This window comes from Meles meles, chromosome 6 (assembly GCF_922984935.1).
Source record: "Meles meles chromosome 6, mMelMel3.1 paternal haplotype, whole genome shotgun sequence".
Taxonomy (NCBI): Eukaryota; Metazoa; Chordata; class Mammalia; order Carnivora; family Mustelidae; genus Meles; species Meles meles.
In genome coordinates this window covers 27,970,559-29,034,319 of record NC_060071.1, presented here as the reverse complement: position 1 = coordinate 29,034,319, position 1,063,761 = coordinate 27,970,559, and the positions used below count along the sequence as shown (strand labels likewise).

At 39.5% G+C, this 1,063,761-nt stretch overlaps 4 protein-coding genes and 1 pseudogene across 10 annotated transcripts; 4 read left to right on the top strand and 1 right to left on the bottom strand.

The window, feature by feature from the left end:
- Window positions 1–4,072: 4,072 nt before the first annotated feature.
- Window positions 4,073–82,222, bottom strand: NIPA1 (NIPA magnesium transporter 1). Its single transcript, XM_046009781.1, has 5 exons — window positions 81,928–82,222; window positions 47,601–47,648; window positions 46,503–46,593; window positions 12,547–12,707; window positions 4,073–10,347 (listed from the first exon to the last, which is right to left on the bottom strand). The coding sequence occupies exons 1-5, from the start codon at window positions 82,220–82,222 to the stop codon at window positions 9,836–9,838; spliced, it is 1,107 nt and encodes a 368-aa protein (XP_045865737.1). The 3' UTR covers window positions 4,073–9,835.
- LOC123945233 lies at window positions 63,768–63,868 on the top strand (annotated as a pseudogene).
- A 40,232-nt stretch (window positions 82,223–122,454) lies between the features above and the next one.
- HERC2 (HECT and RLD domain containing E3 ubiquitin protein ligase 2) lies at window positions 122,455–378,738 on the top strand. Of its 7 annotated transcripts, none has more exons than XM_046007414.1 (93): window positions 122,455–122,562; window positions 123,193–123,295; window positions 135,414–135,528; window positions 163,928–164,065; window positions 176,380–176,599; window positions 179,922–180,022; window positions 180,533–180,689; window positions 182,660–182,770; window positions 183,706–183,877; window positions 185,613–185,786; window positions 187,555–187,743; window positions 188,553–188,704; window positions 191,110–191,267; window positions 191,357–191,470; window positions 201,956–202,207; window positions 208,335–208,528; window positions 211,193–211,393; window positions 215,526–215,754; window positions 215,863–215,987; window positions 221,824–222,002; window positions 227,384–227,568; window positions 228,824–228,979; window positions 229,675–229,860; window positions 235,903–236,073; window positions 236,474–236,577; window positions 237,606–237,783; window positions 239,949–240,163; window positions 240,661–240,793; window positions 240,891–241,018; window positions 241,111–241,306; window positions 243,759–243,892; window positions 244,380–244,553; window positions 244,632–244,768; window positions 244,891–245,042; window positions 245,785–245,976; window positions 248,017–248,204; window positions 249,600–249,792; window positions 251,325–251,507; window positions 253,434–253,615; window positions 254,174–254,321; window positions 254,400–254,596; window positions 254,830–255,060; window positions 256,161–256,299; window positions 257,818–257,961; window positions 260,678–260,820; window positions 265,645–265,912; window positions 266,049–266,185; window positions 266,650–266,748; window positions 268,588–268,756; window positions 268,859–268,984; window positions 272,882–272,990; window positions 273,124–273,263; window positions 282,177–282,367; window positions 283,081–283,186; window positions 283,272–283,363; window positions 286,895–287,070; window positions 290,566–290,677; window positions 298,664–298,745; window positions 298,845–298,988; window positions 300,480–300,570; window positions 300,884–301,061; window positions 301,247–301,328; window positions 301,412–301,583; window positions 302,970–303,114; window positions 303,994–304,219; window positions 307,023–307,194; window positions 308,424–308,613; window positions 309,172–309,312; window positions 313,543–313,734; window positions 316,942–317,095; window positions 332,609–332,716; window positions 333,527–333,658; window positions 334,354–334,512; window positions 334,598–334,716; window positions 335,425–335,550; window positions 336,011–336,166; window positions 336,533–336,648; window positions 336,745–336,943; window positions 349,079–349,293; window positions 357,617–357,794; window positions 358,835–358,996; window positions 360,985–361,076; window positions 361,282–361,421; window positions 365,263–365,450; window positions 365,666–365,863; window positions 369,663–369,746; window positions 373,320–373,461; window positions 373,631–373,825; window positions 374,477–374,589; window positions 375,181–375,371; window positions 376,268–376,373; window positions 376,762–376,974; window positions 378,097–378,738. In XM_046007414.1, exons 2-93 carry the CDS (start codon window positions 123,224–123,226, stop codon window positions 378,367–378,369), a joined length of 14,541 nt encoding a protein of 4,846 aa, XP_045863370.1. In that variant the 5' UTR covers window positions 122,455–122,562; window positions 123,193–123,223; the 3' UTR covers window positions 378,370–378,738. The 7 variants fall into 7 exon arrangements, with proteins under 7 accessions (XP_045863370.1, XP_045863371.1, XP_045863375.1 ...); XM_046007415.1 differs by having other exon boundaries at window positions 122,529–122,606; XM_046007419.1 differs by lacking the exon at window positions 122,455–122,562 and adding an exon at window positions 122,619–122,795 and having other exon boundaries at window positions 237,633–237,783.
- Window positions 378,739–431,258: 52,520 nt separating this feature from the next.
- On the top strand, window positions 431,259–961,290 carry OCA2 (OCA2 melanosomal transmembrane protein). The gene is made up of 23 exons (XM_046009122.1): window positions 431,259–431,506; window positions 488,800–488,898; window positions 494,915–495,103; window positions 501,688–501,745; window positions 503,538–503,610; window positions 514,861–515,021; window positions 516,785–516,867; window positions 518,118–518,271; window positions 576,230–576,301; window positions 577,697–577,762; window positions 587,865–587,921; window positions 589,201–589,325; window positions 592,283–592,421; window positions 599,675–599,807; window positions 633,766–633,913; window positions 636,051–636,108; window positions 638,713–638,821; window positions 717,752–717,879; window positions 758,169–758,228; window positions 758,837–758,941; window positions 796,641–796,734; window positions 804,539–804,632; window positions 961,046–961,290. Exons 1-23 carry the CDS (start codon window positions 431,259–431,261, stop codon window positions 961,128–961,130), a joined length of 2,538 nt encoding a protein of 845 aa, XP_045865078.1. The 3' UTR covers window positions 961,131–961,290.
- On the top strand, window positions 505,077–505,555 carry LOC123944221 (UPF0729 protein C18orf32 homolog). The gene has a single exon (XM_046009124.1). It carries the CDS (start codon window positions 505,109–505,111, stop codon window positions 505,319–505,321), a length of 213 nt encoding a protein of 70 aa, XP_045865080.1. The 5' UTR covers window positions 505,077–505,108; the 3' UTR covers window positions 505,322–505,555.
- Window positions 961,291–1,063,761: the final 102,471 nt, after the last annotated feature.

The window sequence follows — 1,063,761 nt, the reverse complement described above, 5'->3', positions numbered from 1 at the left end:
TATAGTAAATTGATGAAAAATGGCTACATTTCTCTACCCATCCATGTGTCCACACATCTTGCAGAGTTACTTTGCAGTTCCACCCCATCCTGATTCTGCCTTGGCCTTGGGATTGGTTTTGGCCAAGAAAATATGGTGGTTCCCAGCCTAAATTATGCTAAGAAACCTGGACTAGTTTGCTGGAGGAGACTACATAGAACAGACTACTTGCAAAGCTACCCAGATGAAGCATACTGTCTAGACACCAGAGATTGATCCAACAACAGACTGATTTGATTGGTTGAGATCCACAAATGTGCACTGTTGATCGACATATGAAAAAGACTAAATGATTGTTCTAAGCCACCAGTTTTGATAGAGATGGTATGTAGCAATAACTAACAAGTGCCATCAGATTCATGTAGGAAGCAGATGATTGCAATGAAAGTAGTCGTTAGTTTTTATGAACAAGAATGCTTAGAAACTGTGCATCTGGGTGGCTCAGTTGGTTAAGCATCTGCCATTGGCTTGGGTCATGATGGGGTTCTGGGATGGAGACCTATGCCAGGCTCTCTGCTTGGCAGGCAGCCTGCTTCTCCCTCTCTCTCTCTCAAATAGATAGACTCTTTTTTTTTTTTTTTAAGATTTATTTATTTATTTATTCAACAGACAGAGATCACAAGTAGGCAGAGAGGCAGGCAGAGAGAGAGGAAGGGAAGCAGGCTCCCTGCGGAGCAGAGAGCCTGATGTGGGGCTCGAGCCCAGGACCCCAGGATCATGACCTGAGCTGAAGGCAGAGGCTTTAACCCACTGAGCCACTCAGGCACCCTTCAAATAGATAGACTCTTAAAAAAAAGAAAATGCTTACAAATTATGTTAACCTAAGGAATTTGCTTACGGGTCTTTCTACCAGTATTCTAATCATCCCGGGAAAAGCCCTGTCTCATCTAATCAGCTTTCTTTCTTTGTTGTAGCTCACAGTCTCCTCTCACATTTATTTGGACCTCCCACTTGACACTTAAGAGTCACATTACACAGTACATTGTTTTTATAAGTGTATATAATATACCTGCTAACATTATGCACGCTCCTTCAATGTCCAGACCACTTCTCCAGCACACGACGTTACACAACTTAGTGTTCAAGCATTGACCATAAATATTTTTACATTTTTAAAAATCCATTTCCTTTACATATACTGCTGTTGGGATTATAAAACAGTGCCCTTGGAAAACAGTTCGGCAGTTCCTTAAAAAGTTAAACATATATCAACCATATGACCCAGCTTTTCTATTCCTAGATATTTACCCAAGAAAAATGAAAGCATATATCCATTAAAAGACTTGTAAATGAACATTCAATAGCAGCTTTATTTGTAATGTCAAAAAAAAATGGAAACAACTCAAATGTCCAATAACAAAGCAAATGTGGTATATCCGTATAATAGAATACCACTAAACAATAAAAGGAATGAACTGTCGATACATGCTATAACATGGCTAATTCTCAAAATAATTTTGGTAAGTGAAAGAAGCCAGACCAAAAGTATATAATAAACAATTATATGCTTCTATAAAATTCTAGGAAATGGAAGGTAATATGTAGCAACAGAAAGTAGATGGTTGACTGGGAGTAAAGGAGACAGTAAGAGCAGAAGGATTACAATGGGGCAAAAAGAAACTTTGAGGTGATGGATATGTTGAGTTTTTACTCTGGTGATGCTTTCATCCTATAATATCATACAACATGTATTAAACCCTACCAAATGTATATTTTACATATGTGCAGTTTAGAGTATGTTGATCACACCTCAATAAAGCTGTGAAAATCTTTGTTATAGAAGTATAAGCAAGACTTCTTTAATAAACAGTGTTTTTAAAAACCATGTAAATCAAATAGTTTCTCATATATAAATTGTTCTTTAGTTGCTCTTCTATGTTTTGGTTTTGTTACCACAGAGGCCAGCCAGGAGCATAACAGCAAAATAGATTATTATTTTTTCTTTAGCTCAACTCCCTATCACTAAATTTGCCTTTTGTCCTTCCAAAGTAGATAGTGGCATTTTACATATGTATGTATGTATGTATGTATTTAAAGTTTTTATTCAAATTCCAGTTAGTTAACGTACAGTGTAATATTAGTTTCAGGTGTACAATATAGTGATTAAATATTTCCACACATCATCTATGTGCTCATCACAATAAGGGCCCTCCTTAACCCCCATCACCTATTTAACCCATCTCCTCCCCCATCACCCACTTCCCCTCTGGTATCCCTTGTATTTTAAAAGGCTAGTATTATATAAATGTTTTCCAATTAATATTATTACATTTACTCAAGATCATAGATGACTTAGAAATGTAGTAGGGCATTTTCCAAAACATTTGTTGGGAGGAGAGAGGAAATTTCTATGAAAAAGACAGTAAAAACTTGAAGTAAATTTAGGTCGAGTACTAGGATGTTCATTAAAAGCCAGGAATTGGCTTTTAATAATTGCCTCATTTAATAAAATGGTGAGTGGATATGGTAGGCAGAATTATGCCCCACCTCCTAAAGATGTCCACAGTCCTAACCTTCAGAACATGTGACTGTTACCTTACAGGCAAAAGGAATTTTGCAGGCGTCATTAAATTAAGGGTCTCAAGATGGGGAGATAATCCTTGATGTTTAAATAATCAGAAGGGTCTTTGTAAGAAGAAGGCAGAAGTCTCAGAGTCAGAGAATGAGATGTGAATGGAAGAAGGGTCAGAGAGGTGCAACACTGCTGGCTTCAAAGATGGAGAAAGGAGAATGGAGAAAGGAGAAAGGAGAATGTGCAAGGCCTCTACTGAAAAAGGCAGAGAACAGATTCTTACTAAGAGCTTCCAGGAGGAATATAATCTTGCCCACACCTTGATTTTAGCCCAGTTAAATTTGTGTTGGATTTCTGACCTTTGGAACTGTGAGATAGTAAATTTGTGTTGTTTTAAGCCAAAAAGTTGGTGGTAATTTGTTGGAACAGCAATAGAAAACCAATACAGTGAATAAGCATACCAAATTAGAGTAAGGAGGACACTAAGATCCCCCAAACATCATCATTAAAAATAAAAGGATTCCATTTTATAGACAGGTAACTATGGTTTGAATTCTTCTCCATCTTCTGTTCCTTCATCTCAGTTACTTCATATGGATTTGTTGTGTTACTTAATTGGCATCCCTCCTATCCTGTTTGCCATGGTGCAATTCCAATCCCAACTTTCAAATTTTCTCAGCTGAAATTACTCCTTCCCTTCTCAACTGCTAATACAGATAAAAAATATCTTTTTACTTATTTATTGACTGTGCCTCAGCTCTCCAACATAAAAAAACCTTTATGAAACTACTACATGAGGTTGGAAATGCAGTGTACCAGGGTGATTACCATTACAACAAAGTTGCCAAAAAATGTCATGCCTCAGGGTCATCAGACAGGGACATGATTTAGCAACAGAGGAACTAGAACATAAGCTCTTTGGAGGGCAGGGAGCATGCCTGATTTTATATAACCCTCAGAACTAGGTGCAGAGCTACTAGCTACTACTAGAAGATAGAACTAACAATTCTGTGCTCGTACCCAACCAGGGCAGGTCTTTGTAGAATTTGGCACTTATTCCTTTCACAACCCCAAAACCTGTGTGGAAAGGAGTATCCATAGAAACATTTGATGGTTTTTAAAATGTTTTTTTCCCAATTTCTATATAGCTATACTTTGATCAAAATATAAGTAATTAGAGGTGCCTGTCTGGCTCAGCTGATGGTGCATGCAACTCTTGTTCGTGGGATTTAAGTTGGAGCCCTACATTGGGTGTAGAGATTAAGTAAAAATAAAATCCGTTTTATGGAGTGCCTGGGTGGCTCAGTTGGTTAAGCAACTGCCTTCAGCTCAGTCATAATCCTGAAGTCCTCTGATCAAGTCCCACATCAGCTTCCTGCTCAGCAGGGAGTCTGCTTATCCCTCTAACACTCCCCTGTCTCATGCTGTCTCTCTCATTCTCTCTCTTTCAAATAAATAAATAAAATATTTTTAAAATAAATACATAAATAAAATCTGTTTTTAAAAGTGTGAGTAATTAAATCCTTTTGGACAGAGCCTCAAAATACATATTTTGTTCAAATAAAACTTTTTTTTCCTTTTCTTTGGGGGGGGGGGTCAAAAGGAGAAGAAGTGAGAGAATTAAGCAGGCTCCACACCCAGAGTGGAGACTCGATCTCATGACCCCAAGATCATGACCTGCCCCGAAATGACACTGAGCCACCCAGGCATCCAGTATTCTTCCACTTAACAGGACACTAATAAAGATTAATAACAAGATTTCCGATGACTCTTATAGTTTTAAAATATGTTATGATTCTCTAATTTTCCATGTGCTTAAAATATGATCAAATGTCATGTTCTATACTCCCAAACATGTAAAATGCATTAACATGTTAAAATATAGCTGCTTTTCTTTAATACCATCATTTCATTGTATCAGAAGGTAATCACTAGATGATAAATTCCTTCACATATCATGGATTTGCTCCCTAAGATATGCACAGGTAGACATTTTCTATATCATGATGGGGACCTGGGCTATTTGTTTCTATAAAGAAAATGGGAAGTATTTAATTGAGGAATTCATTAGGATGATATGGAACCTGAGACTCCATGAACGTTTCAAGTAGTGGGTAAAAAAAAAGTAACAAGTGTTCAGCTAGAAATAAGTTATTTTATTTTAAAACACATACAGATTAATAAATATTATTGGAAAACTTAATAAATAGCCTTTCATATTTACATAAGGCAATTACAACATGCTGTGACTATTTCTATAAAGCAAAATATAAGCAAGTCTTAGCCATTGACAAATGTGTGTATGTATGCTAATTGGAAGCTCCCCTGATACATTTACAGGAAAAAAACTTATGCAATCAATCAACATGTTACATTTTTTTTTTAAATCTAGTCATCACCTCCTTCACGGTTATATTCCATTTTACAAGAAAGAAATGTTTATCATTTAAAAAGGCAAAAACACTCAGGAATGCAACTGAAAAACAGTACCCTTAAATTATTCCAAAGTGCAAAAACACTGACATGGGAGTGGGGGTCAAATTATCATATTTTGACAAATAAAGGAAAGAGTCTGAACTTTTCAACTTGACCTTTTGGCACTAGTGGTTTGGGAGCTCCTGACATTTACCTGGTATCAGGTAGTTCATGGTCAGGGTTGAGTTGCTTGGAAGCAGGAAGTTCAGCATCATTCATTATAAATCTAACACAACAGAATCGATCTGGTTCATAGGTCACTGAATCTTCTGCAGAACATAAACCTATGCAGAATGTCAGAAAATCTCATCACACCAACAGAATGTGATCTTTCAGTGCAGCTTTTTAAAGTCCCTGTTTAATTTCCATATTTTATAATAGAATATAAAAAACCCTTCCTTTTAAAACAAAAAAAGGAAAATTAAAGCTTTATGGAATCGTGCAAACTTTACACCCAGCACTTCCTTTGCTTACTCAGTGCTTGAAGCTGCATGTCAGTAACACAGTCCTGAGCAAACAGGATGCCCAGTGCAAGCTGAGCTTCCACTGCATCACTCCAGAGCAATCCTGCACAGAACACTCTTGTCTGAGCTATCAACACACGCTGAAAGTGTGAGCGCTCTAAAACAGGTGATTTGGAGAACCATCTCACCCCTTTAGAGGTAGAGAAACTGAGGCACAGAAAGGTTAAGTGACTCACCTAGAGTTGCACAATTCAAGGAAAAATAGAGAAAAGAACAAATAAATCCTTCTCCCTGGCTCATGCTCTGGGCCCTACACTATGCTTTTTATCACATTGGGTACATTTGAAATAGATTTATTTACATGATCATTGTTCTACTGAGTATCAATTTTTACTAGACAACATTTTTTGATGTAACATAAAGTTACATTTTCTTAAAATATAATTCTCTTGTTGCATTTAATAGCATGTGAGAAATGTGTATGAAAATAAACAGGTAGTGATACTGGGCCAAATTCTCATTCTCGTTCCTCTAATTCTTAATCTTTTCAAGTATATGATGGAGGTATAAGAATCTGGCCAGATGTGAAAAATCACTTCAAAGCTAAAGGACAGACCCTTAAAATTCATCACCAGTACAACTATGAGGTGGAAATGAGGAATACAGAAAATTGAGGTATTTTGTATGATAAACTGTTTTATGGTGTGTGACTGGTGTGTAACTAGATCTTTTCTCTTTCCAACTCAAGTTAACAGACCTCTAGCTACGAATATGAGTAAAACATATGAAAACTAACATGGACATGTCCTTGGGAAGAAGGTCGATGCTAAGTTGTTAATGTTACATTTTTGGTCCCTGAGAAGGCGGAACACCAAGATTCCATCTAATCCTGCTTGATGGGTGAACTACTTCCTTGGTGTCTCAAACACAGTGAGAAGGACAACTCCTTCAGACCACTGGAACCAATCAGACAGTTGTGAACAGATCTAAACTAAAGCATTTTTCTCTCTCTGGTTTCCTACTCTGTACAAGAGGCCTAAATCAGGATCAAGTAGGCATCAGAAAAGAGCAATGGGCATGGCTCTGTAAACAATCGGAGCACTTTCTCCCCTCTTCTAGATTAGTTGAGCAGCTTGGAAAAGAGAGGTATCATCTTCCAACAAGAACTACGCAGCTCATCAACATCTTGGTCTCCATGGACCAAAGTGTTTGTCCATACCTGGGAGATCCTGCATCTCAGTGCTTTATAAATGTCTAGGAACTAGCTTCTAGAAATGAGCACAGTATTTACAAAGAGAGGAGCCGTCAAGGAAGGAGGAGGGGGAGGGGTAACTGCACATGTTAACAGTGTTCTCTTCCATCAGACATGAAACCCAAAGAAAAAGAACAAAACCCAACCTACTACAGCTGGAATGAACTTTTGGAAATAAAACTGAGTATAACTAATTGGCTTGAAAAGTAGGAATTGAAAGAATATTTCTTATTGCTGAACCAAAAGCAGGAAAGTATATTTCGCTAACATTCTAGTATGAAAATATCATAGTGACATTCTTGCTGTATGTGTGGCAAGGAGGAGAATGCCCTTCCTCTTATGAACCTTCTCTACAGACATGGAATGGTCCTCCCAAACAGCAAAATGCCCAGGGTGGTCTCAGTGCTAACCCCTAATGAGCAAATCAAGAAAGCAATCTTTTTAAATGTAAAGATTCAGATAAGAAAACAAAGCATTGACTGAATACTAGAGGAGAGAAATGGCTTATTTAAGTATCTATCCAGAATAAATTTGCAAATTGTGATCAGAAACATAAGATTTTAGAAGAGGCTTGAAAACAAATAGACAGTAGGTATTTTTTTCTTACTTTATCAGAGATTAAAACCCAAGGAATAGTATAATAATGGAAATGTTTCATATGTATTTACTTTTGGAGAGACCAATGAGACCCGTTCCCATTCTAGGCCCTCCCCTAAAACTCTCACTTTGAAGCTTTTTTCTTTGCAATTCCAAATGAATTAAGAAAATGTGAATTTGTAAAAAAAATAATAATAATTTCAAGTCAAGTTATATGCTCTATGTCAAACTTGAATACACTGCTGGTCATGTCAATTACTTGAGGCTAGAGTCACACACTTGAAATACAATCATAAGAACTTTGTTTACTGGAAGGAAAATAATCTGCTAAAACTAGGAGAGTCTAACTGTTCCAGAATAAGTCACCCTGAAGAAGAGACCCGCTATTACTACTTTTAGATTTTGTTAAACTCTAAAAAATCACAGGGGTAATCATCCAGAAAATATCGCCTCTGAATACCCATGGTATTACTGTGAATTAAAACATAATGAGAAACACTAATAAATGAATTTAAACTATCTTCACCTGTAAATATAACAAAATTAATAAGGTAATTTCCATAAGATACATGAACTTTCTCAGTATACTTGTGTTATCACATGTATTCTTTTAATATCTCAAACTCCATATCTAGGAAACTATTTTTATGCCTAAAAGTATACTGATACAACTACATGACGTTTTCCAAAGTTCAGTTCAATAAATTAAGGCTTGCATTCCTAAAAATACCACATAATAAAAAAACTTCCAAGAGCTGATAAAAAGAGTGAGGGACTTTTGAATATTTATTAACTATCAGTGAATATAAGATGTAAAAAATTTTAAAACAATTTTGTTGCTGCTCTTAGTTCATTAAGCCCTGACAACCCACAATCATCAGATGTACTTTTAATTCTTAAAGGTGTTCTTCACTTTATGTTAAACTATCCTCATTTCATTTAACTTTTTCGTTCAACACTCTGGGGAACAATTTCTTTTGTCTTTAGAAATGTTCTTTATGCCTGAAAAAAATTTTTTTTTTCCCTTTGTGAGTAACTTCAATTGGGTATTATTAAATTTGATATTCTAGTTCTCCAACTCTACCTTACCCAATCCCATTCCCTATTTAGATAAAACACTGCACATGAAGTACATTATATCTTAATGAAATAATGTGCATCACTTTGTGCTTTGCTCCCATTTAATATACATACAAGGTGACTATAAACAGACGAATGATCTGTTTGACCCGAATACTGGCATAGTTAGTGGCTATTTTGCATTTCAGAAGCTTAATGAGAGGTTGGGTGATGAACTGTAGGGTGCTCTGCCATCTCAAACAATAGGGAGATGGATATGTTAATTGTTTTCATTTTTGCTAGAAATTCTTTTGAAAACTTACTATATGTGTTCCAATTTGCAGAAATTAGACTGAGCTTCACTGTGTCCTTTAATCTGTTCCTGTATTACAGGGAACTTGATATATATGCTATTAAATAGTAACTCTCTCATCTAACAGCGTTATTATCAAGTTAAATAATTTATTTCTTCTGAATGGCCACTGAAAGAGAACATGGATATATTTGATACCGGGTCCCAGGTGCATAGACTGAATGCAAATAAAATCTTATGCTATTTAAGTCAATTGTCTTTAATTGGATAGTAACTACATGCTAAAAGGATCAATTTGCTCTTATGTGTCTTTCACCTTGACTTTCTTCCAACAAATGAATATACTGTTATTTCTAAATGCTTTACATATTTATATTTTGAATAGTGAAATATTAAAGTATAATCAAAGAGTTATTCTAATCTAAGAGAACATACACATAGTAATCATCAAATTAAGTGAAGAGTTCAAGTGATAAAGGCACTGAAATTGATTTGAGCTATTGAAAGTCATCCTGTGAATGGAACTCTGTATCATGTTCATGTAGTCTCTCTATTTTCAATTAAAAAGTCTTGGAGTAGGGGGTGGGAGAGTCAGCTCATTAGAGGATTAAAAAAAATTAAATGTATATACTTCTCATTTGGATGAGGTACCTGAATGTTATACATGCTTAATGCAAAATAACACAACTACGGACACATTTACTGTATAGTCATACTTCAAGACAACAATTTCTCCCATTTCCAAAGTAATCTTCTAAATAAGAATATCTGCTCCCTGCAAAGACTAATCAGAAAGAGCCCATCTTTATTTTCTATTAAATAATGTTAAAATATTTTAAAAGGAAAGGGTATTCATGAAAGCTTCCAGGTTAATGGCAATGAACATGAGATTCCTCTCATCAGAGAGAGATGATGCCCAGGCAACCATTTAGCAACTTCAGACGGCAAAGGGCTGGGCCCCCACCCTGGTGCTGAGTGATGCTCCCCACTGTCCATCAGACCACCCATTAATATGCAAGTAACTTTAATACCATTGATTAGTGTCTCTTCCACTTCACATCAAATGAGAGCCAGAAACCACATTCATTTCCTATTCCTTGAGCCACCCAAACCTCTGTTGCATCCTAGTCTGTTTTCATATTAGATTTGTTCATCTCCCCAAGGTTGAAATTGAACTCTTTGAACACCTGTATAAGGACAATCCCAACAGAGACAGTGGTGAACCCACAGGCCATACCCAAGAAGTCCACCAGGCCCACGTTGCTCCATTCCCGAAAGAGGATGGCCGAGGCTAGCAGGACAAGGGTGGTGAACACGACGTAGTAGATGGCCCCAAACACAGAGGAGTCGAAGCACTCAAGCGCCTTGTTGATGTACCTGAACTGGACGATGATGCTGCAACCGAGCACAGCCAGAAGCACCAGGCACAGGCAGAGGGCCCGCTGACTGGATGGGTTGTTGTGGAAGATGTCTTGGGCTGCCAGCCCGATGCCCTTGGTGGAAGGCACGGTGAAACTCCCTAGCAAGGAGCAGATACTGATGTAGACCATGATGTTGGTGGGCCCATGGGCTGGTGCAATCCAAAAGATGAGCAGCAGCAGCATAAGCAGCACGATGCACAGATAGCCCACAAACACTGGAAAACAGATGATTTTACTTTAGAGTCAATTCAACAAAACCTAGGCAGACGGTGCTCCCGTGTGTGCGGCCATAGTGGGAAGTTTCTTAAAGAACATGTGAAAAAACTGTACGAGTATTTGTGGCTGTTGTAGTGATCAAAGCCTACATACAGTAGACAAAGGCCATGGAGCCTAGGATGTGGAGATAGTTTTGCACAATCAAAAATCATCCCATTCTCCTCACAACTTCTGATTGCCTCCTTGGACTTATAAGTGAAAGATAGGCTTAAAATTACCACAGCCTAGGGGCACCTGCATGGCTCAGCGGGTTAAGCCTCTGCCTTCTCTCTCTCTCTCCCTCTGCCTGCTGCTCTACTTAGATATGCTCTCTGTCAATAAATAAAATCTTTAAAAAAAAAATTCATTCTGGTTTTCCACCCTTAGGAAAAAATTTTTAAAAACTAGAAACCTCGGGCGCCTGGGTAGCTCAGTAGGTTGAGCGTCTGCCTTCGGCTCAAGTCATGACCTCCGGGTCCTGGGATCCAGGCCCACATCGGGCTCTCTGCTCAGCGGGGAGCCTGTTTCCCCCACCCCCTCTGCCTGCCTCTCTGCCTACTTGTGATCTCTCTGTGTCAAATAAATAAATAAAATCTTTAAAATATATATATTTAAAAAAATTTTAAAAACTAGAAACCTCTTTAACTTAATACATTAAGTGGATAGGATAATATCAATTTATATTCCAGGTTAAAACAAAGTTATTCATGTTAAAAACAAAAATCTTTTTACTGGCATTGTATCTTCACATCAAATTGTTATGGTAGTATTCAAATTATACTTTTTTTTTTTAAGTTAGGACCTGAATATACTGGTAACATCCAGATTTATCAAAAAGTAAGGGGCCTTTGGGCACCTGGGTGGCCCAGTCTGTTAAGCATCTGATTCTGTTTCAGCTCAGGTCATGATCTCAGGGTTGTGAGATCAAGCCTGGAGACAGGCTCCAGGCTCAGAGGGGAATCTGCTTGAGATTCTCTCTTTCCTTCTCCCTCTGCAGCCCCCACTCAAAGAAAACAAAACAAAACAAGATACATTGTTCTGAAAATTACATAAAGTAAATTCAGCAGGACATTCATATCCAGTTTTCTGATTATTTTTCATGTATTTGTACTCTCATTTCTCACAGTTTTGGAAATTTTTTGGCTTTTATAGGATGAAGTAAATAAAATAATACTAAATATTTAGGGATTACAAAAAAATAGCCTTGGCTAATTTCATTATGAATCCCTTTTATATTTTACAGAAATTTCTGCTGCAAACTCAGTCATGGCCAGTTGAGAGATGTAAAAGAATGGTCAGATTTTTTGTGGCCCAGAGATGTCTGGATTTGGGATATTCATGTGGATGCAGTTTTGTGCTGGTACCTGTCTAAAATTGTTGGTAAACAACATTAAGATGGTCTACTGGGAATAATTTAGAAGAATCTATACTTTAGGCTGGTATAATTATGTAGACTTTGCTTTTTTTTATAAAGCATTTGTCAAGAAATATATAGTACATCAAAAATACACAGAAAAAACACAGAGAGATTTCTATGGGAGATCCAAAGATAAACTGGCTCTCAGCTCTAAGCTTCACATCAGAGGGAAGTGCAGAGGCTTGGACACAAAGTGGACCTGAAAGGAACATGACCCAAAGCAGACGCCAGAAGGAATAACACCAAGAAACAGTGACAGCAGGAATCCAAGAAAAGAGGTAGGGTAGGAAAACTGGGAGGTGGGGAGAAGTGAGAGGCTGGAGGGGGAGATATGCGGGGAATGTGAGTCGTGGGAGGTAGGGGAATGGGAAGGCCATTGTAAGCAGGAGTTGGGTGGGAGTGGAAGGGAGGCTGGAATGGATGAGACTGTTGTGGAGAGGGCCAGATGATGCAGTGACCCGCACCAGGTCTCCAAGGTCCAGAAGAAAGCAGAAGAGGTTCTGAACATCATGGAGCGCATATGCAAGGTCTGGAACACAGGGACCACCAGGCCTATTTCCACACCTGGGGCAGCAGGAGTGAGGGATGCTATAGCCTGCAGGGTACAGTGAGGGCCACTCATAGGCAAAGTCAAACAGAGGGTCTAGGAGAACAGACCATAGGTAAGTCAATTCCAGCCTATGCCTGGAAGGATCACACTGACAAGCAGGCTCTCTTGGCAGTGTTGCTACAAAGGAGTTACCTGGATTAGTCAGCTTCTCTTCCAGTTCAGCCTGAGTAGTGACACTCTCGGATTTTGGGGAGTGGATAATCAGCACAACAGAACCTGCACAGCTTAGCAGACACCCCAACTTGCCCAAGATGTTGAGCTTTTCCTTCAGAAGATAAGAAGCTAAAATGGACCTTTGTTTAAAAAAAGAGAAAAATCATTAAAATTTAAACCATATATTTGACCTGTATCTACTAATTATATGTATTTTGGAAAAGCCTTATTTTCTTGATAGCCATATTTGTTTTTAATTCAGTTTTTAAGAGTAGAAAACATCAGAAATTTATTGAAATTTTACTTAAACATGAAGGATTTTCATACCAATTCCATGCAGTAAGTATATAGTTAATGAATCTTAACCCATACTGCTATATATTATTTAAATAATATGAAAAAAAATACCAGAAAAGTAAATTTATCATTCATTAAAATGAAGTTTTATTGTTAAATAAAAATATTTCTTTATTTTTATTTTTTTTATTAACATATAATGTATAATGTATTATTTGTTTCAGGGGTACAAGTCTGTGATTCATCAGTCTTACACAATTCATAGCATTCACTATACCACATAACCTCCTCAATGTCCATCACTCAGCCACTCCATTCCTTGCACTCCCGTCCCTCCAGCAACCCTCAGTTTGTTTCCTGAGATTAATAGTGTCTTAGGGATTGTCTCCCTCTCTGGTTTAGTCTTGTTTCATTTTTCCTTCCCTTCCCCTATGATCCACTGTCTTGTTTCTCAAATCCCTCAGATCAGTGAGAATCATATGATAACGGTATTTCTCTGATTGACTTACTTCACATAGCAAAATACCCTCTAGTTCCATCAATGCCATTGCAAATATCAAGATTTCAGGGTTCTGATAGCTGCATAGTATTCCATTATATATATATATACCACACCTTCCTTATCCATTCACCTGCTGATGGACATCAAGGCTCTTTCCATAGGTTGGCTATTGTGGACATTGCTGCTATAAACATTGGGGTGCACGTGCCTCTTCAGGTCACTACATTTGTATCTTTAGGGTAGTGCGACTGCTGGGTCTTAGGGTAGCAACTTTTTGAGGGCCCTCCATACTGTTTCCCAGAGTGGCTGCACCAGCTTGCATTCCCACCAACAGTGTAGAAGAGTTCCCCTTTCTCCGCATCCTTGCCAACACCTGTCATTTCCTGACTTGTTAATTTCAGCCATTCTGACTGGTGTGAGGTGGTATCTCACTATAGTCTTGATTTCTTTTTCCCAGATGCCGAGGGATACTGAGCACTTTTTCATGTGTCTGTTGGCCATCTGGATGTCTTCTTTGCCGAAATGTTTGTTCATGTCTTCTGCCCATTTCTTGATGGAATTATTTGTTCTTTGTGTATTGAGTTTGATAAGTTCTTTATAGATTTTGGATATTAGCCCTTTATCTGATATGTCATTTTTAAATAACTTCTCCCATCCTATCAGTTGTCTATTGGTTTTGTTGACTGTTTCCTTTGCTGTGCAAAAGCTTTTGATCTTGATGAAATCCCAATAGTTCATTTTTGCCCTTGCTTCCCTTGCCTTTGCCGTTGTTCCTAGGAAGATGTTGCTGCGGCTGAGGTCGAAGAGGTTGCTGCCTGTGTTCTCCTCAAGGATTTTGATGGATTCCTTTCTCACATTGAGGTCCTTCATCCATTTTGAGTCTATTTTCGTGTGTGGTGTAAGGAAGTGGTCCAATTTCATTTTTTTGCATGTGGCTGTCCAATTTTCCCAGCACCATTTATTGAAGAGGCTGTCTTTTTTCCATTGGACATTCTTTCCTGCTTTGTCGAAGATTAGTTGACCATATAGCTAAGGATCCATTTCTGGGCTCTCTATTCTGTTCCATTGATCTATGTGTTTGTGTTCATGCCAGTACCAAACTGTCTTGATGATGACAGCTTTGTAATACAGCTTGAAGTCTGGAATTGTGATTCCGCCAGCTTTGGTTTTCTTTTCAACATTCCTCTGGCTAGGTGGGGGCTTTCTGGTTCTATATAAACTTAGGATTATTTGTTAAATTTCTTTGAAAAAAGTTGATGGTATTTTGATAGGGATTGCCTTAAATGTGTAGACTGCTCTAGGTAATATATACATTTTCACAATACTTGTTCTTTCAACCCATGAGCTTGGAACGTTTTTACATTTCTTTGTGTCTTCCTCAAATTCTTTCATGAGTATTCTATAGTTTTTTGAGTATAGATTCTTTACCTCTTTGGTTAGATTTATTCCTAGGTATCTTATAGTTTTGGGTGCAATTGTAAATGGGATCAAGTCCTTAATTTCTCCTTCTTCTGTCTTGTTGCTGTATAGAAATGCAACTGATTTCTGTGTATTGATTTTGTATACTGACACTTCACTGAATTCCTGTATGAGTTCTAGCAGTTTGGGGATAGGGTCTTCTGGGTTTTCCACATAAAGGATATTTCATCTGCAAAGAGTGAGAGTTTGACTTTTCTTTGCCGATTCAGATGCCTTTTATTTCTCTTTGTTGCCTGGTTGCTGAGGCTAGCTTCTAGTACTAGACTTCTAGTACTGTTGAACAGTAGTGGTGATAGTGGACATTCCTGCTGTTTTTGACCTTAGGGGAAAAACTCTCAGTTTTTCCCCCATTGAGCATGATATTTGCTGTGAGTTTTTCATAGATGGCTTTTATGATATTGAGGTATGTACCCTCTATCACTACACTGTGAAGAGTTTTAATCAAGAAAGGATGCTATACTTTGTCAAATGCTTTTTTGCATCTATTGAGACTATCATAAATTCTTGTTCTTTCTTTTATTAATGTATTGTATGACACAGATTGTTTTGCAGATGTTGAACCAACTTTGCAGATGTTGAACCAAGCCTGCAACCCAGAAATAAATCCCACAACCGTTTAATGTACTGTTGTATCCTATTGGCTAGTATTTTGGTGAGAATTTTTGCATCCATACTCATCAGGGATATTAGTATGTAATTCTCCTTTTTGATGCGGTCTTTGTCTGGTTTTGGGATCAAGGTACTCCTGGCCTCATAAAATGAGCTTAGGAGCTTTCCTTCCATTTCTTTTTTTTATTTTAGAAGAACTTCAGGAAAATAGGTATTAATTCTTTAAATGTTTGGTAGAATTTCACAGGGAAACCATCTAACCCTGAGCATTTTGTTGGGATATTTTTGATTACTGCTTCAATTTCCTTGCTGGCTATGGGTCTGTTCAGGTTTTCTATTTCTTCCTGGTTCACTTTTGGTAGTTTATACATCTCTAGGAATGTATCCATTTCTACTTGTCTAATTTGCTGGTGTATACTTGTCTATAACATGTTCTTGTAATTGTTTTTATTTCCTTACTGTTGGTTGTGATCTCTTCTCTTTCATTCATGAGTTTATTACTTTGGGTCCTTTCTCTTCTCTTTTTGATAAATCTGGCTATGGGTTTATCAATCTTATTAATTCTTTCAAAGAACAAGCTCCTAGTTTTGTTGATCTGTTCTACCGTTCTTTTGGTTTCTGTTGAATTTATTTCTGCTCCAATCTTTAATATTTCTCTTCTCCTGCTGAGCTTAGGCTTTATTTGCTGTTCTTTCTCCAACTCCTTTCAGTGTAGGGTTAGGTTGTGTATCTGAGACCTTTCTTGTTTCTTGAGAAAGCCTTTTATTGCTATATACTTCCCTCGTAGGATTGCTATCCCTGCATCCCAAAGATTTTGAACAGTTGTGTTTTCATTTTCATTTGTTTCCATGAATTATTTCAAATCTGCTTTAATTTCCTTGTTGACCCATTCATTCTTTAGTAGGATGCTCTTTAGCCTCCGTGTATTTGAGTAACTTCCAATTTTCCTCTTGTGACTGAGTTCTAGTTTCAAAGCATTGTGGTCTGAAAATATGCAGGGAATGATCCCAGTCTTTTGGTACCAGTTGAGACTTGATTTGTGACCCAGGATGTGATCTATTCTGGAGAATGTTCCATGTGCACTAGAGAAGAATGTGTATTCTGCTGCTTTGGAATGGAATGTTCTGACTATATCTGTGATGACCATCTGGTCCACTGTGTTATTTAAAGCCTTTATTTCTTTGTTGATGTTTTGCTTAGATGATCTGTCCATTTCAGTGTGTGGGGAGTGTTAAAGTCCCCTACTATTATCATATTATTGTCAATGTTTTTCTTTGCTTTTGTTACTAATTGGCTTATATAATTAGCTGTTCTAATGTTAGGAGCATAGATATTTAAAATTGTTAGACCTTCTTGTTGGACATTCCCTTTAAGTATGATATAGTGTCCTTCCTCATCTCTTATTATAGTTATTGGCTTAAAATCTAATTTGTGTGATATAAGGATTGTCACCTCAGCTTTCTTTTGATGTCCAGTAGCATGGTAATTTGTTTTCCACCCCCTCACTTTTTTTTTTTTTTTTAAAGATTTTATTTATTTACTTGACAGAGAGAGATCACGAGTAGACAGAGAGGCAGACAGAGAGAGAGGAGGGGAAGCAGGCTCCCTGCCGAGCAGTGAGCCCGATGCGGGGCTCGATCCCAGGACCCTGAGATCATGACCTGAGCCGAAGGCAGCGGCTTAACCCACTGAGCCACCCAGGCGCCCCCCACCCCCTCACTTTAAATCTGGAAGTGTCTTTGGGTCTAAAATGAGTCTCCTGCAGACAGCATATAGATGGGTCTTGTTTTTTTTTTTTTTAATCGAATCTGAGACCCTGTGTCTTTTGACTGGTTTTAGCCCACTTACATTCAGGGTCAACTATTGAAAGATATGGATTTAGTGCCATTGTATTGTTTGTAAGGTGACTGTTACTGTATATTGTCTCTGTTCCTTCCTGGTCTTTGTTACTGTTAGGCTCTCTCTTTGCTTAGAGGACCCCTTTCAATATTTCCTGTAGGGCTGGTTTGGTGTTTGCAAATTCTTTTAGTTTTTGTTTATCCTGCTTTTTATTTATTAAATTTATTTATTAAAGCTTTTTATTTCTCCTATTTTCAGCAACAGGCTAGCTGGATATAGTATTCGTGGCTGCATATTTTTCTCATTTAGTGGTCTGATTATATCATGACAGTCCCTTCCAGCCTGCCAGATCTCTGTGGATAGGTCTGCTGCCAATCTAATATTTCTAACATTGTAGGTTATAGACCTCTTGTCCCAAGCTACTTTCCAGATTTTCTCTTTGTCTCTGAAGATTGTAAATTTTACGATTATATGACAGGGTGATGACCTATTTTTATTGATTTGAGGGGGGTTCTCTGTGCCTCCTGGATTTTGATGCCTATTTACTTCCCCAAATTAGGGATGTTCTCCACTATAACTTGGTCCAATATACCTTCTGCCCCTCTCTCTCTTTCTTCTTCTGGGATCCCAATTATTCTAATATTGCTTCATCTTAGGGTATCACTTATCTCTCGAATTCTACCCTCATGATCCAGTAGTTATCTTCTTCTCAGCTTTTTTATTCTCCATCATTTGGTCTTTCTGTATCACTAATTCTACCTCATTTATCCAAGCAGTGAGAGCCTCCATTTTTTATTGCACCTCATAAATAGCTTTTTTTATTTCAACTTGGTTAGACTTAAGTTCTTTTATTTCTCCAGAAAGGGATTTTATTTCTCCAGAAAGGGATTCTCTATTTTCTATGCTTTTTTCAAGCCCAACTAGCATCTTTATAATCATTGCTCTGAACTCTTGTTCTGACATCTTACTAATGTCCGTATTGATTAGGTCCACCGCAGTCAGTACTACCTCTTATTCTTTTTTTTTAAGGTGAGTTGTTCCACCTTGTCATTTTATCCAGAGAAGAACAGATGAATGAAAGAACAAAATGCTAAAAGGGTAACAACAACCCCAAAAAATTATACACTAACCAAATCAGAAGAGGGATGAAACTAAGGGGAGAAGCGGGAAAAAAAAGAAATATAAATATACATATATTTATATTTATATATATTATATTACAATGTTATCTATTATATTATATATACGATATATGTGAATATATGTCATGTATTCATTTATATGAATATATGATTACGCTGATGAACAAGACAGAGCCACACACTTAATTTTAGGTGTATTTTGGTCTGTTAGAAGAAATTGCCTCCCAAATTTTTAAAGAAAGAAAAACTTACATATATACAAAAATAAGGGTAAACACGAAGGGATGGAATATGACTATAAAGATGAAAATTTTAAAAATATTTTAAAAAAGTAATTGATAAGAAGTTGGTTGAGGGATGCCTGGGTGGCTCAGTTGGTTAAGCAGCTGCCTTTGGCTCAGGTCATGATCCCAGCGTCCTGGGATCGAGTCCCACATCGGGCTCCTTGCTCTGCAGGTAGCCTGCTTCTCCCTCTGCCACTCTGTCTGCCTGTGCTCTCTCTCTCTCTCTGACAAATAAATAAATAAAATCTTAAAAAAAAAAAAAAGAAGTCGGTTGAAAAAAGAAAAAAAAGGAATGTGATCAGGCTGGAGACTAGAACAAAGCCGTATGCTAGATTTAAGGTATACTTTGGTCTTAACAGACCAAAGTTCTTCTTAACAGACGAAACTGTATCCCAAAATTTTAAAGAAAGAAAAACCTGTATGTATAGAAAAAATAAGGTTGAATACAATGAAGGGATAGAATATGACTATAAAAATGAAAATTAAAAAATATTTTGAAAAAGGTATTGATAAGATAGTTAAAATAGGTTAAAATAGGAAGGAGGAAAAATTAAACAAAATAGAGAAAGAATATTTTAAAAATTTAACTTTGAAAGACTAAAGAATCATGGGGGAGAAACCATGAATTCTATGTGCTATATTCTGCAGCATTGATGTTTTGCAGTTCTCATTGATCAGTAAACTTGGTCTTGGCTGGATGTTCTTGCTCATCTTCTGAGGGAGGGGCCTGTTGCAGTGATTCTCAAATGTCTTTGCCTGAGGCAGAATTGCATCACCCTTGCCAGGGGCCAGGCTAAGTTATCTGCTCAGTTTTGCTCTTGGTAGCATTTGTTCCCTGAAGCTTTCTGTACAGCTTGGAGGACAAGAATGAAAATGGCAGCTTCCCAATCTCCAGCCCTAGAGGAGTCAAGAGCTCGAGGCCCCCTCTTCAGTAAGCCCTGAGAGAAAAGCAGTCAATCAGGCCTATCTCCCTGGTCTCCAGCTGTGTTCCTGCATTCCATGTTCACCCAGCCTGTGACCAAGAGCTTCTGAGATTCTAGCAGTGCGCTCCCAGACCACTCCTTCTAGTGGAGGAAGGGGGAGTCTCCCTGGATCTGTCACTTGTGGAGTCACTGTTCAAAAAGCAGTGGCGCAACTGTGCCGGGGTTCACGGTTTATAGCAACTTTGAGCTGAGAGCCCTTGGCTCTATCTTTGCAGCCAGTTTTCCCGCTCCAATACCTGGGAACTGTGCTGCATTTGGGGACCCCTGGCCTTTCTGTGACCCCCAAGGGACCTGATATCACAGTGTCTCAGCAAGGATATCACCCTCTGCTGAGCCTCTGGGGCAATGTCCCTGAGTGGAGCAGACTTATAAAAGTTCTGATTTTGTGCTGCACTGCTCTATCACTTGCTGGAAGCCAGCTAAGGGAGGCTCCCTCCGCGCAGTGGTCTATCTTCCTGTATATTGCCTCGGATTCCCTTCTCCATGTGTCCTATCGGACAGAAAGTGGTCACTTTTCTCTTCATAGAATTGTTGCTATTCTTTTCTTCAATCTCCTGTTGAGTTTGTTGGTGTTCAGAATGGTTTGGTAATGATCTAGCTGAGTTTCTGGGACCAGAAGCAATTAAGGTCTTCTACTCCTCTACCATCTTGCTTCAATTTGCCCTTCCTTATTTTTAAAAGCAAACAACTGGGGTGCCTGGGTGGCAGAGCCGGTTGAGCATCCACCTGTTGGTTTCGACTCAGGTCATGATCTCAGGCTCCCCATTCAGTGCAGTTTTGTTGAGATTCTCTCTCCCTCTGTTCCTCTCCCACTCTCTCTATAATAAATAAATAAAGTATTTTTTAAAATAAAAAATGAAAGCAAACAAACTATGTCAAGTGGGCAAGTAGATTTAAAAACTTAAAATAATTACAAGTCATTCCTGATGAAAACACTTAAGTTAAAATAAGTTGATAAAATGCACACACAAAAAGGGAAAAAACCAAAATGCTAATAGTAATTGCATTATGTGTGAGTCATTGATAATTTTTCTCTTCTATAATACTTTTTTTAAAGAGAGAGGTGGGGGAGCAGAAAGGGAGGGAAGGAAGGGGAAAAGGAAGGAGGAGGAAGGGACAGAGAGAGAGAGAATCTTAAGACAGCTCCACACCCAGTGCAGAGCCACATCAGGACTTGATCTCATAATGCTGAGCCAAAATCAAGCATTGGACATTTAACTGACTGAGTTACCTGGGTGCCCCAATATCCAAAACTTTAAAAATGTGGTCACATTACTTTTATAATACACACACAAAAAAGTATTCCTTTTAAAACTTCTATAATCTTAAGATTCATAATATGGGGGCACCTGCATGGCTCAGTGGGTTAAGTCGCTGCCTTCAGCTCAGGTCATGATCTCAGGGTCCTGGGATCGAGCCCCACATCGGTCTCTCTGCTCAGCAGGGAGCCTGCTTCCCTGTCTCTCTCTGCCTGCCTCTCTGCCTACTTGTGATCTCTGTCAAATAAATAAATTAAATCGTTTTTAAAAAATAAATAAAATAAATTCTCTTGAAAAAAGATTCATAATATGTTTCTTAATTCCCCATGTAACATCAGTATGAAGTATGAATTGGAAATTCTAGGCTTTTAGTAATCATGGGACTAGTAACTGTCACTTTGTTATTATCCTTGCCAAAGGCACTCGGGGAACACAAATATCCACCAAGAGGGCACAGTAGATATATGGGATTATTTCTTTCTAATCCTCATTTTACAGATACAGAGACAGCCTCAAAAAGGATAAGCACTGAACCCAAAGCCACAAGGCTAAGAAGAGATGAAATCATGGTAATGATACAACGTAACGCCAAAGTTCCTTTTACTTATAACATTTTGTGTCTATCTCTAGATAGCCTGGTCCTCAAGGAAACCCTGCCAATGTACTTGGAAAAATAAACATCCCTAAAAGAGCCAACAAAATATATCATAATACACCACTGGGTGTTCATTTGAGGGATTACACATAACTGCACATAGGTGGAAACCAGAGGAGTGGGAGGCTCTCAGAGAAAGAGGAGAGCCTGGGTTGATGGGAAGGCTATGCCAAAGTGGTAATTGGCTGCCATGAGTGAAAGAAGAGAGGCAAGAATGTTGAAAAAGAAAATCAAAGGTGGAAGCTTCATAAATCCAGACTTTAAACTGTATTACAAAGCTATAGTCATAAAAACAGTACGGTACTGGCACAAAAACAGACCTATAGATCAGTGGAACAGAACAGAAAACCCAGAAATGGGCCTTCAACTCTATGGTTAACTTATCTTTGACAAAGCAGGAAAGAATATCCAGTGGAAAAAAGACAGTCTCTTTAACCAACGGTGTTGGGTAAATTAGACAGCCACGTACAGAAGAATGAAACTGGACCACTCTCTTACACCATACACAAAAATAAACTCAAAATGGATGGCTAAATGTGAGACAAGCATCCTTCAAAATACTAGAGAACATAAGCAGCAACTTCTTTGATCTCGGCTGTAGCAATGTCTTGCTAGATACATCTTCAAAGGCAAGGGAAACAAAAGCAAAAATGAACAACTGGGAATCCATCAAGATAAAAAGCTTTTGCATAGCAAAGTAAACAGTTGACAAAACTAAAAGGCAACCTACAAAATGGGAGAAGATATTTTCATTGTCTTATCAGATAAAGGACTAGTATTCAAAATCTATAACTTATTAACCTCAACACTCCCCCCCCAAAAAACCAACAAACAACAGCAATAACAAAAACAACAAAAATAAATAAATAAATAAATAAAAACAAAACAAAAGCAGAAAATCCAGTGAAGAAATGGGCAAAAGACGGTCGCCAAACTGTGGAAAGAACCAAGATGCCCTTCAACGGATGAATGGATAAGGAAGATGTGGTCCATATACACGATGGAGTATTACGCCTCCATCAGAAAGGATGAATACCCAATTTTTGTAGCAACATGGATGGGACTGGAAGAGATTATGCTGAGTGAAATAAGTCAAGCAGAGAGAGTCAAGTATCATATGTTTCACTTATTTGTGGAGCATAACAAATGACATGGAGGACATTGGGAGATAGAGAGGAGAAGGAAGTTGAGGGAAATTGGAAGGGGACGTGAACCATGAGAGACTATGGACTCTGAAAAGAACCTGAGGGTTTTGAAGGGGCGGGGAGTGGGAGGTTGGGGGAACCAGGTGGTGGGTAATAGGGATGGCACGTATTGCATGGAGCACTGGATGTTGTGCAAAAACAATAAATATTGTTACATTGAAAAAATGAATAAATTAAAAAAAAAAGAAATGGGCAGAAGACATGAAGAAAACACATTTCTTCAAAATGTGTTTTGGAGACCAAATGGTCAACAAATACAGGAAATTTGACCAAACAGTCAATAAATACAGGAAAAAAAATGCTCAACATCACTCAGCATCAGGGAAATAAAATTCAAAACCAGAATGAGATACATCACACTACTCAGCATGGCTAAAATTAACAACTGAGGAAACAACAGATGCTGGTGAGGATGTGGAGAAAAGGGAACCCTATCACTCTGTTGTTGGGAATGCAAACTCATGCAGCCACTCTGGAAAACAGTATGGAGGTTCTTCAAAAAGTTAAAAATAGAGCCACCCTATGACCCAGCAATTGCACTACTAGATATTTATCCAAAGGATACAAACATAGTGATTCGAAGGGGCACACACACTCCAATGTTTATAGCAGCAATGTCCACAATTGCCAAAACATGGGAAGAGACCAGATGTCCATCAATAAACAAATGGATAAAGAAGATGTGGTGTATATATATACACTGAAATTGTATTAGGCATCAAAAAGACTGAAATCTTGCCATTTGCAATAACGTGGGTGGAACTAGAAGGTATGTTATTTGAAATAAGTCAGAGAAAGACAAATATCAGATGATTTCACTCATATGTGGAATTTAAGGAACAAAACAGATGAACATAGGGGCAGGGAAGGAAAAATAAAATAAGACAAAATTAGAAAGGGGCCGTAAGAGACTCTTAACTATAGGAAACAAACTGAGGGTTGCTGGAGGGAAGGCAGGTGGAGGAATGGGGTAAATGGGTGATGGGCATTAAGGAGGGCACTTGTCATAATGAGCATTGGGTGTTATATGCAAGTGATGAATCACTGAACTCTACCTCTGAAACTAATAATACATCATGTTATTTAATTGATTTTAAATTTTAAAAAAAGACAAGAAAAACAGTGTTCATAAGGAGAAAGGGGAACTCTCATGCTCTTTTGGTGGATTGTAAATTAGTGCAGCCACTATAGAAAGCAGTATGGAGGTTCCTCAAAAATGAGAAATAGAACTATCTTTTGATTCAATAATTCCACTGCTGGGTATTCACCCAAATAAAAGGAAAACACTAATTCAAAAGATATGTGTACTTCAATATTTTCTGCAGAATTTTTTTTAAGTTTTATTTTTTCAAAATTCATTGTTTATGCACCACACCCAGTGCGCCATACAATACATGCCCTCCATAATACCCAACACCAGGCTCTCCTAACCCCAATTACTGAATTGCTGTATGAGTTCTAGTAGTTTAGGGGTAGAGTATTTTGGGTTTTCCATGTAAAGTATCATGTCATTGCAGAATTATTATTATTTTCTTAGATTTTTATTTATTTATTTGATAGAAATCACAAGCAGGCAGAGAGGCAAGCAGAGAGAGAGAGAGGAGGAAGCAGGCTCCCACTGAGCACAGAGCCCAACGTGAGGCTCGCTCCCAGGACCCCGAGATCATGATCTGAGCCAAAGGCAGAGGCTTTAACCCACTGAGCTACCCAGGCACCACTGCAGAATTATTTTTAAGAGTCAAGATATGGAAGGAACCTAAGTCCTTATGGATAGATGAATGGATAAAGAAGGAATGGTATGTGTGTGTACACATACACACACACAATAGAATACTACCCAGCCATAAGAAGAACAAAATCTTGCCATTTGTGACAACATGGATGGACTTAGAGAATACTATGCCAAGTGAAAAAGTCAGACAAAGAAAGACAAATACTGTATGATGTTATTTACATGTGGAATCTAAATCACAAAATGAACAAACAACAAAGCACACAAAACCCTGAGGGCTCATAAACACTGAGAACAATCTGGTGGTTGCCAGAGGGGAACGGGTGTGGAGAGATAGGTGAAATAGGTGAAGAGGATTAAGATTAAAATTCCAGTTATAAAATAAACCACAGGGTTGAAAAGTAGAGCACAGGAAATAAACGGTCTGTAAGACTGTAATAACTGGTGACAGAGGGTAACTATATTTATTGTGATGAGCACTGTAATTTATAGAAATGTTGAATCATTTATGTTGTGTACCTGAAACTAATATAACATAGCAGGTCAATTTTAATTTTAAAAAATTCTTGGGATGCCTGGGTGGCTCAGTCAGTTAAGCATCTGCCTTTGGCTTGGGTCAGGATCCCAGAGTCCTGGAATCAAGTCCCGCATCAAGCTTCTTGCTCAGTGGGAAGCCCGCTTCTCCCTCTGCCTGCCACTCACCCTGCTTGTGTTCTCTCTCTCTCTCTGACAAACAAACAAATAATCTTAAAAAAAATTCTTGTAGATCTCAGTGTACAGATCATCTCCTTGATGAAATTGATTCCTTAGGATTTTATGGATGTTACTGTGAACAGAATTATTTTATTTGTTTTTCAGGTATTTTGTTGTTAATGTAGAGAAACACAACTGATTTCTCTATCCTGAAACTTTACTGAATTTTTTAAACCTTTTCTTACAGTGTTTGGGTGTAGCCTTTAGGACTTTCTGTATATAAGATCATGTCGTGTTCAAACAAAGAAAATTTTAATTCTCATTTTCTGATTCAGGTGCTTTTTCTTTCTTTTTTCTTGCCTAAGTCCACTGACTAGGACTTCTAGTACTATGTTTAATAGGAGTGGTGAGAGTGGGCACACTTGTCTTAGATCTTAGAGGAAAGTTTTCAAATACTCACTGCTGATTATGTTAGCTGTGAGCTTGTCATATATGGCCCTTACTATGTTGAGGTATGTTACCTCTATACCGAGTTTGTTAAAAGCTTCTTACCATGAAATAATGTTGATTTTTATCCAGATTTTTTGCATCTACTGAGATGAAATTTAATTTTGATCTTTCACTGTATTAGTGTGGTATATGACATGTATTAGTATTCATATGTTGAACCATGCTTGCAACCCACAGATAAATCCCAACCTGATGATGATGTATGATCCTTTAAATATACTACTAAATTTGACTTGCTAATATTTTGTTGAGAATTTTTGTTGATGAATTGGGAATAAATGCGTCAGGGATATTGGTAGTTAGTTTTCTTTTCTCGTAGTGTCTTTATCTGGCCTCGGTATCAGGGTAATGCCAGCTCATAAAATGAGCTTGGGAGTGTTCTCTCCTCTTCAGTTTTTTTGGAGAATTTGAAAAGGACTGGCATTAATTCTTCTTCAAACATTTGGCAGAATTCACTCACGAAGCCATCTGGTCCTGAGCTTTTCTTTTTTTTTTTTTTTTTTTTAAGATTTTATTTATTTATATGGCAGAGAGAGATCACAAGTAGGTAGAGAAGCAGGCAGAGAGAGAGGAGGAAGCAGGCTCCCTGCGGAGCAGAGAGCCTGATGCGGGGCTTGATCCCAGAATCCTGGGATCATGACCTGAGCCGAAGGCAGAGGCTTTCACCCACTGAGCCACCCGGGCGCCCCGGTCTTTTCTTTGTTAGTTTTTTATTACTGACTCCATCTCCTTACTTATTATTGGTCTATTCTGATTTTGTTTCTTTGGTAGGTTGTATATTTTTAGGAAGTTATCCATTTCTTCCAGGCTGTTCAATTTGTTGCCATATAATTGTTCATAGTAGTGCTTTATGATCCTTTGTACTTCTGTGGTATCACTTGTAAGGTCTCTTTCATTCCTAATTTTGAGTCTTCTTTCCTTTTTCTTAATCTAACTAAAGCTATGTCCATGTTATCTTTTTTAAAAGCTGCTCCTAATTTCATTAATCTTCTCTATTGTTTTTCTGGTCTCTATTTCTGATCTTTTTTATTTCCTACCTTTTGACTATGCTGGGTTTACCTTGTTCTTTTTCTTCATTCCTTGAGGTGTAAAGTTAGGTTTAGATAATTTTTTTCTTAAAACACGCATTTATCACTATAAACTTCCCTTTAGAATTGCTTTTGCAGCATCCCATAGGTTGTAATATGTTGAATTTCCATTTTCATTTGTTTCAAGATCATTTTACTTCCCTTTAGAATTCTTCTTTGACCCTTGGTTGTTTAGGTGTTACCTCATCTTCACATATTTGTGAATTTTCCTGCTCCTTTCCTGTTACTGATTTCTAATTCAATACCATTATAGTCAGATACTTGGCATGATCTCAACCTTCTTAAATTTTCTAAGACTTCTTCAGTGACCTATAACTTCATCTATCCTGGGGAATGTTCCATGTGCACTTGAGAAGAATGTGTACTCTCCTGTTGTTGGATAGAATGTTCTGTGTATGCCTCTTAGGTCCATTTGTTCTAAAGTGTGTTTCAAGTGTCATGTTTCCCTTTTGATTTTTTACCGGAATGATCTATCCATTACTGAAAGTTTGACATCAAAGTCCCCTACTATTACTGTATTGCTGTATTGTCTCCCATTGTATCTGTTAGTATCTGCGTAATATATTTAGGTGCTCTGATGCTGGGTGCATATATGACTGTTATATCTTCTCAATGAATTGATCATTACGTCTTTGTCATTTATTACCAAATTTCATCTAAAGTCTATTTTGTCCTTTGTCCATTATTGCCATATTTCACTTAAAGTCTACTTTGTCCAAGTACAGCTATCCTTGCTCCCTTTTGGTTTCTACTTGCTTGTAATAGCTTTTTCCACCTCTTTGCTTTGAGCCTATGTGTGTCCTTAAAGATGAATTGAGTTTATTGTAGGCAGTATATTACTCTTTTTTTACCCACCCAGCTAATCTTTGTCTTTTGATTGGAAAATTCACACCACATGCATTTAGAGTAATTATTGATAGGTGAGGACTTACTAATGTCATCTAATTCATTGTTTTCTGGCTGTTTGTGGTTCTCTTGTTCCTAACTTAAACATTTTCTATCTTCTTTCATGAACTGAACTGATGGTTTGCTATAGTGATATACTTTGATTCCCTTGTCTTTATCTTGTGTGAATCCACTGGAGGCTTCACTTCTTGTTTACTATGAGGCATACAGACAACAGTTTATACTTTTAACAGCCTATTTTATAATGATTGCAATTTGACTTTAATCCCATACAAAAACTCTACTCTTTTACTACCCATGTTTTGTTTTTGCTGGCACGATTTACAACTTTTTATACTGTGTATCAACTAAAAAATCATTGTAGTTATGGTTATTTTTAATATTTTTGTCCTTTAACCAGTATACTGGAGTTAGTATTAACACACCACCATATTACAGTAGTAGAATATTCTGAATCTGAGTATCTGCTTACCTTTACCCATGTGTTATATATCTTCATGTTACTAACTAGCACCATTTCATTTCAGGCTGAAGAACTTTCAGCATTTCTTATAAGGCAGGTCTAGTGATGATGAACTCCTTTACCTGTTGTTCATCAGGTAAAATCTTTATCTCTTTTTTAAAAATTTTAATTCCAGTATAGTTAACATACAGTGTTATATTAGCTGTATTGTCTGTATAACATAACCTGAGTGGAAGGCAGATGCTTCAGGTGTACCATATACTTGTTCAACAATTCCATGCATCGCTCAGTGCTCATCACAAGTACACTCCTTAATATACACCACCAATTTAAGTCATTCCCCCACCCACATTCCCTCTGGTAGCCATCAGTTTGTTCTCTATGGAAAAACTGGTCAGGGGCACCTGGATGGCTCAGTCATTAAGCATCTGCCTTTGGCTCAGGTCATGATCCCAGGATCCTGGGATCAACAGCTGTGTCAGGATCCCTGCTCAGCGGGAAGCCTGCTTCTCTCTCTTCCATCCCCCTACCTGTGTTCCCTCCCTTGCTCTCTCTGTCAAATAAATACATAAAATCTTTTTTTTAATGATCAGCTCGATGCCAAAAAAAAAAAAAGAAAAGAAAAAGAAACTGGACAACTTTCTTACACCATACACAAAAATAAACTCAAAATGGATTAAAGACCTAACGTGTAACCTGAAACCATTTAAACCTGAAACCATTTATGAAACCATAAACATCCTAAAAGAGAGCATAGGCAGTAACATTTCTGACATTGGCCATAGCAACATTTTTTCAGATATGGCTCCTAAGACAACGGTAACAAAAGCAAAAATAAACTACTGGTATCCAAATACAAATTTCTGCACAGTCTTTATCTCTTTAATTTTGACGGAAACTTTGCTGGGTAAAGTATTCTTGCTATACAGTTTCTTTCTTTCGACACTTTGAATATACCATCCCATTACCTCCTGGCTTACAAGGTCTTTTGTAAGAAATCTGATGATAATATGGGAGTTCCTCGTATGAGAGAATCTTATTTCTCTTGCTGTTTTTTTTCCCTTTTCTTCAAGATTTTTATTTATTTGAGAGAGAAGTGAGAGAGAGAGAGAGAGAGTGCACAAGAGTGGGGAGGGAAAGGGAGAAGCAGACTCCTCTGCTGAGCAGAGAGCCCAACATGGGGCTTGATCCCAGGACCCTGGGATCATAACCTGAGTGGAAGGCAGATGCTTAACCAACTGAGCCATCAAGGCACCCCCCACTTGCTGTCCTTAAAATACCCTTTTCATCTTTGATATTAGACAGTATTATTATGTCTTGGTGAAGATCATTTTGGATTGAAATTTTGGGGTGACTTATGAACTTCAAAAACCTGGATATCCAAAATCTCTCCCAGGTTTAGGAAGTTCTCAACCACTATTTATTTATTTACTTATTTATGTGTGTGTGTTTATTTTTAAATTCTTTTTTCTTAAGATTTATTTATTTGACAGACAGAGATCACAAGTAGGCAGAGAGGCAGGCAGAGAGAGAGAAGGGGAAGCAGGTTCGCTGCTGAGCAGAAAGCCTGATGTGGGGCTCAATAACAGGACCCTGGGATCAGGACCTGAGCAGAAGGCAGAAGCTTTAACCCACTGAGCCACCCACGTGACACATCAACCACTATTTTTTTTTTTAAGATTTTATTTATTTATTTGACAGACAGAGACCACAAGGAGGCAGAGAGGCAGGCAGAGAGAGAGAGGAGGAAGCAGGCTCCCTGCTGAGCAGAGAGCCCGATGCGGGAGTCGATCCCAGGACCCTGGGATCATGACCTGAGCTGAAGGCAGAGGCTTTAACCCACTGAGCCACCCAGGCGCCCCCAACCACTATTTATTTAAATAAGCTTTCTAAGTCCTTTATCTCTCTCTCTTTTTACAACTATGGTACTGTTTCCATATAGGTGCCTCATAAGTCCTATAGCCTTTCTTCATTCTTTTTGCTTTTTGCTCCTCTGAGTAGATGATTTCAACTGATCTGTCTTCTAGCTAACTAATTCTTCTATTGGTCAAGGGAGCTGTTGAGGTTCTTTATTGAATTCTTCAGTACATCAATTTTATTCTTCAGCTCCAAAATTGGTTTGGATCTTTTTTAGGTTGCCTCTTTTTTGAACTTCTCATTTTGTTCTTGGGTTACTTTCCAAATGTCTTTAAATTGTTTACATGTATTCTCATAGCATCTTTAAGGGAACTATTTTTTGAGTTCTTGGTCAGGCAATTCCTGGATCTGTACTTCTTTGGGGCCAGTAACCAGAAGTTTCTGTATTTGTTTGGAGGAGTCCCTGTAGCCTTATGTAGATGTCTGTGCATTTGAAAATGTTGTCACCTCTTCCAGACTTTAGGCAATGGTATCAGCTTTACTGAAGCTTTACTGAAGACTTTTACTTGTGGATGAGAGCACACAGGGCAGGCAGTGGTGATGGCCAGAGCTGGTGTGCACATGGCTGGCTGCAGGGGCCAGCTGCATGTGCTTGTGTAGTCACAGGATCCAGTTGCAGACACATATATAGTGCTCAGGCCTAACACAGGCAGTAAAGGCCAGGGCCAACTACAAGCTCATTGGCAGCTACAAGGGCCCTGGCTATTGGTGTGCCTACAGTGTACAGCAGTCATAGGGGTCAGGCTGGAGATGTGCAGGTGCAAAGGTGGAGGATCTAGCTTCAGGTGAACATAATGGTGCAGGGCAGTGACAGATGGTAAGGACTAATCGGGCCAACAGGCTCCTGCAAAGACTCCAATTGTCAGCATATTCTGTCGTGGCTGCACAGTAGTACCCCTGCATACATGCAGACTGAACTGGAAGTTGGTGACAGATTCCAGACTTACAGTATGGAAGGGCACAAATGGACAGGCTAGCCCCATCTCACACATGGCACCCTATAGTATGGAAGGGCACAGCTGGAAAGGCTAACCCTGAACACACACTTGGTCAGTTGGAGGAGTCTAGGCTGATGTCTTGTACTCATATAGCTACAGAGTTCTGGGATGGATGCTCATGTGGTTCCTGGGAGCTGGCAACGGTGGGGTGGGAATTGGAATGAGGAGGGATTCTGATGGCTAGTATCACTGAATGTGAATGCCTCTGGGGTATAAGCTGATGAAAGCTCCAGGTGTCCGTGGCAACTGTGCTTGCCATTGGCTTCTTCAGCAGCAAAAATCTGCTGGGTTTGTCTGCAGAGCAGGTGAGTGAGCCACAATCATTCTCATTGCAGGGCTGCTATTGGTATCCCTCTTCTGCCTTGTTCCTCCTAGCCACCTCTGTCTGTCTCAGCTTTTGCAATGAAACCAAAGCAGAACCTTGTGGCAATGTCCTGAAAGGCTGGGAAAGCTGGTTGCTCACTCTGCTCCTCCTTTCCTGGTAAGGGAAACTCTTTCTGGTTGTGAAGTTCCCTCCTGGTGCTCTGCAGTGTCAGCTTGGGGGAAGGAAAGATGCAGGCAAAATGAAGTTGTCTTCTTTCTATTCTTTTGTGGTTATTTTCACGTTTTTTTGTTCTACAGTATTGCTGAAGTTTCTTAAACAGACTCCAGAGCTCTCCCAGAAACGTTTCTCTTCATGGATAACTGTCTAATCATTAATCTTTCTGAGGGGACAGAGAGTGGATTCCCACACATAACCATTTTGGTGACATTGTGTTTTTTCCTGACTTTTCACTTTCTTGATTGGATTTTTTAAAGCAGAAAAGTTTTAAATTTATATAATGCCGGGGCGCCTGGGTGGCTCAGTGGGTTAAGCCTCTGCCTTCGGCTTGGGTCGTGATCTCAGGGTCCTGGGATCGAGCCCCACATCGGGCTCTCTGCTCAGCAGGGAGCCCGCTTCCTCCTCTCTCTCTCTCTCTGCCTGCCTCTCTGCCTACTTCTGATCTCTGTCAAATAAATAAATAATCTTTAAAAAATTATATAATGCCAAATTTATCTATTTTTTGTTGTTGCTTGTGCTTTAGGTGTCAAATCTAGGAAAATATTGCCTAATCCAATGTCACAAAAATTTATACCTTTCCTTCAAGAGTTTTATAGTTTAAGCTTTTAAATTTAGGTACTTGATCCCTTTTGAGTTAATTTTTATATATAGTGTGAGATAGGAGTATAACTTCATTCATTTGAATTGGATACCCAGTTATATCAGCACCACTTATTGAAAAGACTATTCTTTCCTTACTGAATTGTCATTAACCACGTGTAAAAATCTGTTGACTATAACTGTTAGCATTTATTTCTGGAATCTCAATTTTATTTATATATATATATCTAAAAATATAAATATATCTAAATATATATATAAATTTATATATATGTGTGTGTATCTATCTCCCTAATTCAGTACCACACTGTTCTGATTACTGTAGTTTTATAAAATGTTTTGAAATTAAGAAATGTGAGTCCTCCAACTGTGTATTTACTTATCATGACTGGGCTATTCTCAGTCTCTTGCATTTCTATATGAATTTTAAGATCAGCTTGTCAATTTCAAATAAGCCCCCTAAGATTCTGAGATTGCACTGAATCTGTAGATGAGGCAGTTTCACCATCTTAATAATATTAATTCTTGTTAATATGTGAATATGGGATATGTGAATATGGACCATTTATTTAGGATTAATTTATTTAAAAATGTTTTTATGGTTTTAGAGTACAAGTTTTGTGCTTCTTTTTATAAATGTGTTCTTAAGTATTTTATTTGTTTTGGTACTATTCTATAACTGAATTGCTTTCTTAATTTCATTTTTGGCTTGCTCACTGCTATTGTATACAGATACAATTGCATCCTTGCTGAACTTATCAGTTCCAATAGTTTCTTAGCAGTTCCATAGAATTTCCCATATACAAGATCATGTCAGCTCTGCTAACAGAGATAGTTTGACTCCTTCCTTTCCGATCAAGATGTCTTTTAATTCATTCTCACTCATTCAATTTGCTTGCCCAACTATATTGGCTTGAACCTTTGATACAAAAGTACAAAGCGGAATACAAGTGGCAAAAGTAGATGTCTTGTTCCTGATCCCCTGGGGGATATCATCCACTCCTTAACCATTAAGTATGATGTTAGCTGGGGTGTTTTCATAGAGATATTCAGCCAGCTTAGGAAGTTACCCTTTCTTTCTAGCATTTTTTAAAGTAGTCTCCATGCCCAGTTGGAACCCAATGCAGGGATTAAACTCACAACCCTGAGCTGAGATAAAAGACCTGAGCTGAGGTGAAGAATTGGATGCTTACCCAACTAAGCCACCCAGGGGTCCCTCTATTTCTGGCATATTGTTTGTTTTCATCATAAAGCGGTGTTAAATTTTATAAAATGACTTTTCTCTGTCTGTTGAGATATGTTTAACCTTTATTCTATCAATGAGGTATATTAACTAATTTACTCTGATGCTAAATCTACCTTGCATTCTTGAGATAAATCCCGCTTGGTCATGGTGTATAATCCTTTTTATATATTGCTGAATTCAATTGGCTAGTATTTTGTTGAGGATTCCTCCATCTATATTAATAAGAGAACTGGTTTGTGGTTTTCCTTTCTGATGATTTCTTTGGTTTCATTACAAGATAGTATTACCTCATGGAGTTGGGAAGAGTTCCCATCTCTCTTATTTTTTGGAAAAGTTTTTGAAGAATTTTATTAATTTTTATTTTATTTAATTTTACTAATTCTTCTTTAAACGTCTGAAAGAATTCATCAGTGAAACCCCCTCTACCTGAACCTCTCTTTGTTGGAAGTTGTTTTGTTTTGTTTCTTACCAATTCAGTCTCTTTACTTTCTCTAAGTCTATTCAGATTTTCTATTCTTAAAACATTTTCATTAGTTTGAGTCTTTCTAGGAATATGGCCATTTCATCTAAGTTATCTGATTTGTTGGTATACTGCTGGTTCATCGTATTCGCTTATAATTCCAGTTTTGTAGAAATATCCCCTTTTTGTTCTTGATTTTAGTAATTTGTCTTCTCTGTCAGTCTAACTGAAGTGTTATCAATTTTGTTAATCTTTTCTAAGGACAATCTTTGGGTTTTTCTGCTTTTCAGTGTTTATTTTTAATCTCTATTTCATTTATTTACTCTGATCTTTATTATTTCCTTCCTTCTACCTCCTTTGGGTTTAGTTGGCCCTATAAAGGTTGTTGATTTGAGATTTTTCATTTTAATGCAGGCATTTACAGATATAAATTTCCCTCTGGGTATGTCTTTACCTGAGTTACGTGAGCTTCGGTATATGTCTCCTGTGGGAAGCCGCGATAAGGCTCCAGACGAGAACCAAACCAGGCCCTGACTTTTGTCTCCTCTATTGTCTAACTGGCTGATTAAAGACAGAAGATAATGGAGTTGAGTTGCACTGAGAAAGGGTCTGTGCTATGTGTTGTGCGCTCGCCCACGTGACTGCCCACATGCAGTTAGTTTTGAATACAATTCCGACGGGGTTGTAAATCCTTAACGGGTCCTTGCTGTCCCAGCACAAACTTGTAGATTACTCTCGAGATTGTTGTCACTTCTTTTTTTTTTAAAGATTTTATTTACTTATTTGACAGAGAGAGAGATCACAAGTAGGCAGAGAGGCAGGCAGAGAGAGAGGAAGAAGCAGGCTCCCCACAGAGCAGAGAGCCCGATGCGGGGCTCGATCCCAGGACCCTGAGATCATGACCCAAGCCGAAGGCAGCGGCTCAATCCACTGAGCCACCCAGGCGCCCCATCACTTCTTGAATCAATATTAAAACAATGTCTTAGCTCCAGCCTTTTGGAGTTGTGAAGTCTGTGTGTGATCATTTACAAGATTGATTAGGGGAACTGATTATGGGAATTTGTGGTTGTTTAACTAGACACGGGTGTATTGCTTCTCTTATTGTAAAACTACTACATATATGGCCATAATGCCCCTAATAAACTTGCCCCTAATAAACTGTTGGACAACCTCCTCAGTGTTCCTCCTGCCCCCATCTCTTTGTCTCTTTAGCTTCTTTTCACCATCCTCTTACCCTCACGTTTCCAGGTCTATTTGTCGTGCCGGCCGCGACAAGTGGCGCCTGAACAGGGACCATGAGCACATTTCAGGGGAGCGCGCATACAGGTAAGTAGTTACTGACAGTCAGGTAAGAGGAGCCCGGGTTGACGGGCCACAGCAGGAGTAAAATAATATGGGGCATTCTCAGTCTTTGGAACAGGATCTTTTTGTCACAGTGTTGCAGGCCCTTTTGAAGCAGAAAGGGTCCATACAAGGTCTTTAAGAAGGCCTTGCAGCAAATTTTTTGTACAGTCTCAGAATTGTGCCCATGGTTCCCCAAAGTAGGAACCATGAGTTTGGATGCAGATATTCCCCTTCCCTCTCCTGAGTTAATCGCTAGTTTAGTTGGATCGCGGCCATGTGGGATCGTTTGTCTTTGTGTGTTTTTGTCAATTGTCGTAAGTGTATTTGTCTTGTTGTGGACTGAGGACATGATGGAACAGATGCAGACAACTCCCCTGTCCCTGATGATTGACCACTTCTCAGACATTAGGGAAAGAGCTCATAACCTGAGCACGGACATATGAAAGGGAAAGTTTTGGACTTTCTGCATGTCTGAATGGCCATCCTTTAATGTTGGATGGCCCCGGGAGGACTGCTAGGTCTGCGGTTGTCTTTGTCCTGTCTTTTTGTTGTCTGTTGCGTTGTTATTGTGTTTGGAGAAATGAGGCAAGCAGGGAGTAAGGGGACTCTTTCATCTCTCTGTTCCTCCTAATAGATGTGGGACTTCTCCCTCACTCATTTCGTGTGTTAAAGGCTGAAACTGGAGCTAACTGAGGTTGGTTTAACTCGGGTCAGAGACCTTAGGGAATATTCCCAAGCAGCTGCAGAAACTCTCTTTGTTTCGGCGAAGTTCCCTGCTTTCTCTGGCCTGACTTGGACTGCTTAACCCTAAGTTGGGTTTGGTGGTTTAATTAAGATAGACATGTCTTTGAAGTTACAGCAGTAAATGTGAAGCTTTTATTCTATCAAAGTTTAATGAAGGTCAAATAAGCTCATGTTATTTGTTAAAATTTGTTAGCAAAGAGATGACTAAACTGATGGTTAATTGTCTGTCTCAAAGTTTAATGGATAATTGTTAAAATAGCTTTCAAAGTCTTTGCTAACCTGAAACTTTAAACCAAATGGGATAAAATGCTAGAGCCCTGGTTACTGGAACTAGGTTTGTGCTTTTGAAATGTGTTGGTAAACATCTTTTGTGCTTAACTGAATTCTGTTGCAACAGCCCTGAGGCAGTGTCGGAGCTAGACCCATTCATAAAGAATGAAAGGGGAGACTGATCACCTCCCATTAGCCAGGGATACCCAGAGGGAGGGTGTCCAACCTGTTTGAATCTGAAGAGTGCCAGACTGTGTGAATGTGTCTGTATGGCTCCACCGCTTAGGCTACAGAGTCTGAGTGGGCTGCACCCTGAGTCTCGCGGGGCGTCATATGGCATAACGGTCATCTACTCCACGGAGAAGCCTGGTCCGGGGTTTATACGGACAGACCTTAGCTAAGACGCTCCTAAGTTCCCCTGAGAGACGTTCACGATAGGAGGGAAACCTAATAAACCCACTATCTTAAGACTGCATGCTTAAAAATAAAAAGACACTGGTATAAAAAAGCTGGTTTTCTCTCTGTTTAAAAGGGCAAAGTTTTCTTAGGTTAATTGATCTGTTTAAAAAAAAAATGTTATGGTTTTCTCTTTGCCTGCCCAGAAAACCCAGTTTTTATGTTTTGTTTTATCAGGTGTTTAACATCCCTAATTATAGTTAGGCATGTATTTTAAAACTTTCTAAGGTTTTAGCAATTGTTGACAAGATTTAAATTGTAAATGAGATCTTAACCCAGGCTTTTCCTTGGTATGAGAAGTTACTCACTAAGTACTGCTAAACCAATAATAAACCTTGGGTTGCATTTGGGTAAGTGCTGTAAATACTCTATGGGTTCTATACATTTCCTAAAGTTATAATGTTTTGATAAGGTCATCACTTGGTAATTTAGCCATATCTATTCTGAGTTTTTGTCATTTGTAATTGTTTTAATTATTTTGTAAGATTAAGATTATACAGGAGAAATTAAAATTATGGCTACCTTGAGGAAGGAGTGCTCTCCTTGCAACCTCGAGTCCCCATTGCTCAATTAATTATTATGCCATGAATGGAAACTAGTAATCCAGCCGTAAAAGGCAAGAGAGGAACTGGAGGTTTTGGCTCGACTGATGTATGTTGGGCCCAATTAATTTCTGCAGATAAACCTTACTTGACTCTGATAATTCAGGGCCGAGTCTTTTGGGGGTTAGTCGACACAGGAGCGGATGTTTCAGTGATTGCTTCCCAACACTGGCCTAAAAACTGGCCTCTTGTGGATTCGGATACTTCCATTAGGGGTGTGGGACAAGCTTGCGCTCCTAAGTGCAAATTTTCTAAATTGGTCTACTGCTGAGGGCCATCAGGGAGTGTTCCAGACCTTTGTATTACAAATGACCTTAATCTATGGGGCGGTGATGTTTTAACAGACATGGGCGTTTCTTTAACAACAGCCCCTATTCCCAGGGATAAACAGCCCTTGGTCGCAATGGCCCTTACGAAAAAGATGGGATACACACAAGGCAAAGGTTTAAGACAGACTTTGCAGTGAAAGCCAGATCCACTCCAGATACAATCGCAGCATTCTAAGGCTGGTTTGGGTTTTCCTCAGGGCCACTGAAATCCCCTCATGCGCTGCCCATCGAATGGAAATCTAATGACCCTGTATGGGTGGATCAGTGGCCCTTGCCTGCAGAAAAGCTGGCAGCAGCAGCGACTTTAACGGAAGAACAGCTGCTTTTGGGTCATTTAAAGGAATCCGTTAGCCCTTGGAATATTCCTATATTTGTAATTTAAAAGAAATTAGTAAAGTGGAGACTTTTACAAGATCTGAGGGCAGTAAATGCTACTATGAAGCCTATGGGGGCCCTTCAACCTTCAACCATCGGCCATTCCTCTTCAATACAAGCTGATTATATTAGATCTAAATGATTGTTGTTGTTGTTTTTTTTTTAACCATTCCGCTAGCCCCCCAAGATTGTGAACAATTTGCCTTTACCCTCCCCAGCACTAATCATAAGGAACCTGCTAAACGTTATCAGTGGCAGGTCCTGTCTCAGGGCATGGCTAATAGTCCTACTCTATGCCAGGAATTTGTTTCTCGTGCAATTTCTCCATTTCGGACACAATTTGAGCCAATGGTTTACTGTATACACTATATGGATGATATTCTTTTAGCGGCTGAAACGGAGGAAATTTTACAACGAGACTTTGCCTTTTTAGTTGCTCAATTGCAGCAATATAATTTAGTAGTTGCCCCTGAAAAGGGGCAGAAAATGGAGGCTTTTGAATATTTGGGATATGTCATTGAGAATAAAAGAGTTCGTCCTCAAAAAATTTCTTTGCAAACACAGTCTTTACATACCTTAAATGATTTTCAGAAATTATTAGGAGATATTCACTGGATTAGACCCTTTTTACATCTAACGGCTGATGACATGAAGCTCTTATTTGATATCCTAAAAGGGGATAGTTCCCCATCCTCTCCTCAAACTTTGAATGAGAGCGCTAAAGCAGCATTACAACTAGTTAATGATAAACTATCACAAGCACAGCTCTATCCCTAAGATCCTGCCACGCCAATGTATCTAATCCTATTAATGCCATCCAGGTTACCTTTAGCAGTTATATGGCAAGTTCATGGGCCTTTGGAGTGGATTCACTTAGCTTTACACCAGCTACATGTCATCACTGGGCAGGTAGAGTTATTAACACAACTGATTACCCGGGGTCGTCAGAGGATTATTCATATTACAGGTAAGGAACCTGAATTCTTGGTCCTACCAATGCTGACTACTGAGCGTGTGCAAACGTTATTTAGCTTTAATCTTAACTGGCAAATAGCTCTTTCTAATTATCCAGGGCAACTTAAGTATCACTTGCCAGCGGATAAATTATTACAATTTCTTTCCACTACCCCTACTATGGTGAATATTCCTGTTCAGACACTTCCCCTCGCTTCTGCTACTATCATCCTCAGCCAACTTACGCTGTAAATCCTCGAGGCCTAATGCCTAATCATTTATGGCAAATGGATGTAACTATCTTTCCCCCGTTTGGGAAACTGAAATACCTCCATGTTTCTTTTTTTTTTTTTTTAAAGATTTTATTTATTTGACAGACAGAGATCACAAATAGGCAGAGAGACAAGCAGAGAGAGGGGGGGAGGCAGGCTCCCTGCAGAGCAGAGAGCCCGATGTGGGGCTCTATCCCAGGACCCTGAGATCATGACCTGAGCTGAAGGCAGAGGCTTAAACCACTAAGCCATCCAGGCACCCAACCTCCATGTTTCTATTGATACCTTTTTCTGGATTTATACATGCTACAGCACACTCTGGAGAATCTTTCACTGATGTTCAAAATCATTTACTTTCAGCATTTGCCATCCTAGGCACGCCAAAGGCAGTCAAAACAGATAATGGGTCTGTGTATACATCCCAAGCTTTTCAAACTTTCTGTGCCATTTTTCAGATAGCACACTCCACAGGCATTCCATATAATTCCCAAGGCAAGCTATTGTGGAGCATGCAAACAGCACCCTTAAATCCTATCTTAAAAAATTAAAAGAGGGGAGATACTACAGGGAAAAGTGAAATACTCCCCACATATGCATTTAAATTTAACTTTATATGTTTTAAATTTTTTGAATGTTGATGATACAGGCCGGACAGCTGCCGAGCGATTTTGGCATCCTGACTTTTCTCCACTTCCACACGCCCGGTGGATGGATCCCCTGACCGGAGTATGGAAAGGCCCAGATCCAGTACTCCGTAAAGGGCGAGGTTTTGTTTGTATTTTTCCACAGGATGAGGATACCAGGTGCTGGCTCCCAGAAAGGTGGTGCCCACTCCTCCCCCCTACGACAACACATCGAGATGCTGGCCTTGAATCCCAGAAATCAGCGGAGGCGAAGGCGACATCTGCCTCCTTTCAGGTCCTATATGGAGTGAATGTATACAAGAGGTGCCACGGCTTATAACACCCCCCAGAATCCCTAGGTTCACTATCACTGACTGGTCAAAGAAGCCTAAGTATTCATTCCGAAGACGCAGCCTTCGTCCAGGAGGACCTCATACACCTTGTTTATAGTTTCACAATGTGACTATTCCAGGAGGACTTTTCACCACAAAAAGCATGGTCCATTCTGAACTATGGAAGCTAGTGACAGCTTTGGGCCCGATTTCTGTTAGGATAGGGGATCATAATCTTGAGCAAGCTGCTCAGGTGGATATTTCCATTAAGGCTTGTGTCCCTCGTCCTTTTCTCCTAATTGTGGGCCCTGGTACTGTTTATCCACAGGTTTACGAGGGATCCAAGGGACGTTTTCCTACCTATCAAATTGAATGTGATGGATGTAGTACTAACTAATTGTCTACCTCTTACTTCTCCAATTTTTGGGGACTCCCCTGTTATGATTTTTCTGGTCATGCAACCTCCTTATGTGCCGTTGCCAGTGGAGGTTGAGGATCCCTGGTCTGCTAATTACGGTACCAATTAGCTATAGAGTTATAAAAACAAATCAACAGGGTTAAACGCTTCTTAGGGTTGTTGATAGCTGGAATAACTGTATTAGTCTCTTTGATTGCTACTGCTACCGTCTCTGCTGTAGCTCTCTCGCAATCTGTACAAACTGCTAGACATGTTAATTCTCTAGCTAAAAACATTTCACTTGCATTGGCCACCCAAGAGCACATAGACGAAAAAATTTTAAGTCGATTAGAAGGCCTGGAGGAAGCTGTCGAATATTTGGGGGGACAGTTATCTGCCTAAGGACGCAATTGTCTTTGACTTGCCATGGAGGATTTCAGCATATATAGGTTACTCCCCTTAAAGCCTCCAATTATTCTTGGGATGCAGTTAAACATCACTTCCAGGGGGTATGGTTTCACAATAATGTAAGCCTGGATCTTGCTGAATTGCAAAAGGAAATAACTAATATAGGACATGCACAACTAGAACTAGAAAATCCTGCTGATGTAGTGGCAAAAATTTTAGGAGGTCTTCAGGGATTTAATCCAGGCAATATAATGAAATATTCCTTTTGGATCTTTGTAATAATCTTTGTTATACTTGCTGCTCTGCTTGTTGGCTGGGCTGTTTCCTCGTTTCATGCGGGACAGCAACGACTAAATACTCAAGCACAAATTCATATGCTTGACTTATTTAAAAAGGAAGGGGGAGATGTGGGAGGCCATGATAAGGCTCAAGACGAGAACCAAACCAGGCCCTGACTTTTGTCTCCTCTATTGTCTAACTGGCTGATTAAAGACAGAAGATAATGGAGTTGAGTTGCACTGAGAAAGGGTCTGTGCTATGTGTTGTGCGCTCGCCCACGTGACTGCCCACATGCAGTTAGTTTTGAATACAATTCCGACGGGGTTGTAAATCCTTAACGGGTCCTTGCTGTCCCAGCACAAACTTGTAGATTACTCTCGAGATTGTTGTCACTTCTTGAATCAATATTGAAACAATGTCTTAGCTCCAGCCTTTTGGAGTTGTGAAGTCTGTGTGTGATCATTTACAAGATTGATTAGGGGAACTGATTATGGGAATTTGTGGTTGTTTAACTAGACACCGGTGTATTGCTTCTCTTATTGTAAAACTACTATATATATGGCCATAATGCCCCTAATAAACTTGGCACTGTTGGACATCCTCTTCAGTGTTCTTCCTGCCCCCATCTCTTTGTGTCTTTAGCTTCTTTTCACCATCCTCTTACCCTCATGTTTCCAGGTCGATTTGTCGCGCCGGCCACGACAGTCTCCCATTTTTATTCATCTCAAAGTGTTTTCTAACTTCCCTTGTGAGGTTCTTTCTGACCGACTGGTCATTTAGTAATAAGCTATTTAATTTCCACTATTTGTAAATTTCACAAATTTCACTGGTTTTGCTTTCTGATTTCATTTATGGCCTAGTATATGGTCTATCCAGGAAAATGTTCCATATACACTTGGGAAGAATGTGAATTCCACTGTTTGTTGGGTGGAGTGTTCTACAGATGTCTATTTTGTCTGGTTGGCTTATAGTGTCATTCAAGTCTTCTATATCCTTCTTGATATTTTGCCTAGTTTTTCTATCCATTATTGAAAGTAGGGTATTGAAAGTTGTAACTATTATTCTTGAATTGTCTGTTACTCTTTATTCTTTCAGGTATGTTTCATATTATTCTGACCAATTTAAGAAACTCCTTATGTCATATTAATTACTGTCATATTTGATTTAAATTTTTTCCCCATTTTACTTTTTTACTGTAGTAAGTTAAACTTTTCACTGTTATTACTTCAAGCTATAGAAATTTCTTATCCTTTTAAGATCTAAAAGACTTCCGTTTTTTCAAGTTGTAAAAATATTTTATATGTAGGCCATAAACCATGGAAACATAGCTAAGTTTTTTTTTTTCCTCCTCCTTTACAGATTAAACCTCTGTAATATATACTCTGGGTTATGTTAGAGATGTAGTCTTAATCAGTGAAAATCAGAGACAGAAAATGTCTACAACTGTATGCAACAGATAATTGGGCACATTAATTTATTGGGCTTACCACAGCTTTACACAGAACACTGAACTCTGCATTACTGAGCAAGAAAACATCCTTCAATACACCACTTCAGTCATGCACTGGAATAGTATCAACAAACCATTCAAGGTTGTATTTGCCTCTATTTCCACATTTGATGGCCATTCTGTATATAATACTTAATTCACTTAGGTCATATTTTGACAGTGCTATGATTTAAATTGATGTTCCTATAAATTGCTTACCAGTTCTCCCAATAGTATTTATTTAAAGAAAAAAAATCTCTCTTTTAGACTGCAGACAGGACAATTAAATGCAGCTCCAATACTAGACTGGATCTTTTACTAGAAGGAAAAATGATAGTACAAAGGAAAAAAAAAAAAAACAATGGTATAAAAGTCTTCAGCTTCAGACCTCTGTCTTCAGCTCTGGTCATGATCCCTGGGTCCTGGGATCGAGCCCCATATCGGGCATATTATAAAAATAAAGGTATAAAAGGATAATGGCATAAAATAAGGGTATAATGGATCAATTAACAAAACTGGAATACAGAAGGCAGATTAGATACATGTACTATAATCTTAAAGTTATTGAAATTTATTATTGTACTGTGGTTATTAAAAGAATATTTGTAGTGTTAGGAAACACAAATCAACCTATTTAAGGATGAAGAGTCATGACAGAAGTAGTCTAAAAGAATAAAAACAAAGGAACAACAACAACAACAACAACCAAAGCAAATACCACATTTATGGTTCTCAGCTGAGGGTGATTTGTCCCCTCCCAGGACATTTGCCATGTCTGGACACATTTTAGGGGAGGTTACTCCTGGCATCTGGTTGGTGGAGTCTAGGGATGCAAAACACCCTACAATGCACAAATCAGCCCTCACAACAAAGAATGATCTGGCCTCTAATGTCAACAGTGTTGAGGCAGAGAAACCTTGATACAGAGAAAGCAAATAATGGAGTAAGTGAGATAAAATATCAACAGAAGGTATGCATAGGTGAAGGGTATACAGGTGTTGTTATGATTATTCTTTTTATTTTTCAGTTTTCATTTAAACTTCAGTTAGTTAATATATAGTACATTAGTTTCAGAGGTACAATATAGTGTTTCAACACTTACATTATAAGGTCAGTGCTCATCACAATATGTACACTCCTTAATCCCCACCACCCATTTAACCATCCCATTTTGATTATTCTTAATCTTGTAACTTTTCTGTAATTTGGAAATTACTTCCAAATAAAGTGTTTTTAAACTTCTTTTAAAAAGTACTGTGCTGTGATGTTTACTTTGTCATACAATGAATCATTACAGAGAAAAGTGGACCTATTTTGGGGCTTCCTAGTCTATTTCTAGTCTATTCTATTTCTCTATTTCTCTTCTCTATTTCTAGTCTGTCTCCTGAAGACTTGCAGCAGTGAACATTTCTGGTGAGGTGACTTAATTTTCAAAGCCATGAGAATAGTTCTTGCCTACTCTAGGCAAAATATTTTAATATATGCATATTAAATGTGCAATGTGCAAAGACCCTAGGGTCAGATTATTTATTTGCTTGACGTTTTCTCAGGAGAACAAATCAAAGAGTGAGGCTGGGCTGTGAGAACCTAGAGCAGTGATCCCTGAAGTGAGTAATACTCACGCAATCCAAGCTCTTCAGGACCATCCAAACACAAAGTGACATCAAGCTACATATTATATTAGTCTTTTGTTTGGATAAGAAAAACATTCTAAACACACATTTCCAAAGGTTAACCTATATAAAACATATTTATGCTTTTTAGGCTATAGAATCTTAAAGCCTAATTGACTCGAAAGTATAATTTAAATATATCCATCATATACACACTTCTCTGAAAGGATCTGGGAATCTGTCTAGAATCCAGCAGAGTATCGCTATATAAATGAGTTGGAAACTAGGATTTTACTTCTCTTCTATTATATCTGTTTCTTAGTAATTTCTTCAAAGTTAAAACAGAATATAAATAGGTTCATGGGAGGATATGTGTTGAGCTATTCAATAAATGTCTCATAAAATCATTTTAACAAGTAAGCCAAATGTAATACAAGGACTCTACTTGCAATGCATAGTGGCTGGCAGCCTTCAAGTCCCCAGTTCTACTTTACTCTCTTTGCCCCACATCTGGGTGACCTTATAAGAAAGCACGCTCAGACTCTGGTGTCCTCCAGCCCTTGGCAATGGCAGAAATTTCAAACCATCCAAGTCCCTCCTGAGTGTACGAACCTTCACCCCACTCCCTTTTAAACTACAATAAAAACCCAAAGCTCCACCTCACTCCTTTCCCTCTGGACCACACAGAAGCCCTTCCCCTGGGCATGGGGATCCATCTATTGTTAACTGTTAGGAGTTATAAATTCTATTTTGTATCCATTGGTGTCCAGGTGTCATTTGTCCCACTTCCATAATTTCCCAGGATGGAGTGAGTGGGAGAATTGTTCAGTGTCTGGTAGGGGATGTCAGGCACACAAATAAAACACCAAGAGACTAGTTTTGCTTAATGAGTTCTCAGACTCACTTGCCAAGGTACCAGGAAGACTCTAGTCTCTTGGACGTCTTCCAGGGCAAAGACTAGGAGAATGACAGAATCACATCCGCTGATGTCCACTCATAAGTTAGGGTCTGAAATTTCTAAAAGAATGGTTAATTCAAAAAACTAAATTTGAGGGGCACCTGGGTGGCTCAGTGGCTTAAAGCCTCTGTCTTCAGCTCCGGTCATGATCCCAGGGTCCTGGGATCGAGCCCTGTATCCGGCTCTCAGCTCGACAGGGAGCCTGCTTCCTCCTCTCTCTCTCTCTGCCTGCCTCTCTGCCTACTTGTGATCTCTGTCAAATAAATAAATAAAATCTTGAAGAAAAAAAAAAACAACAACTAAATTTGAAGTTAAAATTAAACCATATAGAGTAGAATACTGAAAACCTACCTTCAGTTGTAATTTTGCTTTTATTATTTGAACAGAAACATTTAAACGGAAAGTTCGTTTAAAACCCAAACTACACATAAAAAACCAAAACACATTTTTCTATACAAAGCTGTCCAATTTTCCCAGCACCATTTATTGAAGAGACCGTCTTTTTTCCACTGGGTATTTTTTCCTGCTTTGTCAAAGATTATTTGACCATAGAGTTGAGGGTCCATATCCAGACTCTCTACTCTTTTTTTTTTTAAAGATTTTATTTATTTATTTGACAGACAGAGCTCACAAGTAGGCAGAGAGGCAGGCAGAGAGAGAGGAGGAAGCAGGCTCCCCGCAGAGCAGAGAGCCTGATGTGGGGCTCCATCCCAGGAACCTGGGATCATGACCTGAGCCGAAGGCAGAGACTTAACCCACTGAGCCACCCAGGCGCCCCCAGACTCTCTACTCTATTCCACTGGTTTATGTGTCTGTTTTTGTGCCAGTACCATGCTGTCTGGGTGATCACAGAGAAGCATGAGAGACTGTGGACTCTGAGAAACGAACTGAGGGTTTTGAAGGGGAGGAGAAAGGAGCTGGGTGAGCCTGGTGATGGGTATTAAGGAGAAGATGTATTGCATGGAGCACTGGGTGTGGTGCATGAACAATGAATCTTGGAACAATGAAAAAATATAATTAATTTTAAAAATAATTTAAAAATTTAAAAAATAAAAACGAAAACACAGGATCCCAGTTCTTACCCAAACGGCACTCCAAGAGCACCCAGTGGAGTCACCAGGACCGTGGGGACTGCAGTGTAAGCCAAGAAGTTTCCAATCTGGCCAACAGCCACTGTCAAGAGAATCACAAGGATACCACTTGCAATTACAGCTCTCTTTTAGCAATGATCGCAGAGTTTAGTTTGTCAAGGCTCTGTTCTGAAAGGGCTACTTCTTTTCATTACTTGTGAGGAAGCAAATGTGGGGCATCATTTGCATAATTAAGGGTCCTGAAGGCAGAGAGAGCAGGCCCCATGGATCACAGACCCAATCAGTCAGAAGTAGTTTCAGCCCTCTGTGGAAATTCCCAAACTAAATGGCCATGATTGACAGTGGATGCAACAAAGTATATTTCCACTCCCTCCTTAACACATCCTTGTTTTAACACTAATCATGTAGAATTTCCTGTCCTTTCAATGGTCTGGGATCTACTACAGTACAGACTACTGGCCACAGTGACATGCTGCAGGAACACCAACTGGAAAAACTACTGCCTGCACAGGACTGAACCCAGAGCTATACCGAGACAGAGCTTAAAGATGAGCTCCTCAATGAAAGGAGACATCTGCTAGACAACAGCTTGCCTAAAAGATAATGTGTTACAAATAAACCTCATCATATTTCTGAATTTTCTAATATAATTTTTCTTTATATATTTAGGGTTCAATATGAACTTCAATTTTGTTATTTATTTTTATATGATACTACATAACCTCTGCACATGACCTCTTTTATACAATAGCATATGATCCTGTACTTAAGGCTAAGTGAAGAAACTCTCCTTTGTAAAACGAATTATGTTTAACAAAACATAATTTCACCAAATATCAATAGTATGATTACAGATGACTAGGAGGGAGCTGTTTCAATTTCTTTGGGCCCAGGGCAGTCTGACCTGGACTAAATTCAGAGCTAACTGCAGGCAGTAGGAACCTATATTTCCTCCCTCCAATTCCTCCCAGCCTAGTCCTCAGCCCAAAGAATGGAGCTGCACTCATTCCACCTCCTCCAGTCCTGCCAGAAGAATGACTGATCTTAGAAAGAAAGCAAACCAAGCTCTTCACCACACTGGGTACTTACTTGCAATTGTGCCTGCCCACCATACAATGTCTGTTAAATAGGAGGTACCTATGAGAGAGTGAGATAAAAATGTGAGAAAAGTACAAAGCAAGAGGTTTACAAACTATATACTTAAAGAGGAGTTTTTACATGAAAATAAAATTGAGAAGAATAATGAATGTCATACTGCTTATTCACCCTTTAAAGAATCATTTAGTCTATAGATAGCAGCATGAGAAACCACTACAAGTGGCAAATACAGATATTTTTTGCAATAAGAACAAGCTAACCCAAACAACAAGTGAAACCTTCATTAAAAAAATATTTTTTGGCTCATATTGCCACCCAGAGATACAAATATTATTTGGCATTAAGTTTTATATGAAGTCCAGTTCTTTCATACATTACAGCAACCCATTTCTATGATAATTATGAGCATAGGATTCAATGACTTAGTGTCTGAACAAGTTACTCAAATTTCATAAAGTAGAACTTTTATGATATGTCTCTTTTTTCAACCATATGGGCAGCAGACTTTTTACTCACTCAGTGATTTGGCATTACATAGATATGACATTACACAGTCAACCATATTCTCTTAGGTTACCCTCATGTACCCCCATGTATAGTCAGACAGAAACATGGGCAGGTGCCCGGGCCTCCCCATCAGATGGGTCCCTCTTCCTGCCTGTATGACAGGAACCTACAGCAAGATAGTCTCCCAACCTTTGAGACACACAGCTATACTACTTCAGATAGGTCAAAATGCTCATCTGACAGGTTTCTTCACTTCAGATTAAAATAGCTAATTCTAGATTTTAGCCATTCTAACAGGTGTGAGGTGATGTCTTATTGTGGTTTTGATTTGTATTTCCTTGATGATGAGTGATGCTGAGACTCTTTCCATGTGTCTGTTGGCCACCAGTATGTCTTCTTTTGAAAAATGTCTACTTAGGTCCTCAACCCATTTTTCAACCATATTGTTTGGGGTTTTTTGGTATTGAGTTTTTTAAGTTTTTGATATACTTTGGATATTAACCCTTATGAGATATATCATTTGCAAATATGTTCTCCCATTCAGTAGTTGATGATATTATAACGGTAATGTAATTGGGACAGATGGTAGCTATACTTATGATGTACATAGCATAATGTATAAACTTATCAAATCACTAAGCTATACACCTGAAACTAATGTAACATTCTGTGTCAACTACACTCAAATAAAAAAAGTAACTCTGTAGTTACTTTTGTAGAGAAATTATTTTAAAAAAATAAAATAAATCTAATCAGACATTTTAATTCATAGTAATTTCGTATAATGAACACAGGAATTCAGCCTGCTTCATGGAGGAACAGAGCTACAGATATTACAATAAGTACTTGAAAAAAATAAAATTGGGCCAATACGTAATGACAGAGTAGGAAGAATGGTGAGTTAGAATATCACCATTTGGCAACATCACAATAAAAGCCAATTTAGGCAAGAATCATCAATGGAAATGAAAGCAAGTGGATAAAAGTTTGTTGAGGAAGAATGTAGGATTGCCACATAGTCTCCATTAATTACCTCTACCAGTTTCTCATTAATTATGAAGAGAAAAACTTATCTTTACAGTACTCTGTAGAACCTGATAGACATCACCTTAACCAAGCAGTCAAAGTAGACATCATCAGCAATGGGACAAACCAACATCACATGCCTCCTGAAAGGATGCATTGAGAAGGATACAACATCACATCTTTGGTATTCCTGCCAAAATGCATCACTTGAATCTAATCATAAAACTATTATTAAATTTGCTGGCTTCCCCTCTTCAAAAAAGGCAAGGTCCTAAAGACAAAGAAAGGCTAAAAGACTCTTGCAGACAAAAGAAAACAAAGAAGACATGGTGACTCAACACAAAGATGCTAAAAAAAGGTACTATAAAGGACAGTATTGGGGCAATTGGCAAAATATGAATAGGGACTGTTGTAAATAAAAGACTTCCCAAACTCCTTCTCTTTCTGCATGAGAACGTGACTCTAGGTTCACTTTCTGGCTAGGAACCTGATAGCTACGTGGCCAGAAGACAGCACCTAGAAGTGACTTTTGATGGACAAATGACTGGGAGTGTGGTGAACATCTGGAAGAGATCCTATTACTTGGACTCCCCAGAGAGCAATGTCTCTGGGAACAGGCATATCTTGTCAGGCTTGGGAGTTCTGCCTCTGTGACTTTAACAGGGTTCATAAGGCAGGGCTGTTGTAGCAATGCCTCCTGCAGCTCTGCCTCCAAGCCTGAGACATAGTCTGCCTCTGCTGCCAACCTCCAGCAGGAAAGGGCATGACACTGGCTATGGCTCCTCTCCTGTGTCCCTCAGAGTGTGTCTGAGGTAAATGTGGACCACGTTGTCCTATAAGTAGGAAAGTAGAGCTGAGCCTAAGAAAGCCACCTCCCAGTAAGTACTGTAGAACAGTTATCAGCTATTAGTACAGAATCCATGTTGAATTTCCTGAATGTGCTAATTACACTGTGTCTATTTAAGAGAATGTCCCAGTATCCCAAAAATGCATGCTGAATTTTTAAAATTTTGTTTTATTTTTATTTTAAGTAGGCTCTACATCCAATGTGAGGCTTGAATTCATGACCCTGAGATCAAGAGTCACATGCTCTATCAACTGAGCTAGCCAGGTGCCCCTGCATGCTGAATTTTAAGGATGCAAGTTCATTAAATTTCTTGCAGGGCTGACTCGGTGGCTAAGTGAACATAATAATAAGAGGGAAAAAAAAGCTGAAGGATGCAAGTTCATAAAGTTTACTTCCAGAATGCTGGTGTGAACAGCCCCATGGACGAGTTGCCCAGTGAAACAACAACTGGAGAATAAAATATTAAAAATATTTTTCAAGGCTCTGAAATTGTTCTAAGAGTATATAGCAAATGAAGAAACATGTACTCAAGAAAAATCTATTATATCTCAGTGAGAACACTGTAAGTCCTTAGCACATTAGCTACAACCCACTCCTTCTCTCCCCCACTGCAATTCAGTTTCATAGAAGCTGTACTCCAGAATGGTGACAAAGAAAATAGGGTCCCCTCTCCTCTTAGTTCTCCATCACCAGGAAGAACAGTCCTTCAGCATTTCTCATCCCCTTCCCCATACTGAAGAGGCTAAATATCTGGTTAGTGCATCCAAGAATTTGGGGGCTTCTTTCCCCAACTCAATCCCTACCCGGAGGCTTTACCCCTGCTAGGACAGGCCCTGATCATCCTGTTCCAAGCTTGAAAGTAGAGTACAGATCTCATACCTGGAGAGGCAAGCAAGATCAGATGTTATCAACCACTCCCAATAACTAATCTCAATGAATATACCAGCCTGGAGTCAACTGGACAAGACTGTAAGGCAATTTATACACCAGAACATTGTCAAAGTAACAGACTAATCATCCAGAAATTAGTAGAGCCTAACAGTTGGATAATACCCAATGAGACAGATAAGAGAAAAACGGGGGAGAGAAATAGTCAAAGATAGCCCAGCTAGTCATCCCAAATAAAGATGTACATAGCCAAGACTGTAACCTTTGAGGTGTGCCATTACAGGCTTCACACTGCAGGGGAAAGGACTACCAAAATACTCCACCCAGGCCACTAAACAAACAAACAAGCAAACAACAATCCACAGAGAGAGGAAAGGGAATCAGATTCCAGAGTTGATACCGCATATTACCTAAAATGCCCAGGTAGCAACAAAATTCATCAGACAACAACAAAACAAACAACCCAATTCAAAAATAGCCAAAAGATGTGAATAGACACTTCTCCAAAAAAGATACACAAATGGCTAATAAGCACATGAATAGATGCTCAACATTACTAATCATTAGGGAAACACAAAAATCAAATTTACACTCATTACAGGGACTACTGAAAATCAAACAAGTGTTGGTGAGAATATGGAGAAACTGGAAACCTTGTGCACTGATGGTAAGAATGGAAAATGGTGTAGCCACAGTGGTAAACAGAACAGCAGTTCCTCAAAGAGTTACATATAGGATCACCATAAGGTCCAGCAATTCCACTTCTGGGTATATATCCAAAAGAACTGAAAGCAGATACTTGAGGATATATTTATTTGTAAACCATGTTCATACCAGCTTTAATCACAACAGACAAAAGGTGGAAACAACCCAAGTGTCCTTCAACAGGTGAATGGACAAACAAATGGATAGACAAAATAAAAGGGACATGGTTCTTTTTGTTATACATGAAAGAGCAGTAAGCAGCAGCATAAGAAGGGCTGTTATTCAGCCTTAAAAAGGAATGAAACTCTGATATATACCTGAACATAGATGAACCTGGGAGACAATAATGCTAAGTGAAATAAACCAGTCAAAAAATGGCAAATATTTTATGAGTGTACTTACGTATTGTACTTAGAGTAATCACATTCATAGAGATAGAATGACAAACAGTGGTTACCAGGGGTTGGGAGTGGGAATGGGAGTTACTGTTAAATGAGTACAGTGTTTCATAAAGGGATTATGAAAAAGTTCGAGAAATAGATACTGATGATCTTTTGTACAACATAAATATATTTAACACTACTGAATTATACAGTCAAAAGTGGTTAAAATAGTAAATGTTATGGCATGCATAAAATATATATATTTTGCCCCAACAAAAAAATAGCTGGAGGAACAGAGGCCTGAAAATGTTAAGCCCCATGACTCCCCTATCATCTTAAGGTAGGAACTGATTTAAGAGCTTCCAACATTCTGAGTCATAAATCAGAATGCCCATGGTAGGAGTGCCTGGAGCCTTCATAATATCTGCAGTTCACCTTACACTGATACTATTGACATCTAGTGGTCCTTGAACCCTGTATCATTGGGTCTCCTATAACCTAGATGCTATTTAACTTCAGGAGGAGCAGTTGCTGGCCAAACAAATCACTGCAGGCTGTGCTTCTTGATGTGAAAACTGTGTCTTTCAAAATTTCTTTTTGGTGTTCAAATATACCAAGAAGATGGGTGAAAGGACCATTCTGCAGAGATTCTGTGTCTTTGTGTTATTCACAATCTGTCTTCATCTTTTTCCTTATAGGTCTCTTCAGGGGTTAAGTAGTATCAGGAAGAAACAAGGCAAGTTTTTCTGCTTATTCTGCATGTTGGGAATGAGGAACACTTTATACTTATGTGAAAGCTATTGTTTACTGATGTCATGATTATAGATAAAATACTCTTGTTCCTTTTGTTACACATGAAACAGAAGCGAAGAATACAAGATAAACTATAATTAACTGCTTGAATGATGTTGGCTTCCATTGTATTAGGTGTAAAAGTTGAGAGAAAAAAAGTGCTGGGAGAGGACATGTAATAATAAAAATAAGAACCAAAAAAAGTCCCTGAAAGACCCCCAAAACCAAGACATGCGAAAAAGCCAGAAAAATGTGACCTATATCACATATACTAAACAAATAGAAAAAGTGCAGGCAACAAAAACTGCCTATAAGAAGGCCTAGACATTAGACTTAACAAAAACTTCAAACCATCCATTAAAAATATATTCAAACTGGAATTAAAATAAAAACGTTATATGATCAAATAACTAACGAAAGTATGCTTAAAGAAGTAAAGGAACAACCTATCAAATAGAGACTATTAATAAAGAAATAGAAGCGATTTTTTTAAAAAACCCAAACTGAAATTCTGGAGTTGAAAAGTATAACTAGAATGAAAAAAGAAATCAATACCACATTTCAATATTTCTGGCAGAAGAAAGGGTCAGTATATTTGAAGATAGATTGATAAAGATCATACGTTCTAAAGAAAAAGGAAAAAAGAATAAAGAAAAATGAACAGAACCTTAGAGAAATGTGACACCATCACACAAATCAGCAGACTCATAATGTTACTACTAGACAGAAAGAAAAGAGTAATAGAAAAAAATTTTCAAGAAAAAAAAAAGGGCTGAAATTTACCAAATGTGATGAAAATCCAAAAAGCTAAACAAGCTCTAAAGAGCTCCACACACGTCATATGTTAATAAAAGCGCTCAAAGATGAAGAGAGAATTTTAAAAGAATAGAAAAATGACTGATAATATGCAAGACAATCTAAGTAAGATTAACAACAGATATCTCAGCAAATTTTAACTAAAACTTAAATTTAAAATGTTTAATTACAAAACACAAATTTGTTCTCCTTTCTCAGCTTATCTGATTTGAAAAACTATGGGGTAAATATGCATATAAATGTGTTGTTGGATCTATAACATAAAATTGTAATATACTTAACAATAACAACACAAAGGATGTAGGAGTGAGCAGTTTTATGGCTCACATAAAGTAAGTGAACATGATAAGAGTTAAGAACATGGTAACTGATACCCTGAATGCCATAAAAATAAAGAAAACAAGGAATGGTAAATAAGCAGGTTAACATACAGAACTCTATAAATCTGTATTTGCTTTTCTTCGTAAGCTCTTTAATAATTTTTTATTTAAATTTAAATTAACATAAGTGTATTATTACATTCAGAGATAGAATTTAGTAATTCATCAGTTGCATATAACACCCAGTGCTCATTACACCAACTGCCCTCCTTAATGCCCATCACCCAGTTACTCCATCCCTCCACCTACCTCTCCACCAGCAATCCTCAGTTCATTTCCTACAGTTGGGACTTTCCTATGGTTTGTCTCTATCTCTGATTTTGTCTTATTTTATTTTTCATTCCTTCCCATGTTCATTTGTTGTGTTCCTTAAATTTCACATGATGAAATCATCATATTTGTCTTTCTCTGACTTAGTCTGCTTAGCATACTATCCTCTAGTTCCATCCACCTCACTGCAAATGGCAGGATTTCATTCTTTTTGATGATGGATTAACATTCCATTGTGTGTGCGCACGCGCGCGCGCGTGTGTGTGTGTGTGTGTGCGTGTGACATCTGAGCTCTTTCCACAGTTTGCCTATTGTGGATATTACTGCTATAAACACTGGGGTGCATATGCCCCACTGAATCACTGTAACTTCTGAATAAATACCTAGTAGTGCAATTGTTGAGTCCTAGGGTACCTCTATTTTTAACTTTTTGAGGAACCTCCATACTGTTTTCCGGAGTGGCTGTATCCGTTTGCATTCCCACCAACAGTGTAAGAGGGTTCCCCTTTCTTCATATCCTCACCAGCATCTGTTGTTTCCCGAGTTAATTTTACCCAGGACTGGCATGACATGGTATCTCACTGGAATTTTCATCTGTATTTCCCTGATGCTGAGTGATGTTGAGCATTTTTCATGTGTCTGTTGACCATTTGTTATGTCTTCTGTATGGAGAAATGTGTTTTCATGTCATGTTTGTATGTCTTTGTATGGAGAAATGTGTTTTCATGTTGTCTGCCCATTTCTGGAAGGATTTTCTGGGTCTTTTGGGTGTTGAGGTTAATAAGTTATAGATTTTGAATACTAGTCCTTTATCTGATAAGACACTTGCAAATATCTTCTCCCATTTTGTAGGCTGCCTTTTAGTTTTGTCGACTGTTTCCTTTGCTGTGCAAAAGATTTTTGTCTTGAGGGAGTCCCAATAGTTCATTTTTGCTTTTGTTTCCCTTGCCTTTGAAGATGTATGTAGCAAGATGTTGCAGTGGCTAAGGTCAAAGAGGTTACTGTTTGTGTTTTAAAGTATTTTAAAGGATGCTTGTCTCACGTTTACGTCTTTCATCTATTTTGAATTTATTTTTGTGTATGGTGTTAAGAGAGTGGTCCAGTTTCATCTGCTGTGATTGTCCAATTTTCCCAACACCATTGTTAAAGAGACTTTTTTTTTTTTTTCCATTGGATATTCTTTCCGGCTTTCTTGAAGATTAGTTAACCATAAGAGTTGAAGGCCCATTTCTGGGTTTTCTACTCTGTTCCACTGATCTATAGGTCTGTTTTTGTGCCAGAACCATTATGTTTTTACAACTACAGCTTTGTAATACAGCTTAAAGTCTGGAAATGCCTCCAGATTTGGTGGTCTTTTTCAACATTCTTAGCTTCCGGGTTTGTTTGTTGTTGTTGTTGTTGTTGTTGTTTTTAAATCCTGATTCCACACAAATTTAAGGATTATTTGTTCCAGTTCTGTGAAAAACGCTGATGGTGTTTTGATAAGGATTACACTGAATGTATAGATTGCTTTTGGATAGCATAAACATTTTAATAATATTGGTTCTTCTAATCCATGAGCATGGAATGATTTCCATTTCTTTGTATCTTCCTCAATTTCTTTCATATGCATTCTATAGTTTTCAGAGTACAGATCTTTTACCTCTTTGGCTAGGTTTATTCCTAGGTATCTTCCAGTTTTTGGTACAATTGGACTAATTCCTAGATTTCTCTTTCTTCTGTCTCATTGTTAGTGTATTGAAATGGAACTAATTTCTGTGCATTGATTTTATACCCTGTGACTTTGTTAAATTCCTATATCAGTTCTAGCAATTTTGGGGTAGAGTCTTTTGGGTTTTCTACAAAGAGTATCATGTCATCTGTGAAGAGTAAAAGTTTGACTTCTTTGCCAATTCAGGTGCCTTTTAATTTCTTTTCTTCTCTGATTGCTGAGGTAGAACATCCAGTACTATGTTGAACAGTGGTGAGAGTGGACATTCTTGTCATGTTCCTGAATTTAGGGGAAAAGTTCTCAATTTTTCCCCATCGAGGATGATACTCTCTGTGAGTCTTTTGCCATGGCTTTTATGATATTGAGGTATGTTCCCACTATCTCTATATGGGGGATGATTTTTATCAATAAAGAATGCTGTATTTTGTCATATACTTTTTCTGCATCTACTGAGAGGATCATACAGTCCTTACCCTTTCTTTTATTAATGTGGAGTATCACATTAAATGATTTCTGGGTTTGAACTACCACGCAGCCCAAGAATAAATCCTATGGATCATGGTAAATAATCCTTTTAATGTACTACTGGATCCTATTAGCTAGTATCTTGGTGAAAATTTTTGGATCCATGTTCACCAGGGATATTGGTCTGTAATTCTCTTTTTTAGTGGGATCTTTGCCTAGTTTGGGGATCAAGGTAAAGCTGGCCTCATAGAATAAGTTTGAAGTTTTCCTTCCATTTCTATTTTTTGGAACAGTTTCAGAAAATAGGTATTACCTCCTCATTAAATATTTGGTAGGATAATCCTAGGAAGCCATCTGGCACTGGACTCCTGTTTGTTAGATTTTTGATTACTGCTTCAATTTCTTTGCTGGTTATGGGCCTGTTCAGGTTTTCTATTTCTTTCGGTTTCCGTTTTGGTAGTTCATATGTTTCTAGGAATGCATCCATTTCTTCCAGATTGCCTAATGTTGGCATATAATTGCTCATAATACTCTTAATTGTTTGTATTTCTTTGGTGTTGGTTGTGATCTCTCCTCTTTCATTTATGATTTTATTTATTTGGGCCCTTTCTGTTTTCTTTTTGATAAGTCTGGCTAGTAGTTTATCAATCTTACTAAATCATTCAAAGAACTAGCTCCTAGTTTTGTTGATCTGTTCTCCTGGAGACTTTAATTTCTGTATCACTGATTTCTGCTCTTATCTTTATTATTTCCCTTCTCCTGTTGGATTTAGGCTTTATTTGCCATATAAGGTCAGGTTATATATTTGAGACTTTTCTTGCTTCTTGAGGAAAGCCTATATTGCTATATACTTCCCTCTTAGGACTGCTTTTGGTGCATCCCAAAGATTTTGAACTGTCATGTTTTCATTTTCATTTGTTTCCATGTACTTTTTTAATTCTTTAATTTCCTGGCTGACCCATTCATTCCTCAGTAGAATGTTCTTTAAACACCAAATATTTGGGGTCCTCCCAAATATCTTCTTATGGTTGGCTTCAAGTTTCATAGCATTGTGGTCTTAAAATATGCATGGTATGATCTCAATGTTTTTGTACTGGTTGAGATCTGATTTGTGACCAGTATGTGATCAATTCTAGAGAACGTTCCATATGCATTCGAGAAGCCTGTGTATTCTGCTTTAGGATGAAATGCTCTGAATATATCCGTGGAGTCCATCTGGTCCAGCATGTCATTCAAAGCCTTCATTTCTCTGTTGATCTGCTTAGATGATCTGTTCATTGCTGAGTGGGGTGTTAAAGTCTCCTACTATTATTGTATTTCTTCAGTGAGTTTCTTTAAGTGTGTTATTAATTGGTTTGTGTATTTGACTTCTTCCAAGTTAGGGGCATAAATATTTAAATTGTTAGATCTTCTTATTGGATAAGCCCCTTTCTTAAATATAGTGTCCTTCTTCATGTCTTATTATTGTCTCTGGCTTAAAATCTAGTTTGTCTTATATAAGGATTGCTACTCCAGTTTTCTTTTGATGTCCATTAGCATGATAAATGGTTCTCCACCCCCTCACTTTCAATCTAGAGGTATCTCTGGGTCTAAAAATAGTCTCTTGTAGATAGCATATCAATTGATCTTGTTTTTTTTAATACATTCTGATACACGGTGTCTTTTGATTAATATATTTAGTCCATTTACATTCAGAGTAATTACTGAAAGATTAATTTAGTGCTATTGTATTACCTGTGAAGTCACTGTTTCTGTAGATTATTTCTCTTCCTTTCTAGTCCATGTTACTTTTGGGTTCTCTCTTTGCTCAAAGGATACCCTTTAATATTTCTTGCAGGGCTGGTTTATTGTTCATAATTTCCTTTAGTTTCTGTCTGCCCTGGAAACTCTCTCTCTCTCTATTCTGAAGACAGCTTTGCTGGATGATGTACTTTTGGCTGCATATTTTTCCCATTTACACTTTGAATATATTATGCCTGTCCTTTGTGGCCTGCCAAGTCTCCATGGATAGGTCTGCTGCCAGACTTATGTGTCTAACATTTAGGTTAAGGACCTGCTGTCTTAAGCTGCTTTCAGGATTTTCTCTTTGTCTTTGAAATTTGCAAGCTTTACTATTATACATCGAGGTGTTGATCTATTATTATTGATTTTGAGGGGGGTTCTCTGTGCTTCCTGGACTTGAATGCCTGTTTCCTTCCCCAGATCAGGGAAGTTCTCAGCTATAATTTGTTCAAAAAAACTTTCCACCCCTTTTTTCCACTCTTCATCTTCTAAGACTCCTATAATATGGATATTATCTTGCTTTACGGAATCACTTAGTTCCCTAAGTCTACCTTCGTGATCTAATAGTTTTATTTCCCTCTTCTTTTCAACTTCATTGTTTTCCATCATTTTATGTTCCATATCACTGACTGGCTCCACTGATCCATTCATCCTCATTTTTATGTCCTCCACTTGGGGGCATTGCCTCTATGAAACAGCATTTTTAATTTCGGCCTGGCCAGATTTTAGTTCTTTTACATCTACAGTAAGGGATTTTCTAGGTCCTCTATGTGTTTTTCAAGCCCAGCTAGTATCTTTATAATCATGGTTTTAAATTCTAGTTCAGAGGGGTGCCAGGTGGCTCAGTCAGTTAAGTGTCTGCTTTCAGCTCAGGTCATAATCCCAGAGTCCTGGGATCAAGTCCCGCACTGGGCTCCCCCTACTTCTCCCTTTCTCACTCCCCCTGCTTGTGCTCTCTCTTTCTCTCTCTGTCAGACAAATAAAATCTTTAAAAATAAATAAATTCTAGGGGCACCTGGGTGGCTCAGTGGGTTAAGCTGCTGCCTTCGGCTCAGGTCATGATCTCAGAGTCCTGGGATCGAGTCCCGCATCGGGCTCTCTGCTCAGCAGCGAGCCTGCTTCCCTCTCTCTCTGCCTGCCTCTCTGTCTGCTTGTGATCTCTCTCTGTCAATTAAATAAATAAAAAATCTTTAAAAAAAAAATAAATAAAATAAATAAATAAATTCTTGGGGTGCCTGGGTGGCTCAGTGGGTTAAAGCCTCTGCCTTCAGCTCAGGTCATGATCCCAGGGTCCTGGGATCAAGCCCCATATCAGGCTCTCTGCTCAGCAGGGATCCTGCTTCCTCCTCTCTCTCTGCCTGCCCCTCCATCTACCTTGATCTCTATCAAATAAATAAAATCTTTTTTAAAAATTTTAAAAAATAAAAATAACTAAATTCTAGTTCAGACATCTTACTTACATCCATATTGATTAAGTCCCTGCTAGTGTGTACTACCTCCTGTTTTGGGGGGTAAGCTTCCCCACCTCCTCAATTTTTCCAGAAAAGAAAAGAAGAGAGAAAAAGAAAACAATAACAACAATAACCAAAAAAACCTAGCTCCTAGATGTGTTTTGGTCTGCTTGTTAAAAGAAACTAGATCCTAAAATAAGAAAAACATATACATTACGATGAAACAAAAAATTTAAAAATATGTAAAGTATATATAAAAATTAAAATTAAAAAGAGTAAAAGAAGAATTGAGAAAGTAAGAAAATAAAAGAATAAAGAATAAAAACACAAAGAATGCTATATACTGTTTCCCTCAAGAGCTGAAGGTTTGCAGCACTCTATGATCAGTAAAATCGGCAAGAACAAGTTGTTTGAGCTGGTTTTCTGGGGGATGGGTCTGCTGCACTTGAAAAAGACCTGCCTGAGTAAAAATGTTTTTCCAGGGTATAAGGAGGCAGGGCTTGTTGTAAGCAGCTTCAGACTCTACTAGGTGGCACTGTTTTGCTCCCTGAAGGCTTTCAACACTGAAAGGATGGATGAACACAGTTGTGCCCTCTCTCTAGGGCCAGAGATGAAAATTCACACACACACACACACACGCCCTCCCCACCACTCTTCAGTGGGCTCTCAGAGAAAAACAATCAATCACTCTGTCTCCGCTGTTACCATCAGAACTCTGTGCTTATCCAGCCTGTGATCCAGCGTTTTTATCTCAGACATGTCATTGAGTTTCAAAACTCCAAATTTTAGGGATTCCCACAGCACGGACCTCACCTTTCCTCCCGGGGGAGGGAGGAGGTCCCCTCTACACTTCTGCCCTTTGCTGGACCACTCCCAGAAAATGGTCCTATGACTGCATAGCAGTTTGCAGTTTATGTCAACACAGAGCATAAAGTCAGCGCATAGACACACTGTTCTCAGCCAGTTTCTAAGCTCCTATGCCTGGGAACTCTGTCAAATTCAGGCACCACCTGTTCTTTTTGAAACCCCCAGGATCCTAAGGTCACAACATCATACCTGGGATTCCACCCCACTTACCACCTAAACACCTTTAAGCCAGGCACGTACCCCAGTATAGCACACTTCTAAAAGTTCCAACTTTGCACTCTGCTGTTTACAATACTTTGTAGAGCCTCCTTAAACAGGCTTCCTCCCCACTGACATATCCTAAGCTATCACACATACACACTGGATTCAAGTCTCCGCACCTCTTACCTTCCAAACAGTGGTTGCTTTTCTACTTGTAGACTTGTAGACTTATTTCTGCAGACTTGCAGCATATGTTTTCTCAGATCTCTAACTGATTTCTTGGTTGTTCAGAAATATCTGGTAACTATCTGTTTGTATTTGAGGGATGAGACAAACTTAAAGTCCCCTACTCCTCTGCCATCTTAACTCCTCTGTTGTGTTTCTATACACTAATAATGAAAGAGCAGAAAGAGGAATTAAGGAAATAATCCCTTTTACAGCTGCATCATAAAGAATAAAATATCTAAGAATAAATTTAACCAAGGAAGTGAAAGAAAACTATAAGACACTGCTGAAAACTATGACACTGCTGAAAGATATTAAAGATGACACATACAAATAGAAGATATACCCTGCTCATGGACTGGAATAATTTATAGTTAAAATGTGCATAATCGGGTGCCTGGGTGGCTCAGTGGGTTAAAGCCTCTGCCTTCGGCTCAGGTCATGATCCCAAGATCCTGGGATGGAGCCCCACATCAGGCTCTCTGCTCAGCGGGGAGCCTGCTTCCTCTTGTCTCTCTGCCTGCCTCTCTGCCTACTTGTGATCTCTGTCTGTCAAATAAATAAATAAAATCTTTTTAAAAAATGTGCATACTCAAAACAATCTATAGATTCAATATAATTTCTACCAAAAATATTAATGGCATTTTTCACAGAAATATTACAAAGAATCTTAAAATTTTTATGGAACCACAAAAGACCCCCAAACAGCCAAAGTGTTCTTGAGAAAGAGCAAAACTGGAGGTATCATGTTCCCTGATTTCAAACTATACTACAAAGCTATATAGCAATCAAAATAGTACAGTACTGGTGTGCAGGCGCGCGTGCACACACACACACACACACACACAGATCAAAAGAATACAGAGCAAGTTATAAACCCATGCTTGCATAGTCAATCTATAACATAGAAGACAAGAGCATACAATGGAGTAAAATAATGGAGAAAATAACTGATATTCAGAAAAATGGTCAGCTATATGTAAAAGAATGTAACTAGACCACTTTCTTATACCATATACAGAAGTTAACTCAAAATGGGTTAAAGGCCTAAATGTAAGACCTGAAATCATAAAATTCCTAAAAGAAAACATATGCAGTAATTTTGTGGACATAAAGCTCCACAACATTTTTCTGGATACATCTCCTCAGGCAAGGGAAACAAAAGAAAAAAATAAACTATTGGGACTATATCAAACTAAAAATCTTCTGTACAGCAAACTATCAACAAAACAAAGAGGCACCATGATAACTGGGATATTTACAAGTGAAATACCTGATAAGGGATTAACATCCAAATATATATATATAAAGAACTCACACAACTCAACACCAAAAAACTCCAAACCATCTGATTAAAAAATGCACAGAGGACCTGAAATAGGTATTTCTCCAAAGACATACAGATGGCCAACAGATACACGAAAAGATGCTCAACACCACTAGTCATCAAGGAAATGCAAATCTAAACCACAGTGAGATATCATCTCACATTTGTCAGAATAGCTACTAATAAAAAGACCAGAAATGACAAGTGTCAGTAAAGATACAGATATAGGAAACCCTCATGCACTGCTGGTGGGAATGTAAATTGGTGTAGCCACTAGGAAAAACTCTATGAAGCTTCCTCAAAAAATTAAAAATTGAACTACCATGTGATTTAATCACTCCACTGCTAGGTATTTACCTAAAGAAAACAAAAATACGAATTTCAAAAGCTATATACACCCATGTATACTGCAGCATTATTTACCATAGCCAAATTATGGAAGCAACTGAAGTGCCCATTGACAGATGAATGGATGAAAATGTGGGGTGTGGGGGGATGTAGATAGATACAGACATAGATACATAGATATATACACACAGTGTAATACTACTCAGCCATAAGAATGAAATCTTGCCATTTGTGACAACATGGATAGACTAGAATCCATGGATAGACTAGAATGAAGTCAGACAAAAAAGACAAATATAGTGTCATCTCACTTACATGTGGAATCTAGAAAATAAAACAAATGAACAAAGAAAACAAAACAGAAGCAGACTCATAAAAAGAACTACTGCCAGAGAACAGAAGTGTGGGGGGATGGGTAAAACAGGTGAAGAGGATTAAGAAGTCTAAACTTCCAGCTATAAAATAAGTCATGGGAATATAAAGAACAGCACAGGAAACATAGTCAGTTATACTTTAATAACTGTTTGGTGACAGAAGTAACTAGACTTGTCATGATCATTTTGTAATATATGTCAATATCAAATCACTACATTGTACACCTGAAACGAATACAATGTTGAATGTCATCTTCAATAAAATACTTCAATAACAAAAATATATATACTGAAAAATGACTAAAGGAATTAATAAAACATTAGGAAATTTCATTTTATGCAAATAAAATAATAAATGAGTATACAAACAGAAAGTACGAGACAAATACAACAGAGAAAATGGCATACATAAATCCAACTATAATAATTAAAATACTAAAATCAGTTGGTTTATAGTGTCATCCAAGTCTTCTATTCCTTGTTGATCTTCTGCCTAGTTTTCTATAAAATTTTTTTAAATAAATTTTTTAAATAGGGTACTGATTTTTCCAACTATTATGATTTAATTTTCTATTTCTTTATTATGTTTTGTTTAATGTATTTTTGAGACTGTTGTTAGGCACATATTGATTTATAATCGTTACATCATCCTGATAGATGGATGAATTTCATTGTTATAAAATGCCCTTTGTTTCTGATAACAATTTTTGTCTTAAAAATCTATTTGTTTCACATTAGTATAATTACCCCAGTACTCTTTTGTGTATAAGTAAATATTCTTATTCATTAATTTTTCACTTCTTGGCCTTTTGACTAAGATCAAGTGTGTCATCTGTTCTTATCAGTTTAATATCTTATTCATTAATTCAAATAATTATAAATGTATTACCATTCTATAACATTTTGAAGTTCATTTTTATGGCAGATGTACACAATCATGTACTCAACAACTTTTTAAAGTTCTGTATATGATATAAAAAGATTTTAGGGTCTTAAATTCCAAGAATCACAAATAATCTTTCCTAGTGGGGTACACAGAATGTTTGGGGAAAGGAACACCAACTGCTTTTATTGTAATGGTTATAGTTTGGTCATCAGTGCTTATGGAGCCAGGGATTGCTGCCACAGCAGTAGCTGGAGTTTGAGTGACCCTCCTGAAGTGAAAACTGGTCCAAGGATGCCAGTGGCCAATGCAATGGGAACCATGGGCTCTCCTATTTCATTGTTACATTTCCCAGCACCACTGACCACCATATAGCACATACACTTGGAGGTTTGAAAAAAAATGTGTTACTAAAATGGGGAGACACCTGGGATACCAGGTACTAAGGGATGGGGAAATGACAAGCTTCTGATCACCCTTTTGTCAAACAGTCCAAATCTTTCAGTCCTTCCATTCACACACTCCAGGAAGAGCTTGTATTTGCTGAAATCTAAAAGCTGTTTAGATCACCTCACATTTTAAGTCATTAGGCAAAATTTTTCTGCTTCTATGAATACTTCCAAGTCATATTTTCTATCTGGTTACCTGTCCCACCAACCCTTACTACAGACCAATGTGAAGCTCCTCCAGGTTGTCCCCAAAGGCCTCAAACCAGTAGCCTCCCTTGTGCTCTGCCTTGAAGGAGGTCCATAGCTCTGTTTACCTATCAACCTGTGCACAGCCTCCTCACTGAGCTGGCTGCCTCAGGTTTTTCCTACTTCTACAGCCGTGAGTTCCTGGGTGCTTGCATTCCATAATACCCTTCAGCCCACCATAGATATTTTTCTCTTACGTTCTAAACTCAGTTGGTCTCTACAGCTTCATCTTCAAACATCACTGTACCTAAAGATCCTAAAGTCACTCACCTGATAACCTCAGAAGGCACTCATTCAAGCCTATACCCACACTCCTCTTTCCAGCTAATGCCCAAGACACTTCAAGTCCTCTGGACTCCGCAAGAACAGAGAGCCACGGAATTATAGAACACTGAGGATTTTGTTTGTCTGTTTGACTACACTTATGTGTCCTCTACCCTCCACTCCTAGGTATGGGCTGCAGAGGTACCAATACCTAAGTTGTACGGGTTTTTGTCTCACATTGGAAAACTTGGGTGCTAACTGGGGATTGAATGGCAGTTTATAACAGTTGAAGGATAAAACAAAGAAATGTTGTGCAAATACAAAAGAGACTTGTCAGGATGATAACATCAATTGGCAGGGACACTGTCCAACCATGGACTTGTGGCTTCTAAAACCTTCCATTTAGTTGTGTAAGTGCATCAGAAATATCCTTAAGACATGATTTTCTAGCATAAAAATACAGATAGCCATCTAGTTTATTTACCTTCTGGATTATAATACAGAAAAATTGCTTCAATTCATGTGGTCTTACAGCAACAAATAGAAGTTGCTACAAACAGCGAAACTAGAGTCCATCACTATGTCCTTTACTAATGAAGTTACACCTTGACTTCAAAAAATGTGTAAAAAGAGTTCTGTAAAAAGTACTAAGAATAAAGAAACTTTATTTCCAAACACCAACATACCTAGATGAGGGTATTCATTAAAATCAATTTGAGCACTAGTATTCACTGACTTATACAGGGATTTAGTACTCAAAGTCCTTTTGTACTTCAATTATTAAATATGTAGAACTTATTTTCCTAAAGAAATAGTTTCACAGTCTTGAAAAAGAGAAACAAAGTTGTAGGACTTACACTATTTGACTTTAAGATTTACTATAAAACTATAGAATCAAGACTGTGGCACTTGCATAAGGATAGACATATACAAAGAAACAGAACAAACTTCTGAAACAGACCCACACATGTAGTCAAATCATAGTGTGAAGCAGCAGTATAACTTAATGGGGAAGTCTCTTTAACAAATGGTGCTGCATCAACTGGATATTGGTAAGGAAAATACTGAACCTTGAATCATGCCTCACCTATACACAAAAGTTAACTCAAGATAGTTTACAGACCTAAAGGTAAAAGCCATAAAATATTAAAGGAAAGTACAGAAGGATGCCACCATGACCCGAGAAGAAACAGTGACTTCTTAGGCAGAAATCAAATCAAAAAGACCAAAGACATAGAAGATATTTTTTAAAAAATTACAAAGGTTGGAAGATGGTGGCAGAGTAGGACCATAGGTTCTCTTCATCCCTCAAATACAACTAGATAACTATCCCATCATCCTAAATACCCCCAAAATCCACCTGAAGCCTGGCAGAACAAACTCCACAACTAAACGTAGAGAAGATGCCACATCACTGAAGGTAGGAAGTGCAGAGACACATTTTGGGAGAGAAACCATGGCAACTGTGGTGGAGAGGTAGCCACAGTCATGGAGAAGGGTGAAAGACAGGCTAACATATAGGGAAGCCCTCAGGGAAAGCAAATCCACATAGCAATCAGCCTGGAAAGCAAGAGGGGCCAAATTTCTTGAATTGAGGCAACCAGCCAGGCTTAAAACCTGGAGTTTTAAAGGTCATCAGACTTGGCGGGGCTAGAGACCAGAGGGCATTCTGCTGGTCTTAGAGAAGGCAGGCAACAATCCAGGGACATACAATGTGGAAACAAGCAATCTGAAGAGCGACTAGGGCACAAAGTGAGAAGGTTATTCACTCCTCTCAGAGCTCATCCTCGAAACACAATGTCCACAGAGAGAGACCCCTCCAAAAACAAAGGAACAGGCTGGTGCCATTTCCCTCCCCTGCCTCTCATAAGCACAGGGTCACCTGCAGGTACCAGCACAGCACTGAAACTACCTAACTTGCTTACACCAAGTCTCACCCCCACATACACACTCTGGTGGAACGACCCCTCTCAGTCACCCCTGCCTTAGTCCCAGCACATCAGGCCCCCACCCTCAGAAGACGAGCACAAACCCCTGTTCACACTGTGCCTCCTCGACCTTGGAGGTTTTGTGGAGCCTTGGTTTAGGTGGTAGTGGTGACAGGTCTCCTTTCACAGACAGACCAGAGCAAACTTCCCACAACAGACAAAGACAACCTCTGCAAATGACTGGCTTAAACAATAAAGCAGCTAGGACAAAATAGCAGAACATATGCAGCATACACTGGAGATACTCTTGGAAGTGCCAGGCCCTGGGCAACAGAGGACAACACACTGCAGGGCACTACATGGCCTAGTCTTCATAAGATCATTACTCTCTAGAGCAAGAGATGCACAGAGACTCTGACAAAATGAGAAGACAGAGAAATTTATGCCAAATATAAGAACAGGGCAAGTCATGACCAGAGATCTAGATAAAACAGATATAAGTAGCCTGATAAGAGAATTTAAAATAACCATCATAAGGATATTCACTGGACTTGAGCAAAGAGTGGAAGACATGAGTGAGACCCTTAACACAGAAATAAGGCATAACATAGCTATCTATGAAATATGCATAAAAACAACAAGCCCGATCTATAAGGGAGAGCAACTCATTTCAGATGTAGACACCTGCAGATGGAAAGTGAGGGAATGGAAAAACATCTATCATGCAAATAGATGTCAAAAGAAAGTGTGCAGAGCATACTTATATTGGACGAAATAGACTAAAACAAAGGCTGTAACAAGAGACAAAGAAAGACACTATATAACACTAAAGAAGGTAATCCAACAAGAATATACAACAATTGTAAATATTTATGCACCTCACATGAGAGCAGCCAAATATATAAAACAGTTAATAACAAACATAATGGAACTAATTGATATTAATACAACAATAGTAGGGGACGTTAACATCCCACTTACATCAATAGACAGATCATCTAAAGAGAATATCAAGGAAAAAATGGTTTGAATGACATACTGGAAGGTTTGGATTTAACAGATATATTCAGAATACTGCATCCTAGAACAGCAGAATACACATTATTTTCAAGTGCACATGGAATATTCTCCATAATAAATCGCATATTAGCCAACAAAACAAACTGCAACAAATTCAAGAAGACCAAAGTCCTACTATGCATCTTTTCTGACCACAATGCTATGAAGCCAGAAGTCAACCACAAGAAAAAATTTGTTAACTAAGATACACAGAGGTTAAGTAACATGCTACTAAACAATGAAAGGGTCAGCAAGGAAATCAAAGAAGAATGAAAATGAAAACTAAAACACAAGAGTTCAAAACCTTTGAGATGCAGCAAGCAGTTCTAACAGGGGAAGTTTATAGCAATACAGGCCTATCTTAAGGAGCAAGAAAAATATCAAAAACAAAAACAAAAAAAAATACAACCTACCCTTTCTAGCACCTAAGGGAGCTAGAAAAAGAATGACAAACAAAACCCAAAACCAGAAGGAAGGAAATAATAAAGATCAGAGCAGAAATAAATGATATAGAAAATAAAACTAAAAAAAAAAAAAAGAACAAAAGAAAACTAAAAAACAAACAAACAAAAATAGAACTGATCAATGAAACCAAATCAATGAAAACAACAGAAACAGATGACTGAGCTGGTTCTTTGATAAAAAAAATTAATACAATTGATAAACTTCTAGCTAGACTTATAAAAAAAAACAAAGACTAAAAAAACAACATTACAAATGAGAGAGGAGAAATAACAACCAACATATAGAAATACAATCATAAGAAAATATTATGAAGGGGTACCTGGGTGGCTCAGTGGGTTAAGCCTCTGCCTTCAGCAGAGGTCAAGATCTCAAGGGTCCTGGGTCTGAGCTCTCTGCAAGCAGGGAGCCTGCTTCCCCCCCTCACCACCACCACATGACTCTCTGCCTACTTGTGATCTCTGTCCGTCAAATAAATAAGTAAAATCTTAAAAAAAAAAAAAAAGAAAAGAAAATACTATGAAAAACTATATGTGAACAGATTAGACTACCTAGAAGAAAACAATATATTCCTAGGAACATATAAACTGCCAAAACTGCAACAAGAAGAAACAGAAAATTTGAAACTGATAATCAAGAAAGAAAGTGAACCACTAATCAACAATCTCTCAACAGACAAAAGCACAGGGCCAGATGTCTTCACAGACGAATTCTACCAAGAATTTAAAGAGGAGTTAATACCAATTCTTCTCGAATTGTTCCAAAAAAGGAAAAGGAAAGAAAACTTTCAAATTCATTATATGAAGACAGCATTACCTTCAGACCAAAACAGGATAAAAATAACACTGAAAAAGAGAAGTACAGGGGTGCCTGGGTGGCTCAGTGGGTTAAAGCCTCTGCCTTTGGCTCAGGTCATGATCTCAGGGTTCTGGGATTGAGCCCCGCATCAGGGCTCTCTGCTCAGCGGGGAGCCTGCTTCCCTCTCTCTCTCTGCCTGCCTCTCTGCCTAATTGTGATCTCTTTCTCTGTCAAATGAACAAATAAAATCTTTTTTAAAAAAAATTACAAAAAAAAAGATAAGTACAGACTAATATTCCTGATGAGCATGGATGCAAAAATCCTCAACAAAACACTAGTAAACCCAATCCAACAATACATTTAAAAAATTACTCAACACAATCAGTGAGATTTATTCCTGTGTTGTAAGGGTGGTTCAATATTCTCAAATCAAAGTGATACACCACATTAATAAAAGAAAGGATATGATCCTTTCAATAGATGCAGAAAAAGCATTTGACAAAGTACAACATCCATCCATAATAAATACCCACAACAAAGCAGAGATACAGGGAATATACCTCAATATAATAAAGGCCATCTATGAAAAATCCACAGCTAATATCATCCTTATTGGGGAAAACTGTTTTTCCTCTACTTGCAGGAACAAGACAGGAATGTCCACTCTCACCATGTTATTTAACATAGTACTAGAAGTCCTAGCCACAGCAATCAAAAAGAAATAAAAGGCATCCAAACTGGCAAAGAAGAAAAACTTTCACTATTTGTGGATGACATGATGCTCTATATAGAAAACCTGAAAGACGCCATCCCAAAATTGCTAGAACTGTATACATGAATTCAGCAAAGTCACGGGACACAAAATCAATATATAGAAGTCTGTTGCACTTCTATACGCCAAAAATGAAGCAGCAGAAAGAGAAATTGAGGAATCACTCACATTTACAACTGCACCAAAAATGATAAGATACCTAGGAATAAAACTAATGTAAGAGGTGAAAAACCTGTACTCTGAAAACTGTAAAATACTGATGAAAGAAACTGAAGATGACACAAAGAAATGGAAAAATATTCCACATTCATGGAGTAGAAGAACAAATATTGTTAAAATGTTTATAATACTCAAAGCAATCTACACATTTCATACAGTCCCAAATACCAACAGCATATTTCACAGAGCTAGAACAAACAATCCTAAAATTTGTATGGAACCACAAAAGACCCCAAATAGCCAAAGCAATCCTGAAAGATGCAAAGCTGGAGGCATCACAATTCCGGACTTCAAGTTATATTACAAAACTGTAATACAATCAAAACAATATGGTCCTGGCACAAAAAGACACATAGACCAACAGAATAGAAAACCCAGAAATGAACTCACAATTATATGGTCAACCAATATTCAACAAAGCAGGAAAGAATATCCAATGAGAAAAGACTGTTTCTTCAGCAAACAGTGTTGGGAATACTGGATGGCAACATGCAAGAGAATGAAAATGGACCACTTTTTTTTACACCATACACTAAAATAAATTCAAGGTGGATTAAAGACTTAAATGTGAAATGTAAAATCATAAAAATGCTAGAAGAGAACATAAGAAGTATACTCTCCGACATCAGCCATAGCAACCTCTTTCTAGACATGTGTTCTGAGGCAAGGGAAACAAAAGCAAAAATAAACTACTGAGATTTCATCAAAATAAAAAGCTTGTGCACAGCAAAGGAAACAATCCACAAAACTAAAAGGCAACCTATGGAATGGGAAGAGGTATTTGTAAATGACATATCTGATAAAAGGTTAGCATCCAAAATATATAAAGAAGGGGTGCCTGGGTGGCTCAGGAGGTTAAGCCTCTGCCTTCAGCTCAGGTCATGATCTCAGGGTCCTGGGATCGAGCCCCGCATCGGGCTCTCTGTTCAGCAGGGAGTCTGCTTCCCCTTCTCTCTCTGCCTGCCTCTCTGCCTACTTGTGATCTCTCTCTATGTCAAATAAATAAATAAAAATCTTTTCAAAATATATTTTAAAAAATGGGCAGAAGACATGAACAGACATTTCTCCAAAGACCTACAAATTGCCAACAGACACATGAAAAGATGTTCATCATCACTTACCATCAGAGAAATGCAAATCAAAACTACAATAAGATGTCACCTCACACCTGTCAGAATGGTGAAAATCAACAACACAAGAAACTACAGTTTTTGGTGAAGATATGGAGAAAAAGGAACACTTGTGTACTGTTGATGGCAATGCAAATTGGTGCAGTCACTCTAGGAAACAGTATGGAGGTTCCTCAAAAAGTTAAACAAATAGAACTTCCCTATGATCCAGCAATTGCACTACCAGGTATTTACCCAAAGAACACAAAAACACTAGTTCAAAGAGTACATGCATCCTTATGTGTACAGCAGCATTATTTACAATAGCCAAGACATGCAAACAGCCCAAATATCCATCAGTAGATGAATGTATAAAGAGGATGTGGTAGGGGCGCCTGGGTAGCTCAGTGGGTTAAGCCATTGCCTTCAGCTCAGGTCATGATCCCCCTCTCCCTCTCTCTCTGCCTACTTGTGATCTCTGTCTGTCAAATAAATAAATAAAATCTTTAAAAAAAAAAAAAGAGGATGTGGTATATATATACGTAATGGATTATTATTTAGCCATTAAAAGGAATTAAATCTTGCCATTTGCAAGGACATGGATAGAGCTAGAAATTATAAGTGAAATAAGTCAGTCAGAAAAAGACAAATACCATATGATTTCATTCATATGTGGAACCTAAGAAACAAAACAAACAAGCAAAGTGGGGGGCGGGACTGATGGTTACTAGAGGGGAATAGGGTAGGCATAGGTTAAATAGGGGTGGGGATTAAGTACTCACTACTTGTGATGAGTACCAGGTGATTTCTGGAATTGCTGAATCACTATATTGTATATCCAAAAGTAATATAACACTGTATGTTAACTAACTGGAATTTTAAAAAAAAAATTTTAAAAAGTTACACTTTATCAACACTTGAATTTTCTGTTCTTCCAAATGCACCATTAAGAAAATGAAAGGCAAGCCACAGAGAAAAATTTTCAATTCCTAAATCTGACAAAGGACTTGTATCCAGAATATATATATATATATATGTGTATATATATATACACACAATAAATAATAAAAAGATACAATCCAATAAAACATAGGCAAAACTTTTTTTTTTTTTAAGATTTTTTTTTTAATTTATTTGTCAGAGAGAGTGAGCACAGGCAGAGTGGCAGGCAGAGGCAGAGGGAGAAGCAGGCTCCCTGCCGAGCAAGGAGCCGGATGTGGGACTCGATCCCAGGACGCTGGGATCATGACCTGAAGGCAGCCGCTTAACCAACTGAGACACCCAGGCATCCCCATAAGCAAAACTCTTTAAAAGATATCTCACTAAAGAGCATATACAAATGGCCAATAAATTCATTAAAAGATACTCAATATTGGGGCACCTGGATGGTGCAGTTGGTTAAGCAACCCACTCGTTTTTGGTTCAAGTCGTGACTCAGGGCTGTGGGATCAAGCCCCATGTCAGGGTCCATGCTCAGCGTGGAATCTGCTTGAGATTCTCTCTCCCTCTGCCCCTCTAGCTTGTGTGCACACACACTTGTTCTCTCTCTCTCTCAAATAAATCTTAAAAAAAAAAAGATACTCAATATCATATGGTATCAGGGAAATGCAAATGAAAGTCACAAGATTCCACTATACACTCACCAGAAAGGCTCAAATTAAACAAGTGATGACACAAAATGTTGAAGAGAATGTGGAACACTTGAAACCCTCATACACTGCTAATGAGAACATAAAATGGTGCAATTATACTGGGGAAACGCTAGTAGTTTCTTAAAATTTAATTATATACCTACTCCATGATCCAACACTATTACTCCAAGGCACTTACTGGAAAGAAATGAAAACATTATGTTTTTAAAAGGATTATGTAAGAATTGTCTTTGCAGCTTGATTCAAATAGTAAATATTTAGAAACAATCAAAATGTTCATCACAGGAAAATGAATAAACAAATTATGGTATATTCAAACAATGGTACTATGGAAATGGAAATGTACTATTGGGGGCGCCTAGGTGGCTCAGTGGGTTGAGCCTCTGCCTTTGGCTCGGGTCGTGATCTCGGGGTCCTGGGATCAAGTCCCACATTGGGCTCTCTGCTCCACGGAGAACCTGCTTCCTCCTCTCTCTCACTCCCTGCCTCTCTTGCCTACTTGTAACCTCTGTCTGTCAAATAAAGAAAGAAAGAAAGAAAAGAAAAAGAAAAAGGACATGAGGGAACTTTCTAGGGTTATGGCAATAATCATTACTGGGGTATTGGTTACACAAGTATATTTATTTGTCAACACTCATCAAACTGTACCCTTATGATTTGTGGAGTTTACTCTATGTAATTATACTCCAATATTTTTAAAAATAAATAGTTTATAAACAATACTTAAACTTCTAGGTTGCCCCACATAATGTTGACTATAATGCATTAATTTCTGTGATAAAGTTTCTCTGTTTCTTCAGAAAATGACATTCTGTGTTTCCAAAGGAGAATTAATGTGGTATATATCAACACATTCTCCTTTCTCATCCTACTCCCTCCAGGAAGCTCAGTGCAATAGTTGTAATCTATTTCCTTGCTCTGCCCATCTACTAGGTATTTACTAGAACCATCAGGTATGCAGTCCTTAGTGAATACCAGACTTAAAAGGATTCCCAAAGCAAGGTTTCTACCCTTACAGAGCATGTACTTTCTCCTTGCCATAACTGCAGAGCTTTCTCTCCCAGTTTTTTCCTCACACAGATGGAGGCTGCCCTCGACACACCTTGAGGGCAGAGAAGCCAAGGCAGTTGATTCCTGCATTCATGAAGGTAGATGTCAGATATTTATACCTGTACTAGTGTGCTCTACTGATGTGAACAGAACAATCTAGGATAATGAGCTCTCAGTCATGACTACTAGAATGGAACTATAACAGAGATAAGCCAAAATTGTGGAAAATGAAATTTGGGCATACATGTTTATATTTCTACTACATTTAAACATGAGCATTGCTCTCAAGCACTGCTGGTGGGAATGGAATAGATATTATATATTTTTTCCTGGAAATTAATTTAGCTTATAAGAATATCACTTTCAAAATTCTATTGCAAGGGAGCTACCCAACGGAACTAACCCACAAAGATTTAGATGTAAGGATATTCAATATAATATATTACACAAACAAAGAAACTAGAAACACCCATGTCCTACAAAAGGAGAATGGTAACATTTATGCAGCCACTGAATATTTTTTCAAAGAATATTTAACAACATGGGATGAATTCATGACAGATGGAGCATAACCACAGGATATAAACTGACACACAGAGCACAGACTTGTGTATGTTCTGTCTCATTTTTAAAAGTACATGTGATGGTGTCTGTTGGTGGGTATTAAGGAGGGCATGTATTGCATGGAGCACTGGGTGTGGTGCATAAACAATGTATCTTGAAACACTGAGAAAAATTAAATTTAAAAAAAGACTACAAAAAAAAGTACATTTGATGGGCATTAAGGAGGGCACATGATATGATGAGCACTGGGTGTTATACATAACTGATGAAGACTACATTTGAAACTAATTATGTACTAAATGTTGTCTAATTGAATTTAAATTTTTAAAAAGGTACATGAAGAGATGTACTACCTAAGAGCAATATATGGGCCAAAACTGGATCTTGATTCTAAAGATAAAGTGAGGAAAAACTTGAGATAATCACAGAATATTAAACACTGACCATGACAGTATTAAAGAAAGATTGTTAATTTTTAGGTGCAATAAATATATTATGGTTTTATTTAAGAAAGAGATACTTACTGAAATATCTAAATGAAATAGTATTCCGCCTGAAATTTGGGTAAAAAGTTCTACTGGGGTGGAGGTGAGGGGATGGCCCTTGAAGTGTAGATCAAATAAGACTGGCCAAACTGATGATTGTTGAAGCTAAATGTTAGGTACCCTTGGGGTCTATTACACTATTTTTTCTATGTATGTGTTTGATATTTTCCAAAATAAAAAGTGGGATTTTTTAAGATTTTAAGGGTACATATATTTTTGGAATATCTGATGTGTGGTGTTTATTACTTTATACCCTAGATCAGTGTTAGATATATTTTGTATGTTGAATTTTTTCATTAAAATTCTATTTTGAAAGATAATTATTGAAAGTGACTAAGAAGGGCACCTTGGTTGGCTCAGGTAGTTGAGTGTCTGCTCAGGGAATGATCCCAGGGTTCTGGGATAGAGCCCCACATTGGGATTCTTGCTCCGAGGGGAGCCTGCTTCTCTCTCTCCCTGCTGCTCCTCCTGCTTGTGCTCTCTCTCTCTCTCTACCAAATGAATGAATAAAATCTTTAAAGAAAAAAGAAAGAAAGTGACAAGGAAGAAGTACATCCTAAATATAACAGCAGTTATCTCAAGTTGAAGAGGTGATACTTTTTATACTCCTATTCATAGTTTTATGTACTTCCCAGACTTTAAACAATAACCAAAAACTCTACAGTCAGGAATAAGATGCTTTTTTAAAAGAACATGACTATGCCCAGGTTCTGGGAATTCATGATACACTCTGCTGAATAATTACATCACCCTAAAGAGCAATGATTGGGCATGAACAAGCAAGGCAAACCCTCAGCCTGCCTGCCGTCTCCTGGGTCAAGGACACTGCCTCTCAGGCTGTTACAGGCAATGTCTAAATGGGATCAATTCACAGTCACAAGTTTCTGGCACAGAAATATTAGGTAGTGTGGGCCTAGGGCATGTGGGATTGTGCATATTACTTTTTGAAAAGTGGTATTTAAGTTTGTATTCAAATTACAATTATACAATGTTGTATTAGTCTCAGGTGTACAATAGAACACCTCCATATATCAACTGGTGCTCATCACAAGTGAACTGCTTAATCTCCATCAGCTATTTAATGTGAAGAGTGGTCTTTTCTAGTGCCTCAGGGTCAAAAAAAATTTTTTTAAGGTCTGTTTACTCACTAAGGACTTAATTAAAAGGTTGAAAATATAAGTAACATTATATTTTATACTATATTTATAGATATTTTTGAGGAAAAAATATACTCTGTCCAACACGAGTCCAATAAGACCAAGGGTATTTTGCTTATATCATATGAAAATAAAAATAAATTATTTTTCTAAGATTTTATTTATTTAAAGAGCGAGAGAGAGAGAAAGGGATTGAGAACACGAGCAAAGGGAGGGGCAGAGGGAGATAAAGAATCCCAAACAGACTCTGTGCTGAGCGTCCACTCCAGACTTGATCCCACAACCATGAGAGCATGACCCGAGCCAAAATCAAGAGTTGGACACTTAACCAATTGAATTACCCAGGTGCCCTGAGAATAAATTATTTGCCCTCGTGTCTTTGGGTATTATCCACACTTATAATAACTCAATATCGTATTACCAAATAAACTGTGAAGACCCTTAAGAGAAAAGCCTTATCCTCTGCAGGTGAAATTTGTCTATCTTCCTCCCTACCTTCCCTACAGCGACCGCGGTAAAAATAGATGATCTTCATAATCAGCATGAGCTGGGTTCAAATCCTGACACCAGCAGTCCCCACATCAGGTGTAAGCCTCAACTTCATCTTCTGTATCACACCTCATGCCCTCACAACATTCCCCTCCCACACTGAACCTGGCTGGGCCCTGAGTAAGCTAATAAAATGTGGCAAGACTTCTCAGATCAGGCCACAAATATCTACACAGCTTCCACCATGGTCCTGGAAGTTTGGTCTAGGGGAAACTACCCACTGTGTAAGGAGTCTGACATCTCTGAGATCACCATAGCGTAAGGAAACCCAAGGTGGCAACATGTGAAGAGAATACATGGAGAGATGGAGGACAGGAGAAAAGGAGGAAGAGACAGAAAGAGAGAGGGGGGGGACAGAAAGAGAGAGGGGGGCTCAGCAAGCTGATGGATACATGAGTCTGGGACACCATGGGTCTTCTATAAGTCTTCTTTATCTTCTCTTCTTATGGAAACAATATCAGTTAAACCAGGGACAGGCTGCAGAGCTGCTCTCCTGCTACCTCTCACCATATTCCTTATCGATGATCTCTCCTCCAGATTAGACAGAGATCAGATAGGTGTAGATGTTCAGATCTAGCGGTAACTCTGGCCTCCTTTACTTAGTAGGGGCCACAGATAAATGAGGTTAGCTTTAAGTAAACTGAAGAACATGCTGCAATTTTGCCAGGAAATATAAGGTTCAGTTTTACCCTCTTCACTCCACAGTTACTCATGGCCAGTCAGATAGCATTACTGAGTGTCCACCACATGCATCCCAAGTGGACAGGAGCTATGCCCTGCCTTGACAAGCCAAGATCCAGGGGAACACAGACAAGTAAACAGGCCATCAACCCACGGGTTTCAGGGGCAGAAGGGTGTTGAGGACTAGTGCTAAGAAAGCACAGGGAAGAGACAACTGACCTCATTTGTCAAGGTCTTGAGGGTTCACAGAAGCAGTGGAAACTAACTACAGACCAAAGAGCTACCTGAAGACAACATGTGCTTGTCTTGTCTTTGGGTGTAGATGCACATGTGCCTAAGTGTGTATCTGGAGATGGCTGAAGGGGCAAGGAGAAAGCACACATATATACCATAGCCAGGCTTGGGGTAACAGGTGGAACACCTGAATTACCAGTTTCCACTCTCACAAGACAACTCACTCAACTTCTGAGTGTCTTAACAGTGTTACTATACCTCTAGGCTGTACTTCTCAGCAAAGAGACTATGAAATCTGAAAAGGATTTTTCATTATGGTAAAATATATGTAACATAAAATTTACCATTTTAAACATTTTTAAGTATGTGATTCTATGACATTAAGTACAATCACATTGTTGTGCAACCATTACCACCACTGATCTCCAGAACTTTTTCATCTTCCCAAACAGGAACAATGTACCCATGAAACACTAATTCTCCATTCCCTGCTTCCTGCAGTCCCTGCAACCTCCATCCTACTTTCTGTGTCTGTGAATTTGACTACGTACCTCATATGAGTAAAATCATAAAGTGTTTGCCCTTTTCTCACTGGCTTATTTCAGACAGTGTATTGTCCTCAAGGTTGATCTATGTTGTAGCATGTGTCAGAATTACCATCCTTTTTAAGGTTAAATAACATTCTCTTGAATGTATATACCACAATTTGTTTATCCATTCATCTGTCAATATCTGGATATTTGGGTTGTTTTTACCTTTTGTCTATGCTACATCCTTTTGTTCTGCAATAAACATGGGTGTACAAATATTTCTTCAAGACCCTGTTTCCACTTCTTTTGGGTCTATACACAGAAGTGGATTGCTGGATCATATAGTAATTCTACATTTAATTTTTTGAGGACTCGCCATACTGTTTTTCATAGCAATTGCATCATTTTACATTCCCATGAACAGTGCATAAGAGTTCCAATTTCTCCACACCCTCACTAGTATTTGTGATTTTATGCTTTGTTTTTTGTTTTGTTTTTACAATAACCATTCTAATGGGTATGAGATGGCATCTCTGGGTTTTGATGAAAGGGACTTTATTTCTTTTTAAAGATTTTATTTATTTATTTGACACAGAGAGAAATCACAAGTAGGCAAAGAGGCAGGCAGAGAGAGAGGGAAGCAGACTCCCTGCTGAGCAGAGAGCCTAATGCAGGCCTCGATCCCAGGACCCTGAGATCATAACCTGAGCGAAGGCACAGGCTTAACCCATTGAGCCACCCAGGTGCCCAATGAAAGGGATTTTAAAAAGATCAGCTGGTTCATCCCGGTCTAGGGCATTCTACATACAGTAACTTACTATGCAATTCTCCAAAGCCTGCAGCAAATTCAAACACATGACTTTCCTGAGATTGCTTCCACAAAGCCTGTTCGAGGGCAGGATACCACCCTCATGCCATCAGACTCCTTGGGCATCCTCACCTATGTGCACAGAAATTCTAAAAGTTGTAACTAGCTTTCCACAAATGCTTTCACACCTAATGATTACCTTGTTTCTCTCACTTAAGTCCTGCTTTAAATGGGTTCTAACACTGTAAACAATCTGTGTCCTCTTCCCTCTTCCCATGCAGAGTCCTTCAATGGACAGGAGTCAGGCAGTCCCCCATGAGCTTGTGTTGTGGAGAGTGCCTCTGGACTACCTGTGTACTCCATTCACTGGGAAGGGCCTTTCAAAAGTATGTGAAAGCCTGTAACAGAGGAAGCCTTGCCCTAAAACCCCCAGTAGAAGGGCTGAGACTAGAACTTACCTGTCCTGAAGTTAAAACTCCAAAGAAATGCTCTCTTGTGGCAATTCGTTTAAAGTTGAAACTTTCAGGGGGCACCTGGGTGGCTCAGTCTGCCTTTGGCTCAGGTCATGATTCCAGGGCCTGGGATGGAGCCCCACATCTGGCTCTCTGCTCAGTGTGGAGTCTGCTTCTCCCTTTCTCTCTCTCCCTGCTTCTCCTTCTCCCTCTGCCTGCCACTCCCCCTGCTGTGTGCTCTCTCTCTTTGTCAAATATAGAAATAAAATGTTTAAAGAAAATAAAGGGGAAATTTTCAGTGAGACAGGTTTTTATGGTATAGGAAACTGACCAGTCTCCTTTAATGCAGGAACTTGACCTCCTAGTCCTTAGCTACCTCTTCATAACTCCTATCTCCTCCATTTCAGACATTTCATAATGGTCAACTCTGCTGCTTGTTAGCAGAGGTGGGAAAAGATTTTAGGAAGAGTAGATTCTAAAACTGCATATCCTCAGTACCTACAGTACCTGGTACATAATAAGAGCTTCATGAATATTTATTGAACAAATCAACACTAAATTTATCAAAACAAATGTGTATGTCTGCCTTCCATCACTATGAGCAACCCACCTAACTTGAATCTGTGGCAGTGGGGGGTAAGTGGGAAAGTATGAAATTAGCAAATATCACATTTTCACTTTTATTCATTTAAAGGCATAATATGTAGTTATAAATAACAGTATAAATCATGGCTGTTTTTTTTTTCTGGTTGATTTGTTTTTTATTTTCTTATTCACTAATTCCCTCAAACACATAAGTTGAGCTAAAATAACACTTAAGTTTTACTCAAAAATTGTGTTTTTTTTTAATTAACTAAAGTCTGTATTAAGGTTTCCTTAGATTTTCCCTAATATGGTCATGTGTCCTCAGACTCCTCTTGTGACAGTCTCTCAGACTTTACAACCTCAGCAAAGGACTGGTCAGACATTTTGCAGGCTTATTCCTCAATTCATGTTTGTCTGATGTTTTTCTCATGGTGAGACTGGGGTTGTAGGTTTTTGGAAGGACCACCATAGAGGCGGAATTCTCCTCTCACACATCTTACCAGTAGGCACATGTGTTGCTTAGTTTTGAGTCACTGCAAACACTTAACACACCCCTGAAGCCAATCAAATTGATACGCGCTCGCTGTAAACATACCACTGCCAGATGTGTCTTCACATCTGCATCCTAAGAAAGTCATACTTGCTTTTATTTATATTTTATGTAAACTTCAGTGTTTTCACTTCAAAGTTTAATTCTTTAAACGAATATCCGTGATTTTACATTGTCCTTTGAGATTACAGGCCCCTTTATCTCTTTCCTGAAGGGACTCCCGGCTCACCATTCAGGACACTCAGAACGTTTCACCTATGATCTGGAATCAGAACTATCAAACCCATGACCTGGTAGTCTCGTTTCCCCCCAGAGAACTCTTAACACCATTCTTGTGAAAATACAGCTAACAACCACAAGATTCTCTGTCCTTCTGGGAGCATTTCTTTTCAGTTTCAAAGCATGCTACATTTTGCATTCAGTAAACTGTCTCAGGCCTCTCTTAAAACAGAGGGACACTGGCAAAGAACTGTGCTACATCTCTCTCACTTTCTACATTACTAAGGAGTGGGGTTTGGTGGTGTATCCACCAGAGGAATACTAACTTGGTCCATTTTTTTGCTTTTTAAAAAAAATCTGCCCTGAGCTTTCTTCACAGTAAAGATCACTTGGAATCAGATGGCTCAAGTCTAAACCAGAGTGGCTCCATCAAGGACTCCAGGAACAGAAGCTAAAGCAAAGCACAGATCTCTTCCTTGACCCTGAGAGTGAGCGCCTCCTTGGCCCACCCGTCCCGCCCTGGCCTGCCTAGTGCATAGTTCTTATTTCGGCACTGGCGAGGCCACTGCAGGAGGGGTGGGGCGCAAATGAGCGGGTCTTGCTCTCCAAGTGCACCCGAGGCCAGGGCCACGCCAAGGCGAAAGGGTCGTCGCTCCTTCTGGGCAAGCCCTGCGCTTCGACCATTTCGGGAATACGATAAACCGGAAGGTTTCCCTAGCAGCGGGTGGATGCGGGTGACAGGGACACCTGGCTCCAACCGGAGGGCAGGTTGGTGGGCTGCGCGGCTGCAGGAGTGGGAGGGTCTGGGAAGGAAGAAAGAAGTCAGCTAGAGAAACCCTATCAGACTGAACAAGGCCTCTCCAGCCGCTAGGAAGGGAGAAAAAGCGTGGGGGACACACAACTACCAGGGCCCGGGCGGCTTCTGGAACTGCGGGAGGGCAAAACACGGCAGCTACTGTAACGCTTCTGGGGCGCAGGGCCGCGACCGTGCCTGCGTGCAAGTGGGCGAGTTGTCTCCCGCCCGCGCAGCGCGCCCCTCCGAGATGCTCCGCCTTCTCCCTGGGCCCTGCCCCAAACGGCGACCCAAACCGCCCCCCAACTTGCGGCCGCTCATCTTTCCACCACCTGGCCGCCCTTCCCTCCACCCCCAACCCCGACTCAGAGCACAGCCCGCGCGGCCCGCCCTACCTCGCCGCTTGGCGCGCACGATGCCCTTTTTCTGAAGCACGAACGTGGACCCATTCACCAGGCTCGACACAACGGCCACGCCCAGGCCAAGCGACACGGCGGCGGGGCTCGGGCTGCGCGCCCCCTCCCCGGCCGCCGCCGCTGCCGCCGCTGCAGTCCCCATTCCGCCCGCGCCCGCCCTCCGTGCCTGCGCCTGCGCGCCGCGTGCGCCGGGTCCGGAGGTGGGGGTGGGGGTGTGGACCCGGGGATCCGCGGGAACCGGACAAAGTGGAGGTTGGTGTTGGGATCTGAGCATCTGCCTGGCCGCAACGGAGTGGGGGGTGGAGAGATTTCCGAGTTCCGCCGAGGCGGAAAAGAGGAGGAGGGGAACTTGGGCTCCGCAACAAGGTTGCGGTGAGGGGACCCGGGGCTCGGCTAGTGGGGGCGGAGCCCGGGTTCCGCGTACCCGGAGATGGAGGATGGATCCGGGGCTCAGGGAGGATAGTGAGAGTGGAGAGGAGGGAAGTTGACCGTGAGGAAGGAATTGAGAGAGGGGAGTGATAAAAGGGGCGGTGTTGAGGAAAGGGAAAGGCGGTAGGAGGATGGGTGCAGGTAGCGTTCCTAGATTTGGCAAATGAAAGCACAGGAAGCCCACTAAGTTTTATCTCAGATAAATAATTTTTTAGTATGTGTCCCATGCAATACTTTGGACCACCCCGGACCGGCAGGACGCAGCCTTTGCTGGGATCCCGATTCCCACAAAGCCTCTCGGCGGAGGCCAATGAGGAAATCTCTAGTAGGGCCTGAGATACTTGGACGACTCAGCTGTAGACGCTCAAATGGGACGGCTGACCAGGGTGAAATCAAGCTGCCTCCACAATGGAGCAGTGAGCTTGTAACCGTACTAATTTCCCAATTTATTTTTAGTAAAACATATCAAAATTCGGGAATGAGGAAATAGTTATTTAAAAATTCCACAGCCCCACAACCCTAGCGTAATTATTATTTAGGTGTTTTCCCTTAGGTACATAATTTTACATATTTCCAATTACAATATATAAAATATCCATTTTATTTAATGTTATAGTCAGTTTCCATGTTGCTACATAATTATTTTAATGACAGTATAATTTCCCATAAATTTAATTACCATAATTTGTCCAACTGTTTAGCAATTGTTGGTTGTTTTGGCTACCAGTTTTTTCTCTACTATAAATGATGCTGTAATGAACATCTTCCTAAATTTTTAAAATACTAGGTTGAAGTGTGTAAATCTATACAGCATTATTAGTTTGTGGAGCAATATGAAATCATACACTATTCTGTATGAAAATTTTTATGCTGAATGAGTGTAATGGTTTATTCTTTTTTGTTGTAACAGTTGACTCTTAACAACCCAAGGTTTGAACTGCTTGGGTCCACTTATACTCATGTTTTTAACAATATAGTATTATAGGGGTGCCTGGGTGGCTCAGTGGGTTAAAGCCTCTGCCTTGGGCTCCTGTCATGATCCCAGAGTCCTGGGATCAAGCCCCAAATCCGGCAGTCTGCTAGCAAGGAGCCTGCTTTCCCCTCTCTCTCTTTCTGCCTGCCTCTCTGCCTATTTGTGATCTCTCTCTGTCAAATAAATAAATGAAATCTTAAAAAAAATATATAGGACTATAAATGTATTTTTCCTTCCTTATGATTTTCTTGATGTTTTCTGTAACTTTATTGTAAGACTACAGTATATAATACATATAACATAAAATATGTGTTAATCTGCTGTTTATGTTATTGATAAGGCTTCTAGTCAACAGTAGGCTAGTAGTAGTAGTTAAGTTTTTAGGGTATCAAAAGGAATACACAGATTTTCCTGTGTAGGGAAGGGGTCTGGCCCTTAACCCCCACTTTGTTCAAAAGTCAGTTATGTATAACATAAAACTTGCCATTTTAACCATTTTTAAATGTACAGTGCACTGGCATTAATTATGTTGATGATGGGCAACTCTCACCACTATTTCTAAAACTTGTCCATTATCTGAAACAGAAGCTCTAGAGCCATTAAGCAGTCATCCCCATTTCCCCTTCTCCCTATTCCTTGATAATTTATAATCTACTTTCAGTCTCTATGAATTAGCCCATTTTAGATATTTTGTTTAAATGGCATTATACAAATATTTGTCCTTCTGTGGCTGGCTTATTTCACTTAGCTTGATTTTCCCTTGGTTCTAAGATTCATCCATATTGTAGCATCTGTCAGAACTCGATTCCTTTTTATAGCTGAGTATTATTCCATTGTACATATATACATTTTATCTGTTATTTGTTGGTGGACATTTGGTTTGTTCCCACCCTTTGGCTTTTGTGAATGATGCTGCGAAGGCCATGAGCGTGAAAGTATCTCTTTGAGTACCTAACTTAAAATATTTTGGGTATAGAGTACTTAAGAGTAGAACTGCTGAGTCATATGGTAATTCTATGTTTATGTTTTTGAGGAACTGCCAAACTTTATCATAGTCTCTGCACCATTTTCCTACCAGCAGGATATAAGGGTTCCAGTTTCTCCACATTCTCACCAATATTTGTTGTTTTCTAGCTGTCTTTTTTTAATAGTTATCCTAGTAGGTGTGAAGTGGTTCTTATTATTTTTAAATATATCTGTGAGCATAAGTGATGTTTCCTGAAGTAAATACTAACTTCTACCATAAATCTTAGCAGAAGCAAGCAAATGAAAGCAGCAGCAAGAGCATTGCCAACATAATCACAATTATTGACTTTTCTAATAATGCCAGTATTATTTAATACAAATGTATATATATGTAAATTTTAAATAATGCCATTAGAGCTTTTGGCAAAAATAGTCATGCTCATTAAAACAAACAAACAAAAAACCTCAGTGAATTCAATAAATGCCAGAGAATATAAAACCTCACCCCAAATTCCATCACCCTAAAATAACTATTACTACCACTAAGAACTCCACTCCAAACATTTTTCCAGATGAGTATATGAGAAAAAGGATAGACATTTATCAAATGGGAAGGCGCATATGGTATTTTAATTTGAAAGCAAAAACTATATATTATCTGGATTTAACATTTAAAAAGCTGGTATAAAATGGTATAAAATTTAAAAAGCTGGTATACAAATGGAGTGACCACCGAAGCTGAGATAAGTACTATTCTACTACAAGAGATTCTGGCTCCTAAAAGATGCCTCTAAAATTAAGGTGAGTGAAAAACACTATGAGATGGGAGTTACTATGTTTCTCTTAACTCTTAACTTTTAGACAGTATGACTTAACTCCTTGCAATGACAAATGAGGAAATCTGCTCACTTACCAGCTCCTTGTGTTGTTGTTTTTTTTAATTTTGTCAAGGTGTATAACATTTAGAGACTACCCTGTATTCATAATTCTGTATTTTTATAATCTTACATATATATTTAACTGGGTTCATATTCACATCATCCTTTAACCAATTTTCTCTCTTTTAATTCCCTAGAAAATTTTCAATGAGCATATATTAAAAATAAACAACCATGGGTGCTGTAATCTTTGAGTTCTTTTGTTATGGAATGTTTGCCTGAACAACAAAATGGAAAACATAATATTTTCAAACTGTACTTTCTTTCCCTAAAACATTGTAGGCATTGTCTCATCTTCTGGCATTAAATGTTATGTTAAGAGTCTGAAGTCATGGGGCACCTGAGTGGCTCAGTAGGTTAAGCCTCTGCCTTCAGCTCAGGTCATGATCTCAGGGTCCTGGGATCGCGCCCCACATTGGGCTCTCTGCTCAGTGGGGACCCTGCTTCCCGCCCCCCCTCTGCCTGCCTCTCTGCCTACTTGTGATCTCTCTCTGTCAAATAAATAAATAAAAATTTAAAAAGAGTCTGAAGTCACATTGAATACAAATGGGGTTAATGTTAATGTTAGAAATGATTATAAATTGTGTTGGGTGTGCTAATGAAATTGTAGTTGTATTAATATCTTTATTACAGACAACTGAAGTATTTACATATGAAATGATTACATTGGGGATTTGCTTTTTAAAATTTCATAAGGAGATAAAATGAGTGTGTAAGCATATGTGCAAATGGATTTATCAAGCAAATGACACCTGTTACCACCTCCCCGCAAGAAGATTCCTACTGCAGGGAGGATAGCAAAATAGGGTATGGATACTTGCCACCAAGAGCAGTAGTCACAAGATGTCTACTATAGTTTATAAATAGTTTATAATAGCTTACAAATGTTTATAAATGCCAGGGTCACCAAGAGAGACGTAATTCACATAGGCACTGGATAGAACAACACTTAACTCTCACACATAGAAACAAAGCAAGATCAGCTTCAACAATGGGTTTTAGTCCATCATGGTCATCAGGTCCCAGTCTGTGGCCAATGCAGGGCAATAGCCTGCATTCACCCCTCTTTGGCTACAAGCTAAGGACCCCACATCTTAAGCAGATCAGAGGACTGCATAGAATCTGAGGCAGTGAAAGATATTGTCATACAAGGTGATAAGCCCAGCACAGGCTGCCAAGGCTCTATATGTCTGGAAAAAGAATTCTAGGCCCTACACCCATTCTCATGCAGCCAAACAGGGGCCAGAAGACTGCACACATGTAATTGCCTTTCCCTTTCAGATTGAAAGAGTAAAAACACCAGAAAGTTGCTAATTAAGTTGGGCGACAAGTACAAAGTATATGAGGATTGCATGCTATTTTCTCTTTATGTGTTTGAAAGCATTCTTTTTTTCTTTTTAAGTAAGGCTCCATGGCCAGCATGGAAGTTAATGTGGGGCCAGAACTCACATCCCTGAGATCAAAACCTGACTGAGCCACCCAGACACCCCTGCAAACATTCTTTTTTTTTTTTTTCATTTTATTTTATTTTATTTTCAGTGTTCCAGCATTCATTGTTAATGCACCACAACCAGTGCTCCATGCAATCAATACATGCCCTCCATAATACCCACCATCAGGCTCACCCAATCCCCCACCCCCTCCCTTCCAAAACCCTCAGTTTGTTTCTCAGAGTCCACAGTCTGTCAAGGTTTGTCTCCCCCTCCAATTTCCCCCAACTCACTTCTCCTCTCCATCTTCCAATGTACTCCGGGTTATTCCTTATGCTCCACAGGTAAGTGAAACCATATGATACTTGACACTTTCTGCTTGACTTATTTCACTCAGCATAATCTCTTCCAGTCCCATCCATGTTGATACAAAAGTTGAGGAATACACAATAGCCATTGCTGCTATGAATATTGGGGTACAGATGGCCCTTCTTTTCACTGCATCAGTATCTTTAGGGTAAATACCCAGTAGTGCAATTGCAGAGTCATAGGGAAGCTCTATTTTTCTTAAGGAATCTCCACACTGTTTTCCAAAGTGGCTGCCCCAACTTGCATTCCCACCAACAGTGTAAGAGGATTCCCCTTTCACCACATCCTCTCCAGCACATGTTGTTTGCTGTCTTGTTAATTTTGGTCATTCTAACTGGTGTAAGGTGATATCTCAATGTGGTTTTGATTTGACTCTCCCTGATGGCTAATGTGATGAACATTTTTTCATGTGTCTGTTAGCCATTTGTATGTCTTCATTGGAGAAGTGTGTGTTCATGTCTTCTGCCCATTTTTTTTTTAAGATTTTTTATTTATTTATTTGACAGAGAGAGATACAAGTAGGCAGAGAGGCAGGCAGAGAGAGTGAGAGGGAAGCAGGCTCCCCGCCGAGCAGAGAGCCCGACGCGGGACTCGATCCCAGGACCCCGAGATCATGACCCGAGCCGAAGGCAGCGGCTTAAACCACTGAGCCACCCAGTCGCCTCCTTCTGCCCATTTTTTGACATGTTAATCTGTTCTGTGGGTGTTGAGTTTGAGGAGTTTTTTATAGATCTTGGATATCAGCCGTTTGTCTATAGTGTCAGTTGTGAATATCTTCTCCCATTCAATGGGTTGCCTCTTTGTTTTGTTGACTATTTCCTTTGATGTCCCTGCAAACATTCTTAATAGAAGTATTTGTGGGTTTGTATATTTTTTTAACTTTGAAGTCAGCCTGATTGTCAAAAAAAAATTTTTTTTATTTCTATGAGAAGGGTTTAAATACAAATAAGGAATCAGGAAAGATGGAATAATCTGCTTTTTTTCCCTTCATTATAAAATATTTCAAATGTATATCAAAGTGCAGAGGATAACATTTTTAAAAAGCCATGTACTCATCCCTTCAAATCTATCTAATCTTATTATTTTAATGTATTTTCTTCAAAATTTTAAAGGCAATATGCAATAGCAAAGGCTCTCTTTTATTCCATCTCTCTTTTTTCTGCCTGGCATCTGCAGAATTAGTTATTATCCTTGAAGCTCAATAACTCATTTAGGATATATCACAATATTGACCAATCTGTACCATTTCTCCTAGTACAGAGTATATCCTTTCTTTTGTAGATTGTTTTTCTTTCTTTCAGCAATTTTCTTTTTTTTTTTAAGATTTTTTCTATTTATTTGAGGGAGAGAGTGAGCACGAGTGGGGAAGGGAGAGAGGGGGAGGGAGAAGCAGGCTCCCTGCTCAGCAGGGAGCCCATGGTGGGGCATGATCCCAGGACCCCAAGATCATGACCTGAGCTGAAGGCAGATGCTTATGTTAACTGGCTGAGCTATCCAGGGGCCTCCAGCAATTTTCTACCACTGTATTTTTAAATATCTCCAAGATACCCCTCCCCTTCTTATGTCCTATAAGGTGAGTTTCCTATTTTAAGAACACGGATTATCTCTATATTGGATAGTCTTCTATTACATTTGCTTTCTTCTTAACAATCTTGATATTTGGGGTGCCTGGGTGGCTCAGTGGGTTAAAGCCTCTGCTTTCAGCTCAGGTCATGATCCCAGGGTCCTGGGATCGAGCCCCGCATCAGACTCTCTGCTCAGCAGGATGCCTGCTTCCCTTCCCCTCTCTGTGCCTGCCTCTTCCTACTTGTGATCTCTGTCTGTCAAATAAAATAAATAAAATCTATAAAAAAAATCTTGATATTTATCCTCTATGTCTATAATCACTAATAGAATAACGGTGATATTCTATTTGATTCATTAGCTCTGAAATTTAATTTTTCATTAAATCTGTGGTTGTGTACAGCTTGGTCTACCCATATCTCTATATCTATATCTATATCTATCACCCTCCCACCCAAATCAAAATAGAGCAGATTTCTAAGACCCCCAAAAGTTTCTGCCTGAAAACTTCCAAACTCATTCTATGAGGTCAGCATTACCTTTATCCCAAACCAAAGACCCCACCATTGTAATTGGAAAATTATAGACCAATATCTCTGATGAACATAGATGCCAAGATTCTAGCCAATAGTGTAAACAGAAGTTAAAAGGATTATTCACCAACACAAAGTGGGATTTATTCCTGGGCTGCAAGGGTGGTTAGACATCTGCAAATCAGTCCATGTGATACATCACATTAACAAAAGAAAGGTGAAGAACTATATGATCCTCTCAATTGATGCAGAAAAAGCATTTAACAAAAACACAGCATTCTTTCTTGATTGAAACTCCACAGTGTAAGGATTGAAGAACATACTTCAATATCATAAAAGCCATATTACAAAGAGCCCACAATGAATATCATACTCAATGGGGAAAAACTAAGAGCCTTCCTAAGGTCAGGAACATGACAGGGATGTTCACTCTCACCACTCCTATTCAACACAGTTGGAATGTTGTAAGACTGGAAGTCTTACCTCAGCAATCAGACAACAAAAAGAAATAAAAGGCATGCTGCAACTGTCCCTCAGAACAATGTATTACTTAAAATATAACCCATGGGAAATTTTACTAGTTACCAAGCACATGTAGATAGAGCCTTAAGAAAAACACATATTGGAAAAAAAGAAAAAAGAAAAACACATACTGGCAACAGGCCTTTGGGGAAGAGAAAAATATACGACATACAGCCTTGAAGCTGAGCAGCAGGGGATGCCCGGCTCACTCAGGGCAGAACGTGGCCTGCTTCATTTTTCCGTTATCTCCCCTTTCTCCCCCCAAAAGTGCCTGTGGCTAGTTAGATAAATCCTTTGAATGTGCTTGTTCAACTATAAACTTTATACTGCTTGTACAGACATATTTTGCCCTCCTTCTTGTTTATCTACAAGGCATATGACTAATGTTTGGCCTTCTTTGGCTCTTCTGTGGGTTACTGTTTCTATCTAATAAAAGCAGGACTGAGAAGTTGTTCAGGGCAACAGCCTTCTCTACTGTTGTCCCCTGCTCCCTTTCTCTTGCAGCTGACTTGTTTGTGCCTCATTCTTCTCCCGTTCGCCAACAGGAAGCGGCAAGTGGCCCTGAACAGGGACCAGAAATGAAACAGAAGAAGCCCCAACCTGAGTTTTTGCATGGCCGTGCCTTTTTCCCGCTGGTGAGTTGTGGGTACTTATTGCAGGGTATGGGTAATCTAGAGAGCATGAATGATTATCGCCCTTATGTTTGCTTACTGAGACAGCTCTTAAATGCAGGAGGAGCAAAAGTCAGCGAGGGCCAACTTATGGAGCTTTTAAAAGTAATTAAAGAACATTGCTCCTGGTTCCCTATATTAGGGACTTTAGATTTACAAACATGGGAAAAAGTAGGTCATGAGTTAAAACTTCTGCATACTAAAGGAAAACCAATTCCAATTACTATATGGCCTACTTGGACTCTAATTCGCTCCATTTTGGAGCCTTTACAAACCCCTAATTCGGAGAGCGATAATGAATGTTCAGGAGCAACTGAAAAACAGGAACCTGAACATGCCATCCAGGAGGAGAAAAAAATTACTAAGGCCATCATAAAGGAATATATAAAGGAGGAATCTCCTCCTCCTCCAATAACAAAAGGTGCAAATGGTACTGCCGCCATTGGCTCCATCATTCTATAAGAAAACATTTAATGAAAAAGATGAAAAATACATGCTATCAGCCATTCAAAAAGGCCTCCTTGAAGCACAGCGAGCGGGAGACCTAGATGCCTTACATTTTAATTTCCCGGTTATTATTAAAAAACATGTCGCTCCAGGACATGATCCTAACAACCCTAATGGTATACCTATGAGACCAAGCATGAGCCATTTCCTTTCAAATTATTGAAGGAACTAAAACAAACAGTACAAAACTATGGAGTTAATTCTCCATTTACAATAGGAATCATTCAAGGCATCGCAGAAGGCAATCGACTTATTCCGATTGATTGGTCATTGTTAGTTCTATCTTCAAGTGAGTTCATACAATTTAAAACATGGTGGCAAGATCATGCAGAAACAGCAGCTGCCCATAAGAGAGCTAGTAATGTTCCTATTTCCATGGAACAGCTCATGGGTATTGGGTCGTGGGCCGGGGTGCTAGACCAGGTACTAATGAATGATCAAGCTATTAAGCAGCTCCAGCGTTGCTGTGTGAGAGCCTGGGAGAGAATAGAATCCCAAGGATAAAAGTGCTCTTTTCAAAATGTGGTACAAGGTCCAAAAGAACCCTATACTGATTGTATTGTGAGATTATAAGAGACTATCAAGAGACCAATAAATAATATTAAGGCTGCTGATACCATTCTTCAGCTGTTGGCTTATGAGAATGCTAATGCTGATTGTAAGAAATTGAAGGGCAAGGGAACATTGACAGATTATATTAAGCTATGCCAAGGAGTAGGAACAGAGACCTATAAAGCTGATTTGTTAGCTCAAGCAATGGCTGCTCTGACCACAGGAAAATTTAAAGGACAATGTTTCAACCGTGGGCAAGCAGGGCATACTAAAACTCAATGTAAGAAAAAGGAAAATTCCCTCTGCAAAATGTAAAAAATAAAACACCTGGTCTCTGCCCCAAATGTAAAAAGGGAAACCATTGGGCAAGTCAATGTCATTCCAAATTTAACAAGGATCGCCCCTTAAGGAAACTTATTTCGGGGCAAGCCCTCAGCCCCAAAAAACAAGGGGGCCAATCTCCCTTAACACCCAGCTTTCAAACAAATGTACCATTTTAAATTTATTACATGCCACACCGGGTAGTGCTGGATTAGATTTCCCCATTCCCAGAGATTATCTTTTAATGCCTGCCAAGATTCCCGCTAAAATTCCAACTAGTATTTATGGCCGTTTACCAAAGGGGACCGCTGGGTTACTTTTGGGGAGACCTAGCCTTACTTCAAAGGGACTACTAGTTCACACCGGCATTATTGATTCAGATTATAGTGGTGAAATTTCAATGATGTTAACTACTCTGGCTTCATACCATTTTCAAAAAGGAGATTGCATTGCCCAGTTACTACTTTTACCCTATCTCCAGGGTCAATCTAAAAGCAAACAAAAAAACTCCAATGGGTTTAGAGTACTGGAAAAACTGGAGCATATTTAACTGAGAAAATTTATCAAGATAGACAAATTTGTCATTTTAAAATACAAGGAAAGGAATTTTCAGGTCTAATTAATACTGGAACTGATGTCTCTATCATAAGCTTATTACATTGGCCTAAAAAATGGCCATATAATTCCTCTTCTGTTACTATTATGGAATTAGGACAGACTGGCAATGTGTGTCAGAGCTCTTATATTCTTTTCTGTGAAGGACCTGAGGGTCAAAAGGGTTATCTACAGCCATATATTGTAGACTTACCCATTAACCTTTGGGGGTGAGATTTTACTAAGTCAATGGGAAGCCTCTCTGGTTATACCTTCCCCTAAGGAGGATTCCCAGATTTTTCAGTGAGGGCCACTGCTCCTAAACCCATTAAGTTAAACTGAAAAGATGACAAACCTATTTGGGTGGAGTAGTGGCCCTTAACACAAGAGAAATTACTTACTTTGCAAGCCCTAGAGGAACAGGTAAAAAAAGGATATATTGAAGAATCTCAGAGTCCTTGGAATTCACCAGTCTTTCTTATTAAGAAAAAATCAGGAAAATGGAGACTTTTAACAGACATGCATGTGGTTAATTATGCTATCCAACCATGGGGTCTCTCCAACCTGGATTGCCTTCGCCTAATCTAGTCTCACACGAGTGGCCAATAATTATCATAGATTTACAGGATTGCTTTTATACTATACCACTTGCTAAGGAAAACTGTCCCCATTTTGCTTTCACTATTCCCAGTGTAAATTTAAGAGAACCAGCCAAACTATATCAATGGAAAGTTCTTTGACAAGGAATGTTAAATAGCCCCACTATCTGTCAGGAGTATGTGGCAAAAGTTATACAGCTGGTTAGAAATCAATTTCCATTATATATATGATATATTATGTGCAGCCTCTGATAACATGCAATTGCAGGATGCATTTAGAATGCTTCAATACAATTTGAAAAATACAAACTAATTATAGCTCCAGAAAAAATACAAGCCATCACACCTTTTTCATATTTGGGGTTCATTATGGACAGGACCTCAGTTAAACCACAAAAAGTTCAAATCTGTACAGATAAAATTACAACCTTGAATGATTTGCAAAAATTATTGGGAAACATTAATTGGATAAGACCTAAAATTGGAATTCCCACTTATGCTTTACAGCATCTACTTGCCTCTTTAAAGGGAGATCCTAATTTAAACAGCCCTTGGACCCTATCAAAAGAGACCTTAAAAGAATTACAATTTGTTGAAAGCCAGATTCATTCAATGCAAATGGAGAGAGTCCAACCTGAGATACCATTAGATCTTCTCATTTTTCATACCCCACATACACCCACTGGATTAATTATTCAGAAAAAACTAATTATAGAATGGATTTTTCTCCCAATTAATACTGTTAAAACACTCACTACCTATATAGACCATATTGACATTATTACTCAATTAGGAAGAAAAAGAACTCGCCAAATACAGGGGTATGACCCGCAGATTATTATTCTGCCTTTAAATAAGACACAAATTGAAACAGCATTCCAAAATAATTTAAATTGACAAATTGCCCTTAATGACTTTACTAGAAACACACTTCTCATTATCCCTCTTCACCTGTTGTTTCCTTTTTAAAACATACTGCTTTTGTCCTTCCTAAAATTACTTCTAATAATTCAATAACAGATGCCCCTACTTACTTTTCAGATGGCTCCGTCAAAGGTAAAGTCTGTTATTACGGTCCTATCTCGAAGGTCATATCTACTACTGGTCTCTCAACACAAAAATCAGAATTAATGGCGGTTATTACATTGTTTCAAGATGTTTCTTCTACATTTAATCTGTTATCTGATTCTTTATATACAGTGTATGTTTTGCAGCACATTGAAACTACTACTATTTCTACATCTGATGTACTATGAAGACACTCATCACGGTAACCATAAGTCTTCCTGGATGTTATATACAAATAAGTAACTTTAGTTATTGGGCTATTATACCCAATCCTCCCCTGCTCCGTCAAGTAGAGTGGGGAGATGATATAATATGAATTTATTTAAGTGCCTCAAAATGGGTACCTGGAATTTTGGATCCTAGATTGCCGCTATTGCCCTCAGAGGAGGGCACAAATATTAATCTTACCTTAGGATATCAAAATAGACCAATATGTGTCGGCAATCATTCCAGTTGTCTTATCCCTGATGATCAAAGATGGTTGGTGGACTTTCCTACTGATAATTATCTGACTAAAGTTCAGTTACATTTTCTCTTCACTAAAGGATTCCTAGCCAATGAATATCAGGGTCCTAGCTACAGTACAGCAGCAACTCCTATTTCCGAATGCAAACTAATACAAATGTGGTCTGATAAGGGAATTCGCCCTTTATGGGAGGATTGTCGAGCTACTCACCCCAGTATTGTTATTAATGATTCCTATGGAATTGTATGGGACTGGTCCCCTAAGGGGATGACAGTCACCAATTACACTGGGTAAATTACAATTTAAAATGGCAAGTTTTTGATGATCTCATTTTACCACAAACCTTAACCTCAGGAGATATACCTCTACCTGTCTTGGGCAAGGACTTTCGATGCCATCCCCTTTTGTTAATTATCATAAAAGACAAAAGAATTTATGGAAGGTCACCACTGCTTTAAATCACGTAAGAGTTTGGACAGCTCTTACATTTATCAGTCTAATAACTATGCATTCTCCTTTTTCCTAATGGATGAAGAATGGGTGAAAGCTTGTGTTAGAGATTCCTATGTTTTTGTTATTGAAAAAATGACTTTTGATCATAACAATAGAAAAATAAACTGTCTCAAATGTAAAATGTTCACCTGTGTGGATGAGAATGTTTATACAGACAATTCTATCATTCTCATAGTTAGAAGAAAAATAGGCGTTTGGTTACCAGTGAACACCACCATGTTTGGGAAAGCTCTCCAGATATGCATGGACTTTTAATAGTTTTGAAAGACTGGGTCCATAGAACAAAAAGATTTCTTGGGTTACTTATAACAACTATTTTAGAAATTATAGCCATTACTGCGACATCTACCACTACAGGAATAGCCTTGCATCAAACTGTACAAACCACACAATTTGTATAAAAGTAGCACGAGAATGCTAACAAAACTTGGAATCAACAAATGATCATAGATCAAACATTAGATGAGAGCATCTCTGATTTTGATGCAGCCATTATATATATAGGAGATGATCTTCAAAATATAAAACTTAGACTTCATATTTTATGTGACTGGAATGTTTCTTCCTTCTGTGTTTTCCCCGTGCCTATAATGAATCAGAAATATCTTGGAGCAAAATTCACCAACATATTACTAATCATTATGGTGATAGTCTAACTTTAGATATTAGGCAACTTCAAGATACTATTCAAAGCATTACTCACTCATCACTACAATCAGTTCCAGGAGTGAGTTTTACTCAAAGAATTAACGATATTCTGTCTAATTTAAACCCTTTTACTTGGATCAAACAAACTGGGCTCGGCATTATAGGTGAAATGATTATTCTTTTTATTACTATAATCTTTTTATGCTTAGTCCTCAGATGCACGTGAAAATCCCTCCAACGACTGAAGAATCAAGAAGCTGCAAAATCGACTTTTCTACTTCTTCACAAACAAAAAGGGGGAAATGCAACTGTCCCCCAGAACAATGTATTACTTAAAATATAACCCATGGAAAATTTTACTAGTTACCAAGCACATTTAGATAGAGCCTTAAGAAAAACACATACTGGCAACAGGCCTTTGGGGGAGAGAACAATATATGATATACGGCCTTGAAGCTGAGCAGCGGGGGATGCCCGGCTCACTCAAGGCAGAATGTGGCCTGCTTCATTTTTCCGTTATCTCCCCTTTCTCCCCCAAAAAGGGCCTGTGGCTAGTTAGATAAGTCCTTTGAATGTGCTTGTTCAACTATAAACTTTATATTGCTTGTACAGACATATTTTGCCCTCCTTCTTGTTTATCTACAAGGCATATGACTAATGTTTGGCCTTCTTCGGCTCTTCTGTGGGTTCTATCTAATAAAAGCGGGACTGAGGAGTTGTTCAGGGCAACAGTCTTCTCTACTGTTGTTCCCTGCTCCCTTTCTCTTGCAGCTGACTTGTTTGTGCCTCATTCTTCTCCTGTTCGCCGACAGGAAGCGACAGCATCCAAGTCAGCAAAAAAGTCAAACTCTCACTCTTCACAGATGACATGATATTCTATGTGGAAAACCCAAAAGACTCCACTCCAAAATTGCTAGATCTCATACAGTGATTCAGCAAAGTGGCAGGATATAAAACCAATGCACAGAAGTCAGTTGCTTTTCTATACACTAACAATGAGACAGAAGAAAGAAAAATTAAGGAATCAATCCCATTTACAAGTGTACCAAAAACCATAAGATATCTAGGAATAAACCTAACCAAAGAGGTAAAGAATCTGTACTCTGAAAACTGTAGAACGCTTATGAAAAAAATTGAGGAAGACACAAAGAATTGGAAAAACATTCCATGCTCATGGATTAGAAGAACAACTGTGGTTAAAATCTCTATGCTAACCGGAGCAATCTATACATTCAATCCAATCCCTATCAAAATACCATCAACATTTTTCACAGAGCTGGAACAAACAATCCTAAAATTTATATGGAACCAGAAAAGCCCCCACATAACCAGAGGAATGTTGAAAAAGAAAACCAAAGCTGGTGGCATCGCAATTCCAGACTTCAAGCTATATTATAAAACTGTAATCATCAAGACAGTATGATACTGGTGCAAAAATAAACGCATAGAATAGAGAGCCCAGAAATGGACCCTCCACTCTATGGTCAACTAATCTTCAGCAAAGCAGGAAAAAAGATAGTCTCTTCAACAAATGTTGGGAAAATTGGACAACCATGGCAGAAGAATGAAACTGAACCATTGTTTTACACTATACACTAAAAGAAACTCAAAATGGATGAAAGACCTAAATGTGAGACAGGAATCCAACAAAATCCTAGAGGAGAACAAAGGCAACCACCTCTGTGATCTCGGCCACAGTAACTTCTTGCTAGGCATGTCTCCAATGACAAGGGAAACAAAGGCAAAAGTAAACTATTGGGACTTCATCAAGATAATAAGCTTCTGCACTGCAAAGGAAACACTGACAAAACCAAAAGACATCAACAGAATGGGAAAAAAATATTTGCAACTGTCTTATCGATAAAGGACTAGTATCCAAGATCTATAAAGAATTTATGAAACTCAACACCCCCAAAAAACAAAGAATCTAGTCAAGAAGTCATGAACAGACATTTCTACAAAGAAGACCAACAAATGGCCAATAGACACATGAAAAAGTATTTCACATCCCTTGGAATCAGGGAAATGTCAATCAAAACCATAATGAGATACCACCTCACACCAGTCAGAATCGCTAAAATTAAAAGGCAGGAAACAACAAATGTTGGAGAGGATGTGGAGAAAAGGGAACTCTCAGACATTGTTGGTGAGAATGCAAACTGGTGCAGCCACTCTGGAAAACAATATGGAGATTCCTCAAAAAGTTGAAAATAGAGCTGCTTTAGTCCCCAGGAATACTAGGTATTTACCCCAAAGATACAAATGTAATGATTGAAGGGACACATGCACCCCAATGTTTATAGCAGCAATGTCCACAGTAGCCAAGTATGGAAAGAGCCCAGATGTCCATCCATAGATGAATGGATAAAGAAGATGTGGTATATATATATACCATATATATATATATATATATATATATATATATATGCAATAGAATATTACTCTGTCTTCAAAAAATGAAATCTTACTGTTGGCAACCATACGAATGGAACATACTAGAGGGTAGGAGAGTAAGTGAAATAGGCCAGAGAAAGACAATTATCATTTGATTTCACTCCTATGTGGAATTCAAGAAAGAAAATAGAGAGTCATAGGGGAAGTGAGGGAATAATAAAGTAAGACGAAATCAGAGGAGACAAATTATAGGAGACTTTTAACAATAGGAAACAGAATGAGGGTTCCTGGAGGGGAGGTGTGGGGGATGGGGTAACTGGGTGATGGGCATTAAGAAGGGCACATGATGTGTGATCACTGGGTGTTGTATGTGACTGCTGATTCACTAAACTCTACCTCTGAAGCAAATAATACACTGTATGTTAATTAATGGAATTTGAATAAAGTACAATTTTTAAAAAAGAAAATAAAAGAAGTTCCCTCCTGATCTACATCCTTCCTCAATAAAATTACTATTCTGACTTCTATCATTATTATTTAGTTTTGCCTTCTTGAACTTCACAAGTGAAATACAGCACATTCTCTCTTATAGCTGGTTTATTTCACTCAACCTAGTATGTGAAATCCATCCATGTTGTTGAATGTTCCACTACTTTATTCTTTATTCTCTTTTGTGTGGGGTCGTATTCCATTAGATGAATATAACACAATTTATCTGGGCACCTAGATAGCTCAGTCAGCTAAGCGTCTGCCTTCGGCTCAGGTCATGATCCCAGGGTCTCGGGATTGAGTCCTGCATGGAGGCCCCAAAGACCTGCATCAGGCTCTCTGCTCTCTGCTTCTCCCTCTCCCTCTGCCTGCCACTCCCCCTGCTTGTGCTCTATTTCTCTTTCAAATAACTCTCTCTCAATAGTGAATACAATCTTTAAACACACACACACACACACACAGTTTATTCTTTCTCTTGTTGATGGACATTTAGGTTGTATCCATTTGGGGATTATTATGAATGAAAACAGCTATGCACATTCTTATACAAGTCTCTCTGTGAACATAAGCAGTCATGTGTACATACCTAAGAGTGGAATTTCAGAAGGTAAGCGTATGTTCAGTCTTAATAGAAAACACCAGTTTTCCAATGTGATTATACCACTCTATACTCCCACCACCATTGTTTGACAGTTCTGATACCACCATAGCTTTCTGATATTCACATTTAATCTTTTTAACTCCCAGCAGAGATAAAATAATGGGAAGATCCAGAATAGTATGCATGTTCCTGAAGAAACCTCAGTAAAACATTGATTTTTTTCATCTAATTCTGGTACCGAAAACCATGATGTGGCCAGAATGGGGAAAGAAGCCTAACAAAACCCTCCCAATGAAGCACATGTTGCTTTGATAAGCTATGTATCCCATACTCTCAAGTCCCAAGTGGATGAGAAGGAATTGAGAAGCTTCCTTCTGGCATGCTGTCTCCTCTGGTCTTTTTCACCCTTGGGCTTCTGAGACAGGAAGAGGGAAAGAGAGAGAGAATGATGAGACAGAGAGAGGAAGAGGAAGAGAGAGAGAGAGAGAAAGCTCTGACACCTACTGGCCAGAGAGTAGTGTCTCCTGCCTCACCTGCTGCGAGACGCCAGTCCTCTGGCTCCTGTTTCAGAAATTCTGAAATCCATAGTTCCTTCATATGTTCATTTATTAAGCATGGTTTAAAGCAAAGTCTCCCAGCTCTGTTGGAGGGGTCCCCATGAGGGGAGCCAGGACAATCAAGGGGTCCTTTCTTGAAGGTGGCAGCCCTCTGGTCAGAGTGAGCCTCCAGGTCTTGTGATTAATGTTCCCCAGAAAAAGCCTTCTGGGCAAGTGGTGGGCCTTGAGAAGGCAGTGTTTGTCTCCATCCTAAAGAACACTCATACAAGTTCAAGAGGTGGGCTTGGGGTTGTGGCATTCTGGGCTGAGTCAACTAGGTATGAGCAGAGCAGAATGGAGCAGAGGAAAGTCCAGCAGCTCTGACCTTGAAAGAAACAAAGCCATCCCAGGTGCAGGTCTATATGAGCCTTGGGCACCTGCTCTATGATTTCTAACAATATCTAGAAATACTGACCCACATACCAACTAGTGAATAACAGATTTCTAGAGCTAAAAAAGGCCTTGAGAAGATCTGTTCTAAATCAACACATGCATTATGCATGATATACAAACTGGAGTTTCCATAAGGGGCTAGCAATAGCCTATTCAGGAGTCTTGGCAAATGGATTGGATTTTAAGTGCAATGGGAGTCACGGGGTGTGGGCTTTAAGATTTTAGGAAACAAAGATGAATATATTTTAGGGTGATATGGGTAAATTGAAAATAAGATTTTGAGTTAGATCCATTAACAATTTTTTTTTTTAAATCTCTCACCTCTAAAATTCTCTCAGCATTTCTGCAGAGGGAACTATCTAGGTGAGGAGAAGAAAGAATTCTTCATGAGGAATGACCATACATAGCTATCAGTTATTTTTTTTATTATAAAATATAACACATTTGGAAAAGTACATAAAACAAATGTACAGTGAAACAAAGTATTATAAAGTCAATTCCCAGGTAACCATCAACCGGGCCATGATCTACATGGTTGACTGCCGCCCAGAAGAACCTGACTGCTCCTGTCTCAGAGCCACCTCCTCCCATACTAGAGGGAACTACTCTCTTGCTTTTCTTTAGAGCTTTACATCCTAAGGGCAGTTCAAGGGTTGGAAAACTATGGCCTCCCAAATCTGGAACCTAGTCTGTTTTTAAATTAAGTTTTGATAGAATATAATCACACCCATTCCTTTATGTACTATACTGTTTATAACTACTTTCAGGATACAAGAGCAGAGTTGAGTAGTTGCTGCAGAGACCCAGATGGCCGGCTAAGTCAAAAATATTTCCTACCTGATTCTTCAGAAAAAAATTGGGGTTCCCAGGTGAGGTTTTGTAGTTTGTAGTTTGTAGCGAGAGCTCTACCAATTTTCTCCAGCTGCAGGGAATATTGGCAACTGGGAATTTACTGCTGCCTACTTCTCTGGCAGTTAGGTGGGGGAAAACCTGGTGACAGAGTCTCTTGGCACAACCATCAGTCAACTGATGCTATTATAGATGTAATTGTCTTTTAATTTCACTTTTAAATTGTTTATAGCTAATGTAGAGAAATGCAATTGATTATTAAATATTGGTCTTATATCCTGTAACCTTGCTGAAATTGTTTCTTCTTACCTCTAATAAATTTTTAGTAGACTCCTTAAGGTTTTCTATATAAAGCTCATGTCATCTGCAAAAAATTCGTACATCTTCCTTTCCCACCAGGTTGCCTTTCATTCTTTTTCATGCCTAATTACACTACCTAGAACCTCAAGTTGAATTTGTTGAATAGATGTAGCAAGTGCAGACATCCTTATCTTATTCTTTTTTTTTTTTTTTAGATTTTATTTATTTATTTGACAGAGACAGAGATCACAAGTAGGCAGTGAGGCAGGCAGAGAGAGGGGGGGAAGCAGGCTCCCCGCCTGAGCAGAGAGCCCGATGTGGGACTCGATCCCAGGACCCTGAGATCATGACCTGAGCTGAAGGCAGAGGCTTAACCCACTGAGCCACCCAGGTGCCCCTCTTATTCTTGATTTTAGGGAGAAAGACTTCAGTCTTGCAGTGTTAACTATGATGTTAGCAAATTTTTTGTAGATGCCCTTTGTCAGACTGAGGAAGTTCCCTTATACTTCTTCTTTTTTTTTTTTTAAGATTTTATTTATTTATTTGACAGAGAGAGAGATCACAAGTAGGAAGAGGGGGAAGCAGGCTCCCTGTTGAGCAGACAGCCCGATGAGGGGCTTTATCCCAGGACCCTGAAACCATGACCTAAGCTGAAGGCAGAGGCTTAAACCTCTGAGCCACCCAGGCACCCCTCTCTTATATTTCTAACTTGTTGAGAGATTTTTTTTTTAATCATGAATGGATGCTAGCTTTTGTCAAATTCTTTTTCTGAGTCTATTGAGATGATTATGTGTTTCCTTTTTTTCCCTATTAATATGATGTTTTACAAACGTTATCATATGTTGAAACAACCAAATCCCACTTGCTCAAAATATATAGTCATATATATATATATAAAGAGAGAGAGAGAGAGCACTGGATTTTGTTTGCTGGTATTTTGTTGAGAATTTTTGCATCTACATTTATAAGAGATATTGGCTTATTGTTTGTGATATCTTTGTCTGGTTTTGGAATTGGGATAATATTGAACTCATAGAATGAGCTAGGAAATGTTACCTCTTCTATTTTTTGGAAGAATTTGTGAAAAGCTCATGTTAATTTCTCAAATGTTTGGTAGAATTCAACAATGAAGCCATCTAGTTCTGAGTTTATCTCTGTGGAAAGTTTTTGAATGTTAATCAATATCTTTACTTTTCATAGGTCCATTCAGATTTTCCATTTCTTCTCAAGTCAATTTTTGTCTTTCTAGGAATTTCTTCATTCCATCTAGGTTATCTAATTTGTTGATAATTTTCATAGTATTCCTTTATAATCTCTTTTATTTCTGTGAAGTTGGCAAATAATATCCCCAGATATTTTCCTGATTTTAGTAAGTTGAGTTATCTCTCTTTTTTACTGGTCTGACAAAAGACTTGTCAATTTTGTTTGATTCTTTTGAAGAATTTTCTTTTCTGTAACTTATTTCCACTCTAATTTTTATTATTCATTCCTTCTGCTTGCTTTGGGTTTTGTTTGGTCTACTTCAGTTTGCTCTTCTAGTTTTTAAGTTGGAAGCTTAGATTATTTATTTGAGGTCTTTCTTCCTTTTTAAAAGTAGGCATTCACAGCTATAAATTTCCCTTTCTTCCTATTACTTTTCCTGGATGCCATAAGTTTTGGTATTTTGTGTTTTCATTTTCATTCATCTCAAAAGTATTTTGTAATTTTCCATCTGTTTTCTTCTTTGACTCATTTATTAAAAGTATGTTTTAAACAAGTGTTGGAGAGGTGTGGAGAAAGGGGAACCTTCTTACACTGTTAGTGGGGATGCAAGTTGGGGCAGCCACTTTGGAAAACAGTGTGGAGATTCCTTAAGAAAAATAGAACTTCCCTATGACCCTGCAATTGCACTACTGGGTATTTACCCCAAAGAAACTGATGCAGTGAAAAGAAAGGCCATCTGTATCCCAGTGTTCATAGCAGCAATGGCCACAGTCGCCAAACTGTGGAAAGAGCCAAGATGCCCTTTAACGGACGAATCGATAAAGAAGATACGGTCCATATATACAATGGAGTATTATGCCTCTATCAGAAAGGAGGAATACCCAACTTTTGTATCAACATGGATGGGACTGGAAGAGATTATGCTGAGTGAAATAAGTCAAGCAGAGAGAGTCAAGTATCATATGGTTTCACTTACCTGTGGAGCACAAGGAATAACCCAGAGGACATTGGAAGATGGAGAGAAGAAGTGAGCTGGGAGAAATTGGAGGGGGAGACCAACCATGAGAGACTGTGCACTCTGAGAAACAAACTGAGGGGTTTGGAGGGGAGGGGGTTGGGGGATGGGTAAAACTGGTGGTGGGTATTAAGGAGGGTACATATTGCATGGAGCACTCCGTGTGGTGCATAAACAATGAATCTTGGAACACTGAAAAAATTAAATTAAATTAAAAAAATAAAAATGTTTTAAGTTTCTACATACTTTTGACTTACCAAGTTTCTTTCTATTAATTTATAATTTTGGTAGAGTTAAAATTACTTTGTTTAATTTCAGTCATTTTTATTTTATTGCTGCTTGTTTCATGACCTAACATATGGTCTCTCCAGGAGAATGTGCTATGTACACCAAAGAGGAATATCTGTTATGCTATTGTTGTGGGATGGAATGTTCAAAGGATGTCTGTTAAGTCTATTTGGTTATAGCGTTGTTTAAGTCTTCTATTTCCTTGTTGATTTTCTGCCCAGTTCTTCTCTCCATTATTGAAAGTGGTGTACTGACATCTCCAACAATTAATTTGAGTTATCTATTTCTTTCTTCAATTCTGTTCATTTTTGTTTTATTTTTATGGATCTCTTATTGAATAATGTTTCTAACTACTATATCTTTTTATCAGAGTTGACATTTTATTAGTATATAAGGTCCTTCTTTGTCTCTTGGAAATTTTTTGACTTCAAGTTAATTTTGTCTGATATTAGTATGGTCACTTCAGCTTTTTTTGGTTACTATTTGCATGGTGTATCTTTTTGCATCCTTTTACTTTCAACCCATTCTTATCTTTGAATCTAAAGTGTGTCTCTTATAGATAATGTATTGCTGGATCATGCAGGCTAGGTTTTGTTTTGTTTTCTTTTCTTTTCTTTTTAAATCCATTCAGCTAGTGTTTGCCTTTAGGTTGAAGAGTTTAGTCTGTTTATATTTAGTGTAATCACTGAGAAGGTAAGAAGTATGTCTTTTTTTTTTAAGATTTTATTTATTTATTTGACAGAGAGATCACAAGTAGATAGAGAGGCAGGCAGAGAGAGAGAGGGAAGCCGGCTCCCTGCTGAGCAGAAAGCCCGATGCGGGACTCGATCCCAGGACCCTGAGATCATGACCTGAGCCGAAGGCAGCAGCTTAAACCACTGAGCCACCCAGGCGCCCAAGAAGTATGTCTTTAATTTTGCTGTTTTTTGAGATGTCTTATGTCCTTTTGTTATTCTATTCCTCAGTTATTGCCATTTTATGTTAAATAAATATTTTCTAGAGTGTCACTATAATTTTCTTGTTGTTTCTTTATCATATAATTTTTTGTTATTTTTTTAGTTGATACCTTGGCAGTCACAGTTAGGTTTTGCTATTTCAATCCCTTAGGTTTCAGTAAGGGCAATTATCCCCATGACAAAAAGACCTTGTTTCCTCTGTTTGTTGAATGACTAGTTGTAGGTTCTGATTATGAGCAAGTATTCCTAGGATACCAAATCTTATCTCCTTTCCTTGTTATTTCTCTTATCTCTGGGATCTGACTATTGGCAACTCTTCACTGGACAACAAGGTCTTATCTACTTTTTTGTTAGAACTAATGCTTCCAGGTTCTAAGGAAAAGTAATTTCTGTTACCATGCTATGGGTTTGTACCTTTGGTTCTTGGATCCAAGTTGTGTAGGTTTTGTGGTTTTTTTTTCTTCCAAATTTTTATTTGAAACCTAGTTGGTTAATAAATAGTGTAATATTTGTTCCAGGAGTAGAATTTAGTGATTCATCACTTACGTGTAACACTCAGTGTTCATCATAACAAGTGCCCTCCTTGATAACCAGCACCCATTTAGCCCTTCCCCATCCACGTCCCCCCATCAATCCTCTGTTCTCTATCTTTAAGAGTCTTTTATGATTTGCTTCCCTTTCTCTTTCTCTCGCATGTGCACTTTTTCTTTCTCTTCCCATGCATTCAACTGTTTTGTTCCTAAATTCCACACATGAATGAAATCATATGGTATTTGTCTTTCTCTGACTGACTTATTTCCCTTAGCATACTATACTCTAGTTCCATCCATTTGTTGTAAATTGCAAGAGTTCATTCTTTTTGATGGCTGACTAATATTCCATTGTATGTGTGGAATATATCTTCCCCATCTTCTTTATCCATTCATCAGTTGATGGACACCTGGGCTCTTTTCATAGTTTGACTATTGTTGATAATGCTGCTATAAACATCATGGTACATGTACCCCTTTGCAAGTTCTGTAGGTTTTGAATATGAGCACAAGTGTGTCTTAGTCTGGATGCTGTAACAAAAACATCCTCTGTTTGTATAAACTGGATGGTTTATAGACAACAGAAAGTTATTCCTCATATTTCTAGAGGCTAGAAGTTGAAGACCATGGTACTGACAGATTCAGTGTCTGGTGAGGGTCCACTTCCTCATATCTGGCTGTCTTGTCACTGTGCCCTCACATGGTGGAAGAGGCAAGGGAGTACTCCATGAGGGCTCCAACCTCAACCTAAGCATCTCCCAAATGCTCCATCTACTAATAATATCACATTGAGTAATGGGAATACTTGCTCATACTCAGAACCTTTAACTTAGGATTTGGCACACAGAGAAAACAAGGCATTTATGTTTTGGGAGTAATTGCTCTTGCTAAAAACCTGAGATTGAATTAATTTCAACATGTGAATTTTGGGGAGATATCAATATTTTAGTCTACAGCAAACATGGAGGGTTCTTTCACTCTTATATTCTTCTTGCAAATCTCTGTGTCTAAGATTTGATCCTGGACAAGTATTCCATAGGTAAGAAAGATTTATCTCCTCTTTGTGTTAGATCCAGAATGTGTAGGTTTTGAAGATGGGCAACTGTACTCAGGACATCAAGATACTAAATCTTCTGTTTGGTTGTAAAACTAATATATATGTTGTGAGAATGGGTAACAATTTTAGTTGCTCTGGACTTTCCCTCACTGCTTCATCACTCAAAGGTCCCTTGGACATGAATAAGTGGATCCACTCCTGGGAGTGACAGATCTTGCCCTTTTTAATTTTTTCCATCCCAGATTTCAGAACTAGGTTCCAAGAATGGGCAAAAATTCCCACTAAGATTGACTCGTTCCTTCTTTGTTGGTTTATACATTTCTAGTTTCTGAATACGTATAACTCTTTCAAGAGTTCCAAAGCCATCTCTCCACAGTTTGCTAGGTCTTAAGTTGGTGGGATTCAATTATGGATACTAACACCTCAGGGTACTAAGACCTCATTTCTTCTAACTATTGGACACAAGAGAGGATAACTAGTTTCAGGGCACCAAGGCCTTTTCCCTTCTATTTGTTACATAACAGTTCTTTCTGTTCCAAGTATGACAAACTCCTTGTCTTCTCTGCTTGTTTGATCCCAGGTCTTGGTTTTGAATATAGGATACAACTTCCAGGTCAGCAAGCCGACTGCCTGTTAGATTAAACATTTCTAGTTTTCCAATATGTGTACCTACTTTCAGGGCTTTAAAGCTTGTTTCCACTGCTTGTTAGGTCCCAGATGTGTAGTCTAAGTGCCGGACAATTAGTTTTTTTTTTCTAATTGTAAGTGCCTAACATTAAGCTTTCAATTGCTAAGGCATCCATTTTGAAGATATACATTTTTTTTCCATTTTATTTATTTTTTCAGTGTAACAGTATTCATTGTTTTTGCACAACACCCAGTGCTCCATGCAAAACGTGCCCTCCCTATTACCCACCAGCTGTTCCCCCAACACCCCACCCCTGACCCTTCAAAACCCTCAGGTTGTTTTTCAGAGTCCATAGTCTCTTATGGTTCGCCTCCCCTTCCAAATTTTTTTTTTAATAAACATATATTGTATTTTTATCCCCAGGGGTACAGGTCTGTGAATCGCCAGGTTTACACACTTCACAGCACTCACGATAGCACATACCCTCCCCAATGTCCATAGCCCCCTCCCCCTCTCCCAATCCCACCTCCCCCCAGCAACCCCCAGTTTGTTTTGTGAGATTAAGAGTCATTTATGGTTTGTCTCCCTCCCAATCCCATCTTGTTTCATTTATTCTTCTCCTATCCCCCTAACCCCCCATGTTGCTTCTCCATGTCCTCATATCAGGGAGATCATATGATAGTTGTCTTTCTCCGATTGACTTATTTCACTAAGCATGATACCCTCTAGTTCCATCCACGTCGTCGCAAATGGCAAGATTTCATTTCTTTTGATGGCTGCATAGTATTCCATTGTGTATATATACCACTTCTTCTTTATCCATTCATCTGTTGATGGACATCTAGGTTCTTTCCATAGTTTGGCTATTGTAGACATTGCTGCTATAAACATTCGGGTACACGTGCCCCTTCGGATCACTATGTTTGTATCTTTAGGGTAAATACCCAGTAGTGCAATTGCTGGGTCATAGGGTAGTTCTATTTTCAACTTTTTGAGGAACCTCCATGCTGTTTTGCAGAGTGGTTGCACCAGCTTGCATTCCCACCAACAGTGGAGGAGGGTTCCCCTTTCTCCTCATCCTCGCCAGCATCTGTCATTTCCTGACTTGTTAATTTTAGCCATTCTGACTGGTGTGAGGTGATATCTCATTGTGGTTTTGATTTGTATTTCCCTGATGCCGAGTGACGTGGAGCACTTTTTCGTGTGTCTGTTGGCCATCTGGATGTCTTCTTTGCAGAAATGTCTGTTCATGTCCTCTGCCCATTTCTTGATTGGATTGTTTGTTCTTTGGGTGTTGAGTTTGCTAAGTTCCTTATACATTTTGGATACTAGCCCTTTGTCTGATATGTCGTTTGCAAATATCTTCTCCCATTCTGTCAGTTGTCTTTTGGTTTTGTGAACTGTTTCCTTTGCTGTGCAAAAGCTTTGGATCTTGATGAAATCCCAAGAGTTCATTTTTGCCCTTGCTTCCCTTGCCTTTGCCGTTGTTCCTAGGAAGATGTTGCTACGGCTGAGGTCGAAGAGGTTGCTGCCTGCATTCTCCTCAAGGATTTTGATGGATTCCTTTCTCACATTGAGGTCCTTCATCCATTTTGAGTCTATTTTCATGTTTGGTGTAAGGAAGTGGTCCAATTTCATTTTTCTGCATGTGGCTGTCCAATTTTCCCAGCACCATTTATTGAAAGGCTGTCTTTTTTTCCATTGGACATTCTTTCCTGCTTTGTCGAAGATTAGTTGACCATAGAGTTGAGGGTCGATTTATGGGCTCTCTATTCTGTTCCACTGATCTATGTGTCTGTTTTTGTGCCAGTACCATGCTGTCTTGATGATGACAGCTTTGTAATAGAGCTTGAAGTCCGGAATTGTGATGCCACCAACTTTGGCTTTCTTTTTCAATATTCCTTTGGCTATTCGAGGTCTTTTCTGGTTCCATATAAATTTTAGGATTATTTGTTCCATTTCTTTGGAAAAAAATGGATGGTATTTTGATAGGGATTGCATTAAATGTGTAGATTGCTTTAGGTAGCATGGACATTTTCACAATATTTATTCTTCCAATCCAGGAGCATGGAACATTTTTCCATTTTTTTGTGTCTTCCTCAATTTCTTTCATGAGTACTTTATAATTTTCTGTGTATAGATTCTTAGCCTCTTTGGTTAGGTTTATTCCTAGGTATCTTATAATTTTGGGTACAATTGTAAATGGGATTGACTCCTTAATTTCTCTTTCTTCTGTCTTGTTGTTGGTGTACAGAAATGCAACTGATTTCTGTGCATTGATTTTATATCCTGACACTTTACTGAATTCCTGTACAAGTTCTAGCAGTTTTGGAGTGGAGTCTTTTGGGTTTTCCACATATAGTATCATATCATCTGCGAAGAGTGATAGTTTGACTTCTTCTTTACCAATTTGGATGCCTTTAATTTCTTTTTGTTGTCTGATTGCTGAGGCTAGGACTTCTAGTACTATGTTGAATAGCAGTGGTGATAATGGACATCCCTACCGTGTTCCTGACCTTAGCAGAAAAGCTTTCAGTTTTTCTCCATTGAGAATGATATTTGCGGTGGGTTTTTCATAGATGGCTTTGGTAATATTGAGGTATGTGCCCTCTATCCCTACACTTTGAAGAGTTTTGATCAGGAAGGGATGCTGTACTTTGTCAAATGCTTTTTCAGCATCTATTGAGAGTATCATATGGTTCTTGTTCTTTCTTTTCTTTTTTTTTTAAAGATTTTATTTATTTATTTGACAGACAGAGATCACAGAGAAGCAGGCAGAGAGAGAGGAGGAAGCAGGCTCCCTGCTGAGCAGAGAGCCCGATGCGGGGCTCGATCCCAGGACCCTGAGATCATGACCTGGGCCGAAGGCAGTGGCTTTAACCCACTGAGCCACCCAGGTGCCCCCTTGTTCTTTCTTTTATTAATGTGTTGTATCACATTGATTGATTTGCGGATGTTGAACCAAGCTTGCAGGCCTGGAATAAATCCCACTTGATCATGGTGAATAATCCTTTTAATGTACTGTTGAATCCTATTGGCTAGTATTTTGGTGAGAATTTTTGAGTCTGTGTTCATCAAGGATATTGGTCTGTAGTTCTCTTTTTTGGTGGGATCCTTGTCTGGTTTTGGGATCAAGGTGATGCTGGCCTCATAAAATGAGTTTGGAAGTTTTCCTTCCATTTCTATTTTTTGGAACAGTTTCAGGAGAATAGGAATTAGTTCTTCTTTAAATGTTTGGTAGAATTCTCCTGGGAAGCCGTCTGGCCCTGGGCTTTTGTTTGTTTGGAGATTTTTGATGACTGTTTCAATCTCCTTACTGGTTATGGGCCTGTTTAGGTTTTCTATTTCTTCCTGGTTCAGTTGTGGTAGTTTATATGTCTCTAGGAATGCATCCATTTCTTCCAGATTGTCAAATTTGTTGGCGTAGAGTTGCTCATAGTGAAGATATACATTTTAAATAAACATATTGCCAGCTATGTGACACAGTACCAGCTACACAACTAGATAAAGAGCCAGGCTGTCTTACCCATGAAGTTCCCCTTTTAGAAAGCTCATAGTGACCTCGATAACTGACTGATTGAGTGACCCTGCTTTTCTTTTCCCACACTTTAATTCCTGCTCTTACGCGTTAAATAGTGAACTTGTGAAATCCCAGACACCCCACCCTCAATTCCAATAAAGTCAATACCCCAGATCTGCTTTCTCTCTATCTCTACCTTGACCTCACTGTAAAGGTCTGGGCATGCAGTTTACCTTCTAGGACCTATGAATAATAAAACTTGTTCTTATAAAGTTTCCCGATTGCTGTTGCTGAAGTGTGTTTAAGAATCATAATAAAAACCACAAGGGTTTGTCCAGCCACAACATTGGCTGCAGTTGGAGAAATGTCTCTGGGGGCTGCCACAGGTAATACAGGTCCAGATGAGTGACCCAAGCATTCCTAGCTGAGAGTATCACTATTCTATAGCTGAGACCAACACAAAACAAAATGTCTAGGTTTCAAGTATGAGAACATACTTCCTAGGCACTCAGACCTTGTACTACATATTTGTTGGATCCAAAGTCTCTAGGTTCATAATATTGACAGGTACTCACAGGGCAGTTACTGTGTTTGTACCAAATATAGACAGCTACTTACAGGGCTGACCTTCTCTCTCGTTGGTACCAAAGTCTAGGTTTACACAGAAGGTACAAACCCCAGTATGCAAAGACCTGAATTCTGTCTGTTGGATCTTAGGGCTGTGGGTTAAAAATATTTGCCATAATTTAAGACTAAGGCCTTTTTGTGTTTTTGTGTAGCAGGACTTTAGGTTCCTAATATGGGCTACTACTCCCAGCTTAACAAGGCCTACTCTATTCTGCTTGTTGGATCTCTGGTGTGTAGGAACCAATCTGAGCAACAAGGCCTGTGTCCTTTGTGTTGCATCCCAGGTGTCTATTCAAGTTTGGGAAAATACTCCTAGGGCACCAAGACCTGGTCAAATCTCTTTGCTAAAAATGAGCTTCTAGAGCTTCTGAGTATGAGCCACTAATCTCTAAACATCGTAACTTTTAAAAAAGTCAATTTATTGTATGTAAAGTCTTCTGAGTTTGAGTAAAAGAAACCATGTCCAAGGCATGAAACTAGGTATTCTTTTCCTTATTAGACTCTAGGTCTCTAGGTTCTGGATACAGGCAGTGACTTTGAGGACATCATGCCTTTTCTCCTCAGTTTATGGGATTCCTGGTAACTATGTCCTGAACATGGGTAACTAATACTCAGGGAATCAAGACCTCACCTCCTTTGCTTGATAGATTCTGGATATTTATGTTCTGAGTATGGGCACATATTCTCAGGGTGCCAAGAGTACATCTCCTCTGCTAGTTGGAATCCTGGTCTCTAAATTCAGATTATGAGAAACTATTTACACAATACCAGTAAGTTGCCTCCTTTGCTATTTTTTCCAGGTCTCTAAATCTTGAGTACATATATCTTCCAAGGCACAGAAGCTTGTCTCCTTGCTTTATGGTCCCAGTTTTCTAGGAAGCAGCAGAAGAACTATTCCCAAGGCACAAAATTCTTGTGTTTCCCCACTTGTTCCCCACCAGGTATCTATGTTTTGGGTTGGGGTAAGTTCTTTCCTGGCAATGAAGTCTCACATATTTTGCTTCTTGGACTCCAGGTTTCTAGATTGCAAAAATTGTTACATGCTCTTAGAGCACTAGATCTATTTTCCTCTGCTTGTCAGATATCATATCTTTAAGTTTTGATTACGAGCAAATAATCTCTAGACACAGAGTCATAGTTTCCTCTGCTTGTTGGAGTCTAAATATCTAGGATCCCAGAAGGAACAACAATACCAAGGGCACCCATGACTTTGTTTTTTCTCCTTAACAGACTTTGAAATTCTATGATCTGAGCATAAACAACTGTTCCCCCAGGGCACAAAGCCTCTGACTCCTCTGCTTGAAGGAATTCAGGACTTTAGGTTCAGATAATTATTTTGCTTAAAGATTTTATTTATTTATTTGAGAAAGAGAGCATGTGTGTGAGAAAGAGAGAGTAAGAGAGAGTAAGCATGACTGAGGTGGGGGAGGGTAGAGGGAGAAGCAGACTCCCCACTGAGCAGGGAGCCTGATACAGGGCTTGATTCCAGGACCCTGAGATCATGACCTGAGCCAGAGGCAGATGCTTAACTGACTGAGCCACCCAGGTGCCCTCCAGGTTCAGATTATGAGGAACTGTTCCCTGGGAACCAAAAGCTATATCCTATCTGTGTTCTCTAATTTTTTTCTTCCTAAGTATGAGAACCTATTCTCAGGGCATCAAAGCCTTGTCTCTTTTTCTTGATGGATCTCATTTCTATGATTCAGAAAACTCTTTTGAGGGCTTCAAGGCATCTTCGTTGTTTCTCACACTCTGGATCTCTGAGCTGAGTATGGACAACCGCTCTCAGGGTACCAAGACCTGTGTCCTCTCCTTCTTGGATTCCAGGTCCATATGTTTTCAATAGTGGCAACTCCTCCCCACGCAAGAAATTCTGACATATTCTGTTTTGTGGGTCCCAGGTCTCTAGAGTCTGAGAGTTGGCAAGTACTCCTAGGACACAAAGTTTTCTTCTTCGCTTGTTGGATCTCATGTTCTGATTATGGGAAAATATCCCAGCACTAAGGCATTGGCTCCTCTGCATTTTCGATTCCTAGTATATATTCTGGGGGTTGACTACTAATTGTAGGACTCTGAATCTTTGTCTCCACTGCTAGTTTGATTTTATGAGCTGAGGTTCCAAGTATGGGTACCTATTTTCAGGGTACTGAGGCCTTGTCTCTGGTTATTGGATCAAAGCTTTTCTGCCCAGGGCCGAGCCTTAAGACATTGTCTCCTCTGCTTGATGGAAATCAGTCCCCAGTTTCTGGTCTAATACCCAGAAGCACAAAGGCCATCTGCTGGTTAGATCTCAGGTCTTTGTTCCAACTATGGATAACTATTATCAGGGCATTATAGCTGTCTCAACTGCTTGTTTGAATCAGGTTATTCAGGTTCAGATTATAAGGATTCTATATAACTATGTTCCATATAGGGTTACCTACCCTTAGGTTGTCGAGGTCCTATCTCTTCTGCTTGTTGCATCCCTGGCCTCTGATTTCTGGGAATGAGCCTCTACTCCATGGGCAACAAAGCCATGTTTCTCTCCTTGGTAGATTTCAGACATCTAGGTTCTGAGTATGGCTAACTTCACCAGGGTACACAGCCTTGTCTCCTCTGCTTGCTGGTCCTAGACTTAGGGTCCCAGGATAAGCAACTTTTCTCTGTGCTCCAAATCTTCTCAGATTTAGGTTCCCAGGTATCTACATTTCAAATATGGCCAACTACCTTTATGTCACAAACACTTTCTCCCTCTGTCATTGCTTTAGCCCTCATTTCTATTTGCATTTGATCCTAGAAATATTCTTGAGATTTTCGAACTTGGCTATATTGAACATGCAGTATCATTTCCATTATGTCTAGGTGTTTTTCGTGGTAGGGTTTTCTTTTCCTCAGAAAATCGATTCCATCATATTTCCAGTAGTCAAATTTTGTTAGATAACTAAAATAAACATTTACCCTCCAATTTTTTCTTTTGAAGTTTTAATTATTTTTAAGAATATAATTTTATCTTTGTATGTTTGGAGAATTAGAAAAGACAGACAAGCATAACTAAGAGAATAATAACATCATTTCCCACTGCCCAAAATTTATCACTATTAATCCCTTAGAATATACATTTCCAGAGCTTTTTCTATGTATGAACACACACATACATATACTTCTTGCTAAAATATTTCCATTCTATACATTCTGTTTTGCAACTTGTTTTTTCCCCATCAGTGATATCCACCTATTCGATGTCAGTATATATTCACATAATTTAAAATCCAAATTTTATTCAGATTTCTCCCATTTTCCTCCAAACAGCCTTGACATACAAATACTCAAAAGTATCTAAGCCAGGGTTCTGCATTTATATTTGGTCTCTTAAATTGCTTAACTAGCTCTTAATTCTCTCTCTTTTTTTTAAAAGATTTTATTTATTTATTTGACAGAGAGAGATCATAAGTAGGCAAAGAGGCAGGTAGAGAGAGTGAGAAGGAAGCAGGCTCCCCGCAGAGCAGAGAGCCGGACGTGGGACTCGATCCAGGACCCTGATCCAGGACCCTGATCCAGGACCCTGAGATCATGACCTGAGCCGAAGGCAGCGGCTTAAACCACTGAGCCACCCAGGCGCCCCTTAATTCTCTTTTTATCTGAGAACTTTTATTCACATCATTGACTTGTAGATGAGACTAGGTCATATTCTTTTCTTTTGTTGACTTTAGCATATACCTTTGCTTCCTGTGTTTCTAATTACTCAAAATTTTTAAGAGCCTAAAGATTTGGGTTAATGAAAACACTTTTTTAAAAAACTAGTGTGTATCATGGTGATATTGTGCATTAAATATTGTGTCAGAAGACTCAAAATATATTGTTGACTCTTTTTTTAAAATTTTTTAAAATTTTATTTATTTGACAGAGAGAGAGATCACAAGTAGGCAGAGAGGTAGGCAGAGAGAGAGGAGGAAGCAGGCTCCCTGGGGCTTGATCCCAGGACCCTAAGATCATGACCTGAGCCAAAGGCAGCAGCTTAATCCACTGAGCCACCCAGGCGCCCCTATAGTTGACTCTTCATATGTGATGTTAAGAGTGGCCACTGAATTAGGATGATGTCATTCAGGACCATTAAGTCTTTCCCCTTATGACAAGGAAACCATTTGGGTGGTGTTGCTGTAGGAATGCCTGAGTCAATGTTATTAGAATTTACCAAAGAGTGAATGATTTCTTAAGTATGTCACTATGTCTATATTTATTATCTGACTTATTCTGGAAAGCATGTCATCAGAATAGGTAGGGATATGTTACAGTAACAAACAAATCATTACATTCAAGGACGAAAAATAAAGTTTAGTTCTTGGTCAGACTTTATGTCAAACATGGGTTGGTGGTGAGATACTCACAAACACTGAGGGACTCAGGTTGATGGAAGCTCAAATTCAACACCTGCTCCCATGATTCTAGAAGGTTTGACATTAGCAACTTACTGTTCCAGCCTGGAAATGACACACATCACTTCTAGACACAACCACTGATACTACTTCACTTCAAGGGGAAATGCAATCTTCCCATGTGCCTGGAAAAGAAGTAGAACTATTGTTGGTACTACTACTGGCTATTGAACAAGTTACTTTTTGCCTGCCACTTACTATATTTTGTCTCCAACTGGCTGAACATTCCAATAGGTAAGTAATGATATCCCTTCTCCATAAACAAAGAAAATGAAGTTAAAAGATTTCCACAAGGTCGCATAGAAAATAACAAACTCAGAATTCAAGTCCAGGTCTTTGTGACTCTACAGCTTATAGGAGGAATCTTTTGCAGGGGATAGTGGGATGAAAATATCTTTTCTCTTATCTTTCTCTTAGGGTCAGTCTTGGAGTTTGGGGTCTCCTTAGGGTCTGGATAACCCTAAGTATAACTGAAATTAGGATGAGGCCAAGGAAAATAATGGTGATAATGTTGATGATGATGATGACGACAATGATGATAACATATATTAAGATGTTGCTAGGCATCAATTGCTTCAATCTCTGAAGTAGCTCTATGAGATAAATTAATTTATTGTCCTCATTTTAGAATTGGGCTAAATAACTTGCAAAAATTCACATAGCTAGTAAGTATAGAAACAAGATTTGACATAGGCAGTCTGACTGCAAGGATTTTCCTCTTAATCACTACAAACGTGATCAATCAGGTCTGGCTTTGCCTTAGACTTTATTAAGAGAGAGAAAGAAATTTTAACAGATACGTTATAAGTGCTTACCCAGCTCACACATTTTATTTAGAACTGGAGAGCTATATACCTTATGTCTTCAATTTTGAGGTACACATTTTCTGTATATTATTATCTCTGAAATCATGGGCTGTCAGACAAGTGGCAGTTGTGACTTAGTTATGACATTTTCTTTGACACCTTTTAGTAAAATGAAAATAATGGAGGGGCGCCTGGGTGGCTCAGTGGGTTAAAGCCTCTGCCTTCGGCTCAGGTCATGATCCCAGAGTCCTGGGATCGAGCCCCACATCGGGCTCTCTGCTCTGCAGGGAGACTGCTTCCTCTTCTCTCTCTCTGCCTGCCTCTCTGCCTACTTGTGATCTCTGTCTGTCAAATAAATAAATAAAATATTTTTTTAAAAAAAGTACCTTTAAAAAAAAAAGAAAATAATGGCATCAGTGCATCTGGATTTAATGAAAGATGTCAAACTTATTATTTGTCAAAATAATAACTTGGGAGTTATTAGCATATTGAAAGTCATGAGATTAGATGACATTACCTGGGGAGTGTTGATAAAGAAGAGAGCTGAGGAATAAGCTTGGGTCATTCCAACAGAGCAAGGTCAGGAAATAAACAACTTGATGAGGGATTTCCATCACATAGGAGGAAACTGGAAAATGTGAAGAAAATATTTCATTTATGAAGTTGTGAGCAACTGTGAACATACTACTGGGAGCATACATATGGTGAGGACTGATAGCTGACATGAAATTTGGCCAACTGATGGTCATTAGTAACCTCTGTAAGAGAATTCCAGTGAAGTGATAGGAACAAAGCCTGACTGTTGTGCTTTAAGTAAGAGTGAGGTGAAGTAAAGGTGGAAAGTGAGACCATTTGAAAAGGAATTTTTCTGTTAAAAAAATCAGAGACATAGGATGGCTTCTGGAAGGATACATGGAGTTCAAAGGAAGGTCTTTAAAACTAGTATCTTAGGCATATTTGTAAGTTGATAGAACTGACACAGCAGAGAAGGAGATGCTTGTGGAAGGGTGGAGGGAGGCAAGGCAGATCTAATACCTGATTGGCATCATTGATAGGTGAAGGGGTGGACCCAGAGCACTAGTAGGGAGATTGTCTATCCATAAGATACAGGAAGCTTTGTTCACAGTAACAGAATGGAAGGGGGAAACTGCAGACAGTTATTGTGGCAATTTTCATGGTGAGAACTGTTTCATCAGCTAAGGTGTTCCTGGCTGTGATAATATCTGCTTGCTTTTTTTTTCTTTTTTCTTTTTTTTTTTAAAGATTCTATTTATTTATTTGACAGAGAGAGAGATCACAAGTAGGCAGAGAGGCAGGCAGAGAGAGAGGAGGAAGCAGGCTCCCTGCGGAGCAGAGAACCCGATGCGGGGCTCGATCCCAGGACCCTGAGATCATAACCTGAGCCGAAGGCAGCGGCTCAATCCACTGAGCCACCCAGGTGCCCCTTTTTTTTCTTTTTTAAAGATTTTATTTATTTATTTGACAGAGAGAGATCACAAGTAGGCAGAGAGGCAGGCAGAGAGAGAGGAAGGGAAGCAGGGTCCCTGCTGAGCAGAGAACCCGATGCGGGGCTCGACCCCAGGACCCTGAGATCATGACCCGAGCCGAAGGCAGAGGCCTTAACCCACTGAGCCACCCAGGCGCCCCTAATATCTGCTTGTTATCTACTTCTAACCTCAGTAAGTCTTGGGGTGGATGGACACAAGATTGGGCCACTGGTGCATGTATGATTTCCAGAGACTTCTTCCATCCTTCCACTTTGTTGCCACCCCAGAGGGCTGACTTTTCTTTCTTAGGCCCGTTGTATCCTTGGTACCAGATGGCTTTGTGGCACAAGGGGAAGGGAAGAGTCCGTGGAGTAGATATGCAGATGTGTGTCTCAGGAGTTTAGCCACATACTAAGTGAGTGGAGTGGATGCTGTTTGCCAGGGTGGAGAGAAAGAGGAATAAGTGATTAGAGATTATGGGCATATGCTGGGCTGTAAAATCTAACTTGGCAAAAAAGGAAAGTGAGGTTGTGGGCCAGACTTCTAGAGGGGCTGAAGTTTGTTTGCATAGTTACTGAAAGAATTGAACTAGAAAGGTAAGATGCAGTGACTTAAGAGTCAGAGGCTCACAATTGTGATCTTCAAGGTGATTTCATGAATGGAACAGATCAGGGTGGTGAGTGGTTCAGGTGGAGCAGGAAGCAGGAGGTTTAAAAGTAAGGCCACGAGGAACAGAGAGGCAGGGACACTGAGCGAGTGACTCCTATGTTAGGAAAGGCCCTGAGAATGGGCCAGTGGTAGCAGTGGTATAAAGGTCATGAGTGGAGTGCTTAAATCCTCAGTGAACATGGAAACTGATGGATAGTAGCATGGATTATTGCAATCAGGATCTGAGAGTGATATAATCTGATATCAAGTGTTTCAAAGAAGTTGTTTTGTTTTAAGTGAAGCAGGTGGAATATTAGTCTAAATGTGGCAGGGATCCACTTCATGCCCAAGATGTATGCATGTGGAAGAATAAAAAGCCACTGCTTTCCACAGAAGACTATACGTTTTAGAACAGTAACATGATAAGAATATGCCTGTAAATAGTCAACGAAACTAAAAAGCAACTTACCAAATGGGAGAAGATATTTGCAAATGATATATCAGATAAAGAGCTAGTATCCAAGATCTATTAAAGATCTTATCAAACTCAACACCCAAAAAACAAAGAATCCAGTCAAGAAATGGGCAGAAGACATGAACAGACATTTCTCCAAAGAAGACGTGCAAATGGCCAACAGACACATGAAAAAATGTTTCCCTTCCCTTGGCATCAGGGAAATACAAATCAAAACCATAATGAGATAACACCTCAGACAAGTCAGAATAGCTAAAATTAACAAGACAGAAAACAACAAATGTTGGTGAGGATGGGGAGAAAAGGGAACCCTCTTACACAGTTGGTGGGAATGCAAGCTGGTACAGCCACTCTGGAAAACAGTTTTGAGATTCTTCAGAAAGTTAAAAATAGAGCTACCTTAGGACTCAGCAACTGCACTACTAGGTATTTACACCAAAGATACAAATGTAGTGAACTTGCACCCCAATGTTCATAGCAGCAATGTCCACAATAGCCAAACTATGGAAAGAGTCCAAATGTCCATCAACAGATGAATCGATAGAGAAGATGTGGTATATACAACAGAATATTACTCATCCATAAGGAAGGATGAATACTTACCATTTACATTGACACAGATGGAATGGGAGGGTATTATGTGGAGTGAAATAAGTCAAACTGAGAAAGACAATTGCCATATGGTTTCGCTCATATGTGTAATATAAGAAACAGCACAGAGGATCGTAAGGGAAGGGAAGGAAAACTAAATGGGAAGGGATGGGGTAATTGGGTGATGGGCATTAAGGAGGGAACATGATGTGATGAGCACTGGGTGTTATACACAACTGATAAATTATTGAACACTACATCTGAAACTAATCATGTACTATATGATGGCTAATTGAATTTATTTATTTATTTTTGGGGGGCTAATTGAATTTAAATAAAAAATTAAAAAAAAAGAATATGCCTGTAAATTCCACAGGGTTCAGGGGTGGGAGTTGAGGAATAGATGAAAAATAGGGACCTAAAGATAGAGATAAGTGTAGGGATAAGAAATAAGATTAGGAATATACAAAACTTTAAATATACTCATCCTTTTTGGGTTGTTGTTGCCAGTGCTTTTGGTGCCATATGTAAGAAATCATTGTAAATCCAATGTCATAAAACTTGCTCTCCATGTATTCTTCTAAGTGTTTTATACTTGTAGGTCTTACATTTAAGTTTGATCCATTTTTAGTTAATTTTTATGTATGGTGAAAGGTAAGCATCCACCTTCATTCTTTTGCATGTGAAAATCCAGCTTTCCAAGTACCATTTATTGAAAAGACTACTCTTTCACAATTGTATGGTCTTGGCACCCTTTAAAGAAATCAATTGACTACTACCGTGAGTGTTGTGCATTGTGTAAGACTGAGGATTCACAGACTCGTACCCCTGAAAAAAATAATACATTATATGTTAATTAAAGCAACGATGACAACAAAAACAAAACAAACAAAAGAACCAAAAAAATCAATTAATCAGATATATGAGTGTTGGTTTTTGGGTTTTGGGTTTTATTCCGTTGATCTACATATCTATCCTCATGGAAGTACCACACTAATTTGTTTACCATAGTTTTGTAGTAAGTTTTATTATCAGAAAATGTGAGTCCTCCAACTTTGTTCTTTTTCAAGACTGTTTTGGCTTAGATGTAGGTTTTCATAGATGTTCATTAGCAGGTTGAGGAGTTCCCTTCTCTTACTAGGTTGCACAGAGTTTTTACGAGATGTTGATTTTTTTCTTTAAAACGAGATGTTGATTTTTGCCAAAAGCATTTTCTTCATCTATTGAGATGATTTCATGGTGAATTACACTTAGATTTGAATGTTAAACCAATCTTGAATTCTTGGGATAAACTCCAGTTATGATGTGTTATCCTTTCTAATGTTGCTGGAATCCATTTGCAAAAACTTGGCTAAGAAATTTTATATATAATGTTCATGAAAGATATTGGTTCTAAGTTTTCTTGCAATGTCTTTCTCTGGTTTTGTTATCAGGGTAATGCTGTGGTTATATAATGGAAGTTTTTACTCCTCTTCAATTTTCTGGAGAGTTTATATAGAATTGATGCCCTTTCTTTATTAAATATCTGGTAGAACAATCTGGGCCTGGAGATTTCTTTTTTTGGAAAGTTTTAAATTGTGAATTCAAATTTTAAAGTGGGTATAGTACTGTTCAGGTTATCTTTTTCATTTTGGCAGTGTATGACTTCTGTGGAATTAGTCCATTTCATATTAATAATCAAATTTGTATGCGTAGAATTTTCCTAGTATTCTCTTACTCTCCTTTTGAGGATTTTAAGTAATCTCTACACCCAGCACAGGAATGATATTTACAACCCTGAAGTCAAAAATCACACCTCTTCTGACCTAGTCAGCCAGGTGCCCCTCACTTACCCTCTTTTTTTTTTTTTAAGATTTATTTATTTGATATAGAGAGAGATCACAAATAGGCAGAGCGGCAGGCAGAGAGAGAGGAGGAAGCAGGCTCCCTACCGAGCAGAGAGCCCGATGTGGGGCTCCATCCCAGGACCCTGGGATCATGACCTGAGCCGAAGGCAGAGGCTTAACCCACTGAGCCAACCAGGCACCCCACCCTCATTTTTAATTCTGTGGGGGTCTTTAGTGATACCTTTTCTGGTATTGCTGATATTGGTAACCTGTATGTTTTCTTTCTCTCTCTCTCTCTCTTAGGCAGCCTTATCAGATATCTTTTGTCTTTTTTTTTTTTTAAAGGATTTATTTATTTTTAGAGAGAGAGAGCTGGGGGAAGCACAGAGAAAGGGGGAGAGGGGGATAATCCCAAGCTGACTCTCTGCTGAGTGGTGAGCCTGATGTGGGGGGTTCTATCTCTGGACCCTGAGATCTTGACCTGAGCCAAAATCAATAGTGGGATGTGTAACCACTGAGCCACGCAGGCGTCCTCTACCTTTTATCTTTCCAAAGTACCAGCGTTTAGTTTTAACGATTAATTCCATTATGGTCAGAGTACATAAGTATGACTCCAATTGTTTGAAATTTCTTAAGATTTGTATTATGGTGGTATTATGGTGTATAATTGAAGTTATGTGTTAGGGCAAAAACTCTGATTTCCTTCTCCAAGTCCCCCGCTACCAGCCATTCCAGGAATTCAGCCTGGGATTTTAGCTGCTTTCAGTGGGACAGACAGGAGGAGGCTCTAGCCGACTAGAGCCAGCCTCGAGTCTCTTCTGCCCAGTACTTGCGTCCATAGCACACACCCTCGCCCTCCAGGTTGAAGCTCCTCAGTCACCTCACATTCTACCGCGCCCCCAGCTTTTTCGCGAGCACTGTACGGAACCCGGGACAGGAGTGCCTGCGTACGGCGGAAATCCCGCCCCCCGGCGCCTGCGGTTGGTCATGACCGCAAGGGTTGAACCCCAAGAAGGAAGACGAGCGGGATTGAAGGAAACAGAGTAGGGAGGAAGGGCGAGAGGGCTCCTCTTTCCCATTGGCTGGTCCAACGCAACAACCTCGCTGTGATTGGCTGATCTGCGGGGGCGGTAGTCCCGAGTTGGTCCGCCCCTCGGGTCGCGAGAGATACCGGGATCACCAGCGCCGGCGAAGCCAGTGGCGGCTTGGAGGCTCTGTTCGCACGCCGTCAAAAGGAGGCGGCGGGGCCTTTGCGCTTCAGGTCCTCGTCCCTGGGGGCGGCGAGGGCGGCCAGCCGCTAGGGCGGTGCGGGTCGGAACCCAGGGTACGGTCGAGCTGGGGCGCCGCGGGCGTTGGCGCGACCGCCGGACCTGGGCCTGCGCGGACCGCCCGCGGCGCGCGGCTCGGGCTGTCTTTCCATTTCAAAGTGATTATTGTTTTGGATTTTTCCTCCGACGTGTCTTTTGATTAATTTGTTTCACGCACCACTTACTGGTATGGGATAAAGCGGCAGATGCATGCTGCTGTCATTTGTCGTTGAAATGTGGGCTTCCTGTCTCGTCTGTGTCTTTACCTTTTGGATTTAAGGGAAGGGGATGACGTTGTGATTTGGTCTCCGGTGACCGTCTATTCTCAAGGTCTCGCCGACGTAGTACAGAAACCAGGCGAATCCCGTGTGTGGCTCTTACCTGTATTGGAAGTAGGCTTTTTCTTCCATCCTCCTCCTTGTCTCTCTCCATCTTTCTCTTCCTTTCTCCTCCTCTCTCTCCCCTCCCCCATCTGTTCTCCTCTCCCATCTTTCTGTTCTTTTTGCCGCATTAAACCTTGTGGGAGGGTCTTTGTACAATTTTGAAAAGCTTTAGGTCTTCCAACGTTTATGTTTTACTTGCAGGATTGACAACTGGGAGGGAACTGGAGGAAAGATGCCCTCTGATTCTTTCTGTTTGGCTGCCCAGACTCGACTTGACTCCAAATGGTTGAAAACAGATATACAGGTGGGGTTTTGACATGCTTTTTTTTCTTGGTGTGTTCCTGCCTCCATATTTAAATTTCTGGTTAAGGTTTTATAAAGGATAAGTAAGAGGATGCAGATCGTATCTTGCATATTAGAGAAGCAAGTTTATTTCCTATAATTTAAAATGCACCTTTATTGTATCAGTTTTTATAGATTGTGTGTGGCTACATTTTAATTGCAGTTATGTGTAAGTGCAAGAAACTTGAGATCTAGTTATGCAAACATTTTTCCTATTATTTTTAACAGGTCTGTAGTATTCTTAACCATACCTTGTTAACTGTTTAGTGATAGTTTTGAGATGTTCAATTAATGAGGGGAGAAACATGTAGTAATGTATTATGTCCTGCAGAAACTCATTTCATGGGACCCTGTCTTTTGTCTTTCTGGGGAGACAAGAGTGCAGTTGAGCTCTTTATTTTTGTGACTGGTCTTATAAAGAGGAGTGCTCAGGTTTTCACATAAAGAATGTGTGAAAACAAAATGTTGGCCTTAGACTGTCTAATGTTTTAATAATGTAATTGTAAGCTTGTCCAGAAATTATCAAGTAAATAATAGCAGTAATGTTTCTATAGACTTTTTTTTTTTCCCCCAACTTAGTTTTCTTTGCAGATGGTTTGGAAAAACTACTTTTGTAACTCCATATTAACAGCAAAAAAGTGTCTGAAATATTTCGTACTATATATGGCTTTTCTTTCTCTTTCCTAAGGTTAACCATTTTAAGTATTTCTCAAGTAATCTACATTTTTCAATACAATCCTACATAGTGCATCACAGTTTATCAAGACTCATATATTCTATAAGCACTTGATCGTAGATACTTGTAGTGAAGTATTGTTACCTTTATTTATTTATTTATTTATTTTAAAGTGTTGCATCCTAGTAGGTGTGAGAGCCAAGTGCTTAGAACTATGTTGTGGATTTTGGGATAGTTATTAATAATGGGGTAATGTTAGATTACAGCACAAAGAATTGGGGCAAGAATTGGCATAGTAGTGACTGTTTGGTTTTTGTTTGCACGTTGCTTTTTATTTAGCAGTTACTATTTGTTTTCCTTTGTCATTTATTTTTTTTTTAAAGCGTGGTTGGCGGGGAGGTGAGATGAATAATTTCTTATTTTTGAAATCTTGAGATTCAGGCAAACTGACTTCAAGACTTCATTTTTTATTAGTATTTGTGTATTTTGTAGAACTTGTTGAGGTAAAGAACTTTACCAATGAAGTTTTTCTTTCTAATCATAATTGAATAACTCCTTAATATGAGTTTTAGCATCTTGATCTAAAACCAGTTTAATACTGAGTTGAGTGCCTATGATGAGTTAGGCAGATATACATAAAAAGAAACACCACTTATGCCTTAGAGTGCTTACTATTTTACTTTTGATTTATTTAGTGTAATATACAGTGCTTAACTCTTCTTAGACATTTCAACTAGTCAAAAGTCATCCAAGCTCATCTTAGGAGTACATGAAGAAAACCTAGTTTTTTAAAATTTTTTAAAGTATTTATTTATTTATTTAACAGAGATCACAAGTAGGCAGAGAGGCAAGCAGAGAGAGAAGGGGAAGTAGGCTCCCTGCTGAGCAGAGAGCCCGATGTGGGACTGGATCCCAGGACCCAGAGATCATGACCTGAGCCGAAGGCAGCGGCTTAACCCACTGAGCCACCCAGGTGCCCCAAGACTTAGATTTTGGAGTGTGCCCCAGTGGGAAAATGTGTTGTAGGTATTGAAGCTATTTAATGTGAAAAAAGTGATCACTGACCTTGTTTTTATATAGTTTTTCCAGCATTGCTTATTAAATGTGAGGAACAAATGTTGTTTTACCCTAACAAATGACTTTAGACTTAGTTTCACTATTTGGAATCCTTCTTGCAGGCACACATTGCAGATACAAGCCTAACAGCTTTTACTTTTACCCTATTGGGGATATCTCTCCCAACTGGAGTGGGATGTGTCCCATTCCTTAGGTAGGGCTTTTGTATTGGGAACAAAAGTTATATAAACATGTTTCTTAGCCACAGGATTTAACAACTATTAACAAACTATTTTCTATGGCTATTTTTGTTTGAAATGTGTATGAAGGTTTTAGTGACTTTAGAAAGGAAATATTTTTGGAGGCTGTGACAACTTTTAATATGTGTATATTATAAAGAATACAGACACTAATCCTAGGCTCTCTTGTTGATAGATGTTTAGACCTACAATGTATCAGGTCTACGATGTTGCAACAAGCTGCCTTAAATGGAGTGGCAATTGTATGGCAGTCATATAAGTGGTTTTTACATATATAATGCTTTTTACTTTTTCAGCACTCTTTACTGATGTGTGGAGTACCTTGAATTGTCATTTCCTTTGCAACTCTCTTGAAGAGGCAATAAAATAGAGCTAAGAGATGTTAGCTACATAATCACTACCATTACCATTCTTATATTTAAAGTAAAAGTCCTGTCTGATGTGATTGCTTACTTCTCATTGGATCGAAAAGTCAATTAAGCAAAGAACCTATAAAAAATGGTATATGATACCTTAAAAGCTTTTTATTCTTAAATCATATGTGCACATTTTTTTGCTAGTTTTGATGTAAGGCTAAGGTTGTGTCTTTGAGCATGGATCCAAGAATGGTGTTTTCTTTTTCTTGCATAATCTGTACTCAGATGAATCTCCTGCAATTTCTATTTTTGGATTCTTTGAAGTAGAGCATGATATTAGATACGTATGATGCAATTTTTTTAACTTTTTATTTTGAAATAATTTATAGATTCAAATATGATGCAATTTTTTTAACTTTTTATTTTGAAATAATTTATAGATTCAAATGAAGTTGCAAAGAGAGGTCACTGTATACTCTTCACCCTGATTCTCCCAGTGGTTACATCTTATGTAACTATTAGTACAATATCAAAATCAGGAAATTGACATTGGTAGAGTGTATGCAGAGTTCTGTGCCAATTGTGTAATCACACCACAAAGATTTTCTTCCTCTTGCCCCTCTATAGGTCACACCATCCTTCCCCCACCATCTCTGACCCCTGGCAATCACTAATCTGTTTTCCATCTCTTTAATTTTGCCATTTTGAGAATGTCATATAGTATGTGACCTTTTAAGACTGGTTTTGTTCGCAGTGTAATGCCCTTGCAGTTCGTCAGAGTTGTTGAGTATATTAATAATTAAATTCGAATCATTTATTTGTCTCCTCTTCTAATCAATTTAGAATGAGTAAAGATAAAAGTTAAATTTTAAAATTAAAATTGTTAAATGTATGTATTGTTACTTTATGCTTAGCATATGAGTAGATTAAAGAACATAAACGTGATCATCTTGGTAAATTCTATTCTCAGGTTTTCCAATTGACAGATGAGATGTAGAAATTAAAGAATTTTATAAATACAGGTAACTTAATATTCATAATGACGTCTTCTGATTACTTTCTTGTCTGTAGGATAGGTAGCATAGCTCACTTTTTTATTCATGATTTTGGTTATTTGTGTTTTCTCTATATTTTGGATTAATCTTGTCAGGGATTTATACATTTTGTTAGTCTTTTTAAAAAAATTTACTTTTGTGGGGCACCTGGGTGGCTCAGTGGGTTAAGCCTCTGCCTTCTGCTCAGGTCATGATCTCACGGTCCTGGGAATGAGCCCCACACTGGACTCTGCTCAGCAGGGAGTCTGCTTCCCTCTCTCTCTCTGCCTGCCTCTCTGCCTATTATGATCTGTCTGTCACATAAATAAATAAAATCTTTTAAAAAATTTAAAAAAAAATTAACTTTTGGTTCTTAGAAAAGACTAATAATATTTATAAGGGAAAGATAATGAGGTTACCATCAGATCTAATCACAGGACTTTTTTGGAGAAGAAAATTCGGTAACATATTTATGACTCCCAAGAAAAGAAAATGTGAGGCAAGGATGTTATGTTCTAGCAAAACTGACTTTTCAGATAAAAAGAACACAACTTTATCAATGAATAAATACTGTTCCCATGAGCTCTTCCTAGAGAAGGATCCTAGAGAAGGATCTTTAGATGACCGAATGACTGTAGATTAACATGAAGTCTGATGGTGGTCATTACACCTGCAGTTATGTTTGGAACCTAGAATAAATGAATTTTAAAAGGGAGATAACATGTAATAGCTGTCTGCTTAGACATGGTACATTATAATATAACTGTTTTGCAGTACCTAAGCTATTAATCCTGTGCATTGAAGTTTTCACTTCAGTTGTATTTTTCATCTCTAGGTGTTCCATATGGGTCCTTTTCATATCTTCCATTTCACTTGTTACCTGGTTCATAGTTTCCTATTTGTGAGCATCTGGATGTATCTATAATGAGCTTTTAATATTCTTGTCTGCTAATTCCATCATCTCTATCACATCTGGATTTATTTCTCTTGATTGCTTCTGTCATTTGATTGATTGCTTTGGTCATGGGGTGTGTTTGCATGCTAGGTAATTTTTTATTGAATGTTGGACATTGTATTTATTATGTTGTTCTGTGCTGAATTTTGCTTTATTTCTTTAAAGAGCATTAGTTTTGTCTGGGATTCATGTAAGTTATTTGGGATCAATTTAATTTTTTCGAAGCTTGATCCTTAGGTTTGTTCAGGCTGATCTAGCACAACCTCTAGTCATGCACTAATTTATCTGCCTTCATAGGACTCTTCCAAGTGGTGTGATAGGGGTCTTTTTCATTCTGGTTGATGGAAACAAGACTGGGAATCATGGGGATTCTGCCTTCTACTTTCTAGTGCTTCTTTTCCCAGCCTTGGTAGTTTTCTCAGCCCATGCTCAAATCAGTATTCAGCCCAAGACTGAAGGGGTCCCCTCTGCCCATGTCTGGAGTTCACTCTTTCTCTGCAGATCCCCCTTTACCTGTTTCCTTGTCATTTTAACCTACTTATAGCTGATCTGTCTCCTCTGCTCTTGGCTCTATTTGGGTTCCCCTTTCCCGTGCTGGATCCTTGAAGCTGCTTCTAGGCAGTAAGCTTGGCCAGTTGTAGGGCTTCATTCATTGCCCTTCTAAGGGATCATAGCTCTGGGCTGCAGTATATTTTGTTTGATTTTCTAGTTCATTATAGTGGAGAGATAATTCGTAAAGAAGTTAATCCCTCAGAGGCAGAAGAAGCACAGGACTTCCTGGTCTGCTTTTCATCTCATTCAGTGTTCTTAATTATAGTTAATGTATTTTTTGGTTCTCGAATTTCCGTGGTTCCGTTTAAATGAATTTTAATAATATATAGTTACTTATAGTTACTGTAAGGTATAGTTTAGTGAGATGCATCTATTTTAAATGTTTAGTTTCAAGTGTTTTGTATTTTTTTTTTTTTACTTAACCATGTTCTAGTTTCCTTGACTATGTCTCTCCTTCCCTCTGGGTTGACACCTAGCATGCCCATCGGTGACCCTTCCACTTCAATCTTGAATGTAATGTTACACAACAGGGTGTGGGTTACTGCATCCCAGCTGCCTACCATGGAGCCAATGACATAGGCTACAAGGTGCTGGGGAGTAGGAGTTAGCTCCCCATGGACTGAACATTCACCTCTTGGCAAGCACTGATAAGGGCTCTGGTATTTTAATTCCTTTTTTTTTCTTCCCCCCTTGGACTATTCCATAATTTCTTCTTATAAAACTTGTAGAAGAGTCCCACTTGCTTAGTGAATGTACCTAGTAGACAACCTTCTGTATCTTCTGTTCACTGTGGAGTAGGGGCCAGTGCAGTAAAACAGGAGTCAGCAAACTTTCTGTAAAGAGCTAGATAGCAAATATTTCTGTGAGTCCTCTGTTCTTTGTAACAGTTACTTAACTCTGCTATTGGCATGCCACAGACAATACATAAACAACTGTGTCTGAGTTCTAGTAAAGCTTTGTAAATACTGAACTTTGAATGTCATCATTTTCATGTGTCACAAAATATTTTCCTTGATTATTTTTCAACCATTGAAAAATTCAACAACCATTCTTAGCTTAGGGGCCATATGAAATCAGATGGTGGGCTAGATTTGGCCTGTAGTCTAGGCCTTAGTTTGCTTACCCATGTGGTAACATATTGTGTCTTGTGCTTTGTGTGTTCTCTTGTCCCCCCCTTCCCTGCCTCCCACTGCTCTGGGCTGGTGTCTGCCAAGTGAATCCATTGCTCAGGCTCTCCTTTTGAGGACAAGTCCGTTTCTGTATTTCTGTTTTCTTGCATCTACTCTTGATCTGTTTCTGTTGTCTACTATATATTTTTTTCATTTTTCTGTCACATCATCTTGCTTTATGAATTATTATTTTTGTTTGGGTTTCAGATACTATATATGACAAATTATTGTGATCATTTGAGGCCCTGGGTGACACTTTCCTCCTCTGGAGGAGATCTACCAATCAAACATCACTAACAGTCCCAGGTCACTGAAGTGCACTTGGGGGCTGAGATAATTAAAAATTGGGCTCCTTCCCTGGGAAGGCCATCTGCTTCTACCTCACCCCTACCTATTTCTGGTATGTGGGCCTTTGAAGTTTTATTCAAAGCATGGTGTGTTTAACAGGCCTTTCCCCCATGAAGACCCTGTCTGAAGCCTGTCCCTCAGCAGCTCTGCTCAGTTCTTGGTCTTAGCTATGCTCACAGAATTGGCAGGTGCCTCTCAGGAAAGCAGCCTTAGGTTCTTTGCACTGTCTCCTCTCTTGGGTCTCAGGCTTTCTATTCCTAACTGCCCTATGTCTTAAAACAGTGGTAGTTTATGTTTCTGTCTGACCTCCCCAGTTGCTTAAGAAACCTGTTCTTAAAATTTTTTTGGAGTTGATATGTTGTCCTGTGTTTAACAGGTATTTGTTATTTTTCTGGTAGGCTGGGAAAAAAAGCCAGATATCTTTACTTTAGTATCTGTAAGTATTTGAACAGATTACATATCAGGCATGTTTTAAAGATAAGTAAAATATGTGGAACATAAGGAATAACATGGAGGACATTAGGAGAAGAAAAGGAAAAGTGAATTGGGGGAAATTAGAGGGGGAGATGAGCCATGAGAGACTGTGGACTCTGAGAAGCAAACTGAGGGTTTTAGAGGGGAGGATGGTGGGGGGGATGTGTGAGCCTGGTGGTGGGTATTAAGGAGGGCACGTATTGCATGGAGCGCTGGGTGTGGAACATAAACAATGAATCTTGGAACACTGAAAAAATAAAGTAAAATAAACATTTTCTAACCTATAAGTTAATCAACATGTCATTTAAGCATTTGGTATATTCTTTTTTGGATTCTGTTATATAATTATACAGTTCTGAAGTAATCATTTTGTCTATTTTTTAGAAATATTTTATTTTTGGGCGCCTGGGTGGCTCAGTGGGTGAAAGCCTCTGCCTTCGGCTCGTGTCATGGTCCTAGGGTCCCGGGATCAAGCCCCACATCGGGCTCTCCGCTCACTGGGGAGCCTGCTTCCTCCTCTCTCTCTGCCAGCTTCTCTGCCTACTTGTGATCTCTCTCTGTCAAATAAATAAATTAAAAAAAAAATTTTATTTTTAAGTAATTTCTACACCCAACATGGGGCTTGAACTTACAACCCCAAGACCAAGAATTGCTCACTCTACTGACTGAGTCAGGCAGGTACCCTCTGAAGTAGTCATTTTAATAGACTAACCCTTGCCCAATCCTATTTAGTGTTTAAGTGTCAGTAGCACCAGTAGTAGTAGTGGGGGATTCATCGGCTCTTCCAGGCCTCTTTCGTGCATATGTGGGTGCACGTTGTGGTGTTGGTGAGAGAAGAACAAGCTTGGGCATTAGGACTTTTTCCAAATCCTACTTCTCATAGCCTCAGTGTTGTGTGATCCTGGTCAAATAATTGAGCCTCTGAGTTTGAGTTTACTATCCCTTAGAACTGGGCCTGTTAATACTCCTCTTATTGTCTGCTTTTCAGGGTGAAAATGACTTTACCTGCTATGTCATTTTAGAGGTATAAAGTAAGACTGTGAGAAGAAATTGGAAAAGGAACCTGAGACCAAGTAAACTAATTAGAAGCATCTGGATTCTGTCCAAAAACAGTTAAAATTTAAAACCTGTGTCATTACCCATTGGGTATTTTTTAATGTAAGTTAGCTATTAAAGAAGACAAGTTGGGGTGCCTGGGTCTTTAAGCATCTGCCTTCGGCTCAGGTCTTGATCCCAGGGTCCTGGGATCGAGCCCCACAACAGGCTTCCTGCTCTGCTGGAAGCCTGCTTCTCCTTCTCCCTCTCCCACTTCCCCACTTCTCCCTCTCCCACTCCCCTCTTGCTATCTCTCTCTCTCTGTCAAACAAATAAAATCTTAAAAAAAAAGAGGACAAGTTAATTGTTGTACAGACACTCTTAAATTCACAGATTGCTAATTTTTATTTCCTGTACAGGCTGTTCTTACAGTGCTGTGATTATTTTTGATTTCCTGGCTTTCTCTTTGGGATTCTGTACTTTCCTTCCATTGCTCTGAATCCTTTCCCCTAAGCTTCATCTTTGCCTTCCACACCCTAGCTCTTTCCTGCCCTCCTCCAGGGAACTTTGCTTTGTTGCCTTAGTAATGTTCCTCTTTACTCAAATCCTTAAGATGCCCAGACCGTTGTGTTTTAAATGGTGTTTATTCAAGTCCATGTCTCATTTACATCTTTGTGTCCTCAGTTCCTAGGAGGCTTCTACAGTATGTGTCCCTCCAGATACCCAGGCTCCACCTTCCACACAGCTTCTGCCCTACTTTTCTTCCTCTTGACATGATAGTAACAATTCTTGTTTCCACATAAACTGGGCTTCTTCCTTGGCTTATTCTTTAATTCATGTTTGTTTTTCTTTTCTTATAGCTCTAAACACCAATGTTATTCATCCTGAACTGTATCTAAAAACACTGATACAGTCACCTCATGGGTAATGCAGTCAGGGTTGAGGATGTTGGTTACTCTCTTTCTTTGGACATTGGCATTTCCTCCAGGTCATGGTCTATATCCCATTTGCTGATGACTCCAGATTTAAACCTCTAATTCCTAATTAGTGTCTTTAATTCCTAATTAGTGTCCTAATTCCTGACACTCTGTTAAGAACTGGATTTGTATTTGCAGTGTGTGTGTGTGTGTGTGTGTGTGTGTAACACACTTATGTATGTACATATGTGGCTATGCGTATGAGTGTATGCAGGTGTGCGTGGGGAGAGGTTCTCCATTGCTTATGTTCATAGTGCAAATCTGAATCATTAACACTGAGCTGGTTCTTTTTCATCTGATTGTGTTCCCTGTCTCCTTTCTTTTCACATCGGATCTGTCTCATTTGATCTGAAATGTCTTAGGTACTTTCCTTATCTTGGCTTACGCTGTCACCCTTTTTTGGGGAGACTTTTGGCAGAGGCCTCCTAAATTCTTTTCTGTTTCTAGTTTCTTCCTCTGCCTCCATCCATGCTTTAAGTTATGCTCATTTATTCCCTGGACCATCTAAAGATGGCATGTAACTGCCAGGGTACAGCACACATGGGGCTGTTTAGTCTGGTTCCTATTTGCCTCCCATCCTTATGTGGTTGTGTGGGAGCTGGACTGAAATGAACCCTAGCAGTATTAGCCCTCCTCTTACTTGAATGAGCAAATGAGCCAAACTTTTCCATCCCCCCACTAAAACATAAGGGGTGATGAATGTTTGTGCCTCACTCTTTACTTTTTCCCTGCCAGTTGATACTTTTATCAAGAGTCCTATGTTTTAGTTCTAAGTATGTTTATGGCAATTGTCTTGTTAGTGAGGTGAACAAATAAAATAGGTGTGCTGAAAGAAAGCTGTTGCTTTTATAAAAACTAAGTTGGATGCTGAATTGGTTTTCTGTTGCTATGTTAAAAGTTACTGGCTATAAATTTAGCAGCTTAAAACAACTCATGTTTATTCTCTTTCCCAGTTTCTGTGGGTCAGGAGTCTGGCCAAGGCTTAGCAGGGTCCTCTGCTTTGGGTCTAACAGGCTGCATGTACTCAGGGTGTCAGCCATGCTGTGCTCTGGGGTCTCATTGGTGCTCCTTGGCAGAATTTAGTCTCTTGCAGTTTGGGAACGGAAGTCATGGGCTCCTAGATGCTGCCCCTCTGCTTAGGTAGCCCATGGCAGCTCACCTCTTTGTGACTGTAGAGAATGTCTCTTCTGTATGGCCCCATATTTTAAGGGCTTTCACCTGATTAAGTAAGACCCCAGGATAATCTTCCTTTTGATAAGTAGAAATCAACAGTTGTGGGACGTTAATTATATATGAGAAATTCCTTTACCTTTGCCGTAGATGGAAACAAAACCTGGTCCCAGGTGTGATGTCCCATCTTATTCTTCATGAGTCTTACCAACACTCAGAGGGCATTACACAGAGTATGTGTGAACCAGGGGATGAGGATCTTAAGGGCTGTCTTAGAGTTTTGCTTACTACACATGCTTTGGATAAAAGTGAGTTGCTAAAAAAGTTACTTGGACAGGTTAGGTAAAAGAACTATAAAGGATTGGGGAAAATGTCTTAAAAGTCTAGAGGAATTCTATATTGAGATTACTGACATACTGCCTTTTAATTCTTGCTACATTTAAAGAACTGGAGGGGTATCTGGGTGGCTCAGTAGGTTAAGTATCTGCCTCTGGCTTAGGTCATGATTTTGGGGTCCTGGAATTGAGTCCAGCGTTGGGCTTCCTACTCAGCAGGGAGTCTGCTTCTCCCTCTCCCCTGCTGGTGCTTGCATGCTCTCTTTTTCTCTCTCAAACAAATAAAATCTTAAAAAAAAAAAGTAGAGAAATGGAGACTCGAAGTAGTGGATGCTTTATAAGGGTGGTGCATGCTGGAATGATGACAAGGAGTGAGTTAGTGGACTTACAAATAAAGGAAAGGTGCTGGCTTTTCGTTAAAAGATGGCCTAACAGATGTGCCTATTTTAGTGAAAAGTGTTTTGTGTTTCTGATAAGAGGGCTTCTGTTGTACCTGCACTTTTCAGAATGGATGCCTCATCTGGGTGTCTACTGTGCCCTTGCCCTCGTTGGCTGCTTGCTCTGGGGAGCCTTTTCTGACTCCTAATACTGACAAGTCTGTTTTATGTTTTTTCCTTTGAATATCACTGTGGACTCATGTTTTTATTTACTTTTGCAGTCCACTGCAGTTATGTATTTTGATGCTCAAAATTGTTTTAATTTTGGCCAGGAGAGTCCCCATAAGGCCTTACACAGCCTTTTTTGGGGTGGGGGTGAAAACACAAAATATTCTTGGCTCATCTTGTTTGCCCTGACCATGACATCAGCCTTTTTTCTCCAAGAGCCCAGGTTTTGTTTACTGGAAAGTGAGACTTAAAAACTGATGTCTAGGTTCTGGGTGTACTCATTGCTCTGTGTCTGTGTCTGTCATTCATTCTGGGTCCTTCTCAAGCACATATGTTCAAATGTAAATTTGTAATGATATTTCCAGTCCAGTTTATTCTTAAAAATGTCCTTGATTTTGTATCTCTTTTACACTTAAAACCTTTGTTTCTAATAACACTAACATAACTGTTATCAACATGTTTTATTTTGTTAACATTGCTGTATCACACAATATGTATGAGATAGTTCTAAAATTTTAATATCAATACTATGATTATCAGTAAGACCAGTGAATAATGTTGAAGAAATTTTTCCCTTAGAGTATATTTGACTGAAGAGGTATAATCGAAAAGATCCTTGAAATACTTTTCTCTGTGATAAACATAGGTTAATTTGCTTGTTGCCAGTTGTAGATTTTTCCTTTTTATGATTTAATTTGAATTTTTGAAGATGAAAATTATTTATATGTTTTAGAAGTAAAAATATATAACGTTTACTCAAAATCTTGCTTTCATTAATCTCTGGTGCCCATGTTCCTCTGTCACAGGTATCTCTCTATAGGTAATCATTATTTGTTTCTGGTTTATCTTTCTAGGGCACATGTGCATGTCTTCTTTCTTGTATCTATGCAAAGCTAGCATTGTTTATATACTATTATGCACTGTGCCTTTTTCACTTAATTATATTTTTTGGGATGATTTTTATTAAACGTTGATGATTGAATAAATGAGAGGAAATGAGTTGTTTTTTTAATATATCATTCTTTAAGAATTGCACTCTATGATTGTTCTGTAAGTTTATGTTATTTATCATTACCAGCTTGCATTCACAAGAGATGGGCTCTGTGGCTTGTGGAATGAAATGGTTAAAGATGGAGAAATTGTATATACGGGAACAGAATTAAACCAGAATGGAGAGCTTCCTCCTAGAAAAGGTAAGGACCTTTTACTAGTAGTTTTCATTTTGTAAAGACCTTTATAAGTTATATTTTATAGCAATTTTGGAATGTGCAATAGGAATAGGAGTGTCTAAGCATAATTCTGAAATTTTGTTTTCACTTTGGAGATTGTTGTCTACATTGTAGTTAACATTATGAGCTACTTGAATTTCATTGCTCTTTTTGAATGAGGGTCTTCCTGTTGCAAAACTACCTTGGTGTGGTATCCTTCCCATTTAACATTTTTTCTTTTAAGTTTTATAATATATCTTGTCTTGACTAATTATAAATAGTGAATAGTGATTATTTTAAGATTCAGTGGAAATAGTTATTCCTGAAATTTTTCCTGTATTACTCTCCTGTGGCAACATAGAAAACACTTTTTGGAAGCCTTTGGCCTGTGGACTGCAATTTGCCCCTTATTTTATTTAATCTTGTATTTTTCACAGGGAAATACCAGTAAATACTCTTGTGTAGGCCTGTTGTTATGAAAAGTCAGCAAGACTTTCAATGACAATTCATTTGCTCTTGATTTTGGTTATGAGACAAAAACTGTTGAGCTTTTAAAAAGAAATGGATGCTTGTACCCACCCTGGACCTGTCTTACAAAAAACGGGCTGGATTATAGTCTTAGACTTTTTCAAGTGACTGTTTCTTATTAATACCTCATTTAGGGTTTTTATATTTATTATTTTGAGGGAAGGTACAGGAGGGAATATAGTATATAAAAAAAGGAAAGCTAAAGAGGCTACGAAAAGATACACTAAGCTTATTTTTTATTTTTGTCTAGGTCTGGCCTTGTATGAAGAATTAAGCATGAGCTTTTTTATTTATTATAAACCTTTTCAGTCTATGCAGATAGTAGAAGTGATATTACTCAATACTTTGCTTTGCTGTTACATGTTTTCTTAAAAATATTTTCTCATTAGTTCTTTTAATCCTCAACTCTACCAAGAAGCAAAAGCCACAGTTTGCACAAATAACGGGAACAGAGCTGGAAATTGAAGCCAGGCCTCTTGAGAAAATGTCACTGCTGTTTCTGTTATACTATAAATGTAATTTATTGACATTGGGATCAACATTTTATAGTTCCATGGAGCTTATGACTTCATATTGTATATAAATATGGTAATTGTTTGGAGGTTTTTGTATGTGTGTGGCATCTAGTCAGTACTCTTTATGTGTTTTAATTTTAAGAGCTCAAAGATAAGTTTTTCATTTTTTTTCTTTTGGAACAGGAATGTTTCCATTATATTCTGTGCTGATTGGCAGCTTTCCTGCTGGTTTTATAGCTTTCTTTGGAGGTTGTAAAAAAGCATTAAATGTGGACTTTCTCCCTCAATAAGTCATGATTACGGGCAAAAAAAGGCATCCATATACCAGGATGTGTAACGGAGGACAAAGACCCTCTGATGTCACCTATATGCAGGGTGGGAGCGTCTTAGGTGTGGAGTCTTGGTTGAAGTTTGAGCAACAGTTACAGAGACCTGGTTTGTGCTTGATGGATAGTGGTGTTTGGGGTCATAGAAGAGAAGTGGGCACTGGCCTCCAAGTGGAGGACTGTGGAAAGCAGAACAGGCGGTGGGTGCGTAGGGGTGACAGAAAAGAGAGCAGGGAGCAAGAAACGGCAGAAGTGGGTTGTGTCATACTGGAGTAAAATCTATTCTTTCATGTTCCCTGTTGCATCTAAATCCTGGGAAGTATGTCTGTTCATGCAGTGGACACATTCCCCAAGTTGCATATTTATACTCTGAAGTTTGAAAGCCACTGCAGGGATGGCCACGAGTATTAGGAAAATTAATCAAGACACTCCCCTGCAGTGGGAACTCAAAGAATTAAATCTTGAATCCCTAGCCCAAGGGTTCTCAGCTTTGTTGTTCATTAGAATCACCTGGAGGGCTTGGTTAGCTACCGATGGCTGGTGCCACCTCCAGAGTCTCTGATTCCTTAGAGTTGTGATGGGGCCTGGGAATTTGCATTTCTAGCACATTTCCAAGTCCCCCTGATGAGGCCTGCTTTTCAAAGGCTGTGTCATGCTGTTTGTACAGGCACAGTCTATTGCATTAGGAGTTAGAGACAGACAGGAAAGGAAAAAAGTTTCATGAGTGGCTTCGGAAATAAGACTATTAAAAAAACCCAACGATATTCTGAAGCAAATTAGATTTCCCTAATAATTTTATTCTGTCCTCCATAATTAATTCTTTTTTATTTATTTATTTTATTCTTATTTTTAAATTTTTATTTATTTTTTTATTCTTATTTTTTAAATTTTTTTTTTTCAGTGTTCTAAGATTCATTGTTTATGCACCACCTGCCCCCCCCTCCCTTTTTTAAGAATTTTGTTTTATTTATTTGACATAGAGAGACAAAGCGGGAGAGGGAACACAAGCATGGGGAGTGGAAGAGGGAGAAGCAGGCTTCCCGCCGAGCAGGGAGCCTCAATGGCAGGGCTCGATCCCAGAACCCTGGGATCACGACCTGAGCTGAAGGCAGACACTTAACGAATGAACCACCCAGGCGCCTCTCCATAATTAATTCCTGTTGCTTTGGATCTTGAGCCCTTGATGGAAGGCTTAACCCACCTCTGGGAGTCTGCCTGGTGTCTACTGTAAGGGGTGATGTCAGCTTCTGCGGGAGTCTGTTCCCTACAGAATTGGTAGTTCCACTGAGGCTCTGTGTTTGTTCTTGTTTGTTGAAGACCCATTTTTGGCTTTTAACTTTGGAAGGAAACAGGTAATACATAAAGCTCTGGTTAATTAATTATACGTAGCACCAGTATCAGAATGGATAGGATTAAAATTCTAGGCAGGGTGGGCTTCATGGCTGTGTGTGAGGATTTGGTTATTGTCCACCCTGGGGGTTAGAACATAGCAAGGGCAGTGAGGCATGGTTGCATCTCTAGGGCCTCTCACTGTACTGGGAACTGTAGAGTGTTTGTTTACATAACATTATACTTGTATGAAATTAATCTAGGCACCTTAAATTTTTTTTTTTTTGATTTGCTAGCTCTTCCCATATTATGGGCTTGGAACATAGGGAAACTTTAATGATAGTGGTGAGCTAATAGAGAAATAAGGAACATCCCAGCTCTACCTAATTTTATGTTCAGCCTTACTCCTGCTTGTGAGCATTTCATCATGAATTCTGTGTTGTGGGAACCCATGTTTGTTATTCTGGTGATCTGAAAAGTGCCAAAGGCCATTTGGATATAAAAACACCTTGATGATTTTTTAGTTCAGAATTTCGAGTCTGATCCTGGGAAGATGGTATCAAACAGCTTCCAGGATAGGCTGACCTGGGCTTGAGAGAAAATGGCTGTACTGTGACTTTTCCATGCTGGCATGGGAGAGAGGAAGAGAGGAAGCCCAGTCTCTTAGTCAGTAAAAGGCTCACAGTTTTGTTTATTGATCAGCTTTGTGAATTCTGACACATTTTTGCTGGTTTTGTAAACCAAGGCAGATAACTTTCACTTTCTCTGGAATCTTATACATTTTACTGTATCTGCTCACTTGGCCCTTACCATCTTCTTTCATATTCTGGTATAACTAGACATTTTTCTTTAAGACAAAATGCTATCTTTTTTCCTTGATAGAAACATTCATCATTTGCATATATATTTATATTTCTCTGCCACATTCTTTCTGGTTTAATCTCAATCATCCATATTACTTTTATCCAAATTAAGTAACTTCTAATTTAGATAATGTTTTTTTCTGGTATCAGATACATGTTTATCTACACCAGTCCTATAATTCTCCTACACCAACTGGGTGTCAAGCAATTCAGTTCAATTTTAGAGTTAGTGCAGGCCCTATGAATTGAAGTCTCAGTCCTACAAGACTGCATTCATTTTCGGTGCCAGTCACAAATGGGATTCCCAGACTTCTCACACTTTTACCTGGCTGACTACAAATTCAGGGCTTCTGTGTCTCTTCAAAGGATCCATAATTCTCGAGAACCACTCAGAGAATGGAGGAAAACACTTTACTTAATGTTTGTTGGGTTATTATAAAGGATACAACTCAGAAACAGGCAAATGGAAAATATGCATAGAGCAAGGAATAGGGGAAGCTAATAGTTTATGATCTACTTAAATGTAGAATCTAGAAAAGGTAAACTCAATTGTATACTATCGGTGGGAATGTAAACTGGGGAAGGGGCTTAGAGCTTCTGTGCCCTCTCTTGGTCCCTCTACTCCCTCAGCACATCCGAGTGTCCCCAACCTGGAAACTCCCCAAACTTATAGTTTAAGAGTTTCTATAATTTAATCCCCAGCCTCCCTCCCCTCTTGGAGGTCAGGAGGTGAGGCTGACAGCTCTTACTCTCTAATCACTTCTCCTTTCAGTGACCAGCCCACACTGAGGCTGTCTAATGGCTCTACCCCAAGTCAGCTCACTAGTATAAACTAGTATAAACTCTGATGTGGTGGAAAGGGGTATGTTAAGAATAACCAAAAGCATGCCTATCCTCAGTAAATTCCAAGGTATTTAGGAGCTCTGAGACCAAATATATATTTTTATTATACCACGGATTAAAAAAAGCAGGGAGTAGGTGTTAGAGCATTTTAGCAGAGCTCTGAAGTCCACATTATAAGACCCCCCCCTCATCTTGCATGTTTAATGAGCAAAAAGAACATGCTTATTATGAGTTGCAAAGTGGGGGGTGCTTCGGGTGACGCAGTCAAGTAACTGACTCTTGATTTCAGCCTAGGTCATGAACTCAGGGTCCTGGGATTGAACCCTGCATGAGGCTCAGCACTAGGCCAGGAGTCTGCTTGAGGATTCTGTCTCCCTCTGCCCCTGTTTCTGGGCATGTACTCTCTCTGTCTCTCTAACTCTTTCACATATCTCAATAAATGAAAAAAAAAAAAGAGTTGCAAAGTTTTTGCATCCTGCTATTGTAGTAACAATCTGAGAGAAAAATATTTGTGTTTGTATTTATTAACCTGGTGGCTGATGAGCTAGAATTCTCTCTTAGCATTAGTTCAGGGGTTCACAGGTTACCTATTGATTTAATCAATTTAATATTAGGACAAATGTCTTCGAGGTAATGAAAGACTTGAATATTGTTTTTAAGCTAATACATTACAGAACAGCATAATTTTTGCTGTTATAAAAAAGTTTCTCAGGAGGTGCCTGGGTGGCTTAGGTGTTAAACATCTGCCTTTGGCTCAGGTCATGATCCTGGGGTCCTGGGATCGAACCCTGCATTGGGATCCCTGTTCAGTGGGAAGCCTGCTTCTCCCTCTCCCACTCCCCTTGCTTGTATTCCTTCTCTTGCTGTTTCGCTCTCTGTCAAATAAATAAGTAAAATCTTTAAAAAAAAAAGTTTGTCAGAATTTTATATTAATTCAATTAGAGTGAGCCTATAATCTTACATTTTCACCGTCTTACACATTTGGAAGTCATGTCAGGTTACCTGATGAGTAAAACTCATGTAGGAGGTTTAGAAAAGTCTCTTGAGTAAACAAACCCCAGGTTTAGAAAACTTACATGCTCTGTTGTATGCCATTGTGGTAGCACATCAGGGAATAGAATTAGAGCTAGTCAGTCTAATTTCTGCAGGGAAATCAGGATTATGTGAATCCTCGGAACTAATGTGAATTCTGGGAAATCTGGATTATGTGAATCTGAATTCTATGTATAAAGGTGCTTCTGATTTAGCAGTTTCTTTTTTTTTTTTTTACAGATTTTTATTTATTTATTTATTTATTTGACAGAGAGATCACAAGTAGGCAGAGAGGCAGGCAGAGAGAGAGGAGGAAGCAGGCTCCCTGTGGAGCAGAGAGCCAGATGTGTGGCTCGATCCCAGAACCCCGAGATCATGACCTGAGCCGAAGACCGTGGCTTAATCCACTGAGCCACCCAGGCGCCCCGATTTAGCAGTTTCTAAGAGATTTTTTTCCTTAAGAGATTTTTTCTTTTCTTTAGCTATATTGAAATATAATGATATATTAAAATTTTGTAAGTTTAAGCTGTACAGTGTGATGATTTGAATGCCCATATACATTGTGGAATGATTACCCTAGTAAGGTTGCTTAACACCTCGATCACATAATTATTATTTTTTTTGTGTGTGGTGAGGACATTTAAGCATTATTCTCTTGGCAAATTTCAAGTAAACAAAACTCTGTTGTTAACCATTGTCACTATAAGGTACATTACATCCCTGTCCCTACAATTCCTATTGTAATTGCAAGTTTATATCCTTTGACTAATATCTCCCCTTTCCCCCACTCCTGCAGCCCCTGGCTACCACCAGTCTATTCCTTGTGAGTTTACCTTTTCTAGATTCTACATATAAATGGATCATACAGTGCTTGTCTTCCTCTGACTTATTTCACTTAGCATCTGTTCTAATCATCCATTGTTGTAAATGGCAGGATTTCCTTTTTTATGGCTGAGATAATATTCCATTCCACACCACATCTATCTTTATCCATTCATCTGTTGACACAGTGTTAGGTTCTTTCCATTTCTTGGCTATTAGGAATAATGCTGCAATGAAATAAGGGGGTACAGATACCTGTTTGAATTCATCCATTTCCTTCAGATATACACCCAGGAGTGGTATTGCCAGATCATATGGTAGTTCTGTTTTAAGTTTTTTTGAGGAACTTCCATGCTGTATTCCACAGTGACTGTACCAGTTTACATTCCCACCAATAGTGCACAATGTTTTCATTTCTGAAAGATTTTTTTTTTCTCCTCCTTAAAAGGCTGGCTGCTGTTTAGGTATTAGAAGCTTCTTTGTTTTCTGGGCATTCTTGATTTCCATTTTATTAGATTGTGTAAACCTTTATTATTCCTTTTAAAAGAATCAGAATAGGAGTACCAGTAGATTTAATAGACTTCATGGTTAATAATTCTTTGCAGAGGTGAGAAGATATATACATACATAGTGAAGGGTACTTGCAGTGGTATTTGATATCAAGGGTCTGTTTGACTGTATAGGGTTTCCCATTGAATGAGTCTGAAATATTTTTGTCCAATGTTTCACCATAGTCTCATCCATCCAAAACAAATCTGGCCAGCATATGGTATATGACCTTGCAGTTGCTATGAGGTGGGGAGGTACACAGACCTTGGGGCATGTGGTGGGGTGGTGCTGCCCTTACTAGTCCAGGGCTCTGGGTGAGATATGTGCTCTGTGCACTATCCGGGTGGTAAGAAGTACATTTCAACAAGTTTAAGAAGCCTCAGCAGTAAGATGAGCTGTTATTTATCACCAGGAGAGAATTCACTGCCTATGAATCTGACTCATCCTATTTGGCATGCTGACTTTTGGGAAAGGTGCATCTCGGGATTGGTGAAAGACAGACACCTACTTCATGGGGTTGAAATTGATTATTGAATTGATTTATGGTGTGCACAGAACAGTACCTGGCTCCCAGTCTGTGCTGCTTAATAGTTTGTGATTCTCATAGTGGTGTATAAGTACAGGCAGAAGTGTCAGTGTCCTGTCTGTTCATGAGTTCTCTTGTCTATGTGAATCCCCTGTGCTGAGTACCTAGGGTGAATGATGTCCATGTTCCCATGTTAAATAAGTCAGCTGGTGAAGGGACATGTCTGCCTGAGAGACTGAAACTCCTGTTTTTGATTAGAGGAGGTGCAGCAAGAATGAATTCAAATCTTTTATATTACATACTTATTTCTAAGTTTAGTGTTAGACCTTTTAAACATTTTTATCTTATTAAAAGTATTTACACTGATGCCCAGATTATAGCCAGAATTTTTAGTAGAGTTCCTTCCTTCCCAATCTTGTTCTTCAGACACTTTTTTCTGCTTCTTAGTAGTATTATTACTAGTTTTAGAATATTTCCAGAGATGATATATGGACATATAAGTACATATGTGAAACATGCACTTCATTTTTTTTTTAAGATTTTATTTATTTATTTGACAGACAGAGATCACAAGTAGGCAGAGAGGCAGGCAGAGAGAGAGGGGGAAACAGGCTCCCCGCCGAGCAGAGAGCCTGATGTGGGGCTCGATCCCAGGACTCTGGGATCATGACCTGAGCCGAAGGCAGAGGCTTTAACCCACTGAGCCACCCAGGTGCCCCAACATGCCCTTCATTTTAAGTAAAAATTAAAAGTATTCCAGGATGAGGTATATCAGAATTTAGGAGAAATGTACAAAAATGTATCATAGAGTCTAACTCTCATTCTCTGCCCTTGACTTTAGTTTATCTTTCTTTGAAATCAGTAGATTTACTCCTCCTGAGCCCATCTGCATTGAGTCAAGGAGAGACGAGTGTGTGGGTTGAGAAGCACAACCCATGTTGCAGTGGTGCTGCGGACTGTGGGTGGACTGCCTAGGACCATGGATCATCCTGAGCTGTGCTGTGGAATTGTAGCTTCTTCTTTGCTCCCTGTGTTAGCCATTCAGATCCTTCTCCACACCACGGTCTTTGGAACTTCTTTAAAAAGTACTCTCCTGGAGAGGGAGTTGAGGGAAACTGGAAGGGGAGATGAACCATGAGAGACTATGGACTCTGTAAAACAACCAGAGGGTTTTGAAGGGGCCGGGGGGGGGGGGGGGTGGGAGGTTGAGGAACCAGGTGGTGGGTAATAGGGAGGGCACGTACTGCATGGAGCACTGGGTGTGATGCCAAAACAATGAACACTGTTATGCTGTAAATAACAAACAAACAAAAAAAGTACTCTCCCTCTGTAGATGTGGTGAATTGTGCAGCATGTGGGTCATTCATTCATTTGGTCATTGAGTCACAGTCTCATTCAGCTTGTCGGGGTCCTCTTCTGTCAGTGAGGGTGGTTGTAGGTACTAGGATCTGGTGGTAAATGAGCCAGGTATGCCCCCTGCTTTCCGGGAGCTTACACTGAAAGTGCGACAACCAATAAAAAAGTGTCAGCAGGAAGAAAAGAGATATGAAAAAAACAGAATATGGAGATTCCAGAAGCTCCCAGGGAAGGTCTCTGAGATCACATGCCAAGGCCCTGTGCCTTGTTCACATCCCCTCACCCTGCTGTGCTTTGACGTTGATGTCCCTCAGCCTGCCCGTAACAACTGTATAATGGCCATGACCTGTGAGGATAGGCTCTGTTTTTTCACGGTGGTACCCCCCAGCACTGAGCAGAGTACCATCCAAGAAGAATCCAATAAGTAATTTGTGTTGTGAGTTAGTGTGTGCTCTCAGCTTCAGGCCGACTAGGGGCATACAAATTACCCGAGGAGGATGGGACATTGAGGGTAAGTGCCCTTTTATGTCATTCAGGTGGATACTTTAAGCTTTTCTTACTCTGTTATCCATTCTACTGAGTATTCTTCCGTAATTTTATTTCTCTGTCTTTTAAAATCCCATTATTGATTTGATGGATCACTTTTTCTCTTTCACTTGACAATTAAAATTTCCTGTCAATTGAACACATGCATCTTTGTATATAATCTGCTGCTAAAACCTTTAAATTGTAAGGGTGCCATGTTACATGTATTATGTTACTAATCATGAGATAGACATAGTAGATACTACATTGTATCTTTATAATGCAGTAGAATCTCAAGGGAAATTTGAATGGCCACTTCTATGTTTGTATTCTGTTAGAAAGTTTTCATAGCTAAAATCTCTTAAAATTGTACTTCCTTATAAATAGAAAAAAATTTCAATGTCATAGAAAAACATACAATATCTCTCTTTTCAACTAGTATTTACAGTCAAATGCTCTACCACTGAGCTATACCCCCTATTTTTAACTAGTATTTGATTAATTGGGACTCAGTGTGATAATTATGTATCAAGTTTGCTGGGCCATCGTGCCCAGATATTTGATCAGATATTATTCTGGATATTTCCAGGTGAAGGTGTGTTTTAGGTGAGATTCATATATAAATCCATGGACTTTGAGTAAAGCAGATTATTCTTCATAATGTTGGTGTGCTTTATCCAGTCAGTTGAAGAGCCTGAATAGCAAAAAGACTGACCACCTCCAACAAGAAGGAATTCTGCCTCCAGATTGCTTTTGGATTCAGACTGTAACATAACTGTTTCCTGGGTCTTGAGCCCAACACGGACTTGTACTTCTATAATTGTATGAGCCAATTCCTTAAAATAAATGCCTTTTCCTTTCCATCTCTCCCTTTATCTCTCTCTACACATTCTGTTGGTTCTCTTTCTGTGGAGAACACTGACTAATATGCTTAGTTACCCAAAGTTTTCTCCTACAGTCTATTTTTGAGAAGCAAATGATAGTGAACAAGCTTTCTTAACCGTAGTGATTAAGGTAAAAACAAAAACATAAGTGAACCTTCTCCAACACTGAAATGCTGGTCTTCGTGATTGTGGCCCAGGGCTGTCGCAGCTATGCCTTTCCTGCCAGCCCTGGGGGAGCCTCATAGCCTCTCCTGCCTCTAGGCTGCTGCTGCCCTTCGGCCCCAAGCCTTGGCCAAGCCTTTGCACCTTGAAACTCCTTCTGTGGGTCCTAGACACAGAGATTTGAATGGAAATCACTTTGGATGGTTTGTAAAAACCTCCTCATGTAATTGGACAGGAATGTAGTCCTGAGGTCATCTAGTCCTAGTTCCATTTTCAGGGACCAGTTGGCAGAGCTGTCTCCCATCAGTGGCCCCTCAGGGTTTATTGTCCTGGGTTCATAGGAAGGTCAGCTTCCCCACTTTCCCCTTCTCCTGAGCTTTCCATGATCTGTGATTTGTTTGGGCAGTTTGTGTTGGATATTTATTCTCTCTCTATAAACTTTGAACCCTGCATCCATAAAAAAGAGAGCAGATACTGAAATGTTGTCTCTGAACTGGTCATCCTAATCTTCTTCTAATTATTTTTCATTATTATTCTCTGTTGTTTTTTTAACCTCCAGTGATGTTATCCTGCCTTTGCTGTTGTGGATGTTCTCATTTATGCTCCTGAGAGTAAAATGTTACGTGTGCTTAGTGTTGCTTCTTGTCTGCTTCCTGGTGACTGTCAAACAAAGCTTTTCATCCTGGACAAAAGGTTACATGACCAGTATATCAACTTTAAAATGAGAATTTTGGGGGCGCCTGAATGGCTCAGTTGGTTAGGTGTCTGCTCTTGGCTCGGGTTGTGATCCCAGGGTCCTGGGATTAAGTCCCATATTGGGCTCCTTGCTCAATGGGGAGCCTGCCTCTTCCTTTGTTGCTCTCCATGATTGTGCTCTCTCTCTTTCTCTCTCTGTCAAATAAATGAGTGAAATCTTAAAAAAATAAAATGAGAATTTTGTATCCTTATTTGTAACATTTGTAGAATGGTGTAGATCAGGGGTTGGCAAAGTTTCTGTAAAGGGTCAGGTAGCAAATATTTTAAGCCTTGTGGGCCATAATGATGTGGTAACTATGGGACCCTGCAGTTGTTGTGCCAAAGCAGCCATATATAAAACTAATAAGCAAATGGATGTGGCAGCATGCCAATAAAACTTTATTAACAGACACTAAAATGTGAAGTTCATATAATGTTCATAGTACAAACTATTATACTTCTTTTGATTATTTTTTAGTCATTTAAAATCATAAAATCTTCGCTTTTGGGTCAAACACAAACTAGCCTTGAATTAGAGTTGGCCCCTGGCTCTGTCAGTGGACAGGACCGCCCACCCCCCAGAAAATAGATCCTTACAGTTAGAGCCAACACTGTGTTCTATCCCAGCTCTGTTTCCCTGGCTAGGAACAGTTTTTACATCTGTGAACCAGAGACAGGAAAGCCTATCTCCTTGAAAGGTCATTTGTAAAGATTAAAAAGTATAATGTTGTTTTGCTAGGTACTTTTATGTAGTCGTATGTAGTTCACAACAACTTATTTTCATTTTCCATTAGCTGCCCCACCCCTCGTGTGCTACTTTCTGGGATATGATTTTTGAGAATTAAATATATCCTGTTTTTTATTTAATTCTTTATTTATTAGAGAAAGGGTGTGCTCACAGGTAGGGGGGTGGGGCAGAAGCAGAGGGAGAAACAGACTCCCCACTGAGCAGGGAATCTGATGCAGGATGTGATCCCAGGACCCTGGGATTGTGACCTGAGCTAAAGTCAGGCAATTAACCGACTGAGGCACACAAATGCCCATATATTTCATGTAAGATTCTACTTTGTTGTCACACTTTCCATGTTATTAGTTTAAAATAAGGGACTAAATAAATCAGACTTATTTAGATTTGTGTTTAGTTTCTATGGTCAAGATAGCTGATTATTGGGGTGCTTGGGTGGCTCAGTGGGTTAAACCTCTGCCTTCGGCTCAGGTCATGATCTCAGGGTTCTGGGATCAAGCCCCGTATCCGGCTCTCTGCTCAGTGGGGAGCCTGCTCCCCGCCCCGCCCCCTGCCTGCCTCTCTGCCTACTTGTGATCTCTGTCTGTCAAATAAATAAATAAAATCTTTAAAAAATAAAAAGGTAGCTGATTATCTATTGCAGGTAGAGACTAGTTCTCCCCTCATCCTTAATACATTTCCTCATGTCTTATTGGCCCAAGGCTATGTCCTGCTCCAGCTTTCAGGGCCAGCTCTTGCCTGAAAATACTTCTTCCAGACTCTCTTCCAGCTGTCCTCCCCACTCCTTGATACTTGACTCAGGACCCTTGCCAAATCCAGATTTGTACTGATTTTGTGCTATATCTTTTCTAGAGGTTCTTTTGGGCTATAGAAGGATTTTACTTTTGTATCAAAGTGTTTACCATGGTGCTTTGATGTGCTGGGTGGTAAATACATGTTTGAACTTAATTGAAATTTTATTGTAATTTTAGGGAAAAGTATTTGAACAGTTTCTATTTTTAAAATTAATATGGTATAGTTTATTCCTTTTAGGTGTTTAGTTCAGTGAATTTTAACAGATATATAGATTCACATAACCAACACTGTGATCATGATTCAGAACAGTTTCATCATCCTTAGAAAACTCTTTCCTGTTGCTCCTTGAGTCACACAGTCCCCCAACACCTGATTTCTGGCAACCACTCATCTGTTGTCCATCACTGTGGTTTTGTCGTTTTGAGAACTGTCATATAAATGGAATGATATATATATATGACATTTTTTTATTTTTAATTTTTTCAAGTTTTATTTTTTGAAATGTAAATTTAATTAACATATAGTTTATTTTTCATATCAGAAGTAGAGTTTAGTGATTGATCAGTCTTATATCATACCCAATGCTCAGTACATCCTGGGCCCTCCTTATTGTCCCTCACCCAGTTACTCCATCCCTCTCCCTTCTCCCCTTTCCTCAGTTTGTTTCCCTTAATGAAGAATCTCTTATGGTCCCCCCCCCATTCTGTCTTGTTTTATTTTTCCCTCCCTTCCCCTATGATGCTGTTTTGTTTCTTAAATATCACATATGAGTGAAATCATATGATAATTGTCTTTCTCTGATTGGCTTATTTGCTTAGCATAATACCCTCTAGTTCTGTTCATTTCATTGCAAATGGCAAGATTTATTTATTTTTTGATAGCTGAGTAATATTCCATTTCATTCATACACACACACACACACACGCTGGTTCTTTTTTATCTATTCATCTATTGGTGGACATCTTGGCTCTTCCCATAGTTTGGCTGTTGTGGACATTGCTGCTGTGAACAGGTTCCCCTTTGGATCATTGCATTTGTATCTTCGGGTAAACACCTAGTAGTGTAATTGCTGGGTCCTAGGGTAGCTCTGTTTTTAACTTTTTGAGGAACCTCCATACTGTTTTTCAGAGTGGCTGTACCAGCTTACATGTCTACAAACTGTGTAAGAGTTCTCTGGATCCTCAGTAACAGCTGTCGTTTCCTGACTTAATTTTAGCCATTCTGATTGGCGTGAGGTGGTATTTTGTAGTTCTCATTTGGATTTCCCTGATGTTCAGAATTTTTTCATGTGTCTGTTGGCCATTTGTATGTCTTCTTTGGAGAAATATCTGTTCATGTCTTCTGCCCATTTCTTGATTGGATTATTTTTTTGGGGGGCGTTGAGTTTGGTAAGTTCATTATAGATCTTGGATACTAGCCCTTTATCAATAAGACATTTGCAAATATCTTCTCCCATTCTGTTGATGTCCTTTGGTTTTGTCAACTGTTTTCCTTTGCAGTGCAGAAGCTTTTTATCTTGATGAAGTCCCAATAGTTTACTTTTGCCCTTGCTTCCCCCTTTGGAGACCTGTCTAGCAAGAAGTTGCTGTGGCTGAGGTCACAGAGGTGGTTGCCTGTGTTCTCCTCTAGGATTTTGATGGATTCCTGTCTCACATTTTTAGTCTTTCATCCATTTTGAGTCTGTTTTTGTATATGGTGGAAGGAAATGGTCCAGTTTCATTCTTCTGCATGTGGCTGTCCAATTTTGCTCACCATTTGTTGGTGAGACTGTCTTTTTTCCATTGGGTATTATTTCTTGCTTTATTGAAGATTAGTTGACCATAGAGTTGAGGGTCCATTTCTGGGTTCTCTATTCTGTCCCACTTATATGTGTGTCTTTTTTGTGCCAATACCGTACTGTCTTGATGATGACAGCTTTGTAATAGAGCTTGAAGTCTGGAATTGTGATGCCACAAGTTTTGGTTTTCTTTTTCTTTTCTTTTTTTTTTAAGTTTTAGTTTTCTTTTTCAACTTTCTTTTGGCTATTCAGGGTCTTTTCTGGTAACATACAGATTTTAGGATTGTTTGTTCCAGCTCTGTGAAAAGTGTTGATGGTGTTTTGATAGGAATTGCATTGAATGTGTAGATTGCTCTAGGTAGCATAGATATTTTAACCATATTTGTTCTTCCAATCCATGAGCATGGAATGTTTTTCCATTTCTTCGTGTCTTCCGCAATTTCTTTCATAGGTATTTTATAATTTTCAGAGTACAGATCTTTTACCTCTTTGGTTAGGTTTATTCCTAGGTATCTAGTGGTTTTTGGTGTAATTGTGAATGGGATTGATTCCTTAATTTCTCTTTCTTCAGTTAACATTGTTAGTCTATAGAAATGCAACTGATTTCTGTGCATTGATTTTTTATCCTGCTGCTTTGCTAGATTCCTGTATGGGATCCAGCAATTTTGGGATGGAGTCTTTAGTGTTTTTTACATAGAGTGTCATGTAACCTATGAAGAGTGAGAGTTTGTCTTCTTCTGATTGGATATCTTTTATTATTATTATTATGATTATTATTATGTTTTATTGTGTGGTTGAGGTGGCTAGGACTTCCAGGACTATGTCGAACAACAGTGGTGAGAATGGATATCCCTGTCATGTTCCTGATCTTAGGGGAAAAAGCTCTTAGTTTTTATCCCCCTCCCACTTTCAATCTGGAGGTGTCTTTGGGTCCAAGTGAATCTCTTATAGACCACATATTGATGGGTCTTGCTTTTTTATTCAGTCTGATAACCTTTGTCTTTTGAATGAGCATTTAACACATTTACACTCAGCGTAACCGTTGAAGGATATAAATTTAGTGCCATTGCATTACATATAAAATTACTTTCTGTATATTGTCTCTGTTCCTTTCTGGTCCATGTTACTGTTGAGCCCTCTCTTCGAATAACAGAGCTCCTTTAATATTTCTTGCAGGGCTGGTTTGGTGTTCACAAATTCCTTTAGTTTCTCTTTGTCCTGGAAGCTCTTAATCTCTCCTTCTATTCTGAATGACAGCCTGGCTGGATAAAGTATTTTGGCTGTGTATTTTTCCCATTTACACATTGAATAATTATATCATGGCAGTCCTTTCTGGCCCTTCTGTGGATAGGTATATTACCAGTCTTATGTTTCTACCCTTGTAGGTTAAGAGCCTCTTGTCCCAAGCTGCTTTCATGATTTTCTCTTTATCTCTGAAATTTGCAAGCTTTTATATATTCCTATTATATGTCCAGTTGTTGACCTATTTGTATTGATTTTGAGGGTGGTTCTCTGTGCCTCCTGGACTTGAATGCCTATTTCCTTCCCCAGATTAGGGAAGTTCTCAGCTATATTTTGCTCAAATATACCTTCTATTCATCCATCTCTCTCTCTCTTTCCTCTTCTTCTGGGACCCAAATTATTCTAATACGGTTTTGCTCTATGGTTCACTTATCTTTTGAATTATCCCATTGTGATCCATTGGTTGTTTATCTCTCCTTTTCTCATCTTTTTTATTCTCCATCTTTTGTCTTCTACTGTATCACTTATTCTCTCTTCTGCCTTGTTTATCTTAGCACCTAAAGCCTCCATTTTTTTTTAAAGATTTTTTTATTTATTTGATAGAGATTACAAGTAGGCAGAGAGGCAGGCAGGGAGAGAGCAGGGAGAGAGGAGGAAGCACGTTCCCCGCCGAGCAAAGAGCCCGATGCAGGGCTCGATCCCAGAACCCTGGAATCGTGACCTGAGCTGAAGGCAGAGGCTTTAACCCACTGAACCACCCAGGTGCCCCAAGAGCCTCCATTTATTATTGCATTTCATTAACAGCCTTTTTTTCCCCAACTTGATTAGATTTTGTTCTTTTATTTTTCCAGGAAGGATTCTCTAATCTTATGGCTTTTTTCAAGACCAGCTAGTATCTTTGTAATTGTTACTCTGAACCCTGGTTTTGTCATCTTACTTCTATCCATTCTGATTAGGTCCCTGGGAGTCAATATGGCCTTTTGTTTTCTTTTTTTGAGGTGATTTTTTTTTTCTTGCCATTCTGTCCAGAGAAGAATAGAGGAATGAGAGATCAAAACACTGTAATAGAAATGACTCCAGAGAATTATACACTAAACAAATCACGAGAGACCAAAAACCAGTAACAACAACAAAAAAGGCAATATAATCAGACAGCTGAACAAAATAGAACAATATACTAGATCTTATGTGTATTTTGGTCTGCTGTTGGAAAACCTGATCCCAAAATTGTAAAGAAAGAAAAACTTATATGTATATATATATATACATGTATATATATATATACATATAAGTTTTTTTTGTATATCATATAAGTATATGATATACAAAAGAATGTGTGTATGTGTGTATATATGTATACACACATATATTTGTGTATGTATTTAAATGTATATGTATATATTATTATATATGTGTGTATTATGTGTATAAAATGCATATATCATGTGAATATATGTATATATTTAAATATAAACTTATATAAGCATACAAGTTTATATAAATTTATATAAACTTATATAAATTTATATAATTTATATATTTAAACTTACATAAATTTATATAAATATATATTTATAGGTAAATATATAAAAATATATATTTATATACATAAATTTAAATACAGTGAAAGGATAGAATGTAACTGTAAAATGAAAATTAAAAAAGACATAAAAGAAAGAATATAGTCAGGTGAACAGAACAGAACAATTATGTTTTGGTCTGTCAGAAGAAGCTACATCCCAAATTGTAAAGGAAAACACACACATATATACAGAAATAAAATTAAATGCAATGAAAAGATAGAATGTAACTATAAAAATGAAAATTAGTAAAGTTAAGAGAGTTGATAAGAAATCCATTGAAAAGGTAAAAGAAAAAAATTAAAATTGAAAGAACAAAGAATCATGAGGAAAAAAAAACTATAAATTCTATATACTGTTTTCCCTTAGCACTGGAGTTTTGCAATTTGCAGTTCTGTGTGTAATCAGTAAACTTGGTCTTAGCCAGATTTTCTTGCCGATATTCTGGGGGAAGGATGTGCTGCTTTGATTCTCAGTTGTCTTTGCTGGGGCATAATTGCTCCCCTCTTGCCAGGGGGCTAGGCTCTGTATAAGCACCTCCAGATTGCTCTGTGTAACTTTTGTTCCCTGAAGACTTTTCCCACCACTTTAAAGGATGAAAATAAAAATGGCAGCACCCCATCTCCAGGAGCTGAAAGATCTCGGCCCCCACTCTTCAATGCACCCTAAGGAAAAGTAGTCAATCACTTTTGTCTCCGTGATTTTCCCTCCACACTCTGGGTTCACCCAGTTTGTGACAGTGTTTTTTTTTTTTTTATCACAGGTATGGGCCTCTGGTTTGAGTCTCCAAACTTAGCAGACTCCTTTGGCACGCACCTCACCACTTCTGTCCGAGGAAGGAGGAGGGTCTCCCTTTGGTTCTGCCACTTGCTGGGCTCCTGCTCAGAGAGCAGTTGCCCAGCCGTGCTGCAGTTCAGGGTTTATGCCCACTCCTGGGCTCCCTGACTGCAGCTGGCTTCCCTACTCTGATGCTTCGGAACTCTGCCACACACAGGTCCCCCATTCTTTCTATGACCCACGGGATCCGGAGGCCACATTCTCCCACCTAGAGTTCTGTCACCTTTGCCACCTGAGCACTTTTCGGGCAGGGACGTCTCTCACCCAATACGACTTTTGTTAAGTTCTGGTTTTGCACTCCACTCCTCTGTCACTTTCTGGTGGTGGGCTTGCAGAGGGTCCTCCCCATATGGTTTAATCTCATGATTTATTGAATCAGATTGACTTCTCTGCACCTCCTACCTTGTAAAATGTGATCACTTTTCTATTTGTAGAATTAAAGCAATTCTTTTCTTAGACATCCAGTTCAGTTCACAGGTGTTTAGAATGATAGCTATCTAGCTGAATTCCAGGAATCAGGTGAACCTAGGGTCCCCTACTCCTCTGTCAGCTTCCTCCAAATCCTCATTATATAACATTTTAAAGTTGGCTTCCTTTACTCACTAGTTGTATCTTTACAATTCATCCATATTGTTGTATCAACAGTTCTTTTTATTACTGAGTAATATTCCATAATTTGAATATATGACAGTGTATTTATCCATTTATCTACTAAAGGACATTTTGTTTGTTACCAGTTCTTTGGTAATTATAATAATGGTGCTATTAACATTTCTATATACATTTTTCATGGATATGGTCTCCATTTCTCTAGGATAAATACCTAGTAGTGTGATTGTTGGTCTATATGGTAAGGGCAGTTTTCATTTTATACAAAACTGCCAAATTGTTTTTCATTTTGCCTTCCCTCGAGCACGTGTGTTAGTGCCTGTTGCTCTGTATCCTTGTCAGCGCTTGGTATTATCGGCACTTTTAATTTTAGCTGTTCTTATAATTATGTAGTATGAGCTCATCGTGTAGTATGAGCTTATTACCTTAATGGCAAATCACATTGAATACCCTTTCATGTGGTTATTTTTCATTCTTATATCCTGTTTGGTGAAGTTTCTGTTTACATCTTTTTATTAATTGGTGAATTAGGTTGTTTGTTTTCTTTTTGTTCAGTTTTGAATATATTTTATGGTTTGTATTTTTGTTCTAGGTTCTTTCTCAGATACATCATTTATTTTCTCTCAAGTCTAGTACCTAAATTTTCATTCTCTTAATATGTATTTTGTAGTTTTTTCTTTTATGGATTGTGCTTTTGGTCTCATGTATAAGAATTTTTTTGATTAGTGTTTGGTAACAAAGATTTTCTCCTATGTTCTCTTTGAGTTAACTTTTGAGTTAACTTTTGAGTGAACTTTTTCATTTTGAGTTAACTTTTGTATAAAGTATAAGGCTTGGGTTGAAGCTATTTTTTATTTTTCATATGGATATCCAGTTTTTCTAATACTGTCCTTTTCCCATTGAGTTGCTTTTGTATTTTGTCAAAATTAATTGACTCGTTTTGTCTGTGATTATTCCTGGACTTTCCAGTTATTGATATGTGTCTTTATTAATGGCACAATGATTACTCTGGCTTTATAGTATTAAAATTGGTTTTGTTACTGTGGCTTTATAGTATTAAATTGCTTCTTCCAACTTTATTGTTACTTTTTGTAGTTGTTTTATTTATTCTAGTTTTTGCTTTTATATGTACATTTTAGAAGAGCTTATCTAGGGTGCCTGGGTGGCTCACTTGGTTAAGCATCTGCCTTCAGCTCAGGTTATGATCCCAGAGTCCCAGGATTGAGCCCTACATCAGACTCCTTGCCCAGCGGGGAGTCTGCTTCTACCGCTGTCCTTTACCCTGCTTGTGCTCCCCCCTTTCTCTCAAATAAATAAGATCTTAAAAAAAAATCAGCTTATCTAATATCAGCAAAAAATTTCTTGCTTGATTTTTGCTTGGTATTGTGCTAGATTTACATCATTGCTGTATTTTGTTTTTTAATTCATGAACATAGTATATCTTCATTTGTTTAGGTAGTGTTTTATTTCTTTCATCAGGATTTTGTACTTTACAACATACATTTCCTAAGTGGGCTATATTTTTGATAGTGTGTACCCAAGTATTTACTTCTTTTGGAGCTATTATAAATGTTAAATTTTTTTTTGTTTCCATGGTGATATTATATGGTGTAATTTCTGCATTATATCTGTTATGTAGAAAACAGTATGTAGCTGATACTATTTATTACATTTTTTTGTGTTGATTTTGTCTCCTATGATCTTGCTAAACTCGAAAGGCAGTGTTTTGTTTGTTTGTTTGTTTGTAGGTTTCTTGGGATTTTCTTGAAGACAGTCATGTAGTTTGTGAAGAGGAATAGTTTTTATCTTCTTTTATCTTACGCCTTTAACTAGGACTTCCAGTACAGTATCAAATAGGGATAAAGAGAATGGACATCCTTACCTTATTCCTTATCTTAAGGGAAAAGTATTCTGTTTTTTATTATAAAGTGTGATGAACTATAGAGTTCTGTAGATGTTCTTTATCAGGTTGAGGAAGTTCTTGTCTCGTCCTAATTTGTTGAGAACTTTTGTCCTGAATGGATGATGTATATTGTCAAAAGCTTTTTTTTAAAAAAATTTAATTAATTAATTAATTTTTTCAGCGTAACAGTATTCATTGTTTCTGCACAACACCCAGTGCTCCATGCAATACGTGCCCTCCCTATTACCCACCACTGGTTCCCCCAATCTCCCACCCCAGCCCCTTCAAAACCCTCAGGTTGTTTTTCAGAGTCCATAGTCTCTTATGGTTCGCCTCCGCTTCAAATTTCCCTGAACTTCCTTCTCCTCTCCATCTCCCAATGTCCTCCATGTCATTTCTTATGCTCCACAAATAAGTGAAACCATATGATACTTGACTCTCTCTGCTTGACTTACTTCACTCAGCATAATCTCTTCCAGTCCCATCCATGTTGCTACAAAAGTTGGGTATTCATCCTTTCTTTTCTTTTTTTTTTTTAATTTATAAACATAAAATGTATTTTTATCCCCAGGGGTACAGGTCCATGAATCACCAGGTTTACACACTTCACAGCACTCACGATAGCACATACCCTCCTCAATGTCCATAACCCCCTCCCCCTCTCCCAACCCCACCTCCCTCCAGCAACCCCCAGTTTGTTTTGTGAGATTAAGAGTCATTTATGGTTTGTCTCCCTCCCAATCCCATCTTGTTTCATTTATTCTTCTCCTATCCCCCTAACCCCCCATGTTGCATCTCCACGTCCTCATATCAGGGAGATCATATGATAGTTGTCTTTCTCCGATTGACTTATTTCACTAAGCTTGATACCCTCTAGTTCCATCCACGTCGTCGCAAATGGCAAGATTTCATTTCTTTTGATGGCTGCATAGTATTCCATTGTGTATATATACCACATCTTCTTTATCCATTCATCTGTTGATGGACATCTAGGTTCTTTCCATAGTTTGGCTATTGTAGACATTGCTGCTATAAACATTCGGGTACACGTGCCCCTTCGGATCACTGCGTCTGTATCTTTAGGGTAAATACCCAGTAGTGCAATTGCTGGGTCATAGGGTAGTTCTATTTTCAACATTTTGAGGAACTTCCATGCTGTTTTCCAGAGTGGTTGCACCAGCTTGCATTCCCACCAACAGTGTAGGAGGGTTCCCCTTTCTCCTCATCCTCGCCAGCATCTGTCATTTCCTGACTTGTTAATTTTAGCCATTCTGACTGGTGTGAGGTTGTATCTCACGGTGGTTTTGATTTGTATTTCCCTGATGCCGAGTGATGTGGAGCAGTTTTTCATGTGTCTATTGGCCATCTGGATGTCTTCTTTGCAGAAATGTCTGTTCATGTCCTCTGCCCATTTCTTGATTGGATTGTTTGTTCTTTGGGTGTTGAGTTTGCTAAGTTCCTTATAGATTTTGGATACTAGCCCTTTATCTGATATGTCATTTTCAAATATCTTCTCCCATTCTGTCAGTTGTCTTTTGGTTTTGTTAACTGTTTCCTTTGCTGTGCAAAAGCTTTTGATCTTGATGAAATCCCAAGAGTTCATTTTTGCCCTTGCTTCCCTTGCCTTTGCCGATGTTCCTAGGAAGATGTTGCTGTGGCTGAAGTCGAAGAGGTTGCTGCCTGCGTTCTCCTCAAGGATTTTGATGGATTCCTTTCTCACATTGAGGTCCTTCATCCATTTTGAGTCTATTTTCGTGTGTGGTGTAAGGAAGTGGTCCAATTTCATTTTTTTGCACGTGGCTGTCCAATTTTCCCAGCACCATTTATTGAAGAGGCTGTCTTTTTTTCCATTGGACATTCTTTCCTGCTTTGTCGAAGATTAGTTGACCATAGAGTTGAGGGTCGATTTCTGGGCTCTCTGTTCTGTTCCATTGATCTATGTGTCTGTTTTTGTGCCAGTACCATGCTGTCTCGATGATGACAGCTTTGTAATAGAGCTTGAAGTCCGGAATTGTGATGCCACCCACTTTGGCTTTCTTTTTCAATATTCCTTTGGCTATTCGAGGTCTTTTCTGGTTCCATATAAATTTGAGGATTATTTGTTCCATTTCGTTGAAAAAAATGGATGGTATTTTGATAGGGATTGCATTAAATGTGTAGATTGCTTTAGGTAGCATAGACATTTTCACAATATTTATTCTTCCAATCCAGGAGCATGGAACATTTTTCCATTTCTTTGTGTCTTCCTCAATTTCTTTCATGAGTACTTTATAGTTTTCTGCATATAGATTCTTAGCCTCTTTGGTTAGGTTTATCCCTAGGTATCTTACAGTTTTGGGTGCAATTGTAATGTCAAAAGCTTTTTATACATCAGTAGTATCAAGTGATTGAGTTATAAACATTGAACCAGCATTGTATTCCTGGGATATACTCCTCTTGGTTATAGTAGTATTATTTTTTATATGTATTGCTGGATTCAGTTTACTAATATTCTGTTGAGAATTTTGCATGTGTGTTCATGAAGGATATTTATTTATAGCTCTGTTTTCTGTATGATTGACCTCGAACAACATGGGTTTGAACTGTGCATGTTCACTTCTATGCACATAGTTTACAGTACTATAAATGTATTTTCTCTTCCTTACGGTTTTCCTGACATTTTCTTTTCAGTAGCTTACTTTATTGTAATGGTACAGTATAGAATACATATATAAAACATGTGTTTTAATTGGCTATTTATGTCATCAGTAAGGCTTCTGGTCAACAGTAGCCTATATTTGTAGTTAAGTTTTTGGGGAATCCAAAGTTATGTGCAGATTTTCAATAGGCGGGGAATTGGCACCCCAACACCCTTGTTGTTCAGAGGTCAACTGTACTCTTGTCTACTTTTGGTGTTAGAGTAATACTGGTTTTGTAAAACGAGTTGGGAAATGTTCCTCCTCCCATTTTCTGGGAGAGATTGTGTAGACTTGGTATAAATTTCTTATGTAAATATTTAGTTGAATCCTCCACTGAAACCTTCTAGGTCTTGAGGTTTCTATTTCAAAAGGTTTTAAATTCGGAAGTAAATTTCTTGAATAGTTATCATACTATTTAGCGTATGAAGTTCTTCTTGGGTGAGTTTCTGTGGTTTGTTTTTGAGGAACTGGTCTATATCTACTAAATTGTTAAATTTATGTGTTTATTATTGATGTAGTATTCTTTTATCCTTTTAGTATCTGCACAGGCTGTGGAGATAGCCTTTGTTCGTTCTCGATGTTTTAATTACTGTCTTCCTCTTCCCCCCCACCAGTAGTCTTATGCAAGGTTTATTAATTTTATTGATCTTTTCAACAAATCAGCTTAGTTTCATTGATTTATTTTCTATTTCTAGTTTTATTGATTTCTGCTCATTATTCCCTTCTTGCTGTTTGCTTTGGTTTATTTTGCTTTTCTCTTTCTAGTTTCTTTTTTTTTTTTTTTAAAGATTTTTATTTATTTATTTGACAGAGAGATCACAAGTAGTCAGAGAGGCAGGCAGAGAGAGAGGAGGAAGCAGGCTCTCCACGGAGCAGAGAGCCCGATGTGGGACTCGATCCCAGGACTCTGAGATCATGACCTGAGTCAAAGGCAGAGGCCTAACCCACTGAGCCACCCAGGCGCCCCTCTTTCTAGTTTCTTAAGGTAGAAGTTTAGATTGTTGACTTCAGACCTTTTTTTCTTTGCTAACGTAAACTTTTAATAGTACAAATTCTCCGTGTAAGCAGTATTTTAAGTGCACCCTACATATTTTGATGTATTTTCGTTCAATTAAAAATATTTATTTAATATTTAATTACATTTCTGTTGAGACCTGTGCATTACTTTGAAATGTGTTGTTTGACTTCCAGGTCTTTTGACATTGTCTAGTCATCTTTCTGTTATTGATTTCTGGTTTAATGGCATATGGAGAGGACATATGCTTAATGTGGTTGATTTCAACTCATTTAAATTTGTTAAGATTTGTTTTATGACCTAAGATGGGCGTTGTCTTGGTGAATAGTTAATATGTACTTCACCATTCTAGAGGATACAGATCTGAAATCAAGGTGTCATTTTTTTTAGAATGATGTTGGGGTGCTTGGGTGGCTCAGTTGTTATATCTACCTTTGGCTTGGGTCATGATCCCAGAGTCCTGGGATTGAGCCCCACATTGGGCTCCCTGCTCAGCAGGGAGCTTGCTTCTCCCTCTCCTACTCCCTCTGCTTGTGTTCTCTCTCTTGCTGTCTCTTCCTCTGTCAAATAAATAAATAAAAATCTTAAAAAAATAAAAAAGGAATGATATTCTACTGTCGTTGGGTGGCTCAATGTATAAAATGTTGATTGCATCCTTTTGATTGATAATCATGATGTTCAGTTCCTTATTTTTGCTGGTTTTCTTTCTACTTGTTCTATTACTGAGAGGGTAGTGTTGATACCTCTAATATAATTGTGGATTTGGCCATCTTTCTATTCAGTTCTCAGTTTGTGTTTTGAGGTGTTACTGTTGACTTCGTACACATGTTTTTCTTGGTGAATTTACCCCTTTATTATTATGTGTTAGTCCTGTTTATCTCTGGTAATTTTCTTTGCTGTGGAATTTGTTTTGTCGCATTAATATAGCTATTTCAACTTTCTTTCATTAGTGTTTCTTGGTATATATTTTTCCCACCCACTTACATTTAATTGCTTTGTATCATTATGTATTAGTGAGTTTTTTATTTTTATTTTTTAAAATTTATTATTTATTTGACAGAGGGAGAGAGAGAGCAGAAGTAGGCAGAGCGAGAACACGAACAGGCAGAGTGGCAGGCAGAGGGAGAGGAGAAGCAGGCTCCCCACCGAGCAGGGAGCCTGATATGGGCCTCCATTCTGGGACCCCGGGATCATGACCTGAGCCCAAGGCAGACGCTTAATTGACTGAGCCACTCAGGCGCCCCTATTAATGAGTATTTTAAAGATAGCCTATGATTGGGTCTTTTTTTTTTTTTTTTTTTTTTTTTTAAATCAAGCTTGTGGGATGCTGCTTCCATGACCCAAAGTATAGTGGGGAGCTGGGTGCATGGAGGTTTACAGGCTCAGGGTCTTTGGGAGCCTCTATTTCCAGGAAAGCTGAGTATATGGCTAGCATTTTCCACTAATGATGAATAGCACCTGTCTGGGAAGGGCAGTTTTTTTCCTGCATCTGAATCTTGTAGTCAACATGTTGTCATCACAGGTGGTCCAGAGACTCCAGGGTGTATGAGAGGAAGTTCCTAAAGCCTCTTCAGTGAAGATGTCTCTGAGGGTGCTAAGAAGGAGTATTTGTTTTAGTTTCCTAGGGCTGCTGTAACAGAGTGCTACAGGCTGGGAAATCTTAAACAACAGAAACATTGTCTCACAGTTCTCGAGACTACAGGTCTGAAATCAAATTGCATCCTTTTGTAGGTTATGAGAAAAGGCTGTGTTCCAAGCCTTTGTCCTTCTAGATGGCTGCCTTTTCCCCATGTCTTCACATTGTCTTTCCTCTGTGTATGTCTATCTGTGTTCAAATTTACTCTTTTTGTAAGGACACCTGTCATATTGGATTAGGGCCTACCCTTATGACTTCTTAATTTGATCATCTGAAAATCCCCTATTTGCAAATAAGGTCACACTCATAGGTACAGGAAGTTAGGACTTGAACATATTACAAAAAAATCTGTATTTAATGCCCAGTTGGATATTTCTGTAAATAGTAGAGGTACTGTTAGTCATAGCTATGACAGGAAGTTGAAAGAATGGGACACATGATGTGTACCAGTGGCAGAGGTCCTTTCTTCAGCTTCAGGAACTCCGGGTTAAGTTAATCAGCTTCATAGTTCCTGGCACACCATTTCAACTCCATCTTTTAAAATGTTTTCCTTTCTTTTTGGGTGCCTGGGTGGCTCGGTTGGGCAACTGCCTTCAGCTCAGGTCATGATTCTGGAGTCCTGGTATCGAGTCCCACATCAGGCTCTCTGCTCGGCGGGGAGTCTGCTTCTCCCTCTGACCTTCCCCCTCTCATGCTCTGTCTCTCTCTCATTCTCTGTCTCTCAAATACATAAATAAAACCTTTAAAAAAATGTTTTCCTTTCTAATGTGTTTGTGTATCATTATGAAACATTCTAGTGTTAAATGCATTCATTTTTAGGTTGCGTTAATGGAATGTATGATTCCTTAGCCTGAGTTTGTTCCTTTTGCTATTCAGTACTGTATTTTTTTTTTTTTTAATTTGACAGAGAGAGAGAGAACACAAGTAGGCAGAGAGGCAGGCAGAGAGAGAGTGGGAAGCAAGCTCCCTGCTGAGCAGAGAGCCCAACACGGGGCTCGATCCCAGGACCCTAAGATCATGACCCGAGCTGTAGGCAGAGGCTTAACCAACTGAGCCACCCAGGCGCCCCTAGTACTGTATTTTAAAATCATATTCATAGTACTTTGGATTGCTGTGGGTTTATATCCTCTGCATCCTCCTAATAGTGGGCCTGTATGGGAGTTTTGTGAGCATAGCCCCTGGAAGGGATTAGAGGACCTTGTATGAAACTCAGTTGATTGCTCTCCAGGCTAGTTGTATGGGGTCCACCCCTTTGGCCAGCTGTGCCTGAAGGTTTATGTCCCTGGCTCCAATTATTTGACATTATTTAATTATCAAACAGATCATTGAAAGCTTACTTCCTGGCATGTGTTTTTCTAGGCACTTAGGTTTTATCAGTGAATAAAACCAGATGAAATGGGAAAAAATTCCCGTTTTGGAGCCAATAATTGTCTATTGGTGAATGTAAAGTAGTATTTCATTGTTTTATTTTTTTAAAGATTTTATTTATTTATTTGACAGAGAGAGATCACAAGTAGACAGAGAGGCAGGCAGAGAGAGAGAGAGGGAAGCAGGCTCGCCGCGGAGCAGAGAGCCCGATGTGGGACTCGATCCCAGGACCCTGAGATCATGACCTGAGCCGAAGGCAGCGGCTTAACCCACTGAGCCACCCAGGCGCCCCAGTATTTCATTGTTTTAATTTAAATTTTTCTAACAGAATTTGAGTATCTCTTCATAGTATTAGTTATTTGGGATTCCTTCTGTTTGATATCTGGTATTTCTCTTATAAATTGCAGGAGTTCCTTAATATTTGTTACTTGTTGGTTTCAGTTATTTTTAGATACTTCTTACTGTTTGTAATATGATATAATCCCTTTCACAGATTTAGATGTATATTTCTTTCATTTAGAAAATAATTCATTTAGTAAGGGCATTCTAGGATAGGACACATTTATACTTCAAGGTTAGGTTCTGTCTTTATTTGCTGTGCGTAAGGAGTTTCATGACATTTGTTCTTGACTGAAACTTTAAATTGTCAGTTGCCCAAAGTCCTGGTTTTCAGCTTTTTCGTGTGTCTGAATGCTCTGAGTTATACTTTGTCAATGGTAGTGATTCTGTGTAGCAGTGGTTCTCAGTTGGTGGAGTATGGCAATATATAGAGTTAAAAATGGTTTTTAAATCATGCTACCATTTCACATCCTCCTTTCTTTTGGACACAGCAATTGGGGATCACTGGATAAAAGCAGTTCATATGAAATTCAATTAGGTAATATCAAAGACTAAGTTTGTTAGTTGTGAAATGTAGTAGGAAATTAATGGAATACTTTAGGAGACCTGCTTCAAAGAAGAATTTGAATGATACATTGATTTCTTTATTAAAGGGCCACTAAACTATTCATTACTTCATAAATCACAATATACCTTTGTGGTGATGACTCATTATTTTCTTTAAATCATCAAATGTTCAACTAATGATGTATATTGTAACTTAACCTTTCCATTTCTGGGAGGGACATTTGCAAAGAGACTGATGAGTGGATGTTACATTTTGAAAAGGAATTTAATAGATATTTAAAAATTTTTGATTTTCCAGATGATGGTGTTGATACTCAGAGTGGAACAAAGAAAGAGGATCTGAATGACAAAGAGAAAAAAGATGAAGAAGAAACTCCTGCACCTGCATGTAGGGCCAAATTAATCCTAGAGAGCTGGGTATGGGGCAAGCAACCAGGTAATACAAACTGAGATTCTGATACTTTGAAAAGCTTGATCTGGCACTTCTTTTCTAGATAACCATAAATGGATTTTTTGTTGTTGTTATGGAATTCTTAAACATTTAACTGAAAATCTTTTGATATTATGGTAAACTCTACATGACCTACAATTTACGTTTCAAACATTTTTATGTATACAGTTCAAGGACATTTAACATGTTCACATTGTTTTGTAATCACCACCACCATCCATTTCCAAAAACTTTTCATCTTTCCAAAATGAAACTCAGTACTTATTAAATGGTAACTCCTCTTTCTTCTCTACTCTTAGTCCCTAGAGACTATAATTTTACTTTGTTTTTAGAATTCTCACTAGTCTAGTTACTTGGTGTAAGTGCAGTGATATAGTATTTGTCCTTTTATGTCTAGCTTATTTCATTATTTAGCCTAATGTCATCAAGTCTTGTCCATGTTGTAGTATGTGTTAGAATTTCCTTCCTTTTAAAAACTGAATATTTTCCATTATATGTATATATTGCATTTTGTTTATCCATTCATCCATGGATGGGCATTTATATTGCTTCCATCTTTTAGCTATTTTTTTTTTAAGATTTTATTTATTTATTTGACAGATAGAGTTCAGAAGTAGGCAGAGAGGCAGGCAAAGACAGAGGAAGGAAAGCAGGCTTCCCCCTGAGCAGAGAGCCTGACATGGGGCTCAATCCCAGGACTCTGGGATCATGGCCTGAGCTGAAGGCAGAGGCTTTAACCCACTGAGCCACCCAGGCGCCCCCACCCTTTAGCTATTTTGAATAATGCTGCTATTTTGAATAATGAGTGTAAGTATACACAAGTTCTGCTTTCAGTTATTTGTGTATATACCCAGGTATAGAATTGCTGGATCATGTGGTAGTTCTCTGTTTAAGTTTTTAGGGACCTGGTGAATTTATCCACAGTGACTACACCAGATTACATCCCTACTGGCAATTTATGAATGATTCTGTTTCTCTGTGTCCTTATCATCATTTGGTGTTATCACTTTTTAAGAAAATTTTAGCCATTCTGTTAGGTGTGTGGTGATACCTCATTGTGGTTTTAATTTGGGGTATATCCTGTGGCTGTTTACTTCTGTATCTCTTTAGTGGAATACTTGTTCATGTCCTTTGCCCATTTTCTAGTTAGATTTTTCTTTATCTTGTGTTTTGGAGTTCTGCATATATTCCAGATACTAATCCTTTGTCTTGTATATGGTTTGCGAATAATTTCTCTCAATTCATAGCCTGTCTTTCCTCCTCTCAGCAGTGTCTTAAGTGCAGCAGAAGTTGTAAAATTTTGATAAACTTCAGTGTGGACTTTGCTTCTTCCTCCTCCTCCTTTTTCTTCTTCTTCCCGTTCCTCTGCTTCTTCCTCCTCCTCCTCTTTGCCTAGCCCTAGAGCCTGAAGATTTTGCCCTATGCTTTTTCCTAGAAGTTTGTAGTTTTATGTTTTTCATATATGTTCCTGTTCATTTGAGTTAAATTTTGTGTGCAATGTAAGGTTTAAGTCAAGGTTTTTTTTGTTTTTGTTTTTGTTTTTAATGCTTACAATAACTAATTACTCCAGCACCACTTTTTTTTTTTTTTTTTTTTTTTTTGCAATCAGGCTAACTTTCTACTATTGAATTGCTTCTACACCTTTGTCAAGAATAAGTTGGGTATACTTGTGTGTTCTATTTCTCATTTCTCGTTTCTGTTCTAGTAATCCACGTGTGTATCTCTCTGCCCACACCACAGTCTTTATTACTATAGCTAAGAGTAAGTCTTGAAATTAGATAGATTGGTTCTTCCCATTTTCTTCTTTTTTCATACTGTTCTAGCAATTCTAGTTCCTTTGCCTTTCCGTATAAATTGTTAAACTAAAAAATATTTAAATAACTTTTTGGTAATTTAATACCTATGTGTTCATTTTTAGTATATAGAAATACAGTTTATTTCTTTATGTTTGTCTTGTGTCCTGCAACCTTGCTGAATTGACTAGGAAATTTTTTTTTAAATTTTCTACATAGACAGTTTATTTCTCCCTTTTCAATCCATTTGCCTTCTGTTACATTTTTTTGCCTTACTGTTCTGGCTAGAACTTCTTTACTATGTTCTTTAAGAGTGGGGAGAATAACCTTACATTCCTATCTTAGGGGGAAAATAGTCTTTTCGTTGTTAAGTATAACATTAACGTAAGTTTTTGTAGATGCTTTTTATAAAGGTGAGGAAGTTTGTATCTATTCTGGTTTCCTGAGAGGTTTTATCAAGAGTAAGTGTTGAACTTTGTCAAATGCTTTTTGTACATCACTTGATGTACACTTGATGATTTTTTTTTTCCATTTAGTTTATTAATATGAAGGGTCTGGTTTTTGACTGTTAAACCAGCTTTGCAGTCCTGGAAAAAACACCTCTTGGTCATGATGTATAATTCTTTTTATATATTGCTTCATTCTACTTATGAATATTTTGATAAGGATTTTGTGCCTATATTCATGAGAACAATATTCTGTAATTTTTTTTGTTGTACTGTCTCTGGTTTTGATATCATGCTAATACTAGTCTCTTAAAATGAGTTGTGAAGTAGCTCTTTTTCTGTTTTCCAGAAGCAGTTGTTTAGAATCTATATTAATTCTGTTTTAATGTTTGGTAACATTCTCCAGTGAAGCAGTATGGGCCTTGTGATTTACCTTTTGGGATTCTTAAAATTATGAATTCAGTTTTCTCAGTAGTTGTACAGCAATTTAAATGATCTGTTTCATATCTGCTGAATTGAGGTAGTTTGTATTTTTTAAGGAATCAGTCCATTTTGTCAAAGTTGTGTAATTTAGATGTGTAGAGTTTTTCCTAGTAGCCTCTAATTATGTAGATCCTGTTTCTTTCTTGATATTGGTAATTTATGTTTATTCCTTTTTTGTGTTTTGTCAGTCCTGCATAGAGGTATGACAGTTCTATTGATCTTTTGCAGGAACCAGTTCTTTGTCTCATTGATTTTTCTCTGTTTTTCCATTTTCATTCTCATAGTTTCTGCTCTTAATTATTTCCATCTTTCTGCTTACTTTTTGGTTTATTTTCCTAGTTTTTTTCCTAGGTTGCTGAGATGGGAGCTTATATTTATTGATTTGAAAGTTTCCCACTTTTCAAGTGACCCATTTAGTACTATGCATTTATCTCATGATTGCTTTAGCTTCCCCCGCCACACACATTCTAATGTATTCTATTTGCATTTTAATTCAGGTCGGTATTTTTTTGATCTCCCTCCTTTTTTGACCCATGGGTTATTTAAGAGTGTATTGTTTAGTTCCCAAGAGTTTGGTGATTTTCCCAGTATTTTCTGTTACTGAGTTCTAGTTTCTTTCCATTGTTTCGGAGAACATACTCTGTATGATTTCATTTCTTTTAAATTTGTTGAGGTTTGTTTTGTGCCCAGGATATGATCTGTTTTGATATTTGTGTATTTGTGTATACACAGTCTGAATGATTGTGTATTCTGCTGTTGACTGGAGTGTTCTAAATGTTGATTAGATCCTGTTGGTTATGGTGTTGTGTTTTTTTATAACCTTGCTAATTTTCTATCTCCTTATTCTCTTGTTCTGTCAGCTGTTGAGAGAAATGTTGAGGTCTCCAACTCTAAGACTATATAGTTGTTGGTTTTTTTTGTCACATCTTCTGCTGTTTGTTGCATGTACATTTAGAGTTGTTAGGTCTTATTGGTGGATTGACCATTTTCCTATTTTTTTAATATTGCTTTATATTCCTGGTAATTATCTTTGCTCTGACATCTGATTTATTTGATATTAATATACCCATTCTTGATTTCCTTTGATTTTTGCTTGTATGCTTTTTGTTAATCGTATGCATTTACTTTTTTCTTTTTTTTTTTTTTTAAGTAGGCTCCACACCCAGCATGGAGCCCAGCACAAGGCTTGAAACTCATGACCCTGAAGTCAAGACCTGAGCTGAGATCAAGAGTCCGTACTTAACCAACTGAGTCACCCAGGCACCCCTTTATGCATTTACTTTTATTTTGCCTATTTGAAGTTACTTTCTTGTAGGTAGCATATAGTTGGGTCATATGTTTTTAGTCCACTCTACCAATGTCTGTCCTTTAATTGGTATATTTAGACTGTTTGCATTGAATTTCATGTAATTTTTGATAAATTAGAGTTTAAGACTGCCATTTTGTTTTCTGTTTGCTCTGTTTTTTCATTTTTGTGTTGTTTATACTACCTCCCTCTGGTTTACTTGACGATTTTTAGAATTCCATTTTGATTTATCTGTAGTGTTTTTAAGCTTATTTTTTGCTGTAACTTTTTTAGTGATTTGTCTAATACATTATATATACATAATTAAGCATATTTTCCTGGTTGTGTCATTTAACCAGTTTGGTTGACACACGCAAATCTTACTTCCCTCTATCCTTTTCTGTTCAAGAGATTGCCCTAAATATTTTTGTTGCATATGTTTATAACAACATTTAGCATTTTTTGCTAAAGCTTCAGATACAATTTAGAAAAGTCAAGGGATGAAGAAAAGCCTATTGTATTTACCCCTGTGTTACTTACAGTGTTCTTCCTTCCTGAGCTCCAAGGTTTTCCTTTTATTGTTGCCATTCTGTTTCGAGAACTTCCTTTAGCCATTCTTTTAGTGTGGTTCTGATGATGATGTATTTTCTTAGTTTTCCTTTACTTGAGAATATTTGATTTTCCTTTCATTCCTGAAGGACATTTTTGCTAGATTTAAGATTCTAGGTTGATGATTCTTTTTTCATCACCTCAAAAATATTTTGTTGCTTTCAGCAGTCCTCCAGGGTTTCTGATGAAAAATTTCCCGTTACATGAATTGTTATTCTACCATAAAATGTTTTTCTCTGGCTGCTTTAAGATATTTTCTTTGTTTTTAGTTTAATAATGATGTGTCTTTATTTGGATTCTCTGATTTCATCCTGTTCGGATTTGCTCACCTTCTTGGATTTGTAGATTTACATCTTGTTGAATTTGGGAAGTTTTCAACCCCACCCGTTTTTTAACAACCCATAGTTCAAAGGGGAGAATGTTAGATATTTTGTTACATTCCCACAGATGCCTGTGACTGCTCATTTTTCCTTTTTTTAAAATGAGTTATAATAGATATAGATATTGATATGTAGTATATTAGTTTATTTAGTTCCTCTTCTTTTTAAAAAAATTAAAAAAAATATTTTATTTATTTATTTGAGAGAGAGCATGAGGGGGGTATGGTCAGAGGGAGAAGCCGATTCCTCACTGAGCAGGGAGCCTGACCTGGGACTTGATCCTGGGATTCCAGGATCATGACCTGAGCCAAAGGCAGTGGCTTAACCAATTGAACCATCCAGGTGCCCTCCCCTTCTTATTTTTAATTGGATTTTTTTTTTAATTTTTGCTATTGAGTTGTAGAATTTTTTTTTAAATGTATTTTGGATGTTAACCTTTTATCCCTTATCAGATACATTTGTAAATATTTTCTCCCATTTGGTAGGTTGCCTTCTCGTTTTATTGATGGTTTCCTTTGCTCTGCAGGAGCTTTTTAGTTTGTTGAGTCCCACTTGTTTACTTTTGCTTTTGGTATCAGATTGAAAAAAATCATTGCTAAGATTTGTGTCAGGAAGCTTACCATCAGTGTTGAATTCTAGGATTTTTAGGGTTTCAGGTCTTAAGTTCAAGTTTTTAATCCATTTGAGTCAATTTTTGTGTGTGATATAAGATAGTGGTCCAGTTCCAGTTTTTCCAGTAAGATTTACTGAAGAGACTATCCTTTCCCCTTTATATTCTTGGCTCCTTTGTTGTAAATTAACTGACCATACACGTGTGGGTTTATTTCTGGACTTTCTGTTGATCAGTGTGTTTTTATGCCAGTGCCATAATCACCATATGGTGATTACCATAGTATTATAGTTTGAAATTAGGGAGTATGATACCTCTTGCTTTGTTCTTTTTTCTCAAGATAGCTTTGGTTGTTTGGTCTTTTATGGTTCCATATAAATATTAGGATCATTGAATTTCTGTGAAAAATGCCACTGAAATTTTGATAGGGATTTTGAATTTGTAGATTGCTTTGAATAGTGTGGACATTTTGACAATATTAATTCTTCCAGTCCATGAGCATGGATTATCTTTCCATGTCACCATCTTTAATTTTTTTCATCATTGTCTTATACTTTTTACAGGTGTTTGACCTTCATTGTTAAATTTATTCCTAGGTATTTTATTCTTCTTGTTGTAGTTATAAATGGGATTGTTTTCTGTGACAATTCATTACTAGTTTATAGAAGTGACTCGGATTTTTGTGTATTGATAATTGTATTCTGCTTTTCTAAAATTAATTTTTTAAAGATTCAAAACCAATTAATTAGCATAAAATGTATTATTAGTTTCAGAGGTAGAATTTAGTGATACATCAGTTGCATTTAATTTAACACCCAGTGCTCATTACATCAAGTGCCTTCCTTAATGTGTATCCTGCTACTTTACTGAATTTGTTTATTAACTCTAACAGTTTTTCTTTCTTTTTTTTTTTGGTGGTCTTTAGGATCTTCTATGTAACATGTCATTTGCAAATAGTGATAGTTTATTTTTTTGTTTCCAGTTTGGATACCTTTGTTTTTTTTCTTGTCTAAATGTTCTGGTTAGGATTCTAATACTATGTTGAATAAAAGTGGTGAGAGTGAGCATCCTTGTCTCGTTCCTAATTTTTGAAGGAAAGCTTCCAACTTTTCAGTGTTAAGTCAGTGTTAGCTGTGAGCTTGTCATATATGGCCTTTATTATCTTGGAAGTGCATTCTTTCTATACCTGCTTTGTTGAGAGCTTTTATCTTAAATGGATGTTGAATTTTGTCAGATGCTTTTTCTGCATCTATTGAAATTATATGATTTTTATTTTATTTTATGATTTTATTTTTATTTTTAATTTTATTTTATATTATGATTTTATTTTTATTTTTTCTTTTCTTTTATATTATGATTTTATTTTTCATTTTGTTAATGTATATTACATTGATTGATTTGTGGGTATTGAACTATCCTTGTGTCCCTGGGAATAAATCCCAGTTGATGATGGTGTAGCATCCTTTTATTGTATTGACAAAATCAGTTTGCTAATTTCTGAGGATTTTGGTGTATACATTAGTTAGGGAAATTGGCCTGTAACTATCTTTTTTTTTCTTCTGGTGTCCTTATCTTGCTTTGAGATCAGTAATTCTGGTCTCATAAAATGAATTAGGAAGTGTTCTCTCCTCCTTAGTTTTTTGAAAGAGTCTGAGAAGGGTTGGTATTAATTCTCCTTTGAATGTTTAGTGGAATTCACCAGTGAAGCCATCTGTTTCTGAATTTTTTTTTTTTTTTTTTTTTACGATTTTATTTATTTATTTGACAGAGAGAGCACAAAGGGGGAGTGACAGGCAGAAGGAGAGGGACTGAGCAAGGAGTCTGATGTGGGCCTCGATCCTAGGACCCTGGGATCATGACCTGAGCTGAAGAGAGATGCTTAACCGACTGAATCACCCAGGCGGGGAGATTTTTATTACTGATTAAAATCTCCTTTTCATATTTTCTGTTTCTTTCTTATTCAGTTTTGGAAAGTTGTATGTTTCTAGGAATTTGTCCATTTCTTCTGGGTTGTATAGTTTGTTGGTATATAATCGTTCATGGTAGTTTCTTACAATTTTTTGTATTTCTGTAGTATAAGTTGTAACAGCTCTTCTTTCATTTCTGATTCTATTTGAGTCCTCTCTTTTTTTCTTGGTGACTTTAGCAAAATTTGTCAATTTTGTTTTCCTTTTCAAAGAACTGGCTCTTGATTTCATTGGTATTTTCTATTGTCTTTTTATTATCTATTTCATTATTCTTGTTTTTTTGACTTCTACTAACTTTATCCTTCATTTGTTCTTTTTGTAGTTCCTTGAGGTATAAAGTTAGATTATTTGATATGTATCTTGTTTCTTGATGTAGGCATTTATCACTGTGACCTTCCCTTTTAGAACTGCTTTTGCTGTATCCTGTAAGTTTTGGTATGCTGTATTTTTCTTTTCATTTGTCTCAAGGTATTTTCTGATTCCTCTTGATTTCTTTGTTGACCCATTGGTTGCCAAGTACCATGTTGTTTAATCTCCACATATTTGTGAATTTTCCAGTTTTCTTATAATTGATTTCTAGTTTGGTTGGAACAGTTTCTTGATGTGATTTTGGTATCCTTAAATTTATTAAGACTTTTCTTATGCTTTAATATATGATCTGTCTTAGAGAATTTTCATGTTGTCATGACAAGAAAGTATATTCTTTTTTTTTTTTTTTTTTTTGCTGTATATATCTGTTAAGTCCATCTGGTCTGATACATAGTTTAAGGTGATATTTCCTTATTGATTTTATGGCTGGATCATCTATTCATTGATGAAAGTAGAATATTAAAGTCCCCTGATATAACTGTACTGATTTTTTTTTTCTCCCTTATGTTTATTGAGGTGTGCTTTATATATTTATTTGCTCCTATATTGGGTGCCTAAATATTTATAAATGTTATATCTTCTGTTGGGTGGACTATTTTTATATTATTTTTTATCATTATGTAATGCTTTTCTTTTTCTTTGGCTTTTTATACGGTCTTTATTTTAAGTCTGTGTTGTCTGATGCAAGTGTAAGTATGCCCACTTAGCTTTGGTTGTCCTTTGCATGGAATATCTTTTTTCATCCCTTCACTTTCAGTCTGTTTGTGTCCTTATGTCTGTAGGTGAATCTCTTGTAGACAGCTTATTCAGCCATTCCATGTCTTTTAATTGGAGAATTCTCTGTATTTACATGTACATTGATTATTGATAGTTATGTGCTTATTTCCATTTTGTTAATTGCTTTCTGGCTGATTTGTAGTTCCTTTGTTCCTTTTTTCTCCTCTTGCTTTCCTCCTTGGTGGTTTGATGGCGTCCTTTATTGTTATGCTTAGATTTCTGTATCATTATATTTTATGTATCTGCTATAGGTATTTGTTTTATGGTTAGCATGAGGTTATATATTTATAACTGTCTATTTTAAGTTGAGAACAGCATAAGTTTGAAAGCATTCTAAAGCTCTGAATTTTTACCCTCACCCTCATGCTTTATGTTTTGATGTCATAATTTACATCTTTTTATCCTGTGTATCTTTTTTTTTTTTTAAGATTTTTTTTATTTATTTGACAGAGGTCACAAGTAGGCAGAGAGGCAGGCAGGGAGAGGGGCGGGGGAAGCAGGCTCCCTGCTGAGCAGAGAGCCTAATGCGGGGCTGGATCCCAGGACCCTGAGATCATGACCTGAGCCGAAGGCAGAGGCTTAACCCACTTGAGCCACCCAGGTGCCTGTATCCTATGTATCTTCTAGTTATTGTAGTTGTAGTTATTTTTACTAATCTTGTCTTTTAACCTTTATGCGAGGTTTTGTAAGTGAGTAATCACTTACCTTTACTGTGTATTTATCTTTCCAGTGAGATTTGTACTTTCATATGTTTTCTTGTTACTAATTAGTTCCCTTTCTTTTCCAGAAAAAGGGTTCTCATCCAGGCCTCTTGATGGACAACTAAAAAACTGGCAGTTGGTGTTTATCTTGGTCCCTCAAGGGTCGGGGGTTAGGAGCTTTATAGAAAAGGGCAGTCCTGATTGTAAACCTACTGCATTTGTACAAAACAGTGTAGTTCATCTACCCCTGCCTGCTTTAAGTCCTGGTGCTCACTTCTCTTAGTAATAAATGCTGTTTGTGGAGTCGTTTTTTTTTTTTTTTTGTTTGTTTGTTTGTTTTTTGTTTTCCAAAATAGGACACTTTCATCTGCATCAAAACCCTGTGCAGGCATGTTTTCTTTCTCCTCAATGACTGTCTGAATGGCATCGGGGAACTTGTCTAGTTCCTCTTGATTGGCAGAAGCTGCTTCTCCTGTTGACATTTTTTTAAGTCAAATCTCTTTCTGAAATTACCAAACCAACTTACTGGCATCAAATTTTCCAACTTTTGAGTTTCACCTTCCTTTTGCTTTAGGTTGTCATCATATAATGACTTTGCTTTTTCTCAAATCACATTAGCGTCTCTACAGGTATTCCTTTCTTTTTTTTTTTTTTTAAGATTTTATTTATTTATTTGACAGAGAGAGATCACAAGTAGATAGAGAGGCAGGCACAGAGAGAGAGAGGGAAGCAGGCTCCCTGCTGAGCAGAGAGCCCGATGCAGGACTCGATCCCAGGACCCCGAGATCATGACCTGAGCTGAAGGCAGCGGCTTAACCCACTGAGCCACCCAGGCGCCCCAGGTATTCCTTTCTTATAGCATTCTGCACCCACATAAAAGTTGCATTTTTGGGGTACCTGGGTGGCTCAGTGGGTTAGGCCTCTGCCTTAGGCTCAGGTCATGATTTCAGGGTCCTGGGATCCCCACATTGGGCTCTCTGCTCAGCAGGGAGTCTGCTTCCTCCTCTCTCTCTGCCTGCCTCTCTGCCTACTTGTGATCTCTGTCTCTGTGTCAAATAAAGAAATAAAATCTTAAAAAAAAAGCTGCATTTTTAGTACTGCATGAAAAGGTATTTTGTAGAAAGTACAATGTTTTCATGTCTGCTGGTGTGACTGCTATGTCAGCTTCATGAATTTCCTCTTCTTTTTTTTTAATATTTCATTTATTTATTTGACAAAGAGAGACATAGTGAGAGAGGGAACACAAGTAGGGGGAGTGGGAGAAGTAGAAGAAGAAGTGGTCTTCCTGCTGAGCAGGGAGGCTGATGTGGGTCTTGATCTGGGCCACCCAAGTGCCCCTTAACATTGGTTCTTAAACCAGATTCATTTATCTTGATATGGCAGGCCATATCTGCACAGCTGCAGACCTCCATCTATAGTACTTATCAAACAATTCAACCTTTCCTTATAATGTTGCGACTTTTCTCTGCTTCTTGGGTGCATGTCTGGCATCATTAGTGGCACTATGTATGGGTACCATGGTGTTATTCAAGGTTTACAGTATTGCACTAAACAATGAAAGATACATGAGAACTACTAGAGATCATTTTTTACTGCAGTAAATACACAGTTTACTGGAGACAGCTGCTCATGTGGAGATGGTTAGCATTTAGTGTTGTTTTAAACGGATACTTAGAACGCTTGACTCACTGCAATAGCAACAGGAGTGGTTATGAAATTATTAGAGTAGTACATTACATTAAGTACATACTGTGGTTAATTTTATGCTGTTATGATTTAATACTGCATCTTTAGATTTGTTTACATTTCTCTTAACTTTGTAGGGGTTTTCTAAGTATTTTTGTGTGTAAGTTGATAACTTTTAACTTTATAATAGATTTGTGTGTATTTTATGGTAGTAAATGATAGAATAGTAGTTACACATATATTTGCATTTATGGCATACCTTTTAAGTTTTTTTTTGATATTTCTAGGCTTTGTGATTTGTTTGTGAGTTTTTAAAAATTGTTGCAAATCTCCAAAAAATTTTCCAATATATTTATTGAAAAAAATGTGTGTATAAGTGGATCTGTGTAGCTTAAGACTGTGTTGTTTAGGGGCGCCTGGGTGGCTCAGTGGGTTAAGCCACTGCCTTCGGCTCAGGTCATGATCTCAGAGTCCTGGGATCGAGTCCCGCATTGGGCTCTCTGCTCAGCAGGGAGCCTGCTTCCCTCTTTCTCTCTCTGCCTGCCTCTCTGTCTACTTGTGATCTCTCTCTGTCAAATGAATAAAATCTTAAAAAAAAAAAAAAGAGGCAGGCAACTGTTATAAGACTGTGTTGTTTAAGCGTCAGTTGTAATTATTTTATCTTCCTCCAAAATATTCCTGTAAATGTATTACCTTTCATGAATCATATATGCCGGAAAATTTTATTGAAACATTTTTGTTTTGAGTTTGGTTATATAACATGAATATAATAGAGTTTTTTTTGTGTGAGTAGGAAATGTGCTGCTGAGAAGTATTGACTTTATAATTTTGTATTAAAAGTTTTATTACAGTGTTTCAGAGAGGCAGCATACCATGGTGACTAAGAGTGGTCTGTCTCATGTGCCATAATCCTCTGTGTCACCTTGAGCAAATTCTCTGTGCCTCAGTTTCCTGCTCCTTAAAATTCATGTACAATATTACCTCTTGATGGTGACTATGAGAATTACTTAATTCTCATAGGTAAGTTGTAAGGTGCTTAAGGTGTAAGGTGTGTAAGGTGCTTAAAACCGTTTATTGGCACCTATTAAGTACTCAGGTGTTATATATTATTGCTATTATCCATTTTATCAATGTTGTAACAAACTATAGGCAAGATATTGAGAGGTTGGGTATTTTCTTTTCTTGTTTTCTAGATGTGAATGAATTGAAGGAATGTCTTTCTGTGTTGGTTAAAGAGCAGCAAGCTCTGGCCATCCAGTCAGCCACTACTACTCTTTCAGCCCTGAGACTCAAGCAGAGGCTGGTCATCTTGGAACGATATTTCATTGCCTTGAATAGAACTGTTTTCCAGGAGAATGTTAAGGTTAAGTGGAAAAGTAGCAGCATTTCTTTGCCTCCTATGGACAAAAAAAGGTAATAATATAATGAAGGAATCTTGATACCAGCTAAATACAAAATGCAGGCTGTTTTGTTTAAGAAAGTTTAAGTACAACTTGCACTATAGTTCCGTTTTTCATCTTACGATATTTTGTTCTTGTTTTCCCTTTTTGTATGTTTCATATAATCTGGAGAATGGCTTTGCTAATTTGCTCAGATTAACAGACTCTGCTTCCTAATTTGTGCCCCTATTTTAAAACCCTTTCCTGTCAGTAACTGTGGAAGCCAGTAAGAGTGCAGATAAGCATGTCTAGATTTTTGCAAATGGGGTCTGAATATGATATTCTTTTTTTTTTTTTATTTTACTACTGGATAGGGAATAGTCAAATCATGATATTTACATAGTTTAGATGCCTATTTTTTTCTTCCTAATGTGATATTCTTTTATTACAAGAGATTCTTTCAGGCAGATCTTTTTTAATATATTGTTATACAGCAGTACATTTTCTGAGACATTAACTGAATGCTTAAGGCTTGTATGAAGTTTTATTTTTCCAAAATGTAGCTGTCTACCACAGTTTTGTTCTCAGAAGGCTTGACTAAAAGATTTCTAGATATAACTCATATTTTACATAGCCAGAAGTGTTGGTTTTATTTGAACGTTATACTGACTTTTATTCCCTATAGAATGCATAGAATGCACAGGGGCAGAAAGAAGCAAAGAAGTGCTAAATTTAACATGTTTCTTTCTTTTTTTTTTTTTTAATCTAGTTGAAATCACTTACGTGTGCTATATTTGATAGGAGTTTTAAGGTAAATTAAACCAAGTGACAGAGGATTCCTACCTATGTGGTGTTAGTGAACAGCACAGTCTTTTCTTTCCTTCTTGACTGAAAAGGGAGTGATCCTTTGTGGTGATCATTGATCAGAGAGGAGTTCTGCATAAGGGGGTGGTAGATTCTGAGACTGAGCACTCCTGTGTGTATGTTGAATGAGACTGAATTCTCTAAGATGCAGAAGTGGGTAAGACCCCAACTGATTTTTCTGTGTTTTTTCCTTTGTGGTTACATAAGTATTGATGGATTAATTGTAATCTGCCTTTCACTAGATCAGGCAAATTCCTAAAATTTAAAAAAAATATGTATTTTGAGATAATTGTGGGTTCACATGGAGTTGTAAGAAATAGTGCAGATTCTTTATACCCTTCATCTAATTTCCCCCAGTGGTAGCCACTTGCAAAACTGGTATACTATCACAATGACAATATTGACTTTGATACAGATTACCTCTCTCACTCAGATTTCCTTAGTTGTACATGTTCTTACCTCTGTTTGTGTGTACATGCATATATGCATGTGTTTCCATATGATTTTATCAGAGGTGTGGATTTCTGTTACCACTGCCGCATTTAGAGTACAGGACCAGGATTCTTTTTATATCACACTTACCTCCTTTTCCCCTCCCCTCTGCCTTATCCTCTGGCAGCCCCTGATCGATTCTTTATGTCTAGTATGTAACATTGGCTTTTTTCAATCAGTATTATCTCCTTCAGATTTTTTCAAGTAGTTGCATGTATCATCATCGCATAGTAGAATTCTCTGTCATGGATGATCCTCATTTTGTTTGCTCATTCCTTAATTGAAGGACATCTCAGTTATTAACAGTTTTTGAGCATTATGAATAAAGCTGCTGAGAGTATTTGTGGACAGGTTTTTTTGTGAACCTGTTTCATTTCTCTGGAATAAATGCCCTGGAGTTCAATTCTTATGTCTTACGTTTAGGTTTGTAGGACATTGCTATACTCTTTCCAAAATAGCTGTACAGTTTTACAGTCTCATCAGTATGTATCAGTGGTCTAGTTATTTTACATCCTCGTCAGCATTTGGTGGTGTTGCTTCTTTGTTTTAGCTATTCTGTTAGATGTGTAGTGATATCTTCTGAATTTTTGTAGATTTCTTTTCCTCATTTCTCAACTTAATTGGATAGTGATGGGTTTTTATCAAGGAGCAGTGGGTTGGATAGTTGACTGCTGTGGATGGGCGTGGTACCAGGCTATTTGAATGTTTGTTTGTTTGTTTTCCTTGAGTATCTGTAAAAAAGAGAGTGACTTACTGAAGTTATAGCAGTTCTTACACTGTACAGATTTAGGACTGTTGGGCTCTTTCTCTAGGGCCAAGGTTATGACTGCCTGAGGGGGAACCCGAGTTTCATGTTTCTTCTGAAGCAGTTTTCTCCTGGTGAGGGCTCTTCCTACCTCATCTGAATAGACTCAGCATGTGTTCTTTCTGTTTCAAAGACCACTGTATTTCTCATGCAGAAATAAAGTTTAAATTTCCTATGCCTATCTCTCAGACACTCAGTCCCCTTATTAGAGGCAGTCACTCATTAAGGTTTTTTGTGTCTCCTCATGAGCCTCCCTCCTAAAGCTCAGGATTTATAGATATGTGCATACTAGCTGCCTTTCTGGGGTCCCCACATTCTTTACGCTAATTTTACTTGCTGTTGTATCTTGGGACAATGATTCCATATCATTACCATTTTAAATAGCACTTCCCCCGATAGTGAAAGCGAGTTTTAGTAAGTTTGAAGAATACAGTATGTAGTAGAAATACTCAACAGTGTAAAGTTGAAAATAAAATTACTTGCTAGGCATGATTGAGTTTATATTGTATACTTTTTATATTCTAGTTTTTCTTAGAATGATTTTTATGGTATGCCATTTGTATAGCTTCTTTAAACAAGCGAATCTTGTTAACTTTACAATATAAGTAATAAAAAACTTAAAAAACATGAGAATGATAAGCACTAAATTCAGAAGAGGATAAGCTCAGCAGGCATGGGGGTGAAAGAGAATAGGATGTATACATGGGTCTCTAATCTGGTCATCATATAGACCTAAGAGAGTCCAAAGGAAATACAGATTGCATAGCTCTGGGTGCAGTCTTAGGCATTTGTTGTATTGTTCTCTGTGTGTTCCTCAACCCCCTCACTGCCTTTTCTTTACTGCATGACCTTTAACCTCCCATTTATGTATTTATCAGTTTATTTTCTGTTTTTCATGTGTCTCTCCCTAACTCATAATATCAGTTCCCAGAGATCATTTTGTGAACATTTCTGCAGATCATTTAAGATTCTTTCTAAATATCTTTTTCTTAAAGAGAAAACTTCCTTTACAAAGGATATTTGATAAAAGTTTTTATATATGAAACTAAAAGTCACACATTGTCATTCTGCTGTCTAAAGAAATCTATTCATCACATTTTTTGTACACATCCTTCCATGTTACTTATTTTATTTTAGTATTTGCACATTCCTCTGACTGACCAGTTATCACATCTTCCATGTGTGTTGTCCACAGTTCCCGGCCCACAGGCAAAGGAGTGGAAGGTCTTGCAAGAGTTGGATCCCGAGCAGCTCTCTCCTTTGCCTTTGCCTTCTTACGCAGGGCCTGGCGGTCAGGTATGTGGGCCCAGAATGTTCAGTTTCCCCCCATCGGGAGACTTGGATTGTCTTCTCAGTTCTGCCACCACATGCCCTTGGGCTGATCCTGTATGCTCTCTGTGCCTCCTTTTTCTTGTTTGTAGAATGAGAGGCTTCAGTCTGTCTGATTTTCTAGGACTGTTCTCTTAAAAAAAAAAGAAAGAAAGAAAGAAAAAGTGTGTATGTGCATACATCCCAGGTAAACCACTGCAGTGTACATCAATGCTGATTTATTTTCTGGAACAAGAAGTTAGGATTGCACATGGCAGAGTCATAAAATAAAGAACTGACTTTGGGGCACTTGTATTAAGTTCTAATCTCTTGAGTTCTTGGAGTATCTCATTGAGAGGAAAATGAGGGATTGAAAATGGAATAATGGCTTCTCTCACATGATGGGGTAGGAGGCCCTTCTGAAAAAGTGGGGAGGGCTTTACTTGTCAGTGCTTCCTGAGGAGTGGGTGGCCTCCTCTGATGCATGTGTGTGCCCAGGGGAGGATGCGGATCTCTGCAGCGAGCTGTTGCAGGAGTCCCTGGATGCCTTGAGAGCCCTGCCTGAGGCTTCACTCTTTGATGAGAGCACTGTGTCTTCTGTGTGGCTGGAAGTGGTAGAGAGAGCAACCAGGTTCCTCAGATCTGTCGTGACAGGGTGAGTTTTTTGTTTTTATATCTTACTACATGAATGGTTCTAACATGCTTCAAAGTCTGGTCTCACCTTCTTCTCTTTAGAGCAGAAGGTTTGTGGTATGTGTTTCCAGGCCATCCTCAGTTCTGTGATTCTAGATCTTGGTTTTTAGGTTTTCAAAGATTTGATTTTGATATTTTGATTAGACCCAGGAGGCTATCTTTTTTTTTTTTTTCATTTTATTTATTTTTTCAGTGTAACAGTATTCATTCTTTTTGCACAACACCCAGTGCTCCATGCAAAACGTGCCCTCCCCATTACCCACCACCTGTTCCCCCAACCTCCCACCCCTGACCCTTCAAAACCCTCAGGTTGCCCCAACCTCCCACCCCTGACCCTTCAAAACCCTCAGGTTGTTTTTCAGAGTACATAGTCTCTTATGGTTCGCCTCCAGGAGGCTATCTTATTGAATCAGGTGGAAAATGAAAGATGCTTTTGTAATGTATTTTTTTCAGATATTTTATGATTTGGAAATTAGTCATTCATAAAGTGAACACCTATTATGGGCCTCTCAGTGAGAATGTGGATGTTACCATTCTGAGTGAGGGGTATTGTCTTGATGGACAATGTGGGATTAAACAACTACTCAAGATCAAAATGTTTAAACCTGCATCTATTCATGTTAGTGTCAAAAATTTTTTGAACGTGAATCATTTTTTGGTAAGGAAAGCCATGAACTCCTCTGGTCTTGGGTACTATGTATTTTTGTTAAGAGTTTTTAAATATAAAGTCGGGCGGAGGGTATGTATTGCATAGAGCACTGGCTGTGATGCATAAACAATGAATCTTGGAACACTGAAAAAATAAAAGAAAAAAAATAAAGAAAATGTATGTACTCAAGACATAATTCAGCAGTAAGGACATAAGTAAAGGAAAAGTGAGTGTTTTCTCATTCCTTTGCCAGAGGTCACTGCTGTGTCCTGTCTAGTATGCAGGGACACCTGTGGTCTCTATGCCAACAGGCTGTGAGTTCAGCACCCTAGCGTGCTGATGAGGGCATTTCAATAAGGTTTAAGGCTGGGGGCCCTGAAAATAGGCTTGGAATTACAGTTGATCCTTGAACAATATGGGGGCTAGGGGTACCAGTCTCCACACAGGTAAAAATCCACATATAACATTTGACTCCCCCAAACTAAACTAATAGCATACTGTGGATTGGAAGTCTGACTGGTAACCTGAACAGTGGATTAGCACATATTTTATATCTATTATTTACTGTATTCTTATTATACTACCTTTTCCTTAAAAGTTTTGGTATTTCAAAAAAAAAAAGTTTTGGTATTTCTAGGCTACATGGTTCATCTGTGAGTTTTTTCAAATTATTGCAAATCTCCAAAAATTTTTTCAACATGCGTATTGAAAAAAATCTGTGTATAAATGAACCAGTGCACTTCAAACTGGTTCAAGGGTCAACCGTAATTTCAAAATTCAGCTGTAATGGTGATGTTGGAAGGTCCTCCCTTCCTATCTTGGGTTAAGAGGACTTGTTATTTTTTATTGGGGGAAAGTTAAAATATTCCTTTGATCAGAGATAAAAATAAGCATAGACATTTTGCCTATATTTGGCAGGTAGTTTTAGAAGTTAATGTTTCTCCATTTCCATAGAGGAATGTAGATATTCTAATAGCCATACATGTCATTGAAAGTGGAGACATATCTAAACATTTTTCTACTCATGACTTGAATAATGATAAAAATAATTTAATGCTATGGAAACTGGAATATGTTTTCTAATGTAGTCATCTTATAATATCTGAATTAATTCTTTTAATAAGAAAATATCTTTTTTTAATAAGAAAATATTTTACAAATTAATTATATGCTTTAAAATCTCTTATTAAATTCGAGTAGTAAGTCTCAGAAACTTGATTTTAAATATTAAAAATGTACATGCTATCTTTAAGCTCTTATGTTACTTTGTTTTTTCATTTCAGGGACGTTCATGGAACGCCTGGTACCAAAGGGCCAGGAAGCATCCCCCTGCAGGACCAGCACCTGGCCCTGGCCATCCTGTTAGAGCTGGCTGTGCAGAGAGGCACTCTTAGGTGAGGGGTGCCTCAGGCTGAGAGCATTTCAGGGAAATGTCTCTATCTGAACATCTGTTTCATTTTATGGGATTTCACTAAATCATTTGTAATTGTATAAAACATGTGGTTGTCTTCTATAATCAAAAAACCATATCCCAGAACTTCCTCTTCTTTCAGACGTGGGTATGCTTAGGCTTATTTCCTTTTTTATGTTTTTAACTTTTTTTTTTTTTAAAGATTTTTTTTTTTTAATTTATTTATTTGACAGAGAGAGATCACAAGTAGGCAGAGAGGCAGGCGGAGAGAGTGAGAGGGAAGCAGGCTCCCTGCCGAGCAGAGAGCCCGATGCGGGACTCGATCCCAGGACCCTGAGATCATGACCTGAGCTGAAGGCAGCGGCTTAAATCACTGAGCCACCCAGGTGCCCCTGTTTTTAACTTTTTAGTTGTGTTTAACTATGTATGTGTTTAACTTTTTAGTAGTGTAGAAACTGTTTTTTTTTTTCTTTTAATTTTTCTCACAAATGATTTTTATTCCATTAATTAAGGTCCTAGAAGTTCCCTTTAGAAAGTGCTGTTTGAGGGGTGCATGGGTGGCTTAGTTGGCTTAGCATCTGACTTAATTTTGGCTCAGTGTTGTAAGTTCAGGCCCTGGGTTGGGCTCCATGCTGGGTGTGGAGCTTCCTTTAACATAGAAAAAAGTCTTGTTTGAGTTTCTTAACTGGTTTTATATTTCTTATCCTTTGAGTGTGGATATCTTGTGCTAAAATCTTGACATTGATTCAGTGATTTTACTGCCAAGGATTGTTTTCATGGGATTATTGTAGTGGTATCCTTTCAAGTATAAAGTATTTCTTCTATTTTAGTTAGTTAACCTGCCTTTTATTTTTGACAGACCATGGCAATAAAAGCTAATTTGTTTTTGTTAGAGAATAAAGATATTTTCTCTTTCAGCCAAATGTTATCTGCCATCCTGTTGTTGCTTCAACTGTGGGACAGTGGGACCCAGGAAACTGACAATGAGCGGTCTGCCCAGGGCACCAGTGCCCCTCTTCTCCCTTTGCTTCAAAGATTCCAGAGCATCATCTGCAGTAAAGATGCCCCTCATGTAGAGGGTGACACTCACGTGAGTATCATAACAAGATTTTATATTTAAATAGCTCTCTTGACTCAGTTACTCTAAAAGAGTTAGACTTTTATAAATAAGACCAAAATGCGTGTCTGTGGCAGTAGTTGTTTCTAGGACAGGTGTGGTATGTTGTAGGGTGAATTTCAGTTGATGTGGCCCCTGTGTGTGTGTTCTAGATTGTGTATACTTAGTAGGAAGAATGTACTTCTTGGCATTTATCAACTTGTACTTTTAGAGAGATTCCTCTGCTCCTTTTTGACCTTGCAGTTTTCTTTCTGCTGAACTAGCCATCGAGCCCTTTGTGTTTGTGGGTTTAGTGCTTGTGTGTTTCTAGCAGCCTAGAAACTTGCTTTGGCTATGCTTTATCTGTGATGGGGAGTGAGTTTAAGATGCTCTGGAAGATGTAAAGAAGGCATGCCTACCTCCATGAAGGAGTTAGTTAGTAGGGTAAACATTCTGACAATATTTCAGGAACAAAGTGTGAATCAAGCACATCCTTATGGTCACTTGCACTGATAATGTAGGGAGGCGGCACTTGGACTTGAGGCTCAGCTGTGTGGGATGGAGTGTGTCTGGGTCAGAGGATGTGCTTTATTGTGAGGTCATGTAGTTGCCTAGTGGTTAATGTTTATTTGTTTTGACCCTGCTTAGTGAAGTCAGGTACATCTTCTTCCATGTTCCTCCATATGCTATATATGGAGAAGACCTCAGATCAGTGAGTGCCAGCTGCACTTCAGCACAGAGCAAAGTCTGACATGCACACTTTTTTTCTTTTTAAGATTTATTTCTTTATTAATGAGAGAAAATGTGCATGCCCAGGGGGAGGGCAGAGAGAGAGAAGGAGAGAGTCTCAAGCAGACTCCCCACTGAGTGCAGAGCTCAGTTGAGGGGCTTGATCTCACAACCCTGAGATCATGACCTGAGCTGAAATCAAGATTTGGACACTTAACTGAGCTACTCAGTAGGTGCCCCTGACACAAACACTTTTAAATATGTATTAGAAAAAGAGCATTGAAAATAGTGACTTACTTTGTTGGCCCTTCCTATATGCGTAGCACTGTGTGGAGCATGTCACTTAAGTCATCACTGTGTTTAGTCCTGGAACAGTGAGACTGGTGGCAGAGGAGGGCCTGCCTAGTTCCTGGGTCTGAATTCCTGCGGTTGTTTCTATCTAGAGGTACAAGTTTGATCTTGTAGGTCTTTCCTGGAAAGGCAGCCATTCCATTAAAGTTAATTTTTCTATCACTTGGTAGTCTTTAATGGGAGTAAGTTTATTCTGCCTTTAGAAGAATGAAATTTGTTACTTAATGTGCAGGTAACATTAGGTTTTCTCCAGGGTAGGTGGCATTTAGGTTTAAACAAGTGGTTTTGGTTTTCAGTTTGCAAAGCCAGTTTGAGGTGCACTGCTGTGTTCCTAAGAAGCTTGCTCTGTATTCTGAGGGCTGTTGTAGGGGTGAGCCTGCAGGGTGACTGGGCCATGTCATTGACCTGTGTGGAGTATGCATGTATAAATGTGGAGGCACTGCTCTGTGTAGTTTTGTAGCAAGAGTGTAAACATGTGGATATGTAGAGTCACCGCATCAGTAACACTTTTCATTTAATGGCCAAAAAGAGTAGATTTACAGATAATGCATAACTGTGACTACCAAAATATAAAGAGTGGTTAAGGGCTAATTGTGTTGCTTTAATTTTTCCACAATTCTCACGAAGTCTGCTTACTTTTCTTCTGTAGCTTCTTTCTGGTCCTTTGAGCCCCAACGAGAGTTTCCTGAGATATCTTACTCTTCCACAAGACAATGAGCTTGCCATTGACTTAAGACAAACTGCAGTTGTTGTCATGGCCCATTTAGACCGCCTGGCTACTCCCTGTATGCCACCTCTGTGTAGCTCACCAACATCTCATAAGGTATGTGAGAAAGTAGTGTTTGTTCTTTGTATGTTCTACAGTTAGTAGCACTCCTAGATTCTCACCCTGTGCCAATATGGAGACTTTCTCTGGTATTGGGGGTGGAGCTGGTTACAGCTTTTAAACATGTATACAGTTTAAAGTGTTGTCAGTGGTCAGAGTGAGTGATGAGCAAGCTGAGGTGCACAGGGGTTTAGGACCCAATCTGCTGTCCCAGGTTCCACTGTCAGGAGATGTGTCCCCAGAGAGCTCTCCTTTATCCAAACAACCACATGATTTCCTGCCTTTCTCAGGGAGGTTCCAGTGCCTTTTTGTATACTAGTAGCTTAGACCATGGACTATCTTGATGCTACTCAGAGCAGTGGTAACACTAATCTACGTGTGTGAAGAGACTGCCAGTGTAGGCCCCCAGAGGACTTCACATACATAGTTACATCTGATCATCACAATATTGTCCCATTATATTGGTGAGAAGACTGCCATTTGTAGTGGCAGTGAATTTTGCCAGGATCACAAAGAATATCCTGGATTTGAATCCAGGTCTTTCTAACTTTTTATTTTTTAACATGATTTATATATGATTTCAGTGACTCTTTTTTTCCCCAAATAAGTATATTCACATGATTCAAAAGTCAAAATTAAGTGCAAGGATACTGTTAGATTCTTCTTCCTGTCCCCTCATCTGCCTGGTTTTGCACCTGCTGCTTTTCACTTGTCTTTTACATATCCTTTCAATATCTCTGGTATTAGCAATAGTGGTAGCCTGTCGTAGCTTGTTTTTTTTCACCACACAGTATATACTGAGGAGCTTTCTCTATTAATAAATAGAACTTCCTTGTTTATTTTAAAGCAACTCGGTATTCTGTGTATGGATCTATCATGATTTTTTTGGTGGACACTGTGTTGCCAGAAGTTTGCTACTCAAATACTGCTGCAATGATTAGCCTTGTACATTTGTTCTGTTTGCGCATATGCATGCACCAGTGGTGATGTACTAGCTGATTATCACAAAACTGCTCACATACAACTTAACCCTTCTCACCCACACCCAACATTAGGATACTTGTCTCTCAGCCTCATGCTTAGGCTTTCAGGTTTCTTCCTGTTATGACAAAAATGGTAACCTGATACAGTCCAAGCATTTAAAAGTATGTTTAAGTTCTACTTACATTACTTTTTAATGGTTTCTGTTAAAATGAAATGCTGTGGAAGAATAGCCTGTTCAGTTACTTACTTCATCATCTTACCTATTAACTGAGGTAATATGGAATGTTATAACTTATTTTGATGTTTTATATCAGCTTTCTTTACATGCTTTGTTTTTATTCTATGATATCTCAGTTGTTACTCTTAGCATAAATTTTTCTTTCTTTTAAAGTAAGAAAGAAATACTCTTTTTTGTTTTGTTTTGTTCTTAATTTCTCAAAACAGTTTATGTAGATAACTGTAAGTTTTCATTGCTTTTGCTTTTTTAAAGTGTAATATAACTTTTTTTTTTATTAACATATAATGTATTATTTGTTTCAGGGGTATAGGTCTGTGAATCATCAGTCTTACACGATTCACAGCATTCACTATAGCACATACCCTCCCCAATGTTTATCACTCACCCACCCCATTCTTCCCACTCTCCTCCCCTCCAGCAACCCTCAATTTGTTTCCTGAGATTAAGAGTCTCATGGTTTAGCTCCCTCTCTGGTTTCGTCTTGAAGAAAGAAATATTTTTGCCACTATAAAGAAAATGTTTCCTTATCTTGTTATCTTACAGGGATCATTGCAAGAAGTCATAGGATGGGGGTTAATAGGATGGAAATACTATGCCAATGTGATTGGTCCAATTCAGTGTGAAGGACTTGCCAACCTGGGGGTCACACAGATTGCCTGTGCAGAGAAGCGCTTCCTGATCTTGTCGAGGAATGGCCGCGTGTACACTCAGGCCTACAACAGTGACACGCTGGTGGGTGTTCTGGGGCCTAGATCACTTCCCTTTGTGGGCACTTTTCTCTTACAGGTGCTACAGAATTCTAATTTTTTTTTTTTTTAAAGATGTTATTTATTTATTTGACAGACAGAGATCACAAGTAGGCAGAGAAGCAGGCAGAGAGAGAGAGGGAAGCAGGCTATCTGCCGAGCAGAGAGCCCGATGCGGGGCTGGATCCCAGGACGCTGGGATCTTGACCTGAGCCGAAGGCAGAGGCTTTAACCCACTGAGCCACCCAGGCGCCCCCAGAATTCTAATCTTTAAGTCATTTTGATTACTGAAGATTTAGAAACATCTTTTCATTGTATTTTACTAGTTGTACTTAATAATCTTAAGTAATTAAGATCATTTGGGGAAGAATTTCTTAGTTGTTAAAGATCAGGAGCTCCTTACAATAACATGCATTGTCCATCATGATTCCCATTTGTAAACTAATTTTCCATGTGTAAACTCAGTGTACTTTGGGGTCCAGATAATAACAAATGAGGTAATTGGGCCTTGTGGGGATAAAGCATGTTCCTGTTAAAGGAAGGTGCTTTTTACCTTGAGTTGTGAATTTCACTTGTGTGGAGGTAGCCTAATAATGTCACAGTGCACTTGGAGGCTGCCTACTCTTCTGCTAGTAGTGGGCAGGGCATCTGGATGATTGGATGGCAGCCTCCAGAAGCTCATGTGTTTTAGTTCGAGGAGAGTTTGTTAAAATGAGATTCATAATTTAGAAGAGTCATGCTGTTTTCATTGTCCTTGGACTGCTTTGTAATTTCCTTCCCATTTTTCTCTTTTAGGCCCCACAGCTGGTCCAGGGTCTTGCATCCAGAAACATTGTAAAGATTGCTGCCCATTCTGATGGTCACCACTACTTGGCTCTGGCAGCGACGGGAGAAGTGTACTCTTGGGGTTGTGGGGATGGTGGACGACTGGGCCATGGGGATACTGTGTACGTATGGTTGATTCTTTTAATTGACATGCTTTCCCTTTGAATTGCTGTATTCAAAATGGGATGGAAAAGAAAAGTGTGGCTCGTCGTTTTCCAGCTGCTCTAACATGTAGGGCTAGGGTGGAAAGGCTGTCAAGATATGTCAGCCCCTGGGTTATGCTATGGGAGTTCTGCCCAGAGCACAGAGGATGACATCAGTTGGCCTTCCTGTTCTTCTCTCCCAGATTCATGGCTTCCAACTTTTGCTATTCCCATTTAACTGCACATACCAACACCCCACACTGTGGAGTTTCCTAAGGCAAATCCCATATTACTTGTTTCTTCATTCACAAACACTTCAACATATCTCTGTCAGATAAGGTCCTCCTTTCCTTAAGCCATTCCATTTTCGTAGGTACAAAACTCACTAATTTCTTAGTGTCCTATTGTGTGGAAGTTTTTGATTATTGTGAGACCAGGAATAAAACAAAATGGTTGTTCTAAGTGCAGGGTTGTAAAAATGGAGAGTTCCCACAGCTGCCACAGAGTGGTGGGAACCATTTAATATGTTGCCGGGTTGAGTGGGGAGCCTGGTAGAGAAAAACTTTGGCCTTAGATTAAAATTGAAGATGCATCCCACTTCAAGGAGGGAAAAAGGCATGAACAGCAGAATTGAGAGGAGTCTGAGCCCCTTATCACTATGGTGGGATGGAAGTGGACATCCCTGGGTAGACTCTCAGACTGTGAAAAAAGCTGAGCAATGTGTATTGTGTATTAGCATTCAGGAGAAATATTCCAAACTTGATAGTGCTGTAAGGGATTCAGACAAATGTGGTAAAATGATTGTGAGAAACAAAGGAATGGAAATTGTAGAATTTAGAATTATTGTTATTCTCAGACTCTTTTTTATTTTTATTTTTTTAAAAAGATTTTTAAAATTTATTTGACAGAGAGAGATCACAAGTAGGCAGAGAGGCAGTAAGAGAGAGAAGGGGAAGCAGGCTCCCTGATGAGCAGAGAACCAGATGTGGGGCTCAATCCCAGGACCCTGAGATCACGACCTGAGCCGAAGGCAGAGGCTTAATGCCCTGAGCCACCCAGGCACCCCTATTCTCAGGCTCCTAAAGGGGGTTAGATGTGTGGGACACATAGGACTTGAAAGGATGGAGATACAAGCTGGAGACATTAGTTTTTTGCTTCTTTTATGTTATTTGTAATTTGTACTAAACTACAAAATAACTAGTAATAACATAATACTCAGTTGAGATTAAGTGCTAGATGCTAGATTAAATTATTTGTCCATTGTTTGGGAAATTGAGGGAAGGAAAAGAGATAAGTGAAGATGGTAGGAGTTGGAAGGAAACTTTGGGGGATTGAAACTTGAGCTGAACAGGAGGGAGAAGTATCAGATTAGGGTTGTTCTGCTCTCCCTGTGCCTATGTGTGCCCATGTATTTATTAATATATTATTTATATTTATAAATGTGTACACTTATTTATTTTGCAGAATAATGGGTCACAAAGTTAGTAAACCATGTCTTTGGAGAGGGTAGAGTTGCGTGTTGCCAATCACAGTACACATATTCTGGATTATAAATATATGGCATTTTGCTAGTTCTGAAAGTGAAGAGCCAACTACTAAGACTTCAATCTAATTAATCCTTACTGCCTCCTACTTTTCATTTGTAAAATATAGATTGGAATGTCCATTCATCTGTTGATGGACATCTAGGTTCTTTCCATAGTCTGGCTATTGTAGACATTGCTGCTATAAACATTCGGAATGTGATTAGTAAGCCTTGCTCCTTCATTCCTTCCTCATTTTTTTAACAAATGTGTAAATTTTAACCATCCGTATGAGGTTTATAATCCATTTGTTTTGAGTACAATTTGATGAGTTTCAGCAAATGCATACAGTTGGGGAACCACCACAACTAAGAAAACATTTCTGATGCCCCTGCTACCTTCTTTGGACCCCTTTGCGATCAACCCCTACTCTCTACTTCCAGTTCCTGATCTGCCTTCTGTCACTATGTGGTATTTTGTTCCTGGCTCTGTTACTTACCAGAGTTCCTGAGTTTCAGCCAAGTTGTTAGGTATGTTAGTACTTGCTTTGTTCCTGTTGCTGAGTGGTCTATGGATGGGTCACTCTTTTGGACCACTATGAACAAAGCTGCTCCAGACTTGATTGTATGAGTCTTTAACAAAACTGTTTTGATATTCCTGCTGGATGCCATGCTTGGCATTAGGTGCCCAGTAAACCGTCAATCATGGAAGTGTTGGGTGTTTGAATTCTGTGTTTCTTAATTATTTCATAAGGTGCCTGGAAGGACAAACTGTCTTGGAACCCTGATAGTTATTTTCTTTGCTAACACCAATAAGGCATGTGTAGAAGGACATTCACATTTCTTTCCTTTCTCTCCGCAGGCCTTTGGAAGAGCCCAAGGTGATATCTGCTTTCTCTGGAAAACAGGCTGGGAAGCATGTGGTGCACATCGCCTGTGGAAGCACATATAGTGCGGCCATCACTGCCGAGGGGGAGCTGTATACCTGGGGCCGAGGGAACTACGGCCGACTAGGCCATGGTACATTTGCCTTGAGCCAATTCAAGCTTGCAGTGGGAGGTTGCCTCTCTTGAGGATTTTGCAGTAACAATTGTCCTATCTCTTTGAAGGCTCCAGTGAAGATGAAGCCATCCCAATGCTGGTAGCTGGGCTTAAAGGATTGAAGGTCATTGATGTGGCATGCGGGAGCGGGGATGCTCAAACCCTGGCAGTGACGGAGAATGGTATGCAGTGCATATGCTGCCTGGGCTGGTCTTTAGGATGAGGAGTGCCGCTTTCCTTAAGGGAGTGAGCGATGGAGTAGAGTTCACTTCATGGCTGCCCTTTTGTCCATCTTTAAGTGATGTGCACCTCTGGGTCTATGGCAGAAGTTAAGAAGTTACAGGACTTTTTTTTTTTTTTTTTAAAGATTTAATTTATTTGACAGAGAAAGACATAGTGAGAGAGGGAACACAAGCATGGGGAGTGGGAGAGGGAGAAGCATGCTTCCCACAGAGTGGGGAACCCCATGTGGGGCTCGATCTCAGGATGCCGGGGTCATGATCTGAACTGAAGGCAGATGCTTAATAACTGAGCCACCCAGGCACTCCAAGAAGTTACAGGACTTTTAACATCTGTTGCCCACACCCAGAGAGCTAGTTAATGGCTATATCCTTCCCATTTTGCATTTTATTTTTTAATAAAAAAATGAGAGTTACAGTGGTATAATTGACATTCTGAATTATTTCTGGTTATTATTATTATATTTCCTAATGTTCAGCTAGCTACCTTTGATTTGCTGTGGTAAGTCCTGCTTAGTCTGTGTGGATTCTAGTATGGTGTCACATTGTTGGCTTATTTTTAATTTCACTTTTGTATTTGTGTTTATTACTGAGATTATACTCATTTTGCTTTTCCTTTGAGGGTACATTTACTAGTTTTGTTGGTTAGAATCTTCCTGAATTTTAAAATTTATTCGTTAGTATTGTGGGGGTTAGAATCAGAATCAGCTGGGGAACTTCTCTCTCTGCCCTGCTGCAGAAGTTGAATGGCAGATTGGGAATTGACTTACTTCTGGGGATTACTTTTTTTTTTTTTAAAGATTTTATTTATTTATTTGACAGAGAGAGATTGCAAGTAGGCAGAGAGAGAGAGAGAGAGAGAGGAGGAAGCAGGCTCCCTGCTGAGCAGAGAGCCCGATGCGGGGCTTGATCCCAGGACCCTGGGATCATGACCTGAGCCGAAGGCAGAGGCCTTAACCCACTGAGCCACCCAGGCGCTCCACTTTTTTTTTTTTTTTTAATATTTATTTATTTACTCATTTCAGAGATTGAACTTAGTGATTCATCAGTTGCATATAACACCCAGAGCTCATTACATCCAGTACCCTCCTTAATGCCCATCACCAATTACTCCATTCCCCCACCCACCTCCCCTCCAGCAAACTTGAGTTTGTTTCCTATAGCTAAGAGTCTTTTATGGTTTGTCTCCATCTCTGATTTCCTCCTTATTTTTTCTTCCCTTTGCTATGTTCATCTGTTTTGTTTCTTAAATTCCATGTATGAGTGAAATAATCTGGTATTTGTTCATCTCTGACCGACTTATTTTGCTTAGCATAATATCCTCAAGTTCCATCGACACCTTTGCAAATGGCAAGATTTCATTCTTTTTGATGGTGGAGTAATAATTCCATTGCATATATATATCACATCTTCTTTATCCATTCATCTCTTGATAGACATATGGGTTCTTTTCATAGTTTGGCTATTGTGGACGTTGCTCCTATAAACATTGGGGTGCATGTGCCCCTTTCGGTGACTATGTTTGTATCCTCTGAATAAACACCTAGTAGTGTGATTGCTGGATTGTAGGGTAGCTGTATTTTTAACTTTTTGAGAAACCTCCAGTATGTTTTCCAGAGTGGCTGCACAGTTTGCATTCCCACCAATAGTGTAAAAATGTTCCCCTTTCTCCGTATTCTCACCAACATCTGTTGTTTCCTGAGTTGTTAATTTTAGCCATTCTGACTGGTATGAGGTGGTTCTTATTATGGTTTTGATCTGTATTTCCCTGATGCCAAGTGATGTTAAGTGTTTTTTACATGAGTCTATTGGCCATTTGTACGTCTTCTTTGGAGAAATGTCTGTTCGCTTCTACCCATTTCTTTCTTTTTTTTAAAATATTTTATTTATTTGACAGAGAGAAATCACAACTAGGCAGAGAGGCAGGCAGAGAGAGAGGAGGAAGCAGGCTCCCTGCGGAGCAGATAGCCCGATGCGGGGCTCGATCCCAGGACCCTGGGATCATGACCTGAGCGGAAGGCAGAGGCTTTAACCCACTGAGCCACCCAGGCGCCCCTCTACCCATTTCTTGATTGGATTATTTGTTCTTTGGGTATTGGTTTGATAAGTTACAGATTTTGGATAACAGCCCTTTATCTAATATGTCATTTGCAAATATCTTCTCGCTTTTCATAGGTTGCCTTTTAGTTTTGTCAACTGTTTACTTTGCTGTGCAAAAGCTTTTTATCCTGATGAAGTCTCAATAGTTAATTCTTGCTTTTGTTTTCCTTGCCTTTGGACACGTGTCTAGCAAGAATTTGCTGAGGCTGAGGTCAAAAATGTTGCTGCCTATGTTCTCCTCTACGATTTTGATGGATGCTTGTCTCACATTTAGGTCTTTCATTCATTTTGAGTTTATTTTTGTGTGTGGTTTAAGACAGTGGTCCAGTTTCATTCTTCTGCCTGTGGCTAATTTTCCCAACACGAGTTGTTGAAGAGACTGCCTTTTTCCATTGTTATCCTTTCCTGCTTTGTCAGAGATTAGTTGACCATAGAGGTAAGGGTCCAGTTCTTGGTTTTCTGTTCTGTTCAGCTGATCTATGTGTCTGTTTTTGTGCCATACTGTTTTTATGATTATAGCTTTGTAATACAGCTTGAAGTCTGGATTTGTGATGCCACCAGCTTTGGTTTTCTTTTTCAACATTCCTTTGGCTATTTAGGGTCTTTTCAGGTTCCATACAAGGTTTAGGATTATTTGTTCCAGGTCTGTGAAAAATGCTGATGATAGTATTTTGATAGGGATGGCATTAAATGTGTACATTGCTTTTAGATAGCATGGGCATTTTCATAATATTTTGTTCTTCCAATCCATGAGCATGGGATGTTTTTCCATTTCTTTGTGTCTTCCTCAGTTTCTTTCATGAGTATTCTGTAGTTTTCAGAGCACAGATCCTTTACCTCTGGTTAGGCTTATTCCTAGGGATCTTATGTTTTTTGGTGCAATTGTGGGATTGGTTCCTTGATTTCTTCTTCTTCTCCTTCATTGTTAGTGTATAGAAAAGCAGCTGACTTCTGTGCATTGGTTTTATTTCCTGCTACTTTCTGCTGAATTCCTGTGTAAGTTCTAGCAATTTTTGGGTGGAGTTTTTTGTGTTTTCCACATAGAATATCATGTCATCTGTAAAGAGTAAGAATTTGACTTCTTTGCTGATTTGGATGCCTTTTATTTCTTTCTGTTGTCTGATTGTTGTGGCTAGGACTTCCAGTACTGTGTTGAACAGAAGTGGTGAGAGTGAACATCCCTGTAATGTTCTTGACATTAGGGGAAAAACTGAGAGTTTTTCCCCATTGAGAATGATATTCTCTGTGCCCTTTTCATAGATGGCTTTTATGATACTGAGGTTTGTTCCCTTTATTCCTACACTGCAGAGAGTTTTTATCAAGAAAGGATGATATATTTTTGTCAAATACTTTTTCTGCATCAGTTGAGAGGATCGTGTGGTTCTTGTCCTTTTTTTATCGATGTGGTATATCAAATTGATTTATTTGTAGATGTTGAACCTCCCTTGCAGCCCAGGAATAAATCCCACTTGGTTGTGGTGAATATTCTTTTGATGTATTGTTGAATCCTATTAGCTAGTATCTTGGTGAGAATTTTTGCATCCCTATTCATCAGGGATCTTGGTCCATAATTCTCCTTTTTGGTGGGGTCTTTGGTTTTGGGATCAAGGTAATACTGGCCTCATAGAATGAGTTTAGAAGTTTTCCTTCCATTTCTGTTTTTTAATCAGCTTCAGAAGAATAGGTATTAATCTTTCTTAAATGATTGGTAAAATCCCGCTGTGAGGCCACCTGGACTTGGATTCTTCTTTGTTGGGAGATTTTTGATTGCTGCTTGGGTTTCTTTCCTGGGTACAGGAGTGTTCAGGTTTTCTATTTCTTCTGTTTCAGATTTGGTAGTTTTCATATTTAGGAGTGCATCCATTTCTTCCAGATTGCCAAATTTGTCGGCATATATTTGCTCATGATATGCTCTTATAATTGTATGTTTTCGGTGTTGGTTGTGATCTCTCCTCTTTCATTTATGATTTTATTTATTTGGGTCCTTTCTCTTTTCTTATTGATAAGGCTAGCTAGGGGTTTATCGATCTTACTAATTCTTTCAAAAAACCAGCACTTAGTTTTGTTGATCTCTTCTACTGTTCTTGACTTATATTTCATTGATTTCTGCTGTGGTCTTATTATTTTTTTCCTCCTGCTGGATTTAAGCTTCATTTGCTATTCTTTTTCCAGCTCCTTTAGGGTAAAGTTAGATTGTGTATATAAGACTTTTCTTTCTTGAGAAAGACCTGTTTTGCTATATCCTTTCCTCTTAGGACTGCCTTTGCTGCATCCCAGAATATGTGAACTACTGTGTTTTCATTTTCATTTGCTTCAGTGTATTTTTTAATTGTTCTTTAGTTTCCTGGTCGTCCCATTCATTCTTTAGTAGGTTGCTCTTTAACCTCCGTGTATCTGTGTTCCTTCTAAATCTTACCTTGTGATTGAGTTCAAGTTTTAAAGCATGTGGTTTGAAAATATGCATGGTATAATCTCAGTCTTTTGGTTCTAGTTGAGACCTGATTTGTGATGCAGTATGTGATCTATTCTGGAGAATGTTCCATGTGCTCTTGAGAGGAATGTGTATTCAGTTGCTTTAGGATGAAATCCTCTGAATATTTCTATTAAGTCCATCTGGTCCAGTGTGTCATTCAAAGCCCTTGTTTCCTTGTTGATCTACTTAGATGATCTTTCCTCTCTGTGAGTGGGGAGTTAAAGTCCCTTACTTTTATTGTATTATTATTATCATCAAAGCGTTTCTTTAATTTTGTTATTAATTGGTTTATATATTTGCCTGCTCCCAATGTAGGGACATAAATATTTACAACTGTCAGATCTTCTTGTTGGATAGACCCTTTTATTATGAATCATTGTCCTTCCTCATCTCTTATTATAGTCTTTGGTTTAAAATCTAGTTTGTGTGATATAAGGATTGCTACTCCAGCTTTCTTTTGATGTCCATTAGCATGATAAATGATTCTCCAACATCTCACTTTCAATTTGGATGTGTCTTTGGGTCTAAAATGAGTCTCTTATAGACAGCATATTGATGGGTCTTTTTTTTTTTTTTTTTGTCCATTCTGATACCTTGTGTTTATTGATTGGAGCAGTTAGTCTTTTTTTATATTCAGAGTAATTATTGAATGATATGAATTTAGTGCCTTTGTATTACCTATAAAGACGCTGTTTCTGTATATTGTTTCTGTTCCTTTCTGGCCTTTGTTACTTTTGGGTTCTCTCTTTGCTCAAGAATCCCCTTTAAATATCTCTTGTGGAGCTGGTTTAGTGTTCACAAATTCCTTTAGTTTCTCTTTGTCCTGGTAACTCTTTATCTCTTTTTCTATTGTGAATGAGAGCCTTGCTGGATAAAGTATTCTTGGCTGCATATTTTTCCCATTTAGCATATATGTTGAATATATCACGTCGGTCCTTTCTGGCCTGCCAGGTCTCCCATGGATAGGTCTGCTCTCAGCTTTTTGTGTCTGCCTTTGTCGGTTGCTTTCAGGTTTTTCTCTTCGTCTCTGAAATTTGCAAGCGTCACGGTTAATATGTCAACGTATTGACCTGTTTTTATTGATCTTGAAGGGGTTTTCTGGGCCTTCTGGACTTGAGTGCCCGTTTCCTTCCCCAAATTAGGGAAGTACTTAGATCTAATTTGTTCAAATGAATTTTTCTGCCCATCTCCCCTCCCCCTATCTTCTGGGACGCCCCCATTATCTGGATATTATTTTGCTTTATGGTATTTGAGTTCTTGAAGTCTGCCTTCATGATCCTGTAGTTCCCCCCACCCCACCTCAGGTTCCTTATTTTACATGATTTTTCTTATGTATCACTGACTCACTCTTTTGCCTACTTTATCTTTGCTGTTGGAGCCTCCAATTGTGACTGCATCTCAGTAATAGCATTTTAAATTTTGGCCTCAGTAGATTTTACTTTTTTATTTATATAGTAAGGGATTCGCTATTGTCTTCTATGATTTTTTCAAGCCCATACCAGTATCTTTATAATCATTGTTTTAAATTCTAGTTCAGACATCTTATTTATATCTGTTATTGATTAAATCCCTGGCAGTGAGTATTACCCCCTGTTCTTTCTTTTGGTGTGAGTTTCTCCATCTTGTTACTATGTTTAGGAAAGAATAGAAGAAAATGAGAGAATAGACAAAAACAACAAAGGAAAAAACAAAACAAACTAGAAGAAACAAAAACAAAGCAAAATAAGAAAAAATCAAACGAGAAGTAAAACAGAACAAAACAATAAACTAGATCTTGGGTGTGTTTTTTTGGTCTGTTTGTTAAACTATATCCAATTAAAAAAAAAAGAAACTATATCCTACAATGGAATATCATGCAACCATCAAAAGAAATGAAATCTTGCCATTTGCAATAACGTGGGTGGAACTAGAGGGTATTATACTGAGTGAAATAAGTCAATCAGAGAAAGACAGTTATCATATGATCTCTTTGATAACGAGGAATTTGAGAGGCAGGATGGGGGGTTTGGAGGGTAGGAAAGGAAAAAAATGAAACAAGATGGGATCAGGAGGGAGACAAACCATAAGAGACTCTTAATCTCAGAAAACAAACTGAGGGTTACTGGGGGTAGGGAGGTAGGGAGAGGGTGGTTGGGTTATGGACATTGGGGAGGGTATGTGATATGGTGAGTGCTGTGAAGTGTCTAAGCCTGATGATTCACAGACCTGTACCCCTGGGGCAAATAATACATTGTATGTTAATTTAAAAAAAAAAAAAAAAGGAAACTATATCCCAAAATAGTGAAGAAAGATAATTGTATATATATATAGAAAAATAAAATACAATGAAAGTAAATCAAAAAGTTTATATATATATATATACACACATTATGTACATAATTTTTTATATTATGTACATAATGTGTGTATATATATATATAAATTATTCATCTGTTAAAGGGCAGTAGATAAAGAAGATGTGGTTCATATATAAAATGGAATATTACTCAGCCATCAGAAAGGATGAATACCCACCATTTGATTGACATGGATGGAACTGGAGGAGATTTTGCTAAGTGAAATAAGTAGAGAAAGACAATTATCACATAGTTTTACTCATATGTGGAACATAAGGAATATCACAGAGGACATTAGGGGAAGAAAAACTCAAGGAGAGGGAGACGGACCATGAGAGACTATGGATTCTGGGAAACAATCTGGGGGTTTCAGAGGGGAGGGAATGAAGGGATGGGGTAACCATGTGATGGGTATTAAGGAGGGCACAGCACTGGGTGTTATACACAAATAATGATCATGGAACACTGCATCAAAAATTAATAATGTAAATAAAATGGAAAAAAAATTAATAATGTACTCTATGGTGACTAACAATAAAAAAAATAAAAATTGAGAAAGAATAAAAGAATTGAAAAAATAAAATAACAATGAAAATAAAGCTGGAAGACTAAAGAATTGAAAAAACCCCACCAATGCTATATACTCTTTTCCCTAAGAGTCAAAGTTTTGCAGTTCTCTATCATCTGTAGACTTGGTGCTATTCAGTTGTTTCTGCTGGTCATTTGGTGGAAGGGCCTTTTGCACCGATTCTCAGGTGCCCTTGTCCTGGTGAAATTGCACCTTCCTTGTCAGGGTGCTGGGCTCTGTTAAAGTAGCTCTGATTGCACTTTATTTAAGTGGCTCTGATTGCTCTGTGTGACCCTGTTTGCTCCTTGAACGCTTTCAGCACTGATGGCTGGATGAAAATCATGGTGCTCGAATCTTTATCCCTAGAGCTGAAAGTTTGTGCCTCTCATCTTCAATGAACCCTCACAGAAAAGCTGTCAATAACTCTGTCTCCCTGGTTTCTGTCCAAACTCTGTGTTTGGAGTGTTTTTATCTCAGGTATGTGCTGGAGTTTCTGGTCTCCACAAACTTTTATGGACTCCTGAGACTTGGTCCCATGGTGTTCCTCCTGGGAGTTTGTGGGATGTCTTGCTGAGCTGCTTCTGCCTTTTGCTGAGACCTGTCCAGAGAGTGGTTGTGCGACTGTGCAGCAGTTCATAGTCTACTGTTTACAGTTTATAGCAACACACAACAGAAAACTGGCATTTAGACTTGCTGTTTTCATTCTGCTTCCCCACTCTGCTGCATTGGAACTCTGCCACACTCAACTACTCCCATTCTTCTTGTGGCCCCGGGGATCCTGGGACTATGCTCTCCCACCTGGGATTCCAATCTGCTTTGCCATCTGAGTGCCTTTAATCCAGGGATGTGTCCCCCACTGTAGCAGACTCCTAAAATTTCCAATTTTGCATCCTGCTGCTTTTAATAGTTTGCAGTAGCCTTCTTAAGCAGGCTCCTTCCTCTCTGCAGTTTTCTCAGATATATCACCCTGGATGCCAAGTCTCCGCACCTCCTACCTTCCAAAAAGTGGTTGCTTTTCTATTTGTAGAATTGTAGCATTTTTCTCAGATCTCCTCTTTTCACAAGTGTTCAGAATGATTTGATAACTATCTAGCTGAATTCCAGGGACCAGACAAACTTAGGGTCCCCTAATCCTCCACCATCTTAGCTCCCCTCCCTGGGGATTTCTTTAGTGAGAGGAGAAAGGATATTTTGAGCATTTTCATACCCACATAGGCCCCCTCGTCTAAAAGGATAGACATAGAGGCATCTTCTGCTATTGTAAGTCTTTGAGAAAAGATGGTCTCATCAGTTATCTTGCAGTTCTCGTCTTCTGACATGAAGCTTTCAATTTGAGATCTTACTGTTTTTAAGTCTCCACTGTTGAGTGATTGATAGATTTTTATAAACCTCTTAACCAGAAAGTCTTTCCTTAAAGCCTTATTATTGTTTGTTCTTGAATTCTTTGTGTGAAACTGCTATGTAAGTAAAGCTGTGTGAAGTTTTGACTAAGTCGCTCTGATTGGTAACTATGCATGCAGTTTACCTGACATTGGTGTTTGGTCATATAGGGAAAGGTTCCTGCTACATTACTGTATTTTGAGACTATTGATATAGTGGAAGCATCCTGACCTGTGAGATCTGGTTCTGGGGTGACAGGGTCATTGAAAACATTGGAGGGAGTGGGAATTGCCAGCTGGGCTATGTGAACAACAGGCTTTATTTATTTATTTATTTATTTTAACAACAGGCATTTTGCAAGACCTATAAGTATATACACATTCTCTGATGTTTGTGTGTGGGTTTGTTGCATTGAGCATTGGTATGTTTATGTCAGTGACCACCCACTGGTGTATCATCAATTTTAGATCAGGGATTGGCTTTTTTGCAAATAGACTTGTATTGGAATGCCACCTTGCTTACGAATTGTGGCTGCTTTCCTGTGACTGTGGAATGCTTGGATACTTGTGACAGAGATCACATTGTCCACAAAGCCTAAAAAAATATTTACCATCTGAACTTTAACAAAAAAATTTGTTATTCTTTAGTTCAGATTATTTAAAATAGAATTTCTTTTTTCTTTCTTTACAATTTTTAGAAGTTTTTTTTTAATAATTCACATTTATTGCATTTTTGCAGAGTTTTTAGCTTAGTTACCAGAGTTGAAAGAATGCAACCACATTTTTGTAATTTGTTTTGTCCCTTTGTGTAATATTTAACTAGATTATGCTAACAAATGTTATTGGAAATAAATGCTGTCATGCATTTAATTTGTGGTGAGCATGACAGGACAGTGTGTGGGCAGACCTGAGAGGCAGTGGTCAGGGAGCTGCAACTTTTTGTGGTGGGCCAAGTTAAGGTATTTTATGGAGGCAGTGGAGTTTTTGTTCTGTTTTCACTACTAGCTTGAACTGAACCCAGTCGTTGAGCCCAAACTCGTAAGGGTCAGACTTTATTATTCTTTTAGCTAAAACAAAAAGAAAACCCAGCTATCCTTTTCTTAATTGCTTTTGTATCAACCTGAAGTATCAACTAGATTTCATTTGGTCAGAAGTCACCTGTGTAGTGTTAACTAAATATATTAGTGGTTTAGGTTTGTTATGGGTTATATTAAGTATTTTCAGCCATTTAAAAGTTGCATTAAGATATACAGTTATGGGGGTTGGGGGATAGGAGAAGAGTAAATGAAACAAGATGGGATTGGGAGGGAGACAAACCATAAGTGACTCTTAATCTCACAAAACAAACTGAGGGTTGCTGGGGGGAGGGAGGATTGGGACAGGGGAAGTGGGGTTATGGACATTGGGGAGGGTATGTGCTATGGTGAGTGCTGTGAAGTGTGTAAACCTGGCGATTCACAGACCTGTACTCCTGGGGATAAAAATACATTATATGTTTATAAAAAATAAGAAAAAAAATTAAAAAAATGATATACAGTTACTTTTACTGAAACATATTTGTGTTTCTTTTAGGTCAAGTGTGGTCTTGGGGAGATGGTGACTATGGGAAATTGGGCAGAGGTGGTAGTGATGGCTGCAAAACACCAAAGCTTATTGAAAAGCTTCAGGATTTGGATGTCGTGAAGGTTCGATGTGGAAGTCAATTTTCTATAGCTCTGACGAAAGATGGCCAAGTTTATTCATGGGGAAAAGGTGACAACCAGAGACTTGGGCATGGAACAGAAGAACATGTTCGTTATCCCAAACTCTTGGAAGGCTTGCAAGGTGAGTGCAAAATATAAACTTTTTGAAGCTTTTTCTTTAGTAATCTTTTAAAGTTTGCAGGTTTTTCTTTTTTTTTTTAACCTAATATTTCATGAATGACTTGTCATTAGAAGGTTTTTACCAACATTTTCGTATGTATGGATAATAATGGAAAGTAGTTTATCTCTATTAAAAAATGGTGTAGGGCACCTCAGTGGCTCAGTCCGTTAAGTGTCTGCCTTTGGCTCTGGTCGTGATCCCAGAGTACTGGGATTAAGTCCCACATCGGGCTCCCTGCTCTGCGGGAAGCCTGCTTTTCCCTCTGCCTCTGCCTCTCTCTCTCTCTGTCTCTCCTGAACAAATAAAATATTTTTAAAAAAATGGTGTAGAATTATTCTCACCAGATTTCATTTGAAACTCATTCAATTTTACTTTTTGTGGCAGGCATCTTTTTATCATTAAGTAAGCTGGCCTTAGTGTTAACTTCTATCGGTGAGGTTACCAGTAGTTATACTGGAGGCATGAGTAAAATGATAGATAACATATGGTGCTGTGGGAGCATAGTAGGAGATAAGATTGGTGTGCTTGGAGTGGTCTCATTTGAACTTGTGGTAAGCAAATCCTGCTTGTTTGGTTTCAAGGGCATCCAGATTGCATTCTAGATAGAATAGGAGCCAAGGCATGTAGGTGTACTTTGAAGATGCCTTTTTAAGTATGGGAGAGGTTGGTGATAGGTGTATCAGGTAGCCTGTAGTGCTAAAGGAGGTGGGCAGACTGTTTTTTAAAGGAGTAGATGGTAAGTATTTTAGGTTTGAGTATCATACATTGTATGTCTCAACTACACTTAGACAATATATAAATTTAAACACATGGGCCTGGCTCTGTTGTAGTACAGCTTCATTCACAAAAACAGCCCTTGGCCTGTATTTGCATGAGGGATGGAGTTTGTTGAATCCTGAACTAGATTTTACTTTATGTTTTTGCTTTTTTGTCAAGGGAGTTTGGAATTGAGACTTTTATATGGGACTTGCTTGTTTCTTTCACCATCATCATTATTTTAAAACATATTAATACCTTGGGGTGCCTGCGTGGCTCAGTTAGTTAAGTGTCTGACTCTTGGTTTTGGCTCAGGTCATGATCTCAGGGTCATGAGATTGGAGCCCCCATTGGGCTCTGTGCTTGACAAGGAGTCTGCTTGAGATTCCCTCTCTTCCCCTCTCCACCTCTCCCTGCTTGCACATGCATGTGCTTTCTCCCTTTCTCTAAAAAAAAAAAACTCAAAAATCTTTAAAACATATTAATACCAAGATGATATTATAGTATTTCTTATTTTCTAAGTTTCTGAGATAAGTTGTAGGGTAATACAGTTGGTTGTATGTTATGGAGCTGTGTTTGAATTTTGTTAGCCTTGTTGTTTATATATTTTTTTCACTTAGTAAAGAAAATCTGCTTCCTCAGCTACACTTATTAGATACAGAGATGAAATATGTTAATATGAAAGCATTTAAATGATTGATGGTACTGTTATTTTTGCCATCACTTATGTCAGCGTATGATAAGCTCAAGATAGAGTTGTTCTCCTTACTCTGGTAGAGTTTTGTAGCTGAATTACTTTTTTTTTTTTAAATATTTTATTTATTTGACAGAGAGAAATCACAACTAGGCAGAGAGGCAGGCAGAGAAAGAGGAGGAAGCAGGCTCCCTGCAGAGCAGAGAACCCGATGCGGGGCTCGATCCCAGGACCCTGAGATCATGACCTGAGCGGAAGGCAGAGGCTTTAACCCACTGAGCCACCCAGGCGCCCCTGTAGCTGAATTACTTTTAATGATGACATTTTTGAAAACATCCCTTGTGTTGGTTATGTTAGATTTACTTTTAAGCAAAAATACAATACTTTAATACTATTTAAATAGGTAAAAATGTACTTGTATCATTTCATTGCGGAGAAAAAGATTTTGTTTTAGAAAACTTTGTTAATGAAGATAGCTCACGACCTGGGCTATAAAGCACATGTTAACATATTTAAAAGAAGAGAGATCAAACAATGTCTGGTTTCAGACTATAAGGGAATTAAACTAAAAATTGTAACAGAAAGATAGTTGGAAAATCCCCAAATATGTGTAGATTAAACAACAAACTTCCAAATAACACATGGTCAAACCAAAATCTTAAGAGAAATTTTAAAATATTTTGAACAAAAATGAAAATGAGAACAACTTACCAAAATTTGTGGGATGCAGTGAAAGCAGTGCTTAGAAGGAAATTTATAGCATTGAATGCATATGTTAGAAAAGAAGAAAAATCTAAAGTAAGTAATCTTTGTGTACAGGAAAGAAAACCATAAATAAAATGTAAAGCCTGGATGGCTCAGTTGGTTAAGCATCTGACTCTTGATGTTGGCTCAGGTCATGATCTCAGGGTTGTGAGATTGAGCCCCACATTGGGCTCTGCACTGGGCATGGAGCCTGCTTAAGATTCTCTCTATTCCTCTCTCTCTGCATCCCTCCTCTCTCAAAACAACAACAACAATGAAAAAAACCACTAAAATGTAAAAGCAACCTATAGAATATAGAATGGGAGAAAATATTTTTAAATCATATATCTGATAAGGGGTTAATATCCAAAATATATAAAGGACTCTTTAAATTCAGTGGCAAAACAAACAAAAACCTACCCTATGGGGGTAATTTGATTAAAAATTAGGAGAGGATCTGAGTAGACATTTTTCCAAAGATGAGTTATAGATGGCCAGCAGGTACATGAAAAAGGTGCTCAACATCATTAATCATCAGAGAAATGCACATCAAAACCACAGGTGAGAGAATACTTCAAACCTGTTTGAATGGCTATTATCAAAAAGACAAGAAAGTGTTGGTGAGGATGTGGAGAAAACAAAACTGTTGTGCAATGTTGCTGGGAATGTGAATTGGTACAACAACTATAGAAAACAGTAAGGAGGCTTCACAAAAAATTACAAAGAGAAATACCAGATGATTCTGTAATTCCACCCCTGGGTGTTTATCTGAAGGAAGTAAATATGCGAACTCAGAAAGGTATTGGCATCATCATGTTTGTTGCAGCATTATTCACAGTAACCAAGATATGGAAACAACCTAAGTGTCCCATTGATAGGTGAGTAGATAAAGAAAATGTAGTATATACATATGATGGAATATTATTCAGCCATAAAAAAGAAGGTAATGCTACCATTTGTGTTAACATGGATGGACCTTGAGGGCATTATGCTAAATAAATAGGTCAGATAGAGACAGATAAACACTGTATAATTCTACTTGTATGTGAAATCTAAAAAAAAAAAAACCCAAACTCACTCCCAAACCCCCACCAAACTCATAGATGCTGGGAATAGATTGGTGGTTACCAGAGGTGGGGATTGCAGCGGGTGGGTAAAGTGGGTGAAGGTGGTCAGGAAGTACAAATCTCTATTTGTGAAATAAATCCTGCAGATATAATATACAGCATGGTGACTGTAGCTATTAACACCTTATTGTATATTTGAAAATTGCCAAGAGAACAGATCTTAAAAGCTCTCATCACCAGAAAAAAAATTTGTGATCATGTATGGTTATGGATGTTAAAAAAATATCAATAGTCTTAAGTTTCCGCCTTAGGTAACTAGATATCGGAGAGCAAATTGAATCCAAAATAAGAAGAAGTAAAGAAATAATGAGAATTAGAGAAGAAACCAATGAAATTGAAAGCAGAAAATCAATAGAGAAGATCAAGGAAACAAAAGCTGGTTCTTTGAAAAGATTAATAAAGTCCGTATACTTTAGGCTAAGAAAAAAGGAAAACAGGACACAAATTACTAATATCAGAAATGAAAGAGAAGACATTACTACAGATCCTGTTAACATTGTAAAGGTGATAAAGGAATACTACAAACAACTCTATGCCCGCAAATTTGGTAACTTCAATGAAATGAACCATTTTTAAAAGACACAATTTGCCAAAATTCATACAAGAAGAAATAGACAAATTGAATAGGCTTCCATCTTTTAAAGAAATTAAGTCAATAATTAATAACTTTCCAGAACAGAAAGCATGAGGCCCAGATGGGTTTATTGGTGAATTCTACCAAATATTTAAGCAAGAAATTATACCAGTTCTCTATAATATCTTTCAGAGGATGGAAGCCAAGGTAATACTTCTTAATTCATTCTGCAAGGCCAGCATTACCCTAATACCAAAGCCAGACAAAAATATTACTAGAAAATACAATTACAGACCAACATCTCTCATGAGTATAGATGCAAAAATCCTCAACAAAATATTAGCAAATTAAATTCAACAATGTACAGAAGGAATTAAACATCACCACCAAATTGAATTTATTCTACATATGCAATGCTGGCTAGTTCAACATTCAAAAACCAGTTAATGTGATCCATGGAATTGAGAGAGTAAGAAGAAAAATCACATGATCATATTAATAGCTGCAGAAAAGCATTTGGTAAAATCCAGTAACTGTTCATGATAAAAACTTTCAGCAAACTAGAAATGGAGAGAACTTCATAAACTTGATAAAGAATATCTATAAACATCCTCCAGCTAATGTCATACTTAGTGTTGAGAAACTTGAAGCTTTCCCACTAAGATAAAGTACAAGGGGAAGAAGTCTCATCTCACTGTTTCTTTTCAAAATCATACTGGAAGTTCTAGCTAATGCAACAAAACAGCAAAAGGATATTAAAGGTATACAGATTGAGGAGGAAGAAACAAAACTATCTTTGTTCACAGATGACATGAATGTTTGTGTAGAAAATCTGAAAGGATCAACAAAAAAACTGGAAGTAATAAATGATTATAGCAGACTTACAGGATACAAAGTTAATGTACCAAAGTCTCTTGGTATATACCTTAGTTCCTATATACCAGCAACTAAGAAGTGGAATTTGAAATAAAAACAAAATACCATTTACATTAGTATTAAAAAAGTGAGATACATAGGTTTAATTCTAAGTATAAGACCTGTATGAGGAAAATTACAAAACTGATGAATGAGATCGAAGGAGAACTAATAAATTAAAAGATATTCTGTGTTCATGAGTAGGAAGACTGAACACTAATTTCTTTCTATCTTGATCTATACATTTAATGCAAGACAAACTTATTCTAAATTTTATGTGGAAAGACAAAAGACCTAGAATAGCTAACACAGTGTTAAAGGAGAAGGATAGGTTGAGGACTGACACTACCCAACTTCAAGACTTAATATAAAGCTGTAGTAATCAAGAAGGCATGGCATTGGGGCACCTGGGTAGCTCAGTGGTCATGCCTTCAGCTCAGATCATGGTCCTGGGATCCTGGGATCGAGCCCCGAATAGGCCTCTCTGCTCAGTGGGGAGCCTGCTTCCCCCTCTTTCTCTGCCTGCCTCTCTGCCTACTCGTGATGTCTATCTGTCAAATAAATAATTAAAATCTTTATAAAAAAAAAGCATGGCATTGACTAAAGCATAGACAAATAGATCATTGGAATAAAATAGCTGAGAAATAGACCCACATAAGTATAGTTAATTGATCTTTGAGAAGGGAACCAAAGCAATACAATGAAGCAAAGGTAGCTTTTTCAACAAATGGTTTTGGAACAAGTCACATTCACATGCCAAAAACAAAAAAACCAAAAATCCAAAAAAACAAAAAAGAAACAGTGAATAATTGATCATGGATGAGGCTATGCATGTGTTGGGGTGGAAGGTATATGGGAAATCTCTGTGCCCTTTCTAGTTTTGCTGTGAACCTAAAAATATTCTAAAAATAGAAAGTCTCAGCGAGGCGAAAAGAATACACTTTCCGTGATTTGGGACAAGAGAATATGATTTGATGATTAATTAAAATACAGTTGTCTCTTTCTGAATAAACATCTGAATAAGGAGAAGAAAGTATGAAAAGTATGAAAAGATCCTTTTCATACCTTAGTATTATTTAATATTCAGGCTGTAGGTCTTAATAAATTGTAGTTAGTAGAATGTAATGGGTTTTAATAACATACATGAAGCAGATGAATTATGCAAAATATTAAAACAATGAATTATCCTTTAGAAGTTGACATTAAATACCTCCTTACCTGAATGACCTGCAGCAGAAGTCAGGTGTGAAGCTGTATTGTATCACTCTTTCCTCCTAGGGAAGAAGGTAATTGATGTGGCTGCAGGCTCCACCCACTGCCTGGCTCTGACTGAGGACAGCGAGGTCCATAGCTGGGGGAGCAACGACCAGTGCCAGCACTTTGACACCTTGCGTGTGACCAAGCCAGAACCTGCCGCACTGCCAGGACTGGATACCAAACACATAGTTGGAATTGCCTGTGGACCTGCTCAGGTACTGAGTAGATAGTATGGTTAGATATTTTGGGGAATTTTGTCTTTCTGTCCTTCATTGCTAGTATGTAGAAATAGCATTAACTTGTGTGTGTTATCCTTATATCCTGTAGTTGCAGTCAGTATGATGTTGAAGAGTGGTGAGAGGGAATGCATTTAGTCTTTCACCATTTGCTAGGATGTTAGCTGTAGGATTTTTTTTTAGTGGATGCTTTATCAGATTAAGGAAGTTTCCTTTAACTCCTGCTTCTTTTTTTTTTAACTTTATTTTTTCGGGGACGCCTGGGTGGCTCAGTGGGTTAAAGCCTCTGCCTTTGGCTCAGGTCATGATCCCAGGGTCCTGGGATCAAGCCCCACATCGGGCTCTCTGCTCAGGAGGGAGCCTGCTTCCCCCTCTCTCTCTGCCTGCTGCTCTGCCTACTTGTGATCTCTGTCAAATAAATAAATAAAATCGTTAAAACAAAACAAAAAAACTTTATTTTTTCAGCGTTCCAAGATTCATTGTTTATGCATCACACCCAGTGCTCCATGCAATTCGTGCCCTCCTTAATACCCACCACCAGGTTCACCCAACCCCCCACTTACCTCCTTCTTTGAAAGTTTTTTCTAATACTGAATAGATGCTTAATTTTGTCAATGCTTTTTTCTTCTCAAAGGATATGATCATGTAGTTTTCCTTCTTTAGTCTGTTTATATGGTAGAATATGTTAATTGCTTTTCAAGTATTGATCAGACCTGAGCTAATCCCACTTGGTTATTTCTTATATATTGCTTTATTTGATTTACTAATTACGTTGTTGAGGATTTTTCTGCTGATGATCATCAGAGGTAATTGGTTTGTGGATTTTTTTTTTGTGGTTTATACTGTATGTCTGTCTTTTATCTGGGTAAAATTGGCCTTATAAAAATATTGACAGGTGTTCCTTTCTCTTGTTTTCTAGAAGGGATTGTGTAGAATTAGTGTTATTTCTTCTTTAAATGTTTTTTTATGAATCCATCTGAGCCAAGAGATTTCTTTCTCAGAGATTTTTAAGTAAGAATTGTTTCCTTAAGAGATACAGAGCTAATGTTTAGAATTTTTTTTTTTTTTTCTTGAGTGGGTTTTTTTTGGTTTCTGGCACTCAAGGAGTTGTTCTATTTCATCTAAGTTGTCTGATTTTTGTGTATGAAGTTTTCCTTAGTATTCATTTACTAATCTTTTGAAGTCTTTGGGGTCTGCAGTAACATTGTATTGGTATTTTTCTTTGCCAAGTTTACCTAGAGGTTTATCCATTTTATTGATCTTTTTAAAGAACTAGATTTTAGTTTCATTAATTTTCCCTTTGTTTTTTGCTTTCTATTTCATTGGTTAATTCTCCTGTCTTTGTTATTTTTTTCCCCCTTCAGCTTGCTTTGGGTTCATTTTATTCTTTCTTTGTTTCTTCAGCTTAGGTTAATTTTAGACCCTTCTTCTTTTGTAATATTTAAGCAGTTGCTGCTAATAAATTTCCTTCTAAGCAGTGCTTTAATTGCACCCACACATTTTGATGTATTTTCATTTTTGCTCAGTTCAAAATTCTTTAATTTCTCTTGAGAATTGCTCTATGACCTATGGATTATTGTGTCATTTAATTTCAAAGTATTTTGAGATTGTTCTGTTACCATTCTGTTACTGATTTCTAGTTTAATTTTCTGGTGGTTAGAGAATAGACTATATGATTTCGGTTCTTCTAGATTTGTTCAGATTTGTTTTATGTCTCAGGATATGTTCCCTTATTAAGTCAATGTTCAGTTTGTGTGTTTGAAAAGAATTGTGTATTTTATTGTTGATGTGTTTTGCTGTTGTTGGGTGAAATGTTCTATAATGTCAATTAAATTCCGTTCATTGATGGTATTATTCTATTCTACATCCTTGCTGATTTTCTGTCTCTTTCTAGGAGGCTAGAATTTGTATTTCCAAGTATAATTATGTAGTTCTCCATGTCTTTTTTCAGTTCTGTCAGTTTTTTTTTTAATATCAGTGCTTTTGGTCATTAAAAAATTATGGTTGCACTGAGCAGTGGCGTTAAGTATATTCATGAGATTGTATAAGTGTCACTGCTATCCATCTCCAGAATTTTTCATCATCCTAAATAGAAACTCTGTACCCATTAAACAATTACTCTTCATTTCTCCTCCCCCTGGTCCCTATTAGCCTCAAAATTATTTTCTGTTTCTGTGAATTTGCCTATTCAAGATACCTCTTATAGGGGCGCCTGGGTGGCTCAGTGGGTTAAAGCCTCTGCCTGGTCTCTGGGATCGAGCCCTGCATTGGGCTCTCTGCTCAGCAGGGAGCCTGCTTCCTCCTCTCCTGATAAATAAATAAGATAAATAAAATATTAAAAAAAAAAAGATATCTCTTATAAATGGAATCATATAATATTTGACCTTTGGTGTCTAACTTGTTTCATTTCATATTTTCAAGGCTGATCCATGTTGTAGCATGTTTCAGGATTTTATTCTTTGTAAAGGATTAATAATATTCCATTGTATGTATAGCCTACATTTTGTTCACTTATTCCTCCTTCAGTGGACACATGAGTTGTACCTTTTGACTGTTGTGAATAATGATAGTGAATCTCTCCTGTGAAACAGTCTAAGAGCTGAATGCGTAGATTCATTTTAGTTTCTTATGATTTTTCCATAGAGTTTTGCTTGGTCATCTTGTTCTGAGTGGTCCATTGGCCTCCGTGTCCCATTTGTGGTAGACATCTGCTCAATGACTTTTGAGCAGCTGGACCTCCTATTGCGTCAAGTGAGTGAAGGGATGGATGGCACTGCTGACTGGCCTCCACCGCAAGAGAAAGAGTGCATGGCTGTGGCAACACTGAATCTTCTACGACTTCAGGTATTAATGATTTCCTTTCCTCTGCCTCCCTTTGTAAGTGTCTTAGGTATTTGTAATAATGTTTCTGTATATTGAAGGGAATGGGTTTTAGCCTGTTAAGTGAACTGCTAATGAAAATTTTAAATTATTTGTATTTAGATTACTTAGATTAGGTTATTTAGATTATGATGGAGTATAATTTATATGAGGTTTAAAAAATCAGTCTAGTTTTCTTAAATTTATTCTGGGAGTCAGTCTTTGCATGCAGGTAAGTGTCTATGTATGGATTGTATTATTTCTGCAGTAATCAGCTTGTTTGCATTCATGGTAGAGTCAGTCTTGAATTTATTGTTCTTCTGTGTGGAGGAACAACTAGGTGAGGCAGTAGATAATTGAGAGACCAGCTGAATGTGCTAGCCAATCTTTGAAGTGTGAAAGTTCAACACAGTCAGCTTGGGCTCCCTCCAGTAGGACCTCCACTTTGTTACAGGGAAGGTTGAGGTTAAAAGTCAAAATAAGAAAAGCAACAAAAATATTTTCCTTCCTTCCTTCCTTCCTTCTGTAAAACTGTAGCTGAGGGCACCTGGGTGGCTCAGTGGGTTAAGCCTCTGCCTTCAGCTGAGGTCATGATCTCAGGTTCCTGGGATCGAGTCCCGCATCGGGCTCTCTGCGTGGCAGGGAGCCTGCTTCCTCCTCTCTCTCTCTCTCTCTCTCTGACTACTTGTGATCTCTCTCTGTCAAATAAATAAATAAAATCTTAAAAAAACAAAACAAAACTGTAGCTGAAATCTTTGGTCATCCCATTTTCCTTGGTAATAAAATCCTATGACTTAATGTCAAGAGACTGGTTTTTTTAAACAAAGTAATTTTCCCCTTTCTAATACAAGGATTTCTATGTAACCTATCATGTTACATGGGGGGGGGGGCTCTGCTCTCTCCCCATTTTTGCCTTGTTTCTAAAAAGCACATAGATGAATATTATGTTTAGTTACATTAATCAAATTAACAGAAGTTTGGAGAGTACTTCTCTTTCCCAAACGTCTTCTGTAGGAGCTCATTTATTAGGCCCATTGTAGTCCCCTTCATGAATCTGCCCAGTTGTTTGTTGCTTCCTATGGTTTGTAGCATTCTTGCTGTCTGGTCAGTACTATGGAGAAAGATCTTGTACATGTCTCAGGCTCAATTTTTTTTGGCCCATATTTGCCTTGTGCCTTATGTTTTTCTGTTGCTTTGTTCCATCTTTCTAGGTCCTTATGCTTTAGTTGTGTCATTTTAAAATTTAAATATTCACTTAACAAAGCTTGAGTCTTAAAAAGCATCCAGTTTGAGAATCTTTATTCATTACATTAATTTAATTTTTAAAGAGTTATTGTGATTGCTAGTGTATTTGAATTTAGGTTTTCTGATTAGTTTTGTGTAAGGTTATTCTTCATTTTCTTATTTCTTGATAAAGTTTCCAAAACAGTTTTTTCTTTTCAAATACCTTTCATTGTTCCTAAGCTTTTCAGTTTGATTTCTGGACATTAATCAAGTTACAAAAGAATAAAATATTTCTTAATTCCACAAAGTGTTAAGTTAACCAACCAGTACTTCTCCTCCTGAAAAACATAGGGGTTATAGGACGCATTAAACCTATGTTCCCCTTTCCACCTTCTGTATTTAAATTGTCAGGTAGTTTATTGTTACACTGGATCTAAAACACACTGATTTGTGATGTGTATGTGTCCCTAAAAGAAAAATGCTCCAGTTGCGATATGCAAGATACATTTCTTCTGATTTACGACATGAAAAGAAATTGTCCTCCAATTAGTTATCATCATAATCATCATTTTTTTAAGAGACCATACTTACATAGTCTTTTTATTTATTTATTTATGTTAACCAATTTGTTTTGTCATTGTGGCTTATATCCTCTTCCACTTGGGTACCTCCTGCAGTAAGTTTCTTTATCAAGGTCTGTGGGTTATAAAGTCTGAAAATTCTGCTTGAATGCTCTTAAGATAATTTAATAGGGCTTAGCTTTTTAGGTTACCTATTATTTTATCAACAGTTTGAAGGTGTTATATCTTCTGATTTTTATAGTTACTGGTGAGAATTGTTACACTGGCGTAGTTGTTTCTTTGTAACTAATTTGCCTTTCTTTTTGGTAGCCTTTTAGATGTTTTTTTGTTTTATAATTTTAACATACTCTGTCTAGGTGAGGATTTATTTTTGTATGTATAACTTGAGGTTATGATTCTCATTTAATCTGAGATTACATATTTTTGTTAAGTTTTGAAAAACATTCACTATTTATCATTGAAATTGCTCTCTTTTTATCTACTTTTCCCTTGGAGATCTCCTTCTTTATGTGTTTTGAACTTTTCTCATCTTCCCAATTACTGTCTTTTATAATATTCACTTTCTATCTTTCCATTCTGCCTTCTGTTTTTCTCTAGTGCTCTTTCTTTTAGTTCCCAAATCCTTTAGCTGATTGTTCCATATTTTTGAGTTGTCCATTATTTAATAAGTACTTGTATGATCACAGCATTACACATATTAATTCATTAAATCCATGTGCCACCATCTGAGAGGTAGGACCCTTGATGTGTATTGCTAGGTGAGGATGTACAGAGTTCAGGAATGTGGCCCAGGTCAGGTATCCATTGCATGGAGATTCAGGGCTAGAACCTGGGCCCGGGCTTTTCACGGTTCTGCTTGAGATTTTTATTTTTGTAGCTGTTTTTCTCGTTTTTAGAATTTATATTTGGGTTTTTTCAAGGCATTCATTTGTTCTTTACATTCTTATCTTCTGGGTTTTGTGCCTTCCTTGATCCCTAAGAACACTTACTTTTTTTTTTTTTTTTTAAGATTTTATTTATTTATTTATTTGAGAGGGTGGGGAGGGACAGAGAGACTCCCAAGCAGACTCCATGCTGAACGCAGAGCCTGGCATGAAGCTCAGTCGCACAACTCCAGGATTACAACCTGAGCCAAAACCAAAAGCTGGTTGCTTAAATGACTGTGCCACCCAGGTACCCCAGAACATTTACTCTTTTTTTGCATTCATTTCAATGTTTGTATTGCTGCCTACTCTAGGGACATGAGTTCTGCCTCGTATAAGAGCTTTGTCTTTGACTTTCCCTTGTGACCTAGTGTGGCTTGTCCTTTCTGACTGTAACAGCACTTTCAGGGGAGGTCTTGCTAGAGGTATCTCTTTGCCTTTGGCTATGGTGATGTCCCTAGAGGACAGTTTTGTATTTGTGTCTCTAAAGCGTCATGTAGACTCTAGATGTTTTGGTGTTCAGTTCTTGACTTGTGATATCTATATCTAGTTGGTTGCGATGAATTTGATTTTATATCTGCTCACAGGGCAGGCCAGTTCTCTGATTTTTTTTTTTTTAAAGATTATTTATTTATTTGACAGAGAGAGATCACAAGTAAGCAGAGAGGCAGGCAGAGAGAGTGAGAAGGAAGCAGGCTCCCTGCTGAGCAGAGAGCCCGGTGCGGGACTCGATCCCAGGACCCTGAGATCATGACCTGAGCTGAAGGCAGCGGCTTAAACCACTGAGCCACCCAGGCGCCCCCGGTCTCTGATTTCTTGTGGGGTCTCTTTGTACCCAGAGCCTTCGTGGGTAGTGTTGCCTTCACGTCCTGACTGGTGATAGACCAGTGATCTTCAATGGTTCAGTGGGCTGCCGTGAGCAGTTCGGATTTCATGCCTGAAGGTCTTGATCTGCTCTCAGAGCCCAGAACCTGTTAGCTCCTGCTATGTGTGTCTGAGTTCTGGTTTGGCCCTTGAGGAGTTTCCTTGTGTACTTTCAGCTTCGCTGTATAATCTTTTAAAAGTTTTTTGGTTGTATTATATTCACTCTTTCTCTGATACAGATGGTTGGGGGTGGGGTAGAGATTGCTGTATAACCTCTCTGTTGATCTTGACGTCTTCCATATATGTATTTAAATTGGGCTTAAACAATTCCTCTTAAAAATACCTTACCATCATTTCTCAGCTAGTATGGGTAAAATTTTTTAGTCTGGTTAAAAAAATTCATATATCAGAACTTTTCCTTTATTATTTAAATAAAATGCAATTTGAGATATTATTTAATCTTTAATGAGTTTTGAAATCCACTTGTTTTTAGGGCTTCTAAATTAATTGTTTTTCTCCTTTCAGTTGCATGCTGCCATTAGTCACCAGGTTGACCCAGAATTCCTTGGTTTAGGTCTGGGCAGCGTCCTCCTCAACAGCCTGAAACAGACTGTGGTGGCCCTGGCCAGCAGTGCAGGCGTGCTGAGCACTGTGCAGGCAGCTGCCCAGGCTGTGCTGCAAAGCGGGTGGTCCGTGCTTCTGCCCACTGCTGAGGAGAGGGCCCGGGCACTCTCTGCTCTTCTGCCCTGTGCAGGTGGGCTTGGGTGAGGAGCAGGGATGGGGATGGGTTCTGGGTGCATAAGAGGGTGCGAAGAGGCGTTGGTGCTTACCTCACATTGGCAAAAGTGCTTTCCCTTTCTAGTTTCAGGCAATGACGTTAACATAAGTCCAGGTCGTCGATTCATGATTGATCTCCTGGTGGGCAGCTTGATGGCTGATGGAGGCTTAGAGTCAGCCTTAAATGCAGCCATTACTGCAGAAATCCAGGTATGTTTCTACGAATATGTATGTGAACTGACAGAGGCAATTTTTACCTGGCAGTTAGCTGAGATTGAAACACTGTACTCATGTGAAGTAATAGCCTATTGCCAGAATAAAAAACTGAAAATAAAACTTTTAGTAACATCAAATATTTTCTATAATTAAAGCTTTTTCAATCTTACTAGTTAAAAATTTATTGAGATATTAAATATGATAAAATATATCCACTTTTATCTATTTAAAAGAATGTGACAGATACCCTAATCATATTATGAATCATTTCCATCACCTTAGAAAGTGCCATTGTGCCTCTTTGCACTCAAAGTTAGGGCTCCCCTGCCTCCCTCAGATTAAATTAGTTTTGCCAGTTCTCAATGTTATATATATGGAATCTTATAGTATATACTGTTTTGTGTCTGCTTTATTTTGCCTTGATAATTTTCAAACTCCTCTACATTGTTTTTACTGTTGAGTTTTTCATTATATGATTATGGCACTATTTGTTTATCTGTTCTCCTGTTAACAGACATTTGATTTTTTTTTTTCATTGTCTAAAGCTGCTTTGATTATGCTGTGTACAGTTCTTAGTGAACATGTGTTTTTTCTCTTGGGTAAATACTTTGAATTGTAATTTGCTAGGTCTTACGGTGAATGTGTTTTTATAGTTTCCCAGAGTGGCCATGCCATTTAATTTGAACCAGCCTATGAGAGAGTTCTAGCTCTTTCTTGACCTCATCAACATGAGTCATGTCTTTCTTCATAAATTTAGCTATTCTGGGTGGGGAAGTGTGGTTTTTAATTTGCATTTCCATGTACTTAATAGTCATTCATAGCTTGTTTTGTTGCTTTCATAGTTGCAATAGTTTTTTATTTAAAAACTCACACTGGGTGGGGTGCCTGGGTGGCTCAGTGGGTTAAAGCCTCAGGTTATGATCCCAGGGTCCTGGGATCGAGCCCCACATCGGGCTCTCTGCTCAGCAGGGAGCCTGCTTCCCTTCCTCTCTCTCTGCCTGTCTCTCTGCCTACTTGTGATCTGTCTGTCAAATAAATAAATAAAATCTTAATTAAAAAAATAAAAACTCACACTGATGAAATTAGATGAAGTAAGTATATTAAAAGCAAAATAAGTCAGAAAAAGAAAATTATCATGATCTTACTCATATGTGGAATTTAAGAAACAAAACAGGATCACAGGGGAAGGAGGAAAAAATAAAACAAGATGAAATCAGAGAGAGAGACAAACCATAAGAGACTCTTAATCATAGGAAATAAACCTAGAGTTGCTTCAGGGGAGGGGAATGGTGGTGAAGGGATGGGGTAACCAGGATGGACATCAAGAAAGGCACAGGATGTAATGAACACAGGGTATTATATAAGACTGATGAATCACTGACCTCTACCTCTGAAACTGATAATACATTATATGTTAATTAATTGAATTTAAATTAAAAAATCCTGTCTTTGAAAACATACCTAAATACTTTGATTAAATTGAGTAAAATAGAAGAAATGTATCTAATGTTAGGAACAATGACAGTTCTTTGTGTAATTAATTTTTCAGGTACTGTGCCATGTACTTTACTTTCATTTTCTCTTTTAACTTTGTCAACCTTGTTGAGTGGAAAAGTAGTTTAAAATTCCATTTTACAGATGTGAACATAAGTACCCTGGAAGTGTAGTGATTTGTTAAGGTCTCAAGATGAGTCAGTGACAGGTTTGCTGACTCCAACCCTTTTCCTTTTCTTCTTCTTCTCCATAAGGTTCCATGTGAAAGTTTTCCTGATGGGAGCAGTGATAGTGAACAGGCAGAGGCAGTCCACATGTGGGTCAGAATTAGGTTTTAGGGTAAAGAGCAGACTCTTTTTTTTTTTTTTAAGTTTTTATTTTAATTCCAGTTAGTTAACTTACAGTGTCATATTAGTTCCAGGTGTACAATGTCAAGCAACCTTGATATGACCCAAGCAGTATTTTTAGAACCTAGTAATTAGTTAATTATTTTTATTGCTTATTATTTATTTATTTTATTAGTTTCAGAGGTAGAGTTCAGTGTTCATCAGTTGCATATAATACCCACTGCTTTTTACATTAAGTGCCCTCCTTAATGCCCATCACCCAATTACCCCTTCCACCTGTCTCCCCTCAACAGATGTTTCTCTAAAAAGACATACAGATGGTCGCCAGATACAGGAAAAACTCAGCATCACTCAGCATCAGTAAAACAGAAATCAAAATCACAGTGAGACACCACCTCACACCAGTCAGGATGGCTAAAATTAACAACTTAGGAAACAACAGTTACTGGTGAAGATGTGAAGGAAGGAGAGCCCTCTTAACATTGTTGGTAGGAATGCAAACTGGTACAGCCACTCTGGAAAACAGTATGGTGGTTCCTCAAAAAGTTAAAAATAGAGGTACTCTACAACCCCAAAATTAGCTGTTTATCCAAAGGACACAAACATAGTGACTTGAAGGGGCACATGCACCCATGTTTACAGCAGCAGTGTCAACAATAGCCAAACTATAGAAAGAGCCCAGATGTTCATCAACAGATGAATAGATAAAGAAGATGTGGTGTGTGTATATATATACATATATATACACACACATGTATATATACACACAACAGAATATTACTCAGCCATCAAAAGAATGTAATCTTGCCACTTGGAACGATGTGGGTGGAACTAGAGGGTATTATGCTAAGCAAAATAAGTCAGTCAGAGAGGGACAAATACTATATGATTTCACTCACATGTGGAATTTAAGAAACAAATGAACATAGGGGAAGGGAAGGAAAAATAAGATGAAAATTGAGAGGGAGACAAACCATAACTGACATTGAACTCTAGGACCTATTAATTTAGTTAGCAAATGTTTATTCTTCACTTCCTGTTGGAGAGAGGGAAGGACTTTTGTGGGGAGTGTTGGAGGAAAAGTGTTACTGGGGGCAGAGAGGCTACAAAGATATATAGATTGTTATCTATATAATAATTAAGATGCCTAAAATAAGATAACTAATGGCCATTTAATTTAAAATTGTTATGAAGCTACAAAAAGGCATAAAAATCTCATCATTTAGGAATTGTTAATATACCCATATCCATTTTTAACAGTTTTGGTGTAAAGTCTTCCAGTTTTTTTTTTTTTTAAGGTTTTATTTATTTACTTGACAGACAGAGATTACAAGCAGGCAGAGAGGCAGGCAGAGAGAGAGGAGGAAGCAGGCTCCCTGCTGAGCAGAGAGCCAGATGTGGGGCTCGATCCCAAGACCCTGGGATCATGACCTGAGCTGAAGGCAGAGGCTTTAACGCACTGAGCCACCCAGGTGCCCCTAGTCTTCCAGATTTTTTAAGATGCAGATGTTTACTAATGATACTGATTATGGTGCTATCAATGATATATCAGTTTGCATCTTTTTTACTCATGAAGTTGCCATGTCTTCTATGTTGAATATTTTATTGTGTCCATTTGTTCTGTTGTTTTGGGGAAGTCTGTATTATGGAAAGGAATTCCTTCTTATTCCTGTTTTTTTTTTTTTTTTAACAACCTATTATTGACAATTTAAGTTCTAGATATTTTTACTACTATAAATTATTATATTCTTATAGATTATAAGTCATTGAATATAAGAATGATAAATAGGAACAGGTTCTGGAAACGAAATTATGCTGGGTCAAAAGCATGCACTTTTTTTTTTTGTTTTTTTAAGATTTATTTATTTATTTGACAGCACAAACAGGATGAGGTGCAGAGGGAGAGAGAGAAGCAGGTTCCCCGCTGAGGAGGGAACCCAAAGGCTTAATCCCAGGACCCTGGGATCATGACTTGAGCTGAAGGCAGACACTTAACCAATTGAGCCACCCAGGCACCCCAAGCATGCATTTTTTTTACCTTTCTGATTCATGTTACCTTCTTATCTTTAAGGGTGGGTGGCCCAGTTCCGGTCCCACCAGTGAGATCAGGTCTTCATCCCCACACTCCTCAGAACTGGAACAGACGATTGGGGTTAAGACTGTTCTGGCTTTTGTCATTAGAAAACAAAGCCTGAATAACATGGAGGACATGGGGAGATGTAGAGGAAAAGTGAGTTGGGGGAAATAGTAGGGGGAGATGAACCACGAGAGACTGTGGACTCCGAGAAACAAATTGAGGGTTTTGGAGGGGAGGGTGGTGGAAGGTTGGGTGAGCCTGGTGGTGGGTATTATGGAAGGCACCTATTGCATGGAGCACTGGGTGTGGTGCATAAACAATGAATTCTGGAACACTGAAAATAAAATAAAATAAAAAATAAATAAATAAGAAAACAAAGCCCAGAAAGAAAGAAATTTTTGGCTTTTTCACAGTATATTTGGTCACTAGAGCAATGCTTGTTACAGTTTTCAGGAATATTGGTCGCATTTGACTGGCAAAGATACTGCTTAATTTTCTTTTTCACTTTTTTCTGTATTCACAGAGTTGAGCAGCCATCATCACCACTATCTAATTTCAGAATATTTTCATTACTCCAGGAAGGAACTCTGTGCCTCTTAACAGTCACCCCCTATTCCCTACTCCTTCTAGCCATTGACAACTACTAATGTATTTTCTGTCTCTGAAAGATCTTTTGGCTCTGGACTTTGTGTATAAACCGATTTATACAATATGTGACCTTTTATATCTGGTTTCTTTTTCCTTAGCCTAGTTTTTTCAAAGTTTATTCATGTTGTACTTCATTTTCTGAAATTGCTAAATAATATTCCATTGTATATTTTTTGTTTATCCTTTCATTTTGTTTATCCATTCATCAACTGATGGACATTCAGTTGTCTCTACTTTTTTTTTTTTTTTAAAGATTTAATTTATTTATTTGACAGAGATCATAAGTAGGCAGAGAGGCAGGCAGAAAAAGAGAGAGGAGGAAGCAGGCTCCCTGCTGAGCAGAGAGCCTGCTGTGGGGCTCGATCCCAGGACCTTGGGATCATGACCTGAGCTGAAGGCAGAGGCTTTAACCCATTGAGCCACCCAGGCACCCCCAGTTGTCTCTACTTTTAAGTTATTATGAAAATACTATTATGAATATTTGTATATAGATTTTTGTGTGGACATATTTTTTTTCTTATAACTGTATGCCTAGGAATGGAGTTGTTGAGTTTTATGGTAACTCTTTGTTTAATGTTTTGAAGAATGGCCGTATTTTTTCTTAAGTGGCTGTGCCATTTTACATTCCCAGTAGGAATATTAGAGAGTTCTAGTTTTCCACATCCTTGTTAATGCTTGCTATTGTCCAACTTTTCTATTATAGCCATCCTAATGGTGTAAATTTCTCTGATGACTAATGATGTGTAGCATCTTTTCATGTGCTTAGTAGCCATTTATATATCTTCTTTGAAGATATGTCTCTTCAAATCCTTTGCTTATTTTAAATTGGTTTATTTATCTTTTAATTGTTGAGTTGTAAGAATTTTTTGTATTCTGAACACATGTCTCATTTGGAATTTATCCTCTCATTCTTGGGTTCTTGGTTCATGTTTGCAAAACAGATAGACTGTACATTTATGGGGCTGATTGTATTGGGTATTTTGAGATCAGGAATAAAGATTTCAAGGACTTCCCAAAAGGAAGCTAGAGACCATCAGCAATGGCACTCTGGACATTGGATTTTTTGGACAAGTAGTGTGTTAGAAACTGAGCACCTGAGTAATGGGATTTCAGAGAAGTGGGCATGGACCAGTGTCATCAGGTGGTTTGTGAGTTAGTGCACAGAGGCTGGGACATCTAGACTGTGGGATCAGGGCTCGGTCCAGGGTGCCTTCACACTTGCTACTAAGGTAACTGGTAACCAATTCTGTTTTATGAATTACAGGATATAGAAGCCAAAAAAGAAGCACAGAAGGAAAAAGAAATTGATGAACAAGAAGCCAGTGCCTCAACATTTCACAGAAGTAGGACTCCATTGGATAAAGATCTTATTAATACAGGGATCTATGAATCTTCTGGAAAACAGTGTTTGCCTTTGGTTCAACTCATTCAACAGCTTCTTAGGTAAATTGTATTAGATATATTTTAACAGGAGGATTATTGGTTTTCACAGTAAGATAGTGAGATCTAGCACTAGGGTCTCAAAAGTGTGTTTGGGTATTGAGGAAATACTCTGAAAGTTCCCTAGATAGGTTTTGGGGTAAAGATCAGACTCCTTTTTCTTTTCTTTTTTTTTTTAGTTTTAATTTTAACTCCAGTTACTCAACTTACAATGTTATATATTGGTTTCAGGTGTACAATATACTAATTACAATATAGTAATTCAACTGTTTTGTAAACTACTGTGTGCTCATCACAAGTACACTCCTTAATTTCCGTCACTTGTTTAACCAGTCCTCCCTGCCCACCCCCTCCCCCTTTTCCTCTAGTAACCATCAGTTTGTTATCTAATTAAAGGTCTGTTTCTTTGTTTGTCTGTCCCCCCCCCCCCGCCTTCTGCTCATTTGTCTTCTTTAATTCCATACATGAGTGAGATCATATGGTATTAGTCTTTTTCTATCTGACTTATTTTCCTTTGCATTGTACTCTCTAGCTCCATGCATGTCATTGCAAAAGGCAAGATTTCTTTTTTTTATGGCTGAACCAATATTGCTTTGTGTGTGTATATATATATCTTCTTTATCTATTCATCATTGATGGACACTTGAGCTGCTTCCATAATTTGGCTATTGTAAATAATGCTGCTATAAACATAGGGGGGGCCTATATCCCTTTAATTAATGTTTTTATATTCTTTGGGCAAATATCCAGTAGTATGATTGCTGGATTATAAGGTAATTCTATTTTTAACTTTTTGAGAAACCTCTGCACTGTTTCCAGAGCAAACTTTTAACAGATGAGAGGAGAGGTTGGAGTGTGTGAGATAGAACTAGAGATTCTAAAGATTTTCACACAAGAGAAAATTGGAGTGTATGAGATAGAAAAAGATTCTTATTCTCATTAGTCAACAGTAGTTGCAAATGAAAATCATTGTGGTAGAGTTATTTCTTTTAAAACTTGTATCATTGCCTCATTGTGTATATCACAGATTTATGTGTATTACTTCCCAAGACAACTTTTTTTTTTTTAAATATTTATTTATTTGACAGAGAGAGAGAGAGAGATCACAAGTAGTCAGAGAGGCAGGCAGAGAGAGAGGAGGAAGCAGGCTCCCCACTGAGCAGAGAGCCCCATGCGGGGCTCGATCCCAGGACCCTGAGATCACGACCTGAGCCGAAGGCAGAGGCTTTAACCCACTGAGCCACCCAGGCACCCCCCTAAGACAACTTTTAATTTAGAAGCTGAAATAAATAAAAGAATGGTGAACATTATTTCTGAAGGCTCTATCAGGAGTAGATAAGAATTAATTAGAGTCAGAATATAAATATAGAAACCTTAGGCTGAAGTGATCATACACTTTTTGGTGAAACTTGTCAACCAGGGTTTCAATGTCATTCAAATCAGAAAGATAAAAAATATATCAAGGTGATTTCTGAAAGGCATTTGTCCCTCTATTTAACAAAGCTGTCTGTGTAAACTTGGCTCCTGGTTTGTTTCATTTTCTCCACAGAGAGAAAGTAAAGCTCTGGAGTGTTGGCTTAAGCAGCTAAGTCCAAGAGAGCAGGGAGCTCTGCATGCATGTCTAGAAGAGTGGCGGGTGGTATGCTGCTGGTGTGGGGGCAGCCTGCTTTTCATATGGAAGCACCAGAATTTACTGGACACACTGAACTTTTAAGAGGAAGTTATAGAGCTACTTCTTTACATAGGTTTTAGTAAAGTCTAATTAAAAAAAGCTTTTTCTTATTTTTTTAATTATCGTTTACTGATAATATCTCATACATTCTGATCTTGAGTACAACAAATTATAAATGAATTAACTCAGTGTAGTTGGTGGTAGTGGAAAGAGCTTGGAATTTGTTCTTAGAAAATTTCAATTGCAACTGCTTGTATAAAATTGGCAAGTGAAACTTCGGTGTGGAGGAGTACTATCAGGAGTAGTGTTTACAGTTAATTAAGGATCAGATGAAGAATGGTTGTTGAGTGCTGTGTAATTAAAAGGTAAAGTTCTATGCAGAAGTTTTAAAGCATAAAGCATGTATTTTGAGAACTTCTTTGAGTTCTTGAATGCTTCACTCTTGGCTGAGGAGGCTGTGAAGACCAGGGACCGGTCCTCTGGTGTCTCTCGCAGAGAGTGAGTGTGGGGTTCCCTGACTTCAGCCTATGGTAGGTTGCTCAGACTGTTTGTTCATCAGTGTGGAGAGACCTGTCTGTTTTACCCACCTGTGCCTGTTGCTGTACACTCTCGTGGTTACTTGCCACATTTGGCTGATAAGCACTTGAAATGTGTCCAATATAGGTGAGACATTGAATTTTTATTTGTTCTTAATTAAAATTCAGTTATTTTAATTGAATTCTTAATTATCATTTATTTATTAAAACTCAAATTTAAAAACTTAGACCTGATTCAGCTGTGTTAAACTTTTTTAAGTATGTTTGGGTTAGCTGGGCCATATGAATTTAATTTTTCAAGTGTGCATTTATGAGTCTGAGTTCAGATCAGGTATTTTCTTCTTTTTTTCTTAAAAATTTTATTTATGTATGTGACAGATAGAGATCACAAGTAGACAGAGAGGCAGGCAGAGAGAGAGAGAGGTGGAAGCAGGCTCCCTGCTGAGCAGAGAGCCTGATACAGGGCTCGATCCCAGGACCCTGGGATCATGACCCGAGCCAAAGGCAGAGGCTTAAACTCACTGAGCCATCCAGTCGCCCCCAGATCAGATATTTTCAATGAAAATTTAGTTATATGAGTTGAGATGTGCTGAATATGTAAAGTACACAATGACTTTTGAAGACTTTAACTGAGAAACCCAATAAAAAATATTTCAGTACTTTTTCTTGGGGTTTAGATTTTATGTTGAAGTAATATTTTCAGTATATTTGGATAAATACATTATTAATACTGGTTTTTGGTTTCTTTTTATCTTTATTAAAGATTTATTAATCTTTATTAATTTATCTTTATTGTGACTGGCAGAACTTTTTTATTTATTAATTTATTATTTTTTATTTATTATTATTATTCTTTTTTAATTAGTTCCCATGCCCAATGTGGAGCCCAACACGGGGCTTGAACTCATGACCCTGATATCCATACCTAAGCTGAGATCAAGATTGGATGCTTAACTGACCAAGCCATCAGGTGCCCCTGGCAGAACTTTTTAAATAACATATGTGGGGGCCCCTGGGTGGTTCACTGGGTTAAGCCTCTGCCTTTGGCTCAGGTCATGATCTCAGGGTCCTGGGATCGAGCCCCGCATTGGGCTCTCTGCTCAGTGGGGAGCCTGCTCTTCCTCCTCTCTCTCTCTACCTGCCTCTCTGCCTACTTTTGATCTCTGTCTGCAAATAAATAAATAAAATCTTTAAAAATAAATAAATAAATAACATATGTGGCTCCCTGGCATTATGTTACTGTTGGACAGTACTTTCTAGACCACTATTATAGTTTGTCTTCGGAACCTTTGGCATGCAGGGAGGAATTGGCTCCCCAGCAGTTTTGTAATAAAGATGTACCTGCTTAAAAAACACAAAACAAAAACTGAGCATGGAAGTAAACAACATCTTAGAAAAGTTTTTGGAAAATAGAGAAAGAAAGATGCACCAATGCCTTTCTTACTACAGAGTGCCAATAGTCCAGGCTCTTTTCTTTCATAAGTGTGGATAATGTGCCTCTCCCACTGTAGAGGGAGACTTTGACATTTAATTTTCTTAGCTTAAGTGTGATTGAAGGTAGCTCAGTGTATTGACTTAGCTGATGCAGTGTTGAAAAATAGTCTAAAAGTGGAAGAGATTATAGTCATTTTGTGTACCTTATTCCTTGGAAAGCAGGTTGAAGAAATTGCAGCTTGCCAAGAATAAGCCATGAAACAGATTTCAGAGTAACTCTTCAGTCTTAATCTGGCAAGGAGCCACAGAAAAGCATTTACATTTGAAAATCAAGAGCTATGAAAATTTTTTTAACTTGCGAACTCTGTCAGAATTACACATTATAACTATGGTTCTGAATTTTATTAAGGAAATAAGTTAAAATTTTTATTATATTTTATATGTCTTTTGCTCCTTCTTGTATAGGATAAAACCAGGGTTCTAGACCTGTTTTTTCTACTGTGGGATCTGACTTGAGCCACAAACCATCAGTTAAATAGGGCAAAAAAGGAAGAAATGTGAGCTCCAAAAGGTACATTTAGAACAGTAGTAAAATGTTCTGGTTCCATCAGCAGCTTGCAAAGGAATAAGAGCAGAGAATCAAGTCAAGACAAGAGAATGAAGGGGAATGGACACGGCAGGTGATAGAATGCCAGAGATCCCAGATTCACCTGCTCAGTGGCAGTGCTTGGTGTCAGCTAGCTAGTCCTCACTTACTTGGCTGGGATGGGGTTGATATGATGGAGCTACTTTGACACCAGCCCAGAAGGAGGCTCTACTTTGGTTCTTTTCCTCCACTAACTGACTTCCTTCTGTTCTTCTTAGTACCAGGGATCAGGCCTGGTTCAACTGTTGCTGGGACTGTCTCTAGGTGCCAGAGTGTTACCTGGTGTTCCATGTCCCCTCTAGTCTACCTTCATTCACAGTCATACCAAACTTAACCTTCCTCAAACACAAGTAAGAGGTATTCCCCTTTGGAAGTGTTAGCGGCTGAACATTGTGGAATCTAGTCTCAGCAGCCTGGCACTCTATCACCTGCAGTGTCCATTCCCCTTCCTTCTCTTGTTTCACATTTCTTCCTTTTTTACCCTATTAACTCATGGTTTGTGGTTCAAGTCAGATCCCACAGTTGGAAGTGGAGCCTTTGCTCCCTTCCTTGCTGCAGTATTCTGCAAGCATCTGTTATCCTGACCTGGCCTGTTTGTACCCACCCTAGTCCTTCTTCCTCTACTTTCAGAGAGCTGGATACTCCCTGCTTTGCCCACCTCGATACTTGCCTGAATAGGTCTCAAGGCAGATTTGTGAGGCAGATGCAGAAATGATGAATGAATCTTGTCTTTAAAATAGTTTCATATCTATATGTGAAATGCAGCTTTGGACAAAAATGATACAGTTTTTTTTCCCTCAAATGTTTATACAAGAGTTTTCTATCATTTTGAACCATTCCACACATTGTGGAGCACATTGTAAAGCAAAGGGTGTCATTATTTCTTTTGTAAATTCTGTGCTTCTCTGCTCAGTTTTAACTGAGGTTGTATTTATTGCAGACACATGTGACACGTATTTGGGGAAGGAAGCCAGCTGTAGGTCACCTGGGTGTATGATCTATATTTCTGATTTTAGTTTATGTTGTGATTTCTTAATACTTTTTTTAAAAACAGATGTAAATTATTTAATTTTGCAATCCTCTTTCCCCGCCATAGAAACATTGCTTCTCAGACAGTAGCCAGATTGAAAGATGTTGCCCGTCGGATTTCATCATGTCTGGACTTTGAGCAACATAGTCGTGAAAGAACTGCTTCATTGGATTTGTTGCTGCGCTTTCAGCGCCTACTTATCAGTAAACTTTATCCAGGAGAAAACACTGGTCAGACCTCAGATATTTCTAGTAAGTTGATTAAAATTAAAAGTTGATTAAAATTTTGATTAAGTTGATTAAAATTAAAATATCTTGTGTGTGTTTGGCTTTCTAATTTAGGCTTTTTGACATGCTTATTTTACATTCCCAGATATGTAGTTCTTATACTGTTAAATCTTACACCAATTTAGGGGGACTTCATTTTGCATCCATTTTTTTTTTTATGAGTATTATTAGACTTCCCAGTATTTTTTTTCATTGTCTTAATATTTAAGTTCTTGGGGCATCAAAAATAGTATTCATTATGTTCATGTTAGTTTTATAGAAGATTTATCAGACTTACTGTAAGTATCTGTTATGGAGTGTTAGATACTGACATAATGTGAGAACCAAGTAGCAACAGTATTGGTATGTCACACTGGAAGGCCAGATAGGTGTGATGCATGGAATGAATCATCATTGGAGGAAGACTGGGTCTCAGTTATAGCTGGCTTATTAGCTGCTGGACATGGGCCCAAGTTTCCTGGGTGCTGTATGTTGCTCATCTGTGGAATTGCAATTACATCTGAGGGTGCCTATGACGATTAAAATAGGATGATATATAAGTGCTCAGCTCTGTGCATGACATAGAGGAGAGTACTTTCCATAAGCTTCAAACGTAGTAGGTGGCTCTCCATAAGTTGACTTTCTCTGTCAAGGGTGTAGAGGTCTGCTGCTTTTGTTTGAAATAATTTAACGACTAAGCCACCCAGGCACCCTTGTTTGAAATATTTTAGTTCCTGAAAGAGTTAGGTATAGAAAATTTCAGGTTGAAATAAATAAACTTAGAGTCTGAAAGAGGTGGCCATCTCAAAGACATAAAGTCACAGGGACTGAAAAGCCAGTAAGAGCCACGTAGGAAGAAAAGTTAAAGATTTTGTGAGATTGAAAAATGCCTAACTTTGTTCATTGGGAGTAATTTGCAAGTGTTAAGACTTGAAATTTGATAACGTTTGTATGTATTGGATATAAAATTTTAAAAATCTTTAGATTATGACTTTAGTATTTATACACCCAAGTTTCTAGGTATTATGTAGTACAGTGTATAAAAATTGACAACCAAATTCACTGTTTCTCAAACTATGTGATATAAAAAGAGCCAGGGATTAAGGTTTAATAGCTTCTGTTTGAGATAATTATTATAAGTAAAAGGTGTATAGATGAGGGTGGAATATTGAATCAATGCAGTTTATTTACAAAGTAAATTTTAATGGTAAAAATGAAAAATTTTTAATCTTTCTTTGAGGTCCTGAGCTTATGGGTGTCGGTTCGTTACTGAAGAAATACACAGCCCTTTTGTGCACACACATTGGTGATATACTGCCTGTAGCAGCCAGCATTGCTTCCACCAGCTGGCGGCACTTTGCAGAGGTGGCCTGCATTGTGGAAGGGGACTTTACTGGTACCTTTTTTATATCCACCCTTTAGACATGTATTTATTTTCAGAGATTGATGAGACTTAAAGTTTATCCTTTCCTGATAAACCTGCATGTCTTTTTGCCCCATACATTTTCTAGTCCTGTTGGCCTTTCTTCTTTTGTTTTTTCACTTGCTGACGATTCTGTTGTTAAGCAACCTGGTGCAGGAATTGTGTCAATATAAATGTAATCGGTGATTTAGAGTCATACTGCCATTATTAACATTACAATAATGAGACCATTAGTAATTGTCTAATTTTATTTCAGCAGCATAGAAGTTAGTTGCTCCTTTCAGGACCTTATTAAATTCCTTTGTTGCTTAATATGTTTTCAAGTTAATTTTGTGACAGTAGAGCATTATTATTGAGTGCTTTTTTTCTGATAGTAAACTTAGTTTTCTGGAAACACTTAATTTTCTGAATAAGAGACTCTAGTTAATACTTCTGTTGACACTGTTTTTAAAAAGCATTCTTGTAACTCAGAGGGTTTTGTTTGATACCTTTATCTGTTCTTTCAAGATGAAAGATAAAATAATCCTGTAGAAATATGCTAGAAGTCAAGCATTCCTTATTTTGTGATTTATCAGAATTTAAACACAGAGTGAGCTTATGAAGTGGTTTAATAGGATATATGCTTATATTTAAATCTTAATGCTTTTTCCCTTTCTTTTAAAATGTAGGTATTCTCCTTCCAGAACTAGTAGTTTCTATAGTGCTTCTGCTCAGTAAAAATGCTGGTCTCATGCAGGAGGCTGGAGCTGTCCCTCTGCTGGGTGGCCTGTTAGAACATCTGGATCGGTTCAACCACCTGGCACCGGGAAAGGAAAGGGATGACCATGAAGAATTAGCCTGGCCTGGCATCATGGGTATGGCATCTTAACTTATAGAACTTCTATTCAGGGGACACAGGGTGGCTCAGTAGTTAAGTGTCTGTCTTCAGCTCAGGTCATGATCCCAGGGTCCTGGGATCAAGTCTCACATCCGGTTCCTTGCTCAGTGGGGAGCCTGTTTCTCCCTCTGCCTGCTGTTCCCCTGGCTTGTGCTCTCTTCTCTCTCTCTCTCTTCCTCTCTCTCTGACAAAAAAATAAATAAAATCTTAAAAAAAAAAAAGAACTTCTATTCAGAAAAGTTTTATCTTAATCTAACCTCTTCTTGCCTTTTTATTTAAAAGAATTCTTCACAAAGAGAGACCAATTATTTGCCATTTTCATTGATGGCAGTGTAAGTAGAAAATGAAGATAATCCAAATCAGAAGAGATTTAAGTTATATTTAAGAAATACTTTTCTCTTGGGGATGTGGGTGGCTCAGTGGGTTAAGCTTCTGCCTTCGGCTCAGGTCATGGTCTCAGTGTCCTGGGATCGAGCCCCGCATTGGACTCTCTGCTCAGCAGGGAGCCCGCTCTCCTCACCCGTCTCTGCCTGCCTCTCTGCCTACTTGTGATCTCTCTCTCTGTCAAATAAATAAATAAAATCTTAAAAAAAATTTTTTTTCTCTTAATAATGGTTGTTACTTTCAGAAATGAACTATTTTAGAAAGTTCTGGAAAGCCCTTTCTTGGGTAGTGTCTCCAGAAGTTACTGTTGAAATGATTAGATGTGGTCCGGCTTTGGAGGCAGACTTCAATATGGGATGACTTTCTAAACTCATTTCTTTCTGACATTACTGAGTTATGGAATTCCCATAGTCAGCTGAGCACTTCCCTATAGGTATGGTCTATAATGCTTACCAAATTGGAATAGAACTTGTCTTCTCAAGGTATCTAGCTTTGACATTTTTGAATCTAAGTCTACATTACCATACTGTATATGGTTCTCACTTCCTGGACTCATAAAATTCAGTTGAAATTGGGGTCCAACTTTGATTTTATAGGAAAGCTCAAGCAAGCTTCTCCCATTGTAAACTGTCATCTTGTACCATTGGAGCTTCAGATAAAAAGTAACAAGTGTGGTGAAGAAAATAACATTAGGATATTGAGCATAGTTTTTAATTTTTTATATCACCAATATTTTAAGCACCATTCTACTTTTGTGAATTTAAATGTTACTTTTGTCTACCTTCTGTATGGTTGAGGGCATTTAATCCAATTAGCAGTTCAAACTCACTCATTTAAAAACCTTTTAGTAAATTGTGAAATGTAACACACACTCAAAAGTGCAGAAAAATAGCTCTTGTGATTGATCACAGAGAAAATCATTTAACATCCATCCAGATGAAGAAATAAAATGTTGGCAGGACCATTTCCTGAAAGATTCCCCTCTCTGGTCTTGTGTAGTTGCTGCTCCTCTGCTTCTCTTGATCATTTTGTTGTACAGGGATGCACCCCTTAACAATTTAGTTGTTTAAGCATTCTTATGTCTGTTTCTTGGTGGTTTGTAGGGTATGCTTTAGTACGGAATGCCATAGATTTCCATAGTGATTGTGCTGATTTTCATCTCCATTAAGTATGAGAGTTCTCACTGTTCCACCTCTGCGCCAAGAAGTCAGATGTCATTTTTTTCGATAGGCGTTTTGTCCATAGGGTCATCATACCAGCACTTTTGGGTGAAAGGACTGTCCTTGGTCACTCTTTGGGAGTACCACTTTTGTCAGTTGAGTGTCTTTGCCTGTGTTTGTGTCTGATCTTGCAGCTTCCCCCTGTGACTTCAGCACTTGCTAGCACCCTCTAGTGCATTGTTGAATGGAAATTATGATAGTGGGCTGTCTTGTCTGGTTAGGAGCAGAAGAAAAGCTTTCCAAATTTCACACATGAAGTACGAAGTTTGTTAAGGGCTTTCTTTGTAGAAACCTTTAAATATATTTTTATTTTATTTTATTTTATTTGTTTATTTGACAGAGATCACAAGTAGGCAGAAAGGCAGGCAGAGAGAGAGGGGGAAACAGGCTCTCCGCTGAGCAGAGAGCCCGATGCGGGGCTCAATCCCAGGACCCTGAGACCATGACCTGAGCCGAAGGCAGAGGCCCTAACCCACTGGGGTTAGGGAGCCACCCAGGTGCCCCGAAACCTTTAAATATTAAGGATGTTCTCTTTTATTCTGTTTTGCTAGAGGTTTTAATTGTGAATGGATATTAGATTTCATCAAATGCTTTTTGCATCTCAGTGATCTGTAATTTTTCCTTTTTTTTTCTATTAACTTGTGAATTATTGATTTTTCAAAAGTTAAATCACCCTTCCATTTCTGGAATAAAACTACTTAGGTTACATTGTATTGTTCATATTAATATACATTGCTGGCCCTGGTTTATTTGTTTTTGTTTTTGTTTTTCAAAAGTTTGCATCTGTGTTTGTGAATTGTAATTTTCTTTTCTTTTAATGCTGTGTATGTAGGTTGCTGATAATCACCCCTCCACTAACAAACAAGCTGTAATTTAGGAACATGGCAGTTTCCCATGTAATCTCTTTTAATTTCTGTTATGATCTGTCAGTTGAGAATGGTAGCTAATTGGGAAAAGCTGATGCATTCAGTACTACACAAATATAACTGACATTCAAATTTTGATAAGGCAGGTTATGTCAGTCTCTAGAGTTAGTTAACGTTCTTTGCTTTTCTTTTTTTGAGAAGGGTATGTATAAGATTGGTGAAATTTGCCAGGTAGTCATCTTGATCTGTAGTGTTCTTTGTGAAAAATTTCTCTTGATTTGGGGGCATTGAGGTAGAATGGAAACCCAACTTTTTTTCTTTTAAACTATGGTAGAATATATATAACATAAAGCTTATCATTTTAACCATTTTTAAGTTTTCAGTTCTATGGCATTAGGTACATTCACATTATTGTGCAACCACCATCCAGCTTCAAAACGTTTTCATCTCCCCTTAACTGAAACTCTGTACCCTTTAGACACTAACTCCCCATTCTCCACTCCCCCTCAGCCCTTGACAACCACCATTCAACTTTCTGTTTCTATGAATTTGATTACTCTAGGTAAGTCATATAAGTGCAATCATATGGTATTTGTTCTTTGGTAACGTGTTTATTTTACTTAGCATGTCTTCAAGGCTCATCTGTGTTGTAGCATATGTCAGAATTTCCTTCCTTCTTAAGGGTGAATAATATTTCATAATATTTCAAATGAAATGGTTTAACCAGTCAATTGTTGATGGACACTTGGGTTGTTTCCGCCTTTTGACTGGTGTGACTAATGCTTTAATGAACATGGGTGTGCAAATGTCTGTCTGAATCCCTGCTTTCACTTCTTTTGGGTATGCAGCCAAAAGTGGAATTGCTGAGTCATATGGTAATTCTATGTTTAACTTCTTGAGGAACCCCACCATGTTTTCCATAGTCACTGTCCCGTTTTACATTCCCATAAGCAAGGTGCAAGAAAGGGTTCTAATTTTTCACATCCTTGACAATACTTTTTTTTTGAGATTATTTATTTATTGGACAGAGAGAAAGAGACACACAGAGAGAGGGAGCACAAGCAGGGGGAGTGGGAGAGGGAGAGGCAGTCTTCCCACCTAGTAGGGAGCCTGATGTGGGCCTTGACCCCAGCATCCTGGGATCATGACCTGAGCGACCTGAGCCAAAGGCAGATGCTTAAAGATGGAGCCCAGGTGCCCCTTTTTTTGGTTTTGTTGATAATAGCCGTCCTAATGTGATGAAATTGTATTACATTGTAGTTTTGATGTGATTTTCCTTAATGGTTAGTGATATTCTACATTTGTTCTTGTGCTTATTGGCTATTTGCATATCTTTGGAGAAATGTCTGTTCAAGTGTTTTTGCTATTTTTGAATCAGGTTTTATTGTTATTTATTGTTATTGAGTTGTAGGAGTTTGTCATAGTTTGTTATATATTTTGGATATATATGATTTGCACCTATTTTCTTCTATGCGTGGATTGACTTCATCTTGTTGATAGTGTCCTGTGATGTTTATTTTGATGAAGTCCAACTCACCTATTTTTTCTTTTGTTGCCTTTGCTTTTGGTGTCCTGTCTAAGACATCATTGCCAAATCCTATGTAATGAAAATTTTCTCCTGTTTTTTTTTTCTAAGAATTCGATATTTTGTAGTTTTAGCTCTTCATTTAGCTCTTTGATCTAATTTGAGTTAATTTTTGTGTATAGTGTAAGGTAAGTGTCCAACTTTACTTGTTTAAACTTGGATATTCAGTTATCCTAGTGCCATTTATGGAAAAGATTGTCCTTTCTCCATTGAATGGTTTTGGCACTCTTGTATGAAATCATTTGACCATACATACATGTGAGGATTTATGTCTGAGCTCTGTATTCTATTCCATTGATCTAAATGTCTGTCTTTATGCTGATGCCACACTGGTCTTTATTATTTCTTCTTTCTTAAGGTTTAATCTGATATTTTTCTGACTTTTAGAGAAATATGTAGTAGCACAGTGATGTTTTTTATAGTGTTTATTATGAGAACACAGATAAAAGTAGGCAGAATAGGATAATGAACCTGGATTTAGAAATATTCCCATTATTAGCCTCTCCTACACTTATCTTATTGATTGATTGAATGAATGGTTGAATCATTTTAAAGCATATCTCTTTAAAACATTTTGACAGATATTACCTGTTAATGAACAGAACGTTTTTTAGTATGGAAACCATAATGTCATTTTCTGTCCAAAATTAATAATGATTCCTTAATGTAACATGTACTCCATGTTCAATTTTCTTGGATTACATAAAAATGCCTTTTTATTTATTTATTTATTTATTTATTTTTGAATCAGAATCTAAACATGTTATGTATATTACATTTAGTTGATATGCTTCCACTCTCTTTTTCCATTAACAGTATATCTCTAGGCCTTTCTCGTCTTCTCTTTGGTCATACTATTTATTTGTTAAACAGGGCATTTGTTCTGGAGAATTGTACATTTTCTGAATTTGGTTGAATGCCCTCTCTTTTTTCTAGTCTAATGTCTATCAGTTACACTCTTTCTGAACAGCTGGTTATATGTATAGGGTTGATGAGATTTGGATGCAGATTTGGATTCAATTTTGATTAGAGTATGTCTGAGGTCATCATGCTGTGTGCTTCTTGTTTCATTGCTTCCAAGGCCTGTGATTCAGGGTGACCCCACCTTCAGTTCAGATGGACCAGGGAGTTCATATACAGTCTGTCCTCTATAATATCCCTTAGTAACCTTAGCCTCAGCTGTTTGGTTAGCATGAGGTACAATTTGCACAGCTAGGACATGATCCTAACTTGATTCTCCTCCTGAGTCCCCTCCGTTTATTATTTTTCAAATATCGAGTTAGTGTCTTAGTACTCTAAAAGTGACTGAGGAGATTTCCTACTTCCCTCCTGCCTCTCTCTCTCCCTTCCTTTATTTTTCCCCTTCCCTTCTCTACTCTCTCCTTTCTTTCATCCCATTATGAATTCATAAAATTTTACTGATTTGATATTTACTAATTCATTTGCTTTTTAGATTTTCCTTTTTCTGATTACATGTATTTAAAAGTATAAATGCCCTCAAACATATATTTAGCTGTATGTGTTGATCTATAGTATTTTCATTATCATCCATTGTATTTTTTTTCCATAATGATTTTTTTCTGGGAATTTTATTTCATAATTTCATGATTTTCAAATGGACAATTTTTATTTTATTTTTGTTACCTATTTGTAATTTAACTGCATTGTAGTCAGTGCATATGCTCTGTAGCTTTATTTCTTTAAAATTTTTAAGATTTGCTTTATTGCTTGGTATATGGTCAGATTTGTTATTCATACCACTCAGGTGATGTTGTTTTGTTATAAATCATTCCATATCTTTAGTGAATTTTTGTTTGTGGTATTAATTATAGCAAGAGGTATATTAATCTCCCATTATGTTTATGGATTTGGCTAGTTCCCTTTGTAGTTCTTTTGCATGATTTGCTCTAGTGGTTTTATCTGTTGATCTATTGATTTATTGATTTTGGTTTCTCTGTATACAGAGTCATTTTTTACAGGTCAGAACTGTAGAAATAATGAGGAGGTGACACAGATACGTAAAGCTGATTTGGAGAACCACAATAAAGATGGAGGCTTCTGGACAGTGATTGATGGGAAAGTGTATGATATAAAGGACTTCCAGACACAGTCATTAACAGGAAACAGTATTCTTGGTAAGGGCTCACTTTCTACTTCATGGTTAAAAGTTGTAGCATGTGCCATTTTGAGCAGAGCATTTGGCTTTTAAGTGAGTAGTTGAGTATTGTTCCAGCCCCCACACCTTTTAATGTGCTGGTAACTTTGGTGTCTATCCTCTCAGTGAATTCAAGCACATTTGAAGAATTTCTCATCATTATGCATTTTTTTGGTGTGTGTTTGTTTCAACACTTGTTGGAACTTGTTTCAAGTCTGAGTTGGCCCAAGCAGCTCTGGGAGAGGGTGAAAGATATTATACTTTGGTAACCCTCACATTGGAGTTAACCAGCCTGATCTATTTCCTACTTGACATTTCTACTATAGGTGTCTAGGTAAATTGCACTGAAGTAATGATGCTTTTTTCCTTTTTTGTTTTAGCTCAGTTTGCAGGGGAAGATCCAGTGGTAGCTTTGGAAGCTGCTTTGCAGTTTGAAGACACTCGGGAATCGATGCACGCCTTCTGCGTGGGCCAGTATCTGGAGGTGAGGCTGGGTGCAGTAGGCATCATGGTGGACATAAGGGCAGACCCTCCCTGTATCTTTGTGATAGGTGGTTTTTGTCCTGAAGTACTGATAGCTGAGCCTTTTGGTGGGGGTAGATATCATTAAGTGACACAAGGTTTAGAGGTTCTTTTTTAATTTTACATTTATTTATGTTAAGATTTATGAAGGACTGGTCTTAAAAAATTATTTAAAAAAATTGTTAAATTATGAGAAATGTGGACAATTTTCCACTCACAAAAAAGAGGTTATTAACCTTTGGTCTTCACAATTTCATTATAAGCTTATGTAGAAATTTGAAATGGCTTACCATCTTGAGATATATTTTTTGGGAAGAACTATCTAGTAGCATAATTCTTTAGAACAGAAATATGTCCCATATATGCATGACCTTTGGAATTTATATATTGGGATTGGTTTTCCAGGTATGGATCCAGAAGTAATAAAATTTATTAAGTGCCACATGGGTAGTAGTACTTAAAGCACTCATGAAGGGAAAGGTTGACTTTGCTTGTGAATTATCATCTGGTATGACTAGCAAAGTTCATTTTCATTTGAACTCTTTCTGACTGGGTTTCCTTTTTGTTAGCATCAATATATTTCTTCCACTTATGTAGTCACAGTTCACTACTCACAGCAATCCTTGTCATATTTTTGTCTTTTGGGGGGTTATTTATGCATGTAACAATTCAGTATATTTTCTGAAGTATTGTTATATAGTCACTCTGGAAACTGCTGCTTGATTTTGTAAGGAATTCTCTAACTAACTTGTTTATTCTGAGGTTTGGTTTTACCACCTTTAGACCTGGTGTGTTTACTGTCTGCTTTGTAAGGTGTGCGTGGTTTGTATCTTCTGTTATTTTGGCAGCAGCATGTGCTCACTGTAATAGGATGTAGAAAGAGGGTGTCTAGAGCACTTGCTTCCCTTCCTGATGGAACTTTGTCTTATTTAGGGATATAAGCTGATGCTCTTTTTGGTTTTATGTTTTTAATTAACCCTATTTTCTCAGACTGATGATGAAATTTATCTTTCCAAGCCTGACCAAGAAGTTGTTACCATACCAGATCTGGGAAGTCTCTCTTCACCTCTGATAGACACAGAGAGGAATCTGGGCCTGCTTCTCGGATTACATGCTTCCTATTTAGCTATGAGCACACCGCTGTCTCCAGTTGAGATCGAATGTGCCAGTAAGAAAAATTTTGCTTTCTGCTAACAGATTAGCAAGTTATTTTAGCTGAGACATAAGTGCCATTTAGAATAGGAGATGAAGAAGCAACATAGTTGTTGGTGAGTAAAAATAAGGATAGTGAAACTAAGAGACTTAACCAATTAAATAGAAATATATGTTGATGGCTTTCATTTGCTCTCATTACCCATGGCAGCAGAGGAAATTAACAGATGCATAGGAAGATCAATCCTGTGCCTGCTCTTTTTTGCCTTCTGTGACAGATGGGCTCAACTTGGCTGTCATCTCCATGTAACATGGATTGGCTCTTTCTATTGGGAATAGCATTCTGTTTGAGGATTGTGTTTTTACTAGACTCAAATCAAATATATATTAGGATTGCAACCTTTTTAATCACCGAAAGTTATAAAATTTCTCCATGTAAATGGATTAAAGTTGTCTTTGTGTATTTGTAGATTTCTCTGTCTACCAACCATCCACCAAGCATCTATTGAGTAAATACTTATGAGTTACTTTGCTAGGTGCTCAGTGTATTAGGCATGGAATTAAACACATCTATGCCTTTAGGTGCTTTTTGTTGATGATGAGCCAGACAGAATAATAATTCAGTACGCAGGGTGACAGAAGATAAAATAGAGACATTTGTAAGTGGTTCTGATGGGGAGGAAAGCCCGGTCAGAGGTGGAGGAATCATGAAATTGGGAGTCCCACCAAACTGGATGTGTGAACCTTCTGGGCATAAACACATGTGTGTGAGGGGCATTGTTGAAAAAAAATCAGGGCTTCCAGTTGCTTGTATATGTGCACTGTCAGGAGAGAAGGCTGGTGGGCAGGGTGGACTTGGTACCTGGTCAGCCCAGCCATCTGGAGCAAGCCCTTGGTGTTCATGCTGGGCATTTTGCTGCCTACAGAGCTTCTAAGGGCGGAGAGGGTGAGGGTTAGACTCATCCTCTCCCTCAAAGATTTGTACTGGGGGAAAGATAGGCTTCTTCTAAATCAGCAAGGAGAGTGGGAAATGAGAAGAGGCAGAGTAGAGGAGAGCAGAAGGTGCTGTGGGCCCTAGTGGAGGGGGCCTAATCCATTCTAGGACATCAGAAGGTACCTTTACAGCAGTATCTTTGAGTGGGTGGGGGGGGGGGTTAGAGTTCTAAATGTGGAGAACCAGGGAAGGTCATGATCAGATTTGTGTTTTAGAATTAATGTGGCACTTTGGAGAATGCTCCTGAATGCTCTAACATCCACATTTCCAGTAAAGGACTGTTGAGTATATTCAGATTTGATTGCTTGGGTTTTAGAGGATTATTTCGATAACACAAGTCACTGAAAAAACTTTGTAGCAATGTACAAAGTGACTTTTCATTTTTTTGGTGAGCCTTTACTCTAGTTATTATAGCAGTTAGAATGAGCATTCACATTTGCACTGAGGAATAGCATGTTCTTGAAGGTCTGGCCATGCCACACACAGGGTTCCTTTATAGTCCACTGGATCTCCAGCGTCCCAAGGATCTGTGTCTTACTAAGATCCTGTGTTATATGTTTAGTAGTTGCTCATTTTTATTACTGGTTTAATGTTCTAGGGAAATGTGGCCTGCCTTGACCATGTTTTTCTTTGTAGAGTCCTTCTCCTGTGCTGTTTTTCTACCTGGATGTTCAGTGTTTTTGTCTTTATCTAGATTTCAGCTCAGTTGTCACTTCCACAGCAAATCCTCTACTGAATCTTTGAATAGTGGAGGTCTTGATGCTATACCTACTGTAGTACTTTTGTAGCAGTTATCCCAGTTCAAGTTGAATGATTACTTCTGTAAATGTTGTCCAAATGGTACTCTCCCTGTTAGAATGCAAAGCCCCAGTCTTCACACAGTATCTGTGGAATCTGTCAGCTCCATGCTTGACCAGGTATCTAAGTAAATGTTGTATTGAAACTATTACGCTGAGTTCTGACACCATGCTTAAGATATAGTGAAGAACAAGAAGTGTTACCTGTTTTCGTGTAGATCTAGGAATTATAAGCCAGTTTCTGAAAATGTTATATGTGAGTCTTTAATATGAATGATACAAAATTTCTCCTTGTACATCAGCTATTCATTTCTTTATCTTTTATTTCAATATTTATTTCTAAATAGTGCAATCAAGTTTCTTTTTAATGTTTTCATATGCACTTTCTAGAATGGCTTCAGTCATCCATCTTTTCTGGAGGCCTGCAGACCAGCCAGATCCACTATAGCTACAATGAAGAGAAAGATGAGGACCATTGTAGCTCTCCTGGGGGCACTCCTGCCAGTAAGTCCCGACTTTGCTCCCACAGACGGGCGCTGGGCGACCATTCCCAGGCATTCCTGCAAGCTATTGCTGATAATAACATCCAGGATCACAACGTAAAGGTGAGTGAGGCCTTCCCGCACTTAGTGTCCTTTGGTTTACCTTAAGACATTGATGTGTGAGGGGCGCCTGGGGGGCTCAGTGGGGTAAAGCCTCTGCCTTTTGCTCAGGTCATGATCCCAGGGTCCTGGGATCGAGCTCCGCATCGGGCTCTCTGCTTGGCAGGGAGCCTGCTTCCTCCTCTCTCTCTGCCTGCCTCTCTGCCTACTTGTGATCTCTATCTGTCAAATAAATAAAATAAAAATCTTAAAAAAAAAAAAAAAGACATTGATGTGTGAATGCCTTCATGTTCTTTGATTGGCTAGCACAGACTTAATTTATTTACATATTATTTGTGGGGCTGGTTTTGAGGTAGGGAGGTTGGTTCAGTGTAGTATGCCAGTGATGTTTTAGAAGGATTGCTGAATGCAAGTGCATCAGAAATTGTGGCATGTAGTTTGGAATTCATGATGGCATGTTAGTGTGGATCTCAAGTTACCTCCAGCTGTTTCTGTTACAGGACTTTCTGTGTCAGATAGAGAGGTATTGTAGGCAGTGCCACTTGACTACACCAATCACATTTCCTCCTGAGCATCCTGTGGAAGAGGTTGGCCGCTTGCTGTTATGTTGCCTTTTAAAGCATGAAGATTTAGGTATGAAGCTTGATATTTTAGCTATATTGTGCATTTTTTGACTAACGTGCAATATGCATTCATTCTTACCCTGCCCTTTTAAAAAATGTTTTTACAGGTCATGTGGCATTATCTTTAGTTCATGCAGGAACACTTGGTATTGAGCAAGTAAAGCACAGAACATTGCCTAAATCAGTAGTGGATGTTTGTAGAGTTGTCTACCAGGCAAAATGCTCACTCATTAAGGTAAGTATATTTTTATTCTCTTTCTTTTGTGCTTTGCAGACTGTTGGTAAAATATTTATTGTTAAATTATCTTTTCATATTTAACATTGTAGACACATCAAGAACAGGGTCGTTCTTACAAGGAAGTCTGTGCTCCAGTCATCGAACGTTTGAGATTCCTCTTTAATGAACTAAGACCTGCAGTTTGTAATGATCTCTCTATAATGTCCAAGTTTAAACTGTTAAGTTCTTTGCCCCGTTGGAGGAGGATAGCTCAGAAGATAATTCGAGAACGAAGGAAAAAGAGAGGTAAGAATGTAAAAGGTAGGAAAGTGCTGTCAAGGTGTGTGGTTTGCCCCCATATAACTGAGTTTGTGATTTGAGTGATACTCTTCACTGCTGGTCAGTACATGTGGATTTCCACAACTCCATAATATTTGTTATGTGTATTTATGATTAAATATATAGATCCTGCTTGTTTTTCCAAGACATCAGATAATGGTGCAACTTTGGGATTGAGGGCGTTATGATTTGGTACCTAGTAAGTTGTTATTGAAGAAGGTAAATACTGTAAGCTTTATTAAATTGATGGGGAAAAGGAAGTTTTTTTTTTAATCACTTGTCCTGGTAAATGAGATTTATGGAAACATTTAATTTTGTAGTTAATCTTGCCATTCTTGTAAAGAAATGCTTTTCCTTTGGAAATATTGAGTATTCTGATACATGGGGAGTTGTCTAAAAAATAGCTAGAAGAGTTACTAATATTTTCAGGAAGCAGCTCAACAGTTGCTGGGATCTGGAAAAGACTTTGTATTAAATAATCAGAATCTGAGTATAAGTACATAAAATATTTTGGAACTTGGTTAATTGTGATTATAAACATATCTACAGAAATTTCTGATTGTATTCTTACGAATTATACTGATTTATTCATAGATCAGCTTATTAAACAATATTAGTTACTGAATTTTTTTTAATTATGAATTTTAGATGGATGTTATGAACAATGATGTCAGGAAAGATTAAGTTGTGTTAGAAGCTATCCTGCATTGATTTTTTTTTTTTTTTTTCTGAATTGATTGTTCTTGAGCAAACACTTAAGCCACAATAATTTGCCTAAATCCTAGAGATGCTCTTGGTCAGCAAATCATGGTAAGAATGCTTCTGAGATCCTCGTGGCAGAGGCACAGGCTGGGAGATGGCCATCTCAGCTTGAGGGAGAATGATGTTCTCACCACCCAGCCATCATCTCCATGGATTCTGAGCTCACATTGTCACCTCTTAAAGTTTTTTGTTTGGGGTTTAAATATTTAGTTGTATGAAGTTTGAAGCTTTTTTTTTTTTTGTAAGAAAATTAAATAACTTATAAATGATCAGTATTACTGATGCTGTGTTAAGGTCACCAAGAGCACCCTTAAATTTAATGATTCACTGGTATGGCTCCGTAGGACTCAGAAGAGCTGTTAAACTCAGAGTTAACGGTTTATTGTTATGAAAGGATACAAGTTAGAATTAGTAAAGGGAAAGGTGCATTGAGGGACATCCAAAGGAAACTGGGCCTAAGCGTCCAGTGGAGCTGCACAGAGCCATGCTTAGTTCTCTCAGCAGTGAGAGACAACATGTGTGAAGGGCCGTCAGCCAGGGATGCTCACCTGCATGGGTGCTCTCAGTTACTAAAGACTTCGGCCTCCACAGTGGAAACAGGTGAGAACCCTAAGTCCCATCGTTAGCATAACCTGTCTGGTCACACTAGAAAATAGGGCCCCAGATCTCAGGCATACAGAAACACTCCTCTCAGGCAGAACATGCCAAGGACTCAGAGCTCAGTTCACAGGAGCTGGCAGAGTGCTAAAGGAACAGTCTTTCTTGGGAATTTGCAGGGTTTGGGCAACCCAGACCTGCTATGTTAGTGTTTTACTGTCCAGGTGTATTATTAATTATGTTGCTTATTATATTACACGCTGAGAAGAAATAGACTAAAAATCTTGAAAGGGAGCAAAAATACAGAAGCAACAGTACATATCACATTACAAATTCAATAGAAATTTCCCTAATTAAATAAAATGGGGAAAAAAAAAGAAATTTCCCTAATTAAAGAGACTAACATAACATAGTAAAAAAAAAGGCATCCACTTAATTCACTTACACAATGGTGAGAGATTCATTGCACTGGTCCAGAGTGAGCAAGCTGTGGTCCGGGGACAAAAGTAGCCTGCTGCTTGCTGTCTACTGTCTACAGCCAGCTGCTATCCACTGTCTACTGCTAAGACCAGTTTTGCATTTTAAAATGTTTTTTTAAAAAAATCAAGAGAATAGTATGTTTGACACATGGAAATTATATGAAGTTTAAATTCTAGCATCCATAAATAAAGTTAGCTGCTTTTCATTCTGCAATAACAGAATTGAGTATTTTCATTAGAGTGAATGGCCAGCAAAGACTAAAATATTCACCATCTGGCCCTTAAGAAAATGTTTGCTGACTCCTGAGCTTCCCTTTCTATAGGGTCTGCCCCATCATAGCACTCTCAGTGCCTTTCTGTTCATGATGTGAAGTGGCAGAGTATTATTATTGAAAGTCATGTGAAAATAATCATGATGGTTTTTTACTTTTTGTTGTTTGAGTGTTTCACTTGACAGTGATATTTACATATTTGTTTGGGTAAAATATTCAAGTCCTTTGGCTTCATGCATATTTAATATATCTTAATTTAAAATTGTTTAAGTAAATGATTTTTATAATAAATGATGTTTTTAATCATAGTTCCAAAGAAGCCAGAATCTACTGATGATGAAGAAAAAATTGGAAATGAAGAGAGTGATTTAGAAGAAGCTTGCATTTTGCCTCACAGTCCTATAAATGTGGACAAAAGACCCATTACAATTAAATCACCTAAGGTGCAGTATTTTCTGTGATATTGAGACTGCCTGAGTAGAAACAAAGAAACACTTTGTCCTTGATTATCTGTTGGACAGAGAGTGTAGTGGGTTACTGAAAGTATGGGTGACATTCCAAGTCACACTTATGGTGTCCTGGTCAGATTGATAGCTGGAAAAGTGTTCACTTTTGTGTTTAGTGGTACATTGTATCATTATTCATTTATCATTCACTTGCTGAATGTATACTTTGCTCCAGAAACTGTCCTGGTGTCTTAGGGTATTAATATGTTTGATAATTTAACTTTGGATGCCATGTTTGTCTGTTCCAAGGTACATAATTATAGAGATTATAAATTCATTTATAAGCTTATTTATGGCATAGTTATTTTTGCCATAAATTACTTATTAAACATAAAGTATTTTACCAATTTTAACCTATTTGCATTTATTTATATTTTATTTGAATAATTGTAAGCTAATGATGAAAATGGTTTTCCTTTGTCAGGATAAATGGCAGCCGTTGTTGAGTACAGTTACAGGTGTTCACAAATACAAATGGTTGAAGCAGAATGTACAGGGTCTTTATCCACAGTCTGCACTCCTCAGTACAATTGCAGAATTTGCCCTTAAGGAAGAGCCAGTGGATGTGGAAAAAATGAGAAAGTGCCTATTAAAACAGGTAAAATTTGCTAAGAACATTCTTTTCTGCATAGGATAATATACACAACACTTAACTGTATGCATTCATGTTTTACAGTTGGAGAGAGCAGAGGTTCGTCTGGAGGGGATAGATACAATTTTAAAACTGGCAACCAAAAATTTCTTACTTCCATCTGTACAGTATGCTATGTTCTGTGGATGGCAAAGACTTATTCCTGAGGGGATTGATATAGGGTAAAACTTCATAACATTTGTTTCTTAATTAAGGGAAACTGTGGCAACAAAGCATTATTCTACTGAAGTTAAAATTAAATCTGGCAGTGTTCTAAGTAATATTCTTTATCTTTGTTTGAAAGGGAACCCCTTACAGATTGTTTAAAGGATGTTGATTTGATCCCACCTTTTAATCGGATGCTACTGGAAGTAACTTTTGGCAAGCTGTATGCTTGGGCTGTTCAGAATATTCGAAATGTTTTGATGGATGCAAATGCCAAATTTAAAGAGCTTGGTGAGTTGAAAAAGAAATCTGATGCTGAAAAGGCTGTTTTAAGGTTGCTGTTGAATAATGTCAGTGATCACATTAGCATTATTTTATAGTTTGACTTTTAATTATATGTTGTAGAAACTTGCAGATGCTGCTTTTTGCTCTTTGAGAAGACTTTAACAACTTTGTACATTAGAAGAATAATCTTAAAATTTTTTTTTTTTCAAATTCAATTTAGCTATATAGTGTATTTGTTACAGGGGTACATTAGAATAATTAAGCTGCTTTAAGCTTTCTCAGATTTTAAACAAAACTTCCAAATTCAGCAAAAGACACAATTTTGTAGTTTTATAATATTAAGCTTTTACATTCTAACATTTTCATGTGTATCATTGATACCATATGCCCTAAAGTGTATATCCTGTATTAATACTTAATTTCTTGGATAGTGTAAGTACCTGCAGAAAAATGCTAGGATTGGTCTTGTGGAAGAGAAGTGAAATATGACTCCTATATTTGAAATGAAATGAATAAGCCACCAGAGACATTTAGAGGAGCAGGTGATAAGTTTTACAGACAATTGAAAATGGCTATATGTGGATTGATGGTGGTAGGATTATTACAAAGTAATGCACAGCTGCCTGATGTCCATACACTTTGGAAACCCACTGAAAAACAGAAATTTTTAAAAATTGCTACTGCTTTTAGCATTATGTGTGCTTTTATTTTCACACAAGAAATTTATGTAGGTGCCACTGCTTTTTAGGCATCCAGCCTGTCCCCCTACAAACCATTACCAATGAGAATCCATCAGGACCAAGCCTGGGGACGACCCCACAAGCTCGCTTTCTCTTAGTTATGCTCAGTATGCTCACCCTGCAGCATGGTGCGAACAACCTGAACCTCCTGCTGAACTCTGGCACACTCGCCCTCACACAGACAGCACTTCGGCTTATTGGTACGTTGGCATTGCCTTAAGTTGTTTATGAAAATGTCAGGATTTTTCCTTCATGTCTTTCTCTCTCTTTATAAACCTTTTTTTAAAATTGTAAAATAAAAATAACATAAAATTTACCCCTTTAACAATGTTATCATTCAGTAGCATTAAGCACATCCATAATGTTGTACAAACATTACTACTGTCTAGTTCCGTAACTTTTTTGTCACCCAAAATGGAAAGCCATACCTCTTTAGTGGTGATTCCTGCTTTCCCACTCCCCCAGCTTTTGACAACAACAAATCTGCTTTTTATCTCTATGGATTTTCCCATTTTGGGTATTTCATATAAATGAAATACAATTTTTAGCTTTTTGTATATTGATTTTCCTTGATCAGGGTTGTTTTTCTTTCATAGAAGAAGTTATAAGCACATAATATTTTATATTAATTTTGTGTATGTATCCAGATACAAGAGCCACAAAATACAAAACCACTTGGAAAAAAGGTCTCCTTTTGTCTTATTATGAATGTATTCAAGCCCTTTACAGTAAATTTGGCATTTGCAGGGTTATAGCTGTCAGGGGAGAACCTACCTGGAATGCAACCCCTGCCCTTCTTAGGGCCTCACTGAGGCACCCACTGGGTGGGTTGAAGAAGCTTTGCCCCAGTAAAACTGGGCAAAAGCTTTACTTTATCTAAAGCTTTGTTCCAGCCCTGGGAATTGAATAACCTTTTTTCCTCTGTTTTGGAGAAGAGAGGATCATGAACTTTGTACATTTTTGACCCACCAAGCCCACCTTTGGGAATGTTTGGGCACGTTTTCCTCCCCCTTGGAAGAACAAAGACTGAAGGAATTGCTTGTGCCGTGTTCCTCCCCCCCACACCCCCGCAACCAGCATTAGCCAGCAAGGCCAAAAGCAGCCAGGGGAATCCAGCATGCTGACTCCTAGGGTTAAATTTTACTATTTTAAAATTTGTTCCTGTATTTTTCTTCTTGTAGCTGATAGCTCAACTTCTGTTTTATACTATAGATGATTTCACAGCAATTAGGGACCAAATATTCATCATGCTCTACCCCTTTATTCTTCCTTTTATCAAACAATCCTTTTGCAGTATTTCAGCAAGTTAGGGTTGTTCTGGAGTATCCCATTGCTGCCATCCCTGTGCCAGGGTCCCTAACACCACTCCCAGATTCAATGATTTGTGAGGAGACCTCACCGGACTTAGTGTATAGTCATACTGAGGGCTAAGATTTACTACAGTAAAAGACTAGAAGGCAAAATCAGTGAAGGGAAGGGCACATGGGAAAAGTCTGGGAGAAACTGACACAAGTCCTTTCCTGGTAGAATCACACAGGATGAACGTCATTCCCTTAGCAAAGAGTTGCGAATACATGTACGAAATGTCTGCCTAGAAAGTTCAGAGAGTTTGTACTGGGGCCTGGCACATAATGCAAGTTCTAGATTCCCAGAAGGAAGCAGGTTTCAGCAGAGACCAAGTTGTGCCAACAGTTCAGGCACAGTGAAGTCTCTTACAAGTTAGGGAAGGGTGGGAGCCCTCCTGAACTCCAGGTTCCCAGATACCTGCTGAGGGCTGCCTTGCAAGCAGTCTTTCCTAAGGATAGCAGTATCAGGCCTGCTGGTCTTAGCTCTTTTATGCATGGTACCATAATTAAAGTTGGTTAGTTTCTCATTGTTAGACATTTAGATGGTTATCTTTTGTTTTTCTATTCTAATAAAAATATGTGATGAGAGTTTTTCTAACTTAATTATTTTGCTTTTTTTGAGGAGGGGCATAATTCCTAGTAGAGTAAGTGTCTCTGTTACTCGTTTTTTATCTTTTATATGTTCTGATACATATTTATATACTTGGTTCTTTTACCATTTTAAATTCTCATCAATAAATCTTTCATGGTATTTATTGTATTGATAAAATAATACAGTATACACTATAAATTCTTAAAAATTATCTTCAGTACTTACTCAGTTTTGAAAAAGTATTAAGATTAGGAAGCTGTAACTACTTACTATCTCAGTTGCTGTGTTTGATGTTCTGATAGGTCCTAGTTGTGATAATGTTGAAGAGGATATGAATGTTTCTGCCCGAGGAGCTTCTGCTACAGTTTTGGAAGAGACAAGGAAGGAAACAGCTCCTGTGCAGCTTCCAGTTTCAGGACCAGAACTGGCTGCCATGATGAAGATTGGAACCAGGGTCATGAGAGGTGTTGATTGGAAATGGGGTGATCAGGTACTCAGATTTGATTTTAAACACATTAGGGACACCTTAGTCACTGCCCTTACTTGCATGCTATTAGTGCATAGAAATTGGAATGAATAACTACCTTAACTTAGTGCCAGTGCAATTGACAATGTTGGTGATGTAGTTAGTTCGTGGGCAGGTAAATGGAGTCAAAACAAGTAGAGAGTAACAGTGGCTATAGGGGCACCTAAAGTAGGGTCAGGTCTTCAAAGGGTAATGGCTATTTTCAGAAAACTCCTTGGCATGGGCTCAATTTGAGGGGCAGCCCACAGTAGGAGCATGAGTAAGCAGGAGAGAGCAAACCGCATCTTAATAACTGAAAAGTTACTTATTGCTGAAAGCTGTGAGGCAGAAAAACCCAGGTGCTGCCTCTGGGAGCTGATACGGCCATGTGTCCATTAAGTGCCCCAACCTTGCAGTTTTAGGTGTACCAGTTAGGCAGTGGCCATTTCTATTTCTCCTTGTAGCATATCACTTCCAAGCTTCTGTCAGGTCTCATGGGGTAGAGATTGTGGGGACTGGTATCTGTGTCATTATCATAGTTACTAATGAAGGACAGTGCTCACCTTCCTCCAGTGTAGTGTTTTTGTCATCTCTAGGTTTTCTCAACCTCATTTTTTAAGCATGGGCCTCATCCGAATTATCTCAGAAGTGTCCTGGAACAGGTAGCGGCATCTTTTTTTTTTTTTTTTTTAAAGATTTTATTTATTTATTTGACAGAGAGAGATCACAAGCAGGCAGAGAGGCAGATAGAGAGAGAGGAGGAAGCAGGCTCCCTGCCAAGCAGAGAGCCCGATTCGGGGCTCAATCCCAGGATCCTGGGATCATGACCTGAGCTGAAGGCAGAGACTTTAACCCACTGAGCCACCCAGGCGCCCCCAGGTAGCAGCATCTTAAAAACAGCTTTCACTCATAGTGTCCTGGCATAATATAACAGCATCCTAAAAACAGCTTTCACTCATGGAAATGAGAGACAGGGTTTCCATTTTAGGTTCCAGAGGGAAGACTGAATAAGAGGAATTGAGAAGATGCAGGTGTTTGTTTCAGGTTTCTGGTCTTTTGAAGCCCTGTGGAGGGGATTGAAGAAACCAAGGAACAGGGTACCAGGACTAGACTGGAAAGCCTCATCTCTCCATTGGCTTAGGGAGCATGCTAATTTAGAAGTTGCTTTTCCCACTTAACTTTTTGGTAAAAGAGCATGAGCAAGTTACTTCCTGATGTTTGATTTAAGGTAATGTGCGAGCTGTGCATGGGGCAGGTGGGTTTGGAGCAATCTGTGGGCACAAAGTCTGTGCACAGTAACATGACAGTCCTTACAGGCTCTGTCTGTGTGACAGAATAGGCATATGCTCTCTTAACTCATCTTTGTTTTGGCTTCCTCAGGATGGACCTCCTCCTGGTCTTGGCCGTGTGATTGGTGAACTGGGAGAGGACGGATGGATCAGAGTCCAGTGGGACACAGGCAGCACCAACTCCTACAGGATGGGGAAGGAGGGGAAGTATGATCTCAAATTGGCAGAGCTGCCGACCTCCACACAGACCTCAGCAGAGGACTCGGACACAGAGGATGACTCTGGTCAGTGCCTTGGGGCTGTTTAGTCTGGGGCAACCTGGCAAGTTGTGTGCTAATGGCAGCTGACCATCCTTTTCATTTGGGAATGAGAACAGTGTCAGGACTAACCTGTGGACCATGGTCTGTAGTTTTGGACTTGACTCTGAAAGTTCAGTTTAAATAAGCCCCAGGTGATTCTGATGCAGGGGTTACAAGCATGGATCTAGTAACTGGCAGCCTGACTGAATTGACTCTCTTGCTCCCTTTGGGGACAGTGCAGCCCCAGATGATTCTGAAGCAGGGGTTAAAAGCATGGATCTAGTAACTGGCAGCCTGACTGAATTGACTCTCTTGCTCCCTTTGGGGACAGTGCAGTAGGGTTTGGCAGTGTAGGGCTGGCTGTCTTCACCTCTGGTGGACCTTCTTGGTTGGCTCTGAATCTGTGTGTGAGGTGGTGAGCCAGTGCCTGGTGAACTAGGAATAATGTGGACTTTGTCAGTACTTTATTGCCTTAAAGAAACTAGAGGTGAGAATTTGGAGTGAACTCAGAAAGTGAAATCCTATCTAAGGAGATCCACGCTTTTGGGAGGAGGACTTCATGACATTTTTAGATGTGTCCAACAAACATTGGGATGTATGAATGAAGCTTCCCACAGCTAGTCTCGGTGAGACTGTCCAGGAGGCCAGAGCTGATTCTTGGGGCTCAGGTGCTGGCTGTATGCTCTGCATGATCAGACTCTGGAAGTCATTTGTATGGTCAGGGGAAGAAACCTGAGAGGCCGAGCTCAGTAGAGAATGGGTGGTGTAGAGAGTAGAAAAGGCTATGTTCCATCCATGTCCCTTGTGGGGGTCCAGGCCCCCTCAGATGTGAACAGGTGATGCCTGCCTTTTGGGGCTGTTGGGAGTACCATATGTGAAACCTGGAGTCACATGTAGATAGTCAGAGCTGGTTTTGCTTTCACTCAGGGAAGTCAGGGCCTGAGCAGACCTGGCTAAGTGAAAGAACTGTCGCTCTGTTATTATGTGCCTCCTTGTCAGAAAGTCAGTGCCTTGGACGCATGAGCCTCTGGTTCCTCTCCATGACTCAGGCACTTCCATCTTCATCCAGGGCATAGCTAACTTGTTAGCAAGCAACTCTTGACATTTGATAAGTTGTCTTTCTAAAAGAGTAAATCCCCGAGATTGTTATAGTACTTCTGAGCTATGTGCAGAGATTGTTTAAAAAAAAAAAAAAGTAAAGTCTAAACACTGTTATGCTGAAGCTAAACAAATAAAAAAAAAAGAAAACAAAAAAGAAAACATACACATAAAAAAAAGTAAAGTCTAATTTAGAAGGCTTATTTTCTTTGAGGAAGGTGGGAACAGAGATGATTGGGGTGTTTAGTGCATTCTCAATGCCATCTTTTCTTATAAAGAGCCATTTTTCTTTCCACAGTAAAAATCGTGATATGAAATTCCTTAGAAGACTGTGTTATTAAAATCCCTTAAATTACATGCAGGGACATTTTCCAGTACTATTTGGGAGTGTAGGTTCTTATTTTGATTCTTTATTCCAGAAGCTGAACAAATTGAAAGGAACATTCATCCCACTGCAATGATGCTTACCAGTACTGTTAATTTATTGCAAACTCTTTGTCTCTCTGCTGGAGTCCACGCTGAAATCATGCAGAGTGAAGCCACGAAGACCCTGTGTGGACTGCTGAGAATGTTAGTGGAAAGTGGAACGACGGACAAGACATGTATGCAGTGAATAATTGTGGGCCTACAAAGTACTGGGGCTATGAAGTTGGTGTGTGAGCATGTGTGTATGTGAGTGGGTGTGTGCATGTGGGTGAGTGTGCATGTGTACTAGTGTCCTAGGGCTGCCATAACAACTTACTGCAAATTTGGTTAGTTTGCTTGGGCTACCACATGAAAGTACTGTACACCTGGGTGGCCTAAAATTTTTCCTCCCTGTTCTGGAGGCTAGCAGTTCAAGATCAAGGTGTCAGCAGGACTGGTTCCTTCTGAGAGCTCTGAGGGAAGGATCTGTTCAGGCCTCTAGCCTAACTTCTGGTAGTTTGCTGGCAATCTTTGGCATTCCTTTGTTGTAGATTATTGCCCTCATCTTCACCTGTGTATGTGTCTGTCTCCAAATCTCACATTTTTAAAGGACACTAGTCATAATTGGATTAGAGACCCACCCTAATCTAGTTTAACCTCTTCTAAATGAATTACATCTTCCATGGCCCCATTTCCAAATAAGTCACATTCTGAGATACTAGGGGTTAACTGTTTTAAGGAGGGAGAGGAAATAATTCCGCCCATAACAGAGTTATGGAGCCTCACATTTTTGGAGACCAGAAGTCCAAAATCAAGGTTTTGGCAGGGTTGGAGACCAGAAGTCCAAAATCAAGGTTTTGGCAGGACTGCATTCCCTGCAGAGACTTCAGGAGGGGATCCTTTCTTGTCTCTTCCCAGCTTCTGGTAGCTCCAGGCAGTCTTGACTTGAGGCCACAGCACTCCAGGCTCTGCCTTATTTTCACACAAAGGAGTTCTCTGTGTCTTTTTGTGTCCCTTTCTGCCTCTTATAAAAACTTTCATTGGATTTAAGGTCCACCGTGAATCATCTGAATCCTCACTTTAAGTACATCTGCAGAGAACTTACTTACAAATAAGGTCGCGTTCTGAGGTTTTGGGTGAACATGGAATTCTGGGGGATAGAGTTCAACCCACTAAAATGTTCGTATGTGAGTGTGAAGAGAATGAGTTGATGAATTGGGAGGAGTGAGTGCGTGTGTAAATGTGAGAGTGCTTGAGGGTATGTGAGTCTGGGTGTGAGTGTGTGAGAGTTTGTCTCTGAATGAGACTGAGTATTTGAGTGGCTACAGGTGTGAGTGTGAAGTAGATGACTAATTATGGGTATGTTTGTTTATGAGTAGTTATGAGTGATTATATGTGAGTATATCAGTGGCTATGAGAATGAGCATGTATAATTGTGGTTAAGGGTGTGACTGTGTGAAAGTCGATGTGTGTGTGAGTGTATGTGTGTGACTGAGTGCAGGCATTAACGTGTGTCTGAAGGCAGTGCTCCTGGGAGCCTAGAGAGCAGGAGAGCTGGGCCCTGGCAGGTGGGCCTCTGCCAGGAAAGAGTGGAAGCTTGGGGTGCCCATTGAGAGGAGACCTGGAAGCCAGGAGGAGCAGACAGGGTCAGTTGCATCAGTCAAACTAGATAAACCTCATGAAAGTCTCCTAGTCTTGTTCTATTAATACAGATTTCTTAAACTTGGATTGGAGATTTGTGGTGCAGATTAAATGTAAACAAGATGATGGGAGATATTTAAACACATGAGGTTATAAAAAATATACAAGATACACTCTTACTGGTAACTGCTATTTGAATAGTGAATCATTTTCTACTGTCTAGAAATAAAAAGTACTTGAAACTTCTTGACTGGTTTGAGTTACTCACATACTTTAAAGGCTTTAAGAGTGTTGTAAAGTGTTCCTTGAGCTAACTACAGGGTCTTCTCCCATTGCTCTTACTTTGAATGAATGAAATTGTAATATATTTGTGAAGTAGGTTATTTTTGAAAATAACATGTTAAGTAAATTAAAAGTGTAGATTGTATTGAGTATTTATTTCTAGAAATTTGGTGCCAAGCTAGTTTGTTTCACTCTGGCAGCTTCCCCAAACAGGCTGGTGTGCCGGGAACAGCACCGGAGCTGGTGCACGCTGGGCTTTGTACGGAGCATTGCGCTTACACCACACATGTGTGCTGCCCTCAGCTCCCCACAGTGGATTGCCCTGCTTATGAAGGTCGTGGAGGGACATGCACCTTTCACTGCTGCCTCACTGCAGCGGCAGGTAATTATGACGCTGGTCTGATTCTGCTCAGTGTGAGTTTTGGGACTGTATGACCCTCTTAAGAGGTGACATCAAGATACCCATGCTCCTAGTCATTATAATTAGGTGCCAGTACTCAATAATGAGTGCAGAAAAGAACTGGAACCAACCCAAAGTAGATTTTCTAGTCCAAGGGCTGAAGTTTTTTATTATTTTAAATTGATTAAGTTGCTAAACTGTAGTTGACTTGCTTTTCTTTGAAGTGATAAATCCTGCCAGCTGCTCTTACGTGCCTCATAGGAGTTATAGTATAATTGTCTTTAGAAGAATTAAGCTGAAAAGAATTACTTTTTAATTAAATAGATATCTGCATCTGTGATGTACCTTTTAAAAAAACCCTGGTAATCTGTATCTTTAATCAACTTAATTACCTGGTTGGAAAATAATGAATATCTGAATTTTCACATAATTAATTGCATTATAGGAACAAAAAAAGTAAGTAAAAATCTTATTTCTTAATCTAAAATCACAGATAGTGGTTTTCTTTAATGTTTGCCATTTTAAATTGTCTTTTATCAGATCTTAGCTGTGCATTTACTGCAAGCAGTGCTTCCATCATGGGACAAGACTGAAAGGGCAAGGGATATGAAATGCCTTGTGGAAAAGCTATTCGGTTTCCTGGGCAGCTTACTTACCACCTGTTCTTCAGATATCCCATTCCTCAGAGGTGGGCAGCTTTCCTTATTTGTGTCCTGGTTAAGTGAGTAGGGCATCATGTAGCTCCTTTCTCATCTGTCTGTTTCAGAATCTACTCTGAGGCGACGGAGGGCAAGGCCACAGGCCTCTCTGACTGCCACCCATAGCAGCACCCTGGCAGAAGAGGTGGTGGCACTGCTCCGCACGCTGCACTCCCTGGGTCAGTGGAATGGACTCATAAACAAGTACATCAACTCACAGCTCCACTCTGTCACCCACAGCTACACAGGAAAGCCATCAGAGGGGGTGGGTGCCGTGTTTTCAGATCTGATAATTTCTTTCTGTAAAATGTTGATTTAAACTTTAAATTATCTTTTTAAGTGACAAGTATTTTATTTAAAGATATTTTAAAATATATTTTACTGGAAATAACTGTTGAAGAAACTAATATAAAAATGAACTTGGTTTAGCTGTAAATGTGTAAGAAATAGGCAGCATTCTGGGCTCTCTTCTTCAAGCTGGCTATTTGTCTGTATTAGGCCCTGTTAGAGGACTACTTTCCTGACTCTGAAAACCCTGAGGTGGGGGGCCTCATGGCAGTCCTGGCTGTGATTGGAGGCATTGATGGTCGCCTGCGCCTGGGGGGACAAGTCATGCACGATGAGTTTGGAGAAGGCACTGTGACTCGCATCACTCCGAAGGGCAGAATCACCGTACAGTTCTCAGACATGCGGATATGTCGTGTTTGCCCATTGAATCAGCTGAAACCAGTAGGTGAACTTGTGTTCAGTTACTTGGTAATAAGGCAGAGGAGTTTTTTTGTTTTTTTAAAGATTTTATTTATTTATTTGAGAGAAAGAGAGAAAATGAGAGAGAGAGAAGAGAACATGAGAAGGGGAAGGGCCAGGGGGAGAAGCAGACTCCTTGCCGAGCAGAGAGCCCAATGCAGGGCTCAATCCCAGGACTCCAGGATCATGACCTGAGCCAAAGGCATTGCCCAACCAGCTGAACCACCCAGGCACCCAAGGCAGAGGAATTTTAAACTAGAACTGGGTTCTAACATTAGTGCTAGAATAAACTTCATTTTCATAGTTTGTGTCTGGAATCTAGGAAGTTATGCAACCCGAGGAAAGCTATCTGTCTACTCTCGTTTGCTTTGTGCCACTGTGATAAATAGGGCCTGTGTCATGCTGTTACATGGATTAGTAGTTCATGTCTTATTTTAGTCACAAAAGACATAAAAGGGCATTAGCAACATAGAAGATACTTGTAACTATGTTAGTTTTGATTATCTTAAAATGCAAATTTTGAAGTTTATTTTTTATGGAACAACTCAACTTTAAAAAAAACCTAAAGATGATTCCTTAAAAAAATGACCTTTCTTCATGTAGAAAATGCTTATTAATTGTGTTGAGTGACATAACTTATGTAGCAACTACTGTCATCTTAAATCTGTGAGTTAGGGTTGTATAGGGAAAGTGAGTGATTTATATTCAATGTGATTTAAGTGTAGTCAGACTATCTGCCTGTAAAATACTATTTCTGATATTACAGAAATGAAGATATGCATGTTGTAGAAAATTTGAAATGTGTAGAAAATGCTTAAGAATATAATAAGGGCTACCCTGACATAATTATTGTTGACAAGTTATTAAAGAAAAAATCAATTTAAGTTATATTTACTATACATACAAATCTCTATTTTGCCTTTAATGTCATCTTTTTAAAATTATTATTCTCAGATATAAGAAGACTTACGCATATGTGTGATAATTTCTGAATTAAGATTCATCGTTATGATAATTTTCAGAACATTTCATTTGCTCATTTCATTGGGCAGACTTTGAAGATTTCTGTGTTCTTGCTTTAGCTCCCTGCTGTGGCATTCAGTGTCACCAACCTGCCCTTCACAGAGCCGATGCTGTCTGTCTGGGCTCAATTAGTAAACCTCGCTGGAAGCAAATTGGAAAAGCATAAAGTAAAGAAATCACCTAAGCAGGGTTTTGCAGGTCAGTAAATGGTGCTTCTTGATGGAATAGTTAGTCTTAACTGGCATTGATAGGACAATGTTTGGCATCTTATCAGAGCAAGTTCCTGCCACTGCCTAAGTCTTTGGGTTCCAGTGGATTGACCATTTGTTAAGTTACAGTGGACGTGAAACCTTGAATGTGGTGGTAAGAGTGTGTAATATAAAGAATGACAGCACGGTGGGAGTGGCCCCTGAAGAGTCCCAGGTTTCCCTCCAAGCCTGTTTTCCAGTACCAGCATTTATTCTGAACAAGCTTTTGAAGAGGAATCTGTTCTCTCTTCCTCCTTGTTAACCACCCCCAGCCATGGCCCTTTGGCTCAGTTGCCCTTTTGGAGCTTTGTTCTTGACCTTATCACCCCCTGACCCAGTAACACCTGCATGTTTGGACCCGCCTTGCATCGTATTTCTGGATGTTGGGCTAAGACCAAGGTCACCTGTGCTTAAAGCCTTCTTTCCTTTGGTCTGGAATAGTGCTTCCTTAATTTTCCTTACACTGCTCCTTGCATGACCTTTAAGAGTTCTTCTCCTTGACTATTTTTTGCACATTGGAAATTCTTATGGTTTTCTCCATAAATTCTGGCTCGTTGTGCCCACTTTTATTGAGTTTTCCCACCCAATTCTTCCTATTTTGGTTGCTGCTGCAGCATTTATGATGGTGACTACCTTTAACTCTGGATATCCAACTCACATCTCTAACTGAAGGGCCATGTGCATGTACACCACAGCATGTTCAGAATTCCATTAACCTTGTCCTTTGGTCCCCATTTCCCATCACAGTGAATAAACCTGCATGCAGGCAACCTCTGCTCTTCCATCCTCTTCCATCCCATATTGCTATGCTGCCTTCCATGGCTTCCAACCCGTCCTTCCTTGAAACACTGTTACCAGCACTGTAGTCCAGCTGTTCTTGTGGTGGGCCTGCCTCTTTATGGCAGCTATCTTAGTTTCCTCCTCAGTCTGCTCTCAGGCACCACTGCAGTCATTTGTTTAGAGAAGACTCCAGGGAGTGCCATGATCTTGTTGAGTTAGAGAACTCTATGTTGTGAGTATCCGACAAAACTGTCTTGGAGAAGTCTTGGCAAGAAAAAGTGAAACTATTTTGTTTGTGACGTAGGCATCTGGTTGAAATTTCAGCAATGTGGGGGAACAGTTGATTATACTAATAATAACTAACATGGATCTAACTGTGTTAAACCATTTAATTCTCACTCTAACCCATCAAAGTAGCTGCATGGGGAGCAAGAAAAGGGGAAGACCTGGGGGAGGTAGAGGATGCTTATCCAGAAGCACTAGTCATAACACAGGGAAAGATAAGTCCTTCATTACTAACAGTATTTGGCATGACAGGCTAATGCCCACAGGGCAGGGCATTATTTATGCCACTTTGCAGCCATGGTATCATGATGGAGGGAGCGGAACACCTTCCCCAAGGCCATACAGCTGGTGAGAAGAGCCCAAGCAAGGTGTGACATTCCTGTTGAGTCCTTTTCTCCCACAGGGCAAGTAGACCTGGATCTGCTAAGGGGCCAGCAGTTAAAACTGTACATCTTGAAGGCGGGCCGTGCACTGCTTTCCCACCAGGACCAGCTCAGGCAGATCTTGTCTCAGCCAGCTGTTCAGGAGGTCACAGCTGCTCATTCAGGTATCTTTTAAAGGAAGCTCTTATAGATCTGTAAGGAAGGTGCATACTCCCTTAGAAAACAGGCAAAAAACATGAATAAATAGTCCATAAAAGGGAAAACAGAGATGGCTTCTAAGTATATGAGAGAGATGTGCAGCCTAGCCAATAATTGACGAAGCGCAAATGACAGTGTCATTGTCTTATAAGACAAAAGATTGAGGGGATCTGGTAGGAAGGGAGGAAAAACAGTGTTCTCCTGTTTTCTTATTTAAAGTGTGGCTCAGGGACCAGCAGCATTGATGGCACATAAGACCATCTTAGATACACAGACTCTTAGGCTGCACCCCAGACCTAAGAAATCAGAGTTTGCATTTTAATAAGGCCCTCAGGGGGTTTATACACATATGAAATAGTATAGCTTTAACACATTGCTAGTGGGAATTTAAGTGGGTACAATCATCTAATGGGCATTTGAGGAAATGTTACCCTTTAAAATGCATACACACACATACACAGACATAATAGCTATATCTGTATCTCTCAGCTGGACCTGTGAGTCATCTTATGGGAATTTATCACATGAAAAGGCATGAAGGTATGTGTTTACAGATGCTCATTATGGCTTCTTTGTTGATACTGTTTTTAGGTTGAAAACTGGAGACACCTAAACGTGCATTATTGGGTGGTGTATCCACAGGGTGGAATACCATGGCATCATTCACAATGTTGATACATATATATGTTCATTGCCATGGAAACGTGACAATGATAAATAAAAAAGGACATTGCTGTGTATATCTCTTTGTAAATATGCCATAGATTCATCTGTTTATTAAATGGTGACAGTGGAATTTAGCTGACTTTATTTGCTTTGTACTTTCCTATACTACTTCAGTTTTCTAGAATAACCTTATATCACTTTGAATTAAAAAGAAAAACCCAAAGTTATGAAATTTTTTTTTGATCATCTACTATTAAAAGACATGTGTTAAAGTATTATGGGGAGCAAGATAGTCTTTATTTTGATCCCAAACTCTCTGGGGTCAGAGTGAAAAGAGAAAATGAATGCAGATGGCTCTGTGAAGGGTATGATGCCAGTGCACTGTGAAATGTGTAATTGCAGTTCCACAAGTGTCTTAGGGACATTGGTGCCTGAGGGCTGGGGAGGGCAGCTTCTGATGGGGAAGGTCTGTCCTGGTGGAGGAGACAGTAGGGGCACAGACATAGCAGTGAGTATATGGGTGAGTGTTGAAGTGCTTTGCTTTTTGCAAGAAGCTCGGGGTTTATTGATGAATGTGGGCCAAAAGCTGGAGAGGTCAGCTGAATTCATGTGATAGAATGCCTTGAATACCAGAGTGAAACTTAATGCTGACTTAGGGTCCTCCTGCAGTGAGGACCCATATGGTAAGGACTGATATTCAGGATGATAAATCTACTAGTGAGGTATAGGAGTATTTGAAAAAGGAAGGCCATGGAGACGAGAGAATTGCTTTTGTGTCAAGTGATAATGTGTCTTCTGGGGGAAGGCATGAAAAATGGAAAGAAGGTTCCAGTAGATGCTGTGACAATGTAGTTTTTTTGATGATAACCACACGGGAAACCAGGGAAAAGTCAAAGATGGCTGGTGTTTTAAGCATGAGTTGCAGGGAGGGCATAGGGGAGTGCCTTTGACAAAAATTAAGGAGTCAGTGGAGTTTGGAGTGTTTTGTTTCTTAATCTTAAGAGGGTATTGTGAATTTAATTTTAATGTGCTGAGTATCAGGTAAATCAAAGTGCAGATTTATTCTGTATTCAACAGTAGGTACCTTAACAATAATCCACAATTGTAGAAGATCGGGAAACTAGAGCCCAGGGAATTGGTTTGGCTGTTCTCTGTCACCCTGATGAGTAGCTCTGGAGGCACTGAATCAGGGTTACTATCCCATGCTTGGGACAGAGTTGGGACAGACAGGTAGAGCAGGGCTTGACAAATTACCGTGGCCACCTGTTTTTATAAAGTTTGTGGGAACACAGCCATGCCCATTTGTTTATATGTCATCCTAGCTGGCTTTCATTCTGTAGTGGCAGAGTTGAGTAGCTGTGATAGACATGTGGCCAGTAAGCTTGAACTCTTTATTCTCCGTCCCTTTAAGAGAAAGATTTTCCAAATCCTTATCTAGAGGATTAGTTGAAGTTGTCACCAACCTGCCAGCAAACTCAAATGGTGAGTGGGCTCGAGGCAGTGGGACTCAGTGGGTTTGGAGCAAATAGGAAGTGCTAAATTCTTCACCCAAAGCTACTCAGATTAAAACAGACAAAAAGATGTTACCCTGACCATATAACATATTTAGAATTAGTGTCAATTTATGGTGTGAACAGGGTTAGCAGGAAAAGCGAGGGCTAAAAATACGAACTTGGGAGTGTCCCTGGAAGGAGGGGGGTTTCTGAAGCAATGAGTGTACACCAAGAAGGAGAAGGTATAAGAATTGGACCAAAGGCAAAAATCTGGGAGATAGCCTTTTTCCTGCCCCCCTAAATAGACACATGAACTAACAAAGGATAGATGCCAAAAAGCGGGGAGTGGAAAATTTTTTAGAAACTAGTTTTTGATAGCTGAGCCTTGAAGATTTTGATGGTCCCATGCTTGAAAAGGTAGAGATCATATTTGGTTTAACATGTTTAATGCATTATCTTTAATAATAAAGAGCTGTTAGGAGTTGAAAATGTAATGTACTCATATTTTGTTCTTTAAATTCAGATGATGGAGGCGCTGCATCCCCTGACCTTGGGGATATGTCCCCTGAAGGGCCACAGCCTCCAATGATCCTCTTGCAGCAGTTATTGGCCTCAGCCACCCAGCCATCTCCAGTGAAGGCCATATTTGACAAACAAGAGCTAGAGGTACAGTAACAGCCTTGGCAATTTTAATTTGGCACATTAAATTGGAAACAATAGTTTTTCTGGATAATGTGTTTTCTTAAGGATATATTCCGAATTATTTAAAATATTTAATATATTAAATATTTAAAATATGTCAAAATAATTCTTATAACTATTTAGGCTTTCACCACGTTTGTCATAGAGCATTATAATACTAGTTAGAGGATGGGTGAGTTGAAGTTTAACCTTATTATTTCTTTTTTTTAAAGATTTTATTTATTTATTTAAGAGAGAGCAAGAGCACGTCAGGGTCTCAGGGAGAGGGACAACAGACTCTGCACTGAGTGTGGAGCCTGATGCAGGGTTCGATTTCAGAATCCTGAGCTCATGACTGAGCTGAAATCAAGAGTAGGGTGGTTTACGAACCAAATCACCCAGGCATGCCAAAGTTTAACCTTATTTTGAATATGTGTGAATTATTTGAAAAAGTTAATGAGACTCAACATGGGTCAGATGCTCAAATATTTATGGTGTGATCTTTTTCTAGGAAATACTGTTACTGAAGGAGCCCCATTAGACCTAGGAATATTGTACTGACATGTTTGTTCCACTCACTTCAAAGGCTTTCTTAGCCATGCCCTGTTGCTGCCAGGCTTGCAGTCTTTGCCCTGTTGCAGAGCACATGTGCTGCATGGTATAACTTGGGATTGGGGTTATGGGCAGGTTCCCATATAAGTATGCCATGTGACCAGGTCTAAGAGTGATGTGGATTTTCATGGCCTGCAGCATGAAGAATTAGAATGTTTCTAAAAATCCTTCTTTTGGGGCACCTGGGTAGCTTAGTCAGTTAAGCGTCTGACTTTGGGTCTGGTCATGATCTCGGGGTCCTGGATCAAGCCTGCATCAGGCTCCCTGCTGAGTGGGGGATCTGCTTCTTTCTCTCCCTTTGCTTCTCCCCCTGATTATGCTCTCTCTCAAATAAATACATAAAATCTTAAAAAAAAAGAGAAAATCCTTCTTTCTATGTAATATGTAAAAAACTCTGGATAAAATATCAAAGACAAAAACAAAACCTTGAGTGCTCAGTTTGGCAGGTGGAACATATCCTAATAGAAATCCTTATAGACCAAGACAGCAGGGAGTTGAGGGAGTGAGGAAGCAGTTGGGTCAGTCTGATGCGACAGCTGACAGCAGTCAGGTGTGAGGAAGGTGGAATATGAAGAGAAAAGGCAAGAAATGTTGGGCGTGAGGGTAAGGAGCAGTGACTTCTTTGAATGCCAACTCCTTGTTAGGTCTGAAAACCACTAAGATGAGAGTTCAGGTTAAAGTGGCCTCAGTATGGCAGCGTTTCTAGTCACCTGTAAAGATAAAAAGAGGACACAGAGCAATTAAAGAGTGAATTGGGCAGAATGCAACAATAATGTTGGGAGGTGCCCAGTGTTAAGAGGAAAGATGTAGAAGGAAGTGCAGAGTTATCCTTTAAGAATTGAGAAAGACTAGGGGCGCCTGGGTGGCTCAGTGGATTAAGCCGCTGCCTTCGGCTCAGGTCATGATCTCAGGGTCCTGGGATCGAGCCAAGATTTTATTTATTTATTTGACAGAGGGAGAGAGATCACAAGTAGGCAGAGAGTCAGGCAGAAATGAGGGGGAAGCAGGCTCTCTGCTGAGCCTGCTTCCCCCTCATTTCTGCCTGACTCTCTGCCTACTTGTGATCTCTCTCCCTCTGTCAAATAAATAAATAAAATCTTAAAAAAAAAAAAAAGAATTGAGAAAGACTATTGTAGCAAAGAGATTTTCTTTTAAGATTGTATTCGTTTATTTGAGAGAGAGAAAGCACGAGTAAGAGAGCAGCACAAGTTGAGGGAGAAGCAGACTTCCCACTCAGTAGGGAGCCCAATATGGGGCTCGATCCCAGGACCCTGAGATCATGACTTGAGCTGAAGGCAGTCATTTAATTAACTGAGCCACCCAGGTGCCCCATAAAGAGAGATCTTTCATTGTGTTGTCTCCATTAATTCTGATGGAAATTCAACTATCATTCTTTTTTTTTTAAATTATTATGATTACTTTTTAAAGATTTATTTATTTGAGACAGAGAGAGAGAGAGAGCAAGCACAAGTAGAGGGAAGGGGCAGAGGGACAGGGAGAAGTAGACTCCCTGTGGAGCAGGGAGCCAGATGCCGAGCTCCATCCCGGGACCCTGAGATCAAGACCTGAGTTGAAGGCACGCACCTAACTGAGGCACCCAGGTGCCCCCAATTGTCATTCTTACTGTTCTATATGAAATGCCTTTTAAACCTCCTTTGGCTGCACTTAATATTTCATGATTTTTTTGTTTGTTTTTTATTTTGTTTTCTGCAATTTGACTATGATGTGTATGTATTTTTTACTACGATGTGTATGTATTTTTTGCCCCATCCTCTTGGGGTGCATTTAAGTTATCTGTATCTTTGGCTTGATATCCACCGCCCCCCGCCCTCTCCCCTCCCACCCCCCAGCCACCACCACCACCCAATTTGGAAACTTGTTAACCATTTTTTTCTGTTCTCTTTTCATTTTGTTCTTTGGTAAGAAAGATTATTAATGTGATTCTCCTTGTTCGTAGGTCTTTCTTTTGGTTAATCAGCTTGGCTAATTATAAATGTATCTGTTTTCAGGGTCAGGTTGTTCTGCTTCATTGGGTCTAAATCTGCTGTAAGCCATCTAAAAAATTCTTTATTTTGCATTTTCAGATCTTTTTTTTATTTTTTTTATTTTTATTTTTTTTTTCCATTTTATTTATTTTTTCAGCGTAACAGTATTCATTCTTTTTGCACAACACCCAGTGCTCCATGCAAAACGTGCCCTCCCCATTACCCACCACCTGTTCCCCCAACCTCCCACCCCTGACCCTTCAAAACCCTCAGGTTGTTTTTCAGAGTCCATAGTCTCTTATGGTTCGCCTCCCCTCCCCAATGTCCATAGCCCGCTCCCCCTCTCCCAATCCCACCTCCCCCCAGCAACCCCCAGTTTGTTTTGTGAGATTAAGAGTCATTTATGGTTTGTCTCCCTCCCAATCCCATCTTGTTTCATTTATTCTTCTCCTATCCCCCTACCCCCCCATGTTGCTTCTCCATGTCCTCATATCGGGGAGATCATATGATAGTTGTCTTTCTCCGATTGACTTATTTCACTAAGCATGATACGCTCTAGTTCCATCCACGTCGTCGCAAATGGCAAGATTTCATTTCTTTTGATGGCTGCATAGTATTCCATTGTGTATATATACCACATCTTCTTTATCCATTCATCTGTTGATAATTTCCATTTGGATCCTTATTTTAGAGTTCTTATCTTTTCACTCTATATTTTTTTTTACTGTATGTATATTTATGTATATTACTGTATGTATATTTAGCTGTAGAATCCCTCTAGTCTTCCAGCATTTCCTTTATGCTAGGTTCTTCAGGGTCTCACAAATGCTTAGTTTTGGAATCAGTCAGTAATTTGGGTAGTCTGTATGCACATTTTATGATTTCTCCCTCACTTCTGGTTGCTCTGGCAGGACTGAATTCCAGCCCTTGACTGTAGTCCAATACAAACTCCCCTGTCAGCTTGTGTGCTGGTTTTCCTTGTGGTCAAGGGTTGTACCTTTTCCAGTTTTGATTGCTTAGGCTGCTCCCTAGGACCTTCAGATAGTTTTTGAAAATATTTGTCAGGGTTCATAGTTATTATTTGTAGAGACTTAGTTCGTGCACCCTGAATCTTACCAGAACTTCTAACTCAGTCTGGTTCAGAACTTTAGACTTTTAGGATGAAGCCTGTCACTTCTGAATTATTCACACTTCACAGCAAACCTTTGGTTTTTGACACTTCCTAAGCACTGAAAGGCTTAAGGGAGTCCTCGATTTCTTCTTAATTTCTTCCTCACATGCTCAGTTAAAAAAAAAAAAAAAAAAGCAAAACTTAGGCCCTATGAGAGTAGGACCTACTCCTATCTCCTGGAGATGAGCAGCGAGTTTCAGGTACTTCAGGGAAAGGGTTATGTGTACTGGAGATAGGGAGTCCCAACTATAGACCCCAGCAATGCATATGTTCATTGATTGATTGTAATTTGTTTCCCAGTATTTTTTACCTTATTTTTTATACCATGTTTAACTCTCAGAGTGGTTCTTTTACCCGTGAGTCATTGAGAGTTGACTCGATGGTTCATGAGAGAATCCCATGTCATCTCTGGCTTGTCTTACAGAGGAAAAGAGGAAAAGAGCAAGAGACTGTGGACACTGCCTGGTCATGGGCATGGAAGGGACTCCTTCCTTCACATCCAGCCCCACTCACTCTGCATGTAACTTGCTCACCTTGTTTCCTAACAGAGTGGCTGTGAAGTTTTCTTTAATGGGCATTGATAATTGGCTAATTTACTGGACACTGTGTATGCTGAAGCAGGAGTTATTTGATCATCACGTCTTTCCGTTGCATTAAACTATGAAAGTTGTCTTTGTTGTTTGTTAACAGTTTGATCCATTCATTTAAAAATAACACATGTAAGTCTGAGATTCCTATACTTCTGTACCGCATTTCATAGCAGAAGCTTGTAATTTCCATTTTCTCAGACTGCTGAAGTATCTTTACTTTTCTTAAAAAAGTCAAGTTTTTTAAAAAAAACTTGTTTTTTTTTTGGCCATGCACATAATGAAGCTGCTAAAAAAAGTTTTATTTATTTTCTTAAAGTAGGCTCTACACCCAGGATAGGGCTTGAACTCACAACCCCACAATCCAGAGCTGCATGCTCTACCAATTGAGCTAGCCAGGCACCCCAGTCTTTTGGCTTTTATCAACCTCCCAGCTCCACTCTCATTTGTCCAGGCTGCAGCTCTGGCTGTATGTCAGTGTTTGGCTGTGGAGTCTACTCACCCGTCAAGCCCAGTGTTCGAAGACTGTAGCTCCAGTGAGGCCACAACGCCTGTCCCTGTGCAGCATGTTCGCCCTGTCAGAGCAAAGAAGCGCAAACAGTCACCTGCCCCTGCTCTGCCTATTGTGGTTCAGCTTATGGAAATGGGATTTCCTAGAAGGAACATAGAGTTTGCACTGAAGTCACTCACCGGTGCCTCTGGGAATGCTGCTGGCTTGCCAGGTATCTTGTTTTCTTTTGTGGGTGCTTCACACACATTTGTTTGTAGGTTTACCTTGAAATGCTAATAGTGGCAGCCTGCAGGCAGGCTGGTGCTGTGGATCCTCACTGTGAGTGTGCTCTCTGTGCTTGCTTGTAGGTGTGGAGGCCTTGGTTGGGTGGCTGCTGGACCATGCTGATGTGCAGGTCACAGATCTCTCAGATGTAGACACAGGGTCTGAAGAGTGTTCAGATGAGGAGGTGGTGGAGGATGTGGATGACTCGGCCTACGCTGTGGTCAGTGCCTTCTATGTGGTTGCCCCACCTCTTGTGTCAACCTGATCTGTGCTCTGGGTTTCCTGTGTACTGTCCCATAGGGCCTCTCTCCGGTTTGGCCATGCACATAATGAAGCTGCTAAGCGCTGACTGGGTTTTCTGTGCCTTAATTACTTTAGCTTTAAACAGACCCTTATTCCAACACCTAATGATATTAGGTAGACACATGTTTTATATGACACAGTGATTTCTGATTTAAGTAAATCATTTCATGGGATTAATTTAGAAATGTCTCAGAAATTTTCTTTTATCTTTTCATATTCATTCTGTTTATTTTAAAATATTTTTAAAATGGAAAATTTTATAGTGAAAATACAGCATAATATTTCAGACTTTATTTTTTAATATTTAAGATTTCACATACTTCTTTTTAAATAGTTTTATCTGGCTCACAGTTTTTAAAAAAATGTATTTATCTTTTGTAGTCTACTGGTGCGGTTGTAACAGAGAGCCAGACATACAAAAAACGAGCTGATTTCTTGAGTAATGATGATTATGCTGTGTATGTGAGAGAGAATATTCAGGTGAGTAAATAAAGCCTGGAGCTTTGCTCAGGTTTCTAGTTAGCAGTGTTCGAGCATCTTAGAAAGTCAGAAGCCTGATGGGGGAGGGCACAGCAGGGGGGCCACTCTCACTGGACCAAAGAGGACAAAGGAACAGAAGAGTTCTGAACAAGGGGTACCAGAGCTAGAGAGCAAAAGGTGGCTTGTCCATAATGCTGTGGCACAGAGACATGTGCTTCTCAATTATCCTCATTTTGGATACTTCTTAAAATCTATTTTTGCTTGTTTTTCTTACATCATTCTTACTGCCAAGTAATTTTTAAAATCTTGTTAGGCTTTATGTAGTCCTTCATACATCTTAAATGCTTTCTTTTCTTGTTTTAATTCTTTTCTGGTTAGTATACTTCAGAGAAAATCCCAGAAATCATCTCATTTCATCTGTAAATATGTCAGAATGTATTCCTAATAGATAAAGGATTTGTCTTTATTGTTTTTTTTTAATTTTTTATTTATTTCTTATTTTTTTATAAACATATAATGTATTTTTATCCCCAGGGGTACAGGTCTGTGAATCGCCAGGTTTACACACTTCACAGCACTCACCATAGCACATACCCTCCCCAATGTCCATAACCCCCCTCCTCCCAACAACCCTCAGTTTGTTTTGTGAAATTAAGAGTCACTTATGTCTTTATTGTTTTTTTAAAGTAAGTTGTATGCCCAGTGTGGGGCTTGAACTCCAAGATCAAGAGTCGCATGCTTTACTGGGTGTGCCAGCCAGGCACCCTGATAAAGGATTTATTTTTAACATAACAACATTACTATTACTTAACTTTAGGTAACAAAATAAGCAGTAATTCCGTAATACCATCTTATATCCAGTGCTTGCTCAGATTTCCCGTTTTCTCAGAAATTGCTTTTTAAGACAGTAATGTTTGTGAATTTGGATACAAACAAGGTCATATACCTTAAATTTGGGTGATGTCTTTCTGAAGTGTCTTTTAACCTGGAACAGTTTTCCCCTCCCTTTTTTTTTTTCCCCTCTTTTTCATGTCATTTATTTGTGGCTAAACTTGGTTGGATCACATCTTCCTCCTTCCTCTTGTTTGCTGTAAAGTCAGGATAAGGTTTGGTGGGGTTAGGGGAAGCTGTTGGACTCAGGCATTATCTTAGGCATGAATGCATCACATGGACCAGCTTGCAGTGTTGTTGGTTAGGTCATGTTAGTCTAATTCCATCTGTTAAAGAGTTTCTATTGTTCATTTTGGTGCTTTGGTAGTCTTCGTGTCATCATGAGGGCTTGCGCAGTAGTGGTTTTCTAACTTTGTCATGCCTTCCAAATTTATTAGCTGGGGTTTATTCTTAGAAGAACTCTTTAAATCAACTCTAGTTACTCTTTATAATACAGTTTATGTAGGAAAGGCAGAATAAGTGCTCGTTTTATTTTTATTTCTGTTTTGCTTTATCAATTTTCAGAATGGTGAATTGGTGCCATGGACCTTACAAAGGTGACCAAGAAACTTTGCTTGTTATCATTGAGATGAATGTATTGGCTGATATGTATTTGATGTGTTTCAGCCATTATTCCTAGTGATCAGGTTGTTCTTTTGAGTGAACACTTTGATCTTTGAGAGCTCCCTTGCTTTATGGCATAAGTTAATCCATGTGCATCTTATGTGTTTCTTGCCCCAGACATTGAGCCAGACAGTTTTCTAAAGAGCCCTGGTTCCATTTAGTATAAAATGATGTTGAGAGTACACTCTGGGTGCTAAAGGAAATCCTTTCTTAGAATAGTACTACTTAGAGTTGTTCATTTCATCTATACACTGGATTGGATTTTTATTTTAATTTTAATCTTAGGTGGGAATGATGGTTAGATGCTGTCGAACATATGAAGAAGTGTGTGAAGGAGATGTGGGCAAAGTTATCAAATTGGATAGAGATGGACTACATGACCTCAATGTGCAGTGTGATTGGCAGCAGAAAGGAGGCACCTACTGGGTTAGGTATATTCATGTGGAACTTATAGGTGAGCACATTCTTAAGTAAGTTCTTTTGCTTTTTCTTAAGTGGAGACAGAGTTCTCAGGAATAAATACTAACTATGGTTCACTTATTATTGTAATCTCTAGGCTATCCTCCACCAAGTTCTCCTTCGCACATAAAGATTGGTGATAAAGTTCGTGTCAAAGCCTCAGTCACCACACCAAAATACAAGTGGGGATCTGTGACTCATCAAAGTGTGGGGGTTGTGAAAGGTAATATAATCCATACAGCAAAATTCCAGATGTTAGTTTTTCTAATGTAATAAAGTCATTTTTTTTTTCATTCAAGGGCAAGAAAAACAAGTATGAAGAAAGTCTATGATATATGAATAGCTTTTTTTTTTTTTTTTTTGCTTGTCAGTGCTCTCTAGACCAGGAACACACCTGTAGTTGAACAGAGACAGGTTTATTAATTCATTACCACTGAGGAGGATGCATGCCCTGGAAAATGGGGTGTCTACATAAGTGGGTATAACAAAGGACAGTGAATGGCGTTTGTGTTGGATATTTTGGGAAGGGTTCAAAGGAGCGGATAATTCTAAGAATGGGTGTCTTAATAAATATTAATCTATAAAACAGGAAAAAAATGGAGCTAAATGGAGTTAATGGTTGGCAAGGAAGCAGTTGTTCATACTAACCATGATTGAAAAGTGGAGGGTTGGGGAGGGTATCTGGTCGTGTTTGTGGTTTGGATTAGATTTGAACTTGACCAGACTGACTGAAGAGTGGTTTTGCTTTTGTCTTGATTTATCACAGTTACAGGGTAACCTTGTTTAATGTTGGTGTTCTGTAAACTTGTTCTGTCATTCTGCCAAACGGCCTGTATGTGAGTGTCTGGCCAACTCCCTCAGTTGGGGACTCTTTCTCTGTCTCTCTCTGCTATAATAGAATTTAGGACTAAATTTAAGAAATGGAAATGTGCAAATGATCTGAGTTAAGAACTGGAAACATAAAATTCTTTTCAGTGTATATTTAATGTGATATTATTGAGATTTCAAATCAAACACATGGTATACTTTAAAAGGTATCCTATGTCCATTTTAACAATTGCATGAGAAGTAATTAAAAATGCATATGATTTTATTTTATCTTTAATGTCTTTTAAGGCCATGAAGAGATCTGTTTCATTTTGTTTGAACCTTATACAGAACTCTCTTACTGTTGAAGAGCTTAGATTAGAAATGACTATGATGGTGGTGCTTCCCAGTGTGTGGGAGTGTTAGAATGTCTCAAGTTACGTAAGAACAAATAGTTTTTTAACATTTTACTTTAGTTTAACATTTTTCTTTTCTTTTCTTTTTTTTCTTTTTTTTTTTTTAACGTTTTGACAACTGTATGTATTAACTGCCCAGAACACAATATAGACCATTTCCATCAACCCGGAAAGCTCCCTTATGCCCCTTTCTCGTTAATTCAGCTACCATTTTGATTTTCATCGCCACACATTACTTTGCCTGCTTTAGAACTTCATACAAATGGATTCACGCCTGTCTGCCCTCATGCTTGGCTTCTTTCCTTCAGCACTATATTTTCAAGCATCATCCGTGTTGTGGATCATCGTGTTTAGTGCTGAGTAGCGTTTTGTTGTGCGAACGTACAGAGTTTAACCGCTTCCGTGCTGATGAACTTATACAGGTAGTCTCCAGTTTGGAACTTCTCTGTGTTCTCTCCATCTCGGCTAGTTGCATAGCAGTGGAATTGCTGGTTTTTAGGACAGCCGTATGTGGACCTGTTGGTTAAACTGCCGAACAGTGCTTTAGGCTCTGACCGGAAATGTCTGAGAGTCCTGGTTGCGCCATGTCCTCACCAATATTTGATGTCAGTCTCTTCGGTTTGGGTGTAATTTGCATTTCCTCGGTAGCTAATGACATGGGAAACTAGGTCACACACTTTATTTTTTATTTTTATTTTTTTTTTTTGTTTATTTACAGCATAACAGTGTTCATTGTTTTGGCATCACACCCAGTGCTCCATGCAGTACGTGCCCTCCCTATTACCCACCACCTGGTTCCTCAACCTCCCACCCCCCCGCCCCTTCAAAACCCTCTGGTGGTTTTTCAGAGTCCATAGTCTCTCATGGTTCATCTCCCCTTCCAGTTTCCCTCAACTCCCTCTCCTCTCCATCTCCCCATGTCCTCCATGTTATTTGTTATGCTCCACAAATAAGTGAGACCATATGATACTTGACTCTCTCTGCTTGACTTATTTCGCTCAGCATAATCTCTTCCAGTCCCGTCCATGTTGCTACAAAAGTTGGGTATTCATCCTTTCTGATGGAGGCATAATACTCCATTGTGTATATGGACCACATCTTCCTTATCCATTCATCCGTTGAAGGGCATCTTGGTTCCTTCCACAGTTTGGCGACTGTAGCCATTGCTGCAATAAACATTGGGGTACAGATGGCCCTTCTTTTCACTACATGTGTATCTTTGGGGTAAATACCCAGCAGTGCAATTGCAGGGTCATAGGGAAGCTCTATTCTTAATTTCTTGAGGAATCTCCACACTGTTCTCCAAAGTGGCTGCACTAACTTGCATTCCCACCAACAGTGTAAGAGGGTTCCCCTTTCTCCACATCCTTTCCAACACACGTTGTTTCCTGTCTTGCTAATATTGGCCATTCTAACTGGTGTCAGGTGATATCTCAATGTGGTTTTAATTTGAATCTCCCTGATGGCTAGTGATGATGAACATTTTTTCATGTGTCTGATAGCCATTTGTATGTCTTCGTTGGAGAAGTGTCTGTTCATATCTTCTGCCCATTTTTTGATATGATTATCTGTTCCATGCTCTTGGACTGGAAGAATAAACATTGTTAAAATGTCTATACTGCCTAGAGCAATCTATACTTTTAATGCCATTCCGATCAAAATTCCACCGGTGTTTTTCAAAGAGCTGGAGCAAATAATCCTAAAATTTGTATGGAATCGGAAGAGACCCCGAATTGCTAAGGGAATGTTGAAAAACAAAAACAAAACTGGCGGCATCACGTTACCCGATTTCAAGCTTTACTACAAAGCTGTGATCACCAAGACAGCATGGTACTGGCATAAAAACAGACACATAGACCAGTGGAACAGAGTGGAGAGCCCAGATATGGACCCTCAACTCTATGGTCAAATAATCTTCGACAAAACAGGAAAAAATATTCAATGGAAAAAAGACAGTCTTTTCAATAAATGGTGCTGGGAAAACTGGACAGCGATATGTAGAAGAATGAAACTCGACCATTCTCCTACACCGTACACAAAGATAAACTCGAAATGGATAAAAGACCTCAACGTGAGACAGGAATCCATCAGAATCCTAGAGGAGAACATAGGCAGTAACCTCTTCGATATCAGCCACAGCAACTTCTTTCAAGATATGTCTCCAAAGGCCAAGGAAACAAAAGCGAAAATGAACTTTTGGGACTTCATCAAGATCAAAAGCTTCTGCACAGCAAAGGAAACAGTCAGCAAAACAAAAAGGCAACCCACGGAATGGGAGAAGATATTTGCAAATGACAGTACAGACAAAAGGTTGATATCCAGGATCTATAAAGAACTTCTCAAACTCAACACACACAAAACATTTTTCTTTTCTTAAGTTCTTAAAAGCTTTGTAAGTCAAAACACAGATAAATTTTAAAAATAAGAACTTGGTTCAGAATCTAATGTTTGAGTAGCAAAGTATTCTCACCAAAGGACAAGAGATCTCTTAACATTATTATTATGAATTGTATTTCCTAAGATACTAAATGGAATTTTTTGACTTGATGTAATTCAAATCAAAGAAATAAACTTATTGTGGAAAATTTCAAACATATACAAAGATAGGGAATAGAGCATAATGAACCTCCTTGTTTCCATCACCTGGCTTTAATAGTTGTCAACCCCTGGCCAAAGTTGTTTCATTCATGATTCCCTCCCTTGATTATTTTGAAGCTAATCAAAATAAGTCATGTGTTTGTTCATCCATAAGTATCTTAGTATGTGTCTCTCAAAGAGAAGTATTCTTTGAAAAACTTAAATAGCTACAGTATAATTATGATTAGGTATAGTTTAAATTTTAACAGTAGGTTTTTATTGGCGACCAAGATGTTTCAGCAATTTCTATTGTGTCCTAGCTTTCAGTGCAAATGGAAAAGATGTCATTGTCGACTTTCCTCAGCAGTCTCACTGGACTGGGCTGTTGTCAGAAATGGAGTTAGTGCCTAGTGTTCATCCTGGGGTTACGTGAGTTAATTTTCATATTGCTGGATTTGTTTGGGAGGAATAGTTTTCTTTGGAATTAAATTTAATAAAGTGCCTTAATTTAATAAATGACGTTATCTTTTTCTTGTCAACCCAATGGTTGTTTTAAAAATAGGTGTGATGGCTGTCAGATGTTTCCTATCAATGGATCTAGATTCAAATGCAGAAACTGTGATGACTTTGATTTTTGTGAAACATGTTTCAAGACCAGAAAACACAACACCAGGCATACATTTGGCAGAATAAATGAACCAGGTATGATTTAATGATTATGCTCATTTTCATTAAAATATTATTAACGAAATCATTATTGTGCACATGTATGTTATTTAGTTTGCTCTTTAAAGTTCATCTTTATATGGTGAAAAGTGCACAGTAAATGCAGTGAAAGAAGAGAGGTGCACATACTTGAAAACTTGCTATCTTTTTTTTTCAAGCAATGAGGGACTACAGGAAGTAGAATAACAAGGTTTGTTTGCTTGTATTTCCATAAATAACATTAAAAGGGTCTCAAGAAACTGATGTTTTGTTGCATGGGGTATGGCATTGGATAGATGTATATATTTATTGTGGCAGAATATCTACAACATAAAATTTGCCATTTTAATCTCTTTGAAGTGTACAATTCAGAGAATGTTGCACGACCATCTCTACTGTCTATTTCCAAAACTTTTCACCACTCCAAACAGAAACTCTGTACCATTAAGTGATAATTCCCCATTCTTCTCTCCCCCCAGTCCCTGGGAATTGGCTTCCTGTCTCCATGAATTTGATGACACCAGGTACCACGTATAGGTGGAACCAAAATTCTCCTTTTTGTGTCTGGCTTATTTTACTTAGGATTATGTTTCCAGGGTTTTTTCCAGGTGGTAGTATGTGTCAGAATTTCATTTCTTTTTTTATGGCTGAATAATACTTCATATATACCACATATTGTTTATTCATCTATTAATGGACATTTGGATTGTTTCTACCTTTCAGCTATTATGAATAATGTTAGTGTGAACATTGGTGTGGAGATCTGTTTGAGTTCTTATTTTTAAAATTGGGAGTGAAATTATGGGGTCATATGGTAGTTCTTTGAGGAAACTCAAAATGTTTTCCACAGTGGAAAACATTTTATATTCCCACCAGCAGTATATGTGCTGCCGAAGCGAGCACTCCTGCCAGCAGTGTATAAGGGTTCCAATTTCTCCATGTCCTCACCAACTTTTGTTATTTTTCATTTTTTTTGAAATTTCAGCCCTCTTAATGAGTGAGAAGTTTTATCTTGTGATTTTCATTTCAGTTTCCCTAATGACAAATGACATTGAACCTCTTTTCATGTCATTTTGGCCATTTGTGTATCTTTTGGGGGGATATATCTTTTAAAGTCCTTTGCCCATTTTTAAACTTTTGATGTTGAGTCTTAGAAATTCCTTAAGAGGTGCTTTGGGTGGCTTACTTGCTTAGCTGCCTTCGGCTGGCTTAGGTCATGTATCATGTGACACGTGCTCAGTGGGGAGTCTGGTGCTCCTTGGGCTTGTGCTCTCTCACTTTCACTGTCTCTCAAAGGAATGAATAAAATCTTAAAAAAAAAAAAAGAAAAAAAGAATTTTAAAATAGTCTGCACATTGAACCCTACCAGGTGATTTGCAAATATCTCATCCCATTCTTTGGGTTGTCTTTTCACTTTGCTGATGGGATTCAATGATGCATAAGTTTTTAATTTTAATGAAGTCCATTTAATCTATTGTTTCTTTTGTTGCCTGTGCATTTGGTGACGTATTTGCTTTCGGTGTACATTGCTAAATCAAAAGTCCTGAAGTTTAGCACCTGTTTTTCTAAGAGGTTATAGTTTTAGCTCTTGAGCTTAGGTTTTGATCCATTTTGAGTTAATTTTTGTACATGGTATAGTTAAGAGTTCAATTTCATTCTTTTACATATGTGCATCCAGTTTCCCATCACTACTTATTGAAAAGACTGTCCTTTCACCAATGAATAGTCTTGGCACCCTTTTTGAAAATCAGTTGACCCTTGATATGAGAGTTTATTTTTAGGCTCCTGGTTCTGTTCTATTTGTCTATTTGCCTATCCTCATTTCAGTAGTAAACCATACATTGTGATTCTGTTAGCTTTGTAGTAAGTTTTGATATTGGGAAGTGTGAATCCTCCAAATGTGTTCTTGTTTTACAAGATTGATTTGACTATTTGGTATCCTTTGAAATTCAGTATAAATGTGGAGATCAGGGGCGCCTGGGTGGCTCAGTGGATTAAGCCGCTGCCTTCGGCTCAGGTCATGATCTCAGGGTCCTGGGATCGAGCCCTGCATCGGGCTCTCTGCTCTGCAGGGAGCCTGCTTCCTCCTCTCTCTCTGCCTGCCTCTCTGCCTACTTGTGATCTCTCTCTCTGTCAAATAAATAAATAAAATCTTAAAAAAAAAATGTGGAGATCAATTTTTGTACTTTGGTAAGCAATGGTTTTATAGAAATTACACTTAATTGTCATTTTAATAATACTAAGTTTTCCAGTCCATGCACAAGGGATGTGTTTTCCATTTACTTAGACCTTTCAGCAATTTTTCATTCAGCAATGTTTTTTGATTTTTCAGTATTCAAGTCCTGTGGCTTCTTGATTAAATTTATTTCTAAGTATTTTTTATGCCATACTTTTTATTGTAAAGATTTTATTTATGTATTTATTTGACGGAGAGACAGAGCACAAGCAAGGGGAGCTGCAGGGAGAGGGAGATGCAGGTTCCCCACGGAGCAGGGAGCCCAAAGCTGGGCTCTATCCCAGGACCTGGGGATCATGACCTGGGCTGAAGGCAGACGCTTAACCATCTGAGCCACCCAGGCGCCCCTTTTTTATGCCGTATTAAATGGAATTCTTAATTTCCCTTTTGGAATGTTTGTTGCTAGTATATGGAAATATACACTATACTTTGAACACATTTTGTATGTTGAATTAATATCCAGCAGCTTGGCTGAGTTTTATTTATTGTCTCCTACAGTTTTTCTGTGTGTGGTTTCCTTTGGGTTTTCCACATATAAGATCACATTATCTATGAACCAAGAGGTTTTGCTTCTCCAATTTGGATGCCTTATATTACTTTTTCCTGCTTTAGCTAGTTCTTCCAGGACTAAGTGGAATAGAAGTAGAAAAGGTGGGCATCCTTGTCTTGCTCCTGAATTTAGGGGAAAAGCTTTTACTCTTTCACTACTGAGTATAAGGTTAGCTGTGGGTTTTTCATAAATAGACTTTCTCATGTTGAGGAAGTACCTATCTAGTTCTAATTTGTATTATTTTCTTATGTGGGTGACTTGTAGAATCTAGAATTATCTACCTTTCAAGACTAACTTAGAGTAATTTATTTTATTGTCTTGATTGGCCGCCATGGTTTTATCAGTTTAATTAGTCTTTTCAAAGAGACAAGTTTTCGCTTTTTTGCCATTTCTCATATCTTTATTATTTCTTTCTTTTTCCTGTGGAATTTGGATTTAGGTTGATTCCCTCATCTTCTTGAGATTAACACTTATCTCATTTTCTCACTCTGTCTTTTCTAATATATAAACTTAAAAAAAATTTATATTTGCTTTTAAGCAAGGCTTAATCTGTATCCTGCAATATGCTGTATAGTGATAGTTCATTATTTATATCAAAGTATTTTTGAAATTATTTTTAATTATATATTTAATTATATATAAAAATAATAGAATTTTTTTGTATTTTATTATTTTTGTATTTTTTTGTATTATTTTGTATTGTATAGTTTTTAAGTTTTCAAACATTTCAGTATTTTTACTGGTTTCTGCATTGTATTCAGAGTATGTATCCTGACTGACCTTTGACAGTTTTTGAAACTTATGTGTGATCATATAACTTAGTATATGATGGGATTTTATAAATGTTTTATGTGCACCTAAAAAAATATCTTCTGCAGTTCTGTGGCAAAGTTAGTGTTTGCTTAGTGTATCTTTATTTATTTACTATTTTTAAAGATTCATTTATTTGAGAGAGAGAGAGGCAGAGAAAGAGAAGGGAGCACATGTGAAGGGGAGGGGCAGAGGGAGAATTAGAGAAAATCTGAAACAGACTCCCTGCTGAGCCCAGAGCCTGACAAGGGGCTTAATTCCAGGACCCTGAGATCAAGACCTGAGCCAAAATCAAGAGTGAGTTGGACACTTAAAAGACTGAGCCACCCAGGCGCCCTTTGGTGTATCTTTTTTTGGCCTTTCACTCTCAACCATTCTGTGATCCTGTATTTTGATATATTTCTTATAAGTTGTAGTTTTTTAAAATTCCAATATGGTGATATTTGTCTTTTATATGGATCATTTAGGTATTTAGGCAATTGCTGATGTATTTTTATTTAAATTGACCACTTCTCAGTGTTTTTTATTTGTCCCTCCTGTTCTCTGTTCCTCTTTCTATATTCTTTCTTAGGACTGATGTTTTTTTTTGTTAACATCCGCCCCTCCCCCCCCTTTTTGGCTTAGAAGTTACACACATTCTTAGTATATATTTCATCTATATAAGTGCATATGTTGTGCACAGTTACAGTATTAGTAGTTAAAATATTAAATCCATTTTGACTTCTCAAAATCTAATATTATTTAGTAATTTTATTCTCCCCTAAGCAGTGCAAGAACTTTAGATCCCTTTAACTTTATCTAGCCTCATTCTGATTTAAATTATCATGTTTTTAGGGCATCTGGGTGGCTCAGTTGGTTAAACATGTTTTCAGCTCAGGTCATGATCCCGGAGCCCCAGGATCGAGTTCCGCTTGGGGCTCCCAGCTCCATTGGGAGTCTGCTTCTCCCTCTGACCTGCTCCCCTCTCATGCTCTCTCTCACTCTCTCTCTCAAATAAATAAATAAAAACTTAAAAAAAATTATCATGTTTTTATTGTGTTTTATAATTTTACACATACACATTTTAACTATACAAGACATAGAATTGTTATTGTATATAGCCAGTATTTATTTCATTTTTTCATATACTTTTTCATTTTTTTACTCTAGCTTTCATTTTTTATCTGTCATAATTTTTCTTTTACCTGAAGAATAAGCCCTTAATAATTCCCTTAATGCGTCTCTGTGCTTATGAATTACATTTTTGTGTATCTGAAATGTCTTACTTCTTCTTCATTTTAGAAAAATATTTTTGGTAGGAATTTTCTTTAAAAATAGTGTTCCAGGGGCACCTGGGTGGCTCAGTGGGTTAAGCCTCTGCCTTCGGCTTGGGTCATGATCTCAGGGTCCTGGGATAGAGCCCCGCATTGGGCTCTCTGCTCAGCAGGGAGCCTGCTTCCTCCTCTCTCTGCCTGCCTCTCTGCCTACTTGTGATCTCTCTCTCTGTCAAATAAGTAAATAAAATATTTAAAAAAAAAATAGTGTTCCATTGTAATTCAGTTTATTTCTGCTGAAGTCAGCTGGAAGTATAGTTATTGTTCCATTAAAGCCGATCGATTTTTGTATTTCCTCTGTCTGTTTTTGAGATACTTTTTTTTGTTTTTATCTTACACAAATTTTACATGTGCATAGAAATGTGTTTCTTTTTATTTATCTTTCTTGGGGTTAGCAGGACTCGTTATTTTTATTTTCTTTATTAATTGACATATGACATTGTGTAAGCTTAAGATGTAGGGGTGCCTGTGTGGCTCAGTGGGTTAAAGCCTCTGCCTTCAGCTCAGGTCATGATCCCAGGGTCCAGGGATCGAGTCCCGCATCAGGCTCTCTGCTCAGCAGGGAGCCTGCTTCCCTTCCTCTCTCTCTGCCTGCCTCTCTGCCTGCTTGTAATCTCTGTCTGTCAAATAAATAAACAAATAAAAATCTTAAAAAAAAAAGATATACAGTGTAATGATTTGGTATATATATATATACCAAATCATCTATATATATATGTATGTATACATATATACATACGTGTGTATGGTATATATATATAGCAAAATAATTACCACAATGAGGTTAGTTGGTTGGTTAACAAACCTATCACCTCACATAATTACCTGTGTGTGTGTGTGTTGGGTAGGTAAGAATATTTAGGATCTACTCTCAGCAACTTTTAAAGCAGGACTTTGTAAATCTGTGGCTTGATAATCTTTTGCTAGTTCTGGAAATTTTTCATTCAGTCAGTATTTCTTCCAATATTATCTGTTCCTATTATCTCTTCTATTTTTGGGACGTCTCTCACTGTCAGACCTTCTCTCTATATATACTGTAAGTCTTTCACCTTCTCATTTATGTTTTCTAAGCTTTTGCTCCTCGGTTTTTCATTCTAGAATTCTCTATTCATCTGAGTCTAGTCTGCTAGTAAACCTATTCATTGAATTCTTAATTTTAATTACTATATTTAATAGCTTTAATCTTTTTGTTTTTTTAAATTTTTCTGTTTTTAAAAATAGTTTCTAATTCTCTTCTGAAATACTCAGTGTCTTATCTTTTCAAACATAACCAAGTATGGTGGTTTTAAAACACGTGTATTAAAACTCTAATATCTGGAGACTCAGTGGATCTTTTTGTATTGTCTGTTATTTCTGGTACTTTTTTAAGTCATGTTTTCTAGTCTCACATGCCATTATGTACTAGACATTATATTTACGAAATTATTTCTTGAATCCATTTGAGGCCTAAGATGATATTATTCTCCAGAGATTGGAGGAGGGAGGGTTTCTAGGTAGTTGGGGTAAGTAATTATCTGGGCTCATCTCAGTCCAGTTTCATTGACTTAGATGACTCCATGCTAAGTTATAATCTGTAAAAACAGCACTGCATAGTTAACCCTTCTTGTTGGGGTTTTTCCTGTTGGGATCCCAACCCAAAGTATGGGGTTTTTTATGGCTCTGTCCTTCTCTTTTGGTAGGCTCTGAACTCCAGTTCTTGGCCCCCCTACCCCTCTAGTCTTTCAAAAGTAGTTTGTTTTGTTTTGTTTTTCTTTTTTTTTTTTTTTGGAGGCTTTCCTTGCTGACAGTTACCATCAGGGAAGAGTAGCCTCAGATATGTGGCATTGCTCATCTGGACCTCTTTAGTCATCTTAGCTTTCTTCAGATTCTGGCCTCATAATTCTTTGCCATATTGTTATTTCTGATACTTTCAAGATTTATTCATCTTTAAATGTTTTGTCTGCCTCTTCTAGTTGTCCTCAATGGGAGGGCTAGATGAATTTCCAGATTTGCCATTCATGGAAGTAGAAACTCTAAAGATTTGTTTTTGCTTTGCATTTGTAACAGCACTTTTTTTTTTTTTAAGATTTTATTTATTTGAGAGAGATCACAAGTAGGCAGAGAGGCAGGCAGAGAGAGTGGGGGAAGCAGGCTCCCTGCTAAACAGAGAGCCCAATGTGGGGCTCTATCCCAGAACCCTGGGATCATGACCCAAGCTGAAGGCAGAGGTTTAACCCACTGAGCCACCCAGGTGCCCCTATAACAGCACTTTTTTTTTTTTATTTGTTTATTTACAGCATAACAGTGTTCATTGTTTTGGCATCACACCCAGTGCTCCATGCAGTACGTGCCCTCCCTATTACCCACCACCTGGTTCCTCAACCTCCCCCCCCCCCCACCCCCCTGCCGCCCCTTCATAACCCTCTGGTTGTTTTTCAGAGTCCATAGTCTCTCATGGTTCATCTCCCCTTCCAGTTTCCCTCAACTCCCTCTCCTCTCCATCTCCCCATGTCCTCCATGTTCTTTGTTATGCTCCACAAATAAGTGAGACCATATGATACTTGACTCTCTCTGCTTGACTTATTTCGCTCAGCATAATCTCTTCCAGTCCCGTCCATGTTGCTACAAAAGTTGGGTATTCATCCTTTCTGATGGAGGCATAATACTCCATTGTGTTTATGGACCACATCTTCCTTATCCATTCATCCGTTGAAGGGCATCTTGGTTCTTTCCACAGTTTGGCGACCGTAGACATTGCTGCAATAAACATTGGGGTACAAATGGCCCTTCTTTTCACTACATGTGTATCTTTGGGGTAAATACCCAGCAGTGCAATTGCAGGGTCATAGGGAAGCTCTATTCTTAATTTCTTCAGGAATCTCCACACTGTTCTCCAAAGTGGCTGCACTAACTTGCATTCCCACCAACAGTGTAAGAGGGTTCCCCTTTCTCCACATTCTCTCCAACACACGTTGTTTCCTGTCTTGCTAATTTTGGCCATTCTAACTGGTGTCAGGTGGTATCTCAAATAACAGCACTTTTTAAAAAAGATTCTATTTATTTATTTGAGAGAGAGAGAGAGAAAGGGCACATGCTTGTGTGCAAGTGAGCCAGGAGGGAGAGGGAGAAAAAGAGAGAATTCAAAGCAGACTCCCTGCTGAGCATGGGGCTCTGTCCCACGGCCCTGAGATCATGACCTGAGCAGAAACCGAGAGTCGGATGTTTAATGGACTGAGCCATCGAGGTGCCACTGTAACAGCATTTTTAATGAGAATGTTTTTTGTTAGCACTATTACTAAACTCTGAACCTCCCCCACCTCAGCTTCTGTGTACCCTTCCATCTGGAAATACATCACTCTGTTGTTACTTGAGAGTCAGGTAGAATAAATCATAACATTATATGAACTTCATTTCATAAATTGGTATAAAATACATTGGGCTTTCTGAAGCTGTTTTAGGTTTTTATTAGTTCCATTTATTTATTTGAGAGTGAGTGAGCCAGCTGGTGCAGAAGGAGAGGGAGAGAGGGAATCTTAAGCAAGCTTCACACCCAACATGGAGCCTGACACAGGGCTTGATCTCATGACCTTGAGACTATGACCTGACCTGAAATCAAGATTTAGATACTTAACCAACTGAGCCACCCAGTCACCCCTGTTAGTTTCTTTTAATTTGAGAACTTACTATTTTCTTGAAGCAAGAAGCTCATCACTATGTAGTATTCTTTATTTCTTGGTTAGGAAGGTTTTCTTTCTTTTTTTTTTTTTTTTTTAAGATTTTATTTATTTATTTGACAGAGAGAGAGATCACAAGTAGGCAGAGAGGCAGGCAGAGACAGAGGGGGAAGCAGGCTCACTGCTGAGCAGAGACCCCCCCCCCCCGATTCGGGGCTTGATCCCAGAACCCTGAAATCATGACCAGGGCCAAAGGAAGAGGCTTAACCCACTGAGCCACCCAGGCGCCCCTTGGTTGGGAAGGCTTTCCCTTACATGTATTAACACTGTTCCATTACCATTAAATAGGACAGTCTGCAATATTTTGTGGCCGTTCTGGAAAACAGCTAAAGCGTTGTCAGAGCAGTCAGCCAGGAATGCTCCTGGACAGCTGGTCCCGGATGGTAAAGAGCCTGAACGTGTCATCCTCTGTGAACCAGGCTTCTCGTCTTATTGATGGCAGTGAGCCCTGTTGGCAGTCATCTGGTTCACAAGGAAAGGTAGCGTGCTATGGGGACATTTCCAGAAATGCTTTACCTTTTAAGCTTCAAAATCAACTTTGAAAAACCTACTAAGTTATATTGGGATGGCATCTGTCAGTACTGATTTTATATTTTAGTTCATAATTATTTTTATAGCTGCTGAGTAATATATGATCCATTTTTTATTGTCAGAGACTTTAAATGATGTACGTGATAGATTTTATCTAACTGACCACTTGATAGAGGGTGTAATAGGGTGCTGTTATTTTTGTTACTCTCCCACATAAAATGGATGAGTTCAGATTCTGCTTCTGGTAAACAGTTTTTCTAATATATCTGAACATATAGGTGTTGCTCTTCGGAATGTTATCATAATTGCACTCAAGTGTGGGTGCCCATCATTTGAACTCGTGGTCAGACTTGGAAACGGGTATTTTTCCATCTTGACTGTAGTGTTTTCTATAACCCACTCCTTAATGGGTATAAATGGACCACCCTAGATCAGGAGTCTATAAATAAATCATTTCTGGGGTTTCGAGTGAGACTTTCTTTTAATAAACAAGTAAATAGTGGAGTAGAATACTCCTCTCTCTCATGCCATATCATATATTTAGAAAATATTTAGAAAATTTTAATGTAGATTTAAGCTTTAGTGACACTATTTTAATAGCTAAAATATGGCTGAATTCTGTTAACTGAGAATACATTTTTGTTGTTGTGTTTTCTTAAAGCATTGGATTCGTTTGGAGATTTTCCCAGATGTTCTTGTTCATAGATTAAAAATGATAGTGGATCCCGCTGACAGTAGCTACATGCCTTCCCTAGTGGTGGTGTCAGGTAATTGAATTAGTTTACTCAGTAACTTCGCTCATATGGTAAAAACTCCTTTGTCTGATTCCTTTATCCCCCTTCTTCCCTTTAGGCGGAAACTCCCTAAATAATCTAATTGAACTAAAGACAATCAATATTAACCCCACTGATACCACGGTGTCCCTTCTGAATGACTGCACAGAGGTAAGAAGAGATGACTTTTTTGACCGTCTCTATATTAACAGGGAACATATTTTTCCCCCTGAATTAAGTAATTCTGTTTTAAAATTTGACAGGTATACAACTTAAATTTGCTGTTTATCAGATCAGCTTGAAAAGGAAAAAAAAAGTTTCATCTTCACTATCTTAACTAAGAAGTGAGGATAAAACTCCTAGGAAAGGGTGTTACTAGGCACCTTAGATTGTTCTTTAGATCCAGATTGTTTTCACTATATATCTGTTAATGTGTGAGGGGTTTTTTTCTAACTGCAAAAATGACACTGAAATTGCTTTTTTGTTTTCATACCTGTTGGCATCAAGTCCTGAGCTGTTGATTTATTTTGATGGATTATAAGGTAATTTTTAAAAATGAATACAAGCTTATTATAAATCTTGAAAATGCTGAATCATTGAAGGTTCTTTTATGTAGTACCTTTATATTATAGAGCAGTAAGACTGTCTCTCAGATCTTCCCATAAATTTTTCTACACAGATGTCAACACTATTTTAATAAATTAAATATACTTAAAATAATACCTATACTATTGTCTCATGAACTTATTTAATTGGTATAATGATAGTGGATAAAGGTATTAGATAATTGACTCTTACTCATCTAAAGTTTTTTGTGAGTATTTTAAAATTATTAAATGTAGTTCACCATTTATTACTATTATTATTACTGTTATTATTAGTCTGCCCACATAGGGGTAGACAAGTTCAAGGTGGTGCCAGTGTGTTACTTAAAAGAAGCTGATACATAGCCATTAGGTTAATTTGTTCATGGGTAAAAGGTTTGTAACTTGTGTCCAGTCTATGGGAATGTACCAGCTCCTTTCCCAGGTCCAAGAACTGATATCTGGCCTTTATTTCTAATCTTCAATAAAAAGAATTTTGGGATACCATCCATTCTTAAATGAATGGTAAATGGTAAATATCTATTTTTTTAACATACCAATTAATACCAGGGATGTTAATAAATGAATACACTGGCAGATTATTAAAATGGAAGATAATACAGAGTTTTTCTGAAAAAAGATAATATTGAATTTTAATCTGTTTTATTGTGAACTCTTTGCTAGGCAACTGAAAACAGCTTGTCTAAAGTCTTAATTATACTCCTGAATATTTTTATGCTTTAAATCAATAACTAGGAGTTAATTAAATCAGTAACCAGCTGAGATTATTATTCATAAAAGGTATATTATAGTCCAAAAAATTTTCAATTTGGAACAATTTATTACATAATATTTGATAAGTATAAAGTAATATAGATGACACATGTGAAAAATATGAAGGACTGTGAGTAATTGGAAAACTCATGACCCACTCTCCATCATTCTAACCAATTTAAGAACTAGAATATTATCATTCTTGGGAAGCCAGTGGACATTCTAGGATTGTCTTTTCCATAAAAATGGCCCATTATGGTAATTTTCTAACATAATCAAAAACAGAAATTCCCCACAAACCTCTGGCCCATCTTCAAGAGTTATCAACATTTCTGTCAGTTGTGTTTCATTGTCTCCTTTCATGTCCCCATTTTTTAAATTCCTAGAATGTTTAAAAGCAAGACCGAGTTATGACCTTATCCATATTGTATAGTTCAATATTAATCTGTAACAAGGACTTAAAAAATGTAACCACAATACCATTATCACAGTTAATGGTTATTCTTTAATAATCATATAATATCCAGCCAGTGTTTACATTTTCCCAGTTATCCCATAAATATCTTTTTGTAATTGGTTTATGTGCCTGCACTTTGTACTTCATTTAAGTTTTTTTTTTCTTTTTTTTTTTATATTTTATTTATTTGACAGAGAGAAATCACAACTAGACAGAGAGGCAGGCAGAGAGAGAGGAGGAAGCTGGCTCCCTGCGGAGCAGAGAGCCCGATGTGGGGCCCGATCCCAGGACCCTGGGATCATGACCTGAGCCGAAGGCAGAGGCTTTAACCCACTGAGCCACCCAGGCGCCCCATGTACTTCATTTAAGTCTTAATTCTCTTGTTTTTTCCTTGCTAAAGAAGGAAACTGAGTCTCCTTTTCCTGTAGAATTTTTCATTTTTTAGTTTGCCTTTTGCATCCCAATGGCTTTCTTTCACATGTGCTTCCTGTGAGATCATAGGTGGTAGAGCTTGAGGTTTGAGCAAGTCCAGTTGAGACAATAAGAAGTTGCTGGAAGTATGTGTGGTTCCTGCTGCATCACTCTTTGTTCACAGGACATGCAGGAATAGAGAAATACTATAAATGCCAAATACAGGATGTGGGGCATTCTGTAGGGCAAAGAACTTTAACAATTGAGTGTCAAAAGTATAACAGGGAGAGGTTGCATCCTATTTGGATCCTGATTGGAACAAGCCAACTATAGAAAAATGTTTATAAGATGATCACAAAAGTTAATTACTGATAGCATATTAGATGGTATAAGAAATTATTGCTTTAGCTTTGATAATAGTAATGTGGATATTTTTTTTAAAGGCCTATACTTCAGTGATACCTACTGAAGTTTTGAAACAACATGCTGCCCGGAATTTTCTTTTTTCTTTCTTTCTTTTTTAAGATTTTATTTTTTTGACAGAGAGACACAGTGAGAGAGGAAACATAAGCAGGGAGAATGGGAGAAGAAGAAGTAGGCTCCCCGCCTAGCAGGGAGCTCGATGCATGGCTCAATCTCAGGACCCTGGAATCATGAGCTGAGCCAAAGGCAGACACTTAACGACTGAGCCACCCAGTCACCCTGCTGCCTGGAATTTTCTTAATATAATTTCTTAATATAATCCATATATGAACACAATTGCTTATATGTTTGTAAATTGAAACTTGGTGATAGTGTTGCTGGGCTCTTTGTATGATTGTCTCTAATTTATATATATTTGAATATTTTTATTAGTTTTAAAAATTATGAAGGCTCTGAACTACCTGACATTTAATCTCTTTTCTAATACATCTTGATTCAAGAAAGCTTTTTTTTTCTTTTTTTCTTTTCTCGAGAGAGAGGAAGAGAGGGCCTATGTGCGCGTGCATGCAAGTGGGGAGCCAGGCAGGGGCAGAGGGAAAAGGAGAGAGAGAATCCTAAGCTTGGGAAAAGGGAGAGAATCCCACTGCAGTGCAGAGCCTAATGTGGGGCTTAATCTCAGTATCCTGAGATAATGACCTGAGCTGAAATCAAGAGACAAATGCTTAAGGGACTGAGCCACCCAGACGCCCCTCAAGAAAGCTTTAAGACAGAAAAGTTTGCAGTCATTCAGGAAAACTATCATACTGTCTCATTTTAGTCAGAAAATCAGTGTGAGTCCCATGCCTTGGATAGACCTACTTGGTGATTAATGAGTTCTTTTAGTCTGTACTCAATCGTGACTGTATTACTTTTGCCTAACTTGCTATTTCCAGACTTTAAGTAAAAGAGCTCTAACTTTCCACACATTCCATGTCTCAAATATGCTGGTCTCCAGTTTAAGGATCTCATGTATTTGATTCTAAAAAGTCTGTAGTTTACTGTTTTTGTGTCTAGTATCACAGGTATATTGAAATTGCTATAAAGCAGTGCAGGAGTTCAGGAATTGATTGTAAAATCCATGGTCTTATCCTGCTGGGACGGATCCGTGCAGAGGAGGAAGATTTGGCAGCAGTTCCTTTCTTAGCCTCGGATAATGAAGAGGAAGAAGACGAAAAAGGCAATAGTGGGAGGTTAGAGCCATTTGTTATTGGTGGTGCTCATTCCAAAATTCTCACTTTTAAAAGTAAATATTTAATAAGAGTGTATTTCATAATGAGAGTAGTTTTATTATGATAAAATATATACAACATAAAACGTATCCTCTTAACTATTTTTAAATGTCTAGTTTTGTGGCATTAAGTACATTCACATTATTGTGCAGTTGTGAGCAACATTCATCTCCAAAATATCTATGTCATTAGTCTTTTGTCATGTAATTTTATTTTTATTTATTTATTTATTTATTTTTTAAAACATTTATTTGACAGAGACAGATCACAAGTAGATAGAGAGGCAGGCAGAGAGAGAGAGAGAGGGAAGCAGGCTCCCTTCTGAGCAGAGAGCCCCACACGGGACTTGATCCCAGGACCCCGAGATCATGACCTGAGCCGAAGGCAGCGTCTCAACCCACTGAGCCACCCAGGCGCCCTGTCATGTAATTTTATTGAACACAGTATTTCATCTTATGTTCTCATTTATTTACTCAATTCAGTATTTTGCAAGAGTACTATAGTAACAACTATTACTGTATTTATTCCTTCACCATCCATCTATTGAATACCTGTTGTGGGCTAAGCCCTGTTTTCCATCCTTTGAATGCTGTAGTGAATATGCACAATAAAATAAGACAAACTCACACGCATCTGAGTGGCTTTACGACTATGGAAAGTGCGTGGAGGAGAAGTGCACGGTCTTTTGAGAACCTGCTAAAGAGCGTTTATTTGTCAGGAAGACAAGGAAAACACCCTCTAAAGGCATACTTTCAGGAAAAGTCAGAGTTTTCAAAATCAGGTGGGCAGGAAAAGGTGTTTTTTGCAGGACAATAACATATACCAAGCATGAAGGAAGATGCCTGCCAGGTTTCTGCACATTTGCTTTTTTTATTCTAAGATGTTTATGGAGGACTGGTATGTGCAGGGGATTGTTCTGAGCCTTGTTCATGTCTCAGCAGAAAACAGATAACAGATCTCTTTCCTCAGATAAGTTGTATTTTCCTAGATAAATTGCTAAAAATAAATTGGTAAGTCAAAGGATATGCACAAGTTTATGTGTGTTTCTGTTGTCCTATTGGTGTAGCCTGGTCCTTATAGATAAATGAAGGAGGCATGGTACCTGCTGAGTTCTTCTGACCACTGCCCTTTTCACTAAGTGCTTTCTAGAATGTGATGTAAGTTGTCTTTCTTTTAGAAATAGGAGCTCTGTCTCTCACTGTTATTAAAGCACATTTTCTTAGTCACGAATGGGTGACAACTAAGGTAATAAATCGCGTTATTCTAGGGTTCTATGAGCTTGGGTTTAGATTCCATCCTGATTTATTTTGGAAACTTTGCACTGGAACTGAAAAGAAAATAGTACATGTAACATTACTTCATCTAGAATATATGTTATACTATATGTTATAATTTAAACTGATGGTACCTATATACATTAAGGAACGAAAATACTAGTTCACTTAAATGAATCATTGAGATTTTCAAGAGAAAGAATTATAGGTTTGCATGTTCTTGTTAACTATGAAAATGATTTGGACAAATACATAAATACATGTATATATGAGATAAGCAAAAAACCACTTCTTGGCCTTTTGGCTAAGATCAAGTGTAAAAAAGTTTGAGGTTTACTCATTGATTAAATTTTTATGTAATTGAATACATTAACAAAAGAATTCTAGATATTTGAATGTAATGTTTTTCTTTTCTTGTCAGATATTTATTAGCTAATAATTTCAGCGTGAGTAAGTTGTCCAAATACAGTCTCCCGCAGAGCACACGTACAACTGGGGTATGCCCACACTGACTACCCGCTGGCCTCCATTCTGACTGGTTAATAATTACATGGTACCAGTCACTACATATCTTGAATATAAGTCTTGGTTTCCCATACATATTTTTGACCAGAAATGTGTTACAAGATACGTCAAGTATAGATAGTCCGCAGTTTATTTGACTTGCAAGTTTTTGACTTTACGATAGTTGCAAAAGTAATACCCATTCCATAGAAACTGAACTTTGAATTTTGATCTTTGCCTGAAAAATCTGTGCAATCTGTGGTACAATCCTCTCTTGTAATACTGGACAGCAGCCGTCAGCTATATAGCTCCCATCCCGCAATCACGAGGGTAAATAACCAATATACTTATTACAGCCATTCTGTACTCATACCATACCGTCTTTCAGGATCGTATTCAAGAAATTACATGCAATATTCAATGCTTATTTATGAAATAGGCTTTGTTTTAGATGATTTTGTCCAACTGTAGCCTAATGTAAGTGTTCTCAGCATGTTCAAGGTGGGCAGGGCTAAGCTATGGTGTTGAGTGGGTTAGGTGTAGTTTTAAAATACATTTCACCTTATGATATTTTCAATTTGTAATGAGTTTATTTAGGTAAAATACTATTATAAGTAGAGGAAGCTCTGTAATTACAATATACTTATACTTGCTCTCTTGTGCCTGGTATCAGATGAAAGGATTTTCCTACATTTTAATCCCCAAATCATAAGATTTTGATCCCTTAAAGTAAATATTTATTAGTATATAATATGTTAAAAAATCTTACCTATCTAGAACCTAGACTCTGGAGCCTTTAGTTGTTCATCCTAGTTTATAAAAAATAGAACAAAAGCAAGCAGAATCAAATACAGGTTCCTTAGTACCTGGCTGACTTACAACCAAGAAAATCTAACACTGTCCCATGTACTTGGTGGTCTCAAGTTCAAGAATTAGAGTGCTCTGTTGATTAACTTCTAGTCCATTGAGGGCAGGTCAGGAGATGGAATGAGCAAGGTAGTGGGAGCCAGCTGCCAGAGCTATGCTTCAGAAACCTTGGGGTGTGAGTCAGGCCTCTCAGGAAAGAAAGGAAGTAAGGGACATCTAGCCCAGCTGGCCTATATGGTGGGCAGAGGGTGTGAAGGAAGAAAATTGCATTTTGCTTTGGGGCATATATCTATGTTAGAGTACCTCAAAAGTTGTATAGCTGTATCTATTTTATTAGTTCGTGTGAGGGAAAAAAATGACCAGATGTTTAGGTTTAAGGACATTGCCAAAATGCCAGGTCCAGTGGTGATTCCTATGGCCATTTAATCAGTGTTCTCTGCATTTAATATCTGTAGTGGCTATGTTTTGACATATTGGGTGGGAATATCTATGAATCAGTAAAACAGCTGTGGTGTTCAGCGTGGTGTATACGAAGAAAAGAGCTGCACAGTCTGTCAGAGAATGGTCTCCACCAAAACAAGGCTAGAGTTAAATTATAGTATTAAAAGGTAGCATGCTGGTATCTAGAAATTTTGACCCTCTGGTATACTAACTTGTGTATTTACTTGAGGTTTCATTATATTAAAACAAAACTTTTAGAGTTTTTGTTAGTATTCTGCAAACTTCGCTTGCTTGAGGTTGCTTTTCTTTTCGTTAAAAAAAGTATTTTTATGTTGAATGACATCTATTTCTATCTTTTTTGTTTGGTTAGCCTTATTAGAAAGAAGACTGCAGGGCTGGAATCAGCAGCTACGATAAGAACCAAAGTGTTTGTATGGGGACTGAATGACAAGGACCAGTTGGGCGGCCTGAAGGGCTCTAAGGTATCCCCACCCCCCCCACTCTTCTTCTGTGTCACCTGTAATCACATGATTGAGAAGGAGCTTTGCTGGTGCCTTTGTTAGAGAGGCTTAATAATAATCAGACCTCTTTAAGGTTTTTATGATGGTTTACCTTCTGTAAGTTGTTTTTTAAATTGACTTTTCTGAAGAAATTCTTAATTTGAACTTGTAGACATTATCAAATTTAGTTTCTGTTAAAGCCTCTGTCCTTGGAAAATAGTGGATTTTAGATGTAGTTGTATTATTGTTGTTCTATAAACTACAAAATGCACTTCCGAAAAGATTTGACAAGCATATAGATGAAAATGATAGACTTTAATTATATTTATTTTGCCATCAGTACAGGAAGCTCTTTTGCTTACCACGAACAGAATAAAGTGTAAAAAATGTCATGGTGGTATAAAGATGGGTAAGATATCATTTAAAGAGTAGATACGACAAATGATGCATTTGAACCAGTGTTGAATTCAGTATCCGTTATGTTACTTAGTGTCTCTTTACTGAGGTGCCACAAAACAAATTCCTCCAAGTTTTAGTGCCTGAACACAGTTTCTCTTCAGTAAGTGTCTCTGCTTCCTTTTAGTATTCTGTGAGACTTCACTCACCCTTATTATCTACATTGCTGAGAAGCTGAGAAGGAAAGTTTAAGTCTCTCCTTTCAAGTACAACAAATTTTCATCTTTATTTGAACAGCCTTGAATGCATTTATGTTTTAAGGCCCCTAGACTCCATTTGGAGAGTAGGGGTAGGGGGCAGTAAGGTCTGGAGTCTCAGTTGTGATAGTGCGGGGCTGTTTGGGTGATCCTGAGGCACATGGCCCTTTGTTGGAATTTGCACATGATGGGTAGATTTGGCGTTCTGTGGTTGGGATGATGATTCTTTCTTGTACTGTAGTAGTGACTATCTGATAATTTCTAGGAATCATAAAGGGTTTCTTAGACAAGGGCTTTATGAATTTTAAACTAAGTCACACCCATCTATAATGGGAAATTGAAGTGTATAATTTCTTAGAGATGTCAGAATCAATAAGAATGAGTAGGACAACACCTGAAATAAAATGTAGTTTACCAGATGCTTGCTTATATCTTTACATTATGTATATTTTATTTTTCACCTTTTTTTTTTTCCCCTTTTTATTAATTTTTTCAGCGTAACAGTATTCATTCTTTTTGCACAACACCCAGTGCTCCATGCAAAACGTGCCCTCCCCATCACCCACCACCTGTTCCCCCAACCTCCCACCCCTGACCCTTCAAAACCCTCAGGTTGTTTTTCAGAGTCCATAGTCTCTTATGGTTCGCCTCCCCTCCCCAATGTCCATAGCCCGCTCCCCCTCTCCCAATCCCACCTCCCCCCAGCAACCCCCAGTTTGTTTTGTGAGATTAAGAGTCATTTATGGTTTGTCTCCCTCCCAATCCCATCTTGTTTCATTTATTCTTCTCCTATCCCCCTACCCCCCCATGTTGCTTCTCCATGTCCTCATATCAGGGAGATCATATGATAGTTGTCTTTCTCCGATTGACTTATTTCACTAAGCATGATACGCTCTAGTTCCATCCACGTCGTCGCAAATGGCAAGATTTCATTTCTTTTGATGGCTGCATAGTATTCCATTGTGTATATATACCACATCTTCTTTATCCATTCATCTGTTGATGGACATCTAGGTTCTTTCCATAGTCTGGCTATTGTAGACATTGCTGCTATAAACATTCGGGTACACGTGCCCCTTCGGATCACTATGTTTGTATCTTTAGGGTAAATACCCAGTAGTGCAATTGCTGGGTCATAGGGTAGTTCTATTTTCAACATTTTGAGGAACCTCCATGCTGTTTTCCAGAGTGGTTGCACCAGCTTGCATTCCCACCAACAGTGGAGGAGGGTTCCCCTTTCTCCACATCCTCTCCAGCATCTGTCATTTCCTGACTTGTTCATTTTAGCCATTCTGACTGGTGTGAGGTGATATCTCATTGTGGTTTTGATTTGTATTTCCCTGATGCCGAGTGACGTGGAGCACTTTTTCATGTGTCTGTTGGCCATCTGGATGTCTTCTTTGCAGAAATGTCTGTTCATGTCCTCTGCCCATTTCTTGATTGGATTGTTTGTTCTTTGGGTGTTGAGTTTGCTAAGTTCCTTATAGATTTTGGATACTAGCCCTTTATCTGATATGTCGTTTGCAAATATCTTCTCCCATTCTGTCAGCTGTCTTTTGGTTTTGTTAACTGTTTCCTTTGCTGTGCAAAAGCTTTTGATCTTGATGAAATCCCAATAGTTCATTTTCGCCCTTGCTTCCCTTGCCTTTGCCGTTGTTCCTAGGAAGATGTTGCTGCGGCTGAGGTCGAAGAGGTTGCTGCCTGCGTTCTCCTCAAGGATTTTGATGGATTCCTTTCTCACATTGAGGTCCTTCATCCATTTGGAGTCTATTTTCGTGTGTGGTGTAAGGAAGTGGTCCAATTTCATTTTTCTGCATGTGGCTGTCCAATTTTCCCAGCACCATTTATTGAAGAGGCTGTCTTTTTTCCATTGGACATTCTTTCCTGCTTTGTCGAAGATTAGTTGACCATAGAGTTGAGGGTCGATTTCTGGGCTCTTTATTCTGTTCCACTGGTCTATGTGTCTGTTTTTGTGCCAGTACCATGCTGTCTTGATGATGACAGCTTTGTAATAGAGCTTGAAGTCCGGAATTGTGATGCCACCAACTTTGGCTTTGTTCTTCAATATTCCTTTGGCTATTCGAGGTCTTTTCTGGTTCCATATAAATTTTAGGATTATTTGTTCCATTTCTTTGAAAAAAATGGATGGTATTTTGATAGGGATTGCATTAAATGTGTAGATTGCTTTAGGTAGCATAGACATTTTCACAATATTTATTCTTCCAATCCAGGAGCATGGAACATTTTTCCATTTTTTTGTGTCTTCCTCAATTTCTTTCATGAGTACTTTATAATTTTCTGTGTATAGATTCTTAGTCTCTTTGGTTAGGTTTATTCCTAGGTATCTTATAGTTTTGGGTACAATTGTGAATGGGATTGACTCCTTAATTTCTCTTTCTTCAGTCTTGTTGTTGGTGTACAGAAATGCAACTGATTTCTGTGCATTGATTTTATATCCTGACACTTTACTGAATTCCTGTACAAGTTCTAGCAGTTTTGGAGTGGAGTCTTTTGGGTTTTCCACATATAGTATCATATCATCTGCGAAGAGTGATAGTTTGACTTCTTCTTTACCAATTTGGATGCCTTTAATTTCTTTTTGTTGTCTGATTGCTGAGGCTAGGACTTCTAATACTATGTTGAATAGCAGTGATGATAATGGACATCCCTGCCGTGTTCCTGACCTTAGCGGAAAAGCTTTCAGTTTTTCTCCATTGAGAATGATATTTGCGGTGGGTTTTTCATAGATGGCTTTGATAATATTGAGGTATGTGCCCTCTATCCCTACACTTTGAAGAGTTTTGATCAGGAAGGGATGCTGTACTTTGTCAAATGCTTTTTCAGCATCTATTGAGAGTATCATATGGTTCTTGTTCTTTCTTTTATTAATGTGTTCTATCACATTGATTGATTTGCGGATGTTGAACCAACCCTGCAGCCCTGGGATAAATCCCACTTGATCGTGGTGAATAATCCTTTTAATGTACTGTTGAATCCTATTGGCTAGTATTTTGGCGAGAATTTTTGCGTCTGTGTTCATCAAGGATATTGGTCTGTAGTTCTCTTTTTTGGTGGGATCCTTGTCTGGTTTTGGGATCAAGGTGATGCTGGCCTCATAGAATGAGTTTGGAAGTTTTCCTTCCATTTCTATTTTTTGGAACAGTTTCAGGAGAATAGGAATGAGTTCTTCTTTAAATGTTTGGTAGAATTCCCCTGGGAAGCCGTCTGGCCCTGGGCTTTTGTTTGTTTGGAGATTTTTGATGACTGTTTCAATCTCCTTACTGGTTATGGGCCTGTTCAGGTTTTCTATTTCTTCCTGGTTCAGTTGTGGTAGTTTATATGTCTCTAGGAATGCATCCATTTCTTCCAGATTGGCCAATTTGTTGGCGTAGAGTTGCTCATAGTATGTTCTTATAATTGTCTGTATTTCTTTGGTGTTAGTTGTGATCTCTCCTCTTTCATTCATGATTTTATTGATTTGGGTCCTTTCTCTTTTCTTTTTGATGAGTCTGGCCAGGGGTTTATCAATCCTATTGATTCTTTCAAAGAACCAGCTCCTAGTTTCATTGATTTTTTCTATTGTTTTTTTGGTTTCTATTTCATTGATTTCTGCTCTGATCTTTATGATTTCTCTTCTCCTGCTGGGTTTAGGGTTTCTTTCTTGTTCTTTCTCCAGCTCCTTTACGCGTAGGGTTAGGTTCTGTACTTGAGACCTTTCTTGTTTCTTGAGAAAGGCTTGTACCGCTATATATTTTCCTCTCAGGACTGCCTTTGCTGTGTCCCACAGATTTTGAACTGTTGTGTTTTCATTCTCATTTGTTTCCATGAATTTTTTCAATTCTTCTTTAATTTCCTGGTTGACCCATTCATTCTTTAGAAGGATGCTGTTTAGTCTCCATGTATTTGGGTTCTTTCCAGCTTTCGTCTTGTGATTGAGTTCTAGCTTCAGAGCATTGTGGTCTGAAAATATGCAGGGAATAATCCTAATCTTTTGATACCGGTTGAGACCTGATTTGTGACCCAGGATGTGATCTATTCTGGAGAAGGTTCCATGTGCACTAGAGAAGAATGTGTATTCTGTTGCTTTGGGATGAAATGTTCTGAATATATCTGTGATGTCCATCTGGTCCAGTGTGTCATTTAAGGCCTTTATTTCCTTGTTGATCTTTTGCTTGGATGATCTGTCCATTTCAGTGAGGGGAGTGTTCAAGTCCCCTACTATTATTGTATTATTATTGATGTGTTTCTTTGATTTTGTTATTAATTGGTTGATATAGTTGGCTGCTCCCACGTTAGGGGCATAGATATTTAAAATTGTTAGATCTTCTTGTTGGACAGACCCTTTGAGTAGGATATAGTGTCCTTCCTCATCTCTTATTATAGTCTTTGGCTTAAAATCTAATTGATCTGATATAAGGATTGCCACCCCAGCTTTCTTCTGATGCCCATTAGCATGGTAAATGGTTTTCCACCCCCTCACTTTAAATCTGGAGGTGTCTTCGCGTCTAAAATGAGTTTCTTGTAGGCAACATACTGATGGGTTCTGTGTTTTTATCCATTCTGATACCCTGTGTCTTTTGATTGGGGCATTTAGCCCATTAACATTCAGGGTAACTATTGAAAGATATGAATTTAGTGCCATTAGTAGCCTGTAAGGTGACTGTTACTGTATATTGTCTCTGTACCTTTCTGATCTACTACTTTTAGGCTCTCTCTTTGCTTAGAGGACCCCTTTCAATATTTCCTGTAGAGCTGGTTTGGTGTTTGCAAATTCTTTCAGTTTTTGTTTGTCCTGGAAGCTTTTGATCTCTCCTTCTATTTTCAATGATAGCCTAGCTGGATAGAGTATTCTTGGCTGCATGTTTTTCTCGTTGAGTGCTCTGAATATATCATGCCAGCTCTTTCTGGCCTGCCAGGTCTCTGTGGATAAGTCTGCCGCCAATCTAATATTTTTACCATTGTATGTTACTGATTTCTTTTCTCGGGCTGCTTTCAGGATTTTCTCTTTGTCACTAAGACTTGTAAATTTTACTATTAGGTGACGGGGTGTGGACCTATTCTTGTTGACTTTGAGGGGGGTTCTCTGCATCTCCTGGATTTTGATGCTTGTTCCCTTTGCCATATTAGGGAAATTCTCTCCAATGATTCTCTCCAATAGACCCTCTGCTCCCCTCTCTGTTTCTTCTTCTTCTGGAATCCCAATTATTCTAATGTTGTTTCGTCTTATGGTGTCACTTATCTCTCGAATTCTCCCCTCATGGTCCAGTAGCTGTTTGTCCCTCTTTTGCTCGGCTTCCTTATTCTCTGTCATTTGGTCTTCTATATCACTAATTCTTTCTTCTGCCTCATTGATCCTAGCAGTGAGAGCCTCCATTTTTGATTGCACCTCATTAATAGCTTTTTTGATTTCAACTTGGTTAGACTTTAGTTCTTTAATTTCTCCAGAAAGGGCTTTAATATCTCCAGAGAGGGTTTCTCTAATATCTTCCATGCCTTTTTCGAGCCCGGCTAGAATGTTCAGAATCGTCATTCTGAACTCTTGATCTGACATAGTACCAATGTCTGTGTTGATTAGGTCCCTAGCCTTCGGTACTGTCTCTTGTTCTTTTGTTTGTGGTGATTTTTTCCGCCTTGTCATTTTGTCCAGATAAGAGGATATGAAGGAGCAAATAAACTACTAATAGGGTGGCAAAGACCCCGGAAAAATGCGCTGTAACCAAATCAGAAGAGACCCCAAATTGTGGGGGGGGGGGGGAAGGGGATAAAAAACAGGTTCTGAAAAAAAAAAGAAAAAGAAAAAAATTTAAAAAATAAAACAAATAAAAAATATAAAAAAGAAAGAAAAAATATATATATTTAGATGAACTAGTCAAAAAACGTTAAAAAAGAAAAGGGTAAAAGTTTTTAAAAAAATTTAGCAGAAGAAGAAAAAAGAAAAAAGAAAAAAAAATTGAAAAAAGAAAAAAAAATAAAAAATTGAAAAAAGAAAAAAAAAATTGAAGTAGCCGCAAGACTAAAGAATCATGGGGAGAAAGCCATGAGTTCCGTGCTTTGCTTTCTCCTCCTCTGGAATTGCTCTGCTGTCTTAGGAATTGAATCTGCTTTCTCCTTGATAGATGAACTTCGTCCTGGCTGGATATTTTGTTGATCTTCTGGGGGAGGGGCCTGTTGTAGTGACTCTCAAGTGTCTTTGCCCGAGGCGGGATTGCACCGCCCTTACCGGCGGCCGGACTAAGTAATCGGCTCGGGTTCGCTTTTGGGAGCTTCTGTTCCCTGAACGCTTTCCGTAGAGTTCCGGAGGACGGGAATGAAAATGGCGGCCTCCCAGTCTCCGGCCCGGAGGAGCCGAGAGCCTGGGGCCCCACTCTTCAGTGCGCCCCCAGAGGACAGCACCCAATCACTCCCGTATCCCCAGCCTCTAGCCGCGCTCCGAGCTCACCCAGCCCGCGACCAGTTCAAGGTAACCCCGAGCTGAGAGTTCAGTCCTCGGCTCTGTCTTTGTAGCCGGTTTCTCCGTTCTAATACCTGCAAGCTCTCCGACACTCTGACACCCCCGATCCTTCTGTGACCTTGCGGGGCCTGGGGCCACGCTGGCCCCGCGTGGGCTTCACCCCGGTTTAGCCCCTGGAGCAATGTCCCTCAGTGGAACAGACTTTTAAAAGTCCTGATTTTGTGCTCCGTTCCTCCGCAGCTTGCCGGGAGCCGGCCCCTCCCCCCGCGGTCTATCTTCCCGTCGTTTTAGATTCACTTCTCCGCCAGTCCTACCTTTCAGAAAGTGGTTGATTTTCTGTTTCTAGAGTTGCTGTTCTTCTTCTCTTCGCTCTCCCGTTGGATTTGTAGGTGTTTGCTATGTTTAGATAAGCTATCGAGCTGATCTCCTGTTACCTGATGTAGTCTCAGGCTGCTACTTCTCCGCCATCTTCCTAATAAACCTATTTTTCACCTTTTATTATGGAGCTGTTTAAACATAGTAGGTAGAAAGACTAGGGACCTGAGTCCTCATGTTACTGTACCAGCTTCAACAGTTAACAGTAGAGGGTCACATTTTTTGTCTTTATTTTATTTATTTATTTATTTATTTATTTATTTATTTATTTTACACCCCTCCCCCCCAAAGTACATCTCAATATATTATCTCATCCTTAGAATACTTTAGTGTATCTCTAAGAGAAAAGAACTTCTTTGGTTAATATAACCATGTAAATTAATGATAATTCCTTATATATTCCTTGTAATAAGGTTACTTGTAATTCTAAAAGCATAAATAAAATGATCTTTTTCCTTCTTTCACTTAAAAAATAAAATCCTGTTCTAGATAAAGGTTCCTTCGTTCTCTGAGACACTGTCTGCTTTGAATGTGGTACAGGTGGCTGGTGGTTCTAAAAGTTTGTTTGCAGGTATGATTATTCTTATACTAAAAATTTTTTATAAATTATGCTTACCACCAAAAACATGTTGTGAGAAGTGAGTCTTGTCCTTTCTCTTGTTCTTTGCAGTGACTGTGGAAGGGAAGGTATATGCCTGTGGAGAAGCTACGAATGGCCGACTGGGGCTGGGCATCTCTAGTGGGACTGTGCCCATCCCGCGGCAGATCACAGCTCTTAGCAGTTATGTGGTCAAGAAGGTTGCCGTTCATTCAGGTACCAGGCCAGAGTTGGCACTCATATGCAGATAAACCTGTTGCTCATGCTTCGCAAATAATTGCAGCCTTTAGATAATTTTCTCTAGGGTGCCTTTATATTCTTTTTCAAGTTTACTTAATTATTAAGAATAAAAGTTGGAATGTAAATCTCCAGGTGGTCTAGAATTTAATTATTGTTGCCACACGAGGCTTTCTAGAGATCAGCAGTTGTTGGCATTCCAGGTGTGTGATGGGGACTACCTGTCTCCAAGGTATGGATTTTTAGTCTCAGAGCTCTGGTCTCTGTTTGATGGCATCTTTGAAATCATGTTCTGTGCTTATATATGTGTTATTTTTTTGGAGAAAGAGCCTGTAACTTTCATCAGATTTCCCGAATGTCTGTGAACCCCAGTGATAAGAAAGATCCTTTGAAAAAAAAAAAATCACCCTCTCTCAGTTTAGGAAACCTTTACTGAGAATTATTTTGAAGCACTATGCTAGGCCTCTGAGGAATGGAACTAAATTAGGTACAAAACTCACTTCACGTCTGCACTGAATAGGTTTAGGTTTAACCCCATATAAAAGCAGGTCTAAACAGTAGTGGCTTGAACAAGATAGAATTTTACTTTTCTTCTTTGTAAAAGTCTGGGGGTGGGCTCCTGGACTAGTACGGTAGCTCTCTGCCCATGAGGAACACAAGCACCATTTGGTCTTTCTTTCTACCTTTGTTGATAGATGGCCATGTAACTCTGTCTAGGTGAGCATAGATGTTTCCTCAGCCCACTTAGCCACTTTAAAGGGCTTTTTAGGAAGCCTGGCTTACTTCTGTTGGATCTCTGTCACCATCCTTTCTGGGCAAGGGAGTTTTTCGCTGAGCACATTGTTACTCTCATTAGTGTGGGTTCTGTTGTAAAGAGTAGGGGAGAATGAATGATTTGGGGGACTGAGAGCCCAAGAGTTGGCAGGGACACAGGTGACCAAGAGAAAACGGCCATAAAGATAGTGTACTTCAGTCTTGGGGCAGACTAGATGGACTGGAAGAATGGTCTACACTGGGGAAGAGCATGACCATGAAAGAATGGGTATAATGCATTAATTGTGATTGATGGCGCTTTTGCTTAAATAACTCCACAGTTGGTGTACATTTCTCTAAAGCTTAATTGCCAGTGCATTTGATAATTTGCCTAATCATAAATGTACTTGTTTTTACTTTTTTTCTGTCTGAATTTTGATCTTTTATATATTTAACGTAACAGGAACTCCGTTATTAAACATGGCACTATTTTGCTGCCTCTTTATGAGTAAAATTCATTCTAGGATTTAAACGTTGTAGTTTACTAAAAGTTCACTGACTTTATGTATTTGTCGCCCTGAAATGCTGATCCTATCTACTCATTTGTTGAACACATATTCATTGAGCAAATGCTGCATACCAAGCAGAGTAAAGTAATAATGCTGTGAACTTTTTGTAACCTAAATTTGGCAGCGCATATCTGTGTGAATGTTGCAGGTGGCCGCCACGCTACGGCTTTAACTGTTGATGGGAAAGTGTTTTCCTGGGGTGAAGGTGACGATGGCAAACTTGGACACTTCAGCAGAATGTAAGAATATTTTCTTCTTTACTTGCTAATAAGAAGGGGTTACTGATGATAATAGTGATTATCTTTTTGGTAGTTATTTTTCAGAAAATTAAATAGGATAGGTCATTTTTGAAAATGGAACCGAAAAATATATCTATCTGTTAAAAATATCTATGAATGTGATTTGGCCTCACATGATCTGTTTTAATGTTTTATAGTTAAGTTGATCTGCAGATGTTGTTTTGACTGAATGTGGACCAGTGTAGATGTCCTTTTTTTCTTCTTTAAAAATGACTGGATTGATTTTAGGGAATATTATTTAATCTTGTTTTAGGAACTGTGACAAGCCACGGCTTATTGAGGCCTTGAAAACCAAGCGTATCCGGGATATTGCCTGTGGGAGCTCACATAGCGCGGCCCTCACATCCAGTGGGGAGCTATACACCTGGGGCCTTGGAGAGTACGGCCGGTTGGGACATGGGGATAATACAACACAACTGAAGCCCAAAATGGTGATTATACACATTTTTGTTGCTTACAGAAAGCTTACCATCTGCTGATTTCAACGAAGATAAGCTTCGAGTCTAGGAAAGTTCATAAAGACATGTGCATTATTGGCTTTCAGTCTGTGGAAAAAATTTCCCTTGTTTTCTCAGTGCCTGTGCTTGATTCTGTTTTTAAATTTGTAATTGAGTAGGTGAAAGTCCTTCTTGGTCACAGAGTAATCCAGGTTGCATGTGGAAGTAGAGATGCACAGACCCTGGCTCTGACTGATGAAGGTGAGCTCCTACCTGACTCTCTTTCTGGGTGGGTAGGAACATCATGAAGCACTGGCCTGAAGTATGCATTTTTTAAAACCTAGGTTTAGTATTTTCCTGGGGTGATGGTGACTTTGGAAAACTGGGCCGGGGAGGAAGTGAAGGCTGTAATATTCCCCAGAACATTGAGAGACTGAATGGACAGGGAGTGTGTCAGATCGAATGCGGAGCTCAGTTCTCCTTGGCTCTCACCAAGTCAGGAGTGGTGTGGACATGGTATGTAAACTCTCTGTCACCCATCAGTGTGTATGTGTCCATGTGAGACAGTGGTGGGCTTCTGCCCTATATCCCATCCCCGCCGGCAGGGATGGTTAAACCTTCATTTTCTTTTCTTTTCTTCCTTCATTTCTTTTCTCTTCTTCTTTTTTTTCTTCCAAGGTTCTGTTTATTTATTAGAAAGAGAGAGAGGGGCACCTGGGTGGCTCAGTGGGTTAAGCCTCTGCCTTCAGCTCAGGTTATGATCTCAGGGTCTTGGGATCGAGTCCTGCAGCGGGATCCCTGCTCAGCGGGGAGCCTGCTTCTCTCTGTCTCTGCCTGCCTTTCTGCCTACTTGTGATCTCTGTCTCTCTGTCAAATAAATAAATAAAATCTTTAAAAAAAAATAAAAAGGAAGAGAGAGAGACAGCAAGAGCAGGAACATAGCAGGGGGAGTGGGAGAGGAAGAAGCAGGCTCCCCATCAAGCAGGAAGCCTGATGTAGTGCTTGATCCCAGGATCCTGGGATCATAACCTGAGCTGAAAGCAGACACCTAACAACTGAGCCACCCAGGTGCCCCAAACCTTTATTTTCTTACATCCAGCACCTTTTTTCTTTTATTTATTTCAAGTTGGGATTAGTGACAGTATTATAATAAGAAATTTTTCTTGTAACTGGGTCATTTGGAAATGAAGACTAGAGAAATTTTAGCCCAGCTTGTTGTCTTCCCTGTTTAGGTGAGATTTATGTAGAAGGTTCTTCTTTCTTACCATGCCAGAAGCCTAGTGATCAATTGGGCAGAAAGCAGACTTTTGATTTCTTTGATCCTTAAAAAGTTCATGTCTTTCTTGTGAAAGCTTATTTTATTAAATTTAAAAGGAGGGGTGCTTGGGTGGCTCAGTGGGTTAAGCCTCTGCCTTCGGCTCAGAGCATGATCTCAGGGTCCTGGGATCGAGTCCCGCATCGGGCTCTCTGCTTGGCGGGGAGCCTGCTTCCCCCACTCTCTCTGCCTGCCTCTCTGCCTACTTGTGATCTCTCTCTGTCAAATAAATAAATAAATTCTTTTTTAAAAAAATAAATAAATAAAAAGAGAGGGACAACCAACTTACCTTATGACAATGTGATGGGCCTTAACTTGAGTATTGTGTCTCAGAGGCAGCTTGAGCAAGAATTGACCTACATCAGTAACTTAAGTGTTATACAACACACATTAAGGATCTTACTGTAGAATTCAAGAATTAATTTGAATTAATGATATACTATTTTATAACATAATTTCAGAGACCGTGGGCACTGTATGTGATGTTAATGAGCTGGCTCTAATGCTGTAAACAATGAGTGTTTTCCTATGGAACAATGCTAGATGGTAACCATATATTAAAATGCATACTGTTGACCTCCTTGCAGGGGGAAGGGGGATTACTTCAGATTGGGCCATGGCTCTGATGTGCACGTACGGAAGCCACAGGTGGTGGAAGGGCTGAGAGGGAAGAAGATTGTGCATGTGGCTGTTGGGGCGCTGCACTGCCTGGCAGTCACAGATGCAGGGCAGGTAAGTTAAGGTGACAAGTCCTTGTGTTGAAAATATAATTCATGATGAAACAAAGTGAGTCTTAGTACTTAAAGAACCAGGAGGACAGGCTGTGCCTGTTTTGTTCTTGTGTATATCTGCCCAGTTGTCAGCTTAGGTAGGAACACCTAGTAAATTGAAGAGTTGTTGACTGACAGATGTTGTAAAGTGGTAGGCTTTCCTGTTCTAAAGTCCACATGAAAAATATGAAAAGATTATTGTCATTGAAGGTGCTTCTACTGCTAAGGTAGTAACAGTGTTTTACTTGAGAAATTGATAGCCAATGGAGAGATGTGCTTGTCATTTTAGAAATAAAGTCATCCATGACAAGTATTACTCATTCTTCTGCTTTGAGAACCATATCATGACAGGCTTATGTTATATTTAAAAAATTCATTTATGACAACAAATTAGCACACTTTTTTCCCCAAAATTTTATTTAAGTTCTAGTTAGTTAACATATAGTGTAACATCGGTTTCAGGAGTAGAATTTAGTGATTCATCATTTACATATAACATCCAGTGCTCATTGCAACAAGAGCACACTGTTTGTTTGTTTTTATCAAAATGAATTAAAAATGAATTCTTCCTTCTAAATCTGTAAAGCCAAGAAATGAATTACATGAAAAGTGAGTGTATTGTTTTTGATCACTTTGCTTTGCAAAATAAGGAAAATAAATAAGTATTGAGCTTAGTTGAAGAGGAGAACCTCCCTGTTTCCTAAAACAAAACAGAACAGATGAATTCATTGGATTGATAGTAAATAAATACTTACTTATAATTATTGGAGAGAATTTTGAAGTATATTTAAAGACAATGTTCTCAAATGTTGAAAAATTCTTTTTTTGTTCCCTGTAACAGGTTTATGCTTGGGGAGATAACGACCATGGCCAACAGGGCAATGGCACGACCACAGTTAATAGAAAGCCTACACTTGTGCAAGGCTTAGAAGGCCAGAAGATCACACGAGTGGCTTGTGGGTCTTCACACAGTGTGGCATGGACTACCGTTGATGTGGCAACACCCTCTGTCCACGAGCCCGTCCTCTTTCAGACTGCAAGAGACCCTTTAGGTGCTTCCTATTTAGGTAACACAGATTTGTATTTAGTATACAGCAACATCATAGTTAGAATATTTAATAAGAACATCAGATTAGAGGTTGTAGCACTGCATTAACTGCATTCTGTTACAGGGTCACAAAATAAACATGTTACTTTGCTTTTTGCGTGCTGGAATGAGAATTTTGAAAGGAAGTACGATGCTGATTCTTATATTATGTTCAGGTCAACTCTGACAGTGCTGTATAATAACTACTTGACATGTATAAGCACTGTGCTGGGCTGGGCTACTTGGTATTTTTAGCAGCTTGACTCAGATATAATTGACATTCAACAAACCTTACATATTTAAAGTGTGATTTCCATGAGCTTTGACATGTGTGCACCTGTGAAAGCATCACTGAGTCAAGATAAGTGAAAATATACATATTCTTTGTGCCCCTTCTCAGCCTCTCTTTCTCCTACAACCACTTGACTTGCTTTCTGACACTGTATGTCAGTTTGTATTTTTAAGAGTTTTATATAAATGGAATCATACCGTAGGTACTTTTTAAATCTCACTTTTTCCATTCAGCATCATTATTTTGAAATTCATCTATGTTGCATATACTAATAATTCATTCTTTTCTTTTTTGTCAAGTAGTATTTCATTTATGGATGTACTGCAGTTTGTTATTAGTTGCCTGTGGATGGACTTTGAGGTTGTTCCCAGTTTTTGGCTATACAAATACAATTGCTATGAACATTCATGTATAAGTCTTTATATGGACCTATACTTGGATTTCTCTAGGGTAAATACCTAGGAGAGGAATGGTTGAATCATATGGTAGGTATAGGCTTATCTTCTCAAGAATCCTACAGACTGTTTTTGTAAAGTCATTGTTCCAAAGCTCCAGCTCACTCCATATTCTTGTCTACCCTTGGTTTGGTCAGTCTTTATAATTTGAATTTAGATTTGTGTAGATGTGTGGTGGTATCTCATTGTGGTTTTACTTTGCATTTCCCTGATGACTAATGATGTTGAGCATCATGTGTATTTACCATCCAAATATGGTTTTTTTTTTTTGTAGTGTCTATTCCTATCTTTTGCCTATATTTAAAACTAGGTTGTTTTCTTATTGAGTGTTGAGTGTTCTTTATATATTTTGAGTACAAGTCTTTTGTCAGATATGTGACTTGTAAATATTTTCTCCCAACGTTGCTTGTCTTCTCATTCTCTCCACAAGCGAATTTTAAAGAGCAGAAATTTTTAATTTCAATAAAGTCCCATTTTTTTAATGGCTCATACTTTGGGGGTTACATCTAAAAAGACTTTGTGTACTCAAGGTCAAAGGTTCATTTCCTGTATTTTTTAATGTAAGTTCTGTAGTTTTAGATATTTAAATCTATTCTTGATCTCAAGTTAAATTTTGTATATTGTGTGAGATGTGTACTGAATTCTTTGGTGGAGGTGTGTGTGGGTATCCAGTTGTTTCAGTTACATTTATTTAAGAAAAGTATCCTTACTCTGTTGAATTGCTTTTTGCACCTTTGTAAAAAATCAGTTGTCTTTGTATGTTATGGATCTATTCCTGGATGCTCAGTTTTGTTGACTTATTTTTGTATTTTGATGCCAATTCCACATTATTTTGAATATTATAACTTTATAAAAGACCCAAATTCAGGCTGTGGTAATTTTTTAACTTTGTTCTTTTTCAAATGCTGTTTTGAGTATTAGAATAAGCTTGTCAATTTTTATAAAATTGCCTGCTGGAGGGGCACCTGGGTGGCTCAGTGGGTTGGGCCTCCGCCTTTGGCTTGGGTCATGGTCTCAGGGTCCGGGGATTGAGCCCCGCATCGGGCTCTCTGTTCAGTGGGGAGCCTGCTTCCCCCACCCCCCCCTTCCTGCCTCTCTGCCTACTTGTGATCTCTCTCTCTGTGTCAAATAAAAAAAAAAAGAATTGCCTGCTGGAGATTTTTGTTTGTCTGTAAATCTTCTTTAGCTTATGTTAAGTTACTCTATAACATTTTGTTCCTTTTGGGTCTTTGTTTTGGATTTGTTTAGTGGCTTCAGACCTGATATTAGGCTAATAATTCCCCACCACTGAGACAAGATGTTCTGAGAATAATGAGGTCTTCATGTCTGGCTGACAGGAGCAACTGCTATGCTTGTTTCTCTGCAGTGTTCCAGCCTGTGTGTGGGGCCTGTAGTACTTTCATGTAGTTCTTTCTTTGGCTTTGGGAGCTTCCTCTCATGTAGGCACCCATCACCTTTTGCTGCATCCTCAGCTGTGTTGAGTGAGGGTGCCTGCACAGCTCCCTGGCACTTATCTGGGCAACTGTGTCTTCTCTGCTTCTGTTTTGTGAACTCTGACCATACTGGCCTCTCTGCCCAGAGCTGTTCCTCCTTTACTCAAATAGACCACTGAGCTCCACCTGGTTCCCTTCCCTTGGCTGAAGCCTGCGAACTCTTAGGGCAGTGATGAGCTGGATCATGTGTCCAGTAAGACTGTTCATTGGTGAACATTTTGTCTTCTCTCCATTGTTTTGTGCTATTTTTTGTCTTGCATTTCAGTGGTAAGTAAATACGGGTAGTTACTATATTTTCATCACTTTTTTTTGGTAGCAAAACAATGAAGCTTTGATGAAAATAACTTTTTTATAGAAGTGTAAGTAAATAGGTTGTTTGTTGTTTTTGTTTTTACTCTGGAAGACCATTAACTTAATACTTAATCTGTGAAATAGCAAAATGCAGATTGGAGTGTGTTTTAGAAATAAACTGGAAAGGTCAAATAGGAATAGAGCAAACTCTGATCTTTGAAATTGATCCCAAATTTTATTTTTCTTTTTCAGGTGTGCCTTCAGATGCTGATTCTTCTGCTGCCAGCAATAAAATCAGTGGTGCAAATAATTCTAAGCCAAATCGCCCTTCTCTTGCCAAGATTCTCCTGTCATTGGATGGAAATCTGGCCAAACAGCAGGCCTTATCTCATATACTTACAGCATTGCAAATCATGTATGCCAGGTAGGCTTTTTGACTAGCTTTTGAAATCCTGCAGTTATTTAAACTTTGGGTTTTGTATTTTTGGTTGATCATATGTCTCAGAGAATGTTATATAGTATTGTCTTTAAATACTGTGAGTTTTAGGTCATATACCCTTAGATAGTGAATAGTTATTTTTTATTTTTTTAAGATCTGTTTATTTATTTTAGAGAGAGCACAAGAGAACACATATGCATATGTGGGGAGAGAGGGCCAGAGGGAGGGGAAGAGGGAAAGAATCTCCAGCAGACTCCCTGCTGAGTATGGAGCCTGAGAACATGGGGCTTGATCTCATGACCTCAAGACCACAGCCTGAGCCGAAATCAAGAGTCAGACATGTAACCAACTGAGCCACCCAGGCACCCCTGTGCTTTTTTTAATGGGGGTTGAAATATGAACCAGAAATCCAAATTGGGGGTGCTGGGCGTGGAGATTGCTTAAGATTCTCTCTTCCTCTCCTACTACCCCTCCTCCACCCCTGCTCACTCGCTCTCTCTCTCAAAAAAAAAAAAAAAAGAAATCCAAATTAAAAACCATTTTTTATTTTTATGGCCAGTAAACTCTAAGCATTACTGTTTGAGAAATGAGAGGAGAATTAACTGATACAACTATACAGTGTATAGTTTACACTGTAAACTCTGTTTCACACACAGGTCTATGTTTAAGACCACTTGTCATTTCCTTCACTCAGACGCTTGATAGAGTTTTAATAATGCTATCTTTTTCAACATTTTGCTGCTATTTTCTGTCTGAGTTAGTTGCTCATCTCTCATGATTATGGGCCTGATGAGTAGAAATAAATTGCACAGGAACATTAGTTTCATACTGAAGGCCAACTGTGTCACTGAGAGGACGTTTAGTCTTAGCTGCCTTATGTGAGGCATCCTTGATACACAGCTTTTAGTAAATAAAACATTATCCTCAGGCTCTAACAATCCTAGAAGATTTCTCAGGGGAATCTGGGGGTTTATTCTGGTCTGATTTTTATATTTGGTATTTTTTCACCTGTCATTACCAAGGTCATAAGATCATAAGTAAACATTGTAGCTTTTAGCTGATGAATGTTGGTTTAGTATTTTCCCAGAACTGCTTTATGTGTATCCTATAAAAATGAGGGAGTCATTCAGTAAGTGTTTGTCCCTCCTCCTGGGTCTTCTGTCCTGCAGTGGTGAAGGGCAGTTCACCACAGGCCTGGCTTTCTCTCCTGACAGAGATGCGGTGGTTGGGGCCCTAATGCCAGCTGGCATGATTGCCCCGGTGGAGTGTCCTTCATTTTCCTCTTCGGCACCTCCTTCCGATGCATCTGCTATGGCCAGTCCTGTGAATGGAGAGGAATGTGTGCTGGCTATTGATACTGAAGACAGACTGAGTCCAAATCCATGGCAAGAAAAGAGAGGAGAGGTAAAAATAAATAGTAAAACAATAATGCAACATTAGATCAAACTTCGTGTTTAGGAAAGTTTAATTAATTCCGTATAAAGTATAATTAATTCAGACTGCTTTTGTTCCTACTGCTGTGATTTTTGGCTTGAATTAAAAAATACGCAATTTTAAAAGGATCTTTACAGTGTTTAAATAGAAATAGTTTAATTTTTTTAAAAAGTTGTGAAATACAAGTTCACAGTCCTTTATCCATGATTCTGGAACATTAAAGCTCTGAAAGCCAAGAGTTTTTGTAACTTATTTTGGGGGAAAACCCAACTTGAAGAGATGTGAACTCATTTCTAATCTTCTTCATGTGACCTTTTGTGAATACTAATAGATTTTCATGGGAATATGAATGTGTTTGACTTTGAAGGGTTGCCCTGTACCCCAGGATAGTGGAAGCACCTTGTAAACCTCTGTAAAGTCTGGCATATTCCAGATGGCATATGGGGTTTGAGATAAAGCTTTTTGGAGTTGTGTGGGAGGTGTGCCACACTGCTCAGTTTTTCCTCTTCCTGTATACTTTTAAACTAGATGATATCTTCTGAGGATGCTGTGACCCCCTCTGCAGTGACCCCCTCTGCTTCCTCAGCTTCTTCTCGACCATTTATCCCAGTGACGGACGACCCAGGAGCTGCCAGCATCATTGCAGAAACTATGACAAAAACCAAAGAGGTCAAGGAGCTTTCTTCTTTAACATTTTATTTTGAAATAATCTTAAATTTTCTGGACTCTGAAATAATCTTAAATGCACCCAAAAGTTGGAGAAGTAGTACATAGAAATATAGCACATTATACTTCCATATACTATTCACCTAGGTTCTCTAGCTATTGGCATTTCTGAACCATTGGTGGGTAGCTGCAGGGCACAATTCCCATTCATCCTCAAGGCTTCAGTGTGTCAGGGCATTAACATTGATCCAGGATTACTTTCTGATCCACAGATCTAATAAGATTTTGCTCATTGTCCTAATAGTATTCTTTATGGGTCTAGAACCCAACTCAGGGTTGACTGTTGTCACTTTAGTATTCAGTATGGAACATTCTTTAATTCTTCCTTTGGATGGATACTACAGGAAGGATGTAGAGTTCTTTTCAGTGCATCCCATCGATGTATGTGCATTGTTTATTTGCTGCAGTCTGGTGATATTAATTCTTATTGCTTGGTCAAGAGCGTCTGCCAGGTTTTTCCACTAGAAGTTAATAAAAGTGGGTTAGGATGTATTTATGGGGAGATATTTTGAGACTATAAATACCTGTAAGTACCTTTTTCCTCCTATTTTACCCACCAGTTTTTAGTATCTATTGATGATTCTAACTGAATCCATTATTACTGTGGTAGTTGTCACATGGTGATTTTGCAAATTTCATCATTCCTTTTTGAATATAATTGTTGCTGTTCTTCTGTGAGAACTTTCCCTTCTCATCTTCGTCTGTCTGTCTATCCATCTATGTTGGTACGGAATCATGGGATCGTGCTTTACTCAAATAATGACATCCATTACTGTTATCATTTGACACCCAAATTGTACCAGACATGGCTGTGGGGATCCCTTTCTGGCTGGTTCATTTGTCCATCTGACACGTCCCCATAATTCTTTGAGCACTTCTTTATTTTTTGGCGCAAAAACGTGTTCTAGACTTTAACTTACAACTCCCTGCTCTGGAATCATCCATTTCTCCAAGGAGCCCTGGTGCCTTTCAGTGGATCATAGAATTTAGAAACAAGATCTGGAAACTTGGTAAATTAGTTGCTACCAGATGTCCTTGGTTTACACCTTTTCAGCAAGCATGCATGCATATGCACATTTTTTTCTACTTCAGCATCTTATCTTTATAATAAAAACCATGAATAGTTCAAACTACTATTTTCAGTTTCAGTCCGACACCATGGAATTTATGCTTGCTCTGTCTCTTTCTGTATTTGAAGTGTATAATCCTTTTTTATATGTTGCTGGATTGATTTGCTCTTTTGTTGAGGATTTTTATACCAGCGTTCATAAGTGATACTGACCTGTAGTTATCTTGTGATGTGTTTGCCTGGTTTGGGTATTAGAGTAATACTGTCCTCATAGAATGAGCTGGGCAGTGTTCCTTCATTTTTTTTTTTTTTTTAAGATTTTATTTATTTGACAGAGACAGACAGAGAGCGCACATGCACACACACAAGCAAGGGGTAGCAGCAGAGGGAGAGGGAGAAGCAGGCTGTCCACTGAGCAGGGAGCCTGATGTGGGGCTCTATCCCAGGACCCTGGGATCATGACCTGAGCAGAAGGCAGACGCTTAACGACTGAGCCACCCAGGCGCCGCTATCTTTTGTTTTGTTTTGTTTTTTAAAGAGTTTGAAGGATTAATGTTAATTCTCCTTTCAATATTTTATAGAATTTTATCTGCCCCTTTAAGATGTTCTCATCTTTTTTTTGAGTGTTTCCTTGCTTTCTGGCACAGCACAAGGTTCTAGATAAGCTCAACAAAATATTTTACCCTCCAGCCCAGAAATCAGATGTTTCTTTAGGAGGTCTTCGTTCTTTTTAGTAGAGAGTGGTATTTAAAAGGCAAGATGTTCAAGTGCTCATTGCTCTTGGGGTGTTGCTGTTTCCAAGCATTCTTAGAGGACAGAGGTAGGGAATGTATGTGTATGTATGCATACACAACAGAGAAGTACGCTTATTTATTTCTTTATAAATGGCGTATTTTGAAAACCACTGGTTCACAACAATACAATCAATTCTAACAGCACAGGACTCATTCTTCTTTTCTCCCCCTCTGTGTTTATAACTCTCTTCTCTGAAAGTGAGAAACCTGGCCCCTGTTATTGGCAGTTTATTTAGTTCCCCTTAAGTAGCCACTCCTCCCCCACCTGGGTACACTCCTTTCTCTGCACAGCTTCTGACACTAAGAACCAATCTAACTTCTGCAAGGATGACCTTTCACCTGCTTGATTTGTGACCTCTCTCTCACCTCCCATGCTGGCCACACCAGCCACCCCCACATATGGACACCTTCCCCAGCCACTTAGGTGCTCCCTGTGCCAGGCCATTGTACCTGCTAACACTATCTCCCTTGCCAGCATATTCGCCTTTGGGGACAAATATGCATTCTTTTTTTTATTTTTTAAGTTGTTATTTAAATTCCAGTTAACATACAGTATAATATCAGTTTCAGGTGTACAATGTAGTGATTCAACACTTCCACTTGGTGGTTATCATAACAAGTACACTCCTTAGTCCCCATCATCTATTTAATATGCATTATTTTCAATTATACTTGGAACTCTTGGTTTATTATGCTATTAATGCTGACAAAAACGTGTCCTATAGAAATTACTCATAACCATCTCTGGTAATAAAATTATTTATAAATTAGATATCTATATTTAACTTCTAATACTTGGCAATCTCGTAGGGTGAGGATTTAATGCAGAAATTATTCTGAATTATTCAAAATTTTTGCTTTTGGGTAGGAGAGGAATTTCTTTCCTACCAATTTATTTACGAGACGTAGGCATTATCCAGATTATTATACCCCTAGATTCCTATCGTTTCAGTTTTGGTATGATTCATAAATCATGGTAAAGTAATTTGCATATTAGTTTTAGGCTAGTATTAATCACATGTATTATATGTGGTTAACATATTCAACTGAATGCTTTTGCTGCTTTTCAGTGAGTGAGATTCTGGGATGTTAAAATTTCTGACCAACTTCACTTAATGGGTTCCCTGGGTCTCCATGCAGAGGTAGGAGCAGGGTCTGTTTCTTTAAAGGGAGAAACTGTTCTAACTCAGAGAAGTGTGGTGTCCAGGGCCCAAGTCGATGGAACTTGCACATTGGATGTGTCCCATTCCCCTTAAATTTCCTAAGTGGGGCTGTGCTTCCCCTAGTTCATTGCTGTTTCTGGAAAGAGTTGACACTAGTTTTGCTGAGATCCTGAAAGCAGGAGAAAAGAAGAGAGGCACTTTTGGCATCTTATTCTTCCTCTGGTGAGCCAGACTTCGTCTGGGAAACTAGAAGATCCTGGGTCTCCGTGTTTCCCACTCTCTCTAAGCTCAAAATTTCCCACCTCTGATGTCTTCTTATTCCTTTCTATAAGTCAGATCCCACTGCCAACTCCCAAGAGGCTCTTAGGGTGTTAGATGGGAGGCTGTGAGGCAGCAGTCCTGGGTGGGACATCGTCATGAAGTCAGGGGACAGATAGTGATGCAGACAAATAAGTAGCTTCTTTCCCCTGCCAAAGAGGGAGAAGAAGAAAATGATCACAGGTGCAATGAGTTTTAGCTGACATACTGTAAATGAAAAGTAGAAGGAGAATATCTATTTTCATTTTCAAAGAACCCAACGAAAAAGAGTAGGTGGCTAATGTGCTATATACCAGCCAACAAGTCACTTTAAATAAGATTCTAGGAAATAATTATGGAGAGGCTATAGACAAAATATGTAAATTCCAAATTTAGTTTTACGAAATTCCTATGCATATCTTATGGATGGGATGGTAGATTTTACATGGTGTGACTTCATTCCAAGCTACCTTATGAACTTGGTTAAAGTATAAATTGTGATTTGTAGTTTAGTTATACTTTTCACAGATATTGTTGGTATTTTGTAAACTGTATCAAAAACTAATGATGTACTCTATGGTGGCTAACTTAACATAATAAAAAAAAGAAAACATAAAATAAATAAAAAGAATAACTTTCTATTAAAAAACATTTAATTGGTCTTGAAAGCATAGTACATGGTGATGAAAATTTTGTGGGTATGTCATTTCTTAATCTGGCATTTCATAATCTTAAAGGCCTTCTAAAGCCCTTTATTCATCAGTAGTAGTTACATATCCTTTGAGTTATGAATAAATTGGTGACTGTTTCTAAATGTATTACTCCTCATTTTAATTGTTGGACTTTTTAGGATGTTGAAAGCCAAAATAAAGCATCAGGCCCTGAACCTCAATCCTTGGATGAGTTCACCAGTCTGCTGGTTGCGGATGACACCCGCGTCATGGTGGACTTGCTCAAGCTGTCCGTGTGTAGCCGGGCAGGGGAAAAGGGCAGGGATGTGCTTTCAGCTGTGCTGTCTGGCATGGGTACCGCCTACCCACAGGTGAGCCATATGATGGGTACTGTGGCCTCCTGTCCAGGGAATATGCTACTGTTGACATCATACTGTATCTTGTGCTTGATTTTATTCTAGTAGATAGCAGTTTAGAAGTAGTCTTGTAAGTAAGTCTTTCTCTGTCATATGTGCTTCAGTTGTCCTCCCAATGTGCCTTTGGACATTAGTTTGGTACTTTTTGCCATTTAGAAATTTCTAATTTTTATGAAGTCAGATATGCCAGTATTTTTCATTAGTGACACCTGGATTTTGTATTATGCTGAAAAAATGTTTACCTATGTGACATTATTTAAAGAAATTTTCTCAGATTTCTTCTAATTATTTTTATGATTTCGTTTATTATATTTACATTTTTGAGCCATCTGGGATTTATCTTTTTTTTTTTTTTTAAAGATTTATTTATTTACTTTGGAGAGAGAGAGGGAGAGTGTGAGCGAGTAGGGGAGAGGGTCAGAGGGAGAGAGTCTTGAAGCAGACCCCTCGCTAAGCACAGAGCCCAACATGAGGCTCCATCTCATAACCCATGAGATCATGACCTGAGCCGAAACTAAGAGTCAAAACCTTAACCGAGTAACCCCAGCGCCTTGTCTGGGGTTTATCCTAATGTAAGGAATAAGGTAGGGATCCAGCTTTATTTTTTCCTAGATGGCAAGCATGTTGTCCAATACCGTTTATTGAATAATCTATCCTTTTCTCAATGATTTGAAAAAATTCCTGTATATATTTCAGTCCATTTATGGACTCTTTTATTCCATCAACCTATTTATGGTCCAATACTACAATGTTAACACTGGATCCAATAGGATTTTCTGCTATGGTGGCAATGTTCTGTAGCTGAGCCATTCATTGTGATAGCTTCTAGTCACGTGTAGCTGTTGACTGTTTCAAATATCACTAGTGTGCCTGAGGAACTGAAGTTTTCATTTTACTTAACTTTAATTCATTTAAATTTGTATAGGCACATATGGTTAGTGTAGGATATTAAAGTCAGTATCTTATCAGTATATCCTAGAAATTGGATTGATGAGTCCTAAAGGTTTCTGGCTTCCTTAAGGACTGTTATTTATCAGTGGCCTTGCTCTGCCTTTTAGAGCTGGCCACGTCAGGGAGTTTGATGCCATGTGCTCTCTACAGATACATAATCTGTGTTTCTCTGGGCCCCATATCACTACCACCCAAACAAGAAGGTACTTAAGTATGGTTGATTGGTCTTGAAAACAGTAAATGGTTTGGTAGATGGTAAATGGGTTGGGGTTTGTTATTTCTTAATTGTATTCAGGAAGAACAGGAAGTAGGTTTCCTACTTTCTAGTTTTTTGAGGCAAGTTACTTTGCTAATTCTGAGAGATTAAATCAAAATGAATTGCCGCAAGCAAAAGTTTAATTTTTTTTTTTATAAGTTTACTGCATTTGTGAGAGGAAAGGACATGAGGACATGGATTTAAAGTCATAATGCCCAGCATTTGTTACACACACACCTGCCAGGCCCGGTTCTGGTACATTCTTGGTACAAGAATAGGTGTTGGTGTTCTCTGTTTAAAGATGAGGAAACTGAGGCTCTGGGAGGTTTTTTTCTGTCTCATGGACACTCAGGTTGCTGGTGGGTGGGAGAAATGGTGTTGGACCCTGGGTACTTTGAAGGCAGAGCCACATCTATGACCCCTATGTCATTGTCTCCTGAGAAGCTTTGTTGATCCCTTCTGAAGGAATGATGGTTTGTTTTGTTAGAGGAAGATTGTGCAGCTCAGAATACCCCTTGTGGGCTGTGTAGTAGTTGTTTGATGACACCAACATCTGTGTCTCAGTGACACACATCCATAGCAGGTTTAAGGAGAGGCAGAAGCAAAGATAGGACTGTCTTCAAACTGTCCTGACCAGTGACAAGATGCTAGTCCTGTGTTCTACCCTGACCTAATGTTTGGAACTCTTGAAAGAGAGATGTATGAATTTATAGTCCTAATACTTACATGGGAGTGATTTTAGTTTGTCATCAATAAAAAACTAATTACCAAGCTAATCTGTTTGTTATCTAGATATGAGGAAAAATAGAGGAAAGGATCATTCCTGAAAAGTATGGACTAGAGAATAGTTGGTTTGTTTTCTGAATTTAGAAAATTTACTTACTGGTCATTATTGGCTATAATAACATATTCTTATTATTTTTTAAAGATTTTATTTATTTCTTTGAGAGAGATAGTGAGAGAGGGCACAAGTGGGAAGGAGGAGTAGTAGGCTCCCTGCTAAGCAGGGAGCCCAAAATGGGGCTCAATCCCAGGACCCTGAGATCATGACCTGAGTCAAAGGCAGATGGTTAACTGACTGAGCCACCCAGACACCCCTTCTTATTTGTTTTTAAAAATGGAAATCAAGGGGTGCCTGGGTGGCTCAGGGGGTTAAAGCCTTTGCCTTCGGCTCAGGTCATGATCTCAGGGTCCTAGGATCGAGCCCTGCATCAGGCTCTCTGCTCAGTGGGGAGCCTGCTTCCTCCTCTCTCTGCCTGTCTCTCTGCCTACTTGTGATCTCTCTGTGTCAAATAAATAAAATCTTAAAAAAAAAATGGAAATCAAGGAGTTTATAATCACCAGTGTTGTCCACTTCAGTGGTATGAATCACTAAAATTTTAAAACGAAATAAGGACATCATGGATTGTTGAGGGAATATGGTATGGGGGGCTGCCTCTTAATGTCCTGGGTCAAGAGACATTCCTACTTATGTTTCTGTTTATAGTCCCTCGTTCCAGATACTTTGCTGCTGTTTGGCTTGGATGGCTTGATCATTCTTCTTTATTCCTGCCCACTCCTGCTTGACCCCTGGTGTCTTCCTGGATTTTGGTCATTTTTATCACTTTTCTGCTCCTTCCCTTGATGTTTTATTCCTGTTTACTTCCTCCCAAGGAAGTAATCTTGTCTTGGTATAGAAAGAAACTGTTGTGATCACAGTTTCTTCATTTGGCATATATTGAATGTCTTACATATGTCAGGCACCTCCCAGCTGCATTTATACATATATAAGCACCTCTGTGAGCTCTGTGCTATTTTGATGCTATAGGTGAGGGAACCAAGCCCTGGTTTGAACTAGCTTTCTCAAATTCCCAAGTGCTCCGCTCTGCCACCCTGTCCCTGTGGAAAGACCTGGAGCAGAGTTAGCAGGGGTAGCATCCTGATGATTTGATCTGTGCCCCTGTTTCCTCCACCAGGTGGCAGATATGTTGCTGGAGCTCTGTGTCACCGAACTGGAGGACGTAGCCACAGACTCACAGAGCGGCCGCTTGTCCTCTCAGCCTGTGGTGGTAGAGAGTAGCCATCCCTACACGGACGACACTTCCTCCAGTGGCACAGTGAAGATACCAGGTATTCAGTGCTGGCCCAGGGGGAGGAGGTGGGGGGGAAATCTCTGCCCTTAGAGCACATTAATTGCATCAGTAGAAGTAACTATCATCATTTTATAGAAAAGAAACTACAGAATTGGTTTAGAATGATTTCTCCCACTTTTCTAATAAAAACTTTTTTTTTTTTTCAAAATATGACACAGATAATCATTCAAAGTGAAATGTTCAGCTTAACAATTATTAGGTGGATGCCTTAGTCACCAAAACCCAGATTTGGAAGTCCTATGCCTGTTTCTAGAAGCCCTTACTGTGTTCCCACTAAACTGATTGCTGTCCTCATTTGGAAATCAGGCTGACTTGTATTTCTGGACAGTTTTTTTTTTTTTTTAAGATTTTTATTTATTTATTTGACAGACAGAGATCACAAGTAGGCAGAGAGGCAGGCAGAGAGAGAGAGGAGGAAGCAGGCTTCCCGGTGAGCCTGATGCGGGGCTCGATCCTAGGACCCTGGGATCATGACCTGAGCCAAAGGCAGAAGCTTTAACCCACTGAGCTACCCAGGCACCCCTGGACAGTTTTTATTACCTAAAAGTGCTTCCACTTCTTAAGTCTCTTTTAAATTAATTTCTATCTTTTAAGTTTCTTATTGTAACTTTAGTTTCTTCCTTTATTTTCTTTTTCCATTTTTCAACAGGGTATTTGTTGAGGAACCTGGGCTTTTGACCCTTTGGGCTTCCCTACAGCCTGGATTTGCATACCCTTGCTGTACTTCAGCCTGTTCCTCAACCTTGTCTTTCTGCAAATTTGCCCTGATTCGAGCTGCAAGTAGTTTAGTCCCTTTGGCAAGACCATTGATAGTTGTGTCCTAGCACCTGGAAGTACCTGCTGCCTGCTTATCTTTCCTTAATGTGATGTTAGCAGCTATTGATGCTCAGAATCCGAGGCTATTAACACTGGGGTTGCAAAATGGGGCCATTCTAATAATTTCATTTCTTTCTTTCTTATTAGCTGGAATACTTTATAAAGAGATATTTTCCCTCATCCTTTAGTTGGTTACCCACGGGTGCTATTTGCATAAGCAAGAAGGGATTAAAAGCTTGAGTTTTTTCTTTTTCCCTCCCACTTCTATTTTTAAGAGAATGAATTGATTCCCTGTCATCTTTGAAGGTGGTCAGGTAGAGTCTTTTTTCTTTTATATCATTGTGAATTCATGGATTTAAACATATATGACGGACTTTGATCATTGTGATTATGATCCTATTGAAGCTCAAATTATCTCATCTCTAGACATAGAAACCTCTTCAGTTTGTCTCTGGAAATGACCTTGATGGTCCACTGATAACCTCCATGCAGTATGATATGACAAGATGCTTTAGGCTAGTCAGGTAGTTCCTGCCCTCTACCTGGAATCTTCCTTGGTGTCTTTTAATGGAGATGGCATTTCAGATTACTGGGCTATCATTGTTTCTAGACCTTTTCAGTAAACAGAGATAGGATGAATGGTTGGGCAGTCCACTGACTGACTTTCTTTTGAGTCCATACTGATACATTGGATTCAAATTCAGAACTGCAAGGTTTCTCTTCTGTTACATCTGTTTTCTTCTATACTGAAATCCTGGTTAGACAGGGATGACAGAATTAGAATATCTCACAATTATTCATTTGCTTTATCTCATGTTGCATAAGCAATGGACTCACGATTCAATTCTAATACTAACAAACATGAACATACTTCCTAAAAATGGCTAAAAAACTTTTTGTCTTAGCTCTCTTCTTTCTCCCAACTTTATTAAAATATACCATGTCTACTAAAGCATAATAGCTATTACACACTATACTTCTTTCAGTCTTCATTTAGTCTTAGTTTTACTCTGTTTAATGCTCACTTCTAGTCTCTTTGTCTCTTTTTTCATTATGATTGTCTGAAGCTCACTCTCTAGTCAGTTATTCAGAAGGACTAGAGGATGGCAGCCTTGGGATCAGCTTGTTCGTGACAGTTTGGGCCCAAACCTGAAAGTTAGCTTTTCTTGGTGGTAAATCTTTGGATCACATATTCTTCCTCTGTGAAAGTGTGATGGTGATAATCTGTTTTATTCCCCCTTATGTGCTGTGCTTTGTTTCAGTAATTTTACTGGAATATGTTATCGTATTGGGTACTGTAGGGGATAGTCATCAATAAGGGGTGTGGTCCTTTAAAATGTAGTTTGAGATCTTTTTTCTGTATTACAGTTTGTACTGTTTGCATCCTTTAGCTCTCTTTCATGAAATGTGGTCATCGTGGGTTGCATAACTTTTAGAGTCAGTGCTGACTACTTCATCTCTCAAATACTTTCTATCTCTTTCTTTTTCCTCCTTTCCTCCTCTGTTTGTCTTAAAGCACCATCCATTGTGTTCATTTACTCCTATATTCTTTCTAGTTTAGTCTGAATTTTGTAATTTTTTTGGTAATTTTTTAAATGAATTTTATTATTTAATATTTTGGTTGTCCTAATTTTACGTTGCATTGTTTCTTTCATATTTTGATAATTTTGTTATTTTTAAAAACTTTTTTAGAAGTAGTAGATTATAGTTTTGATTTTTTTTCATAGGCATATCTTTCTGGTCTGTGTTTATTGAAAGGACATTATTCTGTTTCTTATTTTCTCTAAGAATAACTTTGTATTGGATTTGACCTTGATACTTTTATCTTGTTCATATTTATGTACATTTTTATAACTTTTAGAAAAGCTTTCTTTAAGCTATGACTCATGATAGAAATTGAAAAAGCAAATGGTATTTCTACTGATCATTTGCCTACCACAAAAATTTGGTGGCCCTCTTCATCTTCTCTGTTTCTCTCTTACTTCATACCCACTCCACCAGCAAATCCCATCATTTCTGCTTTAAAAAAAAAATTCCAGTGTAGTTAACATACAGTATTATATTAGTTTTAGGTGTACAATATAGTGATTCGTCACTTCCATACATCACCTGGTACTCTTCACAAGTGCCCTCCTTAATCCCTATCACCTATTTCACCTACTCTCCCACCCACCCCCTCTAGTAACCATCCACTTGTTTTCTATAGTTAAGAGTCTCTTTTTTGTTTCTCTCTCTCTTTTTTTTCCCTTTACTCATTTGTTTTACTTCTTAAATGCCATGTAGGAGTACAGTCATATGGTATTTGTCTTTCACTGACTGACTTGTTATACTTAGCATTATACTCTGTAGCTCCATCCACATCATTGCAAATGAAAAAAGATTTTGTTCTTTTTTATGGCTGAGTAATAGTCATTGTATGTGTGTGTGTGTGTGTGTGTGTTTGTATACACATACTACATTCTTGTCCATTCATCTATTGATAGATACTTGGGTTGCTTCCATATCCTGGCTATTGTAAATAATGCTGCTATACACATCAGGGTGCATGTGTCCCTTTCAATTAGTGTTTTTGTATTTTGGAAGTAAATACCCAGTAGTGCAATTACTGGATCATAGCGTAGCACTATTTTTAATTTTTTTTTTTAAGATTTTATTTATTTGTTTGGGAGAGAAAGAGCAAGAGAGAACACAAGCAGGGGCAGAGGGAGAAGCAGCCCTCCCGTCCCACTGAGCAGGGAGCTTGATGTGGAGCTTGATCCCAGGACCCTGGAATCAGACGCTTAACTGACTGAGCCACCCAGGTGTCCCAATTTTTAACTTTTGAGGAACCTTCATTCTGTTTTCCAGAGTGGCTGTACCAGTTTACATTCCCACTAACTGTGTAGAAGTTTCCTTTTTATCCACATCTTCACCAATACTCAACTGTTTCTTATGGTTTTGATTTTAGCCATTTTGCCAGGTGTGAGGTCATACCTCATTGTAGTTTTGATTTGTGTTCCCCTGATGATGAGTATCCTTTCATGTGTCTGTTGGCCATCTGTATGTCTTCTTTGGAGAAATGTCTGTTCATGTCTTCTGCCCATTTTTTAATTAGATTATTTGTTTTTTGGCTGTTGAATTTTATAAGTTCTTTATATTTTGGGTACTAACCCTTTATCAGACATGTCATTTGCAAATATCTTATTCCATTCTGTAAATTGCCTTTTAGCTTTATTGATTGTTTCCTTCGTTGTGCAGAGCTTTTTATTTGGATGAAGTCCCAGTAGTTTATTTTTGGTTTTATTTCACTTCCCTCTGGAGACATCTAGAAAAGTTTTGCTTTTCTGATGTCAGAGACATTACTGCCTATGCTGTCTTTTAGGATTTTGATGGTTTTAGGTCTCACATTTAGTTTTTTTTTTTTAAGATTTATTTATGTATGTATGTGAGAGAGGGAGCAGAGGGAGAGGGAGAAGCAGACTCCCCAGTGAACAGTAGTCCAACGCAGGACGTGATCCCAGGACCTGAGTCTTAAGGCAGACATTTAGCTGACTGAGTCCCTCAGGAGCCCTTCACATTTAGGTCTTTAATCCATTTTGAATTTATTTTTATGTATGGTGTAAGAAACAGGTCCAGTTTCATTCTTTGCATGTAGCTGTCCAGTTTTCCCAACACCACTTGTTGAAAATACGGTCTTTTTTCCATTGGATGTTCTTTCTTGTTTTGTCGAAGATTAATTAACGGTAGAGTTATGGGCCCATTTATGGTTTTCTGTCCTGTTCCACTGATCTGTGTGTCTGTTTCTTTGCTAGTTCCATACTATTTTGACCACTACAGCTTGGTAATATAACTTGAAGTCCAGAATTGTGATGCCTCCAGCTTTGGTTTTCTTTGTCAGGGTTGCTTTGGCTATTCGAGGTCTTTTGTGCTCTATATAAATTTTAGGATTGTTTATTCTAGTTCTGCAAAAAATGCTGTTGGTATTTGGATAGAGATTGCTTTGGGTAATAAAGACATTTTAATTGTATTTGTTCTGCCAAGCCATGAGCATGGAATATCTGTACATTTCTTTATGTCTTCAGTTTCTTTAATCAGTGTTTTATAGTTTTCAGTATATAGGTCTTTCACCTTTTTGGTTAGGTTTATTCATAGGTATCTTACTATTTTTTGTGCAATTGTAATTGGGATTGATTCTTCGATTTCTCTTTCTGCTACTTCATTATTAGTGTATAAAAATGCAACAGATTTCTGCATATTAATTTTGTTTCTTGTCATTTTACTGAATTTATATATTAGTTCTAGGAGTTTTTTAGTGGAGCCTTTAGGATTTCCTATATAGAGTATCATGTCATCTGCAAATCAGAAAGTTTTATTTCTTCCTTACCAATTTGAATACCTTTTATTTCTTTTTGTTGTCTGATTGCTATGTCAACTTCCAGTGCAAGTTGAATACAAGTGGTGTAGTAGGACACCTGAGTGGCTCAGTAGGTTAAGTGTCCAACTCTTGGTTTCGGCTCAGGTCGTGATGTCAGGGTCATGGGATCGATCACCATGTTGGGCTTTGCTTGAGAGTCTGTCCCCTTCTGCTTCTTCCCCTTCTGCTCCTCCCCTCACCCATCCCCCAATAAATAAATAAATAAAGTCTTTAAAAAACCCGACTTTTTGGAGAGTAGACATCCTCATCTTATTGCTGACCTTAGGGGAAAAGCTCTCAGTTTTTTCCCCACTGGGTATGATGTTCACTGTGGGTTTTTCGTATATGGCTTTTATTATGTCAAGATATGTTCCCTCTAAACCCACTTTGGTGAGGGCTTTTATCATGGGTGGATGTTGTACTTTGTCAAATGCTTTTTCTGCATCTGTTGAAATGATTACATGGATTTTAATCCTTTCTCTTATTGATGTATTGTATCCTGTTGATTTATTTGCGAATGTTGAATCACCTTTGCGCCCCAGGAATAAATCCCACTTGGGATTTAGAATGACTTTTTTAATGTATTATTGGTGAATGACATTTTTAATGTATTATTGGATTCAGTTTGGTAGTATTTTTTTGAGGATTTTGTATCTATGTTTATCAGAGATACTGGCTTCTAGTTCTCTTGTGTGATGTCTTTATCTGGTTTTGGTATCAGGGTGATAGTGGCCTAATAGCTTGGAAGTTTTCCTTACTCTTTTAATATATGGAATAGTTTGAGAAGAATAGGTATTAACTCTTCCTTAAATGTTTGGTAGCATTTGCCTGTAAAACTATCTGGTCTTGGACTCTAATTTGTTGGGGGCTTTTTGATTACTCTTGCAATCTCCTTGCTGCTTATCAGTCTATTCAAATTTTCTTTTACTTCCTGCTTCAGGTTTGGTAGTCTATATGTTTGTAGGAATTTATTTTCTTTTAGATTGTCTAATTTTGGGGCATATTGTCTTTCATAATATTCTCTTACAACTGTATTTCTGTGGTGTTGGTTGTTATTTCTCCTCTTTCATTTGTGATGATTTTATTTATTGGGGTCCTTTCTCTCTCTCTCTCTCTCTTTTTTTTTTTTTTTTTTTTTTTGATAGGTCTGGGTAGAGGTTTATCAATTTTGTTGATCTTTTCATACAACCAGCTCTTGGTTTCATTGATCTGTTCTATTGTTTTTGGGTTTTGTTTTTTTTTTTTTTAGTTTCTGTATCATTTATTTCTGCTCTAATCTTTATTATTTCCTTCTTTTTGCTGGTTTTAGGTTTTGTTTGTTCTTTTTCTAGCTCCTTTAAGTGTAAAGTTAGGTTATTTGAGACTTTTCTTTCTTCTTGAGGTAGGCCTTTATTGCTATAAACTTCCCTCTTAGAACCATTTTTCCTGCATCCCAAAAGTTGTGGACCATTGTGTTTTCATTTTTGTTTGTTTCCATATACTTTGTGATTTCTTCTTTGATTTCTTGGTTAACCCATTCATTTTTCAGTACCATGTTCTTTAATAACCTCCATGTATTTGTGTTCTTTCCACATTTTTCCTGTGGCTGGTTTCTAGTTTCATAGCATCGTGATCAGAAAAGATGAATGGTATGACTTTGATCTTGAATTTGTTGAGGGTTGTTTTGTGGACTAATATGTGATCTATTCAGGAGAATGTTCTTTGTGCCTCTAAAAAGCATGTGTATTCTGCTATCCTGTATATATTTGTTAAATTCATCTGGTCCAGTGTGTTATTCAAAGCCACTGTTTCCTTGTTGATTTTCTATTTGGGTGATTTTGTCCATCAGTATAAGTGGGGTGTTAAAGTCCTCTACAGTTACTGTTATTACTGTTGATTAATTCCTTTTTATGTTTGTTATTAACTCTTTTATGTATTTGGGTGCTCCCATGTTAGGGGCATAAATATCTACAATTGTTATATATTCTTTTTTTTTTTTTCCATTTTATTTATTTTTTTCAGCGTAACAGTATTCATTCTTTTTGCACAACACCCAGTGCTCCATGCAAAACGTGCCCTCCCCATTACCCACCACCTGTTCCCCCAACCTCCCCAATTGTTATATATTCTTGTTGAATTGTCCCCTTTATTATTTATAGAGTCCTTCTTTGTCTCTTGGTACAGACTGTTTTAAAGTCTTTGTCAGATAGAAGCATTGCTGCTGCAGCTTTCTTTTGACATCCATTTGTGTGATAAATATTTCTCCACCCTCTCACTTTGAATCTGCAGGTGTCTTTAAGTTTGAAATGAGTCTGTTGTAGGCAGCATACAGATGGGTCTTGTTTTTTTTATCTTCTCTGTCACCCTATATTTTTTGTTTGGGGCATTTAGTCCACTTAGATTCAAAGTAATTATTGATAAATGCTTATTTATTGCCATTTTTTGTTACTTGTTTTGTGGGTGTTTTCATATAGTTTCTCTGATCCTTTTCTTTCTCTCTTCCATGGTTTGCTGGTTTTCTTTTGTTATATACTTGGATTCCTTTCTTTTTATCTTTGCATATCCTTGCATATTACTAGTTTTTGATTTGTGGTTACCGTTAGGTTTATATATAACATCTCCTGCATATAGCAGTCTATGTCAAGTTGATGGTTGCTTAAGTTTGAACCCATTCTTTATTCTTCTCTCCCCTAATGGTTTAGGTATATAGTGTCAGATTTTACATCTTTTTATTTTGTGCATTCCTTGACAGATTTTAGTTGTGATGTTTGTTCAGCCAGTCTTTGGGTCCTTTTCTGGGTTGTTTGCTCTGATGTGAGTGTTATCTAGTTGTATCTACTGTATCTAGTTATCTAGCTGTATCTGTGGGGTGAAGTGAGTTTAGGGTCCTCCTACTTTGCCATCTTTCCTGGAAGTACCTGTCATTTCTACTTTTAAGATATATTACTAACTCAGTCATTTCTCTCTAACTCCTGGCTATTCTGGATCCAGCCAGCTGGTCTCACCCAGTGTATTATACTAGCACCACATACTATACTAGCACATAACCTCCTGTGTCCCCCAGAATCATCTCCCTACAGGACATCCAGAGATACTCTCTTAAAACCACCTTGTGAACCACCCCAGTCAGAACCTACTGGTCCTTTGCTTAAAACCCACCAATATGCCCCTATAACTATATCTTGAAAATAAGAACTGAACTTCTGACCATGGTCTGTATGACTGTATGAGCTCTGGTCACCTCTTCAGTGTATTGCTTCCTCATTCCTTTGTCTCTCTCTCCAAGCCCCTCCACATCATCTTCTTTACCAGTCCTGAAGTATATTCCAGATTCAGATCTTTGTCTCACTTTGTATTTGCCATCTGCCTGAAATATTCTTCCTCGAGGCAATTACTTATGGCCATATCTCGCTTGTTTAGAGAATCCTTTCCGGTTTAACCACCATATGCTGAAACAGCCTTTCCCCAATCTCATTTCACACCCTTCCTTCTTCATAACAGTTAACACCCTGTGACATTTAACAGACATCATCTGTTCCTTACACTAGAGCAGAGACTGTCTAGAATCAGTTGCATACTAAGGATGAGAGTGGAAATCCTTTCTTTGTTCCAATAAGGTGAATACGTTTAGTCTGTCAGTGTTATGTCCATTAACTGTAGATTTTTCATAGATGCCCTTATTAGCTTGAGGAAATTTCTTTCTGTTCCCAGTTTGGGGTGTAGATTTTATGAGTGGGTGTTGGATTTTGTCAAAAGCTTTTTGTGTGTTTTGTTGTTTACTCAATATAGCATATTGTAGGAATCAGATTTTGGATATTAAACTCACTTTGCGTTCCTGGACAAATCACAATTGTTCACAATGTGTAATCTTTATTATATATTGCAGGATTTGCTATGCTAATATTTTGTTAAGGATTTTTGCATCTATTTTCATGAATAGTGTTGCTTTATAGCTTTAAGTTTGTATTTTAAAGTTTATTTATTTACATAGCTTTGCTTTCTTGTGATAGCTGTGTCTGGTTTTGGTATCAGGACAATACTGTTCTTAATAGGTTGGGTTGCAAAGTGTTTCCCTCCTCCTCTGTTCTCTGAAAAAGTTTGTGTAGGATTGGTATTACTGTTCTTTAAATAGCTGATGGAATTCACTGGTGGAGCCATCTGGGCCTGAGCTTCTCTTTTTGGGAAGGTAAATCTTGTCAGATGTTCTGTTTCTTTTTGAATCAATTTTGGTAACTGTGTCTTTTTTGGAATTTTTTCATTTCATCTAAATTGTATAATGTGTTGTTATAAAGTTGTTTTTAGTATCCCTCAAAACCCTTTATATTTCTGTAGGGATGGTTGGTTCTAATGAAATAACACATTCCTGCGTATCTCCTCTACTTTCAATACTCTATTATAGCAGTCCTTCACTTCTGACACCAGATGTGTAGGAAAGTGAGTTTCCCACACATCAAGCAATTCTGTGACACAAGCTGCATGTGCTAAAATTTAACTCAATCTTGACATGGAAATAGTGTCAGATCCCACAGGTTAAGGGCTCAGTCCCACAGCTTCAGATGTCCATCACAAATCTGGATTATCACCTATGCTTCTGACTGATTTGGTATAAATCAGAGGTTTCTGTGGCCCCGTCCTTGGGTTTGATTAATTTGCTAGAGCAGCTCACAGAATTCAGAGAAACATTTTCTTATGTTGACCTTAAAAGTAAAATAAGCTGTTATTTTACCAGCAAATGGTTTTATTTGAGAATAGCAAAGGAATTGCCATTTGGGACAAGCAAGTCATAGCAAAAGCCATAGGTAAGTTCACAGAACAAAGGAGAATTATTCTCTCTTATAGAGGAAAGGGGGGAGTTGGAAGGGGCTCTTATAAACAAAAATTCCATTGGAGTAAACTGAGTTCAAAGTATAGTGGCTTTTCAATAAATGAAACAAGATGGGATCGGGAGGGAGACAAACCATAAGAGACTCTTAATCTCACAAAACAAACTGAGTGAGTGTTGCCAGGAGGAGAGGGGTAGGGAGAGGGGGTTGGGGTTATGGACATTGGGGAAAGTATGTGCTATGGTGAGTGCTGTGAAGTGTGTAAACCTGGCGATTCACAGACCTGTACTCCTGGGGCTAATAATACATTATATGTTAATAAAAAAATACTATCTTCAAACTAAAAAAAAAAAAAAAAAAAAGGCTTTTCATTGGTTGAGTTGTGGTAGTCTCATTGGCTGGGCTCTTGCTGGAAGAGGAAAAACCCTTCTTTCTACTAGGATAGTAATGTACAGGCTTCCTGTTGAGAATGCAAGATAACCTCTCTTCCTGTGGGATTCTGCAACTGATAAAGAATGGTAGGGCATGAGAATTCCCCTTTCTGGCCTCCCAACTTAATTTGAAATGAAGTGTCCTTTATTCCGCTTCACACTTAGGTTTACCAGTTTATTAGAAGGGATATTATAAAGCGTGCAGATGAATAGTCAGATGAAGAGGTACATAGGATGAGGTCAGGATAAGGCCTGAGTACAGGAACTTCTGCCCCTGTGAAACTGGGGTGTACCACTCTCCCAACATGTGGAGGCTCATCAGATCTTGCCATTCAGGAGTTTTTATGTGCCTTAATCTACAACACCCCCTCCACACTTGCTCCCCTTCCCAGAGATCTCTTGGTGGGTTTTAAAGGTACAACTTTCCAAACATTTGGTCTTTCTGGTGACCAGCTTCATTCTGAGGTGATCTAGGGACCCCACCCTAAGTTAGCTCATTAGCATAAACTCAGGTGGGCTCAAAAGGCTCCTTATGAATGACAAAAGACACTCCTAATGGGGAATTTCTAGGATTTTAGGAGCTTTGTGCCAGGGATTAGGGACAAAGACCAAATATATATCTTATTATATCACAGTAGTGATGTCCCTTCTTTTTTTCCTGGTTTTGGTCATTTGAATTTTCTTTATTTCTTCCCCTCCCCCACCATCAGCCATGTTAAAAGCTTATTAATTTTGTTGATCTTTTCAAAGAACTGACATTTGGTTTCATTGATTTGGTTTTTCCTTCAGTTTTTGTTTTCTATTTCATTGGTTTCTACTTTGAGCTTTATAATTTTCTTCTATTTTAGGTATAATATGTTTTTGCGCTTTTTTTTTTTAAGGTGGAAGCATGATTATTGAGTCTCTTTTCTAATAGAGTTTGAAGTGACAGATTTCCTTCTAACCACTGCTTTAGCTATATCACATAAATTATGACTGTGTTTTCATTTTTTGTTCAACCTAAAATACTTTCTAGTTTCTTTTTTGAGATCTCTTTGAACCATGGGTTATTTAGAAGTGTTAGGTATTTAGGAATTTCCCAAATTTCTTTCTGTTTGTGATTTCTGATTTAATTCCATTTTAGTTACACAATTATGATTGCAGTTATTCAGTCATACATTGAATTGAATGATTTCAGATCTTTTAAATTTGTTGAGACTTGTTTTATAGAATGTGATCTATCCTAGAGAATGTTTCATGTCTGCTACATAAGAATGTGCATTTTTCCTTTGTTAGGGGGAATGTTTTACAATGGTCTCTAAGGTTAAGATCATTGGTAGTCCTGTTGAACTTTGTAGTGTTCCTGATTTTCTGTTCGCTTGTTCTATCAGTTGAAATTTGATACTGAAATCTCTAGCTGTAGTTGTGGATTTGCCCACTTCTTTAATTTCTATCAGCTTTTCATTCATTTGTTTTGGAGCTTTGTTATTCGGTATGCATACCTTTGTAATTGGTATATATTCCTGATTTTTGACTCTTTTTTCAGTGTGAAATATCCCTCTTTGTCTCTATTAACAACATGGCTATTTGTATAATATTAGTATAGCCACTCCATTTCTTTTCTTTTTTTTTTTTTTTTTTTTTTTGCCACTCCATTTCTCTTATGGTTATTGTTTGCATGCTTGACCTTTTTCCATCTTTTTACTTTGAGCCATGGTTTGTCTCTGGTTATGCACCTTTTAGTTGGATTCTGTTTTTTGTTTTGTTTTGTTTTGGTTCATTTTTTTAAATTCAGCAGTCTCTGCCTTTTGTTGGAGATGCTTAAGCCATTCATGTCTAGTGTAATTATGGCTTTGGTTGAATTTATATCTGCCATTTTGCTGTGTTTTCTCCATGTCTTGTGTCTTTTTTGCTTCTTCCTTTACTGCTTTCTTTTGTGTTAAAATTTTTTTAATGTACCATTTTAATTCCTCTGTTGATTTTTAGCCACCTTTTTTTTAGTGTTTGCTCTAGGGATTAAAGCATATGTTTGAGTCTTTCATAATCTACTTCATGCTAATACCTTAATTCTGGTAAAATATAGCAACTTTGCTCCAGCTCAGTTCTATTTCCTCTTCCCTCCTTCTTGCTATTATTGTCATATATATTACATTGATGTGTTACTAAGCTGTGCAACAGATTTGTAACTGTATGTGTTACACGTGCATGTATGTGGTATAATAATCATTGCATTATCCCAGGGATTGGCAAACTTCCATATGTCACAAAATACTATTCTGAATTTTTTTCCCAACTATTTGAAAATATACAAACCGTTTTTGCTCATAGGCTATGTAAAAACAGAGGGATGGACTATAGTTTCCTAAGTGCTATTTCATGTAATCTTTTGTTTTTTAAAAATACTAAGGAAAGGGGAGGGGCGCCTGGGTGGCTCAGTGGGTTAAGCCTCTGCCTTTGCTCAGGTCATGATCCCAGCGGCCTAGGATCGAGCCCCGCATCGGGCTTTCTGCTTAGCAGGGAGCCTGCTTCCTCCTCTCTCTCTGCCTGCCTCCTTGCCTGTGATCTCTGTCTGTCAAATAAATAAGTAAAATCTTTAAAAAAAAAAAAATACTAAGGAAAGGGGAAAAAACCCTATCTTTTAAAACACTTACTTCCCATTTCCAGTGTTCTTTATTTTTCCCATGGCTTCATGTTTCTTTTTGATATCATATCAGTATGTGTTTATCTGGGAATGTTTATATTTTACCTTCACTTTTTGAAGATAGTTTTGCTAGATATAGAATTCTTAGTTGATAGGATTTCCCCCCCATATTATTTTATTTTATTGTATTGTATTTATTTATTTTTTTTTAAGATTTTATTTATTTATTTGACAGAGAGAGAGATCACAAGTAGGCAGAGAGTCAGGCAGAGAGAGAGGAGGAAGCAGGCTCCCTGGGGAGCAGAGAGCCCGATGCGGGGCTCGATCCCAGGACCCTGAGATCATGACCTGAGCCGAAGGCAGCGGCTTAATCCACTGAGCCACCCAGGCGCCCCACCCCCCATTTTATTTTAAACGTGTCATCTTACTGGTTTCTGTCTTCCATTGTTTCTTAGGAGAAGTCAGCCACTAATGATATTTTGTACTCCTAGATGTTATGTCTTTTTTTTTTTTTTTAAATCTCTTGCTGTTTTCATGGTTTTCTCTTTGTCTTTGGTTTTCAACAGTTTCAGTATAACGTGTCTGGGTGTGAATCTCTTTGTTTATCCTACTTGGGATTTATTAATTTCGGGAACTGTAGATTAATGTTTTTCATCAAATTGGGGGTTTTGGCTAGGTGTGTTTAATTACTTTTTCTGTCCCCTTTTTTTCTCTTCCCTCTTTATTGGGAGGAAATTCTCATTATGCCTATGTTTATATTCCTTGATGTTGTCTCCAAGATGTTTGAGACTTTGCTTATTTTTCCTCAATCTTTTTTCTCTTATTTTCCAGTTAAGTCAAATAGAAATTATACAGTCTTCAATTTTATTTTTTTCCATTTTAAATCTGCTATTTTGCCCATCTACTGAATTTTTTATTTTGGTTATGACACTTTCCAATTCAGAAATTTCCTTTTAGTACTTTCCTCATATTTTCTTTCTCTTTATTGAGATTCTGTATTTGTTAAGTCATTGTTACCTTTTTTTCCTATGTTGTCTCTTATCTTTTTTTTTTGAAATTTTTGAATATGGTTATTTCAGTTGCTTAAAAGTTGTCTGCTAAAGCTAGTATCTGACCCATCAGAGTCCACTTTTATTGACAGATTTTATTCCTGAGTATTGCTTACACTTTTTAGTGTTTTTGCATATCTCATAATTTTTGTTGACATTTTAGATAATATATTGTGTCATCTGGATTCCATTTTTTTTTTTAAAAGATGTATAATGGTTTTTTGATTGTTTTGTGTACTTGTTTTATAACATGCCTGGAATGCTCTCAGAAATCTGTTTCCCCCATAGAATGCAGCATCTTATGTCCTGGCTTCACTCTCTTGTTTTCTAGCCTGACTTCTAGGGTTTCTTCTATATCTTCTTGGTTATGCTCAAACCTGTTGGTCTCCCCTTTTGCAGATGGGTCTACGTGTGGGTGGAAGCAGGGAGGGCATAGAATTCAGTGTTTTGGCAATTTTCCTGTGTGTGCGCATCCCAGTTTTTCTAGGCCTCCATGATGCCCTCAGTAGCCCTTTTGTGCTCTCTGTATTTTATGATTTTATGATTTTAAATTTCTGGCTAGTTCTCAGATTTAACATCTAGTGAAACTATTCTCAGGCCAGTGGAGATGGAGGCTTTCTTATTGGTCCTTTCATTGGCAATGTCCTTGGCATACATTTTCTCCTCCCTACTCTATACCAGTCAGCTTCTGCTGGAGGCAGAGTCTCATCCTGGTAGAACTATCTTCCAGCTTGGATAGAAACATACCCAGACAAGAACACCATAGGGACTCACTGTCCCTACCTATGTTTGGCAGTTTTTTCATAAACACTTCTCAATTTGTTGTTTGCCTTTACTTTATTTTCAGAGCCCTGGTATCATCATCTTTTATAATTTTACGTGGTTTTGTAGCTGCTTTCAAAGAAGGATTTGCTAACCTCTTCTTTCCACTATAACCTAGGTCTTGCCTTTCATTAATTCTTTTGTAAGCTAATTTGTCCCAAAGAAGACTATAAATCAAATGCTAAATGTTTGATGAATATTTCAAGTGGCATTTTAAATGTGTGAGTGTGCGGGGTGGGGGGAATAATAAAGCTTGGTCTGGCAATGAAAATTCACCCAGAAGTGAGAGCACTAAATGAATTAGCCAAGTGGAAGCTTCTTCTTGGCCTTTCCATCACAGTTGAAGTTTTCTGTGGGAGACAAGGTGAGGGCAGTGGGGCAGTTAGTCTTAGGCTCTTGTCTTTGAGGTCAATTCTTTCTGCCTTTCTGCTTTTCATTAGCTGTTAAACATCATTTTAGTCTCACCGTTTCTGTGTGATGTGTTGTGGCTTATGGCCTTGTCTGTGGTATGTCAGTTGGAGTAATCATTGTGTGTTTTGTGCTCATTTGACCTCCAGGAGCAGAAGGACTGAGGGTGGAGTTTGACCGGCAGTGCTCTACAGAAAGGCGCCACGACCCTCTCACAGTCATGGACGGTGTCAACAGGATTGTCTCCGTGCGGTCAGGTGTGAAGGAAGGTTGAGCAGGATGCTGTCTGCTTGCCTTCATAAAACAGAACTGTTAACTTACTAAACAGAACACTACTGCTTCATTCTTATGTGACACTTAAGGAAGGGACAATAAGCTATATTGCTGCAAAATACACTAGGTTTTATCTGCATCTTTCTAGTATGTTCAATAAGATAATTATGTGAGTGGTTTGTGCACCTCACCAGTGATGGGGGGGATTACAGGGTGCCTGTTGGGTCCTTGGGACACAGGCAGTCTGGGAAGCCCAGTTCTACCCAGATAGAGATGGTGCTATAAGACATGTAGGATTACCAGGCTTATGCAAGGTAAAGGTTGATGTATGGGGAACCTACCTAAAGGGACTGAGTTGATCATTGATTCAGTGAGGGCTGGGCTCAGATTTTTGTAAAATTGCACCCTCTACAGGGAAAGCTGGGCTTTTTATCCTGTTTCCTGGGTAGCTGCCATCATATAAGACCTTCCCCTGGAAATCTCCCTGTAAGCCCTTGACCTGATGTGTGTGCTGGCTGACTGTCCTCTCACACTGTGTTGTAGTTATATGAGCGTTTCCATCAGGGCAGTGCCTACTTGTCTTCAGTTTCCCTAGTAATTGGTATAGTGTGTATGGAAAGACAGTGTATTAAATGTTACTCACTAGGAGAAGTGTGAACTCAAATCGGGAGAACTTGGGTTGGAGGAGCCAGCTGTTCTTCAGATATAATGTAAATGATTTTGCTTTGTATCTAAAGAAGTTTGTGTTGATCGCATGATAGAACCCAACCCCAGGGCATACTTTTCTCTGCTAGGCCGAGAATGGTCTGACTGGTCCAGTGAGCTACGCATCCCAGGGGATGAGTTGAAGTGGAAGTTCATCAGTGATGGGTCTGTGAATGGGTGGGGCTGGCGCTTCACAGTCTATCCCATCATGCCAGCTGCAGGTAAGTGGGGGGCCTGGCAGCATCCAGGTCCTAATGACTTAAGCAAGGCGGACACACAAACCATTTTCATTTAGTACTTTGTAGTCTGCCTTCTCCTAATGTGTTGGGAACCTGCCCTGCCCAAGGTCCCACTGCAGTGATGGTCAGAACTCCAAAGAGCCACCTCAGCTGTCCAGTTGTTAGGGTGTTAGCAGTCCATCACCTAATGGAGAAGGATTTATTGCTGTTGCAGCACAACCACCACCACTGCTGCTGCTGCTACTACTACTACTACCACTTCTTCTCCTTCCTTCTTCCTTCTTTTTCAATTTTATTTGTTTAGTTGAGAGAGAAAGAGAGCAAAAGTGGGGGTTAGGGGCAGAGGGAGAGGTACAAGCAGACTCTGTGCTAGCAGAGAGCCCAGCACGGGGCTCGATCCTCGGCTTGGGATCATGACCTGAGCTGAAGGCAGACAGTTAACTGACTGAGCCACCAGGCACTCCCCTGCTTGCACTTCTTAATCTGTTTGATTTTCAGATAAAATGTTAATGTACAGAGTGTAGTTATGTGACACAGACAGTGGTAGTACCATGGACATCCCTCTAACCACAGCATCTGGGTAGACAAGGCCCACTGGGTCAGATTTGTGTAGGTCTCCTTGTGGGATAGCCCTCATCTTTTTCAACACAGGGACATTTACAGTGCTCATTTCCCAGGCCCTAAAGACCTCCTTTCTGATCGCTGCGTCCTCTCCTGTCCATCCATGGACTTGGTGACATGTCTGTTAGACTTCCGACTCAATCTCACTTCAAATAGAAGCATTGTCCCTCGTCTTGCGGCATCGCTGGCAGCCTGTGCACAGCTGAGTGCCTTAGGTAAATAGCACCTTTATTATCAAGTCTGTTATACTTGATGGGAAAAATGGTCAAGCTTCTGATATTTTCTGTCTGCTCATTTTAGCTGCCAGTCACAGAATGTGGGCCCTCCAAAGACTGAGGAAGCTGCTTACAACTGAATTTGGACAGTCAATCAACATAAACAGGCTACTTGGAGATAATGATGGGGAAGCAAGAGCTTTGGTATGGAACATTAAATTAAAGTTTCTAGATATTTGACCTTTGGGAATAAAATATTGTTTAAATAGTTTAAACTTCTAAGTCACTGAGAAGAGTTGAGAAATTCTACATAGGAATAAGGCCACCTTTGTCCCTTCTAGACTCCTTTATGTTGTTGCATATACTCAGTGCAGATTGGCTTATGATTTTTAGAAACAGATGTGTCAATGGCTGTGAGCATAGGATTGTGTCTGTTAGACTTTGCAACAAGTCTGGCTCACAGCATCCCTTTGTTTTTGCTGTATGAGGTAGTTACTGTTAAAGGGTGCTTGATCTTAACCATCTTAGGAGATGGGGCTTTATAGGCCAGAAGGGGACTGTTTCCCTGCAAGTGGCTCACAGCATCCCTTTGTTTTTGCTGTATGAGGTAGTTACTGTTAAAGGGTGCTTGATCTTAACCATCTTAGGAGATGGGGCTTTATAGGCCAGAAGGGGACTGTTTCCCTGCAAGTGGCTATACTGAAATCAAGACCAAGCATTCTGAGGTGATTTTTCAAGCTCTTGTTTTTAATTTTAGTGTTCATCAAACCTATTTGAAAAATATCAATACACATTTTTTTTTTAGGGAAAATAGTACCAACATAACAAAATATTGGACACACATAGAAACAAAATGCTTATTACCTCCCCTACATTTTGGATTACTAGCATATAATTTTGTTGTTTTCGTAGAGTTTTACAGGTAGTGCTCTTGCTGCTTTGGTAAAAGGCCTTCCAGAAGCTTTGCAAAGGCAGTTTGAATATGAAGATCCTATTGTAAGAGGTGGCAAGCAGCTGCTCCACAGCCCATTCTTTAAGGTAATGCTTGACTTGTTTTAAAGTGATAAGGAGAGCCACCGAGAGTGGTCATGTGTAGTACATTGCATTTTAGGCCTCCTTGAGGACAGGTGTAGGTATTGCTGAAGTTGGGTATGAAAAATGTCCAGAAATGACTATGTAACCTAAGCCCTTAATACTTTAACCAAGTATTAGTATACTTTGAGATGCTTGACTTAGGCAGCAAGTATTGCAGCAGTTGTCAGATCTGAGCTCCTATGTGTCAGGTGCATCACAAGAGCTGGGTAGGAATAATCCATGTCACTGGTGATGGTGAAATATTTGGTTGGTACATAGCAGTCAGCCTGGAATAAGGAGCTCCTGAATGAGGACTCACAGAAATCCTATAATGATGTCTGTCTTTACTATGCAGTATTGGTGAAATAAGAGTGTTAGCTACATTTTTTAGCTTTCTTGTGTTATTAATTTTTGTTGGCTTAAGGTACTGGTAGCTCTTGCTTGTGACCTGGAACTAGACACTCTCCCCTGCTGCGCTGAGACACACAAGTGGGCTTGGTTCCGAAGGTACTGCATGGCCTCCCGTGTTGCTGTGGCCCTGGACAAAAGAACACCATTGCCACGTCTTTTTCTTGATGAGGTATTGCATGTTATTTTGAAATCACTTCTGGAATGTAAAAACATGTTCCTTTTTCAGCTGGGGTATAAAAAGATGGCAATATTTATGAGACACAGGTGAAAATGAATCAACAGTCACTGTGAATTTCAGTTAAAGTTTATTTTTAGTTAATTAAAGATATAATGGCATTATAAAGATATAATAGGTATGTTCAAATATCTTAGACTTGATATAATCTTATTGGTTTTGCTTATTAACTATAAAATCACAATTTTGATGTTGATACTCTCTCAGATGGTTGGATGGAGATTACTTCTGTGTTCTTAATATTATTTGTTTTATTTTTGAGAGATAAGTGTTTGATAATGTCATAATAATATTGTCTAGGTGGCTAAGAAAATTCGTGAGTTAATGGCAGACAGCGAACACATGGATGTTCTCCATGAGAGCCACGACATTTTTAAAAGAGAGCAAGATGAACAACTTGTGCAGTGGATGAACAGGTTATTAAATCAGAACCAAGAATAATATGTACTGGAGAAAGGTGTTTTATGTGCAGTTCTTTCCCATGTCAGTTGTTCACTTAATGTTTGTTGTAGGCGACCAGATGACTGGACTCTTTCTGCTGGTGGCAGTGGAACAATTTATGGATGGGGGCATAATCATAGGGGACAGCTTGGGGGCATCGAAGGTGCAAAAGTTAAAGTTCCCACTCCATGTGAAGCCCTTGCAACTCTCAGACCTGTGCAGTTAATTGGAGGAGAACAGACTCTCTTTGCAGTGACAGCCGATGGGAAGGTAAGGGTACATTTTCTGTGTCATACTGATGTTAAAACTAAGAGACAGCTATGGCTAGAGTGCAATGTTGGGTCCACAGTATTTGTAAGGATTCTATATTGAAACATTATCTCAAGGTTAATAGTACTTATGTTGTGCTGGACGTGGTTATTATTCTAAATATTTCTGTATGTGTTTTATATGTGTGTTTTATAAATCTGTTTTATTTATTTATTTATTTTTAATTAATTAATTTTTTTTTCAGCGTAACAGTATTCATTCTTTTTGCACAATATCCAGTGCTCCATGCAATACGTGCCCTCCCTATTACCCACCACCTGGTTCCCCCAACCTCCCACCCCCGCCCCTTCAAAACCCTCAGGTCATTTTTAAGAGTCCATAGTCTCTTATGGTTTGTCTCCCCTTCCAATTTTTCTTTTTTTTATAAACATATAATGTATTTTTATCCCCAGGGGTACAGGTCTGTGAATCGCCAGGTTTACACACTTCACAGCACTCAGGATAGCACATACCCTCCCCAATGTCCACCCCACCTCCCCCCAGCAACCCCCAGTTTGTTTTGTGAGATTAAGAGTCATTTATGGTTTGTCTCCCTCCCAATCCCATCTTCTTTCATTTATTCTTCTCCTATCCCCCTATCCCCCCATGTTGCATCTCCATGTCCTCATATCAGGGAGATCATATGATAGTTGTCTTTCTCCAATTAACTTATTTCACTGAGCATGATACCCTCTAGTTCCATCCACGTCGTCACAAATGGCAAGATCTCATTTCTTTCGATGGCTGCATAGTATTCCATTGTGTATATATACCACATCATCTTTATCCATTCATCTGTTGATGGACATCTAGGTTCTTTCCATAGTTTGGCTATTGTAGACATTGCTGCTGTAAACATTCGGGTACACGTGCCCCTTCGGATCACTGCGTTTGTATCTTTAGGGTAAATACCCAGTAGTGCAATTGCTGGGTCATAGGGTAGTTCTATTTTCAACATTTTGAGGAACCTCCATGCTGTTTTCCAGAGTGGTTGCACCAGCTTGCATTCCCACCAACAGTGTAGGAGGGTTCCCCTTTCTCCGCATCCTCGCCAGCATCTGTCATTTCCTGACTTGTTCATTTTAGCCATTCTGACTGGTGTGAGGTGGTATGTCATTGTGGTTTTGAGTTGTATTTCCCTGATGCCGAGTGACGTGGAGCACTTTTTCATGTGTCTGTTGGCCATCTGGATGTCTTCTTTGCAGAAATGTCTGTTCATGTCCTCTGCCCATTTCTTGATTGGATTGTTTGTTCTTTGGGTGTTGAGTTTGCTAAGTTCCTTATAGATTTTGGATACTAGCCCTTTATCTGATATGTCGTTTGCAAATATCTTCTCCCATTCTGTCAGTTGTCCTTTGGTTTAGTTAACTGTTTCCTTTGTTGTGCAAAAGCTTTTGATCTTGATGAAATCCCAATAGTTCATCTTTGCCCTTGCTTCCCTTGCCTTTGCCGATGTTCCTAGGAAGATGTTGCTGCGGCTGAGGTCAAAGAGGTTGCTGCCTGCGTTCTCCTCAAGGATTTTGATGGATTCCTTTCTCACATTGAGTTCCTTCATCCATTTTGAGTCTATTTTCGTGTGTGGTGTAAGGAAGTGGTCCAATTTCATTTTTCTGCATGTGGCTGTCCAATTTTCCCAACACCATTTGTTGAAGAGGCTGTCTTTTTTCCATTGGATATTCTTTCCTGCTTTGTCGAAGATTAGTTGACCATAGAGTTGAGCGTCGATTTCTGGGCTCTCTATTCTGTTCCATTGATCTATGTGTCTGTTTTTGTGCCAGTACCATGCTGTCTTGATGATGACAGCTTTGTAATAGAGCTTGAAGTCCGGAATTGTGATGCCACCAACTTTGGCTTTCTTTTTCAATATTCCTTCAGCTATTCGAGGTCTTTTCTGGTTCCATATAAATTTTAGGATTATTTCTTCCATTGCTTGGAAATAAATGGATGGTATTTTGATAGGGATTACATTAAATGTGTAGATTGCTTTAGGTAACATAGACATTTTCACAATATTTATTCTTCCAATCCAGGAGCATGGAACATTTTTTCATTTCTTTGTCTCTTCCTCAATTTCTTTCATGAGTACTTTATAATTTTCTGCATATAGATTCTTAGCCTCTTTGGTTAAGTTTATTCCTAGGTATCTTATAGTTTTGGGTGCAATTGTAAATGGGATTGACTCCTTAATTTCTCTTTCTTCTGTCTTGTTGTTGGTGTACAGAAATGCAACTGATTTCTGTGCATTGATTTTATATCCTGACACATTACTGAATTCCTGTACAAGTTCTAGCAGTTTTGGAGTGGAGTCTTTTGGGTTTTCCACATATAGTATCATATCATCTGTGAAGAGTGATAGTTTGACTTCTTTGCCGAATTGGATGCCTTTAATTTCTTTTTGTTGTCTGATTGCTGAGGCTAGGACTTCTAGTACTATGTTGAATAGCAGTGGTGATAATGGAAATCCCCGCCGTGTTCCTGACCTTAGCGGAAAAGCTTTCAGTTTTTCTCCATTGAGAATGATATTTGTGGTGGGTTTTTCATAGATGGCTTTGGTAATATTGAGGTATGTGCCCTCTATCCCTACACTTTGAAGAGTTTTGATCAGGAAGGGATGCTGTACTTTGTCAAATGCTTTTTCAGCATCTATGGAGAGTATCATATGGTTCTTGTTCTTTCTTTTATTCATGTGTTCTATCACATTGATTGATTTGCGGATGTTGAACCAACCTTGCAGGCCTGGAATAAATCCCACTTGATCATGGTGAATAATCCTTTTAATGTACTGTTGAATCCTATTGGCTAGTATTTTGGCGAGAATTTTTGAGTCTGTGTTCATCAAGGATATTGGTCTGTAGTTCTCTTTTTTGGTGGGATCCTTGTCTGGTTTTGGGATCAAGGTGATGCTGGCCTCATAAAATGAGTTTGGAAGTTTTCCTTCCGTTTCTATTTTTTGGAACAGTTTCAGGAGAATAGGAATTAGTTCTTCTTTAAATGTTTGGTAGAATTCCCACTAGGAAGCCGTCTGGCCCTAGGCTTTTGTTTGTTTGGAGATTTTTTTTTTTTTTTAAAGATTTTGTTTATTTATTTGATAGAGATCACAAGTAGATAGAGAGGCAGGCAGAGAGAGAGAGAGAGAGGGAAGCAGGTTCCCTGCCGAGCAGAGAGCCCGATGCGGGACTCGATCCCAGAACCCTGAGATCATGACCTGAGCCGAAGGCAGCGGCTTAACCCACTGAGCCACCCAGGCGCCCCTGTTTGGAGATTTTTGATGACTGTTTCAATCTCCTTACTGGTTATGGGCCTGTTCAGGTTTTCTATTTCTTCCTGGTTCAGTTGTGGTAGTTTATATGTCTCTAGGAATGCATCCATTTCTTCCAGATTGTCCAATTTGTTGGCGTAGAGTTGCTCATAGTATGTTCTTATAATTGTCTGTATTTCTTTGGTGTTAGTTGTGATCTCTCCTCTTTCATTCATGATTTTATTGATTTGGGTCCTTTCTCTTTTCTTTTTGATGAGTCTGGCCAGGGGTTTATCAATCCTATTGATTCTTTCAAAGAACCAGCTCCTAGTTTCATTGATTTTTTCTATTGTTTTTTTGGTTTCTATTTCATTGATTTCTGCTCTGATCTTTATGATTTCTCTTCTCCTGCTGGGTTTAGGGTTTCCTTCTTGTTCTTTCTCCAGCTCCTTTACGCGTAGGGTTAGGTTGTGTACTTGAGACCTTTCTTGTTTCTTGAGAAAGGCTTGTACCGCTATATATTTTCCTCTCAGGACTGCCTTTGCTGTGTCCCACAGATTTTGAACTGTTGTGTTTTCATTCTCATTTGTTTCCATGAATTTTTTCAATTCTTTAATTTCCTGGTTGACCCATTCATTCTTTAGAAGGATGCTGTTTAGTCTCCATGTCTTTGGGTTCTTTCCAGCTTTCCTCTTGTGATTGAGTTCTAGCTTCAGAGCTTTGTGGTCTGAAAATATGCAGGGAATAATCCTAATCTTTTGAAACCGGTTGAGACCTGATTTGTGACCCAGGATGTGATCTATTCTGGAGAAGGTTCCATGTGCACTAGAGAAGAATGTGTATTCTGTTGCTTTGGGATGAAATGTTCTGAATATATCTGTGATGTCCATCTGGTCCAGTGTGTCATTTAAGGCCTTTATTTCCTTGTTGATCTTTTGCTTGGATGATCTGTCCATTTCAGTGAGGGGAGTGTCAAATTTCTCTACTTTATTGTATTATTATCGATGTGTTTCTTTGATTTTGTTCTTAATTGGTTGATATAGTTGGCTGCTCCCACGTTAGGGGCATAGATATTTAAAATTGTTAGATCTTCTTGTTGGACAGACCCTTTGAGTAGGAATTTAGTGTCCTTCCTCATCTCTTATTATAGTCTTTGGCTTAAAATCTAATTGATCTGATATAAGGATTGCCACCCCAGCTTTCTTCTGATGCCCATTTGCATGGTAAATTGTTTTCCACACCCTCACTTTAAATCTGGAGGTGTCTTCGCTTCTAAAATGAGTTTCTTGTAGGCAACATATAGATGGGTTTTGTTTTTTTATGCATTCTGATACCCTGTGTCTTTTGATTGGGGCATTTAGCCCATTAACATTCAGGGTAACTATTGAGAGATATGAATTTAGTGCCATTATTAGCCTGTAAGGTGACTGTTACTGTATATTGTCTCTGTACCTTCCTGATATACTCCTTTTAGGCTCTCTCTTTGCTTAGAGGACCCCTTTCAGTATTCCCTGTAGAGCTGGTTTGGTGTTTGCAAATTCTTTCAGTTTTTGTTTGTCCTGGAAGCTTTTGATCTCTCCTTCTATTTTCAATGATAGCCTAGCTGGATAGAGTATTCTTGGCTGCATGTTTTTCTCGTTTAGTGCTCTGAATATATCATGCCAGCTCTTTCTGGCCTGCCAGGTCTCTGTGGATAAGTCTGCTGCCAATCTAATATTTTTACATTGTATGTTACGGACTTCTTTTCCCGGGCTGCTTTCAGGATTTTCTCTTTTCACTAAGACTTGTAAATTTTACTATTAGGTGACAGGGTGTGGACCAATTCTTATTGACTTTGAGGGGGGTTTTCTGCACCTCCTGGATTTTGATGCTTGTTCCCTTTGCCATATTAGGGAAATTCTCTCCAATAATTCTCTCCAATAGACCTTCTGCTCCCCTCTCTCTTTCTTCTTCTTCTGGAATTCCAATTATTCTAATGTGGTTTCGTCTTATGGTCTACTTATCTCTCGAATTCTCCCCTCGTGATCCAGTAGCTGTTTGTCCCTCTTTTGCTCAGCTTCTTTATTCTCTGTCATTTGGTCTTCTATATCACTAGTTCTTTCTTCTGCCTCATTTATCCTAGCAGTGAGAGCCTCCATTTTTGATTGCACCTCATTAATAGCTTTTCTGATTTCAACTTGGTTAGATTTTAGTTCTTTAATTTCTCCAGATAGGGCTTTTATGTCTCCAGAGAGGGTTTCTCTAATATCTTCCATGCCTTTTCAAGCCCAGTAGAACCGTCAGAATTGTCATTCTGAACTCTTGATCTGACATATTACCAATGTCTGTGTTGATTAGGTCCCTAGCCTTCGGTACTGCCTCTTGTTCTTTTGTTTGTGGTCATTTTTTCCGCCTTGTCATTTTGTCCAGATAAGGGGATATGAAGAATCAAATAAAATACTAAAAGGGTGGCAAAGACCCCAGAAACATGCGCTGTATCCAAATCAGAAGAGACCCAAATTGTGGGGGGAGAAAGGGGATAAAAAGAGGTTCAGAAAAAAAAAGAAAAAAATTTAAAAAATAAAACAAATAAAGAAAAAATATAAAAAAGAAAGAAAATATATATATATATTTAGATAAACTAGTCAAAAAACATAAAAAAAGAAAAGGGTAAAAGTTTTAAAAAAATTTAGCAGAAGAAGAAAAAGAAAAAAAAATTGAAAAAAGAAAAAAAAATGAATTAACCGCAAGACTAAAGAATTATGGGGAGAGGGGCGCCTGGGTGGCTCAGTGGGTTAAGCCGCTGCCTTCAGCTCAGGTCATGATCTCAGGGTCATGGGATCGAGTCCCACATCGGGCTCTCTGCTTAGCGGAGAGCCTGCTTCCCTTCCTCTCTCTCTCTGCCTGCCTCTCTTGTGATTTCTCTCTGTCAAATAAATAAATAAAATCTTTAAAAAAAAAAAAAAAGAATTACGGGGAGAAAGCCATGAGTTCCGTGTTTTGTTTTCTCCTCCTCTGGAATTCCGCTGCTATCTTAGGAATTGAACCTGCTTTCCTTGATAGATGAACTTCGTCCTGGCTGGATATTTTGTTGATCTTCTGGGGGAGGGGCCTGTTGTAGTGACTCTCAAGTGTCTTTGCCCAAGGCGGAATTTCACCGCCCTTACCAGGGGCCGGACTAAGTAATCCACTCGGGTTCGCTTTTGTGAGCTTCTGTTCCGTGAACGCTTTCCGTAGAGTTCTGGAGGACGGGAATGAAAATGGCAGCCTTCTAGTCTCCGGCCGGAGGAGCCGAGAGCCCGGGGTCCACTCCTCAGTGCACCCCCAGAGGACAGCACCCAATCACTCCCGTATCCCCAGCCTCTAGCCACGCTCCGAGCTCACCCAGCCCGCGATCAGTTCAAGGCAACCCGGAGCTGAGAGTTCAGTCCTCGGCTCTGTCTCTGTAGCTGGCTTCTCTCTTCTAATACCTGCGAGCTCTGCGACATTTCGACACCCCTGATCCTTCTGTGACCCTGCGGGACCTGGGGCCACACTGACCCCGCATGGGGTCACCCCGGTTTAGCCTCTGGAGCAATGTCCCTCAGTGGAACAGACTTTTAGAAGTCCTGATTTTGTGCTGGGTTGCTCTGCCGCTTGCTGGGAGCCGGCCCCTCCCCCGCAGTCTATCTTCCCGTCGTTTTAGATTCAGTTCTCTGCCAGTCCTACCTTTCAGAAAGTGGTTGATTTTCTGTTTCTAGAATTGCTGTTCTTCTTTTCGATCTCCCGTTGGATTTGTAGGTGTTTGCAATGTTTCGATAAGCTATTGAGCCGATCTCCTGCTACCTGATGTAGTCTCAGCCTGCTACTTCTCCACCATCTTGACTCCTCCCCTATAAATGTGTTTTATAACTTTATAGTTTTTGAAATACAGGCTACATAAAAAAGTGTACTATTTGCATATCAGTAATACCTTAGAGTATTCATTTTTTGTTTGCTATTGTAATGCTCTTTTAAAAAAATTAATTGCTTTTAGTATGATGAAATGGTTGATATTTATATATTGGCTTTATATCTGGTGACTTTACTCTTTTCTTTCCTTTGTGTATTTCTTTTTTTTTTTTTAAAGATTTTATTTATTTGATGAGAGAGAGATAGATATCACAAGAAGGCAGAGAGGCAGGCAGAGAAAGAGGGGGAAGCAGGCTTCCTGCTGAGCAGAGAGCCCGATGTGGGACTCGATCCCAGAACCCTGAGACCATGACCTGAGCCGAAGGCAGAGGCTTTAGCCCACTGAGCCACCCAGGCGCCCTCCTTTGTGTATTTCTTGTATCTTTTTTAAAGTCATCTGTAAATGGATTTTGTTCCTTTGGTGTGGAGGAAAGGAAGCTCATTGCTCTGGATAGGAGTTATGGTATAATATTGAGCAGGGGTGGTGGTCGTGGGCTTGTTCTTGTCTTAATCCAGGCAGCAAAGCAAACACTGAATATTCCACCCACTTCCTGTGAGGTTTTGGTAGGTGGTCTTTATGAGATTGAGAACATTTCTTTTTCCTTCTGCATTTAAAAAACTATTTATATTTGTTTTCTCTTTTAGTGGATTAATAGTGAATTGAATTAATTGGTTTTCTTTTTTTTTTAAGATTTTATTTATTTATTTGACAGAGAGAGACGCAGGGGGAGGGGGGGAGGGAGAAGCAGGCTTCCTGCTGAGCAGGGAGCCTGATGCGGGGCTCAATCCTAGCATCCTGGGATCATGACCTGAGCTGAAGGTAGATGGTTAACAGTTGAGCCACCCAGGCGCCACATTAATTGGTTTTCTTATATTAAACACTCTTCCATTCTTTGGGGAAACCCAACTTGGTCAAGATAGGTTTAACTTTTTTGGGATTTGTGGATATTTTGGGATTTTTGGGAGCTCCAAGATCATGAGTGTGGTCATTATAATGTTCCTGTCTTAAACACTTCTTGTCTGGTTCTGATACTCTATTATGTGTTTAACTTACAACAATTAATTTAAATACACATTTATTATCTTGTAGTTTCTCTGGGTCAGGACTCTGGAGGTGGTTTAGCTCGGTTCTCCCTCCCAGGATCTCTCAGCAGGCTGCAGTTGCCTCAAGGCTGTACTGAGGATTTGGTTCCTCATGAGCTGTTGGTTGAGGCTGCCCTCAGTTCTTTGCCACCTCACACTTGGCCACTGGCTTCATCAGAGCAAGGAAGGGGGATGGGGCAAGAGAGCGTGATAACGAGACCAAGTCACAGTCTGTGTGACCTATCCAAAAGTGATAGTCCATCCCTGTTGCCATAGTCTGTCCATTAGAATTGAGTCACTAGGTGTAGCCCATGTTCAGGGAGAAGGGATTACCACAGGGAGGAAATCAGGGACCCTTGGGAACCACATCAGAAGCTGCCTGCCAAGAGTATCAAGATTGTGCTGGTCTCATTAAAAAGGGTTGAAGTATATCCTTCTTCTTCTCTTCTCTGGAAAATTCTTTGTTTTTTAGTTGTTTCCTGGTTATTTTAACATGTATATGTAAAATCTGAAGTGAATTAGTATTTCTATCCTCCTTCCAAATAATATAAGTACTGATCTTTTTTGTTATCCTGTGTTTTGGTGCAAACCCTTTAGGAAATGATAGGTATTATTATTTTAGTTGTTGTTATATATAGACCTAAGTGTTTTTTTTCCCCAGATTTACCCAATGTTGTACAAATCTTTGTCTCATTGTTTCTTATGTCTCAGACCTTACATCTTTTAATCATTTTTCTTCTACTTTAAGCATGTATTTTTAATTTTTAGTGAGATTCTCTTGTTGGTTAATCCTCGGATTTTTTTTCTTTACCCGAATATGTATTTTGTTCTTTTTCTAAATAAGGATTGCAGACATTTTCTGGAAAGATCATGGTAGTATTTTTGGCTACATGGGTCATATGGTCTCTGTTGAAACTATGAAAACAGGCTATGAACAGTTGTAAGTGAATGTATGTGGCTGTGTTCCTATAAAACTTTATTTATGAAAGTAGATGGTAGGGCCTGATTTGGCTCATGGGCCATAATTTGCCAACCCCTGTTCTAGAGTATAAAATTTTCAGTTGACTTACTTTCAGTCAGCCTGTTAAAAGCTTAATTTTTCTGGTTTTTGGCCTTCATTGTTGCTAACGAGATGTCAACAGTCAGACTGATTTTTACCCAAATGAGTTCTTAATTTCATTCCCTGTTTTAGTCCTTGGGGTTTCCTTACTCTTGTGTCAGTACAGCAATGCATTTGAAACAGTATGAAACAACATTAAAGTTTTTATAGGAGGGATGTTTGATAAGCATTTGAAAAAGGCAGTTGGATTTTTTAAAATTTTTTTTGAAATTTTTTATAAACATATACTGTATTTTTATCCCCAGGGGTACAGGTCTGTGAATCGCCAGGTTTACACACTTCACAGCACTTACCATAGCACATACCCTCCCCAATGTCCATAACCCCACCCTCCTCTCCTGACCCCCCCCCCCCAGCAACCCTCAGTGAGATTAAGAGTCACTTATGGTTTGTCTCCCTCCCACTCCCATCTTGTTTCATTTATTCTTTTCCTACCTCCCAAACCCCCCATTTTGCATCTCCACTTCCTCATATCAGGGAGATCATATGATAGTCGTCTTTCTCCGATTGACTTATTTCACTAAGCATGATACCCCCTAGTTCCATCCACGTCGTCACAAATGGCAAGATCTCATTTCTTTTGATGGCTGCATAGTATTCCATTGTGTATATATACCACATCTTCTTTTTTGTTTTTTTTTTTTTAATTTTTTTTTAATTTGTTTATTTACAGCATAACAGTGTTCATTGTTTTGGCATCACACCCAGTGCTCCATGCAGTACGTGCCCTCCCTATTACCCACCACCTGGTTCCTCAACCTCCCACCCCCCCCGCCCTTTCAAAACCCTCTGGTTGTTTTTCAGAGTCCATAGTCTCTCATTGTTCATCTCCCCTTCCGGTTTCCCTCAACTCCCTCTCCTCTCCATCTCCCCATGTCCACCGTGTTCTCTGTTATGCTCCACAAATAAGTGAGACCATATGATACTTGACTCTCTCTGCTTGACTTATTTCACTCAGCATAATTTCTTCCAGTCCCGTCCATGTTGCTACAAAAGTTGGATATTCATCCTTTCTGATGGAGGCATAATACTCCATTGTGTATATGGACCACATCTTCCTTATCCATTCATCCGTTGAAGGGCATCTTGGTTCTTTCCACAGTTTGGCGACCGTAGCCATTGCTGCAATAAACATTGGGGTACAGATGGCCCTTCTTTTCACTACATCTGTATCTTTGGGGTAAATACCCAGCAGTGCAATTGCAGGGTCATAGGGAAGCTCTATTCTTAATTTCTTCAGGAATCTCCACACTGTTCTCCAAAGTGGCTGCACTAACTTGCATTCCCACCAACAGTGTAAGAGGGTTCCCCTTTCTCCACATTCTCTCCAACACACGTTGTTTCCTGTCTTGCTAATTTTGGCCATTCTAACTGGTGTCAGGTGGTATCTCAATGTGGTTTTAATTTGAATCTCCCTGATGGCTAGTGATGATGAACATTTTTTCATGTGTCTGATAGCCATTTGTATGTCTTCGTTGGAGAAGTGTCTGTTCATATCTACTGCCCATTTTTTGATATGATTATCTGTTTTGTGTGTGTTGAGTTTGAGAAGTTCTTTATAGATCCTGGATATCAACCTTTTGTCTGTACTGTCATTTGCAAATATCTTCTCCCATTCCGTGGGTTGCCTTTTTGTTTTGTTGACTGTTTCCTTTGCTGTGCACAAGCATTTGATCTTGATGAAGTCCCAAAAGTTCATTTTTGCTTTTGTTTCCTTGGCCTTTGGAGACATATCTTGAAAGAAGTTGCTGTGGCTGATATCGAAGAGGTTACTGCCTATGTTCTCCTCTAGGATTCTGATGGATTCCTGTCTCACGTTGAGGTCTTTTATCCATTTCGAGTTTATCTTTGTGTACGGTGTAAGAGAATTATACCACATCTTCTTTATCCATTCATCTGTTGATGGACATCTAGTTTCTTTCCACAGTTTGGCTGTTGTGGACATTGCTGCTATAAACATTCGGGTGCACCTGCCCCTTTGGATTACTACGTTTGTATCTTTAGGGTAAATACCCAGTAGTGCAATTGCTGGGTCATAGGGTAGTTCTATTTTCAACTTTTTGAGGAACCTCCACGCTGTTTTCTAGAGTGGTTGCACCAGCTTGCATTCCCACCCACAGTGTAGGTGTGTTCCCCTTTCTCCGCATCCTCGCCAGCATCTGTCATTTCCTGACTTGTTCATTTTAGCCATTCTGACTGGTGTGAGGTTGTATCTCACTGTGGTTTTGATTTGTATTTCCCTGATGGCGAGTGATGTGGAGCACTTTTTCATGTGTCTGTTGGCTATCTGGATGTCTTCTTTGCAGAAATGTCTGTTCTTGTCCTCAACGGCAGTCTGATTTAAAAAAAATTAATGATAAACCTTGTGTGTCCTCAGATAATTACCCACTGAGGGTGAAAGAAAAATAGTGTATTCTATTGTGCGATTTAATACTGTTTTGCTGAAATATTAAATATATTTGAGATGGTCTGTGAGTGTTATTATCAGGGATTTGTTCCAGGGTTAGGATCTTCTTTTCAAAATACATTTTTGTGAATTTGGGATTTCTAATAGTCAAAACTATTTCTTTCATTTTTAGAGTTTTGATAAAGCACAAAAAATGTTAAATATTCCTGTGGTTTTTAATTTTTAATTTTATTTCTGTGTGAGAAAAATGTCTGTGACACTGATTGAGCTTGTTAATTACTATAATATAGGGATAAATTTGGATTAAAATCCTGATATTTATATATTTTTTTTTCTTAGCTTTATGCCACTGGATATGGTGCAGGTGGCAGACTAGGAATTGGAGGGACAGAGTCGGTATCTACCCCAACGTTACTTGAATCTATTCAGCATGTGTTTATTAAGAAAGTAGCTGTGAACTCAGGAGGAAAACACTGTCTTGCCCTCTCTTCAGAAGGAGAAGTTTACTCTTGGGGTGAGGCAGAAGATGGGAAGTTGGGGCATGGCAACAGAAGGTATTATGTGAAAATATCATTTTTGATGTTATGCTTTCCTTTTCTTGTTTTAATTTTTGTGTAATATATTGGCACTTTGTTTTTCAGAACAGCTTTTATAATAATCTACTCAAGTTAAATGTTAATGACTCATTTGGCAGAAATAAGTTCTTTTTCCAATGTGTGGGGTTGCCTACATGACCTTCCTAGTTGGGGGAAAAATCAGTTCTGAATTTCTGATTTTTAAGTACTGAGTACGTTGAGTTTCTCTTTGTCCTTCTCCCCTTCCTCTGATCCTGAGTAATTCACTGAATCACAGTTGGCACTTTGGTACCGTATGTGATACTAAAGCTATAAATACAGAGGAAATGGAATGGGACACACAAATGACAGTATTTTTTAAACAAAGCAAGCAAACAAACCCTCTAGCTTTTAGAAATTAATGGGAACTACCAGCCCAGTTGGAGTAACAAGGACTTTCATTTACAAATAACTTAAAACTCCAGACACCGCAGCCCTAAAGATACTGGATAAGAGGCAGTAAAATTATGTACGGTGATTTGCAGAGGTGGATGCTGACAGTCATGTGTGTATGAGGAGAATAACTGAGAGGCCAAGGGAAAAACGACCCAAAAGGATTAGACGGAATGGTCAACAGAGCTTATAGAGGGCAGATGATAGACCTTGTTCCCAAAACCTCATAATTCCCAGGGCATTGGTTAGAGGATTAAGAATGTGCACAAAAGTGGGGGAAAAAAATTAAACATAGACTGTGTTGCTCTGATCCTGCCAATAAAGCTTAAAAGCAAGACATGAAAAGATTATACTATTTACAAGGAACCATAAGCTCAAGAATATCTTTATGAATACAAACATATCAAGCATTCAGCAAGATAAACTTTACAGTGTTCTACATCCAATCAGAAATTATCAGGCATGTGTGTCTTCAAGAAATAATGTTGGGAAAATTGGGTGTTCAGATGCAAAAGAATGAAATTGGTTCCCTCATGTATATCACTTAGAAAAATTAACTCAAAGTGGAATAAGAACTTAAATGTAAGTGTAAGACCTGAAGCTGTAAAACTTCTAGAAGAAAACAGGGTAAAGCACCTTGACATTGGTGTTTGCAGTGATTTTTTTGAATATGACACTAATAGTGCAAGCACCAAAAACAAAAATAAACAAATGGGACTGCGTCAAACAGCAAAAGAAACAATTGACAAAATGAAAAGCAGCCTGTAGAATAAGAGAAAATATTTGCAAACCATATAACCAGTAAGGGATTAATGTAGAAAATGTGTAAGGAACTCATATAACTCAATAGCAAAAAAATAAAAAACATGATTAACAAATGGGAAAAGACCCGAATAGACATTTTTTTCTGAAGAATACATACAGATGACTTATAGGACATGAAAAGTTTCTCAACATCACTAATCATCAGGGAAATGCAAATCAAAACCACAATCAGATATTACCTCACACCTGTTAGAATGGCTATTATCAAGAAGGCAAGAAATAAGAAGTGCTGGTGAGGACGTGGAGAAAAGGTAAAATTTGTGCACTGTTGGTGGGAATATAAATTGGTGTAGCCACTATAGAAAAACATAGAAAAAGTAAAAAAATAAAAATATAAAACTACCATATGATCCAGCAATTCCTATTTTGGATATATATCTGAAGGAAATAAAATCATTGTCTTGAAAGGATCTGCACTCTCATGTTCAGTGTGGCATTTTTTATAATAGCCAAGACATGGAAACAACCTAAGTGTTCATCAGCAGATGAATGAATAAAGAAAATGTGGGGTGGTGTGTGGAGTGTGTATGTGTATGTGTATTATTCAGCCATAGAAAAGGAAATCTTGGTATTTGTGATAACTTGGATGAACCTTGAAGACATTATCTTAAGTGAAATGAGTCAGAGAAAGAGAAAACACTATGATCTCACTTATATGTGAAATCTAAAAAAGCTAAACTCATTGAAATAGAGTAGATTGGTAGTTACCCAGAGCTCGAGGTTGGAATTTTGGGAGATGTTGACAGAGTCTACTAATTTCCAGTTATAAGGTGAATAAGTTATGAGGATTTAACATACAGTATAGTGATTGTAGATAACAATACTTTTTATTGTATCCTTGAAAGTTGCTAAGAGAGAGTAGATCTTTTTTTTTTTAAGATTTTATTTTTATTTATTTGACAGAAAGAGATACAGCAAGAGAGGGAACACAAGCAGGGGAAGCAGGAGAGGGAGAAGCAGGCCTCCCGCTAAGCAGGGAGCCTGATGCAGGACTCCATCCCAGGACCCCAGGATCATGACCTGAGCCGAAGGCAGATGCTTAATGGCTGAGCCACCCAGGCGCCCTGAGGGTAGATCTTAAATGTTCTCACCGCACAAAAATATTATTATGTGAGGTGATGGATTTGTTAACTAAACTTACTGTGATAATAATTTTGTAATGTATACATGTATCAAATCATCATATTATAGACCTTGAATTAATTTATTTTTATATGTCAGTTATATCTCAAAGCTATATAAAAATTATCGGGGATACAAAAAGGCAGGAAAATATAGCCCATATAAGAAGAAAAATCAGTCCATTAAAACTGACCCCGAAATGACATAAGTGATACTACTAGATAAGAATATTAAAATAGTATTTTAACCACATTCCTGTATTACTAAGAAACTTCTTGGAAAATTTGAACATTTTAGAGACAGAAAGATATTTAAATGCTTTAATCAAAGTCTTAATGATATGAAATATGTCTGAAATGAAAAGTACAGTACATGTTTAATACATATTAATGTATAATCTGTTTAATACAGGTTAATGTATATGTATATACAATGTTTAATGTAGATTAAACATTGCAGAAAAATAAAGGATAGATCGATGAACTTGATGACCTAACAATATAAACTGAAACACAGAAGTGAAATACACATACATAAAATGAATATAGCATCAGTGAATTGTGGATAGCCTTAAGTGGCCTATTCTATGAATAGTTTGGAGCCACCAGTGGAGGATGGGAGGGATTTTGAAAAATAATAGCAAAAAATGTCCAAATTTGATGAAAACTATAAACTCAAAGATTCAAGAAGGTCAAAGAACTTAAGGCAAAAGGAACATGAAGGAAACTTACCAAGGCACATGGTCAAGGCTCAAGACTGCTGATAAAGAGAAAAAAATCATAAAAGCAGCTAGAGGGAAAAATATATGTTACATATATAGAAAAAAGATAAAGGATGACAGCAAATTTTTTACAGAAAACAATGCAAGCTAGAAGACGGTGGAGGTACTGAAAGTAAAAATAACTGTCAACCTAGAATTTGTTTACTCTAGGAAAATAGTTTTTGAAGAATAAAATTAAAGTAGACTCATTCAGACATAACAAAAGCTGAGAGAATTCAACACCTGCAGACCTGCACAACAAAAATGTTAAAGGAGTTACTTCAAACAGAAGGAAAGTTATATCAGATGGAATTAGGGTTCTATACAAATGAATGAGGAAATTGCTGCATGGGTTAATTAATATCATGACTTTTTCCTTATTGTATAAATATTTTCAAAAGATAATTGAGTATTTCAAGGATATAATAAAAATGAATTGAGACACACAGAAGTAAAATATATTGTAATAATAAGAGGAAGACAACATCAACACAGAGGCTTCAGGGGTAGGAAATAGAACTATTTCACTGTGATGCTCTTATATTATACATGATGTAGTATGTGACCAGATTAAACTGTAATAGAGAGATATTCTGTATGCCCTAAAACAAACATTAATATAATGCAACAAAAAGCTTTACTTGATAAACCAACAAAGAAGTTAAAGTGAAATTGTAAAATATACTCTAAAGAAGAAAAAAATTGAGTAAACAGAGGGGACAAGTAGGAAAAAGCAAGATGTGATATAAGCCAAAATATATTAGCAGTAACATCAAATGTAAATGGTTTAGGCACTTCATTTAAAAGTCAGAGGTAGTCAGAAGGGGCGCCTGGGTGGCTCAGTGGGTGAAAGCCTCTGCCTTCGGCTCAGGTCATGATCCCAGGGTCCTGGGATCGAGCCCCGCGTCGGGCTGTCTCTCTGCGGGGAGCCTGCTTCCTCCTCTCTCTCTGCCTGCCTCTCTGCCTAGTTGTGATTTCTCTCTGTCAAATTAATAAAATATTAAAAAAAAAAGTCAGAGGTAGTCAGAAGGGATATAAAAGCAAGATCAAACCTATTTTAAAACTAATTTTAAATATTAGACACATAAATAGATTAGAAATTTAAAAAATGGAAAAATATATACCATGTTAACACTAATCAAAAGAAAGCTGGTATGCTTGTATTAATATCATACAAAGTAGATTTCACAGCAGAAACTATTGAGAGGGATAAAAAGGGTCAATTAGTAATGATGAAGTGGTCAATCATCGAGGGGACATAATATCTTAAATGTTTATACAACTAATGGTAGACCTTCTGAATACATGAAATTAAACAAAATGACAGAGTTGCAGGTAGAAATAGACAAATCCACAGTTACAGTTGGAGATTTTAATACCTTTCTCTCAATAAGCAATAAAATATGTAAACAGAAAATCTGGCAGAAGACAACTCTTGTGAACTAACTTGATCAAATACTCATTTACAGAACATTCGATTTAGCAAAAGCACTTTCTTTTCAACTACATATGGAACAACTACCAATATAGACCATAATTTGGGCCAAAAAACCAAATCATACACATCAAGAGTACACAAGTAATATAAATTATATTCTGTGACCCTAATGGAATTAGAAACCAATAACAATAAAATCTCTGGGAAATCTTCCAGATATTTGGAAAGTAAATAAAACCTTTTGAAATAACTGGCCAAAGAGGGAATCAAAAGTAAATTCAAAATGATTTTGACCATGGGGTGCCTGGGTGGCTGAGTGGGTTAAGCATCTGCCTTTGTCTTAGATTATGATCCCAGGGTTCTGAGATCAAGTCCTACATTGGGCTTCCTGCTCTGCGGGGAGCCTGCTTCTTCCTCTCCCCTGCCTGCTACTCCCCCTGCTCGGATGCTCTCTCTCTGTCAAATAAATAGAATCTTTAAAAAAAAAAAAAAAAGAAAAAAAGATTTTTCACCTGAGTGAAAATGTAAACAGAATATAAAAATGTATGTGATCCAGCAAAGGCAGTACTTAGGAGATTTATAGCATAAAATGCCTTTTTTAAAAATTTATAAAAGTAACATGGTTTTTAATGACTTCAGTTTATACGTTGAGACCTAGAATAAGGACAAATGCAACCCAGAATAAGCAGAATAAAGGAAATAAGGAAGATCAGAGTGAGATCCATGAAACAGAAAATAGAGCAATAGAGAAAAATTAAAGGAAACAAAAGTTAGTTTTTAGTTTTTTTTTTTTTTAAAGGTTTTATTTATTTATTTGACAGGCAGAGATCACAAGTAGGCAGAGAGGCAGGCAGAGAGAGAGAGGAGGAAGCAGGCTCCCTGCTGAGCAGAGAGTCTGACCTGGGGCTCGATCTCAGGGTCCTGGGATCATGACCTGAGCCGAAGGCAGAGGCTTTAACCCACTGAGCCACCCAGGCACCCCCAAAAGTTAGTTCTTTGAGAAAGTCAGTATAAAACTTGCCTCTAGACTGATCAAGAAAAAAGATTATACAAATTGTAACAATGTCAGGAATGAGGGCGTTTAATCACTGCAGGATGTATAGCTATTGAAAAATATAATGAACATCTTTATGACAACAAATGCAGCTTTTTAGATGAGATGGACAAATTCCTCAAAGGACACACACTCTTTAAAGCTCACTCAAGAAGAAATGGGTGACTCAGATAGCTTTGTGTCTATTTAAGTAAATGAGTTTTCCATAAATAAATCTCCATAAATAGGTGATATGGTTTCTGCCACATGTATAAGGAACAGATAATACCAATTCTTTTTTTTTTTTTTTTTTTTTTTAAATATTTATTTATTTGACAGAGAGAGATCACAAGCAGGCAGAGAGGCAGGCAGAGAGAGAGGAGGAAGCAGGCTCCCTGCCGAGCAGAGAGCCCGATGTGGGACTCGATCCCAGGACCCTGAGATCATGACCTGAGCCGAAGGCAGCGGCTTAACCCACTGAGCCACCCAGGCGCCCGATAATACCAATTCTTAATGAACTATTTTTAGAAAATTGAGGAGGGAATTCTCTCCAGCTCTCCTTTGTGGATAGCTTTAGTCTTACATCAAAACTAGACTTAGACATTAATAGAGAAATACAGACCAATGTCCTTCATGAAAGTAGATATAAAAATTCTTAACATTTTAGGAAATCAAATTTGACAATATATAAAAGGATAATACACCATGACCAAGTGAGTTTTATGTCAGAAATTGCATAATTGTTTTTTAACATTGGAAAATGAATCCAGTAATAAAGAAAAACCATATGGTCATCTTAGTAGATGAAGGAAGGAAAAGCATTTGACAAACTTCATCTGTTCCTGACAGTTTTCACTAATCTAGGATTAAAAAAGAGAACAATTGTGACTTGATGAAGAGCATCTCTGTTACACATAGAGCTAATACAATACTTAATAGTGACAGACTGAACCTCCTCCAATTTCAGGAACAAGGCAAGGACATATACTATCAAGATTCAATATTGTACTTCAAGATTAGCATGTGCAGTATAGCAGTATAAAAAAGGCATTCAGATTGGAAAGAGAATTAAAGCTATTTACATGTAGTAATTGTTGATATAGAAAATCCATGCTATCAACAAAAAAGCTACTAGAATTAATAAGTGAGATTAGCAGGGTTGCAGGATAGATCACTAAATAAAAGGCAGTTGTGTGTCTATACATACACAAATATAATCAAAAATTAAAGTTTTTTTTTTTTTTAAAATACCATTTATATTATCCTCCTCCCAGAATTGAAATAGTAAGGGACAAATTTGACTTTTGGGGGGAGGAGGTAAAAAAAAAAAAACCATGAAGAATTTATAGGCAGAAAACTATTAAATACTGGTGGGGGAAATTTTAAAAGACCTAAAATTATGGAGGAGAGTATACTCTGTGTTCATAGATTAGAAGAGTCAATATTGTTTTGTCAGTTTTCCTCCAATTAACCTACATGTTCTACCCCTTCCCAATTAAAATGTGTGTAAAAATTGACAAAATGATTGTAAAATTCATATGGAAATTCAGAGTGCCTAGAATAATCAAAACAGTTTTGAAAATAAGGAGCAAAGTTGGAGGACTGACATTACTTCAAGCCTCATTTTAAAGCTACGGTAATCGAGACAGTATTATAGTATTGTAAAAAGAGAAAGGTACCATTGGAACACAAGAGTCAAAAAATGTATCACAAATACTAAATAATGACTGGAAAAATGAAGCTTGATTTCTCCCTTGTAACTTCCAATGCACAGTTTACAAAAGTGCAGAAATTTTATTGGAGAACAGAGCCTTTTCAACAAGGGTCTTGGACAATTGGATTACCGTGTAACGAGCAGTGAATTTCTTGCACCACATCCAGATTTAACTCAAAAGGATTGGTAGTCATAAATGTAAAACCTAAATCCAAAAACTTCTAGAAGAAAACATGAGAGAAAACCTTTGTAACTTAGGTCAGTCAAGGATTTTTAGATAAAACTCCAAAAACATAATCCAGTAAAGAAAGATAGGATAAATTGGACTTCATAAAAATGTGAACTTCAGGTTTTTGAAAGATAGATTGAAAAGACATGCTACAAACTGAGAAAACATTATTTGTAATGATATCTGGCTAAGGTCTTTCAAAACTCAATAATAAGAAAACAAACAAGTTTGCTATCAGTGCTTGCCCCATTGTAGGCTAGTTAACATTCAAATGATAAAACTCCTTAAATGAAATGTTGATTTATAGTAAGGGTGGGCAACTTGTTTTAGTAGAGTCAGGTAGTAATAAATATTTTAGGCCGGCCACATGCAGTCTTTGTTGTATATGCTTCTTTCAGTTTTTGTTTTTGTTTTTTTAATAGCCCTTTAAAAATATAAAATTCATTCTGGCTAATTTGCCTTTCAAAAACAGGCTACCAGCCGAACTGGCCTGCATTGGGGCACTAGTCTCCTGGCTTCTGATTTAGATTGAAAGTCTCTGCTCTCTGGCATTAGGGTAGCTGGTATAAAAGGAGACATTTAGAAAATTATGAAGTTTTGACTTCAGGTCTGAATGATTGTTCTTAATTAACAATGATTTGAGAAGTGTACATTAAACAAGTGAAGAGCAAACCAAAAGTCTAGTATTTAATACTTTAAATATTTAAGAATAACACTATTACAGTTATCCTTGTTGACCTTATTTGCAGTCCATGTGACCGCCCTCGAGTCATTGAGTCTCTGAGAGGAATTGAAGTGGTTGATGTTGCTGCTGGTGGAGCCCACAGTGCCTGCGTCACAGCAGCAGGGGACCTCTACACATGGGGCAAAGGCCGGTATGGCCGCCTGGGACACAGCGACAGTGAGGACCAGTTAAAGCCAAAGCTGGTGAGAAGGCACCTTGAAAAGGTGCTCAGAGGCCTAGGGCGGTTCTTCACACCCTCACTGTTGAAGGTGGTTGGGGAGGTAGCTATGCCATTATGATTTTTAAAAGTCAAAAGTATTTCCTCTTCTAGTTTCTTTTATTTTAGAGTTGATGGCCTTAGGCTCATTATTTACAAGTAGGTTTTGTATTCAGTGAGTCATTTAAACAGGGTAGTATTTGAAATACTACCTTTTATTTATACTTTATTATATATATTAATAAATATGTGTATTTATTAATATAAATTAGTATTAATTGGCATCTGCTAAATGCTTTGACTTCTATAAGGCCCACTGTATTTTGGGTGAAGCAGTAAATAAGACTTCCTGGTGTGGTAGGACTGGCTGATTGGGGACACTGATTCCTGCCTCCTATAGTTTAGATTTATTTGGTTCATTCAGATGAAGGTGTTTCTGTCTTATCTTACAAGATTATTAAAATTGCATGTTCTTTGCAAAGGCTTCCTTCCCTCCCCGCCCTCCACACAGACACAAAGAGCATCACAGTACTTTAAAGCCTTTCCTGGGATGCCTGAGTGGCTAAGTTGATTAAGTGTCTGACTCTTGCTTTTTGTTCAGGTCATGATCTCAGGGTTGTAAAATTGAGCCCCGCATCAGGCTTTGCACTCAGTGGGAAGTGTGCTTAGATTCTCTATCTCTCCCTTCCCTCCGCCTACTGTCTAGTGGGCATCTGCTCTCTACGTCTCTCTCTTTCATTCAAATAAGTAAATCTTTTTTTTTTTTTGGAAGGTTTTATATATTTATTTGACAGAGAGCACAAGCAGGGGCAGAGGGAGAGGGAGAAGCAGGCTCCCTGTGGGATGTGGGGCTCAATCCCAGGACCCTGAGATCATGACCTGACCCAAAGGCAGACGCTTAATCGAAGGAGCCACCCAGGCAATCATAAATAAATCTTTTTTTAAAAATTAAGAAAAATAAAAGCTTTCCTTAGGTAAACTTCCTTTCTACTGCAGTCAGATAACTTTGATTCCTTTTCTCTGAAGGTGGAGGCGCTGCAGGGCCACCGCGTGGTTGACGTTGCCTGTGGCAGTGGAGATGCCCAGACCCTCTGCCTCACTGATGATGATACTGTCTGGTCCTGGGGGGACGGGGACTATGGCAAGCTTGGCCGAGGAGGCAGTGATGGCTGTAAAGTACCCATGAAGGTATTTGTGTCTGTGCAGTCGGAGAAAGGCACCATTCCCAAAGATCTTGGGATGGTTCCAGGTCTTTCTGGAGCTCTTACAGCCCCCTGGGTCCTCCCAGGAGCACCGAGTCTCGCTGCCCCATCCCCCATTGTGTGTCTCTCAGCACATCTTACCTTCTTTTCAGAAAATATAATGGATAATTGGGTAAAAAGTGAGTGAAAGGCCCAAAGGTATTGAGATAACCTTAAGTGCTATTTGTGCTGTCTTGGGGAATTTATGTAATTTTGTGTAATTTTGTTTTATGTAGTATGTAGACCTGTTTGAGGAAAAGAATAAAAAATTCTTCATAGTCTTTTCAATTTACAGAGTTCTATAGCTATGAATATAATAGTACTTGCTGAAAGGGTTGCATCTGGTTTAGCCAGAGGCTATTTTAAATGGACATCCTGTGACAGGCTAAGAGAAGAAGCTACAGGCCTAGATTGGAGGTCAGATTGCTCTTCTCCATGTGACCTGCATGATTCTGAGCAATTTCTTAACTTTGTGAGACTGTCTTGCCCTTGTGAATGCGCAGTTGGCAGAGATGAAGTTCATTGATGTGTTTAGATCATGTGCTTACTGCTGTGGTGCCTGCAGTGTGCGTGAACATGACCAAGCCATTTAGCTGAGGTGCTTTGCTGTGGATTTGGGAGTGTGTATGCTGTGAAAGAACACTAGAAACTGTTTTCTGCTTGCTGTCCAGTCTTGTTAGGGATCTGGGATTGTGTGTGTGGAATAGAGACCCTCACTGTGCACAGGCAGCCCTGGGAGGCAGCATTCTACCAGAGGCCCCCTCAGATGGGATGAGAGCCTGGGCTAGAACTGCATAGCTTTTCTTCCCAGAGCTGTGCTGCCCAGTACAGTAGCTGTTGGCCACACGTGGCAATTTAAGTTTAAAGTTAACTCAGTTAAGAGTAGGTAAATTTACAATTCACTTCCTCATTCACACTGGCCGCATTTCATGTGCTCAGTAGCTCCTTGTGTCTGGTAGCTTCCATTTGGGCATTGTGGACACAGCACCTTAACATCATTGCAGAGAGTGGTTTTGGCTGATGCTACCTACAGCCAAAGCCTGGTGGAGATGTTCTTGGAGGCACCCCTGTGGTCTGCTGGACACTGCTGGAAAACCAGAAGCTCAGGGCTACCTCCTCAGTCTTATCATCTCTTGTTCCTTTTCTCTTGCAGGTGTATGGTATTTTAACCATGTTACAGGTTACTTAGGGTTTCCAAATTTATGGAAAAACTGTCTGTTGCGGACTTTATTATGCTTAGGAAAGCTTAGACACAGGCTTTGAACCGTCAGGGATTAGGATGTTGGACATTGAGGGGTTGGAGGTCATTAGTGATGTGATTGTGACAGAGGTGAAGGTGAGGGGAGAACTAAGAGAATACATTGTTTTAATTAAATTTAAAATCAAATATGAGAACCTAAGTCTGAGAACAGTCACAGATAATAAAAGCATAGCTTGCTGGATGAGAAAAGGTGATGACTAGGTTAGTGAGCCATAGTGAGACCTCTGGGTATTGGCTGTGAAGGGCCTGGACCCTAAGTGTTCAGGAATGGAGGTGAGTTCCAGTACTGACTGACCAAGGTCATATTTAATTTAATTAACCTAGATAGATGGAGGCCAGAGCTCTGGTCCTCTTGGCCAACCCTCTTCCCCATTGCTTGTTGCTCCTTGCCTGTAGGCCTATGGGGTGTGGGAGAGCTAGACAGCAGAGGAGAAGTACAAGGCTTTCTGGAGAATGGAACCACCGCATCGCAAAGAGAAATGGAATTGGGAGAGTGGATTTTAGGGGAAAATGATCACAGACCTTCAACTGTGATATGTCCATTTTTAGTGGGTCTTTATTTGACCTGAGTAAGGATTTTCAGAATTCCTTATTAGATTTAGTTCAGTCTCTATGTGGTTGCAGCAGTCAGCAAAAACCTTGAGTCAGTCTAATTGAACCTTTTTTCCTTCTAGATTGATTCTCTTACAGGCCTTGGAGTGGTTAAAGTAGAATGTGGGTCCCAGTTTTCTGTCGCCCTTACCAAATCTGGTGCTGTTTATACTTGGTATGTAAGATTCTGTTTGTTTAATATCACCAAAACTAGTTTACTAATGTGAAGTTATATTAACTGACATCTCATAGATTGAGATGTAACTTCTATAGCAGGCTGTGATTTGTGTCCTGAAGTATGGTGCTTAAACCAAGAGGGTGGGGCAGGGTGGTAAACGACAGGGTCTTGCACTCATAATTCTGTATTTCCTTTTGTGCAGGGGCAAAGGTGACTACCACAGGCTGGGCCATGGATCCGATGACCATGTTAGAAGACCACGGCAGGTCCAAGGGTTGCAGGGGAAGAAAGTCATTGCTATTGCCACTGGCTCCCTGCACTGTGTGTGCTGCACTGAGGATGGTAGGTGGGAGGCCCAGTGTTGCAGCACAGAGGCCTTTGAAATCTAAGAGTTTGCTCAGGAATAATACATGCAGCTGTAAGGGGTGGGGAGCAATTATATTATATCTGGGAATTTCTGTGGTGAGCAGGACTCTGGCTCTTGTCATCTTCAGCCCCTGGCGTTAACACTTGTGAATATGTTATATTTCATGGCTGTGCAGAAAAGAGCTAACAGAGCACATCTGATACTGCTGTCCTTAGGAAGGGCTGCTTGCAAGGTGGCCCTCAGCTGGCCTCTGAGAACCTGAATTTTGGGGGGCTCCTTCTCTTCCCTAATTGACAAAAGTACTTGCTGTGCCTAAACTGCACAATGTGGTCTCTGCTGAAACCTGTTTCCTAGAATCTGGGTATGTGCCGGGCAGAAGTGTCCATGTGACAGCCCTAGTGTAAACTCTGCTCGCCGAAATCTCTAATGAGCTTCTTGGTAGACATCACTTTACATGTGTTGTCACAGCTTATTGCTAGAGGAATTAAACTTGTCCTGTGTAATCCCAGTGTCATAGGATCATTGGAAGCTTGTATCTGGTTTATCTGTACTTTACCCCATGTGCATTTTTCCCTTTGCTGATTTTTCTTCACGTCCTTTCACTGTAATTGTAGCTGAGTATGACTGTATGCTGAGCCCAGGGAGTTTACCCAGTGAATGAGGAAACCTGAAGGTGGTCTTGGGGACCCCAGCACAATGGCAAAAGGGTCTGTACAGATGGAATTAAGGTTGATGATGAGCAGACATTACAATACGAAAATTATTCTGGATTATTAGATGGGCTAGTGTAATTACACAGATCCTTCCTTCACAGCAGAAAAGGAGGCAGAAGAGTCAGTCAAAGAGATGTGACAGCGAAGAGGCAGGAGAGGTTTTTCAAAGTGTGAGAAGGTCTTGATCTGCACTGTTGGCTACAGAGATGGAGGAAAGGGGCCAGGGAATGTGGGTGGGCTCTGGAAGCTAGGAACAGGTGACAGCTGACAGCCCATAGGAAGTAAGACCTTGGTCCTCCAAAGAACTTAATTGTCCCAACAGCCTGAATGAGCAAGGAAATGGGTTCTCTGCCTTAGAGTGTCCAGAAAGGATGCAGCCTGCTGATACCTAGCTATTAGCCTAGTCAGATTCATGTTGGACTTCTGACCTACAGAACTGAAAGAACCGTTTAAGCCAGTAAGTTGTGGTAATTTGTTATGGAAATGATAGAAAACTAGTGTACCATCTTTCATTAAAACAGCCATTTCCCCATTTTTCCCTTTTAAAGCCTTTGGTGAATTATATGAATATGTACCCTTCAATTGTTTCATTAATGGAGGCGTTTCATATATGAATAAGTGATTTTTATGGCGCATTGTGGACTGACATTGTTAGTCCTTAATCAAGAACTTAGAACACATTTTTTAATTGCTTCATTTTCATTCTTTAAATTTTTGAAGCAAATCACACACTTAGAGAACAGTTTGTAGTGCAGTACAAAGACCTTTTTTTGATTCATGTGAGAGTCGGGTATTGCCCATCACTATGAACATTTGAGTGTTTACTTCCTACAAACCAGGACACTACTGAACAATCCCAACATTTGGGAAATGTGCATTTGTGAAATTACCACTGGTTATTACTACATCTGATCTTCATGCCCATTTTTATGATACAACACAAGTTACATTTAGCTAAAACATGTTCATGTCTCTTCTACTCTGAGACAATCTTCTGTTGACCATGAGCATTATTCTTTGACACTTCTAGTCTTCCTGATTTTTTTGAACTGTGACACCTTTGAAGATTGTAGACTTGTTATTTTGTAGAACATCCCTCATGTGAGTTTTTCTGATATTTCCTCAGTAGATTCAATTTCTCATCTTTGATCTTAATTCATGCTCTGTTCTTAATTCATTCTTAATTCATCGAGTGATGTGCAATTTCTCTTTGTCCTATTACCAGTGGTGTTAACCTTAATCACTAGATTAAGGTGGTAGCTGCCAGGCTTTTCCACTCTGAGTATCGTTTGTAACAAGTAAGTATTTGGGATGGTATTTGAAACTATTTAAATATCCCTTTTCTCATTGAATATTTTATTCTCATCAAATGTTTATTTTTTCATTTATATCTATGTGAGATGCTAGGTTTCCTAATTTATTCAAGGGATATATATAATCTGTTACTGTTACAAATTTTGATGCTCAGATTGGCCCTATTCTAACTTTATTCGCTGGTGTGTGCCCATCATTCATGGAATACTTCCTTGCTTTCTGGCACAATGAGACACGTATCTTCTTCTTGACTCCCCATGGCTCAAGCCTAGCGTTGGCCATTTCCCCAAGGAGTCCTGGTGTCTTTAGAGGAGAATGGTGTTTAGAAGACAGATCAGGTCGATGGATGGGCTCATTGCTTTTGGGATGTCACTGCTCCCAGGCCTTCTGAGTGGACAAAGCCAGGGAATACTTATGTAAATAATACACAAATTTGTATCTATGTTATTTTTGTATCTCTATATGTATATTGAATACCACACATTCCCACTAAGACCACAGGTTCCAGTTCTGTACCACAGGGTTCATTCTAGTTTTCTTTCTTTCCATACTTATAGCTCCTTTCTCTTTTGTTGATAATCTTGGATTTCATTATCCCTAATGCAGTGATTCAGTTACTCTGCCTCATGTGACCAGTGTCCCATCATTGCCTTTGCCCTCTCCCCTGAATGAATCCTCACGCATCTTGGGTTGTCACTGCCCACTCTGGGCCACCCCTACACATGGGGTACTTGTCTCTCTGCTTGCGCCAATTCCCCACACTGGGAAACCTGCTATATGGAAGTTTTCGTCATTAGTGGACTCTGATTCTTTGCATCCATCTGTACCTCTGCAGAGAAGTCCTCCTCTCCTTACTTGTGCTATGATGCCCACCTAGTGGCTTTAGGAGTAAACTGTCCAGAATGGGAAGGAGCAGGGCACAAGCACACTGTCCTTGATCATGCAGGCATCACACGATACAGAGCGTTGCTTGTGGCTGCATGGCTCCCTGAGGAATCTTTGTGGACATGGCAACTAACTTAGTTTCTATTTTAGTCACTGAGTGATCTGACTCTTAGAACAGTTTTCTGAGCCTGGGCGGCTCAGTTGGTTAAATCCTCTGCCTTCAGCTCGGGTCATGATTCCAGGGTCCTGGGATCGAGCCCCGCATCAGGCTCCCTGCTCGGTGGGGAGCCTGCTTCCCTCTCTCCCTCTGCCTGGCTCTCTGCCTACTTGTGATCTCTATCTGTCAAATAAATAAATAAAATCTCTTAAAAAAAAAAAAAAAAGAACAGCTTTCTGGTGGTGTTTCATGGTTGGGATTTAGCATGGTACTCTAAAATATGATTCTCATCAATGATGAATCTCATGTTTACGTTATGAATAATTATAGGAAGAACTATGTTTCCTTTAAAAACAGGGGTTGTGTTTTTTTTTTTTAAACTGATTTTTTCCCTCTCCATTTCACATAAAATAATTTGGGCAATTAAGGTATTATTATCTGTTTTACTATTACTGTTCTGATTAAGAACTGTTGGAGTTATGTGCTTGGTCCTATTTTAAGACCAGAATCTTGTGCCTCTTAACTAGAAAAGGCACATTGGCCAGCAGGGCCTGTCAGGAGTTGTGAGAAGCACTCTACCTCTTTGGGTGTTATGATGAGACATGTAAGTCGCACATGAAGTTGACCTTCAGACAGGTGATCATCAACACCCCATTAAAGGAAGTATGATTGTGATGGGAAAATGGTGGTGGTTGTGCATTCATTAGTCCCACATACAAGTTCTTTTTCTAAATTCACTTCATTTAGGAGAAGTTTATACATGGGGTGACAATGATGAGGGACAACTGGGAGATGGAACTACAAATGCCATCCAGAGGCCTCGGTTGGTAGCTGCCCTTCAGGGTAAGAAGGTCAACCGTGTGGCCTGTGGCTCAGCACATACCCTTGCCTGGTCAACCAGCAAACCTGCCAGCGCTGGGAAACTTCCTGCACAGGTCAGTACGGATTGGGCCAGCTGGGCTAGGATTGTATAAGTAGTGACTCACTATCTGTGTATCGAATTATGCATATAGGCCACACGCACACTTCATTTTCCATGTATATTTACAGAGGTGCTTTTGAAAAAAATATTTTCAGAATTCATCTACAAACTATGGCTTATCTGTGCATTTGACACCTAAGTTGACTTAATGCAGCTTCAATGTTTCAGGTTCCCATGGAATACAATCACTTGCAGGAAATCCCCATAATAGCACTGCGGAATCGGCTGCTTCTGCTACATCACATCTCAGAGCTCTTCTGCCCCTGTATTCCCATGTTCGACCTGGAGGGCTCTCTTGATGAAACTGGACTTGGGCCTTCTGTGGGGTTTGACACTCTGCGAGGAATTCTGATATCCCAGGGAAAGGTACTCTTGTAGCAATCTTTGCTATAGGCAAAACTGGTATTTCAGTTTTAATCCAATGAAAATTCCCGAACTGAGAATATATAGAATAAAGCTTATTCAGCAGATGTTCATTGAGCACCTACTGTACGGCAGGCTCTGTTCTGGGCGCTCAGAATGTATCAGTGCAAAACAGATAAAAATTACTTCTCTTTTAGAGCTTACATTAAAAATTACTAGTGTGGTGTGGTATTTTCCCACCTGCCTCCCACCTCCCCAAAAGGGTGGGGTGGTTTGCAAAACTAAGCCTTCCTGGCAATGTTCTCTACTTGGCTAGCCTGAGGCATTATAGCAAATCCCTACTGGCAGCAGGAAGGAAAAAGAAGCTAATTTCTTCCCCAGGGAAGTCCAGGAGAGTGTGCCTGATAGTCTAGATGATTTAGATGAAAGTTCACTACCAGGATGTATAGAGATTCCTTTTCAAAGGATAATTTTTAACAGGCTGTGAATAGAATCATGAAAGAGGGCACATAAAAATCACCAGACAGATTTTGACCCATCAACATCTGTAATTTGAGCTTTTTAGAAATAGGGTGTCTGGGGGCGCCTGGGTGGCTCAGTGGATTAAAGCCTCTGCCTTTAGCTCAAGTCATGATCTCAGGGTCCTGGAATCGAGCCCCGCATCGGGCTCTCTGCTCAGCCGGGAGCCTGCTTCCCTTCCTCTCTCTCTCTCTGCCTTTTTCTATGCCTACCTGTGATCTCTGCCTGTCAAATAAATAAATAAAATCTTAAAAAAAAAAAAAAGAAATAGGGTGTCTGATTCAGGAGTTAAGTTTCTGGCAAGCAAGTTGACAGGATATCCTAAAAGAACCATTGTGTAATAGGGGAAATATTTGTGCCAAGAAAAAGCACAGAGGTCAGATTTGAGGACTCCTAATTCTGAAGAGTCTATGATTCTGAGACCTATTTTGTGGCCTATTTTGTTATCAAAGATTAAGGTTTTTTAAAATTTTAATTTAATTTTTAAATTTTTTTAAGATTTTTATTTATTTATTTGACAGAGAGCACAAGCAGGGGGAACAGTAGGCAGAGGGAGAGGGAGAAGGAGGCTCCCCACTGAGCAGGGAGCCTGAGGCAGGACTCAACCCCAGGACCCCAGGATCATGATTTGAGCCGAAGGCAGACACTTAACCAACTGAGCCATCCAGGCACCCCTCATTTTTATTTTCTTTTTTAAAAAAATTATTTATTTATTAGAAAGAGAGAGCCCCCACACATGCAAGTGGGGGATGAGTCTGCTGGAGAGACTCTCAAGCAGACTCCTTGCTGAGCATGGAGCCCCATGCAGGGCTTGATGCCATGACCCATGAGATCATGACCTGAGCTGAAACTAAGAGTCAGATGCTCAGGTGACCAAGACCCAGGCGTCCCATATGGTTTTTGTTTGTTTGTTTGTTGTTTTTTTAAATAATAAAATCTAGATGTTTTGGAGTCTCACCCAAGCAGATCCTCTCCCTCTCCCCCCAGGATTGGCTTTGTTGGCACTTACCTGAAGGAAACTGGTACACACATCTTCCTTTTTTTTTTTTTTTTTTTTTAAGATTTTGTTTATTTGTTCTATTTGTTTATTTGAGAGAGAGAGTGCCCACAAACAGAGGGAACAGCAGGGAGAGAGAGAAGCAGCCTCCCCACTGAGCAGGGAGCCTGATGTGGGACTTGATCCCAGGACCCTGGGATCATGATCTGAGCCACAGGCTGACACTTAACCAACTGGGCCACATAGGGGTCTCCACACATTTTATTTTAATGGGTAGCTTAGAGGCAGATGGACATTGATAAGGATTGTGGTAATGGTAACATCTCTCCGACAGTGGGAAACAAGAAAAAGTTGTGTGTAGGTAACATAGATATAAACATTGATACGAAACTTCAACCATTTTTTAATAATAAAAAGTAGGAAATTTGATCCCTTTTACCATTTTTTTTTTTTTAATCTGTCAGAGTAGAGGCAATAATAGGCAGCTAGGGGAAGAAGCCTTCGCACATAGGGAAAAAACCAAGTGAGAGGCAGGATGTGTTCCACACGGACTGCATGAGTGTTCTGGAGGCTGTGAGCATGGGTGGGACAGCAGGAATGCTGAGGGAGTCCAGCAGGCACCCTCGGGGTGGGTTTGGATGTGTAATAGGCCTCTGTTCTGGTCCTGGGTAGGAAAGGAGCATATCTGTTGGAAAATTGGGACTGTGTGGTGCTTGTGACCATGGAGAGTTATTACCAGGATGCAATTCAGAGCACAGAAGTGAGAGAGCACCACAGGAGAGCCAGGCTGGGTGAGACCATTCAGAGAAAAGAAATGCATGTTCCTGTGGAGGAGGAACTGGCCTTGGTTCTGGGCAAGTAGTAAAACAGAAGTTAGGCAGGGGGGAGGGCAAAAGTAGCTGGTAGGTGTTATATAAGGGTGTGTGGTGATGTATGCACCTCTGTGAGCCCCTGTGTGCTATAGTGGGTTTGCCTCTATGGGCTGGTTTGTCTCTGACACCTTCACTTGATCTTCTCTGCTTCTGAGGCCACCTCCTTGGGCTGCTTAGGGCTCTTGCCCTTCCTGCTTTCAGAGGCTGGAGTTCTGACCTGAGAGAGGAACCTAGACCCTGTTGTAGGTACCTTGGGCTTCCCTGGCCACGTTGTATTTGGACAAGAGCAGGTTATCCATTTGGCGGAGACCTGGGACTCCCACTGATCCCTACCTTCTTTGAGTCTCTTTAGTCTCCTTCCCTATTCCTGTCCTCACTGCTGCTGCCTGTGCCCTAGTCCATATGAGCATGGCGGGCCTGCCTCTGCTGGGGTGATATTGGGCCCCACTCTCTTTTCTTGCTGTTTTGCCCTGGGTATTCCAGGTTTCTTTCAGTATATGGTACCTATATGTTCCCTCCTTCATTGGTCTCCCCACCCCCACCCTGAGCCTGTCCTGACCTGTAGGACCCCCTGCCCCTGCTGCTCTTTAGTGATTTTGTCAGGACCATGACACTGAGGCATAGTGTTTAATGTCAGTCCTGCCACGTGGACTTGTGGTTTGTCTGGGAGCCCTTGGTTTTCTAGTCGATCCTCTGGGCTTGACCTTAGTCCTAAGTCAGAACAGACACACACCAGTCTCTGGACCTCCACCAGAGTGTGGTGGGCTCCTCTTGCCTCTAAATAGGGGACATGTAGCACTGGTGGGCCTCTGCATAGATTTGTGGATGGGTTCCAGGCTGTGCCCCCCACACCACCTCATGATTCAGAAAAGAGCGTTTGTAGTTACTGTTCTTAAGAAAATTTGACTTTTTGGAATATTACTTAGCCATAAGAAAGGATGAATACCTACCATTTGCATCAACGTGGATGGAACTGGAGGGTATTATGCTAAGTGAAATAAGTCAAGCAGAGAAAGATGATTATCATATGGTTTCACTCATATGTGGAATATAAGAAGTAGCACAAAGCACCATAGGGGAAGGGAGGGAAAACTGAAGCAGGGAAATCAAAGAGGGAGTCAAACCATGAGAGACTCTGGATTCTGGGAACAAATTGAGGGTTGCAGAAAGGGGGGTGGGGGGATGGGGTAACTGGATGATGGGTGTTAAGGAGAGCACATGTTGTGATGAGCCGTGGGTGTTATATGCAACTAATGAATCGTTGAACACTACATCAAAATCTAATGTTGGCTAATTGAGCTTAATAAAATAAAAAAAAGAAAATTTGATCTAGGAAAGGATATTTAAAACAAACCTATGGGTAATAATATTTCCTATAGCAGATTCTAAATTTTGTCCATCTGTCATGTTATAGGAGGCAGCTTTCCGAAAAGTAGTACAAGCAACTATGGTGCGAGATCGCCAGCATGGTCCTGTGGTAGAGTTGAACCGGATTCAGGTAATAAGTGAAAACTGTTCTTAGTCTAACAATTCTTAGATAGGATGGTTTTGTCGTTGGGAGTCATGGCCCCCCACAGCTTGGGGTAAGAGCAGACTTTCTCATGTGCCCTTGCTTTAGAGAGCAAGGTGCTACCTATCTGTGATGTTCTGTGGTGCTGAGGCTTCCAGTGGGAATGTAAATTGTTTTCTTTGTAACAGAAGTCAGAAAGACTTATTTCAGATAATCCAGAAGGATGGATACAGATAAGCAAAGAGAGAGACGTAAAAATGACCATATTTCTACCAAATAGTAATAACTACTGCTGACATTTGGAGGTGTGTTTGTATGTTTGTCATAATTGAAACTGGATTTGTCTCTTTTGTAACTTGCCCTTTTTTCCCCTTATTACATTGTAAGCACCTCTCCTTGCCCTACAGTGAGACTGTGGGATTATTTTCGCTGACCACCTACTCCATGTTCTCTTAGTTTCCTCTGTCAGATTTCTCTGCAGGGTGCTGGAAGGCTGTGCCCGTTTTTCTGGGATATAGCAGGACTTCTCAGCACGGCCCCAACTACAGATGTGTCTTCAGTTGCCTTCCTTGTATTAGGTTCTGAGAAGCAGGGCCAGTCAGAGGCATTCCATACATCAAATTGTTTGTGGGGACAATTCCTGTTCCCACCAGCCTCACAGTCTTTCTGGCTCTGATAGCTGTCTTTGCCTACTTAATAGACCAGAATCACTAATACTGTTCTGTAGTAATCAGAGAAATGAAAAGTAGGCCATCTCTGAATTAAACCTGCTGCTAAGTGTAGATGCACTTAACAGTTTAAAAAATTAACTAAAAACAAGAGAACTCCACCACTGATTATGATGTTGTATATACTTGACATTTAACATGCAAATGAAATAGCCCCACCTCTTGGGACAGAAACAGAGAGTTACTAAGAACAAATTCTTTGTTCCTTTATATTAACACATGATTTTTACCCTGATGTTGGTTGCATGACTAGACATTTCTCTAGAGTTGCTCTTGGGGGCATTTTGAATTAAGACACAAACTCTGGTCATTTGTTGGAGAACACATGTGACCACACTGATGGAAGTAGTCCCTTCCCTGACGTCAGACTCTTTAATGCTAAGCTGGAGGTCAGTCAGCCCGCTCTACAAACAAATGGGCTGTTTAATTAGATTTATAAAAAAAGTTTTCATTTCCCCACCTTGAGGATCATTATAGTTTGTTCTGTGTTATTACGTCTTAAACACTGAAGTTTATAAGTGAGGAAAGTTCAACTAACACAGATGGTTGGGCATTCCTAGATCATATGCCTGCCCCAGCCACACACACAGGTGCCTAGCCAGGGACAGCAGCCTGATATGGGTATTCAGATCTCGGGCTTTTGGCATCATTGAGCCTTGGTGACGTGGAACCCAGGTTAAGCGTACCTTTTCTTTCTTTTATGTTTCTTTCTTTTATGTTTCTTTCTCTTATGTTGACTTTGCATTCATCATGTTTGGACACCTCTTTCCTTCTTATCTTTATGTTCCAGCATTTATGTCAAAAATGTTCAGTATATGTTTGAAAAAATAGAATGGATAATGGACAAATTCATATTAGCATTTTTAAAATGCACATAAACAGCATTCAATGCAGCATACCATGGGTGCTCTAGTACACCTTGGGGCCCTCTGGTATGAGAGTTAGGTCCTTTTCAGTTCAGATTTCATACTTCCTCCTGAAGCTAGAAAGATCTTCCACAAGGATGGACATAGAATTGTTTTGTTTTGTTTTTTATAAAAAATAGAATAGAGGGTGAGAATGGGATGTATTCCATGAATCCAAGTTGAACTCAAGATACCACTTGATCCAGAAAGGTGGTGTCAGCTGTCCTGTAGCCACAGATTGCGGCTGGCATCCACCTTCTCCCATGGGAATGCCATTATAGATATTCTCATACTGTCTGTGCAGAGTATTCTAGAGACAGTAAAACATAGGCATGCTCCTGGAGGGTTTTGTTTGAATATGATTTAGTTTTATAACAGAATCTGAAAATCACTGTACATAAAAAATTTTTTATTTAAAATTTATTATAGAATTAATGAGCATGCTCATTTCTGAAAATTTGGAAAATTCAGATTAAAGGCAATTAAAATGACTTCTATTCCTACTGTCCAGAAGTAGCCACAGGTACACAGATGCCTGCTTGTCCTTGCAGCGTCATAGCTGTGTTTTCATAGCCATTTCCTTCAGAGGAGCCAAGAGCTTCAGTTTCTTTTAATTGGTATTGTAAATGGAGGTGGTGTGACATTCAGAGTAGGAAGATGGGTCTGCATCTTGTTTCTAATGGATGGACACATCCGTCTTCCTTTCTGTAGCTCAGTTTCCTCCAGGGATTTTGGGTACCTTGAAGAACTGCTGTGAGGTTTAAATGAAATCACATTTGTGAACATACAGTCAACTATGTGGCACAAAGAACATTTCATTCCATAGGAAGCTAATATCATTATTGTCATTATTCATAAGTCTTGTTTATGATTATTTGTGTGTGAGTATTTGCTATTTAAACTCACCCTAGAACTTACTAAGAAGTTAAGGATTGTGAGAGTTTAGCTGGACAAGGCAACAGAAAAGTGTGTTTTCATGAACATTTTTCCTTAACTTTCCATTTTGCCATTATTTTAGACTTAGTTTCTGAGGTGATTCTGAAGCACTGTGTAACCTACAAAACTGCAGGGTTACTGAGCCCCTACTAGGTGAGGGCCTTGAGGGCTTTTGGTCTGATCTGTTTGAAAATCTTAGCCTAGGGTGAGAAATACAGGTAGAAAAAGTGATTGTACTTGGGCGGTACAGTGACCCCCAAGGGTTGGAGTAGGATACATGCAGATGAGTAAGGGAAAGGAGGAAGATTCTGTTTTGGATGAGGTGGTTCCTCCAGGTTTGGTCTCAGCCATTTGGTTTGAAGCTCAGAGTCCTGATAGTCTTCTAAGGAGGGCTGCTTTTGGAGTTGCTGGCATCTTTTTCATGGGGGCTGAGGCAGTGTGGTTAAGTGGTTGGCCATGGTTAAAGTTATGACGTGTGAGGGTGAATCATATTATAGTTACTCACCACATGGGCTGCACCCATGTGAATGGCCATCCGAGGTCTATAATTTCTTGAGGGAATGTTTACTTAGACACCACCAGTCATGAGGGGTGCTATGCTGTGGCAACATGCTGCATGCATTTGGTGAGCAGGGGCCATGTCTCCCATCATGATAGCACAGCTGTCCATTAGCACAGCTGTCCAGCGAGCACCTTGTTTGGAGGCCTGAGGACACAAACCCTCTGAGAACCTCAAAGATTGGTCTCACACTCCTTTCCCCTCACTGTGGGCTCCACCAGTGACAGCAGCATGAGTAGTCCAGCAGCAGAATGCTGGCTGGACTTTTACCCTGGTGACCAGGGCAGAGGAGTAAATGGTAAGAAGAGGGGGCAGTGGCTGTAGGGCTCATTGTTGCCACAGATGTCCTAGGGCTGGTTAGCTGTGGAATAGAGTAGCTGTGTGCTTTCTGCTGCTGTGGCTGTTTCATATTTATTTCTTTTCTCCTCTCTAGGTCAAACGTTCAAGGAGTAAAGGCGGCCTAGCAGGCCCTGATGGGACCAAGTCTGTCTTTGGGCAGATGTGTGCTAAGATGAGCTCGTTTAGCCCCGACAGCCTCCTCCTTCCCCACCGTGTCTGGAAAGTCAAATTTGTGGGTGAGAACTTACATGCACTAGCCGGCCTGTGGTCCTCAGGGTTGGCAGTCTGAGCATAGACAGTAGTGCAGTGGGCATTATTACAGGGAGAGCTGAGAAGTTCATCTAGCTGCACCCTGCAGGGCTTTGCTGGTGTGACTATGTGTTGCTGACTCTTCTTTCCCTCAAGGTGAATCTGTGGATGACTGTGGTGGTGGCTACAGTGAGTCCATAGCTGAGATCTGTGAAGAACTGCAGAATGGACTCACCCCGCTTCTGATCGTGACGCCCAATGGGAGAGATGAGTCAGGCGCCAACCGCGACTGCTACCTGTTCAGCCCCGCTGCCAGGGCGCCCGTGCACACCAACATGTTCCGCTTTCTGGGTGGGCCTTCTTGCACGGGCATGATGCCTCAATTATGTGGCTATGCGTGCCCCAGTTACTTAATGTCTGCTTTGTCTTGGGAATGACAAATATTTTGAGTATTTGGTTTTAACTTTTCCACCGTGCAGGTGCAGGAACATGTAGAGCCAACCATCAGTGAGTGGCTGGGTGCCAAGTGTCAGAAAATGTCTGGCGCACCGAGGATCTGAAATACCATGTTTCTGCAGCTTAAATGTATCTGAAACTTGGAGTCAGATCTGAAGGGTTTTGGTAGTTGGTCAGTCCCTCCCTCCTGTTCCATTAAATATATGTGCTGAGTGCTCCTGTTGCTGCCTGTTCCTCTCCAGGTACTGCACCTACCTTCCTTGAGAAACTCCATCTGTTTTAAAGGAATGGAGATTGGCCTCTGTGGGGCTTATACCTATTGGTGCAAAGAGAAGAGTTAGAAACTAGGCCAATAGGAGCAAAAGGAAACAATGAATTTAGAACAGGACAAAATGTATTAAGGATGGACTTGTCACCATGAATTTGGGTAACATTGGTTTAGAGGGCACTGAGGCCCAGTGTGTAGCTATTCTGTGGTGTTAATTGAACTATATGTTTTATCGTTGATTTCAAGTATTTCCTGTTACTTGTGCCTTGACTGAGCAGGTGTGTTACTGGGCATCGCTATCCGGACTGGGAGTCCCCTGAGCCTCAACCTGGCTGAGCCTGTCTGGAAGCAACTGGCTGGGATGAGCCTCACCATTGCAGACCTCAGTGAGGTAACTACCGAAAAGTGGGGATGGGGAAATGTGACACCTAGTGTACCTGGTACAGAGTGCAGGGGGCACCACCCCTGGCTACAGACTGCCTTCTAGTAGCAAAGAAGATCTGTGGGTGTTAGGCCAGTTTGCCTCTGGAACTTGATAGACCATCTATTTGGTGGTGCTTTTGCAACTTGAAATCTTGTCAGATAAGAAAATTCACCCAATTTTCCTGTGGAGGATCAGAGCTTGTGAATGGCTGGGTGGTGGCTTTGGCTTTCAGGTGGGAAGCATGACTGGTTGACCACAGCCAGCATCTTCCCTCTGGCCATACTCCCCTTGGTACCACGACTGTAGGGTGGGATCTGTCTCCAACCAGTGGCTGTTGGTTAATTTTAAGGACGTCCTTGAATTACAAGCTCTTTTCCTCAGCTCCCTGTGTGAAGTGCTTTCTCACTGCTGGTTTCTTTTATTTTCTGGCATTTATAATGCACCAGCAGCCTTGAGGTACACCCAGTGCAGACTGAGGTGCCGTCATGGCTGAACTACAGTCAGAAGTGTGGTAAAGACCCTGACTTAACATGTGGGCTCCCTTTTTTCCCTTGAAAGGTTGATAAAGATTTTATCCCTGGGCTCATGTACATCCGTGACAATGAAGCCACCTCAGAGGAGTTTGAGGCAATGAGCCTGCCCTTCACTGTGCCAAGTGCAAGTGGCCAGGACATCCAGCTGAGCTCTAAGTATACACACATCACCCTGGACAACCGTGCAGAGTATGTGCGGCTGGCAATAAACTACAGGTGGGGTCGTCTGCCTTCTATTGTTTTGATTCAGTAAATAGCAAAAATAGGAAATAGTTTGCTTGGATGGCTGCATTTTTCAGAAATCCAATACAGTAAAATGCTAGTAGACTTGGTTCTAACAACTACTGATCTACAGTTATCAAAGCTTATTTTGTAATCCAAATCAGAATATTCATTATTTTTGCCTGAGATAACTGGCTCTGACTAGAAAACCAAGGTGGCTAGAATTGTGCTGTTTTGGGAGCTTTCCAGGCAGAACTCAGAGGACCTGTGGGTGCCCTCCTATAGGTGCCCCTCTGTGAGCTCTCCTGGGCAGCATTGTGTCAGGGCTGGTCCCACCCCTGCCTGGCCCCAGCAAAGCCACCCATCTAGCTTCTGCTGCTCCTTGCTCCTTCCACCTGACATTACAAGTCCACACAGTAGACTTTGTTCTCCAGAAGAACCTGGCCAAGTACTTGGTAAGATTGCACATTGGCTGGGCTTTGCCTGCTGAGTTCTGGTAGTGGGTGGTCCCGGCAAGCATGCTATGCTGTCCCTTTGTGTTCATTTCTGCCTTATGCCCTAACTCACCAGTCATGAAGGCCCTGAGCACAGTATTTGCTTCCAGAGGGATCTTACTGTGGGTGCTGTGGAGCCTGGTTCTCTGGTGCACATCTAATTCTGCCTCCTTCCTGGGTATGCAATAAGTATTAAGAATTGTGTCTTGGAAGCTCTAGGTAGTTCTTAAGATGATCCTCTATGTGCCAATGTAGGTGAACTCAGTCTATGAGAAGCTCTGTGATGCTATTTTTATGAGCTACATGCCTTGGTCATCTGTGGGGTAAGGCTTGGTATGAGCGGGACAAGACCTATGTTACCAAAGATAGAAATGCAAAGTGAGTTTTTTCTTTCAGACTCCATGAATTTGATGAGCAGGTGGCTGCCGTTCGGGAGGGAATGGCCCGAGTTGTGCCTGTCCCCCTTCTTTCTCTGTTCACTGGATATGAATTGGAGACGATGGTATGCCCTTGAGAGCTGCTGCCCTAGAACTGCCTTTTGTATATCAAGCCACCAAATCAGTGCCACTAGTTAATTTCTTGGTTAAATCTTGCACTTAATTTCATCTGAAATATGCTTATGCCTGGTAGATGAAGTGAAAACATGTTTGAAAAGTGGGTGTTCCCGGCCTGTGTCCTTCCTTTCCTTGCAGCCTCCATCCCACACCAGGATGGAGCACAGGGTCAAGTACACATCCACCCAAACACATGGGACCCAACCCCCCAACTGTCCACTCTGGCTCTCACATACATCCTGCCTGAAACAAGCCTTGGTAGAAAGAGGGATTGACTCTATACTGAAGTGAGAAGTCAGAAGTATCAGCCAGCCCTGACGGTATGTCCTTCTGCAGGTATGTGGCAGCCCAGATATCCCTCTTCATCTCCTAAAGTCAGTGGCTACCTACAAAGGAATCGAACCTTCTGCATCCCTGATCCAGTGGTTCTGGGAGGTGATGGAGTCCTTCTCCAACACAGAGCGCTCCCTCTTCCTTCGCTTTGTGTGGGGTCGGACAAGACTGCCCAGGACCATCGCCGACTTCCGGGGCAGAGACTTCGTCATCCAGGTACGATTCCTGCATATCTTGTGGTGTCAGCTGTAGGGGAATGCTCCTTGCACATGATTCTACAGCTCATTAGAAAATGGGACTCTTGTGTTATGTGGTTTTTTCCTTCTCCCTGGAAATGATAATAAAAAGCACACCCCACAACTTCTTTGAGTTGATTGCTCAAAATTTCATGACTATAGATCTTAAGTCTCACTTTCTACTTCTGGAAAATTTATCTGGCCACCACCAGAAGATACTGCTATTATGTCAGCATATTTGGGATTTTGAGCACACATGTCATTTAAAACATATATTTGATTCTTTGGTTGAATTAGGTAAATTAAGTAATGTTGCTTATTGGGAAAAATAAGAGCACCCATCAGATTGAGAACAAGAGTTTTGCTTTGAGTTCAACTCTGCGGTCCAATGGTCAGAAACAGGCTTTGTTTATCTGCCGAGTCATGGGGTGAAGTGATGTAATCCCCCCTCCCTCCTCTATCCTGAGGCAACAGGTGTGATTTTCCAGGTAGCAATACCATCCCCCCATGGGAATGGGGGACTTCCCGGAGGGGCAGTTTAGGGTGGAGGGTCCTTTCTTCCTCCATGTTTGAAAGTATTTGGGGATGGGCTCCTTCCTGAGCACAGCTTGACTCCAGTCTCTGACTGGGGTTGCAATAGAAGTCATTTGCCAGAGAGATCTTTGAGACCAACATGTAGTTTTTCTCTCCAAAATTAGGTAATTCCTGGGTCCAGAATTCTTGATGGCTTTATAGTGTTTTATCTGTAGTAATCAAGAGGGGCTAATGGGTTTAAGGAGAATTCCCCCATGTGGGTACGTGCTGAGCCTGTGTCCTCTGCCTGCCTTGTGCCAGGCCCTGTTCTCAGCACTGATTTGTCAAAAGGAATTGCCACAGTAACCAATTACTATTCTTGACTATAAGTCCTAGGAATTACTGAGTTGCTCCTTTTAATTTCTAAAATGGGCTAGAGTATTTGTTTTCTGATACTTCGTTATTCTTAACCAAACATATTATGATTTTTGTGAGAGTAAGGAGTATAATGAACATAATAAAATGGATTAACAGTTCTACCTGTCCTTGTACATAATCTCTGATTATTTAACATCTTTTTCATCAATAGGTATTGGATAAATACAACCCTCCTGACCACTTCCTTCCTGAGTCCTACACCTGCTTCTTTTTGCTGAAGTTGCCTAGATATTCCTGTAAGCAGGTGCTGGAGGAGAAACTAAAATATGCCATCCACTTTTGCAAATCGATAGACACAGATGATTATGCTCGCATAGCCCTTACAGGAGAGCCAGCTGCCGATGACAGCAGTGACGACTCAGAGAATGAGGATGTGGATTCATTTGCTTCAGACTCTACACAGGATTATTTAACAGGACACTGAGATGGAGAAATGCCATTCATTGCAAGCCACCAGGAGACTAAGCAAGGAGGCAGAGTGGTACAGACTAGAGTGCAGGAGGTAGTGTGTTTGATGAGAAATATTAGGTCTCTAAAATGCATGGGGGTGGGCAGGGTGACTGGTCACTCATGATTGAACAATGAATGGAATAATGATTGGGAAATCAGCCTTGCACATGGGGGGAATATGTGGACACTAACATTTATTTTTGAGACTTAAAAGGGTCTTATCCATAATGCTGCATTACATGTAGGACTTCTGTGTTTACTACAATGTGTAAATGTTTATATAAATACTGAATTGCAGCATCCCCAAAATGAATAAAAAGCCTTTTTACTTGTGGGTGCAATAGATTGTTTTTATTTCTTTTTTCTTCTTTTCAAGTGTTGTGCATTGTCTTGATTGTACATTGGAAATCCTGTGTAATGATTAAATCGTATTATAAATATTTCAATTAATATTACCCTGAATTTGTTTATTAAAAGTTTTTTGAACATTAAATGATCAGTATTACTTAAATGCATCTAGAGGTTATTTAAACCAAAACCAAAACAAAAATTGATCTCCCTCTTCTCCCCAGGTGCACATTTTAGCATATGCAGTATGTAACTTGAATTGAGGCCTTTCTGTGAGCAATATCTGCCATAGAAAGTATACTATATATAATGTTTGTGTCCTGTATATCTCTAAATTTTAATTCCCTATAAATAAAACATCTGTCATAAAATTGTAAGCTGAGTCTTATCTGGTTAGACTAGCACTGGTAGATGTGCTACAAAAAATTGTTTTGGATAGAACATTAGTTAAAGCCATTCCAATCTAGTTTATACATTTTTGATTAAAAAAAAAACCCAAACTCATTCCAGTGACAAAGAGGAATGGGTAAAAGAATGGGAACATTCCAAGGGGAGTGGCTGGTGTTGGGATCTGAGGACCAGGAGCCTTCGGGATCTGTTCCCCTGTCCTCCACTCCCGCCTGTCCTGTTTCCCATCCCATTGGTCTGGGGTCAGGAGGTGTGTTTCTGGTCCAGTTGGCCATGGGATAGGATTTGAGAGCTGCATGTTCTTGAATTGTGTGAATGGCAAGTTCTCTGCAAAGGGAAAGACTGAGAATAGGATGGGAAAGTTGGCTAACAGGCCTGGTATGCTCAAACTTGAGGTAAACTAGATGAAGGCAAAAAGGAGATGTTTTATGTTGAGGGGTTATTTCTTTATTCAGGGACACAATGTTTTGCATTAGAAAATCCAGAGAAAAAGTTTCTGGGAATTTATCTATGACCAAATTTGTGAATGCCCAGGTTAGTCTTTTATTTTTACCTTGGCTCAAAATCTCTATAATCTGTGAGGTGTTTTTCAAATCATCAACCTTTTTGTTGTCAGTCACCTTTTGCTACATAACAAACTACTCCTAAATTTGGTGGCATGCAAGATGCAACATTTATTTCTCACATATCTGGATTGGCTAGTTTTGGCTGAATGGCTTTAGACAATGGGATGGGCCCGGCTCTTCTTCACATGACCTTCTGACTACCCAAGGCAAGAGAACAGTTGAAAACAGGCAAGGTCTATGCTCATCCACATTCTGTGGGCCAACCCCCAAACATGTGGACTGACAAATATTTTTTGCCTCTAAAATAGCTGCTCTGAAAGTCTTGTTCAAGGACCCCTCCATTTCCCTTTCTGGTGTCCCATGAGGTCCTCCTTTTTCCAACTATATATCTGCATGAAACAAAATTTTTTTCATACCCCGCAACCAAAACTATATTGCAATATATGGATGGCAGAAACCGAAATGAGATTCCAGCATCTTTTCATAAGCCAGATAGTAAAAAGATTAATAAACATTTTAATGCTACTTCTGAGAAAATCACTAATGTTTTAAATTTTGAAATATAATTTTTCAGAATAGTATTCATGTTAATAAATAATGGGTTTGTTTGGACACTTGGGTGGTGCAGTTGGTTAGGCATCTGACCTCGGTTTGACTCGCGTTGTGGGATCAAGCCCCACATTGGGCTCGACCTTCAGCATGGAGTCTGTTTGGGATTCTCTTTCTCTCCATCTGCCCTTCCTACTTGTACTCACTCACTCCCTTTCTCACTCTCTCAGATCTCAAAAGAAAAATAAGCAATGGGCTTATTTTATTTTAAAATGAATGAATATTTTAAAACATTTTAATTTTAATTTCAAATATGGTAATTATTGATAGATAGGACCTAGATAAAAATTACTGAATGAAAAAGCGTTCTGAGTCAATCTGCTGCAGAGGAGAGAACTGCAAAGTCATTACCGGAAGTGTGGTCCAGGGAAATGCAAACCGCTTGGACAGCCATACTTTCCACCAACCTGGCTTTGTCTCTGTTGTGTTTACATTGTTCAGAAGCAATTGCCTGAGACCTACTTGTTAGGAGCTCTTTTCCTTTACCTTCAGAAATGCTGGAGGATTACGTGTTTCCTACATTTTTTCCACTCAAAGAAAAAAAAAAAAAGACTGATTTTCATAGTAACAGTTTCTTCATTTTTGTCCAAGACAGTCTCTAAGATAGTTACCTATCCTCTTCAATTTAACTCTTCAGTATTACCCGAGGTATGAGGCCTAAAGTTATGGTTTATTTTGGCGGACTGAAATTAGTGCAGCAGAACCTATGGAAATATAAACTGTGGGAAAGACAGACAAACTGTGCTAGGAGTGGAAGTCTTCAGTCATTGATGAAGATTCTTTAATTTTATTAGCAGGTTCCATTAACATTTTGAATTGTGGATTAATCCCTGCAGAGGCAATTAGATGGTGTGATGTATCGTGTGTTTTTCTTTCTTTCTTTTTTTTTTTTAAAGATTTTATTTATTTCAGAGAGAGATAGATCACAAGTAGGCAGAGCAGCAGGCAGAGAGAGAGGGGGAAGCAGACTCCCCGCTGAGCAGAGAGCCCCATGCAGGACTCAATCACAGGACCTGAGATCATGACCCGAGCTGAAGGCAGACGCTTAACTCACTGAGCCACCCAGGTGCCCCTCGTGTGTTTTTCTACCAATAAAAGTAGCAGATACACATTTACAGTGCATATGAAGCTGCCTCTGGTAAATTTACAAAAACTTAACACGGTGCCTGATGCTAGTGTTCACCTTTAGAATCCCTGACAAATTCTTTTGGATTTCTTAGCATAGACCACCTCCAGTATTGTCCCCTGGGGTCTGATAGCCTCCCCTCCCTAGTGCTTGCTCATGGGCTGCCAGCCTCTCATGCCTCTGTTTTAACTTGCCTGCCCTCCATACAACCAAATGGCCATCTGCCTTGTTCTGAGTTTATTCATTTGGTACACTCCATCCTTCAGATCCCAAGTACAAACTTCAGGAGCTGGAATCGGTTTCTTGAGCATGTCCCAGCTCTTGACAACCCAGCAGTACCTACTATACAACCACCCAGCAGTGCAGGGTGGTTGTATTATAGGTAGTCCCTGCTCCACCACTTGATCCATGACTGCAGGAGTGACTGCTGGCTCTGTGTTGTTGCTGGACACGGGGCCCAATTTGGACAGGTCCACTTCTGAAAGATACACCTCATCATCTACAAATGGTGGCAATCTCCCCAGTGGCTGTTTGAGCACTAGAGAACGTGGAAAGCAGTACCTGGCTGACAGGTACTCAACAATGAACACTAAAGTGGGTTATTCATTTCGTCACATGGAATACTGTCCAGCATCAAGGGGACCACTGGCTTCTGAGGTTGTTAACTAGAAACATCTGGGTTAACTAGAAATCTAGGTATTCCAGAAAAAGCTTCCTAAGTCCATGTATGGGTAAATTGTCTTGACTTGAAAAACTAGCCAAGATACTTTAATTTAGGGATAGTGGAAGAGAATGGAGAAGTCTGAGGTATGGGCAACTAGGTTTCTACATGCTGGCTATTCACATCTGGGGCCAGGCACTGGAGTTGGGGCACCCTTCTGCTAGCCCAGGCAGGTAGGGAACATGGAGTAGGAGACCCCTGGGGTTTCAGTCTGCTCTGTGGCCTGGGGTCTTCCAATCCTTCCTAGTTCTTAATCTCAGTACACCTCAAGCTTTAGCACTGACAAAGCTGATTAATCATTTGCATTTTTGTAGGTAAATACTGTATAGCAAGGATCTCTGCTAGGACATGTCTCTTGGAAATCCCGATAGGCTCAGTAAGAAGGGCATGAATCCTGGGCATGGAGGGGCTAGGGGCACGGCTCCTTCTGTGGGTGTGTTGACCTGAGAACCTAGCCTCCTGCTAGAGCTCCAGGGTGCCAGGCAGGCTGGCCAGGGCTTGTGCACTCACTCAGGAAGAGGCCATGAGGGATTATCCACTCCCACCGTATTAGCCCTAGGTCCTTCCAAACACAGGGTCACCCATGCTGAACCTCTTCCCCTTTGTGGGTCTGAAGAAGTTCCCCAACCAAAGGACTTCCAACACACAGTGAGCCCATCTGAGACTAAAGTGGCCACAGGAGTACCCCAGGATACCCGGTTATCCCACCTCCCTGCAGGCTGGACAGCCTGGCACTGCTCTCAGAAGGTACAGGTAGATGTCCCAAAGCTGACACCCCTCCCTGGCTGCAGGCAGCATGAGGTGGGTGCCTGAGCTGTCTGCTGAAGTGCAGGAACATGGGGTGGGGAGAGGTGGACCAGAGAAGGCTTGAGAACTGGCTCCTCCAGCCCTGCTTCACTGCGGGGTCTTTTGGCCTTTTGGCAGGTGAACTCTGCTGTGTGCAACATGGGCCACATACTATAAATCTCCCATTGGGCCAAGAGTGGTCCCTGGCCTCCTGTGCTTGGTTTTACTGGCATGTCATAGTGGCCACAGGCATTTGATGTCACTGTTGTCCATGGGAAATTCCTTGTACAGCATTGCTATGAACCCAGTTCCAGCTTTACACTCTCCTGTCATATGCATGCCCAATGGAGGCACCATTGCCTGGGTCCCTTTGCTATCTCTCCTCCTTTAGTTAGCTTGGATGGAAAGAGGCCCTTGGAGGTACCATAATTTCTCAAAGCAGTAACATCCGTCTCAAGGCAGGGCACAGGGAAACCTGTGGTCGACACACTGGCCCTAGTAGAGCCGGCACAGATACAGGACTCTCAGCAGTGCCCCCCTGACTTACCAGGGCTGGAGTGGGGGTAGACCTATTGCTGGTGGGGAGACTCAGGGACACTGTCCTCATGGGTGAGCAGGTGTGAAGAGCAGGCCCTTCTCAGCCACAGAGAGCCCTGCCTGGTGGGCCCCACCCCAGCCACTTTTCAAAGATTTTTGTTTCCATAGACCATGGAATCTACATAATGAATTTTCTTCTAGCACCTTACATTAAAAACAGACTTTTATTAGAGCAATTTTATATTTACAGCAAAATTGAGCAGAAGGTCCAGAGATTTCCCATATATGCCTTGTTCCCACACATGCATTGCCCCCACCAGAGTGGTACACTTTTTGTAACCGATATATTTATCATTGTAGTTTCCCAGAACAGTTTTACTACCTTAAAAATCCTCTGTGCTCTACTTACGTTTTCCTCTCCCCACAAAACCCCTGATCTTTTTATTACCTTCACAGTTTTGCCTTTTCCAGAATGTCATATGGTTGGAATCTTTTCAGATTGTTTTCTTTCACTTAGCAATGAATTTAAGGTTCCTTCATGTCTTTTCATGACTTGATAGCTTATTTTTTTTTTTACTGCCGAATAATATTCCATGGTCTGAATATACCATGGTTTGTTTATGCATTCGTCCACTGAGGGACATCTTGTTTCCTTCCAAGTTTTGGCAGTTATGAACAAAGCTGCTATAAACATCTGTGTGCAGGTTTTTGTGCCTGTAAGTTTTGAACTCCCTTGGGTAAATAGTAAGGAATACAACTGCTGAATTATGTGGCAAGAGTATGTTTAGTTTTGTGGGAAACTGCCAAATTGCCTTCCAAAGTGGCTGCACTGTTTTGCATTTCCATCAGCAATGAGAGTTCCTATTGCTCCACAGCTCATTACATTTTAAATTGCCTTCAAAGTGCAGACTTGAAGGCTAGAGTTCCTCCCATTGTTTGCATCATGCCTTCATTGTTCCCTGACTGAATCCTTGGCTAGGATGCAGTCTGTGATGATTTAAAATATGGCTCTAATGTTCTCTGACATTTTTCCCATCAAGAAACCTTTGAACCTGGCCTCTGTGACTGCTTGACCAGTAGAGTATGATGGCAGTAATACCTGCCAGTCCTGGGTACATGGCTGAAGGAACTGGCAGCTTCCAGTTCCTGTCCTTGGGCCCTGCCACCAGGCTGTGAAGAAGTTCAAGGATCAGGGCAGCAGCCACATGGTAGGGCATGCAATCCCACAACAGAAATGAGTGAGGCCACTTCCCAATGCTTCCATTCCCCAGTCTCAAGTTGCTTTCAGTCCTTTGCGCCACCTTGACTGTACTGGGGCTCAGATGGTCTCTTTCCATGGTGCCTGAGTTCCAGACCCATGGCATCTGGGAGCATGATAAAATGGTTGTTATTTTGGTTGTTATTTTGTTATACAGCAGTAGGTAAAGGAATCCATGTAAGTCTGCATTTGAGTTTTCTTTCTCAGGTCCCTCTCTTGGCTGGAGAAGACAGCTACCCTGGCTGTCTGGCCAGTGTCCCATCTCTCCTATATCTCCTATATCTCTTAGGGGTTAGTGAGGCTGGGCCGAGTGGAACAATCTGTGGGCAGCAGTGGGTGAACAGGATGTGCAGTCTATGTGGCCAGAGCAGGCAAAGGCTAGTGGCCAGAGAGGCCTGCACAGTGGGTGATCACAGCAACACCTGAGAGAAAGTAGGATTTCCAAATGGGAGCTGCAGAAGATTTCCATGTGAAGTAGGAGTGGAAGACTGGGATGGAAATGGCTCTGAGTCATATCTGTCTGTTGAGGGTAAGAAGCCCAGGGCACTTCACTGGATCACACACAAACACATAAAATATGTGCATCTACACATCCATATAAAACCCACCACTACTTATATAAGCAAATGGATTTTATTACAGGTATTTCAGAAGTTATACATTCAAGTACTATATACTTGGAAAGAGCCACCTTTGTTTAGCCTTTATGTCTGATTCCAATGATGCTTCTCTTTGCTAAGAACATTTAGATAGCTCCTATTTTGGAGTTTCTTTCGGGAGTTTCTCAAGTCATCTCAGGAAAGTGTGAGTCTATGGTTAGATTTTGGTGAATCTTCCTGCCCAGCTCAGGAATCACCACATCATTTCTGAGACTGTCCCCTGTCACTTCTGAATGAAGAAATTCAGAACCTCTCCATGGTACAGCACCAGCACCATGAATTATGCTGTAGTTTCCAACAACATTACCTCCATCCAATCCTCATTCTTAACTGCCGGAATCCCTAATTGAACCTGGCTTCAACAACCAAGAGTATAGGTTAGCAATGACTAAAGAGCCCAGAGATGGAGAGCTTGAAACTTGGTCCAGCATGGAATTCTGCTCTGTGTGGGCTTTGTTGCCATGTGTGTTGGGACATGTAGATGCCAATCTCTGGTAGGGGTGGGATTTCTTCCATAATTTGGGCAACATGCACACATTCCTGGAGCAGGGATAGTTGATCCCACCACAAACATTCAACAGCTACATAAAGAACATTGGGGGCTTGTGATGAAGGAAGAAGAAGGAAGGATACAGTCAGCCCTGGTGGCCAGGCTGAGTCAGCAGGTGAATGTTAGTAACACAGGTGAACATTAGTAACACAGGCATTAGTAAACTATGTGTAAACTACTAAACTATTAGTAAACTATGCCATAGTTGCCCTCCTGGTGCTTCACGATCCTCCTTTGGACCTGTCGGCCTGCACACCAAGACTCCCCAGGTGTGGTTATTATTCTGTAAGGATGGCAGTAACCATTTAGGGTGCCTGCACATTCATACTACTTGCTCCCTGTGACATTTTCTCTCCTTTATTTGTTTTTCTTGAGGTGTTTAAGAAGGATGCTCAGGCTCACGGATGAGCATGGATACGTCACAAACTCCACAGGTGCCCTGCCCCACGTGAATGGAGTCACCAGGCACAGCACATGTGGGCTGTGTCTACACACGATGTGCACAGTATCTAACACAAGGTGTCTGAAATGCCATACTGGACCTTATATCAGACTACTTGGGCTCTCTTGTGGTTGTGGCCAGCCCTGGACTGTGCTCTAGGAGCACAGGCTCCAGGAGGCCCAGAGGCCCTTTGGATCCTTGGAACTGCTCCTGGGTAATCTGACCACATCCTGTCCTTTGCAATGTGTTTGTTATCAAGTCTATGTCTCCCATATACCTAATGTAGCCAGACTCCATAAAGAAATAATTCTCTCTGGGAGAAGGAGAACTTTTGGGGTTTGTCTGTTACATGGTGGAGAACTTAGGAGCCTCTGAATTCCTGTCAGTCCTTGGGCAGTGATTGGGGGGCTAAGGCCCGAGTTGAGCTGCCTGGCCCATTGCAGGCCTGGGTGTCTGTGTCTGTGTGTAGTGTATGTGTTTATGTATGCCTCTGTGTGTCTTGCGTGTGTCTGTGCATGTGTGTTGGTATGTGTGTATTTATGTGTCTCTTTATGTGCCTATTTATATTTTTGTGTGTGTTTCTGTGTGTATCCCTGTTTCTGTGTGTGGCTAATATGTCTGTGTATAGTGTATGCTTGTGGTATGTGTGTGTCTGTGTGTGCGTGTCTGTGCAGTTTTTGTTCTGTGTGTATGTTTGTGTGTTTATGTGTATGCATGCATTTCCTTCTGTGTGTATGCAATTTGTGTCTATGTGTGTGTAGTGTCTGTGTGGTGTGTGTGTCTGTGTGTGTACCTATCTGTATCTGTGTTTAGTTTGTGTGCCCGTGTATCTGATGTGTCTGTGCGTGTGTTTGTGTGTCTCTGTGTTTACCTCTCTTTGTGTCTGTTGTATGGGAGAAAGAGTGAGCTTCCCACAAATGTAACATTGGCCCAGGCCCAGGCTGGAGAGGGAACAGGCAAAGAGAAAATAAGAGTACTGGTCAGGTTCATCAGCAATAGCTGAGAACTCTTCAAAGGCAGAAGAGAAAAAAGTAGGCAAAATAGTCACTCAGTTTACATTTTCCAAATTCTTGTTCATAAGGAAAAACCTGTACTTGGCTACCTTCTATAAACTAGAACTTGTACTGGGCATAACGAGCAGACATTGTCAGCTTTCAGAGAGGGTCTGGCCTTTCACCAAGAGCCTTTTTTCTCCATTTCCTGAGTCTCCTGTAGCTCTTCAGGTGAGGGGTGAGGGATCCCCCTTCTCTGAGTCCTGAGGGCTGCCCTGGTGCGGGGGGCGGGGCAGTGTCTGCTGTGACGTCTGTGGGCGTGGTCAGGCAGGAGGTGAGGAGAAGGGCTCGCCCCGCCCCCGGGCGCCCAGGCCAGCGTCCGGCGCCTGCAGACTTTTTCTTAGTCGGATTATTGCTCTCCACTCGGCGTTCCGGAGCTCAGTTTGGACTTTACGACTTCACTTTTGTTGAGAAAGATCAAGTCTTCAGGCCATTGGGGAAACAGGAGGTGAGGAACTAACCTGTCTATTCTGGGGAGCAGGTAGGGTTTTAATAATCCTGTGTTCAGTTGTCACTTTATGGAGCAAGGAAGGTTCGTCTGTGGGAAAAATGAGTAGTTGGTATGAGCACAGGGCGCGCACTCCCACACCAAGCATTTTCTGGATTTGATGGGAGCAGCTCCCTCAGAGGCAGGTTCGCAGGACAAACCGGGTCCGTCACTCTGGGGTGGGCCATGGGGATACTGAGCGGAGTTTGGAAGTGTTCAGACAAGACAATGTTCTGCTTGAACTGCAGGGCGGCATCTGCTCCCACCGCTGGCTTCACACACGTGAGCGCTAGTCAGGCGTTTCTGTGCAATGGAATGCGGGACGGGGCGGGGGGGGGGGGGGGAGGCATTCAATCCCCCAGAGCCTCTTTTTTCCCACTCTGGCCACACACAGCGGAATAAATGGATTTAATGTCGCTAGTTCCTTCCAAGGATATGGATATTAAGCACCAGCTTCCCTGTGTCTGGACATTTTTGTGTTTACAGACCCAGACCTGGGCCAGGGGCTCAGCAGGTGCCTAGCATCCCACCACACAGGACTGTCTGCTTGTGAAGTCCCCAGGTGATCCTTTGAGCTCTGACTTCAGGATGTGTCAACTTCACAATATGCAGTGATTCTGAGGAAAAGCAAACAGGAGGCTGTTACCAGTTGTAGGCAGTTGTTACCTCCTGAATACAAGGCAGTCCACTGTAACCTAAACCACCTAGAAAATGCTACCCCTGAAGATTGCTTATAGGGGGTGGCATAGGGTCTGTGTTCAGGCTCCTGGGGCAGAACTTGTGGGGGCTGGGAATGCTTCTGGTGATACCACCTCTCATAATTGCCAATGAGGATTAAATCTCATTAAAAACAACAGAGGTGAAAGAAAGCTCTAGATAAACTGTAAAGGACTGCACAAGAACTGCTTGTTACTGCAATTTAGTTTACAAATATTTGAGTGGAGTTGTTCACATCAGATATAAAGTGGAAGTGATTTAGGAACATAAGTTTTATTATACTGATGCAAAAGCAAATGCTGATACTGTTTTTGTTTTTTGAGAAGGTCATGACCCCTTTGAAGATAGCTCAGTTCTAAGGAACATCACAAATTATGGAGGAAAGGAGAGCCCTGGCTGCAAATTCAGCAGTGCCCGCACCTGGGACACCTGGGAAGGGTTTTAAGCCAGAGGACATATGGTCTGATGTGTATTTTGGAAAGATCACTGTGGTTCGGTGGTAGCTAGCTGAGTCACACCCACTGGGAGATGGCTGCACAGCCCAGGGATGGGGGGTGGGGAGTGGGGGGCACTTCTTAGGTAAAGGATCTGCACGGTGAGGACAGCCCTCAGGCTCTGGGTTTGTGAGCACTTTTGAGACATCAGGGGAGACAAGAAGACAGCTGCACATAGTGATCTAGGCTGCAGAGGAGAGCTTGGGGGCATTGCCTGTCCACCAGAGAGCTCTAAGCCTCTTGGGAAAGTGGAGAGGAGTAGAGCCTTTCAACTCCATGGCATCAGGGAGAGGATGGGGTTGAGGGGAGGGTTGGGTGCGATGGGGAGGATTTGGGCCTGCAATGGAGACATGTAAGGCCAGAGAAAGGAAAGGATAACCTAGAGACTTAAAGGCTCAGAGGAGATGGTCTGTAGAGGAACTCGGAAACTTTTCCATCTTTCCTATGTATTAGAAATAGAGGAAGAGACCCCACAGACCAGATCTCTCTGGTTAACTCCTGTGGGTGGCTGCACCACCTTGCAGAAGCATTTTCTTCGCCTCTTGGGGCACCCATGGGGCCACACCCTCAGAGAACAGCCTCCTCTCATAAAGTCGCCCAGGCTCTGGTGCTGCCAAAGTGGCCAGTCCCGCGGGCCCTGAGGCCAGACTTAGTGGTCTCTTGGGCCACTCAGTGATGAGGTCGGTGCTCTGGCCACACTGCTGTGGTTTCAGTGTCCTAACCTGATGGGCACTGCCAAGCAGGGGGTACACTCCACAGGAGACAGTAGTGATGACTTGCCCCAGTGCAAGTCTGTTTTTTGAGGGGCAAAGGACAGTTTCAAACTAGTTTGCAGGATGGACCAAAGTCAACAACACTGCAATTCCTTTCTACAAGAGTAAGGGGAACAGCCTGAAGTGAAGGTAGAAGAAATGGCCTTTTTCTTACATGGGGGCTGGCCGCAGGGCCTGGTGTAAGAGGTCCTGCTGAGAGCAGGAGGCAGCCCAGGGCGGCCCATTTCCACACTGCAGCAGGGTGGCATCGTCTCTGGAGGCCTCTTGGGTGTACTTCTGAGTAAACCCACTCGTTACCTTCCCTGGGCACAGCACAGGAAGGACAACTGTCGTCATAGGCTCGGAGACTATTTAAAACTAGAGCATAAAAAAAAAAAAACACAAAAAACAAAAACAAAGCAAAACAACAACAACAACCAAAAAAACAGACGATGCTGTTGGGTTGAACGTTCTAGAAGCTTCTACGGAAATTCACATGTTGCAAATCTCATCCGAAGGGACACAGGGTCACACTGCTCTGGCGTGCCATAAGGCAGAGGCACATCTGCCTTTTCCTGGGCGAGCTGAGAAGGAGGCCCTTCCCCCCCAGGGGCTGGGCCTGTTCCTTTTCCAGCTTCATCAACTGAGAAAGTTCAATGGACTCAGACACCTCCAACGCAGCTACGCTCCCACGGACGGACACGCCCCTGGAGACACAGACCTCCTATCCCAGCCCCATGCAGCCGTAGACACGCCCCTGCAAACGCTCCCATTACTGATAGAGGCAGCCACAGCCCTGGAAGCACACAGCCCCCAGGACAGCTCTGAAGTGACTGTGAGGCTTTGGGACTGAGTAGTGAAGGTGGATGACTGGAGTGTTTTCTTAGGACCTTAGACTGCCCACAAGAGGAAAGCATTAGCTGCGGAGCGATTTCTTTTTAATATTTTCACAGCAGCCAATATACATTTTTCTTCTCTTTTCATTATTGTATAATGTCAAGTGATTAAAGAACTAGAAGAGGGACGCCTGGGTGGCTCAGTGGGTTAAAGCCTCTGCCTTCGGCTCAGGTCGTGATTTTAGGGTCCTGGGATGGAGCCCCACATCGGGCTCTCTGCTCAGCAGGGAGCCTGCTTCCCTTCCTCTCTTTCTGCCTGCCTGTTTACCTGTAATTCTGTCTGTCAAATAAATAAATAAAATCTTAAAAAAAAAAAAAAGAACTTGAAGAAAAGTGCCCTTAAAATTTCCAAAGTTACTGTATTCCAAATGATGTATATTGCTGCTGCCGATTTATGCGCTCCTGTAAAACTAGCGCTTCGGTCTTCATTCAGTAATTCAGTTTTTTCTAATTGGCACGCCTGTGCAGGGGACAGCACCTAATCCTCAGAACAGGAGGAAACAGTGCGCCGAAAAGACAGTTTAGGTGCAGCTTGCTGGACTGAGGGACACTGAGGGCAGGTTCTTGGGATCTCGGTCATACTCATGCTTCCTGCCCCTCATGTTTTTGCCAGCCCATTTGCAACAAATCTGAGCTCTGCTCCATAATGCCAGCAAACTCTACCATGCCTACAAACCCACAGCCAACTTCTGCTGTCAAGAGCCATCAGAAGGAGATGGGGGGTGGGTGCCCAGGCCTGGCTTTAGCATCTGGGAACACAGCTCACACGCACCCCCACCCTCCCTTGTTATATCCCCTCAATGGTCTGATCATCTCCTCAGGTCAGAGTTAGAGCAACTAACAACTGCTGGACCACACTGAGAAGGAGCTAAAGGCACAATTCCGTTTGCTCCTCAGTAAGGGCAGGTGTTGGAGTCTGTGTCTGGTGCCCTGCCCCTGTGCACTGAGCCTTGGTCTCTGGCCACTCTTGTACCCAGACCTGTCCTCTCAATAAGCTAGCTCCTCTCCATGCTGTGAACACACTTGCAGGAGGAGCAGCAAGACCAAACAGCACAACCCGAAGCAGGGTTGGTTAACTTCAGCTATGTGTCCAGGCAAGGCATGGGTAGGGTGTCAAGTCTGCGGCAGGACAGACCAAGCCCTTAGCAGGAGGGACCTAGGTGGGTAGAGCTCATACAGGACCTGGAAGGATGGGGAAGCACAGCTACAAGACTGTTGGGGAAGGAAGCAGAGTCAGAGGACAGACAGATTCAGGATGTGGTAGAAAGATAAGAGCATTCCATGGAGTTTGAAATATCAGTCATAATATCTATATTTTTCTAAAAGTTGGTGGCAATTTGGTCACTTTGGTATGAATCTTACTCAGAAGTAAAGGCCTAGGCTCAGCCATAGTGGAGGCTGGTCTGACAGAGGGGCACTGCCCCTCTGTTACCACTCAGACCTCACATAGTGGCTCTCCCATCTCTGTCCCTGCTCAGGACACAACTGCACCCAGGGTCTCAGGGGTGCAGCCCTTCTTCTGCTGACTGTAGATGTCTCTTCCAGTCTGAGCTCAGTCCAGTGCTCAGGGCAGGTTCTGTGGAGTCTTCAGGGGTGAGCCCCAGGCTTCCCTCTGTAGGTCAGACATATTGGGCTCCATGGGGAGAAGCCAGACTGAGACTGTGGGTCCCAGAAAAGTGCAGCGACAGACTGGGGTTCTGGGGGTTGTTCCTAGAGATTAGTCTGTGGTCTTAGGATGTTCAGAGAGTCCTCCCAGAAGATAGGCTATGGCCTGGGATACTGTGGGGCATTCCCAGAGGATGGGTAGTGGGATGGGATGTTGGGATCCTTAGAGGACAGACTGTGGACTGGAGTGTTGGAAGGTGTATGGTAGTTTTTAAAAAAAACAGTCCAGGGGCACCTGGGTGGCTCAGTGGGTTAAGGCCTCTGCCTTCAGCTCAGGTCATGATCACAGGGTCCTGGGATCAAGCCCCATATTGGGCTCTCTGCTCCATGGGGAGCCTGCTTCCTCCTCTCTCTCTCTCTGCCTGCCTCTCTGACTACTTGTGACCTCTGTCTGTCAAAATTTTTAAAAAGAAAAAAAAAAAAACCAGTCCAAGTGCTTTCTAGAGGGTCTATACTGTATTATATTCCCACTAGCACTGTGTGAGGGGTTGTCTCTGCATCCTCTGCCAACACTTGCTGTTGTCTCTATTCTTTTCATTTTAGCTATTCTCATAGGTGTGTAATGACATGTTATTATAGTTTTAATTTGCATTTCCCTAATGGCTAATGATATTGAACATTTTCTCATGTGCTCATTTACTATCTGTATATCCTCCTAAGTGATGTGACTCTTCTTGTCTTTGCATTTTTTCTCATTTAGTATTTGTTTAATTTTTCAATTTTTCTTACTATTGAGTTTTGAGAATTCTTACTATTATTATTTTTAGAAATATATTTTTAAATTTCAGTATAGTTAACATACAGTGTTATATTAATTTCATGTGTACAACGTAGTGGTTCAACAATTCTACACATTATCTTGTGCTCCTCGTGACAAGTGCACTCCTTATTCCCCATCACCTATTTCACCCATCCCCTCAATCCCCTCCTGCCTGGTAATCATCAGTTTGTTCCCAACAGCTAAGTCTTTTTCTTGGCTTGTCTCTCTTCTCTCTCTCTCTCCCCTTTGCTCATTTGTTTTGTTTCTTAAATTTCACATATGAGTGAAATTATATGGTATTTGTCTTTCTCTGACTGACTTATTTCACCTAGTATATACTCTCTAGCTGCATCCATGTTGTTGCAAATGGCAATATTTCATTCTTTTTTATGGCCAAATAATATTACATTATATATATACACTACTTCTTCTTTATCCCCTCATCTATAGATGGACACGAGCTGCTTTCACAATTTGTCTATTGTAAATAATGGTGCTATAAACATTGGGGTGCATGTATCCCTTTGATTTAGTGTTTTTTTTTGTTTTTTGTTTTTTTTGCAAATAACTAGTAATGTGATCACTGGATCATAGGCTAGTTCTACTTTTAACTTTTTGAGGAAACTCTATATTGTTTTCCAGAGTGGTTGTACCAGTTTGCATTCCCACCAACAGTGCAGGAGGGTTCCCTTTTGTCTACAACCTTATCAATACTTGTGGTTTCTTGTGTTGTTGATTGTAGACATTCTGACAGGTGTGAGCGGATATCTCATTGTAGTTTTGATTTTTATTTCCCTGATGATGAGTAATGTTGGACATCTTTCATATGTCTGTTAGCCATCTGCATGTCTTCTTCAAAAAATGCCCTTATCTTAACTGGATTTTTAATTTTTTGAGTATTGAGTTTGTTAAGTTCTTTATAGATTTTGGATTCTAACCCTTTATGGGTATATCATTTACAAATCTCTTCTCCCATTCTGTAGGTTGCCTTTTATTTTTGTTGATTGTTTCCTTTACTGGGCAGAAGGCTTTATTTTTATGTGGTCCTAATAGCTTATTTTTGCTTTTATTTCCTTTGCCTCAAGAGATGTATCTAGAAAAATGTTGCTATAGCCAATGTCAGAGATATTACTGCCTGTTTTCTCTTCTAGGATTTTCATGGTTTTAGGTCTCAAATTTAGGTCTTTAATCCGTTTTGAGTTTGTTTTTGTATATGGTGTAAGGAAGTGGTCTAGTTTCATTCTCCTGCATGTAGCTGACCAGTTTTCCCAACACCATTTGCTGAAGAGACTGTCTTTTTCCCATTACATATTCTTTCCTGCTTTGTCAGATATTAATTGACCATATAATTGTGGGTTTACTTCTAGATTGTCTGTTCTGTCCCACTTATCTATGTATCTATTGTGCCATACTATACTGTCTTGATGACTACAGTTTTTTAAAAGAGCTTGAAATCCAGAATTGTGATGCCTCCACTTTTGTTTTTCTTTTTAGAAATGCTTTGGGTATTCAGGGTCTTTTGTGATTCTGTACAAATTTTAGGATTGTGTGTTTTAGCTCTGTGGAAAATACTGATGGTATTTTGATAGGGATTGCATTAAATCTGTGGATTGCTTTGAGTAATATAGATATTATAACAATATTTATTCTTCCAATCCATGAGCAGGTCATGTCTTTCTATTTTTTTTGTGTCATCTTCATTTCTTTTACAGTGTTTTATAGTTTTTGGAGTACAGGTCTTTTACCTCTTTGGTTACAGTTATTCCTAGGTATCTTAACAATTTTGGGGGGCAGTTGTAAATGGGATCAATTATTTGATTTCTCTTTCTGCTTCTTCATTATTGGTGTAAAGAAATGCAACAGATTTTCACATTGATTTTGTATCCTATGAATTTACTGAATTCATTTTTTCAGTTCTAGTAGTTTTTGGTGGGGTCTTTAGACTTTTCTATATAGAATATTATGCCATGTGCAAATAGAGAAATTTTTACTTCTTCCTTACTAGCTTGGTCCCTTTGATTTCTTTTTGTTGTCTGATTGCTGTGCTTAGGACTTCCAGTACTATGTTGAATAAAAGTGGTGAGAGTGGACATATTTGTCTTGTTCCTGACCTTAGGTGCCCCTAAGGTCTTGATTTTGCCCTCTTGATTTTCCCCCATTAAGTATGATGTTTGCTGTGGATTTTTCTTATATGAACTTATTATGCCGAGATATATTCCCTCTAAATATACTTTGTCGAGGGTTTTTATCATGAATAGAGGTTGTACTTTGTCAAAAGCTTTTTCTGAGTCTATTGAAATGATTATATGGCTTTTATCTTATCTCTTATTGATGTGATGCATCACATTATTTGATTTGCAAATATTCAACAACCCTTGCATCCCAGAAATAAGTCCCACTTGATCGTGGTGAATAATTTTTTAAAATGTATTGTTGGATTCTCTTTACTAGTATTTTGTTAAGGATTTTTGCATCCATGATTGTCAGAGATGTTGGCCTATAGTTCTCTTTTTTGTGGTGTCTTTCTCTGTGTTTGGTATCAGGGTGATACTGGCCTCATAGAATGAGTTTGGTAGCTTTCCTTCATCTTCTATTTTTTGGAATAGTTTGAGAAGAATAGGTATTAATTCTTCTTTAGATGTTTGGTAGAATTCACCTGTGAAGCCATCTGGTCCTGGACTTTATTTGTTGAGAGTTTTAAAACTTCTGATTTAATCTCTTGCTGGAATTGGCCTGTTGAAATTTTCTAATTCTTCCTGCTTCATTTTTGGGAGGTTATATATTTTAGGAATTTATCCATTTTTTTCTAGGTTGTCCAGTCTGCTGATGTATAGTTTTTCATAATATTCTCTTAGAATTGTTTGTGTATCTGTGGTGTTGGCTTGTATTTATCCTCCTTCATTTGGAATTTTATTTATTTGTGTCCTTTTGTTTTTGGATAAGTCTGATTAGAGGTTTATGAATTCTCTTTATTTTTTCAAAGAACCAGCTCCTGGTTTCATTTATCAGTTCTATTTTTTTAGTTTCTGTGTCATTTATTTCTGCCTATTTATTTCCTTCTTTTTGCTGGTTTTGGGTTTTGTTTATTCTTTCTCTAGCTCCTTTAGGTGTAAGGTTAGGCTGTTTATTTGAGTTTACTCTTGCTTCTTGGAGTAGGCCTATACGGCTATGAACGTCCCTCTTAAGACTTGGTTACATCCCAAAGGTTTTGGATGGTTATGTTTTCATTTTCCTTTCTTTCTATGTACTTTTTTATTTCTTGGTTAACCCATATTATTTAACCTCCATCTATTTGTGGTCTTTCCAAGTCTTGTGGTTGACTTCTCGTTTCACAACATTGGGGTCAGAAAAGGTGCATGGTATGACTTCAGTCTTTTTGTATTTGTTGAGGCCTGTTTTGTGGTATCTGTCAGTATCTGGAGAATATTCTGTATGCACCTGAAAAGAATGTGTATTCTGCTTTCCTTCTTTGTCTGTTGTTACAGTCTTTGTTTTAAATCTATTTTGTCCAATATAAGTATTGCTAATCTGGGTTTCTTTGCATATTCATTTGCATGATAATTGTTTCTCCATCCCCTCACTTTCAATCTACAGGTGTCTTTAGGCCTAAAGTGAGTCTCCTGTAGGTAGCATAGAGATGGGTCTGGTTTTTTCTATCCATGCTGTCTTTTTGATTGAAGCATTTAACCCATTTACATTCAAAGTAATTATGCATGGATATGTATTTGTTGCCACTTTATTACTTGTTTTGTGGTAGTTTCTCAAGTTTTTTTCTGATCCTTCTTTTTTTCATGGCTTGCTGGTTTTCATTAATGATATATTTGAGTTTCTTTTTCTTTATTCTTTGTGTATCTATTAGTGGTTTTTGATTGTGGTTACCATTAGGTTTGTATATAACATACTCTGCATAGAATAGTGTAAATGAAGTTGATGGTCACTTAAGTTTGAAACCATTTCTTTTCTTCTCTCTTTCTCATGTTTTAGGTATATATATATATATATATTTTACATCTTTTTATTTTGTGAGTTCCTTGATTTTTTGCAGTTTTTTTTTTTAGTGTATTATTTTTTTTTTATTTGTTTATTTACAGCATAACAGTGTTCATTGTTTTGGCATCACACCCAGTGCTCCATGCAGTACGTGCCCTCCCTATTACCCACCACCTGGTTACTCAACCTCCCACCCCCCTGCCCCTTCAAAACCCTCTGGTTATTTTTCAGAGTCCATAGTCTCTCATGGTTCATCTCCCCTTCCAGTTTCCCTCAACTCCCTCTCCTCTCCATCTCCCCATGTCCTCCATGTTATTTGTTATGCTCCACAAATAAGTGAGACCATATGATACTTGATTCTCTCTGCTTGACTTATTTTGCTCAGCATAATCTCTTCCAGTCCCGTCCATGTTGCTACAAAAGTTGGGTATTCATCCTTTCTGATGGAGGCATAAGACTCCATCGTGTATATGGACCACATCTTCCTTATCCATTCATCCGTTGAAGGGCATCTTGGTTCTTTCCACAGTTTGGCGACCGTAGCCATTGCTGCAATAAACATTGGGGTACAGATGGCCCTTCTTTTCACTACATCTGGATCTTTGGGGTAAATATCCAGCAGTGCAATTGCAGGGTCATAGGGAAGCTCTATTCTTAATTTCTTGAGGAATCTCCACACTGTTCTCCAAAGTGGCTGCACTAACTTGCATTCCCACCAACAGTGTAAGAGGGTTCCCCTTTCTCCACATCCTCTCCAACACACGTTGTTTCCTGTCTTGCTAATTTTGGCCATTCTAACTGGTGTCAGGTGGTATGTCAATGTGGTTTTAATTTGAATCTCCCTCATGGCTAGTGATGATGAACATTTTTTCATGTGTCTGATAGCCATTTGTATGTCTTCATTGGAGAAGTGTCTGTTCATATCTTCTGCCCATTTTTTGATATGATTATCTGTTTTGTGTGTGTTGAGTTTGAGAAGTTCTTTATAGATCCTGGATATCAACCTTTTGCCTGTACTGTCATTTGCAAATATCTTCTCCCATTCCGTGGGTTGCCTTTTTTGTTGACTGTTTCCTTTGCTGTGCAGAAGCATTTGATCTTGATGAAGTCTCAAAAGTTCATTTTTGCTTTTGTTTCCTTGGCCTTTGGAGACATATCTTGAAAGAAGTTGCTGTGGCTGATATCAAAGAGGTTACTGCCTATGTTCTCCTCTAGGATTCTGAGAGATTCCTGTCTCACGTTGAGGTCTTTTATCCATTTCGAGTTTATCTTTGTGTACGGTGTAAGAAAATGGTCGAGTTTCATTCTTCTACATATCGCTGTCCAGTTTTCCCAGCACCATTTATTGAAGAGACTGTCTTTTTTCCATTGAAAATTTTTTCCTGTTTTGTCGAAGATTATTTCACCATAGAGTTGAGAGTCCATATCTGGGCTCTCCACTCTGTTCGACTGGTCTATGTGTCTGTTTTTATGCCAGTACCACGCTGTCTTGGTGATCACACCTTTGTAGTAAAGCTTGAAATCGGGTAACGTGATGCCGCCAGTTTTGTTTTTGTTTTTCAACATTTCCTTAGCAATTCGGGATCTCTTCTGACTCCAAACAAATTTTAGGATTATTTTCTCCAGCTCTTTGAAAAATACCGGTGGAATTTTGATCGGAATGGCATTAAAAGTATAGATTGCTCTAGGCAGTATAGACATTTTTTTTTCCATTTTATTTATTTTTTCAGAGTAACAGTATTCATTCTTTTTGCACAACACCCAGTGCTCCATGCAAAACGTGCCCTCCCCATTACCCACCACCTGTTCCCCCAACCTCCCACCCCTGACCCTTCAAAACCCTCAGGTTGCCCCAACCTCCCACCCCTGACCCTTCAAAACCCTCAGGTTGTTTTTCAGAGTCCATAGTCTCTTATGGTTCGCCTCCCCTCCCCAATGTCCATAGCTCGCTCCCCCTCTCTCAATCCCACCTCCCCCCAGCAACCCCCAGTTTGTTTTGTGAGATTAAGAGTCATTTATGGTTTGTCTCCCTTCCAATCCCATCTTGTTTCATTTATTCTTCTCCTATCCCCCTACCCCCCCATGTTGCTTCTCCATGTCCTCATATCAGGGAGATCATATGATAGTTGTCCTTCTCCGATTGACTTATTTCACTAAGCATGATATGCTCTAGTTCCATCCACGTCGTCGCAAATGGCAAGATTTCATTTCTTTTGATGGCTGCATAGTATTCCATTGTGTATATATACCACATCTTCTTTATCCATTCTTCTGTTGATGGACATCTAGGTTCTTTCCATAGTCTGGCTATTGTAGACATTGCTGCTATAAACATTCGGGTACACGTGCCCCTTCGGATCACTATGTTTGTATCTTTAGGGTAAATACCCAGTATTGCAATTGCTGGGTCATAGGGTAGTTCTATTTTCAACATTTTGAGGAACCTCCATGCTGTTTTCCAGAGTGGTTGCACCAGCTTGCATTCCCACCAACAGTGGAGGAGGGTTCCCCTTTCTCCACATCCTCTCTAGCATCTGTCATTTCCTGACGTTCATTTTAGCCATTCTGACTGGTGTGAGGTGATATCTCATTGTGGTTTTGATTTGTATTTCCCTGATGCCGAGTGACGTGGAGCACTTTTTCATGTGTCTGTTGGCCATCTGGATGTCTTCTTTGCAGAAATGTCTGTTCATGTCCTCTGCCCATTTCTTGATTGGATTGTTTGTTCTTTGGGTGTTGAGTTTGCTAAGTTCCTTATAGATTTTGGATACTAGCCCTTTATCTGATACGTCGTTTGCAAATATCTTCTCCCATTCTGTCAGTTGTCTTTTGGTTTTGTTAACTGTTTCCTTTGCTGTGCAAAAGCTTTGGATCTTGATGAAATCCCAATAGTTCATTTTTGCCCTTGCTTCCCTTGCCTTTGCCGTTGTTCCTAGGAAGATGTTGCTATGGCTGAGGTCGAAGAGGTTGCTGCCTGCATTCTCCTCAAGGATTTTGATGGATTCCTTTCTCACATTGAGGTCCTTCATCCATTTGGAGTCTATTTTCGTGTGTGGTGTAAGGAAGTGGTCCAATTTCATTTTTCTGCATGTGGCTGTCCAATTTTCCCAGCACCATTTATTGAAGAGGCTGTCTTTTTTCCATTGGACATTCTTTCCTGCTTTGTCGAAGATTAGTTGACCATAGAGTTGAGCGTCGATTTCTGGGCTCTCTATTCTGTTCCACTGATCTATGTGTCTGTTTTTGTGCCAGTACCATGCTGTCTTGATGATGACAGCTTTGTAATAGAGCTTGAAGTCCGGAATTGTGATGCCACCAACTTTGGCTTTGTTCTTCAATATTCCTTTGGCTATTCGAGGTCTTTTCTGGTTCCATATAAATTTTAGGATTATTTGTTCCATTTCTTTGAAAAAAATGGATGTTATTTTGATAGGGATTGCATTAAATGTGTAGATTGCTTTAGGTAGCATAGACATTTTCACAATATTTATTCTTCCAATCCAGGAGCATGGAACATTTTTCCATTTTTTTGTGTCTTCCTCAATTTCTTTCATGAGTACTTTATAATTTTCTGTGTATAGATTCTTAGTCTCTTTGGTTAGGTTTATTCCTAGGTATCTTATAGTTTTGGGTACAATTGTGAATGGGATTGACTCCTTAATTTCTCTTTCTTCAGTCTTGTTGTTGGTGTACAGAAATGCAACTGATTTCTGTGCATTGATTTTATATCCTGACACTTTACTGAATTCCTGTACAAGTTCTAGCAGTTTTGGAGTGGAGTCTTTTGGGTTTTCCACATATAGTATCATATCATCTGGGAAGAGTGAGAGTTTGACTTCTTCTTTACCAATTTGGATGCCTTTAATTTCTTTTTGTTGTCTGATTGCTGAGGCTAGGACTTCTAATACTATGTTGAATAGCAGTGGTGATAATGGACATCCCTGCCATGTTCCTGACCTTAACGGAAAAGCTTTCAGTTTTTCTCCATTGAGAATGATATTTGTGGTGGGTTTTTCATAGATGGCTTTGATTATATTGAGGTATGTGCCCTCTATCCCTACACTTTGAAGAGTTTTGATCAGGAAGGGATGCTGTACTTTGTCAAATGCTTTTTCAGCATCTATTGAGAGTATCATATGGTTCTTGTTCTTTCTTTTATTAATGTGTTCTATCACATTGATTGATTTGCGGATATTGAACCAACCCTGCAGCCCTGGAATAAATCCCACTTGATCGTGTTGAATAATCATTTTAATGTACTGTTGAATCCTATTGGCTAGTATTTTGGTGAGAATTTTTGCATCTGCGTTCATCAAGGATATTGGTCTGTAGTTCTCTTTTTTGGTGGGATCCTTGTCTGGTTTTGGGATCAAGGTGATGCTGGCCTCATAAAATGAGTTTGGAAGTTTTCCTTCCATTTCTATTTTTTGGAACAGTTTCAGGAGAATAGGAATTAGTTCTTCTTTAAATGTTTGGTAGAATTCCCCTGGGAAGCTGTCTGGCCCAGGGCTTTTGTTTGTTTGGAGATTTTTGATGACTGTTTCAATCTCCTTACTGGTTATGGGCCTGTTCAGGTTTTCTATTTCTTCCTGGTTCAGTTGTGGTAGTTTATATGTCTCTAGGAATGCATCCATTTCTTCCAGATTGTCCAATTTGTTGGCGTAGAGTTGCTCATAGTATGTTCTTATAATTGTCTGTATTTCTTTGGTGTTAGTTGTGATCTCTCCTCTTTCATTCATGATTTTATTGATTTGGGTCCTTTCTCTTTTCTTTTTGATGAGTCTGGCCAGGGGTTTATCAATCTTATTGATTCTTTCAAAGAACCAGCTCCTAGTTTCATTGATTTTTTCTATTGTTTTTTTGGTTTCTATTTCATTGATTTCTGCTCTGATCTTTATGATTTCTCTTCTCCTGCTGGGTTTAGGGTTTCCTTCTTGTTCTTTCTCCAGCTCCTTTACGCGTAGGGTTAGGTTGTGTACTTGAGACCTTTCTTGTTTCTTGAGAAAGGCTTGTACCGCTATATATTTTCCTCTCAGGACTGCCTTTGCTGTGTCCCACAGATTTTGAACTGTTGTGTTTTCATTATCATTTGTTTCCATGAATTTTTTCAATTCTTCTTTAATTTCCTGGTTGACCAATTCATTCTTCAGAAGGATGCTGTCTAGTCTCCATGTATTTGGGTTCTTTCCAGCTTTCCTCTTGTGATTGAGTTCTAGCTTCAGAGCATTGTGGTCTGAAAATATGCAGGGAATAATCCTAATCTTTTGATACCAGTTGAGACCTGATTTGTGACCCAGGATGTGATCTATTCTGGAGAAGGTTTCATGGCATTGTTTATTTCCCTGATTCTGTTTTCGTGGCTTCTGAGCTGTTTGTTCCAGGCTTCCTCCTGATCCTTTCTCTCTATCTGTTTGTCCTCCAGATCACTAATTCTCTCTTCTGTCTCAGTTATCCTAGCTTTTAGAGAATTTAGATTAGATTGGAACTCATTGAGAGCATTTTGAACATCATCCCTGGTGGCTTTCAGTTCTGCCCTAACATTGTGAACATCATCCCTGGTGGCTTTCAGTTCTGCCCTAATCAATTCTATTTGGTCATCCATGGCTTTCTCCAACCTAGCTATTGCCTGGATAATTGTTAGTCTGAATTCCTTTTCTGACATATTGTCTATGTCGATAGCCATTAGCTCTGTTGCAGAAGGCCCATCCTCTGTATTTTTCTTCTGTTGGGCATTCCTCCTCCTAGTCATTTTGGTAAGAGATGACTGAACAGATGCAGCTGGACTTATCGATTGTGGTGCAGTCAATGTGCACCCTGGAACGCTTCTGTGAAATCAGGATTCCCCACCCAAATGAGAGAAAAGAAAAGAAAAAGAAATAGAGAAGAAGAAAGAAAAAAAGGGGAACGAAAAATGGAGAAAAAAAGAGAGAGAGAGAGAGAGATAGGAAAAAAAGGGAAGATAAAAGAGAAGGCTCAGCCCAAATGGGCCCCAAGGTAAGATTTGTGAAGTATACAAACAAAAACAGACAAACAAAAAGAGTGATAAAAGTATATGCCAAGAGAAAAAAATATGTGTATATAAGCAAAAAAAAAGGGAAGAACCTCATCAGAAAGAACCCCAAGTATAAGATTTATATATTATCAGTACAAACACAAATTCACAGAAACACTGACAGAAGGAAAAATTGGGAGAGTGGTTATAAATTCTCAGTGTGGGTGAGGAAGATTATTTTGATTCTTCCTGAAGGTATCTTGATGTTTTGTTAAGGGACTCAACTTTCCTAAGTTACAGGGGGATTAAAAACTGGTTTGCCTATAGGGGTAGCATTGATTGGGGGAAGGGGATTACCTTGAAGTTTAACTCTATATGTACAGTAGAAAATAAAAATTAAAAAAGAACAAACTAGACTAAACGAAGTTAAAATTAAAAAAGAATTAAAAAAATAGAAAAGCAAAAGAAAAACATGGGTGTATGTATCAAAAAGTTCAGGTTAGAAGGTTATTAAAGAATTTGATGTACTGGACATCTCAGTGTGATAGTAAATAGGTTAAAAATTATCTGTATGTATTAAAAAAAGAACCAGAATATTGGTAAAGAGTTAAAAATAAAAGTTGTATTTATGAAGTAGTGGTGGTTGTTCTCTTGTAGTCTTTTTTTTTTTTTTCTTCCTTCCTGGTTGGTTTTCTGGGGGAGGGGCCTGCCACGTGGGTTTTCAGACAATGATGTTCCCTGAGTTAGGTCCTCCTGCTCCCCTCATGGGGGTTAGCTCTGAGGAAACTGTTTTTTTCAGGCTTTTGTTCTCTGGGGGTTTTTATGTTCTTTCATCTGCTTTCTCTCGCCTTGACAGCTTTTGATGGTTTTTGGGGGTTTAGAGGAGAGCAAACTGCACCCCGACCTCCCTCTCAGAGAGAAGCCTCAGACTGTTTTGCAAAAGCTGCAGTCAGTTCTGAGTCACTGTCCCTGGGGATGCAGGAGCTCCTCGTTGTACCCAAAACCAGGGCAGCGGTGGCTGTCTAGGCAGCTCCAGACTGCCAGAGAGGTTCTGAGCAGAGATCGCACACTGAGATTTTCCCGCTGTCCCAGGCTTGGAATGTCTGGTTTTTCCGGATGCCAGAGTTCCAGGCTAGCACCTATGAGCACCTATCTCAAGGGAGGATGTGGGACGCGCGCGTTTCAGGATTATCATCTGGCCAGGCTCCCCGCCCCTCACAGGAGCCAGACCCCACTCGTTCTCGGGTGCGCTGGCGTTCAGGCGCACTGGCGGCTCAGGGACGGAGACCTGATTTCTCCACCCCACTCTCTCTGGCTCAGTGCCAGGGGAGGATGTCCTGGGTCCGGGGACTTAGGTCCCTGACCCTAACCGCCCAGGTTCCCACTATTACCCCCCGTGATCCTTTGCTCTTTGTTTTTTGAGTGCTTTCAACCAGACTCCAAGTTAATGCTGGTCCCCAGACGTGGAGCACTCTCATGTTGGGGTATTACTTTCCAATCAGTCACCTCTGGTGGCTCCCTCCCCCTTTTGTTTATCTTCCGATATCAGTCTGACGCTCCCAGTCGGCTTTACCTGCCACTGGCATCTTCTGCTCCTATAGAAATCCAGACGTGTATAATTCTGATCTCAGGCTGATTTCATGGGTGGTCGGAGTTCTTTGGTAGGTAATCAGCTCACTTTAGGGTACAGGTTGAAATGGTGCCTCCTCCTACTTCCCCGCCATCTTGACTCCTTTTTTTTTTTTTTTTTTTTTTTTTTACTGCTTTTGTATTTGCTACTTTCATACTTTGACTTCTGATGTTTCCTTTCGGCTCAAAGAGTCACCTTTAATATTTCTTGCAGGGCCAGTTTAGTGATCATGAACTCCTTTAGTTTTTGATTCTCTGGGAAACTCTTTATCTCTCCTTCTATTGGCTGCATATTTTTCCCATTCAGCACTTTGAATATATCATGCCAGTTTCTTCTGACTTTCAAAGTTTCTTATGAATAATCTGCCTTTTGCCATATAGGGTTTTCTGTGTATGTGTATGTAACTCTTCTTTTGTCTTGCCACTTAAAATTTATTTTTCTTTATCACGACCATTTTGCCATTTTAATTATGTTATGTGAGGATCTGCTTTGTTTATTTTGTTGGGAGTTGTGTGTGCCTTCTGAATCTGGATATCTGTTTCCTTCCCCAGATTAGGGAAGTTTTCAGCTATTTTTCTTCAAATATATTTCCTACCCCCTTTTTCTCTCTTCTTCTTCTGGGACTCTTATAATATGAATGTTACTACATTTCATGCAGTGACTTAGTTCCCTATCATCATTTGTCTATCTTCTGTTCAGCTTGATTACTCTCCATTACTCTATCTTCTAGGTCATTAAATAATTCTGCGTTTTCCAGCCTAGTGTTCATTCCATCAAGCATGTCTCTCATTTCATTTATTGAACCATTCATCTTTGCTATAATGTTCATTATATCTGTGTTAAGGGTTTTATGGATGATTTCCACTCTTTTCTCAAGTCCAACAAGTATCTTTATGCTCATTATTTTAATTTTTTAAAATTTTGTTTTATTTTATTTCTTTTCAGTGTTCCAGCATTCATTTTTTATGCACCATATCCAGTGCTCCATGCAATACATACCATCTGTAATACCCACCACCAGGCTCAGCTAACCCCCCTCCCCTCTCCCCTCCAAAACCCTCAGTTTGTTTCTCAGAGTCCACAGTCTCTCATGGTTTGTCTCCCCCTCCAATTACCCCCAACTCACATTTCCTCTCCATCTCCCAATGTCTTTGGTGTCATTCCTTATGCTCCACAAGTAAGTGAAACCATTACTTTAAATTCTTTATCAGACATTATTTATATCTGTTTTGCTTAGATCTCTGGCTTGGCCTTGTCTTGTTCTTTAATTTTTTCAAATTCCTCTATCTTCTCATTTTGTTTACATCTCTGTGCCTGTTTTTATGTTAGGATGTCAGCTCTGTCTCCTGTTCTTGAGAGTAATAGTTTTATGAAGAGATCCTATAGTGCCCTGCAGTGTAGTGTCAGGGCCTGTTGCTTTAGGGAGTTTCTCCAATGTGTGCTGTTGCTCTCAGCTGTTGTGTCTTGATATTTTTATGCTTAAGGCCAGTGATCTGCAGAGGCTCTCTGCCTGTTATAGACAGTGTTCGGTCCCTGGCCTGAATGTGCTGAATTATAACTAGGTGAGCTGTAGTCCACTTTTGAACTGTGACCTATTGCCACCACTGCCTGAACCAAGCTCTCCAAAACTCCTGGGTTGGGAGATGTGTTGTGAGCAGGGGTTTTGGTTGGTCTTCTGGGAGAGGGGGCTGCTGCACTGGGATTGAGGCATGTGTGATGTGAAGGGTGACTCCACCAGAGCCTGGGGGACAAGGCTTGGTGTAAGAAAGTTAGGTAGCAGAACGCCGGGTGGCTCAGTGGGTTAAAGCCTCTGCCTTCAGCTTGAGTCATGATCCTAGGGTCCTGGGATCAAGCCCCACGTTGGGCTCTCTGCTCAGCAGGGAACTTGTTTCCCTTCCTCTCTCTCTGCCTGACTGTCTACTTGTGATCTCTGTCAAATAAATAAATAAAATCTTTGGAAAAAAAAAGTTAGGTAGCATATGGTGTAAGAGAATGGTCAGTTTCATTCTTCTACATATCGCTGTCCAGTTTTCCCAGCACCATTTATTGAAGAGACTGTCTTTTTTCCACTGTATATTTTTTCCTGTTTTGTCGAAGATTATTTGACCATAGAGTTGAGGGTCCATATCTGGGCTCTCCACTCTATTCCACTGCTCTATGTGTCTGTTTTTATGCCAGTACCATGCTGTCTTGGTGATCACAGCTTTGTAGTAAAGCTTGAAATTGGGTAACGTGATGCCACCAGTTTTGTTTTTGTTTTTCAACATTTCCTTAGCAATTCGGGGTCTCTTCTGATTCCATACAAATTTTAGGATTATTTGCTCCAGCTCTTTGAAAAATACCGGTGGAATTTTGATCGGAATGGCATTAAAAGTATAGATTGCTCTAGGCAGTATAGACATTTTAACAAGGTTTATTCTTCCAATCCAAGAGCATGGAACGGTCTTCCATCTTTTTGTGTCTTCTTCAATTTCTTTCACGAGTGTTCTGTAGTTCCTCGAGTACAGGTCCTTTACCTCTTTGGTTAGGTTTATTCCCAGGTATCTTATGGTTCTTGGTGCTATAGTAAATGGAATCGATTCTCTAATTTCCCTTTCTGTATTTTCATTGTTAGTGTATAAGAAAGCCACTGATTTCTGTACATTGACTTTGTATCCTGCCACGTTACTGAATTGATGTATGAGTTCTAGTAGTTTGGGGGTGGAGTCTTTGGGGTTTTCCATATAAAGTATCATGTCATCTGCGAAGAGAGAGAGTTTGACTTCTTCCTTGCCAATTTGGATACCTTTTATTTCTCTTTGTTGTCTGATTGCTGTTGCTAGGACTTCTAATACTATGTTGAACAAGAGTGGTGAGAGTGGGCATCCTTGTCGTGTTCCTGATCTCAACAGGAAGGCTGCAAGCTGTTTCCCATTGAGGATGATATTTGCTGTGGGTCTTTCATAGATAGATTTTATGAAGTTCAGGAATGTTCCCTCTATCCCTATACTTTGAAGTGTTTTCATCAGGAATGGATGCCAGATTTTGTCAAATGCTTTTTCTGCATCAATTGAGAGGACCATGTGGTTCTTCTCTCTTCTCTTATTGATTTGTTCTATCACATTGATTGATTTGTGAATGTTGAACCATCCTTGTCACCCAGGGATGAATCCCACCTGGTCATGGTGGATCATCTTTTTAATGTGCTGCTGGATCCTGTTTGCTAGGATCTTGTTGAGAATCTTTGCACCCATATTCATCAGGGATATTGGTCTGAAATTCTCCTTTTGGTGGCGTCTTTGCCTGGTTTGGAGATCAGGGTAATGCTGGCTTCATAAAAAGAATCAAAGTTTTCCTTCTGCTTCAATTTTTTGGAACAGCTTCAGGACAATTGGTGTTATTTCTTCTTTGAAAGTTTGGTAGAATTCCCCTGGAATCCTTCAGGTCGTGGACTCTTGTTTTTTGGGAGGTTTTTGATCACTGCTTCAATCTCGTTACTGGATATCGGTCTACTCAGGTTGTCAATTTCTTCCTGGTTCAATTTTGGGAGTTTATAGTTTTCCAGGAGTGCATCCATTTCATCTAGGTTGCTTAGCTTATTGGCATATAACTGTTGGTAATAATTTCTGATGATTGTTTCTACTTCCTTGATGTTAGTTGTGATTTCTCCCTTTTCATTCATAATTTTATTAATTTGGGCTTTCTCTCTTTTCTTTTGGATTAGTGTCGCCAATGGTTTATCGATCTTATTGATTCTTTCACAAAACCAGCTTCTAGTTTCATTGATACGTTCTACTGTATCTCTGGTTTCTATGTCATTGATCTCTGTTCTAATCTTGATTATTTCCCTTCTTGTGTGTGGAGTTGGTTTGACATGTTGTTGATTCTCCAGTTCTTTAAGGTGTAGAGACAGCTGGTGTATTCTGGATTTTTCAATTTTTTTGAGGGAAGCTTGGATGGCTATGTATTTCCCCCTTAGAACTGCCTTTGCTGAATCCCATAGGATTTGGACCCAAGTGTCTTCATTTTCATTGGTTTTCATGAATTGTTTAAGTTCTTCTTTGATCTCCTTGTTGATCTGAGCATTCTTAAGCAAGGTGGTCTTTAGATTCCAGGTGTTTGAGTTCCTTCCAAACGTTTCCTTGTGATTGAGCTCCAGTTTCAAAGCATAAACTCGAAATGGATAAAAGACCTCAACGTGAGGCAGGAATCCATCAGAATCCTAGAGGAGAACATAGACAGTAACCTCTTCGATATCAGCCAAAGCAACTTCTTTCAAGATATGTCTCCAAAGGCAAAGGAAACAAAAGCAAAAATGAACTTTTGGGACTTCATCAAAATCAAAAGCTTCTGCACAGCAAAGGAAACAGTCAACAAAACAAAGAGGCAACCCACGGAATGGGAGAAGATATTTGCAAATGTCAGTACAGACAAAAGGTTGATATCCAGAATCTATAAAGAACTCCTCAAATGCAACACACACAAAACAGATAATCATATCAAAAAATGGGCAGAAGATATGAACACACACTTCTCCAATGAAGACATATGAATGGCTATCAGACACATGAAAAAATGTTCATCATCACTAGCCATCAGGGAGATTCAAATTAAAACAATATTGAGATATCACCTGACACTAGTTAGAATGGCCAAAATTAGCAAGACAGGAAACAACGTGTGTTGGAGAGGATGTGGAGAAAGGGGAACCCTCTTACACTGTTGGTGGGAGTGCAAGTTAGTGCAGCCACTTTGGAGAACAGTATGGAGATTCCTGAAGAAATTAAAAATAGAGCTTCCCTATGACCCTGCAATTGCACTACTGGGCATTTACCCCAAAGATACAGATGTAGTGAAAAGAAGGGCCAATGTTTATTGCAGCAATGGCCACGGTCACCAAACTGTGGAGAGAACCAAGATGCCCTTCCACGGACGAATGGATAAGGAAGATGTGGTCCATATACATGATGGAGTATTATGTCTCCATCAGAAAGGATGAATACCCAACTTTTGTAGCAACATGGATGGGACTGGAAGAGATTATGCTGAGTGAAATAAGTCAAGCAGAGAGAGTCAATTATCATATGGTTTCACTTATTCGTGGAGCATAACAAATAACATGAAGGACATGGGGAGATGGAGAGGAGAGGGAGTTGAGGGAAATTGGAAGGGGAGATGAACCATGAGAGAATATGGACTCTGAAAAACAATCTGAGGGTTTTGGGGGGGGGTGAGAGGTTGGGGGAACCAGGTGTTGGGTAATAGGGAGGGCACGTCTTGCATGGAGCACTGGGTGCGGTGCAAAAACAATGAATACTATTACGCTGAATAGAAATTAAAAAAATTTAAAAAATTAATAAAAAAAAAAGAGAGTTAGGTAGCAAGTGTCAGTGATGCACTGGTTCGTGCAGTTGGCTGTGTGCTTATTCTGAGGGGAGGGGGAAGGAAATGGTGCCTGCCAATTCCTTTGTTTTTAGAGGGATCTCTCTGTGAATGCTGCCTCTCTGGAACATGCTCTGAGATGAGCAAATAACCTCCCCTCCGGGAGCCCCAGGCATTTTCAGATCACTCTTTCCACACTGTATGTCCACATGCTGTTTTCCCTGAACTCTCTCCAACAGTAGACCAATGCCCTTCAGGCTCTCTGAGCCAAGGCTGCCAACCTTTAAAACTCCAGACTTTAAGCCCCATTGGTGCAATAACTCATGAAGTTTTGGCTCCTCTTTCTTTTCAAGCCAGTTGCTTTGGGGATTTGTCTTCCTTGTACAGTCTCCCTTATGCATTAATCTGTCTTTAGCCCTTTTCCAGGACGATGGTTCCCTTCCTACTTCTCCTATCCATCATCCATTTCTCTACCAAACTGGATCTTTGCACTTTCTACTTTCTTCGATGTGGCCTCTTCTCTACATTTAGTTATAGAATTTGTTCTGCCAATCTTCAGGTCAATTTCTGTGGTCTTTAGGACGATATCATGGTTATTTATTTGTATTTGTGGGACAAACTGAGCTTAACGTTCTCCTACTCTTCTGCCATCTTCCCTTCCCTGAGAGTTCTTTATGTAGTCAGGATATCAGTCTCTGAGTATGTGATTGGTAAGTATTTTCTTCCAGTTCATGACTTGTCTTTTTTACCTCCTAACAGCCTTTCGCAGAACAAAAAATTGTAATGTTGATTAAGTTCAGTTTATCATTTTTTTCTTTTTCATGAATTGTGCTCTTGGTGTCAAGTTTAAGGCTTTTTGCCAGCCCTAGATTCTGAGGATTTCTCCCTGTGTTAATTTTTTAAAAAGATTTTATTTATTTGACAGAGAGAGCGAGATCACAAGTAGGCAGAGAGGCAGTCAGAGAGAGAGGGGGGCGGGAAACAGGCTTCCCGCTGAGCAGAGAGCCTGATATAGGGCTCCATCCCAGGACCCTGAGATCATGACCTGAATAGAAGGCAGAGGCTTAATCTTCTACTTCCCTTAGGTTTATTTTGCTCTTTTCCCTCTAGATTAATCAGATGAGAGTTTAGATTATTGATTTGAGACCTTTTCTCCTTCCCAATATGAACATTTAATGCTGTAAAATTCCCCCCATCACTGCTTGAGCTTTATTCCACACATTTTGATATGTTGTATTTTCATTTTGTTTGGGTCATTATAATTTTGGTTTCTCTTGAGACTTCATCTTTAACTTCTGGATTATTTAGATGTTTTAATTTTAATTTTCAAGTATGTAGACTTTCTGATTGTTTTTCTGTTATTAATCTCTGATTTGATTTGATTAGAGTGTGACTGTAGAACAAACATACTGTGTGGTTTCAATTTTTTAAAATTTTCTGAGGTTTGCGTTATGACCCAAGTTGTAGTATATCTTGGTATATGTTCTTTGGGCCCTTAAAAAGAGTGTTCTGCCCTCCTCCACTGGTGAATGCAAGCTGGTGCAACCACTCTGGAAAACAGCATGGAGGTTCCTCAAAATGTTGAAAATAGAACTACCCTATGACCCAGCAATTGCAATACTGGGTATTTACCCTAAAGATACAAACATAGTGATCCGAAGGGGCACGTGTACCCGAATGTTTATAGCAGCAATGTCTACAATAGCCAAACTATGGAAAGAACCTAGATGTCCATCAACAGATGAATGGATCAAGAAGATGTGGTATATATACACAATGGAATACTATGCAGCCATCAAAAGAAATGAAATCTTGCCATTTGTGACGACGTGGATGGAATTAGAGGGTATCATGCTTAGTGAAATAAGTCAATCGGAGAAAGACAACTATCATATGATCTCCCTGATATGAGGACATGGAGAAGCAACATGGGGAGTTAGGGGGATAGGAGAAGAATAAATGAAACAAGATGGGATTGGGAGGGAGACAAACCATAAATGACTCTTAATCTCACAAAACAAACTGGGGGGTTGCTGGGGGGAGTTGGGGTTGGGAGAGGGGGAGGGGGTTATGGACATTGGGTCGGGTATGTGCTATCGTGAGTGCTGTGAAGTGTGTAAACCTGGCGATTCACAGACCTGTACCCCTGGGGATAAAAATACATTTTATGTTTATAAAAAAAGGTGGGAGGTTGGGGGAACAGGTGGTGGGTGATGGGGAGGGCATGTTTTGCATGGAGCACTGGGTGTTGTGCAAAAAGAATGAATACTGTTACGCTGAAAAAATTAATAAAAAGGGAAAAAAAATTGGAAGGGGAGGCTAACCATAAGAGACTATGGACTCTGAAAAACAACCTGAGGGTTTTGAAGGGTCAGGGGTGGGAGGTTGGGGGAACAGGTGGTGGGTAATAGGGAGGGCACGTTTTGCATGGAGCACTGGGTGTTGTGCAAAAACAATGAATACTGTTACGCTGAAAAAAATAAATAAATTTAAAACCAAAAAAAAAAAAAAAAAGAGTGTTCTGCTATTGTTGGGCAGAGTTTTCTACACATATCATTTAGATCCTCTTAGGTCATGGTGTTCTTCAGTTCTTCTTATATACTTGCTGATTTTTTGTGTAATTGTTCTATTAACTGCTAAGAAAGAAATGAAATCTCTAACCATACAACTGTACATCTCTCTTTCTCCTTTCAGTTCTGTTAGTTTTTCATCACTAATTTTGCAGCTTTTTTGTTTGGTAATACACATTTAAAATTTCCATGTCATTTTGGTAAATTGACCCTTTTATTATTATTCTATAATCTCTTTTTCTGTACCTAGACATTTTGTTTACCCTGAAGTTTATCTTATATCAACATAACCACATGAACTTTCTTTGGATTAATTCTTGAATGATATATCTTTTTCCATCCTTTCACATTTTAAACTACTTAACTTATTTTTGTAGTTAATTTCTTATAGACTGCACATAGCTAAGTCATGTTTTATAATCCACTCTTCCAATCTCTGTCTTAATTGTCGTATTCAGATCATTTATATTCAATGAAATTTTAATATGTTAGGGCTGTGGGTTAAGTGGACATATTTTGTAATTCCATTATATCTCTAGTATTTTTAAATTATTATTATTTTTTATTATGTTATGTTAGTCACCATTCAGTACATCATTAGTTTTTGGTGTAGTGTTCCAAGTGCTCCTTGCAATATGTGCCTCCTTAATACACATCACTGGGCCAACCCACCCACCCACCCTCCTCCCCTCTAAAACCTACAGTTTGTTTCTCAGAGTCTCTCATGTTTCATCACCCCTTCTGATTCCCCACTCCCTTCATTTCTTCCCCTTCCTTCTCCTAATGTCCTCCATGCTATTCCTTATGTTCGACCAGTAAGTGAGACCATATGATAGTTAAATTTCTCTGCTTGACTTACTTTGTTCAGCATAATCTCCAGTCTCATCCAAAAATTGGCTATTCATCATTTCTGATGGCTGAGTAATATTCCATTATATGTATGGACCTCATCTTCTTTATCCTTTCGTCTGTTGAAGGGCATCTTGGCTCTTTCCACAGTTTAGCTATTGTGGACATTGCTATTATGAACATTGGGGTGCATATGTCCCTTTTTACTACATCTGTATATTTGGGGTAGATACCCAGTAGTGCAATTGCCAGGTCATAGGGTAGCTCTAAATTCAACATCTTGAGGAACCTCCACATTGTTTTCCAAAGTGGCTGCACCAACTAGCATTCCCACAACAGTGTAGGAGGGTTCCCCTTTCTCCACATCCTCTCCAATATTTGTTGTTTCTTGCCTTGTTAATTTTTGCCTTTCTAACTGGTGTAAGGTGGTATCTCTAGTATTTTTAAATGTATCTCTTTTATAGCTTTTTCAAGTGGTTTCTCTAGGTATTAAATTATATATACATTATTTGTCATGTCTCATAGTGTTATCATTTTATCAGTTTGAGGAAAATTTAGAAAAACCTTACCTCACTCTATATCCTTTTACCTCCTTCATTTGTGACAAAATTGTCTTAAATATTTCCTCTACATACATTGATAACTAAATCAGAGAGTGTTATAATTTTTTTCCTCAAAATCAAACATAATTTAGAAAAATTAGAAAATCCAGAAGAGGGAAACTGTTGGATTTACCTGTGTGCTTTTCTGGTTTCCGTTGTTCTTTTTACCTTCCTGATGCTCCAAAATTCCTTCTTTTATCTGTCCTTTTGTGTTTTGTAACTTCCCTTAGCCATTCTTTTAGGATAGTTCTGCTGGCAACAAATTCTCTTAGTTTTCTTCCACCTAAAAAGGTCTGATTTCACTTTAATTCTTTTTTTTAATTGCACATTTTATCATATATTTAAGATTACTTAAAATGCATAGAAATATTCTGGAAAGAAGTAATACAAAAGTCACATATGACTGTGATGGAACTATGAACACTTTTCTACTCCTTTGGATGCCTTCCCCCAGTTTCTTTAATAAACATGTGATTTTAAATAAACTTGAACAAATTCTAGAGTTGTACTGAACTTGGAAATGACTTTACTTCTGTATGGCTCCACCATGATTTTCTTTTTTTTTTATTTATTTTTTATTTATTTGTTTTTACATTTTTTTCAGCGTAACAATATTCATTGTTTTTGCACCACACCTAGTGCTCCATGCAATAGGTGCCCTCCTTAATAACCACCACCTGGCTCCCCCAACCTCCCATTGCCCGCCCCTTCAAAACCCTCAGGTTATTTTTCTGAGTCCATAGTTTCTCATGGTTCATCTCCCCTTCCAATTTCCATCAACTCCCTTCTCCTCTCCATCTCCCCATGTCCTCCATATTACTTGTTATGCTCCACGAATAAGTGAAACCGTATGATAATTGACTCTCTCTGCTTGACTTATTTCACTCAGCATAATCTCTTCCAGTCCCATCCATGTTGCTACAAAAGTTGGGTATTCATCCTTTCTGATGGAGGCATAATACTCCATCGTGTATATGGACCACATCTTCCTTATCCATTCATCCGTTGAAGGGCATCTTGGTTCTCTCCACAGTTTGGTGACCGTGGCCATCTGCTATAAACATTGGGGTACAGATGGCTCTTCTTTTCACTACATCTGTATCTTTGGGGTAAATGCCCAGTAGTGCAATTGCAGGGTCATAGGGAAGCTCTATTTTTAATTTCTTCAGGAATCTCCACACTGTTCTCCAAAGTGGCTGTACCAACTTGCATTCCCACCAACAGAGTAAGAGGGTTCCCCTTTCTCCACATCCTCTCCAACACATGTTGTTTCCTGTCTTGCTAATTTTGGCCATTCTAACTGGTGTCAGGTGGTATCTCAATGTGGTTTTAATTTGAATCTCCCTGATGGCTAGTTATGATGAACATTTTTTCATGTGTCTGATAGCCGTTTGTATGTCTTCATTTGATTTCACTTTAATTCTTGAAGGATCTTTTCACTGGATGAGGATTCTAGGTTGACAGAAACCATGGAGACAGAATGGCACAGTACTTTTTCAAGAAACAAAAGAAACAAAACAACAAGTTCTATGAATTTTAAGCGTTCTGTGTTGACAGTTCTTTAGTCTCATTTCTTGAAAAAATATTGTGCTGCTTCTTCTGCCTCCATGGTTTGTCATTTGAATAGTTTTTACCCTGTAAGTATGCTGTTATTTCTCTGTTAGTGGTTTCAAGACTTTTTGTTTTGTCTTTAGTTTTTAGAAGTTTGTCGATGATATGTTTTGATGTGAAATTTTTGGGATTTATCCTTTTTTAAAAATCATTAAATGTCTTGGATCTGTTGGTTTATGTGTTTTGCCAAATTTGGAGAGTTTTCAGTCATTCAAGTATTTCAAGTACCTTTTCAAGTACTTTCAGTACTTCAAGTATTTTTTCAGCTACATAATCTTTGTCTACTGGGATTCTGATTACATAGATGTTAAATCTTATCATTGTCCCACATGTTTCTGATGTTCTGTTAATTTATTTTTTTTACTCTATCAGATTGGATTTCTGTTGTTTTGAGTTATTTTCTCACCCCCCCATTTTGTTGTTGAGTTCGTCTATTGAGTTTTTAATTTTGCTACTGTGTTTTTCATTTCTATTTAGCTCTTCTTTTCTGAGACTGTTTCTTTGCTGAGAATTTCTCTTTTTTTCCAACGTTTCAAGTATGTCTGTTATTTTTTGTTGTTACGTTTTTATTTTGGGTTCCTTAAAAATTTCAGTCAGATAATTTTAACATCTCTCATCTCAGTATTGCCATTTGTCTTCTGTCAAGTTGTGGTTTTCCTGGTTATCACTGTTGACAGCTGATTTTTTAAATTGAAACCTTATGAGTTTCATTGCACATTTTAGAAATTATGAGACTTTATATTCCTATTTAAAGTTCATGTTTAACTTGCTTCCTCTGACACCACTCCAGCAGAAGTGCCTGGTACTGCCTCTTTGCTTCCAGGTGGTGTTAGAAGTCCAAGTTCTTTACTTAGCCTCAGTTAACATCAGGATGAGGAAGGAAGGATTCTTTATTATTGCTGAGTGAGGATGAGAGCTCTGGCTCCATACTGGGCCTCTGCTGATACCACCCCACATGGAAGAAGGTAGTTCATCTTATTACTTCTCCTTATGTGTCCCCTAATGACACCATTGTGGGTGTCCGCATTACTGACAAGCAGTGGTTAAAGTCCTGACTTTCCACTTGGCCTCCTCTGACACGTTAGCAAGAAGGAGGAAGGGTTCCTTTTATTGCAGGAAGTAGTCTCTGCTTACACAGGGAGGTGAGGGCTATGTAGGGAGGAGGTGGGACTCCTTAACACCCAGCAGAGATGAACATCCCAGATCCTCATCAGTCTTTTCTGACCAAATAGGGATGGGGGCCTGGGCCCTTTATTTCAGTCTGGGAGGGTGGAGGTTTTGGTACCTCATGTGGCCTTTGTTGACTTGGATGGATGTGGGTTTGCAGTGTTTGGCTGAAGTAAAGCAGTTATTGTCTAAAAGTTTTCTGTTCTACTACGCTGCACCTTCACTACTTCTTTGGGTAGAAAAAGAAAGTTTTTCTTGGGACTTTTTTGGTTTGTGCTTGTTGGTGTTTCCAGGTTTCTAACTTCTTCAGCACCTTGGCTGGGATATATGAGACAAAATAAAAATTCAGGGGCCTCACTGCTGTGACATTTTTTGGGTCCCTAACCAGTTTGCTTTCTTCTCTAACTTTCAGAGTCTTCTAATGGTTGTTTTGTACAAAATTTCAGGTTTTTAATTGTAGTTAGCAAGAGGAAGAGGGAATAGTAGGCCTACTCTGTCTTCCTGGGAGCAAAAATCCTGAGATGTATCAGGAAAGGATGTTGTATTTTGTCAAATGCTTTTTCTGCATCACTTAAGAGGATCATATGGTTTTTGCCTTTTCTTGAATTAATGTGTTCTAACATGATGATAAATTTGTGATTGTTGAACCACCTTTGCATCCCAGGAATAAATCCCACCTGTTCATGGTGGATAATCCTTTTAAAGATTATTTATTTATTTATTTATTTGACAGACAGAGATGGCAAGGAGGCAGAGAAGCAGGCAGAGAGAGATGGAGAAGCAGTCTGAGGAGAGAGCCTGATGCGGGACTCAATCCCAGGACCCTGGGATCATGACCTGAGCTGAAGGCAGAGGCTTTGACCCACTGAGCCACCCAGGCGCCGTGGATAATCCTTTTAATGTACCGTTGGATCCTATTGGCTAGGATCTGGTTGAGTATTTTGGCATCCATATTCATGGTCTATTCAGATTATCTATTTCTTCCTGTTTCAGTCTTGGTAGTTTTTAAGTTTCCAGGAAGGCTTCTGTTTCTTCCAGATTGCTTAATTATGTTGGCATATTGTTGCTGGTAATAATTTCTAATAATTGTCTCTCTTTCCTTGGTGTTAGCTGTGATCTCTCCCCTTTCATTCATTATGTTATTGATTTGGGTCATTTTTCTTTTCTTTTGGATAAGTCTGGCCAGAGGTTTATCAATCTTAATAATTCTTTCAATGGACCAGCTTCTAGTTTTGTTGATCTGTTCTACTACTTTTCTGGCTTCTATTTCATTAATTTGTGTTCTAATCTTTATTATTTTTCTTCTTCTGCTTGGTTTAAGCTTTATTTGCTGTTCTTTCTCCAGTTATTTTAGGTGTAAAGTTAGCTTGTGCATTTGGGATTTTTCTAATTTTTTGAGTGAGGCTTCGATTTCCCTCTTAGGACCTCCTTTGTGATATTCCATAGGTTTTGGACCAATGTGTTTTCAGTATCAATAGTTTCAATGAATTGCTTATGATCTTTAATTTCCTGGTTGACCCAATCATTCTTTAGCAGGATGCTCTTTGATTTCCAAGTGTTTGAGTTCTTTCCATTTTTTTTCTTGTGATTGAGTTCCACTTTCAAAGCATTGTGGTCTGAAAATATGCAGGCAATAATTTCATTCTTTTGATATCAGTTGAGACCTGACTGTGACCCAGAATGTGGCCTCTTCTGGCGAAAGTTCCATGTGAACTCGAGAAGAATGAGTATTCTGTTGTTTTAGGATGGAATGTTCTGTATATATCTATGAACTCTGTCTGGTCCAATGTGTCATTCAAAGCTCTTGTTTCTTTGTTGATCTGCTTAGATGATCTGTCCATTGATGTGAGTGGAGTGTTGAGGTCTTATACTATTAATGTATTATTATCAATATGTGTCTTTCTTTTTTATTATTATTAATTTTTTGGTTATTAATTGGTTTATATAATTAGTTGCTCCCATGTTGGAGGCATAGATATTTACAATTTTTAGATTTTCTTGTTGGATAGACCATTTAAATATGATGTAGTGTCCCTCTGCATATCTTATTGCAGTCTTTGGCTTAAAATCTAATTTGTCTTATATAAGTATTGCTACTCTGGCTTTCTTTTGAGGTCCATTGCCACATAAATGGTTCTCCATCCCCTCATTTCCAATCTGGAGGTGTCTTTAGGTTCAAAATGGGTCTCTTGTAGATAGCATATGGATGGGTCCTGCCTTTTTATCCAATTTGAAACCCTGTGTCTTTTCATGGGAGCATTCAGCCCATTTACATTCAGAGTAACTGTTGAAACGTATGAATATAGTTTCATTTTATGGCCTGTAACGTCCCTGTTTCTATATATTTTCTCTGTTTCTTTCTGGTCTATATGACTCTTCGTGTTTCTCTTCTCTCACAAAATTCCCTTAATATTTCTTGTAGGGATGGCTTGGTGGTCACATATTCTTTCAGTTTCTGCCAGTCTTAGAAACTCCTTTCTCTACATCCATTCTGAATAACAGACTTGCTGAATAAAATGTTCTTGGCTGTATATTCTTTTCATTTAGTATCCTGAATATGTCTTTCTAGCCATTTCAGGCTTGCCAGGTTTCTTTGGACAGGTCTGATATTCTTCTTCTTCTTCTTTTTTTTTTAAAGATTTTATTTATGTATTTATTTATTTGACATACAGAGCTAGAGAGAGCACAAGTAGGCAGAGAGGCAGGCAGAGAGAGAAGGGGAAGCAGGCTCCCCGCTGAGCTGAGAGTCCAATGTGGGGCTCAATCCCAGGACCCTGAAATCATGACCTGAGCTGAAGGCAGAGGCTTAACCCAATGAGCCACTCAGGTGCCCCTGATGTTATTTTGATATTCTTTCCTCCGTATGTTTGGAACTTACTCTCTCTGGGTATTCTCAAGGTTGTTTCTTTGGCTGTAAAATTTGCAAGCTTCACTATTATATGTTTGGGTGTTGATCTATTTTTATTGATTTTGGGAGGTTGTCCTTTCTGCCTCTTGGACTTGAATGCTTGTTTCCTTTCCCTGAATAAGGAAGTTCTCAGCTATGATTTGCTGAAATAGACCTTCCAGCCCTCTTTCTCTCTCCACTCCCTTGGAGATACCAGTAATTCTGTTATTGGAACATTTCATGGTATCATTAATCTCTCCAATCTTTTTGTGCTACTAGTAGCCTATCTCTGTTTTCCTCAGCTTCTTTCCTTTCCATCAGCTTATCTTCTAGATCACTAATTCTCTCTTCTGCCTCATTTACCCTGTCTGTTAGAGTATCCAGTTTAGACTGAATCTCATTCATAGCATTTTTTAGTTTGGTCTGATTCGATCTCATTTTTCCTCTTAGAGATTCTATCTTGTCATGAATGCTTTTTTTAAGCCTAGCTATTGACTTTATGATTGCTATCCTGAATTCTATTTCTGATATCTTGCTTATATCCATATCCATTAGTTCTGTGGCAGAGGACATTGTCTGTATTTCTTTTCTTTATGGAGAGTTCCTCCTTCTAGTCATTATGTCAAAGAATGGTTAAGTGAATAGCAGAGTCCAAAATATCAACCATGACCCAAGCAAGACCCACCCTGGCAAACTCTGGAGTGGTTGGAAACCATCACCAAAAAACAAAGCCAAAATGAGACACAAGAATAAAATTTAAAAATTTAAAAAACGGGGGTGGGGGAAGGGGGCTTATAGGCTCTCAGTGTGCACAAAACAGGGTGTTTCAGTTGTTCCTGGGTGTATTTTCATTTGTGTGTTAGAGGACACTATTTCCTAAAATTACAAGGAAAGTAAAACTTGTATATATCTAAGGTAAAACTGAATAGTGAAAAAAGGAGTACAATAAAGCATATATCTATAAAGAATATAGGTGTGGGGGCGCCTGCGTGGCTCAGTGGGTTAAGCCTCTGCCTTCAGCTCAGGTCATGATCTCAGGGCCCTGGGATCAAGCCCTGCATCGGGCTCTCTGCTCAGTGGGGAGCCTGCTTCCCCTTCTCTCTCTGCCTGCCTCTCTGCCTACTTGTGATCTCTCTCTCTGTCAAATAAATAAATAATGTCTTAAAAAAAAGTGGGTTAAGAATATAGGTGTGGAAAAATACAAGTTAAAAAGCTACTATGAAATATAAGTTGATATAATAAACATCTAGTTGAAATGGGAAGGTAAAAAGAAAAAAAAGCAGAGCATGAGGAAAAGAAAAAAAGAGAATTTCATCTGAAAAATAAACTAATCATACCTGGAGCTCAATATATAATTTTCCTCAGGCATTGGGATCCATAAGATTGTCTTCCACCTGTTCTTCCAGGCTGTCTTCTGGGGGAGGGGCCTGTCTCGCTGTTTCTCAGGTCACCCTGCTTGTGTGGAGACCCCTGTCAGGGGAGTGGGCTCAGTGGGAACCAGTCTTCTGAGTGGCTTTTGTACCCTGGGGACTTCCACTATTCTTCAGAGGATCAGAGCAGAAGTGGCCACAGCCAAACCTCTGGACCGGAGCAGAATATTCAGTCTGCCCTTTAATAAACCCTCCAGGACAGTCTCCACTTCTGTATGCATGCAGAAAACCACAGCCTCCTGTGGTGTGCACCCACAGCAACTCTCTCAGAGGCAGTCCCAGGGGTCTGAGAGTGCCACTGCCCTTTATGATTCTAAAACCCCAAGTGGCAGTGACTCATATGTACCTGAAGTTCCTGGATCATGTCTGGGCACCACTCTAAAGCCCTTTCCTGACAGCTACTACTCTGTGAGTTTTTGCCTGGTCATATGTGCAGGTTCCAGATTTTTTTCAGTCTGCCCAAGAGAAAAGCAATTTGAACCAGCCCAGCTCTGGTTTATTGTGATCAGAGCTGAGAGCCCCTTCCTGGACTTGTTGACCATAACCTTCCTGGATCTACCACTCTACTGATTCAGGAAACCCCTTTTGCTCTGCGGCTTCTTGTATCTTGGGACCACCATGCTCTACCTAGAATCCTGCCCTTTCATTTCCAGAGCCCCTTTCAGAGAGGGATGTTGCTCACTAAAGCAGATTTCTACAGGTTCTGATTTTGCTCTCCAGTGTTATATTGTTTTCCAGGAGCTAGTTTATGGAGACTCCCTCCCCCTTCAGTTTATCTTCCCATATCTCACCCCATATTCACAACTCCGCACTTCCTATCTTGTAAAAAGCAGTCACTTTTCTGCTTGCAGAGACCCAAAAATATATTCTTACATCTTAGTTGATTTCATGGGTGTTCTAAATATTTTGATGGATATCCAGCTAAATTCAGGGGGCCAGTTAAAATGGGTCCCTTTCTCCTCTTTCATCTTGCCTCCCTCCTCTACTCTGGCTTTCTTTGTGTCCATTTGCATGATAAAGATTTCTCTATCCTCTCATTTCCAAACTGCAGGTGTCTTTAGCTCTCTTGTAGGCAGCATATATATGGATATTGTTTTTAAATTCATTCTGATACCCTGTGTCTTTTGATTGGAAATTTTAGTTCATTACATTCAGAGTGATTATTGAAAGATAAGAATTTAGTGCCATTGTGTTACCTGTAGAGTTGTTGTTTCTGTTGATGTTCTCTGATCCTTTCTAGTCTTTGTTGCTTTTGGTCTTTTTCTTCTGTCCACTCAAAGTGTCCCTATTGAAAGTTCTTATAGGGCTGGCTTAGTGGTCACAAACTCTACTTTTTGACTGGGAAACTCTGTATCTCTCTTTTTATTCTGAATGACAACCTTGCTGGATAAAGAATTCTTGGCTGCATATTGTTCCCACTCAGCACTTTGAATATTTCCTTCCACTTCCTTCTGGCCTGCCAGATTTTGGTGGACAGATCTGCTGTGAACATGATCTGTCTGTCTTTGTAGGTTAAGGACTTTTTTCCTTTGCTGGTTTCAGGATTCTTTTCTTGTCTGTGTATTTTATGAATTCAACCATCATATGCCTTGGCGATGGTTTACTTTTGTTAAATTTAATGAGAGTTCCTGTCCATCTTGGATTTTCATGACTGTGTCCTTCCCCAGCTATCATTTGTTTGAATAAACTTTTTGTGCCTATATCTCTCTCTCCTTTTTCTGGGACTCCTATGATACAAATATTATTGTTTTAATAAGAAACTGAGTTCCCTAAGTCTACCTTCTTAGTCCATTACCTTTAACTCTTCATTTCACCTTCATTATTTTGCATGATTTAATCTTCTATGTTATTGATTCATTCCTCTGCTTTGTCCACCCTTATTTTTATGGCCTCCACTTGGGATTGAATCTTGGTTATAGCATTTTTAATTTTTAATTTCAGCCTGATTATATTTAAGTTCTTTTATCTTTGAAGTAAGGGATTCTCTAGTGTCTTCTCTGTTTTTTTTTTTTTTCCCAAGCCCAGCTACTATCCATATAATCATTGTTTTAAATTCTAGTTCCAAAATCACACTTACATCTATATTGATTAAATAAATCCCTGGCTGTGAGTACTACCTCCTGTTCTTTCTTTTGGGGTGAATTTTTCCATCTTGCCATTTTGTCCAGGAAAGAAAAGAAGAAAGAAAAAGAAAAAAAAAAAACAAAAAAGCCCAACAAAACCAACAGCAAAACCAAAAAAAATAGATCCTATGTGTGTTTTAGCCTGCTGTTAAAAGGATCTAGATCCTAAAATAAGAAAGAAAAAATATAGTGAAATTAACCAAAAAATATATAAAATTAAAAATTAAAAAATTAACATAAAATAACTGAAAAAGTAAGGAAATAAATGAGAAAATAACCATAAAAATAAAGAATAAAAGTACAAAGGAGACTAGATACTATTTTTCTTTCTTTTTTTTTTTTAAAGATTTTATTTATTTGACAGACAGATCACAAGTAGGCAGAGAGGCAGGCAGAGAGAGAGAGAGGAGGAAGCAGGCTGTCCGCAGAGCAGACAGCCCGATGCGGGGCTCGATCCCAGGACCCTGGGATTATGACCTGAGCCGAAGGCAGAGGCTTTAACCCACTGAGCCACCCAGGCGCCCCTAGATACTATTTTTCTCTAGACCTGAAGATTTGCATCCCTCTACACTCAGTAAACTTTGTGGGAGCAAGTGGTTTATACTGGTCTTTGGGGGAGGAGCCTGTTGCGCTGATTCTCCGGTGATTCTTCCACTACTTGCCATAGTGGAAATATGCTTCCAGGGCATTAAGAGGAATGGCTTGGTATAAGAGGCTCCAGACTCCACTAGGTGAAACTCTTTTGCTGCCCGAAGGCTTTCAGTACTGATAAACAGGATGAATATGGTGGCACCCCATTCTCTCATCCTGGAGCTGAAAATTCACACCCTCCACTCTTCAGTGAGCCCTTACAGAAGAGCAATCAATCATTCTTGTTTCCCTGGCTTCATCAGAACCCTGTGTTCTTCCTGCCTTTGTCTGAGCTTTTTAATCTCAAGTGTGTGATTGAGTTTCAAAACTATAAATTTAAGGGACTCCAATGACATAGGCCTTTACTGTTGCTCCTGGGGAGGGTCTCCCCATGATTCTGCCACTTGCTAAAACTGTCCCAGGCAAGGTCCCATGACCACACAGTGGTTTGCAGTTTATGGCAATACAGAGCAGAAAGCCCGTAACTAGACTCGCTGTTCTCAGCCAGCTTCCAAGGTCCTATGCCTGGTAACAGTGCAGCACTTAGTCACCACCCATTCTTCTTGTGACCAAGGGGATCTTCAGACCATGGTGTCACACCTGGGATTCTGCCCCACTTCACCACCTGGGCACCTTTAAGCCAGGCATGTCCCCCACTGTAGCAGACTTTTGGAAGTTCTGATATTGTGCTCTCTTCTTGGTATTCAGAATTATTTGCTATATGGGTGTATTTGAGGGACAAGACAAGCTTAGGATCCTCTAATCTTCTGCCATCTTAATTCCTCCTGGAGAAGTATCTTTTTAGTGTGGGCAGATATCACTTTATGTTTCCATTGTGGCCTGAATGATTCAGGAGAAGAGAATTACAACAACACAGTCTGAGAGGTGAGAGTGGGTAGGCTCCAGTGAATCCAGTAGGGTTGCAGGCAGGTGTGTACTAAGGAGGCTGGACATTTTATTCTCATTACTTCTAGTTTTGTCAGTGTTCCAGTTCTGGGACTTTTGTTCTTGGAGACATTCATCACTCTCACTTTACTCATGTCCAAATCTCAGTTTCTGGCTCATACTTTGGCTCTCAGGTCAGTATCTTCCTGCTGAGTTTGGGAAGCTCTGCTGGGAGATTGGGGGAGGTAGAGGGGGAAAGATGGTACTTCTTCTCATTCCACCCTGCTTTTGGGGACATCTCTTCTTGGACTCCAGCTTCTTCCAGAAAGACTCAGCATAATTTCTGCACTCACTTTCTCCCTCTGCTCCTTAGCTATGGTGTATTGGAAATTTTCTTGCTGCTGCTATTCTCTAGCCTCTGGTTAGCATCTCACCATGTCCATCTCCTGTGTAACCAGTTTCTATGATTATGTATTCAGATAAGCTTCTATTTCCTTCTTAGACCCTGGTTGATTCAGTTAGTCTAGGAAGGAAGAGGCAAGGGCAATAGCTGAGATTGAAAGGGAGAGAGGACATAATGAATGTTAAAGGAGTGAGTTGGAGGAGAAAAGGGGTGAAAATTGTCTTGGGAGATGTGTTAAAATCACTGGGGAGTTCTAGGACCCAGTGGGAACACTGCATATGGAGGTCACTTGAGAATGTCAGACCACAGAAGGTTCTTTATGGCTATAGTCAGCTGCTTGGATGGTGGCACAGGACAGGAAAGCCAGTGTTTTGAGTTTTGTCATGGATAGCATGCAGACCAAGGATAGTCCCCATGATCCTCATTGCCTGGTGGTCATTCTCTTTTGTAGTTCCCTCCCCTGAGGGTAGGGGTAGGACCTATGACTCACTTCCAAACAGTAAAACAGAGCAAAGACGATGGGATGTCAATCCCATGGTTGTGTTACAATATGTAAAATTTTGCCTTCTTAGTTGACTCACTTTGGAGACTCTTCATTATTCTTGATAAGGGGACATGTTTGGGGAGTCCACATGGCACAGAACTTCAGGAAGTCTGTAGAAGGTGAGGGTGGCTTCTGAGAGCTCAGTGTGGTCTCTGGTCAACAGCAAGAAGCCAGGGCCTTCAGTCCTGTGGCACCAGGAATTGAATTCTGCCAACATTGGGTCATCCTGGAAGCAGATTTTTCCTCCTAGTTGAGCCTCTAGATGATAACACGCCTGATTACACCTTGAGATCCTCAGTAAATGATCCAGTGAAGCCTGCCCCAGCCCTGGACCCACAGAAACTCTGAGATTATAAATGTGTTGTTTTAAGCTACCAATTTTGTAGTGATTTGTTATGCAGCAATAGAAAACTCACATATCAGGTGAGCTTGACACAATGAGTTGGGGCAAATAAGAGGAGAGTCTTTGCTGGACTATGGAATCTCAGCTGGGAAAGGGAGTGGGGACAGGGAGTGTTTGGCTTTTGTGGAAGCAGACAAGTTCTTTTTAAAAAAATTTTTATTTTATTTATTTTTCAGTGTTCCAAGATTCATTGTTTATGCACCACACCCAGTGCAGTGCTCCATGCAATATGTTCCCTCTTTAATACCCACCGCCAGGATCACCCACTCTTCACCCCACTCCACTTCAAAACCCTCAGTTTGTTTCTCAGAGTCCATAATCTCTCATGGTTCATCTCCCCCTCCACTTTCCCTCAACTCCCTTCTCCTCTCCATCTCCCCATGTTCTCCGTGTTATTCCTTATGCTCCACAAATAAACTAAACCATATGATAATTGACTCTCTCTGCCTGACTTATTTCGCTCAGCATAATCTCTTCCAGTCCCGTCCATGTTGCTACAAAAGTTGGGTATTCATCCTTTCTGATGGAGGCATAATACTCCATTGTGTATATGGGCCATATCTTCTTTATCCATTCGTCTGTTGAAGGGCATCTTGGCTCTTTCCATAGTTTGGCGACTGTAGCCATTGCTGCTATGAATATTGGGTACAAATGGCCCTTCTTCTCACTACATCTGTATCTTTGGGGTAAATACCCAGTAGCACAATTACAGAGTCATAAGGTAGCTCTATTTTTAATTCCTTAAGGAATCTCCACCCTGTTTTCCAAAGTGGCTGTACCAACTTGCATTCCCACCAACAGTGTAAGAGAGTTCCCCTTTCTCTACATCCTCTCCAACACTGGTTATTTACTGTCTTGTTAATTTTGGCCCTTCTAACTTGTGTAAGTTGGTATCTTAATGTAGTTTTGATTTGAATCTCCTGGATGGCTAATGATGATGAACATTTTTTCATGTGTCTGTTAGCCATTTGTATGTCTTCTTTGGAGAAGTGTCTGTTCATATCTTTGGAAGCAGACAAGTTCTTGCCAGTGAAGTGATCATGTAACTGAGAGCCTGGGCAGTGGGAAACATCATCTCTGTAAACGTTGAAGCCAAAATATTACAAGAGTTATAGAAAGTCTTGGGTTATAGAGGTAAGAGAAATCTAGACCACAACTAAGGCTCTGATCTTCAAAGAATGAAGAAACATGACCAGGAATGTACATAGTTGTTGTAGTAAGTGGTTGGTGGGGCATTCCAATGGCACATTCTATAAAGCAGCTGGAATTCTTAAGGGAGGGGAGAAGATGGCAGTGGAGAATAAGGAGAATACTTTTCCAAACTCTCAGCAGGATTAATTACATAGTTTGTGGAGGTCTGTGAAAAATGAACATGTGGGGCTCCTTGTTCAAAAATCAGGAAAAAGTGATGTTAACAATACTAAAATATAAAGCTTTTTCCTTTCTTTCATAGTTTCTTTCTTGTCACAGTATTTCAAAGTTGCTACTTAATGTCATTATTCTAAATAAGGAAAAATAAAAATTTAAATTATTAGGATGAAAGTCACCATTCATCTTTATTGTGAAGCATCATTTAATTTTTAAATTTTAATTTTTAATAATTTTTTTTATTATATTGTGTTAGTCACCATATAGTATATCATTAGTTTTTGATGTGTTCTGTGATTCATTGTTTGCATATAACACCCAGTGCTATGGCAATATGTGCCCTCTTTAATACCCATCATGGGGCTCACCCATTCCCCTACTTTACTCCCCTCTAAAACCCTCATTGATTACTGGAGTCCATAGTCTCTCATGGTTCATCTCCCACTCTAATTTCCCCCTCTTCATTTTTCCCTTCCTTCTCCTTATGCCTTATTATCCATGTACACCTTATAATCCATAAATAAGTGAAGCCATATGATAATTGTCTTTCTCTGTTTGACTTATCTTAGCATAATTTCCTCCAGTTCCATCCAAGTTTACATAAATGGTGGTTATTCATTCTTTTTGATGGCTGAGTAGTATTCCATTATATATATGGACCACATCTTTTTTTTTTTTTAACGCTTTTATTTTATTTTATTTTAAATTTATTTTTAACCAGGTGCCTGGGTGGCTCAGTGGGTTAAGCCTCTGCCTTCGGCTTGGGTCATGATCTCAGGGTCCTGGGATCGGGCCCCACATCGGGCTCTCTGCTCGGCAGTGAGTCGGCCTCCCTTCCTCTCTCTCTGCCTGCCTCTCTGACTACTTGTGATCTCTGTCTGTCAAAAAAATAAATAAAATCTTTAAAAAAATTTATTTTTAATGTAACAGTATTCATTGTTTTTGCACCACACCCAGTGCTCCATGCAGTACGTGCCCTCCCTATTACCCACCACTTGGTTCCTCAACCTCCCACCCCCTGCCCCATCAAAACCCTCTGGTTGTTTTTCAGAGTCCATAGTCTCTCATGGTTCATCTCCCCTTCCAGTTTCCCTCAACTCCCTCTCCTCTCCATCTCCCCATGTCCTCCATGTTCTTTGTTATGCTCCACAAATAAGTGAGACCATATGATACTTGACTCTCTCTGTTTGACTTATTTCGTTCAGCATAATCTCTTCCAGTCCCGTCCATGTTGCTACAAAAGTTGGGTATTCATCCTTTCTGATGGAGGCATAATACTCCATCGTGTATGTGGACCACATCTTCCTTATCCATTCATCCGTTGAAGGGCATCTTGGTTCTTTCCACAGTTTGGCGACCGTAGCCGTTGCTGCAATAAACATTGGGGTACAGATGGCCCTTCTTTTCACTACATCTGTATCTTTGGGGTAAATACCCAGCAGTGCAATTGCAGTGTCATAGGGAAGCTCTATTTTTAATTTCTTGAGGAATCTCCACACTGTTCTCCAAAGTGGCTGTACCAACTTGCATTCCCACCAACAGTGTAAGAGGGTTCCCCTTTCTCCACATCCTCTCCAATACATGTTGTTTCCTGTCTTGCTAATTTTGGCCATTCTAACTTGTGTCAGGTGGTATCTCAATGTGGTTTTAATTTGAATCTCCCTGATGGCTAGTGATGATGAACATTTTTTCATGTGTCTGATAGCCATTTGTATGTCTTCATTGGAGAAGTACTCTGTTCCATTGATCTATGTGTCTGTTTTTGTGCCAGTACCATGCTTTTTTGATGATCGCAGCTTTGTAATGTAGCTTGAAATCAGGCAACGTGATGTCCCCCGCTTTTTTTTTTTCTTTTTCAACATTTCCGTGGTGATTTGGGGTCTTTTCTAGTTCCACTCAAATTTTAGGATTGTTTCTTTAAGCACTTTGAAAAATGCCATTGGTATTTTGATTACATTGAAAGTATAGATTACTCTGGGCAACAGAGACATTTTAACAATGTTTATTCTTCCAATCCATGAGCATGGAATGTTTTTCTACCCTTTGTGTGTTCTTCAATTTTCATAGTTCCTAGAGTATAGATCCCTTACCTCTTTGGTTAGGTTTATTCCAAGGTATCTTAAGGATTTTTGTGGTATTATAAATGGAATCAATTCCTTAATTTCTCTTCCTACAGTTACATTGTTAGTGTATAGGAAAGGAACTGATTTCTGTGCATTGATTTTGTATTTTGCCACCTTAGTGAATTGCTGTATGAATTCTAGTGATTTTGGGATGGAGTCTTTTGTTTTTTCTACATAAAGTATCATGTCACCTGTGAAGAGAGAGAATTTGACTTCTTCTTTTCCAATTTGAATACCTTTTATTTCTTTTTGTTGTCTGATTGCCATTGTTAAGACTTCCAGTAATGTGTTGAACAATATTGGAGAGAGTGGGGATCCTTGTCGTGTTCCTGATCTTAAGGGAACTGTTCTCAGCTTCAGTCTCATAACCTGAATCATTATTTTAAATGCAAATATGAGAGCATTAACTTGTAGGTAGAATCAGGAAAGTTGTACAATTTGTATTCTGCAGTTCATACATGCATGTGGATTTTGTTCTAACTAGACAATGGAAACAATTGCATGAAACTAAAATGTTTTTTACTTTTTGATACAGGCACATTCTACTAACACTCTACCTTCTCCTTACTGATGAGTAAGCCACAAAGAATGGCCGGCCCACGTATTGTACCCATTCCAATGATAGTTGTGAACATTGCTTCTCAATGTTGCAAATCCTCCTTAACCAAAGTTCCCAATGAGTTTTGGCTTCATAGCAACCGTTGATAGCAAACCATTCTGCTGCAAATCAGAGGTCATTTCTGGGGTTATGGGAAGCTGGCAAATGTAAAAGAATAAAATGGTAATGGTTAGAAATGTAATCCAAAGAGTAGGACCTCATAACTTTTTTTAAAATTTCACTTTCAGTTACTTCATTACTTTCAATGAGTAATTGTTTTCATTTTTATAATAAGTATTATTATTTTCTCATTGCAAAAGTATTAATTTGCTGGATGCAAAAACCCATAAAACCATAACATAGTCAGAAAAAAAGGAGAAAGTCCTCACAACAGAGAGATGGTCATGTTTTGGAGGCTGGGTCTTTTTGGTCTTCTGTTCTATGCATATGCTATGTATATATTTCAAGAAAAATATCCTGTTCTATCAGTGTTTTTTCTGTATCCTTAATATTTCCCACTATAAATCAGTATCCTTTTAGAGCATTTTTAGTTGCATAGTATTTTATACTCTGCACATATTGTAACTTACTTAACTAATGCTTTCTTGTTGAATACTTAGGTCATGACTAGTGTGAAATGTGCTACAATGTTCATCCTTAGAGTTGAGCATACACTGTTTCCCATGTGATATTAGAATGCTGAAACACTGGAAGGCCCCATTATAAGAGGCCAAAAAATAACAAGGGTAGAGAGAGATTGACTGGATTCCATATGGATTCCTCAAGGTGCAAATATGCCCAGTTTGCTTTTCATCAACAGTGCTTTCTTTCTGACTGACCTAGTGAGAAGAGTGACAACAGAACATGCATGTAGAGAACAAAGATGGTGGTCTGACCTCTGGTGTGCTGGAGATGGAGTTACATCAGACATCTTCTCCCATGTGTGCTGCTCTGGGAAGGCCAAAGCTGGCAGGACCTGCCACCAGCAACTGCAGGATACAGTATGGAGTCAACAGGGAAGACTCCTCAACCCCCTACCCCAGCAGGGCAGCTGGAAAGAGCTGCTGGGTTTCTGTGGACCAAGATTTTGATTCATTTCTCACAGAGCAGAGGTGAATTTATAATAATTTTATCTTATAAATGTGGAATTCACAAATACTGGATTTTTTGTAAACATAGTTCCTCCTTTTTTTTGTGGGAAAATTTTCAGATATTATGCAAGAAATGCAAGAATCCTTCTAGCACTGTACTGGCCTGTTTTGAATGAATGCTCTTTCTAAAATGTGGCTAACGTAACTCTAAAACTCTAAAAACTCTATAAAAATAGAGATTTTAGCATGAAATTTGCATTTGCTATATATTTTTTGCATTTGCTATATTTTAAGGCATTAAAAGTATTACATGACTTTAAAAAGGATAGATATTTACATGCTTATATATAATATATGCTTATATATAAGATATATATACATATAAGAATATATATATGTCTTAGAACATGCATTATTCTTACAAATATGTCAAGTGAATCAGTTGAATATTGTTTTTCATGTTAAAACAATCTAGATTACATTAAAAGGAACTTTTGATAAACCCTTAAATATTTACCAGAGTAAAACCAATGAATAGATATAAAAAGCATCCTATAAGTGTCAATTCATACCCATGTAGGGACATATTATTTACCCAGCAGATCTGGGTATCCTCTTCCCTACAGGCAATAAGTCCTGCTCAGAGCAGTTGCTCAGACAGAACTTGACTCACACAGTACCAGTGGTCTAATGTTGAAAAAGGCAAAGCATCATAGAAATACACTGAAGTGTGGTGTACAGCCCCACCACCTGCCATGATCCTGTCCCTTCCTCCTTTCTAGGGTAGCACCTATCCCAGTTTACTGTTGATATCACCAATGTGCAGGTTCATACTATTACTGTTTGTTTATGTATCACTAAATAGTATGTGCTCTTGTCTTGCAAATCGTTAAACATTGACTTGCTTTTTTTTTTTGGTCCAACTTGTTTTTGGGATTTGTCAGTGGCTCCCTGTAGCTCTTGTTAATTCATTTGGAGTGCTCACTTAAAACGTCAGTATCTGAACATCCCACAGTTTATATGTCTTCTCCTGCAGGTAGCCATTCAGTGTCTACCCCACTCCCTAGTATTTTGCTATTAAAAACTGCTTACAGTGCATTTTCTTGTATAGATTTTTGAGGGTGTAAGTGGGGGGATTCTCTAGAGTACCTCTCTACTTGATAACAAATGTTGGTTCTTAAAATGTCTGCACCTTAGGATTTATTAAATGTACCAGATTCATAATTGTGTCAGTTTACTCTCTCACCTTTCCAACGTTTGGTGACAGGGGACTTTAACATGAGAAGATCTGATACATGTGATATGCTATGTCATGGTTTTCAAGGAAATTTGTGTTCCCTTGTTGACCAGGAAAGCAGAGCTTCTTCCCACATGTTTACTAAGCAGTTAGGTTTGTTTTTCATAACGTGCCATCTTGTACATTTTGCTCAATTTTCCAATGATTTGTTTATACTTCTCTATCTATCTATCTATCTATCTATCTATCTATCATCTATCTATCTATCTATCATCTATCTATCATCTATCTATCTTTTTAAGATTCTTCATATTAACCCTCTTTGGTCCTTTGTTACAGGGTCTTCTCCAGGCCAGAAGATCACCTTTTCTTTTGATTTATCATTTTTTTTTCCCTTTTTATTTATTTTTTTTTCAGCATAACAGTATTCATTCTTTTTGCACAACACCCAGTGCTCCATGCAAAACGTGCCCTCCCCATCACGGACCACCTGTTCCCCCAACCTCCCACCCCTGACCCTTCAAAACCCTCAGGTTGTTTTTCAGAGTCCATAGTCTCTTATGGTTCGCCTCCCCTCCCCAATGTCCATAGCCCGCTCCCCCTCTCCCAATCCCACCTCCCCCCAGCAACCCCCAGTTTGTTTTGTGAGATTAAGAGTCATTTATGGTTTGTCTCCCTCCCAATCCCATCTTGTTTCATTTATTCTTCTCCTATCCCCCTACCCCCCCATGTTGCTTCTCCATGTCCTCATATCAGGGAGATCATATGATAGTTGTCTTTCTCCGATTGACTTATTTCACTAAGCATGATACGCTCTAGTTCCATCCACGTCGTCGCAAATGGCAAGATTTCATTTCTTTTGATGGCTGCATAGTATTCCATTGTGTATATATACCACTTCTTCTTTATCCATTCATCTGTTGATGGACATCTAGGTTCTTTCCATAGTCTGGCTATTGTAGACATTGCTGCTATAAACATTCGGGTACACGTGCCCCTTCGGATCACTATGTTTGTATCTTTAGGGTAAATACCCAGTAGTGCAATTGCTGGGTCATAGGGTAGTTCTATTTTCAACATTTTGAGGAACCTCCATGCTGTTTTCCAGAGTGGTTGCACCAGCTTGCATTCCCACCAACAGTGGAGGAGGGTTCCCCTTTCTCCACATCCTCTCCAGCATCTGTCATTTCCTGACTTGTTCATTTTAGCCATTCTGACTGGTGTGAGGTGATATCTCATTGTGGTTTTGATTTGTATTTCCCTGATGCCGAGTGACGTGGAGCACTTTTTCATGTGTCTGTTGGCCATCTGGATGTCTTCTTTGCAGAAATGTCTGTTCATGTCCTCTGCCCATTTCTTGATTGGATTGTTTGTTCTTTGGGTGTTGAGTTTGCTAAGTTCCTTATAGATTTTGGATACTAGCCCTTTATCTGATATGTCGTTTGCAAATATCTTCTCCCATTCTGTCAGCTGTCTTTTGGTTTTGTTAACTGTTTCCTTTGCTGTGCAAAAGCTTTTGATCTTGATGAAATCCCAATAGTTCATTTTCGCCCTTGCTTCCCTTGCCTTTGCCGTTGTTCCTAGGAAGATGTTGCTGCGGCTGAGGTCGAAGAGGTTGCTGCCTGCGTTCTCCTCAAGGATTTTGATGGATTCCTTTCTCACATTGAGGTCCTTCATCCATTTGGAGTCTATTTTCGTGTGTGGTGTAAGGAAGTGGTCCAATTTCATTTTTCTGCATGTGGCTGTCCAATTTTCCCAGCACCATTTATTGAAGAGGCTGTCTTTTTTCCATTGGACATTCTTTCCTGCTTTGTCGAAGATTAGTTGACCATAGAGTTGAGGGTCGATTTCTGGGCTCTCTATTCTGTTCCACTGGTCTATGTGTCTGTTTTTGTGCCAGTACCATGCTGTCTTGATGATGACAGCTTTGTAATAGAGCTTGAAGTCCGGAATTGTGATGCCACCAACTTTGACTTTGTTCTTCAATATTCCTTTGGCTATTCGAGGTCTTTTCTGGTTCCATATAAATTTTAGGATTATTTGTTCCATTTCTTTGAAAAAAATGGATGTTATTTTGATAGGGATTGCATTAAATGTGTAGATTGCTTTAGGTAGCATAGACATTTTCACAATATTTATTCTTCCAATCCAGGAGCATGGAACATTTTTCCATTTTTTTGTGTCTTCCTCAATTTCTTTCATGAGTACTTTATAATTTTCTGTGTATAGATTCTTAGTCTCTTTGGTTAGGTTTATTCCTAGGTATCTTATAGTTTTGGGTACAATTGTGAATGGGATTGACTCCTTAATTTCTCTTTCTTCAGTCTTGTTGTTGGTGTACAGAAATGCAACTGATTTCTGTGCATTGATTTTATATCCTGACACTTTACTGAATTCCTGTACAAGTTCTAGCAGTTTTGGAGTGGAGTCTTTTGGGTTTTCCACATATAGTATCATATCATCTGCGAAGAGTGATAGTTTGACTTCTTCTTTACCAATTTGGATGCCTTTAATTTCTTTTTGTTGTCTGATTGCTGAGGCTAGGACTTCTAATACTATGTTGAATAGCAGTGGTGATAATGGACATCCCTGCCGTGTTCCTGACCTTAATGGAAAAGCTTTCAGTTTTTCTCCATTGAGAATGATATTTGCGGTGGGTTTTTCATAGATGGCTTTGATAATATTGAGGTATGTGCCCTCTATCCCTACACTTTGAAGAGTTTTGAACAGGAAGGGATGCTGTACTTTGTCAAATGCTTTTTCAGCATCTATTGAGAGTATCATATGGTTCTTGTTCTTTCTTTTATTAATGTGTTCTATCACATTGATTGATTTGCGGATGTTGAACCAACCCTGCAGCCCTGGAATAAATCCCACTTGATCGTGGTGAATAATCCTTTTAATGTACTGTTGAATCCTATTGGCTAGTATTTTGGCGAGAATTTTTGCGTCTGTGTTCATCAAGGATATTGGTCTGTAGTTCTCTTTTTTGGTGGGCTCCTTGTCTGGTTTTGGGATCAAGGTGATGCTGGCCTCATAGAATGAGTTTGGAAGTTTTCCTTCCATTTCTATTTTTTGGAACAGTTTCAGGAGAATAGGAATGAGTTCTTCTTTAAATGTTTGGTAGAATTCCCCTGGGAAGCCGTCTGGCCCTGGGCTTTTGTTTGTTTGGAGATTTTTGATGACTGTTTCAATCTCCTTACTGGTTATGGGCCTGTTCAGGTTTTCTATTTCTTCCTGGTTCAGTTGTGGTAGTTTATATGTCTCTAGGAATGCATCCATTTCTTCCAGATTGGCCAATTTGTTGGCGTAGAGTTGCTCATAGTATGTTCTTATAATTGTCTGTATTTCTTTGGTGTTAGTTGTGATCTCTCCTCTTTCATTCATGATTTTATTGATTTGGGTCCTTTCTCTTTTCTTTTTGATGAGTCTGGCCAGGGGTTTATCAATCCTATTGATTCTTTCAAAGAACCAGCTCCTAGTTTCATTGATTTTTTCTATTGTTTTTTTGGTTTCTATTTCATTGATTTCTGCTCTGATCTTTATGATTTCTCTTCTCCTGCTGGGTTTAGGGTTTCTTTCTTGTTCTTTCTCCAGCTCCTTTACGCGTAGGGTTAGGTTCTGTACTTGAGACCTTTCTTGTTTCTTGAGAAAGGCTTGTACCGCTATATATTTTCCTCTCAGGACTGCCTTTGCTGTGTCCCACAGATTTTGAACTGTTGTGTTTTCATTCTCATTTGTTTCCATGAATTTTTTCAATTCTTCTTTAATTTCCTGGTTGACCCATTCATTCTTTAGAAGGATGCTGTTTAGTCTCCATGTATTTGGGTTCTTTCCAGCTTTCGTCTTGTGATTGAGTTCTAGCTTCAGAGCATTGTGGTCTGAAAATATGCAGGGAATAATCCTAATCTTTTGATACCGGTTGAGACCTGATTTGTGACCCAGGATGTGATCTATTCTGGAGAAGGTTCCATGTGCACTAGAGAAGAATGTGTATTCTGTTGCTTTGGGATGAAATGTTCTGAATATATCTGTGATGTCCATCTGGTCCAGTGTGTCATTTAAGGCCTTTATTTCCTTGTTGATCTTTTGCTTGGATGATCTGTCCATTTCAGTGAGGGGAGTGTTCAAGTCCCCTACTATTATTGTATTATTATTGATGTGTTTCTTTGATTTTGTTATTAATTGGTTGATATAGTTGGCTGCTCCCACGTTAGGGGCATAGATATTTAAAATTGTTAGATCTTCTTGTTGGACAGACCCTTTGAGTAGGATATAGTGTCCTTCCTCATCTCTTATTATAGTCTTTGGCTTAAAATCTAATTGATCTGATATAAGGATTGCCACCCCAGCTTTCTTCTGATGCCCATTAGCATGGTAAATGGTTTTCCACCCCCTCACTTTAAATCTGGAGGTGTCTTCGCGTCTAAAATGAGTTTCTTGTAGGCAACATACTGATGGGTTCTGTGTTTTTATCCATTCTGATACCCTGTGTCTTTTGATTGGGGCATTTAGCCCATTAACATTCAGGGTAACTATTGAAAGATATGAATTTAGTGCCATTAGTAGCCTGTAAGGTGACTGTTACTGTATATTGTCTCTGTACCTTTCTGATCTACTACTTTTAGGCTCTCTCTTTGCTTAGAGGACCCCTTTCAATATTTCCTGTAGAGCTGGTTTGGTGTTTGCAAATTCTTTCAGTTTTTGTTTGTCCTGGAAGCTTTTGATCTCTCCTTCTATTTTCAATGATAGCCTAGCTGGATAGAGTATTCTTGGCTGCATGTTTTTCTCGTTGAGTGCTCTGAATATATCATGCCAGCTCTTTCTGGCCTGCCAGGTCTCTGTGGATAAGTCTGCCGCCAATCTAATATTTTTACCATTGTATGTTACTGATTTCTTTTCTCGGGCTGCTTTCAGGATTTTCTCTTTGTCACTAAGACTTGTAAATTTTACTATTAGGTGACGGGGTGTGGACCTATTCTTGTTGACTTTGAGGGGGGTTCTCTGCATCTCCTGGATTTTGATGCTTGTTCCCTTTGCCATATTAGGGAAATTCTCTCCAATGATTCTCTCCAATAGACCCTCTGCTCCCCTCTCTGTTTCTTCTTCTTCTGGAATCCCAATTATTCTAATGTTGTTTCGTCTTATGGTGTCACTTATCTCTCGAATTCTCCCCTCATGGTCCAGTAGCTGTTTGTCCCTCTTTTGCTCGGCTTCCTTATTCTCTGTCATTTGGTCTTCTATATCACTAATTCTTTCTTCTGCCTCATTGATCCTAGCAGTGAGAGCCTCCATTTTTGATTGCACCTCATTAATAGCTTTTTTGATTTCAACTTGGTTAGACTTTAGTTCTTTAATTTCTCCAGAAAGGGCTTTAATATCTCCAGAGAGGGTTTCTCTAATATCTTCCATGCCTTTTTCGAGCCCGGCTAGAATGTTCAGAATCGTCATTCTGAACTCTTGATCTGACATAGTACCAATGTCTGTGTTGATTAGGTCCCTAGCCTTCGGTACTGTCTCTTGTTCTTTTGTTTGTGGTGATTTTTTCCGCCTTGTCATTTTGTCCAGATAAGAGGATATGAAGGAGCAAATAAACTACTAATAGGGTGGCAAAGACCCCGGAAAAATGCGCTGTAACCAAATCAGAAGAGACCCCAAATTGTGGGGGGGGGAAGGGGATAAAAAACAGGTTCTGAAAAAAAAAGAAAAAAAAAAAAAAGAAAAAAATTTAAAAAATAAAACAAATAAAAAAATATAAAAAAGAAAGAAAAAATATATATATTTAGATGAAGTAGTCAAAAAACGTTAAAAAAGAAAAGGGTAAAAGTTTTTAAAAAAATTTAGCAGAAGAAGAAAAAAGAAAAATGGAAAAAAAAATTGAAAAAAGAAAAAAAATAAAAAATTGAAAAAAGAAAAAAAAATTGAAGTAGCCGCAAGACTAAAGAATCATGGGGAGAAAGCCATGAGTTCCGTGCTTTGCTTTCTCCTCCTCTGGAATTGCTCTGCTGTCTTAGGAATTGAATCTGCTTTCTCCTTGATAGATGAACTTCGTCCTGGCTGGATATTTTGTTGATCTTCTGGGGGAGGGGCCTGTTGTAGTGACTCTCAAGTGTCTTTGCCCGAGGCGGGATTGCACCGCCCTTACCGGCGGCCGGACTAAGTAATCGGCTCGGGTTCGCTTTTGGGAGCTTCTGTTCCCTGAACGCTTTCCGTAGAGTTCCGGAGGACGGGAATGAAAATGGCGGCCTCCCAGTCTCCGGCCCGGAGGAGCCGAGAGCCTGGGGCCCCACTCTTCAGTGCGCCCCCAGAGGACAGCACCCAATCACTCCCGTATCCCCAGCCTCTAGCCGCGCTCCGAGCTCACCCAGCCCGCGACCAGTTCAAGGTAACCCCGAGCTGAGAGTTCAGTCCTCGGCTCTGTCTTTGTAGCCGGTTTCTCCGTTCTAATACCTGCAAGCTCTCCGACACTCTGACACCCCCGATCCTTCTGTGACCTTGCGGGGCCTGGGGCCACGCTGGCCCCGCGTGGGCTTCACCCCGGTTTAGCCCCTGGAGCAATGTCCCTCAGTGGAACAGACTTTTAAAAGTCCTGATTTTGTGCTCCGTTCCTCCGCAGCTTGCCGGGAGCCGGCCCCTCCCCCCGCGGTCTATCTTCCCGTCGTTTTAGATTCACTTCTCCGCCAGTCCTACCTTTCAGAAAGTGGTTGATTTTCTGTTTCTAGAGTTGCTGTTCTTCTGTTCTTCTTCTCTTCGCTCTCCCGTTGGATTTGTAGGTGTTTGCTATGTTTAGATAAGCTATCGAGCTGATCTCCTGTTACCTGATGTAGTCTCAGGCTGCTACTTCTCCACCATCTTGACTCCTACCCTGATTTATCATTTTTTAAAAAGATTTATTTATTTATTTTAGAGAGAGAGAGAGAACACGTACAGGTGGGAGGGTCAAAGGGAGAGGGAGAGAGAATCTGAAGTAGATTCTGTGCTGAGCATGGAGCCCAGTGTGGGGTTTGATCCCATGACCCTGAGATCATAATTTGAGTTGAAACCAAATATCAGATGCTCGACCAATTGTGCCACCCAGGTGCTCCATTTATGTTTTATTTTAATAAAGTATTTAATATGATTATATTTGTGAATCTTTCATGGTTTGTGCTCTTTTTGGGGGCTAGTATTTTAAAGCTCAGATATTTTTAAGAACTCAATTTCCTCTTTGATTTCATAAAATTTTTCTCCTGTTTTCTAAAAGTTTTAAACTTTGCTCTTTAGATTTAGTCCTTTACCAACCTGGAATTTATTTTTAAATCACCCTTCCTTTCCCTCTGTTCTTTCATCTTTCTCTCTTTAGTGCTTAAAAACATAATAATACATACCAAAAATAAAAACCAAACCCAGTACAGTTTTTGATAATAATTTCAGGTCTGAAATGCAAGAATAATTAAGGCCATCCTTCAAAGGTGAAGAAGTACCTCCAGAATTTCCATGTAAGATTGGATTATGGCAGACTGTAGGGAAGCTGGGGCTGGAGATCTTCTCTGGAAGCTCTATTGACCTCAGCTATCTCTTGCCAAAATAATGATGCAGACCCTAAACACAAACTTCACCATGTGGGTTGTAGGGTGGTAGTCTAACCCTTTATGCCAGTGCAGGTTTGGCTGCCAGCTAACTTAGGGGTCTCATGGGTCACCTACCTCTCGTCCGTCCAAAGGCTTCATCACTCCGGTGTGGAAGCTGGTCATAAGCTTCTGCCACCTCATGTCTGCTAACATCTCACCAACAGACTGGAGGTCAGAGTCACATCCTGTGCTCTGAGAGTCAACAGATAGAATGCAGGTTGCAAATGTGAATTTCAGATAAAAATGAGTATTTGGGGAGAAGTTCTTATACTAAAAAATTATTTGTAGTTTATCTGCCACCAAATTTGCCTGGGCACTCTATTTTTATTTGCTAAATCTGACCACCTGTTGCTCAGGATATGTTCCTCTCTGGAGACTAGAGCTCCTGTGAGCCAGCAGTGGCCTACCATAGTTATGTCCTATGACAGCCTTGCTAGCTAGGTGGTGCAAAAAAGTCCTACATGATGAGGGCAGGTTGCAGGGCCAGTAGAGATGAGCACTCTTGATCCACAACTTCTCCTGCTGAACTTGTTCCAGGAGAGAGAGCAACAGTAACCAGGAAAGCTATAGGGACAGCTCATAAAAGATCAGGGAGGATGGCTGTTGGCTCGTTCTCCTATGATGTGGGCCCGTAGGAGAAGGACCATCTCAGTGTGAGTGTCTGTGAGTATGGAGGGTTTAGTGCTATTCATATGTGCACTTACATGAGTCCCTGAACCAACATGATCTTTCTGACTAGGCATGTGCTAGTGTTGTGTGGTCACCTCAGATGCATCTTTTTAAAGGTTATTTGTGGGAGTCATTACATTTTGCATTTCTTATGTAATGAAAATAAGTATGAAATGAAAAGAGATATGTTCATATTGATGATAAAACATAGAAATCTTAAAACTGAACAGAGATGAAACAAGATGGAAATCACTAGATATGCAAAAACCAACCAACTCTTTAGCCTCAGAGAATTTAAAACTCACTATTACAGGTTAGTTTATGAAGAGAAGGAAAGTAAAGAATGTTATGAAATGCTACAAATACATTGCTGAAACAATTTTGCTGAAAAGGTTATTTGGGATTTCATATTTTTGAACTCTCTGAGAACAGTCCCCTTGGAAACTGATCATTTGCTGTTAATTCTGAACAGAAGGGAAGCAGGCAGAGATTTGTAGCCTATTGCACCCCTTTTGTCCTTTCACTTCCAGGAAGTCTAGGGGCAGTTTCTCAGATCAGTTACATCACCTGTGTACAAACTGGTTAGTAAGTGTTTTCCCAAAACTATTAAAATCTTTGTGAAACAAGGCAGGATATAGATAATGTGACTAGCATGTCATTAATACCACCGTTTTGTATCCTGTAGTTTTGTAGAAAGTTCTGAAATCAAATAGTGTGAGTCCTCCAACTTTGTTCTCCATGTTGCTTTGGGTATTCTGTGCCCTTTGCCTTTCTGTATAAGTACTATCACAACTATGTCAATTAAAAACACTCTGCTGGCATTTTGATTGGAACTGTGCTGAATCTATATGATGAGTTTAGGGGGAATTTGTATCATTTTTTAAAAGTTAATTTAATTTTTCAGTGTTCCAAGATTCATTGTTTCACACCCAGTGCTCCATGCAATACGTGCCCTCCTTAATACCCACCACCACGCTCACCCATCCCTCACCCCCTCCCCTCCAAAACTGCCAGTTTGTTTCTCAGTGTCCACATCCTCTCATGCTTTGTCTCCCCTTCCAATTTGCCCTAATTCAGTTTTCCTTTCCTTTTCCTAATGTCCTCCATATTATTCCTTATGCTACACATGTAAGTGAAACCATATGATAATTGACTTTCTCTTCTTGACTTATTTCACTCAGCATAATCTCCTCCAGTCCCAACCATATTAATACAAACGTTGGATATTCATCCTTTCTGAAGGAGGCATAATACTCCATTGTGTATATGTACCACATCTTCCTTATCCATTCGTCTGTTGAAGGGCATCTTGGTTCTTTCCACAGTTTGGCAACTGTGGCCATTGCTGCTATAAACATTGGGGTATAGATGGCCCTTCTTTTCACTACATCTGTATCTTTGGGGTAAATACCCAGGAGTGCAATTGCAGGGTCATAGGGAAGCTCTATTCTTAATTTCTTGAGGAATCTCCACACTGTTCTCCAAAGTGGCTGTACCAACTTGCATTCCCACCAGCAGTGTAAGAGGGTTCCCCTTTCTCCACATCCTCTCCAACACTTGTTGTTTCCTATCCTGTTGATTTCGACCACTCTAACTGGTGGAAGGTGGTTTCTCAATGTGGTTTTGATTTGAATCTCCCTGATGGCTAATGATGATGAACACTTTTTAATGTGTGTGTTAACCATTTGTATGTCTTCTTTGGAGAAGTGTCTGTTCATGTCTTCTGCCCATGTTTGGACATGATTATCTATTTTTTGGGTGTTGAGTTTGAGGAGTTCTTACAGATCTTGGATATCAGCCCTTTGTCTGTAGTGTCATTTGTGAATATCTTCTCCCATTCCATGGGTTGCCTCTTCATTTTGTTGACTGTGGACATCGCTGCTATGAACACTGGGGTACATAAGGTTCTTCTTTTCACTACAGCTGTATTTTTGGGGTAAATACTAGGCACTAGGTATTTCTTCTGTGGACACTCCAGGTGCACCACCTTCCCAGAAACTTAATGCATTCACCAACTTGGAAGCTCTCCCAACCTGTCTTTTAGTTTAGTTTTTTTTTTTTTTTTAACAGAGATTCCAGTATGTAGACATGATTGATTAAATCATTGGCCATTGGTGATTGAACTCAACCTCCAACACTTCTTTTCTTTCTTTACACTGAGCTGGACTTCCTCTGACTTAGGAATCAGCCTGAGGTAAAACTTTAAGTTTTTTTCAGGAATTTTTTGAGCATTTGTCTGGCCTGTGTATATGTGTGTCTTTCTAAATTTCCTTGTATACGTGGCTGCTTTTGAATATCTTAATTTCTCAGAGACTTTTACCCCAGTTTCTTCTCTGGCCTTAGATGATCTATTGTGTGTCTCCACCTGTAATCTGTTGCCCCAGGTGTTTGTGGGTTTGTAGCCCATCTTGAAATTTTTATGAAGAGTGCCTGCTGCTTTTCCTGTTTGCATTCTGAGGTATGTGAAACAGAGATGAACAAATTTCAGCATGCATGAATCTCTCAAATGGCCCCCAGACAACTTAGAAATAGCATACTCAATATGTTTTAAATGAAGTCTTTCTTGCTCCCTCTAATTTGAAGGGTTGGGGGAACTGAGAACAAGACTGCCATCTGCTTAAGACTCAGATCACTTCCATACCAGGGAGGGTGTGAGTCAAAGTTAGTAAAATGCCCCCAAATTTCCTAGCCTTTTGAAAATGCTTTTTATTGTTTAGGATTTTGTTTGTTTGCTGTAAACCTTTGACAGTTTTCCAGAGCACCTACAAAGTTGCTTCAGAAGCTTCTAGTCCGTCCTTCCTTCCTTCCTCCCTTCCTTCCTTTCTCTTCCTCCCTTCCTCTCTCCTTTCCTTCGTTCCTTCCTTCCTTCTGTCCATCTTTCCTTCTATGTTTCTCTGGGGGAATGAAGGCATAGAGCTTCTCAGATTGCCATTTTTTTCTCTTCTTTATTCTGAGGAGTCATTTTACTGTCTGTAGAACTATTAGTTGATAGACTTTCTCTCTGAATATTGTTTTGAGCCACTCTAGTGAAATTATATCATTTGTTGTACTTTATAATTATAGAATTTCTATTTGTTCTTTTTAATACTTTCTCTTTATTGATATTCTCTATTTTGTGAGACATTAGACTCATACTTTCATATAGTTCTTTAGATATGACTGACTGATGCACCTTGGTGGCTTGGTTGGTTTAGGGTCCAATTCTTGATTTTGGCTCAGATCATGACCTCAGTGTCATGAGATCAAGCTTTGTGTCTGGCTCTGTGCTGTGTGTGAAGCCTGCTTAAGATTCTCTCTCTCCTTTTCCTGTGGCACTCCCCACTGACTCCCCCACCACTGCCTCTCTTTCTCTCTCAAAATAACTAACTAAATAATGTTTCCTTTAATTCTTTGAACATGTTTAAAATTGTTGATTTAAAGTTTTTGCCTAGGAAATCCAATGTTTGGCCTTCTTCAGGGAGAGTGTCTTTTAAGCATGTTCTCCCCTATAAACAGGCCATGCATGCCTTTGCATGTCTCATAAGTTTTTACTGAAATTGGATATTTTAAATGATATAATGTGGAAACTCTGGAAATCAAAGTTTCTTTCTAAGGTTCTTTCCTAAGATGGAAATTTGTCCCCTTTCCTAAAGTTTGTTGTTGCTCTTTAGTGACTTTCCTGAATAAATTTTAAGTCTATACCATTTACTGTGTGTTGCCGTGGAACTGTTAGCCATAGTTCTGTTAGCTTAGTGAATTGACAGAGTTGACAGAGATGTTCTTTTTTTATTTTTCCCTACTCTAGCACTCATTTAAAAAAAAAAATTTCTGGAACATAAAAAGTGTTCCAGAATTCATTGGTTATGCACAGACATGTTCTTTTTTTTTTTTTAATTAATTTACTTTTTTAATTTAAATTTTGTTAGTTAACATATAGTGTCATATTGGTTTCTATAGTAGAGTTCAGTGATTTCTCACATACAACATCCAGAGCTCATCACAACAAATGCCTTCTTTAATACCCATTATCCACCTCACCCATCCCTCACCCACTTCCCTCCATCAATCCTCAGTTTATTCTCTGACATTAAGAGTCACTTATGGCTTCTTTACCTCTCTCTCTATCTCTTTCTCTCTTTTTATCTTTTTAAAAAAAATTATGTTCAGTTAGCCACTGTATAGTACATCTTTATTTTTTGATGTAGTGTTCAATGATTGATTAGTTGCATATAACACCTAGTGCTCATCACAACATGTGTTCTCCTTAATATCCATCACCTATTTACCCCCTAACCTTACTCCCCTTCCCTCTGAAACTCTTAGTTTGTTTCCCAGAACCACAGTCCACAGTCTCTCATGGTTCATCTCCCTCTCTGATTTCTGATTTCTCCCCCTTCAGTTTTCACTATCTTCCCCTATGGTCCTCCATCCTATTCCTTATGTTCCACATATGAGTGAAACCATATGATAATTGTCTTTCTTTGCTTGACTTCTTTCACTTAGCATAATCCCCTCAGGTTCTATCCATGTTGATGCAAATGGTAGGTATTCATCCTTTCAGATGGCTAAGTAATATTCCATTGTGTATATGTACTGAATCTTCTTTATCCATTCATCTGTTGAAGGTCATCTTCTATAGTTTGGCTATTGTGGACATTGCTGCTGTGAACATTGGGGTGCACATGCCCCTTCTTTTCACTGTGCGTATCTTTGGAACAAATACCTAGTAGTGCAATTGCTGGGTCATAGTGTAGATCTATTTTTCACATCTAGAGAAACCTCCATACTGTTTTCCAGAGTGGCTATATCAACTTGCCTTCCCAACAATAATGTAAGAGGGTTCCCCTTTATCCACATACTCGCCAACATTTGTTGTTTCCTGTTTTGTTAATTTTTGCCATTCTAACTGGCGTAAGGTGGTATCTTATTGAGGTTTTGATTTGAATTTCTCTGAAGGGTAGTGATGTTGAACATTTTTTTTCATGTGTCTGTTAGCCATTTGTATGTATTCTTTTTAATTTTTTTATTTTTTAATTTTTTTTATTTATTTTTTCAGCATAACAGTATTCATTGTTTTTGCACAACACCCAGTGCTCCATGCAAAACGTGCCCTCCCTATTACCCACCACCTGTTCCCCCAACATCCCACCCCTGACCCTTCAAAACCCTCAGGTTGTTTTACAGAGTCCGTAGTCTCTTATGGTTCACCTCCCCCTCTAATTTTTTTTTTTATAAACATATAATGTATTTTTATCCCCAGGGGTACAAGTCTGTGAATCGCCAGGTTTACACACTTCACAGCACTCACGATAGCACATACCCTCCTCAATGTCCATAACCCCCTCCCCCTCTCCCAACCCCACCTCCCCCCAGCAGCCCCCAGTTTGTTTTGTGAGATTAAGAGTCATTTATGGTTTGTCTCCCTCCCAATCCCATCTTGTTTCATTTATTCTTCTCCTATCCCCCTAACCCCCCATGTTGCTTCTCCATGTCCTCATATCAGGGAGATCATATGATAGTTGTCTTTCTCTGATTGACTTATTTCACTAAGCATGATACCCTCTAGTTCCATCCACGTCGTTGCAAATGGCAAGATTTCATTTCTTTTGATGGCTGCATAGTATTCCATTGTGTATATATACCACTTCTTCTTTATCCATTCATCTGTTGACGGACATCTAGGTTCTTTCCATAGTTTGGCTATTATAGACATCGCTGCTATAAACATTCGGGTACACGTGCCCCTTCGGATCACTATGTTTGTATCTGTAGGGTAAATACCCAGTATTGCAATTGCTGGGTCATAGGGTAGTTCTATTTTCAACATTTTGAGGAACCTCCATGCTGTTTTCCAGAGTGGTTGCACCAGCTTGCATTCCCACCAACAGTGGAGGAGGGTTCCCCTTTCTCCGCATCCTCGCCAGCATCTGTCATTTCCTGACTTGTTAATTTTAGCCATTCTGACTGGTGTGAGGTGATATCCATTGTGGTTTTGATTTGTATTTCCCTGATGCCGAGTGACGTGGAGCACTTTTTCATGTGTCTGTTGGCCATCTGGGTGTCTTCTTTGCAGAAATGTCTGTTCATGTCCTCTGCCCATTTCTTGATTGGATTGTTTGTTCTTTGGGTGTTGAGTTTGATAAGTTCTTTATAGATTTTGGATACTAGCCCTTTATCTGATATGTCGTTTGCAAATATCTTCTCCCATTCTGTCAGTTGTCTTTTGGTTTTGTTAACTGTTTCCTTTGCTGTGCAGAAGCTTTTGATCTTGATGAAATCCCAATAGTTCATCTTTGCCCTTGCTTCCCTTGCCTTTGCCGATGTTCCTAGGAAGATGTTGCTGCGACTGAGGTCGAAGAGGTTGCTACCTGTGTTCTCCTCAAGGATTTTGATGGATTCCTTTCTCACATTGAGGTCCTTCATCCATTTGGAGTCTATTTTCGTGTGTGGTGTAAGGAAGTGGTCCAATTTCATTTTTCTGCATGTGGCTGTCCAATTTTCCCAGCACCATTTATTGAAGAGGCTGTCTTTTTTCCATTGGACATTCTTTCCTGCTTTGTCGAAGATTAGTTGACCATAGAGTTGAGGGTCGATTTCTGGGCTCTCTGTTCTGTTCCATTGATCTATGTGTCTGTTTTTGTGCCAGTACCATGCTGTCTTGATGATGACAGCTTTGTAATAGAGCTTGAAGTCCGGAATTGTGATGCCACCCACTTTGGCTTTCTTTTTCAATATTCCTTTGGCTATTCGAGGTCTTTTCTGGTTCCATATAAATTTTAGGATTATTGGTTCCATTTCTTTGAAAAAAATGGATGTTATTTTGATAGGGATTGCATTAAATGTGTAGATTGCTTTAGGTAGCATAGACATTTTCACAATATTTGTTCTTCTAATCCAGGAGCATGGAACATTTTTCCATTTCTTTGTCTCTTCCTCAATTTCTTTCATGAGTACTTTATAATTTTCTGCATATAGATTCTTAGCCTCTTTGGTTAAGTTTATTCCTAGGTATCTTATAGTTTTGGGTGCAATTGTAAATGGGATTGACTCCTTAATTTCTCTTTCTTCTGTCTTGTTGTTGGTGTAGAGAAATGCAACTGATTTCTGTGCATTGATTTTATATCCTGACACTTTACTGAATTCCTGTACAAGTTCTAGCAGTTTTGGAGTGGAGTCTTTTGGGTTTTCCACATATAGTATCATATCATCTGTGAAGAGTGAGAGTTTGACTTCTTCTTTACCAATTTGGATGCCTTTAATTTCTTTTTGTTGTCTGATTGCTGAGGCTAGGACTTCTAGTACTATGTTGAATAGCAGTGGTGATAATGGACATCCCTGCCATGTTCCTGACCTTAGCGGAAAAGCTTTCAGTTTTTCTCCATTGAGAGTGATATTTGCGGTGGGTTTTTCATAGATGGCTTTGATAATATTGAGGTATGTGCCCTCTATCCCTACACTTTGAAGAGTTTTGATCAGGAAGGGATGCTGTACTTTGTCAAATGCTTTTTCAACATCTATTGAGAGTATCATATGGTTCTTGTTCTTTCTTTTATTTATGTGTTGTATCACATTGATTGATTTGCGGATGTTGAACCAACCCTGCAGCCCTGGAATAAATCCCACTTGATCGTGGTGAATAATCCTTTTAATGTACTGTTGAATCCTATTGGCTAGTATTTTGGCGAGAATTTTTGCATCTGTGTTCATCAAGGATATTGGTCTGTAGTTCTCTTTTTTGGTGGGATCCTTGTCTGGTTTTGGGATCAAGGTGATGCTGGCCACATAAAATGAGTTTGGAAGTTTTCCTTCCATTTCTATTTTTTGGAGCAGTTTCAGGAGAATAGGAATTAGTTTGTATGTATTCTTTGGAGGAGTGTCTATTCATGTCTTCTGCCCATTTCTTGACTGGATTATTTGTTTTTTGGGGTGTTGAGTTTGAGAAGTTCCTTACTCCTTTTTTTCTTCCCCCTTTCCCATATGTTCATTTGTTTTCTTTCTTAAATTCCACATATGACAGAGGATATATTATATATCTCCAAAGAAGAATGAGATGATGCCATTTGTGACAATATGGATGGACCTAGAGGGTATTGTGCTAATTGAAACAAGTCAGACTGAGAAAGAGAAATACTATATGACTTCACTCATATGTGGAATCTAAAAAAAAAAAAAAGATGAATAAACAAAAAAAAGCAGAATCAGACCTATAACAAATTGATAGTTACTGGTGGGGGTGGGGAGGTGGAAGAAGGGCAAAATAGGTGAAAGGGAGTGGGCATTACAGTCTTCCCATGAATAATTCATGGGAATTGTAATAGTATTGTATGGTAACACATGGTAGTTACACTTGTGAGTATGTTAAGCATAGGATAATGTATAAGCCTGTTGATTCACTAATGTTGCATACCTGAAACTAATGTAATATTGTGTGTTAACTATCTTAAAAAAAAAGAAAAGAAAAATGACTCAGCTTTTTTTTTTTCAATAAGTGCTCTTTGGATTGTTGTAGATTGGTTAATTTTTAAAGTTCTGAAAATATTATTCTGACAATTTTTGCCTGTTTTCTTTTTTTTTTTAATTTTTTTTATTTTATTTATTTATTTATTTTTTTATTTGCTTATTTACAGCATAACAGTGTTCATTGTTTTGGCATCACACCCAGTGCTCCATGCAGTACGTGCCCTCCCTATTACCCACCACCTGGTTCCTCAACCTCCCACCCCCCCCTCCTGCCACCCCTTCATAACCCTCTGGTTGTTTTTCAGAGTCCATAGTCTCTTATGGTTCATCTCCCCTTCCAGTTTCCCTCAACTCCCTCTCCTCTCCATCTCCCCATGTCCTCCATGTTATTTGTTATGCTCCACAAATAAGTGAGACCATATGATACTTGACTCTCTCTGCTTGACTTATTTCGCTCAGCATAATTTCTTCCAGTCCTGTCCATGTTGCTACAAAAGTTGGGTATTCGTCCTTTCTGATGGAGGCATAATACTCCATTGTGTATATGGACCACATCTTCCTTATCCATTCATCCGTTGAAGGGCATCTTGGTTCTTTCCACAGTTTGGCGACCGTAGCCATTGCTGCAATAAACATTGGGGTACAGATGGCCCTTCTTTTCACTACATCTGTATCTTTGGGGTAAATACCCAGCAGTGCAATTGCAGGGTCATAGGGAAGCTCTATTTTTAATTTCTTCAGGAATCTCCACACTGTTCTCCAAAGTGGCTGCACTAACTTGCATTCCCACCAACAGTGTAAGAGGGTTCCCCTTTCTCCACATCCTCTCCAGCACACGTTGTTTCCTGTCTTGCTAATTTTGGCCATTCTAACTGGTGTTAGGTGGTATCTCAATGTGGTTTTAATTTGAATCTCCCTGATGGCTAGTGATGATGAACATTTTTTCATGTGTCTGATAGCCATTTGTATGTCTTCATTGGAGAAGTGTCTGTTCATATCTTCTGCCCATTTTTTGATATGATTATCTGTTTTGTGTGTGTTGAGTTTGAGAAGTTCTTTGTAGATCCTGGATATCAACCTTTTGTCTGTACTGTCATTTACAAATATCTTCTCCCATTCCGTGGGTTGCCTCTTTGTTTTGTTGACTGTTTCCTTTGCTGTGCAGAAGCTTTTGATCTTGATGAAGTCCCAAAAGTTCATTTTTGCTTTTGTTTCCTTGGCCTTTGGAGACATATCTTGAAAGAAGTTGCTGTGGCTGATATCGAAGAGGTTACTGCCTATGTTCTCCTCTAGGATTCTGAGAGATTCCTGTCTCATGTTGAGGTCTTTTATCCATTTCGAGTTTATCTTTGTGAACGGTGTAAGAGAATGGTCGAGTTTCATTCTTCTACATATCGCTGTCCAGTTTTCCCAGCACCATTTATTGAAGAGACTGTCTTTTTTCCATTGTATATTTTTTCCTGTTTTGTCGAAGATTATTTCACCATAGAGTTGAGGGTCCATATCTGGGCTCTCCACTCTATTCCACTGCTCTATGTGTCTGTTTTTATGCCAGTACCACGCTGTCTTGGTGATCACAGCTTTGTAGTAAAGCTTGAAATCGGGTAACGTGATGCCGCCAGTTTTGTTTTTGTTTTTCAACATTTCCTTAGCAATTCGGGGTCTCTTCTGGCTCCATACAAATTTTAGGATTACTTGCTCCAGCTCTTTGAAAAATACCGGTGGAATTTTGATCGGAATGGCATTAAAAGTATAGATTGCTCTAGGCAGTATAGACATTTTAACAATGTTTATTCTTCCAATCCAAGAGCATGGAACAGTCTTCCATCTTTTTGTGTCTTCTTCAATTTCTTTCATGAGTGTTCTGTAGTTCCTCGAGTACAGGTCCTTTACTTCTTTGGTTAGGTTTATGCCCAGGTATCTTATGGTTCTTGGTGCTATAGTAAATGGAATCAATTCTCTAATTTCCCTTTCTGTATTTTCATTGTTAGTGTATAAGAAAGCCACTGATTTCTGTACATTGACTTTGTATCCTGCCACGTTACTGAATTGCTGTATGAGTTCTAGTAGTTTGGGGGTGGAGTCTTTGGGGTTTTCCATATAAAGAATCATGTCATCTGCGAAGAGAGAGAGTTTGACTTCTTCCTTGCCAATTTGGATACCTTTTATTTCTCTTTGTTGTCTGATTGCTGTTGCTAGAACTTCTAATACTATGTTGAACAAGAGTGGTGAGAGTGGGCATCCTTGTCGTGTTCCTGATCTCAACGGGAAGGCTGCAAGCTTTTTCCCATTGAGGATGATATTTGCTGTGGGTCTTTCATAGATAGATTTTATGAAGTTCAGGAATGTTCCCTCTATCCCTATACTTTGAAGCGTTTTCATCAGGAACGGATGCTGGATTTTGTCAAATGCTTTTTCTGCATCAATTGAGAGGACCATGTGGTTCTTCTCTCTTCTCTTATTGATGTGTTCTATCACACTGATTGATTTGCGAATGTTGAACCAACCTTGCAACCCAGGGATGAATCCCACCTGGTCATGGTGGATAATCTTTTTAATGTGCTGCTGGATCCTGTTTGCTAGGATCTTGTTGAGAATCTTTGCATCCATATTCATCAGTGATATTGGTCTGAAATTCTCCTTTTTGGTAGGGTCTTTGCCTGGTTTGGGGATCAGGGTAATGCTAATTTTTGCCTGTTTTCTTAAGATTTTAATTTATTTTTAAAATTTCTTTTCAGTGTTCCAGAATTCATTGTTTATGCACCACACCCAGGGCTCCATGCAATATGTACCTTCCATAATACACACCACCAGGCTCACCCAACCTCCCACCCCCTGCCCCTTCAAAACCCTCAGATTGTTTTTCAGAGTCCACAGTCTCTCATGGTTTGTCTCCCCCTCCAATTTCCCCCAGGTCCCTTCTCCTCTCCATCTCCCCATGTCCTCCCTGTTATTTCTTATGCTCCACAAATAAGTGAAACCATATGATAATTGACTCTCTCTGCTTGACTTATTTCACTCAGCATAATCTCTTCCAGTCCCATCATTGCTTTTATGGTGGAGAAAATTTTTACCAGTTCTTACTCTGCCATTCCTACTGTTATCTCTTACTGATTTTATATGAAAGAAAATCTCATCTCATAAAGATAATATTTTTGAGATACTAAGTGGAAGTACTTCTCTGTCCCTGCAAGAGTACAGGTAGTTTGGGTTTGGCTTAGAAACAAGTCATTGTTCACATTTGTATTTCAGGCTAGAATTTAAAAAAAAAATGCATAACGTCAGGGTGATTGCTTGCAAGACTGAGAGGGAAGTGCTGGTCTGGCTGGGCACTAGTTGCAATTCTCCACTGAGAGAGTATGTCAACATTGCTCAAGAGGTGCCCATGTAGGTGGTCTGAAATAGAACCCTGGTCTTCAATCCTGGGCAGACATGCTGAGGACCTACAACTCCCACTTTGCCAGCACACCTAAGGAGTCTCACAGTGATCAGAAAAGTAAAATGTAAGACTTTGTAGGACAGATGATAAAGAGAGCATGAGAAGCTTGCACAGTGCCCCCAGATTGTGGTGGAAGCAGCACAGTTGTGATGAGAGGCATGTAGGTGTGAACTTGTTCTTATAACCTTTTCAACATGGAGTGCAATTGTGTGTGTGTGGCATTTCTTTGAGGGGAACAATGATCAGGAGTTTGAACCTTCAATTAAATGAATGTAGACAAAAATAGACTGTTTAAAATAGGAGAAGGCTGAGCAACTACTAATTGGCATCCCATTCTCCCATTTATCAAATGAATGGGGAACCCACTTATAAAACCCGAGTTAATTAATTGCTAAACATGTGGAAGTGATATGGTTGGGTATTCCTAACTCTGCTCAAACATTCTTCCTTCTCAGATGGTATTTGCTCTTCCCTCCCTTGAGTCAATATGATGGAAAATCTGCAAAAGACTATTATTACCAGGAAGCAAAAAACATTGCGAAGTCTTTAAAACTTATTCTCCTTTTTACATAGTTTTTTGTAGAATATCATTTAATCTCCCTAGTTACTTAGATTCATGAGTAGTTTTAGCTTATTCTTTTGCTCACTTTGGGCTTATTCCTAGGCTTTCACAAAGTATTATTTTGAAATAATTTTAATCTTACAGAAAATTTATGGAATAATATGAAAAACTCCTCTATACCCTTCATTTAAAAACTTCAGTCAGTTTTGCCAACTCTCTGAATGGTGCTTTGCCTTTATAGGAAAGGATTCAATTCAGAAGCACATAATGCATTTTGTTGTGATGTTTCTTTTATCTCCTTTCAGTCTGGAACTTTTTTTTTTTTAATCCCTTCTTAACTTTCGTAATGTTGAAACTTTGAAGACTAGGGTCTGGTTATTTTATTAAAGGTTCCTTCATTTTCGTTTTCCTGATGTGTCCTTCTGATTGGATTCAGGATATGCATTTTTGGCTGCAATATCAGAGAAGTGATGCTGTGCTCTTCTCATTTCATCCTGTTAGGTGGTGCTTGATTTCACTCTGTCCCATTACTTTTGCTCTTCACTTTAATCACTTGATTGAGATGATGTCTATCAGGCTTCCTCACTGTGATGTTGCTCTTTTCCTTTCTGTAATTAATACTTTGTGGAAATTTCAGTGTCTCATTCTTCATCTGATTTTTTCACCCAGTAGCTTTAGCATCTATTGAGGTTTCTTGTTTGAATTAAATTTCATTATGGTGGTACTAGATTATCTAAGTGCTCATTAGCATCTTTTTCCTTGCTGGCTGGCATCTTTGGTATTCTGGTCAATTTACTGCATCCCTGTGAGGATTTTGACACTTGAGTCATTGTTTTCCCCTTTCCTCCATTAATGAACATTCTCATGAGTTACTCTCTCATGGGCAATTCAAACTCTGAAATTCCCTCAACCTCCTTGCCACTGGTGCCTTTTTTCCACGTTCGGTGTCACTGGCTCATGCCCATGACTGTCTTTGCCTGTGTCTGCCTTGAAGCTGTTTGGCATCCTGCCCTCTGGCTTTCTTTTCCTCTTATGCCCAACATTTCCTTGAGCTCTTTAAGCTTCCCAGCCGTCTCTCAGGCACACGCTGTTTTTTCCTTTTGGCCTCAAGGGTGTGTTTTACTCTTCTTCCAGCCTGTTCCTAGGGCTTTGTCACTTTGTGTCTCTTGCCACCTGTGCCTTCTCTCCCAGGTGTACCTCAGCTTTGGCTCTCCCACTTGGACCCTCAGTGTGCTGAGTGCACTGACAGAGAATGCCCACTACAGATTTTTACACTTACAAATTTCCACCTCACAGGCTTTCCAGGGGCAACCCATTTTTTCATGAGTTGATTCTGTACTCTCAATTTTATGACCCATGGCAGTTATTCCAAACCTTCCCTACATTTTCCATGCTTCCTCTCTTCCAGCAAATGGCCCTATCTCCTACTTCAGGGAGCAAATTTGGGCCACCGGTCTTGAACACCCTCAATTCTGTGTCTTAGCTATGTGCACAAAACTGTCTGCTGACACTGGATTAAGCTGGTGAATCTGAAGGGTTGGACTCTGAAGAGTTCAGGTTATCCTTCTAACTCAGAGCTCACACCTCATGGCTCCCACCCTCCTCTCTGTGGCAGGGCTGCTCTGTCACCCAGGCTGCTACCTGGACTGGATCCACTCTTTTCTGTGCCATCCATTCCATATGTGAGGATCATGGTATGAAGTACACAGGAATATCTGTAATGTCAACGAGCACAGCAAGATTGGCGCTCCCTCCCTGTGATTTGCTGAGTGGCTTTGGTGGGGATTTGTAAGGGGAAATGCAATCAGTAGAGGATGGAAGCCAGGGTTGGCTCTTGGGTTTGCTCTTGTCTTTCCTCACAGCAAATTAAGACAGTATAAATTTGGGCAATTCAGTATGTACTTTTCTGTTATGTTAAGGCTGTTATGTCAGTGGCTTCAGCATAATTTCTACTGGTGGTATATAAGCAGGGGAGAAATTTTTTTTTTAAAGATTTTATTTATTTATTTGACAGAGAGAGAGATCACAAGTAGGCAGAGAGGCGGGCAGAGAGAGAGGAGGAAGCAGGCTCCCTGCAGAGCAGAGAGCCCGATGCGGGGCTCGATCCCAGGACCCTGAGATCATGACCCGAGCCAAAGGCAGCGGCTTAATCCACTGAGCCACCCAGGCGCCCCAGGGGAGAAATTTTTGACTGCCCTGTCCCCACTCCTGGATCAGGAGGAATTCCACTTAAGGGTGTTGCTTGGTCCCTGGCCAGACCGATGGTAAAGGCTGCTGGACCTGACCCCACCCTCCCTAGAACTACCTAAATGTCCTTCAAATGCAGACTGGCTTCATCTCTCTGTTGCCCTAGCCCTGTATGGTCCCCATAATTCTGGAAACAGTGTCCTTAGGGCACCTGGGGGACCAGTCTTTCACTTCTGCTCTCTTGCACTCTCTGTGGGGACAGGAAGAGACCTGGGCTCAAATGGACCACGCTTCCTTTCAAACATCTTCAGAGATGGCAATTTTTTCAACTTCTAAACAGAGAAGTGCATTTTATACAAACATGTTATCTTATGTCCTGCATGAATCCTTTTCCTGGTGGAGGGCAGCCAGGCATCACTGTGCTTTCTCTGCATCTTGTAGGAACATGCTTTTTCATCCAGTACTAGCAGAGCTGTCCACAGTTGTCAGTTCCTCAGGGGTTTGTCACCATAGGACAACCTTTAACTACTACAAGGACTCTGATAAATATCTGCCAAGGCTGGGCTGGACTTTGGCATGTTACATTTCTTACTTCTTCCAGTCCCACTGGTCTGCGAGAAGGTTGTTATTCATTGTCCTTTTGGGGGCATGGAAGTGAGCATCCTCCTTTCTGTCTCCCAGAGAACGTACAGGTCTGAACTGGTTCCCTGTACTCAAGGAAGGAGTTCTAGCACTGTCTAATATGCAGTGTCACAACAAGTGACATTGTTATCCTTTCTCTCCTCATGCTGGCCAAAACTCCAGTGTTAGAACTTTAATCTCCCTCACCTTTGCCACTCTGTGTCACCTGCCCCTATGGTCTTGACCATCTCCAAATCTCATTCACTTCTGAAATGTTACCTGCTGTGCTGGTGCTCTGTGTCCATATCGCTTGGGCAGTCAATAAACCATGCCCCTCTTGTCTTAGGCTCATGTATTTAATATTACCCCTATGGGTGAATCCAGAACTTTTTTTTTAAACTTATTTAACATTTTTAAAAAATTTCTTTTCACCATAACAAAATTCATTGTTTATGCACCACACCCAGTGCTCCATGCAATACATGCCCTCCATAATACCCACCACCTGGCTCCCCCAACCTCCCACCGCCTGCCCCTTCAAAACCCTCAGGTTCTTTTTCAGAGTCCATAGTCTCTCATGGGTCACCTCCCCCTCCAATTTCCCTCAACTCCCTTCTCCTCTCCCATCTCCCTATGTCCTCCATGTTGTTTGTTATGCTCCACAAATAAGTGAAACCGTATGATAATTGACTCTCTCTGCTTGACTTATTTCACTCAGCATAATCTCTTCCAGTCCCATCCATGTTGCTACAAAAGTTGGATATTCATCCTTTCTGATGGAGGCATAATACTCCATCGTGTAGATGTGTAGGCCACATCTTCCTTATCCATTCGTCTGTGGAAGGGCGTCTTGGTTCTTTTCACAGTTTGGCGACCATGGCCATTGCTGCTATAAACATTGGGGTACAGATGGCCCTTCTTTTCACTACCTCTGTATCTTTGGGGTAAATACCCAGCAGTGCAATTGCAGGGTCATAGGGAAGCTCTATTTTTAATTTCTTGAGGAATCTCCACACTGTTCTCCAAAGTGGCTGCACCAACTTGCATTCCCACTAGCAGTGTAAGAGGGTTCCCCTTTCTCCACATCCTCTCCAACACACGTTGTTTCCTGTCTTGCTAGTTTTGGCCATTCTACCTGGTGTAAGGTGGTATCTCAATGTGTGTTTTTTTTTTTTAAGATTTTATTTATTTATTTGACAGACAGAGATCACAAGTAGGCAGAGAAGCAGGCAGAGAGAGTGAGAGGAAGAAGGCTCCCTGCCGAGCAGCGAGCCCGATGCGGGACTCGATCCCAGGACCCTGAGATCATGACCTGATGACCCTCTCAATGTGGTTTTAATTTGAATCTCCCTGATGGCTAGTGATGATGAACATTTTTTCATGTGTCTGATAGCCATTTGTATGTCTTCATTGGAGAAGTGTCTGTTCATGTCTTCTGCCCATTTTTTGACATGGTTATCTGTTTTGTGTGTGTTGCATTTGAGGAGTTCTTTATAGATCCTGGATATCAACCTTTTGTCTGTACTGTCATTTGCAAATATCTTCTCCCATTCCGTGGGTTGCCTCTTTGTTTTGTTGACTGTTTCCTTTGCTGTGCAGAAGCTTTTGATTTTGATGAAGTCCCAAAAGTTCATTTTTGCTTTTGTTTCCTTTGCCTTTGGAGACATATCTTGAAAGAAGTTGCTGTCGCTGATATCGACGAGGTTACTGTCTGTGTTCTCCTCCAGGATTCTGATGGATTCCTGTCTCATATTGAGGTCTTTTATCCATTTTGAGTTTATGCTTGTGTACAGTGTAAGAGTTGAGTTTCATTCTTCTAGATATCGCTGTCCAGTTTTCCCAGCACCATTTATTGAAGAGACTGTCTTTTTTTTCCATTGTATATTTTTTCCTGCTTTGTCGAAGATTATTTGACCAAAGAGTTGAGGGTCCATATCTGGGCTCTCTACTCTGTTCCACTTGTCTATGTGTCTGTTTTTATGCCAGTACCATGCTGTCTTGGTGATCACAGCTTTGTAGTAAAGCTTGAAATCGGGTTATGTTTTGCCGCCAGTTTTGTTTTTGTTTTTCAACATTTCTTTAGTAATTCGGGGTCTCTTCTGATTCCATACAAATTTTAGGATTATTTGCTCCAGCTCTTTGAAAAATACCGGTGAATCCAGGACTTTTTCCTGAGTGTCTGTGTTCTGGGTGGATATTCAATTCTTCCTCACCAAGCCTCTCATTCAGACATTTGGTGAGAGCTTCCTAATTCCTATGTACCTGCCTGACCCTGGAATCTATGAAAGGGCTGGTGCATGTTCCTCCCCATCAAACCTCAGCACCCTGCTAAAACCATACAGAACAGTAAGAGCAGGTAGAATAGCCTGCTCCTCAGCTATGATTCTGGGGTGCCTTCAGAGGGTTGGCCTGCATGTTGGGTCGACTCCTTTGTCCTGGGTTCCACCTGGGGCCTATTCAGCTTCCCAAGGACACACTGCACTGGCCTCACAGGAAAGAGGGGTTGTTGTTGGCTCCTCTTCCTGATGAGCACCTTCCTGGTGGGCGGCCAGCCCCCTGATGCTTGGGATACTGTCAGGGTGGGTTTGGAGAGCACGCCTAAAGCTCCTCATAGATATGAAGTTTGTTTTCTATTGATGTACTATTTTTTGAATGGCAATTCAATGTCATAAAAGGCTTTGACATGCCATTCATCTTGGGGTATTTTGGAGGCCCCAGGGGGAAAAACTCAGCCACCTAGGGCAGGGCATGGATAGAGAGATGTTCGCAACACCTAATCCCACCTACCCCACGCTGCGAGGGACCAAAGCCACTGGGATTCATGGGCCAGGGGCAGATTATGAGGGTCCTGTGCAAGGGTGGCCTTCTGAGGAAATGGAGGGACACTTCTGGTTTACACCAGAAAAATTTCAGGGTAGGAACCTGTGCGGAATGAGGAAGAGCTGTGCTGGGAACCCAGGTTTGAGGTAGGTCTGAGAGAGATGTGGACTTTCTTTGGATTGAGTGGGCAAAGCTGGAAACCAGATGTGCAAGGCTGGAGACACATTTGCCCACCAGGACCACCAGGGGCCTGCAGTCTCAAGTATGATTAGGGGGAATGCTGGAGCCTGCAGGTGACCTGCAGGTGGAGCTTGGACATCTCTCACCCTTGTTTTTAAGCTGTCCTGCTTGTTTTATGTCTCAATTTCTATATTATCCCTTTGTCCCAATTTTTAAAAGATCTTAATTCTTTTTTCTTGTGTTAATATGCTGTTTTGTGTCAGACTCAGCCTGCCGATGGTGATGTTATCGGTAAGCAAGGTAAGCAATGTTTGAGGCACTACTTGTGACAACCCCTACAGGCATTTCCTTGATTGCAGTCAAAGTTGAGGCTGGACCTGCCCTTGTGGTTCTTAGGACTGCAAGATACACCTTAGCAGCAACCATCAGGGAACTTTGAAAAAGCAAAGTTTATTACTCACAAGTCCTGGAGGGTGTGCTTCATGTCCAGAGCCAAAAAGCAAGGTCAAAAGTAGATAGAGAGAAAAGGATTGTGGACCTGGGTGTCTGCCTTTATTTGGGTCAAGGGGGGTGTGTATTAAGGTTACACAGTTCACTCTTTATTGGTGAATTTAAAACATAAAAGCAAGAGTAAAAACAAGGAAGGGGAAAGCAAGTGGTTAGTCAAATGGTCAGTTATCTAGATCAACCATAGCTTTCTAAAAGGGGAATTTGATGGATACAGGGCCACCCGGCTCTTTATCTAGTTGTGTATCTGAGAGTGTATTTATTTGAGGTAGATGTCTTTGAAGTAGGTGCTTCAACAATCAAATGCTTAATGTCTGGCACTTACATAACAATCAAAAATCATTGTCAGACACACTACAAATACACATAATGGAAAATCTACTATTTTAATCATTTTTAAGTGTGTAGTTTGACAGTATTAAATACATTCACATTATTGTGCAGGTATCATCACTGTCCACCCCCATACTTCTTTTTATCTTGTAAAATAAACTCTGTACCCATTAAATACTCTCAATTATCTTCCTTCCTTAATCTCTGGCAACCACCATTCTACTTTGTGCCTCTATGAATTTGACTACTCTTGGTACAACATATAAGTGGAATAATATGGTATCTGTCTTTTAGCGATTGGCTTATTTCACGTAGTGTCTTTTCCTCGACCTTCATGTTGTAGCATATTGCAGAATTTCCTTCCTTTTAATGCTGAATAATATTCAATATTAAATATGCAACCTTATTATATCTTTATATAGCCTTGCAAGCTTCATGAAATCTTTTCTGGAACAAGACAAACTTATTAAAAAAAAAACTTAGCTTCCAAATTCATGATAAGGAGCAGTTTATTTATTTATTTATTTTTAGGAGCAGTTTTTAAAGCTCAACAGTTTCATTTTTTTTCCTGTGTGCTTTTGACAACAGTATTTTGGTTGGCAGGATTATTACTATATATCCAAAAGAATAATAAAAATAAAATCACAAGAACCAATATTTTAAAAAAATAGAGAAGTGACATAGCATTATTTAACCAGGGGAACCACTGTGGGTGGCCAGGTCGGGTGGTGTTCTGGAGGCCAGCTTGCCGTCACTCAATATTTCCTGTGCCTTTGGAGATACACTGCCTACAGATGCAGAGGAAACAATTGCATTCCCACATCCCCCCTCTTCTTCTCTGTGTAAGAGGCAAATGAAAGAAGGTGAACTCAGAAAAAGGGGAAAAAGACCTCACCACAGAAGAAGGAAGATTTTCAAAGGAAATGCAAGTGCAAGACGTGAGGACAGCAGCTGGCTAGGTTTGACCTCTGGTTTCTATTCCTTCTTTGTGGGCTGTGGTGGATGAGCTCCAGAGCTCTGTCTCTCATCAAAGGAAATACAGATTACCCCCCAACCCAACCACATGAGTTTGCCTTTGGCATTTAAGTATATATATATATATATATATGAATAGCATTTTCCCAAATCATTTTTTCACCATTGGGCAGACCCTCAAGCTTAGAGGGTCAGGATTCCCTTGTTTTTCAGACCCTCATAGGTCCCCAAGAAAATGTCTGTTGGTCCAGTAAGGGGTGTCCAGAGGAGATTGGGTTAGGGCAGTTTGCTGTAGCACCCCAGCTCTGGGTGGGGCCCCACGTGACACCCCCATTCCCTGCTACCCCAGGATGAGGTACAATGCTTCTCCATGTATGGCAGCTATTTATATAGATTTGTGTCTCAAGGCCTGCTCTGGAGATGTCAGTTAGATTTATCTGGGGAGGGGCATTTTGTTGGACAATCTATGTTCCCCTCTGAGTTTACTTCTGAGTTTCTTGACAAAAAATCCCACTCCTCTCTCAGGATAATGACTTTCTGACCTGTGCTTTTGTTCTTAGATTGGTTACACCCCAGGGAAGTTTCCCTCTTTCTGGAAGTAGGGAGCATGTCCTATTCATGTCTGCCCCTCCACCCACCTGGCATAGTAAATCTTATTAAATATTTGAATGGAAGAGTTGTGTGTATATTTCTGAGCCAGTTGTTTTGGGGAGTGTATAGAAAGACCATTTCCAGACAAGGGGATCTTTGTATTGCCGGGAGCAGGCTACCGTGGTGATGGTAGCTGGGCAGCAAGAGAGGCCCACTGGTCTCCAGGATATCTTGGGAGGGCCAAGTTGCCACATGGGTCCTGACAAGGACAGGGGGGAGCTTCTTCAGGATTCCAGAAAGAAGAGCTGTTGTTATGTACTGAGGGCCAAGGCAGCATCACAAGACAATGTCTTTGAGTTTCATGGAGTTGAATCATTGCTTTTAAAAGATGGTTTCTATAAGCATTGGATCATATCTCCTGTAGGTTTCCTGTGAATTAAAAATAATGAGAACCAAGAGCGCTAAAGACTTGAGTAGTTTCAAAATGATTTCTTTTTCAACATATTGGTAATATATAAAGTCTAAATACATTATCTATTTGAAGCTTTTAGAAATCAAACTTGTAATGCCCAAATCCTATCTTTCTGAAACATGTGTTTCATTTGGACCACCAGTCATTCACTTGCAATAGAGGAAGTGTGTTCAGAAAAGCAATAAAAACCCAACACATGCATTTTCACAGGCTCTTCTCTTCTAGAAGTATAGTGGCTCCCTTGTTTGAGCTGGTCACTTCTCAGGAGAGAAGAGAGTCCAAGAGGGCACTGGGCTGCCGGAGCTCATGCAGTCACCAGAGATATGCAGATGGTAGGAGGCTCCAGTCCTCCTTCCCTTTTCCATCCCTGACTCTGAGTGAGGCATTCAGCACCTTTGAATTTATTAAGGGCCTAGTATCCTAGTCTTCACACAGTGGCAAACACCTTCTTGGTGTTCTTGGTACAGTTTAGGAAACCCAGATTTGGGAGGTAAATTTGAAATGGGATTTTGAGTGGGAAGGAGGACTGTGTAGTACTCTGTGAGCTGGGATGGCACTTCTTGGTGGTGCTGGCCTTTCCATACTGTGGTTTCTGTTGTGTCTGCAGTGGACACACTCAAGCACACACTCCGTCCCTGATCCCAGACTCTGACATCTGTTCCATAGACTTCTGGTTGTGAGTAGAGGGAGTCTTTGGAGGATCCATTCTCCACAATACACACTAGGAAAGCATACAGGAATTTTCCTATTGAGAATGCCACTCCAAACGAACCTGTAGGAATATACTTCCTATGAATATTCAAGACCTACACTGAAGGCAAACTCCAAGAGACTTTAGGAAGCTTTAGAAACTCCAGAACTTCTGCAGTTAGTGGGTTTCAGGAGAAAACTGAGATGAGTGTTAGGATGTCAGTCATGCTGACACAAATAAAAAAATGAGAGCAATACTGGGAAAAGTCTCAACACAATCATTTTACAACCTGATAAAATGTTTTTCCAGACAAAAATGTGAAAAAAATGCAAGTGCAAGGCAAGACATCTGGAAAAACATGAAAAATAAGAAAGAATAAGGAGAAATTTGTCTTGTAAACTACCATAGTTTCAGTAATCTGGTACTAAAGCAGGAATAACAGGAAACAACAGATTAAAGTTAAACTCCCAAATTATGTGTGAAAATTATCTTGATGGACCTAACATTTCATGTGATTGGATAAAGTTTGAATCATTCATATTATGAAACCAGACATACTTTTGAAGAGGAATAAAAAGTTAAATTTAATCTTACACCAAAATAAGGTCTATATTTAAGTGTAAAGAATAATAGCATGAGGGGTGTCTGTGTGGCTCAGATGGTTAGGCATCTGCCTTCAGCTCCAATCGTGATCTCCAGGTCCTGGGATCAAGCCCCACACTGAGCTCCACCTTGGGCTCCCAGATCTGCTTCTCCTTCTGCTTCTTTCCCTGCCCACTCTTATGCATTCTGTCCCTCAAATGAATGAAGAAAATCTTTAAGAAAAGGATAATAGCATAAGGTACTTGAAAAAGTATCTATGAATAAATATATATGTAATTTTGGGCTGGGATATCTACAACTATGGCAGTAACATACGATTGACCTCATGAAACTGGGTGTCTCAAGGGCTGCATGTCTGGGCCTGGAGCCAGGGCAGGCACTGATGGACTGTAGAGCCTCCAAGTAGCAGCACTTCATTATTGTAGTTTAGAATGACTGTGATTCATGAGAACTTCACTGCTTTGCTGGTCTCCTGGGGTGACCTCCCAAATGAACCATGTAACCTCAATCTTAGCCACTGTTTTGGTCAGCTTGGGCTGCTATAACAGAATGCCACAGACTGGGCAGCCCAGGCAACAGACATTTATTTATCACAATTCTGAAGGCTAAAAGTCTTAGATCATGGTCCTATTCAGGCTGCCAGCTGCTCCAACCCCCAGGAAGAGTTGTTTTTCCTTCTTGTCTTTCACGCAAGGAGGAAGGGCTTGGACTGTATTCACACCCACCACCCCATCTAGGTGAAGTAAGGCATGAGGTAGAGCCAAGAACTGGGACAAGAGGGAGGTGGTCCCCACCACCATGGGACAGAGAGCTATGCTGGGGCAGCCACATTTCCTTTGCCCTATCTACTTATTTTGAGCTTGGAGCAGGCAGTCTGCAGGTTTCTGCAGAACTTTGCCATGCTGAGTAAGCAGAGAGTACCTTTAAATGGGCTCTTTCAATCCTGCATCCCTTCTGGAGGCAACTTTGGGTGATGCAGGTAGGCTGAGCATCAGTGGCTTGGTGATCTGGTAGTGTCCTCTCTCCAGTTGCCCATCTGAAGTCCACTGTCCTCCTGAATCTTCTGAGAGTTTGTACTGGATGTTGATGAGAGATGTTCTCAAAATAGGATTCATGCTTTGTTTGTGGCAGAAGTTATTTTTCTCTTAGGAAGATGTCAATCTCACTTTCCACCAAGCATGACCCAGGTGTATAAATCTGTGGAGGTACATGAACTTAGGTAGCGAACAAGCCCCAGTGATATCGTGCTCACTAGACAGGTGCCCCTGATGACCAATACTTAGGCCATCTCAGGAGTCCTGGGTTGAGAGGTGGGGCCCTCATTACCTTCAGGCACACTAGGAGGCCTTGTGCCATGGATTAGTGGCCATTGGTGGCCATTGACAGGATATGGCCAGGAATCTTCCCTATGGGTCAGCAAATGTCACTGTCATGAGGGGTCAGGTCAATCCAAATAGGTGTGGGAGGTGCTATATGCATCAGATAACAGGGGTATATCCCCCTCCTGGCCATAGTTATGCTGTTCAACCAACAGAGACTGTGCAGCTACCTTTGGAGGGCCACCATAAATAGGAGAATGCATGCATATATACACATACATGCACACACATACTCACTTGCATGCATCCATATATAGACACATATTTATACATGTATACACATAGATATTTTATACATGTAGATACATATATACACACGCACACATTTATACATACATGTATACATTTAGACATACACCTGCATACACCTGCATATGTGCACACGCATTCACACATATAAACATATTTATACACATATACATTACATCCATTACTCACATATATATACATGTGTGCAGTATACACATACACATTTACACACGTATAAGAGACACATATATACACATATTTACATGCATACACATTCACATATACATACACATGCATACTTATTTATATATGTCATACACAAGCACAGTTGTTTCTTTTTTTTTAAAAAGATTTTATTTATTTAGTTGACAGCGATCACAAGTAGGCAGAGAGGCAGGTGGGGTGGGGGGAGTAGACTCCCCACTCACCAGAGAGCCCGATGCGGGACTCGATCCCAACACCTGGGATCATGACCTGAGCCGAAGGCAGAGGCTTAACCCACAGAGCCACCCAGGTGCCCCCCAGCACAGTTGTTTCTATTAGCCTGGGCAATTGTGGGTTTAGAAGATGGTGGACCAGGAATGGTCTGCTTGTCTTACAGGTGGCTGAGAGCAGACCTCAGTGCCCTGCAACCTGTAATCAAACCTGGGGCTACTGCTTACACCAGATCTCAGTCTTCTTCCCTTTATTTTAAGGTGGGTGTACCAATAATTCCTGTCTGGTGGTTGCATGAGCATTACGAGACAAAAATAAATGCTCAGCATGGGCTTGGCTGGTTGCAAGTTATGAATATGATCTTGTCCTGAGGGGGACCTCTCTTTCTTGAGGGGAACCTCATAGGCTACAGGTGGTATGTTTAGACTCTGGAGACCTTACTAGCAAGAGCCCAGACTCATTTCAGGAGGTTGAAGGGAGGTAGTTATTGCAGCTCTGAGAAGAGAAACTATGCCCAGCACAGTGGTCACTTTTTGGGCAGTATGTAGATACTATACTATGAGAAACATCTGGAAATAGCCAAGCTACTTTAAGTGGTCTAATTTCTGTCACTCAGGCTGGGAGAGGGTTGTAGTGTGACACACTACTGGGCTGAAAGAAGCATGGCATCTTCTAGGTCAGGCTCCTGAAGAAATGCCAGTGCTTTCTTTTTCTCTGACCCTGATGTCTCTAAGACATTCTCCTTCCCAGGAGTGTGAAGGTGAGCTGGTGGCCATGGTGGGCTTTCCCTGGCTCACTCACATGGCAGCTTCCTGGTGATACTTCCTCACAAGAGGTGGACACTCCACATTATGAGGATGAACAGTAGTAATGATGATAGAGGGTATTCTGGTAATGAAGCAGCTGTGGCTGCAAGCCTCTCAAACCAACACTTTTTGGTGATTTTATGATGTTGTTATACTTTCATATGCATGTTAACTTAGGTGATAAGACAATTGCCTTTGGATCTGATTTTTGAAAGTAGAATCCCATTTAAAATTTTCATTTTTATCTATGTCTTAAAATTTGACTCTATTTTGAAGACTAACCTTCAATTCTCTGTGTGAAGCTTCACCTAGCAGTTCTTGTGGGAATTCCTCTGGTATCCCTCTGTCTGTTTTCTTACACTTTTACTTTGTGTTATGCTTGTTTATGATGGAGATTTACCTGCTTGATTAGGGGATGGGCCCGCCAACTCACTTTTCATTATTCCCCTTCCCAGAACAGTGCCTGGGTTAATACTCACAAAAGAACAACTATAGGCTATTATGAAATACAGAATTCCAAAATTTAATATTTCTTAGTTTGGAATTTTGTCTATGCCTGTGAGTTTCTTAATTTGAGGCATATACATATGTGAAAAATGGAGAAATAGTATTGTAATGTTTCATAGTATTATTTGCTTTGCATCTATTCATAGTTTATAGCGTATATGATAGGGTGGAATTATTTTGGGGGTTTATGGATTTTTTTCATGTTCTCCAATCAACTCTTACTGATTGCTATCTTTAACTGGCGGATTAACATTTGGTCAATTAGCCCCAAGGCCAACAGTGCTGGTAGTTAGACTGAAGTTGGGCACTGTATGATTCCAAGTTTAGAAGGGTCATGAACAGAGTATCAGCAAAGGCCTAATTATTTTTCTATGTGAATGTACTGTAATTAGAACACAGCTGTGAGAGTTGGTAGTTTACAAGTGTCTAATGAGCTATTTCCTTCTCCACTCACATTAGTTGGGGAGTTAATTGGGTCCATCTGGTGTATAATCCACAGTATCCCTGATATCTGTGATTTTATAAGCCTGTGGCAGACTTGGACTCTGGATTCACAAGGGGAGCTTTGGTGCCTAAGCTCAAAGAAGAAATGTAGTGAAGTTCAGGAAGGGTGATGCTGAGCTGGGTAGGACACTGCTTTTTAGGAATCTCCTGCAGGAGCTGAATGTTAGGGCTCAGAGGGAGCAGCAGAATGTGAATGGTTCAGGCGGTTCATCATTCGGCCAGCATCTGAGATCCTGCTCCCAAGAGCAGTCCCAGTGCAGTTGGGCCACTGGGCAGTGACATGCATCAGATAAGAGGCCTCTCTCCATCTCCATCAAGGCAAGAGGGATTAGGCAGCTACAGAAGTCTGGTTTTTAGTCTCAAAATGCATTCTGGAACATTCTGCAGAATGGTGTGCCAGAGAATACACAGCTGTGGGAAAGGTAGCGTGGGTCACACCTGGGGACGTGTGGAACAGAGCTGACAGAAACCACGCACTGCTCACATGAGCAGGCCCTGCCTGCCTTCTGCTGGCAAGTGCTCCCAAAGCCCCAGCTTGTGTGTGTCCACCCTTCAGAGGCTACTCTGGACCTTGGCCTCCTCCCTCCCAGGAGGTCCTGGAAGATATTTGCTTCTGTGATCAGGTTTATCCAAATTAAAAATAAGATAGGATCCAGGCGAAGCCTCAAGAGCGGGGTGGGGGTGGGGGGAAGATGGACAAATGTCTTCGCAGATTTTTCAGCCACACTTGTTGCTTGCCTAGAGAGTTAAACATACTGGAAAGTGGTCGTGCTGGCAGACGGCGAGCTAGGTTGTCTAAAACGTTCTCCCTTTCCTCGGGATGTCAGCGCACCGCTACGACTTTCTCTGTGTGTAAGACCTGCCCGATCACCTCACATCTCTTCTGGGGAGGCTCCAAGAGTCCACAGACCCCACACTGTCCTGCCTCAAGTCTGTGTGTGCCTCCTGCAGGCGCACTACGTCCACAGCGGGCTCCCTCCTGCCTCGACCCCGCCGGTAGAGGCCCCAGGCGGCTGTGCTACCTCCATGCCAGGTTCCGAGGTCCGCTCCGCGGTGGGCATGAGCCTGGCAGAGCCCAGGACACCGCGCCACGGGCGGAGCTGAGCTTGCACCGGGCTCGGAGCCTCTGTGCCAGGTTCTGCAGGATTGACACCAAGGAGGACCTGTCGGGAGGGGGAGGGGGGATAGGACCTGGGCTAGGGGCGGGATGGGAGAGAGATGGAACTGGATTGGGCTGGATAAGGCCGGGTTTAGGGCCAGCATTAGTTGCGTTGTATCTCCAGCGCTGCTCCTCCCCTGCACCTCCCAAGGTTTTTATCTGCATGGAACACATTTGTGTGATGGGTGTGGATCTCAGACCTCAGTTCAGAAATAACCTCATTGCTTTATTTTCCAGCGTTACCCATTTTTAGCTACTCAGTTTTCTGCAAGCTACTTACTCTGTTATCTTCTCACCTAGGAGATAGGTATAAAAATGCCAATTTATATAAGTTACAAGGTTTAAATTAGTTTTTAAAATTGTTTTCCTTGTGTTACAATATATAACATAAAAGTTGCCATTTTAACCTTCTTTAAGTATACAATTACTTGTATACTTAAGTGGTACTAATTACATGTGTGCAACCATCACCACTATATAATCCTAAAACATTTTTCTCTCTCTCCACAGGAGCTCTGTATCCAGTAAGGAGTAACTCTCCCTCCTCACTCCCTGGCCCCAGCACCTCTAATCTACCTTCTATCTCTAATGAATTTATCTATTCCAGATATTCTATATAAGTGAAATCAAGCAATATTTTTCCATTTGTGTCTGGATTATTTACTTAGTAACAATATATCTTTTTTTAAAGTTCATCTATGTTGTAGCACGTATTAGAACTTCCTTTTTATGGGCAATTAACATTCTATTGTATGAATATGCCAAATTTTGTTTATCCATTCCTCTACTGGTAGACACCTGAGTTCTTTCCACATTTTGGCTATTGTGAATAATGCTGCAATGAACATTGTCATACAATTATCTGTTTGCATCCCTGTTTTTTTTATTATTTTAAAAATTTTTTTATAAACATATAATGTATTTTTATCCCCAGGGGTACAGGTCTGTGAATTGCATCCCTGTTTTCAATTATCTTGGATATCTACCAAGCAGAACTGCTGGGTTAAATGGTAACTATATTTGACTTTTTGAAGATCCGCCAAAATACTTTTCACAAATATTTCCACACTTTATATTACCATTTGTAGTGTATTTGGGCTCCAGTTTCTCCGTTACTTGCCAACATTGATTATTTCCTGTTCTTTTGATTTTAGCTATCCTTTTGGGTGTGAAGTGATATCTCATCATGGTTTTGATTTGCCTTTCTCTAATGATGTTGAGAGTCTTTTCCTTTGCTTCTATCTTCTTTGGAGAAATGTCCATTCAAGTCCTTTGCCCATTTAAAAATTGCGTTGTCTTTTGTTAAGTTGTAGGAATTCTTTATATATTCAGGATATTAAATCAGATATATATGAGTCACAAACAATTTATCCCATTCAATAGGTTGTCTTTTCAATTTCTTGATAGTGTTCTTTGATGCACAGAGAATCATTTTTTTAAATTTTTTTTTTCCAGTTTTACTGACATACAACTGACACCGAATTTAATTTTGATGAAGTCCAATGATCTGTTTTTTTATTTCTTTTCATGCTTTCAGTGTCATATCTAAAAATCCATTGCCAATCTAAGGTCATGTAGATTTACCTCCATGTTTTTTTTCTAGGAATTTTATGGTTTTATCTAAATATATGCTCAATTTTGAGTTATTTTATAAGGTATAAGGGATCCAACTTTATTCTTTTGCATGTGAGAATCTAGTTGTCTTAGCCCCATTTATTGAAAAGACTGTTCATTCTCTGAAACAGCTTTGGGAGAATAGGTGTTATTTCTTCTTTGAAAGTTTGGTAGAATTCCCCAGGGAATCTGTCACGTCCTGGGCTCTTGTTTTTTGGGAGGTTTTTGATCACTGCTTCAATCTTGTTACTAGATATTGGTCTATTCAAGTTGTGAATTTCTTCCTGGTTCAATTTTGGTAGTTTATAGTTTTCCAGGAATGCATCCATTTCATCTAAGCTGCTTAACTTATTGGCATATAACTGTTGATAATAACTTCTGATGATTGTTTCTACTTCCTTGGTGTTAGTTGTGATCTCTCCCTTTTCATTCATAATTTTATTAATTTGAGTTTTCTCTCTTTTCTTTTGGATTAGTGTGGCCAATGGTTTATCGATCTTATTGATTCTTTCATAAAACCAGCTTCTAGTTTCATTGATATGTTCTACTGTATCTCTAGTTTCTACCTCATTGATTTCTGCTCTAATCTTGATTATTTCCCTTCTTGTGTGTGGAGTTGGCTTAATTTGTTGTTGATTCTCCAGTTCTTTAAGGTGTAGAGACAGCTGGTGTATTTTGGATTTTTCAATTTTTTTGAGGGAGGCTTGGATGGCTATGTATTTCCCCCTTAGGACCTCCTTTGCTGTATCCCAAAGGTTTTGGATGGAAGTGTTTTCATTCTCATTGGTGCCCATGAATTGTTCAAGTTCTTCTTTGATCTCCTGGTTGATCCAAGCATTCTTAAGCAAGGTGGTCTTTAGCTTCCAGGTGTTTGAGTTCCTCCAAACTTTTCCTTGTGATTGAGCTCCAGTTTCAAAGCATTGTGATCAGAGAATATGCAGGGAATAATCTCAGCCTTTTGGTATTGGTTGAGTCCTGATTTGTGACCCTAATCTCAGCCTTTTGGTATTGGTTGAGTCCTGATTTGTGACCCAATATGTGGTCTATTCTGGAGAAGGTTCCATGTGCACTTGAGAAAAATGAGTATTCTGTTGTTTTAGGGTGGAATGTTCTGTATATATCTATGAGGTCCATCTGGTCCAATGTGTCATTCAATGCTCTTGTTTCTTTATTGATTTTCTGCTTGGATAATCTGTCTGTTACTGAGAGAGTCATGTTAAGATCTCCTACTATTCATGTATTGATATCAATATGACTCTTTATCTTGATTAATAGTTTTCTTATGTAATTGGCTGCTCCCATATTGGGGGCGTAGATATTTGGTGGATAGTCCCTTTAAGAATGATGTAGTGTCCTTCTGTATCTCTGACTACAGTCTTTAGTTTAAAATCTAATTTATCTGATATGAGAATCACTACCCTGGCCTTCTTTTGAGGCCTATTGGCATGAAAGATGCTTCTCCATCCCTTCACTTTTAGTCTGGGTGTATCCTTAGGTTCAAAATGGGTCTCTTGTAGACAACATATGGATGGGTCCTGTCATTTTATCCAATCTGCAACCCTGTGTCATTTTATGGGCATATTTAGGCCATTCACATTGAGAGTGGTTATTGATAGATAACATTTTTATTGACATCGTGTTACCTTTGAAGTCTTTCTTTCTGTAGATTGTCTCTCTATTTCTGTTCAATGATATTCTTAGGATTTTACCTCTATTGAATAGTCTTGACACTGTTGTGAAAAATAAGTTGGCCATAAATTATGGGTTTATTTCTGGATTCTTAGTTTTATCCCATTAAGTTTATATGTCTATCCTTATGCCAGTACCACACTGTTTAGAGTACTGTAGCTTTGTAGTAAGTTTTGAAATCAGGAAATCTGAATGCTGAAACCTTGTTCTTTTTCAAGATGTTTTGGGTTTTTTGGAGCTCTTTGAGATTGCATATGAGGACTGGTTTTTCCATTTCTGCAGAAATGGCCATGGGAACTTTGAGAGATTGTATTGAATCTGTAGATTGTTTTAGGTAGTATTTCTTTTAAAGATTTTATTTTATTTATTTGACAGAGAGAGACACAGTGAGAGAGGGGACACAAACAAGGCAGTGGGAGAGGGAGAAGTAGGCTTCCTGCTGAGCATGGAACCTGATGTGGGGCTCAACCCCAGGACCTTGGAATCATGACCTGAGCCAAAGGCTCAGATGCTTAATGACTGAGCCACCCAGGCACCCATGCTTTAGGGAGAATTGACATTTTAGCATTATTAGGTATTTCTAGCCATGAACATGGATGTCTTTCCATTTATTTAAGTCTTTTTAATTTCTTTCAGCCATGTTTTGAAATTTCCAGTATACAAGTCTTTTCACTTCCTTGGTTAAATTTATTTCATTAATTAATGAATCATTTAATTTAATTAACCATTAAATTAATTAAATAAATTATTAAATAAATTATTAAATAAATTTATTTTATTCTTTTGGTTACTATTGTAAATGGTATCATGTTAATTTGTTTTTCAGATTGTTCATTGCTGGTATGGAGAAATACAACATACTTTTGTGTTGCTATTTCACCTGCAACTTGCTAAATTCATTTGTTAGCTTTAGTAGTTTTCTTATGAAACAATTTTTTGGGGGGATTTTCTATATGTAGTATCATAGGATCATATCTGCAAATGGAGATAGTTTTACTTTCTCCTTTCCAACTTGGATGTTTTTAATTCTTTCCTAATTGCTCCACCTAGAACTTCCAGTACAATGTTGAACAGCAGTGATGAAAACAGGAGTGCTTGATTTGTTCCTGATCTTAGCAGGAAAGCTTTCAGTCTTCTACCATTGAATTTGATGTCAGCTGTGTGTTTTTCACAAATTCTCTTTACCATATTAGAGAAGTTCCCTTCTATTCTTAGTTTTCTGAGTGTTCTTCCTTCTCCCCGAGAACTTGTGCATAAGATGGAAGATGACAAGAAGACATAACCACTGGGGAACAGTGGCTGAGACCATGTTGTTTCCTAGAGACTGTTAAAACTAAAAGAGGATGTATTTGGAAAGATTTGCGGATGATACCAGGAGCAGATGTTGATACCAGGCTGGAGAGTATGAGATTCATCTTCTGTTCCAGTGTTTCTCACAGTGTGGTACAATTTCAAAATCCCTTGGGTGTTGTAAAAATATAGTTCCCTGAGCTATACACTTTTCTGAATCAGGATCTGTAGGATAGGGTCATGGGAAATTGTCTTGAAGCAGAATCCCAGAGGGTTTGCTTGTAGGCTTACAGTTGGAAGCGCTGCCATGGAGGAAGAGAATGGAACGAGAATGGCAGGAGGAGGATGTGTTGGCAGACTTGGGAATGGGAATCTAACACCCTTGGAATTTTCCTGATAATTCTAGGACCCCAAAGTTTAAAAAGAGGGTTATAAGAGGGAAACTTCAGCAAGTAGATTTTAGGAGCACACTAATCATTTCTAGGCATGCTGATTTGAAGTGTGAGCATGGCCAGACCATATAGTTGTCTATACTGGGTTGAGAGACATAGCTGTGGCAGCATCCCATCTATTGTGCTTAGGTGCATGGGAGATGCTAAAACATGCTAGCTTCTCTCACCCCATGGAATTGGTAGCTTTCCCTGGCTCTAATCATGTGAGTTGTTATAGCTGATCTTGTCCCTCCATCTTAAGCTTGCTCTTGGTTGGTGCAATGCTAGGTATTGTTCTCATGGTATAGTTGAGGGGTAGATATATAAACAATTATGCAAAGTGTGCAATAAGTGACACAACAGAGGGGAGTGCAAGGTATAGCAAGGGCAGGAGTGGGGTGAGCTCTAACTCTCTTGGAGGAAAATGGATCTACACAAAGGAACGAAGAGTGCCAAGAATGTAAATGGTTTTAGTCAATATGTGTATTTCTTCTTATTGTCTTTAAAAGATAATCATTTAAAAAATAATAAAAATGCAGTACATATTTCATAACACATGTAAAAGTATGACAGCAATAGCACAAAAGTTGGGAAGAAAGAAATGGGAGCACATTATTTTAAGTGTACCTTTGTGCATTATAGATATATATGGATATGAATATGAATATTAGTATTATATGTTAGAGAGGAACAGGTATAATACAATTTTAAGTTAGATTGTAAGAAGCTAAAGATGTATATTGTAAATCCTAAGGCAACAACTAAACTAACAAGGAATTATAGCAAATAAGCCAGCTACAAAAGGAATAATATGGGTCATACAGAATCCTTAGTTACTGCAAAATAAGACAGAAAAAGAGAAAAAGGGAATAAGGAATAGATGAATAAATAGAAAACAAGTAGTAAGATGGTAGATTTAGACTATTTAGCTCATATTTAATGCAATAATCACATTATATGAGAATGGACTGAATACCTTATGTATAAAGGAACCCACCTTATTATTTATTTATTTATTTTAAGATTTTATTTATTTATTTGACAGACAGAGATTACAAGTAGGCAGAGAGGCAGGGAGAGGAGGGGGGAAACAGGCTCCCTGCTGAGTAAAGAGCCCGATGCAGGGCTTGATCCCAGGACCCTGGGATCATGACTTGAGCTGAAGGCAGAGGCTCCAACCCACTGAGTCACCCAGGTGCTCCTCCTCACTTTATTTTTTTAAATTAATTAATTAATTAATTTGAGAGGGAGAGAGAGAGAGAGAGAACAGAAGGAGAGGGAGGGGGAGAAGCAGACTCCCCACTGAGCAAGGAGTCCAACACAGGCCTTCATCCCAGGACCCTGAGATCATGACCTGAGCTGAAGCTTAACTGACTGAGTCACTCAGGCACCCCTAAAGGAACCCACTTTAAATATAAAAGCACAGATAGGTTAAAAGTAAAAAGATGAAAAAAAAACCATACAATACTAAAATGGATACAAGAAAAATAGAGTGGCTATATTAATATTAGAACAAGTGGATTATAGAGGAAAGAATATTACTAGGAATAAAGATGGCCATGTCATAAAGGCGTAATCTATCAAAAGGGCATAATACCTTTTTTAAAAATAGTAATTTTTTAAATATTTTATTATTTGTGTGAGAGAGGGAGAGAGAGAGTGATAGAAAATGAGTGGGCCGAGGGAGAGGTAGAAACAGGTTCCCTGCTGAGCAGGAAGCTGGATGAGGGCCTGATCCCAGGTCACTGGGATCATGACCTGAGTTGAAGGCAGAGGGTTAACTGACCAAGCCACCCAGGTGCCCCAAAGGGCATAATTCTTAAAGTTCATGGATTTAAAAAGAAGAGCTACAACAGTTATGAGCAAAAAGTTATAGATCACAAGAAGAAATAGATAAACCCAAAATCATAGTTGGAGATTCCAGGACCTTCTCTCATTAATTGATGGAACCCCTGAAGCCTGGAATTATTCAAATGTATGTCACACACAGGGGAGAGAATTGTGGTGTATAGAGAAATTTGACACAGTCCATCGTTCTCCGTGATGTCTCTAATCCATGTGTCTGCTCTAGGTCACCAGGATGAGTATCTCCTCTATCCAGGCAGTTTTCTAAGAAGAGCTTAGGATAGACTAAAATATGTTGCCAGGAGGGTCTATCTAGGAACATGAGATAGGGACTAAATCTGCCATGTACACTTGAATATCTTGTTGATTTCAAATTAGAGGTAGGTCAGAAAAGTTTGTTAAAAATAGACTTCCTTTTCTTATATGGGATATCACTGCTGAGCATATGGTATGCATGCACACACAGTATCAAAAATATTAACAAAAAGTGTAAAATGGTCTTCCAGAGAGCTGTCTAACCCATCAAAATAATAATGATCTTATGTTTCATATGGTAATATATTAAGGCACTTACAATTAATCTGTATTCCTATTAACAATGCTGATTTTTTTCTTTTCTTTTTTTCTCTTTTAATTTATTTATTTTTTTCAGCATAACAGTATTCATTGTTTTTGCACAACACCCAGTGCTCCATGCAATACGTGCCCTCCCTACTACCCACCACCTGGTTCCCCCAACCTCCCACCCCCGCCCCTTCAAAACCCTCAGGTTGTTTTTCAGAGTCCATAGTCTCTTATGGTTCGCTTCCCCTTCAAATTTCCCTGAACTTCCTTCTCCTCTCCATCTCCCAATGTCCTCCATGTCATTTGTTATGCTCCACAAATAAGTGAAACCATATGATACTTGACTCTCTCTGCTTGACTTATTTCACTCAGCATAATCACTTCCAGTCCCATCCATGTTGCTACAAAAGTTGGGTATTCATCCTTTCTTTTTTTTATATAAACATACAATGTATTTTTATCCCCAGGGGTACAGGTCTGTGAGTCACCAGGTTTACACACTTCACAGCACTCACGATAGCACATACCAGACCCAATGTCCATAACCCCCTCCCCCTCTCCCAACCCCACCTCCCCCCAGCAATCCCCAGTTTGTTTTGTGAGATTAAGAGTCATTTATGGTTTGTCTCCCTCCCAGTCCCATCTTGTTTCATTTATTCTTCTCCTATCCCCCTAACCCCCCATGTTGCATCTCCACGTCCTCATATCAGGGAGATCATATGATAGTTGTCTTTCTCCGATTGACTTATTTCACTAAGCATGATACCCTCTAGTTCCATCCACATCGTCGCAAATGGCAAGATTTCATTTCTTTTGATGGCTGCATAGTATTCCATTGTGTATATATACGACATCTTCTTTATCCATTCATCTGTTGATGGACATCTAGGTTCTTTCCGTAGTTTGGCTATTGTAGACATTGCTGCTATGAACATTCGGGTACACGTGTCCCTTCGGATCACTATGTTTGTATCTTTAGGGTAAATACCCAGTAGTGCAATTGCTGGGTCATAGGGTAGTTCTATTTTCAACATTTTGAGGAACCTCCATGCTGTTTTCCAGAATGGTTGCACCAGCTTGCATTCCCACCTTGGACTCACGCATTCATTGGTCTATCTGGGAAAAGATGACTATGAAAGAAAAAAATCTAGCTTTTTTCTCAGGGGCCATACTCCTTTCATTAACGTGGAGTCTTATATCATCTCCTTTGAAAACACATAAGTCTCTCTGGTTTGTTTTGGGAGGAGTATACTTTTGTTTTTTAGGCAATAGAAATGATTTATCTCTTTAAAAACCAGACCTGTCATAAGCCTATCCAATGTTAAGGATTAATTTTCTGAAATTTCCAGCCAATTGGAGTGAATGTTAGTCTGATTTCTTCTCACAGGTTTTTTTTTCTGATTAAAAAAATCTTTCCCAAACCAATTTTTTTGCTTATTTGGTTGAGATTCTAACACTTTTTATACTGCAATGATTTTTCCAAATGGGAGTCTTTCCCATTCCAACCATCTGCTTTGAAAAAAAGGGATTGCATCTTTTATGTCCAAAGTATAACTTGGCCCAAGGACCAGCACTTTTATCTTGCTACAATTGTGTTAACCTTGGAAAAAATGGGCACCACTCTTTTTTATTGTAATTTTTTGGGAGCAGATACTGAACAATCACCAGCTTCTGCAGCAAGCTGGCTAAGGACAACCATGCATGCTTGGCTTTATTACTAATATGTCTACTTCGTATGCCTCACTGGGCCTAGTCACCACCTGCCTGTTGCAAGCCCATCTTCTAAAACTATAAACCTGAACTGTAAACTGCAAAAATCACACCACCAGGCCAACTAGCTCTTTGAACTATTTTCCTTGGGGCAAATAATTCAAATTGGATCTTTTTTTTTTTAAATTTGTTTATTTGTTTATTTACAGCACAACAGTGTTCATTGTTTTGGCATCACACCCAGTGCTCCATGCAGTATGTGCCCTCCCTATTACCCACCACCTAGTTCCTCAACCTCCCATGCCCCCGCCCCTTCAAAACCCTCTGGTTGTTTTTCAGAGTCCATAGTCTCTCATGGTTCATCTTCCCTTCCAATTTCCCTCAACTCCCTCTCCTCTCCATCTCCCCATGTCCTCCATGTTATTTGTTATGCTCCACAAATAAGTGAGACCATATGATACTTGACTCTCTCTGCTTGACTTATTTCGCTCAGCATAATCTCTTCCAGTCCCGTCCATGTTGCTACAAAAGTTGGGTATTCATCCTTTCTGATGGAGGCATAATACTCCATTGTGTATATGGACCACATCTTCCTTATCCATTCATCCGTTGAAGGGCATCTTGGTTCTTTCCACAGTTTGGCGACCGTAGCCATTGCTGCAATAAACATTGGGGTACAGATGGCCCTTCTTTTCACTACATCTGTATCTTTGGGGTAAATACCCAGCAGTGCAATTGCAGGGTCATAGGGAAGCTCTATTCTTAATTTCTTCAGGAGTCTCAAATTGGATCTTAAATGCATCTGATTGTTTTTAATTCAAGTAAATCCTTAAATTGTCCTGATAAATCTCTGTCAAAAAGATTTCCCCAAGACTTTGGGTATCCTCTTAACCCTTTTTGTGTGATTAGTAATATCCATTCATATTTAACATTCTTGTGTTAACTGTACTTACACATCTTATGGGAAAATTTTTAAACACTATCTAGAAATTCTTTTTAATATCGAGTCGCACCATCTGTAGCAAAACTAGTTGTTTAAACAAAGATTAGCAAGAACATTATGTTGGCAAACAGAAAGTCAAGGGACTATTTATTTATAAAGAAAGAATTTTTAAAATTCCCTTTTCCTACTTCTGCATAATGTACAGGACCTCTTGGTTTGGTGACTCATTTGAGACTTAAGTGGTTCTGAATACCTATTTTCCCCTTCTGCTTGCTTGGTTTTAGGAGGCTTTTAAAAAAAAGTAAATGTTTCTTTATTTCCTAGACTAACTAGGAATGATAAGTGGAAACAATCAGTTACTTGAAAATATTATGAGTTACATATTTTAAATATATTATGAAAATATATTTTCATTCTCTATTTCAGGATATCAGTGTAGTTTTCCATCTTACCATTTTTTGAATTCCAATTTTCTATCTGATCATCTCTATGTTATTTCTTTTCTGTGTATAACTTCCCTTCTGTTACAGTTGATAAATTCATTTCTCCTTTAAAATAGTTATATGGGGGTGCCTGAGTGGCTCAGTTAGTGATGCATCTGCCTTCGGCTCAGGTTGTAATCCCAGAGTCCTGGGATCAGATCCCACTTTTGGCTCCCTGCTCAGCGAGGAGTCTGCTTCTCCTTCTCCCTCTGCTGTTTCTCTCTCTCTGTTAAATAAATAAATAAAATCTTAAAAAAATAAAGTTAAATAAATAAAATCTCTAAAAACAAAACAAAACAAAACAAAACGGGCGCCTGGGCGGCTCAGTGGGTTAAGCCTCTGCCTTCGGCTTAGGTCATGATCTCAGGGTCCTGGGATCCAGCCCCACATTGGGCTCTCTGCTCGATAGGGAGCCTGCTTCCCCCTTTCTCTCTGCCTGCCTCTCTGCCTGCATGTAATCTCTCTCTCATTCAAATAAATAAATAAAATCTTTTAAAAAAATAAAATAAAGGGGCACCTGGATGGCTCAGTGGATTAAGCCGCTGCCTTCAGCTCAGGTCATGATCTCAGGGTCCTGGGATCGAGCCCCACATCGGGCTCTCTGCTCTGTGGGGAGCCTGTTTCCTCCTCTCTCTCTGCCTGCCTCTCTGCCTACTTGTGATCTCTTTCGGTCAAATAAATAAATAAAATCTTTAAAAAAATAAAATAAAGTAGTTATATGCAACTGATAAATTATTGAACACTACATCTGAAACTAATGATTTACTATATGTTGACTGATTGAATTTAGATAAAAAAATAAAATAGCATGTAATATTTTATGTAGACAAAATAATATATGTGACGTCAGTAAGTTACTTTTTAAAACCCCATGATCATCTTCATTATTTCTTATATTCCACATATGAGTGAATATTGGTAAGTTATGAAGTTTAATTTTCATAAACCAATTGGCACATCTTTTGCCCGATCCCTTTGCTTCCTAATATGGGGGCTACTTTCTGGAACTTTGTATTTATAATTCCTCTCTGTGTGTGTTTGTGTATACACATCTCTCTCTCTCTCTCCCCATCTCTTTATTTATTCTATCTAAAACCATGTAAAAGGATCCTAAACAAGCTTACATCTTATATGTATTCTTCCATGAATTCCTTTCTTCACTCAACATTATGTATCTAACACTTACCCATATTGCTTCATTTAGCTATAGTAATCCAGTTACACTGATGTGTAAAATTTCATTTGTATGACTATCTTACTGCATGTTGATTTTGTGTCTTCCAACTTTGCTGAATTTGAATTTATTAGTTCTAACTAGAATGTTAGTTCTAACAGTTGTGTGTGTGTGCAAGCATGTGTGTATAATCTTTAGCATATTCTACATATAAGATCATGTCATCTGTGAACAGAGATAATTTTATGCATTTCTAAACAACATCCTTCTAAAGAATGAATGGGTCAACCAGGAAATTAAAGAAGAACTGAAAAAATTCATGGAAACAAATGATAATGAAAACACAACAGTTCAAAATCTATGGGACACAGCAAAGGCAGTCCTGAGAGGAAAATATATAGCGGTACAAGCCTTTCTCAAGAAACAAGAAAGATCTCAAGTACACAACCTAACCCTACATGTAAAGGAGCTGGAGAAAGAACAAGAAAGAAACCCTAAACCCAGCAGGAGAAGAGAAATCCTAAAGATCAGAGCAGAAATCAATGAAATAGAAACCAAAAAAACAATAGAATAAATCAACAAAACTAGGAGCTGGTTCTTTGAAAGAATCAATAAGATTGATAAACCCCTGGCCAGACTTATCAAAAAGAAAAGAGAAAGGACCCAAATCAATAAAATCATGAATGAAAGAGGAGAGATCACAACTAACACCAAAGAAATACAGACAATTATAAGAACATACTATGAGCAACTCTACACCAACAAATTTGACAATCTGGAAGAAATGGTTGCATTCCTAGAGACATATAAACTACCACAACTGAACCAGGAAGAAACAGTACTACACTGATTAGAAACAAAACAGGTATTCTCAAACTGTTCTTCATCTTAAAGGAAAAGCTTTCAGTATTTCACATTTGAGTATGATGTTAGCTGTTTTTTATGGCCTTTATTGTGTTGTAGTTTCCTTTTATTCTTATTTGCTGAACATTTTTATAAGAAAAGTGTGTTGAATTTTGTCATATACTTTTCTGCATCAATAGACGATCATGTGTTTTTTTCCTCCACTCTGTTAATGTTGTGTGTTTCATCAATTGATTTTCATATTTTAAACCATCCTTGAATTTCAGGAATTAATTCCCCTTGGTCATAGTGTATAATCCTTTTAGTATGCTGCTGAACTGACTTGCTAGTATTTTGCTGAGGATTTTTTGCATCAGTATTCACCAGGGATATTGGTCTGTGGTTTTCTGCTCTTGTAGTGTCTTTGGTATCAAGGTAATGCTAACTTCATTGAATAAGTGTCCCTTCTTTTTCAGTTTTTTTTAAAGAGAGTTTGGGGAGGTGATGTTAATCCTTCCTTAAACATTTGGTAGAGTGCATCAGCCAAGCAATCTGGTTCAGGGCTTTTTGTTGTTGTTGTTGGGAGGTTTCTTTGTTTATTTATTTATTTAAAAATTTTATTTATTTTTTAAAATTTCTTTTCAGTGTTCCAAAATTCATTGTTTATGCACCACACCCAGTGCTCCATGAAATACATGTTGGGAGGTTTTTGATTACTGCTTCTATTTCTTAGAATATTCTTATTTTTTGATTGATTACTGATTCTATTTTTTTTTTGTGTGTGTTTTTTAATTAATTTCTTTTCAGTGTAACAGAATTCATTGTTTATGCACCACACCCAGTGCTCCATGCAATATATGCCCTCCATAATACCCACCACCTGGCTCCCCCAACCTCCCACCACCTGCCCCTACATAACCCTCAGATTGTTTTTCAGAGTCTATGGTCTCTCATGGTTCATCTCCCCTTCCAATTTCCCTCAACTCCCCTCTCCTCTCCATCTCCCTATGTCCTCCATGTTATTTGTTATGCTCCACAAATAAGTGAAACCATATGATACTTGACTCTCTCTGCTTCTATTTCTTAATATTTGTAAGTCTATTCAGATTTTTCTTCTTCTTCATTATCAGTGTTGGTTGGTTGTGTATAGCTAGGAATTTACCCATTTTGTCTAGGTTATCCGATTTGTTAACATATAATCATTCATAGTATGCTCTTATAATCCTTCCCCCCACCCCGTAAAATGGTAGTAATGTTCCTGCTCTCATTTCTGATTTTAGTGATTTGAGTTTCTCTCTTTTTTTCTTAGTCAATCTAGCTAAAGATGTGTCAATTTTATTGATCTTTGTAAAGAACCTACTTTTGGTTTCACTGATTTTCTCCATAGCTTTTCTCATCTCTATTTTATTAGTCACCTCTCTCATAGTTATTTTCTTACTTCTTTCAGCTTTTGGGTTTAACTTACTCTTCATTTTCTAGTTTTTTAAGGTATAAAGCTAGGTTGTTGATTTGAGATCTTTCTTCTGTTTAAATGTAAATACTTACAGCTATAAGTGTCCCTCTTAGTACTGCTTTCGGTTCATCCTATAAATTTTGGTATGTTGCGTTTTCATTGTCATTTGTCTCAGGGCATTTGTCTTAAACTGTATTAGTTTGCTAGGGTTGCCATAACAAAGTGACACAGAAAGGGAATTTTAAACAACAGCAATTTATTTCCTCATAGTTCTGGAGGCTATAAGTCCAAGATCAAGGTGCTGGCAAGGTTGGCTGCCTTAAATGCCTCTCTCCTTTGCATGCAGATGGCTGCCTTTCTATTGCCCCTACACACTGCTATTGTACATGAATCTTTGGTATCTCTTTCTGTATCAAATTTCCTCTTCTTACAAGGACAGTAGTCAAATTGGATTAGAATCCACCCTAATGACCTCATCTAACCTAATATCCTATTTAAAGATGACTCCAAACACAGTTATATTATAAGGTACTGGGGGTTAAAGATTTGATGTATGAGGGGCTTTTTTGGTTGGAGGGGGTACACAATTCAGCTCACAGAAGATATTTTCTAATTTCCCTTGTGATTTCTGCTTTCACCCATTGGTTGTTTGAGTGTTTGGTTTAATTTTTATATATTTGTGAAGTTTTCAGTTTTCCTTTTGCTATTGATTTCTGGTTAATTCTACTGATTGGAAAAGATACATTGTATTATTCCAGTCTTTTAAAATTTATTAGAACTGGTTTTATGGCATAACATATGGTCTATCTTGGCAAATGTTACATGTGTACTAGAGAGAAATGTGTAATTTTGCTGTTGTTGGGTAGATTACTCTCTGTAGGTTTTTTAGGTGCTGTTGGTCTATAGTGTTGTGTAAGGCCTCTAGATCCATATGTATCTTTTGTTTGATTTCTAACCATTATTGAGAGTGGGGCATTGAAGTCTCTAGCCATTATTGTAGAACTATCTATCCCTTCAATTATGTCAGTTGTCTGCCTCATATCTTTTGGAGCTCTGATGTTTGGTTTATATTATTTATAATTGTTATTGACAGTATATAGTTGAGTCATATATTTTGTTTTGTTTTGTTTTGTTTCCGTTTTAATCCCTCTGCCAACCTCTGCCTTTTGATTGATGAGTTTAGTATATTGGTATTTAAGGTTATCATTCATACAAACAGAACTACTTTTGGCATTTTATGTTTTCTGTATGTCTTATAGCTTTTGTCCCTCGTTTCCTTCCTTACTGCCTTCCTCTTTTATTGCCTTCCTTCGTGTTTAGTTGACTTTTTTGTAGTGACATGTTTTGATTCCCTTCTCATTTTTTGGTGTATGTTTTATTATATTTTCTTTGTGTTTACAGTGACAATTAGATATGACATTCTAAAGTTATAACAACCTAATTTGAATTGATACCAACTTAACTTCAACTGCATACAAAAATTCTGCTTCTATATAGTTCTGTCACCCTTTGTTATCGATATCACAAATTACATAATTCTACATTGTGTACCTATTATCATAGATTTATAATTATTTTTATGGACTTATTTTTTAAATCCTACTGAAAATAACTAGTAGGGTGTTAGGCTGAGGAAGTGGGAAACAGCCTTCATGATTACAACTTATTACAGACATTGCCTCTGAGCAGCCTGAGCTATAGGTTGTCTTCTTTGCAGTTAATTAAACTTAAAAGCTCGGTTATGCTTAGAGAGAACAAGGATAGTTTCTCTGAAGCTCTGCGTGTATCTGGGTGAGAAATCACAGTTTCCTCCCAAATCTTCTAAAAAATGGCACACGAGCGGGTGGCAGGTTTGCTGCTCACTTTCCTTCCTCAGATCTGCTTTCTGTCAGTGGACACACTTGGCTGTTTTCTGTGTGATCACTTTTGGGGCAAATCCAGCTTTTCCTAGCCTGTTGGTTTGCTTTTTTCCTTCTGGAAAGGTATCTTGGACCAGTGAATCCAGGATAAAATAGGCCAGATACAAGAGTCAGAGATAGAGAGGGAAAGAGAGACAGAGGAAGGCAGTGGCATCATTTTGCACTCCTTGTTACTGGCTCTGGGTTCCTTGCCAAGCAGAGCTGGCTTCTGTCCTGTATTGATGGTGTCTACATGATACAGAGCTTGAGAAAGAATGAGAGAAAACCTCTTCCTCTGCCACTGATGACCAAATCATTACCTCTCCAGCATGTTCTTTGCACTAATCATTGTCTCTTTTCTGGTCTTTAGAAATGTGAATCTTCTCAGAAGTGTTAATATATTAGGTATTTAATATTTTTAACATTCTTAGATACTTTTTTCTTGATAAAATGACATAAGCACCATAGTACTACCAAGTGTTTGGATCTAGAAAGAACTAGGGTTTTTGGAGCTAAGATATCGGTTATAGACAGGGGAGGGCTGGGAGGTGTTGCTAACACACTGTATCCATCTTACAGGTTGGCATAGATGGGTCTTATTTATAATCATGGCAGCAAGGTTTCTTGATAATGGCAGACCTGAATCAATTCTAGCTATTTAAAGTTTATTGCTTAAGGATCTAAAATGTGGCTAATACCCAGGGCTTTGGGGACAAAGATTTGTTCTCTTCTGTAACTGAAAGGTATAGTAAGGCTCTCTGTGGACCATAAGCACCAAGATACTTCTTGCCCAGTGACTACACTTCTAGGAATCTGTCCTAGCAAACTTTTGGAGGCACATACAAAGACTTATCTACTAGGACTTTCATAATGTTTGTTACTTATTTTAGTAAAGAAGTAGAAATTCCCTAAATTTCCAACAGCAGAGCATGGTTATGCCTAATGTGGGGATCCACGTAATGGAATATGATGCTAACATGTAAATCACATTGTAGAAGAACATTTACTAACACAGAAATGTTAATGACTTATCTAAGTTAAATAATTAGAGAACAAAGAACTTATTTGTTTGAATGTATGTCTGGAAACTCATATATTTGAAGCTGACTTTATTATTTTTTTTATTATGCTCAATTAGCCAACATATAGTACATCATTAGCTTTAGAAGTAGTGTTCAATGATTTGTTAATTGCATATAACATCAAGTGCTGACTTTAAAACTTTTCATTTGTATGTAGAAAAAAAAGATTGAAAGGAAGTTCTTTATTTTTTATTTTTTAACTCTTTACTTAAATTCCACTTAGTTAACAAACACTGTAATATTTTCAATGTAGTAATTCAACACTTCCACACAACACCCAGTGCTCATCATGACAAGGGCACCCCTTCATCTCTATCACCTCTTTCACTCATCCTCCCATCCACTTCCCTTCTGGTAACTATCAGTTTGTTCTCTATAGATAAGCTTGTATCTTTGAAATACAGAATTATATATAATCATTTTATCTGTTATCCTCTTCTGTAGTTTCCAAATTATTCAAGTAAGTATTGCCTGCTTATAAACTTTCAGGCATATATGAATTTTGCACATGTATACACAGAGTTATTGAGACACTAGGGAAATAGACACTGTTGAATTTTGTGAATTTTGACAACACCTGGGCTTAGATGTGAAGTCAGAGAAATGTCAATGAGTTTTTTTTTTTCAGAAGGAAAAAAGTCCAGGAAAAATATAGATCTCAATATTTTCTACCTTAATTAAGTCAGAAAGAAAAATCACTCTGAAATATGTTTCTTGGGCAATCCTGAATCTTCTCTATATGCAGTTTGTGAGTTTTCTGTCTTTCAGGACAGAAGGTCAGGGATCCTGTGAAGTAACTTGGTCTGAAGCCCTCTCTGAGACTCCCTTCTTTGCAAAAATGAAATGGACTGGGAACAATGGAAAATAATGCCTGGACAATGTAAATTTAAATTTAAATTTGGAATAGCCTGAAGCCTTTGGGAAATTTCCTAGAAAATCTCATTTTATTTTTGGCTCTTTAGAATCATAACTAAATATTAAAAAGCTTAGAAACTACTTCCTATATACTTAACTACAATTATAAAATACTGTGTGTAAACAAAATGCAATAGAAATGTTAAAAAATGAAATCAGTCAGATGTGTTCACTTCAGAGAAAATAAAATGGACTTTTGACTTTTGCCCATTTTCGATTTTCCTCCTTCGTGGCCGTAAGGTGAATTCTCAGCACTGAGCAATGTGACACTGCCATGAGCTGTCCTGAGAGCCTGTGGATAATGCTTTCTATGGAGCAATGGCACCTCCACTCTCTTGAACATTCTCTGCTCTTCAGAGGGTCAGTGGTATTTCTGAGCACATTATTGATCTGATAATGATTTACAAAACTGTTTCATGGAGTCAACAAGGTACCTCATGCAAATAAGCTATGATTACTGGGATTTAACAAATTCATTAAATATTTAAGCATTGACATTGAACAGGGTACCAGTTAAGGTACCCGATAAAACAAGATGGAAATATCATGGCAGCCATTCATAAGAGGCTCACAGTGTAATAGAAATAATTGAATTGAATTGAATTGAAGCCAAACTATGCTTACCATTTATATCTCCTAATTTAGTGTGACTCAATTTAGTGAGTTTTTCCTTTTAATCCGCATTATACAGATGAGAAAATGGAAGCTCAGAGTGGTTAAATAATGTGAGTGAGTTCTTGGTAACAGTCACCTTTCCCAGGAATGCTATGTAACAGACCACCTCAGGGAGTAATGGAAAACACTGGATATTAGTTGACTCATTGAGACATTTATCTAAATGTGCCTGAGGCCCTTCTTCATTTACAGTTATGAGACATGAAAAATTTAAAACCCAACTAATTGTTTAAACTGGTTTGAACAGCTAACAGTTAAAGTGTATAAATTATTAAATCACTCAAGTGGAATTCATCTTCCATCTCTGCTCTCATGTGTGCTAGTTAGGGCATCTATTCTATACCTTGTTCTCTGCTGTGCTCTTCTTCCTGGTTATTAAAGCTCCTGAGGACAGAGTCCTCTCTTAATCTGTGTTCCCCAGTAAAGTATGCAGGGCTGCCCAGAGGTGTGCTTAGAGAAACATTGCTGGCCCAAGACAGACTCCCTTCCATGCTCTAGTGTGGAATGGTAGGTATTGTTGGGCACAGCTCAGGGCCCTGGTTTTATTCACCCAAGAGACCAGAGTCTTATTGTCTGTTGTCACAGATACATGCTGGGATGAAAGGAGAAAAGAGGGTGGGAATATTTTTTTTTTCCCTTTCTCTGCCTTTATGATATGAAGTACTATTATTATCCCTGGTGAGTGTTTCATGGCATCCACAGCAGCTCTGTGTGGCCTGGCATCATTTAGGAAAGGCAATGTATTTGTGTGTAAAATGACATATTCCCAACAGTTAATAATTAAAATTATTTCTGCAGCTTTTCATGAAAGCTGGTTGCTTTTAAACATTATGTGTCCTTGAATGAGGATCATATATACTTGTGGGCTCTCTTGTGCTCTCCTGAGCTCCTGATTTGGATAAGTTTATGGTGGCCCTTCCTCTAGTGCAGGCCAGCACAGTGCAGGGGGTGTCCCTACAGTGTGAAGCTTTGCTTTGTTTCACTTGTGGCTTCCATCCCCCTGAGAGACCCATAGTTGCCATTTTATCATTTCATTTTGACCCCATGGGTGCTGAGTTTTGCTGGTCTTCAATGGGAAGCCAGTAGGATATTTTAAATGTGTGATATTTAAATACCGTGATCTTAGGAAGTAGAATTTTCTGAGTATATAAAGGCCCATCAGACTCTGAATGGTTTTCTCCATGAGAAGTTCTGCATGGAATTGCAAAGCCTGAAAGTATCAATCCTACGGTGTCTGGTCTCTTATGTGTTTCTATTTTTCATTGCCAACCTGGTTTATGCTGGCGAGGAGAGCTGTTTCTTTTTTTCTTTTCTTTTTTCCTTTTATTTTTTAGGAGAGTTGTTTCTAATGGTCTCTTTTTAACTCTAGCTTTTTACAATTCAGTTATAGCTTATGTAAAATTTTTTAAAATTTCTTTTCAGCATAACAGTATTCATTGTTTTTGCACCACACCCAGTGCTCTATGCAATATGTGCCTTCCCTACTACCCACCACCTTGTTCCCCAACCTCACACCCCCCACCCCTTCAAAACCCTCAGGTTGTTTTTCCAAGTCCATAGTCTCTCATGGTTCATCTCCCCTTCCAATTTCCCTCAACTCCCTTCTCCTCTCCATCTCCCCATGTCCTCCATGTTATTCAGCCATGTTCTTGGATATAGCCCCAATGACCAGTGAACACTTCCACCATTTTTGCGTTGGTGATCCTTTTTCCTTCACTGTGTCTTTCACAGGTCTCACTCTTCTTTACCTCAGTTCTTCAGCTCCAGGTCAAAAGACCCCTGTTTTACAGAAAACACCCCTTTGCTGAGAGATTCCTCACAACAGAAAAGGTGAGTTTCCCCCCAACCCACTTCTCATAAAATTAAGGAATCTCTGAGCATTGCCCTTGGCATTCATGTTGGAGAATTTCTTCCCGAGGTGTGAATTTTCACCTGACATACTGTTTGGTCTCTGTCAGAGACTTGTCAGTTCAATGTAGTATACATTCATGATTCTAGTCGTTGTAGTCTATAGCTTATGAATTCCTTGAGCATATCCCTGCTCCCTTAAATGACACATGTGCATATTCATGCATGTACACAGCTCTGATGGACCATCTTACCAGGCCAGGGATTCTGAGCTGGGGTGAGGAAGTCACAGTCTAGAGTTATTTTTTGTTGTAACAGCTGGAGCAGGGGTACTACTGGCATTTAAGGGTAAAGGCTGGGGATGCTGCTTAACATCTTGCAAAGCATAGGACACTTCTCCACAACAAAGGATTATCTGTCTCAAATGTCATTAATGATGAGGTTGAAAGTGTATGATTTAAGAGGAACCTCCACTTCCTGAAAGTTTGAAAGTCCTACTGGGGACAGATAGGATGGTTCTGGACTCTCTGATCAGAGCTGATCTGGAGGATAACTCTGTCCCCTAGGATAAAGGGCCCTGATCAAGGTATCCAAGCTCATCTCTTCTTTTTGCAGACAAACTTTCTGGAAGCCTGAACTGCCTGCTCAGTATCCCCTCACATCCCACACATTGCAAACTTGGTGGCATTGTGACAGACCCTTCCTTTCCTGTCTCCTGACCCCATGCACCTGCATCAACAGGCAGGCTGCTGTGTTACCTACACCTCCCTCCCTCCCATCCTCTAAGGAGTTCCCCACCCTCTTTTCAACCCTGTCTGCAAACACTGGGCAGGGGGACTTCATACTTTATAGAGTGTATCAGAATTCTTTGGGGTACTTGTATGCCATGTGGATTCCTAGGCTCAGTTGCTGAAGACTCACCCCATTTAGATAAGGCATAAGAACGTGGATTTAATTGCTTCCCAGTGCAGGGACAGTCTGGCTCCCTCCGGGAGATTCCTGATGACAAGTTGTGTCTTCCTGCAAAAGTTTCCACTAAGGCCATTGACTAGACAAACTTTCTCCTCTTCTTGCTCTCCTGGGTAGTCTCACTCAACTTCAGAGGGGCTCAAATGTCACCATCAGTTCCCCTCCCAAATCCCTCAAGAGTCAATCCTTCTTCTGTGCTCTTGAATACCACACTCTTACCCATGCTTTAGAACATGCCTTATGTTCTGTGGTTATGCCGACCAGCCTACCTCTTCTTTGTCTTACATCCTAGTGTCCAGCACAGCCCCTGCAACCAGGAGGATAACTTAATTTTTCTCCATTTCTTCTAATACATAATTTTAAAAACAAACACTTTAAATATCAATTCCCTTAATTCTTTCCTTTGAATTACTTGGTAAACAATGAAGATTATTTTAGAACTCATGTTTCATTGGAAAAGCATAATGTGTAGGCATTTGTCCTGGGCACATGGAGCACAGAAACATGCCCTGGGATGCCAAGCTGAGCATTGTCTTTGCACACCAAAATAAAGTTCTCAGACACCAATCTGAGCAGTTGTGCAGGGCTGCCTCTGCAAGGGAGAGCAGAAGCAGCTGAGTCCTGCACATACCACTTATTTACTTATTTATTCATTTATTTATTTATATCAGAAATGCAAGGACAGATGCCTCCAAGTGTGGGAAAGAAGTACAAAGTGATGACAAATATCTTGAAGCAAACTTGCATTTTCCCCTGTGCAAAGGCATGCAGGTAGTCAGTCATGGAATAAGGGAGGACTGGGTTGTATGGGCTGGCAATTGCCAGCTGCAGAAAGAGGAGATTGGGGGTTACATTCTTTCCTAGCTCCTAATTTATGCCCTGCCCCCAGGGATCATGTGGTCCTGCTCTTATCCCACCATTGCATTCAACAGCTTGAGAACAGGAATGCTGCTGCTGTTCCAGCTGCTTCCACAGTCACTCGTTAGGGCTTACAATATATTTTCCAAGAGTAACTCCAAGTGCCTCATGCCAAAAACCATTACAGAGGACAGAACATGGATCAGGTTTGCCTATAAAAAGCTTTTCTTCTTTTCAAGCTTTTGAGGGCAGGAATGTGCAGCTGATGGTATAAAGGTTGGTGCAGGCTGTGGATTGCACTGACCAGCCTAGTAGCTACTTGTCATAGACATTATTCAAAGTTAAATTAATTAAAATTAAGTAAGGTTAAAAATTCAGTTCTTCATCACAGATATATTCAGAACATTTCATCCCAAAGCAACAGAATACACATTCTTCTCTAGTGCACATGGAACATTCTCCAGAATAGATCACATCCTGGGTCCTAAATCAGGTTTCAACCAGTATCAAAAGATTAGGATCATTCCCTGCATATTTTCAGATCATAATGCTCTGAAGCTAGAACTCAATCACAAGAGGAAATTTGGAAAGAACCCCAATACATGTGGACTAAACAACATCCTTCTAAAGAATGAATGGGTCAACCAGAAAATTAAAGAAGAATTGAAAAAATTCATGGAAACAAATGAGAATGAAAACAGAACGGTTCAAAATCTGTGGGACACAGCAAAGGCAGTCCTGAGAGGAAAATATATAGTGGTACAAGCCTTTCTTAAGAAACAAGAAAGGTCTCAAGAACACAATCTAACCCTACACCTAAAGGAGCTGGAGAAAGAACAAGAAAGAAACCCTAAACCCAGCAGGAAAAGAGAAATCATAAAGATCAGAGCAGAAATCAATGAAATAGAAACAAACAAACAAACAAACAAACAAAAAACAAAAACAAAAAATAGAACAAATCAACGAAACTAGGAGCTCTTTGAGAGAATTAATAAGATTGATAAACCCCTGGCCAGACTTATCAAAAAGAAAAGAGAAAGGACCCAAATAAATAAAATCAGGAATGAAAGAGGAGAGATCACAACTAACACCAAAGAAATACAGACAATTATAAGAACATACTATGAGCAACTCTACACCAACAAATTTGACAATCTGGAAGAAATGGATGCATTCCTAGAGAGATATAAACTACCACAACTGAACCAGGAAGAAACAGAAAACCTGAACAGGCCCATAACCAGTAAGGAGATTGAAACAGTCATCAAAAATGTCCAAACAAACAAAAGCCCAGGCCCAGATGGCTTCTCAGTGGGAATTCTACCAAACATTTAAAGAAGAACTAATTCCTATTCTCCTGAAACTGTTCCAAAAAATAGAAATGGAAGGAAAACTTCCAAACTCATTTTATGAGGCCAGCATCACCTTGATCCCAAAACCAGACAAGGATCCCACCAAAAAAGAGAACTACAGACCAATATCCTTGATGAATGCAGATGCAAAAATTCTCACCAAAATACTAGCCAATAGGATTCAACAGTACGTACATTAAAAGGATTATTCACCATGACCAAGTGGGATTTATTCCAGGGCTGCAAGTTTGGTTCAACATCTGCAAATCAATCAATGTGATACAACACATTAATAAAAGAAAGAACAAGAACCATATGATACTCTCCATAGATGCTGAAAAAGCATTTGACAAAGTACAGCATCCCTTCCTGATCAAAACTCTTCAAAGTGTAGGGATAGAGAGCACATACCTCAATATTATCAAAGCCGTCTATGAAAAACCCACCACAAATATCATTCTCAATGGAGAAAAACTGAAAGCTTTTCTGCTAAGGTCAGGAACACTGCAGGGATGTCCCTTATCACCACTGCTATTCAATATAGTACTAGAAGTCCTAACCTCAGCAATCAGACAATGAAAGGAAATTAAAGGCATCCAAATCGGCAAAGAGAAGTCAAACTATCACTCTTCGCAGATTATATGATACTATATGTGGAAAACCCAAAAGACTCCACTCCAAAACTGCTAGAACTTGCACAGGAATTCAGTAAATTGTCAGGATATAAAATCAATGCACAGAAATCAGTTGCATTTCTGTACACCAACAACAAGACAGAAGAAAGAGAAATTAGGGAGTCAATCCCATTTATAATTGCACCCCAAACTATAAGATACCTAGGAATAAACCTAAGCAAAGAGGCTAAGAATCTATATGCAGAAAATTATTAAGTACTCATGAAAGAAATTGAGGAAGAGACAAAGAAATGGAAAAATGTTCCATGCTCCTGGATTAGAAGAACAAATATTGTGAAAATGTCTATGCTACCTAAAGCAATCTACACATTTAATGCAATCCCTATCAAAATACCACCCATTTTTTTCAAAGAAATGGAACCAATAATCCTAAAATTTATATGGAACCAGAAAAGACCTCGAATAGCTGAAGGAATATTGAAAAAGAAAGCCAAAGTTGGTGGCATCACAATTCCGGACTTCAAGCTCTATTACAAAGCTGTCATCATCAAGACAGCATGGTACTGGCACAAAAACAGACACATAGATCAATGGAACAGAATAGAGAGCCCAGAAATCGACCCTCAACTCTATGGTCAACTAATCTTCGACAAAGCAGGAAAGAATATCCAATGGAAAAAAGACAGCCTCTTCAACAAATGGTGTTGGGAAAATTGGACAGCCACATGCAGAAAAATGAAATTGGACCACTTCCTTACACCACACACGAAAATAGACTCCAAATGGATGAAGGAACTCAATGTGAGAAAGGAATCCATCAAAATCCTTGAGGAGAACGCAGGCAGCAACCTCTTTGACCTCAGCCGCAGCAACATCTTCCTAGGAACATCGGCAAAGGCAAGGGAAGCAAGGGCAAAGATGAACTATTGGGATTTCATCAAGATCAAAAGCTTTTGCACAGCAAAGGAAACAGTTAACTAAACCAAAGGACAACTGACAGAATGGGAGAAGATATTTGCAAACGACATATCAGATAAAGGGCTAGTATCCAAAATCTATAAGGAACTTAGCAAACTCAACACCCAAAGAACAAACAATCCAATCAAGAAATGGGCAGAGGACATGAACAGACATTTCTGCAAAGAAGACACCCAGATGGCCAACAGACACATGAAAAAGTGCTCCACGTCACTCGGCATCAGGGAAATACAAATCAAAACCACAGTAAGATACCACGTCACACCAGTCAGAATGGCTAAAATTAACAAGTCAGGAAATGACAGATGCTGGCGAGGATGCGGAGAAAGGGGAACCCTCCTCCACTGTTGGTGGGAATGCAAGCTGGTGCAACAAACAGCATGGAGGTTCCTCAAAATGTTGAAAATAGAACTACCCTATGTCCCAGCAATTGCACTACTGGATATTTACCCTAAAGATACTAATAATTGGTTTCTAAGATCACAGTCCATTATGTCAGTGCAGTTATCCCATGAATATTCCAGGCAATACATGAAAATACTAAGCTTTAGTGCAACTTCACTAGAGTCAAGTGTATCTGAACTGAGGGTTTGTTCAGAAGCCCAGAGATTCAACTAAAAGTAAATGGATGTGTCCACATGTCATTTTGAGAAAAGTTTGTGATTCCCTTTGAATCATCCTTCCAGATAGAGGTTCTGTTCTTGGGTCTGTCGAGTCCAGCACTGATGTTCTCCATTCTTGCTCTGCTCACGTATAGGTTGAATGGAAAAGCCAGGTAGACCATCTTCCCTATAGCTCTATTATGGAAAGACAACTGTAGGCATATACCACTCATTTCTCCTTCAAGAAAAGTGTGACAACTAGGTATTGAGAACTCCAGCACAATCAAAGAGAAAGCAAATACTGAAATGAACTGGAGTTGGTCTGAGCCAGAAACAGCTTTATTGGAAAGTTCCAAACTCAGAAAAAGCTGATGTTTTTTGAAGATCCACAAATCATATGCATGATCTCAAATGATTTTCCTTAAGCTAAGTGCTCTGTGATGTCAAGAAAGACCCAGTCCCACCAGTTTGACAGCACTAAAATGTCTGTGGTCCTTTTAAAAGCCAGAATTGGTTTCACATTTCATACTTGGCACTGAAATGAAATCTTATTTTGGAGATGCTACTATTTCTGTGAAAATAACCACAAAGACTTGCTTTCCAGGTCATGGTGCATGCCTATTTGCCACCCAGAGTTCATCATTGCTGAAGAATCTTGGGGAAACAGCTCAGCTGAGTGGGAGGGAGGATCCCTGCTGAGCAAAGACTTGGCTGGTTCCTCTGGATCTGCCTCCCAAAAGAAGGGGAAACCTCTGGACAGTGCTCATATAAGGTTCCATCTTCTGAAGCTGAGGTAGGGAGACTTCAAGTGCTGGCACTGGCACAGGGTGATGGTTGCACAGGGCATCCCTGGGACTGGGTTGGGGGTGGTTCTCACCCTCACTGCATCCTTCCCAACCAGCAGAGTGAAGTTGAGGGAGAAGGGTTTTCACATTTGGCCAGGCTGCACTTTTCCTGGAAGGTTATCTACATTTTCTCCAGGCCCTAGAGGATACGTAAGGAAGCACTGCTAATCAGCATGGAGCCTGTAGGCCTACAGGACAGCCTGATTACAGACATAAATGACTAACATTTATCTATCTACACTCCTTCTTGTTTGTGTTGCGGGGAGTCTTCATGGCATGACCTCGGTTTGCAGATGGAATCAGTTCACTTCAGCAATTCCTGTGGGGTTTGTTCATTCTATCTATCTATCTAAGCTATCATTTATCATATCATCTATCTATCTCTATCTTTATCTTTATATCTATTTATTTATTAATTAAAATATTTAATTAATTAATTTATTTGACAGAGAGAGGGAGTACAAGCAGGTAGAGGGAGAAGCAGAGTCCCTGCTGGGCAGGGATCCTGATGCAGGACTTGATCCCGGGACCCCAGGATCATGGCCTGATCTGAAGGCAAGCACTTAACCGACTGAGCCACCCAGGTGTCCCCCCACCATGGTGTTTTAAAAGCTGATATTATTCCTGGTAGTTGGTGATGAAACATGCTATTTAAAGGGTTGGCTCTAGTGCCAGGGCTCATCCTTCAGGAAACTGCTGTCCAGCCTGGTGTGAGCTGGGACCCTGAGGCTGTGAGAAAGGGGATTTCTGGTAGTGGTGGTAGAAAGGCTATGCTTGCACACACAGAGGAGGGTTTAGGCATGCATATATGTGGGAAAGCTGAGGGCATTATGTTGGACCATGAGAATGGTCTAGCCAGAGCTGGAGCACTTTTGCTCTCTCCCTGCTTTGTCTACTGGACTTCCATAGGTACATTTACTGAACAAAAGGTTTTGTTGAGAGACACATGTTTGAAAGTGGCATCTCTAAGAACAGAATAAGGCTTGGGGACCAGGACTATCAGGTCCTCATTCCAGATATGTTCTGAGGTAGCTGAGGCACTAGCAGAGGCAGACACATCCATTCAACTATCTCCTTGTCTCTTTGTGTTTCCCTCACTACACAGCCTTGCATGGGCTTCTACTAAGATGGTCTGTGGGAAAGCTCATGGGTAGGTGAGAAGACACTTTGTAGCTATCAAATAATAGTATTGTTATTTGTCTACATCAGGGTACCTGTCTTTTCTGAAGCTGTTTGAAGGCCTGATTAGAAATGTACCTAACTGCATGCCAAAAGTGCACCTGTTTGTATGCTGAGAGGCCCACTCTGATTGTTCTATTGTCCCTTCTATCAATCTTGAGAGGTAGATGAAGGAAGGTACTTCAGGGAGGATAAGGATTTTGCCTGGGATCATGCAGCTTGTAAGCTGGGGGGGGGGGGGTAGGCAGGGATGTCACCTCCATATCCTCCACCTCTTCTTGACTATGGAGATTGTGCTTCCCAACTTGTTTCCCAGCCATGCATTGTTTTTTCATGATTACTGGTCTCAGCTGCCTGCATAAATGTGACAAATATTTGGCCACAGAATCTGCTATGAAATTAAGTAAATTCTGTGAAAGTGTGTAAATAGGGATCTGGCCCTGAGGACCACCAGGATTGTGAGCCCTGACACTGTTAACACCCTGCCTTAACTGATTGGTTCACAGCTTGAGAAGATGCCAGGTACTTCAACTGTCCCACACCATGGAGAAATTAAACCAAGTACATTTGAGACTTTACATTCTGTAGTTGCTTTATCTTCTAGGATTCATGGAATAGTTGCACTGAGCTTGCCACTGAACTAAAAGACTTAATGTCATTCTTTTTAACAGGTTTAAAACATACTATGTATGGTCATTGGGAAACTTGTAAAACATTTTGGGTTGTCAGCTTTGCTGTATATGGTCATTATGTAGAAAAAAATTTTGTGTTTAGGATAGCTAAATCAATGTCTCATGCTTTAAAAAAGAAGTATCATTTTGATTCCCATTTATTTGTTACTATTTTTGAGTATAATTGAATGAATTGAGTATAATAGAATGTTCCATTAATTTCAGATATACAGTGTTTCAACAAATGTATATGTTATGCTGTCTTCAAGTATACTACCATTTATCACCATGGAATGCTCTTAAAATACCACTGACTATATTCTCGATGCTGTACCTTTTATTCCCATGTTTTGTACATTCTGTAACTAGAAGACTGTATCTCCCACCCCCCCTCACCCATTTTGCCCATCCCTATACCTCTCTCCCTCTGGCAACCATTAGTTATTCTCTGTATTTATAGGTCTCAGTCTGCTTTGTTTGTTTATTCCTTTGTTTTGTTTTTTAGATTCCATATATGAGTGAAATCAGTTGGTATTTGTCTTTCTCTGTTTGACTTATTTCACTTAGTATAATACCTTCTAAGTCCATCCATGTTGTCACAGATGGCAAGATCTTGTCCCTTTTTATGGCTGAGTAATATTCCATTACATGTAAATGTAAACACACACACACACACACCCCACATATTCTTTATCCATTCATCTGTCGGACACTTGGGCTTCATCCATATCTTGGCTATTGTAAATATTATTAAAATAAACAAAAGGGTGCATATATCTTTTTGAATTAATGCTTTTTTTTGGTAGTAAAGCAAACTGAATTAATGTTTTTGCTTTCTTCTGGTAAATACCCAGTAGCAGAATTACTGGATCATATGGTATTTCTATTTTTAATGTTTTGGGATCTCCATACCATTTTCCACAATGGCTATACCTATTTACATTTCTACCATTAGTGTATGAAGGTTACTTTTTCTTCACATCCTTACCAACTCTTCTTACTTCTTCTCTTTTTGATTTTAGCCACTGGATAAGGTGATATCTCACTGTGGTTTTGGTTTGTGTTTCCCTGATGATGAGTGATGTTGAACATCTTTTTTTTTTCTTTTTTCTTTTGTGTGTGTCTTTCTTTTTAAAATTTAATTTCTTTTCATTGTAACAGAATTCATTGTTTATGCACAACACCCAGTGCTCCATGCAATATGTGCTCTCCATAATACCCACCACCAGGGTCCCCCAACCTCCCACCCCCCGCCCCTTCAAAACCCTCAGATTGTTTTTCAGAGTCCATAGTCTCTCATGGTTCATTTTCCCCTCCAGTTTCCCTCAACTCCCTTCTCCTCTCCATCTCCCCATGTCCTCCGTGTTATTCCTTATGCTCCACAAATAAGTGAAACCACATGATAATTGACTCTGCTTGACTTAATTCACTCAGCATAATCTCTTCCAGTACCATCCATGTTGATACAAAAGTTGGGTATTCATCCTTTCTGATAGAGGCATAATACTCCATAGTGTATATGGACCACATCTTCCTTATCCACTCATCCATTGAAGGGCATCTTGGTTCTTTCCACAGTTTGGCGACTGTGGCCATTGCTGCTATGAACATTGGGGTATGGATGGCCCTTCTCTTCACTACATCTGTATCTTTGGGGTAAATACCCAGTAATGCAGTTGCAGGGTCACAGGGAAGCTCTATTTTTAATTTCTTAAGGAGCCTCCACACTGTTCTCCAAAGTGGCTGCACCAACTTGCATTCCACCAACAGTGTAAAAGGGTTCCCCTTTCTTCACATCCTCTCCAACACACACTGTTTCCTGTCTTGCTAATTTTGGCCATTCTAACTGGCGTAAGGTGGTATCTCAATGTGGTTTTAATTTGAATCTCCCTCATTGCTGGTGATGTTGAACATTTTTCATGTGTCTGATAGCCATTTGTATGTCTTCATTGGAGAAGTGTCTGTTCATGTCTTCTACCCATTTTTTGGACATGATTATCTGTTTTGTGTGTGTTGAGTTTGAGAAGTTCTTTATAGATCCTGGATATCAGCCTTTTGTCTGTACTGTCATTTGCAAATATCTTCTCCCATTCCATGTGTTGCCTCTTTGTTTTGTTGACTGTTTCCTTGGCTGTGTAGAAGCTTTTGATCTTGATCAAGTCCCAAAAGTTTATTTTCTCTTTTGTTAAGCTTCTTTTGATGTGTCTGTTTGCCATCTGTATGTCCTCTTTGGAGGACATCTATTCAAGTCTTCTGCCCATTTTTTAAATTGGATGTGTGTGTGTATGTGTGTTTGTGTTGAGTTATGTAAGTTTTTCCTATATTTTGGATATTAAGCCTTTATCAGTTGTATCACTTGCAAATGTCTTTTCCCTTTCAGTATGTTGCCTTTTGTTTTGTTGATTGTGTCTTTAGTTTGATGTAGTCCGAATAGTTTATTTTGGCTTCTGTTTCACTTGCCTTAGGAAACATATCTAGAAAAATGTTATGATGGCCAATGTCAAAGAAATTATTGCCTAGGAGTTTTAGGGTTTCACATCTCACATTTAGGTCTTTAAACCATTTTGAGCTTATTTCTATGTATTGTGTCAGAAGAGTAGTCCAGGTTTATTCTTCTGCATGTAGCTGTCCAACTTTCCCCGCACCATATATTGAAGAGACTGTTTTATTCCTATTGTATATTCTTGCATCTTTTGTTATAGATTAATTGACCATATAAGTATGGGTTTATTCTGGAGTCTCTGTTCTGTTCCATTAATGTATGTGTCTGTTTTTGTGCTAGTACCATATTGTTTTGATCACTATAGTTTTGTAGTATATCTTGAAATCTGGGATTTTGATACCTCCAGCTTTGATTCCCATTTAAATAGGGCTGTTGCATCAGACAAATGAAAATAAAAACCACATTGAGATACTACCTTGCACCAGTTAGAATGGCCAAAATTAATACACAATAATCAACAAGTGTTGGAGAGGATATGGAGAAAGGGAGACCCTCTTATACTGTTGGTGGGAATGCAAGTTGGTGCAGTCACTTTGGAAAACAGTGTGGAGATTCCTCAAAAAATTAAAAATAGAGCTACCCTATGACCCTGCAATTGCACTACTGGGTATTTACCCCAGAGATACAATGGTAGTGAAAAGAAGGGCCATCTATACCCCAATATTCATGGCAGCAATGGCCACAATTGCCAAACTGTGGAAAGAACCAAGATGCTCTTCAACAGATGAATGGATAAAGAAGATATGGTCCATATATACAATGGAATATTATGCAGAAAGGATGAATACCCAACTTTTGTGTCAACATGGGCAGGACTGGAGGAAATTAGGCTGAGTGAAAAAAGTCAAGCAGAGAGAGTCAATTATCATATAGTTTCACTTCCTTGTGGAGCATGAGGACTAACATGGAGGACATTAGGAGAAGGAAAGGAAAAGTGAATTGTGAATTGGGGTAAATAGGAGGGGGAGATGAAGCATGAGAGCCTGTAGATTCTGAGGATTTTGGGGGGGAGAAGGGTGGGAGGAACAGATGAGCCTGGTGGTGGGTATTAAGGAGGGCACGTATTGCATGGAACACTGGGTGTGGTGCATAAACAATGAATCTTGGAACACTGAAAAAATAAAAGTAAATTAAAAAAATAGGGGCTGTTGAATCACAATTTGGAAATGTGAAATGCTTATTCATCAAATCATTAAATCTAAGAGAATGCAAAATAAGACTTTACCATTTTGAAAAGATCACAAAGATATTGAAAAAGATGTCCTAACATAGACCTTCTGCATTCTACACAAGCACAGGCTGTGGACCAGCACCCTTCCACATACAGGAACAGAGCACAGACAGCAAGTGCCTGCTCTTGAGGGGTGGCCAGTGGTAGAGCACACCCCAGGGCTGGGCAATGATAGTGTCATTAGAAGGTGGGATCCGTGGATCTGAGGAGGTGATATGAGCAGAGGCAGGACTGGAAAGACTGCAAAGGGTTGGCTAGACTCAGATTTACCTGGGCCTGAGAGCTGCAGTTAAGAAAAGTGAGATGGTCACTGGGTCAGGACATCATCAGGAGACTGCAGAGTGTGCCACATGGCCTGCTTGTTAAATTATCTCTGAAGTAATTCTTAAAAAACTGCTAGTACAAATGGTGACAGCACCCCAATTTCCTTTTTTGAATTGTTTGAGTATATTTCCATCAGTGTGTTTATATATGTTATATTTATATATAATCATAATCTCTATCTATCATCTATCTATCTGTATATCTATCATCATCATCTATGATCAAATCTATATTCCCACTTTCCAGAAAACTTAGGGGAATACAATTGATAAATATGAATCTGAGAGCCCATATAAAGGCTTGTTTCCAGGAAATTCAGCTTTCAAAATGCCAGTGAAGAGCCACCAAGTTTGAATTTTAGCATCTCTAGCAACAAACACGTGTAAACATCCTAGGTTAACTTTGCTCTCCTCTGTAACCTGTACCAAGCTGCTTTTCATGAGGCCATACATTTATAGGTCAGCAGTGTCTTCCTTTATACCATATTATGGAAAGAATTCCTAACATGTGCCTTGAGATTGATATTACCCAAAGCTTCAGAAAGATGTCTGTCAACATGGCAGTCTGGGCACATACAAATAGGACTGCTTTGGTGTGACTTGGGTTCTACCTTTTCTCTTGCAGGCGCTGTGTACGATGGCTGAAAGTCACGAGCCTGTTTGTCTTTGTGGTGGTGTGCTCTGTGAGTACCACAGAGCTCTGCTGTTGGGTCAGCAGAGCCCCTGGGTGCCTTGGGCTAGATAGCAAGGCACCTAAGGTATGGGGCTCATACCTTTCTTTGGAGGAGATGCTGAAGGCATGTGGATTGTGGGCTGGGGTTGGTGAGGGAGGCCTCCCTTTAGCAGTGCTCCTCTGCTGTGACACAGTAGAAACTTTGCTCTGTAGAAGGCAGTTAGCTTCATCCTTGGGTCTAACTTTCCACCTGAAAGCGTCTTACCAATTGTTTTCAACCACAAGCAATGGAAGTCTTTATTTGTCTTGGGCATGCCCAGCATCATGGGTGGCCCCAAGAATGTGTCTTGCTGTCAGCATTTGTGTGGTGTGTATCCTGATGTAGTCTAGCAGGAATCACATTTCAGGTGCTCAATATTTTGCCAAATGAATGAGTGTGAGATTCTTTGTGCACAGGTGTGCATATCTGTTTGTGTACAAATGTGTGTATACATGCTTGGCTGTGTGTGTCTGTGCATGCACGCATGGATGTGAGGTTCTCTGTGCTTGCTGTGTGTTTGTGTGTCTTCGTGCCTGTGTGGGACATGTGGGTCATTTGTGGTCTGTGATCATTTTGAGATTGTGTCTGTGCTTGGGGTCTTATTTCTGGGTGTGTACAAATTTACAGCATTGGCATCAGATAGTTTTGTCTGCACCATTGCTGGGAGACTCCAGTGAGTGGCTGGTGCATGCTGCTCTGACAGCATGTGAGACTGTGAGCAAGGATGGGGTGTGTGAGTGGTGTTTTCATGCCTGTGCCCTGTGGACTCCAAGACATGTGTGGCTATGCCTCTTCTGTGCAGGCAGCCTGAGGTTATGGCCATGCTGAACCCTGAATGACTGGAAACTGCACATGACTATATGTGGTTGTGAATACTTGGTTTCCATTATCTGCATAGGTGGGCATGAATATCAGGGCTCTGTGTGTGTGCGTGCAGGATTATGCGTGAGAAGAGGCTCCTCTTCTCAGTGTGAAATATGAGAGCAATATTACCTCTTGAGCAGTGAGGGTGGTTCATGAAGTCAATATCTGCAACCCTTTAAAAACCCACAAGGGAAGGAAGCAGTGGCCCAGAGAAAGGAAATTTTGCATGAAACAAGAAACAAATACATTGAGTACTGAAAACTTCATGCTTTTATTTTTTTGGCTACCAGTTTACACAGTTGTGTGGTTCTGAAGCTCGGGCTGCTTACTAGGGCCCTGTAGTTGGTGCACTGGGATTTTCATGGAGAAGGTCAGGGTGGGCCAGGTCTTTCCTGATCTCCTGAGGACTGACCTGAGCTCTGTGTCTAGTCTTCAGCCTTCTTCGGGGATTTCAAGTTTTGGTGATTTGAGTAATTTGTTTTGAACTTCTATAATCTGTCATTTTATAACTGCATCAGTGTACTTTCTGATGATGTATAAGGTGCTCTGCAAATTCCACAAACATATACTTTAACCATCACATGGGTTGTATCCCCTTTTCTCCAGTATGGGAAAACCATGTTTACCTTCCTCTGATGATTTAATTTTGTGGCTGACTGGTTAATCCTTAAAATCAACAAATATCAATAATCTAGACCCATTGTAGTGGAAAATAGTATAATGAATCAGAATTTTATCTTTTAATATCTAAGAAAAACTGTTTAGAGTGAGCTGGTGAATGTTCGATACATCAGTCAATACCATTATTATTCCCGTATTTTTAACTTTTGTCAAAATTATTTAAATTCTAATGTTCTCCTGTCACAAATTTATCATTAAGTGTTTCTCATTGTTACAGATTTTATTCAGCCTGTATCCAGATCAAGGAAAGTTCTGGCAGTTGTTGGCTGTGTCACCCCTGCAAAGCTACTGTATCCAATCTATACTGAGATGGATAGTTGCCCATGGCTGAGATTCACAAAGAGACACCAGAGAACCATTACAACTGTCGCTGCTCTTCCCATGCCTATTTTGTTCCTTCAGGACATTTGATGAAAGATGAGTCCAGAAGAGAAGGAGAGGGGAGCACTAATGAGACTATTTTGGGTAGCTGGTGGTGAGGTTCCCTCTGGGGAGATGATAGCCAAGTGGTACATTCCAGTTAGAGCCTGGCTCTCCTGGGCTCTTTCATACTCTGTTTTATACCCCATCCCCCTTCCTTTCACATTTCAGTGTGGGTAGCTTCTACTGACCTATTTTTAAGTTCATTGCTTCTTTTCCTTGGCTGTGTCATCTGGGCATGGTGATTGCTTGATTTCTTCATACTGTGTTTTTTCCTGCCTTTTTGTAGGGCTCGTCACTTGTCACTAAAAGCTAGATGTGTTGTATAGGATAGTAGATATTGAGTGTGTTAGCTCGCACTGCCATAACAAAATACCACAGCCTGGGGGTTAAAAGACGTTGCTTACAGGGCTGGAGGCTGAATGTCCAAAGTCAAGGTACTGGCCAGTTGGATTTCTGGTGAGAGCTCTCTTTTTGACTTGCAGATGGCTGCCTTTCTTGCCATGTCCTCACAAGGCCCTTCCTCAGTGTGTGTGTGTGTGTGTGTGTGTGTGTGTGTGTGTGTATGGGGAGAGAGAGAGCATTCTTTTTTTTTTTTTTTAAAGATTTATTTATTTATTTATTTATTTGACAGAGAGAGACCACAAGTAGACAGAGAGGCAGGCAGAGAGAGAGAGAGAGGGAAGCAGGCTCGCCGCTGAGCAGAGAGCCCGATGCGGGACTCGATCCCAGGACCCCGAGATCATGACCTGAGCCGAAGGCAGAGGCTTAACCCACTGAGCCACCCAGGTGCCCCAGAGAGAGCATTCTTTAATGGCCATTCTTACAAGGACACAATCCTCTCAGATCAGGACCCCACCCTATGACTTCATTTAACCTTAATTACTTTCTTAGAGACCCCATCTCCAAATATAGCCACACTGGGGGGCCGGCCTTCAACATGTGAATATTGTGGGTGACATAAACATTCATTCCATAGCACTGTGGGTTTTAGTTGGGGGTCTGTGTAAATCTAGTCAGAGGTCGACAGTGTTGCAGTGTGTTGTTGTCATGGAAACCTCTAGCATCCCAGACACTTGAAATTGCTTGGCTTCTCTCCTGCTGTCTGCCAGGTTGTGCACTATTCCTACTCCTTCCACAGGGGAGAACTACTTTTTCCTCTTCCCCACCACTCCCAGGTGTTGGGGTTCCACTGTGTCCTAGGCTACCAGATTTGATATGTTTCCCCAGCAAATTAAGGCTTTTTCATGAGTCTCCTCAATTTCTCCATCTTCTTTGTAAGTACCTGCTTGGGTTCCAGGAGCAAAAGCCTATTAGGATCTCCACTCGGACCCGGTGGTTGCAGATCAGGAGCTCCAGCCTGGGAGGATGGTGTGCATTCCTTGCATCATCACTCCAATTCCGCTCTGGGTCTACAAAAAATTCCTGGAGCCCTACATATACCCTCTGATTTCCCCCTTTGTTAGTCGTATGTGGCTTAAGAAAGCTCTTCGAGAATCCCATGATAAAAACAAAGGCAAGGTAGACTGTAAGGGCGCAGACATAAATGGATTACCAACAAAGTCCGAGGGAAATCTCTGATAAAAAGAAAGACTAAAGTGATTGTTCCAAAGGATCTCACTGTTTTAAAAACGGACCTGATGATATGAAGCACCTTGCTTACAATTGTCTCTGACCTTTTCCTCTCTGAGACCAGAATTTGGGATAGATAGCTTAGATACTCACCTGATACTAATCAGGAAATACATGGTATTTATATTTAAAAAATGTTTAGTTATATTTAATGATCTCATTCCTGAGTTCCTATTTCATTAAAGTAGCTTCCATTTCTATTATCGCAGTTATGAATCAATAGAAAGTTTGTGCCAGTAGACACTGCTACTAAACCAGTACTCAAAAATCATTTGTTCAGGCTCTTTGAATTTGAGCGGAGTATAATGTTACTGTGAAACAGTGCAATGAGACTGTATGATGAAAGGAGGGGGTTTGGGAAGATGATGAGGACTTCAAACATAAAAATATGATTCCTGTCCAGTGGAACGGAGCAGCCTACTTCTGACAGTAATTCCTGCTTATTGCTCTGAGAAAAATAGAAAAGACGGGGAAATCGGGAAAATGCGTTTGAAAAATGGAATACCTTTTACACAAATATCTAATGTATATTATAAAATTCTAATCCTTGCTGCATTCCTTCTGTTCTTACAAAGTATATTAAATATTCAGTTTAAAAAAAAAAGCCTATTAGGACATGTGGACACCCCAGTTCTGTGGCTCCCAAGGTCTCTCTACCATCACACTAGCCCACACTTGATGTTGAGCAGTTTAAAAAATTTTTTCTGATTTAATCTTGCTTGCTTCTCTGTGTGTTGGTAGCACGTGTCTCAGGGAAGCAAACACTTGGCCTTATTCTTCCCTGCAGTTACCTGTCTCAATCTAGATTTTAAGTTAGATGTTTATGATGCAACCTCATTCTTTTTTTTTTTTTAAAGATTTTATTTGTTTATTTGACAGAGAGAGATCACAAGTAGGCAGAGAGGCAGGCAGAGAGAGAGAGAAGGAAGCAGGCTCCTGAAGCCTGCTCCAGAAGCTCTGCTCTGCTGAGCAGAGAGCCCTACATGGGACTCGGTTCCAGGACCTTGAGATCATGACCTGAGCCGAAGACAGAGGCTTAACCCTCTGAGCCACCCAGGCACCCGATGCAACCTCATTCTTTTTTTTTTATTTTATTTTTTAAAAATTTTTTTTATTTGTTTATTTACAGCATAACAGTGTTCATTGTTTTGGCATAACACCCAGTGCTCCATGCAGTACGTGCCCTCCCTATTACCCGCCACCTGGTTCCTCAACCTCCCCCCTCCCCCCGCCCCTTCAAAACCCTCTGGTTGTTTTTCAGAGTCCATAGTCTCTCATGGTTCATCTCCCCTTCCAGTTTCCCTCAACTCCCTCTCCTCTCCATCTCCCCATGTCCTCCGTGTTATTGCAACCTCATTCTTGACAGAACAAGTCATTAATTTAACATCTGTCCAGCCTTTTCAGGTTGTGAGAATATGAGTGGTGTGTTTCTAGCTCTCAAGGTATGCCAGCTGAAACTGAAAGTCCAGAGCCCAGAGCTTCTCTTGAATAGATATTTGGATGAGGATAATCAAGCATGAAAGTCCCTAAAGTTCCCAATCCTGGGAGAGGAAGCATTTTGGAAAGCAAGCTAGGGAGGAGAGGAGGACATGGAGGAGAAAGGAGGGGGGAGGAAGAGGAAGCAAATGGAGGAGAAGGCTTGTAGAGGAGGAGGGAGAAGAGGAGGGAGAAAAGGAGGCAGTTGTGTCCAGCTCAAGTATTTCTGATTATTCACTTTTTTAATGATTATTGCCTTTTTAAAAAAATTTCTTTTCAGTGTAACAGAATTCATTGTTTTTGCACCACACCCAGTGCTCCATGCATTGCGCGCACTCCATAATACCCACCACCTGGCTCCCCCAACTTCCCAACCCCCGGCCCTTCAAAACCCTCAGGTTGTTTTTCAGAGTCCATCGCCTTTTAAAAAGGAATTAAATCATTCACAGATTTTTTTTTTTCTTTAGTATCTTCAACTGATGAGCTTGGGTGAACTGAAATTTTAGAAAATTGGGTAGTTTTTCTTGTGGTCATCAGTAGTCTTTTGCATATTTTTATTTCCTCTGGTTCTTTTGGGGGAGTTCCCCCTGCATCTTCCTAGGACATCCTCTCACTCAGCTGAGCCATTCTCCACACACAGGGTACCAGCAACATTCCAGAAAGACCTGGCACTCAAGGCCTGCAGGTAGGCTCATGGGATGGCTCTGGTGGGCAGTGCATGGTGCATCCCTGCCCTTAAGTGAATGAGAGCGCTTATCTGTACCTGCTCTCAGGATAGGGTAGCTCTGATGTCTATCTGAGAGCTTGCTAAAATCTTGGTATATGCTTCACCACTTTAAAATTGTGTCTCAGTTTTAGATGAAGATGTGTCTCCCTCTGAGAGAACTGGAGAGAACTGTGATTTTAATGAACTTCATTTCCCATCTTATGCCTTACCTCCATATCATCTTCATGGGTTAAAAACCATAAGACACTAAGCATGATACGCTCTAGTTCCATCCACATCGTCATGGAGAAGCAACATGGGGGGGTAGGAGATAGGAGAAGAATAAATGAAACAAGATGGGATTGGGAGGGAGACAAACCATAAATGACTCTTAATCTCACAAAACAAACTGGGGGTTGCTGCGGGGAGGTGGGATTGGGGGAGGGGGAGCGGGCTATGGACATTGGGGAGGGGAAGCGAACCATAAGAGACTATGGACTCTGAAAAACAACCTGAGGGTTTTGAAGGGTCAGGGGTGGGAGGTTGGGGCAACCTGAGGGTTTTGAAGGGTCAGGGGTGGGAGGTTGGGGGAACAGGTGGTGGGTAATGGAGAGGGCACGTTTTGCATGGAGCACTGGGTGTTGTGCAAAAAGAATGAATACTGTTACGCTGAAAAAATAAATAAAATGAGGAAAAAAAAAAAAAAAAAACAAAAACCATAAGACATCCTCCTGCTTTCCTCAGCTTCTCCTGGGGAATTCTCAAAGCAAGTGTCAGTGCGGAGGCCTGGCTTCATGATGTCCCCAGGAGATGGATCCTGCCTTCAGTTCATATGACCTCACTGTAAGTGATCATAACCTACTGTCCAGGCTGAGCCAAGAACTTAGAGGGATCCTACGCAGAAACAGTCTTCAGTGAGAACCCGACAGGGCAGGGGAAATATTTGTAAGTTGCTGGTGTACTGTCGTTACTCCTGTATGAGGCTTATCAGTCAGCAGAAATTCTAAGTAAGCTTAACAAGTAAGGATAATAACAGGATAAATTCAGATAATGACAAATTAGAGTCCTCTATTCAACCCACCAAGAACTGTATTGTGTCACTCTACCTCCATGGCTTTGTGCACAGTGTTCCCTCTAGAGCAGCTCAAGTACACATGCCCTTTCCTGAACTTGAATGAACCCAAGCCCATCCTAGTGACTGGTAGACAAATGGTTTTACTCAGCAGCAAGGGTGACTGGGCAGTTTCTCTCCTATTCTCTGAGCTGTGTGTGTACTTGGATAAGAGAAGTGGAAGAGATGGTGAGAGATGTGTGAGATGGTAGTGTGCTGCAGAGTGGTTCTTATATGTCTGTGGATCTGTTAAAGAGAGAGAGAAAAAAAAGGTGTTCTGTGACACTTCTTAAAGATGGCATGTCACCAGGAACTTAGTGATATTTGTAGAGACCACAGCAGTGAGGTCTTGTAGTGGGAGAGAGATTGAGCTTAAAAAGTGGGATTTTAAAGCCAAGGAGCAGGGTGGGGGGCAATGGTGAAAAACTAGTAAGAGGAAACATCATGGATAAGAGGAGATTCTGGCCAAACTGACTTCACAGGATTCTTGCTGAAGGCAGACAGAGTTCCCCAGACATCACGTGGGGGATAGAAGAGGATGAGGAACCTGATTGGATATTGACTGTGATTAGATATGGAGAATGAAGATTCTGACTAAATTAACCTAACAGGATTCTTGCTAAAACTGGACCACACAGAGATGAATGCAGAAGCCCCAAAATCAGGGCTTAGTCTCAGAGAAGAGAGTTCAAAGGAACATAACTAAAGTTTTGGCCAAAGAGAGACTCTCTGTCAATCATTAACCATTATTAAGACTGATTTAACCTTCCCATGGGCTCCTTAGAAAACATACATTGGTATCAGTAGATTTTCTGTACATTTCAGGAAGCTCACAGACCCTCTCTCAGGACCCTAGGCTGAGAACGTGCTGTGGGGGTTTGTGAAAGGAGAGATCAGAGGTCAGAGGTGCCCCTAAGATGTCCCCAGAGAGCCAACTGTTGCTGATATCGAAGGCGGGGACAGAGTCAGGGGAGGCTATCCTGTGCACCAGAGTTTGGACCTTTGAAGGTGATTCTCAGCAAAGGGATGTTATTGTGCAGGTCTGGGGCAAGAATGGATTCAGGTCTGGTTTGAAAGGCTAGTAGCGGTGTTCTCATTGTTGTCCTCATGGGTGAAGACCCCCACAGTTCTTCCTTCTTGACTTCTGGCCAGATACCAGGGGTGTGTGTTTTGGTGGGAAGTGCTTTTGGAGAAAGCCTCACACTCCTTTAACTGGAGATTAACAAAGCTACCTTTTCCCCTGTGATGTTTTCTTTGGAATAGTCGGGCTTTGTCACCTCAGTAATTGCGTTTTTTTTTTTTTTTTAAGAAGATTTATGAAAGGAAATAGCTGTGATTGCAGACACCTGAGGTTCTTTGTCTCTGAATTGTTCTCTGTGCTTATTATTGGGGAGACCTGTTCAAGTCTCTTAGGTCATTAGACAGGTGAATAATGGTCAGCAATCCAGGTTACATATAAGCAGGATAATTAGGCTTCCTCTCTTCCTCCCTTCTTTCCCTTTTCCACCCTCCCTCCCTTCCAATCTTTTTCTTTGTTTCTTGACATACAGTTCATTTTTCCATCACAGCCTTCATAGTAGCTCTGGGTTTTTAAAGCGCAAAAAGAAAACAAAGGATTTTGTTCCCTCCTGTTCTTCCTTTCTTACATCCTAAGCTCCTTAGGTAGTAAGCTTATAATCATGATGTCCAATATGATAGCCACTAGTCACCTGTGGCTCTTAAAATTTAAATTTGTATTAATGAAGTAAATAACTAGCCATCAGGGAGATTCAAATTAAAACCACATTGAGATACCACCTTACACCAGTTAGAATGGCCAAAATTAGCAAGACAGGAAACAACGTGTGTTGGAGAGGATGTGGAGAAAGGGGAACCCTCTTACACTGTTGGTGGGAATGCAAGTTAGTGCAGCCACTTTGGAGAACAGTGTGGAGATTCCTGAAGAAATTAAGAATAGAGCTTCCCTATGACCCTGCAATTGCACTGCTGGGTATTTACCCCAAAGATACAGATGTAGTGAAAAGAAGGGCCATCTGTACCCCAATGTTTATTGCAGCAATGGCTACGGTCGCCAAACTGTGGAAAGAACCAAGATGCCCTTCAACGGATGAATGGATTAGGAAGATGTCGTCCATATACAGAATGGAGTATTATGCCTCCATCAGAAAGGATGAATACCCAACTTTTGTAGCAACATGGATGGGACTGGAAGAGATTATGCTGAGCGAAATAAGTCAAGCAGAGAGAGTCAAGTATCATATGGTCTCACTTATTTGTGGAGCATAACAAATAACATGGAGGACATGGGGAGATGGAGAGGAGAGGGAGTTGAGGGAAACTGGAAGGGGAGATGAACCATGAGAGACTATGGACTCTGAAAAACAACCAGAGGGTTTTGAAGGGGCGGGGGGGGGGGGTGGGAGGTTGAGGAACCAGGTGGTGGGTAATAGGGAGGACACGTACTGCATGGAGCACTGGGTGTGATGCCAAAACAATGAACACTGTTATGCTGTAAATAAACAAATAATAAAAAATTTTTTTTTGAAGAAAAAAAAAAGAAAACAAAGGATTTTGTTCCCTCCTGTTCTTCCTTTCTTACATCCTAAGCTCCTTAGGTAGTAAGCTTATAATTGTGATGTCCAATATGATAGCCACTAGTCACCTGTGGCTCTTAAAATTTAAATTTGTATTAAAGAAGTAAATAACATTAAAGTTTCACTTCCTCATTCACACCAGCCACATTTCAAGTGCTTAATAGTCACATGTGATTAGTGGCTACCATATCAGACAGCACAGATAAAAACATTTCTATCACCACAGAAAAAATTCTATTAGCCAGCACCACTCTAGAAAGTAAGGGCAATCTTTCATCCATCTGGTCCCAAATGTTGGAGAAAATACATTAGCACTAGGTAGATTATTTTTGTGAATGGATCAATCTTAAAATTTTCATACTTTATCAGATGACATTGCTCCCATTTTTGTCAAGAAGTTGGGTCTAAAGGAAACCCACTTTCTTACCTCCATTCAAATAAGCAAAAGTTGTGTCAAAGAAAAAATTGTATCAGTTAAACAGGTAAGGAAGACTTTACTCAAGACTATTGCAATAGGGAAGAGACTGAACTCAACTTCAAATACAACAGGAAATCTACAGAAGGGTGAGGGGGAGGATGGAAAATTACCAAAGGGAACTTGGCTGGGGATAGTGAAGGCATTCTTCAAAAGTGAAGGTATTCTCAAAAAAAAAAAAAAAAAAAAAGAAGGGATTCTTGATAAACTGGGCTCGCCAGGCCAAGGTTGAACATTAATCAAGAAGAGGGCTCAGAGGACTTAAGTTTGGTCCAGGAGGAGTCCTGGCCAGTGTTAACTGAACCTGGCATAAGACAGGCTCTGTAGAAAACTTAAGCATAAGCCCAAAAGGACTCTACAGTCTAGGTGGAAATGAAGGCCCCTTTTCAGGCTCTTGTGGATTTGTTCCATGCCCAATAGCAGCACATTGCCTGCTGTTCAGAAGTGCTTTGCTTATTTGTTTTTCTCCCCACCACTCAGAGGCCTCCAAAACAGCCACCCACACTGGGACAGCCAGAGCAGAGTCAATGGTCACACTCATTAGAGGTACGACAGGAAGATGATTAAGTAGGAACTCAGAGGAAGGGTGTCTAGGAAGCTCACACAGTGGGAAAAAAGTTCATGGAAGGCACGTCAAGTTAGCTCTTGAAAAATGGCTTTGATTGGGGTAGTGGTAAAGGCAGTAGACTACTTTGATGCAGCTAGAAGAGGGAGGTGCTTTCTCTCTGACTTCTTGTTTTTTCTTTTTTTTTTTTTTTAAAGATTTTATTTATTAATTTGACAGAGATCACAAGTAGGCAGAGAGGCAGGCAGAGAGAGAGGAGGAAGCAGGCTCCCCGCTGAGCAGGGAGCCCGATGCAGGGCTCGATCCCAGCACCCTGGGATCATGACCTGAGCCAAAGGCAGAGGCTTTAACCCACTGAGCCACACAGGCGACCCTCTCTCTGACTTCTTCATGCCCCCATCTGGCAGGGTATTGGCGAAACAAGTATTTGTGGGGGCATCTAATGTGGTGAGAACTACATTAGTTTCTGAAGAAGTAATGAAATGAGTAAGGTGCAGTTATTCCTCTTGAGGAGTGAGACCATTTGGGGAGAGAAGTCTAAAACAAACTGTAGTATGGCATGAGCCCAATCTACAGAGGAACATTGGAGAAGGCCAGAGGATCTGCTGGAATCAAGGATGACAAGGAACGATTTAAGGAGAGGGAAGCTTGAATGAGAACTCAAAAAATGGTAGAAGTTCTTCAGATTTGGGGAAGGCATTTGAGGCAAAGGCAGAGGACTATATGTTAGGAACATGGCAGATATTTCAACATGGGGGAAAGCCAGGATTGAAGCTGCCTGTGGGGGTGAAGCTCAGTTAGAGGTTCCTGTTTGCTGGGATCTGGAAGTAACAGCTCACACCAGCCCACCCTAGTGGACTTTGAATCCTAAGTGCATGATGGGCATGTAGAAAGACAGAAAAAAGGAATGATGCAAGTATATGTTGTCCTGTGTCTATGTGATTTTGTATGTACTCCATTTGGTTGATTAATCATAGGGTGCTTTGTTACATGGTTGTCTCCCTAACAGGGCATGAGATGCCCCCTGGTCCCCAGGGCAATGTTTTATTCATTTATTTTTTGGAACGCAATAAATGCTCCACAAACATTCACTAAATCTGAAAAGTGAAGCCACTGCTTTTCCAATATGAGCCTCTAGGTGGTGCTGTTCCATCTCCTGAGTTTCTGCAAGGTCCCTAGAATCTTTTCTGAACTGAAAATTTTCTCCCCACCCTGTATCTTATGTTTGCCCTGGGGAAAGACTGGAACACGAGTAATTTTCGCAGAAGCCAGCACTCTCTTTTTGGGCTTTTTCTTGGTACATCCTGCCTTGCGTGACTTCTGTTTTCCATTTGTCCTTGACGGAACCCAAGTAGCAGCATAAGTGTGTGGAGAGGCTTTCCGACAAAGTGCTGGGGACCCCTGCTCATTCTGGGCTCTCATATGGACAACAGTGCTGATAAAACTCCTTTTTTTTTTTTTTTTTTTAAACCAGGATGTATTTTGTACAATTGGTTTTTTAAACCCGTACATTTTCCTAGAGGAGATAGATAATGAAAAAAGATTAACCATTCACTGGCCCTTGATAGTCAAAGTAAATCTTTAGTATGCTCTGGCAACAGCAAGGTTCTGCCTTTTCCCTAAGTCTGTTCCATAAACTGCCTGTTTCTTTTAGGTTTTTAAGGAAGAGTAAAGGAATTGGCTACTGAATCCTCCTACAGCCAGTGAGCTACTGTTAAGACTTTTGAGACCTCATACAAAGCATGGACTATTTTGAGATTCATTTTTCCACCTACAACAGTTTTTGGTTCTGGATCAAAATGACTGGGCTAGTTGCTGTGTAGAGTCCATGTCATGACCCCCAGAACCTTGCAGCAGAGGCAAGAGTTTGCCCAGACCAGAGAGAGAAGGGCTGGGTAGCACAGGCTCCTACTTTTGTGCAACACCCAAATGCAGGATGTAGGTGTTAAGAGGAAGACTATAACAGGGCTTAAGTGCCATGGAATTATATTTTGTGGGGGGAAACCCTCTTTATCTGATAATTTTTCCCTGATCAAGAGCCCTTCTCATGCTTTGAAGAAATTTCTCTCCTTTCACTGCAGTGCATGTCACTTATTTAGATGACTTCAGAATTCTTATTTTCAATTCTCTTTGTGATTTCTCATTCTAAAACTAGAGACCTGGCACCTAAGGATTTGGACATGGATGTGGGTCAGTGTATCTGCTCATTCATGCAGCCATCCTGTCTACTAGCTCAAGGTGGGTCTGGAACTTGGGGAGGAGTTCTATGCTGGCTGCAAAGAGTGGAAGCAGAGATCATGGTAGGATGGGGATACTACTTAGAGGTTAAAACAGAGGATTTGAAACACATGCGGTCAGACATTGCAAAACCAACTCCATGTCAGGAGTGAGGTGCAAGGAGATAAGGAGTGCTCAAGGGCTGCAGTACAGTTGGAGGAAACAGCCTGGATAGGTATTTCTCTGTGTCTGCGCACTTCTAAGGAGGGTGCTCACTGTGTGGGTGGTGAGGGGACTTCAGGCCTCTCTTCCTTGCTTTGTGGTTCACCTTGACTTTGCCTCAGCTTTGAACCTCTCCAGCCAGGGGGACTCCACATTGCTCCAGGTGGATTTGGCAGGGGCTCTGGAGGCCGGTGGCCCCAGTCATACTGAGAGAGAAGAACATGTCGTGCTGGAGGTGACCCAGGCTGATGTTCCAGGCTCCAGGAGGCGGCGGCCACAGCAGGTTACACTTATAAGTTACTTGAAAGGAATTGTAAAAACTCATCTCATCGCTTTATAAATTAAGTTTTCTTTTGAATGGATTTGATGGGAAGCTATGAGGCAATGGCACCATTATTAGGCAAGTCCTATCTTCTGCTTTGTCTTTGACTCTTCTCCTTTGTTTAAGACAATTATAAAACTCTTGCCATTTCAGTAAAATCAGGCTTACAAGTTTTTTTATTCAGATGATTTTACTGGGGGGAAACATTCTATACTTGAAAGTAGTTTTTTGTTGTTAAAGCACAATTAAATCTGGGCTTTATCCCTTGGTATAGTAGGTATTTCAACATCATAGTTCCCTTGGGTTTGGAAACCCCTGGCTAGACTTGCATAGTTTCCCAAAACTTCTGTTTCTAAAGTGGTAGGCTCTTGTGCCTAGCATCTCCTAGACAAAAACCCTTATCTCCTGTCCTTTGAAGTCAAGGAGAGCCAACAGTGGTGTTGTCACCATGACCCAGAGCCTAGACAAGTCCTGGCCCCTCTGTGTGCATCCTCACCTGTACCCCATGTCCTGACCTTGATGACTTCTCAGGATTATCATGGTGACTTTTTTGTGAAGTTCGTGGGTTTTCCCTGTTATAATCGATAAAGGAAATCCTGCTGGTGCACAATACTATGTCATCCAAAATGGAGCATCTGATGGGTTATGACACCCTTGCTTTTCCTGCCATGCAAAGCAGGGTCGGCAGAGCAAAGGCCTCATTATGAATGAGGGTGCCATTTCATGGGTGATGATCTGTGAAGTACCAGTGTTCTAAACTGGTTGCTTTGGCCATGGTCTTAGGATGTAAACTTCACTTCCTCGTGTGCAGTGTACAACCAGCTGGCAAGGCCTTTTCAGTAAAGGCAAGGTGGATGCACATCTGCCTGCTCTGTCTGGGCTTGTGTGGAGGAAGATGTGACTTTTTGCAGCCTGATGACATAGCTGCCTGTCCATGGGGCTCTACTCTGCTCTAGTGCTCACACACAAATCCAGCTCAGAAACACGAAGAACATTAATAGCTTTTTTCTGATATAGTCTTTATAAATACTGAAGTGTTTTAAGAGAACTTATGGACTCTCATTTATGCTTTGACCAATTTCAGAGTTCCTATTTTCATTTACTTTATGATTTGTGAGCAGCAAAGCTCTTGTCTCCTGTTGAAGTTTCCCTGGCCCTTTGGCTACCCCAGGTAGCCCTTTCCTCTCTGCTCATAACTGGCAACACCCCCCCCCCCCCCCGCCAGCTGGTTTCTGCACTGCCCTGCTTAGGACAGGAACATGTGGGTTGGGTTTGCTTGCAGCAAAGGAAGCTTCATCCTTGGGTCCTACCTGCCGTGGGCTCCTATGACATGGGTATGGAGAGTTTTCTGCCTCCAGTTTGCAAGCAGAAAGCAATGCTAAGCACGCATTTCTTATGAATTGCCTCAACGGGCTCAGACGATTCCCAGGTCTCATATAAAGTACAGTGGTATCTTCTTATCATAATAAATCATAGTTAGTTCTATAACTTTGTACCTTTTGTACTAATTCTGTATTTGTACTTCTGTATTCTTTTTTTTTTTTTCTTAAAGCCTCTATGTTGTGGAAATTTCCAGTTCTGCACAGTTTGGAATTGCTAGTGTCAGGAATATGGGAGCTTTTCTTTTCTTATTCTAAACTAACATCTACACTGAATAGCACTGAATCCCAGGTGATGGTTCAAGTTCAAAGCCTTACTCTGATATTACATTTCAACTTTTATAGGTCACTCAGAATTGGACAGTATTTTTAAATCCGAGAAGAAGTGAGCGCTTGGTGGTGAGCAGGACCTTTGAGATACTGAGCAGGTGGGTCTCAGGTGATCAAGGATCTTGGGAGAAGGTCTCCTCTGGACATTTTCACTTAAAATATTTGACCCATGGGATTCCAATTTTGTCACAAATAGATCAGTTATGTGGTTTGGGTGGAATGCTTTAACTGTATAGACTACAAACATGAAGGATGTAGGAGGACATCATAGCCATGAGTGTCAGGAAATGAGGATTGATTGCAGGGTCCATTTTGAAGCAAATGGTATTTTATAGCTGATTCTTTAATTTCATTAATATTATGAAACTCCACAATGGGGAATTCCAGGAAATTCTAGGATTCTTTCTTTCTTTAATTCCCCTCTATATTATGTCTTTATGAGTTTGCTATGTCTGCCATAACAAATACCACAGAGTGTATGACTTAAACAGTAGAAATTTATTTCCTCAAGGATTCAGCAGGATTTTTCTCTTCAAGTACTCTCTCCTTGGCTGCTTCTCCCTGTGTTTTTCTGTGGACCTCTTTCTCTCTCTCTCTCTTTGTGTGTGTGTGTGTATGTGTCCCAATCCTTTCTTGTAAGAATACTAGCTGTACTGAATTAGGGACCACATTAGCTACCTCATTTTAACTATAAAGACTCTCTCTCCAAATATAGTCACATTCTGAAGTTTTGAGGGTTAGGGTGTCAACATCTATATTTTGGGGACACGGTTCAGCTCAGAATAGTTACTGACTAAACTTTAAGAAAAGTATTTTAGTTTCACCATGCCACATACTGTTGATTACTTAGATGCTTCTTGTTCTGGAAAATTTTCCCAACCATCTGTGACAACCTGTCTATGTGTTCTCAAGTTGCACATGACCCTTTTTTGAATCTCCCACCTGTGAGAATGTTGGCTATTCTATTTGTTAGCAGGTAAAGCAGTCAGTGTGTAATGAGAAGAGAGAAAATTAAATGACTAGAACCAATCTGAAAGTCCTTCCTCCCTGTTAGTTATTGGAATGGCACCTGCCACAAGGCAGACACTGCCCGAGGAAAGCTGAGGGGCCTATGTCAAATGGATCTGGCCATAGGGAGGCTGTGCCTGCATCTTACACTGCTCATATGCACTCCAATCTCCTCATCTGCCAGGTCAGACATTGGGCTAAGTCACTATGTGGTCAGTTCGGGCTCTGGTTATGGCCATGGATGACTTGCGTTGGGAAGGACACCAAGGAAGCAAGCACTAATTTTTCACTAGAGTGTGGTTTCCCTTACTAGTGGTAATATTTTTGCTTCATTCTGCAGAGATACTGTTTCTATCAGCATTCGAGCCTCCCTCGAGCAGACACAGACCGTTCCTCTTTTGATGGCTCATCAGTACCTCCGTGCAAGCATAGAAACACAAGTGACCATTGCTGTGGTCATCCTTGCTGGGGTCTACATGCTGATTATATTTGAGGTAACTTTCATGCCAGCTCTCTAAGATTTATTTGTGCTCACAGATAAGTGTCTTTCAACATACAGGTGCTCTGGATGGGCTCAGTTCTACTTCTTAATCACACTGCAATGACACCTTTCCTAAAAAGGAAGATTTCCATCATTCTAGGTAGGAATTGATCTGTACTGGAATATTCACTGAATCTTGGCAACTGGCTCATGCAAGATGAGTCTTAGCAGGCCCCAGCAAAAGTTACTTGAGAAAACTGAATATGTACATGATTTTCTCACTCTCACTCTGCTGTTCACTTGAAGTGTGACGCTGAGGGTGTAAGTGTTGAATCTCTCTGAAATGCATATCAAAATGCCTCCTATTTGCTTCATAGGACTGTGTATATTACAGACCACTTAGGCCACATGGAGGGAGGGATTATTATCTGTTATGTTTATCAACTGAGCTAATGAGTTAATAATGCTATAAACATTGAAATCACTACCTTTGTATCTTTGGGGGATATACCCAGTAGTGCAATTGCAGGGCCATAGATAGGGTAGCTCTATTTTTAATTTTTTGAGGAATCTCCACACTGTATTCCAAAGTAGCTGCACCAACTTGCATTCCCACCAACAGTGTAAGAGGGTTCTCCTACTCCACAACCTCTCCAACACTTGTTTTTTGTCATGTTAATTTTGGCCATTCTAACTGGTGTAAGGTGATTATCTCAATGTGGTTTTGATTTGAATCTCCCTGATGGCTAGTGAAGATGAACATTTTTTCATGTGTCTGTTAGCCATTTGTATATCTTCGTAGGAGAAGTGTGTGTTCTTCTTCTGCCAATTTTTAAAAAATTTCTTTTCAGTGTAACAGTATTCATTGTTTTTGCACCACACCCAGTGCTCCATGCAATACATGCCCTCCCTAATACTCACCACCTGGTTCCCCAACCACCCACCCCCGCCCCTTCAAAACCCTCAGGTTGTTTTTCAGAGTCCATAGTCTCTCATGGTTCACCTCGCCTTCCAATTTCCCTCAATTCCCTTCTCCTCTACATCTCCCCATGTCCTCCATGTTATTTGTTATGCTCCACAAATAAGTGAAACCACATTATAATTGACTTATTTCACTCAGCATAATCTCTTCCAATCCTGTCCATGTTGCTACAAAAGTTGGGTATTCATCCTTTCTGATGGAGGCATAATACTCCATTGTGTATATGCACCACATCTTCCTTATCCATTCATCCGTTGAAGGGCATCTTGGTTCTTTCCACAGTTTGGCGACCGTAGCCATTGCTGCAATAAACATTGGGGTACAGATGGCCCTTGTTTTCACTACATCTGTATCTTTGGGATAAATACCCAGTAGTGCAATTGCAGGGTCATAAGGAAGCTCTATTTTTAACTTCTTAAGGAATCTCCACACTGTTCTCCAAAGTGACTGCACCAACTTGCATTCCCACCAACAGTGTAAGAGGGTTCCCCTTTCTCCACATCCTCTCCAACACACGTTGTTTCCTGTCTTGCTAATTTTGGCCATTCTAACTGGTGTCAGGTGGTATCTCAATGTGGTTTTGATTTGAATCTCCCTAATGGCTGGTGATGATGAACATTTTTTCATGTGTCTGACAGCCATTTGAATGTCTTCATTGGAGAAGTATCTGTTCATATCTTTTGCCCATTTTTTGATATGATTATCTGTTTTGTGTGTGTTGAGTTTGAGGAGTTCTTTATAGATCCTGGATATCAACCTTTTGTCTGTACTGTCATTTGCAAATATCTTCTCCCATTCTGTGGGTTGCCTTTTTGTTTTGTTGACTGTTCCCTTTGCTGTGCAGAAGCTTTTGATCTTGATGAAGTCCCAAAAGTTCATTTTTGCTTTTGTTTCCTTGGCCTTTGGAGACATATCTTGAAAGAAGTTGCTGTGGCTGATATTGAAGAGGTTACTGCCTATGTTCTCCTCTAGGATTCTGATGGATTCCTGTCTCACGTTGAGGTCTTTTATCCATTTTGAGTTTATCTTTGTGTACGGTGTAAGAGAATGGTCGAGTTTCATTCTTCTGCATATCACTGTCCAGTTTTCCCAGCACCATTTATTGAAGAGACTGTCTTTTTTCCATTGTATATTTTTTCCTGTTTTGTTGAAGATTATTTGACCATAGAGTTGAGGGTCCATATCTGGGCTCTCTACTCTGTTCCACTGGTCTATGTGTCTGTTTTTATGCCAGTACCATGCTGTCTTGGTGATCACAGTTTTGTAGTAAAGCTTGAAATCAGGTAACGTGATGCCGCCAGTTTTATTTTTGTTTTTCAACATTTCCTTAGCAATTCGAGGTTTCTTCTGATTCCATACAAATTTTAGGATTATTTGCTCCAGCTCTTTGAAAAATATCAGTGGAATTTTGATCGGAATGGCATTAAAAGTATAGATTGCCCTTGGCACTATAGACATTTCAACAATGTTTATTCTTCCGATTCAAGAGCATGGAATGGTCTTCCATCTTTTTGTGTCTTCTTCAATTTCTTTCATGAGTGTTCTGTAGTTCCTCGAGTACAGGTCCTTACCTCTTTGGTTAGGTTTATTCCCAGGTATCTTATGGTTCTTGGTGCTATAGCAAATGGAATTAATTCTCTAATTTCCCTTTCTGTATTTTCATTGTTAGTGTGTAAGAAAGCCACTGATTTCTGTACATTGACTTTGTATCCTGCCATGTTACTGAATTGCTGTATGAGTTCTAGTAGTTTGGGGGTGGAGTCTTTGGGGTTTTCCATATAAAGTATCATGTCATCTGCGAAGAGAGAGAGTTTGACTTCTTCCTTGCCAATTTGGATACCTTTTATTTCTCTTTGTTGTCTGATTGCCATTGCTAGGACTTCTAATACTATGTTGAACAAGAGTGGTGAGAGTGGGCATCCTTGTCATGTTCCTGATCTCAATGGAAAGGCTGCAAGCTTTTTTCCCATTGAGGATGATATTTGCTGTGGGTCTTTCATAGATAGATTTTATGAAGTTCAGGAATGTTCCCTCTATCCCTATACTTTGAAGAGTTTTAATCAGGAACAGATGCTGGATTTTGTCAAATGCTTTTTCTGCATCAACTGAGAGGACCATGTGGTTCTTCTCTCTTCTCTTTTTGATTTGTTCTATCACATAGATTGATTTGCAAATGTTGAACCATCCTTGTAACCCAGGGATGAATCCCACCTGGTCATGGTGGATAATCTTTTTAATGTGCTGTTGTATCCTGTTTGCTAGGATCTTGTTGAGAATCTTAGCATAGTGATATATGAGTGATAGCATAGTGATATATGAGAATCATAGCATCAGTGATATTTTCTGAAATTTTCCTTTTTGGTGTGGTCTTTGCCTGGTTTGGGGATCAGGGTAATGCTGGCTTCATAAAAAGAGTCTGGAAGTTTTCCTTCTGCTTCAATTTTTTGAAACATCTTCAGGAGAATAGGTGTTATTTCTTCTTTGAAAGTTTGGTAGAATTCCCCAGCGAATCTGTCACGTCCTGGGTTCTTGTTTTTTGGAGGTATTAGATCACTGCTTCAATCTCGTTACTGGATATCGGTCTACTCAGGTTGTCAATTTCTTCCTCGTTCAATTTTGGGAGTTTATAATTTTCCAGGAATGCATCCATTTCATCTAGGTTGCTTAACTTATTGGCATGTAACTGTTGATAATAACTTCTGATGATTGTTTCTACTACCTTGGTGTTAGTTGTGATCTTTCTCTCTTTTCATTCATAATTTTATTAATTTGGGCTTTCTCTCTTTTCTTTTGGATTAGTGTGGCCAATGGTTTATTGATCTTATTGATTCTTTCAAAAAACCAACTTCTAGTTTCATTGATATGTTCTACTGTATCTCTAGTTTCTACCTCATTGATCTCTGCTCTAATCTTGATTATTTCCCTTACTGTGTGGAGTTGGCTTAATTTGTTGTTGATTCTCCAGTCTTTAAGGTGTAGAGACAGCTGGTGTATTCTGGATTTTTCAATTTTTTAAGGGAGTCTTGGATGGCTATGTATTTCCCCTTAGGACCTCCTTTGCTGTATCCCATAGGTTTTTTTTTTTTTATATATTTATTTCTTTTGTTTATTTATAGCATAACAGTGTTCATTGTTTTGGCATCACACCCAGTGCTCCATGCAGTATGTGCCCTCCCTATTACCCACCACCTGGTTCCTCAACCTCCCACCCCCCCCCACCCCCCTGCCGCCCCTTCATAACCCTCTGGTTGTTTTTCAGAGGCCATAGTCTCTCATGGTTCATCTGCCCTTCCAGTTTCCCTCAACTCCCTCTCCTCTCCATCTCCCCATGTCCTCCGTGTTATTTGTTATGCTCCACAAATAAGTGAGACCATATGATACTTGACTCTCTCTGCTTGACTTATTTCGCTCAGCATAATATCTTCCAGTCCCGTCCATGTTGCTACAAAAGTTGGGTATTCATCCTTTCTGATGGAGGCATAATACTCCATTCTGTATATGGACCACATCTTCCTTATCCATTCATCCGTTGAAGGGCATCTTGGTTCTTTCCACAGTTTGGCGACCGTAGCCATTGCTGCAATAAACATTGGGGTACAGATGGCCCTTCTTTTCACTACATCTGTATCTTTGGGGTAAATACCCAGCAGTGCAATTGCAGGGTCATAGGGAAGCTCTATTCTTAATTTCTTCAGGAATCTCCACACTGTTCTCCAAAGTGGCTGCACTAACTTGCATTCCCACCAACAGTGTAAGAGGGTTTCCCTTTCTCCACATCCTCTCCAACACACGTTGTTTCCTGTCTTGCTAATTTTGGCCATTCTAACTGGTGTTAGGTGGTATCTCAATGTGGTTTTAATTTGAATCTCCCTGATGGCTAGTGATGATGAACATTTTTTCATGTGTCTGATAGCCATTTGTATGTCTTCATTGGAGAAGTGTCTGTTCATATCTTCTGCCCATTTTTTGATATGATTATCTGTTTTGTGTGTGTTGAGTTTGAGAAGTTCTTTATAGATCCTGGATATCAACCTTTTGTCTGTACTGTCATTTGCAAATATCTTCTCCCATTCCGTGGGTTGACTCTTTGTTTTGTTGACTGTTTCCTTTGCTGTGCAGAAGCTTTTGATCTTGATGAAGTCCCAAAAATTCATTTTTGCTTTTGTTTCCTTGGCCTTTGGAGCATATCTTGAAAGAAGTTGCTGTGGCTGATATCGAAGAGGTTACTGCCTATGTTCTCCTCTAGGATTCTGATAGATTCCTGTCTCACGTTGAGGTCTTTTATCCATTTCGAGTTTATCTTTGTGTACGGTGTAAGAGAATGGTCGAGTTTCATTCTTCTACATATCGCTGTCCAGTTTTCCCAGCACCATTTATTGAAGAGACTGTCTTTTTTCCATTGAATATTTTTTCCTGTTTTGTCGAAGATTATTTGACCATAGAGTTGAGGGTCCATATCTGGGCTCTCCACTCTGTTCCACTGGTCTATGTGTCTGTTTTTATTCCAGTACCACGCTGTCTTGGTGATCACAGCTTTGTAGTAAAGCTTGAAATCGGGTAACGTGATGCCGCCAGTTTTGTTTTTGTTTTTCAACATTTCCTTAGCAATTCGGGGTCTCTTCTGGCTCCATACAAATTTTAGGATTATTTGCTCCAGCTCTTTGAAAAATATCGGTGGAATTTTGATCGGAATGGCATTAAAAGTATAGATTGCTCTAGGCAGTATAGACATTTTAACAATGTTTATTCCTCCAATCCAAGAGCATGGAACAGTCTTCCATCTTTTTGTGTCTTCTTCAATTTCTTTCATGAGTGTTCTGTAGTTCCTTGAGTACAGGTCCTTTACTTCTTTGGTTAGGTTTATGCCCAGGTATCTTATGGTTCTTGGTGCTGTAGTAAATGGAATCGATTCTCTAATTTCCCTTTCTGTATTTTCATTGTTGGTGTAAAAGAAAGCCACTGATTTCTGTACATTGTCTTTGTATCCTGCCACATTACTGAATTGCTGTATGAGTTCTAGTAGTTTGGGGGTGGAGTCTTTGGGGTTTTCCATATAAAGAATCATGTCATCTGCGAAGAGAGAGAGTTTGACTTCTTCCTTGCCAATTTGGATACCTTTTATTTCTCTTTGTTGTCTGATTGCCGTTGCTAGAACTTCTAATACTATGTTGAACAAGAGTGGTGAGAGTGGGCATCCTTGTCGTGTTCCTGATCTCAACGGGAAGGCTGCAAGCTTTTTCCCATTGAAGATGATATTTGCTGTGGGTCTTTCATAGATAGATTTTATGAAGTTCAGGAATATTCCCTCTATCCCTATACTTTGAAGCGTTTTCATCAGGAACGGATGCTGGATTTTGTCAAATGCTTTTTCTGCATCAATTGAGAGGACCATGTGATTTTTCTCTCTTCTCTTATTGATGTGTTCTATCACACTGATTGATTTGCGAATGTTGAACCAACCTTGCAACCCAGGGATGAATCCCACCTGGTCATGGTGGTTAATCTTTTTAATGTGCTGCTGGATCCTGTTTGCTAGGATCTTGTTGAGAATCTTTGCATCCATATTCATCAGTGATATTGGTCTGCAATTCTCCTTTTTGGTAGGGTCTTTGCCTGGTTTGGGGATCAGGGTAATGCTGGCTTCATAAAAAGAGTCTGGAAGTTTTCCTTCTGCTTCAATTTTTTGGAACAGCTTCAGGAGAATTGGTGTTATTTCTTCTTTGAAAGTTTGGTAGAATTCCCCAGGGAATCCATCAGGTCCTGGGCTCTTGTTTTTTGGGAGGTGTTTGATCACTGCTTCAATCTCATTACTAGATATCAGTTTATTCAGGTTGTCAATTTCTTCCTGGTTCAATTTTGGGAGTTTGTAGCTTTCCAGGAATGCATCCATTTCATCTAGGTTGCTTAGCTTATTGGCATATAACTGTTGGTAATAATTTCTGATGATTGTTTCTATTTCCTTGGTGTTAGTTGTGATCTCTCCCTTTTCATTCATAATTTTATTAATTTGGGCTTTCTCTCTTTTCTTTTGGATTAGTGTGGCCAATGGTTTATCGATCTTATTGATTCTTTCAAAAAACCAGCTTCTAGTTTCATTGATACGTTCTACTGTATCTCTAGTTTCTACCTCATTGATCTCTGCTCTAATCTTGATTATTTCCCTTCTTGCATGTGGAGATGGTTTGATTTGTTGTTGATTCTCCAGTTCTTTAAGGTGTAGAGACAGCTGGTGTAGTCTGGATTTTTCAATGTTTTTGAGGGAGGCTTGGATGGCTATGTATTTCCCCCTTAGAACCGCCTTTGCTGTATCCCATAGGTTTTGGGCCAAAGTGTCTTCATTATCACTGGTGCCCATGAATTGTTTAAGTTCTTTGATCTCCTGGTTGATCCAAGCATTCTTAAGCAAGGTGGTCTTTAGCTTCCAGGTGTTTGAGTTTTTTCCAAGCCTTTCCTTGTGATTGAGCTCCGGTTTCAAAGCATTGTGATCTGAGAATATGCAGGGAATAATGTCAGTCTTTTGGTATCAGTTGAGCCCTGATTTGTGACGCAGTATGTGGTCTATTCTGGAGAAGGTTCCATGTGTACTTGAGAAGAACGAGAATTCTGTTGTTTTAGGGTGGAATGTTCTGTATATATCTATGAGGTCCATCTGGTCCAATGTGTCATTCAATGCTCTTGTTTCTTTATTGATTTTCTGCTTGGATGATCTGTCTGTTACTGAGAGAGTCGTGTTAAGATCTCCTACTATTCATGTATTGATATCAATATGACTCTTTATCTTCTTTAATAGTTTTCTTATGTAATTGGCTGCTCCCATATTGGGGGCATAGATATTTACAAATGTTAGATCATCTTGGTGGATAGTACCTTTAAGAATGATGTAGTGTCCTTCTATATCTCTGACTACAGTCTTTAGTTTAAAATCTAATTCATCTGATATGAGAATCACTACCCCGGCCTTCTTTTGAGGCCCATTGGCATGGAAGATGCTTCTCCATCCCTTCACTTTCAGTCTGGGTGTATCCTTAGGTTCAAAATGGGTCTCTTGTAGACAACATATGGATGGGTCCCATCATTTTATCCAATCTGCAACCCTGTGTCATTTTATGGGCACATTTAGGCCATTCACATTGAGACTGATTATTGATAGATATGTTTTTATTGTCATCGTGTTACCTTTGAAGTCTTTCTTTCTGTAGATTGTCTCTCTATTTCTGTTCAATGATATTCTTAGGATTTTTTCTCTTTTATAGAACTCCCCATAATATTTCTTGCAGTGTTGGCTTGTTGGTTGCATAGTCTTTTACGCGTTGCCTGTCTTGGAAACTCTATCTCTCTGTCCATTTTGAATGTCAGTCTTGCTGGATAAAGTATTCTTGGCTGCATGTTCTTCTCATTTAGTGCCTTAAATATATCTTGCTAGCCCTTTCTGGCTTTCCAGGTTTCTGTGGACAGATCTGATGTTATTCTGATGGCCTTTCCTCTGTACATAAGGAGCTTCTTTTCTTGCTGCCTTCAAGAGGGCCTGCCTACAATTATAATTCCTCATTCTTACTATTAGGCGTCTCGAGGACTTTCGAGTATCTAAAATCTTGGGAGGAGACTGTTCTGCCTCTAGTATGTGAATGCTGTTTCCTTTCGCGAGATTGGGAAAGTTTTCATGGAGAACTTGTGCCACTTTATCTTCTAGAGTTCTTTCTCTCTCCTCTCCTTCAGGGATTCCAATAATTCTGACATTAGAATGTTTCATGGCATCATTTATTTCCCTGATTCTGTTTTCATGGCTTCTAAACTGTTTGTTCCAGGCTTCCTCCTGATCCTTTCTCTCTGTTTGTCCTCCAGATCACTAATTCTCTCTTCTGTCTCAGTTACCCTAGCTTTTAGAGAATTTAGATTAGATTGGAACTCATTGAGAGCATTGTGAACATCATCCCTGGTGGCTTTCAGTTCTGCCCTAATCAATTCCGTTTGGTCATCCATGGCTTTCTCCAACCTAGCTAGTGCCTGGATAATTGTTAGCCTGAATTCCCTTTCTGACATATTGTCTATGTTGGTAGCCATTAGCTCTGTTGCAGAAGGCCCATCCTCTGTATTTTTCTTCTGTAGGGCATTCTTCCTCCTAGTCATTTTGGTGAGAGATGGCTGAATGGATGTAGCATGGTATTGACCATGGTGCAGTCAAGCTGCACCCTGAATGCTTCTGAGCAATCAAGAGTCCCCACTCAAATGAAAGAAAAAAAGAAAGAGAAAAAGAGAGAGAGAGACAGGAAAAAAAAAAAAAAGAAAGATAATGGAGAAGGCTCATCCCAAATGGGCACCAAGGTAAGATTTATGAAGTATACAAACAAAAACAGACAAACAAAAAGACTGATATAAATATATGACAAGAGAAAAAAATACATATATGAAAGCAAAAAAAAAAAAAAAAAAAGAAGAAAAACCTCGTCAAAAAGAACACCAAGTATAAGATTTATATACTATCAGGACAAACACAAACACAGAAACATTGGCAGAAGAAAAAGATGGGAGAGTGGTTATATATTCTCAGTGTGGGTGAGGAAGATTATTTTGATTCTTCCTGGATGTATCTTGATATCTTTGTTAAAGGACTCAACTTTCCTAAGATAAAGGGGGATTAAAAATTGGTTTACCTATAGGTGTAGCATTGATTGGGGGAAAGGGGATTACCTTGAATTTTAACTCTATATGAATATTAAAAAATAAAAATAAAAAAGAATAAACTAAACTAAAGTAAAATAAAATTTAAAAAAATTAAAAAGAAAAGCAAGAGAAACACACGGGTATACGTATCAAAAAGTTCAGGTTAAAAAGTTATTATGGAATTTGATGTACTGGACATGTAATTGTGACGGTAAATAGGTTAAAAATTATCTACATTAAAAAAAAAATGAACCGGAATAGTGGGAACGAATTAAGAATAATAGTTGTATCTATGAAGTAGTGGTGGTTGTTCTCTTGTTGTCTCCCCTCCCACCCTGGTTGGCTTTCTGGGGGAGGGGCCTGCCACGTGGATTTTCAGGCAGTGTTCCCTGAGTTAAGTCCTCTTGCCCCCCTCAAGGGGGTGGGCTCTGAGGAAACCGGTTTTTCAGGCTTTTGTTCTCTGGAGGTTTTTGTTTGTTTGTTCGTTCATTTGTTTTCTCTCACCTTGACAGCTTTTGATGGTTTTTGGAGGTTTAGATGAAAGCAAACTGCACCCAGACCTCCCTCTCAGAGAGAAGCCTCAGTCTCTTCCCCTCTGGGTGCTGCAGAGCACACAAGTTCCCCCTCAGCCGCTGGCAGACCATGTTCCAAGTCGAGATCCCTGGGGACACAGGAACTCCTGCTTGTACCCAAAACCATGACAGCAGTGGCTGTCTGGGCAGCTCCAGACTGCCAGAGAGGTTCCAAGCAGCAATCGCACACTGAGATTTTTCACACACTGGCCTGCGCTGGGAGTGCCTGGACTTTCTGGGTCTGAGAGCACCGGGCTGGTGACTGCGCACACCTCTCTCAGTGGAGGGTGTGGGGAGTGACTCAGGCTCTGATAGTAGGGCATGGTTCATGTGTGGGACTGCAATAATTCTGTGCTGCAAAAATTCTGTGCTTCTTCCAGCTGGCAAGGTCCCAGCAGCTCTTGGGAGCCGGACCCCAAGCACTCTCAGACGCACTGGCAGCTCAGGGACCAAGACCTAGTTTCTCCGCTGCACTCTCTCTGGCTCAGCACCAGGGGTGGCTGTCCTGGGTCCGGGTACTTAAGCCCCTGTCCCTAACCGCCCCGATTCCCACAATTTCCCCCTGTGACCCTTTGCTCTTTTTGAGTGCTTTCAACCAGACTCCAAGTTAATGCTGGTCTCCAGTTGCAGCGCACTCTCATATTTGGGTATTACTTTCCAATGGGTCGCTTCTGGTGGCTCCCTCCCCTTTTGTTTATCTTCTGATATCAGTCCGACATTCCCACTCTGTTTTACCTGCCCATTGGCGTCTTCTGCCCTTATAGAGATCTAGACATGTATAATTCTAATCTCAGGCTGATTTCACAGGTGATCAGAGTTCTTTGGTAGGTAGTCAGCTCACTTTAGGGTACAGGTTGAAATGGTGCCTCCTCGTACTTCCCCGTCATCTTGTATCCCCCCCATAAGAGCTGCCCTTAGAGATTCTATGTTGTCACTAATGGTCTTCTCCAACCTAGCCATTGCCTGGATAATTGTTACCCTAAATTCCCTTTCCGACATACTATTTATGTCCATATCCAATAGTTCTGTGGCAGAGGGCACAGTCTCTGAATGTTTCCTCTGTTTGGTGTTCCTCCTCCTAGTCATTTTGGTGAGAGGTGGTTGAGGGGATGTACAGCTGAATATATCAACCATGATCCAGGCAAGATGCACCCTGGAAAGTTTCAGAGCATTTGGAAGTTGCCACCAAAAAGAAAAAAAAAAAAAAAAAAAAAAAAAAGAACGAGAAAGAGAAAAAAGAAAACCCACCAAAATGAGCCCCAGAAGAAAGATTTATGAAGTACATAATCAAAAATGAACAAAAAGACCACCAAAAGTAAAAGATAAGAAAAAAAAACTAGCCAAAATCAACCCCAGGAATAAAATTAATATAGTACCAGAACAAAAACAAATACACAGAAACACTGACAGTAGAATTAGATGGGTGGTAGGTTATAAACCCTTGATGTGGGCAAGGAAGTTTATTTTGGTTCTTCCTGGGTGTATCTTTTATCTTTGTTAAAGGACTCAACTTTCCACAGATATAGGGAAATTAAAACTGGTTCGTATATAGGGGTAGTATTGAATAGAGAAAAAGTATTACCTTGAAGCTTATATCTATATGTATATTAAAAAAAAAAGAAAGAAAAAGAAACACAGGTATATGTATGAAAAAATGTCAAGTTAAAAAGTTATTATGGAATATGTTGTATTAAAACCTCTATTTGTAATGGTAAGTAGGTTAAGAAAATTAAAAGAACAAGAATCATGAGATTGAATTAAAAGAAAGAAAGAAGGAAGGAAAGAAAAAGAAAGAAAGGAAGAAGGGAAGGAAGAAAGAAAGAGAAGTCATATCTATGAAATATACAGGTTTTAGGGCAATACCAGGAGCTTAATATATTGTTTTCCCCGATGTTGGGATTTACAGTTTTATGGAAACCCTGTGGTGGTTGTCTTCTTGTTCATTTGGCTTGTCTTCTGGGGGAGGGGTGTGCCACATTGTTTTTCAGTCAGTCTTGCTTGGGCTGAGTTGCTCTGCCCCCTATCAAGGGGCTGGACTTTGTGGAAACCAGTTTTTCAGGCTTTTGTTTCTTTGGAGGTTTTTGTTCTTTGGCAGCTTTTTGTGGCTTTTTGTGTTTAGTGGAAAATAAACTGTCCATGCCCAGACCTCCGCCTCAGAGAGAAGCCTCAGTCTGCTCCCTTATGTGTGGTCCAGAACACCCAGACTCCCCCTCTGCAAACTCCACTGAACACTGCAACCTCCCACAGGTGGTTCACACCCCCAGCCACTGTCCCAGTGGTCTCCCAAGGCCCCACTTGTCTCTGCACCCCTATGCTACTAAAAGCACAAGTAATAATTCCAGTGGCTGCCATTGTGGGGACTGCTGTCTGGCGTCCGGGCCAGTGCTGGGTGCACTCACACCTGACAGCTGTGCAGATCACAGAAGGTATGGGCCTAGGGTCCCTGACCAGATTCCGTGCTGGTTTCTCTCAGGCACAGGCTTGGTGCACTCAGACCCCACAGTCACACAGGTCATGGAATGCTGCAGGCCTAGAGACTGCTGGCAGGTGCCCACATCGATCTTTCAGGCACAGGTGGGAGTGCACCCAGCCCGAGCAGCGGTGCAAGCAGCAGAAAGCCATGGGCTCAGGGACCACAGACAGGAGGCCCTGTTGGACTCTCTCTGGCATGGGTGGTTGTTGGTGGTGACCGTCCTGAGACCGTGGGCTTAGGCCCATACCCATGACCACCTGATTCCACCAGTTACCCCTTAAGATCTTTTGCTCTTTTTGAGTGCTTTTAATCAGACTCCAAGTTAATGCTGGTTCCCAGTCACAGGGAACTTTCATATTGGGGTATTACTTTCCAGTGGGTTGCTTCTGGTGGCTCCCTCCCCCTTGTTTATCCTCTGAAAGCAGTTCGAGCATTCCCACTCTTCTTTGTCTCTCCACTGATGATCTTCTGCCCCCATAGAGATCCAGAAGTGTATAATCTTACATCTCAGGCTGATTTCATGGGTGTTCAGAGTGTTCTGGTAGATATTTAGCTTACTTTAGGGGACTGGTTGAAACAGATCTCCTACTTCTTTGCCATCTTGCTCCTCCCAGGTCAATACCTGTATTAATAACCATTCAGAAAAAACTTTTCCCTCCCTCTCAGCAGCCATGTAAAAGTAATAAAAGTCCTGTAGAGAAGTCAGTTCAACATAACTTCTACACTGACAGAAACAAAAAGCAAACTGTTGAGAAGAAACCAGAAAATTAATTCATTGATATGGCTCACAAGGATAGATTCTTTTTAATAATTTTTGAAAATTCAATTAACATATACTTTATTATTTGTTTCAGAGCTAGAATTTAGTCATTCATCAGTTTCATTTAATATCCAGTGCTTACTACTTCAAGTGCCCTCCTTAATGCTCATCAACTAATTACCCCTTTTCTCCTCCCACCTCCTCTTTAGCAACCCTCACTATGTTCCCTATAGTTAAGAGTCTCTTATGGTTTGTTTCTCTCTCTATTTTTGTCTTATTGCACTTTTCCATCCCTTCCCTTAAGATCATCTGTTTTGTTTCTTAAATTCCACGTGTGAGTGAAATCATCTCATACTTGTCTTTCTCTGACTTATTTTGTTTAGCATAATTCCCTCTAGCTCCATCCACATCATTGCAAATGACAATATTTCATTCTTTTTTGACAGCCAATTAATATTCCATTGTCTATATACACCACTTCTTTTCCCTCCATTTATCTTTCGATGGCTATTTGGGCTCTTTCCATAGCTTGGCTATTGTGGACATTGCTGCCATAAATATTGGAGAGCATGTGCCCCTTTGGATCACTACATCTGTATCTGTGTGGTAAATATCCAGTAGTGCAATTGCTGGGTCATAAGGTAGCTCTATTTTCAACTTTTTGAGGAACCTCCATACTGTCTTCCAGAGTGGCTGCACCAGCTTCCATTCTCAACAACAGTGTAAGTGGGCTCCCCTTTCTCTGCATCCTCACCAACATCTGTTGTTTCCTGACTTATTAATTTTAGCAATACTGACTGGTGTGAGGTGGTGTGTCATTGTGGTTTTGATTTGTATTTTCCTGATGCAGAGTGGTGTGGTGCATTTTTTCATGGGTCTGTTGGACTTTTTTTTTTTTTTTTAAGATTTTATTTGTTTATTTGACAGAGAGAATGAGAAAATAAAAGTTATTCAGGAGAGAGAGAGAGAGATGAGAGAGAGAGAGGATAAGAATGAACAGGGTAGGGGCAGAGGGAAAAGCAGAGTCCCAGTTGAGCAAGGAGCCTGAACCAGGGCTCAATCCCTGGACCCTGGCATCATGACCTGAGCCCAAGACAGACACTTAACCAACTGAAGCACCCAGTCATTTCTCTGTTGGCCATTTGTATGTCTTCTTTGGAGAAAGGTCTGTTCATGTCTTCTGTTCATTTCTTGACTAGGATTATTTGTTTTTATCTGTGTTGAGTTTGATAAGTTCTTTATAGACTTTAGGTACTAGTCTTTTATCTTATAAGTCGTTTGCAAGTATTTTCTCCCATTCCGTAGGTTGCCTTTTATGTTTTTTTAAAATTTTAATTTATTTTTAAAATTTCTTTTCAGTGTTCCAGAATTCATTGCTTATGTACCACACCCAGTGATCCATGCAATACGTGCCCTCCATAATACCCACCACCAGGCTCACCCAACTTCCCTCCACCTACAGCTCCAAAACCCTCAGGTTGTTTTTCAGAGTCCATAATCTCTCATCGTTTGTCTCCCCCTCCAATTTCCCCCAACTTCCTTCTCCTCTTCACCTCCCCATGTCATTTGTGTTATTTCTTATACTCCACAAATATGGTTTCATTTATTTGTGGAGCCTTTTAGTTTTTTTTTTTTTGTCTATTTCCCTTGCAGTGCAAAAGCTTTTATCTTGAGGTTCCAATAGTTCATTTTTGCTTTTGTTTCCCTTATCTTTGGAGATGTGTCTAGAAAGAAGTTGCTGTGGCTGAAGTCAAAGACGTTACTCCTTGTCTTCTCTTCTAAGATTTTGATGGATTCCTACTCACATTTACATTTTTCATCCATTTTAAGTTTATTTTTGTGCCTGGTGTAAGAAAATGGTCCATTATCATTCTTCTGCATGTGGCTGTCCAATTTTCCCAACACCATTTATTGAAGAGGTTATCTTTTTTCCATCAAATATTCTTTCCTGCCTTGTTGAAGATTAGTTGACTCTAGAGTTAAGGATCCATTTCTGGGGTTTCTATTCTGTTCCGTTGATCTATGTGTCTGTTTTTATGCCAGTAACATACTGTCCTTATGATTACAGCTTTGCAATACAGCTTAAAGTTTGGAATTGTGAAGCTACCAGCTCTAGTTTTCTTTTTCAACATTCATTTGGCTATTTGGTGGGAGGATAGTTCTTCCGTGGTTCCATGGAAATTTTAGGATTGTTTGTTCCAGGTCTGTGAAAAATACCAATGGTATTTTGATAGGGATTGCATTGGATGTGTAGATTGATCTGGGTAGCATAGACATTTTAACTATGTTTGTTCTACCAACCCACAAGCATGGAATGTTTTTCCACTTCTTTGTGTCTTCCTCAATTTCTTTCAGAAGTGTTCTATTGTTTTCAGGGCACAGATCCTTTACCCTTTTGGTTATATTTATGCCTAGGTATCTTATGGTTTTTTGATGCAATTGTATATTGGGTCAATTCCTTGATTTCCTTTTTTCCCCTGCTTCATTGTTAGTGTATAGAAATGCAAGTGAATTCTGTGTATAGATTTTATATCCTGCCAATTTGCTGAAATCCTGTATGAGTTCTAGCAATTTTTGGATGGAGTCTTTTGGGTTGTCTACAAAAAATATCATGTCCTCTGTGAAGAGTGGAAGTTTGACTTCCTTGGTGATTCAGATGTCTTTTATTTCCTTTTGTTGTCTGATTGCTGATGTAGAATTTCCAGTACTATGGTAAACAACAGTGGTAAGTGTGGACATCCATTTCATTTTCCTAAGCTTAGGGGAAAAGCTATCAGTTTTTTCTCCATTGAGGATGGTATTTGCTGTGGGTCTTTCATATATGGCTTTTAAGATTTTGAGGTATGGTCCCTCATTCCTTACACTGCAGAGAGTTTTTATCAAGAAAGGATGGTGGGGGTGCCTGGGTGGCTCAGTGGATTAAAGCCTCTGCTTTTGGCTCAGGTCATGATCCCAGGGTCCTGGGATCAAGCCCCACATTGGGCTCTCTGCTCCATGGGGAGCCTGCTTTCTCCTCTCTCTCTCTCTTTGCCTGCCTCTCTGTCTACTTGTGATTTCTGTCTATCAAATAAATAAAATCTTTTTAAAAAAAGAAAGGATGCTGTATTTTGTCAAATGCTTTTTCTTTATCTATTGACACAATCATATGGTTCTTATCCATTCTTTTATTAATGTGTTGTATCAAATTGATTTATTTGTGGCTGTGAACCACCCTTGCAACCCAGGAATAAATCCCACTTAGTGGGGCACATATACCCCAGATGACTTGGTCATGGTGAATGATGCTTTTTTTTTTTTAATATTTATTTTTATTTGTTTATTTACAGCATAACAGTGTTCATTGTTTTGGCATCACACCCAGTGCTCCATGCAGTACATGCCCTCCCTATTACCCACCACCTGGTTCCTCAACCTCCCACCCCCCCCACCCCCCTGCCGCCCCTTCATAACCCTCTGGTTGTTTTTCAGAGTCCATAGTCTCTCATGGTTCATCTCCCCTTCCAGTTTCCCTCAACTCCCTCTCCTCTCCATCTCCCCATGTCCTCCATGTTATTTGTTATGCTCCACAAATAAGTGAGACCATATGATACTTGACTCTCTCTGCTTGACTTATTTCACTCAGCATAATTTCTTCCAGTCCCGTCCATGTTGCTACAAAAGTTGGGTATTCGTCCTTTCTGATGGAGGCATAATACTCCATTGTGTATATGCACCACATCTTCCTTATCCATTCATCCGTTGAAGGGCATCTTGGTTCTTTCCACAGTTTGGCGACCGTAGCCATTGCTGCAATAAACATTGGGGTACAGATGGCCCTTCTTTTCACTACATCTGTATCTTTGGGGTAAATACCCAGGAGTGCAATTGCAGGGTCATAGGGAAGCTCTATTTTTAATTTCTTCAGGAATCTCCACACTGTTCTCCAAAGTGGCTGCACTAACTTGCATTCCCACCAACAGTGTAAGAGGGTTCCCCTTTCTCCACATCCTCTCCAACACATGTTGTTTCCTGTCTTGCTAATTTTGGCCGTGAATGATGCTTTTAATGCACTGTTGGATCCTATTAGCTAGTATCTTGGTGAGAGTTCATCAGGGATATTGGTCTGTAATTCTCCTTTTTGGTGGAGTCTTTGTCTGGTTTTCAGACCAAGGTAATGCTGGCCTCATAGAACAAGTTTGGAAATTTTCCTCCATTTCTATTTCTTGGAACAGTTTCAGAAAAATAAGTATTAAATCTTCTTTAAATATTTGGTATAATTCTGCTGGGAGGCCATCTGGTCCTGGACTCCTGTTTTTTTTGGGAAATTTTTGATTATTGCTTCAGTTTCTTTGCTGGCTATGGGTATGTTCAGATTTTTCTATTTCTTCATGTTTCAGTTTTGGTAGGTTATATGTTCCAGGAATGTATCCATTTTTTCCAGATTGCCTAATTTTGTGGCATATAATTGCTTATAATATTCTTTTTATAATTGTTTCTCTTTCTGTGGTGTTAATTGTGATCTCTCCTCTTTCATTAATGATTTTGTTTATTTGGGTCCTTTCTTTTTTATTTTTGATAAGTCTGGCTAGGGGTTTATTGATTTTATTAATTCTTTCGAGGAACCAGCTTTTAGTTTCATTGATCTGTTCTACTGTTTTGTTTTGATTTCTGTATCATTGCTCTCTGCTCTAATCTTAATTATTACTCTTCTCCTGATAGATTTAGGCTTTATTTGCACTCCTTTAGGTGTAAGACTAGGTTGTGTATTTGAGACTTTTTTTTGTTTGTTTGTTTCTTGAGAAAGGCCTGTATTGCTTCTGCCCTCTTAGGACTGCCTTTGCTTCTTCCCAAAGGTTCTGAAATGTCGTGTTTTCATTTTCATTTGCTTCTGTGTATTTTTAAAATTCTTCTTTGATTTACTGGTTGACCCATTCATCCTTTAGTAGTATGCTCATAACTTCTGCATATTTGCGGTCCTTCCAAATTTTTTCTTGTGGTTGACTTCAAATTTTTTTTTTTTAAAGATTTATTTATTTGACAGATAGAGATCACAAGTAGGCAGAGAGGCAGGCAGAGAGAGAGGAGGAAGCAGGCTCCCAGCTAAGCAGAGAGCCCGATGCGGGGCTCGATCCCAGGACCCTGAGACCATGACCTGAGCTGAAGGCAGAGGCTTTAACCCGCTGAGCCACCCAGGCACCCCGACTTCAATTTTTAAAGCATTGTGATCTGAAAATATATGTGGTATGATCTAAGTCTTTTTGTACCAATGGAGATTTGTGACCCAGTATGTGATCTGTTTTGAAGAATGTTCCATGTGTACTTGAGAAGAATGTGTGTCTGTTGCTTTAGGATGAAATGCTCTGAATATATGTGTTAAGACTATGTGGTCCAGTGTGCCATTCAAAGCTATGCTTCCTTGTTGAAATTCTGCTTACATGATGTGTCCCTTGCTGTGAGTAAGGTGTTAATGTCCCCTACTATTATTGTATATTTATCTATGAGTTTCTTTAATTTTGTTGTTAGTTGGTTTACCCTTTTTATTAATTTTTTCAGCGTAACAGTATTCATTCTTTTTGCACAACACCCAGTGCTCCATGCAAAACGTGCCCTCCCCATCACCCGCCACCTGTTCCCCCAACCTCCCACCCCTGTCCCTTCAAAACCCTCTGGTTGTTTTTCAGAGTCCATAGTCTCTTATGGTTCGCCTCCCCTCCCCAATGTCCATAGCCCGCTCCCCCTCTCCCAATCCCACCTCCCCCCAGCAACCCCCAGATTGTTTTGTGAGATTAAGAGTCATTTATGGTTTGTCTCCCTCCCAATCCCATCTTGTTTCATTTATTCTTCTCCTATCCCCCTACCCCCCCATGTTGCTTCTCCATGTCCTCATATCAGGGAGATCATATGATAGTTGTCTTTCTCCGATTGACTTATTTCACTAAGCATGATACGCTCTAGTTCCATCCACGTCGTCGCAAATGGCAAGATTTCATTTCTTTTGATGGCTGCATAGTATTCCATTGTGTATATATACCACATCTTCTTGATCCATTCATCTGTTGATGGACATCTAGGTTCTTTCCATAGTCTGGCTATTGTAGACATTGCTGCTATAAACATTCGGGTACACGTGCCCCTTCGGATCACTATGTTTGTATCTTTAGGGTAAATACCCAGTAGTGCAATTGCTGGGTCATAGGGTAGTTCTATTTTCAACATTTTGAGGAACCTCCATGCTGTTTTCCAGAGTGGTTGCACCAGCTTGCATTCCCACCAACAGTGGAGGAGGGTTCCCCTTTCTCCACATCCTCTCCAGCATCTGTCATTTCCTGACTTGTTCATTTTAGCCATTCTGACTGGTGTGAGGTGATATCTCATTGTGGTTTTGATTTGTATTTCCCTGATGCCGAGTGACGTGGAGCACTTTTTCATGTGTCTGTTGGCCATCTGGATGTCTTCTTTGCAGAAATGTCTGTTCATGTCCTCTGCCCATTTCTTGATTGGATTGTTTGTTCTTTGGGTGTTGAGTTTGCTAAGTTCCTTATAGATTTTGGATACTAGCCCTTTATCTGATATGTCGTTTGCAAATATCTTCTCCCATTCTGTCAGCTGTCTTTTGGTTTTGTTAACTGTTTCCTTTGCTGTGCAAAAGCTTTTGATCTTGATGAAATCCCAATAGTTCATTTTCGCCCTTGCTTCCCTTGCCTTTGCCGTTGTTCCTAGGAAGATGTTGCTGCGGCTGAGGTCGAAGAGGTTGCTGCCTGCGTTCTCCTCAAGGATTTTGATGGATTCCTTTCTCACATTGAGGTCCTTCATCCATTTGGAGTCTATTTTCGTGTGTGGTGTAAGGAAGTGGTCCAATTTAATTTTTCTGCATGTGGCTGTCCAATTTTCCCAGCACCATTTATTGAAGAGGCTGTCTTTTTTCCATTGGACATTCTTTCCTGCTTTGTCGAAGATTAGTTGACCATAGAGTTGAGGGTCGATTTCTGGGCTCTCTATTCTGTTCCACTGGTCTATGTGTCTGTTTTTGTGCCAGTACCATGCTGTCTTGATGATGACAGCTTTGTAATAGAGCTTGAAGTCTGGAATTGTGATGCCACCAACTTTGACTTTGTTCTTCAATATTCCTTTGGCTATTCGAGGTCTTTTCTGGTTCCATATAAATTTTAGGATTATTTGTTCCATTTCTTTGAAAAAAATGGATGGTATTTTGATAGGGATTGCATTAAATGTGTAGATTGCTTTAGGTAGCATAGACATTTTCACAATATTTATTCTTCCAATCCAGGAGCATGGAACATTTTTCCATTTTTTTGTGTCTTCCTCAATTTCTTTCATGAGTACTTTATAATTTTCTGTGTATAGATTCTTAGTCTCTTTGGTTAGGTTTATTCCTAGGTATCTTATAGTTTTGGGTACAATTGTGAATGGGATTGACTCCTTAATTTCTCTTTCTTCAGTCTTGTTGTTGGTGTACAGAAATGCAACTGATTTCTGTGCATTGATTTTATATCCTGACACTTTACTGAATTCCTGTACAAGTTCTAGCAGTTTTGGAGTGGAGTCTTTTGGGTTTTCCACATATAGTATCATATCATCTGCAAAGAGTGATAGTTTGACTTCTTCTTTACCAATTTGGATGCCTTTAATTTCTTTTTGTTGTCTGATTGCTGAGGCTAGGACTTCTAATACTATGTTGAATAGCAGTGGTGATAATGGACATCCCTGCCGTGTTCCTGACCTTAATGGAAAAGCTTTCAGTTTTTCTCCATTGAGAATGATATTTGCGGTGGGTTTTTCATAGATGGCTTTGATAATATTGAGGTATGTGCCCTCTATCCCTACACTTTGAAGAGTTTTGATCAGGAAGGGATGCTGTACTTTGTCAAATGCTTTTTCAGCATCTATTGAGAGTATCATATGGTTCTTGTTCTTTCTTTTATTAATGTGTTCTATCACATTGATTGATTTGCGGATGTTGAACCAACCCTGCAGCCCTGGAATAAATCCCACTTGATCGTGGTGAATAATCCTTTTAATGTACTGTTGAATCCTATTGGCTAGTATTTTGGCGAGAATTTTTGCGTCTGTGTTCATCAAGGATATTGGTCTGTAGTTCTCTTTTTTGGTGGGATCCTTGTCTGGTTTTGGGATCAAGGTGATGCTGGCCTCATAGAATGAGTTTGGAAGTTTTCCTTCCATTTCTATTTTTTGGAACAGTTTCAGGAGAATAGGAATGAGTTCTTCTTTAAATGTTTGGTAGAATTCCCCTGGGAAGCCGTCTGGCCCTGGGCTTTTGTTTGTTTGGAGATTTTTGATGACTGTTTCAATCTCCTTACTGGTTATGGGCCTGTTCAGGTTTTCTATTTCTTCCTGGTTCAGTTGTGGTAGTTTATATGTCTCTAGGAATGCATCCATTTCTTCCAGATTGTCCAATTTGTTGGCGTAGAGTTGCTCATAGTATGTTCTTATAATTGTCTGTATTTCTTTGGTGTTAGTTGTGATCTCTCCTCTTTCATTCATGATTTTATTGATTTGGGTCCTTTCTCTTTTCTTTTTGATGAGTCTGGCCAGGGGTTTATCAATCCTATTGATTCTTTCAAAGAACCAGCTCCTAGTTTCATTGATTTTTTCTATTGTTTTTTTGGTTTCTATTTCATTGATTTCTGCTCTGATCTTTATGATTTCTCTTCTCCTGCTGGGTTTAGGGTTTCTTTCTTGTTCTTTCTCCAGCTCCTTTACGCGTAGGGTTAGGTTGTGTACTTGAGACCTTTCTTGTTTCTTGAGAAAGGCTTGTACCGCTATATATTTTCCTCTCAGGACTGCCTTTGCTGTGTCCCACAGATTTTGAACTGTTGTGTTTTCATTATCATTTGTTTCCATGAATTTTTTCAATTCTTCTTTAATTTCCTGGTTGACCCATTCATTCTTTAGAAGGATGCTGTTTAGTCTCCATGTATTTGGGTTCTTTCCAGCTTTCGTCTTGTGAGTGAGTTCTAGCTTCAGAGCATTGTGGTCTGAAAATATGCAGGGAATAATCCTAATCTTTTGATACCGGTTGAGACCTGATTTGTGACCCAGGATGTGATCTATTCTGGAGAAGGTTCCATGTGCACTAGAGAAGAATGTGTATTCTGTTGCTTTGGGATGAAATGTTCTGAATATATCTGTGATGTCCATCTGGTCCAGTGTGTCATTTAAGGCCTTTATTTCCTTGTTGATCTTTTGCTTGGATGATCTGTCCATTTCAGTGAGGGGAGTGTTCAAGTCCCCTACTATTATTGTATTATTATTGATGTGTTTCTTTGATTTTGTTATTAATTGGTTGATATAGTTGGCTGCTCCCACGTTAGGGGCATAGATATTTAAAATTGTTAGATCTTCTTGTTGGACAGACCCTTTGAGTAGGATATAGTGTCCTTCCTCATCTCTTATTATAGTCTTTGGCTTAAAATCTAATTGATCTGATATAAGGATTGCCACCCCAGCTTTCTTCTGATGCCCATTAGCATGGTAAATGGTTTTCCACCCCCTCACTTTAAATCTGGAGGTGTCTTCGCGTCTAAAATGAGTTTCTTGTAGGCAACATACTGATGGGTTTTGTTTTTTTATCCATTCTGATACCCTGTGTCTTTTGATTGGGGCATTTAGCCCATTAACATTCAGGGTAACTATTGAGAGATATGAATTTAGTGCCATTATTAGCCTGTAAGGTGACTGTTACTGTATATTGTCTCTGTACCTTTCTGATCTACTACTTTTAGGCTCTCTCTTTGCTTAGAGGACCCCTTTCAATATTTCCTGTAGAGCTGGTTTGGTGTTTGCAAATTCTTTCAGTTTTTGTTTGTCCTGGAAGCTTTTGATCTCTCCTTCTATTTTCAATGATAGCCTAGCTGGATAGAGTATTCTTGGCTGCATGTTTTTCTCGTTGAGTGCTCTGAATATATCATGCCAGCTCTTTCTGGCCTGCCAGGTCTCTGTGGATAAGTCTGCCGCCAATCTAATATTTTTACCATTGTATGTTACTGATTTCTTTTCTCGGGCTGCTTTCAGGATTTTCTCTTTGTCACTAAGACTTGTAAATTTTACTATTAGGTGACGGGGTGTGGACCTATTCTTGTTGACTTTGAGGGGGGTTCTCTGCATCTCCTGGATTTTGATGCTTGTCCCCTTTGCCATATTAGGGAAATTCTCTCCAATGATTCTCTCCAATAGACCCTCTGCTCCCCTCTCTGTTTCTTCTTCTTCTGGAATCCCAATTATTCTAATGTTGTTTCGTCTTATGGTGTCACTTATCTCTCGAATTCTCCCCTCATGGTCCAGTAGCTGTTTGTCCCTCTTTTGCTCGGCTTCCTTATTCTCTGTCATTTGGTCTTCTATATCACTAATTCTTTCTTCTGCCTCATTGATCCTAGCAGTGAGAGCCTCCATTTTTGATTGCACCTCATTAATAGCTTTTTTGATTTCAACTTGGTTAGACTTTAGTTCTTTAATTTCTCCAGAAAGGGCTTTAATATCTCCAGAGAGGGTTTCTCTAATATCTTCCATGCCTTTTTCGAGCCCGGCTAGAATGTTCAGAATCGTCATTCTGAACTCTTGATCTGACATAGTACCAATGTCTGTGTTGATTAGGTCCCTAGCCTTCGGTACTGTCTCTTGTTCTTTTGTTTGTGGTGATTTTTTCCGCCTTGTCATTTTGTCCAGATAAGAGGATATGAAGGAGCAAATAAACTACTAATAGGGTGGCAAAGACCCCGGAAAAATGCGCTGTAACCAAATCAGAAGAGACCCCAAATTGTGGGGGGGGGGGAAGGGGATAAAAAACAGGTTCTGAAAAAAAAAGAAAAAAAAAAAAAAGAAAAAAATTTAAAAAATAAAACAAATAAAAAAATATAAAAAAGAAAGAAAAAATATATATATTTAGATGAACTAGTCAAAAAACGTTAAAAAAGAAAAGGGTAAAAGTTTTTAAAAAAATTTAGCAGAAGAAGAAAAAAGAAAAAAGAAAAAAAAATTGAAAAAAGAAAAAAAATAAAAATAAAAAATTGAAAAAAGAAAAAAAAAATTGAAGTAGCCGCAAGACTAAAGAATCATGGGGAGAAAGCCATGAGTTCCGTGCTTTGCTTTCTCCTCCTCTGGAATTGCTCTGCTGTCTTGGGAATTGAATCTGCTTTCTCCTTGATAGATGAACTTCGTCCTGGCTGGATATTTTGTTGATCTTCTGGGGGAGGGGCCTGTTGTAGTGACTCTCAAGTGTCTTTGCCCGAGGCGGGATTGCACCGCCCTTACCGGCGGCCGGACTAAGTAATCGGCTCGGGTTCGCTTTTGGGAGCTTCTGTTCCCTGAACGCTTTCCGTAGAGTTCCGGAGGACGGTAATGAAAATGGCGGCCTCCCAGTCTCCGGCCCGGAGGAGCCGAGAGCCTGGGGCCCCACTCCTCAGTGCGCCCCCAGAGGACAGCACCCAATCACTCCCGTATCCCCAGCCTCTAGCCGCGCTCCGAGCTCACCCAGCCCGCGACCAGTTCAAGGTAACCCCGAGCTGAGAGTTCAGTCCTCGGCTCTGTCTTTGCAGCCGGTTTCTCCGTTCTAATACCTGCGAGCTCTCCGACACTCTGACACCCCCGATCCTTCTGTGACCTTGCGGGGCCTGGGGCCACGCTGGCCCCGCGTGAGCTTCACCCCGGTTTAGCCCCTGGAGCAATGTCCCTCAGTGGAACAGACTTTTAAAAGTCCTGATTTTGTGCTCCGTTCCTCCGCCGCTTGCCGGGAGCCGGCCCCTCCCCCCGCGGTCTATCTTCCCGTCGTTTTAGATTCACTTCTCCGCCAGTCCTACCTTTCAGAAAGTGGTTGATTTTCTGTTTCTAGAGTTGCTGTTCTTCTTCTCCTCGCTCTCCCGTTGGATTTGTAGGTGTTTGCTATGTTTAGATAAGCTATCGAGCTGATCTCCTGTTACCTGATGTAGTCTCAGGCTGCTACTTCTCCGCCATCTTGACTCCTCCTCCTGTTAGTTGGTTTATATAGTTGATTACTCCCAAGTTGAGGGGATCATATTTACAATTGCTAGACCCTCTTGTTGGATAGACTAAGTTTGATGTAGTGTCCTTCATCTCTTATCACAGTCTTTGTTTCAAATCTAGTTTGTGTGATACAAGGATGGCTACTCTAGTTGTCTTTTGATGTCCATTTGCATGATCAATTGTTCTCCATTCCCTCACTTTCAATCTGGAGGTGGCATTGGTTTAAAATGAGTCTCTTGTAAACAGTAAATTGATAGGTCTTTTTAAAAAATCCATTCTGATATTCTTTTTCTTTTGATTGGAGCATTTGGTCCATTTTCATCAGAGTAATTATTGAAATATATGAATTTAGTACCATTTTATTACCTGTAAAGTTCTATTCCTGTAGATTGTCTCTGTTCCTTTCTGGTCTTTGTTACTTTTGGGCTGTCTCTCTGCTCAGAGGATCCCCATTAATGATTACTGCAGGGATGGGTTAGTGTTCTTGAATTCCTTTAGTTTTTGTTTGTCCTGGAAACTCTATCTCTCCTTGTATTCTGGATGACAGACTGGCTTGTATTATTTGCTGCATATTTTTCCCATTTTGCATGTTTAATATCATATCAGTTCTTTCTGACCTGCCATGTCTCTGTGGACTGGAGTGCTGCCAGCTTATGATGCTACTCTTGTCGGTTAAGGGCCTCTTGTTCTGTGCTGCTTTCAGGATTTTCTCTTTATCTTTGTAATTTGCAGGCTTCACTGGAATATGTTGAGGTGTTCACCCATTTTTATTGATTTTGAGGGGGATTCTCTCTGCCTCCTGGACTTGAATGCCCTTTTTCTTCCCCAGATTAGGGAAATTCTCAGCTATAATTCATTTAAATAAACCTCTGTCCCTCTCTCACTCTCCTCATACTCTGGGACCCCTATTATCTGGATATTATTTCACTTTGTGGAATCACTGAGTTCTCTAAGGCTTCCTTTGTGATCCAGTAGTTTTCTTCCTCTTTTCTTTCTTATCAGCTTCCTTATTTTCCATCATTTTATATTCTGTATCATTCACTCTTTCTTCTGCTTCATTCATCCTCACTTTTTAGAGTCTCTATTTGGTACTGTGTCTTGGTAATATCATTTTTAATTTTGGCCTGACTAGATTTTAGTTCTTTTATTTCTATAATAAGAGATTCCCTAGTGTCTTCTATGTTTTATTCAAGTCCTGCTAGTATCTTTATAATAAATTTAAATTCTAGTTTAGACATCTTACTTATATCCCTATTGATTGATTTCCTGGCAGTGAGTACTACTACTTGTTCTTTCTTTTGGGGTGACTTTCTCTGATTGTCATTTTGTCCAGAAAGAATAGAAGAGAGAAAGAGAAAATCATCATCACCACCACCACCACCACCACCACCACCATCACAAAGCAAACCAAAATCAGAAAAAAACAGAAACAAAATAAAAGAAGAAAAAAGTAAATAAACAAAACAGAACAAAACAGAAACCTACATCCTGGGTGTGTTTTGGTGTGCTTTTTAAAATAAAATAAATCCCAAAATAGTAAAGAAAGAAAACCATATATGTATGTTTTTCTTTCATATATATATATATATATATACACACACATATATACACACATACACACACACATATGTATATGTATATATATATATATGCACATGCATGCCCAAATAAAATGAATTAAAATAAAATATGAGAGGAAAAAATTTTAAAAAATATATAAATAAAATAAAAAAGAATAAAAATGAGTTAAAAATAAAAAATAACTGAATATTTAATACTGAATTACTAAAGAATAAAAAAATATGCTATATACTGTTTTACCCAAGAACTGTTTGAAACTTTGTAGCCCTCTATGATCTGTAAAGTTGATCAAGCCCATTGTTCTTTTTTCTTTTTTTTTTAAAGATTTTATTTATTTATTTGACAGACAGATCACAAGTAGGCAGAGAGGCAGGCGGAGAGAGGGAAGGGAGGAAGCAGGCTCCCTGCTGAGCAGAGAGCCCATTGCAGGGCTTGATCCCAGGACCCTGGGATCATGACCTGAGCTGAAGGCAGAGGCTTTAACCCACTGAGCCACCCAGGTGCCCCTAAGCCCATTGTTCTTGCGGGTCTTCTGGGAGAGGGTCTGGTTGCACTGATTCTCAGGTGCACTCACCCTATTGTAATTGTGCCTTCCTTGCCAGGAGGATGGACTCAGTGTAAGCAGCTCTGGATTTCACTATATTGTGCTGTTTTACTCCCTGAAGACTCTCAGCACTACTGGGTGGGATTAATATGGTGGCACCCCTCTTTCTAGACCTGGAGGTGAAATTTCACACTCCCTACTCTTCAGTGACCCTTGACAGAAAGGCAGTCTTGTCTCCATGGTTTACATCCAAACTTTGTGTGCACCCAACCTGTGACCCAGTGTTTTTATTACAGCAGGTGACTGAGTTTCAAAAATCCAAATTTTGTGGAATCCTGCTCACAGACCCTGCGATGTTCCTCTGGAGGATGGAGGCAAGGGTTTTGCCAGGTTTTGCTGGACCCCTTCTGGGGAAGCAGTCATACAACTGTGCAGGATTTCACAGTTTATGGCAGCACAAAGCAGAAAGCCCGTACCTAGGCTTACTGTTTTCAGCAGGCTTCTCCCCTCTTGTGCCTGGGGATTCTGCTGCACTCAGGCACCCATTTTTTTTTTTTTTTTTTGGTGACTGCTGGGATTCCACCCCATTTTGCCACCGGAGTACCTTAAGTCAGGGATGTCCCCCACTGTAGCAGACTTCTGAAAGTTCTGATTTTGTGCTCTGCTGCTCAAAATTCTTTGTGGTAAACCCCTTAAGCAGGCTCCCTCTCCTCCATTGTATCCTCAGATAGATCTCCCTGGATTCAAGTCTTTGCACCTTCCAGAAAGTGGTAGCTTTTCTGCTTGCAGAATTGCAGCATTTCTTTCTTTTCTCATATCTCTGATTAATTTTGCAGATGTTAAGAATGATTTGATAGCTATCTAGCTAAGTTTTAAGGCCAAACTTAGGGTCCTGTAGTCCTCCACCATCTTAACTCACCCCAGACTCTGTATAAGTCAGTCAGGTGAGCGGGTGCCCCTCAGGATAATGCATCACTCCTCTGCTGCTCCATATTGTAATGTACTGGCTATATTTTCTGTTAAAAACCTTTTTTGTTATTCTCTTGAAATACTTACAGATTCACAGGGGCTTGCAAAGAAATGTGAAGGGAAGTCCTGTACACACTTCCCTAGCCTCCCTAAATATTAACATGTTATACAACTATGATTTAATGATATCAAGACCAAACAGTTGGCATTGGTACAATACATAGAGCTTATTTAGATTTCAGGGGTTATACATATGCGTGTGTGTGTGTGTGTGGGTATGTGTGTGTGTGTGTGTGTGTGTGTATTTGTATGTATGGCTGTATACAATTTTATGTGTATAGCCTGTGCAACCACCATTCCAATAAAGATACTCAAACTGTACCATAACCACAAAGTCCCTGTGATAGCTCTGTGTAGCCACAGTCATCCTCTTCGCAATCATTCCTAGGGCCTGGCAACAGTAATTTGTTCTCCTTCTGTATAATTAGGTTATTTCACCAGTGCTTTGTAATGGAATAATGTAGTATATGTCCTTTTGAGATAGGCTTTTTTCACTCAGCATGACTTCCTTGAGGCTCCTTGAAAATGTCACTTACATCACTGTTTTTTTCCTTTTTATTACTCAGTAATATCCTGTGATATGAATGGAATAGTGTGTTTAAACATCCATCATTTGAAAGGTTAAAAAAAAGAAATAAAATAATTTTTTTTCAGTGTTGGGCTATCATAAATAAAGCTGCTATGAACACTTGAAAATATTTTTTAAAAAGCATTTTTAATGTTGTTTTAATGTTGAATTTTAAATGTTCTTTATGTATTCTAGATCTGAGGGCTTTGTTGGTTGTGGTTTTCAAATACTTTCTCTGGTTCAGTTTATAAATGTTTTCTGTCATAGATCATGCTTTTGATGTTAAGGACTCTTTGCCTCGAACTAGATTCCAAAGGTTTTTTCCTATGATTTTTCCTAAAATTTATATTGTTCTACTTTTTACATTTGAGTCTATGATCCATTTTAGCCATTGTTTAATGTGAGAAGTTTAGGGGAGATTAATTTTTTAATCTGTGGACCATCTTTTAAACTTATGGACCTTCATCAATGTTTTTTGAATTGCTTTGCTCCTTTGTTAAAATAACATAATAAAAAAATTAGACATATTTGTGTGAATATATTTTTAAATTCTCCATTCTGTTTCACTGATCTATGTGTGTATTCTTCCACCAGTACTGTGATATCTTGATTACTACAGATATATCATAAGTCCTGACACTGAGATGAATGATTCTTCCCACTTTTATTTTTTGATATTGTATTGACTATTCTATGGCCTTTGTCTTATTTTAATTTCCTTTTTCTCATTGCTAGTATATATAAATGTAATTGATTTTTTGGTGTTGATCTTGTATCCTGTTACTTTATTGTTAATAACAATACTAATAATATTTTTACTTATTAATTTTTGGAAGTTTTTTTGTAGATTCTGTGGGATTTTCTATGTATATAACCATCTCATTTGCAATAGGAACAGCTTTTTTTTTTCCTTTTCCTTTTCCCTTTTTCCCTTCAACCCATATACCTTTAATTTTCTGGCTTTATTGCAGTGGCAGAAACAAGAGTAGTAAGAGTGGATATCTTTGTCTGTTTCTGATGTTAAAGGAAAAGCATTCAGTCTTTCATTCACTATTAAGTATGATGTTAGATGTGGGTTTTGCAGATGCTATTTATGAAATTGAGTAAATTGCTTTCTTTTCCTGGCATACTGAGAGTTTTTGCCATAATTGGGTATTGAATTTTTGCAGCGACTTTTTTGTGTTAATCGATTTCCTTCTTTAGCAGTTTGATATGGTAGATTACACTGACTTACTTTAGAATTCTCGACCAACCTTGGATACCTGGAACAGATCTTTCTTTTCTAATGTGAGTATTTATTTGTATAATCTTTCCTCTCAGCACTTCTTTAGCTGCATCCTACAAATTCTGATAGGCTGCATTTTCAATTTCATTTAGTTCTATTTTTACTTTATTTCTAAAGTATCTTCTTTTGAAACTCCCTCTTTGACCAATAGATGATTAGAAGTGTGTTCTTTAATTTCCAAATGCTTGGAGATTTTCCTGTTTTTCTGTTATTGAATTATAGTTTGATTCACTTATGGTTGAACTTACTCTGTATGACTTCAGTTCTTTACTATTTGTTGGAAAAAATTATTTATGGCCCAGGTTTATGGTCTATTTTGGTGGATATTACATGGGCTTGAAGTAATAGGATTTTCCCTTTGTTTTATAACACTAATGTAACTTGTAAATAAAAACTGTATATATACCTAGGCCAGACAATAGTTTGTGAAACTCCAAAATTGCAGGTTTGTTCTGTCTGTAATTTGATAGAGAATGTGGAGGATCATGTGATGTGATGAGCACTGGGTGTTATACTGAACTGATGAATCCTTGAATATTATATCAAAAACTAGTGGGGGGCACCTGGGTAGATCTGTTGGTCAGGTGGCTGCCTTGGGCTCAGGTCATGATCTCAGAGTCCTGGGATAGATCCCTGCATTGGGTTCCCTGCTCAGCAGGGAGACTCCTTCTCCCTCTCCTTCTGCCCCTCCTCCCTGCTTGTTGTCTCTCTTTCAAATAAATAACATCTTTTTTTAAAAAAGATGTTATTTATTTGTTTAACAGATGGAGATCACAAGTAGGCAGATAGGCAGGCAGAGAGAGAGAGAGAGAGAGAGAGAGAAACAGGCTCCCTGCTGAGCAGAGAGCCCAGTGTGGGACTCGATCCTGGGGCCCTGGGATCATGACCTGAGCCCAAGGCAGAGGCTTTAACCCACTGAGCCACCCAGGCACCCCAAATAAATAAAATCTTAAAAAAATAAAGATGTACTACATCTTGGCTAATTGAATTTAAATATAAACAAACAAACAAACAAACATGGACTATGCCCCTCCAAAAAAATCTAAAAAAAATAATGTGGAGGATTTTGCAGAGGTATTAGGAAAATGGTATGCTTGTCCTTGTGTTTCTGAAACTCTTGTGCTTCCAGAATCCCACTGGGGTATATGCACATTATGAGCAGAGTAGACTCTGCAGGCAGGAGTGCTCAGGCTATTCTGTTGCCAAGTGCACCCTCACTCAGGGAGAGTGCATCTTGAGGTGGCCTGCAGATCTGCCCATCTGTCCTGCCTCTCTGCTGCTGCCACCTACTCTCCTTACGTGCTGTACCCTCCTTGATCCCTCTGGGCCTGCTCTGCTGTAGCTGTGTCATACTTACCACTTTCTATTGTGCTATCTAGTTCACCCATTATGTGAGTTATGTGTTGTCTACAGTTTTGTTCTATGTTGGTTCCTGGTGCCTCATACAGCACCATGCACAGAGTAAGTGCTCAGTAAACATTTATTAAACAAAAATGTTTCCAGAGTGTCTTTAGGTATTTGACTAGGTACCAAAGTCCTACTCTGGGTCTTGTCTAACCTGGCTCTTGGGAGCAGGGAACCAACCACTTTTGACTCCTGAGTGACCCTGTAGAAATGAGGCATCAGCTAGGGTTCCCTTCAGCTTTTTAATAGCTTGATGGGATGAAATCATTTCAGGAAATTCCTTAGGTTATTTAAACTTCTTGCCCTACAGATAATCCTGATTGACACTTTCTTACCTGAAGATTTGGAGTTGTATTTCTCATCCTTGTAAAGTAGCTCTTGTTGAAAGTCCTAAGGAATGAAATTGGACCAATCTTCCTAATTCTTGAACTTTGCATCTCTAATAGGGTTTTAGGAGATTTCCCAAAACAGCATTCTAAAAATTCCATTATCACAGCCAAGGCTTTTTGCCCTTATACTGTATAAAATAATATTGAATTATGTGACAGTATGTTTGTGTGACACAAACTTAATGACAAGTATTTCACAGTTTAAAGAAAGTAATACTCCCCCCCCCCCCCCCCATGTGCTGTCCATCCAACACCTGGAAGGATTGCCACCACAGGTTCCTTTCTTCTAGAAACAAGCAGGTTTTTCTTTCCTTTTCATTCACTTTATCTAATTGAAGCAAAATGATACAGCCTTTGTGTGAGATCATGTGTCATTGCCCTGGGTCCTTTCATATTTAATCTGTTTGGTTTAAAAATTAGCTGTGAAATGAAATTCAAAACAGATGAATAGAGAACACCTTTACTCGTCCAGGGAGTCTCTGATTTCCAGAAATGGGAAGCGCATTTGGAGACAGGCGAGATACTATTTTTCACAATGCAGTGTACATAACACAGTGCCACTTTTCAATGGAAACCTCCAAGTCAAGCCTTCCTAATTTTGGTTGTTGTATTTTGGAAGGCTGAAATTTAAATTACAGCTGTGGCCAATGGCTTTGCCCCTTTATTCATTTCCCTTTGTCTGTGAGCCTTTTCTTATTGCTGAGAAGTTGGTGTTGTGATTCACAGAACATATTGCTTCTAGTAGCATCTGGCAAACTTTGTCTAACAGGCTCCATTACCTTGTTACAGAGGTGCTTTTTCTTCTTTGAAATCAGAGACTTCAGAACTGTAAGAGAGCTGGTGGATTATCTAATATAAGCCTTTTTACTTAAAAGACAAAAATGCTGAATTGCAAAGACACTTTTTTAATGAATGAGTTGGGATGGAGTGTGGGATTTCCAAACATACTTGGCCATGCTGCCTACATTTCTCCTGACAAGCTCACAACTTGATATTTTAAGGTTTCTTAGAGAAATTCCTTAGAAAAAAATTCCAGTATTATGTAGAAGTGCTGGAAGTGTTCAGCATTCTTGATAGCTCTCTTTTACCCATGCCCTTGGCTGTTCTTGGACATGCAGCCTGTGAACTGAATTGTTTGGCTTGAAGCCAGATCAAGTTAAGACGTGTGTGTGTGTTGGGGGAGTTGCGGAGACATAGGAAGGCAGACCTAAAGTGCTGATTCATAAAGAAGGGCCACAGTGAGACATGAGGGTTTTGACTTCAAAGAAGATAATGATGCTTTTGGTGCTCAGCAATAGTGGACAGACAAGCACAGTTCTGAAAATTCTGTGTGTGTTAATAGGACTCCGGCCATAATCCCACAAGGTGGGCTTTATTATTATCCCCATTTTATAGGTGAGGAAATTGAAGCTCAAGTTGAATTGCTTGCTCAAAATCCCTGTGCTGGTAAAGATGAAGTAGGAGTTCAGTTCTTGGTGGATTGCCTTTTGGGACCCATGCGTCTCTCTAGTCTGCATTGCTTGTCAAGGAGCAGGGAAACATCTGTAGCCACAACAGGAAAAACTATATAAGGGGTGAATGAATATCTCTTTTGCATCCACCATTGTCCAGTTTTGTGTTTTCAAATATTATATTATTTAATTCCAAAAAGATATGGTAGGTTGATAAGCTCCCCACCCCCATTTCAGACATCCATGCCCCAATTTCTAGAACCTGTGAATATGTGACCTTATAAGGCAGAAGAAAATTTGCAGATATGAATAATTAAGGACTTTGGGAGATTATTCTGGATTACCCAGGTGGGCCCAGTTCCCTAAAAGTAGAGAACATTTCCCAGCTGTGGTTAGAAGGAGACAGAACTATGGAAAAAGTGTCATAGAAAGGTGATGTGAAGATTTTGACCCACTGTTGATGAGTTTGAGAATGGAAAAGACGGCACTGGTCATGGAATGTGGGCAGCCTTTAAAGGTTAGAATAGGTGAGAAGATGGATTCTTCTGCAGAGCCCTCAGAAGGAGCACTGCCCTACTGACAATGTTGGATTTCTGACCTATCAAAGTATAAGAGAATAGATATGTGCTATTTTAAGCCACCTACTTTGTGACAGCAGCCCTAGGAAACTAACATAGTAGGTCCCCATGAAAGAGGTGTCACACTCCTGTTTTATAGCTGGAGAAACCTTAGAGAGGATGACCTGATGCAGATCTCAGTCGGGTAAGTGGGAGAGGCAGGACTGAACTCATGTTCTTCCATGGCCAAGCTCCCCCTCTGAGGATGGGGAGTGGAGGTATCCAAAGGTATCACATGGTTGCTGAGCTTTAATACACAGTGAGAATAGGTGCCCCATCCCAGCTGCCCCCTGACCCTAATGTCTTGCACATGTGGGTGATGCAAGGGGCTGACTGCTCTTGTATATATACAAGAAGAAATCTGAAGTTCATAGGCAGGTCGTTGCCTTGTCCCCCAGTTTGATCAGTCAGGGCTTTGTCTGTAATCAAAAGACCTGGCTTCTGTGAGCTGGAGGGATCAACTGGAAGGACATTTGAGGTGAGTGTGTGTGCATGCGTGAGACTATGTGTGAATGAGAGTGTGAGGAGGTTGTGGAGTTGTGTCTGCATGGGCAAATATGGGTATGTGAGACTGTTGATGCTGTGTGAGTGTGCAAGATGAGATGTTAGTGTGCAAGACTATGTGTCTCTGTGTGTGTTTGAGTTAGTGAGGGTATGTGATTGTGTTTGTGTGTGCATGAATGTGAGACTGAATGTGTGCTGAGTGTAGGCACAAGACAGGTCCCAATGCTACTTTGTCTTCATGTCACTGGCTCACCTATGGCGCCATGACTGAGCTGTGCTCAGGGGTTGGAGAGTCTGACTTGTTGCCTGCATCTGGAAGTTTGAAGAGTTGGTTCCTCAGAAGCCCACATACTTTGAGGATTGGGGACAGACAGATCCTGATCACACAGGGGGTGTCCATACTCAGGTCCTTGCCAGAGTTCCATTCCTTCCCTGCGTGACCTCCTCTAGGTGATAGAGCTCAGAGTCAGGGTTCAGGAGGCACTTCCATGCCATGCCATCATATTGAGGACAAAAATTGGCTTATCTCCTTTCCTTTACCACCTGAGACCTTCCAGTGTGTGGGTTGATCTGGACCTTCTCTCTGGTGCTTTGGGACCTGATGCCACACTGGGAAGAGATGGGAGCCACAAGGGGCAGGTAGCATTATGGCAGATCTGCTGGAGGTAGAGAGAGTGAAGATAGTTGGGAGATGTTTCTCTCCCCCCATCACGTATGCTTTTGTGGTCTAGCTTGGGCAAGTCTCTTAATGATATGGTACATTTTTGTTTTCTTGAAAGTTAGGGGCACCTGGGTGGCTCAGTGGGTTGGACCGCTGCATTCGGCTTGGGTTGTGATCTCAGGGTCCTGGGATCGAGTCCCACATCAGGCTCTCTGCTCAGCAGGGAGCCTGCTTTCCTCTCTCTCTGTCTCTCTCTCTGCCTGCCTCTCTGCCTACTTGTGATCTCTCTGTGTCAAATAAATAAATAAAATATTTAAAAAAAACAAAAAAAAAACAAAGAAAGTTATTTTATTTGCTGACAATGTGTAAAAGTTTCTGTTTTAGCATTTTACAGAGTATTTCTTCCTTTCTTTCTTTTTTCTTTTTGCCATTTTTAGAGCACCCAAGGTCTAGAATGCAGATTTTTTTAAAAGATTTTATTTATTTATCTGGCAGAGAGAGATCACAAGTAGGCAGAGAGGCAGGCAGAGAGAGTGAGAGGGAAGCAGGCTCCCTGTGGAGCAGAGAGCCCGATGCGGGACTCGATCCCAGGACCCTGAGTCCATGACCCGAGCCAAAGGCAGCGGCTTAAACCACTAAGCCACCCAGGCGCCCCACACAGATTTTTTTTTTAAATTGAGATTTAATTGACATACAACATTGAATAAGTTTTTTTTAACATTGTGTAAGTTTAAAGTGTGTAACATATTAACTTGATACATTGTATATTGCAATATGATTACCACTGGAAATTTAACCAACACTCTATCACTGTTACATAATTATCAATGCTTTGATGTGGTGAGAACAATTAAGATATAGTGTATTAGCAACTTTGAAGTTTACAATACATTATTGTTGGCTATAATCACTATGCTGTGCATTAATTAGGTCTCCATAACTTATTTATCCTCTAGATGCAAGATTGTATTCTCAAACCTCTCTCCAATTTCCCCATCCCCCAGGCCTTGGTAACAACCATTTTACTCTTTTTCTACAAGTTAGGTTTTTTTTAGATTCCACATGAGTGAGATCATACAGTAATTTGTCTTTCTCTGTCTGACTTATTTCATTAGCATAATGCCCTCAAGGTCCATCCATGTTGTCATAAATGGCAAGATTTCCATTTTTTATCCTGGATGGAAAATATTCCATCACACACACACACACACACACACTACATCTTCTTTATTCATTTATCATTTAAAGGATGGTTAGGTTGTTTCCTTATTTTGCCTATTGTGAATAATGCTGCAGTAAACATGGGGGTGTAAATATCTTTTTGAGATCTTTAAAAAAATTTTTAATTTAATTATTTTTATTAACCTATAATGTATTATTTGCCCCAGGGGTATAGGTTTGTGAGTCATCAGGCTTACACATTTCACAGCACTCACCATAACACATACCCTCCTCAATGGCCATAACCCAGTCACTCTCTCCCTATACCCCCAACCTCCACCAAACCTCAGTTTGTTTTGTGAAATTAAGAATCTCTATGATTTTTCTCCCTCCTGATCCTGTATTGTTTCATTTTTCCCTCCCTATCCCCCAAACACCATGCCCTGCCTCTCAAATTCATCATATCAGAGAGATCATATGATAATTGTCTTTCTCTGATTGATTGACTTTGCTCAGCACAACACCCTCTAGTTCCAACCACGTCATTGCAAATGGCAAGATTTCATTTCTTTTGATGGCTGCATACTATACCATTGTGTGTGTATGTATGTGTACACACACACACACACACACACACACACACACACACAGCACATCTTCTTTATCCATTTATCTGTTATTGAGCATCTAGGTTGTTCCATAGTTTGGCTGTTGTGGACACTGCTGCTATAAACATTCAGGTGCACGTGCCCCTTTGGACCACTATGTTTGTATATTCAGGGTAAATACCCACTAGTGAGATTGCTGGCTCCTAGGGTAGCTATATTTTCAACTTTTTGAGGAACCTCCATGCTGTTTTCCAGAGTGGCTGCACCAGCTTGCATTCCCACCAACAGTGTAGGAGGGTTCCCCTTTCTCAGTATCCTTGGCAACATCCTGACTTGTTTATTTTAGCCATTCTGACTGATGTGAAGTAGTATCTCATTGTGGTTTTGATTTGTATTTCCCTGATGCCAAGTGATGTGGAGCTGTTTTTCATGTGTCTATTGGCCATCTGGCTGTCTTCTTTGCAGAAATGCCTGTTCTGTTTTCTGCCCATTTCTTGATTGGATTATTTGTTCTTTGGGTGTTGAGTTTGATAAGTTTTCTATAGATTTTAGATACTAACCCTTTATCTGATATGTCATTTGCGAATATCTTCTCCCATTTTGTCAGTTGTCTTTTGCTTTTGTTGACTGTTTCCTTTGCTGTGCAAAAGCTTTTTTCTTGATGAAGTCCTGATAGTTCATTTTTGCCCTTGCTTTCCTTGCATTTGGTGATTTTTCTAGGAAGAAGTAGTTGTGGCTGAGATCAAAGAGGTTGCTGCCTGTGTTCTTCTTAAGGATTTTGTTGGATTCCTTTCTCACATTGAGGTCCTTCATCCATTTTGAGTCTATTTTTGTGCATGGTGTAAGGAAATGGTCCAGTTTCATTCTTCTGCATGTGGCTGTCCAATTTTCCCAACACCATTTGTTGAACATACTGTTTTTTTTTTCTCCATTGGACATTCTTTTCTGCTTTGTTGAAGAATAGTTGACCATAGAGTTGAGGGTCTATTTCAGGGCTCTCTATTCTCTTCCATTGATCTATGTGTTTATTTTTGTGCCTGTACCATAGTGACTTGATGACAGCTTTGCAATAGAGCTTGAAGTCCGGAATTGTGATGCCACCAACTTTGGCTTTCTTTTTCAACATTCCTCTGGCTATTTGGGGTCTCTTCTGGTTCCATATAAATTTTAGGATTATTTGTTCCATTTCTTGGAAAAAATTGATGATATTTTTACATATTTTTATAAGGAATGCATTAAACGTGTGGATTACTTTAGGTAACATAGACATTTTCACAATATTTGTTCTTCCAATCCATGAGCATGGAACATTTTTCCATTTCTTTGTGTCTTCCTCAATTTCTTTCATGTGTACTTTATAATTTTCTGAGTACAGAGTCTTTGCCTCTTTGGTTAGGTTTATTCCTAGGTTTCTTATGGTTTTGGGTGCAATTGTAAATGGGATCAAGTCCTTAATTTCTCTTTTTTCTCTCTTGCTCTTGGTGTGTAGAAATGCAACTGATTTCTGTGCATTGATTTTATATCCTGACACTTTACTGAATTCCTGTATGAACTCTAGCAGTGGAGTCTTTTGCGTTTTCCATATAAAGTATCATATCATCAAAGAGTGAGAGTTTGATGACTTCTTTGCTGATTTGGATGCCTTTTATTTCTTTTTGTTGTCTGATTGCTGAAGCTAGGACTTCTTGCACTATGTTGAGTAACAGTGGTGATAGTGGACATCCCTGTCATGTTCCTGACCTTAGGGGAAAAGCTCTCAGTTTTTCCCCATTGAGAATGATATTTGCAGTGGGTTTTTCATAGGTGGCTTTGATGATATTGAGGTATGTGCCCTCTATCCCTACACTTTGAAGAGTTTTGATCAAGAAAGGATGCTGTACTTTGTCAAATGCTTTTTTAGCATCTATTGGGAGTATCATATGGTTCTTGTTCTTTCTTTTATTAATGTATTGTATCATATTGACTGATTTGAAGATGTTGAACCAACCTTGCAGCCCAGGAATAAATCCCACTTGGTCGTGGTGAATAACTCTTTTTTTTTTTTTAAATATTTTATTTATTTGACAGAGAGAAATCACAACTAGGCAGAGAGGCAGGCAGAGAGAGAGGAGGAAGCAGGCTCCCTGCGGAGCAGAGAGCCCGATGTGGGGCTCGATCCCAGGACCCTGGGATCATGACCTGAGCCAAAGGCAGAGGCTTTAACCCACTGAGCCACCCAGGCGCCCCATGAATAATTCTTTTAATGTACAGTTGGATCCTATTGGCTAGTATTTTGGTGAGAATTTTTGCATCTGCGTTCATCAAGGATATTGGTCTGTGATTCTCCTTTTTGAGGGGTGTTTGTCTGGTTTGGGGATCAAGATAATGCTGGCCTCATAAAATGAGTTGGGAAGTTTTCCTTCCATTTCTATTTTTTGGAACAGTTTCAGGATAATACCTATTAATTCTTCTTTAAATGTTTGGTAGAATTCCCCTGGGAAGCCATATGGCCCTGGGCCCTTGTTTGTTGGGACATTTTTGAAGACTGCTTCAATCTCCTTGCTGGTTATGGTCTGTTCAGGTTTTCTATTTCTTCCTGGTTCAGTTGTGGTAGTTTATATGTCTCTAGGAATGCATCCATTTCTTCCACATTGTCAAATTTGCTGATGTATAGTTGCTCATAATATGTTCTTAAAATTGTTTGTATTTCTTTGGAGTTGGTTGTGATCTCTCCTCTTTCATTCATGATTTCATTTATCTGGGTCCTTTCTCTTTTCTTTTTGATAAGTCTGGCCAGGGGTTTATCAATCTTATTAATTCTTTCAAAGAACCAGCTCCTAGTTTCATTGATTTATTTTATTGTTCTTTTGGTTTCTATTTCATTGATTTCTGCTCTGATCTTTATGATTTCTCTTTTCCTGATGGGTTTAGGCTTTCTTTGCTGTTCTTTCTCCAGGTCCTTAAGGTGTAGGGTTAAGTTGTGTACTTGAGACCTTTCTTGTTTCTTGAGAAAGGCTTGTATTGCCATGTACTTTCCTCTGAGGACTGCCTTTGCTGTATCCCAAAGATTTTGAACAGTTGTGTTTTCATTTTCATTTGTTTCCATGAATTTTTTCGATTCTTTAATTTCCTGATTGACCCATTCATTCTTTAGTAGGATGCTCCATAGCCTCTATGTATTTGAGTTCTTTCCGACTTTCCTCTTGTGATTGAGTTCTAGCTTCAGAGCATTGTGGTCTTGAATATATGCAGGGAATGATCCCAATGTCTTGGTACCAGTTGAGATCTGATTCGTGACCCAGGATGTGATCTATTCTGGAGAATGTTCCACAATCACTAGAGAAGAATGTGTATTCTGTTGCTTTGGGATGAAATGTTCTGAATATATCTGTGATGTCCTTTTGGTCCAGTGTGTCTTAAGGCCTTTATTTCCTTGTTGATCTTTTGCTTAGATGATCTGTCCATTTCAGTGAGGGGGTGTTAAAATGCCTTACTTTTGTTGTATTATTATTGATGTGTTTCTTTGATTTTATTATTAATTGGTTTATATAATTGGTTGCTCCCATGTTAGGGACATAGATATTTAAAATTGTGAGATCTTCTTGTTAGACAGACCCTTTGAGTATGATATAGTGTCCTTCCTCATCTCTTATTATAGTCTTTGGCTTAAAATCTAATTGATCTGATATAAGGATTGCCACCCCAGCTTTCTCTTGATGTCCATTAGCATGGTAAATTGTTTTCCACCCTCTCCCTTTAAATCTTGAGTTGTCTTTGAATCTAGAATGAGTATCTTGTAGACAGCATATGGATGGCTTTTGTTTTTTTATCCATTCTGATACCCTGTGTCTTTTGATTGGGGCATTTAGCCCATTTACATTCAGGGTAACTATTGAAAGATATGATTTCAGTACCATTGTATTGTCTGTAAGGTGACTGTTACTCTATATTGTCTCTATTCCTTTCTGGTCTACTACTTTTAGGCTTTCTCTTTGCTTAGAGGACTCCTTTCAATATTTCCTGTAGGGCTGGTTTGGTGTTTGCAAATTCTTTTAAGTTTTGTTTGTCCTGGAATCTTTTTATTTCTCCTTCTATTTTCAATAATAGCCTAGCTGGAGACAGTATTCTTGGCTGCATATTTTTCTTGTTTAGTGCTCTGAATATATCATGCCAGTTCTTTCTGGCCTTCCAGGTCTTTGTGGATAAGTCTGCTGCCAATCTAATATTTTTACCATTGTATGTTACAGACTTCTTGTCCAGAGCTGGCTTTTAGGATTTTCTCTTTGTCAGTAAGACTTGTAAGTTTTACTAATAGTTGACAGAGTGTGCACCTATTTTTATTGATTTTGAAGGGAGTTCTCTGTATCTCCTGGATTTTGATGCTTGTTCCCTTAGGGAAATTCTCTACTATAATTTGCTCCAATATACCTTCTGCCCCTCTCTTTCTTCTTCTGGGATCCCAATTATTCTCATATTGTTTCATCTTATGGTATCCTTTATGTCTTGAATTCTCCCTCATGTCCATTAGTTGTTTTTCTCTCTTTCGCTCAGTTTTATGTCCATCATTTGGTCTTATTTATCACAAATTCTCTCTTCTGCCTCTTTTACCCTTGCAGTGAGAGCCCCCATTTTTGATTGCATCTCATTAATAGCTTTTTTGATTTCAACTTGGTTAGGTTTTAGTTCTTTTATTTCTCCAGAAAGGGATTTTATTTCTCCAGAAAGGGATTTCCTAATATCTTCCATGTCTTTTTTGAGGTCAACTAGCACCTTGATAAGCCTCATTCTGAACTCTAGTTTTGACATATTAGCAATGTGCATATTGATTAGGGTATCTAGCCATTGGTACTGCCTCTTTGTTCTTTTTTTTTTGTGTGTATGTGTGTGAGTTTTTCTGCCTTGTCATTTTATCCAGATAAGAACATATGAATGAGAGAATAAAATATTAAAAGTGTGGCAAAGATCCCAGAAAAATATACACTAGCCAAATCAGAAGAGACCCATACCTGGGGGGAGAAGTTGGGGGTAAATTAAAAAAAAAATTAAAATAAGTATATATTAGACTGATGAATTGTACAGAGGCACCCACTTGATTTTGGGTGTATTCAGGTCTCTTAGAAGAAGCTACCTCCCAAAATTTAAAAAAAAGAAAAACTTTGTTTTGTTGACTGTTTTCCTTTGCTGTGCAGAAGCTTTTGATCTTGATGAAGTTCCAAAATGGACTCTGAAAAACAATGTGACGGTTTTGAAGGGTCGGGGGTGAGAGGTTGGGAGAACCAGGTGGTGGGTAATAGGGAGGGCACATATTGCATGGAGCACTGGGTGTGGTGCAAAAACAATGAATACTGTTACACTGAAAAGAAGTAAAAAAAAATATATATATACCATATGTTTCAAGAAAAAAATAATAATATTAAAAAAAGAAAAACTTATGTATATACAAATATAAGGGTAAACAAGATGAAAGGATAGAATATGACTGTAAAGATGAAAATTTAAAAAAGATTCTAAAAAAGGAATTAATAAGATAAGTTGGTTAGAAAAAGAAAAAAAAAAACAGAGGAGAGAATGTGATCAAGCTGGAAAATAGAACAAAGTCTTGTGCTATATTTAGGGTATATTTTGATCTATTAGAAGAAATTGTATCCCAAAATTTTAAAGAAAAAAACCCCTACATATATACAAAAATAATGTTAAATATAATGAAGGGATAAAATATGACTATAACAATGAGAATTTAGAAAGATTTAAAAAAAGTATTGTTAAGATAAAATAGCTAAATAATGTTTTAAGAGGAAAGAGAAAAAGTTTAAAAAATAGAATAAGAAAAAAATTAAAAGAATTTAATTTTGCAAGACTAAAGGATCATGGGGAAAAAGCCATGAATTTTATACATTGCTTTCCCCTAGCTCTGGAGTTCTGCATTTCTCCTTGATCGATGAACTTGGTCTTGGCTGGATGTTCTTGCTGATCTGGGTGAGGGGCCGATTGCAGTGATTCTCAAATGTCCTTGTAGAGGTGGAATTGTACCACCCTTGCCAGAGGCCAGGCTAAGTAATCTGCTCAGGTTTGCTCTTGGTAGCTTTTGTTCCCTGAACACTTTCTGTAGAGCTTTGGAGGATGGGAATGAAAGTGGCAGCCTCTGAATCTTCAGCCCAGAGGAGCCGAGAGCTCGAGGCCCCACTCCTCTGTGTGCTCTCAGAGAGAAGCAGTCAATCCCTTCTATCTCCCTGGTTTCCAACTGCACTCTGAGCTCACCTGGCCTGTGGTGGAGCATTTCTATCTTTGGCACACAGCCCCGTTTGGAGTCTCCAAACCCAGCAGATTCCTGCTGTGGACTCCTGTGCCTCTCCTCCCAAAGGAGGAAGAAGGGGGTCTCTCTGGATCTCCCACTTTTGTGGTCCCTGATCTAAGAGCAGTGGCCCAACTTTGCCTTGGATCATAGTTTAAGGTAACCCCAAGCTGAGAGTGCACATTTCTCATCTCCATCTCTGTAGCCAGTTTCCCTGCTCTGATACTTGGCAGCTCTACTGTAGACCCCTAGTCTTTCTGTGACCCTGCAGGTCCTGAGACCACAATGTCCCCATGAGACATCCACCCCTGCTTAGCCTCTGGGGTGATGTCCCTCAGTGGAGTAGACTCTTAAACGTTCTGATTTTGTGCTCTGCTGCTTCTCCGCTGGCCAGAAGCTGGCCCCTCCCCCCACGGTCTCTCTTCTCATGGGTTCAGATTCACTTCTCCACACATCCTACCTTCCAGAAGGTGGTCAATTTTCTGTTCCTAGAGTTGCTGCTCTTCTTTTCTATCTCCTTTGAGTTTGTAGGTGTTTAGAATGGTTTGATCGCTATCTAGATGAACTCCTGGGACCTAATGATAATTCAGTCTGCTACTCCTCTGCCATCTTGCTTCCTCCACTCTTATTTTTATTTCTTTTGGTTATATACTCATAAGGGGAATTGCTGGATCCTGTGATAGTTCTATTTTTATTTTTTTATGGATCTTTCATACTATTTTCCATAGTGGATGAACCAATTTACAGTCTCACCAATAGTGCACAAGTGTTCCTTAAAAGGTGTAAGGTGGTTTTTGATTTGCACTTCCTAAATGATTAGTGATGTTGAACATCCTTTTCCATGTGCTTTTTGGCCATTTGCATGTCTTTGGAAAAATGTCTACTCAGCTCCTCTGCCCATTTTAAAATCAGGGTTTTGTCTTTTTTTAATGTTCAATTAGGCAACATATAGTACACTATTGGTTTTTGATGTAGTGTTCAATGATTCATTAGTTGTGTATAAAATCAGATTGTTTTTTGTTATTATTGAAGAACTATTTTTAGCATTTTTTGCAAGGCAGGTCTAATAGTGATGAATTCCTTCAGCTTTTGTTTTGGCTTTTGTTTCTCTTTCATATCTTTTAACACTTTGAATATGTCATTATTCTCTCTCCTGGCCTGCAGTGTTTCTGTTGAGAGATCCTCTGAAAGCCTAAGGGAGTCCTTTATAGGTTACAATCTTTTTTTCTCTCACAGCTTTTAGAATTTTCTTTAATCTTTGAATTTTCGTTACATTGTACATTACACTTTATACCTTGTACATTATAATGTATCCTAGAGAAGTTCTTTTGCATTGAGATGTCCAAATCTCTCTCCAGGTTTGGCTCAGCTATTTCTTCAAGTAAACTTTATTCCCCCCTTCTCTTTCTTCTTCAGGAGCCCCAATTACTCTATTTGAATGTTTGGTGCAGTTTCATAGATCATGTAGGTTTTCTTTGCTCTTTTTCATTCTTTTCTCTGTGTTCTACTCAGTTTGGTTCATTTCAAAGTTTCTGTTGTCTAGATCACTTATTTTATCTTCCACTTGATCTACCCTGCTGCTGATGTTCTCTGTTGCATTTTTCATTTCATTTCATTCAGCTCCAGAATTTGTTTGGTTATTTTTTATGATTTCTTATCCATTTGTTAAATTTCTCATTTTGTTCATGTGTTGTTTTCCTGGTTGTACTCAATTATAGTTCTGTGTTTCCTTGTAGCTCAGGTCATAACAGCTCCCCTGCTGGGCCAGGGCCAGGCTTTCCTCTATGTTTGTTCTGATATTGTTACTGGTGGCACTGGCTGCCAGGTGGGTCTTCTTCCCACCCTCCCTTGTCTCTTAGGAAGAAGATGTGGCCATTTTATATAGGTGGTTGGCCTTCATCCTTCTGTCCCATGATGTGAATGTACTCTGGTCCTTCAGTGCATGGTGGGCTGACCACCCTCCCCTCTGAGGTAAGACATGGTCTTGCCTTATGCCTGGTTGTTGGGTTATCAGCAGAGCAACTCCCCCTTCTTCTTGCTTTAGTGATGGTGTGTGTGAGGCACCCTGGGTTACTGAGGGACCACAGTGAGAAGAGGCCTGCTGGGCCCATGCAGTGTGGCTGTGTAGGCATTAAAAGGTCAACTGAAAATGTAGGCAATCGACCCCCTACTGGAAGGAATGGTGCAATTGAACTTCAGTGTCAGAGCCTGTTGAGTTTGGTTCTCTCATAACTAGAGAGAATATAATGACTCTTGCTAAGCTGGTGTCGTGCTTTGGGGAAGCCCTGGCTGTTCCCAGTTCTTAAGTATTGGCACTGCCATCAGAGGGAATTTCCAGCATCCATCACTGTTCTAGAGTCTTCTCCAAGCTCACACATGCTTTTCTGCAAATGTCCATGTGAACCTTTTTTTTTTAACTTTTTAAATTTTAATTTATTTTACTTTGTTTTTCCAGTGTTCCAAGATTCATTATTTATGCAACACACCCAGTGCTCTATGCAATATGTGCCCTCCTTAATACCCACCACCAGGCTCACCCATCCTCGCTCTCCCATCCCCTCCAAAACCCTCAGTTTGTTTCTCAGAGTCCACAGTCTCTCATGCTTCATCTCCCCCCTTATTTCCCCAATTCACTTCTTATTTCCTTCTCCTTATGTCCTCCATGTTATTCCTTATGCTTCACAAGTAAGTGAAACCATATGATAATTGACTTTCTCTGCTTGAAGTTTGCTTAAGAAATTCTGAAAAGAATGGAAGGGGGTGTGCTTGCTGAGCAGAGTTGGGTGGAGTTGGTGGTGGCCTGGGTCCTGTGGGCCTTACCTGGTGCACCTGGGCCAGAGTGAGCCAGGAAGGACGTGTGATTTCAGAGCTTCTCAGGGTGACAGCACCATCCTCATAGAATTGGGTAGGCCTGACAATGAGGGTGTCTGCTCTTCTTGCCGCCCATCCCCCATGTCACCCGGTGCTCTCATGAATTTTCCTCCTTTCCAGAGTCTCCCATGTGCAGAAGAGGCAGATAGTTGTGCCTGAAGCATGCATCTGGCTGGAGTCATTGAGACCCACCTTGTTGTTCCTTGTTTGGGGGGCTGCCACCTCACTTAGGTCAGTCCCATCACTGCATTTGAGGTTTGAGCGTTATGGACACTTCACACAAAATTCAGTAAAACCACTTTCTTTTCAAGATCAAGCACTGTGTTCCCACCTTAGTCTCACAGTTTGGCAGGTGGCTCTATGTTGCTAAACCAAAATCCCCAGCTTAGGTGTGTTCATGCATCTCTGAGGCAGAACAGGGTTCAAGCCACGCCCCACTTGGGCTGTGTTGGCATTTCTGATTCCAGATCAACTCTGTAGCATTGCTTGTCCTCCAACGCAGGAGGACAGTATGGGAAGGTGGTGGAAACAGTTGAGACCACCTGTGTATGCCTGGATTCTTTGAGAGCTGTGAAAAAGGAAGTAGACATACCTAATATGGTATTTTCATCTTGCCCTGGAAATAATGTCCATTTGATGATGTGTGGCCAGAGACCACTCATTTTGGAAAAATGTTGCAAGGAAGTTGTGGGAAACTTCAAACAATGTGCTTTTCTAATCTTTATTTCAACCTTTAAGATATATTCACATGAAAAAAAAAGGTTTGGTAACATCCTAATTCTTTAAATGTATTTGGGGAGTTGTGGCCAACTTTTGTGGTTCTCTAAGGCTAGAAGAGTTAACAAATGGCACGTTTTCTTTTACTGTGGTAGCCAAGCTTATGTAGTTTCTTAGCAGAAATGTTTGCAATATGCAATAGGATTTTTTACCTTATGAACTTAGCACTGAAAATTCAGTAACACAATTATTCTTATTTTCCTTTTTGAGGAGAAACTCAACCTGTCTTCCTAGGCAACACAGGATCAATTGGTGATTGGGTTGACCTTCACATGACTATATGTTCACAGCCTGCAGCTGTGGAACTTTAGTTCTAAAGTCAGAGTTAGTATGTTTTATATGCTTGAAGACCATACCAGATGACATCTTGAGGTGCCTTTAATCTCGAGGATCTATAATTTTGTGGTACATAAGCCATGCCAGAAAATTAACTCGGTACTATTTGGGTACCTAAAGAGAAAATACCTAAAGAGAAAATACATGATTTGTACATATACATTCTCCTTGGGTCACATAGTGCATGATGGGCCTTGCAAAGGGAATATACCATATACATAACAATAATGGTAAGATATCAGCAAGAACAAGCAGCCAGGACTGACAACATACACATTAAGGGCAGAAAAAACTAAATATTGGAGGCAGGGTGCTAGGTAGTAGATTGCTCCCATCAGATCACATGCTATCTGACAAAGTAGGGTAATGTCCTGGAGTCAGGGGTGATGATTAGGAGCATATAATACAATCCACCTCAGTTCACCCACCAGTCACAATGTTTACCTCAGCACCCAAATATACTTCTCCCAAGATGCCCTAAAGTTTTCACCTTTTCCAGCCTCCTGGTCCAATCCAAGAGCTACAGACTTTGAGTGCAAATTCTCTTTCATTCACATTGAGAACCACTGCGAGATGGGGATGACATACAACCCACCTTTCACTCTGGGAGGGCACTGTGAGGAAATCCACAGGCCTACAGGGAACCTACTCAGTGGGTTGCCTAAAAGCCCATTCCACCATCCACCTCACACCTCAAAACTCATGTTCCAGCATCCACTTTGCACCTCACACCCCCCATGTTCCAGCACCCACCTCACACCTCTCCATATTTCAGCATTCACCTCACACCTCACACCCCCATGTTCCAGCACCCACCTCACACCTCTCCATGTTTCAGCATCCACCTCACACCTCACACCCCTCCATGTTCCAGCAGCACCTCACACCTCACAGCCCCATATCCAGCACCCACCTCTCACCTCACAGCCCCATGTTCTAGCATCCACCTCACATCCCCCATCACATCTCACAATCCCATGTTCCAGCACCCACCTCTTACCTCATAGCCCCCTTTTCCATCATCCACCTCATACCACACAACCTCTTGTTCCAGCATTCACCTCATACTTCACAGCTTCTGTGTTTTAGCAGCTGCCTCAGCCATGTGCCCAAACCTCCAAGCTCATCTGTACATTTTTGGCATCTTACCTATCACAGGTGACCCTCTTATTAAAGATTTTCTACCGAATACGTTGAGTTGCTATTTTCTATCACATTTGATGTCAAGTCTTTTATAGACTACTTCCCAGCCTTGAAAGCCTTGCTATGTATTTTAGGCTTTTATATCTGTAGTGTCCTACTTCTGGATGCATTTCCAAATTAGTCAACATTTTCTGTGTCCACAGTTCACTCAAACATCCCAGTGACTTACAACCCACTGCTTTCTGCTCAGCTGGGACTTGATGAGAGGACTCTTGTCTGCACAGCACACCTGAAGCTCTGCTCAGATCAGCGTTTGTCATGCCTGCTTGTGTGGCCTCAGTGGATTAGTGGGGCTGGGTACTGACTCCTAGATAGCCTGTGGTCCCTCCCAGGGTGCATGTTCTTTCATCTTTCTTCTGGATGCATCTTGAGAGGGGAATCCCAGTAGTAATTTTGGTTTTGGAAACATTGTAGAGAGGCATATGTGAATCTATGTTTAACCAGCATCTCCCATGCCTGTTGGCCCACGAGGTCTTCTGTTGAGCTAAGATTATCAACACTTCCGGGAACTCAAGATCTTTGGAACACACTTAATGTTCCATCCATCTTCTGTGTCATGTGAGACTCAGTAGAGCATTGGCTGAAAGTGCTGCTAGTGAGAAGGGAGCCTCACAAGTGGGGTGCAGGGTGAGAGGTCATGGCTTGTTCTGAGTGCCTGATCATTCCAGCCCAATGTGGTTAGACTGAGGACAGGGTGAGGTAGAAGAGAGAGAACGGTGATTCAAAGTGAGGATAATGTTTAGGTTCCAAAACACTGGTTCTGATGAATACATGGATCACTGTGGTGTACTTTGATAGTGTCACTTTCTCTGTCTTTCTTTCCCCCCTCCTTCCTCCCTCTATCTTATCTTCTCATTCTTCTCCTTTCTCTTTTCTTCCTTCTTGCACTAGTATAAGACTACACTGTCATAATAACAAAATATGTAGTATTTTTTAATGTAGTAGAATAACTGACATAACAGAATATAACTGATTTAAGCCCTTAATGAGATCATAAGGAATGTAGTTAAAGTGCAATTTTATCATCACCCATGCATTCTACTTCATAATACATTGAAAGTGGTTGTCTATACTAACAGAGGCTCTGCGATTAGTATGACACCTGTCAAGGTTGTTGGAACCTGCATTGCCCAGAATAGTTTATTGACATTTTTGAAACAACTTTGCCTGTGTTATTTGTAAAAATGATAGTTAAAAAGGTATTGCTTCACATAAAAGTGATCTCTGTGAGCACTTTTGAGAAAAGTTGCATTTCAATGTAGATTTTGAACTTAATTTTAGGTTTCTGTAATATATCACACATAGCAGGCAAAAAATAGAGATATGTTGTTGTTCATGAAAGCTGTTTCTAAAATGATTTGAAACCTCTGAAACAGCATGCATTTTTGTACAGACTTCATGAAATTGTGTACGGTGCTTTATTATCTTTCATGCAGCTTTCAATGATTTTCATGTAGAGTGTATTAAAAACTACTTTTGACCAATTAGAAAAATGCTCTATGTAATACTTTTCAAAAATAGAAAAAATAAGACAAATGTAACCTGCCTTGGAACCATGGTGAGAAGGAGAAGAGCTTTGCTTCTTGGCAACCTGCCTCATTGTATTAAACAAAAACAGGGGAAATTAACATACACTCAGGTTGCTTAGAACTCACTCAAGGCTCCATGCTGTCTTGAAGTTTGTTGATCTGCAACATTTTCCTATAATTCTTTCTCACTGCTCTTTATTCTTTCTCATATACACACATACAAAGCAGGAAATACATGCAATTTTTGGGGGGCAAGTAGTTGGTTTGTTTTGAATGAGAAATATGAAATTAAACCCAAATCTCTCCTGACCATGGCCCAACTGCCTGGCCCTGACTCTGGCCCCACCTCTTCTTCCATTCTGTCCCGGACACTAAAGCCCCTTTTGGCCCTGACACCTATTCAGAGCTGACTCTCCCCTCCTTCTCTGGGTGTCCTGTGTTCTGACTGTGTCATACCTTCAGGCTCCTTTGGCCCAGAACCTCACTCACTCTATTAACCAAACACTCATTTCTTGTTTACAAGGAGTGGGCGCCACACAGCCACGGCACTCCTGTCTCTTTATTGCTGAGTCTTCAGTGCTTTGAGCAGTGAGCAGTGCATTCTTGTTATTTTTCAATTAAAGTGGGCATTTTATTGTGACAGCTTCTTATATTTCGAAGGCATTAATTTCAGCTTTCTAAATTTAGGAAGATATTGCCATGGAATTCTGGAATGAAAAGGATCCTTGGGGTCATCTGATTTGACCCCATATGTTCTTTTTCTTAATTTTTTTTTTTGCTTTTTTATTTAAGTGGTATGCTGAATAGGATTCTACATTCTCTTCTTGTTTTAAGTTTAGCAGTGTCTTGGAGGAGAGAAACAGGCCTTTTTTTTTTTCATTAAAGTTTTAATTCTTACATAGCTGCCTATTCACATAGAGTTGAAAGAAATACAGTGATTCCTTGTACTCTTTATCCACTTTCCCCTGAGGGTAATATTTTTTAACTGTGGAGATGGGAGACATTTCCCTTCTTTCTAGCCTACATTCTTTGGCTAATCTTTTAGGGTTCTCAGAGTCAATTCTAGCATGGGAGTCCCCGCCAACACTAAGCAATTGTCAGACACCCTACTGGTGTCTGAGAACTTAACTCAATTATGACATTATTTTATCTACTGATAAAATCCACAGGTTAAGCATTCAGTGTCCTCTCCCAACTTCAGAAACCAGTCATAAGCTCCAGGCTTCTGACCAAGTGGCAACAAATTCGAGGTTCCAACAACTCCCTCCTTAGGTTTGATTAATTTGCTGGAGTGGCTCACGAAACTCAGGAAAATGCTTACTTATATCTACCAGTGCATTAAAGAATGCGAAGAGACACACAAGGCAAGGTGTCCAAGAAAAGAGTTTCTGATCTCATGGAGCTTGGAGCCCAGCTTGATGGTATGTGAAAGTGTTCTGGTTCCCCAAGAATGGAAGTTCTCTGAAAACAAGGACCAAAAACTATCCTTTTGGATTTTTATGGAGGCTTCATTACACAGTCACGATTAAATAAGTCATTGGCTATTGGCTGATTCATCCCCTCTATCCTCTCTGGAGTTTGGGGAGTGAAACTAATAGTTTTAATCTTCTAGTCACATGGTTGATCTTCCTGGCAACCAACCACTGCCCTTGAGTGGGTGCAAAAGTCACTGTCCTTAATAAGACGCCCATTTTATTATTTATTAATTTATTTATATTTACTTATTTAAATTTTCAATTTAAATTCCAGTTAGTTAACATACAGTGTAATATTAGTTTTGGTGTACAATATAGTGATCCAACACTCCTATATAACACCTGGTGTTCATCATGACATGTGGACTCCTTTTTTTTTCAAGTTTTTATTTAACTTCTAGTTGACATATAGTGTCATATTAGTTTCAGGTGTACAATTTAGTGATTCAGCAGTTCTGTATAATACCTGGTGCTCATCAACACTAGTGCACTCTTTAATCTCATTTCACTTTTATAACTCTGAAATGTTTTCAAGAACTGTGGATGAAGATTAGATATATCTGAGAAACAATTGTTGGTCATCCAAATAACAAAAGATATATTTTTTATCATCATTATATAACGGTTTGCTAATTAAGTTGACAGAAGGTAGATTACTAAGAGAATAGAAACCAATTTTGTACATATAGGAGCCCCCCTCCAGATATGAAACTCAAATAAATAAGCAAAGTAGCCAGCTTTTATATCTTTTAGACAAGAAAATAATACATTTTTGAAGAATTGTCAAGAGAAAAGGGTTTGAGCTTGGGTAGTAAGTCAGTGAAGTAACAAGTCCTGTTTACATAGCCTTCTTAGCCCTGAATTCCCTGTTTCTGGTGATGAGGATGGCATCTATCCTCCTAGTACAGGGGAAATACCTTTCACATAGGATATATATTTATTTTTTCTTTTCATGGGGACAAAAAATGTTTACAGTGTCTTTTTTTGTAACAGCTGTTTCTCAAATAATATTAAGGAGGGCACATATTGCATGAAGCACTGGGTGTGGTGAATAAACAATGAATCTTAGGACACTGAAAAAAATAAAATAAAATTAAGATGTTAAAAAAATAATCAATATGCCAAAGTGACATATTATAGGTCTACCATATTCAGTTCCTCTTTATAAAACTATAGTAGAAAAGCACAACCAGGATATTAATGTAGCCATTCACGATACAGGATATCTCCATTCCCGCAAGAACCCCTCATGTTGCCCTTTTATATCCACAACCAATTCCTTCCATTCCTCCTAATACCCTTCCCACTGACAATTACTAATCTTCCCACTTTTTCTGTAATTTTATCATTTCAAGAATGTTGCTTCTATCAGTGGTTTGTACCTTTTCACCATGATGTAGATGTTTAACCACTCACCTCTTGAAGGACATCTGGCTTATTTCTAGTTTGGGGCAGTTACAAATAAAGCTGCTATGATTATTCATGTACAGGGTTTGTGTGAACATGGGTTTTCATTTCCCTGGGATAAAAAGTGTGGGATGGAATTGATGGGTTATAAGGTAGTTGCATGTTTAGTTTTTTGGACCATTTTCATTCCTACCAACACTCCTCACTCGACATGTGAGTGAGCCAGTCTCTGCATCCTCACCAGCATTTGGTGTTGTTCCTACTTTTTATTTTAGCTATTCTCATAGATATGCTGGGAAATCTCATTGTTTCTAGCCCTAAAGCCCCTTCTGGACTCTGTGGGAGAAACATCTGCCCTCTGTTCTCCCTCCAGCTTGTTCTGAGGTGCAGACCCATGGTTGTGTTTAGTTCCCTGTGGATCATGAGCTCTGTGAGGGGGCATGGTTGGCTTTAGTTTCCTGGCCATTCCCTGAGCACAGTTGTCTATCACTGCCTGGACGTGGTGCCTTGGTGTTTCGTGAATAAGAAGCAGGATCATTCACATTTCGTTTTGGAGGCAGCAGCCTCCTCCAGGGGTCCTGTGAGGGGATGGTGTGGCTCTTACTTCAGCAATCCCTGACAGGTGGGCAGAAGTGCTCCCTTCCATGTCTCAATGCCCTGAGTGTCCATCTGTGCTGAGGACAGAGGTACCCCCTGCTGTGTTCACTAGCCCTTAGCACCTATCTCAGTTTGTTTGGGCTGCTATAATGCAATACCACTGATTGGGTGCCTCATCATCAACAAATTTATTTCTCACAGTTTTGGGGACACAGAAACATTCAGACTATAATTAATTCTACCCCGGCTTCTCAAAATTCATCTTCTTCTTAAATGTAAAATTCATTTCATTTCAATAACCCTGTAAGTCCTAACTCATTCTACCATTAACTTAGAAGTCTAAAGTCCAAAGTCTCATCTAAATAGCATCTAAATCAGATTTGGATGAGAGTCAATGTATATCTGAAAACAAATTTCTCCCAGCTTTGAACCAAAGATGTTGAGTCTGTGAACTCAAATATGTTATGTGCTTCCAAAATGCAATGGTTGAATAAGCATAGGATAGATATCCCCATCCCAGAAGGGAGATATAGGAAAGAAGAAAGGATTGATAGGTCCCCAGCAAATCCAAAACAATTAAGGGTTCTGCCTTCTGTTTTGGGTAGCCCTGCCCCCATGACTTTGCTGGGCACACCCCATTCTGCTGCCTGGAATCAAAGGCCTGTGGTTCTGTTGGTCTACAGCCACTCTGGGTACTGCCCTAGCCAGTGCTTTCTGCTGTGATCTTGTGTTCTTGGTGATCCTATGCCTGGGTCCAAAACTGAGGCTCCAGAGTTTCCCTTCTTCAAAATCTAGGTGGAGATAGCCATGACCCTGTGAATTGCTGAGTACACCAGATCTACTGGAGCCCACAATGTGAAGCAGTGCCAAGTACCACAAGCCCACCCTTTGAAATCCTACATGGCAATATAGGCCCTTGTACTCTGGGTCTAAAATGGGAGGGGCAGCACTGATGATCTCTGAAATACTTTCTGGGCTGTTCTTTCACTGTGTTGGATGGTAGGTCTTGGCTTCTGTTTAGATGGCTGACTATTCTCCCCATTGTCTTGATGAATAGCTCCTAGCTTCTGTTGAGACATCAGATCCAAACTGATAACCTTACCAAATTTGGCCATGCCCTTTGTGTTCATTCCTAAATAAACTTTCTCATTTTTTTCAGTTTGGATAGCCTGAAAAGTACAAATTTTAAAGTTCAACTTCTTATTTATTTATTTATCTATCTTTTGAGGTGAGAAGGGAAGGGATATCTTTACTAGAGGTCTTATTTTCCAAAGTAAATCTTAGTATTTTTTTAATATGTTAAATTTACATTTTATTTTATTTTTTATTGTTACATTAATCACCATACAGTACCTCATTAGTTTTTGTTAGTGTTCCATGATTCATTATTTGTGTATAATACTCAGTGCTGATTAAAGCACATGCCTTCCTTAGTACCATCACCAGGCCACCCCATCCTCCCATTCCCGTCCACTCTGAAACCCTCAGGTTGTTTCCCAGAGTCCATAGTCTCTTATGGTTCATCTCCTCCTCTAATCATTCCCACCTCCTTTCAGTTTTCCCATCCTTCCCCTAATGTCCTCTGTGCTAATTCCTTACATTCCATAAATGAATGAAACCATGTGATAATTGTCTTTGCTTGACTTATTTCACTTAACATAATCCCTTCCCCTTCCATCCATGTCAATGAAATAGTGAGTATCCATCCTTTCTGATGGTTGAGTAATATTCCATTGTATATATGGACCACATCTCCTTCATCCATTCATCTGCAATCCCAGTTTGGCTATCGTGGACATTGCTGCATGAACATTAGGATGCATGTGCCCTTTCTTTTTTGATTAACAGTACCATCTTTAAGTCATTTCTCACTTCTCTCATTTTACTCCAAGCACTGAAGAGTAACCAGGCAGCTTTTTAATCTTTTTGCTTAGAAAACTCCTTAGCCAGTTAGCTAATTTCTTTCCTTATGGGTTCTACCTTGCACAAACTAGGATACAAACACAATTCAACCAAGTCCTTTGACACTTTATAACAAGGATCACCTTGTCTCCATTGTCCAATAACATGTTCCTCATTCTGTCTGAGACCTCCTCAGAATGGCCTTTACTGATATTTCCACCAACATTTTCTTCGTGACCACTTAGGTATTCTCTATGAAGACTGAGGCTTCTCTGAGGACTTTCTTTTCTGAGCGCTCACCAAAATTGCTTTTAATGGTCTGTTAGTAGCAATGTAGGCTTTTCCTGGTGTGTCCTTCCATACTCTTCCACCCTCTACCCATTACCCAGTTCCAAAGCTGCTTCCACATTTTTAGGTATTATAGCAGTGTCCCCACTTTTCAGTACTCGTTTCTTAGGCCTGCTATAGCAAAATGCCACAAACTGGGTGGCTTATAAATGAAAGACATTTATTTCACAGTTTTGGAGAATGGAAGGCAAGATCAAGGTGCCAGCATGGTCTTACACGGTGGAAGAAGCAAGAGATCTCTCTGGATCCTCTTTTATAATGGCACTAATCCATTAATGAGAAATCTGCCCTCATGACCTCATGACTTCCCAAAAACCCACCTTCTAATATCATTTTAGGAATTAGAATTTCAACATATGAGTTTTGGGAGGACATAAACAGTCAGACCACAGAAGCAACCATTAGCATGATACAGTTTTAGAATGTTCCATCACCCCATAAAGACATCCTCGGCCCATTTGCAATCAGTCTCTATTGTTACCTCCAGCCTTAGGCAACCCCAGTATTTTTGTCTCTCTCTAAATTGACCTTTTCTGGATAGTTCATATTAATGGAATGACACAATATGCAGTGTTTTGTGTTTGATTTCTCTCACTGTGCATTATGCATTTTGGGATGATTATTTTATTTTATTTTATTTTAATTTTTCCAGTGTTCCAAGATTCATTGTTTATGCACCACACCCAGTGCTCCATGCAATACATGCCCTCCTTAATACCCACCACCGGGCTCACCCACCCCCCCCTTCAAAACCCTCAGTTTATTTCTCAGAGTCCACAGTCTCTCATGCTTTTTCTTCCCTTCAGATTTACCCAATTCATTCTTAACATAGCATGTATCAGTAGTTCCATGTTATAACATATAATACTTTTTCTTTATCCACTTACCATGGATCGACATTTGGAATGTTTCCAGTTTTTGTCTATTTTGAATAATGTTGCTATGAACATTTATGCTTTATATGAATTATTCAAAGATAAATCAAGGTATAGTAAATTTCTAAGAGTTTATTTGACCAAAATAGGTTTGAATTGGGCAGTGCCAAACGGGGAGTGCTTAGGAGTGCTCTACCACCAGGAGTTATGGGAAATACTTATACAGGGAAAAGAGGGAAACATAGCAAGGAAATGATTTGATTATCTATAGCTTAAGTGTTTGCCATGTTTGGGATGTCTAGTTGGCTGTTTATGATGAGGTGTCCTTATATTTTAATTTCTTAGCCTTGAGGCATTTATTACAGGCTTAGATTTTGGTTTGCTTAATGTAGGCTGCTAAGGTGTTGGAGCCACTTCAGTTTAATGGACTCCTTTAATTAATTTAATTGGACATACATTTTTCATTTCTCTTGAGTAAATTCCTTGGAGTGGAATTTCTGGTCATCTGGTAATTTATTATTTAACTTTTTAAGAAACTGCCAAACTTTTCCATGATGGCTGTACCATTTTACATTCCCACCAGCAGTGTTAGAGGGTTCCAATTTCTCTGCATCTTTGCCTTTCTTCATATTTTGTATCAGAAATTTCATGTTCATTTGAATTATAATTAAATAGAAAAAGTACTTTAATGATTCAGTGATAACACTGAAGTCTCAATTAGATTAAGCATTTGATTATATGCCTTTGGTTTAATAACAGTCTCAGCAATTGGGCAGAATTGATTTATGTTGTGGAACTAATGGTCTAGTTGCCTAGGGATGTATGGTAAATAATTAATGACAATTAACTGCAGACTTCCTTATAGACCATACTTTAGCCTTCTACTTCTACTTCTAGGTCATCTAATTATTCAGGAAATGAATTAGCTTTCTTTAAAAGGCAGACTGGTGCTATTTTCGTGTGTCTCTGGGGGTGTCCAGGCTCTGAAACAGCAAGACCCATGATTTATTTATTTTGTCAATAGATATGGTACAGAATGGCTGACATTAATGGATACAAATAGCAATATAGGCTTTTGTGCATTTTAAACCCCTGTGGACCAGAATGAAATAATTTCCTATGTTCCTTTCCAGATTGTTCACAGAACCCTGGCGGCCATGTTGGGTTCCCTTGCGGCATTAGCAGCGCTAGCTGTGATAGGAGATGTAAGTTGTAACATTTTGAACCAACAGCTTGCCACTCGATAGAGTATAAAATTCAAAGACAGTCCAGGAACTAAGTGTTAGCAGATTATTTTCATTCTTTTATATACTATTTCCACATTTCTCCCTCAGGAACCATGCTAGAAGTATGAACTAACAAACCTTTCAACATTGATGAATATTTTTCATTTGACTTTATTGCAAACACATTTTTTTATTCCTCATATTAGTTGAGGAAAGGCTCATCATGGTCACTCCTTTGCCCCGGGCTATATAGCAGAGTGGTGTTAGAGTTGACTCTGGGTGTTGTCAGCCCTTGGGATCTAGAGGGGGCCATCCTGCCTGGAGCAGAGGTGAGAAATGGAGAGGTTGGGGTTCTATCTTGCAGATACCAGGAGGTCCCTAGAGATGTGTGTTTGGGGGTTGATGGCACCCAATCAGTGTCTGTGTATGGCTTGTCTGGCAAGAATATAGGAATGAATGCAGGGAGGCAGGAGAGGCCAAGCACCCACTGGAGATGGAGGCCTGCCATTGTTTGAGGAGCTGCACACAGAACTGGATTTGAAAACAACTCTATAGAATCTAAAGGAGGGTTCTGCAAAGCACTACTACAGGCTGTTCAGTCAACCAAAGAATAATAACTGGTTTAAAAAACTATGTGGAGCTATGGTTATTTATTTATTTATTTTATTTTTCTTGCCTAGAGTTGGTATAAACAAATACTAACTCTAAGGGTAAAATGTCCTAGAGTCCTAGAGCTTACACATAAGCCACTGTTATTTCTATTAACTCTGAAGGAGTAATGTAGTGTTAGTTATTTAATTTAGAAAACATTAATGTAGCACACAGCCTGTGCTGTGGGTAGCTCCCTGAGCCACAGTGCAATCTTTCCCAACAACTAGAGTCTCGAAGTGCCCTTGCTTCACACTCCATGTTCCCATTTCCCCATGACTCCAGGCTTCCCTAGTCTGCAGGGCTGTTATGAGAATAATTGAGCATGGATGGACAACTGATGAGTAGGACATGTGTGTCCTTCAGTTATTGCCATCCTGGCCTCATGCTCCAACACCAAGGAAGACATATGGGGACCTCACTAACCTCAGGGATCAATCCTGCAATTCAGGCTACAGTTCTTCATGGAATTGCCAGGGACAGGATTTAAGAAATTTGCTTTACTTATAACTAAATGCATAGGCTTGACATTATTATGCCTTCGGTCACAAGTGGTTTTCCTTGATGATATACTCTAATTTCAAAGGCAAGGGGGGGGTGGTATGATTTTTGACTATGGCCCAATGAGTGGGCTTGCCATAAAGAATAGCACATTTTTTTAAAAACAACTTATCACCAGGAGGATAATGTCCAACATTAATTAGGAAATATGTGTTTTGATTGCAGAGACCCAGCCTGACCCATGTGGTGGAGTGGATTGATTTTGAGACCTTGGCCCTGCTATTTGGCATGGTAATTATAATCTTCCCAGTGGGACAGGGCTCCAAGCCTGCTGTAACCCAGCACCTTCCCTTTTGCTGTTACTGCTGATAATCTTTCATTATATTAAAGATATTGTACTGCTTGACAATTAGGGCTTGATTAAGAAGTGTTCGTGCGGGTCTAGACAGTTTCTCCTGTGGAGGAATGGAATGATTGGTGCTCTGGTTAGTTAGGTGGAGAATTGCAGTCATAGGCCTGTCTGATAGTTAAGTAATATTGCCATTTAAAAGATTAAGCAAAATTTCAAAATGACCTTAAAATATAAAGTTACTTCTCTTAAAATATAAATTGGAATATTCTAAATAAGTGAACCAAATAACTTTTGGTGATTGGAAAAACATCTATAGTTACATGGAAAATGGTAGAAATTGTCCTTAAGTAATGGTTTGTGTGTCATAAACTGATTTAATTAGAATAAGTAAAATCTGGTAAGGGCCTGGATAGCAGTGAGAATGCTGCATGTGTTCTTGAACAGACCCCAAAACAGCTAACTGGTCTGAAGGAGGGTTTTCTGTTTCTGGACAAAAGACCTGCTTTGCATAAAGCAAGTTACTATATTTCTTCTTTTTCTTCTTCTTTTTTTTTTTTTGTAATTTTTATCCCCTGGTAGTCAAAACAGAATGCCATGCTACTCTAGGCTTTAATGTGATCAACTAGTTGCCTCCTCTCTGGGTAGGGTGTAAGGAGGCAAGGCAATGCTCTGAACTTAGGCTTTAAAGAGAAACTCATAATTCTCTTGGTCCTGAAAAGTATATAGTGGGGCTTGGGCGTCTGGAAAGAAGAAAGAAGACATAACATATCTCATAAAATAGTCTTAAAAACAAACAAAAAAACCCCCTCAGGGAATGGTATGTTTACCATTTTGCTAATATTTGAAACAGTTTGTAAAAAAACCCTTTAAATAGATGTTGTATTAGTTTCCATGGGCTGCCATAATAAAGTACCATAGATTGATGGCTTCAAGAAAAGAAATTTATTTCCTCACATTTCTGGAGGATGGATTTCTGAGATCAAGGTGTACGCATGGTTGGTTCCTTCTGAGGCGTCTCTGCTTGAATTGTGGATGACATCTTTCCCCTGTATCTTCACCTGGTCTTCCCTCTGTGTGTGTGTGTCTGTGTGCTATCTCCTCTTCTTATAAGGATATCAGTCATACTGGATTAGGGCTTCACTTTAACTTATTCTGAGGTACTAGGGTTAGGATTTTACCATAGGAATTTGTCAGGAAAGTGGCACAATTAAGCCCATAACAAATGGTTTAATTTTTTTCTCAATTGAAGTCAGTTCAGCAAGATTCTAGAACTTTGGAGGAGGAAAGATAGTCTATCTGTCCAGCCACCTGCCTTTTCTTTATTTCATGGCAGTCAGCCACCTGTGGGGCTACTTACCCCAATCCCCAAATCTCTGTCTCTTCTGGGTAGTTTTGGCAACAAATGTGTGGACCAGCTTCCCACAACAATAGAGAACCACACAGGACCTACCCATTCAATTCAGTTCATGTGAAGCATCTATTGGTGAGTGAAGCACCACATTCTACAGACAGCAACAGGTAGAGGTGGTCATTTGGGTTAGGATGAACATCAGTGGTCACTATAGATGAGATAGATATTTATATTGAGTCAATTGATTTTTGGAAATTTCTGTTTTATGCATTTTATTTGAAAGACAGTATTGGACCTACTATTTTCTAAGTAATTTACATAATTTAATTGAATTTTTACAACAGCCTTAGAAGGAATAAAAAATTTAAAGGTGAGGTGAGAAAACTGAAATATAGAGGATTAAATAATTTTGTTTGTACAAGGTTACACTACTTCTAAGTGGCTGAATTAGTACTTGAACCTGCATCTTCTTGCTCCAAGTTCAATACATTGGTATAGTGCTATCTTGGGAGATAGAATAAAGAATTTTCCAGAAAGTTCAGACTGGTCGAAATGTCTGGTTGATTAGGTTTAGAGTAAATGGGACATAATTTTTGTTACTGTCCGTGTGTCATCACTAGAAAGAAGCATGAGTTCTGGGTTTATATAGAACCCAGAGAATAATCATTTCAGTGTAACTGCTCTTTTTTTGCATATCTTGATCAAATTGGTGATGAAAATGTTTCATTATTTTAGGAAACAAAATTTAACTCTGTTTAAAAATCTTAAAATGTTTAGTTGTTGCTTGTGTGGACACGTATGTACAGGAGGCCACATTCTGGCTCCTTTCCTTTCCTGCTTCTAACTTTGTGACTGTGAGCAAGTCATCCCCCATTTCTGCCCCCTGGTTTCCTGGTCTGCAACAGAGTAATGATGGGTACCAGGGTGGCTCAGTTGGATGAACATCCACCTCTTGGTTTTGGCTTGAGTCATGGTCTCAGGGTCATGGGATTGGGCCTTGCAACAGGCTCCATGATCAGCTCAGAGTCTGCTTATCCCTCTCGCTGTCTTCCTTTTCCTGTTTGCTCTTTCTCTTGCTAACATACATGAATAAAATATTAAAAAAACAGAGAGTAATGATAATACCTGATGTTTGTTGTGAAGATTAGGTGGAATGATAATGTACCTTGGTTATATATCCCTGGACAAAAATATAGAGGGACAAACTTGCTCCATTCAGGAAGTTAGTGGACTACACTCAAAAAGACAGGAAGAAGCTTGAAGAAGAGGCAGCTTTCACGCAGAGGCCAGAGCTGAGATCTGTAACTGATCATTCTGATGTCTGTTCAGCATGATGCACTGCTCAAAGATTGTCCATATCTCCTCTTTCTTTTTTTGTATTTGATTATTTTCAGTGTAATGGTGTTCATTGTTTTGGCATCACACCCAGTGCTCCATGCAGTACGTGCCCTCCCTATTACCCACCACCTGCTTCCTCAACCTCCCACCCCCCACCCCCCGCCCCTTCAAAACCCTCTGGTTGTTTTTCAGAGTCCATAGTCTCTCATGGTTCATCTCCCCTTCCAGTTTCCCTCAACTCCCTCTCCTCTCCATCTCCCCATGCCCTCCATGTTCCTTGTTATGCTCCACAAATAAGTGAAACCATATGATACTTGACTCTCTCTGCTTGACTTATTTCACTCAGCATAATTTCTTCCAGTCCCGTCCATGTTGCTACAAAAGTTGGGTATTCATCCTTTCTGATGGAGGCATAATACTCCATTGTGTATATGGACCACATCTTCCTTATCCATTCATCCGTTGAAGAGCATCTTTGTTCTTTCCACAGTTTGGCGACCGTGGCCATTGCTACAATAAACATTGGGGTACAGATGGCCCTTCTTTCACTACATCTGTATCTTTGAGGTAAATACCCAGCAGTGCAATTGCAGGGTCATAGGGAAGCTCTATTCTTAATTTCTTCAGGAGTCTCCACACTGTTCTCCAAAGTGGCTGCACCAACTTGCATTCCCACCAACAGTGTTAGAGGGTTCCCCTTTCTCCACATCCTCTCCAACACACGTTGTTTCCTGTCTTGCTAATTTTGGCCATTCTAACTGGTGTCAGGTGGTATGTCAATGTGGTTTTAATTTGAATCTCCCTCATGGCTAGTGATGATGAACATTTTTTCATGTGTCTGATAGCCATTTGTATGTCTTCACTGGAGACGTGTTCATATCTTCTGCCCATTTTTTTGATCTGATTATCTGTTTTGTGTGTGTTGAGTTCGAGGAGTTCTTTGTAGATCCTGGATATCAACCTTTTGTCTGTACTGTCATTTGCAAATATCTTCTCCCATTCTGTGGGTTGCCTCTTTGATTTGTTGACTGTTTCCTTTGTTGTGCAGAAGCTTTTGATCTTGATGAAGTCCCAAAAGTTCATTCTTGCTTTTGTTTCCTTTGTCTTTGGAGACATATCTTGAAAGAAGTTGCTGTGGCTGATATTGAAGGGGTTACTGCCTATGTTCTTCTCTAGGATTCTGATGGATTCCTGCCTCACGTTGAGGTCTTTTATCCATTTCGAGTTTATCTTTGTGTATGGTGTAAGAGAATGGTCGAATTTCATTCTTCTACATATCGCTGTCCAGTTTTCCCAGCACCATTTATTGAAGAGACTGTCTTTTTTCCATTGTGTATTTTTTCCTGTTTTGTAGAAGATTATTTGACCATAGAGTTGAGGGTCCATATCTGGGCTCTCCACTCTGTTCCACTGGTCAATGTGTCTGGTTTTTATTTATTTATTTATTTATTTATTTATTTATTTATTCATTTATTTATTTATTTTTAAATATATTTTATCTATTTATTTGACAGAGAGAGAGGTCACAAGTAGGCAGAGAGACAGGCAGAGAGAGAGGGAGAAACAGGCTCCCCACTGAGCAGAGAGCCCGATGCGGGGCTTGATCCCAGGGCCCTGAGACCATGACCTGAGCTGAAGGCAGAGGCTTAAACCACTGAGCCACCCAGGCGCCCCAATGTGTCTGTTTTTATGGCAGTACCACGCTGTCTTGGTGATCACAGCTTTGTAGTAAAGCTTGAAATCGGGTAATGTGATGCCGCCAGTTTTGTTTTTGTTTTTCAACGTTTCCTTAGCAATTCGGGGTCTCTTCTGATTCCATACAAATTTTAGGATTATTTGCTCTAGCTCTTTGAAAAATACCAGTGGAATTTTGATTGGAATGGCATTAAAAGTATAGATTGCTCTAGGCAGTATAGACATTTTAACAATGCTTATTCTTCTGATCCAAGAGCATGGAACGGTCTTCCATCTTTTTGTGTCTTCTTCAATTTCTTTCATGAGTGTTCTGTAGTTCCTCGAGTACAGGTCCTTTACCTCTTTGGTTAGGTTTATTCCCAGGTATCTTATGGTTCTTGGTGCTATAGTAAATGGAATCAATTCTCTAATTTTCCCTTTCTGTATTTTCATTGTTAGTGTATGAGAAAGCCACTGATTTCTGTACATTGACTTTGTATCCTGCCATGTTACGGAATTGCTGCATGAGTTCTAGTAGTTTGGGGGTGGAGTCTTTTGGGTTTTCCATATAAAGAATCATGTCATCTGCGAAGAGAGAGAGTTTGACTTCTTCATTGCCAATTTGGATACCTCTTATTTCTCTTTGTTGTCTGATTGCCATTGCTAGAACTTCTAATACTATGTTGAACAAGAGTGGTGAGAGTGGGCATCCTTGTTGTGTTCCATCTCAAAGCAAGCTTTTTCCCATTGAGTATGATATTGACTGTGGGTCTTTCATAAATAGATTTTATGAAGTTCAGGAATGTTCCCTCTATCCCTATACTTTGAAGCGTTTAATCAGGAACAGATGCTGGATTTTGTCAAATGCTTTTTCTGCATCAATTGAGAGGACCATGTGGTTCTTCTCTCTTCTCTTATTGATTTGTTCTATCACATTGATTGATTTGTGAATGTTGAACCAACCTTGTAACCCAGGGATGAATCCCACCTGGTCATAGTGGATAATCTTTTTAATGTTCTGCTGGATCCTGTTTGCTAGGATCTTGTTGAGAATCTTTGCATCCATATTCATCAGTGATATTGGTCTGAAATTCTCCTTTTTGGTAGGGTCTTTGCCTGATTTGGAGATCAGGGTAATGCTGGCTTCATAAAAAGAGTCTGGAAGTTGTCCTTCTGCTTCAATTTTTTGGAACAGCTTCAGGAGAATTGCTGTTATTTCTTCTTTGAAAGTTTGGTAGAATTCCCCAGGGAATCCATCAGGTCCTGGGCTCTTGTGTTTTGGGAGGTTTTTGATCACTGTTTCAATCTCATTACTGGACATCGGTCTATGCAGGTTGTCAATTTCTTCCTGGTTCAATTTTGGGAGTTTATAGTTTTCCAGGAATGCATCCATTTCATCTAGGTTGCTTAGCTTATTGGCATATAACTGTTGGTAATAATTTCTGATGATTGTTTTTACTTCCTTGGTGTTAGTTGTGATCTCTCCCTTTTCATTCATAATTTTATTAATTTGGGCTTTCTCTCTTTTCTTTTGGATTAGTGTCGCCAATGGTTTATCGATCTTATTGATTTTTTTCAAAAAACCAGCTTCTAGTTTCATTGATACATTCTACTTTATCTCTGGTTTCTACCTCAGTGATCTCTGCTCTAATCTTGATTATTTCCCTTCTTGCGTGCGGAGTTGGTTTGACATGTTGTTGATTCTCCAGTCTTTAAGGTGTAGAGACAGCTGGTGTATTCTGGGTTTTTCAATTTTTTTGAGGGAGGCTTGGATGTCTATGTATTTCCCCCTTAGAACCACCTTTGCTGTATCCCATAGGTTTTGGACTGAAGTGTCTTCATTCTCATTGGTTTCCATGAATTGTTTAAGTTCCTCTTTGATCTCCTGGTTGATCCAATCATTCTTGAGCAAGGTGGTCTTTAGTTTCCAGGTGTTTGAGTTCCTTCTGAACTTTTCCTTGTGATTGAGTTCCAGTTTCAAAGCATTGTGATCCGAGAATATGCAGGGAATAATGTCAGTCTTTTGGTATCAGTTGAGTCCTGCTTTGTGACCCAGTATGTGGTCTATTCTGGAGAAGGTTCCATGTGCACTTGAGAAGAATGAGTATTCTGTTGTTTTAGGGTGGAATGTTCTGTATATGTCTATGAGGTCCATCTGGTCCAATGTGTCATTCAATGATCTTATTTCTTTATTAATTTTCTGCTTTGATGATCTGTCTATTTCTGAGAGAGGCATATTAAGAGCTCCTACTATTATTGTATTGATATCAATATGACTCTTTATCTTGATTAATAGTTTTCTTATGTAATTGGGTGCTCCCATATTGGGGGTGTAGATATTTACAATTGTTAGATCATCTTGGTGGATAGTCACTTTAAGAATTATGTAGTGTCCTTCTGTATCTCTGACTACAGTCTTTAGTTTAAAATCTAATTTATCTGATATGAGAATCGCTACCCCCGGCCTTCTCTTGAGGCCCATTGGCATGAAAGATGTTTCTCCTTCCCTTCACCTTCAGTCTGGGTGTATCCTTAGGTAATGGGTCTCTTGTAGACAACATATGGAGGGGTCCTGTCATTTTATCCAATCTGCAACCCTGTGTTTTTTTTATGGGCGCATTTAGGCCATTCACATTGAGAGTGATTATTGAGATAGGTTTTTATTGACATCGTGTTACCTTTGAAGTCTTTCTTTCTGTAGATTGTTTCTATATTTCTGTTCAATGATATTCTTAGGATTTTTTCTCTTTTATAGGACCCCCCTTAATATTTCCTGCAGTGTCGGCTTGGTGGTTGCATAGTCTTCTAAGCCTTGCCTGTCTTGGAAACTCTTTATCTCTCTATCCATGTTAAATGTCAGTCTTGCTGGATAGAGTGTTCTTGGCTGCATGTTCTTCTCACTTAGTACTCTGAATATATTTTGTCAGCCCTTCCTGGCTTGCCAGGTCTCTGTGGACAGGTCTGACCTTATTCTAATGGGGTTTCCTCTGTATGTAAGGAGCTTCTTTGTCCTAGCTGCTTTTAAGAGGGTCTGTCTTGAAACATAATTCCTCATTTTAACTATAAGGTGTTGCAAGAACTTTCAAGAATCTAAAATCTTGGGGGGAAATCTCTCTGCCTCTAGTACGTGAACGTTGTTTCCATTCATGAGATTGGGAAACTTTTCATAGACAACTTCTTCCACTATATCTTCTAGACTTCTTTCTTTTTCCTCCCCTTCAGGGATTCCAATAATTCTGACATTGGAATGTTTCATGGCATCATTTATTTCCCTCTTTCTGTTTTCGTGGCTTCTGAGCTGTTTGTTCCAGGCTTCCTCCTGTTCCTTTCTCTCTATCTGTTTGTCCTCCAGATCACTAATTCTCTCTTCTGTCTCAGTTACCCTAGCTTTTAGAGAATTTAGATTAGATTGGAACTCATTGAGAGCATTTTGAACATCATCCCTGGTGGCTTTCAGTTCTGCCCTAGTCAATTCTGTGTGGTCATCCATGGCTTTCTCCAACCTAGCTATTGCCTGGATAATTGTTAGTCTGAATTCCTTTTCTGACATATTGTCTATGTCGATAGCCATTAGCTCTGTTGCAGAAGGCCCATCCTCTGTATTTTTCTTCTGTTGGGTATTCCTCCTCCTAGTCATTTTGGTAAGAGATGACTGAACAGATGCAGCTGGATTTATTGATTGTGTTGCAGTCAAGGTGCACCCTGGAACGCTTCTGTGAAATCAGGTTTCCCCACCCAAATGAGAGAAAAAAGAAAAGGAAAAGAAATAGAGAAGAAGAAAGAAAAAAAAGCAAAAGAAAAGAGGAAAAAAAAAGAGAGAAAGAGACAGGAATAAAAAAGGGAAGATAAAAGAGAAGGCTCAGCCAAATGGGCCCCAAGTTAAGATTTATGAAGTATTCAACCAAAAACAGACAAACAAAAAGACTGTTAAAAGTATATGACAAGAGAAAAAAATGTATATATATATATATATATATATATATATATATATATATATGAGCAAAAAAAGGGAAGAACCTCATCAGCAAGAACCCCACGTATAAGATTTATATATTATCAGGACAAACACAAATTCACAGAAACACTGGCAGAAGGAAATTTGGGAGAGTGGTTATAAATTCTCAGTGTGGGCGAGGAATGTTATTTTGATTCTTCCTGGATGTATCTTGATGTTTTTGTTAAGGGACTCAACTTTCCTAAGTTACAGGGGGATTAGAAACTGGCTTGCCTCTAGGGGTAGCATTGATTGGGGAAAGGGGATTACCTTGAAGTTTAACTCTATATGTATAGTAGAAAATAAAAATTAAAAAAGAATAAACTAGACTAAACTAAGTTAAAATGAGAAAAAAATTAAAAAATAGAAAAGCAAAAGAAAAACACGGGTGTATGTATCAAAAAGTTCAGGTTAGAAGGTTATTAAGGAATTTGATGTACTGGACATCTCAGTTTGATGGTAAATAGGTTAAAAAATTATCTGTATGTATAAAAAAAAAGAACCAGAATATTGGTAAAGAGTTAAAAATAAAAGTTGTATTTATGAAGTAGTGGTGGTTGTTCTCTTGTAGTCTTCTTTTTTATTTTTTCTTCCTTCCTGGTTGGTTTTCTGGGGGAGGGGCCTGCCACGTGGGTTTTCAGACAATGATGTTCCCTGAGTTAGGTCCTCCTGCTCCCCTCAAGCGGGTGGGCTCTGAGGAACCTGTTTTTTTTCAGGCTTTTGATCTCTGGGAGTTTTTATGTCCTTTCATCTGTTTTCTCTCACCTTGACAGCTTTTGATGGTTTTTGGAGTTTTAGAGGAGAGCAAACTGCACCCAGACCTCCCTCTCAGAGAGAAGCCTCAGAATGTTCTTCAAGAGCTGCTGGCAGATTCGGTTCTGAGTCACTGTCCCTGAGGATGCAGGAGCTCCTCGTTGTACCCAAAACCAGGGCAGCGGTGGCTGTCTGGGCAGCTCCAGACCGCCAGAGAGGTTCTGAGCAGAGATTGCACACTGAGATTTTCCCGCTGTCCCGGGCTGGGAATGTCTGGTTTTTCTGGGTGCCAGAGCTCCAGGCTAGCGCCTATGAGCACCTCTCCCAAGGGAGGGTGTGGGAGGCATGTGTTTCAGGATTGCCGTCTGGCCAGGCTCCCAGCCCCTCACGGGAGCCGGACCCTACTCTTTCTCGGGTGCGCTGCCTGCTCAGGCACGCTGGTGGCTCAGGGACTGAGACCTGATTTCTCTGTCGCACTCTCTCTGGCTCAGCACCAGGGGAGGCTGTCCTGGGTCCGGGGACTTAGATCCCTGTCCCTACCTGCCCCAATTCCCACTATATCCCCCCCGATCCTTTGCTCTTTGTTTTTTGAGTGCTTTCAACCAGACTCCAAGTTAATGCTGGTCCCCAGACGCAGGGCACTCTCATATTGGGGTATTACTTTCCAATTGGTCACCTCTGTTGGCTCCCTCCCCCTTTTGTTTATCTTCTGATATCAGTCCGATGTTCCCACTCTGCTTTACCTGCCACTGGCGTCTTCTGCTCCTATAGAGATCCAGGCGTGAATAATTCTGATCTCAGGCTAATTTCATGGGTGGTCGGAGTTCTTTGGTAGGTAATCAGCTCACTTTAGGTTAGGGGCTGAATCGGCACCTCCTTCTACTTCCCCGCCATCTTGACTCCATATCTCCTTTTTCTGTTTTCCCCACAGATGATCTTAGTAGCCATATTTTCAGAAACTGGATTTTTTGATTATTGTGCTGTAAAGGTAGGTTTAATGTGGTATTTTATATTTATGTATTAACTAATTTATTTTTTGCCATGATGTATTCAGTTAGTAAAACTACCATTTAAAGCAAATACTTTTTTTCTTTCTCTTTTCTTTTAAAAGCAAATATTTTAAAGTTCCATCTCCTTTTCAAAATCTGTAAGACTGGGTACAGTTGTCATGCAGAGTTAGGTGGCTCTGAGCAACACTTCCCTTTTCTTGTCAAACTGAAAAATGAGATAAAGGAAAAGAGTATTTGAGTTGAATGTTTGTGTAACACTAGTTTAATTGGCAAGTTGAAAGCTACATATCAAATACTGTTTTGCATTTTAGAACATCTAAATATTTTAAGTTATCAGCTTCTGATTACTTGCTTTTTGGTGAAATGATTTCAATGATTACTTTCTAATCATTGAACATACAAACATTCACTTTTATAAGTGTACTCCTGAGGAATCCACCAGCAAGTTCTGGCAGCCTGACTGCGCACTGGAGCTATCACTCAGGGATGGTGAGAGATCTTGCTATGCTTTGCTAATGCAAAGACTAATGTTGTGCTTGATTTTTTTTTAAACTGGAAGTTTTTTTTTTTTTAAGATTTTATTTATTTGACAGACAGAGATCACAAGCAGGCAGAAAGGCAGGCAGAGAGAGAGGAGGAAGCAGGCTCCCTGCTAAGCAGCCAGATGTGGAACTCGATCCCAGGACCCTAGGATCAGGACCTGAGCTGAAGGCAGAGGCCTTAACCCACTGAGCCACCCAGGTGCCCCGGAAAGTTCTTTTAAAAGATTATTTACTCATCAAAGCCTTTTACAAACTCTGAATGATAGAACTATGCTATGATTTTTGCCATCTTCATGTACTTTCAAATATCTGGCCTCGTCCTCTCAATATTGGTAGTAAAATTCCCTAAGATTTAAGTTGCCAGCAATCATCAGGCTTAAGGGTCACAGCCCAGTCTGTCTAACCAAAAGGAGACTGTAAAATACTGGATAATGTTAAAGGGATAGGGGGCCATAACCTTGTAATCAGTGAACCATCACAGGGCACTGTGAAAAGGAGAATCAGAGGGAAGGAATGTAGGCCAACGTGGGTTCAGAATGTTCAGGTACAAGACATCATTTCCTCATCTTAGCAAATTTAGGAATTCATGGGTCTAAGTTTTTCCACCATGCAGTGTTTTTTGCACCCCTATTCTTAGAATCCATAATGAAAAGTCATATTTTTTCTTCAGCCCTACTCATCAAGGCTTGTTCCTTTCTATGTATGTGCATCTCAGACATACCGACTATCTAGAGGAAGAGTGTGGGCCATGATCATCATGTTGTGTCTTATTGCCGCTGTCTTGTCTGCCTTCCTGGACAATGTCACCACATTGCTGCTTTTTACTCCTGTGACCATAAGGTAGGTAGGCAGATTGGCCCTACCTGGGCATTAGATCAGGCTCATGGTGGTGTGTTCTCACTGTTCAATCTAGTTCCCCACTTCCCTTTGCTGTTTTGCCCTGGTCTAGCCTGTGCATCCCTTGGGACTGTGGTGCTCAGTGCTCTTAGCTAAGACTATGGTTTTGGCTGTGGCTATGGCTATGATAGCAGCAGCAATGGCCACAGAAATACCTGTGGGAGTCAGAAGACTCAGGCGTTGCTGTCCAGGGGTGGGGGACAGACTATTAGGTGCCAGAAGTTCTTATCCACTGGACTGGTCACAGGTATGACAGAGCAGTGTGGGAGGTCTGGGAAAGGTGGGGCAGCCATCTTGCTCTCACCAGACTCCTTGGAAGGTTGCAGGACCTGGCCTGAAAAGACTTTGCAGGGTAACTTTCTGAAAGAGAGATTCAGTTTGATTCCATTTAATTTTAATTCCACCCACTTTATTAATTAGACATTAATTGAGCATCAAAGGCCATTTGCCCTGAATCTTCTGAAGCTTGAGCTTCAGACCCTGTCATTATTCAGGCCTCTTGCAAGGCCATGGACCTATAATTTTATCCATACTTTTTTAAAAAAGGATTTTATTTATTTACTTGAGAGAGAGAACGTAAGTGAGGAGAGAGGCGGAGGGAGAGAGAGAATCTGAAACAGACTCTGTGCTGAGCTTGGAGCCTGACGCGGGACTTGATCTCAGAACCCCGAGATCATGACCTGAGCCGAAATCAAGAATTGGACTCTCAACATGTTGAGCCACCTAGGCATCCCCGTTTATCCATACTTAATGTTCTTGATTTTGAGGATGGTTCCCCAGCATATCATGGTCCTTCCCTGCTTGGACCCATCATATTCTGGTGTTTGGCTGGTCTTAGGAAAGCAGGTATCATAGAGGTTGAGGGGAGCTAGCTATATAATGAAGGGTCCCAGACAAGTCACTTTAGCTACACTAATCTGGGTTGTACCATCAAAGGGACTAACCCAAGCTGTGTTTTGAGGTTCTTCTGGACAAGAGGCCCTCCTGGTCATGAGGCATGAGACATAGCAAGTTCAAAGTAATCAATAAGAAGCTACTTCCAGGGCTCAGTACTAATTCTAGGTGATGTCTTTGGCATTTGAAGAATGGTTACTCTCAGAGGTGGAGTGAATTGGAGCGGGGGGAAGAGTTTGGGGAGAGGAGCAAGAGGGTGCAGAGGAGCAGAGAGCAGACAGAGTTCCCATGGATGCAGCCTACAGTATGGAGAGTGATTTTTTGTCCAAGTTCCCGCAAACTTGGTTGCCTTGTCCCTTCTGTGCATTTAGGCACAGATTTGGGATGAGGGACACTGAACTCAGGCTTCCTGTGAGGGGAGTGTGGCACCTCCTAGTATGTGGGTTCTTCTGAGGGCAAACAAAGGCTAGAAAGAATGTGTTTAAAGGGTGCTCTAAACCGTAACATGTACTACTAATGGCAGGCACTAAACTCTGCTTTGAGGAGACCTCAGGGGGCAAGAGGAAGGCCACACTCACCCCCCTCCAACGAGGGCGGCTCTGCTGTGGTCACCAATTTGAAAACCATAGTGTCACCTACATGTGCCAGGTCCAAGCATCTCATTCATTGCATTCTCTGATGGCAGCTCCAATGAGAGAGGGCTTCCAGGGGAAGCCCATATTCCTGGCATCCCTCAGCCTCGCTAGGATTTGTTTATATCCTCATGGTTACAGGAAACAACTTTGTAATTTTCTGTGAGAGTAGCAATTCCATTTATTATCTAAAATTGCATCTTTCAAGATTCAAGTGTTAGTGTGCTCAGATTCACTATTTATATTACCGTATTCTTCATGACTTTATGAGATTAATCAGATTCTGCCTTTGTCTGGAGTAGCATTAGTCTTCACAGTTAAACAGCTAAGCCCATTTACATAGGATGCCATCTCTGTGCTTGCTCCAGCATTATTGATTAGTGTACACTATTTTCTTGCTGGAGGCAGATCCTGGGAGCTTTCTCAGCTGAGAGCTGCTGCTGTTGCTGTTTGGGGTCTGATCCTCATTTTGGATTCATTTCTGTCCGTGGTTCCTGGATACCATTTCCTCTTCAGCTTTCACACAGATCTTTAGGCTGATTACCGCCCCCCACCCCAGGTGTGCTGTTGGTTATGCTCTGTGCTGGGAGATGGTAGGAAGGGCCCCTGACTGCAGCAGCCTGGACACCCAAAGCCTGGTTTCTGTATAGAAGTGGGCACTGCAGATGTGTAGTTGTGGTGGGCCATGATATGTTTCCTAAACCTTCTTTAAGGCAACGTTTTTCAACTTCATGCTCACTGGGTCTACCTAGGGGGCTGTAGAATGCTGCTGTTCAAACCCACTCCCAGGGATTGATATGTCACAGGGCTGGACAGCAGGACTTTCAAAGGTTCCTAGACAAATCTAGTATGCAGCCAAGGTAGTTACACACAGCTATAGAATGTGTACTCCTTTTCCAAGGAGAAGGTCCACAGGAAGGGTGAGGAGAAACATTAAGGGCTCAGTATCTGAGAAAGGGAAGGTGGGTAAAGAATTAGGGTGGTAGGCTTGGTGTGAGTTACTGAGTATTGGTACTTTGTGTGCTGCCCCACCCCTGACTCAGAGGGGTCTGGTGGCCAGCACCATTCACTTGTGCCAGGGCATGCACTCAGGGAAATGTGCCCCCTCCAGATCTGTGGGGGGTCTGATGGGGTATATTTTCAAATCGATGGTTAAGATGGATGGTCAGTTAACTTTCAGAGAAATGCAATTCTGAGCGTTAACTGTAGCTCTGTAACATTGTTGTCTTTGTTTATCCCCCAACATTGCATTTCTTAGAGCATGTGTGTGCACCTGTCCTGTACAAGCAAGTGCTTTAAGAATATTTAGGTTGCACATGGGCCTGTCAATTGAATAGCATGGCTACTACTTTTATTTTCCTCCATTTGTGACAGATTATGTGAGGTGCTCAACCTCGATCCCAGACAAGTCCTGATAGCAGAAGTGATCTTCACAAATATAGGAGGAGCTGCCACTGCCATTGGGGACCCACCAAATGTCATTATTGTTTCCAACCAGGAGCTGAGGAAGATGGTATGTATGTACCAGTGTAACATGGTTGCTTTCAATAAATATAGATCCCAGCTTACTTGCTCACTTAACATTCTACCCAACATGGAAGCTTTTGTTAGAAACTAAAATCTTCCATATCACTTCTTCATATTAAGTGCTATTGGTTATCTTGAGAGGGAGGTTAGGTGACTGATCCTGCAGTGTAGAGTGAGGTGGTCTGATGATAAGATAACATTATCTACTTAATCATAGTATATTAGTGAGAACTGAAGTTTCTTCCAACTAATATTAAGAAGAAAATGATCTGTCCCCTTGCATTTTTCAATGTGGTGAATGAATATAGTGAAGAATTTAAGATGTTTTTGGAAAGAATCATAAAATGAAGGTGTTTAGGGATTTTTTGAAAGCTCTTATAAATATTAATGTATAATTTCTTTGCACACTAAAGCAAAAACAAATTAGAGAGTGAAAATGCTATTTTATATGTCTTAAGAATTAAAATTATATAATTTTCATTCAACATTCTTTAGTTATTAGAATTTTTCAATATTTCTTTTGTGTAGTATTAACAAAAATGCTTCCAAATTGGTATTATTTATTGTAGATAATGTGTTTATGTGTGTGTCTGTGAAGTGTGTCAGTGTGTTTGTGTGTGTGCTGTCTTCTCTAAAAACATTTACGCCTTTGAAAGTTCATAGCTCTGAGGTGTTGATGACCATTTTGTAGACTCACTGTATTCTAGAGATTCAGGGTATAACTTAGGTGGTTTGTCTAAACTGTAATACTCCCTAGTCACCCTGGGAAATTGGCTGGCAACACTTCACCAGGCTTGTTCATGAACTGAACAGTATGCTCATTATCATGTTATCATGGAGCACATCAAAAGGTGGCAGAGCCTTGCAATCTGTTCTAGGGGCACCTATCATCCAGGATGGGCCTCATACACATTGGAGATAATTACTTTTAGAGAACAATACTGTTTTATTTTTATTTTACAGTAATACATTTATTGTAGAAAATAAAAATCACACATACAAAAATTTAAGAAATTGTCATAATCTCACCACTCAGAAATAAATTCTCTTAATGTTTTGGTGCATCTAGTCTCCCAGGACATTTGTATATGGATACACATGGATTAAAAAAAGATAACACAGCTTCTGCTCTGGCCAGGATAGGGTAGCAGGGACTGGATTTGCCCTCTTGCTTGAGATATGCCAAAAGAAAATGAATGAAAATCCAAAAAACAAAACCCCAAACAAAGCAAAACCAGACAGTCCTAAGCAAGAAAATGGATGTCAGGAGAAAAAAAAAGACAGCAATCGCTGAGAATTGGGAAACAAAAGAGGTGAGCCCTAGGATTGTCCAAGTTCACTGTCTTGAGAGAGTTTCCAGGATGTAGTACAGGGAGGGAAAACCCAGGTTGTGCCCATCAGACTTCTGAGTTGAGGGGATAAAACTGAGAGTCTGGAGAGACCAAAGCTAAAATGCTTCTTTGGTGAATTCTACAAATATTTAAGGAAGAGACAATGCTATAATACCAATTCTACATAAAGTTTACAGCAAACTGAAGACAAGAGAATAGTTTCCAACTCATTATCTGAGGCTCTGATACCTAAACTGGACAAAACCATTATAAGAAAACTATTAATAAGTATTTCTTATGAGCATAGATTTTTAATTTTTAAAAGTAAATTTTTAAAAATTACCATATCCAGCTTAGTAATATATAAAATGCATAATACATCATAACCAAGTAGAATTTATAGTATTTGAAAAACCAATCAATGCAATTTACTAACAAACTAAAAGAAAATTCATGTGATCATCTTAACATACGCAGAAAAATAACTGGCAAATTCGAACATCCATTACTGATTGAATCTCTCAATAAACTAGAAAAATAAGAGAACTTCATCAGCCTAATAAGGAGCATCCATGGAAACATTACAGCCCACACCACACTTAATTGTGAAAATTGAATGTCTTCTTCCTTAGATCAGAAATAAGACAAAGATATCTGTTCTCACATCTTCAGTGTATCATTTTACTGGAGGCTCTAGCGGATACAATAAGACAAGAAAAGAAACACAAGGCATCCATATCAGAAAGGAAGATTTAAAAAAATAAGAGTGAAGTAAAACCTGTACTCTAAAAAATTAAAACATTATACAAATGTAAAATGGTGCTATTATTAAATATTTTTGGCTAATGCTGATAATAATTTGCTACAACAAGATCATTTATATTTTCAGTCCTAGTAATTTTTGTTAGGTTTATAGGGGCACAGATGTAAAAATATTGACAAATTGTAGCTATTTCTCAGAATCACATTTTTCAAAAGCAGCTATTTCTGGAAGAAATGTAGAAAGTGATTAATCTGTACTGTGGAAAATCTATTTTTCCCTAAAAATAAGAAAGTATTTTTTGGGTATGTAATCAATAAATTCTGGCTAAAATAAAAAAAGAAGAAGAAAGGAAGATTTAATAGTCTTTATTGGCAAATGACATGACTGTGTAGATAGTCTGCAGGAATCTGCAACATAGCTTCAAGAAATAATAAGGAAATTTGGCAAGTGTGCAATACAAGATCTATATAGAAAAATTAATGGTTTTCTATATTATAGCAATAAATAATTGAATTTAGCATCAATATATGAACTACTTTAGGGTAAATCTGACCAAACATATGCGAGACCTCTATACTCAAAACTACAAAATATTACAGAGTAATTAAAGATGATTTAATTAAATGGAGAGAGATACTTTATTCATGGATCAGAAGACTCAATATTGTTAATATAGCAGTTCTTTCCAGATTGAGCCACAGATTTTTGCAATCCCTGTCAAAACCATAGCAGGGTTGTTATTTTTGGTAGAAATTGACAAACCAATTCTAAAATTTATATGGGCATCCGAAGTGTTCAGAATGACCAAAAATAACTCTTAATGGGAAGAACAAAATGGGAGGGCTAGAACTACCTAATTCCAAGACTTACTATAAAGCCACAATAGCCAAGATATCATGGTACTGGCATCATTACAGGTAAATAGGTAAATAGATAAAAAGTAGAGAGTCTGGGCACCTGGGTGGTTCAGTCAGTTAAATTCTGCCTTCTGTTCAGGTCATGATCCTAGGGTTCTGAGATTGAGTCCCACGTCTGGCTCCCTACTCAGTGGGGAGTCTGCTTCTCCCTCTGCCCCTCCCCCTGCCAGTGATCTCTTTCTATCTCCCTCTCCCTCAAATAAATAAATAAGAACAAAATATTTAAAAAAATGTTTAAAAAAAAAGTAGAGAGTCTGGATACAGACCCCACATTGATGAATAAATGATTTTGACAAAAGTGGAAAGTCAATTCATTGAAGAAAGGATTGTTTTTTTTTTCACAAGTTGTTCTGGGACAAATGGACAGTCATAGGATGTTGTAGGACATCTACACTTCCCACTTTACCCCAAAATTAACTCAAAATTGGATTACATATACAAATGTGAACTCTAAAACCTTAAAAGTTCAAATAGAAAACAATTTGTGATAGAATAGCTCTAGAAATCATTCAAGTGAGAACAAGGCGACTGTATTTCATTAAACTGTTTCTAGAACTCAGTTTTCAGTGTCTGTTGTTTGTCTCTTCTTTTTTTCTTCTTCTCATGACAACATATTAATGAGTTAATGCAACAGCTTAGCTGACTATGGCCAGCATCACATTTACATTAATATAAAATCCTGAGCATGATGTCTTTCTTGGACATAAACTGAGTCAACTCTGCAACATTATAAGCCCTTTTTGAGTCCTAGGTCTGAATGCTCTGAACTGAACAGTGGAATGTGACCCAATACAGGCTCTGAGCCCTGGGCCTCTACCAAGTCATAGAGAAAGCTAAAGGGAAAGAGCAGTCTGTCAGACTATTCCCACATTCCTCCATGACATACTGACATGCTGTTGTAAATATCCAGAATCTAAATACAACAGTAAGGGAGAAAGGTGAGGTTTTTAATACACAGGGTGCTTACTCTAGGATCCTCACACAGCTTTGTGCCAAATTGACATCCTCTGGAGACATGGCCTTAGGGCTCTCCTTGTTTTATTGAGGATGGAGTTTCCTGTCTTCCACTTAATAACTTTCCTTGAATTTTGGGGTTAAACTGTATCTCACAGAAAATGTATCTAATGAATGTCCTTTTGTGTATAACCAAGAGTGGTTTTAATTTATTTTATAGTAGCTTAGAGAAAAGAAAATGTTTATTTGTATAGAGAACACAAATGAACTCATAGTTTCAGGGATAGTGTCTTCATCAGAGATTAATTTATAAAGCCTCATTATCAATGACAGAACAGCCATACATTTTTGGGCACATTTATTCTGCATCATTTCATTATTTATCCATGAACTAGACAAAGAAAAGATTATAAAATTAAAATTAATTGTGAAATTAATTTTTAAAATATTTATGAAGAAAGTTAATACTCAATATGTGAGTAGATTAGGGGAATAATAAAATAAAACAGTACTGGACTTTGGAACAGTAAGGAAGTCATGTGAGAAAATTATTCCACATTTTCTGAGAATTAGGAAGAAGTTACAGCAAGTTATGAGGAAAGTTCTTTCACTGTACCCTGTCCACACTCTCTTCACTCTTCCCATATTTCTTGGGATGGCTCTCTGTTTGTGGGATTTCCAGTACTGCACAGATAGGTAGAGAAGATTTACAGGGTTCTCCTACACTTTAGGATTCCATGAACAACAGTGTATTGTCCTTTCATCTGTCAACAGGCTGATAGGGATATAATCCTCCTTCACTGGTTACATTTATTCCTTTATGCCTGTTCTATGGAGACTCACCTGTGGTGAACATGGTTATTTTTTTAAAAGGGGGGAGGGACAGAGGGAGAGGAAGAGAGAGAATCTTAAGCAGGCTCCATGCCCAGTGTGGAGCTCACATGAGGCTCAATCTGATGACCCTGAAGTCATGACTTGAGCTGAAATCAAAAGTTGGACACTTAACAGGTGCTCCTTAACTATCTTTTAAGTAACAGTTGAAAAATGTGTATAGGGGGAGCTGTGTCCCCAGTGCTTCTGAATGGTATCTCACAGGTCAGAAGAAGGCTTCCTCCATGATGTCGCAGAGATGTGTACACTGGGATGTTTCTCTGGGCTTTCCCACTATGCTGGGGTGTTCTTTTGGTCCTCTTCCACCACTGATTTCTTCCACTCCATCAACTGACAACTTAGATGGTGTCACTCTCAGCTGCTTCATGCTCTGTCTTTCTGGTCACTTCTTTTGTCTTCTTTGTGGGTTTTCTGCTTCCACATGGCTCTTCAATTTCTGTGGGCCTTGGGGTTCTGCTTTTTTGATCATCTTTCCTCTTCAGTCAGCATTCTGTAGCAGAGCTCATGCCCTCATGTCCTTCTCTGTTTTCTGTGTACTGGGATCACCCACTTCTGCATGTCTGCAGAACATGGAAAGTTCTTACTCCCTCAGATCCATGTATGTTATGATTTCTCCTCTATATACTCAATGCATTCTTCACATGCAGCATGTCTCACACCAGATCCTTCCCATTATCACACCCATTCTTACAGTGCTGGGGGTCTTTCCCTTGTTGAGTCTCCACAGATGATTCTATCTTCAGATTACACCATGATGTTTACTAAGACAGTCAGCAGATTCAGCTAAGTCCTACAACTCAGTTGATTGTTTTGACTTGTCCCAGAGTTAGCCTGAAAGCCTCCTCCCTAGGAGATGATATTGGTGGGCCAAAATTTACTCAGCTGGATCTCCCTTAGAATATATGTGGTGTATGAGGCTGTGGATGTTCTAATCTGATTCCAGGGGGGATCTTCTATTCATAGTTTTACATGCCTCAAAATTTGACCACCTCCACTGTAGAATGAGGACTTTGTGGAAAACTAAGAAGAAAGTATTTGAGTAGAGGCAAAACCAAAACAGTGCAAAAAAAGACTGAAAGGGACAAAATAGAACCAGTACCTTGCAAGAAAGTGTTGTGTTTAAGCATTTGTACTGATGCAATTATAATAGTGGTTGGGTTTATTATCAAGGACATTAAAGAGAAGAGTGTAGGAAATTACAGAGGTGTGTAAAGCAGCAGGGAAGCCCAGATACATGCACCTAATAAGCTTAGTGAAAATATTTACATTGCATGATATATTGCACCTGCCTGTATTATTTCTTAAAATTTTCAGCTGGGATTGTCTCCCTCTGCATTGTTCTCACTTGATAAGTCCACCCATTACAACTTGAGTAGCAACCAAACACTTCCACTCAAGGCTGTTATTTTGTTGTGGAGCCTCTTCCAGGAAATCCTTCCTTTTCTTTCTTTAATTTACCCCTCCCTTTTCCCCCCAATTGTCCCATCATTTCTAATGGGACAAAAATTTATAACTAACATGTGCAAAAAAGGATCCAGAACTCAGGATACAAGCACTTCTGCCTCACACCTTCCTTCGAAAAATATTAATTACATTCAGGGATCATCTGTATATATCTTCTGAAGGTATATGCACAGAGTAAAAGATAAAAAACAGCCAATGATTTGCTAACTTATTCCCTGACAGACTAACCTAGTGGGGGATTTTACCCTGAAACATCCTTAGTAGCTGACCATGGCAAATAGTTTTGCAGAGAGGGAAAGGAAGTCTGAGGAGAGGGAGAAGGTCCTGCCTGGACCCATTATGGCCAGTGGGATGCTCTGGGCCACCTCAGTCCTATTGGCCATTGGTTGTCCTGAAGAGGCAACCCTGAAGAGGGTTGTGCTCTCTAGCCAAGGATGTTCTTTCACTAAAACTTATCAGGGACTTATATCAAATATTAAAAAAACCCAACTTGACTTGAAATGGACAAATATTGCCATGTAGTTTTATGTTTTGCCCCCATCTGTCTCTTTTCATCCTGGGAGATTGTGTCAGTCCATGGCGAATGTAGACCCAGCTAACATTGAGATTGTCTGTGATAACCTGTTTTTGTTTTCTCCTAAGGTTTCTTGCTATTCAAGTAGGGATTGGTTTATTGACATGAAGGAAACAAACTTTAAACATTTCAAAATTGTAGAGAAGAACTCCTGTTCTGTGGGTTTTGTGCTGAGCCCTGTGACCCTTCAGTTAACATCCATCACCCTGATGTGCCTGCCCCTGTTGGCTCTCAGTGCTTAGCACTCCCTGGATCCATCATTTGGGGAGAAGTCTTGAATTGGGAGCTATGCCTGTGCAGTGGAAAATCCCTTCTGTCAATTCATTTTCCCTTTCCTATTTCCAGGGCCTGGACTTTGCAGGATTTACTGCACACATGTTTGTTGGGATTTGCTTCATTCTTCTGTTCTCCTTTCCACTCTTCAGACTCCTTTTCTGGAACAAAAAGCTTTATAACAAGGAACCCAGTGAAATTGTTGGTGAGTATAAGCACCTCCTCATATAGCCTCAAAGTGTACTATCATAATATTATTATTTTCCAGAGGAAGTTGCCACAAAAATGCAGAAGGTTTCTTACATGTAGAACATGAGGGAAGTGTCAGTGATTGGGATGCTGCATGCTTAGTATGTTTCTGGATGCCTCCTGGTATGTTCTATGCTTTCAGGGGCTTTAAATTCATGGGACTTTCCTATTTTCTTCAGGGTGAAATGTGGGAAGCAGTGGCCACTGTATATAGTTTCCATGTCATGACATCATTAAATCATGTATGTACAACACGAGTAGTATGGCATGGAAATTGTAGTGTTCAAACCTGTCATACTTTGAGTTTAAAGGTGATTACAAAAATAGCAACATAACCCAGCACAGAGGATACTTTACCTTGTCAATCAAGAGTGTATTGATGAGTTACCAGCCAGTAAGAAGACGGCTCATGATCACCTTACGGCTTTGCATTTTCCTTATTTAAAAATTTTAGTAAATGTTTTAGTTACTGATCAAGATATATTAGAAGCAATAATTTATTTGGGAAACAGCCAGACTCTCTTCAGCCAGACCGTGTAGAGGATGTTGTGCAGGTTGCCTGGGTAACAGAGCATATCTGGGTGATAGGAGCACAGTGACAAAGGTACATTTGTTTCTTTGTGGTTTCAGAGCTCATAGATTGTATATTTACCCCCTCATTCTGTTATTCCTCTGTCCTTGTGTTGTATGGGACTTCAAATTTTCTTTATATTTAGTAAGATAAACAAATGTCATTTCTGTATGAAAAGCTGAGGATCTAAGTATATTCTTATCAGTCCTCCTGCTCATCAGATGGTGACTGTACAAAAGCAGATTGGCTTTTCTTTCATGTGTGATTTTTGTATTTGAAATTTGACCTTTTTGTTCTAGTTTGGAAAACATTGTCTTCCTCTCATATATACCCTCTCAAGAGTCATCTATGTAAAAGAAGCTTGTTCATAGTAAAATTTAGTCACCCAGATCTTCCGGAGAAATGAAATGATAAGCAGAAATTTCTATTTTAGGCAATACTTATAACGACATGCACAAGACATTGGAGTGTCCTTGTGAATGTAGAAATGGTACTTTAAATATGATCAGGCAATAAGGAATTTCTGGTTAGCCTCTCAGCCTAGCCCCAAGTGAAGGTGATGTAAGTGCAGGACAAGTGGGCATACTCCCTATGCTTTGGCTGCTCATGGCACAGTAGGATTGGTATAGGCCCCACCTGACAGGACTTGAGTGTAGGGGATAAGCCCAGGGTGGGGGACTGGAGGAAAGAGGAGGTGCAAGCACAGGTGTTGGGGGCCAAATAGAAAAGTGGTTTTGGTTGCAAGGTTGTTACAGCTTCATGCTGATATAGCATAGTTTACTTCTTTTGGATGAAGTCTGTATTTTCTTGATAGCAATGATAATTCATCATCTCTAGCAGTCTACAGAAAAGGCTATGTGCCTTTCTTTTTTTAAAATTTTTTTTCCATTTTATTTATTTTTTCAGCGTAACAATATTCATTCTTTTTGCACAACACCCAGTGCTCCATGCAAAACGTGCCCTCCCCATTACCCACCACCTGTTCCCCCAACCTCCCACCCCTGACCCTTCAAAACCCTCAGGTTGCCCCAACCTCCCACCCCTGACCCTTCAAAACCCTCAGGTTGTTTTTCAGAGTCCATAGTCTCTTATGGTTCCCCTCCCCTCCCCAATGTCCATAGCCTGCTCCCCCTCTCCCAATCCCACCTCCCCCCAGCAACCCCCAGTTTGTTTTGTGAGATTAAGAGTCATTTATGGTTTGTCTCCCTCCCAATCCCATCTTGTTTCATTTATTCTTCTCCTATCCCCCTAACCCCCCATGTTGCTTCTCCATGTCCTCATATCAGGGAGATCATATGATAGTTGTCTTTCTCCGATTGACTTATTTCACTAAGCATGATACGCTCTAGTTCCATCCACGTCGTCGCAAATGGCAAGATTTCATTTCTTTTGATGGCTGCATAGTATTCCATTGTGTATATATACCACATCTTCTTTATCCATTCATCTGTTGATGGACATCTAGGTTCTTTCCATAGTCTGGCTATTGTAGACGTTGCTGCTATAAACATTCGGGTACACGTGCCCCTTCGGATCACTATGTTTGTATCTTTAGGGTAAATTCCCAGTAGTGCAATTGCTGGGTCATAGGGTAGTTCTATTTTCAACATTTTGAGGAACCTCCATGCTGTTTTCCAGAGTGGTTGCACCAGCTTGCATTCCCACCAACAGTGGAGGAGGGTTCCCCTTTCTCCACATCCTCTCCAGCATCTGTCATTTCCTGACTTGTTAATTTTAGCCATTCTGACTGTTGTGAGGTGATATCTCATTGTGGTTTTGATTTGTATTTCCCTGATGCCGAGTGACGTGGAGCACTTTTTCATGTGTCTGTTGGCCATCTGGATGTCTTCTTTGCAGAAATGTCTGTTCATGTCCTCTGCCCATTTCTTGATTGGATTGTTTGTTCTTTGGGTGTTGAGTTTGCTAAGTTCCTTATAGATTTGGGATACTAGCCCTTTATCTGATATGTCGTTTGCAAATATCTTCTCCCATTCTGTCAGTTGTCTTTTGGTTTTGTTAACTGTTTCCTTTGCTGTGCAAAAGCTTTTGATCTTGATGAAATCCCAAGAGTTCATTTTTGCCCTTGCTTCCCTTGCCTTTGCCGTTGTTCCTAGGAAGATGTTGCTACGGCTGAGGTCGAAGAGGTTGCTGCCTGCATTCTCCTCAAGGATTTTGATGGATTCCTTTCTCACATTGAGGTCCTTCATCCATTTGGAATCTATTTTCGTGTGTGGTGTAAGGAAGTGGTCCAATTTCATTTTTCTGCATGTGGCTGTCCAATTTTCCCAGCACCATTTATTGAAGAGGCTGTCTTTTTTCCATTGGACATTCTTTCCTGCTTTGTCGAAGATTAGTTGACCATAGAGTTGAGGGTCGATTTCTGGGCTCTCTATTCTGTTCCACTGATCTATGTGTCCTGATCAAAACTCTTCAAAGTGTAGGGATAGAGGGCACATACCTCAATATTATCAAAGCCATCTATGAAAAACCCACCGCAAATATCATTCTCAACGGAGAAAAACTGAAAGCTTTTCCGTTAAGGTCAGGAACACAGCAGGGATGTCCATTATCACCACTGCTATTCAACATAGTACTAGAAGTCCTAGCCTCAGCAATCAGACAACAAAAAGAAATTAAAGGCATCCAAATTGGTAAAGAAGAAGTCAAACTCTCACTCTTCGCAGATGATAGGATACTATATGTGGAAAACCCAAAAGACTCCACTCCAAAACTGCTAGAACTTGTACAGGAATTCAGTAAAGTGTCAGGATATAAAATCAATGCACAGAAATCAGTTGCATTTCTGTACACCAACAACAAGACTGAAGAAAGAGAAATTAAGGAGTCAATCCCATTTACAATTGTACCCAAAACTATAAGATACCTAGGAATAAACCTAACCAAAGAGACTAAGAATCTATACACAGAAAATTATAAAGTACTCATGAAAGAAATTGAGGAAGAGACAAAGAAATGGAAAAATGTTCCATGCTCCTGGATTGGAAGAATAAATATTGTGAAAATGTCTATGCTACCTAAAGCAATCTACACATTTAATGCAATCCCTATCAAAATACCATCCATTTTTTTCAAAGAAATGGAACAAATAATCCTAAAATTTATATGGAACCAGAAAAGACATTGAATAGCCAAAGGAATATTGAAGAACAAAGCTAAAGTTGGTGGCATCACAATTCCGGACTTCAAGCTCTATTACAAAGCTGTCATCATCAAGACAGCATGGTATGTGCCTTTCTTGAGAAAACAGAGTCCCAGACCCTGCTGTCGTCTTAAAGCTTTATAATGTGGAAAGTAACTACACATGATCCCATTACTTCCCTGTTATGAAGAAAAATTTAATCAAAATTCACTTTTTTAAAAAAGATATCTGCCATTGAGGTACCTTGATCCACTTTTGTCATTGACTGATGTATTAATTTTCCAGGACTATTTTGACAGAGTACAACAGACTGAGTGACTTAAACAACAGATGGCTTATTTCTACAGATGCTAAGAGTACTTAATAAGTCAGAACAGATGGCTTATTTCCTCACAGTTCTGGAGGCTGGATGTCCAAAATCAAAGGGCCTGTAAGGTGGTTGGCTCTGAGGTAGGATATGTTCCAGGCCTGTCTCCTTGGCTTTTAGATGGCCATATTCACGTTTAAGTGGATTTTTCCATTTGTGTCTGTGTCCATAATTCCCCCCTTTATAAGGACATCAGTCATCTTGGATTTGTAGCCACCCTAATGAACTCACCTTAACTAATTACACCTGCAACAACCCCATTTTTTTAACTTTGTTTATTTACAGCATAACAGTGTTCATTGTTTTGGCATCACACCCAGTGATCCATGCAGTACGTGCCCTCCCTATTACCCACCACCTGGTTCCTAAACCTCCCACCACCCACCCCCCGCCCCTTCAAAACCCTCTGGTTGTTTTTCAAAGTCCATAGTCTCTCATGGTTCATCTCCCCTTCCAGTTTCCCTCAACTCCCTCCCCTCTCCATCTCCCCATGCCCTCCATGTTCCTTGTTATGCTCCACAAATAAGTGAGACCATATGATACTAGACTCTCTCTGCTTGACTTATTTCGCTCAGCATAATCTCTTCCAGTCCCGTCCATGTTGCTACAAAAGTTGGGTATTCATCCTTTCTGATGGAGGCATAATACTCCATTGTGTATATGCACCACATCTTCCTTATCCATTCATCCGTTGAAGGGCATCTTGGTTCTTTCCACAGTTTGGCGACCATAGCCATTGCTGCATAAACATTGGGGTACAGATGGCCCTTCTTTTCACTACATCTGTATCTTTGGGGTAAATACCCAGCAGTGCAATTGCAGGGTCATAGGGAAGCTCTATTCTTAATTTCTTCAGGAGTCTCCACACTGTTCTCCAAAGTGGCTGCACTAACTTGCATTCCCACCAACAGTGTAAGAGGGTTCCCCTTTCTCCACATCCTCTCCAACACCTGTTGTTTCCTGTCTTGCTAATTTTGGCCATTCTAACTGGTGTCAGGTGATATCTCAATGTGGTTTTGATTTGAATCTCCCTCATGGCTACTGATGATGAACATTTCTTCATGTGTCTGATAGCCATTTGTATGTCTTCGTTGGAGAAGTGTCTGTTCATATCTACTGCCCATTTTTTGATATGATTATCTGTTTTGTGTGTGTTGAGTTTGAGGAGTTCTTTATAGATCCTAGATATCAACCTTTTGTCTGTACTGTCATTTGCAAATATCTTCTCCCATTCTGTGGGTTGCCTTTTTGTTTTGTTGACTGTTCCCTTTGCTGTGCCGAAACTTTTGATCTTGATGAAGTCCCAAAAGTTCATTTTCGCTTTTGTTTCCTTGGCCTTTGGAGACATATCTTGAAAGAAGTTGCTGTGGCTGACATTGAAGAGGTTACTGCCTATGTTCTCCTCTAGGATTATGATGGATTCCTGTCTCACGTTGAGGTCTTTTATCCATTTCGAGTTTATCTTTGTGTACGGTGTAAGAGAATGGTCGAGTTTCATTCTTCTACATATCGCTGTCCAGTTTTCCCAGCACCATTTATTGAAGAGACTGTCTTTTTTCATTGAATATTTTTTCCTGTTTTGTCGAAGATTATTTGACCATAGAGTTGAGGTCCATATCTGGGCTCTCCACTCTGTTCCACTGGTCTATGTGTCTGTTTTTATGCCAGTACCACGCTGTCTTGGTGATCACAGCTTTGTAGTAAAGCTTGAAATCGGGTAACGTGATGCCGCCAGTTTTGTTTTTGTTTTTCAACATTTCCTTAGCAATTCGGGGTCTCTTCTGACTCCATACAAATTTTAGGATTATTTGCTCCAGCTCTTTGAAAAATACCGGTGGAATTTTGATCGGAATGGCATTAAAAGTATAGATTGCTCTAGGCCGTATAGACATTTTAACAATGTTTATTCTTCCAATCCAAGAGCATGGAACAGTCTTCCATCTTTTTGTGTCTTCTTCAATTTCTTTCATGAGTGTTCTGTAGTTCCTCAAGTACAGGTCCTTTACTTCTTTGGTTAGGTTTATGCCCAGGTATCTTATGGTTCTTGGTGCTATAGTAAATGGAATCGATTCTCTAATTTCCCTTTCTGTATTTTCATTGTTAGTGTATAAGTAAGCCACTGATTTCTGTACATTGACTTTGTATCCTGCCACGTTACTGAATTGCTGTATGAGTTCTAGTAGTTTGGGGGTGGAGTCTTTGGGGTTTTCCATATAAAGAATCATGTCATCTGCGAAGAGAGAGAGTTTGACTTCTTCCTTGCCAATTTGGATACCTTTTATTTCTCTTTGTTGTCTGATTGCCGTTGCTAGAACTTCTAATACTATGTTGAACAAGAGTGGTGAGAGTGGGCATCCTTGTCGTGTTCCTGATCTCAACGGGAAGGCTGCAAGCTTTTTCCCATTGAGGATGATATTTGCTGTGGGTCTTTCATAGATAGATTTTATGAAGTTCAGGAATGTTCCCTCTATCCCTATACTTTGAAGCGTTTTCATCAGGAACGGATGCTGGATTTTGTCAAATGCTTTTTCTGCATCAATTGAGAGGACCATGTGGTTCTTCTCTCTTCTCTTATTGATGTGTTCTATCACACTGATTGATTTGCGAATGTTGAACCAACCTTGCAACCCAGGGATGAATCCCACCTGGTCATGGTGGATAATCTTTTGAATGTGCTGCTGGATCCTGTTTGCTAGGATCTTGTTGAGAATCTTTGCATCCATATTCATCAGTGATATTGGTCTGAAATTCTCCTTTTTGGTAGGGTCTTTGCCTGGTTTGGGGATCAGGGTAATGCTGGCTTCATCAAAAGAGTCTGGAAGTTTTCCTTCTGCTTCAATTTTTTGGAACAGCTTCAGGAGAATTGGTGTTATTTCTTCTTTGAAAGTTTGGTAGAATTCCCCAGGGAATCCGTCAGGTCCTGGGCTCTTGTTTTTTGGGAGGTTTTTGATCACTGCTTCAATCTCATTACTAGATATCGGTCTATTCAGGTTGTCAATTTCTTCCTGGTTCAATTTTGGGAGTTTGTAGCTTTCCAGGAATGCATCCATTTCATCTAGGTTGCTTAGCTTATTGGCATATAACTGTTGGTAATAATTTCTGATGATTGTTTCTATTTCCTTGGTGTTAGTTGTGATCTCTCCCTTTTCATTCATAATTTTATTAATTTGGGCTTTCTCTCTTTTCTTTTGGATTAGTGTGGCCAATGGTTTATCGATCTTACTGATTCTTTCAAAAAACCAGCTTCTAGTTTCATTGATACGTTCTACTGTATCTCTCGTTTCTACCTCATTGATCTCTGCTCTAATCTTGATTATTTCCCTTCTTGCATGTGGAGTTGGTTTGATTTGTTGTTGATTCTCCAGTTCTTTAAGGTGTAGAGACAGCTGGTGTATTCTGGATTTTTCAATGTTTTTGAGGGAGGCTTGGATGGCTATGTATTTCCCCCTTAGAACCGCCTTTGCTGTATCCCATAGGTTTTGGACCGAGGTGTCTTCATTCTCATTGGTTTCCATGAATTGTTTAAGTTCCTCTTTGATCTCCTGGTTGATCCAAGCATTCTTAAGCAAGGTGGTCTTTAGCTTCCAGGTGTTTGGGTTCCTTCTGAACTTTTCCTTGTGATTGAGCTCCAGTTTCAAAGCATTGTGATCCGAGAATATGCAGGGAATAATGTCAGTCTTTTGGTATCAGTTGAGTCCTGCTTTGTGACCCAGTATGTGGTCTATTCTGGAGAAGGTTCCATGTGCACTTGAGAAGAATGAGTATTCTGTTGTTTTAGGGTGGAATGTTCTGTATATGTCTATGAGGTCCATCTGGTCCAATGTTTCATTCAATACTCTTATTTCTTTATTAATTTTCTGCTTCAATGATCTGTCTATTTCTGAGAGAGGCGTATTAAGATCTCCTACTATTATTGTATTGATATCAATATGGCTCTTTATCTTGATTAATAGTTTTCTTACGTAATTGGGTGCTCCCATATTGGGGGCATAGATATTCACAATTGTTAGATCGTCTTGGCGGATAGTCCTTTTAAGAATTATGTAGTGTCCTTCTGTATCTCTGACTACAGTCTTTAGTTTAAAATCTAATTTATCTGATATGAGAATTGCTACTCCGGCCTTCTTTTGAGGCCCATTGGCATGAAAGATGCTTCTCCATCCCTTCACTTTCAGTCTGGGTGTATCCTTAGGTTCAAAATGTGTCTCTTGTAGACGACATATGGATGGGTCCTGTCGTTTTATCCAATCTGCAACCCTGTGTCGTTTTATGGGCACATTTAGGCCATTCACATTGAGAGTGATTATTGAGAGATATGTTTTTATTGACATCGTGTTGCCTTTGAAGTCTTTCTGTCTATAGATTGTTTCTATATTTCTGTTCAATGATATTCTTAGGATTTTTTCTCTTTTATAGGACCCCCCTTAATATCTCCTGCCGTGTCGGCTTGGTGGTTGCATAGTCTTTTAAGCCTTGCTGGTCGTGGAAATTCTTTATCTCTCCATCCATTTTAAATGTCAGTCCTGCTGGATAGAGTATTCTTGGTTGCATGCTCTTCTCATTTAGTACTCTGAATATATTTTGCCAGCCCTTTGTGGCTTTCCAGGTCTCTTTGGAAAGGTCTGACGTTATTCTAATGGGATTTCCTCTGTATGTAAGAAGCTTCTTTGTCCTAGCTGCTTTTAAGAGGGTCTCTCTTGAAACATAATTCCCCATTTTAACTATAAGGTGCCGTGAGGACTTTTGAGAATCTAAAATCTTGGGAGGAGATCTTTCTGCCTCTAGTACATGAACGTTGTTTCCATTCGTGAGATTGGGAAAATTTTCATAGACAACTTCTTCCACTATATCTTCTAGACTTCTTTATTTTTCTCCCCTTCAGGGATTCCAATAATTCTGACGTTGGAACGTTTCATGGCATCGTTTATTTCCCTGATTCTGTTTTCGTGGCTTCTGAGCTGTTTGTTCCAGGCTTCCTCCTGATCCTTTCTCTCTATCTGTTTGTCCTCCAGATCACTAATTCTATCTTCTGTCTCAGTTACCCTAGCTTTTAGAGAATTTAGATTGGACTGGAACTCATTGAGAGCATTTTGAACATCATCCCTGGTGGCTTTCAGTTCTGCCCTAACATTGTGAACATCATCCCTGGTGGCTTTCAGTTCTGCCCTAATCAATTCTGTTTGGTCATCCATGGCTTTCTCCAACCTAGCTATTGCCTGGATAATTGTTAGTCTGAATTCCTTTTCTGACATATTGTCTATGTCGATAGCCATTAGTTCTGTTGCAGAAGGGCCATCCTCTGTATTTTTCTTCTGTTGGGTATTCCTCCTCCTAGTCATTTTGGTAAGAGATGACTAAACAAATGCAGCTGGACTTATCGATTGTGGTGCAGTCAATGTGCACCCTGGAACGCTTCTGTGCAATCAGGATTCCCCACCCAAATGAGAGAAAAAGGAAGAGAAAAAGAACTAGAGAAGAAGAAAGAAAAAAAAAGGGGAAAGAAAAAAGGAAGAAAAAAAAAAAAAGAGAGAGAGAGAGATAGGAAAAAAGGGGAAGATATAAGAGAGGCTCAGCCCAAATGGGCCACAAGGTAAGATTTGTAGAGTATACAAACAAAAACAGACAGACAAAGAGAGTGATAAAAGTATATGACAAGAGAAAAAAATATGTATATATAAGCAAAAAAAAGGGAAAAACCTCCTCAGAAAGAACCCCAAGTATAAGATTTATATATTGTCAGGACAGACACAAATTCACAGAAACACTGACAGAAGGAAAAATTGGGAGAGTGGTTATAGATTCTCAGTGTGGGTGAGGAAGGTTATTTTGATTCTTCCTGAAGGTATCTTGATGTTTTTGTTAAGGGACTCAACTTTCCTAAGTTACAGGGGGATTAGAAACTGGTTTGCCTTTAGGGGTAGCATTGATTGGGGAAAGGGGGTTACCTTGAAGTTTAACTCTATATGTATAGTAGAAAATAAAAATTAAAAAAAGAATAAACTAGACTAAACTAAGTTAAAATTAAAAAAATAGAAAAACAAAAGAAAAACACGGGTGTATGTATCAAAAGTTCAGGTTAGAAGGTTATTAAAGAATTTGATGTACTGGACATCTCAGTGTGATGGTAAATAGGTTAAACAATTATCTGTATGTATAAAAAAAAAGAACCAGAATATTGGTAAAGAGTTAAAAATAAAAGTTGTATTTATGAAGTAGTGGTGGTTGTTCTCTTGTAGTCTTTTTTTTTTTTTTTCCTTTCTTCCTGGTTGGTTTTCTGGGGGAGGGGCCTGCCACGTGGGTTTTCAGACAATGATGTTCCCTGAGTTAGGTCCTCCCACTCCCCTCAAGGGGGTGAGCTCTTTTTTTTTCAGGAAACAGTTTTTTTTTTTCAGCCTTTTGTTCTCTGGGGGTTTTTATGTTCTTTCATCTGCTTTCTCTCGCCTTGACAGCTTTTGATGGTTTTTGGAGGTTTAGAGGAGAGCAAACAGCACCCCAACCTCCCTCTCAGAGAGAAGCCTCAGACTGTTTTGCAAAAGCTGCTGGCAGAGTTGGTTCTGGGTCACTGTCCCTGGGGATGCAGGAGCTCCTCGTTGTGCCCAAAACCAGGGCAGCTGTGGCTGTCTAGCCAGCTCCAGACCGCCAGAGAGGTTCCGAGCAGAGATCGCGCACTGAAATTTTCCCACTGTCCCAGGCTGGGAATGTCTGGTTTTTCCTGCTGCCAGAGCTCCAGGCTAGCGCCTATGAGCACCTATCCCAAGGGAGGGTGTGGGACACGCGCGTTTCAGGATTGCCGTCAGGACAGGCTCCCAGCCCCTCACGGGAGACAGACCCCACTCGTTCTCAGGCGCGCTGGCATTCAGGTGCACTCGCGGCTCAGGGACCGAGACCTGATTTCCCCGCCACACTCTCTCTGGCTCCACGCCAGGGGAGGCTGTCCGGGGACTTAGGTCCCTGACCCTAACCGCCCAGGTTCCCACTATTACCCCCCCCCCACCGCGATCCTTTGCTGTTTGTTTTTTGAGTGCTTTCAACCAGACTCCAAGTTAATGCTGGTCCCCAGACGCAGAGCACTCTCGTGTTGGGGTGTTACTTTCCAATCGGTCGCCTCTGGTGGCTCCCTCCCCCTTTTGTTTATCTTCAGATATCAGTCCGATGCTCCCAGTCTGCTTTACCTGCCACTGGCGTCTTCTGCTCCAGTAGAGATCCAGACGTGTATAATTCTGATCTCAGGCTGATTTCATGGGTGGTCGGAGTTCTTTGGTAGGTAATCAGCTCACTTTAGGGTACAGGTTGAAATGGTGCCTCCTCCTACTTCCCCGCCATCTTGCTCCCCCCCAGTATAGACATTTTAACAATGTTTATTCTTCCAATCCAAGAGCATGGAATGGTCTTCCATCTTTTTGTGTCTTCTTCTATTTCTTTCATGAGTGTTCTGTAGTTCTTCGAGTACAGGTCCTTTACCTCTTTGGTTAGGTTTATTCCCAGGTATTTTATGGTTCTTGGTGCTATAGCAAATGGAATAAATTCTCTAATTTCCCTTTCTGTATTTTCATTGTTAGTGTATAAGAAAGCCACTGATTTCTGTACATTGACTTTGTATCCTGCCACGTTACTGAATTGCTGTATGAGTTCTAGTATTTTGGGGGTGGAGTCTTTTGGGTTTTCCATATAAAGAATCATGTCATCTGCGAAGAGAGAGAGTTTGACTTCTTCCTTGCCAATTTGGATACCTTTTATTTCTCTTTGTTGTCTGATTGCCGTTGCTAGAACTTCTAATACTATGTTGAACAAGAGTGGTGAGAGCGGGCATCCTTGTCGTGTTCCTGATCTCAATGGGAAGGCTGCAAGCTTTTTCCCATTGAGGATGATATTTGCTGTGGGTCTTTCATAGATAGATTTTATGAAGTTCAGGAATGTTCCCTCCATCCCTATACTTTGAAGCGTTTTCATCAGGAATGGATGCTGGATTTTGTCAAATGCTTTTTCTGCATCAATTGAGAGGACCATGTGTTTCTTCTCTCTTCTCTTATTGATGTGTTCTATCACGTTGATTGATTTGCGAATGGTGAACCAACCTTGCAACCCAGGGATGAATCCCACCTAGTCAGGGTGGATAATCTTTTTAATGTGCTGCTGGATCCTGTTTGCTAGGATCTTGTTGAAAATCTTTGCATCCATATTCATCAGTGATATTGGACTGATATTCTCCTTTTTGGTAGGGTCTTTGCCTGGTTTGGGGATCAGGGTAATGCTGGCTTCATAAAAAGAGTCTGGAAGTTGTCCTTCTGCTTCAGTTTTTTGGAACAGCTTCAGGAGAATTGGTGTTATTTCTTCTTTGAAAGTTTGGTGGAATTCCCCAGGGAATCCGTCTGGTCCTGGGCTCTTGTTTTTTGGGAGGTTTTTGATCACTGCTTCAATCTCATTACTAGATATCGGTCTATTCAGGTTGTCAATTTCTTCCTGGTTCAATTTTGGGAGTTTGTAGTTTTCCAGGAATGCATCCATTTCATCTAGGTTGCTTAGCTTATTGGCATATAAGTGTTGGTAATAATTTCTGATGATTGTTTCTACTTCCTTGGTGTTAGTTGTGATCTCTCCCTTTTCATTCATAATTTTATTAATTTGGGCTTTCTCTCTTTTCTTTTGGATTAGTGTCACCAATGGTTTATCGATCTTATTGATTCTTTCAAAAAACCAGCTTCTAGTTTCATTGATACATTCTACTGTATCTCTGGTTGCTACCTCATTGATCTCTGCTCTAATCTTGAGTATTTCCCTTCTTGCCTGTGGAGTGGGTTTGATTTGTTGTTGATTCTCCAGTTCTTTAAGGTGTAGGACAACTGGTGTATTCTGGATTTTTCAATTTTTTTGAGGGAGGCTTGGATGTCTATGTATTTCCCCCTTAGAACCGCCTTTGATGTATCCCATTGGTTTTGGACCGAAGTGTCTTCATTCTCATTGGTTTCCATGAATTGTTTAAGTTCCTCTTTGATCTCCTGGTTGATCCAAGCATTCTTAAGCAAGGTGGTCTTTAGCTTCCAGGGGTTTGAGTTCCTTCTGAACTTTTCCTTGTGATTGAGTTCCAGTTTCAAAGCATTGTGATCTGAGAATATGCAGGGAATAATGTCAGTCTTTTGGTATCAGTTGAGTCCTGCTTTGTGACCCAGTATGTGGTCTATTCTGGAGAAGGTTCCATGTGCACTTGAGAAGAATGAGTATTCTGTTGTTTTAGGGTGGAATGTTCTGTATATGTCTATGAGGTCCATCTGGTCCAACGTGTCATTCAATGATCTTATTTCTTTATTAATTTTCTGCTTCGATGATCTGTCTATTACTGAGAGAGGCATATTAAGATCTCCTTCTATTATTGTATTCATATCAATATGACTCTTTATCTTGATTAATAGTTTTCTTATGGAATTGGGTGCTCCCATATTGGAGGCATAGATATTCACAATTGTTAGATCATCTGGGTGGATAGTCCCTTTAAGAATTATGTAGTGTCCTTCTGTATCTCTGACTACAGTCTTTAGTTTAAAATCTAATTTATCTGAAAAGACCTCAAGGTGAGTCAGGAATCTATCAGAATTCTAGAGGATAACATAGGCAGTAACCTCTTCGATATCAGCCACAGCAACTTCTTTTAAAATATGTCTCCAAAGGCCAAGGAAACAAAAGTGAAAATGAACTTTTGGGACTTCATAAAGATCAAAAGCTTCTTCACAGCAAAGGAAACAGTCAACAAAACTAAAAGGCAACCCACGGAATGGGAGAGATATTTGCAAATGACAGTACAGACAAAAGGTTGATATCCAGGATCTATAAAGAACTCCTCAAACGCAATACACACAAAACAGATAATCATATCAAAAAATGGGCAGAAGGTATGAACAGACACTTCTCCAACGAAGACATACAAATGGCTATCAGACACATGAAGAAATGTTCATCATCAGTAGCCATGAGGGAGATTCAAATTAAAACAACATTGAGATATCACCTGACACCAGTTAGAATGGCCAAAATTAGCAAGACAGGAAACAACGTGTGTTGGAGAGGATGTGGAGAAAGGGGAACCCTCTTACACTGTTGGTGGGAATGCAAGTTGGTGCAGCCACTTTGGAGAACAGTGTGGAGATTCCTGAAGAAATTAAGAATAGAGCTTCCCTATGACCCTGCAATTGCACTGCTGGGTATTTACCCCAAAGATACAGATGTAGTGAAAAGAAGGGCCATCTGTACCCCAATGTTTATTGCAGCAATGGCTACGGTCGCCAAACTGTGGAAAGAACCAAGATGCCCTTCAACGGATGAATGGATAAGGAAGATGTGGTGCATATACACAATGGAGTATTATGCCTCCATCAGAAAGGATGAATACCCAACTTTTGTAGCAACATGGACGGGACTGGAAGAGATTATGCTGAGCGAAATAAGTCAAGCAGAGAGAGTCAAGTATCATATGGTCTCACTTATTTGTGGAGCATAACAGAGAACACGGTGGACATGGGGAGATGGAGAGGGGAGGGAGTTGAGGGAAACTGGAAGGGGAGATGAACCATGAGAGACTATGGACTCTGAAAAACAACCAGAGGGTTTTGAAGGGGCAGGGGGGTGGCAGGTTGAGGAACCAGGTGGTGGGTAATAGGGAGGGCACGTACTGCATGGATCACTGGGTGTGATGCCAAAACAATGAACACTGTTATGCTGTAAATAAAGAAATAAAAAAAATAAAAAAAAATCAAATTTATCTGATATGAGAATTGCTACCCTGGCCTTCTTTTGAGGCCCATTGGCATGAAAGATGCTTCTCCATCCCTTCACTTTCAGTTTGGGTGTCTCCTTAGGTTCAAAATGGGTCTCTTGTAGACCACATATGGATGGGTCTTGTCGTTTTATCCAATCTGCAACCCTGTGTCATTTTATGGGCACATTAAGCCATTCACATTGAGAGTGATTATTGAGAGATTGGTTTTTCTTGACATCGTGTTGCCTTTGAAGTCTTTCTGTCTGTAGATTGTTTCTATATTTCTGTTCAATGATATTCTTAGGATTTTTTCTCTTTTATAGGACCCCCCTTAATATTTCCTGCAGTGTCGGCTTGGTGGTCGAATAGTCTTTTAAGCCTTGCTGGTCTTGGAAACTCTTTATCTCTCCATCCATTTAAATGTCAGTCTTGCTGGATAGAGTATTCTTGGTTGCATGCTCTTCTCATTTAGTACTCTGAATATATTTTGCCAGCCCTTCCTGGCTTGCCAGGTCTCTGTGGAAAGGTCTGACGTTATTCTAATGGGCTTTCCTCTGTATGTAAGGAGCTTCTTTGTCCTAGCTGCTTTTAAGAGGGTCTGTCTTGAAACATAATTCCTCATTTTAACTATAAGGTGTCATGAGGTCTTTCGAGAATCTAAAATCTTGGGAGGAAATCTCTCTGCCTCAAATACATGAACGTTGTTTCCATTTGTGAGATTGGGAAAATTTTCATAGACAACTTCTTCCACTATATCTTCTAGACTTCTTTCTTTTTCCTCCCCTTCAGGGATTCCAATAATTCTGACGTTGGAACGTTTCATGGCATCATTTATTTCCCTGATTCTGTTTTCATGGCTTCTGAGCTGTTTGTTCCAGGCTTCCTCCTGATCCTTTCTCTCTATCTGTTTGTCCTCCAGATCACTAATTCTCTCTTCTGTCTCAGTTACCCTAGCTTTTAGAGAATTTAGATTAGATTGGAACTCATTGAGAGCATTTTGAACATCATCCCTGGTGGCTTTCAGTTCTACCCTAACATTGTCAACATCATCCCTGGTGGCTTTCAGTTCTGCCCTAGTCAATTCTGTGTGGTCATCCATGGCTTTCTCCAACCTAGCTATTGCCTGGATAATTGTTAGTCTGAATTCCTTTTCTGACATATTGTCTATGTCGATAGCCATTAGCTCTGTTGCAGAAGGCCCATTCTCTGTATTTTTCTTCTGTTGGGCATTCCTCCTCCTAGTCATTTTGGTAAGACATGACTGAACAGATGCAGCTGGACTTATCGATTGTTGTGTAGTCAAGGTGCACCCTGGAACGCTTCTGTGCAATCAGGTTTCCCCACCCAAATGAGAGAAAAAAGAAAAGAAAAAGAAATAAGAAAGAAAAAAAAAAGGGAAAAGAAAAAAGGAAATAAAAAAGGGAGAGAGAGAGAGAGAGAGATAGGAAAAAAAGGGAAGATAAAAGAGAAGGCTCAGCCCAAATGGGCCACAAGGTAAGATTTATGAAGTATACAAACAAAAACAGACAAACAAAAAGACTGATAAAAGTATATAACAAGAGAAAAAAACAATATATATATAAGCAAAAAAAAGGGAAGAACCTCATCAGAAAGAACCCCAAGTATAAGATTTATATATTATCAGGACAAACACAAATTCACAGAAACACTGACAGAGAGAAAAATTGGGAGAGTGGTTATAAACTCTCAGTGTGGGTGAGGAAGGTTATTTTGATTCTTCCTGGATGTATCTTGATGTTTTTGTTAAGGGACTCAACTTTCCTAAGTTTCAGGGCGATTAGAAACTGGTTTGTCTATAGGGGTAACATTGATTGGGGAAAGGGGATTACCTTGAAGTTTAACTCTATATGTATAGTAGAAAATAAAAATTAAAAAAGAATAAACTAGACTAAACTAAGTTAAAATGAAAAAAAAATTAAAAAATAGAAAAGCAAAAGAAAAACACGGGTGTATGTATCAAAAAGTTCAGGTTAGAAGTTTATTAAAGAATTTGATGTACTGGACATCTCAGTGTGATGGTAAATAGGTTAAAAATTATCTGTATGTATAAAAAAAAAGAACCAGAATATTGGTAAAGAGTTAAAAATAAAAGTTGTATTTATGAAGTAGTGGTGGTTGTTCTCTTGTAGTCTTCTTTTTTATTTTTTCTTCCTTCCTGGTTGGTTTTCTGTGGGAGGGGCCTGCCACGTGGGTTTTCAGACAATGATGTTCCCTGAGTTAGGTCCTCCCACTCCCCTCAAGCCCGTGGGCTCTGAGGAAACTGTTTTTTTCAGGCTTTTGTTCTCTGGGGGTTTTTATGTTCTTTCATCTGTTTTCTCTCGCCTTGACAGCTTTTGATGGTTTTTGGAATTTTAGAGGAGAGCAAACTGCACCCAGACCTCCCTTTCAGAGAGAAGCCTCAGAATGTTCTTCAAGAGCTGCTGGCAGGTTCAGTTCTGAGTCACTGTCCCTGGGGATGCAGGAGCTCCTCGTTGTACCCAAAACCAGGGCAGCGGTGGCTGTCTAGGCAGCTCCAGACCGCCAGAGAGGTTCTGAGCAGAGATTGCACACTGAGATTTTCCCACTGTCCCGGGCTGGGAAAGTCTGTTTTTTCTGGATGCCAGAGCTCTAGGCTAGCGCCTATGAGCACCTTTCCCAAGGGAGGTGTGGTACGCACGCGTTTTGGGATTGCCATCTGGCCAGGTTCCCAGCCCTTCACGGGAGCCAGACCCCACTCGTTCTCGGGTACACTGGCGGGTCAGGTGCACTGGCGGCTCAGGGATGGAGACCTGATTTCTCTGCCACACTCTCTCTGGCTCAGTGCCAGGGGAGGCTGTCGTGGGTCCGGGGACTTAGGTCCCTGACCCTAACTGCCCAGGTTCCCACTATTTCCCCCTGTGATCCTTTGCTCTTTGTTTTTGAGTGCTTTCAACCAGAGTCCAAGTTAATGCTGGTCCCCAGACGCAGGGCACTCTCGTATTGGGGTATTACTTTCCAATTGGTCACCTCTGTTGGCTCCCTCCCCCTTTTGTTTATCTTCCACTATCAGTCCGACTCTCCCAGTCGGCTTTACCTGCCACTGGCGTCTTCTGCTCCTGTAGAGATCCAGACGTGTATAATTCTGATCTCGGGCTGATTTCATGGGTGGTCGGAGTTCTTTGGTAGGTAATCAGCTCACTTTAGGGTACAGGTTGAAACGGTGCCTCCTCCTACTTCCCCGCCATCTTGACTACCCCCAACAGCCCCATTTTTAAGTAAGGTCACATTGTGAGGTACTGGAGATTAAGCCCTCACCACATGCATTTTTTTTTGGAGGGGAGGACAAAATTCAACCAATAACAACCAGAGATATTCAGAATGTTTTACCATCAACTAGTATGCATAAAATTTGATAATTTAATGTATAGAGTTAATTTTCTGGTGGAAAGGATTCAGATTGGAGCACTAAGGAAATTGATCACAATGGATGATTGTGTGGGCATAGCTGTACTTCAGTGGAGAGTTTAGAAAGTTATCTTGTCCAGTTATGCCAGGTTCTACCTAAGTGCCCCGGTAAACAGAATGACCTGAAAACAATTGTTGTAGATTTAGGTTACCAGCCCACACCCAGAAATTCTGTGCTGTTAATAAGCTCTTCTGGATAATGATATCCTTTTTTTTTTTTGGATTTTTTTTCCATTTTATTTATTTTTTCAGCGTAACAGTATTCATTGTTTTTGCACAACACCCAGTGCTCCATGCAAAACGTGCCCTCCCCATTACCCACCACCTGTTCCCCCAACCTCCCACCCCTGACCCTTCAAAACCCTCAGGTTGCCCCAACCTCCCACCCCTGACCCTTCAAAACCCTCAGTTGTTTTTCAGAGTCCATAGTCTCTTATGGTTCACCTCCCCTCCCCAATGTCCATAGCCCGCTCCCCCTCTCCCAATCCCACCTCCACCCAGCAACCCCCAGTTTGTTTTGTGAGATTAAGAGTCATTTATGGTTTGTCTCCCTCCCAATCCCATCTTGTTTCATTTATTCTTCTCCTATCCCCCTAACCCCCCATGTTGCTTCTCCATGTCCTCATATCAGGGAGATCATATGATAGTTGTCTTTCTCCGATTGACTTATTTCACTAAGCATGATACGCTCTAGTTCCATCCACATCATCGCAAATGGCAAGACTTCATTTCTTTTGATGGCTGCATAGTATTCCATTGTGTATATATACCACATCTTCTTTATCCATTCATCTGTTGATGGACATCTAGGTTCTTTCCATAGTTTGGCTATTGTAGACATTGCTGCTATAAACATTCGGGTACACGTGCCCCTTCGGATCACTGCGTTTGTATCTTTAGGGTAAATACCCAGTAGTGCAATTGCTGGGTCATAGGGTAGTTCTATTTTCAACATTTTGAGGAACCTCCATGCTGTTTTCCAGAGTGGTTGCACCAGCTTGCATTCCCACCAACAGTGGAGGAGGGTTCCCCTTTCTCCACATCCTCTCCAGCATCTGTCATTTCCTGACTTGTTCATTTTAGCCATTCTGACTGGTGTGAGGTGATATCTCATTGTGGTTTTGATTTGTATTTCCCTGATGCCGAGTGACGTGGAGCACTTTTTCATGTGTCTGTTGGCCATCTGGATGTCTTCTTTGCAGAAATGTCTGTTCATGTCCTCTGCCCATTTCTTGATTGGATTGTTTGTTCTTTGGGTGTTGAGTTTGCTAAGTTCCTTATAGATTTGGGATACTAGCCCTTTATCTGATATGTCGTTTGCAAATATCTTCTCCCATTCTGTCAGTTGTCTTTTGGTTTTGTTAACTGTTTCCTTTGCTGTGCAAAAGCTTTTGATCTTGATGAAATCCCAAGAGTTCATTTTTGCCCTTGCTTCCCTTGCCTTTGCCGTTGTTCCTAGGAAGATGTTGCTATGGCTGAGGTCGAAGAGGTTGCTGCCTGCATTCTCCTCAAGGATTTTGATGGATTCCTTTCTCACATTGAGGTCCTTCATCCATTTGGAGTCTATTTTCGTGTGTGGTGTAAGGAAGTGGTCCAATTTCATTTTTCTGCATGTGGCTGTCCAATTTTCCCAGCACCATTTATTGAAGAGGCTGTCTTTTTTCCATTGGATGTACTTTCCTGCTTTGTCGAAGATTAGTTGACCATAGAGTTGAGGGTCGATTTCTGGGCTCTCTATTCTGTTCCATTGATCTATGTGTCTGTTTTTGTGCCAGTACCATGCTGTCTTGATGATGACAGCTTTGTAATAGAGCTTGAAGTCCGGAATTGTGATGCCACCGACTTTGGCTTTCTTTTTCAATATTCCTTTGGCTATTCGAGGTCTTTTCTGGTTCCATATAAATTTGAGGATTATTGGTTCCATTTCTTTGAAAAAAATGGATGGTATTTTGATAGGGATTGCATTAAATGTGTAGATTGCTTTAGGTAGCATGGACATTTTCACAATATTTATTCTTCCAATCCAGGAGCATGGAACATTTTTCCATTTCTTTGTGTCTTCCTCAATTTCTTTCATGAGTGCTTTATAATTTTCTGCGAATAGATTCTTACTCTCTTTGGTTAGGTTTATTCCTAGGTATCTTATAGTTTTGGGTACAATTGTAAATGGGATTGACTCCTTAATTTCTCTTTTTTCAGTCTTGTTGTTGGTGTACAGAAATGCAACTGATTTCTGTGCATTGATTTTATATCCTGACACTTTACTGAATTCCTGTACAAGTTCTAGCAGTTTTGGAGTGGAGTCTTTTGGGTTTTCCACATATAGTATCCTATCATCTGCGAAGAGTGAGAGTTTGACTTCTTCTTTACCAATTTGGATGCCTTTAATTTCTTTTTGTTGTCTGATTGCTGAGGCTAGGACTTCTAGTACTATGTTGAATAGCAGTGGTGATAATGGACATCCCTGCCGTGTTCCTGACCTTAATGGAAAAGCTTTCAGTTTTTCTCCGTTGAGAATGATATTTGCGGTGGGTTTTTCATAGATGGCTTTGATAATATTGATGTATGTGCCCTCTATCCCTACACCTTGACGAGTTTTGATCAGGAAGGGATGCTGTACTTTGTCAAATGCTTTTTCAGCATCTATGGAGAGTATCATATGGTTCTTGTTCTTTATTTTATTAATGTGTTCTATCACATTGATTGATTTGCGGATGTTGAACCAACCCTGCAGCCCTGGAATAAATCCCACTTGATCGTGGTGAATAATCCTTTTAATGTACTGTTGAATCCTATTGGCTAGTATTTTGGCGAGAATTTTTGCGTCTGTGTTCATCAAGGATATTGGTCTGTAGTTCTCTTTTTTGGTGGGATCCTTGTCTGGTTTTGGGATCAAGGTGATGCTGGCCTCATAAAATGAGTTTGGAAGTTTTCCTTCCATTTCTATTTTTTGGAACAGTTTCAGGAGAATAGGAATTAGTTCTTCTTTAAATGTTTGGTAGAATTCCCCTGGGAAGCCGTCTGGCCCTGGGCTTTTGTTTGTTTGGACATTTTTGATGACTGTTTCAATCTCCTTACTGGTTATGGGCCTGTTCAGGTTTTCTCTTTCTTCCTGGTTCAGTTGTGGTAGTTTATATGTCTCTAGGAAAGCATCCATTTCTTCCAGATTGTCCAATTTGTTGGCGTAGAGTTGCTCATAGTATGTTCTTATAATTGTCTGTATTTCTTTGGTGTTAGTTGTGATCTCTCCTCTTTCATTCATGATTTTATTGATTTGGGTCCTTTCTCTTTTCTTTTTGATGAGTCTGGCCAGGGGTTTATCAATTTTATTGATTCTTTCAAAGAACCAGCTCCTAGTTTCATTGATTTTTTCTATTGTTTTTTTGGTTTCTATTTCATTAATTTCTGCTCTGATCTTTATGATTTCTCTTCTCCTGCTGGGTTGAGGGTTTCTTTCTTGTTCTTTCTCCAGCTCCTTTACGCGTAGGGTTAGGTTGTGTACTTGAGACCTTTCTTGTTTCTTGAGAAAGGCTTGTACCGCTATATATTTTCCTCTCAGGACTGCCTTTCCTGTGTCCCACAGATTTTGAACTGTTGTGTTTTCATTATCATTTGTTTCCATGCATTTTTTCAATTCTTCTTTAATTTCCTGGTTTACCCATTCATTCTTTAGAAGGATGCTGTTTAGTCTCCATGTATTTGGGTTCTCTCCAGCTTTCCTCTTGTGATTGAGTTCTAGCTTCAGAGCATTGTGGTCTGAAAATATGCAGGGAATGATCCTAATCTTTTGATACCAGTTGAGACCTGATTTGTGACCCAGGATGTGATCTATTCTGGAGAAGGTTCCATGTGCACTAGAGAAGAATGTGTATTCTTTTGCTTTGGGATGAAATGTTCTGAATAGATCTGTGATGTCCATCTGGTCCAGTGTGTCATTTAAGGCCTTTATTTCCTTGTTGATCTTTTGCTTGGATGATCTGTCCATTTCAGTGAGGGGAGTGTTCAAGTCCCCTACTATTATTGTATTATTATTGATGTGTTTCTTTGATTTTGTTATTAATTGGTTGATATAGTTGGCTGCTCCCACGTTAGGGGCATAGATATTTAAAATTGTTAGATCTTCTTGTTGGACAGACCCTTTGAGTAGGATATAGTGTCCTTCCTCATCTCTTATTATAGTCTTTGGCTTAAAATCTAATTGATCTGATATAAGGATTGCCACCCCAGCTTTCTTCTGATGCCCATTAGCATGGTAAATTGTTTTCCACCCCCTCACTTTAAATCTGGAGGTGTCTTCGCGTCTAAAATGAGTTTCTTGTAGGCAACATACTGATGGGTTTTGTTTTTTTATCCATTCTGATACCCTGTGTCTTTTGATTGGGGCATTTAGCCCTTTAACATTCAGGGTAACTATTGAGAGATATGAATGTAGTGCCATTATTAGCCTGTAAGGTGACTGTTACTGTATATTGTCTCTGTACCTTCCTGAAGTACTACTTTTAGGCTCTCTCTTTGCTGAGAGGACCCCTTTCAATATTTCCTGTAGAGCTGGTTTGGTGTTTGCAAATTCTTTCAGTTTTTGTTTGTCCTGGAAGCTTTTGATCTCTCCTTCTATTTTCAATGATAGCCTAGCTGGATAGAGTATTCTTGGCTGCATGTTTTTCTCGTTTAGTGCTCTGAATATATCATGCCAGCTCTTTCTGGCCTGCCAGGTCTCTGTGGATAAGTCTGCCACCAATCTAATATTTTTACCATTGTATGTTACAGATTTCTTTTCTCGGGCTGCTTTCAGGATTTTCTCTTTGTCACTAAGACTTGTAAATTTTACTATTAGGTGATGGGGTGTGGACCTATTCTTGTTGACTTTGAGGGGGGTTCTCTGCATCTCCTGGATTTTAATGCTTGTTCCCTTTGCCATATTAGGGAAATTCTCTCCAATGATTCTCTCCAATAGACCTTCTGCTCCCCTCTGTGTTTCTTCTTCTTCTGGAATCCCAATTATTCTAATGTTGTTTCGTCTTATGGTGTCACTTATCTCTCGAATTCTCCCCTCATGGTCCCGTAGCTGTTTGTCCCTCTTTTGCTCGGCTTCCTTATTCTCTGTCATTTGGTCTTCTATATCACTAATTCTTTCTTCTGCCTCATTGATCCTAGCAGTGAGAGCCTCCATTTTTGATTGCACCTCATTAATAGCTTTTTTGATTTCAAATTGGTTAGATTTTAGTTCTTTAATTTCTCCAGAAAGGGCTTTAATATCTCCAGAGAGGGTTTCTCTAATATCTTCCATGCCTTTTTCGAGCCCGGCTAGAATGTTCAGAATCGTCATTCTGAACTCTTGATCTGACATATTACCCATGTCTGTGTTGATTAGGTCCCTAGCCTTCGGTACTGTCTCTTGTTCTTTTGTTTGTGGTGATTTTTTCCGCCTTGTCATTTTGTCCAGATAAGTGGATATGAAGGAGCAAATAAACTACTAAAAGGGTGGCAAAGACCCCAGAAAAATGCGCTGTAACCAAATCAGAAGAGACCCCAAATTGTGGGGGGGAGAAAGGGGATAAAAACCGGTTCTGAAAAAAAAAGAAAAAAAAAAAAAAGAAAAAAATTTAAAAAATAAAACAAATAAAAAAATATAAAAAAGAAAGAAAAAATATATATATTTAGATGAACTAGTCAAAAAACGTTAAAAAAGAAAAGGGTAAAAGTTTTAAAAAATTTAGCAGAAGAAGAAAAAAGAAAAAAGAAAAAAAAATTGAAAAAAGAAAAAAAAATTGAAAAAAAAAAAAAAAATTGAAAAAAGAAAGAAAAATTGAAGTAGCCGCAAGACTAAAGAATCATGGGGAGAAAGCCATGAGTTCCGTGCTTTGCTTTCTCCTCCTCTGGAATTGCTCTGCTGACTTAGGAATTGAACCTGCTTTCTCCTTGATAGATGAACTTCATCCTGGCTGGATATTTTGTTGCTCTTCTGGGGGAGGGGCCTGTTGTAGTGACTTTCAAGTGTCTTTGCCCGAGGCGGGATTGCACCGCCTACCGGCAGCCGGACTAAGTAATTGGCTCGGGTTCGCTTTTGGGAGCTTCTGTTCCCTGAACGCTTTCCGTAGAGTTCCGGAGGACGGGAATGAAAATGGCGGCCTCCCAGTCTCCGGCCCGGAGGAGCCGAGAGCCTGGGGCCCCACTCCTCAGTGCGCCCCCAGAGGACAGCACCCAATCACTCCCGTATCCCCAGCCTCTAGCCGCGCTCCGAGCTCACCCAGCCCGTGACCAGTTCAAGGTAACACCGAGCTGAGAGTTCAGTCCTCGGCTCTGTCTCTGCAGCAGGCTTCTCCATTCTAATACCTGCGAGCTCTCCGACACTCTGACACCCCTGATCCTTCTGTGACCCTGCGGGGCCTGGGGCCACGCTGACCCCGCGTGGGCTTCACCCTGGGTTAGCCTCTGGAGCAATGTCCCTCAGTGGAACAGACTTTTAAAAGTCCTGATTTTGTGCTCCGTGGCTCCGCCGCTTGCCGGGAGCCGGCCCCTCCCCCCGCGGTCTATCTTCCCGTCGTTTTAGATTCACTTCTCCGCCAGTCCTACCTTTCAGAAAGTGGTTGATTTTCTGTTTCTAGAGTTGCTGTTCTTCTCTTCGCTCTCCCGTTGGATTTGTAGGTGTTTGCAATGTTTAGATAAGCTATTGAGCAGATCTCCTGCTACCTGATGTAGTCTCAGCCTGCTACTTCTCCGCCATCTTGACTCCTCCTCCCTGGATAATGATATCTTGACATGAATTTGGGATACACAGATTTAGAAGTATATGACACAAATCTGTATAATCAAATCCTCCACTCTTCCTGAGTAAGCAACTGAAAAAAGCTTTGAGGGAAGGGGGAGAAGATGGCTGGGACCTTCATGATGCTGAAACCCTGTGGCAATGCCATGACAAGCTATGAGTCAGCACAGAGTGACACAGAGTGTCAGGGCAATTGCTATGGGCCACCACAGGTCATAGGGCCTTCCAATTTGAGAATGCTTATCATAAGTACAAATTCTCAAGCTCTATCCTAGAGATTTGGTTTCAGTAGGTCTATGGTGGCATCCAGAGCATCTGTATGAACAGCCTTGGCTATGTTGCAGTGAAAAAGTAACGCTGCCCTATTCTTCTCCCATCTTTGGCTTCATTCCCACTGTGCACTGGCAGTACTCTTCTTGTTGTCAGTTCTCAGAGCCTTGAGCTGTTGGTCATCGAAGCAGAGAGAACCACTTGTTCCACCCCATTATTGACTGACACATGATGACTCTGTTCGTAGCTTGTCATCCTGATTGTCACTAGGCTCCACTGGTCACAGGGTGAGTCAGACTAGCAAATGTCCAGATTGGAAAAGAAAATGACTTATTTGGTAAAAAGCACAAATAACTGCCAAAGTCTGCCCTCCTCACCAGATATCAGCTCAAGCTCCTTCTTGTTAATATTTGTACAGAATTTTTGTGTCTGTGTACATTAGGGATACCTGTGTAGAATTTACTTTCTCATAATGACTTTTTTGCTGTCCTCATAGAATCACATGCCCTCTTCAATTTTTTTGAATGAGATGGTGTAGAATTGCTAGTACTGTCCCCTTAAATATTTGCTAAGACATTTGCACACTTGGATGTGTGTGCGTGTGTGTGTGCACGTGTTCATGTGTATGGAGGTTTAATTACAAATTCAAAATCCTTCATAGACATAGACACAGACCTGGCTGTTATTGTTATCTATTTCTTCTTGAGTGATAACTGGCAATTTATATATTTCAAGGAATTTATCTATTATATTTCAGTTGTCGAAAGAATTATTCTGAAGTTCATAATATTCTTTCATTATCCTTTTAATGGATTTTTGATCATGTAACTCTCATTTCTGATATTTATAATTTGTGTCTTTGCTTTATTCTGATTGGTCTGGTTAGAGTTTTATTAATTTTATTGATAACAAGAAACCAGCTTCTGATTATATAGATTTTCTCTATAGTTTTTTCTCTTTTAATGATTTCTACTCTGATATTTATTTTCTTTGGCTTACTTTGGGTCAATTTATTCTTCTTTTGCTAGTTTCTTAAAGTAGAAGCTAAGGTTATTGATTTTATATATGCCTTCTTTTCTAATACAAGTTTTCAGTGCTCTGAATTTCTGTCCAATTAATACTTTAGTGACCTGCCACCAATTTTCATATGTTTTATTTAATTTCCATACAGTTTAAATTACTTTCTAATTTCCCACTGATTTCTTTGATCCTTGAATATTTTACATGAAAATAATTTACCACATAGAGATTTTGCAGTTACCTGTATCAGAGAATACCCTTGGTAAAACTTGAATCCTTTTAAAGTTATTAAGACTATTTTATAGCTAGAATGTCTAGCATTATAAACGTTCCATGTGCACCAGAACAGAATATGTACTCTGCTATGTTAGGTGAAGCTTTGTCAGTATAGTCAGTTAGGTCAAGTTGGTTGATAACATTATTCAAGTCTTCTGTATTTGATTTTCTGTCCACTTGTTCTATCAATTATTAAAGAATGAAAATAGAAATCTCTAATTATGATTGTGGATTTGTCTCTTTTTTGCAGTTATGGGATTTTTGCTTTATATATTTCAAAATTCTTTTACTAGGATATGCAAATATTTAAAGTTGTTATTTCCTCTTGAAGAATTAACACCATATAAATCATTATAAAATGACCTTCCCTATCCATAATCATGTTCTTGCTCTGAAATCAATTTTGTTGCTAATATAGCACTTCCAGATTTTTCTTCACTAGTGGTAGTATAGTATATCTTTTCCATCCTTTCACTGTCTTTTGTTTTTTGTTTAGTTTTTAAATTGAAATTAACATATAAGTATTATTGGTTTCAGAGGTAGAGGTCAGTGATTCATCAGTCTTATATAATACTCAGTGCTCATTATATCACATGCCCTCCTTAATGTTCATCACCCAGTAACCCCATCCCCCCACCCTCATCCCCTCTAGCAACCCTCAGTTTGTTTCCCATGATCAAGAGTCTCTTATGGTTTGTCTCCCTCCTTGATTTCATCTTGTTTTATTTTCCCTCTTTTCTCCAGTGATCCTGTTTTGTTTCTTAAATTCCACACATCAGTGAAATAATATGATAATTGTCTTTTTCTGATTGACTTATTTCACTTAGCATAATATCCTCTAGTTCTATCCACGTTGTTGCAAATGGCAAGATTTTATTTTATTTTATTTTTTTCCCATTTTATTTATTTTTTCAGCGTAACAGTATTCATTGTTTTTGCACAACACCCAGTGCTCCATGCAAAACGTGCCCTCCCCATTACCCACCCCCTCTTCCCCCAACCTCCCACCCCTGACCCTTCAAAACCCTCAGGTTGTTTTTCAGAGTCCATAGTCTCTTATGGTTCGCCTTCCCTTCCAAAAAAAATTTTTTTTTTAAATAAACATATAATGTATTTTTATCCCCAGGGGTACAGGTCTGTGAATCGCCAGGATTACACACTTCACAGCACTCATGATAGCACATACCCTCCCCAATGTCCATAGCCCCCTCCCCCTCTCCCAATCCCACCTCCCCCCAGCAACCCCCATGTTTGTTTTGTGAGATTAAGAATCATTTATGGTTTGTCTCCCTCCCAATCCCATCTTGTTTCATTTATTCTTCTCCTATCCCCCTAACCCCCCATGTTGCTTCTCCATGTCCTCATATCAGGGAGATCATATGATAGTTGTCTTTCTCCGACTGACTTATTTCACTAAGCATGATACGCTCTAGTTCCATCCACGTCGTCGCAAATGGCAAGATTTCATTTCTTTTGATGGCTGCATAGTATTCCATTGTATATATATACCACATCTTCTTTATCCATTCATCTGTTGATGGACATCTAGGTTCTTTCCATAGTTTGGCTATTGTAGACATTGCTGCTATAAACATTCGGGTGCACATGCCCCTTCAGATCACTATGTTTGTATCTTTAGGGTAAATACCCAGTAGTGCAATTGCTGGGTCATAGGGTATGCAAGCTGGTGCAACCACTCTGGAAAACAGCATGGAGGTTCCTCAAAATGTTGAAAATAGAAGATTTTATTTTTTTAATGCGTGAGTAGTTGTCCACTGTCTATATATACCACTTCTTTATGCATTCATCTGTAAATGGACATCTGTGTTCTTTCCGTAGTTTGGCTATTATGGACATTGCTGCTATAAACATTAGAGTGTATGTGCCTTTTGAGTCACTATGTTGGGCAATTTCTGGGTCACATAGGGTAGCTCTATTTTCAACTTTTTGATGAAACTTCATACTGATTATACTGATTTCCAGAGGGGCTGTAACCAGCTTGCATTCCCACCAACAGTGTAAGAGGGTTCCTGTTTCTTCACATCCTTGCCAACTTCTGTCTTTTCATGACTTGCTAATTTTAGCCATTCTGACTGATGTGAGGTGGTATCTCATTGTGGTCTTGATTTGTATTTCCCTGATGCCAAGTGATGTTGAGCATTTTTTTCATGTGTCTCTTGACCATTTGTATGTTTTCTTTGGAGAAATGTGTTCATGTCTTCTGTCCATTTCTTGACTGTATTTTTTGTTTTTCTTTTGGATGTTGAATTTAATAAGTTCTTTACAGATATTGGATATCACTGTGTCTTTATATTTAAAGTGCATTTCTTGCAAGAAGCTAACATTTGGGTCTTGTTTTTTTAATCCAACTTTATAATCTCTGCCCTTTAATTGGTATGTTTAGATTATTTATATTTAAGATGATTAATGATATGATTAAATTGAAGTGTATCATCATGTTGTTTTCTATGTGTGCCTTCTCTTCTTTATTGCCTTTTCCCTCCCCTTATGCCTGCTTTTGAATTAATTTAGTATTTTAAAAATATTCATTTTGTTTCTTTTTTTTTTGCTGTTACATTTTTGGCTATAGTTGTGTTTTGTGAGTTTAGTGATAATTATACCACTAACTTCAAGTGGTATTGTACTGCTTAACACAAACTGTAAGAATTTTATAGTAGTACCCTCCAACCCTGCAATTACACTATTAGGTATTTACACCAAAGATACAGATGCAGTGAAAGGAAGGGACACATTCACTCCAACGTTCAAAGCAGCAATGTCTACAATATCAAACCTGTGGAAGAATCTGAGATGTTCTTCAGCAGATGAATAGATAATGAGGATGTGGTCCAAATATACAATGAAATATTACTCAGACATCAGAAAGGATGAATACCCACCCTTTGCATTGGCATAGATGAAACTGAAGGGGATTATACTAAGTGAAGTAATTCAAGCAGAGAAAGACAATTATCATAAGGTTTCACTCTTATGTGGAGCATAAGGAATAGCATGGAGGACTACAGGGGAAGGGAGGGAAAACTGAATGGGAAGAAATCAGAGAGGGAATAAACCATGAGAGATTCTGGACCCTAGGAAACAAACTGAGGGTTACAGAAGGGAGGGGTGTGAAGGAATGGAGTAGCTGGGTGATGGGCATTAAGGAGAGCTTGTTTTGTGATGAGCAGTGGGTGTTATATGCAACAAATAAATTGTTGAGCATTACATCAAAAACTAATGATATACTTATAGGATGGCTAACTGAACATAACAAAAAATTAAGACAAACAAACATAAACAAAAAAAAAGTAGAATTCCATTTCTCAACTCCTGGCCTGGGCATCTTCCCCTGAGATTCATCACTTTGAGCTGGATCACCCTCCTCTGGGCTTTCTGGCAGCCACCACCTCCTGTGAGAGAGCGTATCCCACATGGTAATGTCTTTGCCTGTTTGTACTGTTGTGTACAGTGACCCCAAGTAATGTTGTAGGAGGTTGGTTAAGAGGCTCAGGAAAATAGGAGTTGGGGGTAATATATTAGACATCTAATGATGTCTCCTGGTCAGAGTCCAGTGTGACAAAAGTAAGAGATGATACAGCAAGATCAGAGCTCACAATGGTGCTTGCCATTTGAGGATCTTGTTTTCCCTGAAGATCTTTGGCTTTATTCTGCAATCCATGAGGAACCAATGGTTATTTGAAAGAAGGAATCTATCTGTCTGTCTACCTGCATTTATCTATCACAATGGTGCTTGCCATTTTTTTTTCCCTTTTTATTAATTTTTTCAGCGTAACAGTATTCATTCTTTTTGCACAACACCCAGTGCTCCATGCAAAACGTGCCCTCCCCATCACCCACCACCTGTTCCCCCAACCTCCCACCCCTGACCCTTCAAAACCCTCAGGTTGTTTTTCAGAGTCCATAGTCTCTTATGGTTCGCCTCCCCTCCCCAATGTCCATAGCCCACTCCCCCTCTCGCAATCCCACCTCCCCCCAGCAACCCCCAGTTTGTTTTGTGAGATTAAGAGTCATTTATGGTTTGTCTCCCTCCCAATCCCATCTTGTTTCATTTATTCTTCTCCTATCCCCCTACCCCCCCATGTTGCTTCTCCATGTCCTCATATCAGGGAGATCATATGATAGTTGTCTTTCTCTGATTGACTTATTTCACTAAGCATGATACGCTCTAGTTCCATCCACATCGTCGCAAATGGCAAGATTTCATTTCTTTTGATGGCTGCATAGTATTCCATTGTGTATATATACCACATCTTCTTGATCCATTCATCTGTTGATGGACATCTAGGTTCTTTCCATAGTCTGGCTATTGTAGACATTGCTGCTATAAACATTCGGGTACACGTGGTGCTTGCCATTTTTAAGGATCTTGTCTTCCCTGAAGATCTTTGGCTTTATTCTGCAGTCCATGGGGGAACCAACGGTTATTTGAAAGAAGGAATCTGTCTATCTACATTTATCTATCTTTCTAGATAGCTCAGCCTTGATAGGTTTATCATCCTAGAAGATGGGTAAATGAGAACATAGATAGATAGATTTCTTCTCTGTATATCTACCTATATAATTTTATGACTAACCTTGGGTGGATTGGTAGGAAGTGACTTCAGTCAGAGGTTACTGAGGAGCAATCAGAATCAGTAAGTATGAGGAGATGAGGCCTGGGCAAGCTGGTGAACTGGGATAGGAACAAGTGGACCCTGTGAGAACCATACCAATACATCCTGAACTCCTTTTGTGACCTAGTACTGTCTTGACTCATGTTTACTTATGTTATAGCTTATATTTCTTTATAGCTGGTTGGAGGCTTATCCTGTAACTTATTAATTTTTCCTCCTTTAGCATTTAGCATGGTATCTGAAAGCTATTATATGACTAGCAGTGTTAATGCAGAAATAGTGGAGAGTGGCACTGATAAGACCAAAATGACATTTCAGGCTTATGAACCTGGAAGATAAATGGTGTCATATTAAAATGAAGAAAGTGAGGGGAGAGAGTTTTGTTGGGGCAGGGGAGATGGAATGTCTATTTTAGAATCTAGCAGCACAAGATGCAGGAGACATGGTCTTAGAGCTTAGCAGAGGAGACAGGGTGGGGAAATGGCAGAGGTGTGGAGGAAGTCTGGGAACTGAGGAGCACATACACTTGAGTAAAATGAGTTCTGGGTGCAGGCAGTAAGCTTCATTTCCCTGGGCAAAATCTCTCTCTTAACTAAATACCCTGTTAATTGATGACATATTTCATTTCAAAATTAGGAATACAAAAGTGTGCAACTTGATCCTTTAATTCACAGGTTTAGCCGGGGAGAATAGCTCCACCTGTTTGATTTGATGGGTTAGAAGTCAGCTAGGCTCTGTGTATATGTGTGTATGAGGGGGCTGAAACTATCCCTGGAGAGGGCACCTATGGAAAGGAGGCAGGGGGTACCTGAAAGGGCAGTTTTGCAGATGTGGTAGTGATTCCCAGGCTCTGATTTTCACACACAGATGGAGAGAGGACTCCCAGCCTGCACCCAGTAGGCCAGCCCCAGAAACTAACCACGGTCTTGTTTAGCTCTTTAAAGCTGATCATACATTTGGAAGAGTGATCATCACTAGCGTGCCTTGAAAGACTAGCTGGGAAATCTTTGTACTTCTTGGCTAGACTTTGAATGATACTTCTGTGTAATGTGTTTCAGAACACTGGAGGAATCACTGGCACTGTGGACTTTCGCTGAGGCAGCAATGGCTTCATCTCCCCTTTCCAGTCTCTGTGTGGCATTTTTGTGTTTAGTATTTCAGGAGGCTAGTTTATTCATTTTTCTCCTCCTCCTCCTGCTCCTTCTTTTAATGCTATCTTAACCTCATAGGTTGTTTAATGAGTCATAAGGCTCTCTGAAAAGAAATTATAATTTGTTTTTCTGAAGAGACTTTTGAATTATACCCAAGTTTTAAATTTCTTTATTTTGCAAGCTACAAAGTATCAATATGTGCTGAATGAAAGCACATTACATATCTCAGTACTAATGGGTCTTCCTCTTTGTAAGGCCGATCCTTTGGAGAAAACCATGGGTTAACTGAAATGGTGTTAGTGCTCCTGTCCTTAACCAATTCTCTTGACACACTTTATTTGCAGTCTGTGTGTCTGCCTAGCTTATATACTTTTTCCCCAGCATTTGCAGTAGGTATTTCACCTAGTCTGTGATCAATGTTTGTGTACTGAATAGAAGGGGCTTAAAAGATGGTATTTTCCTAGTCATTGAACCCACAACTACATGCTCCTTCACAGTTTAGATAACTACCTTGCCTTGCCTCTGCTTTGAGCTAGTTGTCAAGTGCTCTAGTCCTGCTCAAAAGGGTTATGTCTTTTAGTTTCATCTGGAATTCTTGTGATATGTGGTACAGGGCATTGCACATAAGAAGTGATTCATGAACATACCATGATTCCTTATATTTTTTGGTGGATATTTTGAGAAATTTTTGTAATATCTTTAACTGTAAAATAGAGTTTAAACTTAAATTTTCATAAAAGATTTTGATATTTTAGGAGCCAATGAATTGGCAATTCATTTCTCTCTACTCTTCTATACCAGAAGATGTCTGAATTCATTGAAGGGTGAAATTTGCCTCATTCTATTAATCTGAGCATTTCATAAGGTTGTCTACATCTTCCCGCCTGTGTTCTTTCACAGACACAAATTCAGCTTGGAAGCCTGGTCAGGAGGGAGGGAGGGAGGCATTTCCTACCTCTGCCTCTTACCAGACATCCTCCTGCTGAGACTACACTTGTATTCCCAATGTTCACTAGATCTATTTCAATGATTAGGCAATATCTGGATCTTGGCTGAGAGACCCAAACTTCTGGCTGCAGAAAATAATTTCCTGGGGAGGGGGAGATGTTATTGGTGTCTAGCATATATATATATTTGGGTGAGGAATAAATTCCCAAATATATATATATATATATACACACACATATATATATACATGCATATATATATATATATATATATATATATATATATATATACACACACACACATATAGATATATATTCGGGAATTTATTCCTCACCCAAATCACATTACTTCACATCCATGGTAATTTATTAATGTGGGCTTTGTCTCCTGGTTCCATTACAAAGACATGAATGCTAAGAAGTCACTGCTTTGATTTGGCCCGTGGTATCTGTGCACCATAAGGTATGTGTTTCTGATCATGGAAGGTGGTGAGGAGAGTGGAATGTCTGCTGGTGTCTGAGGTTGTGGGAGACTCAAGCCTCATGTTTCCTTTCCTGCAGAACTGAAGCACGAGATCCACGTCTGGCGCCTGACTGCACAGCGTATTAGCCCAGCCAGCCGGGAGGAGACAGCGGTTCGGGGCCTGCTCCTGGGGAAGGTGCAGGCACTGGAGCACCTGCTGGCCCGAAGGCTGCATACCTTCCACAGGTACCAAGCGAGGGCCCTGCTCAGGCTACTTTTGGTTTACAGTGGTGGTTCTCATCTTTACCAGTTATGCTCAGTGGTTGGAGTGTATCAACAACCTTTTACTACCACCCCAATGGTGTCCAAATGTCAGAGTATACCATTCAAGTAAGTTAAAATTATGGGTCTTCAGAATACTTCATGGTACTCTAAAACTGTAACTCTATCTTCATGTCAGTGAGCAGGTTTGGAGCACCATACAATGTGTAGTAATTCTCTTGTGGCACATTATTTTATCTAACCTTGCTTGGATCTCTGGAATGTGTGCTTGTCCTAGCCCCTGTTTAAGGATGAGAAAACTGAGGCTCAGAGAATTTGACTAATTTGTCCAGGATTCTACAGCAAGGAAAGAATGACACCAGGGACTGAATCCACACTCAACTACTACCTGTCACACTTCCACACATAACACATTGCATAACAAGAATCAAAAACAAACAAACAAAAAGAATAAAAAACAATATAACAAAGGAATCTAACAAAATACTCTCAGTAGTTGATTTTCAGGGATCTCAAGGAATACCTAAGTCTTTCTCAATTCATTTCCTGTCATTTGCTTTTAATCAAAGCTGAGATGTAAAAAATAGCAATGGAGTGGTGAGTTTGTCCACCCTTTAGGGATATTGAAGCTTTACTGCCATGGAGCTGGGAACTGGGTGGAAAGGAGAAAGCTATCAAGGCAAGGGAAATGTGAGTCCTTGTGAATGTAGTATAACTGATTTTGCATATTGTAGTTTGCTGAAACCAGCCCTGAGTTCTCAGGCTGAAAACCAGTGCTGACCCTAGAGGGTCATCCAGTATTACAGTCTCGCAGCCCATTCTGTTAGTGTAGGAAAAGGCCACAGGTGAGCCCATGGAGACCCATTCTTTCCAGTGAGGCAGCCCAGGGTGAAGTGCTATCTCGGTTCTATCCCAGCCTAGTACCCACCTCCACAAGGTGGTGCTGACGAAGCAGGTCCTGAGGCTCCAGGGTGGCCCAGAATTGCAGGGTGGGTCCCAGTGTCAACAACAGGCATGAATCTTAAAAGGAGAAACTTTGTAAATTAAAGATGCAGGAGTAAATTTCCCTAAATGTATTTAATCCATGGACCTTCAAGCTTCAGCATGCTTCCTCTGCTGTGGGGTGTTAAAGATATACTCCGTGCATCTCAGGGTTACACATGTGAAGAACCATGTGGGCCCAGAGGCTCACCAAGCTTCCATCTTCTCATCCTGTGTTGATTACAGATAGCAAAACTGAGGCCTAGAGAGGGTGTTGCCTTTGTAAGGCCACACAATCACTGAGGAGCAGATTAGAATGAGGGTGCTGTAAGGGAAGTGTTGGCTCTGCAGGCCTTGTTTATACATATTCTTTAAAAAAAATGTCCTCAGGGGCATATAGTGCATGGAGAACTGAGTGTGGTGCATAATCAATGAATCTGGAACACTGAAAAAATAAAATAAAAAAAAGTCCCCAGAACAATGAACACTGTTATGCTGTAAATAAACAACAAAAAAAATGTCCTCAGGATTCATCTAGGTCTGCTGTGATTTCCTTTAGGGTATGTTCTCACTGTGTGATCAGCCTCCTTTGATACTTATGACACACAAGTGTTCATTAAAACTAAATTCTCCACTGTTCTAATTCATGAAAGTCAACACCAAAACAAGTGGCATTTCTTTTACTATATTTTCTGTTAGTAGTTGTAAATATAACATAACCTCATTTGAAAAAAAGTGTAGAAAAGTAGAAAGTGAAAGAGCTAAAAGTAGCTTACTGTCATTCCCCTTGTTCACATTTTGGTCAGTGTTCTTCTGATGTTCCCCATTCTCAGGCTCACATGTACACATGCTTGCACACACCTAATCGACATTCCATCCATTTCCTATGTCACTTTTCTTTGGAAATATAGATGATACATTTTTCCCCATCCATAAACCCAGCTCCACCAGTTGCCTTACATGACTAGATGTGAACCATTATATGTCTACATTAGGCATCACTTAGTGGATGGTATCCAGGCCAGAGGTCCATACTAGATGTGCTGCTGACTGCTGCCCCACTGATCTCACTGCTCAATATCACCGGGAAAATAATGAGTCTGCCTTTTTCCTCCTTTAGACAAATATCACAGGAAGATAAAAATTGGGAGACCAATACCCAGGAACTACAAAAAAAGGTATTGTGCTTTCTTCTCTCAGGGATTTCTGATTCACCTCTAGCTTCACCTGGAGTTAGAACTGAAAGTGATTTCTCCTTTTATTCCTGTAATTGTACACAAGACATAAGTTATTTCTAGGAGTTAATAGGGAAATCATTTTCCTGACTTGGTAGGCTTATTTTGCCCAGAAATTGAAAAGTTAACATTTTTTTTATTTCCTTTGAGATAGGGTGACCCTTTCTATGGTTAATGTAGCTGCAGAGAAAGTTGGCTGGGTGCCTCTGACTCTTGCAGTTCTTCTTGATCCTAAAAGGGTAATAATCTTAAGGTTCCCATTGTGTAGATAAGGAGGTGGAAGCAGAGACAGGTAAGGAATGCTGTGTGAGATGGAGAAGTGTTAGGGACAGAGATGGAGTGTGTGTGTACGTCCTGTCATATCGCTCTCATTTCTGGTGAGCACACATAGTGCCCCTTACCTAGCCTAGAGAACTCTGCTCCAGATCTGCTGGAAGACATTTGTATCTTTGTGAACTTTCAAATCCAGGTAGTTTCTTTCCTGAGGGGGAGAGGGAGTGCCAACTTTCTAATTATGATAAGAGCATTTTGTCTCTTTCTAAAGGAAATTAAGACATCGGGGTCTTGGTAGGTAATGTGTCTCTTTCCAATCTCTGTCCCATTGAAATGGTTAGGGTTAGGAGAAAAGGGTGTGGCTCTGACACTTTTATGGGCCCCAGGTTTATGCAGACCCTGACTGCTTTGCTAGATCATGAAATGCTGGCTGTGAGTTAGGGAAGAGATTGTGCACCTCTCCGTGTACCTAGTGAATGAGCATTGAGGAGAGATGGAAGGGAAAAGAAAGGAGTTTGTATTGAATCTAGGAGTTCTTAACTGTGATAGCTCCAGATAGCCAAAGGAGAAAATTTGATAGACACCTGAAATAACAGATAAGTACAAACTTTGGATCATCTCTACTTGTACCAGCCAAGTGATGCTGGAATGTTTTTTGACCTGCCTGCTCCCTCCATTTACAATTCCGGAACTGCCAATGGTCATACCCATTTTCTATGATTAACATGGCTGCACAGAACGTTTGTAGTGTCCCTCCTCACAACTGGTAGATACCATGCCCTTTTCCTCAAAATTCACCATCACAGACTCAGCTAGCTAAACTGGCCTTCCTTAGGGGTGGGAAGGGGAAGATGAGTTGGCTTGTGGCCAGTTGAGCCACAAGTTTTGGCAGTAGGTAAGAAAGGAGACATATGCTTAGGAGGTAGCCCATGTAATCTGTGAACAGAGGGTCAGGGGCTGCAGCCAGAACCACTGCAACAGGGAGGAATATACTTGTGGTTTTCATGGCAGCAGCTCTAATTGCATGACCAGAGAAATCCAGAGAGAAAATCTATACCTATATGCAGATCTCTCTTATCTCTATATCTATACCTGTACCATCTATCTCTACCTCTGTCTCTAACTATCTAGTATCTATCTCTGTCTCTATATCCGTACTTATGTCCATATCTATACTTTATTTAATAGACAGAAAGACAGATGTGCTGGTGGGACCACACTTAAGAGAGTACATGATGCCATTGTCAGTTCACATGGTGGAGCATGATTCACACGAGGGCCTAGGACAACTCAGTGCCCATCTGCACAGGTTTTGTGGGAACTTGCTCTGTTCCCCAGATCCACATGGCAGTGATCCAGAGCACAGCACCCTCTGAGGATCTTGCCCATCTTGCCATGTGGTTCAAGCCCACTGGAAGTTCTGTACCTCTAAGTTAATGAAGGTAATATAGAACCTTCTGTCACCACCCCTCACTCCTGAAAATGTGTCAGGTTCCCACAGATGTTATTTTGGTGATTAGGGCACTGCCAAGTGCCTTCCAGGGTCCCTGTGAACATGAAAGGATATAGTAAGAATGTTCAACAGGAATCATGTTATTGCAAGAGCATGTTAATCTCAATGCTACCATGAGCAGGAATTTCTGTAGTAGGAGGAAAGTTGAATTAAAAGGATTTGAGCATGTAACACCTGTGGAAATGCATGGTCAGTACACTGAAGTTACATGTTGTTTCTCCAGTGATTTTGCCAACATCTCACCTAATGCTCATGGTGGGACTGGGAGCATTTTCTGCATCATATTGAGAAGATATTTATTCAAATATTTTATAAAAGGATTATGCTATATATATATTTATTTAAAGCTTTTATTCACTTATGTGAGAGAGATCAAGAGAGAGAGCAAGCATGAGCAGGGAGAAGGGGCAGAGGGAGAGGGAGAAGCATACTCCCCACTGAGCAAGGAGTCCAATGCGGGCCTTGATCCTAGGACCCTGAGCTGAAGGCAGACCTTAATGGACTGAACCATACAGGCACCCTATGTACTATATTTTAAATTTATTGTGTTTATTTTTTACAAAGATTTTGAATGTTATAATCCCAAATCTGTACAATCTTCCTTATAATGCATTACCTTATAATCTTTCAATTTCAAGATGTTATATTTTTCATCTTAAGGAGAAATTTGTAGTGATTTGAGTCACGTAGGATGATGGACACATTGCAGGAAGCAAAGATAGTAAAACCCAGTAAATGAATTCTGTTTTCCTCTCTCACAGCACAGGATATCAGACAAGATTCTGCTCGCCAAATGCCTGATGGTGTTGGGATTTGTTATCTTCATGTTCTTTCTCAATTCGTTTGTCTCTGGTGTTCATCTTGATCTTGGTGAGTCTAATTTTTTGTTACATTTTGCTGATAGGCTCTGCAAGCTATCAGAGTCTGCAAGGGAAGATTTCAAAGCTTGTTCCTAGACATTGGTGAGGAGGGCTGATGTGGAATGTGGCCAGCCTTTGATGGAAAGAAGGAAACCTTTATCCACTACCTCTCTTTTTGTTTTCTGGAAGAGAGGGAGAGGGGAAAAGAGAGGGAGAGAGGGAGAGAGAGGTGCATTTCCAGCTCTTAGTGTCTCAGTGCATGGTCCTCAGCCCCTCCAGGGTTTAATGTTAGAAGAAATATAGAGTAGTTATTATAATCTCTCTCAAATTTGATAACCAGATCTTTAAAATGTTGCTTAAGAAGAACCCCCAGAAGAGACAGGAGGTCCCATCAGCAAGGCCACAATCTTGCAGTTTGTGCAACTTGACATGAGGATTAAATGAGGAACTGAAAAGGCCAGAGGAGTGTAAGAGGTCTACAAAACTCCTTTACCCTATGGTGCATCCATTTTCCCCACAGAGAAGAACCCTTTCTCCTGCCCTCTCCCATAGGTTTCCCTTCTCTTGCTTCCTCATTACTATGGCTCTCACTTTCCGCTTTCTCAAGCCCTTTGTTGAGGTTGCATAGCTTGTTCCCACCTGAGACATGCCTGTCTTGCAGATTGAGCTCACCACATATCTTGTTAACTCCAACATCCTTCCACTCTTCATCAGTATTTTCCACATTCCTTAGGTCTTTCTTACTAATTTAACCATTATTCTATTGATGTTATTACTTAAAACAAAACAAAACCCAAACCACTTCCAAATTGCACCTCACATGAATGTATAGACTTATGAGAAAGATAAATTTAAAATCCTTTCCAGGGATATTTTCTTTATAACCAAAGGTTTCATTGTTTTCCTTCAAAGGGAATCTCTGTTAAGATAATTTGGGGTGCCGGGTGGCTCATTGGGTTAAGCTTCTGTCTTCTGCTCAGATCATGATCTCAGGGTCCTGGGATCAAGCCCCACATTGGGCTCCCTGCTTAGCAGGCAGCCTGCTTCCCCCTCTCTCTCTGCCTACTGCTCTGCCTACTTGTGATCTCTCTCTCTCTGTGTCAAATAAATAAATAAAATCGTTAAAAAATATAATTTAAGTATCTTTTTATAAAAAATTTGATTTACTACAATATTTGAAGACTATAATCTCTATAGAAAGCAAAGCCTCTTAACTTTGGAAATTAGATGGCTAATGTGAGCAAGTTTCAGTTATTCACACCGTGGCATTGCTCCTTTGGATCTAGGCTACCATCAGAAATCTTTAGACTGTAGATTAATTTCACTTTTCTGTCACATGTAGAAAGAGATATTGCTAGAGTCTTATATATAGTACATAATATACATGCTTTTGACTGGGTGTCCACCTTTATATCATGTATTCAGAAACTCTCAGAATTTATTTCCTTAAATAATCTCAAATCCAATATCCCAGGCAGCCTGGGCTGGGTTCTAAGCTGATAAATGTTCTTTATCCACAATTGAGAGCCAATCCACATAGAATCCTGATGTAATAAAGAATGCCAAATCTAGACTGGTAAAAATGTCATGAATTTTAATTGTATTTGATGTATTACATCTAGAAATTATTGCTGCAATGTAATTATTCTAAATTACACTACAGACATAATGGAATTTTAACATTATAAAACTTTAAGAGGTGATCACCACTGATAATTAAGCAAATACAATAAAACTGGTGTTTTGCAGGCAAAGGAATTCCATGAGGTAATTCTTTTGGGTTTTTATAGAATATTTTGTTTCTAATTTTATTTGAGATCACACTTAAAGAACATAGTATGCATTTTTTTTAAATTTTTTATTTATTTCTTATTTTTTTATAAACATATAATGTATTTTTATCCCTAGGGTTACAGGTCTGTGAATCGCCAGGTTTACACACTTCACAGCACTCACCATAGCACATACCCTCTCCCAACCCCTCCTCCCCCCAGCAACCCTCAGTTTGTTTTGTGAGATTAAGAGTCACTTATGGTTTGTCTCCCTCCCAATTCCATCTTGTTTCATAGTATGCATTTTAAAGAGTAAAATATATATGAAGTTTGCATGTAATTTTTTTTTTAGATTTTGGCTCTGATCACTGTATAAAAACACAGTACTTTAAAAATTTAGTCACGTATTTAACTATATGGACTTTGAAAAAATCTCAATTGCTGAAAAACATTTTATTTTAGCCTGAGAAGTCGACACTTTTTACTAAGATGTTAAGTCTCTTTTTGTGCGGTTGTTTCATGTAATCAAGGAGCTTCTTTTTTGCTTTTAAATCTTATGTTTTCAGTTAGGTTTTGTGAAGAAAGGATTTTATCTGGGGATTCCGGAATACATAACTCATATATTTGCATTCATCATGTTGAAAGTTAGATTGACTAGAAGAAAAGTTCAATTAGCATCTGTTTTAATGGAGTACGGTTTCCTTAAAGTTACAGTAACCCAGCTGATGGGAACAGGAACAAAACTGGTGCAAGATCTTCCCAGGGCTTCAGTCAGTAGATGTGACCATTTGTTTTTGGTGAACTGCTGTTTTGAATGTAATGTGCTGTGTAAGTTGAGCATAATACAATATGATGTCATATAAAATGAAGTGATGTCACATCACACAATGTACATCATGAAACGTGACATTACATAAAACAGCATGATATCGCATGATAAACTGGTGTCATATGTCACTGTGTACAATGTGACATAACATAATTACACTGTGGCATTATTTAACCTCAAGTCATGCCAAGTAACAAAACATAGTATCATATAATACATTCCTTCATTTAAACATCATAACCAAACATAGCATTAACTTCTCTTTTTCTTATTTTATTTTTTAAGTTACCATAGAGAAAAATTGACTTTTCCTCTTGGTACAAAATTTTATGAATTTTAACCAAGATGTAAATTTATGTAACCACCATATTGGAATATAGAACAGTTCTATCACCCCCCCAAACTTCAGTGTTATCATTTTGTAGTTACCCGTGCCTCAATCCCAGCAACTCCCTATAGTTTTGTCTTTCAGAGGATGTCTGTCTAACACATGTAATCAGACTTTATGAACCTTTGGGATTGGCTTTTCTCACACAGCATAAAACCTTTCAAAATCATCCAAGTTGCTGTGTATATCAATAGTTCATTCTTTCTGTTGCTCAGTAGTCTTCTGTGGTATGGATACATGTTGTTTATCCATTTACCCATTGAAGGACATTTCAATGTTCAATGTTTCTAGTGTTTGGTGATTGTGAGCAGAGCTACTCCAAACATTCATATATATGGTGTTTTGTGAACTTCATTTTTAACTTCTATTGGGTAAATTACCTAAGTATGGGACTGCTGGGTCATGTGGTGAGTATATCTTTAGCTTTAAAAGAAATTGCTGCACCATTTTCCAGGCTGTAGGACTTCATGTTCCCATACCTTGGGAGCTCCAACTATTCCACATCTTTGCCAGCATTTGGCATGGTTAGACACTTCCCCTGGCATTCCAAGGACCTTAGATTGAGAACTCACATGTTATTCTAATCATTTGTTTGTGTCTCTGTCCCCTAATGTCCCCCTTGTCCCAGCTAGACTCAAGGGCATGGTCCATGTCTGCTAAAATTTTCTCTCCTGTGCCTTGTATAGATGCCCTATACATTAATAGATACAAGTTACAGGGTCATAGAATGTATGAACAAACTTCTTATTGATTCTCAAGATTCCAACTTAATTATGAAAGTTTTAGATCTGGCTGACTTAGCCTAGGTTCTCTAGAGAACAAAGCCTAGGCAAATACTTGTGTGGGGTTTTTTATTGGGAAGTATGATTCCAGGGAAGAGAAGTGAAAGATAGGGAGGCAGAGTAGTATCAGGTGAATGGGATAATCACTACACTGTGGAAACATGAAAGCAGAATAGTGAGGAGAGCAAACCAAAACAAGACTGCATCATCATATGGCCACTGATGTGGGTCACTGGTGTCTCTATCTCATAGGACTGGCTGAGAAGAAGTATAGAATATGTCTCAGGTCTGTCCAAGGGGTTGTGTGGGAGAGGATGCATTTACCTACTGGCTCCATTACCCATTGGTTTGAGTTTCTTATTATGGAAGGCTAAGTTGCCCATGTATACAGCTGATATGTGCATGAAGGTCAAGCAGCAGAAAGGTTACAGTTGGGAAGTAGGTGCATGGATTCAGGGACAGTCTCAGTCAGAGTACATCTGTATGAGGGCACAGCCGCACAGAGCCGGTTACTGCCACAGAATTTACATAAGAGACAGGAGAACTTAGAGGGACCCAGAGGAGCAAGAGGTGCTACAATAGTGAAGAAAGAAAAGGGCCCTGATTACAATTTATGTGCATCTGGCAAAGAGAAGTTCCCCAATGTGCAAGGATCTTTATCTCACAACATTCGCTAGAATTAATTCTAGTCTGCTCAATTGTTACACATAGGTCCATAGTCCTTACAGGAAACTCTTGCTACCAGAATATTTCAAAATTCTGATATCTTTGTATTTTACAACGACATTTCAGTGTACATACTGAATTGTATATAATGTAACACCCCCAAGAGGTTCAGAGCCAGCATCTTGTCATCTAAGCATTAATATTTCTGCAGTGAAAGATGAATATTTATACAGGGTAGGATAAATTAAGACCATAAATTGCCTCATTTTAGTTCCAATCAGGTTTTATTGAATTTGGACATAAAACTTATAAACGTTTTTGTTTTTTCTGAACTTTAGGATTTCAGAATTGTGGATAATTGATTAGGAAACTATAAGAATCAGTGAACCAGCTTTAAAATGTTGTCTTTGGCCTTGTGATTTATAACTTTGATCAGCAGTTTCCTAGGTCTCCTCTTTGATAATTAGTTTAGAATGTCCCCCAAGTTCTCTCACAATATGTTTGATTAGATTTCAGTTTTGGAGGTTTTTCTATAGTTATTTCCTGATTGTGGTTTCAAAATTGCTAGTGTTCTCATTGTCCCTTGGTGTCCTGTTGTTGAATGATTTTGTTGTCCTTATTTAAGTATTTTTAACTACCAATAAGGCAACTTACTTGATCAATCTTGAGCAAAATAAAGATTATTGAGGGATACTGGGCTCAGCTAGCAGACTGGGCAGACTCAGGAAAAAGAAAGGCATCCAGACAAAGGGCATGCTCCTGATTCCCAAACACTCTCCATTCTCTTCTCATAGCCTGGTGCTTCTCCCTGCACCATTTTCTCATCTTTTCTCTGTTCACAGCAAAATAGAGATGATCTAATTTCTTTCCTGATCTGTAGAATCTCACTTTCAGCAACACAGAGAGAAAAAGTTATTTTGAATCCCAGATTCCCTGGTGAAGAGTCTGACTGGCCCAGATTGTGTTAACGTCCTTTTCTAACCTAGAAATTATGACCAGGACAAGGGTCACATGTTTTATACTGGAAGGGCTGGAGGTGTAGTTCTTAAAGGAAAGGGGTCATTATGAGCTAGACAGACATCTCCAAAGCTTCCTAGTATATTTCTCAGGTACTCTGACATCTGGTAGGTAATTCATTTCAATTACATCATTCATTAATTCAGTCATCCATTCAAGCATTTGTACAACAAATGCAAGCAGTTGTGTAGGGGCTGGGCATAGTGTAGTGAACCTAAAACTCTATTACTGCTCTCACTGGTCCCCCATTAGAGAAGGGAGGTCTAAATTGATTCACATAAGGTGCAATGAGAACTACACAACTAATTAAGACACAGATCTTCAGAGCTCTCACAGTTTGTTGCAGAGGCAGGGCAAGGGTATCAAGTTATAAAACCAAATGTGATCACTTCCATAATCCAGGGACAGATGAACTATTATTGCTGTCAGAATTAAAGAGAGCTAGAAATAGGAGGGAGAAGGAAATGGAATAGGATAAAGAGGAAGAAGGAGAAAGGGAGGAGCAGGAAAAGGAAGAGTCGGAAGAGATCACATCTAACTGCAAAGACAAGGAAATGCCTCTTGGAGGAGGCAGCATTTGATAACAAGAATATGATTCCAAAGGTTGGGGATGAGATTAAAGATTAAAGATTTCATCCAGATGGAAAAAATGGAGCAAGGAACAAGGAAGTAAGTGACCCTTTTAGAAATTCCAATTAAAAAAAAAAAAAACAGAAAAAGTTGGCTCATGGTGACCCAGAGTGTATGCCTGGCAACTAGATGATGGTGTCCCAAGAGGCAAGTCAGCAGCACCCTTCATCCTAGGCAGGTGGTTCAGAAACGTTATTCCAAATAAGCTCAGACATTCACCAGCCCATAGGATGGATCTCTTCTTTTATGGATAAGAGGATTTGACCAGGTTGCCTTCTAGCCCATGTATTATCAATCCATAAACTTAGACTGGTATTGTGAAATACTACATTTTAATAAGGATACCAATGCCTTAGTTTGAAATAAGTGTCGTAACTGTGAAGGGAACAATATATGGGGTTAGTCAAAAGGTTTGAGTATTTCATAGTATCATGCTGTGAGTGCCTGTGAGTGACAGATGAGGAACTGAAACTTTAAGTCACATGGCCACCCTTTCAGTAAGGGCGGAGACAGTCCAGTTTTGAGGGTCTTTTCAGAATTCGGCTGCCTCAAAAAAAGGCTTCTTCTTCCTATGGCCTCAAAGCAGACTGAGGAGAATAGTGGCACTCACCTGGGTTGGTACCACACACACACACACACACACACACACACACACACTCAGCATCTGTTACACGAAGTTTGTGTCAACCTGATAATAGGAACATTTAAATCCCTAGATAGCTCCTTTTTAGTTTTTAATCAAGATTTATCTTAAATGAATATAAATATCCACGTGATTATTTTGGAATAATAATAAATATAATAAATAGGCCTTGGCTTTTAAGAATCAATTAGAATAAAGTGCCTGTTTTCCTTATTAATCTTACCATGGGTAAAATTATCACATTCCCCATGACACTGAAGAAATGAAATCGGGAGAGAGGTGAGGGAGAGAAGGGAGAGGAGCAGGTTAGATAAGGCGAGAGAGGGAGAGAGAGAGAATGGATTAGGTTTTTTTTTTATTGAGATCTAGAACTCACATACTATAATCTTTTGTGTATTCACAAAGTTGTGTAACCATTGCCACTATTGAATTCCAGAACATTTTCTTCACCCTCAAATAACCCCACAACTATTATTGGTCACCATTTGCCCTCATACCTCACACTGCACCTCTCGCCTGTAATTCCACTTTCTGCTTGTATAGACAAGCCTATTATGGACATGCCATATAAATGGAATTATTCAAATAGGGTCTTTTGTGTCTTAGCATAATAATTTCAATATTTATCTACATTACAGGATGTTTTACTACTTCATTACTTTATATGGCTGAATAATATTCCATTTTCTAAGCTATACCACAATTTGTTTATCTATTAATTGACTGATGGACATTTTGTTTCTTTCCTCTTTTTGGTTATTATGAATGATGCTACTATGAACAATTGTTTATGAGTTTTTGTGTGGATATAGTTTTTAGTTCTCTTATACATATACCTAGGAGTGGAATTACTTGGTCATGTGGCAGTTCTGCTTAACTTTTTGAGGAACTGATAGACAGTTCTCCATAGCAACTTTAATTTTATATTCCCAACAGCATTGGATGAGGGTTCCAATTTCTCCACATCCTCACCAACACTTGTTATTGTCTATCTTCTTGATTATATCCTTTCTTTAGGGTGCAAAGTAGTACCTCGTATGTTAATGAGATGGCTAATAGCTAATATTGAGCATCTTTTCATGTGCTTGTAGCACATGTATGAAAAATACATTTGTGTATCTTCTCTGGAGAAATGCTTATTAAAACACTTTACCCATTTTTCAACTGGCTTATTTGTCTTTTTGTTGTTGAATTGTAAATTTTTCAGATAGTCTGGATGCTAATCCCTCATCAGATATATGATTAGTAAACATTCCCTTTTATTCTGTGGGTTTTCTTTTTGCTTCCCTGATGGTGTCCTTTGAAGCACAAAAGTTTTTATTTTGATGAAGTCCAATTTATCTCTTTCTTTTTTTCTTTGTGCTTTTAGAGTTATAGCTAACAAACCATTGCTTAATCCAAGGTCATGAAGATATGTACCTTTGCTTCCTTCTAGTGTTTTATAATTTTAGATCTTCCATTTAGGTCTATAATCCATAATTTTTATATGTGGTGTGAGGGAGGGGTCTTTTTTTTAACTTTATCCCACCATTTTATTAAGAAAGAGTTGACACATTGCTGTATAAGGTGTCACATTGCTGTATAAGGTGTATAATGATAGTTCAATTTATGTGTATTGTGAGATGATTACCACAATAAGTTCAGCTAAAATTTATTTTCTCATGTAGATACAATAAAAACAAAAGAAGAAAGAAAAGAATAAAGGAAGAAAAATTTCTTCCTGTGATGAGAATTCTTAGAATTTACTCTCTTAACAATTTTTGTATATATCATAGAGCAGTGTTAGCTATAACTTCATATTGTATGTATCCCTAGTACTTATAGTGAATAATTCAGTCTCTTTAATGAAATAGATATATTCAGATTTTTTATTTCTTCTTCAGTCAGTTCCAGTAGTTTGTGTCTTTCTAGGAATTTGACCACTCTGTCTAGGTTATCAAATTAAATTTTTTTTTCATAGCATTACAGGCATACCTCAGAGATATTGTGGGTTCAGTTCCAGACACTGCAATAAAGCAAATATCACAATGAAGTGAGCTAAATGAATTTTTTTTGTTTTCGCAGTGCATATAAAAGTTATGTTTACACTGGAGTCTGGTAAATGTGTAATATAGCACTATGTCTAAAAAAGTGTACACACTTTCATTTGAAAAATATTGCTAAAAATGTCAACCATCATTTGAACCTTCAGTGGGTCACAGATTACTATGCATAATAACAATGTAAATGCTTGAAATATTGTGAAAATTAAAATAATATGACAGAGACATGAAGTGAACAAATAATGTTGGGAAAATGGTGCTGATAGACTTGCTGGATACAGTTGACACAAACTTCCAATTTGTAAAAAATGCAGTGTCTGCAAAATGCAATAAAGTGAAGTGTAATAAAATGAGGTTTGCCTGTATGTTATGATCTTTTTAAATTAAGTAAGTTCTGTGATAATGTCCCTGCTTTTCTTTTTTTTTCCATTTTATTTATTTTTTCAGCGTAACAGTATTCATTCTTTTTGCACAACACCCAGTGCTCCATGCAAAACGTGCCCTCCCCATTACCCACCACCTGTTCCCCCAACCTCCCACCCCTGACCCTTCAAAACCCTCAGGTTGCCCCAACCTCCCACCCCTGACCCTTCAAAACCCTCAGGTTGTTTTTCAGAGTCCATAGTCTCTTATGGTTCGCCTCCCCTCCCCAATGTCCATAGCCCGCTCCCCCTCTCCCAATCCCACCTCCCCCCAGCAACCCCCAGTTTGTTTTGTGAGATTAAGAATCATTTATGGTTTGTCTCCCTCCCAATCCCATCTTGTTTCATTTATTCTTCTCCTATCCCCCTAACCCCCCATGTTGCTTCTCCATGTCCTCATATCAGGGAGATCATATGATAGTTGTCTTTCTCCGACTGACTTATTTCACTAAGCATGATACGCTCTAGTTCCATCCACGTCGTCGCAAATGGCAAGATTTCATTTCTTTTGATGGCTGCATAGTATTCCATTGTGTATATATACCACATCTTCTTTATCCATTCATCTGTTGATGGACATCTAGGTTCTTTCCATAGTTTGGCTATTGTAGACATTGCTGCTATAAACATTCGGGTGCACATGCCCCTTCGGATCACTATGTTTGTATCTTTAGGGTAAATACCCAGTAGTGCAATTGCTGGGTCATAGGGTAGTTCTATTTTCAACATTTTGAGGAACCTCCATGCTGTTTTCCAGAGTGGTTGCACCAGCTTGCATTCCCACCAACAGTGGAGGAGGGTTCCCCTTTCTCCACATCCTCTCCAGCATCTGTCATTTCCTGACTTGTTAATTTTAGCCATTCTGACTGGTTGTCCCTGCTTTTCTTACTCAGTCTAACTAAAGGTTTGTCAAATTTATTGCTCTTTTGGTTGTTGATTATCTCTATTATTTTTCTATTCTTTGCTTTATGTCCACTCATTTTTATTATTTCCTCTCTTCTGCTTGCTTTAGGTTTAGTTTGGCTTTTTTTTCTGCCTTAACATGGAAGATTAGATTATCCACCTGAGACCTTTCCTCTTTTTTTTTTCCCCATAGATTATTCTTTTTAATTTTTAAATTATTTTTATTAACATATAATATATTATTTGCCCCAGAAGTACAGGTCTGTGAATAGTCAGGCTTACACATTTCACAGTACTCAGCATATCACATATCCTCCCCACTGTCCATAACCCAGCCACCTTCTCCCTACTCCCCCTAACCCTCAGCAAACCTCAGTTTGTTTTGTGGGATTAAGAGTCTCTTATGGTTTGTCTCCATCTGGATCCCATATTGTTTCATTTTTCCCTTCCCTATCCCCCAAACACCCCACCCTGCCTCTCAAATTCCTCATATCAGAGATATCATATGATAATTATCTTTCTATGATTGACTTATTTAGGTCAGTATAATACCCTCTAGCTCCATCCACGTCATTGCAAAAGGCACGATTTCATTTCTTTTGATGGTTGCTTACTATTCCATATTGTGTGTGTGTGTGTGTGTGTGTGTGTGTGTGTGTGTATGGATATATAAATATAAATATAGATAGAGAGATAGATCACATCTTCCTTATTAATTTATCCGTTGCTGGACATTTGGTTCTTTCCATAGTTTGGCTGTTGTGGACATTGTTGCTATAAACATTCAAGTGCATGTGCCTCTACATTTGTATCTTCAGGGTAAATACCCAGTAGTGTGATTGCTGGGTCATAGGGTAGTTCTATTTTCAACATTTTGAGGACTCTCCATGCAGAGTGGCTGCACCAGCTTGCATTCCCACCAACAGTGTAGGAGGGTTCCCCTTTCTTCACATCCTTACCAACATCTGTCTTTTCATGACTTGTTAATTTTAGCCATCCTGACTGGTGTGAGGTAGTATCTCATTGTGGTTTTGATTTGTATTTCCCTGATGCCGAGTGATGTGGAGCACTTTTTCATGTGTCTGTTGGCCATCTGGATGTCTTCTTTTTTTTTTTTTTCCATTCATCTGGATGTCTTCTTTGCAGAAATGTCTATTCTGTCTTCTGCCCATTTCTTGATTGCATTATTTGTTCTTTGAGTTTGATAAGTTCTTTATAGATCTTGGATACTAGCCTTTTATCTAATATGTCATTTGCAATATCTTCTCCCATTCTGACAGTTGTCTTTTGGTTTTATTGACTGTTTCCTTTGCTGTGCAAAAGCTTTTGATCTTGGTGAAGTCCCAATAATTCATTTTTGTCCTTGCTTCCATTGCCTTTAGCGATGTTTCTAGGAAGAAGGTTGTGACTGAGGTTGAAGAGGTTGAAGAGGTTGCTGCCTGTGTTCTCCTCAAGGATTTTGATGGATTCTTTTCTCACATTGAGGTCTTTCATCGATTTTGAGTGTATTTTTGTGTGTGGTGTAAGGAAATGGTCCAGTTTCATTCTTCTGCATGTGGCTGTCCAATATTCCCAACACCATTATGTTGAAGAGACTGTCTTTTTCCCATTGGACATTTTTTCCTGCTTTGTCGAAGATTAGTTGACCATAGAGTTGAGGGTCTATTTCTGGGCTCTCTATTCTGTTCCATTGATCTATGTGTCTGTGTTTGTGCCAGGACCATACTGTGTTGATGATGACAGCTTTGTAATAGAGCTTGAAGTCTGGAATTGTGATGCCACCAACTTTGGCTTTCTCTTTCATTATTCCTCTGACTATTCAGGGTCTAGGTAGGATAGACACTTTAAGAATATTTTTGCACCATTCTATGAGCATGGAATATTTTTTCATTTTTTGTGTCTTCCTCAAGTTCTTTCATGAGTGTTCTATAATTTTCTGAGTACAGATCCTTTGCCTCTTTGGTTAGGTTTATTCCTAGGTATCTTGTGGTTTTTAGTGCAATTGTAAATGGGACCAACCCCTTAATTTCTTTCTTCTGTCTCATTGTTTGCATATAGAAATGCAACTAATGTGGCATTGATTTTATATCCTGCCACTTTACTGAATTCCTGTATGAGTTCTTGCAATTATGGGGTGATATCTTTTGGGATTTGCACATAGAGTATCATGTCATCTGTAAAGAGTAGAGAGTTTGACTACTTCTTTGCGGATTTGGATGCCTTTTATTTCTTTTTGTTGTATGATTGCTGAGGCTAGGACTTCTAGTGTTTTGTTGAACAGCTGTGGTGATAGTGGACATCCCTGCTGTGTTCCTGACCTTAGAGGAAAAGCTCTCCGTTTGTCCCCACTGAGAGTGATATTCCCTGTGGGCTTTTCATATATGGCTTTTATGATATTGAGGTATGTTCCCTCTATCCTACACTGTGAAGAGTTTTAATCAAGAATGGATGCTGTACTTTATAAAGTGCTTTTCTGCATCTATTGGTAAGATCATATGGTTCTTGTACTTTCTTTTATTTATATAGTGTATCACACTGATTGATCTGCAGTTGTTGAACCAACCTTACAGCCCAGGAATAAATCCCACTTGGTCATGGTGAATAATCTTTTCAATGTACTGTTGGATCCCATTGGTTAGTATTTTGGTGAGGATTTTAGCATCCATGCTCATTAGGAATATTGGTCTATAATTATCCTTTTTGGTGGGGTCTTTGTCTGGTTTTGTGATCAAGATAATGCTGGTTTCATAAAATGAGTTTGGAAGTTTTCCTTCCATTTCTATTTTTTGGAACAGTTTCAGAAGAATAGGTATTCTTCTTTAAATGTTTGATGGAATTCCCCTGGGAAGCCATCTGGCACTGGATTCATTTGTTGGGAGATTTTTGATTACTGTTTCACTTTCCTTGCTGGTTATGGTTCTGTTCTGGCTTTCTATCTCTTCATCTTTCAGTTTTGTTAGTTTATATAATACTAGGAATGCATCCATTTTTTTCCAGGTTACTTAATTTGTTGACATATAGTTGCTCATAATATGTTCTTAAAATTGTATTTCTTGGTTGTTGGTTGTGATTTCTTCTTTAATTCATGACTTTATTTATTTTGGATGTTTCTCTTTTTTTGATAAGTCTGGATAGGGGTTTATCAATCTTATTAATTCTTTCAAGAAACCATCTTCTAGTTTTATTGATCTGTTCTACTGTTCTTTTGGTTTTTATTTCATTGATTTCTGCCCTAATCCTTATTATTTCCTCTTCTCCTGTTGGATTTAGACTTTATTTGCTGCTCTTTAGGTCATGTATTTGTTTTTTGTTTTTGTTTTTGTTTGTTTGTTTTCTTACCACCATAACAGTAAAGACTTTAATGAGTCATCAAATACTAAATGTATAATCTGATTTTTAAAAAACAATGACCTGTCACTTAACTTAAGTGTCCTTAGCTCACTGGACAAATGAAAAGATTCTGGGTTTTTATTTATTTATTTATTTATTTATTTATTTATTTATTTTTAATTTGTTTATTTACAGCATAACAGTGTTCATTGTTTTGGCATCACACCCAGTGCTCCATGCAGTACGTGCCCTCCCTATTACCCACCACCTTGTTCATCAATTCTGGGTTTTTAAATTCTTCAAACAGGATGTCCTTGGAAGAAATCTACTTTGAGTACTGTGTAGGAATGCATTTCTTTTATTTTTTAAATTTTTTAAATTTTTAATATTTTATTATTTTTAAAAAATTTCTTTTCAGCATAACAGTATTCATTGTTTTTGCACCACACCCAATACTCCATGCAATACATGCCCTCCCTATTACCCACCACCTGGTTCCCAAACCTCCCATCCCCCGCCCCTTCAAAACCCTCAGGTTGTTTTTCAGAGTCCATAGTCTCTCATGGTTCATCTCCCCTTCCAGTTTCCCTCAACTTCTTTCTCCTCTTCATCTCCCCATGTCCTCCATGTTCTTTGTTATGCTCCACAAATAAGTGAAACCAGATGATACTTTACTCTCTCTGCTTGACTTATTTCACTCAGCATAATCTCTTCCAGTCCCATCCATGTTGCTACAAAAGTTGGGTATTCATCCTTTCTGATGGAGGCATAATACTACATCATGTATATGGACCACATCTTCCTTATCCATTCATCCGTTGAAGGGCATCTTGGTTCTTTCCACATTTTGGCGACCATGGCCATTGCTGCTATAAACATTGGGGTACAGATGGCCCTTCTTTTCACTACATCTGTGTCTTTGGGGTAAATACCCAGTAGTGCAATTGCAGGGTCATAGGGAAGCTCTATTTTTTTTCTTTATTCATTTATTTGTTTATTTACAGCATAACAGTGTTCATTGTTTTGGCATCACACCCAGTGCTCCATGCAGTACGTGCCCTCCCTATTACCCACCACCTGGTTCCTCAACCTCCCACCCCCCCCCCCCGCCCCTTCAAAACCCTCTGGTTGTTTTTCAGAGTCCATAGTCTCTCATGGTTCATCTCCCTTTCCAGTTTCCCTCAACTCCCTCTCCTCTCCATCTCCCCATGTCCTCCATGTTCTTTGTTATGCTCCACAAATAAGTGAGACCATATGATACTTGACTCTCTCTGCTTGACTTATTTTGCTCAGCATAATCTCTTCCAGTCCCGTCCATGTTGCTACAAAAGTTGGGAATTCATCCTTTCTGATGGAGGCATAATACTCCATTGTGTATATGGACCACATCTTCCTTATCCATTCATCCGTTGAAGGGCATCTTGGTTCTTTCCACAGTTTGGCGACCGTAGCCATTGCTGCAATAAACATTGGGGTATAGATGGCCCTTCTTTTCACTACATCTGTATCTTTGGGTAAATACCCAGCAGAGCAATTGCAGGGTCATAGGGAAGCTCTATTTTTAATTTCTTCAGGAATCTCCACACTGTTCTCCAAAGTGGCTGCACTAACTTGCATTCCCACCAACAGTGTAAGAGGGTTCCCCTTTCTCCACATCCTCTCCAACACACGTTGTTTCCTGTCTTGCTAATTTTGGCCATTCTAACTGGTGTCAGGTGGTATCTCAATGTTGTTTTAATTTGAATCTCCCTGATGGCTGGTGATGATGAACATTTTTTCATGTGACTGATAGCCATTTGTATGTCTTCATTGGAGAAGTGTCTGTTCATATCTTCTGCCCATTTTTGGATATGATTATCTGTTTTGTGTGTGTTGCGTTTGAGGAGTTCTTTATAGATCCTGGATATCAACCTTTTGTCTGTACTGTCATTTGCAAATATCTTCTCCCATTCCGTGGGTTGCCTTTTTGTTTTGTTGACTGTTTCCTTTGCTGTGTAGAAACTTTTGATCTTGATGAAGTCCCAAAAGTTCATTTTTGCTTTTGTTTCCTTGGCCTTTGGAGACATATCTTGAAAGAAGTTGCTGTGGCTGATATTGAAGAGGTTACTGCCTATGTTCTCCTCTAGGATTCTGATGGATTCATGCCTCACGTTGAGGTCTTTTATCCATTTCGAGTTTATCTTTGTGTACGGTGTAAGAGAATGGTCGAGTTTCATTTTTCTACATATCGCTGTCCCGTTTTCCCAGCACCATTTATTGAAGAGACTGTCTTTTTTCCATTGAATATTTTTTCCTGTTTTGTCGAAGATTATTTCACCATAGAGTTGAGGTCCATATCTGGGCTCTCCACTCTGTTCCACTGGTCTATGTGTCTGTTTTTATGCCAGTACCACGCTGCCTTGGTGATCACAGCTTTGTAGTAAAGCTTGAAATTGGGTAACGTGATGCCGCCAGTTTTGTTTTTGTTTTTCAACATTTCCTTAGCAATTCAGGGTATCTTCTGATTCCATACAAATTTTAGGATTATTTGCTCCAGCTCTTTGAAAAATACCGGTGGAATTTTGATCGGAATGGCATTAAAAGTATAGATTGCTCTAGCCAGTATAGACATTTTAACAAAGTTTATTCTTCCAATCCAAGAGCATGGAACAGTCTTCCATCTTTTTGTGTCTTCTTCAATTTCTTTCACGAGTGTTCTGTAGTTCCTCGAGTACAGGTCCTTTACCTCGTTGGTTAGGTTTATGCCCAGGTATCTTTTGGTTCTTGGTGCTATAGTAAATGAAATCGATTCTCTAATTTTCCCTTTCTGTATTTTCATTGTTAGTGTATAAGAAAGCCACTGATTTCTGTACATTGACTTTGTATCCTGCCACGTTACTGAATTGCTGTATGAGTTCTAGTAGTTTGGGGGTGGAGTCTTTTGGGTTTTCCATATAAAGAATCATGTCATCTGCAAAGAGAGAGAGTTTGACTTCTTCCTTGCCAATTTGGATACCTTTTATTTCTCTTTGTTGTCTGATTGCCATTGCTAGAACTTCTAATACTATGTTGAACAAGAGTGGTGAGAGTGGGCATCCTTGTCGTGTTCCTGATCTCAATGGGAAGGCTGCAAGCTTTTTCCCATTGAGGATGATATTTGCTGTGGGTCTTTCATAGATAGATTTTATGAAGTTCAGGAATGTTCCCTCTATCCCTATACTTTGAAGCGTTTTCATCAGGAACGGATGCTGGATTTTGTCAAATGCTTTTTCTGCATCAATTGAGAGGACCATGTGGTTCTTCTCTCTTCTCTTATTGATGTGTTCTATCACACTGATTGATTTGCAAATGTTGAACCAAACTTGCAACCCAGGGATGAATCCCACCTGGTCATGGTGGATAATCTTTTGAATGTGCTGCTGGATCCTGTTTGCTAGGATCTTGTTGAGAATCTTTGCATCCATATTCATCAGTGATATTGGACTGATGTTCTCCTTTTTGGTAGGGTCTTTGCCTGGTTTGGGGATCAGGGTAATGCTGGCTTCATAAAAAGAGTCTGGAAGTTGTCCTTCTGCTTCAATTTTTTGGAACAGCTTCAGGAGAATTGGTGTTATTTCTTCTTTGAAAGTTTGGTAGAATTCCCCATGGAATCCGTCAGGCCCTGGGCTCTTGTTTTTTGGGAGGTTTTTGATCACTGCTTCAATCTCATTACTAGATATCGGTCTATTCAGGCTGCCAATTTCTTCCTGGTTCAATTTTGGGAGTTTGTAGCTTTCCAGGAAATCATCCATTTCATCTAGGTTGCTTAGCTTATTGGCATATAACTGTTGGTAATAATTTCTGATGATTGTTTCTATTTCCTTGGTGTTACTTGTGATCTCTCCCTTTTCATTCGTAATTTTATTAATTTGGGCTTTCTCTCGTTTCTTTTGGATTAGTGTGGCCAATGGTTTATCGATCTTATTGATTATTTCAAAAAACCAGCTTCTAGTTTCATTGAATGTTCTACTGTATCTCTGGTTTCTACCTCATTGATCTCTGCTCTAATCTTGATTATTTCCCTTCTTGCGTGTGGAGTTGGTTTGACATGTTTTTGATTCTCCAGTCTTTAAGGTGTAGAGACAGCTGGTGTATTCTGGATTTTTCAATATTTTTGAGGGAGGCTTGGATGACTATATATTTCCCCCTTAGAACCGCCTTTGCTGTATCCCATAGGTTTTGGACCGAAGTGTCTTCATTCTCATTGGTTTCCATGAATTGTGTAAGTTCATCTTTGATCTCCTGGTTGATCCAAGCATTCTTAAGCAGGGTGGTCTTTAGCTTCCAGGTGTTTGAGTTCCTTCTGAACTTTTTCTTGTGATTGAGTTCCAGTTTCAAAGCATTGTGATCTGAGAATATGCAGGGAATAATGTCAGTCTTTTGGTATCGGTTGAGTCCTGCTTTGTGACCCAGTATGTGGTCTATTCTGGAGAAGGTTCCATGTGCACTTGAGAAGAATGAGTCTTCTGTTGTTTTAGGGTGGAATGTTCTGTATACGTCGATGAGGTCCATCTGGTCCATTGTTTCATTCAATGCTCTTATTTCTTTATTAGTTTTCTGCTACGATGATCTGTCTATTTCTGAGAGAGGCGTATTAAGATCTCCTTCTATTATTGTATTCATATCAATATGACTCCTTATCTTGATTAATAGTTTTCTTCTGTAATTGGCTGCTCCCATATTGGGGGCATAGATATTCACAATTGTTAGATCATCTTGGCGGATAGTCCCTTTAAGAATGATGTAGTGTCCTTCTGTATCTCTGACTAAAGTCTTTAGTTTAAAATCTAATTTATCTGATATGAGAATCGCTACTCCGGCCTTCTTTTGAGGCCCATTGGCATGAAAGATGCTTCTCCATCCCTTCACTTTCAGTCTGGGTGTATCCTTAGGTTCAAAGTGGGTCTCTTGTTGACAACATATGGCTGAGTCCTGTCGTTTTATCCAATCTGCAACCCTGTGTCATTTTATGGGCGCATTTAGGCCATTCACATTGAGTGTGATTATTGAGAGATAGGTTTTTATTGACATCGTGTTGCCTTTGAAGTCTTTCTGTCTGTATATTGTTTCTATATTTCTGTTCAATGATATTCTTAGGATTTTTTCTCTTTTATAGGACCCCCCTTAATATCTCCTGCAGTGTCGGCTTGGTGGTTGCATAGCCTTTTAAGCCTTGCCGGTCTTGGAAACTCTTTATCTCTCCATTAATTTTAAATGTCAGTCTTGCTGGATAGAGTATTCTTGGTTGCATGTTCTTCTCATTTAGTACTCTGAATATATTTTGCCAGCCCTTCCTGGCTTTCCAGGTCTCTGTGGAAAGGTCTGACGTTATTCTAATGGGGTTTCCTCTGTATGTAAGGAGCTTTTTTGTCCTAGCTGCTTTTAAGAGGGTCTCTCTTGAAACATAATTCCTCATTCTAACTATAAGGTGTCACGAGGACTTTCGAGAATAAAATCTTGGAGATCTCTCTGCCTCTAGTACATGAATGTTGTTTCCATTCGTGAGATTGGGAAATTTTTCATAGACAACTTCTTCCACTATATCTTCTAGACTTCTTTCTTTTTCCTCCCCTTCAGGGATTCCAATAATTCTGACGTTGGAACGTTTCATGGCATCGTTTATTTCCCTGATTCTGTTTTTGTGTCTTCTGAGCTGTTTGTTCCAGGCTTCCTCCTGATCCTTTCTCTCTATCTGTTTGTCCTCCAGATCACTAATTCTCTCTTCTGTCTCAGTTACCCTAGCTTTTAGAGAATTTAGATTAGATTGGAACTCATTGAGAGCATTTTGAACATCATCCCTGGTGGCTTTCAGTTCTGCCCTAATCAATTCTGTTTGGTCATCCATGGCTTTCTCCAACCTAGCTATTGCCTGGATATTGTTAGTCTGAATTCCTTTTCTGACATATTGTCTATGTCGATAGCCATTAGCTCTGTTGCAGAAGGCCCATTCTCTGTATTTTTGTTCTGTTGGGTATTCCTCCTCCTAGTCATTTTGGTAAGAGATGACTGAACAGATGCAGCTGGACTTATCGATTGTGGTGCAGTCAATGTGCACCCTGGAACGCTTCTGTGCAATCAGGATTCCCCACCCAAATGAGAGAAAAAAGAAAAGAAAAAGAAATAGAGAAGAAGAAAGAAAAAAAATGGGAAAGAAAAAAGGAGAATGAAAAAGAGAGAGAGAGAGAGATAGGAAAAAAAAGGAAGATAAAAGAGAAGGCTCAGCCCAAATGAGCCACAAGGTAAGATTTATGAAGTATGCAAACAAAAACAGACAAACAAAAAGACTGATAAAATTATATGACAAGAGAAAAAAATATGTATATACATAAGCAAAAAAAAGGGAAGAACCTCATCAGAAAGAACCCCAAGTATAAGATTTATATATTATCAGGACAAACACAAATTCACAGAAACACTGACAGAAGGAAAAATTGGGAGAGTGGTTATAAATTCTCAGTGTGGGTGAGGAAGGTTATTTTGATTCTTCCTGAAGGTATCTTGATGTTTTTGTTAAGGGATTCAACTTTCCTAAGTTACAGGGGGATTAGAAACTGGTTTTCCTATAGGGGTAGCATTGATTGGTGAAAGGGGATTACCTTGAAGTTTAACTCTATATGTATAGTAGAAAATAAAAATTAAAAAAGAATAAACTAGACTAAACTAAGTTAAAATTAAAAAAGAATTAAAAAATAGAAAAGCAAAAGAAAAACACGGGTGTATGTATCAAAAAGTTCAGGTTAGAAGGTTATTAAAGAATTTGATGTACTGGACATCTCAGTGTGGTGGTAAATAGGTTAAAAAATTATCTGTATGTATCAAAAAAAAGAACCAGAATATTGGTAAAGAGTTAAAAGTAAAAGTTGTATTTATGAAGTAGTGGTGGTTGTTCTCTTGCAGCATTTTTTTTTTTTTTCTTCCTTCCTGGTTGGTTTTCTGTGGGAGGGGCCTGCCACGTGGGTTTTCAGACAATGATGTTCCCTGAGTTAGGTCCTCCTGCTCCCCTCAAGGGGGTCAGCTCTGAGGAAACTGTTTTTTTCAGGCTTTTGTTCTCTGGGGGTTTTTATATTCTTTCATCTGCTTACTCTCGCCTTGACAGCTTTTGATGGTTTTTGGAGGTTTAGAGGAGAGCAAACTGCACCCAGACCTCCCTCTGAGAGAGAAGCCCCAGAATGTTTTGGAAAAGCTGCTGGCTGAGTGGGTTCTGAGTCACTGTCCTGGGGATGCAGGAGCTCCTCGTTGTACCCAAAACCAGGGCAGCGGTGGCTGTCTAGGCAGCTCCAGACTGCCAGAGAGGTTCTGAGCAGAGATCACACACTGAGATTTTCCCGCTGTCCTGGGCTGGGAATGTCTGTTTTTTCCAGATGCCCGAGCTCCAGGCTAGCGCCTATGAGCAGGTATCCCAAGGGAGGGTGTGGGACGCGCGCGTTTCAGGATTGCCATCTGGCCAGGCTCCCAGCCCCTCACGGGAGCCAGATCCCACTCGTTCTTGGGAGCGCTGGCATTCAGGTGCACTGGGGGCTCAGGGACGGAGACCTGATTTCTCTGCCGCAGTCCCTCTGGCTCAGCTTCAGGGGAAGCTGTCCTGGGTCGGGGGACTTAGGTCCCTGACCCTAACCGCCCAGGTTCCCACTATTACCCTCCGCAATCCTTTGCTCTTTGTTTTTTTGAGTGCTTTCAACCAGAGTCCAAGTTAATGCTGGTCCCCAGACGCAGAGCACTCTCGTGTTGGGGTATTACTTTCCAATTGGTCACCTCTGTTGGCTCCCTCCCCCTTTTGTTTATCTTCCGATATCAGTCCACCGCTCCCAGTCTGCTTTACCTGCCACTGGCATCTTCTGCTCCTGTAGAGATCCAGACGTGTATAATTCTGATCTCAGGCTGATTTCATGGGTGGTCGGAGTTCTTTGGTGGGTAATCAGCTCACTTTAGGGTACAGGTTGAAATGGTGCCTCCTCCTACTTCCCCGCCATCTTGACTCCCCCCATCTTCTGCCCATTTTTTGATATGATTATCTGTTTTGTGTGTGTTGAGTTTGAGGAGTTCTTTATAGATCCTGGATATCAACCTTTTGTCTGTACTGTCATTTGCAAATATCTTCTCCCATTCTGTGAGTTGCCTCTTTATTTTTTGACTGTTTCCTTTGCTGTGCAGAAGCTTTTGATCTTGACCAATTCCCAAAAATTCATTTTCGCTTTTGTTTCCTTGGCCTTTGGAGACATATCTTGAAAGAAGTTGCTGTGGCTGATATTGAAGGGGTTACTGCCTATGTTCTCCCCTAGGATTCTGATGGATTCCTGTCTCACGTTGAGGTCTTTTATCCATTTCGAGTTTATCTTTGTGTACGGTGTAAGAGAATGGTCGAGTTTCATTCTTCTACATATCGCTGTCCAGTTTTCCCAGCACCATTTATTGAAGAGACTGTCTTTTTTCCATTGTATATTTTTTCCTGTTTTGTCGGAGATTATTTCACCATAGAGTTGAGGGTCCATATCTGGGCTCTCCACTCTGTTCCACTGGTCAATGTGTCTGTTTTTATGCCAGTACCACGCTGTCTTGTTGATCACAGCTTTGTAGTAAAGCTTGAAATCGGTTTATGTGATGCCGCCAGTTTTGCTTTTGTTTTTCAACATTTCCTTAGCAATTCGGGGTCTCTTCTGATTCCATACAAATTTTAGGATTATTTGCTCCAGCTCTTTGAAAAATACCGGTGGAATTTTGATTGGGATGGCATTAAAGGTATAGATTGCTCTAGGCAGTATAGACATTTTCACAATGTTTATTCTTCCAACCCAAGAGCATGGAATGGTCTTCCATCTTTTTGTGTCTTCTTCAGTTTCTTTCATGAGTGTTCTGTAGTTTCTTGAGTAAAGGTTCTTTACCTCTTTGTTTAGGTTTATTCCCAGGTATCTTATGGTTCATGATGCTATAGTAAATGGAATCGATTCTCTAATTTCCCTTTCTGTATTTTCGTTGTTAGTGTATAAGAAAGCCACTGATTTCTGTACATTGACTTTGTATCCTGCCACATTACTGAATTGCTGTATGAGTTCTAGTAGTTTGGGGGTGGAGTCTTTTGGGTTTTCCATATAAAGAATCATGTCATCTGCAAAGAGAGAGAGTTTGACTTCTTCCTTGCCAATTTGGATACCTTTTATTTCTCTTTGTTGTCTGATTGCTGTTGCTAGAATTTCTAATATTATGTTGAACAAGAGTGGTGAGGAGTGGGCATCCTTGTCGTGTTCCTGATCTCAACGGGAAGGCTGCAAGCTTTTTCCCATTGAGGATGATATTTGCTGTGGGTCTTTCATAGATAGATTTTATGAAGTTCAGGAATGTTCCCTCTATCCCTATACTTTGAAGCATTTTCATTAGGAACGGATGCTGGATTTTGTCAAATGCTTTTTCTGCATCAATTGAGAGGACCATGTGGTTTTTCTCTCTTCTCTTATTGATTTGTTCTATCACATTGATTGATTTGCGAATGTTGAACCAACCTTGCAACCCAGGAATGAATCCCACCTGGTCATGGTGGATAATCTTTTGAATGTGCTGCTGGATCCTGTTTGCTAGGATCTTGTTGAGAATCTTTGCATCCATATTCATCAGTGATATTGGACTGATGTTCTCCTTTTTGGTAGGGTCTTTGCCTGGTTTGGGGATCAGGGTAATGCTGGCTTCATAAAAAGAGTCTGGAAGTTGTCCTTCTGCTTCAATTTTTTGGAACAGCTTCAGGAGAATTGGTGTTATTTCTTCTTTGAAAGTTTGGTAGAATTCCCCAGGGAATCCGTCAGGTCCTGGGCTCTTGTTTTTTGGGAGGTTTTTGATCACTGCTTCAATCTCATTACTAGATATCGGTCTATTCAGGCTGCCAATTTCTTCCTGGTTCAATTTTGGGAGTTTGTAGTTTTCCAGGAAATCATCCATTTCATCTAGGTTGCTTAGCTTTGGCATATAACTCTTGGTCATAATTTCTGATGATTGTTTCTATTTCCCTGGTGTTAGTTGTGATCTCTCCCTTTTCATTCATAATTTTATTAATTTGGGCTTTCTCTCTTTTCTTTTGGATTAGTGTGGCCAAGGGTTTATTGATCTTATTGATTCTTTCAAAAAACCAGCTTCTAGTTCCATTGATACGTTCTACTGTATCTCTCGTTTCTACCTCATTGATCTCTGCTCTAATCTTGATTATTTCCCTTCTTGCGTGTGGAGTTGGTTTGACATGTTTTTGATTCTCCAGTCTTTAAGGTGTAGAGACAGCTGGTGTATTCTGGATTTTTCAATATTTTTGAGGGAGGCTTGGATGACTATATATTTCCCCCTTAGAACTGCCTTTGCTGTATCCCATAGGTTTTGGACCGAAGTGTCTTCATTCTCATTGGTTTCCATGAATTGTTTAAGTTCATCTTTGATCTCCTGGTTGATCCAAGCATTCTTAAGCAAGGTGGTCTTATCTTCCAGGTGTCTGAGTTCCTTCTGAACTTTTCCTTGTGATTGAGTTCCAGTTTCAAAGCATTGTGATCTGAGAATATGCAGGGAATAATGTCAGTCTTTTGGTATCGGTTGAGTTCTGCTTTTTGACCCAGTATGTGGTCTATTTTGGAGAAGGTTCCATGTGCACTTGAGAAGAATGAGTATTCTGTTGTTTTAGGGTGGAATGTTCTGTATATGTCTATGAGGTCCATGTGGTCCAATGTTTCATTCAATGCTCTTATTTCTTTATTAATTTTCTGCTTGATGATCTGTCAATTTCTGAGAGAGGCATATTAAGATCTCCTACTATCAATGTATTCATGTCAATATGACTCTTTATCTTGATTAATAATTTTATTATGTAATTGGGTGCTCCCATATTGGGGGCATAGATATTTATAATTGTTAGATCATCTTGGTGGATAGCCCTTTTAAGAATTATGTAGTGTCCTTCTGTATCTCTGACTACAGTCTTTGTTTAAAATCTAATTTATCTGGTATGAGAATCATTACCCCGGCCTTCTTCTGAGGTTTGGCATGAAAGATTCTTCTCCATCCCTTCATTTTCAGTCTGGGTGTATCCTTTGGTTCACAATGGGTCTCTTGTAGACAACATATGGAGGGGTTCTGTCGTTTTATCCAATCTGCAACCCTGTGTTATTTTATGGGCTCATTTAGGCCATTCACATTGAGAGTGATTATTGAGAGATAGGTTTTTATTGACATCGTGTTACCTTTGAAGTCTTTCTGTCTGTATATTGTTTCTATATTTCTGTTCAATGATATTCTTAGGATTTTTTCTCTTTTATAGGACCCCCCTTAATATTTCCTGCAGTGTCGGCTTGGTGGTCGCATAGCCTTTTAAGCCTTGCCGGTCTTGGAAACTCTTTATCTCTCCATGAATTTTAAGAGTCCGTCTTGCTGGATAGAGTATTCTTGGCTGCATGTTCTTCTCATTTAGTACTCTGAATATATTTTGCCAGCCCTTTCTGGCTTGCCAGTTCTCTGTGGAAAGGTCTGACGTTATTCTAATGGGCTTTCCTCTGTATGTAAGGAACTTCTTTGTCCTAGCTGCTTTTAAGAGCGTCTGTCTTGAAACATAATTCCTCATTTTAACTATAAGGTGTCATGAGGACTTTCGAGAATCTAAAATCTTAGGAGGAAATCTCTCGCCTCTAGTACATGAATGTTGTTTCCATTCATGATACTGGGAAAATTTTCATAGATAACTTCTTCCAGTATATCTTCTAGACTTCTTTCTTTTTCCTCCCCTTCAGGGATTCCAATAATTCTGACTTTGGAACGTTTCATGGCATCATTTATTTCCCTGATTCTGTTTTCATGGCTTCTGAGCTGTTTGTTCCAAGCTTCTTCCTGATCCTTTCTCTCTATCTGTTTGTCCTCCAGATCACTAATTCTCTCTTCTGTCTCAGTTACCCTAGCTTTTAGAGAATTTAGATTAGATTGGAACTCATTGAGAGCATTTTGAACATCATCCCTGGTGGCTTTCAGTTCTGCCCTAATGAATTCCATTTGGTTATCCATGGCTTTCTCCAATGTAGCTATTGCCTGGATAATTGTTAGTCTGAATTCCTTTTCTGACGTATTGTCTATGTCGATAGCCATTAGCTCTGTTGCAGAAGGTCCATCCTCTGTATTTTTCTTCTGTTGGGTATTCCTCCTCCTAGTCATTTTGTAGGAGATGACTGAACAGATGCAGCTGGACTTATGGATTGTTGTGCAGTCAAGGTGCACCCTGGAACGCTTCTGGGCAATTAGGTTTCCCCACCCAAATGAGAGAAAAAAGAAAAGAAAAAAAATAGAGAAGAAGAAAGAAAAAAAAGGAAAAGAAAAAATGAAAAAAAAAAAAAAAGAGAGAGAGAGAGACAGGGAAAAAAGGGAAGATAAAAGAGAAGGCTCAGCCCAAATGGGCCACAAGGTAAGATTTATGAAGTATACAACCAAAAACAGACAAACAAAAAGACTGATAAGAGTATATGACAAGAGAAAAAAATGTATATATATATATATATATATATATATATATATATATATATATATATACATATATGCAAAAAAAGGGAAGAACATCATCAGAAAGAACCCCAAGTATAAGATTTATATATTATCAGGACAAACACAAATTCACAGAAATACTGGCAGAAGGAAAAATTGGGAGAGTGGTTATAAATTCTCAGTGTGGGCAAGGAAGTTTATTTTGATTCTTTCTGGATATATCTTGATGTTTTTGTTAAGGGACTCAACTTTCCTAAGTTACATGGGGATTAGAAACTGGCTTGCCTCTAGGGGTAGCATTGATTAGGGAAAGGGGATTACCTTATTTTTAACTGTATATGTATAGTAGAAAATAAAAATTAAAACAGAATAAACTAGACTAAACTAAGTTAAAATTAAAAAAAAATTAAAAAAATTAGAAAAGCAAAAAAGAAACACGGGTGGATGTATCAAAAAGTTCAGGTTAACGGTCTCAAACAATGGTAACAACAACAAAAACTTCAGGAAGTGTTTCTGGTGTACACTGAGACAAACTGTGGAAAGAACCAAGATGCCCTTTAACGGATGAATGGATAAGGAAGATGTGGTACATATACACAGTGGAGTATTATGCTTCCATCAGAAAGGATGAATATCCAACTTTTGTAGCAACATGGACGGGACTGGAAGAGATTTTGCTGAGTGAAATAAGTCAAGCAGAGAGAGTCAAGTATCATATGGTCTCACTTATTTGTGGAGCATAACAAAGAACATGGAGGACATGGGGAGATGGAGAGGAGAGGGAGTTGAGGGAAACTGGAAGGGCAGATGAACCATGAGAGACTATGGACTCTGAAAAACAACCAGAGGGTTTTGAAGGGGTGGGGGGTGGTGTGAGGTTGAGGAACCAGGTGGTGGGTAATAGGGAGGGCATGTACTGTATGGAGCACTGGGTGTGATGCCAAAACAATGAACACTCTTATGCTGTAAATAAACAAAACAAAAAAAAAGTTCAGGTTAGAAGGTTATTAAGGAATTTGATGTACTGGACATCTCAGTGTGATGGTAAATAGGTTAAAAATTATCTGTATGTATTAAAAAAAAGAATCAGAATATTGGTAAAGAGTTAAATATAAAAGTTTTATTTATGAAGTAGTGGTTGTTGTTCTCTTGTAGTCTTTTTTTTTTTTTCTTCCTTCCTGGTTGGTTTTCTGCGGGAGGGGCCTGCCACGTGGGTTTTCAGACAATGATGTTCCCTGAGTTAGGTCCTCCCGCTCCCCTCAAAGGGGTGGGCTCTGAGGAAACTGTTTTTTTTTTTCAGGCTTTTGTTCTCTGGGGGTTTTTATGTCCTTTCATCTGTTTTCTCTCACCTTGACAGCTTTTGATGGTTTTTGGAGTTTTAGAGGAGAGCAAACTGCACCCAGACCTCCCTCTCAGAGAGAAGCCTCAGAATGCTCTGCAGAGCTGCTGGCAGAGTCGGTTCTGAGTCACTGTCCCTGGGGATGCAGGAGCTCCTCCTTGTACCCAATACCAGGGCAGCGGTGGCTGTCTGGGCAGCTCCAGACCGCCAGAGCGGTTCTGAGCAGAGATCACACACTGAGATTTTCCCGCTGTTCAGGGGTGGGAATGTCTGGTTTTTCCAGATGCCAGAGCTCCAGGCTAGCACCTATGATCACCTCTCCCAAGGGAGGGTGTGGGCAGTGCGCATTTCAGGATTGCTGTCTGGCCAGGCTCCCAGGCCCTCAAGGGAGCCAGACCCCACTCTTTCTCAGGCGTGCTGCCTGCCCAGGTGCGCTGGTGGCTCAGGGACTGAGACCTGATTTCTCTGTCGCACTTTCTCTGGCTCAGCGCCAGGGGAGGCTGTCCTGGGTCCAGGGACTTAGGTCCCTGTCCCTAACTGCCCCGATTCCCACTATATCCCCCCGCGATCCTTTGCTCTTTGTTTTTTGAGTGCTTTCAACCAGACTCCAAGTTCATGCTAGTCCCCAGACGCAGGGCATTCTCATATTGGGGTATTAGTTTCCAATCAGTCACCTCTGGTGGCTCCCTCCTCCTTTTGTTTATCTTCTGATATCAGTCCGATGTTCCCACTCTGCTTTACCTGCCACTGGCGTCTTCTGCTCCTGTAGAGATCCAGGCGTGTATAATTCTGATCTCAGGCTGATTTCATGGGTGGTCGGAGTTCTTTGGTAGGTAATCAGCTCACTTTAGGGTACAGGTTGAAAAGGTGCCTCCTCCTACTTCCCCGCCATCTTGACTCCCCCATGGTGGATAATCTTTTTAATGTGCTGCTGGATACTATTTGCTAGGATCTTGTTGAGACTCTTAGCATCCATATTCATCAGTGATATTGGTCTGATATATTTTTAATTTTTTATTAACATATAATATATTATTAGCCCCAGGGTACAAGTCTGTGAATCACCAGGTTTACACACTTCACAGCACTCACCATAGCACATACCTTACCTAATGTCCAGAACCCAGCCACCCTCTCTCCTACCTCCCTTATAATCATTACTTTAAATTCTACTTCAGACATCTTGCTTATATCTGTATTGATTAAATCATTGACAGTGAGTCCTATTTTCTGTTTTTTCTTTTGGGCTGAATTTTTCTGTTTTATTATATTGTCCATAAAATAAAGGAAGAAAGAAAAGAAAACAACGGTAACAACAGCAAAAACTTTAGGAAGTGTTTCTGGTGTACACTGAGTATACTCTGTTGCTACATTTTGCTTGCCTTTTCCAGTGGCTGTGCTCTACAGAGGTCCTCCACACTTGTAGTGGGGACTGTTTGGATCTTTAACTGGTGTGCTTTGTTTGTTAAGAACAGCCTGGAAAAAAGAAAAAGACCCAAAATAAAAGAAAAGGAAAAGGAATAGAAATGACAAAGAAAAAGAAAAAAAAACACCAACCAAAAAATAAGCAAAAAACCCCAGAGAACTGTAGCCTGGTTCCAGGGAGTAAAAAGGAAAGAAAGAAAAAAGAGTAGGAAAAAGGAAAAGAGAAAAAAATATAAATAGTCTGATTTGGAAAATAAGAGAAGGAAACAAAGAAATCAACAAATGAACAAAAAAACTATCATTCTGGTTCCAAAAAAGTATAAAGAGAAAAGAAAAAGAAACAAAATAAAATATTAAAAAAATAAAAAATAGAAAAACAAAAAGTTCAAACATTGAAAAAAAATAAGAAAAAAACACAGAGCAAGCCTCATCATTTTTTCACCAGAAGCTGATGTTTTGGAGCTTTTTTTAATAAGTGGACTTGTACCTGTGTGAGTTTATGCTGGTCTTCTGAAGGTGAGACTGACTGGGCTAGTTCACAAATGGACTTTCCCTTGTATCCATGCTCCTTCCAGGTGCAGGGTGCAGAGTTGGGTTTTAGTGTAGGGGACTCCAGCTTCCACTGGAGGCACTGTGTTTCTCTCTGAAATCCTTCTTTTGCCGATGGGCAGTGGGAGAGAAGAATGGTGGAGGAAGAAGAATATGGCGTCACCCCACTCTCTTGTCCTTGGGGAGGGGAATTCCTGGACTGTTCAGGAGGTCCTCACAGAAAAGCAATGTCCTGTGTCCCAGGATTTCATTTGTTCTCTGCCCTTAACCTGTCTGTTCCTGGGCCCTTGGTGTGTCTGACACCACAGATCTACTGTATTTTATCTCTGGCCAGTGGCAGGGATTCAACCTTCCAAATTGCAATGGGTCTAGCAAGGTAAAGATCCACTCCCCTCCTCCAGAGGAGAGCCTTGCAGTGAGCCCAACATAATCCTGTCCCAGAAAAGCAGTTGCACAGTTTGCACAAAGAGGTGGGAGTTTATTGTAAAGCTCAGTGAAACGTTGCAACCAGGTTATGAGCTATCTGTGTGCAACTCAGTCCCCTACTCCATTTTGTCCCAGAAATGCAGTTACACAGAGGCTTGACTCCATTGTGCATACAGCAAAAAGAGGCGGCCAAGTTATCACCAGATGGCCCATGTCTCCTCTATGTTCAGTTCTATCCCAGAAAAGCAGCCTTCTTGGTGCACATAGGTTTAAGTCTATAGTGACTGCTCAGTGAAAATTTGTTAAGAAGTTTTCTTTTTTCTTTAGTATCTGTTTACCATATATTTTTATAATTTTTTTATTTGTTTATTTACAGCATAACTAAATTTTTTAAAAATTTTATTTTATTTTTTTCAGTGTTCCAAGATTCGTTTTTGCACCATACCCATGCTCCATGCAATACTTGCCCTCCTTAGTACCCACCACCAGGCTCTCCTAACTCCACACCCGCCTCCCCTCCAAAAACCTCAGTTTGTTTCTCAGAGTCCACAGTCTTTCATGGTTTGTCTCCCCCTCTGATTTCCCCCCACTCCCTTTCCTCTCCTTCTCCCAATGTCCTCTATGTTATTCCTTATGCTCCACAAGTAAGTGAAACCATATGATAATTGACTCTCTCTTCTTGACTTTTTTCATTCAGCATCATCTCCTCCACTCCCATCCATGTTGATACAGAAGATGAGTTTTCATCCTTTCTGATGGAGGTATAATATTCCATTGTAAATATGGACCATATCTTCCCTATCCATTTCTCTGTTGATGGGCATCTAGGCTCTTTCTGCAGTTTGGCAATTGTGGCCATTGCTGCTATACACATTGGGGTACAGATGGCCCTTATTTTCACCACATCTGTATCTTTGGGATAAATACCCAGTAGTGCAATTGCAGGGTCATAGGGTAGCTCTATTCTTAATTTTTTGAGGAATGTCCACACTGTTTTCCAAAGTGGCTGCACCAACTTGCATTCCCACCAACAATGTAAGAGGGTTACACTTTCCCCACATCATCTCCAACACTTGTTTCCTGTCCTGCTGATTTGGCCATTCTAACTGGTGTAAGGTGGTATCTTTTGATTTGAATCTCCCTGATGGCTAATGAGGAACATTTTTTTTTTTCATGTGTCTGTTAGCCATTTGTATGTTCTTTGGAGAAGTGTCTTTTCATATCTTCTGCCCATTTTTTGGACATGATTATCTGTTTTGTATTTGTTGAATTTGAGGGGTTCTTTACAGATCTTAGATATCAGCCCTTTTTCTGTAATGTCATTTGTGAATATCTTCTCCTATTCCATGGGTTGCCTCTTTGTTTTGTTGGCTGTTTTTTTTTTTTTTTTTTTTTTTTTTTTTGCTGTGAAGAAGCTTTTGATCTTGATGAAGTCCCAAAAGTTAATTTTTGCTTTTGTTTGCTTTCTCTTTGGAGATGTATCTTGAAAGAAGTTGCTGTGGCTGATATTGAAGAGATTACTGCCTATGTTCTCCTCTAGGATTTTGATAGATTCCTACTTCATTCAAGTTTCATTATTCTATACATAGCTGTCCAGTTTTCCCAGCACCATTTATTGAAGAGACTCTGTTTCTTCCACTGGATATTGTTTCCTGCTTTGTCAAAGATTATTATTATTATTTTTTGTTTGTTTTTGTTTTTGTTTTTTAAGATTTTATTCATTTGCTACAGAGAGAGAGAGAGAGATCATAAGTAGGCAGAGAGACGGGGGAAGCAGGCTCCCTGCTGAGCAGAGAGCCTGATGCGGGGCTTGATCCCAGGACCCTGAGATCATGACCTGAGCCGAAGGCAGAGGCTTAAACCACTGAGCCACCCAGGTGCCCCTGTCAAAGATTATTTGACCATAGAGTTGAGAGTCCGTATCTGGGCTCTGTACTCTCTTCCACTGGTCTATGTGTCTGTTTTTGTGCCAGTACCATGCTGTCTTGGTGATCACAGCTTTGTAGTAAGGCTTGAAATCAGGCAATGTGATGACCCCAGTTTTGTTTTTCTTTTTCAATATTTCCTGAGGGATTTGGGGTCTTTTCTGGTTCCATACAAATTTTAGGATTGCTTGTTCTAGCACTTTGAGGAAGGCCAGGAGAATTTAGATTGGGATGGCATTGAAAGTATAGATTGCTCTCAGCAGTATAGACATTTTTAACGATCTTTATATTTCCATTCCAAGAGCAGGGAATGGTCTTCCATCTTTTTGTGTCTTCTTCAGTTTCTTTCATGAGTGTTCTGTAGTTCCTCGAGTACATATCCTTTACCTCTTTGGTTAGGTTTATTCCCATGTATCTTTTGGTTCTTGGTGCTATAGTAAATAGAATCAATTCTCTAATTTCCCTTTCTGTATTTTCATTGTTAGTATATAAGAAAGCAACTGTTTTCTGTGCATTGATTTTGTATCCTGCCACAACACTGAATTGCTGTATGAGTTCTAGTATTTGGGGGTGGAGTCTTTGGGGTTTTCCATATAAAGAATCATGTCATCTGCGAAGAGAGAGAGTTTGACTTCTTCCTTGCCAATTTGGATACCTTTTATTTCTCTTTGTTGTCTGCTTGCTGTTGCTAGGACTTCTAATACTATGTTGAAGAAGAGTGGTGAGAGTGGGCATCCTTGTCATGTTCCTGTTTTCAATGAGAAGGCTGCGAACTTTTCCCTATGGAGGATGATATTAGCTGTGGGTTTTTCATAGATAGGTTTTATGAAGTTGAGTTGTGTTTCCTCTATCCCTTTACTTTGAAGTGTTTTAGTCAGAAATGGATGCTATATTTTGTCAAATGCTTTTTCTGCATCAACTGAGAGGACCATGTAGTTCTTTTCTCTTCTCTTACTGATTTGTTCCATCACACTGATTGATTGCGAATGTTGAACCACGCTTGCATCCCAGGGGTAAATCCCACCTGGTCATGGTGGATAATCTTTTTAATGTACTGTTGGATCCTATTAGCTACAATCTTGTTGAGAATCTTGGCATCCATATTCATCAGGGATATGGGTCTGAAATTCTCCTTTTAGATGGGGTCTTTGCCTGATTTGGGGATTGATGTAAAGCTGGCTTCATAGAAAGAGTCTGGAAGTTTTCCTTCTATTTCTATCTTTTGAAAAAGCTTCAGGAGAATAGGTATTATTTCTTCTTTGAATGTGTAGAATTCCACAGGGGATTAATTAGGTCCTGGGTTCTTGTTTTTTAGGATGTTTTTGGTCACTGTTTCAATCTTGTTACTAGATATTGGCCTATTCAGGTTGTCATTTTCTTCCTGTTTAAGTCTTGGAAGTTTATACATTTCCAGGAATGCATACATTTCTTCTTGGTTGCTTAACTTATTGGCATATAACTATTGATAATAATTTCTGATAATGGTTTCCATTTCCTTGGTGTTAGTCGTGATCTCTCTCTTTTCATTCATAATTTTATTAATTTGGGTATTCTCTCTTTTCTCCAGCTTCTAGTCTCATCGATGTGTTCTACTATTTCTCTAGTTCCTGTCTCATTTATCTCTGCTCTATTATTGATTATTTCTCTTCTTGTGCCTGGGGTTGGCTTAATTTGTTGTTGATTTTCCAGTTCTTTGAGGTGAAAAGAGAGCTGGTGTATTCTGGATTTTTCAATGTTTTTAAGGGAGGCTTGCATGGCTATGTATTTCTCCCTTAGGACAGCCTTTGCTGTATCCCATAGGTTTTGGACCGAAGTGTCTTCATTCTCATTGGTTTCCATGAATTGTTTAAGTTCTTTTTTGATTTCCTGGTTGATTCAAGCATTCTTAGGCAAGGTGGTCTTTAGCTTCCAGTGTTTGAATTCATTCCAAATTTTTTCTTGTGGTTGAGTTCCAGTTTCAAAGCATTGTGATCTGAGAATATGCAGGGAATAATCTCAATCTTTTGGTATCAGTTAAAACCTGATTTTTGACCCAGTATGTGGTCTATTCTGGAGAAAGTGCCATGTGCACTGGAGAAGAATGAGTGTTCTGTTGTTTTAGGGTGAAATGTTCTGTATATATCTATGAGGTCCATCTGTTCCAATGTGTCATTCAAAGCTCTAGTTTCTTTATAGATTTTCTGCTTGGATAATCTATCTATTACTGAGTGTAAGATCACCTACTATTAGTGTATTCATTAATTGTAGGTGATTTTTCATTTTGATTAATAGTTGGCTTATATAGTTGGCTGCTCCCATATTGGGGACGTAAATATTTACAACTGTTAGATCGTCTTGGGGGATAGACCCTTTAAGAATGATGTAGTTTCCTCCTGTATCTCTGAATTCAATCTTTAGCTTAAAATCTAAGTTATCTGATTTGAGAATCACAACCCTAGCTTTCTTTTGAGGCCCATTGGCTTGAAAGATGCTTCTCCATCTCTTCCATTTCACTCTGGATGCATCTGTAGGTTCCAATTGTGTCTCTTATAGACAGCATATGGTTGGGTCCTGTCGTTTTATCCAGTCTGTAGCCCTGTTCCATTTTATGGGAGTGTTTAGGCCATTCACTTTGAGGGTGATTATTGAAAGTTAAGTTTTTGTTGATATCATATTTCCTGTGAAGTCCTTGTTTCTATAGATTGTCTCTAAATTTCTGTTCTATGTCACTCTTGGGTTCTTTCTTTTTTTATAGAATGCCTGTTATTATTTCTTAATATTTCTTGTAGTTCAGATTTGGTGGTCACATACTCTTTTAAACCTTTAAACTTTGCTGGTCTTGGAAGCTCTTTATCTCTCCATCCATTTTGAATGTCAACCTTGCTGGATAAAGTATTCTTGACTGCATTCTCATTTAGTGCCCTGAATATGTCTTGCCTGCCTTTTCTGGCTTGCCAGGTTTCTGTGGACAAGTCTGACATTATTCTGATTGACTTTCCTCTGTACATAAGTAATCAATTCTCCCTAGCTGCCCTCAGAACCTCTTGTCTAAAATTATGATTCATGAATTTCACAATCAATGTCTTGAGGTCTTTCAAGATTTGTTGATCTTGGTGGGTGTCCTTTCTTCATCTAGGACATGAACACTTGTTCCATTCCCGAGATTGGGGAAATTTTCATTCAGAATATTTTCAACTATATCTTCTAGTCTTCTCTCTTTCTCCAACCCCTCAGGGATCCCAATAATTCTGATGTTGGAACTGTTCATGGCGTCATTTATTTCCCTAATTTTGTTTTCATGGCTTCTAAGCTGTTTGTTCCAAGCCTCCTGGTGATCCTTTTTCTCTACCACTTTGTCCTCAGATCACTAATTGATCTTCTGCCTCTGTTACCCTAACAGTTAGAGTATTTAGATCAGATTGAATCTCCTTGATAGCATATTTAAATTCTGCCAGATTGGCTTTCATTTCTGCCCTTAGAGATTCTGTGTTGTCACTAATGGTTTTCTTCAGTCTAGCCACTGCCTGGATGTTACCCTGAATCCCTTTCTGCCATACTGTTTATGTCTATATCCTATAGTTCTGATGGAGAGGACAAGGTCTCTGAATCTTTCCTCTGTTGGATGTTCCTTCTCCTAGTCATTTTGGTGAGAGGTGGTTAAGGGGATGTATAGCTGAATATAACAACTATATTGTTATACAGGCAAGGTACACCCTGGAAAGTTTCAGAGGGATCCGATGTCACCACCAAAAGGAAAGATAAAAGAAAAAGAGAAGAAGAGAAAAAAAGAGAGAGATCCCAGCCAAAATAAGCCCACAAAGTAAGATTTATTAGGCGCAAAATAAAGCTTAGACAAAAGTTAGACAAAAACTAACAAACAAAAAGATGAATAAAAGTAAATGACAAGAAAAAAAAGAAGAAACCAGCCAAAATGAACCCCAAGGATAAGATTTATATACTTCCAGAACAAAAAGCAAATACACTGAAACACTTACAGAAGAATGAGATGGGATGGTGGTTATAGATCCTTGATGTGGGTGAGGCAGGTCAATTTGGTTCTTTCTGGGTGTATCTTTATATCTTTGTTAAAGGATTAAACTTACCAGAGATAAAAGGAAATTAAAATTGGTTTATATACAGGAATAGTATTGAATAGGAAAAAGGATTACCTTGAAGCTTATATCTATACGTCAGTTAACAAAAAGAAAGAAAGAAAGAAAATAAGAAAAGGAGAAGAAAATGAAACACAGATATATGTATGAAAAATTTCCAGTTAAAAAGTTATTATGGAATATGTTGTATGAAACCTCTAGTTGGTAAGTAGGTTAAAAAAATTAAAAGAACAAGAATCGTGAGGAGGAATTAAAAAGTTGTATCTATGAAATATACAGGTTTTAGGGCAATACTGGGAGCCAAATAGATTTTTTCCTGTGATGTTGGGGTTTTACAGTTTTACAGGGACCCTATGGTGGTTTTCCTCTTGTTCTTTTGGCTTGCCTTCTGGGGGAGGGGACTGCTGCATTGTTTTCCTGTTAATCTTGCTTGGGGGGAGCGCCTAGGTGGCTCAGTGGGTTAAGCCTCTGCCTTCAGCTCAGGTCATGATCTCAGGGTCCTGGGATCAAGCCCCACATTGGGCTCTCTGCTCAGTGGGGAGCCTGTTTCTCCCTCTCTCTCTGCCTGCCCCTCTGTCTGCTTGTGACCTCTCTCTCTGTCAAATAAATAAATAAAATATTAAAAAAAATCTTGCTTGGGTGAGTTGCCCTGCAGGTTATCAAGGGACTGGGCTCTGTGGAAACCGTTTTTTCAGGGTTTTGTTCTTTGGCTGCTTTTTATAGCTTTTCAGAGGGTCACAGCAAAGAAAGAATCTGCACCCAGATCTCCCTCTCAGAGAGGTGCCTCAGTTTGCTCCCCTCTGGATGGTCCAGAACACAGAGACTTCCTCCTGCAAACTCTGCTGGACAGTGCAACCTCCCACAGGCAGTGCACATCTCTAGCCACTGTCCCAGTGGTCACCTGAGGCCCCCACTTGTCTTTGTGCCCCTGTGCCACTAACACTGTGAGTGATATTGGTCCAGGGAGCCTGCCTCTGGTGGTTGCCTTTGCCGGGACTGCTGTCTGGCGTCCAGGTCCATGCCAGGTGCACTCAGACCCAGTGGTCACGCAGTTTGCAGGAGGCTGTCACTGAGGGACCCACCCCAACCAGAGACGGGGTGGGAGGGGTGTTCTCTCAGTTGTGGGCTGGGAGCGTCAGACCCCATGGCCAGTCGTGGAAGTCCGAGGTCCTAGAGATGTCTGCCTCGTGCCCACACCAGGCTCTCTCAAGCGTAGGCAGGAGTATGCTCAGAACCCCCCACCCTCACCCACCCAGTAGCACAGATGGTGGAAGCCTGAGGACCTAGAGACCGCCAGGGGCGCCCACAGGGGCTCTCTCAGGTGCAGGCAGAAGGGGGAGTGCACACAGCCCAGCTGTGGTGCAAACAGTGGAAATCCAAGAGCTCAGGCACCATAGACTGGAGGCTCCCCCAGACTCACTCTGGCATGGGTGGTTGCTGGCCCTGGCCATCCTGGGTCCATGGGCTTAGGCCCATGCCCATGACCGCCTGATTCCACCAGTTGCCCCTTAAGATCTTTTTCTCTTTTTGAGTGCTTTTAACCATGTTGGGTCCCCCAATAATGGGTCCGTGATCAAAGGAGCGAGACTATACAAAGTGAAGGTCAAGCAAAGCTTTATTTTGTGCCAAGCATTGAGAATCAAACCGACTGGCTGGGGCTGTCTCTTACAAAGAGGCAACCCCTCTCTGCCTTACAGGCTAGCTTTTAAGGGCAAAGGCCATGTGGTTGGGCCTGGCCATGCACAGGTGGCCAATGGGATCATAACACACAGAGAAAGCTGCAAAGTCATGCTAGGTCACACGTAAGTGACCAATTGAATCACAATTTACCCTATAGTAGACATTTGAGCTAGCCTATCACCTTGGTCAGAATTGGTGCCCAAAAGGCAGGGCCAACACTCCTTGGTAGCTAGGGAGACAGTATGCGTGGCCCACTAATTGGCTGTCTCCACCTGGCCTGACCCACCCTTGTGTTTGGGCTTTGTTATCTGGGACCAGTTTCCCGGACTTGCTTTTAACTAAGTCCCCTGGGAGTGGAGGGCAGGGTCAGTTTAAGTTTTACTACATAAACAACAAAATCATTGTTTAACCAGATGGAATCACTCTGGTTAAGTAGGCCTTTACAACCAGACTCCAAGTTAATGCTGGTCTCCAGTCACAGGGCATTTTCATATTGGGATATTACTTTCCAATGGCTCCCTTCTGGTGGCTCCCACCCCCTTCTGTTTATCCTCTGATATCAGTCCAAGCATTCCCAATCCACTTTACCTCTCCACTGTTGTCTTCTGCCCCCATAGAGATCCAGAAGCATATAATCTTACATCTCAGGCTGATTTCATGGGTGTTCAGAGTGCTCTCGTAGATATTTAGCTCACTTTAGGGGACTGGTTGAAACAGAGTCTCCTACTTCTCTGCCATCTTGCCCCATCTTCCTCTTAAGAGGTTTTCTGGCCTCTGTGCGCACCTCTGTCCCTGCTATTTACTACTGAATGGCTCCCAGCTGGCCTTTTGTGTTTTGAGAAGCAAAATATCCTCTTTCAAATGTACTCAGGGAAAGAAGAGTGATCTCTCCCAGTGCAAACCAGGGGATCACCTTACCATGGTTTATTTTGCAATCCCTTCCTATGCTCTCTCCTGCTCTCTCCCTCTCCCTGACTTTGCTGTGTGAAAAGTATTCCCTCCCCTTGGAGGCTGTAGGACTTACCTATCCCCCAATTTACAGCTCCAAACCTCACATCTGCCACTTTCTCTCCCTCCAACTGTGTGGATTATTTTCTTAATCCTCAGATCATATTCCTAGTTGTTCAAAGTAGTTAGATATTGATCTAGCTGTGGGTTGAGGGATGAGGCAAGGTCAGGGTCCCCTACTACTTTGCCATCTTAACTGTACCCCCCATAAATCCATTTTTCTTCATTCTTTTTTTTCTTTATGTTTCTGACACCAGATACTCTCAATTGATCTATTTTCAATTTCGTTCATTCTTTTTTTCCCAGCTCAAATATGAGGTTAAGTTCCTGTAATAAAATTTTAAATTTTAGTTATTGTACTTTTCAAATCCAAGATTTCTATTTATTCTTTGTGATGTCTTTTTCTTTTTAAAGTATTTTATTTGGTGAGGTGAGATTTTCACACTTTAGTTCATTGAACATATTTTAAATTTAAATAAATTAACATATGTAATATTTTAAATAGCTGATTTAAAATCTTTGCCTGGTAAGTTCAATATCTGTACTCTCTCAAGGACAGTTTCAATTGGCTACTTTATAAGTTTTCCAATGACTTCACTTCCTGCTTGTGTGAGGCCTTAGGGTCATTCAGAGTTGTGAGATTAGGTACCACTCATATCTTTTTTGGGTATGTTATACAATACTACAAATGCATGTTTCATCTAAAACCCAGGAATATAGGAGAGTTTTCCAAAATCCTTCATGGGCATCTTATACTCCAGCTTTTCTTTTAAGTTTTTTTTTTCAGCTTCAAAGCCCTAACTCTTATCGTAGCCATAACCAGCTGAGAGGTTAAATGTTTGGCACCAGTTGTGTTCAACATAATACCTGGGGTAAAAAAGCTGTTTCCAGTGAGTAAGCTTCTAGGTCCCATAGGTCCTGAGAGTAAAATCTTAGCTCCCACCCTGGGAGTGAGAGTTTCCAAGGAACTTCTACACAGGTCAAGTAGTGACAGTTCTCTGGGAATGTGGCTTTCAGGAAACTCAAAACCTATTCTTTCTCTAGATTATGATATGATATTTCTGATATGAGGAATTTGAGAGGCAGGGTGGGGGTTTGTGGAGTTAGGGAGGGAAAAAATGAAACAAGTTGGGACCGGGGAGGGATACAAACTATAAAAGACTCTTAATCTCAGTAAACAAACTGAGGTTTGATGGGGGTTGGGGAGCCTGGATAGGATGGCTGGGTGATGGACATTGGAGAGGGTGTGTGCTATAGTGAGTGCTGTGAATTGTATGAGATTGATGATTCTCAGACCTGTACCCCTGAAGCAAATAATACATTATATGTATTATATATGTATATATAACACATTATATGTATTATATATGTATATATATATAAAACCCCTCAAACCAAAGGCAAACAAACAAACAAAACACTATTCTTTCTCTTCAATGGCTTCTAGGATTCTGGTTTTCATTGTGATTGGGGGCAGTTTGTTTTTAAGGTTACAACAGAGGCAAGGAGAGGCAAGTTAAATTGCCACAAAGCTCACCGTTCTTATCAAGATTCCACTGTTTTTCTTGAATAAACGTGTCTCATATTGTTGCAGGCCTTTGGATAATTTCCAAAGTTCCAAAACAATTGATTTTTACAACTTTTGCAAGTATTCTCGTTGTTTGTTTGTTTGGAGGAGTAGACTTTAGATGTTCTTCTTATTTATTTTTTTTTTGGAGGTTCTTATTTTGCTATTTTCACTAAATGGCCATAATTATAGATATTTATTATGTCCTTATCAACAAAGACTACTTCCTTTCCCAAGGATTAAGTTTTTGTCTCTTATTCACTGATGACCAGTAATGTCTCTCTTTGGTGAGAGATGCTGCTGAGAACCTTGATTACCTGGTGGAGATTGGGCTTCCAGGTAACTTGGCAAGAAAAAAGCCAAGATGGGAAGAGAATTTTAAGGATATAATGCATGGGTTCACAGCTTGGCTCCTCCTTTTGGTGGAGATGGGAAGCTATACAGGTAGAGTCGGCATGGGGACTAGAGATACAAGAGCCCTGCTGAGGCTGAGTATGCAACACTTTCCAGTCTTAATGGGTGTCTTTCCAGGGAGTGCAGGGGACCCTCCTGACCATTCTATCTTTAAAATCATCCCACGCCCACTCCTGACAACTGGATCCCAAAGCATTTGCCATTTTGAAATGCTCTCACTAAATCATATGTGAACCTGTTCTCTCATTTATTTGGCTATTCTAATTGTGATTTACAGTAAATATAATCTTCTTCTTTTTTAAAAAAATATTTTATTTATTTATTTGACAGAGAGAAAGAGTTCACAAGTAGGCAGAGAGGCAGGCAGAGAGAGGGGAGGAAGCAGTCTCCCTGCTGAGCAGAGAGCCCAACGCGGGGCTTGATCCCAGGACCCTGGGATCATGATCTGAGCCAAAGGCAGAGGCTTTAACCCACTGAGCCACCCAGGTGCCCCTAATCTTCTTCTTTTGCTATAAAAGCAATCTGCTCCCAACCAAAAAACAGACTCCTAACTATAGGGAATAAATAGATGGTTACCAGATGGGAGGTGGGAGGGACTATGGGTGCAATAGGTGAAGGAGATTAAGAATACACTTATAATCATGACCACAGAATAATATATAGAATTGTTGAATCACTATATTATATACCTGAAACTAATATAACATTGTACGTTAACTATACAGGAATTAAAACTAAAAGAAAAAAAAACTTTGCTGCTGACCTTGGAGTATCTTTATTGATTTAAATGAACCACACTTTTCAGCACAGTGCAGACACTGAGGTACAGGATGAAGAAGGCTAGTTCTTCTCCTTTATTGGCTCAAAACCACAATGATGATGGAACAAAGTAACACATGTCACAAGGCTTCTTGTGTTTTGGCTCTGATTCTCCAAATATGAGTATTTACTGTTGTTTGTGATCTTCCCCTTCTATTAGCTACAGTGTATCTTGAATGATGCAGCCAATATCTTTCATTGAGTACAAACAGGTCAATAAATTTGGAGTAGAACAATTTAGTGACTGTACGTCCCTTCATTTTTTCTTCCCAATTGGCCTGTGTTACATAGGTTTATGTCTAGCAGTAAAGCCAGTGAGGTTTTTAAAAGACTTAAAAGACTGAGTAATTTGACAAAGAACCACAGTGGCTTTTTTTTTAAAAAAAAAAGGATATTATTTATTTATTTATTTGACAAACAGAGACCATAAGTAGGCAGAGAGGCAGGCGGGGCTTAGGGGCAGGGGAAGCAGGCCTCCGCTGAGCAGAGAGTCTGATTCGGGGTTTGATCCCAGGACTCTGGGATCATGACCTGAGCTGAAGGCAGAGGCTTTAACCCACTGAGCCACCCAGGTGCCCCCCCACAGTAGCTTTTAAAGCATGGATCTTTCAGGATTATTATTGGTTTATTTAAACAAAATCACCTGTGAGCTATTGTTGAGTAACTTAAGTGTAAGATATACATCTCATCATGAGAATTATTAAAACTCTCAGATCTGCTTAAATGACTGTTACTTACAGTTTTCTCATTAGTCATTAACTTTGACAAACTAAGTTGTCTAAGTATATATTAATGTTGTTTTCTATGTAAAATTATATTCTCTCTTTACCCTTAATAAAAAGGATAATAACCATATTTGTTATAATTAAATCTGGAAAACTCAGATGCCTACAGTGTTTCAGGAGCATTGAGACTAAGAGATCATTCCTTTTGGGGCTCAGGATAGTTCTAAGTTTGGAGTCATATTGCTAGGAAGAATAAGTTGTGTCAAAATTTTCACTTGCTTTTCTGAAGCAATGCTGTGGTCATGTTCAAGTTCTTCAATATCAATAACTTAAACAAGAATTTAAATTAATCCTGTGAGTTTAAAGTTGTGTCCACTTATTTCTGGGGCTTGTAATAAGAAAAGAGCCAGTTTTCCAAATGCTTATTTGTGGAAATTAGGTGTTCCATTGTTAGGGGATGACACAGTTAATTGGAATAAAGTTCAACAACTGAAAACCTAATTGGCATAGTTTTTCTTTCTATACCCTGTGCATTTGATATTTTCTTAGGCCAAATGTATCAGAATAGGATAGGCTATGTTGGGTATGCTGGGTAAAACACTGATCTTAGCATCTTAGCATCTCAGAAGCTTACAAAAAATTTTTTTTCTTGCTGACACCACATGTTCAGTTCTGGCCAGTGGGGGTGACTGGTGGACAAAGACCAAGATTTTGTGATGCCACCATAGCAACACATGGTTTCTAGGGTCATCCTGGCAGGGAAAACGGGTAGATAGAACTTATGGCTGTCCACAAATGCCAGTATGGGAAGACGCTCACAGCCCATTGGCTAGGTCAGTCTTATGGCTCCACTTAACTCCCTGAGGCTAGGAAACCTTCCTCAAGGTCCAGTAGGGAGAAGAGGATCAAGTGTGAGATGTTCAGGCAATCTAGTAAAGAGCCACATGGGACATCCTAAAAGATTTTTAGGGTTTACATATTATGATACTTGTGTATTAAAATATTGGCCACCCAGTAGGAGTGACTGGAATCTGCTAAGATATTGGTGACTGTTGAAGGAATCAATGAAAAAATATAGTTCCCTTGAATTTCAGATCCCCTGAGGAGTGAGATGGGGAAGCAGTCCCAGTGGCAGCTTTAGATTATCTCCAAGATCAGTTGGTAGATTTCTCCAGGCCAGACTGCTCTGTTGCCCAACTCTAGCAACACCATTCATGTGGAACACAACTTATTGCAGTTGTGCAATGTCTGGACTGTGTGGCTTGAAGCAGTAGTCCTGTTCCAATGGGTCAAAGGAAAAGCTGACCTCAGGATAAAATGCTGCTTTTCAAGGGATGGCCTAGAAACTCTATCAAGTTGTATAGTATTCTGAGAATTTACATCCCTGTTTAATGCAGTTAGTTAATTGCTCCTTCATTTACTTCTTACTCCAATATTTTTTAGTGTGTTTATCCCACTCATCACTGTGAGATGCTCTGAGGACACAGAGAATAACACACTGTCTCTGACAATGTGTAATGCTCTGGCAGCACTAGCCCACATTTCTTTTAATAAACTGAACTCCATTAACAAAGCTAGAATGCAATAATGCAGAGTAAGAATTTTCAAATTGCATTCAGAATTCTTTCCTAATGATTACTTGTTTTCAAGTAAGAATTCATTCATTTTTCACAACAGTCACAATGGCTAAAATTAACAAATCAGGAAACAAGAAGTGTTGGCGAGGATGTGGAGAAAAGGGAACCCTCCTACACTGTTGGTAGCAATGTAAGCTGGTGCAGCAATTCTGGAAAACAGTATGGAGTTTCCTCAAAAAGTTGAAAATAGGGCTACCTATGACCCAGAAATTGCACTACTAGGTATTTACTCCAAAGATAAAATTGTAGTGATCCAAAGGGGGTACCTGCACCCCAAGCTTATAGCAACAATGTCCACAAGAGCCAAACTATGGAAAGAACCCAGATGTCCATCAGCAGATGAAAGGGTAAAGAAGATGTGGTGTATATATATACACAATGGAACACTACTCAGACATCAAAGAAAATGAAATCTTGACATTTGCAAAAACATGGATGGAACTAGAGGGTCTTATGCTAAGCGAAGTAAGTCAATTAGAAAAAGATAATTATCATATGATTTAACTCATATATGGAATTTAAGAAACAAAACAGAGGATCATAGGGGAAGGAAGGGAAAAATTAAACAAGACAAAATCATAGAGGGAGACAAACCGTAAGAGACTCTTAGCTATAGGGAACAAACTGAGGATTGCTGGAGGGGAGATGGATGGGGGGATGGTGTAACTGGGTGATAGACATTAAGAAGGGTACATGAGGTGATGAACACGGGGTATTATATAAGACTGACAAATAACTGAGTTCTACCTCTGAAACTAATAATACACTTACTTAATTACTCATTTTAATCATTCACAATTTAAATTCTAATGTATAATACCTAGGGGGCATAATATTCACATTTTTAATATCTTTGCATTTTTAGATGTTTTTGTCTTTTTAGATCTTGGTGGCGCTATAAGTTCAATAAAAATGTTAGCAGTGTTTTGTTTTGAGTATTGAGTAGGGCTTATCATAAACAATGCTAAAATCTCAATAACTTAAAGAAGTAGGTGTTAGGAAATCATATAACTTTGACTTTGAGATCTAAAAAAATATGGTTTCACTTATTTGTAGAGCATAACAAATGACATGGAGGACATTGGGAGATGGAGAGGAGAAGGAAGTTGAAGGAAATTGGGAGGGGAGGCGAACCATAAGAGACTATGGACTCTGAAAAACAACCTGAGGGTTTTGAAGGGGCGGGGGTGGGAGATTGGGGGAACCACGTGGTGGGTAATAGGGAGGGCACATATTGCATGGAGCACTGGGTATTGTGCAAAAACAATGAATACTGTTAGCTGAAAAAAAAATAAATTTAAAATTTCAAAATAAAAATAAAAATGAAAGCAGGTGGAGAAAACATTAGATATGACTCCTTGATGGCTTTCTTATAAGTTTGTCTTGAAGTTCTATTTTATGTCAGTTTTTTTTTATTATGTTCAACTAACCAACACATAGTACATCATTAGTTTTTTATGTAATGTTCAATGATCCATTAGTTGTGTATAACACCCACTGCTCATCACCACGTGTACCCTCCTTAATACCCATTACCCATTTTGACAGTCATGAATAGGAAGCTTCTCAGAGGCTGCTTGATTTTCAACGTCCTTCAAAGATGCTAAAACCACAGAATAGCTTTAACGTTGAGTTAAGCTCACTTGGTTGGTTGGCTCACTCATTGCCTCAGCAGAGAGCTTAGGTTTATGTAAGAGACCTCTATGGTACCTTAGAGCTGTCACCATAGTTGTTATAGTTGTCATGGATGATATAGCTGTGGTCATGACAGTTGTATGTGGATCATCCTCTTCATGAAGCTGTGCAATTTCAGGACAGAGCTCATGTCCAGTTCACTATTCCTGAGTCCTTGGGGCTATTACAGAGACCCACAACCCATATACATTGTGTTGATGGAGTTGTTCTCTCTGTCCATCTCAGGTGTTAATCCTACTACCACTTTTTTCTGACAGTATGAGTGAGCTGGCATTCGGGGACAGCCTGGATGCTTGGTATTTTGTACTAGCATATATGAAGGACAAGGATTCTTCCTTTGTTTGTGTTTTCCTTAGTGGTCATATTATTTGAAGAAGTTTGTCACTGTCCAAGCAGAGTTACCCTTGAATGACTTAAAAGTTTAAGTTGCCACCTCCACTGGCATGTTTGTAGGGATGTACCATCTTCTCTCCCCTATCCTTCCCTCTTCCCTCAATTTTGTCTTTTGGTTTTAGAGACGGAATAGAGCAAAATGACAGTTTTCCCCTTTTTTTACTGAAAGGAAGCTGTGTAGTAAGCAATGGACCTGGAGGCTAACACCCAGGCTGGAGTCTCAGCTCTGACACCTCTTTGCAGGGAGGTATGGAATGTTGCTTTCTGAGATGGAAAGGTGATTTGGCTGTGACCCCCAAGCTTAGATGACATATCTGCCTTGGCAGGTTTGTACTCCCTTCGCCTTGTGTTACTTTTACATGTGCTTCTAAAGCTTCATATTTTGCTTAAGAGGACCTAATTTCTGCAAAGTTCAGTGGCCTTTTCTGTAAACTAGGAGTCTTTAAGTATTTTCATCAGAGCACATTATGTTATCGAAAACATTGCCATGCAATTCAACTTCTTAAAGAGGATATAAAAAGTGCTAAAAGTTGATCCTTCAGTTACCTTAAAAATAGAAACTTCTGTTTTTTCAAAAGAATATAATGAGTGAAAAGAAGTTGCAGAGTGAAAAAATGTGTGCAAAACATATTTTTGTTGCATTTGGAAATTATATCTAAACTAGAAGAAGAATACCTGTAAATTTATAAAAGAATGACAGGACACCCAGTAGAAAAATGGACAGGAAATAGAAAAATGGACAGGAATCCTGAATAGACACTTCACAAAAGAGGATACTGAAATGACTAGAACTACCAAAAGTATATGAAAGGGTGCTTATCCCCACAATTCATCAGTACCCAACTGAACTATCAGTTAAAGGTTGCCAGAATGGTTGCTGATAAACTGATGTTTGTAATTCACTGAACTACTTACTGTGGAATAGGATAATATACTTCCAGTGCCCTCAAGGCTGTGACCTTACAGCCATTTTACATAGCACATTATTCCTCCTATAATGATGAACTTCTTCCTGACATGAAAAGTAGCCCCTCTGGTTGAAGCTTTGCTTATTATGATAGGCTTTTGTTTCCAGGTAATATGTCTTTGGAAGACTTAATTCTGTAGAGATAGATATTACTGGAAATGAATTGTTTATTCTATTATACTCTGCTTTATCAAAAAGGTAAAACATTTAAATTGTGCTACAGAAAAAAATGTGATTTTAAATCACAACAAGATACCTCTATATCCGGGGTGCCTATGTAGTTCAGTCAGTTAAGCATTTCAGCTGGGGTCATGATCCTGGAGTCCAGGAATCGAGCCCCACATCAGGTTCCCTGCTTGGCAGGGATTTTCTTCTTCCTTTCCCTCTGTTCCTCCCCTGCTTGTGCTTGTGTGCTCTCTCTGTATCTCTCTCTTTTTAAAGATTTTTAAATTTATTTGACAGACAGAGATCACAAGTAGGCAGAGAGGCAGGCAGAGAGAGAGAGAGAGAGGTAGGGGAAGCAGGCTCCTTGTTGAGCTGAGAGCCTGACATAGGGCTTGATCCCAGGACCCTGAGATCATGACCAGAGCTGAAGGCAGAGCCTTAACCCACTGAGCCACCCAGGCACCCCTTGCTCTCTGTTTCTTGCTCACTCTCTGTCTCAAACAAATAAATAGAACTTTTTTTTTTCTAAAAAAGATACCACTATATCCACGACTAAATGGCTTAAATATTAAAGGCTGACAATAACAAGTGTTGAGAGAATGTATAGCAACAGGAAGTGTCATATATTGCTGATAAGATTATATATTTGCACAGAGACTTCAGAAAATGATTTGGCAGCATTTTACTAAGGTTTAGGACAATACATTCTATTTCTCAGAAAATTTGTTCTTAGTTATATGCTGAACAGAAATGTATATGTATGTACACCAAACAACATATCTGAAAATGTTCATAGCACCCCTCCTCAATAACCTCAAGCTGGAAGCAATTCATATATTTGTCAACCCTATAATAGATAAATAAATTGTGGTATAATCATACTATCATGAATAAAAATACAAAATTTTAAGATTTTATTTATTTATTTGAGAGAGAGAGAGAGTGAATGAGCGGGGGGGAGAGAAAGAAGCAGGCTCCCTGATAACCAGGGAGCCCTGATGTGGGGCTTGATCCCAGGACCCCAGAATCATGACCAAAGCTGAAGGCTTGCAACTACAACAACTCACAGAAAGTGTATATACTATATAAAAAAGTATATACTATATAATTCCATGTATAAAGAAGTCAGGCAAATCTGCTTTATGGTGAGAAGAATCTGAGTGGAAGGGAGAGTGTAGGAATTGAAGGAAATTTAACTGGGCTTTTGGACTGTTTCTTGCCCTGAAAGATTACCTGGTTGTATTCCTTTTGTCATTGAACTGTATGATTTACTTAAAATCAATGCATATTTCTGTATGCATGCTAAGTTCAATTAAAATGTTTATACGATGGTTTAATAAATACATTCACTGTACCAATCATGGTCTTACTAGAAAACAGATGGTCTACTCCAACTTGGTAATTTGAGTAGGATTTACTAGCAGGGCTGTTTACCAAGGTGTGGGCAAGATGGAGGAATCCACAAGGGGTAGGGTAGTGTCCCAGAGACAGGATGTGTGTGTGTGTGTGTGTGTGTGTGTGTGTGTGTGTGTGTGTGTGAGAGAGAGAGAGAGAGAGAGAGAGAGAGAGAGAGAGGAGTTTTAAGATGCAGATGGAAACTGAGAGAGGGAAGTTGTGGGAAAGGTAATTAGAGAGAGAGAGAGAAAGAGAGAGAGGGAGGGAGGAAACAGGAAGGGAGAGAAAATGGAGATTACTAGGAACTAGAAGGATGTGACATCAGGGCTACCCCAGAACAGCTTTAGTGGAAAGATCCTGTAGGGAGGGATCCAGAGTAATGACTACATGGAGTCCTTTTTCACCCCACTCCATCTCCTACTGGGGCTCTTCTTTGGCAGAAACTAGCTGAAATTGAGAACTTTTTGATGTGGTCCACATAAGACCCTCTGGGGCAGAGAGTTGGTTGGGATGGTGGATCATGGACAGGAAAGGGCAATTCAGGAGGTTGTCCTGCACCTGCTTTCACCTCTCAGTATTGGTGGAAACTTGACTTAAAGCAAAATGGTTAGAATTAGAATCATTTATGTTTCAATCACCCTTATTCTTCCCAACCTCAGCTCTTTTAAACTATTGACTTGATGTAATCATGGTGTTTCCTAAGCCTGATTAGAAGACACACAGAATCTTTCAGGTGTTAAAAAGAAGCCATTAGCTTCACTCTGAGCTTTGATGTCACAGCCATAGACATAACTTTGGGCAGTTCACAACCACTTCCCTGGATTGAATAGGGAGAGGGCAGATCTGGAACCATGTCACTCTGGCTCTAAGCATAGCTCTGATACTCAGTTTGGTGCTTGTGGATACCTGTTGTGCTGAAGTACACCCTATAAGGTTTCTATGAGAACTGAATCACTTAATATGGATAGAGGTCTTAGAAATAGGGCTTGGTACATAATTGAATATGATGTGAAGGAACAGTTTAGGCTGGTTGCCAAGCAGCTCAGGAAAATACAGGTGATGAAAAACAGTCTTGCTTTTGCTGGATTTTGAAGGCAAGCTAGAAAGAATAGAACTTTTCTCATGAGAGGAAACCTGTGCAGGCTATATAATAATTGGTGGTGATGAGGTTCTTCCTCCTTTTGGTCACAGACAGTTGCCCTATGTGCAGTTAACAGAACATAAACTCTTGGTGACTCAGTTTACTGTAATTTTCTAAGCCAACTCATCTCATTCTGCCTCTGCCACCTGATCACCCAACTGTGAACAGTGAGCTCCCTAGGAGGAGGCATGGGGCTTGCATCTTGGAGACTCAATGGATGGGTAAACATTAGGTTCAATAGTAAGTCTAAAATTACTAGACTACCACATGTTGCTTTGAAACTAAAAGTCCTTGATTATTTGTGATAAATCTCATGTAGCCTATTTTATGGCCAATACACATAAGATAGCTCACCAAAAGGAGGCAGGTGGGGTAGCTTTTGTTCTATCCTTTAGAACAAAAGGCCCTTTTGTGAAGTTTCCTAGAGTAAAGGATAAATAGGAGGAGTATAACTGTTGAGATAGTCTCTGGAGATGCATGTGGTTTAAGATATATAGGTTAGTTCATTTTAACAGTAGGTAACAGTTATCAGAATAGTACTGGTTTTGATCAAAGTTCCAGAAAAATATCCAGAGCAAGGAACATGGACAATATGTTCTTTATAAATGATTGCAAGGTTTCAGGTAGAACAAAATTATGTTACATTTCTGAATGCATGAAATGACTATTTTTTTGGAGAGCTTTCATAAGTGGAATTACCAGATTTATTCTTTTTTTTTTTCAGCGTAACAGTATTCATTGTTTTTGCACCACACCCAGTGCTCCATGCAATATGTGCCCTCTCAATTACCCTCCACCTGGTTCCCCAACCTCCCAACACCTGCCCCTTCAAAACCCTCAGGTTGTTTTTCAGAGTCGATAGTCTCTCATGGTTCATCTCCCCTTCCAGTTTCCCTAAACTCCCTTCTCCTCTCCATCTCCCCATGTCCTCCATGTTCTTTGTTATGCTCCACAAATAAGTGAAACCATATGATATTTGACTCTCTCTGCTTGTCTTATTTTGCTCAGCATAATCTCTTCCAGTCCCGTCCATGTTGCTACAAAAGTTGGGTATTCATCCTTTCTGATGGAGGCATAATACTCCATCGTGTATATGGACCACATCTTCCTTATCCATTCATCTGTTGAAGGGCATCTTGGTTCTTTCCAGAGTTTGGTGACCATGGCCATTGCTGCTATAAACATTGGGGTACAGATGGCTCTTCTTTTCACTACATCTGTATATTTGGGGTAAATACCCAGCAGTCAACAAAACAAATAGGCAACCCATGGAATGGGAGAAGATATTTGCAAATGACAGTACAGATAAACACTTTCAGTCTGGGTGTATCCTTAGGTTCAAAATGGGTCTCTTGTAGACACCATATGGATGGGTCCTGTCGTTTTATCCAATCTGTTATCCTGTGCTGTTTTATGGGTGCATTTAGGCCATTCACATTGAGAGTGATTATTGAGAGATAGGTTTTTATTGACATCGTGTTGCCTTTGAAGTCTTTCTGTCTGTATATTGTTTCTATATTTCTGTTCAATGATATTCTTAGGATTTTTTCTCTTTTATAGGACCCCCCCCCTTAATATTTCCTGCAGTGTCAGCTTGGTGGTTGCATAGTCTTTTAAGCCTTGCTGGTCTTGGAAACTCTTTATCTCTCCATCCATTTTAAATGTCAGTCTTGCTGGATAGAGTATTCTTGGCTGCATGTTCTTCTCATTTAGTACTCTGAATATATTTTGCCAGCCCTTCCTGGCTTGCCAGGTCTATGTGGAAAGGTCTGACGTTATTCTAACGGGCTTTCCTCTGTATGTAAGGAACTTCTTTGTCCTAGCTGCTTTTAAGAGGGTCTCTCTTGAAACATACTTCCTCATTCTAACTATAAGGTGTCGTGAGAACTTTCAAGAATCTAAAATCTTGGGAGGAAATCTCTCTGCCTCTAGTACATGAACGTTGTTTCCATTCGTGAGATTGGGAAAATTTTCATAGACAACTTCTTCCAGTATATCTTCTAGACTTCTTTCTTTTTCCTCCCCTTCAGGGATTCCAGTAATTCTGACGTTGGAACATTTCATGGCATCATTTATTTTCCTGATTCTTTTTTCGTGGCTTTTGAGGTGTTTGTTCCAGGCTTCCTCCTGATCCTTTCTCTCTATCTGTTTGTCCTCCAGATCACTAATTCTATCTTCTGTCTCAGTTACACTAGCTTTTAGAGAATTTAGATTAGATTGGAACTCATTGAGAGCATTTTGAACATCATCCCTGGTGGCTTTCAGTTCTGCCCTAACATTGTGAACATCATCCCTGGTGGCTTTCAGTTCTGCCCTAATCAATTCTGTTTGGTCATCCATGGCTTTCTCCAACCTAGCTATTGCCTGGATAATTGTTAGTCTGAATTCCTTTTCTGACATATTGTCTATGTCGATAGCCATTAGTTCTGTTGCAGAAGGCCCATCCTCTGTATTTTTCTTCTGTTGGGTATTCCTCCTCCTAGTCATTTTGGTAAGAGATGACTGAACAGATGCAGCTGGACATATCGATTGTGGTGCAGTCAATGTGCACACTGGAATGCTTCTGTGCAATCAGGATTCCCCACCCAAATGAGAGAAAAAACAAAAGAAAATGAAATAGAGAAGAAGAAAGAAAAAAAAGGGAAAAGAAAAAAGGGAAAAAAAAGAGAGAGAGAGAGAGAGAGAGAGAGAGAGGAAAAAAAGTGAAGATAAAAGAGAAGGCTCAGCCCAAATGGGCCACAAGGCAAGATTTGTGAAGTATACAAACAAAAACAGACAAACAAAAAGACTGATAAAAGTATATGACAAGAGAAAAAAATATATATATAAGCATAAAAAAGGGAAGAACCTCATCAGAAAGAACCCCAAGTATAAGATTTATATATTATCAGGACAAACACAAATTCACAGAAACACTGACAGAGGAAAAAATTGGGAGAGTGGTTATAAATTCTCAGTGTGTGTGAGGAAGGTTATTTTGATTCTTCCTGAAGGTATGTTGATGTTTTTGTTAAGGGACTCAACTTTCCTAAGTTACAGGGCGATTAGAAACTGGTTTTCCTATAGGGGTAGCATTGATTGGTGAAAGGGGATTACCTTGAAGTTTAACTGTATATGTATAGTAGAAAATAAAAATTAAAAAAGAAAAAAACTGGACTAAACTAAGTTAAAATTAAAAAAGAATTAAAAAAATAGAAAAGCAAAAGAAGAACATGGGTGTATGTATCAAAAAGTTCAGGTTAGAAGGTTATTAAAGAATTTGATGTACTGGACATCTCAGTGTGGTGGTAAATAGGTTAAAAAATTATCTGTGTGTATAAAAAAAAAAGAACCAGAATATTGGTAAAGAGTTAAAAATAAAAGTTGTATTTATGAAGTAGTGGTGGTTGTTCTCTTTTAGTCTTTTTTTTTTTTTCTTCCTTCCTGGTTGGTTTTCTGGGGAAGGGACCTGCCACGTGGGTTTTCAGACAATGATGTTCCCTGAGTTAGGTCCTTCCGCTCCCCTCAAGGGGGTCAGCTCTGAGGAAACTGTTTTTTTCAGGCTTTTGTTCTCTGGGGGTTTTTATGTTCTTTCATCTGCTTTCTCTCGCCTTGACAGCTTTTGATGGTTTTTGGAGGTTTAGAGGAGAGCAAACTGCACCCAGACCTCCCTCTCAGAGAGAAGCCTCAGAACGTTTTGCAAGAGCTGCTGGCAGAGTCGGTTCTGAGTCACTGTCCCTGGGGATGCAGGAGCTCCTCATTGTACCCAAAACCAGGGCAGCGGAGGCTGTCTAGGCAGCTCCAGACTGCCAGAGAGGTTCTGAGCAGAGATCGCACACTGAGATTTTCCCGCTGTTCGGGGGTGGGAATGTCTGGTTTTTCCAGATGCCAGAGCTCCAGGCTAGAGCCTATGAGCACCTATCCCAGGGGAGGGTGTGGGAGGTGTGCGTTTCAGGATTGCCATCTGGCCAGGCTCCCAGTCCCTCACGGGAGCCAGACCCCACTCGTTCTCGGGTGTGCTGGCATTCAGGCGCACTGGCGGCTCAGGGACGGAGACCTGATTTCTCCACCACACTCTCTCTGGCTCAGTGCCAGGGGAGGTCCTGGGTCCGGGGACTTAGGTCCCTGACCCTAACCCCCCAGGTTCCCACTATTACCCCCCGCGATCCTTTGCTCTTTGTTTTTTGAGTGCTTTCAACCAGACTCCAAGTTAATGCTGGTCCCCAAACGCAGAGCACTCTCGTGTTGGGGTATTACTTTACAATCGGTCACCTCTGGTGGCTCCCTCCCCCTTTTGTTTATCTTCCGATATCAGTCCTATGCTCCCAGTCTGCTTTACCTGCCACTGGTGTCTTCTGCTCCTGTAGAGATCCAGACGTGGATCTCAGCCTGATCTCAGGCTGATTTCATGGGTGGTCGGAGTTCTTTGGTAGGTAATCAGCTCACTTTAGGGTACAGGTTGAAACAGTGCCTCCTCCTACTTCCCCGCCATCTTGACTCTTTGTTGGAGATTCAAATGAGAAAGTACAGAGCTTCTTATTAAAGATTTCATTTTAAAGAGGTAAAGTTCTTGGTGAGAGATTAATGGCCGTTCAAGGAGATTTGATAGAAGCTCCACAGGATAAAGACAGATAGGATAAATGTTGTTTTTTATTCTTATCGATGTGCAGTAAACCAACCTTTTAATTTAGAAGAAGAGTCTTAATGGCACATGATTAGTATTTGTGATAGTATGTGAAACTGGAAATTGTGATATTCTCATCAGCAGTCTTTTCTTCCAACACACTATAAAAGAATCCACCCCTTAATTCTTTGTCACTTGCTGGCTGTTATTGAGGAGCCAACATCAAATGAGAACAGAATGGAACATTTCTGATAGTGCCCCAGGGGAACATGTTAGAAGATGCCCCTTTGACTCCTCAGTAAAGGCACCAGATATTTCCAAACGGATATGCTCATGCACAGGCAATTTGATTAGCACTACTACTGGCTCTCAGACAGTGTGATTAAAATCAGGGGAGAGAGCACTGGGTGTTGTGCAAAAACAATGAATACTGTTACACTGAAAAAAATAAATTAATTAAAAAAATAAAGTATTTTAGCAGATATCAGAAAAAAAATCAGGGGAGAAATTGAGGTTTTGTAGGGACAAGGCGGGACCTCATTCAATTGTAGGTTATTGCAGGAAATATTTTCTGACATGAATCTGACATTTGTGAATATGGAACCTACTCTGAAGTTTGATTGATGAGTACTGTGACAGGAGTTTGGACTGGAAGAAAATTCAGGCCTCCACAAACTAGTAAAGAAAAGTAGAGCTCTAGAAAGAGTCCTAGTGGAGCTTCCATCTTCCTATCCTGACTGGAATTCCTCTCAGGATAATGAAAATAACTTGTGTTTTTACTGACTCAGAGATTATTACTGCCATTATGGCAGAGCAAGCAATGGGATGCCATTTCTGGTTTTGTAGAAAACCATTATCCAGGGAAAGTGAAATTGGTTTAAGTTTTTACTGGGAATTTAAAGAAATCCACTATCTTTATGAGAAAATAAAGGAATCAGCTATCAGATGGAATAGGTAAGTAATGTTTGTCTTTAGTACTGTGGTAAGTGCCCTGGAGAATTCAGAGAAAAGTAACAAAATCTAGTTAAGCAAACAAAGCTACATGCATGGAAAAATCAGGCCACTCTGGCTCCTTTGCTTAAAAAAAACAAAAAACAAAAAACTTCAGTGACTTTTCTGTCTACAGAATGAAATCCCAATACATTTGCATGCTATATAAGGCCTTCTGGTCTACCTCATGACCACTAAATGACAATGCACTTCCAAAAAGGACATCTTTACTCTTTATCTTTTTATTGTGGTAAAACTATATCACATAAAATATGCCATTTTATCCAGTTTTAAGTGTACAATTCAGTGGTGTCAATTACATTCACTGTGTTGTGTAATCATTACCATGATTTATTTCTAAAACTTTTCATCACCCTAAACAGAAACACTAACTCCTTAACAATAATTCCCCATTCTCTTCCCCTGTACTCCCAGCCCTGGTAACCTCTAAACTACCTTCCAACTCTATGAATTTCCCTAACCTAGATATTGCATATAAGTGGAATCATACAATATTTGTCCTTTTGTGTCTTGCTTATTTCAATTAGAATAATATTTTCTGATTCATCCATGTTATAACATGTATCAGAAATCCATTTATTTTTATGACAAAATAGCATTCCATTTTGTGTCTATACCACATTTTGTTCACCCAGTCATCTGTTGATGGATACTTGGGTTATTTCTACTTTTTGACCATTGTGAATAATGCTATCAGCAGTGGTATACAGGTATCTGTTTGAATTCCTAATTTCAATTCTTTTGGGTATATGCCTGAGAGTGAAATTGCTGGGTCATATGGTTATTCTACGTTTAGCTTTTTGAGGGACAGCTAAATTGTTTCCTACAGCAGTTGTACCATTTTACATTCCTACCAGCAATGTACAAGACTTCCAACTTCTCCACATCCTTTCTAACACTTATTTTTTGTTTCTTCCCCTAGTTCTAACCATTCTACTAAGTGTGAAATGGTATTTCACTGAGGTTTTATTTACATTTATTTAAGGACTAATGATTATGAACAGGTTTTCTTATGTTTATTGAACATTTGTGTATCTTCAAAGAAATGTCTATTCAAGTCCTTTGTCTATTTTTAAGACTGGGTTATTTGTCCCTTTGCTTTTGAGTTTTATGTGTTTATATATTCTCCATAGTAAAGTGTTAAATGTTATCAGATATGTGATTTGTAAATATTGTCTCCTATTCTGTAGGTTGTCTTTTCATTGTTCTGGTAATGTATCTTTTTGTTTGTTTGTTTAATTTTTTTTTCAGTGTTCCAAGATTCATTGTTTATGCACCACACCCAGTGCTCCATGCAATACATGCCTTCCTTAATACCCACCACCAGGATCACCCATCCCCCCACCCCTACCCCTACAAAACCCTAAGTTTGTTTCTCAGAGTTGACAGTCTCTCATGGTTTGTCTCACCCTCCAATTTCCCCTGATCTTGATGCACAAAATTTTTAATTTCGGCAAAGTCCAGTTTATCTATTTTTTAATATATTGCTTTTATATTTAAAATCAAGTACCAAATTTAAAGTCATAAAGACTTACTTGTATATTTTCTTCTAAGAATTTTATGGTTTTAGCTCTTATATGTCAGTTTTTGATCAATTTGGAGTTAGTTTTATAAACAGTGTGAGGTAAGGCTATATTCCTTGTCATGTAGGGTTCATGAAATCTGTTTCTTAATTTGTTCAGCTAGTGTTTTGATAGAAATTTCCTTGAAACAAACTGAGGGTTATAGAAGGAAGGGGATGATGGAATGGGGTAACTGGGTGATGGGTATTAAGGAGTGCATGTATTGTGACAAGCACTGGGTGTTATACTCAACTAATGAATCATTGAACACTACATCAAAAACTGGTGATGTACTATACATTGGTTAATTGAATGTAATAATAAAAAAAGAAATTTCCTTGAAAGCCAGGAGCTAAGAAAACCAAAACAAATAAACAAAAAACAAACAGTTCTTCCACATTTAGCCAGGATTGCACTGAGACCAGGCATCAAACTTCTGGTGAAATCCTAGGGAATTCTCTAGCCTTTTCTGAGCATGGATCTTTTCCTAGGGATGCACGTGGCTTTCTTTATTCCCCCCAATACATGGATGCTGTGTGTGTGTGTGAATGGAATTGTAATCATGAAAGAAAATGAACTTACTTTTTAGAGATGCATTTTGTAAATATTTTGAGGTGAAATTTCATGACATTTGTATTTTATTTTATTTTTATTTTTTATTATGATATATTAGTAACCATACAGTACATCATTAGATTTTGATGTACTGTTCCATGATTCATTGTTTGCATATAACACAGTGCTCCATGCAATATGTACCTTCCTTAATACCCATTACTGGGGTAATCCATCCCTTTACCCTCCTCCCCTCTAAAACCCTCAGTTTATTTTATAGAGTCCATAGTCTGTCATGGTTCATCTCCCCCTCTGCTTCACCTCCTTCATTTTTCCCTTCCTTCTTCTAATGTGCTTCATGCTATTCCTAATGTTCCACAAATAAAGGAAACCACACGATAACTGACTTTCTAAGCTTGACTTATTTAACTTAGCATAATATCCTCCAGTTCTGAAGACATGGCTGTTTTGAATGTTCCCATCTTTTGCTCCTATGCCTCAGGTTCCTACTGTGTGTTTTAACCATAATCTTTTCTTCAGGCCTCTGATTATTATTTGGATTATTCTTTGGCTTGCAGTATTTTTGAACAATGACTGCCACTTTTATGGCCTGAGTTCTGGATTAGGTGAAACAGAAGTGAGTGCTTTGTATGAGTCCTTCAGGTAGCCTCCACTCATATGAAAACAAAGACAATAATTTATGAACAAGGTCTTCCCAGCTTTCTCTGACCTTGGGATAAGTCTCACACTGGAAACACAGGCTCCTACCCTTTCAAGATTACTGAATTCCTGGGAAGGGAGTGGAAGGGGCGAGTAAAAATGCCACAAAGCTTTCCTACCATTTTGAAATTGTCTTTTTCTTGATTCAATTTTTTTGGGGGCGTTGCTATAAGCCTTTGACTGTATAGAGTTCTGAAAAAGCTGGTTTTAACAGTTTCAGTTTGATTTTTTTTTGTTTCAAAATTTTAGTTAATTTCTAGTTAGTTAACATATAGTGTAATATTGGTTTCAGGAGTAGAATTTAGTGATGCATCACTTACATATAACACCCACTGTTCAACCTAATAAGTGCTCGCCTTAATATCTAACATCCATTTCTGTTTGATTTTTGATAAAGACCAGAGCTTGGAACTGCCCATCCACCATTTTGTTGATGTCATTTTGATATCTTTCTTCTTGATGCTCTGTCCTAAGATACACTTTACCTTTATCTTGAATGCCCTCTTCCCTCTTTACCTGGAAAATTAACCATCCTCTATGATCTTGCCTGAATATCACCTCTTTTGCAGGTGAAATCTCTCCATTACCACATTTTGTTCCTCACTGTGAGGGCTTCTTAATGGTTCTTATGTACACCCACATCAAATACAATTGTTTGCATACTATGTACAGCTGTTCTCTGCAGGATGGTGAATCCCTTAAAATTCACACTGGTTTCTTGCTTATATTTCCACCCATAACTTGTAAGCTCAGAGCCTGACACAGAGCAAGCATCCAAAAGTGACATATAAAAGAGTTCAGGTTAAGAAGATATCCAGAGAGGACCAGGAGAATAGGACTTTTCTCTCATATTGTGAGAAGCCCGATTTTGCAAGAGTATAGAAGTGGAAGACAGATAAAAGAAGGACAATAGGTATAAGCTACTACAAGAGGTAGTTTGGATATATCTTCAAATCCCAGAGGTTACATGCAATAACTGTTATTTTCCAGAAAATTATCTATATTTAAGCTCTCAAAGATAGGATAGGGACAATAAAAAGAACTGGAATCGGAGAAGTAGCAGGCTGAGACTACATCAGGTAGCAGGAGATCAGCTCAACAGCTTATCTAAACATTGCAAACACCTACAAATCTAATGGGATATCGAAGAGAAGAAGAACAGCAATTCTAGAAACAGAAAATCAACCACTTTCTGAAAGGTAGGACTGGTGGAGAAGTGAATCTAAAACGACGGGAAGATAGACCGCGGGGGAGGGGCCAGCTCCTGGCAAGCGTCGGAGGAACGGAGCACAAAATAAGGACTTTTAAAAGTCTGTTCCGCTGAGGGACATTGCTCCAGAGGCTAAACCAGGGTGAAGCCCACGCGGGGTCAGTGTGGCCCCAGGTCCCGCAGGGTCACAGAAGGATCAGAGGTGTCGGAGTGTCACAGACCTCGCAGGTATTAGAACAGAGAAGCCGGCTACAGAGACAGAGCCGAGGACTGAACTCTCAGCTCAGGGTTACCTTGAACTGATCGCGGGCTGGGTGAGCTTGGAGCGCGGTTAGAGGCTGGGGATATGGGAGTGATTGGGTGCTGTCCTCTGGGGGTGCATTGAGGAGTGGGGCCCCGGGCTCTCGGCACCTCCAGTCCAGAGACTAGGAGGCCACCATTTTCATTCCCGTCCTCTGGAACTCTATGGAAAGCGTTCAGGGAACAGAAACTCCCAAAAGCGATCCCGAGTGCATTACTTTGTCTGGCCCCCGGTAAGGGCGGTGCAATTCCGCCTCGGGCAAAGACACTTGAGAGTCACTACAACAGGCCCCTCCCCCAGAAGATCAACAAAATATCCAGCCAGGATGAAGTTCATCTATCAAGGAAAGCAGGTTCAATTCCTAAGACAGCAGCGGAATTCCAGAGGAGGAGAAAGCAAAGCACGGAACTCAGGTTTTCTCCCCATGATTCTTTAGTCTTGCGGTTAATTCAATTTTTTTTTCTTTTTTCAATTTTTTTTTCATTCTTTTTCTTCTTCTGCTAAATTTTTTAAAACTTTTACCCTTTTCTTTTTTAACTTTTTTTGACTAGTTTATCAAAATATATATTTTTTCTTTTTTATATTTTTTCTTTATTTGTTTTATTTTTTAAATTTCTTCTTTTTTTTTCTGAACCTCTTTTTATCCCCTTTCTCCCCCCCCCACAATTTGGGGTCTCTTCTGATTTGGTTACAGTGCATTTTTCTGGGGTCCTTGCCACCCTTTTGGTATTTTATTTGATCCTTCATATCCTCTTATCTGGACAAAATGACAAGGTGGAAAAATTCACCACAAACAAAAGAACAAGAGGCAGTACTGAAGGCTAGGGACCTAATCAACACAGACATTAGTAATATGTCAGATCAAGAGTTCAGAATGACGATTCTGAACATTCCAGCCGGGCTCAAAAAAGGCATGGAAGATATTAGAGAAACCCTCTCTGGAGATATTAAAGCCCTTTCTGGAGAAATTAAGGAACTAAAATATAACCAAGTTGAAATTTAAAAAGCTATTAATGAGGGACAATCAAAAATGGAGGCTCTCACTGCTAGGATAAATGAGGCAGAAGAAAGAATTAGTGATATAGAAGACCAAATGACAGAGAATAAAGAATCTGAGCAAAAGAGGGACAAACAGCTATGGGACCACGAGGGGAGAATTCGAGAGATAAGTGACACCATAAGACGAAACAACATTAGAATAATTGGGATTCCAGAAGAAGAAGAAACACAGAGGGGAGCAGAAGGTCTATTGGAGAGAATCATTGGAGAGAATTTCCCTAATATGGCAAAGGGAACAAGCATCAAAATCCAGGAGATGCAGAGAACCCCCCTCAAAGTCAACAAGAATAGGTCCATACCCCGTCACCTAATAGTAAAATTTACAAGTCTTAGTGACAAAGAGAAAATCCTGAAAGCAGCCCGGGAAAAGAAGTCTGTAACATACAATGGCAAAAATATTAGATTGGCAGAAGACTTATCCACAGAGACCTGGCAGGCCAGAAAGAGTTGGCATTATATATTCAGAGCACTAAATGAGAAAAACATGCAGTCAAGAATACTCTATCCAGCTAGGCTATCATTGAAAATAGAAGGAGAGATCAAAAGCTTCCAGGACAAACAAAAACTGAAAGAATTTGCAAACACCAAACCAGCTCTACAGGAAATATTGAAAGGGCTCCTCTAAGCAAAGAGAGAACCTAAAAGTAGTAGATCAGAAAGGTACAGAGACAATATACAGTAACAGTCACCTTACAGGCTAATAATGGCACTAAATTCATATCTCTCAAGTTACCCTGAATGTTAATGGGCTAAATGCCCCAATCAAAAGACATAGGGTATCAGAATGGATAAAAAAACAAAACCCATCAGTATGTTGCCTACAAGAAACTCATTTTAGACGTGAAGACACCTCCAGATTTAAAGTGAGGGGGTGGAAAACAATTTACCATGCTAATGGGCATCAGAAGAAAGCTGGAGTGGCAATTCTTATATCAGATCAATTAGATTTTAAGCCAAAGACTATAATAAGAGATGAGGAAGGACACTATATCCTACTCAAAGGGTCTGTCCAACAATAAGATCTAACAATTTTAAATATCTATGCCCCTAACGTGGGAGCAGCCAACTCTATCAACCAATTAATAACAAAATCAAAGAAACACATGAATAATAATACAATAACAGTAGGAGACTTTAACACTCCCCTCACTGAAATGGACAGATCATCCAAGCAAGAGATCACCAAGGAAATAAAGGCCTTAGATGACACACTGGACCAGATGGACATCACAGATATATTCAGAACATTTCATCCCAAAGCAACAGAATACACATTCATCTCTAGTGCACATGGAACATTCTCCAGAATAGATCACATCCTGGCCACAAATCAGGTCTCAACCAGTATCAAAAGATTAGGATCATTCCCTGCATATATTCAGACCACAATGCTCTAAAGCTAGAACTCAATCACAAGAGGAAAGCTGGAAAGAACCCAAATACGTGGAGACTAAACAGCATCCTTCTAAAGAATGAATGCATCAACCAGGAAATTAAAGAAGAATTGAAAAAATTCATGGAAACAAAATGATAATGAAAGCACAACTGTTCAAATCTGTGGGACACAGCAAAGGCAGTCCTGAGAGGAAAATATATAGTGGTACAAGCCTTTCTCAAGAAACAAGAAAGGTCTCAAGTACACAACCTAACCCTACACCTAAAGGAGCTGGAGAAAGAACAAGAAAGAAACCCTAAACCCAGCAGGAGAAGAGAAGTCATAAAGATCAAAGAAGAAATCAATGAAATAGAAACCAAAAAAACAATAGAACAAATCAATGAAACTAGGAGCTGATTCTTTGAAAGAATCAATAAGATTGATAAACTCCTGGCCAGACTCATCAAAAAGAAAAGAGAAAGGACCCAAATAAATAAAATCATGAATGAAAGAGGAGAGATTACAACTAACACCAAGGAAATACAGACAATTATAAGAACATACTATGAGCAACTCTATGCCAAAAAATTTGACAATCTGGAAGAAATGGATGCATACCTAGAGATATATAAACTACCACAACTGAACCAGGAAGAAATAGAAAATCTGAACAGGCCCATAAACAGTAAGGAGATTGAAACAGTCATCAAAAATCTCCGAACAGGGGCGCCTGGGTTGCTCAGTGGGTTAAGGCCTCTGCCTTCGGCTCAGGTCATGATCCCAGTGTCCTGGGATCGAGCCCCGCATCGGGCTCTCTGCTCCGCAGGGAGCCTGCTTCCTCCTCTCTCTCTGCCTGCCTCTCTGCCTGGTTGTGATTTCTCTCTGTGTGAAATGAATAAAATATTAAAAAAAAATCTCCAAACAAACAAAAGCCCATGGCCAGACGGCTTCCTAGGGGAATTATGCCAAACATTTAAAGAACAACTAATTCCTATTCTCCTGAAACTGAAAGGAAGGAAAACTTCCATACTCTTTTTATGAGGCCAGTATCACCTTGATCCCAAAACCAGACAAGGATCCCACCAAAAAAGAGAACTACAGACCAATATCCTTGATGAACACAGATGCAAAAATTCTCACCAAAATACTAGCCAATAGGATTCAACAGTACATTAAAAGGATTATTCACCACGATCAAGTGGGATTTATTCCAGGGCTGCAGGGTTGGTTCAACATCTGCAAATCAATCAATGTGATACAACACATTAATAAAAGAAAGAACAAGAAACATATGATACTCTCCATAGATGTTGAAAAAGCATTTGACAATGTATAGCATCCCTTCCTGATCAAAACTCTTCAAAGTGTAGGGACAGAGGGCACATACCTCAATATTATCAAAGCCATCTGTGAAAAACCCACCGCAAATATCATTCTCAACGGAGAAAAACTGAAAGCTTTTCCGTTAAGGTCAGGAACACGGCAGGGATGTCCATTATCACCACTGCTATTCAACATAGTACTAGAAGTCCTAGCCTCAGCAATCAGACAACAAAAAGAAATTAAAGGCATCCAAATTGGTAAAGAAGAAGTCAAACTCTCACTCTTTGCAGATGATATGATACTATATGTGGAAAACCCAAAAGACTCCACTCCAAAACTGGTAGAACTTGTACAGGAATTCAGTAAAGTGTCAGGAGATAAAAGCCATGCACATAAATCAGTTGCATTTCTGTACACCAACAACAAGACAGAAGAAAGAGAAATTAAGGAGTCAATCCCATTTACAACTGCACCCAAAACTATAAGATACCTAGGAATAAACTTAACCAAAGAGGCTAAGAATCTATACGCAGAAAACTATAAAGTACTCATGAAAGAAATTGAGGAAGACACAAAGAAATGGAAAAATGTTCCATGCTCCTGGGTTGGAAGAATAAATATTGTGAAAATGTCTATGCTACCTAAAGCTGTCTACACATTTAATGCAATCCCTATCAAAATACCATCCATTTTTTTCAAAGAAATGGAAGAAATAATCCTATAATTTATATGGAACCAGAAAAGACCTCGAATAGCCAAAGGAATATTGAAAAAGAAAGCCAAAGTTGGCGGCATCACAATTCTGGACTTCAAGCTCTATTACAAAGCTGTCATCATCAAGACAGCATGGTACTGGCACAAAAACAGACACATAGATCAATGGAACAGAATAGAGAGCCCAGAAATAGACGCTCAACTCTATGGTCAACTAATCTTCAAAAAAGCAAGAAAGAATGTCCAATGGAAAAAAGACAGCCTCTTCAATAAATGGTGCTGGGAGAATTGGATAGCCACATGCAGAAAAATGAAATTGGACCACTTCCTTACACCACACACGAAAATAGACTCCAAATTGATGAAGGACCTCAATGTGAGAAAGGAATCCATCCAAATCCTTGAGGAGAACGCAGGCAGCAACCTCTTCGACCTCAGCCACAACAACATCTTCCTAGGAACATCGGCAAAGGCAAGGGAAGCAAGGGCAAAAATGAACTACTGGGATTTCATCAAGATCAAAAGCTTTTGCACAGCAAAGGAAACAGTTAACAAAACCAAAAGACAACTGACAGAATAGGAGAAGATATTTGCAAACGACATATCAGATAAAGGGCTAGTATCCAAAATTTATAAGGAACTTAGCAAACTCAACACCCAAAGAACAAACAATCCAATCAAGAAATGGGCAGAGGACATGAACAGACATTTCTGCAAAGAAGATATCCAGATGGCCAACAGACACATGAAAAAGTGCTCCACGTCACTCGGCATCAGGGAAATACAAATCAAAACCACAATGAGATATCACCTCACACCAGTCAGAATGGCTAAAATGAACAAGTCAGGAAATGACAGATGCTGGAGAGGATGTGGAGAAAGGGGAACCCTCCTCCACTGTTGGTGGGAATGCAAGCTGGTGCATCCACTCTGGAAAACAGCATGGAGGTTCCTCAAAGTGTTGAAAATAGAACTACCCTATGACCCAGCAATTGCACTACTGGGTATTTACCCTAAAGATACAAACATAGTGATCCGAAGGGACACGTGTACCCGAATGTTTATAGCAGCAATGTCTACAATAGCCAAACTATGGAAAGAACCTAGATGTCCATCGACAGATGAATGGATAAAGAAGATGTGGTACATATACACAATGGAATACTATGCAGCCATCAAAAGAAATGAAATCTTGCCATTTGCGATGACGTGGATGGAACTAGAGTGTATCATGCTTAGTGAAATAAGTCAATTGGAGAAAGACAACTATCATATGATCTCCCTGATATGAGGACGTGGAGATGCAACATGGGCGTTTAGGGGGATAGGAGAAGAATAAATGAAACAAGATGGGATTGGGAGGGAGACAAACCATAAATGACTCTTAATCTCACAAAACAAACTGGGGGTTGCTGGGGGCAGGTGGGGTTCAGAGAGTGGGAGGGGGTTATGGACATTGAGGAGGGTATGTGCTACTGTGAGTGCTGTGAAGTGTGTAAACCTGGCGATTCACAGACCTGTACCCCTGTGGATAAAATTACATTATATGTTTATAAAAAAAAAATGGAAGCGGAGGCGAACCATAAGAGACTATGTACTCTGAAAACAACCTGAGGGTTTTGAAGGGTCAGGGGTGGGAGGTTGGGGGAACAGGTGGTGGGTAATAGGGAGGGCACGTATTGCATGGAGCACTGGGTGTTGTGCAAAAACAATGAATACTGTTACACTGAAAAAAATAAATTTATAAAAAAAAGAATTGGAATCTATCAGCACATATGAACTTTTTTTTCCATTTTATTTATTTTTTCAGTGTAACAGTATTCATTCTTTTTGCACAACACCCTGTGCTCCATGCAAAACATGCCCTCCCCATTACCCACCACCTGTTCCCCCAACCTCCCACCCCTGACCCTTCAAAACCCTCAGGTTGCCCCAACCTCCCACCCCTGACCCTTCAAAACCCTCAGGTTGTTTTTCAGAGTCCATAGTCTCTTATGGTTCGCCTCCCCTCCCCAATGTCCATAGCCCGCTCCCCCTCTCCCAATCCCACATCCCCCCAGCAACCCCCAGTTTGTTTTGTGAGATTAAGAGTCATTTATGGTTTGTCTCCCTCCCAATCCCATCTTGTTTCATTTATTCTTCTCCTATCCCCCTAACCCCCCATGTTGCATCTCCATGTCCTCATATCAGGGAGATCATATGATATTTGTCTTTCTCCGATTGACTTATTTCACTAAGCATGATACGCTCTAGTTCCATCCATGTCGTCGCAAATGGCAAGATTTCATTTCTTTTGATGGCTGCATAGTATTCCATTGTGTATATATACCACATCTTCTTTATCCATTCATCTGTTGATGGACATCTAGGTTCTTTCCATAGTTTAGCTATTGTAGACATTGCTGCTATAAACATTTGGGTACACGTGCCCCTTTGGATCACTATGTTTGTATCTTTAGGGTAATTGTAGACATTGCTGCTATAAACATTCGGGTACACGTGCCCCTTCGGATCACTATGTTTGTATCTTTAGGGTAAATACCCAGTAGTCTTCCTAGGAACAACGGCAAAGGCAAGGGAAGCAAGGGCATAAATGAACTATTGGGATTTCATCAAGATCAAAAGCTTTTGCACAGCAAAGGAAACAGTTAACAAAACCAAAAGACAACTGACAGAATGGGAGAAGATATTTGCAAACGACATATCAGATAAAGGGCTAGTATCCAAAATCTGTAAGGAACTTAGCAAACTCAACACCCAAAGAACAAACAATCCAATCAAGAAATGGGCAGAGGACATGAACAGACATTTCTGCAAAGAAGATATCCAGATGGCCAACTGACACATGAAAAAGTGCTCCACGTCACTCGGCATCAGGGAAATACAAATCAAAACCACAATGAGATATCACCTCACACCAGTCAGAATGGCTAAAATGAACAAGTCAGGAAATGACAGATGCTGGAGAGGATGTGGAGAAAGGGGAACCCTCCTCCACTGTTGGTGGGAATGCAAGCTGGTGCATCCACTCTGGAAAACAGCATGGAGGTTCCTCAAAATGTTGAAAATAGAACTACCTTATGACCCAGCACATATGAACTTTTAAAAATGTTTTATTTATTTATTTATTTGATTTTAAAAATTTCTTTTCAGTGTTCCAGAATTCATTGTTTATACACCACACTCGGAGCTCCAGGCAATACAAAACTTAGTTAACATACAGTGTAAGAACAGTTTCGGGTATACAAAATAGTGATTCAACACATCCATATAATATCTGGTACTCATCACAAAAACACTTTTTGATTCCCATCACACATTTAACCAAGGCTACCTTCCCCCTCCTCTCCTATGACTATCAGGTTATTCTTTATTGTTAAGAGTCTGTTTCTTGGTTCGATTCTCTCTTTTGTTTCCCTTTGCTTGTTTTGTTTCTTAAATTCCACATATGAGTGAAATCATGTATTTGTTTTTCTCTGGCTGACTTACTTTGTTTAGCATAATATTGTCTAGCTCCATCCATGTCATTGCAAATGGTAAGATTTCATTCTTTTTATGACTGAGTAATATTCCACTGTGTATGGATATGTCTATGTCTATAATTATATATCTAATCTCCCATCTTCTTTATTTATTCATCAAAGACAGACGGGCTATTTCCATAATTTGGCTATTGTAGGTAATGTTATAAACATTGGGGTGCATGTATTTCATTGAATTAGTATTTTTGTATTCTTTGGATAATTACCATAGTGAAATAGCCAGTTCATATGTAGGGTAGTTCTAATTTTTTTTTAATTTTTATATTTTCCCAAATATTTATTTATTTATTTATTTATTTATTTTTTACTTTTTATGTTTTTATTAACATATAATGTATTTTTATCCCCAGGGGTACAGGTCTGTGAATCACCAGGTTTACACACTTCACAGCATTCACCATAGCACATACCCTCCCCAATGTCCATAACCCATCCACTCTCCCCCGACCCCCCTCCCCCCAGCAACCCTCAGTTTGTTTTGTGAGATTAAGAGTGTCTTATGGTTTGTCTCCCTCCCATTTCCATCTTGTTTCATTTATTCTTTTTCTTTATTTTTTTTTACATTTTTAAAATTTATTTATTTTTTCAGAGTAACAGTATTCATTGTTTTTGCACAACACCCAGTGCTCCATGCAAAACGTGCCCTCCCTATTACCCACCACCTGTTCCCCCAACCTCCCACCCCTGACCCTTCAAAACCCTCAGGTTGTTTTTCAGAGTCCATAGTCTCTTGTGGTTCGCCTCCCCTTCCAATTTTTTTTTTTTATAAACATATAATGTATTTTTATCCCCAGGGGTACAGGTCTGTGAATCGCCAGGTTTACACACTCCACAGCACTCACGATAGCACATACCCTCCCCAATGTCCATAACCCCCTCCCCCTCTCTCAACCCCACCTCCCCCTGTTTCATTTATTCTTTTCCTAATCCCCAACCCCCGCACGTTTCATCTCCACATCCTCATATCAGGGATATCATATGATAATTATCTTCCTCTGATTGACTTATTTAGCTCAGCATAATACCCGCTAGTTCCATCCACATCATCGCAAATGGCAAGAGTTCATTACTTTTGATGGCTGCATAGTATTCCATTGTATATATATATACTGCCTCTTATTTATCCATTCATCTGTTGATGGGCATCTAGGTTCTTTCCATAGTTTGGCTATTGTGGACATTGCTGCTATAAACATTTGGGTGCATATGCCTCTTCAGATCACTACCTTTGTATCTTTAGGGTAAATACCCAGTAGCGCAATTGCTGGGTCATAGGGTAGCTCTATTTTCAACTTTTTGAGGAAACTCCATGCTGTTTTCCAGAGTGGTTGCACCAACTTGCATTACCACCAACAGTGTAGGAGGGTTCCCCTTTCTCTGCATCCTCATCAGCATCTGTCATTTCCTGACTTGTTAATTTTAGCCATTCTGACTGGTGTGAGGTGGTATCTCATTGTGGTTTTGATTTGTATTTCCCTGATGCCGAGTGATGTGGAGCATTTTTTCATGGGTGTCTGTTGGCCATCTGGATGTCTTCTTTGCAGAAATGTCTGTTCATGTCCTCTGCCCATTTCTTGATTGGATTGTTTGTTCTGTATGGTTTGTATGATGTTTAGTTTGCTAAGCTCTTTATAGATTTTGGATACTAGCCCTTTATTTGATATGTCATTTGCAAATATCTTCTCCCATTCTGTCAGTTGTCTTTTGGTTTTATTGACTGTTTCCTTTGCTGTGCAAAAGCTTTTGATCTTGATGAAATCCCAGTAGTTCATTTTTGCCCTTGCTTCCCTTGCCTTTGGCGATGTTCCTAGGAAGACTTTGCTGTGGCTGAGGTTGAAGAGGTTGCTGCCTGTGTTCTCCTTAAGGATATTGATGGATTCCTTTCTCACATTGAGGTCTTTCATCCATTTTGAGTGTATTTTTGTGTGTGGTGTAAGGAAATGGTCCAGTTTCATTCTTCTGCATGTGGCTGTCCAATTTTCCCAACACCATTTTTTGAAGAGATTGTCTTTTTTCCATTGGACATTCTTTCTTGCTTTGTTGAAGATTAGTTGACCGTAGAGATGAGGGTCCATTTCTGGGCTCTTTATTCTGTTCCATTGATCTATGTTTCTGTTTTTGTGCCAGTACCAGAAGTGTCTTGATAATGACAGCTTTGTAATAGAGCTTGAAGTCCAGAATTGTGATGCCGCCAACTTTGGCTTTCTTTTTCAATATTCCTTTGGCTATTCGAGGTCTTTTCTGGTTCCATATAAATTATAGGATTATTTGTTCCATTTCTTTGAAAAAAATGGATGGTATTTTGATAGGGATTGCATTAAATGTGTAGATTGCTTTAGGTAGCATAGACTTTTTCACAATATTTGTTCTTCCAATCCAGGAGCATGGAACATTTTTCCATTTCTTTGTGTCTTCCTCAATTTCTTTCATGAGTACTTTATAGTTTTCTGAGTATATTTTCATTGCCTCTTTGGTTAGGTTTATTCCTAGGTATCTTATGGTTTTGGATTCAATTGTAAACCGTATTGACTCCGTAATTTCTCTTTCTTCTGACTTGTTGCTGGTGTAAAGAAATGCAACTGATTTCTGTGCATTGATTTTATATCCTGACACTTTACTGAATTCCTGTGCAAGTTCTACCAGTTTTGGAGTGGAGTCTTTTGGGTTTTCCACATATAGTATCATATCATCTGCAAAGAGGGTAGTTTGACTTCTTCTTTGCTGATTTGGATGCCTTTAATTTCTTTTTGTTGTCTGATTGCTGAGGCTAGGACTTCTAGTATTATGTTGAATAGCAGTGGTGATCGTAGACATCCCTGACATATTCCTGACCTTAGCGGAAAAGCTTTCAGTTTTTCCTCCATTGAGAATGATATTTGTGGTGGGTTTTTCATAGATGGCTTTGATGATATTGACATATGTGCCCTCTATCCCTACACTTTGAAGAGTTTGATCAGGAAGGGATGCTGTACTTTGTCAAATGCTTTTTCTGCATCTATTGAGAGTATCATATGGTTCTTGTTCTTTCTATTATTAATGTATTGTATCACATTGATTGATTTGTGGATGTTGCTCCAAACTTGTAGCCCTGGAATAAATTGCACTTGGTCGTGATGAATAATCCTTTTAGTGTACGGTTGGATCCTATTGGCTAGTATTTTGATGAGAATTTTTGCATCTGTGTTCATCAAGGATATTGATCTGCAGTTCCCTTTTTTGATGGGAACCTTTTCTGGTTTTGGGATCAAGGTGATGCTGGCCTCATAAAATGAGTTTGGACGTTTACCTTCCATTTCTATTTTTTGGAATAGTTTCAGGAGAATAGGTATTAATTCTTCTTTAAATGTTTGGTAGAATTCACCTCTGAAGCCATCGGGCCTTGCATTTTTGTTTGTTGGCAATTTTTTCATTACTGATTCAATTTATTTTCTGGTTATCAGTCTGTTTATGTATTCTATTTCTGCCTGTTTTACTTTTGGTAGTTTATATGTTTCTACTAATTTATCCATTAATTTTTGTTGGGTTTCTTTGTGCCTACCAGATCTGGATATCTGTGTCCTTCCTCAGATTAGGGGAGTTTTTAGCATATATGTATATATATATATATATATATATATATATATATATATATAATTCATATAATATATATAACATATATATTATATATTATATTAGCCACCATATAGTATCATTAGTTTTTGATGTAGTGTTCCAAGATTCATTGTGTATAACAAAAAATTAAAAATAGAACTACCCTATGACCTGGGAATTGCACTACTGGGTAAATCCTCCAAAGATACAGATATAGTGAAAGAAAGGTCATATGTACCCAATGTTTATAGCAACAATATCCACAATAACCAAACTGTGGAAAGAGCTGATATGTCCTTTAACAGATGAATGGATAAAGAAGATATGAGGGTTTTGAAGGGCCGGGGGTGGGAGGTTGCGGGAGCCTGGTGGTGGGTATTAGGGAGGGTATGTATTGCATGGAGCGGGTGTGATGCATAAACAATGAATTCTGTTACACTGAGAAGAAATTAAATTAAAAAAAAGAAGAAGATATGGTTTGTCTCCCTCCCAATCCCATCTTGTTTCATTTATTCTTCTCCTATCCCCCTAACCCCCCATGTTGCTTCTCCAAGTCCTCATATCAGGGAGATCATATGATAGTTGTCTTTCTCTGATTGACTTATTTCACTAAGCATGATACGCTCTAGTTCCATCCACGTCATCGCAAATGGCAAGATTTCATTTCTTTTGATGGCTGCATAGTATTCCATTGTGTATATATACCACATCTTCTTTATCCATTCATCTGTTGATGGACATCTAGGTTCTTTCCATAGTTTGGCTATTGTAGACATTGCTGCTATAAACATTCGGGTACACGTGCCCCTTCGGATCACTGTGTTTGTATCTTTAGGGTAAATACCCAGTAGTGCAATTGCTGGGTCATAGGGTAGTTCTATTTTCAACATTTTGAGGAACCTCCATGCTGTTTTCCAGAGTGGTTGCACCAGCTTGCATTCCCACCAACAGTGGAGGAGGGTTCCCCTTTCTCCACATCCTCTCCAGCATCTGTCATTTCCTGACTTGTTAATTTTAGCCATTCTGACTGTTGTGAGGTGATATCTCATTGTGGTTTTGATTTGTATTTCCCTGATGTCGAGTGACGTGGAGCACTTTTTCATGTGTCTGTTGGCCATCTGGATGTCTTCTTTGCAGAAATGTCTGTTCATGTCCTCTGCCCATTTCTTGATTGGATTGTTTGTTCTTTGGGTGTTGAGTTTGCTAAGTTCCTTACAGATTTTGGATACTAGCCCTTTATCTGATATGTCGTTTGCAAATATCTTCTCCCATTCTGTCAGTTGTGACTCTTAATCTCACAAAACAAACTGGGGGTTGCTGGGGGGAGGTGGGATTGGGAGAGGGGGAGGGGGCTATGGACATTGGGGAGGGTATGTGCTATCGTGAGTGCTGTGAAGTGTGTAAACCTGGCGATTCACAGACCTGTACCCCTGGGGATAAAAATACATTACATGTTTATTAAAAAAAAAAATTTGGAAGGGGAGGCGAACCATAAGAGACTATGAACTCTGGAAAACAACCTGAGGGTTTTGAAGGGTCAGGGGTGGGAGGTTGGGGGAACAGGTGGTGGGTAATGGGGAGGGCACGTTTTGCATGGAGCACTGGGTGTTGTGCAAAAACAATGAATACTGTTACGCTGAAAAAATAAATAAAATGGGGAAAAAAAAAGAAGAAGATATGGTCCATATATACAATGGAATATTACTTAGCCATCAGAAAGGATGAATACCCAACTTTTCTATCAACATGGATGGAACTGGAGATTGCTCTGATTGAAGTAAGTCAAGCAGAGAGAGTCAAGTATCATATGGTTTCACTTACATGTGCAGCATAAGGAATAACATGGAAGACATTATAAGGAAAGGAAAAGTGAATTGGGGGAAATGGGAGGGGGAGATGAACCATGAGAGACTATGGACTCTGAGAAACAAACTGAGAGTTTTAAAAGGGATAGAAGTAGAGGGATGTATGAACATGGTGGTGGGTATTAAGGATGGCATGTATTGTATAGAACACTGGTTACCATACATAAATAATAAATATTGGAACCCTACATCAAAAAATATTGATGTATTGTGCGGTGACTAACATAACACACACACACACACACACAAACACACAAAGAAAATGACAGCTGCCAGTTCCCTTGTTTCCAGAGAGGTCTTTCCATGAACACCGCTTCTTTGGGACATGCTCTGAGTTGAGCAAATAACTTCTCCACTCTATGCCCCAGGCACTCTTCAGATAGTCTTTTTCCCACACTGTATGTCTGCCAGATGTTTGTTTCACCTTCTTTCTGAGATTGACCCCAATGTCCTCCAGGCTCAATCCCAACCAAGCCCACTGACCTTTAAAATCCCAGGCTTTAAGCCCTGTTGTCTGCAAAAACTCACAAAATTCGGCCCCTCTCACTTTCAAACCAGTTGCTATGGGGATTCCTCTTCCCAGTGTAGTTTCCCCTATGTGCTAGTCTCTCTCTTGCCCTTCTCCATGACTGTGGCTCCTTCCCCATCTCAGTGGCCATGATCCACTGCCCTCAGTTAGTTCCTCAGAGTCCACAGTCTTTCAAAGTTCATCTCCCCCTCCAATTTCCCCCAACTCCCTTCTCCTCTCCACCTCCCCATGTCCTCAATGTTATTCCTTATGCTCCACAAATAAGTGAAAGCATATGATACTTGACTCTCTCTGCTTATTTCACTCAGCATAATTTCTTCCAGTCCCGTCCATGTTGATACAAAAGTTGGGTATTCATCCTTCCTAATGCAGGCATAGTACTCCATAGTATAGAGTATATATGGATCACATCTTCTTTATCCATCGTCCATTGAAGAGCATCTTGGTTCTTTCCACAGTTTGGTGACCGTGGCCATTGCTGCTATGAACATTGGGGTACAGATGGTCCTTCTTTTCACTACATCTGTATCTTTGGGGTAAATACCCAGTAGTGCAATTACAGGGTCATAGGGCAGCTCTATTTTTAATTTCTTAAAGAATCTTCACAGTTTTCCAAAGTGACTGCCCTAACTTGCATTCCCACCAATAGTGTAAGAGGGTTTCCCTTTCTCCACATCCTCTCCAACACACATTGTTTACTGTCTTGTTAATTTTGTCCATTCTAACTGGTGTAAGGTGGTATCTCAAGGTGGTTTTGATTTGAATCTCCCTGATGACTAGTGATGATGAACATTTTTTCATGTGTCTGTTGGCAATTTGTATATCTTCATTGGAGAAGTGTCTGTTCATGTCTTCTGTCCATTTAGGAAGACATTATAAAGAAGACCTAAATAAATGGAGATACATACCATGTTCATAGATCAGCAAAGCCTACATTTTAAAAATGCTCTTTCCAAATTAATCCATATGTGGCCTCTCAATGGTGTCTATACTCTAATTCCTGATGTTAATGTCTGTATGTGTTATGTTGTGTGGCCAAGGGACTTTGCAGATAGAATTAAGGCTACAAACCTTATACAAGGTTTTCTTTGATTATCTAGGTGCACCCAGTGTAATCACATGGGCCCTTAAAAATAGAAATGAAAGACAGAAGAGTCAGTTAGAAAGATGAAACAGAAGAGGCAAAAGACATTAGAGGTATGAGAGGGACTTCACCTACTGTTGCTGGCTTTGATGATAGATGAGGGTGAGAGTCATGACCCAGGGAATGTGGGTGATCTCTAGAAGTAAGAACAACTTCTGGGTGACAGCCAGTGAGGAAATTGGGCCCTCAGTCTTAGAGCTGCAAGGAACTGAATTATGTTAACAATTTAAAATAATAAGAAAGAAGATGCTCTCCTAGAGCCCTCAGGAAGGAATTCAGCCCTGTCACCACCTTGATTTTGTTTTTATGAGGCTCGTGTCAGAAATGTTGCTGAGCCCACCATACTTCTTACCTCTGAAAACCATGATATAAGAGATAGGTTTTTTTTTCTATTTTATTTATTTTTTCAGCGTAACAGTATTCATTCTTTTTGCACAACACCCAGTGCTCCATGCAAAACGTGCCCTCCCCATTACCCACCACCTGTTCCCCCAACCTCCCACCCCTGAACCTTCAAAACCCTCATGTTGTTTTTCAGAGTCCATAGTCTCTTATGGTTCGCGTCCCCTTCCAAATTTTTTTTTTAATAAACATATAATGTATTTTTATCCCCAGGGGTACAGGTCTGTGAATCGCCAGGTTTACACACTTCACAGCACTCATGATAGCACTTACCCTCCCCAATGTCCATAGCACCCTCCCCCTCTCCCAATCCCACCTCCCCCCAGCAACCCCCAGTTTGTTTTGTGAGATTAAGAGTCATTTATGGTTTGTCTCCCTCCCAATCCCATCTTGTTTCATTTATTCTTCCCCTATCCCCCTACCCCCCCCATGTTGCTTCTCCATGTCCTCATATCAGGGAGATCATATGATAGTTGTCTTTCTCCGATTGACTTATTTCACTAAGCATGATACGCTCTAGTTCCATCCATGTCGTCGCAAATGGCATGATTTCATTTTTTTGATGGCTGCATAGTATTCCATTATGTATATATACCACATCTTCTTTATCCATTCATCTGTTGATGGACATCTAGGTTCTTTCCATAGTTTGGCTATTGTAGACATTGCTGCTATAAACATTCGGGTACACGTGCCCCTTCGGATCACTGTGTTTGTATCTTTAGGGTAAATACCCAGTAGTGCAATTGCTGGGTCATAGGGTAGTTCTATTTTCAACATTTTGAGGAACCTCCATGCTGTTTTCCAGAGTGGTTGCACCAGCTTGCATTCCCACCAACAGTGGAGGAGGGTTCCCCTTTCTCCACATCCTCTCCAGCATCTGTCATTTCCTGACTTGTTCATTTTAGCCATTCTGACTGGTGTGAGGTGATATATCATTGTGGTTTTGATTTGTATTTCCCTGATGCCGAGTGACGTGGAGCACTTTTTCATGTGTCTGTTGGCCATCTGGATGTCTTCTTTGCAGAAATGTCTGTTCATGTCCTCTGCCCATTTCTTGATTGGATTGTTTGTTCTTTGGGTGTTGAGTTTGCTAAGTTCCTTATAGATTTTGGATACTAGCCCTTTATCTGATATGTCGTTTGCAAATATCTTCTCCCATTCTGTCAGTTGTCTTTTGGTTTTGTTAACTGTTTCCTTTGCTGTGCAAAAGCTTTTGATCTTGATGAAATCCCAATAGTTCATTTTGCCCTTGCTTCCCTTGCCTTTGCCGTTGTTCCTAGGAAGATATTGTTGTGGCTGAGGTCGAAGAGGTTGCTGCCTGCGTTCTCCTCAAGGATTTGGATGGATTCCTTTCTCACATTGAGGTCCTTCATCCATTTGGAGTCTATTTTCGTGTGTGGTGTAAGGAAGTTGTCCAATTTCATTTTTCTGCATGTGGCTGTCCAATAACCCCCTGGCCAGACTCATCAAAAAGAAAAGAGAAAGGACCCAAATAAATAAAATCATGAATGAAAGAGGAGAGATCACAACTAACACCAAAGAAATACAGACAATTATAAGAACATACTATGAGCAAATCTACGCCAACAAATTGGACAATCTGGAAGAAATGGATGCATTCCTAGAGACATATAAACTACCACAACTGAACCAGGAAGAAATAGAAAACCTGAACAGGCCCATAACCAGTAAGGAGATTGAAACAGTCATCAAAAATCTCCAAACAAACAAAAGCCCAGGGCCAGACGGCTTCCCAGGGGAAGTCTACCAAACATTTAAAGAAGAACTAATTCCTATTCTCCTGAAACTGTTCCAAAAAAATAGAAATGGAAGGAAAACTTCCAAACTCATTTTATGAGGCCAGCATCACCTTGATCCCAAAACCAGACAAGGATCCCACCAAAAAAGAGAACTACAGACCAATATCTTTGATGAACACAGACGCAAAAATTCTCGCCAAAATACTAGCCAATAGGATTCAACAGTACATTAAAAGGATTATTCACCATGATCAAGTGGGATTTATTCCAGGGCTGCAGGGTTGGTTCAACATCCGCAAATCAATCAATGTGATAGAACACATTAATAAAAGAAAGAACAAGAACCATATGATACTCTCCATAGATGCTGAAAAAGCATTTGACAATGTACAGCATCCCTTCCTGATCAAAACTCTTCAAAGTGTGGGCATACAGGGCACATACCTCAATATTATCAAAGCCATCTATGAAAAACCCACCGCAAATATCATTCTCAATGGAGAAAAACTGAAAGCTTTTCCGTTAAGGTCAGGAACATGGCAGGGACGTCCATTATCACCACTGCTATTCAACATAGTACTAGAAGTCCTAGCCTCAGCAATCAGACAACAAAAAGAAATTAAAGGCATCCAAATTGGTAAAGAAGAAGTCAAACTATCACTCTTCGCAGATGATATGATACTATATGTGGAAAACCCAAAAGACTCCACTCCAAAACTGCTAGAACTTGTACAGGAATTCAGTAAAGTGTCAGGATATAAAATCAATGCACAGAAATCAGTTGCATTTCTGTACACCAACAAGACTGAAGAAAGAGAAATTAAGGAGTCAATCCCATTTACAATTGTACCCAAAACTATAAGATACCTAGGAATAAACCTAACCAAAGAGACTAAGAATCTATACACAGAAAATTATAAAGTACTCATGAAAGAGATAGGTTTTATTTTAAGCCACTATATATGTGGTAACTCGTTATGGCAGGCATAGAAAACTAGTAGTTTTTTTTTTTTTTTAAGATTTATGTATTTGTTTTAGAGAGAGAGCGAGCGGGGGGGGGCAGTCGGAGGATGAGGAGAGGGAGAAAGAGGAGCCTAGAGCAGGGCTTGATCTCATGGCCCTGAAGTCATGACCTGAGCCCACATCAAGAATTGGACACTTAACTGATTGAGCCACCCAGGCACCCCAAAGTAGTACTTTTCTATGTCTATAGAATTTATAGTCATATATAGAATATATAGAATTTATAGTCATAATTCTTTTTCATGATAGTGGCAAATTTCGTCCTCTCATGTTTTGTCCTATTCAAATCGGCTAAGGTTTATCAACCTTCTTGATTTTCTCTGAGAACGAAATTTTGGTGTCATTGCTTTGCTTTAATATTTTTATACTTCCTATTTCACTGATTCGTCTCCATCCTATTATTCTTTTTTCTATTACTTATTTGGGTTTTATTTGTCCTACTCATTAAAGAAAATGAGCGGAGTGTTTGAACAAAAACTTCACAAAAGAAGATCTATGGATGGCAAATAGCTACATGAAAAAACACTCAACATCATTAGCCTTTAGAGAAATACAATTTGAAACCACAATAGATACCCTTTATATTCATTGGAATGCCAAAAATTAAAAAGCTGACCCAGTGTTGAAAATCTTGGGTAACAAATTCTCGTACAGCTGGTGGGGTTGTAATATGTTGCAATCATTTTGGAAAACAATTTCATAGTTTCTTAAAATATAAATATTCTATAATATTAACCTATCATTTGATTAGATATTCCATTCCAAGGTATTTATCCCAGGGAACTGAAAATATATGCATGTATTGATAATTGTATATGACAGCATGTTCATTTGTAATAGTCAAATAATGGAAGCAATGCAAATATCCCAATCAATGGTGAATAGATACGTACATCATCCCATAGCCATATTATGGCACACTACTAAACAATAAAAATAATGAACTATTGATTCTCAAATCAGTACTGAAGAATCTTAAAATAGTCATGTTGAAATGGAAGCAGTCAGACAAAAGAATATACATTGTATGATTGCATTTATAGAAAATATAAACTAATCTATAGTGAAAGAAAAGACATGAATAGTTCCTGGGGATAGGGTGGGATTACAGAGAGAGCTAGAGAGGATACAAGAATACAGACAGTAAACTGCTGAGGGTAGTGAATGTTTTCATCATTTTGATTGTATTATTGGTTTTGTGGGTATATAAATTAGCCAAAATATAAATTGTACATTTTTAATATGTTCAGTTTGTAGGATATAAGTTTTCTCCAACAACAAAGAAAACAATTAGAAGATACAAACTCAGTGTATTGAAATTGAACCTCATCTATGTCTATATGTCCACTTGTTTTTCAGGGTGGATTGCTATTCTGGGTGCCATCTGGTTACTAATTTTAGCTGATATTCATGATTTTGAGATCATTCTACACCGAGTGGAATGGGCAACTCTTCTATTCTTTGCAGCACTCTTTGTTCTGATGGAGGTAAGACTTTAGAACATTTGCAATGTAGTCTTTTACCTGACTTTTATATTTCATATTTTATTGAGTGAATGAAAAAAACCCAAGTCTATAACTTTCCACATATTCACCAATGAGAAAGTGATGGATTTTGTAATTAGAATACTTTAAGTTAAACCAGCTTTTTACCTCAGCCATCTAAATATTTCTGATAAAATTGTTTATTTGGTTGCTTTTTAAAAATTATCTTTGTGACTTGTAAACTTGTTTGAGTTTCATTTGCTATAAAGTAGAATTTGCTGTAAGTTGTGTTTTGAGCTGAATGACTTGTTACAGCAAATTGGCAGTGTAATATTATCTCAGTGATCAATTTATTTTGTGTAATACTTAAGTAAATATTCGATGCTATCATGGAAAAGACTACATCAAAGAAAAGAGTGAATAATATGTATTGTTTTAGTTATAGTTATTGTTAGAAAATTTATTCAAATATTATTCACATTGCTGTTCAGTCTTGAGACTTGATTTATGAACTTGTATTCTCCTCAAATACAAGGTTTGATGATGTAGAAAAATACTACTCTCTAAAAGATATCCTCAAGCACAACAAATATCTCACGTTAATTACCTTAACTTGCTGATGACACACATGCAGTTCTATTTCTTCTCTGGATTAAAACTTTCACATCTACCCCTCCCTCCCAATTGTCTTTAAAACAGGTCCCTTGAATTTTTGTAATTTGTGGCTTTACTCAAAATGATTGTGTGAATGTAATCAAGTGATTCATTTAGTACCTTCAGATCTCTCAGGGAGTTGTGAATTATATTCAAGGTCCTTGGTTTTCTACTCAGAAACTTCACCTTTTTTTTTCTGGGTATTCTTCCTACACTGAACACATAGAATATGGAGGGGAAATTTCTGGTTACTGTTTTCATGACTGGACTTTGAAAGTCTCTGCCTTGATTGCATGTTTACTCCAGGTATATACTGCTATCTCATCTGGTTTTGGGGCACATTTTGCCTAGTTTTATATTTCACTTTGTTTCAATGAAATAAACAATGGGATTTTAAAAACAACTTTGTTGAGATGTAATTTACATATCATGAAATTCACTTATGGTAAGTTTATAATTCAATGATTTTTAATAAATTCAGAACATTTTCATCATCCAAAAAGATCCTGTATATCTTTTACAATTAATTCTAGTTCCCAACTTTAGGTTTAGGCAACTACTGTTTCTATTTATTTGTCCTTCCTGTATATTTTATCTAAAAGAACCATATACTGTATAGCCTTTTTGTCTGATTTCTTTAATTAATATAATTCAAACAAGTTTAAAAGCCACAAATTTTTTTCTGATTTCTTTAATTAGAATAATGATAGTAATGTTGTTCATGCCATTATATGTATCTTTCTCATTTTTTAATTACTGAATAGTAATCCACTATGTGCATATACTATATTTATTTACCCAGTCACCATTTGATGAATATTTGTATTATTTCCAATTTTGAATTTTATGAATATTACTTTCAGAAACATTTGTGTATAAGTCATTGGGTTGAAATATATTTTCATTTCTTTGAGGTAGATGTTAGGCTTTATCATAAGTTTAGCTTCTTAAGAAACAGCCAAAATATTTGCCACAGTGGCTGCACCATTTTACATTCTCACCAGTAATGTAATAGGATTCCAGGGTCTCTACATTCTCACTATCACTTACTGGCTTTTGTTTTGATTATTAGACATTCTGATGTATGAAGTGGTATCTCATTGTGATATTCAATATCATGTTATTGGTCATTTTTATGTGTTTGGCAAATTTCTATTCAAGACTTTTCACTACTTTTCATTTGTTTTTTTCTTTTTTGAGTCATAATAGTCCTTTATATATTAATCTTTCACTAAATATGCGATTTGATTTTGATTGCACATTTCCATGATATAGAAATACAATTATTAATAATTTTTATATTAATGTTGTATCCTTTGATCTTGTTGAACTCATTTATTAGTGTAGTAGTTATTTTTGGATTCCTTAGAATTTTCTTTCATATCATTTGCTAATAAAAGCATTCTTCCTTTTCTAATCTGGATGCATCTAACTACTTCACTGTCTCTCCCTTCCTCTCTTTCCCCTTCTTTTCCTCTTGTCTTGTTATCTAGAACTTCCAGTTTACTGTTGGATAGAAGTGGTAAGCATTGAAATCCATATGTTGTTCTTGAATTTAGGGGCAAGGCATTTTCACTATTATGTCTAATGGCTGTTCCAGGGTTTTCTTTCTTTTAATTTAATTTTTTTCAGTGTTCCAAAGTTCATTGTTTATGCACCACATCCAGTGCTCCGTGCAATGTGTGCCCTCCTTAATAAAAGTTCCAATACATTCCTGGTTTGTTTTAAAATGAATATTGGATTTTGAAAAATCCTTGTCTCTATCTAGTGATATGACCATGTGATTTTTATCCTTGAGGCTATTAATTTGAATCTACTAATATGGTATACTACATTAATAGATTTTCAGATGTCAAATCTACTTTGCATTCTTAGAATAAATCTCACTTGATCATGGTGTATATAATAAATTGTTGAATTTAATTTGTATATTCATGAGAGATATTAGTCTGTATTATTATTTTTATGTGATGTCTCTGGCTTTGGTATCCACACAATACTGAATGAGTATAATAGAATAAGTTGAGAAGTGTTCTTTTGGAGAGTTTGTGAAGGACTGGTTTTAATATTCAATTGGAATTTAATTCAATTAGGCCTGGAATTTAATCTGTGGGGAAGTTTTGTGGTTGTTTTATGAATTCAATTTCTTTGGTCATTCAGATGTCTATTTCTTCTTGAGTAAAGTTTAGTAATTTTGTCTTTTATGAATTTGTCTATTTCATTTAAATTGTTTATTTTTGGCATAAGTTGTTTATAATATTGCTTTATAGTACTTTTTTATTTCTGTGAAAGCATTAGTGATGCCCCCTTTCTCATTTCTGATTTTGGTGATTATTCTATTTTTTTCTTGATTAGTGTAGGTAAAGTTGGTCAATTTTGTTAATCTTTTTAAAAAATAGCAAATTTTAACTTCATTGATTTTGTCTTTTTTTTCTATTTCATTGATTTCTCCTCTAACGTTTATTATTTCATTTTCTTACACTTTCTCTTGACTTAATGTTCTTTTTTTTAACCCTAGGTTCCTAAGGAGGAACCTGAAGTTATTGACTTGAAATCTTTGTTATTTTCTCATACAGGCATTTAAAGCTATACAGCTTTCCCCAGGCACAACTTCTCTACATCCCTTAAATTACATGTATTGTTTTCCATTTTCATTTAGTTCCAAATATTTTCTAATTTTCCTTGTAATTTTTTTGAACCATAGATTATTTAGAAGTATGTTTAAATTCCAAATGTTTGAAGATTGCTCATATTTGCTTCTGGTTTTGCTCTTTAATTTAATTCAGTTGTGCTTTTCATCGTTTCAGTTCTCTTAATTTTATTGATACTTGTTTTGTGGTCTAGAATTTGGTATTTCCTAGAGATCATTCCACTTGTTCTTGAAAAATAGGTTGTTTTGTAGGATGTACTATTAAATGCAACATATGTGATGTTTGCTAACAGTTTGAAGTCTCACATATCACAGATATGTGATATGTAGTGTTTCTACCAATTATTGAGAGTGGATTATTGAAGTCTTCATTACTGTTGAATTGTATATTTTTTCTTTCAAGTGTGTTCATTTTGCTTTATATGTCTTGAGGATCTGTAGTTAGGCACATATACTTTAGAATTATTATATCATTCAAATGAATTGATATTTTTCATTCTTTTGTGTCCCTCCTTTTCCTTAGTAATACTTTTGTGGTGGAGTCTAATTTGACTGATATTGGTATCGCCAATTTAGCCTTCTTTTGTTTATTGTTCATATGGGCTATCATTTAAAAAAATCCAGTTTGACAATTTTTCTTTTGATTGAAATATTTAATCCATTCACATTTAATAGAATTATATTGTTGCGTTTATATCTGCCATTTTGCTATTTGTTTTTGTTTCTTTATTCTCTGCTGCTTTCTTTGTGATAAATATTTTCTTCTGTATCATTTAAATTTTCATCTTTCTTTTTTTACACCATATTTTAAAATTATTATGGTTACAGGAGTTAAGCTATGCATCTTAATTTATTACAGTCTACTTTGGATTAACAGTAACTTACTTCTAGTAAAATATAGAAATTTTCCTCCAGTATGGCTCCAGTTTTTCATCTCTTCTTTGTGCTTTTATTGTTACATATGTTATATCTTTGTTATATGCCTAACATTGTTATATCATTATTATTTTTGCAATGTATTTTAAATAAAGAGAAGAAAAATATATTAGTGCAGTCTTTTATAAATATATATTTATCTTTTCCATGGCTCTTTATTTCTTTGTACGGATTTAAGTTGCCTTGTGGTGTCAGCCTGAAGGAGTCCCTTTAGTATATCTTGTAGAGCAGGTTGGTGAACAATGTATTCTCTTAGTTTTTTTTTTTTTTTTTTTTGTATGTGAATGCCTTTATTTTGCTTTCATTTTCAAAGGCAGTTTTGATGGATTAATATAGGATTCTTGGGTTACAGTTGTTTTTTCTTTAAACAGTTCAAATCTGACACCCTACTGCCCTGTGGTCTCCATTACTTTTTTTTTTTTTTTTTTTTTTTTTTTGGTCTCCATTACTTCTTACCAGAAGTCAGGTGTTAACCATGCCTTTTTTTCTCTATGCATATTGACTCCATTTTTCTTTTGCTGCTCTTGAGACTTTGTCTTTCAGTAGTTTGACTATGATACACCTAGGTGTAGACATCTTTGTGTTTATTGTACATGTGGGTTTTGTTTTTTTTTTTTTTTTGAGATTTTCAGACCTGTATATTTATTTAAAAAAATCAAATTGTAGTATTTGAATAGTTTTTGATTATTATTCCTTCAATTACATTATTATCCCCCCTTTTTTCTCTTCAAATTGTGTTGCTTTTCTCTCTTTCTTGGACTCTTATTGGTTTGTTTGCCTGATGGAGTCCTACAGTTCTTCATTTTGTTCATATTCCTCATTATTTTTTCTTTCTATTCTTCAGAGTAATAATTCCTATTAATAAATTTTAGTTTTCTTCTTTTTGAGGATTTTACTTATTTATTTACTGGTGAGAGACCAAGAGGGCATAAGTGTGGGGAGGGACAGAGGGAGAGAGAGAAGCAGAATCCCTGCTGAGTGGGGAGCCCAATGTGGGGCTTGGTCCCAGGACCCTGAGATCATGACCTGAGCCAAAGTCAATGCTTAACTGACTGAGCCATCCAGGCACCCTGATGAATATTACTTTTCAGTGAGTCTTTTTCTGTCATCTCAAATTTACTGCTGATTTCCTTTGCTGAATTTTTCATTTCACTCATGCTTTTCAATTCCAGAATTTTCATTTAATTTTCTTAAAAGCAACTTTTTTTTTTAAAGATTTTATTCATTTATTTGAAAGACAGAAATTACAAGTAGGCAGAGAGAGAGAGGAGGAAGCAGGCTCCCTGCTGAGCAGAGGGCCCGATGCGGGGCTCGATCCCAGGACCCTGGGATCATGACCCGAGCCGAAGGCAGAGGCTTTAACCCACTGAGCCACCCAGGCGCCCCTTAAAAGCAACTTTTATATTTTTATGATTTTCTTGATTTTCTACTTAAGACATTATTGTCTTCATTTTTCAGTTCTTTAGAAATTATTTCCTTCAGTTCTTTGAACATATTTCAAATTTGTTTTGAAGTCTTTTCTGAATCCATCATCTGTGCCCTCTTTGCAATTTCTATTGACTATTTTTTCCTCTAAAGTATGGAATATACTTTCCTGTTTTTGTTATTGAAAATGGAAAATTTAGATAATATATTTTATCAACTGGCTGCTAATTCATTCCCCTGGAGAGTTGTTGTTGATTCTGTTTATATGAAATCACTATAAATGTTCTTATCTTAAGAACAATTTTTAATCTTAAAGTCAGTATTTTTCTGATATTAGTATAGCCATGCCAGCTCTTTTTTGATTATTGGTTCATATGGTAAATCTTTGTCATCTTTTTACTTTCACTTTGGACCTTTATTTATTTTATTTTATTTTTTTTAAAGATTTTATTTATTTACTTGACAGACAGATCACAAGTAGGCAGAGAGACAGGCAGAGAGAGAGAGGAGGAAGCAGGATGTCCGCAGAGCAGAGAGCCCGATGCGGGGCTCGATCCCAGAACCCTGGGATCATGACCTGAACCGAAGGCAGAGACTTTAACCCACCGAGCCACCCAGGCGCCCCCACTTTGGACCTTTAAATCTAAATTTAGTTGCTTATGTATAGTTGGAACATATTTTTAATAAAAATTCTATTTGCCAAATTTCCCTTTTAATTGATATGTTTATTCCATTTACATTCAGTGTACATATTGAGAAAGTAGTATTTATGTATAATTTTTAAATTTTACATCGTTCTTTATACATATCTTTTTGTCTTTTTTCCTGCTCTCTCTATTAAGGTGTTTGTTGATATCACAGATAACTCTTAGTTTTAATTAATTCTCAAGTTATTCTCTCTTGTTTTTGACAATTCCTGAGTCATAAATTTCTCCACAGTATGATCCAGTTTCATTTGCCACCCTTTGTAAGGGTGGTTTTTGAAATTTGTTTTTTAGGTTTGTTATGACTCTATGAGGCTTCTTCCTAGCTGTCTCTTTCCCTAGCTCCCTCTGGTAAACTAGCTATCATGTGGGTTATCTTGTTACTTCTGGAACTATCAGCCTCTTCTTAATTGCTTACCATCAAGTCTTTATTTTTTTTATTATGTTCAGTTAGCCAGCATATAGCACATCATAAGTTTTTGTTGTAGTTTTCAGTGATTCATTAGTTGCATATAATACCCAGTGGCTATCCCAACACATGCCTTACTTAACACCCATCACTTGGTTAACCCACCCCTACCCCTCCCTTCTGTAACTGTCAGTTTGTTTCCCAGAGTCCAGAGTCTCTCATGGTTTGTCTCCCTCCCTGAATTCTTCCCCTTCAGTTTTCCCTCACATCCCCTGTGGTCCTCTTCTCTCATATGTTCCATATATGAGTGAAACCATATAATTGTCTTTCTCTGATTGACTTATTTCACTAGCATAATCCCCTCAAGTCTTTATTTATTTTTTAAAAGATTTATTTATTTGACAGACAGACATCACAAGTAGGCAGAGAGTCAGGCAGAGAGAGAGAGGGAGAAGCAGGCTTCCTGCTAAGCAGAGAGCCAGATTTGGGGCTCCATCCCAGGACCATGGGATCATGACATGAGCCAAAGGCAGAGGCCCCCCCTAAGTCTTTATTATTTTTGAGAAAACTCTGAGGCTTGAACTTCCCCACCCTCTGTTTTAAATAAAGCCAGTCCCTTTAGGGAGAGTTTCAGAGCTCTTTTTTCTTATGGCCTGTGTCTCCTCCTGGACAAAATCTCTGAGTCACTGCTGTATAGCTAAGGGCAGGGACAGTGACCTGTTTCTCTTGGAATGATACTTCTGCTTTACGAGTAGGGCACTGAGTGCAGGCAATAGTCACTGGTCTTCTAGGCTTGCGACTCCTGATTTGGAACTTAAACCATCCAAAATGGCCAAGATCTTCTGGAGGCTTTGCAACATTGAACTAGGGAGAAGGAATGCTGGTAGCCTATTCCACCCAGGATGATATGGTAGTTTTTCACTGTGAGATAGGGAGTGGGAGACATATCTTCTGGAACATACCCATAATCTTCATTATGCTGAGTCCAGGGTGGGGAATACTTTATATTTGAAGTGCCATTGTTATTGTGGCTCTTATGAAGATTTTCTTGAATAAATATCTCATCACTGGTTGCATGCCCTTAAGATAATTTCCAGGGAATTTTGTAAAAAAAAAAATATTGTTTTTTTCAGCATGTCTGTTTTGTTGAGAAGTAGGTATGCAGAGCTCCTTATCTGGCCATCCTAAAGTTAAGCTCCCCCACATTTCTTTTTACTTGTTTCTTTGTTCATTTTTTGTCCTTCTAAGGTCAATAATTGGTGATTTCCAAGGCAAGTAAAATTCTGAAACAACATGAATACATTAGCAGCTGAGTTTTCCTTGAGAGGTAGTTCAAAGTTTATTTATTTCACTTTAATGTAACAAAATGGTCTATAGCAAAGTAAAACCAATTAGCATCGTCTTTAAAATTGACCTGGAGTATTTCACAAATATGATGTTTCTAGTATTTTTTCTGTCTGTGTATGTTTAGGTAGCTTAGCTGGGTAATATTTCCTAGTGTTTATTTTATTTTCCTGTTACTTCTTTGAGGCCAGGATGGTAATTATAACACCTAAGACACTCTTAAGTTGGTACAGTCCTCAGCATACATTCTAGGAGGTGATGGGAGCTGTACAACCACACCTCTCCTAGCATACATCATATGCCACATCAGTTGGGACCATGTGTTTTCTTACTACCTGAGGTCTTACACCTACTCATGTAATTGTGGATATCAGGGTAATAATGGTTCTTCAAAAAGAGCTATATGATATGTATCTTCTTGGGTATATTTTATTTTTTAATCCTTTAATTTTTCTTTTAATTTCTTTATAGCTTTCTTAATTCCCTTTAATTGCCTCTTCTTTTTCTCTCAGCAAGGGGAACCAAACTGGGTATACTGATTTAGTTACCTTGATGCTGGGAAAGACAATTACATCTCACTTTATTCAGTCTACAGCAGTATTCTAGTGATAAAACTCAGGTGTTTTCTACATATGAGCACTGAATTGGGAGATTTTGTCCAGTTGTTTATTTTTATTTTTTAAATTTAATTTTATTTTTTCAGTGTTCTAAGACTCATCGTTTATGTGCCACACCCAGTGCTCCATGCAATATGTGCCCTCCTTAATACCCACCACCAGGCTCACCCCCCACACCCCTTCCCTTCAAAACCCTCAGTGTATTTCTCAGAGTCCAGAGTCTTTCATGGTTCATCCTCCCCCTCTAATTTCCCCCAGTTCACTTTTCCTTTCCTTCTCCTAATGTCCTCCCTGTTATTCCTTATGCTCCACAAGTAAGTGAAACCATATGATAATTGACTCTCTCTGTTTGACTTATTTCACTCAGCATGATCTCCTCCAGTACCATCATGTTGATACAAAAGTTGGCATCCTTTCTGATGGCTGTGTAATATTCCATTGTATATATGGGCTATATATTCTTTATCCATTTGTGTGTTGAAGGGCATCTTGGCTCTTTCCATAGTTTGGCAATTGTGGCCATTGCTGCTATGAACATTGGGGTACATATGGCTTCTACATTCAAGTTATGTGGAAGTCCTAATTTTGTAAAGTTTTACTTCTTGTTTCTTATCTTTTGAGGAGGAAATTTTGTGAGACAGGCAGTTATACCACTCCTATTGTCCTTAGATACTTACATTGTCAACTTCTTTTTTTCTATTTAAATTTAATTAGCCAACATTATTCATTTCAGATGTAGAATTCAGTAGTTTGTTAGTTACAGGTAATACCCAGTGCTCATCACATCACGTGCCCCACTTAATGCCCACAACCCTATTACCACATGACCCCACCTTCCCTCCAGCAACCCTCAGTTTGTTTCCTATAGTTAAGAGTCTCTCATGGTTTGTCTCCCTCTCTGATTACTTCCCATTCAGTTTTCCCTTATTTCCCCTATGATCTTCTGCACTGTTTCTTATATTCCATCTGTGAGTGAAACCATATGATAATTTTCTTTGATTGACCTATTTCACTCAGCATAATACCCTCCCTTTCTATCCATGTTGATGTAAATGATAAGTAGTCATCATTTCTGATGGCTATATATAGCACATTTTCTTTATCCATTCATCTCTTGATGGACATCTGGGCTCTTTCCGAAGTTTGACTATTGTAGGCATTGATGCTATAAACATTAGGGTGCTTGTGCCCCTTTGTATCATTAGATTTGTATTTTTTGATCAGGATGGCATTGAAAGCATAGATCGCTCTGGGCAGTGGAAACATTTTAACAATGTTTATTCTTCTGATCCATGAGCATGGAATGCTTTTCCATCCTTTTGTGTCTTCTTCAATTGCTTTAATGAGTGTTCTGTAGTTTATTGAGTATAGATCCTTTACCTTTTTGGTTAGGTACATTCCAAGGTATCCTATGGTTCTTGGTGATATATATGTAGTAAATGGAATTGATTCTCTAATTTCCATTTCTATATTTTCATTTTTAGTGTTTAAGAAAGAAATTAATTTCTGTGCATTGATTTTGTACCCTGCTACATTACTGAATTGTTGTATTTTTAATTTCCCGAGGAACCTGCTTACTGTTTTCCAGAGTGGCTGTACCATCTTGCATTCCCACCAACAGTTTTTTTTTTTATTGTGTTATGTCATCAAAGAGAAACACTCTCCTTCATGCTTCATAGGCTTAAAGCCCTTGTCCCTGCCCCTCCTTGAGCTCACACACCCAACCTGCCTGTAGGACAGAGCTCCACCTTCCCATCTCTGGGAGTTGAGGTTTTGGCAGCCTTAGCACCTCCATTCTTCGCTTGCCTTTACTCCTGCTTACTTCCACAGCCAAGTCCTCTGAAGTTGCCCAGTTTCTGGGTCTTGGATGAATCCCAGACTCTGCATTATTCAGTTCCTCCATTTTTCAAGGACATCTGAAGCACCTCTCTTGTGAAGACTTCCCAAGGTTTATGTTCCAAGATGGCAAGTGGTCTCTCCTCCCTGATCCTAAGTTTCCAGGTACATTGCACAGCTTGCAGCTCTGACTTCCTAATATCTTCCTGAAAGGCCACCCCTGCCTGGAGGGTAGGGCCTCTGCCTCACCTGCCTGTTCGCTAGAAGTGGGCCCTGTGCTTGGCTATCCTGGGGCTCAAGTGGGAGGATATTGAAAGACTCAACATGGGAACTTGTACAGTGCCCTTGCCAGCTGGTGTCACTGGCTATGGCTTTAGGAGTCATGGTATCTCCACAAAGACTCAGAATCTGAGGAAAATTATCAACAATCCAAAAATAGCAGAAGTAAAACCAGTAAATCACCAAAGTAGTAATCGGTAGAAGTTTGTTGGGCATATGGCAGCAGCCAGTCCTGAGTAGAGGCTTTCTCTTTCTTTTCTGCTCATCCAACATGGTCACTCTCCATTCTAGAGCCCCTCCTGGGCTCAGGTCATCTGCCTCACCTATGCTGGTCGAGTACATTTGAACTGCTGGACACTGGGGATGTTGTGATCTTGGCCTCATGTCATCCTCAGGATATAAATTCTTGTCTAGGTTGTAGTCTTTGTTATAGGTAGAAGAAGAGACAAACTATACATATTTGCCTATGACCACTCATATAACGTTTATCTTCTTCGAGAAATAAGAATAAAGGACGTTGGGATAAAATAGTAGGGTGGTAGGAAGTACTGATATTGTCCTTAGAAAAAGTTATTTAAGTTAAATAAACTTATGAACAAGCAGTAGTGTCTCAAGGACAAGATGATCATTGCACTTGTTGAATAATCTCAGTTGGTAATAAATGGCAGGAACTCTTGAGAAGCCTAATGGATGGACATTAACTCCAGCACAGTTGGATCAAGAGGTCAAAGGATATTATCAGAACTGTTATACTTGCCCTCCCCCAAATATCTGGTATTTGCTTAGCTTTATTCCCAAGCTGGCTCCTCCCAGGATGATGTGAAGAGCCTAGTCCACAGTCTAGTATCTCAGAAAGAGTCCCTCCCCCAGGATCTTATCCACCTCCCAGGAACTTTGATGCTCCATCCACTAGGAAGGAGCCTGCAATGGTGGGAATGAGGAGGGCTGACTTTCAAAGGGAAAATGGAAAATGAATGTGTGCATATGTGTTTGTCAGCTTGACCTGGCAAAAATGCTTAACCTAAAAACATTTTTTTAAATGATTTTATTTATTTATTTGACAGACAGAGATCACAAGTAGGCAGAGAGGCAGGCAGAGAGAGAGAGGAGGAAGCAGGTTCCCTGCTGAGCAGAGAGCCCGATGTGGGGCTCGATCCCAGGACCCTGGGATCATGACCTGAGCTGAAGACAGAGGCTTTAACCCACTGAGCCACCCAAGTGCCCCAACCTAAAAACATTTTTATTTGATGCCTCAGCACCTGCTCAGAGGGTCTGCCGCACTGCCCTGTTGAAGCCTTCCACATAGTATGCTGGCTTTTTCAGTCAGGATGCCCTTCTGGGCCTTCAGATTAAGATCACTCCCCCAGGAGGGAGGAGTCAAGATGGCAGAGAATTAACAGGCTGAGACTACATCAGGTAGCAGGAGATCAGCTTGATAGCTTATCTAAACATTGCAAACACCTACAAATCCAATGGGAGATTGAAGAGAAGAAGAACAGCAATTCTAGAAACAGAAAATCAACCACTTTCTGAAAGGTAGGACTGGCAGAGAAGTGAATCCAAAATGAAGGGAAGATAGACCACGGGGGGAGGGCCGGCTCCCAGCACGCGGCGGAGCAACGGAGTGCAAAATCAGGACTTTTAAAAGTCTTTTCCACTGAGGGACATTGCTCCAGAGGCTAAACCAGGGTGAAGCCCACACGGGGTCAGCGTGGCCCAAGGTTCAGCAGGGTTACAGAAAGATGGGGAGTGTCAGAGTTTTGCAGAGGTCGCAGGTATTAGAACGGGGAAGCCAGCTACAGAGACAGAGCCGAGGACTGAGCTCTCAGCTCAGGGTTACCTTGAACCGGTCACAGTATGGGTGAGCTTGGAGCACGGCTGGAGGCCAGGGATACGGGAGTGATTGGGCGCTGTTCTATGGGGCACACTGAGGAGTGGGGCCCTGGGCTCTCGGCTCCTCTGGGCTGGAGACTGGGAGGCTGCCATTTTCATTCCTGTCCTCCGGACTCTACAGAAAGTGTTCAGAGAACAAAAGCTCCTGAAAGCGACCTGAGTGGATCATTTAGCCGGCCCCTGTTAAGGGCAGTACAATTCCACCTCGGGCAAAGACACTTGAGAGTCACTACAACAGGCAACTCCCCCAGAAGATCAACAAGAAATCCAGCCAGGACCAAGTTCATCTACCAAGGAAAGCAGGTTCAATACCAAGGACAGCAGCGGAATTCCAGAGGAGGAGAAAGCAAAGCACGGAACTCATGGCTTTCTTCCCATGATTCTTTAGTCTTGTGGTTAATTTAATTTTTTTTTCAATTTTTTTTCTTCTGCTAAATTTTTTTAAAACTTTACCCTTTTCTCTTTTAACGTTTTTTTTTTTAAAGATTCTATTTTTTAGAAGATTTTATTTTATTTATTTGACAGAGAGAGAGATCACAAGTAGGCAGAGAGGCAGGCAGAGAGAGAGAGAGGAGGAAGCAGGCTCCCCGCGGAGCAGAGAGCCCGACGCGGGGCTCGATCCCCGGACCCTGAGATCATGACCTGAGCCAAAGGCAGCGGCTTAATCCACTGAGCCACCCAGGCGCCCCACTTTTAACGTTTTTTAACTAGTTTATCCAATATATATATTTTTTCTTTCTTTTTTATATTTTTTCTTATTTGTTTTCTTAAAAAAATTTTTTTATTCTGAACCTCTTTTTAAAATTTTTTAAATTTTAAATTTTTAATTTTTTTATTTGTTTATTTACAGCATAACAGTGTTCATTGTTTTGGCATCACACCCAGTGCTCCATGCAGTACATGCCCTCCCTATTACCCACCACCTGGTTCCTCAACCTCCCACCCCCACGCCCCTTCAAAACCCTCTGGTTGTTTTTCAGAGTCCATAGTCTCTCATGGTTCATCTCCCCTTCCAGTTTCCCTCAACTCCCTCTCCTCTCCATCGACCCATGTCCTCCATGTTATTTGTTATGCTCCACAAATAAGTGAGACCATATGATACTTGACTCTCTCTGCTTGACATATTTTGCTCAGCATAATCTCTTCCAGTCCCGTCCATGTTGCTACAAAAGTTCGGTATTCATCCTTTCTGATGGAGGCATAATACTCCATTGTGTATATGGACCACATCTTCCTTATCCATTCATCCGTTGAAGAGCATCTTGGTTCTTTCCACAGTTTGGCGACCGTGGCCATTGCTACAATAAACATTGGGGTACAGATGGCCCTTCTTTCACTACATCTGTATCTTTGGGGTAAATACCCAGCAGTGCAATTGCAGGGTCATAGGGAAGCTCTATTCTTAATTTCTTCAGGAGTCTCCACACTGTTCTCCAAAGTGGCTGCACCAACTTGCATTCCCACCAACAGTGTTAGAGGGTTCCCCTTTCTCCACATCCTCTCCAACACACGTTGTTTCCTGTCTTGCTAATTTTAGCCATTCTAACTGGTGTCAGGTGGTATCTCAATGTTGTTTTAATTTGAATCTCCCTGATGGCTAGTGATGATGAACATTTTTTCATGTGTCTGATAGCCATTTGTATGTCTTCACTGGAGACGTGTTCATATCTTCTGCCCATTTTTTTGATCTGATTATCTGTTTTGTGTGTGTTGAGTTCGAGGAGTTCTTTATAGATCCTGGATATCAACCTTTTGTCTGTACTGTCATTTGCAAATATCTTCTCCCATTCCGTGGGTTGCCTCTTTGTTTTGTTGACTGTTTCCTTTGCTGTGCAGAAGCTTTTGATCTTGATGAAGTGTCAAAAGTTCATTTTTGCTTTTGTTTCCCTTGCCTTTGGAGACATAGCTTGAAAGAAGTTGCTGTGGCTGATATCGAAGAGGTTACTGCCTATGTTCTTCTCTAGGATTCTGATGGATTCGTGCCTCACATTGAGGTCTTTTATCCATTTTGAGTTTATCTTTGTGTACAGTGTAAGAGAATGGTCTAGTTTCATTCTTCTACATATCGCTGTCCAGTTTTCCCAGCACCATTTATTGAAGAGACTGTCTTTTTTCCATTGAATATTTTTTCCTGTTTTGTCGAAGATTATTTCACCATAGAGTTGAGGGTCCATAATTGGGCTCTCCACTCTGTTCCACTGGTCTATGTGTCTGTTTTTATGCCAGTACCACGCTGTCTTGGTGATCACAGCTTTTTTTTTTTTTTTTTTTTTAAGATAAAAATATTTATTTATTTATTTTTTTCAGCGTAACAGTCTTCATTCTTTTTGCACGACACCCAGTGCTCCATGCAAAACGTGCCCTCCCCATCACCCACCACCTGTTCCCCCAACCTCCCACCCCTGACCCTTCAAAACCCTCAGGTTGTTTTTCAGAGTCCATAGTCTCTTATGGTTCACCTCCCCTCCCCAATGTCCATAGCCCGCTCCCCCTCTCCCAATCCCACCTCCACCCAGCAACCCCCAGTTTGTTTTGTGAGATTAAGAGTCATTTATGGTTTGTCTCCCTCCCAATCCCATCTTGTTTCATTTATTCTTCTCCTATCCCCCTACCCCCCCATGTTGCTTCTCCATGTCCTCATATCAGGGAGATCATATGATAGTTGTCTTTCTCCGATTGACTTATTTCACTAAGCATGATACGCTCTAGTTCCATCCACGTCGTCGCAAATGGCAAGATTTCATTTCTTTTGATGGCTGCATAGTATTCCATTGTGTATATATACCACATCTTCTTGATCCATTCATCTGTTGATGGACATCTAGGTTCTTTCCATAGTCTGGCTATTGTAGACATTGCTGCTATAAACATTCGGGTACACGTGCCCCTTCGGATCACTATGTTTGTATCTTTAGGGTAAATTCCCAGTAGTGCAATTGCTGGGTCATAGGGTAGTTCTATTTTCGTGATCACAGCTTTGTAGTAAAGCTTGTAATCGGGTATCGTGATGCCGCCAGTTTTTTTTTTTGTTGTTTGTTTTTCAACATTTCCTTAGCAATTCGGGGTCTCTTCTGATTCCATACAAATTTTAGGATTATTTGCTCCAGCTCTTTGAAAAATATCGGTGGAATTTTGATCGGAATGGCATTAAAAGTATAGATTGCTCTAGGCAGTATAGACATTTTAACAATGTTTATTCCTCCAATCCAAGAGCATGGAACAGTCTTCCATCTTTTTCTGTCTTCTTCAATTTCTTTCATGAGTGTCTGAACCTCTTTTTATCCCCTTTACCCCCATGATTTGGGGTCTCTTCTGATTTGGTTAAAGCACATTTTTCTGGGGTCTTTGCCACCCTTTTAGTATTTTACTTGCTCCTTCATATACTCTTATCTGGACAAAATGACAAGACAGAAAAATTCACTACAAAAAAAGGAACAAGGGGCAGTACCAATGACTAGGGACCTAATCAATACAGACATTGGTATTATGTCAGATCAAGAGTTCAGAATGACAATTCTGAAGATTCTAGCTGGGCTAGAAAAAGGCAAGGAGGATATTAGAGAAACACTCTCTGGAGAGATAAAAGCCCTCTCTGGAGAAATAAAAGAACTAAAATCTAACCAAGTTGAAATAAAAAAAGCTATTAATGAGGTGCAATCAAAAATGGAGGCTCTTACTGCTAGGATAAATGAGGCAGAAGAAAGAATTAGTGATATTGAAGACCAAATGAGAGAGAATAAAGAAGGTGAGCAAAAGAGGGACAAACAGCTACTGGACCACGAGAGGAGAATTCAAGAGATAAGTGACACCATAAGATGAAACAACATTAGAATAATTGGAATTCCAGAAGAAGAAGAAAGAGAGAGGGGAGCAGAAGGTATACTGGAGAGAATTATTGGAGAGAATTTCCCTAATATGGCAAAGGGAACAAACATCAAAATCCAGGAGGTTCAGAGAACCACCCTCAAAATCAACAAGAATGGGCCCATACCCCATCACCTAATAGTAAAATTTACAAGTCTTAGTGACAAAGAGAAAATCCTGAAAGCAGCCCGAGAAAAGAAGTCTGTAACATACAATGGTAAAAATATTAGATTGGCAGAAGACTTATCCACAGAGACCTGGCAGGCCAGAAAGAGCTGGCATGATATATTCAGAGCACTCAACAAGAAAAACATGCAGCCAAGAATACTCTATCCAACTAGGCTATCATTGAAAATAGAAGGAGAGATAAAAAGCTTCCAGGACAAACAAAAACTGAAAGAATTTGCAAACACCAAACCAGCTCTACAGGAAGTATTGAAAGGGGTCCTCTAAGCAAAGAGAGAGCCTAAAAGTAGTAGATCAGAAAGGAACAAAGACAAAATACAGTAACAGTCACCTTACAGGCAGTACAATGGCACTAAATTCATATCTCTCAATAGTTACCCTGAATGATAATGGGCTAAATGCCCCAAATCAAAAGACACAGGGTATCAGAATGGATAAAAAAACAAAACCCATGTCTATGTTGCTTACAAGAAACTCATTTTAGACGCGAAGACACCTCCAGATTTAAAGTGAGGAGGTGGAAAACAATTTACCATGTTAATGGGCATCAGAAGAAAGCTGGGGTGGCAATCCTTATATCAGATCAATTAGAGTTTAAGCCAAAGACTATAATAAGTGATGAGGAAGGACACTATATCCTACTCAAAGGGTCTGTCCAACAAGAATATCTAACAATTTTAAATATCTATGGCCCTAACATGGGAGCAGCCAACTATATAATCAATTAATAACAAAATCAAAGAAACACATCAATAATAATACAATAATTGTAGGGGACTTTTTTTTCTTTACTTTCAGCGTAACAGTATTCATTGTTTTTGCACCACACCCAGTGCTCCATATAGTACATGCCCTCCCTATTATCCACCACCTGGCTCCTCAACCTCCCACCCCCGACCCCATCAAAACCCTCTGGTTGTTTTCAGAGTCCATAGTCTCTCATGGTTCATCTCCCCTTCCAGTTTCCCTCAACTCCCTTCTCCTTTCCATCTCCCCATGTCCTCCATGTTCTTTGTTATGCTCCACAAATAAGTGAGACCATATGAAACTTGACTCTCTCTGCTTGACTTATTTTGCTCAGAATAATCTCTTCCAGTCCCATCCCTGTTGCTACAAAAGTTGGGTATTCATCCTTTCTGATGGAGGTATAATACTCCATCGTGTATATGGACTACATCTCTCTTATCCATTCATCTGCTGAAGGGTATCTTGGCTCTTTCCACAGTTCGGCAACCGTGGCGATTGCTGCTATAAACATTGGGTACAGATGGCTCTTCTTTTCACTACATCTTTATCTTTGGGGTAAATACCCAGCAGTGCAATTGCAGGGTCATAGGGAAGCTCTATTCTTAATTTCTTGAGGTATCTCCACACTGTTCTCCAAAGTGGCTGCACCAACTTGCATTCCCACCAGCAGTGTAAGAGGGTTCCCCTTTCTCCACATCCTCTCCAACACACGTTGTTTCCTGTCTTGCTAATTTTGGCCATTCTAACTGGTGTCAGGTGGTATCTCAATGTGGTTTTAATTTGAATCTCCCTGGTGGCTAGTGATGATGAACATTTTTTCATGAGTCTGATAGCCATTTGTATGTCTTCACTGGAGACGTCTGTTCATATCTTCTGCCCATTTTTTGATATGATTATCTCTTTTGTGTGTGTTGAGTTTGAGGAGTTCTTTATAGATCCTGGATATCAACCTTTTGTCTGTACTGTCATTTGCAAATATCTTCTCACATTCTGTGGGTTGCCTTTTTGTTTTGTTGACTGTTTCCTTTGCTGTGCAGAAGCTTTTGATCTTGATGAAGTGTCAAAAGTTCATTTTTGCTTTTGTTTCCCTTGCCTTTGGAGACATAGCTTGAAAGAAGTTGCTGTGGCTGATATCGAAGAGGTCACTGCCTATGTTCTTCTCTAGGATTCTGATGGATTCGTGCCTCACATTGAGGTCTTTTATCCATTTTGAGTTTATCTTTGTGTACAGTGTAAGAGAATGGTCTAGTTTCATTCTTCTACATATCGCTGTCCAGTTTTCCCAGCACCATTTATTGAAGAGACTGTCTTTTTTCCATTGAATATTTTTTCCTGTTTTGTCGAAGATTATTTCACCATAGAGTTGAGGGTCCATAATTGGGCTCTCCACTCTGTTCCACTGGTCTATGTGTCTGTTTTTATGCCAGTACCATGCTGTCTTGGTGATCACAGCGTTGTAGTAAAGCTTGAAATCGGGTATCGTGATGCCGCCAGTTTTTTTTGTTTGTTTGTTTTTCAACATTTCCTTAGCAATTCGGGGTCTCTTCTGATTCCATACAAATTTTAGGATTATTTGCTCCAGCTCTTTGAAAAATATCGGTGGAATTTTGATCGGAATGGCATTAAAAGTATAGATTGCTCCAGGCAGTATAGACATTTTAACAATGTTTATTCCTCCAATCCAAGAGCATGGAACAGTCTTCCATCTTTTTGTGTCTTCTTCAATTTCTTTCATGAGTGTTCTGTAGTTCCTCGAGTACAGGTCCTTTACTTCTTTGGTTAGGTTTATGCCCAGGTATCTTATGGTTCTTGGTGCTATAGTAAATGGAATCGATTCTCTAATTTCCCTTTCTGTATTTTCATTGTTAGTGTATAAGAAAGCCACTGATTTCTGTACATTGACTTTGTATCCTGCCACGTTACTGAATTGCTGTATGAGTTCTAGTAGTTTGGGGGTGGAGTCTTTGGGGTTTTCCATATAAAGAATCATGTCATCTGCGAAGAGCGAGAGTTTGACTTCTTCCTTGCCAATTTGGATACCTTTTATTTCTCTTTGTTGTCTGATTGCCATTGCTAGAACGTCTAATACTATGTTGAACAAGAGTGGTGAGAGTGGGCATCCTTGTCGTGTTCCTGATCTCAACGGGAAGGCTGCAAGCTTTTTCCCATTGAGGATGATATTTGCTGTGGGTCTTTCATAGATAGATTTTATGAAATTCAGGAATCTTCCCTCCATCCCTATACTTTGAAGCGTTTTCATCAGGAACGGATGCTGGATTTTGTCAAATGCTTTTTCTGCATCAATTGAGAGGACCATGTGGTTCTTCTCTCTTCTCTTATTGATTTGTTCTGTCACATTGATTGATTGGTGAATGTTGAACCATCCTTGTCACCCAGGGATGAATCCCACCTGGTCATGGTGGATATTCTTTTTAATGTGCTGCTGGATCCTGTTTGCTAGGATCTTGTTGAGAATCTTTGCATCCATATTCATCAGTGATATTGGTCTGAAATTCTCCTTTTTGGTAGTGTCTCTGCCTGGTTTGGGGATCAGGGTAATTCTGGCTTCATAAAAAGTGTCAGGAAGACTTCCTTCTGCTTCAATTTTTTGGAAGAGCTTCAGGAGCATTGGTATTATTTCTTCTTTGAAAGTTTGGTGGAATTCCCCAGGGAATCTGTCAGGTCCTGGGCTCTTGTTTTTTGGGAGGTTTTTGATCACTGCTTCAATCTCATTACTAGATATCGGTCTATTCAGGTTGTCAATTTCTTCCTGGTTCAATTTTGGGAGTTTGTAGTTTTCCAGGAATGCATCCATTTAATCTAGGTTGCTTAGCTTTTTGGCATATAACTTTTGGAAATAATTTCTGATGACTGTTTCTATTTCCTTGGTGTTAGTTGTGATCTCTCTCTGCATTCATAATTTTATTAATTTGGGTTTCTCTCTTTTCTTTTGGATTAGTGTGGCCAATGGTTTATCGATCTTATTGATTCTTTCAAAAAACCAGCTTCTAGTTTCATTGATACGTTCTACTGTATCTCTCGTTTCTACCTCATTGATCTCTGCTCTAATCTTGATTCTTTCCCTCTTGCGTGTGGAGTTGGTTTGATTTGTTGTTGATTCTCCAGTTCTTTAAGGTGTGGAGACAGCTGGTGTATTATGGATTTTTCAATATTTTTGAGGGAGGCTTGGATGGCTATGTATTTCCCCCTTAGGACCTCCTTTGCTGTATCCCATAGGTTTTGGACCGAAGTGTCTTCATTCTCATTGGTTTCCATGAATTGTTTAAGTTCATCTTTGATCTCCTGGTTGATCCAAGCATTCTTAAGCAAGGTGGTCTTTAGCTTCCAGGTGTTTGAGTTCCTTCTGAACTTTTCCTTGTGATTGAGTTCCAGTTTCAAAGCATTGTGATCTGAGAATATACAGGGAATAATGTCAGTGTTTTGGTATTGGTTGAGTCCTGCTTTGTGACCCAGTATGTGGTCTATTCTGGAGAAGGTTCCATGTGCACTTGAGACGAATGAGTCTTCTGTTGTTTTAGGGCGGAATGTTCTGTATATGTCTATGAGGTCCATCTGGTCCATTGTTTCATTCAATGCTCTTATTTCTTTATTGATTTTCTGCTTCGATGATCTGTCTATTACTGAGAGAGGCATGTTAACATCTCCTACTATTAATGTATTCATATCAATATGACTCTTTTATATTGATTAATATTTTTCTTCTGTAATTGGGTGCTCCCATATTGGGGGCATAGATATTCACAATTATTAGATCATCTTGGTGGATAGTCCCATTTAGAATGATGTAGTGTCCTTCTGTATCTCTGACTACAGTCTTTAATTTAAAATCTAATTTATCTGATATGAGAATCGCTAACCCAGCCTTCTTTTGAGGCTCATTGGCATGAAAGATGCTTCTTCATCCCTTCACTTTCAGTCTGGATGTATCCTCAGGTTCAAAATGGGTCTCTTGTAGAGAACATACGGATGGGTCCTGTCGTTTTATCCAGTCTGCAACCCTGTGTCATTTTATGGGCGCATTTAGGCCATTCACATTGAGAGTGATTATTGAGAGATACGTTTTTATTGACATCGTGTTACCTTTGAAGTCTTTCTGTCTGTAGATTGTTTCTGTATTTCTGTTCAATGATATTCTTAGGATTTTTTCTCTTTTATAGGACCCCCCTTAATATTTCCTGCAGTGTTGGCTTGGTGGTTGCATAGTCTTTTAACCATTGCTGGTCTTGGAAACTCTTTATCTCTCCATCCATTTTGAATGTCAGTCTTGCTGGATAGAGTATTCTTGGCTGCATGTTCTTCTCATTTAGTACTCTGAATATATTTTGCCAGCCCTTCCTGGCTTGCCAGGTCTCTGTGGACAGGTCTGACGTTATTCTTTTTTTTTTTTTTTTCATTTTATTTATTTTTTCAGCGTAACAGTATTCATTCTTTTTGCACAACACCCAGTGCTCCATGCAAAACGTGCCCTCCCCATTACCCTCCACCTGTTCCCCCAACCTCCCAGCCCTGACCCTTCAAAACCCTCAGGTTGTTTTTCAGAGTCCATAGTCTCTTATGGTTCACCTCCCCTTCCAATTTTTTTTTTAATAAACATATAATGTATTTTTATCCCCAGGGGTACAGGTCTGTGAATCACCAGGTTTACACACTTCACAGCACTCACGATAGCACTTACCCTCCCCAATGTCCATAGCCCCCTCCCCCTCTCCCAATCTCACCTCCCCCCAGCAACCCCCAGTTTGTTTTGTGAGATTAAGAGTCATTTATGGTTTGTCTCCCTCCCAATCCCATCTTGTTTCATTTATTCTTCTCCTATCTCCCTACCCCTCCATGTTGCTTCTCCATGTCCTCATATCAGGGAGATCATATGATAGTTGTCTTTCTCCGATTGACTTATTTCACTGAGCATGATACACTCTAGTTCCATCCACGTCGTCACAAATGACCCAGGACTGACTTTATTCTAATGGGCTTACCCCTGTATGTAAGGAGCTTCTTTGTCCTAGCTGCTTTCAATAGGGTCTGCCCGCAATTATAATTCTTCATTCTAACTATCAGGTGTCGTGAGGACTTTCAGGAATCTAAAATCTTGGGGGAAAACCTCTCTGCCTCTAGTACATGAACACTGTTTCCATTCATGAGATTGGGAAAATTTTCATAGACAACTTGTTCCACTATATCTTCTAGACTTCTTTCTTTATCCTTCCCTTCAGGGATTCTAATAATTCTGACTTTGGACGTTTCATGGCATCACTTATTTCCTTGATTCTGTTTTCTTGGCTTCTAGGCTGTTTGTTCCAGGCTTTCTCCTGATCCTTTCTCTCTCTCTGTTTGTCCTCCAGAGCACTAATTCTATCTTCTGTCTCAGTTACCCCAGCTTTTCGAGAATCTAGATTAGATTGGAACTTATTGAGAGCATTTTGAACATCATCCCTGGTAGCTTTCAGTTTGCCCTAACATTGTGAACATCATCCCTGTTTTCTTTCAGTTCTGCCCTAATCAATTCCATTTGGTCATCCATGGCTTTCTCCAACCTAGCTGTTGCCTGGATAATTGTTAGTCTGAATTCCTTTTCCAACATATTTTCTATGTCAATAGCCATTAGCTGTGTTGCAGAAGGTCTATTCTCTGTATTTTTCTTCTGTTGGGCATTCCTCCTCCTAGTCATTTTGGTGAGAGATGACTGAATGGTTGTAGCTGGATGTATCAACTGTGGTGCAGTCAAGGTGCACCCTGGAAGGCTTCTTTGCAATCAAAAGAAAAAAGAAAAGAAAAAGAAAAAAAGAGAGAGAGAGAGAGACAGGGAAAAAAAAGGGAAGATAAAAGAGAAGGTTCAGCCCAAATGGGCCCCAAGGTAAGATTTATGAAATATACAAACAAAAACAGACAAACAAAAAGACTGAAAAACGTATATGACAAGAGAAAAAATATATATATAAAAGCAAAAAAAGGAAGAACCTCATCAAAAAGAACTCCAAGTATAAGATTTATATACTATCAGGACAAACACAAATACACAGAAACACTGGTGGAAGGAAAAGATGGGAGAGTGGTTATAAATTCTCAGTGTGGGCAAGGAAGGTTATTTTGATTCTTCCTGGATGTATCTTGATTTCTTTGTTAAAGAACTCAACTTTCCTAAGAAAAGGGGTTATTAAAAATTGGTTTACCTATAGGGGTAGCATTGATTGGGGAAAAGGGATTACCTTGAAGTTTAACTCTATATTTATATTAGAAAATAAAAATTAAAAAAGAATAAACTAGACTAAGCTAAACTAAAATTAAAAAAAATTTAAAAAATAGAAAAGCAAAGGAAAAACACAAGTGTATGTATCAAAAAGTTCAGGTTAGAAGGTTATTAAAGAATTTGATGTACTGGACATCTCACTGTGATGGTTAATAGGTTAAAAAATTATCTATATGTATAAAAAAATGACCCAGAATAGTGGTAACGAATTAAAAATAAAAGTCTTATCTATGAAGTAGTGGTGGTTGTTCTCTTGTCTTTTTTTTTTCTTCCTTCCTGGTTGGTTTTCTGGGAGAGGGGCCTGCCACGTGGGTTTTCAGTCAATGATGTTCCCTGAGTTAGGTCCTCCCACCTCCCTCAAGGGGGTCGGCTCTGAGGAAACCGTTTTTTTTTCAGGCTTTTGTTCTCTAGAGGTTTTTATGTTTGTTCATCTGTTTTCTCTCACCTTGACAGATTTTGATGGTTTTTGGAGGTTTAGAGGAGAGCAAACTGCACCTCTACCTCCCTCTCAGAGTGAAGCCTCAGAATGTTCTGCAGAGTTGCTGGCAGAGTAGTTTCTGAGTCACAGTCCCTGGGGATGTAGGATCTCCTCCTTGGACCCAAAACCACAGCAGTGGCAGCTGTCTGGACAGCTCCAGACCACCAGAGAGGTTCCAAACAGCGATTGCACACTGAGATTTTCCTGCTGGCCAGGGCTGGGAGTGCCTAGTTTTTCCTGGTCTGAGAGCTCCCAGCTAGCGCCTGTCCCAGGGCAGGGTGTGGGGCACGCCCATCTCAGGCTCTGATCCCTCTGTGGGGGTCTAAGAGTGCTAGGCTAATGCCTGCCTGCACGTCTCTCAGGGATGGTGTTGGGCACGTGGGTCTCAGGAACACTGTCTGGCGAGGCTCTCAGCCCCTCATGGAAGCCAGACCCCAAGCATTCTCGGGCGTGCTGGCAGCTCAGGTGCGCTGGCAGCTCAGGGACCAAGACCTGGTTTCTCCGCCGCACTCTCTCTGGCTCAGCACCAGGGAAGGCTGTCCTGGGTCCTGGGACCTAAGCCCCTGTCCCTAACCGCCCCGATTCCCACAATTTCCCCCCTTGATCCTTTGCTCTTATTTGAGTGGTTTCAACCAGACTCCAAGTTAATGCTGGTCCCCAGATGCAGGGCACTCTCGTATTGGGGTATTACTTTCCAATTGGTTGAATCTGGTGTCTCCCTCCCTCTTTTGTTTATCTTGCGATATCAGTCCGACATTCCCACTCTGCTTTACCTGCCCACTGGCATCTTCTGCTCCTGTAGAGATCCAGAAGTGTATAATTCTGATCTCAGGCTGATTCCATGGGTGATTGGAGTTCTTTGGTAGGTAATCAGCTCACTTTAGGGTACAGGTTGAAATGGTGCCTCCTCCTACTTCCTTGCCCTTTAAATTTTACTTTGAGGCTACTTCATTGACCCACAGAGTATTTAGAAGTATGTTGTTTAGTTTTCATATATTTTAGAGATTTTTCTATTGTCTTGCTGTTACTGATTTCTATTTTTATTCCATAATTGTTTGGAGAACATAGTCTGTATGATTTCCATTCTTTAACACTTGTTGATGACCCAGAACATGTTCTCTTGGCAAATCTTCTATGAGAACTTGAAAAAAAACTGTATTCCGTGTTGACTGGAATGTTCCATATATGTGAATAAAATTTTTTTGATCCAGTGTCATTCAGTTTTTCTATATCTTCAACAATTTTTATATATAATAGTTGTATTCAGTGCTGAAAGGGGGTTGTTGAAGCCCCCTACTACAAGCATGGATTTGTCTAATTTTTCTTTTAGCTCTACCATTTTTTTTTGCTGTTTTATTATTCCTTGTGTACATATTTAGAATTGTTATGTCTTTCCCTTGAAGTGATGCATTTATCATTATTTAATGAACTTTTTGGTCTCTACTAATTTTCTTTGTTCTTAAATCTAGTAGATATTAATATAATCACTTAATTTCTCTGTGTGATATATCTTTTCCTGTCATTCTACTTTCAATCTTCCCATATTATTGACATAAATAATTTTTTTTTGCAGATAGTATGTAGTTGAGTTATTTTAAAAATTTTTAAGATTTAAATCTGCAACTTACCTTATTGATTTTCTGTTTATTTCTTCTGTTTCTAGTTTCTGTGTTTCTCTTTCCTTGACTTCCTTGAGGTTTTGGGGTTGTACCTTGATTTACTTATAGTATATTTGAATATTATCTCTTTGAATAGTTTTTGTAGTGGTTACATTGAGAGTTACAATATACATTTGTGACTTATTAGAGTTTAATGGTATTATCATTTACTGCTTTGAGTGAAGTGTGAAAACCTTATTTCTATTGAGATTTCTTTAACCTACTGTGTTTAAAACCATTATCTTGATTATGGGATGATATAATAATTTTTATTTTAACTATAAAACATGAACCATGAGATACCTGGGAATAAGCCTAACCAAAGAGGTAAAGGATCAGTTCTCAAGGAACTACAGAACATTCATGAAAGAAATTGAAGAATACACAAAAAGATGGAAGACAATTATATGCTCTTGGATCAGAAGAAGAAACATTGTTAAATTGTCTATACTGCCTAGAGCAATCTGTACTTTTAATGCCATTCCAATCAAAATTCCACTGGTATTTTTCAAAGAGCTGGAGCAAATAATCCTAAAATTTGTATGGAATCAGAAGAGACCCCGAATTGCTAAGGAAATGTTGAAAAACAAAAACAAAACTGGCGGCATCATGTTACTCGACTTCAAGCTTTACTACAACGCTGTGATCACCAAGACAGCATGGTACTGGCATAAAAACAGACACATAGACCAGTGGAACAGAGTGGAGAGCCCAGATATGGACTCTCAACTCTGGTCAAATAATTTTTGACAAAACAGGAAAAAATATACAGTGGAAAAAAGACAGTCTCTTCAATAAATGGTGCTGGGAAAACTGGACAGCGATATGTAGAAGAATGAAACTAGACCATTCTCTTACACTGTACACAAAGATAAACTCAAAATGGATAAAAGACCTCAATGTGAGGCACGAATCCATCAGAATCCTAGAGGAGAACATAGACAGTAACCTCTTCGATATCAGCCAAAGCAACTTCTTTCAAGATATGTCTCCAAAGGCCAAGGAAACAAAAGCAAAAATGAACTTTTGGGACTTCATCAAGATCAAAAGCTTCTGCACAGCAAAGGAAATAGTCAACAAAACAAAAAGGCAACCCACGGAATGGGAGAAGATATTTGCAAATGACAGAACAGACAGAAGTCTGATATCCAGGATCTATAAAGAACTTCTCAAACTCAACACACACAAAAGAGATAATCATATCAAAAAATGGGCAGAAGAGATGAACAGACGTCTCCAGTGAAGACATACAAATGGCTATCAGACTCATGAAAAAATGTTCATCATCACTAGCCACCAGGAAGATTCAAATTAAAACCACATTGAGATATCACCTGACACAAGTTAGAATGGCCAAAATTAGCAAGACAGGAAACAATGTGTGTTGGAGAGGATGTGGAGAAAGGGGAACCCTCTTATACTGTTGGTGGGAATGTAAGTTAGTGCAGCCACTTTGGAGAACAGTGTGGGGATTCCTGAAGAAATTAAGAATAGAGCTTCCCTATGACCCTGCAATTGCACTGCTGGGCATTTACCCCAAAGATACAGATGTAGTGAAAAGAAGAGCCATCTGTACCCCAATGTTTATAGCAGCAATGGCCACGGTCGCCAAACTGTGGAAAGAACCAAGATGCCCTTCAATGGACGAATGGATAAGGCAGATGTGGTCCATATACACGATGGAGTATCATGCCTCCATCAGAAAGGATGAATACTGAACTTTTGTAGCAACATGGATGGGACTGGAAGAGATTATTCTGAGCAAAATAAGTCAAGCAGAGAGAGTCAAGTATCATATAGTCTCACTTATTTGTGGAGCATAACAAATAACATGGAGGACATGGGGAGATGGAGAGGAGAAGGGCGTTGAGGGAAACTGGAAGGGGAGATGAACCATGAGAGACTATGGACTCTGAAAAACAACCTGAGGGTTTTGAAGGGATGGGGGTTGGGAGGTTGGGGAACCAGGTGGTAGGTAATAGGGAGGGCATGTATTGCATGGAGCACTGGGTGTGTTGCAAAAACAATGAATACTGTTACGCTGAAAAAAAAAAAAAGATTATTCACCCTGACCAGGTGGGATTTATTCCTGGGATGCAGGGGAGGTTCACATTCACAAAACAATCACTGTGATAGAACAAATGAATAAGAGAAGGGAAAACAAATCAATAAGATACAGCATCCGTTCCTGACTAAAATGCTTTAAAGTATATGGATAGAGTGAATATTCCTCAACTTCATAGAATCTATCTATAAAAAAACCACAGCGAATATCATTCTCAATAGGGAAAAGCTGATAGCCTTCCTTTTGAGATCAGGGACATGACAGGGATGCCCATACTCACCACTGTTGTTCAGCATAGTACTAGAAATCCTAGCAATAGCAGTCAGACAACAAAAAGAAATAAAAGGAATTCAAATTGGCAATGAAGAATTCAAACTCTCTCTCTGAACAGATGACATGATACTCTGTATGGAAAATCAAAAGACTCCACCCCAAAACTACTAGAACTCATACAGCAATTAAATAATGTGGCAAGATACAAAATCAATGTACAAAAATCATTTGCTTTCTTATGCACTAGCAATTAAACTATAGAAAGGAAATTAGAGAATTGGTTGCATTTACTCTAGCATCAAGAACCATAAGATACCTGGGAATATACCTAACCAAAGAGGTAAAGGATCTATACTCGAGGAACTACAGAACACTCACAAAAGAGATTGAAAAAGACTCAAAAAGATGGAAAATCATTCCACGCTCGTGGATCGGAAGAATAAACATTGTTAAAATGTCTATACTGTTGAGAGCAAGCTATATTTTCTTTTTTTAAAATTAACATATAATGTATTATTAGCCCCAGGGGTACAGGTCTGTGAATCACCACGTTTACACACTTCACATAACTCATCATAGCACATATCTTCCCCCATGTCCATAACCTCAGCACCCTCTCCCTACCCTCCTCCCCCTGGCAACCCTCAGTTTGTTTTGTGAGATTAAGAGTCTCTTATGGTTTGACTCCCTCCTGATCCCATCTTGTTCCATTTATTCTTTTCCCACCCCCAACCCCCCCACATTGCATCTCCACTTCCTTATATCAGGGAGATCATATGATAGTTGTCTTTCTCTGACTTAGTTTGTTAAGCAAAATACCCTCTAGTTCCATCCACGTCATTGCAAATGGCAAGATGTCATTTCTTTCTATGGCTGCTTAGTATTCCTTTGTATATATATACCACATCTTCTTTATCCATTCATCTGATGATGGGCATCTAAGTTCTTTCCATAGTTTGGCTATTGTGGACATTGCTGCTCTAAACATTCGGGTGCACGTGTCCTTTGGATCAATACATTTATATCTTTAGGGTAAATACCCAGTAGTGCAATTGCTGGGTCATAGGGTAGTTCTATTTTCAACATTTTGAGGAACCTCCATGCTGTTTTCCAGAGTGGTTGTGGCAGCTTGCATTCCCAACAACAGTGTAGGAGGGTTCCCCTTTCTCTGCATCCTCGTTAGCATCTGTCATTTCCTGACTTGTTAATTTTAGCCATTGTTACTGGTGTGAGGTGGTGTCTCATTGTGGTTTTGATTTGTATTTCCCTGATGCCAAGTGAGGTGGAGCACTTTTTCATGTGTCTGTTGGCCATCTGAATGCCTTCTTTGCAGAAATGTCTGTTTATGTCCTCTGCCCATTTCTTCATTGGATTGTTTGTTCTTTGGGTATTGAGTTTGATAAGTTATTTATAGATTTTGGACACTGGCCCTTTATGTGATATGTCGTTTGCAAATATGCTCTCCCATTCTCTCAGTTGTCTTTTGGTTTTATTGACTGTTTCCTTTGCTGTGCAAAAGCTTTTGATCTTGATGGAATCCCAATAGTTCATTTTTGCCCTTGCTTCCCTTGACTTTGGTGATGTTCCTTGGAAAAAGTTGCTGTGGCTGAGGTCAAAGAGGTTGCTGCCTGTGTTCTTCTCAAGGATTTTGATGGATTCCTTTCTCACATTGAAGTCTTTCATCCATTCTGAGTCTATTTTCGTGTGCAGTGTAAGGAAATGGTCCAGTTTTATTCTTCTGCATGTGGCTGTCCAATTTTCCCAACACCGTTTGTTGAAGAGATCGTCTTTTTTCCAATGGACATCTTTCCAGCTTTGTTGAAGATTAGTTTACCATAGAGTTGAGGGTCTATTTCTGGGCTCTCTATTCTGTTCCATTGATCTATGTGTCTGTTTTTGTGCCAGGACCATACTGTGTTGATGATGACAGCTTTGTAATAGAGCTTGAAGTCCGGAATTGTGATGCTGCCAACTTTGGCTTTCTTTTTCAATATTACTCTGGCTATTTTGTCTGTTCTGGTTCCATATAAATTATAGGATTATTTGTTTCATTTGTTTGAAAAAAAATTGATGGGGTTTTGATAAGGATTGCATAAATGTGTAGATTGCTTTAGGTAGCATAGACATTTTCACAATATTTGTTCTTCCAATACATGAGCATGGAACATTTTTCCATTTCTTTGTGTCTTCCTCAATTTCTTTCATGAATATTTTATAGTTTTCTGAGTACAGATTCTTTGCCTCTTTGGTTAGGTGTATTCCTAGGTATTTCATGGTTTTGGGTGCAATTGTAAATGGGATTGACTCTTTAATTTCTTTTTCTTTTTTTTTTTTAAAGATTTAATTTATTTACTTGATAGACAGAGATCACAAGTACGCAGAGAGGCAGGCAGAGAGAGAGGAGGAAGCAGGCTCCCTGCTGATCAGATAGCCCAATGTGGGGCTCTATCCCAGGATCCTGGGATCATGACCTCAGCTGAAGGCAGAGGTTTCAACCCACTGAGCCACCCAGGCACCCCCTTAATTTCTCTCTTATGTCTTGTTGTTTATGTAAAGAAATACAACTGATTTTTGTGCATTGATTTTATATCCAGACACTTTTTTGAATTCCTGTACAAGTACTAGCAGATTTGGAGTGGAGTCTTTTGGGTTTTCCACATAAAGTATCATATCATGTGCAAAGAGTGATAGTTTGACTTCTTTGATGATTTGGATGCCTTTAATTTCTTTTTGTTGTCTGATTGCTGAGGCTAGGACTTCTTGTACTATGTTGAATAGCAGTGGTGATAATGGACATCTGTGCTGTGTTCCTGACCTTAGCAGAAAAGCTCTCAGTTTTTCCCCATTGAGAATGATGGCAGTGGGTTTTTCATAGATGGCTTTGATAATATTGAGGTATGTGCCCTCTATCCCTACACTTTGAAGAGTTTTGATCAGGAAGGGATGTTGTACTTTGTCAAATGCTTTTTCTCCATCTATTGTGAGTATCCTATGGTTCTTATTCTTTCTTTTATTAATGTATTGTATCACCTTGATTGACTTGTGAATATTGAACCAAACTTGCAGCCCTGGAATAAATCCCACTTGATCGTGGTGAATAATCCTTTTAATGTACTGTTGGATCCTATTGGCTAGTATTTTGGTGAGAATTTTCACATCTGTGTGCATCAAGGATATTGGGCTGTAATTCTCTTTCTTGATGGGATCCTTGTCTGGTTTTTTGATGACTGCTTCAATCTCTTTATTGGTTATGGGTCTGTTAAGGTTTTCTGTTTCTTCCTTGTTCAGTTTTTGTAGTTTATATGTCTCTAAGAATGCATCCATCTTCAAGATTGTCAAATTTGCTGGCATATAGTTGCTCCTAATATGTTCTTAATTGTTTGTATTTCTTTGGTGTTGGTTGTGATCTCTCTTCTTTCACTCATGATTTTTTTTTTTTTTGGTTCCTTTCTCTTTTATTTTTGATAAATCTCTCCAGGGATTTATCAATCTTATTAATTCTTTCAAAGAACCAGCTCCTAGTTTCTTTGATTTGTTCTATTGTTTTTTTTTGGTTTCTATTTCATTATTTTTTGCTCTGATTTTTATTATTTCTCTTCTCCTGCTGAGTTTAGGCTTTCTTTCCTGTTCTTTCTCCATCTCCTTTAGATGTAGGGTTAGGTTTTATATTTGAGACCTTTCTTGTTTCTTGAGAAAGGCTTGTTTCACTATATACTTTCCTCTCAGGAGTGCCTTTCCTGTGTCCCACAGATTTTGAACCATTGTGTTTTCATTATCATTTGTTTCCATGAATTTTTTCAATTCTTCTTTAATTTCCTGGTTCACCCATTCATTCTTTAGAAGGATGCTATTTAGTCTCCATGTATTTGGGTTCTTTCCAGCTTTCCTCTTGTGATTGAGTTCTAGCTTCAGAGCATTGTGGTCTAAAAATATGCAGGGAATGATCCCAATCTTTTGATACCAGTTGAGACCTGATTTATGACTCAGGATGTGGTCTATTCTGGAGAATTTTCCATGTACACTAGAGAAGAATGTGCATTATTTTGCTTTGGGATGGAATGTTCTGAATATATCTGTGATGTCCATCACAGGTGTCATTTAGCACCTTTATTTCCTTGTTGATCTTTTGCTTGGATGATCTGTCCATTTCAGTGAGGGGAGTGTTAAAGTCCCCTACTATTATTGTATAATTGTCAATGTGTTTCTTTGATTTTGTTATTACTTGGTTTATATAGTTGGCTGCTCCCATATTAGGGGCATATATATTTAAAATTGTGAGATCAAAGGGACAGACCCTTTGAGTATGATATAGTGTCCTTCTTCATCTCTTATTATAGTCTTTGGCTTAAAATCTAATTGATCTGATATAAGGATTGCCACCCCAGCTTTCTCTTGATGTCCATTAGCATGGTAATTTTTTTCCACCCCCTCCCTTTAAATCTGGAGTTGTCTTTCGGTCTAGAATGAGTTTCTTGTAGACAGTGTATTGATGGATTTTGGGTTTTTTTTTTTTAATCCTTTATTATACCCTGTGTCCTTTGATTGAGGCATTTAGCCCATTTACAATCAGGATAACTATTGAAAGATATGAATTTAGTGCCATTGTATTGCCTGTAAGATGACTATTACTGTGTATTGTCTCTGTTCCTTTCTGTTCTACTACTTTTTGTGTCCTTCTTTGCTTAGAGGACCCCTTTCAATATTTCCTGTAGAGCTGGTTTGGCGTTTACAAATTCTTTTAGTTTTTGTTTCTCCTGGAAGCTTTTTATCTCGCCTTCTATTTTCAATGATAGACTCGCTGGATAGAGTATTCTTGGCTGCATGTTTTTCTTGTTCAGTGCTCTGAGTATATCATGCCAGCTCTTTCTGGCCTGCCAGGTCTGTGTGGATAAGTCTTCTGCCAATCTAATATTTTTACCATTGTATGTTACAGACTTCTTTTCCCAGGGTCCTTTCAGGATTTTCTCTTTGTCGCTAAGATTTGTAAATTTTACTAGTAGATGATTGGGTATGGACCTATTCTTATTGTTTTTGAGGGGGTTCTCTGTGCCTCCTTGATTTTTTTTTTATTTTTTTCCCATTTTATTTTTTTTCAGTGTAACAGTATTCATTGTTTTTGCACAACACCCAGTGCTCCATGCAAAACGTGCCCTCCCTATTACCCACCACCTGTTCCCCCAACCTCCCACCCCTGACCCTTCAAAACCCTCAGGTTGTTTTTCAGAGTCCATAGTCTCTTATGGTTCGCCTCCCCTCCCCAATGTCCATAGCCCCCTCCCCCCTCCCAATCCCACCTGCCCCCAGCAACCCCCAGTTTGTTTTGTGAGATTAAGAGTCATTTATGGTTTGTCTCTCTCCCAATCCCATCTTGTTTCATTTATTCTTCTCCTATCCCCCTAACCCCCCATGTTGCTTCTCCATGTCCTCATATCAGGGAGATCATATGATAGTTGTCTTTCTCTGATTGACTTATTTCACTAAGCATGATACGCTCTAGTTCCATGTGCCTCCTTGATTTTGATGCTTATTCCCTTTGCCATTTTAGGGAAATTCTCTACAATAATTCTCTCCAGTAGACCTTCTGCTCCCCTCTCTCTTCTTCTTCTGGAATCCCAATTATTCAAATGTTGTTTCGTCTTATGGTATCACTTATCTCTTGAATTCTCCCCTCCTGGTCAAGTAGTTGTTTGTCCCTCTTTTTCTCAGCTTCTTTATTCTCTGTCGTTTGGTCTTCTATATCACTAATTCTTTCTTCTTCCTCATCTATCTTAGCAGTAAGAGCCTCCATTTTTTATTGTACCTCATGAATACCTTTTTTGATTTCAATTTAGTTAGATTTTAGTTCTTTAATTTCTCCAGAAATGGCTTTTATTTCTCCAGACAGAGATTCTCTAGTATCTTCCATGCCTTTTTCAAGGCTGGCCAGCACCTTGAAAATCATCATTCTGAACTCTAGATCTGACATATTACCAATATCCGTATTGATTAGGTCCTTAGACTTTGGTACTGCCTCTTGTTTTTTTTTTGTGATGGGTTTTCCATCTCGTCATTTTATCCAGATAAGAATATATGAAGGAGCAAATAAAATACTAAAAGGGTGGCAAAGACCCCAGGAAATTTGCTTTAACCAAATCAGAAGAGACCCCAAATCGTGGGGAGATGAAAGGGGACAAAAAGAAGTTCAGGAACGAGAAAAAAAGAAAAAAATTAAAAAGAGGAAAAAATATAAAGAAAGAAAAAATATATATTAGGCTGGTGAATAGCAAAGGGTCACTAACTTATTTTGGGGAGTATTTTAGTCACTTAGAAGAAACTACATCCCAAAATTTTAAATAATGAAAAACATATATAAGGGTACACACAATGAAGGAATGGAATATGAGTATAAAGATGAAAAAAATTTTCTTTTTAAAATTTCTAAAAATGGAGTTGATAAGTTGGTTGGGAGACTAAAAAAAAAAGAAAGTGGACAGAATTTGTTCAGGCTGGAGACTAGGACAAAGCTCTGTACCAATTTAGGGTATATTTTGTTCTATTAGAAGAATTTGTATCCCAGATTTTTTTAGAAGAAAAAACAGTATGTGTATACAAAAAATAAAGTTAGATACAATGAAGATAAAATGTGACTATAATAATGAAGGTTTAAAAAAGATTTTTTTAAAAGGTTTTGTTAAGATAAACTAGTTAAAAAACATTAAAAGAGGAAAGAGTAAAAGTTAAAAAAAATTAGCATAAGACAAAAATAAAATTACAAAAATTAATTAACTTTGCAAGACTAAAGAATCATTGGGAGAAAGCCATGAATTCCATGGCTTGCTTTCTCCTCCTGTGGAATTCCGCTGTTCTCCTTGGTTAGTGAACTTTGTCTTGGCTGAATTTCTTGCTGATCTTCTGGGGGAGGGGCCCATTGTAGTGGTTCTCAAGTGTCTTTGCCGGAGGCTGAATTGCCCTGCCCTTATCAGGGGCAGGCTAAGTAATCCAATTGGGTTCACTTTCAGGAGCTTTTGTTCCCTTATTGCTTTCCATAGAGTTCTGGAGGACAGGGATGAAAATGGCGGCCTTCCAATCTCCAGATGGGAGGAGCCAAGAGCTTGGGGCCCCAGTCCTCAGTGTGCCCTCAGAGAAAAGTGCTCAATCACTCCCATTTCCCTGGCTTCCAGCTGCACTCCCAGGCCACCCAGCCTGTGACCAATTGTCTGTCTCTGGCACACAGCCCAGTCTGGAGTCCCCAAAACCCACAGATCCCTGTGCTCTTCCAGAGGGGTCTCCCGGATCTTGTGGGGTCCCCATTTACAGAGCAGTGGCCCATGCCATGGATCACAATTTAAGGTAATCCCAAGATGAGAGCTCACTTCTCAGTTCCAACTCTGTAGCCGATTTCCCCGTTCTAATACCTGTGAGCTCTGAGACACTCAGACACCCCTGATCCTTCTGTGACCCCGCAGGACCCGAGACCACGCTGTCCCCACATGGGCTTCACCCCAGCTTAGCCTCTGGAGCAATGTCCCTCAGTGGAGCTGACTTTAAAAAGTTCTGATTTTGTGCTCCATTGCTATGACACTTGCTGGGTGCTGGTCCCTCCTTCGTGGTCTATCTTCCTGTCGCTTTGGATTCACTTTTCTGCCAGTCCTACCTTTCAGAAAGTAGTTGATTTTCTGTTTCTAGAATTGCTGCTCTTCTTCTCTTCAATCTCCTGTTGGATTTATAGGTGTTTGGAATGGTTTGATAAACTATCTAGCTGATCTCCTGCTACCTGATGTCATCTCAGCCTGCTACTTCTCTGCCATCTTGACTCCTCCCCCGTGAGAACAAGCTATACTTTCAATGTGCCATTCCAATAAAAATTCCACTGGCATTCTTCAAAGTGCTGGAACAAACAGTCCTAAAATTTGTATGGAACCAGAAAAGTCCCTGAGTCGCTAAGGAAATGTTGAAAAAGAAAAACACAGCTGGGGCCATCATGTTGCCTGATTTCAAGCTTTACTACAAAGCTGTGATCACCAAGACAGCATGGTGCTAGCAAGAAACAGACACACAGACCAATGGAACAGAGTAGAGAGCCCAGATATGGACCCGCAACTCTATGGTCAAATAATCTTTGACAAAGCAGGAAAAAATACACAGTGGAAAAAAGACAATGTCTTCAATAAATGGTGCTTGGAAATTGGAAAGCTATGTATAGAGGAATGAAACTTGACCCATTCTCTTACACCATACACAAAGGTAAACTCAAAATGGATGAAAGACCTCAATGTGAGGCAGGAATCTATCAAAATATTAGAAGAGAACATAAGCAGTAATGTCTTTAACATTGGCCACAGCAACTTCTTTCAAGACATGTCTCCAAAGGCAAAGGAAACAAAAGCAAAAATGAACTTTTGGGACTTCATCAAGATAAGAAGCCTCTGCAAAGCAAAAGGAAACAGTCAACAAAACAAAGAGGCAACCCACGGAATGGGAGAGGATATTAACAAATGACACTACAGACAAAAGGCTGATATCTAAGATCTTGAAAGAACTCCTCAAACTCAACACCCAAAAAACAGATAATCATGTGAAAAAATGGGCAGATGGTATGAACAGACACTTCTCCAGAGAAGTGGAAAGAAGTGAAAGAGGGGGAGGAATCAGAGGGGAAGATGAACATGAGAGAATGTGGACTCTGAGAAACAAACTGAGGATTTTGGGGGGAGAAGTGTGGCAGAATGGATGAGCCTGGTGGTGGGTATTAAGGAGGCCATGTATTGCATGGAACACTGCATGTTATATGTAAACAATGAATCTTGGAACACTACATAAAAAAACTAAGGATGTATTTTATGGTGACTAAAATAACACAATAAAAAAAAGAAATTAGTTACTTTGAACTGACTTATTAGATGTAATGTTCAAGTATTTTGAAGATTTTCCTTTATGTTCTTTTATACTGCATACCATGAATATTGGTATGTCGGTTAATTATATGACACTAAATATATAAATAGGTGGTTGTTTATAGGCACATATCAAGGTGTGGACAAATCCTGTGTATGTGCATGTATGTGTATATGTATGTGTATGTATACACACATATATAATCATCTCTATTTGATTTCTAGCAGGAAGGATTTTTTAAAATTATGTTATGTTAGTCACCATACATCATTAGTTTTTGATGTAGTGTACTATGATTTATTTGTGTATAGCAGTGCTCATTGCAACATGTGCCTCCTTAAAGCCCATCACCATGCTCCCTAATCCACACCCCCCACACCTCTGAAACCCTCAAATTTTTTTCCCCAGAATCCATAGTCTCTCATGGTTCATATTTCCCTCTGATTTCCCTCCCTTCAGCTTTCCCTTCCTTCCCCTAATGTCCTCAATGCTATTCTTTATGTTCCACATATGAGTGAAACCATATGATAATTGTCTTTCTCTGCTTGGCTTATTTCACTTGTCATAATGCCTTCCAGTTCCTTCCATGTCAATGGAAATGGTGAGTATTCATCCTTTCTGATTACTGAGTAATATTCCATTGTATATATAGACCACATCTTTATCCATTCATCTGTTAATGGCGTCTTATCTCCTTAGACAGTTTGGCTATTGGGACACTGCTGCTATGAACATTGGGGTTTATGTGCCCCTTATTTTCAGTACATCTGTATCTTTGTAGTAAATACCTAATATTGCAATCACTGGGTCATAGAGTAGCTCTATTTTTAACTTTTTGAGGAACCTCAATTCTGCTTTCCAAAGTGGCTATATGAGTTTGCATCCCACCAACAATGAAAGAGGGTTTCACATCCTCTCCAACATCTGTTCTTTCCTACCTTGTCAATTTTTGCCATTCTAACCGGTGTAAGCTGGTATCTCATTGTGGTTTTGATTTGAATTTCCCTGATGGCTAATAATGTTGGGCATTTTTTCATGTGTCTGCTAGCCATTTGTATGTCTTATTTGGAGAAGAGTCTCTTCATGTCTTCTGCCTATTTCTTGACTTGATTATTTGTTTTTTGGTAGCAGGAAATTTTAATCTGTTATAGACCTCTGGCTTTTCTTTCAATCAATAGTATAGAATTAAATAAAAGGACTACATGTAATTGTGTTTTGCAAATTAAAATTTTTATTTATGGATTATTATGAATTATTATGAGTGTTTCTTATCAAGTGATCAGGGCTTATTTTGTGCCACTGTTAGCACTGTCTGGAGACATTTTTCATTTTCACACTGGGGACTGGAAGCCAAGGATGTTAAACATCCCACAATGTATAGGATAGCTGCTGCAATAAAGAATGATTTATTTCCTAAGGTCAACACTGCTGACTTGATTTATGAACAGTTTAATATAAATAGATTTATCTTTGTGGTTTTCTTGATATAATAGCATACTTGATTGAGAATTGTGATTAAAAAACCCAACATTTTGTTTCCACAACTTTTATTTATTTTCTTAAAGATTGTATTTATTTTTTTGACAGAGAGAGAGAGATCACAAGTAGGCAGAGAGACAGGCAGAAAGAGAGGCGGAAACAGGCTCCCTGCTGAGCAGAGAGCCCGATGCAGGGCTCCCCAGGACCCTGAGACCATGACCTGAGCCAAAGGCAGAAGCTTTTTCTCGGGCAAAGACACTTGAGAACCACTACAATGGGCCCCTCCCACAGAAGATCAGCAAGAAATTCAGCCAAGACAAAGTTCACTAACCAAGGAGAACTGAGCCACCCAGGCGCCCCTTCCACAGCTTTTATTTTTTTTTATTTTATTTTTTTAAAGATTTTATTTATTTATTTCACAGAGAGAGATCACAGTAGGCAGAGAGGCAGGCAGAGAGAGAGAGAGAGAGGGAAGCAGGCTCCCTGCTGAGCAGAGAGCCCGATGCGGGACTCGATCCCAGGACCCCGAGATCATGACCTGAGCCGAAGGCAGCGGCTTAAACCACTGAGCCACCCAGGCGCCCCCTTTCCACAGCTTTTATTTTTTTTTCTTTTTTTTTTTTTTTATTAAATATTTTATTTATTTGACAGAGAGAAATCACAACTAGGCAGAGAGGCAGGCAGAGAGACAGGAGGAAGCAGGCTCCCCACGGAGCAGAGAGCCCGATGCGGGGCTCGATCCCAGGACCCCGGGATCACGACCCGAGCCGAAGGCAGAGGCCTCAACCCACTGAGCCACCCAGGCGCCCCTTTCCACAGCTTTTAAATGAGGGTTAACAAACAGCTCTACATGTGGGTAGAGAAGTTGTAAACTTGTATTTAAACATGGTCTAGCTAAAGTTTTCAATATTTATAGTCATTCACTGGTGACATCATAGTGCAAAGGTGATACTTGAGAGGTGCAAGGCAGCTGTGTCATGCCCATGTTTGGTTCTCTATTGGTGCTTACTGTCCAGGATTCATCATGGGCAGCAGAGCATCCCTTCCTTGGCTGGAACCAAGGTGGAAGCCTGAGCAAGACAGTTCTTGAACTCACCACCTTCATCTAATCTTCTTTCCTACCTTTCCTTGGACACAATTTTCTCAATTTGTCTAGTCCTGAGAAAATAGTTACATGCTTCAGCTAAATAGATCTTTTATTTTTTTCTTTGACAGTTATGAAAACCATGCATTTTCTTTGATTCTTCTAAAACTTTAACTATGATGTTGAACTTCAAAAATAAATTTGAAATGCAACTTACTTGAACGACCTACGTGGAATGACATTTCTTTATGTACAGTTGAACAGTGCCCCTATACGCCAATCTTAAAGAGACAGCATTCCATTTGAATTTAAATTTAATGTGGACAGTAACACAAATTGATGAGAAATTTCTGCCTATGGTATTGTGCTTTCTTTTCAGTGAATCTTCAGTGTGCCTATCTGATAGTAAATTATTTATAGACTGTGTACTTATGTCTGATCCTTCATAAGACATGAGAGCCTGAACTTGTCTTATGTTCACTTGTTTTCATTTTAAAGTTTTTTTGAAAAAAATTGCACATAATCTTGGGGTTTTAAACTGATTCTCATCGTATATCCATTTCTTCTAGGCACTGGCACATCTCCACTTAATAGAATATGTTGGAGAACAGACTGCTTTGCTAATAAAGGTACATTCAATACTGCAATATAATGTGCTTCATCCACTGTTACTTTGATTTGTAAAAAAAAAATCTGGTTAAGAATATATCACAGATTATGTAAAAATTATAGCAGGGAACATTTTTTATCCTGTGTAGCCTAGAAATGGAGACTTTCCCCAAAGAATATATAATTACAGGTGCCTGCAAATTTGCTATTAGCCTTCAGTTAAAACTGTCTAAGAAGGAGAACAAAAGAGACAGCAGTGCTTGTAAATGAATGGACAGACCCAGGGCTCTGCCAGGAGATAAGTTTTGTGTAATTAATGTGTAATTAATGTGTGCTGCCACCAAGAATGGGGCCACCCTTCTTCCCTCCCCAGGGACTTGTTGGCTTAGGTGTGGCTAGGAATCATTCTCCTCAGTTTCTTGTAGACCCTGCTGAGGCTCATGGTATTAGCCTGGAAAACCCAGGCTGGTCCTTTTTGTACACCTGGGTCTGCCTTGGTCTTCTCTTGTGTGAAAGGATGGACTGACAGCCCTGTGAGTTCCACATGTCTTATCATCACCTCCTCAATGTATGTGATTTATCAATGCCTCTGTGATATGTAGCACTGCTACTATCTGCTCCCTTCCAGATGGTCCCAGAGGATCGGCGCCTCACAACTGCCATCATCCTGGTGGTCTGGGTTTCAGCCATTGCCTCATCCTTGATTGACAACATCCCATTCACCGCAACAATGGTGAGTTGCACCATTCCTCCATGTGATAATGACCTGACTTTCGGCCTGGACATGATCTCGGCTCACCAGAGGAAGCAGAGAATGAACCTAGTCCCTTTGCTGCACTCATAACTATAGAGGAAATTTGTGGCAAATGTTGGGGCCAGCAGGGCCAGGAGTGCTGAGTCCACACTGTAGGCTGGAATCCATGGGCCTGCAGCTACAGTGGGTAGTACATCAGTAACTAGTTGTTTCAGGGTTAGCCCAATGGAGAACTGCCACACCTCATGGAAAAGACAATCTGTTTATTTTTTTCTTTTTTAAAGAAAATTGTAAGATACCAAAGATAGGCTGGTTGAAGACAAGACATTCATGATTTATTTCCTGTGAAAACAGAATGTGTTCTAATTGGCTTGTGTGGCTTCTGGTGCTTGGCTTGGGCAGGATTTTGAGTTTTCTGTGTGGTCCTGACTGCAGCTAAAATTGGGATACACATTAGAGGCCTTATACAAGGATGACTAGCCCAGTTTCTGCTGTGTCTTCTGACATTGCTGTTAGGTGTATGGCAGAATTGTTAATTCCTGGTGGACAGTGTAAAGGCAGCAATGGGAGCCTGCATATAGGAACCTGGGATACTGTCATGAACAACTGAGGTCCCAGGTGTGCTAAACATGTGTGACTGCATGAGGACATGACTGGATTCTGGACAGGGGAATTTTCTCTTTTCTTGTGATGTCGAAGGCCCAACCATACTCCTGCACAACAGCCTATGCGAGGGGGCTTCCATGATATTCATTGTCTTGTAGCACATTGGCCCAAGTGAGTAGAGTGGAGAATCTGCAGTGAGGAGGACTCTCTCACGGGACCTTAGGTTGACCTGGCACTCAATGTTACTCACTCATTCCCTGAGATTGTCACCTATTGACTCTTTACTAGCTACCATTCTTCCATGGTCTGGGTTCAGTAATTTTGAGCTCATTTTGTGGCTGTTATTTTGTCATGAAGTTCTGTGTTAGAGAAGTTGTACACATGTTGTTGAATGTCCTGGTTTGGGCTCAGCAGGTACTATCATGACTGGCTGTGATGCTGTGGCCCCACAGACGGTCAACAGCAGTGGCATTTCTCAAGCAGACTAAGGCAGCTGGGCTCTGGGCTTCCGAAACACCAGCCAGGTTGTGTGTGCCTTCCATTCTCCAGATGAGGTAGTCTTCAGAAGACCCAACGTGTGTGAGCCCATGACACTACACAATGCAGCCACAGCAAACCCTAATCTGCCCTTGGGGCTCTGCATATTCATGAAGCTGCTATACCTGCCTCCTGGTGAAGCTTTTTGGTTTTAGGACCCAGATCCTCTCTGAGAGTGAATGAGAGGGTACCTTTTGTTAGCAATGTAGGCCCCTCCATTTTCTAAAAATATGACACTTCTGATGTTTTCATTTTAACAGTTAATTTTATTACCTAAAATTTAAATTAAGAATAATCAAGAGAACCATGAAGGATAGTATAATAAATATCTGTATGCTCACCACCCAAAATGAGGAAATCCAAGTATTGTCTTCTCTTCACCTTAAGTTTTCTTGTTTGTTTTATTTTTAATTTTTTTAAAGATTTTTATTTACTTATTTGACAGACAAAGATCACAAGTAGCCAGAGAGGCAGGCAGAGAGAGAGGAAGGGAAGCAGTCTCCCTGCTGAGCAGAGAGCCCGATGCAGGGCTCAATCTCAGGACCCTGGGACCTGAGCTGAAGGCAGAGGCCTCAACCTGGGACCCTGGGATCATGACCAGAGCTGAAGGCAGAGGCTTTAACTCACTGAGCCACCCAGGTGCCCCTGTTTGTTTTATTTTTAAGAAATAAAACAGATGAACATGACATTCTCTGTTCCATGCCTTAAACTCCAGGATCATGTCCATCCTTCCCTGTACTGAGAGGACTACCTGCATGAATTTGGGACATATCCATTCACTTGATGGCCCACTATGGAGCAGACTGAGGGAAAGATCTTGGTTTATGTGAGTCAACGTGGACAGACACCAAATATACAAAGATACCAAAGATACAGCTATTGCATAAATTGGCATGCAGCTTTCTAAAACTGCCAAATCTGTTCTGTGACTCAGCAGGCTGGTGGGTGGTGTCCACAGTGACTGCATAAGAGGAGAACATGGAGAGCCACCCAGGTTTTCACCTTAGTCTGGAGGGCCGAAACATATCTGGCTGGTGGATGGAATTTCATGTTGGTGACATTCCCACGTTCTCAGCTTTGCTGTTTTCCTGGGGGCTGAACAAGAAGACCCAAGAGAATTTTATGGAAATACTATCAGGTCAATATGGGGGTAGAGATAGGTTTGCATGCCTGTGCCCATCAGAAATGCAGTGAACACACTGGAGCTGCAACCCAGGTTCCTGCTGCCCAGCATGCAGAGGAGAGCCTGTGTTTCAGCCCAACCTCATTCTGCTGTGAGAACATGCTCTGGCCAAAGTCATTCTCCAGGTCAACAGGACACATGTCTATAGAAACTTAATTAAAAAGTGTCAGAAACCTGGCAGATACATTCAGCATTTCCAGTGACTAATAATGCTGGCCAATGTTCTGGTGGGGAAACAGAGGCTGTGCCTGACAAGTTTGTGGGGCATTTACTCAAAATTTCTTTAGAAAATTATGAGCATGATTCCATTTTTCCAAGGTAGTGAGTTGGATAGACCAAACAAACAAACAAACAAACCAAAAAACCCCATCTTTTCGTGGGTGGTGTCTTCTCTCCAGAGTGTGTCTTTAAGTTGGAGGGCATTCCTCCAGTGTTCATACTGTCAACTGTGAGCTGAGAGCAGCAGGGAAGAAGCACTATTCACATTTATTCATGACCTTTCTCTTCCTCCAATGGTCAGAATAGAACACTAAATAATTCAGAAAATGCAGAATACTTAAATTCTAACTGGCAGGATCATGCTATTGAATTTTTGCTTATTTCAAAGTGTCCAGAGTCAAAAGAACTAGATCATAGACGGGCTTATCTCTCTAATTTGACTGGATGGGGCTTCAGTGAAAATTAAAACACAAGCATAGCCAGACTTTGGAAGAGCACTCCAGGGCTTTTGGGGATTAGATTTGTTCCTTTAAATTTTCCTTATTCATTGAGCTTTCCCCTTCATTTTGGCTTTTGCTTATCTTTAATGGTAATGCTATTAAATAATATTTAACATTAGTAAGTCAACTTAATATTGCTATTTCATCATTGTTTAGGGCAATCAGAACAGACATGGAGCTTCTGAAGCAGGAAGCTTGAAGCCCCCCTCTCTTCTTACTCTTTGTGTCATTGTCACTTGCTTGGGACAGAGTGTGACCCAAATAGCTGAGACCATGGGAGGCACTGGAGGCTTTTGACAGTGGCTGTCCACCAGTTGGTTTGGAAATATTTCCTTTTTGTTTTGTTTTGTCTTTAATTTTTAATTAATTAATTAATTTTTAAGTAGCCTCCACATCTAGCATGGAGCCTAGTGTGGGGTTCAAACTTGCAGCAATGAGAGGCAAGACCTGAGCCTACAAGAGTCGTACATTTAACTGACTGAGAAACTCAGTCACCACTTTAATTTTTATTTTTTTAATTGAGGTATAGTTAACATGCAGTGTTATGTTGTTTTATACAATATAATGATTCAACAATTCTATAAATTACTCAGTGCTCATAGCTTTAAGTGTGTTCCTTTTTATTTTTGTAGATATAGTTGACACACAATGTTACATCTGTCTCAGGTGTACAACATAGTGATTTGACAAGTTTACACATTATGCTGTGTTCACCACAGTGTAACTATCATCTGTCCCAATATATGCCTATTATTATATCATAACTGTATCATTTATGCTGTGCTTTTTATTTCTGTGATTTATTCATTCCATATCTGAGCACCAGTATCTCCCACTCCCCTTCACCCTTCACCCTTTCCCCTCCTCCTCTCTGGAAACTAATTTGTTCTCTGTATTTATAAGTCTGATTTTGCTTTTTGGTGTTTATTCATTTGTTGTTGTTGTTGTTTTCTTAAATCCCACTTATGAGTGAAATGATATGGTGTTTGTGTTTCTCAGCTTTAACAAATCTTTTCATACAGGGTAATCCCATTAACATCTGTGCTTACCTTCTTTCCCCTTCCTACCTACAGCTGATAAGGAGCTATGGGAGCCACACATGAACTCAGACCTGATTTTGTAGGCACCTTCTTAGGTATCCCCAGTACATTGTACTAGAGACTGTATTGGAAGCCTGCAATACATTGTTAATGACTGAGAATTCCCTGACAACCTTTCTCCATTTAAACCTTATCTTTTCCGCCTCATTTGCTTGAATAGGAAGAATTCTCAGGCTATTTTCAAGTTAAAATGTGATTATTCTTGTCCTGGATGTTGAATTCAAAGGATGCATATAATTTATGCATATAATTTTGTGGGTTGTCTCTGACTTCTTGGATCTTCATCATTATCTGTATTATCATTTTAACCTTGGTGAGAAAGTCAGTTTTTCATGGCTTGTTCTCATGTACCTTCTTCCTTTAGCTCTTTGTATTCTCCTCCCTGCTATCTGCCCTGCAGGAGGTGCTAGGGCAGAGGGCAGACTGTTAGCAAAGAAAAATGCTCTTACAGGGTGGTAAAAGTCAGAAGCATTTCACATTTGCTTTTGCTATCTACATAATCTCATTTTGTTTTCATTCATCTTTTCTTTTCTTTTTCTTAATTGTGTTATGTTAGTCACCCTAAAATACATCATTAGTTTTTGATGTAGTGTTCCAAGATTCATTGTTTATGTACAACACCCAGTTCATCTTTCATCTTTTCTTAAAACATCCAGTAGCAAAATGATGTGGAGGGTCGAACCTGGTCCAGCAGATTGTAGTTGGGTTTAATAACATGAGCATTTGTAGCAATAAACAGCTCAGGTTGTGGAGAAGGTGAGCCTGGGCTTGAATCCCAGCTCTATCATAGTGCAGGCTGAGAACACACTGGGTTAGAGAAGCAGAAATGACAGCAGCAGAGATGCTGTTTTCCCCATTAGGTTGGTGGAGCTCCTCCAGTTGGATCACTGTGGTACTGGCAGGCTGTCAGGTTGGAAGTCAGCCCTTTGGGGCAGTACACACCTTTTTGGGAGGGGCTTCCCCCTTCTCAAAGAGAATGACTTCTGAGGGGCCCTGCAGTGCCTACGCTGAGGAGAGCAGGTGTGGTGGGGATAGGAAGGGCAGGTGCTGTGGGTATAGAGAGAGGGCCCTGCAGTGCCTTCACCTTCCATGACCCAAGGACTGGTCACTACACTGCCAGATCCTAGTTCCATGGAACCCAAGTGGCACATTTGGGACACTAATAGCCTCAGAGAAGGTTGATCACAACTTGTCTCAGAGACCTAGGAAAACAAACAATAAATTGTGATAACACTTTCTGGAACTAAAACCCCTAACTTTTAAAAAATGTTGAATAATGAATTGAAGAAGAATCAGTGCTTTAGGTCTGAGTTAGTGGGTTTGAAGCCAAGTGAAAGAACTAACTAAAAGTACAGAACAAACGTACAAAGGAACAAAATCATGAAAAAAGATAAGAGATTTGGTGAGACCCAGAAGACCAAGCATGGTTATGATAGGAATTCCAGGAAGAAGAAAAGGAATGCATTGCATTGACAATGTGCAGCCTCTCCATCTCAAGTGGGGTCTTGGTGGCAGCAGCCTTGGAGCTTGTACAAATGCATGCCTTGGCTAGTCAGAACTGTCAGAACCTGCACCTGGACAAGATGCTGGGTGACCACCTGCACATGTACATTGGAGATGTGCTGGTCTGGGCCAAGGCTCCAACCAGGGGTGTTCCCCTACCACTATCAATATGCCTGCAATTGCAGAACTATGATCCCACCCTCTCCACTCTCAGGATCCCCTGTGAAGATGCAAGCCATCCTTACATGGCTTATTAAATTCCACACAAAAGAAATCCAACCAGGAGTAGGTAATTCCTCACAGGCTCAAGCACCTTCCCTTCTATCAAAGATGGCTGGAACAAGTTGAGTGTCCAAATTTAATGTCTCACCTGGGGAGAGTCTGCAGGCATCAGCAGCAAAATGACAACAAGCAAGAGTGCTAGCTGAGGATAAGTGAACACTGACCCTAGTGGCAGTGGGTTTAAGGAAGGCAGGTGGTAGGTGCAGGGAGGGTAGGTATGGTGGAGTAGAGGGAGAGCAGGTGTGCTAGGCCAGGGAGAGAAGGTGTGGTGGGGACAGGAAGGGCAGGTGCTATGGGCATAGGGAGGGCAAGGTGTGCTGGGTCAGAGGGAGGGTAGTACCTGTCCAGGTGTAATATATCTTCTCCCTGCAGGGACATAGGCTTGGTGTATGAACTCATTAGATTTTTCCAAAAAATCAGGTATCACTATTTTTCTATGAAAAATTCTCAATTCTCAAATGTTGACAATAAATTCAATTTCAAAACTGACCCTGTTGGCTTCTGCTCTTTACATTCTCTTTCACAGAACAGGCTGTCTGATATTACACTGCATTGTCCTAGGGCAGCTGTCCACCTGAAAGTGCTGTGCTGCCCCTTTGGCATTGCTTCATGTCCTTGGGCAGCCCCTTGCCCTGAGAACCACCATTACTTCCTGTTGTTGTCTACCTGGGCCACCTCAGCCCCTCTCTGGGCATCTCCTGCCACATGTCTCTTTCATTCCTATAAGGGACAGCCTATCTAGCTTCCTTTTATTTATTTAAAATTTTTTTTATAAACATATAATGTATTATTATCCCCATGAGTACAGGTCTGTGAATCGCCAGGTTTACACACTTCACAGCACTCACCATAGCACATACCTTCCCCCCATGTCCATAACCACACCACTCTCTCCCTACCCCCCTCTGCCTGGCCACCCTCAGTTTGTTTTGTGACATTAAGAGTCTCTTATGGTTTGTCTCTCTCCCAATCCATCTTATTTCATTTATTCTTTTCCTATCATCCAAACACCCCATGTTGCAACTCCACTTCCTCATATTAGGGAGATCATATGATAGTTGTCTTTCTCCAATTGACTTATTTCGCTCAGCATAATACCCTCTAGTTCCATCCACGTCATTGCTAATGGCAAGATTTCATTTCTTTTGATGGCTGCATAGTGTTCCATTGTACATATACCACATCTTCTTTATCCATTCATCTGTTGATGGACATCTAGGTTCTTTCCATAGTTTGGCTATTGTGGACATTGCTGCTATAAACATTCGGGTGCATGTGCCCCTTTGGATCACTACATTTACTGGCCTCCATTTATTTATTTATTTATTTATTTGTTTATTTTCAGCGTAACAGTGTTCATTGTTTTTGCACCATACCCAGTGCTCCATGCAGTACGTGCCCTCCCTATTACCCACCACCTGGTTCCTCAACCTCCCACCCCTTTCAAAACCCTCTGGTTGTTTTTCAGAGTCCATAGTCTCTCATGGTTCATCTCCCCTTCCAGTTTCCCTCAACTCCCTCTCCTCTCCATCTCCCCATGTCCACCGTGTTCTTTGTTACGCTCCACAAATAAGTGAGACCATATGATACTGACTCTCTCTGCTTGACTTATTTCGCTCAGCATAATCTCTTCCAGTCCCATCCATGTTGCTACAAAAGTTGGGTATTCATCCTTTCTGATGGAGGCATAATACTCCATCGTGTATATGGACCACATCTTCCTAATCCATTCATCCGTTGAAGGGCATCTTGGTTCTTTCCACAGTTTGGCGACCGTGGCCATTGCTGCAATAAACATTGGGGTACAGATGGCTCTTTTTTTCACTACATCTGTACCTTTGGGGTAAATACCCAGCAGTGCAATTGCAGGGTCATAGGGAAGCTCTATTCTTAATTTCTTCAGGAATCTCCACACTGTTCTCCAAAGTGGCTGCACTAACTTGCATTCCCACCAACAGTGTAAGAGGGTTCCCCTTTCTCCACATCCTCTCCAATACACGTTGTTACTAGCCTCCCTTTAATTGTTAATTCTCTTGCACTCAGTCAGGAGCTATCCTTCTCAGAGTCCTGGATCGGATGCTAATTGTAGGGGTTAGAGGTCAGGCAGCAAGGCATGTGTCTTCCTGCTTAGATAGCTGCAAAAGGGCTTTATATGTATTTTTAGATGAATTGATACTACAGTATTTAAATATAAGTGTATTGATTTAAAAGAATGATGGAATGCTTTTGTTTAATAATGTCAACATATGCTAGCAATTACATTCTTGGGAACTATTTTAAATTAGGATGACAAATTTTACATATTAACTTAAAATGTATGAGCTAGCCACATTTTTCCCCCCAGAATTCCTTGGGGACATAGCTGAAGTGACCAGCCCAGTGGTGGGCCCTCAGCTGGGTGTTCTTGTATTGGGCTCTGTGCTGGGCTGTTGCAAGTAATATTTCACGGGGTAAAGTGATGATTGTCCTAGGATGACCCTGTAGCAATATCAAGAAAAGAAGTTGTTTTGTGCAGACCTAAACCCAAACTAGCAATCTCAGCGGAACACAGAGGGTCCTGGCTCAGCACATCAAGCAGTTTGTGTAGCCCTTGCTGGCATCCCAATGGGCTTTGATGCAGGCAGCAGTCCAACCTCACATGTATTTTTCCCTATGTTGGGGATCGCTTGGGGCCCAGCTGGGATCAGTCCAAGCAGAGCCTTTCCCAACACCTGCGTGCTTTTCAACATCCACAGCACCATGATCCAGGATTCACTCCTCTTTGGTCTCTTTCCATGGTCTCTTTCCAAGGACATCCATTGTGTAGGACTGAAAGAAGCTCATTTTGATGATGTGTGGAAGATCTGGTAATTGATACCCTTAATACTATTCATGTGCTTTAGCTCCCTTAAAGTCTTTTGTACCCCCAAAGAGAAATGTAACCCAGTTCCGGACACTGCTTGTTTGTGGCTGATAACTTTGTGACCCAACTCAACAGTCCTTCTGGCTAATCCACCCTCCTTTACACTCTCTTTCCTCCTTAAACACCTATCTGTCATGACTATTATTAGGATTATCTCTATGTATTAATCCTTAACTCCATTGCCTCTATTTGGCTTCAAATAGTACTTTGGCAAAGTACAATAGTACTTTGGCAAAGTACCACCTGTTGCCAGATTAAGTCTGTCCCCTTTTCCTCCACCCCATATGAACAGACAGTGGAGCAGAGCAGCAAGTCCCACATTGCCATCTTGCTTCCCAGCCACAGCACAGCACTTCTCTCATGGCTCCTCACTGCTGCCTGCCACACAACTTCTCCCTGGGCCTCATCTTCCCAAGAGTCTTGACGACTTCTGCATATTTCTTATCTCCCTTTGAGCCTTCAGCGCCTTTCCCTTCCTTCCTAGAAGTTGATGACTTTGCTTCCCCTTTGTGAAGCAAAGATGAAAGCAGTCATGTGGAGGTTTCACAAGCAATGACCACTGTAGTTACCTAGTACATACTACATTCCTTCCAGTTATATGGAGGGGATTCTTATTCTCAATGGAGGCCAACCCCTCCACCCGGCACCAAAGCCAGTTCTTTCCTCCATAATGTGTTTTTCACTCTCCACTGCATCATTCTTATCGAGATCTAAACATGCTACCATCTCCCTCTCATGAAGAACCCCAGTGAGCCATGCAACTCTGTGACTCCCTTCCCTTTCTTTTACTTTCATTAACAGCCAAACTCTTTGAAATCACTGTCTATCCTTGCCATCCTCATCTTGCTGTAATCTCTCTTCATTTTTCTCTTGACCCCACTGCAAGACCTCATGATATTCACACTTGTGAGAAATCCAGTGGTGCTTCTGGTTCTCTTCTAACCCGGCCTGTCAGCCACACATGGTGGAGGCAACCTCTCTCCTCCTTGTGCTCCTTTCCCTGTTTGGCTCCTCAAGGTTCTCCTCTTATTCATGCAGCCACTCCTTCTTTGTCTTCTTCCAATGGCCTTCTTCACCTTTCAGCTCCCAAACACTGGACTCAGTTATGACCACTTCATTCCCTAGACTCATTGCAAGTGGCCTTATCCAAGTTCATGCTTTAAATTCCATCTACTCCTGGGCTTCTCTGCAGACTCCAAGGCTCAGGTATCCAGTTGCCCCTTCACCTCTCCACTGAGATAAAACGTGCATCTCAAACTTAACATGCTCCAAATCAAATCCTGATGTGTTCTTCCCCAATCTTACTCATTTCCATAAAAATGTCATTTTCTCAGTTTCTCAGGGCTCCAAATCCTAGAACCAATCTGAGCCCTTGTTTTTTCTTACAACATACAGCCAGCTGTCCCTTGAAGCTTCTAAATATGGCCAATTTCCATAGCCTTTATCACTGCCCCCAAATCCTAGCCAACATTCCCCACCTGTGTATTGCAGTCACCTTCAAATTGTTCTGTTTCCACTCTTGCTCTACCCCCAAGCATCCATTCTCCACTGAGGATTCCCACTTTCCTCAACACAACTCAGAGTTTCATAGTGCCTACATGTCTTCCTGATCTGGCCATAGTCACCTCTGATGTCACTTCCTATCAGTCTTCTCTTTATCCACTTAGCTCCAGCTACACTGACCTCCATAGCTTTCCTTGGACATGTCAAGCAAGCTCCTGCCTTTGTACATTCTATTCCTTCAGCCTGAGACTCTTTGCACAGATCATTAGGAGCTTAGTCTTACCTCCTCAGCTTTCATTAAGTTTTTTTAAAATATTGCCCAGTGCTAAAGTGATGCCCGCATCTCCTTTTTGCTTATTTTTTCTCCACTTTTTAAAATATTATGTTATATTAGTCACAATACAGTACATCATTAGCTTTTGGAGTGTTCCGTGACTGACTGTTTGCATATGGCAGTGAGTGCTCCTTGCAATACGTGCCTTCCTTAATAACTATCATGAGGCCAAACCATTCCTCCACCCCTTTCCCTCTGAAACCCTCAGGTTGTTTCCCAGGGTCCATAGTCTCTCATGGTTCATCTCCCCCTCTGATTTCCCCCCACTTCATTTTTCTCTTCCTTCCCCTAATGTCCTCAGTGCTATTCCTTATGTTCTACAGATAAGTGAAACCATATGATAATTGTCTTTCTCTGCTTGACTTATTTCACTTAGCGTAATCCCCTCCAGTTCCATCCATGTCAATGCAAATGGTGGGTATTCATCCTTTCTGATTGCTGAGTAATATTCCATTGTATATATGGACCACATCTTCTTTATTCATTTGTCTGTTGAAGGGCATCTCATCTCCTTCCACAGTCTGACTATTGTGGACATTGCTCTTATAAACATTGGGGTGCATGTGCCCTATTTTCACTACATCCATATCTTTGGATACCCAGTAGTGCAATTGCTGGATCATAGAGTAGCTCTATTTTTAACTTTTTGACGAATCTCCTCAAAGTTTTCCAGAGTGGCTGTACCAGCTTGCATTCCCACCAACAATGAAAGAGGGATCCTCCCTCTCCACATCCTCTCCAACATTTGTTGTTTCTTGCCTTGTCAATTTTTGCCATTCTAACTGGTGTTAGGAGGTATCTCAGTATGGTTTTGTTTTTAATTTCCCTGATGGCTAATGATGTTGAGCATTTTTTCATGTGTCTGTTAGCCATTTGTATGTCTTCTTTGGAGAAGTGTCTGTTCATGTTCTCTGCCCATTTTTTGACTTGATTTTTTGTTTTGTTTTTGTGTGTTGAGTTTGAGAAATTCTTTATAGATCTTGGATACCAGCCTTTTATTTGTAGTGTCATTTGCAAATATCTTATCACATTCTTTGGGTTGCCACTATTTTGTTGACCATTTCCTTTGCTGTGCAGAAGATTTTATTTTGATGAAGTCCCAAAACTTCTTTTTCACATTTGTCTCCCTTGCTTTTGGAGGCGTGTCATGAAAGAAGTTGTCATGGCCAATGTGGAAGAGGTTACTGTCTGTGTTCTCCTCTAGGATTTTGGTGGATTCCTGTCTCACACTGAGGTCTTTAATCCATTTAGAGTTTATCTTTGTGTACAGGGTAAGACAATAATCAAGTTTCATTCTTCTATACATACTGTCCAATTTTCCCAGCACCATTTATTGAAGAGACTGTCTTTTTTTCCACTGGATTTTTTTTCCCTGCTTTGTCGAAGATTAGTTAACTATAGAGCTGAGGGTTGATTTCCTGGAGATTCTATTCTGTTTCATTGATCTATGTGTCTGTTTTTGTTCCAAGGCTATGCTGTCTTGGTGATCATAGCTTTGTAATATAGCATGAAATCAGGCAATGTGATGCCCCAGCTTTGTTTTATTTTTCAACATTTCCTTGGTGATTCAGGGTCTTTTCTGGTTCCGTATAAATTTTAGGTTTGTTCCAGTTCTTTGAAAAATACCAATGGTATTTTAATAGGGATGGCATTGAAAGTGTAGATTGCTCTGGGCAGCATAGACATTTTAGCAATGTTTATTCTTCCAATGCATGAGCATGGAATATTTTTCCATCTTTTTGTGTCTTCTTCAATTTCTTTCATAAGTGTTGTGTAGTTTCTAGAGTAGAGATCCTTCACCTCTTTGGTTAGGTTTATTCCAAGGTATCTTATGGTTTTTGGTGCTATTGTAAATGGAATTGATTCTGTAATTTCTTTTTCTACAGTTACATTTTTAGTGTCTAGGAAAGCAACTGATTTCTATGCATTGATTTTGTATCCTGCCACATTACTGAACTACTGTATGAGTTCTAGTAGTTTGGGAGTGGAGTCTTTTGGGTTTTCCGCATAAAGTATCACGTCATCTGTGAAGAGAGAGACTTTGACTTCTTCTTTGCCAATTTGAACACATTTTATTTCTTTTTGTTGTCTGATTGCTGATGCTAGGACTTCTAGTGCTATGTTGAATTAAACATTTTTAATTTAAAACATTAAAGCATTTATTAAGTGTTTTAAATATTTTGTAAAATTCACCAGCTTGGAAGTGTTCCCTCCTCTTCTCTATTTTGGAAGACTTTGAGAAGGACTGACATTAATTCTTGGAGTATTTGGTGAATTCACCAGTGACACTATTTGGTCTTGGGCCTTTTTTTTTTAAGACTTTTTGTTATTGGTTCAATCTTCTTACTAATTATTACTAATTACTAAGATTTTCTATCTTTTTTTGTGATTCAGTTTTGGCAGGTTGTGTGTTTTAAGGAATTTCCATTTCTTCGTGGTTGTCTAATTTGTTGTTGTATAACTATTCATAGTAGTGTCTTATAATCCCATGCACTTCTGTGGTATCAGTTATGATGTTTCCTTTTCCATTCCTATTTATTTGAGTCTTCCTTTTTTCTTAGTCTAGCTAAATGTTTGTAAACTTTATCTTTTCAAAAATGGCTTAGTTTCATTGATCTTTTCTGTTGCTTTTCTAGTTCATTTCATTTATTTCTGCTCTGATTTTTTTTTGTTCCTTCTGCCAACTTAAGGCTTAATTTGTTCTTCTAGTTTCTCAATGTATAATGTTAGATTGCTTATTTGCTAACTTTCTATTTTTCCTAATGAGGGTATTTGTTGCTATAAACTTCCTTCTTAGAATTGCTTTTGCTGTATTCCATAGGTTTTGGTATGCTATGTTTTTGTTTGTATCAACATACTTTTTATTGACTCTTTGATTTCTTCTTTGACCCATTGGTTCTTCAGGGGCATGTTGTTTCATTTCCACATATTTATGGGTTCTTCAGCTTTTCTCCTGTTACTGGTTTTTAGTTTTATATCATTATGATTGAAAAAAATACTTGATATGGTTAAATCTTAAATGTGTTAAAACTTGCTTTGTGACTTAACCTATGACTTATCCTGGAGAATGTTCAGTTTGTGCTTGAGAAAAATGTGTGTTTTTCTGCTATTGTGTGTAATGTTCAGTATGTCTTTTTGGCCCATTTGTTCTAAAGTATTGTTCAGATCCAATATTTTCTTTTTTAAAAATTTTATTTATTTATTTGACAGAGATCACAAGTAGGCAGAGAGGCAGGCAGAGAGAAAGATAGGAGGAAGCAAGCTCCCTGCTGAGCAGAGAGCCTGATGTGGGGCTCAATCCCAGGATCCTGAGATCATGACCTGAACTGAAGGCAGAGGCTTTAACCCACTGAGCCACCCAGCACCCCCAATATTTCCTTTTTGATTCTTTGTCTGAATGATCTCTCTTTTGTTGAAAGTGGGTCTTAAAGTCCACTACTAATATTGTATTGTCTAGTTCTACCTTCACACCTGTCAATATTTGGTTAATATATTTAGGTTCTCTGATGTAGGAAGCACATACTTTTATAATTATTATAATCTCTTTTCAACCTGAATTCTTTATCATTATAAAATGACCTTCTTTGCTTCTTTACAATTTTTTGATTTAAAGTCTATTTTGTGTGAAATAATTATAGCTATCCCTGCCCTATCTGGTTTGCATTTACATGGAGTATCTTTTCTTGTCACTTCATTTTGAGCCTATATGTGTCTTTGATGTTGACGTGAGTATCGTGTGGAAATATTTAATTGGTCTTGTTTTTAATTTTTTTAAAACCTGTTCAGCCACTCTGAGCATTTTGATTGGGAAATTTAACCCACTTACATTTAAAGTAATTATTGGTAGGTAAGGACTTACCTTTGCTATCTTGTTAATTGTTTTCTCATTATTCTGTAGTTCCTTTGTTCCTCCCTTGAGGTCTAACATTGTAAATTGATGCTTTTTTACAGTGCTATGCCTTCAATCCCTTCTCTTTATTATGTGTGTATCTACTATAGTATCTACTAAATGGTTTTTGCATTGTGGTTACCCTGAGAATTTCATAAAACATCTTGTAGTTATAATAATCTATTTTAATCTGATTAACTCAGCTTTGGTTACATACAAAAAGTCTAAGCTTTTTCTTTTTCCTCATTTAAAATTTTTAATGTCACAATATACATCTTTTCATCTGTCTATCTATTATCAGATTCTTGTAGCTATAGTAATTTTTGATACTTTTGTCTTTTAACCTTCATACTAGAGTTAAGTGATTCACAATCTATCACTATGGTGTTAGAGTATTCTGAATTAGACTCTATTCTTATATTTACCAGTGAGTTTTATACTTTCATTTGTGTTTGTTTTACTCATGAGTAACATTTCAGCTTGAAGAACTTTCTGAAACATTTATTGCAAGGTAGACCTAACAGTGATGAACTTCCTTAACATCTGTTTGTTTGGGAAAATATTTATTTTTCCTTCATTTCTAAAGGGCTGCTTTGCTGGTAAAGAATTCTTGGTTGACAGTACTTTTCTTTCAACACTTGAATATTTTCTTGTGGACTGCAAGGCTTCTGATGAGAAACCTACTGATGGCCTTATGGCCCTTGCATGACAGAAAATATTTTCTCTTGCTGCTTTTAAAATTCTTTGTCTTGGGTGCCTGAGTGGCTCAGTTGGTTAAGTTTCTGCTTTCAGCTTAGATCATGATCCCAGGGTCCTGGGATTGAGCCCTGCATTGGGTTCCCTGTTCAATGGCGTGTCTGCTCCTCCCTCTTTCTCTGTCCCTTTTTCTCCCTCTGCCCTTCCTCTGGCTTTTCTCTCTCTTGCTCACTCTATCTTTCAAATAAATAAATAAAATCTTAAATAAAATAAAATAAAATTCTTTATCTTGATTTTAGGCACCTTAATTATAATGTAGTCTTAGAGAAGAATATTTGGGTTCAGATTTTGGGGTAATCTCTTAGCTTCATGAACTTGGGTATCCAGATCTCTCCCCAGCTTTGGGAAGTTCTCAGCCATTATTTCTTTAAATAAACTTGATACTCCTTTCTCCCTCTCTTTTTTTGGGATTCTAAAAATACATAGATTTTTTTTTCCCTTAATAGGATCTTTTAAGTTCTGTTGGCTTTCTTCATTTCTTCTCATTCTTTTATTTTTTTTCTCACTTGATTGGATAATTTAAAATGATTTGTGTTTGAGCACCATGATTATTTGTTCTGCTTGGTCCAGTCTGCTGTTAAAGATCTCTATTAAATTCTTCAGTGAAGTCATTGTATTCTCCAAAATTTCTGTTTTTGGGTTTTTAAAAAAAATTTATTTCTCTTTGTTGAATTTCTCAGTTTATTCTTGTTTTGTTTTCCTGTTCTTGTTAATTTTTTTTTGGTGTGTGTGTGTGTGTTCTCTTATAGCTCTCTGGGAATCTTTAGAACAATTATTTTGAATTCTGTATCATACATTCCTGCATCTCTGTTTCTTTGGGATAAACTACCAAAAGTTTACTGTGTTTCTTTGGTTGAGTCATGTTTCCCTGATTTTTCATGATCCCCTAGCCTTGTATAGGTTTCTGCTCATTCGAAGAAGCAATCACCTCTTCCAGACTTAACAGATTGAGTAAGGAATGACCTTTACCTGCAGGTGGGGGTAAGCTGGACTGTGCTGTGACATGGGGATAGTGGTGGAGGACATGAAGTGTGGGGACATGTGGCAGTCTGGTTCTGGGATACATGGTGACTTTTTGGCTGAGCCTGCTGAAATTCATAGCATTGATACTGTGTGGACTTTGTGGCGGCTGTGGATGGTCTACAGAAGCTACAAAGGGTGTTGTTGTCCTCTCAACAGTGCCTAGGTTCTGTGGCTGGGGACAAGGGTTGACAGAAGTGGTGGTTCAGAGTTGGTGATATGCGTATATTTTGTTGCAAGGGGCAGCTGAAGGTGTCTATCTGATGGCAAGGGCCAGTTGCAAATACGCACATAGTAGTGGGGTCCAAGACGAGCAGCAAGGAGTGGGGCCAACTGATGTTGCACTGCAGTTATAGAGGTCCTGGTTGGCTGTGTGTACTACCATGGCTGCTTGTTCTTGCCATAGGGACATGACAGTAGTGGCTAGCTTTAGGAGGCAGGCTAGGGGCATGGCATGCAAATGTACAGCTGGAAGGGCTACCTGCAAGTGTGACCAGTGGTTCAGGCCGCTGATAGGAGACAGGGCCAAATGAGGGCTCACAAGCAGCTATGGGGGCCTTGGCTATTGATATGCACTTCTTCAGCTGCAGGATCTTACCATGGGTGTGAACATGTCATTGGAAGTCAGTGACACATGTCAGACTACTTAAGCACAGGCACAGAGGTGGAGGTCAGCAGCAGGACTCTAAGCTTGTGTCTTGATCTTGCACAGCCGCAGCAGACTAGGCTGGCTACTGATGAACATCCAGCCTATGGGTGGGGCTAGTGGGGAGGACGTGGAGAGGGATTTAAGTAGCTGGTATCAGGGAATATACATACCTGTGTGGGGAAAACTGGTAAACCCTCAGAGGGTGTGCAGCAACTATGCTGGCTATTGGTGTCTTTAGGGTTGTAAACTACCAGGGTCATCTGCAGAGGAGGTCACTGGGAAATGCTGTCAATACTGCTGTGTAGCTGGAATGATACTGGTGGGGCCTGGTTTTCTTCCTTGTTCATAGCCATCTCTGTAAGCCTCACGTTTGCCAGGTCTCTGGATGGGGTGAAACTGTAGTACTTCCTTCATGTGATGAAGTCTAGGGATGTGATGAAAGTCTAGGGAAGTAAGCTACTTGACCCACTTTCTCTTTCCTGGTGAGAGGAACTTATTCTAGCTGAGAAGTTCCTTCTTAGCACTGAGCAGTGTTGGGTTGGATGATGGGATGATACAGGTAAAATGAAGCTATTTTTCCTTAACTTTTGTGTGGTTTTCTCAAGTTTTTTGTTCCACTGACATTCTTTAAAAAAAAAAGGTAGATTTATTTATTTGTTTGTTTGCTTGTTTATTTTAAAGAGAAAGAGAGATTGTGAGTACGAATGGGAGGGAAGAGGAAGGAGGAGAGAATATCTCAAGCATACTCCACACTGAGCATGGAGCCTGATGCAGAGGTTGATCCCAGAGTCCTGAGATCATGACCTGAGCAAAAACCAAGTCAGATGCTTAACCAACAGGTGCCCTGTTCCCCTGAAATTTCTTAAGTGAAACCTAGTCTTCTCTCAGAGGTGCTTTTGTTTGTGGATTGCTGTCTAATTGTTCATCTTTGAGAAGTTACTGAGGCTGGGTCTCATACTCCACCATTTTGGTGACAGCACTCCAATTATCTCTTCTATGAGATGAGTTGTTTCTCTCTTGCTGATTTCAATATTTTCTCTTTGTCTTTTGGATGTGATGATTTGGCTGTAATGTATCTCAGTGTGGGTCTCCTTGAGTTTATACTATTTGTAGTTCATGGAATTTCTTGGACATATATATTCATGGATTTCCTCAGACTTGGAAAGTTTTTGGTCAAATATTCAAATATTTTCTCTGCCTCTTTTTCTTTATCTTCTTTTAGGACTCCTATAATACATATGTTGGTATGTTTGATGGTTCTCACAGGTATCTGAGGCTCTCTTAAATTTTTTCCCATTCATTTTCCTTCTGCTCCCCAGACTAGATCATTCCAAATATCTTATCTTCAGGTTTGCTGACCCTTTCTTTTGCCTGATAAAATCTGCTGTTGAATTCTAGTGAGATTTTATTTCAGTTGTTGTGCATTTTACCTCCAAAATGTCTACTTCATTCCTTTTTATAATTGTCTATTAATATTCTCATTTTGTTTATATATCATTTTCTTGATTTCTTTTTTTTCTTCATGGTTTCCTTTTGCTTATTGAATGCATTTGAGATAGTTGAATTAACATCTTTGACTAATAATTCTAATGTCTGGCTTCAGGGATGGTTTATGTCAAAGTATTTTTAATTTATTTTACCAGCAAAATGGACCATATATTATTTTTTAAAATATTGTATTTATTTATTTGACAGACAGAGGTCATAAGTAGGCAGAGAGGCAGGCAGAGAGAGAGAGGGGAAGCTCCCTGCTGAGAAGAGAGCCTGATGTGGGGCTCCATCCCAGGACTCTGGGATCATGACCTGAGCCAAAGGCAGAGGCTTTAACCCACGGAAGTCACCCAGGTGCCCCTGGCCCATATATTCTTATCTCTCTTTAAGAATATCTTTTGTGATAATTGCATAGTGCTGTGAATATATTAAAAACAATGAATTGTACATTTTTAAATTTTTAAAAATTTTTATTTATTGATTTATTTATTAACATATAATGTATTATTTGCTTCAGGAGTATAGGTCTGTGAATCATCAGTCTTACACAATTCACAGCATTCACCATAGCACATACTCTCCCCAATGTCCATAACACAGCCACCCTATACCTCCTTCCCACCCCCCAACAACCCTCAGTTTGTTTAGAGATTAAGAGTTTCTTATGGTTTCTCCCTCCCCAGAGGGGGGAGGTATAGTTGTTTCATTTTTTCCCCCTAACCCCCTGTGACCTTCCTCTCAAATTCCTCATATCAGGGAGATCATATAATAATTGTCTTTCTCTGATTGATTTATTTCACTTAGCATAATACCCTCTGTTCTACCCACGTTGTGGTAAATGGCAAGATTTCATTTTTTATGGCTACATAGTATACCATTGTGTGTATATATATACCATCTCTTTTTAAAAAATTTTTATTATTTTTTTTAATTTATTTTCAGTGTTTCAGAATTAATTGTTTATGCACCATACCCAGTGCTCCATGCAATACATGCCCTATTTAACACCCACCACCAGGCTCACCCATCCACCCACCCCCCTCTTCTCCAAAACCCTCAGTTTGTTTCTGAGTCCACAGTCTCTCATGGTTTGTCTCCCCCTCCAATTTCCCCCAACGCACTTCTCTCCATCTCCCCATGTCCTCTGTGTTATTCTTTATGCTCCAAAAATAAGAAAAAAACATATGACAATTGACTCTCTCTTCTTGACTTATTTCACTCAGCATAATCTCCTCCAGTCCCATCCATGTTGATACAAAAGTTGGGTATACATCCTTTCTTATTGAGACATAATACTCAATTGTATACATGGGCCATATCTTCTTTATCCATTCATCCATTGAAGGGCATCTTGGTTCTTTCCACAGTTTGGCGAATATGGCCATTGCAGCTATTAACATTGGGGTATAGGTGGCCCTTCTGACCACTACATCTGTATCTTTGGGGTAAATACCCAGTAGTACAATTGCAGGGTCATAGGGAAGCTGTATTTTTAATTTCTTAGGGAATCTCCACACTGTTTTCCAAAGTGGCTGCACCAACTTGCATTCCCACCAACAGGTAAGATGGTTCCCCTTTCTCCACATTCTCTCCAACACATGTTGTTTCCTGTCTTGTTAATTTTGGCCATTCTAACTGGTGTAAGCTGATATCTCAATGTGGTTTTAATTTGAATCTCCCTGATGTCTAGTGATGATGAACATTTTTTCATGTGTCTGATAGCCATTTGTATGTCTTCATTGGGGAAGTGTCTGTTCATGTCTTCTGCCCATTTTTTTGATGTGATTATCTGTTTTGTGTGTGTTGAGTTTGAGGAGTTCTTTCTACATCTTGGATGTCAGCCCTTTATCTGTAGTGTCATTTGTGAGTATCTTCTCCCATTCCATGGGTTGTCTCTTTGTTTTGTTGACTGTTTCCTTTGCTGTTCAGAAGCTTTTGATCTTGATGAAGTCATTTTCATGAAAATGAAAAGTTCATTTTCACTTTTGTTTCCTTTGCCTTTGGAGATATATCTTGAAAGAAGTTGCTGTGGCTGATATTGAAGAGGTTACTTCCTATGTTCTTCTCTAGGATTCTGATGGATTCCTGCCTCATGTTGAGGTCTTTTATCCATTTCGAGTTTATCTTTGTGCATGGTGTAAGAGAATTGTGGAGTTTCATTCTTCTATATAGAGCTGTCCAATTTTCCCAGCACCATTTATTGAAGAGACTGTCTTTTTTCCACTGGATATTTTCCTGTTTTTTTTTTTTTTTTTTTTTTGAAGATTATTTGATTATTTGATGATAGAGGTGAGGGTCCATATCTGGGCTCTCTACTCTGTTCCACTGGTATATGTGTCTGTTTTTATGCCAGTACCATGCTGTCTTGGTGATCACAGCTTTGTAGTAAAGCTTGAAATCAGGCAATGTGATGCCGCCAGTTTTGTTTTTGTTTTTCAACATTTCCTTGACAATTCAAAGTGTCCCCTGATTCCCACACAAATTTTAGGATTGTTTGCTCCAGCTCTTTGAAAAATGCTGGTGGAATTTTGATCGGAATGACATTACAAGTATAGATTGCTCTAGGTAGTAGAGATATTTTAACAATGTTAATTCTTCCAATCCATGGGCATGGAATGGTCATCCATCTTTTTTGTCTTCTTTGATTTCTTTCTTGAGTGTTCTGTAGTTCCTCGAGTACAGGAACTTTGGTTAGGTGGATTCCCAGGTATCTTATGGTTCGTGGTGCTATAGTAAATGTAATAAATTCTCTAATTTCCCTTTCTGTGTTTTCATTGTTAGTGTATAAGAAATCCACTGATTTCTGTACATTGACTTTGTATTCTGCCACATTACTGAATTGGGTATGAGTTCTAATTAGTTTGGGGGTGGAGTCTTTTGGGTTTTCCATATAAAGTATCATGTCATCTGTGAAGAGAGAGAGTTTGACTTCTTCATTGCCAATTTGGATACCTTTTATTTCTCTTTGTTATCTGATTGCTGTTGCTAGGACTTCTAATAAGAACAAGAGTGGTTAGAGTGGGCATCCTTCTCATGTTCCTGATCTCAAAGGGAAGGCTGCGAGTTTTTTCCCACTGAGGATGATATTTGCTGTGGGTTTTTCATAGATAGATTTTGTGAAGTTCAGGAATATTCCCTCTATCCCTATACTTTGAAGCGTTTTAATAAGAAACAGATGCAGGTCTCTCAATAGTTACCCTGAATGTTAATGGGCTAAATGCCCCAATCAAAAGACACAGGGTATCAGAATGGATAAAAAAACAAAACCCATCAGTATGTTGCCTACAAGAAACTCATTTTAGACGCGAAGACACCTCCAGATTTAAAGTGAGGGGGTGGAAAACAATTTACCATGCTAATGGGCATCAGAAGAAAGCTGGGGTGGCAATCCTTATATCAGATCAATTAGATTTTAAGCCAAAGACTATAATAAGAGATGAGGAAGGACACTATATCCTACTCAAAGGGTCTGTCCAACAAGAAGATCTAACAATTTTAAATATCTATGCCCCTAACGTGGGAGCAGCCAACTATATCAACCAATTAATAACAAAATCAAAGAAACACATCAATAATAATACAATAATAGTAGGGGACTTGAACACTCCCCTCACTGAAATGGACAGATCATCCAAGCCAAAGATCAACAAGGAAATAAAGGCCTTAAATGACACACTGGACCAGATGGACATCACGGATATATTCAGAACATTTCATCCCAAAGCAACAGAATACACATTCTTCTCTAGTGCACATGGAACCTTTTCCAGAATAGATCACATCCTGGGTCACAAATCAGGTCTCAACCGGTATCAAAAGATTAGGATTATTCCCTGCATATTTTCAGACCACAATGCTCTGAAGCTAGAACTCAATCACAAGAGGAAAGCTGGAAAGAACCCAAATACATGGAGACTAAACAGCATCCTTCTAAAGAATGAATGGGTTAACCAGGAAATTAAAGAAGAATTGAAAAATTTCATGGAAACCAATGATAATGAAAACACAACAGTTCAAAATCTGTGGGACACAGCAAAGGCAGTCCTGAGAGGAAAATATATAGCGGTACAAGCCTTTCTCAAGAAACAAGAAAGGTCCCAAGTACACAACCTAACCCTACGCGTAAAGGAGCTGGAGAAAGAACAAGAAAGAAACCCTAAACCCAGCAGGAGAAGAGAAATCATAAAGATCAGAGCAGAAATCAATGAAATAGAAACCAAAAAAACAATAGAAAAAATCAATGAAACTAGGAGCTGGTTCTTTGAAAGAATCAATAAGATTGATAAACCCCTGGCCAGACTCATCAAAAAGAAAAGAGGAAGGACCCAAATCAATAAAATCATGAATGAAAGAGGAGAGATCACAACTAACACCAAAGAAATACAGACAATTATAAGAACATACTATGAGCAACTCTACGCCAACAAATTGGACAATCTGGAAGAAATGGATGCATTCCTAGAGACATATAAACTACCACAACTGAACCAGGAAGAAATAGAAAACCTGAACAGGCCCATAACCAGTAAGGAGATTGAAACAGTCATCAAAAATCTCCAAACAAAAGCCCAGGGCCAGATGGCTTCCAAGGGGAATTCTACCAAACATTTAAAGAACTAATTCCTATTCTCCTGAAACTGTTCCAAAAAATAGAAATGGAAGGAAAACTTCCAAACTCATTTTATGAGGCCAGCATCACCTTGATCCCAAAACCAGACAAGGATCCCACCAAAAAAGAGAACTACAGACCAATATCCTTGATGAACACAGACGCAAAAATTCTCGCCAAAATACTAGCCAATAGGATTCAACAGTACATTAAAAGGATTATTCACCACGATCAAGTGGGATTTATTCCAGGGCTGCAGGGTTGGTTCAACATCCGCAAATCAATCAATGTGATAGAACACATTAATAAAAGAAAGAACAAGAACCATATGATACTCTCAATAGATGCTGAAAAAGCATTTGACAAAGTACAGCATCCCTTCCTGATCAAAACTCTTCAAAATGTGGGGATAGAGGGCACATACCTCAATATTATCAAAGCCATCTATGAAAAACCCACCGCAAATATCATTCTCAATGGAGAAAAACTGAAAGCTTTTCCGTTAAGGTCAGGAACACGGCAGGGATGTCCATTATCACCACTGCTATTCAACATAGTATTAGAAGTCCTAGCCTCAGCAATCAGACAACAAAAAGAAATTAAAGGCATCCAAATTGGTAAAGAAGAAGTCAAACTATCACTCTTCGCAGATGATACGATACTATATGTGGAAAACCCAAAAGACTCCACTCCAAAACTTCTAGAACTTGTACAGGAATTCAGTAAAGTGTCAGGATATAAAATCAATGCACAGAAATCAGTTGCATTTCTGTACACCAACAACAAGACTGAAGAAAGAGAAATTAAGGAGTCAATCCCATTTACAATTGTACCCAAAACTATAAGATACCTAGGAATAAACCTAACCAAAGAGGCTAAGAATCTATACACAGAAAATTATAAAGTACTCATGAAAGAAATTGAGGAAGACACCAAAAAATGGAAAAATGTTCCATGCTCCTGGATTGGAAGAATAAATATTGTGAAAATGTCTATGCTACCTAAAGCAATCTACACATTTAATGCAATCCCTATCAAAATACCATCCATTTTTTTCAAAGAAATGGAACAAATAATCCTAAAATTTATATGGAACCAGAAAAGAATAGCCAAAGGAATATTGAAAAAGAAAGCCAAAGTGGGTGGCATCACAATTCTGGACTTCAAGCTCTATTACAAAGCTGTCATCATCAAGACAGCATGGTACTGGCACAAAAACAGACACATAGATCAATGGAACAGAATAGAGAGCCCAGAAATCGACCCTCAACTCTATGGTCAACTAATCTTCGACAAAGCAGGAAAGAATGTCCAATGGAAAAAAGACAGCCTCTTCAATAAATGGTGCTGGGAAAATTGGACAGCCACATGCAGAAAAATGAAATTGGACCACTTCCTTACACCACACACGAAAATAGATTCCAAATGGATGAAGGACCTCAATGTGAGAAAGGAATCCATCAAAATCCTTGAGGAGAATGCAGGCAGCAACCTCTTCGACCTCAGCCGTAGCAACATCTTCCTAGGAACATTGCCAAAGGCAAGGGAAGCAAGGGCAAAAATGAACTCTTGGGATTTCATCAAGATCAAAAGCTTTTGCACAGCAAAGGAAACAGTTAACAAAACCAAAAGACAACTGACAGAATGGGAGAAGATATTTGCAAACGACATATCAGATAAAGGGCTAGTATCCAAAATCTATAAGGAACTTAGCAAACTCAACACCCAAAGAACAAACAATCCAATCAAGAAATGGGCAGAGGACATGAACAGACATTTCTGCAAAGAAGACATCCAGATGGCCAACAGACACATGAAAAAGTGCTCCACATCACTTGGCATCAGGGAAATACAAATCAAAACCACAATGAGATATCACCTCACACCAGTCAGAATGGCTAAAATTAACAAGTCAGGAAATGACAGATGCTGGAGAGGATGTGGAGAAAGGGGAACGCTCCTCCACTGTTGGTGGGAATGCAAGCTAGTGCAACCACTCTGGAAAACAGCATGGAGGTTCCTCAAAATGTTGAAAATAGAACTACCCTATGACCCAGCAATTGCACTACTGGGTATTTACCCTAAAGATACAAACATAGTGATCCGAAGGGGCACGTGTACCCGAATGTTTATAGCAGCAATGTCTACAATAGCCAGACTATGGAAAGAACCTAGATGTCCATCAACAGATGAATGGATAAAGAAGAAGTGGTATATATACACGATGGAATACTATGCAGCCATCAAAAGAAATGAAATCTTGCCATTTGCGACGACGTGGATGGAACTAGAGCGTATCATGCTTAGTGAAATAAGTCAGTCGGAGAAAGACAACTATCATATGATCTCCCTGATATGAGGACATGGAGAAGCAACATGGGGGGGTAGGGGGATAGGAGAAGAATAAATGAAACAAGATGGGATTGGGAGGGAGACAAACCATAAATGACTCTTAATCTCACAAAACAAACTGAGGGTTGCTGGGGGGAGGTGGGATTGGGAGAGGGGGAGCGGGCTATGGACATTGGGGAGGGGAGGCGAACCATAAGAGACTATGGACTCTGAAAAACAACCTGAGGGTTTTGAAGGGTCAAGGGTGGGAGGTTGGGGGAACAGGTGGTGGGTAATGGGGAGGGCACGTTTTGCATGGAGCACTGGGTGTTGTGCAAAAAGAATGAATACTGTTACGGTGAAAAAATAAATAAAATGGAAAAAAAAAAGAAACAGATGCAGGATGATATGATACTATATGTGGAAGACCCAAAAGACTCCACTCCAAAACTGCTAGAACTTATACAGGAATTCAGTAAAGTGTCAGGATATAAAATCAATGCACAGAAATCAGTTACATTTCTGTGCACCAACAACAAGACAGAAGAAAGAGAAAATAAGGAGTCAATCCCATTTGCAATTGCACCCAAAACTATAAGATACCTAGGAATAAACCTAACCAAAGAGGCTAAGAATCTATACGCAGAAAACTATAAAGTACTCATGAAAGAAATTGAGGAAGACACCAAAAAATGGAAAAATATTCCATGCTCCTGAATTGGAAGAATAAATATTGTGAAAATGTCTATGCTACCTAAAGCAATCTACACATTTAATGCAATCCCTATCAAAATACCATCCTTGTTTTTCAAAGAAATGGAACCAATAATCCTAAAATTTATATGGAACCAGAAAAGACCTCGAATAGCCAAAGGAATATTGAAAAAGAAAGGCAAAGTTGGTGGCATCACAATTCCGGACTTCAAGCTCTATTACAAAGCTGTCATCATCAAGACAGCATGGTTCTGGCACAAACACAGACACATAGATCAGTAGTACAGAATAGAGAGCCCAGAAATAGACCCCCAACTCTATGGTAAACTAATCTTCGACAAAGAAGGAAAGAATGTCAGTGGAAAAAAGACAGCCTCTTCAATAAATGGTGCTGGGAAAATTGGACAGCCACATGCAGAAAAATGAAATTGGACAACTTCCTTACACCACACATGAAAATAGACTCATAATGGATGAAGGACCTCAATGTGAGAAAGGAATCCATCAAAATCCTTGAGGAGAACGCAGGCAGCAACCTCTTTGACCTCAGCTGCAGCAACATCTTCCTAGGAACAAGGCAAGGGAAGCAAGGGCAAAAATGAACTACTGGGATTTCATCAAGATCAAAAGCTTTTGCACAGCAAAGGAAACCGTTAACAAAACCAAAAGATAACTGACAGAATGGGAGAAGATATTTGCAAATGACATATCAGATAAAGGGCTAGTATCCAAAATCTATAAGGAACTTAGCAAACTCAACACCCAAAGAACAAACAATCCAATCAAGAAATGGGCAGAGGACATGAACAGACATTTCTGCAAAGAAGACATCCAGATGGCCAACTGACACATGAAAAAGTGCTCCATGTCACTCAGCATCAGGGAAATACAAATCAAAACCACAATGAGATACCACCTCACATCAGTCAGAATGGCTAAAATTAACAAGTCAGGAAATGACAGATGCTGGCGAGGATGCGGAGAAAGGGGAACACTCCTCCACTGTTGGTGGGAATGCAAGCTGGTGCAACCACTCTGGAAAACAGCATGGAGGTTCCTCAAAATGTTGAAAATAGAACTAGCCTATTACCCAGCAATTGCACTACTGGGTATTTACCCTAAAGATACAAACATAGTGATCCGAAGGGGCACGTGTACCCGAATGTTTATAGCAACAATGTCTACAATAGCCAAACTATGGGAAGAACCTAGATGTCCATTAACAGATGACTGGATAAAGAGATGTGGTATATATACACAATGGAATACTATGCAGCCATCAAAAGAAATGAAATCTTGCCATTTGCCAAGACATGGATGGAACTAGAGGGTATCATGCTTAGTGAAATAAGTCAATCGGAGAAAGACAACTTTCATATGATCTCCCTGATATGAGGACATGGAGATGCAACATGGGGGCTTAGGGGGATAGGAGAAGAATAAATGAAACAAGATGGGATTGGGAGGGAGACAAACCATAAATGACTCTTAATCTCACAAAACAAACTGGGCGTTGCTGGGGGGAGGTGGGGTTGGGAGAGTGGGAGGGGGTCATGGACATTGGGGAGGGTATCTGCTATCATGAGTGCTGTGAAGTGTGTAAACCTGGTGATTCACAGACCTGTACCCCTGGGGATAAAAATACATTATATGCTTATAAAAAAATAAAAAAGAAAGAAATGAATGAAAAGAAAGAAAAGAAAGAATGAATACCCAACTTTTGTTGCAACATGGACGAGACTGGAAGTGATTATGCTGAGTGAAATAAGTCAAGCAGAGAGAGTCAAGTATCATATGGTTTCACATATTTGTGGAGCATAACGAATGACATGGAGGACATTGGGAGATGGAGAGGAGAAGCAAGTTGAGGGAAATTGGAAGGGGAGTTGAACCATAAGAGACTATGGACTCTGAAAACAACCTGAGGGTTTTGAAGGGGCGGGGGTGGGAGGTTGGGGGAACCAGGTGGTGGGTAATAGGGAGGGCACGTGTTGCATGGAGCACTGGGTGTTGTGCAAAAAGAATGAATACTGTTATGCTGAAAAAAAAATAAATAAATTTAAAAAATTAAGCCCCTAAAACAAAAAAGAAAAAAGAAAGAGATGCTGGATTTTGTCCAATGCTTTTTCTCCATCAGTTGAGAGGACCATGTGGTTCTTCTCTCTTCTCTTATTGATTTGTTCTATCACATTGATTGATTTAGGAATATTGAACCATCCTTGAAGCCCAGGGATGAATCCCACCTGGTCATGATGGATAATCTTTTTAATGTACTTTGGATCATATTAACTAGGACCTTGTTGAGAATATTAGCATCCATATTCATCAGGGATATTGTTCTGAAATTCTCCATTTTGTTGGGGTCTTTGCCTGGTTTGGGGATTAGGGTAATGCTGGCTTCAGAAAAAGAGTCTGAAGTTTTCCTTCTGCTTCAATGTTTTGAAACAGGGAGTTGAACCATAAGAGACTATGGACTCTGAAAACAACCTGAGGGTTTTGAAGGGGCGGGGGTGGGAGGTTGGGGGAACCAGGTGGTGGGTAATAGGGAGGGCACGTGTTGCATGGAGCACTGGGTGTTGTGCAAAAAGAATGAATACTGTTATGCTGAAAAAAAAATAAATAAATTTAAAAAATTAAGCCCCTAAAACAAAAAAGAAAAAAGAAAGAGATGCTGGATTTTGTCCAATGCTTTTTCTCCATCAGTTGAGAGGACCATGTGGTTCTTCTCTCTTCTCTTATTGATTTGTTCTATCACATTGATTGATTTAGGAATATTGAACCATCCTTGAAGCCCAGGGATGAATCCCACCTGGTCATGATGGATAATCTTTTTAATGTACTTTGGATCATATTAACTAGGACCTTGTTGAGAATATTAGCATCCATATTCATCAGGGATATTGTTCTGAAATTCTCCATTTTGTTGGGGTCTTTGCCTGGTTTGGGGATTAGGGTAATGCTGGCTTCAGAAAAAGAGTCTGAAGTTTTCCTTCTGCTTCAATGTTTTGAAACAGCTTCAGGAGAATAGGTGTTATTTCTTCTTTGAGAGTTTGTAGAATTCCCCAGGGCATCTGTCAGGTCCTGGGCTCTTGTTTTTTAGGAGGTTTTTGATCTCTACTTCAATCTTGTTACTAGGTATCAGTCTATTCAGGTTGTCAATTTACTCCTGGTTCAATTTTGGGAGTTTATAATTTTCCAGGAATGCATCCATTTCATCTAGGTTGCTTAACTTATTGGCATATAACTGTTGTTAATAATTTGTGATGATTGTTTCTATTTCCTTGGTGCTAGTTGTGATCTCTCTCTCTTTTCATTCATAATTTTATTAATTTGGACCTTTTCTCTTTTCTTTTGGATTAGTTTGGCCAATGGTTTATTGATCTTATTGATTCTTTCAAAAAGCCAGTTTCATTGATGCATTCTACTACAGCTCTAGTTTCTATCTCATTGATCTCTTCTCTAATCAAATCAAGATTTCCCTTCCTGTGTGTGGAGTTGGCTTAATTTGTTGTTTATTCTCCAGTTCTTTAACGTGTAGAGACAGCTGATATATTCTGGATTTTTCAATTTTTTTGAGGGAGGCTTGGACAGCTATGTATTTCCCCCTTAGGACTGTCTTTGTTGTATCCCATAGGTTCTGGACCAAAGTGTCTTCATTCTCATTGATTTCTATGAATTGTTGAAATTCTTTGATTTCCTGGTTGATCCAAGAATTCTTAAACAAGGTGGTCTTTAACTTCCAGGTGTTTGAATTCCTTCCAAATTTTTCCTTGTGGTTGCACTCCAGTTTCAAAGCATTGTGATCGGAGAATATGCAGGGAACAATCTCAATCTTTTGGTATCCATTGAACCCTGATTTGTGACCCAGTATGTGGTCTGTTCTGGACTAGGTTCCATGTGCACTCAAGAAGAATGAATATTCCGTTGTTTTAGGGTGAAATGTTCTGTATATATCTATGAGGTCCATCTGGTCCAATGTGCCATTCAATGCTCCTGTTTATTTATTTATTTTCTGCTTGGATGATCTATTACTGAGAGTGGTGTGTTAAGATCTCCTACTATTAATGTATTCATATCAATATGACTCTTTATCTTGATTAACAGTTTTCTTATGTAATTGGCTGCTCCCATATTGGGGGCATAATATTTACAATTGTTAGATCTTGGTGGATAGGCTCTTTAAGAATGATGTAGTGCATCCTTCTGTATCTCTTACTACAGTCTTTAGTTTAGAACCTAATTTATTTGATATGAGAATCACTACCCCAGCCTTCTTTTGAGGCCCATTGGCATAAAAGATGCTTCTCCATCCCTTCACTTTCAGTCTGGATGTATCCTTAGGTTCAAAATGGGTCTCTTGTAGACAGCATATGGATGGGTTCTGTCATTTTACTCAGTCTGCAACCCTGTGCCATTTTATGGGAGTGTTGAGGCCATTCACATTGAGAGTGATTATTGAGAGATATTTTTTTATTGACATTGTGTTACCTGTGAAGTCCTTGTTTTTATAGATTGTCTCCATAAATTTCTGTTCTAGGACACTCTTGGGTTTTTGCCTCATTTATAGAACGCCCCTTAATATTTCTTATAGTCCCGGGTTGTTGGTCACATATTCTTTTAAACCTTGCCAGTCTTGGAAGCTCTATATGTCTCCATCCATTTTGAATGTCAAGCTTGCTGGATAAAGTATTCTTGGCTGAATTATCCATTCATCTGTTGATGCACATCGAGATTCTTTCCATACTTTGGCTATTGTGGACATTGCTGCTATAAACACTTGGGTGCATGTGCCCCTTTGGATCACTACATTTGTATCTTTAGGGTAAATACCCAGTAGTGCTATTGCTGGGCCATAGGGTAGCTCTATTTTCAACTTTCTGAGGAACCTTCATGCTGTTTTCCAGAGTGGCTGCACCAGCACTTATGCCTGGCTGGCTCAGTATGGAGGTACGAGACTTTACCTCTTTTTTATGTTTTTAAATTTGTTGTTCTTGTTTTTGTTGAGAACTGGGCATTTTGGGTGTTATGTTTTAATAACCCTGGAGATTTAATTCTCTCATACCTTTGGGATTTCTAAATCTTGCTTGTTGAAAGGCTGGAGCCATTCATTTCTGACTTTTCTGAACTTTTTTTTCCCAAAATGTGCATTTTTTGTTGTGTATGGCATTGGTGTATTTCTTCTATTATTTCTGCAGTAAGCCAGTATTTAGAAAAAGATTTTCTTAAGTGTTTTGCTCCCAAATAGCTGAGCGGAGGAGGGAGGTAAAAATAATTTCATGAAATCTCCTGGAAGCTCCTTTATCCCTAAAGGATTAAAACAATGGCCAGCATCTGTGCTGACCCTCATGGATCAAAAGCAGTGGTCAGTAATGAACACACATACCAAAGTTTTGGAGGACAAGATCCTTACTGTCCACCTTGCTAGCAGGAAGTTGCATATAAAAGTGGTTATTTGCCACAGGGCTGGGAGTATGGAGAATGATAACCACTAGAAGAAAGGCCAAAGTTAAATAGCTTCTTTTTTAATCTCTTCCCTGACTCCCACAAGTATTTGTCCACATTCCAGATTTTCAGAATAGTTAAAGGCATACCTCAGAGACATTGTAGATTTGATTCTAGACCACCCAATAAAACAAATATCACAGTGAGTCAAATGCATTTTTTGATTTTTTAGTGCATATAGAATTATATTTATACTACGTTGTAGCCTATTAAGTGTGTAATAGCATTATGTCTAAAAAATGTACATTCCTTAATTTAAAAACACTTTATTGCTAAAAATGCTAACCAGCATCTGGGCTTTCAGTGACCATAGTCTTTTTGCTGGTGGAAGGAAATCTCCATGTTGATGGCTACTGACTGATCAGGGTGGTAGTTGCTGAAGGATGGGGTGGATGTGGCAATTTCTTAAAACAAGAAAACAGCGAGGTTTGCCACATAGATGGACTTTTTCTTTCATGAACAATTTCTCTGCAGCAGCATGTGATGCTTTTTTTTTTTTAAGATTTTATTTATTTATTTGACAGACAGAGATCACAAGTAGGTAGAGAGGCAGGCAGAGAGAGAGGAAGGGAAGCAGGCTCCCTGCTGAGCAGAGAGTCTGATGCAGGGCTCCATCTCAGGACCCTGGGACCTAAGCTGAAGGCAGAGGCCTCAACCCACTGAGCCACCCAGGAACCCCTTTGTGATGCTCTTTGATAACATTTTACCCACAGTTGAAATTCTTTCAAAATTGTAGTCAATCCTCTCAAAATCTGCTTGTTTTATTAACTAAATTTATGTAATATTCTAAGCCCTTTGTTGTCATTTCATCACTCTTCACAACCTTTTCACCAGGAATAGATTCCATCTCTGGAAACCATTTGCTTTGCTTATCCGTAGGAAGCAATTCCTTATCTGTTAAAGTTTCATCATGAGATTGTAGCAATTCAGTCCCATCTTCAGGCTCCACTCCTGATTCTAGTTCTCTTCCCATTTCCACCCCATCTGCAGTTACTTCCTCTACTGAAATCTTAACGCCTCAAAGTCCTCGATGTGGGTGAATCAGTTTCTTCCAAATTCCTGTTCGTATTGATATTTGGACCTCTTCCCATGAATCATGAATGTTCTCTTTTTTTTTCCCTTTTTTTATTTGATTTATTTTCAGTGTAACAGAATTCATTGTTTATGCACAATACCCAGTGCTCCATGCAATACGTGCCCTCCACAATACCCAGGCTCACCCAACCTCCCAACCCCTGTCCCTTCATAACCCTCAGATTGTTTTTCAGAGTCCATAGTCTCTCATGGTTCATCTCCCCCTCCAATTTCCCTCAACTCCCTTCTCTCCATCTCCCCATGCCTCCGTGTTATTTCTTATGCTCCAGAAATAAGTGAAACCATATGATAATTGACTCTCTCTGCTTGACTTATTTCACTCAGCATAATCTTCTTAATGGCATCTAGAATGGTGTATCCTTTCCGGAAGGTTTGCAATTGACTTTGCCCAGAACCATCAGAGTAATCACTATGGCAGTTTTAATTTTTAAAAAAAGGAGAGGAGAGGGAGTTGAGGGAAACTGGAAGGGGAGATGAACCATGAGAGACTGTGGACTCTGAAAAACAACCAGAGGGTTTTGAAGGGGCGGGGGGGTGGTGGGAGGTTGAGGAACCAGGTGGTGGGTAATAGGGAGGGCACATACTACATGGAGCACTGGGTGTGATGCCAAAACAATGAACACTGTTATGCTGTAAATAAACAAACAAAAAAATTTTTCTTGGAAAATGACTTGAAAGTTGAAATTATTTCTTGACCCCTGGGCTACAGAATTGATGTTGTGTTAGCAGGCATGAGTACAATATTAATCTCATTGTACATCTCTACCAGAGCTTTTGGGAAATGAGGTGCATTGTTTATGAACAGTAATATTTTGAAATAAATCTTTTTTTTTCCCCTGAGCAATAGCTCTTAATCACTAAACCATTTTGTAAACAAGTGTGTTGTCACCCCAGCTTTGGTATTCCATTTATAGAGCATAGGAAGAATAGATTTAACATAACTCTTAAGGGCCTTAGGATTTTTAGAATAGTAAATGAACATTGGCTTCAACTTAAAGTCTCCAGCAGCCTTACCCCTAGGAAGAGAGTCAACCTTTCCTTTGCAGCCTTGAAGCCAGGCATTGAGTTTTCCTCTCTACCTATAAAAGGCCTCTTCCTCCAATAGAAAGTTGTTTTGTTTACATTAAAAACCTATTATTTAGTGTAGTCACCTTCATTAATTATCTGAGCCAGATCTTCTGGATAACTTGCTGCAGCTTCTACATCAGCACTTGCTGCTTCACCTTGCACTTTTATGTTATGGAGACAGGTTCTTTCCTTAAATCTCATGAACCAACCCTGCTAGCTTCAAAACTTTTCTTCTGCAGCTACCTCACCTCTCAACCCCCATATAATTGAAGACTGTTAGGGCCTTGTTCTGGATTAGACTTTAGCTTAAGGAAATGTTGTGACTTGTTTGATCTTCTATCCAGACCACTACAACTTTCTCAATACCAGCAATAAATCTCTTTTACTTATCACTTATGTTTTCACTGGAGTATCACTTTTAATTTCCTTCAAAAACTTTTCCTTTACATTCACAGCTTGCCTGTATGGTGCAAGAGGTTAGATTTTAGGCTGTCTTGGATTTTTGCCATATTTTCCTCGCTAGGCTTAACCCTTTCTAGCTTCTGGTTTTAAATGAGAGGTGTGCAATTCTTCTTTTCACTTGAACAGTTAGAGGTCACTGTAGGGTTATTATTTGGTCTAATTTCAATGTTGTTGTGTCTTAAAGAATAGGGAGGCCTGAGGAGAAGGAAAGAATTAGGGGATAGCTGGTCAGTGGAGCTGTCAGAACACCCATAACATTTATCAATTAATTGTGCCATTTTATTTGGGTGAAGTTCATGGTGCCCCAAAGCATTTAATAGTAACATCAAAGATCACTGATCACAGATCACCGTGACAAAAATAACAATAATGAGAGAAGCCTGGGTGGCTCAATCTTTAAGTGTCTGCTCTGGGCTCAGATCATGATCCCATGGTCCTGGGATTGAGCCCCACATCCAGCTTGCTGCTCACCGGGAAGCCTGCTTTTCCCTCTCCCACTCCCCCTGCTTGTGTTCTGTCTCTTGTTATTTCTCTCTCTGTCAAAAAAAATAAATTAACAATAATGAAAAAGTTTGAAATATTGTGAAAACTACCAAACTGTGACACAGAAACCCAAAGTGAGCAAATGTCTTTGGAGAAATGGCTTGCCAATTGACTTGCTCTATGCAAGGTTGCCACAGACCTTCAGTTTATAAAAATGCAGTTATCTGTGAAGCACCATAAAAAAAAGTGTGATAAAGAAGGTATGCTTGTATTGTTTTGAGTTGAATTGTATCTTCCCAAAAGATAGGTTGAAGTCCTAATCCCAGGTTTCTGAGACTGTGACCTTATATGGAAAAAATGGTCTTTATAGAGATCATGAAATTAAAATTAGTTCATTAGGATAGGCCTTAATCTTATATGACTGGTGTCCTTATAAAAAAGGGGAGTATGGATGCAAAAGCAGGCATGCAAAGAAGGAAGAACATATGAAGACACATAAGGTGAAGTTAACCATGTCACTGGAGTGAGACACCTATAAGCAAGGATTGTTGGCAACCATCAGAAATTAGGAAAGGCAGCAAGAATCTTCCCCTAGATTTCCCGGGAAAGCATGGCCCTACTAACAGGATTTCAGACTTCTAGTGTTTATAACTGCAAGGTAGTGTATTTCTCTTGTTTCAAGCTACTTTGTTTTGGCAACCCTAGGAAATTTACCCAGTTACTTTACAGTTGTTCTCTTCATGAATAATTACTGAGTGCTGTAAGACACAAAGAAACATGGACAAGGTAATATGGTCCCACCCTGGTGAAATGAGGTGTGTGTTAAATGTGACTATGGAAGTACATTCTGGGCATAATGTGGTGTAAAACATCAGCCACTTTGGGAATGTCAGGTAAGGTTCCAGAGGACAGATGTCCAATGTTATGTGAAGTTGAACTTTGTTTGCTCCTCCAAAGAGTCAAAACTTCAAGTTTGAAACTGCCTCTGTGACAGCATTTGAGTTCATTATGAGAAAACAGAAGCTAAGATTGGAACCTGCCATGAGAACTTCTCAGGGGTTCTTGGGCAAGGAGTTTCTATTTCTGTATCAGATAGATTTCCTAGGATGTTTTCTCTTCCATTTCAGTTTTGGGGCTACCAAAAATGAAAAAGGAGCTTTCTGAAATTCTCCTTATGACCCAACAAATAGTAAGAGCTCATTCTTAGACCTTACAAGGCCACTCTGGATAACTATGCAGGGCTGGCAGAGCAACCTGTGCAGTAGGAGTGTGTGCAGTAGGTACATAGGTCTGCAGGTTGGCTGCAGCCTACTGGTCAGTCTTTTCTGGGGCTGAAGGGGCCCCCTCAACACATCCTTCCTCTGGGTACCCCATAAGGTAGCAGTATTTCCTAGGGCATACTCTTATCGTGACTGAACCTGAAGCTCCAAGGAAGCTTGCAGTAACATGGGGTGCTTCTTTCTAGTCCACCTACCTTTCATTGGTTGAAGCAGGTCACTGGCCAAGCCCATTGTCAGTGGGATGGAGAGCGGATATTTTTGCCCCACTGAGGGCCATTGCAGAGGCATTCATGTGAAGTCCTATTGCAGGGATAAAGAACTAGGGAGTCAAAATGACCTGCTCTCCAGGAAAGCATGGTTCTACTGCCCCCTGATTCTCTACAGCAAATGAAATCACATGTTCCATATCTTCACATTGGTTTCAGCTTTCTTCTTGTGACTTTAGGAAATCCTTTCTGAGCAGGTTACCATTGGAGCTCCCTCATCCTGCTCTTTAGAGCTGTTCACACAAGGAAACTTCCCTAAGGCAGCAGATTCAAGCGTCCCTCCTTAACATCTTGTGGGCTGAGGTAGATAGCAGTGACAATATGGACCAACATTCCCCCCAAGCCAGCTAAAAGTAGGCTTCATAGCTACATCCTCCCTCTGGCTATATTCTTCTACATCAGCAACATGAATCACAAGGGGACATGCTTTTGGAACACAAATTTGTTATAGAAACGTTGCAACTGCTACATGTTTCTTTGATAACAATAATGTAAAATTCACCTCTGTCAGAAAGGTAGGCTGGATGCTGTCATGACTTACTAGAAAATACTACATTCCAATTATTGAATCGATGCCCGTTATTATATGAACATCAGCAGGGTGAGGAAGACTTCACAGAGGGCAGTCGTGAGAAGTGGTTTAGCATAGGTTTACCATTCTGCAGTTTGAAATCAGAGGACTGTGTTCAGGTTCCAGTTTGGTCACTTATATGTGTCTTTTTATGCCTTGATTTCTTCATCTGTTGATTGAAGGAATAAGAAATACACCTGAGGGATTTATGAGGATTAAATAAAATGATAAGTGCATGGAGTTAGTATAGGACTTAGTCCACTGCAGGGCTAAGAAACGCTAGTTAAGGGATGCCTGGGTGGCTCAGTCAGTTAAGCGGCTGCCTTCAGCTCAGGTCATGATCCCAGTGTGCTGGGATTGAGTTCCATATCGGGCTCCTTGCTTGTCAGGGAGCCTGCTTCTCCCTCTGCCTCTGCCTGCCACTCTTTCTGCCTGTACTCTCTCCCTCTGACAAATAAATAAAATCTTTAGCAAAACAAAACAAACAAACAAAAAAAGAAATGCTAGTTAGATGGTTATGGTTATGGTCTTAGCCACTGTAAGATATCCTACAGGACTTTACCCCACAAGATCCAAAACCGTAGTCAGGGCAGTTGAGCCAAAAAAGGAACATTTAGTTGGTCATATGGCTGAAAACAAAAACACACCAGTGGGCTCAAACTCTAGGTTTTGTGGATTCTGAAGTTTACTTTGTTTTCCTGTTAACATCCTATGCTTCTTATGGTTTGCTGAAGAAGTGCTTTGGATCTTGCAAATCAGTCACAGTACAGGAAGCTCCTCTGGGTTTCCATGGATGTGATTTTAGTGTTCTTTTCCTCTACAGATTCCTGTGCTCCTGAACCTCAGCCAAGACCCCGAGGTCAGCCTGCCTGCACCACCACTCATGTATGCCCTGGCCCTTGGTGCCTGCTTAGGAGGTAAGGGGGTGCTGAAGTATGCAGGGAAGGGGCCACTGATACTGTAGTGACCCCAAAGTGATGGTTTATACATGCCTAATTGAAGGTAAATTAAGGAGAGTTTGGATGAATTCCTGAGTAGAAACTCACCTTCAGCTTTGACTGAAGCAGATCTAGTGAAGTGAAGCCTGTGGCTTTACACCCTCTGCAGAATTTCCCCCGAAATTCCAAACTGCAACCTGAGGATGATCATTACTGAGATCTCAAAGTGAATATGCTCCCACACTGTACCCACACAGATGTGGCTTATGTTTAGAAACAGATTTTGAATCAGAAGCCATCCTCAGTTGCAGTTTCTTATTCCCTCCATAAGGGGTTGGAAGTGCGAACTAGAGACTCTAACTTAAGAGTAAGAAGAAAGATTTAAGATAAAAGGTTTTTCTTTTTTGGAGAGGAATATTGTCCTTAAGAGAATTTGAGAAGTGAATTAGTGAAAGTGTCAGGAGAGACTAACCTCTGGTGAGCAAACAAAAGGGTTTTGATAATCTTTTGAGGGAGCTGTGTTAGAGTTAGAGTCCTTCTCATATTTAGGAGGCCTAATCACCTTTGGGAACACAAGAGGATTTGGGGAATCTTAGATAAACATACCAGATACATTTTAAGTTGTTATTCTTAAATCCGGACATGTTTAGATAATCCAGCTTGCTTTGTTATTTGATCCCTATAAATCAATAACTTTCTGTTTAGTTTATCTCTTTGTTTATAAAGGGGGATTGCTGTTATTCAGTGAAGTTGCTATGATTTCTGGAGGCAACTAATTCACCTCATTCAGCATTTGAGACCTCAAGTTCTTGTGAGACTATAGACCTGTTAAAATAGCCCCATTTAAGCATTAGCCCCTGGAAAAGTAGTAACTGTGTTCATAGCTACATTTAACATCGTTGATAGAAACAGAATCCAGGGGCACCTGAAATGTGTTCTCTGTGTGGAATTTTGTTTATTAAACCTCACTGAGTGTCTGCTATAACTTGACATTGTGCTTTTGAGAGGAGAGACAATCACCTAAGCTAAGGTTACACCTTAAACAGATATGTCCTCTTGTGATGGAATGCAGAGAGTGCTTAGGGAGCACCAGAGACAGACTAGAGGGAAAGTCTGAGAATGTCCTCCAGAGAGGAAACTTTTGAGCTTGGTCTCAAGGGGTGAGAAGCCTCTTTGGCTAGTGCTGATTCCCAAGGTTACAGACTGTATGATTCTATTTATATGATATTTTTGAAGTGATACAGTTATAGAAATGCAGACTAAATAAGTGGTTAGTGGGGGTTAAGTACAGGACAAGGTGGAAGGAAGATTGTCTTGCTATAAAAGGGCAATAGGAGGGATCATTTTGGTGATGAAATGTTTATTTATCAAAGTCAATGTTCCGACTGTGACATAGTTGTATAGTCTTGAATTATATTATCTTTGAGGGAAACTGGTAAATGGTACATGGAATCTCTTCATATTATTCTTTACAGCTTCATGTGAATGTATAGTTACTGCACAATAAAACTTCAGTTACAATAATAGAAAAAGAAAAAGCCAGAGGGAAGAATGTTCTTGTTGATTAAATCCATAATTACTGAACTAAAGTAAATATAGATAGAGGGGCTCAATGAAAAATAAAGTCAAGAAAATATTCCAGAATCTAGAGGCAAAAGTCAAGGAATAAATTATAGAATAAAAATAATAAACAAAAATGTTCAATATGGGAAATCCAACATTGGACTCCAAGAAAAAAGTCTCAGGAAGGACAGAACAAAGTGAAGGAAGAAATTTATCCAAAAAAAATAATAGAAGCAGATATTCCAGAACAAAAGTAGCACATGAGTGGATATATACCTAATGCCATCTTTCTGAAATTTTAGAACGCTGTGGAGGCTTAGAAACTTGCCCAATTGTCATACAATAGTAAATCTCAAAACTGGGCATCTAGCAGTTCGGCTCCAGAGTTTGTTTTCCTAAGCTCTCTTTGTGTTGAAAACAGGTAATTCGAAATACCAGGTTCAGGGAAAAAATGGTACAAAAATATTAGTGGCAAATTTGAAGTAAATTAAAATGAGACATGATCTTAAGCAAATGATAGATCATAAGAAATGAGACTTGATTGGACCTTGGTTCTGGTTGATGTCTTGGCCCTACAGGGGTGGCATTTACATAGTCTTGGATGATGTGAATATTACTGACTGGTTTTCTCAGTTGGAACAAACCTATTTCCAACCCAGAAAGTCTTAGTTAGCTACTTGTAAAACATATTATGGTTGTTAATTTCCTTGACAACCAAGCTTTTTAAATTTTATTTGGAGGTTTTCAGAACTCAAATTTAGCATTCTTTCCTCTATATCTGCTGATACACTCTATTTCCAATGTGTGCAAGACCTGCTCTCTGTCTAACCCAACACCTCTCCCAATCTCTTCTCTTTTGTGTCCCTCTACTATAATAGTTGTTCTGGTAGCTGGTCTACACTGTTGCATTTTGCTGACCAATAAGACATGAGGGAAACCTGTTTGCGAGCCTCCTCACATGGATTTTGGCCTTCTGACAAAAATGTATTGGTACCAGTTCTTTTCCATGCTTCCTACCTTAGATGTGACCATGAAACCATCTGTGATGGGAAAGAGAGGACAAGAGAATTGTGAAGACCTGCCTCTGAAATTACTTACAAGACAATGAACTGATGCTTGGCAGCCTTCTGCCTCCAGGCTTCTTGTTACATGAGAGGAGATTATTTTCCTTTGTGTGTAAAGCACTGTTATACAGGTTTTCTATTACCTATAGCTGAAAGCATTCTTAAAAGAATCAGCCATCCAAAAGAATGAAATCTTGCCATTTGCAATGATGTGGATGGAACTAGAGGGTATTATACTAAGCTAAATCAGTCAGTCAGAGAAAGACAAATACCACATGATTTCACTCATATGTGGAGTTTAAGAAACATACTAGAGGAACATAGGGAAAAAGGAAAAATAAAATAAGATGAAAACAGAGAGGAAGGCAAAACACTAGAGATGTTGAACTCTAGGAAACAAACTGACAGTTGCTGGAGCGAAGGTGAATAGAGAGATGGAGTAATTGGATGATGGGCATTAAGGAGGGCATTTGATGTAATGATCACTGGGTTTTAATATGCAACTGATGAATCACTAAATTCTATCCCCCAAACTAATAATATATGTTACCTAAATTTAATTTAATTTTTTAATTTAATTTAATTTTTTCAGTGTTCCAAGATTCATTGTTTATGCACCACATCCAGTGCTCTATGCAACAGGTGCCCTCCCTAATACCCACCACCAGGCATGGGCAGGCTAACCCATCCCCCCACCGCCCTCCCCTCCAAAACCCTCAATTTGTTTCTCAGAGTCCACAGTCTCTCATGGTTTGTCTCCCCCTCTGCTTTCCCCCATTTCATTTTTCCTTTCCTTCTCCTAATGTCCTCTGTGTTATTCCTTATGCTCCACAAGTAAGTGAAACTATACGATAATTGACTCCCTCTGCTTGACTTATTTCACTCAGCATAATTGAATTTTAATAAAGAATTTAAAAAAAAGAAACTGATCAGTGAAACTTAATAAGTTAATGTAACACCTCTCAGGTTGTGAGGCATTTAGGAGGTCAAATGACTTCATGCAATGAGGTGACTGAAAAGCAAGTCTGGAAAAGGAGGTCAGGCTGTGAGGACATATCCCAGGGTAGAAAAAGCTTTTGGGGAATAGCAATTGTGCCATCTGTGCTATATTCCTGAAAAGGTGGCTAGGAGCCTGATGTACGAAAACCGAACAACTGCCTTACATAGAAGCAGTCAGCACAGCCCTTGCTCATTTCTCTGCCTCATCTTCTCTCTAAGGAAAGAGTTTGAATCATGCAGTTCCTCATGTTACCCCTTTCTCCCCACCCAGCCCTCCTCATAATGCCTGGGTTGTCATTCAGCCAGGAGACCAAGCTTCTACACCTTCCCTTGGATCCTTGAAAATCTCCTCATTCCATTCCCTGAATCTAGAAGTACTCTGGAACAAATTTACCTACCAAGCCAGTGCACCCTGGCAACATGAGGTGGGAAATGGAAAGGGCCTTTCATTTTCTGGCAAGTAGTCTATTAAGGAATTCATACCAACTGTACTATGAAAAGATACTATTGATTTAGACAATGCCATTTTAACTGGAAAGAAGGGGGTATTTTTTCAATCATTAATCCCTAATAGGAGAGAATAAAATGTTGCTTTTTAGTTTAGGGCTCACACAAGTTGCTGAATGTGACCCTGGGCCACCTGTTAAGCTCTGTGTTGTCCAGAAGCAGAGCTCTCCATGTCAAGTCATGGAGTAGCATTGTTTGGGGGTGGCAGGCCAGACACCACCCAGACACTGAGGGTCATGGTCTGCAAAGGAGGCTGGTGGGGCAGGTTCATCTGAGGATCATGGGCTTTGGGCAGACTTTGGGAAACAATTGCAGGGCATGATGGCTTACCAGGGTGTGGAACTTCATTGATAGGTTTCCTCACCCAGATCAGGAGCCAGCTGGTTGGCAGGGTCAAGGGGTGGGTATGTTGGTATAACAGCACCAAGAGAAGGCTGTCTGGAGTCATCATTGTTGTGGAATTTGTACATCACCACTTATCAAGACCTTCAGATGCTCTGCATGACTGACTACAGAAGAGCCTTGGGCCTTTACCATGCAGATTGAATCTTACTCTCTCTGATCCTCTTCTGGAGTCAAAATAGTTAGTTCTAGTCCTGGACTGATCACTTCCTAACCCTGATATTTCAGCATGTTGCCTTTCTGTGCCTTAGTTTCTTCTTGGAGACATTGGGGACCTCAGGGTCATGGTGAAGATGAGATGCCAAGTCTTTAGAATGCTTCTGACACTGAAGAGACACTGAGCAGACATCTGGTTTTGTCCTTCTCAAATCCTTCAGCAGAACTCATCCCACATTCAGACCTATATATGCTCCTATGTCTTGTTGAACGTGTTGTTTCTTCTCATTTTCTTGGTGCCTCCTTAATCTCTTCCTCCTTGGGGAAGCCCTACTACATGGCATGGTCTGGTGACCCCAGCCCTCTGAACATTTCTCTTGGCCTCTCTGACCTCATGCCTGCCATGCATCTCCTGTCTCTCTAAGAATAGATTCCCCTGAGCCCCCAGAAGGTATGAGCTGATCTGTCCACAGAGGACAGCCTGCTGGGTGGAAAGGAGAGCTGCGTAGGGCTAGGAAGTTAGAAGAAGCTAATGTAAATCAGATGTCAGAATTGAGATGAAAATATAGACTCAGTTCTAGTGGGTGTCTGAGACAAGAGGTCTCAGAATGGTCCTGGAATCCTTGAGTCACCTGCATGAGCTTTCTATCACTACCATACCATTAACACATAGACAAACTTTATCTATTATCTCAGCTATGCCTCTACTTAGAGTCTCATGAGGCCAAGATCAAGATGTCCCTAGGCTGTTCTCCTTTCTGGTAGCTCTGGGATGGATCTGCTTCTGAGCTTACTCAGATTATTGCTAGGATCCAGGTGTCTGAAGTTCTAAGACTGGGTCCCCAACCTTTGTTGGCTGTCATAAGGGCTGCCTTTACTCCTAAAGGCCTCTCTTGTTCTGACACTTGGACCTAAATCTCAGAGTTAGCAACACTGTGTGGAATTCTGCTCATGGTGGGAATACCTCCACTCCCCTTTTGGTTCTCTCCTAGGATCCCTCTGACCTTCTGGTATCTTTCTGACTTTCCCCACTCCATTTCTTCTACCACCCCCACCCCACTGGGTTCTCTCTGACCCTCATGGGATCTGTCTGACTCTCCCTTTGAGGTTTCTTTTCTGCTTCTAGCTGGAGAAAGTTTTCTGCTTTTAAGTGTTCATGTGATTCAGTGGGTCCACCCAGATAATCCAGTGTAATCTCTTTCTCAGAGTCCATAACCTAAATTACTTCTGCAAAGTCCCATTTGCCATACAGGGTAACATGATGACATAACCACAGGTTCTAAGGATTAAGGTGTGGACTTCTTGGCCGTGGCTGTTGGGAACATTGATCTGCCTCCCACATCATCTGGAGCAAGCTAGTATCACCTGTAGCCTGTCAGAAGCATTCTAAAGCCATAGAGATCAGCTTCCTCTATGACCACCCTAAAGTCTGTCCTTCACACAGTAGCCTGTCATTTCAGCCTGTCATGACCTACTTTCCCTTTGGTCATGGGCAAATCCTCGACTGCCCTTTCTGATTCTCTGGGTAGGGCCATATACTCTGAAGTGCACTGAGAAATAGTGGGACTGTCAAAAAATAGGACATCAGGAACACAGTGACCACAATCAGAGTGGGCCAACCTCTGGGAGGCATTACCATCACAAGGTTTGGGGTTAGTGGCTGCAGGGTGCTGGGGAGACTCTGGAAAATTTTACTGAGTTCTTAAGATCCAAAGTCTCATAATTTTGATTCCTCAACTATATTTCACCCTTTAAACAAGCATATAAATGGATGCAGCATGCCATTTCAAAGGTTTTCAATGAAAAACCCAGTCTAAGTATTCTATGGATGAAAAGCAGAAAGAATAAGATGAAGCTTGAGCTTGCTTTCATGAGCCTTTGTACAAGCAGTCCAGGCTGCATTCCTGACAGGAGGTTGTATTGCCTGCCATGTGTTTCAAGGAGAAGGTAAGGACCATGAAGAGGGAGAGGAGCAGAAGCATGTGTTCAGTGGAGTGTCATCTGCACTGATATCTTCTCTGCAAGGACATCTCCTAGAAAAGAGGCTGAGGCTGTGTGCCTCCTCTAGTAGAGAAATCCAAAAGTCCACATTGCTCTATACTTCTCTCCAGGCTCAGTGCTCCCAGAAGACCCAGAGATAATATGATCCTGGGATCTCAGAAAAGATAGCACCCAGGGGCTCAGCTTATGCAGACAGGACTTCACACTTGGTCCTCCTCCTCCTGCTCTGTTATTTATGTTGTCCAATTTCAGAAAGTCTTCTCCCTTGTGCCAACATGCAGTAAGAAGCTTCATATTTGTGTCTCACAGTTCACCTGTCTTTAGGTAACAGAGAGTCTTTTCCTTAGTGGTTTATACACACATGTCAGAACTGAGTAAAATTGGCTGAGCCTGGGTCATGTGCCTATTCCTGAACCCTGACATCTGTGGTAGGGAGTTAGAAGATGCTGATCGGTTTCATCAAGCAAATTCACCCTTCCCTGAATTAGTCACCATGTTGGGGGCTGGCCTTGGGCCATATCCCTTATCATCAGTTCTCACTAATATTTAGGCATGTGCAGGTTATGATTCCCCACAGACCATGTACACTGTTAAAAAGGCTTTCACATAATGGTATTTTATTTTCCCCTTCATTTGCATCCATCTTTCTATCCCCAGTGTTTTCTGGTGAGTGTCCAGGCCTGGAGTCCTAAGTTGGTTCTTATCTGAGATCCCAATTCTACTGCTCTGAAAATACCTGTTCTCTCCTATGGTGGTTGGTCTGGCTTACATTTCCCTCTAAAAGATAGATGTCACCACGTGCCACAGTAATTTGCCAATTCTACTTAACATTTCCTCTTTTCTATTACATAGAGCAGTCATAGTCTTATCTGTAAATGAATTACAGAATTTACAAGCAGCAAACTTATTTTCTGGTTGTCAGTATTTTGTTTTCTGCAGATATTTGCAAAGCAATCACTTTGATAGTGCTGTAAAGTAATCATCAAATCAAAAGCCTGTGAGATGATTGCATATTACAGAACAAAAGAGAACAGAAGCCTACCACCAAGACAAACTGAGATTTTATTTTACTTTTAAAATTTTGATTCCAGGCAATGGGACGCTGATTGGAGCATCAGCAAATGTTGTTTGTGCAGGAATTGCAGAGCAGCATGGATATGGATTCTCTTTCATGGAATTTTTCAGGTACTTTAAAACTCATTTTAAATTTGTCTGCTTAATCCCTAAACTCACTTAATTAGAAAAAAATGGCAAAGCAAACTGTTAAGCAGTAGGATAAGCATGATTTTAGCAAATAGACGTTAGTGTAGGTGAGTTTAGCTAAAAAATATTACTGCGCTTAGCTTCATAACACAGAGCATGATTCAGATATTCTGAATAATTCAGATTGAGTCTAGGGGTCAAGAAATAGTTGTAGGCTTCCTGGGTGTTTTATGTTGTTCTCTTGAAAATTCTAACAGTGATTTGTGCCTTGACTATATATGACTGGGATGCTTAATGAGAGTCTGAAGACCTCCTACCAGACTGACCAATGAAAAAGCCTGCACTTGAAAGGACATGAGTGGGCACCTATCAGGAGGCAATACAGAGATGGGGCCCAGCATGGGGAAGAGCGGCCAGTGCTTGCTCCTGCAAAGGAGAAGCTGCTCCAGAGGAGCAGGGCCATTGTTGGGGTCCTGGCTCCCAGCATGCCTGTTTTCATGTGGCCCCGCTGCACTTTGAAGCAGGTGAATGGGCAGAATGAACATTGAAGGCCCCCATAAAACAGTGCTGCTAAAATAAACTGACATTCATTTGGTGTTGAACAAGATTTTTGTTAAAGTTCTTGGACTGTAAACTCACAGCTCATGTATGCACAGCAATGATTCTCAGAACCAGTCCTGCTTAAGATTGGAACAGCAGCTCTGCCTGAGAGACACAGTGAACTGTAGCCTGTGGAGGCTGTGACCTTGGCCTTTCGCAGGGCACTCCTTGGCTGGGCTGAGCTTGGGTAGAAAACCCCAGCTGTCATACCTAGGTAAGAATCAACATCAGCCTCTACATATAACACTGAATTTTGGAAGACTTATTATACTGACCATTTGTGTTGTTCATGAGTGGCTAATAATTCTTGACATTTTTTAAATGATTACTTTTTCATTTATTTGACAGAGATTACAAGCAGGGCAGAGAGAGAGGGAAGCAGGCTCCCTGCTGACCAGAGAGCCCAATGTGGGGCTTGATCCCAGGACCCTGGGATCATGCCCTGAGCCAAAGGCAGAGGCTTTAACCCACTGAGCCACCCAGGCGCCCCAATTCTTGACAATTTTGGTGGGACACTAACATTTATTAATCAATACTCCTGGTAGACTTGGGCATGGGATGGAGGGACGAGACTGGGCAGGGAGCCGAGGGGATACTGAACATACATCTCTCAGCAGGACTCTGACACCCCCACAGTTAAGAGAAAAAATCTGAAACTTAGCAATTGACCACTTCTTCCTGTTTAGATGTCATCAGCCTCTGCTAAGCATAAGAGGCATAATCCTATCACTTCAACAAGAATTTTCTTTTTTTTTTTTTAAAGATTTTATTTATTTGACAGAGAGAGATCACAAGTAGGCAGAGAGGCAGGCAGAGAGAGAGAGAGAAGCAGGCTCCCTGCTGAGCAGAGAGCCTGATGCGGGACTCGATCCCAGGACCCTGAGATCATGACCTGAGCCAAAGGCAGCGGCTTAACCCACTGAGCCACCCAGGCGCCCTTCAACAAGAATTTTCTTAATGAGAACAACTTTTATTATAGCAAATACATCAGTGGCCTTAGCAGTGTAACTCACCTCATCATCTTATCTTTGCTGTATTCAGTGATGGTTCATCACTGGAGCACAGCTAAAAAAACCAAAACAACAACAACAAACAGCTTTCAGAGACAAGTTCCCTAAGAGGGGCAGCAATGGGAGATATAGACTTGCACCCCCAAATTCCAGGGATTTTTCATTTGGACTGGATTCCCAATTTCTGTAGACCTGGACGGCTGTCATTTGCATGCCCCTGGTCTCATTTTCTTTGGACAGCCAAGCATATGATACACTAGCCCTTTACCTGCTGACAGCCCTACCTGGACCATAGGGACTCTCATCTCACGGCCATTTAAAAATACTGGTTGGTCTCACAAGTAGGCTTCAGAGGACTGATAGTAATTTCATAAAAGATTAGAAGGTTTTTAGGGAAACAATATATGCTAGTCTGATATTTTCTCCAGTGTAACTTTGACATAATAATCAGGAATATGAAAAAAGCCTGGATGTACAATGGAATATTACTCAGCCATCTGAAAGAATGAAATCTTGACATTTGCAACAATGTGGATGGAACTAGAAGGTATGATGCTAAGTGAAATAAGTCAGTCAGAGAAAAACAAATACCATATGAATTCATTCATATGTGGGATTTAAGAAACAAAACAGATGAACATAGGGGAAGGGAAGAAAAAATAAAATAACAGGAAAATAGAGAGGGAGGCAAATCATAAGGGACTATTAATTATAGGAAAGAAACTGAGGGTTGCTGATGGGAGGGAGGTGGGGGGGAATGGGGTAATTGGGTAATGGGCATTAAGGAGAACATTTGATGTAATGAGCACTGGTTGTTATATGCAATTGATGAGTCACTCAATTCTACCCCTGAAGCTAATCATCATCATCATCATCATCATCAGGACTTCTGATGACTGAAAGCGTTTGCGTGCAGCCACTCAGATTATGCACAGGGCTCAGGGTTCAGCTCCAATGGGTAAAATATTGTGCACACTGAACTTATCCAATAGGTCTTGTATTTCTATTCTATATGAGCACCTTGTGTGCAGAGTTACAGTGGTGAAAGCTAGGAAGTTGGGGACCTCAGAAAGATTGGGGCAAGACTGCCAGTTAACTTCTAAAACCTCCTTAGCTAGTGGCCTTAAGAATTGCATCCACCTTCATAGATGAAGGAAAAACGTCTCTGTGGTTAGTAATGTTCAAGAGCCATGTCTTATTTCTCTCTGGTTCCACCTCTGATCATTCTTCTCAGGTCCTTGCTGTTCATAAATCAAAGCAGTTTGGTCATTAAATGATCATCAGTTGGTTAAGGGTCCCAGGATTGAGACCAGGTTGGGCTCTCTGCTCAGTGGGGAGTCTGCTTCTCCCTCTCCCTGCTGCTTCCCCTGCTTGTCCCTGCTCTCTCTCTCTGTCAAATAAATAAAATCATTAAAAAGATGGTCATCTAGCCCAAGAGACACATGAAAAAGTGCTCCACATCTCTCGGCATTAGGGAAATACAAATCAAAACCACAATGAGATATCACCTCACACCAGTCAGAATGGCTAAAATTAACAAGTCAGGAAATAAGAGATGCTGGCGAGGATGCTGAGAAAGGGGAACCCTCATCCACTGTTGGTGGGAATGCAAGCTGGTGCAACCACTCTGGAAAACAGCATAGAGGTTCCTCAAAATGTTGAAAATTGAACTACCCTATGACCCAGCAATTGCACTACTGGGTATTTACCCTAACAATACAAACATAGTGATCCGAAGGGGCACGTGTACCCGAATGTTTATAGCAGCAATGTCTACAATAGCCAGACTATGGAAAGAACCTAGAGGTCCATCAATAGATGAATGGATAAAGAAGATGTCGTATATATACACAATGGAATACTATGCAGCCATCAAAAGAAATGAGATCTTGCCATTTGCGACGACGTGGATGGAACTAGAGGGTATCATGCTTAGTGAAATAAGTCAATTGGAGAAAGACAACTATCATATGATCTCCCTGATATGAGGACGTGGAGATGCAACATGGGGGGTTAGGGGGATAGGAGAAGAATAAATGAAACAAGATGGGATTGGGAGGGAGACAAACCATAAATGACTCTTTTTTTTTTCAGGTTTAAACATTAAATTTTATTTATTATTTGCCAAATGTGTAGAATCATAGATAAGTTTTTTTCTTCTTTTTTTTTATTTGTTTATTTACAGCATAAGAGTGTTCATTGTTTTGGCATCACACCCAGTGCTCCATGCAGTACATGCCCTCCCTATTACCCACCATAAATGACTCTTAATCTCACAAAACAAACTGGGGGTTGCTGGGGGAAGGTGGGGTTGGGAGAGGGGGAGGGGGTTATGGATATTGGGGAGGGTATGTGCTATCGTGAGTGCTGTGAAGTGTGTAAACCTGGTGATTCACAGACCTGTACCCCTGGGAATTAAAAATACATTATATGTTTATTTAAAAAAAAAAGGATGAATACCCAACTTTTGTAGCAACATGGGCGGGACTGGAGGTGATTGTGCTGAGTGAAATAAGTCAAGCAGAGAGAGTCAAGTATCATATGGTTTCACTTATTTGTGGAGCATAACAAATGACATGAAGGACATTGGGAGATGGAGAGGAGAAGGAAGTTGAGGGAAATTGGAAGGAGAGGTGAACCATGAGAGACTATGGACTCTGAGAAACAACCTGGGGGTTTTGAAGGGGCGGGGGTGGGAGGTTGGGGGAACCAGGTGGTGGGTAATAGGGAGGGCACGTGTTGCATGGAGCACTGGGTGTTGTGCAAAAACAATGAATACTGTTACGCTGAAAAAATAAATTAATTTAAAAAAAAGATGGTCATCTAAATATTCAGCCCTTTATTTGCATAAAATTCTTAGTTTGCAGGTGCAAATGCACTGAATTGACCTTAATCTACCCTATTTCAATATTTCTTTCAAAAAGGGTGGCTTCCTGAGATACACAGTGCAAAATGTTGACTTCCCATTTTATTAAAAAAAATAAAAAATACGGGGGAGGAGTCAAGATGGCAGAGAAGTAGCAGCCTGAGAATACATCAGGTAGCAGGAGATCAGCTCGATAGCTTATCTAAACATTGCAAACACCTACAAATCCAACGGGAGAGTGAAGAGAAGAAGAACAGCAACTCTAGAAACAGAAAATCAACCACTTTCTGAAAGGTAGGACTGGCGGAGAAGTGAATCTAAAACGACGGGAAGATAGACCGCGGGGGGAGGGGCCGGCTCCCGGCAAGCGGCGGAGGAACGGAGCACAAAATCAGGACTTTTAAAAGTCTGTTCCACTGAGGGACATTGCTCCAGGGGCTAAACCGGGGTGAAGCCCACGCGGGGCCAGCGTGGCTCCAGGCCCCGCAGGGTCACAGAAGGATCGGGGGTGTCAGAGTGTCGGAGAGCTCGCAGGTATTAGAACGGAGAAGCCAGCTGCAGAGACAGAGCCGAGGACTGAACTCTCAGCTCGGGGTTACCTTGAACTGGTCGCGGGCTGGGTGAGCTCGGAGCCCGGCTAGAGGCTGGGGATACGGGAGTGAATGGGTGCTGTCCTCTGGGGGTGCATTGAGGAGTGGGGCCCTAGGCTCTCGGCTCCTCGGGGCCGGAGACTGGGAGGCCGCCATTTTCATTCCCATCCTCCGGAACTCTACGGAAAGCGTTCAGGGAACAGAAGCTCCCAAAAGCGAATCCGAGCCGATTACTTAGTCCGGCCGCCGGTAAGGGCGGTGCAATCCCGCCTCGGGCAAAGACACTTGAGAGTCACTACAACAGGCCCCTCCCCCAGAAGATCAACAAAATATCCAGCCAGGACGAAGTTCATCTATCAAGGAGAAAGCAGATTCAATTCCTAAGACACCAGAGCAATTCCAGAGGAGGAGAAAGCAAAGCACGGAACTCATGGCTTTCTCCCCATGATTCTTTAGTCTTGCGGCTACTTCAATTTTTTTTTTCTTTTTTCAATTTTTTTTCTTTTTTCAATTTTTTTTCTTTTTTCTTTTTTCTTCTGCTAAATTTTTTAAAACTTGTACCCTTTTTTTAAACGTTTTTTGACTAGTTCATCTAAATATATATATTTTTTCTTTCTTTTTTATATTTTTTTGTTTTATTTTTAAAAATTTTTTTTCTTTTTTTTTTCAGAACCTGTTTTTATCCCCTTTCTCCCCCCCACAATTTGGGGTCTCTTCTGATTTAGTTACAGCGCATTTTTCTGGGGTCTTTGCCACCCTTTTAGTAGTTTATTTGCTCCTTCATATCCTCTTATCTGGACAAAATGACAAGGTGGAAAAAATCACCACAAACAAAAGAACAAGAGACAGTACCGAAGGCTAGGGACCTAATCAACACAGACATGGGTAATATGTCAGATCAAGAGTTCAGAATGACGATTCTGAACATTCTAGCCGGGCTCAAAAAAGGCATGGAAGATATTAGAGAAACCCTCTCTGGAGATATTAAAGCCCTTTCTGGAGAAATTAAAGAACTAAAATCTAACCAAGTTGAAATCAAAAAAGCTATTAATGAGGTGCAATCAAAAATGGAGGCTCTCACTGCTAGGATCAATGAGGCAGAAGAAAGAATTAGTGATATAGAAGACCAAATGACAGAGAATAAGGAAGCCGAGCAAAAGAGGGACAAACAGCTACTGGACCATGAGGGGAGAATTCGAGAGATAAGTGACACCATAAGACGAAACAACATTAGAATAATTGGGATTCCAGAAGAAGAAGAAACAGAGAGGGGAGCAGAAGGTCTATTGGAGAGAATCATTGGAGAGAATTTCCCTAATATGGCAAAGGGAACAAGCATTAAAATCCAGGAGATGCAGAGAACCCCCCTCAAAGTCAACAAGAATAGGTCCACACCCCGTCACCTAATAGTAAAATTTACAAGTCTTAGTGACAAAGAGAAAATCCTGAAAGCAGCCCGAGAAAAGAAGTCTGTAACATACAATGGTAAAAATATTAGATTGGCGGCAGATTTATCCACAGAGACCTGGCAGGCCAGAAAGAGCTGGCATGATATATTCAGAGCACTAAACGAGAAAAACATGCAGCCAAGAATACTCTATCCAGCTAGGCTATCATTGAAAATAGAAGGAGAGATCAAAAGCTTCCAGGACAAACAAAAACTGAAAGAATTTGCAAACACCAAACCAGCTCTACAGGAAATATTGAAAGGGGTCCTCTAAGCAAAGAGAGAGCCTAAAAGTAGTAGATCAGAAAGGTACAGAGACAATATACAGTAACAGTCCCCTTACAGGCTAATAATGGCACTAAATTCATATCTCTCAGTAGTTACCCTGAATGTTAATGGGCTAAATGCCCCAATCAAAAGACACAGGGTATCAGAATGGATAAAAAAACAAAACCCATCAGTATGTTGCCTACAAGAAACTCATTTTAGATGCGAAGACACCTCCAGATTTAAAGTGAGGGGGTGGAAAACAATTTACCATGCTGATGGGCATCAGAAGAAAGCTGGGGTGGCAATCCTTATTTCAGATCAATTAGATTTTAAGCCAAAGACTATAATAAGAGATGAGGAAGGACACTATATCCTACTCAAAGGGTCTGTCCAACAAGAAGATCTAACAATTTTAAATATCTATGCCCCTAACGTGGGAGCAGCCAAGTATATAAACCAATTAATAACAAAATTAAAGAAACACATCAATAATAATACAATAATAGTAGGGGACTTGAACACTCCCCTCACTGAAATGGACAGATCATCCAAGCAAAAGATCAACAAGGAAGTAAAGGCCTTAAATGACACACTGGACCAGATGGACATCACAGATATATTCAGAACATTTCATCCCAAAGCAAAAGAATACACATTCTTCTCTAGTGCACATGGAACCTTCTCCAGAATAGATCACATCCTGGGTCACAAATCAGGTCTCAACTGGTATCAAAAGATTAGGATTATTCCCTGCATATTTTCAGACCACAATGCTCTGAAGCTAGAACTCAATCACAAGAGGAAAGCTAGAATGAACCCAAATACATGGAGACTAAACAGCATCCTTCTAAAGAATGAATGGGTTAACCAGGAAATTAAAGAAGAATTGAAAATATTCATGGAAACCAATGATAATGAAAACACAACAGTTCAAAATCTGTGGGACACAGCAAAGGCAGTCCTGAGAGGAAAATATATAGCGGTACAAGCCTTTCTCAAGACACAAGAAAGGTCTCAAGTACACAACCTAACCCTACGCGTAAAGGAGCTGGAGAAAGAACAAGAAAGAAACCCTAAACCCAGCAGAAGAAGAGAAATCATAAAGATCAGAGCAGAAATCAATGAAATAGAAACCAAAAAAACAAGAGAAAAAATCAATGAAACTAGGAGCTGGTTCTTTGAAAGAATCAATAAGATTGATAAACCCCTGGCCAGACTCATCAAAAAGAAAAGAGAAAGGACCCAAATAAATAAAATCATGAATGAAAGAGGAGAGATCACAACTAACACCAAAGAAATACAGACAATTATAAGAACATACTATGAGCAACTCTACGCCAACAAATTGGACAATCTGGAAGAAATGGATGCATTCCTAGAGACATATAAACACCACAACTGAACCAGGAAGAAATAGAAAACCTGAACAGGCCCATAACCAGTAAGGAGATTGAAACAGTCATCAAAAATCTCCAAACAAACAAAAGCCCAGGGCCAGACGGCTTCCCAGGGGAATTCTACCAAACATTTAAAGAAGAACTCATTCCTATTCTCCTGAAACTGTTCCAAAAAATAGAAATGGAAGGAAAACTTCCAAACTCATTTTATGAGGCCAGCATCACCTTGATCCCAAAACCAGACAAGGATCCCACCAAAAAAGAGAACTACAGACCAATATCCTTGATGAACACAGACGCAAAAATTCTCGCCAAAATACTAGCCAATAGGACTCAACAGTACATTAAAAGGATTATTCACCACGATCAAGTGGGATTTATTCCAGGGCTGCAGGGTTGGTTCAACATCCGCAAATCAATCAATGTGATAGAACACATTAATAAAAGAAAGAACAAGAACCATATGATACTCTCAATAGATGCTGAAAAAGCATTTGACAAAGTACAGCATCCCTTCCTGATCAAAACTCTTCAAAGTGTAGGGATAGAGGACACATACCTCAATATTATCAAAGCCATCTATGAAAAACCCACCGCAAATATCATTCTCAATGCAGAAAAACTGAAAGCTTTTCCGTTAAGGTCAGGAACACGGCAGGGATGTCCATTATCACCACTGCTATTCAACATAGTATTAGAAGTCCTAGCCTCAGCAATCAGACAACAAAAACAAATTAATGGCATCCAAATTGGTAAAGAAGAAGTCAAACTCTCACTCTTTGCAGATGATATGATACTATATGTGGAAAACCCAAAAGACTCCACTCCAAAACTGCTAGAACTTGTACAGGAATTCAGTAAAGTGTCAGGATATAAAATCAATGCACAGAAATCAGTTGCATTTCTGTACACCAACAACAAGACTGAAGAAAGAGAAATTAAGGAGTCAATCCCATTTACAATTGTACCCAAAACTATAAGATACCTAGGAATAAACCTAACCAAAGAGAGTAAGAATCTATTCGCAGAAAATTATAAAGCACTCATGAAAGAAATTGAGGAAGACACAAAGAAATGGAAAAATGTTCCATGCTCCTGGATTGGAAGAATAAATATTGTGAAAATGTCTATGCTACCTAAAGCAATCTACACATTTAATGCAATCCCTATCAAAATACCATCCATTTTTTTTCAAAGAAATGGAACAAATAATCCTAAAATTTATATGGAACCAGAAAAGACCTCGAATAGCCAAAGGAATATTGAAGAACAAAGCCAAAGTTGGTGGCATCACAATTCCGGACTTCAAGCTCTATTACAAAGCTGTCATCATCAAGACAGCATGGTACTGGCACAAAAACAGACACATAGATCAGTGGAACAGAATAGAGAGCCCAGAAATAGACCCTCAACTCTATGGTCAACTAATCTTCGACAAAGCAGGAAAGGATGTCCAATGGAAAAAAGACAGCCTCTTCAATAAATGGTGCTGGGAGAATTGGATAGCCACATGCAGAAAAATGAAATTGGACCACTTCCTTACACCACACACGAAAATAGATTCCAAATTGATGAAGGACCTCAATGTGAGAAAGGAATCCATCAAAATCCTTGAGGAGAATGCAGGCAGCAACCTCTTTGACCTCAGCCACAGCAACATCTTCCTAGGAACAACGGCAAAGGCAAGGGAAGCAAGGGCAAAAATGAACTCTTGGGATTTCATCAAGATCAAAAGCTTTTGCACAGCAGAGGAAACAGTTAACAAAACCAAAAGACAACTGACAGAATGGGAGAAGATATTTGCAAACGACATATCAGATAAAGGGCTAGTATCCAAAATCTATAAGGAACTTAGCAAACTCAACACCCAAAGAACAAACAATCCAATCAAGAAATGGGCAGAGGACATGAACAGACATTTCTGCAAAGAAGACATCCAGATGGCCAACAGACACATGAAAAAGTGCTCCACGTCACTCGGCATCAGGGAAATACAAATCAAAACCACAATGAGATATCACCTCACAACAGTCAGAATGGCTAAAATTAACAAGTCAGGAAATGACAGATGCTGGAGAGGATGTGGAGAAAGGGGAACCCTCCTCCACTGTTGGTGGGAATGCAAGCTGGTGCAACCACTCTGGAAAACAGCATGGAGGTTCCTCAAAATGTTGAAAATAGAACTACCCTATGACCCAGCAATTGCACTACTGGGTATTTACCCTAAAGATACAAACATAGTGATCCGAAGGGGCACGTGTACCCGAATGTTTATAGCAGCAATGTCTACAATAGCCAGACTATGGAAAGAACCTAGATGTCCATCAACAGATGAATGGATACAGAAGATGTGGTATATATACACAATGGAATACTATGCAGCCATCAAAAGAAATGAAATCTTGCCATTTGCGACGACGTGGATGGAACTAGAGCGTATCATGCTTAGTGAAATAAGTCAATCAGAGAAAGACAACTATCATATGATCTCCCTGATATGAGGACATGGAGAAGCAACATGGGGGGTAGGGGGATAGGAGAAGAATAAATGAAACAAGATGGGATTGGGAGGGAGACAAACCATAAATGACTCTTAATCTCACAAAACAAACTGGGGGTTGCTGGGGGGAGGTGGGATTGGGAGAGGGGGAGCGGGCTATGGACATTGGGGAGGGGAGGCGAACCATAAGAGACTATGTACTCTGAAAAACAACCTGAGGGTTTTGAAGGGTCAGGGGTGGGATGTTGGGGCAACCTGAGGGTTTTGAAGGGTCAGGGGTGGGAGGTTGGGGGAACAGGTGGTGGGTAATGGGGAGGGCACGTTTTGCATGGAGCACTGGGTGTTGTGCAAAAAGAATGAATACTGTTACGCTGAAAAAATAAATAAAATGGGAAAAAAAAATAGAGTGACCCCATAACCCACTTTTCCAGGAAAAAAAATAAATAAATAAATAAAAAATACTATTTTCTGACTATATAAATATATATTCAAAGGTATATTTAAAAGTAAAAGAATAAAATATAAAAACAACTGATAGTTTTGCTACCAAGAAATAACCACTAATCAAAATTTTTTGTGTTTTTTTACATTTTCCATTCCTCTCATGACACATATATACTGGTTAACAAAAATTTTAATCTCATTGTGTCTTACCTTTCATTTTTCATAATATATTGTGAACATTTTACCAGGTCACTAGTTATTATTTCAAAATAGAATATATTTATTCTTACAACATGTAGATATATCACTATTTTACCTTTGTTGGCCATGCAGGTTGCTTTCTATTCTTTGTTACTGATTCTGTTTTGAATATCTCCATGGATAAAACTGTTTCATTCTTGCTCATCGATGATAAATTTCCCGACATACAATTGTGGGTTAAGTGAATTTTTTTAGTTAAGTTTTTCATTTTAATTCCATTACAGTTAACATAGAGTGTTATTAATTTCAGGTATACAATGCAGTGATTTAACAATTCTATACATTATTCAGTGCTCATCATGATAAGTGTACTCTTTAATCCCAAATATCTATTTCACTAATATCCTGCCACTCACCTCCCATCCAGTAACCATCAGTTTACTCTCTGTAGTTTCTTGGTTTGTCTCTTTTTTCCCTATGTTAATTTGCTTTGTTTTTTAAATTCCGCATATGAGTGAAATCATATGGTATTTGTCTTTCTCTGACTGACTTATTTCACTAAGCATTATACTCCCTAGATCCATTCATGTCATTGCAAATAACAAGACTTCATTCTTTTTTTATGGCTGAAGAATATTTCATTATATCTGTCAATCATCTGTCTACCTATATATTTATCCTCATCATCTGTATACACACCACATCTTTTTTATCCATCCATTAATGGACACTTATGCCACTTCTGTATGTGACTATTGTAAATAATGCTGCAATAAACATAGGGGTACATATATCCTTTTGAATTAGTGTTCTTATATTCTTGGGGTAAATATTTAGTAGCATGATTACTGTATCATATGGTTGTTCTATTTTTAATTTTTTTGAGAACTCTCCATACTGTCTTCCACAGAGGCTGCACCACTTCTCATTCTCACCCAAAGTATATAAGAGTTCCTTTTTCTCTGCATCCTCATCAACATTTGTTTCTGTGTGTGTGTGTGTGTTTTAATTTTAGCCATTCTGACAAGTGTGAAGTGATATCTCATTGTGGTTTTGATTTGAATTTCCCTGATGATGAATGATGTTGAGCATTTTTTCATGTGTCTGTTGGCTATCTGTAGGTCTTCTTTGGAAAAATGTCTATTCATGTCTTCTGCCCATTTTTAATTGATTGTTTTTTGCATGTTGAGCTTTATAAGTTCTTTTTATATTTTGGATACTAATGCTTTATTAGATATATCATTTGCCATTCAGTATGTTGTCTTTTAGTTTTATTGATTGTTTCTTTTGTTGTGTTGAAACTTTTAATTTTGATGTAGTCCCAATAGCTTATTTTTGCTTTTGCTTCCCTTGCCTTAGGAGACATATGTAGAAAAAATTGTTACTGCTGGTGTCAGAGAAATTACTGCCTGTGCTTTCTTCTAGGATTTTTATGGTTTTGGTTTTCACATTTAGGATTTTAACACATTTTGAGTTTATTTTTGTGATGGTGTATGAAAAGTGGTTCAGTTTCATTCTTTTGGATGTAGATGTTCTTGCCTCCTTCATTGAAAATTAATTGACCATATAATCTAAGGTTTGTTTATAGGCTTTCTACTACGTTCCTTTGAGTGTCATACTATTTTTGTGACCACAGTTTCATAACTTGAAATTTGGAATTGTGATACCTCCAGTTTTTTTTAAATGGTTTGGCTCTTCAGGTTCTTTTGTGTTTCCATATAAATTTTAGGATTTTTTGTTCTAGCTCTGTGAAAAATGATAGTGGTATTTTAATAGGGATTCCATTAAATCTCAGGATTGCTTTGGATAGTATGGACATTTTAAAAATCCATGTGTTCTCCAATCCATGAGCATGGAATGTCTGTCTTTCCAATTGTCCTCTTTAGTTTCTTTCCAGTATTTTATAGTTTTCAGAGTACATGTCTTTCACCTCCTTGGTTAAATTTATTCCTAGGTATTTTTATTTTTTGGTGCAATTATACATGAGATTATTTTCTTAATTTCTCTTTCTGGGGCCTTATTTTATTAGTGTATAGAAGTGCAACAGATTTCTGTACATTGATTTCATATCCTATGACTTCACTGAATTCATTTATCAGTGCTAGTAAGTTTTTGGTAGAGTGTTTTTAGGGTTTTCTGTATATTAGAGTATTGTGTCATTTGCAAATAGTGAAAGTTTTACTTCTTCCTTACCAGTTTGGATGCTTTTATTCTTTTTTTAAAAATTTTATTTATTTATTTGACACACAGAGAGAGATCACAAGTAGGCAGAGAGGCAGGCAGAGAGAGAGGAGGAAGCAGGCTCACTGCTGAGCAGAGAGCCTGATGGGGGCCCAGGACCCTGGGATCATGACCTGAACTGAAGGAAGAGGCTTAACCCACTGAGCCACCCAGGTGCCCCTGGATGCTTTTATTCTTGTCTGATTGTTGTGGCTAGGACTTCCAGTACTATGTTGAATAAAAGTGGTAAGAGTGGATATCTTTGTCTTTTTCCTGACCTTAGGAGGAAAGTGCTCAGTTTTTTCTTATTGAGGGTGATGTTCACTGGGGGGGTTTCTTCATGGATGGCCTTTAAAATATTGAGGTAATTTTCTTCTGTACCTACTTTTTTGAAGTCTTTTATCATGAATAGATTTTTTTTTTTTACTTTGTCAAATGTTTTTTCTGTGTCTATTGAAATGATCATATTTTTAAAAATTCTTTCTCTTACTGTCATGACCACGTTGTGATGTAGCACATTGATTTGTGAATATTAAACCACCCTTGTAACTCAGGGATAAATCCTACTCAATCATGGTGAATGATTTTTTGTAATGTATTGTTGGATTCAGTTTGCTAGTATTTTTTTGAGGATAGTAGTTCTCTTCCTTCTAGTTTCTTAATCTGGTTTTGGTATCAAATTAATCCTGGCCTCATAGAATGAATTTGGAAGCTTGCCTTCCTTTTCTGTTTGTTTTTTTTTTTTTTGATAGTTTACAAAACATAAGTATTAACTCTCCTTTGCAATCTATACTTTCAATGCCATCCCGATCAAAACACCAGTGGCATTTTTCAAAGTGGTGGAACAGACAATCCTAAAATGTGTATGGAACCAGAAAAGACCCTGAATCATCAAGGAAATGTTGAAAAAGAGAAACAAAGCTGGGGCATCACGTTGCCTGATTTCAAGCTTTATTACAAAGCTGTAATCACCAAGACAGAATGCCACTGGCACAAAAACAGACACATAGACCAGTGGAACAGGTTAGAGAGCCCAGATATGGAACCTCATCTCTATGGTCAAATAATCTTTGACAAAGTAGGAAAAAATATCCAGTGGAAAAAAGACATTATCTTCATTAAATGGTGATGGGAAAATTGGACAGCTATGTAGAGAAGAATGAAACTCGACCATTCTCTCACACCATACACAAAGATAAACTCAAAATGGATGAAAGACTTCAGTGTGAGGCAGGAATATATCAGAATCCAGGAATCTATCAGAAGTGACATTGGCCATAGCAACTTCTTTCAAGACATGACTCCATAGGCAAAGAAACAAAAGTGAAAATTAACTTTTGAGACTTCATCAAGATAAAAAGCTTCTGCACAGCAAAGGAAACAGTCAACAAAACAAAGAAGCAACCCATGGAATGGGAGAAGATATTCACAAATGACACTACAGGCAAAGGGCTGATATCCAGGATCTATAAAGAACTTCTCAAACTCAACACCTAAAAAATGGCTAATCATGTCAAAAAACAGGCAGAAGACATGAACACACACTTCTCCAGTGAAGACATACAAATGGCTCTCGTTTAAATGTTTGGTAGAATTCACCTGAGAAGCTGTCTGGTCCTGGAGGTTTTTTCTTGGGAGTTTTTTCATTACTGACTCAATTTCATTGCTGGTAATCAGTCTGTTCAAATTTTCTATTTATTCTTGGTTTGGTTTTGGGAAGTCATATGTTACTAGGAATTTATCCATTTCTCTAGGTTGTTTAATTTGTTGTGTATAAATTTTCATAATATTCTCCAATAATCCTCTGTATTTCTGTGATGTCAATTTGATTATTATTTTCCCTCTTTCATTTCTGATTTTGTTTATTTGAGTCCCCTCTCTCTCACTTTTTTTTTTTTTTTTAAAGAATCTGGCTAAAGGCTTATCAATTTTGTTGATCTTTCCCATGATCAGCTCCTGGTTTCATTGATCTGTTCTATTTTATTTTTAGTTTCTATTTCAATTATTTCTACTCTAATATTTATTGTTTCCTTCTTTCTACTGTTTAGGGTTTTTTGTTGTTGTTGTTGTTCTTTTTCTAGCTCTTTTAGGTGTAAGTTTAGTTTGTTTGAAAATATTCTTGCTTCTTGAGGTAAGCCGATATGGTGATAAACTTCCAACAAGGAACTCCCTTTTTTCTTATTTAATTTAATTTTTTTTCAGTGTTCCAAGATTCATTGTTTATGCACCACACCCAGTGCTCCATGCAATATGTGCCCTCTTTACTACCACCAGGCTCTCTCTTAGAATCTCCCTGCTTTTGCTGCATCCCAAAATTTGGACTGTTGTGTTTTCATTTTCATTTGTTTCCATGTATTTTGTAATTTCCTCTTTGATTTCTTATTTGACACACTCATTGATTAGTAGAATGTTATTTAATCTCCATATATATGTACTCCTCCCATGTTTTTCTCTTGTGATTGATTTCTAGTTTCATAGCATTGTGTTCAGAAAAGATTCGTTGTATGACTTTGATCTTTTTGAATTTTTTGAGACTTGTTTTGTGGCCTAATGTGTGATATATATTCTGGAGAATGTTCAATGTGCAATTGAAAAGAATGTGTATTCTGCTTTTTTAGGTTGAAATGTTCTGAATATATCTGTTAAATCCTTCTGGTCCAATGTGTCATTTAAAGCCACTGTTTCCTTGTTGATTTTATGTGTGGATGATCTGTCTGTTGATATAAGTGAGATGTTATAGTCCCTTACTTTTATTGTATTGCTATCAATTACTTCATGTTTTTTATTAATTGCTTTGCATATTTGGGTGCTCCTGTGTTGGGTGTATAAATATTTACAACTGTGTGTCTTTTTGTTGGATTGTCCCCTTTATTATTACATAGAGTCCTTCTTTTTTTTATTAGGTTATGTTAGTCACTGTACAGTACTTCATTCATTTTTAATGTAGTGTTCCATGATTCAGTATTTGCATATAACATCTAGTGCTCAATGCAATACATGCCCTCCTTAATATCAACCACTGGGTTAGCCCATCCTCCAACCCCTCTCCTCTCTAAAATCCTCAGTTTGTTTTCCAGAGTCCATATTCTAGTAGAGAAAGACAATTATAATATGGTTTCATTCATATGTGGAACATAAGGAGTAGTATATATTTCCCTTCCTAAAAAAGAAGGAAGGGAAAAATGAAGCAGGGGAAATCAGACGGGGAGATGAACCATGAGAGACTGTAGTGTCCTTCTTTATCTCCTCTTGCAGTCTTTGTTTTAAAGTCTATTTTGTCTGATACAAGTATTGCTAGTCTGGCTTTTCTTTTGTTTTTCATTTCATGATAAATGTTTCTCCATCCTCTCACTTTCAATCTGTCTTTAGGTCTAAAATGAGTCTCTTATAGGCAGGAACTAGATGGGTCTTGCTTTTTTATTTTTTCCATTACCTATGTCTTTGATTGGAGTGTTAAGTCCATTTACATTCAGAGTAATTTTTGAAAGATATGTATTTATGGCCATTTTGTTATTGCTTTATGATAGTTTTGTAGTTCTCTGTTCCTCCTCTTGTCCTCTTCTCTCACAATAAGCTGGCCTTCTTTAGTGATATACTTGGATTCCTTTGTCTTTATTCTGCATATCTATTGCTGGTATTTGATTTGTTGTTACCATTAGGTTTGTATAAAGCAGTCTTCTGCATATGGAAGTCTGTATTAAGTTGATGGTCACTTAAGTTTGAACCCATTCTTAAATTCCTCATCTTGGCACATTTTAGGTATATGGTGTCATATTTTGTGAGTTCTTTCACTGATCTTTACAAATATACTTATTTTTCTGCTATTGTGTTTCTACTTTTGTTGCTCTTACTATGGTCTTTCCTTTCTATTCAAAGAGTCCCCTTTAACATTTCTTGTAGGCTGGTTAGTGGTCATGAACCCCTTTAACTTTTGTTTGTATGGGAAACTCTTTATCTCTTTTTCTATTTGGAATGATAGCCTTGTTGGACAGAATATTCTTGGTTGCAGATTTTTTCCTTTCAGTACTTTGAATATATCATGTCACTATCTTCTGGCCTGCAAAGTTTCTGGTGAGAAATCTGCTGATTGATTTATGGGGTTTCTTTGTAGTTAACTGTTTTATTTTCTCCTCGTGCTTTTAAAGTTCTTTCTTTATCACTACTTTTTAAAATTACTGTGTGTCTTGGGACTTCTTTGGGTTGATTTTGTTGGGGGTATTCTGTGCCTCCTGCATCTGGATTCATCTGGATTTCTGTTTCCTTTCCCAGATTCAGGATGTGTTTCAGCTATTATTTCTTCCAATAAATTATCTTTTCCCGGGCGCCTGGGTGGCTCAGTGGATTAGGCCACTGCCTTCGGCTCAGGTCATGATCTCAGGGTCCTGGGATCAAGCCCCGCATCAGGCTCTCTGCTCCACAGGGAGCCTGCTTCCTCCTCTCTCTCTGCCTGCCTCTCTGCCTACTTGTGATCTTTCTCTCTGTCAAATAAATAAATAAAATCTTTTAAAAAAAATCTTTTCCCTTTCCTCTCTCTTCTCCTCCTGGGATCCCTATAGAGCAAATATTATTATTCATGATGATATTGCCAAGTCCTTAAGTCTATTCTCATTTTACACATTTTTTTTTCCCTCTCACCTGCTCAGCTTGGTTGCTTTCCCTTTTCTGACCTCCAGGTTACTGATTTGTTCTGTTTCCTTTAGTCTGCTATTTATTGAATTTAGTGTATTTTAAATTACATTGATTGTGTTCTTCAACTCTGAATGTTTCCTTTTTATCTCTTTATTAAGGGTCTCACTGATGTCTTCTACACTCTTTTCAAGTCCAGTGTGTATCTTTATGATCAATATTTCAATTCCCTATCAGGCACATTACTTATTTTCATTTCTCTTAGGTCTCTTGTAGTGATTTTGTTGTGTTCTTTCATTTGGGACATATTTTTCTGTCACCTCATTTTGTCAAACTCTCTTTGTCTGTTTATATGTGTCAGGAAAGTAAACTATGCCTCCTGCTCTTGTAAGTGCTTTTCTGGTGCTCCAGGTGGCTCATTTGGTTGGGCGGCCAACTCTTGATTTTGGTTTAGGTCATGACCTCAGGGTCCTGGGATTGAGTCCCTCACTGGGCTCCACACTCAGTGAGGAGTCGGCTTGAGTCTCTTTGAGGGACTCTCTGTCCCTTTCCCTGCTCACATGCTTTCTCTTTCTTGCTAAAGTAAATATATATAATATATATATATATATATATATAACATATATATATATTATATATATATATTTTTTTTAAATAAAGTGTTATCCTTATAAAAAAGAGACCCTGCAGTGCAATATTTTTGTTCATTGGAACCTGGTGCTTCAGGAATATGTACTGTGTGTTGCATTCATCCTATTATTGTCGTTGTGTTGCTTTTTCCTTCATTTCAAGGTGTCTGCAGTGACTCTTTTTGGCCCATATGGGCAGTGTTCAGTTCCTCTGGTGTTATTGTGACAGTCTGGGGCCACCAGGAACTTGAATTGAGTCAGCCCGGGTGTTTGCCAGAGATGTAGTAACACCAAACTGCTTGATGTTTTCCCTGTGCTGCCCTGAGAAGCTTTCTTTGGTGGTCAGGGCCTGCAATAAGACTGGCTATCTGCCCCCAGTCCAGTGCTGGAGCTGCAGTCTGACTTGTATGTGTGTTTATCTTTCCTTTTCTCTGGGGCAGAAATCATTTTGGAGTGGTTCTATTCCCTGTCAGGGCTGCTTGCATAGTATTAGGTTTGTGTCACTGTTTTGGATGGGCTCCAGGAAGGATTTACCAGAGGGGAGAGATCTGCACATGTGTGGCATGCAATGTAGGAAGGTTTTCCTGCTGGTCCTCTGTGAGAAGACTGTGGCCAAGGCCTGCCAGGTTGGAGGAGGTAGATCCACATGCACAGGGGCAGAGTATGCAGTTTTAGCAAGGTTGCCTGGTCCTCTGGGGGAAAGGGCCGATAGTGTCATGACTAATGCTGGCCTGGCTGGAGGAGGCAGATCTGCTGAAGTATGGGAAACATAAGCAAGTCAGCAAATGTAGGTGCTGCACTAGCTCCCATAGGTGGCCTGTGTTTGTGCTGGGGAATGGGATAGGGAAATAGCACCTACTGGCTCCTTTTTTCCTGGAAGAGTATCTCAATGGTCTCTGTCCTTCCAGAACATGCTCTGAGTTGGAGTAACTCTTTACTTCCCTTATGTCCGAGATGTTTTTTATTTTTTTTTATTTTTTTTTAAAGATTTTATTTATTTATTTGACAGAGAGAGATCACAAGTAGGCAGAGAAGCAGGCAGAGAGAGTGAGAGGGAAGCAGGCTCCCTGCCAAGCAGAGAACCTGATGCGGGACTCGATCCCAGGACCCTGAGATCATGACCTGAGCCAAAGGCAGAGGCTTAAACCACTGAGCCACCCAGGCGCCCCAACCGAGATGTTTTTTAAACAGCTGCTTCTATTCTGTATCTCTGTGGGCTGTTTTTTTTTTTTTTTAAGATTTTATTTATTTATTTGACAGAGAGAGATCACAAGTAGGCAGAGAAGCAGGCAGAGAGAGTGAGAGGGAAGCAGGCTCCCTGCCGAGCAGAGAGCCCGATGTGGGACTCGATCCCAGGACCCTGAGATCATGACCTGAGCCGAAGGCAGCGGCCTAACCCACTGAGCCACCCAGGCGTCCCTGTGGGCTGTTTTTATGCTGTTTCTTTAAGGGCAGGGATCCATTTCCTATCACCCTCCAGTGTCTCCTGAAGCACAGCTAGTTGGTTTTTAAAATTCCAGCTTTTAAGTCCCACTGGTTCTAAGAACTCATAAAATTCAACCCTTCCGGTTTTCAAAGCCAATTGTTATGGGTATTCATCTTCCCCTTGCAGCCCCAGTGTGATAGTCTCTTTTTCTTCCTATTCTATGCCCAGGGCTTCTTCCCTCTGGCAGACAGCCAGCTGTCTGTTTAGCTCTCCACCACTTCTCTGTCCTTCTGACCCGCTTTGATGTGGGCCTCTTCTCTACATTTAGTTGTAGAGGGGTTTGTTCTGCCAGTCTTTGGATGGTTTTCTGACTGATGTGTTATCTAGTTATATCTGTGGGAGGAGGTGAGGTTAGGGTTCTCTTACTCTACTTTCTTCCCAGCCTCTCTGAGTTTTTATTCTTTCTAAGTGGCAGATTATGAAGTGTTTTACAGTTTTTTATTTGATGCAATACAGTGCACATTTTTCAGTTTAAGCACTTTTATTTTCACTCCACTGGAGAAAAAGAAATGTGGCTGGAAGGAAAAGCACCAGGTGGGAAGTCAGGAGCTCCTCCTCCCAGTTTTGCTTCTGTACTGGTCAATGCAGGAAGTTGGTCATGTCTCTTCTGGGATTTCACCTTCTCTTCTGGGAAAACAGGAAGATGGCCTGGGGTTTCAGTGCCTATGCCTCTTCCTCCAGCTTTTGCCTGCCTTGTGCATAATGCTTGCTACCAGGACTCCTTGGAGGTGGGATCTGGGCTGCAAGAGCAGCATGTGAGGAGCTGAGACCAGAGTGCCTTTAATTTATCTTTGAAGTGTAATAGTTTTAGTAAGATATGTCTTGGATTTGATTGTTCATGTCAATTTTCTCAAATATCTCATGGGCTCTTGTCACATGTAGAATAAAGTCCTTTTTTTTTCTTTTTAAGCTTCAGAAAGTTTTCTTGGATCAGTTCTTTTTTTTAAATTTCTTTTCAGCGTAACAGTATTCATTGTTTTTGCACCACACCCAGTGCTCCATGCAATATGTGCCCTCCCTATTACCCACCACCTGGTTCCCCAACCTCCCACCCCCCCGCCCCTTCAAAACCCTCAGGTTGTTTTTCAGAGTCCATAGTCTCTCATGCTTCATCTCCCCTTCCAGTTTCCCTCAACTCCCTTCTCCTCTCCATCTCATGTCCTCCATGTTCTTTGTTATGCTCCACAAATAAGTGAAACCATATGATACTTGACTCTCTCTGCTTGACTTATTTCACTCAGCATAATCTCTTCCAGTCCTGTTCTTGGATCGGTTTTAAGTGTTAATATTCATTGTTTCATGGATTTGTTCATGTTGGTTCTTCATGGCTTGTCTTCCGTTTTAACTCCTTTCCCCTGGACTGATGTTATTACTTAATTTATTTTTACTCCTTTGTTTTTCTTCTTTCTTCAATGTCTCATTAAATTTTCATTTGATTGTATTTTTCTGGGACACTTTATAATTTAATCTTTATTTCCCACACAAATTGGTCTTTTGCTTTTATTTATCATTTTATTTCTTTGTGTTTTTGCCTATTTCTGTTCTTAACATTTTGGTTTCTGATTTAAGATGTTCTTTTGCTGCTGTTTTTTCCCTCCAGATTTACATGTACTTATTTAATATATATAATTATATATATATAATTATATAATATATATAATTCAGTATAGATAATAATGCAGGTTTTTTTTCCTAGTTCATGTTTAGCCTTTTGGAGAAATCTTTATCAATTTCAGTATTTAGATTCTCATGTTCTGTTCAGTATAGATACATTCTCATGTATCTATACTGAATATATTCAGTATAGATAATAATGCAGGTTTTTTTTCCTAGTTCATGTTTAGCCTTTTGGAGAAATCTTTATCAATTTCAGTATTTAGATTCTCATGTTTTCTTATAAAAGCCTTGTATGGGTGAAATCTTCTTTCATCCATGGACCTTCATGGGTGGGTTTGGCCATTGAGCTCAGTTTGAAGATTCCTACTTCAAGAGGACCCTCTGTGGTCAGTGCTATAGACTACAGTTTTTTGAAGGATGGTTTTATTGTATTTGCATTTTTGAAGGTGAAGGGATGTCTATCAATTTTTGTTATTTTGTTTTTTTATCTTATAAGATTATTTCCTCCTCTTGCTGCCTTTCCCCTCCCCCTCCCAAACTCCAATGAGCACTCCTGCTTTCCTTTCTACTGTCTTCTCTTCTAGTAAGGATGAGTGCAAAGGCTGCCACCTGTTGCCCTATGCATGTTTGCATCATTTTCCCATTGTCTTTTCTCTGATTGAGTGGGGTTATTTTTCAGTATTTTAACACTTAGGTTGGAGTTTCTTTCTATGGTTGTTGTTATCCACTCAGCCCTAGGAATTTTATTGCTTCTTTTGTTTTTTTCATGAAGTTTTCTGATTCTTCCAGCAATTTGTAAAGACCTAGGGCACTGGCAGAGCCAGCTCTGCTGGGAATTGGTGTTCATTTCTTTGCTGACAAGAAATATAAAGTTTATGGTGCTCTCTGTCTTCTAGTTACATTAGAGACACAGTGTCTATGTGGTTTTATTTGTGCTTATTATTGATCTATAGAGTTTACTGTGAGCTGTGTGGAGAGTTCTGGATTTTGGTGGCTGTTGTCACCTTGGCCATCAGAAGTCCCCTGCCTTCCTTCTGAATATAGTGGTATTATGCATTTCTCCCTTGTGATCTTCTGTGATGACTGCAGGGGTACAATAGAATTTTATCTTGTTCTCTTTGGGGGGATTATCTCCTGAATGATGATATGCTCATGTTGGGTTCTCTCACTGAGAAGGACCATAGTCTCAATGGGATACGCTTCCATGGGGCAACCCTCCATGGAGCACCCCTTCATAGGGCACACTTCCATAGGGTATCCTTCCATGAAACACTACCAGGCAATGCACATGCATCAACTAAAAGTTGTTTCATCAGTTAATGATGCAGATTTTTACTATTTCTTTAGATTTGGAGACACAATAAAATGAATTTTATTGTGGAAACTAGCCTCCATATAGTTTTTTCATTTTCTCTTTTATTTCCTTTTGATGTTTATAAGAACACAACTAACTATTGTGAGGCTTTTTAAATAAACAAATTGGGTGGAAAATGAACAAGCTGATAAATGAAAGAGAAAAAAATCCAGAAAATGAACTATTTAGAAATTATTCTAAAAGCAACATTTTTCTAATATTTTATTTTTTCAGTGTTCCAAGATTCATTGTTTATGCACCACACCCAGTGCTCTGTATAATATGTGCCCTCCTTAATACCCACCACCAGACTCAGCCATGCCCCACCCCCTTCCCCTCCAAAACCCTCAGTTTGTTTCTCAGAATCCACAGTCTCTCATGCTTCATCTTCTCCAAATCCTCAAACTCAACACCCTAAAAACAGATAATCCAGTCAAAAAATGGGTAGAAGACATGAACAGACACTTTTTCAAAGAAGAAATACAAAAGACTAACAGACACATGAAAAAATGTTCATCATCATTAGCCATCAGGAAAATTAAAATAAAAACCACATTGAGATACCACCTTACACCAGTTATAATGGCAAAGATTAACAAGACAGGAAACAATAAATGTTGCAGAGGATATGTGTCGCAGCCAGTGTGACAAATCGACCAGGAATGTGAGGGTAAGAGGATGGTGAAAAGAAGAAGTTCAGAGACAAAGAGATGGGGGCAGGAGGAGCACTGAGGAGGATGTCCAACAGTGCCGACTTTATTCAGGGCAGTGAGGCTTTATATAGCCAACAGTAACTATTTTCAGCTGGTTACAAAAGACTTTGCTATGTGCACAAAAACCCTCCAGACCAGGCCTGTTTTGCCCACTTCAGATAAACACCTGTAGGCAATGGCTGATGTTAGTACAATTGTTCTGTATTGATACAAGAAGTAACAGCAAACCTGAAAGTGATTTATGAGCTGTGCTGGAACAGCAAGGACCAGTTAAGAGTTTATGACCCCAAACAATTTGCTCTCATCTAACCTAGTAAACATGTGGGAAGTCACGTTGGCGAGCGCACAACACATAGCACAGACCCTTTCTCAGTGCTATGCAACTTTTCCATCCTAAACCTTTTGTTAGACTATTCGGACCTTAAAGGAGACGCAAGTCAGGGCCTGGTTTGGTCCTCATCTCAAGCCTTATCGCGGCCTCCCACAGATATGGAGAAAAGGGAAGCCTCTTACACTGTTGGTGGAAATGCGAGTTGGTGCAGCCACTTTGGAAAACAGTGTGGAGTTTCCTTAAGAAATTAAAAATAGAGCTACCCTATGACCCTGCAATTGAACTACTGGGTATTTACCACAAAGAAACAGATGTAGTGAGAAGAAGGGCCATATGTACTCCAATGTTTATTGCAGCAATGGTCACAACTGACAAACTTTGGAAAGAGCCAAGATGCCCTTCCACAGATGAATGGATAAAGAAGATATGGTCCATATACACAATGGAATATTACACAGCCATCAGAAAGGATGAATACCCGTCTTTTGTATCAACATGTATGGGCCTGGAGGAGATTATGCTGTGTGAAATAAGTCCAGCAGAGAAAGCCAAATATCATATGGTTTCACTTACTTGTGGAGCATAAGGAATAGCATGGAAGACATTAGGAGAAAGGAAGGAAAGTGGATTGGGGTAAATTGGAGGAGGAGCAAAGCTTGAAAGACTGTGGACTCTGAGAAACAGGGTTTTGGAGGGGAGAAGGGTGGGGAATGGGTGAGCCTGGTGGTGGGTATTAAGGAGGGCATGTATTGCATGGAGCACTGGGTGTGGTGCATAAACAATGAATCTTGGAACAATGAAAAAATAAAATTGAATTAAAAAAAGTTTGCTAAGAAAAAAGGGTATTTTCATGTAGCTCTCTTATGTTTAGACCAGAAGTGGTCCTTAGGCTTCTCTGAGCAGGTGGATCCTTTTTGTGTCTAAAGGAATACTTAAAGCCCCCACTCCTCACTCTCCTACCCTTAGACAAACAGGGAATATTCTCTGTTGGTTTGGCACTGAGACATAAAATCTTCAGCCTGAGAGTGAAATTAGGTGAGTAGATTAGCATGTTCTTTAACACTTCAAAGCAGTATGAATATGAGTATGGCTATTATAAGCAGGCAGGATTTGGACCGGTTCAGAGCCCTGGAAGGTTATTTGAGATCTTTGAAGATAAAAGAATTCCAAATAGTTCAAGAAATCCACACGACCCCAATATATCCAGTCAGAGGATGCCCTGAGAAGTGGTACAAAAAAGGTTCTACTAAGCATTTTTTTATTTTGCTTTCCATTTTTATGGAAACAATGGCCCAGTTTTTATTTGAAGTAACCACCCTTCCTTCACTAATGCACTTCCCAGGAAGGCATGCCCCAGAATGGTGGGAGGGATACAAAGAAACTAAGGAACAATTGAAGGATGGCATACAAGTCAACTGTTGAGTTGTTTGAGAAAGGAAATTCCATCCACTAGATGAGGGTAATATGGAAATCCCAAAGATATTGTATACCATTACTAGAAGCCTGAATCTGTGTTCTGAGCCTAGAGGAACCAGATCCAGAGCAAGGATCTTGATAACATCCTCTATCCCTGTCATTATGGCTGCATAACAAGTTACCCCAAAATGTAGTGGCTTCAAGCAACAGTAATAATTATTTTGTCCTTTAGCTGTACCATCTTTGCAGGACTTGGAAATGCCAGCTTGTTTCTGCCCCACTCAGAATCATCAGTATCTACTCAAAGGCTGGACACTAGAATCATGTGAAGCTTGCTTCCTTACATGTCTGATGACTGGACTATGGAGATTCAAAGACTTAAGGTCTGAAATGACTAAAGTATCCTAGGAAACAGTCTGTAATTGTATGTCACAGCCCTCCCAAATTTGGAGAAAGAATCCTCCTATTGGAGGAGTAGTCATTTCATATAGTGAGAGGAACATATGGGATAGACTACATTGGTGCAGCCAAATTTGGAAAATGCAAGGTGCCATGTCATTTTATCAATCCCCAGACTTGTAGCTAATAATATCTCATAACTCACCTTTTGCTTTAGCCATTCTGTATTGGATTTTCCATTACTTATAACTTTAAGAGTCCTAACTATTAGAGAGGTCCCCCCAAAAGTCACCACTTTATGATCATTTTTAAGAACTCATGCAAGTGTAGTTGTCTTAATTGGGTGAGTGATTTGATCACAAATTTGTCCTTGTCAAGTCATATAGGACAAATATTTCTCAGCACAATATACTGTGAAGTACTTTTTTTCTGCTGTGGCTACACTCCTGATCCTTGACAGGAGCCACTGGTTACTATAGAAGACAGGTTAGAGAAGACGATTCAGCAAAATTCTGCCACCACCAGTGAATGATTTTTTTTGTCCTCATACCAACCAGTTTTCCAACTCCCTGACACCAGCTGGGTATCCTATAATTCAATTCAATTCTAACTATCTGGAGTTAGCACAGACTCAAAGGTTAAGAGCTCAGTCCTCAGGGCTGGCCCACTTCAGATATCAGTTGCAAGTATCAGGTCTCCAGGTTACTCCACTTCTAAAAAGTTGGGAGGTTTCTATAATCTCCCGCTTTGGTTTCAGTAATTTTCTACAACACCAACAGAACTCAGGAAAGCACTTTAATTACATTTGCCATTTTATTTTAAAGGATACAAATGGACAGTCAGATGAAGGGGTACAAAGGGCAAAGAATGGAAGAGTCCCTGGTCCTGATGCTTCTGTTCCTGTGGGGTGGGGGTATGCCATCCTCCTAATGCATGGATGTGTTTACCACCCCAGTATTTCCCAGAACCCTGTTGTTTAGGGAGTATTATGGGAGTTTTATTATCTGGGCATAATTATAGACATAATTAATTGGTGATTAACTCAGTCTTCAGTCTCTCTTCCCTCCCTGAAGACTGGGAAGTGGGGCTGAAATTTCTGAGTTTCTAACCAACTTGTAGTCTTTCTGGTGACCACCTGCCATCCGGAAGCTATCCAAAGGCCTACCAAGAGATGCTTCATTAGAACAAAGACCCTCCTATGACCTTTATCACTCATGAAATTCCAGGGGATTTAGGAGCTGTATGCCAGGAACTGGGGACAGAGATCAAATATCTTACTAACTATTCACCACCAGGAAAAGGGCAAGCTCTGTGTGATAGTGATCAGCTGGGTGTTCACAGAGGACACCAAAGCAGGGATGAGATGTTTGCTGAGAAAGCCATTCATTGCCAGTATTTCTTCATATACTAAAACTTTATTCTCTAAAATATAAAACTGAAAATGAGTTGTCTAATGGAGAATTTCCCTTTGTCTTTGCGTTGATCAAATTTCCTACAGCTAAAAAGAAATAAAGTAGAACCACTTGTATACTAAATGTTATATTTATGCAACTTGTTTTCAATATATTACTAATTGAAAGACAGAGAATTCTTACTTCCAACCATTATGGAATTCAGAAATAATGTGCAAATTAAAATAATTTACAATGACTTAAAAAAGCATAAGAAGCATAAAAGGATGAAAAATTAAATGTCTTGGAAGAGGGGAATAAGGTGAGGTGGGGGCAGAGTTGTCCAATACAATTTCTGTCATTTTCTAAAACAGTCTCCACAAACAAAATGCATATTTGGCAACTTTCTGGGATTAACAATGGAGCGCCATTCAGTGCTTATGGGTGGCAGAAATACTGTCCATTCCTCATGTATCCTTTCATGACAGAGAGTACATTTATTGGCTAAATTTTTAAAAAAGGTTTTATTGATTGATTTGAGAGAGAGAGGACAAGTAGGCACACAAGCAGGGGGAGAGGCAGAGGGAGATGGAGAAACAGACTCCCTGCTGAGCTGGAAGCCCAATGTGGGGCTCGATCCAAGGACCTAGAGATCAGACACTCAACCATCTGAGCCATTCAAGTGCCCTTATTGGTTGAATTTTTGAAGTAAAGGGAGTTTTGTCTAAACTTTTCCTCTTAGAATATCCTATTTTGGAAAGTAATATAATAAAAACTTTTGATTATGAATTTAGACATTTATATTAACATAGATTCACATTAATTATAAAATGATATATTTATGGACAACTAAAGAATTTATCAGCTATTCAATCAGGCCTTATTTCATGAATAATCATTGTATAAATAACGTTCATTTATGTTCATTTGTTCACTCAACACGTATTTGTAACTACCAAGAAGTAGGCTCAAGTGGTGCACAGGTAAACCAGACAGCCACGGTCCTGGTAAGCTTTGAGTCTGATCAGGTGAGGAGCAATACATACAACCTGGCACAGACTACATAAACTAGCCATAATGTAAACAAATTCTGCTTCACTAAAAATACTAATTTTTTGAGATAAGAAATTGCCCCAAGAAAGCAAATTGTGTATCTTCTCTGAGGAAGAAACCAAGCAACCATCACTGTGGTGTAGGGAGAGACCTTAAAGAGATTGCATACCTTGCCATATAGACTCAATGGAGAGAGACTGGGTTTATTCCAGCTGTGGTGGAAGCATATAGAAGGGCTTTAAACAAGAAAGCAATGTGATATGATTTTTATTTGAAAAAGACCACTTTTCATAGCAGTAAAGATTGGAGGAGTCAAGAGTAGCAGCAGACTGGTTAGGGGTTGAGGTGGGGGGGTGGGGCAAGGTGTTTATCTTAGGAAGGGAAGGTGGGCAAATGGAGCAGTTTGATTTACAGTTTGGAAATGGAATCAGCAGTGTTTAATGATGGTGGAAAGATGGGGCAATGTGGGGGCATCTTGCAAAAAGCTTAGGAGTGGGCATTTGTAATCAGCCATGGATGCTGTGGGAGAAGAAGAAAGAATGCAGGATGCACTGCTTATCAACACTCTTGGTTGTGGGTTTGAAGGCTTCATCAAATTAGGTTTGAAAGAGGGAGAATGGGACAGCAATCTACCAATTCTGGATGGACAGTGTCTTCAGAGACAATAGGAGACAGCTCTCCCCAACTTTCATCTCTGCTTCATTCAATGTGGGGATTGATTCTATAGTTTCTTTCATATGCTAGGGAATGGCCATCTACAGCTCCAGAGATGAACAGAAATAGGTTCTCTCTAACATCCATTCCAAAATTCTCAGGGAAGGGCTCTAAATGGTCTAACAGGTTAGGTGCAACTCTTTGACCAAAGGCTGTGGCACCTATTCCATGCTGTTTTCAGTGTGTACCTAGTGCTTGTTTCCAGTCACCATGGCAACACATTCACCATGGGGGAGCAGGTATGCCTCCCAGAAGAGGGGAGTGGATGCTGTTTGAGGAGTCAAAACAGTAGGCATCTACCATGTGCATGGGAGATATGAAGGGCACTGGGGAAGTCCCTATTTTCCCCTTAGCATTAAAATCCCCAGGCACTGACACTGCTTATGCTTTTATTCACAAGGTTCCCTGGAAGAATATTAAAGAAACATAGTTCTCTATTGGGGTTTCCTGGCCTTACCAAAAGGGCAGACCCTCAATTTTATCCAGCCTGCTTCCCTGAGCACCCTACAGTAAACAAGCTTTCTTTTCCAATGGAGAAACAATTATCCTTTAATATAAGGAGACACATTATCCTTTAATATAATAAGTTCCACACTGTAGTTGGATTTATCCATTCAGTTTTGGTGATCTGACTAACTGTCAGAACTGACTAGCCAGTACCTAGGGGGACAGAGAGAGAGAGAGAAGATAGATTTAAAATAATTTAAAAATAATATAAGACAACTTACTCTTTTTAAAAATAATTGTACATTCCAAATCATTCATTTTTCAAAAAGACTTCTGTCATTTTACTTATATTAGAAGTTGAGATTTTGACTAAAAACATTATATTATTATAACATCTTTACTTTTGGAAACTTGATTTATTTCTCTGTTTATTCAGGTCTTGTTTTAACAAAATATTTTACCTTACTTTAATAAGGTTTTGTTGTTTCCTCATATAGACTTTGGACTTTTATGACTTTTTCCTTGATATTTTATTCTTTTGTTTAGTGGTTGTAAATTTGGTTGTTTTATGTCTTTTTTCACCCTTATTTACAACCTTGAAAAAACATCGATATCTTTTGTGTTTATTTTGAATCTGGCTGATACTTTTGATTGTCTGATGTTTTCAAAAATTAAGTGTTCTTGTATTTTCTTAGGAACACAGTCATATCATCTATAAATATGATTTTCTTCTTCAGAATTTACATTTAAAATATCATTTTCATTTTTTATTTTTCAGAATCTCCAAACAGTGTGCCAAAAGAGCAGTTATTGCAAACATCCTATTTTCCTGCTTTTAATGGAAGTTGTGCATTTTACTGTTTAATTTGATGTTGTTTGGTGCTAGTTTGTCAGTAGTTTTTTAAAAAATTTTTTATTTCTTATTTTTTTTATAAACATATAATGTATATTTATCCCCAGGGGTACAGGTCTGTGAATCGCCAGGTTTACACACTTCACAGCACTCTCCATAGAACATACCTTCTCCAATGTCCATAACCCCTCTCCCCCTCTCACAACCCCTCCTTCCCCCAGCAACCCACAATTTGTTTTGTGAGATTAAGAGTCACTATGGTTTGTCTCCCTCCCAATCCCATCTTGTTTCATTTCTTCTCCTATCCCCCTAACTCCCCATGTAGCATCTCCACGTCCTCATATCAGGGAGATCATATGATAGTTGTCTTTCTCCGATTGACTTATTTCACTAAGCATGATACCCTCTAGTTCCATCGACATCATTGCAAATGGCAAGACTTCATTTCATTTGATGGCTGCATAGTATTCCATTGTGTATATATGCCACATCTTCTGTATCCATTCATCTGTTGATGGACATCTAGGTTCTTTCCATAATTTGGCTATTGTAGACATTGCTGCTATAAACATGCGGGTGCACGTGCCCCTTCAGATCACTACGTTTGTGTCGTTAGGGTAAATACCCAGTAGTGCAATTGCTGGGTCATAGGCTAGTTCTATTTTCAACATTTTGAGGAAGCTCCATGCTGTTTTCCAGAGTGGTTGCACCAGCTTGCATTCCCACCAACAGTGGAGGAGGGTTCCCTTTTCTCCGCATCCTCGCCAGCATCTGTCATTTCCTGACTTGTTAATTTTAGCCATTCTTACTGGTGTGAGGTGGTATCTCATTGTGGTTTTGATTTGTATTTCCCTGATGCCAAGTGATGTGGAACACGTTTTCATGTGCTTGTTGGCCATCTGGATGTCTTCTTTGCAGAAATGTCTGTTAACGTTCCTCTGCCCATTTCTTGATTGGATTGTTTGTTCCTTGGGTGTTGAGTTTGCTAAGTTCCTTATAGACTTTGGACACTAGCCCTTTATCTGATATGTCGTTTGCAAATATCTTCTCCCATTCTGTAAGTTGTCTTTTGGTTTTGTTAACTGTTTCCTCTGCTGTGCAAAAGCTTTTGATCTTGATGAAATCCCATTAGTTCATTTTTGCCCTTGCTTCCCTTGCCTTTGCCGATGTTCGTATGAAGAAGTTGCGGCAGCTGAGGTCAAGGAGGTTGCTGCCTGCATTCTCCTCAAGAATTTTGATGGATTCCTTTCTAACATTGATGTCTTCATCCATTTTGAGTCTATTTATGTGTGTGGTGTAAGGAAGTGGTCCAATTTCATTTTTCTGCATGTGGCTGTCCAATTTCCCCAGCACCATTTATTGAAGAGGCTGTCTTTTTTCCATTGGACATTTTTTCCTGCTTTGTCGAAGATTAGTTGACCATAGAGTTGAGGGTCTATTTCTGGGCTCTCTATTCTGTTCCATTGATCTATGTGTCTGTTTTTGTGCCAGTACCATGCTGTCTTGATGATGACAGCTTTGTAATAGAGCTTGAAGTCCAGAATTGTGATGCCACCCACTTTGGCTTTCTTTTTCAATATTCCTTTGGCTATTCGAGGTCTTTTCTGGTTCCATATAAATTTTAGGATTATTGGTTCCATTTATTTGAAAAACAAGGATGGTATTTTGATAGGGATTGCATTAAATGTGTAGATTGCTTTAGGTAGCATGGACATTTTTACAATATTTATTCTTCCAATCCAGGAGCATGGTACAATTTTCCATTCCTTTGTGTCTTCCTCAATTTCTTTCATGAGTGCTTTATAATTTTCTGCGTATAGATTCTTAGCCTCTTTGGTTAGGTTTATTCCTAGGTATCTTATAGTTTTGGGTGCAATTGTAAATGGGATTGACTCCTTAATTTCTCTTTCTTCTGTCTTGTTGTTGGTGTACAGAAACGCAACTGATTTCTGTGCATTGATTTTATATCCTGATACTTTTCTGAATTCCTGTACAAGTTCTAGCAGTTTCTCAGTAGAGTCTTTTGGGTTTTCCACATATAGTATCATATCATCTGCGAAGAGTGATAGTTTGACTTCTTCTTTGTTAATTTGGATGCCTTTAATTTGTTTTTGTTGTCTGATTGCTAAGGCTAGGACTTCTAGTACTATGATGAATAGCAGTCATGATAATGGACATCCCCGCCGTGTTCCTGACCTTAGCGGAAAAGCTTTCATTTTTTCTCCATTGAGAATGATATTTGTGGTGGGTTTTTCATAGATGGCTTTGATAATATTGAGGTATGTGCCCTCTATCCCTACACTTTGAAGAGTTTTGATCAGGAAGGGATGCTGTACATTGTCAAATGCTTTGTCAGCATCTATGGAGAGTATCATATGGTTCTTGTTCTTTCTTTTATTCATGTGTTCTATCACATTGATTGATTTGCAGATGTTGAACCAACTCTGCAGCCCTGGAATAAATCCCACGTGATCGTGGTGAATAATCCTTTTAATGTACTGTTGAGTCCTATTGGCTAGTATTTTGGCGAGAATTTTTGCATCTGTGTTCATCAAGGATGTTGGTCTGTAGTTCTCTTTTTTGGTGGGATCCTTGTCTGGTTTTGGGATCAAGGTGATGCTGGCCTCATAAAATGAGTTTGGAAGTTTTCCTTCCATTTCTATTTTTTGGAACAGTTTCAGGAGAATAGGAATTAGTTCTTCTTTAAATGTTTGGTAGAATTCCCCTGGGAAGCGTTCTGGCCCTGGGCTTTTGTTTGTTTGGAGATTTTTGATGACTGTTTCAATTTCCTTACTGGTTATGGGCCTGTTCAGGTTTTCTTTTTCTTCCTGGTTCAGTTGTGGTAGTTTATAGGTCTCTAGGAATGCATCCATTTCTTCCAGATTGTCAAATTTGTTGGCGTAGTGTTGCTCATAGTATATTCTTATAATTGTCTGTATTTCTTTGGTGTTAGTTGTGATCTCTCCTCTTTCATTCATGATTTTATTGATTTGGGTCCTTTCTCTTTTCTTTTTGATAAGTCTGTCCAGGGCTTTATCAATCTTATTGATTCTTTCAAAGAGCCAGCTCCTAGTTTTGTTGATTTATTCTATTGTTTTTTTGGTTTCTATTTCATTGATTTCTGCTCTGATCTTTATGATTTCTCTTCTCCTGCTGGGTTTAGGGTTTCTTTCTTGTTCTTTCTCCAGCTGCTTTAGGTGTAGGGTTAGGTTGTGTACTTGAGACCTTTCTTGTTTCTTAAGAAAGGCTTGTGCCGCTATATATTTTCCTCTCAGGACTGCCTTTGCTGTGTCCCACAGATTTTGAACCATTGTGTTTTCATCATTATTTGTTTCCATGAATTTTTTCAATTCTTCTTTAATTTCCTGGTTGACCCATTCATTCTTTAGAAGGATGCTGTTTAGTCTCCATGTATTTGGGTTCTTTCCAAATTTCCTCTTGTGTTTGAGTTCTAGCTTCCGAGCATAGTGGTCTGAAAATAGGCAGGGAATGATCCTAATCTTTTGATACCGGTTGAGACCTGATTTGTGACCCATGATGTGATCTATTCTGGAGAATGTTCCATGTGCACTAGAGAAGAATGTGTATTCTGTTGCTTTGGGATGATAATATATCTGTGATGTCCATCTGGTTCAGTGTGTCATTTAAGGCCTTTATTTCCTTGTTGATCTCTTGCTTGGATGATCTGTCCATTTCAGTGAGGGGAGTATTAAAGTCCCCTACTATTATTGTATTATTATTGATGTGTTTCTTTGATTTTGTTCTTAATTGGTTTATATAGTTGGCTGCTCCCACATTATGGGCATAGATATTTAAAATTGTTAGATCCTCTTGTTGGACAGACCCTTTGAGTAGGATATAGTGTCCTTCCTCATCTCTTATTATAGTCTTTGGCTTAAAATCTAATTGATCTGAAATAAGGATTGCCACCCCAGCTTTCTTCTGATGCCCATTAGCATGGTAAATTGTTTTCCACCACCTCACTTTAAATCTGGAGGTGTCTTCGCGTCTAAAATGAGTTTCTTGTAGGCAACATACTGATGGGTTTTGTTTTTTTATCCATTCTGATACCCTGTGTCTTTTGATTGGGGCATTTAGCCCATTAACATTCAGGGTAACTATTGAGAGATATGAATTTAGTGCCATTATTAGCCTGTAAGGTGACTGTTACTGTATATTGTCTCTGTACTTTTCTGATCTACTACTTTTAGGCTCTCTCTTTGCTTAGAGGACCCCTTTCAATATTTCCTGTAGAGCTGGTTTGGTGTTTGCAAATTCTTTCAGTTTTTGTTTGTCCTGGAAGCTTTTTATCTCTCCTTCTATTTTCAATGATAGCTTAGCTGGATAGAGTATTCTTGGCTGCATGTTTTTCTTGTTTAGTGCTCTGAATATATCATGCCAGCTCTTTTTGGCCTGCCAGGTCTCTGTGGATAAGTCTGCTGCCAATCTAATATTTTTACCATTGTATGTTACAGACTTCTTTTCCTGTGCTGCTTTCAGGATTTTCTCTTTGTCACTAAGACTTGTAAATTTTACTATTAGGTGACAGGGTGTGGACCTATTCTTGTTGACTTTGAGGGGGGTTCTCTGCATCTCCTGGATTTTGATACTTGTTCCCTTTGTCATATTAGGGAAATTCTCTCCAATAATTCTCTCCAACAGACCTTCTGCTCCCCTCTCTGTTTCTTCTTCTTCTGGAATCCCAATTATTCTAATGTTGTTTCATCTTATGATGTCACTTATCTCTCGATTTTTCCCCTCGTGGTCCAGTTGCTGTTTGTCCCTCTTTTGCTCGGCTTCTTTATTCTCTGTCATTTGGTCTTCTTTATCACTAATTCTTTCTTCTGCCTCATTGATCCTAGCAGTGAGAGCCTCCATTTTTTATTGCTCCCCATTAATAGCTTTTTAAATTTCAACTTGGTTAGATTTTAGTTCTTTTATTTCTCCAGAGAGGGCTTTTATATCTCCAGAGAGTGTTTCTGTAATATCTTCCATGCCTTATTCGAGCCTGGCTAGAACCTTCAGAATTGTCATTCTGAACTCTAGATCGGACATATTACCAATGTCTGTATTGATTAGGTCCCTAGCCTTAGGTACTGCCTCTTGTTCTTTTTTTTTTGTGGTGAATTTTTCCACCTTGTCATTTTGTGCAGATAAGAGTATATGAAGGAGCAAGTAAAATACTAAAAGTGTTGCAAAGACCCCATAGAAATATGCTTTAACCAAATCAGATATGTGTTTTAACCACATCATTGGGGGGGAGAAAGGGGATAAAAAGAGGTTCAGAATAAAAAAAAATTTAAAAGTAAACAAATAAGGAAAAATATAAATAAGAAAGAAATAATATATATATTAGATAAACTAGTTTAAAAACGTCAAAAAAGAAAAGGGTACAAGTTTAAAAATATTTAGCAGAAGAAGAAAAAAAATTGAAAAAAAATTAAATTAACTGCACGACTAAAGAATCATGTGGAGAAAGCCATGAGTTCCGTGCTTTGCTTTCTCCTCGTCTGGAATTCCGCTGCTATCCTAGGTATTGAACCTGCTTTCCTTGGTAGATGAACTTGGTCCTCGCTGGATTTCTTTTTGATCTTCTTGGGGAGGGGCCTGTTGTAATGACCCACAAGTGTCTTTGCCCGAGGCAGAACTGCACCACCCTTACCAGGGGCCAGACTAAGTAATCCGCTTGGGTTCGCTTTCAGGATCTTTTGTTCCCTGAACGCTTTCTGTAGAGTTCTGGAGGACGGGAATGAAAATGGCGACCTCCCAGTCTCTGGCCTGGAGGAGCCGAGAGCCCGGGGCCCCACTCCTCAGTGCGCCCCCGGAGAACAGTGCCCAATCACTCCCGTATCCCCGGCCTCCAGCTGCACTCTGAGTTCACCCAGCCTGCAACCGGTTCAAGGTAACCCCGAGGTGAGAGCTCAGTCCTCATTTCTGTCTCTGTAGCCAGTTTCCCCGTTCTAATACCTGCGAGCTCTGGGACACTCCAACACCCTGATCCTTCTGTGACCCTGCGGTACCTGGGGCCATGCTGACCCCGTGTGGTCTTCACGCCGGTTTAGCCTCTGGAGCGATGTTCCTCAGTGGAACAGACTTTTAAAAGTCCTGATTTTGTGCTCTGTTGGTCCGCCGTTTGCAGGGAGCCAGCCCCTCCCCCCACAGTCTATCTTCCCGTTGCTTTGGATTAACTTCTCCGCCAGTCCTACCTTTCAGAAAGTAGTTGATTTTCTGTTTCTAGAATTGCTGTTCTTCTTCTCTTCGATCTCCCTTTGGATTTGTAGGTGTTTGCAATGTTTAGATATGCTATCTAGCTGATCTCCTGCTATCTGATGTAGTCTCAGCCTGCTACTTCTCTGCCATCTTGACTCCACCCCCCGTCAGTAGTTTTTAATCATGTTATACGTTTCTTGTAAATTATCACTGCATTTTATTACACACTATTAGTGAATCTGTTGATATAATTAAATGATTTTTTTCTCTTTAAGTCATTTATGCAATGAATCATGTTTTAGATTTTCTAATATCAGATAATTCTTGTATTTCTGGAATAAGTCCTATTTAGTACATTCCCTTTGCTTCTGAAATTTTTTATCAGAATTTTTGAACCTATATTCATAAGTTAATTTGGTCATGGTGTTTCTTTTTGTACTATATTAGGTTTTATAATTATACTATCTTCATCAAATGAATCAGGGAGCATTCCATATTTAACTTTTAATAGTGGAATTGTAAACCCTTTTGGATTTTATTTTTATATCTTGCTAGGAAATAACTTGAAACTCTGCAGTATCTTTATATCTATGGTCATATCTCCCTTCTTTGCTGAAACACACACCTACTCACTCCATATAATCTTAAAATATTCTAAGACATATATATACATATACATATATATACACACACATGAATATATATATATGGATATATGTGTGTATATATGCATATATATATGCATGTGTATGTGCATATAACGCATGTATTCTTTTTATTTTTTTTTCTTACTGAAACTTCTCAGAAGTTTCTATTTGACATTTCAGAAACTATATTTTTAGCTTTTTAGTCCTTATATACTTTGTTTCTGTACTACATTACTTTCAGGTTTTTTTTTTTTATCCTAATTGACCCCTCTATTGTTTAAACAATATTATTGTGCTCTTTTGTTTTCTTATAATGTCAAATATTTTATTTATTTTTCAGTTCTCTACAGGTAGAAAGTAATGAAAGGGTTTGTATATTTCACCTTGTATACCTTTTCTGTGTCTCATGAAGTATATTAAATGCTTTTCATTTTATTACTTTCTTTAGTATTTTTCATTCATTTTGATTTTTTTTAATTTAGAGGTTATTCAGAAGAACATTTATTAATTTTTTCTGTTATTTTAATCAACTTTATTGCTGTTTTCCTTTTTTATGTCACATAGTTAATACATTCAGATGGTTAAATAAATTAGAAAAAATAGTACATTGAGAAATCTTATTACATTACTTACATTACTTTCGTATGTACTTTTTTCAGTCTACCTTTCTGCAGATACATGAAACTGTAAATGTAAATCCTATTTCACCCACTTTCTTGTACATAAATTAGCACATACATGTGTTGCTATGCATTTTGCTTTTTCCTCTTATATCCTAAGACCTCCCCACAGAGAATTTCCTCATTCTTTTTGTATATTTATTTTTTAAGAGCTGTACAGCAATGCATGGTGTATAGAACATAATTTATTAAAATAATTTTCTAATGAAGAGTTAAGATGGTGGAGGAGTAGGGGACCACTAAGCTTGTTTTGTCCCTCAAACCCAGCTAGATAGTTATCAAATCATTCTGAACACTGAAGAAATCAATTGGAGGTCTGAGAGAAGAAAAACTGCAAGTCTGTCTACAAGTAGAAAAGCAACCACATTTTAGAATGTAGGAGGTGTGCAGAGTTGTTTGGGGGAGATAGAGCTGTGAATAACATGGCAGGGAGGGAGCAAGCTTACAGAGCCTATTGTAAAGTATTATAAGCAGTGAGGACAAAAACTGAATTTTTACAGATCTGCTACCATGTAGGACGTGCCTGGCTTAAGGGTGCCTAGGTGGTGAGTTGGGGAAGAATCCTGGAAGTCATAGCATGGTCTGAGGATCCCCTGGGTCAGAAGAAGAATGGGTGACACCAACCTGCTACACTTTCCCCAGGGATGCTGGCTGAGGGCACCAAGTCTTGGTGCCAGTTTTCATGGCCAGTTTTGGCATAAACTGAAAACCTTGTGACCACTTTCCTGGGACCTCTTGGCAAAAGGCAAAAACATGGGGGGACCCTCCCATGGAGGAACAGCTCAGGTCCATGACATAGGAATCCCCCTGAAGCTGCTTACACCAAGCCTCACCCCTCTGCTCCCTGGAGACACATTTCCACTGAAACAAGTCAGCCTGAGAATCAGCCCAACAGGCCCTTTTCCCAGAAGATCAGAACAAACAATTCATTTGCCCATGATATTTACTGATCATAGAATTCTGCAAAGCTTTAGCTGTAGGGGAAATAGGATATAGCTTCCTTTATTTTTATTCTTTATTTTTTATTTTTTTCCATTTCCTTTTAAAATGTTTTATTAAATTTCTAATTTTAAATCTTTATATATACTTTATATAGATTTTTAGTTTTTACTTTTAGTTTTCTTTTTTTACTTTATTATTATTATTATTTTATTAACATATAATGTATTGTTTCAGTGGTACAGGTCTGTTATTCATCAGTCTTACACAATTCACAGCACTCACCATAGCATAGACCCTCCCCAATGTCCATTACCTAGCCACCTCATCCCTCCCACCCCCACTCCAACAACCCACAGTTTCTTTTTTTTTTTTAAGATTTTATTTATTTATTTATTTGACAGACTGAGATCACAAGAAGGCAGAGATGCAGGCAGGCAGAGAGAGAGAGGAGGAAGCAGGCTCCCTGCTGAGCAGAGAGCCCGAAGTGGGGCTTGATCCCAGGACCCTGGGATCATGACCTGAGCCAAAGACAGAGGCTTTAACCCACTGAGCCACCCAGGCGCCCCAACCCTCAGTTTCTTTCCTGAGATTAAGAGTCTCTTATGCTTTGTCTCCCTCTCTGGTTTCATCTTGTTTCACTTTTTTCTCCCTACCCCTATGATCCTCTGTCTTGTTTCTCAAGTTCCACATATCGGTGAGATCATATGATAATTTTTTCTCTGATTGGCTTATTTCACTTAGTATAATACCCTCTAGTTCCACCAACATCATTGCAAATGGCAAGATTTCATTTTTAATGACTACATAATATTCCATTGTGTATATATACCACATCTTCTTTATCCATTCATCTGTTGATGGACATCTAGGCTCTTTCCATAGCTTGAATATTGTAGACATTGCTACTATAAACATTGGGGTGCACATGCCCCTCTGGATCACTACATTTTTTATGTTTGGGGTAAATACCCAGTAGTGCAATTGCTGGGTTGTAGGATAGATCTGTTTTCATCTTTTTGAGGAACATTCATACTGTTTTCCAGAATGGCTACACCTGCTTGCATTCCTACCAAGAGTGTAAGAGGGATCCCCTTTCTCTGCATCCTTGCCATCATCTGTCTTTTCCTAACTTGTTAATTTTAGTCATTCTGACTGGTATGAGGTGGTATCTTACTGTAGTTTTGATTTGATTCTGAGTGATGTTGACTACTTTTTCATGTGTCTTTTGTCCACATGGATGTTTTCTTTGAAGAAATGTCTGTTCATTTCTTCTGCCAATTGGATTGTTTGTTTCTTGGGTGTTGAGTTTAATAAGTTCTTTATAGATTTTGGATACTAGCCCTTTATCTGATATGTCATTTGTAAATATCTTCTCCCATTCTGTCCATTATCTTGTAGTTTTTTTAACTGTTATCTTTGTTGTGCAAAAGCTTTTTATCTTGATGAGGTCCCAGTAGTTCATTTAAAAATGAACCCTTGCTTCTCTTGCCTTTGGCAATGTTTCTAAAAAGAAGTTGCTGTGATGGTGGAAAAGGTAGCTGCCTGTGTTCTCCTCAAGGATTTTGAGGGATTCCTGTCTCACATTGAGGTTTTTCATCCATTTTGAGTCTACTTTTGTGTATGGTGTAAGGAAATTGTCTATTTCATTCTTCTGCATGTGGCTGTCCAATTTTCCCAACGTGATTTGTTGAAGAGACTGTCTGTTTTCCACTGGACATTGTTTCCTGCTTTGTTAAAGATTAGTTGACCATAGAGTTGAGGATCCATTTCTGGGCTCTCTATTCTGTTCCATTGATCTACCTGTCTGTTTTTTTGTGCCAGTACCATACTGTCTTTATGATTATAGTTTTGAAATAGAGCTTGAAGTCTGGAGTTGTGATGCCACCAGCTTTGCTTTTCTTTTTCAGCATTCCTGTGGCTATGCAGGGTCTTTTCTTGTTCCATGCAAATTTTAGGATTATTTGTTCCATTTCTTCAAAAAAAAAGTTGATGGTATTCTGATAGGGATTGAAATAGATGTGTAGATTGCTCTAGATAGTATAAACATTTTCACAATATTTGTTCTTCCAATCCATGAAAATGGAATGTTTTCCTATTTCTTTGTGTTTTCCTCAATTTCTTCCATGAGTACTTCATAGTTTTCTGAATACAGATTCTTTGCTTCTTTGGTTAGATTTATTCCTAGGTATCTTATGGTTTTGGGTGCAATTGTAAATGGGATTGACTCCTTAATTTTTCTTTCTTCTGTCTTGTTGTTGGTGTATAGAAATGCAACTGATTTCTCTGCATTGATTTTTTTATATCCTGACACTAGTAAATTACTGTATGAGTTCTAGCAGTTTGGGGGTGGATGGATTTTTTTGGGTTTTCCACATTAAGTATCATATCATCAGCAAAGAGTGAGAGTTTGACTTCTTTGCTGATTCAGATGCCTTTTGTTTCTTTTTGTTGTCTGATTGCCAAGGCTAGGACTTCTAGTACTATGTTGAATAGAAGTACTGGACATTCCTGCTGTGTTCCTGACCTTAGGGGAAAAGCTTTCAGCACTGTGGGTTTTTCATAGATGGCGTTGATGATATTGAGGTATGTACCCTCTGTCCCTACACTCTGAAGAGTTTTGATCAGGAAAGGATGCTGTACTTTGTCAAATGCTTTTTTAGCATCTATTGAGAAGAGCATATAGTTCTTGTTCTTTCTTTTATTAATGTATTGTATCACATTGATTGATTTGCAGATGTTGAACCAACCTTACAACCCAGGAATAAATCCCACTTGGTCATGGTGAATAATTCTTTTAATGTACTGTTGGGTCCTTTAAAAAAAATGTACTGTTGGGTCCTATTGGCTAGTATTTTGGTGAGAATTTTTGCATCAGGGATGTTTATCAGAGATATTGGTCTTTAATTCTCCCTTTTGGTAGGGTGTTTGTCTGCTTTTAGGATCAAGGTAATGCCGGCCTCATAAAATGAGTTTGGAAGTCTTCCTCCCATGTCTATGTTTTAGAACAGTTTCAGGAGAATAGGTATTAATTCTTTTTTAAATGTTTGGTAGAATTCCCCTGGGAAGTCATGTGGCCCTGGGCCCTTGTTTGTTGGGAAATTTTTGTTGACTGCTTCAATTTCCTTACTGGTTATGAGTCTGTTCAGGTTTTCTGTTTCTTCCTGGTTCAGTTTTGGTAGTTTACATGTCTCTAGGAATGCATCCACTTCTTCCAGATTGTCTAATTTGCTGGCATATAGTTGCTCATAATATGTTCTTATAATTGTTTGTATTTATTTGGTGTCAGTTGTGAACTCTCTTCTTTCATTCATGAGTTTATTAATTTGGGTCCTTTCTGTTTTCTTTTTCATAAGTCTGGTCAGTGGTTTATCAATCTTACTAATTCTTTCAAAGAACAAGCTCCTACATTTGTTGATCTGTTCTACTGTTCTTTTGGTTTCTGTTTCCTTGATTTCTGCTCTGACCTTTATTATTTCTCTTCTTCTGCTGGATTTAGGCTATCTTTGCTGTTCTTTCTCCAGCTCCTTCAGGTGTAGGGTTAGGTTGTGTACTTGAGACCTTTCTTGTTTCTTGACAAAGGCTTGTATTGCTATATACTTTCCTCTGAGGACCACCTTTGCTGCATCCTAAGGATTTTAAACAGTTTTGTTTTCATTTTTATTTGTTTCCATGATTTTTTAAAAATTCTTCTTTAATTTTCTGGTTGACCCACTCATTCTTTAGTAGGATGATTTTTATTCTCCATGTATTTGAGTTCTTTCCAACTTTCTTCTTGTGGTTGAGTTCCGGTTTCAAAGCACTGTGGTCTGAAAATATGCAGAGAATGATCCTAAAATTTTGGTGCCATTTGAGACCTTATTTGTGACCCAGGATGTGATCTGTTCTGGAGAATGTTCCCTGTGCACTAGAGAAGAATGTGGATTCTATTACTTTGGGATGGAATGTTCTGAGTATATCTGTGATGTCCATCTGGTCCAGTGTGTCATTTAAGGCCTTTATTTCCTTGTTGATCTTTTGCTTAGATGATCTGTCCATTTCAGTGAGGGGGTGTTAAAATGCCTTACTTTTGTTGTATTATTATTGATGTGTTTCTTTGATTTTATTATTAATTGGTTTATATAATTGGTTGCTCCCATGTTAGGGACATAGATATTTAAAATTGTGAGATCTTCTTGTTAGACAGACCCTTTGAGTATGATATAGTGTCCTTCCTCATCTCTTGTTACAGTTCTTGGTTTAAAATCTAATTTGTCTGATATATACCCCAGCTTTCTTTTGATTTCCATTAGCATGGTAAATTGTTTTCCAACCCCCTCACTTTAAATCTGGGCACTTTTCTTTGGGCCTCAAATGAGTCGTTTGCGGACAACTTATTGATGGATCTTGTTTTTTATCCATTCTGATACACTGTGTCTTTGACTGCGGCATTTTAGCCTATTTACATCCAAGGTAACTATTGAAAGGTATGAATTTTGTGCCATTGTATTGCCTGTAAGGTGACTCTTACTCTGTATTGTCTCTGTTCCTTTCTGGTCTATGCTAGTTTTAGGCCTTCTCTTTGCTTAGAAAACCCTTTCAATATTTCCTGTAGGGCTAGTTTGGTGTTTGCAAATTCTTTTAGTTTTTGTTTGTCCTGGAAGCTTTTCATGTGTCCTTCTATTTTCAATGACTGCCTAGGTAGATATAGTATTCTTGGCTGCTTATTTTTCTCATCTAATTCTCTGAGTATATCATGGCAGTCCTTTCTGGCCTGCCAGGTCTCTGTGGATAGGTCTGCTGCTAATCTAATGTTTCTGCCATTGTAGGTTACAGATCTCTTGTTCCAAGCTGATTTCAGGATTTTCTCTTTGTCCTTGAGACTTGTAGGTCTTTTTATTAGATGTCGGAGTGTTGATCTGTTTCTAGTGATTTTGAGGGTGGATCTCTGTGTCTCCTGGATTTTGATGCCTGTTTCCTTCCCCAAATTAGGGAAGTTCTCTGCTATAATTTTCTCCATTATACCTTCTGCCCCTCTCTCTCTTCTTCTGGGATCCAAATTATTCTAATATCATTTCTTCTTATGGTATCAGTTATCTCTTGAATTGTCCCCTCATGATCCAGTAGTTGTTTATCTCTCCTTTTTTCAGCTTCTTTATTCTCCATCATTTGGTCTTCTATATCACTAATTCTCTCTTCTGTCTCATTCATCCTAGCAGTAAGAGCCTCCGTTTTTTATTACACCTCATTAATAGCCTTCTTGATTTTTACTTGATTAGGTTTAGTTCTTTTATTTCTTCATAAAGGGATTCTCTAGTATCTCCTATGCTTTTTCAAGCCCAGCTAGTATCTTTATAATCATCATTCAAAACTTTAGTTCTGACATCTTACTAATGTCCATATTGATTAGGTACCTGGCAGTCAGTACTGCTTCTTATTCTTTTTTTTAAGGTGAGTTTTTCCATTCTGTCATTTTGTCAAGTGAAGAACAGATGAATGGGAACAAAATATCCAAAGGGAAACAATGACGCCAGAAAAATATACACTAAATAAATCAGAAGAGTCTTGTACTGGGGGGGTGGGCGGGATGCAAGGAGAAGAGAAAAAGAAATATGATCAGGCTGGCGAATAGAGCAGAGCCACACACTAGATTTTGGGTGCATTTTGGTCTATTAGAAGAAAATGCCCCCCAAAATTTTAAAGAAATAAAAACATATATATACAAAAATAAGGGTAAATATGATGAAAGGGTGGAATATTACTGTAAAGATGAAAAGTAAAAAATATTTTAAAAAAGGAATTGATAAGATAAGCAGTTGTTTGAAAAAAAGAAAGGAAATAAAAGGAGAGAATGTGATCAGGCGGGAGACTAGAACAAAGCCATACACTAGATTTGGGGTATAATTTAGTCTGTTAGAAGAAACTGTATCTCAGAATTTTAAAGAAAGAAAAACATATATATATATATATATATACAAAAATAAGATCAAATACAATGAAGAGATCAAATATTACTGTAAAAATGAAAATTAAAAAAGATCTTAAAAAAGAATTGATAAGATGTTGGTTGAGAAAAGAAAGAAAAAAGAAAGAAAATAAAAAAAAATTAACTTTGAAAGACTAAAGAATCATGGGGGAAAAAGCCATAAATTCTATGTGCTGTATTCCCCTAATGCTGGAGTTTTGCAGTACTCATTGATCAGAAAATTGATCTTGGCTGGATGTTCTTCCTTATCTTCTGAGGGAGGAGCGTATTATAGTGATTCTTAAATGTCTTTGCCTGAGGTGGAATTGTACTGCCCTAGCCAGTAGTGAGGATAAATAATCTGCTCAGGTTTTCTCTCAGTAGCTTTTGTTCTCTGAAAGTGTTCCATATAGTGTTGGAAGACAAGAATGAAAATGGCAGCTTCCCAATCTCAGGCTCCGTAGGAGGTCAGTCCTTCTCCCTGGTCTCTGTCTGCACTCTGTGCTCATTTGGCCTATGACTGAACATTTCTATCTTAAGCCTATGGTCCTGTTTGTAGTCTCCAAACCCAGCAGATTCCCACAGTACACTCCTGTGCCACTCCTCCTAGAGAAGGAAGAGGAGTCTCCCTGGATCTGCCACTTGTTGGGTCCTTGCTCTAAGAGTAGTGGCTCACCTGTGCTGCAGATCATGGTTTGTGGCAAACCCCAGCTGAAAGCCCACTCCTTGTCTTTGTATTTGCAGCCAGCTTCCCTGCTCCAGTACTTGGGAGCTCTGTCACACTCAGGAACCCCTAGTCTTTCTCTCACCTCAAGGGTCCCAAGTCCACACTGTCCCGGTGAGTGTTCCACCTGCCACTTAGCCACTGGAGTGATGTACCTCAGTGAGCAGACTTCGAAAAGTTCTGATTTTGTGTTCCACTGCTCTATCACTTGCTGGGAGCCAGCTGACAAAGGATCCCTCTCCCTACAATCTGTCTTCCCAAATATCATTTCAGATTCACTTCTTTGCACATTCTACCTTCTAGAAAGTGGTTGCTTTTCTGTTCATAGAGTTGCTGCTGTTCTTCTCCCCCCCCCCCCCTTTTGATGTCCTGTTAAGTTTGTAGGTGTTCAGAATGGTTTGGTAACTACCTAGCTGAATTCCTGGGACCAGGCAAAATATAGGTCTCCTACTCCTCTGCCATCTTTTTCCTCCTATTTTTTTATTATGTTAGTCACTATACAGTATATCATTAGTTTTTGATGTAGTGTTCCATAATTCATTATTTGTATCTAACACCCAGTGCTCATTACAACTCTTTTTTTTTTTTAATTTGGGGTCTAGATTCCCCTTTTTTTTTAAATTAACATATAATGTATTATTTGCCCTGGAATACAGGTCTGTGAATCATCAGGCTTACACATTTCACAGCACTCACTATAGCTCATACCTTCCCCAATATCCATAACCTAGCCACCCTATCCCTACCCTCCAGCTACCAGCAACACTGTTTCATGAGATTAAGAGTCTTACAGTTTGTCTCACTCCCAATTCCATCTTGTTTGGATCTAGATGCTTTTATTTTTTATTTTTAAAAATTTTAAAAGATTTTATTTATTTATTTGACAGAGAGATCACAAGTAAGCAGGGGCAGGCAGAGAGAGAGGTGGAAGCAGGCTCCCTGCTGAGCAGAAAGCCTGATGTGGGGCTTGATTGCAGGACCCTGAGATAATGACCTGAGCTGAAGGCAGAGGCTTAACCCCCTGAGCCACCCAGGTGCCCCTATAGATGCTTTCAATAAGCAGACCAAAACACACCCAGGATCTAGTTTTTCTGTTCAGTGTGTCTGTGTCCATGTGTGCATGTTTTGTTTTGTTTTCCTTTCCTTTTTTTAAAAAATTGTTTTATTTTGTTTTGATTTGATTTTTCTTTCTTCTTTTCTTTTCTGGACAAAATGATGAGATGGAGCAATTCACCCCAAAATAAAGAACAAAAGTTAGAACTCATGGCCAGGTATTTAATCAGTACAGATATAAGTAAGATGTCTGAACTAGAATTTAAAGTAATGGTTATAGTGATATTAGTTGGGCTTGAAAAAAGCATAGAAGATACTAGACAATCCCATACTACAGAGATAAAGGAACTAAAGTCTAGTCAGGCTGAAATTAAAAATGCTATTATGGTGCAATCCCAAATGAAGGCCATAAAATTGATCATGGATGAATCAGAAGAGTCAATCAGTGATAGAGAAGATAAAATTATGGGGAAAATGAAGACAAAAAGAAGAGGGAAAGAAGGTAATGGACCATGAAGGTAGACCCGGAGAACTCAGTGACTTATTAAAATGTATTAACATTTGTATCTTAGGAGTCCCGGAAGATGAAGAGAGATAAAATGTGGTATACAGTTTATTTGAACATATTATAGCTGACAACTTCCCTAATCCAAGAAACACAGAGAACTTCCTTTAACTTCAACAAAAGCTGACCATTGCCAAGGAGTGTCATAGTCAAATTCACAAAATACATAGAGAAGGAAAAAATTCTGAAAGCAGAAAGAGGAAAGGAAGTCCTTAACCTACAAGGAAAGAACAGATTTATAGCAGATCTATCAACAGATATGTGGCAGACCATGTATAAGGGGCAGAAAATATTCAACATGCTGAATGGGAAAAAATATGCAGCCAAGAATTCTTTATCCAACAAAGCTGTAATTCAGAATAGAAAAAGAGATAGTTTCCCAGACAAACAAAAACTAAAGAAGTTTGTGACCACTAACCCAGCCCTGCAAGAAATTTTAAGCGGGACTCTTTGAATGGAGAAAAAAAAAAAGACCAAAAGAAACAAAGACTAGAAAGGACCAGATAACATCAACAGAAACACCAACTCTACAGGTAACACAATGGCACTAAATTCATGTCTTTCAATACGCACTCTGAATTTAAATGTACTAAATGCTCCAATCAAAAGAATAGGGCATCAGAATGGATTAAAAAACAAGATCCATTTATATGTTACCAACAAGAAACTCATTTTAGACCTAAAGATAGCTGTAGATTGAAGGTGAGGAGATGATGAACCATCTATCAAGCTCACGGTTGTCAAAAGAAAGCCACAGTAGCCATACTTACATTAGAAAAACTAAATTTCAAACCAAAGACTGTAACAAGAGATGAAGAAGGACACTGTATCATAACTAAGGGATCTATTCATCAAAAAGATCTAATTATAATAATTTATGCTCCCAAATTGGGAGCACCCAAATATAAATCAATTAATAATAAACATAAAGAAACTCTTTGATAATAACAAAATAATTGCAAAGGACTTTAACATCCCACTCACAGAAATGTACATATCATCTTAGAATATCAAAAAGGAAACAAGGGCTTTGAATAACACATTGGACCAGATGGATTTAACAGATATGTTCACAACATTTCACCCTAAAGCAGCAGAATACACATTCTTTTCAAGGGCACATGGAATATTCTCCAGAGTAGATCACATATTTGGTCACGAGTCAGCCCTTAAAAAGTACAAAAATATTGAGATCATACCATGATTATTTTCAGACAATGGTGCTTTAAAATTTGGAGTCAGCCACAATAAAAAGTCTGGAAAGACCTCAAATACATGGAAGTTAAAAAATATCCTACTAAGAAATAGATGGGCCAACCAGGAAATTAAAGAAGAGGTAAAAAAAAATACATGGAAGCAAATGAAAATGAAAACATGATAGTCCAAAACCTTTTGTTTGTAGCAAAGGCAGTGCTAAGAGGAAGGAGGTATAGTGCAATACAGGTCTATCTGAAGAAGCAAGAAAAGTCTCAAATACACAACCTAACCTTACACCCAAAGGAGCTAGAAAAGGAATAGCAACTAAAGTGTAAAGCCAGCAGAAGAAGGGAAATAAAGATTAGAGCAAAAATAAATGATATTGAAACAACAGTAGAACAGATTGACAAAATTAAGAGCTAGTTCTTCAAAAGAATTGAAAAACTGCTAGCCAGACTTATCAAAAGAAAGGGAAAGGACCCAAATAGATAAAATCACAAAGAAACAGGAGTGATCACAACCAACACCAAAGAAATACAAGCAATTACAAGGGAATATGATGAAAAATTATATGCCAAAAACTGGGCAATCTGGGAGAAATTGACAAATTCCTAGAGACCTACAAACTACCAAAACTGAAACAGGAAGAAACAGAAAATTTGAACACATCTATAACTGGCTAAGAACTTGAATCAGTAATTAAAGGTCTCCCAACAAATAAAAGTCCTGGGCCAGATGGTTTCCTGGGGGATTTCTACCAGACATTTAGAGTTAATACCTATCCTTTGTTCCCAAAAATAAAAGTGGAAGGAAAACTTCCAAATTAATTATACAAAGCCTACAGAAGAAAGAAAGAAAATGAACATGTGTGAAGGGCGAAAAGGAAAAAAAAAAAGGAGAGAGAGAAACTATAAGAGACTCTTAACAGAGAACAAGCTGAGGGTTGATGGAGGGAAGTGGGTAGGGGATATGCTACGAGGGTAACAGATATTAAAGATGGTATTTGTGATGAGCTCTGGATGTTGTATGTAAGTGATGAATCACTGAATTCTACTCCAGAAACCAATGTTGCACTAACTAAAATTTAGTTCACTAACTAAAATATAATTAAAAATAATTTTCTATGGATAGGTGATTAGGTCATTTCCAGAGATTTTGCTCTTTAGAAGCAAAAAAGGAGAAACCATTGTAATGAGTAACTCTGCACATATATCAATTCCCAGAAGTGCAATTTCAGGATTAAAGGGTAGTACATATATAATTTAATAAATATTGTTAAATTGTTCTGCATAATGGTTTTATCATTGTTTTCTAACTAGCATTATATGAGAATGTTTTTCTATTAAAATTAGTGAAGTTGAATACATTTTTACAACTTAGGGTACAGTTTTATTTCTTTTCTTTGAACTCTTCCTGGGTTTCTTATTTTTTCCCCCACTTTTTGTGGTATTGGACTTCTTAAAATTGAGGTTTTATTTATTTATTTTGATTTTTTGATTTTTTAAATTTCTATTCAGTGTGCCAGTATTTATTGTTTATGCAGCACACCCAGTGCTCCATGCAATACATGCCCTCCACAATACCCACCACCAGGCTCACCCAACTTATTTATTTAATTTTTAAAATAAAAATTCTTTATAAATTAGGAAAATTAATCCTTTGTAAGTTGAGTTATAAGTATTTTTTTCGTAGTTTTCTTTTGTCTTTTTCCTGCCATCACCACCACCTCTTTTTAAAATGTGTCATGCAAAAGTTATTTACATTTCTTTGTGCTGTTAAACTCATGTCTTTTTTTGTTTATTCATAGTTGAAAAGGTCTGTATACTCCAATGTTATAAAGTATTATCCCCTTCTTTTTGACCAAGGTCTTTGTGATTTCATTTTACACATTTAAATTATTGATCCATTTGGAATGTATTCTTTCATATAGTGTAAAAATGGATCCAACTCATCCTTTGCAAGATGCTAAGCAGGTCTCCCAAAATTCTTTAATAAAATGTTTATCTTCATCTCACTGATTTCATATATATCCTTTATGATGAAAAACATTCCTGTGGGGTTTTGGATATGGGTTGGTGGACAATCAATTGTGTTTTATGAGATCAGCGTGCCAACACCATGGGTTTACTTTGTTGAGACTGTGTGGACTGTTTTACTATGTGAGAGGGAAAACATCCCTTTATATTTTTCCTTTTTAGTTTTTTTGGTTATCCTTAATTATTTATCTTTTCAGATGAATTATAGAGAGTATGTGGGTATTATCTAAGACTGATGAATCACAGACCAGTACCTCTGAAACAAATAATACATTATATGTCAATTAAAAAAAAGAATCAATCCTTTAGACTAGTTTTAAAAATTATTATTTTGATTAGGATTATAATAAATCTTTTTTTTAAGATTTTATTTATTTATTTGACAGAGAGAGATTATAAGTAGACAGAGAGGCAGGCAGAGAGAGGCAGGGAAACAGGCTCCCTGCTGAGCAGAAAACCCAATGAGGGGCTCAATCCCAGGACCTTGGGACCCTGGGATCATGACCTGAGCTGAAGGCAGAGGCTTTAACCCACTGAGCCACCCAGGCACCCCAGGATTATAATAAATCTTTTTTTTTAATTTGTTTATTTACAGCATAACAGTGTTCATTGTTTTGGCATCACACCCAGTGCTCCATGCAGTACGTGCCCTCCCTATTACCCACCACCTGCTTCCTCAACCTCCCACCCCCCCAATCCTTCAAAACCCTCTGGTTGTTTTCAGAGTACATAGTCTCTCATGGTTCATCTCCCCTTCTGGTTTCCCTCAACTCCCTCTCCTCTCCATCTCCCCATGTCCACCGTGTTCTCTGTTATGCTCCACAAATAAGTGAGACCATATGATACTTGACTCTCTCTGCTTGACTTATTTCGCTCAGCATAATCTCTTCCAGTCCCGTCCATGTTGCTACAAAAGTTGGGTATTCATCCTTTCTGATGGAGGCATAATACTCCATTGTGTATATGGACCACATCTTCCTTATCCATTCATCCGTTGAAGGGCATCTTGGTTCTTTCCACAGTTTGGCGCCCGTAGCCATTGCTGCAATAAACATTGGGGTACAAATGGCCCTTCTTTTCACTACATCTGTATCTTTGCGGTAAATACCCAGCAGTGCAATTGCAGCGTCATAGGGAAGCTCTATTTTTTTTTTTTTAAGATTTTATTTATTTATTTGACAGAGAGAGAGATCACAAGTAGACAGGTAGGCAGAGAGAGAGAGAGAGAGAGAGGGAAGCAGGCTCCCCACTGAGCAGAGAGCCCGATGTGGGACTTGATCCCAGCACCCTGGGATCATGACCTGACCCGAAGGCAGCGGCTTAACACCCTGAGCCACCCAGGCGCCCCAGGGAAGCTCTATTCTTAATTTCTTTGGGAACCTCCACACTGTTCTCCAAAGTGGCTGCACTAACTTGCATTCCCACCAACAGTGTAAGAAGGTTCCCTTTCTCCACATCCTCTCCAACACACGTTGTTTCCTGTCTTGCTAATTTTGGCCATTCTAACTGGTATCAGGTGGTATCTCAATGTGGTTTTAATTTGAATCTCCCTGATGGCTAGTGATGATGAACATTTTTTCATGTGTCTGATAGCCATTTGTATGTCTTCGTTGGAGAAGTGTCTGTTCATATCTTCTGCCCATTTTTTGATATGATTATCTGTTTTGTGTGTGTTGAGTTTGAGAAGTTCTTTAGAGATCCTGGATATCAACCTTTTGTCTGTTCTGTCATTTGCAAAAATCTTCTCCGATTCCGTGGGTTGCCTTTTTGTTTTGTTGACTGTTTCCTTTGCTGTGCAGAAGCTTTTGATCTTTATGAAGTCCCAAAAGTTCATTTTTGCTTTTGTTTCCTTGGCCTTTGGAGACATATCTTGAAAGAAGTTGCTGTGGCTTATATGGAAGAGGTTACTGCCGATGTTCTCCTCTAGGATTCTGATAGATTCCTGTCTCACGTTGAGGTCTTTTATCCATTTCGAGTTTATCTTTGTGTACGGTGTAAGAGAATGGTCTAGTTTCATTCTTCTACATATCACTGTCCAGTTTTCCCAGCACCATTTATTGAAGAGACTGTCTTTTTTCCATTGAATATTTTTTCCTGTTTTGTCGAAGATTATTTGACCATAGAGTTGAGGGTCCATATCTGGGCTCTCCACTCTGTTCCACTGGTCTATGTGTCTGTTTTTATGCCAGTACCACGCTGTCTTGGTGATCACAGCTTTGTAGTAAAGCTTGAAGTCGGGTAACGTGATGCCGCCAGTTTTGTTTTTGTTTTTCAACATTTCCGTAGTGATTGGGGGTCTCTTCTGATTCCATACAAATTTTAGGATTATTTGCTCCAGCTCTTTGAAAAATATCGGTGGAATTTTGATCGGAATGGCATTAAAAGTATAGATTGCTCTAGGCCGTATAGACATTTTAACAATGTGTATTCTTCCAATCCAAGAGCATGGAACAGTCTTCCATCTTTTTGTGTCTTCTTCAATTTCTTTCATGAGTGTTCTGTAGTTCCTCGAGTACAGGTCCTTTACCTCTTTGGTTAGGTTTATTCCCAGGTATCTTACGGTTCTTGGTGCTATAGTAAATGGAATCAATTCTCTAATTTTCCCTTTCTGTATTTTCATTGTTAGTGTATGAGAAAGCCACTGATTTCTGTACATTGACTTTGTATCCTGCCACGTTACTGAATTGCTATATGAGTTCTAGTAGTTTGGGGATGGAGTCTTTGGGGTTTTCCATATAAAGTATCATGTCATCTGCAAAGAGAGAGAGTTTGACTTCTTCCTTGCCAATTTGGATACCTTTTATTTCTCTTTGTTGTCTGATTGCCATTGCTAGAACTTCTAATACTATGTTGAAAAAGAGTGGTGAGAGTGGGCATCCTTGTCGTGTTCCTGATCTCAGTGGGAAGGCTGCAAGCTTTTTCCCATTGAGGATGATATTTGCTGTGGGTCTTTCATAGAAAGATTTTATGAAATTCAGGAATGTTCCCTCCATCCCTATACTTTGAAGCATTTTCATCAGGAACGGATGCTGGATTTTGTCAAATGCTTTTTCTGCATCAATTGAGAGGACCATGTGGTTCTTCTCTCTTCTCTTATTGATTTGTTCTATCACATTGATTGATTTGCGAATGTTGAACCAACCTTACAACCCAGGGATGAATCCCACCTGGTCATGGTGGATAATCTTTTGAATGTACTGCTGGATCCTGTTTGCTAGGATCTTGTTGAGAATCTTTGCATCCATATTCATCAGTGATATTGGTCTGAAATTCTCCTTTTTGGTAGGGTCTTTGCCTGGTTTGGGGATCAGGGTAATGCTGGCTTCATAAAAAGTGTCTGGAAGTTTTCCTTCTGCTTCAATTTTTTGGAACAGCTTCAGGAGAATTGGTGTTATTTCTTCTTTGAAAGTTTGGTAGAATTCCCCAGGGAATCCGTCAGGTCCTGGGCTCTTGTTTTTTGGGAGGTTTTTGATCACTGCTTCAATCTCATTACTAGATATCGGTCTAATCAGGTTGTCAATTTCTTCCTGGTTCAATTTTGGGAGTTTGTTGCTTTCTAGGAATGCATCCATTTCATCTAGGTTGCTTAGCTCATTGGCATATAACTGTTGGTAATAATTTCTGATGATTGTTTCCATTTCCTTGGTGTTAGTTGTGATCTCTCCCTTTTCATTCATAGTTTTATTAATTTGGGCCCTCTCTCTTTTCTTTTCGATTAGTGTGGCCAATAGATTATCGATCTTATTGATTCTTTCAAAAAACCAGCTTCTAGTTTTATTGATACGTTCTACTGTATCTCTGATTTCTACCTCATTGATCTTTGCTCTAATCTTGATTATTTCCCTTCTTGCGTGTGGAGTTGGTTTGATTTGTTGTTGATTCTACAGTTCTTTAAGGTGTAGAGACAGCTGGTGTATTCTGGATTTTTCAATGTTTTTGAGGGAGGCTTGGATGGCTATGTATTTCCCCCTTAGAACTGCCTTTGCTGTATCCCATAGGTTTTGGACCGAAGTGTCTTCATTCTCATTGGTTTCTATGAATTGTTTAAGTTCATCTTTGATCTCCTGGTTGATCCAAGCATTCTTAAGCAAGGTGGTCTTTAGCTTCCAGGTGTTTGAGTTCCTTCTGAACTTTTCCTTGTGATTGAGTTCCAGTTTCAAAGCATTGTGATCTGAGAATATGCAGGGAATAATGTCAGTCTTTTGGTATCGGTTGAGTCCTGCTTTGTGACCCAGTATGTGGTCTCTTCTGGAGAAGGTTCCATGTGCACTTGAGAAGATTGAGTATTCTGTTGTTTTAGGGTGGAATGTTTATGTCTATGAGGTCCATGTGGTCCAATGTTTCATTCAATGGTCTTATTTCTTTATTTATTTTCTGGTTCGATGATCTGTCTATTTCTGAGAGAGGTGTATTAAGATCTCCTACTATTATTGTATTCATATCAATATGACTCTTTATCTTGATTAATAGTTTTCTTCTGTAATTGGGTCCTCCCATATTGGGGGCATAGATATTCACAATCGTTAGATCATCTTGGCAGATAGTCCCTTCAAGAATGATGTAGTGTCCTTCTGTATCTCTGACTACAGTCTTTAGTTTAAAATCTAATTTATCTGATATGAGAATCGCTACTCTGTCCTTCTTTTGAGGCCCATTGGCATGAAAGATGCTTCTCCATCCCTTCACTTTCAGTCTGGGTGTATCCTTAGGTTCAAAATGGGTCTCTTGTAGACAACATATAGATGGGTCCTGTCGTTTTATCCAATCTGCAACCCTGTGCCGTTTTATGGGTGCATTTAGGCCATTCACATTGAGAGTGATTATTGAGAGATAGGTTTTTATTGACATCGTGTTGCCTTTGAAGTCTTTCTGACTGTAGATTGTTTCTATATTTCTGTTCAATGATATTCTTAGGATTTTTTCTCTTTTATAGGACCCCCCTTAATATTTCTTGCATGTCGGCTTGGTGGTTGCATAGTCTTTTAAGCCTTGCTGGTCTTGGAAACTCTTTATGTCTCCATCCATTTTAAATATCAGTCTTGCTGGATAGAGTATTCTTGGTTGCATGTTCTTCTCATTTAGTATTCTGAATATATTTTGCCAGCCTTTCCTGGCTTGCCAGGTCTGTGTGGAAAGGTCTGACGTTATTCTGATGGGCTTTCCTCTGTATGTAAGGAGCTTCTTTTTCCTAGCTGCTTTTTAGAGGGTCCGTCGTGAAACATAATTCCTCATTCTAACTATAAGGTGTTGTGAGGACTTTCGAGAATCTAAAATCTTGGGAGGAAATCTTTCTGCCTCCAGTACATGAATGTTGTTTCCATTTGTGAGATTGGGAAAATTTTCATAGACAACTTCTTCCAGTATATCTTCTAGACTTTTTTCTTTTTCCTCCCCTTCAGGGATTCCAATAATTCTGACTTTGGAACGTTACATGGCATCGTTTATTTCCCTGATTCTGTTTTCGTGGCTTCTGAGCTGTTTGTTCCAGGCTTCCTCCTGATCCTTTCTCTCTATCTGTTTGTCCTCCAGATCACTAATTCTCTCTTCTGTCTCAGTTACCCTAGCTTTTAGAGAATTTAGATTAGATTGGAACTCATTGAGAGCATTTTAAGCATCATCCCTGGTGGCTTTCAGTTCTGCCCTAATCAATTCTGTTTGGTCATCCGTGGCTTTCTCCAACCTAGCTATTGCCTGGATAATTGTTAGTCTGAATTCCTTTTCTGACATATTGTCTATGTTGATAGCCATTAGCTCTGTTGCAGAAGGCCCATCCTCTGTATTTTTCTTCTGTTGGGTATTCCTCCTCCTAGTCATTTCGGTAAGAGATGACTGAACAGATGCTGCTGGACTTATCAATTGTGTTGCAGTCAATGTGCACCCTGGAACACTTCTGTGCAATCAGGATTCCCCACTGAAATGAGAGAAAAAAAAGAAAAGAAAAGGAAAGAGGGAAGAAGAAAGAAAAAAAAAAGGGAAAAGAAAAAAAGAAAAAAAAGAGAGAGAGAGAGAGATAGGGAAAAAAGGGAAGAAAAAAGAGAAGGCTCAGCCCAAATGGGCCACAAGGTAAGATTTGTGAAGTATACAAACAAAAACAGACAAACAAAAAGAGTGATAAAAGTATATGACAAGAGAAATAAATATATATATATAAGCAAAAAAAAAAGGGAAGAACCTCATCAGAAAGAACCCCAAGTATAAGATTTATATATTATCAGGACAAACACCAATTCACAGAAACACTGACAGAAGGAAAAATTGGGAGAGTGGTTATAAATTCTCAGTGTGTGTGAGGAAGGTTATTTTGATTCTTCCTGAAGGTATCTTGATGTTTTTGTTAAGGGACTCAACTTTCCTAAGTTACAGGGGGATTAGAAACTGGTTTGCCTATAGGGGTAGCATTGATTGGGGAAAGGGGATTACCTTGAAGTTTAACTCTATATGTATAGTAAAAAATAAAAATTAAAAAAGTATAAACTAGACTAAACTAAGTTAAAATTAAAAAAGAATTAAAAAAATAGAAAAGCAAAAGAAAAACACGGGTGTATGTTTTAAAAAGTTCACGTTAAAAGGTTATTAAATAATTTGATGTACTGGACATCTCAGTGTGGTGGTAAATAGGTTAAAAAATTATCTGTATGTATAAAAAAAAAAGAACCAGAATATTGGTAAAGAGTTAAAAATAAAAGTTGTATTTATGAAGTAGTGGTGGTTGTTCTCTTGTAGTCTTTTTTTTTTTTTCTTCCTTCCTGGTTGGTTTTCTGGGGGAGGGGCCTGCCATGTGGGTTTCCAGACAATGATGTTCCCTGAGTTAGGTCCTTCCGCTCCCCTCAAGGGGGTGAGCTCTGAGGAAACTCTTTTTTTCAAGCTTTTGTTCTCTGGGGGTTTTTATGTTCTTTCATCTGCTTTCTCTCGCCTTGACAGTTTTTGATGGTTTTTGGAGGTTTAGAGGAGAGCAAACTGCACCCTGACCTCCCTCTCAGAGAGAAGCCTCAGAATGTTTTGCAAGAGCTGCTGGCAGAGTCGGTTCTGAGTCACTGTCCCTGGGGATGCAGGAGCTTCTTGTTGTACCCAAAACCAGGGCAGCAGTGGCTGTCTGGGCAGCTCCAGACCGCCAGAGAGGTTCTGAGCAGAGACCGCACACTGAGATTTTCCCACTGTCCTGGGCTGGGAATGTCTGGTTTTTCTGGATGCCAGAGCTCCAGGCTAGCGCCTATCAGCCCCTATCCCAAGGGAGGGTGTGGGACATGCGCATTTCAGGATTGCCTTCTGGCCAGGCTCCCAGCCCCTCCCGGGAGCCAGACCCCACTCGTTCTTGGGTGCGCTGGTGTTCAGGTGCACTGGCGGCTCAGGGACAGAGACCTCTTTTCTCCACCGCACTCTCTCTGGCTCAGCATCAGGGGAGGCTGTCCTGGGTCCGGGGACTTAGGTCCCTGACCCTAACCGCCCAGGTTCCCACTATTACCCCCCGCAATCCTTTGCTCTTTGTGTTTTGAGTGCTTTCTACCAGATTCCAAGTTAATGCTGGTCCCCAGATGCAGGGCACTCTCGTATTGCGGTATTACTTTCCAATTGGTCACCTCTGGTGGCTCCCTCCCCCTTTTGTTTATCTTCCGATATCAGTCCGATGCTCCCAGTCTGCTTTACCTGCCACTGGCATCTTCGGCTCCTGTAGAGATCCAGACATGTATAATTCTGATCTCAGGCTGATTTCATGGGTGGTCGGAGTTCTTTGGTAGGTAATCAACTCACTTTAGGGTACAGGTTGAAATGGTGCCTCCTCCTACTTCCCCACCATCTTGACCAACCTCCTCAAGATCTGGATTTTAATAAATCTTAAGTTAACTTCAAGAAAGTTAACATCTTTTTAATATCAAGTTTTTCCCATAAAAGAACATGCTATTCAATTATAATTTATGTGTAAAATTTTCCACATGTCTGATTTACACGGTTATGGTAAATTTATTCCCAAATATATTGGCCTATGTAATATCAATGGCAAATGGAATTATATTTTCCATTATAACATCTAACTGCTTGTCATTTCATATTTTAAAACTTTTGATTTTTAGCTATTAATTTTATATGCTAATATTTTACTAAATTAGTGTTTTTCTATTTAAATTTTTGGCTACAGTTTTGTCTATTATTTCCAGTTTTTACATTTTGCTTTTTTTCCCCCCTTCCATCTAATTGCATTAGTTAATAGCTAAAGTACAAGTTTATAATAGCAATGATGTTAGTGGATATCATTGTCATTTGGTGATGGCGTATTTTTTAGCGTTATCTGGATTCATTCTGTTAATATTTCATTTAAGAGTTTTATATTGATATTTACAACTGAGTTAACATGCACTATTTATTGTATACTCTTTGTTAAATTTTGGAGTCAATGTTATAGTTCATAAAATTCAAAGTTTTCTTTAGTTATTCTCTGGAACAATTTGAGTGCATTGGACTTACCTGTTTTTCAAAAATTTGTTACAATTTTCACTGTGAAATCATTTGAACCAGATACTTTTATTATTGAGGAGATGTTATCTGTTTACAATTTCTTTTCCTATACTTTCTTTGGAAATTGGCTTCTTTAGATTTTAATCTTTTCCTTAGTTTTGTTAAATTATATTTCCATCCATGCTTTCAAATATATTTGTAGAGTTGTGCAAATTAGTTTCATATGATTAAAAAAGTACTGATTCTCTATTACCCTGCTCAGAGGTAGGCTTTTGGGTCATCTGGCAAGTAGATAAGCATAGTCACCCCCAAATGGTATATATTTCCTTCAAAACCATGCATGTTATACCAAATGTTGAGGCACCTTAGAAAGTACAGGTTATGGTACTGTGCATGTCCTTGCTCATTACCCCACCCATAGAAACTTCATTTTCTGCACCTTTATGGGATTTGTCTACAAATATCCACTTAGCCATCACACTTTGTTATGCTTGTGTCTTGTCAAAGCCTCTAAAGTCCCTGATATTTCATGCTCTGTAGGTCTTCAAAAGCCATAGGGCCTGTGGAGTCATGTTAGTCAAATTCTCTGAGGATTAAATTGTGACATAACTGAGATGCTTACTTTTTTCCCTTAAAGGTGTGAGAGTTAGCTCACTTTCCCCTGCTTACGGGGGGGGGGGGGGGGGGAAACACCAAAAAAAAAAAAAAAAAAACCACCTTTGCAGGGTCAAATACTGTGCTCTATCCCAGAGACTATCAATTTTTTTTCCCCCGGTAAGAAAATCTCATATAGAAGAGTATTTTAATTATATTCACCCTTTGGTTAAGATACTCATAATATGGGGAGCCTGGGTGGCTCAGTGGGTTAAAGCCTCTGCTTTCAGCTCAGGGCATGATCCCAGGGTCCTGGGCTGGAGCCCCACATCAGGCTCTCTGCTCAGCGGGGAGCCTGCTTCCTCCTCTCTCTCTCTGCCTGCCTCTCTGTCTATGTGAGCTCTCTCTGTCAAATAAATAAATAAAATCTTAAAAAAAAAAAGATACTCATAATATACCATCTGTTTCCAGGAGCTCTCCATCTTCTCTATAAGCCAAAATGGAGAGCTAAGAGGGGATCTGGTAGCCAAATATTTTTATGGCCCATTATGTGTAGCTCAGAAATGCTAATGGAAAGCTCTACCATTGATATTGGCTCCCTAATTTCAATAGGGATGAGGCTGGGGATGTAGGATAGATACAAAGGTGAGGTTGGTCCTATCCACAGCTCACATCTTCCATCTGTTTCTGGACACTCCATGTTGCTGCTGCCCTACATGCTGAGACCAACCACCTGAATAGATCTTCTTTGGTCTATTCCTCTGTGTATCTGGAGCTCAAAGTTCTGGAGAGGTGAATTTAATGAACAAAGCTTAGGTCATGTGCTTTGTTCTAGCTGCACAGAAGTCTGTAAAATGAGGATCTAGTACTTAATTCTAGGTGAGAGGCAGTGACCAGGTCCTCAGGAATGTGCTCCAATTACTTGCATTCCAAAAAGTGTCTTTCATTTGTCTTGATTTCACTATCTATTTTTCTATCTGCTCTAATGTTGCAGGTCTTACTCTTCCTTCACTTTAAGTTGGTGGGACCTGCTTATTCACATGCCATGTTGGTTATTATCCCTAGCTTACTGACCTCTGTGCCCCCTCCATATGTGGGCTGCAATTTCTTTGGGGCAGTTACTATCTCTGTAATCCATTAGTAATTTTGTCAGCAGGTCAGATGTGTCTTCAAGACAACACTCAGAAAGTGGGCCCTTCCCTAATTTATATACCTTGGGGGATCTTCTAGCACCCTCAGTGGGTGGCAGAACACCAATCTCTGGCTTATGCTATTACCTGATGCTACAGAGAGCCCTAAAGTATGTCTTCTCCTTAAAGCATGCAACCCCAGACAGACTTTACAAACACTCCCAACTTCTCCCACTTACAACGGTTTATTCTAAACAACCATATTTGCAGACCTGGAATAGGAGTTTGTCCCAGATAAATCATCACTTTATTTTCTACAATCTTGATGGATATTTTTCATAACATGGATTTTGTGATGTTACATTCAGTTTGAAAGCTCTGTGATTTTTATCAGCTTGTGATTATCTGGGCCATGCAAGTCTCCAGCTAAACTTGGCAGCACTTTAAGAACTTACCAGGAATAGCTGAATGTTTTGGGGAGAAATTGCTTTTCTCTGTGAATTCTTCCCTCTGCCTCTTTCTGAGATGATTTGTGAAGCTTGGAGTGAGAAATGCACAGGGTGTGCAATCCCTATCCCTAGAAGAACCTGCTTTCGAAGGGGCCAGGGCAATATGGCTGTGCGCAGGGGCCTCAGGACTGTGAAGAGAGCCCACTGGGTATATTGGTATGGAAGTCCCTACCAAAGACCACTAGCTGAAGGCGTGGCCCTGAATGGAGTGTGAGTGGTACATGGAGTGACATGGGATGAGGCAGAAGTGGCCTGATGCCAGTCTAGAGTTGGAATTTGTCATCTGCTTTAACCTCACTTTACCTATGTGAAGTTTTCTTTCTTTCCTTTTTTTTTCTTTTAAAGATTTTATTTATTTATTTGACAGACAGAGATCACAAGTAGGCAGAGAGACAGGCAGAGAGAGAGGGAGAGGGGGAGAAGCAGGCTCCCCGCTGAGCAGAGAGCCCTATGCAGGACTCGATCCCAGGACTCTGGGATCATGACCTGAGCCGAAGGCAGTGGTTTAACCCACTGAGTCACCCAGGTGCCCCGAAGTTTTATTTTCTACTCCACCACTCACAAAGAGCAATAAGAAAGGCATAAGAAAAAAAAAATCAAGTTCAAGTCACAAGGCAAGCCCTGCAAAATCTCTTCATAGTCAGAGGGTTGACAATAAAAGTAGGGCCTTGTGCTGGTGATCATCTTGCCCAGCGACCAGCCACACTTTCAAGTGTCTTAATTTCACTAAAGATTGTGAAAAGTCTATCAGTGAAAAGTCTGTCAGTTTGTAAAAAAAAAAAAAAAGTAAATGGACAACTTTTAGAAACCTGAATGTCCATTTTTAAAAGATGTTTTACTTTTCTCCTGAATAAAACAATGACAAAATGGTCATGCTTATTTTAAACATCTCTATATTTAGCTCTTTCACAAATTTTAAATATTTTGTGAATTTTCCACAAAGTTTAAAATAAACTATTCTCCCTTTCAGAATTTAAATGGTTTTTGTTTCCACCTTCCAGTGAGCTGGGTATTATGAACAAACTCATAGCATCTTAATGGTTTTCTTTTTATTTTTCTCAACTGATTTTTTTTTCTTAAATGACTCATAAGAATTACAAGGAATAAACAAAGTACCCAGTAGAACAACTACTTGAGGGTCAGACATGGCTGGTATGCTAATTACAACCCCCAGTTCTGTCTGCATTATGTGGAAGGTGATATCTTCCTGAATTTGCTTTTATTCTAATAAACTCAGACTTACTTGAGTATTAGGGTCTTCCTTCCAAAATGCAACTTAATAGCGACCTTTCAGAATTGGTTACAAGATCTCTTGCCATTTATTTGTTTTGTTTTGTTTTGTTTTAATTTAAATCAGAGTTTGATTTCCCAGTTCTTGGTTTGTCAGCTCCTTCAGCATTGTGTGATTTCTGCATGGCTAGCTACTTTCAATTTCTAGGTTTGTGTAATTGTCAGATGTACCAGGCTTATTGTCGTATTGTATGTTTCAACATCCAGAGATGGGTTTAATATACTGATAAAATGCTGTGAGAGAGACCTTAATCTTCTGTGTTCATTTGGGTTCTGAATGATCATCCAACCACGTGTAGCAGTCCTCTCTCCCTGAGGATGTAGAATCTTATGGGGGAAGCACATGCCACACAGGGCTTCCTACTGAGAATCCTGCTGAATTCTCCTGTAAGATGTTAATGGAAGAGTCACAAAGTGAGTGTCTTATGTTTAAGTTTGGGACACATCTGGTTAAACAAAGCTAAACACTTTCTTATGCAAAGTGTCTCAGCTTTTAATATGCTAATATGACTTATGAGTCTTTTAGGGGACACTAAACTATAAGGAATGTCCCAAGCTGTTAGGCCACTCAAGGTACATCTTGACAGAGTTCTCATCCACCAGCTTTGGAACTGTCCAAGCCACCCCCACTTGCAAGGGTGACATCAATTGTCTGGTGAGGGAGATTTGGGCCCCTCTGAGTTCCTTTCCTAAGAATGTGATGTTGGGCCTGAGTCTGAGAGCTGCAAAGGAGGCATGAATACAGGAGCTTGGCATGCATGTGTTCTCATGTGCTGAGAAAGGAGGAATGATTTGTGCAGAGGGGGCTGAGAGGAGAGGCAGAGGTAGTACCCAGTGGTGTTCAGGTCTGAGTTCCAGTCTGCCCTCAGGGTCAGCTGAATCCCTAACCTGTGGGATGCCCTGCTACCCTCTTCACTACACGTCTTCATGCTTAGGCTGCACCAGTTGGCTGTGGCCCCACCAGAGGGCCCTTTCTTTGGCCTGAACTTCCATCTTACTATTTACTAGTGTGTATGAATGGGGAGGTTCCTTGACTTCTCTGTGCTACAGCTCCTCATTTGCAAAATGGGCCCACGATCTACTCCTGTCTCAGCATGCTGTTGCAAACATGAGATATGATCACTTTTTAGTTTAGGGAAAAGCACTCAGAAAACTGCCTGGTCCCACAACACACCTTATGAAATAAGAGTATTTTTTCTGGGATACACTTTCTGCTTTCTCCCAGATAACTGTGACTCACCAGTTGGGAAAATCTGTGTAAAGGGCAGGCAACTGCTTGCCACTTTTGGTGGACAAGGGCACAAATTCTTACAACCTTATTTAAAAGAACCTTGTCTGATGATGTCTTTTGCAGATTGTATGTGCACTCAGTCCTATCTGGCTTTCTCTGCATTCATTTTAGCTCTCATACCCAGTGTGTCTGAAATTGAGAAAGAGAAAATTGGGGCACTTGGTTGGCTCAGTTCGTTAAGTTTCTGCCTTCAGCTCAGGTCATGATCCAAGGGTACTAGGACTGAGCCCTGCATCAGACTCCTTACTCAGTAGGGAGCCTGCTTTCCCTCTCCCTCTGCCTGCTGCTCCCCTGCTTCTGCTCTCTTTTTCTGTCAAATAAATAAATTAAATTAAAAAAAGAGAGTGACAGAAAATCATTTTATTTCCTTAAATATAATATAATTTAGAAGGCAATCTATTATACAAATTCTGGTGGCACACTGTGTATCTAGAGTAGAAATGGGTTCTCATCTTCTGTTGCCCTGGCCAGGGCCATCTCCCTGAAGTGCCTCAGTGGGTTCTCTTGGTCCCCCTTAGCTCTGTCATTGCAGCCACTACCCACAGCAACTTTTGGCCTACTCCATCATTCCACCTTCCCTCTTGCTGGGGACACTTCAGGTGTCCATATACCTATCTACCTCTTTGCCTGGAGTTCTGTCCCCATCCATTGCCAGCTCTTGGCCCCTTCCCCACTTTCCTCACTGCTACTCAGCTTTGAAGCAGAGGCAGGCTCATGCCCCTTAAGAAGCCCATGGTAGCTAACAATTCCTGTGTTTCGCAGTGGCAAGTTTCTCTGGTGTCTCTCGCTACACAGAGTAGAAACAGCCTGTCTCATGATGGAGGAGGCACTTCAATGTGAAAATCAGATTTACATTTGCCTCCAAACATGTGTGCTCAGGCAACAGTGGGCACACAATAGGCTGGGCCTCAAACCTGTATGGGGAGGGAGGAAGAAGCCCACAACTCATGTGCAGGGGTTACCCTCTTTAAGCACTGGCCATACGGGCAGGGCTATTGGCCTTCCTCAAAGAATCAAGACACTAAGCAATCATTTCCCAATTAAGAGAATCACCTAGAGTCAGTTTTCAGTTTTGTCTAATGTAATGATTGTGTCACGTAATGACAAGGTAATGATTGTGGATTATTTAAGACACAGATGAGGTCTTAATTAAAATTCTTAAATTCCTAATTGGTCCCCAACAGGGCCACTTATGAGTGTAGAGAATAAGTGTTATCTTTACTGATGGAGATTTTTGTGCATGTTACCTGTGATTAATGCCAATGTAGGTGAGATAACCAGGTATACTATCAACAGTCCATAGAGGTCCCACCTCCAACAGAGAGGCTATAAACATCATCCTTTTGCAGAGCTCAGTTGTGGGATAGACCTTGACTCATGTGTGAAGTGGGCTTTAGAAAAAGTTGAGTGTGTTACATGGAGAGAAGAGCTAACAGAGCACCCTGAGACTGCTGTCCTTAGAAAGGCCTGCTTGCAAGGTCACCATCAGCTGCCTCTGGGAACCTGAATTTCAGGAGGGCTCCCATCATTCCCTGACAAGAGGCCTTGCTGTGCCTAAACAGAGAAATGTGGTCTCTGGTCTCTGTTGACACCTACTTCCTTCCAGGGGTCTGGAACTTGGGTATGTGCCAGGTGAGTGTGCCTACTTGACCTGTGCCAATGATAACTTTGGGCACTGAGTGTCTAATGAGCTTCCTTGGTAGACAGTACTGCACATGTGTTATCACAACTCTTTGCTGGGGGAAATTAAGTACACTCCATGGGACTCCACTGAGAGAGGACTCTTGGAAGCTTGCTGATTTTGCTTTCATCCTTTGGTTGCTGATTTTGCTTTGCTATAATAAATATAGCCCTGACTATGACTACGTGCTGAGTTGTCCTGCATAATCATTGAATCTGGAGGTGGTTGTGAACCCCCTGACACATAACTATTTGAGACAGTTTAAGTCTCAAATATTTAAGTTAGTAATAATACTTTCACAGATTACTTCCAATGAGGTGTGTCTGTGTGTGTGTGTGGTGTGTGTGTGTGTGTTTGTGTGCACATGTATATGTGTGGGTGTATGTATTTGCTTTTTTATTTTGGTAAAATATATATAATGTAACATTTACCATTTTAAACAGTTTTAAGTGTGCTGTTCAGTGGCATTAAATATATCCATGTTGTTATGCAACCATCTCCACAGAACTCTTCATTATGTCAAACTAAACTCTGTATTCATTAAATAATAACTCGCCTTTCTCACCTATCCCTTGTCCCTGGCAACCATCATTTTACTTTATGTCTCTATAAATTTGACTCTTCTAGGTACCTCTTATGGGTGTAATCATACAATATTTGTTCTTTTGTGTCTGGCTGATTTCACGTAGCATATTGTCTTTAAGATTCAGTCACACTATAGCATGTGTCAGAGTTACTATTCCTTTTTAGGCTGAATACTCCTTCATTGCATGAAGATAACCACATTTTGTTTATACATTCATTGATCAATGGACATTTGAGTTGCTGCTACTTTTTGGTTATTGTGGAAAATGCTGCTATGAACATGGGTGTACAGCTATGCGATATAGTCTCTGTTTTTCCCTTCTTTTGGATAGATACCCAGAAGTAGAATTACTGCATCATATTAATTTTTTGAGAAGTTGCCATACTATTTTTCTTTTTTAATTTGTTCATTTTTTTTGTCTTTAATTTATTTATTTTTTCAGCATAACAGTATTCATTGTTTTTGCACAACACCCAGTGCTCCATGCAAAACGTGCCCTCCCTATTACCCACCACCTGTTCCCCCAACCTCCCACCCCTGCCCCTTCAAAACCCTCAGGTTGTTTTTCAGAGTCCATAGTCTCTTATGGTTCGCCTCCCCTTCCAATTTTTTTTTTTTTATAAACATATAATGTATTTTTATCCCCAGGGGTACAGGTCTGTGAATCGCCAGGTTTACACACTTCACAGCACTCACGATAGCGCATACCCTCCCCAATGTCCATAACCCCCTCCCCCTCTCCCAACCCCACCTCCCCTCAGCAACCTCCAGTTTGTTTTGTGAGATTAAGAGTCATTTATGGTTTGTCTCCCTCCCAATCCCATCTTGTTTCATTTATTCTTCTCCTATCCCCCTAACCCCCCATGTTGCTTCTCCATGTCCTCATATCAGGGAGATCATATGATAGTTGTCTTTCTCCGATTGACTTATTTCACTAAGCATGATACCCTCTAGTTCCATCCACATCATTGCAAATGGCAAGACTTCATTTCTTTTGATGGCTGCATAGTATTCCATTGTGTATATATGCCACATCTTCTGTATCCATTCATCTGTTGATGGACATCTAGGTTCTTTCCATAATTTGGCTATTGTAGACATTGCTGCTATAAACATGCGGGTGCACGTGCCCCGTCAGATCACTACGTTTGTGTCGTTAGGGTAAATACCCAGTAGTGCAATTGCTGGGTCATAGGGTAGTTCTATTTTCAACATTTTGAGGAACCTGCATGCTGTTTTCCAGAGTGGTTGCACCAGCTTGCATTCCCACCAACAGTGGAGGAGGGTTCCCTTTTCTCCGCATCCTCACCAGCATCTGTCATTTCCTGACTTGTTAATTTTAGCCATTCTGACTGGTGTGAGGTGATATCTCATTGTGGTTTTGATTTGTATTTCCCTAATGCCGAGTGATGTGGAGCACTTTTTCATGTGTCTGTTGGCCATCTGGATGTCTTCTTTGCAGAAATGTCTGTTCATGTCCTCTGCCCATTTCTTGATTGGATTGTTTGTTCTTTGGGTGTTGAATTTGCTAAGTTCCTTATAGATTTTGGATACTAGCCCTTTATCTGATGTGTCATTTGCAAACATCTTCTCCCATTCTGTCAGTTGTCTTTTGGTTTTGTTAATTGTTTCCTTTGCTGTGCAAAAGCTTTTGATCTTGATGAAATCCCAATAGTTCATTTTTGCCCTTGCTTCCCTTGCCTTTGCCATTGTTCCTAGGAAGATGTTGCTACAGCTGAGGTCGAAGAGGTTGCTGCCTGCATTCTCCTCAAGGATTTTGATGGATTCCTTTCTCACATTGAGGTCCTTCATCCATTTTGAGTCTATTTTCATGTGTGGTATAAGGAAGTTGTCCAATTTCATTTTTCTGCATGTGGCTGTCCAATATTCCCAGCACCATTTATTGAAGAGGCTGTCTTTTTTCCATTGGACATTCCTTCCTGCTTTGTCGAAGATTAGTTGACCATAGAGTTGAGGGTCTATTTCTGGGCTCTCTATTCTGTTCCATTGATCTATGTGTCTGTTTTTGTGCTAGTACCATGTTGTCTTGATGATGACAGCTTTGTAATAGAGCTTGAAGTCCGGAATTGTGATGCCACCCACTTTGGCTTTCTTTTCCAATATTCCTTTGGTTATTCGAGGTCTTTTCTGGTTCCATATAAATTTTAGGATTATTTGTTCCATTTCTTTGAAAAAAAATGGATGGTATTTTGATAGGGATTGCATTAAATGTGTAGATTGCTTTAGGTAGCATAGACATTTTCACAATATTTATTCTTCCAATTCAGGAGCATGGAACATTTTTCCATTTCTTTGTGTCTTCCTCAATTTCTTTCATGAGTACTTTATAATTTTCTGTGTATAGATTCTTAGCCTCTTTGGTTAGGTTTATTCCTAGGTATCTTATAGTTTTGGGTGCAATTGTAAATGGGATTGACTCCTTAATTTCTCTTTCTTCTGTCTTGTTATTGGTGTACAGAAATGCAACTGATTTCTGTGCATTGATTTTATATTTGTTCTCTGTTTTATGGCAAAGTTTACAGAGCAGTTTAGTCATGAATATTTTTATTTACAATAGATGGTGCTCTGTCAATTGGCTATCTATATGGGGAAAAAATGTACTTTGACTCCTACCTCACTTCATACACAAAAATCATTTCCATGTGGATTTCAGATATGAACATGAAAGGTAGAATGTAAATCTTTTAAAAGGAAACATTCAAAATGTTATTAGTAAACTTACAATAGGACATTTAATAAACAGCATCTAAAAAGCAGTAACCATAAATGAAAAAAAGAAGAGAAATCAAACTATATTGAAGACCTTTTGATCATCAATGAATCTTAAAAAAAAAAGTGAAAACGTAACTTAAAAAGTGGGAAAAATATTTACATACAAGGAAGGATTCATATTAAGAATATATAAGGATCTCCTAAAATTCAGTAAGAATCCCCACATACATAGTCCAATAGAAAAATGAGCAAAATATTTGACTGACATTTCGCTGGAAGAGGATATCCAGTAGCCAGTAATCACATGAAATGATTCTGAAATTCATTAGTCATAGGGGAAATTCAAATAAAACCATAATACCATATTATCACAGACCTCTATAAATGACTAATTTGAAAAAGACAAAAATAGTAAATGCTGGTGAGGATATGAAGCAATTGGAACCCGTGTACACTCATTTAATGGAAATGTAAATTGCTGCCATCATTTTAGAAACACCTTGATAGTATACACTAAAGCTGAACATTTGCACATCTACTCTCAGCCCCACTCCTAAGTACATTCCTAACAGAAACACAACTTTATTTCCATTTAAAAATATACTAGGATGCTAACACTAGCAGTACAAATTAGGTATACAATATGTAACAATATGGAAGAATCTCAAAAGCATGATGTTAAGTGAAAAAAGTCAGACGCAAAAGAGTATATATGATTTCAGTAACATTAAGTACCAATATAGGAAAACTAATTTGTGTTGTTAGAAGATAGAATAGTGATTCCCCTTGAGGAGTGATATAGTGAAAAGATGGGGCACCTGCACCCCAGTGTTCATAGCAGCAATTGTCTGCAATAGCCAAACTGTGGAAGGACCCCAGATGTCCTCTGATAGACAAATGGATAAAAAAGATGTGGTTCATATATACAATGGAATATTGCTCAGCCATCAGAAAGGATGAATACCTGCTATTTGCATTGACATGGGTGGAACTGGAGAGTATTATGCTAACTGAAATAAGTCAATCAGAGAAAGATAATTATTATATGGTTTCCCTCATAGGTGGAATATAACGAATAGTGCAGAGGATCATAGAGGAAGGGAGGGAAAACTGAATAGGAAGAAGTCAGAGAGGGAGACAAACCATGAGAGACTCTTATTTATTATTTGGGCACAGCCATCATGAAGCCATGCCTGCAAGCTGTGTCTCTTGTTCCTGATGCATGCCAACAAAGTCCAGCTGTTAGGTGATTCTCCACAGATTTCACCATGGGCTGAGTCCTTTGAGCAAACTAAAAGAGCTTCTCACCTCCCCCATTTATTTAGTTAAAATTATTTCCTCAAATATTTCAGTATTTTATTCTGTGGTATCTTACTTGGATTGCTGGCTAGAGGTCAGTCTTTCCCATCTCTCCCTGCTGTGTTGACAGCCAGCAAGCACAGCAAAAGCACTGTTCCAGGGGGTGGATCTTCCCTGGGCATACTGGACACTCCTTTTTGATGGCCACAATCATTTCTTCATTTATCTATGGGGCAAAGTCACATTTTTGTTTTAATATGAACACACCTGTTTTAGTATAACACAATGATCTTATAGACAAGTTGAACCAAACTTAACTAATGTTTTAACATTTATAATACTTGTTTTTGTGTTTCAGCTTTTCCTTGAATAGTCAGTGGATGATTGTAGACTTTTTAATAATTGTGTTACTATCCTAGATAGGTTAAATATTCTACATCATCTTCATCTGTCTTTTGTCATTGGCATCATCATATGTCTTAAACATTTCTTAATCATTCTGTATTTATTGCCGTACATTTTATCTATTATATTCTGCTGTCTTATTCACCACTTTTCCATACTTATGTAATATCCCATTCTTCTCCACTGATAAGATCTTTCTTATGTTTCTCTTGCTTAGTTTTTTTTTTTTTGTCTTCTCAAAGTAAACTGATTTCCCCATATGTTCATCTTTTATGTATAGGTTTTAAAAGATGCAACATACTTTTGTTTCCTCAGCTCTGGTTTAAGAGGTTTCTTTACCATCTTTTATCAGTGCTTACTGATGATACCCTGGATTTGTTATTTAAAGCATTTTGAGCATGAAATCTGTGTGAGAAGTCTCTTTCTTCAACATCATGATGTTCGGTGTACTACTAGACCCCACTGTAATTATAGATCTTAGTGCATTGTCCTCATGGAAAAGCTTTGAATGAAGAAGATGAAATAGTCCCCTTTTATGAGCTCAAGTACCTTGTATATCTGATGGTTTCTATTCTCTTATTTCCATTTTTCAAATAAAGGTTTGTTGGGACCTGGAAGACTAAGGACATTTTCTGCAATTTCTGTGTTACTTGAGCCTGACTAAGGTGTGCTGTCTTCTTAGGTTGTGCATATAAGTGTGTGTGTATAGCTGTGGAAAGGCAGATAAAGAAGTCCTTGTAAGTGGCTTAAACCCCCACTGAACTCAGAAGACTCAAAGAAGGAACAGGGAAGGAGAGGAATTTTCTATTTGCCTGGGACCCTGGAGAGAGGCTGGCCCACTTTTTTTTTTTAAGGTATTATTTATTTATTTGAGGGAGACAGAGAGAGCACAAGCAGAGGGATGAGGAGAGGGAAAGGGGGAGGGGGAGAGAGAAACAGACTCCTTGTTGAGAGGGAGCACAGAGCTCCATACGGGGCTCCAGGTAGGGCTCCATCCCACAACCCTGAAATCATGACTTGAGCCAAAGTCGAAGGCTTAACCAATTGAGCCACCCAGGCTCCACTGGCCCCGCACTTCTTATCCAGATGTAGCTACAGCTGGGCAAGGTACTTTGCCCTCTGTTCTCCCATTCCTGTGGCAAAGCCAGCCCCTTCTCTCTCCCCTCTTCAGAGAAACATTTACTTTCCAGCAGCACCCACTGTGGTCCCTCTGAGCCCACAACTGTTCTTATGCCCCTATATGTGGGGCCAGAGTATTGGCTAGGACCCTGACTGGGGTGGCACAGGGAACCTCTGAGCATCTGTAGTGGGCTTGTGGGAGAAATGTGTTTTGGAGACAAGTATTTTTATGATGAGGAGCAGTTGTAGATGGACTGGGGTGACTGCCAGACACGTATTAATGAGGGCCTTGGCAAAGCAAAATACAGGCAAGGATGGCCTTTGTGTGTTAGCAGTTACAGTTAGACAGTCACAGTAGGAGACAGGTGCTATTTAATTGGGATGGTGAGTACCTAGAGTGTTCCTTACATCACACATTTCTACCTTCTTCTAGTTTCTTCCTTCCTTACTCTTTTGTTCTTATTGGAATTGGATATTATTTAGACACTTTAGAAAAAGAAAAGCAAGCTGACAGTTTTAGATCCTTAATTGGGAAATGAATAGTAACTTTACTAAAATGGTAGTGCCATGGGCAAAAGTGCAATTTATCACATAATTGTCTTTAATCTTTTTAGTGAAAGATTTTTTAATGTTTTATTCTTCTTCCTATCAATACTAAAACCTGTTATGAAATTCTTTCCAGCTGAAGTGTCACCACTCTATTACATTATATCGTAATCAGTTTATGTGAGATTAATGAGAAACAAGGGCATTTTCTTACCTTCGCATTACATAATAGATGTAATTGTCCTCTTTTTGCTAGGAACTCAACAGGAGAAAATATTTTCTCTCAAGAATTTTTCTTTTGGAAAATCCTTATAACTTTATAATCGAATTCAATTGAATAATTGAATATTTAAAGTCTAGATGTATATTATTCTCTATGTTGTTGATGAAACGAATTTGTGTATGGGCAGAAGGTTGTCTATGGGCAGAAGGTTGTAATGGATTTTGATGAATGAAGACTTTCATCCAGAATTCACCTAATGGATGGTGGGTCTTCACTACAACATCTACCTCATGACTGAGTCATCAACTTCATTATACACACACTGTCACTTAATAAAAATGCACAGCATGTTGTGAAAATTATTTATGGAATTATTTATGGAATTCCCCAATCCAAATTTGAAATCATTTTTACAAAGTTGTTTGAAGTAAAAATGAATTTATCCTGCACCTGTTTCATCATTGTCAAACCCTCTGGCCACAAGGTCAGTGCAGGGGCAAAGGACTCACACTGCAGAGGTCTCCTGCACCTGGCATAGGGATGGTAATTGGTGCCCTTTCCTATTTGGTCACCATATTATCTAGATGACCAGGCCTTAATTAGTTTTATTTTATAGGCAGCTGAGGCTGACATGATTTCTGTGACTTGATCATGATGACAAAGCTATATCATCCTATTGCTCAAGTGACATGGGTGCTGTCAATCCCAGACACAGAGTTGTTGCATTTCTCCCTATATAGAGAGAAAAGATGAGATTTTATCACGGTATTTCAAGACTCTGAAATAGCACCAAACCATTTTCTTTTCTTGATCGACTTATAAATTGAAAAAAAAAAAATCAATAGATCTGAGTTTCCTAAACTTCAAAAGTCGATAACTTTTTGAATTAGAATAGTTCTTCTGAAATGAGAAGCAACAGAAGGGGAAGGGGAAATGCCATCCATTGTCAAAGTGAATAAAACACTCCAACAGTGAGATTCAGCATTACTCCAAATGGAATTTATAAGAAACTGAAGAAATCTGGGATACTGGAAGATAGGTAGAAAGGCTCACATGGGCAAGAATATGTATATTTGTGAAGCAGAAAGAGGGCCAAGAGGAAGGGGTTGGGAGGCTGGGGATCCTGGAGGAGGCTGGAGGAAGCAAATGATGTGGAAGACACCTGGTGTTCTCCCAGAGGTGACCATGAGAACTAGATGGATAGACAAGAACATTGAGGTGAAGAAGGTCCATTCAGCTCAGGAGAGAGAAGGTCCAGAAGATACTGAGGCAGAAGAAGGACATCTATTATCCTGGGGCATGACAGATGCAAACCTGTCTGAGTTTGGAGTAATAGTCCATCTGGATTCCTCACTCACTACTTCCCACCAACCCACCTCCAGTGCCCTTCTTGACTCCAGACCCAATTTTCAAAAGCCCATCCTCTCTGGTGCCCTGTTGCCCCAAATACACATCTCACACCCTCGCCTTTCTTCAGGGCGTGTCCTCCCTTTTTTAGTTAATCTGGTACATTTTCCTAAATATTCAGGCCAGAAACCTGAGTCTTAGAATGTCAATGCTATACTAAAATTTACAGGTCATTTTCTAGTCCTCACTCAAAACTATGCATCATTTCCCAATTCCACATGTCTTCCAGCTCCTAAGAATGCCTGTTTTGGGTACAGTTCCACAGTTGTACAATTTTTCTTCATAAGGAAGTGGATTCTGGCTCCAATGGTCTTCTCCCTTGCTTTCTACTCATAGGTCCTAGTGCAAAATTCTCAGCCCAAAAGGAAGGTGATTTTAACTTCTTCCCCTGGTCAGTGACTTTGTCAGTTCACGGTACTAAAACAAAGTACCACAGACTGGTTGGCTTGTAAACAATAGACATTTATTTCTCACAGCTCTGGAGGCTGGAAGTCTGAGATCAGTGTTCCAGCATGGTCAGGTTCTCTTCCAGGTCTCAAGACTACTGACTTCTCAATGTCTTCACGTGATAGAAAGAAAGCAAGAAAACACTCTGGGACACTAATCCCTTTCATGAAGTTACCACGCTCATGACCTAGTCACCGTTCAAAGGCTTCACGTCCAAACACCTTCACATTGGGGCATTTGGGGAGATACAAACATTTCACCAATAGCAAATAGCCAATCCCCCCGCACCTCCCCTGCAATTTCCCTTCTCCACCTAAAATACTTGGGAGATAGTCATATCCTCGTCCCTTCTATCTGAGCCAGTGTGAGTTCTTCTATTTCCTTTGTAAAGTGTGGCCTTGCCATAGCAGAAAGAAAACATTTCCTCCTTGTTTTATAGTCTATCCCTCCACTCGTGAAGCCTGATTCTTCACTAACTCCCATGTGGAGTGAGGAGAAAGGGATGTCTGCTGGGGCAAAGGATTCAGGGATTGTTTGAATTCCATTTCCTTTGCCTGGTATGTCTGCTGTCTGCTGGTGCAGACAGGTGTGAAGCAATTACCTAAGTGAGTTAAGAAAACCAATTGCCTTTGCTTTCTTATTACTTCCATCACCAGGGGAGGCTCCTTCATCCCATCCCCAGACAGCTCACACTTCCCTTTATTTGGTAGACAAGATCTAAATCTGCTCTTTTGAGTGAAGGGGTACTAACAAAGCAAGGATTGGAGAGTCACTTTGAAATAAGTGGCAGAGCTGTGGATTTATTGCTTAGCCTTTTTGACTCTCCTGAAGAAAATGGGCTTTAATAATAATCTCCTCTCATATTTTTAAATTCTCAGGAAAGAAAATCACTCATGGCATCCAACTTACTGAAGTACTCTCTAAAGGAAAGTTTTTTCAAATGTTCCCTTTTTCTGGTTATATAAACTAGGTGTTAGGACATGAAGCAAGGTTCCCCTTATACAAGGAAGTATTTGCTGTCCATGGGAAGAGGTCTGTGAGTTCCCTGAGGGTAGGACTCTATTTTCTTATTCCTCACTGCATGTGCATTGACAGCATTTATCACTGCATGAATTCATGTGTGCATGCATGTGTGTATGCATATATGTGCACATGCATCCTTGTACATATGTGTACAAGTGCATGCATACTCATCTACATTTTCAGGTAGTGACAAGTGATATTGAGAAAATAAGTCACAATGAGGTGCTTGAAAGTGTCTGGTAGAGGTTGAGTTGTGCTTCTTTTGAGGAGTAGGTCAGCAAAGACTGTCTGAGATGCCCTTTGTTCTGAGAGAAGTGAGGGTAAGTGAGCAGATGTGTGGGGAGTAAGGACTGGGTAAAGAGGCCCTCAGTGGGTAAAGGCCCTGCAGCATGGGGCTAAAGGGGCAACTCAGGCCAGACATAGCCTTGCAGACCCAGTCAGGAACTTGGGCATTGTTCCTGTATTATAAGAAGCCATCAGAAAGGTTTGGACAGCATGTGATCTGATCAGATTCTCATTTGCCAGTATCATTCTGGCTGTCCTATAGATGGACAGAGTGGCAACCAGAGCCAGTTAGGGTGATTGCAGTTGTCTAGCCTGGGAATGCTTGTGGTTTGGACTGAGGAAGGCATAGACTGGGTGTGACCTGGGACTTATGTTCCTGATAGGGCTGAGGGCTGTGTCAGAGGTGGGGTTTGAGGGCTGGACAGCAATTAGGGAAGATTTCCAGGTCTGGTTTGGACCATTCTGGATGAGGGCAAGAGCACAGACACTAGCTGGTGAAACAGCTAGTCAGGCTTGGTGACACATATCTTGTTTGTTACCGGTCAGCTTTTATTAAAGCAGCCAGAAATCCTCTCCAGAGTTTGTATCATTTGGATAAATACCTAGTTATGCGGTTGCTGGGTTGTAGGGTAGTTCTATTTTTAACTTTTTGAGGAACTTCCTACTGCATTCCAGAGTGGCTGTGCCAATTTACATTCCCACCAACATCGTAAGACGGTGGGGACAAACTTTTTCATGCCTCTTCTATCCAGAGAATCATGTTAAAGTGATTTTATGCTAGTAAAATGAACGGTCACAGCATCATGACCGAGTAGGACAGTCTAATGACACAGAAATGAACATACAAGATGGTCTTGGTAAAGCAGTACCTATGCACTCAGGGTAGAGCTATGCCAGTTAAGGAATAGAGCCCTATTGAGGCACAGCTTTTGTCAGCAAGAAGAGACAAGGAGATTTGCAGAAAGAATCTGGGCTTCTAATACCACTCCCCACACTGCAGAACTTCCACTGTCAGGAGAATCATATCCTGACCCTTCTCTAATGGGGAGTGTGGCCCAAGAAGGTGGAGCCATTCACATTTGATTCCCTGATTCTCTCCAAACCCTGCTAACTCACTTTGAAGTATTTTATCCTTCTGGGTGGGAAAACCAGTTTTTAAGACTTGTGTACTCTTTTTTTTTTTTTTAAGTTTATTTATTTATTTATTTGACAGAGATCACAAGTAGGCAGAGAGGCAGGCAGAGAGAGAGAGGAAGGGAAGCAGGCTCCCCCTGAGCGGAGAGCCCGACTCGGGCTCGATCCCAGGACCCTGAGATCATGACCCAAGCCGAAGGCAGAGGCTTTAACCCACTGAACCACCCAGGCGCCCCAAGACTTGTGTACTCTTTACACATCTGTAAATCATGATATAAGCATCATGTTCTTTTGAGCTCATAAGATTTGGAAACTTTAAACAAAGCACAATAAAAACAAAGTCCAGGTGGTGGGTAATGGGGAGGGCACGTTTTGCATGGAGCACTGGGTGTTGTGCAAAAAGAATGAATACTGTTACGCTGAAAAAATAAATAAAATGGAAAAAAAAAACAACAAAGTCCTTTTTCTCTCAAAAATTGTGACCTTTCTCAGTGAAATCCTAGGATTGTTTAAAACTCATATTTGGAGACAAAAGCTAGAAATGAGCCCTCGACTCTCAGTTCTCAGCTGTGTTTTTCCCACATGGAGGAAGGCCAACAGGAGATCAGGGTGTGGAAAAGCCTACAGCTTTGTGGACAGTCAGAGCACCACTGTGCACCTTTAGTCAGGCAGAGCACAAAAGTGGGCATCTTCTAAAGTCTTTCCTTTTTTTTTTTTTTTTTTTTTTAACTATTTTCTCATTGCCTCAGAAAACTTCCATTGTAATTTCCCTTTGGGTATGAGGCTCTACCATTCATCTAAGAGGTGGGCATGGAGAGATGATGCTGAAGGCTCTGGAGCCCCTCCTGACTTCTTGGTTCTCTGTGACCACCAGCTCACTTGCCTTTGGTGTACCTTGAATCTGGCCACATAAAGGCTCCTTGGGCTGCTTCTCTGTTGTTGCTGGGTCATCTGCGCACTCTTCCTGTTTCCATCTGGATATTGGAGACAGGTGTTCCCTCTGATCAAGTGGTCATTAGGCACCTTCCTGCTTACTCCACACCTCTACATGGATGCCCCAGGCTCTGCTTCCAGGCTGGTCCAGAGCATCTGCTGAGTAGCTCATTCCAGCCTAGCTCTGCCAGGAATAGGCAGACCCCTGGACATTGGCACCATCCTTCCTCTTCTCCTCCTTCATGCCTAGTCAATGGCTAAATTCTGGGCAGGGTAGCTCCCTGGGCATGCTGCCAGTGTAGTCCATGGCCCAGATCTCCCAGGGTTCTGCTCAGGGTTCTGTGTTCTATTCTAGCCATCTTGAGGTTTTTAGTAATTTTTGAACCAGGGGCCCTGAATTTTCATTTTGCACTGGGTTCCCACATTGTATAGCCATCTGCCTACTGGATCTGCCTGTGAAGTATCTGGACCACTTTTTCACTTCCCCTCTCTCTTCCTTACTACTCTGCCCAAAACAGTTTTACCCTTTTGGTGAAAGTAACTGCTAGTCTACTTTTGACTTCTTGTACACCCTGTATACACAATATTTTCAAAATTCCTATTTAAAAAACAGCTTTGCATTGTATTAAGTATCACATCTAAGTGGGTAAACTGTTTTCGCCCTGCATGGACATGACTGCTCCTCACCTACCTATGCCCAGGTGCTGGTACGTCCTAGGCAGAGCTCCTGCTCTCACCTTGCTCAGGCACCTCCTCAGCCCAGGACAGCCCTCTCCACTCTCACACACCTGCTCTGCTAACTCCTCTCTGTCTTGATCATGCTCCCAAGGCAAGGCTTCCAGACAAGTGCTTCTTCATGGCACTGATGACAGTTGCAGTTAAATAACTAATTGTACAGAGTTGTTTAATGTCTGTATATCTTGCTAGAAAGCAAATTCAGTGAGGTTTTGGGTCATGATCATGGCTGAAAGAGAACCTAACACAGGACTTTGTATGTCCTAAATGCTAAGTAAATATGGATGGACAAATGTAAGGGAGGAAGGAAGGAAGGAAGGAAGGAAGGAAGGAAGGAAGGAAGGAACTCTTAAGGAACTAACCTAGTTCTAGCAATGATGACTGGTGTATTAGGTTCCAGGACACTGGTGAGTCCAAGGATACTGATAATTTTGTTGTCTTTCTTGGCCAAGGGAAGGAGTGCAGTCCTGGGGGGCCCCCCTTTCTAGCCTTCTCCCTGGTGTCTTCCCAAGCATCTTTCCGTCTTCCCTGGGCTTCAGTTTACTCACCCGAGAAAGAAGAGGTTGAACCAGATGGTTTCTGAAGTCCTTTGTGGTGCTAGCATTTTATGCTTCTATTTTTGTCAAAGCCCCTCAGGAAATAAAACTTCAGTGTAAATAATGAAAATAAAAAAGAACATTCTATTTGAAAGTGCTGTAGGCAATTCCTTTTTTATATTCCTAAGAAATGATGCTATTTCCATCCACAGTGAAATTGGGCCATTCTGGCTTTCTACTTCACAAAGTCAATCTGGGTGGCTTTTCTCTTTTAAGTTTCAAGTTTCACAATTTAAGTACAAGGAATCTGATATTTTTAATATGGTTAATTTTTCATTCCTTGCATGTAAATGTTGCTTAAGTATGGTTTGGATTAAAATTTACAATCAGTGAGCAAAATATCAATGTTCAGTTTCCCAAACTCTATAGTAGACAAAGACAAAGGGCAAGAGTTTACCATTCTTTTTTTTAAATTTAATTTTATTTTTTCACTGTTCCAAGATTCATTGTTTATGCATTACACCCGGTACTCCATGCAATACATGCCCTCCTTAATACCCGTTAATGGGTATTAATGGGAATGGCTCACCCATTCCCCTACCCCTCCCCTCCAAATCCCTCATTTTGTTTCTCAGAGTCCATGATCTCTCATACTTCATGTCCCCCTCCAGTTTCCCCCAATTCACTTTTCCTTTCCTTCTCCTAATGTCCTCTGTGTTATTCCTTATGCTCCACAAGTAAGTGAAACCATATGATACTTGAATCTCTCTGCATGACTTATTTTACTCAGCATAATCTCTTCCAGTCCTATCCATGTTGATACAAAAGTTAGGTATTCATCCTTTCTGATCTATTGTGTATATGGACCATATCTTCTTTATCCATTCATCTGTTGAAGGGCATCTTGGCTCTTTCCACAGTTTGGCAATTGTGGCCATTGCTGCTATGAACATTGGGGTACATATGGCCCTTCTTTTCACTGTATCTGTATCTTTAGGGTAAATACCCAGTCATGAAATTGCAGGGTCTTAGGGTCGCTCTATTTTTAATTTCTTAAGGAATCTCCACACTGTTTTCCAAAGTGGTTGCACCCACTTGCATTCCCACCAACAATGTTAGAAGGTTCCCCTTTCTCCACATCCTCTAACACTTGGTGTTTCTTGTCTTGTTAATTTTGATCATTCTAACTGGTGTAAGGTGATATCTCAATATGGTTTTGATTTGAATCTTCCTGATGGCTAGTGATGATGAACATTTTTTTATGTGTCTGTTAGCCATTTGTATGTCTTCTTTGGAGAAGCGTTTGCTCATGTCTTCTGCCCATTTTTTGACATGATTATCTGTTGTATGAGTGTTAGTTTGAGAAGTTCTTTATAGATCTTGGATATCAGCCCTTTGAAGGGTTTACCATTCCTCTAACAATTTCTGGATGAAGACTGTATCTGTGAGTTTGTTAGTGAAATTTTCTTTTTAAAGACTAGATAAGTGTTGGAGAGCAGTGTTATGAACATGGGTATACAAATATCTGGGGGCGCCTGGGTGGCTCAGGGGTTTGGGCCTCTGCCTTCGGCTCAGGTCATGATCTCAGGGTCCTGGGATAGAGCCCCGCATCAGGCTCTCTGCTCAGTGGGGAGCCTGTTTCTCCCTCTCTCTCTCTGCATGCCTCTCTGCCTACTTGTGGCCTCTCTCTCTGTCAAATAAATAAATAAAATATTAAAAAAAACAAAAAAACCCACAAAAAATATCTTTTTTTTTAAGATTATTTATTTATTTATTTATTTGACAGAGATCACAAGGAGGCAGAGAGGCAGGCAGAGAGAGAGGGGGGAAGCAGGCTACCCGCTGAGCAGAGAGCCCCATGCGAGGCTCGATCCCATGAAGCTGGGATCATGACCCGAGACAAAGGCAGAGGCTTTAACCCACTGAGCCACCCAGGTGCCCCCAAAAAACAAATATCTGTTCTAGTCCCTGTTGTCAATTCTTTTGGGTATATAATTAGAAGAGGAATTTCTGAATTGTACAGTCTTATCATGGTTTTAATTTGCACTAGCCTATTGACTGATCACATTTGGCTTTTTTCATGTGCATATTTGCCATTTGTATTTCCTCTTTGTTAAAGTGTTCAAATATTTGGCAAATTCTTGTCTATGCTATATGTCTTCTTATTATTGAATTTTCAGAATTCTTTATATAGTCTAGATACATGTTCTTTGTGGTATATACACTTTGCAAATATTTTCTCCTGTTTATGGCTTGTCTATTCATTCTTTTAAGGGTGTCTTTTGAAGAGGAGTTGTTTTAAATCTTGAGATTTTAAATTTTAATTAACCAAGTCCTTTTTGTGAATTATGCTTTTGGTATTCTATCTAAGAAATCTTTGCTTAACTGTGTTTTCTATTACACATTTTACAGTTTTATGTTTTACATTTAGGTCTGCAATCCATTTTGAGTTAATTTTTGAATATGCTGTGAGGTATGGATCCAAGTTTATTTATTTATTTTTGTTTTGCATATGGGTATACAATTATTCCAGCAGCATTTGTTGAAAATGCACGCATTTTTCTACTACATTTCTTTTGTACATTTTGTACATTTTGTACATTTTGTACATTTCTTTTGTGGTTTTGTCAAAATTCAGTTGTACATATTTATGAGAGTTTATATCCAAACTGTGATTTGTCTATCTTTATACCAATACCCTATTGTCTTGATTACTGTAGATTTATAGTGATTATTGAAAGAAGGTAGTGTTATTTCTCCATCTTTGTTTTTCTTTTTCAGCATTGTTTGGGCTATTTAAGGTTATTTGCATTTCCACATGATTTTTTTTTTTTTAACGTTTTAATGGTTTTATTGAGGTAATTTGATTTATAGTAAACTGAACATATGTAGAACATATAATTTTACAGGTTGTGTAGATGTAGATACCCGTGAATCCACATGAATTTTAAGATCAGTTTGTCAACTTCTACAAAAATACTACTGAGACTTTTATTGGGATTGCTTTGAATTGATAGAACGATTTGGAAAAAATTGACATCTTAACACTTGAATTCTTCCAACCTTGGCTAAGGTATATCTCTCTGTTTAGTCTTTTTTATTTCTCTCAGAAATATTGTGTAGTTTTCAGTGTACAAGTGTTTTATATCTTTTGCCAGGTTTATTGCAAAGTATTTCATATTTTTGATGCTATTGTAGATGTTTCTTTAAATTTTAATTTCTGATTGCTTATTATTGATACATAGAAATATAGTAGAGTTATGTATATTAGTCTCAGATCCTGCAGCCTTATTAAACTTATTTATTAGTTCTAGTAACCTTTTTGTATATTTCATCAAATTTATGATGTGTATAATCCAATAAACACAATTTTACTTCTTTCCAATTTATATTCCTTTTCCTTCTTTTTCTTGACTGGTTGTATTGACCATTATCTCCAGTAAAATGTTGAATAGATGTGGTGGGAGAAGATATCTTGTCTTGTTCCTAATATTAATGAGGAATCACTTAGACTTTCACCATTACGTATGATATTGGCTGTGTGTGTGTGTGTGTGTGTGTGTGTGTTTAGATGCTCTTTGTCCATTTGAGGAATTTACCTTCTATTCATGGTTTCCTGAGAGTTTTTATTAAGAAGGCATGTTGGATTTTTCTTTTGTGTCTATTGAGATGATTCAATATATACTTTCAGTTTGTTAATGTAGTGAATTATACTGATTGATTTTCAATGTTTAACTCTTTTATCCTGGACAAATTTGAGTTGGTCATGATATATTTTCCTTTGAATATATTTTTTTATTAGAGTTATACAACTTTGGTTAAGAAATTTTACATCTATATTTATAAGATATATTGTTCTGTAGTTTTCTTTTAATGTTTTTGTCTGGTTTTTGCATCTGTGTAATTCTGGCCTCATCACATAAGTAGGGAAGTATTGTCTTTTATTCAGTTTTTTGGAAGAGTTTGTGTAGAATTACTCTAATTCCATCCTTGTATGTTTGATAAAAACTCACCAGAAAAGCTATCTGGGTCTGGGATTTTCCTTATGAAAATAATTTTTACTATGATTTCAATTTCTTTAATAAATACAGAGCTATTTGTATCACCCTTTTCTTCTTGAGTGAATTTTGACAATTTTTGTCTTCAAAGAATTTGTTCATTTAATCTATGGTCACATTTATTTACATAAAATAGTTTATATTATTTTCTTATTATCCTTTTAATATCTGTATAATCTGTAGTGTTGTCACTGTCATTACTGACATTGATAATTTCTGTCTTCTCTCTTTTCTTCCTGATTAGTTTGACTGAGTTCAACAATTTTATTGATATTCTGATTTCCTTTACTGATTTCCTTTACTGATTTCCTTTACTATTTTTCTTTTCTAGTTTCTTAATGCAGAACCTGAGGTCTTTGATTTGAAACTTTTCCAATTTTAGTATTTTAGTGCTATAAATTCCCTCCTTAAGACTGCTTTATAGTCCAACAAATTTCTGATGTATTCATTCAGTTTTCATTCAGTTCAAAGTATAGTACTTTCTGTTTCACTTTTTCTTTCTTCTTTGGCACACAGGTTATTTAGAAATGTATTATTTAGTTATTAAATATTTGGGCATCTTTCAAAGATTTTCCTGTCATCGATATTTAATTTAATTTCATGTGGTCGAATAATATAATTTGTATTCTCTTATAGGAACCCATGAGGTCTCATGAGCTCTGGTTCCTCCAGTTTGACCATATCTCCTACTCTTTTCTCCCTCCTCAGTCCAATCTTCTTACTGTGTTTTGAACATTCTAAACCCAAGGTCTTTGTCCCTGGGATTTTTGTCCATCATTCATGCACATGCTTGACTCCTCAGTTTTCTCAGTGTTCTGTTCAGTGTCACCTTAGCAAAGAGGCCATTTACCTCTCAAACCACAATGGAGCCCCCACACCTTTCCTGTCCTGTTTTGATCCATACCACTTTCCACCTCTTGCAGTACCATAAAGCCATAGGGAACAGGGGTCCTGAAGTGCTTGCTGTTAGGTGCCCAGGGTGGGAATGGTACCTGCTTACAGTAGATGTTTAATACATGTTGAGTGAATGAATGAATACTGTCCACTGAGCCCCAGGGGTTGCTCCAGGTTCAGCTCAGACTGGCTCTTCTCTGAAAATGCACCCCTCTACCTTACACATTGAGTTTCCCTGACAACTGCAAAGAAAATGGCTTCCATTTTGTAGAATAATGAGAAATAGTCATGGTTTTTAAAGCAGCTTATTAAGAGTTCTCTTGTTTAATGAAAAACATTGTTCAGTTTTCATAAGATCCAATTGTAATGCAGATCTGAACAGTGCATGCAGCTGGTCTCTCTCTTTATCTAAAAGCCCATCTGGGTTCTTCTTAAGAAAACCTTATTCCAAATGGAATTCTTTAAAGTGGCAGCCTCTCTCTCTCTCTCTCTCTCTCTCTCTCTCTCTTTTAAAGCAAGTTTTTATTGTGACTACAATTGTGACTCAGTACTTACTGGTCTAACTTTGCTAAATGCTTTGTAAATCCAGAGGCTTATAAATTTTAAAGAAGAGCATAAAATTCTGTAACCATCAATGTTATTTTAAATGTTGGAATTGGGGGTTCCTGGGTCACACACTTGGTTAAGTATCTGACTCATGGCTTTAGTTCAGGTCAATATCTCGGCTCAGGTAGAGATCTCAGGGTCATGGAATTGAGCCCCATGCTGGGCTCTGCAAGTCAGCACTCAGTCTGCTTCAGATTCTCTCTCTCTCTCCCTCTGTCCCTACCTTCACTTGTGCTCTCTCGCTCTCTCTCAAATAAATAAATAAATCTTAAAAACAAACAAACAAACAAACAAACAAACAAACAAACAGATGTTGGAATAAACATCCAAACCCAAATACACTGTTTGTATAGTGATCAGTGAAGGAGCATCTTGAATGGGCCTGGTGCTTTTTGTGTGTTTATTTTGATGCCAAAAGATTTTCTCTTCCAATCAGTGAGACAGGGTCAGAAAGACTTCCATAGCTCGAAGATGGTAGAGATCACTTTACAGTCTTTCTTCCCTCACTAGTTCATCTCTCCATCATAACCTCCTGCAGTGTTCTTTTCAGTCATCATTACACAGAAAATTTTAAAATAGAAGTCCAGATTGAGAATAAGGTCACAGTACATTAAAAAATAAAAACACTTCTCCTACTATCAAACTTTGTTGTACTGTGGAAGAAAATATCACCCCAAATTGGCATCAGAATGGGGTTTGGCATCAGACGGTGCTCACAGGGGCCTTGGCAGCAGACTGGAACTCATCAATGCCCCTTGTCAGGCTGTTGTGAACCAAACTGCTGGTCACAGCTTGACCTTTCATCTTCCTCCAAATCCTCTTCTTTGGCCTCACCTCCCATCTCAAAAGACTTTTGCATCTTTTTTTTAATTATTATTTTTTAAATTTTATAAAATTTATTTATTTATTTGACCAGGAGAAAGAGACAGCCAGAGAGGGAACACAAGCAGAGGGAGCAGCAGTGGGAGAAGCAGGCTTCCTGCTGAGCAGGGAGCCCGATGCCGGGCTCCCTGGGATCACGACCTGAGCTGAAGGCAGACATTTAATGACTGAGCCACCCAGCTCCTCCTTGTGAAAGTTGGAGAATCCTGCCCATCCCCTGGGGAAGATACTCAGAGAAGGTCAGCTGTGTGGTCCAGCCCCTGGGCCCTGATCAGTGGGACCACTGAGCCCAGCACTCTGGCCCTAAGATTTGATATTGGATAGGACAAGCAGGAGCAGAGGGGAATGGGAAACCTTTAAAGAGAAATAGGGGAAGCATGAGGATGCAGGTCTTCCTTGCCTAGCCTTTGCTTCCTGAGGTATTTTTTTTCATTTTATTTATTTTTTCAGTGTAACAGTATTCATTCTTTTTGCACAACACCCAGTGCTCCATGCAAAACGTGCCCTCCCCATTACCCACCACCTGTTCCCTCAACCTCCCACCCCTGACCCTTCAAAACCCTTCCTGAGGTATTTTTTATATAATTTGATACTAAGTTGTTACTTCCAAAGTGGGGCTATGGAATGCTGCAATAGTTGAGAAGGGATACATTCCTGATGATGACAAATGATGCTTCTCACATGACTCTGCTTTTAGCTCTATTACAAATGTAGGAGGAAATTGATGCTTGGAGGTCCTGCTTCACCTGACATTATAGTAAGTGCCCAGCAGGTGCCATTTCCATAAGTCCCCAGGCATCACAATGACCCATTGTCAGATGAGGGGGCTGGTGCTCACAGTGGACCAGTGGATGGGAACTTGTTCAAACATTTCAGAGGCAACTGGTGGGGCTAGGATCTTCACAGCTCTCTCTGCCCCAAGTCCAAGTTCTTTCTGCCACACTGAGCCTCTTCCCACAGATGTTTTGGAAGACAAGTTTCAGTGGAAAGTAATTAGCATGGATGTTCAGAACTTGGTGGTATTCCAATAAATATGACAGCATATGTTGCCTATTCCTCAACCCAGAAAGCAGATGTGTGCATCAGCAGCGCTTGTGGTCCTGTGGGATCATTGATGGCTCAGAGCATCTTTATCCATTCTGCCAGTACATAATCAGCTTACGGTTAGTGTACAAGCAGTAAAGACTAAAGAACTCAATTAAGATACTGGAGAAAGCACAAAGAAATGTTACTTTAGGGCATATATTGATTTTTTTTTCTTGAATAGGAAAATTTAAATGAATTGAAGTACATTACACAATGTTACAAATCTTACAAGTGAAACACTCCCAAAGGCTATATAGCCCTGTCATTTGTGAAGTTCCTCTTCTAATACAAGCAATGGTATATATGGAGAGCTGCTGCATAGAGCAGCAATGAGAGAATGCAGTGTTGGAGCCTTGTGGAGAGTTCAACAGTGAGGTAGTCCTTCTAGACAGGGCTCTGCTTCCAGTGACCACCCTTTTCTTAGATCTGAAACACTTGACCTGGTTCTAATTTTTAAAAGATCTTCTCGAAGGCCACAGAAAAGCAGAGAGACAGTTGTTGAAGAGATGAAACTGGTCCAGGTGGAGCATTAGCTGGAAGACCGCGATGGTGAGAGATAGGAGCCAACTAGCTTGTGATGAGTTAGTGGTGTGGACAAGGAAGGGGAAAGAAGAGAACATTTATAAGGAGACTTCTGAGTTTGTGGCTTGAGAAACTGGGTCATCTCCTTTCTCATCTATTGAGAAAGGAGAGCTCTAATGTTAGATAGATGACTTTTTTTTTAATTATTATTAAGTTATGTTAGTCATCATACAGTACATCATTAGTTTTTGTTGTAGTGTTCCATGATTCATTGTTTGCATGTTAACACCTAGTATTCCATGCAATATGTGCCCTCTTCAATACCTATCACCTGACTAACCCATCCCTCCAGTCCCTTCCCCTCTAAAACCCTTGGTTAGATGGATGACTTTAAATGGCTTGAATATTCAGCCAAAAATAAAGACACAAGAATTTGTCCAAAACAGTTATTGTTACAGACCAGTCCACTCTGAACAATGCCAATGTTCTCTGTAAATTACATAAAACACCATGTCAGATAAGGGTTCTGTGCTAAGTGGAGCACAGCAGTCTGAGGTGATGGAAATGTGCTTAACTTAAACTCATTTAACCCAGAACGAAGTTTTTCCTAGGCACCAGTAATTTGATGGATGGTGGTATTGTCTTGCATTAGGTTAAAGTGCAGTCACCCCCAGAATAAAATGAAAGGAAGCACCTTAATGATTAATAAGCTGGAAATCAACCCCCTGTGCAATATTTCCCATCTTCTTCCCAGTGCCATAGAAATGGTCTGCTCTGTTCTCTTTCTCAATACAATACATGAACTGCCTGAAAAAGTTATTTTCAGGCTATATAATCCGAAAAGAACTAGCAATTGAAAAGACAAAACTAGTGATGTAGGTATTTGTGCTGAGGACAAATAATGCATTTATGTTTTCATTGACCATCCAAAATATGCCCTCCCATGTGGAACTTCAAGGTAAAACTGGCATTTAAGAAGGATGTAGGCATTTCAACAAGAATAAAGTCTTAAGACCATATTATTTATAAATGCATTTCTTACACCATCGCTTGGAAGTGAGGATATATATTTAAATGTGTGCCTGCGTATATTTTCCTTTTAAGTTCCTGGCTCTATAGCAAACTTCCTTTTATGTAACATTCAGGGTGATACTGGTGATGGATGCACTTTTCAGCATTTGCACACATTTATTTACTGGAAATTTCTTAAGTCATGGTTCCTTAGGTTTAGACCAGCAGGCATATTAATGTCAAGGGTGTTCATGGCTATACTCCTGCTATTTATTGATATACCTCCTACTCATTTGAAGGTGTTGCCTAAACAGAATAAAGAAGAACCATGTATAAAAATTCACATCTAAATTTCCAGCTCCAGAATTCACTGTTGCTAAAACACTCACATTTAGTCCCCCAGAGCTTCCTCCAATCTGAGTGTAGTTTCCTTATGCCTCTTGGGTGAATGAGCTGTGTGCCTTCCACATGGTAGGGCAGAGTGTTCTCATCCGAAACTTACATGTCTCAAGGGTGCAAAGACACCAGAGGACAGAACTACCCAAATCTGCTGAACTTGTGTTCATGGAATTTCTTGGAGAATCATAGAAACTTGGATACCCTGGTACTAAAGTGTGTGCAAGACCTGGCTTGTGAGAGCTGATCGCTAAATTTTCAGAATTTTTTCACCCAGTTATTAAACATAGTTGTTATTAAAAATTAAGTTATGTTGGACAGGACTGGAAGAAATTATGCTGAGTGAAATAAGTCAAGCAGAGAGAGTCAAGTATCATATGGTCTCACTTATTTGTGGAGCATAACAAATAACATGGAGGACATGGGGAGATGGAGAGGAGAAGGGAGTTGAGGGAAACTGGAAGGGGAGATGAAGCATGAGAGACTATGGACTCTGAAAAACAACCAGAGGGTTTTGAAGGGACGGGGGTGGGGGGGTGGGAGGTTGAGGAACCAAGTGGTGGGTAATAGGGAGGGCACGTACTGCATGGAGCACTGGGTGTGATGCCAAAACAATGAACACTGTTATGCTGTAAATAAACAAATAAAAAAAATTAAGTTATGTTAACTTATAATTATACTAAAACAAAAGTAATATTCAAAATACATCTGTTTCTAATGAGTTTACTACATTTTGCTCTTATCTATGTCCTTGAGGTTATTTCCATTTGTTTGATCTATATGGTAGAAATATTACATAAGTGTGCTGCAGTGATCACTCCCAGCTCCATGTTTGGTGGCATCACATTTGTGCTTGTAATTAGGCATGGTGGGAGTATTAACACCACTTATTTTTACCAGCACTCTTAGTATATAAGGAGAATATTTTCTCCCTTGAAAATCTTGGTGTATAAATCCTTATGCACTAAAAATCATGCTTTATCACTTTAGAGTGCAGTACTATCTAACTATCTAATTTCTAATATTGAAAACATCTACCATTTGTTGAGTGCCTGCTTTGCTCCAGGCTCTGGATCAAGCACTGATACGTGTCATCTCATTTTTTTACATGTTAGAATGGTAACCTGGATCCCTTCATTTAGATATAATAGATCCCTTCCATCCATCTACTTGCTTTAAAATTCTTTTTAATTCTCTGTTTCTTTTAGGCTTAACCCTAAATCTGTATGTTAAAGTGCAACAAGCTAAAGGTCCAGAAATGGTGGTGGCCTTGTGATTCCTGGTGTACCTCCTTGGATGTTGCTGTCACACCATGCTGTATTCCTTCAGGGGCAGTGGAGGAGATCTCACAGAAAACAGCTTAGAAATGAGTGGCAGGGCAGGAGATTCAGCTTCAAGCAGTGAGGGTCGAGGGGAAGCTGACCTTGAGAGACCTTCACATGTGTTGAAATTGGTATGGACCCCAGCATCTCTAGAACAAGGTGGCTGAAGCTACTAACTCAATACTTCAAATAGTTGCTCACATTTTGTCTGTGTTTCTGGTATTTAAATATGACGGCAATAGCCCCATTCTTTTTTTTTTTTAGATTTTTATTTATTCATTTGCTAGACAGAGATCACAAGTAGGCAGAGAGGCAGGCAGAGAGAGAAAGGGAAGCAGGCTCCCTGCCGAGCAGAGAGCCCAATGTGGGGCTCGATCCCAGACCCTGAGATCATGACCTGAGCCGAAGGCAGAGGCTTAACCCACTGAGCCACCCAGGTGCCCCCAATAGCCCCATTCTTGAATCAGCATGGAGATGAGGGAAATGTGTGGAATTCTAAATTGTTTTTTTAACCTACAAAAGGGTAGGTACTGTCAATGCACTTAGAGCATGAAGAATGGCTGCTCTGAGTATGACCACTCAACCAAGAGCCACATGTGATTCCTTCTCAACATCAAATGTGTACGTGGGGCTGGGTGGGGTGTAACTGCAGTACTTTCTATGGATTCTGTGTAATGTGGAATTGGCCGTTAGGCAATTCTGTGTGAGCTTCCCTATGGAGGAGGTGTCACCAGCACTTGCTGATATTCACATGCAGGAATGGGAGGTATCGTCCGTTTACTTCCACTTTAATTAATACTAAAAGACAGACGGTGCTCTCCTGTTAACTGGTGTATATTAGCATCAGATCTAAGATGGTAGCGTGTTTTCTGGGGGGATCTAGTTGTTAGGATGACACCACTAGACATGGTTTCTAAACCAGCCATGCTCCAAAGTGGATGGTTTTCCATAAGAAGAATCTAGTTAGGAGATCATATTATCCAATAGGAAATATATCATAGCTCATAAGTCATAAGACTGAAGATAACAGAAGCGTAAGCTTCTGTAGGAATTTAAGGTAGTAAATGGGGAGTAGGGGAGAATGGATATGCCCCAGAGTCAGTTGGTGTGGACCTTCCCACAGCATCCTTAGCACTTGGCTGGGGCCCTCTGGTTTGGGGATTGCCCAGGACCTGTGCTGAGGCAGGCTGTCACCACAGAAGTGGCCTCTGCCCCCACATGGTGTCTGTGGTCCACTATGGGACTCAGGATGGCAGCTGGCCATACCTCTAAAAGGTGACCAACTGCCTGACTTCCTTCTGGTTTTCAGAGGGGTCCCAATACTGAGCTGCTAGCTCCAGGGGTGCATGAGTTCTCTGAGATTTTCATCACACATAGCTTTTGCTCCTCCTGTTGGATGCAGGGTCTTTGAAGATTTGACCTATTAAGAAAAGATCTTCCTTCCTTGGGAAGGAATTTCTGTAGGAAACTAGTAGAGTGCTGACCCCCCAGAGTACTTTTCCTTTATTTGGTTCCTAATGAACCCCCCAGGATCCACCAGATATACTTGTATCTGACTAACTTCCAGCCTTCATGGCCACTTCTGAGTACCCAGGATCTCAGCAGCTTCACAAAACCAGTGAAAGAAAATTGGCGTGGAAGGTGTGTGAGAGGCCCAGATTGAGGGTGCTTCCCCGGCTCTCTCACCCATGGCTTTGCCAGCTGTTCTGGAAAACCTGGTTCCACGATAAGCAGTAAGCACACACTGGTTGATACGTTCACTTAGTATTTAGAAGGATAGTATTTAGAAGGATAACAGATGTATATTGTGCAATGTCATATGTCTTTCTGGGAGTTTAAGCCAAGGATTTCTGTTGCCTTTTCTGAATGGATATAATGTAATCATATAATCCATTGATGTCTGAGGCATAGCTCTGCCATGGGCTTGACCCTGACTAGGCTTTTGTTTGATACCATTTTCAATAATGACATTGGCTGAACAGGATAGATAATGATATGAACTCATAAAGACACATCTGGCACATAGTAGGCACTATGCAAGAAATGTGTCATTATTTGAGCTGAAACACTGAGGATCAAAGGTCAGATAATCAGAATCAGATAATGAGGTCAAACAAGAGGCAGAAACAGAATGGAGGAGCTCATGCTTATTTTGCTCCCTGCTACCTCCCTCAAGGCACTACCGGACAGCCCTGAGAGAAGTAGCTTTAGAGCAGTGCATGGAAAGGGGGTAAAATCACACCTCAGTGACAGGGTCTCATCCCTTGCCAGGTCCCTCTCTCTGCAGTCAGTGTATTCCACAGCCCTCATGTGTGGCATGGGAGTGCCAGAAGGGCCAACTACCAAGTGTGTGGCAGTGATGAAATGTGTCAGTGTGTCCTCTTTCCTGAGTGCTGCAGAGGGTCTCAGAGCCTATGGATAGGTATATCCACTCATGTAGCCCATGAAAGCCTCTCCCAGACACTCTCAACCACACCACCACAGTCCATAAGAAAGCATACACAAAGGACAGGGCTCCCTTAGAATGAGCCAGAAGACCGCTACACAGTGTTGCCTCTCAGGCAGGCCCATGCATCCTGTAGCATGACGTGGGAACTTAGAGAATCTGTCATCCCTGTTCTTACCACATTTGACGTAAGGCTGCTCTTCCAGTGAAACTCTTGTCTGTTCCAGAGTGTTCCAGGGACTTCCTTTCATGGAGGTGGAACAATAACAGCTGAGTTGAAGGTAAATCTGTGTAATGAAACCATTGTGTACACTCTGGAGGAACTCTGTTGGTGTCAGAATCACAGGCCCAGGAAGATCCGAGGGAATGATGCTGAGGAGTGAGATGGGAACATAGGGAGGCACAGAGGTCTGCCTCCACACCAAATCTGTCAACCTGACTGTGTGCCTGGCTTTCCATCTTTTTATGTAGTTCTTCTTTCCCACTGCATGGAGGACTGACAGGTTAGAGTGAACCATAAAAGTTCTTTGAGTGAATGAATGAATAAGTGAATGAGTATGAAGGACTGAATGACACAGTGTTTGAGGTGATTTCCTTCTCTCAAATTCTATGATTCTATGCATGGAAGAAGTAAAGCAAGAACTAACAAAGCTTCATAGCTAAATAAAAATCTCATGAAAGTTATTTCAGTAATAAAACAGCAACTGAAGGAAGAATCAGTATTTTACTTTTAAAAAACCAAATCCTGACCATCTTTGCAGGAGAAAATCTCCAGCTAAGATTCATCTGCAATTATTATTTTTTTTAAAATGGTGAAAGCTGTTTTCACATTGTGTTTTTCTGGGCCAGCTCATTGTTTTTACTTGATGGGCACTGTAAACATCCCTGAAGGGGAAAATAACATTTTCATAGTCCAATTTTAGCAGTAGTTTACAGAACACTCATAAGATGTCACAGAGCTAATTTGCTATCAGCTTTATACTTTCCAAACCTGGCTGAGCTACACATTATGATAAATTTTTGGTCCAAATGGAAGAAGTGTTCCACATTATAAGATGCCAGCTTTTAGTATCAGAGCCCCACTGATCTGTGTCTATATTAGTCAGTCCATTAGTTCCATCATGGTTTTGCTTCATTCAAAGCTGGTTGGACAAGAGATAAAGCAGCATTGTCAGTGATTATAAGGATAAGGTTTAGAGTTTGTAAACAACCTGGGGAGCCATCAGACCTGCAGGTACCAGGACTGCCTGATGCCCTGCATGCCCCTCCTCTGAAAGCTGTGCTGTACTCACCTGGGACCTCAGTGTGACCATGGGCCAGCACAGGGCACATCTCTTCTTCTCTGCCCTTCTCTCCAGTCTCTAGTCCTCAATGCAGACTCTACGCTTCCTCCCAATTTAGGGGAACAAAGCCAAGTTCTATCAGCCACGGGGGACTCAGAAATAAATTAGTTTCTTTCCTTGGTGCACAGGAGATTAAACTCTGATGAAGAAAGACAGGTAGACTCCAGTGTGATTACAGCCCAGTATACAGTGTAAATGTGAAGCGTTATGGAAAACCAAAGCTCCTAATTCAGCTGTGGTGGGTGCACATTTAGGGGAAGGTGCAGATTGCATAGATAATTCCAGAAGAACCATACAGAGGAAGGGATAGTTACAGTGAAGACATACAATGAGGCTGGGTGGTGGGCAGGCTGCCAGGAAGGACTCTGCAGCCTCATGCAGGTGAGAAATTCCATTTATTAACCAGTGGATGGTTTTGCCCATAAAGCCCAATTAGATATCCATCGCCACATAAAAGATAAAGTAGGAAAGGGAAAGGTAGCTTGGGCAAGGAGACCAGCTGTGAGGCTTTTTCTGTGTTTCTTTGTATTGTCATAATGCTTTGTCCGTTTTTGTGCATGATAAGCATTAGCTGACTGAGAGAAACAATATTCCCCTCTGACATTTTCTATGAGACTCTCCTATACTTCAAGCCCTTGGAAGCTATGGCTGTTTATAGTGGTTGTTTACCAACATCCAGCTCTGTGCCTCTATAATGAACACTCAGAACATGATGAGTAAATGCATGAACTAAACATGAATACTTTCACCCCCTGCTAATGAGGCAACAGGAAGCTGACACAGTACAACCCCAGGCCTATGTTAGTTACCCTCTGTTCCCCTCAACTGGGATCATAGTGCAGCAACAGGGAAAGGGAGCATAGGGGTCTTGAGAAACTTTCAGATTGGAAAGTTTGCTCCCTATCACTGTGGGACATATGCAGATATTTGCTCCTTTTGTGGTGGGGGAGAGAAGGAGATGTAAAGGAATTCTTAACTTTCTCTTTTCTGTGTTCTCCCAAACAAACTTGTGGTATTCCTCATATCCTGTTCAAAGTCCCTTTGTTGAGGCCATCTCCTGATTGATCATCAGTCTCATCCCTGTTACCTCCTCTTGGATTTTCACATCTTTACTTCAATGTGGACATCTTTTCTTTGCATTCAAATTTCTTTACAAATTTTAGTTTGTAGACGTAGCAAGCATCAGAAAATGTTGTTAGGTTTCTCTGTTCTTTTTTTTCTTTTTTTTTTTCCAGTATTGTTTTTATGACATCAATACTTGGAGAGTTTATTCCTGGATAAAGAAAACTGTTCTAGACAGCCTCCATGTTGATGACCCATTTTCTATATAGAGAAGTGCAAAACTTTAAAGTGAGGCAGTTTTCTCTAAGATGTGAAGATAATTGCACTGAAGGCACCTTGAAGATGAGAAGAGCCCTGATATCAAGGCCTGTGGGCTTAGTTGTCAGCTTTAGCAGTCACCACATGCTGTTTCCTCCTCTGCAACATGGTGGCCATGTTGTTTCCCACCAAGTGTTGTGCAGGATGGAGTAGAACCACTCTGAAAGCAGAATACAAAAGTAAATTTATAGCATTGTCTTTGAAGCCTTTTAAAAAGAATTTTTTTTTAAGATTTTATTTATTCATTTGAGATGAGAGAGAGAACACAAACAAGAGACAGGCAGAGGCAGAGGGAGAAGCAGACTCCCCACTGACCAGAAGCCTGACTGTGGGGCTTGATCCCAGGACCCAGAGATTATGACCTGAGCTGAAGGCAGGTCCTTAACCATCTGAGCCACCAAGGCACCCTAAAGTGAATTTATTTCTAAAAAATTAAAAAAATAAATGAACTTATTTTTGAAAATAATGATGTACTATATATTGGCTAATTGAATTTGAATAAGTAAAAGAAAATGACTATTGGGAAAAGACAAAAAACAAACAAACGAAAAATGAACTCATTTCTAAAAAGAAGGCTATCTCAGGAGTCACAAATTCAAGGGAAAATATCAGAAATTAACTAGTTTGAAATATCTTCCGACTATTTAGCTAACCTGAATGTTGAATAGTGAAAATGTCCTTTAACTATAGCTGCAGTATGTAGTGACAATTTCAGATGTGGTAGTGCAAACTTGGCAAACATTCTGCCTTTTATGTACCTGGGATGATATACTCCTGGTCTATCCCTCAGGCTGGACACACATGGATAAAGCAGAGGCCCCCAACATTCACCTTCTTGGAGTCATGCCTTTAGAGGTTGGGGTTGCAAAGTTCTGCCAATTAAAGAACCCTTACTTCCACCCACCTCTAATAGCACATCCTCCAGGCCCTGAATGAGCTCTGCCAAGGATGGGAGAATGTTTACTTTAGAATGTAAATTTTGCATATTTCTTAGGGAAATTTGCTCTTAATATTGAATTCACAAGAAGAAAACATGCACAAGGGAAAACAAGTATTAAAGGTATAGCATTCAGAGACCCTACATATTATAAGAAATTGATGCGAATGACAAGGAATCCATTTTCCACACATTTTACATAGAGATTTAAATTTTTAATTTATATTTCAATATATATGTAGTAAAATTCAGTCTTAAAGTGTAGAGTTCCATGAATTTTTAGGAATCTGTTGTTTCATAACCTGCACCATGATCAAGAAACAGATCAATTCTATTATCTGGAAAAAAAAATTCGTTTATGCTGATTCTTTATAGATAACCCCTTCCCTCACCAGTAACTGCTGACAACCACTGATTTAATTGCCATCCTATAGTTTTGCCTTTACCAGGATGTCATAAAAGTGGAATAATGGGGGTGGCTAAGCATAAGTGGGAGCAAGAGGTATTTGGGAAATCTCTGTACCTTGTTAAAGTCTTTTGGGTCTGCTTCTTTCATTTACCAAAATGCATTTGAGATTCGTCTGTGCTGTTGCATATATCAAGAGTTTGTTCCTTTATATTTCTGAGGATTATTCCATTGATGAGTGATCAGTGGTTTGTTTATTTACCAGTTGAAAGTCATTTTTATTTTTTCAATTTTAGATAAATATGAATAGAGCTGTTCTGAGCACTCATATACATGTTTTCATGTGAACATAAATTTTCTATTGAACATGCCTGGGAATATGTTGCATGCAATTTTAGGGTTTGACAAAGACTCTGCATCTCAATTCAGTTTTTAAAAAAATGAGAATAATTGAGGTATAATTTCATGCAGTAATCTTGACCCTTTTTAGATGTTTAGTTCAATGAGTTTAGACAAATATATATAGTCATGTAACCACCATCTCAAATAAGACAGAATATTTCTCCCCAAGGTTCCTGGGTATCCCTTTACGTTCAATTCCTTCTCCTACCTACCTCTTACCTACTGGTAAGAACTCAACTGATTTCTGTTTCAGTTTGTTCAGTTTTTTAGGGTTTCTGTTTGTTTGACTTTTTTTAGCTTAGAGGTTTAAAAATTATTTTAAATATTTAATTTATTTTTTATAGTGGTTTTAGGTTCACAGAAAAAGTGAGAGGAAGGTATAGAGATTTCCCCCCTGTCTCCACTCAAGCACAGCCTCCCCCATTTTCAAAACCCTCCACCAGAGCGCTGTATTTGTTGTAACTGATGAACCTGCACTGACACATCATTATCACCAAAGTCCATAGTCTACCTCAAGGGTCATTCATGGTATTTTACATTGTATGAGTTTAGACAAATTTGTATGTCTTGCATCTGTCATTATAGTATCATACAAAGTATTTTCACTGCCCTAAAAAAATCCTCTGTCATCACCCCACCCCAAAACCTGGCAACGGATGATGTTTTTACTGCCATCATGGTTTTTCCTTTCCCAGAATATATTTATTATAGCTGGAATCACACAGCCTGTAGACGTTTTAGTTTGGCTTCTTTCACATGCAATATGCATTTAAGGTTCTTTCATGTCTTTTCATGACTTGATAGCTCATTTCTTTTTAACACGGAATAATATTGCATTGTCTCTATGTACCAGCTTGTTTATCCAATTACCTACTCAGAGGCATCTTCCAAGTATTGGCAAGTATGAATAAAGCTTCTATAAATATCCATGTGCACATTTTTTTTAATATTTATTTTTATTTGTTTATTTACAGCATAACAGTGTTCATTGTTTTGGCATCACACCCAGTGCTCCATGCAGTATGTGCCCTCCCTATTACCCACCACCTGGTTCCTCAACCTCCCACCCCCCCCACCCCCCTGCCGCCCCTTCATAACCCTCTGGTTGTTTTTCAGAGTCCATAGTCTCTCATGGTTCATCTCCCCTTCCAGTTTCCCTCAACTCCCTCTCCTCTCCATCTCCCCATGTCCTCCATGTTCTTTGTTATGCTCCACAAATAAGTGAGACCATATGATACTTGACTCTCTCTGCTTGACTTATTTCGCTCAGCATAATTTCTTCCAGTCCCGTCCATGTTGCTACAAAAGTTGGGTATTCGTCCTTTCTGATGGAGGCCTAATACTCCATTGTGTATATGGACCACATCTTCCTTATCCATTCATCCGTTGAAGGGCATCTTGGTTCTTTCCACAGTTTGGCGACCGTAGCCATTGCTGCAATAAACATTGGGGTACAAATGGCCCTTCTTTTCACTACATCTGGATCTATGGGGTAAATACCCAGCAGTGCAATTGCAGGGTCATAGGGAAGCTCTATTTTTAATTTCTTCAGGAATCTCCACACTGTTCTCCAAAGTGGCTGCACTAACTTGCATTCCCACCAACAGTGTAAGAGGGTTCCCCTTTCTCCACATCCTCTCCAACACACGTTGTTTCCTGTCTTGCTAATTTTGGCCATTCTAACTGGTGTTAGGTGGTATCTCAATGTTGTTTTAATTTGAATCTCCCTGATGGCTAGTGATGATGAACATTTTTTCATGTGTCTGATAGCCATTTGTATGTCTTCATTGGAGAAGTGTCTGTTCATATCTTCTGCCCATTTTTTGATATGATTATCTGTTTTGTGTGTGTTGAGTTTAAGAAGTTCTTTATAGATCCTGGATATCAACCTTTTGTCTGTACTGTCATTTGCAAATATCTTCTCCCATTCCGTGGGTTGCCTCTTTGTTTTGTTGACTGTTTCCTTTGCTGTGCAGAAACTTTTGATCTTGATGAAGTCCCAAAAGTTCATTTTTGCTTTTGTTTCCTTGGCCTTTGGAGACATATCTTGAAAGAAGTTGCTGTGGCTGATATCGAAGAGGTTATTGCCTATGTTCTCCTCTAGGATTCTGATAGATTCCTGTCTCACGTTGAGGTCTTTTATCCATTTCGAGTTTATCTTTGTGTACGGTGTAAAAGAATGGTCGAGTTTCATTCTTCTATATATCGCTGTCCAGTTTTCCCAGCACCATTTATTGAAGAGACTGTCTTTTTTCATTGAATATTTTTTCCTGTTTTGTCGAAGATTATTTGACCATAGAGTTGAGGGTCCATATCTGGGCTCTCCACTCTGTTCCACTGGTCTATGTGTCTGTTTTTATGCCAGTACCACGCTGTCTTGGTGATCACAGCTTTGTAGTAAAGCTTGAAATCGGGTAACGTGATGCCGCCAGTTTTGTTTTTGTTTTTCAACATTTCCTTAGCAATTTGGGGTCTCTTCTGGCTCCATACAAATTTTAGGATTATTTGCTCCAGCTCTTTGAAAAATATCGGTGGAATTTTGATCGGAATGTCATTAAAAGTATAGATTGCTCTAGGCAGTATAGACATTTTAACAATATTTATTCTTCCAATCCAAGAGCATGGAACAGTCTTCCATCTTTTTGTGTCTTCTTCAATTTCTTTCATGAGTGTTCTGTAGTTCCTCGAGTACAGGTCCTTTACTTCTTTGGTTAGGTTTATGCCCAGGTATCTTATGGTTCTTGGTGCTATAGTAAATGGAATCGATTCTCTAATTTCCCTTTCTGTATTTTCATTGTTAGTGTATAAGAAAGCCACTGATTTCTGTACATTGACTTTGTATCCTGCCACGTTACTGAATTGCTGTATGAGTTCTAGTAGTTTGGGGGTGGAGTCTTTGGGGTTTTCCATATAAAGAATCATGTCATCTGCGAAGAGAGAGTTTGACTTCTTCCTTGCCAAATTGGATACCTTTTATTTCTCTTTGTTGTCTGATTGCCGTTGCTAGAACTTCTAATACTCTGTTGAACAAGAGTGGTGAGAGTGGGCATCCTCGTCGTGTTCCTGATCTCAATGGGAAAGCTGCAAGCTTTTTCCCATTGAAGATGATATTTGCTGTGGGTCTTTCATAGATAGATTTTATGAAGTTCAGGAATGTTCCCTCCATCCCTATACTTTGAAGCGTTTTCATCAGGAACGGATGCTGGATTTTGTCAAATGCTTTTTCTGCATCAATTGAGAGTACCATGTGGTTCTTCTCTCTCTCTTATTGATGTGTTCTATCACACTGATTGATTTGCGAATGTTGGACCAACCTTGCAACCCAGGGATGAATCCCACCTGGTCATGGTGGATAAACTTTTTAATGTGCTGCTGGATCCTGTTTGCTAGGATCTTGTTGAGAATCTTTGCATCCATATTCATCAGTGATATTGGTCTGCAATTCTCCTTTTTGGTAGGGTCTTTGCCTGGTTTGAGGATCAGGGTAATGCTGGCTTCATAAAAAGAGTCTGGAAGTTTTCCTTCTGCTTCAATTTTTTGGAACAGCTTCAGGAGAATTGGTGTTATTTCTTCTTTGAAAGTTTGGTAGAATTCCCCAGGGAATCCGTCAGGTCCTGGGCTCTTGTTTTTTGGGAGGTTTTTGATCACTGCTTCAATCTCATTACTAGATATCGGTCTATTCAGGTTGTCAATTTCTTCCTGGTTCAATTTTGGGAGTTTGTAGCTTTCCAGGAATGCATCCATTTCATCTAGGTTGCTTAGCTTATTGGCATATAACTGTTGGTAATAATTTCTGATGATTGTTTCTATTTCCTTGGTGTTAGTTGTGATCTCTCCCTTTTCATTCATAATTTTATTAATTTGGGCTTTCTCTCTTTTCTTTTGGATTAGTGTGGCCAATGGTTTATCGATCTTATTGATTCTTTCAAAAAACCAGCTTCTAGTTTCATTGATACATTCTACTGTATCTCTCGTTTCTACCTCATTGATCTCTGCTCTAATCTTGATTATTTCCCTTCTTGCATGTGGAGTTGGTTTGATTTGTTGTTGAGTCTCCAGTTCTTTAAAGTGTAGAGACAGCTGGTGTATTCTGGATTTTTCAATGTTTTTGAGGGAGGCTTGGATGGCTATGTATTTCCCCCTTAGAACCTCCTTTGCTGTATCCCATAGGTTTTGGACCGAGGTGTCTTCATTCTCATTGGTTTCCATGAATTGTTTAAGTTCGTCTTTGATCTCCTGGTTGATCCAAGCATTCTTAAGCAAGGTGGTCTTTAGCTTCCAGGTGTTTGAGTTCCTTCTGAACTTTTCCTTGTGATTGAGCTCCAGTTTCAAAGCATTGTGATCGGAGAATATGCAAGGAATAATATCAGTCTTTTGGTATCGGTTGAGTCCTGCTTTGTGACCCAGTATGTGGTCTATTCTGGAGAAGGTTCCATGTGCACTTGAGAAGAATGAATATTCTGTTGTTTTAGGGTGGAATGTTCTGTATACGTCAATGAGGTCCATCTGGTCCAATGTTTCATTCAATGCTCTTATTTCTTTATTAATTTTCTGCTTCGATGATCTGTCTATTTCTGAGAGAGGCGTATTAAGATCTCCTACTATTATTGTATTCGTATCAATATGACTCCTTATCTTGATTAATAGTTTTCTTCTGTAATTGGCTGCTCCCATATTGGGGGCATAGATATTCACAATTGTTAGATCATCTTGGCGGATAGTCCCTTTAAGAATGATGTAGTGTCCTTCTGTATCTCTGACTACAGTCTTTAGTTTAAAATCTAATTTATCTGATATGAGAATCGCTACTCCGACCTTCTTTTGAGGCCCATTGGCATGAAAGATGCTTCTCCATGCCTTCACTTTCAGTCTGGGTGTATCCTTCGGTTCAAAATGGGTCTCTTGTAGACAACATATGGATGGGTCCTGTCGTTTTATCCAATCTGCAACCCTGTGTCTTTTTATGGGCACATTTAGGCCATTCACATTGAGAGTGATTATTGAGAGATAGGTTTTTATTGACATCGTGTTGCCTTTGAAGTCTTTCTGTCTATAGATTGTTTCTATATTTCTGTTCAATGATATTCTTAGGATTTTTTCTCTTTTATAGGACCCCCCTTAATATTTCCTGCAGTGTCGGCTTGGTGGTTGCATAGTCTTTTAAGCCTTGCCGGTATATAAAAACTCTTTATGTCTCCATCCATTTTAAATGTCAGTCTTGCTGGATAGAGTATTCTTGGTTGCATGTTCTTCTCATTTAGTACTCTGAATATATTTTGCCAGCCCTTCGTGGCTTTCCAGGTCTCTGTGGAAAGGTCTGACGTTATTCTATTGGCCTTTCCTCTGTATGTAAGAAGCTTCTTTGTCCTAGCTGCTTTTAAGAGGGTCTCTCTTGAAACAAAATTCCCCATTCTAACGATAAGGTGCCGTGAGGACTTTCAAGAATCTAAAATCTTGGGAGGAAATCTCTCTGCCTCTAGTACATGAACGTTGTTTCCATTCGTGAGATTGGGAAAATTTTCATAGACAACTTCTTCCACTATATCTTCTAGACTTCTTTCTTTTTCTTCCCCTTCAGGGATTCCAATAATTCTGACGTTGGAACGTTTCATGGCATCGTTTATTTCCCTGATTCTGTTTTCGTGGCTTCTGAGCTGTTTGTTCCAGGCTTCCTCCTGATCCTTTCTCTCTATCTGTTTGTCTTCCAGATCACTAATTCTATCTTCTGTCTCAGTTACCCTAGCTTTTAGAGAATTTAGATTGGATTGGAACTCGTTGAGAGCATTTTGAACATCATCCCTGGTGGCTTTCAGTTCTGCCCTAACATTGTGAACATCATCCCTGGTGGCTTTCAGTTCTGCCCTAATCAATTCTGTTTGGTCATCCATGGCTTTCTCCAACCTAGCTATTGCCTGGATAATTGTTAGTCTGAATTCCTTTTCTGACATATTGTCTATGTCGATAGCCATTAGCTCTGTTGCAGAAGGCCCATCCTCTGTATTTTTCTTCTGTTGGGTATTCCTCCTCCTAGTCATTTTGGTAAGAGATGACTAAACAGATGCAGCTGGACTTATCGATTGTGGTGCAGTCAATGTGCACCCTGGAACGCTTCTGTGCAATCAGGATTCCCCACCCAAATGAGAGAAAAACGAAAAGAAAAAGAAATAGAGAAGAAGAAAGGAAAAAAAAGGGGGAAAGAAAAAAGGAAAAAAAAAGAGAGAGAGAGATAGGAAAAAAAAGGAAGATAAAAGAGAAGGCTCAGCCCAAATGGGCCACAAGGTAAGATTTGTGGAGTATACAAACAAAAACAGACAGACAAAAAGAGTGATAAAAGTATATGACAAGAGAAAAAAATATGTATATATAAGCAAAAAAAAAAAAAAAAAAGGGAAGAACCTCATCAGAAAGAACCCCAAGTATAAGGTTTATATATTATCAGGACAAACACAAATTCACAGAAACACTGACAGAAGGAAAAATTGGGAGAATGGTTATAGATTCTCAGTGTGGGTGAGGAAGGTTATTTTGATTCTTCCTGAAGGTATCTTGATGTTTTTGTTAAGGGACTCAACTTTCCTAAGTTACAGGGGGATTAGAAACTGGTTTGCCTATAGGGGTAGCATTGATTGGGGAAAGGGGGTTACCTTGAAGTTTAACTCTATATGTATAGTAGAAAATAAAAATTAAAAAAGAATAAACTAGACTAAACTAAGTTAAAATTAAAAAAGAATTAAAAAATAGAAAAACAAAAGAAAAACACGGGTGTATGTATCAAAAAGTTCAGGTTAGAAGGTTATTAAAGAATTTGATGTACTGGACATCTCAGTGTGATGGTAAAGAGGTTAAAAAATTATCTGTATGTATAAAAAAAAAGAACCAGAATATTTGTAAAGAGTTTAAAATAAAAGGTGTATTTATGAAGTAGTAGTGATTGTTCTCTTGTAGTCTTTTTTTTTTTTTTCCTTCCTTCCTGGTTGGTTTTCTGGGGGAGGGGCCTGCCACGTGGGTTTTCAGACAATGATGTTCCCTGAGTTAGGTCCTCCTGCTCCCCTCAAGGGGGTGAGCTCTTTTCTTTTTTTTTTTTTTTTCTTTTTCAGGAAACTGTTTTTTTCAGCCTTTTGTTCTCTGGGGGTTTTTATGTTCTTTCATCTGCTTTCTCTCGCCTTGACAGCTTTTGATGGTTTTTGGAGGTTTAGAGGAGAGCAAACAGCACCCCAACCTCCCTCTCAGAGAGAAGCCTCAGACTGTTTTGCAAAAGCTGCTGGCAGAGTCGGTTCTGAGTCACTGTCCCTGGGGATGCAGGAGCTCCTCGTTGTACCCCAAACCAGGGCAGCGGTGGCTGTCTAGGCAGCTCCAGACCGCCAGAGAGGTTCTGAGCAGAGATCGCACACTGAGATTTTCCCGCTGTCCTGGGCTGGGAATGTTTGGTTTTTCCGGCTGCCAGAGCTCCAGGCTAGGGCCTGTGAGCACCTATCCCAAGGGAGGGTGTGGGACACGCACGTTTCAGGATTGCCGTCTGGCCAGGCTCCCAGCCCCTCACGGAGCCAGACCCCACTAGTTCTCCGGCGCGCTGGCGTGTCAGGTTCACTGGCGGCTCAGGGACTGAGACCTGATTTCTCCACCGCACTCTCTCTGGCTCTGTGCCAGGGGAGGCTGTCCTGGGTCTGGGGACTTAGGTCCCTGACCCTAACTGCCCAGGTTCCCACTATTACCCCCCGCGATCCTTTGCTGTTTGTTTTTTGAGTGCTTTCAACCAGACTCCAAGTTAATGCTGGTCCCCAGACGCAGAGCACTCTGGTGTTGGGGAGTTACTTTCCTATCAGTCACCTCTGGTGGCTCCCTCCCCCTTTTGTTTATCTTCCGATATCAGTCGGACATTCCCAGTCTGCTTTACCTGCCACTGGCGTCTTCTGCTCCCGTAGAGATCCAGACGTGTATAATTCTGATCTCAGGCTGATTTCATGGGTGGTCGGAGTTCTTTGGTAGGTAATCAGCTCACTTTAGGGTACAGGTTGAAATGGTGCCTCCTCCTACTTCCCCGCCATCTTGACTCCCCCCCATGTGCACATTTTTGTGTGGATGTAAGTTTTCAGTTCCTTTGGGTAAATAACCAAGGAGTGCAATGGTTAGAGCATATGGTATCAGTACGTTTGGCTTTGTAAGAAATTGCTAAACTACCTTTCCAAGTGGCTGCATTTTCATCATTCTCATCAGCCGTGAATGAGAGTTTCTGTTGCTCCACACTCTCACCAGCATTTGGTGTTGCCAGTGTTTGGGATTTTATTCTAACAGGTGTGTAGTGGTATGTCATTGTTGTTGTTGTTGTTGTTTTAAAGATTTTATTGATTTATTTGACAGACAGAGATCACAAGTTGGCAGAGAGGCAGGCAGAGAGAGAGAAGGAAGCAGGCTCCTTGCTGAGGAGAGAGCCCGATGCGGGGCTCAATCCCAGGACCCTGAGATCATGGAAGGCAGAGGTTTTAACCCACTGAGCCACCGAGGCGCCCCTCATTGTTGTTTTAATTTGCATTTCCTTAACGACATCTGAGGTGGAGCATCGTTTTATATGCTTATTTGCCATCTTTATATCTTTTTTGGTGAGGAGTTGCCCCCATAGTTTCACTGTTTTCATAATCTCATAAAAATTGAATCTAGATCCATAATGTTTTTGAGATTCAATCATGTTCTTGTACTTATCAATAGTTAAGTATCTTTTTTTTTACTTCTGAGTAGTGTTCCATTGCATAGATATACCACCGTTTGCCCAGAGGTCTTCACGTACATGTATGTTTTCATTCCTTTTGGAAAGATACTGAGCCATAGAATTGCATGGCCATGTGGTTTGTGTACATTTAACTTTTTGGAGTTGCTGTATGATTTTGTATCATTCCACCATTAATGTATGAGAGTTCCAGTCAATTTTGATTTTTAGCCATTCTAATATTAGTGTGTATTGGTAGGTGGTTTTAATTTACATTTCACTAATGACTAATGATGTTGAACCTGTTTTTAATCTATTGATGTCCTTTGGTAAAGTATCTATTAAAATCTTTTGTCTTCTAAAAATTGGATTATTATCTTATTGTTAAGTTTTGAGAGGTTATTATATTCTTAAGGTATGAGTTCTTTGTTACATCTCTGATTTGCAAAATTTCCTTGTCTTTCCATTCTTGCAATAGTATCTTTCTCAGACAAAGTTTTGAAATTCTGATAAAGTCCAATTTATAACTTTATTCTATTGTGGATCATGCTTTTTGTGTTATATTAAAGAAATCTTTGCTAGAAAGAATTATCATATTGTTTCACTCATATGTCGAACATAAGGAGTAGTGTGGAGGATCACAGGGGAAAGGAGGGAAAACTGAATGGGAAGAAATCAGGGAGGGGAAAAAAAACACATGAGAAACTCTAGACTCTGCGAACCAAACTGGGGGTTACAGACCAGAGGGGCTTGGGGTTTTAGGTAACCAGGTGATGGGTATTAAGGAAAGCGCATGCGGTATAAGGGGTGGGTGTTATATGCAACTAATGAATCATTGAACACTGCATCAAAAACTAATGATGTACTATATGTTGGCTAATTGAACATAATAAAAGTACATAAAAGTACATAGTACAAGTCATAATAAAAGTACATAAAAGTACATAGTACAGGAGGGAGTCAAGATGGCGGAGAAGTAGCAGCCTGAGACTACATCAGGTAACAGGAGATCAGCTCGATAGCTTATCTAAACATTGCAAACACCTACAAATCCAACGGGAGAGCGAAGAGAAGAAGAACAGCAACTCTAGAAACAGAAAATCACCACTTTCTGAAAGGTAGGACTGGCGGAGAAGTGAATCTAAAACGACGGGAAGATAGACCGCGGGGGGAGGGGCCGGCTCCCGGCAAGCGGCGGAGGAACGGAGCACAAAATCAGGACTTTTAAAAGTCTGTTCCACTGAGGGACATTGCTCCAGGGGCTAAACCGGGGTGAAGCCCACGCGGGGCCAGCATGGCCCCAGGCCCCGCAAGGTCACAGAAGGATCGGGGGTGTCAGAGTGTCGGAGAGCTTGCAGGTATTAGAACGGAGAAACCGGCTGCAAAGACAGAGCCGAGGACTGAACTCTCAGCTCGGGGTTACCTTGAACTGGTCGCGGGCTGGGTGAGCTCGGAGCGCGGCTAGAGGCTGGGGATACGGGAGTGATTGGGTGCTGTCCTCTGGGGGCGCACTGAGGAGTGGGGCCCCAGGCTCTCGGCTCCTCTGGGCCGGAGACTGGGAGGCCGCCATTTTCATTCCCGTCCTCCGGAACTCTACGGAAAGCGTTCAGGGAACAGAAGCTCCCAAAAGCGAACCCGAGCCGATTACTTAGTCCGGCCGCCGGTAAGGGCGGTGCAATCCCGCCTCGGGCAAAGACACTTGAGAATCACTACAACAGGCCCCTCCCCCAGAAGATCAACAAAATATCCAGCCAGGACGAAGTTCATCTATCAAGGAGAAAGCAGATTCAATTCCTAAGACAGCAGAGCAATTCCAGAGGAGGAGAAAGCAAAGCACGGAACTCATGGCTTTCTCCCCATGATTCTTTAGTCTTGCGGCTACTTCAATTTTTTTTTCTTTTTTCAATTTTTTTTTCTTTTTTCAATTTTTTTTCTTTTTTCTTTTTTCTTCTTCTGCTAAATTTTTTTAAAACTTTTACCCTTTTCTTTTTTAACGTTTTTTGACTAGTTCATCTAAATATATATATTTTTTCTTTCTTTTTTATATTTTTTTATTTGTTTTATTTTTTAAATTTTTTTCTTTTCTTTTTTTTTTTTCCTTTTTTTTTCAGAACCTGTTTTTTATCCCCTTTCTCCCCCCCACAATTTGGGGTCTCTTCTGATTTGGTTACAGCGCATTTTTCCGGGGTCTTTGCCACCCTATTAGTAGTTTATTTCCTCCTTCATATCCTCTTATCTGGACAAAATGACAAGGCGGAAAAAATCACCACAAACAAAAGAACAAGAGACAGTACCGAAGGCTAGGGACCTAATCAACACAGACATTGGTACTATGTCAGATCAAGAGTTCAGAATGACGATTCTGAACATTCTAGCCGGGCTCGAAAAAGGCATGGAAGATATTAGAGAAACCCTCTCTGGAGATATTAAAGCCCTTTCTGGAGAAATTAAAGAACTAAAATCTAACCAAGTTGAAATCAAAAAAGCTATTAATGAGGTGCAATCAAAAATGGAGGCTCTCACTGCTAGGATCAATGAGGCAGAAGAAAGAATTAGTGATATAGAAGACCAAATGACAGAGAATAAGGAAGCCAAGCAAAAGAGGGACAAACAGCTACTGGACCATGAGGGGAGAATTCGAGAGATAAGTGACACCATAAGACGAAACAACATTAGAATAATTGGGATTCCAGAAGAAGAAGAAACAGAGAGGGGAGCAGAAGGTCTATTGGAGAGAATCATTGGAGAGAATTTCCCTAATATGGCAAAGGGAACAAGCATTAAAATCCAGGAGATGCAGAGAACCCCCCTCAAAGTCAACAAGAATAGGTCCACACCCCATCACCTAATAGTAAAATTGACAAGTCTTAGTGACAAAGAGAAAATCCTGAAAGCAGCCCGAGAAAAGAAGTCTGTAACATACAATGGTAAAAATATTAGATTGGCAGCAGACTTATCCACAGAGACCTGGCAGGCCAGGAAGAGCTGGCATGATATATTCAGAGCACTCAACGAGAAAAACATGCAGCCAAGAATACTCTATCCAGCTAGGCTATCATTGAAAATAGAAGGAGAGATCAAAAGCTTCCAGGACAAACAAAAACTGAAAGAATTTGCAAACACCAAACCAGGTCTCCAGGAAATATTGAAAGGGGTCCTCTAAGCAAAGAGAGAGCCTAAAAGTAGTAGATCAGAAAGGTACAGAGACAATATACAGTAACAGTCACCTTACAGGCTAATAATGGCACTAAATTCATATCTCTCAATAGTTACCCTGAATGTTAATGGGCTAAATGCCCCAATCAAAAGACACAGGGTATCAGAATGGATAAAAAAACAAAACCCATCAGTATGTTGCCTACAAGAAACTCATTTTAGATGCGAAGACACCTCCAGATTTAAAGTGAGGGGGTGGAAAACCATTTACCATGCTAATGGGCATCAGAAGAAAGCTGGGGTGGCAATCCTTATATCAGATCAATTAGATTTTAAGCCAAAGACTATAATAAGAGATGAGGAAGGACACTATATCCTACTCAAAGGGTCTGTCCAACAAGAAGATCTAACAATTTTAAATATCTATGCCCCTAACGTGGGAGCAGCCAACTATATCAACCAATTAATAACAAAATCAAAGAAACACATCAATAATAATACAATAATAGTAGGGGACTTTAACACTCCCCTCACTGAAATGGACAGATCATCCAAGCAAAAGATCAACAAGGAAATAAAGGCCTTAAATGACACACTGGACCAGATGGACATCACAGATATATTCAGAACATTTCATCCCAAAGCAACAGAATACACATTCTTCTCTAGTGCACATGGAACCTTCTCCAGAATAGATCACATCCTGGGTCACAAATCAGGTCTCAACTGGTATCAAAAGATTAGGATTATTCCCTGCATATTTTCAGACCACAATGCTCTGATGCTAGAACTCAATCACAAGAGGAAAGCTGGAAAGAACCCAAATACATGGAGACTAAACAGCATCCTTCTAAAGAATGAATGGGCTAACCAGGAAATTAAAGAAGAATTGAAAAAATTCATGGAAACAAATGATAATGAAAACACAACAGTTCAAAATCTGTGGGACATAGCAAAGGCAGTCCTGAGAGGAAAATATATAGCGGTACAAGCCTTTCTCAAGAAACAAGAAAGGTCTCAAGTACACAACCTAACCCTACGCGTAAAGGAGCTGGAGAAAGAACAAGAAAGAAACCCTAAACCCAGCAGGAGAAGAGAAATCATAAAGATCAGAGCAGAAATCAATGAAATAGAAAACAAAAAAACAATAGAAAAAATCAATGAAACTAGGAGCTGGTTCTTTGAAAGAATCAATAGGATTGATAAACCCCTGGCCAGACTCATCAAAAAGAAAAGAGAAAGGACCCAAATCAATAAAATCATGAATGAAAGAGTAGAGATCACAACTAACACCAAAGAAATACAGACAATTATAAGAACATACTATGAGCAACTCTACGCCAACAAATTGGACAATCTGGAAGAAATGGATGCATTCCTAGAGACATATAAACTACCACAACTGAACCAGGAAGAAATAGAAAACCTGAACAGGCCCATAACCAGTAAGGAGATTGAAACGGTCATCAAAAATCTCCAAACAAACAAAAGCCCAGGGCCAGATGGCTTCCCAGGGGAATTCTACCAAACATTTAAAGAAGAACTCATTCCTATTCTCCTGAAACTGTTCCAAAAAATAGAAATGGAAGGAAAACTTCCAAAATCATTCTACGAGGCCAGCATCACCTTGATCCCAAAACCAGACAAGGATCCCACCAAAAAAGAGAACTACAGACCAATATCCTTGATGAACACAGACGCAAAAATTCTCGCCAAAATACTAGCCAATAGGATTCAACAGTACATTAAAAGGATTATTCACCACGATCAAGTGGGATTTATTCCAGGGCTGCAGGGTTGGTTCAACATCCGCAAATCAATCAATGTGATAGAACACATTAATAAGAGAAAGAACAAGAACCATATGATACTCTCAATAGATGCTGAAAAAGCATTTGACAAAGTACAGCATCCCTTCCTGATCAAAACTCTTCAAAGTGTAGGGATAGAGGGCACATACCTCAATATTATCAAAGCCATCTATGAAAAACCCACCGCAAATATCATTCTCAATGGAGAAAAACTGAAAGCTTTTCCATTAAGGTCAGGAACACGGCAGGGATGTCCATTATCACCACTGCTATTCAACATAGTATTAGAAGTCCTAGCCTCAGCAATCAGACAACAAAAAGAAATTAAAGGCATCCAAATTGGTAAAGAAGAAGTCAAACTCTCACTCTTCGCAGATGATATGATACTATATGTGGAAAACCCAAAAGACTCCACTCCAAAACTGCTAGAACTTGTACAGGAATTCAGTAAAGTGTCAGGATATAAAATCAATGCACAGAAATCAGTTGCATTTCTGTACACCAACAACAAGACTGAAGAAAGAGAAATTAAGGAGTCAATCCCATTCACAATTGTACCCAAAACTATAAGATACCTAGGAATAAACCTAACCAAAGAGACTAAGAATCTATACACAGAAAATTATAAAGTACTCATGAAAGAAATTGAGGAAGACACAAAAAAATGGAAAAATGTTCCATGCTCCTGGATTGGAAGAATAAATATTGTGAAAATGTCTATGCTACCTAAAGCAATCTACACATTTAATGCAATCCCTATCAAAATACCATCCATTTTTTTCAAAGAAATGGAACAAATAATCCTAAAATTTATATGGAACCAGAAAAGACCTCGAATAGCCAAAGAAATATTGAAGAACAAAGCCAAAGTTGGTGGCATCACAATTCCGGACTTCAAGCTCTATTACAAAGCTGTCATCATCAAGACAGCATGGTACTGGCACAAAAACAGACACATAGATCAGTGGAACAGAATAGAGAGCCCAGAAATCGACCCTCAACTCTATGGCCAACTCATCTTCGACAAAGCAGGAAAGAATGTCCAATGGAAAAAAGACAGCCTCTTCAATAAATGGTGCTGGGAAAATTGGACAGCCACATGCAGAAGAATGAAATTGGACCACTTCCTTACACCACACACGAAAATAGACTCCAAATGGATGAAGGACCTCAATGTGAGAAAGGAATCCATCAAAATCCTTGAGGAGAATGCCGGCAGCAACCTCTTCGACCTCAGCCGCAGCAACATCTTCCTAGGAACAACGGCAAAGGCAAGGGAAGCAAGGGCAAAAATGAACTATTGGGATTTCATCAAGATCAAAAGCTTTTGCACAGCACAGGAAACAGTTAACAAAACCAAAAGACAGCTGACAGAATGGGAGAAGATATTTGCAAACGACATATCAGATAAAGGGCTAGTATCCAAAATCTATAAGGAACTTAGCAAACTCAACACCCAAAGAACAAACAATCCAATCAAGAAATGGGCAGAGGACATGAACAGACATTTCTGCAAAGAAGACATCCAGATGGCCAACAGACACATGAAAAAGTGCTCCACGTCACTCGGCATCAGGGAAATACAAATCAAAACCACAATGAGATATCACCAGTCAGAATGGCTAAAATGAACAAGTCAGGAAATGACAGATGCTGGAGAGGATGTGGAGAAAGGGGAACCCTCCTCCACTGTTGGTGGGAATGCAAGCTGGTGCAACCACTCTGGAAAACAGCATGGAGGTTCCTCAAAATGTTGAAAATAGAACTACCCTATGACCCAGCAATTGCACTACTGGGTATTTACCCTAAAGATACAAACATAGTGATCCGAAGGGGCACGTGTACCCGAATGTTTATACCAGCAATGTCTACAATAGCCAGACTATGGAAAGAACCTAGATGTCCATCAACAGATGAATGGATAAAGAAGATGTGGTATATATACACAATGGAATACTATGCAGCCATCAAAAGAAATGAAATCTTGCCATTTGCGACGACGTGGATGGAACTAGAGCGTATCATGCTTAGTGAAATAAGTCAATCGGAGAAAGACAACTATCATATGATCTCCCTGATATGAGGACATGGAGAAGCAACATGGGGGGGTAGGGGGATAGGAGAAGAATAAATGAAACAAGATGGGATTGGGAGGGAGACAAACCATAAATGACTCTTAATCTCACAAAACAAACTGGGGGTTGCTGGGGGGAGGTGGGATTGGGAGAGGGGGAGCGGGCTATGGACATTGGGGAGGGGAGGCGAACCATAAGAGACTATGGACTCTGAAAAACAACCTGAGGGTTTTGAAGGGTCAGGGGTGGGAGGTTGGGGGAACAGGTGGTGGGTAATGGCGAGGGCACGTTTTGCATGGAGCACTGGGTGTTGTGCAAAAAGAATGAATACTGTTACGCTGAAAAAATAAATAAAATGGAAAAAAAAAAGTACATAGTACAAGTCATAGTACAAGGTCACAGACTTTTTTCTCTTAGGTGTACTTCAATAAGTTTTACATTTTACTTCTGTGTCTATGATCCTTTTTTGAGTTTGCTTTTGTGTGTGGTATAATGAATGAGTAAATATTCATTTTTGCGACATGTACAGCATCATTTATAGAAAAGATTATAATTTTTACATTGAGCTGCTTTGTTATTTTTGTAAAAATTCAAACAAAAGGGCAGACTGTCCATACATTTAGTAAGTGTTTGAGGATATAAGACAGCCAGAGTAGGCTTTGATAGGTTCCAATGAGTACTTTAAGAATCATACTGTTTTCCATAGCAGCTGCACTATTCATTTTACATTCCCATACATTTTCCCATGTAAAATTCCCATTTTACATTCCACACTATATATAGTGTATAAAGGTTCTAATTTTTTCACACCCTTGCCAGCACTTGCTATTTTGTTGCTATTTATTATTTATTTATTTGTTTTGATAGTGACCATCTTTATGGGTGTGAGGTGATTATCTCATGGTTTTGATTTGCATTTCCATGTTTATTAGTGATATTGAGTATCTTTTCATATGCTTGTTGGCCATTTGTGCATTTTCCTTGGGAAAAGCTTTCAATTTTTAGTCCTAAAAATATGGGCGTTTCTCTTTTTGTCATTAATTTGTAGGAGCTACTTATATTCTGGATATTCATCCCTTATCAGATATATAGTTTGAAAATATTTTCTATTCTGTAGGTTGCCATTTCACTCTGTGGATTGTTTTGTTTGCTGTACAGAGGTTTTTAAATTAGATGTAGTTCTATTTGTTCATTTTTACTTTTGTTGTCTGTGCTTTTGGTGTCATATGCAATAAGTGATTGTAAAATCTAATGTCATGAAGCTTTTCTCCTTTTCTTAAAAAAGAATTTTCCAGGATTTACATAGTTTTAAGACTTACATATGAGTCTTTAACTTGATATAATTTTTCTTTATGGTGTGAGGGGTCCAAATTCATTCTTTTGCATGTGGATGTCTAATTTTCCAGGCACCATTTGTTGAAGAGACTATCCTTTCCCCATTTTTAGCCTTTGAATCATTGCCAAAGACCATTTGATCAGATCTGCAAAGGCTTATTTTTGGGCTCTCTATTCTTTAGTCTACTCATTCATTGGTGAATAGGTCTGTCTTTATGACAGTGCCAATATGATTTTGATCACTGTGGCTTTGTAGTATGTTTTAAAGTCAAGATGTGTGGGTCATTTATTTATTTATTTATTTACTTTAATTAATTTATTTATTTTTTCAGCGTAACAGTATTCATTTTAAAAAATCAATTCTTAGTTTAACTGACCTTTTTCTATTGTCTTCATTTGTGCTTTAATTTTTTATTATTTTATTCTTTCTGCTTTCATTTGTTCTTTTTTTCTAGTTCCTTGAGGTGTAAAATTTAGTTGTTGATTTAAGATATTTCTTCTATTTTAATGTAGGCATTTGCTACCTTAAGCTGCCTTCTTAGTGCTTTTACTGCATCCCATAAGTTTTGGTATATTGTGTTTTCATTTTCATTGTCTTAATACATTTTATTTTATTTATTTATTTATTTATTTTTTGGTGGTGTGGCCAGTATGTCACATCTTTAAAAATCAAAGTATAATTAACATACAGTGTGATGTTAGTTTCATAATGATTCAACAATTCTATATATTTCTCAGTACTCAATTCAAGATAAATGTACTCTTTGAACCCCCTTATCCATTTCACTCATCCTCCTGTCCACATTCCCTCTGACAACTATCAATTTATTCTCTATATTTAAGATCTATTTTTTTCTTTTTTTTCTTTTTTCTTTCTTTGTTTGTGGAATTGCTGGATCAAATGGTATTTCTATTTTTAATTATTTGAAGAGCCTCTATACTATTTTCTACAGTGGCCACACTAATTTGCATTCCTACCAAGAGTGAACAGGGTTCCTTTTTCAACACATCTTAGCCAACACTTGTTATTTCTTGTGGTTTTTATTTTAGTCATTCTGACAGGTGTAAAGTGGTATGTCATTGAAGTTTTAATTTGCATTTCCTTAATGATTTGTGATACTGAGCATCTTTTCATGTGTGTGTTGTCCATCTGCATGTTTTCCTTTGGAAAAAAAATCTATTCAGGTTCTCTGCTCATTTTTTAACAAACAATGCTTAGGAAACTGGATAGTTAACATGCTAAACTGGACCACTTTCTTATGCCACAGGTAAAAATAAACCCAAATGGATGAAAGACCTACTATGAGGTCTGTAATTATGAAACTTCTAGAAGAAAACATAGTAATTTTTTTGACATTGGCTATAGAAACACTTTTCTAAATACATCTCTTGCTTTTTCTTGGATCCTTAGCTGTTCAGTAGTATTCCGCTATCAATAATTCTTACCCCATGTGTCTTAGAGTCTGTAGTACCCTGTGGCTTTCAGGAGTTGAGCTGCTAGTTCCTGTGTGTTTCCTTAGTCTGGAACCAGAGCTGTGCCTCTTTTAACCATTTGAATTTCAAGGTAGGGGTAATGGAGACCAATCCCTCATACACCTCCTAGAAATGTTGCAAGTTTTATCCTCTTTATCTTCTCAGGTTTATGGAAGGGATCTAGGCATTGGTCCACTGCTTCTCCCCAAATGTCTGATACCAGGGAGGGTGTAGGGCAAGTTTGAGTAAAAACACCATAAAATTATTTACTGTTTCAAATGCAGTGATTGTTTTTTGATTGGTTGTTTGCTTTATTGCAGTAGATCCTTAACTGATTCCAAAAACTCCTCTGAAGTTATTTTGGTTAGTTCTTAGTTGTTTATTTAATGTTGCTGTGGGAAAAAGGGCAAGAAGCTTCCTAGTTCACCATTTTGCTCTTTTTCATTCTTTTTGTAATAGTAGAATGAAATTCCATTGTACAGATAAACCAAATGTTTTATTTATCCATTCATGCATTGATGGACATTATTGTCATTTCTACCTTCTTGCTATTGCAAATAGTGCTTCTGTAGTCATGGGTGAACATACATAGGATTTGTTAGAATACCTGTTTTTAATTCTTTTTTTTAATTTTTTTTTCTTTTCAGTGTAACAGAATTCATTGTTTTTGCACCACACCCAGGACTCCATGCAATGCGTTGCCCTCCATAATACCCACCACCTGGCTCCCCCAACCTCCCAACCCCCGCCCCTTCAAAACCCTCAGGTTGTTTTTCAGAGTCCATAGTCTCTCATGGTTCATCTCCCCTTCCAATTTCCCTCAACTCCCTTCTCCTCTCCATCTCCCCATGTCCTCCATGTTATTTGTTATGCTCTGCAAATAAGTGAAACCATATGATAATTGACTCTCTCTGCTTGACTTATTTCACTCAGCATAATCTCTTCCAGTCCCATCCATGTTGCTACAAAAGTTGGGTATTCATCCTTTCTGATGGAGGCATAATACTCCATAGTGTATATGAACCACCTCTTCCTTATCCATTCGTCCATTGAAGGGCATCTTGGTTCTTTCCACAGTTTGGCGACGGTGGCCATTGCTGCAATAAACATTGGGGTACAGATGGCCCTTTTTTTCACTACGTCTGTGTCTTTGGGGTAAATACCCAGTAGTGCAATTGCAGGGTCATAGGGAAGCTCTATTTTTAATTTTTAAAGGAACCTTCACACTATTCTCCAAAGTGGCTGCACCAACTTACATTCCTACCAACAGTGTAAGAGGGTTCCCCTTTGTCCACATCCTCTCCAACACACGTTGTTTCCTGTCTTGCTCATTTTGGCCATTCTAACTGGTGTAAGGTGGTATCTCAATGTGATTTTAACTTTTTAATTCTTTTGTTTATATTTCTAGTTGTGGAATTGTCAGGTCTCCCTTATTTTTGAATTTTTTTTTTTTTTTTTTTTTTTTTTGCTGCATATAGAATTTTATGTAGACATGTTTTTATTTCCAGCACTCTAAAGATGCCTCCCCATCATCTTGTTGCATAGTCTGGCAAGAACTCTGCCATAATTTTTTTTTGGGGGGGGTTGTTTTTCTGTTTGTAATGTGGGTTTTTCTCTGGCTACCTTAGCCAATTTCTCTTTGATTTTCAGCAGTTTGAATATGATACATCTAAGGTTTGACTTTGGTTGCTTTATTTTTTGACATTTATTCAGCATGGTGTTTTCCATGCTTGTTAGATTTGTGATGTGATTTCATTAGAGATTCCTGGATATTATTTTTTTCTGCCCCATTCTCTTTTTTCTTTCCCTACTTTTAGGATTCTGGTTACACACATTAGATGATTTGATATTGTCCTACAATACTCAGATGCATTGTTATTTTTTCCTCTTCTTTTTTTCTCTTCATTTTTCAGTGTGTATAATTTTTGTTGGTTTGTATTTAAATTCACTAATTACTTTCTCAGATTTGTCACATCTGCTGATGAGTCTATCAAAGGCACTTTTCATTTTTGCTAATGTGATTCTCATTTCTACAATTTGCATTGAATCTTTCTCATAATGTCTATCTCTCTTCTCAAATTACCCATTGATTTTGTATGTTGTTCACATTTTCCATTAGAGTCTTTAACATGTTGAGCTCAGTTATTTAAAATTTCTAATCTGGAAATGTTATGACTGACTCTGGCTTCATTAGTTATATTATCTCTTGAGAGTATATTGGCTTTATTCTAGCTTATTCATATGTCTCAAATTTTTTGTTGAATGGTGGGTGAGAGAAGCTAAGGCAAATATTCATTTATGCCTGGAAATGAATGCACCTTTTCTTCTGTTAGGTCTTTCCTGTGGATATTTGACTCAGACTGGTCACAAATCAACTTGGTGTCTTGTTGCTTGATCACCTTCAGGTGCCATAATTCTCAATCCTCTAGTGTTATCTTGTATTTAAGATTGGGAATTGGTTTGTCGAAAGTTTTTTCAATGTCTTTTTCTTCCTCAGTTTTAGGTCTTTCCTTTGCACCAAGTTACAGAGAATCTCTCTCCATGCTTTTAAAGTACAATACTATTATTTGTAGTGCAACACTTGTTCACCTGGTAAGAGTGTAGTGGGTGTCTTTGTTATCTGTGTCATACTTTTTTTTCTCAAGTAGGCACTATGTCTCTGAGTCTTGGCTCTGTGGCCTTTTAGATTCATGCCCCTCCCAAGCTGTGTTTCTCATTCCATACACTGTTCTTGCCTCACCTTCTGGACTTATGGCTTTATGTCTGTTCCTTTCCCCTGATTGAAATGGATTTTTCTCAGTACCATGGGAGTATGGTGTTTGTTGCTGCTTTTGGCCCTTAGTTGTAGGCTTTGGTCCCTGAGGAGATTATGGATAAAAATCTGGACCTGGTGTCATTCCTTCCAGCAGCAAGTGCTGATGTCTCTGCCAGGCCAGCACCCTAAGGGATGATTTTTCAGGACCTGGCCAGTCTTTTCTGTGAGTTCTCAATGAGGTCCATGACGAAGATACTGCATTCCTCTTTTATCTGAATTCCCCAAGGTTTCTGTATTCTCTTGTTTTTATTTCACATTCTGCTTTTGCCAATTTGTTGAAAGATGTTGGTTAAGTTGTTTGTAGTATTGGCTGGCCTGTGTCTGCAAGTGATTACCCTCCATATTTCTTTGCAGGTGCATGCTTTTCCTTAGACTTCAGGTTAGTTAGCTGCTCCAGCATCTCAGCTCTAGGGAGGTTTGTGAAGTTTTTGATTTGAAGTTTGCCTGAATCTTTTCTAATATAAGATTCAGAATGATGTTCTTTTTGCTTTCTTCTAACTGGAAGTCTTGCATGGAAATTTAACTTACCAGGATGGGAGTCACTTTGATATATTCATTAAATCAAACTCTACAATGTGGGGAAACACATTCCAAAAACTGACTGAATCCTCTCTTGATAACATTTCAATAATTCACCTTCACATATATTTTCCAGAATGACCTTCATTTTTATGTTTTGGGACCTGTGTTCACACAGTGCTTCTCAGCTGGAATGCTCACCCAGATCCTCCCTGAGTGTCAGTAACAACTTATTGTTTAAAGTCCAGTTGGAACAATACTTTCTGAATAAAATATTCATAGTGCATCATAGCAGGGTATGTTTTTTTAACTGGTCCCATTTAGGACATAATTAACATAATTACTTATGCCTCATACTACCCAGAACACTGGGTACATTTTCCTATAATCCCATAGACCTAGCCTAGATGCCACTATAGTAAAATTCTGATGAGTGATTTAATGAACAAGGCTTGGTCAGAACCAGTTAAGAATAATTTTAACATATACATTGTGTTATAGTAGTTGTTTATGGATCTGTCTTTTTTACAAATTTATGAGGTACAGAAGGCAAAATTTATCTTATTTACTTTATAGTCCCTATGGGGATAGTAGATTTCTAATATATATTAATAAGTGAATAAACAAAAACCTTTAAAGATTGGTACTCAGTGGCACTTTCAGGGAAAGCAGGGAGAAAGGGAATGATGAAGTGGAGAAGAAAAGGAAGGATGCTGAATTAGGTGCCACAAAGACTACCATGGTCAACCATTTTCCAGTCCCCATTCTGCTAAGGCATGACCATTCAGCACAGTGTCTGCAAATTAATTTGTGGGAAGTTTTCCTTTCTTTCCTTTTTTTTCCAAATGTGCACAAAACTCTTTTTTTATGGTGTTATGTTAGTCACCATAAAATACATCATTAGTTTTTGATGCAGTGTTCCAAGATTCATTGTTTCTGTACAATACCCGGTGCTCCATGCAATACATGCCCTCCTTAATACCCAACACCTGGCTCACTCATCTCCCCACTCCCCTCCCCTCTAAACCCTCCCCAGAGTCCACAGTCTCTCATGGTTCATCTCCCCCTCTGATTTCCCCCAATTCACTTTTCCTTTCCTTCTCCTAATGTCCTTCATGTTATTACTTATGTTCCACAAGTAAGTGAAACCATTGACCTCTACTTGACTTATTTCACTCAGCATAAACTCCTCCAGTCCCACCCATGTTGATGCAAAAGTTGGATATTAATCCTTTCTGATGGCTGAGTAATATTCCATTGTATATATGGGCCACATCTTCTTTATCCATTCATCTGTTAAAGAGCATTTTGGCTCTTTCCATAGTTTGGTGATTGTGGACATTGTCATTATGAACATTGGGGTACCTATGACCCTTCTTTTCACTACATCTGTGTCTTTGGGGTAAATACCCAGTAGTGCAATTGCCAAATCATAGGTTAGCCCTATTTTTAATTTTTTGAGGAATCTCCACACTGTTTTCCAAAGTGGCTGCACTAACTTGCATTCCCACCAACAGTGTAAGAGGGTTCCCTTTTCTCCACATCCTCTCCAACATTTGTTGTTTCCTGCCTTGTTAATCTGTGCTATTCTAATGGGTGTGCATGTGGTTTTGATTTGAATTTCCCCAATGGATAATGATGCCATCATCATTATCGTGATGCTTGCTAGCCATTTGTATGTCTTCATTGGAGAAGTGTCTGTTCATGTCTTCTGCCCATTTTTTGACATGTTTTCTTCATCTATTATATGGAATAGTTGGCTACCAGTTTACTATAAGTAAAAGATGTGTAAGTAATTGATTATTCTTAGACATGTCAACTTCTTTGTGAGTTAATATTTTGCTGCGTTTTCAATTTTTACTACAAAATACAAAAGTTCTAGTATGTCCCTGAAAACTAAATTTGTGATAGATTTCTTCTCAACTTGCATTAGAAAATAACCTTAGTGCAGTTCTTTTGGATACTTTCCACACATTTTTTTTTCTTCTTTAGACTGCTGCATTTTGTTACAGAAGCATGTACTCAGGAAGATCAAACTATCCTTTTTCCTTCCATTTCATCTCATTGAGATTGCCCCATCAGTCCTAGTTCCAGGTACAGACTTTACAAGTGTGGTCCCTACACACTATCCTGTGAGGAATATGTATTCACCTGAGCTAACCCAACCCCAAGGAGAGTGGTATTTTTGCCTGCAGTCTGTGGAAGGTGGCTCATCTCTGCAGACAAAGCATCATTTCCTAATTAGATATGAACTGACAAACCTTGAAGGCAAGGGTTATATGGGCATAAAATGGGTTACTTGGAAAGTTGGGGAAAAAGGAATGGTAAATTTTGGAGTTTGAGACCTGTTGGAAATAATTGAGCTTTAATTTAAATATAAATGTTCTTTCATCAGTTTTGGACATTATGTATATGAAAGTTTTATAGAGCTATTTTTGTATTAAAAAGGATAAGATAGAGACAGAAAGACTAAGAAAGAGAAAGAATTGGGTTCAACTCTCAATTCTTTGTCAAAATAGAATGTAAGTCACAATAGAGCAGAAAGATTTTTTCCTCCCCTGCAGTGTATCTTTAGCCATGGAATAGTGTTGAGCACATTAGGTAAATGCTCAAAAACTTGTATTAAAAGAATTGACTATAGCAAATCCCTTTACTACTCATGTTTTAGTTTCTTCATGTGTGAAATGAAGTTTTAGACAAGGTTACCTCCAAAGTTATTTTTAAACTTTACAATTCTAGAAATTTATTATAATTTTATGTCTGATAAGCTATTTTTAAGGTTTTAAGAATTGTCTTATTCTCGGGGCACCTCAGTGGCTCAGTGGGTTAAAGCATCTGCCTTTGGCTCAGGTCATGATCTCAGGGTCCTGGGATCGAACCCCACATCGGGCGCTCTGCTTGCAGGGAGCCTGCTTCCTCTCTCTCTGGCTGCCTCCCTCCCTACTTGTGATCTCTGTCTGTCAAATAAATAAATAAAATCTTAAAAAAAAAAGAATTGTCTTATTCTCTGATATGATATATAGGAAAGGATGAAGCAGTTTTTAAAGATGATAAATAAATAGATTTAAGGATCACAGGTTAAATCTCCTGAGATTTGAAGAAGTCAGTACTAAGTAATGGCAAAAGTAAAAAAAAAAAATATTGTATTTTTTCAGTGAAAAAATAATAGTGAAGCCAACTTTCTGAGGTGGGTACTCTACATAAGTGGTACAAGGATAGTCTGCTTTAAATATCTGAAGTAGGAGAAACATTGAAAACTAGCCCTCTTCCACAGAATGAGACTGGGCAAGGATTTGAGAACAGTTTAGTCTAAGAAAGGGTTGAAGGAACTAGATATACTAGCAAAGAGAATATGAAGGGGACTTGGTACATGCTGAGAGAAATATTTCTATATTGCTGCAAGGAATAGAAATGGGACCTATGAGTACAAGTGGGTTTTTTGACTCAGTGGAAGGGAAGACTTTTAACAATCAGAGTTCATGATGGAATGCTTCACAAGGCAACTAACTCTTGAATCCTGTAAATGTCCAGTTTAAGATTAGAGAATTGAAAAAATGATGGAGATGTGTTTGATGGCCACAATCTGGTATTTCTTGACTGAAATTTATGAAAGGAGACATTTGCCTCAAAATGGTGTAGAGAAGGTATTTAGATATAATGTTAGAATCATTCTAAATTAGGCCAGAGCTTAAGCATTTTTCCTCATACTTTTATACAAAGACACATATATGAATCATGGCCTTTTGGTCTTTCTTTTTTTGGTACCCAAGTTAGCTAAAATAGGTTTTGGGTCTTTCCCTAATTCTTGGTCCTAGAACTTTATTTATCCCTATTCCTCTTTAAAGGATAGCCCACAGAGCACGTTCCCTTGAAGTAACTCAAGAAAGAGGGTTTCCAGGTCAAATCATTTTGGAAACACTGCATAATACACCCAACCCTTGGAGAACCACAGCCCACATTAGAATATTGGATTTCAAGGATCCCTGTAGTTAATTACCTCAATGACCTGTGCTATGTTTTAGTCAGTGTTTCTCAAATGTATTTGACCTTGGAATTTCATTTTGAATAATATTTGGAGACATGCAAATGAGCCCATGTTGGAAGCAGGGTAGTCAGGCATGGTACCTATCTCTGGAAGCCTTAGAACTGTAGTACAGGGAGCTTTTATCAGCTGCATGGGCAGCATATGCTGTTCTGATGGGTAACAGAGCTCCCTTGCAGTAAGCTAGGGCCCTCCATCCAGAACAGGATGTTTAGGTAGCCAAATGTGGCTGGAGATGAGGGAAAGAATAGTAACAGCCTCTGGGTACAGCCAGAACAGACTGAAACAGATAGGGCTTGAGCACCAGGAAGCAGGAAGTGGTCTAGCAGAAAGGATCACAGGGGTCATAGTTCACTTTCTCCTGTTTTTCTGGGAATGGAGAGATTGGTCATTTTGATACAGCACTTCCTTGAATGCAGGTGAGGTGGATGGTGCAGTCAGGATTGGGAGGGAGACAAACCATAAATGACTCTTAATCTCACAAAACAAACTGGGGGTTGCTGGGGGGAGGTGGGATTGGGAGAGGGGGAGCGGGCTATGGACATTGGGGAGGGGAGGCGAACCATAAGAGACTATGGACTCTGAAAAACAACCTGAGGGTTTTGAAGGGTCAGGGGTGGGAGGTTGGGGGAACAGGTGGTGGGTGATGGGGAGGGCACGTTTTGCATGGAGCACTGGGTGTTGTGCAAAAAGAATGAATACTGTTACGCTGAAAAAATTAATAAAAAGGGAAAAAAAAAGAACAAAAACAAAAAAAAAAAAGAAATATTTTTAAATCCCTTTAAGATAAGGACTCTGTTTTCAGCCATATTCTTTCTAATTCTGTGTTAATGCATTCTGTCACTTATGACAGTTTAAATACTGAAGGAAACCCCCAGAGACTTAGTGTTTAACAGTCTGATTTCTGTCTCTGCTTTCTGTTTTGCAATGTATTTGAGCCTCAGTCTTTTTTTCTGTAATGTAGGGATAATGCTATCTAATAACATCCAGGTTGTTGTAAAAAATAAAGGAAGAATAAAAAACTCATAAAACAATGGGATATAATACTTAAATGAAATTCCTGTGTGTTTTCTTTCCTTTCTCTTCCTGCAAGGAGCCAAATTTGCAGCTTTCTATTAACATAGAAACTCCTGAATCCCCTTTCCCTGAGTTCAGTCTCTGTGACTGCTTTTCCCAGGTGATAGCTGGATCTCCCTCTGGAGTTGCTGTAACTTTCCTCTTCTTCAGTGTTTACTTGCTTCTGTGTAGGAGGATGTCTTGGTGAGAGTTCTGGGAAATTTCCAACAGGTTTTCTTTTCTGTCATACAATGACTCTGGTGTGACATATTTTTTTCTACATGACATACAATTTTAAACAGATATAAGTTAACAGTATAATTCTAAAAATAGATACTCTAGGGCTCTCCTTCTATGTGGGGTGCTGTAGAAAAGGTGCACATCGTGACTTATTTAGTATCAAATCAGCCCCAAACCTCCCAGATGCCTTGTCAAAAACAAAGCCTCTCACATGGCTCTTTCCTCCTTTTCCCCAGTCTTTCTATGGTTGGGTTCTTCTGGTGCATATGTGTTAAGTCAGAACACAGAAAAATGTATACTACCTGGTAAGATCTCTGTTGAACACAATGTTGTAAAATAGAAAGAAAAACCATTTGGATTTTAGAAGGTCTAATGGCCTTAAGTGGTTTCAGATTCAGGAAAAAGTTGATGATAAAAACTAACATTAACTGATGAAATTATGTATCCCCAGTGCCATTGTAATCTTGATATGTCTGAATTGGTTTAAAAAAAGAAAAGGATCTCTGGGGAATAGCTGGGTAGCTTAGTTGGCTAGACATCTGACTTGATTTTGGCTCAAGTCATGATCTCAGGGTTGTGAGATTGAGCCCCATGTTGGGCTCCATGCTGGGAGTAGAGCATGCTTGGGATTCTTTCCCCCCTCTCTTGCTCTTCCTCTCTCTATCCCTACTCCCATGTGCTCTCTCTCTATAAAATAATAGTAAATAAAACAAAAAATAAAAAATGAAATCTGAATTCCATAAAATGAGGAAACTTAATAGATTAATTGTGCTTAAAGATTTTCCTCACCTGATAGTCTACATTTAAAAGTCACTTAAGTGGTTGCAAAGATGGCAGAGGGGTAGGGGCTCTATTTCAACCAGTCTGCTGAATTGAGCGGGTTATCTACTAGACCACTCTGAATACCACAATATCATCCCGAGATATAAGAAGATATATCTAGATCTCTACAAACAGAATATCCCTGGTGGTTGGTTTCCAGGTGTGAAGGGGGGAGCTGTGATTCTCTGGGTAGATATCAGAAGTTAAATGGAAGGGGGAGTGGGCCTCCAGGATCCTGCACCACTGCAGCACAAAAGCCTCCTGTGCTGGAGACCAGGCACAGACTCACAGAATAGCAGTGTCAGAGGAAAGAATTTAGGGCAGTCTCCCAGACTGAAACCTGGAGCTGTGGGGTCATGCATGTGAATCAGGGGCAGCTGGTGGTTTTAGAAGCACAAAAGGCAGAGATGTGCCTGGACCTGGAAGCAAGGGCTTGAAGTGCTGCCATGGGGTACACAACGCAGGACACTCTGGTTTTTAGCTGCACAGACAGAAACGGAGACAGTGTGGCTTGGAGAGCACATTGAAGAACAGACTGAAATCTCTGTTCTGAGACAGAGGTTTGAATACAGTCACTTCTGCTTTGACTCTCAGAAGAGATGCAGAAATCCACCAGGGAAAGCCATCTGAGAACAAAAGCCCCCCAAAACCGGTTTTTACTGAGCCCATCCTCCCCAAGGGGGCAGGGTAACTCTGTTCAGACAGGGTTGCCTGAGTAACAGGGTGGCAGACCCCTCTCCCAGAAGACAGGCTGGAAGAACAAGAGACCAATAACCCTAAGGTCCCTATAAAACAGGTGCATTTCTTGGGTTGTGGTCAATGATTTGGCTTCTGTACATTCCCTCAACCACCCATCAACACAATGACTAAAAGGAGGAACCCCTAACACAGTAAAGATTCAGAGACTGTGGTCTCTGCCACAGAACTAATGGATATAGATATAAGCAAAATGTCAGAAATAGAAGACAATAGCTTAGAGGACACCATTAATGGCAACATAGATTCTCTAAGGGCAGAGATGAAAGCTGATTTGGTAGAACTTAAAAATGCTATCAATGAGATACAATCTAATATAGATACTCTAACAGCTAGGGTAAATGAGACAAAAGAACTAATTAGTGATCTAGAAGACAAACTGATATAAAAGAAGGAACAGGAGGAGGTCTGGAAAAAACCAGCTTAGAATCCATGAAAACAGAATTAGAGAAATAGATGATGCCATGAAACATTCCAAGTCAGAATTATTGGGATCCCTGAGAGGGTGGAGACAGAGAGAACTAGAAGATATATTTGAGCAAACCATAGCTGGGAACTTCCTTAATCTGGTAAATGAAACAAGCATTCATGTCCTAGAGGCAGAAAGGACCCCTCCCAAGTTAAGAAGAATAAACCACTGCCCTGGCATGTAATAGTAATAGTAAAACTTGCAAATCTCAGAACCAAGGAAACCATCTTAAGGGCAGCTAGGGGGAAGAAATTCCTTACCTACAGAGGGAGGAACATTAGAATAACACCAGACTTTCCTATAGAGATCTGGCAAGCCAGAAAGGGCTGGCAAGACATATTCAGGGTACTAAATGAGAAGACCATGCCATCAAGAATACTTTATCTGGAAAGGTTATCATTTGGAATGGATGGAGAGATAAAGAGCTTCCAGGATCAGCAGAAACTAAAAGAATACATGATCACTAGCTGGCTCTGAAAGAAGTATTAAGGGGAGTTCTCTGAAAGCAGAAAGACTCCACAGTGATCCGGAACAGAGATATACAAATATAATCCATAGAAACAAAGACTTCAGAAGCAACATGATGTCAATTAAAATCTTATCTTTCATTAATCACTCTCAGCATGAGCTGCCTAAATGCTCCCATAAAATGGCACAGGGTTGCAGATTGGATAAAAAGGCAGGACCCATCCATATGCTGTCTATAAGAGGCTAATTTTGAACCCAAGGATACATACAGACTGAAAGTGAAGGGATGGACTCTTTTATGTCAATGGACCCAAAAGAAAGCTGGGTTAGCAATTCTCATATCAGACAAATTAGATTGTAAGCTGAAGTTTGTAGTTAGACATACAGAGGGACACTATATCTTTCTTAAAGTGTCTATCCAACAAGAAGATCTAACAGTTGTAAATATCTATACCCCCAAATGGGAGCAGCCAACTACATAAGCCAACTGTTAACTAAAATAAAGACATATTGATAACAGTACATTAATTGTAGGAGACCTCAACACTCTGTTCTCAACAATAGATCAACTAAGCAGAAAGTCAACAAAGAAACATGAGCTTTGAATGACACCCTGGAACAATTGGACCTCATAGATACATACATAAAGAACATTCCACCCTAATACAAGAGAATACTCATTCTTCTCAAGCACACATGGAACTTTCTCCAGAATAGACCACATACTAGGCCATGAATCAGGTCTCAACTGATCCCAAAAGATTGAGATTATCCCTGCATATTCTCAGAACACAGTGCTTTGAAAGCATTTTCACAAGAAAAAGTTTGGAAGAAATTTAAATACTTGGAAGCTAAAGAACACCTTGCTCAAGAATGTTTGGATCAACCAGGAAATCAAAGAAGAACTTAAAAAATTCATGGAAACCAGTGATATAGAAAACACATTAGTTCAAAACCCATAGGATTTGGCAAAGGTGGTCCTAAGTGGGAAATGCATAACCATCTAAGCCTCACTCAAAAAAAAAAAAAAAAGAAAAGAAAATCCAGAATACACAAATTCTCTTTACATTTCAAAGAACTGGAGAATCAACAGCAAATTAAACCTGCCCCATGCACGAGAAGGGAAATAAATAAGATGAGAGAAGAGATCAATGAGTTAGGAACCAGAAATAAAATAGAACACATCAACAAAACTAGAAGTTGATTCTTTGAGAGAATTAATAAGATCAATAAACCACTGGCCAGATTTATCCAAAAGAAAAGAGAGAGGACCCAAATTAATAAAATTGTGAATGAAAGAGGAGAGATCATGACTAACACAAAGGAAATAGAAACAATCATCAGAAATTATTATCAACCATTATATGCCAATGAATTAAGCAATCTGGAAGAAATGCATGCATTCCTGGAAACCTATAAACTACCAAGACTGAAACAGGAAGAAATTGATAATCTGAACGGATTTATAACCAGTAATGAGATTGAACCAATGATCAAAAACCTCCAAAAAAACAAGAGCCCAGAACCTGATGGATTCCCTGGGCAATTCCACCAAACATTCAAAGAAATCATGCTTACCTTCCTGAAGCTGTTTCAAAAAATAGAAACAGAAGGAAACTTCCAGACTCATTCTATGAGGCTAGCATTACCTTGATCCTCAAACCAGGCAAAGTCCCTATCAAAAAGGACAATTTCAGACCACAATGGATGCCTAATTTCTCAACAAATTTCTCAACAAGATCCTAGCTAATAGGCTCCAAAAGTACATTGAAAGGGTTATCTGCAATGACAGTTCATCTCTGGGATGCAAGAGTGGTTCAACATTCACAAATAAATCAATGTGATAGATCATATTAATAAGAGAAGAGAGAAGAAACACATGGGTCCTCTCAATTGGTGCAGAAAAAGCATTTGACATCCTTTCCCAATTAAACTCTTCAGAGTATAGGGGTAGAGGGAACATTCCTCAATTTCATAAAATCCATCTATGAAAAACCCACAGTGAATATCATTCTCAATGTTTCTTCTCCAGCATTTGTTGTTTCTTGTCTTGTCAATTTTTGCCATTCTAACTGGTGTAATATGGTATCTCAATGTGGTTATTTTAATTTCCCTGATGGCTAATGATGATGAATTTTTTTTCATGTGTCTCTTAGCCATTTGTATGTCTTTTGAGAAGTGTCTGTTCATGTCTTCTGCCCATTTTTTGAACTGAGTATTTGTTTCTTGGATGTTGAGTTTGAGAAGTTCTTTATAAATCTTGGATATCTGCCCTTTGTCTATACTGTCATTTGCTGTGCAGAAGATTTTTACCTTGAGGAAATCCTGAAAGTTCATTTTTGCTTTTGTTTCCCTTGCCTTTGGAGATGTGTCTTGAAAGATGTTCCTGTGGCCAGTGTCAAAGAGGTTACTGCACACGTTCTTCTCTAGGATTTTTTTTAAATTAATTTATTTATTTTTATTTGCTTATTTACAGCATAACAGTGTTCATTGTTTTGGCATCACAACCAGAGCTCCATGCAGTACGTGCCCTCCCTATTACCCACCACCTGGTTCCTCAACCTCCCACCCATCCCCCCGCCCCTTCAAAACCCTCAGGTTGTTTTTCAGAGTCCATAGTCTCTCATGGTTCATCTCCCCTTCCAGTTTCCCTCAACTCCCTCTCCTCTCCATCTCCCCATGTCCACCGTGTTCTTTGTTATGCTCCACAAATAAGTGAGACCATATGATACTTAACTCTCTCTGCTTGACTTATTTCACTCAGCATAATTTCTTCCAGTCCCGTCCATGTTGCTACAAAAGTTGGGTATTCGTCCTTTCTGATGGAGGCCTAATACTCCATTGTGTATATGGACCACATCTTCCTTATCCATTCATCCGTTGAAGGGCATCTTGGTTCTTTCCACAGTTTGGCGACGGTGGCCATTGCTGCAATAAACATTGGGGTACAAATGGCCCTTTTCACTACATCTGTATCTTTGGGGTAAATACCCAGCAGTACAATTGCAGGGTCATAGGGAAGCTCTATTCTTAATTTCTTCAGGAATCTCCACACTGTTCTCCAAAGTGGCTGCACTAACTTGCATTCCCACCAACAGTGTAAGAGGGTTCCCCTTTCTCCACATCCTCTCCAACACACGTTGTTTCCTGTCTTGCTAATTTTGGCCATTCTAACTGGTGTTAGGTGGTATCTCAATGTTGTTTTAATTTGAATCTCCCTGATGGCTAGTGATGATGAACATTTTTTCATGTGTCTGATAGCCATTTGTATGTCTTCATTGGAGAAGTGTCTGTTCATATCTTCTGCCCATTTTTTGATATGATTATCTGTTTTGTGTGTGTTGAGTTTGAGAAGTTCTTTGTAGATCCTGGATATCAACCTTTTGTCTGTACTGTCATTTACAAATATCTTCTCCCATTCCGTGGGTTGCCTCTTTGTTTTGTTGACTGTTTCCTTTGCTGTGCAGAAGCTTTTGATCTTGATGAAGTCCCAAAAGTTCATTTTTGCTTTTGTTTCCTTGGCCTTTGGAGACTTATCTTGAAAGAAGTTGCTGTGGCTGATATCGAAGAGGTTATTGCCTATGTTCTCCTCTAGGATTCTGATAGATTCCTGTCTCACGTTGAGGTCTTTTATCCATTTCGAGTTTATCTTTGTGTACGGTGTAAGAGAATGGTCGAGTTTCATTCTTCTACATATCGCTGTCCAGTTTTCCCAGCACCATTTATTGAAGACACTGTATTTCTCCATTGAATATTTTTTCCTGTTTTGTCGAAGATTATTTGACCATAGAGTTGAGGGTCCATATCTGGGCTCTCCACTCTGTTCCACTGGTCTATGTCTCTGTTTTTATGCCAGTACCACGCTGTCTTGGTGATCACAGCTTTGTAGTAAAGCTTGAAATCGGGTAACGAGATGCCGCCAGTTTTGTTTTTGTTTTTCAACATTTCCTTAGCAATTCGGGGTCTCTTCTGGCTCCATACAAATTTTAGGATTATTTGCTCCAGCTCTTTGAAAAATATCGGTGGAATTTTGATCGGAATGGCATGAAAAGTATAGATTGCTCTAGGCCGTATAGACATTTTAACAATGTTTATTCTTCCAATCCAAGAGCATGGAACAGTCTTCCATCTTTTTGTGTCTTCTTCAATTTCTTTCATGAGTGTTCTGTAGTTCCTCGAGTACAGGTCCTTTACTTCTTTGGTTAGGTTTATGCCCAGGTATCTTATGGTTCTTGGTGCTATAGTAAATGGAATCGATTCTCTAATTTCCCTTTCTGTATTTTCATTGTTAGTGTATAAGAAAGCCACTGATTTCTGTACATTGACTTTGTATCCTGCCACATTACTGAATTGCTGTATGAGTTCTAGTAGTTTGGGGGTGGAGTCTTTGGGGTTTTCCATATAAAGAATCATGTCATCTGCGAAGAGAGAGAGTTTGACTTCTTCCTTGCCAATTTGGATACCTTTTATTTCTCTTTGTTGTCTGATTGCCGTTGCTAGAACTTCTTTTTTTTTTTTTTTAAAGATTTTATTTATTTATTTGACAGAGAGAGAGATCACAGGTAGGCAGAGAGGCAGACAGAGAGAGAGGAGGAAGCAGGCTCCCCGCTGAGCAGAGAGCCCGATGCGGGGCTCGATCCCAGGACCCTGAGATCATGACCTGAGCTGAAGGCAGAGGCTTAACCCACTGAGCCACCCAGGTGCCCCTAGAACTTCTAATACTATGTTGAACAAGAGTGGTGAGAGTGGGCATCCTTGTCGTGTTCCTGATCTCAACGGGAAGGCTGCAAGCTTTTTCCCATTGAGGATGATATTTGCTGTGGGTCTTTCATAGATAGATTTTATGAAGTTCAGGAATATTCCCTCTATCCCTATACTTTGAAGCGTTTTCATCAGGAACGGATGGTGGATTTTGTCAAATGCTTTTTCTGCATCAATTGAGAGGACCATGTGGTTCTTCTCTCTTCTCTTATTGATGTGTTCTATCACACTGATTGATTTGCGAATGTTGAACCAACCTTGCAACCCAGGGATGAATCCCACCTGGTCATGGTGGATAATCTTTTGAATGTGCTGCTGGATCCTGTTTGCTAGGATCTTGTTGAGAATCTTTGCATCCATATTCATCAGTGATATTGGTCTGCAATTCTCCTTTTTGGTAGGGTCTTTGCCTGGCTTGGGGATCAGGGTAATGCTGGCTTCATAAAAAGAGTCTGGAAGTTGTCCTTCTGCTTCAATTTTTTGGAACAGCTTCAGGAGAATTGGTGTTATTTCTTCTTTGAAAGTTTGGTAGAATTCCCCAGGGAATCCGTCAGGTCCTGGGCTCTTGTTTTTTGGGAGGTTTTTGATCACTGCTTCAATCTCATTACTAGATATCGGTCTATTCAGGTTGTCAATTTCTTCCTGGTTCAATTTTGGGAGTTTGTAGCTTTCCAGGAATGCATCCATTTCATCTAGGTTGCTTAGCTTATTGGCATATAACTGTTGGTAATAATTTCTGATGATTGTTTCTATTTCCTTGGTGTTAGTTGTGATCTCTCCCTTTTCATTCATAATTTTATTAATTTGGGCTTTCTCTCTTTTCTTTTGGATTAGTGTGGCCAATGGTTTATCGATCTTATTGATTCTTTCAAAAAACCAGCTTCTAGTTTCATTGATACGTTCTACTGTATCTCTCGTTTCTACCTCATTGATCTCTGCTCTAATCTTGATTATTTCCCTTCTTGCATGTGGAGTTGGTTTGATTTGTTGTTGATTCTCCAGTTCTTTAAGGTGTAGAGACAGCTGGTGTATTCTGGATTTTTCAATGTTTTTGAGGGAGGCTTGGATGGCTATGTATTTCCCCCTTAGAACCTCCTTTGCTGTATCCCATAGGTTTTGGACTGAGGTGTCTTCATTCTCATTGGTTTCCATGAATTGTTTAAGTTCGTCTTTGATCTCCTGGTTGATCCAAGCATTCTTAAGCAAGGTGGTCTTTAGCTTCCAGGTGTTTGAGTTCCTTCTGAACTTTTCCTTGTGATTGAGCTCCGGTTTCATAGCATTGTGATCGGAGAATATGCAGGGAATAATGTCAGTCTTTTGGTATCGGTTGAGTCCTGCTTTGTGACCCAGTATGTGGTCTATTCCGGAGAAGGTTCCATGTGCACTTGAGAAGAATGAGTATTCTGTTGTTTTAGGGTGGAATGTTCTGTATATGTCTATGAGGTCCATCTGGTCCAATGTTTCATTCAATGCTCTTATTTCTTTATTAATTTTCTGCTTCAATGATCTATTTCTGAGAGAGGCGTATTAAGATCTCCTACTATTATTGTATTCATATCAATATGGCTCTTTATCTTGATTAATAGTTTTCTTACGTAATTGGGTGCTCCCATATTGGGGGCATAGATATTCACAATTGTTAGATCGTCTTGGCGGATAGTCCCTTTAAGAATTATGTAGTGTCCTTCTGTATCTCTGACTACAGTCTTTAGTTTAAAATCTAATTTATCTGATATGAGAATTGCTACTCCGGCCTTCTTTTGAGGCCCATTGGCATGAAAGATGCTTCTCCATCCCTTCACTTTCAGTCTGGGTGTATCCTTCGGTTCAAAATGGGTCTCTTGTAGACAACATATGGATGGGTCCTGTCGTTTTATCCAATCTGCAACCCTGTGTCTTTTTATGGGCGCATTTAGGCCATTCCCATTGAGAGTGATTATTGAGAGATAGGTTTTTATTGACATCGTGTTGCCTTTGAAGTCTTTCTGTCTGTAGATTGTTTCTATATTTCTGTTCAATGATATTCTTAGGATTTTTTCTCTTTTATAGGACCCACCTTAATATTTCCTGCAGTGTCGGCTTGGTGGTTGCATAGTCTTTTAAGCCTTGCTGGTCGTGGAAACTCTTTATGTCTCCATCCATTTTAAATGTCAGTCTTGCTGGATAGAGTATTCTTGGTTGCATGTTCTTCTCATTTAGTACTCTGAATATATTTTGCCAGCCCTTCGTGGCTTTCCAGGTCTCTTTGGAAAGGTCTGACGTTATTCTAATGGGCTTTCCTCTGTATGTAAGAAGCTTCTTTGTCCTAGCTGCTTTTAAGAGGGTCTCTCTTGAAACATAATTCCCCATTTTAACTATAAGGTGCGTGAGGACTTTCGAGAATCTAAAATCTTGGGAGGAGATCTTTCTGCCTCTAGTACATGAACATTGTTTCCATTCGTGAGATTGGGAAAATTTTCATAGACAACTTCTTCCACTATATCTTCTAGACTTCTTTCTTTTCCTTCCCCTTCAGGGATTCCAATAATTCTGACATTGGAACGTTTCATGGCATCGTTTATTTCCCTGATTCTGTTTTCGTGGCTTCTGAGCTGTTTGTTCCAGGCTTCCTCCTGATCCTTTCTCTCTATCTGTTTGTCCTCCAGATCACTAATTCTATCTTCTGTCTCAGTTACCCTAGCTTTTAGAGAATTTAGATTAGATTGGAACTCATTGAGAGCATTTTGAACATCATCCCTGGTGGCTTTCAGTTCTTCCCTAACATTGTGAACATCATCCCTGGTGGCTTTCAGTTCTGCCCTAATCAATTCTGTTTGGTAATCCATCGCTTTCTCCAACCTAGCTATTGCCTGGATGATTGTTAGTCTGAATTCCTTTTCTGACATATTGTGTATGTCAATAGCCATTAGTTCTGTTGCAGAAGGCCCATCCTCTGTATTTTTCTTCTGTTGGGTATTCCTCCTCCTAGTCATTTTGGTAAGAGATGACTAAACAGATGCAGCTGGACTTATCGATTGTGGTGCAGTCAATGTGCACTCTGGAACGCTCTGTGCAATCAGGATTCCCCACCCAAATGATAGAAAAAAGAAAAGAAAAAGAAATAGAGAAGAAGAAAGAAAAAAAAAGGGGAAAGAAAAAAGGAAGAAAAAAAAAGAGAGAGAGAGATAGGAAAAAAAGGGAAGATAAAGAGAAGGCTCAGCCCAAATGGGCCACAAGGTAAGATTTGTGGAGTATACAAACAAAAACAGACAGACAAAAAGAGTAATAAAAGTATATGACAAGAGAAAAAAATATGTATATATAAGCAAAAAAAGGGAAAAACCTCCTCAGAAAGAACCCCAAGTATAAGATTTATATATTGTCAGGACAGACACAAATTCACAGAAACACTGACAGAAGGAAATATTGGGAGAATGGTTATAGATTCTCAGTGTGCGTGAGGAAGGTTATTTTGATTCTTCCTGAAGGTATCTTGATGTTGTGTTAAGGGACTCAACTTTCCTAAGTTACAGGGGGATTAGAAACTGGTTTGCCTATAAGGGTAGCATTGATTGGGGAAAGGGGGTTACCTTGAAGTTTAACTGTATATGTATAGTAGAAAATAAAGATTAAAAAAAGAATAAACTAGAGTAAATGACAAAATCCAGCATCCGTTCCTGATGAAAATGCTTCAAAATATAGGGATGGAGGGAACATTCCTGAACTTCATAAAATCTATCTATGAAAGACCCACAGCAAATATCATCTTCAATGGGAAAAAGCTTGCAGCCTTCCCGTTGAGATCAGGAACACGACAAGGATGCCCACTCTCACCACTCTTGTTCAACATAGTATTAGAAGTTCTAGCAACGGCAATCAGACAACAAAGAGAAATAAAAGGTATCCAAATTGGCAAGGAAGAAGTCAAACTCTCTCTCTTCGCAGATGACATGATTCTTTATATGGAAAACCCCAAAGACTCCACCCCCAAACTACTAGAACTCATACAGCAATTCAGTAACGTGGCAGGATACAAAGTCAATGTACAGAAATCAGTGGCTTTCTTATACACCAACAATGAAAATACAGAAAGGGAAATTAGAGAATCGATTCCATTTACTATAGCACCAAGAACCATAAGATACCTAGGCATAAACCTAACCAAAGAAGTAAAGGACCTGTACTCGAGGAACTACAGAACACTCATGAAAGAAATTGAAGAAGACACAAAAAGATGGAAGACTGTTCCATGCTCTTGGATTGGAAGAATAAACATTGTTAAAATGTCTATACTGCCTAGAGCAATCTATACTTTTCATGCCATTCTGATCAAAATTCCACCAATATTTTTCAAAGAGCTGGAGCAAATAATCCTAAAATTTGTATGGAGCCAGAAGAGACCCCGAATTGCTAAGGAAATGTTGAAAAACAAAAACAAAACTGGCGGCAACACATTACCCGATTTCAAGCTTTACTACAAAGCTGTGATCACCAAGACAGCGTGGTACTGGCATAAAAACAGACACATAGACCAGTGGAACAGAGTGGAGAGCCCAGATATGGACCCTCAACTCTATGGTCAAATAATCTTCGACAAAACAGGAAAAAATATCCAATGGAAAAAAGACAGTCTCTTCAATAAATGGTGCTGGGAAAACTGGACAGCTATATGTAGAAGAATGAAACTCGACCATTCTCTTACACCGTACACAAAGATAAACTCGAAATGGATAAAAGACCTCAACGTGAGACAGGAATCTATCAGAATCCTAGAGGAGAACATAGGCAGTAACCTCTTCGATATCAGCCACAGCAACTTCTTTCAAGATATGTCTCCAAAGGCCAAGGAAACAAAAGCAAAAATGAACTTTTGGGACTTCATCAAGATCAAAAGCTTCTGCACAGCAAAGGAAACAGTCAACAAAACAAAGAGGCAACCCACGGAATGGGAGAAGATATTTGCAAATGACAGTACAGACAAAAGGTTGATATCCAGGATCTATAAAGAACTTCTCAAACTCAACACACACAAAACAGATAATCATATCAAAAAATGGGCAGAAGATATGAACAGACACTTCTCCAATGAAGACATACAAATGGCTATCAGACACATGAAAAAATGTTCATTATCACTAGCCATCAGGGAGATTCAAATTAAAACAACATTGAGATACCACCTAACACCAGTTAGAATGGCCAAAATTAGCAAGACAGGAAACAACGTGTGTTGGAGAGGATGTGGAGAAAGGGGAACCCTCTTACACTGTTGGTGGGAATGCAAGTTAGTGCAGCCACTTTGGAGAACAGTGTGGAGATTCCTGAAGAAATTAAAAATAGAGCTTCCCTATGACCCTGCAATTGCACTGCTGGGTATTTACCCCAAAGATCCAGATGTAGTGAAAAGAAGGGCCATTTGTACCCCAATGTTTATTGCAGCAATGGCTACGGTCGCCAAACTGTGGAAAGAACCAAGATGCCCTTCAACGGATGAATGGATAAGGAAGATGTGGTACATATACACAATGGAGTATTAGGCCTCCATCAGAAAGGACGAATACCCAACTTTTGTAGCAACATGGACGGGACTGGAAGAAATTATGCTGAGCGAAATAAGTCAAGCAGAGAGAGTCAAGTATCATATGGTCTCACTTATTTGTGGAGCATAACAAATAACATGGAGGACATGGGGAGATGGAGAGGAGAGGGAGTTGAGGGAAACTGGAAGGGGAGATGAACCATGAGAGACTATGGACTCTGAAAAACAACCAGAGGGTTATGAAGGGGCGGCAGGGGGGTGGGGGGGGGGGTGGGAGGTTGAGGAACCAGGTGGTGGGTAATAGGGAGGGCACGTACTGCATGGAGCACTGGTGTAATGCCAAAACAATGAACACTGTTATGCTGTAAATAAACAAATAAAAAAAAAAAGAATTTAAAAAATAGAAAAACAAAAGAAAAACACGGGTGTATGTATCAAAAATTTCAGGTTAGAAGGTTATTAAAGAATTTGATGTACTGGACATCTCAGTGTGATGGTAAAGAGGTTAAAAAATTATCTGTATGTATAAAAAAAAAAGAACCAGAATATTGGTAAAGAGTTAAAAATAAAAGTTGTATTTATGAAGTAGTGGTGGTTGTTCTCTTGTAGTCTTTTTTTTTTTTTCCTTCCTTCCTGGTTGGTTTTCTGGGGGAGGGGCCTGCCACGTGGGTTTTCAGACAATGATGTTCCCTGAGTTAGGTCCTCCCACTCCCCTCAAGGGGGTGAGCTCTTTTTTTTTCAGGAAACTGGTTTTGTTTTTTTTTTTTTTTCAGCCTTTTGTTCTCTGGGGGTTTTTATGTTCTTTCATCTGCTTTCTCTAGCCTTGACAGCTTTTGATGGTTTTTGGAGGTTTAGAGGAGAGCAAACAGCACCCCAACCTCCCTCTCAAAGAGATGCCTCAGACTGTTTTGCTAAAGCTGCTGGCAGAGTTGGTTCTGAGTCACTGTCCCTGGGGATGCAGGAGCTCCTCGTTGTGCCCAAAACCAGGTTAGCGGTGGCTGTCTAGGCCGCTCCAGACCGCCAGAGAGGTTCGGAACAGATATTGTGCACTGAGATTTTCCCACTGTCCCGGGCTGGGAATGTCTGGTTTTACCTGCTGCCAGAGCTCCAGGCTAGCGCCTATGAGCACCTATCCCAAGGGAGGGTGTGGGACGCGCGCGTTTCAGGATTGCAGTCAGGCCAGGTCCCAGCCCCTCACGGGAGACAGACCCCACTCGTTCTCGGGCACGCTGGCGTGTCAGGTTCACTGGCGGCTCAGGGATGGAGACCTGATTTCTCCGCTGCACTCTCTCTGGCTCCGCGCCAGGGGAGGCTGTCCTGGGTCCGGGGACTTAGGTCCCTGACCCTAACCGCCCAGGTTCCCACTATTACCCCCCCCCCACCGCGATCCTTTGCTGTTTGTTTTTTGAGTGCTTTCAACCAGACTCCAAGTTAATGCTGGTCCCCAGAGGCAGAGCACTCTCCTGTTGGGGTGTTACTTTCCAATTGGTCACCTCTGGTGGCTCCCTCCCCCTTTTGTTTATCTTCAGATATCAGTCCGATGCTCCCAGTCTGCTTTACCTGCCACTGGCGTCTTCTGCTCCAGTAGAGATCCAGACGTGTATAATTCTGATCTCAGGGTGATTTCATGGGTGGTCGGAGTTCTTTGGTAAGTAATCAGCTCACTTTAGGGTACAGGTTGAAATGGTGCCTCCTCCTGCTTCTCTAGGATTTTGATGGATTCCTTTCTCACATTGAGGTCTTTCATCCATTTTGAGTTTATCCTTGTATATGGTGTAAGGGAATGCTCCAGTTTCATTCTTCCGTCTATAGTTGTCTCATTTTCCAAGCGCCATTTATTGAAGAGGTTGTCTTTTTTCCATTGGATATTTTTTCCTGCTTTGTTGAAGATTATTTGACCATAGAGGTGAGGATCCATATCTGGGCTGCCTATTCTGTTCCATTGGTCTATATGCCTGTTTTTGTGCCAGTACCATGCTGTCTTGGTGATCACAGCTTTGCAATACAGCTTGAAACGAAGCAATGCGATGTCACCAGCATTGTTTTCATTTTTCAAAATTTCCTTTGAGAAGTTTTGGCAATTGGGGTCTTTTCTGTTTCCATACAAATTTTAGGATTGTTTATTCTAGCACTTTGAAAATGGCACCGGTATTTGGATCAGGATGGCGTTGAAAGTATAGATTTCTCTGGGAAGCATAGACATTTTTTTTGTTGTTGTTGTTTATTTACCGCATAACAGTGTTCATTGTTTTGGCATCACACCCAGTGCTCCATGCAGTACGTGCCCTCCCTATTACCCACCACCTGGTTCCTCAACCTCCCACCCCCCACCCCTTCAAAACCCTCTGGTTGTTTTTCAGAGTCCATAGTCTCTCATGGTTCATCTCCCCTTCCAGTTTCCCTCAACTCCCTCTCCTCTCCATCTCCCTATGTCCTCCATGTTCTTTGTTATGCTCCACAAATAAGTGAGACCATATGATACTTGACTCTCTCTGCTTGACTTATTTCGCTCAGCATAATATCTTCCAGTCCCGTCCATGTTGCTACAAAAGTTGGGTATTCATCCTTTCTGATGGAGGCATAATACTCCATTGTGTATATGGACCACCTCTTCCTTATCCATTCGTCCATTGAAGGGCATCTTGGTTCTTTCCACAGTTTGGCGACGGTAGCCATTGCTGCAATAAACATTGGGGTACAGATGGCCCTTCTTTTCACTACATCTGGATCTTTGAGGTAAATACCCAGCAGTGCAATTGCAGGGTCATAGGGAAGCTCTATTTTTAATTTCTTCAGGAATCTCCACACTGTTCTCCAAAGTGGCTGCACTAACTTGCATTCCCACCAACAGTGTAAGAGGGTTCCCCTTTCTCCACATCCTCTCCAACACACGTTGTTTCCTGTCTTGCTAATTTTGGCCATTCTAACTGGTGTCAGGTGGTATCTCAATGTGGTTTTAATTTGAATCTCTCTGATAGCTAGTGATGATGAACATTTTTTCATGTTTGTATGTCTTTTGTATGTCTTCATTGGAGAAGTGTCTGTTCATATCTTCTGCCCATTTTTTGATATGATTATCTGTTTTGTGTGTTTTGAGTTTGAGAAGTTCTTTATAGATCCTGGATATCAACCTTTTGTCTGTACTGTCATTTGCAAATATCTTCTCCCATTCCGTGGGTTGCCTTTTTGTTTTGTTGACTGTTTCCTTTGCTGTGCAGAAGCTTTTGATCTTGATGAAGTCCCAAAAGTTCATTTTTGCTTTTGTTTCCTTGGCCTTTGGAGACATATCTTGAAAGAAGTTGCTGTGGCTGATATCGAAGAGGTTATTGCCTATGTTCTCCTCTAGGATTCTGATAGATTCCTGTCTCACGTTGAGGTCTTTTATCCATTTCGAGTTTATCTTTGTATACGGTGTAAGAGAATGGTCGAGTTTCATTCTTCTACATATAGCTGTCCAGTTTTCCCAGCACCATTTATTGAAGAGACTGTCTTTTTTCCATTGGATATTTTTTCCTGTTTTGTCGAAGATTATTTGACCATAGAGTTGAGGGTCCATATCTGGGCTCTCCCCTCTGTTCCACTGGTCTATGTGTCTGTTTTTATGCCAGTACCATGCTGTCTTGGTGATCACAGCTTTGTAGTAAAGCTTGAAGTCGGGTAATGTGTTGCCGCCAGTTTTGTTTTTGTTTTTCAACATTTCCTTAGCAATTCGGGGTCTCTTCTGATTCCATACAAATTTTAGGATTATTTGCTCCAGCTCTTTGAAAAATATCGGTGGAATTTTGATCGGAATGGCATTAAAAGTATAGATTGCTCTAGGCAGTATAGACATTTTAACAATGTTTATTCTTCCAGTCCAAGACTATGGAACAGTCTTCCATCTTTTTGTGTCTTCTTCAATTTCTTTCATGAGTGTTCTGTAGATCCTCGAGTACAGGTCCTTTACTTCTTTGGTTAGGTTTATGCCCAGGTATCTTATGGTTCTTGGTGCTATAGTAAATGGAATCGATTCTCTAATTTCCCTTTCTGTATTTTCATTGTTAGTGTATAAGAAAGCCACTGATTTCTGTATATTGACTTTGTATCCTGCCACGTTACTGAATTGCTATATGAGTTCTAGTAGTTTGGGGGTGGAGTCTTTGGGGTTTTCCATATAAAGAATCATGTCATCTGTGAACAGCGAGAGTTTGACTTCTTCCTTGCCAATTTGGATACCTTTTATTTCTCTTTGTTGTTTGATTGCCGTTGCTAGAACTTCTAATACTATGTTGAAGAAGAGTGGTGAGAGTGGGCATCCTTGTCATGTTCCTGATCTCAGCGGGAAGGCTGCAAGCTTTTTCCCATTGAAGATGATATTTGCTGTGGGTCTTTCATAGATAGATTTTATGAAGTTCAGGAATGTTCCCTCCATCCCTATACTTTGAAGCGTTTTCATCAGGAACGGATGCTGGATTTTGTCAAATGCTTTTTCTGCATCAATTGAGAGGACCATGTGGTTCTTCTCTCTTCTCTTATTGATTTGTTCTATCACATTGATTGATTTGCGAATGTTGAACCAACCTTGCAACCCAGGGATGAATCCCACCTGGTCATGGTGGATAAACTTTTTAATGTGCTGCTGGATCCTGTTTGCTAGGATCTTGTTGAGAATCTTTGCATCCATATTCATCAGTGATATTGGTCTGCAATTCTCCTTTTTGGTAGGGTCTTTGCCTGGTTTGAGGATCAGGGTAATGCTGGCTTCAAAAAGAGTCTGGAAGTTTTCCTTCTGCTTCAATTTTTTGGAACAACCTCAGGAGAATTGGTGTTATTTCTTCTTTGAAAGTTTGGTAGAATTCCCTAGGGAATCCGTCAGGTCCTGGGCTCTTTTTTTTGGGAGGTTTTTGATCACTGCTTCAATCTCATTACTAGATATCGGTCTATTCAGGTTGTCAATTTCTTCCTGGTTCAATTTTGGGAGTTTGTAGCTTTCCAGGAATGCATCCATTTCATCTAGGTTGCTTAGCTTATTGGCATATAACTGTTGGTAATAATTTCTGATGATTGTTTCTATTTCCTTGGTGTTAGTTGTGATCTCTCCCTTTTCATTCATAATTTTATTAATTTGGGCTTTCTCTCTTTTCTTTTGGATTAGTGTGGCCAATGGTTTATCGATCTTATTGATTCTTTCAAAAAACCAGCTTCTAGTTTCATTGATACGTTCTACTGTATCTCTCATTTCTACCTCATTGATCTCTGCTCTAATCTTGATTATTTCCCTTCTTGCATGTGGAGTTGGTTTGATTTGTTGTTGATTCTCCAGTTCTTTAAGGTGTAGAGACAGCTGGTGTATTCTGGATTTTTCAATGTTTTTGAGGGAGGCTTGGATGGCTATGTATTTCCCCCTTAGAACCGCCTTTGCTGTATCCCATAGGTTTTGGACTGAGGTGTCTTCATTCTCATTGGTTTCCATGAATTGTTTAAGTTCATCTTTGATCTCCTGGTTGATCCAAGCATTCTTAAGCAAGGTGGTCTTTAGCTTCCAGGTGTTTGAGTTCCTTCTGAACTTTTCCTTGTGATTGAGTTCCAGTTTCAAAGCATTGTGATCGGAGAATATGCAGGGAATAATGTCAGTCTTTTGGTATCGGTTGAGTCCTGCTTTGTGACCCAGTATGTGGTCTATTCTGGAGAAGGCCCCATGTGCACTTGAGAAGAATGAGTATTCTGTTGTTTTAGGGTGGAATGTTCTGTATATATCTATGAGGTCCATCTGGTCCAATGTTTCATTCAATGCTCTTATTTCTTTATTAATTTTCTGCTTCGATGATCTGTCTATTTCTGAGAGAGGCGTATTAAGATCTCCTACTATTATTGTATTCGTATCAATATGACTCCTTATCTTGATTAATAGTTTTCTTCTGTAATTGGGTGCTCCCATATTGGGGGCATAGATATTCACAATTGTTAGATCGTCTTGGCGGATAGTCCCTTTAAGAATGATGTAGTGTCCTTCTGTATCTCTGACTACAGTCTTCAGTTTAAAATCTAATTTATCTGATATGAGAATCGCTACCCCAACCTTCTTTTGAGGCCCATTGGCATGAAAGATGCTTCTCCATCCCTTCACTTTCAGTCTGGGTGTATCCTTAGGTTCAAAATGGGTCTCTTATAGACAACATATGGATGGGTCCTGTCGTTTTATCCAATCTGCAACCCTGTGTTGTTTTATGGGCACATTTAGGCCATTCACATTGAGAGTGATTATTGAGAGATAGGTTTTTATTGACATCGTGTTGCCTTTGAAGTCTTTCTGTCTGTAGATTGTTTCTATATTTCTGTTCAATGATATTCTTAGGATTTTTTCTCTTTTATAGGACCCCCCTTAATATTTCCTGCAGTGTCAGCTTGGTGGTTGCATAGTCTTTTAAGCCTTGCCGGTCTTGGAAACTCTTTATGTCTCCATCCATTTTAAATGTCAGTCTTGCTGGATAGAGTATTCTTGGTTGCATGTTCTTCTCATTTAGTACTCTGAATATATTTTGCCAGCCCTTCGTGGCTTTCCAGGTCTCTTTGGAAAGGTCTGACGTTATTCTAATGGCTTTCCTCTGTATGTAAGGAGCTTCTTTTTCCTAGCTGCTTTTAAGAGGGTCTGTCGTGAAACATAATTCCCCATTTTAACTATAAGGTGTCGTGAGGACTTCCGAGAATCTAAAATCTTGGGAGGAAATCTCTCTGCCTCCAGTACATGAATGTTGTTTCCATTCGTGAGATTGGGAAAATTTTCATAGACAACTTCTTCCACTATATCTTCTAGACTTCTTTCTTTTTCCTCCCCTTCAGGGATTCCAATAATTCTGACTTTGGAACGTTTCATGGCATCATTTATTTCCCTGATTCTGTTTTCGTGGCTTCTGAGCTGTTTGTTCCAGGCTTCCTCCTGATCATTTCTCTCTATCTGTTTGTCCTCCAGATCACTAATTCTCTCTTCTGTCTCAGTTACACTAGCTTTTAGAGAATTTAGATTAGATTGGAACTCATTGAGAGCATTTTGAACATCATCTCTGGTGGCTTTCAGTTCTGCCCTAACATTGTGAACATCATCCCTGGTGGCTTTCAGTTCTGCCCTAGTCAATTCTGTTTGGTCATCCATGGCTTTCTCCAACCTAGCTATTGCCTGGATGATTGTTAGTCTGAATTCCTTTTCTGACATATTGTCTATGTCGATAGCCATTAGCTCTGTTGCAGAAGGCCCATCCTCTGTATTTTTCTTCTGTTGGGTATTCCTCCTCCTAGTCATTTTGGTGAGAGATGACTGAACAGATGCAGCTGGACTTATCAATTGTGGTGCAGTCAATGTGCACCCTGGAACTCTTCTGTGCAATCAGGATTCCCCACCGAAATGAGTGAAAAAAGAAAAGAAAAAGAAATAGAGAAGAAGAAAGAAAAAAAAAAGGGGGGAAAGAAAAAAGGAAAAAAAAAGAGAGAGAGAGAGAGATAGGAAAAAAAGGGAAGATAAAGAGAAGGCTCACCCCAAATGGGCCACAAGGCAATATTTGTGAAGTATACAAACAAAAACAATCAAAAAGACTGATAAAACTATATGACAAGACAAAAAAGTATATATATATACATATATATATATATATATATATGCAAAAAAAAAAAAAAAAGGGAAGAACCTCATCAGAAATAACCCCAAGTATAAGATTTATATATTATCAGGACAAACACAAATTCACAGAAACACTGACAGAGGGAAAAATTGGGAGAGTGGTTATAAATTCTCAGTGTGGGTGAGGAAGGTTATTTTGGTTCTTCCTGAATGTATCTTGATGTTTTTGTTAAGGGACTCAACTTTCCTAAGTTACAGGGGGATAAGAAACTGGTTTGCCTATAGGGGTAGCATTGATTGGGGAAAGGGGATTACTTTGAAGTTTAACTCTATATGTATAGTAGAAAATAAAAATTAAAAAAGAATAAACTAGACTAAACTAAGTTAAAATTAAAAAAGAATTAAAAAAATAGAAAAGCAAAAGAAAAACACGGGTGTATGTATCAAAAAGTTCAGGTTTGGGGCGCCTGGGTGGCTCAGTGGATTAAGCCACTGCCTTCGGCTCAGGTCATGATCTCAGGTTCCTGGGATCGAGCCCCGTATTGGGCTCTCTGTTCCGCAGGGAGCCTGCTTCTTCCTCTCTATCTGCCTGCTTCTCTGCCTACTTGTGCTCTCTGCCTGTCAAATAAATAAATAAAATCTTTAAGAAAAAAATGTTCAGGTTAGAAAGTTATTAAAGAATTTGATGTACTGGACATCTCAGTGTGGTGGTAAATAGGTTAAAAAATTATCTGTATGTATAAAAAAAAGAACCAGAATATTGGTAAAGAGTTAAAAATAAAAGTTGTATTTATGAAGTAGTGGTGGTTGTTCTCTTGTAGTCTTTTTTTTTTTTTTTCCCTTCCTTCCTGGTTGGTTTTCTGGGGGAGGGGCCTGCCACGTGGGTTTTCAGACAATGATGTTCCCTGAGTTAAGTCCTCCCGCTCCCCTCAAGGGGGTGGGCTCTGAGGAAACTGTTTTTTTCAGCCTTTTGTTCTCTGGGGATTTTTATGTTCTTTCACCTGCTTTCTCTCGCCTTGACAGCTTTTGATGGTTTTTGGAGGTTTAGAGGAGAGCAAACTGCACCCTGACCTCCCTCTCAGAGAGAAGCCTCAGAATGTTTTCAAGAGCTGCTGGCAGAGTTCGTTCTGAGTCACTGTCCCTGGGGATGCAGGAGCTCCTCGTTGTACCCAAAACCAGGGCAGCGGTGGCTGTTTGGGCAGCTCCAGACCGCCAGAGAGGTTCTGAGCAGAGATCGCACACTGAGATTTTCCCGCTGTCCTGGGCTGGGAATGTCTGGTTTTTCCAGATGCCAGAGCTCCAGGCTAGCGCCTATGAGCACCTATCCCAATGGAGGGTGTGGGACGCGCGCGTTTCAGGATTGCCATCTGGCCAGGCTCCCAGCCCCTCACGGGAGCCAGACCCCACTCGTTCTCGGGCGCGCTGGCATTCAGGCGCACTGGCAGCTCAGGGACGGAGACCTGATTTCTCTGCTGCACTCTCTTTGGCTCCGCGCCAGGGGAGGCTGTCCTGGGTCTGGGGACTTAGGTCCCTGACCCTAACTGCCCAGGTTCCCACTATTACCTCCCGTGATCCTTTGCTCTTTGTTTTTTGAGTGCTTTCAACCAGACTCCAAGTTAATGCTCGTCCCCAGATGCAGGGCACTCTCGTATTGGGGTATTACTTTCCAATTGGTCACCTCTGGTGGCTCCCTCCCCCTTTTGTTTATCTTCCAATATCAGTCCGACGCTCCCAGTCTGCTTTACCTGCCACTGGCGTCTTCTGCTCCTGTAGAGATCCAGACGTGTATAATTCTGATCTCAGGCTGATTTCATGGGTGGTCGGAGTTCTTTGGTAGGTAATCAGCTCACTTTAGGGGACAGGTTAAAACGGTGCCTCCTCCTAGTTCCCCGCCATCTTGACCCCCCAAGCATAGACATTTTAATAGTGTTTATCCTTCTGATCCATTAACACGGAATATTTTTCCATCTCTTTGTGTTTGCTTCAATTTCTTTCACTAGTGTTCTGTAGTTCCTTGAGTATAGATCCTTTACCTCTTTGGTTAGGTTTATTCCAAGGTATGTTATGGTTTTTGGTGCTATTGTAAATGGAATCAATTATTTAATTTCTCTTCCTACAGTTACCTTGTTATTGTATAAGAATATGTATATACATAAGACTATGTATTTCTGTGCATTGATTTTGTATCCTGCCACATTACTGAAGTGCTGTATGAATTCTAGTAATGTGGGGATGAAGTCTTTAGGATTTTCCACATAAAGTATCATGTCATCTATAAAGAGAGAGAGTTTGTCTTCTGTGCCAATTTAATACCTTGTATTTCTTTTTGTTTGATTGTTTTTGCTAAGACTTCTAGTATTATGTTGAACAACAGTGGCAAGTTCGGGCATCCTTGTTGTGTTTGTGATCTTAAGGGAAAGGCCGCGAGCCTTTTTTTGTTGATGGGAATGCAAGTTGGTACAGTCACTTCGGAAAACTGTGGAGGTTCCTCAAAAAGTTAAAAATAGAGTTACCCTATGATTCAGCAATTGCACTATTGAGTATTTACCCAAAAATACCTATGTCATGAAAAGAAGGGCCATATGCACCCCAATGTTCATAGCAGCAATGTCCACAATAGCAACACTGTGGAAGGAGCTGAGATGTCCTTCAACAGATGAATGGTAAAGAAGATGTGGTCCATGTGTACAATGGAATATTACTCAGCCTTCACAAAAGATGAACACCCCACTTTTGCATCAACCTGGATAGGGCTGGAGGAGATTATGCTAAGTGAAATATGTCAATGCTGAGAAAGTCAACTATCATATGGTTTCACTTATTTGTGGATCATAAGGAATAGCATGGAGGGCATTAGGAGAAGGAAGGGAAAAATGAAGGGGAGGGAAATCAGAGGGGCAGATGAGCCATGAGATACTATGGACTCTTATAAGCAAACTGAGAGTTTTTGAGGGGAAAGGGTGGGAGGATGGGTTAGCCTAGTGAGTATTAAAGAGGGCATGTATTGCATGGAGCACTGGCTGTTATATGCGAACAATGAATCATGGAACACTACATCAAAAACTAATGATGAAGTGTATGGTGACTAACATAACATAATAAAAAATAAAGGTAGAAACGTGTAATATAAAATATAGATGTCTTTTAAAAATTCAGTAGGACAGTCAATATAATAGTTTTTAACTGCCAGAAATAATAGCATCAAAATGTCCATATAAGTTCAGTCAGAAGTGAAAGGAGAAATTAATATAAACTTCATTGGTAATGAAGCCTTTCATGTGACACTATCCATTTCCAAGAATTGAAATATTAGATATATAATTCTCTTTTCTATGGAGAATATGCCTTCGTTTCAAGAGTCCACAAAACAGCTACAAAAATCCATTGTATATTATTAAGCTGTGAAGACAATCTCCATGATTTAATAACTGGATATTTAAAAACCACTGTCTCTGACTACCATGATTGATTTGCATTGCATTGTAAATTAAAAATAAGAGGAAAAGGGTGATCCACTTTACAAAAGATAAATCAAAAGGAGTAATAATAATCATAGAAGTACTAGTAATTATACTAACAGAATTTTGGTAGTAATAACAAAAACAATGATAGTATTCACTATTGCAAGCGCATTTATACAGTACTAGACCTTAATCATTGCTGTATGCACTATATTTACATTTCTTTGCAGAAAATATTATTTTATGGGAAGATTAACCTCAGAAGGTTGGCTATTTGTTGAAGGTATGCAGCAAATTCAATTCACACCAGCAGGCTTTGTGTGGCCCCCACCCCTATGATTTACTGGCAGCTGATTGATTGTTTAAGAAACAAAACAAATGATCATGGGAGAAAAAGAGAGAGAGGCAAATCAGGAAACAGACTCTTAACCATAGAGAACAAATCAATGGTTACTTGAGGACAGGTGAGTGGGGGATGGGGGAAATGGTGGTGGGCGTTAGGAGTGCACTTGTGATGAGCATCAGGTGTTACATGTTAAGTGTTGAACAGTAAATTCAACAACTGAAACTAATATTACACTGTATGTTAACTAATTGGAATTTAAATAAAAACAAACAAATAGACCACCCCCCCCACACTCAAGAAAACTGTAAACAGTGGAACTGATAAGTCAAGATGTGATTTTTTTTTTTGTAAACGTTTTTGATGTTATAGATAAAGCTTTGGCATTAATCAAGAAAAATAATGGATACAAAAATTAGGTACAGGGGCGCCTGGGTGGCTCAGTGGGTTAAAGCCTCTGCCTTCAGCTCAGGTCATGGTCCCAGGGTCCTGGGATCGAGCCCCGCATCGGGCTCTCTGCTTGGCAGGGAGCCTGCTTCCTCCTCTCTCTCTGCGTGCCTCTCTGCCTAGTTGTGATTTCTCTCTGTCAAAGAAATAAAAAATTAAAAAAAAAAAAAAATTAGGTACAAAGGAAATAAAGCTACAGGGATAAAATTAAAATTGTATTAGGATATTATATAAATGTGTTAATAAAAGAGTTTTTATAAAATTAATGTTTTTCAGGAAGAATATAAATCATCAAGGTTATTTTAAGTAGTAGATCATACGGATGCTCTCTTTGAAATTTCTCATGTCCATTCTTCTCTTCTTTGGCTGTTCAATTCCCATTTTCTGTTGAACTGTTGGGGTCCATTATCAAAGGAACGAGACTGAGACAACGTGAAAGCTATGCAAAGCCTTATTCTATGCCAAGCATTAGAAGTTAGACTGACCGGGGGCACCTGGGTGGCTCAGTGGGTTAAACCTCAGGGTCCTGGGAACGAGCCCCGCATCGGGCTCTCTGCTCAGCAGGGAGTCTGCTTCCCTCTCTCTCTGCCTGCCTCTCTGCCTACTTGTGCTCTCTCTCTGTCAAATAAGTAAAAAAAAAAAAAGAATAGAATGCTCTGGTATATTTCAAAATAGTTTCTTTAAAAAAAATAAAAAGAAGTTAGACTGACCAGCCAGGGGAACGAGACAGAGACAAAGTGAAAGTTATGTGAAGCTTTATTCTATGCCAAGCATTAGAAGTCAGACTGACTGGCCAGGGCTGCCTCCGAAGAGAGTGACCCTCTCCCTATCTCACAGGCTGGTTTTATAGGGCATAACCACAGACCCAAGGTACGTGACTTCTATTGTTAAGGCATTTACTCCTGGAATCGATACCCAGAACCATACCAGTAACTACTGGGGCGTTTACTCCCAGAATGAAGTCCATGGATGTAAACAACAATATGGCTACCTAGGCAATATGGAGTTGCTCTGGCTAAGCAGGCCCTAATAGTTAAACAGATTTTAACATTAAATTGGCCCTAACAGAACAACAGACTTAAAAGTCATTTTTCTTACAAACCTCCTCTTTCTGCTCAGCCCCTTACACCAACAGTTGGGCACTACCAGGTAAAGGAGTTACTTGCTTTTGGTGCTTTCCTTCACTATCTTGAGTATGGGCCTTTGTTTAGTACTCACTACATTGTGTTGCAAATTTGATTTTCTATTTGCTCCTTTCACTGTGGGCTACATATAGACAGGGAGTGCCTATTATTTTCCTTTATCTCACCCAGGTATTATCCAATGAAGAGTGCAATGTAAATAACAAAGGCATTAAGTAATTTTAGAGGGGTTGGAGTGAGGAGAGGAACAATTATTTGTAACAAAGGAAGAATTGCAGGTGTTTATAGGGTAGAAGAAGATGTCAGTCAAAAGGAGGAATTAAAGATATCAAAGAAGAAAGCACCTAGTTGAACAAAGTTCTTAGAGGAGGGCCAAAGAGATGTAGTCCAAAGTTTGAGTCCAATACTCAATAGAGGGAAAAAAGAAAGGTAAAGATAAAGGCTTGCTGGGTATAGATGAGGAATGTTGCTGGTATTTAACTCAGCTAAATATGATGTTCTTCAAAAAGTCAGAAGGGATTCATGAAACCCTATGTTTATTGCTGCACCATTTGCAATAGCTACATTATAGACACAGCCCATTCATCAACAGATGAATGGATAAATAAGATGGGGTATATACATACAATGGAATATTATTCAGCCATAAAAAGAATGAAGTCTTGTCATTTGTAATAATATGGGCAGAGCTAGAAAGTACAATATTAAGTGAAATATGTCAAGCAGAGAAAGACAAATACCATATGATTTCACTCATGTAGAATTCGAGAAACAAAACAAATGAACAAAGGAAACGAAAGAGAGACAAACCAAAAAATAGACTCTTAACTATAGAGAACAAACTGATGATTACCAGAGGGGAAGTGGTTATGGGGGATGGGTGAAATAAGTGAAGGGGATTGAGAGTACACTTACCATGATGAGCACTGAATACTGTATAGAATTGTTGAATCACTATATTACACACCTGAACTTAATATAACATTGTATGTCAACTACACTGGAATTCAATTAAAATAAAAGTCAGAAGGAAGGTCTTATTCCAAATATGGGAATATGGGAGGAGCCAGGAACTTTCAGCAAAGGTATTGAACAAAACATTTATAAGGTGTCTTCATATGATGCCAAGTATTTGCAGGGCTGTCTGTATTTCCATTTATGTTCAATGGAGACCCTCAATGGGTAAAGGGGTTCCCCAACATGTAAGGGAGAGACAGGCTGGCTGCAGATATCATGGAGGGAGAGATGAGAGTCCCAGCTCTACAGATCGCCCAAGAGCACTGGTACTGGTCAAGAGACAGAGGGAGCTAGCAGAGGTGGGCACAAAGTATGTAATGAAAATGCTTTTTTTTTTTTTTTTTTCAGAAGGAGAAAGAACAAGACATAATTTTCTCGAGTTCTTTCTCTTTTGCTTGCTATAAAGATGGTACATACATGTCATAAGTTTGAACACATGAAAAAGAAACCATGCAAACTTGAGTCTATTCTGATGGGGAAAAAAGCAAATTTTTACAATTTCAACAATTTCATTGCCACCTGCCTTTTTTCCTCTAAGTTTTGCCTTTTTACTTTGATGCTTTGCTCCTTACTATGATTTCTATTTGTTCCTCTGTCATTCTTTCTAGTCTTTAGCCATGTGAGCTCTGCTGCTGGCAGCTCATCACCAACACAATATGATGGGGAACACTCTGAAAATACCATAAGATCTCCTCCTCACTTAGATGTGCCTTCTCTCTTCTGTAGCTCTCCCTCTGGGTCACTACCTTCTACCCCACCAGGAACTCCTCTCTGGGTGGGAAATATAATGATGGGGCTTTATTTCCAGGATGCAGGAGGTTCATTCAGTCTTTCTTCATGAAGTGGATTAGCTAATTGTCACCTGGAGAAATCTAGGACACGAGGTATGAGGCTGTTCAAATTTCAAATGATGGCTGAGGATGAGAAAACATCCTTCATGTCCTGAGGTCCTGAATGACGTGAGAACAGGTTAAGGGACTGAAGAGTATGGCTAAAAGGTATCCAGGGTCTATGGATGGTGGGGCAAGCTGTACATCCCTGTGATAAGCTCCCACAGTCCTGTAGAAGCTGAAGCTGTTCTGCTGAGAAACATGCATTACTTTTGTAGAAAAGAAACAATGAAATGACTTTCGATTAAGATCTATAATCATGATATGTTATAAAGCCTTTTGGAAAGGAAAAATAGATAGGAAGAATGGTTTCAGTCTAAAACTCAAGTAGGAGACTTCATTAGCAAACATTTCCTTTTGAAACTAGGCCTGTCTTCAGTGTGAGGATTTCTGCTCTCAGTGCAATGCCTGACCTCCATCGGAAATGGCATGATTTTGAGCAGGTTGTTTCCCAGCAATTTGGAAGCTTCTGTTCCTGGGAGTACTGTGTGTCATCACAGTTACGTTTTTAACCTAAAACGGAATGCATTTGTCTGGGCATCCATCTGACATTTTGCATCTTGATTTGTGCTTTGACATTCAAGTGTTTTTGTCTTTTGTAACAGAATGTGATGTTTGGAGCCAGCATAGATTAAAAATAATCCCAGAGGGAAATGAAAGCATGATGTGATGTTGGATTTTGAGCAAATTTGCTTTCCCTAAGCCTTTTGGTGAAGGTACTCCTTTTCTAAGAGGCTTGGGGAGCAAGACAAATGGATCTTCTGGGAAATGGAACTGCTCTTGGTAAATGTAGAGCATAAATGTGTATATGCAGAGAAGTGCTGGCAGTGATAGGAAGTCATTACTGCCCTTTCTTCAAATAAATCTCCTTCCAGCAGACTCCAGCCTGGGCAGTGAGTGAAACATTGAAACACCAATCAAGCTAACCACACTCCCACAGGAAGAAGCAGCAGGGGCTCACCCCAAGAAGGAACATGCCAGCATTAGCAGTTTCTACAGAAAGAGGTGCCCCACCCTTGTCTTTACCCATCAGATACTTAGGTGTGTAACCACTGTTGTCAGTGTTGTCTTCAAATTGCCAATAAACAGCTTCATCATTTGTCTTGACCCTAACCTTAGAAGATTCTTTGTGTCTATGTTTAACTTCCAAAATATATAAGGAAAAGGTCACCCTGATGAGCTTGCTCCTCTGGGGGAGATGTACAGAGAGGGTGGCAGAGACTCTGCCAGGCAGTCTGAACCTGCTTTCTCTGAGAAGGCCTGCTCCAGCATATCCTCTCCAAAAACTCCCATCTAAAGCTAGCATCTCCTGCATCAGCTCAAGGTCTTAAACCTGCCTTTTCACATGTTTTCAGCCAGAAATTGCAATGCTCCTAGAGCTGCATTGGACTGCACAGTCCCCAGTCACTTTGACACAATTGAGCCTTAAAATGTGGCAAGTCAAAGTATCTTGTAAACAGAAATCCTACACTGGATTTTGAAAATTGTACAAAAATGAATGTAAAATATTTCATTAGGAATTTTATGTTGATCATATGTTAAAATAATAATTTGGCTATGTTGGAATAAATAAAATATATTATTAAATATAATTTCATTTGTTTTCTTTTGCTGTTTTTTGAATATGTGGTACTAGAAATTTGAAATTACATAGTGACTCACAGTACTTCTCTGTTGGTTGGTGGTCTGGGATTACCTTTTATTTTGAGTAGGAGTTGACAAGAACATGACACTTTTCTTCACCTTCTTAAGACTGTCTTTTTTTTATAATAGGGGTAGCAAATATTTTTTGTAAAGGGTCAGATAGTATACATTTCAGGCTTTGTGGACCACATGGTTTCTGTTGCAACTACTCAACTCTACTGTGCTGTGCCAGACACAGCCACCCTAGATGGTAGAGCAGCCATTGATAAGTAAATGAATGGGAGAGAGTGTGTTCCAATAAAACTTTATTTACCAAAACAGGCAGTGGGCCAGTATTAGCCTGGGGGCTATAGTTTATTGTTTCTTGATCTGTAAAAATGGGTGATTTTCTTAAGTGAGTTCTCTTTGGACTGGGAAAGCACATTTTTCATTCATAGAATCCTTACTGTATGCAAGTTTATGGGTTGAGAGATCTTATGGTACATGCAAATATCTTTGTGAGTATTATTATGACTTTGGCATGTCATAACTTAACTAACAAATGATGGAGCTGGAATCTAAAATAATAGAGCTGGCATCTGATGTGAATTCCCTTCTCCCTCTTTCTCTCTGTCTCTCCATCTATCCCTTCCTTCTTTACCTTCCTCCCTCTTCCCTTTCCTTTTTTCCCCTTCTCTCTTTTTTTCTATATCTCTCACCTGTCTCTCTGTTTCTCTCTGTTTCTGCCTTTGTCTCTGTCTCCATCTCTCTCCTTCCCCTGGTTAGGCTGGAGTAGAGCACTGTAGGTGGTATTAGGATAAGGTTAGACTGATCTAGTCTCCTGAAGCTCAGTGATACTAAAGTATCTCCTTTTTAGTCCTGAATATCATGTCTGAGACTCACTGTCATGTTAAATGGACTCAAAGGAGTATCTTGTCAATCTTGCTTTGGTGGATCATTATGTGACCAGACACTGGTCTAAGGCATTTATAGGGATGAACTCATATAATACTCATAATAACCTCAGTAAGTACTATTATTTCCATTTCAAAAATGAAGAAATTGAGTCATGGAGATGTCCTAAGATTGTGCAGCTGGACAAGAGCAGGGCCCTTAACTAATGTGTTGTGGTGGGAATGCATGCAGGTTTTGAAGCCAGAAAAATATTCCAAAATATCATTGGCATCATGTGGTGGTATACTTTGTAAAATTCCTTAATATATTTAAGCTTCAGTTTCTTTGTCTATAAACTAGGGATGATATGTACAACCTACCTTATTGTGTTTGGGAAATGTCAATGTCTGTTTCTATGAAACTCTTAAGGTATAGCAGATATTCAGTAACTCACTTATTTCTGAGTGGTATATTATCATTTTATGGTTAATTTATACCCACAGGGAAGCAGAATGTATAGTGATTATGAACATGGACTTTAGAGTTAGATTGAATGGGTCTGAATGTTTACACCGTAACAGATTACCAAGTGACCTGGATAAATTTGCTTCCTTTTCCAATCTGTACAGTGGGTGCAATGATACCAGTCTTGAAAGGTGATATAAGCAGTTGATGTGGTCATTTTACATGGTGTCTAGATACTAAGTGAACAGTCATTTTTCTGATGGTGTCAGATCCCCAGATGATGCTCCTTCTTGGGATCAGTGTTATCTCTGAGACACCAGTAACTCTTAGTTGGAAGCATAGCAGAACCATCTATGGGGAAATTCCTCTGGGTTTGGATTCCCCAAGCATAATGTCTTCTTTTTGTGGGATCCATCTCTTGCAAGTGTTCAGCATCTTACTCAACACTGATGTAATTTAACACAATCTGTCACAGTGTGAAGAAAGGCTTACATTTGTATGAAAGCTTGTGATGATATCTGTGATGCTTGTAGTTGACCAGACACTGTTCCTGGGGTGTATTTTTCCAGAATTCAATGATCAGGGTTGACCTATTGCAAACATGTCTAGGTATTTTAAAAAACAACAACAACAACCAAGTTTATTAATCTCAAGAAATTTAGATAATCTTAGTAAAACCTGTAACACCAGATTTTCTGTTTTGTAAAAGAAATGTCAGAATAGAAGCTACCACCACCTTGGGTTGGGTAGCTCAGTAGGTTAAGCATCTGCCTTCAGTTCAGGTCATGATCCCAGGATCCTGGGATCAAACCCTGCATTGGACTCCCTGTGCTGTAGGGAGCCTCCTTCTCCCTTTCTCTCTGCCTGCTGCTCCACTTGCTTGTATTCTCTCTCTCTCCCTGTCAAATAAATAAACATTTTTTTAAAGAAGCAGCAGCAGCTACCTCCTTCCTGAAATGCCCAATTCTGGTTTGGAATTTAAGGAACTATTTCACTTGTGGATGTAGTTTCTGTGTTTTTTGTGAAGAGAGCCTTGCTGTGTGGCTCTTTCTGAGTAGCCACTCCTCATGCCATGGTCAGGGAAAGGAAAAATGTCAAAATTCTTGCCATTATCACACACTAGGCTCTTACCAGTGATTTTTTAAGCCTTTTCAAGACAAAAACTTCAATCTTTGCAGTAATTTCCCTCAGTGACAATGAACCACTAAGCAATGTCTTCAAAGCATGAGTTCCAAATGCAAAGTGGGAATTGACTGGGATTTATTAGCCAGGATAGGGGTTTGTGGGAATACAAGTACATTACGGGAAGCATATAGCGAGGGGAACTTTCATCTTTTTATGACTTCTTTTGTATTTGTGCCTATCTACACTCACATCTTCCCTTCCTAAGACAAGATATTATTTCCCAATCCTACCTCTGAAGCTCTCTTCAATTTTAAGCATTACAAACTTCCAAGATTTGTGGAAATATGACCTTTCTGGGAAACCAGTTTTCTCAGAAGGACAATTGGAAGATGATGCAGAAATTTAAATAATGGTCCAGTTACATGACATTGGCAGTTGTAAGTGTCATTATCAATATCAACACTCTAATGTTATAGATGAATAAGTTGAGGCTACAAAATGTCAACTAACATTTGCAAAAATTGTAAGTACATCTCAAAATGTCATGTATTGGTGGATATCTAATGAAGGCATGCATCCATAACATCTAGGCTAAAACCAACTTTTCAATTTCTAGAAATAAGAAGTAATTGACTTTACAGATACAGAAATTTCCTAAATCGTGAAAAATATAATGATGCAATAACAAATGTAATAATGAGTCCAGATTTCACAGTACATACCAGATACCAGAAACCACAATCCACTTTTCTTTGTTTTTCAGGTTGGGCTTCCCAATGATGGTCGTCTCCTGCACAGTTGGGATGTGCTACCTCCTTGTTGCTCATGTCGTGATGGGATGGAATTAATAGATATACATCATTTGAAGACTAAAGGAAACTTGACCCATCATCAACATCAGTAGAAAAACACCCAAGATCACTCTTGGGAGAAGAAAAGGTGCTCGTCATGGGGGTGCTCTGGAGTGGAGAATTTTGGCATCCATATTCATTCAGGTGAATGCTGGAAAATCATGGGAAATACAAAATAACTTACTAAAGATTCCACTACAGGAAAATATGTATATTTCAAAACACATCTTGCTATGCTCTGTAAGAAAAGACACAAATGCAGTATTCTACCCAAATGCCTTATGCTAATTAACTGTCACTTTCCTGAGGCCTTCTAGAGTTTTTTCATATAATCACTTTTCATGTTAAAATAATCAGCATTCAAATTGTATACTCTCCAAATACATATTCTCCCTTAGAAAAGGAAGACAGTTTGTAAGGAAACATTTGATGTGTTAAAAAAAATAAACTGTATCTTGACAGAAGGTTTAGAATTTGTTAGTCTCCTAATTTTTTAGTTGTTTATACTGTGTAAAATTGTATTGTATCCATTTATGTTTTTTCCTCTGGAGTTTTTAAGTCATCAATGACAAGTGCAGGGGGTGCCTAAGTGGCTCAGTCAGTTAGGCATCTGCCTTCAGCTCAGGTCATGATTCCAGTGTCCTGGGATCAAGCCCTGCATTGGGCTCTCTGCTCAGATGAGAACAGAGAGCTCTCCCTTTCCCTCTGCCCCTCCCGCCACTTGTGCTCTCTCTCTCTCCCAAATAAATAAAATCTTCTAAAAAATTTATAAGGGCAGAAATTTGACTCATAAGAATGTCATAGTGTTTTTTTAAATAATATTTTATATTATATTATATTAACATCTAGAATAATAATCTTCAGTTTTGAAAGTGGTACATGCTATTTCTAATGATTGTACAAAAGTGTGGTTAATGCACCCAGTTCTGCACACTGCACAGGACTCTACGGTTTCAGTCAATGTTTATTAAATGTTGTTCTTCTGTGGAGTATTATGTGTGAGACAAAGATAGTGAGAGCAAAGAGCAAGGGGATCTGAGGTCTCATCTGCTTTGCTTGCTCAGTACTGTTTATGGCCTAGACAACCAACCTCTTCTTCAGTTTTTATTCTACTCTGTGGGACTCCTTGAGATGAAAATGTTTACTGGGGACTCTCCTCAGAAGTGGTAGTTGTATAAAGTGTCTGATTTCAAAAGGTTTAAGATCCCCAGGGCACTAAATAGTGGGAAATAGGAGACGGTGGGATTAGGAGACCTTTCTAGTTACATTTCTGTCCCTGGCACTCTCAGGATGAATGTGCCCTTTCTACAGTTTAGAATCTATATTTGTTAAATGGCAACCTGTGTCTTTCCTGAAAGGTAGGGAGAGAGTTTATGAGAATATGCCCTTTGAATGCATGAGCCATCTTTGAATTCTTTGACAGCAAAGATGACACAAAGTCCCAATTTGTTTTAAAATCTGATCTTGGTCACAGAAGCTGCTGTGTGCCCCTGACTCAGTGCTCCAGAGAAGCCTACACCCCAGACTTCCCCAGGAAGGAGACCTGACAGCTGTTCTAGCTCTGCTCCCTTTTCATGTTGCCTTACTGATGCCTAGATATCCCTAAAGTCTTTCACTAAAAGACATGTTCTTCTCTTATCCCACATATTTTCATGTCTGCTGGTAGTGGTGGTGCCTTCCCTGTGCCCAGCTGCTGCTTCTAATTTACAGGTCTTCTTTCCTCCTTTACATCTCCTCCCCCATGATGCCATACCCTCTGTCTCTCCACCTCCCACCTCTTCTCACTGATGCCTTCCTCAGTCCTCAGTCACTCCTTCTCACTCTTAAATACCCTTGGATCTTGACCTCCTCAGTTTCTCAGCACTCCCCATTCAATATTCAAGCTTCATTATATCTGAACTTTGTCCCCAGTAACTTCCCCTTGAATTCTTCATCTCACATCTCTCTCGGACCCTTCTGGTCATCTGCTCCAGATCACCACCAAACACCTTCCTCCACTGATGTCTCCAGTTCATCAGTCACTCCTCTGCTAACCTCCCACATCAGTTCCCTCCTAGTTTAGTTTTCTACTTCTGCTTTAAATTCAAAACCATTCTCAAACGAATTGCCACTACTTTCCCTTTTATGGCCCTGTGTTTAAGCACCTGAATAGTGCTGAGATAATTCATCAGTTGGAATGACTGGTTTTGCTTTAAAATAGAAATCCCAAGCATCAAATGGACACTCAATCTACCTGACTCATTTCTTGCATTTTCCTAGTGCAGCTGTCAAAATCCTGGCTAGAAACACATGGCTGCTCAAATTGGGTAATTTAGAGGGAATTTAACAAGTATGTGGCACTCCTTTAGACTGGTTGAAGGTTGAGAGAGGAAAATTGTTAGCAGAACTTAGAGATGCAGGGAACTGGATGCCAAAAGACCCCTGATAGAAGCTGTGATCTTCTGCAATTGGTTACAACCAGCAACAGTAACTTTGCTGGGAGGGGGTTATAGGAATTATCTTGACTTCACTCCTTTTCCTCCCTTTGATTTCTAATGTTCTTCCCATTGACTGAAGCCAGCCAGTAGCCAGAGGGGGGAAGGAATAGTTGATGATCCATCCAGGAGATGGAGTCTAAGTCCTGAGAAAGACATTCCTTGTCATAAAGCTGACATAATACCTATCTAGTTTTCAAAATAATTTTGTTTGTTTATGTTTTTTTTTTAAGATTTTATTTATTCATTTGACAGACAGAGATTACAAGTAGGCAGAGAGGCAGGCAGGGAAAGAGGGAAAAGCAGGCTCTCTGCTGAGCAGATAGCCCGATGCAGGGCTCTATCCCAGGACCCTGGGACCATGACCCGAGCTGAAGACAGAGGCTTAACCCACTGAGCCACCCAGGCACCCCTGTTTTGTTTTGTTTTTTTAAGATTATTTTTTTTGATGAGTTTTTTTTAAATTAACATATAATGTATTATTAGCCCCAGGGTTACAGGTCGGTGAATTGCCAGGTTTATACACTTCACAGTACTCACCATAGCCCATACCCTCCACAATGTCCATAAGCCCATCACCCTCTCCTTACTCCCCTTCCCCCCGGCAACCCTCAGTTTGTTTTGTGAGATTAAGAGTCTTTTATGGTTTGTCTCCCTCCTGATCCCATCTTGTTCCATTTATTCTTTTCCTACCCTCCAAGCCCCCGATGTTGCTTCTCAACTTCCTCACATCAGGGAGATCATATGAAAGTTGTCTTTCTCCAATTGACTTATTTCTCTTACCATAATACTCTCTAGTGCCATCCACGTCATTGCAAATGGCAAGATTTCATTTCTTTTGATGGCTGCATAGTATTCCATTGTATATCTATACCCCCTCTTCTTTATCCATTCATCTGTTGATGGACATCTAGGTTCTTTCCATAGTTTGGCTATTGTGGACATTGCTGCTATAAACATTCGGGTGCAAGTGCCCCTTCGGGTCACTACCTTTGTATCTTTAGGGTAAATACCCAGTAGTGCAACTGCTGGGTCATAGGGTAGCTCTATTTTAAACATTCTGAGGAACCTCCATGCTGTTTTCCAGAGTGGCTGCACCAGCTTGCATTCCCACCAACAGTGTAGAAGTGTTCCCCTTTCTCCACATCCTCGCCAGCATCTGTCATTTCCTGACTTGTTAATTTTAGCCATTCTGATATAAAGACATAAGAAATTTGTTTTTCTTCTGGTTAAAGCCAATAGGTTAACACGGATGGTCACCCAAATTAAGAAGTAAAGTTAGGATGAACTATGTGTGACAAATGGTGCTGTCCTCTTACTTGTGGGCTAGTTATTATTTATCTTGAAAACATGTATTAGTGGGTTGTATCTGCTTGGCTGCCAAAAGGCTGAGATTCCTTTTTCTGTTTGTAGTCCCTTCAGTGATTGCCTGTGATATGCATCACATTCTGGTTTAATGCTTATTCAATAATAAAACTCTTTCCTGTCACTAAAAAAAAATGGTAATTGCTTCATCATTTGTCTTTTTGGGTTATGAAAGTTTTCATAGGAACACTCTGCTTATGGATCGCGAAAACCCTGTATTTACTTAATGTTTTTATGCTTTGGACAACTTCTCCAGGTGCTAGAGATGGAACAGCAAGTGAACAATTGAATGAATGAATGAATAACTCACTCTAACTTCATGGAATTCATATTAAATGTCACTTTAAAAATCATCTTCGTCCATCTCCCACTGCATTTCTAAAACTTTTTTGAAACAATTTTTGTCTGTACCATTTATACTCTTCTCCAGGTTACTGTCTTTTTGTTACTATAAATAATTCAGGCATACAGAAATTTAAAAATATAATGAATATCTGTGTATGTACTAACCAACTGATTTGAAATAAATACTAAATATCGAATACTACTAAATAATAAATACTAAATAATAAATACCGAAAACTCCTCTCTGTTCCCCTCCTGATAACCCTCTCCTTCTCTCCTTCACTAGAGGTAACCACAACCTGATTTGATGCTTTTGCTCAAGTCATGTAATCAAATTCTCTGTATTATTACTCCCCAGCCAGGGTCTTGGGTCCCTGTGTCATTGTCACCACTGTGCCTTACTTGAACTGGCACGTAGAGTAGATTAAATAAATATTTCAGGCAGTGGTGAATTCTGGGAAGAAAAATGCAGCTTGTGGTTTTAGATAGGCTGGTTAGGGACAGGACATCTGAGCAGAGACATAAAGGGAGATCAGTCATAGAAGGATCTGGAGAAAGAAGGAGCACAGCAGAGTACACAAGAAGTGAGACCCCCAAGGCAGAAACATGCTGGGGTGTTAGTGTGCCAGCAGAGTGAGCTAAGGAACCCGGGTTCTGGCCCTGCAGGACTGCAGGCCAATGGGAAGACTTCAGTTATTTGTCCACTGAAAGAAAACACTAGATGGAGAAATGGGGTATGTTGAAGCGAGTGGGGTCACATCCCAGCTGTTCTAGAAACATGTTGCTGTCTCCATTTCTGAGTCAAAGACAAGAACTGGAAAAGTAGGTTATTTCATTTATTGCAATGGGGAGAATGTACCAGCTCCTCAAAGTGTCTTAAAAGGATGGATGTGCTGTTTTTAGTGGGGAGTAAACAAGCTGCAGATGGGATGATTTGAGGTTGGGGTTGTTTTGAGAAAGGGGAAGACTCAGTTTTCAGAACATGGAATGCTTTTGTTTATAGTCAGTGTCAAAAGTAGTAATCGGTAAAAGTTTATTGTGCACACACCAAAAAGTTTGCAAACCTGGAACACTCAAACTAAAACATGGATTGAGGCTCTATATTGTCATAGAAGAGCTATACAGTGAGCAGTCAGGGAATAATCCACATGGATTAGTTATTACATTAAAATTTCCTTAAATGATAGGGATTTGGTTACTGGTTACCTCATAAAATATTGGAAAGCCATTCAAGTTTTGCTTATGATTTCCAAAGACATAAACAAGAAATAACATAGGGCAAGTTAGTCTTGCCAAAAATAAATAAATAAATAAATAAAGTTAACTTAAGCTTTGTTTGTATGACTGAACTAGTTTTGTCTCCTCAGGGAATTTTTGAGGCTGAACTCTGTTTTTGTTTTTTTTTTTTTTTTGTAGAACTGGCAAGTCAGAAGTAATTGTTGTGATATATTATGCATTGACATGTTTATTTGGCTATTAGAAAAGCTGGGGGGAGGTGGGATTGGGAGAGGGGGAGCGGGCTATGGACATTGGGGAGGGGAGGCGAACCATAAGAGACTATGGACTCTGAAAAACAACCTGAGGGTTTTGAAGGGTCAGGGGTGGGAGGTTGGGGGAACAGGTGGTGGGTGATGGGGAGGGCACGTTTTGCATGGAGCACTGGGTGTTGTGCAAAAAGAATGAATACTGTTACGCTGAAAAAAAATAAATAAATAAAACAATTCTCTCTACAAAAAAAAAAAAAAAAAAAAAAAAACCCAAAGGGGAAAAAAAAATACACCCTTCTTGAAAAAAATCTATTGTTCAAGATACTATTCTGTATCATTCTATAGTCCTTGACAGAAGAAAAAAAAAAAAGTAATGGACACAATCTAGACAATTTGGCCTGAAAATTACCATCTTAACTGTGTAACCAAGAGTAAATTAGAGTTACCTTCTTCACAGGGCTGTGATAGAATGGAATAAACTGATTCCTACACACTGATGGGAAATGACAGCAGAGGCAAATGAGACTTTGAGAAGACTAAAGATAAGATGGACAGTGTTGGGGCACCTGGGTGGCTCAGTTGTTAAGTGGCTGCCTTCGGCTCAGGTCATGATCCCAGGGTCCTGGGATCGAGCCCCACGTTGGGCTCTCTGCTTGGTGGGAAGCCTGCTTCCTCTTCTCTCTCTGCCTGCCTCTCTGCCCACTTGTGATCTCTCTCTGTCAAATAAATAAATAAAATCTTAAAAAAAAAAAAAAAAAAAGAAAAGCACATTTATTCCTAAAAAATATAAACCCAATTTCTGTAACAATCCAAAGGTATAACCTAATCTAATATTTAATTAGTTCTTAATTAAGATAGAATGACATAATAAATGTGAAGTCTTTTGAAGTATGAAGGATTTAAATAGGCCAAATATTAAAATTTAAATTATGATGATGAATTATTTTGTGTCAGATTTAGCCTCATGGGTTGAATATTTGTAAAAGAAAGACTTTCATCTTAAACACTGAACTCTGTTTTTTATTTTAACTTTAACTAGTTTCAGGGGACCAACAGTTCTCCTCTTGTCCAATCAATCACAAGAAATAGTTTTAACCTTCGCTCATCAGTCATGAAATGAACAGAAGTTGGAGGGTCTGTGTTTGACTTCGGCAGGTACAATTACATAACTGTTGGGCTGCGGGTCACTCTGTTTCAAAACAGCAGCATTCAAGTAACAGAATAGCAATACGACATATATATAAATCTTCCCCTGCATTGTGGAGCAGGAGGCTCCGGGTAACATCCCCAGTGAGGATCCTCACTCCGTGGAGGACAGTGAAGAGCACCAGAGCACACTACCAGCAGTGGTGGTCCCACCACAGGCCTCAGCTCACTGCACCAGTTGTGGAGTTGGGGTCACCAGACAAAAGGTGTTGTTTGGAATAATGCCTTATTCACAGAGGGAGAACAGACCCAGCAAGATCAGTGTCTGTGGTGTGTGCTGGTCTCCCATGTCAGCACGGTCTCCAGATAGCTGATGCGGGGTGGTGGGCTGCATGCTCCCCTCTCCTGCTGCAGGCAGAGGCACCATTCCCTTCCTGCAGGGGGGCAGATAAACTAGTGGGCTGAAACAGATGCCATGTGATATAAATACTTAAGCAGAACAAGGGCAGTCACTGAGAACTTTATCCATATACATATTAGGTTGGGGTCACCAAGGAGAACTCGACACATGCAGTTCTGTTTGGAACAATGCCTTACTCACAGAGACTTGGCAAGATCAGCATTCACCCCAGAACAGGGAATGATTTCTGCTAATAAGGAAGGTGAACCTAGGATCGGCAACACCTTAATACCTGGTCTCCATCTGAGGGAGGCACTGATGGGGGCAATGGATCCCCTCCAGCACGAGGGACACTATGGCTACTTCCCCAACAGGCATCTTAAAAGAAAACCAAAAGGAGACAGGTGCAAACCCACAGAAGAACTCACAAGAAGCAAATCCTTTTTGTCTGTCTCTTTCCCTGTCACCAGCACCGACCTGGCCTTTGGGCTCTCTCTTCCTCCCAGAGCCCAAAATACTTGCTCCACACCCAACCCATTCCTTCCCACTCACTTCCGGTCTTTCTAGATTCGTCTTCAACCCCCTGCCATTCTTCATTTTCAATGTAAAATTTCCATAATCCTGTCTTTGCTTTCTTTAAATCCTGCTTTTTTATACCTTATTTTAAGTGATCTATCAACTTATTAAAAGACCACCTTCTCCCTCCCTGGTGGTCCCTCTCTCAGCAATGCAATCTCAGATACCCAGGGTGGGGTGGGAAAAGGGCTAGATCTAATCACTGTTTTTAGTACTTTCTTGCTCCTGTTACATGGGACTTTTTTCAGCACTAAGGGAGACTAAAATGAGGCACAGATGTTGCTAGGTGAGCAGACTTGGCCAGCTGCAGGGGGACCTGCCTTTTCAGTGACCTTCAATCTCTTTCTCATACTCTTTTATGGATCTTACAGTGGAAGGAAATCAATGAAAACTTTCATGGGTGAAATGGGTTTTAGAGGAGGTATTTGTGAAAAAGGAAGCAGCTGGTAAAAGATCAAAAGCAGAGACACCACCAGTGTGAAGTTTGGAAAGGCAGTACACTCAGCAGGAGTGGCTGGAGAAAGAAGTTGAGGGGTCCAGAAGGAGAGCAGGGGCTCCTGTTGTGGGGAGGGAGTCCTACTGAGAGCAAAGGGAAGTCAGCCTCCCCCCGCCCCGCTTTGGTCAATGGAATTCATTTACCAGGCGCCATCAGAACATAATCTGTGCCTGAAGAACAAGGGTCTTTATTGCAATCCGTATGGTGATGGGACTCCTGGCCTTCACCCTGTAGACAGCAGGCTTTTAGCTGCTCAAATCACTGTCATAGCCCACTGGACCCTCAAGTGCTTGTAGACCCAACACAGACAGACATCTGTGACACGATCAGGCTTGTATTTGAGGTGTCTGGACCCATTGCTGGAATAAGCTTCATGGAAAGAAAGAGGGCAAACGGCAAAAGTCTGACCGAAGGCTGTCGGGAGGCTCTGTGCCCTGGTGTTTGAAACAGGGACCAGGGACAATTGAAAAGCATGTTATTTCATTGGGTAGAGCTGATGTTCTTCAGGGCAACCTGAAGTCGAGTGGAGTAAAGCCTGTCCTCGCCCTTTTCTTGGGAGCACTGCAAAATGTCAGTTCCTCTGGTTAGTCTCTGCATCAAGGATCAGCTCAATCCTCTGTCACAAGCCACTCACAGCCCACCCAGACTGGGCACATGTACACTCTTAATTGCCTTTTGCCACCATGGGCAGTGCCAAGGAACTTCCTTCCCAGGTGTGCAGCAGGAAGAAACTGAACTGAGAGGGACAAAAGGACTCTTGGAATGTCTGCTTTGATGACATTTTACACTGTGGGTGAATTAAAAACGGGTTTTCTAATTAAGTGCCTAATCTAATACAGGCTCATGAAGTATGTACAAAAGAAACAGGTGGCAGCCAGCCCCTACCCTCCAGGAGCTTTCATGAAATGTTACATATTTCCTAATTTTCTTTAACCCACTGAGCCACCCAGGCGCCCTCATATTTCCTAATTTTCTTCCCAGTGCAATCTCTCCCCGAGTCTGCCACCATGTGCTGGCGTGCTCTATCATCCAACCAGACCCCTCAGAGAGGTTTGCATGTGGCCAGAGAGCAATAAAAATGTTTGTGGATTAATACATCACAGAGCCTATTATAGGCAGAGGGAAAGTCTTTGATCCCTGGAAGAATTCTTTTAGTGACAAATCAGGTTCCAGCTGTGTTCCCTACTCTGCATTTCAGTCAGTCCTCTCCCCGTTTTTGCTCAGCTTCCTTTTGCAGACAGTGGCAAACCTTACAGATAGGTAATATGGCCCAGTTCTGCATTATCACTTGCATGTAAATATTACTGGTTTCAGCCATCCCATCTCATTCCTTTCCTTCTCTCAGGATCCAGCATTTGAAACTGTCATCCAGAGTTTTTGGAGTGGGAGGGTATGGGCTCTTGTCTTCATCTTATATGTCCATAATGCCCCTATCTCCCTCATCCCCATCCCCTCATCTGGCACTTGCACAGTCAGGGCTGGTCTAGTCTGACCTTAGGAAAAAAAAATTTGGAGACTGACCCTTCCCCAAGGATGTTCTTTACTGCACAGCTTCTCAGCTGCTTTGCACATTTTTCAGCATCATTCTGTAGAACAGTTAAAAATGCCATTTACCTAGCAATCTGCAGCCAGAAAGGGAGCATCTTTCATTTTCCATCCCCTCTTTGCTCTTACTAAGCCCCACTCATACCTGTCCTCTACCATCTTGAGCTAAACTAGGGAGAGGAGATGGATTCTATTTCCCCATCTTTTCCAAATCTAACACATTGCTCTTTATCTAGTAGGCACTTAGTTTGGCCTGGTGAAATGAAACATCACCTGCCTGCAGCCAAAGGCCTATCTTCAATAGCCCAGGTAAGTCTTCAATGTGTATTTATTAAAAGCATCATTTTTTGGCAAAAGAAATTATCAGTAAGAGAAAGTTTAATAATTGCTGAAATGTCCTATCTCTTGGAAAGGCATTTTGGTTAAGATGCTGTTGCAGGGGCTCTTATCATGATGATAAAGGTTTATCATGTGATAATGAAAAATATGCTATTCAAAACAATTTGTGTAAGACATTTGAATAAAAGTAACTTGACAATTCATAGTGATGATGTTAAACTTTTCCTGAGTCTGTGTTGAAGAGAAAGAGCCCTTTTCAGGAGGTTAGAGACCCATGGGATGAGGGCAAAAGCTGTTTCTGCCTGCTGACTGCAGATGTGTCTTCAGTCTGGCATCAAAGCATGAATGTGGAGGGCAGATAGCAAGGGGTACACACCAGTCTGGGAAGAAGATGGCTGATTGAGATCTTGTACCAGCCTCTACTCTCCCAAGCTCAGCCATACTCGGGAGGAAGGCTAGAGCTTCTTTAGGGAGGATCTGAATTATTCTGATTCCATTCATCATGATTAAATATTTGTCAAGTCCTTGTTGCCCTGTTTGTCCTATGAGCTGTGGGCCTAGAAAACAAGGACTGCACCTGACTCAACCTTGTATCTCCTGCACATGGTAAAATACTTAGTTCGTAGTTAGTGCTGAATATGGTTTTGCTGACTCAATTAGATTAAATTACCCTCCACTTTCTCCTGGTGGAGAAGGTAGCAAGATAGCAACGTGGCAATGTAATGTGAGAGGAGGGTCCAGGGCTAGCTGGGTGTTCTTTACCTTCCTGCCGGTGGTGAAGGTGAGGAAGGTGGCTGCTGCTTGTGCACTGGACATGGGTCCTGGGGGCTGGAACCTGGAGTGGGAGGAGCTTGAGCTTCTTATCCTTTCTTCTCTTGTGCCCAAGAACACTCCCAGTTAATCGTGCTGGAAATGGGCATGAATCACAACCAAGCACAGGGCTGGGCACAGAGTTCAGTAAACTCCACTCTTACTGGAATAACATGCTGAAAGAAATGTGTGGACACAGCCAACTATGTGGTGTGAATCATGTCCATAAAAACAGCTGTGAATAGAAATGTTATCTATGAACAGAACAGTTCTTAAGATAGGCGAGTAGAAGATATTGTCCAATTCACTATCTTATTGCTCATCCACAAAAATAATGAGCATATAATTAACCATATGCCTTAAAATTAGCATCTAAGGAGTACTACATGAAATGCAAATCTCCCCTGTAACTTAGGTCTCCTGAATCATGTCCTTCATGGACAGTGATTTCTGAGCACTCACCAACTCTCTGGGAAAGGCAGCTTCCTTAGCTGACTAAAAGAACTCATCCTCACTGCATGGAGGGTTATGGGAAGTTGAGGGATTTACACATGAGGAAGACTCCAATTGAGAGTTGTGAGCTTTATGTGTTTAGAAAACATTAATGTTTTTATTAGTGAGTATAATGATCAGTGTGCAGTCATACCATCACTGATTCTCTGAGGAAAAATTTAAATCTGAGGATAATATGTCCACTGTGCTCATCCCCTACATAGGCAAGATGAATATGTATCTGAGGGTCACACTGGAATGGATAAGGAAAGAGCTCTATTTTAGTCTTTCTCATAAGTGTCAGTGCAGTCTGGCAAGTTCCTTTAAGGGATTACCTTCCTACATCTATTTCTTTTTTTTCTTTTTAATATTTTGTTTATTTATTTGAGAGAGAGAGAGCATGAGCAGGGAGGCATAGAGGTAGATGGAGGAAGAATATGAAGCAGAATACTCACTGAGCACAGAGCCTGATGCCAGGCCCAGTCCCATGATCATGAGATAATGACCTGAGCTGAAACCAAAGTTCAGATGCTTAACTGACTGAGCTACCCAGATGCCCCCTACCTCTATTTCTAGGACTTCTTATGTCTGATGTTTTATGGCCATGACATCTAAAACTGAAGAGAACACCAGTGTTTACATCAACAGGGAAAGCTAGAGAAGGCTTCCTTCCCTGGAAAGCACCAGGAACCCCATTCTGCTCTAGTTCCTCCACTGATTCAACCACAGACATTACCCTCTAGTCCCTTCATCTCGGTGTTTGGCTCACAGAACAGAACCACTGAGTAAGATGCTTTGTTACTTTTCTTCCAGATCTTAAATATTACATATTTAAACCTGGCTACTTTGTATTTTAAAATAAACATTTGTATAGACATGTAATTCATAAATACACATCTTGATGAATTTTCACAAAAATCTCACTCCCCAGAAGCCCAACCCCCTCCATGCCCTCGGGAAGCCACTGATATCTAACATCATAGATTAGTTTTGTCTGCTTTTGAAGTTTTCTTAAGTGGAAGCACACCATGTAATTTTTGTGAGCCTGTCTGTCTTATTTCACTCAACATTACGTTTGTGTGACACATTTGTGGTATTGCAAGCAGCAGAGTTTGCTCATTTTGTTCCTGTGAGTATTCCATTGTGTGACTGTGCCATGGTTTAGGTACCCACTCTGTTGATGGATGTGTTGTTTTTGGACTGTTTCCCATTTCTAGCAGTTATTAATAATTATGCTAGGAACACTCCTGTCCATAGTTTTTGTTTTTATTTTGGTATACATATATACATATTTCTAGCTGATACCTAGTGATGAACTTTTCTCAGTCTTAGGGTAAGCATATGGTCAACATTAGATAGTTTCCCCAAGTGATTATGTTCCTTTCCCTTTCCTCTCACCAGGGAAAGATCAGATTCTCCTTGCTCCCCTCCTCAGCAGTATGTGATATTATGAGAGTTTTGTTATTAGGCATTCCGACATTCTGATGGTACTGGTACTTTGCTATGGTTGTAATTTGCATATTTGTGATGACTAACAATGTAGAACAACATATCCTACTTTTGTCCCTTCTCCTGCTGTGCTTTTTGTCTTTTGGTATGGGACTTCCTTATATATTCTGGATTTGAATCCTGTGTTGGATATATGGACTGAAACTATTCTGTTCCTTCTGTGACTTCCTTTTAATTAGTATTTTTTAATGGTATATTTGAATATAAAACAGATTTCTATGCAGTCCAATTGACAACTCATTTTCCTTGTGGTAAGCAGTGGTTTTTTTGTGTACTAAAGAAGCAATGTTTGCTAACCCCTGAACATGGTATTTTGTCATAGTATCTGCTAGAAATTTTATTGTTTTACCTTTCCAGGTTTGCCTGACAAGTCATCTAGGATTAAATTTTTTATGTATGGTATAGAGACATATTGAGACAAAGAGACATGTTGTTCTGCCTGGGTATTTAATTAACAAAGCACTCTTTATTGAAAGACACTTCTAAGGGCACCTGGGAGGTGCAGTGGGTTAAGCGGTTAAGCATCTGCCTTTGGCTCAGGTCATGATCCCAGAGCCCTGGGATGGAGCCCAGTGTCAGAATCCTTGCTCAGCAAGGAGTCTGCGTTTTCTTCTCCCTCAGTCACTCCTCACCTCCCTCCCCTTCCTTATGTTCATGCGTGCTCTCTCTCTCTCTTGTTCTGCATGTTCTCTGTCTCAAATAAATAAAATCTTTAAAAAAAAAAAGACAATTCTCTTTTTTTTTGGACTATTCTGTGCCATTGATATATTTTGCTATCCTTGAACTAACATTCTTTGTTGTCATAAGTCTAGATGCGCTGAAATCTAAGTCTTCTAACTTTGTCCCTTTCTCAAGATTGTCTTGGATATTTTCCTTCTTCACTTTCATGTAAATTTTATACATTGCTCATTAATTTCCAGAAATATACCTGCTGTGATTTTGATCGGGATTGTATTGAATCTACAGATAAGTTTGGGAAGAATCAAACTAATGTATATTATATATATCCCTCCATTTACTTAAGCTTTTTTTTTTTTAGTTTCTCTGAGCCATGATTTTTAAGTATTTTTTTCTTTTTTCCCATTTTATTTATTTTTTCAGCGTAACAGTATTCATTGTTTTTGCACAACACCCAGTGCTCCATGCAATACGTGCCCTCCCTATTACCCACTACCTGTTCCCCCAACCTCCCACCCCTGACCCTTCAAAACCCTCAGGTTGTTTTTCAGAGTCCATAGTCTCTTATGGTTCACCTCCCCTTCCAATTTTTTTTTAATAAACATATAATGTATTTTTATCCCCAGGGGTACAGGTCTGTGAATCGCCAGGTTTACACACTTCACAGCACTCACGATAGCACATACCCTCCCCAATGTCCATAGCCCACTCCCCCTCTCCCAATCCCACCTCCCCCCAGCAACCCCCAGTTTGTTTTGTGAGATTAAGAGTCATTTATGGTTTGTCTCCCTCCCAATCCCATCTTGTTTCATTTATTCTTCTCCTATCCTCCTAACCCTCCATGTTGCTTCTCCATGTCCTCATATCAGGGAGATCATATGATAGTTGTCTTTCTCCACTTGACTTATTTCACTAAGCATGATATGCTCTAGTTCCATCCACGTCGTCGCAAATGGCAAGATTTCATTTCTTTTGATGGCTGCATAGTATTCCATTGTGTATATATACCACCTCTTCTTTATCCATTCATCTGTTGATGGACATCTAGGTTCTTTCCATAGTTTGGCTATTGTAGACATTGCTGCTATAAACATTCGGGTACACGTGCCCCTTCGGATCACTGCGTTTGTATTTTTAGGGTAAATACCCAGTAGTGCAATTGCTGGGTCATAGGGTAGTTCTATTTTCAACATTTTGAGGAACCTCCATGCTGTTTTCCAGAGTGGTTGCACCAGCTTGCATTCCCACCAACAGTGGAGGAGGGTTCCCCTTTCTCCACATCCTCGCCAGCATCTGTCATTTCCTGACTTGTTAATTTTAGCCATTCTGACTGGTGTGAGGTGATATCTCATTGTGGTTTTGATTTGTATTTCCCTGATGCTGAGTGACGTGGAGCACTTTTTCATGTGTCTGTTGGCCATCTGGATGTCTTCTTTGCAGAAATGTCTGTTCATGTCCTCTGCCCATTTCTTGATTGGATTGTTTGTTCTTTGGGTGTTGAGTTTGCTAAGTTCCTTATAGATTTTGGATACTAGCCCTTTATCTGATATGTCATTTGCAAATATCTTCTCCCATTCTGTCAGTTGTCTTTTGGTTTTGTTAACTGTTTCCTTTGCTGTGCAAAAGCTTTTGATCTTGATGAAATCCCAATAGTTCATTTTTGCCCTTGCTTCCCTTGCCTTTGCCGTTGTTCCTAGGAAGATGTTGCTACGGCTGAGGTTGAAGAGGTTGTTGCCTGCATTCTCCTCAAGGATTTGGATGGATTCCTTTTTCACATTGAGGTCCTTCATGCATTTGGAGTCTATTTTCGTGTGTGGTGTAAGGAAGTGGTCCAATTTCATTCTTCTGCATGTGGCTGTCCAATTTTCCCAGCACCATTTATTGAAGAGGCTGTCTTTTTTCCATTGGACATTCTTTCCTGCTTTGTCGAAGATTAGTTGACCATAGAGTTGAGGGTCGATTTCTGGGCTCTCTATTCTGTTCCACTGATCTATGTGTCTGTTTTTGTGCCAGTACCATGCTGTCTTGATGATGATGGCTTTGTAATAGAGCTTGAAGTCCGGAATTGTGATGCCACCAACTTTGGCTTTCTTTTTCAATATTCCTTTGGCTATTCGAGGTCTTTTCTGGTTCCATATAAATTTGAGGATTATTGGTTCCATTTCTTTGAAAAAAATGGATGGTATTTTGATAGGGATTGCATTAAATGTGTAGATTGCTTTAGGTAGCATGGACATTTTCACAATATTTATTCTTCCAATCCAGGAGCATGGAACATTTTTCCATTTCTTTGTGTCTTCCTCAATTTCTTTCACGAGTACTTTATAATTTTCTGTGTATAGATTCTTAGCCTCTTTGGTTAGGTTTATTCCTAGGTATCTTATAGTTTTGGGTACAATTGTGAATGGGATTGACTCCTTAATTTCTCTTTCTTCTGTCTTGTTGTTGGTGTACAGAAATGCAACTGATTTCTGTGTATTGATTTTATATCCTGATACTTTACTGAATTCATGTACAAGTTCTAGCAGTTTTGGAGTGGAGTCGTTTGGGTTTTCCACATATAGTATCATATCATCTGCGAAGAGTGATAGTTTGACTTCTTCTTTACCAATTTGGATGCCTTTAATTTCTTTTTGTTGTCTGATTGCTGAGGCTAGGACTTCTAGTACTATGTTGAATAGCAGTGGTGATAATGGACATCCCTGCCGTGTTCCTGACCTTAGCGGAAAAGCTTTCAGTTTTTCTCCATTGAGAATGATATTTGTGGTGGGTTTTTCATAGATGGCCTTGATAATATTGAGGTATGTGCCCTCTATCCCTACACTTTGAAGAGTTTTGATCAGGAAGGGATGCTGTACTTTGTCAAATGCTTTTTCAGCATCTATGGAGAGTATCATATGGTTCTTGTTCTTTCTTTTATTCATGTGTTGTATCACATTGATTGATTTGCAGATGTTGAACCAACCCTGCAGCCCTGGAATAAATCCCACTTGATCGTGGTGAATAATCCTTTTAATGTACTGTTGAATCCTATTGGCTAGTATTTTGGCGAGAATTTTTGCATCTGTGTTCATCAAGGATATTGGTCTGTAGTTCTCTTTTTTGGTGGGATCCTTGTCTGGTTTTGGGATCAAGGTGATGCTGGCCTCATAAAATGAGTTTGGAAGTTTTCCTTCCATTTCTATTTTTTGGAACAGTTTCAGGAGAATAGGAATGAGTTCTTCTTTAAATGTTTGGTAGAATTCCCCTGGGAAGCCGTCTGGCCCTGGGCTTTTGTTTGTTTGGAGATTTTTGATGACTGTTTCAATCTCCTTACTGGTTATGGGCCTGTTCAGGTTTTCTATTTCTTCCTGGTTCAGTTGTGGTGTTTATATGTCTCTAGGAATGCATCCATTTCTTCCAGATTGTCCAATTTGTTGGCGTAGGGTTGCTCATAGTATGTTCTTATAATTGTCTGTATTTCTTTGGTGTTAGTTGTGATCTCTCCTCTTTCATTCATGATTTTATTGATTTGGGTCCTTTCTCTTTTCTTTTTGATGAGTCTGGCCAGGGGTTTATCAATCTTATTGATTCTTTCAAAGGACCAGCTCCTAGTTTCATTGATTTTTTCTATTGTTTTTTTTTTTTTTTTTGGTTTCTAGTTCATTGATTTCTGCTCTGATCTTTATGATTTCTCTTCTCCTGCTGGCTTTAGGGTTTCTTTCTTGTTCTTTCTCCAGCTCCTTTACGTGTAGGGTTAGGTTGTGTACTTGAGACCTTTCTTGTTTCTTGAGAAAGGCTTGTACCGCTATATATTTTCCTCTCAGGACTGCCTTTGCTGTGTCCCACAGATTTTGAACTGTTGTGTTTTCATTATCATTTGTTTCCATGAATTTTTTCAATTCTTCTTTAATTTCCTGGTTGACCCCTTCATTCTTTAGAAGGATGCTGTTTAGTCTCCATGTATTTGGGTTCTTTCCAGCTTTCGTCTTGTGATTGAGTTCTAGCTTCAGAGCATTGTGCTCTGAAAATATGCAGGGAATGATCCTAATCTTTTGATACCGGTTGAGACCTGATTTGTGACCCAGGATGTGATCTATTCTGGAGAATGTTCCATGTGCACTAGAGAAGAATGTGTATTCTGTTGCTTTGGGATGAAATGTTCTGAATATATCTGTGATGTCCATCTGGTCCAGTGTGTCATTTAAGGCCTTTATTTCCTTGTTGATCTTTTGCTTGGATGATCTGTCCATTTCAGTGAGGGGAGTGTTCAAGTCCCCTACTATTATTGTATTATTATTGATGTGTTTCTTTGATTTTGTTATTAATTGGTTGATATAGTTGGCTGCTCCCACGTTAGGGGCATAGATATTTAAAATTGTTAGATCTTCTTGTTGGACAGACCCTTTGAGTAGGATATAGTGTCCTTCCTCATCTCTTATTATAGTCTTTGGCTTAAAATCTAATTGATCTGATATAACGGTTGCCACCCCAGCTTTCTTCTGATGCCCATTAGCATGGTAAATTGTTTTCCACCCCCTCACTTTAAATCTGGAGGTGTCTTCGCATCTAAAATGAGTTTCTTGTAGGCAACATACTGATGGGTTTTATTTTTTTATCCATTCTGATACCCTGTGTCTTTTGATTGGGGCATTTAGCCCATTAACATTCAGGGTAACTATTGAGAGATATGAATGTAGTGCCATTATTAGTCTGTAAGGTGACTGTTACTGTATATGGTCTCTGTACCTTTCTGATCTACTACTTTTAGGCTCTCTCTTTGCTTAGAGGACCCCTTTCAATATTTCCTGTAGAGCTGGTTTGGTGTTTGCAAATTCTTTCAGTTTTTGTTTGTCCTGGAAGCTTTTGATCTCTCCTTCTATTTTCAATGATAGCCTAGCTGGATAGAGTATTCTTGGCTGCATGTTTTTCTCGTTTAGTGCTCTGAATATATCATGCCAGCTCTTTCTGGCCTGCCAGGTCTCTGTGGATAAGTCTGCTGCCAATCTAATATTTTTACCATTGTATGTTACAGACTTCTTTTCTCGGGCTGCTTTCAGGATTTTCTCTTTGTCACTAAGACTTGTAAATTTTACTCTTAGGTGACGGGGTGTGGACCTATTCTTGTTGACTTTGAGGGGGGTTCTCTGCATCTCCTGGATTTTGATGCTTGTTCCCTTTGCCATATTAGGGAAATTCTCTCCAATAATTCTCTCCAATAGACCTTCTGCTCCCCTCTCCGTTTCTTCTTCTTCTGGAATCCCAATTATTCTAATGTTGTTTCGGATTTTTAAGTATTTTTGTCTAACAGTCTTGTCTTTCTTTTACTAGATTTATCCTTTAAAATGTGATTTTTTGAAGCTACTATAAATGACATTTGTTTAAATTTTCCTTTTCTATTAAGTTATTGTCAGTATAATATGTATCTGAATAAACTCCTGTATTTTCTACATAATAATTGAACCATTCACAGAAATGGCATTTCCCATTTCCTTCTTTCCAATCTTTATTCTTTTATTCTATTTCTTGCATTGTCGTGCTGTCAGGAACAAGCATCTCTATTTCATTCTCAAATTTGGAGAAAAAATTTTCAATAATTCACTGTAATGCTGGCTATGATTTTTTGTATCTTTATCAAATAAGGAAATTCCCCTGGGGAGGACTTTAAAGCAGGTTACTTATTGCCTATTTTCTGTGGGGACGCTTGGAACATTATTTCTTTATTCCCACCAGACTAACTTGTAAATATACTGATAGGATTTGTTAATTGGAAGACAGTCAGGATGGGATTTGCTAAATGGAAGATAATTAGGGACCTTTAGGGGATGTTAGGTAATAGGTTCTTATCTAAGAATGCTTTCAGCAGGATAGACTGGGCCTGTTCTTGGGAGACCCTCACCAGCAAATTTTATTTTTCAAATCCTATGAGTCTAATGAAAAGTCTACTTTTTTGTTGGCCTCTCAGCAACTCCCTCTGCTCTGTGTCAGCCTGTCAGGTGTCTGTAGAATCTACGAATGACTTTAAAAACATGCCAGGATAAAAATGGGCTCAACTCTCCATGTATCCCTCTTCTCTTAGGCTGTAGCCCCCTTGAATTCTTGCTGTTTCTCCACAAAAATATTGTGTCCAACTTTTACGTTATTTTGCAGGAGAAAGTTCATCAGAAGGAACTGAATCTGACAGTTGCTGTAAGCAGAAATAAGTTCTGGAAATGCAAAATTTAGCAGACGTGATAAATAATTTTAAAACAATAAAATTTGAAAATTTATAATTTTAATGGTAATATGTAATATTTGAACAATATTTTCCTATATTAATGTTTTAAGTTAAACCTAAAATGCAGAAAATGTGATTTAAAATGGAGGTATTCAGCTTTATGGTTCATTCTCATCACTAATTAAAAATCATTCAATATGTATTTACTGAATACCTGCTATGTGCTAAGCACTTTTCAGTGTTCAGTGAGACACATCAGAACAAATATCTCTGCCCTAGAGAGACTTGTATTGTATAGAAGCAGACATAAAAAATTAATATACTATGTCAACAATGTGGGAAGAGCTAAGGAGGGCTTGGGAGAGCCAGATGGGCAGAACTTACTGAAATTCTAAACCATGCAGACTGGTTAGGACGATTAGGAAGAAAGGTGACATTGGAAAGGTGATTTGAGCTAGGCTGGTTGAGGAGATGGCTTTCTGGACAGCAGGCTGCCAGTCTGATGGCCTGAAGCCCAAGAGGGCTTTGGATGGGAGCAGCAGATATAACACAGGTCAGAGGTGGACAGGAGTGTGGACCACAGGGGCCAGTGACATGTGAAGCAATGGGACTATTGAAGGAATAATGGGATCTTGCATTTTCAAAGGAAAAAAAAGTTCCGTCTAAAAGAAAATATGAAGCATTTTAAAAAAACCCAATTCTAAGTTGGGCCATATCCTCTATCTTTTGAAAGTCTAGATCAATCAAAAACTTTTTAGGTATTCTGTTTGTATTTTAATCAAATCAGATTGGTTTAAAAGAATGTAGTCATTCATCAGAGATGAACAATAATGGATTCTGGGATCATGAGTGTTCTTAATACTGAGAATGCTTTTTAAATCCATATGTTGATTTTTGGTACCTAGTTGTAATTATCCTTTGTCCCAGTTTTCTGTAATGGGCAAAGAAGGCTGTATGTGGATGATTTGAGAAAATATACAAACATATAAATACAAGTATAAATATATATAAATACATAAATGGCAATCAAATTTGTTTCTTCCTGTTGGACAAAACCAAACAATAAAACAACAAATGACAATTTTCCCATACCCTAATTTGACAAATTATTATCTCCAAAAGTCATGAATGAGCTCTTCACTGAAACATCTGAGAGAATACATAATTAGAAAAGGAGAGATCCTGTTCATGTTGTGTGTGGGAGAGGGGCCAAAGTCCAGACACTGTGCTAGCTGAGAAGAGTGTTACTTCATCATAGACTAATGCCAGCAATGTCTACAGGGAACTCACCAGTCTAGGGAGAACAAGGCCTACACAGAGTGAGCAGAAAGGACAGATTACCCAGAGGGTCTGGCCTCCAGGGTCATACCCCCTACATTTGCCTTCTCTTTTAGTCAGTTCCTTACATGCAGGATTTTTCTAGCTTCTGCCTCTACCATCAGTTGCAAAATCCTGTTGGGAAATCCTGTTCTCCTGGTTCCCTACCTGGATCTTCTGTTTTCCATGGTTCCCACTTGGCTTTGAGGATCATGGGTGTGGTGTGGGGATGCACCCTTCCACCTCCTTAGACTGGATTCTCCTCTGACAGAGAGATTTTCTTACTTGTCCCTGTAGCAGTGCCCATCTGTGTTTGTATCGTCTCATGACAGGTGTTGAAGGTAGAAAATCATCCATGTATGAACACAGTGTTTCTGTTCCTTCTTCCCCCAGTTTATAAAGAGACAGATCCTCATCTCTTGCCATGTTCATGAAAACTGGAATTCTTATTGTCTTCAGCTTCTGATTTATATCATTGTTTTCAAGTTTAAGTTTTGGAGGAAATTCTTCAATTCGGATATGGAAAATGATTATTGTGTACAATGGATTGGTATTTAAAATAAGACTATCTCTTGTCAGTAAGCCTGCTCTTATTAGCCTGTCCAGCTTAAACTGTATTTACAGGACATCTGTGATGACAATATCTTGTCAGACACCCAACTATGTATGAGATAACCCAGGGTTCTTGCCTCAAAGTTGAGCCAAAAGTGATCAAATCTCTTGGCCTTACTGGAAGAGATTACACATTTCTGTAGGTGGAATAAATATGACAGAAATTAGAAACCACACTGGGCATACTGTTATATTAAACAGTGTTAACATATGTGCCATTTATTAGTCGGCCCTCAGAATCTATCTTTTTTTTAAATTTGTTTATTTACAGCATAACAGTGTTTATTGTTTTTTTTTTTAAAGATTTATTTATTTGACAGATAGAGATTACAAGTAGGCAAGTAGGCAGAAAGGCAGGCAGAGAGAGAGAGAGGAGGAAGCAGGCTCCCAGCCAAGCAGAGAGCCCGATGCGGGGCTTGATCCCAGGACCCTGGGATCATGACCTGAGCCGAAGGCAGAGGCTTTAACCCGCTGAGCCACCCAGGCGCCCCCAGTGTTCATTGTTTTGGCATCACACCCAGTGCTCCATGCAGTACGTGCCCTCCCCATTATCCACCACCTTGTTCCTCAACCTCCCAGCCCCCTGCCCCTTCAAAACCCTCTGGTTGTTTTTCAGAGTCCATAGTCTCTCATGGTTCATCTCCCATTCCAGTTTCCCTCAACTCCCTCTCCTCTCCATCTCCCCATGTCCTCCATGTTATTTGTTATGCTCCACAAATAAGTGAGACCATATGATACTTGACTCTCTCTGCTTGACTTATTTCGCTCAGCATAATTTCTTCCAGTCCTGTCCATGTTGCTACAAAAGTTGGGTATTCATCCTTTCTGATGGAGGTATAATACCCCATTGTGTATATGTACCACATCTTCCTTATCCATTCGTCCATTGAAGGGCATCTTGGTTCTTTCCACAGTTTGGCGACCGTAGCCATTGCTGCAATAAACATTGGGGTACAGATGGCCCTTCTTTTCACTACATCTGGATCTTTGGGGTAAATACCCAGCAGTGCAATTGCAGGGTCATAGGGAAGCTCTATTCTTAATTTCTTCAGGAGTCTCCACACTGTTCTCCAAAGTGGCTGCACTAACATGCATTCCCACCAACAGTGTAAGAGGGTTCCCCTTTCTCCACATCCTCTCCAACACACGTTGTTTCCTGTCTTGCTAATTTTGGCCATTCTAACTGGTGTCAGGTGGTATCTCAATGAGTTTTAATTCGAATCTCCCTGATGGCTAGTGATGATGAACATTTTTTCATGTGTCTGATAGCCATTTGTATGTCTTCGTTGGAGAAGTGTCTGTTCATATCTTCTGCCCATTATTTGTTATGATTATCTGTTTTGTGTGTGTTGAGTTTGAGAAGTTCTTTAGAGATCCTGGATATCAACCTTTTGTCTGTACTGTCATTTGCAAATATCTTCTCCCATTCCGTGGGTTGCCTCTTTGTTTTGTTGACTGTTTCCTTTGCTGTGCAGAAGCTTTTGATCTTGATGAAGTCCCAAAAGTTCATTTTTGCTTTTTTTTCCTTGGCCTTTGGAGACATATCTTGAAAGAAGTTGCTGTGGCTGATATCGAAGAGGTTATTGCCTATGTTCTCCTCTAGGATTCTGATAGATTCCTGTCTCACGTTGAGGTCTTTTATCCATTTCGAGTTTATCTTTGTGTACGGTGTAAGAAAATGGTCGAGTTTCATTCTTCTACATATCGCTGTCCAGTTTTCCCAGCACCATTTATTGAAGAGACTGTCTTTTTTCCATTGAATATTTTTTCCTGTTTTGTCGAAGATTATTTGACCATAGAGTTGAGGGTCCATATCTGGGCGCTCCACTCTGTTCCACTGGTCTATGTGTCTGTTTTTATGCCAGTACCATGCTGTTTTGGTGATCACAGCTTTGTAGTAAAGCTTGAAATCAGGTAACATTTCGTGCCGCCAGTTTTGTTTTTGTTTTTCAACATTTCCGTAGTGATTCGGGGTCTCTTCTGATTCCATACAAATTTTAGGATTATTTGCTCCAGCTCTTTGAAAAATATCGGTGGAATTTTGATCCGAATGGCATTAAAAGTATAGATTGCTCTAGGCCGTATAGACATTTTAACAATGTTTATTCTTCCAATCCAAGAGCATGGAACAGTCTTCCATCTTTTTGTGTCTTCTTCAATTTCTTTCATGAGTGTTCTGTAGTTCCTCGAGTACAGGTCCTTTACCTCTTTGGTTAGGTTTATTCCTAGGTATCTTATGGTTCTTGGTGCTATAGTAAATGGAATCGATTCTCTAATTTCCCTTTCTGTATTTTCATTGTTAGTGTATAAGAAAGCCACTGATTTCTGTACATTGATTTTGTATCCTGCCATGATACTGAATTGCTGTATGAGTTCTAGTAGTTTAGGGGTGGAGTCTTTGGGGTTTTCCAATATAAAGAATCATGTCATCTGCGAAGAGAGAGAGTTTGACTTCTTCCTTGCCAATTTGGATACCTTTTATTTCTCTTTGTTGTCTGATTGCCGTTGCTAGAAATTCTAATACCTTGTTGAACAAGAGTGGTGAGAGTGGGCATCCTTGTCGTGTTCCTGATCTCAATGGGAAGGCTGCAAGCTTTTTCCCATTGAGGATGATATTTGCTGTGGGTCTTTCATAGATAGATTTTATGAAATTCAGGAATGTTCCCTCTATCCCTATACTTTGAAGCATTTTCATCAGGAACGGATGCTGGATTTTGTCAAATGCTTTTTCTGCATCAATTGAGAGGACCATGTGTTTCTTCTCTCTTCTCTTATTGATGTGTTCTATCACACTGATTGATTTGTGACTGTTGAACCAACCTTGCAACCCAGGGATGAATCCCACCTGGTCATGGTGTATAATCTTTTTAATGTGCTGCTGGATCCTGTTCGCTAGGATCTTGTTGAGAATCTTTGCATCCATATTCATCAGTGATATTGGTCTGAAATTCTCCTTTTTGGTAGGGTCCTTTTTGGTAGGGCTGGATCCCGTTTGCTAGGATCTTGTTGAGAATCTTTGCATCCATATTCATCAGTGATATTGGTCTGAAATTCTCCTTTTTGGTAGGGTCTTTGGTAGGGTAGGTACCCTGGTTTGGGGATCAGGGTAATTCTGGCTTCATAAGAGTCTGGAAGTTTGCCTTCTGCTTCAATTTTTTGGAACAGCTTCAGGAGAATTGGTGTTATTTCTTCTTTGAAAGTTTGGTAGAATTCCCCAGGGAATCCGTCAGGTCCTGGGCTCTTGTTTTTTGGGAGGTTTTTGATCACTGCTTCAATCTCATTACTAGATATCGGTCTATTCAGGTTGTCAATTTCTTCCTGGTTCAATTTTGGGTGTTTGTAGTTTTCCAGGAAATCATCCATTTCATCTAGGTTGCTTAGCTTATTGGCATATAACTGTTGGTAATAATTTCTGATGATTGTTTCCATTTCCTTGGTGTTAGTTGTGATCTCTCCCTTTTCATTCATAATTTTATTAATTTGGGCTTTCTCTCTTTTCTTTTGGATTAATGTGGCCAATGGTTTATTGATCTTATTGATTCTTTCAAAAAACCAGCTTCTAGTTTCATTGATACGTTCTACTGTATCTCTCGTTTCTACCTCATTGATCTCTGCTCTAATCTTGATTATTTCCCTTCTTGCCTGTGGAGTTGGTTTGATTTGTTGTTGAGTCTCCAGTTCTTTAAGGTGTAGAGACAGCTGGTGTATTCTGGATTTTTCAATGTTTTTGAGGGAGGCTTGGATGGCTATGTATTTCCCCTTAGAACCGCCTTTGCTGTATCCCATAGGTTTTGGACCGAAATGTCTTCATTCTCATTGGTTTCCATGAATTGTTTAAGTTCATCTTTGATCTCCTGGTTGATCCAAGCATTCTTAAGCAAGGTGGTCTTTAGCTTCCAGGTGTTTGGGTTCCTTCTGAACTTTCCTTGTGATTGAGTTCCAGTTTCAAAGCATTGTGATCTGAGAATATGCAGGGAATAATGTCAGTCTTTTGGTATCGGTTGAGTCCTGCTTTGTGACCCAGTATGTGGTCTCTTCTGGAGAAGGTTCCATGTGCACTTGAGAAGAATGAGTATTCTGTTGTTTTAGGGTGGAATGTTCTATATATGTCTATGAGGTCCATCTGGTCCAATGTTTCATTCAATGCTCTCATTTCTTTATTAGTTTTCTGCTTTGATGATCTGTCTATTTCTAAGAGAGGTGTATTAAGATCTCCTACTATTATTGTATTCATATCAATATGACTCTTTATCTTGATTAATAGTTGTCTTATGTAATTGGGTGCTCCCATATTGGTGGTGTAGATATTCACAAGTGTTAGATTATCTTGGTGGATAGTCCCTTTAAGAATGATGTAGTGTCCTTCTGTATCTCTGACTACAGTCTTTAGTTTAAAATCTAATTTATCTGATATGAGAATCGCTACTCCGGCCTTCTTTTGAGGCCCATTGGCATGAAAGATGTTTCTTCATCCCTTCACTTTCAGTCTGGGTGTATCCTTCGGTTCAAAATGGGTCTCTTGTAGACAACATATGGAAAGGTCCTGTCGTTTTATCCAATCTGCAACCCTGTGTTGTTTTATGGGCGCATCTTGGCCATTCACATTGAGAGTGATTATTGATGGATACGTTTTTATTGACATCGTGTTGCCTTTGAAGTCTTTCTGTCTGTAGATTGTTTCTATATTTCTGTTCAATGATATTCTTAGGATTTTTTTCTCTTTTATAGGACCCGCCTTAATATTTCCTGCAGTGTCGGCTTGGTGGTTGCATAGTCTTTTAAGCCTTGCTGGTCGTGGAAACTCTTTATCTCTCCATCCATTTTAAATGTCAGTCTTGCTGGATAGAGTATTCTTGGTTGCATGTTCTTCTCATTTAGTACTCTGAATATATTTTACCAGCCCTTCCTGGTTTGCCAGGTCTCTGTGGAAAGGTCTGACGTTATTCTAATGGGCTTTCCTCTGTATGTAAGGAGCCTCTTTGTCCTAGCTGCTTTTAAGAGGGTCTCTCTTGAAACATAATTCCTCATTCTAACTATAAGGTGTCATGAGGACTTTCGAGAATCTAAAATCTTGGGAGGAAATCTTTCTGCCTCTAGTACATGAACGTTGTTCCATTCGTGAGATTGGGAAAATTTTCATAGACAACTTCTTCCACTATATCTTCTAGACTTCTTTCTTTTTCTTCCCCTTCAGGGATTCCAATAATTCTGACGTTGGAACGTTTCATGGCATCGTTTATTTCCCTGATTCTGTTTTCGTGGCTTCTGAGCTGTTTGTTCCAGGCTTCCTCCTGATCCTTTCTCTCTATCTGTTTGTCTCCCAGATCACTAATTCTCTCTTCTGTCTCAGTTATCCTAGCTTTTAGAGAATTTAGATTAGATTGGAACTCATTGAGAGCATTTTGAACATCATCCCTGGTGGCTTTCAGTTCTGCCCTAACATTGTGAACATCATCCCTGGTGGCTTTCAGTTCTGCCCTAGTCAATTCTGTTTGGTCATCCATGGCTTTCTCCAACCTAGCTATTGCCTGGATAATTGTTAGTCTGAATTCCTTTTCTGACATATTGTCTATGTCGATAGCCATTAGCTCTGTTGCAGAAGGCCCATCCTCTGTATTTTTCTTCTGTTGGGTATTCCTCCTCCTAGTCATTTTGGTAAGAGATGACAGAACAGATGCTGCTGGACTTATCAATTGTGGTGCAGTCAATGTGCACCCTGGAACGCTTCTGTGCAATCAGGATTCCCCACCCAAATGAGAGAAAAACGAAAAGAAAAAGAAATAGAGAAGAAGAAGGAAAAAAAAAGGGTGAAGAAAAAAGGAAAAAAAAAGAGAGAGAGAGAGAGAGAGATAGGAAAAAAAAGCGAAGATAAAAGAGAAGGCTCAGCCCAAATGGGCCACAAGGTAAGATTTGTGAAGTATACAAACAAAAACAGACAAACAAAAAGAGTGATAAAATTATATGACAAGGGAAAAAATATGTATATATAAGCAAAAAAAAGAGGGAAGAACCTCATCAGAAAGAACCCCAAGTATAAGATTTATATATTATCAGGACAAACACAAATTCACAGAAACACTGACAGAAGGAAAAATTGGGGGAGTGGTTATAAATTCTCAGTGTGGGTGTGGAAGTTTATTTTCATTCTTCCTGAAGGTATCTTGATGTTTTTGTTAAGGGACTCAACTTTCCTAAGTTACAGGGGGATTAAAACCTGGTTTGCCTATAGGGGTAGCATTGATTGGGGAAAGGGGATTACCTTGAACTTAACTCTATATGTATAGTAGAAAATAAAAATTAAAAAATAAACTAGGCTAAACTAAGTTAAAATTAAAAAAGAATTAAAAAATAGAAAAGCAAAAGAAAAACACAGGTGTATGTATCAAAAAGTTCAGGTTAGAAGGTTATTAAAGAATTTGATGTACTGGACATCTCAGTGTGATGGTAAATAGGTTAAAAAATTATCTGTATGTATAAAAAAAAAGAACCAGAATATTGGTAAAGAGTTAAAAATAAAAGTTGTATTTAATGAAGTAGTGGTGGTTGTTCTCTTGTAGTCTTTTTTTTTTTTTTTCTTCCTTCCTGGTTGGTTTTCTGGGAGAGGGGCCTGCCACGTGGGTTTTCAGACAATGATGTTCCCTGAGTTAGGTCCTCCCGCTCCCCTCAAGGGGGTGAGCCTGAGGAAACTGTTTTTTTCAGGCTTTTGTTCTCTGGGGGTTTTTATGTTCTTTCATCTGCTTTCTCTCGCCTTGACAGCTTTTGATGGTTTTTGGAGGTTTAGAGGAGAGCAAACTGCACCCCGACCTCCCTCTCAGAGAGAAGACTCAGAATGTTTTGCAAGAGCTGCTGGCAGAGTCGGTTCTGAGTCACTGTCCCTGGGGATGCAGGAGCTCCTCGTTGTACCCAAAACCAGGGCAGCAGTGGCTGTCTAGGCAGCTCCAGACTGCCAGAGAGGTTCTGAGCAGAGATCGCACACTGAGATTTTCCCGCTGTCCTGGGTTGGGAATGTCTGGTTTTTCTGGATGCCAGAGCTCCAGGCTAGCGCCTATGAGCACCTATCTCAAGGGAAGGTGTGGGACGTGTGCATTTCAGGATTGCTGTATGGCCAGGCTCCCAGCCCCTCACGGGAGCCAGACCCCCACTTGTTCTCCGGCGCGCTGGCATTCAGGCACACTGGCGGCTCAGGGACGGAGACCTGATTTCTCTGCCGCACTCTCTCTGGCTCAGCACCAGGGGAGGCTGTCCTGGGTCCAGGGACTTAGGTCCCTGACCCTAACCGCCCAGGTTCCCACTATTACCCCCTGTGATCCTTTGCTCTTTGTTTTTTGAGTGCTTTCAACCAGACTCCAAGTTAATGCTGGTCCCCAGACACAGAGCACTCTCGTGTTGGGGTATTAGTTTCCAATCGGTCACATCTGGTGGCTCCCTCCCCCTTTTGTTTATCTTCCAATATCAGTCCGATGCTCCCAATCTGCTTTACCTGCCACTGGCGTCTTCTGCTCCTGTAGAGATCCAGACGTGTATAATTCTGATCTCAGGCTGATTTCATGGGTGGTCGGAGTTCTTTGGTAGGTAATCAGCTCACTTTAGGGGACAGGTTGAAATGGTGCCTCCTCCTACTTCCCCGCCATCTTGACTCCAGAATCTATCTTTTTAAAGGAGAACATTTATTTCTTTCCTCTGGAGATGTAGCACGGGCTACCTTCCTTCTGCCCTGTTACTCAAACTGACCATGGTTGGTCCATCAGAGCCAGAAGAGACTCAGGATCTCTGATAGGGATGTGTGAAGGAGTGAGGATTGAAATTGAAATGTTTATGCAACTTCTTCATGCTTCATTAAATCAAAGAAATATGTAGTCTAGTATTTCTATAAATAGCTGAACATTAACATCACAATATATTCATTTCCTTTGAGTTTTTTTTTTTCTCTTTTTACACTCAGGCTGAGGCCAATTCCCACATACGAGGAATCTCTACACCTGCCACAAAATAAAATACCATCAACATTTCCTTCTCAAAGAGAAGCATGTAATTTGAAAGTTGTGCACATGTCATAGCTAAAATAGCTATTCTTTCATAATAATATTTAATACACATAATTTTCTCTCCACCATGAACTAATAGGTACTGTAAATTCAGAGACTCACTATAATTTTATGACAAAGTATATGAGGTTTATGAGACTAGTTTTGAAGACATTTCATACAAAGTCATCAGTGCATTTTTAGTTCTAAGGTAGATTTTATAATAAAATGCAAAATCAATTGAAAGTGTTGGGACACCTGGGTGGCTCAGTTAGTTAAGTGTCTGATTTCGGCTCCAGTCATGATCCCAAGGTCCTGGAATTGAGTTCTGTATCAGGCTCCTTGCTCAGTGGCAAGTCTGCTTCTTCCTCTACCTGCTGCTACCTCTGCTTGTTCTTGCTCTTTCTCTCTCTCTCTCCGACAAATAAATAAACAAATAAAATCTTAAAAAGAAAAAAAAAAGGCCAGAAAGTGTTATACACATGGGCAGTGTATGAAGCTACCTTAGAGCCAGTATAGTAATAGTCTTAGGACACAGTGTCATTACAGGAGCTGAAAGTGACCTTCCACTTATCAAATGGATACACTTCCACTTACAGTGACTTCCTGGAAATAATAGAGAAATTAATTCAAATTAATTTAAAAATAAGGAAATTTATTAACTCACATTATGGAAAATGCTGAGCTTTTGGCCTCTGAATTAGTTGATCCATGGCTCAAAAACATCTTCAGATTCACCCTATTCTTCATTCCATGCCTCTGTTTTCTGCTATGTGGAGGGGGCTTGGGTTGTTTTTGTTGTTATCCATCAGGCCACTTCCCAAAGCTTTAATGTCACCTATTTTTTAAAAAATGTACTTTTATTGAACTATAAGTTACAAAACACTAAAGCACCACACTCTTAAGTTTATAGTTCAATGAATTTTTACATTTGTCCATGTGGTAGATGCAACTCCCCCAGTAAGAGGTCTACACCTTAATGCTAATCCTATTAGTCTTTAAAAGCAGAGGCCCTAGAAAAACTTCCTTGGCTGTAGGCAAAGAGGAAGATGGCATGAGGATGAGTTGCTGCTCCAAGTGCTTGTTCTGAGATGGAAGGCTCTACATCTAAGGAAGAGAATTCTTTCAGCAGTTCAAGTGAAAAAGGAAACAGGTCCTCCTTTGGGATATCTGCAAAGAAACAAAGCCCTTCTAACAACTTAATTTTAGCCTGGTGAGACTGGAATGGGACTTCTGATCTACAGAGCTAAAAGATAATGAATTTGTGTTGTTTTGAGCCAGTTACAGTGTGGCAATATGTTATGGTGGCAATAGAAAATTAATACATATTTTTGGAAGCAACTGAGTCAGTTGGTTAAGCAGCTGACTCTTGATTTCAGCTCAGGTCTTGATCTCAGGGTCCTAGAAGCAACCCCTGAGGCAGGCTCTGCACTTGGTGGGGAGTCTGCTTCAGATTCTCTCTCTCCTTCTGCCTCTGTCCCTCTCCCCAGCCTCTGTCAAATAAATAAATGAATCTTTAAAAAAAAGAAAACTAATACATATTTTTGGAACCAGGGGATGTTGCTATAACAAATGACTAAAAATGTGGAAAGGGCTTTGAAGTTGGAAAGTGGGGCACTAGAAGAATTTTGAGATTGTAGAAAAAACTTCAGTTACATTGAACAGACTATTAGTAGGGGGAAAAAATTGATGTCATTGCCAGTGAGGAATCAGGAAGAAGTGAGGTGCACAGTAGAGTAACCTGTATGCAGCTTAAAGAATATTGAAGTCAGTGAGCAGAGTATCAGTATGAACATTATGAACATTATGGGCACTGACAATGAAGACAGAAGAAAATCAGGAATGCATTGTTGGATACTGGAAGAAGAGGGATATAGTGTCAGAAAGCTTAGCATGTCTTGTGGTTGTGTGGAAAACAGAACTTATAAGCGACTTCCAAGTGTTGAAAGTGAAGTCTGTTTTTTTGTTTGCTTAGTAAAAAGCAAAAGAGGGGAAAAATTGTCCAACAAAAGGGAACCAGACTTGATGGTTTGAGAAATCCTCAAACTATCCAGGTTGGCAAAAGACACTAAAATTAAGAGACTGAGTCCCATGTCTGGCTCCATGCTCCCTGCAAAGTCTTCTTCAGGTTCTCTCTGCCCCTCCCCCTGCCCCTCCCACTACTGTGCTGTCTCTCTTGATTTCCTTCTTTCTCTCAAATAAATAAATAAATCTCTAAAAAAAAAAAAGAAGATAAAGAAAGGAAGAAAGGGAGAAGAAATACAGCACCTGTATACAGCTAGTAGTTTTATCAGCCTGTCGCTTTCCAGTAGAATTGTGAGGTTCCAACAATCTTCTTTTATTTTTATTCTTTCTATACTTTTCAATACAAGCTAGTACTCTTTCTGCTGATACAAAATTCTCAAGAAACTTGTGGGTCACACATGTAAGTCATGGGGTTTCTCTCCATTAAATAAGAAGCTTGACCATATGTCCTGTCTAGATAATCCCATCTCCACGTTTCCTTTGCTGAAATGGTTGAAAGACAATGTCTTTAATCTTCCTAAATGCTTTCTGGTTTGATCGAGGGCACCTGTGAATCACACTCAGTCTCTTTAAAAAGGCTTCTGTGTTACTGAATACACTGAACTTTTGATCTTCTTAAGATATTTACAAAAGGTTGTACAGCTTTACATTCAGCCTTTTCTCCAGAGCACACTTTTCGGAGAGGAAATCTCTTAATTTTAGTGTCCAATGCTCAACTGACTGCACCACCTAGGCACCCCATAGGTGCTGAATTTCATAGAAAATGTAGGATACTTTGGTTTCACCTAGCTGAGACCCACCTACTACCATGTTTTGACCATCAGACCTAATGGAATTTGGCTTCCTTGATTTCAAATTGCTTGGGAAAAATGACTCCCTTTATCCTTGAATGGGAATGTCTGCAACTATTAACTGGTGCCTGTCCCCCACTATATTTTGGGAACAGACAACTTGTTCCTTTTGTTTCAAAGCTCCACAGATGGAGGGAAATTTTCTTCCAGGATGGATTATACTCAGATCATCACCAAAATCTGATTTTGATGGTAATGTTTTGAACTTTGAGATTGATGAAATTTGTATGAAATTGAGTATAATACCAAGTTGCTGATTGACTTGACCTCAGTTTTCTCATATATATTCTGGAGATAAAATGCCTGTCTCACAGAGCTTTGGGTATCAGGTAACTTGAAAAACAAAATAAAACAAAACAAAAAACCAGTTAACAGTTTTCCATGCTTTTTAGTTATTAGTAAGACTAGGCATTAAAGAAATCAGGATTCCTATTACTGACTCAGGTGTCCTGGAGCTTAGGATAGCCAGCAAGGGACAATGGATTGTAGAAATATCAACAGTCCCATTAAAGTTCCCTGGGGGCCTGTTTGGGATGAATTGCAGCCCCTCAAAAAGATATTTTGGAGTTTTTAACCCCCAGTACCTCAGAATGTGACCTTTTGGAGGTAAAGTCTTTACAGAAGTGACCAGCTAAAATGAGATCATTAGGGTGTGCCCTAATCCAATATTATGTGTCTTTATAAGAGGGGAAATTTGGACATAGAGACATCTACACAATGACGGAAGACAACATGAAGATACAGGAAGAATAGTATCTTTAAGCCACAGATGTCTGAGGCCACCAGAAGCCAGGGCAGAGGCTGTAACAGACTCTTCCCTCACAGCCCCAAGAAAAAACAAAACCTGGCAGCATCTTGATTTTGGACTTTCAGCCTACAGGACTGTATGACCATAAACTTCTGTTCCTTAAGGGACCCATTTTGTGGTACTTTGTTTTTATGGCAGCCCTAGAAACAAATGAATGTACATTTAAAACAGGATCCTTGAAGAAGCTAACAATAGCTCTGAGAAAGCCTTCAGACATCTTTTCCTGTGGGTTTCAGTTGGGAGATCCCTTAAAGCTTGTTTGAGCCACCTGGTTTGTGGTACTCTGTTACAGCAGGCCCAGGAAGCCACGTGGATGTATATAAACTGAAACACAAGGAGATTTTGTGTGCAGCTTGGAGTTGTGTGCCACATGTACTTTTAAACATATGATTTCCCATATCTCATCTCTGATATGTCCCTTCCCGACCAAGTGACTCACATTCTAGTTTGTAACAGGGACCTGTGGAGATTCCTCTACATCTCAAATGTTGAGAAGACTGGACTAAGGGTTTGGACAATGTGACAGGGAGCAGGGAGGCTTGCAAGAGACACTTGGGCTGACAAGTTTGATGAATGGGAATATGAAATGCAAGGACGGCTAAGGTGGACACGAAAATGTAAGTGAGCTGTTGAAACCAACCAGGAGGTCAGCTGTCCCCACTGGTCTTTGTCAGGACACCAACTTTCACGTTCTTCAGTTCTGTTTCCACACTGGTTTCTCCTGCCTATCTGTATTCTCTGCAGGTGCCCTCTGACTCTGGGTCAGGTGTGTTGTGTGTGTGTGTGGGGGGGGTGTGGGTGTGGGTGTGTGTGGCCTCCCCTGCACTTGGGGCAGATTTAGTGTATATGAGAATATGGCCTGATTTCTAAAAATGAAAACTATGGACTCACACAACTGTATTCAAACTAAAAGCATATTTAGATGTGCATTCATTCATTTGTTAGTCATTTATTAAAGAAAAAAAAATCACTCCTACTATGTGGTAGATATTAAATAAGGAACAGGGAGAAAACAAAGTAAAAAACCAAAATCTCTGGTCTTTTCTTAAATTGGGGGGGGGGGTGTAGATAGACAATTAGAAAAACTGATACAGGTATAAAATTTTAGATGCTGAGAAGGGTCAAGAAGTACACAATAGGTTAAGAAGAAAGAGAATGGGGGTGGCGTGGGAAGGGAGCTGTCTAGGGTCTTGTGGGTTTCTCATGAATACTAGAAGAAATTGGAGCAGATATTGCATGGCAACTAGTACATTTAATGAGAGCTTCCACAGCTGCCTTGCTTTCAGGAGGGACACACAGATATACATTGCCAGGTGTGCAAATGGAAAAAGGCTTGTGGGTACCTGGATTCATAGTCTTAAAAACAAGCCATCTATACCTGAGAAATTCAATTCTCAGAATATATTCTGAGCAAATGTCCAGGCATTGGGAAAGATTTATGTGCTAGTGTTTTCACATTCACATTACTTATCATTGAAAAATACATTCAAAACTCAGAGACCAGCCATAGAGATTGTTGCAGTAGGTACAGGGCAAGCACATCCTCTTAACAACACACATTTTTGAGTCCCTGCAGCACTTCAGAAACTATTCTAGTTACAGAATTAAACATTGTACATTCATGCTGATAAGTATATTTCATGACTCAAGTTAATATCTGTACAGTATTAAGTTGAAAGAGCTGGTGAAATAATTTTAGTACAGATATTTAATACATACAGATGTGTCTAAATTCATTTTAGGAAAAGCACTGGTTGGATAGGCACAAGCTTCCTAATAGAACATCTCTTGGGTTTTTAAAAATAGATGTTTATGTGAGGGAGTACAAGATGGTGGAGGATTAAGAGACCTTAATTTTGTCCCAGAAATTCAGCTAGATAGCTATCAAACCATTCTGAACACCTGCAAACTCAACTGGAGATGGAAGAAAAGAATAGCTGCAACTCTACAAATAGACAAGCAACCATTTTCCACAAGTTAGGTGGTATGGAGAAGTGAATCTGGGGTGATATATGGGAAGATAACCCATGCGGGGGTGAGAGGGAGCCTTCATCATCTGGCTTCTAGACAGTGACAGAGGAGGGGAGCACAAAATCAGAAATTTTAGAGGTCTGCTCTGGTGAAGAGTGTCACTCAAGCAGAAAAGCAGGAGATGGAACACTCACTGGGACAATGTGGCCTCAGGATCCTCAGGGTCACAGGAAAACCAAGGATGCCTGAGTGTGGCAGAGCTCCCAGACATTGGAGCAGGGAATCTGGCTGCAAAGTGTGAACCCAAGTGTAGTATCTTAGCTCAGGCTAGCCATAAACCATGATCCAAGGCACAGTTGTGCCCCTGCTCTCCAAGCAAGGACCCAAAAAGTGGCATAACCAGGTAGAGACCCCTTCCTCCCCTGGGAGGAGCACCGCAGGGTCTACTGAGTTTGTAGTCTCCAAACATAGTCATGTGCCAGAGATAAAAATGCTCCGTCATAGGCTGGGTGAGCATCGAGCACAGCCAGAGAGCAAGGAGACGGTAGTGATTGACTGCTTTTCTCTGAGGCCGCACAGAGGATTAGGGCTACAAACTTTCAGCTCTGAGGCCAGAGATTGAGAAATCACTATTTTCATTCTCATCCTCTAAAGCTGAAAACCTTCAGGGAACAAAAGCCATATAGAGTTTACTGGAGCAGATTACTTAGCCTGGCCCCAGGCAAGGGCAGAGCAACTCTGCTACGTGGGAGGAAGACATTTGAGAATCAACAAAACAGGCCCCTCTCCCAGAAGATGCAGGAATCTGTGGAGTCTGGTGTGGGCAGAGGTGGAGACAGATTATCTGGAGGATCTGTTGATGGGGAGGGGGGGCGGTGAAGGGGCTGAGGGGGAAGGTGTGGACTGTGTCATTGTGTCTGTGGGCCGAAGATAACTGCATCACCATATTTGCTCTAACCCTCTAAAGAGAAGTGGAAAGACACCAGGGAAAAAAACCCCATGCAGCTAACAAGCTCACATTAAGCCCATCCCCTGACAAGTGATGTGGGAACAACCCCACCCAGGCAAAGACCTCTGAGAAGCCAAGCAGCAGGCCCCTCCACCAGAAGACAGACTAGAAGAACAGATGAATGCACTTAAGCTTATTTCCCACAGGACTGTAAAACTCCAGCACCATGGGAAAATAAAATAGGTTACTCCAGGTGTTCCCCCACAACTTGCTTATACTTCAGGCTGAAGTTTTACATTTCTCTATTAATTTCTTTTCTTATTTTTTTAAACCCTGTTTCCATTTCAAATTGGTTCATAGAAATAGATTCCTATCCTATGTTTTAAGTTGCTCCTTGACTTTTATTTTCTTTTTCACATATGTGTTCTGTAGACCTATGCCCCATACTGGCCCGTTTTTCATGCCATTCAATTTTGTCTTGATATATATGCAAATTCTGATTTCTTTGCAATTTTGGGATATATTGTCTTCTAACACACAGACCAAAAATTAAGTATGAATAGGCAGATCACCCTGCTGTGTCCACTGTGAGAGATTATAATATCTCTCCTCACCCCACCCCATTTTTTTCTATTTTCTCTTTTTATTATTTTTTATTTAATTATTTAATTATTTTTTCTCTTTTTATTATTTTGGATCATCTTGGCTTTGATGTCATATCTGTGGTAGATTTTGACCACTTTGGATTTTTTCATAGGTGCATTTTGCTTGGGTCATGTTTGATATTTGTACATTCCTTCAACCATCCATCAATAGAATGCCTAGGAGGAGGAACTCCTAACAAAGAAAAGAATGAGAAACAATGTCATCTGCCACAGAACTAATGGACATGGATATAAGCAAGATGTCAGAGGTAGACTTCAGGGAACAATTATGAAGTCAATAGCTAAACTTGAGAAAAGCACTAGCAACAGTATAGAATCTCTAAGGGCAGAAGTGAGATCTAAAAATGCCATCAATGAGATGCAATCTAAACTGGATACTCTACAGCCAGGGTACATGAGGAAGAAGAATGAATTAGCAAGCTAGAAGATCAGCTGATAGATAGGAAGGAAGCTGAGGGGGAGATAGGGATAAACAGCTAGAAGCCCATGAGAACAAGACTTAGAAAGATCAATGGCACCATGAAACATTCCAATATCAGAATTATTGGGATTCCTGAGGTGGGTGGAGAGAGAGGGAAGATTAGAAGGTATAATTGAACAAATCATAGCTGAGAACTTCCTTAATTTGGGGAAGCAAATAAGCATTCCTCTCCAAGATGCAGAGAGGACCCTCCCAAGATTAATAAAAGTAGACCAATACCCTGGCATATAATAGTTTAACTTACAAATCTTAGAGCCAAAGAAGCTATCCTAAGAAAAGGTAGGGGGAAGAGATTTCTTAGGTATGGGGTGAGGGACATCAGAATAATATCAGACCTATCCACAGAGACCTGGCAAATCAGATAGGGCTGGCAAACCATATTCAGTGGACTAAATGAGAAGCACATGCAGTGAAGAATAGTTTATCCAGCAAAGCTGTGATTCAGAATGGTTGGACCAATAGAGCTTCCAGAACCAGCAGAAACTGAAAGTATATGTATGCACCAAGCCAGTCCTACAAGGAATATTAAGGCAGATTCAATAAAAGAAGAAAGATCCCAAAAGTAAAATAGATTAGAAATTTACAGAGACAATCTATAAAAACAGATTTTACAGGCAATATAATGGCACTAAATTCATATCAGTCAATAGTTACCCTCACTGTGAATGGCCTAAATGTTCCTCTGAAGTGGCACAGGGTTGAAGATTGGAAAAAAGACAGTACCTATCAATATGCTGTTTACAAGAGACTTATTTTGAATATAGAGTCACCTCCACATTGAAAATGAGGGGATGGAGAACAATTTATCATGCCAACAGACCTCAAAAGAAAGTTGGGATAGCTATTCTCATGTAAGATAAATTAGATTTTAAGCTAAAGTCTGTAGTAAGAGATATAGAGAGACACTATATCATACTTAAATGGTCTATCCAACAAGAAAAATCTAACAACTGTAAATATCTATACCCCCAACATGGGAGCAGCCAACTACATTAGCCAACTCTGAACCTAAATAAAGAATCATATTGAAAATAATACGGTAAGAATAGGACACATCAACACTCTACTTTCAGCAATGGACAGACCACCTAAGCAGAAGATCAACAAGGAAACAAAAGCTTTGAATGACACATTGGACCAGAGGGACCTCATAGATATATACAGAGATTCCACCCTAAGACAACAGAATACTCATTCTTCTTGAGTGCATATGGAACTTTCTCCAGAATAGACCACATACTGGGTCACAAATAAAGTCTCAACTGATACCAAAAGATCGAAATTATTCCCTGCATATTATCAGAACACAATGCTTTGAAACTGGTGCTCAATCACAAGAAAAAATTTGGAAGGAATTCAAACACCTGGAAGTTAAAGAACATCCTGCTTAAGAATGACTGGGTCAACCAGGATATTAAAGAAGAACTTAAACAATTCATGAAACTAATGAGAATGAAAACACACCAGTTCAAAACCTATGGGATACTGCAAAGAAGGTCATAAGGGGGAAATATGTAGCCATCCAAGCCTCTCTCATAAAATTAGAAAAATACAAAATGCACAGGTTAACCTTAGACCTCAAGGAACTGGAGAAAGAACAGCAAATAAAATCTAAGCCAAGCAGGAGAAGAAAAATAATAAAGATTAGAGAAGAAATCAATGAAATAGAAACCAAAAGAACAATAGAAGAGATCAATAAAACAAAGAGTTGGTTCTTTAAAAGAATTAATAGTATTGATAACCCTTTAGCCATACTTATCAAAGAGAAAAGACCCAAATTAATAAAATCATGAATGAAAGAAGAGAGATCATGACCAATACCAAGGAAATACAAAGGATTGTAAGAAAATATTATGGGCAGCTATATGCCAACAAATTTGGCAATATGGTAGAAATTGATGCATTCCTGGCAATATATAAATAAGCAGCAAGGAAATTGAAGTAATAATTTAAAAACTCCCAAAAAAGAAAAATCTAGGGCCAGATGGGTTTCTGGGGGAATTCTACCAAACATTTAAAGAATTAATATCTATTCTTCTGAAGATGTTTCAAAAAAATAGAAAGGAGAGGAAAATTTCCAAGTTCGTTCTATGAGACCAGCATTATCTTGATAGAAAAAACAGACAAAGACCCCATCAAAATGGAGAATGGCCGACCTATATCCTTGCTGAACATGGATGCAAAAATTCTCATCAAGATATGAGCCAATCGGATCCAACAGTACATTAAAAGGATTATTCAACACAACCAAGTGGGATTTATTCCTGGGCAGCAAGTGTGGTTCAATATTTAAAAATCAATCAGCATGTTACATCACACTAATAAAAGAAAGGACAAGAACCATATGATCCTTTCAACTGATGCAGAAAAAGCATTTGGCAAAGTGTAGCATCCTTTCTTGATTTAAACTTTTTGCAGTGTAGGGATAAAGGATACATAACTCAACATCATAAAAGCCATCTACAAAAAGCCCAGAGCAAATATCATTCTCAATGGGGAAAAACTGAAAGATTTTACCTTAAGTTCAGAAACACAGTCAGGATGCCCACTCTCATCACTTTTGTTGAACACAGTACTAGATGTCCTAGTCTCAGTAATCAGAAAAAAAGCAATAAAAACATTCAAATTGGCAAAGAAGTAGTCAAACTCTTTCTCTTTGCAGATGGCATGATACTCTATGTAGAAAGCTCAAAAGACACTGCCTCCACATTACCAGAACACATACAGCAATTCAACAACATGGCAGAATACAAAATCAATGCACAGGAATCAGTTGTATTTCTTAGACAAGAACAATGTGACTGAAGAAAGAGAAATTAAGGAATGAATTCCATTTACAATAGCACCAAAAACCTTAAGATCTCACCAAAATGACTAAGAGGAGGAATGCCCAACAGAAGAAAAATACAGAGGATGGACCTTCTGCAACAGAGCTAATGGCTATCGACATAGACAATATGTCAGAAAAGGAATTCAGACTAACAATTATCCAGGCAATAGCTAGATTGGAGAAAGCCATGGATGACCAAATGGAATTGATTAGGGCAGAACTGAAAGCCACCAGGGATGATGTTCACAATGTTAGGGCAGAACTGAAAGCCACCAGGGATGATGTTCAAAATGCTCTCAACGAGTTCCAATCTAATCTAAATTCTCTAAAAGCTAGGGTAACTGAGACAGAAGATAGAATTAGTGATCTGGAGGACAAACAGAGAGAAAGGATCAGGAGGAAGCCTGGAACAAACAGCTCAGAAGCCACAAAAACAGAATCAGGGAAATAAATGATGCCATGAAATGTTCCAACATCAGAATTATTGGAATCCCTGAAGGGGAGGAAAAAGAAAGAAGTCTAGAAGATATAGTGGAAGAAGTTGTTTATGAAAATTTTCCCAATCTCACGAGTGGAAACAACGTTCATGTACTAGAGGCAGAGAGGTTTCCCCCAAGATTTTAGATTCTTGAAAGTCCTCATGACACCTTATAGTTAAAATGAGGAATTATGATTCTAGACAGACCCTCTTAAAAGGAGCTAGGACAAAGAAGCCTCTTACATTCAGAGGAAAGCCCATTAGAATAACGTCAGGCCTATCCACAGAGACCTGGCATGCCAGGAAGGGCTGGCAAAATATATTCAGAGTACTAAATGAGAAGAACATGGAGCCAAGAATACATTATCCAGCAAGACTGACATTCAAAATGGATGGAGAGATAAAGAGTTTCCAAGACTGGCAAGGCTTAAAAGACTATGCGACCACCAAGCCGACACTGCAGGAAATATTAAGGGGGGGGTCCTATAAAAGAGAAAAAATCCTAAGAATATCATTGAACAGAAATATAGAAACAATCTACAGACAGAAAGACTTCAAAGGTAACACGATGTCAATAAAAACGTATCCATCAATAATCACTCTCAATGTGAATGGCCTAAATGTGCCCATAAAATGACACAGAGTTGCAGATTGGATAAAATGACAGGACCCATCCATATGGTGTCTACAAGAGACCCATTTTGAACCTGAGGATACACCCAGACTGAAAGTGAAGGGATGAAGAAGCATCTTTCATGCCAATGGGCCTCAAAAGAAGGCCAGGGTAGAGATTCTCATATCAGATAAATTAGATTTTAAACTAAAGACTGTAGTCAGAGATACAGAAGGACACTACATCATTCTTAAAGGGAATATCCACCAAGATGATCTAACAATTGTAAATATCTATGCCCCCAATATGGGAGCAGCCAATTACATAAGACAACTATTAATCAAGATAAAGAGTCATATTGATATGAATACATTAATGGTAGGAGATCTTAACATGCGTTTCTCAGTAATAGACAGATCGTCGAAGCAGAAAATCAATAAAGAAATAAGAGTATTGAATGAAACATTGGACCAGATGGACCTCATAGACATATATAGAACATTCCACCCTAAAACAACAGAATACTCATTCTTCTCAAGTGCACATGGAACCTTCTCCAGAAGAGACCACATACTGGGTCACAAAGCAGGACTCAACCGATACCAAAAGACTGACATTATTCCCTGCATATTCTCAGATCACAATGCTTTGAAACTGGAACTCAATCACAAGGAAAGTTCAGAAGGAACTCAAACACCTGGAAGCTAAAGACCACCTTGCTTAAGAATGCTTGGATCAACCAGGAGATCAAAGATGAACTTAAACAATTCATGGGTACCAATGAGAATGAAGACACTTTGGTCCAAAACCTATGGGATACAGCAAAGGCGGTTCTAAGGGGGAAATACATAGCCATCCAAGCCTCCCTCAAAAACATTGAAAAATCCAGAACACACCAGCTGTCTCTACACCTTAAAGAACTGAGACTCAACAACAAATCAAACCAACTCCACATGCAAGAAGGGAAATAATCAAGATTAGAGCAGAGATCAATGAGGTAGAAATGAGAGATACAGTAGAATGTATCAATGAAACTAGAAGCTGGTTTTTTGAAAGAATCAATAAGATCGATAAACTATTGGCCACACTAATCCAAAAGAAAAGAGAGAAAGCCCAAATTAATAAAATTATGAATGAAAGGGGAGAGATCATAACTAACACTAAGGAAATAGTAACAATCATCAGAAATTATTACCAACAGTTATATGCCAATAAGCTAAGAAATCTAGATGAAATGTATGCATTCCTGGGAAATTATAAACTCCCAAAATTGAACAAGGAAGAAATTGACAACCTGATTAGACCGATATCTAGTAATGAGATTGAAGCAGTGATCAAAAACCTCCCAAAAAACAAGAGCCCAGGACCTGACGGATTCCCTGGGGAATACTACCAAACTTTCAAAGCAGAAATAACACCAATTCTCCTGAAGCTGTTTCAAAAAATTTAAGCAGAAGAGAAACTTCCAGACTCTTTTTATGAAGTCAGCATTACCCTGATCCCCAAACCAGTCAAAGACCCTACCAGAAAGGAGAATTTCAGACCAATATCCCTGATGAATATGGATGCTAAGATTCTCAACAATATCCTAGCAAACAGGATCCAGCAGCACATTAAGAAGATTATCCACCATAAGCATGTGGGATTCTTCCGTGGACTACCAGTATGGTTCAACAGTCACAAATCAATCAATGTGATAGAACAAATCAATAAGAGAAGAGAGAAGAACCACATGGTCCTCTCAATTGATGCAGAAAAAGCATTTGACAAAATCCAGCATCCGTTCCTGATGAAAACGTTTCAAAGTATAGGGATAGAGGGAACATTCCTGAACTTCATAAAATCTATCTATGAAAGACCCACAGCAAATATCATCCTCAATGGGAAAAAGCTTGCAACCTTCCCGCTGAGATCAGGAACATGACAAGGATGCCCACTCTCACCACTCTTATTCAACATAGTATTAGATGTCCTAGCAAAGGCAATCAGACAACAAAGAGGAATAAAAGGTATCCAAATTGGCAAGGAAGAAGTCAAACTCTCTCTCTTTGCAGATGACATGATACTGTATATGGAAAATCCCAAAGGCTCCACCCCCAAACTACTAGAACTCATACAGCAATTCAGTAATGTGGCAGGATACAAAGTCAATGTACAGAAATCAGTGGCTTTCTTATACACTAACAATGAAAACATAGAAAGGGAAATTAGAGAATCGATTCCATTCACTATAGCACCAAGAACCATAAGATACCTGGGAATAAACCTAACCAAAGAGGTAAAGGATCTGTACTTGAGGAACTACAGAACACTGATGAAAGAAATTGAAGAAGACACAAAAAGATGGAAGACTGTTCCATGCTCTTGGATCGGAAGAAGAAACATTGTTAAAATGTCTATACTGCCTAGAGCAATCTATACTTTTACTGCCATTCCAATCAAAATTCGACTGGTATTTTTCAAAGAGCTGGAGCAAATAATCCTAAAATTTGTATGGAATCAGAAGAAACCCCGAATCACTATGGAAATGTTGAAAAACAAAAACAAAACTGGCAGCATCATGTTACCTGATTTCAAGCTTTACTACAAAGCTATGATCATCAAGACAGCGTGGTACTGGCATAAAAACAGACATATAGACCAGTGGAAGAGAGTAGAGAGCCCAGATATGGACCCTCAACTCTATGGTCAAATAATCTTCGACAAAACAGAAAAAAATATACAGTGGAAAAAAGACAGTCTCTTCAATAAATGGTACTGGGAAAACTGGACAGCTATATGTAGAAGAATGAAACTCGACCATTCTCTTACACCGTACACAAAGATAAACTTGAAATGGATAAAAGACCTCAATGTGAGACAGGAATCCATCAGAATCCTAGAGGAGAACATAGGCAGTAACCTCTTCGATATCAGCCACAGCAACTTCTTTCAAGATATGTCTCCAAAGGCCAAGGAAACAAAAGCAAAAATGAACTTTTGGGACTTCATCAAGATCAAAAGCTTCTGCACAGCAAAGGAAACAGTCAACAAAACAAAAAGGCAACCCATGGAATGGGAGAAGATATTTGCAAACGACAGTATAGACAAAAGGTTGATATCCAGGATCTATAAAGAACTTCTCAAACTCAACACACACAAAACAGATAATCATATCAAAAAATGGGCAGAAGATATGAACAGACACTTCTCCAACGAAGACATACAAATGGCTATCAGACACATGAAAAAATGTTCATCATCACTAGCCATTAGGGAGATTCAATTTAAAACCACATTGAGTTTTTGCATGGAGCACTGGGTGTTGTGCAAAAAGAATGAATACTGTTACACTGAAAAAATAAATAAAATGAAAAAAATGAAAAAAAAAACACATTGAGATACCACCTGACACCAGTTAGAATGGCCAAAATTAGCAAGACAGGAAACAACGTGTGTTGGAGAGGATGTGGAGAAAGGGGAACCCTCTTACACTGTTGGTGGGAATGCAAGTTAGTGCAGCCACTTTGGAGAACAGTGTGGAGATTCCTGAAGAAATTAAGAATAGAGCTTCCCTATGACCCTGCAATTGCACTGCTGGGTATTTACCCCAAAGATCCAGATGTCGTGAAAAGAAGGGCCATCTGTACCCCAATGTTTATTGCAGCAATGGCTACGGTCGCCAAACTGTGGAAAGAACCAAAATGCCCTTCAACAGATGAATGGATAAGGAAGATGTGGTACATATACACAATGGAGTATTATGCCTCCATTATGAAAGGATGAATACCCAACTTTTGTAGCAACATGGACGGGACTGGAAGAGATTATGCTGAGCGAAATAAGTCAAGCAGAGAGAGTCAAGTATCATATGGTCTCACTTATTTGTGGAGCATAACAAATAACATGGAGGACATGCGGAGATGGAGAGGAGAGGGAGTTGAGGGAAACTGGAAGGGGAGATGAACCATGAGAGACTATGGACTCTGAAAAACAACCAGAGGGTTTTGAAGGGGCGGGGGCGTGGGAGGTTGGAGGAACCAGGTGGTGGGTAATAGGGAGGGCACGTACTGCACGGAGCACTGGGTGTGATGCCAAAACAATGAACACTGTTATGCTGTAAATAAACAAATAAACAAATAAAAAGAAAGCTGGTCCAATATTCAAAATTATTCAACATTGTTCACTACAGCAGTCTAAAAAAGAAATGATATGATTGCATCAATTGGTGCAAAAGTGCATACAATATACCACATCCATGAATGATAAAATATCTCAACAAAGTGGTAACAGAGGAGAACCTCCTTAACTTCATAGAAAACATCTACAAAAGCCTTACATCAAACTTAATGGTGAAAGACTGAATGAATTTATTTTAAAAACAAGAACAAAACAAGAATGTCTGCTTTTGTTCCTCATATTCAACATAGTATTGAAAGTTGTAGGCAATGACATAAGTCAAGAAAAATAAAAAAGAAAGAAATTTTATATAAAGTTCATATAGAATGGACAGGAAGAAGTAAAACTGTCCTTGTTTACAAATGACATGATTGTCTATGCAGAAAACCGCAAATAATCTACAAAAAAGAAACAAACAGCTAAAAAACAACCCCCAAACCTTCCTTGAACAACTAAGTGAGTTTAACAAGTTTGCAGGATTTAAGATCTACAAAAAAATTTAAGGGTATTTCTATATACTAATGAAAAATTAACAACACATTACCACTTGAAGTTGCTCCAAAGTAAATGAAATCTGGCAAAAATAGACACAATTGTGTGTATTAAAAATTGCGAAATGATAATGAAAGAGACCAAAGGTCGTGTAAATAAGGGAAGAGACATTGCATTATATACATGGAGAACAGATTAGTGGCTGTTGGGGGTTAAGGATGGAGGGGAATGTGTGGTTACAGAAAACTGTTACAAGAAAACTGTGTGGTAGTTACACAAATTTTACATGTGACTAAATGTGCATAGAAGCACATACACAAAAATGAGTACACATGAAACTAATGAAATCTGAATAAGGTCTGTGGATTGTTCCAATGTCAATGTCTTGGTTTTGAGACTGTTCTATAATTACGTAAGACTTTACCCTAAAGAAATGGGGTAAATGGTACCCAGACCTTTCTGTACTATTTTGGCAACTTCCTGTTAATCTATAATAATTTCAAAATGAAAAATTACAGAATATTAAATCAGTATAGTATCAGTACAGAGATAGGATTAGAGACCAAAGGAATACAGTGGAAAGCCCAAAGGAGGCCTATGGATAATGCCAACTAGCAACAAGGCAGAGCTACCATTACACACTGTCATTCAGCACAAGTGCTGGGACAGCTGGCTCCTCATTGAGAATTAAAAGAAAATCTGATACTTATATCACACCCACACAAAATTAACCTCACAAAGACCTAGTGGATACTACCAAAATGTTAACTTCAATAATCCTTTATAATGCGGTTTTTCATTAAATAGTAAAGGGTATTTGCTTTTCTTGATTATTCATGTAAAACAACAACAACAACAATGGGCTTAAAACAAAATCAAACTTGACCCTGTGTATTGTGAAGTTTCTTTTACTTACTGGTTTCTATACTATAGATGGATTAAACTGGATTAATCTGCCTATAACAAAGCCTCCAAATTTCAGAGATTAGACAAATTAGAAGTTGGTTTATCTTTCATGTGCCTGTACACAAGACCACCCTGGGCTTATGCAGTGGCCTGATCTAGGGCTGATCTAGCTCCATCCAGCTTCTGTCTATGTCATCCTTAAAGTGGTTTTCTACAATGCCTGTATTCCAATCAGCAGGGAGAGGGAAAGGGGCCAGTATGTGACCTAAGGATATGACTCTTACCATTGCTCAGAATGGATTCACATAGACAAACCCAGCAGCAGGAATTAGGAAATGGAGTCTTTGTGGTGAATAGAGGGGGGGAACAGATAAAAACAAGGAATCCTATTGCTATGAATGAGAAAGGCAAGTGAGGCCAGCTCTGCAAATGAAATGCATAGTACTCATAGGTGTGAGTTTTTCTAGAGTCTTCCTATGTTTAGTAATGAGAAAGTTGCCATTGGGGTGTGTCTACCAAGTTGACTTGGATATGTAAGTGTGCGGACTGTCTGGTCCAGTTGTATATGATTAGAACAGTGGTTTTCTGAATGTCGTTCCCAGATTTTCAGCATTGGCAGCACCTACAAATTGTTAGAAATACACATTTTTAGTCTCCTGTCCCAGACCTGCTGAATGAGAAACTGGGGAAGAAACCAGAGTTTCTCCAAGCCCATAGATGATTTTAATGCATGCTAAAATTTGAGATTTTCTAAAATCACAATGGAATCATGAAAGAAATTATTAGGCAAATTCAGATTCAGGCATATAGGGATTATGTAGCGGGATTCTTTAAAAACACAGAAATTCACAAATAATTCTGAAGGTAGTAAAGTCGAGATACTCTGAAGAGAGTGGATGTGAATGATTGCAAAAATTGTCATTGTTTAATTGTGTTGTCTGTTCCCTCTCATGTCTGACATCCAAAGGTGACAAAACCACTCCCATATGGTTGTTGCAGTCTATGTAGTACTCAGCATACCACCTGGCCTGCAGCAGACACCCAGTAATCTGTTAGATGACTGAATGAAATATGAGAAGAGAAAAGGACATTTTGGGTCTCTAGCAGATAGGCAATAAACCATGTATAACAATGAATTGTAAGGAATTGTAGTGTAAGAAAGGAAAACATCATGCTTAATAAGCTTTCATTTTATTGGGTGGGGCCAACTTTTATGTGCATACACAGTACAAGTAAACACCAAGCTGTTTGCTTGTGATGCTGCAAATGTATATGTTAATTTTCTATTGCTTGCCCTAACAATTACCATAAACCTAATGGGTTTAATCAACTCAGATGCATTTTCTTTCACTTCTGTAGGTCAAAAGTCCAACATCAATTTTACCAAGTTAAAATCAAGATGTTGGCAAGGTCACATTCCTTTCTGGAGGCTCCAAGGGAAGCTGTGTTCCCTTGCTTATTTAGTTTTTTGGCAAAATTCATTTACCTGCAGTTATAGAACTGAAATATCTATTTCTTGCTGGCTGTGAGCTGAAAGCCATTCTCATGTGGAATAATTGCGTCCAACAAGAGAACCCATAAAAAATCTCCCATATCACAATTTGTAATTATAATCAGATTTTCAAATTCCTTTTGCTATGTAAGGTTACATATTCTTAGGTTCTTGGTATCATGGACATCTTTATAGGGTCATTATTCTGCTTACCACAGTGAACTGAGGAAGCAGTAGGCATTCACAACAAAATATAACAGCTGGGATGATGTCAGTGAAAATGACAGAGTAGGTAGCTACAGGGCTCAACTTTCCATAGAAACATGAAAAGAATGAGAAAAAAGATTGGAATTAGTCTTGTTTGACCCCTAGAAAACAGCCAAGCTTTATCAGTCAAGTGAGGGCTGAATCAGGAAAAAGGCAGTGTAAATGGTATAAGAGAGCTTGGCTGAATTTCTGCTTTTCCTTGTCCCCCTTTTCTCCCAGCTGGGATGCACTCTTAAAGATAGAACCCCACGTTGCAATGGTGGCACCCTGGTTGTTGGCTCCAAAGGGAGTAGAGAAGACTTATCTTTGTTTGGCTTGTCCAGGGGCTACGTGAAATATTGGCACAAGGCAGCTGCCTTTGCTTTGCCTAATTCAGAATTCTCCCAGGGTTGAAAAGTTGCTATACAAAGGGCATCCCTCAAAAATACTCAAAGGCAAATGAACTCTGTTGACTGGGGCAAAATATCACAGTGGAAGCAAGGAACAGATATATCCAAGTCTGGGAGAAAAAGAGATTCTTTGGTGAATCGGACTACTAGAAAGTGTGTGTACCAGGTAATCTAGAAAGTCACATACCTTCCCAGGGTAGGACACATGCTCAGAACAGACTTAAGAAGACCCTAAACTTACACTTTTGAGTTTTCAGCTCAGCCTGAGCAGATAGTGGGAAGGCTAAAGCAGAGTTATAAAAGGCTAAGTGTTGGCATGTCTCAACACAGAGCCAATCCATAAACATGAGAAGTATTTTGTTGTTGTTGTTTTTGTTTTGGGGCTCCAGGCATTCAAGGAAATCTCTATCAAAATACCCTATGACCACAAATTAAAGGAAATGAGATGTCAGAGACCATGTATGACAAAAAAATGTAGTTATTACAGAAACAACTTAGGAAAGTCAATAAACAAATAAACAACAACTCAGAGTGAGCAATGAAAACAAGCATGACAGCGTGCAGAGAAACCAGAAAGTATGACTTATCACAGAACTTAACAGAGAGCCCTCTGAGGAAGCACAGACATTGGATTTACTAGACAACACCTTTAAATTCACTATCTTAAATATGCTCAAAGACCTAAAGGAAACCCTAGACAAAGAAATAAAGGAAAAGGGAGCACAATGTCTCATCAAGTAGAGAATAAAGAGAGAAAGAGGTACAAGGGAACAAACCAGAAAGTCTGGAGCTAAGGAATACAACTGCAAAAATGAAAGTTCCCTACATATACATAATAAGTCCCAGTAGAATGAGAGAGAAAGGGACAGAAATAATATTTGAAGAAGAAATAATGGCCCAAACCTTCCAAATTTGATAAAAGTCATGAGTTTGCATATCCTGGAAGCTCAGTCAACTTTTAAGAGTAATAAACACAAAGAGATCCATAATAGAACATATTGTAATCAAACAAGCAGGACAAAAAGAGAATCTTGAAAGTGGCAGGAGAGAAGTGACTCATAACATACAAGGGATCCTCAATATGATTAAAAACTGATTTCATGGTAGAAAGCATGGAAACCAAAAGACAGAGGAATGCTATATTTAAAGCCTGAGAGAAGACAATTGTCACCTGAATACTATATCCAGCAAAAGTATACTTACAAAATGAAGAAGAAATTAGAACATTTTCAGATAAAAGAAAGCTGAAGGAGTTTGTCACTAGTAGGCCTGTAAGAAAAGCTGAAAGGAGTCTGTCAGGCTGAAATGAAAGGACAATAGGTAGTAACTCAAAGTCATAAGAACAAATTAAGAACTATGGTCAAAGTAACAACATAAGCAAATATAAAAGCCAATATTATTGTATTTCTGCTTTATAACTCCTATTTTGGTTTCCTCTGTGATTTAAAAGACAAATTCATGAAGTAATAATTATAAACCTGTTTTAATGGGCACACAATGTGCAAAGGTATAATCTGTGACAGTGCAACATGAAGGGAGAGTTTGGGACAGAGAGTCTGCAGACGATCAGGGTTTTTGTGCGCTATTTAAGATAAGTTGGTGACAAATTCAAAGTATATTGTGATAAGTTTAGGGTATTTATTCTCATGTCAATTACTAGGAAAACAACTAAAAAGTATACAGAAAAGGAAATGAGGAAGGAATAAAAATATTGGACCAGAAAAATACCAATCAATTAAAAAGAATCAATTGAAAAATATTGAAGAAGTGAGGAAAAAATAAGATAAGACAGAGGTTAATAAAAATAGAAGATGTTTTCCCTTATTAGTAATTACTTTAAATGCAAATGAAATAAACTCATGGGGCATCTGGTGGTATAACCGGTTAGGCATTTGACTCTCGGTTTCACCTCAGGTTGTGATCTCAGGGTTGTGAGACTGAGCCCCACGTCAGGAGCCACACTCCATGCAGAGTCTGCTTGGGACCTTCTCTCCCTCTCTCTCTGCCCCTCCCTTCTGTGTGTGTGCTCTTTCTCTATCTCTCAAAATAAACAAACAAATAAGAAATAAACTCACCAATTAAAAGAAATAGAAAGAATGTAACAGAAAACAACAACAACAACAACAACAAAACATGATCTGATGATATGCTGTAATTCACTTTAGAGCCAAAGACACAAACTAGGTCGAAAGCAGAAGGATGCAAAAAGATATTCTATGCAAATAGTAACCAAATAACAGGTGAAGTAGTATAATAATATCCGACAAAAAGACTTTATGGCAATAAATTTTACAAGAGACAAAGAAGGTCATTATAAATTGACAAAAGAACCAATTCATAAATAAAGATATAACAAGTTTAAGCCAAAATTTGAACCAAATGGCAGAGACTCAAAATATATGAAAGATAACACTGACAAACTGCAGGGAGAAATAGAAAATTCCACAATAAAAGTTGGAAGACTTCCACAGTGTCAATAACATATACCATCTAAATCAATGATCAATAAGGAAAAGAGGACTTAAAGAGTGCTATCAACTAGCTATTCCTAGCAAACATGTATAGAACACTCCACTCCCTATGACTGTAGAATATACATTCTCCTCCAACACACATGGAACATTCTCCAGAATACGCTAAGCTGTGAAGCAAGCCTTGATGATTCTAAAAGGGAAGTGTCATACAAAGCATCTTCTCAAAACATCATGGAATGCATTAGAAATCAATGACATCAGGAAACAGGAAAATTCACAAGTATGTAGAAATTAAACAACAGACTTTCAAAAAACCAACTGGTCAAAATAGAAATCACAGGGAAGTTAGAAAGTATTTTGAAATGAGTGAAGATTAAAACACAACACACCAATCTGCCCTGGATGTACCAGAACAGAAAATTATAGCAGTAAATGTATGTATGCATGAAAAAAAAAAAAAAAAAGATCTCAAATCAGTAAACCACCTTTACATCTCAAGGAACTAGAAAAGGAAGAGAAAACTAAACTCCAGGCTGGCCAAAGCAAGGTAATAATAAATATTAGTGGAAATAGACTAAATAGAGAATAAAATAACCATACAGAGAATCAAAAGAAAAAAATCAAAAGTTTGTTATTTGAAAAGGTAAAAAAAATTGAGAATCTCTAGCTAGAGGGACAAAGAGAGAGAAGCTGCAAATAACTTACTGAAAATCCCAGGACAAGACCAGATGCCTTAACTTCTTAATTCTGCCAGTTTGTTAAAGATGAATTAATACTGATCCTTCTCAAACGCTCCTGAAAATTAGAAGAGGAATGAGTACTTCCTAACTCCTTGTATGAGGCCAACATCATCCCAATACCGAAGCCAAAAAAAACATCATGAGAAAATAAACTGCAGACCAGTATCATTTATAAATATAGATGCAAAAATCTTTAACAAAATACTGGCAAGCCAAATCCGGGGGCATATTAGAAAGATTATACACCTTGGCCAAGTGGGATTTATCCTAGGAATGTGAGGGCCACTTAATATATGAACATTAATGTAATAAATGACCTCAATATAATGAAGGGAAACAATTATATGATTATCTCAATTAAGCAATGCGTTTGATAAAGCCAACACCTTTTTCATCATTAAAAATAAATGGCCACGGTCGCCAAACTGTGGAAAGAACCAAGATGCCCTTCAACGGATGAATGGATAAGGAAGATGTGGTCCATATACACAATGGAGTATTATGCCTCCATCAGAAAGGATGAATACCCAACTTTTGTAGTAACATGGACGGGACTGGAAGAGATTATGCTGAGCGAAATAAGTCAAGCAGAGAGAGTCAAGGATCATATGGTCTCACTTATTTGTGGAGCATAACAAAGAATATGGTGGACATGGGGAGATGGAGAGGAGAGGGAGTTGAGGGAAACTGGAAGGGGAAATGAACCATGAGAGACTATGGACTCTGAAAAACAACCAGAGGGTTTTCAAGGGGTGGGGGGGTGGGAGGTTGAGGAACCAGGTGGTGGGTAATAGGGAGGGCACGTACTGCATGGAGCACTGGGTGTGGTGCAAAAACAATGAACACTATTATGCTGAAAGAAATAAAAAAAAAATAAACTGAGGACAGAAGGGAGCCACCCCTATGTTTATTGCAACATGTGGAAGCTGCTCAAGTGTCCATTTACAGATGAATGGATAAAGAAGATGTGTTATATATACACAATTGGAACATTACTCAGTGATAAAAAAGATGAGATTTTACCATTTTTGACAACATGGATGGAGCTAGAGTATTATGATAACTGAAATAAGTCAGACAAAGACAAATACCATATGATTTCACTTACACAGAGACTTCAAAAAACAAAACAAACAGAACAAACAAACAAAAAGCAGACACAGACTCAAATACAGAGAACAAACTGATGATTGCCAGAGGGGAGGACAACAAGGGATGGGCAATGTGTGAAGGGGAGTGGGAGGTACAGGCTTCCAGTTATAGAATGTATAAGTCACAGGGATAAAAGGTGCAGCATAAGGGATATAGTTAGCAGTATAGTCAAAGGAATATAGTGTGGTGACGGCCAGTAGCTACACTTATGGTGAACATAGCATAATTTATTGACTTGTTGAATGTAGTATGTTATACAATTGAAACTAATGTAACATTGTATGTCAACTATACTTCAAAAAAAAAATTGAAAAGAAAAAGAATGAGCTTCCTAGGGGGAGGAGTCAAGATAGCAGAGAAGTAGCAGGCTGAGACTACATCAGGTAGCAGGAGAACAGTTAGAAGGCTTACCAAACCATTGTGAATGCCTACAAATCCAACATGAGATCGAAGAGAAGAGCAACAATTCTAGAAACAGAAAATTGACCCCTTTATGAAAGGTAGAACCGGTGGAGAAATGAACCCAAAGCGATGGGAAGATAGACTGTGGGGGAAGGGGCCGGCTCCCAGCAAGTGGTGGAACAACAGAGCACAAAATAAGGACTTTTAAAAGGCTGCTCCGCTGAAGGACATCATTCCAGAGGCTAAACTGGGGTAAAGCCCATGCAGGGTCAGTGTGGCCCCAGGTCCTGCGAGGTCACAGAAGGATCGGGGGTGTCTGAGTGTCACAGAGCTTGCAGGTATTAGAGCAGGGAAGCCAGCTACAGAGACAGAGCCAAAGAGTGAGCTCTCAACTCAGGGTTACCTTGTACCTTAACCGTAAGCCACTGCTGCAAGTAAGGTCCCCACAAGATCCGGGGAGACACCCCCTGGGGGAGGTCAGGGATCTGCAGGGTTCGGAGACTCCAGGCAGAGCTGTGTGCCAGAGACGAAGATGCTTGGTCACAGGCTGGGTGAGCTCAGAGCATGGCCAGAGGCCAGGGAGACGGGAGTGATTGGGCTTTTTTCTCTGAGGCTGCACTGAGGAGTGGGATCCCGAGCTCTTGGCTCCTCTGGGCTAGAGATTGGGAGGCCACAATTTTCATTCCCATCCTCCGGAACTCTATGGAAAGGGTTCAGGGAACAAAAGCTCCCAAAAGCAACCCCTGGTAAGAGCTGTGCAATTCCGCCTGGGGCAAAGACACTTGAGAATCACTACAACAGGTCCCTTCCCCAGAGGATCAGCAAGAAATCCAGCCAAGACCAAGTTCACTTACCAAGGAAAATTCCAGAGGAGGAGAAAGCAAAGCATGGAATTCATGTCTTTCTCACCATAATTCTTTAGTCTTGCAGTTAATTTTTTAATTTAATTTTTTTTCTTCTGCTAAATTTTTAAAACTTTTATCCTTTCCTCTTTTAACATTTTTAAACTACTTTATCTTAACAATAACTTTCATAAAAAATAAAAATAATCTTTTTTGAACCTTCATTATTATAGTCATATTTTATCCTTCATTGCATCTAACTTTATTTTTTGTATATACATAGGGTTTCTTCTTCTAAAAAAATTGGGGTACAACTCCTTCTAATAGATCAAAATATACCCTAAATTTAGCTCTGGGCTTGTTCTAGACTCCAGCCCTAGCAAATTCTCTCGACTTTCTTTTTCATTATTCTCCCAACCAACTTACTTTATCAACTCCTTTTTTTAGAAATTAAAAAAAAATTATTTTCATCTTTATAGGCATATTCCATCACGTAATTGTGTTTACCCTTATATATGTTTTTCATTCTTTAAGAGTTTGGGAGGGAGTTTCTTCTAAGAAACCAAAATACTCCCCAAATTATGTGGGTGACCCTGATCTAGTCACCAGTCTTTTACATATATATATATATTTTTTTCCTTTATTTCTTTTCTTTTTTTTTTTAACTTTTTTTTCCTGAACTTCTTTTTATCCCCTTTCTCCCTCCCACGATTTGGTTAAAGCACATTTTCCTGGGCTCTTTGCCACCCCCTTAGTACTTTATTTGCTCATTCATATATTCTTATCTGTACAAAATGACAAGGTGGAAAAACTCACCACAGAAAAAAGAACAAGAGGAAATACCAAAGGCTAGGGACCTAATCAATATGGGCAAGGTAATATATCAGATCTAGAGTTAAGAATGATGGTTCTCAAGGTTCTAGCTGGACTCAAAAAAGGCATGGGAGATATTAGAGAAACCTTCTCCAGAGAGATAAAAGCCCTTTCTGGAGAAATTAAATAACTAAAATCTAACCAAGTTGAAATCAAAAAAGCTATTAATGAGGTGCAATAAAAAATGGAGGCTCTTACTGCTAGGATAAATGAGGCAGAAGAAAGAATTAGTGATATAGAAGACCAAATGAGAGAGAATAAAGAATCTGAGCAAAAGAGTGACAAACAGATACTGGACCATGAGGGGAAAATTCAAGAGATAAGCGACACCATAAGATGAAACATTAGAATAATTGGGATTCCAGAAGAAGAAGAAAGTGAGGGGAGCAGAAATTATATGGGAGAGAATTATTTTAGAGATTTTCCCTAATATGGCAAAGGGAACAAGCATCAAAATCCAGGAGATGCAGAGAACCCACCTCAAAGTCAATAAGATTAGGTCCTCACCCTGTTATTTAATAGTAAAATTTACAAGTCTTAGTGACAAAGAGAAAATCCTGAAAGCAGCCCGGGGAAAGAAGTCTGTAACATACAATGGTAAAAATATTAGATTGGCAGCAGACTTATCCACAGAGACCTGGCAGGCCAGAAAGAACTGGCATCATATATTCAGAGCACTAAATGAGAAAAACATGCAGCCAAGAATACTCTATCCAGCTAGGCTATCATTGAAAATAGAAGGAGAGATAAAAAGATTCCAGGACAAACAAAAACTGAAAGAATTTGCAAACACCAAACCAGCTCTCCAGGAAATATTGAAAGGGGTCCTCTAAGCAAAGAGAGAGCCTAAAAGTAGTAGATCAGAAAAGAACAGAGACAATATACAGTAACAGTCACCTTACAGGCAATACAATGGCACTAAATTCATATCTCTCAATAGTTACCCTGAATGTTAATGGGCTAAATGCCCCAATCAAAAGACACAGGGTATAAGAATGGATTAAAAAAAACAAAACCCATCTGTATGTTGCCTACAAGAACTCATTTTAGACCCAAAGACACCTCCAGATTTAAAGTAAGGGGGTGGAAAACAATTTACCATGCTAATGGGCATCAGAAGAAAGCTGGGGTGGCAACCTTTCTATCAGATCAATTAGATTTTAAGCCAAAGATTATAATAAGAGATGAAGAAGGGCATTATTTCAACTCAAAGGATCTTCCCAACAAGAAGCTCTAACAATTTTAAATATCTATGCCCCTAACATGGGAACAGCCAGCTATATAAACCAATTAATAACAAAATCAAAGAAACACATAGACCATAATACAATAATAGTAGGGGACTTTAACACTACCCTCACTGAAATGGACAGATCATCCAAGCAAAAGTTCAACAAGGATATAAAGGCCCTAAATGACACACTGGACCAGATGGACATCACAGATATACTCAGAACATTCCATTCCAAAGCAACAGAATACACATTCTTCTCTAGTGCACATGGAACATTCTCCAGAATAGATCACATCCTGGGTCCTAAATCAGGTCTCAACCAGTATCAAAAGATTGGGATCATTCCCTGCATATTTTCAGACCACAATGCTCTGAAGCTAGAACTCAATCACAAGAGAAAACTTGGAAAAAAAAACAAACACATGGAGCATCCTTCTAAAGAATGAATGGGTCAACCAGGAATTTAAAGAAGAATGAAAAAAAATCATGGAAACAAATGTTAATGAAGGCACAGCAGTTCAAAATCTGTGGGACAGAGCAAAGGCAATCCTGAGAGGAAAATATATAGTGGTACAAGCCTTTCTCAAGAAACAAGAAAGGTCTCAAATACACAACCTAACCCTACACCTACAGGAGCTGGAGAAAGAACAACAAAGAAAGCCAAAACCCAGCAGGAGAAGAGACATCATAAAGACCAGAGCATAAATCAATGAAATAGAAACCAACCAACCAACCAAACAAACAAAACAAAACAAAACAAAACAAAACAAACAAGCAAAAAAAACTCCAATAGCACAAATCAACAAAAATAGCAGCTGGTTCTTTGAAAGAATTAATAAGATTGATAAACCCCTGGACAGACTTATCAAAAAGAAAAGAGAAAGGACACAATTAAATAAAATCATGAATGAAAGAGGAGGGACCACAACCAACACTAAAAATACAAAAAATTACAAGAACATATTATGAGCAACTCTATGCCAACAAATTTGACAATCTGGAAGAAATGGATGCATTCCTACAGACATATAACTACCACAACTGAACCAGAAAGAAATAGAAAACCTGAACAGGCCATAACCAGGAAGGAGCTTGAAATAGTCATCAAAAATCTCCAAACAAACAAAAGCCTAGGGCCAGACAGCTTCCCAGGGGAATTCTACAAAACACTTAAAGAAGAATTAATTCCTGTTCTCCTGAAACTTTCCAAAAAATAGAAATGGAAGGAAAACTTCCAAACTCATTTTATGAGGCCAGCATCACCTTGATCCCAAAACCAGACAAGGATCCCATCCAAAAAGAGAATTACAGACCACATTGATTGTGATGAACACAGATGCAAAAATTCTCACCAAAATACTAGCCAATAGGATTCAACAGTACATTAAAAGGATTATTCACCATGGCCAAGTGGGATTTATTCCAGGGCTGCAGTGTTGGTTCAAGATCCACAAATTAATCAAAGTGATACAATACATTAATAAAAGAAAGAAGAAGAACCATATGATACTCTCAATAGATGCAGAAAAAGCATTTGACAAAGTACAGCATCCCTTCCTGATCAAAACTCTTCAAAGTGTACGGATAGAGGGCACATACCTCAATATCATCAAAGCCATCTGTGAAAACCCACCACAAATATCATTCTCAATGGAGAAAAACTGAAAGTTTTTTCGTGAAGGTCAGGAGCATGGCAGGGATGTCCATAATCACCACTGCTATTCAACATAGTACTAGAAGTCCTAGCCTCAGCAATCAGACAACAAAAAGAAATTAATGGCATCCAAATCGGCAAAGAAGAAGTCAAACTACCACTCTTTGCAGATGATATGATACTTGTAGGGGCCTGGTTAGCAAAAAGAAGTTACTTGCAAACCCCGGATATAGGGGCGGGCCAGGCCAGATAGCCGTATTCAGTCAGAGGGGTGTGCATATATTAACTGTGGTAGGTTGAAATCCGATTGGCCACCTGTGTGTGGGCCGGGCTCAACCACCACTATAAAAGATGGTCTGTGAGACTGGAGGGTAAGGGTTTTTTTTTTTTGTTTTTTTTTTTTTTTTTAGCAAGAGCGAGAGGCACTGCCCAGAGCAGCAGCGGCAGTGGTGCCACCGCGAGCGGCACCGCCCAGAGTAGCAGCGGCAGCAGCGCTGCCACGAGTGACACCACCCTGAGCCAGAGTATCAGCAGCAGCAACAGCAGCAGCGCCGCCGCAAGCAGCCATGCCGCCTCAGGCAGTGCTGCCACCAGGAGCAGCCTCTCAGGAGCCAACCGGGCAGCCTCGCTGGGAGGGGGCCTGTGGTACAGTGAGGGTGAGGCAGGGAGCCTCCAGGAGGGACCCCAGCAACTGGGAAGCGGTGGTCCCCAGCAAGACTCGGGCACCTACCAGTCAGTTTGGTTTCCGATGCAGTTTGGTTTCTGATGCATGGCGCGAAATAAAGCTTTGCTTGATTTTCGCTTTGTGTCAGTCTTGTTCCTTTGATCATGGACCCTAACAATACTATATGTAGAAACCCCAAAAGACTCCACTCCAAAACTGCTAGAACTTGCACAGGAATTCAGTAAAGTTTCAGGATATAAAATCAAAGCACAGAAATCAGTTGCATTTCTTTACACCAACAACAAGACCGAAGAAAGAAAAATTAAGGAGTCAATACAGTTTACAATTGCACCCAAAACCATAAGATACCTAGGAATAAACCTAACCAAAGAGGCAAAGAATCTATACTCAGAAAACTATAAAGTACTCATGAAAGAAATTGAAGAAGACACAAAGAAATGGAAAAATGTTCCATGCTCCTGGACTGGAAGAACAAATATTGTGAAAATGTCTATGCTACCTAAAGCAATCTACACATTTAATGCAATACTTATCAAAATCCCATCCAATTTTTCAAACAAATAATCCTAAAATTTATATGGAACCAGAAAAGACCTCGAATAGCCAAAGGAATATTGATAAGGAAAGCCAAACTTGGTGGCATCACAGTTGCGGACTTCAAGCTGTATTACAAAGCTGTCATCATCAAGACAGTACGGTACTGGCACAAAACAGAAACATAGATCAATGGAACTGAATAGAGAGCCCAGAAATAGACGCTCAACTCTATGGTCAACTAATCTTCGACAAAGCAGGAAAGAATGTCCAATGGAAAAAGCCTCTTCAACATACGGTGTTGGGAAAATTGGACACCCACATACAGAAAATGAAACTGGACCATTTCCTTACACCACACATGAAAACAGACTCAAAATGGATGAAGGGACTCAATGTGAGAAAGGAATCTATCAAAATCCTTGAGGAGAACACAGGCAGCAACCTCTTTGGCCTCAGCCGCAGCAACTTCTTCCTAGGAACATCGCCAAAGGCAAGCGAAGCAAGGGCAAAAATGAACTATTGGGATTTCATCAAGATCAAAAGCTTTTGCACAGCAAAGGAAGCAGTTAACAAAACCAAAAGACAACTGACAGAAAGGGAGAAGATATTTGCAAACGACATATCAGATAAAGGGCTAGTATCTAAAATCTATAAAGAGCCAAAGAACAAATAATCAAGAAATGGGCAGAGGACATGAAGAGACATTTCTGCAAAGAAGACATCCAGATGGCCAACAGACACATGAAAAAGTGCTCCACATAAAAAAAAAATTAATTAATTAAAAAAAGTGCTCCTGGGTGGCTCAGTGGGTTAAGCCTCTGCCTTCGGCTCAGGTCATGATCTCAGGGTCCTGGGATCAAGTCCCGAATCGGGCTCTCTGCTCAGCAGGGAGGCTGCTTCCTCCTCTCTCTCTCTCTCTCTCTCTCTCTGCCTGCCTCTCTGCCTACTTGTGATCTCTCTCTGTCAAATAAATAATAGTAAAAAAAGTGCTCCACATCACTCGGCATCAGGGAAATACAAATCAAAACCACAATGAGATACCACCTCACACCAGTCAGAATGGCTAAAATTAACAAGTCAGGAAATGACAGATGCTGACGAGGATGTGGAGAAAGGGGAACCCTTCTACACTGTTGGGAATGCACGCTGATACAACCACTGTGGAAAAGAGCATGGAGTTTCCTCAAAAAGTTGAAAATAGAGCTACTGTATGACCCAGCAATTGCACTACTGTGTATTTACCCTAAAGATACAAAGGTAGTGTTCCAAAGGGGCACGTGCACCTGAATGTTTATAGCAGCAATGTCCACAATAGCCAAACTATGGAAAGAACCTAGATGTCCATCAACAGATGAATGGATAAAGAAGAGGTGGTATATATATACAATGGAATACTATGGAGCCATCAAAATAAATGAAATCTTGTCATTTGTAGCAATGTGGATGGAACTAGAGGGTATTATGCTTAGCAAAATAAGTCAATTAATTGGAGAAAGACAACTATCATATCATCTCCCTGATATGAAGTTAAAAGGCAACGTGGGCGGTTTGGGGGTAGGAAAAAATAAATGAAACAAGATGAGATCAGGTGGGAGACAAACCATAAGAGACACTTAATTTCACAGAACAAACTGAGGGTTGTTGGGGGTTGGGGGGTTGGGAGGGGATGGTAGGGTTATGGACATTGAGGGGCGGTGTGTGCTGTGATGAGTTCTGTGAAGTGTGTAAACCTGGCGATTCACAGACCTGTACCCCTGCTGCTAAAAATACATTATATGTTTATAAAATAATAATAATAATAATTAATAAACAAAAACAAACAAACAAAAAAAAAGAATAAGCTTCCTAAACCTGATAAAGACCTTCATGAAAACCCAGAGCTAATATCATGTTCAATGTTCAAAGACTGAAAGTTTTCCCACTAAAAACAGTAACATGATAAGGATGACTGCTTTTGTCACTTACGTTCAAATTTGTGTTGAAAGCGCTAGCCAGAATGTCCATAATGAAAAGGAAGAAGTAAAACTGTCTCTGCAGCTGAGATGAATGTACATAAAGAACATACTAAGAAAGCCACAAGAAGCTGTTATTATTCATAAATAAATTTGGCAAAATTGCAAAATACAAAATCAATGCACAACAGTTATATTTTCATACATTCACAATGAACAATCTGAAAAAGGAATCAAGAAAACAATTTCGTTTACAATAGCATTCAAAAGAATATAATATCTAGGAATAAATTGAATCAGCAAGATAAAAAAAGTTATAGCTGAAGGTGATAAAACACTGCTGAATGAAGGAATCCTCAAATAAATGGAAAGATACTGTCTTCATAAATCTGAAGACCTAATATATTTAAGATAGTGATCAAAATTTCAATAGATCTTTTTAAGAAATAGAAAATCTGATCTTCAAATTCATATGAAATTTCAAGAGGCCCAGAATAACTAAAACAATCTTGAAAAAGAACAAAGTAGGAGGACTCAAATCTTCTGACTTCAGAATTTATTACAAACCTATCAAAAAAAGAGTGTGTTACTTGAATAGAATAGTTATATAAACCAAGGGGATAGAACTGAGAATTAGAAATAAACTCATATATCTATAATTATTGATTTTTCAGCAAATATCAATACCATTAAAAATGGTGGTAGGTATTAAGGAGGGCACGTATTGCATGGAGCACTGGGTGTGGTGCATAAACAATGAATCTTGGAACACTGAAAAAATAAAATTAGTGTTAAAAAATGGTGCTAGGACAACTATAAGCTCACACCTCACAGTTACCTGCATGTGCCTAGTAAAATCTAATGATCTGGGGACCCTCCCTTTCCCTGCTTCCAAGGCTTTCCCAAACGCAGTCACCCCTAACTAAACACTGGAGATGCTGCTCACTGGTATCCCCTTCTCCCCCTTTCCACACTTAAAATCCCATCTTATAGACTGAGCAGCCTTTTCAGCCCACCCAGTCCTTTGGCTCTGTTTGCCTCTTCATAATATCATTTTGTGTTTCCTTTTTTGTTACCTTATACTGGTACTGTGAGATTCATGAGGCCAGGAGCGGTTTTTCTTGTTCAATCTGGATCTGCAGGGTCGAGAAAATCTCTTGAGCCACAGAGGGATTTTTTAAGTCATTTTGAAGGAGTGAGTGGTGCTGGGGAATCCAAGTAAAGAAGAATCCCAGGCTGGGCTGTTCTAGGTTGGAGGTAAAGGAGCATCTCAGAGCAGACTAGCTTTGCTTCTTTCCACCATGGGGTGGGTTTTAACATCTCAAGTCTTTGTTTCCCATAATAGAATGGAAATCTGTTAAATCATTAAAAAATGGTATTCAGAGCTTACTCTGTGCCAGGTATGATTCTAGATTCTGAGGTTCCTGTGAGGAGCAGGTAGTCAGTACTCCTGACCTCATGGAGCTTGGTGTCACTGGGAGGTAAAGAGGAAACAATGTGCATAGGTGCTGGACATGTGCTGTCACCTGGACAGGTGTGCTGAGGAAAGCAGAGCATACGAGGGAAAGGAAGTGACAGAAGATGGTTCAGCCCTGATGGTCTGAAACGATCCCAGAGATGTGATGGAAGAGGAGCCACAAGAAGACCTGGGGCCAGCCGTTTGGCCTGGGGGAGCAGTACCCAGTGGGCCAGTGGGTGAGAACCAAGTCCAGAGTGCCAGTTACAGAAGGCAAGCTGGCTTTGTAAATCAGAACGACATTGTCCCTGTTGTGGGCAAGAGTGACATGGATTAAGAAGTTGTTGATGGAATCGCACTGGATCAAGCAGTGATGATAGTGGGAAGGATGTTGGAACAGAGATATATTCTGAAACAGAAATGGCAAGAGTTTGGAAATGGGCAGAGAAGTGTTGAGGAGCACTGGAAGATTTGACCTTAGACTTTGGGGGGATGATAGTGCCATTCACCAAATCAGGGAACCATGGGATGCAGAGCGTGATGGGGTGTCTGTGAGTCCAATGGGGTATCAAGCATTTTTGTCATGACATGGGAAGTATGCATGGCCACTGGGGCTCAGAGAAAGACAGGTGGCTGGGGAGCCAAGCTGCTCTCCAGAGGTGAGGCATTTGGTTGTCCATCCCCAAAGAAAGAAAAGTATTGTTACGGGGTTCTTGTCTTGAGGAGTTGAAGAATGAATCTCACAGACAGGGGGTTTCACAGGGGGTGAAATGATAGTTTATTAAGTGAAGGTGAGAACAGAAAGAAGAAAGAGAGCTCTTTAGAATGAGAGGGGTCCCGAATGGGTTGCCACTGTGGGATTTTATTGAATGTCTCTTATTGAGAACTACTGGGAAGCTTGTGGCTTTGAGATTCTTATGCCATCTTGGTTTGAGAAGGACTATTGATAGCATCTTTAATAGCTTCCTTCTTCTTTGAGGTCTGGTCATTTTCTGAGGTTATAATGTAGCTGCCATAACAACAACAACAATTCTTCCGTAATGCAACAGTCAAGTATTAAAACAAAACTTCTTGTCTCCTTCACTCTGTGGATGACAATGGTCACTATTTCCTAAACAGGAAAAACAGGCAACATGCAAAATGATTGACAGGAGACGTGTGTGTATGTATGTTTATCTGAACAGATACAACTGTCTAGGATTTCATAATTTACTGTTTTTTTTTCAGGAAATCTACATTAAGTCACTGTCTGATTTGCAGATTGTTGGGGCCAATTTAATGTTAAAACCTGTTTAACTATTAGGGCCTGCTTAGCCAGAGCAACTCCATATTGCCTAGGTAGCCATATTGTTGTTTACATCCATATTGTTGTTTACTTCATTCTGGGAATAAACGCCCCAGTAGTTCCTGTTATGGTTCTGGGTATAGATTCTGGGAGTAAACGCCTTAACAATAGAAACCATGTACCTTGGGTCTGTGGTTATGCCCTATAAAACCAGCCTGTGAGATCGGGAGGGGGTTGCTCTCTTCGGAGGTGGCCCTGGACAGTCAGTCTGACTTCTGATGCTTGGCATAGAATAAAGCTCTACATAACTTTCACTTTGTCTCAGTCTTGTTCCCCTGGCTGGTTAGTCTAACTTCTAATGCTTGGCATAGAATAAGTCTTTGCATAACTTTCACTTTGTCTCAGTCTTGTTCCTTTGATAACAGACCCCAACACGGATAAAGTTAGCAGAGCCCAGAGATGTTAATGACCTGCCCAGGAATATGGGACTCAGCAATGGGGTACTGGCTCTGATCCACACGCTGAATGCACACAGCATGCCTGGCCCACCACCAGGAGGCTACTCAGCAGCTTGGCTTATCCTTCAAGGGACTTTCTTCCTGTCCTCCATCCCTGTCCTCTATCCAGCACCATTCCTAAATGTTTTGGTTTTATCTGATGTTAAAAATGGGTAAATTGATGTCAAAGGCCTGTATTTAATAAAATGCAATACAAATCTGTGAAGCTTCCAGACCAACAGGGGTGACATTTTGATGAAATGACAAGAGAGAGACATTTGGGGACTTCCTTTAAGACATACAGCTTATGAAATTGCCAATGCAAAAAATGCTCCAAAGTTGAATTGTCTGAGAAGATTTCATTCCTGCTCTTACCTGAGAAGAGATACTGAACTCAAGTTGGATGAAACGAAAGGTGGGGGTTGGGGGGTGAGAGGTGGGGGTGGGGTTTGCAGTGATAGGGTGAGTGGAAAGTGCTGAAGGATGTTATGTGGTGCAGGACCAATGTAGTGTTGAGCATATTGAAGGCTGTCTTGGTCAGGTTGTACTACATCTTGTAACAAAGGTAGCTGTAGTGGTGGTCTAGTCAACCCACTGGGTGAGGATGGCTAAGGTTGAAGAGGGGCTGTGAAGGACTGGGAGGAGGAGAGTGCATCTGAATTAGCTCACTGGGTTTGTGGTTATGCTGAGGGACATGAGCTAACTAGGGTTTCTATCCTGGGCAGGGCCCAGGCAGAAGGCAGCTTGTCAACCCTTTGCTTGTGCTGCCCCTCTGCCAATATTGAGAATCTTAGAGCCCCCTACCCCAGGGCCTACCCAGACCACCTTCCTGCACCCAGGAATAAGCTGGCATAGACTGCTCAAGCAGAGAACCAGACAGGGGGAAGCAGAAGGGGTTACTCTGCTCTTTAAAACCACAGGGAGAATGTCTGTACCCTGCCAAGAAACACGAAAATCCCAGACACATAATCCTCCATTGCTGTGGAGGATAATGAAGCTCAAGGGGGAAGGCAAAACATTTCTCCTAGCGCTAAGCCTTCCTTCCTGGCAGCCAGCCAAGTGGCTAGGCAATCGCCCATACCCATTTAGACAGATTCCCAGCTGCCCTTATCATCTCCATGGCTATCCACTGAAGCCAGCTAATCAGAGTTGGTCAGTGGGAAGCACAGAAAGACCACTGAAACTAATTCACCGCTTGGAGGACAACATTTCTGGGATGACCTCATCAAGTATTTGAGAAGAGGTTCATGATCAAGATGCTCTGGGGAAATGATTTGTTAGGATTTGTTCAGTCAGTACTTGATTTCCATGTTTCAAAAACTTATATTTAGATATAATATTGAACAGCTAGAAATATACTTTGTAAAAATGTTGTTTCAGTACACATCATTGCTTTTTAATAGGGCAGGAAAGCAAGAAAGATAAAATCAGGCCACAGCTCTCTAAAGCACAAGTAAAAGGAGAGTAATCCAAATAAAATCTATGCTGATCTAGTTTAAACAACGGTAACAGCACACCACCACCACCAAGGGAGGTTTACCACTATCGCAAATGGCACTGTGTATGGCAACATGTATGTTCTCTAAGAAGTGCCCCTGCTGGAAATTTCCCAAATGTCCATCAACAGTAGAATGGATAAATATGTTGTGAAATAGTCACACAATGAAATAGTACAGAGCCATGAGAATACATGACTTCTAAAGATACATGCCAAGTGGATGAATCCCTAGCACCTATTACATGATTCTATTTATGTAAAGTGTAAAAAACAGGCAAAGTGGCTTAGGCCATTCAAGTCAGAAGAGTGACAGGCAGTGCCCATTAGCCTGTGTGGATCTGTGTTGACCTTGCACTTCCTTTTTTTTTTTTTTTTTTTGGGTGTATACATTTTTTTTTTAATTTATTTATTTTTTCAGCGTAACAGTATTCATTGTTTCTGCACAACACCCAGTGCTCCATGCAAAACGTGCCCTCTCTATTACCCACCACCTGCTCCCCCAACCTCCCACCCCTGAACCTTCAAAACCCTCAGCTTGTTTTCAGAGTCCATAGTCTCTTATGGTTCGCCTCCCCTTCCAATTTTTTTTTTATAAACATATAATGTATTTTTATCCCCAGGGGTACAGGTCTGTGAATCGCCAGGTTTACACACTTCACAGCATTCACGATAGCACATACCCTCCCCAATGTCCATAACCCCCTCCCCCTCTCCCAACCCCACCTCCCCTCAGCAACCCCCAGTTTCTTTTGTGAGATTGAGTCATTTATGGTTTGTCTCCCTCCCAAACCCATCTTGTTTCATTTATTCTTCTCCTATCCCCCTAACCCCCCATGTTGCTTCTCCATGTCCTCATATCAGGGAGATCATATGATAGTTGTCTTTCTCTGATTGACTTATTTCACTAAGCATGATATGCTCTAGTTCCATCCACGTCGTTGCAAATGGCAAGATTTCATTTCTTTTGATGGCTGCATAGTATTCCATTGTGTATATATACCACATCTTCTTTATCCATTCATCTGTTGATGGACATCTAGGTTCTTTCCATAGTTTGGCTATTGTAGACATTGCTGCTATAAACATTCGGGTACACGTGCCCTTTCGGATCACTACGTCTGTACCTTTAGGGTAAATACCCAGTAGGACCTTGCACTTCCTTTAAGTGTGTTCTGTTTAACAGGGAAGTTCTGTACAGCTGCCCGGCTCTGTAACATGAGTGTCCCTGGAGACCAGAGAGTAGAGGGGAGAGAGTGCCTCCGAGAAACTAGGATGATAGTCCCCGTGGGTTGTGAGTTCCTGGCAGCATCAGTTGGCCATGCTGAAATGCATGGTACTTAACTTAGATTTCACTGGCGAAAGCCAATTTGATACAAGAAATGCCACACGGGGTGACACTACATGGTGGGAGTTTGGCTGGTCTTCCCAAGTTTAATGTTGCACAAATAAAACGTTACATGTGGAAAAGCAACAACCTGTATTGAATCCAACTGAGGGTAATCAGGGACAGAGAATTACTGCCAAGTTTAAAGCATACTGAGAAATCTTGCTTTCTGTATTTAGGAGTAAATGAAAAATTTCCAGGCTTCAGTGCATTGAGTTCTGAAAGTAAATACATTTTTCTTCTTCATCTATTTTTTTTAAGTTGTGGTAAAATATACATAACATAATATACATAATATAAAACAAATTTTGTTATATATATATAACAAAATACACATAATGTTAACTTGATTGGGCCAGAGGGGTATCCAGATATTTAGTCAAATACTATTCTAGGTGTGTCTGTGCAGGTGTTTCTGGGTGAGAATAGGATTTGAACTGGTGGACTGTGTAGAGCAGATGGCCCTCCCCAGTGTGGCCTCATCCAGTCCATTGAAAGTCTGAACACAACAAAAAGACTGAATAAGAAAGAACTCCTGTGTGACTGTAATGAGCTAGGATGTTGTTCTTTTTCTGTCTTTGAGCTTGAGCTGAACCATGAGCTCTTTTAAATCTTGAGCCTGCCAGCTTCCAGGCTAAACCTTACACTATGTGCTCCTGAGTCTCCAACTTGCTGGCTCACCCTTGCAGAACTTGGGACTTGTCACCCTCCAAAATCACATGGGCGAATTCCTTATCATAAGTCTTTGTCCGTCTCTATTATTCATCCTATTGGTCTTGTCTCTCCGGAGAACCCTGACAGATATGCCATCTTAACTGTTTTAAAGTATGCGGTTTCTGCGGGGTGAACTACATTCCCGTCATTACACAACCATCACCACTACCCATCTCCAGAACTTTTTTTATCTTCCCCAACTGAAATTCTGAAGAAATGTACTTCCTATAGCTGTGCTTTGTTATTTACAGGCAATATCCCCTTAGGGATCTGAGTGATATGCCATAAGATAAGTCTTTTTGTAGTTCAGTGGAAAGCATTCATTCATATATCTGTTCGTTCTTTTACTCAGGTATAATGACTATTAATATAAGTGTTCATGGAGGTAGAGTTCACTTCAAGGTTGTTTTGAATAGTTTAAGCAAAATAATTCAAATAACATACAGCCCATACATGTGTTTTAACTTAAAAAATATTCTGAATTAGTTATCAAAGCTGATAACATTGATCAAAGTTTCCAGATAGCCATTGCGGTTCCATTTAAACCTTACCAGAAGAGTTTTTAGGAAGAAGAAAACTCTAACAGACTTCATTAATGTTAGACATAATTATAATCTTTAAAATTTTATCCAAAAGAAAGAAATAATTCCAAATAAGAATAAGAGTTTTCATAACGCAACTCTCATGAAAACCACCACAGGTAATTCATGAACTTCAGCGGGTGGTCAGAGGTGGGGCGGGAGGGGCATGTGATGGGCAGTCCAGACAAATTAGCCGTCAGTCTGTATTTAAAACATAACCTGCACTTTCAAAATTGTTAAAGCTGGCTGGTAGGTTTCTCAAATCTTCAAAAGTGAACAGAGCTAAACTTTGCAGGCTGGCCTGCCGAAATCGGGATTGCTACGGGAGCAGGCAGCACCAACAGCTGCATGCCCCTCCATAAAACCCATCCCTATTTCAGCATAATAAAGCAGAAGGCAGTTTTTGTTGTTGTTGCTGTTTTTGTTGTTGCTGGAAGCTAGCATCTCTGACCTTCCTGTACCAGCTGCAAAGAGTGAAGGTTTCTCGTGGAGAATTTGGCAAGGAAAACGCCATTGACAGAGAAAGTAGTCGGAGTTAGATCATCTTCTGGCCTTGATGATTCTCTGAAGGAATGTGTGAGATCTCATATCGGACAGGATGCACCTTGCTTGCTAAGCCTTATGAATGGCCAGGACTTTGGGATTCCCAGAGAATGGTGCCAGTATTTCCCTTGCCTGGTAAAAGGCTGAGATGTTCATCAGAGGCCTCCTAGGCCTGTGTGGAGCTAGGTGGTTATAGGGCTCCCATGGTGGGGAGACACAAAGATGACAGAGACACAGAGATGCCTAAGCCTTTCCTGGGTCTGTTGGAAGTGGGGAGGGGGGTGCATGTTTCTGAAACATTTGCTCTAGGCCTAACTTAGAGGTTTCATACACCTGCCTGTGTGTGGTTAACAGATTGGAATAAAACAATCTTAGGCTGAGGACATCTTCTACCCTCATCCATCCACATACTTTCTGCTCATGTCTTCCCCTTCACACTTTGCAGATGTGGTGATGTGGGCATTGTGGTATCTCCCTGATCAGATGGGGGGCCCAAAGCTGGGGTTGCATGAGCAGTGAAAAGAATTTGCCTGAGGCAAACAAAGGAGTAGAAGTTTACTAAAGACACCATAAGGGAGCAGTGGGCAGGACAGCAAAGGAGAGACTGTCTGCCACTAGGCAGTGGGTGGGGGCTCTATTTAAAGGGGATGGTGAGGAGGTATGGGATGTATGGAATTTTCCTTTTTTTGTTAACTATGCCTAGTTGTAAGCAGCTCACTGGTTAGTTGGGGCCTATGGATATTTTGAGATGGGTGCCTTGTGGTTGTATTCAGACAGGCCATAACTGTGAACACTTCTGCCTTGTTCGATGTTCCATCGTTCAAGCCTGTGGCCTACAAGCAACACTGACAGGAATGGTGCCTGTCATTCTACAAATGAAGACACTGGGTCTCAGAGAAACCAGAAATGCCCCAGTCACTCAGCAAGCAGCAAAACCAACATTTTCATCTCACATCCCCACTCTGAATTTGCCTTCAGTACCTCACCTTCTTTTTCTGTACTTCCAGTCTAACGAAATAAGAAATATCCTCTCCCAGCTGTGTGGTCTGTGCTGTTGTGCCCTCCTGCCTCCCTACACTCTGGCCAGACCTGAGTAAAAGAAGGTTGCTCTTCTGCACTGGCCAGGCTTTCTGCTTTCCCTGGGGGAGCCTCCACCAGCCTCTGACAGAGGTTGGCATCATCAACCCCCCCAGCCCAAGTAGGACACCTATTGTGCATGCTTACATCCTGGTTCTTAATGAGGTAATACCTCTACTATTACTCCAGGCTTAGGTGGAGTTAAGTCTTGCTTCCAGGACAAGACTGAAAATATTTAAGGGATGGGGTCACGTCTTGTGTTTATTTTGCACACTCAATTCTTAGTGAGTACCAGTGACATGGACAGGTCTTAAGCAGAAATAGTCTGTTTTTCACTGGGCCCCAAATGTAGCATAAATACCTATGGCCACAACCACAAAGAGACAAGGACTGTATGGAGTTTCCATCCCTGTCCCAGGCTCAAAAGTCTATGAGGTGGAGCCCAGGAACCCACACACTCCTCAGCCCAGGAAGAGTTCCTTCTCAAGAGAGCTATGGTAAAGATCAAATGGATAGGTGTAAGGATGGCAGAAGCCTTTGTAAAAAAAATTAATATCTAATAATTAGGTGGAAAAAAATGTGTTTAAATCCACTCCAAATAGAAAACAGAGGTAGTGCATGGTGTAGTACCTCACACACATTAAGCACTTAATACATTTCAGCTCCACTTATTATTCCTTCCAGTTGAAACATGTTGTAATATTCTAAGTGAAGGGGGACATGAAAGGAGGGAGGGAAAGACTAAAGAAGCTGCAGATGAGTTAAAAAAAGAATAGAGATCCCCTTAGAGTCAAAAGAAGGTTTTGTGGTATGTGTCAATGTTAAAAGAGCCAAAGTCCAAATGCGAAAAAACCAACCTGAGAAAACTTGAGATTGTCCCAAGTTCAAGTGGAAGAATAAAGCTTGGATGGGTTTAGGCTCTGGAACTGTGTGATGTTGATGAAGTCAATTGACCTCTCTGGACTTCTTTTTTCCCTTTACTGAAAAGAATAATGATATCTGCCTTGCACATCTCACAGAACGAGTCTGAAATGCCTTGTTACAATCTTAGGAAATTGGCAGAGATTACCAATAATTTTAATATTCTCCACTGTTAAGAGAGCAGATAATTGCATGCTTTTTTGGACAACTTGGCAAAATACATTAAAGACACTGAAATATGAATCTCTTTTGATCTAGTAAACCACTTCTGAGAATTTTTCCGAGGAAACAATCAAGTAGAGACCAAGGAATTGTTAACCAAGATGACCACTATTTTGGGAGTAGGGGAAATCTGGAAAGGACCCATAACCCACACATCCAACAGAAATGGCATTGCATGTATGCATTGAACTAATAAGCAACTCTTAAAAAAGTTCTTACTGAAAAGAAAAATCTTGATGTTTTTTAAAAGAAAAGCGTTCAAATAATATAGAGTATAATTAAACATTTCCAGAATAAATTATGGAAAGACTTATCCCAAAATATTAACAATTGTTTCTCTAGTCATTGGAATATGTGATTATACAGATCTGACTTTTTTCTTTTTCTTTTTTTTTTTTTTTTTTTTTTTTGCCACGAACCCATGTTTTAATTTGGGTAGAAATGCACATACATTTCTGCAAATTCATGCAGATATATCTCATTAAAATAAATATTAAGTTAGCACAGTAGACATACCACTAGGTATAGGAATTCTCTTGCTACTATTCTAGACAGACAGCCAGTTAAGCAATTTTTGATCATTTTTGGATCTCCTCCAATGATAGCAGAGCCCTTCCTCAGGAACCTCCTCCCTGTGGGTGACATCCTCTGTCAGTCTCCTAGTTTCAGAGCCTACCCTTTCACTTATTTCCTTGACCCTGATCCCCTTCAGAGCTTGGTTGTGGCCTTGCCTTTCCACCAGGCTCCTGGCAGAGGGTGCAGGGGGCTCTCAGAGCTTCCCAGCTTCTGCCTCTCTTGTCTGCACCTGAATATTGTTTCAGGCGTCTGATGATGCTGATTAGTTTTATTCTTGAGACATGTTTGTGCAACCATGTGTCAATCACTGATGTCAATCAATGGTTGTCAACCCACTGCAAGCTCAGCCTGGATGTCCATGGTTTCAGGAAGGGGAAAAGTCATATCCCAGTTCTCCTGGTTCCAAAGCCTGTGCACAATGCTGATGTTCCCCCATGGTCTTGTCCCATGGTTCCCACCATCCTTCTGCTGTCTTCTGCTGTGTCTCATTTCTCCTAGATCCTTCTCCGTGTACATCATAGTCACCCCACCTATCTCCAGCAATGTTCCTGTCCTTTCACCAGCAATTACATTAAAAATCAAAATCAACAGGCCTGGTCATTTGGATCCACTGTAACATCTCATTCACTGGTGTGGTCCTGGATCCAGTCTTGTAAGGACCTTAGTAAAGGACATATCTCAATAGTTACTCTAGAATGTTAGGGGGGGTCTAGTCAACCATGTTGAGGTCCTGTGGAAGTTAATATCCCTCTTTGAGAGCTCACAGTGATTTGAGAATGCTGATGGTGTCAGGAAGTCCTGTCTGAAAGAAACCTATTGAATTCCATGTGATTCTGCATTTCCCACCCAGCTTTGCCCACAGAACACTTTTAACACATGTTGCATTTGACATTGAGTGGATGTGACTGCCCTGAGAACTCAATCTGCAAGAGGGCGTTTTAGCTGCACCTGGACTCATGCTCTGAAAGTCTGAAGTATTACTGCTGAGGTTGCCCAGTGAGGTCCCCTCCCCTTCTCAAGAAGAGGTTCAAGCCTCCAATGGGCCCTTTGCTTGGATCTCAGCAACCAGGCACAGTGTTATCCCTGGCAATGATGCATACTCTTGCTATCCCCATCTGCCAAGTGGAATCCACAGAGAACCAGTGGCTCCTTTGTAAGTCAGCACCTGACTTTGAGCAATCACCTGGCCAACACTGAATAAATGGTGAAAAAGAAAAATGAAACAAAATGTGTCATTAAACAGTTTGGAGAAGAAAGCCAATAGAGCAAAAGATGACTCCTGATGCTGTACCTACCCCTTTTTTTCATGAAGAGCTGCTCAGATACTCACCTGGTTCCCTTTCTGGATTTGTAGAACAAAACAGAAAGAAATCATCCTTGGGATGGAGTGCACATATCTGCCCTGTCTGCACTTCCCTCTGTGACTGACCTGGCTGCTCTGGTCTTACAGATAAAACCTGTATTTCTAGTGTGACATCAAATGCTAGTTTTCTCCAGGGCTGTCCAAGTGGAGCTGGGTCCTGCCTGCAGCACATGGCTTTCCTGAACTATGTAAACACAGGGGCAGGGCTATGCGTAGAACCTGTTGAATTGCAAACCTGGCAGCTTATGGAAAGGAGGCTTTGATTCTAATGGAGGTTGGGGGTGTCCTACAAATGGCCAAATCTGAGGCTTTTTTTAACAGACTAGCAAACACAGCTAGATTCTCAGCCTGCATAGTACATATCTTTAAAGCACCAGGAAAAATCAGGCACTCATTGCAATATCAAAGGGGCCAAAAGACCAAAGCAGTTCTGTATTTCTTTTGCAAGGAGATTCTCAAGAAGGCTTTCTTGCTAATGGTGCAGCTGTTCTGCCCCCAGGAGATGTCAGCTGTCCAAATCATCTCATGTCCTGGGGTGTCACCTTGACAACCAGTGCATCCCCAGGTCCTCCAGGGCCTGTCAGATGTGTTCCTCCCAGGGCACGCTGAGATCACTTGGAGGCCTGAAAACTTAGCCTCCCTGGAGTCTGTTCTTTTTATCTGAGACATTTTCTTTTATTTTATGCCCAATTTCTTTCTATCAACAGGTACTTAATAAGCCCTTATCAAGTATCAAACACACTTATAGATACTGAGGACACTGTTATGAATAAGAAGAAATGCTGTCTTCATGGGGCTTACATTCCACTGCAGGAGGGGGCTTTCAATAAAAGAGAGATTATGGAAGACACTTGTTACAGGAGAAAACAGCAGGGGTAAGAGCGGGAAAGACTACATTTGCAGGTGATTTATAGTTTCCAAAGAACTCTTACTTACTTTGCAGTCCTTGCTATTTTGCAGTCCTTCCTGTACTGTATTCTTTACTTGTTGGATATGGAAGTTGCTCTTTCAAGTGCAGGCATCAACCCCTCCTCAAGTGCAGCATGTCTGTACTGCACTGAATGGTCATGTCCTTGTGCCCCCTGCATCCTGCTGGCAGCTGGAGCTGCTCATCCTCCTGGCCTTGTGCTCCTGTGCTCTCACATCTGGCTCATCTCTGGAGCTGCTGAGCCTGAGAGCCAGGCCCTGGTCAACGGCCCACATGGGGTCCTGAGTTTGAGGGCAAGATGGCCATAGCATTTCCAAGGCAGGGCACACTCTGCCTTTGTTCAGATGGACTTGGAGTTTAAGTGGGAGGTCCCTTAGAGCTGAAGGGGAAGTGGGTCCATCACATCAGCTTTTACTGGCCGGGGAAGGGGGGGGGGTGGCACCTGCAACTGCTGAATGGGAAGGGCATGGGTGCACAGAGGGGGTTCTCCTACGCGGGTTTGGTTGAGTATGTTGCGTGGCTAGTCAGCAGGAGCTTCTGAGGAGACACGCTCTTTCAGCAGATACCTCATTTCTTTTTAGACCTCGGTGAGTCTGTAGTTGGATGAACAAGGGTGGGTAAAAGGGATAGGGCAGGCTTCAAAAGTGCCCTCTCTTCTCTGGGGGCTGGCATCCCAAGATGTGGCTCTGGCCTTCCTCTCTCCCTTCTTAAGCCTGATGTCACTCCTCTCCTTAGAACACTTATGTGCAGTTTCTTCTTGAAAGCCTACCAAAAAAGCATTTAGTACTGTGAGAAAATAAAGAAGAGTCTTTAGAAAATGATTTAGACACATGTCCTCATCGATCTTAATGACAAGCCAAAAGCCTAATTTCTTACAGACGGTGCAAATCCTTTTGTGTGTCATGTTGGATAGGCATTCTGTGTCTATTTCTTTTTCTGCAGAGCAAATGCCTCAGAAAGGATTGTTTTTATTTGTAGGACCCCCAAATGTGTATGTGTGTGTGCTGCCTGTTGAGGGTGTGTGTGTGTGTGTGTGTGCCCGCCCAGGGTGTGTGTTTGTAGCATACATGTGTATTTGTGGTTTCTGGTGTGGTGTTTCAAGTCACAGGGATCAGGGAAACCAAGTGAGAGACATTCTGACATTTCCAAATGGCAGCAGTGACTTACTAGGTCTCTTTCAACATTTAGAGGATTTAAAAAAGAAAAACTGTGCTCTGAAAGTAGTTATTGGGCAGAAAGAATTCCATTTGAACAGATTGGTTTTGAAGCATTTCATTTTGCTCTTCTATCAAATACTTATAATATCTTAAGTGATGCCTATTATTTTACTTTCTTTTTCTTTCTCTTGGATTACAAGACGTTATATTCTTCTAAAATAACAATTTCAAAGCCAACCAAACATGGAGACAGCTATGAAGCAAGAGCGAGTGAAGAAAAACAAAATGTGAGGTTTGAAATGGCTGAGAGAAGTTTGGATTAAACAAAATAGCAAAGCAAATAATGAGAAATTATAGTAATTGAAATCTTCACCATTTTACAAAGAATAATCTCAAATAAAATATTTATTTTATTTAAATAAAAGACGTTTCTCCAACAGACTCAGCAAGTATATCCTTCTTTGCTTAGTTCGGGGCAGTCGATCATTCTTCTCATCCCTGCGGGCTGCCCTTGGGCCTCCCCAGTCCCCTTCAGGTCTGGACCATCTGTGTCACTGGGCTGCATTAGCCGTCCGTAAATCTATGCAGGTGGATTTGGCTGAAAGCTTCAATCTCTTTCATCATTTAATTTTGTTTCAGTACTCTGTTTCACTACTAGCCCTTTCCTTTTCTTTTCTCCCTGTCATTTGAGTACCTAATGAGGAAAAATGCATCCCAACACTCAAACACAAGGTGCTGTGGAGGAGTACTGGTGAAGCTGCTTACACCAGTTGCTGGCCCTCAGGCAGCACCTGATTCAGAGTTTGGGAATATTTACCAGCTGTGGGCAAAAGTAACAACTTGGTTTGCTGCAGGCAGTTTAGCACAGGAATCAGCATACATTGTATGAAGGGCTTGAAAGTAAATACTTTTAGGCTCTGCAGGCCATTTGTGTCTCCTTCCTGACTACCCAATTCTGTTATGCAGAAGCATGATGGATATAAATGAATGTGTGTGGTTGTGTTCCAATAAAACTTTGACACTACAATTTGAATTTTTGTATGTAAATACATGTATTACATGTATTACATGTAAATGTAAAATACATGTAATTTTTGTATGTCATGAAATACTATTCTTCTTTCGATATTTATTCAACCATCTGAAAGTGTGAAGATCATCCTTAGCTTGAGGGGTATGCTAACAGGCAGTGGTCTGGGTTTGGGCCTGGGAAGCTGTTTGCTGGCACAGATCACAGGAGCTGGGGCTGCCATGCCCAAAGCCCTGGTCCCCAGGCAGTTCTGGATCCCTGTGCACTTGTTTTGCTTTCCAGTTCCAGGCTCACAGTAGGTCTCAGCTGGTATTCAGTGAATCAAAACATGTCTAACCCTGCGCTTCTTTTGGCTTATCCCTGGTGTCTTTCCTGGCCAGGAGCGATATACCACCACCAAACCGCCTTCTTTTCTTCTTATTTTGGCCAGACCTTTCCCTGAGGGAACACTGTCAGGCTTACAGACTGATTTGTGGGATTACTGTGTGCTAGGAAGGTTGATCATTTAGTAACAACTGCAATTAAGTGACAATTTCTCCTGCCTCAACTCAGCAGCAGAACCCAACTATCCAGGTAACATTTTTGAATTAGCAGAAATATTCTGGCCTTCAAACCAGAATCAGTGGGCAGGCTAATGAAGGTACACTTTGTGCTAGCCTCCCTTACAAAACTAAGCTTTAGCTTCCAGACAGGTATGCTTTATTAGCTACTAAACCTGGTTCAGTACCCATCCACCAACTGGCTGACAGCCAAGAAAAACCAGGTGCTAATTAGAGACCATCTCCCCTTGTATAGCCAAGAAATGGCACATTCTTCTGCTTCCCCATGAGAGCATGGATTTACAGGGGTTATTTGTCAAAAGAACTAAATAATTCAAACCTGTCTCCAAAGACCCTGGAGCACTAAAAACCAAGCCCATAGCAGATGTCTCTTGTGCAGTGTTCAGCTATGTCCTGATGAACACTCTGTTAATGTCCTTCTTCCAGTTAAAAGTATTGTCTGCATGTGGGCAGAACTCCCACACTCAGATGAACCAAACAATATTTTCACACAATGTGTATTTGTTTCCAAATACTGTTATGGCTCTATTTGAGAAAACTGACTGAAGAACATATGTAGCATCTACCCCAATGCCATGACACCCCACCCATCCTTGTAGGTGTGATTCTGTCTATGAGATGTGCTGGAATAGAACTTGGCTCTGTGCCTTTCAAAACTCATTCATCAGGTGATCCCTTGTGACAAGGTGAGGCCAGGGTCAATTTTAGGCATTTGGTTCAACGTATCACTTTATGTTCATTTCTGAGTCAGGGTATTGCTTATGAGTTGTACTCCCAATAATTGTTAAGGATTTTTCTTTTTAAGTAACTTGATTCCTTTCAAAGAAGAAAATGGTTTTGGCTTAGAAAAATATCATAGTAATGCCTGGGGTGCAGGTGAGATGCATAAGCATGGTAGTGACAGAGGAGACACAAAAAGGAAGGGGATTGAAACTTACTTACTCTAAAATATATCAGAAATTGGACAGTGAAAGAGAGGTAGGAAGAGGAAGGATAATAGTTGAAATGACAATGAGAGTCAGTGTACCCACTATGTAATTTTAGGTAGATTACTGTTAATTTTCTCCATCTCCCCAGATGTTTTGCAAAATGCAAAAAACTGCTACAAACATCAAGGCTTTGGGTGCTTTTCCCCCCCTTGCAATAGAGAAGGAAAAGTGAAATCAATTCAAATCAAAGACAAGGACAGTGTTCCATGTCTGGGTGACACCATGAAGAGTACACTCTGATAGGGTCTGTATTCAAAGGAGTGAGACTGATACAAAGCGAAGGTCAAGCAAAGCTTTATTTCATGCCAAGCATCGAGAATCAAACCAACTGTTCGGGGCCGCCTCTTATAGAGAGAGCGATGACTCCCAGCCTCACAGACTTTTATAGAGCAAAGGCCATGTGGTTGGGCCTGGCCACACACAGGTGGCCAATGAGATTGCAACACACAGAGAAAGCTGCACAGTCATGCTAGTTCACACACGGGTGGCCAATTGAATTACAATTCACCCCATAGTAGCTATTTGAACTAGCCTATCACCTTGGTCAGAATTGGCGCCCAAAAGGCGCCCAAAAGGCGGGGCCCACATTCTTTAGGGAGATAGTGATTGGATATCTCTACCTGGCCTGACCCCCCCTTGTATTTGGGCTCTGTTATCAGGGACTGGTCGACCATATTTTACTGGTTTCCCAGACTTGCTTCTAAGTAAGTTCCTCGGTGGGAGGGGTGGGGGGCAGTGTCATTTTAAGTTTTACTGCATAAACAACAAAATCACTGTTTAACTGAGATGAAATCACTCTGGCTAAGTAGGCCCTTACACACTCTACTGTGGCTAACCCAGAGGCAGAGGAAGCCTGCAAGCTGGGTTTGCGTGTGGCATTTAATGGAAGAAACCAAAGAGGTGCAGAGTCTGAGTGCTTATCAAGGACCACAGCAGAGCTGGGACTGATCCCCAGGTGTGTAAGAAGCACAGATGGAGCACTGCAGGAGTGGAGCAGGAAACCACCACCTCTCTCTTATCCTGAAGCTGCTGAATACCTTTGCCAGGCTATGGTGGAAGAACTCTGAAAAGCTTTCCTGGTACTATCACATAGGAAATGTATTCTAGTCCCTCCTTGTGGTGAATCGGTTGGGATGTCTAAAACTCCCCTCCAAATATCAGACAGAGTCACTGTTTTGGGTTCCCTGGGCTGGGCACTCCTGGCTCCTGCCTCACCCACCTCCCTCTTGTCAGGACTCATTCTCCTGGCTACCATCTTGCAGCTGGGCCAGGGTAAACCCAGGACTAGAGGAGGGGCAGCTGTTTCTGTGGGACACTGGAGATGGACATGGAGCCGGCAGCCTGGGATGGATCTGACCTTTCCCAGTGCTGTTAGAATTCTTGCAGCTGTTACACTGATGTTCAGCTTTTGAGGTCAGCTGGGTTTTAGGGAGTCTCCTCCATATGGAGAATTCAGCTTAGCTAGAGAAAGAAGAACAAGGGTGCATATGAAAAATGATTTTCAATGATTTGAAGGTGCATAACATGAATGAAAATGTTTAACTGTTATTCAAAATCCACAGATAAGACAGAACAAGTAAATCCAAGGGCAAGAAGACCAATTCCAAGGCTCACTGGAAAAGTAACTTAACCATTAAAAGACAGTCAAAGTAAGGATATTTAAGAACAGTAAAGAAAAATATTTGCCACAATATGTCCTGAGGTAATTCACAGAAAATGTCTTCAAGAGTTGAGAGTACTCTTCAAGGACAGAGCTGTCAGTGACCCTGGCTTTCCTTGGGGACAAATGACCAGAATAGAAGACTTGGGGGAAAATTCTAGAGCAGGCACACACAGTGGAGCTCTGTGGTGGCTGGTCCCTTTCCCTTCCCATCTCTGACTCAATTCCTTCAGATTGGAAACATTTTAAGGAATCATAAAGTAGTAATATGTAAATATATACTTTTGAAAGAATATGTATCTGTAGATAGCTTATAGTGTGGGTTAGCAGTTTAGCTAGTACTTTCTAGTAGGTCAAAGGAGCATGAATCATAGCATGTTTCCTTTTGTTACATTTTATTTTTCATGGAAGAAAAATGAACACAGCATAAAGCTTACCATCTTAACCAGGTTTAAGTTGTATAGATCAGAGGTAAGTACTCTTGCATTGTTGTGTGCAACCATCACCATCATTAATCTCTAGAAATTTTTCACCTTCTCAAACAGGAATTCTGTGCCCATTAAACACTAACTCATCATTCACCCCTCCCCCAGCCCCTGGCAACCTCCATTCTACTTTCTCTCTCTGTGAACATACCTACTCTGTGTACCTCATAGACATGGAATCATACAGTATTTGTCCTTTTGTGACTGGTTTGTTCAAATTAGCACAGAGTCCTCAAGATTGTTCTAAGTAGTGGCATGTGTCAGAAATTTACTTTCCTTTTAATGCTGAATAATATTTCATTGTGTATATAGAATATATTTTGTTTGTTTATTCATCCATTGATGGACACCTGGATTACTTTTACGTTTTGGCTATTGTGAACAGTGCTTCTAAGAACACAGGTGTGCAAATGTCTCTTCGATTCTTTGCTTTTAATTCTTTAGGGTATATACCCAGAAGTAGAATTGCTGGATCATAAGGTAATTCTGTGTTTATTTTGGGAGGCATTGCCTTTCTATTTTCCAAAGTGATTGCACCCTTTTGCAGTCCCAGTAACACTGAATAAGAGTTCAAACTTCTCCACATCCTTGCTAATACCTGTTAATTTCTATTTGGGGTTTTTTTTTTTGTTGTTTTGTTTGTCTTTGTTTTCATCTATAGTAACCATCTTAAATGGGTGTGAGGTAATATCTCAGTTTTACTTTGCATTTCCCAGTGACTAGGGATGTTGAACATCTTTTCATATATTTATTGTCCATTTGCAGATCTTCTTTGTAGAAATGTTTATTTAATCTTTTGCTTATTTTTGTATCAGATTGGTTGTTTTGTTGTTGAGTTGAAGGAATTCTCTGGTATTTGTTATCTATATATTATGAGTTCTAAATATTAACCCCTTATCAGATATATGATTTGCAGATATTTTCTAGGAGGAACCAAAAAGACATTCGGAAAGAGAAAAGACTTAACACTGAAAAATACTGGGTTGCTTTTCTAGTTGGAAAACAGATAAATAAAATAGTGTAATGACAATGGTGGACAATTATTAGTATAATTTTTGAATCTTAGATTGTGAGCTCCTGGAGGATAAGCTTTTGTCATTAGTACCTATAAGAGTGCCTGGAACTGGTGGGAGGAGTCAAGATGGCAGAGAAGTAGCAGGCTGAGACTACATCAGGTAGCAGGAGATCAGCTCAATAGCTTATCTAAACATTGCAAACACCTACAAATCCAATGGGAGATCGAAGAGAAGAAGAACAGCAATTCTAGAAACAGAAAATCAACCACTTTCTGAAAGGTAGGACTGGCAGAGAAGTGAATCTAAAATGAAGGGAAGATAGACCGCGGGAGAGGGGCCGGCTCCAGGCAAGCGGCGGAGGAACGGAGCACAAAATCAGGACTTTTAAAAGTCTGTTCCACTGAGGGACATTGCTCCAGAGACTAAACCGGGGTGAAGCCCACGCGGGGTCAGCGTGGCCCCAGGTCCCGCAGGGTCACAGAAGGATCGGGGGTGTCGGAGTGTCACAGAGCTCGCAGGTATTAGAACAGAGAAGCCAGCTACAGAGACAGAGAAGAGGACTGAACTCTCAGCTCGGGGTTACCTTGAACTGGTCATGGGCTGGGTGAGCTCGGAGCGTGGCTAGAGGCTGGGGATACGGGAGTGATTGGGTGCTGTCCTCTGGGGGCGCACTGAGGAGTGGGCCCCGGGTTCTCGGCTCCTCTGGGCCGGAGACTAGGAGGCCGCCATTTTCATTCCTGTCCTCAGGAACTCTATGGAAAGCATTCAGGGAACAGAAGCTCCCAAAAGCGAACCCGAGCGGATTACTTAGTCCGGCCCCGGTAAGGGCGGTGCAATTCTGCCTCAGGCAAAGACACTTGAGAGTCACTACAACAGGCCCCTTCCCCAGAAGATCAACAAAATATCCAGCCAGGAGGAAGTTCATCTATCAAGGAAAGCAGGTTCAATTCCTAAGACAGCAGCGGAATTCCAGAGGAGGAGAAAGCAAAGCACGGAACTCATGACTTTCTCCCCATGATTCTTTAGTCTTGCGGTTAATTCAATTTTCTTTTCTTTTTCAATTTTTTTCTTTCTTTTTTCTTCTTCTGCTAAATTTTTTAAAACTTTTACCCTTTTCTTTTTTAATGTTTTTTGACTAGTTTATCTAAATATATATTTTTTTTCTTTCTTTTTTTTTCCATTTTATTTATTTTTTCAGCATAACAGTATTCATTCTTTTTGCACAACACCCAGTGCTCCATGCAAAACGTGCCCTCCCCATTACCCACCACCTGTTCCCCCAACCTCCCACCCCTGACCCTTCAAAACCCTCAGGTTGCCCCAACCTCCCACCCCTGACCCTTCAAAACCCTCAGGTTGTTTTTCAGAGTCCATAGTCTCTTATGGTTCACCTACCCTCCCCAATGTCCATAGCCCGCTCCCCTTCTCCCAATCCCACCTCCCCCCAGCAACCCCCAGTTTGTTTTGTGAGATTAAGAGTCATTTATGGTTTGTCTCCCTCCCAATCCCATCTTCTTTCATTTATTCTTCTCCTATCCCCCTACCCCTCCATGTTGCTTCTCCATGTCCTCATATCAGGGAGATCATATGATAGTTGTCTTTCTCTGATTGACTTATTTCACTAAGCATGATACGCTCTAGTTCCATCCACGTTGTCGCAAATGGCAAGATTTCATTTCTTTTGATGGCTGCATAGTATTCCATTGTGTATATATACCACCTCTTCTTTATCCATTCATCTGTTGATGGACATCTAGGTTCTTTCCATAGTTTGGCTATTGTAGACATTGCTGCTATAAACATTCGGGTACACGTGCCCCTTCGGATCACTATGTCTGTATCTTTAGGGTAAATACCCAGTAGTGCAATTGCTGGGTCATAGGGTAGTGCTATTTTCAACATTTTGAGGAACCTCCATGCTGTTTTCCAGAGTGGTTGCACCAGCTTGCATTCCCACCAACAGTGGAGGAGGGATCCCCTTTCTCCACATCCTCTCCAGCATCTGTCATTTCCTGACTTGTTAATTTTAGCCATTCTGACTGGTGTGAGGTGATATCTCATTGTGGTTTTGATTTGTATTTCCCTGATGCCGAGCGACGTGGAGCACTTTTTCATGTGTCTGTTGGCCATCTGGATGTCTTCTTTGCAGAAATGTCTGTTCATGTTCTCTGCCCATTTCTTGATTGGATTGTTTGTTCTTTGGGTGTTGAGTTTGCTAAGTTCCTTATAGATTTTGGATACTAGCCCTTTATCTGATATGTCGTTTGCAATATCTTCTCCCATTCTGTCAGTTGTCCTTTGGTTTTGTTAACTGTTTCCTTTGCTGTGCAAAAGCTTTTGATCTTGATGAAATCCCAATAGTTCATTTTTGCCCTTGCTTCCCTTGCCTTTGCCGTTGTTCCTAGGAAGTTTTTTTCTATCTTTTTTATATTTTTTCTTTATTTGTTTTATTTTTTGAATTTTTTTCTTTTTTTTTTCCTGAACCCCTTTTTATCCCCTTTTTCCCCCCCACAATTTGGGGTCTCTTCTGATTTGGTTACAGCGCATTTTTCTGGGGTCTTTGCCACCCTTTTAGTATTTTATTTGATTCTTCATATCCTCTTATCTGGACAAAATGACAAGGCGGAAAAAATCACCACAAACAAAGAACAAGAGGCAGTACCAAAGGCTAGGGACCTAATCAACACAGACATTGGTAATATGTCAGATCAAGAGTTCAGAATGACGATTCTGAACGTTCCAGCCAGGCTCGAAAAAGGCATGGAAGATATTAGAGAAACACTCTCTGGAGATATAAAAGCCCTTTCTGGAGAAATTAAAGAACTAAAATCTAACCAAGTTGAAACCAAAAAAGCTATAAATGAGGTGCAATAAAAAATGGAGGCTCTCACTGCTAGGATAAATAAGGCAGAAGAAAGAATTAGTGATATAGAAGACCAAATGACAGAGAATAAAGAAGCTGAGCAAAAGAGGGACAAACAGCTACTGGACCATGAGGGGAGAATTTGAGAGGTAAGTGACACCATAAGATGAAACAACATTAGAATAATTTGGATTCCAGAAGAAGAAGAAAGTGAGAGGGGAGCAGAAGGTCTATTGGAGAGAATTATTGGAGAGAATTTCCCTAATATGGCAAAGGGAACAAGCATCAAAATCCAGGAGATGCAGAGACCCCCCCCCCAAAGTCAACAAGAATAGGTCCACACCCTGTCACCTAATAGTAAAATTTACAAGTCTTAGTGACAAAGAGAAAATCCTGAAAGCAGCCCGGGAAAAGAAGTCTGTAACATACAATGGTAAAAATATTAGATTGGCGGCAGACTTATCCACAGAGACCTGGCAGGCCAGAAAGAGCTGGCATGATATATTCAGAGCACTAAACGAGAAAAACATGCAGCCAAGAATACTCTATCCAGCTAGGCTATCATTGAAAATAGAAGGAGAGATCAAAAGCTTCCAGGACAAACAAAAACTGAAAGAATTTGCAAACACCAAACCAGCTCTACAGGAAATATTGAAAGGGGTCCTCTAAGCAAAGAGAGAGCCTAAAAGTAGTAGATCAGAAAGGTACAGAGACCATATACAGTAACAGTCACCTTACAGGCTAATAATGGCACTAAATTCATATCTCTCAATAGTTACCCTGAATGTTAATGTGCTAAATGCCCCAATCAAAAGACACAGGGTATCAGAATGGATAAAAAAAACAAAACCCATCAGTATGTTGCCTACAAGAAACTCATTTTAGATGCGAAGACACCTCCAGATTTAAAGTGAGGGGATGGAAAACAATTGACCATGCTAATGGGCATCAGAAGAAAGCTGGGGTGGCAACCGTTATATCAGATCAATTAGACTTTAAGCCAAAGACTATAATAAGAGATGAGGAAGGACATTATATCCTACTCAAAGGGTCTGTCCAACAAGAAGATCTAACAATTTTAAATATCTATGCTCCTAACATGGGAGCAGCCAATTATATCAACCAGTTAATAACAAAATCAAAGAAACACATCAATAATAATACAATAATAGTAGGGGACTTTAACACTCCCCTCACTGAAATGGACAGATCATCCAAGCAAAAGATCAACAAGGAAATAAAGGTCTTAAATGACACACTGGACCAGACGGACATCACAGATATATTCAGAACATTTCATCCCAAAGCAACAGAATACACATTCTTCTCTAGTGCACATGGAACCTTCTCCAGAATAGATCACATCCTGGGCCATAAATCAGGTCTCAACCGGTATCAAAAGATTAGGATCATTCCCTGCATATTTTCAGACCACAATGCTCTGAAGCTAGAACTCAATCACAAGAGGAAAGCTGGAAAGAACCCAAATACATGGAGACTAAACAGCATCCTTCTAAAGAATGAATGGGTCAAGCAGGAAATTAAAGAAGAACTGAAAAAATTCATGGAAACAAATAATGATGAAAACACAATGGTTCAAAATCTGTGGGACACAGCAAAGGCAGTCCTGAGAGGAAAATATTTTTTTTTCTTTTTTTTTTTTTTTTGTATTTTTTTCCCTTTTTATTTATTTCTTTTTTTTTTCAGCGTAACAGTATTCATTCTTTTTGCACAACACCCAGTGCTCCATGCAAAACGTGCCCTCCCCATCACCCACCACCTGTTCCCCCAACCTCCCACCCCTGACCCTTCAAAACCCTCAGGTTGTTTTTCAGAGTCCATAGTCTCTTATGGTTTGCCTCCCCTCCCCAATGTCCATAGCCCGCTCCCCCTCTCCCAATCCCACCTCCCCCCAGCAACCCCCAGTTTGTTTTGTGAGATTAAGAGTCATTTATGGTTTGTCTCCCTCCCAATCCCATCTTGTTTCATTTATTCTCTGAGAGGAAAATATATAGTGGTACAAGCCTTTCTCAAGAAACAAGAAAGGTTTCAAGTACACAACCTAACCCTACACGAAGGAGCTGGAGAAAGAACAAGAAAGAAACCCTAAAGCCAGCAGGAGAAGAGAAATCATAAAGATCAGAGCAGAAATCAATGAACTAGAAACAAACAAACAAAAAAAACAATAGAAAAAATCAATGAAACTAGGAGCTGGTTCTTTGAAAGAATCAATAAGATTGATAAACCCCTGGCCAGACTCATCAAAAAGAAAAGAGAAAGGACCCAGATAAATAAAACCTTGAATGAAAGAGGAGAGATCACAACCAACATCAAAAAAATACAAACAATTATAAGAAGATACCACGAGCAACTCTATGTCAACAAATTTGACAATCTGGAAGAAATGGACGCATTCCTAGAGATATATAAACTATCACAACTGAACCAGGAAGAAATAGAAAACCTGAATACACCCATAACCAGTAAGGAGATTGAAACAGTCATTAACAATCTCCAAACAAACAAAAGCCCAGGGCCAGACGGCTTCCCAGGGGAATTCTAGAAAACACTTAAAGAAGAACTAATTCCTATTCTCCTGAAACTGTTCCAAAAAATAGAAATGGAAGGAAAACTTCCAAACTCATTTTATGAGGCCAGCATCACCTTGATCCCAAAACCAGACAAGGATCCCACCAAAAAAGAGAACTACAGACCAATATCCTTGATGAACACAGATGCAAAAATTCTCACCAAAATACTAGCCAATAGGATTCAACAGTACATTAAAAGGATTATTCACCATGCAAGTGGGATTTATTCCAGGGCTGCAGGGTTGGTTCAACATCCGCAAATCAATCAATGTGATAGAACACATTAATAAAAGAAAGAACAAGAACCATATGATACTCTCCATAGATGCTGAAAAAGCTTTTGACAAAGTACAGCATCCCTTCCTGATCAAAACTCTTCAAAGTGTAGGGATAGAGGGCACATACCTCAATATTATCAAAGCCATCTATGAAAAACCCACCGCAAATATCATTCTCAATGGAGAAAAACTGAAAGCTTTTCCGCTAAGGTCAGGAACACAGCAGGGATGTCCATTATCACCACTGCTATTCAACATAGTACTAGAAGTCCTAGCCTCAGCAATCAGACAACAAAAAGAAATTAAAGGCATCCAAATTGGTAAAGAAGAAGTCAAACTCTCACTCTTCGCAGATGGTATGATACTATATGTGGAAAAACCCAAAAGACTCCACTCCAAAACTACTAGAACTTTGTACAGGAATTCAGTAAAGTGTCAGGATATAAAAATCAATGCCCAGAAATCAGTTGCATTTCTCTACACCAACAACAAGACAGAAGAAAGAGAAATTAATAATTCCATCCCATTTACAATTGCACCCAAAACTATAAGATACCTAGGAATAAACCTAACCAAAGAGGCTAAGAATCTCTACGCAGAAAACTATAAAGTACTCATGAAAGAAATTGAGGAATACACAAAGAAATGGAAAATGTTCCATGCTCCTGGATTGGAAGAATAAATATTGTGAAAATGTCCATGTTACCTAAAGCAATCTACACATTTAATGCAATCCCTATCAAAATACCATCCATTTTTTTTCAAAGCAATGGAAGAAATAATTCTAAAATTTATATGGAACCAGAAAAGACTTCGAATAGCAAAGGAATATTGAAAAAGAAAGCCAAAGTTGGTGGCATCACAATTCCGACTTCAAGCTCTATTACAAAGCTGTCATCATCAAGACAACATGGTACTGGCACAAAAACAGACACATAGATCAATGGAACAGAATAGAGAGCCCAGAAATAGACCCTCAACTCTATGGTCAACTAATCTTTGACAAAGCAGGAAAGAATGTCCAATGGAAAAAAGACAGCCTCTTCAATAAATGGTGCTGGGAAAATTGGACAGCCACATGCAGAAAAATGAAATTGGACCACTTCCTTACACCACACATGAAAATAGACTCAAAATGGATGAATGACTTCAATGTGAGAAAGGAATCCATCAAAATCCTTGAGGAGAACGCAGGCAGCAACCTCTTCGACCTCTGCCATAGCAACATCTTCCTAGGAACATCGGCAAAGGCAAGGGAAGCAAGGGCAAAATGAACTATTAGGATTTCATCAAAATCAAAAACTTTTGCACAGCAAAGGAAGTAGTTAACAAAACCAAAAGACAACTGACAGAATGGGAGAACATACTTGCAAATGACATATCAGATAAAAGGCTAGTATCCAAAATCTATAAAGGGTTCAGTGAACGCAATATCCAAAGAACAAACAATCCAATCGAGAAATGGGCAGAGGACATGAACAGACATTTCTGCAAAGAAGACATCCAGATGGCCAACAGACACATGAAAAAGTGCTCCACATCACTCGGCATCAGGGAAATACAAATCAAAACCACCATGAGATATCACCTCACACCAGTCAGAATGGCTAAAATTAACAAGTCAGGAAATGACAGATGCTGGCGAGGATGCGGAGAAAGGGGATCCCTCCTACACTGTTGGTGGGAATGCAAGCTGGTGCAACCACTCTGGAAAACAGCATGGAGGTTCCTCAAAATGTTGAAAATTGAACTACCCTATGACCCAGCAATTGCACTACTGGGTATTTACCCTAACAATACAAACATAGTGATCCGAAGGGGCACGTGTACCCGAATGTTTATAGCAGCAATGTCTACAATAGCCAGACTATGGAAAGAACCTAGAGGTCCATCAATAGATGAATGGATAAAGAAGATGTCGTATATATACACAATGGAATACTATGCAGCCATCAAAAGAAATGAGATCTTGCCATTTGCGACGACGTGGATGGAACTAGAGGGTATCATGCTTAGTGAAATAAGTCAATTGGAGAAAGACAACTATCATATGATCTCCCTGATATGAGGACGTGGAGATGCAACATGGGGGGTTAGGGGGATAGGAGAAGAATAAATGAAACAAGATGGGATTGGGAGGGAGACAAACCATAAATGACTCTTTTTTTTTTCAGGTTTAAACATTAAATTTTATTTATTATTTGCCAAATGTGTAGAATCATAGATAAGTTTTTTTCTTCTTTTTTTTTATTTGTTTATTTACAGCATAAGAGTGTTCATTGTTTTGGCATCACACCCAGTGCTCCATGCAGTACATGCCCTCCCTATTACCCACCATAAATGACTCTTAATCTCACAAAACAAACTGGGGGTTGCTGGGGGAAGGTGGGGTTGGGAGAGGGGGAGGGGGTTATGGATATTGGGGAGGGTATGTGCTATCGTGAGTGCTGTGAAGTGTGTAAACCTGGTGATTCACAGACCTGTACCCCTGGGAATTAAAAATACATTATATGTTTATTTAAAAAAAAAAGGATGAATACCCAACTTTTGTAGCAACATGGGCGGGACTGGAGGTGATTGTGCTGAGTGAAATAAGTCAAGCAGAGAGAGTCAAGTATCATATGGTTTCACTTATTTGTGGAGCATAACAAATGACATGAAGGACATTGGGAGATGGAGAGGAGAAGGAAGTTGAGGGAAATTGGAAGGAGAGGTGAACCATGAGAGACTATGGACTCTGAGAAACAACCTGGGGGTTTTGAAGGGGCGGGGGTGGGAGGTTGGGGGAACCAGGTGGTGGGTAATAGGGAGGGCACGTGTTGCATGGAGCACTGGGTGTTGTGCAAAAACAATGAATACTGTTACGCTGAAAAAATAAATTAATTTAAAAAAAAGATGGTCATCTAAATATTCAGCCCTTTATTTGCATAAAATTCTTAGTTTGCAGGTGCAAATGCACTGAATTGACCTTAATCTACCCTATTTCAATATTTCTTTCAAAAAGGGTGGCTTCCTGAGATACACAGTGCAAAATGTTGACTTCCCATTTTATTAAAAAAAATAAAAAATACGGGGGAGGAGTCAAGATGGCAGAGAAGTAGCAGCCTGAGAATACATCAGGTAGCAGGAGATCAGCTCGATAGCTTATCTAAACATTGCAAACACCTACAAATCCAACGGGAGAGTGAAGAGAAGAAGAACAGCAACTCTAGAAACAGAAAATCAACCACTTTCTGAAAGGTAGGACTGGCGGAGAAGTGAATCTAAAACGACGGGAAGATAGACCGCGGGGGGAGGGGCCGGCTCCCGGCAAGCGGCGGAGGAACGGAGCACAAAATCAGGACTTTTAAAAGTCTGTTCCACTGAGGGACATTGCTCCAGGGGCTAAACCGGGGTGAAGCCCACGCGGGGCCAGCGTGGCTCCAGGCCCCGCAGGGTCACAGAAGGATCGGGGGTGTCAGAGTGTCGGAGAGCTCGCAGGTATTAGAACGGAGAAGCCAGCTGCAGAGACAGAGCCGAGGACTGAACTCTCAGCTCGGGGTTACCTTGAACTGGTCGCGGGCTGGGTGAGCTCGGAGCCCGGCTAGAGGCTGGGGATACGGGAGTGAATGGGTGCTGTCCTCTGGGGGTGCATTGAGGAGTGGGGCCCTAGGCTCTCGGCTCCTCGGGGCCGGAGACTGGGAGGCCGCCATTTTCATTCCCATCCTCCGGAACTCTACGGAAAGCGTTCAGGGAACAGAAGCTCCCAAAAGCGAATCCGAGCCGATTACTTAGTCCGGCCGCCGGTAAGGGCGGTGCAATCCCGCCTCGGGCAAAGACACTTGAGAGTCACTACAACAGGCCCCTCCCCCAGAAGATCAACAAAATATCCAGCCAGGACGAAGTTCATCTATCAAGGAGAAAGCAGATTCAATTCCTAAGACACCAGAGCAATTCCAGAGGAGGAGAAAGCAAAGCACGGAACTCATGGCTTTCTCCCCATGATTCTTTAGTCTTGCGGCTACTTCAATTTTTTTTTTCTTTTTTCAATTTTTTTTCTTTTTTCAATTTTTTTTCTTTTTTCTTTTTTCTTCTGCTAAATTTTTTAAAACTTGTACCCTTTTTTTAAACGTTTTTTGACTAGTTCATCTAAATATATATATTTTTTCTTTCTTTTTTATATTTTTTTATTTGTTTTATTTTTAAAAATTTTTTTTCTTTTTTTTTTCAGAACCTGTTTTTATCCCCTTTCTCCCCCCCACAATTTGGGGTCTCTTCTGATTTAGTTACAGCGCATTTTTCTGGGGTCTTTGCCACCCTTTTAGTAGTTTATTTGCTCCTTCATATCCTCTTATCTGGACAAAATGACAAGGTGGAAAAAATCACCACAAACAAAAGAACAAGAGACAGTACCGAAGGCTAGGGACCTAATCAACACAGACATGGGTAATATGTCAGATCAAGAGTTCAGAATGACGATTCTGAACATTCTAGCCGGGCTCAAAAAAGGCATGGAAGATATTAGAGAAACCCTCTCTGGAGATATTAAAGCCCTTTCTGGAGAAATTAAAGAACTAAAATCTAACCAAGTTGAAATCAAAAAAGCTATTAATGAGGTGCAATCAAAAATGGAGGCTCTCACTGCTAGGATCAATGAGGCAGAAGAAAGAATTAGTGATATAGAAGACCAAATGACAGAGAATAAGGAAGCCGAGCAAAAGAGGGACAAACAGCTACTGGACCATGAGGGGAGAATTCGAGAGATAAGTGACACCATAAGACGAAACAACATTAGAATAATTGGGATTCCAGAAGAAGAAGAAACAGAGAGGGGAGCAGAAGGTCTATTGGAGAGAATCATTGGAGAGAATTTCCCTAATATGGCAAAGGGAACAAGCATTAAAATCCAGGAGATGCAGAGAACCCCCCTCAAAGTCAACAAGAATAGGTCCACACCCCGTCACCTAATAGTAAAATTTACAAGTCTTAGTGACAAAGAGAAAATCCTGAAAGCAGCCCGAGAAAAGAAGTCTGTAACATACAATGGTAAAAATATTAGATTGGCGGCAGATTTATCCACAGAGACCTGGCAGGCCAGAAAGAGCTGGCATGATATATTCAGAGCACTAAACGAGAAAAACATGCAGCCAAGAATACTCTATCCAGCTAGGCTATCATTGAAAATAGAAGGAGAGATCAAAAGCTTCCAGGACAAACAAAAACTGAAAGAATTTGCAAACACCAAACCAGCTCTACAGGAAATATTGAAAGGGGTCCTCTAAGCAAAGAGAGAGCCTAAAAGTAGTAGATCAGAAAGGTACAGAGACAATATACAGTAACAGTCCCCTTACAGGCTAATAATGGCACTAAATTCATATCTCTCAGTAGTTACCCTGAATGTTAATGGGCTAAATGCCCCAATCAAAAGACACAGGGTATCAGAATGGATAAAAAAACAAAACCCATCAGTATGTTGCCTACAAGAAACTCATTTTAGATGCGAAGACACCTCCAGATTTAAAGTGAGGGGGTGGAAAACAATTTACCATGCTGATGGGCATCAGAAGAAAGCTGGGGTGGCAATCCTTATTTCAGATCAATTAGATTTTAAGCCAAAGACTATAATAAGAGATGAGGAAGGACACTATATCCTACTCAAAGGGTCTGTCCAACAAGAAGATCTAACAATTTTAAATATCTATGCCCCTAACGTGGGAGCAGCCAAGTATATAAACCAATTAATAACAAAATTAAAGAAACACATCAATAATAATACAATAATAGTAGGGGACTTGAACACTCCCCTCACTGAAATGGACAGATCATCCAAGCAAAAGATCAACAAGGAAGTAAAGGCCTTAAATGACACACTGGACCAGATGGACATCACAGATATATTCAGAACATTTCATCCCAAAGCAAAAGAATACACATTCTTCTCTAGTGCACATGGAACCTTCTCCAGAATAGATCACATCCTGGGTCACAAATCAGGTCTCAACTGGTATCAAAAGATTAGGATTATTCCCTGCATATTTTCAGACCACAATGCTCTGAAGCTAGAACTCAATCACAAGAGGAAAGCTAGAATGAACCCAAATACATGGAGACTAAACAGCATCCTTCTAAAGAATGAATGGGTTAACCAGGAAATTAAAGAAGAATTGAAAATATTCATGGAAACCAATGATAATGAAAACACAACAGTTCAAAATCTGTGGGACACAGCAAAGGCAGTCCTGAGAGGAAAATATATAGTGGTACAAGCCTTTCTCAAGACACAAGAAAGGTCTCAAGTACACAACCTAACCCTACGCGTAAAGGAGCTGGAGAAAGAACAAGAAAGAAACCCTAAACCCAGCAGAAGAAGAGAAATCATAAAGATCAGAGCAGAAATCAATGAAATAGAAACCAAAAAAACAAGAGAAAAAATCAATGAAACTAGGAGCTGGTTCTTTGAAAGAATCAATAAGATTGATAAACCCCTGGCCAGACTCATCAAAAAGAAAAGAGAAAGGACCCAAATAAATAAAATCATGAATGAAAGAGGAGAGATCACAACTAACACCAAAGAAATACAGACAATTATAAGAACATACTATGAGCAACTCTACGCCAACAAATTGGACAATCTGGAAGAAATGGATGCATTCCTAGAGACATATAAACACCACAACTGAACCAGGAAGAAATAGAAAACCTGAACAGGCCCATAACCAGTAAGGAGATTGAAACAGTCATCAAAAATCTCCAAACAAACAAAAGCCCAGGGCCAGACGGCTTCCCAGGGGAATTCTACCAAACATTTAAAGAAGAACTCATTCCTATTCTCCTGAAACTGTTCCAAAAAATAGAAATGGAAGGAAAACTTCCAAACTCATTTTATGAGGCCAGCATCACCTTGATCCCAAAACCAGACAAGGATCCCACCAAAAAAGAGAACTACAGACCAATATCCTTGATGAACACAGACGCAAAAATTCTCGCCAAAATACTAGCCAATAGGACTCAACAGTACATTAAAAGGATTATTCACCACGATCAAGTGGGATTTATTCCAGGGCTGCAGGGTTGGTTCAACATCCGCAAATCAATCAATGTGATAGAACACATTAATAAAAGAAAGAACAAGAACCATATGATACTCTCAATAGATGCTGAAAAAGCATTTGACAAAGTACAGCATCCCTTCCTGATCAAAACTCTTCAAAGTGTAGGGATAGAGGACACATACCTCAATATTATCAAAGCCATCTATGAAAAACCCACCGCAAATATCATTCTCAATGCAGAAAAACTGAAAGCTTTTCCGTTAAGGTCAGGAACACGGCAGGGATGTCCATTATCACCACTGCTATTCAACATAGTATTAGAAGTCCTAGCCTCAGCAATCAGACAACAAAAACAAATTAATGGCATCCAAATTGGTAAAGAAGAAGTCAAACTCTCACTCTTTGCAGATGATATGATACTATATGTGGAAAACCCAAAAGACTCCACTCCAAAACTGCTAGAACTTGTACAGGAATTCAGTAAAGTGTCAGGATATAAAATCAATGCACAGAAATCAGTTGCATTTCTGTACACCAACAACAAGACTGAAGAAAGAGAAATTAAGGAGTCAATCCCATTTACAATTGTACCCAAAACTATAAGATACCTAGGAATAAACCTAACCAAAGAGAGTAAGAATCTATTCGCAGAAAATTATAAAGCACTCATGAAAGAAATTGAGGAAGACACAAAGAAATGGAAAAATGTTCCATGCTCCTGGATTGGAAGAATAAATATTGTGAAAATGTCTATGCTACCTAAAGCAATCTACACATTTAATGCAATCCCTATCAAAATACCATCCATTTTTTTTCAAAGAAATGGAACAAATAATCCTAAAATTTATATGGAACCAGAAAAGACCTCGAATAGCCAAAGGAATATTGAAGAACAAAGCCAAAGTTGGTGGCATCACAATTCCGGACTTCAAGCTCTATTACAAAGCTGTCATCATCAAGACAGCATGGTACTGGCACAAAAACAGACACATAGATCAGTGGAACAGAATAGAGAGCCCAGAAATAGACCCTCAACTCTATGGTCAACTAATCTTCGACAAAGCAGGAAAGGATGTCCAATGGAAAAAAGACAGCCTCTTCAATAAATGGTGCTGGGAGAATTGGATAGCCACATGCAGAAAAATGAAATTGGACCACTTCCTTACACCACACACGAAAATAGACTCCAAATTGATGAAGGACCTCAATGTGAGAAAGGAATCCATCAAAATCCTTGAGGAGAATGCAGGCAGCAACCTCTTTGACCTCAGCCACAGCAACATCTTCCTAGGAACAACGGCAAAGGCAAGGGAAGCAAGGGCAAAAATGAACTCTTGGGATTTCATCAAGATCAAAAGCTTTTGCACAGCAGAGGAAACAGTTAACAAAACCAAAAGACAACTGACAGAATGGGAGAAGATATTTGCAAACGACATATCAGATAAAGGGCTAGTATCCAAAATCTATAAGGAACTTAGCAAACTCAACACCCAAAGAACAAACAATCCAATCAAGAAATGGGCAGAGGACATGAACAGACATTTCTGCAAAGAAGACATCCAGATGGCCAACAGACACATGAAAAAGTGCTCCACGTCACTCGGCATCAGGGAAATACAAATCAAAACCACAATGAGATATCACCTCACAACAGTCAGAATGGCTAAAATTAACAAGTCAGGAAATGACAGATGCTGGAGAGGATGTGGAGAAAGGGGAACCCTCCTCCACTGTTGGTGGGAATGCAAGCTGGTGCAACCACTCTGGAAAACAGCATGGAGGTTCCTCAAAATGTTGAAAATAGAACTACCCTATGACCCAGCAATTGCACTACTGGGTATTTACCCTAAAGATACAAACATAGTGATCCGAAGGGGCACGTGTACCCGAATGTTTATAGCAGCAATGTCTACAATAGCCAGACTATGGAAAGAACCTAGATGTCCATCAACAGATGAATGGATACAGAAGATGTGGTATATATACACAATGGAATACTATGCAGCCATCAAAAGAAATGAAATCTTGCCATTTGCGACGACGTGGATGGAACTAGAGCGTATCATGCTTAGTGAAATAAGTCAATCAGAGAAAGACAACTATCATATGATCTCCCTGATATGAGGACATGGAGAAGCAACATGGGGGGTAGGGGGATAGGAGAAGAATAAATGAAACAAGATGGGATTGGGAGGGAGACAAACCATAAATGACTCTTAATCTCACAAAACAAACTGGGGGTTGCTGGGGGGAGGTGGGATTGGGAGAGGGGGAGCGGGCTATGGACATTGGGGAGGGGAGGCGAACCATAAGAGACTATGTACTCTGAAAAACAACCTGAGGGTTTTGAAGGGTCAGGGGTGGGATGTTGGGGCAACCTGAGGGTTTTGAAGGGTCAGGGGTGGGAGGTTGGGGGAACAGGTGGTGGGTAATGGGGAGGGCACGTTTTGCATGGAGCACTGGGTGTTGTGCAAAAAGAATGAATACTGTTACGCTGAAAAAATAAATAAAATGGGAAAAAAAAATAGAGTGACCCCATAACCCACTTTTCCAGGAAAAAAAATAAATAAATAAATAAAAAATACTATTTTCTGACTATATAAATATATATTCAAAGGTATATTTAAAAGTAAAAGAATAAAATATAAAAACAACTGATAGTTTTGCTACCAAGAAATAACCACTAATCAAAATTTTTTGTGTTTTTTTACATTTTCCATTCCTCTCATGACACATATATACTGGTTAACAAAAATTTTAATCTCATTGTGTCTTACCTTTCATTTTTCATAATATATTGTGAACATTTTACCAGGTCACTAGTTATTATTTCAAAATAGAATATATTTATTCTTACAACATGTAGATATATCACTATTTTACCTTTGTTGGCCATGCAGGTTGCTTTCTATTCTTTGTTACTGATTCTGTTTTGAATATCTCCATGGATAAAACTGTTTCATTCTTGCTCATCGATGATAAATTTCCCGACATACAATTGTGGGTTAAGTGAATTTTTTTAGTTAAGTTTTTCATTTTAATTCCATTACAGTTAACATAGAGTGTTATTAATTTCAGGTATACAATGCAGTGATTTAACAATTCTATACATTATTCAGTGCTCATCATGATAAGTGTACTCTTTAATCCCAAATATCTATTTCACTAATATCCTGCCACTCACCTCCCATCCAGTAACCATCAGTTTACTCTCTGTAGTTTCTTGGTTTGTCTCTTTTTTCCCTATGTTAATTTGCTTTGTTTTTTAAATTCCGCATATGAGTGAAATCATATGGTATTTGTCTTTCTCTGACTGACTTATTTCACTAAGCATTATACTCCCTAGATCCATTCATGTCATTGCAAATAACAAGACTTCATTCTTTTTTTATGGCTGAAGAATATTTCATTATATCTGTCAATCATCTGTCTACCTATATATTTATCCTCATCATCTGTATACACACCACATCTTTTTTATCCATCCATTAATGGACACTTATGCCACTTCTGTATGTGACTATTGTAAATAATGCTGCAATAAACATAGGGGTACATATATCCTTTTGAATTAGTGTTCTTATATTCTTGGGGTAAATATTTAGTAGCATGATTACTGTATCATATGGTTGTTCTATTTTTAATTTTTTTGAGAACTCTCCATACTGTCTTCCACAGAGGCTGCACCACTTCTCATTCTCACCCAAAGTATATAAGAGTTCCTTTTTCTCTGCATCCTCATCAACATTTGTTTCTGTGTGTGTGTGTGTGTTTTAATTTTAGCCATTCTGACAAGTGTGAAGTGATATCTCATTGTGGTTTTGATTTGAATTTCCCTGATGATGAATGATGTTGAGCATTTTTTCATGTGTCTGTTGGCTATCTGTAGGTCTTCTTTGGAAAAATGTCTATTCATGTCTTCTGCCCATTTTTAATTGATTGTTTTTTGCATGTTGAGCTTTATAAGTTCTTTTTATATTTTGGATACTAATGCTTTATTAGATATATCATTTGCCATTCAGTATGTTGTCTTTTAGTTTTATTGATTGTTTCTTTTGTTGTGTTGAAACTTTTAATTTTGATGTAGTCCCAATAGCTTATTTTTGCTTTTGCTTCCCTTGCCTTAGGAGACATATGTAGAAAAAATTGTTACTGCTGATGTCAGAGAAATTACTGCCTGTGCTTTCTTCTAGGATTTTTATGGTTTTGGTTTTCACATTTAGGATTTTAACACATTTTGAGTTTATTTTTGTGATGGTGTATGAAAAGTGGTTCAGTTTCATTCTTTTGGATGTAGATGTTCTTGCCTCCTTCATTGAAAATTAATTGACCATATAATCTAAGGTTTGTTTATAGGCTTTCTACTACGTTCCTTTGAGTGTCATACTATTTTTGTGACCACAGTTTCATAACTTGAAATTTGGAATTGTGATACCTCCAGTTTTTTTTAAATGGTTTGGCTCTTCAGGTTCTTTTGTGTTTCCATATAAATTTTAGGATTTTTTGTTCTAGCTCTGTGAAAAATGATAGTGGTATTTTAATAGGGATTCCATTAAATCTCAGGATTGCTTTGGATAGTATGGACATTTTAAAAATCCATGTGTTCTCCAATCCATGAGCATGGAATGTCTGTCTTTCCAATTGTCCTCTTTAGTTTCTTTCCAGTATTTTATAGTTTTCAGAGTACATGTCTTTCACCTCCTTGGTTAAATTTATTCCTAGGTATTTTTATTTTTTGGTGCAATTATACATGAGATTATTTTCTTAATTTCTCTTTCTGGGGCCTTATTTTATTAGTGTATAGAAGTGCAACAGATTTCTGTACATTGATTTCATATCCTATGACTTCACTGAATTCATTTATCAGTGCTAGTAAGTTTTTGGTAGAGTGTTTTTAGGGTTTTCTGTATATTAGAGTATTGTGTCATTTGCAAATAGTGAAAGTTTTACTTCTTCCTTACCAGTTTGGATGCTTTTATTCTTTTTTTAAAAATTTTATTTATTTATTTGACACACAGAGAGAGATCACAAGTAGGCAGAGAGGCAGGCAGAGAGAGAGGAGGAAGCAGGCTCACTGCTGAGCAGAGAGCCTGATGGGGGCCCAGGACCCTGGGATCATGACCTGAACTGAAGGAAGAGGCTTAACCCACTGAGCCACCCAGGTGCCCCTGGATGCTTTTATTCTTGTCTGATTGTTGTGGCTAGGACTTCCAGTACTATGTTGAATAAAAGTGGTAAGAGTGGATATCTTTGTCTTTTTCCTGACCTTAGGAGGAAAGTGCTCAGTTTTTTCTTATTGAGGGTGATGTTCACTGGGGGGGTTTCTTCATGGATGGCCTTTAAAATATTGAGGTAATTTTCTTCTGTACCTACTTTTTTGAAGTCTTTTATCATGAATAGATTTTTTTTTTTTACTTTGTCAAATGTTTTTTCTGTGTCTATTGAAATGATCATATTTTTAAAAATTCTTTCTCTTACTGTCATGACCACGTTGTGATGTAGCACATTGATTTGTGAATATTAAACCACCCTTGTAACTCAGGGATAAATCCTACTCAATCATGGTGAATGATTTTTTGTAATGTATTGTTGGATTCAGTTTGCTAGTATTTTTTTGAGGATAGTAGTTCTCTTCCTTCTAGTTTCTTAATCTGGTTTTGGTATCAAATTAATCCTGGCCTCATAGAATGAATTTGGAAGCTTGCCTTCCTTTTCTGTTTGTTTTTTTTTTTTTTTTGATAGTTTACAAAACATAAGTATTAACTCTCCTTTGCAATCTATACTTTCAATGCCATCCCGATCAAAACACCAGTGGCATTTTTCAAAGTGGTGGAACAGACAATCCTAAAATGTGTATGGAACCAGAAAAGACCCTGAATCATCAAGGAAATGTTGAAAAAGAGAAACAAAGCTGGGGCATCACGTTGCCTGATTTCAAGCTTTATTACAAAGCTGTAATCACCAAGACAGAATGCCACTGGCACAAAAACAGACACATAGACCAGTGGAACAGGTTAGAGAGCCCAGATATGGAACCTCATCTCTATGGTCAAATAATCTTTGACAAAGTAGGAAAAAATATCCAGTGGAAAAAAGACATTATCTTCATTAAATGGTGATGGGAAAATTGGACAGCTATGTAGAGAAGAATGAAACTCGACCATTCTCTCACACCATACACAAAGATAAACTCAAAATGGATGAAAGACTTCAGTGTGAGGCAGGAATATATCAGAATCCAGGAATCTATCAGAAGTGACATTGGCCATAGCAACTTCTTTCAAGACATGACTCCATAGGCAAAGAAACAAAAGTGAAAATTAACTTTTGAGACTTCATCAAGATAAAAAGCTTCTGCACAGCAAAGGAAACAGTCAACAAAACAAAGAAGCAACCCATGGAATGGGAGAAGATATTCACAAATGACACTACAGGCAAAGGGCTGATATCCAGGATCTATAAAGAACTTCTCAAACTCAACACCTAAAAAATGGCTAATCATGTCAAAAAACAGGCAGAAGACATGAACACACACTTCTCCAGTGAAGACATACAAATGGCTCTCGTTTAAATGTTTGGTAGAATTCACCTGAGAAGCTGTCTGGTCCTGGAGGTTTTTTCTTGGGAGTTTTTTCATTACTGACTCAATTTCATTGCTGGTAATCAGTCTGTTCAAATTTTCTATTTATTCTTGGTTTGGTTTTGGGAAGTCATATGTTACTAGGAATTTATCCATTTCTCTAGGTTGTTTAATTTGTTGTGTATAAATTTTCATAATATTCTCCAATAATCCTCTGTATTTCTGTGATGTCAATTTGATTATTATTTTCCCTCTTTCATTTCTGATTTTGTTTATTTGAGTCCCCTCTCTCTCACTTTTTTTTTTTTTTTAAAGAATCTGGCTAAAGGCTTATCAATTTTGTTGATCTTTCCCATGATCAGCTCCTGGTTTCATTGATCTGTTCTATTTTATTTTTAGTTTCTATTTCAATTATTTCTACTCTAATATTTATTGTTTCCTTCTTTCTACTGTTTAGGGTTTTTTGTTGTTGTTGTTGTTCTTTTTCTAGCTCTTTTAGGTGTAAGTTTAGTTTGTTTGAAAATATTCTTGCTTCTTGAGGTAAGCCGATATGGTGATAAACTTCCAACAAGGAACTCCCTTTTTTCTTATTTAATTTAATTTTTTTTCAGTGTTCCAAGATTCATTGTTTATGCACCACACCCAGTGCTCCATGCAATATGTGCCCTCTTTACTACCACCAGGCTCTCTCTTAGAATCTCCCTGCTTTTGCTGCATCCCAAAATTTGGACTGTTGTGTTTTCATTTTCATTTGTTTCCATGTATTTTGTAATTTCCTCTTTGATTTCTTATTTGACACACTCATTGATTAGTAGAATGTTATTTAATCTCCATATATATGTACTCCTCCCATGTTTTTCTCTTGTGATTGATTTCTAGTTTCATAGCATTGTGTTCAGAAAAGATTCGTTGTATGACTTTGATCTTTTTGAATTTTTTGAGACTTGTTTTGTGGCCTAATGTGTGATATATATTCTGGAGAATGTTCAATGTGCAATTGAAAAGAATGTGTATTCTGCTTTTTTAGGTTGAAATGTTCTGAATATATCTGTTAAATCCTTCTGGTCCAATGTGTCATTTAAAGCCACTGTTTCCTTGTTGATTTTATGTGTGGATGATCTGTCTGTTGATATAAGTGAGATGTTATAGTCCCTTACTTTTATTGTATTGCTATCAATTACTTCATGTTTTTTATTAATTGCTTTGCATATTTGGGTGCTCCTGTGTTGGGTGTATAAATATTTACAACTGTGTGTCTTTTTGTTGGATTGTCCCCTTTATTATTACATAGAGTCCTTCTTTTTTTTATTAGGTTATGTTAGTCACTGTACAGTACTTCATTCATTTTTAATGTAGTGTTCCATGATTCAGTATTTGCATATAACATCTAGTGCTCAATGCAATACATGCCCTCCTTAATATCAACCACTGGGTTAGCCCATCCTCCAACCCCTCTCCTCTCTAAAATCCTCAGTTTGTTTTCCAGAGTCCATATTCTAGTAGAGAAAGACAATTATAATATGGTTTCATTCATATGTGGAACATAAGGAGTAGTATATATTTCCCTTCCTAAAAAAGAAGGAAGGGAAAAATGAAGCAGGGGAAATCAGAC

Bases quoted from the DNA above. Each gene is read 5' to 3' on its own strand.
- HERC2 (XM_046007414.1), top strand. From the start codon at position 123,224: ATGCCCTCTGATTCTTTCTGTTTGGCTGCCCAGACTCGACTTGACTCC. The intron at 241,019-241,110 runs GTAAGTATATTT...TTAACATTGTAG, and splicing joins CAAAATGCTCACTCATTAAG to ACACATCAAGAACAGGGTCG. The intron at 257,962-260,677 runs GTATCTTTTAAA...CTTTAAATTCAG, and splicing joins GGTCACAGCTGCTCATTCAG to ATGATGGAGGCGCTGCATCC.
- OCA2 (XM_046009122.1), top strand. From the start codon at position 431,259: ATGCATGTAGAGAACAAAGATGGTGGTCTGACCTCTGGTGTGCTGGAG. The intron at 518,272-576,229 runs GTAACTTTCATG...GTTCCTTTCCAG, and splicing joins ACATGCTGATTATATTTGAG to ATTGTTCACAGAACCCTGGC. The intron at 589,326-592,282 runs GTAGGTAGGCAG...CATTTGTGACAG, and splicing joins TTTACTCCTGTGACCATAAG to ATTATGTGAGGTGCTCAACC.
- NIPA1 (XM_046009781.1), bottom strand. From the start codon at position 82,222: ATGCTCAGATCCCAACACCAACCTCCACTTTGTCCGGTTCCCGCGGAT. The intron at 46,594-47,600 runs GTAAGTACCCAG...TTCTCTTGACAG, and splicing joins GTGGGCAGGCACAATTGCAA to TGGCTGTTGGCCAGATTGGA. The intron at 10,348-12,546 runs GTAACTCCTTTG...TCTGTTTTCCAG, and splicing joins AGAGAAGCTGACTAATCCAG to TGTTTGTGGGCTATCTGTGC.
- LOC123944221 (XM_046009124.1), top strand. From the start codon at position 505,109: ATGGTGTGCATTCCTTGCATCATCACTCCAATTCCGCTCTGGGTCTAC.